This window comes from Aedes albopictus, chromosome 1, assembly GCF_035046485.1.
Source record: "Aedes albopictus strain Foshan chromosome 1, AalbF5, whole genome shotgun sequence".
NCBI lineage: Eukaryota > Metazoa > Arthropoda > Insecta > Diptera > Culicidae > Aedes > Aedes albopictus.
The window spans coordinates 186,772,467-187,881,668 of record NC_085136.1 but is presented as its reverse complement, the minus strand read 5'-3'; the positions used below and the strand labels follow the sequence as shown (position 1 = coordinate 187,881,668).

The 1,109,202-nt window shown below is 40.0% G+C and overlaps 15 protein-coding genes, 5 long non-coding RNA genes, 1 other non-coding gene and 1 pseudogene across 42 annotated transcripts; 13 read left to right on the top strand and 9 right to left on the bottom strand.

Moving 5' to 3' along the window:
- The first annotated feature begins 8,054 nt into the window (after positions 1–8,054).
- On the top strand, positions 8,055–9,043 carry LOC134286239 (uncharacterized). Its single transcript, XR_009996870.1, has 3 exons — positions 8,055–8,368; positions 8,429–8,495; positions 8,555–9,043. It is a non-coding gene; the product is annotated as an uncharacterized LOC134286239 (long non-coding RNA).
- A 1,843-nt stretch (positions 9,044–10,886) lies between these two features.
- LOC134290363 (uncharacterized) lies at positions 10,887–15,746 on the top strand. Its single transcript, XM_062857488.1, has one exon. It carries the CDS (start codon positions 10,887–10,889, stop codon positions 15,744–15,746), a length of 4,860 nt encoding a protein of 1,619 aa, XP_062713472.1.
- Positions 15,747–15,782: 36 nt separating this feature from the next.
- LOC134286233 (uncharacterized) lies at positions 15,783–17,448 on the top strand. Its single transcript, XR_009996869.1, has 3 exons — positions 15,783–16,097; positions 16,158–16,224; positions 16,284–17,448. It is a non-coding gene; the product is annotated as an uncharacterized LOC134286233 (long non-coding RNA).
- Positions 17,449–35,426: 17,978 nt separating this feature from the next.
- Positions 35,427–38,270, bottom strand: LOC134290358 (uncharacterized). The gene has a single exon (XM_062857480.1). It carries the CDS (start codon positions 38,268–38,270, stop codon positions 35,427–35,429), a length of 2,844 nt encoding a protein of 947 aa, XP_062713464.1.
- Positions 38,271–62,989: 24,719 nt separating this feature from the next.
- Positions 62,990–85,958, top strand: LOC109419263 (ras-related C3 botulinum toxin substrate 1). 2 transcript variants are annotated; one of them, XM_029852131.2, is made up of 4 exons: positions 62,990–63,162; positions 63,803–63,918; positions 64,024–64,256; positions 83,403–85,958. In XM_029852131.2, exons 2-4 carry the CDS (start codon positions 63,803–63,805, stop codon positions 83,639–83,641), a joined length of 588 nt encoding a protein of 195 aa, XP_029707991.1. In that variant the 5' UTR covers positions 62,990–63,162; the 3' UTR covers positions 83,642–85,958. The 2 variants fall into 2 exon arrangements, with proteins under 2 accessions (XP_029707991.1, XP_029707992.1); XM_029852132.2 differs by lacking the exon at positions 62,990–63,162 and adding an exon at positions 63,440–63,742.
- Positions 85,959–97,061: 11,103 nt separating this feature from the next.
- Positions 97,062–162,257, bottom strand: LOC109419299 (uncharacterized). 5 transcript variants are annotated; one of them, XR_009996333.1, is made up of 11 exons: positions 162,129–162,257; positions 122,118–122,314; positions 119,757–121,266; positions 119,594–119,637; positions 110,629–110,794; positions 110,359–110,564; positions 108,438–108,623; positions 106,951–106,989; positions 99,595–99,750; positions 99,139–99,259; positions 97,062–98,471 (listed from the first exon to the last, which is right to left on the bottom strand). XR_009996333.1 is itself a non-coding variant. In XM_062846014.1 (10 exons), the coding sequence occupies exons 2-10, from the start codon at positions 122,118–122,120 to the stop codon at positions 98,376–98,378; spliced, it is 2,406 nt and encodes an 801-aa protein (XP_062701998.1). In that variant the 5' UTR covers positions 122,121–122,314; positions 162,129–162,257; the 3' UTR covers positions 97,062–98,375. The 5 variants fall into 5 exon arrangements, 3 of the variants coding, with proteins under 3 accessions (XP_062701998.1, XP_029707995.2, XP_062701999.1); XR_009996332.1 differs by having other exon boundaries at positions 97,062–97,789; XM_062846014.1 differs by lacking the exon at positions 99,139–99,259.
- Positions 162,258–214,732: 52,475 nt separating this feature from the next.
- LOC109419344 (myosin light chain alkali) lies at positions 214,733–217,150 on the bottom strand. Of its 2 annotated transcripts, XM_019693582.3 has the most exons (6): positions 217,022–217,150; positions 216,804–216,834; positions 216,116–216,424; positions 215,963–216,049; positions 215,569–215,679; positions 214,733–215,059 (listed from the first exon to the last, which is right to left on the bottom strand). In XM_019693582.3, exons 1-5 carry the CDS (start codon positions 217,022–217,024, stop codon positions 215,630–215,632), a joined length of 480 nt encoding a protein of 159 aa, XP_019549127.1. In that variant the 5' UTR covers positions 217,025–217,150; the 3' UTR covers positions 214,733–215,059; positions 215,569–215,629. The 2 variants fall into 2 exon arrangements, with proteins under 2 accessions (XP_019549127.1, XP_019549133.1); XM_019693588.3 differs by lacking the exon at positions 215,569–215,679.
- A 17,487-nt stretch (positions 217,151–234,637) lies between these two features.
- Positions 234,638–302,955, top strand: LOC109419360 (protein unc-80 homolog). Of its 3 annotated transcripts, XM_029852144.2 has the most exons (36): positions 234,639–235,203; positions 243,316–243,561; positions 244,925–244,951; positions 257,881–257,901; positions 257,995–258,140; positions 258,207–258,369; positions 258,594–258,804; positions 258,870–259,213; positions 259,973–260,169; positions 260,229–260,628; positions 260,693–260,805; positions 260,993–261,010; positions 261,276–261,426; positions 261,705–261,801; positions 261,881–262,162; positions 269,836–270,033; positions 284,388–284,733; positions 284,793–284,889; positions 284,953–285,409; positions 285,470–285,873; positions 285,928–286,072; positions 286,139–286,304; positions 286,359–286,546; positions 286,740–286,880; positions 286,947–287,067; positions 287,127–287,322; positions 293,742–293,911; positions 293,980–294,544; positions 294,648–295,208; positions 298,544–298,709; positions 298,782–299,866; positions 299,922–300,070; positions 300,129–300,660; positions 300,720–301,505; positions 301,562–301,730; positions 301,789–302,955. In XM_029852144.2, the coding sequence occupies exons 2-36, from the start codon at positions 243,415–243,417 to the stop codon at positions 302,709–302,711; spliced, it is 9,882 nt and encodes a 3,293-aa protein (XP_029708004.2). In that variant the 5' UTR covers positions 234,639–235,203; positions 243,316–243,414; the 3' UTR covers positions 302,712–302,955. The 3 variants fall into 3 exon arrangements, with proteins under 3 accessions (XP_062701991.1, XP_029708004.2, XP_029708005.2); XM_062846007.1 differs by lacking the exon at positions 260,993–261,010 and having other exon boundaries at positions 234,638–235,203; positions 261,285–261,426; XM_029852145.2 differs by lacking the exon at positions 260,993–261,010.
- Trnat-cgu (transfer RNA threonine (anticodon CGU)) lies at positions 293,581–293,652 on the top strand. Its single transcript has one exon. It is a non-coding gene; the product is annotated as a tRNA-Thr (tRNA).
- Positions 302,956–320,162: 17,207 nt separating the features above from the next.
- Positions 320,163–321,830, bottom strand: LOC109423123 (vacuolar protein sorting-associated protein 72 homolog). The gene is made up of 5 exons (XM_029852146.2): positions 321,693–321,830; positions 321,465–321,638; positions 320,976–321,403; positions 320,701–320,890; positions 320,163–320,621 (listed from the first exon to the last, which is right to left on the bottom strand). The coding sequence occupies exons 2-5, from the start codon at positions 321,596–321,598 to the stop codon at positions 320,225–320,227; spliced, it is 1,149 nt and encodes a 382-aa protein (XP_029708006.2). The 5' UTR covers positions 321,599–321,638; positions 321,693–321,830; the 3' UTR covers positions 320,163–320,224.
- Positions 321,831–328,241: 6,411 nt separating this feature from the next.
- LOC109419389 (uncharacterized) lies at positions 328,242–358,979 on the bottom strand. 4 transcript variants are annotated; one of them, XM_029877756.2, is made up of 3 exons: positions 358,345–358,979; positions 335,150–335,444; positions 328,242–328,721 (listed from the first exon to the last, which is right to left on the bottom strand). In XM_029877756.2, exons 2-3 carry the CDS (start codon positions 335,156–335,158, stop codon positions 328,311–328,313), a joined length of 420 nt encoding a protein of 139 aa, XP_029733616.2. In that variant the 5' UTR covers positions 335,159–335,444; positions 358,345–358,979; the 3' UTR covers positions 328,242–328,310. The 4 variants fall into 4 exon arrangements, with proteins under 4 accessions (XP_029733616.2, XP_029733618.2, XP_029733619.2 ...); XM_029877758.2 differs by lacking the exon at positions 358,345–358,979 and adding an exon at positions 358,123–358,338; XM_029877759.2 differs by lacking the exon at positions 358,345–358,979 and adding an exon at positions 358,166–358,338.
- A 9,060-nt stretch (positions 358,980–368,039) lies between these two features.
- On the top strand, positions 368,040–384,141 carry LOC109423121 (E3 ubiquitin-protein ligase RING1). Its single transcript, XM_019698026.3, has 3 exons — positions 368,040–369,062; positions 379,592–379,764; positions 379,832–384,141. The coding sequence occupies exons 1-3, from the start codon at positions 368,090–368,092 to the stop codon at positions 379,874–379,876; spliced, it is 1,191 nt and encodes a 396-aa protein (XP_019553571.3). The 5' UTR covers positions 368,040–368,089; the 3' UTR covers positions 379,877–384,141.
- Positions 384,142–432,629: 48,488 nt separating this feature from the next.
- LOC115269232 (uncharacterized) lies at positions 432,630–601,934 on the top strand. The gene is made up of 4 exons (XM_029877770.2): positions 432,630–433,268; positions 591,796–592,197; positions 599,781–599,970; positions 600,839–601,934. The coding sequence occupies exons 1-4, from the start codon at positions 433,246–433,248 to the stop codon at positions 601,235–601,237; spliced, it is 1,014 nt and encodes a 337-aa protein (XP_029733630.1). The 5' UTR covers positions 432,630–433,245; the 3' UTR covers positions 601,238–601,934.
- On the top strand, positions 469,133–505,085 carry LOC134285140 (pre-mRNA-splicing factor 38-like; annotated as a pseudogene).
- Positions 509,350–534,364, bottom strand: LOC134285382 (uncharacterized). Its single transcript, XR_009996327.1, has 3 exons — positions 525,860–534,364; positions 525,663–525,751; positions 509,350–525,608 (listed from the first exon to the last, which is right to left on the bottom strand). It is a non-coding gene; the product is annotated as an uncharacterized LOC134285382 (long non-coding RNA).
- Positions 601,935–609,352: 7,418 nt separating the features above from the next.
- Positions 609,353–704,169, bottom strand: LOC109423119 (ATP-binding cassette sub-family D member 1). 7 transcript variants are annotated; one of them, XM_029852156.2, is made up of 8 exons: positions 704,019–704,169; positions 685,763–685,974; positions 635,214–635,939; positions 621,578–621,989; positions 617,585–618,450; positions 617,436–617,525; positions 609,988–610,113; positions 609,353–609,928 (listed from the first exon to the last, which is right to left on the bottom strand). In XM_029852156.2, the coding sequence occupies exons 3-8, from the start codon at positions 635,810–635,812 to the stop codon at positions 609,760–609,762; spliced, it is 2,262 nt and encodes a 753-aa protein (XP_029708016.1). In that variant the 5' UTR covers positions 635,813–635,939; positions 685,763–685,974; positions 704,019–704,169; the 3' UTR covers positions 609,353–609,759. The 7 variants fall into 7 exon arrangements, with proteins under 7 accessions (XP_029708016.1, XP_062701993.1, XP_029708015.1 ...); XM_062846009.1 differs by lacking the exon at positions 685,763–685,974 and adding an exon at positions 703,878–703,965 and having other exon boundaries at positions 704,019–704,142; XM_029852155.2 differs by lacking the exon at positions 704,019–704,169 and adding an exon at positions 703,878–704,002.
- On the top strand, positions 643,228–651,197 carry LOC134285383 (uncharacterized). 2 transcript variants are annotated; one of them, XR_009996328.1, is made up of 2 exons: positions 643,228–650,703; positions 650,762–651,197. XR_009996328.1 is itself a non-coding variant. In XM_062846008.1 (2 exons), the coding sequence occupies exon 2, from the start codon at positions 644,164–644,166 to the stop codon at positions 650,269–650,271; it is 6,108 nt and encodes a 2,035-aa protein (XP_062701992.1). In that variant the 5' UTR covers positions 643,228–643,660; positions 643,719–644,163; the 3' UTR covers positions 650,272–651,197. The 2 variants fall into 2 exon arrangements, 1 of the variants encoding a protein (XP_062701992.1); XM_062846008.1 differs by having other exon boundaries at positions 643,228–643,660; positions 643,719–651,197.
- LOC134285384 (uncharacterized) lies at positions 667,296–680,641 on the top strand. Its single transcript, XM_062846013.1, has 2 exons — positions 667,296–675,168; positions 675,517–680,641. The coding sequence occupies exon 2, from the start codon at positions 679,608–679,610 to the stop codon at positions 680,613–680,615; it is 1,008 nt and encodes a 335-aa protein (XP_062701997.1). The 5' UTR covers positions 667,296–675,168; positions 675,517–679,607; the 3' UTR covers positions 680,616–680,641.
- Positions 704,170–717,939: 13,770 nt separating the features above from the next.
- On the bottom strand, positions 717,940–1,079,567 carry LOC109419486 (uncharacterized). 4 transcript variants are annotated; one of them, XM_062846012.1, is made up of 4 exons: positions 1,078,352–1,079,528; positions 887,669–887,710; positions 841,238–841,309; positions 717,940–720,547 (listed from the first exon to the last, which is right to left on the bottom strand). In XM_062846012.1, the coding sequence occupies exon 4, from the start codon at positions 720,537–720,539 to the stop codon at positions 719,358–719,360; it is 1,182 nt and encodes a 393-aa protein (XP_062701996.1). In that variant the 5' UTR covers positions 720,540–720,547; positions 841,238–841,309; positions 887,669–887,710; positions 1,078,352–1,079,528; the 3' UTR covers positions 717,940–719,357. The 4 variants fall into 4 exon arrangements, 3 of the variants coding, with proteins under 3 accessions (XP_062701996.1, XP_062701995.1, XP_062701994.1); XM_062846011.1 differs by lacking the exon at positions 887,669–887,710 and having other exon boundaries at positions 1,078,352–1,079,524; XR_009996329.1 differs by lacking the exons at positions 717,940–720,547; positions 887,669–887,710 and adding an exon at positions 797,314–799,172 and having other exon boundaries at positions 1,078,352–1,079,486.
- LOC134285386 (uncharacterized) lies at positions 874,089–887,658 on the top strand. The gene is made up of 3 exons (XR_009996330.1): positions 874,089–883,644; positions 883,690–886,913; positions 887,325–887,658. It is a non-coding gene; the product is annotated as an uncharacterized LOC134285386 (long non-coding RNA).
- On the bottom strand, positions 996,438–1,003,568 carry LOC134285380 (uncharacterized). Its single transcript, XR_009996326.1, has 2 exons — positions 1,002,150–1,003,568; positions 996,438–1,001,898 (listed from the first exon to the last, which is right to left on the bottom strand). It is a non-coding gene; the product is annotated as an uncharacterized LOC134285380 (long non-coding RNA).
- A 24,108-nt stretch (positions 1,079,568–1,103,675) lies between the features above and the next one.
- Positions 1,103,676–1,105,512, top strand: LOC109419144 (dual specificity protein kinase splA-like). The gene is made up of 2 exons (XM_029857971.2): positions 1,103,676–1,104,225; positions 1,104,281–1,105,512. The coding sequence occupies exon 2, from the start codon at positions 1,104,370–1,104,372 to the stop codon at positions 1,105,510–1,105,512; it is 1,143 nt and encodes a 380-aa protein (XP_029713831.2). The 5' UTR covers positions 1,103,676–1,104,225; positions 1,104,281–1,104,369.
- The last annotated feature ends 3,690 nt before the right edge of the window (positions 1,105,513–1,109,202 follow it).

The window sequence follows — 1,109,202 nt, the reverse complement described above, 5'->3', positions numbered from 1 at the left end:
TGGTGATGGTCAAACTGCGCCCAAAACTCTCCGTCATCAACAATGTACGGTACCGGCGACCGCCACGGTACAACCTAGAGCGACTGAAACAACCGGATGCCGCCTCAGCATACGCGCAGAATCTCGAGGCCGCGTTGCCAGACGAGGGCGAGCTCGACGTGGCCCCTCTAGAGGACTGCTGGAGTACAGTGAAAGCAGCCATCAACGACGCAGCCGAGAGCACCATCGGGTGCGTGGAACGGAATCGACGGAAGGAATGGTTCGACGAAGAGAGCAGAACGGTTTTGGAGGAGAAGAACGCAGCGACGGCGGTTATGCTGCAGCAAGGGACTCGACAGAACGAGGAACGTTATAAACAGAAGCGGAAACAGCAGACCCGCCTCTTTCGGGAGAAAAAGTGCCGTCTGGAAGAAGCGGAATGTGAAGAAATGGAACTGCTGTGCCGTTCACAAGAAACACGAAAGTTCTATCAGAAGCTCAACACATCCCGCAACGGCTTCATGCCGCGAGCCAAAATATGCAGGGATAAAGACGGAGGCCTCTTGACGGACGGACGTGACGTGATCGAAAGGTGAAAGCAGCACTTCGATCAGCACCTGAACGGGGTGGAGAACGTAGGCGCGGGAGCCCACGGTAACGGAGGAAACGACGACGCCAGTGCAGCGGAGGACGGAAATGAACCAACTCCCACGCTGAGGGAAGTTAAGGATGCCATTCACCAGCTCAAAACCAACAAAGCAGCTGGTAAGGATGGTATCGCAGCTGAACTCATCAAGATGGGCCCAGAAAAGTCGGCCACCTGTCTGCATCGGCTGATAGTCAGGATCTGGGAAACCGAACAGCTACCGGAGGAGTGGAAGGAAGGGGTAATCTGCCCCATTCACAAGAAAGGTGACCATTTGGAATGCGAGTACTTGAGGGCGATCACTATTTCGCTTTTGCTGCCTACAAAGTGCTATCCCAGATCATCTTCCGTCGTCTGTCACCTAAGGGGCTGTCCATAAACCACGTGGTCATTTTTTTGGGACTTCTCAACCCCCCCCCCCCCCCCCCGCGTGTTCATTAGTCCATACAAAATTTTTTATTCGTCCATACAAAATGGTCATTGGCCGAACCCCCCCCCCCTCCCCTCATGACCACGTGGTTTACGGACAGCCCCTAAAACGAATGAGTTCGTGGAAAGTTATCAAGCCGGCTTCATCGACGGCTGGTCGACTACGGACCAGATCTTCACCGTATGCTACGGCAAATCGGCGCAGTATCATAACGTCCGAGGCCATAATGTCCCAGGACTTTATGGCGCATTTTTTCGGGGCATAACGTCCGAACATGCAGATACGCCACGTAGTCCAAGGAAAGAAGGCACATAGGATATTATGACGCATCCAATCTTTTGGACGTTATTTCGCAAAAAAACGCGACTTAACGACCGGGACAGTATGGCCTCGGACGTTGTGACCCGGCCCCCGGCAAATCCTTAAGAAATGCCGTGAATACCACGTCCCAACGCATCACCTGTTCATCGACTTCAAAGCGGCATACGACAGTATCGACCGCGCAGAGCTATGGAGAATCATGGACGAAAAAAATGATAGTATTCAATCGATCAAGCACGAAGTTCGAAGACTATAAAATCAAGAAAGCAAACAAAATATTGGTGAATAATTGAATGAGCGGTGTGAATGGTGGCCCTCTTGAAATTCAGAATAGGGATGGGTGCGAAAGCCATTGGAAGATTTGGGTACTATTTTTTCAGCATGCAACGGTGCTGGCAAATCTAAGTGAAACAAATTTAAAAAAAAAATCCAAAAAACTTATGATAGCTACACATTTATGAATGAAATCTTTCGACCTTTATTTGAGGAAAAAAAAAAAACAAACTGAACTAATACTATGTTTTTGCATTGAAATAATCACTGGTCGAAATAGTAGCCCAACGTTAGTTTTGGCCATATACTTAACTATGATTTCTATGTTGACCTAGATGTTTCTTATGGGATTTGTCAAATTTGAAGCGCCCAGGTCAAAATAGATATAAGACATGATACATACATTTATTTGTTCAACATCACATTTAAGACAAGACATAATCAACAATAGTACGCCACAATACTCGGTTTGTGGCTGCCGCTCTCCATCCACGGTCGCGCCCAATGCTCGCCAGGTCACGCTCCACCTGGTTCGCCCATCGTGCTCTCTGCACTCCACGCCTTCTTGTGCCAACCGCATCAGTTGCAAACACCAGCTTTGCAGGGTTGTTGTCCGGTATTCTTGCAACATGCCCTGCCCATCGTATTCTTCCGGCTTTGGCCACATTCTGGATGCTGGGTTCGCCGTATAGTGCAGCGAGCTCGTGGTTCATCCTTCTCCGCCACACACCGTTCTCCTGCACACCGCCGACGATCGTCCTTAGCACGCGTCGCTCGAAAACTCCTTATCAGTGGGCTTCGTGGCCGAACGGTTAGCGGCGTCAGTCGTTTAGGTGTCTCGTAAGCCTCGAAGTGTGGGTTCGATTCCCGCTCCAGACGGGGAAAACTTTTCGTCAAACGAAAAATTCTCCACTGGGCCACTGGGTGTTATATGTGTTGTCCGTTGTCAAATGTTATTATTGTTCAGTTTGTAGAGGCCGCAAGGTCGAAGACGGTGTAATTGTCTTTTTTTAAAACAGCTTTCCTGGGAAGCTGACGAGACTGATTAAAGCAACGATAGACGGTGTGCAAAACTGCGTAAGGGTTTCGGGTGAACTATCCAGTTCATTCGAATCTCGCCGGTGACTGAGACAAGGTGATGGACTCTCATGCCTACTCTTCAACATCGCGTGATGCGACGAGCCGGGCTCAACAGCCGGGGAACAATTTTCACAAAATTCGGTCAATTCGTGTGTTTTGCGGACGACATGGACATTATTTCCAGAACATTTGGAACGGTGGCAGAGCTGTACACCCGCCTGAAACGCGGAGCAGCAAAGGTCGGACTTGTGGTGAATGCCTCAAAAACAAAGTACATGCTGGTAGGCGGAACCGAAAACGACCGGATCCGTCTGGGTAGTAATGTTACGATAGACGGGGATACTTTCGAGGTGGTGGAGGAATTCGTCTACCTCGGATCCTTACTGACGGCTGACAACAACGTGAGCCGTGAAATTCGGAGGCGCATCATCAGCGGGAGTCGGGCCTACTACGGGCTCCAGAAGAAACTGCGGTCGAAAAAGATTCTCCCACGCACCAAATGCATCATGTACAAACCGCTAATAAGACCGGTAGTCCTCTACGGGCACGAGACATGGACCTCGACGAGGACCTGCAAGCACTCGGAGTTTTCGAGCGACGCGTGCTAAGGACGATCGTCGGCGGTGTGCAGGAGAACGGTGTGTGGCGGAGAAGGATGAACCACGAGCTCGCTGCACTATACGGCGAACCCAGCATCCAGAAGGTGGCCAAAGCCGGAAGAATACGGTGGGCAGGGCATGTTGCAAGAATGCCGGACAACAACCCTGCAAAGCTGGTGTTTGCAACTGATGCGGTTGGCACAAGAAGGCGTGGAGTGCAGAGAGCTTGATGGGCGAACCAGGTGGAGCGTGACCTGGCGAGCATTGGGCGCGACCGTGGATGGAGAGCGGCAGCCACAAACCGAGTATTGTGGCGTACTATTGTTGATTATGTCTTGTCTTAAATGTGATGTTGAACAAATAAATGTATGTATCATGTCTTATATCTATTTTGACCTGGGCGCTTCAAATTTGACAAATCCCATAAGAAGCATCTAGGTCAACATAGAAATCATAGTTAAGAATATGGCCAAAACTAACGTTGGGCTACTATTTCGACCAGTGATTATTTTAACCTTCATCCAGCCAACGTACATTTTGCACCTTCGGAAAAGCACAAAAATGGTCATAACTTTTTTGTTTTTCGATGGATTTTGATGAAATTTTCACAACTTCCCGAAAAACTCTTCTAGTTTATGATGCCGGGGACATGGGTGCCTGGTCCACATGGTTCCGGAGTTATTCCGGATTGTCTTGGGGTACCAAAATTGGCCACATACTTTGCGCAACGTATATCTCAAGATCCCGATGAGATAGAAGTATAGTATCTTCGGTGAATTTGTTCAGCAGGTTAAGAACTAACTGGCAACGGCGACTTTGATTCGCGATTCGGCCGCTAGGCGGCGCCAGTGTCGAAAATGTTCAAACCCTCATATCTCAGAAACCTGATAAGATAGAATGATGCTGTCTTCGGTAAAATTCTTCAGCAAGCTCAGAACTATTTGATAGTAAGGTCTTTGTTTTGGGATTTATCCGCTAGGTGGCGCATTGTATCTGAAAAATTCAAACACGTATATCTCAATACCCTAATGAGGTACAAGCATGCCGTTTTCAGCAAAGTTGTTCAGCGGGGTAAGAACTATCTGGCAATGGCGTCTTTGGTTCGAGAATCGTCCGCTAGGTTGCGCCAGGGTCAAAAATCTTCAAACTTCTATATCTCAGAATCCTGATAAGATAGAATGATGCCGTCTTCAACAAAGTTCTTCAGCAAGCTAAAAGCTGTCTGATAGTTAAGTCTTTGATTCGTGATTTATTCGCTAGGTGACACCTTGTGTATAATATTTTAACACGTGTATTTCGTTACCGTAAAAAGCTGAAAGCATGGCGTTTTCTGTAAAATTGTTTGGCAGGTTCAGATCTATACGGCAATGGCGACGCTAGGTGACACCAGCAATCAAAACATTTAAACAATTTCATCTCAAAAATTGGAAAACGTCCAGCAAATTGTTCCGAAAGTTAAGAGGAAGTAAGACGTATCTGGTGTCCTTGGTTCCGATATTATTCGAAAGGTTCCGTCAAGTATTAGGAAAATATTTGTATGAACGCCCTTATAATCAAGAAGTATTCCATTTTCAGCACAGTTATTGACAGGATAGTAGACGCAGACGGTCGAGTAGTGGTACAAGAGGTAATACTTTAACGCCGTTTTTGACCCCCTGCAGACAAATTTTGTTGCACTTTTCCTCCGTTTTTTCCGGGAATTTCTACAGGAACTCTTCCGGGAATTTTTCCAGAAATTTCTCCGGGAATTCCAGCGGGAATTTATCCAAGAATTTCACTTCCTCCAGGAATTTCTTCAGGAAATCTTCCGGGAATTCTTCTAGGACATCCTCCAGAAGTTCCTCCGGAAAATCCTCTAGGAAATTCTCCAGAAATTCCTCCGGAAATTTCCCCAGGATTTCATCTAGGACTCCCATCAGGAACTCCTTCAGGAATTGCTTCGGCAATTTCTGCAGGAATGCTTCTGGGAATTTTTCTGGACTTTTTTCCAAGATTTTCTCCGGAAATTTCACTTAGAATTTCCCCAGGAATTCGTCCATGAATACCTCCGGGAATTCTTACATAAGCTCCTCAGGGAATTTCTTCAGGAATTCTTCCGGGATGTTCTATAGGAATTCCTCCAAGAATTTTTCTAGGAATTTCTCCAGGAGTTATTTCCAGGAGTTTCTTTTATGGAAAACTGTCGGTTTTTTTTTTCAAGAAAACCCTCTGCGAATTTCTCCAGGAATCTCTTCAGGAAATGTTCCGTGATTTTTTTTTCTCATAAAACACTCGAGAATTTCTCTCGGAATTCCTCTAGGACTTCCTTTACGAATACCTCCGGGAATGTATCGTGTGATTCCTCCGGGAATTTCTCCAGGAATTCCTCCGTGCATGTCTCCGAGAATTTCTCCAGGAAATCCTCCAGGAATTGTTTTTAGAATATCTTCTGGAAATTTTCCAGAAAATTCTCCGGAGATTCTTTCAGGAATTCCTCCGGGGACTTCGCTGAAATTCCTCGGGATATTTTTAAAGGAAATCTGCGGGATTTTCTCAGAAAATCCTCTGGAAATTTCACCAAGTATACCTCTGAGAATCCCTCTAAGATTTCCTCCAGGAAATTTTTCTAGGAATTCCTCCGCTCCGGTAATTTCTCCAGCAAATCCTCTAGAAAATTCTTCAGGGAATACTCCTTTTTCGGGGATTCCAAGGAGGAGATTCTTGGAAGAATCTCTGGAGGAATTCCTGGAGGAATCCCCGAAAGAATTCCTGGAAATAATTCCGGAAAAAGTCCTGGAGAAATGACTGAAGGAATCACCGGAAGAATTGCTGATGGGAGTCTTAGAAGGATTCCCGGAGAAATTCCTGGGGGGAATCGCAAAGAAATTTCTATTGGAACTCGAGGAAAAAATTTGGAAGGATTTCCTGAAGAAATTTCCAGTGGAATTTCTGGAGAAATTCCAGGGAGAATTTCCAAAGACATGCCCGTTGGAATTCCCGGCGGAATTCCCGTAGAAAACAAAGGAATAATTCCTAGAAAAATTTTCGGAGGACTTCCTGGAGAAATTTTCAGAGGGTTTTCTGAAAAACGTCAAGGAAGACTTCCTGAAAGAAGACTTCCTGGAAAAATTCCCAGTGGATTTTTTTGAAGAAAAAAAACAGAAGTTTTACTGAAGAAATTCCCGGAGAATTCCTGGAAGAATTTCTGGAGGATTTCCCTGACAATTTCTTCAAGAAATTTCCGAAGCAATTCCTGGCGGATTACCTGAAGAAATTCCTGTAGGAATTTCCGGAGACATTCCCGGAGATATTCCTGGAGGAACTCCCAAAAAATTCTCGGAGAAATCCATCCTGGAGAAATTCTTGAAAAAAACTCCTGAGGAAAATCTCGGAGCAATTCATGGAGTAATTCCCGGAAGAACTCATGGAGGTATTCCTGGGAAAATTCTCTAAGGAAATCCGGAGGAATTCCTGGAGAACTCCTGGAGAAATTCGCAGAAGAATTCCTGGGGAAATTACCGAAGGAATCTCCGCACATCTCCGATGTGAGTCCTAGAGGAAGTCCTGGAAAAATCCTGAAGAATTCCCGGTGACATTTCCAGAGGAATTCCTAGAGAAATTCTCGGAGAAATTCCTGGAAAAAATCCCGGAAGAGTTCCTGCAGAAATTTTCGGAGACATTCCCGGAAAATATTGAGGGGTGACAAAATTTGTCTGCAGGGAATCAAAGACGGTATAGCAAATAACCTAGCGAATAAATCACGAATCAAAGACATAACTATCAGACAGCTTTTAGCTTGCTGAAGAACTTTGTTGAAGACGGCATCATTCTATCTTATTAGGATTCTGAGATATAGAAGTTTGAAGATTTTTGACCCTGGCGCCACCTAGCGGACGATTCTCGAACCAAAGACGCCATTGCCAGATAGTTCTTACCCCGCTGAACAACTTTGCTGAAAACGGCATGCTTGTACCTCATTAGGGTATTGAGATATACGTGTTTGAATTTTTCAGATACAATGCGCCACCTAGCGGATAAATCCCAAAACAAAGACCTTACTATCAAATAGTTCTGAGCTTGCTGAAGAATTTTACCGAAGACAGCATCATTCTATCTTATCAGGTTTCTGAGATATGAGGGTTTGAACATTTTCGACACTGGCGCCGCCTAGCGGCCGAATCGCGAATCAAAGTCGCCGTTGCCAGTTAGTTCTTAACCTGCTGAACAAATTCACCGAAGATACTATACTTCTATCTCATCGGGATCTTGAGATATACGTTGCGCAAAGTATGTGGCCAATTTTGGTACCCCAAGACAATCCGGAATAACTCCGGAACCATGTGGACCAGGCACCCATGTCCCCGGCATCATAAACTAGAAGAATTTTTCGGGAAGTTGTGAAAATTTCATCAAAATCCATCGAAAAACCAAAAAGTTATGACCATTTTTGTGCTTTTCCGAAGGTGGAAAATGTACGTTGGCTGGATGAAGGTTAATGCAAAAACATAGTATTAGTTCAGTTTATTTTTTTTCCTCAAATAAAGGTGGAAAGCTTTCATTCATAAATGTGTAGCTATCATATGTTTTTTGATTTTTTTTTTGAAAATTTGTTTCACTTTGATTTGCCAGCACCGTTGCATGCTGAAAAAATAGTACCAAAATCTTTCAATGGCTTTCGCACCCATCCCTATTCTGAATTTCAAGAGGGCCACCATTCACACCGCTCATTCAATTACACTAGTGTTAGCCGTCACGCGTCTAGCGCACCTTCAGTTAGCGCCTAGATACGCCACTGCTGCCGGTGAGTGATGATGATAGTGAGAAAGTCATCGGCATATCTCATGATCAACCATTTGGTGAGTACCATCGATAGGAGCAAAGAGGAGGAGATAAAAAACAAACTGATGGGCAGAACAAATGATAATGTAATCAAAAGTGCATGTTCATTGCGAACCTAAGCTTATCTTCCTAATTCTGCGATTAAATTAATTTTGAATTCGTCTTAGAAGACTATTAGTATAAGTGCTAGCTGTTAGAATCCTCGTGAAGCAGTTGATATCGGTAAGCGAAATAGATTGAACTCTAATAACAGTGAATTAATATCAAACTGCTACCGTTTAGGTTTACCTCTATCATTGGACCTGATAGTCCAATTATCAATTATCTATCCTGCTCGATCCCGTACTTGGTGAGAAACAATTTGTTAAGCCTATTAAGCATTCTAGTACAAGAAAACATATATTTCAGTGTACATTAGCCCAATATTCAATAGAACGGTCCTATTAGAACATGAATGCAACATAACCCATCCAGTGCACCCCATCGGTAAGAACATCCTAGCTGATCTTTAGCTTTAGTTAATTACTAAGCAATTACACTACTTATTAGATCCCTAATTGAATGGTTAATACGCACGCGACTAAAACATCATCCAACGATTAAGCGAAGGGACTAAACGTAAGTAGTTAAAATTGTAGTAGTTTTGTATCCCAAACTCACATCCATATCACGATCAGGGGTTCGCAAAACAATGCGTACGGAGCCAATTAAGATTTTATCGAACTGGTGATATCGATTGAGTCCATTAATACGAGAAACTATTAGGTATGAAGTTAATAAGAGCTCAAATGTTGTCCAACAGGAAATTATATTCTCCCAATATCGAACTACTGGCGTTTCATTTGCCTGCAACCGGAGAATCATATTTCGGAAATCGTTCCCGTTGAAACCGTGTTTCAACATCATATAATTTCGTTTATTAAGTCGAGTCGAGCGTAATGCCTAGTCGCGGTATCATTAAAGCTGGTGTGAAGGGTGATAAAGGGGCGCGGCCGAAGGAAACTGTGGTTAATGATCAAAGTGCTGGTGGTGGTGAAGGCGGCAATTCCGAAGTGATGGTTGTAGACGGAACTCTAGAAGGACATACGTTTAAGACGTGTCGACGACCGGACACCGAAGAGATGGTACAGTGCGACAGATGTGATGGATGGTTTCATTTCTCCTGCGTAGGCGTGTCGGAAGAAGTTGCTGACAAGAGCTGGAGTTGTACTAACTGCGTTGCCGCGAAATGGGTCCAGCGAACTAAGACAGCTTTGGAAGAGAGCGCTCTGCAGGGAAAGGAGAACGTCGAACGAAGGTCAACAAGGAGCCAGCCGGTAGGAAGTATCGCGACAACAACTCGAGTCAATCCAGTAATCCCTCCTACGTCGGTATCCCAGAAGCCTACCTCGTCGGTACAAGCTCTTCCGGATGCAGTAATTGAGCATACAAGAATGGATCAACAGAAACAGCAAACGCCACCTCAAGTCGCCAGTGGCGGCACAGGAGTCCCACGTGACATCGAAAAGGCACTGTCGGAGATTTCCATCTCCTCGTCGCAAAAGTCAGCGGTACAGCGAGCGAAGTTACAGTTAATGCGACTGGAGGAAGAACGGCAGTTTAAACAGCAGCAGGAAGCACGTCGGCTAGCTGCAGAAGAGCGAGCAGCACAAGAACATCGAGAGTATCTGGAGAGGAAGTATCGCCTGCTAGAAGAAGTAGTGAGCGAGAAGGGATCTCGGATCAGCGAGACTTCGAGTCGAATCAACGATTGGGTGCAACAAACAAGCCGGGTACATCAGACAGTCACGCCAGAGGAGGATGGCTTCAACGTGGAGCATCGTCAAGCTCCCACAAACAGCGTGGAGCCAGCCCAAGCCGCTGGGCCATTCGAGCAGCCTCGTATTCGTTTCGAACCAAATGCCCAAGCTGGACTTGTCAACATGCAGGCTGATCAACAATCCCAGCTTGGTCATCCGATTCGATCATACTCTGCATTGCATCCTGAACTCGATAGCCACTTAAGTCAAAGAGGACAAACGATGCTGATGCATCCTTCCAGACAGCAATCTGCAAGATACCTTCCACAGTCGAGTTTCGCTCCAGGACCACCACGACTTGATGTCAACAGAAGAGGTGTATCGCAACATCCTACGCACTCCATTCTTAGACCTCCCTTGAACTCTACATCCTTCGATGGGCAAGTCCTGGCAGCACCAGCGTGTTCTACAGGTATCCACCCTCAGAATCTTCGAAGAAATGTCTCCGCCTCGCAAGCGTCGGATCACGGAATGTATGACGACGAGTTTCAGCTTTCTCACTCGCAAGTGGCAGCCAGACAAGCAGTTCCAAGAGATCTACCTCTGTTCAATGGGAATCCGGAGGAGTGGCCAATATTCCTTTTTTTTTTTTTTTTTTCCTTCTAAACCATAGGGGGATAATCTGCTCAACAGACACCCTAACAGAAGGTTAGGGTAGTGTAGGTCTGACAGGCCGTCTTCTACAACAAAAGTAAAATCCAGGACTACTCTCTCCTCGTACCCACTAAACCATTCCTATGGTCGCCAAACCCTACGTCTCTCCGGAACCACCAAGAAGGTATTGCTTCAGAGAGGGGCTAGTGCACATCGCACCCACAAGGTTAGCTGCGTAGCCTGCAGCAACGAACATCGATGACTCGCTTTGGAGAGTCCATCACGGTAGCATGCTGGCGCTTAGCCAGTTTCCAATATTCCTGTCAATGTACAACCGTACAACTGCGATGTGTGGGTTTTCCGAAGAGGAAAATATAGTTCGGCTGCAGAAGAGCCTAAAAGGCAAAGCCTACGAAGCTGTAAAGAGCCTTCTGATGCATCCCGAAAATGTTCCGGGCATTCTGTCCACCCTGAAGATGTTATTTGGGCAACCTGAGGTAATTGTTCAATCGCTAATCGATAAAGTGAGTGGTCTTCCAGCGGTTTGCGAGGAAAAGCTGTACACGCTAGTCGATTTCGCTGTTCATGTACAAAACTTCTGTGCTACAGTAGACGCTTGTGGACTGCATGAGTACATGTACAACGTCTCTCTACTTCATCAGCTAGTTGGTAAGCTGCCATCCTCGCTCAAACTAAATTGGGCACAGCATCGATTGACGGTGCCTACGGCCAACCTGGCGACCTTTAGTTCGTGGGTATATGCTTTAGCAGAGGCCGCAAGTATTGTCACCTTTCCATCGAAAGTTCAGCTTGAAAAGTGTTCCCGAAGTGATACTCGTGGAACCAAAAAAGGAAATGCGTACCTCAACGCTCATTCCGAGGCATCTTCCGAAGAAAGTAGCGAGAATCCATTGAAAGAGAATCCCACAGCAAAGCAAATGCCGGTAAGACAAGTCTGCCCGATCTGTAAAGAACATTGCAAATCTGCTGACAAATGCAAGCGCTTCTTGGAACTCTCCAGAGATTCACGCTGGGCTGCTATCAGAGAGTTCGGATTCTGTCGAACATGCCTTAGAATTCACAAAGGAAGCTGCAATGCCAAGCCTTGTGGAAAAAACGGTTGCCTTTTCCGGCATCATGAGTTGCTGCACAATGATTCGAAACAGAAGTCGCAGACTGCTGAAACCGCGAACAGCGAGCAAAGCACTACACCCGCTCCTTCTTGTTCGGCTCCGTCAGGCTGCAATAGCCATAGGACAACAGCTACCTCGGTATTGTTTCGCTACGTTCCAGTCGTTTTATTTGGGAAAACAGATGCAGTTCAAACCTACGCGTTCTTAGATGAGGGCTCGGAACTCACCTTACTCGATCAGGAGCTCGCCGATATACTACAGTTAGATGGTGCGGAGCGTCCGTTATGTCTTCGGTGGACTGGAGGAACTGAACGCTGTGAACCCAACTCTCGAGCCTACAACCTGCAAATTTCCGGCATCAAAAGGGGTAGCAGGCGGTTTGACCTGAACGAAGTAAGAACGGTGAAGGATTTGATGTTACCGCAACAGTCATTAGACATGAAAAAATTATCCGAACTGTATCCACACCTTCAGGACTTGCCCATCGAATCGTACAAAGACGTTCGTCCACGTATCCTTATAGGAACGAAGCATGCCCACCTCGGTCTCGTTATGAAAAACCGCGAAGGGGAATTTGGGCAGCCGATCGCCGTTAAATCACGGCTTGGATGGACGATCTGTGGAGGAGGAGGACTCGATCGTGGAACTAATCTTCATCACTACAGTTTCCACATTTGTCCATGTAACAGCTCATCAGATGATGAGCTACACGCGGCGATTAAGAACTATTTCTCTCTCGATAGTCTCGGAATAAGAAAATCCGATAATCTGTCTCTATCAGTGGAAGACCAGCGTGCTTTGTCTTTGCTTCAAACCCTTACCTGTTTGAAGGATGATCGGTATGAATCCGGTCTGCTCTGGCGGTATAACGACACGCGCCTGCCCGATAGTCGATCTATGGCACTGCGGAGATACCAATGCCTGAAGAAGCGAATGGACAAAGATACGGAACTACACACGATTTTACAAGCCAAGATAGCAGAGTATTTGTCAAAGGGATACATCAGGAAGCTCAGTGGAGAAGAAATCAATCAGAAGGTTCCTCGGAGGTGGTATCTACCAGTTTTCCCCGTAACCAATCCAAATAAACCTGGAAAGGTACGTATAGTATGGGATGCTGCAGCCAGTGCTCACGGAATATCGCTCAACTCAGCTCTCTTACCAGGGCCGGACCTACTGTGTTCTCTTCTCACGATCCTTCTGCAGTTCCGGGAGCGGCGAATCGGTCTCACCGGTGATATTCGTGAAATGTTTCACCAGATACTGATTCGACCAGAGGACCAATTCAGCCAGTGCTTCTATTGGGAAAACGACCGGGGAGAAAATGAAGTGTACGCCATGCAGGTCATGACTTTTGGAGCCTGCTGTTCCCCTAGTACTGCTCAGTACGTAAAGAATACAAACGCCGACCGTTTCGAGGAAGATTATCCAGCTGCACATCAGGCTATCACCAAGTCGCACTATGTCGACGACATGCTGGTTAGTGTTGACACCGATGAGCAAGCCATTCGGTTAGCTGAGGACGTGAAGCACGTACACGAACAGGGTGGGTTCGAGATAAGAAACTGGATCAGCAACTCGAGGACAGTTCTGGCAGCGCTACAAGGACCGGAAACCAACGAGAAATGTCTTGACCTGGCCTCAGAATTGGCTACTGAAAAAGTGTTGGGCATGTGGTGGAACACAATAGACGACGTGTTCACGTATAAGGTTGGATGGAACCGTTACGATCCAGCTTTGCTTGGTGGTCAACGACGACCAACAAAAAGAGAAGTTCTTCGAGTATTAATGACCATCTTCGACCCGCTAGGACTAATCTCCCACTTCCTGTCGTATCTGAAGATTCTGCTTCAACAAATTTGGCGGTCTGGCGTACAATGGGATGAAGAGATCGACAGTGACGCATTCGATAAATGGCTTACCTGGCTGAAAGTTCTTCCACGTGTAGAGCAAGTACGGATTCCCAGATGCTATAACTCACAGTACCTCGTGAGTGAGGCCGACGAAGTACAGCTTCATACTATGGTGGATGCCAGTGAAAACGGCACAGCAGCAGTATGCTACCTGCGTTTCGTAAAAACTGCATCAATTCTTTGCTCTATCGTTGCTGCCAAAAGCAGAGTTGCACCGCTTAAGTTCACATCGATACCAAGGCTGGAACTAGAAGCTGCTGTTATCGGTGCACGCCTAGCGCGTACCGTCATAGAATCACTAACGATTCGGATTCATATGAAGTTTTTTTGGTCCGATTCCAGAGATGTCCTCTGCTGGATCAATTCGGACCACCGCCGCTACAGCCAATACGTCGGACACAGGATCAGCGAAATTCTTGAAATCTCCGAAGCACACGAGTGGCGATGGATACCGGGGAAGCAAAACCCCGCCGATGACGCTACGAAGTGGAATAGTCTACCAGAGTTGTCATCAGAGAACAGGTGGTTCAAAGGAGCCAACTTTCTTTGGCGGTCCGAGGAAGAATGGCCAAAATTACCCAACAGAAAGGATTCCACGGAGACCGAGTTGCGTCCTGCTCTACTAGTACACCATGTTCCTTCGGAATCAGTGATCTCCTTCAATAACTTCTCCAGTTGGAAGAGATTACGTAAGGTCATTGCATATGTTTATCGGTTCGCATATAACTGCCGTAAAAAATGTCTGGGACAAACGGCAGCCATAGGTCCTCTTGAGACCAGCGAATTATCTACTGCCGAGTTCACACTGATACGAATTGCTCAAGGTGAGTCCTACCCTGACGAAATAATGCTGCTGCAACAACAATCACGAGACATCGAGTCATCAACAAACATCATTCCGAAGACCAGTCCACTGTACCAGTTGACTCCATGGTTGGACAGTAACGGAATTCTGCGAATGCGAACCCGTATCGCTGCTTGTCACTACGCTACCAATGACGCAAAGAACCCAATAATTCTCGCTCGCAAACACCACCTCACCAGCCTGATCATATCATATTACCACCAGAAATACCACCACCAAAACCATGAAACGGTTATTAACGAGATCCGTCAAAGGTTTCGTATTCCCCACTTGCGCACCTGCTACCAGCAAGTGCGAAGGAACTGTCAAAAGTGCAAGAACCAGCACACAAACCCCAATCCACCATACATGGCCGATCTTCCACCAGCCCGCCTAGCAGCCTTCTCACGACCGTTCACACATGTCGGGGTGGACTATTTCGGACCGATAGAGGTCACCATCGGAAGGAGAGTGGAGAAGCGATGGGGAATGTTAGCAACCTGTTTGACAGTACGAGCAATCCATATAGAAATTGTGCATTCTCTAAGCTCAAACTCCTGCATAATGGCTCTCCGAAATTTCATTGCACGCCGTGGTTCCCCTCAAAAGATCTATAGCGATCGCGGCACGAACTTCGTGGGTGCCAACCGAGAACTGATGGAGGCGGATGAAGTGATCAGTCAGAACGAAGTTATGCAAGAATTTGGGAACCTTGGCATCGAATGGATTTTCAATCCACCTCTCGCCCCGCACATGGGTGGAGCCTGGGAGCGGCTGATCCGCACTGTAAAGAGCAACATGATGCAAGTGTGTACGTCGGCAAGACCGTCCGATGAAGTGCTCAGGAACCTTCTGACAGAAGTCGAGAACATCGTTAACTCGCGGCCCTTAACCCACGTCCCAATCGAAGAGGATTCGGCTCCAGCATTAACGCCGAATCACTTCCTGCTTGGCTCATCTAATGGGTCCAAACCACTTACCAACCTCGATGACAGCAGCGCAGCGTTGAGGCAGAACTGGCTGACATCGCAGATTTTGGCCAATCAGTACTGGAAGCGCTGGGTGTCTGACTACCTGCCAGAGATAACCCGAAGATCAAAATGGTTTCAACAACGGAAGCCGATTGCAGTAGGAGATATTGTAGTTATTGCAGACCCAAAGATGCCGCGCAACTGTTGGTTGAAAGGTAAGATTATCGGAACCAGAGTCAGTTCTGATGGACAAGTTCGGTCGGCGACAGTGAGGACAGCAAACGGCGTCTATGATCGTCCAGCGACAAAGCTTGCAGTTTTGGACATTCGGTGCGACAAAGAGTAGGCCAACATGCTGTTGCCATACCTGGGGGGAGTGTTAGCCGTCACGCGTCTAGCGCACCTTCAGTTAGCGCCTAGATACGCCACTGCTGCCGGTGAGTGATGATGATAGTGAGAAAGTCATCGGCATATCTCATGATCAACCATTTGGTGAGTACCATCGATAGGAGCAAAGAGGAGGAGATAAAAAACAAACTGATGGGCAGAACAAATGATAATGTAATCAAAAGTGCATGTTCATTGCGAACCTAAGCTTATCTTCCTAATTCTGCGATTAAATTAATTTTGAATTCGTCTTAGAAGACTATTAGTATAAGTGCTAGCTGTTAGAATCCTCGTGAAGCAGTTGATATCGGTAAGCGAAATAGATTGAACTCTAATAACAGTGAATTAATATCAAACTGCTACCGTTTAGGTTTACCTCTATCATTGGACCTGATAGTCCAATTATCAATTATCTATCCTGCTCGATCCCGTACTTGGTGAGAAACAATTTGTTAAGCCTATTAAGCATTCTAGTACAAGAAAACATATATTTCAGTGTACATTAGCCCAATATTCAATAGAACGGTCCTATTAGAACATGAATGCAACATAACCCATCCAGTGCACCCCATCGGTAAGAACATCCTAGCTGATCTTTAGCTTTAGTTAATTACTAAGCAATTACACTACTTATTAGATCCCTAATTGAATGGTTAATACGCACGCGACTAAAACATCATCCAACGATTAAGCGAAGGGACTAAACGTAAGTAGTTAAAATTGTAGTAGTTTTGTATCCCAAACTCACATCCATATCACGATCAGGGGTTCGCAAAACAATGCGTACGGAGCCAATTAAGATTTTATCGAACTGGTGATATCGATTGAGTCCATTAATACGAGAAACTATTAGGTATGAAGTTAATAAGAGCTCAAATGTTGTCCAACAGGAAATTATATTCTCCCAATATCGAACTACTGGCGTTTCATTTGCCTGCAACCGGAGAATCATATTTCGGAAATCGTTCCCGTTGAAACCGTGTTTCAACAACTAGTTTACAGCATTTTTGAACTCGGTAAGCTGATGATTGTTTTTGGTGTAGAATCATGCCCTGAGTTCGAAAACGCGAAGGAAAAAAATTACAGTAGAGCGGAAATTTTTTCGACTTTCCATACAAGGTTGATGATTTGAAATCGATTTTTGTTCTATTTTTAAGCAAAGTCGCTCACTTCAAACATCTCATTCTCCGTAGTCAATGCTCCGATTGAGCTGAAATTTTTACTGTAATTCGCCTACATATGATATGTTAAATTAACGTCGAGAAAGAATTTTTAAGTTGGTTTTTCTAATTGAAAAAAATACATTTCCTCAAAAAATTTTGGAAATTTTGCTAAAATTTAAGAAGATCATCCCTATAACTCGCCAAAATCTTGAATTTCATCAATCTGATGCAAAACCTGTATTCAGATGTTCGAATGGTATTGTATTCAGCTTTTAATTTATGGAAAAAGATTTAAAATTGGTTAAACAAAACGCAATATATTTGAATTTTAGTAAATTACATATTTTGAAAAGTTGCAAAACTCGATATTGAGCTAAAACTCAAAAACTGTTCTACTTAAAATTTTTTGAACGTCGGTTTCGAAATTAGCACTAAATTGTGCTTCAAAAACTTTGGTCGTTGACAGAAGTTCACGACTTTCGTTTTATTTTGTAAACTTGTGTTATTCACCAATATTTTGTTTGCTTTCTTGATTTTATAGTCTTCGTACTTCGTGCTTGATCGATTGAATACTATCATTAGAGTCTAGCCCTAAAAGGTTTAAATCATTTTTTACTCCCCCTCACTCCTCGCAGCATATTTCCCCATACCTAATACTCCACCTAACCCCCCCTATAAAGCTACGTCATTAATGGACGCTCCCTTGCCTGTATGTCGAGCGCACAGGTGAGTTGAGAAGTCGTGTGCGATAATATCAGCCATATTACTTTGCTTTTTTTGCTTCCTCGACTGATAACAAAAAACGCGTGCTCCAGTGATAAGAGAATTTGATTTCCTCCAACGTTTAAGGTGACTCCCCGTGTCACTCCTATTTCAGCACTTCTTTTTCGATTCTTATTCCTAACAATCATCGAGCGCAACAGTAGTGGTGTTGCCTTTTTACATTTGTTCTATAAACAAACAAACAAAAATAGCACCTCTTTGTCTCGCTTTCACCAATGTAAACATTTCAAGATTATTAATCATTCAAAAGCAATTCAAGCAGTAGACTACTCTGTTTTGCTAAATAACAATGAAACATGTCTCAATATTACGAAAAACACCGAATTTTATGTGTAATAAGCTAAAAATGATCGAATACTCTTAGTATGCTCGTCCGCTGTTGATGTTTGCAAGCAGCAGCAGTGTTGGCGGACAGTGCGGAGGAGATTTCACAAATAAAAATTATTTGCTTTTATTACTATCATATGTGACTCAAAGTACAACAATAATCAATAACAATAATCGATAAATTTGAGTTGACCATTTCAATGATTTTGATTGATTTTATTGATGAATTGGCCCGCAAGATCGACATCACTGCGTTCAATGATCGATGATTGTGCGCCGGACGGCACCGTCGCGTCGCGCTGATGCCGTCGTCGTTGTACTGTGGTGGGTGGTAAACATTGAAATCGAACTCTTGGTGCGGTTGAGACACATTTGAATAATTTTCAAGTTTGAGTGAAAATATGTCTTTGTGGTATAGATAGTTCGAAAGAGAATTTTAATAGGAATAGTGTGTTCTATATTTCCTTTCAAAATATCTTGCGTGAAGTGGAGAATTTTAGAGAAAAGGTAAGCGTCGATTTTCTTACGTAAATGTATTAGTGCAATACTGTGTAAAGTTGAATTTGGATGATGATTCTGAAGAAGCCATTTTGTGATGACACAAGAAAAGGCCTTTAAGCGTAATAATGAATGGAAGACTCCAGACTAGCAGAAGAAAAAAAAAAGAAAAAAAACACGTTCAACGATAAAAACCGGTTTCCACCGGAATCACGAAAGAATTCTGAGCTTGTGTATATGTCACGCGAAAGTGAGCGGTTGTTCGCCAAAGAAAGTCCGCATGTCTTGCCCTAGCAAGGAGCACGGACACAATGAGCTGGAAAAGGAAAAGGATGATGAGAATTATGAAAGTTTCCGCCGAAGCACGTTTGGCTCTCCGTTTTCTTCGCTTCCCCTGCTCGGGCTGCAACTCGGCGTTGATTGGTCAAGTAGAAAAATTTCCGCAGCATTGCGCAGATTTTTATGCGCAATAATTATGTATCACCACATGTTCTCTCAGCAAAAGCACCCAGCAGCAGTACAATTTGGTTATCATTTCCATTATGTATCGCTTTTGTCCGCTTATATTTCTAAAAGTAATATAAATATATACAAATTCATCACGGAGCACCGAAAGCTCGGAGTTGGGTGGTAAAAATGTTTCAAAGCCTGCGAGCACATAGGTATATGGGACAATTCTATTCACTGAGATAATCAGTGGTAGAAATGTAAACGGAACGTTGAAAAATCGCATGAAAACATTGTATCATTTTTCGCTAATGAAATACACCAATTATAAACTAATATTTAAACGAACATGTGTGTTACAATCAGCGATAAAAGCATTTGTTACATTTTTTATGAAAGGTTTTACTTTTACATATATCTCTTTTATATCTTATAATAAGAGGCATTGAACCTAGAATTTGAACGCCTCTGATATTTTACCTATTTACTACATTTGCTGAGTAGTCATCAGAGATCATTATCACTTTGATAATGCTACATATATGCATTCCATCCAGCATTATTAAAACCAGATAATCAGTTAAGCAAATGGCAAACATGGAACAGAACAAACCGTATGAAAGTCCATTACACTCAGCGAAAAAAACTTACGAAATTCATCGAAATACCTTATAAAAATTAGCTATAACTAAAACTTATGGATGCCATAAGAATACCTTATGAAAACTGATCGTGCTTGTTATGACAAATTTCATAAGATAGACTTATAAAAAGAACAAAAAAACCTCAAAATGATGAAAACTGGATTCGATCCATGAACGTCGGGATCACTGAGCTCGTGTTTTATCCACACGGCTACCGACGCTTGAGAAAACCATGTTGCTAAACATATATAAAAGCCAAAACTGTGAGACGATTTTACGTCATAGAGCGACCTTATGAAATTCATTCGGATCATGATGAATTGTTTAAAGGCCATTTCATAAGTTGGGACTTATGGCTTAAGGCTGAGTGTACAAACATCTTCAAGCACAAAATTAAATCAAGCTTTTTTTTTTGTTTTTTTTTTTTAATTTTTATTTTTCGAGCGATCGTGCTGTTGTATTTTGTACAACACGTTGAAAAAATCTCGCCTTTTGTACTCAGTCAGCATTAGCGTGGTGCTGATGGGGTTGGCGAGTAACGGGAGGTTAAGCATTATACTAGGCATCAGATGTCATTTCTGAGCTACTTATTCACAGTTTTGCACTATAGGTAAATCCAACGGAAGCTAACGATCCCTCCGCATCTGGTGGCAGGAATGAGAACCTTATGAAAAACGTGGCTCCTCCAAAATTTTACATGGCGTAGCATTGGCAAATTGCACTTTTTTCACTTTTTCATATCGAATTCCGCATCGTAGAGAAACAAACGAGCACTTTTTGGAAAGAAAATGTAATTCTCTTTCAGATGCGATTTTTTGTTAGCTGGCCAATCCGGTGTCTGTCGCCGTGGGCATCAAGATTGATGATAATAGAAGCCATTACCAATGGAAAATAGCAACAACCAAGGCAAAATATTAGTTAATTTTGAAGACGAAAAATTGCATTTTTGATGTAAACAAACGATTTTCTCCTCATCTCACCTAGCGCCTCTACAATTGGGGGTCATCCGAATTCACCTATGTATATATCACCAATTGATTTGTATTAATTTTAAGAAGCATTCACTGAGCCACAATCGGTCACCACGTGTGCGAGCGTATCATAGCTGCTTCGGTGCGTGAACCCTTCACTAATTTGAATTTGATGATTGCAAACGGCAGTGCTGTCGAAGGTTTCAATTTGGCGGGCAGGGGGTTCCTCCATTCAAACTACCAATCCAGTCCAATCGAATCCAACGTTCGACGTTGGTGTGTGAGGGTGAATTCAATTTTCGCTTTGCTGTTCGTTGGCCGAGGTCAGGGTGAAGAACACTACTGACTAGCCACCGGGAGCGTATGTGAATATTTGGTAGAATTTGATCACTTTTCAAAGTTTTTGGCATAAATATTTTTATAATATAAAACTCAGAATAAGTGCACGCCGAGGAATTGTATCAATCTATGAAAAAAGATGACAACAATTTTCGTGAAAATCAAATACATGCAAGAATTAAGATTTGGAAAATTGAAAAAAGTAATGATTTTGCTTCGGGATGTTGGCTTTGCAGTCTTTTGGTGGATCGAAAACACTAGTTAATGATTTTTTCCGATTTAGTTAGTTAGTTAGTTAGTTAGTTAGTTAGTTAGTTAGTTAGTTAGTTAGTTAGTTAGTTAGTTAGTTAGTTAGTTAGTTAGTTAGTTAGTTAGTTAGTTAGTTAGTTAGTTAGTTAGTTAGTTAGTTAGTTAGTTAGTTAGTTAGTTAGTTAGTTAGTTAGTTAGTTAGTTAGTTAGTTAGTTAGTTAGTTAGTTAGTTAGTTAGTTAGTTAGTTAGTTAGTTAGTTAGTTAGTTAGTTAGTTAGTTAGTTAGTTAGTTAGTTAGTTAGTTAGTTAGTTAGTTAGTTAGTTAGTTAGTTAGTTAGTTAGTTAGTTAGTTAGTTAGTTAGTTAGTTAGTTAGTTAGTTAGTTAGTTAGTTAGTTAGTTAGTTAGTTAGTTAGTTAGTTAGTTAGTTAGTTAGTTAGTTAGTTAGTTAGTTAGTTAGTTAGTTAGTTAGTTAGTTAGTTAGTTAGTTAGTTAGTTAGTTAGTTAGTTAGTTAGTTAGTTAGTTAGTTAGTTAGTTAGTTAGTTAGTTAGTTAGTTAGTTAGTTAGTTAGTTAGTTAGTTAGTTAGTTAGTTAGTTAGTTAGTTAGTTAGTTAGTTAGTTAGTTAGTTAGTTAGTTAGTTAGTTAGTTAGTTAGTTAGTTAGTTAGTTAGTTAGTTAGTTAGTTAGTTAGTTAGTTAGTTAGTTAGTTAGTTAGTTAGTTAGTTAGTTAGTTAGTTAGTTAGTTAGTTAGTTAGTTAGTTAGTTAGTTAGTTAGTTAGTTAGTTAGTTAGTTAGTTAGTTAGTTAGTTAGTTAGTTAGTTAGTTAGTTAGTTAGTTAGTTAGTTAGTTAGTTAGTTAGTTAGTTAGTTAGTTAGTTAGTTAGTTAGTTAGTTAGTTAGTTAGTTAGTTAGTTAGTTAGTTAGTTAGTTAGTTAGTTAGTTAGTTAGTTAGTTAGTTAGTTAGTTAGTTAGTTAGTTAGTTAGTTAGTTAGTTAGTTAGTTAGTTAGTTAGTTAGTTAGTTAGTTAGTTAGTTAGTTAGTTAGTTAGTTAGTTAGTTAGTTAGTTAGTTAGTTAGTTAGTTAGTTAGTTAGTTAGTTAGTTAGTTAGTTAGTTAGTTAGTTAGTTAGTTAGTTAGTTAGTTAGTTAGTTAGTTAGTTAGTTAGTTAGTTAGTTAGTTAGTTAGTTAGTTAGTTAGTTAGTTAGTTAGTTAGTTAGTTAGTTAGTTAGTTAGTTAGTTAGTTAGTTAGTTAGTTAGTTAGTTAGTTAGTTAGTTAGTTAGTTAGTTAGTTAGTTAGTTAGTTAGTTAGTTAGTTAGTTAGTTAGTTGACGGTGTGGATGAGAACCACATGCTCGCTGCGCTTCAAGTATGTAACCGATTATGTTAAAATACAGGTACTCTTCGATATAACGAACAAAAAAAGTTTTCTCTTTGTACGTTATATCGTAGTGTACGTTATATCGAAGCAGAGAAAAATTTAATATTTTTTATGCTAGTATTGATGTATTCGACATGATATTAATCCCAAATAATGATTTCGGTAAAATTCACAAAACCAATTATGAAAAACTTGAGTTTTCATCATCATCATCATCATCATCATTGGTGACAGTACACTTCGTAGTTGCTACTCCGTGATTGACCTGAGCTAGCGAAATTGCACAGAGAACCAATTGGTTGGGGCTTGGGATTTGCGACCATCCTCAATGTACACTTTTCGAGAGCTCAAACTTTTTTGGGTCAATAACGGCGCTGGCCACGTCCTTATGGTCTACCGGGGAAGGGAAGGGATGTTAGTTCGACAACTGTTGCTACTAGAGGTTGTATGTACTACTGGACCCTCCACAGTTGTCACGGGAAGGAGTTTTGTTAGTAGGGAAGGATTGATAGTTACATAGATCAGGGATACACTTTGGTAAGTGATGCGATCCATGCAACAGTACAGTATACACACAAATGTGTCACCTCACAATTTGGAAGAATGGTGAGACCATGAAAATTTAAAATGAAAATTTATGGAATGAAAAATATTTTGCGTCACCTCGCAATTGAGAGGACTGGTGAACCAATATGCTACTCCCCGCATAGTGAAATACAATTTGTATTACAGTCCGCACAGTAAGTCTTCTTTTTCTGTTACTGTAACTGTACCACGAACAGTTGCTTTTCTGTTGAAACTGTGAAACTCGAAGCATTTGATCATAAAGAACGGTTTATGTAACCCATCCCAAGCTGTAACAACATATCATATTGTACAGAAATTGTCAAATAATATAAGGATGAAAACCCGGGAGGCATGGTGGCAATATAAAATGACCTTTTATCAAACGGTTTGAGATTATATTTGCGCAACACACTCACACATACGTATTTCACTGTATGCTACTTAAAATTGACAGTTTGTCAAATAGTAGCTTTCATTGGTATCTGTACCGATTGAACTTTGCAGTTTTCAGTTTTGTAGAAAAAAAAACAAAATCTTTCGCTCGCAAGCTGAGCGACAACAAACTGAAAATCGCCTCGAAAAACGGTTTCAAGTGCATGGAGCGGTCTTGATGAAACCCTGGATGAAACAAGGGTAAGTTTTCCATAACTCGTAAATTTGTTGTTTATGCCATATCTTATCGAATGTAAATTATTTTGCAGAATACGCGAACTTGAGAGTGCAACTTCGAGGGATTCCTCAAAACGGAGGAGGAAGGATTCGTCTTGCAGCGGGAGAGAATTGTATGCCTCTTGCGAGTAAAAATCTGCTGCCACTGGAGGAAGGTCCATAGTAAGTTTTAATTTCCGTGGAAGCGGCCGGGCCCAAAAAGGAACAAGTCGCAAGTCGGAGAATTCCATCGACATAACAACCCATTTCATCCGTTCGGAATAACCCGAGATGCTCCTCCGTTTATGTATGCTTGGTATGACGGTATGATAAATTCGTGGAAAAATATTTTTTTCAATAAAACAAATCTTTAGCTAACGCATAACCACTTTTTATTTTTAAACGGTTTCAATATATCTGAACCATATGCCATAAGCTTAAAATACCATGGAAGACCATAAACCAATACTGCCCAAATTCTGCAAAGTGACGTAAGCGACATTGATAGTTTTGGCCCATTTTTTGGTAATTATGCATAAAACTCTTGCTCATCCTCTAAGTTTCTTTCCATAGATGATAGATTACGACTAGATCTTGCACTCTAATACAACAGGCATACCACAGTGTTATTTTTACACCAGATATTACATATAATATACCAACAAATACCGACATTTTGAATGGCGCTTACGTCACTTTGCAGAATTTGGGCAGAATAATAACACATACATTGTTCGTTTTCCTTCCACATTTATTGTTAAACTGATCTCTAACCATTTGCTATGCAGTGGATTGTCTCTGGAACTGGATAGTATATTGACTGTATCCTTTACTGTATTGCGAAAAATTTGTTCGAGAAAACGAGCGATTTTTTATGGTAACCTATCTTAACCGCCTATTCCACATACTGTAATTTGGCTGCTTACCATTTGTCAGACTGGCAAATCTGTACATGGAATGGTTATCTTACTGTTATCTCGGGTAGTCTGTGAAATAGTTAAATGTCAATAACACAAGTTTACAAAATAAAACGAAAGTCGTGAACTTCTGTCAACGACCAAAATTTTTAAAGCACAATTTAGTGCTGATTTCGAAACCGACCTTCAAAAAATTTTAAGTAGAACAGTTTTTGAGTTTTAGCTCAATATCGAGTTTAACAACTTTTTAAAATATGTAATTTACTAAAATTCAAATATATTGCGTTTTGTTCAACCAATTTCAAATCTTTTTTCATCAATTGAAAGCTGAATACAATACCATTAAATCATCTGAATACAGGTTTTGCGTCAGATTGATGAAATTCAAGATATTGGCGAGCTTTGGGGACGATCTTCTTAAATTTTAGCCAAATTCCCAAAAATTTTTGAAGATATGTATTTTTTTCAATAGGAAAAAAACAATCTTAAAATTCTTTCTCGACGTTTAGTTGGCATATCATATGTGGGCGAGTTACAGTAAAAATTTCAGCTCAATCGAAGCATTGATTACGGAGAATGAGATGTTTGAAGTGAGCGGCTTTGCTTAAAAATAGAACAAAAATCGATTTCAAATCATCAACCTTGTATGGAAAGTCGAAAAAATTTCCGCTCTACTGTAATTTTTTTCTTTCACGTTTTCGAACTCAGGGCATGATTCTACACCAAAAATGATCATCAGCTTACCGAGTTCAAAAATGCTGTAAACTAGTGTAACTAATAGTCATCTACAGTATAAGAAACATTGCATTTACTGTTAGTGATTATGCGGGTTGCCATGAAATCGGTATATTGAAACAAAATATTGTGCCGTCACTGACAGTGACGGACCGCACAAACTTAGGCAAAATACTGACAAATAACTATGGATCAAATCAGTGTGGCCAGCACCGTAAGGTGCCGAACTGTACATAAATGTAGGAGATTTTTTTTTAAACACAAATTTAATTGAAAAATTTGGCCGACACTTGAAGTGACGAACTTTGCAGTTGTTGTTGAGTAAATATCTGAAGGATGATTTTAAACTAACAGATAAATTAACTGCATCTTTCAAAGAAAAACAAGAGCTTGTTCACCGATCATCAATCATTCATTCGAGCACCCGTCGACCTATCGCTAAAACGATACAATCGTGCGACACTATTTCTCGACACTCGCACACGCAAAACAAGAAAAGCTACCAAAAATTGAAATATGCCTTTTCTACCAATTTATGTATTAAAAACGTACAGAAAATGTAATAAATCATAATCCATTCGTTGTATTAAGATGCGCTACACGGTTCCATAGCTTCCATACCACTACACACAAACACCTCCATTCAAACCCGAGCAGTTGAACCGAGTTGCGTCTAAAAATAACTTTCGCTTCGCTGCTGAGCTTCGCGTCCTATTGTCTACATGGAATTTTCCACTTGCAAACAGCAACCTGCTGGATGCGGGCTTTTCAGTGCACAATGGGTCTAGAGTCGTATTTACGAAGACAAAAATGTTTCTGCCAAGTTCTGTCATTTCTTTTTTTCATTATTGTGAAATGATTACGGTCAATCAAGTGTGGCTTATCCAAAAATCTGCTGATTAATTATTCACTATACAATTTCAGCCCTTGGATAAAACATTCGAATCATTATAACTTTTCGAAAAGTTTTCAATAAATTGCAACTTTTTTGCCTTTGGTCATATTTTAGTCGAGTCCAACGATACATGAAGACCAATACATTAGTCAGAAACTTACAAAATTTAATTTAATTCGGTTCGCTTAGTCCTAAGGTACAGTAATTTGATAAACGGAAGTCAAAAACTAGATATAGATAGAAGGGCTCTAATTTCGTGTAAAGTTGAATAATCAATCAAGCCCAAATTTGCACCAATTAAATCAAACTCGTTGAGAAACAAGTAATCAAAATTTGAATAGTTTTGGTGAACTTTATAAAAGGATACAACTTGCTAAAAATGTTTTAGGCAATTTTTAAAACTTAGCATGCTTTTGTATATACCACTAGGCGGTGCTAGAGGTCAAGCAAATTTTAAATTTAATATATCTCAGAATTCTGGTCACTTACAAAGTTGGTGTCTTAGACAATGTTGTTTGGTAGGTCAAGGGCTTACAGTTAATGGTCCACTTGTTTCGAAATATTGCCACAAGGAAGCGCAAGCTACACATTTGCAAAATTATGGAAATGAATGTTTTTTTTTTCGTAAAGCAATCAAAAAGCTGTAATTTAATTTTCTTTGAACATATTTAAGTCAAGTCAAAGGTTTTTCAAAGAGCTATATATTAGTCATAAATGTGCAAAATTTCATTTCATTCGGTTCACTTAATCTAGAGATATAGCAGTTTAACGAAGAACACTCAAATATGAAACATTTTGCTAGAGGCGCTCCAACTTCATGTAAAACTATCCAATCGAGCTCAAATTTGTACCATTTATAGCTAATTAGTTGTGCAACTAGCAGATAAAATTTGAGAATATTCCCTACACATTATAGAAAGTTACAGGTTGCTGAATATATTCGAGATAATAAGTAAAAGATACATGCTTCTACTAATTTGCAACTAGCGCCGTCTACTGGCAGAATCCTGAACCAATCAGCTAATCAACTGAAACGCCTTAATAAACCAAACAACATTGCTGAAGAAACCAACTTTCTAAGTAATCAGAGTTCTGAGATATATGGAATATAATAATTAATTTATCGTCAGCGCTACCTAGTGGTGGAATTTTGAATCAAACGGCCCATCACCAGTAAAACCTTGGCTGGCTTAACAACTTTGCCAAGTATACCGAATGTTTAAGTAATCATGGTGCTAAGATGTACGGTACGGAAATTTCGCCAGTGCTACGTCTTGCTGTCTGTGATATCTGTCATACCAGAGACAAACAGACGTAACACTGATGAAATGTTTATACCAAATATCTCATCATCCTGATTACTTAGAGAGTTGGTGTCTTTGGCAATATTATTTGGCTGGTCAAGAACTAACAAATGATGAGCCGTTTGATTCAAAATTCCACCACAAGGCAGCGCTAGTGAGCAAACAAATATTATATTCCATATATCTCAGGACTCAGATCACTTAGAAAGTTGATGTCTTCGGCGATGTTGTTAGGTTGGTTACGGCCGCTCAGTTGATTAGCTGATTGGTTCAAGGTTCAGTCAGTAGGCGGCGCTAGTTACGAATTAATTGAAGCATGCAACTTTTATTTATTATTTCAAATATATTCAGCAAGCTGTAACTTTTTCAAAAATGAACCAAATATTCTAAAATTTTTCCTGCCAGTTGCACAACTAGTAAGCTATAAACGGTACAAATTTGGGCTCGATTGGATAACTTAACATAAAATTGGAACAACTCTAATAAAGTAGTTATTTGAGTGTTCTTCGTTTAATTGCTATATCTCTGGATCAAGTGAACCAAATGAAATGCGACATTGCACAATTATGACTAATACATAGCTCTTTGAAAAACCTTTGACTTGACTTAGACACGTTCAAAGAAAACAAACTTACAGCTTGTTGATTACTTCACGAAAAAATATCAATCATTTGAATGATTTTGCAAATGTGTAACTAGCGCCGCCTAGTGGACCATTAACTGTAAACCCTTGACTCACTTAACAACGTTGTCGAAGACACCAACTTTCTAAGTGGTGAGAGTTCTGAGATATATGAAATTTAAAATTTGCCGTTTATTGGTGGAATTTCTAATTAAACGATCCATCACCATCCATCATGGCATCGCAAATAAAATTATTGGAAAGCAAATTTTTGAATCAGTTTAACCAGACGAACCACCCTAACATAACAATTGAAAATAAACTTTCTAAAACACAATATGTGTCTAAAAACTTAAAGCTGAAGCTTAAACAGTTTTGTCTTCGCAAATACGGTTCTGGACCCATTGTGCAGTGTGGCGGCTGTATTAGTAATCCTACATTATAGAGATCTGCGGAGGCGGCCATTGTGAGCCAATCGTGCAGAGAGAACTGTCAAAGTGTGAGCCAAATGAACATGCTTATCGTTCGTAGGAAGGCGTCGTTTGAATGGTATTGCAATCGGAACTAAATAAATAAAAATTATTTATTTTTAATATCGAGAAATTGGCGGCATATGTATGTTTAGTAAAAAGATAAAAAAATATTAATTCTGCTTTCAAAAGCTCATGCTTAAGACGACACTTTTGTTGCTGAACTTGTCGAAAAAACTTCCATTGCTGCTTCTTGCTTCACTTCTGCCGATATGATTAGCGTAACACTTGTGCAATGAATTTCAGATTTAAAATAGCGGAGCAGTATTTCAAAAAAAAATTTGGAAAAAAAATCTACCATAGTTAGAAAATGTAAACAAAACAACTTGAACCACAACGAAGTCACGCACAAAGTTTGAACATCTAGCTTTGTAGCAAGTGTTGGCAGCTGTTGTAAACAAAACAAACAGCGTTGCCGATTCGACGTATGCAACTTCCGCTCATCTCTATGTAGAGGATTTCTAGGCTGTATCACTTCCATCACCAAGCCACGTTTGTGTTGATGATGATGGCTTTCAGCCTCTTATTTATTCATGTGCAGTTATAGCCGTGCTGGTTAGAGCGCAGGATACCGTGTTGATAGTGTCCTCGGTTCGATTCCCGCCGCCGTCCGTATTTCTTTTTAAACATGTATTGGTATTTGATGCCGCCGCTGCTGCCATGATCAGTCTAAAATTAGAACAAATAATGAGAAACTAGTGCAACAGAGCACACGCACACATGCGAAATTTTCCTTTTCCAGATTCTAGGAAGCCAATACAATTTTTGGTATACTGCCACCTACCAATTTTTGTATTTGCAAGGCCCTAATACAATATTTGTATATGTTTCATACCCAATTGTATTAGAATCTGCCAATCTCAGGTTGCGTGCATGTACAACAAAGAACATCACAATACTGAACACTAAACACCCGCGCATCTATTGTTTTGATTTTCACTCGAGACAATAGCGAACGCGATCGATTATGCTGCCATACTCCCCCCTTACAGGAGCGATGCATGCACAGCGAAGAACAACACAATACTGAACACCAAACACCCGCGCATCTATTGTTTTGATTTTCACTCGAGACAATAGCGAACGCGATCGATTAAGCTGAGATACCCACCCCTTACAGGAGCGATGCATGCACAGCAAAGAACAACACAATACTGAACACTAAACACCCGCGCATCTATTGTTTTGATTTTCACTCGAGACAATAGCGAACGCGATCGATTATGCTGCCATACTCCCCCCTTACAGGAGCGATGCATGCACAGCAAAGAACAACACAATACTCCTAATTATGAAAAACTTGAGTTTTCACGAAAAAGTCATTTCATTTTTTGTGCTTCGATATAATGTACATTTTGCTTCGATATAACGTGCACTAATTTTTTCCCCAAATTGCGCTTATTCTGGGCAACAATGCTAATGCTGCAACAAAACATTGATTTGAGTAATTTCGTAGTTCATCTAAGGGTTGTTCCTGGGAAAAATAAAAATTTTCAATGTTGTACGTTATATCGAAGCAAAATGTACGTTTATATCGAATTCGATATATCGAGGGTACGTTATATCGAGGGTACGTTATATCGAAGAGTACCTGTATAGCATTTCTTCTTCTTCTTCTTGGCGATCCTAAGCCTTAACCACTAGGCTAACTGGAGACCCCAAAATATAGCATTTGGATGTGTCAAAAGCATTTGTTGAACACCGCAAAGCGAAATGACACTTGTTGAAAAAGTTATAACGTAAAGACCGTCTGATGATGCTAAAATCTCAACTTATGGCCTGAGTTACTGAGCGTATAACTTTCGTCACACACGTCTTATCACTTTGCGGTATTTGGCAAAGCTGTACGAAATATCCGAGGCTACACTTTTACTTCATTTAGTTGCAATGCGGAATACGGAGACGCAACCTATCGCACCCAAATCTTGCTTTGGCGCAAACTTAATAACGTAGTTTTCAGATTTCCCTTAACCTGTTTCGCCACATGGTCACCTCAAGGGAGGCCCACAGGTCTTTTAAGACCCAATGAGGTCCCCCGTCTTTCACAACCTTTGGGCTGTAGATGTGGCTGGACCTCTGTTCTTCATAGTTGGGGGTGGGCAGGATGGGTGGATTTTGAGACTTGTGTATTTTTTTTCAAGCAATATTATAATCATCGGTAACTCAAGTATTGCCAAATATATACAAATAACCACGCGTGTTATTGTACAAGTTACTATTTCTTTAAAAATTATTAAACTATAAGGGATTGTAAGGTGTATTACAAAACACAATGAACCAATGAGATAGCTGCTTGGTACTAACAGGCATCTTCAGTGTGTGAGTATTGATGATATTCTATTTTTAGGCGACAATAGGAGGCACTCAGTGAAATACTAGATTGAAAGTAGTAAGCTGGATTTTTATATGGTGAGATGATCGATTCTCCATTTCTGCAATGAAATGGTACAAACAGCGTGGGTTATATGATTTCTTGTCTAATTTGATGCTGTTTGAGCAAAATCTTGGGTAACTGTGTTGTTGAAGTTGCAGGAAATAAATAATACAACAACACAGTTATCCAAACTTTTGCTCAATCAGCATCAAATTAGGCAAGAAATCATATAACCGACGATGTTTGCACCATTTCATTGCAGAAATGGAGAATCGATCATCTCACCATACAAAAACCCAGCTCACTACTTTCAATCTAGTACTTCACTGATTGCCTCCTATAGCGCTTGCTACGTCAGGTTGCAGGTCAATATAGGGATGGGAGAGAAATGATGATTGCAATCACTTGTTGTCAACAGGGTTGAGTCCCCTGCACCTATACAAGGTTAAGCAGATGACGGAGTGTTGTTGGGAAATTTATATTTTTGACACACGGATTCTCACATTGGTGCGTGGATGCCAGGCGTTAAGTGATAGCTTGTGTGAAGATTACTGTGAAACGCCACAGTTCGCTGTGGTTGCATAACTTGTAGGCGTTATATGATAGATTAACAAGGAAGGAAGGGCAACGTTTTTTAATCCGTTTCTAGTTCTAGCGATGGCTATGAACATCCGTTTATACATGAGATGTAGCGTATAGAGTATTGAGAAAGTAGATATAAAACATATAGATGGAAAAGGATGAGCCATGGATTGAACCCAGGACCTTGAACCACGCTCGTCTTTGGGGTCTGTTAGATGTGTTACGTAAAGTCAAATATAATCATCATTTCATTTGCTTTTTAATGGAGTTAATTCACATTTTTTGAATATGTAGATAGCTAATCCGTTGCTTGCATATTCCAATTGGGATTGAGTATTAGTATGTTGGAAGGCTCGTGCTAAGTAAATTTAAAAAAAATAACAAGAAATGACGGCTGAAAGTTGAATCATTAGAGATATCTTAATTTAATTTATGCAACTTGAAAAATACAACGCAATGTTTTTCGATAAAACAGATTCCTACCCCATTCAGGGCAGACCAACGCAACTTTCTACGGACAACAAGCAAAAGTGTGCGCAGGTTCTTAGTAAACTGAATAAACCGGTTGATTCGAATGTCGCCTTGAAAAGTTAAAGAGATGTTCTCCAATGTATAATTAAGTAGCATTGACCGAAAAGATGTTAAGTGAGGACTTGTACTATAAACCTGGAAAGTCCCACATCGTTAACACGGATATTCAGCAAGAACATACTAATGGTGGGTTCGATTTCCGGTCGGTCAAACTTTTCGAATTGAAATTTCCTCGACATCCTTGTGCTTAGAGTATATTTATGCCTGCCACACGAGATACAATTTCAAAAACGTTGATTGACAGTAGAAGCTCTCAGTTAATAACTGAGGAAAGGTGCATACAACACTAAGCTTAAAAGTTGGATTTTTTCCAGTTGGGACGTTTAACCAATAAGAGGAAAGATGAGGAGGGGGGTCTCCAGTTAGCCTAGTGGTTAAGGCTATGGATCGCCAATGCGGAGACGGCGGGTTCGATTCCCGTTCCGGTCGGGAAAATTTTCTCAACTCCCAGGGCATAGAGTATCATTGTGCTTGCCTCACAATATACAAATTCATGCAATGGCAGGCAAAGAAAGCCCTTCAATTAATAACTGTGGAAGTGCGCAAAGAACACTAAGTTGAAGCGAGGCAGGCCAAGTCCCAGTGCGGACGTAGAGCCAGAAAGAAGAAGAAGATGAGGAGGAGGCTATATGCGTAAGTACTGGCTATAATTCAGATTGAAATGGAAATAATTTCCTAAATCTGCCAGTGTTCCAACTATATACATACAGGGGATAGACAAAATGATCGGGACAGGCAAAATTTCCACTTTTCAAAAAATGTCCAATTAGCTGTAACTTTTCGATAAATGTATCGAATATTCTCAAATTTTCACAGTAAGTTGATCAACTAGTTGTGTATTAGTGGACGAAATTTGGAAAAGATCGGGCTATTCTGCACGAAGTTATAAGCATTTTAGAAAAAGGTAGAATTATCCGATAGTCAAATTTGAGCTGTTATATCTACGGATTCAATGAACCGAATGCAATGAAATTTTGTCCATTTATGACTCATATAATGAGCTCTGAAAAACGTTTGACACAACTTGAAGTTATTAACGAGAGAAAAAGTTATAGCGATTTCATTAAATTTATGATTTTTTAGTAAATTGGTCTATTTTTAATATGCATCCCATTACTTTTTCAATAAATTGCCGCCTATGTTGTTACTTTCTTTCAAAACATATCTGTATTCAAGAGAATCAGCGGGAATTTAAATGAACTATAATTAGCATCTTGAATTTTTGAACGATGTTGAAATTTCAGAAAATTTGGTGTTTTATCAAAAAAATAATCTAATCGTTATTATTCTTTTCGTTGTTAAGAATTTTTATTTATGTCAAATGTTTTTCGAAGCTCATTATATAAGCCATAAATGGTCAAAATTTCATTGCATTCGGTTCATTAAATCCGGAGATATAACAGCTCAAAGTTAGCTATCGGATAATTTTACCTTTTTTTTAGAAATTTTATAACTTCGTGCAGAATCGTTCGACCTTTTTCGAATTTTGTTCACTGATACACAAATAGTTAATTAACTTACTGTGAAAATTTGAGAATATTTGATGTACTTATCGAAAAGTTACAGCTATTTGAAATTTTTTTGAGAAGGGAAAATTTTGCCTGTCCCGATCATTTTGTCTATCCTCTGTACAACAGTCATGTTCGCAATTTCTCTAATTAACACCTATGTGCCTGTGCCTCATTCTGCACCCCATTTCAAAACTTTAAAAATCTGGTTCTCAGCCGTTTCTCAACGAAAATTTGTGAAATTTTGACAGTTGATCACAAAATCCTTCTAGTTTATGGAACCGGTATCATGGTTCCGATTTTTTCCGTTGTTCCGGATTTATGGCCGTGGGTACTGGGGTAACCTCCTTATCAGATAGAGGTGCAACCTATAATTCGCCTTCGAAAACTAGCTTGCGACATTTCAAACTTCATGATTTTGCAAAACAAGAGTATTGGAGCATATTTCTAGAGATGCTGAATACACTGGCCACTTCTCCGGATGTTCCGGAAACCTGGTGCCCTCAGGGAAGTGGCCACTTTCTGACCGGTTCTGAAACCTAGCTTGCGACATATCAAAATTCATGATTTTTCGAAACAAGAATATTGGACCATATTTCAAGAGATTTCACATACACTGGCCACGTCTCCGGATGTTCCGTAATCCTGGTGCCCCCAGGGAAGTGGTCACTTTCTGACCGGTTCTGAAACCTAGCTTGCGACATATTAAACTACATGATTTTTCGAAACAAGACTATTGGTACATGTTTTGAGAGATTTCGGATACACTGGCCACATCTCCGGATGTTCCGGAAACCTGGTGTCCCCAGGAAAGTGGCCACTTTCTGACCGGTTCTGAACCTTAGCTTGCGACATATCAGCTTTCCGGATCAACCGGAGAAGTGGCCGGTGCATCAGAAATCTCTAGAAACATGGTCTCTCTAGTTTCGCAAAATCATGAAGTTTGATATGTCGCAAGCTAGGTTTCAGAACCGGTCAGAAAGTGGCCACTTCCCTGGGAGCACCAGGTTTCCGGAACATCCGAAGATGTGGCCAGTGTATCCTAAATCTCTCAAAACATGTACCAATAGTCTTGTTTTGAAAAATCATGAAGTTTGATATGTCGCAAGGTAGGTTTCAGAACCGGTCAGAAAGTGGCCACTTCCCTAAGGGCACCAGTGGCCAGTGTATCCGAAATCTCTCAAAATATGTACCAATAGTCTTTGTGGTCAAAAAACTATTTTCGGACAATCCGCGTAGCAAAACTCGTATTTAGCAGTGAGTTAGCTCGAAGCTGAAATAATGTTTATTTGTAAGTAGGGTTAATAACAGGGTTTACAATTCGTTTAGCTTACATTTTGTCGGCAATAGTGTATTCAACTAACAACAGAACTACCTCATACGAATTCATTGAATATAATTGAAAACTAGAAATACACAGTAGTAATTTAGAAATTAAACAATTCAATTTAATAAAGAAATTTACCGTAGCTTATATAAATGCAAATCACTACGCATCCAGTCTAATTCTGACAACCTCCGTATTGCTACCTATGCATGTACATATCCTCAAACCGATGACAGACAACGTTCAGACAATTGTGACGTTGGAGCATGTTGCTGAATTGAGGGGTACACTAGGCTGCATCTTTTCGGAACATCCTCCCCCGCATGACGACTGAAGTTCCGCTTCTGCGTCATCAGCCTTTTCAAGATCTAGCACAGCTAGTTTCGCCACAGCACGTTGCAGGACTCCTCCACTTGTTTGCACATCCGCTTTCCTTGCCACTCCATCTTGCCCTGTATACACACAGACGACACGCCCCCTTGTCCAGTGGTTTCGAAGCTTCTCATCTGCAATTATCACTAGTTCACCTGCCTTAATCGGTCGTACATCTTGGAACCATTTTGACCGTCGTGTGATGGTCGGTAGATATTCCAACAACCAACGTTTCCAGAAGTGATCCAGAACCATCTGTAACGTAGACCAGCTGTCTTTCAAAGCAGCTTTCTCGCAAATTGGATCTTTGACAGGTTGCTTAACTCCCTTTGAGCTCATCATAAGGAAGTGATTCGGGGTCAAGCATTCTTCCGAATCAGTTGTAAGCGGTACAAATGTGAGTGGGCGAGAGTTTATCATAGATTCGGCCTCCACTAACATGGTCCAGAAGGATTCCTCGTCGAGTTTCCGCAATGTAGGTACGCTGCCGAGTGCTACCTTCACCGAGCGCACCATTCTCTCCCAGCAGCCTCCCATGTGGGGAGCTGCGGGAGGGTTGAACCTCCATTGTGTATGGCTATTCGTGAAGGTACTACTCAACTCATTGTTCAAGTTCCTTATCTCTTCTGCCAGCTCTCTACCAGCTCCAACGAAGTTTGTCCCGTTGTCTGTGAAAACTTCTAATGGTGCACCTCTCCGGGCAATGAATCGGCGAATAGCCTTTTTACAGGAATCCGTAGACAACGTGGCAGCGATTTCCAAGTGAATGGCTCTAATCGTTAAACACGTGAAAAGAGCCACCCAGCGTTTCACTGAAGCTCTTCCTATTTTCACCAGATACGGCCCAAAATAGTCTATTCCTACATAGGAAAAGGGGCGGACGAACGGAGTAAGCCTTTCCGGCGGAAGTGATGCCATCTGCGGTACTGTTGGTACTGCCTTATATACGCGGCACCAGCTGCAGTTTTTCTTCACGAAGCTCAACCGCCCTCTCAACTTCGAGATGTGGAATTTTTGTTTTATCTCGTTAATGACTGTTTCGTCATTTGCGTGTTTGTAGTCGCGGTGATACCAATCAACAACGAGGCGGGTGATATAGCTGTCCTTCGGAAGGGTAATTGGAAATCGAGTATCGAAGGGCAAGAACTCGGCTGCAGAAAGGCGACTGTTCATGCGAATTATTCCATGCTCGTCCATTATTGGTGATAGTTTGTACAACAAACTGTTCTTCTCTACATTCTTTTGTTGATTTCGTTGGCCCTCTCTTTTTGATTTCAAAATGTTGACCTCATCGGGATACGCTTCATGTTGCACCAACCGCCAAAGCACTCGTTCCGCTTCCAGTAAATCTTCCTTCGTGAGATTCACCGTTGATCCCAGCGTCTTCCATTCCGGATGAACTCGATTGACGAACCGTAACACATACGCAACGCATCTGTGGAGTCGCTCCCATTTTGAGAATCGCTCAACTATCACGAGTGGTTGCCCGAGGGAATGCTTCCCAACATACGCCGGACGAACTTCTTCATCCGTTTCAGTTATGCGAGTCTCCTGATCTCCTGGCCAAAGTTCTTCTGGTTCGTACAGAAACTGAGGAGCTCGATACCAGCGGCTGTCAGCGGTGAACGAAGGCCCCTTGCCCCATTTGGTGGCCTCATCGGCAACGTTTAAGTGGGTTGGAATCCACCTCCATTCCTCGGGTGTGGATAGGTTGAGAATTTCGTTGACCCTTAGCGCAACAAATTGTCTATATCGTCGAAGATCCGATGTGATCCACGAATGTACAGTAGATGAGTCACACCAAAAATGGGTTTGATGTATCTTCAACGAATGTCCGTCTACGATTGTTTTCCGTAAACGAGCTCCTAGAACCGCTGCAAGCAGTTCGGCACGTGGCGTTGATAGTGGTTGGAGTGGCACCACCTTTGTTTTAGAAGATACCAAGGCGCAACGAACAGTTCCACGATCGACGATTCTAAAATATGCAACTGCAGCGTAGGCTTCTGAACTTGCGTCGACGAATATGTGAAGCTGGAGCGTGTCGTAGCTGGATGGGTGATAGCCGGGAAAATAACAGCGCGGTACTTCAATCTCGTCCATTCCTCTCAGTCGAATAAGCCATTGCTGCCAACGAGTGAAGAGATTTGTTGGAATCTTTTCATCCCAGCCTATCTTGATTCTCCACATTTCTTGGATCATTATCTTTCCATGAACTACGAACGTCGAAACGAGTCCCAGTGGATCATAAATACTCATGACTATTCTGAGTATTTGCCGTTTCGTTGGAACAACGTCACCAGCCAAGATGTCTTTCAAATCGTCACGGAAGTTTAACGCAAATGAGAAGTTGTCCTCTGTCGGTCGCCAAATCATCCCTAGCAATCGTTCACCGTCACTCTCCTGGCCTGGAGTAAAGTGCTTCACTACTGCGGGATTATCTTCTCCTATTGTTCTCACAAATTCCTCTTTGTTGGATATCCAGTTCCGAATATGAAAGCCGGCTTGACCGTGGACCTCCATGACTTGGGCGGCCAATTCTACTGCTTCGTCTATGGTATCGACACTATCTAAATAGTCGTCTACGTAGTGACGCCGTATTATCGCAAGTGTAGCTCTAGGATATTGGTGTTCGAATTCCATAGCATTCATGTTTTTAACAAATTGTGCCTGCGTGGGCGAACATGAAGCTCCAAATATCGCCACATCCATTACCATCGTGTCCAATGGTAAATCAGCAGAGTTCCGTAAAGGTATAAAGGTATAGTAAAGCACTACGATCCTCCTCGCACACAAGAAGTTGGTGGAACATTTCTTTCACATCTGCTGTGATGGCTACCTCTCGTTCGCGATACGGATACAACACATGTAGCAGAGGTGTTAGCAGGTCAGGACCTTTCATCAGCATCGTGTTGAGTGATATTTCGTCGACCGTGGCCGCTGCATCCCACACGAGTCGTACTTTGTTGGGTTTTTTGGGATTCAGCACAACCCCCAACGGAAGAAACCAGGTTCGCCTCGGATCAAATCGTTGCAGCTCTTCAGCCGTAGCTTTATGGGAATACCCTTTCTCCTGATATTCCACAATCTGTTTTCGAACATTGTTATACAAGTCAGGGTTATTGCGCAGTCTCCGTTCCAGACACTCCATCCGCTTAATCGCCATCCGCTTACTGTCCGGAAACTCGAAGTCATCGTACTTCCACAAGAGAGCCGTTTTGAAACGCCCGCTGGGTGTTCGCACCGTCGACTCATTCAGAATCGACATTGCTCGTTGCTCGTCCGATCCTTTCACTTCGGGATCAACTGCGACACCCAAGCTTTCCAATTCAAAGAAGTTACGAACGTAATTGTGCAAATTTTGATCTTCCTGCTTGTTGCAGATGTACATCTGCAGATGCGGGTGATTTATCTCTGGTCCTCGTCGGCTTCCGTAGACAACCCAGCCTAAACGAGTCTTCGTGGCAATCGGTTCATGTTCACGTCCTTCTCGTAGCTTAAGGCAAGCCAGCAAATGTACGTTGTTGTGGCCAATAAGAATACCAGGAACAGCTGAATCGAAATCCCGAACCGGAAGGTTCTTCAGATGCTGAAACTCCTTTACCAATTCGGCGATCTTCATCGTTTGCTCAGGCAGTCCAAGGTTACGCACTGTGTAGACTTCCGATGCAAGGTACCGCCTATCTTTTCCTTCGCCGGAAATTTCTAACGAAACTATCCGAGAATTGGAATAGTTTTTCTTGATTCCACCAGTCCAGTGGACACAGAGAGATTCAGCGACACCGTCCAATCCGAGTGTATCAGCTATTCTGTCTTCTATCAGTGAAACCGACGATCCGTCGTCAAGGAAGGCGTAGGTGTCCATTTTTCCCTTCCTTCCGTAAAGAGTCACAGGAATAATACGGAAGAGATTGAAGGACGACGGCTGCCGATGGAGAGATACCGTTGCATTCTTTCCAGCATCAATTTTGGTTGGCACCGATGAGTTTTTATCATGGAGAAGACGATGATGTCGCCTTGGGCACCCATCTATTCCACATACTTGACCCTTGCAAGGCCAACGTGTGTGGGACGTTAGACACCGACCGCAAAGTCTATTCTCCTTTACCACCTTCCAACGATCGTCAATAGAAATCCTCTTGAACAGTCCGCAATCTTCCACCAGATGACCCCTATTCTTGCACGACGGGCAGGTCAGTGGTTTCTCCGAGCTCTTGGGTCCTTCCTGCTGTGTAACGAAAGTGGCGCGATCTTCTTCGACAACTTCATGATGTCTTCCTGTCATCCCCGGTTTGGTGTGTGTGTTGATGTACGCCCGATCCTTACCCTTGGAGCGGTCATCCTTGGCCACCTTAGACGCTACTCCATTCCAGGATACCACGCAGCTTGTCGCAGACACAACATTCGCCATATATTCCCCAAACGCACTCAGATCGACCACCGCGAGTTGACTTTGATGAAGGGCCCAATTGAACTTCACTGCTGTTGGTAACTTTTCGACCAGCTCATTGAGGAGAACTGGATTCGAAAGATGGTTTTCCAATCCTATGGCCTTCAAATGCCCGCATAAGTTTTGCACAACGAGACCGAAACTTACTAACGTGTCCAACCTTTCACTCTTCGGTGCCGGCGTGTTACGTACTTTGGCGATCAAACTCTGGACGATTTGCTCCGGTCTACCGTACAGGAGTTGTAACGTTGAAACCACTTGCGGCACCGTTGTGGGATGGAGCAAGAAACTACTTACCGCTTCTTTGGCACTTCCCTTCAGACACCTTTGAAGACGAAGCAAGTTTTCGGAGTCTGAGTAGCCACAAGCGTGTGTCGAATGGTTATAACTACTTATAAATAGGGGCCAATCAATCGGATCACCCGCGAATATAGGTAATTCACGATTAACCACTTGTCGGGCCGCTAATTGTTGGGGAGTAGGAGCCAATTGGGGAGGAATAGCGACGTTGTTGACTACAGGGGGAGTCGAGACTGGGAGGTAGGGGTTCAATACTGGATTTTGTATCTGACTAGGCCTAACAGAAACTTCACTAGCAAACGCCCTACTTTCTATGTCAATATCTGAGCGCCCTCCCACGGGAGTGTTGATTCCAGGTTCGTCGAAGCTCCGGTGTTGTAATCGGACATCATGTGAATGCGGTTGAGTACCGCCTAGCAAAGCATCACTTACCGGATTCCCACTGGAATGAATCGAGATGTTACCATATGCAGGGAGCGACTGGTGTTGATAACCACTAATGTACCAGATGTCATCTTGGCGAGGAATTCCAGCAGGCTCTCCGTGGCCCGCTGAATTTGATATCGCGGCAGCAGAATGTAGAACCTGCGGCCGCAGGGTTGTTATATCATCGTTCTCCTTCTGATGAATACGACTCTCTATCGTCGGCGCTTGATGTAGTTCGCGATGCTTTTGACCTTGCCTATACTGCCTATAGACTGTTTCAGAAATTATAAATACACTAACGATTAACTGCCATTTCAATTTGAGCATAATATCCAAAAATGTTTCTTCTAGATCTTATAGTAAACATGCTAACGAAGCAAATAATACCAAATTTGTTGATGTTTTTGGTAAAAGTTAGAAAATAGGGCTCTGTAAACTAGATGATTAAAATTTGAAGTTGCACAAAGTGGTCAAAAAATGAAGCATAGTAGAAAAGAAAAAAATCTCACAGATAAAATATTTAATTTCCAAACACAATAGAAATGGCTGTATCGATAATAAAAGATATTTCTCGATTGGTAAGAGTAATTTTTCCTGGAATATTTGATCAAGAACCACCATTAAGGGCCTTCTCAATACAATTTTTTTTGTTTCAAATTTCTCAACAACACCAGTAGCAACAAACGTTAAGCAAACGAATGTCTTAATTACTGCTTACTGCATTCGTTTTTATGGTATGACAAGCTTTGCCATCTGAAGGATCAAATGAGCTGAAAAAATAAGTTTGTTTAGATTAAATGCGTTCAGGAAAGCTAAGAAACTGTGTGGTAGTTCTTATGTTCCGTAGAAAACCTTAAAAAATAAGAAACTTGATCTCCGAAAAAATGTTGTGGGAATGCTTTTATCGATTTTTCCCAAATTTTGATCAAGGCAACTTGTTGAGAAAGCGAATGTGATAAAAATTTAGATAATTTTTGGTATTTAGGGATAAATAATGTTGAAATCATTAAAAAACACCTTTGTGCAAATGCAAATTTGAAAAATTAAGTTATTTGTTAGAGAACTCGACTGTTCTTTAAAATATCAAGACAATTGAAAGGAAATATAAAAATATGGAGTACAATATGCTATACTCTGAAACAAGTTGGTAAAAATCATTAGAACAGTTCATTTTATTGAATAAACAAAGTGTATTTATAATTTCTGAAACAGTCTATATATTCTTGCTCCAGACGCCGTAGACGGTCCAGTTCCTCATCACGCTTCTTTAAAACCTTCTGCTGTTGCTGGACGAAGTTTTCCTGCTCCTGCTTCTGACGTTGCAACTGTTGTTCCAATTTGCTCAATTCACGTTGTTTTTGCAGCACCAATTGCTCCTGTTCTTGTTCTCGCGTTTTCATCTGCTGCTCCAGTTCTTGGTTCTTGAGGAACCCGTCTTCTTTCTGCATCTCGAGCCGGTTAAGCTGATCGATCAAATCCAGCTCCCGCTGCCTCCGTACATCATTTTCTTTTACACGCTCCTTTTCGTGTTCGTTGTAGGTAGTACGAGAACGCCATTGTTCGAAGGATGGACGAGTCTGCAACTTCGGAATCGTGCCCGTTTTGGATTTCGTCACAACCGGATTGTTCAGCAGATCGTCAAGGGGGCCTACCACATCAACGAACGACAGCACCGGTGAAATCCTGGGGCGATTCGTCCCGCCAACAGCTCCAATCGCGCTTTCTGAATCCTCGTCCGCTGTCTCCCCGATCGCAATACTTCCGGTGGTACGCGGAGCCGAAACCAGTTCCTGGCTCTTGTCATTCAGACGTAATGGAACCAGTGGCGTAGGTACATGAGTTTTTACTGGGGTTGATGAAGCGTGGCCTTCGTTGGTAATGATGACATTCGGGTCGAAGTCCTTTTCGTTGACGACTACGGTGGTTCCTGGTAACCGCTCGCCAGCGCCTTCGGTAATTCTGGCGACGTCATCCACCCAGTCCTGAACTCGGTTTTGGCTTCCCTGACGACTGTGCTGACAACGATGACTGCTACCCGAATTCGATGTTCCGTCTTGCTCATCTTGTTGCCGAAGCAAATCAAACCTTTTGGCTAAATATTGCTTCTCGCGTTCGAACTTGTCCTTCCTGGCCTTTTCCTGCAGTGCAAACTCCTCTTCGTGCATCCGTTCCATCAGTTTCCTCTCCTCTTCAAGGCGTTCTAGTTCCCGGGCAATCCTCGCCTGTCGCATACTAGACGTAGTAGTGCGACTTGTTCTAGAACTAGCTGGTGGCACACACAGTTTACACACAAAGGCTTCTTTCCGAACCGTCGATTGCTTCACATTGGCGCAAGAGAAGTGGTACCAACGGGCGCAGCCTCGGCATTGGACCATATACAATTCGTAACTGTTCGGTTTGTCGCAACCACTGCACTCAATTTTATCGCCTCCATCAACATCAATGATCGACGGTTCAAACGAATTGGACGAGTGATTTTCCTCCAGTGAATCCGTCTCAACTTGGAGGTTGGGATTTGCACTCTCCTTCGCCGCGCGGGTTTTTGACCGCGTTTGCCTGATCATCGACTGCCTTGGTGGGTTGGACATCGTTAAAAATCTTCGAGTTTTCTGTGTTCAAAAAACTATTTTCGGACAATCCGCGTAGCAAAACTCGTATTTAGCAGCGAGTTAGCTCGAAGCTGAAATAATGTTTATTTGTAAGTAGGGTTAATAACAGGGTTTACAATTCGTTTAGCTTACATTTTGTCGGCAATAGTGTATTCAACTAACAACAGAACTACCTCATACGAATTCATTGAATATAATTGAAAACTAGAAATACACAGTAGTAATTTAGAAATTAAACAATTCAATTTAATAAAGAAATTTACCGTAGCTTATATAAATGCAAATCACTACGCATCCAGTCTAATTCTGACAACCTCCGTATTGCTACCTATGCATGTACATATCCTCAAACCGATGACAGACAACGTTCAGACAATTGTGACGTTGGAGCATGTTGCTGAATTGAGGGGTACACTAGGCTGCATCTTTTCGGAACAGTCTTGTTTTGCAAAATCATGAAGTTTGATATGTCGCAAGCTAGGGTTCGGAACTGGTCAGAAAGTGGCCACTTCCCTGGGGGCACCAGGATTCCGGAACATCCGGAGATGTGGCCAGTGTATCCGAAATCTCTCAAAACATGTAACAATAGTCTTGTTTTGCAAAATCATGAAGTTTGATTTGTCGCAAGCTAGGTTTCAGAACCGATCAGAAAGTGGCCACTTCCCTGGGGGCACCAGGATTTCGGAACATCCGGAGACGTGGCCAGTGTATGTGAAATCTCTTGAAATATGGTCCAATATTCTTGTTTCGAAAAATCATGAAGTTTGATATGTCGCAAGCTAGGGTTCAGAACTGGTCAGAAAGTGGCCACTTCCCTGGGGGCACCAGGTTTCCGGAACATCCGGAGATGTGACCAGTGTATCCAGCATCTCTAGAAATATGCTCCAATACTCTTGTTTTGCAAAATCATGAAGTTTGGAATGCCGCAAGCTAGTTTTCGAAGGCGAATTATAGGTTGCACCTCTATCTGATAAGGAGGTTACCCCAGTACCCACGGCCATAAATTCGGAACAACGGAAAAATCGGAACCATGATACCGGTTCCATAAACTAGAAGGATTTTGTGATCAACTGTCAAAATTAAACAAAGTTTTGTTGAGAAACGGCTGAGAACCAGATTTTTAAAGTTTTGAAATAGGGTGCAAAATGAGGCACAGGCACATAGGTGTTAACATGATACAGCAAAATAATCATTATAACATACACTATGTATGATGAGAAGTTCTTTCAGATTTATTATGGTTTAACATAACCTTGAAATATATTCCGTTTGCAAATCATCTTTCCATACTCATTAATTCAATAAAGCACCCATTATACGGAACATGTATAACCACTTTGATCTACGCTTTATTTTAACTTCCGAGAATCGATCCAAACCGGAGAAGAAGCCGTCATAATTTGAACCACACACTGACTGTGGTGCGGTGGTTGCTTTCCCCAAACCAAACCATTCATTCGCACACGTTGATCCACTCTGCACGTGGCTTGATACTCTCTATACTAGCACTACCACCTTCAACTCGGAATCGCTTCCTGTTCCACAACAAGCGAAGGTCACACTCAATCTGCAAAAAAAAATGAACTTAGCTGCTACTCACCTACCTACCTATACGATGCGGTGTACGTTTCCCACTTACTCTAATTCGCAGCAGCCAGCGCAGGTGTCAAGGCGCTGCGCTGAAGAGGGAATAATGTGTGGCGATTGGGGTGAAATGTTCTATCCAATTTCGACTATTGCATGTTTTCTGATATTAAGTACCAAACAAAATCTATAGGGAAATAAACGTTTAAAGGTTTTTTCGTCCTCGACAAATTTTCAGAGTGCTCAGTTCATAAAACAATTATAGTATTTCGGAAAATAACTTCTTTGATTTGATATCAAAATTTGTTGATTTTCCAAAAATCATTGAAAGCACATGGTCCAAAGCAAATAGTTTTTAGTAGAGAATGAAATCAAATTTAAAATAAGCTGCATTGTTTGTTTTCGAATAAGATATGAAATAAACACAGTATTTTTTGGAATGCTTATATAAGTATAAGTGATGGTCATTTAACCAAAGCAGTGCATTTTACGCAAATTTCTCCCACTTCCAAACCGAGTATACTAGTAGAGCACATTAGCAGCAATGAATTGTTCATCAATGGAATCATAACCATAGGACTCTCATATCATACTAATGTTCTTTTTGCATTCAAACAAGCTTATTAAGGGCACTACTACAATAACATAATCGATTTGTTAAGCTCAGTAGTTTTCAATCCAGCAAGAGGGTTTATAGGTTTTCATACTGTTCAGACGAAAAATCTAGAAAACATTTGCATTTTTTCCTCGCACTTCTGGTTTTTGAGAAATTCGCGTGACCCGTGACCATACATTGGAAACCACTGATCTGATCTTTGCAACATATCTATATTGATGATAATTCTCCTTGAGATGGCCAATTTGAAAAACATGTACTCTACTTCCTAGCACTTTCGGCCCTTGTAAAGTTCTTGTGATCCGTGACTCCAGATTGGAAAACACTAAGCTTTGCAACACAACTATATTGTAATCAGTAAACACACTATAGGCAAAGACACGAAATGTTCCAATTGGAATTACTGCCAATGTCATTTCAATCGAGCAGGAGACCTGTCAAAAGCGCTTTAAAGGCTTTGCCCGGCAGCATCATCGTCATGTTGCGGAAATCATCATCATCAGTAACAATCATCAGATTTCGTGTCTTTAGTGTATAGTGTCTTTAGTAATCAGTGCTCACATCTTTATTGTATGAAGCACATAATCAGAGAAATAATTCGATTTCATCTTCATTATTCTGGAGAATTTTAAGTGGCCCGTAACCATGGATCGGAAACCACTGATTTCTGCAATGCATCTTTATTGAAGATCCATGAAATGGACAATCCGCGAAACTTGTGCACCATTTTCTAACACTTGTGGTTTAGAAATGAATTTCCCTTGATGGCGACACGGAAAATCAAATCGACCACATCTGTATCAGCTAAACGTAGCGTCGACATTGCGTCCGACCACCGGTTGCGCATTTCAAGGATCCATCCACAGGAGGAGAAAATTGGGCGCGGGTGCCGGTTCAACACACGCCGACTGGAAGACGATGCGATGAAAAGATCCTTCGTCGAGGAGCTAGAGAACCGTGCTGCAGATATTCCGGAGGCGGTAACGTAGAAGAATAATGGAGCGTCATCAACAACGCCTTCATCGCCACCGGCGAGGATAATTTGGGTGAGCTACGCACTCAGCGAAAGTAGTGGATCACATGATAGAGAGGAAGGATAATGGAGCGAAGGAACGCCAAAGCCGCGATAGAGGGAGAAAAAACACGAGGAGCCAAAGCCGTAGCCCGTCAGCACAACTCGGCTCTCGAGAAGGAAGTAAAACGCTCATGTAGACGGGGCAAAAGAGCGTGGGCGGACTACCGAGCCGACGAAGGCGAGTTATTGACCCGTTATTGACCTACCCGACTGACCAGTTTAAACGCTGGTTCGAGCACTTTGGATACCTCTTTCAAGTGTCGGTCACGTCATCAATCCCTCAGCATGATCCGCCAAGGGTTCGACGCATTATCCGTGTCAACACCGCAGCTCCGCCAGTGCAAGAGATAGAATCAGATATCCATGGCATAAAATCGAACAGAGCCCGGGGGTCGATCGCGTATCAACTGAGATGCTTAAAGCTGACCCCTTAGTATTCGCACAACTGATGCATCAATTATTCTGCAACATATGAGAAACTGCGACATTTCCGGCCGACTGGATGCAAGGCGTCTTACTGTATGCGATAATTGACCGGGCATCATGTTACTGTGTATCGCTCTCAAAGTCTTCTGCAAAGTGCTCCCTAACCAGATATAGGAGAAGATTAACGCAACTCTCCGACAGCAGCAAGCAGGATTACGTGCCGGACGATCATGTGTGGACCATATTGTCACGCTCCGCATCATCCTGGGGAAAATCAATGAATTCCAAGAGTCTCCCCAGTCAACACACGATCGCATATGATGTTTGATAGGATGCAAAAGTGGAGGCGATATACACACACTTTACATGTGGTTAAATGGAAGCAGGTACGCATATGGCCTCCACTTTTGCATCCTATTCAACATCATATAAGACTTTGTGTTAGCTGGGTCTCTACCTAGTGCCCATTATTTATTACGAAAAGCTTTCGACCGTCTCAATCGCGAAAATATGTGGGAAGCTCTCAGGCAAAAGGATGTACAGAAAATCATCGGTCTCATTGACGCACAATACAGGGCGTTTTCATGCATAGTACTGCCCAACGATCCCATCCGGGCCGTTGCTGGAGTGAGGCAACTAACACCACTGCTGTTCCCCATCGTAATCGACGAGATTGATCGTGGGTTGCTGTGCCAGTCCATTACCACGGAGCACCTAAATGACTTCGAATTGGCTGATGACGTTTCTCTCATAGCTCAACGGTGCTTTGATATTCAGGCAGGTAAGACCTGCCGCCGTGAAAACACACTTTTTCAAAGTGTGGTCTAAGATATAAAGAAAACTTGTTCAAAGATGTTGTTCTCCATTTCTTGCCTATTCAACTACACACTAACCCTGAGTTTTGTTCAAACAACATCAACTTAGTCAAGAAATACTAATACCCACACTGTTCGCACGATTTCATTACAGAAACGGAAAATTTATTATCAGGTAGCTCACCTTTCATGTGTAGTAATGAGATGGATATTACTATAGCGCTTGTGTTCTATTGACATATGAAACAGAATAATAGCAAAACTGAATCATGCAACAACATGATAGGACCTATAAAAATAAACGGTTGATTTAAGGACAAACGTCTTGAAATCCTGCTTGAACAGTGCATCAGAACTTCGGACGCACACATCTCAAGAAGCAAGCTTCAAACCAGTGTTGCGAATACTCACTTGCAAGAGTGATACTCACTTGCTTCTATCTCAGTCCAGAAGTATGCTATCAAAAAATTATGTTTGAAGGGTTTTTAGATTGTAGTTTAATCTAAAAGTTTGCCGAATGAAGTAAAGGTCGCAGACGTATACCAAAGTTGTGAGTGAGCTGTGAGTACGAGGTGAGTAAAATTCGTGTAATTTATACTCACATTGTGCTCACAGCTCTCTCACGGTTTTGGTATGCGTCTGCGACCTTTACTTTATTCGGCAAACTTTTAGATTAAACTGCAATCTAAAATCCCTTCAAACATCATTTTTTGATAGCATGCTTCTGGACTGAGATAGAAGCAAGTGAGTATAACTTTTCGCAAGTGAGTATTCGCAACACTGCTTCAAACAACAGTGGATTTTATTATTCTGTTCTTATTCAATTCTAATAAGTTTAAAATGAGAAGCTGAGATGTGCTGGTTTTGTTTACGAAGAGATTTGTGCTTTCGAAATCGTGAGTAGGTGCCAAAGGCGGCCATTGTGGCGGCCATTTTGGGATTCTAACAAGTCTGTCCTTAACGAACGCCAAATTTACCGCCGTTAACGTAATTCATTGAAGTTTTGACAAATAACTGCAACGATAAATCGTTAAAAATATTTAACGCCGTTAATTAACGGTTAACGCATTAACGGAAATGTGCCCACCTCAGTTAGCAGCCAACATCAATTGTGATATGAACATTAACAAGTTTGGTACACTTGTTCCCCAGCAGAATTCATTCTGCTTGACTCCGACAACAGTGAATGAGGTATTGATTCTCATTAACAAATGGGACTCAAAAAAATCAGCTGGCCCGACAATATACACTGAACGAAAACCCCCGCCGTACAAAGAATGATTTGTCATTCGATGCGACACAAATCCAAAGAATCTCAATATTGAATGATTACGCAGCAGAATGATTGAACTGCGCCCATCTGAACGAAAAACATCCTGTTATGAACATATAATTGACACAATTAATAAATGATTTTTCGTTTAGGGTTTGTTGTGATTGACAATCATTGCAAAACCATCTGAAAATAATTCCCTCTGTTCTCCATACTGAAAATCCAATTTCACTCCTACATCTGTCATTCGTTAAAACTAGTGCTGGGGAGCTGTAGTTAGTCCGATATTTTTGGTTTCCGAAGAGTTTTTTTTTAATAATCCTGAAACAATATTCTTTTAACGTCAATTACATCTCAAGAGGTAAGCAATTATTGTAGGACTGATTTTGCATTATAGGATTCTTTAAACAATCGATATTTGATAACTTGTTTCCAGAATCTCGTAGTCCTGATAGATGGCCCTGACATCCCGTGATTGCAACGGATCCACTCAACGACACACGCACCCATATTAATAACTTTTTAGTGAATGAAATGTGATGAGAAATTTAAATTTAAATACATTATTCTTAATACCCTTTCAAAATTGGTGTAGTTTGTTTTTCTTTTCATTCGGTACAAATTTAAAATAAACACAAATTCCCAATCAAATCAAATCGGGAAAAGGAATGAACATCATTCATTTATTGACTTCTTAAAAAGTAGTAAAAATCATCCATTTTTTGTACTATTGTCATTCACATTGTTGTTATTTTGAAGAAAGCTGCATCAAATGAAAATCATCCTAATCTTGACTGAAGATAGGCATGGGGCTCGGATGAGGCAAAAATCATTCAATTTATGGCGGGGGTTTTCGCTCAGTGTACCCGTGAACTTCGTCAAAACTCACTTCGAATTCTTCACTCGACTCCTCTCAGAGCTGTTCGACGAAATCATTTGTACCGGTCAGTATCCTGATTGTCTTAAACTTGCTCGTGTGGTTCCAAGTCCGGCAGCAATAAGAATCTTAAAAACTATCGTGCGGCATCCTGTCTTGTACGGATAAAATCTTGGAGGAAAGCTGATAGGAACACAAATTTTTTGCAAAGATTTGGTATAATTAGTGAGCAGCAATATGGATACCGAAGCGGTTCTAGCACCCTGACAGCTTGTAGCGATCTAGTGGATAACCGCCAAGAGTATTACAAAAAGTTGACTTCCGTACATCGACCTTAAGAAAGCGTTCGACACTATTGTCCATAGAATGCTGATCGACCAACTAGATGTATTGGGATTTAGAGGCATTGCCAGATCGTTGATAACCAGTTACATCATGAACCGTCGCGTCGGCAATTTGTTGTTGTTTGAGAATACAAAAGCCCCCATGGTGCGATAAGAATAGGCGCACCCCAATGCAGCAACCTAGGTCCCATCTTTTTCCTACTATTCATAAATGATATTTCCAACGCACCCTTAACCTTCCAGGACGCGCGCCATCAAGCAACCGACACTGCACCGCGCTCGCGCTGTATACGAAAAGCTAGGTTTTTAGGTAGTGTTGTACTTTTTACAACAGCGCGCGCGCTGAAGGGTTAAAGAAAACAAATACGGCCTTTCGCTGACGATACATCGCTGCTATATGAAGGAGCCTACATCGAGGAGCTACATAGGCACATCAAGGAAGACATTCTGCTGTTACGCAGTTTCTTCAACACAAACCTTCTGTCTCTAAATCTAGCAAAAACTGTATGATTTTCCACTCTGCCCTTTCCCGGCTTCCACCACGCGATAGCCTGGAAGTTGATGGGTTCTTACTTGAAGAAGTCACCGAATACTTGTTCCTCGGACATGTACTGGATTCTACTTTGAAATGGTCTGCTCATGTCGACATCCTAAAAAAAGGTAAGCTCAATTTGCAGGGTATTTCGATAAATTTCTGGATTTATTTCCAAAAACTGGATGATCAAACTGTATCGCACGCTTTTCAACTCCAGACTGATGTAGTTAGTAACATGTTGGGGCTCAGCCAGCGAATCTGTTTTGTTCAAAACAGATGCTTAAAGATGATAAATGGCAAACCGACACTGACCCCCCCTAATTTGTAACATTTGTAGTTTTTGCCAATATTGAGTTAATACCGGAAATCACCTCCAAACCATCAGTTCTTTCATCAACCCAAATGAACTTTGCAAGTTTGTTCTACGTTCTAATCCCAAGTAAAAATCCGAAAGAAATCCATAAAAGAATTTTAAGTTAAATCACTCAAGAAATGCTCTAGAGGAATCTTTATAGGAACCTAGAGAAGAAAGCCCTTAAAAAATCGGGAGTAATGCCCACATGAATCTCGGGACGGAAATGACGCAATAAGTCCAGGGAGAAACTATGACGGAATGTCGGAAAGAATTCTGAGGGAAATCTGAAGAAGAATATCTTAATACATAAGGGAAACCCGGAAAAAATAATGAAGAAATCCCCGTAGGTGTAAGTGAAGAAATTCTGGAAAGGATTTGGAAAATAATCCCTGAAGGAAGCCCGACGGAAACCCCTGAAGGAATCGCAGGAGAAAACCTATACAGAACCCTACAGGAATTCTAATGGAACCTTATGAATAATCCGTAAAGTTACCAGGAAAAAATCCCTAATGGAATGACAGGAGGAATCAATGAAAGAATCCGTGATGAAATGTTCCTGAAGAAATCCCTAATGAAGTCCTAATAACTCAATGAATGAATCCCAGCTGTACGTAATACTTGCAGCAACATTTGCTCCACCTAGCAAGCACATTCTTAAGATTATTGTGGAACTCTGAAGCTACTGTAGTTCACTTGAAGGTAAAAATTGGACTTTGTTCTATTTGTCATTAGGAAGCAACCATAAATTTACGTTGAAGAGGAAATTCGCCAAACGCCTTAACTTGCGTTTCGTTTTGAACACATTCTAGTGCACGAAAAATCGTACACGAATTCACCGAAAAAAGATTTATCACTGTTACGAATTTTCCAATAATGCTTCCAAGAAACTTTCCTTTCATCCAGCTTTTATGCTATCATCAACGTTACGTATAGATTCCTATCGTTGCGCTGGACTGCTTTCCGATACCTATAGATACATGTAAAATTCGTGTATGGTAACCGATCATGCATCTTCCCTGTTCAAGCTTCTCCGCAACAAATTTATTTTAATCTCTCGCAACCATCGTTCTGTCGTCGCAGTTTCCTCGAGCAGAGATGGACTGGGTGTAAGAGTAAAAGATTGCAGTAGCCCAACAATTAGTCGTAGACTTTTCTGCGAAATTAAATCATTTAAAAGACATTTGAAATAAATTATTCTTGTTTTAAAGTTTAATAACGTTTTTGTCTTTATTTTCTCTCAAAATTTTAAATAAAAATTAAAAAGTTGTCGATAACGAATGGATAATGCTATACAGATATTATTTTGTGAAATGAAGGACCGTTATCAGATGCCACGGTGCGGCGATAAAACAAATTTTTGTAGAGACCAACCCGTGAATAATAAACACAAGCTTAACTCGATAGCTGCCCAAGTGCCCAGTAGTGCCCAGAAACCGGCGACAAACGCATAGCGGTATCTATATAAGCTTCTTAAAGAAGGCCTAATCAAGAGTTGAAACGTCGGATGAAATAGAATTACTCCGCTTTTAATCCATCCCAACCAAAAACTAAAAAAAAAATAACTAGAGCCCACCCTGTCTAAAGTCATTGCTTCGCTGCCAGTAAGAAGCTTCCAGCGCATGATATGCCAACATTATACGGCTCCCTCTTCAAGGAGTTTTCCCAGTTTCCTTTGTGCGGATGGTTGGTTGTCGTTTTCGGACACTGGCTATTCAGCAAAACTGTGAAAATTTATGCGAATTTAATTTTGTCGGATGTTTCGCCACCATCTCCGTTTGGCCTCTGTTGTATGGGGAAACTTTGGCGGCGCACACATAGTTTGTCAAAAGACCAGCGATCACCGTTGATAGGCAATTCATTTTGTGGATTTTTCCTTCCAGTTCATTCTTATGCTTTAGTTCTGGGCGCCACGAAATGACACCCAGAGCCTAATAAATTTTATCCTGGCGAATTGAAGTCACGTATCGGAAACCAGGTCTATCGAGATGAAAACATTTGCCGGTTTGATAATTTACTTTGTTAAATTGGATGTATCAGAGTTATGAGGTATACTTTTCGTATGAACAGTGGTTATGATTTATGTATGTGACCATAACGGCAATATGGAGAAGCATATCAATTACATCTCAGTTTCTGATTAAGCTTCTGTTTTTTTCATTGGTCGCAGCTTCATCCTCCGAAGTAATTTAAATTCGACGTGAAGGAGATGTCCGTACAAGGACCAGTCTTGAATGATAAATAATTATATATTTATATATTTATTTATATATTTATTTATATATATTTAAGTGATAACTTACCCACTAAAAGTTGTATGGTGAAAACACATTTGATAGCAGAATTTTGATATAGGAGAGGGGGTAGCATTTGATCTGGTTTTGAAGAAGAATTGGACTACTTCAAATTAACCCTCTAATACCCAATTTTTTGATTTTGATCTAAATATCATTTTTGTTTCATGGAAAATCATTTTTTTTATATTTTTGGCTGATATTTAGGACTGTTTTGTGTATCTCAAAAAAGTTTTTGGTGTATTTTAAAGCGCATTTACATTTTTTAAAAATCATTGAAAACTTGATGTTTTAGTCACCTTTTAGAAGTCATTGTTTACTTTGTATTGAATCGCTACAATTAACATATTTTAAATTTTTCCCAAATCATTCTATCCTTGTTTAATAGTTTAAGGGAATCGAATACACTCTAAAATTATTTTCATTAAAATTACACGGAAAATAAAATTTTCAGTGAAAAAAATTTTAAATAATAATATTTCAACAATAATCATAAAATCTCAAATTATAAAATCTCAAATTAACATAAAATCTTCAAATTAACTCTCTAATACCCAAATTTTTGATTTTGATCTAAATATCATTTTTCGTCATCTAAAATCGATTTAAACATGTTTTGGAAGATGATTCTTTTTAATTCTCGATTTCGTGAATTTCAGTTTTTGATTTTTCTAATTTTTATTTTTGAACATCCCCACACTTTTATATTTTTCCTGGAAGCCAATTTGGGGAACGGATTTTTTGAGATAAAAACATTTTGAGATTTTATGATTACACAAGTTTACAAAATAAAACGAAAGTCGTGAACTTCTGTCAACGACCAAAATTTTTGAACCATAATTTAGTGCTGATTTCGAAACCGACCATCAAAATTTTTTAAGTAGAACAGTTTTTGAGTTTTAGCTCAATATCGAGTTTTGCAACTTTTCAAAATATGTAATTTACTAAAATTCAAATATATTGTGTTTTGTTCAACCAATTTTAAATCTTTTTCCATAAATTGAAAGCTGAATACAATACCATTCGATCATCTGAATACAGGTTTTGCGTCAGATTGATGAAATTCAAGATATTGGCGAGTTTTAGGTACGATCTTCTTAAATTTCAGCAAAATTCCCAAAAATTTTTGAAGAAATGTATTTTTTTCAATAAGAAAAAAACAACTTAAAAATTCTCTTTCGACGTTTATTTGACATATCATATGTAGGCGAGTTACAGTAAAAATTTCAGATCAATCGAAGCATTGATTACGGAGAATGAGATGTTTGAAGTGAGCGACTTTGCTTAAAAATAGAACAAAAATCGATTTCAAATCATCAACCTTGTATGGAAAGTCGAAAAAAATTCCGCTCTACTGTAATTTTTTTCTTTCGCGTTTTCGAACTCAGGGCATGATTCTACACCAGAAATGATCATCAGCTTACCGAGTTCAAAAATGCTGTAAACTAGTGTTATTGTTGAAATATTATTATTTTAAATTTTTTTCACTGAAAATTTTATTTTCCGTGTAATTTTAATGAAAATAATTTTAGAGTGTATTCGATTCCCTTAAACTATTAAACAAGGATAGAATGATTTGGGAAAAATTTAAAATATGTTTATTGTAGCGATTCAATACAAAATAAACAATTACTTCTAAAAGGTGACTAAAACATCAAGTTTTCAATGATTTTTCAAAAATGTAAATGCGCTTTAAAATACACCAAAAACTATTTTGAGATACACAAAACAGTCCTAAATATCAGCCAAAAATATAAAAAAAATGATTTTCCATGAAGCAAAAATTACAAAATGCTCAAACTATACCCCGTCTAAAGGCGGGATTGGGTATTAGAAGGTTAACTATTTGACGATGTATTCAAAGGAGCACTGTGGCGATTTGGCTTCGTGGACGATAATGATTTTAAAGGAGCCATCCAGAAAACATGACCAATTTTCATCCTTGGTTTGTTTCTGCTTTTATTCAAAGTAAATTGAAAAGTCGTGTCTTGGAGCATGAGAACTATGAATAAACCCGCGCGTGTTGGGTTTTTGGCTCGTGAGCTGTTGGCGTGAATATAAAGATATTTAGGCCCAAAACTGTTGAATGCAGAACTCCGAGTGGAGGATCCCATCGTTAATACTTCATTCAAGTATCACATCTACTACAACGGTGGCGATAGGGGGAGTCCGAGGAGTTTCTAGCGATCGGGAAGCAGAGAAAGCGAGCAATTCGGCAGAAACCATTTCTGGTGCGGCTCTCTTTGCCCTCGAAGATAGACACTGGAACCCAGAGAGGGCACCGGTAAAGCTAGTGGTGCGATATTGGGAAATAAGGAAATTTGGAAATAAGGAAACCTCCAAACAAGTGTTTGAGATTATTGATTTTGAGGAGCATTCCGTGGAAACATGAGACCTCAAAATGAATGTTTGGATATTTAGAGATATTGTGGTATTTTAGGCGCTGTTGGGGTGTACTATGAGTGACAAAAAATGGGACCTTCCAACAACGATTGTTTGAGCGCTTTATGAAATATGTATTGGGGTGCATTATGAAGGAAGTTAGGACCTCCCAATGAGTGTTTTGGCATTTTAGAAGATAATAAGGTGCCTTCTGGAAACGTTGAGACCTCATAGTGGGTGTGCGGATATTTTGGAGATATGGGGGTTCTGGGGGAAGCCATGAGCGTTTGGGTATTATATGATGCTTTTTGGGAAAGTTGGGACATTATAATGAGTGTTTGAGTATTTAAGAAATACTGGGGTATTTTGAGCGATGTTGGGGTGCACTATGAAGAAAGGTGGGACCATCCAACGAATGTTTGAGCACTTTATAAAATATTGGGGTGCATTCTGAGGGGCGTTCGGAGGACCAGTCAACGAATATTTGGGTATTTTATATGATGTTGGAGTGCACTGTGCAGAGAGTTGGGACCTCCCGATGATTTTTTGTCACCTAATGTGGTATTAGGATGCATTATGAGGAAAGTTGGCACCTCCCAACGCACAGTGGGAAAGAATATGTATAAAACACGAATAAAGTCGGGGCCCGTGGCGTAGTGGCTATACGTTTGCTTCATAAGCAGATGGTCATGGGTTCGATCCCAGCCCCGGCACTTTCGTCAGTTGCTCTTTCCCCCTGAGAGCAGCTGACACTGACCCTCTTCTGAGCCCAATGGCTCAAATGAATCCGGATACTTGGACATCGGCGAACGGCAACCCATAATGGACCCCCAAACGGACTGGAAACAGGAACAATCAATAGCCACACATCAACATCCTCGAGCTCATCATTCTACCATGATAGGGTAGAAAGTGAAAGTAGCGCAACGGCCACCAGTTCGATGTAGTACAATTAGAAATAGAATACATTTAGGCGCTGTACAAAGTGTATGTACAGCTTCCAATTGGAATCGCTCACGCAGTGCCCTAGTGGACAATAGAGCTGTAAATTAGGTTAAGTGATTGAAGAATAAAAAAAAAACACGAATAAATTCACTATCTCTGCTCGGAGTGAATGGATTCTTATGAATTTTTGACACAAACTGTAAAAATGTTTATAGTTTCAGATAAGGAGGGTGTCGTTCGCCGCACGGTGCTGGAAATCAATGTATTGAGCCCGTTTTACACCGCTTTTTATTCTCATACCTCTTTGAAAAAATCCTCTTCTATTCCCTACTGGCGTGCAAAATAAATGACTTATTTAACTCGTATTTGTGTAAAAACTTCCACAGTATCGGCAATTTGACATAGGGATGGTCCTGCTCTTATCGATTGTGGTCCACTCCGGGCGGAGATGCAAGTTAAAGTTTAAAGAAATAGGGGATATCAAACTTATTTGATGATATTTCAATGTTTAAGGCCTTCGGTGAACCAAACCAGCTCCATTTGATACTACAGACGTTTTTACACGAACACGAATTAAATAAATAATTTATTTTGCACTCCAGAACTTTTCCAAAGAGGTGAAAAAGAGAGAGAATGGAGTAAAACTGGCCCGATACACTGATTTCCAGCATCGCGCGGCGCTCCTTATCTGAAATTGTAGAAATTTTTGCAGTTTGTTTCAAAAATTTATTCGAATCCATTCGCTCCGAGAAGAGATATTGAATTTATTCGCGTTTTATACCTGATTTTTCCCATTGTGCAACGAGTGTTTGAGAATATTGTGAGATTTTGAGGATTTTTGAGATATATTGGAGTGCTTTCTGGGAAAATTGGGACCTCGTAATAGGTGTTCGGGTATTTAAGATATATTGGGGTGCTTTCTGGGAAAGATGGGACTTCACAATGTTTGTTTGTTTGTTTGTTTATGTATTTACGACACTTTACATCAACTTCATAATGGGTGTTCGTGTATTTAACCCATATCCGCCCAGCGTCCTATTTATAGGACAGATGCACATTGGAGTAAATCACATCAAAACCTGATCATAAGTGGAAAAACTCAAAATGAAGTAATTGGGTTTTCCGTTGTGTTTTTGCTAAGTGTAGATATCGTGTAATCGTTTGACAGCTAAGCAGTGTCAAAATGTTTTGTTTACGCTTATCAGAAGAGGTTAAGTGAAGCTGAAGTTTAGCCGTTTTCTTTGATATAACTCACAGCGCGTGCAAGTTTTGACCGTACAAAGTGAATGAAATTGATAGTTAATCAATTCAACGATACAGTTTTTTAAAGAAGGTTAATGTTGTTATTCTGTTAATTTGAAACCCAAACAAATTGACGTTGAATTTACATACAATATATGAAAATATTGAAAAAAAAATTTGATGGAACCCTTTACCGTAGATTCAAAATGAAATAAGTTGATTTTCCGGCTGTTTCCGGAAAATCTGCGTTTGGTGTATGATAAAACTATTGTTCCTCTTTCAAATGCAGAAAGAAAACCTTCCGGATGTTTCCGATTTCAAAAGTTGCAACACTTTGAAAAAATCGTGATAATTATATTATTATATGATATTATTTGCCTTAAAACACTATTTGGCCCTCTTAACGTATTTTTGCTGAAAACTAGAATTCAACAGCTTTCAAGCAAAAAAAAAGAAGTTTAAAATCGGTCAACTAGTTCAAAAGTTGTGATTTTTTGAAAAATTTTAGTTTCGAAAATTCTTGACTTTTACAATCATAAAATTGGTCACCCTAATGACGAAATAAAAAAATACGAAAACTATGAAATACGTTTCATTACTAATTTGGGTTGCATTTGGGTTGCGAAAATGCGTCAAAATAATTTTGATCAGTTTTGATGTACTAGGTGCTCCACTGTGAGATGCCCCGAACGCCCAGCGTCCTATGAATAGGACAGTCTTTTTGATGTGAATATCTCCAGAATTATGCAAAATTTTGGAATACTTACTTCAGAGAATATGTTCTCCACATCCATACCTTGCTCATAGTGGGCAATATAGTTTGTGACTGGTTCACTAGGTGACGTAAACGTTACTGCAAAGATTACATATTGTCACGATCTATCTAGCTTCATTTCCAATGCAAAAATAATGTATTTCCTTGAAATCTTGACAATAGTTAATAATTTATAGTTCATTTCTTCGACAGAGCTGTTAATCAATACATACAAAAGTCGATGTATGTATGATTGTATGTTTATATGCTTGAATGCTTATATGTTTGTCTATTTGTATGTTTATATGTATGTACGTATGTATATACATATGTATGCATGTTCGGGCATAACTCTGGAATGCGTCAAGAAATTTCAATCAAATTCCTTAGGATGTGGAGGTGGTAGTTGGGGCATTGGAATTCAAGATTGCGGCTGCGGTTCCAAGATGGCGGCCAAAACTCCAGAATGTATGCTATTTAACGGCAATGCTGCTTCCGATACTAGCAATATGGGTATCTATCGATCGGGCTTCATGAGTAGATCTCAAAAATTAATATACGATGCCATTTTGAAATCCATGATGGCGGGCCATATCCAGGATGGCGGTCATGGAATGGTAGTTTGAGCTATAATACCATGCAATATTGGTATCTATCGATCAGGCTTGACGAGTAGAAGTCAAAAATCGATATTTAACACTATTTTGATATCCAAGATGGCGGACCATATCCAAGATTGCGGTCATGGAATGGTAGTTTGAGCTATGATATCATGCAATATGGGTATCTATCGATCGGGCGTGATGAGTAGAAGTCAATAATCGATATTTGAAGCCATTTTGAAAACCAAGATGGCGCACCATATCCAAGATGGTAGTTTCAATTCTACACCATTTCTGCCGAGATTTTTTCAGGCAATCCTAGATCATAGAGACATCTTCTATGGTTCTTGCAAGAATTCCTACTCAGCTTCAAGCCGGCATTCCTGTCATGATCCCTCTAAGGATTTTATCAGGTATTTTTTACGGGATTCCTTCGGGAATAACTTGGGAATTTCTACCGGGATTGTTTTAGAAAATCTTGAAAGGTTTCTTTCGAGTGTTCTAGTCAGCATTCCTTTAGGGGTTACTGTTGGAGTTCCTTCAAAGATCCCTTCTGGGATATCGTAAAAGATTCTTTTAGAGGTTCCTGATAGGATTGCTCCAGGAATTCCAACTTGTATTCTTTTAAAGATTTCGGTGAATCTTGAGAATCTTGCGAGATTCTTTTAGGTATTCGTGCCAGGATTCCTCCGAAGATTCTTCCCGTTTTTTTACATTCCTCCCGGGATTTTTTTTTTTTTTTTCATTATTCTTTCAGGGAGCCCTGTCGAGCTTCCAGCCGGGATTCCTTTCGTGACTGCTTTAAAAATCCTATCAGGGATTCTGTACGGGATTTCTTTTGTGACCTTCAAGGATTCCTTCCGAGCGTGAATTACAGCTTGAAAGTGGGAGCGTGGGAGGGAAAAATAGAGAAACAGGGGAAATAGGCTTTTGATGATTTTAGACATCTTTTTTTTTATTCTTAATCACTTAACCTAATTTACAGCTCTATTGTCCACTAGGGCACTACGTGAGCGATTTCAATTGACAGCTGCATCTACAGTATTGTACAGCGCCTAGATGTGTTCTATTATACTTTATCGAACTGGTTGCCTTTCTGCTGCTTTCACTTTTCTACTCTATACATGGTAGAATGATGAGCACAAGGATGATGGATGGCCGTTGTTCCTTTCCAGTCCGATTGGAGGTCCATTATGAGTAGCAGTTCGCCGATATCCAGGTATCCTAGTCCGTTTGAGCCATGGGGCTCAGAAGAGGGTCAGTGTCAGCCGCTCTCGGTGAAGAGAAACTGACGAAAAATTGCATGTGCCGGGGCTGGGAATCAAACCCATGACCATCCGCATATGAAGCGAACGTGTGACCAACTACGCCACGGGCCCCGACTTTAGACATCTTTAGTGACAGTCATTTTTTTATTTTTCTTCAGTATTAGTTCTCTCTTTCACTAATTATAGATGCATTGTATCTAAACAGAACAGAAAACTACGATTGTATACTATGCAATGTGCATAAATAGAGCTTTAAAAAAATATCAGATGGCGCGTCGTGGATCTACATTGTAGGTATTTTTTGGACCTACATGTTTTTTTTTGTGAAAACATGTTTATTTTATTGGAGCTTGACCGTTGATAATATTTTTTTTTCATGAAGATTACAACTATAAGACAGCTTAGGTCAAATTGAGGTTTCTCTTTTGAGATACATAATCGTTATCATTTTTGAAGTAGCCGAAAGACATATTATTTTTTCGATGTAACTTTGATAGTGCCCAGAATAACACCATAAAACCCACGTATTGTTCATTAATAAAAAAAATCAAGTTTGTACTATATATAAGTGGAGAAGCCGTGTAGAGTATATCTAGTTTAGATTTTATATCAAAACATGGAATGATGATGAACCTGGGCATGTTAGTGGAATACCTGTAAGTACGAGACTCTGAAGGCGACCTTATTATAGTTGAGGTCAAATACGTATCTGTCAAAAGATGCAAATTTTCAGTGGAATGGAGCACGTTCGGTGTAGTACTAGATTTGAAGTAATGAGCTGAATTTTAGTATGGCGAGAAGGTCAATTCTCCGTTTCTGCAATGAAATGGTGCAAAAAGTGTAGGTATTATGATTCCTTGCCTAATTTGATCCTGTTTGAGCAAATCTTTGGGCAACAGTGTTGTTGTTTTCTCCATTCTGGTAACATAAACAACATAGTTATCCAAAGTTTTGCTCAAACGGGATCAAATTAAGCAAGGAATCATAATACCCACGCTTTTTACACCATTTCATTGCAGAAACGGAGAATTGACCTTCTCACCATACTAAAATTCAGCTCATTACTACAAATCTAGTACTTCACCGATCTGACCTATAGGACGCAATCAGTGAAGTACTAGATTGAAAGTAGTAAACTGGATTTTTGTATGGTGAGATGATCAATTCTGATTGATCAACTCCCTCCCCCCATTATCAGAAATCATTATCTGTGTAAAATCTAACTTATGCAGTATTTTAACGTTTAGTTATGCACATAGTGAGCACTCTTTATTTGATTTGTTTTAGAAAATTGAATTTGAGAAATGTTGAAAAAACATGAAATTACTAGGGCCATGCATACTTTTAGGCGTTTATCGAATTAGTTTTCTGTCCCAATTCATAAGTCCATTTTCTATTATTTTTGAGTAGTTATCATTTCCCTCACTTGTTTAGAGCTGCATTGTATCTATACGGATCAGAATATAACGATAGGGTAGAAGTTGTGCTGAGATAGAACTTGAGAAAATTATCAGATATTGAGGACCTACAATGAAAAATTTTTTTGGAACTACACCATAGACTTCAATTTTTTTCGTCAAATCATGCTTATTTCATTGGAACTGGACCTTTGATAACAAAATCATTAAAAGATTTAAATTGTGAGACACCCTGGGTGTTAAAGGGTTAAGAGATATATGGGTAAATATTTTAGGCGATGAAGAAAATTGGAGGCATTCAACGAATGTTTATGTATTCAATCAATATGGAGGAAATTGGGAGTTCTGGAAACGTTAGGACTTTATAGTGGGTTTTCGAGTATTTTGGAGATATTAGGGTTCTTCTGGAGGAAGCTGGGACCTCATAATGAGTAAGTAAGAGTAGTAAGAAAGTAAGCCTAAAGATTTTTTGCCTCGACTCAAAATAAAAATAAAAAATTTCGAAAAAAAAACAGCCGGTTTATTTTCAGTGCATGTATGCTAATAAAGGTCACCTTAAACACACCGTGTAACTGCATCAATACTGCGAATCCTATAGATTATTAAAGAATTTAACATTTTTCTTCAATTGTATAATATATATGTAAAGTCTTCGAATACAATCTATTAAAAAAAATCATTACGTCACGAATGCACTCACACTCCTTGCACATTTTACTACATTACTCCTATATGTTGAACTGCCTTGAATCACCGCAAATCAAGTTTCTCGAAACGCCCGTTACACTGCGCTAGCGCAGCACTGTACGCCTCGGCACCAAATTGACATTTGCTGCTTCCATACGCCTCACATACATACAGCTGCTTTTGCGGAACTGAAGTGGTGGTGAAGTGATCAACATTTTTCGGGAGCATTTGATTTATCCCGATGACCTCAAGTAATTGAACAAATAAGACTATTGCATTTGTTTTAAAGTGTTTATTATTTGTCAATTTGTTTGTAACACATAACTTCCGGAAAGTGTAAGTATCCAGAGGCGGAGAATCGTCGCTAGTTTAAGTTCGCGTAGAAACCAGGCGTTGTCAGTGCATTTTTGTTCGTTCTTCACCTCACCGTCGTCCAGTGAAGTGGAGAATGTGAAAGAAAGAAAGAAAGTGAAAACCATCTTCATTGAAAAACATGACTCAAGCGGTGTTGGGGAATAGCCTTTTAATAGCCTAGTTGCCTCTAATGTACTCTGTTAATAAGTGTCGAATGATACCTTTGCCCATACACTAGAACAGTTCGTATTGCCGTCCAAAGCATATCGCGATTAAGCTAGTCATGAATCATTTGAAAGGCGAAATTGCACTTTTCCACATACAATGCTCGCAACGCTTAATTGACTGAAAGCGAGAAAGATTAATTGAAATTTCCTTTTTTCGAGGCGTATTTCCATCCATTAAAATGAGAAAATGTATTGCGACCCGGTATCATATGCATTTGACCAGCAGAAAGCAAAATCTTTCGAACTGATGCATCTAATTTAGGATTACTTGTAAAAATAGAACTTTCGCTTTTTTTGGAATCGATTTATTGCTCAATCAGTTTCGGCCTTTGAGTGTAGGATGTCGGTATAAGTGATTAGGAAATATCTTACATCGTTTCATTTTCATTCCCCAGATGGCTTCAGGAAGACCCATTAAATGCGTTGTTGTCGGCGACGGTACGGTGGGAAAGACATGTATGCTCATCTCGTATACAACCGACAGTTTTCCCGGCGAGTACGTTCCCACGGTGTAAGTTTCAGATATTGGTATGCTCGAGAGAGCACAGCGCAAATAGCGCGCTTGAATGGTCACACTGATTCCCGTGTCATTTTATAACTACTTTTTATTTTGCAGATTTGACAACTACTCTGCTCCGATGGTAGTGGATGGAGTGCAAGTTTCCCTCGGACTATGGGATACAGCTGGTCAGGAAGATTACGATCGGTTACGACCTTTGTCGTATCCTCAAACGGATGTGTTTCTCATATGCTTTAGCGTTGCCAGCCCATCTTCGTTTGAAAATGTTACTTCCAAATGGTATCCAGAAATCAAACATCACTGCCCCGATGCACCAATCATTCTTGTTGGTGAGTAAGAGGTTTATCATTACAACTAAATTTTGTAGTAATATTTGAAAGGTACCCAGGGGTCTTGTGCCTTTTTATGAAAATGATCCGTAGAACAACAACTTGCCCACGCAAATGCACAGCATTATCCGAAAGATCGATGTTTTCTCTTTCTTAGTTTGTGCGGATAAGTTAATGGAGGTTCAGCAGCGACGTACAAAATCATTCTTTACCAATGCTTATATGCCCTTAAACAAAGTTTCTCCAGAAATAGAAGGCACAAATAGTTTATCAATCCAGAAAACATCAGTATAGGGAGTTATGTATTAACATTTTTTGAAAATAATCTAGGCACTAACATGCGGCTAAAACTAATTTCAGAGTTTTAGCCTATATATGTGTACAGATTATCGGTAGAATTTGTCAAAAAATTGACCTAAACACGTAAGTGGAAGCTTTTCTTTCGTGCAAAATTTCATCATAATTGTTCCAATATTTTTGGTTGTTACTTAAATCAATAGAATTTTGTACAATCATAGTTTTATCTACATAATTATTGGTCTGTTTTTGTCACAGTCTATGAATTACTGTACCGAATAAAGTTTTACGTTTAAACGTTACGTTAAAATTATAAAACTTAAGCAGCTTTGTCCAACTCGTTTCCCGAGCAGAAGGGAATAACAACAGCATAAGGAGCTGTGTTATTTGGGCAAAATAACTGAATAATAAAATCGATTATTTTTAAGTTATTTCCATAACATATTGTGTTATAAACTTGTCTGTCATAAGCGGCAAAATAACAAATTCCATAACAAAACAATGTTCCTGGAAAACCATTTCAATAACTTGTTTTGTTAGTTTCAATAACAACTTAATAACAGTGAATTCGGAACACATTTCAATAACAAATTTTGATATTAATATGTTGATAATTATTGATAATAATCTGAGAGCACAATTTGCTATGATAGCAAACTCGTTACTAAATAAGTTATAATACTTATAAGTATAATATATTATATAAATTAAATAAATTCTTTCGCTTTGTCTCACAAACCCGCCAATAACATGAGGTTCATCACTCTGACGCAAGAAATATTTTCAAATGATCGAAAAATATTATATTCAGCTTTAAATTCATTCTAAGAGATTTGAAGTAGCAATATATTCGAACTTTAGTAATTTCTATATTATCAAAAACGACGAGCTTCGATTTCCACCTGTAATTTATAAACTGTTATTACTTATTGCTTTAATTGTTTTCGGAGCACGTGTGACCTTTGTATTTTTTCACAGCATAGAAAGTGAAAAATTTTAGAATGCTCAAAAGTTTTGCAGAAATTTTTTTTGGGATTTTTCCAGATTATTACATTTTTTCTGGAAAAATTGTTTTGATTTTTCCCTGGATTCAAGAATTATGTCGAATATTCCTCCTGGATTGTACAAGAATTCCTCCGAAAATTTTGCTATAATTTCTCCTTAACTTCCTCTGATGATTCCTACAGGACTTTCACCAGAAATTTTTGCATTTTTTGTTTTTCTAAAATTCCTCTATTTATTTCGCTAAGGATTTCGTCAAAAACTCCTTTTATGTTTATCAAATGACTTTGTCATAAAATTCTTCCACAAATTTGTCGACAGATTTGATCATAAACTTTTCCAAAAATCTTCCGAGAGTTCTTTGACGGAATCTTTCATTGATTTTCAAAGACTCCTCTAGAAATTCCTCCAGAATCCTGCATAGAATCCCTTCAAGGGTTTTTTTTCAGAATTTCCTGTGGTCAATAGTCCTGAAATTCATCTTAAGATTTCTCTGACAATTTCTTTGAGGATTTTACCATGAGTTTTTCCGGAGAATTCTCCAGGAGTTTTTTCAAAAGATTCTGCCAAGAATCCTAATAATTGCTCAGAAGAAATAACTTCGGAATTTCTAAGAAAATTGCGCCAGCAGTTCTCTTGAAGACTTCTCCAGGGATTTATCGGAAGGTTCCTCCAGAACTTCCAAGTACTTATCCGAAAATTATTTATGGAATTCTTAAAAGGAGTCGTTCAGGAATTTCCCTTTTAACTGAATACAAAAATGGAACAACACAAAGGTACAGGTCATAATTGTCGAATTGTTGCTGTGATTTCAAAACTTGTTACTGTTGCGCTATTGCTGATAAGTTGACCAATAGTACAACAATAACTGAACTTGTACTTCAACAAAACATGTTATTTAAATGTAATTTAGTTATTGTATATAAATAGCTTTATCATAACAAAATGAGATTGTCCAACAACATTTGTTATGGTAAAGCTATGCCTTGATAATTTAATAATAACAAAACAAGATATAAAAACAGGTTATGTGATTTCGTAGTTATTAACTTGCTATTCTCCTCTGCTCGGGTTAAGAATTATTGGTGTAATTGTCGGTTCGTATTTGGTAATACTATGATTCTCAACCCAAGCAACACACATGTTATATAAAAGTAACGACAGCGCAAGTTTTGGTTGTATAGAAGTTAATTCGAAGTTATTTCAACATTGTGTTAGAATTACGTAAAATAAACTTCTATACAACCAAAAATTGCGCTGCCGTGACTGTTATATAACATGTGTGTTGCTTGGGAAGTTCACCCCCAAAAACCAATCAAACTAGTAACACTGCGTACGAAGGGAAAGCACTGGCGTAGCCAGGAGGGGGGTGTTTAGGATTAAAAGACCCCCCCCTCCCACAGCCACAATTTGTGGAACAAATTTTTAGTATAAAAGCTTCTTGGCTTTGGCTGCGCAGTTATTTTGACGCTACGGCAAACATCGAATGTATTGTATATGCTTTCATTAAACATTGTTGTTTTCAAAATGTGATGATCAAAAAGCAAAAAAGGTATCATTGATCTTCAAAAACCCCTTCCAGAGCAAATTTCTGGCTAAGCCACTGAGGGAAGGTATCTACCAATGATCTCAAGAAAGGTTCTCCAGGATTTCAGAACGTGTTAATGATTTCAAAGAAATCTTCTTCAGAGCTCATGAGTTGTCCAGATAACCAAGAAGAAATTCATCCCATACCTTGTCAGAATTCAGAAATATACCAAAGTTCTGAAAGCGAAGCAGCCACGGATATTTTAGGGGATTTTGACATATATTTCTCCAGAAATCTCTTGGAAAAACGTCTTTCAAAACACACAAAAGTTATTATACAGAGGGTAAAAAGAGGGCTTCGTTGAGGTTCTCATTAGAAATTCGTCAGAAACTTATCACTCGTGTTTAGGGTGGCCCACATTTATATGAATAACAAAAAATAGAAAATGTCAAGTTTTACCTCCTACATAAGTTGTTTCGGACTACCAGAAGCTGTCTTCCAACTTTGAGCGAAATCGATTAAGCCCAAAGGGGCGCCCAATGAGTTTGAAGTTTGTATGGGGAAACTTGGCCAATTGTATGCAGGAATTATTATGTTTTTAATGTTTTATAATGTTTGCCACTAGCTGGCGCTGTAAGCGTTGAATGATTAAAACCTTTGGTATGGTACCAACTCCTGTAAAAAAAAGTTATAACTTAGGCAAACTAAATTATCTTAGAGAATTTCAAAGAATTTCTCCCAAAGTTTTTACAGGAGTAATTTCTGGGCTTTTTTCTGCTGTCCTTTCCATGATTTCTTCCCAGGTTTATTTTTCGGTTTTACTCCCTCACGAGATTTCTTCCACAGTTCCTCTCGTAATTTCTTCAAGGAATTATCGTGCGATGTCGTCTAGGGCTTACCGCGGGATTTTTCTTTATCGTTTCTCCCGGAACTTCTCTCAAGAGATTACTTTCAGTGCTGCTCCCATGATATCTCCCAGAGTTTTTCTGCACTTATCTTGGATCGTCCAGGAACTTTAAGTCGAGTACCTCCTGGGATAACCTACAAAATCCCTTGTAAGAAATTGTCGGAGAAATATCAGAAGGAATCCTGATGGAATCTCCGACAACAGACAATGGAAAAACAATCAGAGGAATTTCTGAAGAAATCTAGAGAAAAAGTGGGAATTCAGAGATATTACCAGAAAAAACATCCAGTTTAGTCTTAATTTAATATATAGAGGAATTTCCGGCTAAACTATGGAAACGTTTAAGACATATTCCCGGAGAATTACGGAAGAAACTGTGCGAGACACTCCAAGAGCAATTACGGAAACCCCACTGAACCCCCACGGAAATATCTAAAGAATCTTTGGGAGTACTTTTTGATCTCAAGAAAGAACCACCCGGGGATCTATTTATTTATTTGTCCAATCAACAAGCTAAGTCCCAATGATGTTTCTTAAATCTAAAGTTTAATATTATAAATCTAAGGAATCACAGTCAAATATAAAACTTAAATATTAACAACAGAAAGACTTCACTTACAGTCAAACAAAAAATAAACATAAACAAACTAAATCTTCGGCGAGGTATTTGACGAGAAACATTGAAGCGAACAATGAGCAAACTCTATTAAAATTACGCTGTAACCCATTTGCACTCCCAAACATGCTGTAGCTCGTTCGGTTCAACGGTGACCGCAGCATATAGTTGTGGCGAAGAGCACGAGGTTGAACATTAATGTCGATTTGTCCCAGAATAGCGGGACAGTCAATGTGTCCCTGCAGAATATCTGGGATCATCAGAGTCTTAGCTGTATCTCTACGGGACGATAATAATTCCAGGTGGATCAGCTGACAACGGCTCTCGTAACTTGGCAAGCGAAACGGATCTCTGGAATATTAGGGAATCCTGTGGACGAATTTCCTGGAACACTTCTTCTTCTTCTTCTTCTTCTTCTTCTTCTGTATGGCTCTACGTTCCCACTGGAACTTGGCCTGCCTCTCTCCAACTTAGTGTTCTTTGAGCACTTCCACAGTTATTAATTGGAAGGCTTTCTTTGCCAGCCATTGCATGAATTTGTATCTTGCGAGGCAAGCATAATGATACACAATGCTCAGGGAGTCGAGAAAATCTTCCCGACCGGAACGGGAATCGAACCCGCCGTCTCCGGATTGGCGATCCATAACCTTAACCACAAGGCTAACTGGAGATCCATGGACCCTGGAACTCCTCTTGCAGAAACCCCATGGAAAACTCCTGCAAAAGTCCTATATGGAACTCTGGTTGCAATCCCAGATAAATTTACAAAAGTATCGGTAGGAACAACGCAAAACATCGGAAAGACCGAATGGAATTTTGGGTGAAACTCCGGCAAACCTCCAGGAAATATTACTAGATAAATCAAGAAAGAGCTCCGAGAGACATCTTGGAAAGAATTCTGTGTGAATTTGAAGATGGAAATGTAGTAGAAATCCAAAGAAACCTGCAGTATCATGTTCCTGGATACCATTAGGTATATTGTATGTTATCTCCATTTTGAATCTGTGACCTGTAAAGGAGACAGCAAAGTTTTAAATATTCTGACTTTATAATGAAAATGACCAGATTATTGGTAAATGCCAAAGCTTGACTCATAAATATCCCTTCTAGAAGCCTTACAGGGAATTTGTTTTGATTTCCGAATGTCAATTGACAACGTCCGGTTTACTTGCCAGTCCGTTAGATTTTCTGATGATTTCGTTTTCAACAGCAAATTTTCAAAGAAGTCCTGAAATATGTGGAGGCGTATGATTGTTTATACCTTTGCAATCCTGATAAGATTAAAAATAACTTTTTTCCATGTGAGCTAAGTTGCGCCTAAAAATGCTGTAGAGTAAACCGGTATAATATACCCCTCTTCAAGCAGAAACGGCACTATCTATGGAACTTGTAGGGTCTAGCTCGAATCCAAAGTAAGATTCAATAAACCACGATCAGATTATTTACAGAAAATAACTATTTCTTCAATTACTTGCGCTCTGAAACAGCGTCTTTATGTCACCACGTCTCAGCCAATTCTTCCTTTCTAGATGGTTCCCGACTACTACGACCGTTTCTTCTCGTTGTCCCTAACAACGAGCACATGTTTCGGAACACCGAAGCAAATCATCTACTCATTATGTTATAATAACATTATCAATTTCCTACAATCCTTCTTTTGCTTTTTTATTCCATAAGTGTAAAATAAATAGGAGATTCACTCAAAAGCGTAAACTGATTAAACTGATTAAACGTCGCAATCGCCAAGGCAAACTTTGATTATTTCAAGAGAATTTTCATGAAACATATCAATAATCAAATAATCATGGCTTACGCAGTTATTTAATCTGTTTAGTGCATACCCCTGAAGTATTTATTGTAAAACGCTTCGTAACAAAATCTCTTTCTGATTATTGGTCTTTTATTTCCAGTACGATCTATCTACAGTATTATAGGGCTGGCCATTTTCTCCGCGAATTGCAAACAAGTCTACCCGTATTTCACAAACTTCTTTATACTGTTGCCCTGATTTGCCCATGTAGCTAGTTTGAGGTAACTTATATTGTTTCTATACTGCTTCCCTGATTCCTCCGATACTTCTTTCTATTCGCGTTAAAATGCACTTCTCATTGGAAAAATCTGTATTTATATTTTATGTGTAACCTTGTATTGTTTTCTTCATTCATTCCATTTCCGCTTTCGTTTGAATCATAGTGCTCCCCGAATTTCTTTTCTTTTTTTCTCATGTAGCAGTTTTTTTTTCGAATTAAATTGTCATACTTCAGTCCAACCTCTGATGTTTAAGCTGTTACTGAGTGGAACGTTCATCTTCGTCTACCTTACCACTTTCCTGTAAGCTGGCTGATATGGATGATTGTTTCAGCTCTTAGAACATTCTAAAATCCATATATTGCGAAGATCGCATACAGCCCTTGAAAGCAATAATAAGTAAAATTAAAATTCATATCTTTCACATTTACGCGAATCGCGAACAACAACCCACGAATGCTGACTGACTGAGCATTATAAATGAATAACAGTCTGCATATTCCAGATCACTCATAAATAGCTACAGTGCATTAGATCACATTCGAATTTGAGCTTTAAATTCCATCATAGTAGGCACGTAGTACAATGGTGTCCTAGGCAACATACTGCACCACTTCAATATGCAAACAAAAGACGCTTTCGTAAACAAACGTTTCCTTACATTTTCATTTTTTTTTCTTTTGAATTCTCCCAGTTCTTGACAATTATGCTTCAAATTCAACATAATTCAATACGATTTTAACCTTCCCTAAACTCGCGCGATTGGCAACCACCGTCAACACCACGCTAATGCCGAGTACAAAAAACGAGATTTTTTTCATCGTGTTGTACAAAATACAACAGCGCGATCGCTCGAGGGTTAAGTGAACTCTCCCAGTTTAGGCTCTACCAACATGCAGCAAATCAGTGGATCCTCCCTGTTCGTTTTCTTTGAGCCTTCAAGTAAGTGGACTCTCCCAGCCCAAGCGCTGCCAACATGCATTTTTTTTTTTTCAACTTGATTAGACCCTCCCGGTCCGGGTTGTACTGCCTCTTTTAGTTATTGTGTGGTATTGAATGTGCATTGTTGTTCGACTAGCCTTCCGTTGAACGCTGGTAGCACATGGTCTGCCAAATGCACATCAAGCAATCTAGTAGGCGCGCAAACGGTCGTCGCGTCATCACTTCCCGAACGTCAAAAGATAAACACCAGTTACTTCCTGGGGGCACCCGCTTGTCCACAATAATTCCAAGCTCCACATTTGGCGATCCTGCCAGGAGAATAGTGAATCTTCTAGATGATGGCAAGCGGGTGCAGACCCGGATGACAGTGCTCGTTTTTTTTAGTGTGGTTTAGTTTTCCTGCCGTGAGTGTGGAAAAAGTGAGTGAAAATGTAAAGTGTTCCGGAAGATCGGATGCCTAGAGCACACGGCCTAGGCAGTGGTGAGTTTAGATAATTGTCTAGAGATTGCTCTCCTTAAACGAATGTTTTATTGTCGGTTGAATCATTTCAAAAAGTGTGCTTGATTTATGTACTTTTGGGTCCCGTAGCGTGGTCATTTTAGCGATGCTTAGCCTGCCTAAAATCGCTGCAAGGTACGCTTAGCAATGTAAAATAACATTGAGTAGTTTGATCATTTGTATGCACTAGAGACCATCCTAGATCGCTCAAAAGCATTGTGACGCGAAAATAGAACAATTTGTTCTGGTTTGAGATAATCGTCAATATTTTGTAGTAGAAAAAAAACAAGAAACCAACATTTTTGTAATTAAAACATCAAAACTGACGAGATGGATCTGCATAGGTCTTAGCCGTGCCAAAAGACAGTAGCAAAAAGAAAAAAAAATTACAAAGAGCAAGCTAAACATTCACCTCATGCATGATTTCGATGCAAAAAAATGTAGTCTATGTGAATTCTTAAGCAAAAGATTTGAAAATCTGAGATTTTGCGATTTTTTCTCAAGAGAAGATCTTGCATGTATGTTTTACGCAAAGAGTTTCATCCGGAATTGTAGTTTTCTTATGCATTTCTGCGTTTTTCCATGACAACATTTGATTTGCTTATCAGTTGAATCAGTTCTGTAAGTTTGTACCTACAAGCGTTTTACGACAGTAAAAAAAAAGAGTTGTACGACTTACGTTGCGTCTGTTGTCTTGTCGAGATGAATATAACAGAAATTTGTTTTAGGATAAAAGATTGCAATAATTAAACATGACTGTGGGATTGAACACGACATAAAAAAAAACAATTTAAAACTATTTATTGTAGTGTCACCAACTTCGGGATATTTCCTGTTTATTTGATATTTACTGCAGGGCCAGCGATTCGGTGTATAAGTTTAAAAAAGCGGTTTCATTTACATACGTATCAAACTGTGTCTTTATTTGATATTTTAGGTGTGCAGAGTGCAGTAGCTGCAATAGTTGCTTTTCTCTTAATATGAATAAATAGCTGAAAATCAGTATAAAAAATGTGGATATATTTTCGACAATTTGACTGCCCCTATAATGTTCATGCTGTCGAAGTGGATTTTCTAAACCCACTATATAACTAGAATCTGATTGACGTTCATGCAGTAATGGAAAAGGTTTCATCATGACCACGATCATGACGCATCTTGCGAGTAAAAAAAATCCTACACATCGAAACATTATGGTCTCGAAAGTCAGCTGAGTGTTTGGCTGAGTGTTATTTTACTCGTATCGCTATGTCCGGGAAGTTGGAAAGTTGGTATGAAGTTGAAATGTTTGTAGTTTGGTAGATGCAACAGCCATGTACATAGTGTATATCAGTATATCGCGATGTATTTATTCTAACGTAAGAAGCGTAGCGGTTTTTCAGCTCATTTTCATAATTGAACTGTTAATGGTAGTCTTAGTTGCGTGACCATGTTTAGTAATGCGGAAAAAACCTTTGGTTTGAAATTCAGTCCACAGCGCGTCCGGATGACCGCACCCTTACTTTTGTTAGAAACTCTGTCTCATGGCGACTGTGAAAACAGTCCACAGCGTGTCCGGATGACCGCACCCTTACTTTTGTAAGAAACTCTGTCCCATGGCGATAGTAAAATCAGTCCACAGCGTGTCCGGATGACCGCACCCTTACTTTTGTAAGAAACTCTGTCTCATGGCGACAGTAAAAACAGTCCACAGCGTGTCCGGATGACCACACCCTTACTTTTGTAAGAAACTCTGTCTCATGGCGACAGTAAAAACAGTCCACCGCGTGTCCGGATGACCGCATCCTTACTTTTGTAAGAAACTCTGTCTCATGGCGACAGTAAAAACAGTCCACAGCGTGTCCGGATGACCGCACCCTTACTTTTGTAAGAAACTCTGTCTCATGGCGACAGTAAAAACAGTCCACAGCGTGTCCGGATGACCGCACCCTTACTTTTGTAGGAAACTCTGTCTCATGGCGACAGTAGAAACAGTCCACAGCGTGTCCGGATGACCGCACCCTTACTTTTGTAAGAAACTCGGTCTCATGGCGACAGTAAAAACAGTCCACAGCGTGTCCGGATGACCGCACCCTTACTTTTGTAAGAAACTCTGTCTCATGGCGACAGTAAAAACAGTCCACCGCGTGTCCGGATGACCGCATCCTTACTTTTGTAAGAAACTCTGTCTCATGGCGACAGTAGAAACAGTCCACAGCGTGTCCGGATGACCGCACCCTTACTTTTGTAAGAAACTCTGTCTCATGGCGACAGTAAAAACAGTCCACAGCGTGTCCGGATGACCGCACCCTTACTTTTGTAGGAAACTCTGTCTCATGGCGACAGTAGAAACAGTCCACAGCGTGTCCGGATGACCGCACCCTTACTTTTGTAAGAAACTCGGTCTCATGGCGACAGTAAAAACAGTCCACAGCGTGTCCGGATGACCGCACCCTTACTTTTGTAGGAAACTCTGTCTCATGGCGACAGTAGAAACAGTCCACAGCGCGTCCGGATGACCGCACCCTTACTTTTGTAAGAAACTCTGTCCCATGGCGACAGTAAAATCAGTCCACAGCGCGTCCGGATGACCGCACCTTTACTTTTGTAAGAAACTCTGTCTCATGGCGACAGTAAAAACAGTCCACCGCGTGTCCGGATGACCGCATCCTTACTTTTGTAAGAAACTCTGTCTCATGGCGACAGTAAAAACAGTCCACAGCGTGTCCGGATGACCGCACCCTTACTTTTGTAGGAAACTCTGTCTCATGGCGACAGTAGAAACAGTCCACAGCGTGTCCGGATGACCGCACCCTTACTTTCGTAAGAAACTCTGTCTCATGGCGACAGTAAAAACAGTCCACAGCGTGTCCGGATGACCGCACCCTTACTTTTGTAAGAAACTCTGTCTCATGGCGACAGTAAAAACAGTCCACAGCGTGTCCGGATGACCGCATCCTTACTTTTGTAGGAAACTCTGTCTCATGGCGACTGTAGAAACAGTCCACAGCGTGTCCGGATGACCGCACCCTTACTTTTGTAAGAAACTCGGTCTCATGGCGACAGTAAAAACAGTCCACAGCGTGTCCGGATGACCGCACCCTTACTTTTATAAGAAATTCTTTATCATGGTGAATTGATCTATCATATGGTCTGATGTTGGAACTTCTGCTTTTTAGTTTGTTGTATAATTGTTGTTCCATTAGAATCTGACTGAAGGAAATAGATGGTATGGCATATGTAGAAGATGCTGCAGTTTAAGAATAATACATGCAGAAGATACTTCTAAGGGAAGAACTGTGAGACTCGTATTGCACATTTTGGTTTGGTATGTAGTCATAAATAGCAAAATTTAATATTTGTTTAGTACCTAAGCTTTGCAAGTTCAACGTGATGAATCATCCGTGTTGCTGAATAAAATGCGAAGGATGCACACACCTTCCACCATGATCAGAAAAAAAATCTTGAACAGGGTGGTGTCGTGACTCAGTTGTACGATGTCCAGCTAAGTGGCGGTTCGACAATATTACCGCTCAGTGCTCATCGATTATCGATTCTGCTAATACAAATTGAACAAAACAGCAACAACATAAAAACATGATCAACTGCGGCAAAGACTGATGATTAAAATTAACGAAAAGAAATTGAAAACGATGTAGTATCGGAGCTTGAAAGCTTCTGTTACTATATTCATTCCTGAGAAGAGGGAGGATGTGTGGTATTGAATGTGCATTGTTGTTCGACTAGCCTTCCGTTGAACGCTGGTAGCACATGGTCTGCCAAATGCACATCAAGCAATCTAGTAGGCGCGCAAACGGTCGTCGCGTCATCACTTCCCGAACGTCAAAAGATAAACACCAGTTACTTCCTGGGGGCACCCGCTTGTCCACAATAATTCCAAGCTCCACAGTTATGGCATCGCATTTAAGCATTTTATTTCACATAGTGGACCCTCCCGGTCCGGGATTTACTGAATTCCTTCAGTGATTACCGCATTTAAGCAAATCACCACAGTGGACTCTCCCAGCCCGGGACTTTTACACTGCATTTAAGCAACTTCTCATAGTGGACCCTCCCGGTCCGGGATTTACTGAATTCCTTCAGTTCTGTAACCGCATTTAAGCATTTCCTCAAAGTGGACCCTCCCGGTCCGGGGTTTACTGAACATTTTCAGTTATTACAACACATTTAAGCAACTCCTTTCAGTGGACTCTCCCAGCCCAGGCACATTTTTTTTTCGCTTTTCGTTCCAACTTTGTTTTTTTTAGCTTACCTAAGTTTAAGTAACCTGGCGACGAGGAGGTTGTAGGGTCTAGCTCGAATCTAAAGTAAGATTCAATAAACCACGATCAGATTATTTACAGAAAATAACTATTTCTTCAATTACTTGCGCTCTGAAACAGCGTCTTTATGTCACCACGTCTCAGCCAATTCTTCCTTTCTAGATGGTTCCCGACTACTACGACCGTTTCTTCTCGTTGTCCCTAACAACGAGCACATGTCTCGGAACACCGAAGCAAATCATCTACTCATTATGTGGCCGGGGTTCTGCTAAACCGAACTAAGCGCCAAAAAGTTTATTCCGAGATAATTAAGTTTCAAGTTCAACCACTCAGAAATAAACAACAGCTAAGATTATTTGAAACTTTTTCGCACACATGTAACTTACAAGCCTTTATTAACCATCAGAGATGAAGAAAACATGTAAATTATTTAAAATCATTGATATAATACCATTTAATTCCTCAGTGCTTTGCACTCAGTTCACTCTGGCTGAACAAAAACATTGGAATATGGTTTATAGTTCAGTGTGGCTGACTGTGTTTCTTTGTTTCAGAGAAAACCAGTCGGAATATGATAAAAAAGTCTCGATTTTTCAGTGTCTATGAAGTTCAAATCGATATCACTCACAATCCTTTACATGAATCAGAGAGGACGCGTAGTATGGTAGCACAAAGGTCTCAAAATAGTGTGAAATGTAAACGGCGGAAGCCCTCCCAGCTCAGCCCTTCCCATCTACACGCTAAGAAAATGTTACTCTAAAATAAGTAAGATTCACACAAAACTGAGCTAAACTGGGACAGCTCAAAAAATGAGTAAATTGCATTTCCAGCGATAGCGCTGGCTCAAGTGCAAAAATCCAAACAGTTTAAGCCGTATAATATTCTTCACATCAGCAAGAATATTATACAGCTTAAACAGATGATATTTTCGCACTTGGGCCAGCGCTATCGCTGGAAAAAAAATTTACTCAATTTTGAGTTGTCCCACTTTAGCTCCAAAATGAGTGAATTTTCTGACCGTGTATGTTTTTTTTTTATAGGCGGTGCATGTGCAGGCACAGAACAAGAGTAATTATGTCAAATGATGTCCTTGCATGTCCTGAGGTCCTGAGATGTGAAAATGGAGCATTTTGTGTACTTCAAATTTATACTGGTCGAAGAAAACCATGAAAATGATCTGCCAAAGTGAACTAAGACAAAAAAAAAAATTCGAAAATATTAAAGAGATTCGAACTTGGGTCCTTTAAGTGATAACCAAGCACGTTACCTCTAGGTCATTTTACTTAGCTGAAGGTCAGTTGTTAAGTCTGAATCAAGTTCTAAACATTCTTCTCAAGCATGGTTTTCGTGAAAACGCCATTTTTCGATCAGCCAAAGCGAACCAAGTGTTTGATTTTTTTCAAGCTTTATTATTCTTATTATCCTTGTTGTTCAATGACGGCTCCTGGGTTAAATAATCAGTATGAGGTGTATCAACATAACGCATGTATTCAAAGCCAGTTCATCTTTGTATTGTTGAGAATAAATTGATTTTTAAATGCAGTGGATTTGGTTCGGTCTGGCTGACTGTGATTTGGAAAAATGGCGATCAACGCCATCGAAATCCAAATCGATCCTCCAACACCCGTATTTTTGATTACGTGTTAAATTCTCTCACAGATTGTTACTGTGAGTCGGTTAGAAGTTAGAAATCTGACAGCGATGAGGAAAACTTGAAATGTTCATCATTTGGACCAAAACTAAAATATTTCGCTGATTCTATAGAATGGTTTACAGTTCACTCTGGTTGGATGCAATTTTATTTTTTGTATGTTCTGCCAAACAGAAATTTTGAATTTACTCCACGAAGAGCTGTCAGAATTACTGGATTTTTACACGAAAAGAAGATCATCATATTCTTCATCTAATGGTTAAGAAAACTCAATTTTTCAAAAAATGGTCTTTGGTTCGGTTTAGCAGAACCCCGACCATGTTATAATAACATTATCAATTTCCTACAGAACTAGCACTATTGTCCACTGAAAATTTCCGTTCTTAAAGTCAGTGAAATGTTGTATGAGAACTAAGCCTTTGGAGGGGCGGCAATGGAAGCATTAAAACGTATTTCGAAATCGTTCCAAATCTTTCCGTTTCAAAACAACCGGGGCAATACGCCCCATGTAGGGAAAAACGCAACCCCGTGACAAAACTATCCCAGTGGATAATTTCACTACATGCTTATCGTAGGAGGGTCTTTCAACAACTGTTCAACGGAACAAAAGTTGCAAAACAATGAAAGCGAACAGAGCGAAAAAGCTAAAGTCAGCTTATGAGAAGCAGAATATTACGTCCAAACTCTCGTTTTCAAACCTTTTGATATTTTTCTGGATTTATATACCAATCGACGGTCCGCTTGATGGCAATTATTCGAATATGGGTCATTCCATATGAAGTGACCGAGAAAATGTGAAAACTTGCAACCGACCATCACGGATTTGAACCAAATTTGGTTGAAACATTTGTTTAGATGGAAAAAGAAAAAATCCAAATTTTGGTGCCGATAGGATCACCCCTCGGCCCGTGGCAGCACCCCTCGTTTTGGCCGATATGAAAATTATCCTCTCTTTCTTTTATTTTTATCATTGAAACGATTGCACCTACACATTTTCGACCTTCGGCTTTTTTAAAGGAAATCGTTCAGGGAATCCAGAAAAAATATTATTTTTTTGGTACAGTGTTGCCAGATATCATATTTTTCAATTTTAAAACTAAAAATCGATTTTTCTCAAAATACGTATATTTTGATTTTAAAAATTTTGATTCCATCGTATTTATCAGACGTTTTTCTATCGAAAAAACTTAACTCCTCAAAGTAATTTGCGTCGTTTCTGAGATATAGCGTTTTTAAGAAAAGATATTCATTTTTTTCATATAAAGTATCATATAAAATCAGGTGCAGTTTATGAATTTCGAAAAAAAAATGTTCGATGCCATACAAAGACGTTTTGTGTTGGTTTGAAAAATATCAACTATAAAAAGGATTAAAAAATGTTACAGTGTTGCCAGTTCATCAATTATGAGTCTATCGTAATGGATTAGCATAACCTGTTGAACTAATAAAATGTATCTGAGATTGAGATCATCAATTCTAAACAAATTTCATATATTTTAACATTATCTGAACAGAAGTGCTGCCAAATATGTTATATTTATTGTAGAAATCTTAATTTTACTAAAACATTTGTATGAAATCTAATTAACAAGCCAAAAGTATTTTTTTTTAGGTTTAGTACATTTGGCAACATCGACGTAAAATATATTCAGGAAAACATTTGATGAGTGTATTTATAAGCAACAGTGCTGAAAATGTAATTTCGATATAACTACATTCAATGACCCACAGCTAATTTCAGAAGCTGAACCTGAAAATATGGAATATGATAAAATATAAAGTATGATATCCTTTGGAATTAGATAATATTAGATATTACGCATCGTCGCGCAACTGATAGCTCAGACTTCAGTATATTTATTTTATATTTGAAGGTCCAACTCCTTATAAAAATCCCTGTAAAAATATCTTTTGATTGATTTTTACGGCAGTGTTGCCAAGCATGCTAGTATTTAGCGGAAACGCAAACAATAGGTGCGGGTATTGCGTTTACTCTTACTGGATTGCCGAATAATAGATCATGTCTTTTATTGTCCCAGGCAGAGAAGTGAAGAACAGTGTTGGGTATTGTGTTGTCTATTGATGTGATTGCATATGGTATGAGTTTTTGTTTGTTCTTCGTGGCGAAAACTGAACAAAAATTTCTGAGTGAAATGGATTAGTGGCGTTTGCTCCCTAGAGCCTACTATTCTTAGGCTTTTTTGCATGGAAAAGAGATCGGTTGTACGCGAATGTTAATTCCGATAAATCAAATCGATTGTTCGATCAATTATAGATGACTCCCAGATCGCCAATGTATAGTATCATATTAAGGATCGGTATATTCGCCTCACTCCATTCATATTCACTCCTTTTTGCTGAATCGAATCGAGAAAGATGCAGCAAACGGATTGTCGTGATCAAGCACGTAACCTCATCACCAGTGGAAAGCCATGCGCAAGTTGCTTGACATGGATATTCGTTATCGTTCGTCGCAGTTTTGATCGCAAGCGAATGAATGAATGGCGAATGGTGAAGAATGCTGGTGAGTGATCGAAGTGGCTGCGGTCGTCGCTGATAAGCAAACACACAAACTAAAGCGACAATCGTTCGCTGCGATTAACCATGGAGTAGAAATTACACTAGTTTACAGCATTTTTGAACTCGGTAAGCTGATGATCATTTTTGGTGTAGAATCATGCCCTGAGTTCGAAAACGCGAAGGAAAAAAATTACAGTAGAGCGGAAATTTTTTCGACTTTCCATACAAAGTTGATGATTTGAAATCGATTTTTGTTCTATTTTTAAGCAACGTCGCTCACTTCATTCATCTCATTCTCCGTAATCAATGCTCCGATTGAGCTGAATTTTTTACTGTAACTCGCCTACATATGGTATGTCAAATAAACGTTGAGAAAGAATTTTTAGATTGTTTTTTTCTTATTGAAAAAAAAAATACATTTCTTCATATATTTTTGGGAATTTGGCTAAAATTTAAGGAGATCGTCCCTAAAACTCGCCAATATCTTGAATTTCATCAATCTGACGCAAAACCTGCATTCAGATGATCGAATAGTATTGTATTCAGCTTTTAATTTATGGAAAAAGATTTGAAATTGGTTGAACAAAACACAAGATATTTCAATTTTAGTGAATTCCATATTTTTAAAAGTTGTAAATTTATTTATTTATTTATTTATTTATTTAAAACTCGATATTCAACTAAAACTCAAAAACTGCTCTACTTAATTTTTTTTGAAGCACGGTTTCGAAATCAGTGCTAAATTGAGCTTCAAAAATTTTGGTCGTTGACAGAAGTTCGCGACTTTCGTTTTATTTTGTAAACTAGTGTTATGAATTGTGTTGCCATCTATGCTCATACTCATGCAGTGTTGCCAAATGTGCTCGTTATGTAAAACAGTTATGTAAACAGAAAAACAAAAATCATTTGTTTTTATTTGGTGTTATCTATTTACGAAAGCTTTTGTGTAAATTAGATGTTTACAATAAAAATGACATGTGTGGAAACACTTCCATCTACAACATCGTTGAAATGAATAAAATGACAATTAAAATGAATTTCACAATAGATACATTTTATATTTTAACAATTTATCTTCATCTTTTCCAATGAACCAATTTTTTTTTGCTAACTATCAAACTAACAATAACTGTCAATTATCGGGTCATTTTGTCAGATAGGACCATAAACAAGAAAACACAGACAAACAGACGTAACATTGGAAAAAATCCAACGACTACGGTTTTCACGATCTTTTTAAACCTTTATAGTTGTAGCTTTCACAACCAGAGGTGCGCACATCATTTTTCTAAGCGTTAGACGTTTCACCTAGTGTGAACTAGGCGATGGATTTTCGCGAAAATTTTTCTAGGTGTTACGTCTGTTTGTCTGTGAAGAAAAGGTCAACAGCAGGGTCGTTAGAGAAGATGTGTATTGTTTTTATCCTGTTCACACATCTTGCAACACACATGGTGCGCATTTTCAGAATAACCTGTACATTGTCAAACACTTGAAGTTTAGGTTTCATGGTATAATAAAAAAGGTAAACTGGCAACACTGTCACAATTTTTTTAATCCTTTTTATACTCGACATTGTTCAAATCAGCACAAAACGTGATTCTATGGCATCGAACAATGTTTTTTTTACGAAATTTATAAACTGCACCTGATTTTGTATGATACTTTATATGAAAAAAATGAATATTTTTTCTTAAAAACGCTATATTTCAGGAACGACGCAAATTACTTTGGGGAGTTAAGCTTTTTCGATAGAAAAACGTCTGATAAACACGATGGAATTAAAATTTTTAAAATTAAAATATACGTATTTCGAGAAAAATCGATTTTCAGTTTTAAAATTGAAAAATATGATATCTGGCAACACTGTACCAAAAAAATAATATTTTTTCTGGATTCCCTGAACGATTTCCTTTAAAAAAGCCGAAGGTCAAAAATGTGTAGGTGCAATCGTTTCAATGATAAAAATAAAAGAAAGAGAGTATAATTTTCATATCGGCCAAAACGAGGGGTGCTGCCACGGGCCGAGGGGTGATCCGATCGGCACCAAAATTTGGATTTTTTTTTCTTTTTCCATCTAAACAAATGTTTCAGCCAAATTTGGTTCAAATCCGTGATGGTCGATTGCAAGCGGTCGGTCACTTGGCGTGGAATGACCCATATTTAAGATTTGTAATTGATCACATTTGCGAAAAACGCCTAAATCGATAGAAAATGAAGGAAGCGTTCTGCATCGGATGGACGCATTATACCCCTTTACCCTATCTTTCTAGAACAATACAGCTATTCTTTTTTTACGTTTTCATGGAGACAATATGGTTACCGGTATAGGAATATTAGGTGTTCCGTTTCTTTTTTTTTTCGTTCCAGCAAGAATAGGGGAACCAACGTATTTTGGACACAGCGTTACGCCAATATATTTTGGACACTTCCATTTGTTTTTGCCGTAAGTGTCCAAAAAATATTGGCGCGTTGCCGTGTCCAAAATATGTTGGTTCCCCTATCAAGCATCTCAAAATAGAAATATGGCCGTCATAATGGCCGACACATGACCCTGCTCGCTTTCGAAGAGCATGGTTTCGCGAATTACTGCGGGTCTGACATTGATTTGGGTAAAGTGGGGTAAGATGTCATTTTTAAAAATTTCATCGTTTTCAATAATAGCTTCATTTGTTAGGCAAGTGGTAACAGCAGCTAAATACTTTATCTTTGATACTTCAGCAAAAATATTTACGAAAGTAATGCATTTTTATCGATTTTATTTTTATTATGGCTCATAAGTCTAGTTTGCGTATCCAGTTTTTGGATACAAATTAAAAAATAAGGGCCTAAAGATGATCCTCCTAAGCTAAACAAACTGGCCTAGCTTATTAGAAATACTTTTTTTTCTCTTGCAGGTACTAAGATCGATCTACGCGAGGATCGTGAAACACTGAGTGCGCTTGCTGAGCAAGGACTGTCGGCGCTGAAACGTGAACAGGGTCAAAAACTAGCTAACAAAGTGCGCGCCGTCAAATACATGGAGTGTTCGGCACTGACTCAGCGTGGTCTGAAGCAGGTATTCGACGAAGCCGTTAGAGCAGTACTTCGACCAGAACCGCTCAAACGGCGCCAACGAAAATGTGTTGTGATGTAAAAACAGAAGATGTCTTTTAACGAGATTCGAATACTTCCGACATCTCTTGTACATAGGATTAAGTAGCGGAAAAGAACTGGAGAATCACAAACAAAACTCACAAGCAAATTCCAAACACAACAATATTCAAAATCTTAGTTTAATGAATCTCTGCATATGGTTTTAAAAGCATGAAGCGAGTACATAAAAGGAGATGAAGAATAAGTCCCTAAACAACCAAATATTAGGCAAACCTTTTAAACTGTTCTACCGTTAAACAGAAATTCGAATCACTTGAAAACATTTTTTGTGCCATCGTAACTAACCACGAGCGAATTGTAAGGACATGTTTTAAGAAAATCTGAATACCTCACGCCTCATTACGACCAAATTTTCATTTTCCACGTTTCGCCACAACAAAGACTGTGTTTCTAATCTGATAGAGTAACAACCGAAGATGAATAACAAAAATCAAAGCACCAATTTTACGCTACCGCTCGAAACATATAGTTCTCACAAAGACACGAAAGAATTGTGAATACATTTATGGCTAACCGCAAATTGATGAACACAAAGGACATAGATCTGCAAGGCCTATCTAGGACATCTGTCGTTCTTTGCGAATTTACTGCATTTCATTTTTTAACCAGATTTGTAATGCTAAAATAAAAGCTAAAGCCTAACCTGCAAGCATGCAGGAGTTATATTGATACAGAAAACTTGTTCAATTAGTGCAAAAAAATGCTCATAACATTTTTGAAGCTTTTCCCCCACATGTTAGTGTGTACTAGCAGTTCACAGAATGTACACGTACATTTTTGACATGCTTACAACGAAAAGGTTGCATTAACAAAAAAAGCACAATGTACGTGTCTATTTTGTAATCTGCAACTTTATGCATGGCATTTTATCTTTATTCCATAGGTTGACTTTTGATAAACACAAATACACGTACAAATCAATGTTCGGACAGCATTAGTCATTCAAAATGTATGACATTTTCGACCTTAATTTTAACACCACTACTGGTAACGAGACTGAACAGGTAGAAACAAATATTTCCCTCAAACAATTCCCTGATTCGGATTTTTTTTTCTGTCAGCAACGCAAACCCCAAAAATATACTTATTAAAAAGCCAATCAGAATGGAACAGAGCAGCGAGACAAAAGAGAAAGAGGATAAGCTAACGATAACGTTTCTAAGTGATAGGGTCAAAGTGCCATTAGTAATCATATGCTCCCAAATTGATTAAATTCGAAAACTAAGCGATTATTGCATCGATCGTTCTTGTTATTACGTGATCACTTCTAACAAAACCTGCACAAAATGAATCAAAACAAATAACGCTTCAAGTATTCGTTTTGCGTACATCTGTTTGTGGTATTTTTAAACGCTTGCTGCAAGTTGAGGATCTCAGCTCTTTTTAACAATCATTCAGTACAATTCAATGCTTCCATTGATTATCTGAAGTTATTGCTTAAAATGTATCCTTTTTCTTTTAGTCTGATGCTCTGTCTGCAGTACATTCATTAACAGAAAAAACACACTGTTTGCAAAAAAACGGCATATGAATTTGTTTCCGATAAAAGTGAATAGAAACTATGTATATCTAGTCAGTAGTGCCCCAAGAAAAATGAAATCAATCTGATAGAAACCAATAAAGGCACTAATCAAAATAAGAAAAAAGAAGTTAAAGCAAAACAGCCAACAGAGAAAGTCAATTTCTAAGTTCACAAAGTACGAACAAAATGACAACTTTCTGTTCTAGAATACTCATCGTATGTATCATTTAGGTGTGTTGCAAGTGATTTTCATTCATAAAATCAAAACTGATTTCGTCATATCATCAAAAACTATATTACGTATGTATTCAAAAGTGTACGGTACAGTGTTAAAATTTGATTCTCACATCCAACTTACCATTAAGTGATCATTATGATAGTCCTCCAATGATGGGAAATGGTTATGATTTCAACTACTCGTGTAAAACTTACCCATTGGCGGATGCTTCAAACGAACTGCGAAAAGAGCGTCATCGGAAGGGCATTTGCGTATGTTAATGATAGAACTAATATTTGTTTTGTATTGATAAAATATGTATTTCTCGTACGGTTATCATTTTAACTACTCCATTTGACATGACACATGAAACAATGTACTCTCGAAAGCAGCTGCTAATTTATGCTATATGATTCCCTAGGTTTGTTCGTTTTATTAATTTAATTTCTTTCTTAAGCATTTATGATCTATTCTTATTATTGTATTGCTAATTACAGTAACTTTTTCTATGATTGTAGCATATAACTATGAAATATATATTTTTTTCCGAAAATGTGATTATATTACAATTTTTGATAACATGTTGATGACAGCATATATTGTCTATCCGGTTGGAATCAAGACCGACATTCAATCAAAAATTGCCATTTTCTTAGTCTACAAGTGTCGCAACTGTTTCGCATCTAGTGCGCTGTGTTGCTGACAACAACGGGAAGGATGCGCACTACTTTTGACATGATTAAAAAACGTCGCGAGTTGGGTCGCGTCGCGACTTGATTGTGCGAAGTCCGGTTTGGTGGCGGCCCGACAATATTATGCCCCTCAGTTTTGTAACCTAGTTTTTTATCCTTCTTGCCATGCTACATCCATCTTATTTTAGCGACCATGCTTTTCAGTAACCTTACGGTTACAACTTCTTTTGAATGGAAATACAAAGTAGGTAATTCCTAGTTTTCTTTTATTCAATAAGGATGAAAGAACTTTTGTAAACAAAATCTTTTTTTTTTTTTGATTTCTAGTAAATGAACGCATGTCAAAAAAAAACTTTTACAATATTCAAGAAGTGAAAACTTTGTTGTACTTGATAATCTGAAAAGTTTTGGTGAGTTTTTACTGGATTACTAGAAATCATCGAGAGAAGTCTTTGTTAAAGCTTTTTCGCCCTTTTTAAACTTCAACGAAAATTTGCGAAAAACAACCGTCAACAATTTGTGAATTAATTACAATACAATTTATTTAAAAACTCAACCTCCACAATACCACTTGAGATCATCTTTCATGCAGATGATGAATTGTGTATATTTGAACTAAAATGCACACAAAAATATAACAGATAAAGGGTGATACGGTCAAAATTTGGTCACACAATTTGTTTCATAACTTGAGACTGCGTACACCAAAACAGCTGATTTTTGGAACAGTAATGGTACATTATATGTAGCTTATACCATACAATTTTCATCAAAATCGGTTTAGTATTTGCGGAGATATTGTGAATCCTAAAAACTGCAATTTTGAAATTCTGTACAAACAGGATTAAAAAATAAGAACACATTTTTACTCTTTTATTTATAGAGCCAAAAATACTGAACCAATTTCAATGAAAATTTTTCTGAATGTAAAGTTCAATTTGATCCAGCTGTTACAAAGTTATATTTGTTTAGGTGGTCAAATTTTGTCAAATTTTGTCAAGTCAAGTCAAATTTTGGTCACACATTTTTTTTCATAACTTTTGATTGCGTACACCAAAACAGCTGATTTATGGATCAGTAATGGTACATTATATGTAGCTTGTACCATAAAATTTTCATCAAAATCGGTCCAGTATTTGCGGATATATTGTTGAACCCTGAGATCTGCAATTTTAAAATTTTATGCAAAGAGGATTCACACATTTTTACTGTTTTAATTATAAAGCCAGAGATACTTAACCGATTTCAATGAAAATTTTTCTGTATGTGAAGTATGCATATCAAAATGTTGTGTAAAAAATTTCATTCAATTTGATCCAGCCGTTACAAAGTTATATTTGCTTGAGCGGCACCCGGTCAGTTTTTTTCATATTCAAACTGCTACAACTTGGAAAGTATTCATACAAAATGGCTCAAAATTTTCCTTGGAACATATTTTCATAATAGTATTATACTGTAAAATTTTGATAAAAATCGGAGCAGTATTGGTAGTTCTATAATCAAAATTGTGCTTTACTGACCTTAAATTTCCGAAAATTTTCTATGGAGCGCCTTTGTACAAAATTTTAAAAAGGTAGTTCGATGGTTTTATCTATATATCAACCAATTCTCAATCGATTTTGATGAAAATTTTATGGTATAAGCTACATATAATGTAGCATTACTGGTCCAAAACTCAGCTGTTTTGGTGTACGCAGTCTAAAGTTATGAAAAAAATTGTGTGACCAAATTTTGACCGTATCACCCTTTATCTAAGTATGGACGTGAATAGCTAAAAAATACTTTATCCATGAGCTAGAACTTTGCAGAGCAAAGTCATACCAGATTTTGTATTGTTTACAGTTATAATCATTTACAGCTTTGTTAACCAATGTGGGATATCAATTGAGCCTAGAAACCTCTTTGAATGTTGACGATTCCCTTGGAACTAAGATTTACTAAATGGCTGCAGTTCCACTTAAAAAAAAAATTGGATCATGTTTTACTAATCCATGATCCGAACGAAACGTATGTCTGTTACGGACGCTCCAAAACGGTTGAAAATCTCGGCATAACAATGGATCATCATTTGACCTGGAGTGCCCAAGACAATTCTGTGTGCAGAAAGGTCTACAACGCTCTTCATTATCTCTCAACTCTAAGATATTTCACTCCACAACATGTTAGACTTCGTCTGGCACGTTCACAACTAATGTCTTTTTTTATTATGGAAGATGATTATTGAAGAGTGCTGATTGCAGCGGCCAAGAAAGATGTGTGGATCCTGATGAGCATCGAGGATGGTCAGCGGCAACCGCAAACTCGGTGTCAAATCGTTAACTCAGTGTTATTGTGAATTTGAGGTTGAACTAAATAAATGAACTACCGTGTTACCCCGCTAATACGACACCGATTGTTGTCGTTAAACCGGGGTAAACGAACTAATTCGACAAACTGGTCACCCTACACCACCTTGCTCATTAAAATTTGGCAACTCTATTTTTGTTTTTATTTTGATTTCCGGATTTGTTATGAACCATAATTTCAACAGATATTGCGGTAGTGCGATTGAAAAGCTAGTTCTTTCTACGATTGTTGCCTTCCTCAGTTCATTCCGGTTGGTATCCATGTGGTTTTGGGTGTCGAATAGCACCAACTCAGATCTTCCGGAATTAGCGGCTGCAAGAGAAGCTGCTGCGGGTGTGAGTATAAGTGCAATATCAAACTGTTTTGCATTTACAGTGTACATCGCTGTGACTTTTGAACACCTTTTAATTCGACATATGTCGAATATGCGGGGTACGAATTAAAAAGTGTCGTATTAAAACGTGCCGAACCAGCGCACAGTGGGAAAAAATAGGTTCCTCCTCTCCTCTCCTCCTCTTCTTGGCGTAACGTCCTCATTGGGACAAAGCCTGCTTCTCAGCTTAGTGTTCTATGAGCACTTCCACAGTTATTAACTGAGAGCTTCCTCTGCCAATGACCATTTTGCATGTGTATATCGTGTGGCAGGCACGAAGATACTCTATGCCCAAGGAAGTCAAGGAAATTTCCTTTACGAAAAGATCCTGGACCGACCGGGAATCGAACCCGTCACCCTCAGCATGGTCATGCTGAATACCCGTGCGTTTACCGCCTCGGCTATATGGGCCCTTGGGAAAAAATAGGTATAAAATGCGAATAAATTCAATATCTCTGCTCGGAGTGGACGGATTTGAATGAATTTTTGAAACGAACTGTAAAAATCTCTATAGTTTCAGATAAGGATGGTGTCATTCGCCGCATGATGCTGGAAATCAGTGTATTGAGCTCATTTTACCCCACTCTCACTCACACACACTTTTTTGAGAAAACCATCATTTTTTTCCGATTGGCGTGCAAAAAAAATGACTTATTTAACTCGTATTTATGTAAAAACTTCCATAGTATCGGCCATTTGATATAGGGTTTGTCCTGCTCTAATCGATTGCGTTCCACTCCGAGCGAAGATGCATGTGAAATTTCAAAGAAATAGGGGATGTCGGGGTAATTTGAAGATATTCCAATTTTTAGGGCTGTGCGGTGAGCCAAACCAGCTCCATTCGATACTACGGTAGATTTTACATAAACACGAGTTAAATAAATCGTTTATTTTGCACTCCAGAATTTTTCTAAAAAGGTGAAAATGAGAGAGAATGGGGTAAAACGGGTCCGATACTCTGATTTCCAGTATCGTGCGGCGAATGACACCCTCCTTATCTTAAACTATAGAGATTTCTACAGTTTGTGTCAAAAATTCATTCAAATTCATCCACTCCGAGCAGAGATATTAAATTTATTCGCGTTTTATACAGGTATAATTTACCCCGCTGCACAATGGGAAAAATAGGTCTATTTTTTCCCATTGTGCAGCGGGGTAAAACGGTAGTTAATTGAAAATACGCGACACATTTATTGCTGAACAAACAATATTACGGTATATTTTGTCGTGATTACATCCCCACGCAGGAGCAATCAGTGATTTTTTTAAGATACGGACACCGTCTTCAGCCAGGTGCTGTACAGACTGGACGAAACTTAATACTAGAAAAGTTTCTTCGGTCGAAGCGGGAATCGAACCCTCACCCCATAGCATGGTGCGATTGTCGTTTGTTAATAAGCAATCCAGTAAACAGCGTTAAAATAATTTACAAAACTTTAAAACAAATCTATTTCTTGGGAAATTCACGAAATCGGCATTGCTTTACTAGTGGTAAAAGTGTGAAGAATAAAATGAAGATGGCTTAATATACCTGTTTTCTCTAATATTCTCCAATTCACAGGGATTTTTTAATAGAAACCTATGTGGTTTAAGAAGCGAAAATTACTGTGATGTATTGATGTTCCAAAAACCATGCGTGGATATACTGTGAATTTGAATAAAGCCTCAAATAGACATGTTTCTTGCCTAAGTTAAACTGGATTATTTTTGGAATTATGAGGGGATTATGGGGCAAGATGGCTACAAGGGGCCAGATGGCCACCCCGTGTTTTAAGCATTAATTCGCAGCATAAAAATATGTTTCCGTATTGTTTTACATTACATAAACCATATAATGTTATATTATCTTGTCATTTTCCTCCTGTTAATGGCATCTTAGGCTTACGAGCATTATAAGAATGCGCTTTGGGAATTCTCCAGAGCGTTTTGGATAACCCTTCATATATTGGATCGCCCACGTCTAAGTCTGAGTAGTCTCTGATTGCATTAACAGTTGAAGCTTAGGCTCCCATGCCCCACCAGCCAGTTAACCGGGTTTTGCAAACTAAGAATTATTTGTGGCAACACTTTGAGCGGCATGATGGAACTATGCCGAGCGCGCTAAGTATTATTAGACCACTAATGTAGTTGCATGAAGTGGGTGACGAGGTACATAAGTATCATTACATCGTGCTTAACCGTTATTGCAATATTGAGGCTCCAGTTTGATTAAAGTTTGAAATACACGGGGAAATTCTCGGGAAAATACATAACAACTCATGAGAAAACTGTCAAGTTCGATTCAAGTATAAGTTAGGTTAAAAAACGAATCCGCAGACGAACCTATATTAGAAATTCTTTCAGTGTTCTGTCCAGTCCATATGTTAAAGATGGCTCTACGTCAAAGATAAAGTTCGCCAATCGTATTCCTCTCATCGCACTCTACATACCTAGCCCGCCATATCTCATGGATCTCTGGACATCTGGTTTACTACTTATTTAAACATTTTATTGACTTTAAATTGATGTTTCAACTTATTGCATCTTGCTTTGCTCTTTAGATTACCGTGCAAATGTTCAATCATTCGAAACGAACCAATGTATGCTAAAACTGGTGGAAACATATTGTGGTGGGACAAAAAATTTCTGCAGGGGGTCGAATACGGTGCAAAAGATGCAATATTTGCAAAATTTTCAAAAAAGTGTCTATTACCATAAAAAAATGTTGGCAAAACTGAGCTCTCTGCAGAGAAACAAGTTTTCACAACCCAATTGCAAAATAAGGCCGATTTTTTATATTTGAAACCACTAAACATTCAATTTTAGATTTGGATTCCACGACCAACCGGAGACCCATTGGCGTCCCCTCTGGGTGGTCACAACCCAGATTTTGGGAACCTATGTCAATGAAGACCCAACTGTATGTCTTTTCAAGATGGCCTGTACAAATGAAAGCCTTATGTATACAAAAACTGCTCATGAAAAATGTTGATTGGCAAATCAACATTCCTTTTTTCTTTCCTAAACTCTTTAGTAGTCACGCTGTCCTATTTTGTACAACAAGATAAAAAAAATCAGTGTGGTGCTAGCGGAGTTGACTGTCCGCGCGACTACCAGAAGGTTCTGCACATTGGACGCCAATATAATTTGACATCCTCAACCAGTTTACAATCACCTTCATCCACCAATCACGCTCAATATACTCGAAATGGCTTCGGGTGAAATGCTCGTCCATCTTTCTTCAGAAAACTCCGCGTTGACTCCACTCGTCGTAGCTTTGGTTCCGGTGGTGGTTCTGTCGGTCCTGGGGCAAGCGATAGCACAATACATTCGGCAGGAAGTGAGATAGATGTTGTCAAAGATGATGGCCGTCTGGATGTGCTCAGTGACATGGGCCCCGCAATGGGTTGCAACTCTCGGGCCAGCTCCACGCCGGACATGCTGGCAGCCATTTTCCGAAACGTACGCTTTGTCGAACGAGAGAATATATGCATTGTAGTAGGAAAGAACATGATGTGCGAGTTTCACGCTCTATATGCTACGTGGTTGTGCTTCATACTATGCTGGCAGATGGCTACGCTCTACTCTCTGCAATATGTAATATTTTTTAGTAATGTGAATAGAATGTTGATTGTAACACTTACGTGATAAAACAGAAAACTGAATATCTGATCAGCTTGTCAAGGGCTCTGCCACTTTCAGGGACTTTTGTCATCGCAAGTCTTGTAACATAGTGCACGAAAACATCAGATAAGTAAACGATATTCGAATGAACTTTGGTCAGACCTCTGCGAATAGTGTTACTAGACAATCAGAGATTGGCTACTGTTTCAGTAAAAACCTCAATTAAACCACCATTCAGGAGCAAACATTTCAAAATATTCCGTTTGAGGCTACCCGTTTAAGGCTACCCGCTGATGGTGACCAATCGAACAACCTTTCAGCACCAAGTTTTATTTGGTTCTTCACATTTGTGGTCTTGGAAATTCTAAGTATGGCTTATATCTTCACCTTAAAAATCCCATTTCATCCCATTGCCAGTAGCCAATAATTTTGTTGTTTAACTATTTGTATGAACCAAATTTGCCCCGTAGAACTCGTAGTTTCCAGAAAGATAAGCTCAGTACTTTGGGTTAGTGAGTTATTGCAAGCCAGCCGAAATACCACAAAACACCTAAACGTCAACTGTCAACTCTGCACATGGAACTGCCTATCTACTGACTTTATCGGGAGCACTCCCCAAGTAACAATTTTCAGTCAAATAGACTAGAAGAGGTTCTTAGAACAATCAAAAAACCAAAATAAATGGTATAATGTTTTATAAAGACCTTTAAACCCTCTACAAGATTAAGGACAGACTTGTTAGAATCCCAACATGGCCGCCACAATGGCCGACTTTGGCACCTACTAACGATTTCGAGGGCACAAATCTCTTCGTAAACAAAACCAGGGCACCTGATCTTCTTATTTTAAGCTTATCACAAGTGAGCAAGAACAGAATAATAAACTGCTTTGTTGTGTAACGCTTGTTTCTTGAGATTTGTGCGTTTGAAGTTTTGATGCACTGTTGAAGCGGGATGTCAAGACGTTTGTCCTTAATGAGTCATCAAAATTTTATTTGGGTCGTTTACTCGCCGATATACTAAAGGTCCGCGAGTTCGGAATCGTTGCGCTGCAGGTGGTGTGTTGGACAAGATCAATATTACGGATGTTTAGAAGTAATCACAAAATCTACCAGAGCTGCGACAACACACACAAGTTGAGAACAGCCCATCGTGATGGGCGATATGCAGAGGTGGCAGATCGACGAAAGACTATGCAGGTTGACGATCAAAGGCCGATCTTCAAAATAATCAACGTGCTCGGCCCACAGTCCGGAAGCACGATTGATGATAAGGACGCATTCTAGGCTCAACTCGAATGCGAGTACGACCACAGTCCAAGCCTTGACGTCATGGACGTTAGGAGACCTAAACGCTCAGATGATATCAGGAGAAATTCAGACCAATAATTGGATAGTTCAGTGCCCACCAGCAACTGAAGAACGAAAACGGCCTATAACTCATCGATTTTACCATCTCCAAAAAACATGGTCATACGTAACAACTTTTTCCAACACAGCCTCGCTTATCGTTCCCATAGCAGACGGTATCGCAAATCGATCACGTTCTGATTGATGGATGGCACCTCGTCAGGACCTATCGTGGCGCTCACATCGACTCTAACCACAGGTGGTGGTAAAACTGCGCCCACACTTTCCGTCGTCAATAATGTACGGTACCAGCGACCACCACGGTACAACCTTGAACGACTGACGCAATTGGATATCACCTCATCATATCATCATACACATAGAACCTCGAGGCAGCGTGCCCCTCTCGAGGAATGCTGGAGAACATCAAAAAGAAGCAATCAACGACGCAACCGAGAGCACCATCAAGTACATGGAAAGGAGTCGACGAACGATTCGACGAGGAGTGCAGAGCGATTTTGGAGGAGAACAACGCAGCACGGACGGTAATGCTGCAGTAAGGAACCCGGAAGAACGTGGAACGTTGCGAACAGAAGCGAAAGCAGCAGATCCACCTCTTTCGGGGGAAACAGCGCAGCCTGGATGAAATGGAGCGAGGAAATAGAACTGCTGTGCCGTTCCCACGAAATACGGAAATTCTACGAGAAGCTCAACACATCCCGCATCTGATTCGCGCCGCGAGCAGAAATATGCAGCGATAAGAATGGAAGCCTCTCGACAGACGGACGTAAGGTGATCAAAGGGTGGGAGCAGCACTTCGACGAGCACTTGAATGGCGTGGAGGACGTAGGCACGGGAGAACACGACGACGGAGAGAACAACTACGCCAATGCAGCAGAGGACAGAAAAAAAGCCAACTCTCACGCTGAGGGAAGTTAAGGATGCCATCCATCAGCTCAAACCAACAAAGCAGCTGGTAAGGATGGTATCGCAGCTGAACTCATCAAGATGGGCCTAGAAATGTTTGCTACCGGTTAGTAGCCAGGATCTGGGAAACCGAACAGCTACCGGATGAGTGGAAGGAAAGGGTAATCTGCTCCATTTACAAGAAAGGCGACCATTTGGGATGTGAAAACTTCAGAACGATCACCATTTTAAATGCTGCCTACAAAGTGCTATCCCAGATCATCTACCGCCGTCTGTCTTCTAAAAGTATTAAATACGTGGGAAGTTATCAATTAGCCTTCACCGACGGTCGGTCGATAACGGACTAGATCTTCACCGTACGGCAAATCCTCAAGAAATACCGTGAATATCAGTTTGCAACGTATCACCTGTCCATCGACTTCAAAGCGGCATACGACAGTATAGACCGCACAGATTTATGGAGAATCATGGACGAAAACGGCTTCCCTGGGAAGCTGATTAATGCAACGATGGACGGTGTGCATAACTGCGTAAGGTTTCGGGTTCCAGTTCATTCGAGTCTCACCGGGGGCTGCGATAAGGTGACGGACTCTGCCTACTCTTAAACATCACTCTGGAAAGTGTAATGCGATGAGCCGGGCTCAACAGCCGAGGTACGATTTTCACAAGATTCGGTGCTATGTGCTTTACGGACGACATGGACATTATAGCCAGAACATTTTGAACGGTGGCAGAGCTGAAAACCCACCTAAAACGCGAAGCTGCAAACTGTTGGTGAATGCGTCAAAAACAAAGTACATGCTGGCAGGTGGAACCGAACTCGACCGAATCCATGTAGGTAATGGGACGATAGACGGGGATACCTTCATGGTGGCGGAGCAATTCGTCTACCTCGGATTCTTACTGATGGCTGACATCAATGTGAGCCGTGAAATACGGAGGCGCATCATCAGTGGACTATGGGCTCCAGAAAAGGCTGCGGTCTAAAAAGATTCACCAATGTTGTTATAGACGGGGGTACTTTTGAAGTGGAAGAATAGTTCATTTACCTTCGCTCCTGACAAGCAGGCTTTATCTCTGTTGTATATTAAGGGATTGTTGATTTTGCTCGGTGATTGCAGCACACTACAGCTCAACGGTGACCAAAACCCTTAAGAATTAATCTCTGTTGGGATCAAAGGACAAGAGAAAGAATAAGAAGAAGAAGAAAAAGAAGAAGAAGAAGAAGGTTCTCCACGGACATCAGCCTTGGGCAATGCTTGAGTAGGATATGCAAGCGCGCGAAGTGTTCAAGCGACGAGTTATAAAGACGATCTTTGGTGGCGTGCGGGAGAACTGTGTGGCGTCGACGGATGAACCACGAGCACGCTGAACTCTACGGCGAACCCAGCATCGTGAATCCGGATAAAACTGAAACGTTGAACAAGGCCTGTTGAGAGAGTTTCGGACAATAACCCTGCAAATCAGGCGTTCGTTACTAATCTGGTTAACATACGAAGGCGTGAAGGGTAGAGAGCACGATGGACGAACCAGGTGGAACGACTTGGACGTGAAAAGGGTATACATTGGATGTTGAAGATGTTGGGAAGTGGTTATGTATTATGTTTCCAGTTCAAAACCGAATTAGTGACATTTTTTCTTTTACTTCCGCTGCTTTTGCCTTGCGTTAAACACTATGTCGGAAGTGGGGCGCTGTATAGAGTACCAGGTGTACAATACAGCGCCCCACTTCCGACATTGTGTTTAACGCAAGGCAAAAGCAGCGGAAGTAAAAGAAAAAATGTCGCTAATTCGGTTTTGAACTGGAAACATAATATGTATCTTGGCACACTTGTGACATGTGACAATAATGTTTTTCGTGAAGGAAAAAGAAGCATTGCAGCCGCGAGTAGAGTCTTTATGGACAACGTAACCATGCTAGAAGGCATTGCGAATACTATATTCGACAGAGAATCAGGTGAAGGTCAACATGTACGGTCATGAACGCGTTGGCTGCACGCGATTTAAAAGACTTGGCAACCCTAAACTCCCAGGAAAACTAAAGGGACATCGCCTAAGACCACTGAAGATGGTGTTCTAATACGCTTCTTTGGTATTATTATCAGGCATATCTTCTTTAGGAACTGTTGCAGTGTGTAAATTCTGAACTTATGTTTAGCTCCGGCTTGGCCCACTCATTATTACATAACAAGTTGACCAATGTTATAACAATTTAAAACTTTTTTCAAGGGGAACTGGATTCATGTTCAATTATCTGATGTTTTCAATTCTACTAAAGTGTACAAAAAAAAAAGAGTTAGCTCATACAAAAGTTTTAACTTTTCATCTAGTAAGCTTCAAAATAATACGATAAAGAAGAAACAAATACAAAATATTTTTTAATATTATATTTCTCGCTCATTCTTTACGACTAAATAAATGGTACATCCATTCTTTTTTTTCAATTTTATGCTCAATGGTGGTAGCTCAGTTGGTAGTAACATTTGTTGAAAGAAGTGAGTTATGTTTGTAACCTTGATACTAGTTTTCCATTTGGGCCAAATAGATTGATCAATCAATGGTATTTTATTTACTTTTAAATATTTTGAATTATTCGAAAACAGTGTAGTGATGACAAATTTGCTTTCAATTGAATTATATTTATAAAATACAATGTTCCAGTTGAAAGGATAATGTTAAACAAATGTGCTTGATTTCTGCTCTAAACTTGCATCAAAAATCAATATTTGACTAGAAGGTACTCTACCCAAGATGGTATAATTTGGAAATAATTTTAATAACCGAAAAAATAAATAAAACAGGTGTTATATTTTTAACAGCGTTTTTTCTTCGATATCGCTACATTGATTCAAAGATAGTACTGCAGTATCGTTCGGTGCGAAGCAGCTACAGCCAATGTCTTTTCTAAAAATGGTCCAATTATAATACAACGTAAACTTATGAACTAATTAACAGAGCCGAGTTTGAACTACATTGTATTTATTTGATATATAAATTATGCTTTCAGTTGTTGGCATCATTGATTTGCTCTTATCGCAGGATCTGTAAGGGTCATTCTTATTTAATAGTACGAATTTTTATCAAAATCAGGAACCGGCGACTAAAACGAAATAAAGAAGAAATAAGGATGAAATAAAAAGTCTGACAATCGTAAACGAAAACAATTAACATTTTTTCTAGTTAACAGGGATATTTTACAGTAAAATAAAACTCAACAAATAACATATGAAAAACATTATTCAATATGAATGTCGTAAATGTAGCAGTGATCTTAGCAAATGACCAATAGGAAACGGTATAAAAAATTTTCTTCACTAAGTGTTTGTATAGAAACAAAAATTAGCTAAATATTAACTTTTTATTCAAGAAAATCGAAAATTATTGCGAAGAAGTGCTCAAGAAGTGTAACTGTATATTTAGAGTGTGATAAATAATGGCTCTGGGTAAGATACTCGTTCTATATGATTTGCTTATATTTTGTACGTACTTTTTAAATATCAGGCGTGAGTTACTAGCTTATTGTGTATGTTAGTACAAAAGTTAAATACCTACAAAAAATTACACGCTCTAACTAAAATAAGCTACTTCTAGCTAATCGCGATTAGTGGAATCATAAAAAAACAAATCTGTGAGTAAATGTGTAAATCGCAAAGTTTATCCAAAGCAAATCGTGACTGCAGTTCGATTTATTCTACTTTGGTAGCAGTGATTGAAGTGTTAAGCTGTGCAACTGCTGCTGATGCGATGTTCCCATAATCGCTGTCATCGTCCGGTGTTGGACTCTGTGGAATGTTAGAAAAGTTATGTGAACGTGCGGATTAGGTTAATTTATGTGACCCTCTAGACACAATCCCATTAATCAGAACTTCTTTATTATCGATAGCGCGGTTTTTATACCTTCAGTGAAACTCTTACATGTCACTCAAAATATGTTTTCATCCTGATAATAGGGTTGCCGTCCACGAGAGTCCATTTATAGTTTTTACATATGTATCTGTGTTCTATACAGCGGTGATTTGAAAGTATTTGTCCATAAGGCTGACACAAATTTCGATTTTCTCTAATGTCACCCCCCCCCCCCCTCGGAAAATTTTTGTCGACATTTTGAGAGGGGATACAAATAAATTATTCAGGAAATTTAAAATTTTTAAAGTGAAATTAGAGTAGTCGAGAAAATTTCTTAACAAATCCGATGAGTTTGAGGATTTTGCCTAATTGTTTGGGTAATTTTTCATCAAATACATTTATTATTTATCATACCCCCCTTGACGAGTCAATGACCAAAGTGACAAAAGAAGAAAATGAGATTTGTTGCGGCCTAATAGGAAATGACGCTTTACGCCGTTTTTTTTATGTAAAATGAAGTCAAACTCATTTGAAAAAAATACAAAACACAAATTATAATTACAACTCACACATTGTTCAAAGTAAAATCCAATTGAAACTTACAATTGCACAGTAAAAACCTTAAATCATTACGTATTTTAGGGACTATTTGTTGAACTTTCTTCTACCTGGCTATACATGGTTCGGATTTGTTGTATAATCAATAGAACTTGTACAAATAATCCTATGAAATAAAATCAAATGGAAGCAAGAATTATCGAATTTTATTAACAACGAAGATACGACATAGAAAGGCATTAAAGCGCAAATCTACATTTATTTTACCAATCACCAACAGACCAATTTTAGTAGGCATTAATATTGCTTTTGCTAGCTAGATTTTAATTTTGAGAGGAATTTATAAATCTGGAAGAACGATGCATTGTAGAAACGCATTACATAGCTCTAGGAAGCAAGACTTGCAACCAACAATGGGACAAGATATAAAGGCAATTTATTGCTGCTTGCTTGACGAGGACATTTTCAATAAAGAAGGAACTCTCTGGATCCTGATTTTACCTGTGATGGTGGCGTTAGGCCCACCGGGTGGTCAATTTGCTTTAAATAGTCCTTGTCATCGAAAATTTTCTTATCGCCTCCGCCCGGTTTATGTTTGATGTTCTCCAGCGAGCCCACCTTGCTCTCGGCTTTGATGTCCAACTTTTGGTTGACAATCTAAAAACAGATAGAAAAGTATTGAACGCTTGATTTAGTGTGCGTCTCTTTAAACAGTTGGGAATCAGTGCTATCATGTTGGGTCCACCAGTGGCCATCACGTGGAGCAATAAGGTTATTAAATGCCATTCCATAACTCATGGAGCCAACATGGAAGCACCAAATACTTAAACTAAACTTTTATTTTTAATCTTTGTTGTCGGCTCCTTCATAGAAAAGTCTACTCGTGGTGTTTTGAAGGATTTTGTGTATTACCGAACAAAAAAAAACCTGCAAGTGTGCGTCGTTGCTCTAGTGCTGCAGGTGCGTTTATAATTGGAAGCAATTACACGATCTTTTAGCTGATACCTTTACAATGAAAGCTTGTGATAACCTTTTTACGCTCATGGTATCTATATAGTAGCATTATTTTCTGACATACAGGGATACAACAACAAATATTCCCAACGTTCCAAAAATGTTTTTGTCAAATCTTATTTATATTTGTATTCTAGCAAAAGTATGTCCAGACAGTCATTAATCGTAGATGTGGCATAAGATGATAAAACGGAGGCCATATGTGTGCATGCTTCCAGTTAGTCGCATGTAAAATGTACACAATCGCCACCACTTTAACATCTTATGCGATCACTGGTTGACTAAGTGACTTCAACGCGAAAGTTGGTTCCTACAACTAGGACTATGAACCCGTCATTGGACGCTATGTGCAAGTAACAAGTGTAAGTCAAATAGACTTAAAGAGGTTCTTAAAACCATCATAAAATCGAATTAAAAGATATAAGGTTTTATGACGGATTGAAAAACTTCTACAAGGCTACCTGGACCTCACATTGTTACTTGGGATGGACTCGGAGAAATGGGGGGAGGGAACGGATACCTGTTTGCAGAGATTGCTGACCCAATGACATGGTGAATGGGGAATCACTTATAACCCCCATCGACAAGTGTTGGGTTTCCTGTGGTGGCGTTACGGGAAATAAAATCGTCCCATCTGCATCAGCTCTAAATGAAAACAAAGCCTTCTTGATGTGCGAAACAAACGTAGCGCCGACATTCAAACGTCCGTCCATCATCTCCTAATAAGCATGATACGGCTGCCCATTGCCAGGATTCGCCGACAAGAGGAGAAGAAGCGTAGAAGATCAATCAGGCACCATCAAGAAAGCCTGCACTGCCACCGGCGAGAATACGCACCCAGTGAAAGCAGTTGATTACAGATGACACCTGGAGAAAGATGGAAGAGTGAAAGAACGACAAAGCTGTGATAGAGCGTACTAAAACATGAGTAGCCAGAGTCGTAACCCGTCAGCGCTTTTGTTTTGGTAAATAAAATTGATTTGACACTTCTAGTTCCGTTACTGACGCTGTAAGGGCGTGACAAACTAGATGTTAGTCACACGAATAGTCCCGACATTGGACTTCTGTGGCTAGTTATTCTATTGTCATCAGCATGATCCGACAAGAGTTCGAGGCATTACTCGTGTCAACACCGAAGCATTATCATTGCAGGAGATGGAAACAGCGATCCATAGCATGAAATCGATTACAGCCCATGAATCGGTACTTCCAGCTGGGATTTCTTCAGAAACTTCTTCTTGAATTCCCTAAGAAATTGATCCCTGGATTTTTTCAGGAATTCTTCCTGAGATTCCTCCAGAAATTCTCCCAGGATTCCTCTGGGAATTCCTACATGGATTTCTCTAACAAATCTTACAGAGATTCGTCCGGGAATTCCTATAGCAATTACTTTAGAGATCCCACTAGGAATTTCTCCAGAGATTCTTATAGGTAGTCAACTTAAGATATCTCAAGAAATTCTTCTAAAGATTTCTCCAGGATTTTTTCTTGAAAGCGCTCCAGTAGTTCTTCAAGAAAATCCTACAGGAATTCCTCCAAGGGCTTCTCTAAGGATTCCTCCAGGGATTCACCATGGAATGTATACAGGGATTCCTCCTGAAATTCCTCTAGCGATTTCCTAAGGAATTTCTCTAAAGATTCCTCCTGGAATTCCTACAGGAATGTCTCCAGGAATTCCTCCAGGAATTTCTCCAGGAATTTCTCCAGGGGTTTTCATGGCATTCCTTCACAATTTTCCAGGGATTTCTCAGGGGTTTCCTCCAGGAATTCCTCTGGGAACTCCTCTAGGAATTACTCCAGAAATTTCTCCGACGATTCCTCCAGAAATAGTTCTCGAAGAATTCCTCTAGGCATTTCTTCAGAAATTTCTCCAGGAATTCCTCCCAGAATTCCTCTAAGATTCCTTCAGGGATTGTCTTCAAGAATTCTTCTAGGGATTTCTTCAGGAGTTCCACCTGGGATTCCGCCAGGAATTTGTCAAGAAAATCATCCAAGGAATTCCTCCTGAGGTTCCTCTAAAAATTGCTTCTGGGATTCCTCCAGCGATTTTTCAAAAAAGTCCCCCAGGAGTTCTTCCAAAAATTTCTCCCGAAATTTATCTAAGGATTTCTTCTGGAATCCCTCAAGATATATCTTCTCCAAGGATTCCACCCAGATTTCCTCTAGGGAATCCTCCAGGAGTTCATCCAGGGATTACTTCAAGATTTCTTCCAGAATATGTTCCAGGCGTTCATCCAAGCCGTGAAGAATTAGCCTACGTTAAAATTCACGAATAAAAAAAATCATTCAAGAACATTGTCCAGGAATTCTTTCAGGGTTTCCTTCAGGTATTCCTGCAGGAATTCCTCCAGGAATTTCTTTAGGAATTCCTCCACAGGTTCATCCAGGGATTCCTTCAGAGACGGTTCGATGTACACACTTAATTTGGAATACCGTGTTCGGTAAATTTTTGGCAACATTAGAACAGCTGAATACGATTGTGCGATTGACCAGAAAGACATTTGCCAGAAAATACCATTTCTCAGAAAACCATTTGCCAGAATGTACCATTCCCCAGAAAGTACAATTTCCCAGAAATTTTCCAAAGTTCTCAATCCAGACGTGTTCCCAATCTAATGATAATTTAAAAAAATCTAATTGAAAAATAAATCGTGTTCTTTATTTGTTTGGGATCGATTAGCCCACAATAACGATTGTAAAAATGTAAAATTGTATTTTGTTCAGATTTATATGCCAAAGTTAAATAAATTATCGGAACTGATGTAGAGCAAACAAGAAATGATTTTAGAGTAACTTTTAAAGAAAAACCTATAGTTTGAAGAAGGGCAAATCACTCTGAAGCAAAAAAATTATGTGGAATCATACCTTTTAAACTTCACAATACATTAAATCTGTTATGTTATTCAAATATTTTATTGCGCGCAACAGCTTATTTTTTCAATTAGTACATTTCCACAAATTTGTCTTATGGAGAAATTGATCATGATGTGGATCCAATTGATCAAATATTATTTTGACGGAATTTGATCCATACTCATCAAAGATTTTCCTTTCTTCAACACATTCCCAGCTTTTACTGATATGGAATTTTTGGCTTTACTAATATTTTTCAAAGATTCCCTGCTTTCAATTGAAAGTAATTTTTTAAGCTTATTCTTGACAATAACAATAACATGATCTCTTTAATTAATATTTTTTGTGCCAAACAGCAAAATTATCCGGAATTGTCTTAAGTCAATCGAATATCATAAACAAAAACCTTTCGGAAGCAACGAGTAAAATACACAGAAATAATAACTCAAGCGACGGTTTCATCTATACCATTAGCCTGACTGTCACTGCCCGAAAGCCATTACCATTAGGCCGAATATCACTTGATCAAATGCTATAAATAGCTTGTTCTTGAGGAAATTAATTTTAATAATTCCAGCATAGTTTTTTTCCTTCTTTTAATCATCTGCTGTTCTTTCTGGATGAACTTCTTAGTTTATTTGTGCCATTTCTAACCAATATATTCTCTTATCACGGTAATTGTAATAAGTGAGCTTAACATATTTGGGCTTTGGTATTATGGCTAATGGCGCTCCGACTACTGTTATAGAATCTTAATATCAATGGTGTTAGGGCATTCGACTAAAGGCCGTTGGGTCGAATGTCATTTGATCAAAAAGTTATTTTGCCGAATGGCCATATTTTTTGTCGTTTTCTCCTTTTATGCTGTTAAAATAATTGTTGAAGTTGGAGCTACTGTTTTTTAACCATGAATCTTTCCTTTTTTTAAATATAGGAACAATAAACGGGTGTAAGATCTGTTATTTTTTTTTTCAATAATTAAACTGTTAGTTCCGCAATACCAATATTGCTTTATGGTTCTAACATAATCAACAATTTATGCCAAAAACTAGTCTTACAATGAAACTAGAAAAAACAGCCTGTGTTTAGAAGAAGGAAAAACTCACTATTTGAACTAGCCAAGTAACCACGGTGCTGAAGCCTTATTGCATGCAGATACAGGGTGTATTTAGAACAATTATTACTTTACATGAACATTTAAGATTGATTTAAAGTGAAAATGGCAATTATGCGACTGAACTAAGATTATACCAGTATAATCTTAATCTTAATTTGATTTTAGAATTGACCATTTCCACTTTAAATCAACCTTAAAGTTGCATGTAAAGTAATGATGGCTCTAAATACATCGTATATCTGCACGCAAAAAGGCTTCAGCACCATGGTTACTTGGGGAGATATTAGTTTAGTTGTATAAAAATAGTGTTTTGCATAGAAACCGTTGATGTTCAACTAGTGAATTTTGCCTTCTTTTAAACATAGGCTGTTCTTCTTAGTTAGTAAGACTAGATTTTGACATTAATTGTTGATTGTGGTAAAACAATACGGAAATATTAATATTGTAGAAGTCGACACTGATTTTTCATTTGGGCCTAACTGACATTTTCAAGTTCTCTTCATCGATCCTCTCTTTGTGTTATCACAGAATGTGAATTGAGTTTTCCAAAGATTTTTTGGCTGAAATGCGAAGAAGACGACTGCATGTTGCTATAGAAACAAAAAGAATAATGATTTTGTTCGTTTTGTTCAAGTTATTAGCGAAAGAGAGAGTCGACGAAGAGAAATCGATCAAGTCAGTTAGGCCCTTATGAAAAATCATTGTCGAAGTATCAGCTAATTATTGGAAAGCTGAACAAATTTAAGAAACCGTTCCGATTCCTGTTCCATAATCACTGAATAGCGATTCGTGATCACCATTCTATCCATTGACCAATCGGCCTAATGTACTTCGATCAGCAGTATTTTCACCATATACAGATGTTTGTGGACCTATGCACTTATTGCCTAGTTACATCGTAGTCTCGAGCTTAGTATCATACAGGCGTATCTGTAATGATCGATATCTCTTCATCGATTTTCTCTTTGCTTAATAACTACCGGTGAATCATTTCCAGTTGTTTTCGTTGTTCTAGTTCTAGTCGTTCTTTATCGAAACGAACCAAGAGATCATCCTAGCGGTGAACATATCAAATTATTGTAAAAGATTGAAACTGACGACATTTTTTATGTTAATGGACTGAAATTAATTCTTAGGTAATGATTGGTACATTCTGGCAAATGGTACTTTCGGGCAAATAGTATTCTGGCAAATGGTACATTCTGGCAAATGGTTTTCTGGCGAACGGTTTTCTGGCAAATATCGCACAATCGCTGAATACTACTTTGTTTACCTTTTGCACCCGGTTTTGACAGTTGGTGTACTGAGCCTCAATAAAATCGATTACCGAAGCTACCGAGATAATTCTGCTGTTCTATTTTCGTCAAAAAAGTGTTGAACAGGCAATTCAGGATTGACATGATTTTTTCTAAGAGTGAAGGATCTGTAGAGGTTTGAGCTACTTTGGTGAGCTATCACGACAGCTTGAGATGTGCAGTGGTGTCATCACTGTTGGATAGTGTTTATTAACGAAAAAACACTCAAATTTCGCTTCTTTAGAATTCACTGAATTGCCCTTAATTTCGCAAGAAGAGAAATATTTGGCAAAGTTTCTTTGGAATCCTAATCAGACTGGTAGAGGGTCTCAAAACACTACAGAGATAACCCGATTGTTAAACAAATACGCCGAAGGGGTTGATGTTAAAATTTACTACCATTTTGCAGATTTTTAAGGAACTATTACGGAAAAAATGAGAAAATGTTTTAAAATTTAATCAAATAATTTCAATGATATTTTTCCATTAAACTACAGTAAATTATCTTTGTTTTGCTTAACCTCTGAGACAAAAGTGATTATCTGCGTCCGGATTCTAACTGGACAATGACTTAAAGTGTCTCTTTTACATGGTATATTTTCTCATTTCCCTACGATCCTATTCTCATCCAAACAATTTGGAGAAGGAGAACATATCATGGACGGTAATGTTGCAACAAGGAATGACACAAATAGAAACTCTCTCTCGATTAACGGCTACGCAGTCTTGGGATTTAAAAAACGAGTTGTTTTAGTCACCCGACGTTTCGACACGGGGATAGTGTCTTCCTCAGTTAAGCAGTTAATCGAGCAGTTAAGTCCAGCAGTTAATCGAGAGAGTCAACCATACAGTCGTATTTCAATAGCACAAATAGAAACTTCATCAACGGTTGCCAACGGCCCAGGTATTCAACGTACGTCAAATTCTCCAGAAAGGCCATAAATAACAGTTCTCAACGCACCACGTCTTCATCGCCTTTAAAGTGGTAAGCAAAGATATGAAGAACACTAAAATTATAAATGATAACAGCTTTCCTAGCTAGCTGACCAGACGAGCGAAGTAACGATGGAAGATATGCAACATTGTACAGGTGAGCTATCCAGTTCATCCGCATCTCGTCGAGGACTATCTAATCTATCATTTATATCCGGTGTACAATTTTTACAAAATTAATCTTCTTCAACAGGGTCAAACAGTTCAAAATTTCGGTGAGTGGTAAAAGCTTATAGGTGACGCAACTGTATAACATGTTTGATCATTGCTAATCCATTTATCGAATTCATCGAGGGAGATATTTGCACACTTATTCGCTTTAACAATGCAATGTGTAGTTTTATACAGTGTGCTTTTATTTAAATAATATATATTTGTTAAATTTTGCTCAAACTATTAACATAATAAGCAAAACGTTTGCTGGTAGCGGTGGGATGAATGTTGATGATTAACAATCATGAATAAATCCGGAAACAATGATTGAAAAAAAAAACAAGTATGATTGCAATACGACACAAGATACTGTTCTACGGCTGTCCAATACGCAACATTTTTATAAACGTGCTCAATACAATCATTACTTACAGCTCTTCTTTTTTGCTCAACAATGATGGCACTTCCAGGCTTACGAGAATATTCAAGATAGGCGTTATGATTTGTATAAGGGAAATGTGTATGGTATAGAACAAATTATTAAGTATAAGGAATGAAGAAAACAATGAAATGGAAAGATTTGATCGGTCGAATGACTCATGACTATTGAACTCTAAAACCCACGATGGCTGCTATAGCTTCTGTTATACTCCTATTGAAACGGATGTGCCTGGAATTGTATGTGACATTTTGTTCGTTGGTTTATGATCGCTTAGCTTCTCATCAACGTTCTACCTACACTGTGTAGCTAATGAATGAATAGGCAGCAGACGACTTTTGGGTGTGTCGTCCAATGCACGGCACGAGCCCTGACACAACATTCTACGGATTTAAACAAGAGCGCATATTTTTTGGTTGATTGACGAAATTTTATGAGGCGAGATAAAGTCAAGAGCAACTACTATGCAAACAGCACGACCAAGATGTTCCTTGTTACGCATCGCAAACAACTGTCAAGATGAAATATGAACTAGAGCGAAAAAAATCTGTTAGGCTAAGGCGATGTGATTTCATTCAAATAGGGTATTTACGTTGATTGTTGCATGCAGTGTCAGTAAATAAATCATTAGCTTTTGGCGTAACATGCTGTTAACACATCCAACACTGACTATATACCATAAGCTCAACTGTTAACTAAGGTTGCAAAACTTGGTGCAGCAAGTTGAGCTCTTCTCATGTTGCACGCTATGTCCAAAAGGAAGTATTATGAAAAATGAATGTACCTTAAATGTTATTCTCTAGGATTATAGGTTTGGACCTCTAGTTTCAGAATCTGTGCGGGTTAAAATATTTCATCTTGGGTTTTTTAATATTTTTGATTTGTTTCCTACTTTCCCATACAAATGTCGAAAAAAGTCATTTTAAGGTCAAATTCATCCCATACAAAAATGTATGGGAAAAAACCCAAGATAGATGATTTTAAATCGCACATATTCTGAATCTAGAGGTAAAAAAATACGGTTCTATCGAAAAATATTTGAGGTACATTCACTTTTCATAATACTTCCTTTTGGACATAGCGTGTGTTGCAATCGGTTTGAGCATTTCCTATTCTATTCCCTCTGATTGATAACTTTCATCGACCAGAACGACCGTAACTTGAAGTTAATACGACTATGCATTCAAAAGTTTTCCGGATCAGGAGAAGTTATAAATTATCAACTTGATGCTTTTGTAGAAATCATAGTTAAGGTCATAGGCTTATCCTTTGAAAATGTAAAATTGCCTCAATAGAAGTTAAAACCCCAATGATATACCTAAAAAATGCCATTTTTAGCCAAACTGTTCTATATACCTACATCCAGACAAAAGAACACCCCCTTTTTTGCAACCCGTTATCATCAATAGATAAGATCCCACCGATTGGATTCGTGAGCCATCAGTACGAACGATCGATATTGGGTGCGTCTTTTCATTACCTTGACATCGCCACCTCCCGGTTGGTATCCCAGGTTGTCTTTGGAGCCAATCTTCGGCCTGGCACGGTCTTTGAAGTCCATTTTAAGCGTTTCAATCTTTTTGTCACCTCCACCTGGTCTGTGGCTGGCGTTTTCTAGCGAGCCTATCTTGGGCTTCGCATTCCATGTCAGCTTCGTGGTTACAATCTGTGAAATGAGATAATGGTTAGAGTCCATTTGCGTAAATTATGATTTTTTTTCCGGGAGAGACCAGCAACCATGCGTCTCCATATGGGTTTTCTCAATAATCGCGTAGAAATAGTATCAATATGGTATACCTAACACTTTACGCCCTCAACTGCCTGCCAACTTTGCCAACTGCCAAATTGAGTTTATTGTACAATGGACTGTAACTTTCATACTAGTGAAAAAAAAAGTATGCAACTCCTAAAAAAGCAATCAATAATAAACGAATAAATTAATAAATTAATTAGGAAATACAAATAAAATTTCAAACATATTCAAGTCCGTAACTGCGCCGGTCACGTCCTTACTAACATACAGGAGATGTAAGGGATGTCGGTGTGACGTGCGTTGTCCTTAGCGACTGTGATCACTGAGAGACTGGGACTGAGATGAATGGCGTGGAAATGGCCTCCCATGGCAAGGAGCATTTGTTAACGGAAAAAGAGAAAAGTTACATGATCTAGATTTACCTTGGAGGCTGCTCATAAGCTACGCAGACGAAAATTTGGCCATCTCAGATCCCGTCCCTCCCTCCTCGAAGGCTTTTGTTCATACAAAAATTTGTAATTGTGTATGGAGCGAAGACTTTAGTCAGAAACATAAACCAGAAGAAGAAAAATAAACCAGACCCCTATAAGTCTACGCGGCTCATGAAAGGCCACATGGAATTTGACGGAATTACATGATTCAAAACATTTGTTTTCATCTTGACTGAAACATAACACATGTCAACACCTAGAGTGTCGAACCAATCAATGATTATTGTAAATGTAAAAAATAACAAAAAATTGTAAGTGAGAAACTAGCATTGATTTAAAAACTTGAGCCGATTTTTTCAAAACTTGTTGAGTATATTCAAAAAAAGTTGTTTCATTTTTTTTTCTTTTAAACTGACCATATATTGGTATTGGCCTACTTTTATTGTCAAGGATAACATACTGAGAAGGGAACATTAGAGAGAAAGATTCCTTCAGCTCATTCAAATCAATTTGCAAAATACAAGATTCACGTCTAAAATATAATATTTTTATTACAGCTCATTAAATTTTGAACAAAAAATAAAATAAATGAAAAATTGTCCCTTGATTTCACTGATTTTTTAAAATTTGATTTTTCATATCCAAGTAAATTATAATTAAAAGTTACAATTAATTATGCGATCCCAAATAAGCTATTAGGGTAAGTGTACCAATTATGGCTATAGTACCAATTATTCGCTATAGTTGATTTTCACCCTTTAACGATGTAAATCAACAAGACAAATTTTGTGAACAACAGATCACGTTTACAAAAGATAGTCGCACTCATTTAAACTCCACATTTTCCTCAAATCATGGTAGAAATAAATCATTTTCCTTAAAATTTCGGCTTCCTTGCTCCCTTTTTCGCCATAGTGCACCAGTTATGGCTAACCCCATAAGGAATGCATGCAAATAGTGCGAAAAGGAACCGAAGTTAAAAAATGTAACCATAACTGGTACAGGGTTCCTATCATTGGCACACGCTGTAATAAATACTAAAAGTAGTTTTGGCTCCGTTTCTATATTTTTCCTGTAAAGTATGGGAACTAAGCTGTCTTTTAACTTATTGATGACATTCGTTGGTCTTCTCGTTATTTTTGTATAAATAGCTTTCCTTAGGTAGTGCCATAATTGGTACACGCACCCTATTAGTACTCCAAAAGTTTTCTACTCACCTTTTTATCGCCTCCTTTGGGAACGTAAGCATCGTTTTTCGCTTCGATTCTGGGAGCTGCCTTGATGTCTAATTTCTTGGTTTCTATTTTAACGTGTCCACCGCCTGGTTTGTGCGTTGCATTTTCTAACGATCCTATCTTAGATCTAACCACCTTCAAATTCGGCGAAGGAGCTGCACCGACTTGGATCTTATTCATTGGTACTTCTGTTAGGGGAAAAACAGATCGTCAAGGACGGGTTGGGTACCGACCATCCAATTCAACACTTACTTTTAATTAATGGTTCGGTTGGAGTTTCTGGTGTTTTAGCAGTAAGACGTTGCTTCGAAGTGCTTCTCGATCTTGTTTGGGGAGTTATGCTCTCTGGCCTCCGCAATGATGGAATCTTAGTAGGTGATTTCAGTGGAGATCCTGGAGAATTTGGACCATTTCGATCCTGATAGAAAATTAAATAGATTAATCGATTACTATGACACAACTAATTGCTATCAGCACCACCTTAACCGATCTTTTCAATGAAAATTTCACTCTGTTGTTTTTCTTGTAGATTTTGTCTCTGATCATTGAACAGTTTGATCTAGTTACTCTCCCTACAAACCGGTAGATTAAACCTTATGTCACGAGTTTCTCAATATTGGAAACTGATTTTAATACTTCCTATGCTATAAAATGACTAAAATCACAGAAAAGAACCAATCCTTAGCACAGTAGCTACCAAGCAATTCTATGTTGCGGATGTCGGCAGAAGACTGAATTTTGGATTCACTCTGCATGTTTGCACAAGCAGGCAGACACGAAAAATGATTAATATCGCGAAGCTTAATGAACCATGACTTCAGCCCATATTACTTCTCCAGTTGTTTGTTAACGACATTTTATTCGATCAAACGTCTCGGAAGGAGCAGGTAAACTAACTGAAAGGCACGGTAGGCAGATGATTTGCAGTCTTTACGATTCCACAGAGAAGTAGACGTGACCAACCTCTGGTGGCGTTCACATCGCGTTTGCTCGAGTTTGCTATTTTTATAGTATCGACACCTCATTCATAGTTTCAGCATTGCTAAAAAATATTCCGCGCGTAAGTTTAATTTGAAAATAAAGGTGTGAATGTTACGTCTGTTTTCTCTGTTATATCTTTCTGATGGTGGCGAATTTGTTAAATGGAACCATAAGCAGAAAAGGACAAAACATATAGCATCGAAGGAAAAAACTTAGGCTTGCTAAACTTTTAATATGCCTTAACAGACTGTCGTCGTTAGTTCTTTACCCAGCAAACCCTCATGGGACCGGTCGGGGTACAAGGAAGCATAGGACAGGTCGGGCAACTTACCCTGCTAAGAACTTTAGTCATAGGTTAAGAGAGAAGAAGGGGCTTGCTTGTGCACGCCTGAGCAGCTAAAACAGCAGCGTTTGTTTCTCTTGTAAAGAGACACTTATCTTCGACCGAGTGCCAGAGAGGGATTTTATGCTATTCTAAGCATCATGTTCCTCCGGAAATTTAGGGGCTTGTTGGCCGGCTCTGCGCAAGGCAGCCGTAGAAACAAAATGACCGAAAAGCCCATAATAGCATACAGAAACGAATGGTAACTGCAGATCTCTCAACTTCATCAGAAGCACCCACATACTTGTTGATTTGTTGAAGGATCACGAGTTCGGCATCGTAGCGCTGCAGGAGGTGTGTTGTCTAGGATCTATTGTGTGAACGTTTGGAGGTAACCGTATATCATCTACCACCAGATCTGTTCAAAATTTCTTAAGCCATTGCCTAGCTTTAGGCGTTATTCGCAGTTTAGAGGATTTTAATCTTTAAATAACTCAAAAAGTACAAAACTTGTAAGAATTTGGACAACATATCCGAAATCAGCGTCCCCGAATTTAATAAGTAAGGGTATTTTCAACACAAACGAACATTGATCACTGACATGATCAATGTTACCCCAAATTTACAAAATAAAAAATTAGATTAAAAAGCTTATTTAAACATGTTTTAAAGTTTCACAATACTTTTTCGAGTAGCTTAACACATACTTAGAGGGCCCGTACTTGTTTTAAAAATATAAAACATGTAACGTTTGCCTTAACAAGAGAATTATTCAAGAAAGATGGAAAATTCTGATCAATGTTACCCCGGATTACGGTAATAAAAAAAGGCATGACAATCATATCCACTAGGGCGACCGTGTGTGGCGTTTGTAGGATTGAATCTTTGCTGGTGTAAGTGACCGTATAGAGAGCGAATCAGAATGCGATAAAAAGGGTGATACAAGTTTAGCTTATATCAACCTTTCTGTGATTATTACGTTGATGCTTCGCGGCACTCTGTTCATATAACTTTGAAAATCCATATTGGCAGTGATAGTAAACACCAAGATAGCGTCTTCGGTCAGCTTCCCTTTCCGGAAGCCGAACTGGTTACCATTTACACCCATAGTGTACCTCAATACTCTGTTGATTATGACACATTCGAACACCTTCTTCGGCGTGGCGAGCAAGCATATTGTCTGTATGTCGACAGGTTACCGGATGCTTTGTCTGCATTAGACAATAAGACCGGTCTCTACTTCTTCCAATACTCTAGAGAGCCAACCTTGTCCAAACATTTTAGCACAGCAGATCTGACCATCTTGTAAACCTTACCAATGACTGACCTTTCAAATGGATGACCTGAGGTCATCCGTAGACTACACACTTTTGCAATTTTTGCATGTTTCGGTGACTCTATACTTATCGCTTGCCGCAGTCCCCGGCCATTATACGAAATCAGGCCATGGAGGTCATGACACAGAAAGAGTCACACGATAATCCTCTTCAGCATCTCTGGGGATTGCACTTAGAAGATATAACAACTCGTGCCTTAGCCATTGCGGCTCTGTAGGCGTTACTCCATGGATCTGTATCGGTACTCTGACACTGATCGTCGTTCATCCCGCTCCTCATCAGTACTTTCTCGCTGCATCCGTCGCTTTGCCCATAAGCAGGCGCGGTGCGGGCTCGCAATATCTTGAGTCCATGAGTTTGTAATGAGGACTTTCCTAAGCAATATGGCATCGCATGTACTTACGCGAGAGCACCGCTTCATATTGTCACCATTTTGTCCGCAACCCAACTAGAGATGAGCGAACCGTTCGCGAATGGTTCACAAGAACTAGTTCTAAAGAAAGAATGCCTGAACTATCGTTCGTTTGAAAAGAACGGTAGTTCTCAGTTCTTGCAAAAACGATAAAACTGAATATCCATTACAATCGCTCCTTCAGCTTTTCCAAAGAACGAATATCGGTTTCTGAGGCAGCGAACTGTCCTGATCTCTTGAAAGAACTGCTTCGCCTATCTCTAAACCCAATTATTTATTATAATATACGTACTCCACTAAGTAGGTAACCAGCAGTTGCTGGTATGCATCACAGTGGTTTAGGTGTGCACTGTGGTTTACCTGCTGGGGATCTTTTGAAAACTGGAACACTGGGATTCCCGTTGTGCGGGTATTTCTAGGTAATGATCAAATAACTGGGAATACTTTCTAGGTTTAATCACCGCATGACTTTATGATAATTGAATTTTTATTGGCTTTTCTCGGCAAACGTAATACTACTCAAAGAAGGAGGGAGTAACGAAAGTAATGAAAGAAACGGTGGATAGAATCGCAAGTGTGCGACGAGAGAAATTGAATAGAAGTTGAAAATTAACAGAGGGCCATAATTGAACAACACAATCACAACGACGACCCCTTTGCCTAACGTCCTGGGTTTGAACGGCTAGGTACTAGTAGTTTGATGATGACTACTAGCCTGTCTAGGGCTTGAACGCCTGTCTAGGGCTAGTAGTCATCATCAAACTACTAGTACCTAGCCGTTCAAACCCAGGACGTTAGGCAAAGGGGTCGTCATTGTGACTGTGTTGTTCAATTATGGCCCTCTGTTAATTTTCAACTTCTATTCAATTTCTCTCGTCGCACACTTGCGATTCTATCCACCGTTTCTTTCATTACTTTCGTTACTCCCTCCTTCTTTGAGTAGTATTACGTTCACCGAGAAAAGCCAATAAAAATTCAATTATCATAAATAACTGGGAAGTTTAAAAAGCCCTTTGCCTTATGGCCTCCACATCAAACACATGTATAAGGTCTCAGGTGGCTGATAAATGCTCAACGAGCTTACCGGCCAGCCCATCTTGAGCTTCCCTACTTGTGTCCCTATACATATACTAATCGGCATCCTTATCGCCTAGGATATTTTTTTTTCCTTCTAAACCATAGGGGGATAATCTGCTCAACAGACACCCTAACAGAAGGTTAGGGTAGTGTAGGTCTGAGGCCGTCTACTACAACAAAAGTAAAAGCCAGGACTACTCTCTCCTCGTACCCACTAAACCATTCCTATGGTCGCCAAACCCTACGTCTCTCCGGAACCACCAAGAAGGTATTGCTTCAGAGAGGGGCTAGTGCACATCGCACCCACAAGGTTAGCTGCGTAGCCTGCAGCAACGAACATCGATGACTCGCTTTGGAGAGTCCATCACGGTAGCATGCTGGCGCTTAGCCAGTTTCCCGAGTGGTCCTCGCCACTCCCTTTATCCTCGGAAGGCGGGCAGGGTCAACCCCGCCCGCGCCCTACTGCTGAGCGGACATCAAGAACTGATGCCCACATGCAACCACGGTGCTCCATTTACCGTTATTATAAAATAAAATATACCATCAAAACCTGAACCGCCATTCTCTTTATTTATCTATCCTACACCTCTAGACAAATTTTTAAAATCATCGTTGGGCGTATTTTTGAGTTACGCCCTTTTAAAGGGCCTAACCCCTAAAAAATCGAGTTTTCTATAGAATAACACCATATTTCATAACAGAATCATGAATTAAAGTCATCAATAACAGAAATTATCATGAACAATATTGAAATTTGATAGTATGCATCCATATGACTATCGGTGGAATGCATTTTGTATCAAAATTTGTCATTACGTCAATATACGGTAGAAGTTCTTAGGGCCTATAGAAAGCAAACATTACATTGGTGTAACAAATTCAAAAAAAAGTATTGTGACTCAATATGTCAATAGATGTTCACATTACTCTCCGTCAAGGCGATAGTATTCACATGCTCAGCACCAACATTTCAAAAGGACGTAACTGATCTTCAACACAATATCTTATCTCATAGCTGTAGATCGAATCTCATCTTTCCCAGGACACCAACAACCTCTATCGGAAAGAATTGCATTTCCTCCGTCCAGTAGTGGTTGTACATTGCATCGGAGAGATAAAGGTTTGGTTTCGGCAGGCATTTTCGCCATTTCGCAATGTTAGCAGCGATATATTAAGAGCCATACAGCAAATCTGCCTTAAAAACAATAGTCAAAATTTGTCAATAATATTTAAACACAATTTAGACAAAAATGAATATGTCTGTGTGCCACATATCTTAAGTTATAAGAATAGAAATTCAAAATATCGAAAGGCCATAAGACAAAAAGTCAGAACAGGCAACAAATAATCAAACATAATATTCTGGATGAAAATTCTTTCTTCTTTGAAAATATGTAGGTAAGACCTTTTGCCCCTACTAGTTTAACTTTTCTTCGACCTATTGTCCTCTATATTTTATTTAATTTCTGTAGCAACATTTGAAAAAGGCCCAACAGGTTTTATGCCTTTTTTTCGAAATCGCTTCGAGGGCCTAACAGCAGCCCACTCACGCAAATGAACACCGTTATCCGAAAGACCGATGTTTGCTCTATCTGAAAACGGTCTTAGTTTGTGTGAATAAGTTGACGGGGGCTCAGGAGCGACGTGTGAAGTCATTGTTTACCAATGCTTGTATGCCCTTTTCAAATAATGCTCCAGATTTGTATGATTTATCTTCTCAGCTTCAGAATTTCAGAAGGGCGTAACTGGTTGATGATACGGCTCTTCTACGGATGTAGTTTGCATGTCACCCCTCTAATGTAAGCCATCGAAAGAGGAGCATTCTTCTTGCCTAGAAGTGCCACGTCACAGCTTTGAAAAAAGAGGTGTTATTTTGGAAAGCAGTTACGCGCTTTTGAAATGCTGAGGCTGAGAAAACAAAACGTAGAAATGCAAAAAAAATCAAAGACAATATTGCGCGTTTCGCCGTAGATTATCGCACAAAAATGTTCAACATCGCTAATAAATCGTCGCCAGTACATCATATCGTGTTCGTGTCTTCTACAATAAGTGCGGAAAATAGCTAAGGATTGACCGCGCAGAAGACACCGAAACAATTAAATGTAACCGCGCATATCTATTTACGTGTTTGCTTAACTTTGCGCGATAATTTTTCTTGTAATGTATAATAGGTCCCTACTATACAAAAGGTCTTACCTACATATTTAAAAAAGAAAGGATTTTCATGCAGCCTTTTATGTGTGATTATTTGAAGCCTGTTTCGACTTTTTGTCTTTTGGCCTTTCAATGTTTTGGTTTACTATACTTTTAACTTAAGCCGTTTGGCACACAGACATATTTCTTTTTGTTCAATTTGTGGTTGCCCATATTTGGCTATTGTTTTTTAAAGCAGGTTTGCTATATATAGAGAGTGTACGCTCTCAATATATCGGTGCTAACATTTCAAAATGGCGAAACTGCTTGCCAAAACCAATCCTTTATCTCTCCGTTGCAATGTACAACCATTACTGGACGGAGGAAATGCAATTCTTTCCGATAGTGGTTGTTGGTGTCCTGGGAAAATGAGATACGATCTACAGCTATGGGAAAAGATGTTGTTTCAAAGTTCAGTTATGTCCTTTTGAAATGTTGGTGCTGATATGCATGTGAATACTATCGCTATGACTGACAGTAATATCAACATCTATTGACATATGGAATCACAATACAATATAATTTTAACACATTCATTACAATGTAATGTTTGCTTTCTATAGGCCCTAAGAACTTCTACCGTATACTGACGTAATGACAAATTTTGATACAAAATGCACTCCACCGATATTCATATGGATGCATACTACCAAATTTCAATATTGTTCATGATATTTTCTGTTATTGATGCCTTTGATTCATGATTTTTTTTATGAAATGTGGTGTTATTCTATAGAAAACTCGATTTTTTAGAGGTTAGGCCCTTTAAAAGGGCGTAACTAAAAAATTCGCCCAACGATGATTTTAAAAATTTTTTCCAGAGGTGTAGGATAGATAAATAAAGAGAATTGCGTTTCAGGTTTTGATGGTATATTTTATTTTATAATAACATTAAATGGATCACCGTGGCAACCCGATCTGACCTGCCCGCAAAGGAAGGGTATCACTACCCTTCAGACCCTATCAGATGCATCCGTAGGTTGCAGACAGCAGGGTCTCACCTACCCCGACTCTTGCCGGGGACCCCTTTCCAACCGCGGGCCTGACCCAGTAGACTGACGCCACGACAGCACCGCTACCGGGACTTCCTCTACGCGGCCACATAATCGCTGTAAGGGTCGATCTCGACCGCAGGGCACCGGTATGACCTACGAAGCCGACTCCGAACCCCTGGACCACCTCTTGTACTGCATCTGGACTAGCCACTCTCCGAGTCCACGCGCCACCTCCTCTGTAGCTCCCAGACGATATGAGTGATAGCCGTTGAAACGGCGTTCCAGCCAAACTCATCCCTACACATCCTCTGGACCAAGTTGTCCGGGTTTGTGTCCTCCCCGCATGTGGCAAGCATGCGGTCACGCATTGTGCGAAAACGCGGGCACACGAACAAAACGTGTTCCGCCGTTTCCTCTAAACCATTGCACACTGGGCATTCGGGAGAATCCGCATGCCCGAAACGGTGTAGATACTGTCAGAAGCAACCATGACCTGTAAGGACCTGTGTCAGGTGGAATGTAACTTCCTCTCCTCTCCTCTCTCCTCTTCTTGGCGTAACGTCCTCACTGGGACAAAGCCTGCTTCTCAGCTTAGTGTTCAATGAGCACTTCCACAGTTTATAACTGAGAGCTTCCTCTGCCAATGACCATTTTGCATGTGTATATCGTGTGGCAGGCACGAAGATACTCTATGCCCAAGGAAGTCAAGGAAATTTCCTTTACGAAAAGATCCTGGACCGACCGGGAATCGAACCCGTCACCCTCAGCATGGTCATGCTGAATACACGTGCGTTTACCGCCTCGGCTATATGGGCCCCTATGTAACTTCCCCATGGCGCCTATTAATCCAACTATCTACCCTCGGTATCAACCTATGGGTCCACCTTCCTTTGGTGGAACTGTCCCACGCGCGCTGCCATTTGACCATAGAGGCCATCCTGACAGTCCTGCGTATGCCTCTTGTGCCGCGCATTTCGAAGCACTCCATGTCCTCACTGATAAGAATGCTGATAGGCACCATACCAGTAATGACGCAGAGAGTGTCGTGTGACACGGTACGGTACGCGCTCGCAACCCTCAGGCACATAAGCCTGTAAGTACTTTCCAGCTTCCGTCGGTAGGATTTAGTACTAAGCGCGGTGCCCCACGCCGGGCCGCCATACCTAAGTATGGACGTAGCAACACTAGCCAGAAGCTTTCGCTTACTGGCGTACACCGCAGAGCTATTGGACATCATCCGGGACAGTACCGCAATAGCTGTGGAGGCTCTTTTACAGGCATAATCGACGTGGCTACCGAAGGTAAGCTTATCGTCGATCATCACGTCGCGTAGGATATAGAGTGCTTTGAAATATACAGCACGAGGGACATACGCAGGACTGCCCGACTAACATCAAAATGTCAACGTGTAAGGGACAGCTCCACGAAAGGTAGGTGAACCCACAGGTTGGTTCCAAGTGTATATATTTGAGTTAACATGCGCCATTGGGGAGTAATATTCCACCTGACTCAGATTCAGTCGGGTCATGGCTGCTTTAGACAGTGTTTATAACGTTTTTGACATGCGGGTTCTCCCGGGAGCAGAGGGTGTATGCAGGATTTGAAGAAACTGCGAAACTCGTTTAATTCGTGCGCACAGTGCTAGTTACATGTGATGATGGCAGGATTTTTGACAATCTTGTCCCGAGGATGGGACTGCAAAACAGACCCCATGGAGGTACAGAGGGGGAAGCAAGGAAGTATGAAATTTTTCCATTCAATCGTAAAATATAGTGACCCAAACTAGGAGTTCGAATCCCGCATTTTCGTAGAAAAAAAAAGATAAAATTCATTCGTCAGCGTTGTATTGAACCACCCCAATAATTACTTTAAAATGTATTGTTAAGAATCATAAACTTACCTTTTCCTGCGTTGATTCGTCCACTCCACTGTCATTATCACCTTCTGTGGAAGAGAAAATCATACCGTTAATACACAAACAAACCATTTCATTTTATTATAAAAAGCTTAAGGAGAACAGTTGTAAAATATGCTATTCAAAACAAGAAAAATATCCCTCTTACTATTATCCGCTGATGGATGATCTCTATCCATGGAAAGGTTGCTCTTGAAAGGGCTACGACCACGAGTTTCCACGTCGGGCTTTTCAAGAGCATGGGGCGGAAGGGGGGTCTTCCGATAGGGTTCCGAGTTTCGACTGCCGTTCGTTTCATCTGGTAAAACGAACGTGACTCGTTCGGTTCCACCGGGTGTCGTTGGTACCGTTTGCCGGGGTTTCCCCACTGTTGTTGAAGCCAGTGGACGTGATGACCCCAAGTCCTGTGGCTTGCTAGGTCGATTGATGTTGTCGGTCGAAGGAACGCGGCTTGATGGCTTCGACTGTTCGTCGAGAGTTTTTTCTGAGTAGCTCAAACCGTCCAGCGGTTTGTCTGCAGAAATCATATGCTTCTCTTTATATACAATTTCGTTCGATTGAAGTGGTTGAGGCGATTGTGCGATTCTTAAGCTGTCCGAAGGCTTCATGTAGTTTCCAAGTCCGGATGGTGGCCTTGATGGTATGGACATTTGACTGTCAGATCTGTTGAAAGGTGCCGATGTCTTCGATGTTGGGCTCAACTGATCATCGGGAGATCGCGATGATGCCATTGGAGTGATTTTTCCTATAACCACGTCATCATCATCATCTGTAGACAAATAACTGCTTCTAGGACTATCAGTTTTACCAAAGCTCAAATCTGATTGCATCCTATTTAACGATTCGGGAGAGTCTCTTTCAGATCCTGACTGATCGAGGTTGCCACTTTGTGCTGGTGATCTGAATGGCATCGACGGTGGTCTATTGTTAATTATTTGCTGAGGAATTGGTGAAGGTCTATTTTGCTGAGCAACAGAACCAACTATAGGAGGTTGAGATTGTCCTATGTTTGGTGGCCTCATCATTGGAGCTCCTGGTCTGATTGGTTGATTAGCTGCTGCCGTTGAGTTTTGCGGGGAAAATGGAGGCCTTACATTCTGTGGCATAATATTTGGGGGTCTCACTTGTTGGGGCGTGGTTGGACGCATATTTTGAGCCAAAGGCGGTCGTTGCATGTTAGGCTGCTGCTGCTGTTGCGGTGGTGGCATTTGAGGTCTCACATTTGGAGGAATGATATACTGCCCAGGAGGACCGGGAGGTCGGGTGGGAGGAGGTGCTCCAGGTCTTTGCATCGGTGGCCCCATAGGGCGCATGTTTTGGGGTGACATTGAAGGATTGGGCGGCCGCTGTGTTCCCGGTCCATTTTGGCTCATTATTTGTCTTGTTCCAGATTGATAATAAATTGACGCTGTATGCGGTGGAAATGCACCAGTTTTCAAGGTGTATTGGTTACCTTGTCCTTGCGGTAGCGATGGCTTATTATGAAGATCGAGAATTTGTGGTGCGATTATAGGTTTGGCGTAAAGCTGACGATTCAATGGTTGCGGTTGTAGTGGTGGCTGCGGAGGTGGCTTTGGGGGTGGCACAACGGGTGTTGGAATTGGGGAACCAGTTGAAAAGTCACCAGGATCTGGTTTTGCCGACACAAATGGAGGATTCTGAATTAATGAAGAATAGGTTAGATGGTTTTCACATACATAGTTGAAAGGGCTTGTGTATGACCAGCGGTACTCAATGCTCATCACTATAAATTAAGCATGATTATAATAAATTACCCTGATTTACTGTTTAGATTTATAAGTATATAGAACATGTCAGTTCCCTAATAGCACTATATTAGCTCCCAAGCCGAAGCGATTACTTGCGTATGTTGAAACATCCATTTTCTCCCAAATGTTTGATCACGAGTGTTTATCTATATTTCAATTGTGTTATTTATTCGAAGCTTTGAGCACTGATAGTATGTGGCGAGGGTTGATTGTAATTCATGCTTTAATTGAAAAATAACTTAAGACAAAAAATTAAGTATGAATAAAATATAACATCAATTGTTTCGTTGAAATATGACAAGATATTCAAACAATAATTATTTTGTATTGTTTCTCACTTAGACTAAAATAAAAACTAAGCATATATTTTGAATATAGGACCTAGAGATTTCGTAACCATTCATCATTTTTATTAGTAAAAAAAAAACGGAGCAAATCTTTACATCAATCAAAGGGCATCTGCATCAAAAGGAGAAGTATGTTAGCATTTTTTCAATTCTCCCCTCTTTGATTCATAATGTTTATCATGGTATCACGTTCCAAAGAATAAATTGAGCATGGTTGGCGTGAGAAGCCTCGACGATACATTACTTCGAAGCACGCCAATAACGCAAATGCGAATTTTCTAACCATAATTAGTAACAGTCTGCAACTCGAGTAGTGCCGGTGTGAAACTACATTCTACCTTAATCACTGTTTCGGCGCAATCTTTGCCAGACTTTCTCCTACCGCATGCTTACCATTTTCTCGTACGCACTCTTTTCTTTCTATGGTGAATACAAAAATCAAAACGAGTTGTTCATATTCTTGATCGGCTTGCTTTTAGGAGTGGGTGGGCCTTTTGTGAGTGTGTTTGTATCCGAGTTTGAAAGCAGATTGCTTGAGCTCTGTAGGTCGTTACAGTTTTTGAAGTTAGTGTCTTTATTGTGTGTCCTGCCTGTGGGTGAAATACACTTTAATTTGGGTTAGAATGACTATTAATCGAACAACAATGTAAACAAACTAATGTGATAACACTTCTGGCAACTTTTAAACATTGCTCTATTACTTTGATATTTATGTACATTGTATAGCTGCTATCGGCTGTTATATACAATCTCAACGATATGCTGTAAAAGTAAGTCAATAAGAACGCACCTCAATGGTGTTTTGTGTTCATTCGCTAAAAGGACTTATTCAAATACTATTGGTTTGAACATTTCAGTATTAGATAAATTCTAGTACTAAAAAACTCTTATGGTTTGGTCTTCCTACACAAAACAGATAAGTGTATAAAAGATAAGTTTTGGAAATTTTTGGCCAAAAGAGAATTTTTCAAATGTTGGTCTGTTCTATCTGTTGAAGCTCAATAACTTTGCCAATTTCGTGCGTGTGTTACATGTGTACTACAGGTGTGTAATTTAGCGGTACGCTATTACTTTCCGTGTATTAAAATGAATATTGGCAATAATACTTGTATATAATCTCAAATGGTCAAATATTCTACTATGGGCATCAGGGTTCTAGTGCAATATAGTAACAATAATAAATGCTTTCGTTGGGAGTATGGCATAGGCCGAAATGGATTATTCTACATGGATACCATTGGAACCATTGAAAAAATGTTGACTATCATTAGTCATTATACATAAAGAAAAAAACTGAATGGTTTTTTTTTTCGACTGTTCTCATGAAATTGTCAGTATGTATTGATATTCATCATATGAGAATTAATTCAAAATAGCAACTTATGAAAAAGCTGAAGTAAAGCAGAAGAAAAGGAGGGTCCATATAACCGACGCGGCAAGCGCATGGGTATTCAGCAAGATCATGCTGAGGGTGACGGATTCGATTCCCAGTCAGTTCAGGAAGTTTTGATGAAGAACATGAGGAACATGAACATGTTTGACAATAGAGTATGTTCGTGTCTGCCATTCGATATACACAATGCATATGCAAAATAGTCATTGGCAGTGTGACGCCGGAGCTTTACGGTTTTCGGATGTAGAAAACATACACTGTAGAACTGTGGTCTAGAACTAACTTTATTACTAATGCTAAGCCTTATATATATGAATGAATGTACAATACATTCTACCTGATTTGACTCATTATCTTTTGGGTCCCTTTCTTATTATCTCTACTTTGTTATCGCCGCCACTATCGGTGCGTCACTATTTTCATTACAATTTATGGGTCTCTTTCTTGGTCCTTCGTAGAAGATTAGTTTATGACGTAATTGTCTTGGGTAGCAGAGAATTATCAACTATGCGCATATTGCAACTAACAATATGCCATGCGGTGCGCTGTATAACTTAAGGAAAATGACAACTTGAGTTTGAAATGCAAATTGATTGATTCGCGTTCGTTACATTCCGGACCCCGTAAATCTACTAGATTTACAATAATAATTGTCGATAAGCGATTTATTACTTATTATATGAAATGATATTAATATTGTCTTTTTACTTAGGACTAGACATTTGTGTTGAATTTTGGATACACATTTCCTCTATACAGGTTCATTTCTGTTTCTTCTGTTTCATTGTTTGGTTGTTGATTCTCTTCTGAACATCTATTATTTTCCATTTTGTTTACCGTCTCCCTTCTAATGTTTTTATGCGACAAAAAATTAGTTAATGAGTCCCAGAATGATGCTATTAGTTTCCAACTGAAACCATAGATGTCATATAATATCTGACTATGTATGATTGTATCAACAATAAATTTTAAACCTCGAGCGAATAGGTAAATACCGATGAATGTTGACGTAGTGTTTCCCAACCATGTGCTCCAAGACAACACTTTGTTCCAGTACTTATGTATTGCACCATCAATTATTTTCTCAGATAATAAAGCATCAAATCTAAAGCCTTGAGTATTAGGATTTTGTCCAGCTAAAATTTTATAAACTACAGAAGATGCTACACGTCTTTCGCCTTGTTCTACTAGATTTACAATAATAATTGTCGATAAGCGATTTATTACTTATTATATGAAATGATATTAATATTGTCTTTTTACTTAGGACTAGACATTTGTGTTGAATTTTGGATACACATTTCCTCTATACAGGTTCATTTCTGTTTCTTCTGTTTCATTGTTTGGTTGTTGATTCTCTTCTGAACATCTATTATTTTCCATTTTGTTTACCGTCTCCCTTCTAATGTTTTTATGCGACAAAAAATTAGTTAATGAGTCCCAGAATGATGCTATTAGTTTCCAACTGAAACCATAGATGTCATATAATATCTGACTATGTATGATTGTATCAACAATAAATTTTAAACCTCGAGCGAATAGGTAAATACCGATGAATGTTGACGTAGTGTTTCCCAACCATGTGCTCCAAGACAACACTTTGTTCCAGTACTTATGTATTGCACCATCAATTATTTTCTCAGATAATAAAGCATCAAATCTAAAGCCTTGAGTATTAGGATTTTGTCCAGCTAAAATTTTATAAACTACAGAAGATGCTACACGTCTTTCGCCTTGTTCATATATCATGTTCCTCATTTTGACCAAACTGTTGGAATCATAAACCCCACTCTCCATTAAGTTTGGCAATGGCGTGTATGACCAGCTGGTAACAATATCAGTTGATAGTTTACTTGGCGCAGTGGTTTCTCGTAATCTTCCATCTGTGGTGTACCATCTGCTCCCAAATTTGAATTTGGCAGGAAGTAGAGGAGTACACTCTATTTCTGTTCCTAATGTTTGTAAAACGCGTGTAACTGGAGCTAAAAACATTGACACATTATTGTAAAAAACGGGAATTTCTTGATAACATTGCTCAGTAAATCTTGGTGTAATGTAAACAGGTTTACACTCCAAAACGTGCAAAACTTCGCCAGCGACTACTGCTGTGTAACCATTTCTCTTCATTATGCTGCTGACGAATTCATTCGGGTTAAGCCTAGCCAGTGTAAGCTTAGTTTCTAAAAGAACTTTATCTAACTTACACATTTCAGCCATAACCATATTGTAAATATCATTTAAAGATTGACCAATATAACTTTCTACAAGAGTAATTTTGGAATTAAAATAAGTAAACAAATCCAAATTTTTTCCACTGTTTGCTTTTCGTGTAAATGGAGATCTAATACTCTCTGTTTCAATTATTAAAATTCTAGGATGATCAGTAGTAAATCCGTTGTAACCACAAATGCGAGTATCTTCTCGTGTTTTGATCGAAAATACTTGCTTTTCTGAAATAGTGCTGTAAACCACTGAATGAGTTTGCTTTATATTACCCTCTAAACTTGTAGTTTTATTGACAAGTCCTTCATAAATTACTTCAAATTCAGTTGTTTCACAGGACTGATTCAAGTCTACATTCCAGGTCAAATAACCTTCTTCGGAATCTAGACATGTTCCAATTGAATACGAACACATTAAACCATTTTTCAAATATATCTGATCATTTTCAAGGTCAATATTTGCAATATAGTCGTATAGAGCAATCTCGTACTCATAATAAACTAGTGCCCCAGTCCATGTATAGAATGGTGTACTATATGTGCCTCCGTTGCATGAATTTCCAGTCACGCTACCTACAATAAGCGTTTCACCCCTTGTAGTGGAATTTAACTTCAGCTCATTAATTTGTCTGTCATGAGTCAGCGATACAATTCCTAAAGCGTGTACCTTTGTACATTCTTCTGAATTGAACTCTTTGACGATGTAAGAATATCCATACTGATAATCTGAAGTATGCGAAAATGCTCCACAATGTCTTATGGACCTTCGAATTATTACCTTACATTGAAGAACTTTAGTTAAACTTTTTACATTCCTTTGTAAAACCTGTATTGTTATTTCTGTTGAACTCAAATTACTTTTCTGAGGAATACAAGAAGCTACATCAAGAAGCGAGTAACTTGTCATGTTTACCTCTGGGTTGGCACAATCAAATGCTATCAATCCTCTAGTTTCGAAACCAAAGATTAATGTAAACATGTATACAAGCAACATAAACGATATGAAGTTACTAGGATTTTTTGTTCTTATGGTTTTATTCGAACGTAGATTGCACATTTCTTCATGATCATCTTGATTCGGGATTAAATCTGGTGAATCTAGTTTCTTCGGTTCTGAAAGTGGAATTGTGTCATGACTTCCTTGAAAGTTTTGAGTTTGTTGAAATAAATCATCATTTGTTTCTAAAGATGGCTTTGGCTTTTGAATTTTCCGAACATCTAAAACTGCCACTTTGACGGCTGGTCTTTCATAAATACCTTTAGATGTTTTAATTTCAGCAGATCTTACTTGTCCATCTTTAGCCATTCTAACACTGATTACTCGACCTTTCAACCATGTTCCAGGAGGTGCCTTATCATCAGTTATTACAACAATATCGTCAACTTTAATAGGTTCAATTTGATTAGTCCATTTATTTCGTTTCAACAATAATGGAAGGTACTCTTTCGTCCACCGATCCCAAAAATATTTCCCATAGTTTTGAACCTTTTTCCAATGATGTTTTTCTAAGTGAATTGCAGTTGGATCATAAGGTGGTACATATTCTCCAGCACGACCAATTAGAATATGAAATGGTGTCATTATTTCGTCGTCGATATCTTCTACTGGTATGTGTGTTAATGGACGAGAGTTTAAAATAAATTCTACTTGGATCAGAGCAGATCTTAAAATTGCTGGTCGTGGTAAACGACTACCATACTGCTTCAGCATTTTATATAGCGATAACTTTATGATTTTAATAAGCCTCTCCCATACTCCGCCGAAATGGGATGCCGCGGGAGGATTGAATGTCCATTTTAAGGCTAATGCTGCCGCATCACCGTTTCTCATTCTTTTATCAATATTCACAATTAGTTCTTTTAATTCATTGTCAGCTCCAACAAAGTTGGTGCCATTATCGCTGTAAAGGTGCTTAATTTTTCCTCTTCTGTTTTGAAAATTACGCAAACAGACAATAAAAGAATCTGTATCTAATTTCTCAGCCATTTCGATGTGAACTGCTCTACTAGACATACATGTAAAAATCACACCCCAACGTTTTTCTCTTGATCGTTTTACTGCAACTTCAAATGGACCAAAGTAATCCACTCCAGTATGCGTAAATGGATACAAGAAAGATTCGGTCCGATAATCTGGTAAGGGTGCCATCATGGGTGGTACTGGTTTTGCGTTAACAATAATGCATTCTTGGCAATATTTCTTGACCTTTTTCAAAAGTGACCTTTGTTTAATAATCCAAAACTTTTGAAGAATAGCTGCAATCACGACATTGTCATTCTGATGCAAATACCGTTCATGATATGTCTTTACAATTAAAAAAGAAATATTATGTTCATATGGTAATATAATTGGCTTTCTTGCTGATTCGGGTATGCTTCTTGCGTGTTCCAATCTTCCTCTTGCTCTGAGTACTCCATGATTATCAAGCATTGGACTCAATTTTCGTAAGTTGCTGGATTTTTCAATTTCTTTACCTTCTTTCAGTAATGTTACTTCCTCTGCGAAACAATCCCATTGAGCTTTTTTGAATATCGCGTTTTCAACCCATTTTACATCATCATAATTAGTGCTACGATCAAAATCTGTTTTATTTTTAATCCAATCGGTAAACTTTTTTATTATTAGAGTTCGCTTAACCAAACGCCACCAGTCCGAAAAATAATCGTCCTGAATAAAAGAGTAAGGATGTATTCTTTGATGAATGTTTACATAGTTTCTCAGCTCTTCATCAGTTTCCATACTTACTGTCCAGTTTGGCCAATAACTTTCTGATTTTCTTAAAAACGATGGTCCATTGAGCCATAATGATGCTCCCTTTTTAATTTTTGTACCTTCATCAGCAGGGTTTAATGATGATTTTATATATCTCCATTGATCCATTGAAGTTGTTTCTAAGATTTCAGCAACTCGATGAGCTACGAATTGCTTATACCGCCTATGCTGACTATTAATCCAGGCTAGGACAGTTTGACTGTCTGACCACATGACGCATTTTGAAATCGAAATTCTTAATTCTTTCTTTACGGTATTCAACAATCTTATCCCTAATATTGCTGCTTGCAACTCTAAACGTGGTATGGATAACATTTTATTCGGTGAAACTCTTGCCTTTGCTGACACTATATTCACATCAGTGCCATTTGCAGTAACACTTCTCAGATACACAACGGCAGCAAAAGCATTTTCCGAAGCATCTCCGAACATATGCAACTCATAAAACAATGCATTTTTCAAGGTCATACATCTTGGAATCTTAAAATGGGTGACAAGTTTAAGCATATCTATCCAAGAGTTCCAAAAATTTGATAAACTATCTGGTAACTGGCTATCCCAATCAGAAGATTCTTTATGCCATTTTTGTAAAAGAATTCTACCATGAATTGTGAAGTTCGAAATTAACCCTAAGGGATCGTAAATACTCATTACAAACGAGAGAGTTTCTCTCTTTGTAATCAACCTTGTGAATTCCAATCGATCAAGTTTTAATTGAAATTCGATCAAATCAGTTGTTGTATTCCAATAGATACCCAATACTTTATCAGTTGGTATTTCTTTATTCTCGAACCATTTTATTTCTGAAACATGAAGTCTTTCTGAAGGAATAACGTTGGCAAGCTGTTGCGAATTTGTAATAAAATTTCTTAGATGAAATCCAGCATACTGTTGAATATTTATAACACCCTGAACAACTTCAGATGCTTCTTTAATTTCATCAAAGCTATCCAAATAATCATCAACATAAAAGTTATTTTCAGAAGCCTCAGAAGCCTTTGGAAAATCATCCTTAAAAAGCTGTGCATTATAATTTTTCACTGCTTGAGCACAAGCAGGAGAACACGTTGATCCAAAAATCATTGATTCCATCACATATACGCTCGGATCCCTATCGGCCTCACATTGTCTCCAAAGGTATCTTTGTGCAGGCTGATCTTCCATAACAATTTTTATTTGCTGAAACATTTCTTGTATATCCCCTGTAACAGCGATTTTGAACTCTCTGAATCTTAGCAAAACACCGAACAAAGATTTTACTGTGTCAGGACCGGAAAGCAGTGCTGAGTTAAAAGATACTCCTTCTACTGCTGCAGCTGCATCAAAAACAATTCTTGATTTAGGTGGGACTTTGTTTTTATTTGTCACAATAAAATGAGGCAAATAATAGGTGTTTGGATGTTCCTGTAGTAGCTCACGTGGGCTAAGCTTACGGGCATAACCCTTTTTAACAAATCCTTCAAATGACTCAATTGCCCATTTTCTTAGCTCTGGTTTCCTAGCTAATGTCTTCTCCAATATTTCCAAACGTTTGAAAGCATTATTAAAACTTGGAGGGAAACTCATGCTTTCAGTTTTCCACAATAATCCTATTGAGTAATGTCCGTTTTCATATTTAATTGTATTTTTAATAATTGATTCAGCTCTTTCTACTTCTGCTGATTTTGGTAATTTATTAACGACGTTGACTCCAAAGTTTTCAGTAGAACAATAATTTTCAAAAATTGCTCTTAAATCTGTACTTTCATGCTCTCTAATGCAAAAAGAATATGAAGGCTCACCTCTATATACCTTACCGAAAATCAACCATCCTAGTTTGGTACGCGCTGCCATCGGCGAGTTCTCGTCACTTATCCTTCTGTCGGTCGTCAACAACAAATGAGCGTGCTCCATACCAATTAAAATCGTGGGCTTGGCGTTGACGTATCCCTGAACTGGAACATCAGCTAAATAAGTGAACTCCTTCTTCATGTGTTTAATATCCAATGTTTGCGTTGGAAGTTCAATGTCCTCGATGGTCCTGACATCCTTCATTGAATAAGTTTTTCCTCCATGTCCGCGTATCCACAGCTGTACTCTTCGGCTAGGTGATTCCTTTGAAACGTTCTGCGTCCAGGTTAATTCCAGTGGTTCTGACCGTCCATGGAGCCCAAGTTTATCCGCTACCGATTGATCCAAAAGGCTTAATGACGAGCCGGGATCAAGGAAAGCGAATGTTTCCAAAGAGAGGTTTCCATTCTGCAACGTTACTGGTACTATTTGATAATATACCGTTGATTTTCGACTTCCATGATGATTATTGTTAGTTTTGTCCTTCTCCAGATTTTGATTTTCCTTGGGTTTCTCGACGGCTGCTTTATGCAATAAACGATTGTGCATTCCTTTGCAACCGTCTATTTTGCATTCTCGCTTGCTTCTGCAAAACTTACTACCGTGTCCTTTGTTCAGGCAAGAAAAACACAGTTTCAATTGTTGAATTCGTTGTTGCCTTTGCTCAACATTGAGGTTTTTCAATATGTTGCACTTGAACGTTTGATGCTCATGCTTACAAATGTTGCACTGCATTTTTGAAGGATTGTTATGAATATTGATTCTGGGCTTTTGTTCCTTTCTTGTAGGTGGTGCTAATCTCCGTAATGTCGTTGCGTGAGTTTGCAGCCACTTATTCAAATCATGGAGAGTTGGCTGACTGACATTTCTTTGAAGCGCTTCTGTCCATGTTATCTGCATACTAAATGGTAGCTTTGATACTATGTCAGTAATTAACCGATAATCATGAAGGAATTCTGGCTTGGCCAATGTTTCCATTGTCACAACCAAATCGTCCAATGCGTTAGCAATATCGATAGTATGGAGTTTGGGTTGATTCAATGTTTTTATCAGCTCGTTCAATAATTGCTGATAAATAGCCTCCGGTCTCCCATAAATTTCTTCAAGCCGTTGCATTATTCTAGGAACATTAGCAGCCCCTATCATCAAATTTGACACGCTCTTGGCAGCTTGGCCATACAGAGCTTCTTCCAATCTTGATAAATTTTCGAGATTGGTAAATCTACCTTCGGCAGATGTGTCCTTAAAAATGCTTTTGAATTTCGGCCATTCACGAGCCTCTCCACTAAATTTTGGAAGCTTGATTAATGCTTGCCTCGTCGCATTTAAAGAACCTTCAGACTGACGTCTGTTTGCCACATCTTGTTGAATTTTCAGCGATTCATTTAGCTGGTTCGCTAAATCAAACTTCACTTTTACGTCCAATAATGTCGCTCGTTCGATTTCCAGATATTCGCATTTGGCGCAAAGGAATCGCTCTTCTTGTGACGGCGTATGCTTAAGGTGCACACAACTAAGGTGGAACCACCTATCACAATCGTCACAAGACACCATATTATCCTTGGTGTCAGCTTCCTTGCATAAACGGCAGTTTCCGTTCTTATTTTCCACGAATTGGAACATAGCTTTTGATTTTGCCATCGCAAATGTTCACTTTACTCTCACCTGGTTGTTTGCTGCTACTTTGCTTCTCTGTTTCCTTTTGCCGGATCTGCGCGTTCACTTCTGATGACAGCTTCTAAAGGTATTTCCAAACCTTTTTGTTAATTCACACACTGCAGTTTCACTATTTTCAAAAATGTCCAATGTCCTAGTTTCACTTGAATTACCACTCTGGGTTTTAATATTCAACACACAAGGTATTTTAGACACGATTCGTGAATATCTATTCACAACTTTCGAATGTTTGCCACTATTGGCTCAAGATTTGTAACAGTTAAATTTTGTGACAATGCACAACACTCAGACTGCACTCCTGGCGACAGTAAACCACGTTACAAAATCAATCACTGTAGCTATTTATTACGACAACTTTTTATATTGTCGGAGTCCTTTCCACTTATTCTAGTTGATCTCCGCGCGCCGGTATCACTGCACAATTTCAACACAACGTCGCGAGTACTTTCCTCTCTGGTAGTTCACCAAAATGTGACGCCGGAGCTTTACGGTTTTCGGATGTAGAAAACATACACTGTAGAACTGTGGTCTAGAACTAACTTTATTACTAATGCTAAGCCTTATATATATGAATGAATGTACAATACATTCTACCTGATTTGACTCATTATCTTTTGGGTCCCTTTCTTATTATCTCTACTTTGTTATCGCCGCCACTATCGGTGCGTCACTATTTTCATTACAATTTATGGGTCTCTTTCTTGGTCCTTCGTAGAAGATTAGTTTATGACGTAATTGTCTTGGGTAGCAGAGAATTATCAACTATGCGCATATTGCAACTAACAATATGCCATGCGGTGCGCTGTATAACTTAAGGAAAATGACAACTTGAGTTTGAAATGCAAATTGATTGATTCGCGTTCGTTACAGGCAGACAAAGTTTTCGATTAATAACTGTTCAAGTGCTCATAGAACACTAGAAGCAGGCTTTGTCCCAGTTCGGACGTTACTCCACAAGGCAGAAAAAATAAATCAGAAAACATCCATTAAACGAAAAATGTAACTGCTCAGCGTCTCACGCAGAAAAAAGCATGGTAAAATCAAAAATATTTCAGGTAAACTCAAATAAATTGTCAATTTGTTCTGGCAACAAAAATAAAACTGTTTGGAACAAATCGAATGTCACATTTGAAGCAAATTCAATCCATTTTTGAAACAAACATGTATCTTCTGACTGGTTATGTTAGAAACAAATGTAAATTTTTTTGTTTTTTTTTTGTGGCAGGTCGGCCCTACGAAAATATTTGTTTTCCAATTAAATTTACAAAATTATTTCCTTCTCTAGGAAAATCCACTTCCCGCGTGGCACTTTCAATGTCAACATCATGCAGATAACATACGCTCCCGAAATCAATGAGATTTCGTGGAAACTTTTGGTGAAACTTGCCTTTTTTGCAAGAGGAAATCTTGTTTGGTGATGCAGCTGGAACTTGAGAGTTTTGTTTATGTTCTCGACGGCGGAACGGGGGGCTCTTCTATGGGTATTGTAGAAATCAATAAGTAATTGAGTTTGTTTTAAAAATTAATATTTTAGCTTTAAATATTTTATCAGTTTGCCGAATAAACATGAATATTTTTGTTTCAAACGAACGAAATTTGTCTCCGTGCTTAATTCTTAATATTCTAGGAGGAAATCTTCGTGTGAAGGCATCCTAGAGGGAATCTCTCTCAGGAACATTCCACGAAAAATCTCCAAATCCATTGCTAGGGAAACCCCTGATAGCATTTTAGGAAGCATACCTGAAGGCATTTTGTGGAGAAGGAAATTTCTTGAGTATCCTTGGAGAAATCTTGCAAAAACCATAACCCTACAATGTCTCCTTCTTCTTCCATCTTCGATCACGCAACCACCATGCAAATACGCGTAACCAATTGAGAAAATATCTACCCGCAATATAAATTTCCTTTCCATGGGCGACAGGAGTGTATCATTTCCAATTTGAAGGTTACCGCTAGCAAATGATTCAATCTCTAAGCTAATAAACAATCAAAATAGGACGCGGTCGTTGTCACGATATAACTGATCCAGATTTGTTCCTCCCACTACTACTGCTATATTTACACACACTTCTGATATCGATTTTTTCCATTTCTTTACCAATGTCTTCTAGTGGAACGGGTGGCAAGGTAATAGCAATCGTATGCGAGACATTTGCTACGAAGAAAGGGAGACTGGCACGTTCGCCGTCAGCCGGCTTTTTTCAACCGAGTGTTGAACGGGTTCCACCTTAACCTTTCATAGTTGAGTCTAGCATTTTGAGCAATTACTTCGTTTAATAATGAGAGGAAATTGGAAATTGCATAACAATTTGATTTTGTGTTGAAACATGGACACTTCGCAAGACCTAATGTTCAACAGGTCAGTCAACAACACTTTTAACGCATATTTGAGGTTGTTTTTTACAAACCTGAGCGTATGTTCTCCAGAAGGAGCAGCTCCCAACAGCGTCATGTACTCATGCTAGGGGTGACTGATCAACGATCAAGTACCAGGAAAGCTCCACTGTGCACTATGGTCATCCGGAAAGTAGGATATGGATACCAATCTTGCGATCCAGAAACAGAATACATAATTTAAACCAGACCAACGGCAACAACCCCAGAGACAAAACAGATCTGGTGGCTGTAAGCTCGGTACGTGGAATGGCCGTTCTCTCGGGGGCATTCGCATATTCGTTGATCTACTGAAGGCATCGTAGCGCTGCAGGAGGGGTGTTGGACAGGGTCCATGGTATGGAGCGAACGGTTAGAGGTAATCTCACCATCTACCAGAGATGCGAAAGCACTCGCTAGCTGGGAACAACTGTTATTGTGATCGGCAATATGCAAGATCATGCGATCGATTGGTGGCCGATCGACGAAAGAATTTACAGGTTGAGGATCACTTCCAGGGCCGGATTTACAAATGTGGGGGCCCGGGGCCACAGCGTTGTGTGCCCTTCATAAAGAAGATAAATTTTGCCCAAAAAAACCTGAAAAATATTAACCTTTCTTACAAATATGCTAATGAAGATGTTAGGGGGAATCACTTAACAGCATTAACTGATTAAACTGATTAAACGTCACAATCACCAAGGCAATCTTTGATTATTTCATTCGCAAAATCATGAAACATTTAAAACTAGCTGTCCCGGCAAACGTTGTCTTGCCAAGCTGTGGTGGTTTGACAACTGTTGAGCTCATAACGTCATAGCACTCTAGATTGGTTTCATTTCGTTCGTGTTGATTTCTTCCCAGCTCATGAAAAATCAGTTTTTTTATCAATTTTCTTACATTTTTAGTTCTTTTCCTAACTTTTATTACTTATAAACACAGCCACCATGAAATCGAATCGAACCGTGCAAGAGTCATATTGATCGATTCATCCGTTCGTGAGTTTTGTTGCCTCAAAGGAACTTTAAACTCATTTATATATATATAGATAGATAGATAGATAGATAGATAGATAGATAGATAAGCAGAAAATCATGGCTTACGCAGCAATTTAATCTGTTTAGTGAGTATCCCTAATAATTAGAACTTAATAGGAAAAATGTCGATATCCACCGAATTTTTTGTAACAGAAGATTGCATTCACATTGGATCCCAGATTTGGTTGAAATTCAAGCCACTGTTTATAGAGAAACAGAAGAATGTATAGCTGAAATGTTCAAGAAATTTCTAGTAAAATTTGTAGCGCAATCGATTGTGTCGTTTTTGCGAAATTAGAAGTGAATTTATGTTGAATCTCTGCTGCAATCTATGGAGAAGTTGCTGGTCGATCACCATAAAGAAAGAACACTTTAAAAAAAACTTGTTCTAACGCGACTGTTAGGAAAGATTTTGGCGAGCTTACAAAAAAATCCACATTACTCTGGTATCAAAGAGAATATTCTAATAAAAAATGCTAAAGAAATTTTAGAGGATATTTTTGATAAAATCCAGATGAAATTTTTGATTCAATTTCCAATAAAATTTTCTATCGAATTTATTAAAAATTTGGAGCGGAAAACCTGGACAAGTTCTTAGCCAACTTCTCCACAAAGTCCTACTGAAATTTTTTCAATCAATTTCGTCATTCCTTATTTCAGTGAGCAAATGTCTACTCAAAAAAATTGATTTGAAACTCTTTACAATAATCTGAATAAAATTCATGCTAGATTTCCTCTAAAGAATGATTCAACAGATTTGGTGTTCTTTGATTTAAGTAAGTCGTAATCTGCGAAGTGAAAACAAACTCAAGAGTTCCAAAAATACTTCTAAATTTCGAAAGATTCTTTCAAGAACTTTGTACAAAATTCTTAAAAATCTTTTCAAAAGCTGCAGACAGAAAAAAAGCAAATAAATTAAGCATGAACTTTATTACTCTGTAATTTATAGAGGTTTGGAGTTCCTCTAGAATTAAGTCGAAGATTTTTTTTTTTCAGAATATCCGTGAATTTTTTTAACACAAAAAATTGGAAATAAATTTTGAAGGCAAAATTTAAAATTTCGTATTGATAAGGACAAATATTTGCAGTCTAACTCAAAAGAATCACATATGTACATCTTGCGAGTAGTCAAAAATCAAATTATGAGGAAATTCTTGCACTACTTTTTTTTCTTACTTCACATTTTTTTCAAAAAGTGGAATTTTGTGGGGGCCCCTAAAATGTGGGGGCCCGGGGCCCTGGCCCCCCCCTAAATCCGGCACTGATCACTTCTAAAGCACTTCTACGCGCCTGGAGATCACCACAGTTGACGGAATCTCAAATAAACCACGTTTCGATTGACGGACGACACTTTTGCGACATTATCGATGCCAGTACCTATCGTGAAACTAGCATTAACCCTGATCACCTAGTGATGGTTAAACTGCGCCCAAAACTTTCCGTCATCAAAAATGTACGATACAGGCGATCACCACGGTGCGACCTTTAGCATCGGCAGCAACCGAATAGGGTTTCCGCATACGCTACGCACAGAATCTCGAAACATCATTGCACGACAAGGGCAAGCTCCAAAGTACTGCTGGTGTAGTACAGTAAAAGCTGCCACCAACAATGGAGCCAAGAGCATCGTGGATGTGGAACGGAATGGAGTAAACGGATGCTTCGATGAGGAGAAAAGGAGAAGAATGCAGCGAGGTCGGTAATGCTGCAGCGTGGAACCTGACTAGACTGATCAAAACAACAATGGACGATGTGCAAAACTGCGTGAGGATTTCGGGTGAACTATCCAGATCTTTCTGATCTCATCGCTGATTATGACACGGTGATGAACTTTGATCCTTGCTCTTCAAAATAGCACTGGATGATCAGATGGGTTTCTGTGCCATGCGAACGACAGGAACGTTATTGCCAGAGTTATTGGAACGGTGGCAGACCATTACACTCGCCTAAAATGCAAAGCTGCAACAGACGGAATATAGGTGATGTGTCAAAAACGTAGTACATTCTGGTAGGTAAAACTGAGTGCAACAGAACAAGTATTGGGGTAGACAGGGATGCCTTCGAGGTGGTGGAGGAATTCGTCTACAGGGGGTGGCCAAAACGTTTGGGATAGGCATTTTTTTTTTATCTCTCACAAAAAAGTTCAACATACTATAACTTCTGTGCATCAAGAATTCTCAAATTTTGACTGTTTTTCAACCTGTTATATGTGTATCATTGGTACAAAATTGAGCTTTATCAACAATATATTAGTGCTTCACAAGTGATTTAAACATAGATACTTTTTGAACGTTTAAAAAAGTTATCATGGATTGACACTTTTCGGATCTTTTTTTCGAAAAAATGTAAATTTTACACATCATTGTCATTAAATTTTAGTTTTGATATCCAAAGATTTTCTACTTATGTTCTCAAGATATCTCTAATTATTAGAGCCTATTTGGATTGAAGGAAGAATACATTTAGAAATTTTGTTGTGGTATTGTAAATTTGACTTATCTTTCTCTATATGGGTGAAATTGTCAAACCGGTATAACTTTATTTGCCGTGGGAAAACATTACATTTTATAATGTTGCATCAAGTATCAATATATCTATATATATAAAAATGGATTTCCGTCTGTCTGTCTGTCTGTCTGTCTGTCTGTCTGTCTGTCTGTCTGTCTGTCTGTCTGTCTGTCTGTCTGTCTGTCTGTCTGTCTGTCTGTCTGTCTGTCTGTCTGTCTGTCTGTCTGTCTGTCTGTCTGTCTGTCTGTCTGTCTGTCTGTCTGTCTGTCTGTCTGTCTGTCTGTCTGTCTGTCTGTCTGTCTGTCTGTCTGTCTGTCTGTCTGTCTGTCTGTCTGTCTGTCTGACCGCTATGCATTCGGAAACTACTGAACCGATCGGTGTGAAATTTTGTATGCGGATATGTTCGAGGCCGGCGAAGGTTCTTAGCTTGGTGTGAGACCTCTCCGGTCTCGGGAACGGGGGGCTCCCATACAAATGAAGTTACGGGGCACTTCTCCATGGAGGTGTATGCCAGAAAACGCAGTAGTCAGGTAGTACGATGTTTGTCGGGACAACAATCTAGAGTGCGTTGCTAAGATCGCATTGCTCAACATTCAACAAGTATGTCAAATTGTCAATGTTCAGGATGCAGGTCTTTTTTATTATGAAGCCCGCCTGGCCCTGGAGGAGGTCCGGTTTGAGAACCAAACTGTAGGGTAGTGTAAAATTAGAGTCAGTCAGGAACGACCCACCAGCTTTGTATTAGTTCCGGTCCCTGGACGATAGGTGATAATAATTCGGAATGGTAGCGGATGTCATTGGTATAACCTAGACCCATACATTGTCAGTTGGGTGACCTAGGATTTGATGGCGGAAGTGTGCCTGGGGTATGAAAAATCATTACTGGCCAGCCGACATCAGATGGATCGCTAGCTTTGCGGTTTTGTCACAGCGTTGGCTGGGAATGGATCGAGTGCACCGATTTGTTAATAAAAGGAGCTGGATACCAGGGGCGCATGGTGTCATGCTGAAGAGCAGTCTTGGAAACGGCCATAGTAAATACTGAATGAATTATGCGATCCTTGCTGGAGTTTTAACGTTAATGCTTTAGTCGCCCCCGGAGGTTCGTTGCTGTGATCGATGAAAGCGGAATGGGGGTGGAACGTTCACGAAATTTATCCTATAACTTTACTGAAAGAACAAGGTACGTGAACAACTCTACAGTAACAGGACTTGAACGGAAGAGCAAACTATGCAATAATCTGATGGTAGTCGTTGGGATTTTGATAAGCAGAAGACGTAACGGGACGGGATAGAAAGATGCATCGTGGCGAATCATGCCTACGTTTTTTTCGATACCGTGCAAAATTGTTTGGAATCATTTGACAACAATGTTAACGCGATATGCTGGAGGTTTAGCAGGTTTTCCCAGGTATGCCTCTACGAACTTCAGATTCTTCAGTAAGAGTTCTTCCAGCAATTACTTAAAGGGTACATCTTGCCTAAACTCTCAGGAAAAAAATCCTGTGAAAAACTGAAAGGAAATTTTTTTCACAAATCTTCTGCATAAACTTCGGGTAGGATACCTGAATGATTTCAGCAATCCATAAAACAAGTAATCAGTGGTCATCTGGGGGAGAGGGGGGAGGCTGTTTGAGCAAAGACCACGATCCATATTTTTTTTCTGTATGAACAGACCATGCAGGTTGATAGACAGCCCTATAGGCAGTGTTGAAAAATTCATTTCGTCTTATAAAAATTCAACCACCTACAGCTCATTTTAGAAGCTGAACCTGAGAATATGGTATATGAAAAACTTGTGCGGCTAGACCAGTTCTGCAAGAAAGTCACGTAAAAACCGCTATTTTTCGAAAATTTAAGGTAAATGTCAAGGACTACCTTTGAAAAATGCCAAATGATATTCACCGTGAATATCATTGGCGTTTTTCGAAGGTAGTCCGTGACATTTACCTTAAATATTCGAAAAATAGCGGTTTTTCCGTGACTTTCTTGCAGAACTGGTCTAGCCGCACAAGTTTTTCATATACCATATTCTCAGGTTCAGCTTCTAAAATGAGCTGTAAGTGATTGAATTTAGATATGACGAAATGAATTTTTAGCACTGCCTATAGGGAATTCAACGAGCAATGGCAAAAAAATACCTTTACTTAATTTGTTGTGGTATCACATGAGAGATTTGGCAGACGTTCCATCGTGGACGCAATAGGCCGGCCATGAAGTAACCACTAACCACTAAAAGCTCCCTTAAGTTTAGGGCCTTCGGCCCGAGCTATCAATCCTCCTATGAAGATTCACGGTCATTTCCGGATAGGCGCAGGAACCGTTCCGCGGGCCGAGTCGAGTGCTGGACGGAGACCTATTAAAAGGTCCAAACAAAGAGGTCCTAATGGACAGTAATTTGAAAAACTGTTTCTAGCTTTAGTGCAGGGTATTCAAATTTCTGGCCAATACTATATTTTTGTTTAAAAGAAACACTCAAAAATTTAGGTGACAATTTACTTGCCACTGCCCGATTAGTCCAAAAACACTGGTGGCAGTATTTTTGCCACTGCCCGTTTGGGATACTTCTCATCTTAGGACTGCGAAAAACAACCTGAAAAAATATTCAAAAGAGAAAAAAAGCAAAACCAATAATATACACTGCTTAATTCAGCTCATGTAAACCTGAAATTTGATTATTTATTGAAATATTTACAAAATATCGGTTTTACAGTAAGTTTGAGCTTATTTTTTTTTCAAGCAGTCAAAATATACCGTTTGTCAGTCAACAAACAACTCCCAAATTGTGATTAAAGCTTAATTCAGGACCAAAACATACCCAGCGTTGTTAGTAATTAGTTAGTTTGTACACTATGGTGCATAATTGATCGGACAAACGTCGATTTACATACAAAATGGCCAAGCTTGGGATGCTGTAACTATGGTTTGCGTTGATGGATTGAGCTCAATTTTTGACAATATGTGTAAATATAGCATAAAGAGGTTTTTGAAGGCTTGAAATGTCAATAGTAATATGAGTTCCCTTCCATCTATGAGAAGGGAAAAGAACATTAGGCCGAACGTCATGCAGCCGAATGAGCTATATCCCGAATGGACATTAGGCAGAATAACCATTAAACCAAAATGCCACCAGGCAGAATGATCATCATTCCCGCATTGTCACACAGGTTGTCATCCTGACACTGCTGCTCAATCCATCTGTGATGTTTCCTTCTTATAAAAATAGGTAATTCTTACGCATTACACTATTATGAAGGTGTGGGCATTCTAGAAAGAATATATCGAAAAAAGATAAAATATATTCAGACAATTAAACACAAACCGTGTTTCTCAGGTAATAAGCATGTACTGATAGAAGTTTGAACTTCTTCTTAGTCAAAAATGTGGAAGTTTGTGAAGATCAGAAATGTTTCTATGATGGTGGGTAAAGATAAAGGCTCTCATACAAATAAAACATGACTTAACTCAAAAAATAATCAAACATATAAAACAAAATTTGGCATGTGAAGGGTTCTGCTGGCAAGAAACGTTTCAAAAGTTGAGGGACTGCGACCACTCCTTCATTTAGGAGCATCATCCCACCACCCTAATGAAACAGAATGCTGAGATTATTTGCGTAATATGTGCATAATGAACTAAATTTGGTATGTGGACAATTTTAAAGGCATGAAATGTCTATGACATTGTGAATCCTTCCAGAGGGTGGAGGGGGTTCTCATGCAAATGAAATAGAATTTTTTGCTTAACTAGGAAAAAGTGTACGGCCGAAGTTCATAGAGCCGAATGAAGAATTGCCCGGATGGAAATCAGGACGAATGCTTATTGAATATTGACGATTGCTTGAATTTTTAGACTCTAGTGCAGTTTGTTTTAGTGAGATACGATTTGCACACTCACTAATTTTAGTAGGCGTGTGCATCAAAATATTTGACGTTTAACCAAGAGAGACGAACTCACAGACGGTGACCTTCAGCGGAATGGGAAATATTTCGTGTATCAACCGGATAAGATCTGACTGCATCTTGGTAAACCAAGGTGTGAAACGAGAGACAAAGACTATTTTTTCCCTGAACGATATGCGCTGGCAATTAATTCTAGACCGGGCTGTGTGATGCAGCTAATAAAGTCCCGATTTTTTCGTACCCACCATGAGTCCACGAGCTTTCTTCTAGAACTAAAATTACAGTTCCTACCCGACGTATCCTTTCATTTCTCTACTGACTGAATTAATCCTCCGCTTGGAATTATTAACTTACGATCTGTAATGCATTCCTCCCCCAACTTTCCCTCGACTGATTCCAGCTCTTGGAATCCCCACCCAAATTGTTTCTAGATTCCCCAGATTCAAATAGCTGGTTCGCCAAAACTTTGCAGAGCCCCAAATTCCCTACAATTTACTCCGAGAACCCCATGTTCCTGAACTATTTCGCATTTTTTTTTGCTGGCTCTTCGATGTACTGGTGGCAGATATGCCGGTGATCAAAACAATTGAACTCATCAAACGTTGAGTGAAAAATCCTAACAATGAGAAGAAAAGTTGTTGTCGAGGTTACCGTGAGCAAACGCAGGTATTCAGTGAGGTGTGCAAATAATCGCTGTGCAAAAATTATTTGCACAAAAGTCTAATAAATTTTGAGAAGCTCAATACACTGGCATAATGATTACCATGCCCTCTCTGTCACACAGGTTGTACTTCCTGCTGCTTATAATGCTCACTCCATCAGAGATTTTTCCTTCTTTTGGTAATTGTGCTTTCAAGTCACACACACAGAGAAAATGTAACAATTTTTACGGGCCAACTGCTAAAAATTTTACAACATACCTGAATGTTACCTTCTTTTTATCGGAAGTTTTTCTTCCAAGCATCACTGTTGTAGTTTATGGCAGTTGAACTGTTAATTCTATTGATAAAAAGTTGGTTAGCAATCAAACATCATTTTTTATCTGAGTTTTTTCCTTCTTTTTTAATAGGCTGTTCTTTCTACCAAAGATAAAAAAAAATAAAACACGAGCTATGTGTTTCTCAGAGTAAGAAGCATGTTCTAATAGGAATATGAATTTATACTTAGTCTACAATAATGGATTATGAAAACGGATTGGGACAAATGTACTAAATGGAAGATAACGTGTCTCTGGAGCTGGCCTTCCACTGTATATAAAACCCAGCTAACACAAAGTCTTATAACGGCAATTTATCCAGGAATTTCTCCAGGAAATCATCCTCCCGGAGTTTATACACGCATTATTCCAAAAACACAGGGATTCCTCCAAGAATTGCTCCAGAGATTTCTCCAGGAATTGTACACTGTTATGAAAGGCTGTTAAGAGAAAAAATGAAACCATAGATAAAATTTGTTCGGACAATTTAAACACAAACTGTTTTTTTCTCAGGTGAAAAGCATGTTTTGTTAGAAGTTCTGTTCTATTATGTTCTATACATACACGATGCTCTATTATACACTCCCGTTCAAAAGTTTGGGGTCACCCCCTCAAAAACATGTCATTTTTTTAGGCCCATATCTCCGCCAATTTGCGTCCGATTTCAAAACCCTAGGTTTCATTCAAAAGATAATAAGTCAAAGAAACTTTGAACATGATTTAAAAGAAACTTTTTCAAAAAAATTTGTATGTAAACTTAACCCAAAGTTGCCAAATTTTCTAAAAAATGAATATAAACTTACGGCAGTGTCGCTGGAAGTTGGGTCGACCAAATTTTAAGATGAGAGCGGTAATATGACACATTTTCTATTAGCTTTCAACTGCTTTTTACAGAACTTAGCTAAAAAATCTAGAAAAAAGTTATTAAGTAAATTAATCCTTGATGTCATCGACCAAAAGTTTGGGGTCACCCCTCAATATGATGTATCGGCCAAAAGTTTGTGGTCACTTTCGTAAAACATGGAAAAGTGATTTGGTGATATCTTCGTCATCTGTATTTCAATTTTAATTCTTTTTGGCTCATTTCAAAGATAATTAACTAAATTTACGTTTGATGTCTTCAACTTAACGTATTTAACGATTTTTGTATATAAAAATGTTATGTAAAGTTAGCACATTTTACCACGCTTCAAAAAATGTGGCAACTTTACGTTAAGTTTTCGTATGTAAATTTCAACAAATATGTGTGGTTCAATGTCTATGCAGTAAGCATCATTCATTTTGTTTCAAATAAGCCAAGAAGAATTAAAATTGAATGAAAGATGACAAAGATATCAACAAATCACTTTTCCATGTTTTACGATAGTGACCCCAAACTTTTGGCCGATACAGCATTTTGAGGGGTGACCCCAAACTTTTGGTCGATGACATCAAGGATTAATTTACTTAATAACTTTTTTTCTAGATCTTTTAGCTAAGTTCTGTAAAAAGCAGTTGAAAGCTAATAGAAAATGGGTCATATTACCGCTCTCATCTTAAAATTTGGTCGACCCAACTTCCAGCGACACTGCCGTAAGTTTATATTCATTTTTTAGAAAATTTGGCAACTTTGGGTTAAGTTTACATACAAAATTTTTGAAAAAGTTTCTTTTAAATCATGTTCAAAGTTTCTTTGACTTATTATCTTTTGAATGAAACCTAGGGTTTTGAAATGGGACGCAAATTGGCGGAGATATGGGCCTAAAAAAATGACATGTTTTTGAGGGGGTGACCCCAAACTTTTGAACGGGAGTGTATATACAACTGACTTTGCATACCCTTTGTAGTCGATGAAATATTAGAACGATCGGCATGGTTTTTGCACGGTTCAATTCGACTTCAGGGTGGCTATGTTTAGATGTAGAAAAAGTTGGGAAAATTTATTTAAAAAAAAACGGTGACTTTACTAAAATATGCATGAGATGCGAAGAATTTCAAAAACAACACAATAAAATTAATATTAAATGCGGTAGATAATTGTAAAAAAAAAAACTACACCAGCACATTTCAAATGGGCAATACAAGGTTTGTCGGGTCAGCTAGTTGTTGATAAACTTTCAAAGTTTCATTCAATTTGGTTTTCTGGTTTCGAAGATATGACAGTTCAAAATTTGGTTGCCTAAAAAAATGTGTTTTACGAGAACGCTTCTAGCTTCGCGAAAGATTAACCTTCCGTAACTCGCGCGGTTGACTACCTGAGTCAGCACCACGCTAATGCTGAATACAAAAAGCGAGATTTTTTCAAAGTGTTGTACAAAATACAACAGCGCGATCGCTCGAGGGTTAACCAATCGAGCCTAAATTTGTACAAATGAGGCACATACAGGGTGTTAGGTTCCTGAGTGCAAACTTTTTAGAGGGTGATAGAGCACCATAAATGGAGTAAAGAATTGTTCTACGCATATGGTCAAATCTCAACCGTTACGTAGTTATTGAACTTCCCAAGTTTATGACTCTTATTGCCTTAACTGGCAATAACTTGAAAATGGTCAAACTTATCGAAGTTTTTTTACCCTTATTCGAAAGATTATTGAATTTTCTAACAAATGGTATCTTTGAATCGATTGGTTTAGTTAAATAACTAAATTTTCTAGAGAAAAATAGCAAAAAATAGTGTATTTTTATTGGCTTTTGTCAATTATCTTTGAAACATGCGTAATAAACTAAAAATTCTTTCTTTGGCAAAGTTGTGGCCCCTGTTACACTCTACAATTCGTTCTTTGACACCAAACTTCTATCTCTTATCGTTTTGTTGCAATTTTGATTTTAACATCGCATTCCAGATCATAAATTTGCAACTGTCAAGAAAAGCACTTTTTTGCGCATTGTGCCGCACATTTAAATCAAAATTGCAAGAAAACGATAAGAGCTAGAAGTTTGGTGTCAAAAAACGAATTGTAGAGTGTAATAGGGGCCACAACTTTGCCAAAGAAAGAATTTCAATTTATTACGCATGTTTCAAAGATAATTGACAAAAACCAATAAAAATACACTATTTTTTAGCTATTTTGCTCTAGAAAACTTAGTTATTTAACTAAACCAATCGATTCAAAGATGCCATTTGTTAGAAAATTCAATAATCTTTCGAATAAGGGTTAAAAAAAACTTCGATAAGTTTGACCATTTTCAAGTTATTGCCAGTTAAGGCAATAAGAGTCATAAACATGGGAAGTTCAATAACTACGTAACGGTTGAGATTTGACCATATGCGTAGAACAATTTTTTTCTCCATTTATGGTCCTCTATCACCCTTTAAAAAGATTGCACTCAGGAACCTAACACCCTGTATTACAGGTATTTGTATTGTATCTTATTGGACACGGTGTGGAGCAGAATTTTAGGAGGTGAAGTTTTTATCCTATCTTTAAAAATTCAAAACAATATTTTTTCTATCTCTCTATTTTCTATGGTAGGGTAAATGTACCAATAGTGGTGCTATTAGTAGTAGCTTGTAGTAAAATAATTGAATAAAAATGATAATACCACAAAATGAAAAGTCTGAAAACGTTAAAAGGTAGTTTTCTACTTAAAAGTGCTAGGAAAAATGTATTAATCATTGTTTATTTTAGTTTTTGCTAATAAATCACTTGCACCAACTATAAGTACACGGTTCCTATTATGGAGGTAAAATTTAACATTGGTTCCTATAGTGGCGCATCCCATTGAATTCTTATGGGACCAACCACTATAGGAACACTACCACCACTATAGGTGCAAAGGAGCAAAAAAATTAAGGAAAATAATTGTTTTAAATAGGTTTTTCGACAAATCCTGAATACAAAACTGAATTGTTGTTTTTAATTAAGCATGATGCATCCATTAAAAATGTCATTTGCAAGCTTTTTGGTCGAAATAGTGCTAAAATCCCACTACCACCACTATTGGTACTACCTCAACTAAGGGAGCTTTTACCCTATTGAAAAAAAATCTTTTTTAACCCTAAAAGGGATACCTTCATGGCCTCAGTTTCGTCACCTCGCTGAGTGTGTTCCATCAAAGACGAGCTCTGAAAGGCGCCTGGGGTCCAATGGACCCCAGGTATCCCTTTTAGGGTTAAAAACGTCAAGACGCTAAACAACATGGTTAAATCAGCAGCTGTATTATATAGCATTTAGAATGTTAGATTCATGGCATTCTATATACTCATCGTTTCTCGAGAATTGCTCGACCGATCTTTGTGAAACCCTAAAGCTCCATGGTACGTTTTTACTTTTGTTGATATCGTGCATTTATCCGAAATAGCGAACGAAAAATCTCGTTTTGTTTTATTTCACAAAATTTCAAATCCCAGTGTGACAAGGGTCAAAACTTCAAATTTATAGTTTTGGAGAAAACGTGGAATTTAGAGCCGACCAAAAAAAAAATTACCACAAACAAGGTCTTGTGAAATCCTTTCAGGTTGAGTCAGCTTTACTTTCAAAGCACAAAAATCCATTCCATACCGTAATAAAATGCATATGCATCAAATTTGCAACGTTTACAGAATAATCGTTCCATGCATATGCATAATTTATTTTCCAGCTTCGCTTTGTCAAGCAGACCTGTCAGCGAAACATCGCATTAGTGTCAGCAATCAATTTTCAAGGAAATTCCCATTTTTCGTCGGTAAACTTTGCCGCCTTTTTGGGGGTTCGTTCACTGCCTAATGTATGTCAATAAGCTTGTCTCCTTATACATCAGGGAACGAGCTTTCTCTAGCAGCAGGCAGATGACCTGGTTCGATTGTTTACTTTTATATGTGTACCTGGTATATACGCCTTTGTTTGATCAATTGAACTAGCATAAAATTTATGCGAAACAGGAGTCATATTTTTATGTGTGACTATTAAGGCGTAGCCACAATCCTGTCCCTTTCTAGATTTGACTCGTTTTTATTGGTACAACACGAAAAACAATCCGCCACATCAGGGATATGCGTCGAAAGACACCGTCATTGGGCAAGTCTTTCACTGCGGTCTCCCTTATTCCTGGACTGGCATTCCGCATAAGCGGAGTAAGGGATAGGTGACTAAGTAGTTTAACTAGATCTAAATCTTTGTAAGCATCATCATGTGTTCAAATATCATGTTTCTGGTAGTAGTACTGTAACCGCGGTTGAAGAATGAAGTTAAATAATTCTGGACCAACATTTGAAAAGGGCATACAAGCATTGGTAAACAATGACTTCGCACATCGCTGCTGAGTCTCCATCAAATTATTCACACAGACCAACACAGTTATCAAAAAGAGCAAGCATCAATCCTTCGGATAATGGTGTTCGTTCACGTGGACGGGTTGCTAATTGGCCCTACAGAGCATTTTTGTAATAAGGCACAAGCTATCTTGAGACCTTTTTAAATGTTTCTCCAAAATTAAATATAGCTAACTAAATGATTACTACACAATGAGCATTGAATTAAAATTGAAAATCAGTATACATAATGCAATTGAAAATATAAAGTTGAAAATGAAAGTTATTCAAGTGGAACTATGCGAAATGTTATGCAAATATAAAAAGCTTGGGAAAATCAACAAAAATTCTTCCACAAGCATTGATTTCCAGATTTTTCTAAGTAGAAATAGAATCAAATCCTTGCCTACCATAGATGTCTCTATTAAAAAGATTTTCAGTCTAAGGATGGTTTATCTCTATAGTACTCCATAGGGGAGACTGGGTAGACTTGATCCCTTTTTCTCAATTTACTTGTAACTTTAAGGAAAACACAAAACTAGATCCGATTTCCATACAGAATGGCAGGTAAACATCTATTGCAAGTTAATACATAACAGAAGGCTTTTAAATAATTGTTAAAGTTTTCAACACTGTGTTTTTATGGACGCATGTTTTATGATGCATTTTTTAAAACTGAGTGACACTTGATCCCCCTTTGAGCACATACACTCCCGATCAAAAGTTTGGGGTCACCCCCTCAAAAACATGTCATATTTTTAGGCCCATATTTCCGCCAATTTGCGTCCGATTTCAAAACCCTAGGTTTCATTCACAAGATAATAATTCAAAGAAACTTTAAACATGATTTAAGGACAGACTTGTTAGAATCCCAGAATGGCCGCCACAATGGCCGACTTTGGTACCAACTTACGATTTCGACCGCACAAATCTCTTCGTAAACAAAACCAGCGCACCTGAGCTTCTTATTTTAAGCTTATTACAAGTGCGCAAGAACAGAATAATGCAATGCACTCTTGTTTGAAGTTTGCTTCTTGAGATTTGTGCGTCTGAAGTTTTGATGCACTGTTGAAGCGGGATCTCAAGACGTTTGTCCTTAAAAGAAACTTTTTCAAAAAAAATTGTATGTAAACTTAACCCAAAGTTGCCAAATTTTCTAAAAAATGAATATAAACTTACGGCAGTGTCGCTGGAAATTGGGTCGACCAAATTTTAAGATGAGAGCGGTAATATAACCCATTTTCTATTAACTTTCCACTGTTTTTTACAGAGCTTAGCTAAAAAAATCTAGAAAAGAAAGTTGTTAAGTAAATTAACTCTTCATGTCACCGACCAAAAGTTTGGGATCACCCCTCAATATGATATATCAGCCAAAAGTTTGGGATCACTTTCGTAAAACATGGAAAAGTGATTTGGTAATATCTTCGTCATCCAAGTTCAATTTTAATTCTTTTTGGCTCATTTCAAAGATAATTTACGTTTGATGTCTTTAACTTAAAGTATTTAACGATTTTTGTATATAAAAATGGTATGTAAAGCTAACACATTTCACCACACTTCAAAAAATGAGGCAGCTTTACGTTAAGTTTTAGTATGTAAATTTCAACAAATATGTGTGGTTCAATTTCTTTGCGATAAGTATCATTCATTTTGTTTCAAATAAGCCAAGAAGAATTAAAATTGAATGAAAGATGACAAATATATCAACAAATCACTTTTCCATGTTTTACTATAGTGACCCCAAACTTTTGGCCGATACATCATTTTGAGGGGAGACCCCAAACTTTTGGTCGATGACGTCAAGGATTAATTTACTTAATAACTTTTTTTCTAGATTTTTTATCTAAGTTCTGTAAAAAGCAGTTGAAAGCTAATAGAAAATGGGTTATATTACCGCTCCCAACTTAAAATTTGGTCGACCCAATTTCCAGCGACACTACCGTAAATTTATATTCATTTTTTAGAGAATTTGGCGTTGGGTAAAGTTTACACACAATTTTTTTTCGAAAAAGTTTCTTTTAAATCATGTTTAAAGATTCTTTGACTTATTATCTTTTGAATGAAACCTAGGGTTTTGAAATCGGACGCGAATTGGCGGAGATATGAACCTAAAAAATGACATGTTTTTGACGGGGTGACTCCAAACTTTTGATCGGGAGTATAGTTTATTTAAACAGAAAATAACTCCAGAGGCTTCGTATTCGTTTTTTTTTAAGTTTTCTTGTATTTTCGATGCATATGGTGTATTTTAAATTGTAATATTTCCTTAAAATTTTAAGGATATGCCGTATTTTCAAAATGGGGAGACATGATCCCCCTTTTCATGGTTTGTACTACAATAATAATTAGCCGACACATTTTATCGTTGAATATATTATAATTTCAAGTAAATAGAGGCTTCCAAATAGAATTTTATTTTCACATTTATAATGTGTGTAATCCTCGAGGGATCAAGTCTCCCCATGACACTGTTGCTTATACTAAGATGCATTCATAAAATATTTTTATAATAGCCTTATTTTGATTAAAACGTTTGATAGTATTTCATTTAAACTATGTGCTGTAAAATTTTGACACGATTTGCTCCAATTTTCACAAAGTTATTGAGATTTCTTGGAATCGCCTAAAATATTTTTGAAGGATTAAAAATAAACCATCCGCCGTTAAAGAATAATGCGAGTTACAATCAAAATCACTTGTGGCCAAAACATACATGGGATGGCCAAAATGTTTAGGATAGGCAACTTTTTTTCTCTCACGTTCAATATGCTGTAACTTTTCAAAGAGTGCATCGAAAATTCTCAAATTAAGACTGTTTGTCAACCTATTATATTTGCATCATTGGTACAAATTTGAGCTCGGTTGGTTAATCTTTCGCGAAGCTAGATCCGTTCTCGTAAAACACTAGTTTTTAGACAACTAATTTTTGAGCTGTCATATCTCGGAGACCAGTGAACCGAATTGAATAAAATTTTGAGCGTTTATCAACAATATATTGCTTGAAAATTCTTCAAAACATAGGTACTTTTCAATCGTTGAAAAAAGTTATGATGGATTGACACTTTTAGGAGCTTTCTCGAAAAAATGTATATTTTGCACTGTCATTAAATTTCATTTTTAATATCCAAAGATTTTCTACTTCTGTTCTTAAGATATCTATAATAAGATATATTAGAGCCCATTTAGATTAAAGGAAGAACACGTTTAGTATTTTTTGTGCGATATTGTAAATTTGACTCAATATCTTCTATATGGGTGAAAATATCAAATCATCATAACTTTTTTCGGCGTTTAAAAGTACCTGCGTTTTAAAGAATTTTCAAGCATTAATATATTGTTGATAATCGCTCAAAATGTTATTCAATTCGGTTCACTAGTCTCCGAGCTATGACAGCTCAAAAATTAGTTGTCTAAAAAATAGTGTTTTACGAGAACGGTTCTAGCTTTGCGAAAGAATAACCAATCGAGCTCAAATTTGTACCAATGATGCACATATAATTGGTTGACAAACAGTCAAAATTTGAGAATTTTTGATGCACTCTATGAAAAGTTACAGCATTATGAACTTTTTTTGTGAGAGAAAAAAAAGTTGCCTATCCCAAACATTTTGGCCACCCCTTGTAATTGTTTGTCCAGGAGTGGTTTTGGAAAAAAATATGCTAGAAGAAAATTGTTTTTGATTCCGAGAAAATATGAGGGGAACAAGTCTCCCCAGGGATCAAGTCTCCTCAGTCTTCCCTACTTTGTTCTTGTAAAGTTAATTTACGAGAAAATGAAAGCCATTTTCAACTTAATCATATTTGAATACTAAACCATCTACTGAAAAACCTCATTACTTCCTGGAAATGCCACTGAACAAGTCTGGGAAACCCACCAGCAATGTGCCACTGTAACCATGCTATGCATCGCCATAACCGCAACCGTAACAATATCGCAGAAACAAAATCACTACAGACAGAGCAAAGCCACCGCCACCCGTGGGCATGGCGGCGGGCAGTGGTGCACCGTCAGTCGTCACGTGAGTTGTTTCTAACGCTTTTCATCGACTTGGTCGCACGGAAACTCGAGCGCAAACTTTTCACCGCCATCGGAGGACCAAAACGGCAACACTTTAGTGCGGCGATGGTGTGAACAAGAACTTTTCGGTTGTTATTTGCACTTCAAGCGGATAGTTTAGGTTGCCCACATGAGTTGACGATGGGACTATGAGGTTTGCGTCGTGTTTTTTTTTCTCTCTGCATAATAGGTAGGCTCAGTAAATTTCCAATTTGGCAAGCCGGTTGTTCATTTTCAATGCTGAATTGCGATCAGAGTTTGAAAATGTGACCGAAAAAAAGAAAACTTATTTTGTTTACTTTCCATATAAATTTTAAATTATAAATTTATGTTTTTCTATTATCATGCGCATGGCATGTGTTACGGGTATAAATATTTGTTACAATTATAAGACAGAATAATTGTTAAATGTGTTATAAATATTATATTCGTATGTTGTGTTATATGTTTTATTTTACCTTGTAAATATTCCCCGAGTTTTAATACACATTTATAGGGTTCTGACTGAATAGAGGTATACATGAAATGCAATCCACTGTTGATTGCCAACTTTCAGGCTATTTCGGGCTGAGGTCAAGTACAGGGGATAGACAAAATGATCGGGACAGGTAAAATTTTCACTTCTCAAAAAATGTTCAACTAGCTGTAACTTTTCGAAAAGTTTATCGAATATTCTCAATTTTTTACTGTAAGTTCATCAACTAGTTGTGTATCAGTGGTCCAAATTTGGGAAAGATCGGGCCATTTTCCACGAAGTTATAAATATTCTAGAAAAAGGTATAATTATCCGATAGCAAACTTTGAGCTATTATATCTTCGGATTCAATGAACCGATTGCAATGAAATTTTGACCATTCATGGCTTATATAATGAACTCTGAAAAACATTTGACTTAACTTGAAATTTTTAACAAGAGCAAAAGTTATAGCGATTTTATTTTTCTCATGATTTTTTAGCAAATTGGTCTATTTTTAATATGTATTTCATCACTTTTTCAATTTGTTGGCGGCTATGTTTTTACTTTCCTTCAAAGCACATTTATATATAAGTCAATTAGAGGGAAATTAAATGAACTATAATTTGCATCTTGAATTTTGAAACGATGTTGAAGTTTTGGATAATTTTGTGTTTTATTAGAAAAATAATCTAATCGTTATGATTTTCTTCCGTGTTAAGAATATTAGGATAAGTCAACGGTTTTTCATAGATCATTATATAAGTCATAAATGGTCAAAATTTCATTGCATTCGGTTCATTGAATCCGGAGATATAACAGCTCAAAGTTGGCTATCGGATAATTTTACCTTTTCCAAGAATATTTATAACTTCGTGGAAAATGGCCCGATCTTTCCCAAATTTGGACCACTGATACACAACTAGTTGATGAACTTACAGTAAAAATTTGAGAATATTTGAAGCACTTTTCGAAAAGTTACAGCTAGTTGAACATTTTGTGAAAAGTAAAAATTTTGCCTGTCCCGATCATTTTGTCTATCCCCTGTACAAGTCAAGTAGACATGTAAACCTTTCCCTGCCACTGACTTCAAGTTCTTGAGCTCAAGTATCGAACCCTGAAACGGGATGCCCGATTAGGATTAGTTTTCCTAGACAAAACCAAGCTATGATTTTTGTAACACATGTAACCGATAAATTTTTGCGGAGTTTCTCAAAACCGCCGAAAAACCCGAAATTCATTTATTTTACGTTTAAAGGACCTATGAAAAATCTATTGGACATAAAATGCTACCCAATACACAGATTCCCGAGCAGAAGGGAATAGCAACAGCATAATAGAATGTGTTATTTTGGAAAAATAACTGAGTAACGGAAAGATATATTTTCATGTTATTTACATAACATATCCTGTTATAAACTTGTCTGTCATAAGCGGCAAAATAACAAAAATTATAACAAAAAAATGTTCCTGGAAGACCTGTTTTGATAACATGTTATGTTAGTTTCAATAACAACTTAATAACAGCGAATTTTTAAAATGTTTCAATAACAAATTTTGATATGAATAAGTTATTGATAACAATCTGAAAACAAAATTTGCTTTTTTCTGTTGCGTATAGGAACTTCTCCAAAGTCCCATGTGAATTCAATGGGGTACGCAACAATAGGATCTATTGTTAAATGTTTCATTCATAATTGGGACGCAATTGTTGTCGCAAGCGATTTATTATCGAAAACAGAGAGAAACATCAGTAGGTCGGCTCCAGAGGCACGTTGATCCAAAATGTTTCATAAAATGGCTAACACTCTATTACACTCTCTATATTCGTATTCATACCTAACTGAAACTAGGACAAAAAAAAACAGGTATACTTTTCAAAGTGCTTATAAAACAAAAGGCTGATAAGTTGGCTCTGTCACAGGTCAAACGTAATATCAGAAAAAAGAGGAACTGATGACAAAATAATATTTTCTCTTACAGTTCCTCACGGAATGATGTGAACAACGAAAATCTCGAATGGTGTAGTTCTGATTGCAAAGCGAGTTATGTTGTAATATTAATGATCAAATATTTTTACAGTCTCAAGGACACAATAATAACTGAACTTGTGCTACAACAAAACATGTTACTGAAATGTAATTTATAGAAAATATACCAAGAGCACGATCATAACAAAAAAAGATTGCCCAACAGAACATGTTATGGAACGGTGATGACTTAATAAGTTAACAATAACAAACCGAGATATAAAAACAGGTTTTGTGATTCCGTTGTTATTATTTTGATATTTTCCTCTGCTCGGGTTAGCAAGTAAGACTAACTAATGACTATGGTAAAGTGGGTGAAAGTGTTTCACAGGGGTTTTTTTTCGACATTGATCACTTCTCAAAAACATCGAAAGAATTTTTGAACTTCAACAAGGTTTTCAAACTATTCATGACTTTAGTGTTACATATTCGGTTATATGATTATGCGAACCCGAGCAGGAATAAATAACTGCCACATATATTCAACCAAGTGTGTGGGCTTCGTGGCCGTGCGGCTAGAGACGTCACAGTCACCTAGTCGTTTCGCAAGCCTCGAAGTGTGGGTTCGATTCCCGCTCCAGTTGGGGAAAACTTGTCGTCAAACGGAAGATTCTCCACTGGGCCACTGGGTGTTTCGTGTGATGTCCGTTTTCTAATATTAGTGCTTGTTCAGTTTGTACAACCTCTGGTTGAAGACGCTGTAGTGTCTTTTTTTTAAGATATTATTCGGTTATTCTAGTACTGAAAAAAACTTATTTTGTTTTTGTGCAGGAATTATTACACAGACAAAAAAATAACTTGTTATTGGTTTGGCATTGAGGACTGCTTGAGGTATTATTCTATGTAGTTTTAGATTGTATAACTGAATGGGAAAGCTTGGTTAGTTGGAAATGAAAGCCAAAAGAACAAAGCTAATAAAACTGATTTTGTTCCTAAAAAATAATTGATTTCGTCATTATAAGAACCAACAAATAACAAAACATTGTTGAATGGAGAAGACCTAAATCAGTTATTTACTAGTTATTAAGATATATATACAACCTGGGTAGACGTGAGTGGCATACCAAAAACATAATAATAACATATTTGTCATAACTAATTTTGACATAAGCTTGAAAACATGTCAATAGTACAATATGATAGTTATATTAAAATATGCCATTTGTTGAATGGCAACCATGATTTAAAAATAGATAAAAAGGGCTCCTGAATGTGTTAATTTAATATTATTTAATATTATTTATCTCTTGCAAGTTCAACGAGGTAATTTAATGTAATTTAAAGTAATTTAAATGAAAATAACGACAAAGTTTGAAATTAAGTTATTTTAGTGGCACAAATTTCGCAACGCAAATTTCGCGAACGTGCCTCTGGGGCCAACCTACTGATGGTAAAACTTGCCATTGCTTTGCAATTCCCTTCTATCCGGATTACAAATTGTTTGAATAACTTCTGAATGTCAAATGTTGCAATCATAACTAATTTTGTGATTGGTTTGATATTCTTGATCTCTTGCGAGTTTAATAAAGTATCAAGTTACCCGAGCAGAAGAAAATATCAACAGCATTATAAAATATGTTAACTTGGCATAATAACTGTATAATGGAACCAGTCATTTTTATGTTATTAATATATCTTATTGTGTTATAAATTCGGCTGTCATAAGCGGCAAAATAACAAAAATCAAAACAAAAAAAAATACTCATGGAAGACCAATCTAATACAGTAAGGACCCGATTTTGTCAGCCCCTGGTAGCATTTTAGGCTGACAAAATCGGGTACCTGACAAAATCGGGACATTTTTTAAAATCATTTTTTTATTCATGAAAAATTATTCTGAGCACGTCAGACACGGAGATAGGTGTGTAGGGTCTGCTTTGGATTCGTTCAAATATTACGTAACGCCAATGAGGGGGGGGGTGTCCAGCGCTATGTTACGTTACGTTACGTTACGTAATATTTGAATGAACCTTTTGTGGTAAAAAAAATCGAAAGGGTGTAAAGTGCGCAGAAATAATGTTATTTGGCAAAGTTAACATTTTGTGCTTTTTTACAGAAGAACTATTAAATTTTTTGTTTCTTTTTCTTCTTGTCATAACATCCCTACTGGAACACTGCCTTCTTCTAGCTAACAGAAGACGGTTGACACTGGTTAGCGCAGTTTAAATCATAACATCTAACTTTAGCTGTCAACGAATTAAAAAGAACCAACATCTGATTGACAAGTATAGACACCCATACTGTCCGAATTGGCTAAGTTTCCACTGCCTTTCCACTTTAATTTCCAGAGCCTCATCTCTAAAGAATCTCTGGGGAAATCTTTGAAGAAATGTTCGGGGAAATTTTTAGAGAAACTACCCGAGGATATACGGAACGTTGAGGGTAACATTCCCGAAGGGATCCCATAAGTAGTTTCTGCAAAAACCTTTACAGGAGCTTCGGATAAATCCCTTAAGTAATTTCTGAAAGAATCGTTACTGCAATCTCCGTAGAAATCTCTAGAGGCATTTCTTTAGCATTTTCTGAAAAATCATTGAAAGAATCCCTATTGCAATCTTTGAAGAAATTTCCTTGAGAAATCCATGGAGGAATTCCTGGAAAAAAGTACTGGGGATATATCTGGAGCAGTCTAAGGAGAAACCATAGCAGGAATGAATTGTTAAATTCTAGCATGAATTCCAGAAGAGTTTCCAACAAAATTTTCTAAAGGAATTTCAGAAGCAATACCAAGGGATTTTCGTAAAGAAATACCAAGAGGTTACTCTGGAAAAATCTGAAGCGGGTCCCCCGGGAAACCCAAAGAGGATGCCCAATCGGGAAATCTAACAGAGGAATCATAGTGAAATCTCTAGAGGAATTCTTGTATGAGTAATTACTGAAGGCATTAATAGAGGAACATTTTACGAAATTCTTAGAAGGATCCCTGAAGGAATCCTAAGAGGAATGATTGAAAAAAAAAATCCTAGGAAAATCGCTAGATTTTTTCATCAGTAGGTTGGCTCCAGGGGCACGTTCTCTTCCATTTGGGAAGTTTGTGCCTTCCGTAGATTTATTCGTGGACTAAAGTACGCAGTAATTCATATAGAAATTATTGCAAAAGTATCTACAGAATTCTCTGAATACATCACTACAGGAGTTCCTGTAGAAATTACTGGATAAAGTCCTACAGGAATACCAGAGAGAATTTCTGAAGGAATCTCAACAGGAGTTCGTCAACCTGGATCATAGGAAAAAAAGACAATTACACCGTCTTCGACCTTGCGGCCACTACAGACTGAACAGTACAAACACTCGACAACGGACAACACATATAACACCCAGTGGCCCAGTGGAGAATTTTCCGTTTGACGAAAAGTTTTCCCCGACTGGAGCGGGAATCGAACCCACACTCCGAGGCTTACGAGACACCTAAACGACTGACGCCGCTAACTGCTCGGCCACGAAGCCCAGAATGCATGAATAATTTTTAGGGAAATATCTGAAAAGGTTCTTATAGAAATTTCCAGAAAATTTCTTGGAGGAACTCCAGCAGAAGTTCCAGGACTATCAAAACTGATATGTATGGAGAAACGCCAGCAGGATGTCTTGAAAGAATCGCTAGAGCAATCCCTGGATAAATCCACGTAGCAATTGTAGGAGGAATTTGAGAAAAAATGCTGTCAGGATATCAGCAAAACTTTTGGAGGAACCCTAGCAGGAGTTCCAGAACAAGTCTCAAGAAAAGCTTTTGGGGAAATCACAGGAGGAATGCCTGAGAAAATATTAAAGAGACACACTTGAATGAATCGTTATAAAATTCCTTCAAAAATTTCCGGCGGAATTCTTGGTGAAATACCAGCAAAAATTCTTACAAGAAACCACGCAAAAGTTCTTGAAGGAATCGCAGCAAAAATTTTTGGGGAAATCCCATCTCGAATTCCTTAAGGGTTTCTAATGAATACAATTCCCACAGCAATTTTTTAAGCAATCCAGACAGGAAATCTACAATACAAATCTCATAATAAATCTAGACCAACATGTAAGAAAGGGCGGAACTACCATTGCATGTCTCAACTTCTTCCACCCCGTCTAGGCGTATTTCAATTTATTTATGCAAACTTATTGCGTTATCAGATAGAAAGGAGTCTGCTCTATCTGTTGCTGGTCAGAGATTACATGAAAAATGGGCCATGTGCTCAGAAGGAAAGGAGAAGCAAAAATTCGAAATTATTGTTGCGCCCTTTTCAAATGTTAGCCTATCTGGATCAATCCAAACAAGTAAACCTAGAGGAATCCCAGAGATGCCGGAAAGAAGTAAATGGATTAACTTGTAATCACAACAGGCAGCGTTTATTGTTTGTTCTGTCCCAGAGGAAATTAGGAAGAATAGTCTTTAAGCCCATATAGCCGATAGCGCTCGTGCAATCAGCAAAGCCATGCTGAGAGTGACGAGTTTGATGTCCGGTTAGCTCAGAATCCATTTCTGTAAGAATGCAAAATAAACATTGGCTGTGGGGAATCTCAGTTAAAAAATGTAAAAGTTCTCATAAAATACTAAGCTGAGGAGCAGGCTTGGAACGTTACGCCAAGAAGAGAGAGAGCTGGAATCTTTTAGCAATTTAAAACAATATTAGTTTAAAACATTGGCGAGGGTTGGGTACTAAATTGCCTCAATGTGTTAGTTTGCAAAAAATGTTTGGCCGTTTTCACGAGTTTTGTTCATTGTGTAATTTTTCTATGACGCCTAAAGACATCAACTGCATTAATAATGATTACAAAATGGAAATTCTGAATGAAATTCAAATTTATTTTTTACTTCAAAAAGGCTGACAAAATCGGGTCAAAAAGCTGATAAAATCGGGGGTAGACAAAATCGGGGGCTGACAAAATCGGGTCCCCACTGTAACATGTTTTGTTACATTTCATATCAACTTTATAACTTGCATTTGGAAACTTGTTATTGTTATGTTCATCACATACTTATACATTTTCTATAGTAGAGTTACAACAAAACATGGTCTATAACAAAATATATTATTGAAATGTTATTTAGTGGATGAATATTAATAACTTCATCGAAACAAAATAAGATTGCCTAACTAAACATATTATAAAAAGTAATTCTTTGACAAGTTCATAATAACAAATTATGATATGAAAACAGGCTATGTAATTCTGTTGTTATGAATTTGATATTCTCCTCTGCTCGGGTTAGAACAACAAAATGACAAAATGTGAAATTTGGATAGTTTAATGGAAACTCGCTTAGTTTGCATTTACTTCCTATCCAAAAAACTACTTAACTGTTGCTGGCATAAAGAACTTAATTTACCCTCTTTTTGATTTCAAGAGAATAACTAACTTTGTTAATTGTGGTCCTATTCTAAAGAACTAGATAATGGTATACCTCAAAATTTGTTGTTCTTGATTTGCCTTGTTAATGTCAAAATTTGATATTTCTTTAGTTATTTCACTGAACAATGTCAGTTATAGTTTTTACTCTTTTGTCACTTTTTTTTTCAAACAAACGAAGGCCATTTCATCACATACTTATACATTTTCTATAGTAGAGTTACAACAAAACATGGTCTATAACAAAATATATTATTGAAATGTTATTTAGTGGATGAATATTAATAACTTCATCGAAACAAAATAAGATTGCCTAACTAAACATATTATAAAAAGTAATTCTTTGACAAGTTCATAATAACAAATTATGATATGAAAACAGGCTATGTAATTCTGTTGTTATGAATTTGATATTCTCCTCTGCTCGGGTTAGAACAACAAAATGACAAAATGTGAAATTTGGATAGTTTAATGGAAACTCGCTTAGTTTGCATTTACTTCCTATCCAAAAAACTACTTAACTGTTGCTGGCATAAAGAACTTAATTTACCCTCTTTTTGATTTCAAGAGAATAACTAACTTTGTTAATTGTGGTCCTATTCTAAAGAACTAGATAATGGTATACCTCAAAATTTGTTGTTCTTGATTTGCCTTGTTAATGTCAAAATTTGATATTTCTTTAGTTATTTCACTGAACAATGTCAGTTATAGTTTTTACTCTTTTGTCACTTTTTTTTTCAAACAAACGAAGGCCATTTTTTCCATTCAGTTATTCTAATATATATTTATATTTAATGGTGAAATTTGCCATTGCCTTGCAATTCTCTTCTATCCGGGTAGGTGTAGCTAGAGAAACTTCATTTTTCATTTAGTCCTTGGTTTGATTCTATAATAAAAAATACGTCAAAAATAATTCTTTACAAAATTTTCCAGAACAAAGTCAGACATTTTTTTCTATTTGAATCTTCTTCCAAAGTAACCAAAAACAAAATTTTCTCTTATCTGTATATAAAAAACAAAATTTCCAATGTAATTATTAGTGATACGGTTGAGTCACTAACATCTAGAATACAATTGAAGTCGCCTAGTATTACATAAGGATAGTAACTGGACATGGATAACAGATGTTTATCCTAGAACAAAATTTAACTCAAAACCTGTGAAAACCCCGTAAGAATCAAATACGGAGCTTACTGCTTACAATCTTACATATGTACTACGAATTGAGTAATTTATATTTGACTGTAATTATTTGCATTTGATATATGCACTCAAGCGTAATGAAAGCGATCATTGCACCATCTCAAAATGATTGCCAGTTATGTTTCTGATTGAAATGACGGTTGAAAGGGTTTACACACATTTTGTATGTCAGCATAAACGTTTGTTATCTGTGAACTGGACAAATGTGGAAGAATAACTTCCATGAACAAAATCTTATATTTATTTTTTTTGGCTTCCAATTATTACGATATATTTTTGGGAAAATTCCCCTGTCAAAAACTCAAATCTCAGATTGTCGCAAATTGTATTACAATCTCTTCACACTCTTCGAAAAATTCCGCTCCATATTTAAATGGTGAAAAAAAAAGTGATATTTAGCTAATGTTTATTTGGGTTTTGGAAATGTGGTATTTTTCATAAAAAAATATAATTATGAAAGTTGGAATACATACAAGTTTGTTGTTTACGACAAAAATGTACAATATCATTAGTATAACAATTGTTAACGACAGAAATGAATAATATGAGTATAAAAATGTTTCAAAACAAGAAATTTCAAAAACCATTAACCAAAAAGGATGTAGTGTTTCCTCCCAGGGCTTTCAGTTGCAAGCAGATTCTTCTCATAAAAAACAGAAACTTGCGGGTCCAGGTACCTGTTTGCAAAGGCAACAATGTTAGCCATATACACAGCATTTTTTATGCATTATGGGTGTGCATATAAAACAAATAATTTTGTCGTCGATAACAAACACCATTTGACAAATGGTATATTTACAATACTTTTACAACGCTGGTACATTTTTCTTTCCACCAATGTTCTACTTATTCCAACAAAATGAGTAAGGTATCAATGCTACCCTGACCACAAAAAATAGATTGAATCATTTAGTTGTCGAATGTAGAACACCTCACCTGCACTGTAACGTATCACATAATGCAGAAGCTATTCTTTATTCATCATACATAAGCTGCGACAGTAACTTCCCAGTTTGCTCGTTAATACCGTATTACGTGTCTTGAAGAAAAACCGACTAAACTTTTTCTTTTCTCTTCGACACTATATCACTATTCCGGCACGCACTTAATCAATTTCTAGTTGATGTTGAAAAGCGTTGCTGAAAGTTACTTATTGGAAACAAGAACTCGTGAATGAAATAGAAGAGGAAAGTTTCTACTCACACTTCGAACGAAGCCAAATCTGTACAATATGTTTAAACTTTTTTGTTTCTTTTCATAATTAGCAAAACCGTACGTCTAATTCGCTTGCTTTCTCGAAGTTTTATTACACCAGAGCAATACTATTTATAAGTATATAACACTACTCTAATTTTTAACGTGTGTGTTGGTGAAATAGTATATACTGACAGGTGTACGGTTCTAAGTGAAGACCAACTCCGGTTGTTTACCTGTTATCCTTAACACAATCCGAGACGAGCACGTGTTAACTGGTTCAAAGAATACGACGGACTGAAAGTTTCCTTCGAAGGTAAAGTAGTTTTCCCTAAAACTTAAGGTGCCCAGGGAAACCACGAGTCGGCGCACTCCCAGGACTCCGAACACCATAATAATATCCTTCGGCACCGGGCACCACCGTTGGAAACCAGCAGGGAAATAGACATCTTACTGTTAAAACGGGAATATCATTAAATTTCAATGCCAACAGCCAATGAACTGGTGCTGATCGTGTGACGAACAAGAATTGATATCAAACTAGACGGCACGCCATACTATCGGTGTTGTGTAAAGGTATTCCGAAGGCAGAACGGCGAGAATAAATGTCATGAATTCACTGTATTAGTTCGACTAATAAGAATAACAATATTATTGTAGTGAGTGATCAAATTATATAAAAAAAAGGATAACAATTATACTACCGCCGTTGGGGGTGACAATGGGTGAGGGGGGCGAGTTTGGGTCAAAACAATATCTAAAATATCTCATCAAATAGCGAATAAAAAATTTTATGCTGTCAAAATTAGGTTTCTAGAGCAATTGCCTATAGTTTATTTTGGATAGATCATCAGAAAAAGATTGAAAAAAAGGCTTTTTCAAAATGCAATTTACAAGGCATGAAACAAGGAAAGCAACCCAAAAACCCCAATCAAATTTACAACTCGAAATATTTATGAAGTGGGCCAAGTGCTCGGATTGCCCGTGTAGCTGCCGGCTTAGAATAGCACTACGGACCACCTGTTCCGGGGGTAAAAGTCCACCAAACAGGTAACCCCAATCCAAGGTGTCAGGCGACCCGTGCTGAGGGATGAATGGTTGAGGGGGTTTAAAAGATGTTCGATCTTTAACGGAGCCCGTAGCGTGGGTAGATCGCCTTTTTGGGTTGCGTTGCGGTGATAGATCTACCAAACCGAAACCTAGTGTCGTCCTATTTTTCAATTTTGGAATATGTGTTCTGGTAATTCAAGGAATTATAGTATTTAGTCCTTACTACTGGTGTTTTGGTGACTTCCAGTTTTTGAATAAAACTTAGCTTACCAACTTTACTTTGCATATAGTTAAAAACCTCACCATCTGAGGCTAAACTCAATGCAAAGGAAATCAAATTGGGTTAGGGATCCATGTATGTACTAACTCTTCGAAGACTGGAAAGTGCTAGTACTCAAGGAACATACTAGAATCCTTATTACTGAACACATGTTCCATTATTGGAATGATATTGCTGCTAATGTTAAAACCCGGGTAATAAACTTCCTACTGGGGAGAATTCAGCAGTAAAACAAGGGTGATGCTAGGTTTCCGATGCATGGCCAATATCAGTACTTTTGTTTTGTTTTCTAAGAAAACAAAACAAAAACTGTATCAAAATCGATACTCTATTGCCCCTCAATGGCAATTGAGTAATGCGACATGCACTACACTAAGAATACGGGTAATGTCACAATAGATCTAAAAACTGGTCGCAGTGACAAACCCGAACAGGAAAAAAAAGTGCTCGGATATATTCTGAGTAGACATCTAATCAACATTTGCTCCTCATCCCCGCTGATCGTAAGGACCTGGCCGGTTGTCGAGAGTTCATTCAATGAAAGATTTGTCAAGTCCTAGTTAACTTTCCAGGCGCATTAAACGTCTTTATCGACAGCCACCCCAGGATGTGTACGGTCGGCTATGCTATGCTATGCATTATCAAAGATCACAATCCAATGATCGAAGGACTTTTTCATGCAAAGCAGAAGTTATTGAACAATGAATGTGGAAGTATGCATTTGTTGGCCCATTCTCACACCCGACGATGGTACTTCAATAGAGCGTCAACGTTAAACAACAAGTCGTCAAGGAAATAATCGGTATCATGTGAACATGTGAAATCAGTTTTTGAATTAAAGCTAGTGGTTTTGCTATGGAAATGTATCTCTGCATTCCAAATGAGGCATGGAATACTGTGAATTTATTTTTGTGGGAAATGTTTTTAATAAAGCGGCTCTTAAAACTTCTACAGATCATGTATTTTTTGAATAGATTTTAGAACATAGAGCATGAGCATGAGCATGAGCATAGATGACCGCACAATTCGTAGTTGCTACTCCGTGATTGACCAGAGCAATCGAAATTGCACAAGGAATCAATGAATAGGGCTTGGGATTAGCTTACTATTCTCAATGTGCACAGGTCGAGAGCTCTCAACTTTAATAAGGTCAATAACGGCGCCGGCCACGTCCTTACGGTCATCGAGGATGGAAGGGAATGTTAGTAAGACAAACGTTGTTATAAAGACCGCGAATCGCTGCATCTCCACGTTTGTCTCAGGAAGGATTTTTTGTTAGTAGGGTAAGGTACATTGTCAGTCCGGGAGTCACCTATGGTTGGTGATATGATTTGACAATGGATCAATATACACAAACCGCCGTTAACAACCGACCACTTTTCGACGCAAGAACTAGCCAAAAAGAAAATTCTATCGCGCGTCTCCACTCCACTAGGGAGCAGAAACCTTTAGTCTATTCCACACAGAAATACACTGAACGCGACTCACTTGTCGGCGCCCGGATTTTTTTCTCGACCGGCGAACCCGAAGCAACATTTTTCACTCTTTTGTGTAAATGCAAAAAATGAAAGAAAATATTTATTATCAACTAAAAGTGTATTGGAAACTAGCGCCGAAGGGAAGCGAAAAATTCGGAACCGACTCGAACCACGGCGCGTGCACACTCGTCCCGTCGTCGGAGCCCCGCAGTGAGAAGAGGAAAAAAAATCGCAAAAATCTAGCAAAGCGAGCGCGCGAACTACCGCACACTACTGACTGCTTGGCGTCCCGTCGTCGGAGCCCCGCAGTGAAAATAAAATCGCAAAAATCTAGCAAAGCGAGCGCGCGAAACTTTGCCGCTGCCGAACTACCGCACACTACTGACTGCTTGGCGTCCCGTCGTCGGAGCCCCACAGAGGGAAGAGGAAAAAAAAACTCGCAAAAATCTAGCAAAGCGAGCGCGCGAAACTTTGCTGCTGCCGAACTACCGCACACTACTTTTTTGAATAGATTTTAGAACATAGAAACTCAAAATGTCTACAAACCGTTTGAATTAAAGTGTTGGTAGATGGAGTTAACAAAAAGGAAAACAACTAAGTCCAGCTGTGCACTGATATATGGTGCTCTTCACTGGAATTTACCAGATTTGCAAGTATCAGTAGGTCGCCTTGTGCCAGATTTGCTAATATGTCTAAAACTTACTAAAAAAGCTTGTAATGAGAAGGCACAGAATGTTGTTAATTGGCAAACATGTTTAATGCTTCCAGTGAGCTATTCGCTCTTTGAAGGAAGCACGACACTAGACAACGGATTAGCATGCAACGCCCAGTGGCACAGCCGAAAACTTTTCCTTACAGCTGCGGCGGGAATCAAACCCGCTCTCCTCAGCACGATGCTACCAAATGCATGGTAACACTAGCCACACTTCGAGATTTCAAAAAAGTATTGCTGCCATAAAAGAGCGATAAATACAACAGAAAATAGTCTGTGAGGATTAATTCGATTACCCATGTTCGGTGTGGTCGATCGAGTGGAGGACGATCTGCGGACCCTTCGCAGAGTGCGTAACTGAAGACACACAGCCATGGACCGAGCAGAATGGAGACGACTCCTACGTACAGCAGAGGTCACTGAGGCCTTCTGAGTCTGATCGGTAAGGTAAGTATGTTCTGTAAGGATGGATTCGGACGATCCATTGAGATATCCAATAATTATGAAGAATGGTAGGTAACTGGTGTTTTGTAATGACGTCAATAAGCGAATTATATCTCGAGTTTCAAATCATTTGAAAATTACATACGATATCGTAGGGGACCATTCATAAACCACGTAGACTTTATGGGGGGAGGGGGAGTCTGGCCAAAGTCTACGCTCCATACAAATTTTATAATTTTTGTATGGACGATAGTCTAAGAGGGGGGAGGGGGTGTCTGAGATGGCCAAAATTTGGTCTACATGGTTTATGAACAGCCCCTAGACTTCTATAGTTCATAAGTGTTGAATATTCCATTAACTCAAAGAAAGTATCTTGGAAACTCAAAACTTCGAGTCGATGGCAACTTCAACAATTGTTAGGCAACTAAATATGCGAATATTCATTGAAAGACTCAGTTGAGGGTGCAATTCGTGCTTCGTAATTTTTTACCCGACATGGCCCAGTGACCCGTCGAGCTTACTCCGTCCAGAAGTTTAAGAAAATGTTGATCCCATATATTTCCAAAGCTAGGGGGTATGCAAGTTGGGGTTCAAAATTTGGTAAAATTCAGTTATGAAATGGGCTGTTGATGATTTGTTGAATTTTTAATTTTATGGCATTTTGCAACTTGCCTCGGTGTACTTCACCGTATTGAGCTGTTCTAATTTCTGTATTTGTTCAGATTACCGAATGTTTAGCAAAAGAATCATGAAAATAATCATCGGTAATGCTTACCGAACCATCGATACAACAAACGTTCTGTAACAACACCAACATCGTCCCATAGCACCCATAGCGTTTGATACATAGTAAGTTGTTTTCAGACAGGTAATCTAGCAGGTATTCTGTTTTATCTATGATCCAAAGAAATTAGAAAATGTACATGAAATACTAATTTGTCAAATAGCTCATCCACAAGATTTTTTTAATTTAAACTCTAAAAAGAATGTTTTTTGATCCCATAAGTTTCATAATTCAAAGAAACACAATAAATAACAATGGTGTTACTATTCAAAGATTTTAAGTTCATTCAAAGATTTTAACCTTGTCATAGCGCCAGAATAATTGCCGTGTTTGGTACAGTACCGCCAGAGTGCGAGCAACCTTAGAGAAGATCGGGTTACCAACATCACGAAATCCAAAGTTACACACCGACCGATACTGCCGAGTTACAGATCAAGATGAACTTCTACAGTAAATTGAATGCCGTAGTGGATGCATTTCTAAAATACGACATCAGGATCTGTACAGGCAACCTCAACTCAAAAATCGACCACGACAACACGGGATATGAGCGGTTACAAGAAAGGAGGGGATAATTAATTGATCAACCTGGGGGAGACAGAGGAGCGCAGAGAAGCAAAGGCTGTGATAGAGCGGGCAAGAATCAGGATATCAAATGCTGCTGCAGACGGGGAAAGCGAGCGCGACCGTGGGAGAACTTTGTAACCAGTGGTGTGTCTGTCTGTCCGAGATTTGTGGGATTTTCGCGGTGTAGTGTTTCGTTGTATATGTTTAAAAGTAAAACCAAGAAGATGTTTGAAAATCCGCGGAGCATCATCACATATCACCTACCGCCCACCGGACAGCTAGCAGTCACACCACATAGTTCCGCTACTCACCACTAGGCATCGCAGGCGCAAGGATAAGGCGGCCATGAGGGGTGGCGTATAAGGAGTAATGATGGGGCAAATTTGGTGGAAGCAGCACTTCGATGAGCACCTGAATGGCGAAGAGAATGTAGGCACGAAGGACCAAGGCAGCGGAGGAAAGGACTATGTTGGTGCAGCAGAAGACGGGAACGAACCAACTCCCATGCTGAGGGAAGTTAAGGATGCCATCCACCAGCTCAAAAACAACAAAGCGGCTGGTAAGGATGGTATCGCAGCAGAACTCATCAAAATGGGCCCGGAAAAGTTGGCCACCTGTCTGCACCAGTTAGTAGTCATGATCTGGGAAACCGAACAGCTACCGGAGGAGTGGAAGGAAGGGATAATCTGTCCCATCCACAAGAAAGGCGACAAGTTAATGTGTGAGAACTTTCGAGCGATCACCATTTTGAACGCCGCCTTCAAAGTGCTATCCCAGATCATCTTCCGTCGTCTTTCACCTAAAGTAAATGAGTTCGTGGGAAGTTATCAATCCGGTTTCATCGACGGCCGGTCGACAACGGACCAGATCTTCACCGTACGGCAAATCCTCCAGAAATTCCGTGAATACCAGGTCCCAACGCACCACCTGTTCATCGACATCAAAGCGGCATACGACAGTATCGACCGCACAGAGCTATGGAAAATCATGGACGAGAACAGCTTTCCCGGGAAGCTTATCAGACTGATCAGAGCAACGATGGATGGTGTGCAGAACAGCGTAAGGATTTCGTGTGAACTATCCAGTTCATTCGAATCTCGACGGGGACTACGACAAGGTGATGGACTTTCCTGCCTACTATTCAACATCGCCCTAGAAGGTGTTATGCGACGAGCCGTGCTCAACAGCCGGGGTACGATCTTCACGAAATCCGGCCAATTTGTCTGTTTTGCGGATGACATGGATATTATTGCTAGAACATTTGGAACGGTGGCAGAACTGTACAGTGTACACCCGCCTGAAACGCGAAGCAGCAAAGGTCGGACTGGTGGTGAATGCGGCTAAGACAAAATACATGCTGGTAGGTGGGACTGAGCGAGACAGGACAAGCCTTGGCAGCAATGTTACGATAGACGGGGATACTTTCGAGGTGAATTCGTCTTTCTCGGTTCCTTGCTAACGGCTGACAATAACGTGAGCCGTGAAATACGAAGGCGCATCATCAGTGGAAGTCGTGCCTACTATGGGCTCCAGAAGAAACTGCGGTCAAAAAAGATTCACCCCCGCACCAAATGTACCATGTACAAGACGCTAATAAGACCGGTGGTTCTCTACGGACACGAGACATGGACCATGCTCAAGGAGGACCTGCAAGCACTCGGAATTTTCGAGCGACGGGTGCTAAGGACGATCTTCGGCGGCGTACAGGAGAACGGTGTGTGGCGGAGAAGGATGAACCACGAGCTCGCTGCACGTTACGGCGAACCCAGCATCCAGAAAGTGGCCAAAGCCGGAAGGATACGATGGGCAGGGCATGTTGCAAGAATGCCGAACAACAACCCTGCAAAGCTGGTGTTTGCTAACCATCCGGTTGGTACAAGAAGGCGTGGAGCACAGAGAGCACGATGGGCGGACCAGGTGGAGCGTGATCTGGCGAGTGTTGGGCGTGACCGACGTTGGAGAGCTGCAGCTGCAAATCGAGTAATTATGGCGGCAAATTGTTGATTCAGTATTATCATGAATTTGATGTTAACTAAATAAATGAATGGGGCAAATTTAGTTAAAGCGGGAAACTCTCGGTCGGGGAGTCTAGACTGAAACTGAAAGCCAAATTGAGCAGACGTATGAAAAATTGTTAAGTGAAAATCCAAAACTACTAGAGAAAAGTTCACATTGAGAGACAGTGGAGAGTAAGAAACAGTTGAGGAAGCTGACCAACGTAGAATATCCAGGTAACACACCCCTGACCAGAATAGTCCCCATCACTAATGCGCCACCATCTCGTTCCCAAAGCGCCAGCCCCTTGGAAAAGTGTGTTGCAATCCGAAGTTCAAGTGTCGCGACTGGCCACGCGTCACAGTCGGCGATATCCGCCACCGTCTACTCGACAGTTACTATCCGACGCAGCTGATCGACTTAAACGTCGGTTTGAGCACTTCGAACAACTTCTTCAAGCTTTGACTTCCGATCAACCTACATCTTGCCATGAACCACCTAGGATACGACGCATCATCCGTGTACACTCTAAGGCACCATCACGGCAGAAGATTGAAACAGCCACCCGAAGCATGAAGTGCAACGAGGCTGCTGGGGTCGATCGCATATCAACAGAAATGCTAAAACCTTACCCCATGCTATCCGCGCAAAAAAATCGATAGGAATCTGACCTGAGATCAGGTCAATGATAAAACGAGAAACTACCTTTGAACGTACCGTAAAACGGGGTATCATGGATCAGCGGGGTAACATTGATCGGCTTGACCGACCTCATAAAATGTTCAAAGAAGCATTTTACATTGAATCAGTTTCTGCTCTCGAATGGTATATCGTAATCTGCTACCATTTGGCTATTAAATGACATGCAATTCATGAAAATTGAATTTCATGAGCATTGAAAAAATCGATTTTTTCATAACTGTGTTTCGTAACGCAATGAGATACATTGTCAAATATTCATGCTTTGTGTGAATACTACATACAAAATGAGTTCCGAAATCACTGTATTACTTCAATATGATATCCTAGAGTTGGATTTAATAACCGAAACTTTTAAGAAAATGCTCTTTTTCAATGAAATATACGAGTTATTAAAAGTAGGCTATCAATTCCTTAAGTCATTGCCTACCTTTAGGCGTTATTCGCGATTTGGAGGATTTTAATCCTAAAATAACTCAAAAAGTACATATTTTGTAAGAATTTGGACAACATATTCTAAATCAGCGACGCCGAATTTAGTAAGTAAGGGTACTTTCTACACAAACAAATATTGATCACTGATATGATCAATGTTACCCCAAATCAACAAAATCAAAAATTAGATTAAAAAGCCTATTGAAACATGTTTTTAAGTCTTACAATACTTTTTAGAGAACCTTAACGCGTACTGAGAGGGCCAGTACTTGTTTTAAAAATATAAAATATGTAACGTTTGCTTTAACAAGACAATTATTCAAGAAAGATGGAAAATTCTGATCAATGTTACCCCGGATTACGGTACTCTACATCAACAAGGTGCGCGCCAACTAATGCACGAAGAAGGTTAATTTAAGGGCTTTCTTTGCCTGCCATTGCATTGCATGCATTTGTATATTGGTAAGGTAAGCTCAATCAGTGAATCAAAATTCAACCATCGCGCAACAATAACGACAATGTCACAACCTGAATTTGTTGCGACATTCTACCCAATGCGACATAGGTTTGTCACAACTTGAACAGAAAAGGATAAAGATCATGCACCATAAGTTTAGAGATTTTTAAGCCTTGCATTGTGATTTGCGAGTGGTAACTTCGAGTCGGCCAACACTACAACGCTGCTGAAGTGTATCATCAAAAATGATCGATTATGGGTTGATAATAATTGATTATTCACGAGTTGAAAAATACGCAACAAATTCAGCTTTCGTTTTGTCTGCAACAAAATTTTTCGAGATCATATCATTATCTGTTACCATTTGGAATAAAGCGTAATCACTGCGCTTTCTTTGTTGCTTGTTTTGTGCCTCTTTTGTCTGACAATTCTCTTCACTGCCAAGAAGTCGAGAAAATATTCCCGAGTGGAGCAGGAATCGAACGCACCGTCTCTGGATTGATGATCCATAGCCTTAACCACTAGACTAACTGGAGACCAAAAAATATATAATAACACAGCGCAACAAAAATTAACTATTGGTCTTTCTCAAGAGCAAACTTATGTGTCTCCGATAGATTTTGGACCGTTGAATCCGAATCCAGGCTCAGGTTTACTCCAGCACGTCACAATTTTGTGCTATACCTCAATTTATAGGGCAAAATATGCGATTTTGGGCTGTTTTGATTGCATGTCATTAGGCATGGAAACATTTTTTCAAGCAATCAAAGGGTAAATTGGTCAATTAACATCTAAATTAACGACTCATGCAAAATATTTCGTTTTACCAAATCAAATTTTATAGATTAAAGCATTTTATGTTAGTAAATGAACTTGCATGCAACTTTTGGAGGGTGGCTTGTAAGGGAATTATCGTACCTAACATAAATCGCCTAAAACTACTAATTTCGATTTGGTAAAACGAAATATTTTCGCACGAGTCGTTAATTCAGATGTTAATTGACCAATTTACCCTTTAATTACTATAAAAAAAATCAATGTCTAATGGCATGCAATCAAAAGAGCCCAAAATCGCAAATTTTGCCCTATAAATTGAGGTATAGCACAAAATTGTGTCGTGCTGGAGCAAATCTGAGCCCAGATTCGGTTTCAGCGGCCCAAAATCTATCAGAGACACATAAGTTTGCTCTTGAGACAAAAAAAAATATTGCACTGTGTAATTAAAATAGCACTATCCCGCATTTTTTTGTTGTAATTTTTCAGTCTCGAAAAGCAATATAGCGAAGGTGGCTGTGGGTCGGCCACACTCTGATTAGCAAAACGATAAAATTCAACCAAACACATGTAGAATTTAAAAAAATAATTGCAAAATGGACACGAATGCCACAGGAGTGGTAAAGTGTCGTTAATAAATATTAAAAATAAAAAATTGCAAAGGTGAGCCACGTATTTTTGATTACCTCAAAAAAAAGGAGGATGAAAAGGAGGGAAGTACCGTACATTTTTCCCCTAGATCATAAAACAGACCCCAGGGTAAACTACCCAAGTAACACACATGTTATATAAAAGTTACGACAGCGCAAGTTTTGGTTGTATAGAAGTTTATTTTACGTTATTTCAACAAAATGTTAGAATTACGTAAAATAAACTTCTATACAACCAAAACTTGCGCTGTCGTAGCTCTATTATAACATGTGTGTTACTTGGGTATTTGGAAACAAAAAAGTGATTGCATTTCTTTCAAAATGAAACCGTCCTGAGTGTTTACGGACTAGTAATACGGATGAAATACGTAAGGCTGAAGTTACAAAAAGCTGAGTACGTAAGGCAGAATCTCGGAAGGCTAAAATTATTTAAAGGCTTAAATAGCATAAGGCTGAAATGGTGATTCAATTATAGAACTTTAGTTTTCTAACGGCATCAGCCCAAAAGAAATCTTGCTAAATATCATCTCTACATCACAATGTATTGTACCACCCCGGTAGAAAATCATGAGAAAAAAACATTTTATTTTTCAACACTGCTTGCTTATTGCCATAACTCCACAACGACTGCATATATTGTTATGAAAGTTGGAGTGCAAATAGTAAGCATATTGTAGAATCGAGAAAAATTTTCAAGTATGACTCTCGAGCGTAAAAAGCTCTATGAAAAATATGTAAAAAGTGTCCCTTGCAAGCGGAACTTATTACTTTTACATAACAACTTACCTTGTTTACAAATGGGCATGGCCTTTGGACTCTTCTTAAATCCGACTGCAAATGTTGTAGTTGTTTATTTATTTCGAAAGGATGTCCAATAAATAATTATGTTATACTATAGTAAAATATAACAACTGTTCTCCTTAGCTATTGTAAAAGGAATACTGCTCGTCAAATGCGCTACATACCTGGAAAGAGAAAATCATGGAAAAGGTTTTATTAGTTATGCCAATATTGTGAATAAATGAAATTATCATTTAAATAATGTATGAAGGTATCAATGCATTTGTGCATTCTTGGTACTAATTAAATGGTTTACTGGTAAAAACAACTGTTGATCACTTGGTTTAATTGATCCACTTGTCTTTTTAGATCGATAGTTGTAGTTGTACAGAAAGAATTGTATTTGCACAATGTTCTGGTTAGATAGATTCATGTCATTTTTTCATGGAATTCTCGTGCTTATCCAAATCAGTTTTACAATTTCGAATGAGTCAAAGAAAAACAAATAAATTGAAGTGTTCAACAGTTGATTTTGCCAGTATGTAAAGTGGAATGGAGCAACTGGGTATAATTATATGCTTGCATCATATCCATATTTTTAAACTATTTTCAACAGTTTTGAAATCGATCAAACGTGTTCCATCCACGAGAGGGTTGAACCACGCTACCAAACAAGGCTGATATATACATCCCGACTTGAGCCGCCACGAGATAATCTTCGAAAATGCTCTATTATAACGTCGAAAATGATACTACCACACAAATGCTTCCACGTGTATTCATAAATAACAACAACTGTTATGTCCTACAAGTTCATTGCACTTATGAATGTCCTTGCACTGTAGCAATACAAGTGTTGGAATCAATATCAGTTGCACTTTTCACGGATAATAGGCGCATTCCGATGCACTAAATATATCCATATGACGCTTAGCTTACCTCGACTTTTCGGCACGTTTTTCTTCAAAATCTTCGTGTGCTTCATGATTGAGTAGGATCCAACAAGAACCAGACACAAATTGATCACCGCAAAGGAAATTTTGAATATCGATGAAATTTGAGACGGGTGGCACAAACAAGCTTTAACCCCGGCAGAGCTAACCGTTGTTGCTGAGAAACTGTAGTGCGTAAAGACAGCCAGCCAAAAACCATCTAACGACTATCTCACTCCGAGCACCACTGGATAGAAGTTTTCCACGATTTCGTTAATAACCTTTGCTACATGTCATAGCAACAGTTAATAAACGGGTTGTTTCTACCAAACAATCATTCAATCCCGAGCAAAAGAGCAAAACATATTTACAACTCATAGAATTATTTAAAAAAAGCATTTTTATCATCTATCAATTATTTTACCTATATCCCTTTCGTGACGAACCAGCACAATTGTCTCGCATACTTATATTTTCCGTACTATCTCCGTCATGAAAGGGATATATAAAATGCGGTGTCAGGCCATTCGGCCGAAGGCCATTAGGCCGAAGTTCATTAGGCCGAATGGCCATTAGGCCGAATGGTCATTAGGCCGAATGGTCATTGGGTCTTATTTTTGCCGTTACGTCCCCACTGGGATAATTCCTGCATCTCAACTGTTCTATGAATACGTACACAGCTGAGAGCTTCCGCTGCCAATGACCATGTTGTATGTGTATATCGTACGGCAGGCACGAAGATAAACTATAACCACAAAAGTCAAGGAAATTTCCTTTACCGAAAGTTACTGGACCGGAAAATTGAAGCCAGTGCCCACCCTCAGTATTATTTTTTCCTTCTTTAAACATACATCGTTCTTTCTAGTATAATTGCCAAGACGTACGTAATTATCGTGGTATAGCCATTATCTCTTGCATTCCGAAACTTTTCGAGGCAATTGTCAACGAAAAGCTATTTCTCCAAACCAAAAACAGAATTACTGATATGCAACACGGCTTCTTCAAAGGTCGGTCGACCTCAACAAATTTACTGCAATTCATAGACTATTCATTAAACGCAATGGATAATGGAAACCACGTGGAAGCTCTCTACACGGACTTTAGTAAGGCATTTGATCGCATTGACATACCAATGCTACTTTTCAAACTACAAAAAATCGGAATTGAGCCAATTCTCCTGAAATGGCTTGAATCATATCTAACTGACCGTCAACAAATAATTAAATTCAATGGAAACAAGTCAAACCCAATTCAAGTCACTTCAGGTGTCCCCCAAGGCTTTCATTTAGGACCTCTTCTCTTTATTATGTATGTAAACGACATTTCCTTCATTTTAAACAAACTAAAAGTTCTAATTTATGCCGATGACATGAAGCTCTTTCTGGAGATACGAAATGAAGAAGACATCAATGTATTCCACAATGAAATTCACATATTCTACGTATGGTGCAAAAAAAGCCTTTTAGAATTAAATGTAAAAAAATGCAACTTAATATCATTTAGCAGAAAAAGAACAACACCAAACATTTCAGTTGCATTAGGAAATCAAAATGTGGAAAAATGTGAAAGAGTAAGAGACTTAGGAGTAATCTTAGACTCTAAGCTTACTTTCGTAGACCACTACAACACAATAATTCACAGGGCTAATAACATGCTAGGGTTTATTAAGCGTTTCTGCTACAACTTTAATGACCCATACACAATCAAAACTCTGTATATTGCATATGTAAGATCAATACTGGAATATTGCAGCATTGTATGGTCTCCTTTTTCAATCACGCACGAAGAAAGATTCGAATCAGTACAAAAGCAATTTCTATTATATGCTCTTCGTAAATTAGGTTGGACTTCATTTCCACTTCCATCATATGAAGCACGCTGCAAGCTTATCGACATACAAACATTGAAAGAGCGGCGTGAAATTGCAATGGTTTCTTTTGTTAACGATATCGTTTCACAACGCATTGATTCAACAAAAATCTTATCCTCATTAAATTTTTACATACCTTCTCGGCAACTACGAAATCGAAACATATTCATAACAAACCACCGTAGAACAAACTACGCCAAATTTAGGCCTCTTAATCGAATGATGGACATTTATAATCATTACTGCGAAACCATTGACTTTACAATGTCTCGGCATAACCTTAGAAAATACTTTTACAGTCTTCGAAGTCCCAACACCTAAAAACATTATAAATACACTACCTATCCTAATTTAATTTTTTAATATTTTTTATGTATTTCTTAGACTAAACTATAGCATTAAGAAACAAAAAATATGTATATGTAAATGTACTAGTCTACGTCGGTTGACGAAATAAATAAATATAGCATAAATAAATATAAATATAGTTTTTGGCACTGAAACTGCTGATATTTAAATCACAAATTTTTCCTTCTTTTATACATAGGCTATTCTTTCTAGTTTTATTTTAAAATAGCTTTTGGCAATAACTGTTAAAAAAGATAAAAACCACAGATCCGTTTACAGTTTCCTGCTGAATTGCAATTCATCCTGATGACAATTCGGCCTAGTGACCGTTCGGCCTAGTGACCATTCGGCCTAGTGACCATTCAGCCCAATGACTATTTGACCTAATGACCTTCGGCCTAATGACCCTGCATCTTTCCGTAAGTTTCCAAAGAAGGTTCATGAAGCTATAAACCTTGAGAAATTAAAACGTTTTGAACATTTGTGAGCAATCTCCCTGTCTAGGATACTTGGAATTGGAACGTTAAAAAAACGCACACACTCAATCCTGAATTGCCTGTTCGGTACTTTTTTGACGAAAATAGAACAGCAGTACTTTTTCGGTAGCTTCGGTATTCGATTTTACTGAGGCTCAATACACCAACTGTCAAAAACAGGTGCAAAAGGTAAACAATCCGTTATAGCTGTATTCAGCTGTTCTATTTTCGTCAAAAAATTACCGAACACGATATTCCAAATTAAGTGTGCAATAAGCAAGACAGAGTTTACCAAAGACAGTTAGTTTTTAACTAAAATTAACTCAATCAATGTTTATCAGCCATGGGCAGTGCCCATTGGGCATACATATAATTTTGATTTTTATATGTCATTTGATTGATCGTGGCCGTGCGGTTAGCGGCGCCAGCCGTCTAGGCGTTTCGTAAGCTGCGGCGTGTGGGTTCGATTCCAGCTCCAATCGGGGAAAACTTTTCGTCAAACGAAAATTTCTCCATTGGGCCACTGGGTGTTATGTGTGTTGTCCGTTGTCTCATGTACGTAATGTTCAGTCTGTGCAGCCTCTGGCTGAAGACGGTGTAGTGTCTTTTTTTATGTACCCGTACTATAACAGTTCAAACCATTTTAAACGTTTTTATGAGATTCGTAATTATTTGAATTTGATACACTTAACATGTAAAACTTATCTTCTACACGATTAATGTTTTCCGAAGATAGGCTTAAAATAGTGGTATTGAATGAGATTAAAATAAAAATTATGGAAAGATTCAAATCAGAGTTATATTATATCAAATACAAAAGTTACCTGCTAATAATAAAACTTAATAAATTCTACCTCGAAAGGAAGTTAAATATATTAGAACATAAATAAATGCGAACTATTCATGTTTTAAAATACTAAAATTAAACTGACAATGAAAAGTCGTTTCAATCAGTAAAGCATATCCAAAGTAAAGCATGACACAGAAGAAGTGAAAGTGTAATTCTTAGTTTGAAATTCATCTCTGATCGGGATATCCACCACAACTAAACAAGGCCATTATTAAAGCTCCAAGAAAAGTTCACTGGCAAATATACGTATTGCTAACTTGGCTTTTAGTTTTCAAGACGATGATAATGGCGAAAACAGATCCGTTGAGGTTATATTGAGTTGTCAAAATCGAAAAAAAACTGGGCACGTCAAGGCTAAAGTATATTAGATATCAAAACATGAGGTCTAAAATGGACAAATGACTTCCGAAGTGCAACACGTGTTCAAACTAAACGAAAACGATGCAATAACTCTTGAAAATACGCTAGAAATCCGCTGGATTACGCAGGCTATCCACCGCTGGGAATTCTCTAGGATTCCGCTGGAAATCCACTGCATTCCGTTGGGAATCCGCGGGAATCCGCTGGATTCCGCTGAGAATCCGCTAGATTCCGCTGGGAATCCGCTGCATTCCGCCATAAATCCTCTGGGTTCTACTGAATTCCGCTGAAAATCCGTTGGATTTCGCTGGAATCAGCTGAGAATCTGCTATAAGTCCACTATGTTCCACTGGATTCCGTTGAAAATCTCCTGGAATCCGTTGGTAAACCGCTGGATTTCGCTTCCTAAAAACCAACTTCGATAATTTGCTATATTTTCATTCATAAATAACATATGCATAGAATTGATTAAATCGAGATGTTTGACCGGGAACCGAACCTACGTTGTTGTGGTATTTTAACCGTTGCGACACGGAGATATAATAGTTCTGCCATGGCAGCGGTCAGAATACAACTAATTTATTGTCATAGACATTCACACACTACATACAATGAGAAGGTGATATGTATAACTGTGAGCACAATACATTCGCACGAACACGAGATCTTTATTTATTTTTTATGCTCCCTCGAGGCATCTGCAGCATCGAGATTTAAGTGCAATTAACTTTCACCGTGCTAAATATGCAAAATGTTGGCGGTTTATAATGAGCATTGCAAATATATCTACTTCTCATTCCCAAAGACAAGGCTAAAACAATGTTTTCGTACCTTACCTCGACCAAATGATTTACAAAGAACGAAAGACATTAGCGGAGACAATAGTGCAATATTATAATTTCTAAAATTAAACATGTATATTTTATATAGACTAATACTTTAATTCAACTTGCAACATCAATTAGCGTTTAAGGCGAAACTGGAAGCATTTTCTCATTTTTTCGGTTTTTGATTTTTTATTATAAACGAAGCAATATTTTCAAAATCGGTTTTCGTGCACATGTAGAGTATGGATCAAGATATCTTCTGAATTTTTTTGAGGTCGAAAATGTTTTCCATTTTTGCAGAAACCATTTTTTGTGAAATTTTGTTCAAAAATGGTTTCTGGAAAAACGAAAAACATTTTCCACTACAAAAAAAATCAGAAGATACCTTGATCCATACTCTACATGTGCACGAAAATCGATTTTGAAAATATTGCTTCGTTATTTAATGAAAAATCAAAAACCAAAAAGTGAGGAAATGCTTCCAGTTTCGCCTTAAGACAATATGTGTAATTGATCTACAAAATATGATTAACGACAATAAATAAATGAAATCATGATAAGGTGTTGATCATTGTTACCCTGGATTATGGTATAACATTTTAAACACAATATAAAGGCAGACGATACATTACCCGTAACGTGGGTAGATCACCTTATAATGGTGCGTTGCGGTGTAAGATCTACCATAACAAATTTTGATTTCGTAATTCTCCAGCTTGGTTAATTTAAAAGCAGGAGAATTATGAGATCAAAATTTGGTAAACTTTTTTGTGTTTTGTTTAATTTTTGTATTTTGTTTTTTCACCACTAATACACCATTTGTTTCAGTGTTATTTTCTTGATTTTAACCCTAATATAATAATGATTTGTTTCAGCACTGTTCAGATAAATACCTAAAGTTGTAATTGTAATGTAGGTCATTTAAAATTCTATATATCATAATAATAATATTTATTATTTCAGGTAAAATCAGGTAATGTGTCAAATATATAATAAATTTTATTTAAATTACATGATACTTGGGATTTTGGGAGGGGTAGCCTAAGGAAGCTAAATGAACTGGTTTCTGGGCAAATGTTCGTGGGGTGGCCAGACTTTGTCACGAGATAACAACCATCGTGTTGTCTTCCGAAGGTTTCCAGTGAATTTAGCTTACCCTGCTACAACAAACCATCAGGTAGATCATTCCCTTCCGGTATGACTCTGCAGCCATAGGTAATCCTTGCGCTGATGGTGGATACTCAATCATCATCATCATCATCATCATCAAAATATAAAGGCAGAAGATACATTCAGACATTCATTATTGTATATTCCAAATTATTCGTTTGCTAAGTCCTAACTTACAAAATTGTTTCCAATTGAAAAAAAAACACAGTTTGCAACATTTTGAAGACAATAGATTTAAGTTATACTTATAATATTCTACCAAGAATAAATGTGAAATCCTCGAAAAACGAACAGCAAATGGTTTTGAGGAAGAATGTATGGAGACGAAAACATTAAAACATTATTCCCATGAAAATACCTCACTTATTCGGAACATCGTTACTCAATGTTAATTATAACCGTAATAGTCTTTCAAGTGCTGATTCACGTTTAACATGATATATTTTAGACATTTTGGAGTTAGTATGCGGCGTTTAAAGCCACGTGTTACGCTATGAGATCGAGCAGACATGTACTGACCACTATCATTGGTTCGTGAGACGCTGACCTACACTGGCATCGGTGTCACTGCACAAATGTACCTACTGAGAGCGGATGACGATTCGGAAATAAATTGAATCATATAAATAGAAAATGAAAACAAAACCACCTCTTCCGACGTACACCATCACATCTAATGTGGTCCACTAACGGCTGTGTATATTCAATATAGCACTAGCTCGATGATGGCTGACTAGCGGTAGGGCAGACTGTAAAAAATAAACCGACATGTGCACTGAGAGTTTACTTATTTACTCTAGTTTAATCACATTATGTGTCAATGATCGAACTGGCGTCATACCGGCAAACCAAGAAAAAAGCCCTATGACAAATCGAGTCTTGTGCCTGTTCAGGACGTTGAGAAACAAGAGCAACCATGGAAACTTCAGTTGTCTATGACATGTGTACTCACTCCCACAAAAGAAGATCCGGTACAATTACCGCAACTTACTGACAATGCTGTAACTGAAATGAGCACTTCAAGGTTTCTGTCGACATATATCCTTATATTTTCTGTTTGCGATACAACTCATTGGAAAAGGGCAATGTTTCTATGAATATATTCCGTATTCCTTACAGCTGTTTTCAATACGCTAAATATGTACGTTCATATGTTGAACAGCAAGTGAACTAAGATATGTTTGTATGTTTTTACTACTAATCTTCATCTTACAACAGGACTTAAAAAAAGGAAATGCAATAAGCGTTCGTTCATTAATTACGCAACAACTATTAGTTACTCCATGTGCAACATATATACGCAACAGGCGCTCTTCACTCGTTATCTTTCATAAATCTGCCATCCTTAAAAATACTCCAAAAGAGCGGGAAAGCTTAGATTATCCGAAGCATAGCATAGCATAGCATAGCATAGTATGAAAACTTGCACAAATCTTGGATGGAGTTGCAAAGTTGAATATATCTATTGACATTGCTGATGTCGCTACTATCTACAATGTCATAGATTCACTTAGCTCCACATACCTGGCCAAGTCCTTGCAAGCATTTATAAATCCCTTCATAAACTTAGAAAGAGCCCAGAACTAAAGCAGCTTCCAATAGATGATGGATGTTGAAAATAGCGATTTTTTTTTCGATTATGATGACATACTCACCCCTTACAGGAGCGATTCATGCACAGCAAAGAACAACACAATACTAGGGAAAGCTTAGATTATCCGAAGATACATAAAATGTTCTATTATTGCCTATGTTCGATCTTATAAGACTGTAAGTAGATGGGATAGCAATATCCCTACTCGAAGTTTAAATAACAGCGACTGCCTGATTTTGCCTTTTTTTGGCCTACGAAGTAAGTATCATTGGTTATATTTCAAATAAGCCATCAATAATAGTATTGAATGATAGATAGCGAGGAATAAAAAAATCACTTTTTCATGTTTATGCATTGCTAATAGGGTATGTGTGCCATCAGTAATCTCATGCTCCCATTTTCATCCTATTCGAAAACAAGTGATTACGGCACCGATTGACTTCGTTCTTTTTGTTTTCATGGGTGCTCACTTCTAACAAAAAATACAAAAATAAGAAACAAAACAAACAGCGCTTCAATCCTTTGATTTTCGTGGGATGAAAATGGGAGCCACATGCTTAATAAGGGAACCAATACCCTACATCATATTGAGGAGTGACAACCCAGTCAACCAGTGATCGTATAAGATGTTAAAGTGGAGGCAATTGTGTACATTTTACATGCGGCGAAATAGAGGTATTCACGTATATTTGTTGATCATATCATCATTATCATCTTATACGATTATTGGTTGTCAGGGGAAAAAAACTTTTGTTCGATGACACCAATAGTTATAATATATTATTAACTTCTTGTTTTCCGAATTGGGCAAAGGGGCTTAGGGACAAAACGTCGAAAATATAAAACGACGAAAACGAGAAAAATCTAAGCAAATACAGGTACCGCAATCCGGAGTCAAATTGATCACTGTAAATCAACTTTTGTGGATAACAATAGTTGCAATTTAAATATTGCCAAAATGATTTCTGAAAAATCAGTAACGGGCGTATCTCTATAAAACTACGTGAAGGAATTTTGTTCAACAGATTCAAACTTTTAGTTAAATAACTTCAAAAAAAAAAAATGCCACTTTGGGGCCAGTTTGATCAGCATACAATGGAAATCGGTGAGAATAAAAAAAATGCCTTCTCCGCTTAGTTTTATGCTTTCAAATCGGAATAACGCGTCAAAACTTTTACAACTACTGAATTTGGATGTTAAAAGCGAAATTAAATTTTGGAATCGCCCTTTAAACGCATGTAGATAGGCAATTTTCTGTGAAACAATTCAACGTGTGGAGAATCGCCTTCATTGCTCTCTTACGGCTTCAATATGCGTTTGCGACCCTTACTCTATTATCACAGACAAACAGACGTGACTCTTAGAGGAAATTCATTAAAAGCTTTTGCCCGGCGTCTTTTGCATGAGCATTACTGCCACCTGTTGGTAGAACCGCGCGAGATATGTTGGCCATGATGGATTTCGATTTGTCGTGTGTCTAACACGCACACCACTACACAAATCGCCTGTAATTTTCATTTGCATCATTCAGCAACGTGTACATTGGCAAACGTCAAAGCGATCGAGCACTAGCGTATCTGGTGGAAGGATCACGCAAATGAAATTTGAAATGATCGTTAAATGCATGTGCCAAGCCGTTTTGAAGAGTGTTACGTCTGTGTGTCTGTGCTATTATGTTAACTTTTAGGTAAAACTGCAAGGTAAAAGTCCTCCACACACTGTTTTTTTTGTTTGCAGGCTTCGGCTGAGGGGAAGGTTCTGCAATGCGTTTCTCAAACTATAAGTCGCGACCCACAGGTGGGTGCCCATAGAGGACTACTGGTCTAATCAGCGTTTTGAAGATAGTTAACTTCGTGTGACGGCGAATTTTGTTCGATCATTTGTTGAGGAGTTCTGTGGAGCCAAAATAAGCTCGATTTCCTGCCACAATGCGTCTCTGAATTTCTCTGCTGGTGTCGTTGTCGGTGGTCTCCAGTGAGCCCAAGTACACGAATTCTTTTTTTTTTTACTTGTTCGTTTATTTGGAAGGCTCGGGCGCCACATGGGCATAACTGAGCCGAAATCTTTTGTTTTTACAATGGTTTTACATTTTACAATTTATTACTGCCTTAAGACTATGTTAGTTTGGAAAGCCGAAGTACTCGCGGCTGTTTCGAGGTTAAGGATTGAAAAAAAAATAAAATAATATTGGGAAGGAGGGATTAATGGGTTTAAAACTAAATTATTTGCTAACTTATACTAAAACATTGATGGGACAATTGTCCAGAATGGAAGAAAGGACTTTATCGGTAGACAACGACAAGAAGAGGACAAACGGAAGGGGGGTGACGACAGACAGGGGCGAACAACAAAACCAAAAGGCGGACAACGAAAACAAGGAATGTACTACATCAAACTCTGACATCAACACGTTTCAAAAACTGATAAATCAGGTTCATGTATTCCAAATCAAGTCCTGCCAACACTTCTCTAACGGGTTTCTGTTGTTTTCCTCGGACCCGGAGAATTTCATGCAGCTCAGATCTGACCTCACGATACTCATTGCATCCCCACACGACATGTTCGATATCCTGGTAAGCCACGCCACAGACACAGAGATTGCTTTCTGAGAGCCCGACACGGAAGGTATGTGCGTTCAACAAATAGTGGTTGGACATCAACCGACACATTACACGAATGAAATCGCGGCTCAAATCCAACCCTTTGAACCATGGCTTCTTCGACACCTGTGGAATGATGGAGTGCAACCATCTACCCATCTCTCCATCTCTCCATTTGTGTTGCCAGCTGATCAAGGTCTCCTGACGGGCCAATGCAAAAAATTCATCGAAGGCGATTTGACGCTCGTAAATATCGCCTTCGCTAGCACCCACCTTAGCCAGAGAGTCCGCTTTCTCATTGCCCGGAATTGAGCAATGTGAAGGGACCCAAGCTATGGTGATGATGTATGAGCGTTTGGACAAAGCACTCAAGACTTGGCGTATTCCTTTCAGGAAGTACGCTGAGTGCTTCATCGGTTTCATTGACCGAACAGCCTCCAGAGAGCTTAGACTGTCGGTAAAAATGAAGTAGTGCTCAGGTGGGAGAGTGCGAATGTACTCTAAGGTGTAGTATATAGCCGCTAGCTCAGCAATATATACCGAACATGGCTTTTGAAGCATAAAGGTGGCGCTGTGAAATTCGTTGTAGACACCGAATCCAGTCGAATCATCGGTTTTGGAACCATCTGTGAAGAACTGTCTGGCCCCGCTAACATGCCCGAACTTACTTGCAAAAATTTGTGGAATACCTATGGAACGAAAAGATTCCGGTACACCGGTGATCTCATCCCTCATAGAGAGATCAAAATCCACAAAGGAGCTGTCGAAGTCTGAGAAGTTGTCACGATTGGTGTTAACCGGAGATGGGCTTACCTCCAGCGTCATGTACCAGTAGTACACACTCATAAAACGAGTTTGGGGATTCTGTTCGAGCAGCTTTTCGAAGTTTTCTATGACTAACGGATTCAGAACCTCGCATCGGATGAGGAACCGGAACGACAACTCCGCAAAGCGGTCTGTCAGAGGCTGTACACCAGCAAGTACCTCTAAACTCATTGTGTGAGTCGAGTTCATGCAACCTAACGCGATCCGAAGGCAACGGTACTGGACCCGTTGAAGCTTCAGCAAGTGTGTTTTCGCCGCGGATTGAAAACAGAAGCTACCGTATTCTAAAACCGATAGAATGGTTGTTTGGTACAGCCTGATCAGATCTTCCGGGTGTGCTCCCCACCATGTTCCGGTAATAGTTCGCATAAAGTTGATTCGTTTTTGGCATTTCTGTATCAGATACACAATGTGCTTCCCCCAGGTGCATTTGGAGTCGAACCAGACGCCGAGATATTGAGAAGACATGCTATGAGTGATTGTCTTACCCATCAGAACGAGCGGAAACTTAGCCGGTTTGTGTTTTTTAGAAAAGACAACCATCTCAGTTTTCTCCGGAGAGAACTCGATACCCAGCTTGAGAGCCCAAGTAGACAAATTGTCCAAAGTATCCTGTAGTGGTCCTTGCAGATCAACTGCTATTGATCCCGTTACAGAAACAACACAGTCATCCGCAAGCTGTCTTAACGTGCAATTTTCCATGAGACAATCATCTATGTCTCTAACATAAAAGTTGTAAAGAAGGGGGCTTAGACATGAACCCTGGGGGAGGCCCATGTAGCTAATTCGTGAAGCTGTCAAGTCGCCATGAGCGAAACTCATCTGCTTTTCAAACAGCAAATTATACAAAAAGTTGTTCAGAATTGGTGAAAGGCCACTGTCGTGTAGTTTGTCGGAAAGAACATCGACACAAACTGAATCAAATGCCCCCTTAATATCCAAAAACACTGAGCCCATTTGCTGCTTTTGAGCAAAGGCAAGCTGAATTTCTGAAGAAAGCAACGCAAGACAGTCGTTCGTACCTTTGCCTCTGCGGAAACCAAACTGTGTATCTGACAACATGCCATTCGATTCAACCCATTTGTCCAGTCGAAAGAGAATCATCTTCTCCAACAGCTTCCGTAGACAAGACAACATCGCGATTGGACGGTACGAATTATGATCCGACGCGGGTTTCCCGGGTTTTTGAACAGCTATCACCCTCACTTGTCTCCAATCATCCGGAACGATGTTGTTATCCAGGAACTGATTGAACAAATTCAACAAGCGCCTCTTAGCGACGTCGGGGAGGTTTTTAAGCAAGTTGAACTTGATTCGATCCATTCCTGGAGCGGAATTGTTACATGAAAGAAGAGCAAGTGAGAATTCAACCATTGAAAAAGGCCTATCCATGTCGTCCCTATCTTCAGAAACATCACGAATTATTCGCTCGACGGGCACGGAATCTGGACAAACTTTTTTTGCGAACTTGAGAATCCACCGAGGAGAGCTTTCTCTATCCTCGTTTGCCGACGACGCGTTACGCATTCTTTTTCCGACGTTCCAAAGTGTTCTCATCGAAGTCTCGCGCGACAAACCCTCGACGAACCGACGCCAGTAACCGCTTTTCTTCGCCTTGATCAAGTTCTTGAACTTGCTTTCAAGGGAAGCATACCGCTGAAAGTTTTCGACCGAACCGCGTTTCCGAAACACTTTGAACGCCGCGGATTTCTCGCGATAGATTTCTGTACACTCACTATCCCACCACGGATTGGGGGGTTTCCTGCGAACCGACGGACCTGGCACTGGTCGACGTTGTGCCTGAAGCGCGCTACTGATGATCAGCTCCGACAGAAACCGATACTCTTCCCGCGGTGGAAGAACTTCTACCGATTGCTCACCGTCGATAATTGCTTCCGCGTACTTCTCCCAGTCAATGTGCTTGGTGGGATCGTAGGTGATATCGATCGATGGAGACTGATGCGACCCGTTGGAAATAGAAACAACAATCGGCAGATGATCACTACCATGGGGATCCTGGATAACCTTCCATGTACACTCCAGCGATAGTGAGCTCGAACAGATTGAGAGGTCTAATCGGCTGTTTCTGGGGCTGCCATCTTGAGCTGGAGGTGCCACTCGTGTAACTTCTCCGGTATTCAAAATTGTCATGTTGAAGTCGTCGCAGAGGTCATATATCAACGTTGAACGGCTGTCATCGTACAGTTCCCCCCAGCCTGTACCATGGGAGTTGAAATCTCCCATGAGCAGCCGAGGCTCGGGCATAACCGAGCAGATGTGAGCGAGATCCCTGCGAGATATCGCAGTTCTCGGAGGAAGATATATGGAGGCAACACTGAGGGTTTTACCTCGGATAGTCACCTCACATGCGACGGCTTCAATCCCTGTCATCGGATAAAAATCGACTCTGTAAAATGGGTGCTGCTTCTTGATCCCTAGAAGCACCCCTCCGTACGGGTCGGATCGATCAAGGCGAATGATATTATAATCGGGAAAAGGTAAGGTTACATCAGGTGTCAGCCACGTTTCGGATAGTGCAAAAACATCGCATTGTAAATTGTTAACTAAAAACTTAAAAACGTCTAATTTCGGTGTAATACTACGACAGTTCCAGTGTAGAACCGAAATCGTATCTTCGACCTCGGTGGTTAAATTAGCCATCGAAAGATACGATTGTCGCAAGGAGGGGCATTTTAGAAGCCAACTGCTTCAAAAGAGGGGTCACACAAGGAAGAAGTCCTTTTACAATGTTCTTCACGGAATCTGAAGCATTGAAGAAGCTGAGGATGATGTCTACGATGCCAGAGAGCGTAAACAATGGCGCACCCTGAGGTTGCTCCTGGTGCTCCGAATGCTGTCTTTCTGGTTGAGAATTCGAAAAACGTGGGACATCTGGGATTTTAGATGTTCCCGGGAGTGATGGAAAGTCTCGTTCGTCCTGGATTTTGAATCCTGGAGGGGAACGTTTTGTGACTTTCTTACCACTCTTCAAATTTGTCATGGTGGGTTGGGGGTCGCTGCTAGGCAGATTCCGAGGTTTTTTGGTGGGTCTCTGGAGCCTCATCCGTTTCCTCGTTTCACCCTTGAAAACAAAGGGAACCCCGTCCCCGACCTCAGAGTCAGAGCCCTGATCATCGAGAGATAAAGACGAGTAGATGTTACGGGATTCAACGGTCGGGGCAGCTTTTTTCAGCATTTCGGCGTAGCTTCGCCGTGATCGCTGCTGCAACGATCGTTTTTGATGTTTTTTCTGCTGTATGTACCTTGGGCAATCAATCAGATCATGTGGACGGTCGCTGCCACAATAAACACACTTGGGCGGCGTTTTACACGCACCGTCCACATGTCTCTCCCCGCATGTTGCACAGCGAGGTTTATTGCTGCAGTACTGGGCGGTGTGGCCCAGCTGCTTGCAATTGATGCAATTCATTACCTTCGGTACATACAGCCTCACAGGTAGCCGAAGTTTGCCAATCGCCAGCAGATCTGGTAATGCAGATCCGGAGAAGGTCACACAAAATTCATCAGATGGTGTGTAAACCTTCTTCTCGCCCTCCTGGGATACCGAATGCAGTTGCCGGCAATCCAGTATCTGGACAGGAGGTAGAGAAGGGTTATGGAAACGACCACAGCCTTCCATGATCGTTTCGCAGGTCAAAGATGCGTCGGCGACCTTCCCCGAAATCTCTATCGACGCGCTCGGAAGGTAAACGAAATACTCAAGAGTAAACAACTCGCAGGCCACAATCTCATTAGCGTGTTTTCGGTCGCCTACTGTCACCCGAAGCTTAGCTGTACCGACCATGTCAATGGAGACAACGGAAGAATACCGCTTAGTCAGATCCTTGCTGATTTGAACGGTGTTCAAACGTTTGCCTTTGGGTCGGAAGAAAACAACATATGGCCCGCCAAAGTCGGGAGGGTAGGCCTTGAGGCGGGGGGTCGTCGAAACAGTTTTACTGTTGGTGTCCATTGGAGAAGCACCAGGGTGAAGGGAGACAAAGGGGTTAGCATTTATATCGCCTTGTTGGCTCGAGCAATCCGATGCCAATAACAAAGCTTCGTTGATGCGGTACGACGTACCCCCGCCATCGTCATCATCGCCCATTGTGGTAGCTAACTACCACCACGGGGCACTCAAAAAACCTTAAACTAACACTATCACGGGGACGAGAAATAATCAAAAACAAGGGACAAAATAACGCTACAGGAAAAGTGAGAAAAAACTGCTTATGCACCAAATTAAATCTAATCAAAGAGTCAGTGGTGAGGGGGGAACAACGAGAGGTAACTTTATGTACTTATCTTTGTGTACTCTGTTTAGCCACAGGCTCGACGACGACAGGTCCAAGCGATCGGATGGCCCGCACAGGGAGGAAGCGAGCTGCTGCTGAGCGCCCGACGCTGCGCTGGTGTGCGGCGGTTGAACGCTCTCTGCTCTTCTCTCGGTGGGCTGCTGCTGTCGACGACGATGAGCTTGGGTACTCACTGGAAGAAGCCGATCACGGCCGCGCGAGCGGCGCGGTGTGCGGGGGGTGCTGCACTTCTGTGCTCGATAGTCGGTCAATGCGCCACGTGATATAATGAAAACGTGAACTTTACTCAAATCAAACGAACTTTTGCGGCAAAAAATGTGGCCTAGCCAACCGCACTCGTCCCACTAGGGACAGTCACTTAATAACTTGATCACTGGGAAACACTAGCACTTTGAAAATAGCCACCGAACTGGAAAGTATCGGGAGAAAAACCGGACGAACTAAACCTTGCGACTGTCTCGCACGAACGCTCGCCAAAGAGTCCAACACGAATTCTTTAACCGCCTCGATTTCATCATTGACGATAGAAATTCGGGGTGGCGGGCGCGGTGATTCCTCCCTGGAGCGCTTTGTCTTTATGTACTTTATTTTCGACAATTATGTACTTTTATGTACATAATATGTACTACATTTTATGTACTTTTATTAACGACTTATCCGATTCACCTGGCTTCATTTTTAGTCGGATGTACGTTTCCACCATCGTCTTGAATTTACGAGCTGTAATATCAACATCATCAGTGAAACCAAGCAGCTGAACGGACTTCGTGAAAATCGTTCCACTCGCGTTTATCCCCGTTCTTCTGTGGCGATGTTAAACAGCAAGCACGAAAGACCATCACTATGCCGTAGCCCTCTGCGAGATTTGAAGGGACTCGAGAGTGTCCCTGATACTCGAACTACGCACATCACTCGATCCATCGTCGCCTTGATCAATCGTATCAGCTTATCCGGGAATCCGTATTCGTGCATAATCTGCCATAGCTGTTCTCGATCGGTTGTATCATACGCCGATTTGAAATCGATGAACAATAATGATGAACGGGCACGTTGTATTTACGGCATTTCTGCAACACCTGGCGGATGCATCTTATCCGTTGTAGCGCGTTTACCCATGAATCCAGCCTGATATTGCCCCACGAGCTCTCTTGAAATCGGTGATAGACGGCGGCATAAAGTTTGAGAGAGTATCTTGTAGGCAACGCTCAGTAGTGTGATCGCGCGGTAGCTCCCGCAATCCAACTTATCACCCTTTTTGTAGATGGGACACACGATACCTTCCATCCATTCATCCGGTAATACTTCCTTCTCCCAAATCTTAATAATGGCCCAGTGTAGTGCTTTCACCAGCTCTTCTCCATCGTATTTTAGAAGCTCGCTCAGAAGTTAATCTGCTCCAGTGGCTTCATTGTTTTTCAATCTCTATGATTCAGAATCGTGAAGCCTAGTTCTGCAGCCGAGGTACTAACTATGGCGGATCGGATGTCCCTCCAGCCAATCGACTTCGACGCGTCGAAAGTTTTGAGCGCATGCATACATCGACACGGTAGTGATCCGAATCTATATTCGCACTGCGGTATGTGAGAACATTGGTTATATCCGAGAAGAATTTACCGTCGATTAGGTTTTCTGTTTGATGGTCGGGGTTCCAGGTTTGATGGTTGTGGATATCTTTGCGGTGGAAGAAAATGCTTCGGACTACCATACCACGGAAGGCTGCCAAGTTTATGCATCGCTGGCCGTTATCATTCGATCGGCGTGCAGGCTGTTTCGCTCGATTACCAGTCTATAAATTTCCTCATTTACCTGCGCGTTCATGTCGCCAACAACGTTTTCACGTCACATGGCGCGAGCGACCGTCGTATGTTTGCTCTGACTGTGCGTAGAACGCTTATTTCTCGTCATCAGGTCTCCCTTCGTGTGGGCAATGCACGTTTATGTTTCTGTAGTTGAAGAAACGGCCCTTAACTCTTAACATGCACATTCTTTCGTTGATCGGCTGCCACCCGATCACATGTTTTCGCATCTTTCCCAACACTATAAATCCTGTTCCAAGTTCATTAGGTAACCGCTCGATGCCCGCTTTTCCGCACTTTCTGTTCAGTCCAACAAAGTTCCTGCAACGCCAGGGTGTTGCGGGGATGTAGTTCGTCGTAGATTATCCTGTCACATCCTGCGAAACCTAGTGATTTGCAATTCCATGTTCCAAGTTTCCAATCTTAGTCCTTTTTTTCCTCGCGTGGGTCTTTGTCGATTGTATCGAGTCATATTTTCTCCTATGTTATTCGCAATGAGCATTTTTACGGGTGGCTTGTTGGGCCTACGCCAACACTCCCGTCTCGCCGGAGGGCCTTCGTGCCACTTCTTTTTAACGTCCCAACCAACACTGGGACGACCACGCTGATGGAGCTATTACCTTGGATCCAGCTGGGCGTGATGCAGCATTTCTTACACATCCGCTGGGTGGATGCCACAACAGACGCTGTTTGAGCCACACCTCCTTGGTGAACAGACACTCGGGTCGTACCTCCTCAATCTAGCTGAAGTCAGAAGGACAACAGTGCCCAGACTGCACTACCAGCTAAGCACACAACTCCTAGCTGGCGTTTTTTTGTCATCGCTTGACCCATGGAAGCATGAGGTAGGAACTTGTGAGGACAAGAGCTTTGTTGGACGCTCTCCTTATCGACTCACCGTTTTCCAGCCCCAAACGATTGTTAAGTACCAACGATTTCAGCTAGTTAAGAAAAACATTGAAAATCAACAAAAGAAGAAACACATTGAAAGCCTTTTAAAAAATAAAGAAAGAATCGTTTTTTTTTTTTTAAATATTAGTTCACACCCGAAAAATTGCAATTTTCTTGGTCGACAAATGTCGTAACTTTTTGGCGACTAGTGCGTTGTGTTGCTAATGATGAGTCCGTCTTGATTCGTTGCATCGCGTCGTCGTTCTGTGTGCGTGCTTTTAGAGAAAAAAAAAACTAGTTTTCGTGCGAGTCGGTCGTGTGATGCCTGCAGCGGATGACATTTCAGTCCGGCTTGGTTCGTCGTTGCATCGCGTCGTCGTTCTGTGTGCATGCTCATCTTCGTACAGGGCGGTTTAGTGTGTTTTTGGAGGCATAGTGGAAGTGCCGCTTTTTTCATTCGGATCGGCCGCGTCGTCGTCGACAATTTGAATGTGCACATCGTCGTACCCGTGTGTTGTTGTAGCGGTTCAGTGTGATTTCGAGGCCAGTTAGTGGAAGATGCTGCAGCACATACGCACTGGAGACTTCGAAGGATGTTTATTGGTGAGCTCGTTCCATTTTATCATAATAATTAATGCTAAAGGATGTATAAAATTCTGCTCTGGTTTTTGTTTATTTATCTAACAAATATTGAAAAGTTCGTCACGTCATGTGTCGGCGCTAGTTCCAAATGCACATTTAGTTGATAATAAATATGTTTCTTTCATTTTTTGCATGTACACAAAAGTTTGAATGGTTCGTCATCTTCGGTGTCGACATTTGTAATATTTAAGTCCAAATGAATAAACGGTAAAAGATAGACGGCGAACCATACGGTAAGGTCTTTCTGATTTATTTATCACGTGTAATTTTGTAAATACTTGTGAATCGATCACATTCAGCATTGTCTCGCGCGGAAACGCAAACTACGGGTGCGTCGGTGTTTAACATCAAAAAATCAAAACATTACATTCGTTTACCACGACGAATTTCTTAACACATCTCCATTTCCCCTGTCCAAACTCCTAGTGATTTCTCGTAGTAACGTAGAGAATTCCTCGGTTATTGGCCTAAGCGAGAATCACGTCATCACTTCCTTCCCTATCCTCAATTGACCTGCATTCGGACGCGGCCGGTGCTAGTATTGCTTACTGAAAAGTATTGAGATTCCAGTATTTACACAATGAAGAGAAAGCTAATCCCAATCATCATCTTTTGTTTTTTTTGTGTAAATGCAGTTGTCCTTGCAATAACAGAGGAGTAACCGCGGGCGGTCAAACATGCTCATGCTCATGCTCATGCTCAAATTATTAGTTCACACCCATCTCTAGACATCTATGACAAGGTGAGATTAGAAATTTAAAATCATTACGACGGTAAAGGCTGCACTTGCACTTGCTTCGGCCAACTCCAGGTCGATGATAGTTATCGCTTGCCGAACTCAAATCGAGGAGCTGAATTCAGCAAACGCTGTTTACCTTGTACCTGGCCAGGCCATTCTTCCATCGCTGGAAATGAATTGGCTGATGAGTGAGCTCGCATTGCACTTCATTGGCCCTGAGCTAGCTGTTCCTGTATCCAAAGCTTCAGATTGACACCTGGGCTGCCCCTCAGCACAAACAGTACTGGAATAGTTTGGAGTGCAACCTTAGGGAAGATCTGGTAACCAACCTCGGTGAGAACTTTAAACGTAGGCTGACTGGGAAAAGGGGGTTGTTCCTGCAAGCCTGAGCGTCTGTTCTCTAGGAGGAGCGGCTCACAACAGCATCTGATCCTCATGTAAGGGGCGGCTGATCAACGTCCGAGTGGCAGAGAACGGCTCAACTGTGCACTATGGTCCTCCGGAAAGTAGGGGGTTAGTGTCAGGCTCTACGAGCCAGCCGTAAAAAAGCATTGTAATGGAAAACTAGCAACAGGATAATACTGAGACCAACGGTAAAGACCCCAACAATTGGAAACTCGGTACGTGGAACTGCCGATCTCTCATCTTCATTGGGAGCATCCGCAGTCGTCAATCTACTGAAGGATCGATGCGGGTTCGGCATCGTGGCGCTACAGGGTGTTGGACAGGATCCATGGATAACATCTACCACAGTTGCGGCAACACACGAGAGCTGGGAACAGCTTTTGTCGTGATGGGTGACATACAAAGGAGCGTGATCGGTTGGTGGCCGAACGACGAAAGAATGTGGTTGGAGGGCCGATTCTTCAACTTCAGCTTAATAAGCGTGCACAGACCGAAGCACTGATGATGGAAAGGACGGATTATACGCGCAGTTCGAACGCGAGTACGATAGCTGCCCAAAAAACGGCGTCAAGATCATCATAGGAGGCCTGAACGCTCAGGTTGGCCAGGAGGCGGAATTTAGACCTACAAATGGAAAGTTCAGCGCCCACCAGCTGACGAACTAAAACGGCCTACGACTAATTGATTTCGCCGCCTCTAAGAACATGGCCATACGTAGCACCTATTTCCAGTACAACCTTCAGCACAGACGAGGACGAGCTCAATTAAACCCTTCTCCACGGCTGCTGGAGTATGATAAAGGCAGCCACCAACAACGCAGCGGAGACCAACGTTGGGTATGTGGAACGTAAAGTTATTCTGCAAACGGCGACCCCCATCCGGGACAAGATCGGATAGGGGCTTGGTTTGGCAAACAATTAAACGTTCAATAAAAAATAAAAAATAAATTCCATAAAAAAATAATCTTAAAGTCCCACTGAAGAAACAGGGGTTTAAACGGCAAAAGATAACAAAAGTTCTATAAACAAATAATAAATGCAAAACTAAATCAAAAGTTCCCAAAAAATAATTGATTTTTTAGCAATTGAAACTTTTTGAACTTTTGTTATCTATTACCCTTGGGACTTTAGGAATAATTTATAAAGCATAATAACTTTTTATGTGTCGTTAATATTTTGGCATAGACTCGTTCCCACACACTCCGTCCAAGGACGGTTCGGAAGGAATTTACATCTCGCGAATAACGGAGGGAGAAATGGCCCACAAGGACGTAAGGATCCTGGTGGGTGACCGGGCGCTGGCGATCAACGGTGTTTACATCACGACCGCCCATGATAATTCCAGGGGCTCGACCTATTCATTGATGTGCTGAACTGCCACATACGGTATCCTAAAATCATGTTATTCATAGTGGGTAATGCCTAATTTAAAGCAAAAGATCGATTATGTTGCACTGTCGTCATTCCAATATTAACATGTCTAACAAATGCAAACAAACTGCCTATATAGGAGTGTAGACATCGACAATCAGGTGCTAAATATTGTGATGGTTATAGCTACAGAAAAATCGTGACCTAAGTTGTTGTTTACCTTTTGTTAGGATTGAAGGTGAGGAACTGAAAAACCTTCACATTGAACGGAGCTCTAATCTTATCTCTACAGTGGAAAGAATGAAAACTGACGTTCGGCTGCATCGCTATCTGTCGGTTAAATCGATTTGCACTAGAATCAACTCAATGTTTTATTTTTTTTTAATTTAACAGAAAAAAAAACAAAATTGCTAATCCGTCATAAGTTCCATTTCAACATGATGTCAACAATGGTCCTTGCAAGTACATTTGCCCATTAGTAAAAAAAAAAAACAACACAAAATTGTTTCTTTTCTCAAAAGCCGGTGAAAACATAAACAATTTACAGTCCATTTGATAAACGTGAGCAATCAAAATACCTGTGCTTTGTCGCTGTCTATGAATCGCAGCTTCCGGCAGTGTCTGCTTTTCCGATGTTGATGATGCTGTGCTCTCGGCAACAGACGCCATCTTGATTTTCCTTGAGAGCTCCTTTTATATGCGTATCCTTTTTCACTGCTGCTACGTATTCAGCACACAAAGAATGGACGGCTGCACCAGAATAGAAACTGCGCTTTTCGCTATTCTTTATCTTTTTGGAACAATAAAATTGCGTTTTTCACGTTTTCAACCCAAACGGCTAATTGGATTTCACTCTAAGCACATCAACACCCATCAACTTTACACAGCTGGTCTAGGTACAATAACAACGATGACCACACTTTTGACTATTTTTAAATTTTCTTAGCACTGAGAGAAAAAAAATCAAATATTATATATTATTCACTCAATACGTAATCCAAACGCTGAAGATTCGCGAATTTCAATCTGTGCCTACAGGCAGTTTGCACAACAAGTGTCACCCACAGCTTCACGAGATTATTGTATCAAATGGAAGCAACACTATCACTGATTGAGTTGAACTTCCCTTCAACGTTTCGCGGCGGATGAGGATCCACCTATCTTTTTTGTTTACACTGCACCACAAATTATCGCGTCTGTCGAGCGCTGGTGTCGTCTGGTGATGATGATGATAGGGAGAAATATGATAACAGATATTCAAGAACCGTTCATGTAGCGAAAAACTGCCGTAACTGTTTCAAATGTGGGGGAATTTTCGTATCTCTATGTTGGTCTATTACGCTTTCGCGCCAACCAACGCATGCGCGCCATAACTGTAGGGAAATTTTAATAGGTGGCACCACCCAGTCAAAGGAACGAAAGCTTTTTGGTTTAGTGCGATGTATATACGTTGGGTGCCGTCATTGGGCTTACTCGTACAAGCTCATTCATTCAGGTGAAGGCACTTTATTAAAACACACTTCTTTACAGATGCTTGTGAAAAGCATAAATTTTTGAATGAGCTTGCTAAAATTAAATTGAAACCGTTGGATTTTGTATTACTTAAACCTTTGTTAATGTGTTCTACAGCATCACAACAATGCCATAAAATCATCAATCATCGTATTGCATATTTTTATTTTTCCCAATTATTTATCACGAACGTCAATACCGTTACAAGCTCATAATACTGCTTATTATAGTTCGAGAAAAATACACAATAAAACTGATAACTTTGATTTCAGAATTGCTCAAGATGAGCTTTTTCTCATGTGTCTAATTTTTACATTTATCGTTTTATTTCTTGGCCACGGCTATGCGTATCTCTGATTCTTAACCTTCCGTAACTCTCTTGGTTGGCCAGCACCTCCAGCAGCACGCTAATGCTGAATACTTTCGCATTAATTGACTGAGACCACATGAAATTGCTTCCATTATTGTTGGCCAATCGGCTGTGCGAATCTCGGCAGAAATAACCCATGGTTCGATACTTTAAGATTATTTATACAAATCAGTAACGTTACAGTTTAAGTTAACGTTAAATATGAAGGTGTTGATTTGCCAACAGTTCTTCCAATCAAAATAACTTAATTACTAACTTCAAACTGAATTGGATCATCGTTGATCAACTTCAACAACAAAATCGACAAAAACAAGCGGAGTATCATTTAGACGAAACGCGGTAGTCTGGTAAGTACAACACCTGAGCACTTTTGGTGTTTGCTTATGCAAATCTGAGCGTCCGTTCTTCAGAAAGAGTGACTCGCAACAACGTCTGATCACAATGTTAAAGGTGGACGGTCAACGTCGAAGTGTCAGGAAAAGACTCTAAACTCACCTGTGCACTATATTCACCCGGAAAGGGGATTAATGTCCGGCCCTGTGAGCCAGCGGTAATAAGTATTACTACGAAAAATGAGCAACACAATAATATGAACCGAGGCCAACGGCAACGACCCTTAGCAAACAGTAAGAGCTTGCGACTCGGAGACTCGTTACGTGGAACTGCCTATCTCTAATCTTCATTGAGAGCATCCGTAGTCGCCGATCTGCTAAGGGACCGCGGGTTCGACATCGTAGCGCTGCAAGAGGTGCGTTGCACAGGAACCATGGCGTGAACTTTTAAAGGTAATCATACCATCTACCAGAGCTGCAACATACCTAGCGTCACATGATCGGTAAGTGGCCATTCGACAAAAGAATGTGCAGTTTACAGAATCAATGACCAATTCTTCAACTTCAGTAACAGCCTGCACTCCGGAAGCACTGATGATTACAAGGACACATTCTACGCGCAGCTCGGATACGAGTACGACCGCTGTCCAAGCCACAACGTCAAGATCATCACAGGAAATCTAAACGCTTAAATTGGACAGAAAACTCAGACCGACGCACATTGGGCAAAATCAAGCCCAAAGGTGGAAAAAATTAATAACTTTCTTAATACAAGACACTATGTGAGCATCAATGGCTTATTCGAAAGCAAATTTACTCAAGAATTTGTTTGTGGATGATTCATGTACGGGCAACTTCTCTGAAGCGAGTCATAGCGCCCGTTTTACCCCATGTTACCGTTTCTGGTACGGCTCTCTTAGCCCTCGAGGAAACTCACCGGAACCCAGAGGGGGCACCGGTCCAAAACCCCAGGCTGCTGGTCTGACCACGGCAGCCGGCGGGGTGGGCTCGAAAGGCCTCTTTTGGTCCTCGAGTCCCAGGGTCGTATAGTGAGGACGTGTGGAAGTTTTCGGACCTTATTATGGAATGGATTTGGGGTTAGTTTTAGAAGAAGTATTTACTCACGCTAATTTTGTGCTAGCGACGGCGGTCGCAGGGTGATGCTAGCTTGCTGACGGGCGAGACGTTGCCCGGAAACGGCGGTTGCCGTGAATGGGAGGTGAACGGACGATGTCTGCCAGGGGTGCCGTAGAAGAAACCCGTCCACGTGGGCCGACGGAGTGAACTGGTGCCGGCGAGGGCCACCGAGGGAGCTCGGCGAAGGAGATTGACGGTGGGCAGCAAGGAGGGGCACGTGGGCCAGCGATTCGGACCGGCGACGGTGCAGGCCTGGGATGCCAGTCCACGGTGGAGGCCGGCGGTGTCAATTAGCGCTGGCAACAGCCGGCGGCGAGTGGCCAACGAGGAGGCTTGGTGACGGAGATCGACTGTGGGCAGCGAAGGGGCCGTTGGCAGGCGTTATAAAAGGCCCTACGACGGTTGCCGGAACGGGCGGTCACAGATATTGGCCGGCGTGGTGTGTTAACGGCGAAGGCTATCCAGGAAGACCGGTTACGAGGCCGGCCACGAGGCCGTCGGTACGCTGGGGCGGCCGGGTACGGCGGCCGGTTATAGTGAACGGTGGTGGCGAACAGTGGAGGTGGAGGTGGTCGTGGAGCAACGGAAGACCAATTTAACGAGGAACTCAGCTGGGCAGTGATCACGGCCAGCGTTCGGCGAGGCTCTGGTTGGTCTTCAAAAGGTGCGTGGGATCCCGCCGGACCACGTGTCACAAAGCTGGTCGATAGATCTCGCTCCGGGGTCCACAATATCGACGAAACCACTCTCCAACGCACCACGAGGGATCACTGATGGTTCCGGGCAGTTGCCGGATTCGGAAAATCCAGTAGACCGGATTGTAAGTTGTCCAGAATACTCTTCACGGTTTGGCTACGGTTTTGGTTTCCACAAAAAAACTTTTACTTTCACAATTAGATGTTGCCGGTTTCGTGGCTCAAACACAAGAGACCTCCCGATCGCGATTTTTGTCCACACAACCTTCCCAGCTCCGAGACGGTCCGTTTTCGCCCCTGTTCCTTGACCATAACATCCGTTGACTTTTCCGCGGTTGACAGAATGTCACCTCCCAAGCCACCTATTGGGGATTTTTCTTGTGGCTACCCACTTTGGTAGCGTGTGTGGAGTAATAGGGTTCTAAACATCACCCTTCTTCCACCGCAATAATAAGGCGATGAAAATCGATTGTAAATATATTTCTCTCACAGACAAAACAAAAACATTTGTAACCAATTTTGCGGTTACAATCCGCCTGTGGTCGGTGAGAAAAAGAAATATCTTATAAATATTTCTTTTTCAGCGTATCCAATATCACTAACTTTTCTAACAGAACTAGTGCGTCCACTCAAATTGTGGCCTATACAGAGACAATAATCCATTACACGTCTAGGAAATAAACACTTTTAACTTGAGAAACAAGTCACGAGAACTTATATTTTTCAACACTTAATCTTTTAAAGTGATAAACGAAAACTACATGCACCTTAGGGAATTATGGATAGCTATACGGAGATGAACTTTATATTAATGAAAATAACACTTAGAACTACCAATTTTTACTTAAACATACTTTTTACAAAAACAACGAAGAAAACATACGCGACGACCGCGACGCGACGAGGTTTATTCTTATTAATATAGACCGATCCGAGGCCACCAACGGTTGAGTTGGCACTGGGGTTGTAATCAAGTCTTAATTTCGTACGACCTACATTTGATTCGAGGATTGAGAACACGAGCCGATTGTCTATAAAGCGATGGAAAAGTATTGGGATTGCTTTCAAAGCTTCAGTAAAAACTGCTCGAATTTTGTTAACTCGAACCCAGCTCTATTGCTTCGGGTTCTACAATTGTTAACGCACACTGTTAAACAGCATCGGCTACCTACGAACCGACTACCGGACACTGATTCGATTTCAGTTAATGATCGACCATCGATCAGCATGCTCCATGATCCGCGCGCGCATGGATTTGGTTCTACGATGCATCGTTTTATTTTAAATTACGCGGATGACCTAGTGTCCAAGGGTATGTTTCGGGATATTCACCGACGAGGGGTGTATATATGCTTTCCGGGTTATCCAGCCCTGCAGTGGCTTTCAGATTGGGAAGCTGAGGATCTCGGTAAGTATCAGGGGTCATTGCCCTCGGACGGGATAATTTCGAACTAATTCCTTTGTTCTTTCTAGGTTTGACCCAGTGAAAGGTAGGTAGAGTCTGAACATAATCCCTGAACTATTGTTTGATAGTTCCTTTGTGAACCGTTTAGGCCGGTTTGATTAAATTTGCTGGCCAAACTCCAAGGTTTCGGCCTGCTGCGTCGACCAGCTCATATGATGAGGACCCATGCTTTTCGACTATTGTGCATGGCAAGTACTGAGCCGCCAACTTGGCATTGTAATGCTCGTTTGCATTAGATTGTTTTGTGTTTCTCTTATAAACTTTGTCTCCCACCTTCAGAGGCTTCGCCATTCTACGGTGGCGTAAATTGTAGGTGCGGCTCGACAAATCGTAAGCCCGCTTCAAGTTCTTCGAAACGATCTCGAAAATTCTGGGTGTAGTTTCTTTTATTCGGGCAATTCTGGATTGCAAAGACTGCTCATCGTCGTTCTGGAAAAGATGGTAGTCTCTCCCATCAACGATGACCTCCTGACCTTTGGCTACAAAGAAAGGTGAATAACCTGTAGCTGAATGGATTGTAGAATTTATGATCAGTTCAATCTCGGACAGCTTCGTGTCCCACGACCGCTGATCCTCGCGAGCGTACGATCGAATTGCTGTATTAATCGAGCGGTTCACACGCTCTACTGGATTGGCCTGGGAATGATATCTGGAGGTAAGCCAGTGTTTCACCCCAAAGCCTTCCAGCAGAGAGCCAAATTCCTTTGACGTAAACGTACTGGCATTATCCGATAATACGATAGCAGGGACCGAATTACGTAAGAACCAGTGATCACGCAATACGGTTTTTAAGGAGGTTATTGAAATACTGGGGAAAGCGTGTAATTGTGTCCATTTGCTGAATAGGTCCATTACGACGAGGATGTATTGCTTGCCACTTCTCGTTCTTGGCAAAGGGCCGATATAATCAAGAGCTATAATCTGCCAGGGTTGATTAGAAGCGCGCATATCCCCCATCAATGGAACTGTTGAAGTATTGGGTGGTTTAATCTCCTTGCACACAGTGCATTTCTGCACGTGCGCGCGGACATCCGAAGTCAAACGAGGCCAGTAATAGTTCTGTCGAACTTTACCTATCGTTTTTTCAATTCCTATGTGCATGGCCTCATCATGAGCGGAGGAAATAATGTGTTTTCTTGAGTCGGGCGAAGGGACAATCTTCCAGTCGAACCTATGATCTACCGGATCGTTGGAGAAAACGAACTTCATCAACTGATCGTTCTCGACTTTAAAGTCCGGGTAATCCTCTGGGGATTCGGACACGTTCTGCTTCAAGGTGTTGTACCAAGCCGAATCTGACCTCATTGATATCGCTAGCACACTCCGGGATAAGGCGTCTGGTACAACATTATCCTTTCCGCGACGGTGAATTATTGTGAGATCGAATTGTTGGAGGTTTAAACTCCATCGACTCAATCGCGATGAGGTTTTCCATTTTGTCCGCATTATAAACGTTAATGCGGACGAGTCAGTTACGAGGGAGAAGTGACTTCCCTCCACGTAGCCACGGAAATGCTCTATGGAAAGCAATGCGGCCAGCGCTTCTTTTTCAGTGGCGTGGTAGCTACGTTCAGGGGTTGTCAACTTTTTAGAAAAGTATTCTATTACGTGCTCGTGACCGTCTATCTTTTGGGTAAGAACACCCGCAATAGCCTGGTCACTAGCATCTGTATGAATAATAAAATCGTGGTCAAAGTCAGCACTAGCGAGTACAGGTGTGGTGATGAGCTTTTCTTTTATGCGTTGAAAGGCTTCCTCCGCCTCCTGGTTCCATTTCAGATTCTTCGTGTTGGTTTTCAGAAGTTCTGAAAGGGGAGCGGTGATGTGACTATAATCGGCGATAAATCGCCGATAATAGTTCGACATGCCGAGAAATCGGCGCAGCTTCGTGACGGTTGTTGGCCGCTCATACTCCACAATCGGTCTGATCTTTTCCGGATTGGTTTGCAATCCTCGAGAAGACAGAATATATCCCAAGAATGGGATCTCTGTCACGCAAAAATGGGATTTCTCCAATTTGATAGACAAATTGGCTTCCCTAAGGCGCCTCGCAACCTCATTGAGCAGACGAATGTGTTCTTCAAACGTCTCCGTGACTATGACGATATCGTCCAAGTACACGAAGACGTTTGGTTCCAGTACACCCTGCCCCAACACTCGGTTCATCAACCGTGCCAGGGTCGCTGGGCTGTTGATGAGACCGAATGGGAGCCTGGTGAACTGGAACATCCCCTTACCCTGGACGCTGAAAGCACAATATTTTCGTGAACCACGGGCCAATGGGATCTGAAGAAATGCTTCTGTCAAATCAATCGTGCTCAAATAACGAGCCGGCGGTAAACGACCGAGAATGCGTCCAGGATGGGGGAGGGGATAAGCATCACGAATCGTCCGCTCATTAAGTTTGCGAGCGTCTAGGCATAACCGAATGTCCCCAGAACTTTTCCGTATGGGAACTATATTCAGGGACCACTCTGAATTAGATTCCTCAATGACTCCCCGGGCTAGTAACCGATCTATTTCGGAAAACAGTCCGGCCTGAATTTTTGGGGAAATCGGGTAGGGATATTGCCTGACTGGTTTGATGTTTTGAAAAACATCTCCGAGAATAATCTTGTGCTCTACCAGTGGAGTGGTGTCCAGTTTTTCCGGAGAAGCAACCTTGAAAGATTGTTTCACCTCGTCTAGGATTTTCTTCTGCGTTTCGTTCAAAATCGGAGTTTTTGCAGGCTCATGGTAGTGGGTAGTTGCGAGGGAAGTTATGGCAAAGGCGGATACTGTCGGTCGGATGTTATACGCCCGCCAGAAGTCGATGCCACAAATGCAATTAATGGCTAACCCGGGGACATAGAGTGTGGGTATAACTCGCGTTTTGCCCTGAAACGTGTAGGGTACCAGAACTTCACCTGCAATGTCCAAAGCATCTCCACCAGCCGTTACTAATTCAATAGGTTCAGCGGGTTGACGAAGACGGACATTTGAAAGTTGATCGAAGATTTCAGAATTAAACATCGTTCGATGACTTCCACTATCGAGGAGCGCGTTCAAAGGTACGTCGAATATGCTTAAATGTACATGGGGTCGATCATCGTCGCCCTCGGGAGATGCAAGGGTTATTTTATTTACCTGTGGTTGACGTATTTCGTGTTCGACGTCGTCAGATCGGGGCACGTAATAGTCACTCAGATCTGAGATAAGCGCTTCGAAGCAACTATTAAGGGGCGCTTGGGGAGAATCCTGCGACTTTAGGACTCCCTCGGAGAGTTTTTTGAGCAATACGGGCAACTTTTGTACACTACTCCTGGGAAAGCACAAATTGGGCAAAACAACCGTCTTGGTAGTGGGCAGTTACCCGTGTCGTGATCATCTCGACAGTTAAAACATTCCCCTTGTGGCGGAGGGCGATAATTGCTCACCATCTTCGAAAACGGATCTTTCGCTCCACGCGCCTCGCGCCTAGGGGGATCCACTTCGGTTTTTGCTTTTGGTTGCTCGCTGTTTTTGGGCTCAGTTTTGGCTGATTTTGAGTTAGGGTACCCTTTTGAATTCTTGTCAGGTTTTGTAAATTGGTTAGTTTTACCAGTATACTGATGTTTGTTAGAAAACACCCGTGTATGCTGTGGGCTAACCCTATCACTAGTGAGCGCACAAGTTTCCTTCTTTGGATTGCCGAAGACCCTAGCGAAAGCCGAAGAATCTGCTGCATCGAGGTCGTTGCCAAGATTTATCAGTGTCTGTAGGGAAGTAATCCGCCTTCCCACTAACAGCTTACGATAATCAAACCTCAGATTCATCTTGATTACTTCGATCTTGTCTGGTTCCGACATCGGCTGGCTCATACTGCGGAACAGTTTTTCCATGTGCAAGTAGTATTGCTGGAAAGTCTCGTTCCGCTGTTGCCTGTATTGATAGATTTTCACTCTCAATACGGCGTCCAAATCGGGGTGGCGGAAGGCTTTTTGAAGTTCCTGAATCAGATGGCGCCAGTCTCGCAATCGGTTTTGGCTTCTCATGGCTGTATACCAGCTGAGTGCCGGACCATCAAATAAGTGGATTGCGGAATCAAACAAATCCTCTTCCGAAACATGTTCCGAGAGAGCCATCTGATTCACATTCTCAAGGAACTCGTTCATACCAAGCCCTTGATCGTCAGCCTTGTATTTTTGGATTTTCCACTGTGAAACCGGAATCACTTTGCGAGGATGGACCACGGGTTGACGCCGTTCCTCCTGATAAAAATGTGGATTTCCATGACCCGTTGGTAGAGATTGCGCTATTTGAACGTTCGGGTAAGAACGCACAAAGGTTGCATCTGCGACGGGCTGACGCCGTTCCTGCTGATAACCATGTAGATTTCCAGTGCCCGTTGGAAGATTTGATTGTGCTAATGGAGCGGTCGGATAAGAACGTGCAAAAGTTGCATCCGAAACACTCCGGTGCTCCACCGGTGGTGGAGCTTCTGACTCCGACCACCGGGGATAGTAGCTGGCCGCTACATTGTATTGGGAGTTGATGCATCCAGGTGGTTGATAAACCGAGGCTGGCTGGGGAACTCCTTCGTGGATCGGGGTCTGAGGCACAGTAAATTTGACAGTCGGCTCACATCGAGTCGGTTCGATTGGCTGAGGCAAGTCCATGGGGCAATCTAGCAAGAAGGGATTGGTGGTGTTTAACTTTGAGACCGGTATTTGATTACTTTGTGAAATTCTAGTCGAATGAGTCGATGACGGTGCTGGGAAGGGAATGCTTTCATTAATCGCCGTCGTTACACACGTTGACGACCTAGACCGTGGATACCCGGCCGCAGGTGGAACATTGGTATCGTCAATTTTCTGCCTAGACGTCACCAAGGGTTCGACGAGAAAGTCAGATATGTCTAACTCGCTCGTTGTGCTGGACTTTCGCGACTTCAACTCCGACTTCAACTCTCGGATTTCCGTGGTCAACCCGCTGAAAAGGTCCGCCACTTCTTTCATCGCGGATGTAAAGTCCAGCTTTGTCACAAATTTTGACCTGGCACGCTTAGGTTTCGTACCAGTGTAGGGTACAGAGGAGGGGTTTAACGCACACGCTCCCTGTTGAGATTCGCTATCACTGCTAGTGGATGAATCATCATCAGCAAAAAAGCTGTGCTCGCTCCAAAAGTGTTCTGAAAAAAGGGAAATCACTTCCTGGTATGCCTCACTACATTTGGCAGTTAGCTCCTCACTGCAGTGATTTCTAATGAGTGTCAACCGGTGACCCAGATGTAATAATCTTGCCTTGCAATGACTACTGTTTTTGTCTTTCGACTCAAGAATTCGTTTAATTTGTTGGAACACTATCAAACAATGATCTAGATCTATCTCTGGATCATGATCAAATTCCAGGATATGTTCATGACCTTCTCTCTCCTGTTTTAGAACTTCCCTTAACCGACGACGGCGCTTACACCTGGACTCATCATCTGCAATCGCGATATTCCTGAGGAGTAACTCATAGTCGAGCTCACCCGGTTCCAGATGGTCTACGCGCAAAGTGCGGTACATGGCGCAGAACGATTCTCCGGAAAAACGCGGCATCTCGACAACTTCAACGACCGAACACGTAAGCAAGGACGATTGATTCGCGAACTATGTTGCTCAACGGAAAGATAATCTCGAGTTCTACAGTTCAAATCTCCGATAGGTTCCGTTGGGTCTAAATAGCATGTAGTTTGTAACTTTCTCCGATAAACTTCACTCACTTCGCGAACAAATCTACAGGTCTCGCTCCTTTTTCCCTTCGAAAAGTATCTATTTTCTGAGCACGTGCACTTCAATCAACAAACACGAACAAAAGCTGCAACTCTCACTAGCTCTACCAGAAATTTCAGTGAGGTTAACCAACCAGGGCGAATTTCAATTTACTTTTGAGAGAAATGCGATTTTCGCGAAAACTCCCCCACACCTCGAAAGAAAAAATATTCTGTGAATATTTTTCCTTGCCTGGTAACTTCCAGAATTTTAGTTGGGCGCCAAATGTTACCGTTTCTGGTACGGCTCTCTTAGCCCTCGAGGAAACTCACCGGAACCCAGAGGGGGCACCGGTCCAAAACCCCAGGCTGCTGGTCTGACCACGGCAGCCGGCGGGGTGGGCTCGAAAGGCCTCTTTTGGTTCCCCCTAAAATTTGTGAATTTCTGTTATTTTACGGCACTTGTTATGATTTGAATGATTATTTCGCTGGGATACCATCGCCCCACTCCCATTGAGTAACGTTACATACAAAAAGTTATTAAAATGTTGGAATTTCAGGGTGTTGTGGGGTCAATTAGGCAATGGTATATTTTCAAGGTAGAAATTCATTTTATATTTTTATTTATGATTTTTACATGACAATAACTAAATAAATGATCGAACACACATGGTTTGTTCCTAAAGAAACCATTTTAGGCGAGATTGATTTCAAATTATTGGTCATATTTAAATTTTCCCGCATTCAAATATGAGTAGTTCCCATCCTTATACCACCGATTCCAAACATTTCCAAACGATGAGCCATTGCTTATATACTCCAAAAATATCCTAAATGTTGTTTGCGCATAGCCCCATAGACGGGAGGTGACGGCATCATATAGTTTTAGAGCTTAGTTTACCCAAACTCACCTATAAACTTATTTTTTATTGCTTTTAAATTAAAACAACTTATTATTAGCTTTATTAAGGAGATTTTCAGCCCGCGGCTGGTTCATCTCCAATTAAAACAACTTTAACTTGAAACTTCTATGCATGATATGAGTTTATATTGATGAAGAGCTAATCAGTAATATCTCTGCATCCTATGAAATTTGGAATTTTAGGGTACAATGGGGTTAAATGAAAAAAAAAAAAAACATTCAAAAAGCTTGAATGACCATATAAGTTGATAAATAGCTTGTTTGGCAGATAATTTCTATACGAATGATTCTTGTACTTACGACATTGCTTCAGCGGGGTGTAAAGCCTGTTTCACCCCAATTTCCCTAAAAGTATATGTGTTAAATTGTTCCATTGCAGTTAATATAATATATCATTCATATTATAACATTCTGATTCCAATGAGTATGCATGAAAGATGATATAAATAGGACGTTTGGGGGATAATGGGGCAAAATATGCTGCTGTTTATTTCTCAAAATTTTGATATTGAAGATGAAGAAATTTATAATCAATACGTGAAAGAATATTTAAAATCCATGTCGCACACTTCCATTATTCACCATTCCAAGCATTTCATGATGAAGAGCTGTAGCGTGAATTTGAGAATATGCAAACTGCTGCTTGCCGATAGACTTTATGGGGGTTATAGTAACACATTGTAGTAAAAAGTCTCCAAAATGCATTCGATATATTTTTGTTAACGAAACAGCAACTTAATCATCAAATAGGTATTTATTTTGTTTGATATACACTAATAATATGACAGTCTTATTCCACTTAGCCAAGTACACTACCCGTCATAAGTATACACTCAAAAAATGTATTACAACAATATTGTATCGCATTTATTCAACGTTATTCAGAAGCCCAAAGGCAACAACTTTTCTGAAAGCGGTTTTTTGTAGGTGTTCTGGTTTTAGAGATATTCACTTCGATAGGATGATTCAATATTATTGCAATACTTTTTGTGAGTCTCTATTGTTCGCTAACGAAGATCAGTTATGGATATGGTCAATGCAAAAGAAAAGTTTAGTAATTAATCAAGTTCAATTTTTTTTTTTTTTGCTAGGTTTCTAGCTGCACTCTGAATAGAGTTGAAACCTCTACACTAGACCCGAAGATAGAAAAGAGTACGTAATCTTTCAGAAGCAGTTTGCCAGCCGTACACGGAAAATGATATCCATTAAGACACTGTTGCAACTGACTCAGAAAGTTACGGTAGAAGATTGGAAAGTTTTCAATTGGTCAGTCAGTCAGGATTTGCCTATGTAGTGTTATGGTCACACGGTTTGTGTTTGTCTCCTTGTTTGATGTTGTGGTATAGTTAAATATGTTTTTCTCCTAGTTAAGTCAGTTGTCGTATGTTTGTTTTTTTTTATCGAATCAATCGAACCCTGTATGTTAAAATATAGTCGATCCTGTGTCAAATTGTTTTCTTGATTTCGCTAATCGTTCTCTACTTGTGTTCATCTCTTGTGTCCTTAAATTGTCATCGGTCCAAAATCCACAGAAACATGTAACTTCTGAACATCTAAGAGATAATCAAAAATACGCCAAGTTGGTCAGATGATTGCAATAAAATTTTAAAATAATAGAGATTTCATGTCAACTTTCATCCCGCTACAAATACTATTAAAAATATTCAAATTCGTTCAATTGTCCTATCGGTCCTACCTAGATGAACCATGTCATTTTCTCAAGCGTAGCCTAGAAATGTCAACCTAGTCATACAAAAGTAACGTTGTTCAGTTAATATAAAGCAGTCAGTTTTTGTCCAAAATGTCACGTCGAACGCATTGACGTCAACAATGCTTTTGAGTGTTCGCACGTTAGCTTTGAATCTATCAGCACAATTAAGTGCTGCAAATCTCCTTCCCACTATTGATTCTTCGGTCGATTTTAATTGCTTTATTTAAAGAAAATATGACCAACTAGCATTGTAAAAATTCGAAAAAGCGACTATGACATTAATAAATTACTAATCAAAATCAACCGAGAAACGTGGGAAATAGAGCCCAAACAACATTTTGAAATCAGCTGGCTGTAAAAGGTACCAAAACCTGTCACAAATCCTATAATACTTTTAGGGGTACTGGGTAAGACGGACCACTGACTAGTTATGTCACTTAAGAGCGGAAATTTTATTTTCTTTTACGATTAACTCTATCTTCTTATCAGTTGATGATTATTGAACCACTCCATAAGGAATACATATGTCAAAAGTGCAAAAAAAAATCAATCATTTACCAGGCTACACGCTTTTGTGCTGGGATCTAATTTTGAGGCGGCAATAAATAAGCTTTTTAACATTAAATTGCTAAGTTTTTGCATTTTATTTTGAGTTTCCCAGTAGTTTTAAACTGTTCCGTCCTATACACAACGAAATTCAGGTTAATTTCATGGATTATGAATAACGGTGGTAGAATGAATATTTTGCGTTGTGTGGGGGTAAGACGGTCCACCTTGAGGGTGGGTAAGACGGACAGTGTTGGGGTTACTTCGATAGTGCCATGAGAAACACATTAAAACCCACACATTGTTCACAAATTGAAATCTATGGAGTACAAAAATGATTGTGGAAGCCGTATAAAGCATTTCATATTGATTTTTTGTTCAAAAATTCATTATATTAGAATTTTTGTTGTTGGAACAGTTTGAACTTTGTAAAATTACCACAGCATTGCATACTGTTAGGCGTTTATCAGTCTATGGAGGTTTCCAATTTACAAAATAGATTTTAATTTGCAAAAACACGTTTCGCTAAGAGATTTAAGGCCAAATTTAGATTCTACTATGATTGATCTACCGAATACAAACGGCCACAAACATCATTTAACACAATTAGAGGCGTATTAGCTAAATTTCCAAACGTGTCCATCTTACCCACCCTACCGGCCCGTCTTACCCACACTGTTGAAAAACATACATTTGGAGATCACTTTTTAATTATCTCAAAAGTCATGGAAAATCAAATTTGATTGCTTTATCGGCTTGCAGACTGTAAAGTACCTTAGTTGAAGTATATGGTATGGAGATGAAATTTTAATTATCGCATTGTTTACACTGTCAAAATAGAGTGTTTCCTAAACATGTCCGTCTTACCCCCACCCCCCCTACTGTGCAAAATCGGACACCCTGTCAAAAAGTCTTGCACCCTACATTACATACACTCAATTCTTTCTTTGCACGGGTTGTTTTTCGACATACCTCATACAATTTTTAATCAATCCACATTAAAATTGACGGCCAGTACTATCCGTATACGAAAAATCAAGTCAATATGTTGATACACACATCAATTTTGAGGAAATGCAGTCGTTCTTTGACATTATGTCAAGGGAATTTCAATAATGCCAAACCCCGGACCGACAAAAAAAATCGAACCCATCACTCTCACTTCTCAGCATGGTTTTGCTCAATACTCGCGCGTTTAGCGCTTCGGCTATATGTGTTCTACCTGTGCATCAATCAGTCATTAATGAACTCGTATGGATATTATCTTTCAAACAAGTTATTTGTCAACTTATATGGTCATTTTGATTGTTTTTTTTTTTCATTTCACCCAATTGTGCCCTAAATTTCCAAATTTCATAGGATGCAATGATATTACTGGTTAGCTCTTCATCAATATTAACTCATAGCATGCATAGAAGTTTCAAGTTAAAGTTGTTTTTATTTAAAAGCAATAAAAAATAAGTTTATAGGGGAGTTTGGGTAAACTAAGCTCTAAAACTATATGATGCCGTCACCTCCCGTCTACGAGGCTATGCGCAAACAACATTTAGGATATTTTTGGAGTATATAAGCAATGGCTCATCGTTTGGAAATGTTTGGAATCGGTGGTATAAGGATGGGAACTACTCATATTTGAATGCGGGAAAACTTAAATATAACCAATAATTTGAGATCAAACTCGCCAAAAATGGTTTCTTTAGGAATAAACCATGTGTGTTCGATCATTTATTTAGTTATTGTCATGTAAAAAATCATAAATAAAAATATAAAATGAATTTCTACCTTGAAAATATACCATTGCCTAATTGACCCCACAACACCCTAAAATTCCAACATTTTAATAACTTTTTGTATGTAACGTTACTCAATGGGAATGGGGCGATGGTATCCCAGCGAAATAATCATTCAAATCATAACAAGTGCCGTAAAATAACAGAAATTCACAAATTTTAGGGGGGAACTGGGGTAAAACGGGCGCTATGACTCGCTTCAGAGAAGTTGCCCGTACATGAATCATCCACAAACCAATTCTTGAGAAAATTTGCTTTCGAATAAGCCATTGATGCTCACATAGTGTCTTGTATTAAGGAAGTTATTAATTTTTTCCACCTTTGGGCTTGATTTTGCCCAATGTGCGACGATTGAAAAGTTCAGCACCCACCAGCTGACAACCTAAAACGGCCCACGACTTTGCCTCTTCCAACAACAGAAATGATCCATCTCCCACATTGAGGGAAGTTAAGGATGCCACTCACTACCTAAAAACCAACTTGTAATGGTGTTTGTATGTCTCAATTTGGCTCGAGGATGGGTCAACGGATCTACATAATTCCTTCACTGTTGCATTCGTACAGGGCTCCGACGTACGACATTTTTCGGGACAGTTAGTATCTTATAAGAACGGAATTGCTACTAAGCTCACCAAGAAAGACCTTAAGTAGTAGGCCACTTGCTGCACCGGCTGTTGGTCAGGATCCGAGAAACCAAACAGCTACCGGAGTGGAAGGAAGAAATAATCTACCCCTTCTCAAGAAAGGAGACTATTTGGAAAGTGAGAACTATTTACACAGCAAAAAATCTTGTGATATCACATCATTTTCGCTGCACATCAGTCGCGTCATAAAAGTGATGTACAAATTACATCCTTTCCACGCAGCAAGTTAGTCGCCGCAGCCTGAAAGTGGGTCTAGCAATTGCTAGAGCTGAACCGACACACAAGTCATATAAAAGTAAAATATTGGCATATTCCTTACCTCTCGGCTATTTTACCGAGTTAAAAGGTGGAAGATAAATGTGATACTGCTTCTGCGTATCTGCTGAAACGGGTTTGTTGACACTTTGTGGATGGTACATGGTGAGTGCGATAATTGTTGGAAAACGATGTTCCCACCCAGGTAACTAATGATCGTATAAGATGTTGGATAAGATGTTAAAGCGGGAGCGATATGCGTACTTTTTACATACGCTTAAATAGAGGCATGTACGTATCATCTTTTGCAACATTTTATACGATTACTGGTTGTTTGGACAAGCGTAAGTTCAAAAACGTCCACCAGTAATTACGCGCATGGATATTACAAAATTATTTGCTGTGTACAGAGCGGTCACCATTTTGGACTCCGCCTACAAAGCCCCAGATCATCCTATCCCAGGTCATCTTCGGTCGTATGCAGAGCCATAGCGTGGTACAATGGCGCCCTTGGCAAGCATCCTGATTGACGCCCCATGTCCATTGAACATTGTCAATTTGCAAAAAATGTGATGATTTATTTTCTTTTGTTGTTTCTTTAGTTGGAATTTGCTGTTTCTAAGACACAAATTTCCCTCGATTTTTTTTATTTATGTGTTTTTTACTTGATGATTTTCAGGGATCTTCAAACAATCTATGTTACAAATTTTTTGAAAGGAGAATTTTTTAAGGAATCCTTAAAAAAGTTTCTTAGAGAGTCTCTGGAGGATTTTCTAAAACAAACCCTGGAAGGTTTTAAGAAGAAATCCCTGAAGGAATGCAATGACAGATTTTCTAACGGAATACCTGAAAAAAAAAACCTGAAATTATTCCAAATTCATGATTTTTTGGAAGATTTCTGGTTGAGTACGTACTAGTGTGAACAAGTGCTGGTTCCTAGTGAAAGTTTTTGAGCTACTATTGAGCTTTGAAATCAAGTTGTGATTAAAAAAGAAACTAAATTCGAATAGAATTTATCGAGTTCATCATTTTTATTTGAATTTGAAATAAAAAGTGAATCTAAATAGGAAGGACAGATTAGTCAGGCAAGTGAAGCCCAACAACGTGGGCGGCTAACCTGGGTCTCGGCCAGTAACGGTCATTTGTGGGTGGCATTTTCCACCCAAGTGCTTGCGCATAAGTGACTCCGACAACAACATCAGGAGAAAGTCCGACGAAATCCGGTGGTGCCTGTCCTGGATGCACCACGTGACGACTCGCTACGTCAAGCCGTGAAGCAAAGAGCGACGCTACCAAACGCTCTCACTCCACCGAAGCCGGGGACGCCTTTACCCCGAAGATCGATGCTCACGCGCGAGTTGACTGATCGGATCGGACCATCTGCGTAGCGCAAAGCCACCGTTCGTCGAGGAACATCTTCCGACGCTGGAAAGACGCCTGAGAACTACCGCCGTTGGAGCAACGCCTAGAGTTGAGGTCAGACACTATTAGGGCCTGTGAAATAAATTTAGGCACCTTTGTTTTAATTTGCTCCAATTAGACGTGACGTCACACAGTTAGGTTTGCCTTGGCTAATGTAATATAATCGAACATTTTTAATAAATTATGAAATTAGGCTTGGTGCAACTCTTTAAATTTAACAGTTGCTTTCTTTTTTTTAAATCGAATAAAGTTGTTGATATTTTTATTTTACTTCGAGTTTGGTACTTGACTTTGCCAGATTTCGGTCGAAAATTTGAAGAATTTTGTCGGAGTTGTTTGAATTTCTAGCTGAGACACTTTTTACTGTATTTTTTTTATATTTCAAATAGCGATTTGGTTTCCCTTTCTGATTAGAATTTGGCTGTTGGCATTTCGATTGGGTCCAGGTGGAGTTTCGGTTCGCGAATATAACTGTTGGCCTGCCCTGAGGAGGCAGTCTCTAGCCGGGTATTTTGACAGAGTTAACGGTCCTTTTTCGAAAGGTGGCGCTTAAGCCGTTGGCTTTAACGAAACGGAACGGAACGTTACACAAGTAGATCATTGGGCGTAACCGAGATGGAAAGCGGCAGCCATATTATTATTGATTGTGTGATTGCGTTATTATAGTTGTGACGCTGTGCAAATATAGTAATCAAAGCAAAATGAAGAAGGATACTACTCATACACACTCATAAAATTGCTTTTGATTAGAAAAATTTGAAGATTCTTGGTACACCATTATTGCAAACAGTTGAAGAAGGTGTGATGAAGGGTAGGAAACCACTTCGATCTTCCTATAAGAAACGTCAACATCAGATCCGCTCTGTTGTACCCACGGCAGCCTTTATTGTTTGCGAGGTAGATAAACAGTTCGAAATACTAATTTTCATTGTTCGCTTTTTGTTCAATATCAAGGAAGGCTTCCCAAATTAATACACATCGAGTTTGCATATGTAGAATTAAACAGGCGCAAATTAATGACACCTGTGAATAATTTGACCATAATTACAAGAGAGTTGAATGTTAAGGACCTTTAAGTATTTATAAATAGAGTGTAGAGTAATCTCTTCAAATCTTCAAACATTGATTAAATGTGATTTGATTCTTTTTGAATAAGAAATAAAACTAGACACCAGGCTTTGTGATATTTTCCAAAATTAAGTCAAATAACTACTGCCAGGGATTATATAATCTCTTTATACATATACTTTTATTAAAAACTTAAAAAAGAAATTAATAATAACCGCTCCCATACTAGATGTCATTATAAATTATCAGTTTTGTTAACGTGCTGATGTTTGATAAAACGCTGTTTACTTTCTTGTTTCTTTTTTCGTCGATGTTGTTTCGTTATTTTCCCTGGACGTTGGTAGATGTTGTTCAACGTTGATTTATTTTTGTTTCAACATAATCAAACACATTCTGCAACCATGGTGTTTGGTTACAAAATAGATCTAATATGCCTTTGGTTGATAGTCACACAATCTCTGAAGAAATGCTGTAGATGATAAATAAAAAGAACTATTAGTTTTTAATAATGTACAACTGATACGGTGCGAAGCATTTAACAATTACTTGAGCCACAAAACAACATTTAAATATTTTACTACAGTGTCACCCGATTTAAAACAAACATAGAAATCACAAAAGGTCAATTGGCACGGTTATGTCATTTTCTGATATTCGAAAGGCAAGAAAAATGTAAAACACTTATTTCGTAAGCCACCGGTGTGCAATGTAGTCTACTAATTTCTAAAAATAGCTTTCGGTGTGCGTGAAGACATCGTTTGGGTGGAAATATTTTACGTTCATTTTTCGCTCGGGGTATGTGCCGAAAATAACTGATCCGTTGAAAACGCGATGAAATAATGGAAAGGAAAATTTTAACCTAATTTTGAAAGAAAATGTCATTTTTCTAGACATGATTAACTAAAATCGAAAAGAATGCTCTACCGATTTTGAAAAGCGTGCGAAGCGTGAAAGGTAAAAATTTTGAAATATACTTACGAATACTCTTACATATTACATGTTGGTAAATTTAGTCATTGAATGATGTTCGTTCAATTGTTTACTTAAGGTTGATGACGACCATGTTATCCATCATCTTCTTGAGGAAGGCTGTTATCACAAGTGGTCAACACGTAACATATATTACAGATACACAAAGATTTGTTGAACATTTATGAGAGGGCCACATGAAAAATACAAGGAAACATATTTTTGAAATTTTGGTTACAATTATACTTATTTGAAAGATACAAATGATTCAAACCAACATTTTAAAATTGTAAAAAAGTATGAGAACAAATGTTATATAAGTTAAATAACAATTTGAAATGCTGGTTTTGGAATACATCCGCATAATCAAACCAACAGAATAGTAAATTTCAACGATACTTACGGGCATATGGGATGTTACCGTCATCGTCCTCGGGGTCCATGCAATCCTTGAAGACATTTTCAAGCTCATCTTCAGTCAACTTCTCACCTGATGTAGGATAAAAGGCGGTAAGTAATTATGCACCAAAGATTTTCCAATACAGCGTAATCATACCCAGAGCGAGTAAACTGTGCTGCAGTTCAGCCAACAGCATGGTGCCGTTTTCTTCTTTGTCGTACAGCTTCAGACACTCAAGGAAATCCTCGTAGCATCCCATGTCCTTCTCCTTCTTGACCTGGGCATAGATGGGGAGGAATTCTTCGAGCTTGACTCGCTTCTCACCGCGTTTCTGGGTTCCACCCATTTTGCCGATGAGTTCCAGAGTTGGGTTCAGGTTGAGGGCACGCAGAGCGTTTCCGATATCGAAGGCATCAATGCTGTTGCTGCCATCCCAATCGTAAACGGAAAAGACAAACTGAGCCTCTGCAGGAGTTCATGGAATAGTTACGAAGAACATTATTAGTCATTATCATGCCAATACTTTTGCACCCATCGGAAAACATGATTTAGTAACCAGGCATACGGCTAGAAAATTTCACATTGAATCGCTCCTTTTTCGTGCCGAGCTAATTTTAGATCCACCTTGTGCAAATACAAACACCAGAACGAGTTCACTAGTCCGATATTTTCCACAGTTCACAATTGCGTCATAGATTCGAATATTCTAGAGGCACGAGTCCGATCACTAAAAGTTCGTCTAATTTTGATGAGCGATGGTACTGTTCTTTTGCTCTGTATCTTGCACCTTTTTTTACTAAATCACTTTTCCATGGCATATCCAAGTCACAACTTCTATACTTACTCTCAATTTCAACGTCTTTCAGATCTGCTGCCTGAAAGGAAATTAACCGAAGAAAAATCCATTAGAATCACGCCCACATAACTTGCTTCCAGCGTATAGCAATGCATAAGATTTTATCACATATCCAACGCCTTATGCTTTCATCACTTGGTTTCAGAAGTTTCATCAAATTTTCAGTTCACATTTTATTTTTTCTATCACCACTGGGGAGCACTCACCATTGTGTCTTGTGTATCTCGCGGATCGCCGTAGACTCAACTGAGGAACGATTCTCAATCACGGTTCACGACGTAGTGAAACAAGTGCGAGTTATATTTGGCTAGTACGAAGTTGAATTTGGCGCAGGAAACCTTGAGAGCGCGCACGATCGTTCCTCGGCCACAGGTTTCCCGCAGCTGATCATGCGCATTGGCTGGCGCTCCAACATATTTCATTCAACCCAACCCCAGGTTTACAGGGGTCCTAGCACGGCACGAACCAAAACCGACTTCCCCCACCTCCCTATAGCACGTAGGTACGTACGTACGTACACGTTATCACGCTTAGGAGTGTCCTCAATATCGGGCCAGTTTTCCGAGGTGTTATACATTTTTCGGCTCAGTCGTATTTTTACTCCCACGGCAGGGAACGCAACGAAGCCGCAAAAATCAAATCGCCCCATGTCTGGAGCAAAAATTTTTCGTTGGTTTCGTTTACAGTGAGAGAAGGATAGTTGTCTATTTTTAAACATAATTTGAACACCCGATTATCTGACGCAAAGGCATTTGAATTGATAGCCTAGCCACTGAGGGGAGTTATTCAAATGAAAGATTCCTCATAAACAAACCCTATCTTAAATATAAATAAAACATTTCTAGTAGATAATAATACTTCTGCAAAGCTATGTTTTGGGAACAATTCCTAAGAAGCTGAACTGTTTTCTTTCCATTTCTAGCAGTTCTTCCTATTTTAGTAAAATAATTTAAAAAAAAAAATATTGAAATAATAATGGGTAAATAATCACACCAATAGACAATTGTTTTGCAAAACCGATGATACAAGCTGTAAAATGGGGTAACTTGAGTAGTTTGTATGCTTCTTTTGGTTATACTTGCTCCAAATTAAAATTTTCAAAACAAATACTGGAATCTCTGGGTTATTCTTATTGCTCCATATGAACAAAGGTATTTCTTAATTTACAGGATATTTCCCAAGTAACATTTTTAAATCAAATGTATTCCCAGATAATATTAGCAACATCATAAAATCAAAATGAAAAAGTTTGGCTTCACGAATCTCTTCAAAACTAATTGCTGGTTTTCAAAATGTTACTTCGGTTCGATGGCGCCCTGGTTAATGCAGCAACATAACAGTTTGAGTTAAAAGAAATTATTCTTTTAGTCGTTTTACAGATAATCGGTGCATCTCTCTGAATTAACAAAATTGATTAAAATCCGTAAAAAAAATATATTTCGCTCTACGATTCAATGTAAAATGATCATAGCAACTTTTGGGCCCAAATTTTCTAATGATTTGGATTTGCACACCATTAAAGTCATTCAATTTACTTAGTGATAAAATCAGAGTGTTCTTCGTACAGCTACAAACTATCATCCTAATTTGGTAAAATGAATGAAGTCCATTATTAATATCAGTAGTTTATATTCACAAATTCAGATTTTATTTTGAAACTTTTCAAAATGCTTATTATTGGCATTGCAACAGCTGAGACAACCAACACAGAACATGACCGGTTAAAATTACATGTGACATCCGTAATAGTAGTTTACGCAACAAGGTGCAGAATGAAGATTTTTACAGCACGAGTTGTACATTTATGCACCGAGTTTCGTACAACGTTTTTTGCAACTCCATAAATTATCACTTGAGGATAGTTTTTAACAAAACTTTTTCGTCAGACTGCACACTGATGTTCATAGCCATGATTAAGGAAGTCTGATCATAGCATGTTATACTGTGCAGTTGTCACAATTTTTCAAACCAGCGTCCAGAAAGCATCAATAAGTTGATCAAAATTGAAAACAATGCTGTAATGGTTAATTACGCAACGCAAATCAGTGCTGTAATGAACCATTACAGCACTGTTAATTTGGTGTGGGATAGTAAAAAAAAAAATGCGACAATGCAGGCAATTATAAGTTTCATGAAGGTAATCGTTTTCGTATTTGCAATTTAATTTCACGAGTGTTTTAAAAAGTAAGAGAAAGTATACTTTTATCAGGTATTCAAGATGCTCTATCAACAATAATTTGTTTGTTTTAATAATTATGTTCATTATCAAATTTTCTCGTTCAACTCACACGATAGGATGATTAGTTTAAAAATTTATTGGTTGATTGTTATATAAGTATTAGTATTTAAGAAATTTTGAACACTTTGAAAATTACCTAATTTTCAATGTAAAATCTGAGTGCTCAGGAAATTTCTTAAGAAATTCGATGAGTTTAGGTGTTGCCTCTGCTGCGATGTTCTGCTGGATTCCAATCTAACGCATGCTTGAAGATTTCATTTCCGTTCCTGCGTTGAGTGTTCACTTCCACTCCCGATTTTTTGTTGCTATTGGCTTTTGATGACATCGACGATGGGGATCCAATTGTGAGGTCACCATGACGAAGTACATACGGTGCAAAGCCTGGACCTTCCTGCACAGACAATGTTTGTACCAGATTTAGCGAAACACTTCCAGCACCTGCCGGGATTGCCAATTGAGTCATACGACGACGTGAAGCCAAGAATTCTTTCGGGAATTGATCATTTCCGCCTGGAGTACACGCTCGATTCCAGAGATGGTATCGAAAATCACCCAACAGCGTTTCTAACACGGCTAGGCTCGATGGTCTATGGCACGTGTTCAACTTAAGTGCAAACAACGGAGAAAAAGGATGTTTTATATGGCTACCATATCTGCCAATGTGAAGGGCTACGAAACCTGCCTGCTATAGCGCAACGACGAAATTCGGCAACCGGAGAGTAAAACCAGGGCCCTGAAGCGACATGATTGTCTATGGGCAAGCGCATGGCTCTTGAACCAAGATTAGCCAAGGAACTGCAGGAAATATTCAGGATTATTCTTATAATGCATTCGGAAGCTTCACACACCGGGGCGCTCGTGGTATCTGCGAATTTTTTCCGGTCGTGAACCCGAACAAGCCCGGTAAGGTATGCATTGTTTGGGACGCCGCTGCCAAAGTGGGGAAACTATCGATTAATCCTTCTGAAAGGCTCTGATCAGGTCACGCCATATCAAGTCCTTCAGCGTTTTCGTGAGTTTCGTAAGAAGATCAGCATTACCAGCGGTTCCTGTGGCATGATGGTGTGTGTGTGTCCCCGGAAAGGTTTCTTCGACGTATGTATTAATGGAGGTCATGACGTATGGTCCGTGTTGCTCTCCAAGTAGTGCACAGTACGTTAAGAACCTGAATGCAAAGGACGATATGCTTTGTAGCGTAGAGACAGAAGCAGTAGTCGTGGAACTAGCACAAAACGTTCGTCAAATACACGCGGATGGGGTATTCGAAATACAAGGGTGGCTGTCGCACACCAAGAAAGTAGTAGAGTCTATGGGTGAACAGAGATTGAACCAAAAGGACTTGAACAAGGATGGAGAGCTGTCAATCGAAAAGGTCCTGGGCATGTGGTGGAACACGATTGACGACACATTCACGTTGATGATGCCGAAATAAACGATGCCGCAAGGAGAGCAACTGACGAGGGCTGGAATCGAACCCATGACCATCCACTTATGAAGCGAACGTGTAGCCACTACGTCACGGGCCCCAGCAGACCGACTTCTTTGGATAAGTGTAAGTGGAAGGCGCACCGAGAGGTGGGGTGCCCTAATCACTTGTCTAGTGACACGCGCCGTCCATATCGAAGTCGCTCATTCGCTGAACACTTGCTCATGCATCATGGCACTGCCTAACTTTGTCGCCTGACGCGGAAAACCATTCAACTCCAACTCAGCGACAGGGGAAAAAAATTTGGTTGGCGCCAATCGAGAACGAAACGAAACTTTACGATCCCTGGATAGAAACAGGCTTATGCAGGAGTTTGTGACTTCGGACACCAAATAGACTTTACTACCTCCCAGTAGTCCGCATATGGGAAGAAGCTGGGAAAGATTGGATTAGTCGGTAAAAAAGATCTTACAGAACATGCATTCGCCAAGGACTCCAGCTAATAAAGTTTTACGGAACGGAAGATGATAGCACCATTAATTCGCGCCCCTCATCTGCGTCCTTACCGATAACTCCGAACTCCCAGCCTAATCATTTTTGTTGCGCTCCTCTGGAGCGAACACGAAACCGCTAGTGCCCTACGACAACAGCCCCGTTACGCTGGTCAACAGTTGGAAAACCTCGCAAATTTTTGCCAACATGTTCTGGAGACGGTGGCTCCGGGAGTATCTGCCGTCGATCACTTGCCGAAGAAAATAGCATTATCCTGTAAAGCCAATCCAGATTGGAGATGTTGTGATAGTTGTCGATCCAGATTTACCAGGAACTCGCGGCTAAGGGGCCAGGTTCTTAACGTCAGCCAGAAAAATGGACAGGTGCACAGTGCAAAGGTGCGGATCTCATGAAACATCTACGAACGCTCAGCAATGAGACTTGTGGTTCTAGGCACCGACGCAACGAAAAGTACGCAGGAATCTAGATCCTGTGTACCGGGGGACTATTATGCAACCTGCGAATGCACCTCAGCTATCAAGAAAGCCCCCACCAGGACGGCTCAACGCAGTCGCGGTAGTGCAGGAAAGCAAAGCGTAAGTGAATCAAAATGAAATGATGAAATCAAAACAAAAACAAATCGATATTTATACTAGTGGATTGATCAAGTTTGTTTCTGAGCTAAATCTATATAAATAAAAATGGAATGGTGTTTTTATGTCACGAATAGGCTCGGGAACGGTCCAACGGATCTGCACCATTCTTTCAGTGTTTCATTCATGCAGGGCTCCGTTAGTCATGTTCGTACGAAAAAATAGTTGGGAAAATCGACCGGGAAGGCAAGAAAAAAGGGAAAATCTGAAATTCCATTTTGAGGGGCATTTCTTCATGGAACCGGGTGTAAAAAAACAGAGTAGGCATGCAGGACGACGTTTGCCGGGACTGCTAGTTAATAATGAAAATTGCGAACGAATTGCTAGAATTGATAGTCTGAAACTAGTAGTTTGAGATATCCAGCATATAAAATGAATTTATTATTGTACATACGAAGCCTCGAGCTAACCACTGTACATATCACAGCTTCAAAAACGCTTGGCGAAGGAAAAGCAAAATTACAGCTCTTTACTCTTGTATAGAGAAGCGAATAGTAAGGAAGCAAGTAATTCGAGATTTTTTATCTATATATACATAACTAGATATGTAGGGTAAAAGCACTAGACTTCGCCACTGCTCTATTCTTCGCCCCCCTCCACGGAAATTAGGAAATAAATTTTATTGTTGAGTGTTCAATGATTGTGCAGTTGATACAATTTATAGAGCCAGAGGTTTTCGCACAATGCGTGACCGCATGCTTGCCACATGCGGGGAGGACACAAACCCGGTCAATTTGGTCCAGAGGATGTGTAGGGATGAGTTTGGTTGGAACGCCGTTTCAACGGCAATCACCTATATCGTCTGGGAGCTACAGAGGAGGTGGCGCGTGGACTCGGAGAATGGCTAGTTCAGATGCAGTACAAGAGGTGGTCCAGGGGTTCGGAGTCGGCTTCGTAGGTCATACCGGTGCCCTGCGGTCAAGATCGACCCTTACAGCAATTATGTGGCCTCGAAGAGGAAGTCCCGGTAGCGGTGCTGTCGTGGCGTCGGTCTACTGGGTTGGATCCGAGCCCGTGGTTGAAAAGGGGTCCCCGGCAAGGGTCGGGGCAGGTGGAGACCCTGCTGTCAGCAACCTTCTGGTGCAGCTGATAGGGCCTGAAGGGTAGTGATACCCTTGCCTTCAGCAGGTCAGATCGGGTTGCACGTGGGCATCAGTTCTTGATGTCTGCAAATCAGTTGGGCGCGGGCGGGGTTGACCTTGCCCGCCTTCCGAGGGAAACTGGCTAAGCGCCAGCATGTTACCGTGATGGGCTCTCCAGAGCGAGTCATCGATGTTCGTTGCTGCTAGGCTACGCAGCTGACCTTGTGGGTGCGATGTGCACTAGCCCCTCTCTGAAGCAATACCTTCTTGGTGGTTCCGGAGAGACGTAGGGTTTGGCGACCATAGGAATGGTTTAGTGGGTACGAGGAGAGAGTAGTCCTGGCTTTTACTTTTGTTGTAGAAGACGGCCTCAGACCTACACTACCTTAACCTTCTGTTAGGGTGTCTGTTGAGCAGATTATCCCCTTATAGTTTAGAAGGACACACACATAGAGCCAGAGGTGAACCAGCGTCTGGTTGAAAGCCTCTTTAATAAAGAAAAATATATAGAGTAATTCAAACCTTATGTCATTATAATAATTGTATTCCGATAGGGGAAATTTAACGTACGCGCCACAAATCCACCAGAGAAACCATACTTGGCGAGTTGTTTAAATTTTCGGAAGGTCACCTATCGTATTGTTGCCGATTACGAGAACACCACAATAAGCCATTTTCAATACCAGTATACCCTTTCAATACCTTATTTTGGTATGAGACCTGTATTTAGTGTCCTACAATTATGTGGCACTTGTTCTTTCCTGCTCGGGTACAAACTTATTTTTTTTCTTATGGAAGCTTAATTTGAGCAGTTATATCTCCGGATTCAATAATCTGAATGATCAATAATTTTGATCATTTATGACTTATATAATAAGCTATTAAAAACATTTAACTAAACATAAAATTCTTCACACGAAAGAAAATATAACACCAATTTATCCAAAACTTCAATGAGATGCATATGAAAAATAAATAAATTTATTGAAAAAACATGGATTAAATGGTATCGCCATAACTTTTTTTTTCTAATTAACAATTTCAAATTAAGTCAACTGTTTTTCAAAGTTCATTATATTAGTCATGAACGATCAAAATTTCATTGCATTCAGTTCATTGAATCCGGAGATATAACAGCTCAAAGTTGGCCATCGGATAATTATACCTTCTTCTAGAATCTTTATAACTTCGTGTAGAATGACCCGATCTTTTCCAAATTTGATCCACTGATACAGAACTAGTTGACGAACTTACAGTAAAAATTTGAGAATATTTGATGCCTTTTTCGAAAAGTTACAGCGAGTTGAACATTTTTTGAAAAGTGAAAATTTTACCTGTCCCAGTTATTAAGTATCCCCTGTAAATCTCCTCTTCTTTTATGCACTACGTCGCAAATACTACAGAGCCTGCTTCTTACTCTGTTCCTGGTGGGATGGATAGAACAAATGATTATCACGTCGAAAACCTGAGTTCGAGGTCTTCTCCAAACAAACTCAAAATTGTGGATTCTTTCATCGGAAGGGACATAGGGTATTGTACCTTTTGGGCAGGTGTACCTATTTTGGGCACTTGCCGCTATAACTAATTTAATTTCAAACCGATTGGTTCGAAATTTTGTATAGAGTTAGGCACGTACAGCAGTGGTCACCAAACTGCGGCCCACGAGCCGCATGCGGCCCTCGCCCAGATTTTGTGCGGCTCGCGAACTGATTTTGAAATGTATAAGAAAGCGGCCCACGTAAAGATTCCATAATGAAAATCAGAAATGTTACCACATTTTAAAACTAGATGAGAATGAATTTTGCCAATATCATAAAGAGTTTTTCAAAAGAAGTAAGATTTTTGAAAGTTTTACAAACTGTAAGAGGTTATTTTTTGAATATTGTTTCGAAAATATTCAAAACTGTTGTTAAGAACGATGTGTTTCGCTTGAATAATGAGTTTAGGCTAAATTTCACAGATTCTCTGCCATGGATTTTGAACTCGTTATTAGTAATTTATTTAAATTCACGAAAATTAACTTAAAAATTTCCATTTTGTTTCTATCGGTGAAAAAACTTCCTTTTATATACCTACTTTATATTCACCACTTCTGCCAGGAAACTATTTCAATTTTTTTACAGAATTGTTGCCTATAATTTCTTTAAAAAAAAGTGTTGCCCAAACTTTCGGAATTTCGAAAAACTTCAGGGATTCGGCAAGATACCCTTTATTCTTTCCTAGCAATACTTTTGGTAATTCCTCTTAAAATATCGATTTTAAATCGGCTACAAATACTCGTCCACATTGCTCAGAAAATCATGTCTGCAGGTTTTTCTTCATTGGTTTCTAAAGAATTCTGAAATTTCTCAAAATCCACGAGAAGTCCCAAAAAAAAACCTCACAGTTCCAAGATTTTTCTTAGGAAATCCTTAAGCTGCAGTAAGAAACTCCATTCGGAAATTTATCAAAACTGGATCCAAAGGTTTTACAAGAAATTTGTCCGTGTTCGTGTCTAGGACTTCCACAATTCTGCACTTATAATCTGCGCTTTAAGTGCGCTGTAAGTTTATCCACAATATTCTTAAAAAGGTCCATGTTGTTCTAGCCCCTTTGTGACTTGAAGTAGCTTGTCTGAAATATTTTTTCAATATTATGAATACCAAAAACTGTAAAAACTGTTTCGTGTTTTTAATACCATACGATTTTCAAATTTTTTCCAAGTAAAAAAAATCTCCTGATAACTCCAGGTTGTTTAGTTTTTTGCTCTTGTTCAATGTTAAAAAAAAAACAAAATTATTTTTATTTGTGAGTTTTAGCTAATGATTATTCTTTACACTTTTCGAAAAATCAAACAAATGAATTTTATGTTAAATCTTGAAATTCAATGATTAACTCTTAAGTAAATGACTTGCGGCCCGCAGTCTCTTTTCAAAATTAAATGTTGGCCCCCAAAGACAGTTAGGCCGATACTGACGTACAGTATCTAACTCTGTACAAAAATTCAAATCAATCGGTTTGAAATTTACTTAGTTATAGCGGCAAGTGCCCAAAATAGGTACACCTGCCCAAGGATGGGATCATTCATTTGCGAAGTATTACATTCACTTGCTACTATCTCAGTTAAGAAGAATGCTATCAAAAAACAATGTATGGATGAATTTATATTTGTAGTTTTATCTGAAAGTTTTCTGAATAATATTAGGGTCGCACACGTATGTAAAAGTCGTGAGCGAGCTGTAAAGGCAACTCTCCACGCCGTGAATGTAAATTACATTCACGGTGTGGAGAGTTGCGTTTGCTACCTTCTGTTGACTTTATTATTGATGCTACGCTAGTACATTGTTCTGCAAAGTTTCAGGTAGAACAAAAATGAAAAATTGCCTCATACATTGATTTTTGCTAAGATGCTTCTGAAGTGAGTTAACAGCAAATGAATGATCCCATCCCTGCACCTACCCAAATGGTACAATATCCTACTCTCCCGATCAATAGTTTGGAGTGAACCCTTGAAACATGCCATTATTTTCGACCGATTATCCTCCCATTTGCGTCCGATTTCAAAATCCTACACACTTAAAACAGATTCTCGAGCTCGGCAGAATAAAATGCTGATTTCCATCGGCAACTCATGAATTTGCCGATATTTCAGCAAACAAAATGTTTTTGCTGAGATTTACCACAATCATTTGCCGAAATATCAGCAAAGTTCTAAAAGTCCTGAAATTTGACAGCATTATTTGCTGGGCACATCAGCAAACATAAGATAAGCCGAAGTCAGCAAAAAAGATTGCCGAGATGTCAGCATTTGTATCATGTTTTGTCGAAATTTAGCAATACAGCTGTCACTTTAGTATCCGCCATTTCTTGATAATGAAAAAACAGTTCTTCGCTGTTCTTCGTACATTCGCGTGCTACTGCTTGTAAAAGTTATACTTTAACTGCAAAATAACGTGAATGCGTAAGACTTTGTGGCTATTTTTGTAAGTAAACTGTGTTACTAAATTTCTTCATTCATTTTAGGATATCCAGTGGGGATTTGTGTAAAGCGGTACGTCTAAATTCCTTCACCAGAGCCAAGGCAGAGCCTGAGTCCACTTGCCAGTATGTTTGAAAAAAAAAAGGATTTAAACCTAGATTCAACCTAACCAGCGTCAAATTTGGCATCATATTCCATTACGTGTACTTATTCTGACATATTGAAGCTAATAAATCATATGAAAATCATTATACAGTGCGTTTTATGTGGGTCCGATGTTTCAGCAAATATTTTTTACTTTTTTCTTTCTTGCGACAACTGTAAACAAAAGAAAATGCCGAGACTCGGCAAGCTCATTTGTGCTGGGAGTGGTTTTACTGAGCATTCAGCAATTTGATTTACTGATATGCTCGGTAAAAGTATAGACACCTGTAATTTTTGTGATTGCCGAGAACTCAGTAAAGTGATTTTTTGTTGAGCTGGTTGCCGAGCACTCGGCGGTGCCAATCTCGGCAATCAATTTGCCGAGATTCGGCGAAAAAATCTTAGTGTGTAGGTCTTATTCAGGTGATAATAAGTCAAAGAAACATTGAACATGATTTAGACAAAACTTTAACAGAAATATTTATATGTTAACTTAAGGTAAATTTGCAACATTTTCCCCAAACCCCAAGCTTTTGGTCGATGGGATGAAGAATTAATTTACTTAATAACTATCTTTCTAGTTTTCTAGCTAAGTTTGATAAAAAGCAGTTGAAAACTGATAGAAATTACGTTCATCTTAAAATTTGGTCGACCCAATTTCCAACGACAATGCCGTAAGTTTAAATTTATTATTTAGAAAATGTTGCAACTTCACCTTAAGTTCACATATTAATTCACCTTAATTCATGTTCGAAGTTTTTTTTAAACTAATTATCTTTCGAATGAACCCTAGGGTATTGAAATCGGCCCAAATTGGCAGAGAAAGTATGCGAAAAAATGCGTATTTTTGAGGGGGTTGACCCCAAACTTTTGATCGGGAGTGGATGTCCCGTGATTTCCGAGATGAACTAGTCTCGATTCGAAAATCCCGTTAATAAAAATTGCAAAAAGATCGTCATAGTCATAAGAGCATATCTCGTGTTGCAGGTATCCACTATTCCCATTATCAAAGCAAGTTAAGACAATTTGAAGTTTTAATTTGATTTTTTGCCTTTTTGCTTTATCTCATGAATTGGATCACAGTAAAAATATAACTATACACTGCATGCAGAAGCGAGTTTTTCTATTATAAAAAGTATATTTGAGCGACGTCAAAGCACATTTTAGAAGGCTGCACTTATTGAAAAAAATGGCTCATAATCGATAATGATAATGTTGAATACCGAAGAATCATACTTCGTACTCGAGCATTTCATTCAGTTTCAATCTATTACAGTTGGCATTATACCAAAGATCCCACAGAGTTCAAAATATATTTGTTTAGATAATGTTTTTCATTTCGGGGCCTACACATTCGCCACCCTGCCAAATTTTCATTTCACGAAGAATGTAACGGCACGCAACATGTGGTGTTTTTCGTGCGGTGGATTTGTGAATGTGGGAGGCACTAGCCGGTCCAACCATACCAGTAGAGGTGTACGATATTTAATAGTCTGCCGTTAAAAATAGCAAAGAGTGTAGCATGCGCTGTTCGGTGATTCAGTGGATGCCGGGTTCACAGGTTTACGTAGGTACGAGCCGAAGTAAAAATTTTGTATTATATGGAATTTGCAAAGCATAGGCAGAATTGTGTTGAGTTCAAGGATAGCCATCATTGCAGAGGTCTTGTAATGCGTATTTTCGACACAATGGTTGGGTAACAATTAGTGAACACCTCAGCAGGTTTTTGTTTATTTCGTTCGGATTTAAATTTTTCCGGGTATCTTATGAGTGCCCTTGAAATTACAAATAGTAATACTTCAATCGTGATTTTTTTTTTCTATAGCATAGGAATGACTGTTTGGACGCTTCTCTTGATGTCCCTGTGATAGGGGTTGGTGCAATTTTCAAGAAATTCGGATGGCTTTTGCATGAAAAAAACTGCAATTATAAGATTACGACTTCTTTTCTTTTAAATGCAAGATACGGAATTTCATTTATATCATTATAGCCCTCTTGATTTGAAGCTGTAAATCTTAGAATTTGTTGCACATAATAGGTGAGAAAAGGCATCTTCTGTATGATTGGAATGTATAATTGACTATTTTATTCAGATAATGATGACTAAAGATAGCAAAAATAACAAATGAAGGTACCAACTCTTTGATACATTTTACGTAATTCAATCCTTTTCATAATTAAGTATAACCAGCAGTGTCATATAAAAAGTTTCAAGTGAGATATTCTCGCGTTATTTAATTTGTTAGAAGATACAACAATATTGAACCCTGTGTCTGGCGCTGTTTTTTTTCAAGAAAACATATTATTTTCTTCACAATTTCTCAAACACAAATTTGTGCTAGCAAAAGCCTTGTTCAAATTCCACAGTATTACAGGTGGTACGAAACCAAAACAAATAAATTCTTTTGCTGGACAGATAACAAATTGTGACTACCGTTATTTAATTTTCTAAATAATCAAAAAATCATTCATTTTTGCTCCAAAACTTTTAACAACTTATCACTCACTGCTCAACATAAGCTGCCACGTTACAAGGTCATCAATCTGTATTTTAGGAGTATTTATGAATGACCTCGTAAAACCACTGTTGTAAAATACGTGATCGGAACCAAAAAAATCTGTCATCGGTTAAAGTATGGCACATTGCGTGACGTCAGGTACAAAGATTTTTGACACATGATTCATTAACGGGCACACAGCTACTCGCACACACAAAAAATTGCGTCGAAGAAATCTAAAATTAGACGTTCGAATAAGCAAAGTTGCACCTTATGTTCTTCGCTTTGGGTGTGAGTTAGTACTGCAGAAGGCACTCACATCACCACGGAAAGCGTAGGATCTTAAATTCCAATGCAAGATTTTCACATCACTCTCGCCCTCTGCCGGATCGCCCAAATTTGCAACCAGATAGAATCTCATACATAAAATATGCCCGAAGCGACAGTTGGAGAAAGACGTATCATGAAACCCTTTTGAATTGTTTTATTTCGTCCGGATGGCCCACTAGTCAACCCAACAGATCTCGAACATGAGTATGAGATAGGCACTTGCTAGTCAGGCAAATTTCCACCCGAAGGACGGTAAAAATAAATCTGAGAAGCAAAACACAAACGAGCTATCAAACTAAATTTAACCTCAATACTCCAACCAACAGTCGGGTTGAGCTTGGAAGCTGTATCGGACATTTGTTGCGCCGCTATTCAACAGTTTGTCTGAGTTTGATCAATTCAACAGGTTTGCGTTTATTTTTTCCCCTTTCAATAGCCCTAAATTGAATTTGATTTAAATGCTTGGGACAACGCTTGATATTGGGCATAGTTCCAAATCAAAGTGCTAGAGCTTTGAAAAGGATAATTAACATGTTGCAATGGGGATAATCTGTCTTCCTTTGCGCTTCTTCTTGAGCATTATCTCCCATTTGAAGCGATGACTGCTTTTCAGCTTAGTGTCCTTGTTGACACAGTTTTGAACTTAAAATATTTATGATGTTAAAGTTGTGAACTTGAATGATATATGTTTTAAAAAATATTTCCAAACTTAGTTTGAACTCAGAGCTCTTTTTTCGTTAATGCCGTTTTGACCACATTCAGTGTTGGTGGTTGCACAACTTGTACGTCAATTACTAATCCTGTTGCTTGACTCATACATGTTGTCATCATTCAACTTTTTAATGTGTTCGACTCAGTAATCATTATTTTATCTATCAGCAAATTTCTGGAATAAGATTCCCTTTCCATCCGTTTGCGGAAGAAAAAATTCCGCTGACGGTGGTAATCTCACTTGGTCAACCTTAAAGGGAACCCCTCTCAAAGATCGCATCTGTCGGAATTGTGGTAGCATCGAACACAGTTTTCTTTAAATATATGTAGGTGGGTTTTAAAATAGTCCTCAAATATGGACAATTTGTAGATCGCTTCCTTCCAAAGCAATTGTTTCGGATGAAACTTCTGATAATTAACAATTAGCATATACGTATATAATTAACAATTAACATATACGTATATACAGGGTTACCGGCTGCTCAACGAAGCTACTCTGCGTTGCAAAATAATTTCAAAGGAATTACTCCTCATTCCTAATAAGAACCCTTATAAAATATTTTCTTGATTGATGTTTACATTATTCAGGCGATATGTACTAGTTAGATTGGTAAAAAATAAACAAAAGTCTATTATGAACATGTAAATTCAGACAGGTCTCATTATATGAGAAGCATTTAAGCTTAAGGTTCTTGAAGTTATACGACTTTTTTACGCGATTTTGCGGAGGGCATATCGCGTAAAAATATTCCTTTGGATTTTTGTACATGTACTCTCTCCAAAATTGGACAAAACATTTCCAACTTTTTTTCAGCTCAATGTACTATTTTTTTACGTGAATAAAATAAATAAAAATAAACTGCGTCGATATTTTCCAAATTTGTAAGAGCTCGTCACCTTGTAGTTTTTGTAATTTGTAATTTTATTGTTAACGAAACGTGAACCGGTTAACATTGCTATTTTTAAGGTACAGGAGGTTTTACAACACATTGAAAAAAATATGTAACCTTATCGCATTTCTCGGTGAGATCAAGTTTTGTAAGCTTCCATACATTTTTTGTGAACTTAAAGCCCCTTGAAAAACAACTTAGCGGATGCGGACTTCATATTTTGGAACAACCTTTTTTTAACAAAAACAATCATTTTGTGATACTGAAGTTTTTACCATTTCCATTGCTATTATTTAAAAAAAAAATGCTCTTTTTCATTTCAATAATACAATGAGGTTCAATATAAATCCGATATAAAAAAAGAATCAAAAGGGTTAAGTGGGACAAAAGCTTGAGCGGGTTAAGAGTATCTTTTAAGGTTTTTGAGTTTAAAATTAAATCGCTTCTTTTGAGTTTTTCAAAGTTTTCAGGAACCTTTATAAAAGCGTTTTACTCCAAAAAGTATGAAAATAGATTGAGGTTTCGGAAAGTTGAGCCAAAAATATTGGTAAAGGTTGAGTTGAGTTGTGATCATCATCAACATCGACAGCCATGTTAGATATGTAGCTCGTAATTTCAAACTGATAAGTATCAGCCATTCAAGCGAATATTCAGATGAAAAAGCATGCTTCTTACGGGTACTAATACCCTATATATTCACGTGCCATGAGTGTGATGGTACTTTTTCAACCCCATGACTGCAGAATTTTTTTTATCATTATGATTCCAATGGCAGCTCAGTGATGCATCATGTCATTTTACAACATTTATATAAATTGCGTGTAGAGATGAACCAGCCCAAGGCTGAAAGTCTCTAAAATAAAGCGAATTGAATTGAATAAATTGCGATGGCCTTCCCAACACATGGGACACAATTGAAATAAATGTTGGTGTTGTATCGGATCACACTATAGCATCAAACTCTTGCCCTAGCGATTAAGGTATCAGAAGGCCAACTCCTGAGGCACTTTATCCTTCATTTGGAACATTTGTGCCATCGCCATGTATCAGTAGGTCGGCTCTAGAGGCACGTTCTCCTCCATTCGGGAAATTTGTGCCATTCACGCCATCGCCATGTGCCATACATGTAAGCCTATTTCATCATTTACCTGAGGGAGAATTAGACAAGGAATGGGAATTAGGAAAGGGAAAGGTGATGAAATAGGAAGGGGTACCCTAGAAGAGGGAATGAAGGCATAAGCGCAACGAGAGCTCATAGCCCATACCACAACGGGTTTAATCAATGCCCTGAAAAGGACACTGTAAAACGCATAAGCGTAAAGAGCGCCTTTAGCTCATTGGAGGTAGCTTGTGACGTCATGCGACTTCCAATATGGCATTGAAAGGCACGTCATCGAAAGCTTCCTCAATATTCAAGAAATCACCCAAGCAAAAACTACAATTGAGCGAGTATTTTCTTGAAAACGTATACAACTTTGTGTAAAAGAGTCACTGTGGACATCCCAAGTTGGGAGGCATGTGAGTTCACATGAATAGACATGTCAGCCAGACGAACATCACAGGTGTGATAAACGACAATGCGTTTCAAGCATTTCAGAAAGAACGAGGTAACCAGACAAATGTGAAACTCATTCCATTTTCATACAACGAACGCACTCTTTCGGGATAAAACTATGGAGTAATTTCACGTCATGAAAATACCCTATAGAAAACTACAAGAGTTCAAAACATGTTTGAAATACTGAAATCCATCTGGAGAAAAATAGGTGTTGCGTGAGAATGCGACTTGGGGACCCCTGAACAGTGTCGGAGTTGCATGTGTACATTTATTGTTTTTCTTTGTGTTTCTCTATTTCGCTTTGTCAACCACGTCACAAAGCAGAATTTGTGAAATCAAGAGGCAGAGCGGGCGCATCGGGATTAAACAATTCATATGTGGAGAAACACCGAATTGTAAGTGTTGTGATGTCTTATATGTATTTATAATGCATAATAAAATGTTTTACAGCCTCCATCCAAGATTTGTGCAAGTATCCATGCTATGCTATGCTATAGCTAGTCGTTTAAGTGGCAATTCCTTAAAATGACAAAGAATCGCTTCTCATTTGAAGAGACCTCTGGATGACTGAAATCGTTTTAAATATGACTAGAAGCAAAAATGACTAAAAAGATTTGACTAGAAGTAAAAATGACTAGAGAAAAGAAGCCCACTCCTGCGACCCCCTCAAAACCCTGGGACACTCCTGGAATGCCTCTTAAATCACTTGGAACGCCTTAAAATACTTCTGGGACCCCCTTAAGTCTTTAAATCCCACTGGAACAACCTCGAAACGTCCTTGAAACCTCTTGAAATCCCCTGGAGCGTTCCTGAAGCCCTCTGGAGCACTCTGGAGTACATCACTGGAACGCCTTCAAACCCCATTGAACTGCACGATTAGATAAAGTGAAAAAAATGTGGTAGCCATTCTAACAGTTTAGGTTATGCCATTGTTCAATAATTGGATCATGGTTGCATAAGGATAGTGTGATGATTTTTTTTTCATTAAATAACAATGAAAATGTTATTTTAAACAATGGTCGCAGTGGTGCTAATTCAAAAGGACATGCCGACCTATCAATAAATATCGTAAAGTCTTCGCGTTCTAGAAGTCCTTCATCTATGCTACATAGGGTATGTGTGCCATCAGTAATCTCACGCTCCCATGTTCATCCTATTCGAAAACAAGCAATTACGGCACCGATTGATTCCGTTCTTTTTGTGTTTTTGTTATCGTGGGTGCTCACTTCACTTCTAACAAAAAATACAAAAATAAGAAACAAAACAAACAGCGCTTCAATCCTTTGATTTTCGTAGGATGAAAATGGGATCCACTTGCTTAATAAGGGAACCAATACCCTACTTAGCAGAAGAATGGTCAATGACCGAGAAGTCTCAGAACGACAGATAGCCGAAAAGGCGTTTCTTATTTCTATTAAACATAGGCAGCTCTTTGTAGGAATTCGGCCATTTGTCCACTGCATCCTATTAAGGTACACCGGGGCAAGTTGAAACAGGTGGGCAAGATGAAACAGCGGGTTAACATGATGTTTTTTAATGATGATAAACAGTTTGATTGCCATAACACAATGTTTTTGATTCAAACAATCTTTTAGCGAAAGAAAAATTTCCAAATTGTATTGAAATCTATTTCAAAACTTCGTGTTTCATCTTACCCCACCCATTTCAACTTGCCCCGGTGTACCTTACTAAATTGAACTCAATCACGCATAACTATTCAAGCGAGTAAGAGTTTAACCTAAACGCCCAAACGGTCTTCCACAATCATTGCATATTAAAGCATAGCTTAAAGTACAGCTTCGAGTCTAACTTAAGGCAAATTCATCCGGCTGTTAAAGCAACTGGTCTAAATGAAAACAAATCTTAAAGTCAGCATCCCTCGTGTTGTAAACATGGAAACGAAAATCAAATTCGGTATCCGAAGATATCTCGGCTCGCCGGTTCACCATGGAAACCTTCCGAGCCGGCCGAAATGGATTTAGTTCTTTCCCTCTACCGGAACTACTGACAACATCCTTCTTCTGCACTACTCATTTTACGAAAACAAACTGGTATCCTAGCAATGTCCTCCAGCCTCCCATCATCGAACGGAAAAATGCCGGTAGTAAACAACCCGAATCAACCATGTGCTCGTTCGGTTTTATGAATGAAAGCACGTGGCATTGTTTACCAACAAAATGAGCCGAAGCCAGTGCGCATACTCGGCTTTGTTGCAACTTTCGCGGAAAAATTCCGAAATCTGAAAGATAAACGACGCCAGTTTCCATCAGGGTTTTCCATGGCCTTTTCTCACTTCTAGTCTGTCAAGGAATCAGTAACCATCTCCGGGAGCTTGTAACAAAATGTCGTTTCACATTCTGTGTCGTTTTAGTGCAAATTGAATCATTCTAAATGTAAGCTTTCGCAGGTAATTTTAGCATCAAAAGCTAGCATTTGTCATTTGCAATCGAATGATACCAATTTCGGTCGGTTTCGTGCGAGTTTTAGGGGGGAAAAGTGCATTTGAAATTTGGGGTGGAGCACCGATCATGGACGACAAAGTGGCGTGAAGATTCAATGAAAATTAAGATAAAATTCAAGAAAATGGCATCTGGTTATGTAATTCTGTAATGAATTGCTAGGAAAAATGTTCGGGAGACCATTTCTTGATAAATGTGCGTGTTATTCGAAGGTTTCGAGCACGAAATATGGTGAAAATGGCAAATTAGTGCGATGTGAGAAAAAAGCATGATGGCGACATATTGGAATTTTCTTCCGTTTGCCATTCGCTATGTAACCAAGCTTTCAGTGGGTGGGATGTGTAATAATGGAAACGAAAAATCATTGCTGTGGAGCTATCAGCGATGCTTTCCGGGTCGATATGGAGTGGTTTGTGTGGAAATTATCCCTTGCGGATTTCTGTTGATATCGACGGGTGCGGAATAAAGTGACGGGAAATAAAGTATGGATGCTGCTTACGATAGTGTGTCTTTGGAGTAATGATAATCCAGTTCTATGCAGCGTACGTGCAGCGCAGCGAATGATTTGGAATAAGTGAAAAGTGTATCCGTAAAAAAAGTCATCACAGTGAAAAAAATGCTTTGAATATATGGAAGAAGAAAAAAAATGCTAGCAAATATGCAAAGAGAAGAAAAGATGCTATGTAACCAGTGTTTAGATTTATGTAGAACGAAGATAAATCAACGATCAACAAATTACAAAAAAATATTCATTCATTTTATCTGTACGTGCGAAGTGAATATTCGCATTATGTATATAAAACGATTACTTTTTTTACTAGCAATTTGAAAACATTATTTTATGAATAAATGGTTCGTTTTCGCTATCAGGTTAAAGATTTAATTTGAACGTTTCGTGATTTTGAGATAAGAACAGTGAACATGACTCGTATGGTATCCATGACTGTCTCAGTCTCTCCCTGCAACCATGCACTATGTGTGTGTCTTGATCGAGTTTATTGTCAAGCATATATCCGGCTTCTCCCTCTCCAGAGAATCCAAAATTTCATAAAAATTTCTCTTGACTATTTTCCAACTACAATACACCAAGTTTTCATTGTGCATAATTTACCAGCATTTTAGAAAGGAACAGATAGTACTAGCACTTTGCACAGAAAAAGGTAGTACTGAAAAATGGCTTGTCATTTTGCCATCATATTTCTGTGACATTTTCCTATCCTGTCCAAAACTTCCTCTACTGCCCTACGACCAATGCCAATAATACTAATCTTTTATTCACTTTTTAGCATGCATACTCATATCATCTCATGCAATTGCGAACTCTCCCAGAAAGTTTTCTAATAAATCTAATAAATAAATAAATAATAAATAAATGGGTTTTCTTACAAGATTTTCTGGGGATTTTTTTCGACATAACATAATTGATTTCTCCTGGGGTTCTTTGTGTAGTTTCTCCCGGAACTCTTTCTGGCAATTTTTTAGATATTCCTCCCGAGTCTCATTTAGAGATTCTTGATGGATTTTGTCAAGGGTTTCTCCCTGTATTCCTTCAAAGATTCCAGGATTTCTCTATTGTTTTTTTTCCAAGATTATTTTATTGGATACTCTCGCCATTTTTTCTGGGATACCTTCTGCGATTTTTCCCGTGATTTCTTTCGGGATTCTTTCCAGAATTCCTTTATTTATCATTCAGAGTTTTCTTCAGAGATTTCTCCTGTAATTCTTCCAGGATTATGTCAAGGATTCCTTTAGGAATTCCCCCGGGGTTCTAACAGGAAATTCTTTCGGGATTCCTTTAAAAACAGTTCTCGACATTTATCATCAGGGAGAAGGGAAGGAAAAAAGGATGCGACAGGGAAAAGGACAGGTAAAGGAATAGGGTCTTCACACACGCAAAACCGTACCACAATGGGTTCACACAGCGTCCTTAGGGCACTGTGATAACGCATAAATCGTAAAGTGAGCCTATAGTTCTTTACCACAGCGGGTAAAGAACAACAAAATGTCCTGAAGATTCAGGTTTCTAAAGTCAGTTTCACTTAATAAGTGTTTATCGAGTACTCGGAAACGCAGTTGCGCAAAAAAAACTGGACAGTTACATATCAAATGATACAAAGTTCCATAATCAGATTCACAGCTATCACATACAAATGAATCAGCTTGCTGAACATTCGCCATGTGATAGTGGCAGTCAAAACTTTGACCAGCATGCTGCAACTCTGTTTATACAGATTTGTTAGATACTTCGCCACCCCTAGAGATGGCTTAGTATAATACAATTTTGTTTGACAGCATGACTCCAAACTATTCCAGTATTGTTTGTGCTGAGTGGCAGCCCAGGTGCCAATCTGAAGCTTTACCCAACACTTCGATACCAGACCGGAATAGCTGGCTCAGGGCCAATGAAGTCATGTGATGCTCCAGTGCGAGCTAACTCATCAGCCAATTCATTTCCAGCGATGGAAGAATGGCCAGGTACCCATACAAGGTGAACAGCGTTTGCTGAATTCAGCTCCTCGATTTGAGTTCGACAAGCGATAACTATCTTCGACCTTTTAGACAAATATATTCTTCTACAAAGTTTTTGCTAATAATAAGGCCCTCTTTCCAATGTACATGAAAATTAGGGTGGTCCATATTTTCACAGAAATTGGAAACCAACCTTTTTATTTGCAAGAATAACGGAAAAGTTGGAGACCTATCTATTTTAAGCAAGTTTACTGAAGACAGTTTTTTTTTGTAGCTTTAAAATTCACCGATCTAGAGATATATTTTTGAATAAGCTTAGGGTGATTCAAGAAAAACTGGTTTTCTGGCTTAAACTTTTTCAGTTTCAATTTCTCATCAAAGCCGCCCAAAAATCACTTGTAGAGCATTTGAAAACGCGTCGTTTCGTGCGCTGAGACGATCGTTATCTCTTTTGGTTCAAAAGTTATGAGTGTTTTTCTTTAAAAATCATAGTTTATTCAAAAAGGGATATTACGAGTTGGGGCAAAGATAAAAATATAACGTTTTCCAGCATTCAAAAGAATAAATATTGTTATAAGACATATCAAAAAAATAGAGAGAGGTTATATTTGGAATTCAAGTAAAAAAACTTGAAAAGTGCCTATTTTATCTAGAAAATCATCAATATCTTTTGAACGGAAAGACGTAGCAACATTCTCAGCACACGAAAATCTGCGTTTTTGGAAGCTCTAAAAGTGGTTCTTTGACGACTTTGATGAGAAAATTGAAACAAAAAAGTTAGAGCGATAAAACGATTTGTTCTAGCGTCACCCTATGAAAACGATGGGAAAATGCTAAAAATTTGGGCAAAACAGTTTTTTAGCTTTATCTTTTTCATTTCAATTTTCTCATCAAAGTCGTCAAAAACCACTGCGTCATTCCGTTCAAAAGATATTGATGATTTTCTAGAAAAAAAAAAATAGCCACTTTTCAAGTTTTTTTACTTGAATTCCAAATATAACCTCTCTCTATTTTTTTGATATGTCTTATAACAATATTTATTCTTTTGAATGCTGGAAAAAGATATTGAGCGACGTTGCTTACAAATAGAACAAACATCGATTTCAAATCATCAACCTTGTATGGAAAGTCGAAAAAAACTCCGCTCTACTGTAATTTTTTTCCTTCGCATTTTCAAACTCAGGGCATGATTCTACACCAAAAATTATCATCAGCTTACCGAGTTCAAAAATGCTGTAAACTAGTGTTATTCGCCTCATTTCACTAGGCTCCAATAAGTTATAGTCCTCGCAGCCAATAGAACTCGATCAATGTGTGGCGGTTACTTGCTTTTGGAAATTACATTCGATCTTCTGCTGTTTTTCGATGCCGACGGAGAAAACGTGTACAGGAATGGTTTTCTATATTGCAAATTAACGCTTCGACGAAGCCATCTGATTTCCTGCATACATGAGTTTAGTGATACGAATGTTATAAAAAAAAAAAACTTGAGGCTGGCTCCTGCTGATTCGTCAGTGTGTGAGGTTACAAGATTCGGCCCAAGATTCGGCCAACTCCCACTTTGTCACTTCAAATACAGTCGGAAGTCATTATGTACGTTTCCACTCAATTTATGCCCACCGCAACCCACATTGTAATTTCATTCATATTCCTTGGTACAAAAAAATCACTCAAAAGGGGTTTATCCTTGCAAATATTACGTTAAAAAATCAATAAATTTTAAGTTGTGCCTATAACGAGAACTTCAGAATATTTGTAATTCATTAAGTTATAAACTACATATAAAACATTACTTACAAAAAAAAAATCATTTTCAAAAAAAAATCAAGATCAAAAAAGTGATTTTTTTTTCTTGTTTTGTCCACGTGGACATTGTGGGAGGGGGGTAGGGGTCATCGTAAAATCCATGCTTGTCCACCGGGAGGGGGTAGGGGGTCAAAACCCACGATTTTTCTGTCCACGTGGTATATAGACGGCCCCTTGCATGTCCAACGTTTTCACGAGGTTCATGATTAGTCCATTCTGCATTCACAAATGAAAAATGCTGTTTCTTGCTTTTTTCCAGACAATACCAGCACCAGCGAATTTTCGAAGGAATATATGGAGAAATTCCTGAAGAAATCGCTGAAGGAACACTTATAGAAATACCTAAAAGAATTTCTGTTGACATGCCTTTGGGAATCACTGAAGAAATTCCTGGAGAAATCCTCGAAAATACACTGGAACAATCACTGGGAGAATCTCTATAGATATACCAGAATAATTTCCCGGAGGAATGTCTGGTGTAACCCATAGAGGATCTCTTGAAAATTTCTCTGGAGCAATATGGTAGCTATGGAAAAAAAATTCTGGAGGAATCCTTACAGAAGTATCTATAAAAATATGAAGGAATCGTGGGAATTTGATGGATTTCTTGGAACAAACCCTGAAACAATCATTATTAGAACCCTGCAAGATGCCCATGGAAGAATTCACGAAGGAGAAAATCCTGGAGAAGTGCCTTGTGGAATTTCTGAATGAATCCCTGAAGAAGTTATTGAATAAATGCCTAAAGGAATTTTTTAAGGTGCCCTTGAAAATATTTGTAAAGAAATCCTAGGTATATTGCTCTTAACACGACTTTTTTTTTTTGAATTGAGTACTAGTGAAAATTCGTGTTGCAGTAGCACATAACTGTACTCTATAGCAGCATATGGTTCTACAAAGTCCTTCCTTTTTCCTACCGGAACCGGTTCCGGCATATCTGGAAAATTTGGTATTCTGTTCTTGTATTGCCATCACAAAATTTAGCCATTCAATCAAGCTTGTTATTTGGTAAAAAATCTAAGATATGATTGAAGTGGTTGTCTTGGAGAAATATTTGGCGAAATTTCCTGTGGTTCTCGAGTAAAAAAAGGTTTGATAATTGTGGATAACCTGAATTATAAAAAATATATTTTTTTTTAGATATGTTTTCTGGAACTTTGAATTATTGATAATCTTTGAGTTGGCTCTACATTAAAAAATAAATCTGGCGGCCAGGGGGGGCCACGGCCCCCCCTGCCCCCCTCTGGCTACGCCCATGATCAGGGATTTCTTTCGGGATTTGTTCCGGGATTCTTTTACGGATTATGAGATTGCTTCAGGGATCCCTCCAGGATTCTACCGTGGTTCCATTTGGGATTCGTTTCGGGCTTCCTTCCGGGATTCCTTCAGAAATTTCTTTTTTAGGCATTCCTCCTGGGGTTCATTCAGGAGTTTCTCCAGGAATTCTTTCACGAATTCCTTCCGTGATTCCTTTTAAAAATCCTCCTGGGATCTTTTCATTAATTTCTCCCAGGTTTTCTTTGGAGATTCCTTCAGAGATTCTTTCAAGGGAACCTCCCGGAAATTCTTCCGTGATTCCTTCTGAGATTTCTTCATTCCTGAGAACTGAGGAATTACTATGGCAATTCCAACTGGATTTTTTTTCAGTGATTCATTCAGAAATTTCTCCCGTGATTCCATAATTGATTTTTTCAGGATTTACTTTAAAAATTTATCCTGTTGCTCCTTTGCAATTTCAACCGAGTTTTTTTTTTTTGCACCGACTTTTCAAACCCTCTAACTAAGCAGAATGCCCTCTTCGAATAAGTGTAATCAGTTTTGTACCTTTCAAATCCGCCCTATTTTCTTTATTAATTCCTTCCGGGATTTCTTCTGGGATTCTTTCAAGGAGTCCTCCGAGATTTTGAAAAAGTCTGCATATGACATTGTTTTAGGAATAACTCTAAGATACGTTCTCTAATTCCATCCACAAACGCCAGGAATGCTTCAGATATGTTTCCAGAATTTTGCCTGTCTTATCTCTCGGGAATTCTTCTGGGATTTTTCGGAGGCTTTTTTCATAGAGTCTGTCCAGAATTCCATCAGGAATTATATCCAGGATTCCTGCATCGAGTCCTCCCGGAGTTCTTTCATTGATTTTTCAAGGGTCATCTTAGGATTTTTTTCAAGTATTTCTTCAAAGATTCCACCGAGATTCCTTTACGCATTATTCCCGGGATTCCTTGATTTATTTCTACCAGATTTCTTTTAAAGATTTCTCCCGGGGTTTCTTTTGGATTTTTATTTTCAGTTATCCTCTCGCAATTCGTTTGGGGATTTCTGCTGGAAACTTTCAGGGATTCATTCAGAGATTTCGCCTTGGGATTCTTTCTTTGATTCTTCGAAGGATTCCTTTAGAAATTCCTCCCTTGATTGTTCCAGGGATTCTTTCAAATATCACCCTAGAATTCCTTTAGGATGTTTTCCTAGGCTTTCTTCAATTATTTCACCCGAGATTCTTTCAGGGATTCGCCGTGAGGGATTCTTCCCGAGGTTCTTTCAGGGTTTGGGTTTTTTTTTGAAATTCTTTCAATGATGGCTCCAAGAATCCTTTCGGGATTCCTCCAGAAATTCCCTCATGGAATCCTCTCAATATTTTTTCCAAGATTTTGCATGACATTACTGAGCATAGAAATATATTCATACCGCAATTCGTTTGGGGATTACTCCTGAAAACTTTCAGGGATTCATTTACAGATTTCTCCCAGGATTCTTTCTTTGATATTTCGAGAGTTACCTTTAGAAATTCCTCCTTGATTCCAGAGATTCCTTCAAACATTACCCCAGGATTCCTTTAGGGATTTTTCCTATTATTCCTTCAGTTATTTCTCTCGGGATTTTTTCATGGATTCCTCTCGAGATTCCTTCCTAGATTTCTCCTGAGATTCCTTTAGAGATTCCTTCCTACGATTATCTTGAGATTGCTTTCGGAATTCTGTTGGCATTGTCTCAGAGATTTTTCCAGGAATTCCTACCGTGATTTCTCTCGGATTTCTTTTTGGGGATTCCTCCTGTTTTCCCTTTCAAAATTCCTCCTAGGACAGTCTTTCATTTTTCATTATTTCCTGTTGCATTTGAGAGCGAGTGTTTCCCCTCTTCATCGAGGTGAATGTTAAAAGCGCGTTTTTTCAACGTTAAACGTATTGAAAATGCGTATAGATTTTGTAGAATATTTTAAAATATTTTTGAAAAGGGGCGTGATAAAATCGGAACAATACTGAATGAGAGTTGTGCTGAAATAGAACTTGAGAAAATTATTAAGTGTTGAAAACATACACTGAAGATTTTTTTTGAAACTACACCATTTCAACAATTTCCAATTTTCTTCGTAAAATCACGATTATTTTATTGAAAATTAAAAACAAATCATGGAAGATTAGAACTGTGAAATACCTTGCTTGTTCACGGGTTAAAATGAGATACTGTGTAATGGTCAAAGAAATATTTGTCCTGATAGCGTAAAACATGCCACTTATGGAATGTTATAAATTGCAGAATAATGTATTCAGTTTTCCGAATAAAAAAACTAAACCTTGCATGTTATGAGGATAACTTTAAAGGAACAGGAAGAATTTTACTTTTTGACTTAAAAAAAATTAACTTCACAAATAAGTTTGTAGTGTTTGCAGAATCGTTTTCCTTATTAGTTGCAATCGTAAATTGACATCTTGGCTATATAATTTTCATTCAACAAATCTATAATTGAATATCTGTGCATACTTCTTTCGAATTCTGACACTGGCAAGCTATCCACAATCCATCCATCAACCTCTGAAATCGCCGCAAAAGCAGCTATTCTAAACTGTTGCCTCGAGCACCACTAGGGTGCCCCTCAGCACAACGACATGGCTGCAACCAGTGACACCACAAATCCAATGGACGAAGGACTACAGGACCTGGGAGTGCCAGTGCCAGTTCAAACATTCCTCTGGCAGCAGATAGCCCCATTCATCCGGCCAAAGCTCGGCAAGTTACATGAAGCCAGCTGTATGGTAAGTGATAGGTTTCTGTCACATTTTGTTTTGGAAACAATGTTGAATGTATTTTATTGTTTTCACTAATAACATCTTTGTTTTTTGAACCGAATCCAATGACAACAAAATTTTGATGTAGGCTTCATTTTGATTATATATTGGAAGAAAATTTGCTTTAAATTGAAGCTTGACTAATAAACTAATGATAAATCGGTTATATGTGTAGTGTAGATTTATCGCTGTATATCTCGCCTGTGTATGTGCGATATTTCGCGTAAAGGATCCTTCCAAAAGCTTTACATGTAAAAACTTCTTTAAACAATACATTCATATCAGTAAAACTACTACTTTTGAGAACATAGGAACTACAACCAAGCTACGGTTTCCAATTGAAATGTGGTATTATTTTCAGAATATGAAGTTCACATTTAATCCATGATCCTTTTCTAAATTTAAATTTTATAAGATACCAACACAATTATGATTTTCGTCCGCGTTCATATCGTCGTAATTCCTAAAATTTCCCGTGACATTTAAAGCCCTCGTGATTTCTGATATTTCAATATTATAAATCATGCCAAAAATTTATAATACTCAACAATACTCTTGTGAATTACAATGATTTTATAATAACTGCTTTCACTCACATCCTTTGATCGTGGTAGCATATCTAAACAATTAAATAATTAGGATTGATTGCAGCCAAAGCTTTTCAAAGAATGTAGTCTAAGGCATCATAATTCATGATTTCCGTTCACTACGGTAAACAATGATCAACCAATCTATATCTGTGCGAATGTGTACCTCAATTACTAATGATAACAGTTATTCGCATCGATCTGCAAACGTTGAGTCCTGTGCAAAGGATTCAACAGAGGCCCGGCCTGTGCAACGGGGAAATATAGTGCCAACGGCTGTTATTATTTGATTATTACCACTTCACACTCGGCGTTCATGTCGTGCCAACAAGTTCACATTCGCTTCGATTCGCTGCCAAGTCGTCTTTCCGATTGGATTGGAATCTGCTCCACTACAAAATTTATAGGACACGTTTATGACGAAACAAGCTGATGAGGTTGGCTTAAGGAAAATTAAAACGAACATTGTCCTTTCATTTCCTTCTCTACACCAGCCGTTAAGTGTATGGTTTATTTCTTCATTTGTGTTTTTATGAATTGATTGCTTTTTGTTGCATTCTTACTTGTATATATGGTTACCCTCAATTGTACCTGTAAATAATAACTAAATGTATTTTCTTCCAAACAATGTTTTTCTGCTTTTTCTATTCTCTATGCGTCATCTGTGCATAAAACAATGTTTCAACAACATCGCTGTACTCGTTTAAAATTCTGTTTATATAAAACAATAACTGTGTGTAAAGTATTGTCAACATGCACCTGGACATCATGTAAGTGTAAATAATGTGCCGTTCTAAAATGCGTATTTTTGTGTCCTTGAATACTTGATATTCCAAGATGTGCTTTATTAATTCTGAAATAATGTCTCTTATATATTACACATAACAACCATTACAGAAACTAACAAACTCTAAGACACTGATCGGAATTGATCACCGCGGAATCTTTCTGATTTCAATAGATTGTCTCTTTCCGATGACGTCACCGAAAAAACCAATCAATTAAGGTGAATATATAACGAAGCCACCCCTCAAATTTTCAAGAGCACAAATCTGAAGAACCGAAAATTGGTTTGCGCTGAAAAGTTGATCGATTGGTAATCCGATGGTGGTGACCAATCGATCAACTTTTCAGGGCAAACTGACATTCGGTTCTTTAGATTTGTGCTTTTGAAAATTCAAGGTGCGGCTTCGTTTTATATTCACCTTAAATGAGAAACTCTAAAACAGTGTTGAAAAATCAAGAGGAAGTCATAATCTAGCACAAGACCACACATTTCGCAATTCAGTAATGGAATATGAATGGGTAGAGTAAATGATATGTGCACCTTTGGCAAGTAGTTATTCGGTAGAAGAAGGAAGAAGAAATTTAAACTGATCGTCTTTTAATGGTGGGATATACTTCAGCTCTTTTTAGTTATATGCCCTTCATCCTATTCTATAATTAGACCATTTAGGTTCCGAGTTCGTTTCGTTATGATGCGTGCTAACTCCGAACAAAAAACGGGTTAATCTCTCGTTAACCATTCTCGTTAAATATGCACTCTTAATCAATCAGTCGACGTAAGCCGAAGTCGATCAAAATTTCCTCACAAGCCTCAGATCACTTTGCGGTTTTTGACAAAGTTGATTATCATTTTATCATCGTTGGTTAGCCTGATAAAAAAAGACCATAAAAATACAACAGAGGCTGTTTTTAACAATACGTTGAAATGAATGGTACATAGCTACTATTTATTCAAATGTTTAAATCGATAGAGCAACAACAGATCCTGGGGTCTCCCACTATAACATTTATCATAAATTTTAATTTTACAATAGAAAATGGAAAGTATGTGTAAAACCAATAAAACAAAAAACAAATTTTATGGAAAAAGTTCAAGCCAACTACAATTGAGGGGCCCAGAATCAAAGGGGGTGTAAGTGATTATTTTGTTAATTTTAAGTTGAGCATATCTTCAAATTCTTCAGATTCCAAGCTTTCAGGAACTTTCTTAAGATTGTTTCTACGATGATTAGAAAAATTACAATAAATCAGAGAAAATTGAATTGATTTTGAAACTTCATACATTTAGTATGGGATGCAAAATTGGTCGAAAACTTTAAACCTAATTTACTCGGAAGTAGATTTTTGTCACTTACACCCCTTTGCTTCTAACCCCCTCAATTAATTTGGTGTTTTTATTGATGAAATCTCAAGCGCTGTAGACTTCATTGTTTACGTATTGTAGTTCCAATAGGGCATTTTCAGCACGAAAATACGTACCCAATGAGGTTTGTTGTGCAACAATAGAATTTGGCGTAATTCATCGGCGGGACACCCGGAACCGATATCGAAGCACTACCGTTAGTTTCAATGGATTGTTTCATAGGCATAATTTTTAATTTTTTGTTAATTCCGTTAATCAATATCAGTGTTCAATTTTTAAGCAAATCATCATGTTGAAGATGCAATGACATGTTTATAGTTACGATTTAGTTTTTTTTTAATTTATTGAAATGATTGTTATGGTAAATCATCTATCAGCTGCGCAAAAATTAATCCAGAATGGCCTCCTTAAGAAATTCTCGAAAGAAATTCTAGAGGAAATCCCAGTGGAACTTCTAGAGCATTTATCGAATAATCTCTTAAAGGAATTCCCGGAGGAACTCGTTTTATAACGAATTTCCAAAAAAAAAACATTTAAAGGAACGTTTGGAGAAACTCCTGGAAGAATTCCGGAAACAAATTCTAGAAGAACTCAGAGAAATTGCCGGAGGAACTCTCAGCGGAATTCACGGAAGAACTCCGAGAGAAATTTCCTGAGAAATTGTTAGAGGAATTACCGGAGGAACTCATAGAGGAATTTTCGGAAGAAACTCTGGTCATTCCTTGTGCAATTCCCAGAAATACTTTTAGCACAGACAAACAGACGCAACACTCTTCAAAACGACTTGGCACTTGCATTTACCGATCAATTCAAATTTTATTTAATTTGCGCGATTCTTCCACGAGGGGCGCTAGTGTTCGATCGCTTTGACGTTTGTCAGTGTATACGTTGCTGAATGATGCAAACGAAAATTACAGGCGATTTGTGTAGTAGTGTGCGTGATAGACAAACGTCAAATCGAAATCCATCATGGCCGACAGTGTGCTCATAAAAAGGAAACCGGGCAAAAGTTTTTGATGAATTTCCTCAAAGAGCTACGTCTGTTTGTCTCTGATTTTAGAGCAACTAGTAAATAAATTGCCGAAGGAGCTTTCGGAGGAACTCATAAAGATATTGCCGAAGAAATTCGGACAGGAATTTAAGGAAGAACTCGTAGAGAAACTACCAGAGGTATTCCTAGATGAGTTCCCGGACGAACTCTTAAAGGAATTTCCGGAAGAATTTCTTTAGGAGTTCCCGAAGAAATTCGTAAAGAAATTCCCTGAGGAACATAAAGGAGGTCGTAGAGGAACTCGTAGAGAAGTTCCCGAAGATACTCCTTAAAAAAATCCCGGATGAACTCCCACTTAAATTCCTGAGAGAAGTTGTAGAGAAATTCTCGATGGAACTCCTAGAAGAATTCTCAGGAAATTCATGAAGAAATTCCCGGGAGAACTTGTAGAGGAATTCCCGGATGAACTTCTAGGGAAATTCCCCCGAGATATTTTTAGAGTAATGAGCCATTTTACGAGACGTTTCGGATCAGCTGATCGCTCATTTCATGAATGATAATTTGACAGGAGGTTTCGCCCAAGCCCGTGAGTGTTAATATCAATATCAACACTGTTGTCGTTTCGTAAAATAGACTATTGCTGGGAGAACTTCTAAAGGAGCGTTTGGGGAAACTCCTGGATGTATTCCCGGAAGATATCTTGAAGGAACTGCTTAGTGGAATTCCCGGAGGAGCTCCTAAAGGAATTACTGAAGGAACTTTACAGGAATTTCCAGAAGAACTTCTAGAGGAACTTCCGGAGAATTATTATGAATTCTCGGAGGAAACTTTGACATACCCAGTGCAACTTCTAGATAAAACTTATAGAGCAACTCGTAGGGACCCATATAGCCGAGGCGGTAAACGCACGGGTATTCAGCATGACCATGCTGAGGGTGACGGGTTCGATTCCCGGTCGGTCCAGGATCTTTTCGTGAAGGAAATATCCCTGACTTCCTTGGGCATAGAGTATCTTCGTGCCTGCCACACGATATACGCATGCAAAATGGTCATTGGCAGAGGAAGCTCTCAGTTAATAACTGTGGAAGTGCTCATAGAACACTACCCAAGTAACAATTTCAATTCCTTTTAGATTTGATTATTTTTATGGAAGCTTTATCACAGCATGACCAATTCATGGAACATTTATAGTTGTTTTTATCAAGAGAAAACAATCGTCGTTCGTTTGCGGTTTTTAAGTTGTCTTCAAGTTAATTTTGAAATTCGCGCATAAAACAACTGAATTTACAAGAGCATTAAATCTTATAATAAGTTTTAAGGCGTATTTGAAGTTATTTTCAACACATAACATCAACATATTTTATTAAAAGTTTATGCTTCGTTTATTCAAATGCATTTCATCTGGCTAATCCTCCTTTAAAAACTTCTTGAAGCCTTCTATTCTTGAGCTAGAGCCATTACTCTGGAACAAGAACTATGCGAAATAATGATAAGACAACGAACTATTTTTCAATCCAAATAATGAATGTAACAAATTGGTTAAAAAACCACGTTCTCATGCAAATATAAACACCTAAACATGTTTGCTCACTGATAATTTAGCCATTCTTGTGCTAAAAAGTAATCATGTCAACGAAATAATGATTTTACGGCCAATCAAAAATGCGAGTAGCTGGCTGCTGTCGTCCTGCCTTCAACCAGTTTCTCACACAGGCCATAGCTATGCGAATTGAAAATGAAATGGGTACTCATATGCTGATTTATCGACCGTATTCTATTAATAACTTGATGATTTTGTGGCTATATCGGTCTCTTTCTACTCATAAGTATAAGGGAGTAGAGATCAAAGTGGATAATGAAATGATAGATATGATAGAATTCGCTAGGTAGCGAACAAGTGTGAAAATTGACTCTGCTCAAGCTGATGCCATATAGTGTAATTGTAGTAAGTTGCACTTCATTATTAATAGCAAAAATACAGGGAAACAAAATAGAATTGGCACATCTTGACGCGAAACACCGCGAAATGTACAGAGACAACTTTCTAGCATCGAAAACGTAAACAAACAATTGTCAAAGGCTGTTACACTTGTATAAAGGCAGACAATTAATCGTCCCATAATAAATTTAAAATTGTCCATAAATAATTCGAAAATTGCCAATAAATAAATAAGGGTGGAAGCAATAATAAACTGTAAAAGTTCCATAAACAATTCAAAAAGCGCATAAATAAATCAAAAATTCCCATAAATAATTGATTTTCGAGCAATAAAAAATGTCAGAATTTCCACAAATAAATCAACAATTGCAATAAAAAACTATATTTTTTCCAACAAAAAATTTCGAACATACTAGATCATAGAACTATGATAGAAAAACTGAAACTATTGTGCAATTTAACAGACAATCGCTTGCTGTCCGAACTCGCTGACGCTCGTCGGACTTTAAAAACGGATAACATCTCTGTTTGCATTATACCGGGCAAATTCTTGGATCTGTGGATTGCCTAGAATCGAATCGACACAGTTCCGGCGCATCGGATTTTGGAAACTTCGGCGGCCTTTTGCCGCCTCAGTTCCTCAATCCTCAATGCGGCTTCGCCGCATGGTACTTTTACTTTGCTCATTAGTTCGTATTTATTGCTAAATTTTCAATTGCTTTTTTGATGTTTTTCAATTGGAAATTTTTAAATTACTTATGGAAAAATCTGATTTATTTATGGAAAATTTAAACTTTTTTGTTGGAAAAAATATAGTTTTTTATTGCAATTGTTGATTTATTTGTGGAATTTCTGACATTTTTTATTGCTCAAAAATCAATTATTTATGGGAAGTTTTGATTTATTTATGCACTTTTTGATTTGTTTATGGAAATTTTGTAGTTTATTATTGCTCCCACCCCTACTTTTTTATTGGCAAATTCTGATTTTGTTATGGAAAATTATCACTTTTTTATGAGTCGTTTATATTTTAGCCACTTGTATAAAACGAATAAGTTTCATTTAAGACGAACAAATCTGCCTTAAGATCATAACTAGTAAAACAATCTTCAATAAAGGCTGTAGCGTTCATGCAAGGTGACTTGGTTCCATCATTGTTTTGAGGGGGTTTGAATTAAAGGTAATAACAATTGATGGCGGCTGCATGAGTTTTGTTCGCTTGCAGCGGCAGCCATGCTTAGAAAGAAATGAAAAAGTGGCGTAGCCTTTTGTTTTTAAAGGAAATTTATGTCTTCTTATATTAATGATTGATATTATTTTTGAGGCGCTTTGTAATTTTCATATGTTTTGGGTGGCATATCAACGAAAAAGTGAGTATGGCACGGAAAATTTCGATTCCCTGTCATCAATGATCTGTCAGGCAATTTAAATGTTTTAGCCATTTCAATTTGATGAAAATTAATTCGCAGTTCAATTAATATTTCATCCATGAAACAAAACTTGTTTGCATCTGCATAATGATTAGGTAAAAGATTTCATTTATAATGCACTGTTGACACTTTTGAGAAAGACAGCTAAAAGATCAACATGCCTCAAGATATTCTTGTTAAAGTTTCATGAAGTTCTTATAATCAATCATCAGCGCATGTACATAAATACAACTAGTTTCAAAGCAGTCTTCAAAAACAGCTTTGAAGATCTCCTGAAGAGTGGGCCAGATTAGTCTTATGGATATTTTATACCTATTTTATCTCAGATTTGCAGAACAAAGAGCTTTATTGCTAAGTTTTATTATTCTTTCTTAGAAATTACTTCAGGATTGCCACAAAAGTATAATTGTTACTTGGGTATGCTGAGAAGCAGGCTTTGTCCCAATGAGGACGTTACGTCAAGAAGAGAGAGAGCAACTCGTGTTGAACTTACCTGGGGAACTTCTTCCCGGTGAAACTCCCGAAGATGTTTGAATTCACTGAAGTACTCCCAGACGAATTCCTTAAGAACTTCTAGAGGCAGTCACGGTGAAACTCTTAGTGTAATTCCCGAAAAAAAAAATCGGTAAGGAATCTCCGAAGGAACTCGTAGAGGAATTCCCGGAGGAATTCCTGGAGCAAATCCTAGATAAATTCCCACAGGAACTTTTAAAACAAACCTCTGGAAGAATTTCAGGAAGAACTCTTAAAGAAACTTCTGGAAGAAATCCAGGAAGAACTGCTAAAGAAATTGCCGGAAGAGCTCCCAGAAGAATTCCCGGAAGAACTTCTAGAGGAATTACCAGAGCAAACTTCTGGTATTTCCAGTGCAATTTCTATGAACTCTTAAAGAAATTCCCGTATAAATTCGTAAAGGAATTCCCGGATGAACTCGTTGAAGAACTCGAGGAGAAATTTCCGAAGGTGCTCCTTGAGGAAGTGCCGGACGAGCTCCTAAAGGAATTCCCAGGAAGAACTTCTAGAGGAATTGACGAAGGATCTCCTAAAAGAATACCCGAAGTAACTTTTAGATGAATTTCTAGAAGAAGTACTACAAAAAGTCCCAGTGAAACTTCTGTAGCAATGCCCAGAGAAACTCCTAGAGGATGTCTCGAAGGAAACTCTCGGAATTCCAGAAGAACCTTCAGAGGAACTCCTAGCGGAATTCTTGGCGAAATTGCTGGAAGAATCCTCAAAAGAGTTGCTGGAGAAGTTCATCTCTTCTGGAGATGAACACGACAAAAACGTGTTTTTTTAGAATCACTAGCATTTCTTTAATCTTCGGAATCCGTAGATTCTTTCTAGGATAAACTTTTTCACTTTCAAAACATCGTTGACGCGACATGCGAAGTTTAGAATTTAAAACAACTACCGGTGGAACTGAGCGTAATTTGATCTATATTTAGCGTTCCAAATTTTAAGAACTGTTATAAATTTGGATCATAAAAATGAACCACTGCTGAAAACGACCTTACATTTGCTAAGTATGCATATGACTCCAATGAATTGCTTGAAATAAATCAAAAAATAATATAACGTTTCAATGTGTTTTGAGATCGGCGTGGAAAATTTGAGTTCGGCGGCGTAATTGGCGGTGCGCCGAAAAATAATCGGCAGCGGCGCCGGCGTGGCGCGGCAGCGCACACCTCTACTTTAAACTCCATTCAGAGAAAACAACCAGACAAACCACAATATGGTTCAGGCTCTATGAATTAATGAGACGATCTAAGTCTTGCTTACATATCGGCTTCTTCATTTCTTTTAATTCCACAGTGCACTGGAACCCAAAATAGCTTCACCTGATTACGGCAAGCTAACTGTTGAAGTGACTGAATACACTCCCAAACATGTTTAAAAGTGCATGTTGCTGATTTCAATGCTGATTTGGAGCTGCTTGGCTATCAGACATCATGCAAATTGTTGAATGTCTGTTGTTTCTGCGTAAGCAACTAATACTACATTCTTAAATCGCCTGGATTTCAGCTTGAAAAACTGTAGGCCATTTGCCCATAGGAATTGATATGTTGATCCCGGGGCCAGTCACTCCTGCGCCTACTTGATCGTTCAATTTCGATCAATCAGTATAAAATACGATTGATCCTGGGCTCCTGGGTGTAGTTCTGGGCCACCATTTGTCCACAGATTTCGCCCAGGATTAATCACTTCAAAAGAGCGTTCAAAATTGTATCTTTTGCTCATCCAATCACTATTATTTACGATCAGAAAGCCGATACTAATTGTTTTCAGAATAATGAGATGCCCTTTCAGGTCACCATCAAATTGTTGTGTAGTTCATTTGAGCTTCAATGCACTCTTTGCAGCTTCTAATTGAACAAATTGATGCAGCGGAAGTAGGTGAAGTAAAGTGTCAAGTGCTTTAGATGGTGTACTTCGCATTGCACCAGTAATTGAAAGAATAGCTTATCTTTGAAGTTTTTCCAGTTTCTTCTGTGCTAATCTTTCATTTGTTTTAGGCCACCAGGCCAGTGACGCATAGGTAACTCTGGGTCTCACAATTGCCGAGTAAATCCAGTGGATCATTTTCGGTTTCAATCCCCACTTTTTACCAAAAGATTTTTTTTACTGATCCATAGAGCGTTTGTAGCTTTACCAACTACATGCTCAAGATGTAAATTACAATTTAGTTTGCTGTCGTGTCCAAGATATTTGACCTTATTTGAAAGTTCTAAGTTAGTAATTGATAATTTTCTCCGTCGTGTAAATGGGATGATCGTGGTTTTAGAAGGATTTATGTTCAATCCTTCCTTATCGCACCACGAGGAGACTAAATTTAAGGCAGTTTGCATTCTGTTAGTGGAAACGTTGTCATATTTACCACGAACAATTATTACTATGTCATCAACGAAGCCAATTATTTCGAAGCTCTGTGCTTCCAGTTTTTTTAGAAGATCATCAACTATCAAAGACCACAATGGAGGTGATAGTACGCCTCCTTGTGGGCACCCTTTTACTGCTCTAACGGTCATCGAGCATAGTTGATTGGTATATATAATTTGACCCTCAGTGAAAGTCAATTTTGAAGTGAAAGCTTTTGCATTGCACCTAGTGTACGAGAAAGGCACAATATGTTATGATCATTCCGGTTTCATTAAAATAAATGAATAAAAAAAAACTTTAAAGAACTTTTCAGATAATAAGCCTGTTGGAGACCATGATTCGTTAAAACATGGAGTGGGTAACGTCAAATGCATGAAAATGAGAATTAAAAACCATTTTCGTATTATTGTCTGCCGCACCCTGTAGCAGATGAGAGCAGGGAAAAGGCTGGTCAAATTCCACGCTCTATACAAATTTTTGAAATTGTGTATGGGCAAACGTCCATGAAAGTAGAGCAGAGGTCTAAAATGAGTGCCCAGACAACCAGTGATCGCATAAGATGTTGCATAAGATGATAAAGTGGAGGCCATATGCATGCATGTCTCTATTTAGGCGCATGTAAAATGTACGCTTATCGCCTCCACTTTAACATCTTATGCAACATCTTATACAATCACTGGTTGACTTGGTGGATAACTGACACTGAGGAAGATTACAGGTGATAGTCGAAATGCGCGTGTCTGTCAAAGGACAGGCAAAATATGGCGGAATTAAAAGGCACAAAACTGATTACACTCATTCGAATATGATCCTATTATATTCATTCGAATCATTATAACACGCTAAAATAAATGGTTGTTACCATTAATTCAATTGTTTAAAACAATAGAGTAACAACAGACCCTATTATTTTCCACCTTAGCATGTATTATAAATGTCACTTTTACAATAGAAAATGGGGGTTGTTATGTATCTTTACCATAAAAAAAATCCAAATTTTCTGGAGCAAATTCAAGTCAACTACCATTTATTTATGGTGTTTTTATTATTGGAATCTCTAGTGCCATTGATTTTATTGTGCACGTCCCAATATAGCATTTTCAGCAGGAAAAAACGTACACAATTTAATTTGTTGTTGAACAGGTAAATTTACCATTATTCAATGGTAGTTGATGGTGATTTTATTGGACATTTTTATCAGGGATGGAAATGGGAGCACTCTACTGAAGATGGGTTCCATTTCCCAATTTTAGGCAAAATTTGATGTTTAAATTAGTGCAACCAACTCTTGCGAACGTGATATTTTATTCACCAAATGTTTGCATCATTAAAGGTTGAAAAGTATCAACTATGGCCAATTATAGTACCTCAAAGCCACAACAGGTACGCTGACAGTATGTGACAAGCAATAACATGACAAACAAAAATCTGCCCACGCTTTTCCTAATAATCAGAAATGGGAGCGTGGTCTGGGGGATGTCACTCCTCGAAGTTCAAAGGGTTATTGTTAACCCCGTTCGATAAAGGATGATAAGATATGAATAGCGGTGAAAAGCATCATGCTCTTTACGGAAATGATCCAAAAACGAAGCAAAATCTTTGCACACACACTCGGGATCCAACAAACAGCGAACTCCTCTCGCTTACTCCAATTGAGAACCACAGTAAAACAAAATGTGGGGGCGTCCATAAATGACGTAACTTTTTAAGCGATTTTCAATACCCCCTCCCTCCTCGTAGCATTTTGTCACAAATTCGGACCCCCCCTATAAATGACGCAGCTTATTAACTCCCTTCTCCCCCTCAACAAAATGTTCATGTCAAAAAGCAAAACAAAACACTCGAACTCAGTTCTGATTTCAATTTTAACCCGGGAGCGGTCACGCCGTGTACTGAGTACACTCACCATTGAAAATGCACGCATGTGGTACACAGCGTTTGTGTGGCGTCGCTGCAGTCAAAGCCGCGACTGCTCGAGGGTTAACTTGTATGTTTAACTAATATTATGAAACAACAATAACAAGAAAATTGCCGACTTGCCGACTGCCAAGTTCAGATCGCCGACATCAAGACCATAAGTGCAACCAGTGGAAATTATCACCAAAGCTAATGACTCAATAAACCATCCATCGTTCTGCTTGATGCCGAAGAACAGGAAGTTGATGCTCTTTCGAAGATATTAGTTTGCATAGGTACTAATAAATCTGTTAAGAATATTAAATTGATTTAATTAGAATAAAATACACCATGGCATTTGAGGGACCCTGCAGGAATTTCTTCTAAAATTCTTTCAGCAGTTCATTTTGGAATTCCTCAAGGAGTTTTTTTTTTTTTTTGATTCCAATTTTTAAGCATTTCTCCCTTTTTACTTCCTCCAGCCCTTCCTTTTGAGGTATCTCCAAAAATTTCCCTTGGGATTCCATTTGAGAATTCCTCCTTCTATTCCTTCAGCGGTTCCTTCAGAGATACCTCCAAGAATTCCTTCCGGAGTTTCTTCTTAGATTCCACCAAAAGTTCATTCTGAGATTTCTCCGGAAGTATTTATTTTTCTAATGTTTTTTTAAGTACATCTATAGTTTCCTTCAGGAGTTCTTTCAAGGTTTTCTTCTCCTCTCTTTCACCAGCAGTTTCTTCGGACATCTCTTCAGGGATTTTAGTCGGAATTTCATTTGAGATTCCATCAGAACTTCTTTCTGGGATTTCTAAAGAAGTTCATTTCGGGATTCCTTCAGGAGTTCCTTCTTGGTTTCCTTCAGGAATTCGCTCGGATATTCATTCCGAGAACTCTGCAGGAAACCCCTCTGGAACTCTTTCAAAACCCATCCAGGAGGATTCCTCCAGGAGTTCTTTTTTGGATTCCTTCAGGAATTTCTTCCTGGGTTCTTCTGGGAGTTTCTTCTGGCATTCCTCGAGAACTTCTTTCTAGGATTTATTCAGGATTTTTTGCTGGACTTCTCCAGGAACTTTTTACAACATTCCATGTATTCCAGCAGCATCCATTTGCTCCTTCAGGATTTATCCACGATCTCTTAGAATTCCGCGAGGAATCCCTTTACGGGTTCCTTCCATAGTTCCTTCTGGAATTCGTCCAGGATTTTCTTTCTTAGATTTCACCAGGAGTTCTATCTGGATATCTTCCGAGATTTCCCACAAGTTATTTTCCAGATTGCTACAAAAATGCCTTCCAGGATTCCACCAAAAATTTCTTCCGTGTTTTCTACAGAAATTGAGCCGGGAATTCCTCTGAGATTCTTCCAAGAGTTTATTCAAGATTTCTCCGTTCCAAATAGAATTGCTCCAGGAACTCTTCATGGAAATTTCTCTATGATTTCCTTTCAAGATTCCTCCAAAAGTTTCTTCTGAAATTCTTCTGGAAGTTCCTTCAGGAATTCCTTCTGAGATTCCTGAGATTGGAATGTTTTCAGATCTTTTTTTTTTCTGGGACTCCCAGCAGGAATTCCTGTGGGAATGTTATCCTTCTCCTGTTGAGGAAAACTATAAAGAACACCATGAGAAATTCCTTACAAAGCTACTAGAGGAGCTCCTAAAGAAATTTTTGGAGGAATTTTACGAGGAAGTCCTGTAGAAACTATACTCCTGAAACAATGCCATAATGCCAAAAACTTAAAGAAAATCCTTTGCAACCTCAGCGGTGTGCAGTGCCCTATAGCAAGCAGCAAACTATTGGTAGTGAGAATATACGAAATACTTTTTCAATAGGCTTAGTAGAAAGCTACGTCTCCAGTTAGCCTAGTGGTTAAGGCTATGGATCGCCAATCCGGAGACGGCGGGTTCGATTCCCGTTCTGGTCGGGAAAATTGCCACACAATGTACAAATTCATGCACTGGCAGGCAAAGACAGCCCTTCAATTAATAACTGTGGAAGTGCTCAAAAGAACACTAAGTTGAAGAGAGGCAAGCCAAGTTCCAATGCGAACGTCGAGCCATAAAGAAGAAGAAAGCTACGTAGCATATCACACATCGTCACAAAATCACAAACCAATGTATGAAACCAAAACAAGACGAAAACAAATTATTTCTTTCCTATTCGTATTCCATTCTAACAGACTATTCGTTTATCGCTCGCTTTATTTTCTCTTCTCTGTATCCGCAATTGGGATATCAAGTATTCAGGGCAGCCACATTATACAAGATAGTTTATTGCCAACCATTTTCATGATGAGAGTTGTCTGATCATTCTATTCTCATTCTCATTTCATCGTCATCATCCTTTCACAAACTTAATTCCATGAATTCTTCGCTGACTATCATTCGAATATCCCTCTGCCGTTGGGGCTGTTATCCTTGTCCAGGAGCTGAAGGAGGCGTGCAAGGTATGATTTAGCTGATTCGATTATGGGGTGATAAACCGAGAGAAATAATGAATTTTTTATTTGTTTCCGCCCGGTACTCCCGCGATGTTATAGTCGTTCGAAAAGTCGCTGGTGCAAAACATGTTCTATGGGTTGTCACCATCGCTCGAATCGGCACTGAAATCAATTCCCCGCTGGAGACTGGTCCAGGCCGCCTTACCGCACGTCATGCACTGTGCCGGTGCACTCATGCACAATCGGTAACCACCCACCAATCAAGAACTAGGGTGTTGTTCCAAACCGAACGATGTGTTTTTGTCTTTCAGGGTGAAGGATTTACAACCGCTGGGGGCAGCCGAGACGAAAATACTTTACACGCTCCATTGGATTTTACTGTTTGCAGCCGAAGAATGTGCCGACGACGATTTGGAAGCAAACAAGGAAGTCAAAGCCAAGCAGAGCTATTTGTTCTCTATACCCACTATTTCGGTAGGAAAGATGCTAGATCATTATATTCCTTAGGAAGCGATTCTTGGAATGTTTACTAAAAAGAATAGTAATTAAAACAAAATAAAAAGTTCACCAATGGAAATGAATATTTGATCACGATAATGATCAAATGAAATCTTTTTCAAGAATCGCTTAAGCAGAATATCTGTACAAGTAATCAAAACTTCTTCATATTGAATAACATCTATTTTGATCCCATGCAGCTATTCGTTTATTTATTTGCTCCTATCGCTCATATGCTAAAAGAATCCGACTTTCAAAACATTCGACTGGAAAATGGATTGAAAATGTGGCAAGGAATGTGGGAATATCGAGCACCGAACGCTCCCTGTTTTACAGCACCTGTGAAACCCAAAGCACGAAATTTCCTCAACTCAGTCAGTACAACACCATCTGTGGAAGTATTTTCACCAAGTAATAACCTCCATCAAGCATCTCCCCATACCAGAATGCAAAATCACCTCTCAATCATTCTACAGAAAAACCGGAAACTGCGCAGCACGGAATCGACTCACCTCCAAGTATCTCGTTTTCCGAAACTCCTAAACATGACGACGAGTTGTCCTACATATCGTCACCGAAGGACTCCGTATTTCCCGAAACCATACCTGAGGAAGCGTCTAGCGTTGAAGAGGAGAGAGTCGTTATTTTTCAGTTGCCCGTGGGTGGTAATTTGGCGGATTCATCGTTCTATACTGCAGATGCCAGTCTGCTGCATCAATCCACTAGTCGGAAAGCAGCGAAGCCGATGCCTTTCGGCGGAAGAGAACGACCAGATAAAATAGCGACCAAATTCGACTTCGACCGGATTGATACGTATAGTGTAAGTATGGCAGTCTAAACACAAAATATGGAATATAGCCAGTGGAGGTTGGGAGAGCGGTTGTACCCTTTAGAAATGTATACTAAAAATGGTAAATTCAAAACCTAATTCTATTCTCAAGAAAACAAAAACACAAATGTTGCAATTCCAACACGAATTTTTAAAGGTAAAGTCGAAAATCCTGAAATTCGAGTTTAAAAACATTTTTTGAATCACAAATGAGAGGAAATTTTGTGAGGAACAAAACAATTTCAGAAAAGAATTGAAATGAATTATCCGTATCTGTTTTACTTTTTTCGTGATTTCTAGAACGCATTTCCGACAAATACTCATTTTTCAAGTACTTTTCATCCATTATATGGCAAATTAACCCCCGATAAAACTATTGGCTCTTAGCATCAAATGACGACCCTTAGCTTTTATTTAGTGGGTGACTCATCGATTCTGTTTTTTTAATCCTCGATTTTTAACTCAATCGCGCTGTTGTATTTTGTACACTGTTTTTTAACCCTCGATTTTTAACAAAATCGCGCTATTGTATTTTGTACAACACGTTGAAGAAATCTCGCTGGTGCTGGCGGTGGTGGCCAACCGCGCGAGTTACGGAAGGTTAATAATATTCTCCTACCATAGATACCGTGTTTATTATGTTTGCGAGAGTATACATAAAATCACCCAATATTGTAAGTGTATACTTCGAGTTTTCGTAATAGTAGTAACTATTATCTCTCATTTTTTCTTACCATTTATGCACTACAGAAAGGGGAGGACTCCAAGCCCAAAACAAGTTCTTCTACAGAGCGAGAGTCATTGGAAACAGACCCAAAATCCCCACAGTGCACAAAAGGAGACGTCGCAGCGGCTACATTTCTTGATGTAGCTGTGCTGCGATGCTTGTTCATATCCCACTGGCAAGAAGACGGAGTGTACTGGAGTTTGCATTACTTGAATAACAGGTACGTTAGCTGATGCTTATGGTGATCATTACTACAACCCTTACTCTCTTTCCTTCAAGACTACGAGACATCAGCGAAGAAACATCGATACCACCTTCGCAGCCAAGACGGCGATCAAATTCACTGCCGATCCCGCAGATAGAAATTTCCCTATACCAAGGGCCAAATAGTAGCAACCGTGACAGCCCAAGTACGGGATCGATCAACAAAGACTACATAGAGGTACCTGAACCACCGATCAGTTCACTTCTTATCGATTCACCCTATCATGAGACGAAGCCGTCCAACGACGAACAAAGCACCCCTACCGCTGAACGCAAGGGCAGCGAGAAAAAGCGACGCGTGAAAATGGCCGACTTGAGGACACTGATTGAGACACGGATTTTGTCCAAGTCTGACCGAGGTCTCGAGAAAATCGGCCTGGATGTTGGCGCCAATGGAAAACGACTACAACATTTGGTAAATAATGGATAAAAGCTGGTATAACAAAAGACGCTGTTCATAATCTTGCAATATCCTATAGGATTCTCATCGCAGTTTAGATACAGGAGAGAAACAATTATCTAGATCCGCATCCATGATTTCCCGCGCACCCTCAACCAACCTTGTTAAAGGAAAAAGCATGCCCAGTCTAAGGTAAGCTACAAAAGCTGCATTGATTGCTTCCTTAACAGGTTCAATTATAGAAATATATACTCACAAGTCTTACGCGTATTTTCTACTATTGTATCTTTCGATCTAACACATTCTCTTCCAAACCATTTCAATGGTATCAACTCGACTATGTCTATAACATGATTTTAAAATGATACAAATATACCAGCTGTCTTCTAGATAGCGGGTAAGTTTCTACAGTACCCCCTAACATCAACTTCCTGTTTGCACCATCTGTCATCTAGCACCCACTAACCAACAAACTATTCCGCTCCTTTTAATTGGAATTTGTGTGCTGAATGTTTCAAAATTCAACCAATCCTAAAATTTGGTCTTCTCACCTCACCAGTTGTTCAGTGTTTTCAAAGCCCTTAATATATACCATCCCACAACCACCCATGCTGACTCACCCATCCGTGCGCTATTGATTTCAATGATCGTTGTACTGAAAGATTCCACAGGTATGTCGAACCACCCAAAGTGATAAGGAACCCTCAACCACCAGCCAACCCACCACGTCCAGTGCAGCAGACTTCGCGTTACCCGATCATCACCGTTACCGAACACACACCGACCCCATCACCGGATTATCTCAAGAGGCAGGTTAGTATGTGGGTCGTATAACCATAAGGGGTGGATAATTTGTTTTGAATTCTAGGACCCTATTAAAAATTGACATTTCTGGGTTAACTTGAACATACAAAACTGTATCTGTAATTTATTTCTTTTTTATATATAAAATTTGTATCAATTCAAAATCACGAGGCAACTAGAAATGTTGACGTTTAAAGCTGGGAACCCTATCGGCCACATGACGGATCATAAAACCACCAATAGCGAGTGGGAGCAATTATCCTATATTCCCAATTATCGCCCCTCAGGGATCCATCGATTCTCAACTGGATGCGCTCAGCATTGGAGGCAGCACAGGAGTTTTCAAGAGCCAAATGCTAAGGTCACACACCGATTCGCACATAGGTACCGATATATGACACAGTGTTCACTGAGAGATGAAACAAGAAGCAAACAACGACGATACATTCCATTTTCTCAACAGGTTATAACAGCGGAGCAGACGAAACGGAAGCGCCGGGCTCGAGTTTCTACATTACCAAGGAGGGTGGCATCGATTACGAAATTGTCCTTCTGGCGGTGCACTGTGTATTCAAGCGCGACTCTAACATTTGCACTTTACGAGTGCTGGAAACAGGGTTGAATATATGCGAACTGCTGTTGGACTTGGGCGTGTTGAAACTGGGTGAACATGCCCACACGCTGGCAATGGGGATTGTCAAGCGAGCACTGCTACACCTAGGGTGTCCCCATGGCTGCAACGATGGTACGTATGTATCTGCCAGGCTTGATGTGTTCATTTAGGATGCCATAAATATTTAAAGGCAAATGAACTGTTGCATGTGTTTTACCATCTTTAAAAATCCGCGTTTGTTGTGTTGATCCTTGTACAAAATATCTAACGGTTTTTATTTCACGTTCGAGGTATTCGCTTCCACATTTAAAGTTAACGAATGGGATAAATGGAAATTATGGATCTATGGAAATTACCTTAGCAACGTTATTCACTTTACTACTACATTACTTACTTACTTACTTACTTACTTACTTACTTACTTACTTACTTACTTACTTACTTACTTACTTACTTACTTACTTACTTACTTACTTACTTACTTACTTACTTACTTACTTACTTACTTACTTACTTACTTACTTACTTACTTACTTACTTACTTACTTACTTACTTACTTACTTACTTACTTACTTACTTACTTACTTACTTACTTACTTACTTACTTACTTACTTACTTACTTACTTACTTACTTACTTACTTACTTACTTACTTACTTACTTACTTACTTACTTACTTACTTACTTACTTACTTACTTACTTACTTACTTACTTACTTACTTACTTACTTACTTACTTACTTACTTACTTACTTACTTACTTACTTACTTACTTACTTACTTACTTACTTACTTACTTACTTACTTACTTACTTACTTACTTACTTACTTACTTACTTACTTACTTACTTACTTACTTACTTACTTACTTACTTACTTACTTACTTACTTACTTACTTACTTACTTACTTACTTACTTACTTACTTACTTACTTACTTACTTACTTACTTACTTACTTACTTACTTACTTACTTACTTACTTACTTACTTACTTACTTACTTACTTACTTACTTACTTACTTACTTACTTACTTACTTACTTACTTACTTACTTACTTACTTACTTACTTACTTACTTACTTACTTACTTACTTACTTACTTACTTACTTACTTACTTACTTACTTACTTACTTACTTACTTACTTACTTACTTACTTACTTACTTACTTACTTACATACATACTTACTTTTTACCAGCAATCATGCTACTCCATTGGCATGATTCAAAACAGGCAAATTTACAAGTGTTGAAGTGCTGAAACATGCGTCTCCATTGTCAAACAGCGAAACCATTGAGAGATCACATGGTAAAAGTGATGAACCTGCCAGTGCTAAAAGATGCAGCGATAGCTTGAGTTGAAATTTCAATCTTTGATCAAATCAATCCTCTCCTATTGCACTCGGATTAGGCAGCACTGTTGTCTAGATTGGGCCTTTTTGAATATCACATTTATGGGGTCTATCTGATCTGACCTCGCTCTGATATGCCATGGCCTCCCATATTTGAGTTGCCACGATTAGTTCGAATGAAATAGCTCCCCAGGAACGACTTTGGAACTGTCATCATCTTACATCTAACAAGAAAATACGGAAGCAAACTACCAATTAAGTCTTTTATCATTTGTATTTGTATTTGTATTTGTATTTATTAGATTTGACGTAAACCTGGCAGTTATAAACTATTTTTCAGGTCAAGGAAAGTACCTTATAGTATAGAGTATTACATTTAGAAAAAACTAATATACAACTGCAAAGCGAAGTTATTTTAGTTTTAGTGTGTTTAAATTAGTGCTTTTTTGAAAGAAGTAATCGTAGGTTTGTTCTTGACTTCCGTGGGTAGCGCATTCCAGCTGAGTGCCCCGGCGATTATCACACTTTTCCTGCTACTGGTGCTGTTCCTCGGAATTATGAAGGAGCTCGTTCGATCTGAGCGGCATTTTTGAAGGAGGTCGAGGATGTACGTCGGATGTGAGTCGTAAAACGCACTTCGCATGAAGCAGTTATCATCGAAATAATAACACCGTTGATCTTATTAAGCAGCTGCTCGGACCCGTATGAAGTTGATTATCAATATAAACTTTATTATTTCTAATCAGCTGAAATAGCTGTGTAGTGATTGTAGTCGTTGGTTCAACTGGCTCAGAATAGCCTGCTCCCAGTAGTGGGAAGAGTCCACTAGTCCCCGAATTCATTGTGTTATGAGACCTTATGCTTACTGTGCCAAAGAATGAATGGTTAGCCATTCATTGAAAAAATCCTGGAAAATTATAAAATCAACTACTTCTATTATTTCTCTTGTCATTATTTGTACGTGTTGAGAACGGAATCTTAAAAAAAGAAACTCGCGAAACGTTTCAGTTAATTCACCGTACTTTACGTCTACTTTTCTCTACAGTGGAAATGGTTATGAAAAAATGTGTGTTGTGTTCTTCTCAGATGGATCGAATTGCATTCTTCCCAGTTCGCTGTCTTGCGTTCTTCCCAATAGACTCCGCACGGGGAGTGCGCTGATGGTGAATTGAAAATCAGGAACATTATTAATGGTTGCAGGTTGCATCACTGCGCTGCCATAGTGCCGCGTTAAAGTGAGAGTGGGAGTGCGCGTCCAAAGGATTTGCGTGGACTTGTTGTTGTTGATATTCTTCTTTGCGGCTTCGCACACGCGCACTCCCACTCTCACGCGTAACTATAACGGCGCCCCCAGTGATACATTACAAGCATTAAAGCGGCCAGGCCAACTATGCATCGTTCTTATTGTTATTGAAATAGGTATACTGGAACATCTCGGAACAAACCGTTCCATGAAAAGTGAGAATATACCGGTTCATTGGGAGTGACATTGCTAAGAATGTTAATGTCACTCCATGTGCTCTGGAATTCTGGGATGGAACAACGGTATTTCCACCGTATGCCCTGGCTCTCAAGCCTACGCTTAAACACCTTTACCCACTCTTTGAAACGAGACCAAAATTTATGGTATCTAGCCCTCCCCAAATGAATATTGGGATGTTGTACAAATGAAAAAAAAAATCAGAAAGATCTCACCATATTGATTCGTTTTATCACCAATAGTGTAGACTCTTCATGTCGATGGTTAGAACAATAATAATTTATTATAATGAGACATATGTCAATTACATATATCAAGGCTACTATAATCAAGTATAAGATTCCTCCATCTTTCCCCCTTTTCACACTTTTTGCTTAAAGTTAATTATATATTAAATATTATCATGTGTGTCCATATCTACAGCATTTTTTCTTTTCTCAATTAATAGTCTACTGAGCTAAGAAAAAAACATGTTTAGAAGTTTCCGTTTCTATTTTCTAATTGATGTATAACATTTCTTACTTCTCAATCTTCAATCATTTTTTTCTTATTTTATCATTGTTATCCTGTATGACGTTTGTGTTCCACATAGTTTAACATTACATAATGATCTCGAAAACAACTTCAACAACTTGGATGCAATGGTGGAATTCTTATGTGTACTGTGATAAATTCGTCTTTTACTGTAATACATACACGAAAAAGCACGTATTAAAGATTCATTTATATGGTGTAATATTAAATTCACAGTACTGAGTACGGGGAGCAGAATACCAACGAATAACTGCAATGATTGAATACAATAAAATTTTGGGATTGTGAAATTTACTAATCATAACTTCAAAAGAAGCATTATAAATTTGATTCGGCTTTTGAAAACGTGAAATGGTTTAATGTGTGATTAATTAGAATTTTTAATGCTGGAAGACTAGAAATTCCACTTGATTAGATTACAGTGACACATATGTAATACATATATATTATAGCGAACATATTAAATAGTTTTTTTTTTCGCTATAATATATATGTATATATGTGCCACTGTAATCTAATCAAGTGAAACTTCTCAGCTTCAAAAATTCTAATTAATCACACATTAAACCATTTCACGTTTTTAAATGCCGAATCAAATTTATAATACTTCTTTTGATCAGTACATTTGAACAATCCCAAAATTTTATTGTTTTTAATTATTGCCAGTTAGGGGCTATCCATTAATTACGTAAGGGTTTATAGAGGGAGGGGGAATTTGAGAAATCTTACGCGCCATACAAAAATATTTAGGTTCTCATATAAAAAATCTTACAAGGGGGGGGTGGGGGTGTCGAAAAATCGCAAAAATCCCCTTACGTAATAAATGGACAGCCCCTTATTTAGCGTTGATTGACATAATTTGTCTTATTATTTTCAATTCATCCTGAAAGCATCCGATGCCATTTCAGTTGTTTCGGGACCATATCTTTACGAATTGATTCCATCCCTCAGATTCTGGGATTAACCTAAGAAACGAGTATTCGCTCAGCGCAATGACTTTTACTCTTAGTAAACTTTATCCCTGAGAATCTGGACCAACCGTTATGATTACTGGCATCTACCCTAAGAGCAATCAATTGCAACTTTATCTACGAATCAGGACAAAGACAATTTTGAACTGGTTCGCTCGATCCAGGTGCTCCATTCGTTCTTTCTTTTTGCTAAATATCGTTGTGAATTTATCCTCGTTGCCTTATGTAGACTCTTAGGGTTTGTTCCAATTGGCGAATTAAAATTAATTTTTACTTAAACTTGACAGTTCGATAATTATTTCCTTAGGAGAACTGCCAAGTTTAAGTGTTGAACTGTCAAATTTAAGTAAAAATTAATTTTAATTCGCCAATTGACACAGACCCTTAAAACAGACTCTTAGGGTGTGAACCATTTCGCTTGTTCTTCCAACTTTTAGTTAAAATTTGACACTTCGATAGTTATTTGCCATCGAAAAGTTAAAAAATAACCACGACGGTAGCCCATTTGAAATTTGACAGAGGAGTAGTTATTTGGAACAAAATACAGTACGCAGCCAAATCATTGCGAACAAAAAATAACTATCGAACTGTCAAGACTAACCCTGCTCGCGAGTAGGGTCATTTTCAAAATAACTATCGAAGTGTCAAATTTTAACTAAAAGTTAAACGAACAAGCGAAATGGTTCACACCCTTAACGTCGGTGGTTAGGACAATAATGGTTTATTATAATGAGGCATATGTCAATAACATATATCGAGGCTACTATGATCAAGTCTAAGATCCTACAGATAGTCGGTTGCTTTACCCTCGTCAATATTGCAAGATTGTTTCAAGCTGTTTCAGGTAGAATCAGCACCAGCATCACACTTTAGGAATTTTCGTCTTTGTTAAACTTCTTTTTTAACTTTCTCATCAATCAAAAATCATCAACCAAAAAGTCCCTTTTCACTTGCGCTTTCATTACGGCATAGTTATTTAGTCTACAAGAATTGGTGGAACCTAGCACATATTGCGCAAGTCTACACCACAAAATACACGGAGCAGGCCCACTTTTATGTATTCGGAAAAAAATATAAGCTTGACATCAAACCGCAGCACCACCAGCAAAATTTCTAAGAAAAAAAACACTCCACACCACTGCCGCATAAATGGAGGAAAGAAGTTGTTAGCTCTTCTCATTATTCACCCGGCAGAATCACTTCTTGAAGTGACCATTTTCTTCTGTGTCGGATGGCGTAGCACGGTAGCATCGCCACATATTTTCCTCTTGAACCGGTCGAATCAATAATTATAACTGTTGCGGGGGCGGTGTAAAGAAGGCAAAATCCCAATTCAATAATTTATTGCGATGTGAATACAATTATAAAGTTCCTTAAATAATACAACATAATTAATTCAATGAAATTCATACTATAAGTGATTGCATACTTCTAGTGATCTTGCCACAACCGTTCGTGCAACTATTTAATTGCTTGCTGCCATGTTCACCCCTAAATTTCGACCTGTGTTCAATAGTTCACTAGGTTATATCTAATTTGATATTATATTTGGTTTCTCTTATTAATCGTAGGCCATAAACGACGGTCTAGCCTATGTTTACAATGCCCTGCTCAAGTTCTGCATTAGCGATCTAGATAGTGGATATATGGCAGGATTAGCTTTATTTTCACATCGAAATATAAAAATTCTACCTAATCTTAAGTTCACTATGTAGTAACTATCTTATTTTTATATATTTGCAACACTTTGTGGCTGCTTATCTGGTGTATTAGAAAATATTTTATCGGTAATCGATTTGTGTTCAACTACATGCTGTTATTGTTCGATCTCTGTTAATCTCCGTAGGCGCAGATACGACGCACACTGGCACAGAGGCTATTAAGGGTATCACTACAAGAGTTGTTATTGTGGCGCTCCTAACAATAACCATAATATATAATGACACAGAGAACAGACATCCAGGCTAGAACAAATTTCATTTGGAAAGTTGTGTAAGGATTTGAATCTTTACTTGGGTAAGGTTGCAAACCAATACACGATAACAACACTAACGCCACCAAACACCATATTGCCACAGTCAGTGGTGAGTGAAACATTTCAAGTGGTGAATTAAATTAGTATGGGAAATTAACCGATTGCAGCGCCACGCTATTGCCACTTGTGTTGCCGATTTCAAATGGCCGTTAAATTCCTTACGCAGTTTTGGAACTGGACTTGGATGTATGTTCTCTGTGATAATGATAAGAATTATAATTATAATAAACGCGGAAACGAACAAAACGTGACAGCCGGCTGGAAAATGCAACCGTTCGCGCGCGCAGTTTACTACTATCCTTCTCTTTGCGCATTACGTATCGGAATGAATGGTTACACACTCAAAACAGATTTGCGGGCTCGGCAAAAACGCGCACAGCCGTCTGCTCAGTAAAACTATCAGCTGATATCCCAGCAAAAAATGACATTTGTTAGCTGACTCTCAGCAAAACGAATGCCGAAGCTCAGCAATGAACTGTCAAAATTGCTGAGATCTCTGCAAAATTGTTGTTTGCTGATTACTCGGCTGTGCAAATCTCGGCAAAAGAATGGAAAAATGCTGATATCCCGGCAATCTGAATTAAGTGTGTAGGTCTGATAAAAACCTAACCGCAAACGGATCCTGTGGAGTACACATATCTCACATGGAGGAGAACGTGCCTCTGATGCCGATATACTCGGATACCTTATTCCTCTACAATCAAAGGAAGGAGAAAGCACAATATGTCTTACGGCAAGTAACCATGCTACTCCATTAGCATGATTCAAATCAGTTGGGTGTTGAAGTACTGAGCCGTGCGTCTCCATTGCCAAAGAGCGAGATCTAATTTATGTGGGTTGGCTCTTTTCGGTGACATCTTATGTCACCGAAAAGAGCCAACCCACATAAATTAGTAAAATTCCACGGTGATCAAACCCGATCAGTGAAAGAGCGAGATCATTGCGACAGCACATGTCAAAAGTAACGAAACCGGTACTGCGAGGTGCACACTGCACAGCAGCGATAGCTTGAGTCGAAACTTTAAAAGTTGATCAAATTAATCCGCTACTGTTGCATTTGAGTTAGGCAATTTAAGTCGGGGAGTTGCAGTGGTACTCCCCGCTGACCTGGCCAATACTTATAAGAATAAATAAAACCGATTCTGTTTTCGCAGATGAAACACATTTTTCTTGACCCAAATTTTAGGAGTAATATTATGTGTTAATTGAGTTTATGCTTCTTAAGTTTGAGTTTTAATTCAATGAGGAGTTTATTATACCGTTCTCATAACGTTGTACAAGAAGAACCTGCTGTTGGAAATGCAAATAAAAATACAATGAAAAATCCAAATGGTATCAAAATGATCTAATCAAGCCTGGGCATCATCAATCAGCTCCAAACGTACCGTCGAGAATCGCATGACTAAAAAACATATTCTAACCCTACCCACAGGAAACCGCGTACCACCTGCCGAAGTGCTACGTACCGCTTGCCATTCCATTCTTTCTAGGCTTTTACGGCAAGCCTCGAAGCTATCGAAAGCCTATCTCCGAAGCATGATAAGGACGACTCAGCTGCATGAACTCATCGAATTCTTCCACGCATTTGTTGGCTTTTGCGTGGATCCAAGTTCGCTACTTTCACCACTAAGTAAGTATCACAATCCCACGAGCTCGTATCTAACAAAACAACCGTTGAATATCCACACTAAACGTCCAGGAATCATTTTGGTTACTCACCCGAGTCTTGCAACCATTTCATTTTCAAAAGAGTTGTGATATTACACGAAAGCTACTGTTATTTTTCGGAAGTTATTGCGATCCGGCTTCGTCCACACCAAATAGTTGATTTATCGAGGCTGAATTCAGTTTTATTTCGTTGTATGCGACAGCATGATTCGCTTGTAGAGGTCAACGTACTCTCGTTCTATTCTAGGGTATGGAAAGCAACAATCACCTTTTAACTACTTTGTTCGTATTTGTATTAGGTTGTTGATTATTTTTCTTTGAGTTCGACCACAGCGGTCGAAAGGGCTCGTTTTAGTAGGTATAATTATCATTTCTCCATTTTCTCACTTCATTCGCACGCGTGCTAATTTGTCCCATAAACGCAAAACCATTCCATTATGGGAAAATTTATTATGCACGGTGACACTGAGAAAGCTTTTACCTTTGATTGATGTGAATCAAATAACAACTTTAGCTTTCCGTAGTTCAGATCCAATCGGCAAACTTTCCTTGAATGCCCACAAGGATACATCCATAATCGCATAGTAGAATCTAAGATATGTTTTACCATACCTTTTGTAATTTGGCGCTAACTTCACGCTCTGCTTTATGGGTTGTTCCTTTAATCGTATTATAATTAACTGGATTTGTATTATTCGTAAGTTATGAGCCAAGCGGCCCTGTCTGCGCAATATCGAATTACTGTATGCCAGATTGAGCAACCAAAAGAAGCTACTATAGCACCAACAATCATTATGAGCATTATTTATTCCAGTCCTTTTTTTTTTTTTTATCTAGTTCATTTATTTGGGGCTCAATCGCGTATAACGCTTTACGGAGCCGAGGATCTTTCTTTGTACTTAATAGTATACATTATACAGAGTAATAACTTTTTAATGATATCTGTTAGTAATGGGTGGAAGCCAGGGTACTCGTGGCAGCTCGAGGTTAGAAGGTCACATTTTGAGGGATGGACAGGGTAAGGATTGGGTCAAAGGTTTCACTGCTGCTCATCCGGTGGTGAATCGCATCTTGCTAGCGTATTCGGTGCCTTGTGGTGTTGGTACCAACTTGTTCTGGGACTTGGTCTTCCGGATGGCCAGGAGCAGCTTGGTAACACAAAGAGGACAAAACAGAGAAAAAAAAACTGGAGAAGAAAACACAAGCGAATTAAACTTTTATACCAGCAGAGCGAAGAAAGTCGAAAATACATCCCATGTATGTGACATCGCGGGTCCCCAACACATCTCTCACAAGAACAAAGGGTTGTCTACCTCGGGCCTCAAGGGTATCCAATAGTAGCGCTCTGGAGGCGTCATTATCCGGGCATTGCCAAACTACGTGGTCGATGTCATCATAACCGGAACCGCACTTAGTACAAACATTGCTCAACGCGAGGTTAATCCTGTGTAAATGCGCGTCTAGCGAGTAATGGTTGGACATAAGTCTTGACATCACGCGAATAAAATTGCGACTTACATCCAAACCATACCACCACACTCGCAAAGAAACATTAGGAATAATGGAATGTAACCACCGTCCCAGCTGGCCATCTCGCCAATCATTTTGCCAACTTTGAAGAGAACTCTGGCGAACAAAATGGAAAAATTCATCATGTGAAATTCTTCTATCATAGATCTCACCTTCCTGTGCGCCCACCTTTGCGAGAGAGTCCGCCTTCTCATTGCCATAAATTGAGCAATGTGAGGGGACCCATACAAAGGTAATCTTGTATGATCTTTCGACCAGTGCACCCATCTGCTCCCTTATTTTTGTAAGAAAGTAAGATGAATGTTTTACAGGTTTCATCGACCGGAGTGCCTCAATCGAACTAAGGCTATCCGAGAAGATGAAGAAATGGTCTACGGGCATGTTGGAAATCATCCCCAAAGCGAAGTTGATTGCTGCCAGCTCAGCAACATAAACCGAACAAGGTTCCTGAAGTTTGCGGAAGGCAGTGAAATTTTCATTGAAGACACCGAAACCAGTGGATCCATTTATGCGAGACCCATCAGTGAAGAATCTCTTACAGGAATTGACATTTTGGTACTTTTCGTTAAAAATGCGAGGAATAGATATACATCGAAGTTGATCTGGTATTCCATGAATAGCTTGTTTCATGGACAGATCGTATTTAACAGAGGAACTGTCATTAGTGAAGTGTACACGAGGAGGATTATAACCTGGGAGGCTTATATCAGATGACATGTAGAAAAGATAGATTCTCATGAATTTTGACTGAGTGTTCAGATTGAGCATTTCTTCGAAGTTTTCAATAACAAGTGTGTTGCTCACTCCACACTTGATAAGTAACCTTAACGAGAGCTCCCAGAATCGGTTCTGGAGAGGTTTCACCCCTGCCAGGACCTCTAGGCTCGCATTATGCGTTGAGTGCATGCAACCGAGGGCAATACGCAAACAACGATATTGAATTCGTTCCAGCTTCATTAGGTGGCAGTTTGCTGCTGAGTGGAAGCAGAAAGAGCCATACTCAATAACAGAGAGAATAGTCGTTTTGTAAAGTTTTATGAGGTCTTCCGGGTGAGCACCCCACCATGTTCCGGTAATTGTGCGTAGAAAATTGATCCTTTGTTGACATTTTTGCACCAAATACTTGATTTGGGTACCCCAAGTGCCTTTTGAATCAAACCAGACCCCAAGGTATTTCGAAGTCAAAGATTGATCGATTTCTATTCCCAAAAGATTGAGTTTCAGTTGGGCTGGGTTCCGCTTTCTAGAAAACACAACCAATTGAGTTTTTTGCGGAGCAAACTCGATCCCTAAATCTCTTGCCCAGATTGACAGATTATTTAGAGAATTTTGCAATGGTCTTTGCAACATTTCTGCATGTGGGCCTTTTAGAGAAACCACAGCATCATCTGCAAGTTGTCTTAGCGTGCATTGTCCTTCCAAGCAACTATCAATGTCTTTCACGTAAAAATTATAAAGCAAGGGACTTAAACATGAGCCTTGGGGTAGGCCCATGTAACTAATTCTGGAAGTTGTCAGTTGTCCGAGATTGAAACTCATATGTTTTTCTGACAACAAATTATACAAGAAATTATTTAAAATTCCTGGAAGTCCACTATTGTGCAGTTTTTCTGACAATATTCCTATGGAAACTGAATCAAAGGCGCCCTTAATATCCAAGAAAACTGAAGCCAGTTGCTCCTTTTCCGCAAAGGCCAGTTGAATATCTGTTGAAAGCAACGCTAGACAATCGTTTGTTCCTTTGCCCTTGCGAAACCCGAACTGTGTATTTGAAAGCAAGTTATTCGATTCGACCCAATGGTCGAGTCGTGATAGGATCATTTTTTCCAACAATTTCCTTAAACATGATAACATAGCAATTGGACGGTATGAATTATGATCAGACGCTGGTTTACCAGGCTTTTGAATAGCTATTACTTTGACCTGTCTCCATTCATGCGGAACGATGTTGTTCTCCATGAATGAGTTGAACAGGTCCAGTAATCGTCTTTTCGCGATATCTGGGAGATTCTTTAGAAGATTGAACTTGATCATATCGCTTCCCGGAGCGGAATTGTTTGATGAAAGAAGAGCCATAGAAAGTTCCAGCATAGTGAAGGGTCTGTCCAGAGAACCGTCTCTTGGGGATGTTTCCCAAGAAATCGGTTGTGCTGGGACTGAGTCTGGGCAGACCTTTTTCGCGAAGCTGAATATCCAACGGTTGGAGTATTCGTCACTCTCATTAGAAGAAGAGCGGTTTCGCATGTTGCGAGCCACTCTCCAAAGCGTTGTCATTGAAGTTTCTCTTGAGAGACCCTCAATAAAGTGTCGCCAATAACTACGCTTCTTCGCTTTCAGCAGGTTTCTCAGCTGTCTTTCGAGCTTTGCGTACTCTTGATAAAGATCTGAGGTACCGTGCCTACGAAAAGTTTTGAAAGCATCAGATTTTTTAAGATACAACTGGGTGCAATCATCATCCCAGCCTAGTGTGGCTGGTCTTCTTTTGAAGGTTGCACTTGGAACACGTCGTTTTTGTGATTCTAATGCACTCTTATATATCAGTTCAGACAGGAATCGATACTCATCCAAAGGTGGGAGGGGATTGAATGATTCGATGCCAAAAGATACCGCTTCTGCATACTTTTGCCAATCGATATTCCTTGTGAGGTCAAAAGGAACCTGAATTGGATGGTCTGACCTTTCACTATTATGCTTTATGGTGGTTATAATGGGTAAGTGATCACTACCATGAGGATCCTCGATTACCTTCCACAAGCAATCGAATGATAGTGAACTTGACCCCAGTGATAGGTCGAGACGACTTTCTTTGCCGTCAGATGCAATACGTGTCACTTCACCTGTATTTAAAATGTTCAAATTGAAATCGTCGCACAAATCATAGAAAACGGCCGCTCTATTATCGTCATATGGTTCGCCCCACCCTGTACCATGCGCGTTCATATCACCCAGAATTAAAACTGGATGTGATAGTGCAGAAACCGCATTCCAAAGATGACGGCGGTTAATTGAAATTCTTGGAGGAATGTAAACGGAAGCTACGCAAAGTTCTTTACCCTTTACGTTTATTTGGCAAGCGACGATTTCTACGCCAGGATGAGTCGCGATTGGAATTCTATAAAATGAGTAAGTCTTTTTGATCCCCAAAAGAACTCCCCCATAATGGTCATCTCTATCCTGGCGTATAATGTTAAAATCGTGGAAGTTGAGTTCATCTTCAGAAGAAAGCCATGTTTCACAAAGGGCAAATATATCACAATCAGAGTTGTGAATCAAAAACTTAAACTGGTCTAATTTAGGTTTTAGACTATGACAGTTCCACTGTAGCACAGTGATCATATCTTGTACCTCACTTGATGAATTATCCATCGAAAGATATGATCGCAGCAAGGAGGGGCCATGATTGTGTCAGATTCCGAAGATATTCTTCTACTGTAGGTATAAACATATCAATAATGCCTCTAAATGTTTCTGGAAGGCTGAGGGCATCATATAAGCGATCCACGAGAACCCTAAAAGTAAACAGTCCTCGCTTGGGTCTAGGAGGCTTGCTTGAATTGCGAGGAACTTTGGTAGCTTTTTTCTTGCTACCTTGTCGATTATTTCTCTTTGAAGTGTATTTAACAGGCGGAGACGGGGGTGACAGGTTCTTGCTACAACATGGATCTGAAGCTAGAGGAACCTGATTCTTCGGAGTTTTTAAGTTTACCCCGTCCCCTTTGACATTAGGCAAACTTTTGAGGGAAGACTTCAAAAAGACCTTTCGGCGCAATCCCGGGGAAGATGATGACTTCCTTTTTCCAGGTGCGTGTACCTCCGAAAGAGATCCACCCTCATCAGTTTCGCCATCGTCCTGATCATCGGAAGACAACTCCTGATAGGGATTTTCAACTGGGACAGCTGATTCAGACACGGAATCTGGTGTTTTAAAAGATTTCACCATCTCCGCATAGGTCTGCTTGGAGCGCCTTATAATAGAGCGACTCTCATTTCGAATGCGTCTTTTGTAAGCCGGGCAAACTTGCAAGTCGTGTGGATCTCCGCCACAGTAGCTACATTTTTCCGCTTCCTGTGTGCAAGAGTCCTCCAAATGAGCTTGGTTGCATTTGCCACAACGGGGCTTGTTGTCGCAAAAGCTATCACTGTGACCAAACTGCTTGCATTTGGTACAATTAAAAACCTTCGGCCTAAAAAGATGCACTGGGTAAAAACCACCATCAATTACAACAAATTCCGGGAGGACGGAACCTGGAAAAGTCACTCGAAAAAACGCTGAAGGCGAGTACACCTTTTTATTTCCTTCCATGGAAACCTTAGATAAGCGTTTACAGTCTAGGATAGCCACATCAGGAATTGACCTATTTTTGAATCGACCAAAGCCGGTCTTGATGTCCTCACATGTCAGCATTTCGTCGAGGATCTTCCCCTCCACCTCCACTTCTCGTGCTGGCACATAGACGGCGTATTCAACAGTAAACGCTTCGTGTTGAGCAATTTCATTTGCTGCTTTGTAGCTAGGTGCGGTAACACGCAGCTTGGATGCTTTCACTTGGTGAATAACGGTCCCAGGATACTTACGCGTCAGCTCTCGAGAAATCGAAAGCATATTCAATGGTTTGCATTTGCGCCGGAAATAGACAACCCAAGGTCCAGGCGAAGATGGCTGATAAAACCGCGTACGAGCAATGATATCATTAGGAGGCGTTTCGCCTCCAATCGAATCGTCCATGTGGAAACAAATTTATGGAAAATAACTCAAAAGTGCAAAAGAGGAAGAGAAAAACCCTAAAGTATTTACAGTGCACTTTCTTCCTTAGGACGACAACTGTTTGGTTTGTAAACCAAACAATGTTAATAATATATAGAAAAAAAAAATAAAGCAAAAAAAAAAAAAAAACTTGTACTAATAATATACGAATTCAATTCTTATGTTTATTTTAGCGCACCCTGTAGGATGCAAAAAAACGGTATTGAAAAAAAAAGAAAAAATAGCTAATAAAAAAAAAACAAAAAAAAAATGGTCCGTTATTTACAGTTTGTACACCCTTACCCGTATACAGTAGTTTGGGAACCACTGTTATGGATGTCAAAAAAAACACGTGGTCGAATGTGGACTGGGGATACAATAGACAAAAGCGATCAAAACAAATTGGGCGGACAAAAGAGTGTATCGAAAGAGTGATACTTATCTGACCGAAGCAGGTAGATATTTATCACAGGCAGGTCGATGGTAAAGCTGTCCGTCGCGTCTGCCTTCGCACCCGTCGCCGCCGTCCTCTTCGATGACGGAGGGGCTGATGATGGCAATAAAGATGACTTTCTTGGATGCGATGCTTCTTCTTTGATGTACGATGATGCAAGCACCTCGCTTCCCGGGTTGCGCTGGATACCACCTTGCGACACTACACTTCGCACAAGCAGGAAAACGTACGATATAAAAAACCTTCCGCACTTGCGGGGGAAAAAACTCCACTTATACGAGGTCTATCGCGTGGTGAGATACGGAGCACACGTCCGACTCGTCCAAATGCACAACTGGGAATCTATTCCAGTCCTTAATTTCAGTTATCGCATCCATTCGTGTTCGTTTATGTAGCTAGAAAGTATATTGGGTTGTATATGTATATGTGAACCAAACTGTCTTTTCCGGTAGCAGCAACAACCTTTGACTACGTTTAAGATCTGGCTCGATATTATGAAAATTGGATACCAAAATTAGTTGGACCATTATGCTGCCTTTCAAATACAAATCAATTTACTATATCGTTAATAGTATGATCTAAGTACAAGAATTGCTATCATATTTGGTTTGAACTCTTTATTCAAACGCCACAAACGTTTCAAAAATACATTTATCCATAGCTTGAAAAATCTAACTGCACAATTCTCATATCATTAATTTGGGGAAATTACCTATTTTCGTCAGTTTTGTTCTTTTCGTTATGAGGGGTTTTTGGATTCAATTGAACTCAGGTTTGGCCTCGAATCCTTCTCAATCAAGCTTAATTATACGGTCAAGTTTCATGAAATTTGGCTGTCAAAAACCCCCCATGACGACGAGAACAAACCTGCCGATAATGCCCTAAGGGGCGATTTCTTCACTCTGGCTTATGCATTAAGCCAGGTTTAACTGTATGGGTAAGCCTGGCTTACCGGTTAAGCCGAGGTGAAGAAATCGGCCCTAAGGGTCGACTTCTTCACCTCGGCTTAACTTGTAAGCCAGGCTTACCCATATAGTTAAACCTGGCTTAACGCCTAAGCCAGGGTGAAGAAATCGGCCCTAAGTCACCCTATATAAATTACCTTGTATGTTTTACCAAGCTCTTCGTAAAATGTTACTACTATAGGTCAATGGTCCCGAAACTCTGCATTCGTGAAAATATGAAAATAAAAGCCTTTTTTGAGAATCGTAATGCCCCGGATATCAAACTAAACTAAATGTCGTCATGGGTAATGTTCTTACTGGCGACATTAGGATCTCCAACATGGACTAGAGCTTGTCATGATGCACCATGCCTAGTTTTTAAGAAATGCTCGAAAACGTAGGACTGTTTGCAAAGTTTTGTGGCAACAATGGTCTCATAACCATATCTAGTTGGACAAAAAGTTTTGGCATTAGCTTGATACTAATGCAAGTCGCACAAGTTCGTAGGTGGCACAGTTCGCTGTTAGGAGAATGGGGCACGTTCGGTGTAGTACTAGATTTGTAGTAATGAGCTGAATTTTAGTATGGTGAGAAGGTCGATTCTTCGTTTCTGCAATGAAATGGTGCAAAAAGCGAGGGTATTATGATTCCTTGCCTAATTTGATGCTGTTTGAGCAAAACTTTGGATAACTATGTTGTTTATGTTGCAAGAAATGGAGGAAACAACAACACTGTTGCCCATAGTTTTGCTCAAACAGCATTAAATTAGGCAAGGAATCATAATACCCACGCTTTATGCACCATTTCATTGCAGAAACGGAGAATTGACCTTCTCACCATACTAAATTTCAGCTCATTACTACAAATCTAGTACTTCACCGATCTGTCCTATTGCCTCTTTCCCGTCCGTTTACCAAAGCACAGAGATATGGGGCTAATTATTGACAAGATAGCCGCTATCCTCAAACGGTCGAAAGCTGTCCTGGCCACGTCCTTGCGACAGCAGAGGAGGGGTGGGGAAGGAAGATTAAGAAAGGTATGTGGAGACCTCTACGTCCTCTCAGGCATATGGGTTAAGTCCCAAGAATACGTTTGACCAACGTTTAATATAGTGTATCTGATACCAGGAGGAGATAGAAATACTGTTACTTCGGCAAAGTTGTTAAAGTGTTGAATTAAGTGTTTTTAACTTGTTAGAACATTCCGTTGCTATCCAGGGAAAAACTAAATAGTGTTAATTTTTAAATTTGAAAACCATTTGTACAATCCAAATTTTACATTATTAAAAAGAAATTGAAGAAACTATCCCAATAACGGCATACAGCTAAAACTGAAAGATTAGGCGTAAAATTGTTTGTCCATCTAGATACGCCTCTGGGACATGTGTAACCTGGTGATTGATGGTTTTCTTTTTTACCATCAATCAGTGCATAAAGGTATGTGCTGCCGAAATTCTGCAAAGTGATGTAATCGCCATTCAAAATTTTGACATTTTTTAGTATTGGTGTAAAAATAACATTGTGGTATGCCTTCTGTATTAGAATGCAAGATTTAGTCGTAAATCTACCATCTGGAAGGAAACTTAGAGGAAGACCAAGAGTTTAATGCATAAACCAAAAAATGGGCCAAAACTATTAATGTCGCTTACGTCACATTGCAGAATTACGGCAGTGTTTGCCTCTCGTGATAGACTTACTGAAACCCAATTCAACAATATCTGCAACAGCCAAACATGAAGACGGAGCCTTCTTGAATAAACGCAGCACTGAAATCGCGTCTGACCATAACCTTCTAATTGGTGAAATCCGGCTTCGCGTTGATGAATCAGCACACGTCGACTAGAAGATCCAGCTGTGAAGAGATCGTTCGTTGACGAACTTAAGTTGGAACTCGACCAGCAGATGTTCCGGAAGGTGGCAGCGTAGAAGAGCCGTGGAAAGCCATCATAAATGTATTTGAAGAAACCGCCGAGAACGAAATAGGTGAGCTATACGCACCAAGCATGAAGAGTGGATCACTGGCACTTTCTAGTGGAAGATTAGAAGTGAAGGCCATGATAGAGCGGTCAAGAGCCAGATCAGACAACATTTGACTTTAGAAAAGGAAGCAAAATGCTGCTGAAGAAGGGACAAGCATGTGTGGGTTACCCGGGTGACGAAAAATTAAAAGTCGCCACAACCGGCAGCATCAACCTTCTTTACGACATCTGACGAATTTAAATTCACTGAATTCGAGCTCGAGGATACTAGTCCTTATAGGACGCAACTGTACCTACCTACCCAACTGGTCAGCTGAAACGATAGTTTGAGCACTTTTGAACAACAACTTTATTTCGACTTCCAACGTTAACCAAAATTGGCCATTTTCAACTTTTCTCACCCCTATGTCACACTTTACTTATACGTATATGGAAGCTCTGAAACTTTTATGAGTCATCACACTTTGCTGACAGACATCAACAGCGATATTATACACACTAAATGAAACGCTAAATTTCATGTTTGTACACTAGTTTGTACACACTAGTTTGTATTTAAGGAGAAACTTCAGAGAATACAAATATGGCTGCCACAATGGCCGACTTGGACCCCTACTCACGTTTTCAAGAGCACCAATCATAAAAATTCGAAAACAAATGCGTTCGATTTGCAAAAGCTGCCTCTTTTAGCAAGTGAGCAAAGCCAGGATAAACATGTGCGGCTTGGTTTGATGCTTCGTTCGTCAGATTTGTGCCTCTAAAGTTTGTATGAAAAACTGCAATGGGTTTTCTTGATGTTTCACCTTAATCATCTGTACTAGCTAGGCCCTGACTCTCCTAAGCACTCGCACTCCCGTAATACATATGCACTCTCATAAAACTCTTGCTGGCATGAGCTATACATGGTAGCTAGCTGCGCTTCTGCCATCGTCCGTCTGCTGCCGCCATGAACACTCACGCCTCGTCTCCTCATGTAGTCACCATCAATCCTCGTTTCTACTCACAGTGCGTGTGACTACAAGCGATGCGTGTTTACAATTGATGTTTCGTGGCCACCTCACCGAGGGCACATTCCGGCTATTGCACAAGACCGATACTGGTAAATAATGATGAGAGCAACGAAGGAAAAAAAGACCTTTTCTGCTCAAGCCTGGTGTCATGGACGAATAATATCGGTTCTTTGTCTGCCCATCACAATTACTTGCGTCGTGATTCCGTTGTCCGCTCCCTCGCTATCATCACCTTTACCGTTACTGTGCCCGAATTCGCTCTGCTATGATGAGGACCCGGTGTGATCGTCTGCCGCTGTCCACGCCATAATCTGACATGTGATACTCCTCACAACGAATCGGTATGGCCGACCGTGGTACACTGGGAGAGCGATCGTTCCGCAATCTTATAGGTATTTCTCGGTACGCTTCCTTTCCAACTTCTTGTAGATCGGTGGATGTAGCGCGGTTGATGATCAGGGTTGTTCTTGATTGAAACTGCCAGGCTGCTTGTGCCTGGTATGTGATGCCGGGAAATGATGCTGTGTGGCAAATTGAGCCTTTCACTGAGTTGTAGCAATGTGCGACTTCTCTTCTTCACGTGAACGGAAGTTTACTCCCACTTTTGGAGAGAGCGACGGACAATGACAATTATCTTAATGACACCTTATTTTCTTGTGCTTGCCTGCATAGTTTTGATCAACGTACACTCTCATTTTTACATGTACTTAATATATATACATATACTTAAGATGCAAATTCTATTGGGTGTTTGCGATGTATCACGTTACATCTAAACTGTAATATGCCAGCGAAGCGTGGTGAGAGTCAGCATATATCACACAAAAGCTGCAGTTTTCCATCAACTGATTTTCGCGGTTTGGATCTCGTAGCTCCATCGTCGATGCCATCAGAAACCAATAGCAACGGTAATTCGAGAACGTACGTGGAGGTGGGTAAGCGACACCTCGGTCAACCAGTGAGAGATTTTCGATGTCGATCGATGTCGATTTGTTTTGAAACGATGGCGATCACTATCGACAGATAAAGGACTATAAAGAAACTGATTGATAGGGACACTGCGAAAGGGCGCCGGCTAAATTGCAAGCTAGCGCTGGATTTTTATCAGGCAGGACATCGCAGCAGAAATAGATCAAGGAGCTCGTAGCGAGACGAAGATTCAACAAGGAAATCGAAGAAGTAGATATGAATCAAAGATGAACCAAGATTAAGGTTAAAGCGAAAAGCCAGCCAGGATGAAGCTCCTCTGCGTTCGTCCTATAAACTCCCAGAGGTATGCTCATGATACATGAGTGAGTGAGAGATATATTGACCCTGCAACTTGGTTCTGGACGACGACCGGCTTAAGACCCAGACGGCTGTTCTAAGCTCCGTCCGATAGCTGAGATGGGTCTCCAAAACCCAGGTCTCAGGGTGTTTGGCGTTCGGGGCACGATGAACCTGGAGAAGTTGATTACAAAAGGGGTGCGTTTATTAAACTTACGGTGATTATGGTGGCCGACAGTTGTCTTCGCAATGACATGTGGAAGTCTTTCCCGGGGGGATGCTGATTTTGGTGCACAGTTTTTTTTGCGATCTGAGGGTAGGCCGAGGAGCCTGTGTACTTGGCTGGTAACACGTGAAAGACTGATGATAACAAGTTTCTCGCGACATGCTGTGGTGCCCGATTCTATGTACACCGTGTCCAATAAGTTCTCATACAAAATACAAAGTTAGAAAATATAATTTTATTTTACATCTGTGTTTCATATTTTCAAAATAAATGCATGTATTGAAGGGCCACATAATACTGATTAAATAAAGCATATGGTTTAGAATAACATTATTTTCTATTTGTTTTTATAAGCCCAACAGTACACTTCCGTTTTCTGAAATCCGTTTGCTCCGGCACGCGAGAAAAATGTCCGAAAAGTTGTTCATTCTACGGTAGCTAAATAGAGTCCATAAGGTTAAATTTTGAATTTATATCCCAAGTATTGTACGAAATGGATATACTAAAGCTGAAACAATACAATTTTAGTTATGACATGGTAAGAAATTTGCTAGTAAGCTTCACTTGAGCTGATTTTCTTGAAAATGTCCGTCATATTAAAGATAAACATCATAAAACATAAATTTTGGACAAAATTTACCACAATAGGGATACAAGTACGTAAAAGAAGTGAGAATATAGTGAATCAATAAGATATGATACAGCCATGCTTTTTTAACACAACAAATCTCATTAAAACAGGTAAATGGACAGTTTTGTTTGGTTCACGTTTTATTTTGTACTAAATAAAATGACTTCGTATTCCGCCAATACAGAGTCTCTTATTTTTTCTCTTTTGGCCATAGTTATTACTAGCAATTGTGAGGAGAGGAACCTAATTTGTTTCAACTTTAAATCATTACTCGTTAAAATGTGACGAAGTAACAAAAAATGTCGTGCGTGCCAGCTGAAATGGACTTACGACACATAAGCGATCAACAGAGAAGGATAAAGGACAGTTAATTCCAAAACATATGCTGCATTTGACCAGTGTTAGTTTGCCTTTCAATAAATATATTTACATTGATAATCCTTATTACAGATGTGAAATGAATTCAATTAGATTTTGTATGAGAACTTATTGGACACGGTGTAGGACGGAAGATCTGAGACGGTGGATGCCGGGGGTCCTTTGGTATCTGGCTCCGATCAACAAATCCGAGATGGCAAATGATGGGACAGGCGAAGAACGGAGTGTGGCTGCAGGCTGGCAGCATTTCGTTCTGAATCGTCCTTTGTGGGTATAACTGGGGCGGTAGGTTTTTTTTTTTTTTTTTTTTTTTTTAATTTCTTTGTATTTGTGAATTTTAACTTATTGCTAATTCTTCACACTGGGGCGGTAGGTGTCCCACATGGGCAACGTTGAAATAGAGACTAAATGATCATAAAATCGCAGTACAGAAAGTCGAGGGTCCACTAAATAGAAGCACCTGAGTGCTCGAAATAATATTTCAAATTCGAGACTTTAATCTCTTTGCATAAACTTGAATGATAAATTGAATAAACTTTGATTCTTTACCTGAATTTTTGACCGCAATCGTTAGTGTTGTGAGGCAAATACAGAAAACTAGTTGAAAGCCTGCCTCTAAAAGTCCCATAATGATATAGGAAAAAAGCGATATCTGGTAACTAATAAGCCGATTAGTCGATCAAATTTGTAGCGGAGGCCAGCGTTTGAATCTACATATTTGTGCACGTGAAACGTCGATACATGGCTTCATTATGGCAACTTTTAGGTCAAACATCTTTGAATCCCAGTTCAACAATGCACCAGAATCTCGAATGCACAAATCTCAAGATTTAAACAACTAACGATAGTGTAGTTTTTATTTCGTTCCTGCCATGGTTCCTGCTCACTTGTTATAAGCTTAAAATAAGAAGATCCAGTGCGCTGGTGTACGTTTTCATGAGATTTGTACGTTAGAAATCCATTCATTTATTCCACTGGCATAGTGGTCCATCAAAAATTGGCATTTCAAAAACAAACAAAGCATAAAAAATCTTTCAAATGCTTATAGCGTTTATCAATGTGGTATCTCTGATTATCGATAACACCTCACTATATTGTTCCTTGCTTGTTGAAGTAGTTGCTTGCACGTAAATGTGTTTCATCTATCACATTCAGACCATAAGAGACCATCTGCCATAAAAACGCTGACTCCTGACTTTGGCGGTATATCAGGCGGACAAGGTGGATATGCCACAAACTTTGGAAGTGGCCTAAGCGGAGGAGCAGAAAGCCAGGTCATTGCTGCCGTGTTCAAGACACTGGTTAGTCGTTTCGTTGACGCTTTGAAGGATTTGAAAGGTCAGGAAAATATTGCTCTGTATTGTGATGTCCGCCAGCTGGTAACATATGTGAAAGGCGCTCATGGAGGACCGTTTAGGCGTGTCGCTTTGAGTGGCATACTGGCAGTCACACCCAGACCTAACAAACAATTGGCAAACATGCAAACCACAAGAGTTATTAGGTAGGATTGGTTTTATTAGTTTACGATGAAATATCACAAACAGCATGGTTTACTTCTAGACATATTCCGGCCAACGACGCACAAACGTTTCAGCAGGATGAAAAAAATCAACGAAAACTGGTGTTCAAGAAGAAAAGCACATCTTCAACGTGTGCAGTAAGTAAAGTGATTGGTGTTTCGGTGTTGGATGTTAAAACTTTAACTCCCATAAATACGCAGTTTGTACCACTATTATTGCAGAGTTTGTTGGAGACAGAGGGCTTGGAGGAACATTGCCGAGCAAGTCAGAGCCCTCTTAGCAACTACAGACGTAAAGGGCTACCGACTAGGCCCACGCTGACCCCGAGGCACAGTGAAAGAGCTCTTCTTTCAGATTCCACTTCAAGCTCGGAACGGAATTCAGTTGGCAGAATTAGCGGCATAGTGCGCTGGTTCCGTGGGTCAAAAGATCGTGAGTCCATAGACCTGGAATCCGGTCCTATGGGAGGTAGTACTGAAATTCAGACTTCATTTATGAGAAAAGGATCCCTAACATTCCAAGCAAGAACTCGAGCCACTGATGGAATAGGGAAGTCTATTCAGCGTGCTCGGAAGCGTGTAGAACGTAGGCTTGGGCGATTTGGGATAGGTAAAGGAAAGAAGAAAATGGGAGGCACCGAAGACACTTCAGGAAGCTGTAAGATACAAAGAATCTTCAGTCGTTTGCCTTCTAATTACTAGTGTGTCAATATTTTAGATTTTAGTCATCGACCGTCACTGGATATGGGTGAAGGACCGCGAGAATCCGAAGTCGTGGTGTTGAAAGAAAGGCGTCTGATACCGATAGATCCTGTACGTGAAGGAATGGCTAGATTTTCGTTTTTGCTGGAAACCTGTGCTCCAGGATCAATTCCTGATCCACCATTGATTGCCGCTTTGCTAGAACTGCCTCAGGCGCCTATTGTAGCACGTGCCGCATTACTAATGGAATGTGCCCATTTCGTACACCTTTGCAATCGAGGTCAATGGCCAAGCTGGATGAAGCAAAATATTCCTTCATTCAGACCGTCGGGACCCGCATTGGGCAACAGATCGTCATTGGCAGCTGGTGCCAGGCGAATTCACATTCTACAAAGAGCAGCAGGAAAAATGTTTCATCAGGTATGTAAACCAATAGCTCTGTAACGTAAATATTATAGTTATTGTGTTCCACAGTGGGGAGAAGCATTGGGTTTCCGCTTGGATGATATGTTGAACAATGAAAAGAAGAACCATGACCAGGTCAATGCTAGCCTTGGAGACCCGGAAAAACAAAAACAACTCTTGCAACAAGACGAAGAGGAAGATTTCCTAGACGAATGTAACGACTAATCATATGATTTAACGTCTAATAAGGATTATTATAAATAAATTTTATACATTTCAGTGAGTGTAAATCCTCGTGGCAACGACTGTCCACCGGCATTAAAGCTGGTAGCATGCATTTTATTGCTGGAAATCACTGGGTTCCTCCGAGAGACCTATCAAACTTTGCCTAAAACATCTAGATTGTCCACTAAAGAGAAACAAGTTCCATGGGATAAGGTTTGTCGGTAAGTCCACCGTGAATCCTTGTCTCAAACTAAACTAACAATGTTGTTTCACAGTGAAACCAACCGTCGATGGTCGATGGCTCTAAGTTCAATGGGCCACTCTCAAACGTCTGCCCAAAGTCTACAGTCCATCGCTGGTCAAACAGAGCGGAAGATATCATTCGTTCTGCAGGAGCCAGATAACGAATCGGAGGGCAGTAGCAACACCACTCTTACAATACAGGGCGAAGAAATCGTACAACGTAAGTTCTTTTTTAAGGAAAACGGAAGTACATTGTTTGTTCTAAATGTTTTCTTGGCAATAATGTGTAAAACTACCCGAACCAATCTTTTTTGTACAGTAGAAAACATCGATCGCATGAATGGATCACCTCAAATCTCCTGTATAAAAACCATGTAACATTGTATATTATATGTTTCCCTCCCTTTTCCAAGAAGCCCAAAAGCGTTCCATTACCACTACGAGAAACTTCTTATTGCGACGTGGAACATCCACAACACCTGCCGGTGGTTCCTTTAAACGAAGATCATTGAAGTTGCGGCGTGCACCCAAGGATCTGAAGGATAATGACGATTGTAATGATTGTTATAAGTCGCAGTTCACGACGGTTTAACAATAGCGAGCTTCTTCTTCATCCGTAGATCCTGTGAAGCGAACCGACTCGATACAATCCCGAAGAAAGGTATCCTCTTTGTCGGATCGCAGCGACAATTCTGAACCAGGTCAAATTAGCGGTGGTGAAGAATCACCAGGTATTTTGAGGTAACCTTGGGTGATTTCTGTTTTATATGACGAAAATAAAATGTGTGCATACATTGTAGTGACGACCAACCACCAGAGTCGCCATGTGATTCTAATGATTCCGATGAAACTGCAAAGAACTTGCCGTGGCTGCGACCGGTAATTGCATTTTTGAACTCATTCAACTACTACTGTGACCACCAGAACTACTGTCATCCCTACTGCTATCGGAGGCATATGCGGGCAGCCACACGATTAGTGAAAGCCGTACGAAAGGTTAGTACCAAACTTTAATTTCTGACTACTAGAGGCAGCCTACCATGGTACTGGTGGGATTCTACCAGAATCCTAGCGGGATCCCAAAAGGATCCTAGCGGGACCCTACCAGTATTCTAGCGGGATCCTACCAAGATCCAAATGGGATCCTACCAGGATCCAAGCGGGATCCTATCAGGATTCTGCTAGGATACTATAATTCGTAATTTTTCTTGGCAAGAGATTCTATTTTGAATCAATACAGGTATACCTCGATTTAGTGGACATTTCAATTTTTGAAATGTCTATAAAATCGAATTTTACATAAAATCGAAGCAAATTTTTTTTGTTTTATTTTTATTTAAATTTTATACCAAAATGTACCAAAACATATAAAAACTGCATGAAAATTGAGTTTTCGATAAAAGGCTCGGAGTTTTTGACCTATATTAGTAATTCTCGCTTAATAACGAATTAACCACTATTTCGCTATTTTTTATGCTCGAATTATTTTGTCTAAAACTATTTATGGTTGATTGAAAAGCCAATATTTTGTGCAATGGACATACACAATAACGCTATTTGCATAAATGTCCCAAAAAATTAAAAAAAAATAAATCGGAAATTCATTTAGGGCTTTTTTGAAAATATCTCTGAGGATTTATTTACCCTGGAATTTGTTTACGAATTGCTTCATAAATTCCTCCAGGGTTGCCATCTGAAATTCCTCAAGAGATTCCGTCGGAAATTTAGAGATTCGTGACAATCACTTGATAGAGCGTGGTTACTGGTTGTGCTGTATTTGCCGAACGATCTTTCTGTATGAGTAGTGTAGGCTTGTGACGCTATCGTCTCGGTCTCGGTCGACTTTTGTTGCAATTCTGAGGTGTTAAATAAAGTTAAGTGAACTCAGAATTTTCAACTCTATTACGACGGTCTGCGAATGATACTTGCCACATTAATTCATCATGTTACAGTTTACACAAGTTATTTCAGAGATTTTTTGAGAAATTGGCCCAAGAATTATTTCAGAAATTCTTCTAGTTATTTATTCATAAATTTCCCTAGGCATTTATTTGGAGAATCTTTTGGAGAATCTCTTGGAGAAATCTACCAAAATTTTCTTCAGAAACTCTTGTAAAATATCTTTCTGTTTTTGTTTGTGAAATTTGTGCGAGTGTTCGGCCAAAAAATCCTTTTCGGATTCTTTCAAAAAATCTTCCATTTGGAAATTTTCTTCAGAGATTTGTTTAGAAATTCTTTCTGTTCTATGAATTTCACAAAGAATTCATTCCAAGCATTTCAATGATTTTCTTCTGAAATTCCTCCCCATTTTTTTCCAAAAAAAAATATTTTTAAATTTGAGTAGAAATGCCTCTGATGATTCTTACAAAAATGCATTCAGAGATTCCATTAGAAATATCTTTCGACATTTATTCAAATTACTCCAGAGATTCCTTTAATAAAACTTTCAGCTATGCCTTCATAATCTATTTTTCAGAAAATGTTTCAAAAATTTAAACTGGGGTTACTTTCTAAACTCTTCCAAGGATTTCATCAAAAATTCTCACAACAATTTCCAATTTCTACAGAAATTCCTCTCCAGTGACTCCGGATGTTTCAGAAAGGGTTGTGTATGAATTTTTATTGATACTCCTCCAGGGATTTCTTCAGAAAATCTTTCAGAGAGGTAAATTTTTTCGAGACTTTTTTAGATATTTGTCTGAAAAATCCTTCGGGAATTCCTTAAAGCATTCTCTCAAACGGTTCCCCGAGGATTTATTTCAAAACTCTCTCCAGGGTTGGCTTTAGAAGTTGCTCCAGGGTTTTTTTTTGAATCTGAATTTCTGTCAGAAGAACTTCCTGGGATTTCTCTAGAATATTCTTCAGGGACTCTTTAAAAAGTATGAGATCCATTAGGGAACTTTCTGCAGGGATTCCTGTAGAAATTACCCTGGGGGTTCCTTCAGAAAATCTTCCGTGGATTTAATTATAAATTAGACTAATAATTTCTTCAAAAATATCTCCAGATTTTCCTTCAGAGTTTTTTTTTATAATTTTCTACATTGATTTTAATAAACTTCTACAGATTTTTCGAGAATTCTTTCATAGACCCTTGTTGAAATCCATCCTAGGACTCGTTTAAAAAATCTTTAACGAGTTCCTGAAAAAATCTTTGGAAACTGCTCATAGATTTACTTCAAAAATTCATCCAGGAAATCCCAAAGAAATTCAGTCAAAATTTTTCACAAAATCTTCTAGGGATTCCTCTATACTTTACAATGTCATATAGAAACTTCTCTAAGAACTCCTTAAGAAAGTCTTACACGGATGGATTCCATAAATGTTGCATGGGTTCGAAAAATCTTGCATAGATTGTTCTAGAAATTCATCTACGAATTTCTTTGAAAGAGATTCCTTCAGAATTTTTTCGAAGCATTCATCTAGAAAACCTTCCACGAAGTTCAAAAGTATTCCATGAACTTTTTTTTAAATATGGTTCAAATTTTGAAGAAGTTTTGAGTTTCTGTTTCTCAATGTATCAGAATCAGAAAATTAAAACTTCTTTAAAATTATCTCAGAAGTTTTCAAAAAAACTGTCTCCAATGATTGCTTTTGGAATTCTATAAGATATTATAAAGGAAAATCCCAAAATTTATTCACATGCCTTTAGATATTGCTTCAAGACATTTTTCCTCCAGAAATTGCTCCAAGGATTTTTTAAGTTAGAAATTCTTAGGAAATCTTCCAAGGACTACTTCAGAAATTTTTCTTCAGATTTTGCCGACTGCTATAGAGGATTGCTATGGAAAGGCTGGAAGACATTTATACAGAGATTCCTGCAGAAATTGACACAGAGATTTCCTCAGAAATTCCGCCGGTTATTCCTCTATATATTTTATTAGAAATATCTCCAGGATTTCCTCCAAGTGCACCTCTAAGAATTCCTCTATGAGTTTCTCAAAGACTTCATTGAAACTTTGTTTAAAATTTTTTTTGGGGGTTCCTCCAGGTTTTTTTTTAATATCTCGAGAGGTTTTGTTAGGTATTCTAGCAGTAGTTTCCAGGTATTCCTTCCGGAACTTCTTCAGAAAATCCATCTATGAATTTTAAAAATAATCCTTTTTTTCAGAAATGCTTTAAGGAGTTTATTCAGAATTTTCTTCAGATTTTTTAAAAATCTTTTTGAAATTTCTTCAGTGATACTTTCGGAGATATCTTTAGATACTTGTTTAATATTACTAGAACTACTTCAGAAATTTCGGCTGGGATTTCTTCAAAAGTTGTTCCATGTATTCTTTAAGAAGTTGTTCCAGCAGCTCACGAATTGCTCAAGCGGCTCCTTCAAAGATTCCTCCAGGAATTCATCCTTGGGAATGTGCACGTGAAGGGACGCTGAAATCGGGAAACCATGACTAACTAGATCTGAGTACTAGAAATAATTTATCACAAATCTTGTCAGTAATCATCCGAGGCATTACAATGACCTTTTTAGGGAATTTGCTATAAATTTTGGAATTCAATCAGCAAATCTACCAAAAATATCAGGTATTTAATACAATTCTCGGTGAGGAAGTCATAAGAATCGTTGAAAAAAGTTTGTTGGAAAACTTTGAGAGAAGATCTGGCGAATCAGTTTGCATGCATCCGTCAAAAATGTTGTTATTGCAAAGGGATCTATAAAAAAATATTGCCAGAAAATCACTCCATATACTCCGCTCATCGCCATCATCGACAAAGTCAGGGATATTTATAAAAAAAAATGAAGTCAGAAAGGGAAGTATGAGATTACAGTAAATATATAGAACTAAGTATGTCATGAGGTATGCATTGGCGCTAATATGGGTACTCTACAAAACAATTTATTGATATGAAGTGCTTCGCGTGTTAAAGGCTGAAAACCCCTGGTTTATAAGTCATCATGTAATAAATTGCAAGTTTTAAACTGATTGAATAGTTGAAAAAAATACCATTAAAAAAATGTACATAAAATCGAGGTAAAATGTACATAAAATCGAAGTACATAAAATCGAGGGTCTATATAATCGAGGGTCCACTAAATCGAGGTATACCTGTAGTAGGTACCTTCTGGGCGATGATTTGCACAGCTTCCTCTACATTGATGTGATGAAGTGCATAAGACGCTGTCCATAAACTAGTTTATGGAATAAACTATATACGTATACGTAGACACAATTTTGGTAATCTCAGACCCCCTCTTCCCCCTCGCAGATTTTCGTTTATACAAAATTTTCGAAATTTGTAAGGGTCGTAGACTTTGATCAGAACCCCCGGTCCCCCCTCAGAGTCTACGTAGTTTTTGGACAGGTTCTAAGATGTTTACAGTCGAGTCTCCTATTAGACGCTGCCACCCACTTTACGCCCGGGCGCCCATATCTATGTCTCACCTGTCTTGCATCCAATCCAGCTGATTTTTCGTGGTTTGTTTTGTCAAAGATGAAAACGACAGAACGAGTTATAATTTTCAAACGCTTTTAAATTCAAATTTCGCGTAAATGTTTGAAATAGATTGTCACATCGGTTTCTCGAATGAGAATACCGAGAATACTACCCAAATTAACGTAACATTTTGGGGTGTGCCTAAACTAAATTCTCGGTCAAAACATTCAAGCGTGTATCATCTTGGGTGGTGCGACTTGCACGCAATAAATTCTAACAAAATTCTACACCGAAAATTATTTCTACTCAGATGGCTACGAAAACTATTTCTACCAGAGGCTATGAAGGGTAATTATAATTTTAGGGCATTTTCGACACACTGTTAAATGCTAGGTTACGAGTATATTTTTTGGAAATTTACCGCAAAGCGTATGCATGGAAGCGTCCATAAGATTTTTCTATCGCTGCAAAATTGAAACAAAATCGAAGTCAAAATTTATTACAGTGTGATGAATGCAATCATTTCGTAACGCTAATAACGCTAGTTTGTTGAAAGCAACAGTTAAAATAATCTACTCAGAGATGTATTCCCTCACGTGGGAATTGTGATGATTTCTTGTTTAGTTTGATGCAGTTTGAGTAAAACTTTGGATCACTTGAATATTTAATCAGCGGTTCACGCTGTTTAGTGAATACCCTTGTTGCATTATTCATTTCGTGTATATTCAACAACACAGTGACTCAAAGATTTGCTCAAACAGTTTCAACTATTTATTAGGCTGACACTAATTTTGATTTTCTCTTATGGCATCTCTTCAAAAATTGTTGGTTACGTTTTGAAAGGGAACAAAAAAAGTTTATTCAAAATTTTCAAAGAATTTAAGGTCAGATCTGAGTTACCCGCATTAGAGTGTAATGAATGCAATCATTTTGTAACGCTCGTTTTTGGTGACAACGATAAATATAATTCACACACTGTTGTAAAATTAATTCAATTAATTTTCATTTTTTTTATTTTTCAAATAAAATTTTTTTTGAATATGTGGCATTATGCAGATCATCCTACGTTCGTTGAAGGCTATGTTAACCAAAATGATTCAAAACTGGTATTCACTACCCAATATTTGTCGTGATGTCAGTTTACATTCTCGCAAATATCTTTGGCAATCAAATTCCACATGAAACAGAATAACAGTTAACAGTTAATGAACCACTCAATATAATTAACACATTAAATTTTATTATATATATCAGGCCAAACATTTCAATAGGTCCTATCTGAATAGGCTAGAGGAACTGGTTCACTTTGCGTGAATGAGGATGAAGCATCTGTCAAAGAAAAAGTAGATCTTCATATAAAAAAAAATGCTAAAAGTGGCAGATGCTTCATCCTCATTCACGCAAAGTGAACCAGTTCCTCTAGCCTATTTGAGAGGCTCTCCTTGTTCACTTTCTCTTTCATTTATTGCAATGTAATGTTACACTTTTCAACTTTTTTTCGGTAAAAATCATAAAACGATTGTTTTGACCATCGTTCTATGCAAGGAAACAATCATAATACAAATAAACAGCTGAGATATTAACGAAAGAGAGCTTCTCTTCTGCAGATAGGACCTTTAGACATGTTTGGTTTCATAAGTTATCTTATGATTTTCATAAAAGCCTTTTTATGAGATTTTTCATAAGACCGCTCTAATGAATTTCTTAAGAAATTTTTGTCTCAGTGAGCAATTTTTAATGACTACATAATAAACTCGGTGTGTCAAATAATTTAAGCGTGCACAGAAAATGAACACTTGCATGTGATCGATATCATTTCAGCGCATGCGTTCAGGGTACTAATTTTAAATATGTCTCTGAGCACCCACCTCATCATCAGCCTCTTTAGCTCAGTGGTAGAGCGCTGGTCTCGTAAACCAGCGGTCGTGAGTTCAATCCTCACAGGAGGCATCTAACTATTTTGCTGACAGCGGATTTTTTACGAATCAATAATTATCCTAGAAATTGTTATATGTGTATGCACTTATTTTTTTTTTTAGGTGTACGGAGAAGAATTTGGCTTGATTCCCATGGCGTTCACCCACGTTACAGAATCAGGGAAGAGCAGTGGTCGGCGAGATCGATCCAAACAAGGCCGGAAGGTATCCGATCAAAGCTCTTCGCAAACATCACCATCACGTAGAAAAGACAGTATCTCTAAACGCGACAGGTAAATTTTCATAATTTGTATTTGATAGAATCAAATGTTAAAATATTTTATAAATTTATGTCATTCAGAATCATTCAAGACGATTCAGAGCCAAATACGTCACAGTATTCACAGCGCACTGATGAGAGCAAGAAATCTCAAGAATCCCCATTGATTATGAAGTACATAAAAAATCACGTGCGAGATATGTTCCATGTGCCAATAGCAACCCTTGTGAAGGGAGCTTCCGTACTGACCGAGGAACAATTCATAGAAGTTATACCGGTAGCGTGGGAACTTTTACTCGAATCCAACCAAGAAGTATCGGCAGCCTCGGCCGCTTTGTTCATCTTGGCCTCGGTCAAAGCACCTACCACAGCATCCGAACTGATGCAGCGTGCCATGAAGCATAAGAATCCGAACGTACGCGTGGAAGCCATGCTTAGATATCATGTACTGTGGAAAAATCGCTTCCAAGTGTGGCCCCGAATGGAGGAAGGAGCTCATCTATCTTTCAAAGTGCCGCCACCCGGCATCGAGTTTACACTTCCTTCGCCTAAGATTGGCATTGAGAGTTTGCCCGTGGTCGATCCGCCTTGGAGTCCTCGCCAACAAAATAAGGACATGGAAGTGACGCTAAACCAGGAGAGACATGTAAGCCAATCAAAAAAGATAAATCAATCGAAAAAAACTGCGCTGCATTTTGCTATTATGAGATAATACTACCTAATCATTATTATACCTTTTCAATTCCCAGCGATCCCTAGTCACGGCGACCAAAACTCGCAAAAAGCAACAAACGGAAGCGATACGGCACGCCATCCAGCAGCAAGAAGATAAGCAACGCTCCGAGCGGCAAAGTTTCCTCATCACCACTATCCCAATCACACAGCAGGCAGCATACGAGCCAGGTCTCGATCATGGCCCTGGCGAGGATCACATAGAAGAGGAAGAGGATGGCGCCCGATCAGCGATCCACATGCATGCCGCCCACTCTGTCTTCCCCTCGTGTTTGTGTTCTTCGGTAATGCAAATCGTGGCCTGTCTCGATGATGCCGCTGTCAATGCAGACGGTCAAGCCGTCTACGAGACAGCCTACCAAGTCATTTGGATATGTCTGGTGGAGGATTCGGCCCTATTTTTGCGATACGTGCTCGAAAGGCTTACCAGAGACCACCAGGATCAGATGTTCAAATTGCTGCGACATTTGATTCGTTTCGTGCCCAGACTGCCACAGCAAGCAGCGTTTGCACTGTATAACTACATCATAGGATATGTTATGTTCTATGTTCGATCCACACACGAGTGCAGTCAACAGGTAAGGATAGAAAAAAAGAAAGCTACTCTCAGCCTAGCGTAGTGGGGCGCGAGAGAGCTAATGAGAGGGGGGACACGATTGTCGGTTCGAATCTCGTTAAACTTGTGTCCCATTTTAATCACATTAATGATTGACATATTACGATTGTCGATCATTATCAAAAAATGGGTAGAAAATAACAGTGGTATAAGGGTGAGAAAGATCATTCCACGCCTGAATATCATTCTCAATTTACTACTGGACATTTTTTGGAGCGTATGACGTGTACGATTAGGCACAGTCAGGATTCGTGTTTTTTTATACATGGTACCACCCAGATTACGCCCCACCGCAATTTCTCGGTTGTCTCAACCAATTCAGTTAATTAATTAACTATAATTGTCATTGAACAATATTATGATGTCGCCCACCAACAAGCCCAAACCAAGGAACCAAAAATTTTGTTAGATATCAAAAAGTGATTTGTTCGTATCATTGTTATTTTTAGTGCAATTTTAGTTCATTTTGGCTTCTTTAAAATAATAAATAATGCACTAAACTTACGTCATATGTCATTATAGTTTGTCCGTAAATAAACTCAATGCTCAAAAGGACATCCTATTTTTCACAAAGAGAAAATCTATTTTAGGAATATGTATTAATATGTTGACCACCAATAAAATCTGGCGTTCGATTTGAATAGGTCGAATGTGCATAGGAATCACTGCAAACATACCATCTATTCAAATGTAACGCCTGAAATATGCAATAACACAATTCGAAAGAATAGTATGGTACAAAAAAAAATGAATAAATCGCAAATCTCAGCAGACCTGATTGATATTTTCGTAGCAGTAAAACTCAAAATTAAAATAAAAAAAAATCGCAAAGATTTTGGACTTAAGTCTTCTTGGTTCATTTTAAACATAATAGGGGTACTTACTAAACAGATTAAATTGCTGCGTAAGCCATGATTTTCTGCTTATTTGAAATGTTTCATGATTTTTCTAATGAAATAATCGAAGATTGCCATGGTGATCGCGACGTTTAATCAGTTTAATCAGTTTACGCTGTTAAATGAATCCCCCTGAAACTTAGAAAAATACACGCAATATCATAATTCATTTTTACTGACTTTTCTCGGTGAACTTAATACTACTAAAAAAGTAGGGAGTAACGAAAGTAATGAAAGAAACGGTGGGTAGAGCCGCAAGTGTGTGATGAGAGAAATTGAATAGCCTGTCTAGGGCTAGTAGTAATCATCGAACTACTACTCCCTAGCCGTTCAAAAGCAGGACGTCATTGTGATTGTTTTATTCAATTATGGCCCTCTGTTAATTTCAACTTCTATCAAATTTCTCTCGTCACACACCTGCGACTCTATCCACCGTTTCTTTTATTACTTTCGTTCCTTCCTCCTTCTTTGAGTAGTATTAAGTTCACCGAGAAAAGCCAATAGAAATTAATTATCATGAAGTCATGCGGTAATCAAACCTAGAAAATGAATGCAATATTTTAGAAGTGGTGAAAAGCGTTATTTAACTTCAAATAACATTTTGAGGAATAAGTTACACTAAAGCTGTTTTATGTGAGTTTAGTTTACTATCTTTGAAATGAGCCAAGAAGAACTAAAATTGAACAAAAATATGAACAAATAACTTTTCCGTGTCCTATGAATTTTTTGGCGGATACATTCCTTTCTACAAGTGTAGAGCTGAAGGCCTTTATTTCAGAATATTTGGGATTACCTGAGGTATCACTAAAAGTTGGTACATGGATATGATCTCTCATTTTTTTTTTTTTTCACTGCTCGGATCGGAACTTAAATCATACCACCTATAGTTGATCCATTGTGGTATACATACCCGAGTAGATGGGAAAATCTGGTGAACAGGATATTAAGTTATTACTGATTGAATTACTGAAGAACGAAAACTGATATAAGTTTGATTGATATAAGAGGTAAAAGATCAGAAATAATATCAAAATCTAGTATGGAAAATTTCTCGTTAAGATATTACAAGACCAAAACAATAGCAGATAAGATTTGTCGATCTTTTTTTTTTGAAGACCTAAATGTGTTCTTATGTAGAAATTTTCAGATATTTCGACAAAAAGTGAAATTGATATCATATCACTTTGAGTTATTCGTGCGGTATTTGAATAACATATCAAAATCACATCGAGCAGTTACTCAAATCTGGGTTAGCGATGTATATACAGGGTGTTAGGTTCGTGAGTGCAAACTTTTTGAAGGGTGATAGAGGACCATAAATGGTGAAAATTTTGTTCTACGCATATGGTCAAATCTCAACCGTTACGTAGTTATTGAACTTCCCATGTTTTTGACTCTTATAGCCTTAACTGGCTTTAACTTAAAAATGGTCAAACTTATCGCAATTTTTTAACCCTTATTCGAAAGATTATTGAATTTTCTATCATATGGCATCTTTGAATCGATTGGTCTAGTTAATTAACTAAGTTTTCTAGAGCAAAATAGCTAAAAATAGTGCGTTTTAATTTGTTTTTGTCACTTATCTTTGAAACATGCGTAATAAATTCAAATTCTTTGTTTGGCAAAGTTGTGGCCCCTGTTCAACTCTACAATTCGTTCTTTGACACCAAACTTCTAGCTCTTATCGTTTTCTTGCAATTTCGATTTAAATGTGCGGCACAGTGAGCAAAAACGTGCTTACCTTGACAGTTGCGAATTTTTGACCTGAAATGCGATGTTTAAATCGAAATTGCAAGAAAACGATAAGAGATAGACGTTTGATGTCAAAGAACGAGTTGTAGAGTAGAACAGGAGCCACAACTTTGCCAAACAAAGAATTTGAATTTATTACGCATGTTTCAAAGATAATTGACAAAAACAAATTAAAACACACTATTTTGAGCTAGTTTGCTCTAGAAAACTTAGTTATTTAACTAAACCAATCGATTCAAAGATGCCATTTGATAGAAATTTCAATAATCTTTCGAATAAGGGTAAAAAACTGCGATAAGTCTGACCATTTTCAAGTTATAGCCAGTTAAGGCAATGAGAGTAAAAAACATGGAAAGCTCAATAACTACGTAACGGTTGAGATTTGACCATATGCGTAGAACATTTTTTTTCACCATTTATGGTCCTCTATCACCCTTTAAAAAGTTTGCACTCAGGAACCTAACACCCTGTATATGTACTGTTACCGATGTTTATACTTATTAGGGGTTGGCAGTGATGATTGAAACATTTTGGCTTGAATACTTTCTGTTCTTACTTTTAAAATTTGTCATTGTTTTACTATTTTTATTTCATATTGACCAATTCGAATCCTCTTACTTTAAAATTCCATACAATCGTCACTTTTCAGTTGGTAGGATCAGCTTTATCAGTGTTGTGGATGGTGGTGCACAGCGTACATGGCATAATGTTCAAAGACTTAAAACAGATCTTAAGGAAAGAGCAGTGTGATGCATCTATTCTTTTGACTGCCAACGTACCGTCTGCCAAAAAGATTATCGTTCATGGACCAGAAGGTACGTATTACGTCATTTTCCAATAACGTTTTTATGCAACCGCTCATTCGAGATTCTTTCACTTCTCTACAGATGAAGGAGGTATACCATCTCAGTTCCCAGTTCAGGAGGATACCCAATTTACTCAGCTGCTGACAGAGTCGCTAGATTACTTCGGTATCGACGAAAAGAAGCTCAACCAATTCGTACTGGTGGACTACAAAACGCAACAGATATTGAATCCCAACTGGTACGTGCGAGATTGGTACTTCTTTAAACGGTCACAATATCCACAGCTAAAGTTAATCGAAATGAAACCAGAAGAAGCTTTCAATGCACTACAGAAACAAGAATTGTACAAAAAGTTTGTGGAAATCGGGAAAGTGCATTTGACCTGGGCAATTTTGAAGAACGTCGACATGGTCGTACAGCGAGTGGTATTCCTACACGAGGAACTCATGAAGTTACCATCGTTTCCGAGAAAGGCTTTGGAGGTGGATTTGGACCTTCACCAAGGAGGAGAGTTCGGGAAAGAATTGCTTGGACTGGACGTGCTGCACAAATTCATGTGGGTGCGGCTTATTGCCAGAATGTTCGAAGCAATGGCTGGTAACTTTGCATATTCTGCGGATATTCAGTTGTTCTTGAATGTGCTTTCTGGCGCTGCATTGTTGCATTCAGAAGATTCGTGCATCATGCGATATGTCACTGCAACTTTCATCAACGCAGCCTTTAATTTTAAGAACATTTTCTCCACAAACGGATATTTTATGATAATGCCTACATTGCTGCAAGTCTATTCACTACACCAAACGAACAAATTGGTAACGACCACGATAGAATACGCCGTAAAACAGTTCTACCTGCTTAATCGGAAACCCTTCATTCTGCAAATGTTCGGTTCGGTATCGGCTATTCTCGATACGGATGAAGATGGTATTTATGGTGAAGCCCACAAGGTGCAGTCCAGTTGCCTGTTCAACCTGTTGCTGAGCTTGGAGACACCTTCGCCAGATCCCTTGAACATTGCTGAGTTGGTCAAAGAACCCAAACCTTTGAAGGCTATTGATTTCTGCTATCACGACGAAGACGAGATGGTAACTGTGTTGGACTGCATAACTCTATGTGTCATGGTTGTGTCGTATTCAGCCGAGAGTACCAGAGGTTATCAGATGCTGGTGGGTTATGGCAGTAAATTGTTTGGAAACGACATTATTAGGTGTATTTTTTTAGATAATTTTGGAAGCAATTCTACCTTGCTATATGCAACAGATCCAATCGCCAAGCTATGTTCCGCTTGAGGGAAAATGTGAAAGAGACATAATCTTACAGTTGGCTGTTGCGATTAGAACCATGGTACACAATTGCGAAGGACTTTCAAAGTATGATCCTTGATTCACTGAACAAATAACAGTTTTACAGGTTTATTTTATATTGCAGGAGCTACAACGGACCGTTCCGCAACAGCCCGGAACACAAAGGATCCAGTCAGAGAAACTGTTCCCGAGGACCACCTTGCTCACCTGGTCTCGATTTCGAGGAAGACTCACACTCCAAATATGTCAGTGATGTTGGCCGAACCAAGATTCTGAACGAGTCCGTCGAAGACTCGGAAACCATTAGAGCAGAGTACCGTAGACCCCGCGATGTACTGCTGTCCGTAGTGGGCGAGTTTATAACTCGTTCCACCACTCGGTTGAATGAACTTTCACGGAAGCAAGGAGAGAGCAAACCGGTGGAACTCCTGGATGTCAAATGCCATGTACGCTTGGCGGAAATAGCTCATTCCTTGCTAAAAGTTTCCCCGTACGATCCAGAATCGATGGCCTGCCGAGGGCTACAGCGCTATATGCTGTGTATTTTCCCCCGAGCTGAATGGGCTGATGATCATGGGATGAAGCCGACCTTGGTCACCATCTTACGCAGATTGGATAAGGTATTTCTTAAGATATCCAAGAAGACTTCAGTGAGGGTAAGTAGAACAACAGGCTTTGACGTTTAGCTAGACTTACGATATGTAACAACTTTCAGCGCAACACTGATTGGGAGGCTGCAGCCGGTCTGCTAAAAGGAGTATACGAATCCATCGTTCGCTATCCACATGTTCTGCAATGGCGGGAGATGAAGTCACTGCTGACAACCATTCAGAATCTCATCGTCAACGAACCCGGGAACTTCCCTGAAGGAGTGTCCAGCGCCGGAGCAGCTCTGATGTCCAAGAGTCCACCAGCGTTCTTCTGTTCGCAGGTCGTGCGTTTGGTTGCCCTACAGGTTGTTAGCCCAGTGGACTCTATGACGCTCGGGTTGGAACAAATTTGTGGTGGAAACGCTGAATTCCCCACTCAAGAAAAAGCCGAAGCATTTTTGATGCATCTACTGATGCCTTTATGCCTCAAAGTTTGCAGTGGACGTAGCATTTCCGATATCGGCGAACTCAAACAGTCTGATATATCATTCCTGGTTACGGCGGTTCTCAATGCTATGAGTCCCGTAGCTGGCCGAACTGCTCAGATGCCGCAAAGCAATCGAACCGGAGCAGACATCCGTGCTGGATCGCTGACCTTCACCGGAAGTCGTGATGCTAAGCGGCCTGCAAAGATTTCGAACTCTCTTTACCAGGCTACATTTTTAGCGCTGCGTGTTCTGTGTATTTGCTTCGAATCTAGACTCTCGCATGAATGGCCCCGTATTGTTCGGGTTATGCGAGACTTGGGGCGACGCAACGAGGCTGCTCCGGAGCTGTGGAGTTTCTTAGAGTTCGTTGTAACCCAGAGAACCCCACTGTATATTGTTCTGATGCCCTTCATATTACACAAGGTGAGACGGTGACGCATATGAAAATAATAAAAAAAATATCCACGTGTCATTTCCAGATTTCCCAACCTCCAATTGGAGATCATGAGCGGCATATGCAATTTTTAATTAGAGAGCGAATGAGAGGTATGGCAGCACCTGGAGGAGTAAAGTCAAGAGGTGCCATTTTATTGGAGTTGGCCAGAGAAATCAGGGACCTGCGTGAAGAATTGGAGGAAAAACGATACGGTAAGTAAGATCAATAAAGGTCAAGCAAAAGATGAATAGAATGTTTACTTTTTAACAGATCGAGATCCAGTGCCACAGGAAGCACCACGGCGCGAAACTTCGAACGTTCCAATTCCTCAAGAGCTACCGAAGCACCAGCAGCGTCCATCACTTATTTCCATGTTTACTGGAGGCCCACAAGCGCCGAGTTTCTCGTCGTTCCAACAAGATTCTCGCAGTGGAACCGGGGTGTGTACCCCAAGCGATACACTGTCCCAGCAAACGTTACATGCACCTAGAGGTGAATCGCTATCCAGCTCCACAACTACCACCAATAAGGATATCATGATGGCAGACAATCAAAGCGGTGATGGAATCACGCTAACACCTGTGAATGTCCCGGAAGGATCAGTGATTCGTCAGGTTCCTTTATCGAGCATTCTTACAGAAGGTGGAGCTCCCTTGCTTTCTCACTCAATATCCATGCAACCATCCAGTAAAGTTCAGCCTCCTAAACTCCGGTTTGTATCTTCGGTTGAGTTCAAAACTTCCTCAGGTGAAACTTCTACAACGCCGCTCTCACCGGATAGTTTGGCAGATGAAAGTTCGGGGGATAACCAGAAACACCGTCTACAACGCTCCCGTGCTCAAAGCCGCAAAACATTCCGCTGTCGCCGAGGAACAACCCGCGGTAATAATCATGGAACAGAACCTCATCAGCCTCCACCGGTGTCATCAGTGGTAGGCAGTCATGCTCCGCCCACTGTTCCCAGTGAATCACATGAAATCATAAACAAAAACATAACCGCGATTGGGGATCTTTCTTGGGACTCCGTATCACAAACGTCGTCCACTTCGGGATACCGTGACAACTATAGTCTACAAACAGGGCTACTTTCACCGGACGGTTCACTGACCGGGACCGCCCTCGGTGGTCGCTCGTCCTCACAGCACTCGTTGTTGATGCTGTTCGAAACGCAGGACGAAGATACGTTGATTTAAAACATTTTATATACATATTACCAACGTTGTGTATGTTTTTAAACGATTTTAATGCAGATTTTAACCCTTTTCACCGTTAGTTGTTATAGTATTGTCAGATTTCTTGAAACGTAAACACCGCGCGGTCGTTGAAATGTTTCAAAAAGGGGCTTTGCACAAAAGTTCACGCGGTCTATCGTTTTCGAAAGGAACAGCCGCGCCGTAGGAAACGCCGCAATGTTATTTCCCATAAGCATGAAGTAAACAGGGGGTGAAAACCGCGGTTGTACCTTTCGGAAACGATAGGCCGCGTGCACTTTTGTGCAAATCCCTCAATAGTGCGCGTACCAGATGTGCGACAGAAAGGATATTGCGTGACAGTGTTTTTGCATCTGCGAATTGATCCACACAACATAACAAAATCTCCAACAAATTTCAAACCCATCCTCTGAAACCACGCAACTTGGCTAGAATACAGAGGATACTCAAAATAACTGGGACAGGTAAAATTTTCACTTTTCAAAAAATGTTCAACTCGCTGTAACTTTTCAAAAAGGGCATCAAATATTCTCAAATTTTTACTGTAAGTTCATCAACTAGTTGTGTATCAGTGGTCAAAATTTGGAAAAGATCGGGCTATTTTACACGAAGTTATAAAGGTTCTAGAAAAAGGTATAATTATTCGATAACCAACTTTGAGCTGTTATATCTCCGGATTCAATGAACCGAATGCAATGAAATTTTGATCATTTATGTCTTATATAATGAGCTACTAAAAACATTTGACTAAACTTAAAATTCTTTACACGAAAGAAAATTATAACGTTTAGATAATTTTTCTAATATAACACCAATTTATCCAAAACTTTATCATCGTTTCAAAATTCAAAATAGTAATTATAGTTCATTTAAATTTCCTCTAATTGACTTGCATATATTTATGTTTCAAAGGAAAGCAACCAAATAGCCGATATTAAATTGAAAAAGTAATGGCATGCATATGAAAAATAGATAAATTTGCTAAAAAACATAGAATAAATGAAATTGCTATAACTTTTTTTCTTATTAATAATTTTAAATTAGGTCTGTTTTTAAAGTTCATTATATAAGTCATAAATAATCAAAATTGCATTGCATTCGGTTTATTGAATCCGGAGATATAACAGCTCAAAGTTAGCTATCGGATAATTATACCTTTTTCTAGAACCTTTATAACTTCGTGTAAAATGGACCGATCTTTTCCAAATTTGAACCACTGATACACAACTAGTTGATGAACTTACAGTAAAAATTTGAGAAGATTTGATGCCCTTTACGAAAAGAGTCAGAGGGTTGACCATTTTTTTTTGAAAAATGAAAATTTTACCTGTCCCTGTTATTTTGAGTATCCCCTGATGTCTCTGGTTCCAACCATGTATACTCTGTATACATGTATAATTTCTTGTCATCCAATGCTGCACGTATCAGCCTTCTCAGTTTCGTTGGAAAAACATGTTATGAAACTATTATATGTCATTGATCGTTTGTCTTCTAGGAATAATTCGCAAACGGAAATCACTGGATGCGTGTTTTAAGCCACACAAACAATTAACGCTAACCAAACTAGAACGCAAATAGCAGATATTTAATGTCGTTGAACGCTTTCAGTGTGTGATGCGGAAAATATAATCAAAGCCATTTAAGTTAACACAGGAGGAAGAAGGCATATTTTAACAGCAATTGAAACGAACAATTATTTTAGACACACATTGTTTTTAACAGAAATACACGAAGCGTGTACATAGTACAACCATTTTCTTACCGGTCTTATGAGTGAAACAGTATAGCGCACAAACACTCAAAAACAAGTGTGTGTCAAACAGCAGCGGTAGAAACCAATCAGTATTGATTATACTAATTAGGAAACAGTAAATTCCGCGAAAACGAAAGTTGCCAAATGAACAAACAACTCAATCAACATTTACCAAGGACTATAATTTTTGATAACCCACGTAAACGATACGAACCCATCCCACACGAGAGAAAACAGTATTTTTATTCGATATTTATTTTCGATTAGTGAAATATGGTTTGTTATTTTGTATGAGATTATAGTAAAGATTTGAAATGGAGGACAGACTTAGTAAGGATTTTTAGGAACCAGTATTTAGCAACAAATGAAATATATAGTTAACTGTTATGACGATAGAACATTGTTGTGAACTTTGTTTAGTAACTTTGTATTAACACACCATTAGAACGTGGGTAGGAATGTTATGTATTTTACTAGTGCGATGTACGACCCTAACTGTATCACCAGCGTGTGTACATGTTTTTTCCAATACCAGTGTCACAGTGAGAAAATAAAAACTAGGGTGATAGGAAACAATATGAGTAGGTACACGCAAAACAAAGCACTGAATTTCAATGTTAACAAAATGCCAAACACTAACTGATCCGCATTGCAAATGTTTAGAGTCCAAATATGATGCAACAAGCAAACAAAGCCAAACTAGAAGTAAAATGTAAAACCATCGAAGTGCACACAATACACCGAACGACGCATTAGAGTTAATCATGGAACTGTTAGTATTCATATATGTGACTGTTTAAAAGTGTATTTTTTTGTAGCCTGTGTATGAAAACAGGCAAAACTAGTATTTAAACAAATTTTATTATTATTGATATAAATGTATAGCTATTTGCACCTCTACAGTTACAGGATTACGGTCAGGATTCGGTAGTAAGTCATTTATTTCATACTATATCTAAATTACCAGTAGGTATCCTGAATAAGTTATATCTTTGGCGTAGTAACCAAGAGGCGAATATGCAAAAAAGTTCTTACAAAAATTCCAGACGACATTTGAATGTTTTTTTTTCCAAATTTTTATCTTTTACTTACTTTAGTTCAAATCAAAGAAATTATACTTTTTTTAACTATTTCTGTACAATTTTATGGCATCAATTCTTTCAAAAAATGGGCCACAAATCTCAACTTCAGCTACATACTAAGAATTTACACAAGTAAAAACAATAAAATCTTATTGCAAGTAATTAATGATAGCTCCACCAAAATTACTTTATTGTTTAGAAATCTAGCCATAAATATTTTAGGCTTGCGTAAAAACAAGTGATTCTTTCAGTCCAGAGCGCAAATAGTAGTGCAGGTGACCTGTCTTAAAATTTCTAGGTAAAAATTCTGTCGACTTCCTGTTATTTCTTTTTTGAGTCTCGCCACCATGAGCCTCTTGGCCTCTACCTCTGCTTCGATGTCCTGCTGATTCACAATCTAACGCTTGCTTGCAGATTTCGTTTCCGCCCCTGTTTAGGGTGTGGCCGACCCAGTTTCACTTTTACTCCCGAATTTCTGTCGCTATAGGCTTTTGATGACATTGACGATGGAGCTCCACGTTGGAACTCCAATTGTGAGGCCACCATGCACGAATTATATACCGCAGGCATCTATTGATGAAGACCTGCAACCATTGAGTGTTTCCTACTGATACACACAAAGTTTCACTGGCGTACAGCAGCATAGATTTCACGTTTGAGTTGAAAAATCAGATTTTTGTGCATCGACTAATCTGGAATTTATTGATTTGCTCCAGCATGATACGGAACGTGACAATATGGTCCACACAGGATCGACCGGCAAAGAATCCTGTTTGCTGTCACCGGAGAGTTGCGTCAATCTTCTCCTGTATCCGGCTTAGGATCACTTTGCAGAGGACTTTGAGAACGATACACAGTAATATGATGCCCCGTCAATTATCGCATACAGCCAGGTCATCCTTTTTGGATTCCTTTAGAAATCACAAGAATATCGCCTATAGCAAATCTGAGAGAAATTCTGGAAGGATCTCCTGGGGAAGTCCCAAAAGAACACCGGAAGGAATCGCGTAAAATCTTCAAGAGGATTCTGAAGAGAAATTCTGCGACAACTTCTACGATTTATCCCGATAGAAATTCTCATAGAGAATTAAGGATAAATTCTGGTAAAAATCCTACGAAAATTTCTTTCAGCAAAACGCAGAAGGAACTTCGAGAAAATCCCACGTGGGGTTGTGGGAGCAATTCCGGGAAGAAATTGTGGAGCATCCCCTGAAAAACTCCATAAGAAATCGGTCGGAATCCAGGAATACTGAAAAAAAAATCCTGGAAGGAATCCGGAAGTATACCTAGACGGGAAAAATAAAAAATAAATACAAAGAAAAATGGCGTGAAAAATACGGAAGGGATTTTAAGAAAAATCATGGGAGGCATTTCATGAACTATTTCTAAAGAAGTTCCAGAAAGAAACTACTTGTATTGGAATTTCTTAATGGATTTTAACTCCCTCGTTAATCCAAGGGCGTAGCCAGTTTTTCGGTCAGGGGGGAGGGGGGAGTGGGGGTTTAGCAAATTTGTACTTACTAGCTCTAATAACTAAGCGCAATACGATGAAATTGAATACAATATCATATTCTAAAAGCATTATTTAACCCTTCAGCAGTCACGCTGTGGAATATTATACAATAGAGTAATGCGGGGCAAAAGTTCGCAGTGGGTCTTTTTCTGTGCACGAGCTAACAACCCAAACAAATCTGTATGGGTTCGACACATAATCAGGTCAGTTACTCGTCAATAAAAATTGGAACGATTTCGTTATGGTTTGGCAGAGTTATGCGAAAAAATGTGTTTCTAGGTGTTTTGATAGAATTTTTGGACCTTTTGGAATAAGAATTTGTAGTAACAGGAAGAAGAAGGATCTCATAATCTCTTGATATCGGAGAATCGTTATTCCATAGTAGTTCAAGAGGTGCACTCGAATAAACAATGTACTACTAGTGCTTCTTGCAGAAAGGGACATTGTTAAATCCTCGACAGTGGGGCAAAAGTTCGCACTAGATTTCTGAATCTAGTACATCAATATAATTACAGTATTGTAGTATGCACCCTGAAATTGTTCCGGCAGAGGGTTTGAACTTAGTTTTGTAAGAAGTTCCATTGTAAGGCAAACATTATGTTCACCTATTTAAATCAAGAAATTAAAAATGGCTTAAAAACATTTAAAAACATTATCTTAGTCATCCTCGTCGTGTCTTTCCGTATGTTTCTGAAGTTCTTATGTTCATCTACTTTACCGGAATCTTTCATAGCTTAGTTTGTAAATTGACAGCTATAACTCATTGCCATACTGACGGGGATAAGATTCGATTACGGTCCCGTTCAACAGTTTTGCTGCATATTTGTTTGTTTTTTTTTTCATTTATTTTGTTCAACACGTATCTCTATGATTACCCCACAATGTATTTTTACAGCTTCAGTAACGCTGGAAAGGACAGCTTTTAGTTAATAGTTGTGGAAGTCTTCATAAAACACATTTTATACATAAGCTGAACACCAGGTCGTATTCCAGATGGGCCGTAATGCTAAGAACAGAAAGAAACATATTTCATGGCTAGAGTGAAAAGATGAACATGAATTGACAAGGAATAAATAAACATCACACCAATAAACAACCCTGTACAGTAGACGTTCGCTCGGTGCAAACGGTTTAACTACAATGCTTTTTAACTGCAAGTCCGCTAAGTGCAACAATTTTGCAGTTATCGCACCGCTATCTGTCAAAAAAAACGTCAACAGAGTTGCGATGTTTTTCGGATGCACTATTCTTCATTACACCAACGAACCTAACCTCAAAATGACTGACAATTCTCACGTCATTTTGACAGATGTAACATGAGCATGAAAAGGACGGCAACAATATCGATATAGTAGAATATATGATCCGTCTTTTTCGTGCATGTGTGTGGTCTGTCAAAATGACGTGAGAATTGTCAAACATTTTCATGGCTAGCTTTGTTGGTGTAATGAAGAATAGCTGCATTGCGATGTTTTTGAATGCATTCTGGCTGCGTCCAACAGCATTTGACAACTGTTTGACGGCTGTCAGTCGTTGCAGTTAGCGAATTAAATTCGGTAACTGAAACGTAAACATGTTGCACTTATCGAACGTCTACTGTACTAGGTGCGAACTTTTGCCCCGCATAATGCGAACTTTTGCCCCCACTATGGGGCAAAAGTTCGCATTGGAGTACTTGTATTAAAAATTGTATTACTAAAACCACAAAATGAACGCGAAAAAATCTAGCACTACAAATTGATATTGTTTTCTTTTCATTTATTAGTTATTTTGTGAAGTCTGTTAGGTGCGAACTTTTGCCCCGCATTACTCTACTTTAAAAAAAGCTCGTCTGATCTACATAAGTCAACATGGTGCTAGTAGCGGTGAACAATTTCTGGAAGATTAAGGATTTTTATTCACTCGTGCATTATTTTACCCAGATTTTTTTTTTTGATGATGTCTAAAAAACATTCATAAGAAATTATAGCTAAACTCTTTTGGAAATTACGAACTCTACTGAGAACTAACCTAGAATGTTCTGGTTCTTGTATAAGTCCTTTGAAAAATATCTTCCAATACTATTCGCTGGAGAAATTATTCCAGAAATTCTTGAAATAATAAAAAAAAAAATCATCAGGTAATCCTGGAGAAGTATACTGGGTACATCCCTGAAAATGAATCCCAGCAGCAATTCCTACAGGAATGCCTGGTGGAAGCCCTGTAGAATCCCTGATGGAGTTCCCGGAGCACTTCCTGGAAGAATTTCTGAAAGTCTACCTGGAGGAATTCCTGTATAAATTATGGGAGGAATACCTAAAGAAATATCTGAAGACATCTCATGAGGAAATCCTAGAAGAAATCCTAGATAAATTTCTGGAGGATTCCTTGGAGAATATACTGGAGAAATTCTGAGAGGAATTCCTAGAAAAAATTCAGAAGAAATCTCTTGAAGAAATCTTATAGAAATTTAAAAAAAAAATCTTGGAGGAATTCTTGGAGAAATCCCTGAAGGAATTGCTGGAGGAATCCCTGAAGCAATTACTGGGATAATCATTAGAGAATCCAGAAGAAACTTCTGAACAAATTCCTGGAAGAATTCTTGAATGAGACCCGGCACGGATTCCTGGAAAAAATTCTTGGATGATTTGTTGAAGCAATCCCTGGAAAAATTCCTGGAGGAATTCCTGAAGAAATCTCCAGAGGAATTCTGGGAGGAATTGCTGGAGAAATAATCTGTAATGTAAAAAATCTCTAGAGAAATTCCAGGAAGAATTCCTGCAAGAACCTTTGGAGGAAATTCTGGAGAATTCCCTGGAATATCCCTGGAGAAATTCGTAGAGAAATCACTGGAAGAATCCCTGGAGAAATTCCTGGACGAATCTCTGGAGGAATTCCTGGAGGAGTGTCTGGAAGAATCCCTGAAAAATTTCTGATTGTATTCCTGGAGAATTTCCTGGAAGAATCTCTGAAGAAATTCATATAGAGGATTTCCTGGAGGAATTGCTGACATAGTATCTGTAGGATGTCCAGGAGCAATTTCTGGAGAAGTTCCTGGAGGAATTCCTGAAAAAAAAATCCTGGACAAATCCCTGGATAAAATCCTGGGGGAATTCCTAGAGGTATTCCTGAGTAAATTGCTGGAAGAACCTTTAGAGGGATTCTCGAAAGAATTACTGGATGAACTTCTAGAGGAATCTCCAGAGGAATTCTATTTCTATCTGTTTTTTTTTTCTGAAAAATCCCTTGAGAAATTCTTGGAGGAATTTCTGGAGAAATTCCTGAAGGAATCCTTGGGGAATTCCTCGACGAGATTCGTGGAGAAATTCCTGGATCAAATCCTGGAGGAATTCCTAGAAGTATCCATGTGGGAATTGCTGGAGGAAGCCATGATGAAATTCCTGGAGGAATTCTTGAAATAATTACTGGATAAATTTCTAGAGAAATCTCTAGAGGAATTCTGGGAGATTTCTATTATTTTTCTATCTCTAAAAAATCCCTTGAGAACATCTGAAGGAATTTGTAGCGGAATTTCTGGAGGAATTCCTGGAGAAATCCTCGAAGGAATTTCTGAAAGAATCCCTGGAGGAATCCTTGAAGAAATTTGTGAAGAAATCCCTGGAGGAATCTCCAGAGGAATACCTGGAGGAATTCCTGAAAAAATTGCTAAATGTATTCCTGGAGAATTTCCTGGAAGAATTCCTTGGAGGATTTGCTGGAAAAATCCTTAGAGGAACTTGTGGAGCAATCCCTGGAGAAATTCGAGGAGAAATCTCTGGAGGAATCCTTGAAGCAATTAATGAAGGAATCTCAGGTAAAATTTCTGGAGAAATGCCTGGAGGAATCTCTGAAAAAATCCTGAAAGTATTCCTGGGGAATTTCCTGCAAGAATTTATGAAAAAATCCCCAGAAAATCCTGGAGAAACTGCTGACATAATTTCTGAAGGAGGTTCAGGAGAAATTCCTTGATAAATTTCTAGAGAAATTGCTGGAGGAATTCCAGAAGAACTTCTTGGGGTAACTACTGGAGAATTTCCTGGAGGTGTTCCTCTGGGAATTGCTGGAGGAATCCTTGAATTAATTCCTGGAGGAATCTTTGGAGGATGCTTGCAACAATTACTGGATGAATTTCTGGGGGAATCTCTAGAGAAACTCTGTTAGAAATTTCTGAAAAATCCCCTGAGAAATTACCGAAGGAATTTCTACAGAAATTTCTGATGGAATTTCTACAGAAATTTCTGGTGGAATTTCTACAGAAATTTCTGGTGGAATTCTTGGAGAAATCCTCGAAGGAATTTCTGAAGGAATCCTTAGGGGAATCCTTGGAGAAATCAAATCCCTGAAGAATTTTTAGCAGTATTCCTAATGGAATCCCTGCAGCAGTTCCTGGAGGAAAATCTGGAAAAATTCTTGGAGGAATTCCTGAAAAAATCTAGTGATAATCCTAGAAGAACTTTTGAAGAGTTTCCTGGAGAAATTCCTGGAAAACTCGCTGACATAATTTATGATAGAATTTTTTGATTAATTCCTGGTGAAATTCCTGGAGAAATCCTTGAAGAAATTCCTGGAGGAATTCCTCGACGAAATTCCTGGATGAAATCCTGGAGGAATTCCCAGGAAGAATTCCTGAAGCAATCCCAAGAGAAACTCCTGGAGGAGTCCCAGAAGCAATTTCTGGAGGAATCTCTGCAAGAATCCATGGAGGAATCCCTGGAAGAATGCCAGAAAATTTTCCTGTAAGAGGAGAAAACCTAGGAGAACTCCTGGTGGAATTTTTGGAGGATTCCCTGAAGTAATCCCTGGAAAATTCTTTGTGGGAATTCTTGTAGGAGTCTCTGAAAAAATCCCTTGAAGATTTCCTAGATAAATTTATGTAGGAATTCGCAGTGGAATTCTTGGAAGAATCCTGGAAGCAATTGGAGGAATCTCTGGAGGAAGTCCTGAAACAATTATTGTAGAAATTCTTGCAGGGATCCCTGGAAGATATACTGTAGGAATTACCAAAGGAATCTCCAGAGGAACTCCTGGGGAAATCCTTAGAGGAATTTCTAGAGGAATTTCTATAATAATTTCTGACGGAATTTTCAGAGAAATCCCTGGAAAAATTCCTAGAGGAATTAACAGTCCCTGGGAAGTACTGAATTCATTCCTGAAGGAGTTCCTTAAAGAATACAACGAGGAATTGCTGGAGAAATCCTAAGAAGAGTTTCTGGGAGGACCTTTGGAGGATTTTTTAAAATAAATTGTTCCAGAAAAAACACAGAAGAAATGCCCTAATTATGCGCTGAAGAAACTCTTGGAGGAATCCATGGAGGAATCCCTGAAGGATATCCAAGAGAAATGCCTGTAGGGATTAACGGAGGAATCTCTAGAAACACTTCTGGAGGAGTCTCTCGAAGAATTCTTGGAGGAATATCTGGAGGATTCTCTAAAGGAATTCCTGGAATAATTGTTGGAGCTCGTGGAGGAATCTCTGTAGCAGTTCCTGAAGGAATCCCGGAAACAGTTCCTAGAGGCACTCCTAAGGAAATCCCTAATCAGTCCCTGGAGCAAGAACTGAATTAATTTCTGGAAGGATTCCTGAAAAAAATCCAAGCGGAACTCCTGAAGGAATTCTAAAAAGTCTTCCTGGAGGAACTCTTGAAGGAATTTTTAAAATAATCCCTAGATTTGTTCCTGAAAGAAACACAGAAGAAATTTCCGGGTGAAACCTTGGGTGCACGGCAAATCCGATGAGTTTGATGATTTTGTCTAATTGTTTTGGTAATTTTTCATCAAATACTTTTATTATTTATCATCCCCCCCTAGACAAATCATCGAGTGAAGTGACAAAAGAAGAACAGGAGATTTGTTCCGGCCTTAGGTACATGAATATAATGTAATATTTTGTAGAATATAATTGTAATCTCATTAGGTAAACCCAACTGCCAACTACTTGTTTCAATAGTGAAACTATTGATAAACAATCAAAATACTATTGATTTACTCAAACCTTTTTTGTTGATTTCGAACAATTTGGCCAATTTGCAATAAACTTTCACACTCAGTTTTATTACACGAGCTCGGCTGTGCCAATGGTCCACTGCACGAATTTATTCTGGCCTGCTTACTCTCACGCGAAATTTGACGTTTGAGCGGTGTCGGCACCGCTCAAACGTCAAATTTCGCGTGAGAGTAAGCAGGCCAGCATAAATTCGTGCAGTGGACCATCTCGGTTTCTGAATTTTAACCGAGACTCAGCAAACAAGATCGTAGGTTGCTTAGCAACGAGCTTAGCAACAAGAAGTGTTAAACTGATTTTCGCACCCGTCTGCAATGACGTCATTCATAGGAATCCAATCACGTATCTGACAGCCCTATACTACCCCTATTGAACTGACAGGATCCCAGATATCGTGTATCCAAGATGGCTTCTTGATTGTGTATCAAGTTGTGTATCCAAGATGGAATCCAAAGAGAGGCCCAACATTTGAACAGAGCTTATGTTGAAAAATGGAATTTGTTTTTATTTTTGCCTATTTTAATGCAAAATGACTGAAACATCATTGTAAAGCACATTTCCAGTTATTTTACTATAGAATGATGCATTTCATAGCTATGAGAAGTGTTTTCCTTCATAAAAGTGCATTTGGTTTTTGATTTGCAAAATATGCTTTTATGGAATGAGATATTTTCGAAAGTAGCGCTTCGTAATTAAAACAAATGTAAACATTCTGCAGTTTAAGATATTGGATTCCTATGAATGACGTCATTGCAGACGGGTGAATCCAATATCCTTAACTGCAGAATGTTTACATTTGTTTTAATTACGAAGCGCTACTTTCGAAAATATCTCATTCCATAAAAGCATATTTTGCAAATCAAAAACCAAATGCACTTTTATGAAGGAAAACACTTCTCATAGCTATGAAATGCATCATTCTATAGTAAAATAACTGGAAATGTGCTTTACAATGATGTTTCAGTCATTTTGCATTAAAATAGGCAAAAATAAAAACAAATTCCATTTTTCAACATATTGTCGGGCCGCCACCAAACCGGACTTCGCACAATCAAGTCGCGACGCGACCCAACTCGCGACGTTTTTTAATCATGTCAAATGTAGAGCGCATCCTTCCCGTTGTTGTCAGCAACACAGCGCACTAGATGCGAAACAGTTGCGACACTTGTGGACCAAGTAAATTGCAATTTTAGATTGAATGTCGGTCTTGATTCCAACCGGATAGACAATAAGCTCTGTTCAAATGTTGGGCCTCTCTTTGGATTCCATCTTGGATACACAACTTGATACACAATCAAGAAGCCATCTTGGATACACGATATCTGGGATCCTGTCAGTTCAATAGGGGTAGTATAGGGCTGTCAGATACGTGGATTTTCGGCATTTATATTTAACCGTTATGTGTCCGACAAACTTTTTGCTTTTTTCTACACCGTGCTTTTTAAATGGGCGCTGGGTACCCGGGTACCCTGTTGGCCACATAAGGGTTAAGCTGAGAACTCATGAAACCATTTAGCTGACTACTCAGCTCGGCATTCGTAAACCGAGATTCTGCATTTAGAATTAAGTGTGTTTGTTTAAGCACTTTTTTCAGAAACGCTTTCTTGGCATCAGGTATCAGGTATCAGAAGGCCGGCTCCAGAGGCACGTTATCCTCCATTTGGGACATTTGTGCCATCGCCAAAATAACAGCCTATTTCATCATCTACCTGAGGGAAAAGGAAGGAAAAAGGATTTGGATGGGGATAGGGACAGGTAGGGAAATAGGAAAAATACCCTGGAAGAGGGTATTAACGCACAAGCGTACCACAATGGGTTCAAACAGCGCCCTGAAAAGGGCACTGTAATAACGCATAAAGCGAAAGAGAGCCTATAGCTCTTTACCACAGCGGGTTAAGAACAACAGAATGTCCTGAAGATTCAGGTTTCTGAAGTCAGTTTCACTTAATAAGTGTTTACCGAATACTCGGAAACGCAGTTGCGCGAAAACTGGACAGTTACATATCAAATGATACGAAGTTCCATAATCGGATTCACAGCTATCACAGGCAAATGAATCAGCTTGCTGAATATTCGCCATGTGATAGCTGAGTCGGCAGTGGCCAGTCAATGCTTTGACCAGCATGCTGCAATTCTGCTTAGACAGATTAGTTAGATACTTCGCCACCCGTAGAGATGGCTCAGCACTATACAATTTGGTTTGACGACATGACTCCAAACTATTCCAGTATTGTTTGTGCTGAGTGGCAGCCCAGATGTCAATCTGAAGCTTTACCCAACACTTGGATACCGGAATAGCTGGCTCAGGGCCAATGAAGTCATGTGATGCTCCAGTGCGAGCTAACTCATCAGCCAATTCATTTCCAGCGATGGAAGAATGGCCAGGTACCCATACAAGGTGAACAGCGTTTGCTGAATTCAGCTCCTCGATTTGAGTTCGACAAGCGATAACTATCTTCGACCTGGAGTTGGCCGAAGCAAGTGCTTTAATAGCAGCCTGGCTATCTGAACAGAAGTATATTACTTTGCCCATTACGTGCTGCTGAAGTGCTGATTGCACTCCGCACATAAGAGCAAAGATTTCGGCCTGAAAAACGGTGCAGTGTCTACCAAGTGAGTAAGACTGATACAGCCTTAGCTCACGAGAATAAACACCAGCACCTGCTCGACCTTCGAGAAGGGAGCCATCAGTGTAACATACGATGCCGTCTGAAATACTTCTTTCCAGATAACCAGATGTCCACTCTTCCCGGGAAGGGAATTTCGTGGAAAATGTCCTATATGGAAAATTACAAGCAATTGTAAGATCACTTGGAGCAAGGACAATTTTGTCCCAATTCACTAAAAGTGGAAACAACGAGGTGTGTGTTGATGTGCGGTTCACAGGAGTTTCCTCTAGTAGACCGAGTACCCGTAACCGGTAAGTGCAAGAAAGGGCTTCTTGTTTGAGATGAATGTGTAGTGGGGCAACGTCAAAGAGAACTTCGAGCGCTGCCGTAGGAGTTGAAGAGAACGCTCCAGACATCGCCATTAAGCACATCCTTTGGAGATGGCCTAATTTTGATTGGACCGTTCTCACTTCACCCTTTTGCCACCACACAAGACATCCATAAGCCAATATTGGCCGAACCACAGTTGTGAAGATCCATTTGATATACTTGGGTTTTAGACCCCAAGTTGTACCAAAAGTACGCCGGCATTGCCCGAAGGCCATACAAGCTTTCTTGATTCTGAACTCAATGTGAGGTGTCCAGGAAAGCTTGGAATCAAGAATGACTCCAACGTACTTTACCTGTTCAGTCACATCGATTTCAGAATCAAAGAGACGCAAAGGTCGAACGCCATTACGGTTTCGCCTTTCCGTGAAAAGAACAATAGATGTTTTACTCGGATTAACCGAAAGGCCATATTGGCGACACCAACCCTCAACTACCTGAAGGGCGTTTTGCATCAGGTCGAAAAGGGTGCTGATGCACATACCAACTAACAATGTTAGGTAGTCGTCGGCAAAACCATAAGTAGGAAAACCGCTATTATTGAGTTGCCTCAATAGCGTATCTGCTACGAGATTCCACAAAAGCGGTGATAAGACTCCCCCTTGGGGGCATCCACAGACACTCAATTTCCTAATCCCTGCTAGACGCAATGTCGAGAAGAGATATCGGTTTTTGAGCATTTGGTGAATCCAATTGGAAATCATTGGAGATATACCATGACTCCGTGCGGCTTCCAATATGGCATCGAAAGGCACGTTGTCAAAGGCACCCTCGATATCTAAGAAAACACCCAAACAAGATTGCTTTTGAGCGAATGCTTTCTCGATATCGTAAACAACCTTGTGTAAAAGAGTCACAGTGGACTTACCAGATTGGTAGGCATGTTGGTTCACATGAAGAGGCACGTTGGCCAGATGAACATCACGGATGTGATGATCCACAATGCGTTCTAAGCATTTCAGAAGAAAAGAGGTCAAACTGATAGGTCTGAAACTCTTTGCTTCTTCATACGACGCACGACCCACTTTCGGAATAAACTTTACAGTAATATCCCTCCAGGATTTGGGAATATACCCTGTAGCAAAACTGCAAACAAGTAGTTTTTTCAAAACATGTTTGAAATAATCAAATCCCTTCTGAAGCAAAATAGGATAAATCCCATCTGCCCCAGGAGATTTGAAAGGAGCAAAGCTATTAAGAGCCCACTCAATCGATTCTATAGTTATAATACTCCGAGCCGAAGCTAAAGAATCATAACTACAAGAAAAGACATCAGGATCATCCGAAGATGTAATATCTACACATCCAGGGAAGTGTGTGCTGAATAAGCATTCCAGAACTTCCTCATCAGAGGAAGTCCGATCGCCATTTGGCAAACGAAGTTCGTTCACCCGGAAATCCTTAGATTTCGCAAGGATTTTGTTTAACCGACTGACTTCACTCAAGCTGGAAACATTTGTACAAAGGTTTTTCCAGCCGGATCGTTCAGCAGACCGGAGAGCTTTCCTGTAGGCCATGCGAGCCGACCTGAAAGCCTCCGAACCAGCCGAACGTCGTCTGTTCCAACTCTTTCTACATTGTTTCCTGAGTTTCGCCAGATCAGAGTTCCACCAAGGGGTTCCTCTTGTGATCTTCACAGACCGTAGAGGGCATGCTTCTTCAAAAGCTTCCATGATGAAGGTCGTTGTAGTATCAACGGCATCATCTAAATCACTTGGAGTGTCAATGGATGGTGAATATCCATGAAATTTGGCTGCAACCAAATCAGTATAAAGATCCCAGTTTGTTGACCGAGGATTCCTGAAACGCAATGTTTGCGAAGTAACATTTAAATGTTCAAAAAAGATGTAGCGATGGTCAGATAAAGATTCTTCATCTGACACATGCCAATTGGTCAGCTCGTGACTAATTCTGCTAGAGCAAAGCGTTATATCTAACACTTCCTCTCTAGCAGATACCATGAAGGTTGGGCGGTTGCCTATGTTAAGTAATGCAAGATCTGTACTACTTAAGTACTCCATCAAACTGGAGCCTCTCAAGTTAATGTCTGAGCTGCCCCAGATGATATGGTGAGCATTAGCATCACTGCCAACAATTAGCGGAAGGCCTTTTGAAGTGCAGTATGCGATGACTTGTTTGAAAGCATCCGTAGGGGATGGTTCATCATGCGGTAAATACACAGAACAATAGACGTATTTCCTGTTGAGGTTTCCAACAGATACATCAATTGTGATAGCACATACATCTCTGGTGGTTAGTTCAGAGATGAGTGTAGCAACTATTGCGTTGTTGACAAGCACACAGGCTCGAGGCATGACACGCGAGTTTGCCATTTCATGTTTACTGAAAGTGGCAAACACCGGGTTCACAAGGTTTCCTAGATAGAAATTTCCCTTACGAAAGTAAGGTTCTTGTACTAAGGCCACTTGGGCTGTACCATTTTGCATAAGTCTGCAAAGATTGATCGTTGCTGTTCTTTTATGCTGAAGATTGATCTGAGCTATCTTAACCGTAGCCACTACCCAAACTAGGTAAGATTAAACTCTTCGCAACAACAGCACAACAAAGAACAGCAACAATAAAACCAAATCGGTATCGATTGGAAAACGCCAAAGGCGAGGATACACAGAATACACTGTGTAAATCGCATAATGCGAAACCATATAGGTGAAAATTTAAACTAATTAACAACATCTTCATAATCCCGCCCTTATTTAGCCTCAAGTGAGACTAAAGAAGGGCAGCTGATTGTCTCGGAGAAACACAAGGTCCACTGCACCATTGCTCCGGTTAGCGCAGTAAGGGCTACATACTGTGGAGGGCGCCCTGGTACTCCACAGGCTCCGTTAGCGGTTAGGTTTTTATTAGACCCCCCTAGCCATTCATTCCTAGGCACGGTAAGCATAAAGCCGCATCACACCATGAATTAGGGGTCACCTGTTGGTGGATTCTTACCACCGGAACAGGCGGTCCGTAGTGTTATTCTTAGCCAATTGAGACAATCGCTACCGACACTACACAGCTATCTAGGCTGATCGAGAAAAGAAGTTAATATTGATGATCAACTTCATACGGACTCGAACAGCCGATCAACCAAGTGTGTTTGTTTAAGCACTTTTTTCAGAAACGCTTTCTTGGCATATAAATAGTCGTTCAAAGTCATGGGAAGGAAAGGACTAAACATTAAACAGAAATTTATGAAAACCTAAATGTGGGGGTATCCCCCTGCAGACCGTCGAAAGTTTGTATTTTGTTCATAATGAATGTTTTTATCGACGTGTGTGTGAAAAAAAGGTTCACGCCAATGGTAGTAACTTACATGAATTGTCATATTTCCCACATTTTGTTTCATTTATCACGTTCAAAAGAACATATTGAGTATAAGTTATAGCTTTTATATACAACAGCATGACATTTTTCGAAAAAGCCAAAAAATTACCATTTTTTTCCCAGTTTTCGTTTTTCGTGTTATATCAAAATGCTTCATTTATCGGTAAAACAGAACTCCCAAAATAAACGCAATCACGTAACGCATCGTAACGCACGATGGATGAACATGACATTTTTGGCTGCGTACCATTTCTGACGAAGGGTAAAGTCGTGTACTGTGGCCGTGCTTATTGAATTTTATCGTCAGCGTGAGAACACGCGTGTTAATTTGCCTAATCTAGGAATAACGGTTTTAGAAGAAACTGAACAGCACAGGCGTGCTAGCGGAAGTTAAATATACTAAAATAAGAAAATCACAACCTGAAACACAATAATAATCCCATAGCATAACATCATAATAGTCTGAATTAAATGTGATAGAGCAGAACATTACATAATAACCGTTGTTGATGTTTGTTAAGTTATGCACAATAGTGAGAATAGAGGCAAATGAGTAATCAGTATTTGTTCGTGTGAGTGTTCAATACATAATGTTATATAGACCATGCTTTTTCTGTAATTTGGCATAATAAAAAATATGGGTGTTTAATGTTGATCTGGAGGCTTTTCATTACTTTGTATGATGACAAAGGCCATTAATTCAATCAGATATAATTAAGTAATCTTTAAAGCTTTTTGGGCGTTCTTTCAGTTATAAAGAATCAATAACTGCCACCAGATACTTAATTATAGTGCTGTAGCAAGAATGCAGTGGTTTTATTAAACCTTAGGCAGTACACAACTACGCACCTCCACTGGAAGAGATCATGCCGAGCAGTGAACTGTTTTTGTTCAAACTCTTGATCCGGAAGTCTTTGATCTTTTTACGCCACTCGAGCCATTTACTCACATCGGGATTCTGCGGATTGCCCCTATCCTCCAGCTGCTGGTAGTAAGCCTCCCGTAGAATTTTGAACGCCTGTTTGTTCCGGTACGGTAGCTGTGTGACCGGGTCGAAGTATCTCGCCGGAAGTCGAGTGATGGCGCAAATCTGGCTACGTCGTTCCCGTTTCGCAACTTTCGGGAAGTAGCTGTCAAACAGGCGATCATCGATGTCGTTATCGAATGTGACGAAAGTACGCTCGCATTTTCCCTTCACTTCCACCCTCGGCGAAGTCTTTTTCGATTTCCTCTGCTTACTAATTTGAAAAAAAAAAATAAAAAATAATTGACATGATTAGAAAATGAGCCACCACCACACCAATATGGAGCACTTACCTTCTTTCCTTCGCTTCCTCCGCATCGTCGACATCCATTTTGGTCAGAGATTCTGACGAGACGCTCTTGTTCGGTGAAACTTCCTCTACCAGCGGCATGGTAAATGATTGATACTTCACAATGGGTCCGGTGAATACCCGTTTGGTCGGACGGGTTTTCTTCTTCTCCAGCTCCATTTTGCGGAATTTTTCTAAAATGTGAAAAAGTTCGGGATGCATAAAAGAATGACTTGGGGTTTTCAAATTAACTTGTAGTCTTACAGAGTAGGTACTTACCAAGTGACTTAAGATTCTCCTTCTCGGTGATTTCGGCCTCCTCCAGCAACTCCTCCTGTGTGGGAATATACTCTTCCGCTTTGACCACCTTGGGTTTACGCTTCTCGGCCTCAACCCGTTGCTTGATGCGGCTCTGGGTGGCGGCCGTTTTGGCCGCGGTCGATTTCCGGAAGGACTTTCGACCGGAATCCAAAACCGTAAAGGTGCTCTTCTCCTTCTTCTTGGGCGATTTTTGCCGCTCGGATTTATGTTTCGCTTCCTTGGCTACTTTTACGGGAGATTTTTTCTTGGCCGGTTCCTTGTACGCTTTGGTGACAACTTTTTTCTTCCGCTTGGGTGCTTCCTCCTCCTGGTCTGAGACGGGTTCATCATTTTCATCGATACTGAAGTCCGAATCAACGATGTCTTCCTCGTCGTCGTTCTTTTGACTGAAAAGAAAACGCAAATACTACTTTCCCCGCACTCACAAACGCAACTCCAAATCCTTACACATAATCTCGATCATCCACAGTTTCGCTAAATCCGCCGTATGAGGTTTTGTAGAACTCGTCCTCTTCCTCCTCGTCCAGTAGTTTAGCAATGCGATTCCCTGCATTCGAACGGCGTTCTCGGGTGGCTGCCATGGAGAACTTCTTCTGAATACTCAAAAAATCATTAAATTTGCTAGAAAACACTAATTTAATAACCGGAATAATTTAGGGGAAACAGGAAATAAACCTAAGAACCAGCACGGCAGACCGGGCAGACGCAGACCGAATCTCACTGAAAGCAGAACAACAAAGCCGACGGCGTTGTTTTGATTTCTACTGTCAAATTTATACACTGAATCAAATCGTAGAACCAGACTACAGTCTGTTTATAACACAGTCCCGCAAAGAGTGAAACTAGAGACTGTATATATAGAGACACGCAAAGACAACTTCTTTTGAGTGTTGTTCTTCTTCTTCGCCCGACTTTGTTTTCACAATTTTGCTGGCGTGCTCGATAGGTAGCCGATTTGACAGTTCGATAGGTAGATTTGGTTTCACTCTTTGCGGGACTGTGTTATAAACAGACTGTAAGTGAAACCAAATCTACCTATCGAACTGTCAAATCGGCTACCTATCGAGCACGCCAGCAAAATTGTGAAAACAAAGTCGGGCGAAGAAGAAGAACAACACTCAAAAGAAGTTGTCTTTGCGTGTCTCTATATATACAGTCTCTAAACCAGACTATAGTCTTTCTTCGAGAAACAAAATATTAGTGTAACCGATGCTGAACGTATACACGTTTTCGACCGAGGGGTGCGACACATCCAGATTTGTGCGCACGCTGCACTCAGAGTCGCATATTTTTCATGCAAAATGCAGGTTCAACTGGGTTCATGCATTTGTGGATTTACCGGCTACTTTACTTGTATTCTACCGGTTACTTAAGTAGCCGTTACAAAGTAGCCGTTTTCATATAAAAACCAACTTGATTATCTAAAAATGATTGTCGCTGAGTAGCTAGTGGCAACGAGGAATAGCGCATACAATAAAAATGTTTAAAATCATTTTTAAGTTACTCTTTTTATAAAACGGCTACTTTGGAGGCCATATTGAAGCGACCGGTAGAATACAAGTAGCCGGTAAATCCACAATAAATACTAAATAACAAATAAGTTTCTGAAAATTAAATCATGTTTAGTATACCAATGCTAGCATTTTTGTAGTTTTAACAGTTGCTGTTAGGGAAGATTCAAATATTACGTCCATCAATTTTTGGGATTTCTAGACCCCCCCTCTCCCCTCTGACCCGCATTTTCCCTATACCTAATACACGTAGTGTCACACTTTTGTAGACCCCCCCCCTCCCCCAAAAGTTGGACGTAATTTTTGAACGTTCCCTTCATGAATATTTTTTATGCATTCAATGCATAATTTTAAGTAACTCTCAGAATTCTAGACCTTCAACTAGAGGCAAGATACTATGCAAATGAGAGCAACTCTGAGGAATTCGGATCTAGGGGCAAGACAGATCTAACGAGAGAAAATCTGTGTTCAAAGTGTTGCTCAGACTTCCTCACCGTTCTTCAGATTTTCTCCTAGTAATATTGTGGATTTAGCGGCTACTTGTGATCCGAGCGGTTGCGGTTGCTTGCATCACATGATGTTCTTTCGCGCAGCTGTGTGCTGCTGGAATCGCGCACCTCAGCAGGCTGTGGCTGAAGGTGCACGGTGAAAATTATTTATTCGTGGCGATCGGCCCGAACAAGTGGTGTCTATTGTAAAAATATGGTTTTAAATAGTACTGATACAATACAACGTTCGGTTTTTCTACTGTATTTTTTATTCGGGTAGTGGCAACGAGGAATAGCGCATACAATAAAAATGTTTAAAATCATTTTTAAGTTACTCGTTTTATTGTCGCGCTTATCTTAGATTCTCAGCAAGCTGCGTTCGAAACGCGCAGCCTTAGAACGCGCCAGACCGCGCACGTATGAATCGTACACGGTGTGTACCTTGGCTAAAACTGTTTTGCAGCCGCCGGGTGGAGATGTCAGCCGCCGTGTACAAATCAAACGGGCGCAATCTTATGCGGCTGACACAGATCAGCAGGATCTGAGTGATTAAGCTAGGATGCACAATATAAAGCGACCGGTAGAATGCAAGTAGCCGGTAAATCCACAATACCAAAGTGTGAACTGACACCAAGGTCAAACCTACACTCAGAAATAAAAGTATACACGGAATTACTATTATTTATGCATTTTGTATCCGCATCTCTCTCACTCTCTTTCTGTTTTGATGCTATCTGGTGCTTCGCCTGGGTTGACGAAACACTTCTCTTCAACCCAGGCTAAACGGCAGATAGCATGAAAACAGAAAGAGAATGAGAGAGATGCGGATACAAAATGCATAAATAATAGTAATTCCGTGTATTGATTGATGCACCAAGCGAAAAGAAGAAGAAGTTTTGACATCCAAGCGGTGTGCCGTCGATGAGATCCTCATCCCTGATTGGTCGATGGATGTAAACGGCACACCGCTTGGATGTCAAAACTGCTTCTTCTTATCGCTTGGTGCATCAATCAATACTTTTATTTCTGAGTGTAGGAGCAAGACACTATGAGCACAGACAAACAGACGTGTCACTTGGAAGAAAATGCGATAAAAATCATCGTCACGCAAACATAATCGCCCAATGCTAATTATGCTGTGGTACGCAAACCTACTGAGTAGATGGCGGTAGTGAGCAAACGTCAAACAGGAGCAAAAACGATGCGAGCGCCATGAGCGAGCGATTTGCGAACTACGGAATATTTGAATAATCCGTTAAAAAGTGAAACGATGGGAAGTGAGTAGAGTGAGACGTCTGTTTGTCTGTGCTATGAGCCTAGGGGTAAGACACTGTGCAAACGAGAGCAACTCTGAGGAATTCGGAGTTACACTTTTCATCGATGATCGACAAAATTTGTTGAAAGACATCCCCAAAACTGCAATTTTCATTCAGCACACTTCGCAGTTTGACATTGGTGTCAGATCACACTTTGGTATAAGTGGGAGGAAATCTGAGGAACTGTGAGGAATTCTGAACAACATTTCGAGCATAGATTCGCTCTCGTTGGATCTGTCTTGCCCCTAGCTATGTGCATATGAGAGCAACTCTGAGGAATTCGGACTAACTCTTTTTGTCGATGATCGACGAAATTTGTTTAAAGACATCCCGAAAACTGTAATTTTCATTCAGCATACGCAACACTTTGCAGTTTGACATTGGTGTCAGATCACACTTTGGTATAACTAGGAGAAAATCTGAGGAACTGTGAGGAATTCTGAGCACCAGATTTTCTCCTGTTAGATCTGTCTTGCTCCTAGATTTTACAATGTGTTTCAGTACTTTTCCCTTAGTTTGTGGGTTCCTTCACTGTTGGTATTGTCTATCCGGTTGGAATCAAGACCAACATTCAATCAAAAATTGCCATTTTCTTGGTCCACAAGTGTCGCAACTGTTTCGCATCTAGTGCGCTGTGTTGCTGACAACAACGGGAAGGATGCGCACTACATTTGACATGATTAAAAAACGTCGCGAGTTGGGTCGCGTCGCGACTTGATTGTGCAAAGTCCGGTTTGGTGGCGGCCCGACAATATTGGCCTAGGTGTCATGTCGGCACAGAATTTTACCTAAAATATCGAGTCCACGCTAGAGCCCATGGTTACAAAAGCAAGTAATATTGTCTATTGTAGTCCTCCTAATAGGGTCATAAAATTCCAGACAAAATCTTGCTTTTAATGAAAAATACGATCAAGCATTTTCAGGCCTGCTATTAACGTTTGCAAAAACAGTGTTATTGCATTTTAACCCAAGCTTTATCGATGTTAATCGCCTACGATTTTACTGATATTTTATCGCCTACATTTTGGTCGCTATTTTCTCCAACCGGACTGACGAACAAACTGATTTGTGTATGTACAAGGTTACAGTACAAAACGAGGTACATATAAACGATGCTTTTTCAAGTGTATCTTTTGACCGCTCATCGAGTGGGCGTAGCCTGAGTATGTTTTATTATCTCTATTATCAGATCTGTCAAATAATCTCACGTTGTAACCATTTCCATCCCTTTATGCAATGTCTAAGGAGTTATCTTCCTTTTCTACTAAAGTAGCGGCTATCGCCTGATTTTCTACGTATTGCAGCAGAGCCGTAGCGTAGTCCCATGGCGCCCTTGGCAAGCATACCGATTGGCGCCCCACGACAATTGGAGATTGTGTTTTTTTTAAAGGTTGTAGATATTCATTTTTTTTCCAAAATTTTTAAAAGTTGGGTTTTGGTGTTTCGAAAAAACAAATTGTCCCTCGATTTTTTTTTATTCTCTGACGGTACTTTTTATGTGTTTTTTTTGAAATTCAATGGATGTTACCCAAATATTTTCCAAAATTCATTTCTCTTGTACGAATATAAGGGCAACATTTCAAGAATTTCACTAAGACCAACACAATAATAAGAAATGACATAAATGATGAATGCATTCCTTCAAGATATTTATCTAACGGATTTTTATTCTTTTCTAGGTTTTTTTGTTCTACTGAATGTTGCTTTAAAAATTACTTAACCAGAGGATTCTTTTCCAATTTAATGACAGTATTTCCCAGAAGATCTCTGAGAAACTTTTCGGTAATCATTAGACCAGCTATAGTCTGGATAACCCAACAAACATTTTTGCTGTACTAGGGTGCAATATACCACTCTTAAGCAATGTTTAGCTTAATAAACTGCTATTCAGCTGATTCTGCTCTCAAGGAATTCCCGAAGAAATTTCTATATGAGTTTTTGTTGGAATCTGTGGAAGAATTCCTGCTGGAATTACAGAACAAAATTATGCAGGAATCTCTGAAGGAATTCTGCTGGAATATCCGGTTCATATGAAAATCCAGGAGACATGTTAGCAAGAATTTCCCATGGAATTCATGTAATAATTCTTACAGGAATTTCTGTAGTAGTTTGTGAAATAATAAATACATGAAGGAATTTGTGAAGAACCCCTGGAAGAACTTCTGAAAGACTGCTGAAATTTTTGAAGGAATCCCTGTAAAAGTTTCTTAAAGAATCTCTTGAGGATTTTCTAAAAAAAAATCCGTAGAAAATTTTATGAAGAAACTCCAGAGAAATTTTTGAAAGAATCCATGGAAGGCTTTCAATCGAATTCTTTAAAGAAATTTTGTTACAAATCAATGGTAGATTTTCCAATTTATTTATTATATTATTTATTATGTTATTCATAAAATGTTTTCTATAGAAATTCTTGCAGAAATGTATGCATCTCTAGTAAACATGGAGCAATTTCTGAATATTTTCCAAGCTTTAATATCGTCGTTTTTTTTTCTTTCTAAATGAATCTTAAGAACACTTTCTGAAAGAGTATTTGGTCAAATTATTTACTAAAGAAATCTGGAATCTCTGCAGGATTTTCTATAGGAATTACTGAAGAGTTTCAAAGTTATCATTATAGATATTTTTGCAGGAATCTTCTGTAGGAAGATTTCTGGAAAATTTCTAAAGAACAGGAGGAATCGTTTGACTAATTTCTGAAAAACATTCTAGATAACTTATTGAATTTCTAAAGGAATAAAATAAATACTTCAATGAATGCAAAGAAAATCCTCGGAAGTAATCTCAACACATCCCCAGTGAAAATGTTTAGGAATTTTTAGAAAGAAACTTGAATTTTAAAAATGGTTTCTGGAAATAAAATAGTAGATAAACTCCCTGCTAATATCATGGTAAATGCTCAGCATAAACTAGAGGAATCTTATTTTTTGAGAATACTGAAAAATGAAACAAACATATTATTAATCTCAAATATAATAAATAGTGAAATCTTGATAACATTCCAGAAAACATAAGCATCATCCGATTTGAACACGAATGTCAACTCATCTGGTAAAGTGTTCTTTACAAAACATAATATTTATAATTAGCATCATCCAGCTTCCTTCTAGCCTTAGGCCTTTTCGGCGCCCCTCTGAGGTTGGCGCCCTTGGCAGGGGCCAACCTGGCCAACCCCACGCTACGGCTCTGATTGCAGCGGCTATCACCTGAAATTATCACCATGCCTCTTTTTTTCTGCTTTTTGGCAGCGGTTGAAACCTGAAGGACTTCTGGAAGAACTTAAAAGCTCCTGGAGAAGCCTTTGTAGAAACTCCTTGAAAGCAATTCTGAAAAACTTTTTGAATGAATTTCTTGAAATTTTTAAAATAACTTCTTGAGGTTTTTCCTTGATTAATTCCTTAAGGAATTTCATAATACATCTTTGAGCGAAAGTATGAAGTATTCGTTTGAGTACACGATCGTCTACACGACATGGAGAATCGATGATCAACGTCAGAATCGGTAAATTGAATCAGATATATAATATTGAAATTCCAAGAGTAGGTATCTAAGTTGGGGACACTGTTCTGAAACTCCTTGGATACTTTCTAACAAATTTTCTAATGCAAGAGTCTTGGCGAAATCCAGGAAGTATTTAGGTGTTACAGAATCACTAGACAAATTGTCCTTCAAAATCCATTATGAATGGGTTTTTGAAGGAATAATTGAAATCACAATACTGAGAATTCTAAGAGAAATTCAAACGAAATAATAGCGCTGATTAGTAACTACTCAATAAATATTTTTTGTCGAGGTTATTTGTGCTATTCGGAATATATGTGGGTGGACTGAGGGCCTAGGGGTGAACTTGCGAACCACAGAAAATTTTTGAAAAAGTGACCAAACCTCAAAAGGATGAATAAAACAAGCAGCTTGAGAATAAATATATTTAATGATGATTATTCAACATTTACATTTCTACATGGTTTTTAAAGCTACCAGTCAAGTCTTTCTCCTGGGCCTACTTGTGTATTTCTCTCTTAAATTTGCTTTGAAATTTTCGTAATCTTTTGAGGATTCTATTTTCTTACTATATTCGAAAATAACCCTTTCCAGTGCTTCTTTGGTATTGGAATTTGTCTTCAGCTCATCTTCCAAGTGCTCTTCCAGATCCTCTGCAAACTCTTCCAGTTCGTCGGAATCGGTATCGATGTCCATTTCTAGGTACTTTTTCGCTCTTTGAATGTTTGCGATATCTCTGTGCGTTATGGAATTAGCTGGAATAAACTTCTTGAACATATCGACTGCGGCTTCATCACTCAGAAAACCGTGAATTCTTTTGCACAGTATCTCTTTGATGCGATCTCGCGACAGCTCGTTGCAACCGCAGATGCATTTGATGCACTCGACCACCTGGAAAGAATATTACGAATAGTTATTATTGATGCATATACATATGACTGTTACATGTACAAGTAAGCCTTTTAATATAACATTATTTGATTATGTAATAATTTTAATCTAGCAGCAGAGGAATCTGGAAATTAATCATCCCAACTTGGGATTCCCAAGTAACATTTTTCAGTCAAATAGACTATAAGAGGTTCTTGAAACCATCATAAAGCCAAAATAAAAGATGTATGGTCTTATGACGGTTTTGAAAACCTCTACAAGACTCATTGGCAATCAAAATGTTACTTGGGATTTATCATTTCTCCATTTTGCTATATGAATGAAGTAGAAGAGTTTAACACTAATTAGAACTCGAGTTAGACATTTCAACAATAGAATTTTCAAAAATAACTCTATTTTACCCTAGATTATACCTGTACAAGTTTACAAAATACGTTCAATCAAATTGTTAAAAATAATGTTTGCAGTTAAAAATAACAATACGGTGCTAACATTTGAAAAGGTAGTAACCAGTGCGGAAAATGCAATTTCGACACATCTAGATATCTAGATTCAATAACCTACAGCTCATTTTAAAAGTTGAATCTGAAAATATGGTGCATGAAAAACTTTTGCGGGTAGACCAGTTCTACAAGAAAATCACGGAAACCGCTCTCACTTTTATATTTAAGGTCGATGTCATCGACTACCTTCGAAAAGTACCAATTGATAATCAATATGAATATATCATATTGGTTTTAGAGCCTTTGATATGCTCCCTAGGATTTAATGATTACTAAGGGGCCGTCCATATACCACGTGGACAGCTTGGAGGGGGGAGGGGGTTAGCGAAAAGTCCACGCTTGTCCACGGAGAGGGGGTGGGGGTTCGTCAAATGTCCACGTGGACAACATTGACATATAAATTAGGAAACAAGAATCTACAAGCGAAACAAATTGTGTCACATTATTGATGAGATTCTCTTCAACAGTTGTTCTTTCATATATTTTATTTTATTATACATTGTCTTTCAGTTGTAAATTATATGTTCAAGAAAAAAGTCATGGAATTGATTCACAGACTAATTTATTTTAAATTGTTAGAATGTCTAATTACTTAGTTTTCTACATCGAGGAATATTCTGGAGATTTAAAATGGAGTGTAGACCATGCAAATGTAGGTGTTTCAGCCAGAAAATTTTCATTGAAGTTCTGTATGGATTTTTCGAAGTTTCATATCAAATTTTTAAACTACTTCAAAGTTTCAAAATACATGTAGGGGTTTGTAATCTCATCTCAAAAACTTTGTTTTGCAGGTTCTTTCAAAATTGAAGATGTTTCTAATGGATATTAAAGTCTAAACCTCATCAATACAATTTAGTTGTTGTAAATCTTGTTTTTTGAAAGAATCTAAGAAATATAATCTTATCTCAACAAAAATCTAAAATTTAAAATTATCTTATCTCAACAAAACAATCAGACAATCATAGATTGAACAAACATTCTAAAAAACACCGTCTTCAACCAGAGGCTGTACAGACTAAACATTGAACAATCACTAACACTAGGCGATGGACATTATACGAAAAACACCCAATGAAGAATTTTCCGTTTGACGAAAATTTTTCATCAATTGGAGCAAGAATCGAACTCACACTCTCACAAACATTAAACTGAATTAAAAACAATGTTGAAAACTTGTAGATACCTATTTTGTGCTGCTTGTTTGTATTTTAAGTAAATCTATAGTATATTTGTATGTCATAAAGTTTTCAATTGTATTTCAGACATTGTTTACGAAGAAAAAAAAACAGTATTTAAAAAAAAGTTTTCAAAACCACTTTTTACATTTATTTTAGAAATATGAAAAAAAAACTTTTTTTCGGATGTCCACGTGGACATTGGGGGAGGGAGGTAGGGGTCAATGAAAAGTCCACGCTTGTCCACGGGGAGGGGGGAGGGGGTCTAAAACCATGAATTTTCTGTCCACGTGGTATATGGACGGCCCCTAATTTTAGACTGAGTCTAGATCTTGGTCTAGATATCTTCCTCATACAAATTATAGTCAAGTTGCATGGTTTAAAACTACGGGCAAGACAGATCTAACGAGAGAAAATCTGTGTTCGAAGTGTTGCTCAGAATTCCTCACAGTTTCGCCGATTTTCTCCCATTTAGGCCAAAGTGTGACTTCCCTACTAACATAAAACATCGGCTTATTTTTCCCAAATTTTCAATAGTTTGCTGTTGAAAATCAATGATTTTGATTATTTGTCATAAATGGTACGTACACATTTCCAATCGATTAATATGAAATATTTGAAAATAATACTATTGATGGCTGAGTTATTAGCGTGCAAAATCTGACATAATTTCGTGACCGTCGTAAAATTTTAGATTTCCAGTGCCGTGGTAGCGTAAGCACCCCACTTCATGCAATTACCGCACTCGCGTAGTAGATGGTTTTAAAATGTCGGCATTTGCATGTCTTCACTTAATTCGGAATCAACTCTTGCAGAAAATAAGGGCTGTTTAAATTTAATTGCTTACTAAAGGTGAAATTCGGAAGTTATGATTGCAACATCCAGAACGGCGACGGTGGCGTTGACTCCGATGGTGGATTTGCGAGGCGATGCTGTGCAAAACGTGACGATGCGAAAGCGGACGCACTCGCGCGCAACCGCCTTCGACCATCGCGATCTGCTTACCAAAGCATACTGAAGGAAGTGAAGTGAGCGCTCCGCTGATGCGTTCCCGTCAAAGAGTTGGCAAAGAATAAGAGAAAATGGGAAGAAGCAGTTTGCCTTTATACGGCAAGGCGGTTCGTTTTCCCCTCTCGAACGTGATTGGTTCGATGAGAGAGGGGTAAGAATCAGTGATGCCATAGGATTTATTTGCAATATTGGTTTGATTAATGTTCATCAAATTCATTTTAATATGCAAATCATACTTTTGCAAATTGGTAGACTAGATTTATTAAATGTTTAATACTTATAAATAATAATTTAATATCATGGTCAAGTATTGCACATTTGAAACGGTTAAAGTACTTATTCAATCAAATTTGGCAACACTGTTTAACAATGCTCATTTTCTTCATCAAAGTAACCATTTTTCTAAGTTGAAGAAATTGAACAAACTTTCAATCAAGTCGTACAAATTTTGCTGATTTTGTTCCTTCCATTTATAACAGCCATCTCATAGTAATGGATCACTAAAATAACTAACAGGCCGCTATGAAAAAAACAGGTAGCGCCACCGTAGCCTTGTGTATTTGACGTAACTCGACTGCTGTCACTGAGTTACGGTGGCGCTTTTGTTTTGATGCGGTGAGTAGCGGAAAAGTTGGCTACAATGATCCATTTCACTTGAAACCTGGAAAATTATCCGTTCTCTCTTGTGGGACAGTTTTATAGCCCTCAGAAGGGCTGTTTTAATGTACATCATTTCCATCCGACGATGAAAAGTCCTCATTCGGCTGGCTGCTCCAATGTTACCTCCGCACGTCGCGCACAAAAATCGACAGCCACCATGACCACGCTGCGCATGTCGGAGAATACTGAGCGAACATGCAAACGGAGAAACTGCTCTGTGCTCCAACTCTGATGTGGTCGTCAGGTCCACTCGTGCTGCCGCGCACTCCGATGCGAAGGCGCACGCACAACGACAACCGCCGACGCCGACAGCTACCACCGCGCTCGGAATGACTATGGCTGTTCCCCTCCAATGCGTTCCCCTCTGGACTGGTCAACAGCTCCAGTTGTACTGCATCAGGCCAGACACGACGACACGACGACGCGCGACCGTCGGCAACCACCGTGCTCGGCATGTGGAAGTATACTGAACAGCGAAAATGCAAACGGGAGGTACTGGGCTGTTCTCCTCCGATGCGTTCCCCTCGAGGAGTCGATGCAGAATGGAGGAAGATGGGAAGAAGCAGTAATCTTTTACACTGGGTGGTGCTCGACGAAAAATTGCAAACTTGTGCTCGCACGTGATTGGCTGGATAAAACATGGGTCCACTTTTCCCAAATTTTCAATAGTTTGCTGTTGAAAATCAATAGTTAGCTATAATTATTTCAACGCGTAGATAAATTTGTGATCTATCGGTGCAAAAATTTTGAAAATCGGTCGTAAAACGGCTGGGTTATTAGCGCTCAAAACCTATCAATTTTTCGTGACGGTCGCAAAATTTTAGATTTTCATTTTGCACCCAGTACTTCCCGTAAGACGTAGTTTACGTCAAAACACAGACAGTGCGACGTTTGCCGGGACAGCTAGTACAAAATAAATATATTTAATACGAATAATGCAACATAAATTTAATTAAGTGTAAGAAGAATTATAAAATATATGTTCACCTTAGGTGGAGTAAATCAGATTTTAAGGTTCATATGTGTTCCATTTACATATTCAATAAACAAGAGGCACTAGTAAGCATTAGAGATGGTCGGGTTTCAGATTTTACAGACCCGAACCCGACCCGTACCCGAACAATTTTCAATTTCAAAACCCGGACCCGACCCGTACCCGAGAATTTTTTTGTTCCGTCAAACCCGGACCCGACCCGAACCCGAAACATTTTCGTCGATCAAACCCGAACCCGACCCGAACCCGAAAAAAATATTTGCCAATAAACCCGACCGAAACCCGAGTTAAATAATAATCATTAAATGTATCGGATACAACAAATAAAGCATTTTTCTAAATACTGATTTATCTACATTGGTACCAAACCCGACTTGAACCCGACATTATTTAAACCCGACCCGACCCGTACCCGAAAATTTTGAAATTGTTTAAACCCGGACCCGACCCGTACCCGAGATTTTTTCAAATTTCCAAGCCCGAACCCGACCCGTACCCGTCGGGTTCGGGTTCGGGTCGGGTTTCGGGTTTGAAAACCCGAAACCCGACCATCTCTAGTAAGCATTCGAATGATTTATTTGGAAAACAAATTTGGAAAAGTAATAAAAAATAAAACACTTTCAAATGCTCCAAAAATACGCTCAAAATATAAAGTGATCCATCTTGCCCCGTAGTCGTTTATATGGAGGTTATATAGAATGTATCAGATAAAGTAAGAAACGGGGCCAAAAACCATTTATTTTTTCATGATTAAAGAGAGTGAATATTTTTTTTGTAAATACCCTTAACATTAATTCTAATCACCTAACAAAATTGTCCACATCTAGGTCCACATACATATTCAAAACATAACTATGTAATGCGCTCGAAAACGGCACTGACACATCTTGCCCCGTCCCTCCCTAATTCCGTATTTCAGTAATCAATCAGGAACAATTGTACGATGTCCCTTCAAAGACTATCGGTGTCGTCCAATATGAACAAAAGTCCAAAAGTATGACCACCACCAAAATACCAAAACAAACCAATGGACACACTTTGACCCCTTAATTGCTCACGACTGTCATGCTTCGCATTACCCACTTCTTTGCGGTGATCGTTGGCAGCCAAATGTGGCAGGGTAATGATCTATGATCGTGAATTTCAATCATTACCTACTACAAGTTGCCGCGCAGATAATGCGTATCAGAGAGGCTTACAAAACGCGTAGTGGGACCAGAAGCGGAATGCGGGACGTACTTAATGCGTTTTGATGTCTTTTATGGTCATCGTGATTGAAGCTTTAGGCTGCCAGCAATAAAAGCATGACTTCGGTAATTTTGTACATTATTGTGGCCGGCAAGGTAGAAGTGTGTTATCGTATTGCTTCGATCGCTATGTGATGTATGATTGAAATTATAAAAAGTGCGTGAGCATTTAGAGACGAATTGATTTATTGGCTCAAGTCTAGGGGCAAGACAGATCTAACGAGAGTAAATCTGTGTTCGATGTGTTGCTCAGAATTCCTCACCATTTCTCAGATTTTCTCCTAGTTATACCAAATTATGAAACTGCAAAGTGTTGCGTGTGCTGAATGAAAATTATAGTTTTGGGGATGTCTTCAACAAATTTCCTCGATCATTGACAAAAAGAGTTACTCAGAATTCCTCAGAGTTGCTCTCATATGCACAGTGTCTTGCCCCTAGGCTCAAGTTTACTGTTGTTTCTCAAAAATAATGATCAAGGCTTGGATCAAGGGCATGGCCAATATTGAAGTGATGGGATAAATTATCTTTAATAAATTGTGTAAATATTGGAATAGATCCTCCGTTTTTCTATAATGCTCAAACTATAGCTCATTCAAAGGCGGATGGGGTATAAGAGGATTAATTACATTAACATTAAAATAATTAATAATGAAGCCAAAATGATTTGACCTTTATGAAATAGCTGACTCAACCTTTTCTTACAATCAATCATAACTTTTAAATCAGTCTGGACCTAACTGAAGCAATCATGCTGTCACCGGACAAAAACCCTCAAATCCTCACTTTGCCGCATGATAAATGATTTTTCCCGAGAAAACAGTTCACTGGTTCAACTCACCTCATTCATAGCTTTCGGCGCGAGGTAAAGACCCAACCAAGGTGGGGTCTGTGGACTAGTTACGAAGGAATTCGTAGGCGATGGGATAAAATTTACGCAGTTTTCGCTTTCTGCGGTAGTACCGAACACCTCCTAGCAGTAAATGGGTTTCCGTAAGGCCCAATTCGATGTGATGCTTGGCTTATTTTTTTTTGTACTAGGCAGGCACAAGATGTACCACCTATGTTTGCGGTGTGGCTCGACGCTACCGACGTGCCGTTGATGATGCACACTGTTGTATGTGATGAGGCGATGTCTGGAAAGGAAAATAAATATTATAGCTGAGTTTAGAAGAGGGCACTAAAAGCAAACTACATGGTCGAATGATAATTGTGGGAACTTTTGTGTTTACTCGTATTTGTTTCATACGTGAAGCTTGCGAACTCTAGTAAAGCCGTAACGTTATTCTTCACTCAGTGCTTCCCCAAGCTGGCTGAAAAAGAGCCTCTAGATCAAGGTGAGGTGCGTGAAGACGGTTCAAGTTTGGAAGCCAAAACACACATGGTCGATTACGTAACTAAGCAGGATGGGAGGAAATTTTATAGGCATCATTGCATTATGCTCTGTACATCAAGTAAGATCATTTTACTTGTGTTTTACAAAATGCAACATTGTGGAAGATTTAAAAAAATATGTTTTCAATGCTAATAGTGGTGTAAGGAATGTACTCAAACTTTTCCAGCATGCGACCCACTTATGATTATTACAGAATTTGGCGCTCCCAAATCTTTCCATAACATAGGGCATTTTAAAAAATTAGGATTGACTTTTTGAACAAACACATTTTATCACCTGCATACTTCCGTTCTACGCATAATTGTCCCATGTTATTTACATTAGATTCCCTTAAAACATGGGACAATTGGGCGTAGAACGGCAGCATCGGTTTTTAAGGCGTTACGCTTATGTAGCACTTAGTCTTACAAATTTTGAAGTTTTTTTATTTTTGTTTTTTTTTTTGTTGGAAATGGTCAAAATAAGGTTCTTTTCTTAAACATTTGAGATGAGTTTGAAAGTTTCTAATACAAATAAAACCAACATTAAAGGGAATGATATCATAATTTTGTATCGTGCTATGTCATGAAAAAATGTTAAATTCTTCAAAACAGACCGGATTAAAAATGCTGTCTTGTTGAAATACTAGTTGAAATACACACTTATTTCATTTGAAAGGCCCAGATTCAAAGGGGTGTAAGTGATCATTTAGTCGATTTTCAGCTGAGCATATCATAAAATTCTTCAGATTTCAGGCTTTCAGGAACTTTTTCAAGATTGTTTCTACGATGATTGTGGAAATTACAATAAATCGGAGAAAATGAGTTGATTTTGAAACTCCATACATTTCTAGATTGAGTTTAAATAAGGGCGAAACTAACATGAGAGAGTTCTCTTCATCGACTCTCTCTTCTTCAAGTTAAAGTGACAAGAGTTAGAATATCTGTATCAACAATGATAAATTGAAACACTTTTCAAAAGTTTACCAAGAAATTTATTCGACAAGCATTGATTTCTTAACAAAAGAGTTTAACAAAACATTTGTCTGCATCTTATTGTCGGGCCGCCACCAAACCGGACTTCGCACAATCAAGTCGCGACGTTTTTTAATCATGTCAAAAGTAGTGCGCATCCTTCCCGTTGTCGTCAGCAACACAGCGCACTAGATGCGAAACAGTTGCGACACTTGTTGACCGAGAAAATTGCAATTTTTGATTGAATGTCGGTCTTGATTTCAACCGGATAGACAATATTAAGCTGATGTACCGATAAGCATATGCTCCTGAACAATGTGCTTTTCACTTGTCAAATAAACACCTTCAGCCCGGTATAGTTTGACTCGGAACTTTGTTCGGATTATGGGACAAATCATGGCTAAAACTTTATAGACAACCAAGTTATTAAAAAATCAATATTTTAAACGAATCACATAAAATAAAACAGAATAGTATTATGTAGTTTAACATTGAGTGTCAAGAGACGTAATCAACGTGAAAATGAGGCATTTATTTATTATTATTAGTCTGTAACAAGATATCTTGTACCTTGATTATTATATTTTTTATCTTCCGCAGCAGTTCGATTGTACGAGACGCTGTCGTGTTTACTGAATATTGTTCCCACAGTCACCCAGATAACCAAACGGCATTCAGAAATAGACACATTTCAAGCATCCCTAAATATCCTTATGCACTATTTATTGAACATAATATCAAGATTACATGACAAAAGCATAATTAAAAAAATGCTTAACGGATCTTCGACTGAGCACGAGTAGATTACCTAAACAGATGTTGTGAATGCACCATGTCCAAGACCATACCGCACCACATATTGTCATACATTTTTAAAGATCGATATTTAATAATAAAAATAAAAACATATTCATATCGCAATTAGTACGTCTGGAAACAATATCTTCAATAAGGACCAACACTTTTTGGCTGCATTCGATACAAGTTTTCTCACCGTGCGATAAAAATACTAACAGCGAAATCAGAATGGAAAACACGTGTTTTTGGTTGAACAGCCGTTGAAGTATAAGGTATTGTTCAGTTGCTTACCACGTGCTGTGCTAATTCACCACTGCTGAACACAAGTTCAGGAGTGATCATTATTTAGTCATGGGAAGAGTATGTTTTGCTTTGGGTGCTGCATCTCACCATCACTAGGATGGTGCAGATAGGAAGGCATACGGCTGGCAATCGACAGGTCTCGAGTTCTAATCCGGATTTAGGTAATTTTATATGTAATTCTTATTTCATAATAGGTGTTCTCAACATGAGAGCTAATAATTACTCTCGTGAGAGTTCAACATTTTTGCATTTTATTTATTTTCTGTCATTTTTGCCAAAGCTTAATAATAACTTTCTTGCACATTTGTAAAACGCTTTGAACAACAAAAAATTAAGTTGGTGCACAACATGATGCTTTATAACTTCTCCAAATTTGTGTGAACAATACCCGAACATAGGTTGTACGTGAAAATAATTCAAATGTTATTCGACATTATGCTGAATTAATTCGTCATAATGGTGCCTGTTAAATGAGTGATTGTTAGTTGGGCTGTCGTTATTGAAATTGAGACGTCATGCTCGTTTGGCTACACGAACTGACAGTTCGTTTGGCTACAGTTGTCTACGCCTCCGCGAGTCTATGGAATCTATAGTGTCTATAGATCAAACGCGTCGTTCGCATTCTGTTTGATACGACGGATAACTACGTAGATGTAGATGCTCGAAAACGACTCACTCAAAGTGCAAATTTTCGGTAATACCAATCCGTGTTGTTCAATTTTGAATTTCAAACCTAGTTTCAAACAACTCAACGCATACAATTTCAAACAATAAACAAATCGCTTTCGCTCTTCATACATAAGGTACACCGGGGCAAGATGAAACAGTGGGTTAACATGATGTTATCCAATGATGGCAAACAGCTTGAATACCACAACACAAAGTTTTTGGTTTAAACAATCTTTTGGCGAAAAAATAAATTCCAAATTATATTGAAATCTATTTCAAAACTTCGCGTTTCATCTTACCCCACCCGTTTCAACTTGCCCCGGTGTACCTTATGTACAACAGAGATGGCTATATTTGCGGTTTAGGGGAAGATGATATAGATCAATGAGATTAGAATTGAACCTTATGACAACTAAGTTGCCGGGTCATTAATTGGCTCTGTAGCTTAAATAGTTGACGACAGCCCAACTAACAATCACTCATTTAACAGGCACCATTATGACGAATTAATTCAGCATAATGTCGAATAACATTTGAATTATTTTCACGTACAACCTATGTTCGGGTATTGTTCACACAAATTTGGAGAAGTTATAAAGCATCATGTTGTGCACCAACTTAATTTTTTGTTGTTCAAAGCGTTTTACAAATGTGCAAGAAAGTTATTATTAAGCTTTGGCAAAAATGACAGAAAATAAATAAAATGCAAAAATGTTGAACTCTCACGAGAGTAATTATTAGCTCTCATGTTGAGAACACCTATTATGAAATAAGAATTACATATAAAATTACCTAAATCCGGATTAGAACTCGAGACCTGTCGATTGCCAGCCGTATGCCTTCCTATCTGCACTATCCTAGTGATGGTGAGATGCAGCACCCAAAGCAAAACATACTCTTCCCATGACTCAATAATGATCACTCCTGAACTTGTGTTCAGCAGTGGTGAATTAGCACAACACGTGGCAAGCAACTGAACAACACCTTATACTTCAACGGCTGTTCAACCAAAAACACGTGTTTTCCATTCTGATTTCGCTGTTAGTATTTTTATCGCACGGTGAGAAAACTTGTATCGAATGCAGCCAAAAAGTGTTGGTCCTTATTGAAGATATTGTTTCCAGACGTACTAATTGCGATATGAATATGTTTTTATTTTTATTATTAAATATCGATCTTTAAAAATGTATGACAATATGTGGTGCGGTATGGTCTTGGACATGGTGCATTCACAACATCTGTTTAGGTAATCTACTCGTGCTCAGTCGAAGATCCGTTAAGCATTTTTTTAATTATGCTTTTGTCATGTAATCTTGATATTATGTTCAATAAATAGTGCATAAGGATATTTAGGGATGCTTGAAATGTGTCTATTTCTGAATGCCGTTTGGTTATCTGGGTGATTGTGGGAACAATATTTAGTAAACACGACAGCGTCTCGTACAATCGAACTGCTGCGGAAGATAAAAAATATAATAATCAAGGTACAAGATATCTTGTTACAGACTAATAATAATAAATAAATGCCTCATTTTCACGTTGATTACGTCTCTTGGCACTCAATGTTAAACTACATAATACTATTCTGTTTTATTTTATGTGATTCGTTTAAAATATTGAAATATTGATAACTTGGTTGTCTATAAAGTTTTAGCCATGATTTGTCCCATAATCCGAACAAAGTTCCGAGTCAAACTATACCGGGCTGAAGGTGTTTATTTGACAAGTGAAAAGCACATTGTTCAGGAGCATATGCTTATCGGTACATCAGCTTAATATTGTCTATCCGGTTGGAATCAAGACCGACATTCAATCAAAAATTGCAATTTTCTCGGTCAACAAGTGTCGCAACTGTTTCGCATCTAGTGCGCTGTGTTGCTGACGACAACGGGAAGGATGCGCACTACTTTTGACATGATTAAAAAACATCGCGAGTTGGGTCGCGTCGCGACTTGATTGTGCGAAGTCCGGTTTGGTGGCGGCCCGACAATAAGATGCAGACAAATGTTTTGTTAAACACTTTTGTTAAGAAATCAATGCTTGTCGAATAAATTTCTTGGTAAACTTTTGAAAAGTGTTTCAATTTATCATTGTTGATACCGATGAGGAAAGTCGAACATTGACTACTTTCTCAATTGAAAACTCATTTAAACAGTAATGTGTAGAGCATAATTTTAGTTCAGCTATCATTACCATTATTAAGCAACAATTCAGCAAGCGTGCTTGTTTGTGACTCGCAATTGTTAGTTGGGAGTGGATTGCGTGACGTCATATTCGCTCGGTACACTCTAAATTCACGGCAAAACACACTAAAATCGTATTGCTCAACCATGTCTCCGCGAGTCTATGGAATCTATAGTGTCTATAGTTTGATCGCCTTCCAGGTAGCAATTGGCTTCTTTAGCGGTGTTGAAATAATCCCATATTCTGAATCTGCACGCTAAACTGAGCCGAAATACAAATTTTCATGAATTTTGGTGCCCGGGAACCTATTAAAAATCAATTTGAAGCTTGCGATTTGTCGAATCACCCCTTGTCGCATTTTGTACTGGGCGGAGCTGTCAAACAGTTGCCCAGCTGTCAAGAGGTGATTTCAAAAAAACTTAATGAAATTGATTTTAGATACCAAAATAAAGTTCTAAAAATCTGAAAAAAAAATATAGTGGCTCAGAAAAAGGTGCTTCTTCGGATAAAATCAAAAAATCGATACATTTTTTTTTATTTAAAAACCCAATTGTTCTTCCTCTACAAGTTGTTGAGGAAGCAGTGCCTGTATGATAGGCATACAGTTTCAAACAATGAACAAATCGCTTTCGCTCTTCGTACATATGTACAACAGAGATGGTTATATTTGCGGTTTAGGGGAAGATGATGTAGATCTATGAAATTAGAATTGAACCTTATGACAACTAGGTTGCCAGGTCATTTATTGGCTCGGTATCTTAGTTGGTAAAGCATTTGTCTAGCGAATAAGGGGCGTGAGTTCAAATTTCACCTGAGCTGTGGATTTTTTCCCAATTTAACCAATAATTTACCCATCTGTACATATTTACGTTGAGTTATTTGAAATTCATACTGTTAACAAAATTTATTCTATATCGACCGGAATCTCACTGATAACTGCACAATTCATTATATGTAAACAATAGACTATAAGGAGAAACTGTGCAAAATTTGGTTGATTTTGGTGAAGTAGGCAAGAAGTTACGTTAGTTTGGAAATGGCACAATAATTATCGACTCACCCTTTATGATAATCTTGTTTATAATGCAATCAAAATAAGTTGCATAATTATCAATAATACAACTGATTTGCAATCACTACAAGCATTCAATAAAATGATCATTGTATGTACCGCTACGTCAACGATAGTGGTGTTTTTCATAATTGCTAAAATAAAACATGTAAAAACACAGTTTTGGAAAATATTGAATTTAACCCAAGACAGAAATAACAACCATAATAACCGTCTGATTTATTCTGGAGTGTCTCAAAAACATAAAAAAATAGATTTTGCAGTGATTTCAACATGCATATATTATGCCTCTCAAGAAAAATCAGAATATGGCGATTATCTGCCTCTGGCTTCTGATATTAGCGCGACAGTCACTAATCATAACAGCGTCACCAGATTTAAAAGTATATAATTCCACTATATGGGGTTTGACAGCAAGAACACTCATTCCACTGAGCTACTCTTGCCGTTCGTCACAAATACATTCAAAAACATCTGTCACTTCGCGAAACCCACGTGATTTTGTTTTTGGCGGGATCACTTTTTCTTTTGTTTTGCCTTGCGACTGTCATGCGGCGGTATGCCTTGCGAGCGTACGACCGCCGCAGGACTCTAATAAAAGATAAGCGCGACAATATATCTGGTGATATTCGCATTCCCCACCCCACTGGACCCCTTTCGCAGTTAGTATCAGTGCGGGATCGTGAATAAAACTGCGATTTTGTATCGAGTCGTGTCGGTGTCTTCTGCGCACTTAGGGAACGTTCAAAAATTACGTCCAACATTTGGGGGAGGGGGGGGGGGTCTACAAAAGTGTGACACTACGTGTATTAGGTATAGGGAAAATGCGTGACAGAGGGGGGAGGGGGGGTCTAGAAATCCCAAAAATTGATGGACGTAATATTTGAATCTTCCCTTATGCATTACAAGGTGTTGAATAAGTGCGCGAAGACACCGAAACGATTCGATGCAATATCGCAGTTTTCTTCACTATCCCGAAATTATATTAGCTGCGAAAGGGATCCAGTGGGGTGGGAAATGCGCAATATGCAATATGTCAAACATATCTGATACCGGTTACCTACGAAAAGCTGAAACGCAAAAATCCAAATTCCAAAAGGCTGACTAACGACAGGATGAATATACAAAAAGGATGAAAATATCAAAAGGTTGAAATGACACAAGACTGACATAGTTATTTTGAATGGCGTCAGCTTAATTATGCCATTAAGACTATGTCAATACCAACCACACATACAACAGACGTAACACTCAAACTATTCCTATCACATTTTCTGCCTAAAATCAAACCAGCCCACACTGGTTCCAGTCCCATGTGAGGGCGATCATAAATATGATTTTCTTGAGTTTTTTATTAAACCGCTTTGATGCATATTTAAAATTTGTTTTTGTATTGTTTATTAAAAATAGGCTCAAACGAGTTTTTGGCATTACGGAGCCGAAATTCATTATTTTGCAGTTTTGTTTACCAACTGATTTGGATATACTAATATTAGCTTAGGCGGTCCACGGTAGTCAAAACTGCTCAAGAATAGTGAAACACACATACTGTAATGGATAAAGTTAGTGAAAGTTGGGAAAAAGTGTTCCCTGGCAATGCAATGCGGGAGGTCTTGATAGTTTTCGAGTAAATTGAAGGTACGACACTTAAGTGATTACCCCCAATCTGGTCGCAAACGGTCGCAGCTAAATTCGCCAGTACATCATTGTTTATGATTATAGGAAAGTTTTATAGAAGAACGTACGAAGAGGTCGGAAGGGGAAACATTTTTCCGGCTTGTTGAAAATTTTCTAAGTATCTAATTCAGTCACACTTATTCAAATAAAATGATAAAGAATGACATACGAATTTGTGATAAACATCAATTTCAACTATGTAAGAGTCGAACACAATCAACCAAATACATGTCGAATGGATGAGACTTTTCAATAGAGTGATGAATGCATAATACTGAAATTAGAAAAAATCAAATAAAATATCTATTTAAGAACATCTACTATCATGACCTTTGCAGAAAAGTTTCGGCATACACTCCCGTTCAAAAGTTTGGGGTCACCCCCTCAAAAACATGTAATTTTTTTAGGCCCATATCTCCGCCAATTTGCGTCCGATTTCAAAACCCTAGGTTTCATTCAAAAGATAATAAGTCAAAGAAACTTTGAACATGATTTAAAAGAAACTTTTTCAAAAAATTTTGTATGTTAACTTAACCCAAAGTTGCCAAATTTTCTAAAAAATGAATATAAACTTACGGCAGTGTAGCTGGAAGTTGGGTCTACCAAATTTTAAGACGAGAGCGGTAATATGACCCATTTTCTATTAGCTTTCAACTGCTTTTTACAGAACTTAGCTAAAAAATCTAGAAAAAAAGTTATTAAGTAAAATAATCCTTGATGTCATCGACCAAAAGTTTGGGGTCACCCCTCAAAATGCTGTATCGGCCAAAAGTTTGGGGTCACTATCGTAAAACATGGAAAAGTGATTTGTTGATATCTTTGTCATCTTTCATCCAATTTTAATTCTTCTTGGCTTATTTGAAACAAAATGAATGATACTTACTGCATAGACATTGAACCACACATATTTGTTGAAATTTACATACTAAAACTTAACGTAAAGTTGCCTCATTTTTTGAAGCGTGGTAAAATGTGTTAACTTTACATAACATTTTTATATACAAAAATCGTTAAATACGTTAAGTTGAAGACATCAAACGTAAATTTAGTTAATTATCTTTGAAATGAGCAAAAAAATAATTAAAATTAAACTATAGATGACGAAGATATCACCAAATCACTTTTCCATGTTTTACGAAAGTGACCCCAAACTTTTGGCCGATACATCATATTGAGGGGTGACCCCAAACTTTTGGTCGATGACATCAAGGATTATTTTACTTAATAACTTTTTTTCTAGATTTTTTAGCTAAGTTCTGTAAAAAGCAGTTGAAAGCTAATAGAAAATGGGTCATATTACCGCTCTCGTCTTAAAATTTGGTCAACCCAACTTCCAGCGACACTGCCGTAAGTTTATATTCATTTTTTTAGAAAATTTGGCAACTTTGGGTAAAGTTTACATACAATTTTTTTTTGAAAAAGTTTCTTTTAAATCATGTTCAAAGTTTCTTTGACTTATTATCTTTTGAATGAAACCTAGGGTTTTGGAGCGGACCTGGTGTGATGGTTAGAACACTTGACTATCACGCCGAGGACCTGGGATCAAATCCCACTCCCGACAAACTCACAAAATGTGAGTTCTTCCTTCGGAAGGGAAGTAAAGCGTGGGTCCCGAGATGAACTAGCCTAGGGCTAAAAATCTCGTTAATACAGACAAAAAAAAAAAAAAAAAACCTAGGGTTTTGAAATCGGACGCAAATTGGCGGAGATATGGGCCTAAAAAAATTATATTTTTTTGAGAGGGTGACCCCAAACTTTTGAACGGGAGTGTATATACCGCATTTAGTTCACCACTGGACTGCGCACTGAGTTTTAATAAGTGCGAAAACGTATATAAAACTGCGCGATTGCATCAAATCAAATTGATGTCTTCGGCGCACTATTTCTTCGACGTATACTGAATAAGTGCTCTGAAGACACCAAGTTGATTGGATGCAATCGCGCACTTTTATTTGCGTTTTCGCACTCGTGAAAACTAGTGCGATAGTCCAGTGGTGAACTAAATGCGCTATATTTGATAAAAGTAATGATTGACCCTATTTCTTAAAGCATTAAACTTTATGTTATTGCAATGATAGCACAGTATCATTGAGGTCAAATTTTTAATTATGTAATGGCCTATGGCGGAACCACTGTGCAGCCCAACATTTTCAATGAAATTTTAAACAGCCTACAAACATGTTCTGTCGTCGTGCGTGTTATGAATTTTGAAATCAATACATAATTCTGACAACGTATTTCGCCTTTATCTTCGTCAAATATCGCACGACTGTGGAACACTCCTTAAAAACCATAAAAGCCTGGCCGCAGCGGAGCAGTGTGGTGGCGATAAGTACACTGAAATAAATTTTGTTGTCGTTTCCACCGAATCCATGGTAAAATTAAGAACTGTACCAACAATTTTCAACCGAATGCAAAATTCTGTTAATTGTACTGAAACATTGTCAATATTACCATGCGTGAAGTACCATTGACTAAAAACATTCTTGATGTTACTATTTTGACATTGTATTTTTGACCATGTTTATCTAAGACGCGCAACATTCAAGTCTACATGGTCGAAATGGCAATGCCCAAATAGTAGAACCAAGAATGTTTTTAGTCAACAGTAATACACGCATGGTAATATTGACAATGTTTCAGTACAATTAACAGAATTTTGCATTCGGTTGAAAATTGTTGGTACAGTTCTTAATTCTACCATGGATTCGGTGGAAACGACAACAAAATTTATTTCAGTGTAGGTATTGATCCAGCAACGACCATTCGAAGTCTGTTTCGCAAAAATGACCGAGTGCCATTGTTTCCGTTTTCTTAGTCACGCATGATAGCTTTTGTCACACCTGCATCAACTGTCGACTTCGTCGTCGTCGCCCGCTGGTTATGATGGGAGTATAATGAAGTACGTACGTATAGACTTATTTCTCTGCTTATTTCCATACTGAAGGGCGGTCGACCGAGCATTTCGTTTCATCCAATGAACCACAGAAATAAGTTCGACAGGAATAAAAGCACACTGTGTAAAACACTAAGGGAGCTGTAGGGGAAAGGTAGTCAGCAGTGAGAGAACGTTTGTTCGATATTTTGTACATTTACTTCATTTATGCAATTCAGTATCATAATTACAATTTTACTTAACTCATTTTGGTGCCAACTTTTCCGCACTGGTTCATTATGCAACTGAAATGAGTTGCATAATGAAAAATAGTTGCATTATGTTCATAATGCAACTCATTTGAGTTGCATTATGAACATTATGCAACCCAAATGGGTTGTATAATGAAAAAATCATTGCATAAAATTTTGTATGGAACTCGTTGCAAAACTCGATTTTTTCAGCACTCTTCGTATTTATCGGCAAGCCTCGTTGGATAAATGTACGACTCGTGCTGAAAAAATCAACTTTTTGCACCTCGTTACATAAATAACTATTATGGACACTGTAGGGTAATTCATGTATTTTGGACAGGCTGAGGACAACGTTAGAAAAATCGTCCTCTAGCTTCCTTAGAAAGGAATTGATTATTTTGCAAAGTTACTATTACGCTTATAATATGATTGTACTTTGCGTTCCTGGTGATAAAAAGCTTAACGAACGCATTTTAGCCTGAGAAAATCACAATTTCCAATCGTCTGTTAGAATTGCATTTTGGACACCGAATATATGTTTTGGACACCCTCAGGTATATATAATTTGGACTGGGCAATTATCTCCATGTTTAGCCATGAATACTGCTTTATCATGAAAGTACGTTAAATTAACAAATATTTTCTTGTAAATAATCAAATTTCTCCGCTTAACAGGCATCTATTTTGATAACAATTACGGTTTTTGTTAAAATCGAGGAAATATCGCCAGAACCACATAATACGCCTTCAAGTATGCAATCGCACAGCATCCCCATGTAGTTCGTCAGATGACCAAAATATATTTACAGTATAAAACTTGTAATGTATTTTGGACACCACCTATTTTAGGCGTTCTAGATGAATGTTAAGAGATTGGCTGCCCAATACTTCTTTGTTGAACAGTTTTCATTGCAATAAGGCTTTTATTAAACTTCTTACAATTATTAATTCAACGATTTTGAGGTGAATATTGTATGTGACTGTGTAGCGTATGTCGTCTTGCATACCTGTGCATTTGAGGGGATTTAGTGAAACATTTTACATTTTCGATAATTTTGAAGTAAATTCTTAATTGTTAAGCGTATTTTCAACGTAAGTCATCAGAATAGGGTCTGTTTGATCCAATAATCGATATTCAGAAGTATCAACTTCTATTGGCTCTTCGGAACAAGGCAAACATCGCCGTGCATGTCCAAATTATATACACGTCCAAATTATATTTTTTACCCTACCTATAAGTAAAAGCATTCGTTCGGTCTAGTAGCCGTTCTCGTAATACTGTCAAGTGAATAGTTAAGAAATAAAAGTCAATGAATTTATTAAAAACTAGCTGTCCCGGCAAACGTCGTACTGCCTGCCTACTATGTTTCTTGACATGCAGATCTGGAGAGAAATGGCCCGCAAAATGGAATCTTAAATTTTCCCGTTTTTGTTACTTTCCCGGTCGATTTTTGCAATTATTTTTCCGTACGAACACGTCGGAGCCCTACACGAAAACAATGGTGAAAGAATTTTGTCGATCTGTTGACCCGTTCCCGAGCCTATTCGTGACATACAAACATTATTCCATTTTTATTTATATAGATAGACTAGACCATAGGTCCCCAAATAGTGGGTCGCGACACCCAAAGGGGATTGGCACCTGTCATCCAGGGGGTGCGAAGAAAACTCTTGTTCAAATCGTTTGGTCCTGGTTTCCAAATATTTTCTAGCTAATTAACAGCGAAACAATTACGTAGACCGTTGACCCTTCCTCGAATTATTCTCGAAAACCGAATTATTCTGAAAAATGGAACGCATTCATCCTGGCATTCATCATATAGCATACAGTAAAGGGGGCAAGATGGGTCACCTAAGAAATGGATTCCTATAACTTTCTAAATATAAATGGCATTTCTCTGTTTTCTACCACGACTTGCAGATACACCAGTCATCTATTATATAAGATTATAGAAAGGTCATAAGGTTTGAGACCTGGTTCTTGACAAGCAATTTTCAAAACATGACCCATCTTGCCCCAACTTTTTTTTACGGGGGCAAGATGGGTCAGGTAACACAAAATTGGATTTTTCTACAACAAAAGATACTACATTTTCAATTTTATTTATACATCCAAGCGTCACACTCGTACAGATTACATGAAAGCAGTGATGAAACACTTTAGGTAGTAGTTGGTTCTAAGAACTAAAGATTTCTGTTCAGGCAGCCATAAACGGACTTCAAAAACCTATGTTTTTTCACAAAAAATAATAAATTCAAGTACACAAATCTTCAGCTCTCAAATCGCTTCGATAACTTAGGTCACGGAATAGGCTTTCAATAAAAAATAAAACATTTTAAAAAACTATGCCAACATGCTGAAAACTTAGGGTGACCCATCTTGCCCCGCCTACACAATACACGTAGTTTTATGGGATGTATAGCATAAGCAGAATAACGAAAACATATTTTTTTTCTGTGCAAGGAATGAATTTTCAAATAAATATATCACTTTTCCTGTGTGGAGCGGACCTGGTGTGATGGTTAGAACACTCAACTATCACGCCGAGGACTTGGGATCGAATCCCACTCCCGACAAACTCGCAAAATGTGAGTTCTTCCTTTCGGAAGGGAAGTAAAGTTTGGGTCCCGAGATAAACTAGCCTAGTGGCCCACACTTATATGCAAAACAACAATTTTGAAAAAAAAATCCAAGTGTTTCCTCCGGTATCGGCTGTTTTTGATTTCCAGAAGCTACGTTCAAAATTTGAGCAAAATCGGTCAAGTGGAAGGTTTTTTTAATTTCTTTTTATTTGTGAATTTTAACTTAAGCTAATTCTTCACAAAGTGGAAGGGTCCGCTTTTCAGGTTTGAAGTTTGAGGGGGCTTTTGAAACCTGTTTTTCAGAATAAGAATGAGACTCCTCGGGTTATGTGGGTTGCGACCTAGGGGCAAAACAGATCTAACGAGAGAAAATCTGTGTTCGAAGTGTTGTTCAGAATTCCTCACAGTTCCTCAGATTTTCTCCCATTTATACCAAATTTGTTGGAGCGACGGCAATCTCCTCTTGATCAACCCTATTCAGCGAAAGCGGCGAGATAATCGAAACCCCCTACTTCATCGGGCACCACCTTTTCGCCGCACTCATCACCCGTCTACCGACACAGAAGTTACGGGACTTTTTTCATTACTGTTTTGCATTGTATTCGAACAAGACGTGTTTTTCATTAAAGATCATTTTCCTTGTAAAACCGCGTTCTAATTACTCGTCCGAAAGGTGTTCCCACTGTCCGCTCTAACAGGTGATGGGCCCAGTGGATGATCGGAAAACGCAGAAGTGATTCGGTTTTCGCAGTAAAGTGTTTTTCTCGGTCGGGGTAATTTCGTCGGCGGTTTTCGGCACGCGTGTGCGAGACAAGTGGATACAATATGGCGGACATTTCGAAACTTTCTTTCATACGACTGAATAACAGTAACTGGCAGTCGTGGAACTTCCGAATGCAGATGCTGCTCATTCGGGAGGAACTTTGGCATGTGATAAGCGGTGCAAAGCCAGAGCAGCCGGACGACGATTGGATTCGCGATGATCAACGTGCTTTGGCAACAATCGGGTTGTGCTTGGAAGAATCGCAGTATAGTTTGGTGAAGAAGAAAGAAAGTGCAAAAGAGGCGTGGAACTCGCTAAAGGCGTACCACGAAAAACCAAATATGTCGTCGCGAGTGTCACTTTTAAAACGGTTGTGCTCCATTAACCTTTCCGAAGGCGGTGATATGGAAAGTCACCTCGTCGCTCTGGATGAGCTGTTCGAGCGGCTTGAGAACGTCGGGCAGAAACTCGACGAGTTGTTAAAAGTGGCGATGATTCTTCGCAGTTTACCGAGTTCGTTTGACAGTTTAGTGATGGCTTTGGAAAGCCGACCGGACGCGGACGTAACACTCGATCTCGTAAAATCCAAACTGTTGGACGCGTACCAACGGAGTGCGGATCGGTCGAACGGTAAATCGGTTGGTGAAAAGGCGATGAAATCGAACACAAAACGCGACGATGAGAAAGTGTGCTTCTTCTGTAAAAAGCCGGGGCATTATAAGAAGAATTGCCGGAAGTTTTTAGCGCTGCAGAAGAGCAGCGGGAATGATTCGAAACAGGAGGGCAAGTCGGCACCTCCTAAGGCCAAACAAGTGCAGAAAAACAGTGAGCCGTTGTGTTTTATTGCGGGGCATACAGTGAAGAATGTGTGGATCATGGACAGCGGTGCATCATGTCACATGACAAGTGACAGAAGCTTCTTTACGTCGCTGACTGAGCGTGCCGGAGCAGATGTTGTTCTGGCCGATGGCAACAAAACCAAAACGGCTGGTTTGGGTGAAGGTGTTATTCGCGGAATCGGCGGTGACGGGAAACCGATTGACATTCGCATTAGTGAAGTGTTGTTTGTGCCGGGATTGGATGGAAGCCTCCTGTCGATCGGAAAGATGGCAAGCAAAGGACTCGAAGTGCGTTTCAATGATGACGGTTGTGACATCGTGAACAGTTCCGGGAATGTCGTTGCGATCGGCGAGCGATTCGGGAACTTGTATAAACTGAGTGAAGTGGAACGCGCGATGCAGTCGGTCGGTGACAGCCACAGTGAGAAGTGTCGTCACTTGTGGCACCGGCGATTCGGCCATCGGGACATGGACGCGATCGATAAAGTGAATCGGGAAAACCTCGGCGGCGGAGTGAAAATGACGGAATGTCGAAGAGAAGAAGTTTGTGAAATCTGCCTTGAGGGGAAGCTCACCCGGAAGCCTTTCCCTAGTGTTATGGACAAGAAGTCGGAGGATATTTTGGATCTGGTCCACACTGACCTGTGCGGACCATTTAACAACGTGACACCGAGCGGTAATCGGTACTTTATGAGTCTGATAGATGACCATAGCCGGTTCACCGTTGTATACTTGCTGCGCGAAAAGTCGGAGGCGAAGGAGAAGGTAAAGGACTACGTGTCGTTCTGTCAGAACTACTTCGGGAGGAAGCCCAAGATCATCCGATCGGACGGCGGCGGTGAGTACATAAACAAAGATTTACAACATTTTTATGCAAAAGAGGGCATCGTTGCCCAATGTACTACCGCGTACTCGCCTCAATCCAATGGAGTGGCGGAGCGGAAGAACCGCTCCCTCCAGGAGATGGCTTCATGCATGCTCCTGGATGCCGGCATGGAGAAACGGTACTGGGGCGAGGCCATCCGTACAGCAGCGTATCTACAGAATCGGCTTCCCTCCCGAGCTGTCGACGGTACACCGTACGAACGGTGGTACGGCAGAAAGCCGGTACTGGATCATTTGCGAGTCTTCGGGAGCGATGCGTATGTCCATATACCTGACGTGAAACGGAGCAAATTGGACCCTCGGTCGCGGAAGCTGACATTCGTCGGATATGCGGAGGATCGGAAGGGATACCGATTTTTGGATCGTACGACAGACACAATAACAGTGAGCAGAGACGCTAGCTTCGTCGAATGGGACAACGGTTCGTCGCAAGTGGAGCTGAACAGTCGGAAGAAGGCCAGTTCGAATTTGCCGAAGCAGGGACATGAAGAACCGAAGTCGGCGAGGGATTCTGGATCATACGGCGACGAGTGCTCTGACGGAAGCGATGCGGGAGGTTTTGAAAGTTTTGATGAGGATCATCCGGTTCAGGAGGAGCGAAATACCGGAGAACAAATCAAGCAGTTGCCGAACAGGAAGACCAGAGGAGTGATGCCGAGCAAATTGTCGGATTACGTCGTCGGCATTGCTAAGCGTGCCGTGGTGGAACCGACGACCTTTCGTGAAGCCATGGAGTCGCCGGAGAAGAGATTCTGGGTCAGCGCTATGGAGGACGAGATGCATTCTCATGGTAAGAACGGCACGTGGACGCTTGTGGAGGCCCCGCAGAACCGGAAGATCGTTGGGAGCCGGTGGGTCTTCAAGGTGAAGCAAAATGAACACGGCGACATCGTGAAATACAAGGCGCGTGTTGTAGCCCAGGGTTACACACAAAAATTCGGTGTAGACTATGACCAAGTATACGCTCCTGTGGTCAGTTACACGACATTGCGGACGCTGCTTGCTGTGGCGGGACGAAACAACTTCGTTCTGAGGAATTTTGATATTAAAACAGCCTACCTGTATGGTACCTTACACGAAGAAGTCTACATGAGACAGCCGCCTGGTTTTGAGGTACCGGGGAAAGAAAACCATGTCTGCCGGCTCCGGCGCAGTATTTATGGATTGAAGCAGTCTGCACGCTGCTGGAGCGAGAAGCTTTCAGAGGTGCTTTCGAAGCTAGAATTCCAGCGAAGTTCAACAGATCAGTGTCTTTTCTTCAAGGCGGTTCCGGATGGAAGAAGGATATATGTGTTAGTTTATGTAGATGACATGTTGGTCGCTGCGTCAGACCAAGCAATGATCGACGATGTCTTCCATGGATTACAGCAGTTCTTCGACATTTGTGATCTTGGAGAAACCCGCTACTTTCTAGGGATGGAGGTGGCAAAGGACGATGGAATCTACTCTATCAGTTTGCGAAGCTACATTGTGAGGACGATTGCGAAGTTTGGAATGGGAAATGCGAAGCCGAGCCGTACGCCGATGAATGTTGGATACCCTCAGGATACGGAACCCAGTGAGCCGCTGCAGGATGGGGAGCACTACCGAAGTTTGGTAGGTGCTCTTCTATATATCGCTGTTACAGCTCGGCCGGACATTGCGAATACAGTTGGAATTCTGGGCAGGAAAGTGAGCAGCCCTTACGAATCCGATTGGACGGCAGCTAAGAGAATCCTCAGATACCTAAAGGGAACGCAGGAATGGAAATTGATGTTGGGACGATCGCAAGCCGCTGGGACATGTCTGGTAGCATACTCCGATGCTGACTGGGCGGGAGATGTCTCCAGCCGCAAATCAACGACAGGTTCAGTGATTTTCTTCAACGGTGGCGCCATTAGTTGGATCAGCAGGAAACAAACCTCGGTAACCTTGTCGTCAATGGAAGCCGAGTACTGTGCTTTGAGTGAAACCTGCCAAGAGGTTGTCTGGATACGTCGATTACTGAAAGACTTCAACGAAGAACAGAATCAACCAACCACTGTTTTCGAGGACAATCAGAGTTGTCTCAGCTTTGTCAGCTCTGATCGCCTGAGCAAGCGCTCGAAGCACATAGAAACGCGTCAACATTTCGTCCGGGACCTCTGCGAACGCCAGGAGATATGTTTGGAGTACTGTCCTACAAACATGATGACCGCGGACATCCTAACGAAGCCCCTTGCCGCAATCAAACATAACCGTTTCTCGGAAATGCTGGGGCTCACGGATGGTTCCATCGGAGATTGAGGAGGAGTGTTGGAGCGACGGCAATCTCCTCTTGATCAACCCTATTCAGCGAAAGCGGCGAGATAATCGAAACCCCCTACTTCATCGGGCACCACCTTTTCGCCGCACTCATCACCCGTCTACCGACACAGAAGTTACGGGACTTTTTTCATTACTGTTTTGCATTGTATTCGAACAAGACGTGTTTTTCATTAAAGATCATTTTCCTTGTAAAACCGCGTTCTAATTACTCGTCCGAAAGGTGTTCCCACTGTCCGCTCTAACAAAATTTCTCAGAATTTCTCAGAGTTGCTCTCGTTGAAACAGTGTCTTGCGCCTAGGTTGCGACCCACTAAAAAATCTGCCCTCTCTTGCTTACCTTCGCGGCACGACCGTTAGGGATGACAAAGGGGGGAACGTACATGAGTACCTAGGGGCAAGCCAGATCTAATGGGAGAAAATCTGTGCTCGAATTGTCGCTCAGAATTCCTCACAGTTACTTAGATTTTCTCCTAGTTATACCAAAGTGTGATCTGGCACCAATGTCAAACTGCAAAGTATTGCGTGTGCTGAATGAAAATTGCAGTTTTGGGGATGTCTTGCAACTAATTTCGTCGATCATCGATAAAAAGAGTTACTCCGAATTCCTCAAAGTTGCTCTCATTTGCACAGTGTCTTGCTCCTAGGTCAGACGTCAAACTCGTTTTGGCATCGATTTTGACACTGACAGTGCTTTTTAGTTGCGTTTTGCCCCAACCAGTGAACATCCAACCATCGAGACGACGCCCATCTAACGAGCCGCCAAAGAAACGAATCGGGACTGTACTTTGTATTGGTTAGCGTTTCACCAGCTATCGCCTTAGGGTACGGCCAGAGTGGATGCGTCACGCGGCGCGGCGCGGAAATTTGCACGCAAATGAATAACAATCAATAATAAGGAGCTGTCAAATCCGCGTCGCGTCGCTCGACGCGTCCACTCTAGCCGTACCCCTAAGTTGTTCTATCTCTCCTGGAAGCTTGGGTCCTGGCTGGTACTATAGACTATCCGTTGAACTCAAGCTCCTGGATTGGGAGGAGGCCAACTCAACTTGCTGTTAGTCGGCCCGCCATTTTTTCTGTTAAAGTACGATTTGGGGGACAGTGGAAGTAACGGAATCCCACTTATCCGTCTTCGTACACATCCTTCTAATAATGCTGTATGGAGTGATATCAGCGGCGTCATGGTCGCATTTTTTTCCGCATTCAAGTTCGCAAATTGTGAACAATCCTCGGTACCCAATTACGTAATTTTTGTTTAATCCTTTACTGTCAGATCGGAGTGACATGCTAAATATATATTCAAACAAAAGGCAATTTACACGTATAAAAAATACACGGTTATCAATATTTTTGGGTACCGGACTGGAAACACAAAATTTAATGGTTTCCTTTGGTACATCGAGGTCTTGATATTAGTCTATGGTTATATCTCTACCGCATATCTCCTGCATACTCGATTTTTGCTCCACGAAGCGTGGGCATTCAAAGAGCATATGGTCCGTGGTCTCGTCGCAGTCTGCGCATTCTGGACATGCGGGGGAGCCTGCAAGTTTGAATTTGCGCAGATCTAGGGGTAAGACAGATCTTACGACAGAAAACAAGCTCGTAGTGTTGCTCAGAATTTCACACAATTCCTCAGATTATTTATATAAAGTGTAACGTGATATCAGGCGCAAAGGCGCAAACGCTAAACCACAGACAAACAGACGTAACACTTGCGAAATTTCCATCGACCACGCTTTTAACGATCATTTTAATTTTTCATAGTTGGGGCTTTCACAACGAGAGGCGCGCGCATCGTTTTTCTATGTGTTTGACGTTTCACACTAGCGCCTTCTATTGACGATATGGCACAACACAGTGATTCGTGCAACTTTTCCACCAGGTGATGGTAGTGTGTACTGGGCGATGGATTTCCATGAAAATCGTTCAAGGTGTTACGTCTGTTTGTCTGTGGCTAAACTGTCATTTTCATAGGAGAACTGTCAAAGGCCCTCAAAATCAGCTGATTTTAAACGTCTTCTGATTAGACCTATTTCTCAGACTTTCTCTCATGGTTTCTCCCGTTTGGACAGTGTCTTGCCCCAAAGGTGTAGATACCACCTAAAGCACCCATGGCCTGACAGAAATTTTGTCAAGTGAAAGTTCACCTCGCCATGGTGCCTACTCGAAGCACTTTTCGGCCTTTGCCACCACTATAGTGCTATGGGCATCTTGTCCGCTAGCACGCATACCGCGTCCTTTGAGACCTTGTGGTTTGCGCTGACCACCCTAAGCAACATCAGCCTGTGGGTCGCTTCACGTTGCGATTCACCACTAGCGCATTCGACCATGCAGGGGCGCCATACCGCCGCTTATTCCAGACTATTGCCAAGCTATTTGACATTATCTTTGACAACGCCACTATCGCCATGCTTGCCCTTTTGCCTTTTTCCACGTGGCTTCCTAATTTCAGCTTATCGTCGATCATGACCTTCAATTGATTCAAGGACCGCTTAGAGTTGATCGGGCACCCGTCTGTGGTGCGCACTGCCTGTAGTTCAGAATTGCGGTTGTTTACCACTACCACCTCCGGTTTGTGGTGCACGAGCCAGCTGTTTCGACTTCATCCAGTCCTCCTCTATGCCAATTGCGTGCGTTGCTGTCAGCTCCACTTCCTTTATCGACTCGCTACCACGAGGGTAATATCGTAGGAAAAGCCGGCCAGCTTTACGCCCAGTGGAAGTTATATCTCCAACCCATCAAAAGATAAGGGTGGATAAAAATCAATAGATTAGTTGGGTGGAATAATAGCACAGCACTTTTAAAACTGGTCAAGAAATGTTCCGAAATCCAAATCGCAGAACAAATACTTTTATCGGATGGATAACAGGAGTTTTTATGTCTGAACTTACGGATTTGTGACCTTTCTTTGGTGGGTCGCATGAAGCTCATTGGGGCGTCACGCGCTCATCAGGGGAGTCACGCGCTGAAAAGTTTAGGACTATGCCCAAGTAACCAGTAAGTACTCCTTCAGCATTATAGTTGTCTTTACGGCAAGGCTTTTAATGCTAATTAGCCGCTTATAGCACTACTTCACCGCATTTTTTGGCAAAATAACGGACTGTCTTAGCGCTACAGCCTAGGCTACATCTTCAGGAACGTCGTCAAAAAATTGTCAGAGAAGCGTAACGCCTCGTCGTTCAAAACAAAACTAAAATAGATTTACGTCTGCTTCTTGTTTTCTCGGCCCGCTTCCTCGTCCTTCCACACTACAGCTTGTGCTAGGTACAGTCACTATATATATATAGTGATTGTAGTGCTAGGTGGTACTTTTTATTCTCTTTTTCTCTTTCGAATAATCTTATAATCCTTTCGCTTAATCGGCACACGTTTCCCGACGAAACGAGAATTATTAACTTTTTGATGCCCAATTCCCCAATACAAATTAGCGGCAGCAATGTTTGCTGGTGAGCCCAGATGAGGAAGGGAAAACGAAGAAGCTAATAGGCTGCACAAATATGTAAACAGAAGCTTAGGCCCTGTAAGAGGGAGACAACATGTGCTGTGAAACGCATATCTCCCATCCCCTTTGCTTTGCTTTTAACTCTGAAGCTAGTATGACACTCTTTGCAAAGATGGTCTAACCTGGTCTAACCATCTTTGCTCTTTGACCAATGCCAATTATTTGGCCACTTCTGACAGTTAAATTTTGACCAAGGTGTACCTGGCAAACAAAAATATTTGTCACTCTCGAAAATCGAATAGGGACAAACAGAGCCAAACAACCTGCCAAAATTTATCTGTCAAAAGTGGTCAAATATTTGGCGTCTGGGCAAAGAGTGCGTGTACCAGCACCCTTAACGAGCAGTTGAGAACTAGGGGCAAGACACTGTGCAAACGAGAGCTTTGGCTACACGAACTGACAGTTCGTTTGGCTACAGTTGCCTTCACCTCCGCGAGTCTATGGAATCTATAGTGACTATAGTTTAAATGTCAATTAACAGCCAAAAGTTATTGAGCACTACTACTGCTATTTCAATGCAGTTATGCATTCGAACTGCTTATGTAGGGCAGTTCAAATACATAAACCCCGTATGAACGGCTTATTCAAATGCTTAGTGGTTACCTGGGGAGTCATGCATGTGAAGTTGGAAATTGTTGTACTGGACAAAAACGATGTATCACAAAGAGGGCTTCAAATTTCATTTCAAAAGGTCGAGATCCTGCAATGTCCACTAGGCATTTCATAGCGTAGAAATTCTGATTCTGAGTTGAACAATCAAATAATTTTTGCTCACCGTTACTGGTGTCTCACTGGTCACTATACTCCCCTACACTTACGTCTGGTTTCAATTTTCCTTCCAGCGACTTTTCATCAAAAGTATACCGACTGTTCAAAGGAATAATATTGGCTTTTATTAACTCTCCGCAGTGGTTATATTTATGCACCCCACGATTTACGAAAAACAGATCACGTGTAAACACATGGTGGAAGATGAGGAAACAAACAATTTTCTTACACTGGCGATTTTCGGTTCAGACTCGGTGTTGGTTGTTTTCCCGATGCTTCTTCATTCATCACCTTCTACTGCCGAGAATGCTACGATGCTACACTTGTGTGCACCGTTGATGATGTGCTCTTATCTCTTCAAAAATGATACTGATTAGCACTTAAGCATTGTTACAATGTGACTCATACAATTATTCACTGCAATTCAGGACGCTCAGCTAAGCAAGGAAATTATCACATATCCATTAGCAAGTCGATCCGAGTCGTAGTCACTTTTATCGATCCACATTTCTTTCACTGTTTAGCACCAGACATGGCGAGTTTACCATAACTCTATCCGTAACACGGCATGATTGTAATCACTTCATGCCAGAAAACGATGCCTTGCTGGTGAGATTTATTTATAGCCATCGAATCACGAAACTGTAGAACCACTACGTCACTACAAACAAGAACGATTTACCCGGTGCAGATCTACGCGAAGTTTGATTTTCCTCTTTTCCTTACGACGTAACAGTAGGAGAAGCCAGCTATGGGATGAGGAATCGGTTTATTTCAACCATTCACCGGCGCGCGGCACTGATGCAGAGCTAAGGGGCGAACACGTGCGAACGACCGCGAATGCGGAATACAACTGAGAGCAAGCAAATGCTTTTTGGGGGAGATGATGAGAAATCCGCGAGGTAGGGAAAAGAGACAATGAATGCAACGGTAAGGTTGCGGGCTATCAGGCTATGCACATATAAATACTTACCTTAATCATTTGAGATATTTAAGATATTTTTGGTTTGAGTTTTGGTTGGATTACTTAGGTTTAGGTAGTTCAGTCACTCATATTTAAGTGCGACACTAGGTTCGACAGTGATATTGCTAGCCTAGTTTTTAGCGATACTCGATTTAAAAGCAATAATCGGGCTCATATTTTTATATGCAGATCCTTGGAAGAGTTGATTTCGCTTACAAATGTTGTGCACAGTTGGATGTCTTGCAGTTTAAAAGGAATTTCTCAGCCTATCCATCCAAGTACGTAGATAGTTCTTTCTTTATTTTATTTTTTCAAGAAAACGTTTGTCTTTGATCGCAGCAAACAGTTGTGAAGAAATAGCAGTACAAATTTCCCTTAAAGAGATTAGGCCAGATCGCCTAATAAACTGATTTTCTTCGTTCGCAATACGCATTTGGGAAGAAATGACAATTTAAATGGCAACCACTGTAGAAAGTATCTTCCAGAAATCTTGCGCGTTGCGCGGTTCCCTTCGAACACGAAACTGGATTTTACTGTAGAATGTTTCTGCCATGGATTTACCAAGAAATTTAGTGACCAATTCATAGCACACTCCTCGCATCAAGATAGGCCGAGAATCAAATCAAATCGTTCCATATAAGCCGAAGTAGAATTTCTCAATCGATACGTTTTGTTTTACATACAAAAATTCCAATACGTTTAATTTTAAAACAAGCTCAATTTAAATTGGAAGAATGTTTTTTAGTATGTACATATATCTAAAGTTTGGTGTTAATAGCTATACATGAAAAAGTAATTTTATAAATAACTTACATATAAAGAAATATGACATACTTGTGCGATAATTGAGGGGTGAAGAAACTAGAAACTAAACAATAAACAATAAACAATAAACAATAAACAATAAACAATAAACAATAAACAATAAACAATAAACAATAAACAATAAACAATAAACAATAAACAATAAACAATAAACAATAAACAATAAACAATAAACAATAAACAATAAACAATAAACAATAAACAATAAACAATAAACAATAAACAATAAACAATAAACAATAAACAATAAACAATAAACAATAAACAATAAACAATAAACAATAAACAATAAACAATAAACAATAAACAATAAACAATAAACAATAAACAATAAACAATAAACAATAAACAATAAACAATAAACAATAAACAATAAACAATAAACAATAAACAATAAACAATAAACAATAAACAATAAACAATAAACAATAAACAATAAACAATAAACAATAAACAATAAACAATAAACAATAAACAATAAACAATAAACAATAAACAATAAACAATAAACAATAAACAATAAACAATAAACAATAAACAATAAACAATAAACAATAAACAATAAACAATAAACAATAAACAATAAACAATAAACAATAAACAATAAACAATAAACAATAAACAATAAACAATAAACAATAAACAATAAACAATAAACAATAAACAATAAACAATAAACAATAAACAATAAACAATAAACAATAAACAATAAACAATAAACAATAAACAATAAACAATAAACAATAAACAATAAACAATAAACAATAAACAATAAACAATAAACAATAAACAATAAACAATAAACAATAAACAATAAACAATAAACAATAAACAATAAACAATAAACAATAAACAATAAACAATAAACAATAAACAATAAACAATAAACAATAAACAATAAACAATAAACAATAAACAATAAACAATAAACAATAAACAATAAACAATAAACAATAAACAATAAACAATAAACAATAAACAATAAACAATAAACAATAAACAATAAACAATAAACAATAAACAATAAACAATAAACAATAAACAATAAACAATAAACAATAAACAATAAACAATAAACAATAAACAATAAACAATAAACAATAAACAATAAACAATAAACAATAAACAATAAACAATAAACAATAAACAATAAACAATAAACAATAAACAATAAACAATAAACAATAAACAATAAACAATAAACAATAAACAATAAACAATAAACAATAAACAATAAACAATAAACAATAAACAATAAACAATAAACAATAAACAATAAACAATAAACAATAAACAATAAACAATAAACAATAAACAATAAACAATAAACAATAAACAATAAACAATAAACAATAAACAATAAACAATAAACAATAAACAATAAACAATAAACAATAAACAATAAACAATAAACAATAAACAATAAACAATAAACAATAAACAATAAACAATAAACAATAAACAATAAACAATAAACAATAAACAATAAACAATAAACAATAAACAATAAACAATAAACAATAAACAATAAACAATAAACAATAAACAATAAACAATAAACAATAAACAATAAACAATAAACAATAAACAATAAACAATAAACAATAAACAATAAACAATAAACAATAAACAATAAACAATAAACAATAAACAATAAACAATAAACAATAAACAATAAACAATAAACAATAAACAATAAACAATAAACAATAAACAATAAACAATAAACAATAAACAATAAACAATAAACAATAAACAATAAACAATAAACAATAAACAATAAACAATAAACAATAAACAATAAACAATAAACAATAAACAATAAACAATAAACAATAAACAATAAACAATAAACAATAAACAATAAACAATAAACAATAAACAATAAACAATAAACAATAAGCAATAAGCAATAAGCAATAAACAATAAACAATAAACAATAAACAATAAACAATAAACAATAAAAAAGTGCTTGGGAGTGACATACGACACTACCCTAGTAACCACACTGCTAAAGCTGTGATCCTGGCCGTGATGCATGCATATAGAACTTGCTGACGTTTATTCACCTCTCTCTTTCAAGCATGCAGGTGGGATAGGATTTGTTTTCATCGGGAAACCTTTCCTGATGACAACAAATCCTATTCCGCCTACATGTTTGAAAGAGAAAGGTGAATAAACGTCAGCAAGCTCTATTGCATAATATAATACATATTATGTACATATATCAAGCCAAACATTTCAATAGGTCCTACATATTGTCGCGCTTATCTTAGATTCTCAGCAAGCTGCGTTCGAAACGCGCAGCCTCAGATCGCGCCAGACCGCGCACGTATGATTTGCACACGGTGTGCACCTTGGCTAAAACTGTTTTGCAGCCGCCGGGTGGAGCTGTCAGCCGCCGTGTACAAATCAAACGGGCGCAACCTTATGACGGCTGACTCAGATCAGCAGGATCTGAGTGATTAAGCTAGGATGCACAATATCTGCAATTGACAGGCTCTCTTTGTTCACTTTCTCTTTCAATTATTGTAAAGTAGGTAATGGTATACCACAGACAAACAGACGTAACACTCTGATAATTCCCATCGTACACCGATTTAACGGTCTTTTTCAAAATTTGATAGTTGGCCAACTGCTCATTCGTGGCGCTCGCATCGTTTTTGTTCGAGTTTGAAGTTTGCTCACTACCGCCACCTAGTTGGTGGTCGGCCAAACATAGTCCTTTTAGCATTGGGCGAATATGTTTCCGTGACTATGATTTGAATCGAAAAATGTTCGAAGTGTTACGTCTGTTTGTCTGTGGGTATACTTTTCAACTATTTTTGCAGTACAAATCAAAAGACGATTGTTTTGACCATCGTTTAATGCAAGGAGACAATCATAATACAAAGAAACAGCTGAGATATTAACGAAAGAGAGGGAAATCAAAGAGAGCCTCTCTTCTGCAGATTGGACCTTTAGACATGTTTGGCCTGAATAAGGCAATCCATGACGACTTTTCGCGATGGGGGTGACAGCCAAAAATGTAAACATAGTGTGAGTACAATTTACCAAAGTTTCGTCAAGTGTCATCGGTGCTTAACAAATTCCTTTGTGTTCAACTGTCACCTCGATCATCGTATAGAGCTTGCTGACGTTTATTCGCATCTCTCTTTCAAGCATGCAGGCGGGATAGGATTTGTTTTCATCGAGAAACCTTTCCAGATGATAACAAATCCTATTCCGCCTGCATGTTTGAAAGAGAAAGGTGAATAAACGCCAGCAAGGTCTATGTCAAAAATACATGGTAAACAAAAGAAATCAGCTGATCACATCTGTCTCATGGATAGCCTTATAGGCCTTTTCATGTGACAGATCCGTGCATGCATTTGTTTACAAAGCTTGAACAACAGCTGCTAACAAGAACGTGTCATCTTCATAGAAGAACTGTCAAACGCCCGAACAATCAGCTGATTTAAGACGTCAAATGAAAAGGCCCATTGTGCATTGCATCGTAAATACACACGTCGAAAAATTACTTCGAAAAATACATTTAAATACATCAATACTCTAAAAATAATACACAAAAAATACTTCGATTAATACAGAATACACTAAAAATACGAATAGCCCTTTATTTAATACATAATAATACAAAAATCTAGGTGCAAGACACTGTGCAAACGAAAGCACCTCTGAGAGATTCTGAGTTACTCTTTTTATCGATGATCGACGAAATCTGGAGCTCGATTTGAATAGGTCGTATGTGCTTTTGTCGATTTAAAATTCGATCAGTTGGATTCGCTTATTATAGCGAAAACAGTTGAAATTGAGCAAAGTTGATACATACAGCAGAATCCTCACAAAACAGGCTTTGGGAAGATTCAAAAATTACGTCCATCGTTTTTCGGGATTTCTAGACCCCCCCTCCCCCCTCTGTCACGCAATTTCCCTATACCCAATACACGTACTGTCACACTTTTCTAGACCCCCCCCTCCCCCAAATGTGGGACGTAATTTTTGAACGTTCCCCTTTCTGTTCCATCATTAAAAGTTTGCAAAATATCTGCCATATTGCTACAATGACTAAAATAAACTGATCGAATTTTATATCGACAAAAGCACATACGACCTATTCAAATCGAGCTCCAGAAATATGTTGAAAGACATCCCCAAAACTGCAAATTTCATTCAGCACACGCAACACTTTGCAGTTTGACATTGGTGCCAGATCACACTTTGGCAAAAACGGGAGAAATTCTGAGGAACTGTGAGGAATTCTGAACAACACCTCGAACACAGATTTGCTCTAGTTAGATCTGTCTTGCCCCTAGACAAACATACATGCAATACGCCAGCTGTCAAAACTGCAATAAATACAAAATAAACTTTTTCCATAGAGCTTGCTGACGTTTATTCACCTCTCTCTTTCAAGCATGCAGGCGGGATAATAGGATTTGTTATCATCGGGAAACCTTTCCTGATGACAACAAATCCTATTCCGCCTGCATGTTTGAAAGAGAAAGGTGAATAAACGTCAGCAAGCCCTATACGTGAAGGTGGATCCTACACTACAAAAATTCCAATGATTTTTTCTATAAGTGAGTACACATGTCTGTCTGAAAAGATTCATTCCGACATGTATAAATGGCACTTATAAGCATTCAACTATTCAAATTTTATATTTTATGTGTCGATACCACATAACCCAAATCTATATATTTTCACACACAACTCCAATCAGTAGGAAATGAACCTACGACAAGCATGAACTTTGTTGTTATTGCGCCATTTTTTCGAGGAACATTGAGCACGGCTGCGAAAAAAAAATCTTTGGAGACTTGCGGGTAAGGTTCTGTCTCATTTTATTTGCCAAAATTTTTCATTTTTTCATTCTGTTTTAGTGTCATGAAACAGTCTACGCAAATCCTTAACATTTCCACCTCAGAAATGTTAATGGTCTTCATTTGGTGCGGCTATTAGGATTTACACTTTGATGTCAGCCGGAACATGTCACGACCGAGGTCGCGGCCATCTTCGAGGTGCGGGAGGAATAGTACAGATTTGACCAGCAGCACCGAAAGCTGCACCACAACAAGAAGATGGTTTTAAACTCGAGTTTATGTCTGCAACACATCTCCTGGACATGGACCACTGAGCTTCCGCCGACGTGCTTAGCAAACATCGATATATGGAACCCGAGATGGAACCACAAGTTACCCGAGTCGACAACCCTCGGCGACTCCTCGTTTAACTTGCTAAGCTCAAGCTTGTTTGATCGATCCCGAGTTTTAACTACGAAATTTGTATTTAAGAAATAAATATTGCATGTATACAATAAGTTGTTAAATAATTTTCGAAATTTATTGTTCAAAATAAACATTGAAAAGAGTGAGTGTGAATGGAATCAATAATGCAACCCATTAAATTAAACAAATAAATACTATGATTCAGTTAAAATAAAGTGGAAATATCGTGGACATAAATGTAATAAGACCGACACATACTTTTGATTAGCTAAAGATTCATCCGGATGTATGTGTACGGCACATATTGAGTATTGTTATAATCTAATTGCAAAAATCTATGTAGTCTGACACATATAGGCAATATGGAAAATTCTCTCAGTGTAGGGGCAAGACAGATCTAACTAGAGCAAATCGGTGTTCGAGGTGTTGTTCAGAATTTCTCACAGTTCCTCAGAATTTCTCCCGTTTTTGCCAAAGTGTGATCTGGCACCAATGTCGAACTGCAAAGTGTTGCGTGTGCTGAATGAAAATTGCAAGTTTGGGGATGTCTTTCAACATATTTCGTCGATCATCGATAAAAAGAGTAACTCAGAATCTCTCAAAGGTGCTCTCGTTTGCAGTGTCTTGCCCCTAGGGTGGATCCCGAGGTGAATCCAAAATACGCACGTTTTGCCCCTAGGCTTGCAACGAGCGAACGGCCGCGCTGTAAACACTCAGAGCTAGGGGCAAGACAGATCTAACGAGAGAAAATCTGTGTTCGAAGTGTTGCTCAGAATGTGATCTGACACCAATGTCAAACTGCAAAGTGTTGCGTGTGCTGAATGAAAATTACAGTTTTGGGGATGTCTTTCAGCAAATTTCGTCGATCATCGACAAAAAGAGTTACTCAGAATTTCTCTGAGTTGCTCTCATTTGCACAGTGTCTTGCCCTCGGTCTTGCCCCTAGACTCAGAAATAGAAAAATCGTTCTGGTGAAATGTTTTTGGCGTGTAGTTTATGCGAGGTATGCACTTCAAACGGAATCGCTCAAGAAATTTTCGTTCAGTGCATTATTTTTCCGTGACCGGAATGGTCAAGAAATTTAACACAGCAAGCCCCATTTGATTTGACGTTTCGTTTCAGCTCCGTACTAGGATCCGGAATAAAGCGACGCTTTATTATTTCTTGAGCGATTCCTTGCCTAAATTTCCCACGCATCGAGATAGGGTTTATTCACAAATGTCATAACGCCAAAATTGGCCTTTTTTGACACCCACCCACCCCTTCGTAATATTGTTTATATGGGAAGAAAATTGTTTTGTTCGAGCTGTAACACCATGAAGTACACCCACCCACCCCCTCCAGCGTTATGACATTTGTGAACAAGCCCATAGGGAACGTTCAAAAATTACGTCCAACATTTTGGGGGGAGGGGGGGGTCTAAGAAAGTGTGACAGTACATGTATTAGGTATAGGAAAATAGCGTGACAGAGGGGGCAGGGGGGGTCTAGAAATCCCGAAAAACGATGGACGTAATAAATGAATCTTCCCATAGGCCAAGAAATTTCTTGCGATCAGCGTATCAAAAACTGTGTACACAGTGCTTAATGTATGGACCCTTTTTCATTTCCCGCAGTGGTGTCAAGTTGTTTGTTGACGTTCCTCAGTGCTTCTCGCGGCTCGTTCTAAAAAGGTACACGCTAACCTGAAACTACCCATCGACTGGGTCGATTCGACCCGGATTTTTATGTTGTTAGCAGTTGTCAAAATCCGGGTAACCCGAAAACCCAGATTCGCTGAATTTGGGTAAAGATCTGCACGCTAGTTTGAGAATACCCATTAATGGGTATTTTAGTACCCATTTCGAACTAAAGTGGCTTAACCCATTTAATGGGTATTTGCCGTTTACCCATTAATGGGTATTCGCGCCAAACTTCATAAAATGGGTATTTCTTACTCTTGTTTTTTGTACACAAAATGGGTAAAAATACCTCATTATTTCAAGAACGATTTTGGAGTTTGAGGTTAGGTTTATCCCTCGGTTTATTCAATGGTTTATTGAAATTAAGTTTGGAAAATAACGACGAATTTAATAATTTTCAGTAAAATAATAGTATATTTTCGTCTATTGCAGTATCAAATTTATTTTTCTGGACCGAAACGTATCTTCCAAGAACCGCTCCCATTGCTTCCAGCAAATCCAAACTTCTCTCGAGGAACTTAGCCATCTGCAATTAGAAACGTATTTTGCTGGGAATATTCACAAAAAAAATATTCACTGATGTTACTTACGGTTCGAAAAGTAATTATGAAAATGTTTCCTGTACATATTATTCACTTTTATATATTTTTTTCAATCGACGAAACCAAAAACAAAAAGTTTAAAAAACGGTAGGCTCAGAATTTTCACAACTGACATGCGTACTATTTACCCATTATTATAGTCAGAGGCGAAACTTCACAATGGGGTTAAAATACCCATTATTTGTTTTCATAAAAATACCCATCTTTTGACAGCTCAGTACTGAATCAAAAAATGGGTACGAGAAACCCATTTAATGGGTATTTTCAAACTAGCGTGTGGGTAATCGGCACTTTGTCACTTTTCGGCTTGAGAATATGACGGCGGTCAGGAGAACGCTGGAAGCTATGAATGTTTTCGCGAAAAATATGCCGATAAATGACGGGAAAACAGTGGAATTATTCCGGGGAACTGTTTTCCAGTGAATAGCACGTGGCAACTGAGAGCTTTTTAATCAAAATCTAATTTGGAAATAAATTAACAAAATCAAGGCCCCGGAGGAGCTGGGTATCGTTTACCCAGATTTTGCCACCAACATCGGTAACCCAGATTTGAGTAAAGGGGCCTTTACTCAGTTTAGAGTAACTGCATTTTTGCTCAGTCTGGGTCGCTGTGACATCAATCTGGGTAACTGAGGGTTAGCGTGTAAATAAAAAGTTTTTGTGGTGAAAAATGGCGTCTTTGGAACCGCTTCAGAATAAAACTTGGGATTTATCCCTGTACGAGCTCAACCGGACACCACAGGAAGCGATAACGGATAACACAGAGATTGCGGTTTCGCCTCGCAGCTTGCACAGTGAGTTGATGTGTCCGATTTGTCTGGATATGCTGAAGAAAACTATGACAACAAAAGAGTGTTTGCATCGGTTTTGTTCCGACTGTATCATTACGGCGCTGCGCTCGGGGAACAAGGAATGTCCTACTTGTAGGAAAAAGCTGGTGTCTAAGAGATCGCTTCGACCGGACCCTAATTTTGATTTGTTGATATCGAAGATTTATCCCAGCAGAGATGAATACGAAGCCCACCAAGAACGAGTGTTGGCCAAATTCAATCAAAGTCATTCCCAGCAAGCTTTAGTTCATTCGATTAACGAGGGAATCAAGTTGCAATCTCAAAACAGACCGAATCGCAAACAAAAAAGTGAAAATGATTTAACGGCCGCAGCAGCTGCAGCAACAAATGCGTCTCCTGCTTCTGCTGCCCCGGTTGTTGCAGCGAATGCAGCCCAACCTGCGGTGGCCAACGCGAATGGAACCGCTCCGGAGGCAGTCAATCGAGAAGGGTCATCAAACAGCCAGGCTGGCGGTGAGTCTATTCCTCCATCGTCTAATCCACCGTCGGTTAGGAGCACTCCCTCTCCAGTGCCGTCCAATGTCAGTTCGGCCAGCAAGGCCAAACGGGCTCGGTCGGTTCTGACGTCGGAAAAATCCGAAGAATCGGAAAGCAACAGCGAGATGGACGGACGGACTGAGGAAAATGATTCCAATTTGGACACGGAAGGCGAGGGAAATTCCGAGCATGGCAGCGACGAAATAGAGCTTGTATTTAAGCCACATCCGACCGAGATGGCCGGGGACAATCCGCTGCTGAAGGCGTTGAAGGAAAATTCGGTCCGCTACATTAAGACCACGTCTAATGCTACAGGTAAAGATGAATACGTTTTTGACTTTTTTCTTCTCTTTCATTAAACTTGTATAGAAAAACGCTTGAAGTTATAACATAAATTGATGATATTTTTTTGTGAAAACATAGATTTTTGTGTTTTTATATAGAAATTTTTAGCCCTAAGCTGGTTCATCTCTTGAATATTAACAATTTCCGTCCCACGACATTGAACGACTATTTCTATGCCAGAGCGTTTCCGAAAAAGTGCTGGATCAAAAGTTATTGCAATTTAAGTCAATTTTTAGAAATCTATTAAAAAAAATAGTTGGTTTTTGATTTATTTTTTTTATAGTTTCATCATTTGAAACCAGTAGTTATGATTTAGAATAACCTTATTAGGTTAAAATTGTATAATTTGTCGTCGGATGGAACTGTTCCGTTCATTCGAAATGATCTGTGACATCAAATGATTGAAATTTGTGTAAGTACTAACTAACTTAGCCAGCATCCGTAAAGTACTACATTTATAGTCCAGTATGGCAAATATTAGTGTAAGCACTTCTTTCGTTTTGTTACCCGACATAATTACTGCAATTTGACTGACTAAATTCTATAGACATGACCCCATGGATAACATTTGCATGTAAAAGCTTTGCTGATGTGACTTTCCTATTAAGTAACTCTCTCATCTCATGTTTGTCTTCAAAACCCTGTCGAGCTTAGAAAAAATATGTTAATGATTAATGCATTACAAGGTTCGAATTCCTATAGAATGACATCATTTATTCGCACTACAATACCATTGGAGATAGTATCACATTGGCTGATTGCAGTACACATGCAAGAAACCTCCCTTTTTCTGCTATCCGCAACCCGGGGACGCGCCCTGTTGGATTTCGAAAGCCTCGGAGAATATTACAAAACTTCAATGGCATTCCCACACAATGAACTACATTGCCCATTCAGGGATCTGACAGGGCCTATTACCCTCCCTCAATTTGCAATATTCTCACCAACTCACTCGGAATTATATTTTCCCGGCACCTAATGATTTTGACAAATGTTCGATACACTATGCAGCTGCATGATCAGTATGCACTACCCGTCATAAGTACGGACTCACAAAAAGTATTGCAACAATATTGCATCACCCTGAATTACCTCGATATCTCCAAAACCTGAGGACTTACAAAGATGCTGTCTTCAGGAAAGTTATTCAGAAGACCAAAAGCAACAACTTTTCTGAACACGGCATTTTTGTAGGTGTTCTGGTTTTAGAGATATCGAGGTGAGTCTGGGTGATGCAATATTGTTGCAATACTTTTTGTGAGTCCGTACTTATGACGGGTAGTGTAACTATATCAGATGACTTTAAGATCTGGTTTTTACAGAACTGTTTGCCATTGCTTATACATTCAGCTATTTTAAACATAACTGCAAAGTACATCGGCCACATGTCCGAAATTAAAGCTTCCTAGAAGATACAATCCAAGCCCAGGGCTTATCGACAAAAAGTTTAATTTTTACAAATAATTCTTAGGCTGTAGTGAGTCACTCACTCAGTGGCGTAGCTAGGAATTTGGAGGCCCGGTGCGGAACCAAATTACTGGGCCCTCATGAAAATTACAGATGTACATATTTTACTATGATAAATCTATATACATTTTACTCTCGAATGATCGCGCTGTTGTGTTTTGTACAAAACGTTGAAAGACTTTTGTACTCTGCATTAGCATTTACTGGCAGTGGTGGCCAACTAACTGACGGAAGGGTAGTCTACCTGGGATTTTATCAATGATATTCTCAATAATTCTCAAGAAATTCCAGGAAAAATTATTACAAAAAATACTCCTATGATTGTTTTTGAATCATATATTCTTCCGAGAAGTTACATCGGAATTCCGGAAGTCCTTCTTCTAGAATTTCTTTAAACATTCTTCCGTGGTTTCTTTCAGGAGATCCTCCAAATTTTGATTTCAATTTCAAGTTAAGTATTTTTCTATTGATTCTTCAAGAATTTCTCAAATATTCCCTCACATAACTCTTTTAGAGATTTCTCGAAAAAAAATAGCATTTCCTCAAGCATTCATCGTTCATCTTGGCGTGCTTTTGAAGATTTCTTCATATTTTTTTTCAAGGATTCCTTCAAACATTATTGCAACGCTTTTATTCGAAAAATTTTTGTAAAGAATTTTCAAGGAGTTTCTCTAAGGTTTTAATAAAAGATTTATTCTAGAATGCCTCCAGGAAATTTCTAAAGTGTCCATTGGATAATAATTAAAAAAACATTCTCCAAGGATTCCTACAGAAGTTTCTCTAAGAAAATGCTCAGAGGAGCTTCTGTTCTGTAGGAATCCTTTTGAAAAATCCTTCTGGAATTCCTCCAACGAATTCATTAATATTCATGCGCACTAGGAGTTCTCCCAAGGATTCTTTCAGGAATCTTAACTACACAGATCGAAAAAAGAATGTAAAATTTTGTGTAAATTATGATGCACATAATTGGAGCGTGGGATATCGTAGAAGTTTACATGACATATGATGTAAAGTTCATGAAATATCATGTAAACTTCCATTATATGTCATGTAATTCAACATGACTCTGAGAGTTTACATGACATATAACACAAATTTACATGATATGTCATGTAAATCATCATAACATTAAGTTTACATGAGTAAAATGAAGTTTACATGACGTGTAAATCTCATTATTTTTATCTGTGTAGCATTCCTCTGGAAACTCCTTTGAGGATTTCGATTTTTTGAAAGACTCCATAATTTTTGCGATTTTTCAAAAGACTCCATCAAAACTCTTTCGAGAAACCTTTTGGAAAATCATTCCATAAAGCATCTCAGTCAAGAATTTTTCAAAAATTTATTAATGATTCCTCTAGAAATTTCTCCAAAAAATCGTTAAAAAATTGAATGTGAATTCCTGGTAGGGTCAACATTCTCTTGGTAATCTTACAATCCCAAACTCATCCTATTCGAAAACAAAGCGATTACGACACCGATTGATTACGCATTTTTTGTTATAATTCGTGCCTCCTAAGACTGTTTGCCACTTTCTGCAGGAATTCTAGAATGCCTATCTATCCCTTAAGTGATTAATGCAAAGCTAAGATTTCATAGAGGATATCCATCGGGAATTTTTCAGGAATCGCTTCAAGAGTTCCTACGGGAATTTTTTCCAAGGAATTATTAATTATTTCTTCAAAAAAAGCCCTTTAAAAATTATCAAAAGATTATTTGAGAATTTCTTCAAGGATCCTGTTAGAAATTCCTTCTTGTTTAATTTATTTAATATTTTTTCAACGATTCAACGAGGATGACTTGTGGGATTTTCTCAGGGGTTGCTTTAGGATTTTTTCCAAGGTTTTATTCAAAGTTCTAAAGGGATTTCTTCAAAGAGGCTTTTAGAAATTGCTCCAGAAGATTCTAACACTATTTCCTCCAAGAAATTCTTTAGGAATTCTTTCAGAGGATGCTTTGAGTGTTTTGCAAGAAATACTAAAGAAATTTCTCCAAAAAGCCATTCAAGGATTCAGCAACTGCATCTTTAGAAATTCAAATAAACAAATATAAGAATTCTTTCAAGAATCTTTCAAGAATTCTCACAGAAGTTCCTCCAAGAAATTCTATTGAAATATCGTAAAACATTTTTAGAAATTGCTTTGTGAATTTTTGGGAAATTGTCTGTGAACTTCTCTGGTAATCACCTTATTTTTATGGAAATGCTTTAGGTATTTCCTTTGAAATTTTCTTCGTTGTAAATTCTCGTTTTTTTTTAATTCACAAGAGTATATCTCATGTAACTTTAAACATAATAACCGACGGAGTTCCGTAAGGAAGTATCAAAATAAATTTCCAGAGGAATTTCCAAAAGAATTTTCTGAGGAATTGCCAAAGAAGTTTTCAAAAAAAAATTGCCACTTAAATGTACACACAAATTGACTAAGGAACTATTGAAAGAATTGCAAAGATAATTGTCAGATATATCAGCAAAGGGACGGCCGGTGAAACTTTCAATGAACTTCCAACAATACTTATCCAGTAGGAGTTCCCTAATAAATTTTCAAAGTAATTGCATAAAGAATTTCGAAAAGTAATGCTGTAGATATTTTCAAACATAATTTCCCAAATCAATTCCAGGAAATTTACAAAAGAATTACCGAATCAAATTCCGAAGGAATCGCCGAAACAGTTTTCGAAAACATTCTTCAAAAGAAAAATAAAAATAATCGCCAGATTAATTTTCAAAGTAAATGCCAAATAAATAAACCAACCAATTCCCGTAGGAAATGGCAAAAAAGTTTCCAGAAGAGTGTGAAAGTTGTTCCCAAAGTAATTAGCAATGGATTTTTCAAGTTGCAGACGAAATTTCTGATGAAATTTCCATAGCAATAAAAATCTGAAGAATTCCGCAAAGCCATTGCTGAAGCATTTCCGAGAATTGATTAAAGAAATTTCCAAAGGAATTGCTTAACAATTTCTCAAAAGAGTTGCTGCAGAAATTTTCAATGAGACTTCTAACGGAGATTAAAAAAAAACTTTTTTTTTTACCAAATGGAATAGCGAGCTCAGTTTTCAACATAATAGCGAAGACAGTTTTCAAAAGAATTGCTGAAGAAATTTTCTATAAATAATGTAGAATGAATTCAGAAAAAAAATACATAAAAGGTATTTCCGGAGGAAATTTTCAGAATAGTTGCTGAAGGGATTTCTAAATATTTTTTTAAGTTATTCCTTAACGAATTGCTGCACTAATTTTCAAAGTAATTACTGAAAAAGATTCAAAAGAAATTTCCAATGAAAAAGTTCAGAAATTGTAATGAAAAAATGTAAAAAAAATTCCAATAATTCTCACAGAAATTCTTCCAAGAAATTCTACTGGGATACTTTCAATGAAACCTTTAGGTATTCTTCTCCAAGAATTCTATCTTGGATTTTTTTACGATTATTCTATCATTTACTTCAACGTTTTCTTAAAAGATTTCGTTCGAAATTGCTTTTCTGAAGCGATTGCTTCAGAAACTCCTCCAAGCGTTTCTGAACGAATTTCTTTAATAATGTATATTCCCAATAGTTCCATAAAAATTATCTTAAAAATTTCCACAAACGATTCTTTTAGGGCCACTCCACATAATCACTTTAGAAATTTTCCAGAGGAATCCATTAAGATTTCCATCAAAATTCCAGTGAAGATTTAAACTTTTTCTACAAGGACTTGTTCAACCTACGTTACATAGATTCGTTCAGGGATTTCTCGAAGTTTTCCTTCAGATATCCCTACAAGGATGAACACATTCATCCCCAAAGGGTTCCTACAGAAATTCCTCCAAGGAAATATATAGGAATTCTTTTAAAGATTATTTTTTAATTTGCTCCAAAGAATTCGAGAGGAATTCTTTGGGGCTTCCGCCATTGATTTTTTGAGAGATAATCTAGGTATTTTATCATAAATTCTTCTAAAAACCCGCTTGCTATCAAATTTTTTTCAGGAATCCTTTACGAAAATCCTCAAAGTATTCCTAGTATTTCAAGTACTACTTCATAGTACTGTAGTAATCCTTCAAGAATGTCATCAAAGATACCCCAAAAATCATGATTCATTCCGAATACATCTTGGAATTCATCTAGACGATTCTCCAAAGATTCCTTTCCAATTTTTTTTTCGAAAATCTCCCAAGGATCCATTCACGTATGCCTCCAAACATGATCTCCGAAATACATTCAATATATTTTCTATGCGGAACACCCACAAGATATCTTCTTGGAGAAACCTTTAAATCTAAAGGAATCCTTGGAGAAATTCCTTAAGGGTGATCTAAAGGATTCCTTGATAGACTTCATGAAACAATCCTTAATGGACTTTAAGAAGGAATTCGAAGAAATATTTCTGGAATAATGCTTGTAGAAATGCCTAAAAAAATCATAAAGCAATTCCTGAAGGATTTCTTGAAAAGTTCCTGAAGAAAAGCTTGCAGGTATCATTGTAAGTATTCCTGAATCAATGCTTAAAAGAATTTCTGATGCAATCCCTGAAAAAATTTCTGAAGTTAATCTTAGAGGAATGTTTGTAGAACTCTTTGACGTAACTGGGGATTTTTTTTTTATTACCGTACGGGTTTGGGCCGAAGAGTCTCAGATTTTCATGAAACTTTTTCCACATGCAGGGCTCATGGATATATGAGCAAAAAAAAAATTGAGGAACATTCAGGGTCGCCTATTTTCCCGGAAAACTCAGGTGATTTTTTTTTTGTTTTCCCCTGCCACTACTTACTTTAAAAAATCATAACTCAAGAACGAAGCATCGTAGAAACAAAGTTTTTTCTAGAAAATGAAAGCAAATTTTCTCAGAAATTCAAAAAATATATGAAATGGAAAAAGTTTTCCACAAATTTTTTTACCGTTGAGAAAATTCATAAAGAAAAGCCGGAAAACTATGTCCGAACTCGTGGAAAATTTTGAAAAAAAAATAATTTGAGAAAGTAATTTCATAAGCTTTGATCGCTGAAATTTTTGGAATGCACTTAATTTTCGTTCCTGAGCTATGGCAAATTTTGTGAAAAATGCCCATATAATATAGGCTTACATGGTCATTTTCACATAATTGACCATAACTCAGTAACGAGAAAAAAGTACATTCCAAAAATTCCAGCAATCAAAGCTTATAAAATTACATTCCCAAAAATATTTTTTTGAAAATTTTCCACGAGTTCGGACATAGTTTTTCCGGCTTTTCTTTATAAATTTTCTCAACGGTGGAAAATTTTGTGGAAAACTTTTTTCACCTCATATTTTTTTTGATTCCTGAGAAAATTTGCTTTCATTTTCATTAAAAACTTTTTTTCTACGATGCTTCGTTCTTGAGTTATGATTTTTCGAAGAAAAGGCTTTTATGGCACATTTGGACATTTTTCAACAAAATTGACCATAACTCAAAAACGGAAAATAGTGCATTCCAAAAATTTCAGCGATTGAAGCTTATGAAATAACCTTCTCAAAAATATTCTTTCGAAAATTTTCCACGAGTTCAGGCATAATTTTTCCGGCTTTTATTTACGAATTTTGTAACTATGTCATTATTTGTATGTTGTTCATTAAATATTTAGTTCATTATATTAAAATAGCAAATCATTTACAATTAATAGAAGCCTTAGAAACTTTGAACCAGCCTAAGCCATGTTCACCGCCAAAATGTTCATTTGTTCATCCGCCACTTTTCGTTTGCGCTAAAAACTAAATGAGTCCCCACTGCAAAATGCGCGCAATTTTACGAAAAGTGTCAGCACTATGCCTTTTTGGCTGCAGGTCACATGTGCGTGTTGGCTATAGTGGGAACTCATTTAACTGTCCGTCTTAAGAGGTGCTACTCGTGAGTTCTGATGAAAGTTCATGCAAAAGGCGATTTCAATCTTTTAGACTGGTCCAATATTTTATTAATAATTAAAGAGATTATTTTATAGAAGATTACGAAAAACACTAAATGAACAAACTACATATGTATACCCGTTACAATTTTCTCAACTGTGGAAAATTTTGTGGGAAACTTTTTCCAGTTCATATATATATATTTTTTGATTTCTGAGAAAATTTGCTTTCTTTTTAAAAAAAAACTTTGTTTCTACGATGCTTCGTTCTTGTGTTATGATTTTTCAAAGTAAGTAGTGTCAGGGGAAAACAAAAAAAATCCACCTGAGTTTTCCGGGAAACTAGGCGACCCTGAATTTTCCTCATTTTGTTTTTGCTCATATATCCATGAGCCCTGCATGTGGAAAAAGTTTCATGAAAATCTGAGACCCTTCGGCCCAATTTTTACGATAATGAAAAAAAATGCCCAACTGTTATACAAATTAGGTATAAAAGTTATTCCCGAAGGCAAGGTAAGTATTTACCTTGCCCAAAGGAATTCCCGCAGAAACCCTTCAAGGAATATTTGGAAAGAAATACTTGATGGAATACGTTGATTGCACTTGTTTTTTTATACGAGAGCAAAAATAATCGACTAACTATTGTTATTACGGGTTTGACGTGACATGTGTTCAGATCTTAATTTTCATAAATGGGGCTACTGAATTTTCTTAAGCTATGTTAACAGTTATGTTTGGTCCTGTGGTTAGGATATCAGGGACGTTTTCATAATGTTCATGAATTTTACTTCCAAATCAGTACTGAATTTCGTAAAATTCAATTGTAATTTCTAGCACATTTTTTTGTATTTTGGGCCCCTGTAGGTAAAAAGAGTAATCATCAAACTAATCAAAACTAAACTAACTAAACTACTTGAATAAAATGTTCACATTCAAAATTGTCCACAATAGGACTACAAATCAGCCATCTGTGTGATCCATTCCAAAAACTATTGATAATCACGAAGGGGCCCCTACATACCTATCAGCAGATCTACAAGTATTGAACTTATACTCATCGGAAACTATCGCTTTTTAAAAAAACTTTATTCAAACTAGTGTTAGTAACCTTCTCTGATTTGGAGGCCCTCTGAACTCGGGGGCCCGGTGCGGACCGCACCCTCCGCACCCCCCTTGCTACGCCACTGCACTCACTACACATTCGGTATTTTTGTTTCGGAACCAAATCTGGATAACTGTTGATAGTGTTTGTATAGTTCAACCCACAAATTTCCCAAATGGAGGAGAACGCGCCTCTGGAGCCGACCTACTAATAGTTCAACCCATTCAACTGGATAACATGTCATTGGAGCATCAACTATTTACATTGAGTCGAGTGCATGTGAATGCATCAGTTTTGCCGACCCATTTTGACGTAGGACTACGTTTGCCTTTTTGAGCACATATTTTTTTTGCTGTTGTTTTATTTAATCTTTTCGGTGCTATCCCTTTGAGACTATGAAGTTGGAAAGGACGGATGAAGAGAAAAAATATGGACGGGAAAGACAAGATTTGCAGGTGAAGAGAATTCATAAGCGGACCGGTGGTGAAGCACTGATGAAAATAAAGCAAACCGTGAGTTGAAGCTGGGCCGGTGATTTCCGATTTTTCAGGTGCAAAGCTCGAAACCAAGCAGCCCATTCAACGCATATTTCACATGTATCACGCCGGATTTCCGGAATGGGCGAATCAGATCCAGTACGAACAATTAATCTATGTGATTGAAGTTTAAAATACTTTAATGTTTAGTTTGTTACATTCACAATTTCAAATAGGGTATCGCGCCACTTGGGCGGTGGCTTCTATATTCGTCTGTTTTCCACTATAACTTAGTCAATTTTGAACCAATTGGCTTGAAATGTTGCACACGGGTAGATACTATACCTATCTTATGGCATTCCAAAAGTTGTGTCAATTGGTTCAAATTTGACTGAGTTATAGTGGAAAACAGACGAATATAGAAGCCACCGCCGAAGTGGCGCGATTCCCTAGTTTGTTCTGGTTCAACGTTTTGAACATGTTTTAATTATTCGCATATTTTGCATTCCAACAATTGTACATAATCTTCATTAAAGGGGGAATAACTGTAGTGGCTTTGTCCACTCGGTAAAACTGCCAAACTCTTGAAATGAATTCTCAAGTTTTCAAGTAATACAGATGATGTAAATAGAAATAAAGAACAAAGGTCAGTACTGATTTGACTATGAACGTACTCGGTCCTATGTTGTTTGCATTTGATGATTTCTATCATAAATTACCGGTTATAACAAAAATTATATTTCAAAAGTAACTGCATCATATACATCTAATTTCGTTTATCCTGAGTTCGACGAAAATCAGCGGAGCAACCATGGGGAGTAAAGGGTTTACATACAATACATAATTTTACTTATGTTTACACGATTGTATGTGATCTTTTATGTTATATTATATTATGTTTTCTGAAAAGATATAGGGTTTTTATGCCCTTTTGATTGAAATTGGTTCTTTCAAATGGGATTTTCCCCATCTTAATCCTCATTAAGAATAAAGTCAGATGAGGTATAAATAAATAAACAAATAAACTTCTGTTAACTGCATAATCTGAAAGTATACTAGCAATACGAACAGTGAAAAAATGCAAATCGGTCAACAAATTTTCAATTTGTCATCCAATTGTCATCCTTATGAAGGATGCGCGCTGTAAACTTGGTTCTAGTGCTCCATCCTTTTCCCCGGCAAAAACAGCAAGTGTATTAAATATGCAACTATAGGCAGCACACTAAGTCATAATTTATATTATTCCGTAGTATTTCAATATCACAACAATAATATTTTGCTAGAACGCAATAAAATTGACCTGCTTAAGTTTCTTGATTTTCATTACCTAGTCTTCCCTAATACCTTTTAGTTTTAAAAGTGGGCAATTTTATTGTGTTCTAGGTTTTGTCTATTTCAGATTCGCGATGCGTAATCGATTAAGTCTGTCACTACTGAGCGGGATTGATCATTTATAATTAGTAAGCTATTCAAAATAAACCAATTTTTTTTCCATGGTAAGTTACTTTTACTTATGAAACATCCTAGGAAAACTTCATATATGATTATCATTGCATGATCTTTAACGCTGCATTAATATTAGATAATTCTAAAATGCTCTTTCGATTCTTGCAGTGGACCATCTCAGCAAATACTTGGCCATGCGTCTCACACTGGACCTGGAAACCGAACTTCCCGAGGCCTACCGATTGGTGAATTTCTGCATCTACATCGCTCCCCAACCGTCGCAGCTGGTTGTTCTGAGTGGAAACCAGACGCTCTCGCAGGTTAACGAAAAATTTTGGAAGGTAAAGATGGTGTTTTCTCGGGTTTTGGAAGTTACTTTTTCTCATTCATTTTTGTTTTCTTACCTAGGTCAATAAGCCCCTCGAGATGTACTACTCCTGGAAGAAATCCTAGGGAACCGCCTAACATCCGAAGCGTAGTGGGTGATAGAGAAACACACTCGCACTCGTCGTAGAAGTGGTATAGTATTATTCGCTGCATTAAGTATTGCAATGCATTGTACCGTTGCAGAACTCCCCCGGATACAAAAGTTACATTTCTCCATTATCTTTGGGATAATTTCGTACAGTAGAAGTCGATGTGTATTGTAAATAGTACAGTTGCAAATGGGTTTTATTGAACATCATACTAGTATAGGCGCCTTCCAGGCTTTGGTACGTGTTCTTAATTAGGTTTCTTGGTAGATTATCGTGACGGTTAACAGAATTTTATTTTAGTTCGTTCTTGAAAGTTTCAAATGATAAACAATTCAATTATGTCTAAACAGTTTTATGAAGTGTAGGTAAAAAATGTAAAGAATAAATCATGATGATAGTGAAAGACATGTTGTTTTAGCAATTTGCTTTCTTTAAAAGCTACCAAATTACGGTAACTGGTATATATTCACACACTTGCCTGCTTTCCAAGAAAGTCAAATAGGGTCCTTTTTGCTGACTTTGACGCCGGTCGCTATGCTTGAAAGCCTTAGGTCTACTAAACGACCTTTGTGCAAAACAACGTACCAGATTTGAAAACTTTGACCCTTGACCAGTACGATTTTACAATGTAGCATGCTTGTGGATGTCACCTACCAAAATCTATACAATCGTCCTCATCGCGAAGCTGGGTCCAGAGAACCTGAACCTATGGAGCACAAGCACGTTTACGATCCTTTAGGCGCTGTCCATAAACTACGTAGACTCATTTTTGGCTATTTCAGACACCCCTCCCTCCTCGTAGACGCTTTTTCATACAAAATATTCGAAATTTGTATGGACCATTCAGGTAAACCTTGACCAGAACCCCCCTTCTTCCCTCCGAGTCTACGCAGTTTATGGATAGCCCTTAGTAATTAGGAAAAGTGAAAGGATATTTGCAGAGACTCAAATAACTTTGCCTGCTCTAATAATATGCCCATTTGTAGCACTTTCTTTCAGCACAGTCTTCCTTAGATAAGGTCGATAAATTACGTCACGCAAAAATTGCCCATTTTCCAACCCCCTACCCACTATGTTACACTTTTTGTATGAGACCTCAACATTTTTTGAATGGGTCGTCATACTTTTCTGAACCACCCATTCCACTTTCCTCTCGCAGCGGCTGCCATGAACGACTCAGTTGAGAGCACCGTCGGGTATTTGGAATGGAGTCGAAGTTGGTTCGACGAAAAGAGTAGAGGCATTATTCGAATGTCTCATGATGCAGCATGGTCGTCCGCGCTGCAGTATGAGACCCGACAGAACGTCGTAAGCGGAAGAGAAAGCAGCAGACCTGTCTCTTCCGGGAGAAGAATAAAAAAGCTCTCAGCTAATAACTGTGAAAGGAGGGTACTAAATATTTACTGGATGACAGATTAAAATTTTGAACACAGTGCCAAAGAAAGGAAGCCTTGCTCCGCAATAATTGTAATGCAATAACATCAAATAAACAACAAATATTGAATTTACCAGATATTGTAAGACTGTTTAACAGTGAGATAGTTCTGTCTACTAGGTATCAGTTCATGCGAACAGAAAGCCTCTTACGTTCTAAGATGCTGAGATAAGGAACCAGATAGCTGATAAAGTTTTCAGAAGGTTCTAGGTACAATCAGGAATGCGTTCTTTAGTGGGATTTTGAATTGAAATATCTCAAATATATTTGCCGCATGGTAATAGTATTTAACATATGTTGAAGTTGAGAGTTCATGTTAGTATAACAATATTCATCCTTGTTGATAAGAATGATATCAACCATATATAAAAAAGTAATGTGTTCTTCAAAAAAAAAAACTATCTCCTCATAGCTATAAAATAGAAAAATAAAGCAAAATGATCCAAGCAGCTATCAGTCTTACATACCATTCGATACCTTTTGATTTTTTTTTGCTGTCAGAGAGTACAAAGTTCGAAGATTCAAAGTAAAAATTGACATTCTCATTTTTTCATTGATTTGTGCTTCGCCACATTGATTGTCAACTGAATGCCTCTCTATTTTCATTCAATTCACTGTCATGAGTAATTTCTTGCACATTGTAAAATAATCACTTTCTGTTAACAAACGCAAAATTCGACTTGATGAACAAATGGAACAGATGGTCAGTATTCCAATTAATTACTGTATCCAAGTTTTGTGGTGATTGGAAGTTTATGGGAGTTATGGTCTAGTTTTTTTTTCTTAGTGAAAATTGTCAGTGACAGAAAAACGAATGAAGCGAAAAAAATCATTCACCATAATGAATTTTATTTTGATCCTTCAGTTGAGAATTTTCAAAATTCGCGTTAATTTCACTCATTGCAAATGAAAATTTTAAACTCTGTTGTATGTTACACATACCGTCTTTCGAAGTGACATTGTATTACGAGTCTGGGTCGAAATTTAGAGGCAAGTCAGATTTCTCGAGAGAACATCTCCACTCAAAATGTTGTTCAGTATTGCTCATAATTGCTTTATTATTTCCCATTCATGTTAAAATGTGATCTGGCAGTAGTGTTGATCCAAGACGTGTTGCGTTTTCAAAATGAAAAGGAAAACGGCTCGAATACATTCGACCGGCTGTGAGAAAATTCGTCCATATGATTTCATTAAGACAGTTTGTTTCTAGCAGTTTTCTTTGAAAGATCATAACTCAAGAACGAAGCATCTTCTTGAGTTATGGTTTTTCAAAGAAAACGGCTCATATGACACATCTGGACAATTTTTACAGAATTGGTCATAACTCAAGAACGAAAAATAAGCACATCTTCAAAATTTTACAGAATATAGGTTAAAAAAAATCCTTTCCAAAAATATTTTTTGAGAATTTTTCCGGACTTTGTAAATAATTTTTCCGACTTTTACAACCACATTTCCTCAACAGTGATAAAATTTGCTTATGATTTCACAAAATAAACTTTGTATGTACGATACTTCGTTCTTGAGTTATACCGGCTCATTTGGCAAATCTGGACTACTTCTATAACTTAGTAACGAAAAAAAAAACACATCTTGAAAGTTTTACAGAATATTTTTTGGGATTTTTTCCGCACTTCGAAAATAGTTTTTCCGACTTTTCTATCCGATTTTCTGGGGAAAACAATTTCAATACAATTTTTTTTGAATTGTTGAGAAAATTTGCGTATGGTTTCACAAAAGTCGAGTCATTGTCAAGTAGACGGGCTTAGGGGCGATTTCTTCACCCTGGCTTAAGCGTTAAACCAGGTTTAACTATATGAGTTGCGGTCTTCGGCAACATTCATCATTGAGATCTGAAGAATTCAATTTGGCTTTGACTCTATGACTTTATTCATGTGTGGAAGCTCTACAACGTGGAGAACTTTTTTTGCAAATTCTCCATAGTAATTCCCATACAAACCTGTTTTGCTCTTGGGCCACCATTAAATCACCACCGAAATGGCTGAAAATTTGACAGGACTCTAGTTTTGCACCAAGGATTGTAATAAACATATGGAAGCTTTGAGTTTTTAACATTTTTGAAGTCTGAACTACGCTAGGCTACAGTTGTCTTTGCCTCCGCGAGTCTATGGTATCTATAGTGTCTATAGTTAAGTGGCTACCGCTTGTGATACATATGCAGAAGGTCCAGGCTCGTCCTTTTCCTGCTACTTTGCATTTTTCTATCTACTCTTCTCTCCCCACTAACAAACACTTCTTCCCGTGACAATCGTGGAGAAGTAGAGGTGGTCTTAGTTACAAAATAAAAATGCAAACTTTAGACTTTTTTTTTTGAAAATTGTGTACCTATGGGCGAAAACATACTTTCATGTTTGAAGAGAACATTATTGAACAATTTTCAACTAATCTCACCTTCAACGGCTATATGTGTATTACATAATATTCTGAAAAATAATTACTGAAGAAATAATTACTTATGTGTGCTGTTCAGGTAACATAGACTCTGAAAAGAGCATAAATTCACGCAATGCAACTGAAAACAGTAAAATGAGTTATACCTAATATTCCTATAGTTTATGTTCGTTCCACACATCACAATAAGCTCAAAAGTAGAAGAATGGTCCACGCCAATGGTGAACCAAGGGCCTGCGTACATTACCTACTCAAATAGTTCTAATAGACACACAAGCTGCGACGGTACAGTGCATAATGCTCGTGAAGTTAGGTTTATATTTCACTTCTTTCGGTGTAGAATATTCGTGTGTACTAATAAATTTAAATTTAAATATTTAAAAAGTTTCCCTGAATGCTTATGTGTGTATTTTATTTATCCGAAAATAATGATTCCCATGTAAAGATTATTTCAAGAATATCCCACTGGAATTTTCCAGGCATTACTCAAAAAATTCTTGGAGTAATCTTCTAAGAATTCCTTAGAGTATCCAAAAACCAAGCTCATTTTAAAATTCGACTAAAATTTAGTAACAAGCATTGTCTTTTAAAAAATATTCAGATATCTTTCAAGATCTCGTTCCATTCGGGCTCGAATTAAGGTTTTCTCAAGGGATTTCCTTTAATATATCTATGGGTTTTTCCAGTTCCCTTTAAAAATTATCTAGGATTTCTAGAAAATTTATCTAAAATTCAATAGCCTTTGGTATTTTTCTTTTGGGATTTTGTCTGACGCGTTGGTACAGATATATCTTTAAAAACGCCTTGTGGATTGCTACAGCGACTGCGTTAGAAATTCTTCAATAAAATATTTAAAAAAAAGTTGAACCTATGCTCTGGTAAAACGTATTTAAATTTACTGGCAAAAAGCTTACAATAATCGAGATAAGTCGCGTTGATTTACGAATTAAAAGCTCTGTTTTCGCTCCGAAATCAACTAGTCCATTTCAGTTGAAAGTAACATAAATTTACCATTCTCGCGGATTTCACGCGAATTCATTTCAATAATCGCGCGGATAAAAATTTTGCGCACGTGGATTTTGCGAGGTTTTTTTTTCGCCTTTCTTGTAACACCCTGGTGGTAGTCTAAATACGCGTATCTGTCAAAGAATTTGCTAAATAGGGCGGAATTAACAGGTACAACACTAATTATAGTCAGTTTTTTTTAGTGGGGGGATAGGTACCGCATAAAAAAGACAGCTCGAAATTCGGAAAAAACGTCTCACAATTTCTCGCAATTTCATGCAAAAATAAGACGGTGACAAAAATTGCAAGGTGTTTTCATTTACGCGACCGCGTAAATAGAAACCGCGTAAAAACACTCATTCGAAGAGGGTATTCTTCTTAGAGAATTCGAAAAGACGGTACAAGATCAGATAGGTATCTTGTTAATCTGACGCAAATAAGGTGCAGAAGGCTTGAAAATCTGAAAAATCTTTATTTGCAACTGAACTCTATAAAATTTGTTCCATACTTACCGTATAAGTACCATATCGGCTGTAGAATGTAGCATGGGCGAGAATGTTGCAACACCGGAAAAGAGCGAATGAAGCGCGCTGTATACAGGCGTGTTACAGGCAGAACTCAGTATTCCGCTTGCAGACTTTTGGCCCCTGACCTCCAAGGTATTGAGGAGCAGATTGGCCGGTTGAAAAACAACAACGACCCTGGAAGCCCTGGGTCCTGACGAGCAGGGTTATCATTACGCATAGATAATGTGTACAGTGCAGCTCATTTTCATATTACAACCGTTCTCTCTTACAAATACACGGAAGAGCATGCCATCCCTGCTGGCGAGTACTATAGACTATCCGTTGGACTCTGTTGGACTCAAGCCCCGGATGGGCAGGGAAAGCCAACTCAACTTGCTGTTGAGCGGTCCGCCATTTTCTATGTAGTTCAAGTAGGATTCGGGAGACCGTGGAAGTATCGGAATCCCAGTACACATCCTTTCAACAATGTTGTCCGGAGTAATATCTCTCTCCACCATACATATATCTCATGCATCGATGAGTCGATAAGCCTGAGACACGGCCTGAGACCATTGCTTCACGAAGCGTGGGCATTGGGCATTCAAAGAGTACATGCTTTGCGGTCTCGTCGCAATCTGCGCATTCCGGACATACGGTGGAGCCTGTGTGTCCATCTACCCTTGCTGGAGGTATCCCATTCCCTCTGCCACTTCAACATAGACGATGTTCTGGCGATCCGTCTCGCGCCTCTATGCAGCGTCGCTCGAAGCACTTTTCGTCCTCTGCCACTACTAGTGCTATGTGCATTAGAGTGGGACACCGAAAGACATTTTACCACCGACGAACCGACGTGACAGCTAGAACAAATAAATTCAAATTTGTTGTCCGCGACGCCATGATGAAAAATAGCCAAACACTATCGCCACCTCAATAACGGCTCGCGATGATTTGATAGCTCGACTCCGAACCCCCGTGTGTTCATATAGGAAACGGTTCGCGTCTGCGCTGATTTGACAGAAGCGTTCGCTCGCTTCGGTGGTCGACCGTTAAATTTGGGGGGACACTTGTACACTTTTTGAGTTCCTTTTTGGTCCCATATCAACTGTGCAAAATTTTAGCTCGATCGGAGAAACTATATTTTAGCGCCAGCCATTTTAAGTTTTCATACGATTTACTATGGGGAAAATCACTTTTTCAAAGAAAAATCGCCACAGGTTGCCCCTTAACCCCTAAAAATAAATCGATGAATGATTTCAGTTGAAAATTTTACGAGGAACCATCTCTCCGAAGACCGCAAAGCAATCTAAGACATGTGGAAAAAGTTATTAACTGAAATCCGAATGGCATGTCAATGCTGTTTAACATGTAAGGAATAACAATAAATAATAAAATCTCGTCATTTTATCGATCGGGTGAGGTTTAATAACTTTTTCCACGAACGTCGCATCGGTTTGCGGTCTTCGGAGGTCTGATTCCTAGAGAAGTTTTCTACAGAAATCATTCATCGACTTATTTTTTGGGATCTAGGGGTGACTGCTAGCGATTTTTCTCTGCAGATGTAAAGTTTCCCCATAGTAAATCGTATGAAAAACTAAGAATGGCGGGCGCTAAAATACACTGCGGCCACTTTCTATAGCCGCACCCACGATTTCGCACTTCTAGCCATTTTTACAATTCAATCGATATGTGGAACGGTGTGTATCAACTAGTGTTTGTAAAATATATGATTTACATGAATAAGTATTGTAAACTATTTGTTTGTTAAGCGAAAAACACGTTATTTCCATAATTTGGGCGACCATTTTCTATAGCCGCACTACGGGTTCTTCTTCGGTAATCTGATTTTTTATAAGAAATCATTTGATCAAACTGTCTCAAATGACAAAATTAAGCAAATTGGAAATAAAACTAACGAAAAGCAATTAAAAAATCAACCAATTAGTTTTCTTAGTGCAAAAAACTAGTTAACTTTCACTATTTTTACTTAAAAGTTCTCTTTAAATCACAAAAACAATATTTTTAGTTGACAAATATATTGTACTGCTTCCTATCGGCAATATTTATACGAAACATGATTTCTTGGATGATTTCTAAAAGATTTAAGGCTGTAATACCAATTTAACAATCACTTTTCTGGAACTTTAGAATTAAATTTAGCCTAATATTCGCTTTATTTGGATGAATACGCAATATTTATGACATTATATCACTGAAAATTCAACTAAACAGTTGCTAATGATCCTCATGAATACAGATTTAAATAATCCTAATGGATGCAAGAGCTGAATTTTGCGCCAGTACTTCACTAAATTTAGCCCAATTTTACATTTTATGATATAAAATCAACCAGAACTACAGGAAGACTACAATCATAACCCCTTTCTTTTCTTTTGCCCCAAAATGAACAGGAACATCTATATTTGAAATCTTTTGATAGAAACACATCATTTTTACTTAACCAAATATCGTCAAATTGATGGAAAGTTGGATAAAAGCTGTTATTACAAATCGTCTTCATAATTTGAAATATTCATCTTATGTTTAAATGGTAGCGAAGACAATGCTGACCTTCCAAGTTGAGTTTGATGAATTCCCGAAGTATCTTCATTGTATATTGATGTTGTATACGATGTATTTTCCAAGTTTCATCAGGATTGATACACAAAAACTTATGAATTTTCCATTTAAAAGCTTAAAAAATCGATTTTTTTACAATTTAATTAGATTAATAAGGGTTATGCGCAAAAAAATTGAAACCGGAAGTATAATGCAATGATTGTTTTGAGTCAGCAGCATTTATACTTGAGATTTAATTCGATTTTTTTTTAGTTTTTTGGGATATCTTTAATAACTTATCCATGAAACACCAGTTTACCAAGTCTGTGCCCTATTTCTCGTATTAAAAGACCTTGTTACTTAAGTATTTCGTTAAACTTCTTTGGTTTGGTCTTGATATGCTTTATTTGGTCGTTTAAAGCAGTAATAATGAGCATACTTTATGATGAAGCAGCTGATCTAAGGAAAACCCGAAGTGCGGCTATAGAAAATGGTCGCCCAAATTGTCGAAAAACTGTATTTTTGATATGGAAAATATACACATGAAGAAAGTTATGCTTGCAAACATCATATTTTGCAATAACTATCAGATGCATATTGTTTTCCATATCGATTCTATCTTTGATATTGCTAGACATGTGAAACTGAGGGTGCGGCTATAGAAAGTGGTCGCAGTGTATAGTTTTTCCGATCGATCTGAAATTTTGCACAGTTGATATGGGACCAAAGAGGAACACAAAAAGTATACAGGAGTTATAGTTTTTTCCATTTTTTGTATTTTCTCATATAAACCGTGTACCAGGCTAATGTCCATGGCATGTTGCCATCTGGGATGTGTCGCCCTTCTCGTCCATCCCAACGTAATTCCAGATTTTCTTCTAGAATTTTGTTGCCACCTTTGATTCTAAGTTGTGTAAAAATCGAAAACATGTTGCCCCGTGATATGTGCCGTAGATTTTTATTCAATTTAAAATGGAGGGCTGTGTGGGCGTAAACTACTGCATTTAATTTAATTATCAGTATGTGTGGTAAATTCATACCATGTATAAAATCTATATCGTTTTCATAGAAGGTTTTCAAGCCCATAAACACGAGAGGAAACGGAACTCTTATGGGTAAGCCTCAAACGGTATGGTATATACGTTGTGTTTAATCTGACCACACAGATAACGACTAACGAGACGCGGCATTGTGGTCTATGACACACGATACACATCAAATGTTTCACGGATGGGCGGCTTAACAGCGAAGCTACAAGCAGGGGTGGTCATAATGATCGTGTGGCTAATAGAAACATATGTGAACGTACACCTTGTGTGGGAAAAAGTACAACCCACTTTTCGAGAGTCGATGTGCTGTAGCGTGAGTAATAAAATCCTAATTGCGGCGGCACAGCAGTTCTAGTGTTTGTGCAGATAAGCATATCTTAATGAATTATTCATCTCTGAACGATAATGCCAACGCTCTATGCACAACACTCGTTGCAAGTAAATAATAAGCTAGATATCTCGCAGTTGGTCATCTTTCTCCTAAACTTCGCTACCTAATTTGAGCCTGACTGTGATCCATATATAGATGTGCAAAGTGTAACTCAATCAATCAAGATACATATAGAAAATCGTATGATTCGTTGAAAACCAAGTTCTAGTTATAATGTTTTGAACCACTATAAAGATGATTCTTCTGCAAAGTTGTTGAAAACATGAACATGAAAGAATTTGAATTTCAGTCACCCTAAGATTACACACCTTATAATAATTAAAACTTACGACTATCTTCGATAAAGTTTTTTTAGTGGGCTGTCTCCTTTACCACAGACAAACAGACGTAACACTGAAAAACAACTCAATGAACCATACTTTTAACGATCATTTTAAATCTTTATGGTTGTGCTCTAGACCTAGAGGCAAGACACTGTGTAAACGAGAGCAACTCTGAGAAATTCGGAGTACCGTCAAGGCACCATTCACCATGGATCTAAGAGGATTCGGGGCAAATAAGGGCTGTCATTTGACACCAGTCTTATAAACATTGTTGGTGCCGCTTTTAATTGCCTTCAGTATAGGTTAAAATTAAAGCAATACACAGAAGTAGAAAAATTTTCACAAAATTTGGTGATATAGTACAATTAGTAAAGGGTAGTAGGGTCACCTAATTCCGTGGTAGGTCACCATTCACCGTGGTAGTAGGGACCTATTCACCGTGTATGAGAAATTTTATTCTACTTTGTTTAAAAATGATCAAAACAACCCAGCCAAGGGAATTTTCTTCGTTTAAATTGATTTCAAGTTATAACTTGCAAGATTTTAGTAGAAAAACGAATGTTCAAATTTTCGATTTTTTCTAGATATATGGGACAATATGGGGCACGGTGAATGGAGACCATTGATTTTTAGGGTACCCATTTACCGTGCCTTTTTGTTTCAATTAAAAAGTACGAGTAATCGTACTTTCTTGTTAAACTTATATCGGTAATGCAAAATACATACCTGATATGTGAATTTAATTGCTTCTTGGTGGAATAAAAACGTTACTACATTAAGTTTATCGCTTAAATAACCTTAGCGCAGTTTTCGTTTTTTGACTATGAATGCAGTGAACGAGCAGAAACCCGCTTCATGTAAACACACTTGAGTGTCAAAATGATACTTTTAAATGTTTCTAATGAGCGTTTTTACATGGTAACAATACATTAGTGTTGTATTGGTGAAATTGAAGAGAAATTGTCATATCATTCAATCATAATATTGAAATATTGAAAAAATATTCGAAGGCACACGGTGAATGGAGCCCCCACGGTGAATGGCACCTTGACGGTACTCTTTTTATCGATCGGGGCTGCAAAACGGTGAGTCGATAAGGAGAGCGACCAACATAGCTCTGGTTCTCACATGTTCCTTCCTCATGCTTCCACGGGTCAAGCGATGACAAAGACCGCCAGCTAAGAGTTGTGTGCTTAGCTGGTAGTGCAGCCTGGGCACTGTTGTGCTTCTGACTTCTTCAGCTAGATTGAGGAGGTACGATTCGAGCGTTTGTTCACCAAGGAGGTGCGACTCAAACAGCGTCTGTTCTGGCATCCAGCGGCTGAGTAAGAAACGCTGCACCACGCCCAGCTAGATCCAAGGTGGTAGCCCCATCAGCGTGGTCGTCCTAGTGTTGGTTAGGACGTTAAACAGAACTGGCACGATGGCCCTCCGGCGAGACAGGAGTGTTGGCGTAGGCCCAATAAGCCGCCCGTAAAAATCCCCATTGCATTGCGAATAACATAGGAGAAAATATTGATCATGCGAGAGAAAGTTGGAAACTTCGGAAGTCAAAACTTCGGCGAAGTTCGGCGTCGGCATTCTAATTTGGGGTTCGCCGACGCATAAGAATTGCCTGTGTCGGCGACGCTTCTATTAGAATGCCGACGTTTTTACTTCGGCGAACTTTTGTTGGGGATAATTGATTTCACATATCGACTTCGGTCTAAAATAAATCAATATGTACAATACGACTCGATACAATCGGCAAAGACCCACGCGACGAAATAAGGACTACGATTGGAAACTTGGAACATGGAATTGCAAGTCACTAGGTTTCGCAGGATGTGACAGGATAATCTACGATGAACTACATCCCCGCAACTTCGACATCGTGGCGTTGCAGGAATTTTGTTGGACTGGACAGAAAGTGTAGAAAAGCGGGCATCGAGCGGCTACCTTCTACCAAAGCTGTGGCACCACCAATGAACTGGGAACAGGATTTATAGTGTTGGGCAAGATGCGACAACGTGTGATCGGGTGGCAGCCGATCAACGCACGGATGTGCATGTTGAGAGATAAGGGCCGTTTCTTCAACTACAGCATCATTAACGTCCACTGCCCACACGAAGGGAGACCTGATGACGAGAAAGAAGCGTTCGACGCGCAGTTAGAGCAAACATACGATGGTTGCTCGCCGCGTGACGTGAAAATCGTTGTCGGCGACATGAACGCGCAGGTAGGAAAGGAGGAAATGTACAGACCGGTAATCGGGCGAAACAGCCTGCACGCCGTATCCAATGATAACGGCCAGCGATGCGTAAACTTTGCAGCCTCCCGTGGTATGGTAGTCCGAAGCACCTTCTTCCCCCGCAAAGATATCCACAAAGCCACCTGGAGATCACCCGACCAACAAACAGAAAATCAAATCGACCACGTTCTAATCGACGGTAAATTCTTCTCGGATATAACCAATGTCTGCACATACCGCAGTGCGAATATAGATTCGGATCACTACTTAGTCGCTGTATGCATGCGCTCAAAACTTTCGACAGTTATCACCACACGTCGAAGTCGAACGCCGCGGCTCAACATCGAGCAGCTGCGTAACGTAGAACCGGCTCAAGACTACGCGCAGCAGTTAGCAGTGGCCCTACCAACGGAAGAGCAGCTTGGCGCAGCTACACTTGAAGATGGCTGGAGGGACATCCGATCCGCCATAGGTAGTACCTCGGCTACAGCACTAGGCTTCGCGACTCCGAATCACAGAAACGACTGGTACGACGGCGAATGTGAACAATTGAAAAACGAGAAGCATGGGCGAGAATGCTGCAACACCGTACGAGAGCGAATAAGGCACGTTACAAACAGGCGCGGAACAGGCAGAACTCAGTCTTCCGGATGAAGAAGCGCCAGCAGGAAGAACGAGATCGCGAAGCGATGGAAGAGCTGTACCGCGCTAAGGACACACGAAAGTTCTACGAGAAGCTGAACCGCTCGCGCAGAGGCTTTGTGCCACAAGCCGACATGTGCCGAGATAATCACGGGAATATTCTCACGAGCGAGCGTGAGGTGGTCGAGAGGTGGCGGCAGCATTACGATGAGCATCTCAATGGCGACGTTGCTAGTACCGAAGGTGGCGTGGTAACAGATCTAGGAGTATGCGCACAGGACGAAAGACTTCCAGCCCCTGACCTCCAAGAGATTGAGGAGGAGGTTGGCCGGTTGAAAAACAACAAAGCCGCTGGAGCAGATCAACTACCAAGCGAGCTTCTAAAATACGGTGGAGAAGCATTGGTGAGAGCACTACACTGGGTCATTACCAAGATTTGGGAGGAGGAAGTATTACCGGAGGAATGGATGGAAGGTATCGTGTGTCCCATCTACAAAAATGGCGACAAGTTGGATTGCGGGAACTACCGCGCGATCACACTACTGAGCGCTGCCTACAAGATACTCTCTCAAATTTTATGCCGCCGACTACCACCGATTGCAAGAGAGTTCGTGGGGCAATATCAGGCTGGATTTATGGGTGAACGCGCTACAACGGACCAGATGTTCGCCATCCGCCAGGTGTTGCAGAAATGCCGCGAATACAACGTGCCCACGCATCACTTGTTCATCGATTTCAAATCGGATTGTACGACATTTCCCCGAAAACCAGTTCCCCGAATGAAGTTTCCCCGAAAGTTTTTTCCCCGAATGTACCATTTCCCCGAAAAATGTTTCCCCGAGTGTACCGTTTCCCCGAATGTACCGTTTCCCCGAAAAGATTATTGCATATGCCATTTATCATTGACCCAATGCACAACTAGGGGCATCCGGTCTTTAGGACGAAATACGCTTAGCCAAAGTACGTCAGACCGAAGTACGTTAAGCCGAATGGGTTGCGAAGTTGAAGTTCATTGGGTAGAATGGGACAGTAGGCCGTTTTCTTAATTTTCTTCATAAACGATGTTAAAATTTGTTTTCGAAGGCCTAGAGATGTTTGAGTCCCTTGAGTGTTTTACATTCCTCGAATCTAGGGAATTCTATGGATACTGGGATATACTTCCATGATTTTACAATATTCTTTTATCCTTTTCCCTTTTCTCACATAGATGATTTCTTGGTGTTGATGTTATACTGTTACTGAAGTACTGATGATCAACCCAAGAAACATGTTGATAGACAATTAGTCTTGTAGAGGTTTTGAAAACCGACATAAATCTGTCTATCTATTATTATGGTTTTATTATGGTTCTAAGAACCTCTTCTAGTGTATTTGACTAAACAATGTTACTTGGAAAGTGATCTTTCTGCCAACATTCCATCTGAAAATTTCGCCTCTTTTTATAACACGCAGTTGTTTTTAGTTGTAACATTGCATAGCTTGTTGACGGTAGTAAATTATCAAACCACTGACTGTCCCATGACAGTTTACCCTTCTTCGAGAAGTCGACTATTCTTTTGAGTATTGGGTTATATATGATCAAACTGGTTTTTTTTCTTGGCTTTCAACTCAATCGTAATGATGCTCGTCCGGCGTAATGATACTTTCGGCCAAATGATTGCAGCCTAACGTACTTTGGCATGGTATACTTCTGCCTAAAGATCCAGCAGCGTTTTTTTGGCTAGATTGATAACCTTCCATTTAATAAAATTTTCCTTCTTTCAAACATAGGCTGTTCTTTAAGTTGAACTGCGCAATTTGGCTACTGCTATATTTATTTTTTTGTGACCGACTGTTCTAGTAGGTATCTTTAGGCGTTATAGTAGAAATCTTCATCAAAGATTTTCCCTTCTTTCATCATATACTGTTCTTTCAAAATATTGCCGGCGGTCTAACTACTAGTATGTTCTGTAGAAATGTCAATTTCAAATGCTACTTCGGTCATGATTGATAAATTGATTTACAAAAAAACTGAAGAGTGTTAGCATCAAATCTGTTTGTCAAACAAATTGAATTACATTGACTTTTGTTTTAAAGCCTGTTAATACACATTAAAATTGTGCCCATAGACTTCCTTTGCTAGCAAGAATACTTTAAGACTTAAAATTGAAGTCATCTGGGTCATGCGTTTTACAATGACAATGAACTTTAGTAGATTACTACCACAATCACGATGACTCGTTTTAAAGGTACAGGTACTCTTCGATATAGCGTACAAAAAAGTTTTCTCTTTGTACGTTATATCGAAGTGTACGTTATATCGAAGCAGAGAAAAAAAAAAAAAATTCTTATGCTAGTATTGATATATTCGACGTGAAATTAATTCCAAATAATGATTTCGGAGAAATTCACAAAACTAATAATGAAAAACTTGAGTATTCACGAAAAAGTCATTTCATTTTTTGTGCTTCGATATAACGTACATTTTGCTTCGATATAACTTACACTAATTTTTTACCCCAAATTGCGCTAATACTGGGTAACAAGGCTAATGCTGCAACAAAACATTTATTTGAGTAATTTCGTAGTTAATCTAAGGGTTATTCCTGGGAAAAATAAAAATTTTCAATGTTGTACGTTATATCGAAGCAAAATGTACGTTATATCGAATTCGCTATATCGAGGGTACGCTATATCGAGGGTACGTTATATCGAAGATTACCTGTATTATGCGTTTAAAGGGCGTTTTCATCGATTGAAAATTCAAAAATAAATAGAAAGAACGACATATGAATAAAAGAAGGGAAAATTATGATGAGCGTGTTCTTAGTTGAGTGTCATGTCATTTTTAATTGGTACAACAGAAAAGAACGACCCATGTTTAAAAAAAAGGCCAACCTCATTGAAGCATCATGAAGAACATTATATCTCGAAGAATTCATGGTAAGAGGGAATGCACAATATCATTTAGATGTGGAAGCTTCCATGATCTTGGTATTAATTAAGAAAATGATTAGAAACCAGTACTAAAAATAGTATTATAAATATTTCGGGGAAACGGTACATTCGGGGAAACGGTACATTCGGGGAAATGGTACATTCGGGGAAATGGTACATTCGGGGAAACGGTTCGTTCAGGGAATCGTTTTTCGGGGAAATAACTTTCGGGGAAACTTCATTCGGGGAACTGGTTTTCGGGGAAATGTCATACAATCTTCAAATCGGCGTATGATACAGTCGATCGAGAATAGCTATGGCAGATTATGCACGAATACGGATTCCCGGATAAACTGATACGATTGATCAAGGCGACGATGGATCGAGTGATGTGCGTAGTTCGAGTATCAGGGACACTCTCGAGTCCCTTCGAATCTCGCAAAGGGTTACGACAAGGTGATGGTCTTTCGTGCTTGCTGTTCAACATTGCGTTAGAGGGTGTAATAAGAAGAGCGGGGATAAACACGTCCGTTCAGCTGCTTGGTTTCGCCGATGATATTGATATTATTGCTCGTAAATTTGAGACGATGGCGGAAACGTACATCCGACTAAAGAGTGAAGCCAGGCGAATCGGATTAGTCATTAATGTGTCGAAGACAAAGTACATGATGGCAAAGGGCTTCAGGGAGGAATCACCGCGCCCGCCGCCCCGAATTTATATCGACGGTGATGAAATCGAGACGGTTGAAGAATTCGTGTACTTGGGCTCACTGGTGACCGCCGACAACGACACCAGCAGAGAAATTCAGAGGCGCATTGTGGCAGGAAATCGTGCTTACTTTGGACTCCGCAGAACTCTACGATCGAATAAAGTTCGCCGTAACACGAAGTTGACTATCTACAAAACGCTGATTAGACCGGTCGTTCTCTATGGGCACGAAACATGGACCCTACGTACAGAGGACCAACGCGCCCTTGGAGTTTTCGAACGGAAGGTGTTGCGTACCATCTACGGCGGAGTGCAGATGAAAGACGGGACTTGGAGAAGGCGAATGAAGCACGAGCTGCATCAGCTGCTAAGAGAACCAACCATCGTCCATACCGTGAAAATCGGGAGGCTACGGTGGGCGGGTCACGTCATCAAGATGTCGGATAGCAACCCGACTAAAATGGTTCTCGATAGTCATCCGACCGGTACAAAAAGACGTGAAGCACCGACGAACCGACGTGACAGCTAGAACAAATAAATTCAAATTTGTTGTCCGCGACGCCATGATGAAAAATAGCCAAACACTATCGCCACCTCAATAACGGCTCGCGATGATTTGATAGCTCGACTCCGAACCCCCGTGTGTTCATATAGGAAACGGTTCGCGTCTGCGCTGATTTGACAGAAGCGTTCGCTCGCTTCGGTGGTCGACCGTTAAATTTGGGGGGACACTTTTGAATCACCACTGTCACGTCGGTTCGTCGGTGCGTGAAGCGCAGCGAGCTAGGTGGGTCGACCAAGTGGAGGACGATCTGCGGACCCTACGCAGAGTGCGGAACTGGAGACAAACAGCCATGGACCGAGTGGAATGGAGGAGGCTATTGCGCGCAAACCCCAAAATTTTATTCCCACCTTTGGGTTTCCGCGCCGAAGACCCAGCGCCAGATTCGGCGACAAAGAAAACTGACAGCAGTCGCCGGACAGTTGGCAATCCTGATATTTGAAGGCGGCCGCCCGGTAGTCATGTGAGTGGATTGTTGTCACGCAAATAGATCTTTTCGCTGAAAATGCATGTGTATTGAGTTATTGTTGACAAATTTTCTGCAGTGTTAGTGTGAAATTCAGCGATTTTCTGTATCGCGTAAGCCTTCGCTGGAAGAAAACGTCATGTTGTTCAGCGAAGCAAGGAAAATTTTCAGTGAAAAAAGCAATACTGTGTACAGCAGAGGCCACCCCGGCCTTAGCCTGATCGGTAAGGTAAGTCTTTTTATCGATGATCGACAAAATTTGTTGAAAGACATTCCCAAAACTGCAATTTTCATTCAGCACATGCAACACTTTGCAGTTTGACATTGGTGTCAGATCACACTTTGGTATAAATAGGAAAAAAATCTGAGGAACTGTGAGGAATGCTGAGCAACACTTCGAACACAGATTTTCTCTCGTTAGATCTGTCTTGCCCCTAGGTCTCCCCTTGGAAAAAATTGGTCCGAAAATTTCGAAATTTTTCATTTTTTTCTTTTGGTAGAATACATTTAGGCGCTGTACAAATTGTAAGTACAGTTTCCAATTGGAATCGCTCACCCAGTGCCCTAGTGGACAAAAGAGCTGTAAATTAGGTTAAGGACAAACTTCTTGAAATCCCGCTTCAACAGCTCACCAGAACTTTAGACGCACAAATCTCAAGAAGCAAGCTTCAAACAACATTGAATTTTATTATTCTGTTCTTGCTCACTTGTAATAAGCTTAAAATAACAAGTTCAGGTGCGCTGGTTTTGTTTACGAAGAGATTTGTGCCCTCAAAATCGTGAGTAGGTGCCAAAGTCGGCCATTGTGGCGGCCATCTTGGGATTCTAACAAGTCTGTCCTTAAGTGATTGAAGAATAAAAAAAGAGGGGGGTTGACATAGGAGAAAATCGTCAGCCTTATTCAGAAAAGCAAGAATTTCATCAAAGCTATAATCGAATTTGGAAACTTATTGATGGCTTATATTCCGACGTTATGTTAAACGTACAGGCAGAGCTGAAAAATATTGAAACCCTAAGTTGAATGGATGCCGATCATTATGAAGATGATTCGAATTTTTTTTTCTGCACACTTCAGCCTATATTTCATTAACATTAGGTATAACATTCATGCAAAATTTGACAAAAAAAAGTGCAAGCAAGTGAAATTTCCCATAATAAAACCTATTCAAATTGCAACCATTTTTCAGGACGCGAGGGCTCAACCAGTTGCATCAAAATTGTGCGCAGTATTTTAGGCGCAAAAGAGGTTTGATGTGATAAAATTAAAATTTTCCCAAACAACGTTGATCCATCCTACTGTATAATTACGCCTCAGCAATCTAAAATGGTGTGATTTGACAAGATCGGTTTAGTTTTGTCAATGTGTTGTTCTGCTTGCTTGCATCGATTTTGTTCACCTTCGTAATTTAAGCGAAGCATCCAATCCTGATTCTGCAACGCTGCCGGTAACACTAGTTTACAGTATTTTTGAACTCGGTAAGCTGATGATCATTTTTGGTGTAGAATCATGCCCTGAGTTCGAAAACGCGAAGGAAAAAAAATACAGTAGAGCGGAAATTTTTTCGATTTTCCATACAAGGTTGGTGATTTGAAATCGATTTTTGTTCTATTTTTAAGCAAAGTCGCTCACTTCAAACATCTCATTCTCCGTAATCAATGCTCCGAATAAGCTGAAATTTTTACTGTAACTCGCCTACATATGATATGTCAAATAAACGTCGAGAAAGAATTTTTAGGTTGTTTTTTTCTTATTGAAAAAAAAATACATTTCTTCAAAAAATATTGGGAATTTTGCTAAAATTTAAGAAGATCGTCCCTAAAACTCGCCAATATCTTGAATTTCATCAATCTGACGCAAAACCTGTATTCAGATGATCGAATGGTATTGTATTCAGCTTTCAATTTATGGAAAAAGATTTAAAATTGGTTGAACAAAACGCAATATATTTGAATTTTAGTAAATTACTTATTTTGAAAAGTTACAAAACTCGATATTGAGCTAAAACTCAAAAACTGTTCTACTTTAAATTTTTTGAAGGTCGGTTTCGAAATCAGCACTAAGTTGTGCTTCAAAAATTTTGGTCGTTGATAGAAGTTCACGACTTTCGTTTTATTTTGTAAACTTGTGTAATCTTAGGTGTGCTCAGAGACTATTTTTTTGCTGACCGTTTATGCATGGGATTGGTTCTCTTTTTCAATTGGCTACTTCCGGTGGGACACCTGAAACCGATACCGGAACACAACTGGTTAAGATATGTATGTTATTATGTGAATTTATTGGCAGTTATCGGTGACTAATAACGGAAACAGCTTGTTTAGCGTGATGCGTTCGACCTACTAATCTTCGGTCATCATCAGACGCATTCAGCTGGATTTACCCCTTAAACTTCGTCAGTTTTATATACAGGGTGTTAGGTTCCTGAGTGCAAACTTTTCAAAGGGTGATAGAGGACCATGAATGGTGAAAAAAAAATCGTTCTACGCATATGGTCAAATCTCAACCGTTGCGTAGTTATTGAAGTTTCCATGTTTTGACTATTATTGCCTAACCTGACTATAACTTGAAAGTAGTTAAATTTATCGCAGTTTTTTTGTCCCTTATTCGAAAGATCATTGAATTTTCTATAAAATGGTATATTTGAATCGATTGGTTTAGCTAAATAACTAAGTTTTCTAGAGCAAATAGCTCAAAAGTAGTGTGTTTTAATTTGTTTTTGTCAATTATCTTAAAAAAATTAAAATTCTTTCTTGCGCTAAGTTGTGGCCCCTGTTCCATTCTACAATTCGTTCTTTGACATCAAACTTCTATCTCTTATCGTTTTCTTGCAATGTCGATTTAAACATCGCATTTTAGATCATAAATTTGCAACTGTCAAGGTAAGCACTTTTTTGCGCACTGTGCTGCACATTTAAATCGAAATTGCAAGAAAATGATAAGAGCTGTTTGGTGTCAAAGAACGAATTGTAGAGTGGAACAGGGACCACAACTTTGCCCAAGAAAGAATTTTAAATTATTTTTTCAAAGATAATTAAAAAAAAACAGATTAAAACACACTACTTTTGAGCTATTTGCTCTAGAAAACTTAGTTATTTAGCTAAACCAATCGATTCAAAGAAGACATTTGATAGAAAATTCAATGATCTTTTGAATTGTCCAATTGCCCTTTGCCCAAGAAAGAATTTTAAATTACACGAATTAGTTCAACTAAGCCAAATACATAATATCAAGCACCGTTCAATATGAATACCTACCTACCTTATCCTACTATTCAAGAATTTAATTTAACAAACATTTTTTTGTAATTTGGTCTTGATCTTTTCTTTGACAATTAAAATATCAACAGTTCCTCTCCTTTTCTTGGCGTAACGTCCTCACTGGGACAAAGCCTGCTTCTCAGCTTAGTGTTCTATGAGCACTTCCACAGTTTTTAACGTATATCGTGTGGCAGGCACGAAGATACTCTATGCCCAAGGAAATCAAGGAAATGAAATTTCCTTTACGAAAAGATCCTGGACCGACCGGGAATTGAACCCGTCACCCTCAGCATGGTCATGCTAAATACCCGTGCGTTTACCGCCTCGGCTATATGGGTCCACAAATATCAACAGTTACAATATCTTATTCTCATGATACAACAGAGGAAACATTTGTGAAACTAGGTAATGCGCGATTATCCCTATACTTTTGACCAATCCAAACTGTGCGTGTGATCTTTTTTGGATACGCGTTTCTTCTCAAATATAGTCTACATCGAAATCTTTTAACGAGAGAAATTGTTGCTTCAATTTTTCACCGAAGAAAATTACTGCTCAAATCATCAAGTAGATTGACGTTGATGCAGTAATACTTTAACCTCGAAAGTTACGAGGTCGAATGCCTGGCACGACAGCAAATTATTCAATCAGCTGCCATAACCGATCGAAACGATTAAACACGGTACATTTATTATTGTTGCATATCCGGACCTTTTCCCTACTTCCACGCTGTTGATGTTCAGTGATGCTGCAAAAATGTACGAACATATCGGATGGATGTCAAAAAAACCAAACACTTTTACATCTAGGTGCTCGTTGTTCCCGCGGTTGTTTGCATTAGATTTGAGATATTTGGACACACACCTCATCTAGAGCTATTACCAGGTCAAGCATCTTAGCGCTGGACAAACCTACATGGGTTGTTAATGTGTTCTCTTCACCACGCTCTCGCTATTAAATTCCTGTAAGCGTCGGAGGAAACCTAGCTCGTATGAATGACAAGAAAATTATCATATTGTTAACCAGTTTCAATCACCTTTCACAAGTGATTTGCTAATTTTCGTTGCTAATGTATATATCGGTAATGATCGAACGAGAAATTGTAGAATATATAAAACACTGGAACTGGTTTCCTACTTTTTACCGCTCTCCCACATCCGGATGGGTGTATGGGAATCGATGTATGTTGTCATCTTACCATTCGTCAAGTGGCAGCCCACGTCAGGCTTCGGACGTTTAGAAGGTCTATGGTGGTCACCCGTCCATCGAGTGCCCACACGCGGTCAAAAGCCAACGACGAAACTTTCGTTTCACTTCGTTGACACCAGATAAGATTGACTTCGTGCAACACTATAACACTTCTTTTTTGGAAGGTAATTTGATACGCGTGCTGAAATTGCGTGGTTACTTATTTTCCATAATCGGTATAAACGATGGAGAAAAGTGCGCACAAACAGACGTCACACTCAATGCTCAACATAGCACCACCCAACGTTTGGGAATGCAAGCTGAGATGGAGCTATAATTTTGATTTTGGTATTTATTTTGTTCAATTGATCAGTGATCAAATTGGAATTGTAACTGGAACTTTAGTACATTGAAATGTCTTAATAGACAGGAGGTGCATAAATTAAATATGTGCATACATTAAAAAAAGCACTTAAAGAGGGAATTTTCTGCATAAATAAAGTCAGGGGCTTAAAGAGAAAACTTAGTTCGTGAGAACAGTTTTTGCTTCTGGGCGTTTGAGCTGGGACCAAGAACATTTCCAGGAGCTTCCCAGAGAATAAAAAAGGGGGTTCCAAGGGGCTTAAAGGGTGTTTCAGGAGCCGCTTGAATATTCCTGAAACGCCCCTGAGACCTCCAAATACCCCTCTGAAAACCTCTGGGACCCACTGAAACACACCTGAGACACCTCTAAAACTCCCTCGCTTTTCTTCGTGCCTGCCGCACGATATACACGTGCAAAATGATAATTGGCAGAGGAAGCTCTCAGTTAATGACTGTGGAAGTACTCATAGAGCACCAAGCTGAGAAGCAGTTTTTGTTCCAGTGGGGACTTTATGCCACTGTTTACGGTACTATAAAAGGACAAAACTCTAATTTTATCAATCAATCTAGCAAAAAGCATACGCGGACCCAAACTATTCATGTGAATGTCCATATCACAGGTATTTCCCACACAGAAAAAAATATTAAGTAAAATTCAGTGAAAAATCATGCACATAAAGGGAATGCTAGAGTTAGTGCATATTTACATGAAATATCATGTAAAATTATGTTACAATCGTGTAAATTTCCGCGAATAGTCACGTAACCGGTTGTAGTCCATGATGTTTTACGCGATGGTTGGCGGAAATTTGCACCATGGTAATGTAGTTTTACATTATATCTCATGTAAAAGTGCACTAACTCTAGCATTCCCTTTATGTGCATGATTCCTCGCTGAATTTTAATTACATATTTTTTTCTGTGCAAGTAACACACTTGTCACGGCAGCACAGGTTTTATTTATTTATTTGTTAGAATCAAGTCACAGCGATTTCTGCGTAGCCAAAACCTGTGCTGCCGTCACTCTTCTGTGACAAGCGTGTTACTTGGATTTTTACCAAAGTCAAGTTTGTAAAAAAATACGTAAATTGTTGATATTTTCATCATTCATATCGGCTCTACAATAGGCCGTCCCTTATTTTGCAAAAATTAGAAATGTTATAAGGTCGTTAGTGGAAAATGATCGTTTTAGCTAAAAAATGATCGTGTCAAAATTTGAAGTCCGTATCTCAAGGCTAAGTGGTCCCTCAAGGGGCCTAAAGATGTCAAAAATTGTATGGGATAAAAAAAAACATCATTTTTTTTTCGACGAAACGCTATTCCACTAAAACCGGTGATTTTAGGACCCTAAAGGGCCAAAAATGTGCATAGATTTGCGATATCTCTACTCGTTTTCAAGATATTGACAAAAAAAAACGAAAAAAATTTCATGTTTTTTTGGTTCCATACAATTTTTGACAACTTTAGGCCCCTTGAGGGACCACTTAGCCTTGAGATACGGACTTCAAATTTTGACATGATCGTTTTTTAGCTAAAACGATCATTTTCCACTAACGAACCTATAACATTTTCAATTTTTGCAAAATAAGGGACGGCCTACTCTACAATGACTTTTTGATTATTTTTTTTTAAAATAAAAATCTCATTATTTGAATCATAGTAAACTCTAAAGCGCTGTTTGCAGATCAGAAGGAATTTCTCAGCCTATCTTGATGCATGGGAAATTCCTTGTCTGAATCGCTCAAGAAACCGGGTTTTCTTCGATCGCAGTACGCAGTAGCGAAGAAATGACAGTTCAAATGGCAGTCACCGAAGAAAGTTTCTGCCAGGAATCACTCAAGAAGTTTCTTGAGCGATTCCTTTCGAACTCGAAACTGCGCTTAAATCTGACCTTGAATCTTTTAGCGAAGCATAACTATAAAAACTGAAAACAATTATTTATGTAAATCTAGACAGAAAACTCCGATGGTCGCCGAGTTCGTATTTTTCGGTGGCTGATTTTCCCTTCCGGAGGACTGTGATGAACAGTCGAGCTTAGAGTCCTTTCCTGGCATTCGGACCCTCGCCCCTTACATGGGGATCTAACGCTGTTGTGAGCCACCCGCCTGGTGAACAGATGTTCAGCATTGCAGATGAAAACCCTCCTTCCCTGTCAGCCTACGATCAAAGTTCTCACCGGGGTTACCCGATCTTTTCTAAGATTGCTCGCAACTCGGCTGCTCAACGTCCGTATGCCAGTAAATGACTCTTAGCTCAACTGTGTACCATGGGACTCTTGAACGTTAGGGGGTTGGTGACCATTGGAAACGATTCCAGCGACAAAACAGGACTTGCGATTAGAAGCTCAGAACGCGCCTATCTCTTAACTTCATCGGGAACACCCGCATACTCGCTGATCTACTGAAGGTTTCGGCATCGTAGCGCTGCAGAAGTTGGACAGGATCAATGGTATTAATGTTTGAAGGTAATCATACCCTATCTACGGAGCTGTGACCACTTACGCGAGCTGGAAACATTTTTCATCATGATGGGTGTTATATGTATAATATATGCCTTACAATCTGTGATGTAGTGATGTGTAGAATAGTTACTTTCTCAACTGTGCACTATGGTCAACAGTCATGGAAAGTGTAGAGTCACATGGCTTCAAACGGTAAAATTGTATGTACAATCATTGACTTCTGCACGGAATCTGTTCAAGCAATGGAACAGAATTTAGAAAGCATCTCGAATCAAATAATCAAATAAGACCCATACGCCTAGCCGTAAATTTCCTTCATTATAAGACGTCCTAACACCATACCTAACTATACCAAATCCGTGCCCCCAACCGAGCCTCGGAGACGATCCAACGAAAGTGTAATTCTGTGTCATCAATGCTTTCGTGCTCGAGATCAAGATATGCCGTCTAACTGCTATACAGACCTTGGTTAATGAAAATGTTAACAAAATCATCCGATCATACGAAATAGGCAAGCACGGAGAAACCCCAAAAAGATGTGCAAGTAGAATACAGCAGTTAATTAACTGATATTTTATAGATTAGTCCACGACGACGACGCTATTGGGGCGGCGGCACATCTTGTCTCCGCCTTGCTTAGCTTGGTTCTCTATTCATCATCACGTGTTGATTTACGATAAGATGGTTTTAGTGGGGTTGGATCAACTAGCCGCCGCCTCAATGTTTGGTTTAATGATTATTCTCTCTTGAAAGCAAAAAAAAAGAGATCGTAGACCTACAGCTTCAGCGTACGACGCGCATCACTCAATTACTTTCTTTCCCAAATAATCCGAGACGCGCCATTCAACAATGTGTACCGGAGCGAATCAATTCCTGTTCAATACTGACTTGGGAGCCGCCATTCAGCAGCCTGCGGGTAACTAATTAGGTTGACCGCAGGAATGTTGTTATTATCGACCGTGATTTGGCACGACAACAGGTTACCTTACAGCTTACACAGGTCATGTAAAGTTCATACTACGGAGGAGGCACATATTGAACAATGGTGTGTCTAATCTGTAGGTGAATTTGAAGCGCTTTTTATTTTTAGAAGAATTAAAAAGTTAGAAAAATGAGTAATTCGAGCACGAAAACAATGATGTTAACTAAGTTTTCGGAAAGTGATTAATTCTATTGCATATGATGTGTTTACTATCTATTTGGTTACAAAGGTCGTCCGTAAAGCCAGCGAGCAGACTCTGTTTCAAAAATTAAAGAAAATAATTTTTTGCAACAGATTAACATATCACAATATATGGAACCTTACAAATGCAAACAGTAAGATACATCACAAATGGACACAGCACAACACAAAACATAAATGTGCCCTGTTATCCAGATGGATAACAATTTCCGATTACAGGATGACTAATTAATGTTCTAGGTCCATCAGTCAATCTTGGAATAGTGTTTCATCTGGCAATTCGCCTTTTAGTTCTCAGCATCTGTTGCTGCATTTATAGCTTGGTTTTGTCTAGGAAAACTTATCCTAATCGGGCATCCAGATTCGGGTTTCATCACTAGAGTGTAATTCTCGCTGAGACCAGCCCACTATTTACACCTTGTCTTCAAAAAATGTTCCAAGTGGCGATTTTCCGAAAGTCGTCGCCAGAAAAGTAAGAAAAATGTATTTGGTTACTCAAATTGATGGACCCCCCGTTAGTTAGAGCCACAACAATTTTTGCTGACCCCTCGATTTTGGTCAAATGTTGGCTCATTTAAACCGTTATAACTCGAAAATTTCTCAAAAAAAACACCTCAAAACAAAATGTTGATGAAAACAGGCGCGATTGAAATTTATATGGGAAAACTCACTTTTTTGCATTTTCCTTATAAAAGATTATAATTATTCTGAAAGTATTTAACCGATTATGTTAAAGTATAGCCTCAGATGTACTGAAAAACTTCGCCGAACACCGCAGATCCTTGTAACAAAAGTTATAACCTACTGATCGCATGAGTGTGCTTATCTTTTAACATGTAAGGGGGCGTCCATAAATGACGTAGCCTTTTTTAAACAATTTTTAATACCCCCTCCCCCTCGTAGCATTTCGTCACAAACTTGGATACCCCCTCCCTCATATAAATGACGTAGCTTGTTAAGCAACCCCCACTCCCCGTCAACAAAATTTTCATGTCAAATAGCCAAAATAACTCGAAACTTAGTTCTGATTTCAATTTTAACTTGTAAACATACAAGTTAAAATTGAAATCAGTACTAAATATTATGAAAAAAAGCAACAATAGCAAGAAAACATTGTCGACTGCCAGGTTCAGATCGCCAACATCAAGACCATAGGTGCAACTAGAGGAGATTATCACCAAAGCTAATGACTCAATAACCACCAATCGTTCTGCTTAATGCCGAAGAACAAGAAGTTGATGCTTCCAATACACTTCAGTACCATATTAGCCTAGGAGCTCTTTCGAAGATATTATTGCGCAGTTCCCACCCAACTGGACCCCTTTCGCAGTTAGTATAAGTGCGGGATCGTGAATAAAACTGCGATTTTGCATCGAATCGTTTCGGTGTCTTCTCCGCACTTATTCCACCGACGAACCGACGTGACAGTGGTGATTCAAAAGTGTCCCCCCCAAATTTAACGGTCGACCACCGAAGCGAGCGATCGCTTCTGTCAAATCAGCGCAGATGCGAACCGTTTCCTATATGAACACATGGGGGTTCGGTGTCGAGCTACCAAACCATCGCGGGCCGTTATAGAGGTGGCGATAGTGTTCGCTTATTTTTCATCATGGCGTCGCGGACAACAAATTTGAATTTATTTGTTCTAGCTGTCACGTCGGTTCGTCGGTGCTTATTCAGCAATTTGCAATGCATAAGTGCGCAGAAGACACCGACACGATTCGATGCAAATCGCAGTTTTATTCACGATCCCGCACTTATACTTCCTGCGAAAGGGGTCCAGTGGGGTGGGAAATGCGCAATAGTTTGCTCACTAATAAATCTGTTAAGAATGTCAATTTGGTTTCATTTGAATACAATTCACCACGACATTTAAAGGACGCTGCAGGAGTTTCTTCTAAAATTCTTTCAGCAGTTCATTCTGGAATTCCTCAAGGATATTATTTTGGAATTTCCATTTTTGAGAATCCTCCCTTATTCATTCCTCCCTCTGGGATTCCATTTGAGATTTCCTCCTTTATTTATTCCCTCAGGGATTCCTTTAGAGATCCCTCCAAGAACACCTTCCATAGTTCCTTCATAGATTCTACCAAAAGTTCCTTCTGTGATTTCCTCAGGAGTTTTTTTTTCTAAGGTTTTTCTAAAAGTTTATCCATGGTTTCCTTCAGAAGTTTTTTCAAAAATTTCATCTCTGTTCCAGCAGAAATTTCTTCGGACATCTCTTCAGGGATTTAAACCGGAATTTCTTTAAAATTCCGGCATTCCGGCTCCCCTCCATGAGTTGCTTCTGGGATTCCTTCAGGAGTTCAATTTCGTATTCCTTCAGGAATTCCATCCTGGATTCTTCTGAGAGTTTCTTCTGGGATTCCCCGAGAATTTACTTCTAGAATTAATCCAGAATTTTTTTTCCCAGGATTCCTCCAGGAACTTATTCCGGCATCCCTCCATTCACTCCTTCTGGAATTCCTCCAGGATTTTCTTTCTTAGATTTCACAAGGAGTTCTATCTGAATATCTTCCGGGATTCCCCAAAAGTTATTTTCGGGATTCCTTCAATAATTTCTTCAGTGTTTTCTTCAGAAATTGAACCAGGAGTTCCTTCTGAGACTCTACAAATAGCTCCTTCTGAGATTCTTCCCGGAGTTTATTCAAGATTTCTCCAAAAGTTCCATATAGAATTACTCCAGGAACTCCTCACGGGATTTCTATTGGAATTTCTCTATGATTTCCTTTCAAGTTTCCTCCAGGAGTGTCTGCTGAAGTTCTTCTGGAAATTCCTTGAGGAATTCCTTTTGAGATTCCTAAAAATCCTTTTGGGATGTTTTCAGAAGTTTTTTTCTGGGATTCCCAGTACGAATTCCTGTGAACATGTAACCCTTCTCCTGTTAGGGAAACATGTAAAAACACCATGAGAAATTTCCTTACAAAGCTGCTAGAGGAGCTCCTCAAGGAATTATTGGATGAATTCTTCGAGGAAGTTCTGTAGAAACTACATAATGAACTCCAGGAATAATGCCATAATGCCAAAAACTTAGAAAAATTTTCCTTTGCAACTTTAGCGGCGTGCAGTTTCCTATAGCAAGCAGCACACAATTGGTCGTGAGAAGCATTTGAGCAGAAATTGATTTTCATACAAATTATTTTTTCATTATTCATTATTCTTTACGCAGGATTTTAAAACCATTTTCTCAGATACAGTTGTAGCGTCCGATAGCTGCATGTCTTATGAAAGGAAGTCGGCATTTATGCCAATATGTATATTTTATTTGCTGGATAATGATACTTAATGCAGTAAAAATTTTATTAATAACGAAATACTTTTTTTTTTCAATGAGCTCAGTAGAAAGCTACGTGGCATATCATAAACCCCTACCCCCCGTATCGTCACACTTCGTCACAAAATCACAAACACTCCCATCCCCCCAAAAAGCTACGTCATTTATGGACGCCCCCTAAAGGAATAACATCAATAATAAAATTTCAATTTTTGGCCTGACTTTCGAAGAGTTTATCTTTTTCCACATGCATCGGATCACTCTGCGGTCTTCAACAAAGTTTTTCGTCACATCCAGGGCTATACTTTAACATTAGCGGTTATATGGTATAGGACAATTTTGAGCAACTTTCAAGAAAAATACGAAAAAGTATGATTTTCCATATAAAATCCCTACAAACTTCAATCGCGATACGCATAATGTAGGCTCAACCAATCATGCCCAAATTTTGCACAGGTATTTGCGACCTCAAAGGGCATCTTAAAAATATTGATCTGATGGAATCTGATCAATTTCAAATTTTCTCATACAACGTTGACCCACCCGAACGTACATGCAGGTGTAAACTCTGGGGCTGTTGCATGTCGTTGCCGGTGCGCATGGCAATGTATGTATGGAGAAAACGTGGCTTGATTTACAAAACTGCAGATAACTTTTGATAGGGGAAAAAGACATCTCTAATTTTTTGATATGTTGTTAAATGTCTCAGCATTCAATTGATAAAAAAATCGTTTGTTGCCAACATGGTGAAAAAAAAAGTTTTGGTAAAAAAAATCCAAGATGGCTGCCAAAATCAAAATGACCGATCTAACTTTTATAACTGAAAAAGTAGCTCTATCTTTCCTGTTTTCAACAACATTTCGTTTTGAGGTGATTGATGAAGAAATTTTCGAGTTATAACGGTTTGAGTGAGCCACCATATTTGACCAAAATTGAGGGATCTGCAAAAATTGTTGTGGCTCTAACTAACATTCTTGACAACATTCTTGAAGACAAGATGTAAATAGTGGACCGGTCTCAGTGAGAGTTACTCAATAGTAAACAAGGAAGTTCTACCAGAAGCTTAACGTATCTCCGATAGGCTTCATGCCGCGAGCTGAAATGTGCAAGGATAAGGACGGTAGCATCTTGACTGATGTACGTAAGGTGATCGAATGGTGGAAGCAGTATTACGACGGACACCTGAATGGTGCGGAGAACGCTGAAATGGAGGATCAAGCCAGCGGAAGAAACCTCAGTACAGCAGGGAGCAACAAGGAGTCAATTCCCGCATTGAGGGAAGTTAAGGAAGCTATCCAACAGCTCAAGAACAATAAGTGAGCTGGTAAGGATGGTATCGGAGCTGAACTCATCAAGATGGGCCCGGAAAAGTTAGCTACCTGACTGCACCGACTAAAAGTCCGGATCCGGGACACCAAACAACTACCGGAGGAGTGGAAAGAAGGGGTTATTTGCCCCATCTACAAGAAAGGTTACAAGTTGGAGTGCGAAAACTTCCGAGCGATCACAGTTGTGAATGCCGCCTACAAAGTGATATCCCAGATCATCTTCCGACGTCTTTCATTCAAATTTAATGAGTTTGTGGGAAGTTGTTAAGCTGGTTTCGTTGACGGTCGCTCGACAACGGACTAAATCTTCACCGTGCGGCAAATCCTCCGAAAATATCGCGGATACCAGGTCCCAACGCACCACGTGTTCATCGGCTTTAAGGCGGCGTACGACAGTTTCGACCGCAGAGACCTATGGAAAAGCGACGATGATCGGTGTAAAAAACTGCGTAAGGGTTTCGGGCGATCTGTCTAGTTCGTTCATATCTCGCCGGGGGCTACGGCCAGGCCCGGATTTAAGGGGGGGCGGCTTTTCGGGCCCGTATGAAGTTGATCATTAATATTAACTTCTTTTCCCGATCAGCCTAGATAGCTGTGTAGTGTCGGTAGCGGTTAGTTCAACTGGCTAAGAATAGCACTACGGACCGCCTGTTCCAGTGGTAGGAATCCACTAATCAGGTGACCCCTAATTCATGGTGTTATGCGGCTTTACGCTTACCGTGCCTAGGAATGAATGGTTAGGGGGGTCTTATAAAAACCTAATCGCAAACGGAGCCTGTGGAGTACCAGGGCACCCTCCACAGTATTTGCCCTTACTGTGCTAACCGGAGCAATAGCGCGGTGGACCTTGTGTTTCTCCGAGACAATCAGCTGCCCTTCTTCAATCTCATACTTGAGGCTGAATAAGGGCGGGATTATGAAGATGTTATTAATTAGTTTAAATTTTCACCTATATGGTTTCGCATTATGCGTTTTACACAGTGTATTCTGTGCATCCTCGCCTTTGGCGCACTCAAATCGATACCGATCTGGCTTTATTATTGCTGTTCTTTTCTGTGCTGTGATTGTTAAGAGTTTAATCTTGCCTAGTTTGGGTAGTGGCTACGGTTAGGATAGCTCAGATCAATCTTCAGCACAAAAGAACAGCAACGATCAATCTTTGTAGACTTATGCAAAATGGTACAGCCCAAGTGGCGTTAGTCCAAGAACCTTACTTTCGTAAGGGGAATTTCTATCTAGGAAACCTTGTGAATCCGGTGTTTGCTACTTTCAGTAAAAATGAAATGGCAAACTCACGTGTCATGCCTCGAGCATGTGTGCTTGTCAACAACGCAATCGTTGCTACACTCATCTCTGAACTAACTACCAGAGATGTATGTGCTATCACAATCGATGTATCTGTTGAAAACCTCAACAGGAAATACGTTTATTGTTCGGTTTATTTACGGTTGGTAGTGATGCTAATGCTCACCATATAATCTGGGGCAGCTCAGACATCAATTTGAGAGGCTCCAATTTGATGGAATACTTAAGTAGTACAGATCTTGGATTACTTAACATAGGCAACCGCCCAACCTTCATGGTATCTGGTAGAGAGGAAGTGTTAGACATAACGCTTTACTCTAGCAGAATTAGTCATGAGCTGACCAATTGGCATGTGTCAGATGAAGAATCTTTATCTGACCATCGCTACATCTTGTTTGAACATGTGAATGTTACTTCGCAAACTTTGCGTTTCAGGAATCCCCGGTCAACCAACTGGGATCTCTTTACCGATTTGGTTGCAGCCAAATTTCATGGATACTCACCATCAATTGACACTCCAAGTGATTTAGATGATGCCGTTGATACTACAACGGCCTTCATCATGGAAGCTTTTGAAGAAGCCTGCCCTCTGCGGTCTGTGAAGACCACAAGAGGAACCCCTTGGTGGAACTCCGATCTGGCGAAGCTCAGGAAACAATGTAGAAAGAGTTGGAACAGACGACGTTCGGTTGGATCGGAGGCTTTCAGGTCGGCTCGCAAGGCCTACCAGAAAGCTCTTCGGTCTGCTGAACGATCCGGCTGGAAAAACCTTTGTACAAATGTTTCCAGTCTGAGTGAAGCCAGTCGATTGAACAAAATCCTTGCAAAATCTAAGGATTTTCAAGTGAACGAACTTCGTTTGCCAAATGGTGATTTCACTTCCTCTGATGAGGAAGTTTTGGAATGTTTATTCAGTACACACTTCCCCGGATGTGTGGATATTACATCTTCGGATGGACCTGATGTCTTTTCTTGTAGTTATGATTCTTTAGCTTCGGCTCGGAGTATCATAACTTTAGAATCGTTTGAATGGGCACTTAATAGCTTTGCTCCTTTCAAATCTCCTGGGGCAGATGGGATTTATCCTATTTTGCTTCAGAAGGGATTTGATCATTTCAAACATGTTTTGAAACAACTACTTGTTTGCAGTTTTGCTACAGGGTATATTCCCAAATCCTGGCGGGATATTACTGTGAAGTTTATTCCGAAAGTGGGTCGCGCGTCGTATGAAGAAGCAAAGAGCTTCAGACCTATCAGTTTGACCTCTTTTCTTCTGAAATGCTTAGAACGCATTGTGGATCATCACATCCGTGATGTTCATCTGGCCAACGTGCCTCTTCATGTGAACCAACATGCCTACCAATCTGGTAAGTCCACTGTGACTCTTTTACACAAAGTTGTTTACGATATCGAGAAGGCATTCGCTCAAAAGCAATCCTGCTTGGGTGTTTTCTTAGATATCGAGGGTGCCTTTGACAACGTGCCTTTCGATGCCATATTGGAAGCCGCACGGGGTCACGGTATATCTCCAATGATTTAAAATTGGATTCACCAAATGCTCAAAAACCAAGGGGGAGTCTTATCACCTCTTTTGTGGAATCTCGTAGCAGATACGCTATTGAGGCAACTCAATAATAGCGGTTTTCCTACTTATGGTTTTGCCGACGACTACCTAACATTGTTAGTCGGTATGTGCATCAGCACCCTTTTCGACCTGATGCAAAACGCTCTTCAGGTAGTTGAGGGTTGGTGTCGCCAATATGGCCTTTCGGTAAATCCGAGTAAAACATCTATTGTTCTTTTCACGGAAAAGCGAAACCGTAATGGTGTTCGATCTTTACGTCTCTTTGATTCTGAAATCAATGTGACTGAACAGGTAAAGTACGTTGGAGTCATTCTTGATTCCAAGCTTTCCTGGACACCTCATGTTGAGTTCAGAATCAAGAAAGCTTGTATGGCCTTCGGGCAATGCCGGCGAACCTTTGGTACAACTTGGGGTCTTAAACGCAAGTATATCAAATGGATTTACACAACTGTTGTTCGTCCAATATTGGCTTATGGATGTCTTGTGTGGTGGCAAAAGGGCGAAGTGAGAACGGTCCAATCAAAATTAGGCCATCTCCAAAGGATGTGCCTAATGGCGATGTCTGGAGCGTTGTCTTCAACGCCTACGGCAGCACTCGAAGTTCTCTTTGACGTTGCCCCACTACACATTCATCTCAAACAAGAAGCACTTTCTTGCACTTACCGCCTATGGGTACTCGGTTTACTAGAGGAAACTCCTGTGAACCGCACATTAACACACACCTCGTTGTTTCCACTTTTGGTGAATTGGGACAACATTGTCCTTGCAGATCACTTGGTCTTACAATTGCTTGTAATTTTCCATATAGGACATTTTCCACGAAATTCCCTTCCCGGGAAGAGTGGACATCTGGTTATCTGGAGAGAAGTATTTCAGACGGCATCGTATGTTACACTGATGGCTCCCTTCTCGAAGGTCGAGCAGGTGCTGGTGTTTATTCTCGTGAGCTAAGGCTGTATCAGTCTTATTCACTTGGTAGACACTGCACCGTTTTTCAGGCCGAAATCTTTGCTCTTATGTGCGGAGTGCAATCAGCACTTCAGCAGCACGTAATGGGCAAAGTAATATACTTCTGTTCAGATAGCCAGGCTGCTATTAAAGCACTTGCTTCGGCCAACTCCAGGTCGAAGATAGTTATCGCTTGTCAAACTCAAATCGAGGAGCTGAATTCAGCAAACGCTGTTCACCTTGTATGGGTACCTGGCCATTCTTCCATCGCTGGAAATGAATTGGCTGATGAGTTAGCTCGCACTGGAGCATCACATGACTTCATTGGCCCTGAGCCAGCTATTCCGGTATCCAAGTGTTGGGTGAAGCTTCAGATTGACACCTGGGCTGCCACTCAGCACAAACAATACTGGAATAGTTTGGAGTCATGTCGTCAAACAAAATTGTATTGTACTGAGCCATCTCTAGGGGTGGCAAAGTATCTAACAAATCTGTCAAAGCAGAATTGCCGCATGCTGGTCAAAGCATTGACTGGCCACTGTCGACTCAGTTATCACATGGCGAATATTCAGCAAGCTGATTCATTTGCCTGTGATAGCTGTGAATCCGATTATGGAACTTCGTATCATTTGATATGTAACTGTCCAGTTTTTGCGCAATTGCGTTTCCGAGTACTCGGGAAACACTTATTAAGTGAAACTGACTTCAGAAACCTGAATCGTCAGGACGTTCTGTTGTTCTTGACCCGCTGTGGTAAAGAGCTATAGGCTCTCTTTAAGCTTTATGCGTTATTACAGTGCCCTTCTCAGGGCGCTGTTTGAACCCATTGTGGTACGCTTATGCGTTATTACAGTGTCCTTTTCAGGACGCTATGTGAACCCATTGTGGTACGCTTTTGCGAGTATGACGATCCTATTCCCTTACCTGTCCTTTCCCATGTCCTATCCTTTTTCCTTCCCTTCTCCGTCAGGTAAATGATGAATAGGCTCGTGTTCATGGCGATGGCACAAATTTCCCGAATGGAGGAGAACGTGCCTCTAGAGCCGACCTACTGATACCTGATACCTGATAAGGGGGGGGGGGGGCAAAGGGGGCAAGTGCCCCGGGCCCCCCGATGAAGGCCCCCCCCCCCCAAGAATCAGAAATACAATTTATATTTTTCAACGAAACCATATGAAATTCACGTGAATGAGCGTTCATATTTTATACAAAGCCCCTATAGCCACAGCTGTTATGGTGTGGATATTCAGCATGACCATACTAAGGGTGACGCGTTCAATTCCCGGTCGGTCCAAGAACTTTTCGTAAAGGAAAATCCTTGACTTCCTTAGGAAAAGAGTGTCTTCGTGTCTGCCACACGGTATGCACATACGAAATGGTCATTGACAAAGGAAACTCTTTGTTAATAACAGTTCCACAGTTACTGTGGAAGTGCTCATAAAACACTAAGGTAAGAAACAGTGTCCCAGTGAGGACGTCACACTAAAAAAAAGAACTTAGAATAGGGTTACTAATGGTATCTAAACTATGTTTGGCCATTTATCTGGATTTTCTCTTAAGAATAATTCGAAATCAAAAGTTTCATAATTTTTGGTGCAGTATTTGAAAATATGCGGTTTTCTCTAAAAACCTTTGAAAGTTCTTATCGAGTGTAAACACTTTTCCGTCACTTCAAGTTGCTACAAAAAGTGTCTCTAAGCAGAGTGCAAGAAAGATTAAGCTTTTTTAATTGTACATCAATATAAATTTCAATAGTTTCACAAATTTATCTATTATTTCACAATGATTAAACAATTATACATACGTTTGTTGATTATGATTATATTTTGGAAACAAATGTCTTATACTTATTTGCAACAGTTCGCTGCTATCATGAAAAAAAGAAGATGATGAATTCTGGAGATGTTTGGGAGTTGAGGCTAGTTTTGAAAACCGAGTGCCCTGGAAACTGTAACTTTCCATATCTTTATGTTTGGTTTTACTGAAGATATTAAGATTTATTGCCACTTTATAAAATCTGAATTTTGAAATACTCGTCGATCCCGTGAAATCTCAAATAAAGTTGCTGCATGTTTTAGTAGATTTTTAACTGAACGCTAAGTTCTTAAACTTGTATAAATGTTTTCAATTTGGATGAAAGTTTAAAATATATGTACTATCTGAACTAGATGTCATTTACGCTAGCATTTTGACATTTGAGTCAAATATCAAATTAAATGTTCAAATAATTTTCTATTTGTCGGAGTTTTGGAGAAGTTCAGAAATCAGAAGCTTTCAATATTAGGTCTAAAATAATACATAAGATTAAGGAAAAAAAACGTAATTGTATGGTTCATTTTTTTTTTCGAAATTTTGATTCTGGGGGCCCACTTGTTAGGGTTTGCCCCGGGCCTCCCGAGGCCTAAATCCGGCACTGGCTACGGCTCATGCCTGCTGTTAAACATCACTCAGGAAGGTGATATGCGACGAGCCGGCCTCAACAGCCGAGGCACGATTTTCACGAAATCCGGCCAATTTGTCTGTTTTGTGGATGAAATGGGTATTTAGAACATTTAGAACGGTAGCGGAACTGTACAACGTGCAGCAGCAAAGGTCGAAAACGAAAACGAAGAACATGCTGGCAGGCAAAACGTGAACAACAAAGCAAGTCTGGGTAGCAATGTTACGATAGGCGGGTGACTTTCGAGATGGTGGAGGAATTCGTCTACCTCGACTCCTTATTAACAGCACACAAAAACGTTAGTCGCGAAATACGAAGGCGCATAAACAGTGGAAGCTCCACAAGAATCTGCGGTCGAAAAAGATTTACCCTCGCATCAAATGCATCGGGTGTGTGGAGGCGAAGAATGAACCACGAGCTCGATGCACTCTACGACAAACTTAGCATCTGGAAGGTGGCAAAAGCAGGAAGGATACGATGGGCGGGGCATGTTGTGAGAATGCTGGACAACAACTCCGCAAAGCTGAGGTTCGCAAGAGATCCGGATGGTACAAAAAAACCTGGATTGCAGTATGCAGAACGATCTGAAAAGTGTGGGACGCGGCCGAGGATGGAGAAGATTTGTTGATTCAATTTCATTATGATTATATAATGTTATGCTAAATAAATGAATGAAACGGATGAAATAATAAAAAAAAACAGAACGAATATCAACAGTTGCCAAAACTGAGTTTAACCATGAAACTAGAAGAAACAGTCTACAGGGACCGAGCCACTTGAGCAATGGATTCTATTTTGTGCTCTCTCCGCTTTAGCTCAGTCAATTTTGAACCAATTGAAACAATTTTTGGAACGCGGTGAGATAGGTATAGTATCTAGCCGTGACAAAATAGAAGCCACGCGCAAATGGCCCTGTACCCTATCTTAAATAAATGTCAGTCTTTTTTTACTTTAAGGCTCAAGCATCCGTCATCATTTTTCGGAAATAGAAAAGCAGTTTTTTCGCTGTAAATCAAAACAACGACCACGAAAATGTATTCACTGTATTCTATTCCTCATGTGAAACACAGTGAATCCATTTTCGTTGCAAAAATGTTTGATTTGAACGAAAAAACTGCTTTCAAATGTTTATGATGATGATAATTTCAATGACGAATGGTTCAACGTTAATAATTAACAGCATAAATAGAGAAGAAACAAACGAAATTGAATTACCGTCAAGGCGCCATTCACCGTGGGGGCTCCATTCACCGTGTGCCTTCGAATATTTTTTCATTATTTCCATATTATGATTGAATGATATGACAATATCCCTTCAATTTCACCAATACAACACTAATGTATTATTACCATGTCAAAACGTTCATTAGAAACATTTAAAAGTATCATTTTGACACTAAAGTGTGTTTACATGAAGCGGGTTTCTGCTTGTTCACTGCATTCATAGTGAAAAAACGAAAACTGCGCTAAAGTGATTTAAGCGATAAACTAAATGTAGTTACGTTTTTATTCCACCAAGAAGCAATTAAATTCACATATCAGGTATGTATTTTGCATTACCGAAGTAAGTTTAACAAGAAAGTACGATTACTCGTACTTTTTAATTGAAACAAAAAGGCACGGTAAATGGGTACCCTAAAAATCAATGGTCTCCATTCACCGTGCCCCATATTGTCCCATATCTCCAGAAAAAATCGAAAATTTGAACATTCATTTTTCTAATAAAATCTTGCAAGTTATTACTTGAAATGAATTTAAACGAAGAAAATTCCCTTGGCTGGGTTGTTTTGATCATTTTTAAACAAAGTAGAATAACATTTATCATACACGGTGAATGGGTCCCTACTACCACGGTGAATGGTGACCTACCACGGAATTAGGCGACCCTACTACCCTTTACTAATTGTACTATATCACCAAATTTTTTGAAAAATTTTCTACTTCTGTGGATATTACTTTAGTTTTAACCTATAATGAAGACAATTAAAAGCGACACCAACAATGTTTATACGACTGGTGTTAAATGACAGCCCTTATTTGCCCCGAATCCTCTTAGATCCACGGTGAATGGTGCCTTGACGGTACCTGTATATGGTGGAAGATGCCATATAAATATATGTCGGTGGCATATATAGACAAGTGTATGCGAAAAGAAGGAAAAAATAAATTCTTAGCTATCAGTGAGTTAAGCGTAACTATTTTTCTGAGCTAAAAGAATAGAAGTGCATGCAATGATCATTCGGCCCAATGACCTTGAGTCAAATGGCCTTCAGTCTAATGGCCTGGCATCATATATAACATTGAAAATAAGAAGTTCCACTCAGTTGTGAGATTTAATAATATTTAATCAATATTATTTAAACATAAAAAAACGGAAATCACCATCGTCGTTTGACACCAAATGCACTGTTTACTAGTTTTTTTTTTACAACGCACTGTTGAATAAGCTAATTATCATTTGCATTACATTGCGAACGGAAATGTATAACATGCAATTAGAGAACACCAAAATAGCTTTCCTTTCCCATTTTGCCATTTAGTTGAACCTCGTTAACTATTTTGTCAATATTTTAATCTATATTAATTGCATTTTCTAACGTAGTCGCAAGATCGGCAAATTATGCTTGTTACCCATGATAAATTTATGAATGGGAAAAGTGCTTTACTTTCAAGTACTCTCTCCCATTAAAATCGCCGCAGCGCCAGGTTTGTTGAATATGCTTATTGATGTTGTTTTTTTTTCTCTCTCTCCAGACAAGTGTTTCTCGAATTATGAGTGACGGTAATTCGCTCGTGCAGTAGCAGTCCAACTTTAAGTTGGCATTACGAGCTGTGCTTCTTTGGAGTTGAAGTTTCAAGAAGAATCAATCCTGTATGTTTGTTTTGTAATTTTTACTTTATAGGCTTATTAGACAAATTTCAGTAATAAGATCTGGTTTTCAGGTTCTTTGCTGATGATTCCGCAATTTTCTTTAGTCATACCTTTTCAATGGTTTTGAAAGCTATTCTAAGAACGTGTAACACCTTTGACACTATATTGCTAATCGTGTTACTTGCGCACTAGTTTTGCTTGGGTCTCTGCTGATTTCTCTGGGGAACCCCTGAAGCTGATTGATTAAAATCTACGTACACAGGTGCATCAATTAGTCAGGTAAAGCCAATTGTTGATTTGACGGACCGCGCTGGCGTTCAGATTTTATTGCAATTTCAAACAGTACGTCTGTTATTTAGATTTGGTTGCCGGACCACTTACTCACTCTCTCAGTATGACGATGAACAAGCGCGAGCGTTATTACCCCAGGAACCTAGTTTATTATGAAGAATAGACCATTTTCCATTTATGGATTCGGTGCCTTTTTATTTTCAAAGTAAAAATGTGCAAACTAGCCATAATGAATCATACCGAAATCAGCTGCAAATTGCTTATTGAAGTACCAGCTTTTATTTAGATTTTCTACCGGCAATCTTCGAGAGTAAAATTTTATTCGTAAATCAAGTCAATAAATAAAGTCAGCAAATATGCTTTCACTGACCACGTGAAATGAAAAGTTTATGGGAAACGAAAAGAAATAATGCATGCTGTGTTGTTGTGATTGTGTATGCTCATGCTCGAGGCTTACTACCTGCTGGCTGTCGTAGATGATATAGCTAGTCTACTGTATGGCTGGACACGATCGACATCGATAGCGACGAACGGTGCGTTTGATAAACATGATCAGATAGGAAACGCAAAGGTGTATCATCGCGATGAGCGTATCACGGGAGCATTCCTTAATCATCCGGTGTATGCGGCGCAGACCGATGGCTGGATATCATAAATATCGTTGAACATTTTCTATTTATTGCCCCAATAGTAAAACAATTTATCAATTTGTCTTTGCCAGGTAATTGAGAAAAACAAAACGAAATGATTCGTGCCACCATATGTATAATACATAACAGGCGAAAGATAGCAGAAAGAAAGTTCGATTGACGGATCATAAATACCCATTTTGTAATGCAGCAGTTCTTCTATCATCGACATATCCGTCTGTTTACTGATAAATAAGATCAGTCGAGGTAGATAATCACTCTTTAAGCCATTCATACGTTATTTTGATTTCAATTTTCTATCAAGAGATAGGATATTTTATCAGATGCTTTTGCCATAACAATCTATCGAAACAATTTCCTACTTTGCTTCAGAAAAAAAATAATTATTTCAAACATGTTTTGAAAAAAAAAAAAACTACTTGTTTGCAGTCTTGCTATAATCACGGCGTGATATTACGGTGAAGTTTATTTCGAACCTATCAGTTTGACCTCTTTTCCTCTGAAATGCTTAGAACGCATTGTCGATCATCACATCCGTGATGTTCATCTGGCCAACTTGCCTCTTCATGTGAACCAACATGTTTAGCAATCTGGTAAGTCCACTGTGACTATTTCACACAAGGTTGTTTACGATACTGAGAAGGCATTCTTTCAAAAGCAATTCTGTTTGGGTGCTTTCTCAGACATCCAGGGTGCCTTTGACTACATGTCTTTCAATGCCATATTGGAAGCCGCACGGAATCATGATATATCTTCAATGATTTCCAATTGGTTTCACCAAATGCTCAAAAACCGATGTCTCTTCTCGACATTGCGTCTAGTAGTGTTTGTGGATGCCCCAAAGGGGAGTCTTACCACCGACGAACCGACGTGACAGTGGCGATTCAAAAGTGCCCCCCCCCCCCAAATTTAACGGTCGACCACAGAAGCGAGTGATCGCTTTTGTCAAATCAGCGCAGACGCAAACCGTTTCCTATATGAACACACGGGGGTTCGGTGTCGAGCTATCAAATCATTGCGAGTCGTTATAGAGGTGGCGATAGTGTTCGGCTATTTTTCATCATGGCGTCGCGGACAACAAATTTGAATTTATTTGTTCTAGCTGTCACGTCGGTTCGTCGGTGGTCTTACTGCCACTTTTGTGGAATCTCGATACGCTACACTGAAATAAATTTTGTTGTTGTTTCCACCGAATCCATGGTAAAATTAAGAACTGTTCCAACAATTTTCAACCGAATGCAAAATTCTGTTAATTGTACTGAAACATTGTCAATATTACCATGCGTGAAGTACCATTGACTAAAAACATTCTTGATGTTACTATTTTGACATTGTATTTTTGACCATGTTTATCCAAGACGCGCAACATTCAAGTCTACATGGTCGAAATTACAATGCCCAAATAGTAGAACCAATAATGTTTTTAGTCAACAGTAATACACGCATGGTAATATTGACAATGTTTCAGTACAATTAACAGAATTTTGCATTCGGTTGAAAATTGTTGGTACAGTTCTTAATTCTACCATGGATTCGGTGGAAACGACAACAAAATTTATTTCAGTGTATTGAGGCAACTCAATAATAGCGGGTTTCCTATTTATGGTTTTGCCCACGAAATCGTAATGGTCGACCTTTGCGTCTCTTTGATTCTGAAATCGATCGTCATAGTAAAATCTATAATTTCGCAAAATTTATTGTAAGTTGTCATTATTTGGTTGATGGGACCAAATTTAGCATAATTAGTATGGTGATGATTTGTATAAAAAAACACTTATTAAGTGAAACTGACTTCAGAAACCTGAATCTTCAGGATGTTCTGTTGTTCTGAACCCGCTGTGGTAAAGAACTATAGGCTCTCTTTACGCTTTTCAGGGCGCTGTTTGAACTCATTGTGGTACTTTCATGCGTTAGTACCCTCTTCCAGGGTATTTTTTATTGTTTACTATTTGCATACCTGTCTCTAGCCTCATTCCCGTCCTTTTCCCTCAGGTAGATGATGAAAACGGCTTTTATTATGTCCCAAATGGAGGATAGCGTGCCTCTGGAGCCGGCCTTATGATACCAGGAAACAGAAGATTATCGATGCTACTGTTACAATTAACCGTCAACCCGTTCCTTCGACGTTGCTCAAGATCATATCGATTTTAATTGTACGTTAAAAATGGTGACAATCTGGGAGTAAACTGGAGAGCGAATACCTTATGCATTCCTTGGACCAGTGGAATAAACAAGAAAATTCCGATTGTAGAGCTAGAAACACTGAGCATGTCCGAAGTGTACACCTTCGAGAACCAGAATATACCGTAACACTCGTAACAGCGAGCTGTTTCCAATGTAATGCGATATGATGGTTAAAATGTATTGAGAAGCGTTTGTAAAAGGACCCGAAGTGGAGCGGATCTGGTGTGATGGTTTAAGCACGTGACTATCACGCCGAACACCTGGGATCGAATCCCACTCCCGACAAATTCGCAAAATGTGAGTTCTTCTTTCGGAAGGGAAGTAAAGCGTGGGTCTCGAGATGAACTAGCCTAGGGCAAAAAAAGTGTAGAATTAGCTAAAATCAGTTTTAAAATACACCGAAATAAAAACCAAAAAAAAAAAAACTAGGGCAAACAATCTCGTTAATACAGAAAAAAAAGAAGGGCCCGAAGTTGTACAAAAACATACGATAACAGATTGCAGAGTACGACTTAAAAGGTTACGTCCACGTTGCAATGAATGAAGAAAAGTTACTCGCTAAACCGAGACTATTTGAATTCATATTGTTATTTACGAGTAAAAAATCATCAATAATTCAAATGATTCAAATTTTCGAGTTTCTGATTTCACAAGCATATATTTTCCATTACTTTGATTAATAGGGTAGTGGAGGTATTTTGGACCGTGCAGGTATTTTGGCCCACCTAGGGAGTTTTATGATATTTATCACATAATCTCTACTAATTCTTGGTAAATTTTTATTGGAACACTAAAAGTATTCAACTATGTGATGACCTTTATTTTGAATGTCAGATAAATATGCTGTTCAGTATCAAAAATAGAGAAAATGTTTTCACTTCCAATGAAACGCACGGAAAAGCACCAAAAACAAAGACGGTGATAAATTTGTAGTCGGCTTCGAAGAGGTATTAAATTTTACAAATAAATATTTATTTCATGCGAATGTAGTTAGGGCCATGTCAGAACTCTAAATAAACTGTTCTTAACCTCGGTGGAGCGATAATATTTACTAAAATGGTGGTTTGAGGTATGGCCAAAATATGTTCAACATAATCAGATGTGGACATATTTTGGACCACCTGTCAGATCCATCTCTCCAGTTCCTTCCAAAGGGAGAAAATATTCATGCCGATGTAAAGTACTCTAAAACAGATAAATAGTTGGGACCTCACGTGATTTGGGTTGTTATACGTTTATTTTACAATGAGATTCATTGCTGTGGGTTCGATTTGTTCTAACAACTTTTTGCGAAGTTAAAAATTTCGATTCGATTTGTGTCCTAACAACTTTTCAACAAGTTGAAATTTTCAGGTGTTCAGTCATCCAGTTTAGAAAAGTTGTCCTTCTCGGCAATCAGTTGATGACTGAGACAATGTGTTATCTAATGTATGTTTGACAATTTACGTAAATATCATTCAAATTACTTTATTTTTGGCCTTTTCACTCATTACAATATGTGTGAAACGCTTTATATTTAGCAAAATCCCTAGACTTCCACACTTCCTATGAACCGTTACGTAATTTATGCATGGTGACTGACGTCATGCAATAGTTAATAAATACACGTTTTGCATAACATTATGAAACATCATACTACAATGCGTGAAAACTGGCAATTGCAACAAAATTTCATCTTTTTTACCGTTACGTAATTTTTAAACGTTCCCTGCCTCAAAAAATGAATAGAAAAGATGTAAACTTCAAGTAGTTTTAACTATGTTAAAATTTTTGCTGAGGTGGCTTTCATTTCATCAATCAATTGAAGGTTAATTCGGTGGGCCAAAATATGTGCACTTGGTGGTCCAAAATAAAATCAGGTGGTCCAAAATAGAAGCCCGAGATCCTTCAGAAGTTTTGATATTTTTTGTATTTACTACAACAATTTTGCGTTCTGTTTGGCCTTTTTCGACAGAAAACATGTTTCTCTACGTAATGCCTACTTAAATTATTCATATTTTGAAGTGGGAACCTTCTTTTTTCGCTGAATTGTTCATCCACTTCCTAAAGGGGTCCAAAATACCTCCCTTACCCTACACATCCTCTCTCGGTATTCAACTTTACACGGATAGGTATGACTTCTTGACGATACTCTCTGACTTTGCGATTTTATATATCTTACGATCGCTAGGGTGAGGGTCCATTTTTTATTTTTTTTTATTCCTTGTTGGGTATATAAGTCACTGCGACCAGCTTTTAGATCTATTGTGAGGGTGAGGGTCCATAGTTGGCAGCGGGTCCTTTTCAAAGACTTTCCGCATACAGTACTCAGAAAATTTTGGCTTGAATTGCTGTACAAGGTTAGATACTATACGTATCTCAAAGTGCACAAAAGTTTAAGACAATTGGTATACAGTTGAAAAAGCTTCAAACATAAAGTGTCCAAAATAGCATCCCTTGCCCAAAGGTTGCCACATCCCACTACAAAGCGACGCTACCTGAACTTAGCGGGAGCCGTAAATGTGTGAAGTTTCAGGGTCCGAGCGGACATTGCACTTTCCAATCATCAATAAATAAACTTATAATTCGATTTCACGCAGCGTGCTGTTAGGAATGACCAATTCCAATAAATTAACACTTTGTTATTTCCTCTCCCTTGAGTACCAACAACCTTGACCGATTAGTGGCGTTGATGTGGATTCTCAGCCTCCACGCTTTGATCTTAAAATGCGTAGCACACTGCACTGTTGTAGCCAGCTACCAGCCGTCAATTGTTTGCTCATAACTGTGGGAATTTCGGTCGAAACATTGACAAGTGTATTTTCAGGGAACGGATTTCGTGACAGAGTCGTTTTCTCTTTAGATCGCCTGTTGCGAACAATGTGACAATGTGTTTTTGAAAGCTATGCTTAGGAAATAATAATTGAATAGGCGCACTGTTTTAAAAGGGAATAAAGATAAATTTCAGAAAGTGACATGTTTTCTCCACGAAACCCACCATTTCGCACATTTATTAAAGCAATATGTGCCACCGAGCGCAGAAATTCGTATTCATTCGACTGCGCGTAGCTTTAAATGCTAATTTTGCACTAAAATTCATAACGATGTGCCTGCAGCCGAAGTGCAGTAGTAGATGGGCATCGAGTGAATGCACTTTCGGTGCATCTTGGCGCAATCGTTTGTGGCGTATGAATGTGAATTATTTTTTCGAAGAATCGCTGTTTCACTTGTTTGTGGGATCACATGCGATGCATTTAAATAGATGGCTGTTGCTGAATATGCTTCGCTATTCTATAAAGTTAAGATAAACATATTGATGGCACAGCGATACTTGACCACCGTTGAAGTATATTGAATTCTTGTACAGACTTTTCGAACCCTCTAGGCAGAATACCTTCTTCGAATAAGCGTAATCAGTTTGTACTAGAAACCCTCTACATAGAGATGAACGGAAGTTTCATACGTCGATTCGGCAACGCTGTTTGTTTTGTTAACAACAGCTGCCAACACTTGCTACAAAGCTAGATGTTCAAACTTTGTGCGTGGCTTCGTTGTGGTTCAAGTTGTTTTGTTTACATTTTCTAATTATGGTAGAATTTTTTTTCAAAATTTTGTTGAAATAGCGGAGCAATCGAAGAAATCTGAAATTTATTGCAAAAGTGTTACGCTAATTCATATCGGCAGAAGTGAAGCAAGAAGCAGCAATGGAATTTTTTCCGACAAATGCAGCAACAAAAGTGTCGTCATAAGCATGAGCTTTTGAAAGCAGAATTAATAAATTTTTATCTTTTTACTAAACATACATATGTCGCCAATTTCTCGATATTAAAAATAAATAATTTTAATTTATTTAGTTCCGATTGCAATACCGTTCAAACGACACCTTCCTACGAACGATAAGCATGTTCATTTGGCTCACACTTTGACAGTTCTCTCTGCACGATTGGCTCACAATGGCCGCCTCCGCAGATCTCTATAATGTAGGATTACTAGTTTGTACCTTTTAATTCCGCCCTGTTTTGCTTATTCTTTGAGAGATACGCGTATTTCGGCTACCACTTGTAATCTTCCTCAGTGTCAGTTATCCAGTGGATATCTGAGGAAGATTACAAGTGGTAGTCAAAATACGCGTATCTGTCAATGGATAAGCTAAATAGGGCGAAATTAAAAGGTACAAACTGAGTGCTATCATTCGAAGTATATAGGATTGCCATATTCAGATTATGTGAAATTGATTTCTGAAAAGTATCAGGTAGATTCAAATACAAAACATGACAGTAGAACTTTTTTTTAGCAAACAACTAACAATCCACAATTGACAATTGTGAGATGTGGGAGAAATGCAAACACTTCAGTGCTCTGTAAATTCAAAGTTAATTCTGGTTAGTCAGTGCTGATCGACACTTACTGGAGTCAATTGCATTTCTTCTCTCTTCCGAACCCGAGGATACGTTTCTACAAATTAGTTCTAGCACTTTCTACTGCTGTTAATTTTCAAAGCCTTAAGGTGCTATTAAATGGTACCTAACAAATGCAGTAGCAAACGTAGTTAAACGGCAACATCCATTTCCTCTTTCTTCGTGTGTGCCCGTACTGCCCAACCAGTGGCAAAAGTATGACATTGCGTTGGTTCCTGCTCTCTCATCGCCTCAAAATAGCTGAACAATGTCACAGTTTCCTCACTTATCACAAATTCACGATTGCTGATTTTCTCAATTCATTCATAATTGGCGAATGGGAAATGCTATTTAAAAAAAAAAAAAAAAAGTGGGCAGGATTTGATTCGCAGCAACACGACACTTCCAAATCTGGAGACAGCCGCGGGCAGAGTTCATTTTTGTTTTCTCCCAAACAGTTCACATTGTTAGGAATCAGTAACATCAAGCAGCCAGTGCCTTGAATCTGCGCGCGAGGTTTCGACCGTGGGTTGGTTGCGGTGGGATAAGCCAAAGATGATGATGATGAGAAAACTCCCCGAGAAAAAGAGCACCGCGAAAAGTATCTCGCAAGAGCTTCAATCGACTTCCTACGGTGAGCGCTTGAGGGAGGAGATGAAGCGTTCCAAGCGAAATGAACAAATAATTAATGTGACTCATTTTTAGTTTGGTAGAATTTATATTAGATTGGAGTTGTCCCTATATCACTTCAGTGATCTATAGATGAGCTAATTTTTCATCTAAAAATTTAGGCGGTTTACTAAACAGATTAAATGGCAGCGTTAAGCCATGATTATCTCGTTATTGAAATGTTTCATGAAATTGTGTATGAAATAATCCAAGATTGCCTTGATAATCGCTACGTTTAATCAGGATAATAATTAATCAGCGAAATCTAAAGAAGGTGATACAATCCACACATAAGTAGAGTAACCTGTGTATGGCGAACAACTACTACACGACCAAGATGGCGTACGACTTAGTACCTTCTCAAGTACTGCAGTTGTAGAAGGTTGTCGTGAGCACAATCAGGCTAATGCATCACTAGATGGGGTTCGGTCAATCCACCTTTGTTAAGTTTTTTTATTTTATTTTTTTATTTTTTTTTATTTGTGAATTTTAACTTAATGCTAATTCTTCACACACCTTTGTTAAGGACAAGTAATGGATGCCACCTATTTCGGAGCCAACGATCAAGAGGAAATGGAACATTGTTGAAGGCGCAGAGTGTAAATAGGCTTTTTGCTACTCAGAAGTATTCGCCATACAACGGTCAAGAACGAGCTACAGGACAGGATCTTTATCTGTGTTAACTGTGTTATGATGAACTTTTTGACAGCCGGCATCAAGATTAATACGATCAACTCGTTTGATGTGCCCCCCATTGACCTGCATTGAGGTGATAAAGTGGACGAAGACTGATTTAGAGACGAAAGAACTTTTGTACTGCTTATCAAGTTTAGTGTTTGCTTGATCAGTTTACGTAGATAGTTTCAAGGATTTTTCCGATATTATGCACCAACAGCATGCTATAAAGCACAACATGGTCGACAGACTTGTACCCTACTACAACTACACTACAGGCAAGGCATGTTGGTTTTTAAAAATAGTTGCATAAATTTAAAGCTGAGACTGGGTTTGGAGATCATTACGGACGTCTTCATTTATGCCTGTCGTCCCGACATTCTGCTCCACGACGAAGGACCAAATCAACGTTCTGCGAAGAAGTAGTACGTTCGACGTAAATACGTTCGTATAAGGTTGTCCTCTTGGTAACCGGGACTATCTTTTCCTGAACCATCTTAACTGAAAGTACATCCGAAGCAGATCATTAGGATAAGAGCAATAACTGACTAATAAGATTCACAGATCTCAATCCCTTCTTCTTTTTTTTTTTGGCTTTACGTCCCCACTGGGACTTGGCCTGCCTCTCTTCAACTTAGTGTTCTTCCAGCACTTCCACAGTTATTAATTGAAGAGCTTCCTTTGCCTGCCAGTGCATGAATTTGTATATTGTGAGGCAAGTACAATGATACTCTATGACCAGGGAGTCGAGAAAATTTTCCCGACCGGAACGGGAATCGAATACGCCGTCTCCGGATTGACGATACATAGCCTTAACCATTAGGCTAACTGGAGACCCATAGATCTCAATCCCATCTCGTTGTTGATTGCCCGGGGTTGGTGGACGTGTTCAACATTTATGCTGAGAAGTGCCAAATCTCTATATAAATAACGAAAAATACAAGTGAAATGACTTGATTTTTTACTACAGCTTGTTAGGTAAAATACAAAAAGATGACACATTTAAACATTTTAAACTTCAGTCATTAATGGTCCAACAATTATTTGGGATTCTCCCACCCGTTCCATTCGGAATGTACACCGAATGTAAAGTGAATGATGATAAGCGAAAGCAAAACAATTTGCGAAAAGTTTTGTTGCATGAAAATGAACACGGCGTGGTCGTCGTCGTCGTCGGTAGAGGAGGCAAAAACCAACATGAAAAGAACTGCAAAACTGGTAGGTAGAGGTAAGAGATGCTTTGTAATCCCGCTATGAGCCACAAAGTCGAACGCGCGCGGTCACATTCGTTCGGCGTGGTGGCTCGGGAGAAAGAGCGCGCCAAGCAGAAATGGTTGTTATAGTAGAGTGATGGCGCAGACATTGGATGGTGTTGGTTTACCGGTTAATGTTGTGTTCCATGCTATATTTGGCCACATGTTATGTTTCTTAAATTGCTAATGTCGTGATAATCTTTGTACTTTGTTGCTGGGCAGATGATGAATGAGTAGCAGGTATTCACATGTGCAGATTTTTGTTTGGTGATAGAGCCGACCCAGTAACAAGAGTCACGAACTTGCAGTTCCGTCTCTGGCTATGTTCTGGAAGATAATAGGGACTGAAACGTTGGGTCTATTCACAACAGCCCTAATTTCCACAAGTTTTGTTTGTGGTATCCACGCGACAATTAAGATGGTGATATCACAGTTTTGATTCAAGTTATTATATGGGTAAAGACAATGAGCTTTAAAAGTTGGTGATAGTCATACTCAGACTACAAACCTCATTAGTCTTACCGAAGAGTTGAAAAATAATTATAACCCAAGTAAGGAAAAATAAAGTTAGGGGGGTATTGTAGGTTGTGGGTAAAAAAAGCAAAGCAAAGCAAAGCAAAGCAAAGCAAAGCAAAGCAAAGCAAAGCAAAGCAAAGCAAAGCAAAGCAAAGCAAAGCAAAGCAAAGCAAAGCAAAGCAAAGCAAAGCAAAGCAAAGCAAAGCAAAGCAAAGCAAAGCAAAGCAAAGCAAAGCAAAGCAAAGCAAAGCAAAGCAAAGCAAAGCAAAGCAAAGCAAAGCAAAGCAAAGCAAAGCAAAGCAAAGCAAAGCAAAGCAAAGCAAAGCAAAGCAAAGCAAAGCAAAGCAAAGCAAAGCAAAGCAAAGCAAAGCAAAGCAAAGCAAAGCAAAGCAAAGCAAAGCAAAGCAAAGCAAAGCAAAGCAAAGCAAAGCAAAGCAAAGCAAAGCAAAGCAAAGCAAAGCAAAGCAAAGCAAAGCAAAGCAAAGCAAAGCAAAGCAAAGCAAAGCAAAGCAAAGCAAAGCAAAGCAAAGCAAAGCAAAGCAAAGCAAAGCAAAGCAAAGCAAAGCAAAGCAAAGCAAAGCAAAGCAAAGCAAAGCAAAGCAAAGCAAAGCAAAGCAAAGCAAAGCAAAGCAAAGCAAAGCAAAGCAAAGCAAAGCAAAGCAAAGCAAAGCAAAGCAAAGCAAAGCAAAGCAAAGCAAAGCAAAGCAAAGCAAAGCAAAGCAAAGCAAAGCAAAGCAAAGCAAAGCAAAGCAAAGCAAAGCAAAGCAAAGCAAAGCAAAGCAAAGCAAAGCAAAGCAAAGCAAAGCAAAGCAAAGCAAAGCAAAGCAAAGCAAAGCAAAGCAAAGCAAAGCAAAGCAAAGCAAAGCAAAGCAAAGCAAAGCAAAGCAAAGCAAAGCAAAGCAAAGCAAAGCAAAGCAAAGCAAAGCAAAGCAAAGCAAAGCAAAGCAAAGCAAAGCAAAGCAAAGCAAAGCAAAGCAAAGCAAAGCAAAGCAAAGCAAAGCAAAGCAAAGCAAAGCAAAGCAAAGCAAAGCAAAGCAAAGCAAAGCAAAGCAAAGCAAAGCAAAGCAAAGCAAAGCAAAGCAAAGCAAAGCAAAGCAAAGCAAAGCAAAGCAAAGCAAAGCAAAGCAAAGCAAAGCAAAGCAAAGCAAAGCAAAGCAAAGCAAAGCAAAGCAAAGCAAAGCAAAGCAAAGCAAAGCAAAGCAAAGCAAAGCAAAGCAAAGCAAAGCAAAGCAAAGCAAAGCAAAGCAAAGCAAAGCAAAGCAAAGCAAAGCAAAGCAAAGCAAAGCAAAGCAAAGCAAAGCAAAGCAAAGCAAAGCAAAGCAAAGCAAAGCAAAGCAAAGCAAAGCAAAGCAAAGCAAAGCAAAGCAAAGCAAAGCAAAGCAAAGCAAAGCAAAGCAAAGCAAAGCAAAGCAAAGCAAAGCAAAGCAAAGCAAAGCAAAGCAAAGCAAAGCAAAGCAAAGCAAAGCAAAGCAAAGCAAAGCAAAGCAAAGCAAAGCAAAGCAAAGCAAAGCAAAGCAAAGCAAAGCAAAGCAAAGCAAAGCAAAGCAAAGCAAAGCAAAGCAAAGCAAAGCAAAGCAAAGCAAAGCAAAGCAAAGCAAAGCAAAGCAAAGCAAAGCAAAGCAAAGCAATAGCAGAAATTTTCAGAATATCCTGTGGCCAAAGTCAATACAAATCGTCGGAACGTCCTCCAATGAACTCGTTTTGGAAAACCATGGAAATTGACGGGTTGCAAGGTAAGTTTCAGAATCAATGGTATGGTGGTCACTACCCCGGAGAAACCAAGGACATCTTAAACTAGCAAAAGCCACTACAATTTGATGAATATTACTTTAATGAACTAGATGTAGGACATCAACTAACGAACCCACCCTGCATTCTTCTACTGATTTAAATTAACATTTCTAATACAAACCAAAATGTCAAGTTTTCTTGTTTGAGACTTTGGTGTAAGCAACCAAAGAGGTATAGTCGTTAGTTAGATGTAGCATATCTAAAAACATTTACTATGAAAGTTTTCCGTTTGCAGTGTTTCCACGGTATTGCTTATGAGTGTTGATGTTTTCATTGGTCATTAAATAACTTATGTACACATACATAAATATGAAATTGGTATATCCAAATCCCGGTCCGGATCTCTTTTCAGTCGAAATTTTCTTCGACTTCTTTGGGCAAATGATTGCAATGTTGTGCAAACAATCTTCTGCAACACCACTGGCTCCTCCATTAAGTGCTTAAGTTTGTATTCTTCTAATGGAGTCATTAAAAGTTCCCTTTAAGAATTGGTGAAAGAAATCTTCGATAAGTGATTAATTGCATTACCTTGATAGCATCTGTGGCTGCTGGGTGGATTGAGCATGCAGCATGCTGCTGATGTTTCTCTTTCAATAGCTCTATGCTCCAAACATCAATCCCCACGCCGCCATCAGCGTCATCGTCATCATTACCATCATCACATGATTGGATCATCGGGAGCGGACGCCAAAATACACCGTACAGTGGGGTAACTTCCAACAGGTCGGATATGATGACGTAGGGTAGGCCGAATGATGCACCAATGATGAAGTGAGAAAGAGATTGGCTAAAACTCCAACTCCGTGTCGGTGGTCATTCGTTCGGAGGAGATAGGCACGCTCGGTAACTGTATGCTGTATACTAGTGAGCGGATTGAATGGTCCACTGGATTCAGAGTTGGAGTCGTTCTCTCTGGCAGCCTACCAGCGACCACCATACCGCAGACGTGCACTCCTCACCTTGTTGGGGCTGTGTTATTACTGCTGAGATGTTGTGGTCTGAGGATCAGCTCGTGCATGAAAATTCACTCGGAAGACAAAAAAGCACATCAACGTTCAGTCTTGGCCTGTCCGTCGACCATTTATGACGTGTTTTTTCACTTGATGCGCGCATCTCGCGTTACCTCTGCTGCTTGGAGCCGGCATTTTTCCGACCAAACCATTCTGCATACAACAAGAAGTGTGTGAAATCTTGGGTCTCGAGCATTCCTGTGAGAGCTATTTGTGCGTGCGTACATATGAAGAAAGGTGAAATCCAAGGGTAGACGATAATTGTCTAACCTGTTCTAATCACGCAGTGAGGTAGTTTTGTGGGAAACTATTCAAGTGGCTCGATTCCTCCATATTTTGGGAGTGTGTACTGATTCTACGTTTATCTCTAGTGTAGAATCAACATTTGTGACGAAGAATACGAAAGAGTGTTTATCATCAATTAGGTGCTCACAGTTTCACATACTGTTCATCGTGCGTAGTGCATCGGAAACCTGTTCTATTGAAGTTTGCCTAACGGACCGGTCATTTTAAAGGATTTGAACAAAATGTTACTGCGAAATGGCATAAGGTAAGTGAACAATGTTTGTTGAAGTCGTTTGCCTAGATATTCTTTTTAAGTCGATTCGCTTGCTTCTAACGCATTCCTTTCTACCATGCAACGATGCAGCATGATAACCAATATCTGCATAATTTATAATCACGTCGTTGTTTGCTAAATGGCATCCAGCAGCAGCAGCAGCAACAGAAGAAGATGATTAGGCGTGTTGCTTGCATCTATGGCGACGTTGCTTGACGGCCGGTACGCGCCGTTTTTCTCTTGGAGGTACCATACTAAGAGGCCTGTTTAGTGGCATGTTGCAACCTATATAAAAATACGTACTGTTAGAATACAGGCCCGGCTCGGAGATTTTCAATGATTTCGTAGGAAATTTGTCAATGAAAATCATAAATGACTTAGAGATAATTCTTATGAGAGGTCAATTTAATTAGCAGCGAAATGATTTTTGTAAAACATCAATTTCATTTCAATATCAATATAATGCCCTGGCGAACTTTTTTCTCGAAGGGGAATATGTATTTGATAAGACCTGCATTAGAGCTTTGAATTTGTACTATTTTACATCTTATTGATATGTTTTGAAAACACGAAGAGTGCATGTAAGTTTATTTTATAGAGTATTTATAATACCAACAGAAACCCATGGAATTACGTGTTAAAAGGTTATGTTGAACTGCACAATTTTAGATTTAGCCGCTGTAAGCTAAACACATCAGTGAGATTTTAACATATTCATTTGCAGTGTTAAGCTTTTTATCAAGGTAAATTTCAAGATAATAAAGTAGACACAATGATAAATCACTGACTGTGATTTTAATTGTCTTTGCCTTTTCAATAATATGAAGTCGGTTATTGCTCTGATTTTTCACATTCAGATATTTTACGGGATTGTAAAACATTGTAGACATCAATAAAATAAACTTATGTAATTTCTACAGAATTCACGTTGCAAAATACATAAATGAATAAATGTACATGACAAAATAAAAACGGAACACAAATTATGCCTATTTTATCCTACGTATAACCATTGTTGTAAGTAAATTTGATCTACAGTGATCTACATATAAAAACGATTTTCTCTCTGTCTGTCTGTCTGTCTGCCTGACCCTCATGGATTCTGAAACTACTGGACCGATTGGCATGAAAATTTGCATACAGGGTTTTTTTTGAATCGGGGAAAGTTTTTGGCATGCCTGAAACCCCACCCTCACTGGGAAGGGGGCCTCCCATACAGATGAATGTGCAATGCACTTTTCTATGGAGCTGTTCGTCAAAAAACAGAGTAGGCGACTTCTTTCTGAAACACCTTCTTGGTGGTTCCGGAGAGACAAAGGGTTTGGCGACTAAGGGAAAGTTGTTTAGTGGGTCGAGAGAAGTCCTGGCTTTCACTTTTTTTTTGTAGAAGACGGCCCTTAAACCCACGCTATCTGGTTCAAGTGTCAGTTGAGCAGATTATCCTCCATGGTTAACAAGAAAAAAGTACACCTTATTCTTCTGAAATATTGTTTATTACTTGTAGAGAAAACGTAGTGAATACTAACGATATAGGGAAAATTGTGTGTTTTCAGCTTGTTCTCTTCGTCATGGTTTTTTTTTAAAGTTAATGACCTCAGAGTTGGTCTTAAATCCTTTCCAACCAAATTGAACGACCAAGTTTCAGAAAATTTGGCCGACAAAAACCCCTCATGAAGAAGAGAACAAACTTGCCGATAATATCCAACATCATCCTATTTGGAAAACTTTCCGAGCAAAATTTATCTATATACTTATCAAAATTGTAGGCATAATCTGATACTAACAATAATAGTAGCTATACTGATTTTATATTTATTTATTTTTGCAAAATTATTCGTCATAAAGTTTAACTGTTACGCTGAGGATTGTTTTTTTAAATATCTCTTTAACTTCCTACAAAAATAACTATACAAATGTATAGTTATCAATCAATTTTAATATATGTTATTTCACTCCCCACGGAAGAAAGTTGATCTCAACTTAAAGCTTTGTATTTCACAGGTAGAAATCGAAAGAGTGTACAACTTCAAGTATCTAGGCCTAGTGTTGGACCCTGTTCTTTCTCGGGGTTGTCATATTGATCAAGTGTTAAGGAAAGTTTCAGCTCTTTGTGGATTAATGTTTCGCGTAAGATCATTTGTTCCTCGTAATGCACTTCTGAAATTTTGTTTCGGATGCATACATTCTCACCTCCAATACCTTATCATTGTTTGGGGTCATGCCTGCAAATCGAAACTCAAAAAATTACAAGTCCTGCAAAACAGGTGTTTAAAAATTATCTACCTTTTGCCACGATTATATCCTACGCAACAACTTTACACAAGCTTTAAGCATAACGCGTTACCAGATAGATAGATCCAAAATCAACACCCTACTAATTTGAAAATGTAAATCCATATCAACTGCCAGTTTTCCCTTGTAATGTCTACACGCTGTTTAGTTTCACATTTTTAGGTTTATTATTTAGTCTATGCGTTTATTAGTATATTATTTAATCTTTAAATTTAGTTATTTTGTCAAATTTCGGGATCCCTTCAAAGGAACAAAGTTCCACTGGGATCCCCATTTTTCTTCTTCTTCTTCTTCTTCTTCTTCTTCTTCTTCTTCTTCTTGGCGTAACGTCCTCACTGGGACAAAGCCTGCTTCTCAGCTTAGTGTTCTATGAGCACTTCCACAGTTATTAACTGAGAGCTTCCTCTGCCAATGACCATTTCGCATGTGTATATCGTGTGGCAGGCACGAAGGAAATTTCCTTTACGAAAAGATCCTGGACCGACCGGAAATCGAACCCGTCACCCTCAGCATGGTCATGCTGAATACCCGTGCGTTTACCGCCTCGGCTATATGGGCCAGTTGAGCAGATTATCCTTTATGGTTAAGAAGAAAAAAGTACACCTTGTTCTTCTTAAATATTGTTTATTACTTGTAGAGAAAACGTAGTGAATATTAACGATATAGGGAAAGTTTTGTATTTTCGGCTTGTTCTCTTTTTCATGTTTTTTTTTAAGTTAATGACCTCAGAGTTGGCCTTACATCCTTCCTAACCAAATTGAACGACCAAGTTTCAGAAAATTTGGCCGACAAAAATCCCTCATGAAGAAGAGAACAAACTTGCCGATAATATCCAACGTCATCCTATTTGGATAACTTTCCGAGCAAAATTTATCGATATATTTATCAAAATTGTAGGGATAATCTGATACCGTAAACTGGGGTGTAGCTGATCAGTGGGGTGAACCTGATCATTCAATTACCCACGGATATGGACTTTCAAGGAAGTTACCATTCCATTTCAATGTTACGTCATTGGCACGCGAATGGATAAAATATAATGGCTTCTTCCTTGAAAGTCTATATCCGCGGATAATTGAGTGATCAGGTTCACCCCACTGATCAACTACACCCCAGTTTACGGTACTAACAATAATTGTAGCTATACTGATTTTATATTTACATATTTGTTTTTGCAAAATTATTGCAAAAATTGTCTGTAAAATATGCAGACCAAGTAAACAGCTCTCTACCAGATCTATGCAGAATTATTGAAGTCTATTATAATTTCTATTTCTATAAGTCTGGAACCACCTCCAACCCTGGATAAAAACCCACAACTATTCATACCATGCGAGCCTGGTAGCAAATCCCACCCGGGCTCCCAAAGGCACCTGCTTTGCTGCTGGGTCTAACCTATCATCATGCCTACATATACGGATGCTGCACGTATCAAACCCATACGAAAACCTCAAGTCGGCAGTAGCCATTGGAAAATAAAATTCGATTGCATTAAGAATTGATTGGTGGCGAACGTTTTTCCAAGAAAGACTTCTTCTTGCAAGTTCCGTTTGGGAGATTTGCAATGGTCTTCTCATCCCTGCTACGTATGCGAAAGGGGCAGTCGGTCAGTTCAGTGCTTTTGTACGTATAGTTTTTACTCTTTCTCGTGATCATCCATCCATTTTCGTTCTTATGGGCAAAGTTTCTCGATTCGTATGATTTATTCTTCTCTTTTTGGCGCTTTCCGACCAGTTCAATTTTTTCGGTTTTGCTTCTGCGTCTGCTGTTTTTCTTGTTTCCCGGCGGTTGAGCAGCCATATTGATCTCAGCAATTTTATCGGAAATCTCACATTGATACGCAAAAATCTCATGTTTTTGTTTCACTGAGTTCAGTTTCAATTTTGTGAAACACTGGTCGAGCATGGGAATTAGATACATTCAATTGCATTAGGTTTGTCTGTTATGGAAAATGAAGTACTCACATTTACAGTATTTTCAAAAGTTATTAAACTACTTTGACAATAATTCACTTTGTGATAACTCACTTATACAGGGTGTTAGGTTCGTGAGTGCAAAGTTTTTAAAGGGTGATAGAGGATCATAAATGGTGAAAAAAATTGTTCTACGCATATGGTCCAATCTCAACCGTTACGTAATTATTGAACTTTTCATGTTTTGGATTATTATTGCCTTAAGTGGCTATAACTTTAAAATGGTCAAATTTATCGCACATTTTTTACTTTTATTCGAAAGATTAGGAAAAGTGTACCAATTATGGTTATAGTACCAATTATTCGTCATAGGTAATTTTCATCCTTTAACGATGTAAATCATCAAGGAAATGTGCATAACAGAGCACGTTCACAAAAGATGGTGTCACTCATTTAAACTCCACATTTTTCTCAAATTATGGTAGAAATAAATAATTTTCCCTAAAAATTCGCCTTCCTTGCACCCTTTATCGCTGGTACACTAAGTTATGGCTAATCCCATAAAGAATACATGCAAATAGTGCGAAAAGAAACCGAAGTAAAAAAAATGTAACCATAACTGGTACAGGGTGCCCATCATTGGCACACGCTGTAATAAATACGAAAACTAGTTTTGGTTCCGTTTTTATATTTTTCCTGTAAAGCATAGAAACTAATCTATCTTCTAACATATTGATGGCATTCGTTATTTTTGTCTTTCCGTTATTTTTGTACAAATAGTTTTCCTTAGGTAGTGCCATAACTGGTACAGGCACCCTATTGAATTTTCTATGGAATGGCATCTTTGAATCGATTGGTTTAGTTGAATAACTAAGTTTTCTAGAGCAAATAGCTCAAAAGTAGTGTGTTTTAATTTGTTTTTGTGGATTATCTTAAATGCGTAATAAATTAGGCAAAGTTGTGCTCCCTGTTCCACTCTACAATTCGTTCTTTGACACCACGCTTCTAGCTCTTATCGTTTTCCTGCAATTTTGATTTAAACGTGCGGCAAAGTGCGCAAAAACATGCTGAACTTGACAGTTGCAAATTTATGACCTGAAACGCGATGTTTGAATCAAAATTGCAAGAAAATGATAAGAGATAGATGTTTGATGGCAAAAAACGAATTGTAGAGTAAAACAGGAGCCACAACTTTGCCTTAGAAAGAGTTTCAATTTATTACGCATTTTTCAAAGATAATTGACAAAAACAAAAAAAAAAACAAACAAAAACTTAGTTATTCAACTAAATCAATCGATTCAAAGATGCTATTTGATAGAAAATTCAATAATCTTTCGAATAAAAGTAAAAAATAAAACTGCAATAAGTTTGACCATTTAAAAGTTATAGCCACTTAAGGCAATAATAATCGAAAACATGGAAAGTTCATTAACCACGTAACGGTTGAGATTGGACCATATGCGTAGAACATTTTTTTTTACCATTTATGGCCCTCTATCACCCTTTAAAAAGTTTGCATTCGGGAACCTAACACCCTGTATAATTTATAGCTTTATCTTTCTGTTGTTGGATCCTACTATCATAATCTTTTATCAGGACATGAATTCACAACAAACGATTCACGCCAAGGACATTTCTATGCTTTCATAAGTAGCAGAGGCGTAGCTAGGCTTTCTTGAAATAATACTTTGTGTGAAAACATCATAGTGAAGTTCAGAAATTCATGCCATGCCGTTATTCCGTGGTTATTCCGTGCCGTTATTTCTGTATCGGCTTGACTCGGCGCAAACGAACTAAAAATTTCATCATTCAGCGAATACTCATCGGATCGATTTTTTTTACAGTTTACTCGTATATAGTTTGTAATAAAAGGACAAAGAACATCAGAATGGTCCCTGTGGTCGGAGCTATTTCGGTGGGTAACTGGGTCAGATTCTCATATAAATGGCTGTTTTTTGGTACACATACAGGGGATGGCCAAATATTTGGGATAGGCAACTTATTTTTCTCTTACAAAAAAGTTCAACAAGCTGTAACTTTTTATAGAGTGCATCAAAAATTCTCAAATTTTAGCAGTTTGTCAACCTATTATATGTGCATCATTGGTACAAATTTGAGCCCGATTGGTTAATCTGTCGTGAAGTTAGAACCGTTCTCGTAAAACACTAATTTTTAGAGAACTTATTTTTGTACTGTCATATCTCGGAAACCAGTGAACCGAATTGAATGAAATTTTGAACGTTTATCAACAACATATTAATGCTTGAAAAGGTTTCAAAACATGGGTACTTTTTAAACGTTGAACAAATTTGCGATGGATTGACACTTTTTGGATTTTTTTTGAAAAATTGTACATTTTTTACATCAATGTGATAAATTTATAGTTTCGATATCCAAAGATGTTCTACTTCTGTTCTCAAGATATCTTTAATAGAATATTATACCTAGAGCCTATTTGGATTAAAGGAAGAATACATTTAGTAATTTTTGTGTGATATTGTAAATTTGAGTTATTTTCCTCTATATAGGTGAAAAGGTCAAAACACGATAACTTTATTCATCGTGAGAAAATGTTAAGTTTTATAATGTCGTCATAAGTATCGATATATTGTTGATAAACGCACAAAATTTGATTCAATTCGATTCACTGGTTTCCGAGATATGACAGTTCAAAAATTAGTTCTCTAAAAATAGTGTTTTACGATAACGGTTCTAGTTTCACGAAAGATTAACCAATCGGGCCCAAATATAAACCAATGATGCACATATAATAGGTTGACAAGCAGTCAAAATTTGAGAATTTTTGATGCACTTTATTAAAAGTTACAGCATGTTGAACTTTTTGTGAGAAAAAAAAAGTTGCCTATCCCAAACATTTTTGCCACCCCCTGTAGTGTTTTCAATTATGATTTGCAAATAAATTCACTTTATTTTCATTAAAACTTACACCTCTACTATCGAACATTTTTATTGAACAGTTTTGAGTTGTATGGAAACTACCGGATGTGGCCACTTGACTAATCTTATTAGCGATATTCTTAAAGATAGTTTGGCAATAGCTTTGTAGAACATTTAAACATTCCACTGACTCTAAAAAATAAACCTGATAAAATATCCATGCTTAAAATGTGCTTATATGGGATTATGTTTTAAAATATAGACTACGGATGCTCTTTTATTACATCTTAAAAAAGTATAAAGACGATGTCGAAATTATTCCTTTGGTAGGGACTGTATTTTGGGATATTTTGGCCCTCCTTGACAATTTTATTATTAACCATAACTGTATTTTCACATGTTCCGCCAGAATTTGACCGCGTTTTGGACATTTCTGTTTTGTTCAGGGAATTTCGGTCCTTGGCTCGCTAAACCATACCGACAGTCGTTCCATACTTTTTTGCGCAATCTCTGATGGATACCTCCTATTTTCCTTTAACGATTTTGCAAAATTTGCTGTCCAAATTTAACTTGGACGCACCTGGTTTTCTGCAGCGTCCGGGTGAGTCTATCAGTGTGTTATGCTTATCAAATCGTTTGACAGTAAAAACGCTAACACTGTAAACTGTAAAAAAAGCAAAAAGTTTGTCGGACACAACGGTTAAAAGAAGGCAAAATTGTATAGGAAACAGTAATGGTAATTACGCATATAGCCGTGAATATGTAACTTCAAGGAAGTACCGTTGTTCGAAAGCATGTATTGGGTAAACTATTATACAAAGCACAAACTCAAGGATCGATTCCCGATCCGAACGGAAAATTTTGTCGAATTCCAAAGAAAGCCCTTCGTTTTATAACTCTGTAAGTGCTAAACGACCACTAAATTGTAAAGATGCAGGCCAAGTTGCAATGATACGTAAAGTGTGAAAGAAGACAATAAAAAGGATTTAAGATTATTTTCAGTCGTTTTTTTTTCATTCGACCTTTCGACCTTTTGACCATTTGTCATTTCGACCTTTTGTCCTACTTAATTTTTTATTTCGACCTTTTTACTCTTCGACTTTTTGAACCTTCGACCTTTCGACTTTTTGGCCGTCAACCTTTTGATCTTCGACCTTTTGGCCTTCGACCTTTTGTCCTACAACCATTGATCGGTTCTATGACAAAAGGTCGAAGGTCAAAAGGTCGAAAGGACAAACGGTCCAAAGGTCAAAATGTCGGAAGGTCGAATGGTCAAAAGGTCGAAATAAAAAAAAATAACTAGGATAAAAGGTCGAAAATGCAAGTGGTCAAAAGATCGGAAGGTCAAAATGCTAATAAAACTAGGACAAAAGGTCGAAAGGTCGGTGGGTCAAAAGGTCGAAGCTTGTAATAAAATAATTACTAGTACAAAACGTTGAAATAAGGAAGGTTGAAAGGACAAAAGCTCAAAGGCTATAGTTAGTAATACAACAGAAAGAACTAGGATTCTTGAGGCTCAAAAAGCGGATTCCGAATTTATTCAAGTACCTGCAGCGCGATGATGCTCGCCATAAATATTTTTCGTCACTCATAATCATTTGAGTATTTTGATGGAATAAAAAGGAATGGTCAAAACAAATTCAAACATTATGCATAAACTATCAAAACATCAATGTCTAATAAGTACATTGAACTAGAGGTTGATAAAAACGTAACGTTGATTTCTTTTTTATTCTCCAACCACTTAACCTAATTTACAGCTCTTTTGTCCACTAAGGCACTACGTCAGCGATTCCAATTGGCAGCTGTCTTACGCTTTGTTCAGCGCCTAAATGTATTCTATTCTAATTCTACTATGTCGAACTGCTATCGCTTTTCTACCCTGTCCATGGTAGAATGATGAGCACAGTTGCTTGAGCAACTGACGGAAAATTACAAGTGCCGGGGCTGGAATCGAAGCCATGGCCATCCTGTTTTCTACAGGACATTTTAAAACAACGAATTTGTATAGTACACCTTACAGCAGAGATGCCATATTATTTTATCATAAATCTGTATCAATACAGATTTTTCTGTATCGCCGTATTTGAGGGTATAGCAGAAACCGAGAGTCATAAATTTTAGTAGAAACTATCATAAATATACTACTTTTTGAAGGTTTTTATTTTTACTGCTATTTATTATTCTTAAAAAGGTTTAAAAATGTGCAAATTTTCATAAATTTTTTAAAGCTTAAGCAGCAATTGATAAAGTTTTCATTAAAATTATGGAAAATCACTTTATACTTCATGCATTCTGGAGAAATCTATATCACTTTTCAAAAATATGTATATTTCTGTACTCTCTCTCTAAAATAAAAACTCTCATTTTTGAGTAACACCCATGCCGCACAGGGACTGTGTTGGAAACACACATTTTTTAAAATTGCTCGTACGCTCACATTTTTGCAAAATATCAATATTTTTCGGTATTTGAAGGTGGTTTATAAACCCAGTGAGGTTGCCATGTCGAAATTATTGCAAAATACATGCTCATGTGAGCGTACGAGCAAGTTAAAAAAAAATGTGTGTTTCCAACACAGTCATGTGCGGCATGGATGTTTACTAAAAATGTGCAGGCCGAACACATTTTTGAGCATAGCCGTTTTTGCGTGCTGTATCTTGTCTGTATAGAACGTCAAAAATATATAGAAAAATCTGTATACCTGGCATCTCTACCTTTCTTCTTCTTCTTCTTTGTGGCTCTACGTCCCCACTGGGACTTGGCATGCCTCGCTTCAACTTAGTGTTCTTTGAGCACTTCCACAGTTATTAATTGAAGGGTTTTCTTCGCCTGCCATTGCATGAATTTGTATATATACACTATTCTCAGGGAGTCGAGAACATTTTCCCGACCGGAACGGGAATCGAACCCGTGTAAAAAGATAGGACAAGTAATGATTCCGCTTCAAAATTACTTGAGCGGTTCGCAGATGGCAAGTAAGGAAAAAAAGTGTAACGCCAGTAACGCTTCCCGTGCGAATCGAATGAAGCTGTCACTTTTCCGAAAGGAGAAATTTTACTTGAGCGCTCTACTTGGGATATAGAAACTTAGGTTAACATAAAATGCTTAAATCTATCAAATTTGATTTGGTAAAACGAAATATTTTGCATGAGTCGTTAATATAGATATTACCTGACCAATTTACCTTTTGATTGCTTGACAAATATATTTCCATGCTTAATGGCTTGCAGTCAAAAAAGCCCAAAATCACATATTTTGCCCTATAAATTGAGGTATAGCTTAAAATTGTGACGTGCTGGAGAAAATCGGAGCCCGAAGTCGGATTCAGCGGTCCAAAATCTGTCAGATACACATAAGTTTGCTGCTCTTGAGACAAAAAAATGTTGCGCTGTGTTATTTTTAGAAAATTAGAACTGCCATTCCTTTTTTAAAGATTTCCTAAAATAACGTTATGATTATTTCGTATTTCGAATAGATTATTTGAGGCTGTTGTTAAATTAACGATACACTCCTTAGTGTTATGTGCATCATATATTTCGAAAATTTACACGATAGGTGTACCAACGAATATTCTTTTACCAAACTGCTGTGGAAGTACAGAGTATTCCAAGCAACAACAACGGTTGTTTAATGATGGTAAGGACGCAGCCGGTATTGATATTGATTTTATGCAATTCAGTATCATAATTTACATTTTATATAACTCATTTTGGTATCATAATGGGCAATTTTTCCGAACTGGCTCATTATGCAACTGAAATGAGTTGCATAATGAAAAATAGTTGTATAATGTTCATAATTCAACTCATTTGAGTTGTATTATGAACATTATGCAACTCAAATGGGTTGCATTATGAAAAAAATCATTGCATAAAATTTTGTATGGAAATCGTTGCAAAACTCGATTTTTTCAACACTCTTCGTATTTATCCAACTCTGCAAGCCTCGTTGGATAAATGTACGTCTCGGCTGAAAAAATCAACTTTTTGCAACTCGTTACATAAATAACTATTATTCACGTTGAGCTCTTGAATTGTGTACAATGCGTATCAAAAACGACTAGGAAGTTTCACGCCCCATTCATTGGTTCGTAGTGCATCGATTGATCTGGTCAATCACGGAAAAGCGATTACGATGTGTATGGGACACATTCTACCGTGACGTTACAACGTTTTGACGCATTCATAGTCGGATTTTTCACTATAACTCATGAAAACGAGCGTAAACCTTAAAATATTTTTTCATATTCGGATTCCTTGTAAAATTTCTGATATATTTGACCTATTGAACATTTAGTTTTCATCAGAAAAACGTGTTCAAAATGCGTATTTGTAGCGTGACGTTACAACGCGCTAGAATCCGACCCTCTCTAACGCACTACCAACAGCTCAAAAAATCTGCTCGGATTTTTATGATATTCTGATTTTTTTTCCACCATTGAAATTTATTGGTTTGCTCTTCAATTCAATGGAATAAAACATTTGAATTTCGGATTTGTTTTTGGATAATCGACTTTTACATTTCGTGACGTTACAACGCCCGTTCAGCTTCAAACAGGGTTCTGCTCGCGTTGTAACGTCACGAAAATGCACATCATGTTAGAATCAGAATAATCAACCAAATTTACCCAAATTTGTGAATACATCATTGCATTATCTTCACTGCTTCAAGGGGGACTTTATTCTATTGAAAATCCGTTTTGTGATAAATGGCTCGGAGGGCCAAGTTATTGCTATCAGTAGTATGAAAACTCCTTCATGAAGGTTAATGGTACCCATCTTCGGCCTAGTACCACCCACATTCACCTAATTTTGTCCCAAAGACTAAACCGTTGATATTCGTTACTTCGCACCGCCAGATATTTAGATTTTGCAGCATGAAGCTAATCATGCCGTCGAATTAAACATTTTTTCAATAATTTATGCAATGTCATTGATTCAATTAAAAACGCTTTAAGATGTGCGAGCAGTTTTTGAACCAAAGACATACCTGAGGATCTGCATACCACTTAGGGGCATCAATTTCTGTGCCTCCAGAGATAAATAGACCTAATTCTGACAAAATAAAAACCATCCTATATATGTCAGAGTCATAATTACTTAGAGAGTTAGTGTCTTTGGTAAAGTTGTATGATAAGTCAAAAACTTACAGCTGATTTACTATTGGATGTGGGATTCTGACACACTGGGCGACGCTAATTAAAAGTTTACAATAGTTTACAAACGATTAGAATTTCCCAAAAAGTTTTCAACAAATTTTGACTAATTCAGAAACTATTTTTTGGCAAAATTTTTGGGCACTCTATAAAAAGTTACAACATGTTGAATATTTTTTAAATATAAAGTGCATGATTTTTCAAAATTTCAACTACCACTAGTCAAGTAGTCAGTTAGAAACTTGAACCGAACGGCTTTTAAACTGAAAATTCTTGACAAGATAAAAAACTTTTCCAAAGACATCAACACTAAAAGTCTAAAGTCTAAATAATTAGAGTCCTGAGATATATGAGTTACAATTTCGTAGGTGTTACGTCTGTTTGTCGGTGATTCTCGTTATATCAAAAACAGATGTAATACTGACGTGATATCCATTCCATATATTTCAAGATCCTAACTATTTAGACAGTTGGTGTCCTCGACAAAATTGTTTGGCTGGTCAAGAACTTTCAATTGATGGGCCGTATGATTTCAAATCCTTCCACTAGGAGGCGCTAGAGGGCATACACATTTTTAGTTTTACTTATCTCAGGATCGTGAAAGATGGTTGCTTCATTAAAGTTGTTTAGTAGATCAAGGACTTTCAGTTTAATAGCCGTATGGTATTAACTTATGCCACACAGTGGTGGTAGTTGCAAATTTTCAAAAGCATGCCAATTTTATTAATTACCCAAAACACATTCAAAAAGCCGTAACTTTTTATAAAATATATCAAAAATTCTCAAATTTTGACTGATAGTTCCTCATCTTGTTATTTGAAATTTCTACAAATTTGGACTTGATTGGTTAGCTCTACACAAATATGGAACGCTTTAAGAAGAATCATATTTTTGACTGTTGTTCTATTAACTCTTATATCTTAGGAATAAGTGAATCAAATCAAATTAAATTTTGAAAATTAAGAATTACATATTGATCTTTGATTACTATTTGATTTGAATACAATGTGTCCAAAGTGAAAAAAATTGCAGCATGTAGAATACTTTTCAAGAAATTCTAATCCCTTTACTGCTTTTGCAAAATGGAAACTAACGTCTTATAGTGGCAATATCTCGCATCTATTGGTAAATCAACTGCAAGTCCTTTACTTACCAAACAACTTTGCCGAAGAAATCGTATTTCTATAGGGATCCTGAGATGTATGAAATTAAAAATTTGTAAGTTCTCTAGCGCCGCCTGTTGGTGGAACTTTAAATCCAACTATCCATCAACTGTAAGTCTTTGACCAACTTAATAACTTTGTAATTTCGTCAGTGTTTCGTCTGTTGGCTACTGATATCACAGAAATTTTCGGTTTGAGTGGTATTTGATTACGATTAAAAAATTTACAATATCACAGTACAATTACATCGTAGATTTTGGCCAAACACCATCTCCCCCGTCCTTTAACCCTTCAGCGCGCGCGCTGTTGTAAAAAGTACAACACTACCAAAAAACCTCGCTCGTCGTATACAGCGCGAACGCGGTGCAGTTTCGATTGCTTGATGGCGCGCGTCCTGAAAGGTTAAAAGTCTACGTAGTTTATGAACGGACAATGGTACGCAATTTATAAACGATATCTTGAAAAAGAGCTCATACACAACGAGAACGAAACTGTTTTGAATATAGAACTACGTTTGTTCAATTCAGAAGCCGTTAAAGCCAGCAAGATTTGGTCTTTTCCACAGAACTTTTTTTCGTGACGTTACAACGCAAACTTCAACCAGGTGAAACTCAGGCTTCCGTGAACCGATTTTCTTTCTTTTGGTCTTATTTGAAAGATCTTTTCGAGTACAAAGAGCATACAAAATTTCATATTTGTAACGTTTTCCGTATTTGAATAAAATTTAAAAATGTTGATTTTTCGTGACGTTACAACGCAATAAAAACCCATACTATGATCAGCCATATTTCAGAGTTGTAAAGTCTTCCGATTAAAAATCTTTTTATGCTAAAAAATCTACATACATTCATCTACAAATGATAGAAGGCTTTTGCTAAATCAGTGTGTTGCTGTTTAAGATACGACAGTTTGGATGAAAAGTGTGCCTAAATGACTTAAAATCACGATTTTAATGTTAATCTTAATCGTCGTTCAATTTATATTTATTGTCATACTAATATCATGTCGAATACATTTTTGGATGGCAAAAGTTATGTAGAATGTGATAAAAATGTCAAATATGCCATAACTCAACTTTGAAAAATTGTCATACGGGGCCCGTAGAATGTGTCATGGTCATCTATGGTTAGCTTATGCGCATGACTATCATTAGGTAATTCTAGGTACGCTTGGGATTCATTTCTCTGATAAAGCATCCTGCCTAATACGAAGTATGTCCTCAGTGTTAAAGGGAGTTTTATATAAGACGCTGTCCATAAACTACGTAGACTCGTTTTTGGTCATCTCAGAAACCTCCACTCCCCTCCCCCACCGTAGACTTTCACCCATACAAAATTTTTAAAATTTGTTTGAATCGTAGACTTTGGTCAGAAACCCACTCCTCCCCCCTTCGAGTGTACGTAGTTTATGGACAGGCCCTAAGTAATGACTGAGAGATGCTTTATTTTGCGAACAGAAATCTTGCCAAAAGAGATTGCAATGTCTATACACACAGACAACGAACGTCGATTCGATTTCCATGTCTACGATTGATTGCAATTTTTTCGACCACTGAGGCATTTGATTGCTAATCCATTAGTGTTTCCGTTAATATCACTCATCTCGTCAGTTTGAGCACCCTGAACTAGAACGGGTCATTTCAATGGAAATGGACTGTGCCGCAATGAGAGAAGAGGAAATATTCCCATCGCTCAAACCCTCTAACTAGCGTAGCAAGTTTGCTAAAAGAGAGGCAAAAAATACACACAACCCCGCTAAGATAAATCGTGGCTAACCCAGGTCAGGGGAAGGGCCTGCGATTATTTCCGTTGCGGATATTTGTAAGAACGCCACTACCTTCATTGAAAAGCCAGGTCATTGTTCTCCGAAAATAGAAATGCTTCAAAATTATGTACACGGCGATTAAATGCAATTTGGAAAGCTTTTTGATGGATTCTCCTACGCTTTTTAAAAGGTTCTCTATGTAGTTCATCATGCTAAATTGGGACTTCCACGATTATTTATAGGATCGATGGATGCTTTGAGATACGATTTGATTTGCATATTCAAAAGCGAACAACTTTCTGGAAAGCAGAAGTGATAGAGTATTTTATGGCCACGAAAAGGAACATGATTGACTCCCGTTTTCGCTAATGCTGAGTGAATGCAAAAGGAAACCATTTAAGCGGTATTTCCCTGTTTTTCAACAACCACATACACTGATCATCGAATGTAGGTAGTCTGGTGCAACCGGTCGCACGTTATCTCCAGAGGAGCATTCCCGACATTCCGCTTGTGGTGACGTGCTGGGTAAGGAAAAGCAGACCATCGTGCCACACAGATGTACAGATTCGTTGTTGCATTATAGCACACCACTCTTCGTGGGACGATGACTCGGTTTGAGATGAATCACTTGCCTGCTGAAGAGGTGCTCGGTGTTTGTGAAATTGTTCATTCACCTCGCCTCGCCTGCCATTTGAGCCAGTAAGCCAGCCAGTCAGCCAACCAGCCACGGTAATGCCGACGATCATCACCTCGCTCACACCTCGAAGATCGACAATGCCCATAGTGGTCGCCGCCATCGTACTGTAGCACCATGTGGTCCAGAGTTCAACCAGATGATTCCAACTGTGATAAAATTTCAAGTTACAATGGAAGCCCGTGCTAAGCCCAAAATTCAAGCCTAGTCAATGCGCACTTCACTTTTCGGAAGGGAACAGCACAGGAAGGGCAAACCTGCTTTCAATGATTGATTGTATTTCCACTCGTAAAACCAAAAACGGAAGTATGGTTTTGTCGAAAAGGTCTTCCGTAATTTTCATTTTGGAAAATGCGTATCTTAGATTCGCATTCCACATCTTGATCGATTGAATGTTGTTGGTTACTTTTTGTTCAAAGAGTATCGGTAAGCTTGGGTGAAATTGATCGACTTTACCCTGCTTAAGGTTGATTGGAACAAACATTTTATTTGAATCAGTGTCATTCGTGACCAGTGCACATTGGGCAAAATCAAGCCCAAAGGTGGAAAAAATTTAAAACTTTCTTAATACAAGACACTATGTGACCATCAATGGCTTATTCGAAAGCAAATTTTCTCAAGAATTGGTTGGTGGATGATTCATGTACGGGCAACTTCTCTGAAGCGAGTTATAGAGCCCGTTTTACCCTAGTTCCCCCTAAAATTTGTGAATTTCTGTTATTTTACAGCACTTGTTATGATTTTAATGATTATTTCGCTGGGATACCATCGCCCCACTGCCATTGAGTAACGTTACATACAAAAAGTTATTAGAATGTTGGAATTTTAGGGTGTTGTGGGGTAAACTAGGCAATGGTATATTTTCAAGGTAGAAATATTTTTTTTATTTTTATTTATGGTTTTTTACGTGACAATAACTAAATAAATGATCGAATACACATGGTTTATTCCTAAAGAAACCATTTTTAACGAATTTGATCTCAAATTATTTATTATATTTAAGTTTTCCCGCATACAAATATGAGTAGTTCCCATCCTTATACCACCGATTCCAAACATTTCCAAACGATGAGCCATTGCTTATATACTCCAAAAATATCCTAAATGTTGTTTGCGCATAGCCCCATAGACGGGAGGTGACGGCAGAATATATTTTTAGAGCTTAGTTTACCTAAACTCCCCTATAAACTTATTTTTTATTGTTTTTAAATTTAAACAACTTTAACTTGAAACTTCTATGCATGATATGAGTTAATATTGATGAAGAGCTAACCAGTGTTATCTCTGCATCCTATGAAATTTGGAAATTAAGGGTACAATGGGGTTAAATGAGAAAAAAACATTAAAAAAGCTTGAATGACCATATAAGTTGACAAATAGCTTGTTTAGCAGATAATTTCTATACGAATGATTCTTGTACTTACGACATTGCTTCAGCGGGGTGTAAAGCCTGTTTCACCCCAATTTCCCTAAAAGTATAATCAAAATGTTCCATTACAGTTATTATATCATTCATATTATAACATTCTGATTCCAATGAGTATACAGGGGATGGCCAAAATGTTTGGGATAGGCATCTTTTTTTCTCCCACAAAAAAAATCAACATGCTGTTACTTTTCATAGAGTGCATCAAAAAATCTCAAATTTTGACTGCCTATCAACCTATTATATGTGGCATCATTGGTACAAATTTGAGCTCGATTGATTAATGTTTCGCAAAGTTAGAACCGTTCGGGTAAAACACTATTTTTTAGACAACTCATTTTTGAGCAGTCATATCTCGGAAACCAGCGAACCGAATTGAATCAAATTTTGAACGTTTATTAACAATATATTGATACTTAATACGACGTTATAAAATATAATATTTTCTCACGGCGAATTAAGTTATACCGGGTTGAAATTTTTACCCATATCGCGGAAAATAAGTCAAATTTAGATTACCACACAAAATTTACTAAAAGTGTTCTTTCTTCAATCTAAATAGGCTCTAATATATCCGATTGGAAATAACTTGAGAAAACAGAAGTGGAAAATCTTTGGATATCAAAACTAAAATTTATTGACATTGATGTAAAAAAGTTACATTTTTTCAAGAAAATCACAAAAGCGTCAATCCATGATAACTTTTTTGAATGTTTAAAAAGTGTTTTAATAGTTTGTGAAGCATATATATATATTGATAGTGTACGTTCAAAATTTCATTCAATTCGGTTCACTGATTTCCGAGATATGACTGCTCAAAAATGAGTTGTCTAAAAAATAGTGTTTTACCCGAACGGTTCTAACTTTGCGAAAAATTTATCAATCGAGCCCAAATTTGTACCAATGATGCACATATAATAGGTTGACAAACAGTCAAAATTTGAGATTTTTTGATGCACTCAATGAAAAGTTATAGCATGTTGAACTTTTTTGTGAGCGAAAAAAAGTTGCCTATCCCAAACATTTTGGCCACCCCCTGTATATGAAAGATGTTATAAATATGACGTTTGGGGGATTATGGGACAAAATATGCTGCTGCTTATTTCTCGGAATTTTGGTATTGAAGATGAAGAAATTCATAATCAAAACGTGAAATAATATTAATAATCCATGTCGCACATTTCCATTATTCACTATTCCAACCATTTCATGATAAAGAGCGGTAGCGTGAATTTAAGAATATCCAAACTGCTGCTTGCCGATAGACTTTATGGGGGTTGTAGTAACAAGTCTCCAAAATGCATTCGTTATATTTTTGTTAACGAAATAACATCAAATAGGTATTTATTTTGTTTTGCTATACACTAATAATATGACAGTCTAATTCCACTTAGTCAAGTACACTACCCGTCATAAGTATATACTCAAAAAATGTATTGCAACAATATTGTATCGCATTTACTCACCTTGATATCTCCAATACCTTACAAAGATGCTGTCTGCATCAATGTTATTCAGAAGTCCAAAAGCAACAACTTTTCTGAAAGCGGCATTTTTGTAGGTGTTCTGGTTTTAGAGATATCGTGGTAGTTAGGGTGATTCAATATTATTGCAATACCTTTTTGTGAGTCTCTATTTATGATGGATAGTGTATGTCTTTTAGTAATAGATACTAGATTTCCTAAGCACATCTCTTTGCACATCTGATCATAATCGAAGTCACCTTCATCTGGCGTTGCGTTCATTGAAGCAGAATCTTCCCGTTTGTGGCGGTAGTACAATTTCATCGTTTTTATAAAGATATACTGCCGTGAATAGCATATCTGTCTCATTTGCATAGGAAATCCAGCAAAGATGGGACTGATATGCGATTCACGGTATCATACTGCCATTATATTTGACGATTTTTGCTCTGGGGATGACTTCCTTGCCAGATGTTCTCGAACAAAATTATGTCGTATATGCAGTTTTTCGCCTGCTTGTTCGCTAACGAAGATCAGTGGTGGATATGGTCAATGCAAAAGAAAAGTTTAGTAATTAATCAAGTTCAAATGCACAAAAAAACAAAACTCTTCAGGTTAGATATAAATTCCTCAAGATGTTGGTATTGACTTGATTTTTTGTATTCGGCTAGACTTTGCTGTACGTACTGTGCGAAATCGGACACCCTGTCCAAAAAGTCTTGCACCCTACATTACATACACTCAATTCTTTCTTTGCAAGGGTTGTTTTTCGACATAACTCAATCAATTTTTAATCAATCCACATTAAAATTGACGGTCAGCACTATCCGTATACGGTACGGAAAATCAAGTTTATATGTTGATACACACATCAGTTCTGAGGAAATGCTGTCGTTCATTTGACATTATGTTAAGGGAATTTCAATAATGCAAATCCCCGGACCGACAAAAAATCGAACCCAACACTCTCAGCATGGTTTTGCTGAATACTCGTTTAGCGCTTCGGCCATATGTGTTCTACCTGTGCATCAATCAGTCATTAATGAACTCGTATGGATATTATCTGCCAAACAAGCTATTTGTCAACTTATATGGTCATTCAAGCTTTTTGATTGTTTTTTTTTCATTTAACCCTAAATTTCCGAATTTCATAGGATGCAGTGATATTACTGGTTAGCTCTTCATCAATATTAACTCACATCATCCATAGAAGTTTCAAGTTAAAGTTATTTTAATTTAAAAACAATAAAAAATAAGTTTATAGGAGAGTTTGGATAAACTAAGCCCTAAAACTATATGCTGCCGTCACCTCCCGTCTATGGGGCTATGCGCAAACAATATTTAGAATATTTTTGGAGTATATAAGCGATGGCTCATCGTTTGGAAATGTTTGGAATCGGTGGTATAAGGATGGGAACTACTCATATTTGTATGCGGGAAAACTTAAATATAATAAACTAGCTGTCCCCGGCAAACTTTGTCTTGCCTACTGCGTTTTTTGACGTTTCATGTCCCTAGCCAAGCGCCCAAGTCCCCGTTCAAAATGTATGAAAACCCGATTTTCAAAAACTCAATTTTTCTATGTTTTTTGTCTCATAAAACCTTCCTTGGGTGAAAACTAACAGAACAAAACTAATACGACCAAAATCGGACCTTCCGTTCGCAAGTTATGCGCGGTCCCACGTATGCCACTGCATTTTTATATAGATAGATAGTTTGAGATCAAATTCGCCAAAAATGGTTTCTTTAGGAATAAACCATGTGTATTCGATCATTTATTTAGTTATTGTCACGTAAAAAACCATAAATAAAAATAAAAAAATAATTTCTACCTTGAAAATATACCTAGCCTAGTTTACCCCACAACACCCTAAAATTCCAACATTTTAATAACTTTTTGTATGTAACGTTACTCAATGGGAGTGGGGCGATGGTATCCCAGCGAAATAATTATTAAAATCATAACAAGTGCCGTAAAATAACAGAAATTCACAAATTTTAGGGGGAACTGGGGTAAAACGGGCTCTATAACTCGCTTCAGAGAAGTTGCCCGTACATGAATCATCCACCAACCAATTCTTGAGAAAACTTGCTTTCGAATAAGCCATTGATGGTCACATAGTGTCTTGTATTAGGAAAGTTATTAATTTTTTCCACCTTTGGGCTTGATTTTACCCAATGTGCAGTGTTTCATTTCGGCTAAAATATTAACGACACATAAGAAAGTGGTCATTCTTAATAAATAATTCTGAAAATCCCAGTGAAGTTTTTGCTTTTTTGGTATTTTTATTGTCAATTTTCTAACTTATTATGGAAAAATTGGATTTATTTATGGAAAATTCGAAGTTTTTTTTATGGGAAAAATGACTTTTTTTGTTGCAACAGTTGATTTATTCATTGCATTTTTGATGTTTTTATTTGCTCAAAAATCAACTATATATGGAAACTGTTGATTTATTTAAGGATTTTCTTTATTTGCTTTTGTTGTCTATTACTGCTTTGAATTATTTATGAGAAATTTTGTATTTATTATGGAACGTTTAATTGTCTGCCTTTCATTTCATGCTATAAATTAATTGAAATTAATTTATAATTTTCAAAATAATTTGTTTGATGTAGTAAGTATGTGCTAGAGAATCGGAACTCGTTTTAGGAATACTAAACCTGATATTTAACCCTCGTGCGATTGTGCTGTTGTATTTTGTACAACAAAAAAAAAACGCTTTTTATGTTCAGCATTAGCGTTTTGCTGGCGATGGTGGCCAACTGCGCGAGTTACGGAAGGTTAAGCAGGGGGATCAATTTTAGGCTTTTTGCGCTTTAATTCAGTCAATTTGATGCTGATTGACTAAATCTGGCGTTCGATTTGAATAGGTCGTATGTTTGCTGTGATTCCTATGCTGATACGCATTCAAATCGAAAGCCAGAAATGCTCTGTACACAGTGAGATACTTTAAGATTTAACCGTATACACTCAAACCTTTTTAACGTTCATTGTTTTATACCGGTTCTTCTTCTTCTTTTTTGTGGCTCTACGTCCCCACTGGGACTTGACCTGCCTCGCTTCAACTTAGTGTTCTTTGAGCACTTCCTCAGTTATTAATTGAAGGTCTTTCTTTGCCTGCCATTGCATGAATTTGTATTTTGTGAGGCAAGTACAATGATACACTATGCCCAGGGAGTCGAGAAAGTTTTCCCGACTGGAACGGGAATCGAACCCGCCGTCTCCGGATTGGCGATCCATAGCCTTAACCACTAGGCTAACTGGAGACCCCAATACCGGTTCTTATTATGTCCAATATTAAAAAGAACGTCTATTTGAAAAATATTGTATGTGTTTAAAGTTACATAGAAATAAACTTATCAGTGAGATTTTCAGCCCGAGGCGGGTTTATCTCCAACAAAAGCCACTCGATTGAAGTAGTGATCAAATCCCATTCAGGAATGATTTTATGAGTTGGGACATTTCACCTCACCTTTGCTTTTTGTACTTTATTAAGTAACAAAGTCCAAAAAGCAAAGGTGAAGTGAAATGTGTCAACTCATAAAATCATTCCTGAATGGGATTTGATCACTACTTTAAGTGAAGGGTGTGTCATGATATGCTTGCATAAAACATCCTTCTAGAAGCCAGCAAGCAAACCCACGGAAAATCTTTCGATTTCCCAATAAAAAGGGCAACTTTCGGTTTTTCTTACTTGCAAATAAGGGTTTCGCTAAGAAATGATGAAAATGCATAAGTTTCTTGAATATTTCTGCTGAAGTATCAAGCAAATATTGTTCAGTTGCTGATACCACTTTCAATACCTAACAAATGAGGCTTTTTAATGTAGAAACGAATTAAAGGCATCTTACCTCACCTTCCCCTACAACGGGTAGGTCGAGTATTCCACATCACCACGCTGAGGCAGGCAAAATATGTAGGTACCTTACAGCACCTTACAGCCTAGTTCTGTACTTTTCCTCATTCACAATCAATTGATGGCGAAAATCATTTCGGTTTAAAGCTATAGCAACTCGAATTGGATTTTTCCCGGTTTTTGCTGTTAGTATAATAACTGCTATCGCGTTAAACAGCTCTTTAAGAGCTATCCTACAAATCACTATAATTCGTCAGTCATTTTCCGGGCCTGGTTCAGGTTTCTCCGCGTGTACAAAGTTTACCGCAAAAATGTAGAATTTTATCGATGCCTAGTTCTGTGCACAACTTAAAGTAAAACGGAAACAAGCCCTGAAAACCTCGCCCACGTACAATTAATTCTCTTTTAACCGCCGAGCCGATCCACAGCATCATCATCATTCTTTAGGAGATAATTCGAGAGCGGCATGTGGAATCAGTCAGTTGCAATACTTGCTACCGCATGTTTCAATTAACAGCGAATTTCTTTCATGTTCAATTGTCATTCATACGTGTATTGCATCAATTGCGGATTTTTTTTTGTTAAATTTTGTCCAAAGCCAGCTGTGTAGTCGCGGGTTGCGTCAATACGTGACTACGCGTTGGAAGCGAATGACATGGCGCTCATACGAAGGCTACTGTAGCAGGAAAGAAATGCAATTCAATGCCATAAATTATTTGGCCGATACTCTTTGCTTCGGTTCGGTTAGGTACAATATGTAAGTGAACGCGTGCTGTTCGCTGAACTGTTTACATTATCATAAAAAAAATCATGACGTTTGCATTTTTGTTACGACAACCGATGTCTGCCAGAGCTGCTCTAATACGTGTTTAGGTGATAGTAGACGTAATAATCGTTTATTTTTAACACCTAATGTTTTGAACACGCTCGTAACACTAATCCGAAACATTGTCATGGACCAGTGAATTGCAAATCGAATTTAAGGACAGACTTGTTAGAATCCCAAGATGGCCGCCACAATGGCCGACTTTGGCACCTACTCACGATTTCAAGGGCACAAATCTCTTCGTAAACAAAACCAGCGCATTTGATCTTCTTATTTTAAGCTTATTACAAGTGAGCAAGAACATAATAATAAAATGCACTGTTGTTTGAAGCTTGCTTCTTGAGATTTGTGCGTTTTAAGTTCTCATGCACTCTTGAAGCGGGATTTCAAGACGTTTGTCCTTAAGCACTTACACACTTATTTTACCAATTTTCGACTAAGCGGATTTTTACATTAAATTTCAAGAGTACAAAACTGAAGAACCAAAAACGGTGTGTACTGGAAAGTTGATCGATTGGTCTAAAGCCCATAACGACCTGTCAGGTGGAATATTACTTCCCTTAGATACCAGTTGATCCAACTATCTACCCTTAGAATCAACCTGTGGGTATACGCTGACATTTGATCATTGAGAACTAGTAGATGGTATGATTACACGTTCGCAACATGGATCCTGTCTAACATGCATACCTCCTGCAGCCGAACCCGCGGTCTTTCTGTAATATGCGGGTGCTCACGATGAAGTCTTCAACGCCATATACGATTTTGTGTTAGTAGCTCATCGAGAATCGTAAGCTATAGAGGCCCGGTAGAATCAGCTCTTCGAGTGTCGTTTGCCTTTGCATGTTACGAGACCTCAAGCCTTTGACATTTGTCAAAAAAAGTTCTCATATAATTACTGTAAAAGTACGGTAAATGTGTTTCTGTTTTCATTATGGTTAAATATATAGTATACTTGAGCTATTCTAACCTTGATTCTAACTAATTAAGTTCTGTATTTGAAATATGCTTAGAAGTCAAGCATATATTACGTTATGCTTTGAGGGGAGGGGGTGCAAAGGGTTTTGCAGAACGTGCGGACCCATACAAACAATGGTGAGTTTGAAATAGGTTGATTTTTACGTGACGTATTTTGTTTATCACCCCTAAGTCAAAAGCGTTTGGTAATTGAATTGTCGAACATTTTCAAAATTTAAAATTTTAATGACATACCATAAAGCTGTATTTTATTGAAATTTCACCTTGAAGCGCAGATTCCACAACTCTACAATGCGATAGCTAATTTCCTCAAGCTAATATATTACCTACCTTACCCCATGCGCAAACGCAAACGTATTTGGCCAGGCAATGATGAGGCCGGGCCGATGCACCACGGGTAACCAACAATGAAATTAGCGTTCGCCGCTCGCCGTGATGATTATGTATACAAAATTATATTGTGTAACAAAACCAGCTGGTTCTCGCCGCGCTGAAAGATTCTTTTTCTCACTTCCACAATACAAACGTACCGAATAATAATTAGTTCCGTTTAGCTGGAAGTTTGCACAGGCGAAGGAGTTGGAATCAAGATCCGCGGCGAGATTGCACCGTTGTTGTACTTTACGATGAGAATAGAACGGTCATTCATAATGGGCAAAGGTCGCGTCCGACTGGCGGCGGGCGTCTCCTATGCGCACAGCACGTCTGCTAACAACGTCCACAAGATGAGATGTCGCCAGTTGTTCTTACCTGCAGATACAATTTAATGGGAACCATCACCATTAAAAAGGGAATTTACGCTGCTTGTCCACAGGCAGGGGGTGGTAACTTTTTCAACCTGCAAGAATGCCAATAAAAAGAGTCAAATGGCATTGCTAAGTGCTGAGGCAGACGTCACATAATGACACGATCAAGTTTAAGATTTATTGCTTTCGTGAGTTCAAGCGATCAGAGCTTCATTGGAGGGCGTGTAGTTACTGCGGAAATTTTAAGGCCTCAAGCAAGGGTCTTGTATTGCAGGATGGACCACTGGGCGTGCATATGTATGTATGTTGGCTAGTACGTCAACTGACATTCACCGTTATCAATAGAATTCGTAACGCAAGACTTGACAAAACTTGATCACCTTTCTCCTTTATGTTACAACTCATATATGGTAAATTTAGAAAGACTATATGAAGAGTAAAACTGCGGTACCTCCATTCCTTCTAGTTATCGCGTTATATTTGAATGGACCCCTAGCGGCCGCTAGATTAAAAAAAAAATACTGAGGATTACATTTTTCAATTAAAAAAACACTTTGCAGGCGGCATTCAGAATTGTGATCCCTCGGAAGTTCTCACACTCCAACTTGTCTCGCTTCTTGTAGATGGGGCATATGACCCCTTCCTTCCACTCTTCCCCCTATGAGATAGAATTGAGTGGGAATTGGGTCGTTGTTGCTTTCTGCTGTACTGACGTAGTCGTTTCTTCCACTGCTATGGTCCTTCATGTCTGCGCTCCCCGCACCATTCAGGCGTTCGTCGAAGTGCTGCTTCCACCTTTCGATAATCTTACGTCCGTCCATCAAGATGCTCCCGCCCTTATCGCTTTACACATCGGCTCGTAGCACGAAGCCTTTGCGGGATGCGTTATGACTTTCGTGTTTCTTGTGCACGGCACAGCAGTTCCATGGGTGCGCACTCCGCTTCTTCCAGGCGACGCTTTTTCTCCCGGAAGAGACGGGTCTGCCTTTTCCCAGTTCTTTTATATCGTTCCACGTTCTGCTGAGTACCATGTTGCAGCATGATCGCATTCTTCTCTTTCAAAATTGCTCTCCATTCATCGTTGAACAAACCATTTCTCTGGCTTCGTTCTACATACTAACGTTTGTCTCAGCTGCATTGTTGATGGCTGCTTTTATCGTACTCTAGCAGACCCCTAGAGAGGCCATATCAAGCTCGCCCTTGTACGGCAACGCTGTCTCGAAGTTCTGCGCGTATGCAGTGGCGACTTACGGTTGCTTCAGTCGCTCCAGATTCTACCAAATTCTCGGAACTATTTGGCGCATCTTTACCTTCAGTGGTCAGAGTCGATGTTAGCGCCACGATAAGTCCTGACGTCGATAATATCAGCCACTTTCAATATGACATTCAAAGGCACGTCATCGAAAGCATCCTCAATATTCAAGAAATCACCGAAGCAAAAACTACGTTTGAGCGAGTACTTTCTTGAAAACGTATACAACTTTGTGTAAAAGAGTCACTGTGGATATTCCAAATTGGGAAGCATGTGAGTTCACATGAAAAGGCATGTCAGCCAGAAGAACATCACAGATGTGATAATCGACAATGCGTTTCAAGCATTTCAGAAAGAACGAGGTTACCAGATGAACCTGGAACTCATTCCTTCTTTATACAATGCACGCACCCTTTCGATCAAAAACTATAGAGTAATTTCACGCCATGAAAATACCCAATAGCAAACTACAAGAGTTCAAAACATGTTTGAAATACTCAAATCCCTTTGGAGAAAAATAGAACAAACCCGCATTTGCACCTAGAGATTTGATGTAAGCAGAGCTTTTTAGGGCCCACTAAGTCGATTATATAGCTATAATTCTCAAGCGGAAGCTAGAGATTCGTAACTATAGAAAAGAATGGTTTATCCGAAGATATTTTGAACTTGAACAGACCAGAGTTCCATTCAGGAATACCTCTTACGGTCCGCACAGACCGCAGAGGACAAGCTTCTTTCAAAGCAATAATTATGGTATACCACAATGGAGGGCGTTGTAGGTACAAAACCACAATAAAACTCTGTTGGAGTAGCAATGGAAGCGAGTTATCCTTAAAATGTGGTCGCAACCAATTAGTACAGGTTCCTTAGTTTGTTAAGCAGGATCGCCTGAATACGCAAATTTTGCGAAGGAACACTCAAAGGTGCAAAGAAGGTCAAATAGAGACTCCTCATCTGACACATGCCAATCAGTCAACTCATGACAAATTCTGCTCATGCAGAGTTGGGTTACGTGCAATTCTATGTTAAGTTATCCATGAACTGTACTACCTAAGTAATACATCCAACTGAAGTATCTCAAATTAATGTTTGAGCTACTTCAGGTGATGTAATCATCGTAGCAATACTGCCAAATACCAGCGAAAAGATGCTGAATACAAGAGCTTGTTTGAAGGCATCCATAAGGAAATGTTGAGATATATTGTTAACGCTATTCTAAGATATAGCATGCTCGAGGCATGACACTTAATTTATAATGAAACAAGCCAACTGGGTTCACAAGAGAATCTATAGAGAAGTTACCTTACGAAAATGAACTTTTCGAAGTAGAGCCACTTGGGCTACGCACGCTTCTTACGCTGAAAATTGATCTGAGGGTTCCTAGCCGTATCCACTACCCAAACTAGACAGGATTACACTCTTCACAATCACAGCACAAAAAGGAAACATCAACAACAAACCAAATCGGTGTCAATTGAAAAACGCCAATGGCGAAAACACATTAAGCGAAACCATGAAGGTAGTAATGTAAATTAATTTACAACATTTGAATAATCCCGCCCTTATTTAACCTCACATTTGAGACTTAAGAAGGGCAACTGATTATCTCGGAGAAACGCAAGGTCCACTGCACTAATGCTCCGGTTAGTACAGTAAGAGCGTAATACTGTGGAGGACGCCCTAATTCTCCACAGGCTCCGTTTGTGGTTAGGTTTCTATTAGACCCCCCTAACCATTCATTCCTTGGCACGGTAAGCATAAAGCCGCAAACCACCATGAATTAGGGGTCACCTGTTTAGTGGACTCTTATCACTGGATCAGGCGGTCCGTAGTGTTATTCTTAGCCAATTGGAACAACCGCTACCGACACTACACAGCTATCTAGGCTGATTGGGAAAAGAAGTTAATATTGATGGTTAACTTCCAAACGAGCCCGAATAGCCATAGTCGATGTTAGCACCACGATAAGTCCTGACGGCGATAATATCAGTGTAGTGACGTCCGTCACTCAGGACTTGATCTCCAGGTGTAACGATAAAGGAGGCTATGCTGCAAGTTGGTGCTACGTATGGCCATGTTCAAACAAGCGGTGAAATCTATCAGTCGCGTCTATGAAGTTTTCGTTCGTCATCTGGTGGGCGCTAAACTTTTCCATCGTCGTTCTAAAGTCCTCCTCCTGCCCACCTGAGCATTAAACTTTCCTATGATGATCTTGATGTCGTGTCTTGGGCAGTTACCGTAATCACGTTCGAGCTGCGCGTAGAATGTGTCCTTGTCATCATCAATGCTTTCGGAGTGGGGCTGTGCACGTTGAGTATGCTGATGTTGAAGAACCGGCCCTTCACATTCTTACGTTGTGATCGGACACCAACCATCACCATCATGAGCATTGGTGACCGTACACTTCGTAGTTGCTACTCCGTGATTGACCTGAGCTAACGAAATTGCACAGAGAACCAATTGGTTGGGGCTTGGGATTTGCCACCATCCTCAATGTACACGTTTCGAGAGCTCAAACTTTATTGGGTCAATAACGGCGCTGGCCACGTCCTTACGGTCTACCGGGGAAGGGAAGGAATGTTAGTTCGACAACTGTTGCTACTAGAGGTTGTATGTACTACTGGATCCTCCACAGTTGTCACGGGAAGGAGTTTTGTTAGTAGGGAGGGATTGTTAGTTACATAGATCAAGGATACACTTTAAGCGATGCGATCCATGCAACCGTACAGTATACACACACATGTGTCACCTCACAATTTGGAGGAATGGTGAGACCATATAAATTTTAAATGAAAATTTATGGAATGAAAAATATTTTGCGTCACCTCGCAATTGAGAGGACTGGTGAACCAATATGCTACTTGCCATGAAATCGATATATTGAAACAAAATATTGTGCCGACACTAACAGTGACGATGCATGCCCAAGTAACAATTCAAAATCATTATTAACCCTAAAAGGGAAACCTTCATGGCCTCAGTTTCGTCACCTCGCCAAGTGTGTTCTATTAAAGACGAGCTCTGAAAGGCGGCTGGGGTCCAAATGGACCCCAGGTATCCCTTTTAGGGTTAAGCATGTCAGTTGATTAAATGTGCTACAAAGGCACCGACAGTTGTACAAGAGTTTATGTAGAACAAAATGGCGAATAAAGGTTTCATGCAGTGGAAACTGCACGTTAGTTAAACATATTTCTGCTCATTGAATAACCAATGGTATAAAAGTTTAAAAACAGTTGCTTAAATATTCACATCATCTGTCCAATAGTGCTCTAATAATGATAGAATACAAGCTGCTTCCAACGTATTAGATGCCGTTATTCCACATAAGATCTTCAATGGAACAAGTAGCCTTTTTAAAGTTTAACAACTTTTGCTTGATCATTTTATTCAACTACACTGATATAGCTTAACAACAAGATATTACCATGTTTCTTTAATACAGATGTTACACTTTTATTCAAGCAATGTTGATTAGCAGTGGTACTGTGTCACTTAATTATCGTTGTTCGCCCTGCCCCTTTTTGTAAACACGATTGCTGATTAGGAGCCTAAAAAGAGCAACCGCGGCTACAAGCTTGAAGACCAAACAAACTTCTTGCAGCAGCTCTGATTATCATACTCTTCTCACTTTTAAAAACATTCTGACTTACCTTTTACACTACACGCTTCAACGGCAGCAAAATCGGTAACAAAAACACCAGAAAAATCAGCTGAAGTGGATCCTGGGCGGCTCCTGGGCGGCTCCTCTGTTTGGTATTGACAATCTACTCTATCCACTTTGTTGCCACCGGTCAAACCGGGCTTATCTTCCTTATGTCCATATCTTATAGTTGAGATATACACAAGTTTTACACATTCTCCTCCCGACACAAAACAGGAGCAGTGAAAATAAATAAAGTTCACTTATTTGGACGTTCAAATAAAAGAAAAGTTCGAAGCGACACCAATCTTACAACACAACACCGTGAATTACTGACAGACTAGCAAAATAATTAGCATGCATGCCTTATGATTAAACGTTGCGGTTACAATTATTCAAACATTGATCAACTTCAATGTTTATGAAGACAATTAGTTGAATAAAATATGTAAGCAATGTTTAAGCAGCATATGTACGGTAATTTATTCGACTTAGGAATTTAATATTTATATAATGCTTCAAATCTGCCGATTCATGTAATTCGGATTGAAGCAGAGCGGATGCAGACGAGTGTGAACCCAAAGATCCAGAGTTCGAGTATTTCCATTGATGTGATTTGTCCCATAAAATGTAATAAAATAAAGATGTTGGGGGTACATAATCAGAGAGAGCTATTCCAGACACAAATGCAGAAATGTTGAAAGTTAAATCATTTTCTCATTTTATTGTTACATGGTGTAACATGATGTTGAAGAAACGTTTAAGAATCGTTTTTGTAGCAATTATAAAATCATATCTATAAATAGAAATAAATTTCGTAAGTTGTATCACGGCTCCAGCATGTTTTGATTGTATTATGCTGGAATAAATATCGAAGAAAGCTTGTTATTATGCGCTATGCTGCTAGTGCACAATAACGGTTTCTAAAACCATTCTTAAATGATTAAACAAATAGCGTCATACAACATTGTTTAATAAACGTTGAAGTAAAGTTTATGATGTTTGTGTAAATTGCTGATGGTTCTAACGTTGAACAAGAGTTTCACAACCGATGTACGATCATTGGATAAACATTCATTTCATCGTGCTTATAGAACGGTTGACGTTGAATAGATTCTCATTTTTGGGCGAACAAGAGTTGAAGAACAGTTTTATTTCAAAATTATTCAAATATAATACGACTTCCAGTTTAATAACGTTGCTTTGAGAAACATTTCTTAAAGCAAAAATTGTTTCTTGGGTGCACAGCAAAGAACAACACAATACTGAACACTAAACACCCACACATCTATTGTTTTGATTTTCACTCGAGACAATAGCGAACTTGATCGATTATGCTGCCATACTCACCCCTTACAGGAGCGATGCATGCACAGCAAAGAACAACACAATACTGAACACCAAACACCCGCGCATCTATTGTTTTGATTTTTACTCGAGACAATAGCGAACGCGATCGATTAAGCTGAGATCATCACCCCTTACAGGAGCGATGTATGCGCAGCAAAGAACAACACTATACTGAACACTAAACACCCGCGCATCTATTGTTTTGATTTTTACTCGAGACAATAGCGAACGTGATCGATTATGCTGAGATCATCACCCCTTACAGGAGCGATGCATGCACAGCAAAGAACAACACAATCATTGAAACAAAAATATTCATGTTTATTCGGTAAACTGATAAAATATTTAAAACTAAAATATTAATTTTTAAAACTAACTCAAACACATATTGATTTCTACAATACCCATTGAAAAGCCCCCCGTTCCGCCGTCGAGAACATAAACAAAACTCTCAAGTTCCAGCTGCAGCACCAAACAAGATTTCCTCTGGCAAAAAAGGCAAGTTTCACCAAAAGTTTCCACGAAATCCCATTGATTTCGGGAGCGTATGTTATGTATGTTATCGTATGTTCAGTAGGTTCCAGGTGGCATTTAAGGCAGCACCAAGGTATTTCAGAGGGATTTAATGGTGTTAACACTTTAGATTATGTCAGTGTACAGTAATTGAACTATGGGTGCAAATGAAAGTAGGATAAAATATTATAATGTAATATAAATGAAAAACAATTGAACAATGCAAAACGTATTCCAGTTTCTTTTACTCTATAGCGATTCTGATACTTGTGGAAAGCTTGTTTTGTAGCAACAAAATCTCAAAATTATTAAGGCTTTTGGGGCCAGACTGTTTCGCCGCAGTTGCCACAAACTCACTAGCTTCGAACACTTTTGTAAGGCTCGGTTTTATCGTCGGGGTCATATATGACCCCTCCGGTTCCAGAGGGTTAGAATAGGAATAATTTGGGTACCTAATGGTAAACATTTGAAGAATCATCCTAAACGGAAATGTTAAACATTAGTCAACTACAAGCATAACATTTTCGTATTGGAGTCTCAAATTGAAGAGCAGCATACCAATTCGATGATAAGGCAGCATCCATTTATTACGTAACGCTAAAATGGCCATTTTTAGACCCCCCTCCCCCCTCCGTAACGCTTTTTTGTATGAAAATCTTAAAATTTTTGTATGGACCGTAACGCTCGGCCGTACTCCTCCCCCTCCCCCTAGAGCGTTACGTAATTTGTGGACGGCACCTAAATGAAATTATTTCGTGATGGAACGAGCCTTAAACTGGTTGTAATTACAGGAAATTGTATCGGCGGTCACAGCTTCAGCGAGTGCTATCAGATTCCGCTGCATGTGGCGCCAAATGCAATGGAAGAAAGAGAGACACACATTTCTGCACGCATTCATCGTGTGCGAGCCGAACTGGAAATCGAATAAATGCGAAAATAATGAACGGGTCAGTTGTGGTGGAGTCAGTTCAGTTCAGTGAATTTAAGACACCTGCGAGTATCGATCATACTCTTTAAGATGTGCGGTTACATAGGTTAAATGCTGTCTAATTTTCGGTATAATGTGTTTGTAATTTTTGTAATTCATCGTTTCGGAAACCGTATAATTTGTTTCTGCAGGCTATAGTTGGTGTTGAGATTCATATTATGGATATAAACGGACATATTATTGTTACTATGCTAGGCAATTATGTCTTGTTGGGGTTGCTTACGATGTATTTTCATTGATGGGAAGGTTATGTTACGACTGCGGTTACGTATTCATAAATTATGTCTAGTTTTCTCAGGTGACTAATGATAGAAAGTGCTATGTATAAAATTAATCGAATGGTCGACAGATAAAAGCACGTATAAAAAAAAAACATATAGTTTACGGATGTTACACATTTTTCATTAAACAAAATCTATGAACTTTTTAAAAATGAAGTCGAATGAATAATATACAAAAAAAACTATTTCCTTTATAACGATTTTTACTTTTTTTTGTGAATTGTAACTTAAAGCTAGTCCTCCACACTTCCTTTATAACGCCTACGATTTACGGCTAAATCTGCAGTGTGTTCTAAATTACGTTATATACACCATTGTCAGAGAAAGACAAAATAAATTTCAAATAATGTTGGTGTAATCCAAATTCAAGTACAGGATGTTAAAAAAATGATGATGATGATCTATGAATTTTAATGGTTTCGATATGGTTTGTTTGGTACGAGAACCTCATAAAATTCTCCTACTTTGAATGCTCGTAACTAACTCATGTACAACTTATAACTTTTTTACTTTGTTTAGTGTTTGCCTGCAGATTTCAATAGTTGGCGTACTCTTGTACTCAATCAACTAAACTTAGGCATTTGTTTTTACTGTGGCCCTACTTTGCCCACGCAATTTCTCTCTTCAGGTTTTATGACTGCATAGGGTAGTGGAGGTATTTTGGACCGTGCAGGTATTTTGGCCCACCTAGGGAGTTTTATGATATTTATCACATAATCTCTACTAATTCTTGGTAAATTTTTATTGGAACACTAAAAGTATTCAACTATGTGATGACCTTTATTTTGAATGTCAGATAAATATGCTGTTCAGTATCAAAAATAGAGAAAATGTTTTCACTTCCAATGAAACGCACGGAAAAGCACCAAAAACAAAGACGGTGATAAATTTGTAGTCGGCTTCGAAGAGGTATTAAATTTTACAAATAAATATTTATTTCATGCGAATGTAGTTAGGGCCATGTCAGAACTCTAAATAAACTGTTCTTAACCTCGGTGGAGCGATAATATTTACTAAAATGGTGGTTTGAGGTATGGCCAAAATATGTTCAACATAATCAGATGTGGACATATTTTGGACCACCTGTCAGATCCATCTCTCCAGTTCCTTCCAAAGGGAGAAAATATTCATGCCGATGTAAAGTACTCTAAAACAGATAAATAGTTGGGACCTCACGTGATTTGGGTTGTTATACGTTTATTTTACAATGAGATTCATTGCTGTGGGTTCGATTTGTTCTAACAACTTTTTGCCAAGTTAAAAATTTCGATTCGATTTGTGTCCTAACAACTTTTCAACAAGTTGAAATTTTCAGGTGTTCAGTCATCCAGTTTAGAAAAGTTGTCCTTCTCGGCAATCAGTTGATGACTGAGACAATGTGTTATCTAATGTATGTTTGACAATTTACGTAAATATCATTCAAATTACTTTATTTTTGGCCTTTTCACTCATTACAATATGTGTGAAACGCTTTATATTTAGCAAAATCCCTAGACTTCCACACTTCCTATGAACCGTTACGTAATTTATGCATGGTGACTGACGTCATGCAATAGTTAATAAATACACGTTTTGCATAACATTATGAAACATCATACTACAATGCGTGAAAACTGGCAATTGCAACAAAATTTCATCTTTTTTACCGTTACGTAATTTTTAAACGTTCCCTGCCTCAAAAAATGAATAGAAAAGATGTAAACTTCAAGTAGTTTTAACTATGTTAAAATTTTTGCTGAGGTGGCTTTCATTTCATCAATCAATTGAAGGTTAATTCGGTGGGCCAAAATATGTGCACTTGGTGGTCCAAAATAAAATCAGGTGGTCCAAAATAGAAGCCCGAGATCCTTCAGAAGTTTTGATATTTTTTGTATTTACTACAACAATTTTGCGTTCTGTTTGGCCTTTTTCGACAGAAAACATGTTTCTCTACGTAATGCCTACTTAAATTATTCATATTTTGAAGTGGGAACCTTCTTTTTTCGCTGAATTGTTCATCCACTTCCTAAAGGGGTCCAAAATACCTCCCTTACCCTACCTCCTTGATTACGTCCTATGTCTTTCTGCACCCAGTCCAGGCATCTGTATAATTACGCCCTTCATCATGTGCTAATCGGATCCAAAGTAATTGCCATTTTTGCGGGGTCAGTGCCCGGATCTTACTTTTTATTATCTATCGAATGAATCCTTCATTTTTTGCATTTTACCCTTGAAACATTCAACTGTTTCGTTAAAAATTTGCTAATAAAGTCTTGTTAAACAATCGGAGGTACAACTGACACAACATGCTGTCAACAATGTGTCCACTTTTCGCTCCAACTACAAAGCCATTTGTCAGAAGTGCCGAATTTTCATACACTCATCTGAAGGCGGTGGCCAGTAGTGGTCATCGCACTCATCTTCATCGCCACTGATCAGCCGGTGTCATCCTTTCGTCTGCATACGAACCGGTTCAAGCCTAGTTTTAAATACAGTTACCTACACGCAAGGTGTAGTGCGAGATGATTACATGCCACACGCCTAGTTGTATAGCTATACCCATCTGCCGCTAGATAAATGCCTACGCTTGGATAAAAATAAAAATGAACAACTTTATGCCAAGAGAGCACTAGCTAGCAAGTGCACTCTGCCCGGAGGCGGCGAAGATGCGATGTCGAAATTGACTCATCTGCCCGATTGGGCGGTGGAATCTGGCCTATCAACATCGACAGTCCGCAAAAATGTTCAGCTGCAGAGCAGCCGGATCAGCAAAAAAAAACGTGAAATAGAAAGTCAATCTATCAGAAGCGAACCGTACCAGCACAGCAGTAGCGTGGTGAGTTCAACCCGGTAACAGGCCAGGCCATTCATATGCCACCGCATCGTTGTTGGTCACAGCGACCGACGATATAATCACTTGGCAATAATTTCGTCAGTCGGAAATGCTTTCAATGCTTGTTATTAAAATAATTTCCGCTAGATTTCTCGATGACCAGTCGGCATCGGTCACAAGGGGACAACAAGGGGAGAGAACTTGCACTTGTCGTGCTTCCAGGTTGAACCGGGTGGAATGTCAAACAAATTACAACCACATCACCTAATAACACTAGTTTCCAGCATTTTTGAACTTGGTAACCTTATGATCGTTTTTCGTGTAGGATCTCGCTTTGAAGCGGAGCGGACCTGGTGTGATGGTTAAAACACCTGACTATCATGCCGAGGACCTCGGATCGAATCCCACTCCCGACAAACTCGCAAAAAGTGAGTTTTTCATTCGGAAGGGAAATAAAGCGTTGGTCCCGAGATGAACTAGGGCTAAAAATCTCGTTAACCCTTCAGCGCGCGCGCTGTTGTAAAAAGTACAACACTACCAAAAAACCTCGCTTCTCGTATACAGCGCGAGTGCGGTGCAGTTTCGGTTGTTTGATGGCGTGCGCGCTGGAAGGTTAATACAGACAAATAAATCTCGCTTTGAGTTCGAAAACGTGAAGGAAAAAAATATTTGGAATTCAATTTTCAAAATTTTCATACAATGTAATAACGGAATTTTCAGCTAGTCAGCTATAATATCCATAAAAAAAATCATAGAACTGCCTCAACCTATTGTGTCTGATTTTCTGACCAGTCTTGTAATCAGTCAATTAGTTGGTCATTCCAAAATAAGTTTCTCTCAGACCCATGACTGGCAATAAACATTTTTTTACCTCAACCCCACAACTACAGGGGAGTTTCAGAGGGTTTCAGGGGCGTTCCAGAGGATTAAGAGGTCGTAGGGTTTTCGACAAGTGTTCAAGGACCTTTTAAAGCCATTTCAGTATATTTTAGGGGATTTCATGAACGTTCCAGGGTTTTTCGATGGGCTTCAAAGGCTATCAGGAGGTTCCTAGGGCGTTCCATGGGCGTTAAATGGGACTTCAGAGGATTTCAGAGGCGTTCAGGGAGACTTAAGGAGCATTCCAGGGTTGTTCTAGGGGATCTCAGAGGGTTTTATAGGCTTTCTCTGGGGTTTCAGGAGATTTCAGCTTCATTCAAGGGCTGTACCAAGGAGTTCAAAACTTTTCAGGACTGTTGGGTGCCAAAACTGGGGAAAACCCCTCCCTTGGCACCACTTCTGTGCACGGGCCTGAACACATATAACACCTTAACGATTGTCGACTGAAAGAGACGTCCCAGGAGAAATCCAAAAATCCCCTGAAACTTCCTTGAAATTCCTCTAAATCACCTGGAACAGCACACTCTATCTACGGGCCCATATAGCCGAGGCGGTAAACGCACGGGTATTCAGCATGACCATGCTGAGGGTGACGGGTTCGATTCCCGGTCGGTCCAGGATCTTTTCGTAAAGGAAATTTCTTTGACTTCCTTGGGCATAGAGTATCTTCGTGCCTGCCACACGATATACGCATGCATTGTCATTGGTCATTGGCAGAGGAAGCTCTCAGTTAATAACTGTGGAAGTGCTCATAGAACACTAAGCTGAGAAGCAGGCTTTGTCCCAATGAGGACGTTACGCCAAGAAGAGAGAGAGCACACTCTATCTGGATTGCCGGAATCTCAGCATTTTCTCAAACATTCGCCGAGATCCGCACAGCTGAGTGCTCGGCAATCAACAACATTACCGAGATCTTAGTCATTTTGACAGTTCATTTCTGAGATTTGGAACTGTTTTGCTGAGAATAGAGTTTGTTCGGGACAACCCCCTCAAAAACATGTTATTTTTAGGTCCATATCTCCGCCAATTTGCATCCGAATTCAAAACCATATGGATTTCTTATTCAAAAGATTATAAGTCAAAGTAACTTTGAGCATGATTTAGATGAAACTTTTACAAAAATATTTGTTTGTAAACTCAAACCAAAGTTGCTAAATTTTCTAAAACAATGAATATAAACTTACGGCAGTGTCGCTGGAAATTGAGTCGACCAAATTTTAAGATGAGAGCCAAGATGAGAGCGGTAATATAACTTATTTTCTATTAACTTTCAGCTGCCTTTTACCGAACTCAGCTAAAATTTCTAGAAGAAAAGTGATTAAGTAAATTAGCTTTTGATGTTATCGCCCATACCCATAGCCTTAACCACTAGGCTAACTGGAGACCCTAAAGAAAAAGAAGAAGTTATCAACCAAAAGTTTGGGATTAAAGAAAAAGAAGAAGTTATCAACCAAAAGTTTGGGGTCACTATCGTAAAACATGGAAAAGTGATTTGTTGATATCTTTGTCATCTTTCATTCAATGATGAACAGGTGGTGCGTTGGGATCTGGTATTAGCGTCATTTTTGGAGGATTTGTCGCACGGTGAAGAATTGGTCCGTTGTCGAGCGGCCGTCAACGAGGCCGGCTTGATAACTTGCCACGAGCTCATTAACATTTGGAGAAAGACGACGGAAGATTATCTGGGATAACATTTTGCAGGCGGCATTCAGAATTGAGGGGCACAGAATCAAAGGGGTGGTGTAAGTGACTATTTTGTCGATTTTGAGCTGAGAACATCAAAAAAATTTTAAATTTCATGCTTTCAGGATTTTTTCAAGATTATTTTAATGATGATAAGAATAAAAACAATAAATCGTAGAAAATTGGGTTGATTTTGAAACTCCATACATTTTGTATGGGATGAAATACGGGTGAAAAACATTACACCTCATTTACCCAAACTTGGGCTTTGGTCACTTCTGACCTCCTAACCCCCTCAATTGTGATCGCTCGTAAGTTTTCACACTCCTACTTGTCACCTTTCTTGGAGATGGTGCAAATGGCCCCTTCCTTCCACTCCTCCGGTAGCTGTTCGTTCTCCTAGATCCGGACTATTAGCCAGTGCAGGCAGATGGCAGAAGTTCTCTCAAATGGGAAAGAAAAATTTGTTAGAAATCTAAGAGTTTTAAAATGCCAATGTTGAGCCATTTCCATGGAGATTTCACTTTTTGGGCTCCGCCCCGAAAGAGATATCAGTATACATGCCTAACTCGAAAAGGCAGCCAATGATTCAAAGAAGGAAACATCTCTGACAAATATATTTACAGTTTCAACGCCTACTAATCCCTTAATGATTGAACTTGAAAGAATGGGATGAAAAGAATGAAATATTTCCGATGATCATATTGACAGCTACCCAGAGTTTGTCAGTGTCAATTCTTTATATCACAATTTTTCAGGGAAATTTTCATAATGTATTCTCTATTCTATATGGAAGCTTTTACGTATTCTGTATGAAAGAATTATTAAAAATTCTCTGTATGTTATGGATGCATCGTGCCAGTTAATAATCAAGAAAATTCACTGCAACAGTTGGCTTCAAGTCGTGATCAACCCCGCATCGCAGAATAATTTTTGTTTTATGTCTTCAATGCTCACCTAACCTTATAAAAATTTAAACGGCCAAGTGCATGTATCTTTTATTCATTTCTTTCTGTTAACTCTGAATGTGTGCGAATGGGTTAGATAAAATTCCCACATTTATATTGGTGCCCAATGCGCATGAAATATGTAGTGCTCTCTTGCATCCCCAGTTGCTACCGGGTTGGTTGGTGACGGTAGCCGATGAACTTTCACATCAAATTAAGCGAAATATTTCGAACTGTCCGTGCCATCGCAAATCGTGCGATTTCTCGAACGTTCAAGACCTTGTGATCGCGCCGTGCGCACTGCGCAGTCCTTCTTACCTAAGTACTTAATGCTGTTCATGAGTGACGATCTTGTGGTGCACGACCGTGAAAGTTATGTTGACTGTTTTTGGAATGGTTATCGCCAATTTTGCGGATTCCAAGCTTCGCCTGTTGAGAAGTTTGCGTCGTTTATCGCATTTAATTACAAAAGCTAGTGCAGGGTGAAAAACCATATCATGTGGCCGGCAGGGGGTAAGCTAGCGAAGTGCTCTTCATTTTTGCACAGCACGTGGGAAAGTTTATAAATAATTCGACTGGAATTTTTCCAACCAGTGCCAATTACTTCATCAGCAATTATTTTTTATTGTGTTTGAAATGAAAAGTATTTGAAGCGGAAATTAAATCATATTCTAAGTACAATTGAATGGCTTGGGCGCACGCATTTGTTATGGGAAAGATTTTGAAAGAAGTCGTTACCTAATTGAATTTCAAGAGATGATCAGTTTCAATTTAATTCCCAATAGGTTGTGTAATACGAAGGCTTTGAACTGTAATCATTTTCGTGTTTGATGTAGTAAATGCTGATAGATTATGTTTTGTTACCATTAAATACTTGTGGAGCCGACTACACAATGCCAGAGATGCATTTTGAACGCTCATGAGCTGTGAGCGTGCCAAAACTGTTCCCTTGAAGCTCTCGAGAGCATGTTCAAAATTTTGAACACAATCTAGATTACTAGATTGAACACAGTGCGGTGTTCAAAATTGACAGGTCAGATCTTGGGTCAGATGCGTTTGGATTGGGTTGGAAAATTGGAAGTAGCGTTTTCTATCGACGAGAAAGAAACATTGCAATGCTTCCGAGCCCTTAACTATCGTTAAGTATGCCATTCTGATTACAACAGGCTGGGTGAGCTCTTCGATTCCATCACAACGATATTGGCGTACTCTTGGCTGGTTGGGACCATCAGATAGGCGGATGGTGTAAGAACCACGCCATAATACCGTTGAACACAAATAGATGTCCGAGCTTGGCCGGGTGTGGTGAGAAAATCACTTTTATTCGATACTATTCGTGGAGCAGTTAAGCCTCCGTCGGTTGTCCCACAGTGTGGGGCCCACGTATTATGCCGTAATTGCTCGGATGTCTACCAAATAGATTACTAAATAATGGGTTCACACATTCGATACCTTGAACCATCATTTAAATATCCAATCATTTATTTCATTTTTACTTCGAAATTCCATTTTGCAGTTTGGAACTAGATCTAGCATATGCAGGAAGGATAGCTGCATGACACATACGCACGGTAGAAATTTGTTGCTATCTGCTACCTGTTGCTACTAGCTACGAAGAGCACTGTGATCAGGCGCTTGAAATGTATGAACATGAACACGGCTCACGTGAGCACAGCTTTTGAACAGAACATGAACAGAACGCGTTCAAATGCATCTCTGCAATGCATCAATCTCGGAGTTTTTCGAAAAATAGTCGAAAAAAAAGTAGGGTAATTTTCCAATTGTTGCACGGTTAAAAATTCGCCAATTGTTGCACACCTCATAAGAATAACATGGAGTGTGCAACAATAGGCGAGTTTTTAGCCGTGCAACAATTGGAAAATTACCTTAAATAAATTCTATTTTATTCCTTTGTTTTGAGAAGGATTGAAATAGAAGAACTAGGGGTGCAGTATGAGTTGTCTCCCTGTGTTGCAAAGTCACTTCATTAGTTTAACACATTTCGTTTAGATCACTGTACACACTAAACGCTTTCAGCAATATTTTGCTAAATTTTGCCGAGCTGAAGGGTCCAGCAAAATTTTGTGCTGAGCTTTCAGCATAGTTTGCTGAATTTCAGCAAAACGTTGCTGGTGATCAGCAGAGTTTACTGAACAATTCAGCAAATTTTGCTGAACTTCAGTAATTTTTTTGCTAAAACCTTCAGCTCGGCAAAATTCAGCAAAATTTTGCTGAAACCTCAAATCGATTTTTTGGTGTGTACTGTGCCATTGTTCGTAGTGTGTTGGAGTATGCAGTCCAAGTCTGGGCACCATATCATCGGGTTCAGCTTGATCGAATCGAGCGAGTACAACGATCTTTCATTCGTTACGTTTTGAGAAGGTCCAACCGAGTTAGGCTTCCGCCTTATGAAAACCGCTGCAAGCTCATAGGGCTCAGTACTCTGAGCTTTAGGAGGAGTTTTTTGCAGACTCTATTTTGTTTCGATCTAATCACGAATCGGATCAACTGCAACAACCTACTGCAGCAAGTGAACTTCTATGCTCCCAGTAGAACTCTACGTCACCGTGCTTTGCTTCACATTCCATTCCATCGTACAGCGTATGGTAGCAATAGCCCTCTGTTCTCGTGCTGCCGACTTTTCAACAACACGACTACTTCTTTTGATATTAATATTTCCAAGACAGCTTTTAAACATAGGTTAAGAACATTAGAATAAGGTAATTCTGTGCAACCCATTAAATGTTGAAGGCGGTGAAATAAATAAACAAATAAACAATCTTAACATTTTGATTCAAATTTATAACTTGCGTTCTAACATGTTTTTACTTTACTGTTTTTCTATTTTCAGGTACTCGATAATTTTCCACAGGCATGCACAGTAGTGAGAAAATGAAAGTTAAGTAAAAGAAAGTGCCACCACATAAAATAATACGCCTTCACTGGAGACTTCTGCATCCGTTCGTCGCTTTCAATATGATAGTTAATTTGTTTCCGGCCAAATTACTTGGATGCGATTATTTGAAGTACTTTTATTCATCGTATTGCGAAAATCGCAATTCACGCTGCAGCAGGGGTGATATTGTTCAGAGCAAAACGAAACGCGAAAACTGGTGTTAATTTAGAACACTTATAGGTATGGGGAGGTGCTTGGACGGAGGGTACCTACTTGCTGCATTCATTTTCTGCTTTCGATTTCTTCCGAATGATGATTTTGCATTTACGTTCCCCATCGAGGTTTACAATCTGAACCCCAGTTGTGGTCTTTTACAAGTCGGTGATTTCTTGTTTGCACATTACGTACATTATCATTAACATCACATTAGCCGGTGGTACCCTTGCTGCCGGTGAGTTGCCAGCATTCCGAGTGCAGTATGAAAACAAATCGCGAACTTTACTGAACTGATTTCAGCAAGTTCTAAATTTTAAATATAATTTCTGTTTGGAACCATGTTTCATGTTTTGAAAATATTGTTGCATAATTATGATTGATACTTACTTGATACTTGATAGACTACAACTCGTAGCGGTCAATCTACGCTGAATGAAACATTCCCTCCAACTCCAATAGTACCGGTACTGGGCCAATCGCTTCCAGTCGTTCTGAACGTTTAGAGTCCTCTGGTCCTCCTCAACTTTCCTCCAATTTTCCGCCGAGTATTGTTAGTAGTACTTTGCGTTCAAAAGCTCCAAAGGTTCTCAGATCAACTTCTCTTACCGTACACGATTCATGGCCATAAAGAGCGACTGGAAGAATAGGAGTTTTGTATAATGCGAGTATTGCCATCTTTTGCAGCCTACGGGACTTAAGATGGTTGCATCCTACCGAAAAAGGCCCAATTGGCAGCCGCAATCCGTATTCTTACCACGCGGATAACATCATTATCGTAAGTCACTAGAGTGCCAAGATAAACAAACTCGTCCACAACATTATGCTTTTCCCCACTATTACTTACAGACCGACGTTAACCACCAGCAGTCATACGTATTTGTTCTTTGTGGTGTTAATCGTTAGTCCAATCTTGACAGTCTCCCTCTTAAAAGGTATGGTCTTCCACGATCCGGCGGTCGATTTCGATGGTGTCGATATCGTCCGCGAAGCTCATAAGCATATCGACCGCGTTACAATGGTTCCGCTCCGCAGGATGGGACTCCTGAGGTTATATGAAAGCATTTCCGACCCACCTCTGTGTCGTAAACTAGTACTCGATTCTAGAAGTAACTTCCGAGAATCGTGCATAGGTATCCGGGTATCCCCACACGCAGGAGCGCATCGGCAATAGCCGGCCAACTGGTGTTGTTGAACGCGTTCCTTACTTCCAGAGTCATTACTGCACAGTAGCGAATCCCCCTTAACCGACAGAATAGCGTCTACGGTAGACCTCCCCTTCCGGTGGCGAACTGGTTGCTCGAGACACCATTTACACCCTCGGTCAAAGTCCAAATAAAGTCGTAGCACTCGGGCTTAGACTGGGTACCAACTCTAGTACTGCATTTGGTCCCCGGTACCCAAGTTTGACGTTTGGCTGACTACCTTAATTTTATATACTTTGCGGCGTAGTAGCCGACGATGAAGTAGTAGCTTACGACAACATGTCAAGTTTAAAACCGAAAACCGAAACGACCAACCAGACTGCCGCAGAACAAGCAGCAGTTTTCAAAGCACACAAAGTACTTTGTAAGATTCATATAATATTGAACAATATCTGCCAGCTCTCAAATGTGATGTATTTTAATTGCTTTTTTAGAGCGAGACGCAATCCGACCGTGGCCGAATTGAGCAGTGATACTTGAGTACTTGACAAAAGAGGGCATGAATCAAGTCTGAATTGAAAATAAACTTTTTTATAAAATTTCCTTTATTTTGTTTGATTTTCTTATGGGTATCGCTGCATTTAATAAAGGCCTTCAAGTTCAAGCCCGAAAGGACTTTCTTGCGGTACTGAAAACTGGTTTATGCTGAATGGGAGATCGTTGTAGCCATATCTAATCAATCACAAACGGTTATGAGCGTGGTTATGACGAAAGTGGCTTCAATTTAGTGAATAGGAAGCTGTTTAATTGTCGTTTACACTACTTCATCGTCAGTTCGGATATATGTTCTCCCCGGTTGTTTCTGCGTGCAAGGGAACTATTCCGGGAACGGAGTGAGGTTACGAGTCTCAGCCGTCTGAAGATTGACCGCGTTATTAGGAAGACGCACGTTCTTTTCAAAATCTTTCCAAATCGTTCCAAATAGAAGCATCACTAGCGGGACAATGTATGCAGTTTAAAAATCCTTCGAGCAATCCTAAAATGAAACGAAGGATAATAAAAGGCGAGCACCACGAAATTTGATTTTTCATGTTTACACTTGGATAAACAAATTACTGATTGCTGTTAGTAACAATAACGGAGTACTAGATATCCAATTTGGAGTGAAATGCAAGGTAATGTTGTTTGCAGGTATTATACATTTTTACTCTAGTACTTCATGAGCCCTGAAATTTCACACCAATGTATGGGACATGAACGACTTTATTTGGACTTTGCCCTCGGTTTAATTGAGGATGATCTTTTCGAACACCTTCTCTGCCGTGTCGATCATGCATATTGGCTTATATGCTGACGGGACTCCGGCTGGTTTCTCCGCCTTTGGTAATAGAACCAGGCTCTGCCGCTTCCAAACTTCCAAAATTTTCTCGTCTAGGCATTTCTGCATAGCAGACCTGAACTTCTCGGGAGCCTCTGGAATAGCTACTTTTAAGGTGAGGTTCGGCACTCTCTCAGGACCTATGGCCTTACCTACGCTCAGGGACTTTGCTATCCCCGCAAGTTCTACATCGGTGACCCTCTTTTCATCGCCAGCCCAGTCCCTGGCTGTCGTACGAAAGAAGGTCAAGGACTAGGATCATGGCGTGGAAAAAGCCCCTCGATGATACCCTCCAACATCTCTGGAGTTGTTGGATCTATGGGAGCCATCACAACTCTCGTCTTGGCCATCACAATCCTGCAGGTGCGGCGCAGGTTTGCAATCGCTTTAGTCCACCAGTAAGCCGGTGGTTTCCCATTTCTATGGTGGACTCGCCTAGGCATGGTCACGTCGCACGCACGCGAGAGCACCACTACCATCTCGTCGCCGTCTAAACCATGTAGGATTCGCATACGGCAGAGCGCCTTCCTATATACCCCATCGTCGTTGTATGATGTCTTCTATCTTCGAGGGCTTTGGGCCTGTTGGGCCTGTTGTTCGAGGATTTCCCGGAACAAATCAAGCACATGGGTGGACTCGTACAGCCTTGTGTCTTATGGCCTTCGGTGTCGCATATCCTGCATTGTTTGCTCCTGTTAGAGCCTTTGCAGTCCCATGACTTGTGTCCTGGTTCCAGACACCTGAAGCAAAATTCCGGTGGCCCATGAAAAGTCAGTAGGCATACTGACCAGCCCAGCTTCAGCTTCCCTACATTAACGGATTGTTTTACGTCCTCCACAGGTTCTTCACTTTCAGTGTCGCCTCTGCTGTAAGAGCCCTCACCTCGACCCCTGCGCCAAGGACCTCTTCCGCCAGACGTTTGTAGGTGGCACTCTGGCGCTTCTTGTCGCGTTTGAGCTCTAAGATCATATCACCCGTACGAGTACGTCTAACATAGACTGTTTCAGAAATTATAAATACACTTTGTTTATTAAATTAAATGGACAGTTCTAATGATTTTTACTAACTTCTTACAGAGAATAGTATATTGTATTCCATATTTTTATATTTCCTTTCAATTGTCTTGATATTTCAAAGAACAGTCGAGTTCTCTAACAAATAACTTAATTTTTTAAACTTGCGTTTGCACAAAGGTGTTTTTTAATGATTTCAACATTTTTTATCACTAAATACCAAAAATTATTTAAATTTTTATCACATTCGCTTTCTCAACAAGTTGTCTATGGAATGCCTTGATCAAAATTTGGAAAAAATCGATAAAGGCATTTCCACAACATTTTTTCGGAGATCAAGTTTCTCATTTTTTAAGGTTTTCTACGGAACATAAGAACTACCACACAGTTTCTTAGCTTTCCTGAACGCATTTAATCTAAACAAACTTATTTTTTCAGCTCATTCGATCCTTCAGATGACAAAGCTTGTCATACCGTTAAAACGAATGCAGTAAACAGTAATTAAGACATTCGTTTGCTTAACGTTTATTGCTACTGGTGTTGTTGAGAAATTTGAAACAAAAATTTTTGTTTTGAGTAGGCCCGTAATGGTGGTCCTTGATCAAATATTCCAGTAAAAATTACTTTTACCAATCGAGAAACATCTTTTATTATCGATACAGCAATTTTTATTGTGTTTGGAAATTAAATATTTTATCTGTGAGATTTTTTTCTTTTCTACTATGCTACATTTTTTGACCACTTTGTGCAACTTCAAATTTTAATCATCTAGTTTACAGAGCCCTATTTTTTTAACTTTTTCCACAAACATCAACAAAATTGGTATTATTTGCTTCGTTAGCATGTTTACTATAAGAGCTAGAAGAAACTTTTTTGGATATTGTGCTCAAATTGAAATGGCAGGTTATCGTTAGTGTATTTATAATTTCTGAAACAGTCTATAGCCCTACTCTGTGGTTGCTGAGGTGAAGCCTGAGTCTCTCATTTGTATTTTTTTTAATTGAGTATCAATCAAACGTTCATTGTTAGAAGAATTGACATTGATAGAAAGCTACGGTATTGGAAAGAAATAAGTAAACATTTTGTGATTTACATACAAAATAGGGCTTTTTGGTGGTCTATATATTTGGAGTCTATGAACCGATTGAGCTTAAAATTTGACACAGAACAAAAATTTAGTTGTATGTCTGATTTTCGTTAAGTTCAAGTAATTTAGTAGGCAACATGTAGATTTTGTGTAGTTTCCATTTTGTAAATGAAAAACTAAACAACTATGATCTTCATAACTCAAAAAACAGACATTGGAAGAGAATGTCCATGTGGCTCGTTTTGAATCTTCGCAGCCCGACAATAATCGGGCTTGAGATTGTTTCGAAACAAAAGTCATGTAGCTCATTCATGAATGATCCTGGATTTTTTACTGTTATTTTTACTAAATAGAACCAACATACAATCTACATGTTGCCTATGGAATTGACTGAACTCAACAGAAATCAGGTAAATTTTTGTTCCGTGTCCATTTTTAGCTTTATTCGTTTCATCTATATATATAAAAATGAATTTGAAATCCCTTTGAGGCAACAAAACTCACAAACGGCTGAACCGATTAGGATGGCTCTTGCACGGTTCGATTCGTTTTCATGGTGGCTGTGTTTATATGTAAAAAAAAGTTAGGAAAATGAACCTAAAATGTAAGAAAATAGACAAAATGTAGATTTTTTATGACCTAGGAAGAAAACCAACACGATCGAATTGAAACCAATCTAGAGTGCCATGCTGCAATGACCTTAATTGTCAAACCACCACAACTTGGCAAGACAAAGTTTGCGGGACAGCTAGTAGACTATAAAGATAAAGATCACCAAAAATGGCTATTTAGAATGGAAATCAAAAAAGGTATACTCTTTTCTTTTCTATACTGTACCTACTTTACTTCATCAAACAATCCTCTTTTGCTTTTTTGTAACGGTAGCCGGTTTAACGTCCACCTCTGCCAATTTTGATATAACTTATTACTCGGGTTATGATCATGGATGATTCCTAATAATAAGATTTGCGTATGTACCGTCTTGTTCATGTACATTGTTGGGCGTCGGGTGCCATACTGGATTCCTGTACGAGTACCCTTGATTACGTGGAACGGGTAGTAGCAACTAGCATAATGACAAATAATTGGGCTGTACATTTCCAGATAAGTGTGAGAATTTATTTGCGTAAATTATTCATAAATTACAAATGAAGAAAATTGATTTTTTATTGATAGTGATTTCTTTTTAGTATACGAAATGAATCAAATAAATCATTTGATGCTTTGCAAATATCATAAGAATAATAAATGTCATTCAGTGTGTAACGAATAACCCCTTATAAGTTTTAACAAATCAATCGCTACCACTTTCCTTGTTCAGAACATTATCACAATGCAATGCAATGGTAGAACTTCTGCATTAAAACTGCACAAAAGGAGTGGTTGCAATGAAAAATTTCAGATTAATCACAACAAATTGGCATAAAATTATCATAAATAATATCACCACGGGCAATCGGCACATGCGAAAGTCTGCTCAGATCGAGAAAGATTTCAATTGCCGGACGACGAGCTGGCGACGCAATCTTCCTCTTCATGCATATTTAGCGGCGATGTTCTTTCGCCATTTCATTCCAGCAGCGCTTCCAGAAACGATTTTCTTCTTGAGGTAATCGCCTTGTCTTGGAGGCAGCGTTTAAAGTAGAATTAATATGAATTTATGAGAACGTTCTTCTCCGCACACTCTGGTTTTGTTTGCCATTCATCTATATATCGTAATTAAGGCAGCCAGCAGTACGCTGGAGAATTGACGCTGGGCACACCATGTTCAAGTACTTCTACGCCAGAAGAAGGTGATGAAACGGGAAGCGAGTAAGTCATAAAGCTGACGGCTAAAGGCAGAAATCGCGTGCGCCGTTTTCTTCTGAGTTCTACTAGCACGTATGGCGAGGGCTGTCGGAAGAGTCAGTCCGGTTAGTTGAAATCAAAGATTTATTGTTCTTGGGTCTCAATTGCAGTGATAGTACGAGACAGTTTAATTTAACGGTGCGATTCGGTCCACGCTGGGCAGTACACCTCCGTTGATGGATGGTACACCATGTTAATATAATCTATATGTTAATGTATCTCTCGCAAATAATGTTTCTACAAATCCTAGTGGTTTCCCTGCAAATTCCCAGCGCAATTCTAGCGATTTTGCAATGGATATCCGGTGGAATCCTAGCGGTAACTTCTTTGGAATTCCAACAGAAGCTCTATGGATTTATAGTGAATTCCCATCGGAATCTCAGCAGAAACTCCGGTGGAATCCCAGCGGAAATCAACGAGTCACTGTGTAATCTCGGTGGATTCCCAGTGGAATTCTAAGCAATACCCAGTGGAATCGCAGCGTAATCCCAGAGGATTCCCATCAGATTCCCAGCGAAATCTCAGTGGAATCCCAGCGGAATCCCAGCGGAATCTCAGCTGAACCCCAGCGGAATCCCAGCGGATTCTCAGCGGATTCCCAGTGGAATCCCTGCAAACTCCTAGCGGATTCCCAGCAGAATCCCAGCGGATTCCCAGCGGATTCCCAGCGGATACCCAGCGGAATTCCAGCGGAATCCCAGCAGATTTGCAGCGGAATCCCAGTGAAATCCCAGCGGAATCGCAGCAGATTCCCTGCGGAATCCTTGCGGAATCCCAGCGGAATCCCAGCGAATTTCCAGCGGAATCCCAGCGGATTTCCAGCGGAATCCCAGTGGAATTCCAGCGGGTTCCTAGAGGATTTCCAGCAGGATCCTAGCGGATTCTCAGCGGAATCATAGCGGATTCCCAGCGAAACCCTAGTGGATGCCCAGTGGAATCTTAGTGGATTCCCAGCGGAATCCTAGTGGATTCCCAGCGGAATCCTAGCGGATTCCCAGCGGAATCCTAGCGGATTCCCAGCGGAATCCTAGCGGATTCCCAGCAGAATCCTAGCGGATTCCCAGCGGAATCCTAGCGGATTCCCAGCGGAATCCTAGCGGATTCCCAGCGAAATCCTAGCGGATTCCCAGCGGAATCCTAGCGGATTCCCAGCGGAATCCTAGCGGATTCCCAGCGGAATCCTAGTGGATTCCCAGCGGAATCCTAGCGGATTCCCAGCGGAATCCTAGCGGATTCCCAGCGGATTCCCAGCGGAATCCTAGCGGATTCCCAGCGGAATCCTAGCGGATTCCCAGCGGAATCCTAGCGGATTCCCAGCGGAATCCTAGCGGATTCCCAGCGGAATCCTAGCGGATTCCCAGCGGAATCCTAGCGGATTCCCAGCGGAATCCTAGCGGATTCCCAGCGGAATCCTAGCGGATTCCCAGCGGAATCCTAGCGGATTCCCAGCGGAATCCTAGCGGATTCCCAGCGGAATCCCAGCGGATTCCCAGCGGAATCCCAGCGGATTCCCAGCGGAATTCCAGCGGATTCCCAGCGGAATCCCAGCGGAATCCCAGCGGATTCCCAGCGGAATCCCAGCGGATTCCCAGCGGAATCCCAGCGGATTCCCAGCGGAATCCCAGCGGATTCCCAGCGGAATCCTAACGGATTCCCAGCGGAATCCTAGCACATTCCCAGCGGAATCCTAGCGGATTCCCAGCGGAATCCTAGCGGATTCCCAGCGGAATCCTAGCGGATTCCCAGCGGAATCCTAGCGGATTCCCAGCGGAATCCTAGCGGATTCCCAGCGGAATCCTAGCGGATTCCCAGCGGAATCCTAGCGGATTCCCAGCGGAATCCTAGCGGATTCCCAGCGGAATCCTAGCGGATTCCCAGCGGAATCCTAGCGGATTCCCAGCGGAATCCTAGCGGATTCCCAGCGGAATCCTAGCGGATTCACAGCGGAATCCTAGCGGATTCCCAGCGGAATCCTAGCGGATTCCCAGCGGAATCCTAGCGGATTCCCAGCGGAATCCTAGCGGATTCCCAGCGGAATCCTAGCGGATTCCCAGCGGAATCCTAGCGGATTCCCAGCGGAATCCTAGCGGATTCCCAGCGGAATCCTAGCGGATTCCCAGCGGAATCCCAGCGGAATTCTAGCGGATTCTAAGCGGAATTCTAGTGGATTCTAAGCGGAATCCTAGCGGGTTCCCAGCGGAATCCCAGCGGATTCCCAGCGGAATCCTAGCGGATTCCCAGCGGAATCCTAGCGGATTCCCAGCGGAATCCTAGCGAATTCCCAGCGGAATCCTAGCGGATTCCCAGCGGATTCCCAGCGGAATCCCAGCGGAATCCCAGCGGATTCCCAGCGGAATCCCAGCGGATTCCCAGCGGATTCCCAGCGGAATCCCAGCGGATTCCCAGCGGAATCCCAGCGGATTTCCAGCGTAATCCCAGCGGATTTCCAGCGTAATCCCTGCGGATTCCCAGCAGAATCCCAGCGGATTCCCAGCGGGATCCCAGCGGATTCCCAGCGGATTCCCAGCGGATTCCCAGCGGATTCCCAGCGGATTCCCAGCGGATTCCCAGCGGAATCCCAGCGGATTCCCAGCGGAATCCCAGCGGATTCCCAGCGGAATCCCAGCGGATTCCCAGCGGAATTGCAGCGGATTCCCAGAGGAATCCCAGCGGATTCCCAGCGGAATCCCAGCGGATTCCCAGCGGAATCCCAGCGGATTCCCAGCGGAATCCCAGCGGATTCCCAGCGGAATCCCAGCGGAATCCCAGCGGAATCCCAGCGGATTCCCAGCGGAATCCCAGCGGATTCCCAGCGGAATCCTAGCGGATTCCCAGCGGAATCCTAGCGGATTCCCAGCGGAATCCCAGCGGATTCCCAGCGGAATCCCAGCGGATTCCCAGCGGAATCCCAGCGGATTCCCAGCGGAATCCCAGCGGATTCCCAGCGGAATCCCAGCGGGTTCTCAGCGGAATCCCAGCGGATTCCCAGCGGAATCCCAGCGGATTCCCAGCGGAATCCCAGCGGATTCCCAGCGGAATCCCAGCGGATTCCCAGCGGAATCCCAGCGGATTCCCAGCGGAATCCCAGCGGATTCCCAGCGGAATCCCAGCGGATTCCCAGCGGAATCCCAGCGGATTCCCAGCGGAATCCCAGCGGATTCCCAGCGGAATCCCAGCGGATTCCCAGCGGAATCCCAGCGGATTCCCAGCGGAATCCCAGCGGATTCCCAGCGAAATCCCAGCGGATTCCCAGCGGAATCCCAGCGGATTCCCAGCGGAATCCCAGCGGATTCCCAGCGGAATCCCAGCGGATTCCCAGCGGAATCCCAGCGGATTCCCAGCGGAATCCCAGCGGATTCCCAGCGGAATCCCAGCGGATTCCCAGCGGAATCCCAGCGGATTCCCAGCGGAATCCCAGCGGAATCCCAGCGGGTTCCCAGTGGAATCCTAACGGATTCCCAGCGGAATCCTAACGGATTCCCAGCGGAATCCTAGCGGATTCACAGCGGAATCCTAGCGGATTCACAGCGGAATCCTATTGGATTCACAGCGGAATCCTAGCACATTCCCAGCGGAATCCCAGCGGAATTCTAGCGGATTCTAAGCGGAATTCTAGCGGATTCCCAGCGGAATCCTAGCGGATTCCCAGCGGAATCCTAGCGGATTCCCAGCGGAATCCTAGCGGATTCCCAGAGGAATCCTAGCGGATTCCCAGAGGAATCCTAGCGGATTCCCAGAGGAATCCTAGCGGATTCCCAGAGGAATCCTTGCGGATTCCCAGAGGAATCCTAGCGGATTCCCAGAGGAATCCTAGCGGATTCCCAGAGGAATCCTAGCGGATTCCCAGAGGAATCCTAGCGGATTCCCAGAGGAATCCTAGCGGATTCCCAGAGGAATCCTAGCGGATTCCCAGAGGAATCCTAGCGGATTCCCAGAGGAATCCTAGCGGATTCCCAGAGGAATCCTAGCGGATTCCCAGAGGAATCCTAGCGGATTCCCAGAGGAATCCTAGCGTATTCCCAGAGGAATCCTAGCGGATTCCCAGAGGAATCCTAGCGGATTCCCAGAGGAATCCTAGCGGATTCCCAGCGGAATCCCAGCGGATTCCCAGCGGAATCCCAGCGGATTCCCAGCGGAATCCCAGCGGATTCCCAGCGGAATCCCAGCGGATTCTCAGCGGAATCCCAGCGGATTCCCAGCGGAATCCCAGCGGATTCCCAGCGGAATCCCAGCGGATTCCCAGCGGAATCCCAGCGGATTCCCAGCGGAACCCCAGCGGATTCCCAGCGGAATCCCAGCGGATTCCCAGCGGAATCCCAGCGGATTCCAAGCGGAATCCCAGCGGATTCCCAGCGGAATCCCAGCGGATTCCCAGCGGAATCCCAGCGGATTCCCAGCGGAATCCCAGCGGGTTCCCAGCGGAATCCTAGCGGATTCCCAGCGGAATCCTAGCGGATTTCCAGCGGAATCCTAGCGGATTCCCAGCGGAATCCTAGCGGATTCCTAGCGGAATCCCAGCGGAATCCTAGCGGATTCCCAGTGGAATCCTAGCGGATTCCCAGTGGAATCCTAGCGAAATCCTAGCGGATTCCCAGCGGAATCCTAGCGGATTCCCAGCGGAATCCTAGCGGATTCCCAGCGGAATCCTAGCGGATTCCCAGCGGAATCCTAGCGGATTCCCAGCGGAATCCTAGCGGATTCCCAGCGGAATCCTAGCGGATTCCCAGCGGATTCCCAGTGGAATCCTAGCGGATTCCAAGCGGAATCCCAGCGGATTCCCAGCGGAATCCCAGCGGATTCCCAGCGGAATCCCAGCGGATTCCCAGCGGATTCCCAGCGGAATCCCAGCGGATTCCCAGCGGAATCCCAGCGGATTTCCAGCGGAATTCCAGCGGATTTCCAGCGTAATCCCTGCGGATTCCCAGCGGGATCCCAGCAGAATCCCAGCGGATTCCAGCGGGATCCCAGCGGATTCCCAGCGGATTCCCAGCGGATTCCCAGCGGAATCCCAGCGGATTCCCAGCGGAATCCCAGCGGATTCCCAGCGGAATCCCAGCGGATTCCCAGCGGAATCCCAGCGGATTCCCAGCGGAATCCCAGCGGATTCCCAGCGGAATTGCAGCGGATTCCCAGAGGAATCCCAGCGGATTCCCAGCGGAATCCCAGCGGATTCCCAGCGGAATCCCAGCGGATTCCCAGCGGAATCCCAGCGGATTCTCAGCGGAATCCCAGCGGATTCCCAGCGGAATCCCAGCGGATTCCCAGCGGAATCCCAGCGGATTCCCAGCGGATTCCCAGCGGATTCCCAGCGGAATCCCAGCGGATTCCCAGCGGAATCCCAGCGGAATCCCAGCGGAATCCCAGCGGGTTCCCAGTGGAATCCTAACGGATTCCCAGCGGAATCCTAACGGATTCCCAGCAGAACCCTAGCGGATTCCTAGCGGAATCCTAGCGGATTCCCAGCGGGTTCCCAGTGGAATCCTAACGGATTCCCAGCGGAATCCTAACGGATTCCCAGCGGAACCCTAGCGGATTCCCAGCGGAATCCTAGCGGATTCCCAGCGGAATCCTAGCGGATTCCCAGCGGAATCCTAGCGGATTCCCAGCGGATTCCCAGCGGAATCCTAGCGGATTCCCAGCGGATTCCGAGCGGAATCCTAGCGGATTCCCAGCGGAATCCTAGCGAAATCCTAGCGGAATCCCAGCGGATTCCCAGCGGAATCCTAGCGGATTCCCAGCGGAATCCCAGCGGATTCCCAGCGGATTCCCAGCGGAATCCCAGCGGATTCCCAGCGGAATCCCAGCGGATTCCCAGCGGAATCCCAGCGGATTTTCAGCGGAATCCCAGCGGATTTCCAGCGTAATCCCTGCGGATTTCCAGCGTAATCCCTGCGGATTCCCAGCGGGATCCCAGCAGAATCCCAGCGGATTCCCAGCGGGATCCCAGCGGATTCCCAGCGGATTCCCAGCGGAATCCCGGCGGATTCCCAGCGGATTCCCAGCGAAATCCCAGCGGAATCCCAGCTGAATCCCAGCGGAATCCCAGCTGAATCCCAGAGGATTCCCAGCGGAATCTCAGCAGATTTCCAGCATATTTGCAGCGGAATCCCAGTGTAATCCCTGCGGAATCGCAACAGATTCGCAGCGGAATCCCAGCGGAATCCCAGTGGAATCACAGTGGAATCCCAGCAGAATCCCTGCGGAATCCCAGCAGAATCCCTGCGGAATCCCAGCGGAATCCAAGCGGATTCCCACCGGAATCCAAGCGGATTCTCACCGGAATCCAAGCGGATTCTCAGTGGAATCCAAGCGGATTCTCAGTGGAATCCAGGCGAATTCCCAGTGGCATCCAAGCGGGTATTCCCATCGAACTCGCAGTGGATTCCCAATGGAATCCCAGTGGATTTCCATCGGAATTGCAGTGGATTTTCATCGAAATCCCAGTGGATTCCCATCAGAATCGAAGTGGATTCCCATCGGAGTCCCAGTGTATTCTCATTGGAATCCTAGCGCCCCAGCGCATTCCCATCGGCACCATAGTTATTTTTTTATTATTCTGTGAGAGAATGATGTTATCCATATTCCAATGATATGCATTAAAATTACGTAGCAGGAGAGCAGCAGTATATTTTTTAACATAAAATTAACATGTTTATCGTACATCCATGCAGTTAATGCTACAATCCTCTAGCTAAAATGGTTGAGAATATCTGATTTTGTTACCATCCACATGCGATGGTGTCTGCAATGAAAGACTGCAAAACACTTCATTTTCTGCGTTTCCATCCGAATCGGAGTATATCCATACGAATGCACGATGAAGATAGAATAGCACAAGTCGTTAATAAAGTTAATCATTAAATTACGCAAATAAATAACTGTACATCGCAGCGGACGCCAATCTGCAGACGGGCAGGCACAATAATGCGCGTTAATTGATTAAAATGATTAATCAACACGGTAAGCACCAACCTCCATGCATGAATGAATGATACGTAGAATAGCTTAGCGAAAGAAATGCGCAAATATATACGGAGCATTTTAACTAAGAATGAGTGGAACCCATATGATGTGCATTAAAAGAAATTATACTCCATTCGTAATTACGATCTGCTTTGGATGCTACAGGTTATTTATGGTCGACTGTTCATTAGGTGCAGAGTTTTACTGCTGCCATTTATAATGTTTACCTTACTTCCACAAGATATCGCGTCACAAAATGTTCGATAATTTTATGTTGGGCTGCATACGATGAAAGGTATGGAAATGAAAGATGACCGTTGGAACTTAAATGAGTTGACACTCAAGCCCGCTGGAAATGATTGCTTTCAATGCACATAAACTCGAAAACTGAATTTCTATTTTTAAGGGTATGACGTCTATTGCAATTTTTGATTGAGTAACTCGAGAAGCTTTGTTTGCTTTGTTTGCTTGGCGTAATTTTCTATAATAATGTACATATTTGTATTTCTCTTTGGGTTTCCTTTAATCTTTTTTTACCGACGCAAGTAATTTCAAAAAGAGTTATGGGCTCCAATCACGGGTTTTAAAAAAATATAGGTTTCTTTACGTGTTTCATCATGTGTATATCCGTTATGGCTAATTTAACATATTTTAGAAATTGTCCAAATATTCTTTTAACCGGCATTGCCAGAAATGCTGTCGAAGAAGCTGAATGTGCTGCCCTTTTTGAAAACGCGGTTTAGAGGAATGTCATCAAGAAGAGGCTGAGGGATAGAAGTTAAAGGTCTATTGATCGTTAAATGGCCAGGGATCAAAACGGTTGGGTCATTGGGGTCAGAGAAATGTACAAAGAGAGTTCAAAATAGCCTCAATTTGACACAGCAAGGCCGCAAATTCCTTTATTGTCAGAGAGGTGGACTGATAGACTTTTTTCGGGATAGACTTTACACTTTTAACGCCTGCCTCCCATGGCCCTTCAAAATGAGGCGTGTTGGGAGAATTGTGATCCACTTTACCTTCTTGACTTGACAGAATCGTTGATTAGGTCGAACTTGAAGAGCTGGTACAACTCACGAAGCTCTGATCATGCGCCGATGAAATTCGTTACAGGAGTAGAGCTGCCATCAGCTCCTTGCGCGGGATGGACCTAGGCGTTATGAAACAGATCTTCGACTTATTTGTAACTAAGCTCGAACTCGCAGTACCATCGAAATGTAGCGACCGAAGGTACACGCATGCTCCGTTAGCTATATTTGAGGCTCGTAACTCGTAAGTCCTCTGCAAGTGACTTGTAAGTGCTGCCAAATGATATTCTGCTTCCTCGTCAATTGCCCTGGATATCTTATATGTGATTTGCTAGAAATTACGCCTAGGATTGTGCTATGTTTCGATTTGAAGATTATATAATTAAATTAGATTTTGTTTTACTTTTTAATGTCAAGTCACAAAAAAAAAATCCTAATCTAACCTTAGCACCACCTTTTTTGTCACCATATTACAATTGAATTGACGAGCGAGAAAGTTTGCAATAAAAAACTGCCGTAAAATCATAGAGTTTGACGACCCGTGGCAGAGATGAACTTGAGACCGGAAAACCATGCCGCACTATAGATACTTCCTTGGCGAAAAGAAAACATCAGACCGGCAGCTACACACCCACCAAGTGTGGTGGTTACCGTGAATTGCAATAACCAAAGAAGAAAGCAAAACGGAGTTAAATTAAAAACAAACATGCATAGAGGTACATATACGTACATAACCGCCGACGACGGTACAAAACCGTATGCGAAGCAAATTTAGGACAAAGGTCGAAACATCTACATTTGCTTTTATTCGTTTCGCGTTCTATCTATCATTCGCCTATTTTCTCTCTATCTATCTATACGTGCCGCAGACGCCGGACGGTTACATGCAGTAAAAAAAAAAGTTGCTTCATTGTAGGGGATGATGGTGCCCCGCGACACACGTAGATACACGTATCTATTGCCCGTTGTGAAGATTTATAGATTCCGACGCAAATAAATTATTAGGCTCATTTTTAGCGTAGGTGCGTCAAAAATGTTTGTTTGCAATGAAAAACTATCACCAAATGTGTACCTTAAAACACAGCGTAAAATATTCACCAGGACGTGGTCTGGTTTTATATCTGTGGGCCCACGCATGAAATATTCACGCAACTAATTTTCGCGCAGGAGTCTAAACAGGTGGAATCTTCGCAATAACATGGACGTTACAAAATCGTACATAATCAAAGCAGTTGAATAAAATTAAGGCATTTTTTTACAAACGCTGAATTATAATGTTTTGATGACTTATCGAAAGAGCTCTTGAATTCACACTCAGTGCAAACCTAGCCTGTTCAGCACTTCCATACAAAAGGGCAAATGAGATAACTACTCCGGACAGCTCCGGACCAACAAAAGTCTTCAATGTGGGTAAATATGAGTGATCTTCGGTGAGACGAGAACGACGTCTGCACAGAAAAAAATATTCATGTAAAATTCAGCGAAAAATCATGCACATAAAGGGAATGCTAGTGTTAGTGCATATTTACATGAGATATCATGTAAAATTACGTTACGTTCGTGTAAATTTCTGCTAATAGTCGCGTAACCGGTTGATGTCCATGATGGTTTACGCGATGGTTGGCGGAAATTCACACGATGGTATTGTAATTCTACACTATATCTCATGTAAAAGTGCACTAACTCTAGCATTCCCTTTATGTGCATGATTTCTCGCTGAATTTTAATTACATATTTTTTTCTCTGTGCTACGTCTATTGCAAGTCTATGTGGACAAGGGAAAGGAAGTGATGATCGCATTCGTTTGCCCACAGCAGACCATATACACAGTGTTGTTTGCGAGCGTCACTAAAATGTAATGTTGAATTTTAGATGAACTTGGTGATCTTATAAGCTATGAATTCGGCCAATTTCTAGCCCACATATACTTTTTCATTAGTTTTTTAATATAACTTTCTTTATTATTTCTGTGTGTTCCTTGTACGTTTCAATGCATAAACAATTGAATATTAGGGTAGCGCACCCAGAAATCGCCCAGTTTATGCGGGAATTTGTCTTCCGCAGCTTAAAAATCATACTTCTAGGGCAAGTCAACAACATTTTTTCGGTAAATATGTTAAAACGCATGTGTTCTTGCTATTACGGGACAAAAATTTATAAATAATGTCGTGAAATCTTTAATAAATGGTTTAATTAAAAACGACCTCAAGGTCCCCAATTTCGACCCCCTTGATCCTATTTTCGCCCACCATTGGAACCAGTTTTCGCCCACTTTAAAAACTTATTGTTTTAACATTCTTTACATGTTTTGATGCTTAAGATAATGTAATTTATCTGCAGATGAACTAAAACATTAATGTATGACGTCAAAATGATGTATCTATTGTGTTGCCAGTTAAGAAAATACACCACAAATAGCCGGCCATGGGTACCGTGGGTTCCCACATGATAGAATTACTTCTATTTCCGTTAATTTTCCATCTTTTGTTTATATCATTTTTGGCCTTATTTGATTTGAAATTTGTTTTCCATTGAACAATTATCATTATGAACCGGTGCAGCATTTTTTTTTTCAAAAATAAGACACAATCGAGTACTAGATCAGAAGTAGTCTGAATTTTGAGTTGTAGCATTCTCCATTTGCCTCTTACACAACACAGTGACCTGGTTTCATATTATTTGGCCGAATGTCGTTTAGCCGAACGCCATTTGGCCAAAAGGGTGATTTGGCCGATTGCCGTTTGGCCGATTGCCTTTTGGCCGAAAAGGGAATGATGAACTTGAGTGATCATGTCACTTTTTGCACTATTAATAACTCTAAAGAACAGAAAAGAAGGAAAAATCTGACAAAAATATTTACAATTTCAGCGCCTACTAATCCCTTAAATTGCAAAACTAAAACATCGAAGTAAACGCTTGACATTTCCAATGTTTTGTCAATGTTGCGACCGTTTTTGGCCTGCTGGGTTATGCGTGCGGAAAAGTTTGCACACTTGGCAAAGCGTGTACTGAAGGCTTAAGAAGAATGATCCAAAGGAAGAAATATTTCTGATCATCATATTGGACACATTGGACATATTAACGCGTAAATTACGTTTTGAGCGAGAATCAAACTTTTGTTTCAGAAATTGTTATGTTGTTAAATTCATGATAACCAGCGCATCAAGCGATCAGATTTGAATATTACAAGCTTCAATTTATGCTTTCTTATTAGGAATTGGGTCTTTTTACTTCAGACGAAACAAAGGAACACACGGTAGTGGGACTCTATCGCAAAAAATAATATATTTTGGATGAACGCCAAGAATTTTGCTACCTTCTCGAAACAGTTTACATTACAAACGAGTTTGCATCTACATATAGCTCAACAATACTTGGCTACTATAACATATTGCCACTATCTGATATGGTTTACCTAAATTGTAATTTATGGTCGTCAGCATATGATTTTACATTGTTCAACAATAAACATCATGAGAAAAAACTAACCTTGTTTGGACTTTATGTCAATTGGTATTTTTCTATGCGGGATTACTTAACAATATATCCCTTCCACCTTCTTATCAAAATACCTACCAGATAAACGATTTTGAACTAGAATAAAGCAAGTTTAGGCCTTCTCACCGCTTTCATAAAAATAACAGCTTTCCGGTAAAATTCGCCCAAGAGGGTCGAAAACTGGCTCAGCGGGTATGAGAAGTACAGTATATGAAGATTCGCCCAGGGCGAATTATGGATCTGCGTCTTAATTCGAGTACCAGTTTTCGCCATCTGATTTAAATGGAATTTCGCGAATTTAATCACAACATTTCCGTTTAAAAGAGCTTTTAAAATATATTTAAATTGATATTCAACGTTATAAACGAAAATATATCGATAAACACTTTCAATATATACATTTATGCCTATTTTCATGTATGGCATTTCTAGTGATTTAACATATGCTGAGGGCTTGGTCTAGCATGGTTTGTCTAAGCATACGATTTACGAATCAATTTCAGAATGTGATGCTACAATTTTAGGTTTTTGATTAAGAATAATGTAAAACTATGTATTGTCATGAAAATTAATCATTCAAAAACAGATTTAATGTATTTAAAATAAAAAATATCCAGTACGTGGGCGAAAACTGGGGTGTGGGCGATTTCTGGGTGCGCTACCCTATTCGTGTTTATACCATGTGAATTTCATGTTTATGCTTTTCTTCACTATATTAGTTCTTCCCGTTCAACAAATCGATTAAAGCACCTCTGCTGCTGGAGATGTCAATGTAGATTCAATGACACAATTTCGTTCAAAAAAATTCAACAGCTTAAAAAAGTCCGCATTCCCCTACTTTACATCCACTGTGTGGAGGCCAAGAGTCGCCACAGAGAGCAAATCATGCCGCAAGCGGTAAGAACATGCATGCAATAATAATAGCAGGAGTAACTACCTCGACGCAACCTCATCCAGTGGATGAATTAAATACTGCTACTACTAGCGATCCGCCTGGCCAGAAGAGCACATTCCCACATATAGGTAGCCTGCTACTGACATGGGAAGAGAGAAACTGATTAATCAAATTTACAACTGGATAGACGGCGAAGACGCCAGTTGGCGATCGATTGTTTGTTCGGTTGCCGACTTGGGGAGCCGCCTGCTGAAAGTTAAACCGCAGGCAGAATTTGGATTGAATGTACGCCGACCGACGATAGATGAAGCGAACCGCAAGATTTCTGATAGATTAAGTGAGTAATTAAAATAGCTATAAACTTGTAGCCTAAAAAAGTCTGAAGTGGAGACTGTACACTCTAATGACCTGTTGAAAGTGGTACAGATAGTGATGATTCATCACTATCTGTACCACCAGGGCTTGGCTGAATGAATCCGTGAACATGAACATACAATTATCGTTCCCAAAAACGTTCGTGAGTATACATGCCTCACGAGGAATAAATTTTACGGCACCCCGTGAATATTGATTCCTAACTGAACAGAGCAGCAGTGAACGAACCAAACGACGAACGAAAGAGACAACACAAAGAAGTTGAAGATTGCTTGTCCCATGCCACAATGCTGCTGAGCTGCACCTATAGTGGTAATCACGTTCAAATGTATGCGTGTCTCTTTTGTAGATGTCCCAGCAAGAAACGTTAGGGTCACATGAGACTAATGTAAGACAAACCGGTGAGACAGTTAGGCTAACAAAATCCCTCACGTTAGGCTCAGGTTCGACAAAATTCAGGCTAATATGACACACTTTCGTTAGACATATTTTCGAGCTCGACCCTTTGTTAGGTATGTTTTGGCTAACATGAGCCTAACGTTAGGCATTTTTTGCTCTGGGCTGTTAGACGCCGGTTAGGGATTATTTCTGGAGCTCGATTTGAATAGGTCGTATGTGCTTTTGTCGATATAAAATTCGATCAGTTTATTTTAGCCATTGTAGCAATATGGCACATATTTTACAAACTTTTAATGATGGAACAGAAAGCCCGTTTTGTGAGGATTCTGCTGTATGTATCAACTTTGCTCAATTTCAACGGTTTTCGCTATAATAAGCGAATCCAACTGATCGAAATTTTAATCGACAAAAGCACATACGACCTATTCAAATCGAGCTCCAGATTTTTATGCTGGTTTATTTACATCTAGCTGTCATCCACAGTGGAAGTAGAGTTGTAGTAGTGAACATGGTTGGGTTTTCACTACTACAACTTTACTTCCACTGTGGATGGTAGCTAGATGTAAATAAACCAGATTAAGGTGAAACGGGACGCCGTGTTATTTTTCCTATCTTGCCTCTCTTTCTAACAATTTGCCTCGCGATTTTGAAGATGGTAATCTCGAGTTCTATCGCACTGAAGATGCTGAAAAACAATCAGCATATGCACTGCAAGTGAGCATACACAGTGATAGGTTTTTGTTGCAAAATATGAAGTAGAATCTGAGATTACCATCTTAGTAGCAACAGAGCAATGGCGGATATTTCCCCGACCGTCCCGTCCGCCCTTAATCCTTAGCAGCACAAAGCAAAAACTGCCTAACTGAAAATTGTGAAAGTTAATAATGGTAGGTAAGTAATATCGATTAGCAAATCTCTCAGTAATTGCCTTTAGGATTTCTCTAGAACATTTCGTCTCTTTAAAATTCCTCCACAGATTCCTTTGGGAAATTGGTCCCATTGCAGTTTGTGCCAGCTTTCCCGGTTTCACAGTTTTTGTAGTAAAATCCGGTTCCACTCGGACCGGTAACGATGGTCAACAATACGGCAAAGGGCAAAAAAAAAACGTCCCGGCACCAATCGGCGGCAGTCTGACCGAGAAAATCATCAGCTTGCTTATCTACGATCCAAAGAACTGCAAGGTGCCCTGGCGGCGGAATTGGTGGTGGACAAAGCGATGGACATTCGCTTTCTAGGCGGGCACTGAAGATGTTGCAGATCCAGCCGGAGAAGGGGATTGTGGTGAAATTCATAGAAAAAACGAAGAATTCACGTAAGCTCGGGCACTTGGGGCATTCCGGTTACGGCTGACCGATTTTTAGCTAGATTGCTACAAGTACCTGGAAACAGCCGAAAGTTGTTGTGCCGGAACCAGATGGGTCATTAGTTGGTTCAGATGGACGAGTTCATCGATTACCTACTGCGGAGGAACGCGTCTGCGACATATTTTTGCCCCCGATCAAGAAGCGGCACGGTCTGGAGGAAAACAACAAACTGAAGCTTAAGGTGTCCGCTCTGGATGATGATTTGTACGAGGAAATGTCCAGCGATGACGAAAATATGGAGAAAATTGTCGAGGCGCTGAAGACAAAGGAGAAAAAGAAAAAAAAAACACCATCCGGATCAGGAATGGCGGTGGTAAGCGGGATTGCTCGGCAACCGGTAGCAGAAAAAATGAAAGAATCCACGAGGAGCGGCACCGAGATTACGACCGAAGACGGGAGCGAGGATACGAGTGAAGAGAACTTCCGACAGACACCCGCCACAAGGAGCGTGAAGCACGTGAAAAGTAACGAGACCATTAAAGACGACAAGACCGCAATCGGATGGATGATCGCGATTGAAAGCGTGACTCGACGGTATGGCGAGAGGGAGCGATAATTTGCCATCCATTTTCCATTTTTGCGATATTATTTATAAAGTATAAATACATAATACAATCAAATTTCATTGCATTCATCAAAATTTCATTCCAAAAACTTTTAGGGGAAATATTTTAGAGAATCCTATGATATCTTTTCGGAGAATCCATAGAGAAAGATTCATAAAGATAGGTATCCTCTAGACTCTTTCGGGGTTTTTTTTTTCTCAAATATGCCATCAGCAATTTATTCACAGCTACTTTTGCGACTTCCTTTCCTGATTTTGAGAGTCCTTCAGGGATTCCTTGAGGGATTTATTCGTTCATGCCTTTTAAGTTTTTTCGTATTTCCTCCAGAATTTTCCAAAAACATTCTTCGTTCAATCTTCCAGAAATTAGATACTCCGGAAAGGTATCCAAACATTCCTTCGTTCATTCCTCCACTAGCGTGCGCAGGGTTCTTGCTTAGGGGGCACTACAATGATGGCGTAATAACTGATCATGGTGCAAAATGGAATCATGGTGTTATACGCAATATGAATTCCCAAGAAGGGATTTCAACATGCTGTAGTGCTAACCTCGCCAAGAACTGCATATTGCGATTCTGGAGAAAGCCTCAAATGGTGATGATTACAAGGCAATGCGAAACTTGAATATGAAGTCGTTATCTCGACTCATATAAAATTTTATAAAAATATCAAATACAATGGAAAAAATCAAGAAAATTATCAATTATTAAAAAATTAATGTCGTTGTGAAATAATTTAAATCTTGGACAATAAGTGCTGCTAGAATTGGAGAAAACTCCAAAGATTAAGTCAGAATTCGTAGATAGAAAATTTCGATCGGAATCCTTGTTGCAATATACAAAGATTCCTCTAAGGATTTGTGCATTAATTCCTCCAGTAATTGCCCCAAAAGTTCTTTCAGGAGTTTCCCCAGAAATTCCTCCAAGATGCCGTCAGGAATTTCTTCCAGGAGTTCCTCCACGGATTCCTCCAGAAAATCCTAAAAAAAATCCCGAAACTATTCCTGGAATTCCTCTTGAAAATCCTCCACGGATTCCTCCAAGAATTTCTCCAGGATTATTTCGACGAATTTCTTCAGGAATTCATTCACTAATGTTTTTTTTCTGAAATTTCTCGAAAAAATCCTCCAAAAATTCCTCCAGGAATTCCATCAGACATTCCTCCATTAATTTCTCCAGGAAGCCTCATATATTTCTCCAGAAATTCATCAAATAATTCCTCCAGGAATTTCTCCAGTAAACACTCCAAGAATTACTCCTAAAATTTCTTCCAGGATTTTTTTAAGAATGTCTGCCAGAATTCCTCCTATATTTCCTCCAGGGTTTGTTTTAGGAATTCCTCCACGGATTCCTCTAGAAAATCCTAAAGGAATTTCTCACGGAACTCTTCTAGAAAATCCTCTAGGAATTTCTGCCAGAATTTCCCGGGAATGTCCCCCGGAATTCTTGCAGGGATTCCTCGAAGAATTCCGCGAGAAATTCCTCCACGGATTCCTCCAGGAATTTATCCAGGAAGTTTTCCAGGTTTTTTTTTTCAGGAATATCTCCATGGATTCGTGAATGAATTTCTTCAGAAATTCTTTAAAAAAATCTTCCAGAAATTCTTCCAGGAATTATTTCCGAAATTCCTCTAGCTAGGAGATCCTTCAGACATTCCTCCAGTCATTTCTAGAGGGAATCGCATAGATTTCTTCAGAAATTCATCAAAAATTCTTCCAGAAAAACCTCCAGGAATTCCTTAGGAATTCCTCCAGGGATTCATCCATGTAATTTCCTCAGGAATTCCTCCAGGGATTCATCCATGAATTTCTTCTGAAATTCCTCAAAAATTACTCCAGAAATTCCTGCAGGAATCCTTCCAGATTTTTTTAAAGGAAGAACGTCTGAAATTCCTCCAGAAATTCCTTCAGGAATCCCTTCGGGGATTCTTCCAGAAAATCCTCCTGAAATTTCTGCCAGAATTATTCCAGAAAATCCTAAAGGAACATCTTTCTGAACTCTTTCAAGAATTCCTCCAGGAACTCTACGAGGAATTCCTCCAGGGTATCCTCCATGAAATCCTCAAGGAATTTCTCCAGTATTTTTCCAGGAATTTCTTCGGGAAGTCCTCCAGGTATTCATTAATAAATTTCTTCAGAACTTTCTTAAAAAAATCCTCCAGAAATTCCTTCAGAATTCCTCGAGAAGTTCCTTCAGACATTCCTCCAGAAATTTCCATTGGCGTAGCTAGGATTTTTTCCTGGAGGGGGCCCAGGGGGGGGGGGGGCTGACTTGAGATGAATTTTAAGCGGGATGGGCGCCCGATATGTGAATGTGCAAATTGGTATTGTAGTTTTGAGTAATCAAAATGACTGTTTTAGATTTGTTCATAGTTTCGTAAACTATATGAGTACGAACAATTCCTCCAAGATTGTTTTCCATAGCTTGCTTCAGTGATTCCATCATGGCTTCTTCCAGAAATTCAATCAAGAATTCATCTAGAAATTCCACTAGACATTTTTTCGGGGATTTGTCCTGTGATATCTTCAGAGGTTCCTCCAGCAATTGTTCCAGTGCTTTTTTCGAGGTTTCCTTTAGGAATTTCTCCAGAGAACCTTTAAGGTATTTCTGCAGGTATTGAGAGATTTCTACAGGGATTTCTCCATATATGCCTACCAGAATTCCACTAGAGATTGCTGCAATAATTACATCTGGAATGATTCGAAGTATTTCTTTTAGAAAATTTTACTTAGAGATTATTAAAAAAATACTCCAAGAATTGTTTGAAAAAATTGTACAAAAAAACTTTTACGGATCCTAGTATCCCTACAATAATTACCGCAGACATTGATTTCTTCAATTTTTTTATCCAGGAATATTCCTACAAAAATTCTTCCAGGTATTCGCTAAGAAAGCTCTCCTGAGATTCCATAGAGTTCCTCATGGGGTTGCTTCCGGGATTGCTCATCGGGTTTCTTCAGAAATTACTTCGAGTTCCTCCAGGGATTCACCGAAAATTTCTTCTGTTATTCTTTCAAAAACGAATTCCGGGATTATTTCAAAAATGTCTGCAAGAACTCTTGTTGTGATTCCTTCAGAAACTCCCCCAGGAATTAATCCAGGATTTCAGGATTTCCTCAGGAATTTCAGCGGCTTCTTCAGTATTTCCTCTAAGAATTCATCAGAAACTCCTCCTGGAATTCTCTCAGAAATCGAACTTTGTATTTCATCATAAATCTTGAGATTCCTCCAGAAATTCCTCAAGGGATTCCTTCGGAAATTCCTCCCTGATTTTTTTCCAGAACTATTCCAGGTATTCCTCCTGCCAATCCTCTAGGATTTTATTCAGGCATTTCTCCAGGGACTTCTGCAAGAGTTCTACCAAGAATTTCTACAGGAATTACCCCAGGTATTTCCTCAGGAATACCTCCGGGAATTTATTTTAAAATGGATCCAGGAATTCTTCCAGGGTTTCTTCCAAGAATTAATCCAGGAATTTGTTCTCTAGGGTTTCCTCTACACATTCCTCCAGGAATTATTTCATGGATCCCTCCAGAAATTCCATCTGGAATTCCTTCTGGAATTCTTCCAGGAGTTCCTCTGGAAATTCCTCCTGAAACTCCACCAGAAATTCCTTTCAGAATTCCTCTAAAAATTTCTCCAGGAATTCCTTCAGAAAATTCTCCATAGATTTCTACCAGAATTCCTCTTAGAGATTCTTCAAGGAATTCATTCAGGGATTCCTCAAGGTATTCGTTTAGGGATTCCTCCTGGAGTTCTTCCATTAATAGTTCCACGGAATTTCCCCAAGATTTCCTATGAAGATTTGTACAGGAATTCCTCCTGAGGTTCGTCCAGAAATTGTTTCAGGGATTCCTCCAGGTTTATTTCCAAGTATTCCCCCCGGGATTCTTCCAGGTAATTCTCTAGAAATTCCTTTGAGGATGCCTCCAGGAATTCCTCAAGAGGTTTCTTAAGAATTACCCCAAGAATCTCTTCAGAAAGTCCTCCAGGAATTGATCAAGGAACTCCCATAGGAATCCCTTCATAAATTACTACCGCAATTCCTCCAGAAATTCCTCCAAAAATCGCTCTGGGAATTACTCTACAAATTTCTATTGGAATTTATTCAGAAATTTCTCTTGGAATTTTTTCAAAAATTTATCTTGGTATTTCTTTTAAAATTCCTCCAGTAATTGCTTCCAGAATTTCTGTCGAGATTCCTCCAGGAATTCATTCTAGGAATTCCTTTACAAATTTATCCAGGAATTCTTCCTGGGATTCCGCAAGGAATTTGTCCAGAACTTCCTGCAGAAATTTGTCCAGAACTTTCCAGGCATTCCTCCTGAGGTTCCTCCAAAAATTGCTTCAGGGATTCCTCCAGAGATTTTTCCAAGAACCCAGGAATTCTTCCAAGAATTTCTCTAGAAATTTCTCTAAGGATTCCTCTAGGAATTTTTCAAGAGGTTTCTTTAGAAATTTCTCCTGGGAGTTTCTCCATGGACTCATTTCAGGATTTCTCTAGGAATTCATCTAGAGATTGCTCCGGGAGTTCTTCTAGAGGTCCCTCCCAGAATTCTTCTAAAAACTCCACCAGGAATTCATCTAGAATTTTATCCAGAGATTCCTCCAGGTATTAGTCCAGGAATTTCTTCAGGGATTCTTGAAGGAAATTCTCCAGGGTTTCCTCGAAGGATTTCTTAAGGAATATCTCGCGATACTCCTCCAGCAATTGATACAGGGGTTCCTGCAGGCATTCCTTCAGAAGTTCCTCCAGAGATTTCTATAGGAATTCCTCCAGGCATTCCAAGATTCCTTCAGAAATTACTACCGCAATTTCTCCAAGAATTTATCTATAAAATCCTCCAGAGATTCATTAAGAAATTTCTTCAAGAATTCCTCCCAGAGTTTATCCAAGAATTATTCCAATAATTTCTCCTGGGATTCCTGCATGAATTCCTCCTGAGATTTCTCTAGGAATTCCTTCAAATATTTTTTCAGGAATCCTCCAGGAAATCCTCAAGGGATTCTTTTAAAAATTTCCCCAAAAATTCTTTCCGGAATTCATTCAAGAATTATTCCAGGTATTGCCCCTGGCATTCTTCCAGGATTTCATCCAGGCATTTCTACCACGAATTTCACCGGAATCCTTCCAGGGTTTCCTCCAAGAACTAATCCAGGAATTTCTTGTCCTCGGTTTTCTCTACACATTCCTCCAGGAATTATTTCATGGATTCCTCCACAAATTCCACCGATGCTTCCTCCATTAATTCTTCCAGAAATTCCTTCTGAATTTGCTCCTGGAATTCCTCCAGAAATTCCTCTTCAAATTTCTCCTGGAACTCCACCAGAAATTCCTCTATGAATTTCTTCAGAAATTTCTCCATGGATTCCTTCCAGAATTCCTGTACAGATTATTCCAGGAATTCATTAAAGGATTTTTCAAAGAATTGATTTAGGGATTCTCCTTAAACAAGGGCGTAGCCAGCTTTTCGGCCAGGGAGGGGCGAGCACCCTTACACTGAAAACCACTTTGCAGTAACAACACAGACAAACAGACATACCACTCAAATCGCAATCGTCGCACGATTTAACGGCCACTTTGAAAATGCAGTGTGGTGCCTACACCACCTCTCAATTTTTAAGAGAAATGAACGCGACGCCGATCAATGTTTACATAAAATGACTCAATCATGAACCTTCATTCATGTTTTATGAATGGGTAACGCCACGAGGGAGTCGTCACCTGCTAAATTGTTACATCGAACCGAGGGAAACAACACCTGCAAATGAATGCTTCGGATTGAGCATTATAGAGGGTGCTAGTGAGATGCCAAACGATGGTTTTGAAACAAATTTCTTCTAAGTAGTATGTCTGTTTGTCGGTGGTAACAAGGAGATCAAATACTTCATCATTTAAAAAAAAATAACAGGAATGATTCAATGGAAGAATCATATATGATTATAATCCTGAGGAATTCCTCGAGATATTGCTTCAGGAATTTCTTAACAAATGCCATCATGAATTCGAATTTATCCAGCAGTTTCTCCAGAAATTTCTTTAATATTTTTCCAGGTTATTTTAATGTAGATATTCCAGCAGAAATTACCTTCGGGAAACTTGCAGTAATTCCGTTGGGAATACCTTCAGAAATTTCTTCAATAATTCCTCCAGAAGTTTTATTACGAATATCACCATGCATTCTTTTGAGAATTTCCCCAGTAATTCTTTACAAATGTCATTCTTAATTCCACCAGAAATTCGTTTGAGAAGCTCCAGAAAATACTTTAAGAATTTCTCCGGGAATTCTTTCAAAAATTTCAATCAACTAAGATTCCTTTCCTTGAGGAATACGCTAAGGAATTTTTAGAGAAATTTTATCGAAAAATCCTTTAATGAATTCCTTAGGAATTACCGGAAAAAATTCTTTGAAAATTTCTAAAGGAATTCCTTCGGAAATTCCTGGAGGAATATCTTTGAAAGTTGCTAGAGGAATACATTCGGAAATTTTTAAAGGAATCAATTAGAAAATAATTTCAGGAATTTATTTCGAAAATCCTTGAGGATTTCCACCGGAAATTCCTTGACAAATTCTTCAGAAATTTCTTGAGGAATTCCTTCATTTCTAAAGTTCCTTGAGAAATTCCATAAGACATTCCTTTGAGAGTTCTTCCACGATTTCCTTTAGAAGATTCTTCGGGAAATCCTTGAGGAATTTCTTTGAAATAGATTTAGAATATTCCTTGAGCTCCTTCGGAGTTTTCGTGAGGAATTCTTCCGAAAACTCCTTGAGGAATACCTTCAAAAATTCTTGAAGGAATTCATCCGGAAATTTCTGTGAGAATTCCTTCCCAAATTCCTGAAGCAATTCTTTCGAAAATATTGAAAAAATTCCACTAAAAGTCTCATGATATATCCCTTCTGAAATTCCATAAGGAATTTCTTTAAAAATCTTTCAAAACTTCCTTGAAAAAACATTTCGGCAATTCCTGAAGAAATGCTTTTTGTGATTTTTTTATTTCCTAGAGGAACTCATTCGGAAATTCTTTGAAGAATTCCTTTAAAAATGCCTTGATAAGGAAAATTCGGAAATTGATAAAGGAGTTCGTTTGGAAATTTTTTTGACATATGTCTGAAATGTCTTATGGAATACCTTCGGAAATTTCGTGAGAAATTGTTTGATAAGTTCGTTGAGGAATTTTTTCGGTTTTTTTTTTAAATAAATCTTTACGAAATTCCTCAAGGAATTCCAGCGAAAAATCCTTGAGAAGTTTCTTCGGAAATTCCTCAAGAAATTCCTTCAAAAATGTATTGCGGAATATCTTCGAAAACTTGAGAAACTTCTTCAAACATTCCTTCAGAAACACGTTTGGGGATTATGTGAGAAAATCCTAATGAAAATTTTTTAAGGACAAGCGTCATTCGGAAATTTTTAGAGGTATTTCAAGGCAAATCCATAAAAAATTTCTTTGGAAATTCCGGGAGTAAATCCTTTGAAAATTCCAGGAGAAATTCCTTTGAAAATTCCTGGAGGAATTAATACGGAAATTCCTGGACAAACTCCTCCGGAAACTCATGGAGGAATTCTTCGGGAAAATCCAGGAGGAATTCCCTCGGAAATTCTTGGAGGAATTCCTTCGAGAATTCGTGGAGGATTTCCTTTGGGAATTCCTGGAGGAATTTCTTCGGAAATTCCTGGAGTAATTCCTTCGGAAATACCTGCAGAAATTCCTTCCTGAAATTTCTGGAGGAATTCCTTCGGAAATTCATGGAGGAATTCCTTCAGAAAATCCTTGAGCGATTCCTTCGCAAAAGTCTTGGAGGAATTCCTTCTGAAATTTATGGAGGAACTCCTTCGGAAATTCCGGCAGGAAAACCTTTGAAAATTCCAGGTTAAATTGCTTTGAAAATCCCTGGAGGAATTCCACCAGAAATTACAGCAGGAATTCCCTCGGAAATTTCTGGAGGAATTCCTTCGGAAATTTATGAAGGAATTCCTTCGGAAATACCGGGAGGAATTCCTTCGGAAATTGCAGAGGGAATTTCTTTGAAAATTCCTGGAGGGTCTCCTTCGGAAATTCCTGGAGAATTTCCTCCGGAAATTTCTGGAGAAATTCATCCGGAAATTCATGGAGGAATTTCTTTGAAAATTCGTGAAGGAATTTCTTCAGAAATTCGTGAATGAATTATTTCGGAAAATTTCCGGAGCAATTCCTTCGGAAATTCATGGAGGAACTCCTTTGGAAAATGCTTTAGGATTTCCTTCGCATAATTCCTGGAGGAATTCCTTCGGAAATTCATGAAGGAATTCCTTCGGTATTTCCTGGAGGAATTCCTCCGGAAATTCCTCGAGGAATTTCTTCGGAAATTCATGGAGGGATGCCGTCGGAAAATTTCTGGAGGAATATCTTTGGAAATTCATGTAGGAATTCCTTCGGAAAATTCTTTAGAAATTCCTGTGCAAAATTCCTGGATGAATTCATTCGGAGATTCATGGAGGAATTCCTTCGGACATTCATGGAGGAATTCCTCCGGAAATTCCAGGAGGACATCCTTTAAAAATTCCAAGAGGGATTTCTTTGAAAATTCCTAGAAGAATTTCTTCGGAAATTCTTGGAGGAATTCCTCCGGAAATTCCTCGAGGAATTTCTTTGGAAATTCGTAGAGGAATTCCGTCGGAAAATTTCTGGAGGAATTCATTCGGAAATTTATGGAGGCATTCCTTCGGACGTTCATGAAGGAATTCCTTCGGAAATTCCAGGAGGAAATCCTTTGAAAATCCTTTAGAAATTCCTTGGCAAAATTCCTGGAGCAATTTGTTCGGCAATTCATGGAGGAATTCCTTCGAAAATTCATGGAGGGATTTCTTCGGACGTTCATGAAGGAATTCCTTCGGAAATTCCAGGAGGAAATCCTTTGAAAATTCCAAGAGGAATTCCCTTGAAAATTCCTGGAAGAATTCCTTCGGAAATTCCTGGAGGAATTCCTCCGGAAATTCCTAGAGTAATTTCTCCAGAAATTTGTGGAGGAATTTTTCCGAAATTTCCTGGAGGAATTTCTCCGGAAGTTCCTGGAGGATTTCCCTCGGAAATACATGTAGAAATGCATTCGGAAAATCCTGAAGGAATTCCTTCGCAAAATTCCTGGTGAAATTTCCGACAGAATTTCTCCAGGAATTTCCGAATTAATTGCTCCACGAATTTCAGAAGGATTGCATCCAAGAGATACCGGAGGGATTTCTCCAGGAATTTCCGAATAAATTCCCCTAAGAATTTCCGAAAGAATTCCTGCAGAAATTTTTGAAGGAATTCCTAACGGAATTTGTAAAGCAATTCCTCCATGAATTTTCAAGGGAATTCCTCTTGGAATTTCGAAAAATAAAATCCTAAAAGACTTTCCGAAAAAATTTCCCCAGGAATTTCCGAAGGAATACCTCCAGGAATTTCTGAAAGAATTCCTCGAGGAATTTTCGAAAGAATACCTCCAGGAATTTCCGAAGGAATTCTTCCAGTAATTTCCGAAGAAATTATTCCAGCAATTTCCGAAGGATTTCCTCCTGGAATTTCCAAAGGAATTCGTCCAGGAATCATAAAAAGCATTCCCTAAGATGTTTAGAATGATTTTTTTTTTCAGGAATGTCCTAAGGAATTCATCCAAGGATTTTCTCAGTAATTTCTCTATAGATTTCTGAAAGAATTCCTCCAGAAATCTCCGAAGGTATTCATCTGCGAAGAGGACAGATGGATAGGACGCACTCGTATATCGTACCCGCCCACACGACTGTTTCCGGCAAAAGCGTTCTGGTTTTCGGCGCGCAATGCTGGAATCGCTTGCCATTAGCAACGAGAAGTTCCCCAACGATGTCATCCTTCAGAACCGCTTTGCACACTGAACATTGAGAAAATCAGATTGCTTCTTTTTTCGATGTAATTTAATAATTAGCTGTCCCATGTACTGTTTTTATCTACATAGTTTCGTTTCCTTGACTTAAATAATGGTTTAACCGATAAGTTTGCGTGACGTTAATAAAAATTACAATAAAAAAATTCAAGATTTTTCGAGGGAACTCCCCAAGGAATTCCCGAAGGAATTCCTCCAGAAATTTCGAAGGGATTCCTTCAGGAATTTCCGAAGGAATTCTTCCAGGAATTTGCGAAGGGATTCCTCCAAGAATTTTGAAAAGAATTCCTTCTGGAATTTTTTAAGGAATTCCTCCAGGAGTTTTTGAAGAAATTGCTTCAGGAATTTCCGAAGCAACTCCTCCCGGAATTTCCGAAAGAATTCCTCCAGGAATTCCTAAAGAAATTCCTTCTGGAATTTCCGAAAGAATTCCTCCAGGAATCTCCAAAGGAATTCGTCCAGCAATTTCCGAAGGAATTCCTCCAGAAATTTCCAAAAGTATTCATCCAAGATTTTTCGAAGGACCTCGCCAAGGAATTTTCGTTGGAATTCCTCCAGTAATTTCCGAACGAAGTCCTTCAGGAATTTCCGATGGAATTTCTCCAGAAATTTCCGAAGGAATTCTTCCAGGATTTTGCGAAGGGATTCCTCCAAGAATTTTGGAAGGAATTCCTCCAGGAATTTCCAATGGAATTCGTCCAGCAATTTCCGATGAAATTCCTTCAGGAATTTCCGAAAGAATTTCTCCAGGAATTCCTAAAGGAATTTCTCCTGGAATTTCCGAATGAATTCCTCCGGGAGTCTCCAAAGGAATTCGTCCAGCAATTTCCGAAGGAATTCCTCCCGAAATTTCTGAAAGAATTCCTCCAGGACTTTTTTTGAAGGAATTCCTAATGGAATTTCCGAAGGAATTTCTCCCGGAATTTCCGAAAAAATGCCTTCAGGATTTTCCGAAGGAATTTTGCTAGGAATTTTCGACGGTATTCCTCCAGGATTTCCCAAAAAATCTAAAAAGAATTTCCGAAAAAAATCCTCCAGGAATTTCTGAAGGAATTCCTCCAAGAATTTCTGAAGGAATTCCTCCAGGAATTTCTGAAGAAATTCGGAAAGAATTCGGAATTCCAAAAGAATTCGTCCAGCAATTTCCGAAAGAATTCCTCCAGTAATTGCCGGAGAAATTATTGCTGGAATTTCCGAAGGAATCCCTCCTGGAGTTTCCAAAGAAATTCGTCCAGCAATTTCCGAAGGAATTCCTCGCAAAATTTCTGAAAGAACTCCTCCAGGAATGTCCGAAGGAATCCCTCATGGAATTTCCGAAGGAATTCCTCCAGGAATTCCGCTAGGAATTTCCGAAAGAATTCTTGCAAGAATTTACAAAAAAATCCAAAAAGTATTTCCGAAAAAAATCCTGCACGACTTTCCGAAGGAATTCCTCCAGGAATTTTCAATGACACTCACCCAGCAATTTCCGAAGGAATTCCTCCAGGAATTTCCAAAAGCATTCCTCCAGGAAGTTTGGAGTTATTTTGTCCAGGAATTTCGTAAGGATTTACTCACGAATTTCTCTATGGATTTTTGAAAGAATTCCACCAGGAATCTCCGAAGGTATTCATCCAAGATTTTCCCAAGGAACTGCCCAAGGAATTTCCGAAGGAATTCCTTCAGGAATTTCCGAAGGAATTCCTTCAGGAATTTCCGATGGAATTCTACCAGGAATTTGCGAAGGGATTCCTCCAGGAATTTTGGATGGAATTCCTTCAGGAACTTCCAAAGGAATTCCTCCAGGTATTTCCGAAGGAATACTCTCAGGAATTTTCGAAGATATTCCTCCAAGAATTTCCGAAGGAATTCCTGCGTACATTTAAAAAAAAATAAGAGGATGCAGGAGAATTTTATTTTTACTAATCAAAAACAGCTCTGATCATCTAAATTTTTCGATTAAGTTAGAAAATAGTTGCTCGGTCAGGGGGGGGGGGCACGCCCCCCCCCCTGCCCCCCTGGCTACGCCCTTGAAATTCTTCCATGAACTATCCATGGAATTTACCTAAGATTTCCTATAGAGATTTCTCCAGGAATTCCTCCTGGGATTCCGCCTGGAAGTTGTGCGGAACTTCCTCCAGGAATGCCTTCTGAGGTTTCTCCTGAAATTTGTTTCAGGGATTCCTTCACGGTTCTTTCCAAGAATTCCCCTAGGGATTCTTCCAAGAATTTCTGTAGAAATTTCTCTATGAATTTTTCCAGGAATTTTTTAAGAGGTTTCTTCAGAAATGCCCAAGGAATTCCTTCAGAAAGTCCTCCAGGAACTCATATAGGAATTCTTAAAGGAATGCCTCCAGAAATTACTACCGCAATTTCTTCAGGAATTTCTCCAGGGGCTCCTGAACAAATTCCCCCGGAAATTCCTCTCGGAGTTTTTCCATGAATCATTCCAAGAATTCCTCCAGGGGTTCCTGCATGAATTCCTCCTGAGATTCCTCTAGGAATTCTTTCAAGGATTTCTTCGGGAATTCTCTGGGAAATCCTCCAATGATTCCTCCACAAATTGCCTCCCAGGCCCTGCCTCTAGCTACGCCAATGGAAATTTCTCCTGGAAGCCTTATATATTTCTCCAGAAATTCCTCAAATAATTTCTACAGGAATAACTCCAGTAAATACTCCGGGAATTCCTCCAGGAGTTCCTCCAGATTTACCTCCAGGAATTCCTCCTAAAATTTCTTCTCGTAAAAATCCTCTAGGAATGTCTGCCAGAATTTCTCCAATATTTTCTCTAGGGATTCCTCCAGGAATTGCTTCACGGATTACTCCTCAAAATTCTAAAAAAATCCTCCAGGTACCCTTCCAGGAATTCCTCCTGGAAATGCCTCCAGGGATTCCTCCAGGAAATTCTGCAGGAAATTTTCAAGGAATTTCTTTTTGGGATTCATCCATGAATTTCTTCAGAAATTGCTCAAAAATTCCTCCAGGAATCCCTCCATAAATTCTTCCAAAAAAACCTTCAGAAATTCCTTCATAAATCCTCCAGGGATTCCTCCAGAAAATCCGCTAGGTAAGAATTCATCCAGGGATACCTCCATAGATTCCTACAGGAATTTGTCCAGGAATTTTTCCAAGAATTTCTTCAGAAATTCCTCCAGGAACATCTCCAGGAATTTCTCAAGGAACTTCGCCTTGGAATACTCCACATAATCCTCAATCAATTTCTCACCGAACTCTTCTAGGAATTCTTCCAGGAATACCTCCATGGAAGTCTCCAGAAATACTTGCAGGAATTTCTCCAGAAATTTAGGAATTTCTGCCAGAATACCTCCCGGAATCCTTAAATATTTGTCCAGAAATTCCTTTAAGAATTCCTCTAGTTATTCCTCCAAGAATTCACCAATGAATTCCTCCATGAATTCTTCCAAAAATATCTTCAGGAATTTCTCCAGAAATACCTCTTGGAATGCAGGGATTTTTAAAGGAATTCTTCAGGTATTCCTAAAGAAAATCCTCCAGGAATTTCTCCAGGAATTTCTCCAGGGATTCCTGTAGGAATTTCTGCAGGAAGTCTAAAATATTTTCCAAAAATACCTTAAAGAACTCCTTCGGGATTTTCTTCTGGAATTCCTCCAAAATTTCCTTCAGAATTCTGCAGGGATTCCTTGAAAATATCGAGAAAATCCTAGTGAATTCCTCCATTGGTTTCTATAGGATTTTTTTCTGGAAATTCTCAAAAAATTTCTCCTGGTATAACTCTAGTAATTCATCTAGGTATTCCTACAAGAATTCCTCCACGGATTTTTCCAGAAAAATCAATTCTCCCGGAACTCTTCCAGAAATTCCTCGAGAAATTTCTCCAGGGAATTTCCAGGAATTTCTACAAGAATTTCTTCAGGAAATCCAGGGATTCATCAATGAATTTCTTCAGATATTCCTCAAAAACCCCGTCAGAAAATCCTCCAGGAATTCTTCCAGAAATTCCTCGAGAAGTTGCTTCAATAATTCCTTCAGAAAGCCGAAAATATTCTCCCAGAAATATCTCAAAGGATTCTTCCAGGAATTCCTCCAGAAGTTTTACCAGGAATTCTGGCATATTTTTTACAGGAATTTCTCTAGAAAAACCTCTAGGAAATTTAAGAGGGTTTCTACTGGGGATTTCTCCTGGGGATCCCCCAGAGATTGCTTCCAGGGTTCTTCCAGGGATTCTTCCAGGAATTCTTCCAGAAATTTCTCTAGGAATTCTTCAGGGATTTCTCCTGAAATTTCTCCAAAGATTCATTCTGGAATGCCTTCACAGATTCCTTCAAGAATTCCTTCTAGCATTACAGCGTGGATTTCTCCAGGAATTTTCCAAAGCTTTCTCCTGGATTTCCAAGGATTCCTTTAGGAAAGCCTCCAAATTTTCTTCCTGAGAATCCTCCAGGAATTCCTTCTGGAATGCCTCCACGGGTTGTTCCAGAAATCCCTCCAAGAAGTCCTCCAGAAATTCGTCCCTGAATTTCTCCAGAAACTCTTCCATGAATTTCTCGAAGGACTCCTCCAGATTTTTTTCCAATGATTCTTTCAAGAATGCCTCCAGGGATTCCTCCAGGAATTTCTCTAGTTATTCCTCCAAGAATTCATCAATGAATTCCTCATGAATTCCTCCAAGGGAATCATCAAGGGAACGCCAAGATAGTACATGCGTAGCAAATAATTGCAATTTGATATATAGAATGCTAAAATGAAACATGAGATTTTTAGATGGTGTAAACATTAGTTGCTGCATAAAAATCAAATTGCGTGCGGCAGTTAAGGTGCATGAATTCACCGTGGTGTATAGGATCCCTAGACAACGCTGAGATCATTGGGATGGTGCAGAGAATGCTGATATGAAGCATGGCATTCAAAGATGGTACATGCTTTCAGCATGATGCATTAGAGTTGACATAGGTATTTTTATGCACGAAACTTCATATAATAATAATGGTGAAGGCCACGGTTACGATTGAAAAGCTTTAGTAGTGCATGAAATTTTTCGATGGTGCGAAATTTATCGAATTTCTTCCTGGGTTGCTGCTTAAGGGATTGTTTTCTTCAAGGAATCCTTCAAGGATTTCTTCAGGAATACCCCCAGGGATTCCTTCGCGAATTCCTCCATGGATTCCTTCATGGATTCATCCAAGAATTCATTCAGGTATTCCTCCAGGAATTCCTTCAGGACTTCAGGACTTCAGGAATTCATCCAAAATTTCCTCCCACAACTAATCCAGGGATTTCTTCAGGAATTCCTCAAGGGATTCTTCCAGAAATTCCTCCAGAAATTCCCTCAGAAATTTCTCCGGAAATTCCGTTAGGAAGTCCTCCAGGAATTCCTCGTTTAAATATTTCCAGGAAAAAGGAATTTCTCCAAGATTTCATCCAGGAATTCCTCCAAGACAACTGCCTAGAATTCTTCCAAGAATCCCTCCAGGCATTCCAAAAACTCCTACTGGACCTTCCCCAAGAATTTCACCAGAGAACCCTCTAAGATTTCTGCCAAGTATCTCTTCAGGAATTTCGCCAGAAACACCACCAGGGATTTTTTCAGAAAATTCCTTCAAGAATTCATTTGAAAAATTCTCCAGAAACTCCTTTATGAATACCTCCTAGATTAGGGTGGCCCACACTTATATGAAAAACAAAAAATTCGAAAAATACCAAGTCCTACCTCCTAAATCAGTTGTTTTGGACTCCCAGAAGCTACGTTCAAAATTTGAGCAAAATCGGTTGAGCCTAAGGGGGCGCTCAAAACGCTTGAAGTTTGTATGGGAAAACTTGGCCAAATGTATGCAGAAATTTTAAGTTTTCGGATTTTGCCGCTAGGTGGCGCTGTAAGCGGTCAATAATCAAACCCTTTGGTATTATTGTAGGTGACTATATGCCAAAGAACTTTGTCGAAGACCGCTAAGTGATCCGATGGCTGTGAAAAAAGTTATACCCTAGGCAAAGTTATTTCCCGCAATAACTGGAATTGAAGGAATTTCTGGAGAAATTCCTGTAATAATTCCTACAGCAATTCTTGTAGAAATTACTGCAATTATTCCTGGAGGAATTCCTGGAATATTTCTTGTAGGAATTCCTGGGGTATTTCCCGGAATAATTCCTAGACTAATAATTCCAGAAGGAATTCGTAGAGTAATTCCAGGAGAAATTCCTGGAAATATTCCTGAACGAAATCCTGGTGTATTTGCTGGAGGAATTTCTGGAATATATCCCGGAGTTCCTGTAAGAATTTCTGGAGAAATCCGTGGAGGAATGACTGATGGAATTCCTGAAAGAATTTCAAGAAGAATATCTGTGAGGAATTCCGGGAAGAACCCCTGTTGGAATTGCTGGAGGTATATCGTGATCAATTTGTGGAGGAATGCCTGGATGTATTCCTGGAGGAACTCTCGGAAGAGTATTTGGAGGACACCGTGGAGGAATTTCTGAAAGAATCCCTTGATAAATTCATAGATAAATTAGCAGTTATTCATGGAGAAATTCCTGGCTGAATTCCTGGAGGAATTTCTGGAGAAATTACCCGGGAAAATTATCCATAGACATTCCCTGGAAGAATTCCTGAAGTAATCCCTGGAATAATTTGTGGAAGAAACTCTGGAGGAATTTCTGGAAGAATCACTTGAATCCTGAAGAAATCCCTGAATCAGTTGTTGGAGGAAATCTTGGATGAATTCCTGAAGGAGCTCTGGAGGAATACTTGAATGAATTCCTTGATGAGTCCATGGAGGAATACGCGAAGGAATCCCTGGAGGAATCACTTGAGGAATCCCTGGAAGAATTTCTAAAGAAATCGCTGGAGCAATCTTTGGAGAAATTCCTGGAGGAATTCTAGGAAAACTTCCTGAAGGAATCCCAGGAGAAATTAAGGGAACGCCTGGAGAAATCTTTGGGGAATTCCCGTGAAATCATCGGAGAATTTGAGGAACTTGGAGAAATTTCCGAGAAACTCCGGGTAATTTCCGACACTTCAAAATATCATAAAGATCATTTGTATGCCAGTGGATGCACAAGTAACACAAAGAAATACTCAAAATATTATGAAATACAATAGAGGTAATCGTGAAAGAATTACATCGATAAAGTAAAGAGAAACAATCTTAAGAAAATGTATTCCAGAGTAGTTTGGATGACCTAGATCACCCAATTCATGTACCATGAGTTTTCTAGGGGTGCTTTGAGACTTTTTGGGTACCGTTGACTATGTTCTGTGATCATTCATCGTGTATGAAATTTGGTCGAGAAAGTTGGATTTGTGTCACAAACTTCGGAGTACTTTGGAGGCCTTAGAATAGTTCTGGGAGCAAAACTTCAACAGACTATTATGGGTACTAATACATTGCATGTCAAGGATCACCGACAATTATAAATGATTAGCAAAACGATGAAATTTGGCAAAAACATGTAGAATATATTTAAAAAAAATACAAAAAAGTCACGTATTTTCGGCTCCCGGGTGCAAAGGGGGGAGGTATCATGCATTTCTTAGCTCAACTATTGCCCTTAACTATAAAAGAAAATCCAAGGTAAAATGTTTTAAAACAAAGAAGATATTGCATTTCTACCAAAAGAAGATCGTCCCGGTTATTTACGGGTTAATGACAGTAAGTTAAGAGTTTCTGCTAGGAATCGGTCAGTGATTCCTTTTAAACACGGAACTGGGCTTTTTTTTGGAAAATTTGGAAAAATCTTTTGGGAATTCCTTCAAATATTCCATCGAAAGTTTACTCAGTGCTTTAAACGGGATTTCCTTTTCCGATTTTGTGGAAATTCATTCAAAGATAACCTCAAGAATTTCTCTGGAGGTTTCTACGTTTGCACCTTCTGAGTTTATATTTATGCAGATTTATTTGAGAATTTCTCCACAAATTCCTTCAATAAAACATTCTTTGTTCAATCTTCCATAAATTGTTACGGGATTGAATTCAAAGATTTCTGAAAGAGGATAACTTAACCAATTCCACGTTCATTCATTCAGAGATTCCTATGGGAATTTCTGAATAGATTCGTCAGGAAAATCTACCACAGATTTTTCGGGAAAGTTTCCAGATTCATTGCAGAATAGCTGCAAAGATTTTCTCAAGAATTTCCAAAAATATCTTAGTTCATTCATCCAGTTCAAACTGTCGAAAATTCATTCTGAAATTATTTTTCTTTCAATGATTATATAGATTATTATCAATGATTATGATTATTATTGTCAATGATTATTTTACTACGTACAAAGCTTCCTTCGGAAATTTCTCACAAATTTCCCTCATTTATTGCTCCAGAGAATTTTCCAGGAATTCTTTCAAAGACTCCATCGAAAATTTATTCAGGATTTGTTCCACATTTTTTTTTTGAGAATTCATCCAGAGATTAATTCAATAATTATGTTTTGCTCAACCCTCCTGAAAGTGCTTCGGGAATATTTCTAAAAAATAGTGCAGAGTTTCCAGAGAACTGTTGTAGATATTTCTTCGAATTTTCCATATCAATTTTCCAAGAACATTCTGTGTTCTATTTACATACATGATGCAGAGATTTCTGAGCGAATTAATCTAGACATACCTTCGTTCATTCCTCCAGAGATTTAAATTACCTTTTTGACAAAGATTTCTAAGAAAATTCCACCACAGGTATTTTTAGAAGTACTTCAAAGACTTTTTGCAAAGATTCGTTTTCGAGATTTTCTTTTGGGATTTTTTCCAGGCTATGCTTCGTAAATTCCTTGGGAGATCATTCTGAAAATGTATACTTAGATTCCGTGTCAAGCTTTCCCACAAATAACTTCGTACTTTCTTACAAAGAGTATTTTAATAACTCTTTCAAAAATCTTTTAAATTTTTATTCAGAGCTTATTACGGGATTTTCTTTTAAGATTTTTCGGAAAATCATCCAAATCCAAATCCTTCTGAGTTTTTATTCTGTATTTTCTTCACCGATTTATTTGAGAATTGCTCCACGAATTTCCTCAAGGAAACATTCTTGATTCAATCTTATTCAATCTTTCAATTGCTACGGGATTGTATCCAGTGATGTAAGAGAATAACTCCAGAGATTCCTACTTTAATTCCTCCAGAGATTTCTTTGAGAATTTCATAGATTCGTAAGGAATTTCTACCTGAGATTTTTCAAGAAAGTTCCTAAAGATTTATTTAAGAATTGTTGCACAGATTCCTTCAAGAAAATTACATCAGCGTTCATTTCTCCATGTATTCTTTCGGAAATTCATTCTTTCATTTTCTCTGTAAATGTTTTTAATAGTTATATAGATACTTCGTCTAAAATTTCCTCCGAGAGTTTTCTCATAAATACATTCAGATAGTGGGATTTTTTTTTAAATACTCCATTTAGAATTTATTCATGATTTTTTTGGAATTTTCTCCATATTTTTTGGAAAATCTTTCGGATATCCATTTTAAGATTTACTCCAACAAAACTGTTTTGTAAAATTCTCCTGAAATTATTTCTGGAATATTTGTTTAAAATATATATTGCAGAGGTTCCAGATAATTAATTTAGAAATTCCATCCAACATTTTTCCACAGATTCCTTCAAGAACTTCCCAAGAACATTCTATGTTAAATCTAAGAGGAAATTTCTCCGAAATGCCTGGAGTAATTCTCTCAGAAATCTTTGCATACATTATGCAGAAATTTCTGAGAGAATCACTCTAGAATACCTTCGTTCATTCCTCCAGAGATTCATATGGAAATTTCTACAAAGATTGCTAAGTAAATGTCACTACATGTTTTTTGAGAATTACTTCAGAGACTCATTAGAGAAAAGATTCAAAGTTTTTTCTTTCAAGAATTGTGCAAAAAATATCAATTTCTCCAGAAATGTCTTCGAAAATTTATTGAAAGACTAATTTAGAGATTTATTTGTTCAGTTTTCGTGATAAGGAGTGTATCGGAAATTAACTGTAAATGTTCAAAATGCTCTATCTCGAAGCACGGTTGGTTTTTTTTTATTCCGGTTCTTCTACGAAATCTTTACAATATAGTTAAGTTTAGAACAGCTTGGAGAAATTTGAAAAATATTTAGTATTATTGAAAACATGGTTCTATGAGTACACCACACAAATAACAAACTGTACAAAATGCATTTTTAATTTTTTTTAACGTTTCAATAATTTGTAGCGCAAAAAATAATTCGGGAAAAAATCTGGATGTATACATAACATATCACTCAATACCGACTTTAAAAATTCTTATTTTAGATAGAAAAACCTCCAACATTTAGAAAATGGTCTATCTCTAAAAACACTTAATTTTGGTCGAACTTTGACGCTCTGTTTTAAATATCTTCAGAGGTTATAAAAATCCGTTCTCTGGTAAACTACTTCTTCACTACATTTAAATACATGCCCAATAGAAAAAATGCGAATTTTAAAATTTATGTATTTTTTTATTTGCGTAATCGTTCTTTGAAGACGCATATAAAAAGAGTTTCTCAAAAAATGGCCTTTTTTTCATTTTTAAGAATTGCGCGAAACTGCGGTAGAATGTTTTCTTGATAAAAATAGTTTTCCTATATGAGCGTTCTTTAAAAGAATATATTTGCGTAAAAATAAGAGAAAAAATGAATATTTCCCCACAGTTTCCGCAATTTTAAATTTTTAAGAGGTGTCCAAAATTTTAGAAACATGTGTAAAAAAATCATAAGTGCCATTTTTTTTTTCCTTTTTTCATTTTGTCAAAAATTCATTCGAGATTTATATAGTATCTCCAAAAATAAAGTTATGTTTATTTCGAATAGATTAGTTTTTAGGCAGTTGTGAAAGTTTATAGTTAATTTCCGATACAGTACTTATTCTTTTGCGAATTTCTCCAGGATTTGTTTCGTAAATTCCTCAGGAGATTATTTCGAAATTATATCCTCAAATTCCGTCTCATGTTTTCCCACAAATTACTTCGTTCTTTCCTTCAGAGCATATTTTCAAAAGTCTTTCAAAAAATCCTTCAAATTTTTATTCAAATGTTCTTTTAGGATTAAAGGCTAATTTCACAGGAATCTCTTACGTGATTTTTTTTTGGGAATTTAAGGGTATTACTTCATATTTTTTTTTTCTGGCATTCCTCCAGAGTTAAATTTTGAGAATTGACCTCAAGTATTTTCCATAATTTCCCAAAAAAAATTTTTTATTCTAGATTTTTTTGTTTCAGATTTGTGAGAAAATTATTCCAGAGATATCGTGGATTCGTTAATTTCTCCACGATGTTTTTGCAAATTCCCAACAGAATGTTTCTGGAATTGCTCTGGAGATCGCTCTGAAAAATCGAGCACAGATCTTACAGGAATTTTCCTACAAACTCTTTTAAATATTTCTTCACAGTTTTTCTTGGGATTTCCTCCTGAGACTTTTTGGCAATTCTTTCAAAAATTACTCTAACAAATTTCGAGAGATTCTTTCTGGAATTGATCGTCCACAGATTTCCTCCAGAGATCATTTTAGAAATTCATTCAAATGTATCTTCAGAAGTTCTCTCGGAATTTTCCTGTGGAACATTTCTTTGTCTTTCTTCTATAGATTATTCCTTTAGACATTCTTTCGAGATTTTCTACATACATTGCATTCATTATTATTATGATTACTGATGTTTTGATACTATAAATAGTTCTTTACAATTTTCTCGAGATTTCTTATTCTTATGATTTTCTTCCAAAAACTTTTTCGGAAAATACTTCAGAGAAATCCACTAGAGTTTATTTCGGATTTTTTTTTCGAGAATTGTTCTACAAAATCCGTTGATAAAATTCCCTAAAATTTTGTTCATTCATCCGAAAATTCATTTGTTAATTTCTTCTCTGATTTCTTAAACCATTTCTTAATAGATTTCTACGGTAATTCTTTTAGAAATTCCATCGGAAATTTATTCACAAATTTCTTAAAAAGAACTCTAAAAAAACTTTCGGGAAATCTATCAAATATTTATTTAGAGCTTCTTTCGGGATTTATTTTACATATTTTTATTAGAATTCGTCTAGAGATTACTTCAGAAATTTCTCCACCATAGATTTATTTAAAAATAGCTCTACAGATGCCTTAAACCATTACCAAAAACATTCTATGTTAAATTTTCCAGAAAATTCTAAGGGAATGTATCCAGAGGCTTCTGAGAGAAAATCTCCAAAGATTCCTTCAGGGATTGAGGGAAATAAGTTCCACCAGAGATTTTTAGGGAACTACTTCAGATTAATTTAAGAATTAATACAGATTCCTTCAAGAATTTAAAAAAAAAATGTGTACATATCTCCGAAAACTGATCTACAGATTTTTTTAGAAAACTACTTCAGTGATTTCTCTGTTCAGTCTTCCAGATTCGGTTTTGGACATTTCTCCACGATTTGTTTCGTGAAATCAGCAAGAGAGTCTTTCGGGAATTGCTCTGGGTATTTTTTTTCAACAACAAGTCCATACACTCCGTCTGAAATTTTCAAACAAATTACTTTGTATTTCTCCAGTGACTATTTTTAGAATTCTTTCAAATATTCTTCAGGACTTTCAACAAAATTGTTTTGTTCAATCCAGCAGATTTTGTGTCCGGGAATGTATTTAGATTTCTGAAAAAAAAAACGACTGAAAAGAATCCAGTAAAGTGTTTCATAGTTTCCTTCACGAGTTGTCCAACAGGTTTCGTCGTTTCTCTGAAGACAATTTCAATCATTCGTCCACAATTCCTTTCAGTTATTCATAGATTCCGTATGGATTTTTCTCACAAATTACTTCGTTTATATGCCCAGAGAGTATTTTAAGAATTCTTTCAAATATTCATTCAAAATATTGTTTAGAGGTATTTTTGGATTCCTACAGAAATTTCTTGAGAGATTATTTGAGAAATAACCGCAGATAATTTCGAAATTCCCTTCAAAACCTTTCAGTTATTGACCTCATCCTTTCCTCTTGAGACTTTTTCACAAATGTCTCCATAAATTATCTTGTAAAATCATTCACAAATTTCTTTAAACATATTTCCACTAATTCTTCTTTTATTTCAAAACAGGTTATTACGGGAATGCCGTAAATATTTCATTGCAAACTTTTTCACGGAATCTTTGTCCAAAGATGTAGTCCCTTAACAGATTACTTCTAGGATTTTTCAAAAATAATTGTTCAATTGGGTCATTCAATGAATAAAATAGTGCTATTTTCTATTGCCTAATTAAAAAAGCAAATTTTCTAACGCAATTTTATTGCGTTCCAATGTCTTTGTTATGTCAAAATAAACAAAACAGAATGGGAAAGATGTGTTGACAGTTCGCCCCGAAGAAAAAAAGACATTCAAACTTCAAATTAATTTATTTATTTTTTTCTCGTGCACCAAATGTGATGACATTTTGGATTTCGATTCACTTTCGGATGGAGATTCCAATTATCGTACAATCAATTAAGAACCTAATTCTCCAGAAACTCCTCCAGCAACCTATCCATAGATTTCTTTGTTCTCTCAGAACACATAGGGGAACTTACGTATTTTCGGCAGTTTTGTTTTCTTCGTCATGTGGGGGTTTTTGAAACCTGTTGATCTCAAAGTTGGACTCAAATCCTTCCCAACCCAGCGGAGTTGTATGCCCAAATTTCAGACAATTTGGCCCACAAAAACCCCCCATGACGAAAAGAACAAACCTGCCGATAATACCCTTTGTCACCCTATTCCAAATAATCCTATGAAAAGTTCTACAGCGATTACAAAGAAAATTCTAGCAGAGATTCTTATTATTCCAGAGATTAAATTTAAGATATCTTCAAGAATATCACGGAATATTTCTGTAATCATTTCTCCAGAAATACCAACGAAAATTTATTTCAAAATGTCTGAAAGAATTACTTCAAAGATGTATTTGTTTATTTCTCCAGAGAATCTTTTGGAATATTTTTCAGGAATAGTTCTCTAAATTCATCGATTATTTCGAGAATTTGTCTTTCAAGAATGTTTCCACCATTTTGTTTCGAATATCCTCTATCGAGGATTCCTACAGATTTCTTTGAACATTCCTCCATAAGTTCTATCAAGATTTTTCCACATATTCGTCGTTAGTTTATCTCTCCAGAGATACCTTTGAGCATTTCTCCAATGATTGCTGGAGGGGCTAGATCCAGGGCAGAAATTGTTTCATTTTTTTTTCGGTATTTTTTCCAAAAATTATTTGAAAATTCTTTCTTGAATTCCTTTAGAAGATTTCCCTTTTTTCCTCCCTGTTGTTGATGGGAAAATTCCTTTTAACATTCCATTGAAAATTTATTCGGAAGTTCTTTCGGGCTTCCTCCAGAAATTTCTTTGGATAAGGATTTTTTTTCATTCATGCCTTCAGCGATTTTTTTTTCGGAAATTTCATCAAACATTATTGGAAAATTACTGCAAGAGTTTGTTAACAGATTGCTCAAATACCCATATACAAATTTTCTTTCATGTTCCAAAATTTCCTTCGGGAATGTATCCAGAGATTTCTGAAAGAACTACTCCAGACATTCTTCCGTTTATTTCTCCAGAAATTGTTCCAAAGATTTCTATGGCAATTATTTCGACAGTTCGTCCACAAATTGCTTAGTGTTTTTTCAACAACCACCTTCGTTTATTACCCGTGGAATTATTTGAAGTTTTTTTTTTAATTCCTCCAGAGATTTCTCCAGAGATTAATTTCTCCAGTGACTGTTTTTGAAAATTCCTCCGAAGATTATTTTTAGAATTGCTCCACAGATTTCTTCAAGATTTTATCTATAAAATTAATTCGTTCAATTCTCCATAAATTTCTTCGGGAATGTATCAAACACATATTTTCATGAGATGAATGTATTATTAGCCGAGATGAACCAGCCCTGGGCTGAAAATCTCGTTAATAAAAATAATAAAATGTATTATCATAGGAATTCTCCAGAAATTTCTTCTGAACTATTTTTAGATATTTGTACGGAACCATACTTAGTTCAAATCATACTTAGTTCAGTCCTTCAGAAATTCCTTTGTCATGTTTGGATTTTTGAGAAAACTAATCTTGAGATTTCTTAGTTCATTCGCCCAGAGATTCTTCCGGAAATCACTCCTGATATTCATTTAAGGTTTTCGCAAAAAAATGTTCATTTTGTCAAGAATTAGTTCGAAAATTCATCCAAAGATGTTTAAGAGAGAATAACTTCAGAGATTCCTTCGTTCTTTTCACAAGAACGTTTTTTAGTAATTCTTTAAAATATTCCTTCATAAATTTCATCGCAGGTTCCTTCGGAGTTTCCTGCTGAGATTTCCCTTTCGTGTCGAACCAGGACAATTGTGCTGTTAAGCTGTCACAGTTTCGCGTCTATTTTTTTCTTTGTTTAGTCTTTGTTTTATGTGATGTAAACTGTTTCAATAATTCAGCCATTACTTACACTTGTATGTGTGCAAACAAACTTTTGTATACGTTCCTTCTGAGATTTACCACAACAAGTTAAAAAAGGTGGACAAAAACCGCAAAACATCAAAAAGTTTTTATGCAACTTAGTATCATAATTTATATTTTAGTATCATAATGGCCAATTTTTCCGAACTGGTTCATTATGCAACTGAAATGAGTTGCATAATGAAAAATAGTGAACATTATGCAACTCAAATGGGTTGCATTATAAAAAAAAATCATTGCATAAAATTTTGTATAGAACTCGTTGTTAAACTCGATTTTTTCAGCTCTCTTCGTATTTATCCAACTCGGCAAGTCTCGTTGGATAAATGTACGACACGTGCTGAAAAAATAACTTTTTGCTCTTACATAAATAACTATAACTGTCGCATATTTTTCATTTCCGTTTTATCTAGGCCTAGTCAAAGCTAAAAATCGACAGATAAAGAGTAGTTCTCCAGAAATACCTTTTGCGAATCCTAAAGGGATTAAAGGGTATAGGAAATAGTTCCGAAATATCCCACTGGAACTACTGGAAAATTCTTCCTTCAAACAATATATTATGAGCCGGGGCCCGTGGTGTAGTTGGTCACACGTTCGCTTCATATGCGGATGGTCATGGGTTTGATTCCCAGCCCCGGCACTTGCAATTTTTCGTCAGTTGCTTTTCCCCCGAGAGCAACTGACACTGACCTTCTTCTGAGCCCCATGGCTCAAACGGACCCCTGGATATCGGCTCAAACGGATACCTGGATATCGGCGAACTGCTACTCATAATGGTGGACCCCCAATCGGACTGGAAAGGAACAACGGCCATCCATCACCATCCTTGTGCTCATCATTCTACTAGGTATAAAGTAGAAAAAGTGAAAGCAGCAGAAAGGCAACCAGTTCGATAAAGTAGAATAGAATCTAGGCGCTGTACAAAATGTAAGTGCAGCTGTCAATTGAAATTGCTCACGTAGTGCCCCAGTGGACAATAGAGCTGTAAATTAGGTTAAGTGATTAAGAATTAAAAAAATATATTATGAATTCTTCGATTTTCATCCCCATATTTTTTCCGGAATTATTCCAGAGATACCTCAAAGAATTTCTTCATTTCATAAAATATTTCTTTGTTCATTTCTTCAGGGTTTTCAACTTGATTCTTATTAGAAAATTTCAGTGATTCCCCTGGTGATTTTTTTAAAAATTCTTCCACAGAATTTTCCTCAAATTTATTTGTTCTTTAAAGGGATTATTTTATATATTCCGTTAAAATTTTATTTGGAAGTTCTTGCGGGATTTTCTCCTAAAATATTTCAGAGATATTTTTTTTTCGAAAATTGCTTCAAAGATTCTTTAGGAAACAACCCCACACAATCCTACGGGAATTACTCCTTAGATTTTATCACAAATTCATCGTTTAAAAATTTTCCCACATTCTTTCGTTTTTCTTCTAGAACTTCCAGAACCTCCAGACTCGATCGAGAATCCTCACAAGGATTACTTCGAGAATTCTTCCAAAAGTTCCTTAAAGAATGTTTCCTTCAAATTCCGTTGTTCATCCGTCCAGAGTTTTCTTTGTGAGTTCATCCAGAGATTGCCAAGGTAGTTTCTCTAGAGATTTCTTTTGGAATTCCTTCATAGAACCCGACGGAGCTTAATCCAGACATTATTCTTTCAAAATTACGTGCGCAGATTCATTCATTATTTTTTCATAAAACACCTTGCTCTTTTCTTCAGGATTTTGTTTTAGAAATTTATCTAGAAATAATTTCGATAATTCGTCCACAAACTCCTTCGGGCATTTTCTCACATATTCCTTAGTTTATTTCTCCAGAGATAACTTAAGGAATTACTTCAAATACAAAATAGAATATTTATTCAGAGCTTCTTTCGGAATTTCTTTGTTATGTATCCAGGAACTTCTTCAGAGATTTCTTCGTTTATGCCTCCTGAGTTTTATTTCTATGATTCTTCTACAGATTCAAAGAAAGTTTCTCCACAGATTACTTCAAGAATTATTCTTTGTTCAATTTCCTTCCGTAGTGTATAGGATTTCTGGAAGAATTACTCCAGAGATTCCTTCGTTCACTCATCCATATATTCTTTCGGGAATCCTTCCAGAGATTCCTATGGAAATTTTCGAAGCATTCACGGGTGGTTAATCAAGCTCTAGCATAAGCTTAAGAAAAACGTGTTTGCTAAAAAAAAACAATTGAATTCATCAGTTGCCATAAGATCAATAGTAGAATATTTTGAATTATTTGAAAAATAGTTTTTATTTGCTATTGGAGGTTCGACTGTTGGGATTCAACTTTCTCTTAGAAACGGCTACGCAGTCTTTTAACAGTGAAACGATGTTTATTAACTGCCCAACGTTTCGACACGGGATTAGTGTCTTCTTCAGGGGAACTGGAATTTACTTACATGTACAAATTCAAACTCTACTGACAATAATTTTACAGCATGTACCAAAAAAACATTACCAGGACAGTTACAGTTAGACAAAACACAAGACCAGAACGACCAAGTTAATGTAAGTTATTTTCGACAAAATTATGTAAAAGTTTGAATTTGTACATGTAAGTAAATTCCAGTTCCCCTGAAGAAGACACTAATCCCGTGTCGAAACGTTGGGCAGTTAATAAACATCGTTTCACTGTTAAAAGATTGCGTAGCCGTTTCTAAGAGAAAATAGTTTTTATTATTTTCAAAACGATTATTTTAAAATAATAAAATCATTGTTTTTCTATTATTATTTTTTCATAATTGTTTTTAATTGATTTTGTGTTATTACTCCTATTGAAATGCTGAAACAAGTGTTTTCCTCTTGTAGCATACAGGGCTTATTATCCAGGGTTGATGAAGGCGGAAACACGATTAAGAATGGATAGGGGTTTTGCACAGTCTTGAAGATCTGCAAAAAATATCCTTAGTAATGTAAACTTTAGTTTTATCATGATATTTTTACCTGATTTCAAAAGTATTTCTTTGTTTGCATAACTGCTCAACAGTTCCTAATCTAAAAACGAGTCGTTTATTTATTCACTTCCAGATTTCCTGCGAAGATACAAAACAGAAATATCCACAGTTATCGTGAATTCGATCTAAATAAAAAAAAACACTTTCTATTTGGATTATATATTGTCGAAATGAAGTTAAACTTACGTAATGTTCAATATTTATATTATGTTATCAGGGCACAAAGTTGATGGTACAATTAAAATAAACTAAAGAATCGTTCATTTCTACATTTCCAGCACAGAATCCTCCTCTCAAATTAATGATAATCATTTTGACTAAAGTCTGCGAAAGAAACAATCTTATTAAGAGTATGAATAGTGGAAAGAAAATAAAACTCACCTGCAAGAATTCCTTCTTCCTCTAAACAAACTCAATTTTTCTCCAAAAATAAATGGGTTGCTGCTAGAATACCGTAGTACATCGTTCAAAACAGTTTCAGATAATATTATTATTAACAACAAAATATATTAAATTGTATTTTTATAAAATGTTTCTCGACGAGTTAACTTCTTGCAACAAACTTATTTTTTTATCGTCGAATCTCGGCCATTTTTCATCATTTTTATCAAAATTGACACCGTCGCAAACTTGTTTTTCAATCGTGTTGTTTATTTGCTGAGAATGTGAAAATGTTTGGCCGAAATTCAGATAGGAAATTTAAGTTTTACCGTATATATATTTGCTGAGCTACGGCGTTGCCAGTCGATTGACGAGCTCTTGTAAGTTTAAAGTGAATATTCCCAACCCTGGTTGTCATGATATGAGTTATAGCTGAAATGCCTGCAAATAAAACCAATATATTGTATTCACAAGTAAAACTGGAACGTTATTCAACGATGGTGCAAACATTATTACGCATACGGTATTGATGCATAGCTTAATTACTCAGAATTGTTCCAAGGAGTTTCATAAGAATCGCCATCTTACGACAACAATTCTTAACAAAATTTATTATTCAAGAATTACTCCAAGAAGTTTCTTAAGAATCGCCATCTTACGACACCAATTCACAGCAAAAGTCAGATTATTAAAGAATTTCTTTACCAAGCACTCAGGATTGCTCCAAGGAGTTTCATAAGAACCGTCATCTCACGACAACAATTCTTAACAAAATTTATTATTCAAGAATTACTCCAAGAAGTTTCATAAGAATCGCTATCTTACGACAACAATTCTTAACAAAATTTATTATTCAAGCACTCAGAATTGCTCCAAGGAGTTTCCTAAGAACCGTCATCTCACGACAACAATTCTTAACAAAATTTATTATTCAAGAATTACTCCAAAAAGTTTCATAGGAATCACCATCTTACGACAACAATTCTTAACAAATTTTTTTATTCAATCACTAAGAATTGCTCCAAGATTTTTAAAGCATTTCTTAATTAAGCACTCAGAATTGCTCCAAGGAGTTTCATAAGAATGACGGTAGAATCATGGTAACAATTCTTAACAAAATGTATTATTCAAGCACTCAGAATTGCTCCAAGGAGTTCCATAAGAACCGCCATCTTACGACACCAATTCCCAACAAAAGTCAGATTATTAAAGCATTTATTAATTGAGCACTCAAAATTGCTCCAAGGAGTTTCATAAGAATCGCCATCTTACGACACCAATTCTCAACAAAAGTCAGATTATTAAAGCATTTCTTAACCAAGCACTCATGATTGCTTCAAGGAGTTTCATAAGAACCGTCATCTCACGACAACAATTCTTAACAAATTTTATTATTCAAGCACTCAGAATTGCTCCAAGAAGTTTCATAAGAATCGCTATCTTACGACACCAAATCTCAACAAAAGTCAGATTCTTAAAGCATTTCTTAATTAAACTCTCAGAATTGCTCCAAGGAGTTTCATAAAAACCGCCATCTTACGACACCAATTCTCAGCAAAAGTCAGATTATTAAAGAATTTCTTAACCAAGCACTCAGGATTGCTTCAAGGAGTTTCATAAGAACCGTCATCTCATGACAACAATTCTTAACAAATTTTATTATTCAAGCACTCAGAATTGCTCCAAGAAGTTTCATAAGAATCGCTATCTTACGACACCAAATCTCAACAAAAGTCAGATTCTTAAAGCATTTCTTAATTAAGCACTCAAAATTGCTCCAAGGAGTTTCATAAGAATCGCCATCTTACGACACCAATTCTCAACAAAAGTCAGATTAATAAAGCATTTCTTAATTAAGCACTCAGAATTGCTCCAAGGAGTTTCATAAGAATCGCCATCTTACGACAACAATTCTTAACCAAATTTATTATTAAATCACTAAGAATTGCTCCAAGAAGTTCCAAAAGAACCGCCATCTTACGACACCAATTCCCAACAAAAGTCAGATTATTAAAGCATTTCTTAACCAAGCACTCATGATTGCTTCAAGGAGTTTCATAAGAACCGTCATCTCACGACAACAATTCTTAACAAATTTTATTATTCAAGCACTCAGAATTGCTCCAAGAAGTTTCATAAGAATCGCTATCTTACGACACCAAATCTCAACAAAAGTCAGATTCTTAAAGCATTTCTTAATTAAACTCTCAGAATTGCTCCAAGGAGTTTCATAAAAACCGCCATCTTACGACACCAATTCTCAGCAAAAGTCAGATTATTAAAGAATTTCTTAACCAAGCACTCAGGATTGCTTCAAGGAGTTTCATAAGAACCGTCATCTCATGACAACAATTCTTAACAAATTTTATTATTCAAGCACTCAGAATTGCTCCAAGAAGTTTCATAAGAATCGCTATCTTACGACACCAAATCTCAACAAAAGTCAGATTCTTAAAGCATTTCTTAATTAAGCACTCAAAATTGCTCCAAGGAGTTTCATAAGAATCGCCATCTTACGACACCAATTCTCAACAAAAGTCAGATTAATAAAGCATTTCTTAATTAAGCACTCAGAATTGCTCCAAGGAGTTTCATAAGAATCGCCATCTTACGACAACAATTCTTAACCAAATTTATTATTAAATCACTAAGAATTGCTCCAAGAAGTTCCAAAAGAACCGCCATCTTACGACACCAATTCCCAACAAAAGTCAGATTATTAAAGCATTTCTTAACCAAGCACTCATGATTGCTTCAAGGAGTTTCATAAGAACCGTCATCTCACGACAACAATTCTTAACAAATTTTATTATTCAAGCACTCAGAATTGCTCCAAGAAGTTTCATAAGAATCGCTATCTTACGACACCAAATCTCAACAAAAGTCAGATTCTTAAAGCATTTCTTAATTAAACACTCAGAATTGCTCCAAGGAGTTTCATAAGAACCGCCATCTTACAACACCAATAGTACAGATCGGTGAAGTACTAGATGTGTAGTAATGAGCTGAATTTTAGTATGGTGAGAAGGTCAATTCTCCGTTTCTGCAGTGAAATGGATCCAAAAGCGTGGGTATTATGATTCCTTGCCTTATTTGATGCTGTTTGAGCAAAACTTTGGGCAACAGTGTTGTTGTTTTCTCAATTTCTTGCAACATAAACAATATAGTTATCCAAAGTTTTGCTCAAACAGCATCAAATTAGGCAAGGAATCATAATACCCACGCTTTTTGTACCATTTCATTGTAGAAACAGAGAACTGACCTTCTCACCATACAAAAATTCAGCTCATTACTACAAATCTAGTACTACATCGAACGTGCCCCATTCCCAACAAAAGTCAGATTATTAAAGCATTTATTAATTAAGCACTCAAAATTGCTCCAAGGAGTTTCATAAGAATCGCCATCTTACGACACCAATTCTCAACAAAAGTCAGATTATTAAAGCATTTCTTAACCAAGCACTCATGATTGCTTCAAGGAGTTTCATAAGAACCGTCATCTCACGACAACAATTCTTAACAAAATTTATTATTCAAGCACTCAGAATTGCTCCAAGGAGTTTCATAAGAATCGCCATGTTACGACAATAATTCTTAATAAAAGTCAGATTATTGAGGCATTTCTTAATTAAGCACTCAGAATTGCTCCAAGGAGTTTCATAAAAACCGTCATCTAACGACAACAATTCTTAACAAAATTTATTATTCAAGCACTGAGAATTACTCCAAGGAGTTCCATAAGAATCACCATCTTACGATACCAATTCTCAACAAAATTCAAATTTTTAAAGCATTGCTTAATTGAGCATTTAGAATTGCACCATGGAGTTAGGTAAAAAGGTACAAATTTACTTACTCATTGGACTATATAAACGCTGCGCTGATGAATCTATTCTGTCGGCCGATCGTTTCCAGTCCTCGTTGACAAAATCCATCGCTGCATATTATTTGGCATATCCCATGGTTCGCGCAGTTCCGTCAGATTCCGTTTTCACGCAACGAATCTTTGTCCACAGATTGCGGGACTAGGGAGCGCATATTCGCAACTGCAAACACTACTTCACATCCTGGGTAACATCATTATTGCATGTTCCAGGGTACACCATTTTTCCACGTTTCAATATTTTTCACTATTTAATATGTACCTTTGTGAAACATTTTTTCGAAAAAAGCGCAAAAACTTAAACACTTATCGCACATGTCATGAGGCACCCCTTCCGGATCCCGGAACACCTTTTCTTATCGTGGATAACATCATTTTCACATGTTAGCTTTATTCCAGGATAAACCGTTTTCTCCACTATTTCATATTGGCACCAACTCATCCTTTCCAAAACAAACGTAACCCAACACTTGGAACACTTCAGCGCCGAAATCCGCGCCGCGGATCTGACCACGCACGGAACCCGAATCCACCTGCGTTTCCTTTGGTTTCACCTTCAAAGATCCCCGGACACTGCGAACGCGAACCGATATGTGCCGATTGTTTTACCGGCACCATCCAACAAACGACCTTGTACGGTTGTACTCTCGGAGGTTGTTTTTTTTTTGCAAACTGGTTTTTTTCCATCTCCAACCCCGGCAAAAAAGAAAACTCTTGAGAGACTTTCAGGACCGAATTGTTTATAATCTGTCTCCCGGATCTTACCGCGCACGAAACCGGAATCAACCTGGGCTTCTACGTATAAAAACCACCCGGATACTGCGAACCCGCGAACCGATTCTTTTTCCGGCACCATTCAAAACAGACGACGTTGTACCTACTCGCGGCGGTTGTTGTTTTTTTTTGCAAACAGCTTCGCTTGCATAACTTCCAACAACAACAACATAAACAAAACCAAAAAAAGAAGAAGAAAAGCATATGCTGCATGTTGTTCGAGCAGCAGCATACCTAACAGTGCCTCACAGATGTCTCACGTCTCACATTTTTCCTGGTGGGGTAGTAGTGAAACTTGGGGGAAAATATGTGCACTCTTACCCCGGTTGTTAGTTTTATCATTATTTAGCCGTTTTACCCAAATCAGTTGGGTAATATTTTCATATGCAATCTGAATAGCCTTTGAATTGGCGTGCATTTTTGTGTATGGAAAAATTCAAGCTAGTGTTCGTGTGATGAAATGTCACTTATCTCTATTTATTGGAAACGACGGCGTCGAATATTCTGGTGTGTGTTTGTTTATCACCGAGAAGCAACACATGCGTTCTCGCTCTTACATGTGGCTTGGATATATCTGTCTCTGTTGCTGATAGTGTGTACGTTTGGTTCGTTCATTTAGCAACAAGCAAAGGAGAGTGGAACTGGCATTCCTCGCTTCGGTCAGCCCCGACGAGTGATAAACATTCATCGCCACGGTTGGTCGTGAATATACTTCAGCATGAGGCATTCGCACCCACCGGTGGACTTGAGTGTTGTTTAGTTGCTTCCGCCGTTCTTCGTGAGCCAAGCGATGTGCGATGGTGTGCAGTCCAGGAGAGCGAACGAAAAATGTGATTCAAAGCAGCGTGAAAACTAGCAATTCGTTCATTTTTGAATGAATCTTCCAGGCTCTGGTGATGATCGATTTTTTTATCGGACACCTAATTAAAAGCTGTTCAGCATTCTTTGGAGAGAACGCTAAAACAGATGCTTTTCTTTTTTCTAACCATGATCCATTATCTAATGGGGCGCTTCTCATTGTGTCTTTCTTTATCTTAACCATTCGTTTACAGCTTCATTAGTATCTAAAATGCGTTGAATGAAGGTAAAAAGCAGTTATTTGACGAATTCATATGGGGACTGACTGTATTTACGGATACTTTTTTTTCTCGCTTGTTAGTCAAAGAAAAGCATTGACCATTTGAAATCTTTGCCTACGATTTGATCCTGTGGTTGGGATGCTGATCAGGGCTCGATATGAATCAACTTGTGAAGATCGTGTTGATCACACGGTGGAATGTTGATTTTATTAAGCACAAGATACTCCATGCCCAAGGAAGGCAAGAAAGTTTTTTCTACGAAAAGTTCCTGGACCGAACGGTGATCGAACCCGTCACCCTCAGCTTGATCATGCTGAATACTCACGCCTTTACAGCTGTTGCCATATGGTACTGTTCAGTATTGTACTCGAAGAAGTGATTAGGAAGTCTGGTGTGCAGAGGAATGGCACAATCATCCATCATACGCTCGCACATGTTCCACGGCTTTGCGGACTATATTGATCTCATGGATATCGATCTTAGGGCTGTGAATGAAGCTTATGCTCTTGTCCGAGACGAAGTACGTAATTGCGGCTAGAGACAAATGAAAGCCTATTGGTGTTAGTGCTGAGATAGTAATTAATGAGGATTTGTTTGAATTTGTTTTTCTTGACATACTTGGGACAGTGACGTTCCCAGTGAAGTAGAAAGGCGTATTGCAGCTTCGAATAGGGTTTTTTAAGGATTGCGTAACTAGCAAATGCAAACGCAAAAGAGCTCTGCATGATAGGTAAATTCTTCCTATGGCCCTTGAAGGTCACGAGGCGCAGACCTTAAAGGAGGTATACAAAAAAGCTATTTTTAGTGACTGAGTGCTGTGGACAACGAGCTGTACCAAGTGTACAGCGAGGCGAATATTGTGAAACTTATAGAAAATAGTAGACAGTAGTGGGCTAGACACGTAGTATGAATGCTGGAAACAAGAATTGCGAAAACAATATTCAGCAGGAGACCAAGTTAAGATCGGTGACTTCAAAACTGGAGGAACGTCGGCCAAGACCGACGAAGATGGAACTATAACATACTAGCTAAGCTAGGCGTTGGAGTAAAGTTATTCTGTAAGCCAACGAAGTTTGGCGTGGTTGAGCTCTTGCTAGCCTTTATCAGAGTGACATATACAAACGCCGCCCTGTATTCATAGGCCTTAGCGGATCGCCAGTAGTGGCTCACGCCTTACTTACTTACCGATCAGACTACACATTCAATCCTGAATTGCCTGTTCAGCACTTTTTTGAAGAAAATAGAACAGCAGAACTGTTTCGGTAGCTTCGGTAATCGATTTTACTGAGGCTCAGTAAACCATCTGTCAAAACCGGGAGTAAAAGGTATAACAGGTATAAAAGGTAAACAATGCAGTATAGCTGCATTCAGCTGTTCTATTTTCGTCAAAAATGTACCGAACACGGTATTCCAAATTAAGTGTGTATGGCCTGGTTGGCCTCTGCTGTACATAGCAGCCGTCTCCATTCCATTCGATCCATGGCTGTGTGTCTCCAGTTCTGTATTCTGCATAGGGTCCGCAGATCGTCCTCCACTTCGTCGACCTACCAGCTAGTGCGCACCACGTCTTCTTGTACCGGTCGGATGACCCTCGAAAACCATTTTGTTGCTGTCTGACATCCTGATGACGTGACCCATCCACCGTAGCCTCCCGATTTTCGCAGTGTGGACGATGGTTGGTTCTCTCGGCAGCAAGTCCAGTCTTCCATCTGCACTCCACCGTAGATGGTACGCAACACCTTCCGTTCGAAAACTTCAAGGGCGCGTTGATCCTCTGCACGTAGGGTCCATGCTTCATGCCCATAGAGGACTACCGGTCTAATCAGCGTTTTGTAGATAGTTAACTTCGTATGACGGCGATCTTTGTTCGATCGTAGAGTTCTGCGGAGTCCAAAGTAAGCTCGATTTCCTGCTACAATGAGTCTCTGAATTTCTTTGTCGGTGTCGTTGTCGGCGGTCACCAGTGAGCCCAAGTACACGAATTTTTCAACCGCCTCGATTTCATCACCGTCGATAGAAATTTGGGGTGGCGGGCCCACGCCCGCCTTGGAGCCCTTTGCCATCATGCACTTTGTACGTTTCCGCCATCGTCTCAAAATTTCGAGCTTTAATATTAATATCGTCCCACTCGTGTTTATCCCCGCTCTCCTTATTACACCCTCTACGTCTACAGCAATGTTGAACAGCAAGGACGAAAGACCATCACCTTGCCGTAACCCTCTGCGAGATTCGAAGGGATTCGAGAGTGTCCCTGATACTCGAACTACGCACATCACTCGATCCATCGTCGCCTTGATTAATCGTTTCAGTTTATCTGGAGTCCGTATTCGTGCATAAACTGCTATAGCTGTTCTCGATCGATTGTATCATACGACGATTTGAAATCGTTGAACAAGTGATGTGTGGGCACGTTGTATTCGCGGCATTTTTGCAACACCTGGCGGATGGCAAACATCTGCCCCATTGTAGCGCGTTCATCCATAAATCCAGCCTGATATTGCCCCACGAGCTCTCTTGCAATCGGTAATAGACGGCGGCATAACATTTGTGAGAGTATATTGTAGGCAGCGCTCAGTAGTGTGATCGCGCGATAGTTTCCGCAATACAACTTGTCGCCCTTTTTGTAGATGGGACACACGATACTTTCCATCCACTCCTCCGGTAATACTTTCTCCTCCCACCACCAGTGCTTCTCCACGGTATTTTAGTAACTCGCTTGGTAGTTGATCTGCTCCAGCAGCTTTGTTGTTTTTCAACCGGCTAACCTCCTCTTCAATCTCTTGGAGATTAGGGGCTGGAAATCTTTCATTCTGCGCACGTACTCCTAGATCTGTTACCGTCGTAATTGAGGATCGTAATGCTGCCGCCACCTCTCCACTACCTCGTGCTCGCTCGTGAGAATATTCCCGTGATTATCTCGACACATGTCGGCTTGTGGCACAAAGCCTCTGCGCGAGCGTTTCAGCTTCTCGTAGAACTTTCGTGTGTCCTAAGCGCGGTACAGCTCTGCCATCGCATCGCAATCCCGTTCTTCCTGCTGACGCTTACGTGCCTCATTCGCTCTCGTACGGTACTGCAGCATTCTCGCCCATGCTGCATTCTTCTCGTTTTTCAACTGTTCACATTCGCCGTCGTACCGGTACCAGTCAGTCGTTTCTGTGATTCGGAGTCGTGAAGCCTAGTGATGTAGCCGAGGTACTACCTATGGCGGATCAGATTTCCCTCCAGCCATCTTCAAGTGTAGTTGCGCCAAGCTGCTGGTAGTTGGTAGGGCCACTACTAGCTGCTGCGCGTAGTCTTGAGCCACTTCTACGTTACGCAGCTGCTCGATGTTGAACCGCGTGGTAATAACTGTAGACAATTTTGAACGCATGCATACTGCGACTAAGAAGTGATCCGAATCTATATTCGCACTGCGGTATGTGCGGACATTGGTTATATCCGAGAAGAAATTATCGTCGATTTGGTTTTCTGTTTAATGGTTATGTGATCTCCAGGTGGCTTTGTGGATATCTTTTGCGGGGGAAGAAGGTGCTTCGACTACCATACCATCAGGAGGCTGCATAGTTTACGCATCGCTGGCCGTTATCATTCGATACGGGCGGCGTGCAGGCTGTTTCGCCCCATTCCCGGTCTGTTCATTTCCTCTTTTCGTACCTGTGCGTTCATATCGTCGACAACGATTTTCACGTCACGCGGAAACCAACTATTGTATGTTTGCTATAACTGCGCGTAGAACGCTTCGTTCTCGTCATCAGGTCTCTCTTTATGTGGGCAGTGGACATTGATGATGCTGTAGTTGAAGAAACAGCCCTTAACTCTCAACATGCACATCCTTGCGTTGATCGGCTGCCACCCGATCACACGTTGTCGCATCTTGCTCAACACTATAAATCCTTTTCCCAATTCATTGGTGGTGCCACAGCTTTGGTAGAAGGAAGCCGCTCGATGCCCGCATTTCCACACTTTCTGTCCAGTCCAACAAAGTTCCTGCAACGCCACGATGTCGAAGTTGCGGGGATATAATACGTCGTAGATTATCTTGTCACATCCTGCGAAACCAAGTGACTTACAATTCCATGTTCCAATCGTAGTCCTGTCTTCATTGCTTAGGTCTTTGCCGATTGTATCGAGTCGTGTTTTTTCCTATGTTATTCACAATGGGGATTTTTACGGGTGGCTTATTGGGCCTACGTCAACAATTCTGTCTCGCCGGAAGGCCATCGTGCCAGTTCTGTTTAACGTCCCAACCAACACTGGAACGACCACGCTGATGGGGCTTGGATCTAGTTGGGCTGGGCGCGATGCAGCGTTTCTTACTCAGCCGCTGGGTGCCAGAACTTACGCTGGTTGAGCCGCACATCCTTGGTGAACAGACGCTCGGGTCGTACCTCCTCAATCTAGCTGAAGTCAGAAGGACAACAGTGCTCAGGCTGCACAACCAGCTAAGCACACAACTCCTTAGCTGGTGGTTTCTGTCATCGCTTGACCCGTGGAAGCATGAGGTAGGAACTTGTGAGGACAAAAGCTATGTTGAACGCTGGCTTTATCGACTCACAGTATTGCACAGTACAACACCGAAGGAATAACCGGGAAACTCGTGGTTTAGTGACCAAGATTGTCTCAATTATGCCTTTAATCATTCACATCGTCCTAGAGTTTGAAGCCTACAAGATATTTTTGTAGGCTTCAAACTCTAGGTAGTATTCAAACCCGAAACCATGCCCGAACCCGAACCCGACGGGTACGGGTCGGGTTCGGGCCTGGAAGTTTGAGAAACGCTCGGGTTCAGGTCGGGTTCGGGTTTAAACAATTTCAAAATATTCAGGTACGGGTCGGGTCGGGTTTGAATAACGTCGGGTTCAAGTCGGGTTTGGTACCAGCGTAGATAAATCAGTATTTTGAAAATGCTTTTATTTGTTATACCCGATAAATTTACGGATAATTTTTCAACTCGGGTTTTGATCGGGTTTATTGACAAATGCCGTTTTTCTTTTTGATCCAGTTCCAACCTGGGTTGAAACTGGATGAGATCACAGTTTCAACCCCAACCCGACTTCGGTTTCGCTTGTACTAAAGTTTGTTTGAGTTTGGTTGACGTTTGTTTATTTACACATTTTCCGCCAATCCAGTTCCAACCCAGGTTCAAAAAGAAAAACGGCAAAAGATTTTTTTCGGGTTCGGGTTTGATCGACGAAAATTTTTCGGGTTCGGGTCGGGTCCGGGTTTGACGGAACCAGGGTTGCAAAAAAATGAAAGCATGCAACGAACGTGAGTTTTTGTTTTTGTCTTTTCACCACATCGCTTCTGACGTTAAAGCCTCTTTCCTTCACGGAGGCGGGTGAGAAGAGAACAAAAATTCTCTCGTCGCTCACATCGTGGCGACGGCGAGATTCAATAACAACATTTTCCCTGTCATTGGCACTCAAAAGAGAAAATTGACCACGCTTGCTTATGGGCCAGTCGCATTCATGCGGCCGTTGTTGACATGAAGTATCCATCAGCGCAGAGCGTGTGTTGATGATGGTGGAGTCATTACGTCCACAAAGTAGTTGAGTTTTTCTGTGTTCACTTTCAAGTATCTCACAGCGGAGCTGAAAATGAATGCCTAAAGCATTCAGTTCAGCAAAATGTCATTCAATTGAATGTGACCTTTTCAACCCTGGACGGAACAACAAATTCTCGGGTACGGGTCGGGTCCGGGTTTTGAAATTGGAAATTGTTCGGGTACGGGTCGGGTTCGCGTCGGGTTCGGGTCTGTAAAATCTGAAAACCGACCATCTCTATTTGACACTAGGCCAAAAAAGGAAAAACCACGAAACAACCGAAGATTGAAACATTTTACCTCTTACCTCGCTTCCGCACGATGATTCCGGGTGTCTCCTTAATAATAAATAGAACAAACTTACAGAATGTTCCACGTAACTGTGAATTTCATTGTACAGCCTTCTGCAGCAAGTCTGTTAGTCTAGCTTTCCACTGGTGGTATTTAGTTTACAAATTTTCTCCGGCACACAATTTTCAACACCAAATGTCACACGTTTTAACGTTAACTTTAATTCAATCGAACTTATACTTTCAATAACTGATATTAATTGATACAATGGTCGTCGTTAAGTCAGACCGGACCATCTGTTTTTCAATGATTTCGAGAAAATATCCTGCCAGCACTTTAAATTTCAAATCACTGGTATTATTTTCAGAAATACTATTATTCTTTTATGTAGTGAAACATCTGCATCAAAATAACGTCGAAAAGTTCAGGTTTAAGGAATTACTCAGCTTATCTTTACCTGCCTGCCAAATCGCGTAGCCCACTTTGACTGAACGCCGACCAAATGAGAAATAGAAAAAAATGGATGGCAAAACTTATAAAAATGACGAGTGCGAAAATTTTCTTTTTCGCCAACAAGCGCGGCACGCTACGATCCTTTTTCCTTTTAGTTTTCAAAAACCTTCATTTTTATGACCACCCTATCTGAAAATTGGTCACTCTAATGACGAAATTAAAAAAAAAACGGGTCTAATTATTTTCGATGAACTACATACCCACCAAGTTTCACGGTAATCGGAGTTGCACTATATCGTTTTGCTATGGAATGGCTGGACTATTACAATATTCTGTCGATAAGGCCCATTTTTCTACACTTATAAAAAGGTATTGACTAAATATTTAAAAAAAGACAACAAATCAGTAAGTTTGGATCACAAGTATTCAATTGAGCATAAAAGCTAATTCCAGGGAATTTGAATATGTATTTTAAGATAGTCTAAAGATAGCTTAATTTTTTCGCACTTGGATTAAAAAAAAAGTTCGAGTAGAAATTCTAAATATGCTTAATTACAACCGTTCGCATTTGGCAAATGAAGACTATGTTTTCGTATTTGAACTAGACACAAGTATGTAATAACACACCACCGTCAAATGCATACCAAAGTAATGACAGTGAGTATCAGCCTCAAACCAAATGCTAACTCAAAGATCATGCAATTACCTCAATTGAAGTGCTATACATCACCCAGAAACAGTAAACAGAAAAGAATAACCACGTTAAGCAGAGCATTTCTCAAGCAGCTCCGATCTTTATCGCAATGACCGGTGCACGTGTAATTACCCAGTCAAGTAAAGTAGTTTTCCAACCGGGGGGTTTATTTGTAAGATAAAGAGTAAATCAACTGTTCCGGCAATTCTTCGCCCATGAATTAAGACCGCAAGCAAACGAATTGCTAATCTCTTTAGACAGAGAAGAGCCCGTTGAGAGTGCCATGCGTTGAATAGATTATGGTGTTAATTGCGTCGTAATTGAAATATCAAAGAAGGTACAGCGTGGTTCCAGATTGCTCTGGCCAGTATCACTTTCCTCCTTCGTCTTTAAGTGGATCCATTTGGGAGCTATCATCTCGGAGCAGCCAATCGCTGCCGTGAATCAGGGGCGCAACTATTATAATGGGCCATAGCTTTAAAAGGCCCTGGTGGCGGAAGATGCACGACCGGCTTTATTATTTCTCTCTGCTGTTTCGAGGGGATGCAGCATCAGCGTATAATTTATAAAAATCGCGTGAAATCGTGATCTCGTTGATACCCTTTCGAAACGGTGCGGACCCTGCTGATGCACCGAAACTGAATCGATCGATGATCTGTTTTCTATTTCCGTTCCTTGTGTGGCGGTTCAAGGGACCATCTTTCTTTCTCTCTAGAGCGGTTCGATGCCGTTGGTTCGATGGGAAAATGAAATTCGCGCCAAATTAGGATGGAAAAATGTCGGAATTTAACATGGAAAGTTGTCTCCTCTCCGTGTGTGAGCTCAGACCTTGAACTAGTCGATGGGGCCTATGAATTATAGACCAGCAGAAAGCCCCGCAGCCTCTTTCACCGATATTAGATTCCACGGAATTACAGTTGTCAGTTGTTGGTAGTCCCATTCTTCAATGAATCGGCTAGGGCGCAGAGGCATTACATCGAGCATGGTACCGCGTACTCGAACAAGTTTTCCCCTGGAGCATAGCACGGATATGCGAATCAAGGCGGAATCGGAATGACACAGTCAGGGGGATACGGATCTGTGCGAATTTCGAGCGCGGCATGGTGAACATGTGCACGGCGTTCGACCGGACTGGGTGCCACCGAGAGAAAGCCTCTGGCTTCGAATAATGGAACAGAACGAGCACGTAGGGACCATACCTGGGCGAGCATTTACGATTGAATTGAAACAAACTATCGTCGTTAATTCTTTGTATCGTCGAGGTACTATATTTTTTTCTGTCAGACTAAACCAAACATCTGTTGCTTCCTATGAGCATCGTGCTACGTTTAAGATAGGTTTGAGCATGGACATTAAATATCATCCGTCAAGTAAAGTGATATGAACCAAATTGCTAAATGTAACATATTGTAAATTGTGAGCGCAGCTTCCCATATTTTTCTAATATATAATATAATATTATATAACAAAATATAGAGGCATCAGAAACATAAAGGACAAACAGGAAGAAATGGATGCTCTTGTTTTATTAAAAAATAAAATGAAAATAAAAATAAAATTAAAGTCTAATTAAAGGGTAACTTTGATAGTTTTCCAGCAAATTTTCTCAATATTTTTACATGTAACAGTATTTCTCCGAGTTTTATATTTTTAAAATAAGTACTGGGGTATCAGTTATAAATTGCAATTAAAATATTCGATAATCTGAAATATTTTGGATAACTTTTAGTTTTTCATATAACCAAAAATCAGATTTTAATTTTGGGGTAACTTTGATAATGCCCTAAAACACATCAAATCTCAAAAAATAATCACAGATTGAAATCTTAGGACTATGAACATGATGAGAGAAGGCTTGTGGATTATATTAGATAGAATTTTTATATCAAAACATTGATTTTTTTTTACTGAATTTTACATATAAAAATGAGTTTGTGAAGTATTGAGTGCAAAACACAATAAATTTAGCTATCAAAAATCATTATCTTTGTAATAATAAATGCTCAACGGTACATCAACATATGATTACATGCTATTCATGGTTAGTTTTCTTTTTTGGGTAGTTTTTTTTAATGTTTTATTAACAAATTTTGAACAACTCATATTTATCTACATGAAATTACAAGGGCATTGCATACTTTTAGGCGTTTATCAATGTATGGAGATTAATATCCCAATTTACAAAATTGCTTCCATTTCGTAAAAACACACTTCGTTAAGAGATTCAAGGCCAGATTTGGAATCTGCTATGATGAATCTATCGAGAATGAGAGTCCATTCATTGAAAAAATAGTTTTAACTAAGTCGTATAGCAGATTGTTTGAAGGGGTTGATAAATGACAAAAATATCAACATTTTTTATTTTTGGTCCAAAAAGTTGTATATAAATTAGATTTTAATGAAAATACGTCTAAGATGAACCTTCATATGTATAGAATTGAGTTACGTTTACCTTTTTCTTAACTGGTTGAAGAAATCATAGTTATAAGCAGAGATGTCCATATCCTCAGTGTGGGAAAGAGAAATTGAAAATACACCACTCACGCTGTGCATCTGAACAGGAGCCCTTCTCTTATATGTGGATCCACCACTGCGATTCGGATGCGCACAAGCTTGGTGGGTAGAAATAAATCTCTTAGCTCCCTGAGCACTAGGCCACACAACAGTGCGGCGAGAGCGATTTCAAATTCTCTTCGGTGAAAGTGTAAAAAATCACCCGGGTGCGCGCTCCAGTGAGGTTTTTGCGCCAGAGTGCGCGCTGCGGTGAAACGCCGGAGAGTTCTCGCCCCGGCGACACCATGGTGATAATTCGGTGACTGCTGGGTGAAAACACGGGAGAGCGCCGGAGAGCGATGCGCGCGAAAGAGTGAGCCACACTCGATCCAAGGCGGACGTGCAAGAGCACGCACTAGCGCTTGGTCTACCTACCACCCAAAACAAGAGAAACTGGCTTCTTGGTGGGGTGAAAAATGTTCCTATCCCCAGTGTGGTCGATAAACTGACGCCGCAGTGAATCGCTACGGTGAAATGCCATCTCTGGTTATAAGATATATTACACAATGCCTGCCGCACCATCAAAGTTACCCGCATTATCAAAGATACCCGGTTTTACGGTAAGAGAAATATTGAAAATTTTTGTTCATCTTTCATATTGTGAAACTGTTTGGAACAGTAAAACATAAGTTTGGTCAGTCGTCGAAGCAAAATGATGATGAGGAAAAGCTCGTCACTAACTGGTTACTTACACGCACAAGCTCAGAGTTAACTTACCTACTACATTCAGGTAGAATCAGTTTAGAAGAAACCTGGTCTTTTTTCTTTTTAAACGCCCTAAAACACCTTGAAATTCCTCTAAAACATTCCTGAAGCACATGTGGAAGTGCCATGACACCCCTTAAAAGCCCTGATCCCCATAAAGCCTTTCTGTAACCTCCTGAAACCTTAATGAATCTCATCTGAGAGCCTGCGAAGTGCCCTTAAGCCCCAATCATCTTGAAATGCCTTGAAACGTCTCTAAAATTCCTGAAACCTTCCTGCAGATCATCTGAGAGTCATTGCTAAACCCTCTGCTGTTCATCTGATAGCCTATGAAGCTCACTGCTACAAAAGTACAACTGTTTTAACGCAATTTCCCCAAGAGCGGAGAGGGAAAAAATAAACCTCCTAAAGCCACTTTAACCTTTCTTAAATTGTTTGACCCCTAAAACTCCTTAAAATGTCTTTTAAATTCACCTGAAACATCCTTGAAACTCATCTAAGAACCAGTGAAATAATTTTTAAAACGCTCAAGGTTTGCTTAAGTACCCCTTTTACCCCCTGAAATATACATAAAGTTTATTTTCGAGCCTATGAAGTCTTTTCAAGCTTAAATCTCTCTGAACTCCATTGAAACATCTTGAAACGACTTTTAACCTTCCTAAAGCATTCCTGAAGTTCATCTAAGAGCCTGTGATGCCTCCAGAAATCTCAGAAAGAGGTCCGTACACAAATTACGTCACGCTTTCAGGGGGGAGGGGATTTTGCAGAGCGTGACGACCCTTACAAAAATATTGAGGACCCATACAAAAAGTGTGACAATCCAAACTCCCTTTAATCCCTCTGAAATTCTTTGAAACTCCCCCTAAACCAGTCCTGAAGCTCCTCTGAGATCCTGTGATGCACCTGAAACTCTCTAAAACACCCCTACAAAACCCTTGAAAACCCCTAAAACGCATTGAAATCCCTGAAGTTCATCTGAGAGCCTATGAAGCTCCCTAGAGCCTCCTAATGCTCCTGAAATTTTTCTGAAACTATTTGACCACTAAAAGTCCTTGGAACGTCTCTTAGTCTTTCGTAGGTTTCCTGATACCCGTTTGCAATCCTCTGAAGCCTCCTGCAACTCTATGAAACTCCCTGTCATCCCCACTGAAACGCACCGAAACGCCTTTCAACCCATTTGAATCTCCTTCAAAACTGCCCTGAAGATCTCCTGAATGCTCCTTGAATCTCATCAGAATCTATCTGGAAACTCCTGAAATGGTTTTGAAACGCCTTGTGACGCCTATGAAACTTAAATCCCGCTGAAACCCTGACTCTTCTTCTTCTTTATCCTCCAGGGATTCCTCCAAGAATTGCTGCAGGGCTTAACTCGGGAGATCCTTCTGTGATTCTTTCTGGTACAACTTACTTTAAAAAATCATCCATAGATTCTCCCAGGAACTCTTTTTAGGGTTCCTCCAGGAATTCCTCCATGTATTTTTAGGGAACTCTTCCAAGAATTGATTCAGTACTTCCTCCAGGATCTGTTTAAGGATTCTCTTAGTAATTCCTCTTGAAATTGCTTTCGGAATCCCTTCTGGAGTTTCTTCAGAAACTCTTCTAAGGATTCTCCCCGAATTTGTCCTAGAATTCCATCTACGATTTCTTCAGGAATTATTTCTGGTATTCCTCTACAAATTCCTTAAGATATTCCTTCTGAATTTCCGCTAGAAATTCCTCTAGAGATTTCACTAGGACTACCTCTGGAGATTCCTTTAGAAATTCTTACAGCCTCCAAGTATTTCTGCAAGAATTTCCACAGCCCGCACGGATTCCTCCAAGAATTCCTACAAGATTTTTTTCAGAGATTCTGCCAAGAAATCCTTCAGGGTTTTCTCAATACATTCCTTCAGGACTTTCATCCAGAGATTCCTCCAGTAACTGCTTCCGGGAATCATCCACGAATTCCTGCATAAATTTATCCAGGAATTTTTCAAGGGATTGCTCCAAGGATTTTTTTCCAGAGACTCCTACTGGAATTCCTTTAGAGATTTCTCTGGGGATTCCAGGGATCTCTAAAGATTTATTCAGGGGATCCTCCAAGAATTCCTCTAGGAATTCTCCTAGGCATTCTTCCAGGAAATTTTCCATTCATACTTCCAGGGATTCCTCCTTGGATTCTTGCAGAGATTTCTCCAGAAATTTTTTTTTGGGTTTCCTCTATGAATTACACCAGAAATTTATCAAGGAATAACATCATAAATTAAATTAATCCAGGAGTTACTCCAATACTCTTTTAGGGATCCCTTCAGAAATTCTTCCAGGATGTTCTCTTTGAATACCTTCTGGAATTTTTCAGGAATTCCGCCAAGAATTCTTCCAATTTTTCCTCCAGAAATGGCTGCACAGATTCCTCCAGGAATTCTGCTAAAAACTCCTCCAGGAACTTTTTCCGGGGTTTTTTCCAGGGATTTCTTCAAAAATTCGTTCAAGGATTTCTCCAGGACTTCCTCCAGAGGTTTCTCTAGAAATTCCTCCAGAAATTCCTCCGAGAATTTCTCAAGGGTTTTTTCAGAACTTTTTTCCAGAGCTCCGCTAGAGATTCCCCCAGAAATACAATTAGAAATTCCTCCAGAGGTTCCTCCTGGAATTCGTTCAAGCATTCCTCCAGCAATTCCCAAAGGAGAACCTCCAGGAATTCTTCCAGGATTTTATCCGGAAATTTCTTCAAGAACTCCACCAGGAAATTCTCCAGAAATTACCCCAAGATTTTTTTAGGAATTCCTCCAGCAATTTCTCTTGGATTTGTTTCAGGAATTGCGCCTGGAACAAATCCTAGAGAAATTGTGTCAACAATTCGTCCAGGAATTCCTCCTGGAAATTTGCCAGAAAATTTCCCAGGAATTCATTCAAGAATTTTTCAGGGATTCTTTCAGAAATTCCTCCAGAGATTCCTCCAGGAATTGCTTCAGGGATTCCTCCAGGGATTTATCCACGAATTTTTCCAGAGATATTTTCAGATATTCCACCAGAGAATCCTCCAGAAATTCCTCCATGGGTTCTTTCAGGAAATCCACCTGGAATTTCTCAAGGGATTTTGTTTCAGAAATTTCTCCAGCAATTTCTCCCAGAATTCCTCTGGAGATTTCTTCAGGAATTCCTCCTGGAATTCCACCAGGGCTTGCTCCAAGGATTCATCCAACAAATTTCTCAAGGAATTTCTCCAGGTATTCCTGCTGGGTTTAACCCAAGTAACAATTTAAATTCCATTTAGATTTGTTTATTTTTATGGAAGCTTTATCGTAGCATGACCAATTCATGGAACATTTGTGAGTGTTTTTATCAAGACAAATCAATCTTCGTTCGTTTGCGGTTTTTAGGTTTTCTTCAAGTTAATTTTGAAAATTGCGCATAAAACGACTGGATCAACAAGAGTATTTCATCTTATCATCAGTTTTAAGGCGTATTTGAAGTTATTTTCAACACATAACACCAAAATATTTTAATAAAAGTTTATGCTTCGTTTGTTGAAGTGCATTTCATCTGAGTTATCCTTCTTTAAAAACTGCTTGAAACCTTCTATTCTTGAGCTAGAGCCACTACTCTGGAACAAGAACTAAGCGAAATTATAAAAAATGAACTATCTTATCAATCCAAACGATAAATTATGCAACATATTGGTAGTTAAACCGCGTTCTCATGCAAATATAAACATTTAATCTTTTTGCTCACTGATAATTTATCCATTTTGATGCTCAAAAGTAATCATATCGACGAATTGATTATTTTATAGCCAATCAAAAATGCGAGTAGCTTGCTGCTGTCGCCCTACTTTTTGCTAGTTACTCATACAGGCCACAGCTATACGAGCCGAAAATGAAATGGGCACTTACTGTGATTATCCTTATTTATGCTCATGCCAAATAATGAAATTCTAGTAAGTTGCACTTCATTATTGCAAAAATACACGAAAATATCATCGAATTGACACTGCTTGACGCGAAATGTACAGAGACAATTTTCTAGCTCCAAAAACGTAAACAAACAACTATCAAAAGCTGTTACTCTTGAATAAAGCGCACAAGTTTCATTTAAGACGAACAAATCTGCCTTAAGATCACTACTAGTAAAAACAATCTTCAATAAATGCTGTAGCTTTCATGCAAGGCAACTTAGTTCCATCATAGCTTTGAAGCGAGTTGGATTGAAGGTAATAACAATTGATGGCGGCTGCACGAGTTTTTTCGCTAGGAACGGCAGCCATGTCTAGAAGGAATTGAAAAAGTGGCGTAGCACTTTGTTTTTATATGATTTTTTTGTCTTCGTATATTAATGAATGATATTATTCTTGAGGCGCTATGTTATTTTCGTATGTTTAAGATGGTATATTAACGAAGAAGTGGGTATGGCACGGAAAATTTTGATTCCCTGTCATCAACGCCAGGCAATTTAAATGCTTTAGTCATTTCAATTTGATGAAAATTAATTCGCAGTTCAATTAACATTTCATCCATGAAACAGAACTAGTTCGCATCTGCATAATGCTTAGGTAAAAGATTTCATTTATTACGCACTATTAGCACTTTAAGGAAAGACAGCTAAAAGATCAACATGCCTCAAGCTATTCTTGTTAAAGTTTTATGAAGTTCTTATAATCAATCATTAGTGCAAGAACATAAATACAACTAGTTTCAAAGCAGTCTTCAAAAGCAGCCTTGAAGATCTCCTGAAGAGTGGGCCAGATTAGTCTTTTAGATATTTTATGCCTATTTTATCTCGGATTTCCAGAACAAAGAGCTTTATTGCTAAGTTTTATTATTCTTTCTTAGAAATTACTTCAGGATTGCCACAAAAGTATAATTGTTACTTGGGAATCCAAGAATTCCTCCAGGAATTACGTCAGGCATTTGCTCTGAAATTGCTCCAGGAGTCTCTTAAGAGATTTTCCCAGAAATTGCTTAAGGGATTCCTCTAGGATTTCTTTCAGGGATTTCTCCAAGGATTGCTTCAGAAATTTCTCTAAGATTTCCTCTAGGAATTCCTCAAGAGATTTCTTATACAATTTTTCTAGGGAATCATCCCAGAATTCCTCCAGAAATTTCTCCAGAATTTCCTCCAAGGAATCCTCCAGAAATTTATCTAGGATTTCTTCTAGGATTTCGTCATGAGATCTCTTCAGAAGTTTCCATAGGTATTCCTTCAATAATTTTTCCAGGTATTCCAACTGGTTTATTTTCTGAAATTCTTCCTGGGATTCCTTCAGGAATTCCTTAAGGGATTCTACAGGGCTTCCTCTAGGCATTCCTGTAGGAGTTGTTCCAGGGATTCATCCAGGTGTTTCTTCAGGGATTTATCCAAGAATTCCAGGGATTGCTGCACATCTCCTCACCTCAAGTAATTTCTTCAGAAATTCTTCTCAGGTTCTCTTCAAAAGATCATTCAGGAGTTCCTTCGAAAACTTTAGAAATCCTCGAATCATCTTTTCAATGATGTACACAAGAACTTCTCCAGGATTACCAGATGACTTTTTTGATTTCTTTCAAAAAATTCTGGAGGAATTCCTTCAGCGAATAGTATTGGAAGATAATTTAAAAAGAACACATACAGGAACCAGGAAGTTCTAGGTTAGTCCTAAAAAGAGTTCGTAATTTCCAAAAGACTTCAGCTATAATTTCTTCTGAATGTTTTGTAGACTTTAACAAAAAAAAAAATAGAACAAAATAGTGCACGAGTAAATAAAAATGCTTAATCTTCCAGAAGTTGATCACCGCTATCAGCACCACGTTGATTTGTGTAGATCAGGCGAGCTTTTTTAACGTATTGTACAGCGTGACTGCTGAAATAAAGCTTTTAGAATATACCTAATGTTATTGTATTCAATTTCATCGTGTTGCTTTTAGTTATATACGCTAGTAGGTACATATTTGCTAAGGGTGCTTGCCCCCCTGACCGAAAAGCTGGGTAAGCCCTCGCTAAACCATTGAGTATACGTCGTTTTCAAAATTTGTTACTGATTTTACAGAAATTCTTTGTTTGGAGTTGTTCGTATACAACGTGGTGAGATCTGGTTAAAGTCTACGCTCCAAGCACATTTTCAAATTTTTGTATGAACAAATGTCTACGAGGAGGGAGGGGGTGGTCTGAGATGATCAAAATTTGGTCTACTTGGTTGATGAACGAATCCTATGTAGTGCTACACGCAAAAAATCCGTTCCGATATACGTGCACTCCCAGTCATGGCAACGGGAACAGACGGGAACTATTCTTCATTACACCAACAAAGCCAGCCATGAAAATGTTTGACACTTCTGAGGTCATTTTGACAGACTACACACATGCAGGAAAAAGACGGATAATAATTCTACATTATCGATCTTGTTGTCGTCCTTTTCATGCTCATGTTGCATCTGCCAAAATGACCTGTGAATTGTCAGTCATTTTGAGGTTAGGTTCGTTGGTGTAATAAAGAATGCATAGCAACGATAACAAACTACATTTCACGTTCACTAAAACGCCCATATTGACAGCTGGAACTAATTCTAGTTCACGGTGTATATTTGCTTGTGCTCATATTTGCGTTTGTTTGTTCACGTTTATCATAACGGTTGTTTTCGCGTGTAGAGCATCAAGCTTACTAATTTTTGTGTGTGTAGATTTACGGAATTTTTCTATTAATTGACCGATATATAATTTTCCGATTCATCCGTCTCTTAACAAACGATTTTTCTTCTCTTGCAGGTAACTGTTATTTTTCGTCGTTAATAGCTTAGCTGCCATTCGTTTTCTGACGTGGACATTCAGGTAACTAGGCGTGTGTCGTCGCTAATTTTCTCGTCTGCTACATTCACATTGTATCGGATATGCTCTAGCAACTCTTTCCTCGACTTTATACCGATATGGGGGTTGCTCCAAAGTAGGTGTGAACAAATGGGTTAGAATGGATTGGCAGCCTAAAACCTCAATATGTCTATTTGTAATGATATCTACGAGACTAACAATGCGTTATTGGTAGCAATGGACTGAGCTACTCATAATCTGATTTGATCGGTGATTTCAAACGGTAGTGTATTGCGCACGTGTGATCTTTTGATGCGGGTAGTAGGGTGGCCCAAACATGAAACTACTGGTCTGGTGTCTGCTATGGATAAACATGAGTTTGCGATTAATATGCTTCTTTAGTTAGTGAGATATACATGTAATACAATTTTAAGCGGTAAACAAGTAGTTTGGCTCGATCAATGTATTATGATACAGTTCTATGCAAAGAAAATAGCTATCATAGATTATTTTATCACGTTTGGTGGATCTGATATATAACATTTTGTGGGCAACAACTGTTTACAATTTATAATTTTGAAGATTTCCAGACTAATTCTTTGTATAACTGTGTAATTTACCTAGATTCCATCAGATTGTTAGCAGAGATCAAATTTTATAGAGTTTTGAACATACATGATGAGTTCGTTTCATATAAATTGCAATGATAATCGAATGTTCGACAGTGATTGATTTTGTTTTTTTGTTAAGATACAGAGGTTCTCATTGCCTTTACTACGAATAAGAGTTCAACTAGCATTCACATCCTGATTCCAATTATCAATAATTACAAATACAGATTTCCCTAATAAATCAACACCATACACGGACGGTAATGTACATAGGGAATCGCGCCACTTGGGCGGTGGCTTCTATATTCGTCTGTTTTCCTCTATAACTCAGTCAAATTTGAACCAATTGACACAACTTTTGGAATGTGGTGAGATAGGTATAGTCTACCCGTGTACAACATTTCAAGTCAATTGGTTCAAAATTGACTGAGTTATAGTGGGAAACAGACGAATATAGAAGCCACCGCCCAATTGGCGCGATACCCTAGACGGTTCAACAATACCGCATACTGTTCAAATTATACCCCGAATTGGTGGTTCATCACGTCTTATTGTTCTTAGGAATGTGGTCGATCACATACATACATATTTGTTTATTCTAGGATCATTCATGATTTTATCCAAGTCTTCTTCTTCTTGGCGTAACGTCCTCTTTGGGACAAAGCCTGCTTCTCAGCTTAGTGATCTATGAGCACTTCCACAGTTATTAACTGAGAGCTTCCTCTGCCAATGACCATTTTGCATGCGTATATCGTGTGGCAGGCACGAAGATACTCTATGCCCAAGGAAGTCAAGGAAATTTCCTTTACGAAAAGATCCTGGACCGACCGGGAATCGAACCCGTCACCCTCAGCATGGTCATGCTGAATATCCGTGCGTTTACCGCCTCGGCTATATGGGGCCTGATTTTATCCAAGTGGCAAATGTAAATCAAAACACCGGTAAAGACCTTGATACACTCGAAATTGCAACATCCCAAATTTGATCTACCCTAGTAGTCAGTAAGATGAGTGCTCAACTTCCATCACCAAGTGACTGACTGCCTGATTGCCCACGAGAGCTGCTTACCTAACAGTACTTGACTCCGCATAAACAACGGCCGAAGCCGAAGAGACCGGCTTCTACAAAGTTGTTTGGTATCGAGTTGAGATTTTTCTCCCTTGTTGTTGTTGCTCTTGTTGCTGGTGGTCATACGCACGCACGATGGGCTTTTGGTATGCGCACTGTTGTTATTTTCTTTATGTGCACGAGCAACAGAGTGCACATACAGCGCGTCATACATGAACTTGATCCATTTGTGCTTCTCATTCACAATACACCGTTTGTTTATTGTAATGACGGGTAGCCGCCAAAAACTTACGTTTGAGATGCATAAATGTTGCAATGCATTGTTTTTTTATATCCCATATTGTAAAATTGAATAATAAGTGGAGTATGCATTACACAAATGGGAAATAAGGCTACGGTAAGTTTCCCAGAAAGTTATACAATATCCAGTGCTCTGATAGAGCTGAATCTGTAGGTATCATTTGTTTACTTCAAACGAGTTTCTTGTTTATTTTTTATTTTTTTAAGAGTAGGGTATTGGGATGCTTCGTTGGCAGAGGGGACATATTGGTCTATCCTAACGTAAACCAAACTCAAACAATCACACATAACTGGAGAACGGAAAAGCTATGCGTCAAACAATTGTAACATTATGTGGAGTTTATGTCACCGTCGAATGTTATATATTACGATTGTTGATTATTTTCGGTGAAAACACCCACTAAAACTCGATTATACATAACGTTTCGGCCTACTCAACTTCAGCCATCATCAGATCTGTAAAATTTATTGCGGTTTCATTAGTATTTTTACAAACATTTCTTACATTCACAATTTTCTTTGATACCCACATTTACTGCATCAATCGATCACCACCAGTGTGGTTGCAATACTAACCCCCCTTTCGCTGCTATGTGTTGTGTTCTGCTACTTCGTGTTGATCGTTTTCGGGGTCGTTCGTTTGTTGTTGGTGTGTGCGTGTGGTTCGGCTCCGAAGTTTGCACACTAGGCCGTTGTAAGCCGAGTCGATCCCTCCACATTCGCGCTGCATGTTCACTGTTCGTGCTTCGCCTAGCAGCTTGATGTGGAAGGCCTCTGCTATCGTTCTGCTCGCCTGGTTTTCGATTTTTTCCAAAATCTCCGTTTTGTTGAAATTGAAATTGTGTCCTTCGTCGATATGGTGTTGCGTTAATCCCGTCTTGGCTTCCTTTTTCCTTATGTTCGTCCTGTGTTCGTTGATTCTGGTTTCGAGTATTCTTCCGATTTGTCCCACGTAGACCTTTCCGTCATTTGTGCCGCAAGGGACGGCATACATAACATTTTTCGTTTTTTGTTTCGGGATGGGATCCTTTAGTCGGCTGAAGATGGTGTTTTTTATTTTGTCTCGGGTCTGGTATGCCAAACTTATGCCGTGTTTGTTGAGAAGCTTTGACAACTTCTCGCTTAGACCCGGGATATACGGCGTTGACACGTACTTTGTCTCCTTTTTCTCCTCCCTTTCTTGTAGGCTGTTGTAGTGTCGATCTGTTCTGTATTTTAGCATTTTCGCAACAAACCAAGTTGGGTAGTGGTTCTTCCGGAGAATTTGTTTTACTATGTTAATCGTGTTGTGTCTTTCCTCTGCATCCGTTAATTTGATTGCTCTGTCTATTAGCGCTATTGCCGTATTGCGCTTATGTTGGAACGGGCTTTCCGAGTTGAAGTCCAAATACCTTCCATTGGCTTGTTTCGGCGTCCACACTTTCACGATTTTTCCATTCTGCTTGTGCAGTGTCATGTCCAGAAATTTGAGTTTCCGGTTCTCCTCACTTTCAACCGTGAATTGCAATTTTTCATGAAATTCATTGAAAGTTTCTACTATTGTTTCAATGTGTTCGTGTTTGGCGATACAGAAGCAATCATCTACGTAGCGTCGGTATACTTTCATCGTTATTTGTTTGTTCTCCAGCTTCCTCATGCTTTCCTGTTCTAGGCGCTCCATAACCAGGTTTGCAACGACTGGTGAAAGTGGGGAGCCCATCGGGACGCCGAAGTTCTGTTTGTAGAATGTTCCTCTGTATGCGAAGAAAGTGGATTCCAGCACCAGCTCAACCGCCGCGACGAAGCTGCTCTTGTCGATTGGTGTGTGATCTTCTATCTCTTCCCATCGTCGGTCTATACACTCTAACGCGTAGTCTACCGGCACGTTGGTATACAGCGATGTGACGTCAAGCGAGAACATTGTTTCATCCTCACTGATCTGTGTTCCTGATACCTCGGAGGCGAAAGTGAAGCTGTTGACGACGTGAGCTTCAGTTTTTCCAACAATTTTCCCAAGGATGTCCGATAGATATTGGGCTAGTTTGTATGTTGTGGACCCAATGGTCGATACCACCGGGCGCAACGGTCTACCTTGTTTGTAGATTTTAGGTAGTCCGTATATACGAGGGGGGTGGCAGTTGGACACATTCAACCTTCTGTGTGTCCGGCTGTCGATGTACCGTCTATCTTTCCATCCATCCACAATCGACTTGATCTTTCTCGCGATCCTTGCTGTTGGGTCGAAGCGAATTTTCTCGTAGGTCTCGGCATCTTGAAGCATGCCCTCCATTTTTTCTTCGTATTCCTCCAACGACAATATCACTGTCTTGTTGCCCTTGTCAGCCTTGGTCAGTAGTATGTTCGGATGTTCTTTGAGAAATTTTCTGCTTCTTCCTACATCTTTCGCGGTCCATTCTTGTTGGTGATGGCGGGGTTGGTTGTTGTAGTTGATGAAGTTGGACATCGCAGTTGCTACCTCCGCTCGGATTTCCTCAACGTTGTCTTTGTTCTTGATTGCTCTGTCGATTTCGGCAACTGTCTCGATGTATGGAAAATTTCCTCGGTTCGGTACGTTGTAGTTCGGCCCAAGCATCAATGTTCGTTCTAGGTAGTCTGGTATCGCTGCTTCAGTCGTGTTTTCCACCCATTCCGCCTCGTAGCTCAGTTCATTTCATTTCAATTTTAGAAAGCATAAAAATTAAATGAAAATGTCACTTTGTTTAGCTTTCGTAGACGCCATGATTCTACAGGCTTAGTGTGTAGTGTATTACACATGATCATAAATAGCATGATTCTGGGATAAATTGAATTGACTTACCGATAACTGAACATTTCATGTTGTGGCCAAAGACACTATTTTGATCTTGTATATTTGTTTTCAATAAATAATAACTATTTTACAAAATAAATGTGGGCCAAATATTGAGGACAATTGCTTCACTATGTACCCAAATCTTGGCTCATTTGTAAAATGACGTGAAAAACATTAATAAAGGGACATGAACCACATTACTTGAATATGAACCAGAAAAAAAAAAACGCTAACGCTCGGGAACCAATAGGCCACCATTGTATCCATTTTAATAGTCCAATTTTTGTACCGTAGACCAACGTTGCATACCATCGCATTGAATCTTTTCAACGTAATAAAGAAAGTTCTTGAATATTTACGTTAGTTTACTACCAATTGGTGAAACATGCATTGCCTGGTATGCGTGATAGGATCAACAAATGATTGTGCGATATTTGCCAGAAAACCATTCGCCAGAATGCCATTGGCCAGAAAGAGATTTGCCAGCAAATACCATTTCCCAGAAAACTGTTTGCCAGAAAGTACCATTTCCCAGAAAACCATTTGGCAGAATGTACCATTCCCCAGAAAGTACCAGTGCCCAGAAATTTTCCAAAGTTCTCAATCCAGAAGTGTTTACAATCTAATGATAATTTAAAACAATCTTTTTGAAAAGTAAATCGTGTTTTATTTGTTCGGGATCGATTAGCCCACGATAGGGGAATTCAGTTATTTTGGACAGATCGTTACGCGTATATATTTTGGACATTTACGGCAAAATCAAATGGAAGTGTCCAAAATATATACGCGTAACGGTCTGTCCAAATTACCAGAATCACCCTAACGATTTAAAAAAATGTAAAATTTTGTTTATGTTCAGTTTTATATACGAAAGTTAAATAAATAATTGAAGCCGATGTAGGAGCAAACAAGAAATGGTTTTATAGTAACTTTTAAAGAAAAGGCTATAGTTTGAAGAAGGGCAAATCACTCTGAAACAAAAAAAATGTGAACTTAAACCTTTCAAACTTCACAATACATTTAAACTTTTATGTTATTTAATTATTCTATTGCGCACAACAGCTTATTTCATCAATTAGAACATTTCCACAAATTATCTTGTGGACAAGTTGATCATGATGTGGATCCAATTGATGAAATATTATTTTGACGGAATTTGATCAATGCTCATCAGAGATTTTCCTTTCTTCAACACATAGGATGTTCTTCCCAGCTTTTACTGATATGGAATTTTTGGATTTACTTATATTTTTCAAAGATTCCCTTCTTTCAATTGAAATTATTTTTTTAAGCTCATTTTTGATAATAACAATGGCCTGATCACTTTAAATTATAATTTTTGTGCCGAACAGCTAAATTACCCGGAATTGTTGATCGCACACTTAAGTCAATCGAATACCATAAACAGAAACTTTTTCAAAGCAACGAGTAAAATACACAGAAATAATAACTTAAGCGACGGTTTTATACTATACGGTTTTAACTATACCACTGTGACTGTCACTGCCCGAAAAGCACAAGCTTGACTGTACCATTAGGCCGAATATCACTTGATCAAATACTATAAAAAGCTTGTTCTTGAGGAAATTTATTCTAATAATTCCAGCACAGTTTGTTCCTTCTTTTAATCATGTGTGTTCTTTCTAGATGAATTTCTTACTTTATTTGCGCCAATTTTAATCAATATATTCCCTTATCACGGTGTAACATGTGAGCTTAACATATTTGGGCTTATGGTATTATGGCTAATGGCGCTCTGGCTACTGTTATAGAATTTTAATACCAATGATGTTAGAGCATTCGGCTGAAGGCCGTTGGGTCGAATGTCATTTGATAGCAGTTTATTAGGTCAAAAAGTTATTTTGCCGAATGGCCATATTTTTTTCGTTTTCTCCTTTTATACTGTTAAAATAATTGTTGAAATTGGAGCTACTGTATTTTGCCCATGAATCTTTCCTTCTTTTAAATATAGGAACAATAAACGGGTTTAAGATCTGTATTTTATTCAATAATTAAACTATTAGTTCCGCAATACCAATATTGCTTTATGGTTCTAATATAATCAACTATTTATGCCGAAAACTAGTATTACAATGAAACTAGAAAGAACAGCCTGTGTTTAGAAGAAGGTAAATTAACTATTAAACAATTTTGAACTAGAGAGAATAGTTTCATTGTAGAAAAATAGTTTTTTGCACCGAAACCGTTGATGTTCAACTAGTGAATTTTGCCTTCTTTTAAACATAGGCTGTTCTTCTTAGTTAGGAAGACTAGATTTTGACATTGATTGTTGATTGCGGAAAAACAATTAGGCAATATTAATATTGCAGAAGTATCTGCTAAATATTGGAAAACCGAACAAATTTAAGAAACCGTTCCGATTCCTGTTCCATAATCACTGAATAGCGATTCGTGATCATCATTTCTACCCATTGGTAGAATGGACTTCGGTCAGCAGTATTTTTGCCATACCAGATGTTTGTGGACCTATGCACTTCTAGCCTAGTTACATCGTCTCGTAGTTACAAGTCTCGCGCTTAGTATCATACAGGCGTATCTGCAATGATCGATTTCTCTTCATAGATTTTCTCTTTGCTCAATAACTACCGGTGAATCATTTCCAGCTGTTTCGTTGTTCTAGCCCTAGTCGTCCTTTATCGAAACAAACCAAGAGATCATCCTAGCAGTAAACATATTAAATAAGTGTAAAAGATTGAAACTGACGACATTTTTTATGTTAATGGACTGATATATATCCACCAAATTCTCACAATTACATCTTTAGTTTCAATTAATTCTTAGAAAATGGAGAAAATTTCTATTTACCCGAAAGTACCATTTGCCAGAATGTACCAATCCTCAGAATTTAATATTTAATATTAAATTCTGGGGATTGGTACATTCTGGCAAATGGTACTTTCGGGCAAATAGTATTCTGGCAAATGGAGCATTCTGGCTAATGGTTTTCTGGGGTTTGTCATTCTGGCGAATGGTTTTCTGGCGAACGGTTTTCTGGCAAATATCGCACAATCTCAACAAATCATTGTAATGTGATTTTGATTGATAGCAGAAAGTGTAAGAACTAAAGAGGGTACACTTTTCTGAGAGTAACGTTCGATTCCTTTTAGTGTTTCTGAAAGCACGCAACAGGTTTTTCAAATCGTGTCGCAATTTTCGCAAGCCAACGATCATATTGTTTACCTAAAAATTTAGTCCCTAACGTAAAAAATCAAAAAATATCCAATGCAAAATCCCACGCATTAAAACAGCAATGAAGGACAAATGGCTTTATTAAGGGACATTCAATTTGCATATTTGTCGTTTCACCTATCAACCATCTGACCAACCTACCACACATGATAATATCTTGTCTCCGCCTGTCAGATGATAAACTGATTTTATATCTTCTATCTCATCCTCCGTGCATTGCTTTCAAAATTCCAAGCCTAATCTATCGATTCTCCACGCTTACTATAATTACCAACCGCAGGTGCTTTGTCCATCCTCTAAATCTAAGATGATTTTTGAATGTAAACTTGTTCGGCACATGCGGGAACCCCTTCGAAGTCGTCGGTGGCCCTTTGTGTGGCGTCGAATTTGGGGAAATGCCACATCAATGCATTTTATGTTCGGCGTTAAGCCTACCGTATGCCTACCATTCATTCTCTCCACTGCGCTGCGCTTCGCGAACAGAGGGACTGTTTTTGGCGTTGTTGATGGCATGGCAACTTGTGCGAGCGAATACCTACAATGTAGGTCCTACATATGTGTCTTTATAGCTCTTTCATGATTCATTGACTTCCGCGCCAGGTATGGTGCGTCTCTACAGAGATTGTTCGTCGGAAGGCTTGACCAAGGCGTATGCCAGGTGTATTCTTTAATTGGCCCCTCATTTGTATTACCCAGTTTTGGTAGTTTTCTGATTCAAGCACAATCGCGACAATCACACAAACATTGTGCTATTTACCACGTTGCTTGATAGACACAATTTTTGGGATTGAAGTGGTTTTATTTAAATTATTTTTGAGATTTCGCGACACTTAAGATAACACATAATCAACAATAGCATGCCACAGTAGTACATGGTTAGTTCCCACCAGGTCTGCCCATCGTGCTCTCAGCGCTATACGCCTTCTTACGCTAACCGGACTTTGCAGGGTTTTTAGTTTTTTTTCTTCTAAATTAAAGGGGGAATATCTATTCGACAGACACTTGAACAGGAAGGTCCAGGTAGTGTGGGGTTAAGACCGTCTTCTTCAACTAAAGTAAAAGCCTCGACCCACTAAACACATTCCCATGGTTGCCAAACCCTACGTCTCTTTGGAACCACCAAGATGGCATGCTTTAGAGAGGGGTTAGTGCACACTCTCAAGGTTAGCTGCGTATCCAGCAGCCACGAATATCGATGGCTTGCTTTGGAAAGTCCTTCAAAACAGCATGCCGGCACTAATCAGTTTCCCGAGTGGTTCTCACCATTCCTTTTGCCCTCGGAAGGCGGTCAGGGTCAACCACTACGCCCGCGGCCAACTGTTTTGCAAGCATCAAGAACTGATACCGCGTGCACAGCGATTTGACCTTTCCGCAAGTAAGGCCCTATCAGCCAGCACATAGAAGGACGCACCGACATGGCGCCTCCATCTGCCTCGACTCCTTTCCACCCGTGGACTTGGATCCAACCCAGTAGGCCGATGCCACGACAGTAACGTTACCAGGACATTCTCCCCGTAGCCATTTAATCGCTGTAAGGGTCGATTTTGACCGCAGGGCACCGGTGTGACGTATGTAGCCTACTCCGAATCCATGGACCACCTCTTGTATAGCGTCTGCACTAGCCATTCTCCGAGTCCACGCGCCACCTTTTATGTATCTTCAAGACGATATGGGTGATAGTCGTTGGAACGGCATTCCAAACAAACTCATCCGTACACGTCCTCTGGACAAGATTGTCCGGAGTTGTGTCCGCCCCGAATGTGGCAAGCATGCGGTCACGCATTGTGCAAAAACGCGGGCACATGAATAAAACGTGTTCCTCCGTTGCCTCTAAACCAGCACTAACCGGACATTCGGGAGAACCCGTATGACCGATACGATGTAGATACTGTCGGAAACAGCCAGATGAAGTGTTACTTCCCCATGGTGCCGGTTTACCCAACTACCTACCCTCGGGATCCACCTGTGGGTCCACCTTTCTCTGGTGGAACTGTTCCACACACACTGCCATTTGACAAAGGTGGCCAATCTGGCAGTCCTGCGTATGTCTCTTGCGCATTTTGAAGCACCCTATGTCTTACCTGATAAGGATACCGCCAGAGTGCATCGTGTGATAAGGTTACCACGGTATCTTTTGGTACTTTACGCCGTTCCCCAAACAGGGCTGTCATACCCTAATATGGATGGCCCATATTTTTTTTTTTTTAATCCGTGTCGGGTATTTCCATCACTGCGACCAGTTTTTTGATCTATTGTGACATATGCCCCTGATAAGTTTTATTATAGCTATGTATATCAAGCAGAGCGTTCATGATTAACAAAAATTTTAATCATGATTAATCATTGATGATTAAAATTCCAATTTTGGTGATTATTGATTATGATTAATGATTAATTTGATTTTTAGGATGATTAAAGATTATGATTAATGATTAAAATTGGTTTTATCTGTGATTATTGATTATGATTAATGATTAAAAATGGCTCATTGATTAAAAATCATGATTAATCATGATTAATCAATCACAAAAAACTTGAAATGATTAAAATATATATATTGTTTAACGTGTTTTTGAAGTATCAAAAGTAAAAGGTAACTCTGTTCGGGAGATTTTTTGAAAAAAGAATCATAAATTATATTATTTAGGACAATTTAAATTAGATCATATATTTTATATGATGAATCATTTTTGGTGATGAATGATTAATGATTGATTAATATTTTTTCTTATGATTATGATTACTGATTAATGATTAGATTGCAAAAACAGTGTGATTAAGATTAATGATTAATGATTAAATGAGATTTTTTTATGATTATGATTAATGATTTTGATTAATCTTAATCATTAATCATTAATCATGATTAAATTTATGATTAATCATTAACGCTCTGATATCAAGATGACGTACCACTATTGTGAGTGATCGCCATCGTTTGATTAATAGCATTAACCCAGCACGGTTCGACATTTCGAATGAACTGCACTACCGTACTGGGTGTTGTTCTCCAAATGTCAGAGGGTTCTAACAGCCCCTTGACGAAGAACTTACGTCTTGTTGTAAAGAGTGCCGGACAGTGGCACAGTAGATGTTCCGAGTCTTCTTTATCTGTGCCGCAAAAGCGACACATATCATCTTGAAGTTTTCCCATAAGCTTCAAGTGATATCGGCTCGGACAATGACCTGTTATAAGCCCAGTATATACGCTCAGATCTTTTTTGGAAAGATCCAGTATTTTACAAGTCTTAGAAACATTTGGAATAATAAATCGCCTTGCTTGTCTTGCTATACAAGTGTTTTTCCAATTGTTCGTCACTTTCGAATGTTCTCTTATTTTGAACTCCATTCGCAAAGCACAGGCAGATAGCCCACAAAAAGGTTCGGGCCCTATGAACTGAAGAGATGATCCAAGCCTTGCTAATTCATCGGCTCTTTCATTTCCATCAATTCCACAATGGCCAGGAACCCAATATAAGTTGACCTGATTACGACAGGACAGATCTTGAAGTGATTTAATGCACTCCCAAACATGTTTTGATGTACATACCGCTGACTTCAAAGCATTTAGTGCTGCTTGACTGTCAGACAATATGCATATATTTGAATGCCTATAGTTTCTTTGCAAACATATATTAGAGCATTCTAAAATTGCTTGAATTTCTGCCTGGAATACAGTTGGATACTTTCCCATGGGTATCGACAGGTTTATCCCTGGGCCAGTTACTCCTGCTCCCACTTTGTTGTTCAATTTTGAACCGTCTGTATAAAAAATAATCGATCCTGGTCGAAATTCTGGACCACCGACTCGCCACGAACTTCGATCAGGGTCATAAACCTTAAACATACGGTCAAAATTGTACTTTTTCTCCATCCAGTCTTCGTTGTTCATAACTATGGAGTTTATGCCAAAAGTTTTTAGAATACTAAGATGCCCATTAAGGTCACCTTCCAAGAGGTTCGTAGATCTTTTGATTCTTAGAGCGCTCTTTTCAGCTTCAAATTGTATAAATTGATGTAATGGAAGCATGTGTAATAAAGCATCCAATGCCAATGAAGCAGTGCTTCTCAATGCTCCAGTTATTGAGAGAGTCGCTAGTCTTTGTAATCTTCCTAGTTTTCTCTGAGCGACGGATTCTGTGGTTTTCTGCCACCAGACCAGTGAGGCATAGGTGATCCTGGGTCTCACGATTGCCGAAAAGATCCAATAAATCATTTTCGGTTTCAATCCCCACTGCTTACCAAATGTTTTTTTGCTTATCCAAAGAGCATTTGTCGCTTTTGTGATTATCTGCTCTAGGTGTGAATTCCAATTCAGTTTGCTGTCAAGGACTACTCCAAGGTACTTGACTGTATTTGAAAGATCTATAGATATGCCTTTCAGGTATAAATTATTTATAGAAAATTTTCTCCTCTTTGTAAATGGTACAATAGTAGTTTTTGAAGGATTTACATTCAATCCTTCCCTATCACACCACGATGAGATACAATTTAGAGCAATTTGCATTCTGTTTGCGATGATTTGGTCATATTTTCCACGAACTATTATGACTATATCGTCTGCGAAACCAATTATTTCAAATCCCTGTGATTCTAAGTTTTTCAGAAGATCATCAACTATCAAAGACCACAGAAGAGGTGATAAGACGCCTCCTTGTGGGCACCCCTTCACTGCTCTAACAGATATAGAGGAGCTTCCAAGGTTTGCTGATATCTCCCTTTTGGCTAACATTTCATTAATCCAATCAACAACACATTTATTGAAACCTCGTTTCATCATGGCCGTTGCTATTGAATTATGAGATGAATTATCAAAAGCTCCCTCAATGTCAAGAAAAGCAGAAAGAGCAATTTCTTTGGCATTAAGAGATTTTTCAAGTTTTGTAACAAGCTTATGTAATGCTGTTACTGATGATTTACCCTCTTGGTAGGCAAACTGGTGTTTGCTGAGAGGATTTTCAATAAGATATGATGATTTTATGTGCTCATCAATTATTTTTTCCATAGTTTTTAGTAGTACAGACGATAAGCTTATTGGCCTAAAGGATTTTGGCAGTGTTTTATCCTTTTTATTGGCCTTGGGGATAAAAATCACCCGTACTTGTCGCCACCCTACTGGAATGTAACTTAAAGATAAGCTGGCTTGGAAAAGTTTAGTTAAAATAGGTGTTAAAATCGCCTTTCCCTTCTGCAGTTGTACAGGAAGAATTCCATCCCTACCAGGTGATTTGAAGGGTGCAAAGGAGTCAATCGCCCATTCAACTTTCTTTTCAGAAAATAATTGTTTGGCCAAAGTGCAACTATCGATCCTGTCTCTATTTGATCCAGTCGTTCCGCTCATTATTTCATGATCATACGTCCTGGTTTCAATAACGCCAGTTTCTGTTACAGCTGAACTTTGGTCTTCAGTTGAATTGATTACTGAACAGGGAAAATGTGTTTTCATCATCAACTCTAACGTTTCATTTGCAGAATTTGTAAAAGTCCCATTTTCTTTTTTCAGTGTTCCCAACCCGTTAGAATGATCCTTTGCAAGGATTTTTTGCAACCTGGCGGTTTCTGGAGTAGTTTCAATGTTTTCACATGTATGCCTCCAGTTAATCCTTTTTGATCTTCTTATTTCTTTATTATAATTTGTAAGGGATTCCTTATATGGGCCCCACTGTTGAGTTCGTTTAGCCCAGTTAAACATTTTCCGGGTTTTCTTTCGAAGTTTGGCTAATCGGTTATTCCACCATGGAACATCTCTGTTTGTTGAGCGTTCTTTAGCAGTGCAGCTTTTATTAAATGCATTCAAAATCAAATTTGATATTTGTTTTGAACTTTCTTCAAGTTCTGTGCATGATTTTGAGGATGTTTGTAATGTGTTTACTCCAGCTCTCAGCTCTGAATTGTAAAGCTCCCAGTTTGTTTTTCTGGGATCTCTTATAGTTTGTGTGAGTTGTTGACCAGCCTCATACTCGAATAAGATTTGCATATGATCCGATAATGATGCTTCATCAGATACATGCCAATTTTTTATTTTTTCCGAGATTTTCGGACTACACAATGTTAAATCAAGTACTTCCTGCCTTATTGCATTTATAAATGTTGGTGCTTCTCCCCTATTACATATGTCTATTTCATTGTTATAGATATAATCTAAAAGGTACTCACCTCTGCTATTGATGCCCGTGCTTGCCCATACCGTGTGATGGGCATTTGCATCGCAGCCAATTATAAACGCTTTATTTTGTTTGTTGCAGTATGCAACAAACTCTACCACTTCCGGTGGAGGAACTTCTCCTATGTCTCCCGGAAAGTATGCTGATGCAACGTAGGTTTCCGTTTTGCCATTGGTTGTTGGCACCTCCACCATTACTGCGACGATGTCTCTTTTTATAAATTCTGTAATTGGGACAATATTTACATTTCCATTTATTAAAATTGCAGCTCTGGGAGCAAGCTGCCCAGAGTTGTAGATTAACTTACAAGATGTAGGAATTCCTGCTATCCTACTGTTAGTTGTCCATGGCTCCTGGATTAATGCGATATCCAGTTTGCTCTTCGTAAATCTTCTGCAAAGTACAGCAGTTGCTCCCTTCGCATGGTGAAGATTCACTTGAATGAACTTAATTTTTTTGCTGTTGAAGATGTCGTTGTTCGCCGCTTGAGCGGGGATTTGCTTCATCCCCTTGCTTGGTTGTGCGACACCCCTTATTTAGATTTTTCCCATCTGAAATCTTCAGTTCTCGGTATTCTGGGTTAAATCCTTTGTTTGTCGGTTTCTTTTCACTTTTTTTAGCGCCGACAGTATTTGCAGTGTGACCAGTAGCTTTACGGTTTGTTTTTGCTTCCCCGACTCCACTTGGTCCTGGGATTTCCTCAATCTGGTCTACGACCATCTTGTTATCGCCAGTGCCTACGTGGGTCTGTCGAGAATCATTGTCATCCCTACTCCCTGGTCTTTCACTGCCATCATTTTGGTACTTCTTTTGGAAAGATAAGCAATCCCAAATTTGAAGTCGAGATTGTATTCACTTTTTTTGATAGAGCTCAGCGAAGCTCCGTCGACAGTGAAAACGAGCTCGACGTATCTTTGACTTACGACATTGCGCTGCAGTATTCTCCACAAATCAACAGTAAGCCCATCATTTTGGCTTTCCAAGAGCGCCAGAATCTCTCCATTACTGTCTTCTGCACTCCATGGGAAAAAGCCGATCAAGATCAAGAGCCGATGGCCCATATAGCCGAGGCGGTAAACGCACGGGTATTCAGCATGACCAGGATCTTTTCGTAAAGGAAATTTCTTTGACTTCCTTGGGCATAGAGTATCTTCGTGCCTGCCACACGATATACGCATGCAAAATGGTCATTGGCAGAGGAAGCTCTCAGTTAATAACTGTGGAAGTGCTCATAGAACACTAAGCTGAGAAGCAGGTTTTGTCCCAATGAGGACGTTACGTCAAGAAGAGAGAGGGGACGCAGCAATACTTGCCAGAAACTCGCGCTTACTGGCGTACACCGTAGAGCTGTTATATCTCATTCTGTACATTTTCTCTATAGCTGTGAAGGCTGTTTTGCAGGCGTAATCAACGTGGCTACCAAAGGTAAGCTGATCGTCGATCATCACACTCAAGTGTTTGACGGAGCGCTTAGAAGTGATAGTACGATAGCCTATACTGATCACCACTTGCTGATCCACCTTTCGATTGCTCACAACCACCACCTCAGTTTTGTGGTGAGACAACTCCAGTTTCCTGGATCTCATCCACGCCACCACAACCTTGATCGAGTGGGTCGAGTAATGTCGTCAGCAAAGCCGACGATCTCCACCCCCTCCGGGAACTCTAATCCGAACACCTCGTCGTACATGACATTCCATAATATGTACCGGACCCAAGATGAAACCTTGCGGAACTCCTGAGGTTATGTGAAAGCACTTCCGACCCACCTATGTGTCGTAAACTAGTACTCGATTCTGGAAATAACTACCGAGAATCTAGTATAGGTACCCGGGGATTCTTACGCTGGAGCGCTAACTCGGAGATGTTTGGTCTTGGCTACGCCAAGGAACAATCCCCGCTAGTTCTACATCGGTGACCTTCTCCTCATCGTCAGGCCCAGTCTCGGTTGTCCTGCGAAAAGAAGCCAAAGACTAGATTCATGGCGCGGAAAAAGTCCCTCGATGATCCCCTTCAACATCCCTGGAGATTGCTCAGTAGTAGCCAATCAACCTCTCGTCTTGGCCATGACAATCCTGTAGGCATCACCCCACGGATTCGCATTGGTACTCTGAGCCTCAGCGCAGGCCTTTTTGCTTGCCCCTACATATGTCCATAGCGGGGATTTTACAGCGGCAAACACCACCCATTGTTCGTTTCCGAAATCGCTTGAGTCCACCGGTCCAGCCGCTAGTCTCCCATTTCTAAGGTCGACTCGCCTAGGCATGGTCGCTCACGGCGGACGCTTCCCTAAATACACCTTCGTTGAAGTATTATGTCTTTCTCCTTCGAAGGTTTGGCCTTGGCCTATCCGCCTCTTTCTCTACCCGCTGCCTAGGATCAACGAAGTCCTTGCACCTGGAGGAATACAAACTATTTATTACAGCTATGAAGACACCGCCACCCCAAGATTTGCCGGAAATATAAGTGATTGGGGTCTTTGCGATAGACTGTATAACCATGACTGAACAGTTGTACGGAGTTAATAGCATCAAACAACAAAGTTTCGTTCCGAATGATGACGTCGTATTCTTGATCCGATACTCCGCGTACAAGTCATTGATCCTTGCCCTTAATCCTCATGTTCATTATCTCATTTTTTGGTCATTGCCCTCTTCTGCCATTCCATTTGTTTATGATCCCATCGTCGTCATTTTGGTGATAGGCTTACGAATTGTGTTGGGTAGTTTAGTATTACTTTTAACTTGCAGGATGGTAAAGCCGTAGGGCCCATATTGATTGATTGATTTATCTTTATTATAGAGACTTTCAGCCCTTGGCTGGAGGGCCCATATAGCCGAGGCGGTAAACGCACGGGTATCCAGCATGACCATGCTGTGGGTGACGGGTTCGATTCCCGGTCGGTCCAGGATTTTTTCGTAAAGGAAATTTCCTTGACTTCCTTGGGCATAGAGTATCTTTGTGCCTGCCACACGATATACGCATGCAAAATGATCATTGGCAGAGGAAGCTCTCAGTTAATAACTGTGGAACTGCTCATAGAACACTAAGCTGAGCAGTCGGCTTTGTCCCAATGAGGACTTTACGCCAAGAAGAGAGAGAGGTAAAGCCTTACCTAGCCCTTAACTAGCTATTTGTAATACAGTCAAGATTCGCTATACACGGTGCCATCCACTTTACACCCATCGCAATTTCTCTGTTGTTTTTCAACCAATTCAGTTCATTTTTTTTGTCTGTATTAACGAGATTTTTAACCCTAGGCTAGTTCACCTCGGGACCCATGCTTTACTTTCCTTCCGAAGGAAGAACCCATATTTTGTGAGTATGTCGGGAGTGGGATTCGATCCCAGGTCCTCGGCGTGATAGTCTTGTGTTCTAACCACCACACCAGGTCCGCTCCACAATTCAGTTCATTTTTGAAAGGTAATTAGCTCACGATATGCCGCAACTACACACAAATGAGCTCAATCGGATGTAAGGCAGCCGAAAAATTGCGGTGGGCGTTAAGTACCATCCACCGCTCCGTGTATGATAAATCCTGATTGTATCTCTTAGTATTACCTTTTTAAAATTTGCTCATTTACATACGCCTTATAGTAAAATAATGATTAATGTTTTCATTTCTGCAAATTAATATTGTTCTGCGTTATTTTTTCACAACTGTATGTAAAGCAGAGTTGCATTATGAATGATCAAATACGATGTTGCGCTTTGTTTGGCTTGGTTAATTGTGAAAATATTCTATTCCTGCGATGATTCAACATTAATATAAGTCTCAGATTTGTAAACATACTTTTTGGCACAATTTCCAACAAAGTGCATTGTTGTATAACCCCTTCAAGTCTATGTATATGTATCTATGCCCACCTATGCAACCAATTTCACTGCTCCCTGAATGGCAGTGCTGACACAATAGGTGAGTCCCCCTTTCGAGTGCCACAGCACCGTAGACAGTGGTGCGTCTTTAGGTAGTCCAAACTTTCCTCCGTCTTTGCATTGGATCTTTCTGAATGTGAAATGGAGCCAAACTTAGACACTGCTTACAGGCGGAAACTGCTTGGACAGACATATTTAAATACAGACAGTCGTTGTCGATTTCTTCGGAGAGGTCCAAAATATACCTTCAGTTTCTATAACCGAATCGCCCGGTGCATTTGAAGTGGGAAGTGACCGACCGACAGACCGGACATCGAGAAGCAAAGCAAAAAATAAATCTTTCACGGGGCAACGAATTTAATTGATGATCTCGACAAGCGACTGGGTGCCCCCGGGATCAGTCGCGGTAATTGCAGATTCCAGAAATCCGTGGGCTGCGATTATGTCTAGATACCATCGGTAAATTATTTGTTTTGGGAATCTGTTAATAGTGGTGTTGTCAGATTGATGTTCATTAGACTCCGCATGGGCCGCGTTCCTTTTTTTTATGAATGATGCAGTAAATAGACTGTTTGGGCATCACCGACAGATTGGTTAGTAACTATTAGATGTGAAATATGCCTTGCCATAATTCAAAATGAGCGTGGAGCAGATTTCTTTTTCGAATTTTTCAGACGAAAGGGTGGTTTGCAATTGTATTTTGTAATTAATGCCGCCAGAAACACCCACTTGAGCGAAAAGTAGTAAATTTGGAGAGAAGCACAAAGCACTGCCTGGGCCGCAGGTACGAATGGCGATAATCCTTTTAATTTGTAGTTGAAAAAGAAAGTTCAATTTGGATGTCATCACTTTATGCTGACGGAAATATAAACTGTTGCAGACACGAGCGATAGTTTCGTCTTAGAACCTACATGAGATATGAATGCGCTTTCAAATGTTCATCGAGTTCTAATTCAAAGCGCCATGGATTTCCAGTTTATTAATCACTTGAAAATGGTGAGCTTCATCCAAGGTTTCATCTAAATCCTAGTACATCTCGAGGTTTTACAAAGATTTCTTCTTATTGAAACGTCATTGACGACTTCAAACCGAAAGAGTATCGAGAAAAAAAAAACAATATTTTGAGAGCTCTGCAAATGGTGTGAAGAATTAGCATTAGGTTAAAATTGACAAATACAAAAAAAAAAACTAAAAAAAGCTCTGCAAATCTAATGCAAAAAAGTGAAAAATTAGCTGAGTGAGTATTTTGCAGTGTACATAGTTACCTGCTTCATTTCGAACGTTTTAGCATAAGGTGTCATACTACTAGTAATTCGCTACAAGCCCTGGTTCCGAAGCCTGTACCTACCCATTTAATGAAATTAATTCCTCACGCGAAATTGAATTAATTGACTGCTGAATCAGTAGGTCATATTGCATAACAGGAACTGGATTAGCCAGATGAGAAAGCAAGATTCGTATCCTACATTTCGTTCCACTTGCTTACTCATGAATCAATTAGATCACCTATTTGCTACCCATCCATCTTGCGGCAGCGGCGCATCAGTAGATTCGCGTGAGCTTTTCGGAACATACTCTTAGCGTTTTGCAAGCCGTCAATGAAATCTATTTGCACTACAAGACGCAAACTCTGCAGTGGAAGGCTCTACAAATTGCTTGATTAATTACGAAACAAGCGGAGCGCTTCTCTCGCAATCATGTTGCACACTATCGTTCTCGACCATGTGTATTTCACCCTCAATTAGGCACTGTGTTGAGGAATACATTATGTTTCGATGTTAGACAAGGTCTGGCGGATCCCACGATATGTTCGTGATTCACTCGAAAAGGTCATTCGACGATGTTCCATGTCGTGACTGACTGATGATATGCGGAACTTCCACCGGGGACCGAAAGTGGCTTCCGAGAAACGAAATTCCTTGGGGGTATTAGCAATCTGTTAGCAGAGGTTGTGGAAATTTGCCACTATTTTTTATGGCACGTATAGCAACACTATGAGGAATAATTTTGTCATCCTAATTAGTTTGACATCATCTTTATTTGTTTCTGAATAAACATGTATGCCTTATGAAGTTGCAAGCATGTGGTTGAAAGAAAAAAAAACATTCTACTGTCCCCATGCTATAACAACGCACAATGATCCACGAAACAGATTTACGAGGAAAGATGCATTCAGCGATTTCAAATGATTTTCTAGATTAATATGGTCTTCTACAAAGTTGTTCCTAAAACAAGGCCCTCTTTTCAATATACATGAACATTAGGGTGGTCCAGGTTTTCAAAGAAATTGGGAACCAAACTTTTATAGTTTTTTTTTAACCGTTATGTGTCCGGCAAACTTTTTGCTTTTTTCTACACCGTGTATTTTAAATAGGTGTTGGGTACCCGGGTACCCTGCCGGCCACATAAGGGTTAAAAAAGTTTTATGACGGGTTGGGGCAAACATAAATAATATCTTTTGCCCGCATTCAAAAGAAGAAATGTTGTTATAAAACATATCAAAAAATGAGAGGGGTGTTATTTTTGTAACTCAAGTGAAAAATACTTGAAAAGTGCCTATTTTTTCTGGAAAATCATCAATATCTTTTGAACGGAATGACGTAGCAACATTCTCAGCGCATGAAAATATGCGTTTTTTAAAGCTCTAAAAATGGTTCTTAGGCAACTTTGATGCGAAATTTGAAACAAAAAAGATAAAGCGTTAAAACTGTTTTGACCAAATTTGGAACATTTTCTCATAGTTTTCATAGGGTGACGCTAGAACAAATCGTTTAATAGCTCTATTTTTTTTGTTTCGAATTTCTCGTCAAAGTCGCATAAGAACCACTTTTAGAGTTTCCAGAAACGCGCATTTTCGTGCGCTGAGGATGTTGCTACTTGATTCCGTTCAAAAGATATTGATGATTTTCTAGCAAAAAAGGCAGTTTTCAAGTATTTTTCACTTGAGTTACAACAATAACACCCCGCTAATTTTTTGATATGTTTTTCAACAACATTTCTTTTTTTGAATGCGGGCAAAAGATATTTTTTATGTTTGCCCCAACCCATCATAAGCTCTTTTAAAAAAAAACTATGATGTATTCAGAAAAATACCTCTAGATCGGTCAATTTTTAAGCTACATAAAAAGTGTCTTCAGCAAACTTGCTCAAAATTGATAGATCTACAACTTTCCCGAAGAATGTATACAGTTATTCTTGCAAATAAAAAAGTTTGGTTCCCAATTTCTTTGAAAATATGGACCACCCTAATTTTCAAGCACATTTTAAAGAGGGCCTTATTATTAGGGACAACTTTGAAGAAGACCATATTTGCCTAAAAACTCATTTGAAGGCGTTGAATGCATCTTTCCTCGTAAATCTGGTTCGTTGTCCACTGTGCAACGTAACTGTTTTGGCGGAATCTTGAAAATTATTGCAATAGAATAGCAATGTTCACATAGTTTTGTTGGCGTAAGATACAAAACAACGTAATAGTTCAATACTAGAGGTCCTACAATTGACTATTTAATGGAATGATAAACTTTACCAGCTATTTTCACCCACGCTACCGAAAATAAGTTACATACATAGTTTTAGCCTCAAGGAGGCTAGTTCGGGAAAACGCAAGGTTGTGAGATGAATCCCGGAAAGCATCCCTTAAGGAAGAAATCTCGGCGGGAACTATTACAAAAACTCCAGGAAAAATCTCTGGAGAAACACTGGAAGGAATGCCTCGATGATTCCCTTTGGGAATACTGGGAGACATTTTTGGAAGAACCCCATAACAAACCCTGGCAAGAATCCCTGAAGAAGTCATTAAAGAAATACTATGGTAAAACTGCTAAGGGAAATCTGGGTTGATCCCAGAAGGAATCCCCGGGAGAACCTCCTGTGGATTTTTTTAAGCACTCCTGGGAGAAATCCAAGAAGGAAGCTCATGAGGAATACATGAAGGAATCCCTATGGAAAGCTGCAAGAAATTCTTGGAAGAATCCCGCGAGGAATTTCTAAAGCAAATTCAGTTAAAATCCCGGGAAGAGTCCATCAGAGCATTCCGAGAGGAACGTTCACAGCTAATTTATTGTGTATTGTAACTTCCCTCAACGTGGGAGTTGCCTATTTGTAACTACTGACGTAGTTATTACTCCCGCTGAGTTGGTCCTCCATGTCTGCGCTCCCCGCACTATTCAGGTGTTCGTTGTAATGCTATTTCAACCTTTCGATCACCTCACGTCCGTCCGTCAAGACGCTCCCTTCCTTATTCTTGCACTTTTCGGCACGAAGCATTTGCGGGATGGGTTGAGCTTCTGGTAGAACTTCCGTGTTTTGTATAAACGACACAGCAGTGCCATTTGTTGGCAATCCGGTTTTTTTCTCCTGGAAGAGGCGGGTCTGCTGTTACCGCGTTTAACATTTTGCCAACTCCCGTGCTGTAACAAGACCGCTCTCGCTGCGTTCTTTTCTTTCACAATCTCTCTGCACGTTTCATCCAACCAATCGTTCACCCGACTTCGTTCCAAATATCAAATTTTGATCTCAGCTGCGTTGTTGATGGCTGCTTTGTGCGGTGGCAATATCCGGTTGCTTCGGGCGCTCCAGATTATACCAAGGCAGCCGTCAGTATCGTGTGTTGTTAATCATGGAGAGTTTTTGGTACATTTGATTGATTGATTGATTTATCTTCATTAAAGAGACTTTCAGCCCTTGGCTGGTTCGTCTCTATCCTAAACATTTTTGGTACATTTTTTTTACCATGATCATGTTGTGGTCAGAGTCGGTGTTAGCGCCTCAATAAGTCCTGGCGTTGATTATGTCGATTATGCCGTTCGTCCGTCCACGTGAGATTCCGTCTGCTGTGGTTATCTTCGGGTGTGACGATAAGATAGGCTGTGCTGCAAGCAGGGATGGGAACACTCACTTTCAAAGAGTTACACTCACTTGCTATTTTCTCACTTCAGAAGCGTGCAATCAAAAAACGATGTATGGACGACTTTTGCATTGTGATTTTGTCTAAAACTTTGACGAATAGAGTGGGGGTCGCAAACGTATACCAAAGTCGTGACAGAGTTGTTAAAGCGACTCTCTACGAGGTGAGTGTAATTTACATTTACATCGTTTCTTGATTAAGCGTGAGCTGAGAAAATAACAAGTGAGTGTAACTCTTTGCAAGTGAATGTTCCCATCCTTGGCTGCAAGCAAGTGCTACGCATGAGGCGGCATGTCGTGTCTTGGGCAACTATCGTACTCGCGTTCAAGCTACGCGTAGAGTGCGTCCTTATCGCCGTCAGTGCTTCCGGAATGATCGGGGCTGATCGCACCAACCCCCATACTGTCCGGAGAACCATAGTGCACAGTTGAGTGTATAGTCCTTCCCTAACACTCGCACGTTGAACAGCCGCCCCTAACGTGGAGATCAGACGTTGTTGTGAGCCGCTCTTTCTGGAGAACAGTAGCAAACAACACCCCCTTCCCTTCCCTGTCAGCTTACAACCAAAATTCCCACCGGAGTTGATTACCGGATCTTCAGTAAGGTTTCGCTGCCTCGCAGTCCGGCCGGTGCCACACGAAGATAGGTATAGGAGGTGCTGGGTAGAGGCTAGTGATCTCAATGAGATGAGCCTTTATCGTGTCAATGCGAAACCATATAGCCGAGGCGGTAAACGCACGGGTATTCAGCATGACCATACTGAGGGTGACGGGTTCGATTCCCGGTCGGTCCAGGATCTTTTCGTAAAGGAAATTTCCTTGACTTCCTTGGGCATAGAGTATCTTCGTGCCTGCCACACGATATACACATGTAAAATGGTCATTGGCAGAGGAAGCTCTCAGTTAAAAACTGTGGAAGTGCTCATTGAACACTAAGCTGAGAAGCAGGCTTTGTCCCAGTGAGGACGTTACGCCAAGAAGAAGAGGAGAGGAGGAGCGAAACCATATACAGGGGATGGCCAAAATGTTTGGGATAGTCAACTTTTTTTTCTCTCACAAAAAAGATCAACAAGCTATAACTTTTCATAAAGTGCATCAAAAAATCTCAAATTTTGACTGTTTGTCAACCTATTATGGGTGTATCATTGGTACGAATTTGGGTTCGATTGATTAATATTTCGCAAAGTTAGAACCGTTCGGGTAAAATACTATTTTTTAAACAACTCATTTTTGAGCTGTCATATCTCGGAAACCAGTAAACCGAATTGAATGAAATTTTGAACGTAGGTGTTAGTTAAAGCTAGCTTACCTAGATAGAAATTCCCCTTATGAAAGTAAGGTTCTTGAACTAAAACTATTCATTTTTGCTGAAGGTTGATCAGAGCTATCCTAACAGCAGCTTGTACCCAAACTTAGCAAGTTCAAACTCATACAATCACAGCACAGAACAGAAGTGACAAAAATCAATTTTGTATCAATTGAAGATTGCAAAAGACACTGTGTAAAACGCATAATACAAAACCATATAGGTGATAGTTTAAGCTAATAAACAACATGGGGCCGTGGTCAAATTACGTCACGTTTTCAGGGAGGAGGGGGGGGGGGGGGGGGTTTTGCAGAACGTGACGACCCAAACAAAAATATTAAGGTCCCATAAAAAAAGTGTGACATACTGGGGAGGGTGGGTGGTGGGTGTTGAAAATGGTCGATTTTTACGTGACATAATTTGTGTATCATCGCACTGATAATCCCACCCTTATTCAGGTTGAGGTTACCTACAATTTTCAAGAGCACAAATCTGAAGTACCCGTTGTCGGTTTGGGCTGAAAACTTGATCGATTGGTCACCACCAGCGGGTAACCAATCGATCATCTTTTCAGCTCAAGCCGATGTCCAGTTCTTCAGATTTGTGCTTTTAAATTTTTAGGTGTGCCTTCGTCATAAAAAAGAATCGTTGGCTTCGTCACATTAAAACGGATAACTAATAATCACGGATAAACACAATGTCAACTGCACCATTGCTTCGAATTAGCGCAGTTAATAAGGTCAGATTACTTTGGAGGGCGCTCTAGTACTCCACAGGCTCCGTGAAGCGGTTAGGATCAGGGTTGGTAACCATCTGTTTCGTCACCCACCTACGACGAAAAATTAAAAAAGTTCGTCAGCAAATAAAACTCCGTCACCAGCGATCGACAAAGAAACCACGACGAGGACGATCCGAAAATAAAACAGGGAGCTATAGTTTTCGTCATTCTCTTTTGTCTCCTTTTGCAACGACGAAAAACGAACATGTTTTCGTCACATGGCATCCAATTGCAGACGAAAGGCGAACCAGTCAAGCTTTTATTGACAATTTGGCCTCGGTCTTTCGGAGCTGTTGAATTAGCTCTGATAGTATGCATGTTGCGCTGCCAATCTGAAGGCTTTTGGTTCGATTCCGAATGAAGGCAGGTTTTATTTTTGCATTTTTTTCTGGTCAGCCATTCCCGTGAGGCTGATTATTCGTTCGCCTGCCCTGTTCGGTGCTAGCCACTCAACGAAAATGCCAATAAAGAGAAACGGCAAAACCTTTTCGTCGCGACCAGCAAACTGATTGACGGTGTTTGAAGACAAACATTCAAGAGCTGCTGACTCAGTGACGCAAACTTTTATTTCCCGTTGTCGTCAGTGATTATGCCTCAGCCCCGATGACTATTAACCACCCTGGTTAGGATTTCATTAAACCCTCTAACCATTCATTCCTTGGCACGGTAAGTATATAGCCGCATCACACCATGAATTAGGGGTCACCTGATCAATGAACACTTACCACCGAGACAGGCGATCCGTAGTGTTATTTTAAGCCAATTGTGACAACCGCTTCCGACACTACACAACTATCTAGGTTGACCAAGAAAAGAAGTTAATATTGATGATCAATTTCATATGGGCCTGAACAGCCGACACTACCCTAACCTGACTGTAGCTGTTCAAGTTGACTAGGTCCTAGGTTTGTCGCTGGTGCAGGTGGCGTTTTTAAGCGAACCGACCAGGGCCCCGGGCCCCACATTTTAGGGGCCCCCACAAAAATCATTTTTGGTTCAAGTACTGCTCAAAAACAAATAAAAACTGTATTGCTCATCGCATTTGTACCTCCGAGGGGCCTCTACAACCGCTCGGGCCCCAAGCCCCCACAATCCTTAAGCTGGGCCTGACTACAATACTCACGCCGGTGCTGAACCGCAACAGAAGCGGGCTACCACAGATGTTGGTAGTTGTCGAGCTACCGGCGGGCTACCATCAGCAAAGACCTGGAACAGGACCTGCTGAAGCTCCGCAAACTGCTAGCTCTGGCCAAGAAGGAGTATGATATTTTTGTCGAAGAGCGTAGTGAGGCTGGTGCGGGCAAGGACCAAACGGTCAGCTTCCTCTTTGCTGGTAACGCGACGATGCAGCACGAAACCATGCATCTCGCCGGAGCTTTAGCGGAGAGGTCAAAACGCCCTACGGCTCGAGCTGCGTGGTCGAAACTTACAGAGCAGATATGGCTAAAGAAGGCTGCCAAGTCGGCTGCAAAACACGTAAGGAGCAAGGAAATCATGCCGCAACCAACCCCAAGAGGAAGAGTGGCCAACAAGACCAAGGGAAAGAGTACCTTTGGATTACGGTCGAAAAAAAAAGGTTGTGTGAAAAGTGAAGTCAGCCCACAAACGCGAACGAGGCGACGCGCTGGTTTTTAAAGCCGTGGTCGACACGTACGCCGAGGTGCTGAGGGCCAACTCCTTCTGTTTTTTTTGTTCACGGCTCTACGTTCCCACTGGAACTAGTACTATGGAACGTGGCGTATGACGGCGTATTGAGGCTTAAACTTCCAACGGGCGTAATGCTGGTCGGCTTTGCCGATGATGTTACCCCCGTGGTATACTGCGAGTTGATAGAAGAAGAGGAACTGGCGGCAACGAAAGCAATTGGCATAGTGGAGGACTGGATGAGGTCGAGACAGTTGGCACACGCGCACCACAAAACGGAAATGGTGGTGGTAAACAACCACAAGTCTGCACAACAGACAGTGTTTACCATAGGCGGGTGCAGGGCAATTCTAAGCGGACACTCAAGCAATTGGGGGTCACGTGAAGCGACTCGAGAGTGCCCACAGGCTGATGTGCCTTAGGGTGGTCAGCGCATACCGCACGGTCTCAAAGGATGTATGGGCATGATGCCCATAGCACTAGTAGTGGCAGAGGATGATGAGAGTCACGAGACGAATCGCCAGACCATCGTATATGTTGAAGTGGTATGGAAAATGGGATTCCTCCAGCAAGAGTAGATGGACACATAGGCTTAAACTGAGCGTGTCTAAATGGACGAGCTGGCCCCATGGCGAACTGAACTTTCACTCGATAAAATTTCTGCTTTAGGTGGTATATGCACAGATTTGGACATGCAGGATCCCTCGCATGTCCAGAATGTGCAGACTCATTCTTAAAAAAAAAGTACACACCAATTTTTTTGAAATGCTTCCAGCACAAAAAATTCAGCAAAATAAATTGCTGAATTTCAGCAAAATAAATTTATGAATTTCAGCAACATTTTTGATGAATTTCAGCACAATGTTGCTGATCAAGTGTCAGAATTACTGGATGGTTCAGCAAGTTGAAAAATGATTGCTGATACTCAGTAAATTCGTATTGCTGAATGCAATCAGCACAAAAAAAAATCAGCAAAGTTTGCTGAATACCAGTAAACAAAATTTGCAGTGTAAGCTGTACCTAACTAACGTTCTACATTTTTTCATTGCTTTGATTTCTTTATCTGGATAACAAACATTCCCCTGGCCTAATTCTGAGATATTATTTATAAATAATTAATGGGTACAAGCTTATTATTTAATACTTTTGTGGAACCTTACGATTTGTAGCTTTCTTCACTTTCCTGAGTTTGCTTATTTGGTGAAAACATTTATCACAAGAAACTTCTTATGCAGATTTATTCGGTGATCACCAGAATTAAAGATCGATTATAGCAATGGAAATGCAAAACTCGCATGCCAAAAAAATATATTTTATGTACTTTCTCAAAAATAAGTAAAACTTTCGGATTTGTTAAAAAAAAAGTAGCCAAAATGAGTCCAACCTCAGAACATGTCCTGCTGAATCACTCCAGCAGTGCTTAATAAAATCCATGTTTGAGTTGCTTAACATACTATATGCACAGCTCAATAAATTGAGGGGAAATAATGAAACATCCATGAAATAAAACTCAAAGAAAACACTGATTTTTAGCTCAAACATTGATTTTCAGATATTGAACATTTAACTTAACATTTTTTGTTGCAAAACAAAGAACTGTCTAGTACACTTCTGTATTCCGGGAAGTAATTGATATATGCGATATCAAGGTGCGTTTTATCTAAAGGACATCAGTTTTTTTTTTTTAAGATTTACAATTTATTGGAATTCTAATTCATTATTGCCTTGAAATGTCCTTTTTGAACAAATCTTGTTAGCCTACTTATACCGCTTGTCCAAATTCATAGAAAATCTTCAATTGACTTAAAGCACTAATGTGCTTTGAATACTGCAGCCGAGCCGAATGTAGCATATCACAATAATTAAATTAACACCAAAGAATTTATCAGAGTCGAAAACATTTCTTCGACCGGTAAAGTCAATGATCTCGTGATTCTGTGCGGTTGGGCAAAACGACGTTGTGCATGTCCAACGTTCATGTTACTGGGAAACATCAATTCATGCCGAAATAAACTTGTTTGCCCGGTACTTTAAATTCCCGGAAAGTCAAGATTACGTTCCGAAAACTAAAGAGACTGTCCAAACAGATAGAATGAGTTGGCACAGCGCGGCCGGCTGGATACAGCAAACAGACAGCATTGCCTTGAATGTGGAAAAGATTGTGCGGTAGGGCGCAAAGGGAACTGCATGCCACAAATCATTTTGATCGGACTGGCATGTGTAGATTTAAGCACCGAGTGATCTTCTTTTAAACGGTCTCAAAATGATTTTAAAACCCGTTTTTTATTGATTAAAAGAAAGATCCAAACCTGCATAACGAAAAAGCAGCTTAATTACCTACAAAAAAACGATTACTTAAAACGGATTTCAAAATGAACGTTTGCCGCATCTGCCTTACAAATCTTCAAAAATTTTAAGCCATGTTATGCAAGTCGCTTCAACAGTTCCTGGAGCCTTATGCAAAAATGTTCATCCGAAGATGCCATAATAATAAAAAAAAACCTGATGAACTATCAGGGTCGCTGTCGGTACGCGGCTCTAATCAAACAACCGAGCACAAACTGCGGAAGGCAGCATCCGCAAAGGAAAGCTGTTGCTGTTGAATGCACTCGAGTTCGAATTTTCGGCACGGTCTGTGCGCTTCACCAAACAACGAACCCTGTGGTACATGCTGATAGACGTCCGCCGGATGGCCCCAACTGCACTGCCCAGAGTAGTGGAAACCGGTCTCGACAAATATGTTGTGTCGCAGTCTGTTGCGCCGTGACAAATTCGCTAATCGCACAGCATCGCAATCCGACTCTTTATTTTTGGCCATAAGCCATTTCGATAGCAGCGGGGTTGTAGCTTTTGGCCCTTATTGTAAGGTGTTTTCACGTTCACTGGCTGATTCGACAATTGATTGAATGGAGGAGAAATTATGTTTTCTCTCGTACGAACAATCCTACCTTATTTGGATCTCTCCTGATTGGAGTACGGATGAATTTCCCTATGAATTACTCAGTTAAATATAAGCTTGTATTATTAAAATGTTACCTTACGAATATTGAATGCCTGGACATGATAATCAAAATGTCATTTGAACATAAAAATTACTTATTTTATGTATTTAATAACTTGTATTTCTAGTCTTGAATTAATATTTGGAAATTATCCAACTATTTGAATTACACAACCATAATAAATTAATCCATAAAAAATATAGCCTTAATTCAATGTGCTACATTTCAACGTTACATTTTATCTTGTTTTGTGTGCATATTTGTAAAGAAAGGCTTATACATAATACAGTTTCATATAATAATCCCTTTCTTAAACATATGGAAACCTGCATACCTCCTGCACATGAGCAGATGATTGATGTAAAAAATAGGAACATCTGTTACAATTCGTTCTCTAATTTGCGTATTTTGTTCATCCCATAGAATTCTACAAAAAGATCAACTGATCATCCAATCACCGCCACATCCTGGGCATTCGACAGCATGCGGCATGATTAATTTCTAATGAAGCCCAACCAATCCGACATCGTGTAACAGGCAATCCATGAGTCACGAAAACCTCCTCTATCATTGATGGTTATCTTGTTGTTTTCGATCGCAGTCTGGGCTGCGTGCAACATACGTTAGAATATTTTTCCAATCAAAGCTGCCTCAATGAGATCAAAATGCCAGCACACTCACTCAGTTGCCTTGCCTAGCTACACGTATCGGTAATTTTCGAGCAAATCTTCCTCTCCAGGTCGTTGTTCTGATTTCCGTTGATTTTTATTTATGGGCCTTGTTCCTTAGGATTTGTTTCTATTTCTCGGTGTATCGAACCTAGCACCGAACACACGGGCGTATACCTTGCGTTAATTGGACCGCTGGCTGATACCGTCATTGATATGTGTACCGGACTTGCGAAGCCAACGAAAGCACTGACTGACCTTCGTATACTATCGATTCCAGATCCTAGCCTGAACGGTCCCAGTTTGTAGCTTGTACAGAAAATAAATTATTGCACGGCAGGTCTATATGGCGATAGTAATTATGGGAGAGGTTGTTCCATTGGCCAATAACTTATAGTTTGTGGTAGGTAGCATTTAATCATGATCATACCGCTGACATAAATATCATTGCGAATCATTACGAATCCAACTACTTTTAACATTATGGATGCTATTACTTACACTAAGATTATTTATCTAAAAGATTGCAAAAGCGTTGCTCGAGAAATTGAAGCCAAAAACAAAAAGGTTTTACTTGCGGAGGGCCGTGGTAGGACTGTGGGTAAATATGCGAATGCAGATTCGGTTAAGAATCATTCCAGATGGGGAAGGTGGGGTAATATGCACCCCCTAAGCAAACGTGGTCCAATAACTAAGACTAAGACGATTTTATGAGTGTCTTGCGTATTGAAAGTTAGTTTACCTATTTAACTAAGTGACGCCAACTTTTGGTCCGTGTAATATCAATTTTACCGAATCAAATTAACAATTTAAAAAAGTGTTACATTTTGGGTGCTGACAAACTGTTGGGGGCAAAACGTACCTTGAGACGGGGCAATACGACCTCTGGCATTTTCCGCTTTGAATTCTAATAAAATACCAGGCGGCTCCATCTTACTATTTACGGCAGCAAATGGAAGGTGTAGGAGGCGGATGGTAGTTAATAGGTTGATTCCATATGATCGGCGCGCAATCATGTTACCCACGCTTTTTGCATAATTTCGTTGCAGAAAAGGAAAATGTACATTCTTTCCGTCAAAAATTCCACTTATTTTTACAAATCCAGTACTTCATTGATTGCGTCCTATTGGTGGAAATTCTTCCTGTTTTAGGCACAAAATGAACCAAACATGTTTCTACACATGTCGTTTTTGATGTTTGGATCACTAACTTTGTTAACAATTCGTAGCATAAGCATAAAATGTGAAATCATCTGAAGAAAAGTTTAGGAAAAAATGCAAATTGAGCCTTAAATCGTTTTATTTTCCATACTATCGCTTCAGTTTGCAAATTTTGGATGGAAACTGTTTTAATATTCTAGAATAGAACATTTATCATTGCAAAATCTGAAGAAAAACCTCTCAAGATCAAAATTAGCTCTTCACATTTCCATCTGAGACCAAGGATGTTTTCGATCACCTGCCAATTGTTTGACTCATTTGTCCATAACTCGGTTCAGAAACCTAATATTGAAATGTTGTGTTTGGCAAAGTTGAAGTTTAGTGTTTTTCCTACAATTATCACCAAGGACACCATATTCAAATTCTAATATTTACGTCGTAAAAGTGTTAGTACCACCTACTCATACTAAACGATCGGATTTTTCGATCATTTTGTATGAGTAGGTGGTACTAGCGCTCTAGCGCTGTATATATAAGAGGTAGAATATGACGTCATTGGTGATAATTGTAGGAAAAGCTCTAATCTACAACTTTACCGAACACCACATTTCAATATTAGGTTTCTGAACTGAGTTATGGACAAATGAGTCAAACGATTGGCAGGTGATCGAAAACATCCCTGTCTGCAACATCCAGAAATCGAAATAACTGAAAAGTACTGCTCAAGATCAAAATCAGTTCCTTCACACATTCATCTATAACATCCGAAAATTGTAAAATCTGAAAACTACTATTCAAGATCAAGATTTGTTCTTTAACACACTTATCTACAAAATGGCGCGACCAAACTAACACAACTACCATTAGCCGCAAGCACCTTGGAAAACGTAGAACTAGATGCTCTTGTTGCCTCCAATTTTCACGTATGAGCCGTAGTGCAATTGATTGATCGATTTGTCTTTATTAAAGAGACTTTCAGCCCTTGACTGGTTCGTCTCTCCGTAGTGCAGTGGTAATGTCACTGCTCGTAAAGCACAAGGTCATAAGTTCGATTCTGGTCTCGACCATATTTCTTTTTTTACTCTTATGCATCTGGCAGATCATTTTTGCCTTTCTCGTACACTAAGTGTACTGGAAAGGCTATATGTTCACTCCAAAAATGACTTTTTGATAGAGGGCCCGGAGAGTCGAGTCACATATACCAATCAACTCAGCTCGACGAATTGAGGTGATGTCTGTGTGTATGTATGTGTGTTTTTTTTTCCTCCCAACCTCCCCAGCAGAGAAAACCGATTGGAAAAACTCTGCTACACCTAGATGCCTCGATCCCCCTGGTACCACTGATGCGACTGCTTCAGGGGGGGCAATGCGCTCATGCGCTTTTCTGTTATAGTGCTCATGCACTTTTTGTCGCTTCTAAACTGTGCTCCTCGTCTGTGCACTTACTCTTCAAGCGATCCCAGCTTGCTGATCGCTCCTCCACTTCCTCTGCAACTCCGTCAGCATTTTTGTGACTGCCCTGCTGATCGCATTCCACGTCTCTTCAGTGCGGCACATCTCGTCGACGACGTTGTCCACGCTTAATGCCGGCATCGATCTTCTTACTTCCTCGAATCTGGGGCAGATGAACACTGCGTGCTCCGGTGTCTCCTCCACGTTCTCGCACTCCGGGCAGAAGGGCGAAGCGGCATGGCCAAACCGATGTAGGTACTGCCTGAAGCAGCCGTGACCAGACAAAAACTGGGTTAGGTGAAAGTTCACTTCTCCGTGCTTCCTGTTCACCCAAGTCGACACATCAGGGATGAGTCGATGGGTCCATCTCCCTTTCTCCGTGGAATCCCATTCCTGTTGCCACTTTGTCATTGAGGCCGTTCGCACCAACGATCTCACTTGGCTGGTCCTCCTCCGCTCGTAGCACTCGATGTCCTCCTCCAAGGTGATGCAGATCGGGATCATCCCTGCAATCACACAAACTGCCTCCGACGATATTGTTCTATACGCGCTCGCTACTCGCATGGCCATGAGCCGGAACGCGCTGTTTAGCTTCACCCGATTTCGCTTTGTTTTCAGCGCCGCACCCCAGGCTGGGACTCCGTACCGCAGTATCGAAGATGACACGCTGGCTAGCAACCGCCTCTTGCTGCTTCTCGGACCACCGGTGTTTGGCATGATCCTCGACAGTGCATTAATCGCCTTCGCCGCCTTCTCACAGGCATAGTCGACGTGGCTGTTTAAGTTTAGCCGGTCGTCGATCATTACACCCAGGTGCTTCAGCTCTCGCTTCGACGCTACTACGTGTTCTCCGACGGAGATTTCCACTCGCTGCACTGCCTTGCAGTTGCTCACCAAAAGTACCTCCGTTTTGTGGTGGGCTATCTTTAGCTTGACTCCATCCATCCAGTTTTCGATGTTGCCGATCGATTCTGCCGCCAACATTTCCACCTCTTCCGGTGTCTCGCCTATTACTGATAGGACGATATCGTCCGCGAAACCCACGAGCACGACGCCTGTGGGTAGCTGCAACGTAAGCACTCCGTTGTACATAGCGTTCCACAGCGTTGGCCCGAGGATGGAGCCTTGTGGAACTCCCGCCGTCACTTTCATCCTCCTCTGTCCAGCTTCGGTGTCGTACACCAAGACTGTTCTGGAAGTAACTTTTCAAGATCTGACACAAGTAGTCTGGAACCCGCATTCTATGCAGTGCTGCGGCGATGGCCTCCCAGCTGGCGCTATTGAACGCGTTCTTGACGTCGATTGTGATTACGGCGCAGTGCCGGTTTCCTCTCCTCTTCTGTTTAGACGCCTTCTCGGCCTTCTCCAGAACCGTCCGGATAGCATCCACCGTCGACTTTTCCTTCCGGAATCCAAACTGCAGCTGTGACAGTCCACGTTCTCCTTCTGTGAACGGCATCACCCTGTTAAGGATGACCTTCTCCAGCAGCTTCCCAAGTGTGTCCAACAGGCATATCGGTCTAAACGATGCTGGATCCCCCGGCGGTTTTCCTGGCTTCGGCAGTAAAACCAGTTTCTGCACCTTCCATATGTCTGGGAAGTGGCCTTCTTCCAAACATTTCTGCATCACTGTCCTGAACATGTCGGGGTAAGCTAGAACCGCCGATTTTAACGCCACATTGGGGATCCCGTCCGGACCCGGGGCTTTGTTTCCTTTTAGTTTTTTCGCTACTGCCTCTAGCTCGGCATTGGAGACCTGTTGAGCTTCCGCACTTGCTTGTTCCTCCTCACCATACGGTGTTGGTGGCCACGTCGTTGGGTCGTGCTTCGGAAAGAGACCCTCCACGATTACCTTCAGCTTGTCTGGACACATTTCTGCTGGCGTCGCTGGACCTTTAATCTTTGCCATCACGACTCGGTACGCGTCACCCCAGGGGTTTGCGTCGGCCTCTCGGCATAGCTCCTTGTGACAGTTCGACTTGCTCCCGATTATCTCCTTTTTAAATGCGGCTCTGGCTTCCTGGAACGCTAACTTCCGCTCCTCCCTATCCGGGGGGTTTCTTGCTCTCTGGTAGCGTCTTCTGGCTCTTAGACAGGCAGCACGGAGGGTGCCGAGTCTCTCGTTCCACCAATGTGCAGGACGTCGTCTGTACCTAGGCTCCCGTTTTCGTGGCATTGTAGTGTCGCATGCCCTTGTAATCACTCTTGTCAGCTCTACCGCATCTAGATCTGGGGTGTCGCTGTCCGCACGGAGTGCCTCGACGAAGAGGTCCCTGTCGAAGGCTTTAGTCTTCCACTTTCGCTCGCATGTTCTGTTTCTCTGCATGGCCGTAGGGTTCCGTTGGCCAACGCTGTAGCAGATCGCCTGGTGATCACTGTGGGTGTACTCTTCGCTCACTTTCCAGTTCATGATGCGTGCTAGCGATGGACTGCAGAAGGTAATGTCGATGATCGACTCCCGCCCGTCTTTCCTGAATGTGCTTACGGTGCCAACGTTGCACAGTTGTACTTCCAACCTCTCTAGTGCTTCCAGCAGGCTGTAACCTCTTGCGTTGGTTAGCTTGCTACCCCACTCCACGGCCCACGCATTGAAGTCTCCGCCGATCAGTACTGGCCTACGTCCAACCAGCTTGTCGGCTAACTCCTCCAGCATCCGGTCGAATTTCTCCGCTGTCCACCTTGGGGGTGCATAGCAGCTGCATATGAAGATACCGTTGATTTTGGCGATTACGAAACCTTCGTACGTGCTTGCAATCACTTCCTGAATAGGAAATCTTCCCATCACTTGTATAGCAGCCGTTCCCGTGCTATCCGCCACCCAGTTGTTGTTACCGAGAGGAACTCGGTACGGCTCTGCAATAATCGCAACATCGCACTTTGCTTCCGTTGTTGACTGCCTCAACAGTTGCTGTGCGGTATCACAATGATTCAGGTTGATCTGCATTATCTCCATTACTGTTGGCCTGCGATCGCCTTCTTATATGCAGGGCACTTGTATCCACCCGTCGAATGGACGTTTCCTTCTTCCGCTGTGCAAAGCATGCACTTTGGCGCTTGCGAGCAGTCCTTCGCAAAGTGTCCCTTCTCACCGCATTTTCTGCATTGTTCAGATCTGTCTGGTCCTTTGCAGTTGGCCGACATGTGTCCAAAGCCCATGCACTTGAAGCATCTCAACACCCGTTTGCGGTCACTCTTTGCTATTCGGGCGGCGACCCTCAGCGGGCACACCGAACACCCAACTCGTACCTTGCCTACCTTCAACAATTTGCTAGCCGCTGGCACCGACAGTCGAATCATCGCTTTTGTGTGCCTTGGTACCCCTTCGTCAGACGGATCGTTAGAACCTCTTCTCCCAATTCGCATTGCGTCTTCAGTTCACGACCAAGCTCCTCCACTGTTGTGATCTCGTCCAGGTATCGGCATTCGATCGTTGCTTCCTGGCACAAAGCTTTCACGTTCCCACCATCCCCGACGATGTCGCCCAATGACTTAGCGAACTGCTCTCGGTAGGCAGCACTTTTAATCGCCGGATCCTTCTTCAGCTCAAAGAGCATATCTCCTTGCTGAGTGCGCCTGGTTCTCACCACGTTCTCACCCAGTTCCTTCAACTCCGGATCCTCTCGGACTTTCTTGAGGATTGCTGCGTACGACTGTTGGTCATTTGCCTTGACCAGCAGGGCGTCTCCCATGTGTCTCTCTCGATGGGGCAGACGGCGTTCTTGCCTGTTCTCTTTGGATTTCCTTCCGTCTCGGGCCGGCTTTCTACCTTTTTCGATCCGATTATTCCCTTTCGTTTCCTCCTTTTTGGGCTGATTTTTCTTCTTCTCCTTGCGATTTTTGACGACGTTCCAATCGCTGTTGGCTCTCTCGTCGCTCAACTCCTCGCTACCTTGAACATTCTTTGTCTTCTTCGGGCGTTCCTCCTCGCCTGGTGTTTCTCTATCCCGCTTGTTCGAGTTCTTATTTCTGCGTCCTTTCGGCGTCTCCTGTAACTCCGTTGATGCTTGCACCGCCGCAATCTGCTCCAAAGCCAGCTTCAAAGCCTTTTCAGCAGTCTCAGCTCTCTTACGCAACGCTGTGTGCTCGCGGTCAGCTTCCAACACGGCATACCTGAGGCTCGACACCCTTTGCTTAATCTCAGTGTGCACGTTGTTACGGCCTTTTACGTATTTGTGCAGCTCGATGACCTTCCTGTTCAACTCCACCATTGACACCTTGGGCCTCGAAAGTTGTAGGCCTTCTTGAGTGGTGCTGCTGCTCGGTGTAGACACCGGGGGCCCTCCTTTAGTGCTACCGCTTGGTGTGGACATTTGACTTGTTACCCCTTTTGCACCGAAGAGTCCATGTTGCCCACCTCGTGGCGTGCTGCTGTTATCCGTTGCCGCGATACTAAAAGTTTCTACCGGCGAACGTGTCAACCTACTGCTCCTTAGGAATGCGCTCGCATCCTTATCATCTGCTACCTCCGTTGTTGTGTAATTGTTGTTCTTCTCCATCTGGTTGGGTCCCACCTCCAAGCCGCTATCTTCGCCCGTCGTAAGTAGTTGCCATCGTGATCCCATGGTGATCTTTGCAAGCAGTGAGGCCATGCTAGGGTTGACACGGTCCTTTATGGGGAACCGTGTTCAGAGCCAGATCGGCACTAGTCAGGAATGTTCAACTGAGCCTACTTCCACCGGCTAAGATGGCGAGTTCGGAACGTACTTGGAGGCCTGCCAAGGTTTTAACGGGACGGGGGCAACCATACCATTAGCCCACTCGCCGTTTCGGAAAGGTGTCACCCATTCTTACTAGGGTAATGGAATAGTACGGTTGTCAGCTCTGTAGCGTTTTGTAGTATATACGAATTCCTTGCTCGTGTCCATGTCCATGTGCTGCCAGTTTGCCATAATTAGGGTCTTACTGGCGTCGATCCTAATGTGCCGGTTGGCACGCCGGGTGTTTGGGCTAAGGCACTTTGGAAGCGGTACCAAGTCGCTTGTACGGAGTTGCTTGCAGATGTGTGGCTTTTTATGGGAATCCAACAGAGCCCACTGTTGAACCCCCGCCACATCCTAGGCATCCTCCTCTTGAGCTGTCTGGAGACCAGAAGCCCGGTCACTCCCCGAAGGAAGCGCCAAAGGTGGTAATTCACACGGGTGTGTGAACGGTTTTCGCTTCGGGAAGACTCCCAAGCTTCCACCCGACTCGCAGAAGGGGGGGGGGGGGGGGGTTCGTCAGGCCACTGGACTCCTGTCCCTGCTGCCCCGAGTATGTATGTGTGTGTGTACCCATTTTAATGACCGACGGTTCATTCGACATTCATTGTTTCCTATTGAAAATGGTTTGAATCGGTCCAGCCGTTCCGGAGTTATGGCCATTTAGGTGTTCCGGACCGGTACCCCAGGAAGGGGCCAGATATGAAAATGCTACAACTCTATGCATGCGACACATAAAACCGCGGCATTTTCCATAACCTGAAGAACGGTTTTGCAGGAAAATACTCTCAGACCATATCTGAACCGGTAGTGTTCCAGAACCGGTTCCGGGTGTCCCACCGAAAATGGCCAAATAAAAAAGTGAACCACATCCATGCATGCGACACATCAAATAGCGGCTTTTTCGATAACCTGATTAACGGTATGCAGGAAAATAATCTCAGACCATATCTGAACCGGTAGTATTACAGAACCGGTTCCGGGTGTCCCGCCGGAAGTGGCCAAATATTAAAGTGGAGCAAACCTATGCACGCAACACATCAAATCGCGGCTTTCTCGATAACCTGATAAACGGTTAGCAAGAAAATAGGCTCACACCACATTAGAAACTACAAGTAGTGTTCCGGAACCGGTTCCGAGTGTCACGCCGGAATTGGCCAAATACAAAAGTGAACCAAACCCATGCATGCGACACACCAAATTGCGGCTTTTCTGATAATCTGATGAACGGTAAGCAGGAAAAAAGTCTTAGACCATATCTGAACCGGTGGTATTCCGGAACTGATTCCGAGTGTCTCGCCGGAAGTGGCCAAATACATAAGTGAACCAAAGTAATGCATGCAACACAACAAATTGCGGCTTTTTCGAAAACCCGATGAACGATTAGCAAGAAATTAGAACCAGACTACATTAGAAACTACCGGTAGTGTTCCGGAATCGGTTGCAGTTGTCCCGCCGGAAGTGATCAAATGTAAAAGAGAATCAAACCCATGCATGTGACACATGAAATCGCAGCTTTTTAGGTAATCTGATGAACGGTTAACAAAAAAAATCTAAGACCACATTAGGGAAAACCAGTAGTGTTCCAGAACCGATTCCAGGTGTCCCGCCGAAAGTGGACGAATGTGGAAGGAAACCAAACACATGCGTGCGGCTCATTAAATACCGGCTTTTTCGATAACCTGAAGAACGATCAGCAAGAAAATAGTCTCAGATCACATTAGAGACTACCGGTAGTGTTCCAGAACCGGTTCCGGCTGTCCTGCTGGAATTGGTAAAATGTAAAAATGATCCAAACCCATGCATGTGACACATTAATTCGTGGCTTTCTAGGAAATCGGGTGAACAGTTAGAGGAAACTAGTTTCATGCCATATTTGGGACAATTGGTACTGTCCTGGTTCCAGATGTCTCGCCGTAAGTGGCAAAATGTAAAATTGAACCAAACTCATGCATTCAGTGCATCAAATCAGCCTTCGATTACCTGATGAAAGGTTAGTAAGAAAATAGGCACAGACTACATAAATTACTACCGGTAGTGTTTGTGGCTCCAGATGTCCCGCCGGAAGTGGCCATATACAAAAGTTGACCAAACTAATGCATGCCACACGTCAAATCGCGGCTTTTTTGATAACCTGATTACCGGTTAGCAAGAAAATAGGCTCAAACCACATTAGAGACTACCAGCAGTACTACAGCACCAACTTCGGGTGCTTTGCCGGAACTACGAAAGTGAGCAAAATCATAGCAAGCGATAGATATGTGTAATAGTTCTCTTCATCATGACAAAACTAAAGTGATCTCAGAACTCATCAAATCACACCATTTCAGATTCCTACTCATCCTTACAGTCAACGTTGTATGGGAAAATTAAAATTTAATCGCAACAACCCTGAACATTTTTTTTCAATCCCCTTTTGCGTCTAAAGTAACTACACAAAATTCTGATGTGACTGGTTGCGCCCTCGCGCTCTGTAATGTGGTTGAAATTTTATTGGGATATAAATATGGGAAATTTCACTTGCTTGCATTTTTTTTTGTTCAATTTTACATGGATCTTGTAATCAGCGATAATAAAATATAGCCTGAAGTGTACAGAAAAAACTTTGTCGACGACCCCAAAGTGATCTGCGGTTGTGAAAAAGGTTATATCTTAGCTTGTAATCATCGTCTTCATATTGATTGGCCTCCAATGACAGTGAAGCTGGTCAAGCAGTCAACTGAGAGCTCTGATATTTTTAAGCTCTGCCTATACGTTGAACATAACGTCAGAATATGCGTCATCAATAAGTTTTTCTATTCGATAATGGCTTTGATAAAATTCTTGCCTTTCTCAATAAAGTATTCTCAGGATTCAGGAACACTTCGGCTTACGTCGACATCATGAGTACATATTCGACGAGAAAGGCGCTATCACCACTTGGTGGATTAATCAGGGTTTTTTATATTGGTGTGATGTTCTACAGCTCAGATCTCCCCAGATATTAGTTTGATCTTACAATATCTAAATAAGATATTATTATGTTCTTCTTCATACTAATTTTTGATCTAATTTGTGATCTTTTATCTCTTATGTGAAACAAACCAATAGCTAATTATGATCTTGAGTACTTCACTGAGTAATATCTAATGATGATATTGTTTTGATTTTTTCTTCTACCCGGGTTTCGACGCATTACCCGTGTCAACACCGAAGCTCCATCATTACAGGAGATAGAAACAGCCGTCAGATATACGATTACAGATAAGGGTGAGATAGATTGTTTTGCAAAATACTTTGATCGTATCTACATTTATTTTTCTTTAATAGCATAAAATTTAGAAAGTGCATTCAAAACAAGTAGGGTAGTTTTCCAATTGTTGCACGGCTAAAAACTCGCATATTGTTGCACACTCCATGTTATTCTTATGAGGTGTGCAATATTTGGCGAATTTTTAGCTGTGCAACAATTGGAAAATTACCCCAACTAGGATAATACACTTAAACACTATAATAGAACCACGACACTTGTCACAGGGTGAGCAAGGCATTATAAAGCCGTTCTATTCCACCAATATTTACAGGAAGAAATTATAAGTTAAAGAAAAAAAAAACGCATTAACTAGAATGGTTGAGCGGTAACGAATAACTATAAGCATAACGAAACATATTTATTATTATTACCTACTAAAATTATGCTTTCTTGTAGGAATTTTGTAATTTATTCTTCGTATCATCATATTTACAAAATTGACTATTCGTCTATTACCACCCAACAGCCTGATTACAGTAGTTTACAGCATTTTTGAACTCGGTAAGCTGATGATCATTTTTGGTGTAGAATCATGACGCGATGGAAAAAAACTACAGTAGAGCGGTCTTGTACCGACTTTTCGAACCCTTTAAGCAAAATACCCTCTTCGAATGAGTGTTATCAGTTTCGTACCTTTTAATTCCGCCCTATGTTGCTTATCCTTTGACAGATACGCGTATTTTGACTACCACTTGTAATCTTCCTCAGTGTCAGTTATCCAGTGGATAACTGACGCTGAGGAAGATTACAAGTGGTAGTCGAAATACGCGTATCTGTCAAAGGATAAGCAACATAGGGCGGAATTAAAAGGTACGAAACTGATTACACTCATTCGAACAGTAGAGCGTTTTTTTCGACTTTCCATACAAGGTTGATGATTTGAAATCGATTTTTGTTCTATTTTTAAGCAAAGTCGTTCACTTCACACATCTCATTCTCCGTAATCAATGCTCCGACTCAGCTGATTTTTTTTACTGTAACTCGCCTACATATTATATATCAAATAAACGATGAGAAAGATTTTTTATTTTTTTTCTTACTGAAAAAAATACATTTCTTCATATATTTTTGAAAATTTTGTTAAAAATTTCCGATATCTTGAATTTCAAAAACTCGCCGATTTCTTGAATTTCATCAATCTGACGCAAAACCTACATTCAAATGATCGAATGGTATTATATCCGGCTTTTAATGCATGGAAAAAAAATAAAATTGGTTGAACAAAACACAAGATATTTGAATTTTAGTAGATTCCATATTTTAAAAAGTTGTAAAACACGATATTGAGCTAAAACTCGAAAACTGTTCTACTCAAATTTTTTTGAAGGTCGGCTTCGAAATCAGCACTATATTGTGCTTCAAAAATTTTGGTCGTTTACAGAAGTTCACAACTTTCGTTTTATTTTGTAAACTAGTGTTATCAGCACTGTGCTCTTTCACAGTTTTTAACTGAGAGCTTTTTCTGCCAATGACCATTTTGCTTGTGTATATCGTGTAACAGGTGCGAAGGTACTCTATGGCCAAGAACGTCAAAAGGACTTTATGTGAACAAAAAGTATATTTATTGTTTTCTGCTTGTCTTTTTTATCGGCGTGTCCGTTGTTTTTATGCGTAAACTGTGTCAATTTAATACTTTGCCAGCAGCACACCTATTGAAGGATAATTTATTGCACCAAATTAGGCATGCTTAAATGACCTACCTTGGAATCAGCCATGCTACATGTCTTGCTGTTTAGGTTAATGGATGCGACGCAATATTTTACTTTCTCTTCATTAGGTCGCACGTTCTGTTGCGTTGAACCATTGCCATGGGGAAGGCTGTGTTTCACGTACAGCTAAAAATACACACCAAGTCTTACCTGTGATAATGCCCCAGGCTCCAGGGATCGATCGCTTAACATAGTCATTATTGTGGTCACCAGCCAGTGGTAATTGCGCGCCCATTTTGATGGACTATTACTATTATTGTTCTTCTCCTCATGCATGTAAAAATCAAACCAACCAGAAACAAATCATTTTAATCAGTCGAGCAGTTCGATTTCTCGATCACTAATTACTGTACTTTCGCCTTTTGTCTTTCAGTTTAATTTTGCTGCTAATGTGTGTGCTTTCCACGTTACAAGCGGCACCCAACAATCATCGTCACAGTGACAGTAATGCTGAGGTGGTGACGATCAAAGAAAACGAGAACGAAACAATCAAAACGGCAAAATCATTAACGGTCGGCAGTAGGACCAAGAAATCCAACCTCAAGTCGACACCAATTACCTACATCACCACGCTGGCGGACGTCGCCCATCAGCACCATGCCAAACCGTCCACCCCGAAGAAGTACAGCGGCAAACCGATGGCGAAAGCTCGTGACGACAAAGAACTGCAGCAGCACAAGAAAGGCAAAGTCAAGCATCATCACTCGGAAAAATCCAACGGAAAGTCTCTGGAGGTGCCGAAAAAGGAACCTCTGAATAACCCGGCGTTGCTCAGGTACGTGTTGATAGAAACGGGAAACTGCCGGCAGACAGCAGCTGGTATAGGTTGAATGCGCATGAACAAATTGGGTCAATGTTATGAAAATTATCACCCTACTAAACATGAAGATGTGTGTGCCAAATATACATTCACCAGTTTTAAAATACTTGACTCAGCTAAATTGTTTCAAATAGATAGGAGGAAGCTTTTGATGCTTCCCAAATACCTACACCTACTCGGTAGTAATACATTGTTCTCTTAGATTCCGTACACATTGGATATTTTAGACTTTTAGAGTGATGCTCTCAATGACCATCATCATAGATCATTTTTACAGCAGCTGGGTCATACAGTCGTCGTTTTTTTCATGATGCAGATTTCATCGCTGTTCATGCAACGGATCCGAAGCTATTTCAGATTGAAAAATAAGAGAGGGACTAAATCTTGCTCAAATAGGTACGTTAAAATTTTATGGTCATCAGGTACAGCATACGCGAAAAATATCAATATCTCCAAACCATTATGTGAGATGGTGTCAGGCTATTCGGCCGAAGGTCATTAGGCCAAATGGTCATCAGGTCGATTGGTCACTAGGCCGAATGGTCCTCTTCTTCTTTATGGCTCTACGTTTCCACTGGGACAAGAGATACACTATAACCAAGGACGTCAAGGAAATTTCCTTTAAACAAGTTCCTGGACCGACCTGGAATTGAACCCGTCACCCTCAGCATAACTTCTTCCTTCTTTTAAACATAGGTCGTTCTTTCTTTCATTGCCAAAATAGTTTTGGCGCTGAAACTGCTGATATTCGAATAATAAATTTATCCTTCTTTTAAACATAGGCTATTCTTACTAGGTTCATTATTGAAACAGTTGTTGGCAATATTTATATTTATTTCATGTACTCAATCATAAGTAGATAGACTAATAAATAATTGGTAGGTAAAAACAACAGATCTGTATCCGGTTCTATAACTTCTGAATCATCTGGATGACCATTCGGCCTAATGACCATTCGGCCTAATGACTCTGCATCGCACATAAAGGATGAAATCCATGAAAATCTCGTTTTGCTTTTTAAAAACGCAAACAAAAAAAATTTCTAATTTCGTAAAATAAATCAATATTTGGCAATTTTCATTCGAAATATTGGGCGATAGGTGACAAATGACCCGATAACGTGACACACACCGAAGGGTAGAAGCTACGATTTTGACAAGCCGTTTTTTTGGCTAGAGACCATGCAGCCTGTGGCGGTCTCAATCGGAATAACTTATTTTTACACGAACTGATCAATTGAATAATGAGTGAGGCTGTGTAGAAGACGAGATAAAAAGTTAGACTTTTAGGGTATTGTGGGGCAAATTATGCAGAAGCGTGTTTTGGACATAATAAAAATGATGGATTAAATAATCGAATATGCATGCGTTTCGTCTAGCTAAAAGAATAGAGAAATTCGTTTTAGAAGTTTGTAGTTTTTAAACCTTTATTAAAAAAATATAAGTATTACACTACCTAATATCACAGGTTCGTTAGATATTTTCGAACGATGAGCTTTTATACTAACAAAAATAGTCAAATCGTTGATTGCGCATAGCCTTTAGGCGGGAGATGACGGGAGCATGTACTTTTAGAGCGCAGTTTGATCCAATTCCAACTCCAACTCCCCTGAGTCCTTTATATTTATTGATTTTTTTTTAATAAAAAACAACTTTGATTTGAAACTACATTGCAGATATAAGTGAATAATGATAAAGGTTTAGCTAATACTATTTCTGCATCCTAAAGGATTAGGAAATTTGAGGTTTTATGGGATTAAATATTATAAAATAATCCAGAATGTAGAAAGATGAGTTAAAGTGGCCAAAGCCGGAAGGATACGCTGGGCAGGGCACGTTGCAAGAATGCCGGACAACAACACTGCAAAGCTGGTGTTTTCTACTAATCCGGTTGGCACAAGAAGGCGTGGAGCGTAGAGAGCACGATGGGCGGACCAGGTAGAGCGTGATCTGGCGAGCGTTGGGCGCGACCGACGTTGGAGAGCTGTAGCTGCAAATCGAGTATTATGGAGGCAAATTGTTGATTCAGTATTATCATGAATTTGATGGTAACTAAATAAATGAATTGAATGTAAGTAATGATATGCGCACATGGATGCACTAAAAAGTTCAAGCCGTACCTGACGGGATGCCACCTGCAGAGAGTGAGATGGTGCAAATTCTGCAAACTCTGGGAGCATTTTGGATGCGTCGGTGTCGACGAGTAGATTTGCCGATCTGATACCACGTACATCTGTGAGCGATGTGCGCTGCCAGGAGTTTCCAACGACAACCATCTCAACGTTTCCTTCGTCAATTCACGCTCTAAAGCGAGTTCCAAGGGAGGCTAATGATACACACCAAAAAATCGATTGGAGGTTTCAGCAAAATTTTGCTGAATTTTGCCGAGCTGAAAAAAATGCTGAAATTCAGAAAAATTTGCTGATTTGTTCAGTAAACTCTGCTGATCACCAGTAACGTTTTGCTGAAATTCAGCAAACTTTGCTGAAAGTTTAGTAAAAAATTTTGCTGAACCCTTCAGCTCGGCAAAATTCAGCAAAACATTGCTGAAAGCGTTTAGTGTGTAGGGAAAGACAATTTTCGATCCAACCCGGAGCGGGACGTCAAACGTGCGGGTGGCAATGCTATCGGAACAGCTGAAACTCGTCGAAGAACAACAAGTCTTGGAGGAACAGGAACTGAAGGAACAAGAAGAGATTTAGAAATGGTTTCTGGAAGAAGAAGAACGTCTATTGGAGGAGAAGAAAAAGCTCGCAAAGGAGTCCAAACAGATCTGCGAGCGTAAGTTGCAGGGTGAAATGGAAGCAAAACGAAAACAACAGCAAGTAAGAAAAAAGGCTTTCAAAAGGCGTAAAGAGATCACCCGGAAAATGGCCGAAGCAAGCAGCAGAAGTAGATCGATTGTGAACTCTGGTAAAAAAAATCGTAATTGGCTGAACGAAGAAGATACTGGAAGATCTGATGGGAATCATATTCGAGAGGTTATTGATCCCAACATCAATCGTATTCCCGAAGACCCGTAGGAAGTACCTAATCAGACACAAGAGGCTGTGAACGGAACCTGGCGAAAACGCAACTGCTTCTAACTGAAACACAGTGTCCTGCTATATCGTTACCGTCACCCGCAGCCATACCTACATATTCAGGCCATATACTATATCAGGAGCAGATTGCGTCGAGGCAGATTCTTGGAAAGGACCTTACAAACTTCGATGGAAATCCAGACGATTGGTCAGTCTTCAAAAGTAACTAAGATCAATCAACGACCCCCTGCGGATGCTCGGAAAAAGAAAACTTTGTCAACGATCGCTCAAAGGAAATGCTCTAGAGTCAATGAAGAACCGTCTATTCCTGGCTAGTGTGCCACACGTAATACAAACCCTCGAGCCGTACCCGCTTCGGAGCTGCTCATCAGGTCGATGTCGAACAAAACCCATCAAATTCCACCACCATGACACGACCGCACAGAAATGCTGATACACTTTGGTCTGGCAGTGCAGAACCTGGTGGACCATTTAAAAGTAGCAAACCAATAAGCCTACCTAACGAAAAAGATGCTCATGCAGGATCTGGTGGAAATGCTTCGCGGAACCCTTCGTCTAGATTGGGCTGTTTTGAAAATTAAATATATAACTGCTACGTTGGAGACTTTTGGGGAATTGATGCCAGAAAAATGCCATTGCAACGAACTTGCGAAGCGGAAAACAAAAGGCTGGAAACACTGGAAACACCCAACAGACGAACAACACGTATTTTAGGATGGCAGTACAACCACACGCTTCAAATCCACGAAGCCAATGCTTGCTTGTGGTCGAGCAGGGCACAGATTCACTGAATGTCAGGAGTTCAGCGGAGCAAGCGTTAACCAGCGTAGGGAGTTAGTGCAACAGGAAATGCTCGGCCGTACGTGTCTAAACAGCCACGGTAAATAGCCATGTCGATTTTGGAGCGGATGTGGCATTGAGGGATGTCGTCAAAGTAACGTACGCTTCTTCATTCTACTACACCATTGAAACACGTCAACATGCCGCCCAATCAAGTCTTGTCCGGTGGATTTTTCGCATTTATCCAGTGGTATTAAATGGCCGTAATTCTTCCCAGACGATCTACAGACCGTTCTTCATTTTTGAACCCGAATCACACTGGCCCAAGCAAAAAGCAAACACTGGCCCAACTAAAAAGTAAGTCAAGTCCAGTACCATCCATAATAAGTAGCCATTCGTGGACGACTCGGGAGTTCTGCGTAGACTTCGCCAACTACTGGACAAGTTTCAACGAGCTTGCGTCTTTTGGTGCATTGTGAAAGCCAACCCAAGACGGCTTCCATTCAGCCCTTAACGTATACGGGTGTGGACTATTTCCGTGTAATCTTGATAAAGTTGGCGCTCTTCACCTGCCTTACCATCAGAGCGGTAGACATGGAAGTAATGCATTCACTAACTACTATTTCGGTAATCATGGCTGTTAATGCCACCTGCTTTCAAGGTACTAGTAACGAACAAGATACACAATCGAGCTTTGGTCGAAAAGTTCACTACCTCCAAATGCTCATGGAAGTTTATACTTCCTTCGAACGGTTCTGAAGACCGACTAATCATTTTCTGGTGGGCAACTTATCTGGAGCATAATTTTTTCCCACTGAATAATCGCTTGAGCCATAGAAATAGATGGAACATGGCAGCCAAGTAACATACTTGCTATAGAAGAGTCACAGTGGCGAAGGTTTTTGTTGTGCAGAAGTCACTGAGACTTACTTCTAGCAAGTTAGTATTTATTTGTTAGAAGTAAGTCACAATGGCTTCTGCGCAACAAAAACCTGCGCTGCCGTGACTTTCGTGTGACAAGTGAGTTACTTGGGCAAGATATATTGCAGATGGCGTAGGTGGCTCAAAGAGTATCTGGGAATAATTACTCGTACCGTCAAGGCGCCATTCACCGTGGGGGCTCCATTCACCGTGTGCCTTCGAATATTTTTTCATTATTTCCATATTATGATTGAATGATATGACAATTTCCCTTCAATTTCACCAATACAACACTAATGTATTGTTACCATGTCAAAACGCTCATTAAAAACATTTAAAAGTATCATTTTGACATCAAAGTGTGTTTACATGAAGCGGGTTTCTGCTCGTTCACTGCATTCTTAGTGAAAAAACGAAAACTGCGCTAAGAAGATTTAAGCGATAAACTAAATGTAGTAACGTGTTTATTCCACCAAGAAGCAATTAAATTCACATATCAGGTATGTATTTTGCATTACCGAAGTAAGTTTAACAAGAAAGTACGATTACTCGTACTTTTTAATTGAAACAAAAAGGCACGGTAAATGGGTACCCTAAAAATCAATGGTCTCCATTCACCGTGCCCCATATTGTCCCATATATCTAGAAAAAATCGAAAATTTGAACATTCGTTTTTCTAATAAAATCTTGCAAGTTATTACTTGAAATGAATTTAAACGAAAAAAATTACCTTGGCTGGGTTGTTTTGATCATTTTTAAACAAAGTAGAATAAAATTTTTCATACACGGTGAATGGGTCCCTACTACCACGGTGAATGGTGACCTACCACGGAATTAGGCGACCCTACTACTCTTTACTAATTGTACTATATCACCAAATTTTCTGAAAAATTTTCTACTTCTGTGGACATTGCTTTAATTTTAACCTATAATGAAGGCAATTAAAAGCGGCACCAACAATGTTTATAAGACTGGTGTCAAATGACAGCCCTTATTTGCCCCGAACCCTCTTAGATCCACGGTGAATGGTGCCTTGACGGTAGATGCACATGGTTTGAGGATGTGAAAGATTTGCAAGTAGGCGACTCAGTACTGCTGATTGGCGGTTCGATGAGGAATCAATGGGTCGAGGACAGGTCGAAAAAGTGTTACCCTGTGCGCTAGTACGGACATCGTCGGGAACTGTGCGTAGATCAGCAGTGAAGCTGGCTGTGTTAGACGTCAAAAAGAACAGTAAACCTGCCGTCGGTTCAGCTAAAGCTCTAGACATTCACCAAGGTTTACGGGCGGGATATATTAAGACTTAGCTTAGAACAAAAAATCTACTCATTGCGTGCCTTAAAATCCTTTACAAGCGCAACTCAAACTTGAAAATGTTTTGGAAGCATTGAATAAGTTCTACACCACTTATATACTTCTCAACCCCCTGCTGTAATATACAATAATACATACAGGGGATACTCAAAATAACTGGGACAGGTAAAATTTTCACTTTTCAAAAAATGTTCAAATCGCTGTAACTTTTCGAAAAGGGCATTAAATATTCTCAAATTTTTACAGTAAGTTCATCAACTAATTGTGTATCAGTGGTCAAAATTTGGGGAGGATCGGGCCATTCTACACAAAGTTATAAAGGTTCTAGAAAAAGGTATAATTTTCCGATAGTCAATTTTGAGCTGTTATATCTCGGGATTCAATGAACCGAATGCAATGAAATTTTGATCATTTATTACTCATATAATGAGCTATTAAAAACATTTGACTAAACTTAAAATTCTTCACACGAAAGAAAATTATTTCGATTAGATTATTTTTCTAATATATAACCAATTTTTCCAAAACTTCATCATCGTTTCAAAATTCGAGATAGTAATTATAGTTCATTTAAATTCCCTCTAATTGAATTGAATATATTAATGTTTCAAAGAAAAGCAACCAAATAGCCTTCATTAAATTGAAAAAGTAATGGGATGCATATGAAAAATAGATAAATTTACTGAAAAAACATGGAATAAATGAAATCGCCATAACTTTTTTTCTTATTAATAATTTCAAATTAAGTCAATTGTTTTTCAAAGTTCATTATTTAAGTCTTAAATGATCAAAATTTCATTGCATTCGGTTCATTGAATTCGGAGATATAGCAGCTCAAAATTGGCTATCGGATAATTATACCTTTTTCTAGAACTTTTAAAACTTTGTGTAGAATGGCCCGATCCTTCCCAAATTTTGACCACTGATGCACAACTAGTTGATGAGCTTACAGTAAAAATTTGAGAATATTTGATGCCCTTTTCGAAAAGTTACAGCGAGTTGAACATTTTTTGAAAAGTGAAAATTTTGCCTGTCCCAGTTATTTTGAGTATCCCCTGTAGAACTAACCAATTTTCAGATGAAGTCATTTGAATTCCAACTAAATGGGGCCTTGCTAAAAGGAAGGTGTTTGTACAAAAAGTTTATAATGTGTGTATTAGCGTGGTTCAAAAAATCGTTTTTGCTCCACACCGCTTATTCGATTCATAACCAGATTCTATGCCTTCTCCCAAAATTTGAGCTGATTTGGTTGAAAATTGAGACTGCACAATTGATTCTTGTATGGTATGCTACCAAAAATATTCAAGATATTTTGCCAAGCATCAACAGCGGTACTGTTTGTGATTAAATGCCCTACTAAACATTACACTTTATTGTCAAAAAAACTGTTTTCCCTCTACGTAACTAATCTAAACTCACGATGTACAAAATGCCTTTCTCTTTCCCTAAATTTGCAATGTTTTTCTTTTGCCTTTTACAGCAAATTGGGTCTTGGCAAGCTGCACATCTCTTCTAGCCATCAGAAGAAGCGATTAGCGGTGGAGTCTCGCCACCACGGCCGACCCGATGACTCACATATGTTCGTGATCAAGCTGCCACCAAATCCGTACTACTACACCAACAATGGACCGGTTCCGGCGCCCAACGCGATCGAGGATGTAGGTAAAAAGGTACGTACTCACAGGCCAGACTCTTCCTCCCACCACCGTCGTCTGGCAGCACTCAGCGCTAGCCGTAAATGGGAAAAAATCCCATTGATAGGTCGTGTTGCACAGGTTAATCCATCTCTAAAGCCAATGGATCTACCCATTCTTCGCTTGTGGTCGCAGTATCACACGCTCATTTGCGTCCATTCAGCCATGACGAAGGTCTCTTATTCAACGCTTTTCATACCTTACGACGGCCCATTTCAGCATCATAGAATGGGAAGTCACAACAAAAAAGGGGATAAAGGAGAAACCCACAAGCAAGCTCCGAGACCTAGTGTGAATCTACCCACTCATTTGCCTTATCGTTAATCATGACAAAAGGTGCTCACGATTTCCACATTGGGGCTTGATAATTCAATCAAAATATTTGATCAGTTTGTTTGCATTCTAATGAGGTTAACCCACGAGGTGCGATTATTCTTCTTTGAAATGATATGATAAATCAATCATTGGTGGGTTGCTTTTTGGTTTTCTCTCAAAAGACTTTCAAAGAAAGGCAACAGTTTTGCCTGAAATATGGCCTTTGTTTGAAACGTTTGAGCTCTTATGCATAGGTTTCAAATAGTTTTTTCACGAATATGAGCATCACAATTAGTAGCCGATCACAAACTATCTAGGATTTTTCAAGGGGAAGAAACCTGACCAAAGTTTATGTTCCACATAAGTTTCAAAATTTGTGAAAGGACAAAATCAAGAATAGAATTCAACGAAGGAGAGGGGCACGACGTACTGTTTCAATGTACATAGAAGCATTGTTTGCAAATATTCTGGCGCTTAATAAAAAAAGAAACTTGCAAAACTAAATTACTGTATTTTATTATCCACGCAGGTTCCTGTGGGTTTCAAATCGAATGGAAAGCCCGGTCGTATCTACCACTGGAACATTCCCGTATTGAAGAAAATCCTCGGCAACAATCAAGGACGGAACCCGAACTCACGCCACCATGACAACATCGATGAGCTTATCGACATCAAAGATATCCCCACGTGGAGCAAACCATGGGAGAATGAAGCACTGGATAAGTCGTTGATCAAGTTCAGCACTGTGGACCATGTGGAAAAACTCCAGAAGAAGAAATCTCCCTCGTATTACGCTCCCATCAAGGCGAAGAAGAGTGCCCAGGGAAAATATTACGCAAGCAATGGTAAACCTCAAAGCTTCTATGTGATCGAAAAAAGCCTTCAGAAGAATCTGAAACCCATTCAGCACCACAAGCTGATTCCGTAAGAGGAATCACTGCGATTATGGTTCTCTTGTCAGTAGAAGCGAGTAGAAGAGAAACGCGTATAGATAGTACATAAGGAAAGTTATAACCGTGCTTATAGCGAGGAATATGAAATCAACGTACACACATTGAGCTTTATACAATTTATACGAGAGAGCTTTTCTGTAGTAGGAAAGAGCGTTACGCGACGGTCTTTGGTTGGTGTCTTTGACGATCATTCATCGGATCATTCGTTACGTTATTCGATTTGGATAGAATTGTTGCAAAGGTGCCAACCGAAATGGTCATTTTTTCGGATCATATATTTATTTTTTTTTCTCTCAGCCGAAACTGGGTATTAACGAAGCGAACAAACGCACACATTTTTAATATTAATAATGGATATCATTAAGATTATATATAGAGATAGCTAGGCATAGGAAGTAAAACCTTAATCGAGAAGCAATTGAAAGACTAAAATTTTACAGTAGTATGTAAGAGACATGTAAATTATACACAAATTAACGACGTTTCGATAAGATTTTTCCTTGCTTCTACGGAACACTTATCAAGATTTTGGACTTCCATTTTTCTAATGTTTGAGCTCAAAACAAAAAAAAACTGTTCCAAATACATCATTCCAGTTCAGTGATAATTTTGTAAAAATATTCTAACAAGACGTTCTAACACGTTGCATAATAAATAAATTTTAAAATAAAACGTATTTTTATTTCATGATATGGTGTGTGGGTTGTAGATAATCACAAAGAACACTACTCGGCACTGGTTCGTGCTGGAATGAAGCACAAAATTACCCGAGGCTTGAACACTGCAGTGGGAGAATTTCAGAAACAATATTTCACCTCGGCTCCATGGTTTAAAACTAAAGATTGTATGGGGAACTAGGGGTGTTCAATTCTAGAATGAAACCATAAGTTGCACGATGCCTTAGCTTAATTGTAACTCAACCGATATTTCCATCAGGAATGATCTTCATACTATATCACAGGTTGTATAATTGCTGATATTCAACGGTATTTTATTTTCATCTAACAATATTCTGAAAATACCTAGTCTTTCCGTAAACTTTGAAAATCACAGATTTCTTCTTAGTAAGTTCTCCTATCAAGAATTTCGCATTTTCATACTATCAACAGATAATTATAGTTGATCTAAAGATTGCTATTACCTTAAAAATTCCGTATTTCTTAGGAAATTTTCTAAAATAATGTTTACGTAGAAATAAATAATTAAACATTGCTAATTTGCGAAAAATCATATCGGCACTCATTTGTTAGCTAAATAGTAGATGTTTGTTTCAGGATACATTTTATAAAATACAATATCTTTATTGAACTTGACGAAAAAAAATCCTTTGACTCGTAGCAACTGCAACCTAATACACCTAAGTGAAAATTCTATCAGCGTAGGCTGCATGCCTTGTAGTTTGTAATAATCTAGAAATATACTACATTGCACTTTTTTTTAACAATCAGGTTCATTTAAATAATAAATTAGCTATTCTGGAGATATTCAGCCGCTAATTTCTTTGATTTTTTTAAATTTCTCTATTGCAAAACCGCTTATTTCTTTGCAATTTGTTGGGCAAAATTATTAAGAAATTTTACAGCCAATTCTTCTGGAAAATTCAACGGCAATGCCAGCAATATATTCAGCAATGTCTTTGGGAAGTAATGTTCCTTGGAATAACTTCAGCATTTTTTTTTCAAGATTGTGCTTGGGAATTCCTATGGAAATTATAATCAGAAAATAGAAGGAGCTTTCAAGAAATTTAAAAGAACATATACCAAAATAGTTATGGAGATGATTGACGATTCACGATTTAGTACGATATCCGTTTCCAAGATTACGGCTCTGCTATGGCTCACTGCCGTATGAGGCTTTAGTCCAAGCTTTAGTCTTAAGTTATTATTGTAATGTTCAAGGCGGAGAAGATATTCTTCTTCTTTTTCTTCTTCTGTATGGCTCTACGTTCCCACTGGGTCTATTTGAATACCAATGGACACCCAAATAACAACACATAGAGATACTCGTAATATTATGAGGTGCAACAGACATAATCGTGAAAGAATTATGCCGATATTGAGTTGCTCGTAACATTGCGAGGTCTAATGGAAATCAACGTGACCAAATTTCATAAACAGATTGAACACATATGATGGTAGAGGCTGTAGATCTTAAGAAAATTAATTCCAGGGTGGTTTGGAAGACCTAGATCACCCAATTCATGTACCATGAATATTCTAGGAGTGCTTTGAGGCTTTCTGGGTACCGTAGACGATGTTCTGTGAGAATTCATCGTTTATACACGATGTGTGTTTTGTATAGGATGTTAGATTTGTGACACAAACTTCGGAGTACTTTGGCGGCCTTAGAATAGCTCTGGGATCAAAACTTCAACTTCAGGATCAGGGAAAAGTATTGATGATTATCAAAAAGATGAAATTTGAGTGAAAACATACCTTACCTTACCAATCAGGCTAAGGCCGGAGTGGCCTCTGCTGTACATAGTAGCCGTCCCATTCCACTCGGTCCATGGCTGTTTGTCTCCGGTTCCGCACTCTGCGTAGGGTCCGCAGAACGTCCTCCACTTGGTCGACCCACCTAACTCGCTGCGCTCCACGTCTTCTTGTACCGATCGGATGACTCTCGAGAACCATTTTAATCGGGTTGCTATCCGACATCCTGATGACGTGACCCGCCCACCGTAGCCTCCCGATTTTCGCGGTATGGACGATGGTTGGTTCTCTTAGCAGCTGATGCAGCTCGTGGCTCATTCGCCTTCTCCAAGTCCCGTCTTCTATCTGCACTCCGCCGTAGATGGTACGCAACACCTTCCATTCGAAAACTCGAAGGGCGCGTTGGTCCTCTGCACGTAGGGTCCATGTTTCGTGCCCATAGAGGACGACCGGTCTAATCAGCGTTTTGTAGATAGTTAACTTCGTGTTACGGCGAACTTTATACGATCGAATTTTGCGGAGTCCAAAGTAAGCACGCTTTCCTGCCACAATGCGCCTCTGAATTTCTCTGCTGGTGTCGTTGTCGGCGGTCACCAGTGAGCCCAAGTACACGAATTCTTCAACCGCCTCGATTTCATCACCGTCGATATAAATTCGGGGCGGCGGGCGCGGTGATTCCTCCCTGGAGCCCTTTGCCATCATGTACTTTGTCTTCGACACATTAATAACTAATCCGATTCGCCTGGCTTCACTCTTTAGTCGGATGTACGTTTCCGCCATCGTCTCAAATTTACGAGCAATAATATCAATATCATCAGCGAAACCAAGCAGCTGAACGGACTTCGTGAAAATCGTACCACTCGTGTTAATCCCCGCTCTCCTTATTACACCCTCTAACGCAATGTTGAACAGCAAGCACGAAAGACCATCACCTTGCCGTAATCCTCTGCGAGATTCGAAGGGACTCGAGAGTGTCCCTGATACTCCAACTACGCACATCACTCGATCCATCGTCGCCTTGATCAATCGTATCAGTTTATCCGGGAATCCGTATTCGTGCATAATCTGCCATAGCTGTTCTCGATCGAATGTATCATACGCCGATTTGAAATCGATGAACAAGTGATGTGTGAGCTGAGCACGTTGTATTCGCGGCATTTCTGCAACACCTGGCGGATGGCGAACATCTGATCCGTTGTAGCGCGTTCACCCATGAATCCAGCCTGATATTGACCCACGAACTGTCTTGCAATCGGTGATAGACGGCGGCATAAAATTTGGGAGAGTACCTTGTAGGCAGCGCTCAGTAGTGTGATCGCGCGATAGTTCCCGCAATCCAACTTGTCGCCCTTTTTGTAGATGGGACACACGATACCTTCCATCCATTCCTCCGGTAATACTTCCTCCTCCCAAATCTTGGTAATGACCCAGTGTAGTGCTCTCACCAGTGCTTCTCCACCGTATTTTAGAAGCTCGCTTGGTAGTTGATCTGCCCCAGCGGCTTTGTTGTTTTTCAACCGGCCAACCTCCTCCTCAATCTCTTGAAGGTCAGGGGCCGGAAGTCTTTCGTCCAGTGCACATACTCCTAAATCTGTTACACGCCACCTTCGGTACTTGCAACGTCACCATTGAGGTGCTCATCGTAATGCTGCCGCTACCTGTCGACCACCTCACGCTCGCTCGTGAGAATATACCCGTAATTGTCGGCGTGTGGCACGAAGCCTCTGCGCGAGCGGTTCAGCTTCTCGTAGAACTTTTCGTGTGTCCTTAGCGCGGTACAGCTCTTCCATCGCTTCGCGATCTCGTTCTTCCTGCTGGCGCTTCTTCATCCGGAAGACTGAGTTCTGCCTGTTCCGCGCCTGTTTGTAACGTGCCTCATTCGCTCTGGTACGGTGTTGCAGCATTCTCGCCCATGCTGCATTCTTCTCGTTTTTCAACTGTTCACATTCGCCGTCGTACCAGTCGTTTCTGTGATTCGGAGTCGCGAAGCCTAGTGCTGTAGCCGAGGTACTACCTATGGCGAATCGGATGTCCCTCCAGCCATCTTCAAGTATAGCTGCGCCAAGCTGCTCTTCCGTTGGTAGGGCCACTGCTAACTGCTGCGCGTAGTCTTGAGCCACTTCTACGTTACGCAGCTGCTCGATGTTGAGTCGCTGCATTCGACTTCGACGCGTGGTGATAACTCGGCACCAACATTCCAAAAGGGCGTAACTGCATTTTGAAACAAACCCCTCTTTCACATCTGTAGATCGTATTTCAATGCCAACATGCAAATCACCGCCAGTATAGGAAAGAAGAGCAATTTCTCTGTCTAGTAATGTTTGTGAATTTCGAGGGAAACTTTAAATATGACCCACAGATGTGAAAGAGTGGTTTGTTTCAAAATGCAGTTACGCCCTTTTGAAATGTTGGTGCCGAACTGTCGAAAGTTTTGAGCGCATGCATACAGCTACTAAGTAGTGATCCGAATCTATATTCGCACTGCGGTATGTGCGGACATTGGTTATATCCGAGAAGAATTTACCGTCGATTAGAACGTGGTCGATTTGGTTTTCTGTTTGATGGTCGGGTGATCTTCAGGTGGCTTCGTGGATATCTTTGCGGGGGAAGAAGGTGCTTCGGACTACCATACCACGGGAGGCGGCAAAGTTTACGCATCGCTGGCCGTTATCATTCGATACGGCGTGCAGGCTGTTTCGCCCGATTACCGGTCTGTACATTTCCTCCCTTCCTACCTGCGCGTTCATGTCGCCGACAACGATTTTCACGTCACGCGGCGAGCAACCATCGTATGTTTGCTCTAACTGCGCGTAGAACGCTTCTTTCTCGTCATCAGGTCTCCCTTCGTGTGGGCAGTGGACGTTGATGATGCTGTAGTTGAAGAAACGGCCCTTAACTCTTAACATGCACATCCTTGCGTTGATCGGCTGCCACCCGATCACACGTTGTCGCATCTTGCCCAACACTATAAATCCTGTTCCCAGTTCATTGGTGGTGCCACAGCTTTGGTAGAAGGTAGCCGCTCGATGCCCGCTTTTCCACACTTTCTGTCCAGTCCAACAAAGTTCCTGCAACGCCACGATGCCGTAGTTGCGGGGATGTAGTTCGTCGTAAATTATCCTGTCACATCCTGCGAAACCTAGTGACTTGCAATTCCATGTTCCAAGTTTCCAATCGTAGTCCTTATTTCGTCGCGTGGGTCTTTGCCGATTGTATCGAGTCGTATTTTCTCCTATGTTATTCGCAATGGGGATTTTTTACGGGTGGCTTATTGGGCCTTCGCCAACACTCCTGTCTCGCCGGAGGGCCATCGTGCCAGTTCTGTTTAACGTCCCAACCACCACTGGGACGACCACGCTGATGGGGCTACCACCTTGGATCTAGCTGGGCGTGGTGCAGCGTTTCTTATTCAGCCGCTGGATGCCAGAACAGACGCTGTTTGAGCCGCACCTCCTTGGTGAACAGACGCTCGGGTCGTACCTCCTCAATCTAGCTAAAGTCAGAAGGACAACAGTGCCCAGGCTGCGCTACCAGCTAAGCACACAACTCCTAGCTGGCGGTCTTTGTCATCGTTTGACACGTTGAAGCATGAGGTAGGAACTTGTGAGATCCAGAGCTATGTTGGGCGCTCTCCTTATCGACTCACCGTTTTGCAGCCAAACATGTACGTTTTATGAAAAATACAAAAAAAAAACACGTATTTTCGGCTACCAGTAAAATGGAGGAGGGTGCAAAGCGGGAGGTACCATGCATTTCTTAGCACAACTATTTTACTTGACTATAAAAAAAATCCAGGGTAAAATGTTTAAAAACAAAAAAGGTATTGCATTTCTGCCGAAAGTAGATCGTTCCGGGTGTTTACGGGTTAATCATTAACTTGTCATTATCAATACTTGCAAGGTTTTAGAGATACATTACGAGTATTCGAGCGGTCAAGCCTACTGCGCAGCGTTATTGAATACAATTGAAAAAAAAAAAAACAGAACGGCGACATTTCGTCAGCTGCTGTATTGTTCTGGCTCGAAAGCCTATGCTTAAGCGCCTCCACTCGTTCTCTGAAACGAAAAAAAAAGAACATGGCGATCCTTGCCATGCTTCCATTCCTTTCTTGGTAAGAAAATTGGTTCACACTATAGTCTTTGTTTGAAATACATTGCATTACGGAAAAAATCTGACCAAATTGGGTGGGAGCATTCATAAACAATTCGCTCTCACTTGTAGCTAGTGGGCACACACGCGTGTGTGTTGTGGATTGGCATCTTAGCCGAAAGAGAAATGGTTTGTGAAAAACGATTGTTCGCGGTGTGGCTTCGGAGCCAGTTTGGCTTTCTTTTCCGCAGAATAGGAAGCAATCAGTGAAGTACTAGATTGAAAGTAGTGAGCTGGATTTTTGTATGGTGAGATGATCAGTTCTCCATTTCTGTAATGAAATGGTACAAACAGCGTGGGTTATATGATTTTTTGACTAATTTGATACTATTTGAGCAAAAGTTTGGGTAACTGTGTTGTTGTATTATTTATTTCTAGCAACTTCAACAACACAGTTACCCAAAGCTTTGCTCAAACAGCATCAAATTAGGCAAGAAACCATATAACCCACGCTGTTTGCACCATTTCATCGCAGAAATGAAGAACTGATCATCTCACCATACAAAAATCCAGCTCACTACTTTCAATCTAGTACTTCACTGATTGCGTCCTATTGTTACTTGTTCGATAACTTAGTTGGTTGAAGCGCCTGTCTAACAAATACGGAAAACAAAAACAAAGAAAAACGATATTTTACTATAAACTTTTCAACATTTGACGAATTATCCTAAATTGTAAGTGAAATCATGGTTCATAGGTGAGTGTTGATATCGGTAGATCGGCTCAGAAGGCACGTTTCTTTACAAATAAGAGATTTGTGTTTCGTTTTGCGAATGCAGCTCTCATCATTTCCCTGAAGGAAATGCTGGACAGGAATGGGAAAGGAAAATGGTAGCAGCAGAGGAGAGAAAAAAAAATACTACGGGATTAGCTATGACTATGACGGGCATCTCGGCTTATATGCGATTAACTCCTGCAGCTGTGCTTGATTTAATACTACGGATTAATGCCTACACCTGAGCAATGAAACTTCCATTATGACAAGGGTAGTATGTCGAACCCTAAGTGCATCGAGCGGAGATGTTGAAGGTCGAGGCCGACCCTCGAGAAAGGTTTCCAAAATGCCTTTCGTCGATGGATCCAAATGACTCCGAGTAGAAGATGATGATCGGACGTACGTCAACAAAGCTTCGCACCTATATTTGTAGCTCATGCAGATGTCATCGACTTAGTTTTCCATTGAGACCTCACGGAAAACACATCTAACTTTGTGCACTGGTCGATGGGGAAAGAGCGAACCCTCATATTGTTTAATTGTTGTCACAAAACTCTGCGAGAAACACTTCATTCTCATGCATGGAATCTCGTTAAAGTCAGCCATATACATCATGATATCATCCACGACAGCATAGAACTTGCTTTAGCCCTCGAGTAGTCGCGTCTTCGCCCATTCTCAGCGACACGACACGATTCTTCTTCTTTATGGCGTAGCTTTCCAACCGAGACACAGGGACTTCAGAGTTGCCCGGGCTATGATGGATGTGAAGGATCAATAAAATGCAAACATGATTTGTAAGGTTAATTAGCCTTTATTTTTGGGATATAAACCTATGCTTCAAATTCCTTCTAAAGACCTATGTACAGAAAAATTACTAACGAGTTTAAAAAAGCCTTAACTTTTCGATCACAGAAATGTTGTGATCACTGATTAAAACGGCATAGCATGAACTGACAAGAGAGTTGTGTTTCAAAGTACTTGAAATTGACAATTAAAACGATTTTAAATTCGATAACCATTAAAGTTGAATCTTATGCTCACAACATTGCGTACTATAAGTACCTATAAATTCCCTTACGCTTTGTGGCAAAACGTAGAACCCCACCCTCAACAAATTTACTACAACTGTCACAGATAGTTAAATTTCGATAATCTCGATAAAATGTGATGAACTATTAGGGAGTGCGCAGGAGAGCAATCACGCAGATACAGCCGACGGTGTCATCTCCGGTGCGTCCGTGAATGGTTTATGGTTTTGAAACAAGCTCTGCTTTGTGATAGGAACCTTCTGCTGCGCATCCTTGGCAAGGGGCTCGAAAACCCATCCCCCCTGGCCATCGAACTCCAGGATGTGGGTGTGGAATTTCCTGTAAAGAAAATAACATGATTTGATTGTGTGCACGGATCGCTTGTAGCTAAAACTCACCATAGAGTTGGTCGATGTGTGATGGTAAGGAGAGTGATTCCCATAGACTTTGCGGTTTCATAGATGGAGCTTTCGACGTCAATCGATACTGCACTAGTGCACTCATCCAGTAAGGCATAATGTGGCCTGCAATATGTAAAAAGATTGGTTGATAAAGGTTTATTGAATGATTATAAGAAAGCGTGAGATCTGAACAAGGTCTGACATATCTACAGTGTATCAAACAATTGTCCGTACAGCAATTTTTTGGTCAAAATAATTTTTCATTCAAATGTTTATAACTTTTTTATACGTCAATCAAAAACGCTGAAATTTTGACCAATCATAAACCATATATTGCAGCTCCATTGGTAAAATTTTGAGCGAGATCGAATAAGTTTTCTGAAAGTTATAGAACTTTTAGTAAAACTTATAGGATTTTTGAACACATTTTTAAAACATTATATCTCAATATGTAGTCGATGAAACTTTTTCAATCTTTTTTGTGTTACAGCTTATACCTAAGGCTTTCATATGCAGCTTTGTTTGAGGTTTTATATTCACTACAAAAAAATTGAAAAATCTGTATATATTCAGAGTATTATTTGGAAATTTTTCATATTTTGATCAATAAAAGTGCCAAGTGTTTTCAACTTTTTTAAACTCTCTTTATGTAATATTTTTATACAGGACCTACTAAACAACATATGAAGAGTAGGTCCTATGCATTTTTCATTCAGTTAATGAACTTTTATTGATAGAAAACGTTTGGCAGATTTTATGTTCAAAATATGGTATTTTTTTTAAATACCGTCAACTACATAAGCAAATTTTTCATATTTTTTGTAGTGAATATAAAACCTCAAACGAAGCTGCATATGAAAGCCTTAGGTATAAGCTGTAACACAAAAAATATTGAAAAGGTTTCATCGACTACATATTGAGATATAATGTTTTGAAAATGTGTTCAAAAATCTTATAAGTTTTAGTAAAGGTTCTATAACTTTCAGAAAACTTATTCGATCTCGCTCAAAACTTTACCAATGGAGCAGGAATATATGATTTGTGATTGGTCAAAATTTCAGCGTTCTTGATAGACATATAAAAAAGTAATACATATTTGAATGAAAAATTCTTTTGACCAAAAAGCTGCTGTACGGACAATTGTTTGATACACTGTATATGACGAATAAACAGCCACTAAGATACTGTTATGGGTTTTTCACCATGCTGGACCGAAAATTGAGCTGTAAAATCATGCTTTCACTTTCCCCACTTTTTCTTTTTGGCTTTGATTAATATGTTTCAAAGCAAAATTTCTAATAATACTAAGCCTACGTGAGTGCGGTAATGCTAGGAAATGATTCAACCCCTGCCAACAAATCTCTAAACCATAGGTTCCCAAACTTTTCGGATATGCGACCCCCTTGGCCATTAGGCGGTCATCTCGCGACCCACCAGAGGAAATTTTCGAAAAAAATGTGTATATTTTGCTACAATTCAACTATATTGACGACGACTGTTTTGAAGACTTTCGAATAGTTTTTGGCGTTTGGTCAAGACCCCGAAAAGACTGAAACACCAAAAACTATTCGAAAATACAATTCAACTTTATAATTGTTTTCTATTTGTGCATTACTTAAATATGTTCAACAAAGAAGCTGGATGTTCTTTTGTTATGTGTGTGTTTTGATTTATAATTCAGTGTATTAACGTTTATCACTGTTAAGAGAGATTCAACAACTACATTCGATAATATATGCCTGAGATTATCACCAACAAGGTTGGGTAATAGTTTTGCAAAGTGGCTTGCAGAGCAACTTCAGGTACAATTTATGTGTAACTATGATTACTCCATATTTCCGTGAATTCCGATTTGACTTTGTACGAAACTTGAGAAATTCTTAAAAAAAGATTTACTGAATAGTAAACCATCTCCTATTTGAATAAATAGCCATTGTTATAGATTTTCATTTAACCTCTGGAATGCCCGAGGGAGACGCACGATCTTAAAAGATTATTTGAGATTTCCACGATTTCAAGAAAAAACCTAAGGTAGATGAAACAAAGTGTGTCAAATACAGAAAATTAGTGAGAACTATCTGCCTTTCAATGAAATTGACGTTGATTTTTTAATAACATTTAAAATTTGTTTACAATTTACGGTAAATTGTTCATTCTGACCTAGCTCACTGCCAAAACAATTAGAAGTGCAGATTAGGTATGCAGGCATACGAATGTTCGAGATTGGTCCTTTTACAAACGTGAATTCATGTCGTTAACAATCGGAAACATAGACTGAAATTGCAAATCCTAATTTTCTCCCGCGACCCCCAGGGTGAAGTCCTGCGACCCCCCAGGGGGGTCGCGACCCACAGTTTGGGAAACTATGCTCTAAACATTTTCCACCGTTTGTCACCTAACACGAATGAGTTAGTGGAAAGCTATCAAACCATCTTAATCGACGGCCGATGAAAAATGGATCAGATCTTTACCGTGCAGCAAATCCTCAATAAATGCCGTGAATACCAGGTCCCAACGCGTATCATGCACTGACGTGCCAGACTGATGACAAGCAACGATAGACGGTTCATTCGAATCTCGCCGGGGACTGGGATAAGGTGACGAACTCTCATGCTTACTCTTCAATATTGCTCAGTGTGGAGCGGATCTGGTGTGATGATTAGAACACTTGTCTATCATGCCGAGGACCTGGAATCGAATCCCACTCCCGACAAACTCACAACAATGTGGGTTCTTCCTTCGGAAGGGAAGTAAAACGTGGGTCCCGAGATAAACTAGCCTAAAAATCTCGTTAATACAGATAAAAAATGTTGCTCAGTCTAGAAGAGCATGGGTACGATTGTCATGAAATCTGACCAATTTGTATGCTTTGCTAACGACATGAACATTATCACCAAAATATTTGAAACGGTGGTGCATTAAAAACAAAGTACATCCCGAGCAGAGGAGAGTATCAAATTAATCTACGGAATTACACAACTTGTTTTTATATCTCGTTTTGTTATTATTTTCTTATCATTACCTTTCCATAACATATTTTGTTTGACAATCTTATTTTGTTATGATCAAGCTATTGGTATATATCCGGTAAATAACATTCCAATAATATGTTTTATTGCAGGCTAAGCTTAGTTATTATTGTACTATTGAGAGTGTACAAATATTTTATCAACAACAGCAAATTTTGATATTCACATCATTCGAGAATTCCGTTGCTTAGAACATTGCGTGATGAGGAGCGTGTGTGTATTCTCTCATCAGTACCTCTTTCTCTTCTTTCTGGCATTACATTTCAGCTGATACAGAGCCAACTTCTCAGCTTGGGAGTTTTATTAATACTTGGGCAATTATGACCAGATTTTCTGTCCCTCATATTGAGTGACAAATAAAGGGTACTTCAAGCACTCGATCTAACCTCACTTTTTATGTTCGACCTCCTGGTTGAAGAGCGGAGTGCTGCTGATGCGAGTAACAAGGGTGCAAAGCCGGTTGCGAAGCGTGCAAGGGGCAGGGAAACCAAGCCCCAGCAGGCCAACCCTAGGAAGAACGTAGGCCAACCGGGCCAAGCGAAGGGGAGCCCTTGGATTACGGTAGGAAAAAAGAAGAAGATGAGAACTACGAAACCAGACCGTAAACGAGCGAGAATTGACACCCTGGTCTTCAAAACCGAGGCAGACACATACGCCGAGGTGCTGAATGCCATGCTAGGCGAGGATCGTCTCTCACCGTTGGGCTCGAATGTAAAAAGCATCCGGCGCATCAGGACGGGATGCTAGTGCTTTCTACAAAGTACTAGTCCAAGAGGTACTTGGCGAAAAGGTGCAGGTTATAGCCCTAACGGTGGAGGCAACTCTCCCATGTTAAAACCTGGACGAGATTGTCGACGCAGAGGAGCTCGCAGCTACATTCAAACCGCAGTGTGAGATAGATGAACCAAGTGCATCGATCCGCCTGCGAAAGGGTCCGACTGGTACGCAGATTGCCACGTTCAAACTCTCCGTAGGGGAGGCAAACAAGGCGATTGCAGTCGGAAAGATCAAGAAAGCTTGATCAGTGTGCCCGCTCAGCATATACGAGCCGCCGGTGACATGCTTCAAGTGTTTTGAGCAAGGGCATAAGTCCTAGGCGTGCAAAGGCTCCGACCGGAGTAAGCTCTACAGGAAGTGCTGAGCAGAAGGCCATAACGCCAGGGAGTGCAACTCGGCACCAAAATGCCTGATTGTGTGAACAATGGCCACACGACGAGCGGGCCTAAATGTCCAGGCACGCGAGGAGGTCGAAGTTCCAAACGATAATGCAGGTTACACAACTAAACCTGAACCACTGTGAAGCCGCACAACAGTTGCTGTGGCAGTCAGTCTCGGAGTCAAGTACATACATCGTCCTAATATCGGACCCATACCGCATCCCACCCGATAACGAAAACTGGTTAGCGGATAAGGCCAAGCTAGTGGCGATCTATACAACCGGTCGTTTTCCAGTCCAGGAAATGATTTCCACAGCACACGAGGGCTTCGCAATAGCGAAGATCAACGAGGTGTACTACCGCAGTTGTTATACCCCTCCCAGGTGAAGGATAGACCAGTTCTCGTCTATGCTGGAATCGTTAATAAGCGCAATAATGGGATTGAGTCCCGTGGTCATCGGTGGAGACGTCAACGTCTGGGTGATTGAGTGGGGTAGCTGCTTGACTAACGCGAGAGGCTGGGCCTTACTCGAAGCTATGGCTAGATTGAACGTGGATGTCGCGAACGTAGGTGACAAAAACAACTAGAGTAGGAATGGTTCAGAGTCCATCATTGACCTCCTGGAGCGCGGGTCTTAACTCTAGCTCAGACTGGAGGGTCGACGATGGATACACGCATAGTGACAATCTGGCGATTCGATACAGTGTGGAACACGGAGGAAGACGACCACAGCCGAAGGTCATCGACCGTCATCGGGGATGGCTGACCTCACAATTCGATAAGCCGGCATTTGTGGAGCGATTGCTTATGGACGGTAACACCGACGATCTATCCAGCGATGATCTAGTCGGAACCCTAAGTCGTGCATGTGACGCCGCTATGCCAAGGCGATCCCTACCCAGAAATGGACGTAAAAATCGCAGAACTCCGCGCATCTTGCCCAAGAGCTAGAAGGAGGATGCAAAGGGCTCGGACCGATGAGGATAGAATTGAACGAAGTGAGGCCTACAGGGCGGCTGAACTGGCACTGAATGAAGAGATTAAGGCACGTAAGTGGGCGTGCTTCGAAAACCTCTGCCAGGCAGCCAACACGACCCCATGAGGTGATGCCTACAGAGTAGTCATGGCCAAAATGAAGGGCGCGTCATCACCCCCAGAACGCTCCCCGTAATGCGGCAGAAGATCGTGGAAACGCTGTTCCCGCGCCACAATACAAGACCATGGACCTCGTCCTCTATGGCCGAACCGGCCATAGCGAGGTCGCCCCGTTGACGATCGACAAGTTCATTGTAATAGCGAAGTCGCTTAAGTTGAACAAGGCTCCAGGTCCGGAAGGTATCCCGACATAAGCCATCGAAACGGCCATCGAGGCTACCCCTGACACGTTCAGAACGGCTATGGAGATGTGCCTAGACAAAGGCGAACTTCCGGAGAAGTGGAAAAGGCAAAGATTGGTTCTGCTTCCCAAGCCCGGGAAGCCACTAGGTGACCCGTCGGCATACAGACCAATCTGCCTACTGGACACCGCCGGAAAACTGTTGGAACGTATCATTCTGGCGAGGCTGATGGTCTATACCCATAAACCCGATGACTCTGGCTTCTCGGATACTCGGCTACCGGAGGGGTCGATCGACAGTGAACGCTATTAGGGCTGTAACCAAATCGGCCGAGATAGCGCTCCGAAAGAAGCGAACAGGAATTCGCTATATCGCGGTCGTCACGCTGGACATTAAGAATACGTTCGTCAGCGTCAGCTGGACCACCATCGAGTGCGCCATACACCGCCTAGGAGTCCTGGTTAGGCTGTGCCGGATACTGGAGAGCTACTTCCAGAATAAGATGCTGATCTATGACACCGAGGAAGGCGAGAGGAGCTACAGCATCACTGCGGGGATTCCTGAGGGGTCCATCCTGGGCCCGGTACTATGGAACGTGGCGTATGATGGCGTGTTGAGGCTCAAATTTCCACCGGGCGTGAAGCTGGTCGGCTTCGCCGATGATATTACCCATGTGGTATACGGCGAGTCGATAGAGGAAGTGGAACTGACATAGAGAACTGACAATGTGGAGAACTGGATGAGGTCGAGACATTTGGCACTCGCGCACCACAAAACGGAGGTGATGGTGGTGGTAAAAAACCGCAAGTCTGTACAACAGGCATTGGTCACCACAGGCGGATGCACGATCAATTCTAAGCGCTCACTGAACCAATTGGAGGTCATGATTGACAATAAGGTGAAAATGGGATGCCACGTAGAATATGCCTGCAAGTATGGCGATAATGGTATTGTCAAAGATAATGTCAAATAGCTCGGTGATAGTCTCCAGTAAGCGTAAGCTGCTTGCGGCAGTAGCGGTCTCCATACTACGGTATGGCATCGCTGCATGGTCGAAGGCGCTAGTGGTTAATCGAAGCGTGAAGTGACTTGAGAGTACCCACAGGCCAATGTGAGCCGCGAGACGAATCACCAGAACCTCGTCTATGCTGAAGTGGCAGAGGGGATGGGATTCCTCCAGCAAGGGAAGATGGACACGCAGGTTCATGCCGAGCATGTCCAAGTAGACGAGCAAGCCCCATGGCGAGGTGAATTTTAACTTGACTCAATTTCTGTCAGGCCATGGGTGCTTTAGGTGGTATCTGCACAGTGCACATATTCAGACACGCAGGTTCCCCCGCATGTCCGGAGTGTGCAGACTGCGATGAGACCGCGGAGCAGTCTCATGTCCACGTTTCGTGGAGCAAAGGTAAAGTATGCAGGAGGTATGCGGTAGAGATATCACGCCTAACAACATTGTTGAAAGGATGTGTACGGGGGCAGGCAAGTGGGATTCCGTTACTTCCATGGTCCACAGATAAAATGGCGAGCCGAACAAAAGCTAGTTGAGTTGGCCCCCTTCCCCAACCAGGAGCTTGAGTTCAACGGGTAGTCTAAGTATTAGCCAGGACCCGAACCTCCAGGGGAGAGTGAACAACTTAAGGCGGTAGCTGGTGTAACGCTTACTATTAGAGTGTACTCATATACAGTTTCCCCTTGTCGAAGTTATGGTAAGGAAGAGAGAGAATGAGTTTTTAGTGGGTCGATCCCCACATCACCCGAGGAACAACCCCTTGGGTATCTGATCAACAGATTTTCTCATTCTATAAAAAAAAGTCCTAACTCAATTAATTTACATATTCATTGATAACTATATAATCACGGTTTCATACCGCCAATCACATTCACGCTTGGATTTGCTTTTAATTTTAATAATACTTACTTGTGATAGAACAGCCTAGCCATGGCCATTCGTTGTTTTTCGCCTCCAGAGAGAGTATCCTTCCAATCTCTGATTTCATCGAAGCTATCCCTAAAATAAACATGCGTTTCAGTTAGAGTGACTTTTTAATCTACCCGTCTTTAATTTACCTGTCAATGATGTGCTCAAGTGATACCAATCTCATGATTTCTCTGAGCTGACATTCGGTGATGTTCTTGCTCAACATTTCCTTCCGCGTATCAGGATAGATTATCTGATCTCGCAAACTACCGCACGACATGTACGGCCGTTGTGGAATATAGAACATACAGGGCTTGCCCTGAGATAGCTTAGGAATACGCAGGGTGCCTCCGTAGATGGGCCATAATCCGCTCAGGATGCGGAACAAGCTGGACTTGCCACAGCCATTTGGTCCCGTAATTAGTAAATGCATTCCTGGTGCAATGGTCAAGGTCAAACTGGACACCACAATGTCACAATTCGGCGTCACTACAGGCACGTTTTCCAACGAAATTGACATGTCATCCTCATTATCGCTACACACAATCGTTCCTTTGGCAACTGGTTGTCCATTCTTAAATTCTAATATACCTCCATCGTTGCGATCCACGGCAACTACCGTCTTCTGGTATATCCCTTGGGAAACTTCATCAAACACCTCAAACATTCCAGCGACACGACTCGTGTAGCCAGCCAGGGCTACGATTTCTTTGTACGATGACATTAAGCGCTCAACTGCATCAGCGCCGCTGAGCAATAAGTTCCTAGCTGTAGTAAAGTACTGCGTTCGTTCGCTGACTCCGAATTCTGAATCGCCCTTATTTTTGCGGGTTTTACCGCCTGGAAGACTGTTGACAGTTAAAATTGGCAGCGAAACCATCACCATGCCGGTACCGGACCAGACGTATTTCATGAAGAATTGCTCCAGCATGATGAACCACAGCTTTTGCGTGAAGATGTTGTTCATCTGATTGACCAGCCTCGAGTACGCATCCTGCAGTTGAGCATGCTCCACCTGAAAAAATGAGGAGAGTATCGATAAATAGTATTATTAAATTCATAAATTGAATGTAATAAGGCAAGAACAGCACGAATGTTTTTCATCAATATTACTCTTCATTTGATTTGATTTGGCCACACGTGCTCGTTATGAGTCATCACTTCAAATACACTTTTTTTCGAATCTCGTATCTCCAACAATATGCATCGGATTTAAACAGAATATATAGATATAATTTAATCGTTTTAAATTAAAAGTGATTTAGTAAATTAAGTTCTAAAGAGAATGGGTTACAGTTGTTGTTTAAAGGCAAATTTTTATTTGACATTTCTGCATGCATTACTAGAGAAGGCTTGATGACCGTGCGGTTAGCAGTATCAGTCCTTAAGCGATTCGTATGACTTTAAAATATTTTGCATTAGTCGTTAATTTTAATGTTTCTTTTCAATTTACCCTTTGATTGCTCAAAAAAATATATATGTCCATGCTTAATGGCTTGCATATAAAAAAGCCCAAAATCGAATATTTTGTTGCAACTTTACATATAGTGCATCGAAAATGGTGATTAGCAAAAAAGCTCTAAATTATTAACTGTGGAAGTGTTCATAGAACTCTAAACTGAGAAGCAAGCTTTGTCCCAGTAGGGACGTTACGCTAAAAAGAAGAAGAACATAACAGTTTCCTGTAAAGCATCATAGAAACATGCGAAAAGATTACTGAAGATTGTAATCTTGCCAAATAAATTAAAAATAGACAGTGAAGCCACATTTAATGTCCCTTAACCGCCTAAAACCCCATTAGATACCACTGAATCTCTCCTAAAATCTTTATGAAACACTTTCAAATATCCCTGAAAATCCGTTTGAAACAATCATGGAAGCCTCTGAAGCTCCCTGAGACCAACTGAAACGCCCCAGAAACCCTTTGGAATACCCCTGAGATCCCTTGAAACCCGTGTCTTACACCCCTGGAAACATCTTGAAATCGCCTGTATCCTCATAAAAACATTTTATTCAAATTGCCGGGATAACAGTATTTTTCCAATATTTTGCCAAAATTTGCATAGCCGAGTAATCAGCATATAGCTATACCGAGATCTGAGCAATTTGAACAGTTCATTTTGGAGATTCGGAAAGCGTTTTGCTGAGCTAACAATAAACATCACTTTTTAGAGGAGCATCAGTTAATAGTTTTACAAAACCCCTTGAAACGCTCCTGAGACCCCTTTAAATCCCAGAAATCTCCATATAACGTCCCTGAAAACCTCCTGAACCCCAAAAAAAAATGCCCAGAAAATCTTCTGGAAACCTTTGAAAATCCTTGAGCTTCCCTAAATGCCTTTGAAACCCGCTTAAACTTCCTGAGACCCCCTGAAACATCTCAGAAATATCTTGAAAACCCCACAACAATATCCTGAAAGCACCCCTGGAACCCCCTGATAAATCCTGAAATGCTCCTGGAACCCCCTAGAAACCTTATGGCATCTCTTAAAACTCCCTGAAACCCTTACATCGCTTGAAACATCTGAGGCCCCTGAAACCTTCTGGAATGCCCAGAAAATGTCCAGTAATCCCTTGAAAGCCCCTGAGACCGCCTGACACTATCTGAGATACCTGAAACGCCGCTGAAGATCTTTAAGATTCTTCGAAATGCCCTTAAAACCGCCTATAAAATTACTGAGACCCCTAAAACATCCCGGAAATATCTTCAAATTACCCTGAAACCCCCCAAAAATATTCTTGGAAGCCCCTTAAACGCTCTAAAACACACCCAAAAACTCTCCAGAAACCCAATGAAACATCAAAAAACGCTCCAAATCCCTGGAAACCTAATGAAATCCCCTGAAATTCCTTGTAAACCCCTACAGCCTTCGAAACTCCCGAGGGCTTTAACACGCTACAGAAACGCCCAATTTAAGTCTAATGAAACCCCCCAATGATGGATGAACCTTAAAAAAAAAAACAATTCATGGTTAATTTTCCTTTTAGAAAAAGTGGCGGAAATTTTAATGTTAGGCGTACCAGTATAGTTATATTAAAATTTACCGCAGAAAAGAGTTGAACACCCGACATGTAATGACTTGCTGGTTTCAGGGTGTATTGAGTAGTGGTTTGGTAGAGTTTTATTAGTTATCTGAATTTTGTATAATATTTTGTATGGAAAACTTATTTATTCGAGTTTTTGGAGCATTTTGGAAGTGACTTTGGGCCAGGCAAATGCACAAGAACCATACAAATATTAATTTAAACGTCTGCGAGCATACACATAAATTTATGCACAACGTTTTGGAAACTATTCTATATATTATGCAGAACTATGTTATGCCACAAAAGTTCAGCCTATTGGACGCAGTGGCTTAATTTCCCCAACAGGGGAGGAAAAAAATGCAGAACTATAACTGGTTGCATCTCTGTTTGTTTCTATTCTATAAAGAATATTACTATTTTCCATTCATAATGCTAATTAGAACTAAGTGTGTTGAATCGTTGATTGTTGACCATAAATATGATCAAATTTCACGTTTGTTTGTCTATGATGGTATATTAAACTGAATAAACCCTCAAAAGTTGCGCGTAAGAATCCATTTATTCAATATTTTTTTATTGCGAGCGATTTTTTTTATTGAAGTATTTTGTATGAATTTCAATGTTAGGACCAATATCACCCTAGAAGGGGTGAAATTAGGCTAATTCAAATTAAATAATATCACCGTTTAAATATATTTGAAAGAACTCATGTCCAAACCAATAAATAATTACATAAAAATTAACGGTATACAAAATTTGAAATTAATTTAGAGCTAACATATGTACCTATTGTTGTAACGACTTATGCGTCAGCTTATTGGACGCAGTGGCTTAATTTCCCTAACAGGGGAGGGAAAAAAACGACTTATACAAGGAAGCACTATGCAATTTTGGACCAATGACACCTCTACTGACGGTATGTGACATATGAAACACTCAGATCCATTGAAGAATGTCACTGGAAATCCCTATGCAACCACTTCCTCGCCAACAAGAACTTACTCGTGCATTCATCGTCAGGCATTCTAGCTCAATGCACTTCTTAAAAAAAGTTGGTTTAACACGAATTAGTATTCACGGCATCGCACCAGGAACGGATCTGCGCGGATACTTACCTTGTGACCCCCGTAGAAGGCGATCTCCTCAGCGTTCGTGATTATCTTGGAATGCACATGACGCAGGTATCCGTTACGATTAGCCTCCTCCGACACGAGCTGACCGAATTTGGGTGACACTATACGCAGAATGTGCGCCGTCGTTCCAATCACGATCGTTGCCAACGCCGGTCCCATCACAATGTTGGCTTTCATTTTTCGCGACGAGCGTGCCATAGCAATTCCAATCAACATCAGATCGAAGCATGGTTTCGTCAGGTGGCTGTACAGGTGAGCGACCGAGCTCGAGAAGGTCGAAATGTCGTCGGTTAACCGATGATCTGCGTTCTCGATCCGGCCGTCCAGATTCGATACTTTGTAGTAAGTCTGGTTCTTGAAGTACATATCGTAAGCATGATTCACTAAACGGGTTCTGGAAAAGACAATGAAGGAAAGGTGTAAATAATTCATATGCAGATAAGTACTGTAGTAAAGGATGTATGAGGTGCTAATTACACCGAATATATGCAAGGCTATGTGAACCAACAACAACAGCGATCATGAGATGTATGCAAAAATAATGATCACTGCTGTTAGGAGCTATAATATTGACCTGTCACATTTAAAATAATTCATACAATCGCCTCCTCATAAAATGTAACCGTTTTCTAACACAGCATGGGCTTCTAGAAGAATCATGTGCATCAACCGTTCGCCACTGCTCACGATCACTTTGACTGCTTCGGGTAACTGCACGCGAACCAAACATTCTTGACCTACATCTCTATCGGTATGATCCTTCGCTGCTAAATAAATCCAGCCTTTACTTGGCTAAAACCGCATTCTCGATGTTGCGAAACTCCTAATGGCATTGAGCAGACTCTGTTCTAAGATTCGCCAGAACCGATCGTGGAGAGTAATCCTATAATTCTCACGGTTTCGACTGTCCAAGGCCAAGACTATGTTTGCACAGCGACGAAAGAAGCTAAGTCAATGTACCTTCTAAGTAACTTGAACTGCGCCTAGTGAGCATCGGCAGTAAGCAATGGTGTGTGGGTACTACCAGTTTCCACAATGACAAACCACTTCCAAAGTGCACCCGTTCAAAACGACCGCGGTAGAATCTCCGTTGGATAATGTGAAACCAGTTTACTGATTGAATTATTGAAGTACTCAATTACAGCACATGCTCTTCTAATGGCTCTCTCGGTATGGTTATGGGTCGAGCTTTTCGCTAAGTAAACGATCAGCACAAGGTCTTGAAGTATAAGGTGGCTCATACCCGGTACACTGTTGGTGGGCTGTGCTTTGCAAGACGGCCAATTATCTAACCGGAATGATCGGCTCCGTACCTTGAAGGCACGTTTATTCTTAGATAATGCCATCGATCAAACACTGCCTTTGGAAAGCGATGGAAATTTCGATCAATTGATTTAGTTCTGATCCATACTTTTAGGTCAGTTTAAAAGCATGAATTAAATCGAGTATATTGCAGATTAGGGAAATAAAATGCTACGAGCCGATAGGCGGTAAATGTACAGCCATTCCGGAAGAACATGCTGAGCGCATTAATGTTTGAATGGATATCCAATCAAAATGCGTTTTGGCTCGAAAATTATCTTAACTTTCCGTCGTACAGTTTACGAATGCAATGACGAAGGAAGTGCTTTTAGAAAACCAATCTGTTCGGTATAAAAGGACCCGCATGTTCACAATGTGCAGCATCAAGTAATCTCTTATGAACTAAGCGTTTCAGCAAAATTTTGCATATTTAGTTGCTAAAAGGTTGCTGTAGTTGGTATTGCTACTTTAGACTTTCCAATATGTTTTCTTTGACTTTATGTGATATTTAATATTCTTGAATAATTGGAATCTGCGTTGACTTATATGGGGATTTTTTTTATTATCGTACGGGTTTGGGCCGAAGGGTCTCAGATTTTCATGAAACTTTTTCCACATGCAGGGCTCATGGATATATGAACAAAAAAAAAATTGAGAAAAATTCAGGGTTGCCTATTTTTCCGGAAAACTCAGGTGGAAATTTTTTGTTTTCCCCTGACACTACTTACTTTGAAAAATCATAACTCAAGAACGAAGCATCGTAGAAACAAAGTTTTTTTTTTGTGAAAATGAAAGCAAATTTTCTCAGGAAACCAAAAAAAAATATAAACTGGAAAAAGTTTTCCACAAAATTTTCCACTGTTCAGAAAATTAGTAAAGAAAAACCGGAAAAACTATGCCCGAACTCGTGGAAAATTTTCAAAAAAATATGTTTGGGAAGGTTTTTATATAAGCTTTAATCGCTGAAATTTTTGGAATGCACTTTTTTTTCGTTTTTGAGTTATGGCCAATTTTGTTGAAAAATGTCCAAATGTGCTATATAAGCCCATTCTTTGAAAAATCATAACTCAAGAACGAAGCATCGTAGCAACAAAGTTTTTTTTAATGAAAATGAAAGCAAATTTTCTCGGGAATCCAAAAAAATATGAACTGGAAAAAGTTTTCCACAAAATTTTCCACCGTTGAGAAAATTAATAAAGAAAAGCCGGAAAAACTATGCCCGAACTTGCGGAAAATTTTCAAAAAAATATTTTTGAGAAGGTAATTTTAAAAGCTTTGATCGCTGAAATTTTTGGAATGCACTTTATTTTCGTTCCTGAGTTATGGCCAATTTAGTGAAAAATGACCATATAATATAGGCTTACATGGTAATTTTTCACAGCGCCAACTAGCAGCAAAAATCAAAATCTTATGATTTATACATAAATTTGGACAAGTTTGTCCATACAAACTTCAAGCTCGTTAAGTGCCCCTTAGACTCAATCGATTTCGCTCACATTTTAAACAAAGTTTTTGAGAGACCAAAACAACTGGTTCAGAAGGTAAGGCTTGGGGCATTTTTGTATTTTTTTTTTTCAAATAAGTATGGGCCATCTTAATCATCAAGTAAATGTTAGACCCCGAGTACACGGAGTCAAATATTTGACATAAAATTAACTAATACAAGGATTTATTGCTTCTGACAATTCTCTTATCTGATGAAGTCGCATTTGGAAGGCTTGGAGAGTCAAAGGACATCGGTAATTTCAAAGCCTGGAACGTAGGTTACTGACGGATTCGGATCTACGTAACCAATGTAACAAATTCATAATGGACCTAGAATTAGGTCATATGCACATATTGCATGCGGAATCAGAAGCACATCAATGTTCATTGTTACCTACCCCATCACCCCGTATTTAAGGAGTAAAACACCATAACGAAGGTATGGTAAAGTGAGGGTAAGATGCCATTTTCCTAACTTTAATCGTTCTAAATGATAAATAGTCTCATTTGTTAGGCAAGGTAACAGCAACTAAACAAAAATTATTTGATACTTAAGCAGAAATACTCGCGAAACTATTGCATTTTCATTGTTTTTTTTAGCGATTTTTAAAACTGGTTCGTAGAATGGAAGTGGTGCAAAAAGGCCATCTCCCATGGAGTAAGAGGCCACTTTATGAAAACATTCAAAAATTACGTCCACTCCGAAAAATAGAGGAAAATGATTTCCAGACCCCTTTTCCCTCTCTGTTATGCTTTTTCGTATACTCAATATACATGGAGTATCGCACTTTTACCAACCCCCCCCCCCCCCCCACTCTGAACAATGATTATCATATTTGAATGACTCTAGTCATGGATAACGTAACCAAACAATCATGCGCCCACACATGTGCCTCAATCTCCTTGGAAACACTGGTCTGGTTATTACATCATTAGAAACCCTTAATTGCAAGTAAAACCGGAAGTTGCCAATTTTAATTGGGAAATCCTAAGTTTTTCCGTGGGTTTCACTGCCAGGCTCAAGAGGCATGAGTTGGGCTATTTTACCCCATCTTGTTTTTTTTACTTTGTTCTCCTACGTGTGGTGTTTAACGCGTCATGTAAAACGTCAACATGGACGTCGCTTCGCTCAACGATACGTTGTTGGCTGGACTGATCATTCAACGGTCCATAATCCTGCGAAATCGAACAAGACAAAGAAAAAAGACATCATCGTCATAGCAGACGCCGAGAAGATGTTCCATCAAATCGGGATTAGTGAGGAAAACGCGCCGCTCCAAAGTATCCTATGGCACACGGATCTCATGCACTGGGAGGATTTCAACATACGAACTAACTAAGGTCACATACGGTACAAAGCCAGCTCTTTTCCATGCTACTAGGACACTGAAATAGCTTGCCTTGGAACTTGCTACCCAAGCTACCCAGCAGCGCAGACTGCAACAGAAGATGTCTACAATGGATGATCTTTTAGATGGAGCAGAAGTAGCATGGGAACTACGAACCGAATTGAATGACTAACTCAAAAGGGCTCAGGAAGTGGGCTTCCAATTGTCGTTTGGTATTTCAGGGTATACCAGAAGAAGATTTGATCATTGTGAGATTCGAAGGAGTTCAACATGATCCCGAACCAGCTGTGAAAACTTTGGGACTAGTGCGGCACCCGACTGCGGATATTTTGAAACTCCCATTCAAGACTCCCGAATTAGACTCAAAAAATATACAATCGAAGCGAAAGATTTTGTCGATCATTGCGACACTTTTCGATCCGCATGGGCTGATCGGGCTGGTTATTGAGCCAGACATCGGGAACAGTTATTGAGCCCACCTTGGCTCCGAAATGTTTGCGAATCCTAGCTAACACAATCAGTCGATTTGATAAAGGAGGATGTAGAGAAGGAACGACGCCAAACAGCTGGAATGTGCACAAGTCTTCAAATGTCGTTGATTTGATGAGACGAAAGGCATGCTGGTTGCGGTTGATGAACATTTTGCGGAAAATCTAACCTAGCAAACGGTGATACGGCGCACTTCAAATGAACAGACGATTATTTGATGCGTACAACAGGATGTGTTCAAGAATGAATGGAAGGAACAGTGGTTTTTTGGTTTTATCACGGAAAAAAATTGTCGTGAAATAAACGAAACCGCAAATATGGCGAAACGAAAAATAAATGTTTTTTTTTTTTATTCAAAATCGTTCAACTGCATAATTTCTGAACCATAGATAACATTTTTTAACAGTGCTAATGGAATGAGCTATGTTACACTGATTTTCTATTAATTTGGAATGTTTTGGAACATGTGTGATAAAAACGAAATGGAAATCGTGATAAAATTAAAAAAAAAGCGTGAATCTGAACGAGTAGTGATTAAAACGACTAGTGCCAAACCAAAACGCGTACTTTCAGGAGGCAATACGGTAGTGAGAGGCTCGCCATTACGATGGTTTATTCCAATCATTGTGCAGGATAATCAAATTCGAGTTGGTGGGCGATTGGGACTCTTATCCGAAAACGAAGACACCAAATATCCAATCGTAAGACAAGCAAGACATTCGTTTACCAGAAACTTTTAAAATATTACCACCATAAACTACTCCACGCAGGACCACAACTATTGTTGGGCATCGTAAGGTTATATTATTGGCCATTGGGCGTCCGTAGCGTAGTAAGAGAAGTAGTACATCAATGTAACCGTTATTTTAGAGTCAAATCTAAAACCCTGCAGCAATTCATGGGAGAACTTCTGAATGCTCGTGTAACGATTTTACGACCATTCTCCAATATTTTGAACTAGTATATGTACGACCGGCGGCACCCAGCGGAACCGCTCTGAAAGCATACGTGGCAGTATTTGTGTGTATGTATGCCAAAGACGTTCATCTGGAGTTGGTAACGGATTTATCTACGGATCGTTTTCTTCAAGCGTTACGTAGATTCATTGGAAGGCGTTGTGAGTGTACCGACATCCATTTAGAAAATGGGACCAACGTATGACGAATTATATGTAAATATTGATTCCACTTTCGATAGAATTAAGTACATATTTTTAATTGTGTTGATCGAATTGACAGTTGACCAGTGTGATAAAAATTCAAATTCTCAAAACTCATGGTTGAGTTGTTTCACGCGCGATTCTAACTCGCCAAACTCACCGTCGAGAAAATCATGCATGAGTTGACTCGTTAATTCACTCATTTCTTGCTTTATTTATTGGTGCTCTTAATATTTATATTGAAGTTTTTAGGATTGTATGATAGAACAAAAGCAAATCTAGCGTAAGGACTGTTCAATTTATAAAACGGACAACTTGCTTGTGCGATATCTTTTTTATTTTTCAAAAAAATCATCAGTTTTGCATACTTAACATGCACATTTTCTTGAAGTTTTTAATGTATTGGAATCTTATACTATTCTACTAAATGGAGAGCTCAATAGTTGGTCAGTAATAATGCACCAAGCAGCCTCCAGCTTGATATTGTAAGTTGCCTTGTTTTCATAGAAATTATTAAAAAATATTTATTTAAGTCCTGTACTGCAATAGCGCAACGGATTCGGCTAAAAATTTGTCCAGAGTAGTAGAATATTGCTTTCTGGATGATACGGAAGAAAAATTTACTTTTAATTGCATTCTTCATCAAAAATTTAGCCCATGAAGGTGGTCATAGTAAAAAATTGCATACTTTTTGCTCCATTGATAAAGAGTTTAGACTCTAGCGAATCTTAAGATTATTTATTTTCAACACAGTTGGTCCTATGTTATTGTACACCTCATTTAATAATAATCGGATGTAAAGTTTTTATTTCCAACTTCATTGTTATGAAAAATTTGCATTGTTATTTGGAATAACCTTTATCGATACTGTTCTGATTCCTGTGCCTGTAATGGCGCACAGTAACCAAACCAATGCTATTAAGAAGCAGTTTTCTGCATTTAAAACCACATTATTCCTACTTTCGACTGGAAGCATAAAAAAATGTTTATTCAATATTTTCATATCCTTTTTTCTTTGCAATTGAATTTTATTCAAAAAAACCGAAACTCACTTGAGACTTTAATATCTCAGCAACAAATTTTCCAATTGAGTTTAAATTTCGCCAGAATGTTTATTACTCATGCTGCTGCAGCATGGCACATAGAGGGATTAGGGGCATAATGGACACCCTAAGCAAATGGGTACGTTAGACCTGTATAACGAAGAAAAACTTAACATATTATCAGTTGGTATACAACTCTAGCTTGTTTCCTACGTCTTTCAGTCATTTACAGCAGGTAGAATGTCTTTATTGTGAAGAAATAACGAATTTGAAATCGTGTATTTTTTAGGGCTGGCAGGAAAGGTACGGGGCGAAATGGACACCCATCGGGGCATAATGGACACCCCTGCATATTTTACGCTAATTGTTTGATTACATCGAATAGTTAAGAAATCTGCCTACGGAGATCAATGCTACAGATATAATACTCTATCTTAGACGAGTTTACATTACATCGAAGTTAATTAAATGAACTTTAAGCTAAAATAATCGGATTGTTTTATTTTTAAAACTCTCTAAAACGCCTAACAGTATGCAATGCGCGTACATCCATTCGTAATTGGCAGTGTTCATTTCGCCCTGAATGGACTACAACATTAAAATTGCTATTTTAAGTAAATTCTGATCAAAAATAAAATACTTCATCCATTGCTAAATCTCTGTATACATGTAGATACGGTAACAACTCACTTGTTTTTATGGTGGACACACTCCAACACTCGTAATACCTTATTTGATGCTGCTTCGAAATTATAAGAATTTCACCATATGAAAGACATGTTTCAATTTCAATGATATTTTGGTTATTTTGGAGCAATATATATGGTACTTTTGAAAAATAGAACCATGACTTGTTCCTTTACACTTATGCATTAAAAGTGTTACATAAAAGTCAACGGTTTCGGCAAAAACAGGGGTGTCCATTTCGCCCCGGGTGTCCATTATGCCCCTAATCCCCCTACTTTTCTGATATTAAAAACGATATACCGTATGTAAACAGTAATTATATATATATATTATATATATATTTTCAATTTCCAGCAATCGAAAAATTGACCTCATTTAACACCTGACCGATTTTCCATAAAATAAAACTATTTCTATTCGATTCAAAAATAGTTACCATAATGAGAGATGATGTACTGAACAACGAAGCAAGGGTGGTTAAATTTGAACCACGCGGCTTCATTTTATAGCCTTGTAAATTTGTCCGTTTTATAAATTGAACAGTCCTTATAACAGCATTTAATGACATTTAATGAGCTCCGAAAGCTCATTAGAAGTGATATTCGTGAAGCAGCCGATAATACCAATACAAGAATTAACGAAATGTCAGCAGAAATCAAACATTCAGTATCAAAGCTAGAATCAGAAATGGAATGCATCAAAACATCACAGCAGTACATATCTGATGAATTTGATGCTATGAAAGAAATTATTTCTCATCAGAAGGACGAAATTTGTACTCTGAAAAAAGATGTGTCACAGATCAAGTCCGATTGTGTCACTACGCACCAACGTATCGAAGAGCTTAACTATGAGATGAATACTCTGAAACAGGCAAGTTTCGAAGGACATCTCCTTATCTCGAATGTAATTAAAGTTGCGCAAGAGGATCTGCGAGTGCTTTTGAAAAATATGTTTGCTTTAGTGAACATCGATTATGATGCTGAGGGTGTTCTTAGCGTGGGACGGTTATCATCGTCGAATCAGAATGGAATTCAACCGATTTTGGTTCGTTTTGCAAGTGCCTTGACGAAGGAAAGGTTGATGAAAGCATCTCGCCAGCGGCCCATTTTTTGTGACGAAATTGGCCTGGGAGTGAAACAACGTATTTTTTTCAATCATCGCCTAACACCAGCAAATCAACGACTTTTGGCAGCCGCTCGGAAACACAAGAGGGAGCATAACTACAAGTTTGTGTGGTTTATGAATGGAGAGGTGTTTTTGCGTAAGGATGAGGATTCAAGAGCTATAAAAATCAATAATGTTCAAGATTTGTGTAGGTTGATTCAAAACTCAACAATTTGATTTACCTCTTTACATTCAACTAATAATCATCATAGTGGATCATTGTCCAAATATAATAAATGAATTAAGAATTGATTATACTACCGAAGTTAATGAATTATCTAGCAATCACTTCAATATTCTCCATGTAAATACTCGCAGTTGTAGAAATAAAAGGCGCAGTATCATAACGTCCGAGGCCATAATGTCCCAGGACTTTATGGCGCATTTTTTCGGGGCATAACGTCCGAACATCCAGATACGCCACGAAGTCCAAGGAAAGAAGGCACATAGGATATTATGACGCACCCAATCTTTTGGACGTTATTTCGCAAAAAAACGCGACTCAATGACCGGGATAGTATGGCCTCGGACGTTGTGATCCGGCCCCGAAATAAAATTGATGAACTCACACAAATGATTAGTGAATTAAAGAAAATTATCCATGTGATAGTATTTTCCGAAACATGGTTGTACGAAAATGAAATTTGTAATATTACCAACTACAACTCATATCACAGCTGCAGGAAAGATCGAGGCGGTGGAGTGTCTATATTTGTCTTGGGAAATCTGAAAAGTCAACTGACTTTGAATCATCATGACAATGTGAACAACTTTCTTATAGTTGATTTGATAGATCTCGGTGTTAAGGTAATGGGTGTTTATAATCCTGGAAGGGAAGTCAATGAATTTCTCGATAAGTTTGAACGCTTGATTGACAATTATGAAAACCTGTACATATGTGGCGATTTCAACATAAATCTATTGGATGGGTCAAATGACCTTGTGCAAAACTACCGTTACAGAGTTGAGAGCTTAGGTTTTGTCATACTAAATAGTTTAGACCCAAAATATGCAACACGCATTTCTAATACTATATCTACAACCATTGATCATTTTATTACAAACCAATTAAACTCAAAAATGCAGTTAGTAACAAAAGATACAGAAAACCACCTTTCGGATCACAAAACTCTTATACTATCTATTGAAAAACAAGTTCAAAAACCTGAGGAACTTAAAACTATTTATGTTATACACTATGATAGATTTCTTAATGAAACACTGCAGCGCCAAATTTGTGATTGTCAAAGTTTCGAGCATCTCACTCAAAAGCTTTCTCAAATTGTTAGTGAAAATAAAGAAGAAATTGTATATAAAAAAAGTTTCAAAATACGAAAACCATACATTAACACAGCGCTAATGCGGCAAGTTGAGATGAAAAATAGATTATACAAAAGTTATAAAAATGCTCCATGTAACTCTGCTTTGAAAAGTGAACTTTACCTGAAATATGTAACAGAGCGAAACAAACTGAGAAACAAAACTAAAACCGCAAAAGAAAACTATTACAAGCAACAAATAGAAAGTCATAAAAACAACGCCAAAGCAACATGGGATCTCCTAAGACAATTAATTTTTGAACGGAAAACAGCAGTGCAACCGGCACAAAAACTATCATTACGACAAGACGGAGTGTTGCTGAATGATGATACACTGATTGCCAATCGTTTTAATGAACACTTCATCAATATTGGGCGCCTCACATTACCTCAACAAGCAATCCTTGGCGATTTTAGATCATTCATGACACGAGTAACTGAAAATGATTTTCGTTTCTATCGTATCGAAGAAGATGTAATTAAGGAAATTATCGATAATCTGAATTCAAGTGCAGCATGTGGCCTAGACAAAGTTTCAGTAAAATTCTTGCAAAAATGTAAAAGCTATTTAGTTTCGAAAATGGTTGAACTGATTAATAACATGATAGATACATCTTCGTTTGATGACGTTTTGAAACAGTCCAAAGTAATATGTACCGTTATTCAAATCAGGTGACAAGTTGAATGCAACAAATTTTCGTCCTATATCTATATTGCCTGCTTTGTCAAAAATATCGGAGAAAGTTATCCACCAACAGCTAACTAATTATCTGTTCCAACATCAACTTATTCACAGCAACCAATTTGGATTTATACCGAAATCAAGTACAGAATCTGCAACTTTAGAACTAGTTAATTTTCTTGTCAAAGGCTTGGATGATGGACAATTTGTTGCGTGTATTTTTATAGACTTGCAGAAAGCATTTGATTGCATTCCTCATGATATTTTGATTGAGAAAATAAGGTATTACGGTTTCAGCAATCAAGCGACTGAGCTTTTAAGATCGTATATCTCTAATCGCCAACAAGTCTGCTGTGTAAATGATACGTTAAGTAATCCTATGCTAATTTGCACTGGTGTTCCTCAGGGGTCTATATTGGGGCCAATGCTGTTTAACATTTTTATAAATGACTTGTTACAGTTGCCTCTGAAAGGAATATTGCAATGCTATGCTGATGATGCAGCCAGCAAATATCGTGCTAGTAGCTTATCTGAATTAAAAGAGATGATGCAACATGATTTGAATTTGTTGCATGAATGGTTTAACTGTAATAGGATGTCAATCAACGTAAACAAATCGAATTTCATGTTATTCACACTGTCCAACGAAGTACCCGAAATAACATTATCGATAGACGATAAACCTTTGCAGCAAGTTTATGAAACAAATTACCTCGGTTTAGTATTAGACTCTAAATTAAAATGGCAGTCACATATCCAAAAAATAAAAAGTAAAATTATCCCTTTTATTTTTTCAATAAAAAAAGTACGTAAATGTATTGGCTTACAAAGCGCTTGGCATCTATATTATTCATACATTCTTCCTCATCTTACGTATCTTATTTGTCTTTGGGGTTCTGCTGCAAGCAACCATCTAAATATATTGAAAGTACTTCAAAATAGAGTTATTAAAATTATAAAATGCTTGCCTGTTTTATTTCCCTCAAACGAACTGTACACACCGAGTATTTTACCATTGAATTATCTACATAAATATAGCATTATATATACTATTTACAAAATCAAAAATGGATTCATCAAACATAACTTTGAATTAGTACCAGCAACAGAAGTACACTCGCATTTCACTAGACAAAGAGAAAGAATTTACACTAGTATGCCTCGAACTGAACTAGCAGCAAGAAACATCTTTTATTCCGGTGTAATACACTTCAGTTTGCTTCCGCAATTCCTCAAACAAGAAACAAACATTGTACATTTTAAAAGAAATCTAAAAAAATATGTATTTGAGAATGGAGTTTAGTTTTAAGTGATTTAGCTTAAGTTTAGGTAATATAGCGATACTTGAACAGGAGTGGCTTCCCTAGTTTTGTAGCTGACCACAGTTTGTATTAACTTTTCAGCTATGTATTCAATAAAGGAAAAAAAAAATTGATTTGGATTCGTTTTACAAGCGAACGAGATTTCGGCGCTTGACTCTTGAGAGCGAGATTTTGCAAAAAAATCTCGCGCGTAAGAAAACTTTGCTCTCGCAGGAGCGGTTCATGAGTGTGCTTGAGTGTGAGTTTATCAACACTGCAGTTGACTAAAAGAAATTGTCTGAAAATGACTGAAAAAAGATGTATCATGGATTAAATGTAGTTTATGTGGTAGTTTTTTGGGTAGTTTAAGGACATACCTGTTAGAATCCCAATATAGCCGCCACAATAACAGCCGACTTTGACCCCTACTCACGATTTTGAGCGCACAAATTTCTTCGTAAACAAAACCAGCGCAGCTGATCTTCTTATTTTAAGCTTAGTAGTTTACTAGTGAGCAAGAACGGAATGATGAAATACACTGTTGTTTGAAGCTTGCTTCTTAAGATTTGTGCATCTGAAGTTCTGCATTTTGAGGCGGGAATACAAGACGTTTGTTTTTAAATAAAGTGTTATGATTGTAAAAATTGTCTAATGGACTATAAATAAATTGTGAAAGTGATACTAAGTGTTTGAGTTAGACAACCCTACGGAAATTCCCACCCAAGTGCCAAGGAAAACCCGCCAAGATTGCCCAAAGTTATTCCGTGTCGGCATCAATCAAACCATCCAAGAAGTCGCACGTCCACCAACTAGTCCACATCGGAAGGCCGGGTCAGGACAGTCCCTAAACAACCCACAAGTGCCATCAGTAATTTCACGCTCCCATATTCATCCTATTTGAAAACAAGCGATTACGGCACTGATTGATTCAGTTTTTTTTGTTTTCATGCGTGGTCACTTCCAACAAAAAAAAGTGCAAAAATAAGAAACAAAGAAAACAGTGCTTCAATCCTTTGTTTTTCGTAGGATGAAAATTGGAACCACATGCTTAATAAGGGAACAATACCCTATTGTTGATTTGACTTATTATACCAGTCAACTTGAGATTTTAGCTTCCGAGTCCTTCCGAAAAGTTTTGCATAGTACCTTCGGTCGGACAAGAAAATTTTAATCTCGTTTTTTGAAAAAAAAAAAGAGTTTAATATCATGATATTTTTTCAAGGTTGCCTAATACGTTTCAATTAGCGTGCGTTGAAAAAAAAATATGTTTCAATAATAAGAATTATGTAAATATTACGTAAATAATCATGATGTCTTTTCCATGTCGCTACCATCAATTGTGATTCTTAGTCTGAGTCATCCACAGTTGAAATGAACTTAGCACAGCAGGAATGACAGAGTCTATAAATTCTGTAGATTATTAGTTATAAGGGTCAAACAACGATCTTTGAAAATCAATTTAAAATAGACAGTTATCAGCAGACATTTACAATTAGCCATAAATATATTAGCCTTCCTATGCACTTTTTGTTCTCAGATCATTACTGTCGTAATGCATGACTTTTGACATCTACCTCATGTACACGCTATTCCAGGAAAGCACAAATCATCTCAAAACAAGGAAGTTCGACTCACCTAAACGCCAGTGCTAGTTTGTTCTCCAGATAACGAATCATTGAGTTGATGAACGTGGCCGGTATCGCTATGCCGAACCACTTCAGCAGCATAAGCACAAAATTTTTCACATCTTTCCTCACAATGTACTTGACTATGGCGCCTTCCATCGCGGCCACATAAATACTCAGGAAGGTTCTCGATATGAGGCACGTGGTGTGAACGGCCAGCAGAGCCGTTTCTTCGCACAAAATACGCGGCACCATGATTTGGATCAACTTTTTCAGCTGGAGAATGAACTCTAGGTTAAGGCCAGGCAATTTTTTCCGTCTTCGTTTCTTCTCGATGATTATTTTTTCGATTTTGTCCTCGGGATCCTCGATGACCGCCTTGGTGAGGTTGTTGTTTTCATTTCTACTAAGACCACTATCACATTTCGTTTCGGTTGTTGTACTTTGACTACGTTCTAGTTGTTGCTTGATGTATGGGTAGGACAGCTTCAAACCGTAGGCGACAAGGGCTGTCCCAAGTAGTCCTCGGGAGACTAGCTCTTTGGAGCAGCCCAGCTCCTCGAGCTTATCGAAGGACTTTTTGGCAAACTTTGATATGACAGTCGGCATTGTGATGTAATTGGGACTTCCGGTTCCGCTCAACTATATATACATAGCACACACCGACATATGCAGAAAGGAAGCTAGATTTTCGTTCTCCGTTCAACCCATTCTAGCAGACTGCAGCTCAGTTCATCTGAAAGTGAGAAAAAACAGAAGATCAAGATGAAATTATATGTTTCTTTAATGCATTTGCTTTATTGCATTTGCTATGAAGGTGAAAGAGGAACATTCAGTGCTATGTTTTTCATTTTCTTATGATACATATTCTTTAGAGTCAGTCGTTCTTCCAAATATGTATGGTTGCATAATTTTTACTTTATTTTCATTTAATATGCATGAAAAAGCTTGTATTCAAAATATGTTTCACGTATTCACAAATGCAACTATAACAAGCAAATCATCGTTTAAAGTTGAAAAAAAAAACCCGCGCTAATAAATCGAGGTCTCTTAATTCTATCTGACTATAATAATAAATCTTTGAGATGAATAAAGAACACGTTTTTTCTTCCAATTGAATTTCATGCATCTTTTTACCTTTTTTTTCAGTAGTTGTTTGGCTTCATGCATCAGATGTTGTAAACAATTGAATCTGTCTATCAAGATGTAAAAGGTACTAGACCAGCGTAGTGGAATAATCATGGCATTATGTTACTTGGCATGCAAAAACCTTTCAAGGATGTTTACTCTTATTCTTTCAAAGCAGAACCTAATTTCCGCTTCTGCACACCACTATTGTTCTGATTTGACACACCGTCACTACTACGCGGGTTTCCAGAAGATTGCCATTACTGGTGAGTAATTGTTCTATTGATCGAAAGTCGACAAAATCAGAACGATCTTGAGCGAGTGTGGCAGCGCCAGCGGGTAGGTAGGTATCATCGAATCATCGTGCTGATAGTTTCCGCAGGCCGGCTGGTGAATGGTAAGTAATTATTTGACAGTCATTGCAAGGCTGCGCAATTATAGTTTGCCGGTCGCCATGTATCGCACAGAGCAGCGCAGCTTACGTCAATGAGAGAACTCGTCGGGTGGTAGGTCGAGAAGATCAGCAAATTTCGAGTAATGTTCGACCATAGACAAACAGATTTTGATCGAAACAAATATATTTTTCAAGTGTATCCAATTGATCACAATTTGAAACATCATCCGCGTCAGATCAAAAGGTTTAACGTATAAGAGATTTTGGGGTTATCCATCTCAGGTCTTACGAGTTTACTACCTTTTCAAAGAAAGAACGTACATTTTTGTGAGTTTGTCAGGGGTGTTATTCAATCCCAGGTCATCTGTGTGAATGAAATGCGTTATAACTTCTCCAACATTATTAATGTAAAGGGCTACATATACTTTTGATTTAATAATAATAAAACATAATATTTTCTCACGTCTTCATTTCATTAAGGTTGATATCGTTATTGATATCATTGGAATCACTGAAATTTTCAAAAGCATTTTCACACATAAGGAAGCAAGAATGCATTCTTCGTGCAGCTCGAACGCGAGTACCAACACTGCCTAAGCCACGACACGACGTCAAAAGGATCATCATAGTAGATTTAAACGTTCAGGTAGGCCAGGAGAAATTCAAACCGACGATTGGAAAGTTCGGCGCTCACCAGCTGTCGAGCGAACACGGCCATCCGTAGCACAATTTTCAAGCACAGCCTCCCTTATCGTTACAACTGGATCAATACAGGGAAAAAATGACAACTTCCTGACGGACGGGCGTGCGATGATCGAAAGATGTAAGCAGAACTACCCGAGCAGAAAAGAATAGCAACAAAATAACATATCGAAGTATTTATCTTAAATAACATTATACCGCGATATTCCCTTCATATGGTGGACAAAATAACAAAAATGAATACCATAATTTTGTATAAATAACACCTGAAAAATAACAAGCCATGTTATTTCAATAATGAATACATGCCATAAATTTCAAGTGCTCTATTTGTTATGCAGAAGGTATGAAATAACCAAGTCTTGCTATTGAATTGAATATTTTTCGATAGCTCCAGATGTAATGACAAATCTTGTTATTCAGTTATTTTCCCAGCTAAATCAGCAATACCACATCAATACCTAACTTTGCTCAAATACCTCCATTTGTTATTGTGGTGTTCTCATAACATTGCTTAGAATAATATAACAATACCAACTTGAGCACAGGTTGCTATTAGCACGGTTTTTGTAAGGTATGCCCTTCTGCTCGGGTACGACGAACACCTGATTGACGCTGATAGCACAGACATAGAGGACCAAGGTAGCGGAAGCAATGACTACGTCAGCACAGCATTGGGCAACAACGAGCCAACTTCCATGTCGTGGGAAATTAAGCATACTAGGCAACAGCCCATAATCGAAAAGTCAGCTGCTGGCCAGGATTGTATGGAAGCTGAACTCGTCAAGATGAGCCCGAAAAAGTTGGTCACCAGCATGCACCGGCTATACTTCCCGGCTAACGCTCCGCTCCCCGACACCGAGGAGTTGGTTTCCTACTTAGCGCCCCGGCACAGGCGGCGCTTATCAAGTTATAACCAATTAATAAAATAATCATTACTGCCAGGTTCGAAATACGGCTTTACTCGACAATTCAAAGTAACGTATCGACCGGTCCATATAGCGGTCGAATTTCGACAACGAATTTAATGCCGTCGGAAATAAAGTTCCAAAAGACGACATTAGAATCTGCAAAGGCGACTTCAACGCGAAGATCGGCTCCGATAGCGTGGATGTAAATAAAAAATAAATAAATAAAATGCGTTCTGGCAACAACGACCTTGAAATAGGGGACTCGTTCTTACCCCAATGACCATGGCATAAAATCACGTGGGTATTTCGATGTTTGGAAAAAAACGCTGCGCTGATATCGCGTCTGACAATCATCTTCTAATCGGCAAGATCTGGGAACGCATTGCTCGGATCCAGCGGCACAAGGAAAGACTCAGACGACGATTCAACACACGCCGAGTAGAAATTCCAGCTGTGAAGAGATCGTTTGTTGACGAACTTGGAACCCGATCAGTGGATGTTCCGGAAGTTGGCAGCGTAGAAGAGCAGTGGACGGTAATCAAAAAAGCCTTTATTGGAACCAGCGAGAATAACCTGGTTCAGCTGCGTACTCGACAAAAAGAGTGAATCACTGATGGAATCCGGCAGAAGACTGACTAGCGCAGAGAAGCAAAGGCCGCGATAGAGCGGACAAGAACCAGAGCCAAAATTCGAGTCCCGTCAACGTTATTTGGCTCTAGAAGAAAAGGAAGTCAAACGCAGCTGTAGACGGGACAATTGAGCATGGGTGGACTCCTTGACTGACGACAGGGAGAAAGCCGCCACAACTGACGATATCCATCTCCTCTACTATATGTTACGACACTTGAGTGGAACAAGGATGATTCCGAGGATGCCTGTGAAAGACGCTACAGGACAGTTACTGATCGACCCAACTGACCAGCTAAATCGTTGGTTTGAGCACTTCGAACCACTTATTCATGTTTCGACGTCCGAACCGCTTAGGGTACGGCGAATCACCCGCGTCAGCTCTGAGACGCCATCATTGCATGAGATAAGATCCATGGAATCCAACAAAGCTGCCGGGTTCGCATTTGAGCAGAGATGCTCAAAGCTGACTCCATGCTGTCCACGCATTCCACACATTATTGCACGCAAAAAATCCGTTCCAATATACGTGAACTCTCAGTCACGGCAACGGGAACAAACGGAAACTATGCATAGCAACGATAACAACAATAATAAATGTACACCGTGAACTAGATATCACGGTTTCTAGAACGCTTATATTGGCAGCTGGAACTAGTTCCAGTTCACGGTGTATATTTGCTTGTTCTCATATTTGCGTTTGTTTGTTCACGTTTATCAGACAGATTTTTTCGCGTGTGACTACGTAAAAGCATTCGATCTTAACCACAAAAATCTGTGGACGCCCTAAGATTCAAGGGAGGCCCAGAAAAAATAGTCCACCTAATCTAATCGAAACGCAGTACAAAGCCTTCACATGGAGGGTCCTGCGAAACGAAGCTTTGTTCGATCCCATCCGGGTAGTCGCTGGTATAAAGATAAGGATGGTATCACCGCTACTGTTTCTCGGCGCAATCGACGAGATCATGGTTGAGGCGATTGATCGTGCACTTAATCGTGTGCTACTTTGACAACCCATCACTATGGCACATCTTTACGGTTCCGATTTGGCCGATGATGTTGCTCTACTAGCCCAACGACGCTCTGACATGCAGAGCAAGCACAACTACCTGGCGGAACGCTCCTCTACGGCGGGCCTAACCATTAACGTTAGCAAGTTCAAATAGATGGATGTCTACACGGAGATGGTCGTGGCGACGAAGCTTCAACAAGGAGCTCAAGGAAGTCGATGGGAATCTGACCTGAACACAGGTCAAGGCTACAGCAAGCAGCTGCCCAGGATGCTCAGGATACATGAGTGAACGAGTTCGTTCGAATCTCGCCGGAGACTACGACAAGGTGATAAACTCTCATTTCTGCTGGCGATGTTGAAGCCTGGTAGGTGTTATGCGACGGACACAACAGGCAGGGCAAGGTTTTTTACAAAATCTGGCCAATTGGTCTGTTTTGCGGATCATATGGATACGAGAGCATTTGGTACGGTGATAGAACTGTACACCCTAGTGTACACCCATCTGCAACGTGAAGTAGCAAACGTCGCACTGAAGAACGTGTCCAAAACAAAGTACATGCTAGCGGAGGAATCATTAACCCTAAAAGGAATACCTGGGGTCCATTGGACCCCAGGCGCCTTTCAGAGCTCGTCTTTGATGGAACACACTCAGCGAGGTGACGAAATAGAGACCATGAAGGTATCCCTTTTAGGGTTAATAACAGGGAAGCATTGGCAGCAGATTCGATAGAAGGAGATAGACACTTTTAAGGTGACGGAGGACTTCGTCTACCTGGGATCCTTATTAACATCAGACAAAAACTAGCCGTGAAATCCCTGTGATCGATAAAAATTCTCAAGATCATCTCACCATATGTACTATTTAGAAAATGTTGATATGGTCGGTGTCTCTTTACCGACACGAGACCTGAACTACGCTCCTGGGAAGACATGCAAACACTCAAAGTGTAGGAGCATCGGATGCTAAGGACCATCTCTGGCGGTGTGCAGGAAAACTGTGTGTGGCAGAGAAGAATGACAACAGTCCTGCAAAGCTGGTGATCGCAAGAGATCCGGATGGTACAAGAAGACCTGGAGGGCGGATCTGGTGCAGAGTGATCTGGAAAATGTGGGTGCGGCCGAGGATGGAGGACTACGATCACGAACGGAGTGTTGAGTCGGGGAATTCGGTCCCAACATTTCAAAAGGGCGTAGCTACTTTTGCAAATATTACATTCATTCAAAGCTGTAGATTCTTAATTAAATTAATTAATTATCGATTTTTGCGGCTTAACCAGCCGAATGGAAGTTTTACTTTATTCCAAAAGCTAGACTTTACATATACTGGCGTGAGTGAGAAATGGACAAATTGAGGTGAAATTTGCGAAAAAGTTACTCGTCCTCTCGGTGAGACTCGAACTCGTAGCCGTAGCCGTAGGAGTCGTGAGTTCGAGTCTCACCGAGAGGACGAGTAACTTTTTCGCAAATTTCACCTCAATTTGTCCATTTCTCACTCACGCCAGTATATGTAAAGTCTAGCTTTTGGAAGTGTAGATTCTTGTTCATCCCTAAACTACTATAGTTGTCAGAAAGAGAGGCATTTTTACTGTCCAGTATAGTTGTAAAATGTGCGGGAAGGATGAAATGCGATCCACCGCTTTGAAAAAGGTAATACATCGAATATTTTTTACGCCTTTTTGAAATGTTGACGTCCAATTGTGGAATTAGTGTTAACCTTTGCGTCACCAACGTATATTGCGTACTCAAAATTTGATGTTTATTTGGTTCTATTTTCTTCAATTTTTATCCGATTTTGATGAAATTTTGACTTTGACAGAACAACCAGAAATGACTACCATTTCATAGAATGCACCGGTTGGTGAAGTTGCATGACCAGTTCCGGATTTATATGTAAACCCAGTGGGATGCGTTGGTTATCCAAATACAATATTGTTCCGATTATTTCACGCCCCTTTTCAAAAATGCTTTTAAATATTCTACAAAATCTGTACCCATTTTTAATCTTTTTACTGTTGCAAAACGTGCCTTCAACATTTATCTTAAAGAAGAGGGGAAACACTTGCTCTCAAATGTAACAGCAAATGAATCATAAATTAATGACTGACGCGCGGAGGCCGTGATAAAATCGGAACATTGCTGTAAGACATTTTGGTTGTTTTTTACAGATCTTATATAGATCAATAAGTTTCTACATCTGAATCATGAAGTATTCGTATCTTCGGATACTTTGAGGTCATTTGGAACTAAAGTGGCCTGTTCCGGATTCCGAGGTACCGTAAAACTGGGTAACTTTGATAGATTTTTTTGCACGCAGTGAATTTAGCAGTCAAATCATAAACTGCTTTTTTTTAATTTTAACTGTACATCAACATATTATTATATGTTCTTCTTCTTCTTGGCGTAACGTCGTCACTGGGACAAAGCCTGCTTCTCAGCTTTGTGTTCTATGAGCACTTCCACAGTTATTAACTGAGAGCTTCCTCTGCCAATGACCATTTTGCATGTGTATATCGTGTGGCAGGCACGAAGATACTCTATGCCCAAGGAAGTCAAGGAAATTTCCTTTACGAAAAGATCCTGGACCGACCGGGAATCGAACCCGTCACCCTCAGCATGACCATGCTGAATACCCGTGCGTTTACCGCCTCGGCTATATGGGCCCTTTTATTATATGTTACGTATATTAAATTTTATTTTTGCTTTAGAAATTTATATTAACATATTGGACACAACAGTTCTAACTACATGAAATTACAAACGTTGCATACATTTAGGCGTTTACCGATTTCCGTCCCAATTTTCAAAATTGATTTCAATTCGTGAAAACACACTTCGTTAAGAGATTCAAGACCATATTTAGGTTCTACTATGATCGATCTACCGAGGATAAGCCACAAATTGAAAAAAAAAAAATAACCAAAACGTTGTTGTAGAGCAAAATGTTTGAAGGCGGTCTCCTTTGTCCAACCGACGTACCCCACTGGGTTTCCGTATAAATCCGGAATCGGTCAACCAACTTGTCCAACCGATGCATTCTATGAAACGGTAGTAATTTCCGGTTGTTTAGTCAAATTTTCATCAACATCGGGTGAAAATTGAAGAAAATAGAGCTAAATGAACATCGAATTTTAAGTGCGCAAAATACGTTGGTGACGCAAAGGTTAATATAATAATGGTGTAATGCCAAATAAATAAAAAAGTGATGCGAAATGAAGGAAAGCCTACACGAAAAAAAATTTCCATATTGAATGTATAAGAAAATGTTATACTTTTTGTGGGCTGCCCTATTGGACAGCACGCGCCCTTTGTAATAATGTTTCTAGTGCAACCCTGCCCCTTGATGCTCTGGCGACACTGGACTGGATTGACAGAGCTGCCGTCTGTCAAAAGCCGTGAGTACAAAAAAAAACTAGATGAATGAGAAGCAGAAAAACATCCACGTTTGAAGATCACTCCTATTCCGTAGTGTTTATTCCCTTAATAGTTCTAACTAATACTCGCATATACTGCCAAATTTAGTGAATTTATAGTGGCAGAGAGGTAAAGTGAATTTGTTATATATTAGATCCTAAAACTAACTAAAAAATTATTTACTAGGGCCTAGAACTTACATGCAAATTAGCGCACAAAAGTGCCTAACCTAAGTGTATACTAAATCTACATCTTTCATTGAACCTATACCGGTAAGCCAATGATAAAACTATAAATTTGCTTCCAAATTCAAGATTACCATTGTTACAGCTCCATCATAACCATAAGACCCTTATTACCCGCCGAAACTGAACTAGGGGAACTAAACGTAAGTAATTATATGTATATCTATATCAAGTCCCGTTGACAACACCGCAACAAAATTTGTTATCTACCTTACACAGAACATAATTTGCTACCAAAACCCCACACGTTATAGATACACCAGCTTATATATGTAGTTAATGCTTACGATATATTGTTTCCTGTGCATTAGTATGCATTGGCATGAACTTAAGAACTAATTGTGAAATATTATATACCCTCTGTCCTACTTGCACAGGAAATTAGTAATCTCCCGAATAAAGAGCTAACAAAACCGATCCCTGCTCTGGAGGTTATTAAGGCGGAAGAATCCCCCTATCAGTCAAAGTAACAGACGGTAGAGTTGGTCGAAGCGAACTTCGACAAATTACTAATTTCGTTTACGCGAGTGATGTCGAGTCGAAAAAGTGGTAAAGATGGCAAAAGCGGTTCAAAAGGTGCGCGGTCGAAAGAGAAGCCAACAGAAACGATCGATAACAGTGATGGTGCTAATGTAGTGGTGGTGGTCACGGGCGACAAAGAGGATGAAGAACAAGTTCCAGAACAGGACTGCACGTTCTGCCAGGAGTCGGATAACGATGAGATGGTTCAGTGCGACAAGTGCGACCGCTGGATTCATTTCGCATGTGTTGGTGTCACAGAAGAAATCGCGGATAAGAGTTGGAGTTGTCCCAAATGTGTAACTACAACCGGGTTCCAGCTGTCTCCGTCTTCTGCTGCTAAACGCCTTCCGGCGGGGCTTCCATGTCGCGCAGACCAACCAAAGTCTGCCGCTTCAAAAGAGCAGCTCATCCCCAGGAGAACTCTCGCAACTGGCAAGGGTGCACGGTGCAATACGCTGTCGGAGCCGATAGGAAAGACTTTTCCGACTCACGGCGACCCTCACGGAGCCACATCTCGTGCCAAAACAGTCAAGTCGGTAGCATCAACGTCGTCTCGTAGATCCCTACTCCAACTACAGCTTCAACGGCTTGAGGAAGAACAAGAACACGAGAAGCAACAAGCTGAAAAATACCGGTCCTACCTGGACAGGAAATATGAACTCTTGGAGCAGATGCACAGCCAAACCGGATCCGATTGTAGTGCATCACAAAGCCGAGTTAGACAGTGGGTTCACGAAGTGACCAATGTACGAACCGAAAATACACTAGATGCCCGGACTACAGAAGCCTTCGACCCACAGAGACACTCAACACAGAACTACTCCGAGCAAGCTCAAGTCGGTTCTACTCCTTCGTCGAATCAGCATCGCCGCAGTCAGGATAGAGGCGCAGATCATGGTGGGTGCTGCGGTCCTCGGCGAGAACGGCCGTCTCGACCGTTATCTACAGGTAGGAGCCTCGTAGAGTCCTTCGAACAGCTCAGTCATCAGCAAAGGAGAGCCTTTCGAGAAACACATTTCCATTCAGAAGCTCACGAGGAAGATTTCGGACCGTGTTCGTTTTCCCGGCAACAGTTGGCAGCTCGTCAAGGGCTCTCAAAAGATTTGCCCAAGTTTTCCGGTAAGTTTGAAGAGTGGCCGATCTTCATGTCGATGTTTAATAGCACGACCAACGTGTGCGGCTTTTCGAATGAAGAAAACCTCATTCGGCTTCAGAAGGCCTTAGAAGGAAAGGCGTACGAAACGGCCCAGAGTTTACTGATGCACCCGTCAAACGTTCCGGCGATCATGCGAACATTGAAAATGAGATTCGGACAACCCGAAGCCGTTGTTCACTCCCTGATCCAAAAGGTGAATGCCCTACCATCTATACGTGAGGAACGACTGGAGACGTTAGTGGAGTTTGCAGTGAACGTGCAAAATTTCTGCGCCACCGTGGATGCGTACGAACTCGAAGACTACATGTATAACGTCTCCCTTCTACATCAGTTGGTGAGCAAGCTTCCAGCGACCTTAAAGCTAGACTGGGCTAGGCATCGACAGAACCTTCAGCGGGTCAACTTGGCAACCTTTGGGAACTGGGTGTATTCGTTAGCCGAGGCAGCTAGTACGGTTGTAAGCCCTGTGGATGCAAACGAGTCGACGAAGCCGACACGCAGCGAAGGACGCGGAAATTTCGGTGGGAATAAGAAATCGAACGCATACGTAAACGCACACGCTGAGACGGCATCGGAATCCAGCAATCATCAAAAGTTCGAAGATTCTGATGCAGACCCGAAGGAGATGACCGGCGCGTCAGTCGGTAAGCAGTCGACTCACGTGGACGATAGCTGTGTGGTATGCAAAGGAAGATGTAAAAACGTTTCGAAGTGTCAACAGTTCATGGAGTTGTCTCGCGAATCCAGATGGGCTTTGGTAAAAGAATTCAGACTGTGTCGAAACTGTCTACGTCGGCACAAAGGAGGATGTGACGCTAAACCATGCGGTAAAAATGGATGCGCCTATAAACATCACCAGTTACTCCATAATGACCAGAAAGTCCAGCCATCCTCTAGCCAAGATTTGCAAATGTCCACTGCAGCTCCAGCTCAGATTCCTAGGTTACCGAGGTCCGCTGGGGAAGTACCAACACACGACTGCAATATTCATCAAGCGAAACCTAATGCAGTACTGTTCCGTTATCTGCCCGTCGTACTCAGCGGGCCTCAAGGCTCTATTAAAACTTATGCGTTCCTGGATGAAGGTTCCCATTTGAGCCTAATAGATCAGGAACTAGCGGAACAACTCAAGCTCGAAGGCACTACGATACCCTTATGCCTCCGTTGGACGGGAGGAACACAGCGATGCGAACGAGACTCGCAGTCCGTTACCCTCGATATATCCGGCACGAACAAAGCAGCCAAGAATTTCCAGCTATCCGGAGTAAGAACAGTTGAAGAACTCTTGCTTCCGCACCAGACACTTAACGCAGAGGAATTAGGACAACAATATCCACATCTCAAGGGACTCTCCATAGATTCCTACTACGATGCTCGACCAAGAATTCTTATCGGAATGAAGCACGTGCAAGTCAGCCTAGTATTGAAAAGCAGAGAGGGAAACTATGGTGAACCAGTAGCCGTAAAAACACGGCTGGGGTGGACAGTATGCGGCGGAGGAGACATGGAAGCAGGCAACGTAAGCAATCTGATCCACTATACCTTCCACGTGTGTTCGTGTGAGCAGACGCAAGACGACGAGTTGCATCAGGCAGTGAAAAAACATTTTGCCTTGGATAGTCTTGGTGTGACAAAACCAGAAAAGCTTCTTCTCTCTGCTGACGATCAACGTGCGCAGGACCTCTTGAAGAAATTAACTACTCATGATGGGGAAAGATACACAACTGGGTTACTGTGGCGGCACGATAACGTTCGCCTACCTGAAAGTTACGCTATGGCACTGCGAAGACATCAATGCTTACAAAAGCGCCTCGCCAAAGATCCGGAATTAGCTGAAACGTTACAACAAATGATGGCGGACTACGTGTCAAAGGGATACGTGCGGCAGATCTCGGAGGAAGAACTCAGCCTCAAGTTTTCAAGAGTGTGGTACCTTCCTGTATTTCCCGTTGTAAACCATAATAAGCCAGGAAAGGTGCGACTGGTTTGGGACTGTGCCACATGCTCCTTCGGTGTTTCGCTGAATTCCACCCTTCTAAAGGGTCCCGATCAGCTTTGTTCGCTGCTGTCTATCTTACTGCAATTCAGGGAAAACAGAGTGGGGCTGACCGGTGACATACGGGAAATGTTCCACCAGATACGCATCCGAGACGAGGATCAACAGTGTCAACGGTTCTTGTGGTGGAACGATAAAGGAGAAGTTGTGATCTACGTTATGCAGGTTATGACCTTTGGTGCCTGTTGCTCCCCCAGCTGCGCACAATATGCAAAAAACGTCAACGCCGAACGTCATGCAGGAGAGTACCCGGACGCAGCCGAAGTAATCCAGAAAAAGCACTATGTGGATGACATGCTTGTCAGTCTGGAAACTGAGGAAGAGGCGGTGCGAATAGCAAGAGAGGTGAAGTACGTTCATCAGCAGGGCGGATTTGAAATCCGGAATTGGATTAGCAATTCACCAGCAGTACTAAGAGCTCTAAACAAAAAAAAAGAGGACTTGCTGAATGAGAAAGATCTGGACTTGTCACCAGAAGTAAGCACCGAGAAAGTCTTGGGTATGTGGTGGTGTACCGCTTCAGATACATTTACGTACAAGGTCGGATGGAAGCGCTACGACAGTGATCTTCTGGAAGGCCGTAGACGCCCTACAAAACGAGAGGTTCTACGGGTGCTGATGTCCATATTCGACCCCCTTGGGTTGATCAGCCACTTTCTCATGTTCCTGAAGGTGCTATTGCAAGAAGTGTGGCGCTCCGGTGTGCAGTGGGATGAGGAGATAACTGACGACGCATTTTCAAAGTGGCAACAGTGGCTCAAGTTATTACCTGAAGTAGAGCAAGTTCAAATCCCCAGGTGTTATAGATCACAATCCCAAAGCCCCGAGGAAGAAGCTGAACTCCATATATTCGCCGATGCCAGTGAATGTGGGATGGCCGCCGTCGCCTTCTTACGCTTCGTCAAGAACGGAACCGTCGAATGCAGAATCGTTGCCGCAAAGACGCGAGTTGCGCCCCTGAAGTTTGTGTCCATACCCCGACTAGAACTGCAGGCTGCAGTGATTGGCGCTAGACTGGCTAACACGATCACAGACTCCCTGACCGTAAACATATCCAGAAAGTATTATTGGACCGACTCCCGTGACGTACTGTGCTGGTTGCACTCTGACCACCGGCGATACACCCAATTTGTAGCGTTCCGTGTCAGCGAAATTCTAGAGACTACCGAAGCAAACCAATGGCACTGGGTGCCGTCCAAGATGAACGTTGCAGACGACGGTACCAAATGGACTTCGCGACCCGATCTCACAGCAGTTAGCAGATGGTTCGTTGGACCAGAATTCCTACAGCGACCTGAAACAAATTGGCCACAGCAGCCGAAGAAGAGTAGATCCACAGAGGAAGAACTTCGTCCTAGACTGATTGCGAATCATACTGTCTGCGAACCCGTCATAAATCCATGCAACTTCTCCAGCTGGAAGCGTATGCTCAACATCACTTCGTACGTCCTGCGGTTCACGGCCAATTGTCGTCGAAAACTTCGTAGAGAATCGACCACCACCGGACAACTAACGACACCCGAACTGGTTTCCGCTGAAACCTACCTTCTACGTACTGCTCAACGTGAGGGCTACCCAGACGAGGTCACCATCTTGGAGAAATCAAAGCAGGCTGATAGCTCAAGGACCATACCAAAGCAAAGTAGCCTGTACCAGTTAACTCCGTGGATAGACAGCAAAGGACTTATGCGAATGCGTACAAGAATTGCAGCCTGTCATTACGCAACAGAAGACGCCAAGAAACCAATTATTCTACCTCGGGATCACCCCACTACCAACATGATAATTATGCACTATCATTGCCAATTCCACCATCAGAACCATGAGACAGTGGTCAATGAACTTCGGCAGAGGTTCAACATTCCACACATTCGTGCCGCTTATGCTAAGGTGAAGAGGAACTGCCAACGATGTAAAAATGATCATGCCAAGCCATGCCCACCAATAATGGCTGACCTTCCACCAGCGCGGGTTGCAGCATTTTCGCGACCCTTCACACACACAGGAATCGACTTTTTCGGACCTTATGAAGTTGCTGTTGGAAGGCGCACGGAAAAACGATGGGGAATGCTCGCAACCTGCTTGACGATCCGAGCTGTTCACATCGAAGTTGTGCACTCCCTAAGCACTGACTCCTGTATAATGGCAATTAGAAACTTCATTGCACGTCGTGGTACACCTAGAGTGATCTACAGTGATAGGGGGACCAACTTCATCGGAGCATCTCGTCAGATGAAAGAAGCTGCTACAAAAGTGAACGTGGACGAAGTTATGAAAGAGTTCACAACCGTTGACACCGAATGGTTGTTCAATCCACCCCTATCTCCTCACATGGGCGGCAGCTGGGAACGGCTAATAGGCAGCGTAAAACGGAATCTTCAAGCGATTAACCCACCTCGAAAGCCGACTGATGAAGTTCTGCAGAATGTATTCGTCGAGGTCGAAAACATCATAAACTCCAGACCATTAACCCACATCCCTGTTGATGATGACTGCGCGCCTGCTTTGACCCCGAACCACTTTCTTCTTGGTTCCTCAAATGGCGTCAAACCATTCTCTACTTTGGATGACAGTAATGCAGCTCTCCGTCAGAACATCTTTGCCTCGCAGGTGCTAGCGAACACATTCTGGAAGCGCTGGCTAAGTGACTATTTGCCAGAAATCACAAAGCGATCCAAGTGGTTCAACCGAACCAATCCAGTTGAAGTAGGTGATGTAGCAGTGATAACTGATCCCAAACTACCTCGAAATTGCTGGCCCAAGGGGAAAATCATCGTAACCCACCCAGGTAAGGACGGAGAAGTTCGTTCGGCTACCGTTAGAACTTCCACAGGAGTATACGTCAGGCCGGTTACCAAACTGGCAATCCTAGATGTCAGGCGCGACGGAAGTAAGCCAGCCTGATAGCTGGCGTACCCGGGGGGAGTGTGGGCTGCCCTATTGGACAGCACGCGCCCTTTGTAATAATGTTTCTAGTGCAACCCTGCCCCTTGATGCTCTGGCGACACTGGACTGGATTGACAGAGCTGCCGTCTGTCAAAAGCCGTGAGTACAAAAAAAAACTAGATGAATGAGAAGCAGAAAAACATCCACGTTTGAAGATCACTCCTATTCCGTAGTGTTTATTCCCTTAATAGTTCTAACTAATACTCGCATATACTGCCAAATTTAGTGAATTTATAGTGGCAGAGAGGTAAAGTGAATTTGTTATATATTAGATCCTAAAACTAACTAAAAAATTATTTACTAGGGCCTAGAACTTACATGCAAATTAGCGCACAAAAGTGCCTAACCTAAGTGTATACTAAATCTACATCTTTCATTGAACCTATACCGGTAAGCCAATGATAAAACTATAAATTTGCTTCCAAATTCAAGATTACCATTGTTACAGCTCCATCATAACCATAAGACCCTTATTACCCGCCGAAACTGAACTAGGGGAACTAAACGTAAGTAATTATATGTATATCTATATCAAGTCCCGTTGACAACACCGCAACAAAATTTGTTATCTACCTTACACAGAACATAATTTGCTACCAAAACCCCACACGTTATAGATACACCAGCTTATATATGTAGTTAATGCTTACGATATATTGTTTCCTGTGCATTAGTATGCATTGGCATGAACTTAAGAACTAATTGTGAAATATTATATACCCTCTGTCCTACTTGCACAGGAAATTAGTAATCTCCCGAATAAAGAGCTAACAAAACCGATCCCTGCTCTGGAGGTTATTAAGGCGGAAGAATCCCCCTATCAGTCAAAGTAACAGACGGTAGAGTTGGTCGAAGCGAACTTCGACACTTTTTTTCGTTTCCCTTATTTCGTTTATTTCGTTTTCCTCATAAATCTCATCTGTAAGTGAATTATGAAGCATAACATTCAACTAATAAAATCTATAATTCTAGCTTATGAGTGTTATTTAGTATTTTTAATAACTTGTATTAGAAGTGTTATAGTACGTATGCGTTGAACCTAATGAATTTTATTGCCGTATATTTTGGTTATGGAAGCTTAATAATTTAATTTCATGGTGAAAAAAAAAACGAAAACAGATTTTGAAACACTCGAAATAATTTTATTCTCTCATTTAAATTGCCGTAACAACGTTAACTTAGCAAACGAACATGAATCGGTTCTACGACCCTCCCAAAGCTGCTTCGTGCTGGAGGAATCTTCCCCCATAGAATTCCACTGCGCTTGCTTCCACAGCAGTTGCCTTCCACCGGATCCCAGAGCGACGCAGTTGGTGATCCCTTTCAACTCTCCGGCGTACATTCATGTTCAGCTCAAGGCTGGTCCGCTCTCGAGAAGGCAACAACGATGACGATCTTCCTCTAGTTGCCAGTGGACCTTTATTTTCCCAGGCCAAGGAACTCGAAAGCGCCGGAATGAGTATTGTGATGGTAGGGAACTTTATTGGGGCCGTTTTCCTGTCAAAGAGAAAAATTGTGTTAGCGTATAGAAATAAAGAAAATTAATGTATGATACCTACCGTGATCTTTAAGCACTTCCTTTTTGCGCAATTTGCTCTGCCATTCGATTAGTTTTCCCTGAGTTTTAAAAGAAACAGAGGAAAGCACACTTTTCAGCGAAGCGATGATAACAATGGCACCACTCCGTTGAATTTACGGCGACAACGTTTGTTTGTATTGGAGTAAATGTTCAAAGCACGATCTTATATTATGTATTAGTTAAAACTTATACATTTTCACCATAACACAAAACTTATACAGGGTATAAGAAAATGATATACCTTTCATTATGTTTCCAAATAAACATAATTAATTGATGTTATGAAATCAGTTACGGTGTAACTAATGAAAAATATCAATTAAACCTTATATATTAAATCATTAAATTTCTTTTCGTGTATATCAGAACGTGTAAATGTAAGCCATATTCAAATATTACGTACACTCCCGATCAAAAGTTTGGGATCACCCCTCAAAAACATGTCATTTTTGTAGGCCCATATCTTTGCCAATTTTCGTCCGATTTCAAAACCCTAGGTCTCAATCAAACCGGAGGTTGGCCGGTTGAAAAACAACAAAGCCGCTGGAGCAGATCAACTACCAAGCGTGCTTCTAAAATACGGTGGAGAAGCACTGGTGAGAGCACTACACTGGGTCATTACCAAGATTTGGGAGGAGGAAGTATTACCGGAGGAATGGATGGAAGGTATCGTGTGTCCCATCTACAAAAAGGGCGACAAGTTGGATTGCGGAAACTACCGTGCGATCATACTACTGAGCGCTGCCTACAAGATACTCTCCCAAATTTTATGCCGCCGTCTATCACCGATTGCAAGAGAGTTCGTGGGGCAATATCAGGCTGGATTCATGGGTGAACGCGCTACAACGGACCAGATGTTCGCCATCTGCCAGGTATTGCAGAAATGCCGCGAATACAACGTGCCCACACATCACTTGTTCATCGATTTCAAATCGGCGTATGATACAATCGATCGAGAACAGCTATGGCAGATTATGCACGAATACGGATTCTCGGATAAACTGATACGGTTGATCAAGGCGACGATGGATCGAGTGATGTGCGTAGTTCGAGTATCAGGGACACTCTCGAGTCCCTTCGAATCTCGCAGAGGGTTACGGCAAGGTGATGGTTTTTCGTGCTTGCTGTTCAACATTGCTTTGGAGGGTGTAATGAGAAGAGCGGGGATAGACACGAGTGGGACGATTTTCACGAAGTCCGTTCAGCTGCTTGGTTTCGCTGATGATATTGATATTATTGCTCGTAAATTTGAGACGATGGCGGAAACGTACATCCGACTAAAGAGTGAAGCCAGGCGAATCGGATTAGTCATTAATGTGTCGAAGACAAAGTACATGATGGCAAAGGGCTCCAGGGAGGAATCACCGCGCCCGCCACCACGAATTCATATCGACGGTGATGAAATCGAGGCGGTTGAAGAATTCGTGTACTTGGGCTCACTGGTGACCGACGACAACGACACCAGCAGAGAAATTAAGAGGCGTATTGTGGCAGGAAATCGTGCCTACTTTGGACTCCGCAGAACTCTACGATCGAATAAAGTTCGCCGTAACACGAAGTTAACCATCTACAAAACGTTGATTAGACCGGTCGTCCTCTACGGGCACGAAACATGGACCCTACGTGCAGAGGACCAACGCGCCCTTGGAGTTTTCGAACGGAAGGTATTGCGTACCATCTACGGCGGAGTGCAGATGGAAGACGGGACTTGGAGAAGGCGAATGAACCACGAGCTGCATCAGCTGCTAAAAGAACCAACCATCGTCCATACCGCGAAAATCGGGAGGTTACGATGGGCGGGTCACGTCATCAGGATGTCGGATAGCAACCCGACCAAAATGGTTCTCGAGAGTCATCCGACCGGTACAAGAAGACGTGGAGCGCAGCGAGCTAGGTGGGTCGACCAAGTGGAGGACGATCTGCGGACCCTACGCAGAGTGCGGAACTGGAGACAAACAGCCATGGACCGAGTGGAATGGAGGCGGATACTATGTACAGCAGAGGCCACCCCGGCCTTAGCCTGACCGGTAAGGTAAGTAAGGTCTCATTCAAAAGATAATAAGCCTTTGAACATGATTTAAAAGAAACTTTTTCAAAAAATTTTGCATTTAAACTCAACCCAAAGTTGCCAAATTTTCATGAGAGCGGTAATATTACCCATTTTCTATTAGCTTTCAACTGCTTTTTACTGAACTTAGCTAAAAAATCTAGAAAAAAAGTTCTTAAGTAAATTAATCCTTGATGTCATCGACCAAAAGTTTGGGGTCACCTCTCAAAATGATGAATCGGCCAAAAGTTTGGGGTCACCATCGTAAAACATGGAAAAGTGATTTGTTGATATCTTTGTCATCTTTCATTCAATTTCAATTTTTCTTGACTTATTTGAAACAAAATGAATGATACTTACTGCATAGACATTGAACCACACATATTTGTTGAAATTTGCATACTAAAACTTAACGTAAAGTTGCCTCATTTTTTGAAGTGTGGAGAAATGTGTTAACTTTACATAACATTTTTATATACAAAAATCGTTAAATACGTTAAGTTAAAGACATCAAACCTAAATTTAGTTCATTATCTTTGAAATGAGCCAAAAAGAATTAAAATTGAACTATAGATGACGAAGATATCATGTTTTACGAAAGTGACCGCAAACTTTTGGCTGATACATCATATTGAGGGGTGACCCCAACCTTTTGGTCGATGACATGAAGAGTTAATTTACTTAATAACTTTTTTCTAGAATTTTTAGCTAAGTTCTGTAAAAAGCAGTTGAAAGCTCATAGAAAATGGGTCATATTACCGCTCTCATCTTAAAATTTGGTCGACCCAATTTCCAGCGACACTGCCGTAAGTTTATATTCATTTTTTTTTTGAAAAAGTTTCTTTTAAATCATGCTCAAAGTTTATTTGACTTATTATCTTTTGAATGAAACCTAGGGATTTGAAATCGGACGCAAATTGGCGGAGATATGGGCCTAAAAAAATCACATGTTTTTGAGGGGGTGACCCCAAACTTTTGATCGGGAGTGTACAAGTTTTTCTATTTTTTTTACTTTTTCAAATTCAGTATGGTATAAGCTATGTTGTCAATGAAGTCTTTAACTCAGTAATTTAAATATTTTCTAAAGGCAATGATCACTTCGGTAAAATGTATGGCAATCATATTTTGCTCCTAATGTCATATTATAGTACCGTAAAATGGGATCAGCGGGGTAACATTGATCGGCTTGACCCACCTCATGAAATGTTCAAACAACAAAGTTTCATTGCATTAGTTTCTGTTAGAGAATAGTGTTTCGTAATCTGTTACTTTTCTACTACCAAATGACATCAAGTTTATGGAAATTGAGTATCATAATCATATAAATGAATCGATTTTTCCTTAGCTTTGTTTCGTAACGCAATTAGATACATTCTAAAACATTCTACTTGGCATGATTACTAGGTACAATATTATGTTCGAAATCTCACTGTAAAGCTCAATATGAGATCGCAAAGTAAGATTTCATAAACAAAACTTTTTTGAAAGTGCTCCTTTTCAATACAATATACGATTTATTCAAAGCAGGCTTTCAATTCCTAAAGCCATTGCCTACCTTCAGGCGTTATTCTCGGTTTTGAGAATTTTAATCCTAAAATAATTCAAAAAGTACACAACTTGTAAGTATTTGGACTACATTACATACAAAGATCAGTACTTATTTTAAAAACATAAAAAATGTAACATTTACTTAAACAAGTGAATTATTCAAGAAAGATCGAAAGCTTTGATCAATGTTAACCTGGATTTCGGTATCTAGAATGGGATGTGTTGGGTTTAATTTCGATCAATGTTTCGTTTTCTTGACTGTTGTAAATATGAAATTAAGTAGAACAAAATCAAAAGTGTTTGATTTTGACTCATAAGTAATCAGCTATTGTTTTGAACAATTTTTCGTTTGATATAATTTGACACCTTTCCCCTTTCTTAAGCAGTTCTACAATTGCAAAGTGCGGACATAAAAGTTTGCCAACCTGATCCTCCCATCATAACAAGGTCATGATCACCACCGCACACCGCCGTCATCGTTATGTTGCCGTGACTGGAGTGCATTCGATCCGGGCAGTCTGACCTTAACTTTTCTTTTCCTCGTTTTCCTCCCTGAGCCAGAGTTCATTCGCTTCTCTCTTACTTGTACTTACAATGCGGCGTATGTGGGTACGTTCCGGTGATGGACCGAAAGTATGCACAGCAATAACGACAATAATTGAACGCAACAACAACTCTTCGTGTAGTCCGCGGTGAATGAAGTATGCCACTCTACCTTAGTAAAAACGGCCGCCGGCCAGCCAGCAGTGACTGGTGAGCGATGGTCAAACTACTGGGATCACATCTTGAGCACTGTATGATGATGTAGGTCATTGTCAAAAATACTCGTACTTCCACTTTACCGATTTTTATATTTTTTGTTTAGCACAAAGTCAACTCTAGAATACGTGAACTTTGGTACGGATTGCTCAAGGCCAAACCCATCAAACTCGTACCGGCTGGAGATTTGGAAGTGTAGGTATAGCGTGTACGTCATCTCTCAGTGGAAGAAGCATATTAGAGAATTATTACCTACAATTAGAGACGAGCCGGCGAGGTTTGGCCGTGAAATTTCTCAGCCTCTTGATTTACTTCCACTGTACAGTGTATCAAAAAATTGTCCGTACAGCACTCTCTTTGAGAAAAAGTCAGCTAAAAAACATTTGTTTTAAAACAACATCAACATCATGTTTACTTCTTTCAACATAGAAATATGTCTTTTTTGGTGTTATGTATTCAAAATAATTTTATTTTTTGTTACTTTTATTTTAAAATTAATTTACTTAAAATACCCATGAAATTGATGCCAAAAAATTGTCCGTACAGTTACGTCCTACTCTGAAGTTAGTCTAGTAAACAAACGTTTGACAGTCTATCGCGAGCGAACTTACCCGCAGCACGAGTATCCAGTGTTTGCAACAACAGAATCGGTAAAGTACTTGTTTTTGATAAATTTTGGACAATTTTTGAAGAATTTTGGTGTATTTTTCAGAAAATGGCCGTTCCACACAGCAAAATCCCAGTTGACATTCGAAAACTGATTGTCAATCTCAAGAATGAGGGTAAAAGCTTGTCCGAAATAGCAGGTGTGGTGAACCGTCCACGATCATCGGTCCAGTATGTTCTTCAAAACTACCAGAAAACAAAATCGCTGGAGACTACTCCCGGAAGAGGCCGCAAACCAAAGCTAACAAACCGTCATAGCCGATTGATTCTTCGGGAAATCAAGCGAAATCCTAAGGTGAGTGCTCCCAAACTGGCTGACAGTCTATCGCGGTACGGCAACATTGAGGTAAACGCTCAAACCGTACGAAACAAAATCCGTGAGAAAGGTTACCGAGGTTGCGTTGCTCGGAAGAAGCCTTTCATATCCGCCAAAAACATTAAGAAGCGACTGGAATATGCTCAAAAGTATGTGGTCGAACCAGAGGAGTATTGGGAGAATGTTATTTTTACGGATGAAAGTAATTTTAACATTTTTGGAACTGACGGACTGGTTAGAGTGTGGCGCCAACCAAACACCGAATTGAATCCGAAGAATCTGCGACCAACTGTTAAGCACGGTGGCGGTAATGTTATGGTTTGGGGTGCATTCAGTGCAAACGGTACCGGAAACTTGACGTTTATCGAATCTACTATGGACCGTTTCATGTATCTGGACATTTTGAAGCAAAATTTGAAAGCAAGCGCGGAGAAACTGGGCCACGGGACCGATTTCCGGTTCGTTCAGGATAATGATCCGAAGCATTCGTCGAAGTTAATCAAGGAATGGCTGCTGTACAACGTCAAATCAACACTCCCTCACCCTCCCCAATCACCGGACCTTAATCCGATTGAAAATTTGTGGGACCATCTGGAGCGAAAAATCCGGGAACATACGATTCAGAACAAGAACCAGCTGAAAAAGGTACTGATGGAAGAATGGCAGAAAATCCCAACCGAAACTACCCGGAAACTGGCTCTATCGATGAAAAGGCGTCTGCAGAGTGTGATTGCAGCAAAAGGTGGTCACACAAAATATTGACAAGGTTTCTTGAGTCCGACTTCCTGAAATTATTGCGTTGTACGGACAATTTTTTGATTCAATTTTTTTACCTTTTTATGTTGATATTTTTTTAAACATTGTTCATGTTTTGTTTGTATGAATTCGAATGTTCAATATGAAAGACCCAATGTTTGTCTGATAACTGAAATAAATATGGTATTGTTATTGACTGTTTAAATGTGTTTAATTAATGCCTTTCAATATAAGCGTTTGCTGTACGGACAATTTTTTGATACACTGTATGCGCGCGCCGCCGTGTCCGTAAACAAATGGATCCTAAAGTTGTGCTTCGTGAAGTATACAAATAAGGAGTAGCCTGTACATCTCAACTCGAACAAATATTTACTAGCTAGTAATGAGTTTAGTACGATGGTTTATGGTACGGCAACAATTCGCTTACTGATCAAAGACTGCTGGACTCTTATTTTCAGCCGTGTTTCTGAATAAATTATATGTATATTTAAGTTCCAAACATAATATGCTTTATTCAGTTTAACTGAATAATACGAGCCGCTTCAGATAACTTTGCCATATTTAGTAGGCATCTCTGAAACCAGTTTTATCTCATTGATAATTGAGGAGAATTACAGCTGTGTTCATAAAAATAGCAGTAAAAGCCAATTTTTAAACAAAATGATTTGAAAGTTTGAAATTGAACTACAAATATGGCCAATATTCATGCTCTCAGCTCCAATGTCAAGCACGCTGGCTGTGCTGAGAGGCCAGATGCACTGTAGTTACGCGCATGTCAATCTTCGAATAGCAAATTTTTGATTTTCGTTGTCACTGCATATGCGCAGATTCTCGAGGTAGCAGCGTTGCTGGACGAGGGTGGCTCGATGTGGCCCCTTTGGAGCCTGGAGGACTGCTGGAGTACAGTCAAAACATCTAAAACGCAGCCGAGGGCGCTATCGGGTACGTAGAACCGACTCGACGAAACGATTGGTTCGACGAAGAGTGCAGAGCAGTTTTAAAGGAGAAGAACACAACGCGTGCGGTAATGCTGCAGTATGGAACCTGTCAGAATGTGGAGCGATACTGGCAGTAGAACAACTGCTGTGCCGTTCACAAGAAATACGGAAGTTCTACCAGAAGCTCAACGCATCCCGCAACGGATTCGTGCCGCAATTCTAAATCTCCAGGGATGAGGTCGAGAGCCTCGTCACGACCAAACGTGAGGTGATCGAAAGGTTGAAGCAGAACTTCGACGAAAACCTGAATGGCGAAGAGAATGTGAGTACGGAGTGTCAAGGCAGGAAATGACTATGTTGGTGCAGCAGAACGAATCAACTCCCATGCTGAGGGAAGTTAAGGATGCCATCTACCAGCTCAAAACAACAAAGTAGCTGGTAAGGACGATATCGCCGCAGAACTCATCAGGATGGGCCCGGAGAAGTTGGCTACCTGTCTGCACTGGTTAGTAGTTAAGATCTGGGAAATTGAATAGCTACCGGCGGAGTGGCTAATGTGTGAGAACTTTCGAGCGATCACCATGTTGAATGCTGCCTTCAAAATTGTAGATCATCTTCCGTCGTCTATCACCTAAAGTAAGCGAGTTCGTGGGAAATTACCTAACTGGTTTCATCAGCTGCCGGTCAACAACGAACCACATATTCACCGTACGGCAAATCCTCCAGAATAGAAGGTCCCAACGCACCACCTGTTCATGGACTTCAAGGCGGTATCGACCGCACAGAGATATGAAAAATCATTGGCAAGAATAGCTTTCCCGAAAAGCTTACCATACTGATAAGAGCTACGATAGACAATGTGCAAAATAGCGAAAAGATTTCGAGTGAACTGTGTTTGCCTATCTACTATTTAACATCTCCCTGGAAGTTTTTATGCGACAATCCGGCATCAACAACCGCCCAAGCAACACACATGTTATAATAGAGTTACGACAGCGCAAGTTTTGGTTGTATAGAAGTTAATTTAACGTAATTCTAACATTGTGTTGAAATAACGTAAAATTAACTTCTATACAACCAAAACTTGCGCTGTCGTAACTTTTATATAACATGTGTGTTACTTGGGCGGGGTACGATCTACACAAAATCCCGCCGATTTGTCTGTTTCGTTGATGACATGGATATTTTTGCTTTGGAACGGTGTCAGAACTGTACACCCACCTAAAACGTGAAACAGCAAAGGTCGGATTGGTTGCAGAAAAAAACTAAAACTAAACTAAAAGGTACATGCTGATAGGTGGGACTGAGCGAAACATGACAAGCCTTGGCAGCAAAGTTACGGTGGACGGGGATACTTTCGAGGTGATTGAAGAATTCGTCTACCTTCGTTCCTTGCTAACGGCTGACAATAACGTCAGTCGTGAAATACGAAGGAACTACGGCCAAAAGAGATTCATCCCCGCACCAAATAAATTTGATGTTGAATATGGCCAGGATTTACATAGCCATGGTCAATAAAAATTGATATTCTGGGTTTTACAAACTGGCCCCTAAGATTCTGCCTGCCATTAATCAACAGGCAAGCACACGTAGTACATTTAACTTTGTTGAAGAACTCATGGTTCTACCAATAGTGTGTATTGGAATAAAGGGGTTGTAAGATTCAACGGTTGTAGCATACCTGATGGAAATTTGGTCAGTGTAACGGTGTTCCAGAGCGCTGATAATCACCAAGTTCCATGAAGAACTTGTTTATTTATTTTTATTGTAATGTCAACGTTCGCCATAAGGTCGGCTAAATCTCATGCTTTTTGATTTTTCCTGCCCGTTAAATCACAATAATAAAAGGATTACCATTTCTATTTGCGATATATCACAGATTAGATAATGTATCCCTCCGATAGCAACAATACGTCAGTTTTTCAATGACTCGTGATTAATGATATCTCGATTGGACGTCCATAGTACGTTTGCATCCATGATGTTTGCTTTAAGTTTCAAAGTTCGCATTACCAACAAGCGATTATTGGTATTATTTGATTACGGCCTACAGTCAGTGATTACGCTTTCTTTTCAAATAGCGAGAGAGGCAAACTGGATCTCATAAAATGACACGTTTGTGTCACGTTGCATCTGGTAGAACAATTATTATCAATAGTTCCTTTTTAATCCACCTAATTATCTTACACATGCATAATATAGAAAGGCAGTTATCAAATAAAATTAAAGGTCAAGGAATGACAATAATGCCTGAAAGTTTGAATTAATTAGTGTATTAAGTACAAGACATAAGAAGCAAGTAAGCTTTGAGATTAAAGCGAACATTTTATTACGGATTGTTTGACATTTATTCACCAGACCACCAACCTAATATACCGAGTAGGTATGAAGTGACGTTGGCCTGAAAGTTGACACCGTCCAGCCATTAATTACCCTACATGCAAGGCAAAAATGATGAAAGATAAAACGAGAAGAGAGGGGATCTTTCGTCATGACGTTCTGCCGTCCATTGAGGGCTGCCTATGGGCTTTTCAAACATTAGCCGGTAGCCACCAGGCTAGGCCCGTTCTATGGGACCTTAAGTCGGCGAAACCGCACGAAAACGTCATCTACCACCGCATGTACTGCCGTGGTACCCGTATTGCTGTAGTTGTTTCAGCTACCTACTATGTGAGCTATTGCAAAAATCCTTGCATGTTTGAACTCGTTATGAATTGACGAGCTAAACGTTTAATTTAACAGCGCTGCGAAGCATAAAGGCGAGACATACTTTGCATGGACCATGTTGGAACATAAATTACATTAACGCGATTCAAATTTCATTTGCAGCTTTTCATTACAACTGCAATGACCGGTGCTCACGATTTGACGAGAGCTGCCGCTCTACCTAACCCAAGGGCGGTCATTGAAACAGTCAATGCAATTCATTAGCAATGGAACAATGTTTGTTTTTCTAGGACCTTGTGATGGTATTGTCTTCAATTGATTATAGCCCTTTGAGAACGTTTGAGTATAATTGCCTCTCGCTTTTGCGATCGACAGCATCAAGATTGTTATAAAAAACTCGTCCTGGAGGGACTAACTTTAATTTCGATTTTATTTATTGAATCAGCAAAACCATGCTGAGGACAAAGGGCTGTATACACTAAAACCTCCATTTAGGTAGAATCCATTTGGATAAAATCAATTTAGGTCCCTCCAGTTAGGTAACGTTATAGTTTATTGCATTGCTAACTGGACTGAGACAAAGTGCAGAATCTCAAATAAAAGTGCGAAATGGCATCAAATCGTTCCGGTGTCTTCACCGCACTTATTCATCACGAGCTAATGAATAAGTGCGGTGAAGACACCGGAACGTTCTGATGCAAAATCGCACTTTTATTTGAGATTCCGCACTTCATCGTCGCACTTATAACCTCGCGATGCGCAATACCTAAACGGAATTTGATTGTGTTCAGGACAGTTGGGGGCGTAAGATGAGGGTCTCCTGTTAGACGCTGCCAACCACTTTACGCCCACCGCGTTTTCAAAGCTGTCTTCTAATCAATTCAGTTTTTTTGTATGTGATGGGTCTATAGTAAGCACTAACTGCACTGAAAAAATTCGCTGGTTAGGATCTGAGAAATTGCGGGGGCCCAACATAGACCTAACAGTTGTTCGATGTTGGTCCAAATTGACCCGACTTTAACTCGACACTCAATATTTTTTCAGTCTAGCAGAATTTTGCATGATTATCGTGTTTCGTGGAAGACAATTGACGCTTCTCATTTGATAGGTTGGAATCGTTTTAAACATGACTAGAAGAAAACGCCTACACAAGTTTACAAAATAAAACGAAAATCGTGAACTTCTGTCAACGACCAAAACTTTTGAAGCACAATTTAGTGCTGATTTCGAAACCGACATTCAATTTTTTTTAAGTAAAACAGTTTTTGAGTTTTAGCTCAATATCGAGTTTTACAACTTTCCAAAATATGTAATTTACTAAAATTTAAATATATTGCGTTTTGTTCAACCAATTTTAAATCTTTTTTCATCAATTGAAAGCTGAGTACAATACCATTCGATCATTTGATTACAGGTTTTGCGTCAGATTGATGAAATTCAAGATATTGGCGAGCTTTAGGGACGAGCTTCTTAAATTTTGGCCAAATTCTCAAAATTTTTTGAAGAAATGTATTTTTTTTTTCAATAAGAAAAAAACAACTTAAAAATTCTTTCTCGACGACATATCATATATAGGCGAGTTACAGTAAAATTTTCAGCTGTATCGAAGCATTGATTACGGAGAATCAGATGTTTGAAGTGAGCGACTTTGCCTCAAAATAGAACAAAAATCGATTTCAAATCATCAACCTTGTATGGAAAGTCGAAAAAATTTCCGCTCTACTATAATTTTTTTCTTTCGCGTTTTCGAACTCAGGGCATGATTCTACACCAAAAATGATCATCAGCTTACCGAGTTCAAAAATGCTGTAAACTAGTGCTATCGAACCTTGCGAAAACTTGCTGAAAATCCTCTGAAGCTTCGTAAATTCCCTCAAAAACCCCCTGAGACCCTCCATAGATTCCTAAAAAGCTCATGTAACGCCTTAGGAAACCCTCTGAAAATCCACTGAAACTTCATGAAAAAAACCCTAAATTCTCCCGGACCCCATGTAACATACCTGAATCCCTCCAAATCCCCCCGAAAACGCCGCTGAAGTCCCTCCTCTCCTGAAATTTCCTTGAAAGCCCTCTGAAACTCCCTTTAAATCTCCTAGTCTTTCTTCCTTCTTAAACTTCTCTGCAACCTTGTACTTCATTTAAATAATATACTGAGTCCAATTTAGGTAATGAACCCATTTAGGTAAAAAATCTATTTAGGCAGTCCCGACCCATTACCTCAATAGAGGTTTGAGTGTATCAGGTCGGTTGAGAAACTTTTATAATGGATTTTTCATAACTTAATTGAGCACAGAGCTGCCGAAATTCTGCAAAGTGACGTAAGCGCCATTTAAAATTTGTTTTCTGGTGTATTTTATATAATATCTGGTGTAAAAATAACACTGTGGTATTCCTGCTGTAATAGAATGCAAGATCTAGTCGTAATCTATCATCTATGGAAAAAAAAACTTAGAGGATGAGCAAGAGTTTCATGCATAATAACCAAAAAATGGGCCAAAACTATCAATGTCGCTTACGTCACTTTGCAGAATTACGGCAGAGAGGACCTTCGTTCCTGCCACACGATATATAAATGAAAAATGGTCATTGAAAGAAGAAATTCTAACTGTAGAAGATCTCATAGAATACTAAGCTAAGAGGCAGGTATTGCCCCTGTTGGGACGTTACGCCATGAAGAATGAGCTTTATCAGGAATTGTGAAGGCCGTGTCGAACCACATTTGCACCTTCCCATCCCGACTCATATTCCGAATTACTAAAGTTTGTCTAAAGATTATTCGATTAGGATTTTTCATGATGTAACCTCAGGACTGTTCAATTTATAAAACAAACATCTTCGTACGATACCACAACTGGGGTCAAACTAAACTGCGGGATGAGCCCACGCCCTTCAACGAAAAATACAAACACATTTTAGGGCTCTGTGAGTAATGCCACTTCTTGTTATGGTATAGTGTATTTTAACTTGATGCTTATTCTACACTCGGTGGTAATTTCTTGTTTGGGCTGATATTTAACGAATCTAGTCAATCCATTAACACTCAGCGACCTTTTTGAGGCATGCTGGAAGGGTATTGTCTACGGCTACGATGTTGAGTAGGCCAGGGGTTCTTCAATAGTACGTACATATTTTAGTACATGTGTATTTGTTCCAGCAGACCGTTCTACGTTTTTCTGGACGTTTTATCGGCTGTTCGGGCCCGAATGATTGATATTGACTTCTTTTTTCGATCAACCTTGATAGCTGTGTAGTATTGATAGCAGTAAGTTCAACTAGCTAAGCATTGCACTGCGGACCGCCTTTTCCGGTGGTAAGAGTCCACCAACAAGTGACCCCTAATTGGTCGGGGTTCTGCTAAACCGAACCAAAGACCATTTTTTGAAAAATTGAGTTTTCTTAACCATTGGATGAAGAATGAGATAATCTTCCTTCCATGTAAAAATCCAGTAATTCTGACAGCTCGTTGTGGAGTAAATTTAAAATTTCTGTGTGGCAGAACATACAAAAAATAAAATTGCATCCAACCAGAGTTTCAGTTTTGGCCCAGAAGATGAACATTTCAAGTTCTCCTCATCACCGTCAGATTTCTTACTTCTAATCGACTCATAGTAACAATCTTTGATAGAATTGAACACGTAATTAGAAATGTGGGTGTTGGAGGATCCAATTATGTTTCGATAGCGCTGATCGCCATTTTTCCAAATCACATTCAGCCAGACCGAACCAAATCCACTGCATTTTAGAATCAATTTATTCTGAACAATGCAAAAATCAAATGGTTTTGAATACCTGCAATATGTCGACACTCCTCATACTGATAATTTAACACAGAAGCCGTCATTGAACAACAAGGCTAATTAGAGTAATAGAGCTTGAAAAAAATCAAACACTTGGTTCACTTTGGCTGATCGAAAAATGGCGTTTTCGCGAAAACGCCATTTAAGTAGAATGTTTAAAACTTGATTCAGACTTAACAACTGACCTTCAGCTAGGTGAAATGACCTAGAGGTAACGCGCTTGGTTATCACTGAAATGATCCAAGTTTGAATCTCTTTCATATTTTTGATTGTTGATTTTTGTCTTAGTTCACTTTGGCAGAACATTTAACCGGTTTTCTTCGACCAGCATAAATTTGAAGTACACAAATTGCTCCACCTTCACATCTCAGGACCTCAGGACATGCAAGGACATCATTTGACATAATCACTCTTGCTCTGTGCCTGCACATGCACTGCCTATGAAAAAAAAAACATGGGTGGGAAGGGCTGAATTGGATGGGCTTCCGCCGCTCATATTTCAAACTTATTTTGAGACCTCCGTGCTACCATCCTATACGCGTCCTCTCTGATTCATGTAAAGGATTGTGAGTGATATCGATTTCAAACTTCATAAACGATGAAAAATCAAGATGTTTTTCACAATCCGACTGGTTTTCTCTGAACCAAAGAAACACAGTCAGCCACACTGAACTATAAACCATATTCCAATGTTTTTGTTCAGCCAGAGTGAACTGAGTGCAAAGTACTGAGAAATTAAATGTAATTATATCAATGATTTCAGTTAATTTTCATTTATTCTTCATTTCTGATGGTTAATAAAGGCTTGTAAGTTACATGTGTGCGGAAAAGTTTCAAATAATCTTAGCTTGTTGTTTATTTGTGAGTGGTTGAACTTTAACCTTAAATATCTCGGAATAAACTTTTTGGCTTTTAGTTTGGTTTAGCAGAACCCCGGCCAATTCATGGTGTGATGTGGCTATATGCTTACCGTGCCTAGGAATGAATGGCTAGGGTGGTCTAATAAAAACCTAATCGCAAACGGAACCTGTGGAGAACAAGGGCACCCTCCACAGTATGTTGCCCTTACTTCACTAGCCGGAGCAATGGTGCAGTTGACCTTGTGATTCTTCGAAACAATCAGCTCCTCTTCTTTAGTCTTAAACTCGAGGTTAAATAAGGGCGGGATTATGCAGATGTTATCAATTAGTTGAAATTGTGTCCTATATTGTTTCGCATTATGCAATTTACACATTGTATTCTGTGCATCCTCGCCTTTGGCGTTTTCAAAACGACACCGATCTTAATTTATTGCTGCCATTCATTGGCTGGGTTTGCAAAGAGTTTATTGCCTATTTTGGGTAGTGACTACGATTAGGATAGCTCAATACAGCCCAAGTGGCCTTACTCCAAGAACCTTACTTTTGTAAGGGGAATTTCTATCTAGGGAACCTTGTGAACCCGGTGTTTGCAACATTCAATATTGAAATGGCATACTCGCAAAGCGGCCTCGAGCATGTGCGCTTGTCAACAACGCAAACGTTGCTACACTCATTTCTGAATTTACAACTAGAGATGCATGTGCTATGTTCATTTTCAGTGAGTGAAATTCAAATTGAATTTTGATGATTCTCAACCGAGGGATCAAAATAAAATTCATTTTGGTGAATGAATTTTCTCACTTATTCATTCATTTTTCTGTCACTGACAATTTTCACTGAGCTTCATGGCTCAAAGTCCCCACTGGGCAGTGTTGCGAAACTCATGCTCACGAGTAAAAAATACTCACTCACCTTACTCATTTGCGAGTAATGCTCACGCTGTGAGTTACTCGCGTATGAGTATACTCACGCGTGAGTAATGACGTCATACTCTCGCGTGAGTATTACTCACTTGTGAGTAATACTCACGCGAGAGTATGACGTCATTACTCACGCGTGAGTTACTCATTTTACTCACGGTGAGTTTAGTGAGTAAGTTATTTTTGTTGGTTTGAAAAGATGTTTTCGTTTGTTCTGTACTGCAATGGTGATTATTTATATACAAGGCACAGTTTTCGAGGAAAGGTGCATCTGCTCGAGAGCTTTGGCACCATAGGCTAAAAACTCTTATTGTTTACCCATGCGTAGGTAAGTAAAGTAATATCATCAATTAGGAAATCTCTATATTTTACCACACTTTGTCAATGGTATAACTTTTTTCGCATACGTCGGGTCACTTTACGGTATTCAATAAAGATGTTTGGCATATATTTACCTACCTTCAAATTAAAAATGGTAGGGTCAATTACAGCATCTCCTAGGTCCAAACATTTAAAACTTTTCTTTTTTGCATACATTTGATCGTTTTTTCCCATGTGGCTAGTTTCTATTACTATGCAAAAATATAGGGCATATAATGGACAAATAGTGGTTTCGCTTCAAAACTGCTTGAGTAGGCAAGTAAGGAAAAAAAGTTTTACACTGGTAACGCCTCCTTTGTAAATCTAAAAGAGCTGTAGTTTTTTCTGCCCGGAAAAATAATCCGTTCTATTATTCCGTAAGGAAAAGTAACGTTTTTCCTCATACTAAACACTTGATCAGTTTGTAAGTTAGCATTTACAAAAAATAGTAAATTTACTTGAGTACTCAACTTTCGAACATGAAACTTACACACTAAACGCATCCAGCAAAGCAAAAACCAGCAAAACGAATAGTTGATTTTTAAGCAATTTTTTGCTAGAATCCGGTACAACTTTGTGCCCTATCAGCACAAATTGCTGGATAATTCATAAAAAAGTGCTAAGACTTGATAGAATTGAAACAAAACTTTATTGGAACTTATGGGTGACAAAAGGAACAAATTTCCAAAGGGGCCAGACATGTTTAATTCTTAGCTTAGTATACTATAGTATACTGTAATATAGGGTATCGGGCTGCTTCGTTGGCATAGTCCCCTCATTCGGCCTATCTTAACGTTAACCAAAAACTCAAACAAACACGCATAACTGGAGATCGGAAAAGCTATGCGCCACACAACTGTAACATTTCGTTTCAATTTTAACATTTTGGAGCATTAAAATTGAATGAAAATGTCACTTTGTTTAGCTTTTGTAGACGCCATGATTCTTCGGCTTAGTGGGTAGTCTATATACATGATCATAAATGGCCTGATTCTGGAACATTTCGATTTGACTTTTCGATAATTGAACATTTTATGCGACGGTCAAAGACGCAATTATGATCTTGTATATTTGTTTTCAAAGAAAAATAACTATTTTACAAAATAAATGTGGGCAGAATATTGAGGACATTTATTTCACTATGTACCCAAATCTTGGCCCATCAGTAAAGTGACGTCAACAACATCGAAAAAGTGACGTCAACCACATTGCTTGCGATTGAACCAGAAAGAACGAACGGGAAGAAAGATTTTGTGTGCGGTGACTGTTAAAATATAACACAAAAATGGAGTTGCATTGTTTTCGTAACTAAATTAAGAAAGAACTTTAGTTTAAGTTATTTCTTTATAGTTATGTGAAAATTTGGCTCCAAAAATGTAATTTGAGAGCAAGATTGGTGAACAAACAGTGATAATACTTCAGCAGAAATATTAAAAAATTATAGAATAAGTGGTTCTAGCGTTTGGAAAGCGATAGGCCAACGTTGTATCCACTAATAGGCCAATTTTTGTACCGTAGACCAACGTTGCATACCATCGCATCGAATCTTTTCAACGTAATTAAGTAAGTTCTTGAATATTTATGCTAGTTTACTTCCAATTGCAGGATCATACACTGCCTAGAGTGCGTGATAGAGTGAAGACATCATTTATACTGCTATTAATTCACGAGTTATGGTCAAAATTGTCAAGGCGGCTGGCATATTAGGCCAAGGAACGGTACACATACCCTATTTGTGCATCATAGCCATGATCATAGCAAACTCTGCGACCGATTTATTCCGTAAACAATCGACTGTCAGTGGCGAAGCTGATACTTAATCGATTCATTCATCCTCGTCCGAGCCAAAAAATAAACTATTTGGATAAAACTAATCGTTTGGTAAGTTATTGAACTTTAAATTTGTATGCCTATAAATATCAAACACATTTTATATTACGGGGATTCAGTTAACAGCGTAAAATGATTAAACTGATTAAACGTCGCGATCACCAAGGCAATCTTTGATTATTTCATTCGCAAAATCATGAAACATTTCAAATAAGCAGAAAATCATTGCTTACGCAGCCATTTAATCTGTTTAGTGAGTACCTCTATTGATTTAGGTGAAATTCTGGGACAAATGTGGCGTTGCAAGATCTCTCGATATTTTAGCGCTCGAACGACAGATGCGCGGACGAGGAGTGGCTCGAGTGTGCGCTGCAGTTACGCGTGATCCTACGATAAAAGTGACAAATTTCTACCATGAGTGGCCGTTGAAGGCTACATCACCGTGACCAAAAATATGAATGTGTTAGTAAAGTAAAAATGTGTACCATGCTTTAATTTGTTTTTATTTCTATGTAAAATATAATTATTTTCATCGATCCGCTTGTCTAGGCCAGTATCTTTGGAGGTATTCAAAACAGATTATTTTCGCTATACATCCATCATGAAGTTCATGCACTTATTCTAACTTGTTTTCTTTTCTTTTGTACCGTCGAATCGCTGTAGTTACAAGTGATGATTCCTGGAAACTGGTAATAAAATAAAGTTTGAAAAATGATATGCATAACAAATCATCAATTGGAAATTACCATAGATGTCTGCCCATGCATAGCATATAACTCTCACTCCATCAATGTTGTTGCATACATAAACGACCTCGAAAGACAATTTAAAATTTGAAATTATCCTCTCAATTAGATGCATATAAGAAACGAGCCTCAAAAACCGCACTGAACAATTACGGAATCAGATAAACAATGTTTGTTTTATGATTCATCTGTCATAGCCTTGATTTCAGCCACTACGATTACTTTGATAATAATGTGGTAATATCTAGGGTAATATATTAAAATACCGTAAATATACTAATATACTTCTTATACACAAATTATGCTAATACGTGTCTAGCCCCTTGCAAATTTCCAGGGCCCGTAGCGTAGTGGCTACACGTTCACTTCATAAGTGGATGGTCATGGGTTCGATCCCAGCCCGGCACTTGCAATTTTTCGTCAGTTGCTCTTCCCCCCGAGAGTGGCTGGCACCTGACCCTCTTCAGAGCATATGCTCCAACGGACCCGGAAACCTGGATATCGGCTAACGACAACTCATAATGGACCCCCAATCGGACTGGAAAAGGAACAAGAGCCACACATCAACATCCTCGTGCTCATCATTCTACCATGATAGTGTAGAAAGTGAAAGCAGCGCAACGGAATCCAGTTCGATCTAGTAGAATTATAATAGAATACATTTAGGAGCTGTACAAAGTGTAAGTACAGCTTCCAATTGGAATCGCTCACGCAGTGCCCGGGTGGACAAAAGAGCTGTAAATTAGGTAAAGAAGTGATTGAAGAATGAAAAAAAAGGAACAAATTCTAAAGAAATCCCATGAGCTTTTTCAAGTCTTAGTTTTTTTTTTTCATATAAAGTTGGGCCACCCTAATTATATGAGCCTCGGACCTAAAAAGAAAAAAAACTGCCCAGCAAATTACTACCAGTAACATGGCCAGTAATCACACCCAGGTAACCAATAAGCAGCTGAAATGGTATTAATTCAGCACTATATGCGCCTTTGCAGCAGGTCTGCTGCTATCGCACTGTCAAATACCAATCGAACACACCACACGATTCCGTAAAATTACTTTTTCTTAACTGCTATCTCTGCCAACCCCCTGAAGAAAGCGTTAGTTCTTGAACGGGCTCGTTTACGAAATTTCAGCCTGCCTTGCAATCTGCTACGTGCGGAAGCGAACTTTGTCGTACGAATTATCGTGCATTTGAGAAACGATCGTTTACACATTTGTTCAATGCCTTTATTGTTCTTTATTAAATTTACAAGACGCACAAGCATGGAAATACATTTCGTCCATTCAAAACAACGCTGAACTCAATTATATGTGAATGTCACGCCTGCACTAACAGAAAAAATCACTGTTTTCAGCTTAATGCAACCGCCCATTCAAATCAGCACCACGTCCTGCACCAAATTTTTGGCTTCACCCCAGTTATGCGTGGATGACAGCCATTTCAGGGGATTGATCTCTGTCTACAAGAGGTTTGAGTTCAAACAAAAGCCCTCACGTTGAGCTCTTGGGCTCAAAGGGGACCTCTTCAGGACCGCCCTTAACGGAGCGCTTAGAACTACCAGTAAGATACAATTCACTAGAATGAAAAAAAAAACAATAGAATTATTGACAAGCAACCTTGTCTACTGATTCAATACATGCGCCCCAATAAAACATACCATTTTAAAATTTGATAGGATTCCAAGCCTTTAGATAAATTTTAGATTACCGTATGAATATGAGTAAAGCATACTCGTGAGTGAGTATCTGCACGTCAATACTCACGAGTGAGTGTGAGTTGTACAGCGCTTACTCAAATGTGAGTAATACTCACGGTGAGTTTAAGGTGTACTGCTCATACTCACTCGTGAGTTTGACTAGTTGTGTGAGTACTCGCTCATTTCGCAACACTGCCACTGGGACTAGGCCTGCCTCGCTTCAACTTAGTGTTCTTTGAGCACTTCCACAGTTATTAATTGAAAGGCTTTCTTTGCCTGCCATTGCATGAATTTGTATATTGTGAGGCAAGTACAATGATACTCTATGCCCAGGGAGTCGAGAAAATTTTCCCGACCGGAACGGGAATCGAACCCGCCGTCTCCGGATTGGCGATCTAAAGCCTTAACCACTAGGCTAACTGAAGACCCATATATTCATTGTTCGGTTAATTTACCACATGCTTCCAAGCAAGTCATCGTATGCTGCACTTCCAAAGGCCTTCCGGTATTTTTTAGCCAGTGATGCTGATACTCACCATATCATCTGGGATAGCTTAGACATTAACTTGAAAGGCGCCATTATGATGGAACACTTAAGTAGTGCTGATCTTGGATTACTTAACAACCTTCATGGTATGCGTCTGTGAAGACTACCAGACTACCTTTGGTGGAACTCTTATCTGTCGAAGCTTAGGAAACAATGTAGAAAGAATTGAAACAGACGACGTTCGGCTGGATCAGTGGCTTTCGAGTCGGCTCGCAAGGCCTACCAGAAAGCTCTTCAGTTTGATGAACGATCCGGCAGTTAAAAAGCATTGTACAAATGTTCCCAGTTTGAGTGAAGTCAGTCGGTTGAACAAAATCCATGCAAAATCTTAGGATTTCCGAGAGACCGAACTTTGTTTGCCAAATGGGGATTTCATTTCCTCTGCTGAGGAAGTTCAAGAATGTTTAGTGTAGTTTCGCTGGATGTGTGGGTATTACATATTCGGATGAACCTTTTCTTGTAGTTATTATTCTCTGTCTTCAGGAATAACATAACTTTAGAATCGACTGAGTGGGCACTTGATAGATTGGCTTCTTTCAAATCACCTGGAGCAGATGAGATAAATCCTACTGAGAAAGCATTCAGTCAAAAGCAATTTTATTTGGGTGTTGTCTTAGATATCGAGGGTGCTTTTGAAAACGTGACTTTTGATGTCATGTTGGAAGCCGCACGGAGTCATGGTACATCTCCAATGATTTCCAATCGGATTTAAGCTCCAGCAAGTGGCTTTAATGAATATGGAATATTTGAGCGAACTTTTTGTTTTTCCAAATTTAATTTTCATACATAATTGATTTTTTTTTTCAAATATCTCGGAAACCAGTGGAGATATCGCAATTTTGAGCACAATCACCGATTTAGTCTAGAAATGTTATGTTTGAAAATTAAATTTGAAATGTTTTTTTTGAAAGTTTGCTCCATCAAAAAATTCAATTAAATCCTGGGTGGCGCATATCCCGGAAAGATTTTCTAAAATTAGTCCCGTCCTATTGCCATAACCATCATGCTTGTGTTGTTCTTATTCTAACGGAGCGCAAGATAGTTGAAGATAAATTAAAAATTTGAGGTCTGGAGCTTATTTGCAGCTCCCCTACTGTCTTATTCTGTGGGATTCCACATCGCAGTTGAACATTTATGCGTAAACTAAAAACACTGGTGAATGCATTAGAAGTTAAAAATTTTAAAAGAAATACCACAACGAACAGCAAAACATTTTTTCCCTATCATGATTCACATAGGCCTAATAGTTACACCTCCGTTTCCCTCGTATCGCCCGATTTTAGCACGACATAGTTCAAGAACAAAGCCTCAGAAGCTACAACGTTCTTATCAAGCACCATGATAACCGCTCTGACTTGGACGCATTTCATACCGTAGTCTGTGTCTCACTACGGACGGACACAACGCATCATCGCCGCCTATCTATCTGTTTATTTGTTCATTCACCTTAGTCGTCTCGCAATTATCACAACCATTGCCATGGTGGTGCGGCGTTGCTGCTGGAGCCGGCAGAGGAAGTAAGGCGTTTTGTTTATGTTGTCATTCCGGCCTCAATAGCAGCACTGAGTTCGGACGGATTTCTGTTGTGTACTAACAAATAGACCAACGTTGAAACAACACGGCAGCTGTGTGTCTATTGTTGAAACCAACGGCGGTGGCAGTGCGTTGATCATTATTGTTAACGGTACATACATGTGACTTCGGAATGGAGCATGATTAAGTCAGATTTAATCCAAATGTAAGAAATTTCGTCTGATGTAAGTACTTCATTGTTTTTAAATGGTAACACTGCCTTAAAAATAAGGCGTCAAAAGTGTATAGAACGAGTAGTTGATTTTTAGAATCGGAATTCCAAACTGGTTTCAACCTTTCGTTATCGAACCATTGACACCACATAGGATGACGATGATTAACAAGTACGATATGGTATGGCATGGAGAATGACAATGAACAGCACTAGACAGACAGACAGGGTACGATAGCAGCGTTGTGATTCGTTGTTACATTCCACGTGACGAAAGGATGGTAGGATGGGAACTTGTGGCAACACATTGTTGTGGTATTTTTTATTTTTTTTTTAATATAGAGAAAAATATGTTTATTAAAATAAACTCTTTATCAGTTCGATTCAACCGGAATTCTGTTTTGAATAAGACACGAACAAAAAACTTGTTTGATTTAACCAAACCCGGAAATTGAAACAATATGACATTGGTTGTTAGGAACTCTGAAAAATTGATTGAAAAAAAATGCGTAAAGAGAATTATTATTTTTGATTTGAAGTACTAATTAATAAGAACATTCAATGTGAATCTCCGTGTTACGCCCAAAATTCCCTCCTTTTGACCGAAAAGAGGGATTTTCACATTTGCGCATTTTGATAGATATATCACAATAGGTGCCAGTGTACTACAAATGTTTTTTTCATTACCCTGAAAACTACAAGACCGTTCTACCTTTATACGACACCTGGATATAAGCAATAAATTCGCACAGAATTAATTGGTTCCACGCTTCACCGTTTAATTGCCACTTGCCGGATGAGTAATACTCAGAAATGTTCTTTATGACGACGCTTGGTTCTCCAGCTTGCCGTCGCTTCGTCGTGACCCTGTTTTATTTTTGCATGGTACTAGCAGCCAATATCACGTACGGCTACTACTGTAAGGTTATTTGTATGTTCTCCATTTGTCATTAGATTACTGCTACTAGCGATGAGTAATATTCATTACTTAGATTGAACAATCAATGCTCATGCATAGTTTATCACCAAACTAGACTAGGGACAGTTAGACTCCCAGAGTTATTAGGCTAACGCGAAAGAGGTTCACGCTATGTCTGAACTAGAACATTATAAAAATGAATGTACATCGGGTTTCTCTCCACCAAACATCAGTATTGAAGCTATATTTTCATTTGCAGAAGGTTTCAAAATATTCTATCGGTGAAAATTTTTCCATACATTTTCTATGGGAGAGAAATTGGCCGAAAATGTGAATTTCATGCAAATTTGTATGAAAAACAGCTAAAAAGATGAAAAAAACTAAATTTCCCCGATGAAATATTTTAAAAGTTTCTGCATATAATAATATAGCACGAATTTTGATATTCTGTGGAAAGAAACCCGATGTACATTCATTTTTTATAATCTGCTAGTTCAGACATAGCGTGAGGTTATTACTAGTGTTAGCGGAAATGGAAAACATAGATTCTTCTAGCAATTAGCAATTATTTCGTTGGAGTCTAACGACTACACACAGTCCTATCTCTAGCTCCCACTTGACAAACGAACGTTGCACTCAAACTCGTATTATCATCAGTGCCTATTCGATGGATCAGTTCACTCGAGAAAAGATTAGCTGCCGCTGATAGCGTCGTTACCCTTTGCCCAGCAGTGCCTGCTATTAAGACCTGGTATCGCATTTTTCATTGTATCCAAGGAATGCATGTTTTTCATCGTGAATGAAAACATTGCGTTATCTGCTGTTAGTGAGTAACGGTATAAGAAAATTGCTCAATTCAATTGTGGAAATGTATTGATGACGATTTTCTTAATTTTTCTACGGAGAGTTAAATCAATATTGCATAGCAGGATATAGGCCTCAGCATTCCAAAATTTATCTGCTTGGCTAAACCAAGACTCGTCTCGTTTATTCTGTAAACCCTTCACTTCTTCCTCCCTTTTGAAGGGCACCACTATCATTGAAAAAAAAAAATGTGTAGATAATGTAAAATATATAATCCTGTCTTCGACAGGATTCAATAAGCCGGTGATAATAAGTTCAAGTCTAAATAAATCGTCGATTGGCGCTAGTCCTCCAGTGAGCAACTGGCCTGAAGTAACAGAAGATTGGATAAATACCCATGATAATATTCTTATGGATTGATAGCGAGCAATAGCGCGTGCTTACCGTAGAAGCAGAAGAGAAAGCATAATTTGTAGACACTGTACAGTACTTGTATCAACGCAACACTCAATGTGTTTCTCACTAACACAATGTCCTAGCAAAGAATGGAGTTATGGATGTAATATATGAAAATACATTATTAATGGATACTCTTAAGAATATGAACTTGTATAAAAAAAGTCATTTTTTTTTTCTCATAATCAATTGTTCATTCCACGGATGACGAAGTGTGGTTCTGTTGTTTGTTACAATAATTACATGGTTGGTAATGCCAAGGTCCACGTCTTACGAACATTCATGGTGATTAGCTACTTCAGCAATGGCAAATCACTGGACTGTTATCACATTTCGCCTTTTTTTTCTTTTATCAAATTTGCGTCAGTTGGTTGATAAACGTCACCATTTTTTTACTCCGTAAGTGAATTAGGCAGGATAATTGATTCCATCGCAAAGATCAACTTTTTACCGTATGCTTGGTTTTTTTTTTCGAAGGAATTCAATATGTGTTTGGCAACTCATTGTAACTTTTTACATGGATCTAAAATCGTGTTCATGAAGGTTACTGTGAAGTATAATGAAATTAATTCTTCAGAATAAAGCCTGTATCCGCAATAATCGGCACACAGAAATATAGCTGTAACTCTGCAATAGATACATTAAAATTGCTGAAATTTTGAATGATAATATCTTAAGATGTGTTCATTTCACCTGCAAAATTTCATGTGAATCGGTGACGTATCTTTTGTTGTAGCAATGAAACAGTAGAACGCGAGCAATTGAATTTTGTACAGCCCCTGGTTTAGCTTGTCGTCACTGTAACTTTTGAATTTTATAAAGAAAATGACTGAAATTTTGAACACAAACCTCTCAATTTACTTTACTTACATAGGCAAAATTTCAAAAAAATCGATGCACTATCAACAATTTTATAGTCGAAACATACATTGGGGCTGACCGTGATTTTAGCCCTTTAGACAAGAATTAGTGAGCACCTCTTATTGTTTCGATTGTATTGTTGAAAGTACTACACCAATAATCACCAAATTTTGCAGGCATAATATACACACAATCAATTACCTACTGTGAAAATTTCATGAAAATTGACAGAGATATTCAAAAGTTATGAATGGACAAACATCGCACATAAAACACATGCAACATTTTCACTAACACTATCCCATATCAACACCAGTAACTTTCAATCCAATTGATACAAGTTGATGAAATTTGGCAAGAAAGTGTCTCTATAAGTATCATAACTGCTCACGAAGTTTCATAACTATCCTCACAGAACTTTGAATTGTAGCGGAAAAGAACCATCTAGTATGCGAATGAAAATTGGTGATGATTGTACAAAATCTTAAAAACATCGTCTGTTTGTTTCTCATCCACAGTTAAAAGTAATGCATCGACTTTTATGAAATTTTGCATAAATAATAAACATACATCAAAGAGTTCTCAGTTATTTTTTGGCCAGTTTTTATAGACTCAGTGCAGAGTTACTGCCGTACTTTTGTGTCCCGATTATTGTGGATACAGGCTTTAAGTGTATCCCCTGTCGATTGCAATAATTATTAGATGACCAAATCTTTCTAATATAAAATGTTTTCAAGAACGTATGTGGAGATGTCAATTGGGGATTTATCTATCAAAGGGCTGTCCATTTATTACGTTAGGGAATTTTCAGGATTCTTTGACACCCCCAGCCCCCTTGTAAGAATTTTTGTATGAAACCAAAATTATTGTTGTATAGCGCGTAAGATTCCTCAAACCTACCCATCCTCCCTATTAACCCTTACATAATTAATGGACAGCCCTCAAGCAGTGACAAGTCGAAGCTAGAAGTCAAATGCTAGTGGCCGGTACCCGGTTCATCAGGGAGCGGTACAGGGTGGCAAGAGTGGAAGAGAACCGCAGTAAGAAACGGCAGCATGAAGAGAGTGTGATTGCTAAGTCGCAGAAGAGCATGGATAGGAACGATATGAAGAGGTTTTGTGCAACTGCGCGCGGCACAAGACTGTGCCAGTGTACGCCATGTGCAATGACCGGAACGAAATTCACTGATAGACAAAACAATGGTGACAGTCAGGTGGAAGGAGAACTACGAGAATTCGTTAAATGGTAATGATGAAGGAGTACTTAGGGACATGATAAGCATTGTGGATGACGGTCAAGCAGTGAAGCCACCAACACTGGATGAGACTGAGAAGGCCCTTCGGGAGCTGAATAACAGCAAGGTTGCTGGAAAGAACGAGATCATTGTTGAACTTCTTAAGCACGAAAGCGAACAGCTCTATCAATCAATCCACCAGATTCTGGTAATGATCTGGGAGGATGAAGAATTGCCCAACAACCTGAGGGGTTCCATTTGATGTTTAAGATACTGTCGCATGCCCTGTTCAACAGACTGAGACCTCTTGAGGAGCTTTTTGTCGGTGATTACCAAGCTGATTGTCGTGAGGGACGATCAACAACGAATCACATTTCAACCTGCGGATGATCCTACATAAGTTTCTGAAGTATAAGTTGTAGAATCACCATCTGTTCAATGAGTTTAAAGCAGCGTACGATTCAGTGAAAAGAAATTAGTCTTCGCAGATTATGTCCAAACATAGTTTTCGGGTGAAACTAGTTAAGGTGATACGCGCAACTTGGATGGAACAAAATCAAGTATTCAGGTCGCACACGAAGTGTCTATCTCATTTATGACCTTAGTGAAATTTTATGTGCGTAGCCAAATGAAAAATGTATTAGTGGGATCGACGGGTCGAACCATATATTTACAGTACAGAATGTCGTAAACATCAGAACTAAACGTATAGTTTTCTTATCGACTTCAAAGTGACATACGATTGAATTAACCGTACAAACCCATGGAAAATTTTAAACAATAACGAGATTTCCGGAATCCTCTCAAGATTGATAAAAGAAACAATAAGTGGTGCTGCAACCTGTGCTCTTATCAGTATACCGGCCTTGGGGCACTCTTCCGTCTCCTGTAAGTCTCGTCCTGGTATCACCTCTTGCTCCCGTCCATAGATTTGTCCTTGCTCGAACCAGTTGAATCTAGTTCAAATTACTGACAATTACACCTTAAAGACACAGACACGTATGCTTCCAGTAAGCTATTTGCTCTCTGAAGGAAGCACGACACTAGACAACGGACTAGCATGCAACGCCCAGTGGCACAGCCGAAAACTTTTCCTGACAGCTGCGGTGGGAATCGAACCCGCGCTCCTTAGCGCGATGCGACTAAAGGCTTGGTGACCTTAGCCGCACGACCACGAAGCCACGCATATCTATCTGTTCTATATTTCTTCAGACAGACAGGTGGAAGTACGAAAACGGTCATACGTATGGTGACTAGACTGATAAGAGCAACGATGGACGGTGTGCAGAACAGCGTAAGGATTTCGGGTGAACTATCCAGTTCATTTGAATCTCGACGGGGACTACGACAAGGTGATGGACTTTCCTGCCTACTATTCAACATCGCCCTGGAAGGTGTTATGCGACGAGCCGGGCTCAACAGCCGGGGTACGATCTTCACGAAATCCAGCCAATTTGTATGTTTTGCGGATGACATGGATATTATTGCTAGGACATTTGGAACGGTGGCAGAACAGTACACCCGCCTGAAACGTGAAGCAGCAAAGGTCGGACTGGTGGTGAATGCGGCTAAGACAAAGTACATGCTGGTAGGTGGGACTGAGCGAGACAGGACAAGCCTTGGCAGCAATGTTACGATAGACGGGGATACTTTCGAGGTGGTAGAAGAATTCGTCTACCTCGGTTCCTTGCTAACGGCTGACAATAACGTGAGCCGTGAAATACGAAAGCGTATCATCAGTGGAAGTCGTGCCTATTATGGGCTCCAGAAGAAACTGCGGTCAAAAAAGATTCACCCCCGCACCAAATGTACCATGTACAAGACGTTAATAAGACCGGTGGTTCTCTACGGGCACGAGATGTGGACGATGCTCGAGGAGGACATGCAAGCACTCGGAGTTTTCGAGCGACGGGTGCTAAGGACGATCTTCGGTGGCGTGCAGGAGAACGGTGTGTGGCGGAGAAGGATGAACCACGAGCTCGCTGCACTTTATGGCGAACCCAGCATCCAGAAGGTAGCCAAAGCCGGAAGGATACGGTGGGCAGGGCATGTTGCAAGAATGCCGGACAACAACCCTGCAAAGTTGGTGTTTGCTAACCATCCGGTTGGTACAAGAAGGCGTGGAGCGCAGAGAGCACGATGGGCGGACCAGGTGGAGCGTGATCTGGCGAGCGTTGGGCGTGACCGACGTTGGAGAGCTGCAGCTGCAAATCGAGTATTATGGCGGCAAATTGTTGATTCAGTATTATCATGAATTTGATGTTAACTAAATAAATGAATGTATGGTGTACTTTCACTAAGCAATAGGGGATGCTCTGCTCAAACACACAGAAAAAAAAAATGTAATTAAAATTCAGCGAGAAATCATGCACATAAAGGGAATGCTAGAGTTAGTGCACTTTTACATGAGATATAATGTAAAATTACATTACCATCGTGTAAATTTCCGCCAACCATCGCGTAAACCATCATGGACACCAACCGGTTACGTGACTATTAGCGGAAATTTACACGAACGTAACGTAATTTTACATGATATCTCATGTAAATATGCACTAACTCTAGCATTCCCTTTTTTATGTGCATGATTTTTCGCTGAATTTTCGGTCCAGGTAGCGTGACATTAGGGATCATCTTCTACAGGCAAAGTAGAAGACAGGACTAAAACCCCAATCCACTAAACACTTTCCCATTACCGCGAAACCCTACGTCTCTCCGGAACCAAGAAGGCATTGATTCAGAGAGCGGATAATGCATATCCCTTCCTCAAGGTTAGCTGCGAAGCCATGCATCAACGAACATCGATGACTCGCTCCACCAAAGTTGCATGCTGGCGCTCAGTCAGCTTCCTGAGCGATCCTTTCCTTACCACTCCCTTTGTCCTCGAAATGCAGGCAGGGTCGACACCGCGGCTGCTTCCAACTTTACAGCAGTATCAAGAACTGATACCGCGTGTACAGCGATTTGAGCTCTCCGAAAGTGTCGACATGGACCCTCTACTTGCCTCCGCATGTGACAAGTAAGAGGTCACACAGTGTAGGCATTGTGGGTCTACCTTCCCATGGTAGAACTGTCTAACACACGCTGCCATTGCCGCGAATTTCGAAGTACTTATTGAACACGTTCCTTAGATCCAGAGCTATCTCTGCGGTCTTTATAATCGACAAGATTGCGTCAACAGTCGACCTCCCCTTCCGGTAGCTGAACTGGTTGCTCGAGAGACCATTTATACCCTCGATGTGCCTCAACAGTTTGTTGAGGGTGATCTTCTCGAGCACCTTCTCCGCTGTGTCGATCAAGCATATTGGTCTATATCCCGATAGGTCTCCGGATGGCCTCCCCGCCTTTGGCAAAAGTACCAGGCTCTGCGGCTTCCAAATCTCTGGTGAACTTCCCTTGTTCAAGTATTTCTGCATAGCAGATCTGAACATCCCGGGAAACTCTGAAATAGCTACTTTCAAAGCCAGGTTTTAAGCTCCGTTCGGACCTGGGGCTTTACTTACGCTAAGGGATTTTGCAACCCCCACAAGTTTCGCATCGGTAAACCTCTCCTCATCGCCAGCCCCAGTCCCCGGCTGTCCTACGAAAAGACGTCAAGGACTAGGGTGGGTACCCCGAACCATTGGTAGTGGAGCCCAAGGTTGGGAGGAATAGTTTGGCAACAACTACATTATTTAGCAATCTTAGAAATCAGAAATCTTAATTTCAATATTTCGTGGACTTGTTTTACTTTGTTAACGTTAGTTGCTCTAACAAAAAGTCTTATCTTGTATAGAGCACTGGACTTTGGAAGCGATTTGTGACGGTTTCCAGCACACCCTTTGGAGTAAAGCTACTTCTGAACCGAAGCACTTTCCTTGTGGTTGCCAGCTCTTTCTGATGCAATGTTCATTTCATTTAATTAGTTAACATCAAATTCATGATAAAACTGAATCAACAATTTGCCGCCATAATACTCGATTTGCAGCTGCAGCTCTCCAACGTTGGTCACGCCCAACACTCGCCAGATCACGCTCCACCTGGTCCGCCCATCGTGCTCTCCGCGCTCCACGCCTTCTTGTACCAACCGGATGGTTAGCAAACACCAGCTTTGCAGGGTTGTTGTCCGGCATTCTTGCAACATGCTCTGCCCATCGTATCCTTCCGGTTTTGGCCACTTTCTGGATGCTGGGTTCGCCGTAAAGTGCAGCGAGCTCGTGGTTCATCCTTCTCCGCCACACACCGTTCTCCTGTACGCCGCCGAAGATCGTCCTTAGCACCCGTCGCTCGAAAACTCCGAGTGCTTGCAGGTCCTCCTCGAGCATCGTCCATGTCTCGTGTCCGTAGAGAACCACCGGTCTTATTAACGACTTGTACATGGTACATTTGGTGCAGAGGTGAATCTTTTTTGACCGCAGTTTCTTCTGGAGCCCATAGTAGGCACGACTTCCACTGATGATGCGCCTTCGTATTTCACGGCTCACGTTATTGTCAGCCGTTAGCAAGGAACCGAGGTAGACGAATTCTTCTACCACCTCGAAAGTATCCCCGTCTATCTATGTCTCGCTCAGTCCCACCTACCAGCATGTACTTTGTCTTAGCCACATTCATCACCAGTCCGACCTTTGCTGCTTCACGTTTCAGGCGGGTGTACAGTTCTGCCACCGTTCCAAATGTTCTAGCAATAATATCCATGTCATCCGCAAAACAGACAAATTGGCCGGATTTCGTGAAGATCGTGCCCCGGCTGTTGAGCCCGGCTCGTCGCATAACACCTTCCAGGGCGATGTTGAATAGTAGGCAGGAAAGTCCATCACCTTGTCGTAGTCCCCGTCGAGATTAGAATGAACTGGATAGTTCACCCGAAATCCTTACGCTGTTCTGCACACCGCACCGTCCATCGTTGCTCTTATCAGTCTGGTAAGCTTCCTGGGAAAGCTGTTCTCGTCCATGATTTTCCATAGCTCTGTGCGGTCGATACTGTCGCATGCCGCTTTGAAGTCGATGAACAGGTGGTGCGTTGGGACCTGGTATTCACGGCATTTCTGGAGGATTTGCAGTACGGTGAAGATCTGTTCCGTTGTCGACCTGCCGTCGATGAAACCGGCTTGGTAACTTCCCACGAACTCATTTACTTTAGGTGAAAGACGACGGAAGATGATCTGGCATAGCACTTTGTAGGCGGTATTCAAAATGGTGAACGCTCGAAAGTTTTCACACATTACCTTGTCGCCTTTCTTGTGGATGGGACAGATTATCCCTTCCTTCCACTCCTCCGGTATCTGTTCAGTTTCCCAGATCTTGACTACTAATTGGTGCAGACAGGTGGCCAATTTTTCCGGGCCCATCTTGATGAGTTCTGCTGCGATACCGTCCTTACCAGCCGCTTTGTTGTTTTTGAGCTGGTGGATGGCATCCTTAACTTCCCTCAGCGTGGGAGTTGGTTCGTTCCCGTACTCTGCTGCATCAACATAGTCATTTCCTCCGCTGCCTAGGTCCTCCGTACCTACATTCTCTTCGCCATTCAGGTGCTCGTCGAAGTGCTGCTTCCACTTTTCGATCACCTCAACAATGTTCTATTCTATTAGAAACAGCGACAAATGTCTTCCTATGACTCTGAGAACGTATATCGCAGATCTAAGAAGTCTCTCCCACCGACTAAATTTTGTGACAGCAAGTTTAGACCCTGACAGTGAGTATTGTACATCACAGGAATTGAGCTCTTCTTCTGTTGGTTGCATGTAAGTTTCTTTACCATGTTTGTTCTCCTCCGGTTGTCTTGAAAAAATCCGGCCTGCCAAACCATCGGCTGTTCGAGGAAATAGTTGTCTCAGGATATCGGAAGCAGGGCCGAATCAGTTTTTCTCTATCCATTAACGTCAGCTGTTGGCATGACAAGATCTCTCCTATTTGAAATTCAACATATTTGTGATCCCCGCTGGTATGTATGACCGAACAGAGGGAAGTACATTATAGTTGTGTTTGACCACAGCATCCGTTTTAAAATTGGAAGATTGTGTGTGCTGAAGGCACTGTTGGGAAACCGAGTGTGCCCTTCAAACTTCTCACAACAGGTACCATTCGCACTTAAAAAAATAGAAGATCATCAACACTCACACAAAAGTTCTTTCATTGGATCCTTGTGTGACTGTAGCTAGTCTGGCAATATTGGAGTAGTATAGCACATACAGGTGTTTAATCAAACTCATGCTCAAGCATGAAACATTCTTTAAAAGTACTTCTAGACATTGAATCTGCAAGTTACTATTCTGAAGTTTAAGGATTGAAACAAAACATAGTAACTTTGCCAGTATTTAATGAAAATATTATTTTTGAGAATTTTCTGAAAGCTTTTGAAAAGTGAACTACTAAAATAACAGAAGACGTTCAGAAATTGCCCAAAAAAGTATGAAAACAACTAATAGGATTTTTTTCAAGCAAGAAAGTACTGCAGCCATACCATCAGTTTTTTTTTTCAAAGATTTCACATGCAAAATTTATATCAGGCGCTGTCCATAAACTACGTAGACTCATTTTTGGCCTTCTCAGACCCGGAGATATTTGTCCATGCAAATTTTTCGAAATTTGTGTGTAGCGTTGACTTTGGCCATATTCCTTCCTTCCCCCCTAAGAGTCTACGTAGTTTATGGACAGGACCTCATGATTTACACCGGTTAAATCTTCAGAAATTTTTGGAGCTACTCAGCAAATTGTAATCAGCATTGATATACAATTTTGTTAGGGTTTTGTTTTAATCTAAATCCCTCTCGATTTACCGGAAAAGTTTTTTAGAGATTTCTCCAGAAACGCTTAACCACAAATATCACCAATGAACACTATATTTTTTCAGGCCCTACGCTCGTACTAGAACATGGCCTGTCTCTATCCAACTTAGTGTTCTTTGACTTCTTAAAATTAATAAAAAACGTTTGTAATAAATTTATCCAAATCAATTTCAGGACATTCAAGGTTATAAGAATCTATAGGTAACTTCCCCAATAATGTATCCAAAGACATCGAAGATTTCTAGTACTACATGGACATTTTTGACTTGATGAATCATTAATTTATATAAGAAGGCTCTCGGTGTCAGATTTGCGTTATTTTATGCAATCTTCAAAAATTCATTGAAATTAAAAAAAAAAACAAATTGTAGTTAAACTTGATATATAGTTTATTTAATTTTGCAGTAAAGTTTCACGCTACTAGTGAACCATGCTTGTATTTGCTAAGGAAAAACTCAGCTGTAGTAACTTTTTTCCCCAGAAACAATGCTTCTGTATTTCCACCGTTTGACTGTGTTAGCTAGCGTAAAATGCCTTTTTATTTTCCAAACATGTTACCACCTTATTTACAACACTGAACTGACGGACCGCATGCTTTCGCACGCCGATGGAAAATTGTTCCATTTTCACCACCTACCTCGAACGTTCTGCGCTGGTGCATATTGAATACGGCGAAAAACGGCTAATCCACTTTGAAAAATCTGCGCTCAATCGTGTAGGTAATGTATCCAACTGTTGGTAACGAGAAAATGCGTCGCACAGCTTATTCACTCTGCCCTGCGGGAAACGTAATGCTCTTTATTCTGTTACAGCTGCGCACTCCTCCAGCAATCGCTCTTTATTCACACACTGTAAGGCACATTAGAATGAAATCTGCGATATCCTTGAAGTCACTTCGCGCTCAAGGGGAACACTGAATGCAATTTCCACTGTCGCCCTTTTTGCACCGTATTTTTACTTTCACATTCGAAAACCTGCCGAAAAAATGCTCACTTCCGAAATATTGCAACCAGAACCGACGTATGAGAAATGTTCAACCAATTTGCACAGCAGTCAGTCACAAAGGAAAGCAACCCCAGATGCACTCGACGAGTCTTGTCTAACGAAGTCTAATGATGAAGTCAAAACCAGCTCAACCCAGTGGACACCTCCAACCGACGACGACTACGGCAGTCGAGATGAGCGCGCTCCAGCCGTGTGCAAGTCAGAACTCGAAGTGGAGAAGCAGAAGCTTGCATTGAACTTTCCGTTCACTGAGAGGAGAAGCTTTGGCAAAAATAACTACACACAGCGCGCAATCGTCGTATGAGTTCGAGTACACAACAACGCTTTCTGGCATGTACGTGCGTCCCTCTCAATTCGCTACGGGTTGATACAGGCAGGGGTTTTTAAACTGTGTTCCGTGAGGCAAAGTCACACTGGGATGTGTGTTCGTTTAGGTGAACAAAATTATGTTGTGCACACCGTGTCCAATAAGTTCTCATACAAACTACAAATTTAGAAAAAATAATTTGATTTCACATCTGTGGTTCATATTTTCAAAATGAATGCATGTATTGAAGGACCACATGGTCGGCGTTAAGTCAGAGGGGACCAAGTAACAAAATTGACGAAAATTAGATTTTTTGGGCATTCGATTAAGAATTACTTAAGCTACTTGAAACATTCACCCAATTTTCTTAATGTTACTATTAACGAGAGTTATACCACACTGGTTCACTCTGCCTGTACGATTTTTTGAAAAATGCCAGTCCTCTGAATAAATTAATATGAACTATGTAACTACAATTATTTCAAAAATCTACCGGACTATGAGAATACATTCAAAAGTTGTTAGCTATTAAATGTTCAAGTTGAGAATCCTTAAATAGCTCATAAATTGACTACCCTTCATGTGATATTGAACTGTTGTACTTGGTCCACTCTGACTGAACATAAAAATTGAAAAAGGTAATCAACAGTGTAATAACAGAAATAACAAATTGCAAACTTCCTGCTCACATTATACACTACTCCTATTAACTGTTGTCCTACTTGTGCATTATTTTTCCATCAAATATGTAAAAACATAAGTGTGAACTGTAGTTGGTTGAAGATTTTCCCAAAACCGTTCAGTCAGAGTGGACTAAGTACAATCAATTACTTAGCAATTTCTCGGTTTCAAGCTTTATTTTACGTTTTTTCGCGATCAATACAGAGCGATGTTGTGATGAATAGTTATTAAGATTTATGGCAAAAATTCATGAACATTTGTTGAAAAACTCAAAACTTATAGAGTTGCAAACTTTAAAGTCATTTTTCTAGAAATTAAGTAAAGACACATGGTCCTCTCTGACTTAACGCCGACCACATAGTACTGAGTAAATAAAGCATTTGATTCAGAATAAATAAGGAACGGGGGGTGACATAAAACAAATTAAATATTTGCAACGGTCTTCTTTTCTATTTGTTTTTATAAGCCTAGCATTACATTTCCGTTTTCCGAAATCCGTTTGTTAGATTTTTTTTCATTCTATGGTAGCTAAATATTCATAAGGTTGAATTTCGAGTATTTAACCCAAGTAATGTACGAAATGGATATACTAAGGCTAAAAGAATACAATTTTAGTGATGATATGGCAGGAAATTTGCAGGTAAACTCAACTTGGGCTGATTTCCTTCAAAATGATCGTAGTATTGAAGATTATATTAAAGATAAACATCATAAAACTTAAATTTTGCCGGGCCCGTGGCGTAGTGGCTACAACTTTACTTCATAAGTGGATGGTCGTGGGTTCGATCCCAGCCCCGAGAGTTGCAATTTTTCGTCAGTTGCTCTTCTCCCCGAGAGCGGCTGACACCTGACCCTCTTCTGAGCATATGCTCAAACGGACCCGGAAACAAGGATATCGGTTAATGCCGCACGGGACGACGTGTATTTTTTCCTATCTTCCCTCTCTTTCTAACAATATGCCTCGCGATTTTGAAGAAGCAAATATCAATTACCACTGCACTGACGTAGCTGAAACTTTAGTCGATTGTGCACCACAAGTGAGCAAATGAACGATCAAATTTCTAGTTAATAATATGAAGTAGAAGATGAGATTTGCATCTTACTAGCAACAGAGCAATGGCGGATGATTCAACCATCGTCCCGTCCGGCCTTAACGGCAACTCATAATGGACCCCCAATCGAACTGGAAAAAGAACAAGAGCCACATCATTCTACCACGCAGCGAAACATTTTTTTTGATTCAAAAGAGAACTTATGTGTCTCCAGGGCCGGATTTAGTAATGTGGGGGCCCGGGGCCGCGGCATTGTGGGGGCCCTTTGTGAAGAAGATAAATTTTGCCCAAATAACATGAAAAAAAATTAAAAAAAATATTTATCTCTCTTACAATTATGGTAATGAAGGTATTAATGTAGTTGTGGAAGAATCATGAATCTAGAACAATAAGCAGAACTTTGAAAAATATCAATATCCACTGAATTATTTATAACAGACTTGAAATTCAAGCGTGAAATTATATAAAATAAATAACTGTTTTCAAGAGTGTATTCGCCGCATTGGATCTCAGATTTAGTCAAAACTCAAGCCAGAGTTCATAGAAAAACTTCAAGAAGAATTTAAAGCTGAAATTTTCAAGCAATTTCAAGTAAAATTTGTAGCGCAATCGGTGGTGTCGTTTCTGCGAAATTCAAAAATAATTTATATTGGCTCTGATGCAATCTCTGGAAAAGTTGCTGGTAAAGAAAGAACACTTAACAGAAACTTGTTCTACCGCTACTGTTAAGGAAGGTTTCGGCAACCTTCTAAAAGAATACCAGAGTAAGAGAATATTCTAATAAACATTCTAAAAAAAATTTGGAGGAAATTTATGATAAGTTCCTAATGGAATTTTTGACTCAGTTTGCAAAATAATTTTCTATTGACTTTCATGAATATATTTAGCGGAAAAGTTTACAGTCAATTTCTCTACAAATTTCTACTGAATATTTTACAATCCATTTCGCCAGAAGTTCGCCATGGATTCATCCTCATTTCAGTGAGCAAATCTCTCTACTCAAAAAATTCGAACTGAAACTCTTCACAACAATCTGTTTTAAATTCTTGCTAGATTTCCTCTAAAAAAATATTCAACTGATTTGTTGTTCTCCGATTTCAGTAAGTCGTAAGCTATCTAACTAAAATCAAACTCAGGAGTTCCAAAACAACTTGTAAATTTCGGAAAGAAAATACTTTGATTTTTTCAAGAATTTTGTAGAAAATTCTTTAAAATGTTTTCAAAAACTGTAGACAGAAAGAAAACAAACATATTTAGTAGGAACTTTATAACTCTGTAATTTATAGAGATTTGGAGTTCCTCTTGAATTTAGTCTAATATTTTTTCCGGATATCCGGTGGTTTTTCTTAATCTTCCATTAATCGCGTGGTCGGCCGCTATACCGTCAGCACCACGCTTATGGTGAATACAACGAGTGAGCTTCTTACAACTTGTTGTACAAAATACAACTGCGCGATTCCTGAAGAGTTAAAGCAAATGCACAACAAAAATGTAATATTAATAAATTTTGGAGGCAAAATTTAAAATTTCATAAATAGATGGACGACACATATTCTTACAAAAAAAATCACAACATATCACACACATCTTGCCAATAGACAGTATTCGAAGTTCTTGTTTTTTTTTTCGTAAAGTGGAATTTTGTGGGGGCCCCTAAAATGTGGGGGCCCGGGGCCCTGGCCCCCCTGGCCCCCCCTAAATCCGGCACTGTGTGTCTCTGACAGATTTTGGGTACCTGAATCCGAATCTGGGCTCAGATTTGCTCCAGCACGTCACGATTTTGAGCTATACCTCTATTTATAGGGCAAATGTGTGACTGCAAGCCATTATGCATGGAAATTATTTTCTAAATTAACGATTTATGCCAAATATTTCGTTTTACCCAATTAAATTTGATAATTTTAAGCATTTGAGGACAGAGATGGCATTTCACCGTAGCGATTCACTGTGGCGTCAGTTTATCGACCACACTGGGGATAGGAACATTTTTCACCATACCAAGAAGCCAGTTTCTCTTGTTTTGGGTTATGGGCAGGGAATGAAATTATCGATCACGATCGCGATAGTAAAAAACTCTCCCACACGCATTATCGGCGAAAAAAGACGCATGAGCATGAGCATGAGCATTGGTGACCGTACACTTCGTAGTTGCTACTCCGTGATTGACCAGAGCTAGCGGAATTGCACAGAGAACCAATAGATGGGGCTTGGGATTAGCGCACCTTCCTCAATGTACACGTTCCGGAAGCTCAAACTTTTTTGGGTCAATAACGGCGCCGGCCACGTCCTTACGGTCTACCGGGGAAGGGAAGGAATGTTAGTTTGACAACCGTTGCTACTAGAGGTTGTATGTACTACTGGACCCTCCACAGTTGTCACGGGAAGGAGTTTTTGTTAGTTGGCGGGATCAATAGTTACATAAATCAGGATTCGCTTTGGTAAGCGATGTAATGCATGTAACCGTGAGCATACACAAAACACATATACACAGAGTTGTGTCACCTCACAGTTAGGAAGAATGGTGAGTCCTTGAAAATTCTGAGTAGGAATCTAGAGAATGTCTTATGAAACGAAAGAGATCTTGCGTCACCTCGCAATTTAGAGAACTGGTGAACCAGTACGCAGTGATATTTGCCTCTGATACCATGGACTCGATACATTGAGACAAAACTTTGTGCCGACACCATCAGTGGCGGACCGCACAATTCAAGGGAAGAAATACTGAAACATATTGTAATACAAAAAACTGAAGTCAGCACCTTGATGTGCCGGACTGTACAATAATATAGGGAAATTTCATTGAAAAAATGTGTTTAGCGAGAATTTTGGCCGACACTTGAAGTGACGAACTTTACAGTGCTCGCTGCGTAAATTCTTGAAAGATTTATATAAGTAATATATACAAACTTTAATAAATAAATAATTAAAATATATATACAAACAGAACTAGGTAGAGGAAGTGATAATTTGCAAGATGCAATTTTGGAAATTGACGAACTATACAAACTCGATGAAAGAATATTGAACAGATACATACACACATACATTAAAATTAGACACAAGCTACCACCTATTATGAATCAAGAAGTTAATGAAAATAGAGGCAATATAGAGAGAAACAACAAACAACAAGGAACAAACTCACCGGATTATCCCCTGCAGCACACGAGAAAGCCCCTCAGGCTATCGCGCATGTTCACTCGTTCAAGCCACTCGCTGGATCTTCCGTTTTCTAGCTACTATGTTAAAGTGCCCTTGATAACGCGCGACACGAACTCAATACCGAAACACAAAACAAAAAATAAATAAACAAACTTTCCCCCAACTATCCCAACGACCACGCGCGACCCGAACTCAATGTTGACTCTACCTCGGGCTCGGAGAACGACGACGCACATGACACAAACCAAAGACGACAGCGCGACATTTTTCTGCTGACTTTCGGCGCCACCTCGAACACACTGAACTACTACGGGGAACGACGACGATAGCGCGACGGTATCGAACAGAAAAGAAGCAGAGTTTTTCTGCTGACTTTCGACGCCACCTCGAACACACTGAACTACTACGGGGAACGACGACGATAGCGCGACGGTATCGAACCGAAAAGAAGCGGCATTTTTCTGCTGACTTTCGGCGCCACCTCGAACACACTGAACTACTACGGGGAACGACGACGATAGCGCGACGGTATCGAACCGAAAAGAAGCGGCATTTTTCTGCTGACTTTCGGCGCCACCTTGAACACACTGAACTACTACGGGGAACGACGACGATAGCGCGACGGTATCGAACAGAAAAGAAGCAGAGTTTTTCTGCTGACTTTCGACGCCACTTCGAACACCCGCATTATCGGCGAAAAAAGACGTGCGATAAATTCAGACTTGGGTTTCTCCCGAGAATGTATTTTCGCTCGTTCCGCAGCACCGAAAATCGATTATCATCATGAAAAGTTGACTGGTTTGCTTTCTGCTCTTTGTTCGCCTTTCCGTAGTCCCGTCGTCACCGGCTGTAGCTTTTATGTATAAAATTTCTGTCCTCTCTCGAGCAGCTTGTGTGGTCGAGTGGTTATGGTGCGCGCTCATACACATTTTTTGTGGAGGGTCTAGGTTCGAATCCCGTTAGCGGCAAATTTTTGTTATTTGCCTTCTGATAATTATCGCGATAACTTTGCAGGCGATAAAGTTGGATAGCAAAAATGAAAAGAGCGATTTCCAGTTTTCGGCTATCTTTGATCGGGGACAAACAGCAACGACCGATAAACATTTCTCACAGGAAACGTAAAAACAGAAAAAATCGGTTGCTCGAAAAACGCCGTTTATCGTCTCAGTTTGCTGATAATTTCATTCCCTGGTGCTCTTGCTCGTTCGCCTTGGATCGAGTGTGGCTCACTCTTTCGCGGGCATTTCTCTCGCGCGCTCTCCCGTGTTTTCACCCAGCCGTCACTGAATCATTACCATGGTGTCACCGGGGCGAGAACTCTCCGGTGTTTCACCGCAGCGCGCACTCTGGCGCAAAAACCTCACTGGAGCGCTCGCCCGGGTGATTTTTTACACTTTCACCGGAGAGAATTTTAAAGCGCTCTCATCGCACTGCTGTGTGGTCTGGTGCTCAGGGAGCTGAGAGATTTATTTCTACCCACCAAGCTTGCGTGCATTCGAATCGCAGTGGTGAATCCACATATAAGAGACGGGCTCCTATTGAGATGCACAGCGTGAGTGGTGTATTTTCTATTTCTCTTTCCTACTCTGAGGATATGGACATCTCTGTTTGAGGACAAACGTCTTAAAATCCCGTTTCAATAGTGCATCAGAACTTCAAACGCACAAATTTCAAGAAGCTAGAAGCTTCACACAATAGTGTATATTATTAATCTGTTCTTGCCTTGGTTCTTGCTCACTTGTAATAAGCTCACAATAAGAAGATCAGGTGCGCTGGTTTTGTTTACGAAGAGATTTGTGCCCTCGAAATCGTGAGTAGGTGTCAATGTCAGCCATTGTGGTGGCCATTTTGGGATTCTAACAAGTCTGTCCTTAATGGTAGTTACAATATTTGTCATACAAGTCAACCTCAAAAACTTGCATGCAAGTTCAGTACAAAACTTAAAACTATGAAATTTGATTTGGTAAAACGAAATATTTGGAATAAACCGTTAATGTAGCATTAAGGATTGTGGGGGCCCGGGCCCGAGCGGATGCGGAGGCCCCTTGGCGATGGACATAAAACAAACTTCATTGTTTTCAAACAGTATTTGAGCAATATGAAACAAAAAGTTGGTGTGTAATAACCAAAAAAAGGTCTTTGTGGGGGCCTCTAAAATGTGGGGCCCGGGGCCCGCCCCCCCATACATCCGACCCTGAATGTACAGGGGATACTCAAAATAACTGGGACAGGTAAAATTTTCACATTTCAAAAAATGTTCAACTCGCTGTAACTTTTCTAAATTGATGCCCTCAAATTTTTACTGTAAGTTCATCAACTAGTTGTGTATCAGTGGTTCAAATTTGGAAGAGATCGGGCCATTCTACACGAAGTTATAAAGATTCTAGAAAAAGGTAGAATTATCCGATAGCTAACTTTGAGCTGTTATATCTCCGGATTCAATGAACCGAATGCAAAGAAATTTTGATCATTTATGACTAATATAATGAACTTTGAAAAGCAGTTGACTTAATTTGAAATTATTATTAAGAAAAAAAAAGTTATAGCAATTGCATTTATCCTATGTTTTTTTAGTAAATTTATTTTTTTATTCTTAATCACTTAACCTAATTTTACAGCTCTATTGTCCACTTGGGCACTACGTGAGCGATAACAATTGACAGCTGCACTTAGACTTTTGTACAGCACCTAGATGTATTCTATTCTATTCATCTATATTGAACTGGTTGCCTGCGTGCTTTTTTCACTGTTCTACTCTATTAATGGTAGAATGAAGAGCACGAGGATGTGGATGGGTGGCTGTTGTTCCTTTTCCAGTCCGATTGGGGATCCATTATGAGTTGCAGTTCGCCGATGTCCATGTATCCGGGTCCGTTTGAGCCGTAGGCTCAGAAGAGGGTCAATGTCAGCCACTCTCGAGGGAAGAGCAACTGACGAAAAATTGCAAGTGCCGGGGCTGGGAATCAAACCCATGACCATCCGCATATGAAGCGAACGTGTGACCAACTACGCCACGGGCCCCGGCAAAGTAAATTTATCTATTTTTTATTATCCCGTTACTTTATCTATTTTTTATTATCCCGTTACTTTTTCAATTTAATGCCGGCTATTTGGTTGCATTCCTTTGAAATATAAATATATTCAAGTGAATTAGAGGGAATTTAAATGAACTATAATTACTATCTCGAATTTTGAAACGATGATGAAGTTTTGGATAAATTGTTGTTATATTAGAAAAATAATCTAATCGTTATAATTTTCTTTTGTGTAAGTAATGTTTAGTTTAGTCAAATGTTTTTAATAGCTCATTATATAAGTCGTAAATGATCAAAATTTCATTGCATTCGGTTCATTGAATCCGGAGATATAACAGCTTAGAGTTGGCTATCGAATAATTATACCTTTTTCTAGAACCTTTATAACTTCGTGTAGAATAGCCATATCTTCTCCAAATTTTGACCACTGATACACAACTAGTTGATGAACTTACAATAAAAAAATGAGAATATTTGATGCCTTTTTCGAAAAGTTACAGCGAGTTGAACATTTTTTGAAAAGTGAAAATTTTACCTGTCCCAGTTATTTTGAGTATCCCCTGTAGGTGTTAATTGACTAATTAATACTTTGATTGCTTCAAAAAATAGTTTCCATGCTTAATAGCTTGCAGTCAAAAAAGCCCAAAATCACGCATTTGGCTCTATAAATTAATGTATAGCTCAAAACTGTGACGTGCAGGAGCCCGGATTCGGATTTAGCGACCCAAAATCTGCCAGAGACACATAAGTTTGCTTTTGAGACAGACCAAAAGCTAAATTTTGTTTCGTTGTGCCATGGACAGGGTAGAAAAGTGACAGCAACGCAAAGGAAACTATTTCGATATAGAAGAATTAGAATAGAATACATTTAGGCGCTGTGCAAAATGTAAATGCAGCTGCCAATTGAGCAGTGCCCCAGTGGACAAAAGAGCAGTAAATTAGATTATAAATGGTTGAAGAATAAAAAAAAATTGGACTAAATTTTCCACATACAAGCATGTTTTATAAGCAGTGCTGAAAAATTCATTTCGTCATATTCAAATTCAATCACCTACAGCTCATTTCAGAAGCTGAACCTGAGAATATGGTATATGGAAAACTTGTGCGGCTAGTCCAGTTCTGCAAGAAAGTCACGGAAAACCGCTATTTTTCTAATATGTCAGGTAAATGTCACGGACCACCTTCGAAAAATGCCAAATGATATTCACGGTGAATATCATTTGTTATTTTTCAAAGGTAGTCCGTGACATTTACCTTATATATTCGAAAAATAGCAGTTTTTCCGTGACTTTCTTGCAGAACTGGACTAGCCGCGCAATTTTTTTATATACCATATTCTCAGGTACAGCTTCTAAAATGAGCTGTAGGTGATTGAATTTGAATATCACGAAATGAATTTTTTAGCACTGTTTATAAGTGAGAATTGTGTGAATCAACAAGATAAGATGTACCTAGCCATGCTTCTTCAACACAACCAATCTCATTTAAATAGGTAAGGGGCTGTCCATAAACCACGTGGTCATTTTTTAGGAGATTCTAAACCTCATCCCCCCCCCCCCCCCCGCGTGGTCTTTCGTTCATACAAAAGCCGTAAGTCTCTTAAATAATGACAAATCAATCAATCAAATTCATACATTTTTTTTTTTTAATTTGTATGGATCGTAGTCTTTTGCAAAAAGAGATCTTCGGCTTCGTAAAGCGTCATACGCGATTGAGCCTCAAATAAATGAACTAGATAAAAAAAAAGAAAGGGAAACTACGGCAAAAGGATAGAGGAGCAGAGGACGTTATCAAATTCAAGAAAAACTGGGTCAACCCAAGCAAAACAATCGACGGAACGGTTGTCCAAAACCTTATGAAGAACACTAAAAAAAAAGGTGCGAAAGCTGCCAAGATTCACGAAAAATTAAGTATAAAATGATACCATGGGCTTCTCTGATGGTCAATAAACAATGTAATTGAATTTAATTAACAAAATAAATAAAACATTTTCAGATACAGCAATTTTCAGGTGTACCATAATCTGGGGGGAAGTTGATCACTTTTGCTCTTTTCTTTTGAATAAAATCAAGTACAATGCATATGACTCTAAACAAATATTTTTAAAACATGTACTGAGTGGACCTGTTTCAAATTCCGTAAATGAAATTCTTACAAGAAATTGCTAAATTTTATAAAAATTGCTCAAATGGCCAAATTTGAAAACTTTCAATCCGGGGTGAAGTTGACCAACCAATGACATCACATGCTAAGAATAGAAAATTATTGAACAAACTAAATTTGATGATGCTGAATCTGAATAAGATTTTGAAATTCTTACAATTGGTGTAATTTGTATGTTAAAAATGAAATAAAGTTTAGTAAGTTACAGAATGCCCACAATTAACGCCTAAGGGTATGCAATTACCTTAAAAAATCGTCTTACTTTCGCAAAAATATGCTTTTTTCAAATAAAACTCATATGTTAACATCGATTTTAACTCAAAGCTATGTTTAATAAGCCTACCATGAATGAATAAAAGTGTTTTGTGAGTCATCTGATAAACAAGGCGTTGCTAGGAGGCGATTTTATGAATGGCAGTCTGTTCACCGAGTTTCAATACACGTCCAAAAAAGTCGATATTTTTATGTAAAATCTGTCACAATTGCCATAAAAACCTTCAAAAATTCTTCAAATATATTCACACAATCGATTTACATCAAAAGTTCTTCCATTGATACAGAACTGTGGCGTCCTCAACGGTTGAAGGATGTGGATCCCAATGTGATCAACTTCACCCCGCTGATCAACTACCCCCCAGATTACGGTACCGTAATCTGGGGGGTAGTTGATCAGCGGGGTGAAGTTGATCACAATGGGATCTACGTCCTTCATCCGCTGAGGACGCCACAATTCTGTTTCACTGGAAGAACTTTTGCTGTAAATCGATTGTGTGAATATATTTGAAGAGTTTTTGAAGATTTTTATGGCAGTTGTGACAGATTTTACATAAAATTATCGACTTTTTTGGATGTGTATTGAATCTCGGTCAAAAGACTGCCTTCAAAAAAATCGCCTCCCAGCAACGCCTTGTATATCAGATGACTCGCAAAACACTTTTATTTATTCATGGTAGGCTTATTGAACATAGCTTTGAGTTGAAATTGATGTTAACATATAAGTTTTATTTTAAAAAAAAGTATATCTTTGCGAAAGTAAGGTGATTTTTCAGGCAATTGCATATCTTTAGGCGTTTAATGTGGGTCATTCTGTATTAACATACTAAACTTTATTTAATTTTTAACATAAAATATACCAGTTGTAAGAATTTCAAAATCTTATTCAGATTCAGCATCATCAAATTTAGTTTGTTCAATAATTTTTCATTCTTAGAATGATATTTCATTGGTTGATCAACTTCACCCCGGATTGAAAGTTTTCAAATTTGGCCATTCGAGCAATTTTTACAAAATTTAGCAATTTCGTGTAAGAATTTCGTTTACGGAACTTGAAACAGGTCCCCTCAGTACATGTTTTAAAAATATTTGGTTGGATTTATGTGCATTGTACTTGATTTTATTCAAAAGAATAGAGGAAAAGTGATCAACTTCCCCCCAGATTACGGTACTCATAATTAACGATACAGTCCTTAGGGAGGTTTCAGAAGGGTTTCCGAGTGTTGTTAAGGCACTTTAAATCATTTCAGGACATTGCAGAAGTACGTTATACCAGAAGTTGTATTCCCAGTGGTTTAGGAGAAGCTCCTGTGATCTGATGAAGGTTTTAAATGACTTTTAAAAGGTTTAGATGAGTTTCAAAAGGTTACATTTCATGTAAAAGTAGTTTCGGTGGGCTGGAGAGTCTAGATTCGTTTTTGTTAGAATTATTCATTCTTGTTATTACTCTAATTTTTGTTTGCATTATTCAGTCTTTTAATAAATCTATATGTTCTTCAAGTATTTTCAATTCTTATTAGAATTCTTGTAAGCATCCCTTATCTTTTTAAATTTTTAATTGTTGTTAGAATTATTAATTCTGTTGGGTTTTAGAACTTTTGTTAGAATTCTTGTATATTGTAAGAGTTTGTTCTATTAAGAGTTTTTAATTCTTATTAGTATTATTAACTCTTGTCAGGTACTGAAAGTACGTGTAATTCTCAATTCATAATGAAATTCTTCATTCCTAATAGAATTTTTGATACCTGATAGAATTCCTAATTAAACCAATTGTTTTATTGCTTTTTTTACTGCAATCAGTGGTGCCAACTTGACAGGCCTCGCCGTTTTAACAACGTCACAAGTTGGCGCGCATGATTTAATAATCAAAATCTAAGGCGTCTCTGGAACTGCTCTGCCTCGTCCGTATTCCAGAAAAAAACAGCACAAGTTTCACGATAAGCTACTCTACCTTAACTATGGCACATTTTTATCTTTGCGAATCGCTCCTTCGCGTGAATCATTTGCGAGCCCCTGCATTAGTAGTAGGTTGGTTATGGTTAGCAAGCGTGTGTACTGTATACGGAGCTTGTTTTTATTTGGCCCGCTCACTTGCTGCCAGTACTTACCTACCTACCAACCAAGTGCGCGGTGGATTCATAAATGGTATGGCAATAAACATTTTTAATGGACGTAATTGTAAAGCTGCTCCGAGTGCGCCGTGAGCTCCGACGAGTTACTCAGTACAGTAGGTTTAGCATTAAAACAAATACACACATTTCCATGTGATGCCACTGGCACTGGCTGCTAGTGTGGTATTAGCAAGTCAGTTGCTAGATAGACGAACTATGCAATGTCGCTTTCGCGGAGAAAGGATTGAAGTTTGCTGGGCTGTAAACTTATTATGTCATATTGGGGCTCTGGAAGCACTTGAAAGTTTTTCTAATTAAAATTTCTAAATTTTCGCAATCTAAAAAAAAAAAAAACGAAGATACATTAATGATTCTCGGCAATTACTTCGAATAGCCAAACATAGGCATGATTCAAAAACTACATAACACGTAATTGACTATTTTGTTACATTCTGTCTTTGTAGCTGTTACTGTATAGAAAAATCACAATTTTCTAAATTATTTTAAGTTTACGGTCCATTTACTACTCTTATTGATTTGTTACGAGATCTGCTGATAAACGCGCCATGTAAAGTAATGCTGAAAGATATAACTTGCTTTCTTCCATTTGATTCCCATCTAGGAGAGAGTGCTCCGAAGTTCACCAAAGCGATTTTATCAACAAAACTAGGTATATTTTGATTTTTTTTTTAATTTTTTTTTATAATTTATGCAGGAGAGCACCTCATTGTTTTGAACCAATGGTTTGTTGTAAAATTTAAGAATTTTATTAAATTGATTTTTGCATTAGCTTCAGAACATCCAACATTATGTGGATTTTGATATCGGCCCATGCATGCATATTCTACACTCCTGAATAATTCAAAATTAATTTACAGAGTAATTTGAAAGAAATGTGCCTTCATCTTTTACGAATTCATAAGGACGCTTGATTGTTTCGAGTGATAATAGCGTATTCAAAAACTCTTCCCTATGTTGCAGAGCTACGAAGGAAAATAGTGTTTCAATCATCTTATTTGATTATTTGATTTGATACCTTGATATCTTATTTGATTTGCATCTAATAAGGGTATAATTTTGGACCCACTATACATACTGTGAATCAGTTAAACCATACTTTTCCATCAGGTTACGAATGGTTTCAATCCTGCAGAAGAGAATAATTTTATAAACTCCGTTTTTTTTATGCTGGCTTAGGGGCTGCCCATAAACCACCCAAGCAACACACATGTTATAATATAGTTCCGACAGCGCAAGTTTTGGTTGTATAGAAGTTTTTTTGACGTAATTCTAACATTGTGTTGAAATAACGTTAAATAAACTTATATACAACCAAAACTTGCCCTGTCGTAACTTTTATATAACATGTGTGTTGCTTGGGCACGTGGTCATTTTTTTGGGACTTTTCAACTTTTGTCCATACAAAATGGTCATTGGTCGATACCCAACCCCCCCCCCCCCACTCATGACCACGTGGTTTATGGACAGCCCCTTAGACAACTTTTTTTTATTTGTAAATTTAAACTATGCTAATTTTTCACAGGCTTAGACTACCATTTTACGAATGTCTGCTTTTTTCGTGTTTTATTGACATTTTCGCTAAGCTTTCAAACTGATCACTTGCAGCAAATGCACTACATAATCACTGGAAAGTAATAACCACCTATGAGTTTGATCCAAATGTAAGGAGGCGAGAATCTTAAATGAACTCGATTTATTGATTCTTTACCTAATGTAATTTCTATCGTCAGCCTATTTAAGCAATTTTCACTGCGGAGTGTTGTTATATGTGATAAGTATTATTAGTTTTTTATTCTTTTTGATTTAACTTCTAAAGGAATGATGGAAGAAACCTTTAATGTTATGTAATGCTTGAAAGGATCTCAAAAGGAACTTCTGGTGTAATGTCAGAATAAAACCCTTTAGGAATCCCAACAAGAGCAATGAACTCGTATAGGAAAACCTGGGAAAATCTAAGGAAGAGCTTCTGGAGGAATTCCTTAAAAAATCCTTGAAGCAATCTCTGAAAAAATCCCGAGAAGACTTACTGAGGACAAACTGAGGGAATCCCAGATGGAAACTGTTTAGTAACATCAGTAGAAATTTTTAGAAGAGTCCCTGAGGGAACTCCTGAAGCATTTCTATATCTCCCAAGACCACGAAACGTCAAAGATTTAGAAGGATTTACCTTACCAACCATGTAGTGCAGTGCCGTATATGGCCTAGGCTCTTAGTGTAAAGAATTGGCATATGGTTAAAATTTACCAAAACAAAAAGTTAAAGCTCCGGCAAAGCTGCTTAATAGATTAAAGGCTTTCGGTGGAATAGACAATTGGTCCAGATGTCCGCCACTAGGCGATGCTACTTTCAAAATTTCAAGAGCATGCAAATTTTATTTTCATCATGCTGTTATTTTTGAAAAAGTGCACCAAAAGTTTTCAAATTTTTACTGGTAGCGCTTCGTAGTTTACGATAATTGGCGAGATAATTGTTACAAATTGGAGTCTAATTGATCAACTCCTCATCAAAAACATTTCCAAAGAAACTGTTCTTGTTTGACTAACTTTTATTCAACTACTAAATATATTAAAGGATTAGGTAAACAGAAAGATTTTTTTTAATATTCATGCCTTTTATATTGGCCTGTTGAGACCATCATCAAGCTATCGGGGTGATTTTGCATTTCACTAAGTCGGTAGAAGAGCAGCCCAAGTAACATTTAGATTACCAAGTGTTCTTGTAGATACCCGATTTTGTCAGCATTTTAGAACAAGAAAGATAAAAGTGAATTTTACACATTATTGCCTTTTTCTAATCAATATTACTTCAGTTGATGTCTTTTGGCGTCATATATAAGTTACATAACGAACGAATCTCGAGTAACTTTTGAAAACGGACATTTTTGGCAAACTAACACATGATCGTGACTCAACCCTGTCCAACCTTCAAAACCATTATCGTTTCAAACTGCTAAAAAACTTTTCTTCTTTGTTACTTCTGGAACAGAACAAACGTCAAATGTTCCCTATTGGTGTGATTATATTATATCACATCCCCAAATATGTGACACTGGGATAGAAATCACTTCTTCACCTAAATCTTGTCCCAATTGAAAAAATGTAGCATTTGCTTGTAGACTTTCAGGGGGCAAAAGGATTTCTGACCAAAACGTACGATCTATACAAATTTTAAAATTTTTGTGTGAACGAAAATCTACGAGAGGGGTGGGGTTCTAAGATGACTTAAATTTGATCCACCATAAAATCTTCCCGAGCAAACATACGGTCGTATATGGTGTTGCATAGGATGCTAAGATGGAAGCGATATACGTACACTTTACACGCGGGTAAATGGAAGCATGTACGTACGCATATGACCTCCACTTTTTTTTTTATCTGTATTAGGGGCTGTCCATAAACCACGTGGTCATTTTTTTGGGACTTTTCAACCCCCCCCCGCGTGGTCATTAGTCCATACAAATTTTTTTATTTGTCCATACAAATGAACCCCCCCCCCCCTCCTTATGACCACGTGGTTTATGGACAGCCCTTAACGTGATTTTTAGCCCTAGGCTAGTTCATCTCGGGACCCACGCCTTACTTCCCTTCCGAAGGAAGAACTCAATTTGTGTGAGTTTGTCGGGAGTGGGATTCGATCCCAGGTCCTCGGCGTGATAGTCACGTGCTTTAACCATCACACCAGGTCCGCTCCACGAGGCCTCCACTTTAGCATCCTATGTAACATGATATATAACTGTGTGTATATGAATTTCAGGATTTCGGGGTAGGATTCCTCCACAAACTCTCACTGAAATTCCTCTGGCTGGGATTCCCAGACCAGAAATTTCTTCTAGAATTTATCCACGAATTCCTTAATAAATTTTCCGGTCATTTTTTTAAGAATACCTCAGATATGTCCAGGTATTCTTCCTGTGCAGGCCCGTCCACAGAAGTGGCGCCAAGAGAGGGGTTTTTCCCAATTTCGGAAAAAGGCGGAGAAGCGCCTAATGTACGAAGCGTCGGTAATGGGAGGGATTAACACCCAACCATCCCCCCCCCCCCCCTCCCTTGTGCACGGGCTTGTTCCTGTGGTATCTCCAGAATGTGCCTGGTGGTACAATAGAGTGCCTGGTGCAAAAATCAAAAACTTATATGGGACAACTACGCGAAGAATGGCAGTATATTGCAAAGAAATTTGGAACCTCCGAAGATCTAATGATTCAAAATATGTTTTCACACATTAAAAACATAAATTAATATGCAACTTTGTAAATTCACTACGTATTATAGACCGTGGAGCTTATATTAAATTAACAACTTCAAACTAGCCTTCATGTCGCAAGCATCTTTGAATGCCACCCTGATGATTGAAAAAACATTCTTCACACTCTCGAGTACTGAGCGGGTGGAATAGTTCCATAGGTGCGCTTGATACAATCATGCTGGAAACAAAAAGGTATGCGAGGGCGCGAATACATTCAAATCGCATGGCTGTGATGCTAACCCGAGCCATTTGTTGCTGCGTTGTTCCACTTGCTGGATAGAACGTAAATAATTTCCTCACGCTTTGAATCGTCGAGAAGCTTCAACACTGCGTCGCGGCCGGCAACATTGCGCTAGAACGGGCACGATGAAGCGTTGTTATGTCAAACCAGCCAGCATGCTTGTGTGTTTGAGAGTACAAACATCTGCAAGAGACATAACATGGGAAAAAGGGCTAAAAAATAACTGCATCAACCGTCCAAAAGTCAGTACACACAGCTGGCTGGCAAGTACAAACACTGCTGGAGACACTCTCAACGTAGATACATTCTGCTGCAGGGTTATGTCATTGCAGTAGTCAACACCTCACATCAACGATTTGAACACAGACTCTCAATGCAACTTCCTTGCGAATCAATGACTGTATTGCTCTTTGATTATTATTTTTGCTTAATTCACCAAGGTTTCAACAGCACACTTACAATGTTTCGTGACACTTCAGAAGGGGATCACTTTTCACTGGACAGCACTGGATCACCGAGCGGATATTTTTAAGATATTAATCGGTTCCTGTGAATGCGTCATGGTATTATAAATATAAGCGAGGAGTATAATAAACTAACCCTGTCTACCGGGACTCAGTACGACGACGGCGGGCGCGCGCGGATGGAAGGCGTAAGATGATGATAAGCATGAATCGTTCGCTTCCGCGGTTCTCGTGCTACTAGCGTAATATTCAAACGCGAAGCTCACTATCTCTGTGTATGAATTGGAGACGAGTACCGAGACTGGCTACAGTGACTTGTGCGTGTTTAATTTCATTTACAGCATATGTGATTTCATCTTGTGCGCAGACTCGGTATCTAACCGTAACTCGTAGTTGCAATGTAGCTAGGGTGGGTGGATAACTTGATGTTTGAGCAAAAAAGTAAAATGTGTGGAACAAAATATGAAAGTGGTGTGCATAATATTGAATTATTGTCCAATTAGATGATTCCAAACATGTTAACTTTACAGAACATGATTTAAAAAAATACGTTAACCAAATTAAAGGCAGAGAGAGCGTGAATTTGAGCGCAAATTTGGAAAGCGTTATGTGGGATATTGTGCGTAAACGAGATTATGTTTGTGAAGATCAAAATTATGAAATTTTGATACAGTCCTGAAATTTGCGTTACTGAGTTGGGCAGCATCCATTTATTACGTATAGGTAAAATCGACTACTTTAGAAACCCCCTCCCCCCTTCGTAACGCTTTTTTGTATGAAAGTCTAAAAATTTTTGTATGGGCCGTAACGCTCAGCTGTACTCTTCCTCTCCCCCAATAGCGTTACGTAATACGTGGACGGCGTCTTAGTCATCTCATGGAGCAATATAATGAACAATTTAGCAGTTTTGATAAAATTCAAAAGTTCCCATCCTATGGTCACAGGGGGCTGCAAAACGGCGTGTCGAAAAGGAGAGCGTCCGACATAGCTCTGGTCCTCACAAGTTCCTACCTCATGCTTCCACGGGTCAAGCGATGACAAAGACCACCAGCTAAGAGTTGTGTGCTTAGCTGGTAGTGCAGCCTGGGCACTGTTGTCCTTCTGACTTCAGCTAAATTGAAGAGGTACGTCTCGAGTGTCTGTTCACCAAGGAGGTGCGGCTCAAACAGCGTCTGTTCTGGCATTCAGCGGCTGAGTATGAAATGTCCTCCACCAGAAGCTATACCTAAGGTGCCAGCCCACCACGGTGGATAGGGGACCTTAGGCCAACAACCTACTGTCTCCGAAACCCAAAAAAACGTTACTGAAACCGAAAATGAAAGATTACGAACTGATTCATCGGCAACGATTTTTAGCGCGAAACAACGGACAAGAATTGGAACTTGGAATGTATTAACCCTAGCACAGCAGGGTAAACTGGCACAACTAGCCAATGAGGCATGCCGTATAAAGCTTGAGATCCTAGGACTGAGCGAAGTCCGTTGGCCGAACTTTGGAGAACACAGATTGGCGTCGGGTCAAATTCTGCTATACTATGGTCTACTAGGTGAACACGCTCCTCGCCACCGAGGAGTTGGTTGAAACGCTCATGTAGACGCGACAGGCGAGAAAGCCGCAAACACAGGCGACATCCGTCTCCTCTACGATGTCTCACGTCGCCTTAGTGGGACCAAGATGAATGCTCCGATGCCCGTTAAAGACACGTCTGGACAGTTACTGACCGACCCGGCTGATCAGCTGAAACGCTGGTTCGAGCACTTTTGAAACCTTTTTCAAGTGTCGGTCACGCCATCAACACCTCAGCATGATCCGCCAAGGGTTCGACGCATTACCCGTGTCAACACCGAAGCTCCATCAGTGCAGGAGATAGAAACAGCCATGAAATTGAACAGAGCCCCAGGGGTCGATCGCATATCAGCTGAGATGCTCAAAGCTGACCCCGTAGTATCCGCACAACTACTGCATCAATTATTCTGCAACATATGTGGAACCGCGACATTTCCGGCCGACTGGATGCAAGGCGTCTTAGTAAAGGTACCCAAAAAGGGTGACCTGACTGTATGCGATAATTGGCGGGGCATCATGTTGCTGTGTATCGTTCTCAAAGTCCTTTGCAAAGTGATCCATAACCGGATACAGAAGAAGATTAACGCAACTCTCCGACGGCAGCAAGCAGGATTCCGTGTCGGACGATCCTATGTGGACCATATTGTCACGCTCCGTATCATTCTGGGGCAAATCAATGAATTTCAAGAGTCTCTCTACCTGGTGTTCATTGATTACGAAAAAGCTTTCGACCGTCTCAATCACGGAAACATGTGGGAAGCCCTCAGGCGCAAGGGTGTCCCTGAGAAAATCATCGGCCTCTTCGAAGCACAGTACAGAGCATTTTCGTGCAGAGTACTGCACAACGGTGTTTTGTCTGCACAACGGTGTTATGCCTGCGGTATATAATTCGTGCATGGTGGCCTCACAATTGGATCTCCAACGTGGAGCTCCATCGTCGATGTCATCAAAAGCCGATAGCTACAGAAATTCGGGAGAGAAAGTGGAGGTGGGTCGGCTACACTCTACTCAGGGGCGGAAACGAAATCTATCAAACGTTAGACTGGAACCCAGCAGAACCTCGTAGCAGAGGCAGACGCAGAGGCTCATGGCGGCGCAGCTTCAATACGAAATCAAGCAAATCCAATTCGGTCCTCTGCATCACCGTGGGTGCCCAGGACTGAAAGTAAGCAAGTATAGTCACAGGCCACGCAAAAATCTCATGTGTCGAAAGTGTGAAGATAATCTTAAATTGTTTCCAGATTATGCACCTGGTGAAGCGATTTTAACAATATAGGTAGTGTTGCAAGGTTCAGTGGTGTCAAATTAAATGTTTTCATATGAGTTATCCCAAATACTATCACCAATACAGAGGCATTACAAAACTGAATGATTAAAAGTCTGTGGCAAACCTTTGTTAGATTCTGTTTCTGCGGCATGGAAGCCACTGAGCTTTGCAAAACTATTATATTTATTGAAGTGCAATTTGAGATGCTCAATCAGAAATAAATTTGCACCCCTTCCAACGCTGTCGATTTTTAGAAAATTTGTGTTGACATTCACCGCAGATTAACCCGTTAACGCCCAAGGTGTCTCACAATTTAAATCTTCAAATAAATTTGTTATCAAAGGTCAAGTTCTAATAAACTAAGAAATCATGCTTAAAAAATGGAAGTCTATGGTGTAGTTCCAAAAAAATTCTTCATTGTAGGTCCTCAATATCTGATAATTTTCTTGAGTTCTACTTCAGCACAACTTCCACGCTATCGTTATATTCTGATCCGTATAGATAAAATGCAGCTCTAAACAAGTGAGAGAGATGATAACCACTCAAAAAGAATAGAAAAAGGACTTATAAATTGGGGCAGAAATATAACCCAATAAACGCCTAAAAGTATGCAATGCATGGTTCTTGTAATTTCATGTAGTTTCGACTGCAGTGTTCATCATTTCTCTTTTTTTTAACAAATCAAATAAAGAGAGCTCACTATGTGTGGCATAAGCAAATGTTAAAATACTTTAGAAGTTAGATTTTACACAGATAATTATTTCTAATAAAGTAATTGAGATTTTCCTTCAGCACCCCACAAACTCTCTTTACGTACTCACCATACGTAAACTTTTCAGAAGTTTTTCATATTTAAAATAGAAAATCGTGTTAAGTAATGTTGCACTTAATTTGTCTCCTTTGACAGATACGTATTTCGACCTCAACTATATGGTCGTCTTCGGTGTCTCGTATTTACAGGTATTCTACTAACACGCCCAGGTTCATCATCATTCCATGTTTTGATATAAAATTTCAACCAGATATACTCTACACGGCTTCTCCACTTATGTTTGTACTACTCCATGATTGTTTATTCGTGAACAATATGTGAATTTTATGGTGTTATTCTGGGCACTATCAAAGTAACATCGAAAAGATAACGTGAAATCCCCGAATGAATCCCGGGAGGATATACAGAAGGAATTCTGAGAGTCATATCTGGTAGAGTTCTGAGGGAATCTCAACTGAAAGCTTGGTAGGAATCCCTGAAATAATCACAGAAGAAATCCCAGGAGGAATTGCTGTATAAGTCCCGAGCGAGGATCCCGGCTCATACAAAGAATTCCATTAGGATTCTCTGAATATGTTTCGACAGAACACTTTGAAAGTATACTAATATGTATCTGTGAAGTAATTCCAGAAGAAATCCGTGAAAGAATGCTGGGTAAAATTTCTGAAAGAATCCTTTCAGGATTTTCTAAAGCGATTCTGGCCGAAATCCCTGAAGTTATTCCTGAAGGAATCCCGTATGGAATACCTGATGTATTCCCTAGAGAGATCATGACAGAAATGCTGGCCAGAAGCTGAGCAGACATTCCTGCAAGAACCTAGAAGATGTCTCTATGATCTATGGTTGCCTGAAAACAATCTCGGAAAAAACATATATTTATTCATTTTTTTTTTCGGAAGGGATCCTTTAAGGAATAACAGCAGGAACTATGGAAGGAACCTTTGAAGGAATTCCAGCACAAATCCCTGAAAGAATGCAGAAAAGAATAACTAACAGAATCCTTTCAGGATTTTCCAAAACAACACCTGCAAAAATACCTGAAGAGAACTCCGGAGCAATCCATACAGCAATCTCGGAAGCAATATCTGAAGAAATCTCGGGAATAAACCTGAGAAGGTTCTCGAAAGGAATGCCTGAAGAAATCCTGGAAAGAATTCCTGAAGGTATCTCAAAAAAGAACCTCAGCTTTTATCCTACCCGCTACCCTTTAGATACGCATATTGCATGGTATTATAGCTCAAACTACCATTCCGTGGCCACTAACTTGGGTATGGACCGCCATCTTGGGTTTCAAAATTGAGTGGGATATTAATTTTTGAGTTCTACTCATGAAGCCCGATCGTTAGATACCCATATTGCATGGTTTCATAGCTCAAACACTTATTCTGTGGCCGCCATCTTGGATATGGGCCACCATCTTGGATTTCTAAACAGAGTCAAATATCGTTTTTTGACTTCTACTCATGAAGCCCGATCGATAGATACCCATATTGCATGGTATCATAGCTCAAACTACCATTCCATGGGCGCCATCTTGGATATGGTCCGCCATCTTTGATTTCGAAATAGGGTCAAATACCAATTTTGAATTCTACTCATGAAGCCCGATCGATAGATACTCATATTGCATGGTATTATAGATCAAACTGCCATTTCATGGCCGCCATATTGGATATGGTCCGCCATCTTTGATTTCAAAATGGCGTCGGATATTAATTTTTGAGTTCTACTTGAAGCCCGATCAATAGATCGTATATTACATAATATACGAAGCAGCATTGTCGTTAAAAAGCATATATTCTGAGGTTTTGAAAGCCATCTTGGAACCTAAGCCACCATCTTGAATTTAAATATCCTTGCTACCACCTCCACATCCTAAGGAATGTGTGATTACCAACTCTGCCGAAGAAATGAATTGTAAATTATTAACCATTGTCAAGATTCCAGGGAAATAACTTTTTTTCGCATTGGAATTGATGCTCACAGATCGTGACAATATGCATTCTTTGCAGCATCGTTTACGCCACCTAGTGAACCAGTCAAATACTATATTGTCCACTATGAGCAAGGTATGGGTGTGGAGAACATCTTCTCTGAAGAAAGTATTCTAAAATTTTGCATAATTCTGGAGATATTCACATCCAAAGGACTGTCCTAGTTATAGGACGCTGGGCGTTCGGGGCATCTGTCCTATAAATAGGACGCTGGGCGGATATGGGTTAAGAACCACTGATTTTTGTTACAACACTTTAGTTTTGGTACTGCTCCTTGAGAGGTTTAGTCTAAAAAAATATTTTCATTTTGTCCTAATACTGAAGGTTCTCGTGATATATGCGTGTCCCGTGACCCCAGATTGAGAACCATTGAGCATTGCAACACTACTATGTTGATAATACTGCACTCTGAAAAGGTCAACGTAATCTGAATCACATCGGAAATAGTTCACAAATAACACTAGTTTACAGCATTTTTGAACTCGGTAAGCTGATGATCATTTTTGGTGTAGTATCATGCCCTGAGTTCGAAAGCGCGAAAGAAAAAAAATACAGTAGAGCGGAAATTTGACTGACTGCTAACGACTGTATTGACGAGTATTTCGCTTGTTTTACGGCTCTTTCAGTCTATATTAAGCAGCTAAAACGCCTTTCGCATCTACTGTCCTACGTTTCGGTGTGTATTTCTAATTCCCAGAAGAAGGTGAAATACTCACCGAAACGTAGGACAGTAGATGCGAAAGGCGTTTTAGCTGCTTAATATAGACTGAAAGAGCCGTAAAACAAGTAGAGCGGAAATTTTTTCGACTTTCCATACAAGGTTGATGATTTGAAATCGATTTTTGTTCATTTTTTAAGCAAAGTCGCTCACTTCAAACATCTCATTCTCCGTAATCAATGCTCCGATTGAGCTGAATTTTTTACTGTAATTCGCCTACATATGATATGTCAAATAAACGTCGAGAAAGAATTTTTTAGTTGTTTTTTTCCTATTGAAAAAAATACATTTCTTCAAAAAATTTTGGGAATTTTGCTAAAATTTAAGAAGATTGTCCCTTAAACTCGCCAATATCTTGAATTTCATCAATCTGACGCAAAACCTGAATTCAGATGATCGAATAGTATTGTATTCAGCTTTTAATTTATGGAAAAAGATTTAAAATTGGTTGAACAAAACGCAATATATTTGAATTTTAGTAAATTATATATTTTGAAAAGTTGCAAAACTCGATATTGAGTTTAAACTCAAAAACTGTTCTACTTAAAAATTTTTGAAGGTCGGTTTCGAAATCAGCACTGAATTGTGCTTCAAAAATTTTGGTCGTTGACAGAAGTTCACGACTTTCGTTTTATTTTGTAAACTTGTGTAATCTTCTTGTCATCAACATCACAGCAGTGCACTAGTCACGAAAAACTTGCCACAATTAAGGACCAAAAAATACAAGTTTGAGTTTTAAAAGTTTTGATTTGAACCGAATACACAAAATGGTAAATGGTAAATTGTAACACTAATAGTGTTACACTATTAAAGAGCCGCCGTCAAGAAGTTTGTATATTGGGTTCATAATAGGCAAATAACTGGGTGGAATTAGGTTCAGATGAACACTCCTGATTAGCGCTGATCCGGCTCTGAGCTCAGTCCCCATAGGGGCCTGTGTCAACCCTCGGGTGGCATCCCAGCTTGCATAGATAACCACCGGGATTATTGGCGATTCCTTCATTGCTCATGCAGCGCATATGTCCCACAAGACATATGGCAGCGCATGTTTTTAGTTGCACATGAGTCAATGTCATGTTATTTTATAGAATAGCGCAGATTTTTGGTTACACTTCAGTTACAGTTATGTAATTCTTACCAAATCTGGGCGAAGAGAGGAGCGCGGTCGACGCATGCAAGGAAGAGCGGCTATGGGTTCTTTAGGTGGTATCTGTACTGATTTGGACCCGCATGCTCCCCGTCCTGTAACGTGGGTAGATCACCTTAGAACGGTGCGTTACGGTGTAAAATCTACCTACTTACTTACTTTCAGTCCTGGGCACCCACGGTGGTGAAAGATTCCCATCCTGGGCGATTACCAGCCATCGCCTTGACCTGTGGCCAGGTCAACTTTCTGTCGACTTGCTTGATTTCATTATTTAAGGGTGCGCCGCCATGAGCCTCTGAGTCTGCCTCTGCTACGATGTCCTGCTGGGTTCCAGTCTAACGCTTGCTTGCAGATAGACGACTGCACCGATGAACATTGAGTTCACTGAGCCTGAAAATTTTTGACAGCACAGCGGGGTCGACTCTCAACAACTACTCAGAGATGCATTACCTAGATGTACTGATATTTTTTTCTTTGGTTTCTTGGATGACGTTTTATTTAAGGACAAGGTATTTGGAGTACATACATAGCTCAAAATTTCTAGAGCACCGTTTTTAGAACCGTTGAACGGATTTGGATGAAAATCCATCACGCTAATTGTTCAGAGGTTGTCAACAGCGTGATGCATTTTAATCCAAATCCGTTCAACGGTTCTAAAAAACGGTGTTCTAGATATTTTTAGCAATGTACTCTAAATACCTTGTCTTTAAAGTGATGCATATGCACACAGACAAACAGACGTAACACTCTTCAAAACGGCTTGGCACATGCATTTAACGATCAGTTCAAATTTCATTTGATTTGCGCGATCGTTCCACCAGATGCGCTAGTGTTCGATCGCTTTGACGTTTGCCAGTGTACACGTTGCTGAATGATGCAAACGAAAATTACAGGCAATTTGTGTATTAGTGTGCATATCAGCAAAACGTCAAATCAAAATCCATCATGGCCGACAGTGTCGCGCGCGGTTCTACCTACAGGTGGCAGTGTGCTCATGAAAATGACACCGGCCAAAAGTTTTAAATGAATTTCCTCTAAGAGTTACGTCTGTTTGTCTGTGATATGCATATAGTTAATGCATTAGCCTAGAAATCCTCTACATAGAGATAAGCGGAAATTACATATGTCGATTCGGCAACGCTGTTCATTTTGTTTGCATCAGCTGCCAACACTTGCTGCAAAGCTAGATGTTCAAACTTTGTGCGTGACTTCGTAGTGGTTCAAGTTGTTTTGTTTACATTTTCTAATTATGATAAAAATTTTTTTTTCAAAATTTTGAAAAAAATAGCGGAGCAATCGATGAAATCTGAAATTTATTGCAAAGTGTTAAGCTAAACATATCGGCAGAACTAAAGCAAGAAGCAGCAATGAAAGTTTTTTCGAGAAGTGCAGCAACAAAAGTTTCGTCATAAGTTTGAGCTTTTGAAAGCAGAATTAATTAAATTCTATCTTTTTACTAAACTTACATATACCGTCAATTTCTCGATATTAAAAATAAATAATTTTAATTTATTTAGTTCGGTTCGGATTGCAATACCGTTCAATCGACGCCTTCTTACGAACGATCAGCCTGTTCATTTGGCTCACACTTTGACAGTTCTTTCTGCACGATTGGCTTACAATGGCCGCCTCCGCAGATCTCTATAATGTAGGATTACTACACTAGCCCATATTTTTGCAACTTTATCACGAAAACTAGATACAATAAATTAAACAAATTTTCAGCTGGGTAGAAGTTGTTGAGAGTCGACCCCGCTGTGGTGTCAAAATTCGCTGCCCGAGTGAACTTTCAGCGGGCGGTGCAGTCGTCTATTTGTGGCCGACCCACCTCCACTTTCGCTCCCGAATTTCTGTCGCTACCGGCTTTTGGTGACATCGACGATAGAGCTCCACGTTGTAGAGGCCACTATGCATGAATTATATACTGCAGGCATCTATTGCTGAAGACCTGCAGCCGTTGGGTGTTCTCCGCTGATACACACCAGGTAAAATCTACCACATTGCATAAAATTTTAATCTTTCTATTTATTTTACTGCCTAAAGTGGTAGCTTACCAGATTAAAATTTGATGTATTTTTTGTTTATGTTTTAATTTATGCTTTGTTGCTAAGCTAAGTTAAGTTAAGTTTTGTTTCAGGGGGATTCAGGTAATTTTATTGTAAAAAAATAATAAAAACTGTAACAAGCGTATCACTTATGCCTTATTCAGTATTAATTACTTAATACTTTATTCTCTTTTCAGTGAATCTTACCACCATCATTCCTGGCGCACAAATCAATATTTTTTGGCAAATCATCGTATACATCACCATATTAATACATGGGAACATGTTTAAATACACTAGTTTACAGCATTTTTGAACTCGGTAAGCTGATGATCATTTTTGGTGTAGAATCATGCCCTGAGTTCGAAAACGCGAAGGAAAAAAATTACAGTAGAGCGGAAATTTTTTCGACTTCCCATACAAGGTTGATGATTTGAAATCGATTTTTGTTCTATATTTAAGCAAAGTCGCTCACTTCAAACATCTCATTCTCCGTAATCAATGCTCCGATTGAGCTGAAATTTTTACTGTAACTCGCCTACATATGATATGTCAAATAAACGTCGAGAAAGAATTTTTAAGTTGTTTTTTTCTTATTAAAAAAAATACATTTCTTCAAAAAATTTTGGGAATTTTGCTAAAATTTAAGAAGATCGTCCCTAAAACTTGCCAATATCTTGAATTTCATCAATCTGACGCAAAATTTGTATTCAGATGATCGAATGGTATTGTATTCAGCTTTTAATTTATGGAAAAACATTTAAAATTGGATGAACAAAACGCAATATATTTGAATTTTAGTAAATTACATATTTTGAAATGTTACAAAACTCGATATTGAGCTAAAACTCAAAAACTGTTCTACTTTAAATTTTTTGAAGGTCGGTTTCGAAATCAGCACTAAATTGTGCTTCAAAAATTTAAGTCGTTGACAGAAGTTCACGACTTTCGTTTTATTTTGTAAACTTGTGATATCGATATCGTTATCTGGAAGCGTTTGGTACGGGAGATCCACGCTTCCATCGTTCTCCTCGATTTCAAGGTGTTGAAAGTTTTCAAATATTGACTATGTTGAAATCTTTCAATACATGCTGCTCGGCCAGGCCTTCTTGGACAAGAATAAAGTTAGACTTGAAAAGTGTTCATTTTCCAGGATCAGCGACGAGAATTGTCAGACAAAAGAGACACAAAACAAGCAACAAAGAAGGCGTGACGATTACTCTTAATCCCTACTGGTAACAGATAACGACATGATCTCGAAAATTTTTGTTGCAGACAAAACGGAAGCTGAACTTTTTGCGTACTTTTCAACTCGTGAATAATCAATTATTACTAACCCAAAGTCGAAATTGTTTGATGATAGATCTTCAGCAGGTTTGCAGTGTTGACCGACTCGAAGTTACCGCAAATCTCTAAACTCGTGGTGTACGATATTAATCCTGTTATTTTCAAGTTGGGAAAACTTATGTTGCTTTGGGTGGATTGCCGCAACAAATACAGGTTGTGACATTGTAATTACAGTTCCGCGATGGTTGAATTTTGATTCACTGTCCAGGATGCATTCAAGTAATGGCTGCGTTAGTGTGAGATTAGATAAGAATAGATTAGATTTGGACCTGCAGGTTCCCCCACATGTCCAGCATGCGCAGACTGCGGAGCATGTGCTCTTTGAATGCCCAGTCTTCGTGAAGCAATGGTCGATTATGCAGTGCAGGAGATATGCGGTAGACATACAACTCCGGACCACATTGCTGAAAGGATGTTTACGGCGGCGGACAAGTGGGATTCCGTTACTTTCATGCTCTCCTAAATCGCACTTGAACTACAGAGAAAATGGCGGGCCAATGAACAGCAAGTTGAGTTGATGTGAAGAAGTTGAGTTCCTTAAGCAAGTTTTTTCCATACATGAAAAAACCGATGGCCTAAACAGTAGGTAGAGGGACGTTTTGTCGATATTTTTACAAATCATGAAGATTTGAAAATTCATGACGACTTTTTTCTATATCAAGAAGGAGTGGCAATTCCATAGTTTAAGTTATGGAACTGCAACATGCCAACCATGCTGGAATTGTTAGAATGACACAGCTTGCAAGACGCAATGCCTATAGGTTTGAGAAGACCAGTTTGTTTCGGATTGAGATATTTGCACTATTATGGCGCTAGTATACCTACTGCCCATCCCAGTGAATCAATGACGATCAGGCCTATCAGTAAGATTCACATCAATTTGTTTTAGTTTGAATATCGCATTTCCATACTAATGTTTACTCAAAATGTTTGGAAATTGAATGGATGCAAAATTATGCTGAGGCTTGCCAGGTTATAATCAGTGCTTAAAATGTCGTTTTGACATATATGGGGCTGTCCATAAACCACGTGGTCATTTTTTTGAGCCTTTTCAACCCCCCCCCCCCCAATACAATACCATAATAGTTCGTGGGAAATATGACCAAATCATCGCAAACAGAATGCAAACTGCTCTAAATTGTATCTCATCGTGGTGTGATAGGGAAGGATTGAATGTAAATCCTTCAAAAACTACTATTGTACCATTTACAAAGAGGAGAAAATTTTCTATAAATAATTTATACCTGAAAGGCATATCTATAGATCTTTCAAATACAGTCAAGTACCTCGGAGTAGTCCTTGACAGCAAACTGAATTGGAATTCACACCTAGAGCAGATAATCACAAAAGCGACAAATGCTCTTTGGATAAGCAAAAAAACATTTGGCAAGCAGTGGGGATTGAAACCGAAAATGATTTATTGGATCTTTTCGGCAATCGTGAGACCCAGGATCACCTATGCCTCACTGGTCTGGTGGCAGAAAACCACAGAATCCGTCGCTCAGAGAAAACTAGGAAGATTACAAAGACTAGCGACTCTCTCAATAACTGGAGCATTGAGAAGCACTCCTTCATTGGCATTGGATGCTTTATTACACATGCTTCCATTACATCAATTTATACAATTTGAAGCTGAAAAGAGCGCTCTAAGAATCAAAAGATCTACGAACCTCTTGGAAGGTGACCTTAATGGGCATCTTAGTATTCTAAAAACTTTTGGCATAAACTCCATAGTTATGAACAACGAAGACTGGATGGAGAAAAAGTACAATTTTGACCGTATGTTTAAAGTTTATGACCCTGATCGAATTTCGTGGCGAGTCGGTGGTCCAGAATTTCGACCAGGATCGATTATTTTTTATACAGACGGTTCAAAATTGAACAACAAAGTGGGAGCAGGAGTAACTGGCCCAGGGATAAACCTGTCGATACCCATGGGAAAGTATCCAACTGTATTCCAGGCGGAAATTCAAGCAATTTTAGAATGCTCTAATATATGTTTGCAAAGAAACTATAGGCATTCAAATATATGCATATTGTCTGACAGTCAAGCAGCACTAAATGCTTTGAAGTCAGCGGTATGTACATCAAAACATGTTTGGGAGTGCATTAAATCACTTCAAGATCTGTCCTGTCGTAATCAGGTCAACTTATATTGGGTTCCTGGCCATTGTGGAATTGATGGAAATGAAAGAGCCGATGAATTAGCAAGGCTTGGATCATCTCTTCAGTTCATAGGGCCCGAACCTTTTTGTGGGCTATCTGCCTGTGCTTTGCGAATGGAGTTCAAAATAAGAGAACATTCGAAAGTGACGAACAATTGGAAAAACACTTGTATAGCAAGACAAGCAAGGCGATTTATTATTCCAAATGTTTCTAAGACTTGTAAAATACTGGATCTTTCCAAAAAAGATCTAAGCGTATATACTGGGCTTATAACAGGTCATTGTCCGAGCCGATATCACTTGAAGCTTATGGGAAAACTTCAAGATGATATGTGTCGCTTTTGCGGCACAGATAAAGAAGACTCGGAACATCTACTGTGCCACTGTCCGGCACTCTTTACAACAAGACGTAAGTTCTTCGTCAAGGGGCTGTTAGAACCCTCTGACATTTGGAGAACAACACCCAGTACGGTAGTGCAGTTCATTCGAAATGTCGAACCGTGCTGGGTTAATGCTATTAATCAAACGATGGCGATCACTCACAATAGTGGTACGTCATCTTGATATACATAGCTATAATAAAACTTATCAGGGGCATATGTCACAATAGATCAAAAAACTGGTCGCAGTGATGGAAATACCCGACACGGATTAAAAAAAAAAAAAAAAAAACCCCCCCCCCCGCGTGGTCATTTGTCCATACAATTTTTTTTATTTGTCCATACAAAATGGTCATTGGCCGAACCCCCCCCCCCCCTCATGACCACGTGGTTTATGGACAGCCCCTATAGCTACATCTAGAAATTCACGAAAAACACTTTCACTTTAATATGTAAGATCAATGTCATCGATTATCTTTGAAAAATGCCAATTGAATCTTGAGGTATAATTGAATCTAGATATGTCAAAATGATATTTTCACCATTGATTCTAAAAAGTTAGTAATGCTTTGTGAGATTCTGGCTACAAATGTGGATATGAAAGTTCGACATCAAAATAATCTGGGATTTTTCTCAATAGAAACAACGAAAGCACATATTTGAAGACTACTTTTATTTTCTACACGTAATCAGTACAATTTGTTGTTCACCTATTTACTACAATACTACGTTTTTTCTTCTTACTTAGTTGGACTCAAGCTATGCATTTGTGTTTGAAACATTTTGCTGGCAATTCCAAAGTTCTAAAATAATGATTGCTTATTTTACTCTTAATACAATTCAAAAACAATTTTGAACATTTCCGAAACAGGATTCAATAATGAAAATAATAATAATATAATAATATATTAATATTGATAGTATTAACATTGATATAAAATTCCATTTTGTTATTTTGACAAGTTCTGCAAATCTTATCGGCTAACTCTTTTTCAACTATAATGCCTATCGTTTAGCACTACTACTTTGTATTAAATACTAGTTGTTCGAATTTGTCGCACTAGCTCCAAATCATTTGTGTAACTAATTGCATACTCGATTGCTGTATGATTATCTAATATTATAAATTGAGCTCGATTTATAATGAAGTGTTTAATTTTCCTAATGGATTGCAGTGAAGTACAAAACTATCGATAGAATTCGTCCTAACGTATGTGAACAATCCGAAGCGATGATTAAACCTATATAAATACATGAATGCATACGCTAAGCTACGCTTTGTCGTTAAGTTAATAAGTTAGGAAATGCAGCAAGTCAATGATATGTTTGTCAAGTCGCACAAAAATGTTGCGCAACATAGTCTAGATTTGTGCGCTTGCAGGAAACATCTCATCAAGTTGTGGAGAGTCTTATCGTAAGTTTATTGCATACAATATTGTGCTCAATATCATCCTTAAGGTAAATCCGTTCCAACACGCGTATGACCGCTTGAGAAGAGAGCAGGAAGAGAGAAGATGGATCGTGAAAGACATCAGATGTGCTACGGTGTAAATCATACGGCGCAAGCTTTACAATTAATTTGAGGCACTGGGAAGCAAGCTTGGTGCAATGGTGTAAAGCTTCACATAGCGGTGCTTATTTTTGGTTCATTCCGAGTAGTTGAATAGCGAAGATGTTGCATGCAATAATGATGGTTTCGTTTCCACTTGTTCTATCAACGACGAGCTTTTTTGAGAAGCTTTGCAGCATTTTAGAGCTGATTAATATACATATAAACCATTTAGTATAAATACTAGGTATATCAATTACTAAATCCAGAATAGAACGTACACAATAAATAAAGTCGTTACTGGGAAATAGCAATTTCTTAAAAGAAATATAGAATAGATCATAATACGAGACGAATATAACCAAATTCACGCTAAGATACGCTACGTGAAACCAACCTGACTGCACATACTTGCATTACTGTCTCATTAAACTCTCATCCATGTGGGGCAGTAATCCAAGCATTTACGAGCAGCACCAATCTTGCTTAGTAATTCGTTGTCATACAATCGAGCATTATCACATCTTAGTAGTAGCCACCAATCGGACTAATCGGGTTGATTGGAGCTTGGAAGAATGGGTTGATCGAGTTCTGAAGCAGGAAGATCTCCTCAGGTCTGCCGTTGAAGATGAATGGACCCTTCAGATGGGTGATCTTTGAGTCCTGCACGAAGGGATTTGGCCTGAAAGCAGGGCGGGCTGGTGGTGGTCTTGCCACAGGGTATGGAAGAGCGTATGCTGGCTGAGGCATGGGGGCGGGAGATGGCGCTCCACTCCATTGGTAGATTCCTGAGGGTTTACCGTTGGACACAAAATTGATTGGTACATTATAGAAAGGACTCATGTTAACAGGGGGAGCCAACTGTGGATACTGAGGGACAGCAGGAGTCATTGGCTGGATGGTGGGAGGTTGCGAGATGTATCCAAGCCCAGGGACAAACATGTATGGAGTTGGGGGCAGTCGAATGTAATAGATTGGGGAGTTCTTCTGATTTGGGCGACGGCGAACACCTTGGTTCGTACGTGAGAGAATTTCTTCCTCGTCCATGTTTTCACCGTTGGAATATTGTGCAAGATTCTGGTAATCCTGAGATGCCTGGTTGTTATCCATATTGTTCAAACTGGGAATGTTGGTTGGAGCAACATTTGGTAGCTGGAAATTGTTCAGATTTTGGAGAGCTGCCATGTTTTGATAAGCGGCCATGTTCTGCTGGTAGTTTTGATAGTTGACCAGAGAGTTCATGTTTGGGTAGCTTTCCAGCGGAACATAGTCATCATAGTATTCCAGAGGATAGTACGATGGATAGGCCATCGGTTGAGGATACGTCGGTTGAGGGTAGTAGCCGTAAAACCCAAACATTTTGTTCTTTCGTTGGGTACCCTGAGCTGTGAGATCTTCTACAAGTTTGGATTTCAATAGCTTGCCCTTCCGCAGTGGCTCTTTAGGTAGCTGGTTTTCAACGCTTTCCACTGTGGATTCCATGTTTTCGATATTGTCCACGTCTACCTCCGGTTTGCTATCGTTTACATTCTCGAGCTCGGAGCCGATTTTCTCCTTCGATGGAGACTCTTCAGTTTCCATCGATGCATATTTCCGTTGGATTTCCTGGATGGATGAAAGAAGTTGCGAACGTTCCACTGGAGCTGCCAAAAGGGAGTTGGCCATTAGATGTGCCAGAAGGCAAAGTACTACAACTCGGTGGATCATGTTGATTTCTGGAAAGAAAAGAGGATAGAAAAAAAGTTTAATTGAATATTCAATACAAAGTATCATATATGTAAAGCAAGATGATGTTTTTAGCCAAATAAGCTCCAACGTGTTGCAGGCAAAGAGTCGTATTATAAGGAAATTTATCAATTAAATGCCCTTGAGCTTGATTATCCGCCCGTAGATGCAACTCCGGTATCGCAAAACCAGCTACGCTCAGAAAAGGAACCAATGAGATGTCTGCCGGAGATTAGCAGGCATCTTCAGTGTGTGAGCGTTGGTGATCTTCGACAATGGCGCCTGCCACCTTAGGTTGCAGGTCAATGCGCAGAAGGGGAAGGAAGTGATGGTTGCAATCATGTGTATATACATCAGACCGAATATACCTCTGCGTCTGCACAAATTCATGTGGATGTCTGAGTGCAGGTAGGATATGGTTGGAAGAGGGCTCACACATTGGTGCATGGATGCCAGGCGTAGGGTGATATAATTTTGTGTTTTATTATTCTGAGGATGTGCGGCACAGTCCGATTACATAACTCGTAGGCGTTATGTGATAGATACTGTGCAGAGGAAGTTGAAAGGAAGGAAAACGTTTGTGGTTCTAGCGATGGCTGAACGAACATATGAATGTACATGAGCTTGTACATGAGCTGCATATGTAGAGAGGAGGGAGCAGACGCGCCAAATTGGTAAAATTATTGGGGGGGGGGGGCAAACAATTTTTGAAACGCGATGAGATACGTATTGTATTTAGCCGTGTACAAAATTTTAAGTCAATCAGTTTGGAATTGACTGAGTTATAGCGAAGAGTGCCCAAAATACCGGCCACTGCCCAAGTGGTTGGTTACATTATATTTGAAGTTTTCTTCAGATGCAAGCAGATGAGATCTTAACCTTTACTGGTGTAGTAGAAAGGAATAGTGGGAATGGTGACTTTTTACATTTGAAATGATCAGAACGGAATTTGTACAACTTTCTAACTTTTGAATAGATCGTTTGAAATTTGAACGATTTAGCGCTGGTTATCTGGTATCAATCTATCATGATTGTTGCAACTACCACGCGCCTCCATAACCTCTCATTGTTCATGTAAATAGTTGGATGGAGATTCTTAGTATTTCATTACAAGTCAAAGCGAACAGAACCAGCATGTGTTTCACCTCCTCAAAATGTACAGCACTTAAGAAGTAACGTAAGTTTTCAATTGCTTATATGGTGTGTAAATTTGGTATCACGCGTGCCGTAAGCTGCCGTCTCCTAATTACAGGAGCAAACTATCTAAAGGGTAGATGGTCTGGGTCCTGGGGCCGTTTGGGCAGGGAGACCTATTTTAGGCAATTTTCACTGTAACTAAAATTCATACCAATTGACATAACAGTTTGTGCATAACTGTTCGTTGCTCACCTCGTACAAAAAAATAAGTCAACTGTTAAACAATTGACTAAGTATAATGTAAAGAGCCCGAAAAAGGCCCCCTGCCCAAATTGTCCTAGACCCTATGACTACCTTTGCTTGGACGGTACGTTATGCTCTTCTTTCTCCATTTTTTCGTATTCATCTCACTTTGTTTGAAGTATCCCTTGCCCAGCTTCCACGCTTAGCATTTTGCCACACCAACCACCACACATGTAATTGGAACGAAGAATTAAACCTGTGCTCGAACAATTTCTCGTGAAATGAACCTCACGCAAAGCCAGACGGCAAGGTCAATACCATTCACACTTTGTTTACACCTGAGCCCATTCACCGTTTGCACACGTGCTTCTCTGACGCCAGAAAAAAGGGGAATGGTTTCAGAAAATTAGTCATAATGAGGGATGTGAATGATATACGAACCTGAAACGGTTCAATAGTAGTCAAGTGCAGGTAATTGAATTACAAAATCAATAAATTGCTCTCTCCATTATCAAGTTGGGTGCATTAAACGTTTCTGTAAGATCTGCTAGAAGGCATTAAAAAACTATGTGAACCTGAACCAGCTGTGTTTTGCAAGGGATTTCGCTTCCGCCAAATGTTTTCCAATAATAGTACATACTAGAGGTAGATTGGTTTTGCTACTCAAAACTATTGTCAACATCATTGAAGCAGTTTTGCAAAAGAAAGCGAAAACATAAATGTATACACAATTATCCACCCAGCTGCGTTAATCGCTTAGATCGAAATTATATAATCGTTCTCAAGTGTACTGGGTGTATTCCTTCTACAGATAGTGCTGTGTTGATGTTACTGTTGGCTGAAAATGAAGTGGAAAGTGCTGAACTGCGAAGAAAAAAAGGGCCCTAATTAAGTGGGCTATAATGGAGAGGGGGAAGTACATCGCGGCTACTGGCAAACTGCTCAAAGCAAAGCTAATCAATGAATATCTAGCACAAAAAATAGCTTGATTGTTGCCCCAACAATGCAATTAAGCAAAATAGTTATTTACTTTTGCCTGAGTATTTATAACGAGCGGTAATTTTTATCTTTACGACGAAAGTAGCCTACATCATCTGGATCTAAGCCCATGAGGATAGCCGAGCCGTGGCGGGAGCTTTACATCGTGAAAGTTTGTTCAATCTTGCCTGGCTGAGTTCTTCATCATCTTGCATGTTGCCAAGCCACCAAGCGTCAATAATTCCTGCTCTATTTTTCCGCTAATCCCCCACCTAGCGCCGATGAAGAGCTTACGCCACGGTGATAAATGCAACTTTGGCACATCAGCCAGCATCTCTATCTTTTTGCCCATTGGTCAGCTAGGCTTCAGTGAGCAACGAGTAGCCGTTTGTTTAAGGGAACTAACGCGTGTTTGCTGTTGCAACGATTATCTGGATTCCATGAACACGGTCTAACACATTTATGTGATCGAAGCAAGATAAAATCCTAAATTGCTTTCTTGAAATAAACGGCCGACACTGTTCATGAATGTTAGAGTATGTTAAGCTGTACCATCAGCAACTGTTCGTCAGTCTCCTGGTAAAATGATTTAATCAATTTAGGAAAGTTTGACGTCAGAGAACAGCATTCAAATTTTATCCCAAAAGAGAGCTTGCTACTTACATTTGCACAATATATGTACGGATATCAGCTAGAGATTAACAAGCATCCTCCTGAATAAGTTCTGGTGATCTTTTATTCAAAGCGACTACCTGCTACGGTGGTAGAGTGATGATTAATGTGGAGCACGGGGAATATTTGGTGATACAATTGATCGCTCACACACCCCGCCCCTCTTTCGTGGCCTTTCGGGAGCTTGCGTGACTTCCAAACGCTTAACAAGCAGGAGCAACAGCTGAAATCGCTGGAAGGAATTCAATAGTTAATCAGTGGTTTCCAAACTAAGCGAGATGCAGGACAAGTGAGCGTTAGGCTGGAAGCGTTGGACAAATTGTTCAGTAAGTTTCTCAAGACCCGAATGCAAGTCGAGCTGCTTTTGGAGGATGCGATGGAGGATGGCGATGGCGACGAAGAAACGCTCGTTGAGCAGAATGACAAGGTGCGGCAGGACTTAGAAAGCAGCTACTACGGGCCAAAGTCCGAACTGCAGGCTTTCCAGTCGATTGGATGCACTACGTTGAAGAACCCTCTCTAACGGAACCGGAAATTAGGATATCGGCGATGCGCAACTCTGGAAAAGGAACAACAGTCACACAAACAACATCATTGTGCTCATCATACTGCCGTGGACAGGGTAGAAAATTGAAAGCAGCATAAAGATACCAGTTCAATATAGTTGAATTAGAAAAGAATACATTTAGACGCCACACAAAGTTATGCAATTGGATCGCTCTTGTAACGCTCTAGTGGACAAAAGAGAGCTGTAAATTAGGTTAAGATTCATCTACCGCTTTCGTGAAAACGATAGGCTTGACGTGGGAGCCTAGCACGGATTGCTACCGATTCAGTTCGTCAGCTTGCAATGAGACTGCGGAGATTACGGAACGTTGCAACTTGTCTGATGCATCTCCATTAATCGACCCGTTAGAACTTATGGGTCTGGTGATCATCCAAGCGAAGATCTATCTCCTGGATCTCTGGAAGCACGACTGTGAGTGGGATGAACCGCTTAGCTCCCAGCTTCAAGAGCAGTAAAGTGAGTACAGGCGAAATCTAGCTGGCATAGGCAGGATTGCAGTTCTCCGAAGAGTTGGAACGAGTCGTATCACCGAAACGATTGAGATGTATGGGTTCTGCGACGCGTTGAACAAGGCATACGGCGCATGCGTGTACGTGAGTACCATGACAGCAGATGGGAACGTGTCAATTCAACTACAGACCTCTAAATCTCGGGTGGCTGTGCTCGAGAATTTGTCGTCTGCTGGCTTTCATCGGCACCTGCGATTTTGCAGCGAATCGTGCTCGAGAAATCCAGCACATTACATCTCGAGGAATGAGTCCAGCCCAGTACGATGGATTCACGGACCGAAATGGTTGATGTTGGACAACCAGTTCTGACCCAATTCAGCACAGATCAACGAGGGCAGTCTCAATCAGGCAGACTTGGAGGAGAAAACGATTGTCGCGGCCCTCCCCGCCATGTTTCCCTAGTGAGATCATCGGTCTTCGTTAGTGGTGGATTTAGTTCGGCTGACTGTTCACATTCGACGGTTCAAGTGGAATTCGTTGCCAGTGAATCGGTTCTGTCAGAAGAATCACTTCCCAGGAGTACGAAGACACAGTCAAAGAACTGGCGAAGCTATCGCAGAGGGAAAGATTTCTACAGGAATTCGCGGACATCTCTTGACATGGACAGGTGCAGGATTCCTCTAGATCTAGAACATTGAGCCTCGATCTTCAGCTAGTTGCAGGCGTACTGTGCGTTGGCGGCCGGTTGAAGAACGTGGCTGTTTCGGATACAGCAGGAAACATCCATACATACTTGACCATCAGCATCCCCTCACGAGAATCGTCGTCGTCTATTACCACCGCACATACACCCACGCTAGTCAACAGCAGATAGTCACGACAGTTCAAGAGCGCTTCTGGCCAACGAGAGCCAGGAATCTCGCAAGACAGGTTTTCTACGAATGCGTGCAGTGTTTTCGCATGAAGCCGAAAATTTAGGAGCAACTGATGGCCAATGGAAATATCGTACCTAACATAAATCGATTAAAGCTATCAAATTCGATTTGGTAAAACAAAATATTTCGCATGAGTCGTTAATTTAGATGTTAATTGATCAACTTTTCCTTTGATTGGTTAAAAAAATATTTCCATACTTGATGACTTGCAGTCAAAAACGCCCAAAATCGCATATTTTGCCCTATACATTGAGGTATAGCTCAAAATTGTGACGTGCTGGAGCAAATCTGAGCCCGGATTCAGATTCAGCGGCCCAAAATCTGCCAGAGACACATAAGCTTGCTCTTGAGGTTGAGACAGACCTAAAGTTAATTTTTGTTACGCTGTGTAATCGTCGAATGTCGAGGTCATTGCAAGTATCGAGGCCTGTAATATCGATCAAAATCACGATCAAGATATTCGTATCGAAGCGGTCATCGATACAGAACATTGTTGAAGATGTAGAGTTTGGGGAGCAAACTGTCCATCACCAACGCACAGTGGGAAAAATCGACCCAAAAAACGGATCTTTTAACGCCGCTGGTTTCGGTACGTGAAGTTGACCATTTCTGACGTAAAAAAATCGAGAAATCGATTGGTGCTAAATTCATTCACCGCACGGCATGGGAAGTGGTCCATTTTGCCCCATTTTGACCTTTTTTCATACAAAAATTGAATCAAAATGTACTTTCAAACAACAAGCACGACTGTAGATCGTTGAAAATAGCTGCAGATATAATTAGAGGATCATAGCAATCATAAAAAGACAATAAAGATCCTTTCAAATGCTTATTTTGCCCCATATGCCCCTACAACTGCCGGAAATTCACACTTTAACCTAATTATAAATAGATTTTCAATGTAACTGATTTGAAGTTGATTTTTTTGGCATAAACAAAAAGCGATATATCTATTATCGCCAGAATCATCTTCGAGATTTGTCCAATTTGCCCCATTTTGCCCTATTTTCATAGAAGGAGATTTCAAATGAATTCATAAGAAACAGATACTACTAGGAACATTAGTTTTAGGTGCAATTGGCAGCTAACAGTTATTATGCGCGTATATGAAAGATCTTTTCCCTATTTTACCCTACATGCCCCAAAACCTGCTGGATAATAACATATTTTGTATGGTTTTGCAATATCACTGATTGCAAAACATAAATGAGATCATTTTTGATATATACGAATGCGGTTTATTGATTAATACTAGAATCATTCTCTGAATGGTACAAACAGATGTCCATTATACCCCAATTTGCTCTGCTTTTTTATGTAATGAATTATAGGCCAATAAACAAATTAATTGAATTAATAAATTAATTTCCCTTATTCTCATTGGTGCTGAAACCGATGTAATCGAAAAAACAGTCATATATACGACTTTTTCTATAATTTTAGTTTCTCATGGGGAATTAAGGTATAATAAGTATTTTATAAAATGTGCCAAATATAAACAAAACTGATTAAATAGGCCGTCTTTAAGTACCAATATGTATATATTAAATATGCTACATTTAATCAATTCTGAGCATATTTGCCACATATTAAGATAAAGATTAATGCTTATTATGCCCTCAGTTCCCCACCAAAAGCAAGAATTGGAAAAAAGTCATATATTATAACTCTCCTTTTGATTACATTGTTTTCAGTACCAGAAGTCGATTGATTCGGACATAAGCAAATACGATAAATCAATTTAGGGGCTGTCCATAAACCACGTGGTCATAAGGGGGGGGGGGGTTCGGCCAATGACCATTTTGTATGGACAAATAAAAATTTTTTTATGGACTAATGACCACGCGGGGGGGGGGGGGGGTCGAAAAGTCCCAAAAAAATGACCACGTGGTTTATGGACAGCCCCTTATTCATGAGATGGCAAAAAATCAGGGTGAATTGGGGTAAAATGGACAGCTGTTTGTACCCTCCCGTGATTCTAAAGCTAATCGATAAACCGTATTTGTATGTATCAAAAATGACTTCATGTTGCAACCATGATGTAGAGTGATGTTACAAAACAATACAAAAAATGATATCATCCAGCAGTTTTTGAGGCATGTAGGGTAAAATAGGGAAAAGATCTTTCATATACGAGTATGATTACTGTTAGCTGCCAATTGCACCAAAAACTAATTTTAACGTTCCTTAGCAGTATCTGTTTCTTATAAATACGTTTTAAATCTCCTTTTTCTATGAAAATAGGGCAAAATGGGGCAAATTGGACAAATCTGATTCTGGTTATAATAGATTTAGCGCTTTTTGTTTATGCCAAAAATATCAACTTCAAATCAGTAACATTAAAAATCCAATTTCCGGCAGTTGTAGGGGCATATGGGGCAAAATAAGCATTTGAAAGGATCTTTAATATATTTTTATGATTGCTATGAATCTCTAATTATACGTGCAGCTATTTTCAACGATCTACAGTCGTGCTTGTTGTTTGAAAGTACATTTTGACTCTCTTCTTGTATGAAAAAAGGGCTAAATGGGGCAAAATGGACCACTTCCCGTGCTGTGCGGTGAATGAATTTAGCACCAATCGATTTCTCGTATTTTTTACGTCAGAAATGGTCAACTTCACGTACCGAAACCAGCGTCGTTAAAAGATCCGTTTTTTTGGGTCGGTTTTGCCCACTGTGCAACGGTCAGAGTTGATGTTTGCGCCACGGTACATAAGTTCCGATGTCGATTGTGTCGAAGATCTACAATCCTTCAATCAGATTCGATTTGCGAACCCATCTTCTGCAGGGTAACTTTAGCGAAGGCTGTGCTGAAAGAAAATGCTTACCTTACCTTACCGATCAGGGTGGCCTCTGCTGTACATAGTAGCCGTCTCCATTCCACTTGGTCCATGGCTGTTTATTTCCTGTTCCGCACTCTGCATAGGGTTCGCAGATCGTCCTCCACTTGGTCGACCCACCTAGCTCGCTGCGCACCATGTCTTCTTGTACCGGTCGGAAGACTCTCGAGAACCATTTTAATCTGGTCGCTATTCGACATTTTGATGACATGACCCGTCCACCATAGCCTCCCGGTTTTCGCGGTGTGGTTGGTTCTCTCAGCAGCTGATGCAGCTCGTGGTTCATTCGCCTACTCCAAGTCCCGTCTTCCATCTGCACTCCGCCGTAGATGGTACGCAACACCTTCCGTTCAAAAACTCCAAGGGCGCGCTGGTCCTATGCACGTAGGGTCCATGCTTCGTACCTATAGATGACTACCGATCTAATCAGCGTTTTGTATATCCCTTTCGTGACGGAGCGCAAAGAAGTGAAATCTCCATACAAATGGCTCAACTTTGGCTCTCCAGAACTCCAAGATTTCACAACAAAACAACAATTATTTTAACTACCTAGATAAGTAAATCGGAAATGAAAAATATGCGACAGATGAAACTTGTTCATGTTTTACGGCTTTTGTTCACTTTTTGTTTACCTTGTCGTGGTAAATCTCACTGGCAAAGTAAACAAAAGTTTGTTTAAACACAAACAAGTATGAGTAATGGCTCAATTATAGAAACAGTTTACATCACATGAAACAAAGTCTAAACAGATGAAAAAATATGCAAAACTGTTACCGCTCTACAGCACAATTGTGCTGGTTCGTCACGAAAGGGATATAGTTGACTTCGTGTGATGACGAATTTTGTTCGATCGTAGAGTTCTGCGGAGTCCATAGTAAGCTCGATTTCCTGTCACAATGCGTCTCTGAATTTCTCTGCTGGTGTCGTTGTCGGCGGTCACCAGTGAACCCAAGTACACGAATTCTTAAACCGCCTCGATTTCATCACCGGCGATAGAAATTTGGGGTGGCGGGCGCGGTGATTCCCTCCAGGAGCCCTTTGCCATTATGTACTTTGTTTTCGACACATTAATGCATATCCCATATGTCTGGTCATTGGCAGAGGTAGCTCTCAGTTAATAACTGTGAAAGTGCTCATGGAACACTATGCTGAGAAGCAGGCTTTGCCCCAATAAGGACGTTACGCCAAGAAGAGAGAGAGAGAGAGAGAGAGAGATATGTCTGGCTTTTAGTTGGATGTACGTTTCCACCATCATATCAAATTTACGAGCTATAATATCAATATCATCAGCGAAACCAAGCAGCTGAACGGACTTCGTGAAAATCGTTCCAGTCGTGTTTATCCCCGCTCTCCTAATTACACCCTCTAAAGCAATGTTGAACAGCAAGCCCGAAAGACCATCACCTTGCCGTAACCCTCTGCGAGATTCGAAGGGACTCGAGAGTGTCCCTGTTACTCGAACTACGCACATCACTCGATCCATCGTCGCCTTGATTAATCGTATCAGTTTATCCGGGAATCCGCATAGTCTGTCATAGCTGTTCTGAAAGAAAATGCTACGTATTGCAATAAAGGCGGTGAAATCACTTTGTCGTAAGCCGTTTTCTTTCATCAGCTGATGAGTGTTGATAGAATCTATTCCATTGAAATAGTGTGAATATTGGCTTTCAATCGGAAATCCCATTTCTACTAGAATATTAATAAATATTTAAATTTATTTATATACTATAAATAACTGTGACAATGATTCTCAGAAGTGATTGTACTCAGATTACAAATATCTACGAACAGTGGTGTAGCAAATACAAAAATCGATTCGCATGCACGAGTACCGAATTAGCAACAAAAAGAAAAAATCCTAAAATAGATTAACTGGTAATACAACCACAAAAATCCAATTATGTTCGCAAGTTGACACCGTTGGATAGCCAAAGAGTCCGCCTCTGAGCCAAAAAAATCAACTGAGGTATAGAAAACATAAATTACATGCTGTTCTGCAGATCACAAGCGCCAAGACCGCCACCTAAGCGAATCAAATGGGCCTTCTCGACCACCATTAACAGCTGTCTAAAATCGGCTTAAAACACCAATTAGTTTGCATCTTCACCAGTTTTTCCCCCTTCTTTTGCATGCTTAACCCAGTAACATATATTGCTTGGCTGGCTAGCAGCTACTGTGCGCGTGTGTGGTAACTGGCCATCAAGCCAGAGTTTTGCCTGGATGGATACATTGTAGAACCCAAAGTAAAAACGAAAGGAACTTTTTTCACGCGTCTATTCCAGTTTTTTCGCACGTTTTCCTAGTTTACCTTTGAACAATGCATTGCAATGGTGTATGTGCGATCTTGAAAAGGGCTTCGTTAATTCTTATGAATTTTGGCTTTCAAATTTGCTTCTAATTGAATGGTCAGATAGTCATTGCCTTTAGATAACAGTTTCCATCTACCTATTGTTCACGATGCGTTGAGTTCTAGAAGTGTTATGAATGCGTGATTATAATGCAGTCCTTCTCCAGTTGGCAATGGAAAGGCGAAATCAACCCCATTCCGCCCTTGACCACATACGTCTGTGTCGATCATCTGAGCAACACTCGAGAATGGTGTTCGTCGCTGTACGACAATCAGTCAGCCAGTCGTTAGTTTGGTATTAAATAATCTTGAAGCAATACCGTATGCGATATAAAGTTAAATGTTCACACTAAATTCGAATATAGGTGAATGAAAAGTGACCATAATTTGAACTGTTGCTAACACAGATAACCAAAGGGGCAATTAAAACGGTTCTCGTAAATGTTTCGCATCTTCATTCATCGTTCAATTGGTGAAACCAAGAAGATAAATAGAGTGTGGAGCATGTTGACGTGTTCCACGAACGCTTTTTTTCAGGTTGATCGCAATAGATGAAATGGCTTTCTTTCTTCCGACCACGAATAGTCCATTTACATACCGCATAAAGTACCATGAATTACATTATGCAATTTATAGAAGCGATCGTTGTTTTTTCATTAATAAATGGTATAATCAGTTTTATTCAATTGCACGTTTGGGGTCCTATCATGAATGAAAATTAAATTAATCGTTGGGGAGATACCGTAACTTGTTTGGCTTGATTTTCTTTGGGTGACATCTCAACTGGAATAAAGCATGTATTTGAGCTTTGAGATCTATGAGCACCTTCGTTGAACATTGTTATTACCAAAATGATCCTTTGTGTCGGCCACTTTGCCAGTCACATACCTATTCGGATGCTATCTGAATCGCACCAACACATTATCAGTAACAGAGAGTAAAAAATTCGAAGATTGAAAGTGAAGATTTTTTTCATTTTCATTTTTTCATTCGTGTTTGGCCACATTCATTGTCAGCTGAATGCCTCTCTTTTTTTTCATTCAATTCTCTGTCATGAATATTTTTTCGCGCGTCGTAAAATGTCCGATTTCTGTTAACAGACGAACAATCCGACTTAATGGACAAATAGAGAACATAATTAATATTTTAATTAATTATTTTACACTAGTTTTGAGGTGATTGGAAGTATAATCAGGAGTTACGGTCTTGTTTTATTTCTCAGTGAAAATTGTCAGTGACCGAAAAGTGAATGAATAGGTGAAAAAAATCATTCACCAAAATGAATTTTATCAGTTGAGAATTTTCAAAATTCATGTTGAATTTCATTCTTTGAAAATGAAAATTTTCAATAATAATCTTCTTTTGTATTTCGAACTTGTTCGACGAAAGGTACATTCTCTCTCTCTCGTTTGTCGGGTGAAGATCACTGCGTCCAGATTTTAGAACTATTGTGATATACCCTTTTTCTGTGAGGTACGCAAGTTATCTCAGTAACATATTTGTCACTGAGATACCTTGGTATCGACTGAACTCAAGACCATCTATTACACAAGTTTACAAAATAAAACGAAAGTCGTGAACTTCTGTCAACGACCTAAATTTTTGAAGCACAATTTAGTGCTGATTTCGAAACCGACCTTCAAAAATTTTTAAGTAGAACAGTTTTTGAGTTTTAGCTCAATATCGAGTTTTGCAACTTTTCAAAATATATAATTTACTAAAATTAAAATATATTGCGTTTTGTTCAACCAATTTTAAATCTTTTTCCATAAATTAAAAGCTGAATACAATACCATTCGATCATCCGAATACAGGTTTTTCGTCAGATTGATAAAATTCAAGATATTGGCGAGTTTTAGGGACGATCTCCTTAAATTTTAGCAAAATTCCCAAAATTTTTTTAAGAAATGTATTTTTTTCAATAAGAAAAAACCAACTTAAAAATTCTCTCTCGACGTTTATTTGACATATCATATGTAGGCGAGTTACAGTAAAAATTTCAGCTCAATCGGAGCATTGATTACGGAGAATGAGATGTTTGAAGTGAGCGACTTAGTCTAAAAATGGAACAAAAATCGATTTCAAATCATCAATCTTGTATGGAAAGTCGAAAAAATTTCCGCTCTACTGTAATTTTTTTCTTTCGCGTTTTCGAACTCAGGGCATGATTCTACACCAAAAATGATCATCAGCTTACCGAGTTCAAAAATGCTGTAAACTAGTGTTATTGATGAATAGAGATCCTGAGTTACAGTATGTGACTCCCCCATTCTGGCGAGACTAGCTTTATGAAGCCAACCACGTCCTTGGGAGATAAGATCCATATGTCAGCAGGCCCTAAAAAGGGCTTGCTGAGAACTTTGAACCTACGTTGAGTGAGTGCACTGCAATAGCAGAGGATGTGTTCTGATGTTTCCCTCTCCTCGTCACAGAAGCGGCAATTTGAGGTTTGGATTGCTCCGATCTTTTGTAGATGGTATCTGCAGGGGCAGTGTCCAGTTATTAGACCGGTGTAGATGTTGAGATCCCTTTTGTTGAGACCTAATAGTTGTTGGGTTTTCTTGGGGTTTATCGTTACGAGCCTTTTAGGTACATTCGTTGGACAAATAACTGTATCTACTGTATTAGACGAATGTATCTTGAAATCCTCAACAACTTCGACGGAGGTGGATGCACGGTAATGGTCCTTGTCGACTTTTCTTTGGCCTTCAACTGCATCAAACATCATCTGCTGAAAACGAAGCTGAATAGAGAATTTGGTTTCTTGGACTCGGCTTGTCAGCTCATATCATCGTTTCTGGATCAACGAAGCCAACGAGTCAACCTTGGCAGTAGCTCATCGACTCCTCGGGTACTAACGGACGGCACACCACAAGGCTCTTGTCTCAGCGCGCTGCTGTTCTCGCTATACATTAACAGCCTGCCTAGCGTTATTAGATACGAGTACCATCTGTACGCAGATGACCTACAGGTGTACGTTTCGGGCCGATTAGCGAAGTCAACAGACTAGTGCAGTTGATCAACACCGATCTCGCCGCGATCGAACGGTGGGCTACAAAAAATCAGCTTTTTCCAAACCCCAAGAAGACCAAAGCAATAATCTTCTGCAAAGAAGGTGCTGTGACTCCACAAGACGACATCCGGTTTTGTGGTGAGGTCATTGCGCTTTCGAATGAAGTAAAAAATCTCGGCATCATTATGGACTCAAATTTGAAATGGGGTGGCCAAGTAAACGAGATTACCAAAAGAGTGTACAACACGCTGCGCACATTCAGACGATTTCGGAAAGTACTGTCCGTTCAAACCCGGAGAAAACTAATGCAAGCAGTACTAATACCGATCTTCACCTGCGCCGATGTAGTTTTTTTCCCTGGACTCTCAGCTGCGCAAAGAGAGCAACTAAATCGTTGCTTCAAGTCGTCGGTGAGGTTTGTGTACGGACTGCGACGGCGAGACTCAACTCAAGTGGTGCGGCACACAATACTTGGGTGCGAGCTCCTAGAAAACTACCGTCGTCGTGTATGCCACTTCATGTACGGTGCGTACCATGGCAGTCATCCGAATTACATCCGACAGCACACACCAGTAGGACGAAATGAGCGTGCCAGGTCTTTCGTTCTGCCACATCACACCACCAGCGCTCGGAAAGGTGTTCTGGTGTACGGAGCATCCACCTGGAATTCCCTTCCGCTCAATGTTAGGCAACAGTCTTCACTAGCAGCTCTTAAAGCTGCGCTCAACAAAGACAACTAAGAATAGCTTGTACAATCAGATAAGATCTAGTTTACTATATTGTTTATTTTTAATGTGTTTTTAGTCCTTGACTTGGTTAAAAGTTAATGTAACTGACAGATTTACGTTGAATATTAAATTACAATTACAAATTATGGAATGGACATGATGTGATGGTTAAGGCCTGTTAAAGCACGTGACTATCACGTCGCACAGTGATGCGGCTCCATACAAAAGGTGGCAAAAAGTCTTAACATGCATGATATTCGTTCGAAGCTTATAAAAACTTTATTATTTATTAGAATAAGTTAACTAGAAGTCATGTTGACTTCCTATGGGCCACATTGGTCACTTTCAGGACCGTCCCGGAATCCTGGTTCCCCTGGGGAAGTGGACAATTTGAGAATGTTTTTTACCCTCCAACGTCCAAAAGGGAACCAATGCAGATAACAGATTTTTTTGAGTGAGAAGCGACTAGTACAATAGAAATGTTCATTTCGCCGAACCGGTTCATTTTACCGATTCATTTTTGAACCGGTAAAAAATATTTTATAATTCCGATTAGAAATCGTTAATTTTTTTATAATTCATTTCCATGGGCAATTAAACATGAATAAAATGTAGGGGCCCGTATAGCCGAGGCGGTAAACGCACGGGTATTCAGCATGACCATGCTGAGGGTGACGGGTTCGATTCCCGGTCGGTCCAGGATCTTTTCGTAAAGGAAATTTTTTTGACTTCCTTGGGCATAGAGTATCTTCGTGCCTGCCACACGATATACACATGCAAAATGGTCATTGGCAGAGGAAGCTCTCAGTTAATAACCGTGGAAGTGCTCATAGAACACTAAGCTGAGAAGCAGGCTTTGTCCCAATGAGGACGTTACGCCAAGAAGAGAGAGAGGGAAAATGTATTATTTTGCGAACCGGTTTGCTCAACCGGTTCACATATGAACCGGTAAAATCAAGGATTTCGTCCAACTGGTATTATGCTGATGTTCTATACATTATGATGATAAACAAGTGGAAAATACATTATTTGTTGAACCGTTTTGTCTAACCGATCTATTTTTTAACCTTCCACAAAAAATAAAATAAGTGAATTGGAAAACCGGTTCATTTTCGAACCGGTAAAATCAAGAAATTCTTCCCACTAGTAAATGGATGCCCATTCGAAAAAAAAAGATAATTTTGAGAGCCGGTTAATCAAAAACAATAATTTATGAACCGGTTAATTAATTTTGCTGTCCAGCTTGATAATTGCTAATTTATTTTTATGAACGATTAAACATAGGACCAAAATAAGTGATAAGGAAAGCCGGTTCACTAATCCGATAAACTTTTGAAAAGAATAAAAAAAAAATATTGTTCAGTTAAAATAAATTATTGTTCAGTTTGAGAAACGTTGAAGTTCTTCTATATGAAGTTCTCTCAAATGATCAGAAGAACCAGTTCGTTTGACCGTTACACTTTTGAACCAACTAAAACAATTTCGTACCAGTACTTATTTATGTATTTATTTATATTTTCCATAAATTTCTAATATTCATGAACACAAAAAATCAATACTAAAAAAAATATTCTAAAGACATATTTTTCGAACAGCTACCGGTAAAATAAGCCAGAGCATAGATTTATTGGTTAATGCTTGTGAAAGTGTCGAAAATTAGGATCTATCTGAATTAGGCAAAATATCCGATAGAAAAACAGAAGCATGCAATTACTCATTTAACCTTTTGGAGCCGATTTGTTTCGCGGCTGTCGATGCAACCTCGCTGGTGTCGAACACGTTTGTTATGCTCGGTTTCATCGCCGGGGTCATATATGACCCCTCCGGCTCCAAAGAGTTAAGACAAAAATAAAGTTTACCAGAAGTATGTAATGCAAACAATTACAAAACATGATATATTTAACATGGGTTAAATAAGTTCAAGCATTTTGTTTTTTTTTTCATTTTAGATACGTGGGTTTACAATTTCGATAAAAACAACTTCCTTCTATTTATTGGCGTAACGTCCCAGCTGCAACAAAATCTGTCCATCAGCTTCAATTAAAGTTCTTTAAAGACTTCCGTAGTTATTTACTAAAAATTGTCTATGCCAATTTACCTTTTTTGGCGATTGACACATTCCACGCGTTACGTTTTGCACGAATATCAAACTTTTGCTTGTTGATAATTTCATGCCAACCAACTTATCAAAAGATCAGATTTGAATGTTAGGGTCATTTCATGCTTTCTAATTAAAATTGGCCCTTTTAACTTCGAGAAAATCAAGAAACAGGGCCTAAAGGAACACCATCGCAATTAAAATGTTAAAAACGAAAATATTCTGGAACGGTCATAAATCGAACACAGACATCATCAACGTACTCTTTCTGAATACTTGCGCGCATAATAGCTATTTATGTCTTGTCTTAAAATACTTTTCACAAATAAAAATGTTAACATTCTACAACAAACATCGGCTCTGTTATGCGCTATGGTAGCTGAGCCGATACAAATGAATAGAAACTTCCTCAGTGTAGAATTTGAGAAAGTGTTGGAAATAATTTAGATATAAAGATGTTTTTCCATTGGCCTCTCGCTTGCTTGCATGGCTCCGTAAAGCTTCATGACGTCTGAGCCTTGACAATAAAAAGTTGAATGATAAAAGATAAGAAATGGAAGTAATACAATATACATGTATCTCCTTTTATTCGCAAAATAAGTAAAGCAATACGCTAACTATAAGCAGGAGGTCAAATGTCATTCAACATAAGGGCTTTCTAGTTGTTTCTTTGCCGAAAACCATATGTTGCGCAAGTTTGCGCAAAATAACCCCTAGGTTATCTAAAAGCTGACAAAAAAATCTTCAAAATGAATATAGCGTCAAATGTGTACAAATGTGTGCTCATATTTGAAAACTTAGAGGAAGTTTGTTTTTCCATACATTTTATATGGGAGCTTAAATTTCAAGTATGATTTACACCAAGGTTGTTAACCGATAAATTATCGACAGTTAACTCAACGCAAACTCGATAACGATAAAGGTTGCTCGATAATCTCTCGATAACGATAATCAAACGATAAATCAACGCGAAGATTAACGTACCTTCGATACTTTTGCGATAAATCTAGTTACCCTAGTGACGGCATCAACAACGGTTCAGATCGCGAAGAAAAATTTTCGGAGACGTTATCGAGTCGATAATTTCCACAGTTAACTGTATCGCCGATGACGTTTCCGCCTGAAGACGTTATCGTTATCGACGATAAACGATAACAGACGTTAACTTTATCGCCGATAACGATAATTTATAGATCAACAACCTTGATTTACACCCACTTTAAAGCTCTGAAAAAAAAAATCAATTTTCGTTCAATCTGCACCAAATTTTGAAAATAGACTATTCAAATGTCGAGAAAAAATAAAAAAAAAATACATTTGAATCAAAATACGTAAGTTGATTTTTTGACTTTTTTCCGCCCTCGCATCACTGTGCGTCGAGGACCTGGGATCGAATCCATCCCCCGACAAACTCACAATAAAAAAATGTGAGTTCTGCCTTAGGAAATGAAGTGAAGCGTGGGTTCCGAGATAAACTAGCTCTGGTTTATAAATCTCGTTAATAAACATTACAAAAACTTATAAACAAGTTTTTAGATATCTTTTGGAAGTTTTGATGAACATTATTATAAGAAAGGATACTTGAAAGAACATTAAATTCGCAACATTAAGAAAAAAACAATAATACCGTCGATGGGGGTGACAATGGGTCTGGGGGGTGAGATTGGGTCAAAACGGAGAAACATAAAATTGGAAATAGCTCATCAACTATCGCTAATTTATATAGAAAACTTTATATTATTTCAAAGAGGAGATATTTTTACACGTCATGATGCAGAATAAGATGTTTAGCAATAATCGTTTTTTGTTAAATTTGTGGCTAAACTTATATTATGAAACTACTAGTAAATCACTATGAACAAATTTCTCCTTCGTAATGTTTAACACAAGTACCTAACCATAAATTTTCTTATAAGTGGTTAGCTGTAGATATTACCTGACTGATGCAACGAAAAAAGCGGGCTGTCAATGCACTTTTTATTCAAAAATTCAATATTTTCGACCCCATGTCTAAATATTAAGAATGGGGGTGAGATTGGGTCAAGCAAGTTATCGAGTACACATAACCTTAACTAAAAATTCAACTTGTTATCCAGTCCACATTAGACGTTAGACTGGTGCCATGTTTACCGTATCTTCATAAAAGCACGTTTTTTTTCAAAAATATGTCGAAAAAGTGTAAAGCGAGTGTGTTCATACGTTTAGTGCCTAAAATCATTTATAACAATAAACCCATGCGTTTTGACAGCTCCTCTAATCATCAGCTAATCTTTAGTGTACAGCAATATCGTAAGCCCACAAAATAGGTTTGATAGCGTTTTTCTTCTCCAGTCATTTTTTAAATGTTAAGGAAATATCGTGAAACTACCAGACGGTTGTGGCATCCAGGAAATACCGGGGCCATAAAACCGGTAACATGACAAAATTTCGGAAGACAAAAGAACGTCGAAATATATCATGTTTTTTTTTTTTCAATGCATATTTTAATGCATTTCTACCTCACTGTAATCCCCCCTCCTCTCATGGAAGTTGAAACTTTAAATGAGAATGATTATGGTGGCTAAAAATGGCGATACAACATACAAACTTTATTTTATCAAATTTTAAACCATTTTTTCGATTGTATTAGCCCTTTCAGGTGGATTAATCATCTTTAAAAATTACCTAAGTTTTTATTCGTCATGGTTACGTTGTATTTTAAGTAGGTTTACTAGATATGATCAATAAAATTAACTTGTATTCATAAATAGGCGACTTTGAATACTTTGACCCATTCTCACCCCCTCTAAGGGGTGAGATTGGGTCAATTTTCAATCATTTGTAGTTTAGTAGACAATTCATAGAATGTGATACTTTCTTGCTAAACTATCATTACCATATAGAAGAGTATACATACCAAATAAAAAGTTATTCTGACTTCAACTGCATGTGTTATTTAACAAACAATCTTTGAGTATCCTTTTTTGACCCATTCTCACCCCCAACGACGGAATCTGAAAATATATGGTAAAACATTGGAGGAGAAGGTTGGCCAGTACAAAAACAACAATGCCGCTGGAGCAGATCAACCACCAAGCGAGCTTCTAAAATACGGTGGAGAAGCACTGGTGAGCAGTGTACGCAGAATATGGCACCACAAGCGAAAAATAGGCAACAAAGAAGGCACGGCAACAACGCTTTGTTTTTTCGTTAGCAGATAATGACAAAATCGCGAGTTTGGTCACTACAAAAACGGTAGGAATATTTGTCTCGTTCTATTCACATCGTGATTTTCGCATTGTTTTACAACTGAAACTCGACTCTGAGGATGGCAAGAGTCTTAATTCGTCCAAATGCTCATGAAATCGATAATGTGGGTCGAAAATTTCAGCAGAAAAGCCGAAATATCGGCACACGCACGGCAAGCGATATTTCTGGAGCTCGATTTGAATAGGTCGTATGTGCTTTTGTCGATATAAAATTCGATCAGTTTATTTTAGTCATTGTAGCAATATGGCAGATATTTTGCAAACTTTTTATGATGGAACAGAAAGCCTGTTTTGTGAGGATTCTGCTGTATGTATCAACTTTGCTCAATTTCAACGGTTTTTGCTATAATAAGCGAATCCAACTGATCGAATTTTTAATCGACAAAAGCACATACGACCTATTCAAATCGAGCTCCAGATTTGTTTTATTGCTCTCATCGCTTGACATGCGTTTGTTGCGGAGCGCCTTTGTTACCGACATGCATCATTTAGGACAAAGTAGAGTGTCCATTTCCCGGGCATTTTCCTTGTCCCGGGATTCGGGATAAAAATTGTAGCATATCCCGGGAAATCCCGGGATCCCGGGATTTTTATGAAATACAGATTTCAGTGGAAAATGATATGAATTTCAAATTGTCAGCTATTGTCTATCCATTTTGTTGAATGGGGAATTATTGTACTGCCAGTAGTGACTCATAAAAACAGCTTTTTTAGTTTCAGAAATCCGATATATAATAGGGACCTCAAACTAAATTGCATAATGCTGCTGGAGAGCTAGCAGTACTTTTTGATTAGTTGCAAAATATGAATGCAATTTGCCCAAAATGCTTTTAGAATATGTAGATATTGTTTGATATAACTCTTGACTGAGCTTCTAAAGGGGCAAACATGTTTCTGTAAACTAGGTATTTTCTCGATGATTTGGATATCCATACAATACATGCCCACACAAAGTTTAATAATTATCGAGTGAGTAAACATTTTGTTTACTTGATTGTTGTAGAGGGTTTCATGATTTTGTGGTGCAGTTATAGAAGTCGTCAAGAGAATGTGTTGTTAACAAAAACTGAATCGTCTTCTTGCAGGCTCCATCAAGAATTTTTGATATTTAACGAAAATAATGGGCATAAAATCATGCATTCCGGGATTCCCGGGAGCTCCGGGAAACAAATATTAAATCCCGGGATACGGAAAATCCCGAAATTGCCTAAATCCCGGGAATTCTTGTCCCGGGACGTCCCGGGATGGACACTCTAGGACAAAGCGTTTGTTTTTCGGCGTGATCCGTTTTTCGTACCCTGCTGGTGAGAGCACTTCACTGGGTATTATTGTAGAGGAGGAAGTATTACCGGAGGAATAGATGAAAGGTATCGTGTGTCCCATATACAGAAAGAACGACAAGTTGGATTGCGGGAACTATCGCGCCATCGCACTACTGAGCGCTGCCTACATCACCGAATACATGAGAGTTCGTGTGGTAATGTCAGGCTGGATTCATGGGTAAACGCGCTACAACGGATCAGATGTTCGCCATCCGCAAGGTGTTGCAGAAATGCCGTGAAAACAACGTGTCCACATATCACTTGCTCATCGATTTTGAATCGGCGTATGATACAATCGATCGAGAACAGCTATGGTAGATTATGCACGAATACGGATTCCCGGATAAACTTATACGAATGATCAAGGCGCACGCTATGTCCAAAAGGAAGTATTATGAAAAATGAATGTACCTTAAATGTTATTCCCTAGGATAATAGGTTTGGACCACTAGTTTCAGAATCTGTGCGGGTTAAAATATTTCATCTTGGGTTTTTTAATATTTTTGATTTGTTTCCTATTTTCCCATACAAATGTCGAAAAAAGTCATTTTAAGGTCAAATTCATCTCATACAAAAATGTATGGGAAAAAACCCAAGATAGATGATTTTAAATCGCACATATTCTGAATCTAGAGGTAAAAAAATACGGTTCTAGCGAAAAATATTTGAGGTACATTCACTTTTCATAATACTTCCCTTTGGACATAGCGTGAGGCGACGATGGAGCGAGTGATGTACGTAGTTTGAGTATCCGAGACACTCTCGAGTCTCGAGATATAAATAAAAATAGCCAAAATGATTTTTTTCCGTCGAATAAATTTCAAGTTTTTTTTGTCTTCGTACATTTTTTGTTTGTTGGGAAGAATTTAAAAACTAGGGTGACCGATGTAAGTGTTTTTGTGTAATGTTTAGGCTACATCAAATTAAAAGGTTTGCCTTCAGCTTTTAACTACACCCGATGACACGGTGTTACGGCTCGTACGAACCCGATAGTTTCCTCTTAACAAATCTGAAAGATCGATCAAGATCGTAGCGGATCTACATCTACGTGTCCACAGCAACCACATCGATGCCGAGAAGTACAAAAAGTAGATGTTGCTGCCACTGCGGGTTTTGGTGACATTTTAAATGCGTGGGCGTCAACGACAGTATCGCCTAGCGGATGTTCGTTCATCTACCCAGAGTGCCAAGCATAAATACCAATAATGGTCAAAATCGCTGGTTCTTCTTGCTCCAGCAGTGCGATCAAGGCGCGTTAAGAGCTCGAGAAACTTGAGGCTCAGAAAGCTCTAGCCGTGAAGCGCCTAGAACTTAAACGGCATAGGGAGGCTGAACCGTTGATGCAGCAGAAGAAAGCGCAAGAGGAGGCGTAACTTCAGCAACTGAGGCTGCAAATAGAAGAGACGGTGAGGAATGAACCATTTCGTCTGTGATAGATAATTGCACAGGAGGAAAGCGAAGACGATGACATCCGGAATGTTGCATCCGAGCAAAGTTCGAACGGCACGGTTCGTCAGAGGAGAGCATTCAACTCGATGGAGCAAGGGTCAATCGGTGAACCCGACCGACAACGAAGCAACGCTAGCGATCGGAAATACACCAGTTAAACAAGGCAATAACCAACGGCCTCCTTGGTCGTAGCATGCACAGAGTTTTGGAAAACGCTATGACAGGTACCCATTTCTGGTATACATACTGCGTACTGCGATCAAACAAAAGCGGTTTCTTGAGGGCAGCCAATTAATCGTCCCATAATAAATTAAAGATTTTCCACAAATAATTCGAAAATTGCCAATAAATAAATAGGGGTGGAAGCAATAATAAACTATAAAAGTTCCAAATAAAAAATGTCAGAATTTCCACAAATAAATCAACAATTGCAATAAAAAACTATATTTTTTCCAACAAAAAATTTCGAACATACTACATCTTAGAACTATGATAGAAAAACTGAAACTATTGTGCAAATTAACAGACAATCGCTTGCTGTCCGAACTCGCTAACGCTCGTCGGACTTTAAAAAAGGATAACATCTCTGTTCGCATTATACCGGGCAAACTCTTGGATCTGTGGATTGCCTAGAACCGAATCGACGCAGTTACGGCGAATCGGCTTTCGGAAACTTCGGCGGCCTTCTGCCGCCTCAGTTCCTCAATCCTCTATGCGGCTTCGCCGCATGGCTCAACAGGTACTTTTACTTTGCTCATTATTTCGTATTTATTGCTTAATTTTCAATTGCTTTTTTGATGTTTTTCAATTGGGAATTTTTAAATTATTTATGGAAAAATCAGATTTATTTATGGAAAATTTAAACTTTTTTGTTGGAAAAAATATAGTTTTTTATTGCAATTGTTGATTTATTTGTGGAAATTCTGACATTTTTTATTGCTCGAAAATCAATTATTTATGGGAAGTTTTGAATTATTTATGCACTTTTTGATTTGTTTATGGAAATTTTATAGTTTATTATTGCTCCCACCCCTACTTTTTTATTGGCAATTTCTGATTTTGTTATGGAAAATGATCACTTTTTTATGAGTCGTTTATATTTAAGCCTTTCTTGAGCGATCTAGGCAAGAAATTTCCCATGCATCAAGATAGGCCGGAAAATTCCTTCTGAACTGAAAACAGCCCTACACTTACGGCAAGTTTCATCTTATAGTTCACCGAATTTCCCTCCTGTTGACATACGTTTACCTATCAGTTAAACCTCCACGAATGTGTCCGTTAACAATCCGGCGGTTGTTTCACAAATCGCAAACTCTAGTCCACACATTGCCGCGCATTCGTCAGTGTTAAACGAAGTCAGTGAAAACAGTGCAAATCGTAGAGGTGGAATATTGTCAGTGGCAGATTTACTTCGTGATCCTCCAAGGCTATCGTTTTCTGCTCAGCCCGGATCAGGACCACTAGGTGAACAAACAGTACTGCAGAGAGGACAGCTGGAACAACGACAAAATTCAGCAATCCAGCCATCATTGGAACAACATTCACAGCATCAATACCCGGCATACTGTGGACCATCCCCGCACATGAGACACATGATGGTGAAGGAGTTACCAACGTATTCCAGGAATCCGGAGGATTGGCCGCTATTCATTAGTGCGTACGCCAATTCCACTCAGGCATGCGGCTTCACATACGCTGAAAATCTTTGCGGAGCCGATTGCTTCTAACAGTGGGTGTCCCACATGCCCTAGTTACGTTGGAGACCCTGTACGGCAGGCCGGAGTTGCTGAACCACGCGTTGCTGCAGAAGATTCGAGAAGTTCCTGCACCGACACTCTCATACGCTTATCGGGTTTGGAATGGCAACACAGAACCTCAGTGATCATCTGGAAGCTGGGAGGCATGAAGCGTATCTCAATAACCCGACTACCATTTGAGTTGGAAGAGAAGCTGCCGGCACATACACTGTGGTGCATAATTGATCGGACAAACGCCGATTTTCATACAAAATGGCCAAGTTTGAGATGCTGTAACTATGGTTTGCTTTGATGGATTAAGCTCAATTTTTGACACGGAACTACAAATATGCTGAATTTTGTGTATACAAAGTATAAAATGTTTTCGTTCACAGATCTGGGCGTGGCAAGGCGTTGAAAAAATTGCAAAAGTGATCGGACAGCGGCACGCGTGTAAATCAAAGGGGTACCGCTGTCCGATCACTTTTGCAATATTTTCAACGCCTTGCCACGCCCAGACCTGTGAACGAAAACATTGTATACTTTGTATACACAAAATTCAGCATATTTGTAGTTCCGTGTCAAAAATTGAGCTCAATCCAACAAAGCAAACCATAGTTACAGCATCTTAAACTTGGCCATTTTGTATGAAAATCGGCGTTTGTCCGATCAATTATGCACCACAGTGTATGAAGCTCGACTGGTCTCTGTAAAAGCATCGTTATGCGGGCAGTGACCAATATAACGTTACAGTACACAGTACAGTATCAACTACCATTCTTTCAATTCTGAGCCAAATCGAACTCGCGAAACCCGCGTGCTGTATGAAAGACTGGAGGTCATTCAATTTCCCATATATTTGGACTGAACATTCCATACAAACTTTCAATTCATTTGCGCCAACTAAGTTTATAACCGATTGAGCTGAATCTTTCACAGATTGTTCTTCTCATCTGAAGGCACGATTATAGAGGGTGCCACGTGGAAGTTTTCACCATTTTAGTATTTGGGCCAGTCTACGCTGCACGGAAATAACCGTTCCGTATCGGTGTACGCCTTTTTGGATGACGGGTCGAAAAAAAGTTCTATGCGTATCGATAGACGTATCCTACGACTCGAACCAGACGCCTCATTCGCCATATTCTTCTTGGTATAAACCCAACGCCGATTTCGATAAAATCTTCCGAGCTACGGTTCCGAGCAAGGCGAATTGCTTTATGCGCAGACTTGTAGGAGATATTGGGCCAGAAGACCGTCACCCTCAACGGCTGACATGGCATGAGGACCCATCCCAGGATCCCGAAGTATGTTTGATGGACGTTGCGACCTTTTGAGCAACATGTTCACCTCGTTCGGCACACTCCGTCAAGAACTTCCCAGTAAACCACACATCGTAATGGGAAATACATTCAAAATCGTATGTCTCGCGGTCAGAAATCGAAATCGTAAAAACCGTTGAATCTTGTGATAAAAATGTCAAGCCCAATTGTATATAAGTCGCTGCTGCGATTTGTTTTGTAGTAAGTTTGTTGTGTGTAGAGCAAGTCATAAATAGCGCTAATTGAAGTCGTCACTGTTTGCCTACGCTTACAAGTCATATATAATGTTAGTAAGGGTTGTTTGGGAATCGTAATGACTTGATGAACTTCGGCACCGCGACGAGGTGATTGGGTGGTGTTGGATGTAAAATTAAAATAGCATCCCACTTGCCTTGCTCATCACCGCCTGGCCGCTGATTATGTTTTGGGACATTCATGTCGTAATGAATGCAAATCCAACTCGCTACGAGTTGTATATAAATTGACAACTCATCATTAGGTATGCTATATATCAGTACAGCATTGTAATAAATGGAATCGCAATGACTTAGGAAAAAAAATGCAGCCCAATCCTCTTATCAGCATTTATGTAGGAAGACTGGAAAGGCATGTTTCATGGGTGGTTTAGAAAGCTTAAGTTTATATTGGTCAAAAAATTTGCGCTCTTCTCAAGGCAGATCAGTTAGTACAATGGTATGGACTTAGACTCACAATCTCGAGGTGCCGTGTTCTAGGCTAGGTGTCAACTTTTTTCATAGCTAATTTCAGACATCGTATTACATATCACCCGAAGTCGTATTATATTCTTTCGATTGATTATTTGGGACATCGTAATGATGATCATATGAAATCGCCAAATGTCGTCAGAAGCATGTATATGGCCTCCACTTTGGTTCGTATATAGCAGTTTTATGCAGTTTATATGATTAAAAAGGTTCTTATATAGTAGTGTATAACACAAATTATACATACCAAAATGTTTACTCACTCTTTGGCGAGCGTTCGTTCGAGACAGTCGCAACTTTTCGTTCGTCCGGTTTGTCTCCAGTTCGGTGGCTATTTTCGTGCTAGTGTTTCCGAGTGATTAAGTTTATTAAGTAATTATCCCTAGTGGGACGAGTGCGGTTGGCTAGGCCACAATTATTGCCGCAAAAGTTCGTTTAGTTTGAGTAAAGTTCACGTTTTCATTATATCACGTGGCGCATTGACCGACTATCGAGCACAGCAGTGCAGCACCCCCCGCATACCGCGCCGCTCGCGCGGCCGTGATCGACTTCTTCCAGTGAGTACCCAAGCTTATCGTCGTCGACAGCAGCAGCCCACCGAGAGAAGAGCAGAGAGCGTTGAACCGCCGCACACGACGACGGGCGCTCAGCAGCAGCTCGCTTCCTCCCTGTGCGGGCCATCCGATTGCTTGGACCTGTCGTCGTCGAGCCTGTGGCAAAACAGAGCACAAAGCTAAGTATTCAAAGTTACCCCTCGTTGTTCCCCCCTCTCCACTGACTCTTTGATTAGATTTAATTTGGTATATAAGCAGTTTTTTTTTCTCTTTTTTCCTCACTTTCCCTGTACAGTTAATTTTGTCCCTTGCTTTTTTTTGATTATTTCGTCCCCGTGATAAGTGTTAGTTTAAGATTTTTGAGTGCCCCGTGGTGGTAGTTAGCTGCCACAATGGGCGATGATGATGATGGCGGGGGTACATCGTACCGCATCAACGAAGCTTTGTTATTGGCATCGGATTGCTCGAGCCAACAAGGCGATTTAAATGCTAACCCCTTTGTCTCCCTTTTTTTTTTTTTTTTTTTCCTCCCCTGTTGGGGAAATTAAGCCACTGCGGGTTTGTCTCCCTTCACCCTGCTGCTTCTCCAATGGACACCAACAGCAAATCTGTTTCCACGTCCCCCCGCCTCAAGGCCTACCCTCCCGACTTTGGCGGGCCATATGTTGTTTTCTTCCGACCCAAAGGCAAACGTTTGAACACCGTTCAAATCAGCAAGGATCTGACTAAGCGGTATTCTTCCGTTGTCTCCATTGACATGGTCGGTACAGCTAAGCTTCGGGTGACAGTAGGCGACCGAAAACACGCTAATGAGATTGTGGCCTGCGAGTTGTTTACACTTGAGTACTTCGTTTACCTTCCGAGCGCGTCGATAGAGATTTCGGGGAAGGTCGCCGACGCATCTTTGACCTGCGAAACGATCATGCAAGGCTGTGGTCGTTTCCATAACCCTTCTCTACCTCCTGTCCAGATACTGGATTGCCGGCAACTGCATTCGGTATCCCAGGAGGGCGAGAAGAAGGTTTACACACCATCTGAAGAATTTTCTGTGACCTTCTCCGGATCTGCATTACCAGATCTGCTGGTGATTGGCAAACTTCGGCTACCTGTGAGGCTGTATGTACCGAAGGTAATGAATTGCATCAATTGCAAGCAGCTGGGCCACACCGCCCAGTACTGCAGCAATAAACCTCGCTGTGCAACATGCGGGGAGAGACATGTGGACGGTGCGTGTAAAACGCCGCCCAAGTGTGTTTATTGTGGTAGCGACCGTCCACACGATCTCAATGTTTGCCCGAAGTACATACAGCGAAAACAACATCAAAAACGATCGTTGCAGCAGCGTTCAAGGCGAAGCTACGCCGAAATGCTGAGAAAAGCTGCTCCGGTCGTTGAATCACGCAACATCTACTCGTCTTTGTCTCTCGATGATCAGGGCTCTGACTCTGAGGTCGGGGACGGGGTTCCCTTTGTTTTTAAGGGTGAAACGAGGAAACGGGTGAGGCTCCAGAGACCCACCAAAAAACCTCGGAATCTGCCTAGCAGTGACCCCCAACCCACCGTGACAAATTCTAAGAGTGTTAAAAAAGGTAACAATCGTTCACCTCCTGGATTCAAAATCCAAGATGAACGAGACTTTCCTTCGCTCCCGGGAACATCAAAAATCCCAGATGTCCCAATTTTTTCGACTTCTCAGCCAGAGGGACAGCATTCGGAGAACCAGGAACAACCTCTTGGTGCTCCGATGTTTACGCTTTCTGGCATCGTAGACATCGTCCTTAACTTCTTTAATGCTTCTGACTCAGTGAAGAGCATTGTCAAAGCACTTCTTCCTTGTGTGTCTCCTCTTTTGAAGCAGTTGGCTTCTAAAATGCCCCTCCTTGCGACATTCGTATCTTTCGATGGCTAATTTAACCACCGAGGTCGAAGATATGATTTCTGTGCTACACTGGAACTGTCGTAGTATCGTACCAAAATTAGACGCTTTCAAATTTTTAATTAACAATTTACAATGCGATGTTTTTGCGCTATCCGAAACATGGCTGACACCCGATGTAACCTTACCTTTTTCCGATTTCAACATTATCCGTCTTGATCGGTCCGACTCGTACGGAGGGGTGCTTTTAGGGATCAAAAAGCAGCACTCATTTTACAGAGTCGATTTTCAACCGATGACAGGCATCGAAGCCGTCGCATGTGAGGTGACAATCCGAGGTAAAACCCTCAGTGTTGCCTCCATATTAGCGTGGTTCAAAAAATCGTTTTTGCTCCACACCGCTCATTCGATTCCTAACCAGATTATATGCCTTCTCACAAAATTTGAGCTCATTTGGTTGAAAATTGAGACTGCACAAGCCCGTCAAAGTTTGTATGGGAATTACTATGGGAAAACGATGTTTTTCATTCAATCAACCGTACAATTTCCCCAAGTGCCCTAGTGGGTTAGTCGACCCTTTTTTTTAAAAAAAAAAAATCCAGAATCGAAATCTTTACTCATGATGGTTAAACTAATCGTCGGGCATCACTGCATTTTGCAGTGGAACATAGTAGCCATGATTTCCGGGTGCTATCTTTGGCGCCATATGCAGCAATGTTGCCTGCTGGGAAGCTGGAGGATCATAGCTAAAGTTTACCCAGTTGGATACAAATCGATAACTAATTAATGAGGCGTCCGATTTGAATGCGGTCTTCGGCAAAGTTGTAGCTGATATAGTAGCCTAGTATTACCAAGGGTCGACTAACCCAATAGGGCACTTGTGGAAATGCTACGGTCGATTGAATGAAAAACATCGTTTTCCCATAGTAATTCTCATACAAACTTTGACGGGCTTGTGCAGTCTCAATTTTCAACCAAATGAGCTCAAATTTTGTGAGAAGGCATATAATCTGGTTAGGAATCGAATAAGCGGTGTGGAGCAAAAACGATTTTTTGAACCACGCTACTCCATATATCTTCCACCGAGAACTGCGACATCTCGCAGGGATCTCTCCCACATCTGCTCGGCTATGCCTGAGCCACGGCTGCTCATGGGAGATTGGGGAACTGTACGATGACAGCCATTCATCTTTGATATATGACCTCTGCGACGACTTCAACATGACAATTTTGAACACCGGAGAAGTTACGCGAGTGGCACCTCCAGCTAAAGATGGCAGTCCTAGAGACAGCCGATTAGACCTCTCAATCTGTTCGAGCTCACTATCGCTGGAGTGTACATGGAAGGTTATCCAGGATCACCATGGTAGTGATCACCTTCCGATCGTTGTTTCTATTTCCAATGGTTCACGTCAACCTCCATCTATCGACATTTCCTACGACCTCACGAAACACATTGACTGGGGAAAGTACGCGGAAGCAATTATCGACGGTGAGCAATCGGTAGAAGTCCTTCCACCGCGGGAAGAGTATCAGTTTCTATCAGAACTGATCATCAGTAGCGCGCTGCAGGCACAACGTCGGCCAGTTCCAGGTCCTTCGGCTCGCAGGAAACCCCCCAATCCGTGGTGGGATAGCGAGTGTACAGAAATCTATCGCGAGAAATCCGCTGCGTTCAAAGAGTTTCGGAAACACGGTTCGGTCGAAAACTTTAAGCGGTACGTTTCCCTTGAAAGCAAGTTCAAGAACTTGATCAAGGTGAAGAAAAGCGGTTACTGGCGTCGGTTCGTCGAGGGTTTATCGCGCGAGACATCAATGAGAACTCTTTGGAACGTCGGGAGAAGAATGCGTAACGCGTCGTCGGTAAACGAGGATCGAGAAAGCTCTCCTCGGTGGATTCTCAAGTTCGCAAAAAAAGTTTGTCCAGATTCCGTACCCGTGGAGCGAATAATTCGTGATGTTTCCGAGAATAGGGACGACATGGATAGGCCGTTTTCGATGGTTGAATTCTCACTTGCTCTTCTTTCATGTAACAATTCCGCTCCAGGAATGGATCGAATTAAGTTCAACTTGCTTAAAAACCTCCCCGACGTCGCTAAGAGGCGCTTGTTGAACTTGTTCAATCAGTTCCTGGATAACAATATCGTTCCGGATGATTGGAGACAAGTGAGGGTGATAGCTGTTCAAAAACCCGGGAAACCCGCGTCGGATCATAATTCGTACCGTCCAATCGCGATGTTGTCTTGTCTACGGAAGTTGTTAGAGAAGATGATTCTCTCTCGACTGGACAAATGGGTTGAATCGAATGGCATGTTGTCTGATACACAATTTGGTTTCCGCAGAGGCAAAGGAACGAACGACTGTCTTGCGTTGCTTATTTCAGAAATTCAGCTTGCCTTTGCTCAAAAGCAGCAAATGGGCTCAGTGTTTTTGGATATTAAGGGAGCTTTTGATTCAGTTTGTGTCGATGTTCTCTCCGACAAACTACACGGAAGTGGCCTTTCACCAATTTTGAACAACTTTTTGTATAATTTGCTGTTTGAGAAGCAGATGAGTTTTGCTCATGGCGACTTGACAGTTTCACGAATTAGCTACATGGGTCTCCCCCAGGGTTCATGTCTAAGCCCCCTTCTTTACAATTTTTATGTTAGAGACATAGATGATTGTCTCATGGGAAATTGCACGTTAAGACAGCTTGCGGATGACTGTGTTGTTTCTATAACGGGATCAATAGCAGTCGATCTGCAAGGACCACTACAGGATACTTTGGACAAGTTGTCTACTTGGGCTCTCAAGCTGGGTATCGAATTCTCTCCGGAGAAAACTGAGATGGTTGTCTTTTCTAAAAAACACAAACCGGCAAAGTTTCCGCTCCATCTGATGGGTAAGACAATCACTCATAGCATGTCTTCTCAATATCTCGGCGTCTGGTTCGACTCCAAATGCACCTGGGGGAAGCACATTGTGTATCTGATACAGAAATGCCAAAAGCGAATCAACTTTATGCGAACTATTACCGGAACATGGTGGGGAGCACATCCGGAAGATCTGATCAGGCTGTACCAAACAACCATTCTGTCGGTTTTAGAATACGGTAGCTTCTGTTTTCAATCCGCGGCGAAAAAACACTTGCTGAAGCTTCACGGGTTCAGTACCGTTGTCTTCGGATCGCGTTAGGTTGCATGAACTCAACTCACACTATGAGTTTAGAGGTACTCGCTGGCGTACAGCCTCTGACAGACCGCTTTGCGGAGTTATCGTTCCGGTTCCTCATCCGATGCGAGGTTGTGAATCCATTGGTCATAGAAAATTTCGAAAAGCTGCTCGAACAGAACCCTCAAACTCGTTTTATGAGTGTGTACTACTGGTACATGACGCTGGAGGTAAGCCCATCTCCGGTTAACACCAATCGTGACAACTTCTCAAACTTCGACAGTTGCTCTGTAGATCTTGATCTGTCCATGAAGGATGAGATCACCGGAATACCAGAATCTTTTCGTTCCGTGTGTATTCCACAAATTTTTGCAAGTAAGTTCGGGCATGTTAGCAGGGACAGACAGTTCTTCACAGACGGTTCAAAAACCGATGATTCGAGTAGTTTCGGTGTCTACAACGAATTTCATAGCGCCTCCTACATGCTTCAAAAGCCATGTTCGGTATACATTGCTGAGCTAGCGGCTATATACTACACCTTAGAGTACATTCGCACTCTTCCACCTGAGCACTACTTCATTTTTACCGACAGTCTAAGCTCTCTGGAGGCTGTTCGGTCAATGAAACCGATGAAGCACTCAGCGTACTTCCTGAATGGAATACGCCAAGTCTTGAGTGCTTTGTCCAAACGCTCATACATTATCACCATAGCTTGGGTCCCTTCACATTGCTCAATTCCGGGCAATGAGAAAGCGGACTCTCTGGCTAAGGTGGGCGCTAGCGGAGGCGATATTTACGAGCGTCAAATCGCCTTCGACGAATTTTTTGCATTGGCCCGTCAGGAGACCTTGATCAGTTGGCAACACAAATGGAGAGATGGAGAGATGGGTAGATGGTTGCACTCAATCATTCCACAGGTGTCGAAGAAGCCATGGTTCAAAGGGTTGGATTTAGGCCGAGATTTCATTCGTGTAATGTGTCGGCTGATGTCCAACCACTATTTGTTGAATGCACATACCTTCCGTATTGGGCTCTCAGAAAGCAATCTCTGTGTCTGTGGCGTAGCTTACCAGGATATCGAACATGTCGTGTGGGGATGCAATGAGTATCGTGAGGTCAGATCTGAGCTGCATGAAATTCTCCGGGTCCGAGGAAAACAACAGAAACCCGTTAGAGAAGTGTTGGCAGGACTTGATTTGGAATACATGAACCTGATTTACCAGTTTTTGAAACGTGTTGATGTCAGAGTTTGATGTAATACGTTCTTTGTTTTCGTTGTCCGCCTTTTGGTTTTGTTGTTCGCCCCTGTCTGTCGTCACCCCCTCCCGTTTGTCCTCTTCTTGTCGTTTTCTACCGATAAAGTCCTTTCTTTTTTTGTTCCGTTACAGATATGGACAATTTGTCCCATCAATGTTTTAGTATAAGTTAGCAAATAATTTAGTTTTAAACCCATAAATCCCTCCTTCCCCATTTTTTTTTTCTTTCTCAATCCTTAACCTCGAAACAGCCGCGAGTACTTCGGCTTCCCAAACTAACATAGCTTAAGGCAGTAATAAATTGTAAAATTAAACAAAAGATTCCGGCTCAGTTATGCTCATGTGGCGCCCGAGCCTTCCAAATAAACGAATAAGTAAAAAAAAATGTTTACTGGGTTGAGCATGCCGAAGAGTTTCCCGATGCAGTAGATGCCATAAAATCCAAAGCCTCGGAGATGTGTCTCAAGCTAGACAAAAGCACTACCACGGAAGGTGTCTGGCCATTTGGCCGAATGCCGTTTGACCGAACGAGATGCGACGGCGATCAGACGTCAAACTCGTTTAGACATCGATTTTGACATTAACAGGGCTTTTTAGTTGGGTTTTGTGGTAATCCGCGAACATCCAACTATCGAGACGATACTTTTTCTTGTAATGCATAATACTAATATAGATGTAATTGTTTTCGTTTTGTGCATATAGTGAACTTTGGCTGAATCACGACCTGGTACTTGAAAGACAACCAACTGAAAGTTGTTTCACTAACTCTACTATATTAAGCTATTATTATGGCATACCTAACTATTTATAATTAATATCAGCTTCAATATATTCTAATGGACAGACATAACTGTAAATTTCATTCTACAGTGTGAAGCAAATTGTAACCAATTTGTTTATAGTTCTACTAGAACGACTATTTTTAAATCAGACATAAATGTGATACGAAAACTGATCTCAATTACATCCCATTCTGAAGTTCCATCGCCTGCGCGATTCCGACTACTTTGTAATGAATAGAATTATTTCATTTTATAGAGCCTGATTTATAGGTGCTTAAGCAGACTTAGCTGCCATCCGTTGACGTTTTGACTAATATTGAGCCATGTTTAATTTAATTACTACATCATTCAGTTAACGACGACTGAGCTCCACCGAGTCACTTTATCTCTTTCAGCACATAATCCGAACGACTGGACTGCGGGGTCCACATGTCTATTTGACATCACTTGGAGTGCACATGCAGATGTTTCTCTCTGCATGAACCCCATGCCGGGACCTAACTGACCGACCGTATCCATCTCAAGAGTCAAGACCCACACACACGCCATAGCAACAGCGCGACATTCCACGGCAGCTCAATTTGCCAAGCTTTGTTGGGGAAATAATAAAACTCTACGGTGAATAGGTGTGATTAATACAGTGCTTCACTTCGTTATGGCAATGATTTATAATTTGCTGCATGCATAAAGAGAGCCACATGCCACGGGTTTGTCTCATTATGCGATGTTCAAGTGCCCCATCCACGCCGTCACAGCCGCCGCCGCCGCCGCAGAGATCAACAGTTCACCCCGGTAGCACCCTTGGTAGCACCGATGGCAGTCAATGATCAGCCTCTTAATTTTAGCCTTTCGTGTGCTGTTCGTTGATCTGCGACTTTACCCGACGTGTTTATTAATATATTATGGTATGCCTGGCGTGGCATTCAGGTACCACACAATTGTATAATTTACCGAGTGGATTGCTCTATTTATACTGACCGGCAGTTAACAATCGTCTGATTTGATTAAAAGGAGAAACCAGAGTGAACTGAAGAATGATCTTTGGGTCAAAAATTATTCCAGGATATGCCATGATTTGCAATCATCCATTGAAAAATACTTTCTGAATTACTTTCACTTTGTTGCAAACCGTAAGATAATCTAACTACAAAGAAAATATGTTTTGTGGACAAGATAAACTCTTTATAATTTAACATCTTGATGACACGAGATGTTTTAATATTATTTGGCGCAACGTCAAATATTTTTTTTTCCAAACATGGTCTCGCTAGTTTTTGAAGGTTTTCCTCGGGAAATTCAAAATTCCATTTATAGATTATAATTACTTTTAAGCATTGAAGGGTGTAGATCACAATATTTAAATTTTGTTTTAATAACGACACTTTACTACCAGTGGTATTGACTTTCGTGTACACTACATAGTAATATAGTTACCTATTGCTTTGGCATATCAGATTTTGTAAAATATTTGATTATCTTTATGAGATGTACCTGAAAAAAGGAGAAAAAAAAGATCAAATTAGAAATAAGAAAATGGGAGAAAAATAGCATTCTGTTAATAAACGAGACAATAATTTAGTTGCAATGCCTTTCCAATTTCTACTTCACTCGCTTTATGCAAAGTTTGTGTTCTGAATGGGGCACGTTCTGTGTAGTATTGGATTTGTAGTAATGAGCTAAATTTTGGTATGGTGAGATGGTCAATTCTCCGTTTCTGCAATGAAATGGTGCAAATAGCGTGTATTATGATTCCTTGCCTAATTTGATGCTGTTTGAGCAAAAAATTTTGATAACTATGTTGTTTATGTTGCAAGAAATGGAGAAAACAACAACACTGTTGCCCAAAGTTTAACAGCATCAAATTAGGAAAGGAATAATAATACACACGCTTTTTGCACCATTTCATTGCAGAAATAGAGAATTGACCTTCTCACCATACTAAAATTCAGCTCATTACCACACATCTAGTACTACACCGAATGTGCCCCATTATGTCCTGGAATGGAAGTATAATACACGGAAAAAACAGATTACCTAAAAATACGTTAAAATAACGCAAAAATAAGTAAACCGCTTGAACTTTTTACCCAGCAGTGGGTTGTTTCCTCGCTCTCCCGCTCGCAATGCATAATGGGCCCAGAGCCGTATTTACGAAGACAAAAATGTTTGTGCCTAAACCTTAAGTTTTAGATACATGCTGTCTTTGAGGAAGTTTCGTCATATTTTTTTACCTTTTTTCTCATCATTGTGAAATTATGCTGGTCCCTCTAGTTTAGCTGATCCAAACATCTGGCTTTTTGTAAGCGTACATAAAACTATTAAAATAACGCCGTCTTTCCGGAAAGTGATTTTCCGGGAAATGTCATAGAATCGTCCACTCTGATCATAGAGCTCGAACCCATGCTCAGCATTAATATTAAAAAATAAAATAACGTAGTATGGGAAAATTTAAAGTTAATCAGATTCGATCAGATCTAAGTTTGTTAAGTGCCATTTGAGGTCCAAAACAATTGTGCATAATTTGGGCATAATTGGATTAGCCTACATTTTGCGCATCGCGATTGAAGTTTGTAATGGATTTTACATTATTTAAAAAAGTCTCGTACAAATTTCAAACGCGATGCGCAAACTGTAGGCATAGCCGATCGCAACTCTATGACCCACGCAATTGTACAAGCACTACGGGATCAGTTTTATATCTCGGCTGATATACGATCGACCTCCGGGCTCTGTTCTATGGAATCGCAACCTGAAAAATCTATTCACTGCAATGGACCCTGCGGAAAGGCTTTCCACTTTACATGAGTTGAATTTACCAAATCTCAATTCTCATCCATCACGGCAAACATCGGATTTCTGTGGTTTTGCACATTTTGCCGTTTGAATTTCGATCCTGCTAAGATTGTGATAAGATCATAATGAAAGCTCTGCATAAGTTGTTAATCCGAACGGGCTCAATGGGCACTCGGCTAGGAAATTACGGCGAAAACCTGTGAAAGATTGACAAGACTTTATATGGAAATCAGTCTAACTCAAAGTCATACTTCATTTATGCATCGTAACGATGAGCTAGTTTTAGACGATACCATCGGTAATTCAGAACATATCCCCCGATCGAGTGAAGAAACTTCTTTCTTCGAGGTGCTCGATGAAGTGAACAGCTCTATTGCAATTGCACATATGTCAGACAAACTCGTTATCGGATCCAATAAGCGGGTTCAGATCCTCACCAGTCGTCCGGAATCGTCCAAGAACACAACGAATAGCACACGCATCGATGTTTCAACGCCGGCTATTTCCACACAACCTATGAAATCTCCTACTGTTGGCATTAAGCCAGCACACCTCGAGGGGATGCTGTCCCTTTTGAGGCTAAAAGACTGCTTTGAAAGTTGCAAGTGGTTCCCAAGCTGCAAACGATCTCCGTCCTAGCCAGATCAAAGTGAAGATGAAGTAATACGTAAAGAAATAAGTTATGGATATCTTTAATCTTCATTCGTCCGTTGTCAAAGTAAACAAGTTAGTTTTTCGAGAGAGAAGTATCGATGATCTTTCTCTTGGGTTATTTGAAGCTGCGTTTGCAAATCTGTTTCAAGTGCGGTAGGAGATTCCTTTTATTGGCCGGAAGGAGTCTCTGTGAGGATGTTCGAGCCCAACCAAAAAAAATACAATTTGCTGGGCGGCTTCCGAACACGGAGTAAAATTTGTTGTACGACGCGATGTTTCATTTCGCCGATCCCATGGGAAGCACGTACTATGGAAGCTCTGGAGCCCACTCACACAGTCCAGGCCATCCAGCCTGCGTTCTTCAGACGTCCCGGTCTTGTGCTTGGGTTAGATGAAGGGGTCTTCCAACACGTGCTTACAGGCAAGTAACACCAAACAAGAATTTTCCTGCTCTGAAGACATTCCAATTGATAGCTATGATGGAACAGCAAACCAAACTACGTTCATTAACCCCTTCGGGACGACTTTTTTCACCAACCTCGCCGCTGTAGAATGCGTCTGCGAGGTGCAAATGACCCAACCGTCCTAAAAGGGTTAAACCACGATCAACCAGTTTCTGATGACGAAACCTTGCAGTACCCGGGACGCACAACGTTTAGTGCTTGGGTCGAGTGAAGGGACCTTCCGACCCTTGCTATCAGGCAAGCTATAATATCCGAACTGGCAGCTTGTGGATCGTTCCTACTGACCAGCAACCGGAACGCACAACGCTTAGCCCTGAATCCCCTTCCAGCCTGCGCTCTTCAGTCGGTCGTCCCAGTCCTTTGATTGGGTCGGGTTGAGGAGTTCTCCAGCCTGTGCTGTCAGGCAGATATTAACCAAATATGAACGACGGGAATGCGATGTCCAGCTTTTCTGATGCACAGAACCCAGCCCAAACCATGCACGAACCTCCACCAAAGTTACGGGTCGAAAAATATCGCTCCTCTTTCCTCAAATCACGCCAGTAGCCATTAAATCCGTCAGGTCCATCCAGATTGAACTTTTTCTTGTCACTGAAAATGATCTAAAAATACACAATAGACCATTGCTGTTTATTATTGCAATTTGTGGTAATATTGTTATGACACAGCTGGAGTACATCTCAACACAATAGGTCCTTCTTTCAACTTACCATGTTCCACTGTCGACTCATGTTGGTTTTTGCAAAGTTCAATCGTCGTTCGATGTGGGAAAGGGTGAGTTTTGGGGCTTTCGTCTTTTTGGCCCTTTTTATGTACGGACTTTTGATCAAAACCTGGCGAATAGTCTCCCGACAGACGCTCAAATTGAGTTCCTGCTTAATTTGTGCCAACGATTTTTGAGAATTCGAAGCGATTCTAACGATTAAACGTTTCTGGCGGTCAGAGACCTTGGACTTGTGATGTTTTTTCGCTGTTTTACCATAACCAGTGGGATTTTTCAAGTTTATTCAGCACGACGTGATGCGATCGGCCGATTCGACGAGCTATTCCTCTGATCCCAACATTTTCCTGGTAGAAAGCTTCGATTTCACCTTTTTCCTTCTCCGAAAGTAATTTTCCTCTTGGCATGGTGATTGTTTACGTCGTTAAACCTCGAAACTCACAATAAATGCAAATGGATCTATCTAAACTGGACAACGAAAAATACGATTAGGTGACTGTAAACACTAGCGCTGTAATAATCAGCTGATATCATGCATTCATTTGTCTGTTTACACCAATACAAACATAATGCAATAGGGTGTGCCAAAAACACAACATTTATAACTTTTAAACACATGACATGCAGGGTGGTTCTAAGCAAACTGGACGCAGTGTATATCCGCCCTGACGAAATTTTGTCTGAGAGATCTTTAGCCATCACGTTTAATCGGGTAATACCGACCATCACAATCAAGGAAGTTTCACATCCACTCTCGGGGCGCACAACACGCGGTACTACGGAAGCCCCGGAGCCAACCCACACAGTCCAGACCCTCCAGCCTGCGCTCATCAGCCTTCCCAGTCCTGTGCATGGGAGGGGGAGGGCAATGGCAGCTTCCAGCCTTCGCTTCAGGGCAACTACTGCCAAGCTACGAACAACATCCGCTCTGTTGAGTTTCCTTCTCGCAGTTCCAGCGAACTTGCTGAACACGTTCCGGAAATGGTGGAATCAGTATACTACCAGTATACTACTGCTGTTTAAGTAATATAGCACTAAGGTGTGTTGTGGAAAGCGAGGTGCAGCAACCGGAATATGATGTTGAACCGAACCGACTAATTTGTTTGTTTCGCCGACGACATTGATATCAGCGGCAGAACATAAGGAACGGTGATGAAGCTGTTCATCCACCTGAAACGCCAATCGTTGTCGGCGTGTATGAGAACGGTTTGTAGTGAGGAAGAATGTACCATGAGCTCGCTGCACTTTGCGGTGAACCCAACATCTAGATAAGGTCGCTAAATTCGGAAGGTAACGTTGAGCAGGGCATGTTGTTGGAGAAAATAGCAAGATTGTTGGACATTCCCGTGGTAGGAGAGAAGCAAATTTGTGGCGTAAAATTGTGGGCTTGGTTTCATCAATATGAAGATATTGAACTAAATAAAGGAATAAACACCGGTCTCGAGGCAAGAAAACCTTATCGTTCGCCAATGCACGATTTAACATAATTCATAGAAAATAATGCTGCATGTGCTAATAATATTTATGAAAACAAATAACATGTAAAAACAACGTTACATAAATTAATGTCCAGGAAAACCGTATTTATTCAAATGAATGAGCATGCATTACTAGAACCAGCAAATTTCATCACGACAATCACATGATTCTAAATATATATTAGCCTTGTACCTTGATCCAGATACCATCACCGTCTAATCGACAGCCTGGAGGTTCGCTGTTCATCTTCTATTTAAATCTTTCCCTATCGACCTCACTAAGGCAACTAGGGATTACATGAGACCTACGCGTACTTTTCATTATAAATTCGAACAAGCATCTTTAATCATAGGTCTGTCAAACCGTGGGGACAGAGTGGAGGGAAGGTTCCTGCTGTCAAGAAAGTGTCCACCTGCAGACGCACGTCCTGCATCTTAAGTAGGTATGCAAAGTTCTGCATGCGGGTATCAATCATCGTGGCTTGTGGGCTAATGACAAATGATTTTAGGCCCCCGGCGGCGACGTGTTAAAGCGAGACTGATGAATGGATGAAAGCAATCGTTAATCGGCGAGACTGTTTGCTGTGGCGAGTAATCTCGATACCAGTGGGGGGGTTAGACAACTTACACTAATCAGAAAGGTACATGCGACAAGTGTCGTTGGCGGCGGCGGTACAGATTTCGTGGAACGGCATACTTAACAAACGAGACACGCTGACTGTTATTGAAGTGGCATTTTCCCGTTGGTTTTGATTGATGACGGATGCATCTTCTCTATGCATTGAATAAGCTTTTTTTACTGTGGTGAGCGTACGAATGTTCTTTGAATGAAAATTAATTCACATACTATTGAAGCTTCTGGATACCGCAGTGCCGTGAAAAATTGTTTACATTCAACCCACCTTTTGCATAAGGGGAATTTTTGACCCAAACCGTACATTACGTCAGCTAGCTGTTCCCAACGTGATGTATTTGGAGGGTTCATCAATTTTTGGGAAAACATCCTCAGAATATCTAATACTAATATTTTCAGATCGATTTTCCTAAAACGGCCTGCCATACTAATGATTAAAAAATCCCGTACCAAAACTCGACAGCAATCATTTGTAAAACCAAGATATTGCAGACAACATCCCAAATTGGACTACCACACTTTTTTGGCACGCCTAAAAAGTGTGATTAAAGTGCACATCTGCCTCAGATCGACTCGACGTCTTCGGTGCACTTATTCCTCCATTTACAAGGAACAAGTGCGCCGAAGACCTCAACTCGATCCGACGTGATCCTGCACTGCAATCACACTTTGAAGGCGTGTGCACACTATTGTGTCAGTCCAATTTGGGGTGCAGTCAACAATAACATATGCACAACAATTATGTCTTCCAGGGTACTAGGTGAGTGGTGGACACATTTACTATTGTGCTGTTGTCAGTTACACATACAAGGGGACATAATCTTATTCACTTGTATTTAAATTCCGGATGGATCTGGGGAGATAGAAATATGAAAGGTGGTCCTTTGAGGAGCACTTGAATAGCGCGGTCTACGCAGGCACAGGAAACAAAGACAGCAACTGTGAAAACGACTACATCAGTACATCAGAAGACGGTAATGAACCAACTCTCACGTTGCGAGACGTTTAGCGGTGAGTGTCAGTTAATGCACTAAGAAAGTTAAACTTATTAAGATACGCCCTAGAGGATTTAGCATATGACCTGGACCATGGTAGAGATCGACCTCCATGAATTCAAGTATTCAAGCAACGCGTCCATTTGACGATCGGAGAATGGTGTAAGGCGGCCGAAATTGAACCACGAGTTCTTTGCAGTCACTCGTAAACTCAGCATCCACAAGGTGACCAAAGCCGGATTGAAGTCAATTTCTCATTTTTTCAGTTTTTCAATGCTGTACGTTATATCGAAGCAAAATGTACGTTATATAGAATTCGTTATATCGAGGGTACGCTATATCGAAGGTAGGTACGTTATACCATCGAAGATAACCTGTAGTTCCACTTTATTCATCGCTGAAATTTTCTTCAAGCTACACAGCACAGCATTACTTTATCATAAGGGTATGCGGTATGGGATTTTTTCAAAGCGAAACGAAACGAAACGATATGTGCAATTTCTGATGCAATGCGGTACGAAACGAAACGAAATTCAAAAATGTTTCGTGAGATCGATACGAAATCAGAATTCACTCGGTATTTTTCGAAACGAAACGAAATTTTCGAAAAAGTTGCGCGGAATTTTGCAGTTATATCAAATTGATCAGGAAATGGATGCTGCGTGTTTGCACTTTTTTTCTAGCGGTGGCGTGGTGGTGTTTCCGTTTAGTCTCATCTTCAAGACTTTATTTGCTACAGTTCCATTTATAGGTTTGTTGTTGGAGCTGCTGTTTTTCTACCGTTTCTCACATCAAACCCGACATTGGATTTGTCTTCGGTAAGCTAAAATGCTAAAATAATACATTTATTAGAATGAACATTAGACTGGGTCAACAAAGTCAATTTTTCGAAACAAAGCTTTTTCGATTCCTTTTAGCGTTCAAAACAACTGAGCAAAATTTGGGAGTGATTGGTTGCTTCCCCGTATTCCGCATTGCGATTGAAATTTGTATGCAATTTAGTATGGGAAAACGTACTTTTTTGCATTTTTTTGCAAATTGAAATTTTTCGTCAAAAACGATCTAATTAATGAAGTTGAAGTATAGCCTAGGATATGCCGAAAAATTTTGCCGAAGACCGCAAAGTGATCCGACACAGGGTCGTGCAATTTCGAAAGGAAAACATGACGTAGGGTAAAAGGGTATTATACGCCCCACCGGGGCAAAACGCCCCCCTTCATTTTCTAGCGATTCAAGCGCTTTTTGCATGCGGGATCGATTGGAAATCTTAAATATTGATGATTAACCCTAAAAGGGATACCTTCACGGTCTCAGTTTCGTCACCTCGCTGAGTGTGTTCCATCAAAGACGAGCTCTGAAAGGCGCCTGGGGTCCAATGGACCCCAGGTATCCCTTTTAGGGTTAATTGCCATCAAGCTGGTCCGTTAGTTGATTGGTATAGAAAAGCAATAAAAATATCAAAAAGTCTGAAATCGAGGTTTTTAGCGTAATATTTTACCTCTTGCAAGCTGCCTTCATTGTAAACGAAGCTAGTTCTGTTCGCTTATGTTATTTTGCAACTTTTATGCAGTTAAACACTTGCTAAAAGGCCCTCTTAGCATAAGCATGTGGTAGAATTATCCCGTGGTACAGTTTTATCACGGGGCTGGACGTTTTTCTTTTGATGGGGCGTATTGCCCCGTTTGTTTTGATAAGGTAAATTTTGGAACGTTTTCGGAAAACGTTTCAAAGCTTCCATAGCCGCCCCTCCAGAGGTAAAGTTCTCATGCAACACTTCACTGACTTTAGAAACAACGATTTGCAGTGGACAATAGATGGAATAAGCTGCCAATTTTAGATATATTGCCATTTCTGCTTAGGGGGGGCATATTATACCTGTTTACCCTACGACGACTGTAGCAAATCGTTTCCCATGCGAACGGACTGCTGTGATGCTTCATCTCTCACCCAGCAACACACTCGTTCGTTGCTGCTACAGAAACAAGTGTGTATGAAACATGGGATGATACACTTGGATTTTCGTTTCGTTTATGAGTCATTGAAATAATTCAACATGCTAAAACACTATTTAAACCACATTTTTAAATAGTGGTGCACGCCAATAGAATGATAAGTATGTTTTATGAAAGAGGATAACAAATTCGACCACTTAAATCCAACTAACCGGCGCCCATAACCATTGAGAGACTAGCGCGCACCAGTGAGACACTAATGCTCTGACGGGTGAAGCACAAGCAATGCGACCGGGTGGGAGACTACCGAGTGCTACGATGAGTGGAAAAGTTTTTTTTAACGACCGAGTCATTAGAAAAATGTATGAAACACTTGAAGTGACTCATTCAAATGTTGCATGAAAGTGTATAATTGAAACGAAATTGTACGCCCCTGATCCGACACTTGTGAAAAAAGTTATAACGTGCTGGTGGTGCTTAACAAATGACATGTAAAAGAATAACATCAATAATAAAATCTCCTTTTTTGACTTAAATTACCAGGCGAATAACTTTTTTCACAAGCGTCGGATCACTAAATTCCATACAAATTTCAATCGCAATGCGGAATACGGGGACGCAACCAATCGTTCTCAAATTTTGCACGGTTGTTTTGGACGCTAATATAGATTGAAAAAGCTTTGTTCCGTGTTGATGCGATCAAATTTAAAGTTTCTCCATACAACGTTGACCCACTCTAATGAACATATACATGAAAAATAGAACTACTCACAAATTCGGTTATCTAATTAGGAAACACCTCCTCACAAAACTAACAATTGAATTCCTATTCGCATACATCTTATGCAGAATGAATGACTAGGGGTGTTCAAACATAATTTGATATGTCTAAACATTTTAGATAAGTACCCAACTTTGCGTAACAAGGGTAGAGTACCATTTGGGCCCTGGACCGATTCTGACCACTTTGAGCTGTAAGTCAGCCAATATTGTACCAATTTACTTAGAGTTTTGCACATCTCATTGCGTAAAAAATCAAGTCATTTGGTTCAAAATTTTTTGAGCTGGAGCGCAAAGTGCCCAAATGATCTCAGATATTTTTTATATATATTTAGCAACACATATTGAAAATTTCAAAATTTACTCAAGATTACTCCAATGACTTAAGATCACACCAATGCGTTGCATCATTGTGATGATGCTATAAGATGTTCCAACTACAAATAAGCCACAAACTTCAAACCAACCGTTACCTTCACTAGATGTGTAGCTCAAAGAAATCAATTGCTTCATTAGGTGAAATCAAGAATAAATGCTGCGTATCCAATGTATTCTATGCAACCTTCAAAGAAATGATAGATGATGAAATTTATCAGAAAATACCCTGTAAAACTCGCAAAGAATGCTTACGAAATATATGCGGTAATCATTGAAGCATCCACAAACTCGATCCGCAATCCGCAAATTACAAAAATATAAATGCAATCATCTTTAGATATAAGGCCAAAAATTCTACCAGAACTTCCGGAAGTAGCAGCTGCACGAGGAGCCGCTGCGGGTGTGAGTAACAGCACTATATCGGATCATTCGTATTTACAGTGTATTACACTGTGGCATTGTCTAATTGAAAAGTGTCGTATTAAAGAGTGATGAATACACAGGGTTTGACAGGACATGAAATAGCAGCTTTTTTTGATAACATAATATTCGATTTGTAAGAACATAGCCTCAGATCATATTTTAGACAACCGGTAGTGTCCCGAAACCAGTTTTGGGTGTCCCACTGGAAGTGGTCAAATGTAAAAGTGATCTATACCCTAGATAAGATAAAGCTAATCGTGTTTTTTTTAGGTAACCTAATGCACGTTTGCAATGAAGTAGTCTCAGACAAGGTCTCAGACTATATTAGGGAGATCCGGTAGTGCTCTGGGTCTGGAACCTGTTCCGGCACCGCGTCGAAAGTATCCAAATGCGATACATCACATCATGGTTTTTTATTAACCAGAGGAACGGTTAACTAGAAAATAGGCTCATACCACATTAGAGACTGCCGGTAAGGTGGCACAACCAGCGTTTGGTACTTCGCCGGAACTACGAAAGTAAATAAAATCAATGCAAGCGATTAAACCCACATACAAGCAGACGTCTCACTATATTTACTACCTAACGTTCTTGTTTTCAACGGTCAATAAAATATAGCATAAAATGTGCAGAAAAAATGTTGTCGTAGATCACAACCAATCTGATCTGTGATTGTGTAAAAACTTATATCCTAGCTTGTTAGCATCGTCTTGATATTGATCAGCCTCCAGTTTTAGTAAAGGTGCTCAAGCAGTCAACTGAGAAGTCTGATATTATTCAGCTCTGCTTATATGTTTAACATAACGTCGGACTATGAGCCATCAATAAGTTTCAAGTCAATTCAATGATGGCTTCAATAAAATGCTTGCTTTTCTTAAAACAATATCAGGATTCAGGAACACTTTGACTTACGTCGACGGAAAGATAGCACATATTCGGCGAGAAAGGCACTATCACCACTAGGTGGATTAATTTGGTTTTTTTTTTAATAAAAACGTCGTAGAGAAACCGCGTTATTTCAAAAACCGTCTTTAAAAAACGCGTCATTTAAAAAAAAACATGCTGTGTGGTTGCGCTAACAGGTTCTTTGTCACAGCTTTCAGCTGAAGAATACACTGCTTTTTTGTGTATTTTGCAACCTTACAAAACGTACTGTCACACTTAGAAAAATTACAGGCTTCGGTAATATTCTACCGAAATCTCAACCATTAAGTTTTGTTTACCGGAAAAATTCTGTAAAGTGGGCAACATTTACCGAACTTCGTTAAAGTTTGACAGATAAACGATAACATTTTACCGAAATTTTGTAGTTTTTCTACAGAATTTCGGTTAAAATCCATTATCGAACACTCAGCAGTTAAGATTTCGGTAAAAATTACCGAACGTGACTAGTACGTAGTAGCTATATATCCCGCTTAAAGTTTATTTTAACAATAATGTTCATATCTGACAAGCCGTGTTGGTATGCCAACAGTTTCTCTATTACAGCTTTTAGCTGTAATGTTTTTGCCTTTCTCGTACACTAAGTGTACTGGAAAGGCTATATGTTCACTCCAAAAATGACTTTTTGTTAGAAAGCCCGGAGGGTCGAGACACATATACCAATCGACTCAGCTCGACGAATTGAGGTGATGTCTGTGTGTGTGTATGTGTGTATGTGTGTATGTGTGTGCGTGTGTGTGTATGTGTGTATGTGTGTGTACAAAAAACTCACATCACTTTTTGGCAGTAAACCTCAACCGATTTTAATGACCGACGGTTCATTCGACGCGGCATACAGTCCCATTGTTTCCTATTGAAAATGGTTCGGATCGGTCCAGCCGTTCCGGAGTTATGGTCATTTAGGTGTTCCGGATCGGTACCTCTGGGAGGGACCAGACATGAAAATGCAACAAACTCATTCATGCGACATATCAAACCACGGCATTTTCGATCATCTGATAAATGGAAAGCAGGAAAATAGTCTCAGACCATATCTGAACCGGTAGTGTTCCGCAACCGGTTCCGGATGCCCCGCTGGAAGTGGTCAAATATAAAAGAGAACCAAATTCATGCTTGCGACACATCAAACAGCGGCATTTTCGGTAACCTGATGAACAGTTAGCAGAAAAATAGTATCAGATCATGTCTAAACCGGTAGTGTTCCGGAACCGGTTCAAGATCCCAACTAACAATTGCAAGTCACAAACAAGCAAGCTTGCTGAATTGTGGCTTAATAATGGTAATGATAGCTGAACTAAAATTATGCTCAACACGTAACTGTTTAAATGATTTTTCAATTGAGAAAATAGTCAATGTTCGACTTCCCTCATCGGTATCAACAATGATAAATTAAAACACTTTTCAAAAGTTTAACAAGAAATTTATTCGACAAGCATTGATTCTTTAACAAAAGAGTTTAACAAAACATTTGTCTGCATCTTAATAAGCTGATGAATCGATAAGCATATGCTCCTGAACAATGTGCTTTTCACTTGTCAAATAAACGACTTCATCCCGTCATAGTTTAACTCGGAACTTTGTTCGGATTATGGGATAAATCATGGCTAAAACTGTTTAGACAACCAAGTTATTAAAGAACCAAAATTTTAAGCGAATCACATAAAATAAAACAGAATAGAATTATGTAGTTCAACATTGAGTGCCAAGAGACGTAATCAACGTAAAAATGAGGCATTTATTTATTATTATTAGTATGTAACAAGATATCTTGTAAAATGGTTATTATATTTTTTTATCTTCCGCAGCAGTTCGATTGTACGGGACGCTTGGATCGATGCATTTGATATTTCAGTGCTGTCGTGTTTACTGAATATTGTTCCCACAGTCACCTAGCTAATCAAACAGCATTCAGAAATCGACAAATTTCAAGTATCCCTAAAAATCCTTTTCACATTAATAAAAAAAAAAATAATAATAATAAACATCCTTATGCGCTATTTATTGAACATAATATCAAGATTCCATGACAAAAGCATACATAAAAAAAATGCTTGAAGGATCTTCGACTGAGCATGAGTAGATTACCTGAACAGATGCTGTGAATGCACCACGTCCAAGGCCATACCGCACCATCTATTGTCATACATTTTAAAAGATCGATTTTTAAAAATAAAAATAAAAACATATTCATATCGCAATTAGTACGTCTGGAAACAATATCTTCAATAAAGACCAACACTTTTTGGCCGCATTCGATACAAGTTTCTCACCGTGCGATAAAAATACTGACTGCGAAATCAGAATGGAAAACACGTGTTTTTGGCTTAACAGCTGTTGAAGTTGAGGCGTTGTTCAGTTGATTAGCACGTGCTGTGCTAATTCACCACTGCTGAACACAAGTTCAGGAGTGATCATTATTGAGTCATGGGAAGATTATGTTTTGCTTTGGGTGCTGCATCTCACCATCTCTAGGATGGCGCAGATAGGAAGGCATGCGGCTGGCAATCGACAGGTCTCGAGTTCTAATCCGGATTTAGGTAATTTTATATGTAATTCTTATTTCATAATAGGTGTTCTCAACATGAGAGCAAATAATTACTCTCGTGAGAATTCAACATTTTTGCATTTTATTTATTTTCAGTATTTTTTGCCAAAGCTTAATAACAACTTTCTTGTACAGTTGTAAAACGCTTTGAACAACAAAAAATTAAGTTGCTGCACAACATTATGCTTTATAACTTCTCCAAATTTGTGTGAACAAAACCCGAACATAGGTTGTACGTGAAAATAATTCAAATGTTATTCAACATTATGCTGAATTAATTCGTCATAATGGTGCCTGTTAAATGAGTGATTGTTAGTTGGGATGTCTCGCCGGAAGTGGCCATACACAAAAGAGAACCATACTCATGCATGCGACACATCAAACCACAGCATTTTCGATAATCTGATGAACGGTAAGCAGGAAAATAGTCTCAGACCATATCTAAACCGGTAGTGTTCTTGATCCGGTTCCGGATGTCCCGTCGGAAATGGCCAAATATAAAAGAGAACCAAACCCATGCATGCGATACATCAAACCGTGGCATTTTCGATAACCTGATGTACGGTAAGCAGGAAAATAGTCTCAGACCATATCTGAACCGGTAGTGTTCCGGAACCGGTTCCAGATGTCCCGCCGGAAGTGGCCATACACAAAAGAGAACCATACCCATGCATGTGACACATCAAACCACAGCATTTTCGATAATCTAATGAACGGTAAGCAGGAAAATAGTCTCAGACCATATCAGAACCGGTAGTGTTCTGGAACCAGTTCCGGAAGTGGCCAAATATAATAGAGAACCAAACCCATGCATGCGACACATCAAACCGTGGCATTTTCGATAATCTGATGAACGGTTAGCAGGAAAATAGTCTCAGACCATATCAGAACCGGTAGTGTTCCGGAACCAGTTCCGGATGCCCCGCCGGAGGTGGCCAAATATAAAAGAGAACCAAACCCATGCATGTGACACATCAAACAGCGGCATTTTCGATAGCGTGATGAACGGTTAGCAGGAAAACAGTATCAGACCATATCTGAACCTGTAGTGTACCGGAACCGGTTCCGGGGGGTCCCGATGGGTGAATGCAAACTTTTTAAGGAGTGATAGAGGATCAACAATAATTCTTTACTTTGCTTGTCTCAAACTGGCTATAACTTGAAAATGGTCAAACTTATCGCAGCTTTTTAACCCTCATTCGGAAGTTTATTGATTTTTCTACACACCTAGAAAAAATCATGTAATTTTAGGTGTCCTGAACCTGACATATACAAGTGTCTTCAAAGACACACATTTAGAGGTCAAAATATGTATATTTACGTCTCCTAGGACTTATATTTTCTTAGCGTCTAGCAATCGCTAGAAACGATCTAATAAATAAAACATATAAAAGTATAATATCAACATGCCTGGATTCGAACTCAGGATCTGCTGATAGTGAGCCACATCTCTTACCTCTCGGCTATTTCACCGAGCTGGAAGGTGGTAGATGAATGTGATACTGATTCTACGTTTCTGGTGAAGTGGATTTGTTGACATCTAACGCAACTAACCAGGACTTACATGATGCGCGTAGAATTGAGTTCAATTTGTGATTCAGTCTTGGAAATGTTTACGTTCATGGATGTTTCTGTCTCGTGCAAATTTCAGAATTTTTAGGTGTATATCAAATACAGATCTTTCAATCTATTGGTTTAGTTAAATATCTTAATTTTCTACAGCATTTAGGCTCGAAAATATTGTTTTGCCTTTATCGTACACCGAAGTGTACTGAAAGGCTATATGTTCACTATACGGCTATATGGCGTTTCAAAATTCAAGATGACGGAAAACTTCAGGATGGCAGCTATTTAATGGAGGTTTACGCTCTAAAACCGTTCAATATGGGTATATTTGGTATGGGGAAGGCAACCGGAGTTCAAAAATAGCTACCAGAATATCCAAGAAGGCGTCCCAACATTCATAATGGCGGCTGTTTAATGGAGTTTTGTGCTCTAAAACCATTCAATATGGGTGTATCTGATATAGGGAAGAAGTCTGGAGTCCAAAAATAGCGACCAGAATTTCCAAGCTGCTGGACATAAATCCTAAATGGCGGCTCAAAATTCAAGATTGCGGCTGTTTTTTAAGAGTTCAAGGCTCAAAAATTAAAAACCAGATAAATGATATGATCTCTGATGCCATGAAATGGATTTCTGTTAAACGTATGAAAGTGCGATATTCATCAACATGTCACTTGAGTTGTGTTGCAATGTGTTTTCGAAGGCACGAGAAAGGCACCATCACCGCAAGGTGGATTAATTAGGGTTTTTTATCTGTATTAACGAGATTTTTAGCCCTAGGCTAGTTCATCTCGGGACCCACGCTTTACTTCCCTTCCGAAGGAAGAACTCACATTTTTTCGAGTTTGTCGGGAGTGGTCTAGCTGTAATGGTATCGCATAACGGCTTTTAAAACGCTGCTGGCTTGTGGGTTTGTCAGTACTACGAATTGTCTATACAGTACAGTAGCAGCTGTTTCGTTGGTGGGGGCTCCTATTAAATTTGTTCAAGTTTTCACATCTTCCGGGAAATCTCTCGGAGTTGGAATAGAGTGCAGTAAAGGCAGCCACAGAAGTTAGAAAGTAAGTCACAGTGACTTCTGCGCAATAAAAACCTACGCTGCCGTGACTTTTCTGTGACAAGTGTGTTACTTGGGAGGAGATTGTGATAGCGAAAAGGAAGCCATTAGGATCTTGGAGATCCTCAGTGGCGCCTAGAATCGGCCATTTTCCCAAGTGATCTTTAGTCCTTTATAAAAAAAAAACATACAAGAAGTGAGCGATATATCTGAAGATCAGGTGTGAGAATCAGGCCGAAGATCAATGAACGCTCATTCTCCGACAGCTGAGGAACTCCCTATTCAGATAGACGGCAAAAGTCGCATCAAACGAGAAGTAGGAGACGGAAAGCGAAGATTAGCAAACGCATGCAGCAGGAAGAGAAAGGAGACCCTAGATATGAGGTCAAATACAGAGTCTCGTCGGTGACCCTCTCCTCAAGCCAACGATAGCTGCCGTTGTTGGCTGCGGCCTTTTCGGGTGACCAACAAACACAAAGAGTAGCAACACGCAAGACAAACAGTTTCCTGAATTCAATACTAACAAACTGACGAAAACTACTCTACACCACGATGAACTCTCAATAACATGCTGAGGGGGTACTACGAACCATTACTAAAACCTAAATAAAACGAACACAAACACTCACGCACTGAAGATGCATGTGTTAGTCCCAAACAGCTGGCAGCTCATCGGTTCCTCATAAGCTGGCCTGGAGACACTCGAGTAACATCTACGGGCAGTATATCAATAACACATAAAATGAAACTAGCAATAGTAGTTTAGATTTTTGTAGGCTTAAGTTTTCATCTACGCGTCAGAAATATATATTGCAACTCAATTTTACTTAGCCCAACTTATAATAATTTAGCAAAGTAATATAATGGTGACCTGATTTTGTCAGTCCCTGTTTGAGTTTTGAGCAACAATAGCAACGAGTCACTGTGGGAGTTGTGGCTGAAATATGAACGACTCATAAAAAAGTGATCATTTTCAATACCAAAATCAGAAATTGCCAATAAAGAAGTAAGGATGGGATCAATAATAAACTACAAAATTTCCATAAACAAATCAAAAAGTTGTTTATGTGAAGAAAGTGTTGCGGGCGGAGAAAAATTAAAATTGTAAGTGGCACTATTTCGTATAAGAAATGTTATTTTGCTTTGCGCATGCATGGTACTAGGAGTAATAACACCAGCAAGCTTATTATAAAAAAAATCTCAACCCTTTGAGATGGAGTGATCAAATGAAAAATCCATAAACATATTTTGAGGAATTCATCTAATAATCTCTTGGGGAATTTCTGAATTAATCCCTGGAGAAATGCTTAGAGAAATTCTAGGATATATTTCTAGAGAAGTTCTAAGAAAGACCTTAGATTAATTCCTGGAGGAATTTGTCAATGAATCAGTGGAGGATTCACAGAAAAAAACCCTATAGCAATTCCTGGAAAAAAAATGTGGAGAAGGCTTGGATAAATACATGAGGAAATTCCTGAATCATCGGAGGAATTCCTGGAGCCATCCACGAAGAATCCCTGAAGAAATTCCTCGGGAAATCTGCAGAGGAATCCTTAAAGAAATTTCTGTAGGAATCATGTTTCTGGTTGAATTGTTTGAAGAATCCCAGAAGAAATTGCTGGAGAAATCCTGGTAGGAGTTTTTGTAAGAACCCTAGTATGAGTTCATGGAAAACGGCAAGAATTACTTGAGAAATCGCTGGAAAAAATCTCTGGAGAAATTCGTGGAGATTACCTTGGAGAAATCTGCCAAAGTGTTTTACTAGAGATACTTCTGGAGCAATCCAATCAATAACTTCTGGAGACATCCAAGTAGAAATCCCTGCTGGAATATCATTTCTGGAAAAATCATCCAAGAGACATCATGCTCCAAGGGGTGATGCACAAATAATGTCACGCAAAAATTGACTTTTTCTTTAGAAATCCTAATCAGACAGGATAAAGGGCTCATTAACCCTAAAAGGGATACCTTCATGGCCTCAGTTTCTTCACCTCGCTGAGTGTGTTCCATCAAAGACGAGCTCTGAAAGACGCCTGAGGTCCAATAGACCCCAGGTATCCCTTTTAGGGTTAAACTTTACAGTTGACCATATTGTATAAGGAATGTGCCAGAAAAGAGAATACTATAATTTACTACACTGCCTGTAATCGCCTAACAGGAGGCAATCAGTGAAGTACTAGATTGAAAGTAGTGAGCTGGATTTTTGTATGGTGAGATGATCAGTTCTCCATTTCTGCAATGAAATGGTACAAACAACGTGGGTTATATGGTTTCTTGCCTAATTTGATGCTGTTTGAGCAAAAGTTTGGGTAACTGTGTTGTTGAAGTTGCAAGAAATAAATAATACAACAACACAGTTACCCAAACTTTTGCTCAAACAGCATCAAATTAGGCAAGAAACCATATAACCCACGTTGTTCGTACCATTTCATTGCAGAAATGGAGAACTGATCATCTCACCATACAAAAATCCAGCTCACTACTTTCAATCTAGTACTTCACTGATTGCCTCCTACTGTCCCATACGAATTTGAAATCCATCAAAGAGGGGACTAGTTTGCGATTACTGGCAGCACCGTTGTGCTACTACTCAAGAAAATTATCACGACAAACAAGCATGACCAAAATAAATTCAATGTTTTTTTTGTCATGGAACATCATGAATATCTTTGCTCCTAGTGCTTGATTTCGTATGCCATTCCATCCTGAGATTTAAGTGGTTTTGTTCGTACGCATTCTAAGTGGACAATGCTTCATTTCTACCTAATTTACAGGAGAATTCCACATCATTCTGGAAATTAGAACAGTGCAATATTCAGTCGGCAGATTTCAAATGCATGCTACCTGTATTGGCTTTGATGTGTGAATCCGGTCATCCGTTTGCCAATAAGCTCCGAAAAACACGGAGCCCACTGAAGCAACACCATTATGGTTTGTGCTGGCGTCATTTCCTCCATCCACAGTAGCAATCAATCGAAGGGCCATGAATTAGCGCTCATCGCTGCAAAGCAATTTGGCTAATGCGCTTCCTTTAAAAGATCAAACTCTATAATTTCCTTGAGGTTCGGATATTTTGCGACTTAAATATTTTAAAATAAACGCACAAATCGAAGTATATTTCCTCCTCAGCATTTGACCTAGTTTGAACACCAAATCAATTAAACTGATCTAAACTTTTCGCACAAATGCAACAGCACCAAGTTACGTTCGCTTACGAATAGCTGTGCAGAAACAAATTTGGAGTTACACCAATTTCTGTCTAAAAACACACAACAAGCCCACTGACTACTGATTCACTCAATTATGGTACCCGTGAGTTGATTCTGAAGGTAATGTGCCCAGCCAAATTAGCCTCTATTATACACCCCACAACGAACTCATGAAGAAGCAACGCAGAATCTAACTGATCGCGGCTCGATGGCGGCATATAGTCTGAGCCGAAAAGTAGACTTACGAGTTATTGACCGTTCTTGACTGAGTTTTCGGTTAACCCAAATAACATACGTACATACAGGGCCATTTAACATTGTTTAGAACGAACGCTGCTACTGATGATGGATGCGAGATGATCCCACTAACTGCTACTTCGGCAAATTGCTCCCCAATCCAGTTGTTTGGTTTGCTGGACATGGTCAAAACGTAGATCAAGCATTCAACTCCAGAAGATCCGATTGAAACGCAATTTCGTATATTCTGTATGTTTGTAGAACATTGGAAATAATCGACGTACATACGTATTGCTGCAAGCATAATCCTATTCTCTATCATCTCGACAAAAACAATATTTGTTTGCATGAGATAACTGGTCAGTAAGTTCAGTATCAGCATCGTTTACATTCTTGATCAATAACGGCACCGGCTAAGTTCTTACAATCAGCTAAGAAATGAAAGAAATATTAGGTTATGATGATGCGGCTTTCCTGGGAAGCTGACTAGACTGATTAAAGCAACGATGGATGGTGTGCAAAACTGCGTAAGAGTTTCGGGTGAACTATCCAGTTCATTCGTATCTCGTCGGGGACTGCGACAAGGTGACGGACTCTCATGTCTACTCTTCAACATCGCGCTGGAAGGTGTGATGCGACGAGCCGGGCTCAACAGCCGGGGAACTTTACTATTACTTTAGAGCTTTTAGTAGAACTTGTTACTTCAGACTCTAGTTTAATTTAAAAACGCTTCACTAATACTTCACTTTTGCAAAAGAAAATAAAAAATGAATAACTCTTTTAAAGAAAAACTAGAAAGGACGGGCAAATTCCTTTTAATTCTACTACTGTGCACAGTAGTAGTGAAGCGTTTTTAAATTAAACTAGAGTCTGAAGCCGGGGAACGATTTTCACAAAATCCGGTCAATTTGTGTGCTTTGCGGACGACATGGACATTATCGCTAGAACATTTGGAACGGTGGCAGAACTGTACACCCGCCTGAAACGCGAAGCAGCAAAGGTCGGACTGGTGGTGAATGCCTCAAAAACAAAGTACATGCTGGTAGGCGGAACCGAACACGACCGGAGCCGTCTGGGTAGTAATGTTAAGATAGACGGGGATACTTTCGAGGTGGTGGAGGAATTCGTCTACCTCGGATCCTTACTGACGGCTGACAACAACGTGAGCCGTGAAATTCGAAGGCGCATCATCAGCGGAAGTCGGGCCTACTACGGGCTCCAGAAGAAACTGCGGTCGAAAAAGATTCACCCACGCACCAAATGCATCATGTACAAAACGCTGATAAGACCGGTGATCCTCTACGGGCACGAGACATGGACCATGCTCGAGGAGGACCTACAAGCACTCGGAGTTTTCGAACGACGCGTGCTAAGAACGATCTTCGGCGGTGTGCAGGAGAACGGTGTGTGGCGGAGAAGGATGAACCACGAGCTCGCTGCACTTTACGGCGAACCCAGCATCCAGAAGGTGGCCAAAGCCGGAAGGATACGGTGGGCAGGGCATGTTGCAAGAATGCCGGACAACAACCCTGCAAAGCTGATGTTTGCAACTGATCCGGTTGGCACAAGAAGGCGTGGAGCGCAGAGAGCACGATGGGCGGACCAGGTGGAGCGTGACTTGGCGAGCATTGGGCGCGACCGAGGATGGAGAGCGGCAGCCACAAACCGAGTATTGTGGCGTACTATTGTTGATTATGTCTTGTCTTAATGATGTTGAACAAATAAATGTATGTATGTATAATTGCTGCTACTCGAAACCGAGAATAGTTCTCCATTTTCATAGCATCACATAAAAGATTTCAGTCAGTGAACTGGGAAGAAAACTGTGGGAGTCATATTTGGTTGATGATGCGATCTTTGGAAAGGGCGATAACGATATTTTGAAGATCACTATTCAGACAGACAAGCCTTTATTAATTAGGGGATTCACTAATCAGATTAAAGAACTGCGTAAGTCGTGATTACCTGGTTATTTGAAATGTTTCACGTTGTGTATGAAATAATCAAAATTTGCTTTGGCGATCGCGTAGTTTAATCAGGTTAACATTAAATCAGCGGTTAACATTTTTAAGTGAATCCCCCTAATATGTTATGTGGGATAATACTGTCAAATTAGTTTAAGTAACACTCTGTACAATCAGTATTTACAGGGGGTCTCAGAGTCATTTGAAGAACGTTTCAGGAGGTTTCACAAGCGTTTCAGAGGATTTAATGGGGTTTTAGGGGTAACAGTGGGTGAACAGAAGGGTTCAGAGGTGATGCAGAGGGTTTCAGAGGGTTTGAGTGACGACGCATGGCATATAGTGTTTCAAGGGCATTGCAGGGGATTTCAGGGTATTGCATGGGATCATAGAGAGTTTCAGGGGCATTGCATTGGGTCTCTGGGCCATTTCAGGGGGTTCCGAGGCTGCAACATGGAGTTTCAAGAGCATTTCAGGAGTCTGAAGTAAATTTGCTTAACGAAGCTTGGGCATTCAAGGAGCACATGCTCCGCGGTTTCATCGCAGTCTGCACACTTAGGACATGCGGGGAGCCTGCGTGTTCGAATCTTTGCAGATACCACCCAAAGCACCCAGGGCCTGATACAAATTGTCTCTGACACGCACGGTATGAGCCTTTGTGCCGATCTCTTCTTGCTAGAGAAATTCCATTCCCTCTGCCACTTCAACATAGATGATGTTCTGGCGGTCGTAAAATGTAGATGCGAACATCTCATCGGACAGTTGAGTTGGAGGTTGATTCACACCGCTAGTGTTCGGAAATAGGAGTCAATTTGTCGTGAGTGCCTCGTGCTCCACGGTTTCTAACGGTATGTAGGCCAAAGGCCTCGAATTCACCACTGAATCTGCTTCAACCAGTAATAGAGTAACCAAAGCTTCTTCATTTGGCTTGGGTACGGCAGATAACTCTGCCACAATCACACTTCACCAACCATAATCATGACCATGGCCGATCACGAGCCATGCGCTGCCAGCCATAGCAATCTACAGTTTGTTTTAACCATGGGGAGGAAATCTGTTCAACAGACACCCCAACAGAAACAGGTCCGGGTAGTGTGGGGTTAAGTCCGTCATCCACAACAAAAGTAAAATCCAGGACTACACTTTCGACCCACTAAACACATCCCAGTCAACACATGATCGCATATGATGTTGAATAGGATGCAAAAGTGGAGGCGATATACGCACACTTTACACGCATTTAAATGGAAGCATATACGCATATGGCCTCCACTTTAGCATCCTATCCAACATCATATAAGACTTTGTGTTAGCTGGGATTCCTATGGTCGCCAAATTCTACGTATCTCTGGAATCACCAAGAAGGCATTGTTTTAGAGAGGGGCCAGTGCACATTGCACCCTCAAGGTTAGCTGCGTATCCTGCAGCAACGAACATCGATGACTCGCTTTGGAAAGTCTTCCAAAATAGCATGCTGGCACTAGCCAGTTTCCCGAGGGTTCCTCACCACCCCTTTGTCCTCGAAAGCGGGCAGCGTCATCCACCACGCCCGCATCCAACTGTTTTGCAAGCATCAGGAATTGATGCTTACGTGCAACACGATCCGACCTACTGAAGGCACCAGGCCCAGGCCCCATCAGCTGCACCAGAAGGGGTTGCTGACAGTCAGTGGAGCCTCCACCTGCCGGACCATTACCCTTACTGTGGGCTCGGATCCAACCCAGTAGACCGACGACGCCACGACAGCAACGCTACCAGGATGTTCTCTTCGTGGTCACTTAATCGCTGTAAGGATCGTTTCGCCTTGTGGCACGAAGTCGTTGCGGTATGCGTTGAGTTTCTGATAGAACCTCCGTGGCTCAGCAGTTTCATTTCCTTTCACTCCGTTTTTTTTCTGGTGACTTTTAATTTCTCTAGATGTGGGTCTGCAGTTTCTGTTTGTATCTGTTCCGTACGGAACGAGCCAAGTGACGATAACAAAAACAGTCATAAATAGCACGGACATCGTCTCCCTGCGTAGTACAACCCACAGTAGAAACAACACCAATCAGCATCATCAAAGCGAACACTTACTCAATCACATCCCTCAACGTAACCCATCCTGACGTCATCACTGCGAGAACGAGATCCACCAGCAAGCGTGAGAGTCTGCGGTGAGTGCCGTAAGAAGCTCCCGCCGCTGCCGTCTTCATTGTGTGGTAACTAACACGAACTCACCACAGCAGCCGCACCGACCGCGCCAAACGACGATTAGATTGAGTGCCGCCAGCGTGTTCCACGCTGTTTACGAACAGGTGTCGCGCGCTTATTCGATACGCGCCAAAAGTCGTTCCACGTTCTTTCGGGTTCCACGCTACAGGATTACCAACCGTGCTGCGTTATTCTCATTAAAAACCTCCTTGCACTTCTCGTTGAACAATGTGTTACGTCGACTCTTTTCCACGTATCCAATGGTGCTCTAAGCAGTAAATATCGTTGTTAGGTGCTTTAACTGCTCTCAAGAAATCCACTAGAGGGGGCACATCGAGCTCGCACTCGTCTGGCAATCCTGCCTCAAGATTCAGCGTGTAAGCTGAGGCAACATTCAGTTGCTTAGTTAGCTCTAGGTTGTATCGCGGCGGTTACCGGTACCAAGCATAGTTGATGACGGAATGTTTTGAAAGCTGTTTCACTATCACCAGGCAGTGGTAAAAGTCGATGTAAGCACCACGATGAATCCTGAAGTCTAAATTAATGATGGGCGATTCCGCCTACTGTTGTGATTTTCACAGGCTGTGTTAGACAAAGGTGCTACGTATGACCTTTTTTCATTTCTGTACATTTCCGTATGGGAGCTGCAAAACGGTGAGTCGATAAGGAGAGCGTCCAACATAGCTCTGGTCCTCACAAGTTCCTACCTCATGCTTCCACGGGTCAAGCGATGGCGTTGCAGGAACTTTGTTGGACTGGGCAGAAAGTGTGGAAAAGCGGGCATCAAGCGGCTACCTTCTACCAAAGCTGTGGCACCACCAATGAACTGGGAACAGGATTTATAGTGTTGGGCAAGATGCGACAACGTGTGATCGGGTGGCAGCCGATCAACGCAAGGATGTGCATGTTGAGAGCAGAGATATCCATATCCTCAGTGTGGGAAAGAGAAATAGAAAATACACCACTCACGCTGTGCATCTGAACAGGAGCCCTTCTCTTATATGTGGATCCACCACTGCGATTCGGATGCGCGCAAGCTTGGTGGGTAGAAATAAATCTCTTAGCTCCCTGAGCACTAGGCCACACAACAGTGCGGCGAGAGCGATTTAAAATTCTCTTCGGTGAAAGTGTAAAAAATCATCCGGGCGCGCGCTCCAGTGAGGTTTTTACGCCAGAGTGCGCGCTGCGGTGAAACACCGGAGAGTTCTCGCCCCGGCGACACCATGGTGATAATTCGGTGACTGCTGGGTGAAAACACGGGAGAGCGCCGGAGAGCGATGCGCGCGAAAGAGTGAGCCACACTCGATCCAAGGCGGACGAGCAAGAGCACGCACTAGCGCTTGGTCTACCTACCACCCAAAACAAGAGAAACTGGCTTCTTCACGCAAAAACGGCTACGCTCAAAAATGTGTTCGGCCTGCACATTTTTAGTAAACATCCATGCCGCACATGACTGTGTTCGAAACACACATTTTTTTTTAAATTGCTCGTACGCTCATATGAGCATATATTTTGCAATAATTTCGATATGGCAACCTCACTGGGTTTATAAATCACCTTCAAATACCGAAAAATATTGATATTTTGCAAAAATGTGAGCGTGCGAGCAGTTTAAAAAAATGTGTGTTTCCAACACAGTCCCTGTGCGGCATGGGCGCTACTCAAAAATGAGAGCTTTTATTTTAGAGAGTTGGTGTGGTGAAAAATGTTCCTATCCCCAGTGGGGTCGATAAACTGACGCCGCAGTGAATCGCTACCAGTCTTGTGCATTATCACCATCATAACACAAAAAAGCCGCAACATCAACATTGCCCTTCTTCCTCCATCAACGCTACAGCCGACCGTCTCTATGTTGCTATCGAACACATTCGAAACGAACGCATTGATACGGTGGCTGCCGCCGCCACGCTCTTTCTCTGCAAATCTCTTGAGTAGCCGAACGCTTCTTAACCGTCGTTCCGACGCAGAGCTATGTCACTCACTGCGGGGTGACTCTCGTCTGAAAATGCCAGGATGAGGGTCAATTTGTTAAGTAGTATTGCATGGCGCTGCAAACACAAACATAGCACGCCCTATGAATAGAATGCAAAGCGTAGAACAAAAACTCGCTTCGGTGTTTCATCGTGTGGTTCGGAAACAAGAGACGATCGCTGCTGTTGGATGTGATTGACTCTGCATTGGGGACTACGAAGGTGATGATTTTGTTTGCGGTTTTCTGTGAGAAAGTGAAGGAGGGAAGATTTTTTGCTTTTTTTTCACACATACTCGCATAAGAAACCCCGTAGGAAGAAAGAGTGTTTCCCGGCTCATCAACCTTCGTAGTCCCCAATTGAACGAGGGTTGGCTTGAGTGGCTTTTGCGTGAATCGATTATGTTTTGATGGACTGCGTTTGTCGTATGAAGTGATGGTTGGAGCGAGTGTCATTCGACATTGACCATCCTGAAACTGCACAACCCTGATCGCTACGGTGAAATGCCATCTCTGGTTGAGAGTTAAGGGCCGTTTCTTCAACTACAGGATCATTAACGTCCACTGCCCACACGAAGGGAGACCTGATGACGAGAAAGAAGCGTTCTACGCGCAGTTAGAGCAAACATACGATGGTTGCTCGCCGCGTGACGTGAGAATCGAATCGCATAAACGACTGGTACGACGGCGAATGTGAACAGTTGAAAAACGAGAAGAATGCAGCATGGGCGAGAATGCTGCAACGCCGTACCAGAGCGAATGAGGCACGTTACAAGCAGGCGCGGAACAGGCAGAACTCAGTCTTCCGGATGAAGAAGTACCAGCAGGAAGAACGAGATCGCGAAGCGATGGAAGAGCTGTACCGCACTAAGGACACACGAAAGTTCTACGAGAAGCTGAACCGCTCGCGCAAAGGCTTTGTGCCACAAGCCGACATGTGCCGAAATAATCACGGGAGTATTCTCACGAGCGAGCGTGAGGTGGTCGAGAGGTGGCGGCAGCATTACGATGAGCACCTCAATGGCGACGTTGCAAGTACCGAAGGTGGCTTGGTAACAGGTCTTGGAGTATGTGCACGGGACGAAAGACTTCCGGCCCCTGACCTCCAAGAGATTGAGGAGGAGCTTGGCTGGTTGGAAAACAACAAAGCCGCTGGAGCAGATCAACTACCAAGTGAGCTTCTAAAATACGGTGGAGAAGCACTGGTGAGAGCACTACACTGGGTCATTACCTAGATTTGGGAGGAGGAAGTATTACCGGAGGAATGGATGAAAGGTATCGTGTGTCCCATCTACAAAAAGGGCGACAAGTTGGATTGCAGGAACTACCGCGCGATCACACTATTAAGCGCTGCCTACAAGATACTCTCTCAAATTTTATGCCGCCGACTATTACCGATTGCAAGAGAGTTCGTGGGGCAATATCAGGCTGGATTTATGGGTGAACGCGCTACAACGGACCAGATGTTCCCCATCCGCCAGGTGTTGCAGAAATGCCGCGAATACAACGTGCCCACACATCACTTGTTCATCGATTTCAAATCGGCGTATGATACAATCGATCGAGAACAGCTACGGCAGATTATGCACGAATACGGATTCCCGGATAAACTGACACGGTTGATCAAGGCGACGATGGATCGAGTGATGTGTATAGTTCGAGTATCAGACACACTCTCGAGTCCCGCAGAGGGTTACGGCAAGGTGATGGTCTTTCGTGCTTGCTGTTCAACATTGTTTTAGTGGGTGTAATTAGGAGAGCGGGGATAAACACGAGAGGAACGATTTTCACGAAGTCTGTTCAGCTGCTTGGTTTCGCTGATGATATTGATATTATTGCTCGTAAATTTGAGACGATGGCGGAAACGTACATCCGACTAAAGAGTGAAGCCAGACGAATCGGATTAGTCATTAATGTGTCGAAGACAAAGTACATGATGGCAAAGGGCTCCAGGGAGGAATCACCGCGCCCGCCACGCCGAATGTATATCGACGGTGATGAAATCGAGGCGGTTGAAGAATTCGTGTACTTGGGCTCACTGGTGACCGCCAACAACGACACCAGCAGAGAAATTCATTCAGAGGCGCATTGTGGTAGGAAATCGTGCTTACTTTGGACTCCGTAGAACTCTATGATCGAATAAAGTTCGCCGTAACACGAAGTTAACCATCTACAAAACGCTGATTAGACCAGTCGTCCTCTATGGGCACGAAACAAGGACCCTACGTGCAGAGGACCAACGCGCCCTTGGAGTTTTCGAACGGAAGGTGTTGCGTACCATCTACGGCGGAGTGCAGATGGAAGACGGGACTTCGAGAAGGCGAATGAATCACGAGCTGCATCAGCTGCTGAGAGAACCAACCATCGTCCATACCGCGAAAATCGGGAGGCTACGATGGGCGGGTCACGACATCAGGATGTCGGATAGCAACCCGACTAAAATGGTTCTCGAGAGTCATCCGACCGGTACAAGAAGACGTGGAGCGCAGCGAGCTAGGTGGGTCGACCAAATGGAGGACGATCTGCGGACCCTACGCAGAGTGCGGAACTGGAGACAAACAGCCATGGACCGAGCGGAATGGAGACGGCTACTATTTATATACAGCAGAGACCACCCCGGCCTTAGCCTGATCGGTAAGTAAAGGTAACATTTCCGTATGGACATCTAATTGGAGGCAATGGAATCGATGAATCGTAGGCCTTTTTCGTCCATCAGCTAGTGGATGCATCACAATAGTCGGTCTGTATTTCTCTTCCTGGCCTACCTGAACGTTTAGGTTTTCTGGTGATCTTAACGTCGTTGCTTGAATAACGGTCGTACTCGCGTTCGAGCTACTCGTAGAGTTAGTCCTTGCCATCAATAGTGTTATCAAAGTGAGGGCAGTGCAGTTGATTATGCTAAAGTTGAAAGTTCGTCCATTGTTCCGATCCGACACATTCTTACGTCGATCGGCCACCAACCGATCACGCGCCTCCGCTTCCATCGTTTATTACGATGAACGCTGTCCCCAGCTTGTGTGTGTTTCCGCAGCTCTGGTAGATGGTATGATTACCTCTAAACATTCGCATCATGAATCCTGTCCTACACACCTCCTGTAGTGCTACAATGCCAAACCCGCCTAGAGTGAATCCGCTAGTATGTGGGTGCTGCCGATAAAGTTGGAAAGTCGGCAGTTCATCGTACCGAGTTTCCAATTGCAAGTCCTAATTCGTAAGGCCTCAAGTACACAAGGGTCATAAATTTGACGACAACGAATGAACTAAAGATCAATGTAATAAAATCAGCTCTGTACATGGTACATGAACTTTCAAATAAAAGACCTAGTAAAAAGATGGTTATTGGAATATATCCATTTGGTATAAGAAGGCACGGTCCAATTGAAGACCTTCGCAAACATAAACCAAATATGAAAGTAATAGTAAGAAAGTTTATTCTCAATCGATCACAATTCCAGTACCAAGAGACAATAATGTGTTATTATTATTGATTTATTTTTAAGGACCCTTCAACTGAATAGAAGTCATACTGGTCCGGGCCCGACTAATAATGTGTATTTAAATATGTAGATTTTAAAGCATATCTCATTCTTAAATCATTCGATGCTCCTTATTGTTGGCAGTGTATCACTAACGTCTACTAGTGTGATAGATTGGTTTTAAACTTGTTAAGAAATTATGACAACCTGTGATTAACATAAGCCTACGCAATCGGCCCCTTTGCTTTCATAGTATAATAAAGCTATACATTAAATTTGAATGAAACGATATCAATAACAGAAGATAACACAGTCTTCTTCAAATTGTAGCATGCGGCGTGATCCGTGGGGGATCGCCTTCCGTTGATTGAGTGGACGGAGTACACCAACAACGGGAACGCCTTCAGTGCCTGGACCTACTCCAAGCTTGGCACTCTGCAGAATCTTGTGCCATTTTTGCACGCTAACAATATGCAACACTTCTTTGTACTACTTTCGCAATGTTTGTTCACTAAAACTGATGCTAACTTTTATTGTCACGTCGCCTCAAAATCATGAATGATTCATCCTAATGCATGATTACAGTGGTAAGATACGCAATCCATTTGTATTAGTACAAGTGATGCGTGAAATAGCTTTAGCGTGAGCGTAACAACTTATTAAATAATAGGACCCTTTCGTTCGCACCACCAGTTCTTGAATAATATGTAGCTCACAGCCAAACGGATTCTCCGCGCAGCGCAGAGCCGTTGAACTCGAAACCACGCCGCGCCGCTGCTGCTATCATCTTTTTCCTCTCGACGACGGTTATTGAATTGAATGACAAGATAATGGGCAGTCTCTCGCACTTTGCGCCAACAACGACGCGACGCGTTGCTCCTTGGTGGTGGATGGTCGCTCTGGGGCTCATTTGCACACCCTTTGGGGCGGCATACTAATTCACGTACCGTCCTCCTAAGAGGAGGCTTCATAGGACCTATTCACTAGATGACAAGTGATTTTGATAAGTACCCACGCACATTTGCGTTGCGGTTTTCAAAAGAGGATCTTTATTTCTAGATGTCATAGCAAGTGATATCGTTTATATGCGTCAGTTTAAGTAACTTTAAGGCGTTATGTGTAAAATGAAGATGAGTAGTTATCTAAATTGATAGATAAAATGATCTAGATATATAAATTAAATTCAATTCTATAAAAGGTTTGTTTTGCTTCAATCAGAACTAGATCCTTCCACTGGTAAGACTTGTTTTACAAACAAACGTGTGTTCCTGTTGAAAGATTCTTCTGAATAGTAATTAAAAATGCGACCGAGAAAATGAATCCAGTGCATCGTAATTTCCAAGTTTTATAATGTTTTATTCTGCTTTGATTATTGTTTATGAACTTGTTTGTTTTCTGGCATTCATGATTGGAATTGTACACAAATAAGAAACTTGTCAACAATTATTGCTTAAGATAGCATGTTATTTAGTATTGAATACAGATGGGCTACTTAAGGCTGGGGTCCATAATAAGCTGAATATCCTCCAAACATTGAATCAGCTAGAATTACTGGAATATCGGTTGTTTCCAGTAATTGATAAACTTATACAGATACAAGTAATAATACAGGCAATTTACGAAATAACGTACCCTTAATATAGCGAATACGATATCACGTGGGCATATTTTGCTTCGATATAACGTGCAAATTGAAAAGTTCGAATTTTCCAGTAATAAACTCCATAAACAACGAAATCACTCAAATGATTGTTTTGTTGAAGGGCCTGCCCATAAACTACGTAGACTCTTATGGAGAGAGGGGGGTGTCCTGCCAAAGACTACGCTCCATGCAATTTTCGAAAATTTTGCATGCACAATAGTCTATGGGAGGGGGGGGGGGGGGGGGGGCTGCTGTCTGAGATGGCCAAAAATGAGTACGCAGCGCCGAAGCATTAGTATTAGAGTAAGGTGGGGCAAAAGTTCGACCCAGTTCAAAATTCATTTTTTTTTTTTTTAATAAATCGAAGCAGATAAAAATGAATAAATACCGTGTGGTGATTCTACCATCCATGTGCTAAAATTTTGCTGAGTTAAGTTACACCATATGTCTTCACAATTTTAAGTCACAACACTTTTCATAGATATGTGTGCGTCATATTCGAACTCTTGCTCCACCACTGGGGCAAAAGTTGGAATCTAGTGTTTGTGGTATTTCACAAACCGTAGCACACTATTTTGATGCTTTGGTAATAGGAATAACTGAAACCAATTAATATTTGGTATTAGAACTGGAATACACTTTAAAATTCGATCTGGATTTTACCCAATTCGGGGTAAATTTACTACACCAAAAATTATTAGTTTTTCGTCAAATTCAGATAAAACAACCTTTTTTCAACTTTCATCGAATTTTATCACTAATTCATAAATTTTCGAAATATTGATTAATTTTCATAATTCTTGTAGTGAAAGACGCCTTTTTAAAAAGGATTCAAACAACCTTGACACCCGAATTAAGTTCAAAAAATTCAATTCAAAATAAACTCTTGCCCCACTTTACTCTACTACTGCTAAGAATTAACAGCAAAGTTAAAAGAAATAGTGTTCGATACGAGATATTGTACGAAAATCGGAATGGGATTCAGTATAAAGCGCTTGGCGCCAAAAAATTTTTCGGCTGCGCCGCTATTTTTAAACTGCATATTCAAATTGCTCATTACTGTTTACAAAATGTACGTGTCAAATCAAAAAAGGTATCATTGACCGTTGAAAACCCCTCTCAGAGACAATTTCTGGCTACGCCACTGGACGGTGTGCAAAACTGCGTAAGGGTTTCGGGTGAACTATCCAGTTCATTCAAATCTCACCGGGCCTACTCTTCAACATCGCTCTGAAAGGTGTGATGCGACGAGCCGGGCTCAACAGCCGGGGAACGATTTTCACAAAATCCGGACAATTTGTGTGCTTTGCGGACGACATGGACATTATTGACAGAACATTTGGAACGATGGCAGAGCTGTACACCCGCCTGAAACGCGAAGCAGCAAAGGTCGGAGTGGTGAATGCCTCAAAAACAAAATACATGCTGGTAGGCGGAACCGAACACGACCGGATCCGTCTGGGTAGTAGTGTTACGATAGACGGGGATACTTTCGAGGTGGTGGAGGAATTCGTCTACCTCAGATCCTTACTAACGGCTGACAACAACGTGAGCCATGAAATTCGGAGGCGCATCATCAGCGGAAGTCGGGCCTACTACGGGCTCCACCAGGGATGAGAAATGTACTGGAAAAAACGGTTACCGGCTGTACATTTGACATTTTTCCACACGAACATCACATGCCCAGCCTAACTCAAACTGTTCGAAAAATAAATGTCATAACATTTTTTTTGCTGCAGCCTTCTTCCTCGAAACGGTTTTCAAGCGCGAGAGCGCCAGTACTCGAGCACAACGACGACAGAAATTTCTGTCTCTCCCGTTTTCGCATTTTTCTGCGTTTAAATTATTTATTAAAACAAGTGAGTTATTAGCAGTTGAAAATATTTGACATTTTTCGCAATCACCCGCCTCAGCATGACTGCTCATAAATATTTTCGTGGGGAAGTGAAAACCATCAAGCGTCTGCTTGACTGCCGTCGGCGCGGCGTATGATGGTATTGGTGCTACCGTTGTTTTGTTTTTATTTTACCGCCAGTATCGATGAACGGAAAAGAGAAAAAAGTATTTTTGCCATCCCTGGGCTCCACAATAAACTGCGGTCGAAAAAGATTTACACACGCACCACATGCACCATGTACAAAACGCTAATAACACCGGTGGTCCTCTACGGGCACGAAACATGGACCATGCTCGAGGAGGACCTGCAAGCACTCGGAGTTTTCGAGCGACGCGTGCTAAGGATGATCTTCGGCGGTGTGCAGGAGAACGGTGTGTGGCGGAGAAGGAGAAACCACGAGCTCGCTGCACTTCACGGCGAACCCAGCATCCAGAAGGCTGCCAAAGCCGGAAGGATACGGTGGGCAAGGCATGTTGCAAGAATGCCGGACAACAACCCTGCAAAGCTGGTGTTTGCAACTGATCCGGTTGGCACAAGAAGGCGTGGAGCGCAGAGAGCACGATGGGCGAACCAGGTGGTGCGCGACCTGGCGAGCATTGGGCGCGACCGTGGATGGAGAGCGGCAGCCACAAACCGAGTATTGTGGCGTACTATTGTTGATTAGGGAGCATTCATTAACCACGTAGACTTTTTGGGGGGAGGGGGGGGGGTTGCTCTGGCCAAAGTCTACGCTCCATACAAATTTCAATTTTATTGTATGGACGAAAGTCTACGAGGGGGGAGGGGGGTCTGAGATGGCCAAATTTAGGTCTACGTGGTTTATGAACAGCCCCTTATGTCTTGTCTTAATGATGTTGAACAAATAAATGTATGTAAAGGGTGAGTCGTTAATTATTGTGCAACCCTACCTTCAACTGATTCGCAAATTGTCTACAGTTAAGGAAATGAAACAAAATTTTTACAGTAGTTTAGTATATGTATGTATTTCAACTTTTTGGTATAGGTTCAAATTTGGGATGCGTTTTAATGAAATTTAAGACATTTTCAATTAACGCCCTCCATGTGGACATGTTCAGGCTCCACTTGAAACAAATAATTAAAGCTCTTAGGTTTGTTTATGCGCATCGTGCCTGGTTTTCACCCGGCTCCAGGCATATGTTTCACTGACAACCATTCCTGAAACCTATTGGTATCAGGTATCAGAAGGCCGGCTCCAGAGGCACGTTATCCTCCATTTGGGACATTTGTGCCATCGCCAAAATAACAGCCTATTTCATCATCTACCTGAGGGAAAAGGAAGGAAAAAGGATTTGGATGGGGATAGGGACAGGTAGGGAAATAGGAAAAATACCCTAGAAGAGGGTACTAACGCACAAGCGTACCACAATGGGTTCAAACAGCGCCCTGAAAAGGGCACTGTAATAACGCATAAAGCGAAAGAGAGCCTATAGCTCTTTACCACAGCGGGTTAAGAACAACAGAATATCCTGAAGATTCAGGTTTCTGAAGTCAGTTTCACTTAATAAGTGTTTACCGAATACTCGGAAACGCAGTTGCGCGAAAACTGGACAGTTACATATCAAATGATACGAAGTTCCATAATCGGATTCACAGCTATCACAGGCAAATGAATCAGCTTGCTGAATATTCGCCATGTGATAGCTGAGTCGACAGTGGCCAGTCAATGCTTTGACCAGCATGCTGCAATTCTGCTTAGACAGATTAGTTAGATACTTCGCCACCCGTAGAGATGGCTCAGCACTATACAATTTGGTTTGACGACATGACTCCAAACTATTCCAATATTGTCTGTGTTGAGTGACAGCCCAGGTGTGAATCTGAAGCTTAATCCAACACTTCGATATCGGAATAGCTGGCTCAGGGCCAATGAAGTCATGTGATGCTCCAGAGCGAGCTAACTCATCAGCCAATTCATTTCCAGCGATGGAAGAATGACCAGGTACCCATAGAAGGTGAACAGCGTTTGCTGAATTCAGCTCCTCGATTTGAGTTCGACAAGCGATAACTATCTTCGACCTGGAGTTGGCCGAAGCAAGTGCTTTAATAGCAGCCTGGCTATCTGAACAGAAGTATATTACTTTGCCCATTACGTGCTGCTGAAGTGCTGATTGCACTCCGCACATAAGAGCAAAGATTTCGGCCTGAAAAACGGTGCAGTGTCTACCAAGTGAGTAAGACTGATACAGCCTTAGCTCACGAGAATAAACACCAGCACTTGCTCGACCTTCGAGAAGGGAGCCATCAGTGTAACATACGATGCCGTCTGAAATACTTCTTTCCAAATATCCGGATGTCCACTCTTCCCGGGAAGGGAATTTCGTGGAAAATGTCCTATACGAAAAATTACAAGCAATTGTAAGATCACTTGGAGCAAGAACAATTTTGTCCCAATTCACCAAAAGTGAAAACAACGAGGTGTGTGTTGATGTGCGGTTCACAGGAGTTTCCTCTAGTAGACCGAGTACCCATAGGCGATAAGTGCAAGAAAGTGCTTCTTGTTTGAGATGAATGTGTAGTGGGGCAACGTCAAAGAGAACTTCGAGCGCTGCCGTGGGAGTTGAAGAGAACGCTCCAGACATCGCCATTAAGCACATCCTTTGGAGATGGCCTAATTTTGATTGGACCGTTCTCACTTCGCCCTTATGCCACCACACAAGACATCCATAAGCCAATATTGGCCGAACCACAGTTGTGTAAATCCATTTGATATACTTGGGTTTTAGACCCCAAGTTGTAACAAAAGTACGCCGGCATTGCCCGAAGGCCATACAAGCTTTCTTGATTCTGAACTCAATGTGAGGTGTCCAGGAAAGCTTGGAATCAAGAATGACTCCAACGTACTTTACCTGTTCAGTCACATCGATTTCAGAATCAAAGAGACGCAAAGGTCGAACGCCGTTACGGTTTCGCCTTTCCGTGAAAAGAACAATAGATGTTTTACTCGGATTAACCGAAAGGCCATATTGGCGACACCAACCCTCAACTACCTGAAGGGCGTTTTGCATCAGGTCGAAAAGAGTGCTGATGCACATACCAACTAACAATGTTAGGTAGTCGTCGGCAAAACCATAAGTAGGAAAACCGCTATTATTGAGTTGCCTCAATAGCGTATCTGCTACGAGATTCCACAAAAGCGGTGATAAGACTCCCCCTTGGGGGCATCCACAAACACTCAATTTCCTAATCCCTGCTAGACGCAATGTCGAGAAGAGATATCGGTTTTTGAGCATTTGGTGAATCCAATTGGAAATCATTGGAGATATACCATGACTCCGTGCGGCTTCCAATATGGCATCGAAAGGCACGTTGTCAAAGGCACCCTCGATATCTAAGAAAACACCCAAACAAGATTGCTTTTGAGCGAATGCTTTCTCGATATCGTAAACAACCTTGTGTAAAAGAGTCACAGTGGACTTACCAGATTGGTAGGCATGTTGGTTCACATGAAGAGGCACGTTGGCCAGATGAACATCACGGATGTGATGATCCACAATGCGTTCTAAGCATTTCAGAAGAAAAGAGGTCAAACTGATAGGTCTGAAACTCTTTGCTTCTTCATACGACGCACGACCCACTTTCGGAATAAACTTTACAGTAATATCCCTCCAGGATTTGGGAATATACCCTGTAGCAAAACTGCAAACAAGTAGTTTTTTCAAAACATGTTTGAAATAATCAAATCCCTTCTGAAGCAAAATAGGATAAATCCCATCTGCCCCAGGAGATTTGAAAGGAGCAAAGCTATTAAGAGCCCACTCAATCGATTCTATAGTTACAATACTCCGAGCCGAAGCTAAAGAATCATAACTACAAGAAAAGACATCAGGTTTATCCGAAGATGTAATATCCACACATCCAGGGAAGTGTGTGCTGAATAAGCATTCCAGAACTTCCTCATCAGAGGAAGTCAGATCGCCATTTGGCAAACGAAGTTCGTTCACCCGGAAATCCTTAGATTTCGCAAGGATTTTGTTTAACCGACTGACTTCACTCAAGCTGGAAACATTTGTACAAAGGTTTTTCCAGCCGGATCGTTCAGCAGACCGGAGAGCTTTCCTGTAGAGCCGAGCCGACCTGAAAGTCTCCGAACCAGCCGAACGTCGTCTGTTCCAACTCTTTCTACATTGTTTCCTGAGTTTCGCCAGATCAGAGTTCCACCAAGGGGTTCCTCTTGTGATCTTCACAGGCCGTAGAGGGCATGCTTCTTCAAAAGCTTCCATGATGAAGGTCGTTGTAGTATCAACGGCATCATCTAAATCACTTGGAGTGTCAATGGATGGTGAATATCCATGAAATTTGGCTGCAATCAAATCAGTATAAAGATCCCAGTTTGTTGACCGAGGATTCCTGAAACGCAATGTTTGCGAAGTAACATTTAAATGTTCAAAAAATATATAGCGATGGTCAGATAAAGATTCTTCATCTGACACATGCCAATTGGTCAGCTCGTGACTAATTCTGCTAGAGCTAAGTGTTATATCTAACACTTCCTCTCTAGCAGATACCATGAAGGTTGGGCGGTTGCCTATGTTAAGTAATGCAAGATCTGTACTACTTAAGTACTCCATCAAACTGGAGCCTCTCAAGTTAATGTCTGAGCTGCCCCAGATGATATGGTGAGCATTAGCATCACTGCCAACAATTAGCGGAAGGCCTTTTGAAGTGCAGTATGCGATGACTTGTTTGAAAGCATCCGTAGGGGATGGTTCATCATGCGGTAAATACACAGAACAATAGACGTATTTCCTGTTGAGGTTTCCAACAGAAACATCAATTGTGATAGCACATACATCTCTGGTGGTTAGTTCAGAGATGAGTGTAGCAACTATTGCGTTGTTGACAAGCACACAGGCTCGAGGCATGACACGCGAGTTTGCCATTTCATGTTTACTGAAAGTGGCAGACACCGGGTTCACAAGGTTTCCTAGATAGAAATTTCCCTTACGAAAGTAAGGTTCTTGTACCAAGGCCACTTGGGCTGTACCATTTTGCATAAGTCTGCAAAGATTGATTGTTGATGTTCTTTTGTGCTGAAGATTGATCTGAGCTATCCTAACCGTAGCCACTACCCAAACTAGGTAAGATTAAACTCTTCGCAACAACAGCACAACAAAGAACAGCAACAATAAAACCAAATCGGTATCGATTGGAAAACGCCAAAGGCGAGGATACACAGAATACACTGTGTAAATCGCATAATGCGAAACCATATAGGTGAAAATTTAAACTAATTAACAACATCTTCATAATCCCGCCCTTATTTAGCCTCAAGTGAGACTAAAGAAGGGCAGCTGATTGTCTCGGAGAAACACAAGGTCCACTGCACCATTGCTCCGGTTAGCGCAGTAAGGGCTACATACTGTGGAGGCGCCCTGGTACTCCACAGGCTCCGTTAGCGGTTAGGTTTTTATTAGACCCCCTAGCCATTCATTCCTAGGCACGGTAAGCATGAAGCCGCATCACACCATGAATTAGGGGTCACCTGTTGGTGGATTCTTACCACCGGAACAGGCGGTCCGTAGTGTTATTCTTAGCCAATTGAGACAATCGCTACCGACACTACACAGCTATCTAGGCTGATCGAGAAAAGAAGTTAAGTCCATGTGGACATGTTCAGGCTCCACTTGAAACAAATAATTAAAGCTCTTAGGTTTGTTTATGCGCATCGTGCCTGGTTTTCACCCGGCTCCAGGCATATGTTTCACTGACAACCATTCCTGAAACCTATTGACGAACATTAAGATGATCCGATAATGTATAATCATTAATTGTTCCAAGGCGCGATACCATGATTTTTGATTTTAGCATGTGATTGTACAGCAACTTTTTTAGAACTGTTAACTAAATTAATTCTATATCGACTGGAATCTCACTGATAATTGCTCAATTCATTATATGTAAACAATAGACTATAAGGAGAAACTGTGCAAAATTTGGTTGATATTGGTGAAGTAGGAAAAAAGTTACGTTAGTTTGAAAATGGCACAATAATTATCGACTCACCCTTTAATGTATGTATATGTATGACATAGTGGCTGCTCTCAAGAACCTGAATGTATTAATGTTCTGGACCAGTACCTATTAATTGTTTCCTGTGTTCGTGAAGAATCTTGCAACTGAGTCAACTGTTCCTCTGTTTTTATTGTTCAATAAGTCACATGAATTCGGACTATTTCCGCCTGAATTCTCAATTTTGACTAAATCAGACTTAACCTTCCGCCATTCGCGCGTTTGACCACCACCATCAGCACCACGCTAATGCTGAGTACAAAAAGCGAGGTGTGTTGTAAAATACAACAGCACGATCACTTGAAGGTTAAGGCGAAACTGGAAGCATTTCCTCATTTTTTGGTTTTCGATTTTATATTTAGGGGATTCACAAAACAGACTTAATAACTGCGTGAGCCATGATTATCTGATTATTGAAATGTTTCATCATTGATTGATTAGTCTTTATTATAAAGTACACATGTAGAGAAAGGATCAAGGTTTTTCGATTTTATAAAACAATTTTAAAACAAAATTTCAAAAAAAAATGGTTTTTGCAACAATGAAACATATTTTTTGCAATTTCTCATCGTAATAGGCTGTTTTACCTCACGCAAATCTGACAGGAAAAGGCCTACTTTCCCACACCAAATTAACAGTGCTGTAATGGTTCATTACAGCACTGATTTGCGTTGCGTAATGAACCATTACAGCACTGTTTTCTGTTTTGGTCAACTTCTTGATGCTTTCTGGACGCAGTTTTGAAAAATTGTGACAACTGCACAGTATAACCTGTTATGTTCAGATTTTCTTAAACATGGCTATGAACATCAGTGTGCAGCTTGATGAAAAAGTTTTGTTAAAAACCATCCTCAAGGGTAATTTATGAAATTGCAAAAAACGTTGTACGCAACTCGGTGCAGAACTCGATTTTTCCAGCACTCGTCGTAATTATCCAACTCGGCAAGCCTCGTTGGATAAATGTACGACTCGTTCTGTAAAAATCGTCCTTCTGCACCTTGTTGCGTAAACTACTATTCCACTACGAAAAAAATCAGGAGATTCATTGATTCTGCCTCTACAAGTGTATGAAAACCGGTTTCTAAAATATTGCTCCGTTATTGAATAAAAAACACAAAACCAAATAATAAAAAAATGCTTCCAGTTTCGCCTTAAGCAAACTCGCACATTTGAATGGTCCTATTGCATCATCACTTGAAAGTGTAATCTAAATTCTAATATGTCTTTCAAAGATTTTTCTAACTACCGTGGGACATATAGATCTCACACATTGATAGAATCCGAACAACACATAGCTCAATGAATTAGAGGGCATTGTTCCTTAAGGTCCCATGGGCCTTCCTGTGCAGAATGTCTCAATTCAATGAATCTAGTTCTGACCCGACTGACTGCTTGTACCTTCTAGCTTACGTGCTTCTGGATACTTAATTAAATTCTGACTGCAAACGCCACGACATGTGTTTAATTCTATTCTAGGGTTGAGGCACTCGTTAGCGCAAAAGTGCAGCGATGCGATGGGTCATTTAAATTACACCGGCTGACAGCATTTGCCCAGAGCAACGTTGAGATAACACTGCTGTGTGACTGTTAACTCCATTCTCTTACGACCAGATGATATGTATGGTGCCTCTCTTCCAAGTGGCAGGTGCCATGGCAGGGTTGTGCCAAAGTGCGAATTGCTATTTAATGGCGTGAACATTTTATGACGGATAGTCAAGAGTGGAAGCCCCGCAATGCATATGGCTAGGGCAAGTTGATTGTACGCCAAGACATCCTCGAGGATTTTTAATAGAAATATAGAAAGAACGTTAACATTAATCACAATTCGAGACCCACAACCCGACGGCAATGGGCATGGTAGAGATTTCATTTAGTTTGTGGTTTCCTGCATGGTGAAAGCATTGTGGTTCAACATGTTTATACCCATAAATGGATTGAAAGTGTTTTCTGATTATGAATGTACCCACAGTGGTAGAACAAGAGTATTTCTTCAGGTCAATGTACACTTTACCACGCGCAGGACACTGCGACCGTTTTACAACCATATCAACTAATCAGGTAGTAAACATCTCTATCGCATTATTATTTGATATCATAAATGCCGGCGATAAGTCATAAACTCAATTGTTTGCTCATAAAAATAGGCAATTACAAAGTAGATAAGTAAATATATTTTATGATTGAAAATTATTATCGGAATCCTCAGAAATTTTCATTGCAGAGAGCCTCACAGCAGAAATTCTCCTATCTAAACAGGAAACAGAATGGCCTAAACAGGATGTTGGATCTGAGGCGAACGAACTTTTGCGGGCTGGAAATTGTGTAACGACAGCACAATTAAATGCATTCGTATTCATTGTCGCCTTTTTACTTAGTTCGGAGATAACTTTGTAAGTCTATTGCGAACCAAAATTAATACTCTCGTGCAAAAGTTGGGTGGACACAAATTTTTGGTTTTCCTTCCAATCCAAACCAAAGATTTATTTCGTATGAGTAAATTCCGCCCTATTTTGCTTATCCTTTGACAGATACGCGTATTTCAACTACCACTTGTTATCTTCCTCAGTGTCAGTTATCCACTGGAGGAATGATTACAAGTTCTATGAGGAAGATTACAAGTGGTAGTCGAAACACGCGTATCTGTCAAAGGATAAGCAAAATAGGGCGAAATTAACCCTCAAAAGGATACCTTAAAAAAAGGTCCGTTTTGGGACCCTGGGGTCCATTGGACCCCAACATATATTCTCGCGTATCTCGTGATCCTTACTTTTTAAAAGGTTGATGTTTTCAGCAAAGATGTTCGGTAAGTCAAGGCCTATCTAGTGATGAACAATTTATTTTAGGAAATATCCGATAGTTGGCGCTAGAGAGCATTCCAAAACGCCCCGAATCAATGGGATGTAACGTACCAAAGCAAGCGGACAAGACGCACATAACAAAAGAATAAATCACACTTCTGTAAATGGGTAGACATAAATGTCCGGCAGCTCAAAAGGGTTCGTTCAAATATTACGTAACGCTAAGGGTAGCGAGAGTGTCTAGCGCTGTGTTACGCTTTATAAAAAAAAAACATAATTTACCACACAAAAGTTGTTACGTGGAGTAGTAAGGAGTTCTGAAATTGTCAAATTTTGCGTTACGTATTATTTGAATGAACCCAAAGAGACATCACAGATAAACAGACATATCATTGATAAAATAACATCTCATATATCGCAAGATCCTGATTACTTATAAAGTTGGTGTCTTCGGCAAAGTTGTTTGATTGGTGAAGGGGCGCTAGTGAGTATACACATTTTGTATCTCATATATCTCAGGATTCTGATTACTTAGAAAGTTAGTGTTGTTCGGGAGGCCAAATATTTATTTGATTCGGAACTTTGACATAGGCTGGTGCTAATGAACAATTTTTTACATTTTATATCTGTTGTACATCGGAATACTTATTATTTACAGAGATGGTGTCTACGGCAAAGTTTTTGGCAGGCATGGGGCTAAAATATATAGACACTATAGAATTGACAGGCTTACGGATACATAATTGAGTGATGAAATTGTTATGTGCAGTTTATATTTTAGAAGAATCTCGGGATAAATTCCTAGAAGAATCCCGAGAGGCATTCCTAGAGCAATCCCAGATGGAATTCCTGGGGGAATGTTAGGAGAAAATCTTAGAAGTATCCCAGGAGAAATTCCAAGATGAATCTCAGCAGGAATTCCTGTAGGGAACGCGGGAGGTTCCTGGAAGAACCCCGAAGGATTTCTTAGAGGAATCCCGGGAGCACTACTGGTACAAATTCTTAAATGAATCCCGGGATGAATTTCTGGAAAAAAAATGCGGATTCCAAGTGCATTTTCTAGTTTCTAGATGAAGCCCTGGAGGAACCTTTGGAGAATCATTGAAAGATTCCCTGTATTAATTTCAAATCAGAGTTAATTGAAATTGAAAACTTACATTCATATGAATAATTCCGTCGAATACATCAACTCCGAATATTTTCTCTCGATCGAGACATCAACGTAACAAAAGTATAATACATTTTTGGAATATGGTTCAAAAGTATCATCTATGTGTGATCTTTGCAGCTACATTTGCGCCACCTGGTGAGGCAATTCTGAAGTAAATTACCCACCAAATAGGAAGTATTGGTATTGTTAAAAGTTTGTTAATATATTGTATCAAGTCATTCACCTCAAAAGAAGTTTCCTTTTTTTAGGACATTTGTCGATCGGGGTATCTAGGATGCTGGGCGGACATGTATTTATTAGCGGCAGCTTGCAGATAAACTGTCAATACCAATAGTCCTCGATGTATTAAACATTTTTGCCGAAGACACGAATATTCTATAAAATCAGAATATAAAAATATTCGAACCAAATATAAATTTTAATCTGTAATTTTAATACACACTAGCACCATCTACTGAGATAATTCGATTCAATTTATTTATCATAAGGTTGCCCTTGGTCTATTGAACAATTTTGTCGAAGACAGCATTATTCTAGCAAGTCACGATCAAAAGATACAATCATTCGTACCGTGGGGTCCAATGGACCCCAGGGGTACAAAATCGCCCGGTTCAACTTTGGTATCCAAAATAATCCATAGTACGCCATGAAACTATCGGTATTTTTGCACAAATAACTCATCGCGGTGTAGTTTAAAGGTACTGTAAAAATGGGGCCGATATATCAATCCAAACTTTTTTGCGACAACTTCAAAGTGGCTCTGGGGTCCAATGGACCCCAGGTATCCATTAGAGGGTTAAAAGGTACGAAACTGATTACACTCATTCGAAGAGAGTATTCTGCTTAAAGGGCTCGAAAGTCGGTACAAGATCAAAGATTGATGTTAATTCTTTCTGATGTAAGCTCAGTGACAATGTGTGATGTCATTGTTCACCAATTTTGATATACCTTCGAAAACATCATTTCAGTACAACACATTGTTTCAAGTTACAATTTTTGGAAGAAGAATTCTTTTTTTTTCATACCCACCACTCAAATGCTAGATCTAGGATATTGCAAACCTAATAACACGAAAAACATTTTCGGATTGAAGCGCGTACATGGGCGAAATTTCATTTGAATTGAAAAGGTTCCGTCTACACGGCTCGAAGTTTTGTTTTGTAAAAATATATGCGGAAATTTATACTTGCAGTTATACCAAAAGGGGTCGGTGTTGAAGTCCTTACCTGGAAATAGAACAAAAATATATATATACATTAAAAAATAATTTTTTTTGAAAATAAAAGAAAATCGCGTTAAGTACTGTTCCTTTGAATTCCACTAAGAATTTGCATCCTTTGACAGATACGTATTTCGACCTCAACTGTAAGGTCGTCTTCAGTGTCTTGTACTTGACTCGATTAGTCAAGTACAAGACACTGAAGACGACCTTACAGTTGAGGTCGAAATACGTATCTGTCAAAGGATGCAAATTCTTAGTGGAATTCAAAGGAACAGTACTTAACGCGATTTTTTTTTATTTACAGATATTCCCCTAACAAGCCCAGGTTAATCATCATCAAAATTTTTAGGTTATCAGGATCAGTATGCCTACACAATGATTACCTTATCGTTGAGATTCCTTGTAGAGCAGAAGTACCTTCAGGGATTGATTAAATGTTTTGCTAGAAATACTTCCAGGAATTTCTACAAGGAATTGTACTGTAATACTTTCAGGAACTAGAAAGACTTGTTTTAGAATCTCCAAATGAGTATATATTTGTTTTATTTTTAACCGCTTAACCTAATTTTAAAGCTGTTTTGTCCACTGGGGCACTACGAGAGCGATTACAACTGACAGCTGCACCATAGACTGAATAGTAAGATATAAATGTATGCCACAAAAGTTCAGCTTATTGGACGCAGTGGCTTAATTTCCCCAACAGAGGAGGAATAGAAAGATATAAAAATCGGGAACAAATTCAGTTCAATATGGGTTACTGCACGAATATATACTGGCCTGCTTACTCTCACACGAAATTTGACCTCAAATTTTCTGTGAGAGTAAGCAGACATGCATAAATTCGTGCAGTGGGCCATGGACGCCAGTTTTCCCCCCACGTTTTCCCCAGCAAAATCACCTAATACTGGTTGTCTTAACACGATGCTTCTAATGTCAGTTTGCTCCGCCCAGTAAAGCTGAGTCCACTATAGTGACCATGACAACGAGCTAATCGCTTGTTTATCTTCTATATTAGACCGGCCCAAATACAAAAATGTCGAAAAATTCCACGGGGCACCCTTTAGAATCGTGCCTTTGGATGAGAAGATCATTCTGTGAAAGATTCAGCTCAATCGGTTTAAAACTGAGAAGGCGCAAATGAGTTGAAGGTTTGTATGGGAATTTCAGTCCAAATATATGGGAAATTGGATGACCTTTAGTCTCTCACTCAGTACGCCGGTTCAGCGAGTTCGATTTAGCACAGAATTGAAAGAATGGTAGTTGATACCCTAAGGAACAACTTTGTAGAAGACCATATCATGATAGAACTTAATATAGGTGTGGTTTCAGCGGACGAAACCAGGATGAGGACATCTTCCCCCGTTTACTCTCGGTTGTTACATGCAGCACGTGTTTGTCGGTCGAAACTTGCGGTCAACATCATAGGCGGCTATGTTGTCCTTCATTTCAATTGCTCACGCACGTGGATGGGTATCGAGACAATAAAGAATTACATAGCTGTCTATGATGTAGTGCGAAAGCTTCGACCGACAAACACGTGCTGCATGTAACAACCGAGAGTAAACGGGGGAAGATATCCTCATCCTGGTTTCGTCCGCTGAAACCGCAACTATATTAAGTTTTATCATGATATGGTCTTCTACAAAGTTGTTCCTTAGGGTATCAACTACCATTCTTTCAATTCTGAGCTGAATCGAACCCGCTCAACCGGCGTACTGAGTGAGAGACTGGAGGTCATCCAATTTCCCATATATTTGGGCTGAAAATCCCATACAAACCTTCAACTCATTTGCGCCAGCTCAGTTTTAAACCGATTGAGCTGAATCTTTCACAGATTGTTCTGCTCATCCAAAGGCACGATTTTAGAGGGTGCCCCGTAAAGTTTTCCAACTTTTCTTTCTCGCCATACAAATGTGGGCCGGTCTATTCTATATATATAAAAATGCAGTGGCATACGTGGGACCGCGCATAACTTGCGAACAAAAGGTTCGATTATGGTCGTCTTATTTTTGTGCTGTTTGTATTCACCCAAGGAAGGTTTATGAGGCAAAAAAACATGATGTGTCGGGGCCCGTGGCGTAGTGGTCCACACGTTCGCTTCATAAGCGGATGGTCATGGGTTCGAACCCAGCCCCGGCACTTGCAATTTTTCGTCAGTTGCTCCTCCCCCCGAGAGCAGCTGGCACCTGACCCTCTTCGGAGCATATAGCTCTAACGGACCCGGAATATGGATATCGGCGAACCGCAACTCATAATGGACGACCCCCAATTGGACTGGAAAAGGAACAGCAGCCGACAGTATCATCGTGCTCATCATTCTACCGTAGACAGGGTAGACAAGTGGAAGCAGCACAAAGGCACCAGTTCGATATATGTAGTAGAATTAAAATAGTATACATTTAGGCGCTGTACAAAGTGTAAGTGCAGCGTTCAATTGGAATCGCTCACGTAGTGCCCTAGTGGACAAATGAGCTGTAAATTAGGTTAAGCGAATAAGAATAAAAAAAAAACATGGAAAAATTTAGAGTGTTTGAAAATCAATCTTTCATACATTTTGACCGGAGACTTGGTCTTGGCTAGAAACTTGAAACGTCAAAAAACACAGTAGGCAAGAAAAAGTTTGCCGGGTACAGCTAGTTTATTATATATCAGGAAAGAAAACTCCACCACAGATCTTCCAACAGTTTCATTTTTTTTTTAAAGTTCTGCATTCCATTAGTTGGCCTAGCATCGGGGTGAAACCCTGAAGTTCTATTTTGATTATCCGCCACCCATAGAAAGTTCTCGTGGCAATCTGGATGATCCCTGGAACATGAGATGGCCAAACATGCAATCGTCAGCACCCAGCTGCTGGTGAACCTGCCTAGCATTTTATTGATAACTAGATGCCCCGGCAAATGTCGTACTGCCTGCCTACTGTGTTCTTTGAGATATAACTCTATAGGGACGTCCCCGGCGAAGTCATCTGTATGGGAATCCCTCGTTCCAGAGACCGGAGAGGTCTCACACCAAGCTAAGAACCTTCCCCGGCCTCCAAAATACACACATACAAAATATCACACCGATCAGTTCAGTAGTTTCCGAATGCGTAACGGTCAGACAGACAGACAGACAGACAGACAGAAATTCATTTTTATATACAGATAGATAGATTTAGCCGCGACACTTGCTAGGTGTTGAAATGGCTCTATAGGAACGCTTTGGGCGCTGCTCCCTAAAGCGCAGTTTCGAGTTTAACAGGGATCGCTCACGAAACTTCTTGAGCGATTCCTGGCAGAAACTTTCTACGGACTGCCATTCAGGCAAGGAATTTCTCATGCATCAAGATAGGCCGAGAAATACCTTCTGAACTGCAAACAGCCCTTAACCGAAGATTTTTAGTACGATAAAGGCATGATTTTTGTTTTCTGATGGCAATAAGTTTAGTTAGTTTTTTTTAAATGGTTAAGTGGTGCAAAATGTTTAGAATGAATATCAAAAATCGCTCTGTGGCGCAGCATTGATTCACAGATTGATTTTTATACATATCTGGCATCCTCGAGCGCTGATAGTCATGTGGATAAAACACTAACTCAGTGATCTCGACATTGATGGATCGATTCTAGCCATTTAGACGGCCATTGAGGCTAGCCCTGACATGTTTAATTGCAGATGTGCTAAGACAGAGGCAAATTTCCGGAGAGGTGGAAAAGGCAAAGATTGGCACAAATCCGGAAACCCGTCGGCGTAAAGACCTATCTGTCTTCTGGACACTGCCGGAAACCTTTTGGAACGGATGATTCTGTTGAGGCTGATAGTCTATACCGAGAAACTCGGATAACCAGTTCGGCTGGTATCATGTAATCCTGGTAGAACTGTAACCAAAACGGCCGAGATAGCGCTCCAAAAGAAGCGAACGGGAATCCGCTATTGCACGGTCGTCACGCTGGACGTAAAGAATGTGTTCAACAGCATCAGGTGAGCCCAGCTAGCCTGTGCTGGATATTGGAAAGCTACTTCCAGAATAGAGTGCTAATCTATGACCCTCGTGACGGCGAGTCGATAGAGGAAGTGGAACTGACAGTATCCGGTATCAGGTATCAGTAGGTCGGCTCTAGAGGCACGTTCTCCTCCATTCGGGAAATTTGTGCCATCGCCATGAACACGAGCCTATTCATCATTTACCTGACGGAGAAGGGAAGGAAGAAGGATAGGACATGGGAAAGGACAGGTAAGGGAATAGGATCGTCATACTCGCAAAAGCGTACCACAATGGGTTCACATAGCGTCCTGAAAAGGACACTGTAATAACGCATAAGCGTGCCACAATGGGTTCGAACAGCGCCCTGAGAAGGGCACTGTGATAATGCATAAAGCGTAAAGAGAGCCTATAGCTCTTTACCACAGCGGGTCAAGAACAACAGAACGTCCTGAAGATTCAGGTTTCTGAAGTCAGTTTCACTTAATAAGTGTTTCCCGAGTACTCGGAAACGCAATTGCGCAAAAACTGGACAGTTACATATTAAATGATACGAAGTTCCATAATCGGATTCACAGCTATCACATGCAAATGAATCAGCTTGCTGAATATTCGCCATGTGATAATTGAGTCGGCAGTGGCCAGTCAATGTTTTGACCAGCATGCTGCTATTCTGCTTTGACAGATTTGTTAGATACTTTGCCACCCCTAGAGATGGCTCAGTACAATACAATTTTGTTTGACGACATGACTCCAAACTATTCCAGTATTGTCTGTGTTGAGTGGCAGCCCAGGTGTCAATCTGAAGCTTCACCCAACACTTGGATACCGGAATAGCTGGCTCAGGGCCAATGAAGTCATGTGATGCTCCAGTGCGAGCTAACTCATCAGCCAATTCATTTCCAGCGATGGAAGAATGGCCAGGTACCCATACAAGGTGAACAGCGTTTGCTGAATTCAGCTCCTCAATTTGAGTTCGACAAGCGATAACTATCTTCGACCTGGAGTTGGCCGAAGCAAGTGCTTTAATAGCAGCCTGGCTATCTGAACAGAAGTATATTACTTTGCCCATTACGTGCTGCTGAAGTGCTGATTGCACTCCGCACATAAGAGCAAAGATTTCGGCCTGAAAAACGGTGCAGTGTCTGCCAAGTGAATAAGACTGATACTGCCTTAGCTCACGAGAATAAACACCAGCACCTGCTCGACCTTCGAGAAGGGAGCCATCAATGTAACATACGATGCCGTCTGAAATACTTCTTTCCAGATAACCAGATGTCCACTCTTCCCGGGAAGGGAATTTCGTGGAAAATGTCCTATATGGAAAATTACAAGCAATTGTAAGATCACTTGGAGCAAGGACAACTTTGTCCCAATTCACCAAAGGTGGAAACAACGAGGTGTGTGTTGAACTACGGTTCACAGGAGTTTCCTCTAGTAAACCGAGTACCCATAGGCGATAAGTGCAAGAAAGTGCTTCTTGTTTGAGATGAATGTGTAGTGGGGCAACGTCAAAGAGAACTTCGAGCGCTGCCGTGGGAGTTGAAGAGAACGCTCCAGACATCGCCATTAAGCACATCCTTTGGAGATGACCTAACTTTGATTGGACCGTTCTCACTTCGCCCTTTTGCCACCACACAAGACATCCATAGGCCAATATTGGCCGAACAACAGTTGTGTAGATCCATTTGATATACTTGGGTTTTAAACCCCAAGTTGTACCAAAGGTTCGCCGGCATTGCCCGAAGGCCATACAAGCTTTCTTGATTCTGAACTCAACATGAGGTGTCCAGGAAAGCTTGGAATCAAGAATAACTCCAAAGTACTCTACCTGTTCAGTCACATTAATTTCAGAATCAAAGAGACGTAAAGTTCGGACACCATTACGGTTTCGCTTTTCCGTGAAAATAACAATAGATGTTTTACTCGGATTTACCGAAAGGCCATATTGGCGACACCAACCCTCAACTACCTGAAGAGCGTTTTGCATCAGGTCGAAAAGGGTGCTGATGCACATACCGACTAACAATGTTAGGTAGTCGTCGGCAAAACCATAAGTTGGAAAACCGCTATTATTGAGTTGCCTCAATAGCGTATCTGCTACGAGATTCCACAAAAGTGGTCATAAGACTCCCTCTTGGGGGCATCCACAAACACTCAATTTCCTAATCGCCGCTCGACGCAATGTCGAGAAGAGATATCGGTTTTTGAGCATTTGGTGAATCCAATTGGAAATCATTGGAGATATACCATGACCCCGTGCGGCTTCCAATATGGCATCGAAAGGCACGTTGTCAAAGGCACCCTCGATATCTAAGAAAACACCCAAGCAGGATTGCTTTTAAACGAATGCCTTCTCGATATCGTAAACAACTTTGTGTAAAAGAGTCACAGTGGACTTTCCAGATTGGTAAGCATGTTGGTTCACATGAAGAGGCACATTGGCCAGATGAACATCACGGATGTGATGATCGACTATGCGTTCTAAGCATTTCAGAAGAAAAGAGGTCAAACTGATAGGTCTGAAACTCTTTGCTTCTTCATACGACGCGCGACCCACTTTCGGAATAAACTTCACAGTAATATCCCGCCAGGATTTGGGAATATACCCTGTAGCAAAACTGCAAACAAGTAATTATTTCAAAACATGTTTGAAATGATCAAATCCCTTCTGAAGCAAAATAGGATAAATCCCATCTGCCCCAGGAGATTTGAAAGGAGCAAAGCTATTAAGTGCCCATTCAATCGTTTCTAAAGTTATGATACTCCGAGCCGAAGCTAAAGAATCATAACTACAAGAAAAGACATCAGGCTCATCCGAAGATGTAATATCCACACATCCGGGGAAGTGTGTACTGAATAAACATTCTAAAACTTCCTCATCAGAGGAAGTGAAATCACCATTTGGCAAACGAAGTTCGTTCACTTGAAAATCCTTAGATTTTGCAAGGATTTTGTTCAATCGACTGGCTTCACTCAGACTGGAAACATTTGTACAAAGGTTTTTCCAGCCGGATCGTTCAGGAGACCGAAGAGCTTTCTGGTAGGCCTTGCGAGCCGACCTGAAAGCCTCCGATCCAGCCGAACGTCGTCTGTTTCAACTCTTTCTACATTGTTTCCTGAGCTTCGCCAGATCGGAGTTCCACCAAGGGGTTCCTCTTGTGGTCTTCACAGACCGCAGAGGGCAGGCTTCTTCAAAAGCTTCCATGATGAAGGTCGTTGTAGTATCAACGGCATCATCTAAATCACTTGGAGTGTCAATTGATGGTGAGTATCCATGAAATTTGGCTGCAATCAAATCGGAAAAGAGATCCCAGTTGGTTGACCGGGGATTCCTGAAACGCAAAGTTTGCGAAGTAACATTCACATGTTCAAACAAGATGTAACGATGGTCAGATAAAGATTCTTCATCTGACACATGCCAATTGGTCAGCTCATGACTAATTCTGCTAGAGCAAAGCGTTATGTCTAACACTTCTTCTCTACCAGTTACCATGAAGGTTGGGCGGTTGCCTATGTTAAGTAATCCAAGATCTGTACTACTTAAGTATTCCATCAAACTGGAGCCTCTCAAATTGATGTCTGAGCTGCCCCAGATGATATGGTGAGCATTAGCATCACTACCAACAATTAGCGGAAGGCCTTTTGAAGTGCAGTATGCAATGACTTGCTTGAAAGCATCCGTAGAGGATGGTTCATCATGCGGTAAATAAACCGAACAATAAACGTATTTCCTGTTGAGGTTTAGGTTTCCAACAGATACATCTATTGTGATAGCACATACATCTCTGGTAGTTAGTTCAGAGATGAGTGTAGCAACGATTGCGTTATTGACAAGCACACATGCTCGAGGCATGACACGTGAGTTTGCCATTTCATTTTTACTGAAAGTAGCAAACACCGGATTCACAAGGTTTCCTAAATAGAAATTCCCCTTACGAAAGTAAGGTTCTTGGACTAACGCCACTTGGGCTGTACCATTTTGCATAAGTCTACAAAGATTGATCGTTGCTGTTCTTTTGTGCTGAAGATAGATCTGAGCTATCCTAACCGTAGCCACTACCCAAACTAGGCAAGATTAAACTCTTAACAATCACAGTACAAAAAAGAACAGCAACAATAAAGCCAGATCGGTATCGATTTGAGAGCGCCAAAGGCGAGGATGCACAGAATACACTGTGTAAAACGCATAATGCGAAACCATATAGGTGAAAATCTAAACTAATTAAAAAAATCTTCATAATCCCGCCCTTATTCAGCCTCAAGTATGAGATTGAAGAAGGGCAGCTGATTGTTTCGGAGAAACACAAGGTCCACCGCGCTATTGCTCCGGTTAGCACAGTAAGGGCAAATACTGTGGAGGGTGCCCTGGTACTCCACAGGCTCCGTTTACGATTAGGTTTTATAAGACCCCCCTAACCATTCATTCCTAGGCACGGTAAGCGTAAAGCCGCATAACACCATGAATTAGGGGTCACCTGATTAGTGGATTCCTACCACTGGAACAGGCGGTCCGTAGTGCTATTCTTAGCCAGTTGAACTAACCGCTACCGACACTACACAGCTATCTAGGCTGATCGGGAAAAGAAGTTAATATTGGTGATCAACTTCATACGGGCCCGACAAAAGATCTGTCTTCTGGACACTGCCGGGAACCTTTTGGAACGGATGATTCTGTTGAGGCTGATAGTCTATACCGAGAAACTCGGATAACCAGTTCGGCTGGTATCATGTAATCCTGGTAGAACTGTAACCAAAACGGCCGAGATAGCGCTCCAAAAGAAGCGAACGGGAATCCGCTATTGCGCGGTCGTCACGCTGGACGTAAAGAATGTGTTCAACAGCATCAGGTGAGCCCAGCTAGCCTGTGCTGGATATTGGAAAGCTACTTCCGGAATAGAGTGCTAATCTATGACCCTCGTGACGGCGAGTCGATAGAGGAAGTGGAACTGACAGTAACGCACGCAATTAGCACAGTGGAGAACTGTTTGAGGTCGAGACAGTCGGCGCTCACGCACCACAAAACGAAGGAGCTGGTGGCAATCAACCCCGAGTCAGGCAGTGGGCACCACAGGCGGGTACATGATCAACTCTAAGCGCTGACTGAAGATGAAATTCGGAAGCCACGTGGAATATGCCTGCGAAAGTGCGAGTAATCTAAGGCTGCTCATAATAGTAGTTGTTCCCATACTACGAAATGGCACCGCTGCAAGGTCGAGTGCGCTAGTGGACAACCGTGAAACGTAAAGCGACTCCAGAGTACCCACAGGTAGATGTGCCGTAGAGTGGTCAGCGCATACCCTGCCCATATTCGCATAGTCGATGTAAGCGCCACTGTAGTTTTCAATACACTTTTGAAATTAGAGTATGAATGAAACGAAGTTTAAGATTGTTTCCATATTGACACCTAACTAATAATTAGATCTTGTGCCCTATTGAAGAAAATTGGTCACAAATATGCACAGGCGTTAGATATTGGCTTGCGTATGCTGACATTATCAATGGTGGTTACATCGACTATGCGAATATGGGCAGTAACCGTACGGTCTCAATGGACGCGGTATGTGTGCTAGCGGGCGCAGAGCCCTTAGCACTAGTGGTGACGTAGGACATATCTCAAACATTTTGGCCACCCCTGTAGTATCAATCTCTCGTTGACTTTGTGGACCTCATGTATCGATTGCGGGGTATTCCCAAACAGATCTAATGTAAGTAAATATTTTGAGCCACAACGGAGACACACGGTGTCAAAACTTTGATTATTATCGAACTTTCATGTACCTCTGATTTTTCTTCATAGAATGTTAGAATTTCAGCTATAATTTATAAATGCAAAATTTGAAAATATTCTGACGGGGAAAATTTGAGTTCGATGAGTTTTTGGCTATTTTCCATACTAAAAATCATTAATTACTATTGTAGCCTAAAAAACGTCCCATACAAAATGTATGGAAAAATTTTCGCCGATGAAATATTTTCTAGTTTTCCGATTATGAATATATAGCCCAAATGCTAATCATTTTCGAAGAAAAATCTGAGGTACATGAATGTTCGATACCTAATAATCGAAATTTTGACACCGTGAGACATGGATCAGTTCTTCGAGGGCAGGGAATATTCGCACTGTATATAAAACGAGTTACGTTACGTTACTTTCACATTTCTTTATTCCCGGACTTTTCCGGCCTCTTCTTCTCCCTACACTTTCCCACATTTCAAATCTCTACTCTAACCTGTCTTTTTCCTTTCCTTACTTCTCAGGATCCTTTCTGCTACCACTTTCTACATTTTTTTATCATTACGTCAAGAGATGAACCAGCCTAGGGCTGAAAATCTCATAATAAAGAAATAATAATAATAATCATTACGTCACCACATTGTTCAGAGTGGCTACGATGGCGGCCTTTAACTTTCGTCGGCCGGATCTCTAGCACCTTAAGGCGATGACGATTATTGGGCCCATTGTTCTTTCAAGGACGTCTAGTTTGGTTCTGACCAAATTAGCAGGGTTCTGCTGTCCTTTTCTGCAGTTTATCCGGCATTCACAGGAAATGGTACTAGTACAAGAATACTAAGTATTCACACAATACTCTTTACTTAACGTTTTAGATTGGTGGCTTCAACAAGTGTCTGGAGTACAAAATGGGTTACTGGCATCCACCGCTCGGGCAGCGACCCTAGATAACGATACAATGTTCGTGTGTCGCCGTTGTTGGTAGTATGGTATGGTAGATCATCCTACTCTTGCCTGACAACTAACTGACGGCGAAAACTGCACAACACATACGAACACAACCAGCACATTTTTTCACAAAACACGACTTAAATTCCGAATCCCAAGCAGCACACATGTCACAAAAAAATGTCGACAGCGCAGGATTTTGGTTGGACAAGAGTCATTTTCAAGTTATTCTAACCCAAAGGCAAAATAACTTGAAAATGATTCGTGTCCAACCAAAAATCTGCGGGCTAAAATATAAACGACTCATAAAAAAGTGATCATTTTCCATAACAAAATCAGAAATTGCCATTAAAAAAATAGGGGGGGGGGGGGGGCAATAATAAACTACAAAATTTCCATGAACAAAACAAACAGTGCACAAATAAATCAAAACTTCCCATAAATAGTTGATTTTTAAGCAATAAAAAATGTCGGATTTTCCACAAATAATTCAATAATTGCAATAAATAACTACATTTTTTCCCACCAAAGAAGTGTAAATTTTCCATAAATAAATCCGATTTTTCCATAATAAAATTAAAAATTATTAATTGAAAAACATCAAAAAGGCAATGGGAAATTTAACAATAAATACGAAACAACGAGTAATTAACTTGAATGCAATTTTAACTTAAAGTATCGACCTAGTCATGCGGCTAAGCCGCATAGAGGATAGAGAAACTGAGGCGGCAGAAGGCCGCCGAAGTTTCCGAAATTCGACGCGCCGTAACTGCGTCGATTCGGTTCTTGGCAGTCCACAGATCCAAGAATTTGCCCGGTATAGTGCGAACAGAGACGTTATCTCTTTTTAAACAAGCGATGGTCTGTTAAATTACATACATAGTTTCAGTCTTTCTATCATAGTTCCATATGTTCGATTTTTTTTGGTGGAAAAACTATAGTTTTTTATTGCAATTGCTGATTTATTTGTGGAAGTTCTGACACTTTTTATGGCTCAAAAATCAATTATTTATGGGAAATTTTTATTTATTTATGCACCTTTTGATTTGTTTATGGAACTTTTATAGTTTATTATTGCATCCACCCCTATTTATTTATTGGCAATTTTCGAATTATTTATGGTTTTTTTTTTAATTTATCATAGGGCGTTTAAGGACAGACTTGTTAGAATCCCAAAATGACCGCCACAATGGCCGACTTTGGCACCTACTCACGAGCGCACAAATCTCTTCGTAAACAAAACACCTGAGCTTCTTATTTTAAGCTTATTACAAGTGAGCAAGAACAGAATAATGAAATGCACTATTGTTTGAAGCTTGCTTCTTGAGATTTGTGCGTCTGAAGTTTTGATGCACTATTTGAGCGGGGTTTTGAGACGTTTGTCCTTAAATGACTGCCAAATCTGCGCTGTCGACACTCCTTTGTGACATGTGTGCTGCTCAGTGCCGTTTAGCCGAATGCCGTTTGGTCAAATGTCGTTTGGCCGAACGCCATTTGGCCGAATTGTGATCAAATGATTTCTGAGGTGGGGACAAACTCCGGGGGATCATCAGAATCATTTATTTTTTTTTTTAAATCCTAGACTACTTCTAGTTTATCATTGAGCGATTAATTAGCGTTGAAGCTGTAAATATTCTGTCAGAGATTTTTCCTTCTTTGAACCATAGGCTGTTTTTTTTCGAGTTATACTGATGTGGAGAACAGTGGCATGCTTACTTGAGTTTATCATTCATTGTTCGGCCAAACGGCATTCGCTCAAACGGCATTCGGTCAAACGGCTTTCGGCCAAACGGCATTTGGCCAAATGACCCGGAACCATGTTCATCTTAAGCGAATTAGCTATTGCAATGAGCTCGTCGTTCGTCACCGGGACGACCTCGCTTTGGCCAGTTTGGCCATAGAGAACGGGAGCCCATGGTCTTCTGCGGCATCTCGGGGGAGCGTTCTGGGGGTGCTGACGTGCACTTCATTTTGGCCATGACTACTCTGTTGGCATCACTCCAAGGGGTCATGTTGGCTGCCTGGCAAAGATTTTCGAAGCACGCCCGCTTATACGCCGTGATCTCTTTGTTCAGTACCAGTTTTACGCCCTGTAGGCCTCACTTCGCTCCATTATAGCCTTATCGATGCAAGCTCTTTGGTCCTTCTAGACTTTTCAGCTCCTTCTAACTCTTAGGCATGAGCACGAAATTCTACGATTTCTGGATACATTATACCTGATTTGCGTCCATTTGCAAAGAAGGTGCAATACCAAAGAAGGTGCAAAGTATTGCCTCTTCATCGTGCGGCGTATGATAATATCTATCACACAAAACTATTTCAAACGTAAACAAGAATGGCTTAGTGTCCACTAGACATGAACAAATAATACTTTCCATTGTATTATTTGTTAGGAAAATGTTGGGGTTGTTAAGCCGTTATGCATCCGACTATTTTTTTTTTTCGTTTTTCTACACCGTGCTTTCTATATGGGTGCTGGGTGCCCAGGTAGTCCGTCGGCCACATAAGAATCAACCAAATATATGTCAGGTGTTAACGAGACCTTTGCCAAGCTGATTATAGTAATGATGGATGATGTACAAAACTGTATGAAAGTTTCGGATTCAGGTGAATTGCCCAGTTCGTATAAATTTCGCCAGGACTACGACAAGCTGATGAGCTCTCACGCCTGCTTAAGCTATATCACTCTCAAAACCTTTTAAACATTTATCAAATTACAATAGATAATTTATACACAGGCTTGAGAGTAATCCCCCAAAACACTCCTTCCTTGTTAGTATATATTCAAATTATGAAAAGCAGCCAACCCTCCTGCTTAGGGCCACACACAAATTACGTATCAGTACTACGATGCCAGTGTTCATATCAAAATGTGAAATTTTTGATACCGTCGTGCGGGGTGTCATTGGGCCAAAGTGGGGTGACATTGGGCCACTATTCCGCACATTTAGAGTACGACGGGAATGCATTTTGTGTGCTAATATACTAGAACACATTATTCTAAGATGCTTGGCATCCACCGTCAAGTTCTCTGACTTATATTGAATCCGTAGAATCAATGGACCAAGGTTACCCTCTAGGCCCAATGTCACCCCTAATGACGGTACCAAATTACATTAATGGATGAGTAGATGGCAATGCATTTTTACTCAGCTCCAAATATGATTGCATGATATGCTAAATATGATTATAAAAACTGTTATACATCAATTTAGTATTGCGTAATTTTTGAATAACTCCCTCAGCGAGAAATAAATTTCACTTTTAAGGTTCTCCTTCAACGTCAACTTGTCGACAGTACAAAGCAACCGTTAATCGTCTGTAAGCCACACCCAAAAACCAGCCGATCCCCGCCACAGTCAGAGCGATAATGGATTCGGGCGCTCATTAGTGGACCATTGGGTCATGCGGCGGGCGCGTCAGGTGAGAACATCAACCCGTCAGAAGAACCATTTTCGCCAATTTGCCGGGCTGCTAATCTTCATACCTTTTATGGATGTTTTAACCTCGTGTGTTGGGGTGTGATCACCGGTCTCGGATAGATAACCTTGCAATGCTGTCTGTGGGTCATAAACGTTTCAGAAGCAATTTTGTTCGTCGTGGGGGGATTAGGTGGCGTATATTTCATTGCGCAGATTGTGGGAATGGCCTGCGAAAGAAATTTGCGCCATGGGGTAGAGATGTGCTATCGATAGATATATGAGTTCTATTATTTTTAGTTCGACTAAGCATCTGAAGGAGGCCTTATTAACAATGTCAGACGTTATTGAGGAAAATAACCGTTATAAAGATAATCGGTTTCAAAAATTCTGTTTTTGACCATTGTCTGGAAGGGCACCGTTCTCTTAGCAATTATTTAATGATTTATTGATTACGTTTGTCAACGTCCTTGTTCTGCTGAAGAGTGATCCAAAAATGTTTTTTTTTTCTAATATTTTTTGATGACTCGACTGTGTGTTAGACTCTTAGCTTCCAGTATTGCAGTATTAATAGGAATAACTCCGCAAAATGATTTTTGTTCTATCGTGTAATAGTTTCATAAGTATTCACTATCATGAAAACTATAAATTTTGGTCTAGTTTTTCCCAGTTGGCCATCATGTGGAAATGCCAGAAATCGTGATTCATCTCCGCTCTCCTCTCGAAACATGCCAAGCAGCTAAAACTTGACGAACGCTGGAAGTGACAATAATGACGATGATGATGTTCATCTTCACTGGCCATTACAGAGGCAAATGCATGTTGTTCTTGCTACTGCATTGCATTGCATTGCAACTGCATTGAACTTGAACGTAAGGCGTCCTTTCAAGGCCAAACGTTTGGTCGGATACCTCGGTTCAATTGCGGTTGTAATCAACGCTCTGAGTCATTTACACAGCAAAAATGTTTAAGAAGCATTAAAACAAGAGGAATTTGCATTACATAACATCGCATGTGCAATAATTGGTTTGAGACCAGTTTTAATGCAATGTGTTATGAAATTGAAATATATTTTATGACCTTGCCCTTAAAGCTATTTATAACCAGGAATATAGCTCGCTGTTTTCAAGCGTATGTATACACATCCAAACTCAGGAGAGGAAGATCGAGTGACGCGCGGTCATTCATGTGCGCAGAAACAACGAGATCATAAATTCTGCGAGTTATAAACTTTTGGTGTGACCAACTGCTGTGATAGCTACAAGGTGCGGCAGGAAAAAATGCGGAAATTTCAAGGCACTATCACACATGAATATGGGATATATATGACTATTTTTTCATGGCAGTGTATCAGTTAACGTCTATATTTTACCACAACAAAATAACATGTGATAATGTGGACCTAAAAAGTTGGTATCAATAAACTGCGCGTCCAATGGTCATTAGACAAAATGGCTAAAATAGTAAAAAAATAGCTTCAATTCGATGAAAAACCAGGCCATACTAATCCAGAGCCATGTAGTTTTACATACCAGATGAAATAAACACACATATATATATATATATATATATATATATATATATATATATATATATATATATATATATATATATATATTGTAGAGAAAATTAAAAATTATGTTTTATCAAATATGAAATTTAGCGACCTGTATACTTTTCAGTGGTTTGAAAGTTTTGATTGTCATCAGCTTCAGGTGCAGTCTTGTAAACATATCAAATTACTCTTCATAAAATTAGCCTGTTAGAGATCATGGAATGTTGAAACATAGATTGGTTAACGTCAAATGGACGAACATGAGGTTTGTAGTTGAAATAGTTATTTATGCAACAAGTTGCAAAATGATGATTTTTTCAGCACGAGTCGTACATTTATCCAACGAGGCTTGCCGAGTTGGATAAATACGACGAGTGCTGAAAAAATCGAGTTTTGCAACGAGTTGCATACAAAGTTTTTTGTGATTGCAAAAATACCCAATTAGTATAATCTTTCCTTGCACACGAACTTGTATCAAGAGGAACCACGTGCCACCATTCATGCGCGTCAGCGTGCTGCTTACGTTCGATCAGGTAGGCTATGCCAGGGTAGGTGTCAGAAATTTGCAAGCACCCGTCGTCGCCATACCGCAGCATGGGCAAGAGCAAAAGTAGTTTCAGCTGCTGTTTCTACGCCTAATCTAATGCAGTAGTAATCAGGATCTGAATTCGAGCTGCTCAGAGGATGTAGAAGCAGCAGCTGTGTCTACGATAGCCGCAAAAGTTGTCGAAAAGATAGTTCTGTCAAAGGTGCCGAAAAGTGCTACTTTTCAGCACTCTTAAGAGTGCCGAAAAGTAGTACTTTTCGGCACTTTTGTTTTAGTGAAGAAAAGTAGGCCGTTTTATCATTGTAATCGCGAGTGAAAAATAGGGGAATACGCAACGCAATTACAAAAAAACCCTTTCGCATTTTTTCCTGCCGCATACTGTATCTGTTTTTTTGTGAACATAGTATATGTTTTCTTTTCTTTTGGAGGGTGTTGATGTTTCAATTTTTCAGTGTTTATGCAATTGAATCGTGTTCTAAACATTATCTGTTTGCTGTGAATAGGTGGTTGCATACGTTTTTGACGCATAACTAAAAATATGCTGAATTTTACCACCAAACACACCTGTCGAGCCCCTCCAGTCAGCGACCAGCGGTCGTATGCTCGGACAAGTATGCGGGCTCTAGTGACGCTACTCGGCCTGATACAGCAGCTGCTCTTTTCCTGAAGCAAGCGAAGATGTGACTGCTTGAGAGTTAAGAGGAAAACAACCATGCTTAAAAACTAATGATTTTTTTATTTGTTACCATTATTGGAACAGTCAGACTACTATGGTTTCAAAGCTTTACCAGTAGGTGACATTGCAATTGTTAAAACGGCTCCAAACCTTTATCAATTAATCAATTTATGCATTCGATTAGAATAGCTTTAGCAAGGGTGTCCCTAAGAAAAAGTATCAGCCTTATTGAAATGCAGATTGACACAACGGTGTCTTGTCGGATTCCCTGGGCAGTTGCTGGATTAGGCAAGGATTATTGCTATCACCGCTACGGTACCTCATCGTAATTGAAGATAGATATCCTGGTAGGTGCGATTGATCTTCAACCAAATCATGGGCTGTGGCAGCCCATTACCATGGAGCAGCTAAATAACTTCAACCTGGCTGATAATTCCGTTGCTTCCGTCAACTAAACTAAAACGTGGGACATAAACACGGCCAAACCTACCAGCTTTACAATAGCTGGGCAAGTAGCGGAAAATGTTGAATGCTTTCCATCCCAGCCAACACATGATCGCATATGAAGTTGAACAGCATGATAAAGTGGAGGTGATATGCGTACACTACACGCGGTTAAAAGGAAGCATGTACGCATATGCAAGGATGGAAGAAAATCACTTCAAGCGATAAATGATACACGATAAGAATAATCCAAGATAGCCTTGTTCTTGCAATAGCATGATCCCGACGCCTCACACCGTGCTCGTATCAAAGAGACAATCAAAGCATCTGATGCACGCTTTTTCGTGTGATGACCCGTTATCGGATCATGTTACAAGTCGTGATAATTTTCATTCATCACCATTTAGGCCACTTATGCGCCCGCAAACCACATTCATTGTTAGAAATAATGCATTCATAATCATATCTGGAAGTTCAAGAAGTAAGAATGCTCAAAAAGTGAATGAAATCGCGCATTCATCATTTCGACTTCATGATAGCGATCGCATCGCGCCCGCACATGCCGAGCGAATCATTCTTCTCGGACCGTAGTTTGTTATGATGCTTGACGACAAAATGTTATCGGTGTTGCTATGATCGCGCGATGCCTTTCTACCGCGACACATTCGAAATCTGATCATAATCACTAGATTTCCATCCTTGCGCATATGGCCTCCACTTTAGCATCTTATTCGACATCATACAAGACTTTGTGTTAGCTGGGATAATTTAGAGTCAAACGGCAACCGATTGTAGATTTTCATTTCAAACGAAAAATACACTAAGGTTTTTACACGGTTTTTTACATGGCTTATTACAGGATTTCTCGAATTAACACGTTTGAGGTTGGGGGGATTTAATACAGGGGGGGGGGCGGATGAGGGGGGTCAAATGGGAGATTTCCTAAAGGTGGTTCCTGAAATATGGTTCTGTAAAGAACTAATTAAAAGTTGTTCTAGGTTATCCAAGCGCTTAGGTTATCCAAGGACTTTTGCGAGTAAGCGCCTTAATATCTACAAGCGTAATCGATGGATTGTTGTTACATTGATACGGTGCAACATTCTACAGGTCCATGAAGCATTGTTCTGTAAATAATCACTTACCAATAATGATCTAGGTCCTTCAAGAACTCCCACGAGTAAAGGCCTTAAGATCTACAAGCGTAATCAATAGAGTGTTGCTACATGACTGATATGTCGTAACATCCTACAGGTTCTTGGAGCATAGTTCTTTAAAGACGTAAATTTTAAAGATATTCTAGGACTTCCAAGAACTTCCGCGAATACGGTCCTGAAAATCTACGAAGGTAATAAATTAATAGTTGCCACATTACTGATGCGGTGTAACATCCTACAGTTCCATGGAGCATGGTTCTTTAGAAAACTACTTTCCAAAGATGTTCTAGGTCATCCGAGAACTTCCGCGAATAAGGAATTTAAGATCTACAAGTGTAATAAATGGATTTTTGTTACATTACTCATACGATGTAACATTCTACAGATCCATGGAGTATCGTTCTAAAGAGAAGTTATTTTTAAGGATGTTCTAGGGCGAGTAAAGGCCTTAAGATCTATAAGCGAAATCAATGGCTGATGCAGTGTAACATCCTATAGGTTCATGGATCATGATTCTGTAAAGAACTAGGCGCACTGTTCTATGTCATCCAAGAACTTCCGCAATTAAAGGCCTGAAGATCTACTAGCATAATCAATCAATTTTTGTTATATTACTGATACGGTGCAACATCATACAGATTTATATAGAGATGTAGTTTTCAAAGATGTTCTAGGTAATTCAAGAACTTCAGCGAATGAAGGCCTCAAGATCAACAAGATTTATATAGAGATGTAATTTCCAAAGATGTTCTTTATTCTTTATTACGATAATGTAACATGATGTAGCGGTTTCCAAAAATTTTTTGGATCATCCAAGAACTTCCCCAAGCAAAGTCCTTAAGGTCTTCAAGTATAATAACACAGCACAACATTTTTTTGTCTCGAGAGCAAACTTATGTGTCTCTGACAGATTTTGGGCCGCTGAATCTGAATCCGGTCTCAGGTTTGCTCCAGCACGTCACAATTTTGAGCTATTCCTTAATTGATAGGGTAAAATATGCGATTTTGGGCTTTTTTTTTTGACTACAAGCCATTAAGCATGGACAATTTTTTTAGCAACCAAAAGGTAAATTGTGTTAATCGACCAAAAAGCAGAAACTATGACACTGCTAGGTTTATTGCGGTCATCATAAAAGTAAAGTTGCTTTCGTTTTATTTTCGCTAATTATGGTTGTGGCCATATTGAAGAATTAGCTAACGTATATGGAAAATAGTAAATTTCGCTTAAATTCTCAATACAGGGGATGGCCAAAATGTTTGGGATAGGTACCTTTTTTTTCTCCCACAAAAAAGTTCAACATGCCATTACTTTTCATAGAGTGCATCAAAAAATCTCAAATTTTGACTGTTTGTCAACGTATTATATGTGCATCATTGGTACAAATTTGGGCTCGATTGATTAATCTATCGCAAAGTTAGAACCGTTCGGGTAAAACACTATTTTCTAGACAATTGAGCTGTCATATCTCGGAAACCAGTGAACCGAATTGAATGAAATTTTGAACGTACACTAACAATATACGAATGTTTCACAAACTTTTAAAACATAGATACTTTTTGAACGTTGGAAAAAGTTATCATGGATAGAAGCTTATGAAATTTTTCTCGAAAACATATATTTTTTTACGTCAATGTCAATAAATTTTAGTGTTGATGTCCAAAGATTTTCCACTTCTGTTATCTTTAATCAGATATATTAGAGCCAATTTAGCTTGAAGGAAGAACACATTTAATAATTTTCGTGTGATATTGTAGATTTGACTAATTTTCCTCTATATGGGTAAAAATTTCAACCCGGTACAGTGGCGTTTCGGTTTTATTACTAGTCATTTTATTCACTACTCGCCAAATTCACTCTCGATTTTATCACGGTTTTCGTTTCGTTTTTATCACGCTTTTTCTAAAACATTTCAAAATCAACATGAAATAGCACAGAACATAAAAATGTTATTGCGTAGCTACCTTTTAGCGCTATCTACAGTCCGGAGTAGTCGTGACTATAAGATTAAAGAAAGAATAGCTTTTTTGGATGGGGAGGGTGTTAGTGGATTCTAAATTTCATAGCAAATATATAACAAACGATAAATAATTTTATTTTAGGTCAACTGCACATTTTATTGAATACTAGCTGTCCCGGAAAACTTTTTTTGTCAAGTTGTGGTGGTTGGGCAACTGTTGAGGTTATTGCAGCACCTCACTCTAAATTGGTTTGATGTTGATAGTACTGAATTTCTTCTCGGCTAATAAAAATCAGTATTTCTACAGTTTTAATACTTTTTCGGATGACTTTTATAACTTTTCCTACATATAAACACAGCCAGGTTCATGTAAATACAGCCATCCTGAAGACGGATCGTACAGTGCAAGATTTATGGTGAACAGTTCCTCCGTTCGTACGTTTTAATGCCTCAAAGCGAATTTAAACTCATTTTTATTTATAGAGATGTATATCTCGAACCCTCTACTAGCTGTTTTGTATTGTATGTATGTGTAAATAATTTTCATAAATTATAAATATGTTATTTTTATTTTATTTGACGAAATTGAGGGAATCCCCAAAGCCACCTAACCAGATGGCCCAGATGTGTACTAGACGGAGTAACCCTTTCAAACCCGACAATTTTCAATGTTTAGTAAATTTTTTAACTTTTTGATTTGTGTTGATTGTTTGAGTGAGTGGTCAATTTGTGTGTTCGATGTTGTAGATTATGTATTTTGTGTGAATAAATTAAAACAACTATTAGGCCCGGAGGAAGGTCCGATAGCCGAACCGAAACGTCGTCGATGATAATAAATTAATCAATGCAATTCATAAGACTGTAAGCCGAAAAATCAACTAATTTGTACTATATTCTCCTCGATTTTCATAATATAAAATTATAGTGATGTTCAGTCATCAGTAGGTCGGCACCAGAGGCACGTTCTCCTCTATTTGGGATGTTCAGTCATTGAACATTTCCCATTTGAGAAAAAAAAAAACATTTGGATATCTCGTTAAAGCTACGGTCCATACACATTTTTTAAATTTTGTATGGACGCAAGTCTACGAGGGAGAAGGGTGTCTAAGCTTACCCAAAATGAGTCTACGTAGTTTACATACAGCGCCTGAGCAATACACTCATTCACAAATTGCTAAAACTCTTGAATATGTGAATAACGATTCAAAAATTTTGTAGCTTATCGATTTTTAATATAAAATTCACATTTATTTTTTCATTTCGTTAAATTCACGGTTTCGCTACATTCACGGATAATTTTTTTTTGACCGTGATAAAATCGAAAAACCACTGTATAAGTTTATTCGCCGTAAAAAATATTACATTTTATAACGTTGTATTAACCCTTAAATGCGCAATGTTGTTTTAAAACAACATACCTAAAAACGCTCCAAAATAATTGACCTTCACTTTTATTATTAATTATTAATTTATTTTTTAAATCAGTTTTTTATTGTCGTGCGCCTTTAAGGGTTAAGTATCAATATATTGTTGATAAACGTTAATAAATTCATTCAATTCGGTTCACTGGTTTTCGAGATATGACAGCTCAAAAATGAGTTGTCTAAAAAATAGTGTTTTACCCGAACGGTTCGAACTTCGTGTAAAACTATTCAATCGTGCTCAAATTTGTACCAATGATGCACATATAACAGGTTGATAAACAGTCAAAATTTGAGATTTTTTGATGTACTCTATGAAAAGTTACAGCATGCTGAATTTTTTTGTGGGAGAAAAAAAGTTGCCTATCCCAAACATTTTGGCCACCCCCCGTAAATTGATAGTTTGCCGTCATTTCCATAACATGCTTACACAAATAAACTCTCTCAGCTGAGTTTTCTTGTGATTCGAGATAGTTTTACTAAATTAACAAACTAATTTATTTCATTCCAAGATGATAATATTCACCATTTTCGAAGCGCATTAATTTTATGTTTCTGCAACCCCAATATTTACAGTAAAATTGAATGAGCATAAGCCTGGCAACACAATAAATACTAAAATATTACTTTGAAATGATCGCTTTCTACTTGCGAATGCTGGATCCTCCTGAACTTCACGTGCCATCTTCTCTGCATCTTGAGCTGTCATAGTTTTTGTTGAAAAAAAAAACAACAACAACAATCATCATAACGTATTTTCGAGAATAGAAAATTTTTCAACTAGTTTTCAAACGGTTTTATTGCTACTCATAATGCGGTTTGCAAAACCTCTCCGAGAGGATATCAGTTTTGTAGAGTCTCGGTTGCCTGGTGTTCTAGGTCATCCAAGTACTCTCGCGAATATAGGCCTAAGGATCTAAAATCGTGGTTGATGGGTTGTAATTACATTACTGATACGGTACAACACTCTATAGGGCCATGAAAAATATTTTGTGTAGAGTAGTGATTTCAAAAGATGTTCTAGGTCATAAAAGAACTCTCGTGAAAAAGAAGAGGTCCAAATGAAGATAGTCTCCTAGCGTTTCATTTTCCAAAGATGTTCTAGGTCCTCCAAGTATACTTGCGAATAAGATCTACAAGCGTGCATTACTGATGCGGGAAACGTATTTCCGGCCGAGTGATCTCTCGGGCAAAATAAATTCGAGTGTTTGTCTTTCAGGTCTTTGGAATTCGGGCGAATGATATTCGAGTTTTGTGTCCAAAGCATCTCACTTTTGAGTACAATGAACTACTTATTGAATATAATCGGTATTATCAACTAATAAGAAAGCAGAATTTATTTTTCGCAACGACCAAGCCCAAACAGGAATTACACACTAATCTCAATTTTGGATTCATTACCGATCGATGAGAGAATTCAATAGTGAGTCCGAAGTTGGCCAATGCTCATAGCTATTGCAGTCGCAGTTGACAATCGGAAAACCTGAAGGATGCTGCACTGTATCAGTAATGAAAAAACAATTCTCGCGTTTAGTATCATACGGGCGTATCTGCATTGATCGATTTCTCTTCATCGGTTTTCTCTTCGGATTATTCCGGGCAATAGGATCAATGTTCGGATGATCTCTCGGTGTGTTTCGATGAAGGACGACCAGAGCTAGCATGAAAAACAATAAAAACGACCAACATCGATTTCCCGGCCAAGTTATTACACAAAGAGAAAATCGATGAAGAGAAATCGATCATTGTAGATACGCGCGAGAAGTCATTGATAACGCGGAAGTTCTTGGAGGACTCAAAATATCTTTTCAGGTCCATGAATGAGATCTTACCGTATAAGTAATGCAAGAACAATCCATTGAATACGCTTGTAGATCTTAAGGCAATTTCTCGTCGAAGTTCTTGGAGGACCTAGGAGATTTTTGAAAAAAAAAAATCTCAACAGAACTATGCTCGATTGATCTGTAGGACGTTACACTGCATCAGTAATGTGACAACAAACTATAACGCTTGTTGATCTTCAGAGCTTTACTTACGGAAGATCTTGGAGGACCTAGAATATCTTTGGAGATAAGTTCTTTTCAGCTCAGTGCTTCGAGGACCTGTAAAATGTTGCACCATATCAGTAATGTAGGAACAATCCATTGCTTATGCTTGTAGATCTTGGGGCCTTTTCTCGCGGAAAATCTTGGAGGACCTTGTACATGTTTGGAAATTATGTCTCTACAGAACTGTGCAGTGCACCCTGGACCTGTAGGACGTTACATTGCATCAGTAGTGTGACAACATACCATTGAGAACGATTGTGGATCTTTGCTCGTGAAAGTTCTTGGTGCACTTAGAACAGTTTTGTTAATTAATGTCTTACAGAAATATGGTTCATGGATTTGTAGGATGTTACGACATATCAGTCATGTAGCAATTATCTATTGATTACGCTTGTAGATCTTATAACCTTTACTCGTGGGAGATCTTGGAAGACCTATATCATCTTTGGAGAGTAGTTACCTACAGAATCATGCTCCATGCCGTAGAATATTGCACCGTATCAGTAATAGCATCTTTTTCCAATACAGCTTTCCTTATCGCTACACCTGGAGATCACCAAAGCAGATGGTATCCAAAATCGACCACGTTCTGTTCGATGAACCTATTGCTGCAGTAACTTCGACTATGACCACTATGTGATGATGGTCAAACTACGCTCAAAATTCTAAAAATATATGGTACCGGCGGGAGCCTGATATGATCTACCTACTAGAATACGGTCTAAGCAACTATAAACAATGCAGCCGAAAGCATTATTTGTATTTGTATTTATTTGTTTACTTCATCTGACCTTTGTGGTCTTAATGAATAGGATGGGGAAAAGCTTCCTTGAGCCAGCCACATTATGCCGAGAACAAGAAAGCGCAAAAACCCCATATCTTTTCTAATATAACAATGAATTAGGCTTACAAACTAGTCAAAAATTAAAATAACAAACATATTGGAACTTAATCGTAAACAAATTATCGGAACGATTCGCTCGACGAAGAGTGCATAGCAATTTCGGAGAAAAAGAATGTAGAGCGGACTGTGATACTGAATCCCGGCAGAACGTGGAATGATACAAACAGAAGCGAAAACAGCAGACCCACCTCTGTCAGAAGAAAAAGCGCCGCCGAGAAGAAGCGGAGTGCGAGGAAATGGAATTGCTGTGCGGTTCTCAAAAAACACAGAAGAAGCTCAACGCGTCCCTCGACGTATTTGCAGTGTTGCGAAACTCATGCTCACGAGTAAAAAATACTCACTCACATTACTCTTTTGTGAGTAATGCTCACGCTGTGAGTTACTCACGTATGAGTATACTCATTTGTGAGTATGACCTCGTTACTCACTTGCGAGTATTACTCACTTGTGAGTAATACTCACACGAGAGTATGACGTCATTACTCACGCGTGAGTTACTCATTTTACTCACGGTGAGTTTCGTGAGTAAGTTATTTTTGTTGATTAGAAGTAAAGACTTTACTACAAAACTTAGTTTTCGTTTGTTCTATACTGCAATAGTGATTATTTATATACTAGGCAAAGTTTTCGAGGAAAGGTGGGTCTGTTCGAGAGCTTTGGCACCATAGGCTAAAAATTCTTATTGTTTACCTACGCATGCAAATGAATAACATCAATAAGGAAATCTCTATGTTTCGCTTCACTTTGTTATTGTATAACTTTTTTCGCATACGTCGGTCCCTTTGCGGTCTTCAACAAAGTAGGGTCGTTCAATTACAGCGTCTCTTAGCTTCAAACGTTTAAGGTGAATCGGGACGCTGTGTTATTTTTCCTATCTTCCCTCTCTTTCTAACAATTTGCCTCGCGATTTTGAAGATGGTAATCTCGATTTCTATCGCACAGATGAGGCTGAAAAACAATCAGCATATGCACTGCAAGTGAGCATACACAATGATAGATTTTTGTTCCATTATATGAAGTAGAATCTGAGATTACCATCTTAGTAGAAACAGAGCATGGCGGATATTTCCTCGACCGTCCCGTCCGCCCTTAAAACTTTTCTCTTCTGCATACATTTGGTCGCGATGAGGGGACAGCTAAAATGGTAAACACAGTGTAAATACTACTTAACAAAGTTTCATGAAGTGTCGTCGGTGTTTAACAATTTTTTTGTGTTCAACTGCCACCCCGTTCATCGGATGTCAAAAATACATGGTAAACAAAAGAAATCATCTTGTACCGACTTTTCAAACCCTCTAAGCAGAATACCCTCTTCGAATGAGTGTAATCAGTTTTGTACCTTTTAATTCCGCCCTATGTTGCTTATCCTTTGACAGATACGCGTGTGGATAACTGACACTGAGGAAGATTACAAGTGGTAGTCGAAATACGCGTATTTGTCAAAGGATATGAAACATAGGGCAGAATTAAAAGGTACCGTCAAGGCGCCATTCACCGTGGGGGCTCCATTCACCGTGTGCCTTCGAATTTTTTTTTTCATTATTTCCATATTATGATTGAATGATATGACAATTTCCCTTCAATTTCACCAATACAACATTGTATTGGTGAAATTGATGGGAAATTGTCATATCATTCAATCATCATATGGAAATACCGTCTACCCCCGTTGGTTTGACCTCATCTAATCTAAACACTTTTTAATTTGACCCCCTCTAATCTGCACATCGTTCAAACTAAAAATAGTTCAAACATCATTCAGCTCATGGAACGGGGTGAAACGGAACGCAGAACCAAAACAAAACAGCAAAAATGGTTGCCATCAGTGTGTTTTTCGATACCCACAGGGTTACTAGAAGTTCAAATTATAAAATTAACCCCGTTGGTTTGCATGAGGTGTCGTTCAAACCAACGGGGGTAGACGGTAATGAAAAAATATTCGAAGGCACACGGTGAATGGAGCCCCCACGGTGAATGACGCCTTGACGGTACAAAACTGATTACTCATTCAAAAAAAAAAATGCATCTGTCTTATGGATACCCTTATTGAAGACAATGACAGTTTTGAGGATATAAGGGTTATATCCCATTAAGAATGCTTTATCTTCACATAACCTTAAATCCATTCAGATTTTCGATTCATATTGAATCATGGTCATATTAACTCTACATATTTGAATCAAAACTATAATTTTCCATAAAATGCATGATTTGTATTCAAGTGGACATAATGTAAAGTGTATGTATTTCAAAATATTGACAACTGGGCAATGGGCATCCAGTGCACCACAACCAACTCTTTGCCTGCAAGCTCTCTCCAGCCACTGTCACCATTTCCGGTCATTCCGACATCGAGAAATAGGAATCTTCGCGAGGCGTTTGAGCTTCCCAGTTTGTAAGCAGTGTTGGGAACACTCACTTTCAAAGAGGTATACTTACTCGCCACTACAGATAGTCCTCCTCTTCTTGGCGTGACGTCCTCACTGGGACAAAGCCTGCTTCTCAGCTTAGTGTTCAATGAGCACTTCCACAGTTTTTAACTGAGAACTTCCTCTGCCAATGACCATTTTGCATGTGTATATCGTGCGGCAGGCACGGAGATACTCTATGCCCAAGGAAGTCAAGGAAATTTCCTTTACGAAAAAATCCTGGACCGACCGGGAATCGAACCCGTCACCCTCAGCATGGTCATGATGAATACCCGTGCGTTTACCGCCTCGGCTATATGGGCCCCAACTACACTACAGATAGTATAAACATAAATATGCATATATCACTAAGTGCAGTGAATAGAGTTTTTCAAGAGTGCGACGGTTGAATATGATGTCATGTTCGTTTGAATACATATTTTGACTGCTTGTTTCATCTCCGTGGATTTATGTTTACTCTACTATCTATATTGCCACTATCTGAGTTCAGAAGCATGCTACCAAAAAACGGTATATGAAGGACTTTTACATTGTAGTTTTATCTTTAACTTCGCCGAATAAAATAAAGGTCACATACACATACCAAAGTCTTTAAAAAGCTGGGAGCGCCCATTCAAATCAGCCCCACGTCCAGCACCAAATTTTTGGCTTCACGCTAGTTGTATGTGGATGACAGCCGTTTCAGGGGGTGGATCTCTGTCACTCTACAATAGGTTTAAGGACAAACGTCTTGAAATCCCGCTTCAACATTGCGTCGAAACTTCAGACACACAAATCTCAAGCAGCAAGCTTCAAACAACAATGTATTTCATTATTCTGTTCTTGCTCACTTGTAATTAGTTTAAAATTAAAAGCGCACGAAGAGATTTGTGCCCTTGAAATCGTGAGTAGGTGCCAAAGTTGGCCATTGCGGCGTCCATTTTTGGATTCTAACAAGTCCGTCCTTAAGTTAAAACAAAAGCACTCAGGTTGGGCTCAAAGGGGACCTCTTCAGGACCGCCTTTAACGGAGCGTTAAAAACTACCAGTAAGTTATAGTTCACTAAATTAAAAAAAATAACAATAGAATTTTTGACAAGCAACCTTGTCTACTAATTCAATACATTCGCCGCAATAAAATATACCATTGTATTGTTTGATAGAATTCCAAGCCTCTATATAAATTTAAGAATACCGTATAAAAATGAGTAAGGGGCTGTCCATAAACCACGTGGTCATTTTTTTGGGACTTCTCAATCCCCCCCCCCCCCCCCCCCCCGCGTGGTCATTAGTCCATACAAAAAAATTTTTTCGTCCATACAAAATGGTCATTGGCCGAACCCCCCCCCCCCCCCCCTCTCATGACCACGTGGTTTATGGACAGCCCCTAAGCATACTCGTGAGTGAGTATTTGCACGTCAATACTCATGAGTGAGTGTGAGCTGTACAGCGCTTACTCAAACGTGAGTAATACTCACGGTGAGTTTAAGGTGTACTGCTCATACTCATGAGTGAGTTTGACTAGTTGTGTGAGTACTCGCTCATTTCGCAACACTGCGTATTTGTGCAGTACCTACTTCGATGGGACAATAGAAACCAAAACGCCAGAGTAGCAGAAGACTAAAATAATCTAACCCCCACGCTAATGAATTATGCTTATCATTAACTTATTTACTAGATCAAAACCTATCAAAATCTGCAAGGACTGGTAAGGATGCTGAATACATCAATATGGACCCAGAAAAGTTGGCCACCTGTCTGCACCGGTTTATAATCAGGATCTGTGATACCGAACATCTACCGGGAGAGTAGAAGGAAGATGTAATCTGCCCCATTCACAAGAAAGGCAACCATTTGGAATATAAGAACTTCGACGCGAATACCATTTTGAATGCCGCCAACCCATCCTATATAATCTTCCGTCGTCTGTCGCCTAAAACCTTGAACAAATGAGTTCGTGAGAAGTTATAAAATCGAGTTCAGCGACGACAATGCGTCACCTTTTAATCGACTTCAATGCAGTATACGACCATATCGATCGCACTGACCTATAGAAAATCATGGACGAAATCGGCTTTTCTCGGAACCTGACCACAATGATCAAAGCAACAATAGTCGGTGTGGTAAGCTGCGTAAAAGTTTCGGGTAAACATACTATCCAGTTCATTCGGACCTTGTCAAGGACTGCAACAAAGTCCTTGTGGACAAGTGGACTCTCAAATCTACTTTTCTACATCGCTCTGAACCAGGCTCAACAGCCGCGGTAGGATTTTCACGAAATCCGGTCATCTTTGGTGCTTTACAAACCACATGGATTTTATCGTCAGGGCATTTCGAACGAGGGCAAAGTCATACACCCGTCAAAAATGCGAAGCAGCAAAGTTCAACCTTTGCTGGTGAATGCATCAGGAACAAAATACATTCTTGTAGGAGGAGACGAACACGAGAGGATTCGTCGGACATTGTCCTGTAGATGGGCGACATCGCGCCCGAAACCGGTCGACGAAAGGTAAATTTTAATATTTTGACGATTGTAAGAACTATAAGTGTTATGTCTCGTCTCACGTCGCGCGTATTTGTGAACGACTGTTCTTACGTAGGCACAAATCACGAAAATTTGATAGTGATTCGTATATGTCTAGGATGTAACATTACAATAGACGGGGATACCTTCCAGGTAGTGCTGGACATCAGTGTGTAGTGGCGAAGTATGAACCGCAAGCTCACTGCACTCCATGTCAAACCCAGCATCCATAGGGTAGCCAAAGCCGGACGGATACAGTTGACAAGGCATGTTACAAGAATGCCAGACAAAAAACCTTCAGAGTTGGTTTTCACTACTGATTCAGTTGGCACAAGAAAGCGAGGAGAACGCGATGGACGGACCAGGAAGCACGATCTGGCGAATCAAGGATAAGGACCAAGGGTGAAGAGCGGCAGTCATATCCAATCGGAGTGTGTCGGGAATGAGTCATAAGGACTGTTCAATTTATAAAACGGACAACTTTACAAGGCTATAAAAAGAAGACGCGTAGTTCAAATTTAACCACCCTTGTTTCGTTGTTCAGTACATCATCTGTCATTATAGTAATGATTTTTGAATCGGATAAAAATAGTTTTATTTCATAGAAAATCGGCCAGATGTTAAATGAGGTGAATTTTACGATTGCTGAAAATTGAAAATATACACAAAATTACTGTTCACATATGGTACATCGTTTTGATTATCAGAAAAGTATGTGCCATGCTGCAGCAGCATAAGTAATAAACATTCTGGCGAAGTTTAAACTGAATTGGAAAATTAGTTATTGAAATATTAAAGTCTCAAGTGAGATTCGATTTTTTGATTAAAATTTCATTGTAAAGCAAAAAGGGCATGAACATATTCAATAAACAATTTTTTATACATCCAGTCGAAAGTAGGAATGATGTGGTTTCAAATGCAGAAAACTGCTTCGTAATAGCATTGCTGGTTTGGTTACTGTGTGCCATTACAGGCACAGTAATCGAATCAGTTTCGTTCTTTGAAGGTTCTTCCAAATAGCAATGCAACATAATGCAAATTTTACATAACGATGATGTTGAAAATATAAAATTTTACATCCGATTGTTATTGAATAAGGTTTACAATAACATAAAATCAACTTTGTTGAAAATAAATAATTACAAGATTCGCTAGAGTCGAAAATCGGCATCAATGGAGCAAAAAGTATGCAGTTTTTACTATGACCATCTTTATGGATTAAATTTTTGATGAAGAATGCAATTAAAAGTAAATTTTTCTTCTGTATCATCCAGAAAGCAGTATTCTACTGCTCTGGACAAATTTTGAGCCGAATCCGTTGTGCTATTGCATCACAGGACTTAAATAAATATTTTTTAATAATTTCTTTGAAAACAAGGCAACTTACTGTATCAAGCTGGAGGCTGCTTGGTGCGTTATTACTTGCCAACTATTGAGCTTTACTTTTAGTAGAGTAGTATAAGATTCCAATACATTAAAAATTTCATGAAAATATGCATGTTTAGTATATGGAAAGTTATGTCGAATTTTGAGAAATGGGGTTTTATTGATGTTTTACGAAAACCGCATCAGTTAGACAAAAAAGGACATTTTGCCTAATGTTATATTTTTCCTACATTTGAGAATAACTATAGAAAGTTATGCAAAAAAACTGATAATGATTTTATTGAAAAATAAAAAATATATCACACAAGCAAGTTGTCCGTTTTATAAATTGAACAGTCCTTATAAATTTGAAATTATGTTACTGAATTGCACTAGTAAAGCTTGTTGTTTTTCTTTTCATCGCATTATTCGTACAATCAAGCAAGGCTCAACGTGTTCTGGCATCCAGCGGCTGAGTAAGGAACGCTGCATCACGCCTAGCTAGATCCAAGGTGGTAGCCCCATCAGCGTGGTCGTCCCAGTGTTGGTTGGGACGTTAAACAGAACTGGCACGATGGCCCTCCGGCGAGACAGGAGTGTTGCGTAGGCCCAATAAGCCACCCGTGAAAATCCCCTGAGAGCAGCTGACACTGACCCTCCTCTGAGCTCAAATGAACCCGAATACTTGGACATCGGCGAGCTGCAACCCATAATGGACCCTCAATCGGACTGGAAACAGGAATAACCAACAGCCACACATCAACATCCTCGAGCTCATCATTCTACCATGATAGGGTAGAAAATAAAAGCAGCGCAACGGCCACCAGTTCGATATAGTACAATTAGAAATAGAATACATTCAGGCGCTGTACAAAGTGTATGTACAGCTTCCAATTGGAATCGCTCACGCAGTACCCTAGTGGACAATAGAGCTGTAAATTAGGTTAAGTGATGGAAGAATAAAAAAAAAGTCTGTGAATCAGTACCATATTTTTTTTTGTATAATAAAATAAAATATATGAAAGAACTGTTGAAGAGAATCTCATCAATAATGCGACATAATTTGTTTCGTTTGTTGATTCTTGTTTCCTAATTTATATGTTAATGTTGTCCACGTGGACATTTGACGAACCCCCACCCCCCTCTCCGTGGACAAGCATGGACTTTTCACTAACCTCCTCCCCCTCCAAGCTGTCCACGTGGTATATGGACGGCCCCAAAGATATCCACAAAGCCACCTGGAGATTACCCGACCATCAAACAGAAAACCAAATCGACCACGTTCTAATCGACGGTAAATTCTTCTCGGATATAACCAATGTCCGCACATACCACAGTGCGAATGAAGATTCGGATCACTACTTAGTCACTGTATGCATGCGCTCAAAACATTCGACAGTTATCACCACGCGTCGAAGTATAACGTCGCGGCTCAACATCGAGCAACTTCGTAACGTAGAAGTGGCTCAAGACTACGCGCAGCAGTTAGCAGTGGCCCTACCAACGGAAGAGCAGCTTGGCGCAGCTACACTTGAAGATGGCTGGAGGGACATCTGATCCGCCATAGGTACCCAAGAAACAGCTAGTTAAACAACAGCTTTTTAAGCTGAAGTTTGCTTAAGAGAGGTTTGTTCCACTCTTGTACATCAAAAATGTTTGTTGGGTAGTACCTCGGCTACAGCACTAGGCTTCGCGACTCCGAAACACAGAAACGACTGGTACGACTACGAATGTGAACAGTTGAAAAACGAGAAGAATGCAGCATGGGCGAGAATGCTGCAACACCGTACGAGAGCGAATGAGGCACGTTACAGACACGCGCGGAACAGGCAGAACTCAGTCTTCCGGATGAAGAAGCGCCAGCAGGAAGAACGAGATCGCGAAGCGATGGACGAGCTGTACCGCGCTAAGGACACACGAAAGTTCTACGAGAAGCTGAACCGCTCGCGCAGAGGCTTTGTGCCACAAGCCGACATGTGCCGAGATAATCACGGGAATATTCTCGCGAGCGAGCGTGAGGTGGTCGAGAGGTGGCGGCAGCATTACGATGAGCACCACAATGGCGACGTTGCAAGTACCGAAGGTGGCGTGGTAACAGATCTTGGAGTATGTGCACAGAACGAAAGACTTCCGGCCTCTGACCTCCAATAGATTGAGGAGGAGGTTGGCCGGTTGAAAAACAACAAAGCCGCTGGATCAGATCAACTACCAAGCGAGCTTCTAAAATACGGTGGAGAAGCACTGGTGAGAGCACTACACTGGGTCATTACCAAGATTTGGGAGGAGAAGGTATTACCATAGACTTAATACTAAGACATAAATGTTAGGAACAAATTCAGTTCGATTTTTGACGCCAGTTTTTCCCCCATGTTTCCCCCAGTAAAATCGCCCAATACTGGTTTTCTTAAAGCGACGCTTTTAATGTCAGTTGGCTCCGCCCGTTTTCATCAAAGCAAGACTGAGTTTCTACAGAGATTTATCCCGAACAAGTTCGAGTGATTGAAAATAATCCACACAAAGTAACAGAAACAGAAAAACTACAAACTGAACAAGAAAAACTAACAAAACAACTAAAATACATTTTTGAAAAAATTACAGATAATAACACAGAAAATAAAATCGAATCAGACGTACTGCTCATCGAAATAGCTTCGATGATACAAAACTTGATACAATTAACAAATTCTCATCATAAAACATGATAAACATCCATAACTGCGACAATTATGGACAATTGCTTTAAACAAGACCTAAATATAGCCCAACTAAATATCCATAGCATAAGACCCATACATAAAAGAGAAACAATCAAAACTTACTTAAAAACCAAAAACATTCACATCTTTCTAATTCAAGAAACTTGGCTCAAGCCAGACGAGAAATACAAATTTCTCAATTACAAATTCGCCAAAAACTGTAGACCTGATGGCTACGGTGGTACAGGAATACTCATTCACCCAACACTGATATATGAAGATATAAATCTCACAGACATAGACTTAGAACTAACAGCAATAAAAATAAAAAACACGAAACAGCCAATAATTTTCATATCAACATATATTCCACCTGATACACCGATATCGGAGATCAAAGAACCGCTTGAAAAACTATTTCACTTCATTTCTAACAGCAACACACCAGTTTTCCTGGGTGGTGACTTAAATGCTCATCACCCAACCTGGGATAACGTCTCAAAAAGAACAGACGGAAGAGGAGAATTAATAAGTGAACTAATAGACAACAACAACGTAGTTATTTTAAATACAGGAGTAGCAACAAGATGGGAAGACTTAAATTGCAATCCATCTGCGATAGATTTAACCTTCACCACACCAGACATAGCACCGCACATACACTGGGACACAAGTACAGAAGATTTAGGATCAGATCACAAGCTCATAGAATGTCACATAACATCTTACAACAAATTTAACAACATCTCGGCAAGAACGATAATAAGCAAACAAAAAGCTATACAAAACCTTAATCAAATAAATCCAAACTCAATAATAAATGCAGAAAATCTAAACGAAAAAATAAACAATGCATTAAACAATGCAACATACACCATATTTTCTAACAGCAAAAAACAAATTAAACCATACTGGAACGATAACATCAAAAAATTATATGAGATAAAAAATAAAAAACATATTGAATTCAGAAATAACCTATCCTTAGAAAATAAACATGAATTCAAAAAAGCAGAAAGAAATTTCAAAAAAGCCTTAAAAAATGAAGTTTTTAATTACAGGAACAAAATGATAGAAGAAATAAACGAACAGACTAGTGTAAACTAAATGTGGAAAATCGTCAGATGTATTAGTGGTAACTTCAAAAACAAAGATAACACAGAAATTACAAACAATAAAGAATTAGCAACAAAATTCATCGATCTCAATTTCAAAGAAATTAATAACATCGAGCCAATAGTACATACTAACTTCGAACAGAAGAAAAATATTTAGCTCCATTAAACATAAAACAAATGATTGAAAAAATCAGACAGAAAAAAGACTCATCAGCAGCAGGGCAAAACAAACTTTCTTACTTTCATCTAAAAAATATCAATACTAATCTTCTAATCAAAATTCTTGAAATAACAAATAAAGTATGGAAAGACGAAATAATACCCGAAGAATGGCTATTAGTCAAAATAATACCCATTTTAAAACCAGGAAAAGACAAACTTAAAGAATCGTCATACAGACCAATAGCACTAATAAACGTAAATTTAAAAATTATTAACAACAAAGTAAAACAAAGACTAAACCTATTTATTGAACAACATGAACTATTACCTAGCTTATCATACGGTTTTAGAGCAGGCTACTCAGCCATAAACTGTGTAAACCATATAACCTCAATAATAACAGAAGCAAAACGACAAAAACAAAAAGTAGCAACAATATTCTTAGATCTAACAAAAGCATTTGACTCAGTAGATGTTAACATCTTACTCAAAAAACTAGATAATATAAAAACACCGAACAAAATCATCAGTTGGTTAGAATTGTATCTTAAAAACAGGAAAATAATAATGCAAACATCGCAAGGAGATTTTACACAAAACACTAACAAAGGACTACCGCAAGGGTGTCCTCTATCACCGACCTTATTTAATATTTATACTAAAGATCTACACGAAATAACCACAGATAAAGTCATTCTGGTGCAATTTGCAGATGATTTTTCGATAACGATTATAGGGGACTCGTTAGAAGAAATAGAAATGACATCTAACATAATCCTGAGAAAAATAAGTGAACAACTAACAACACTAAAAATCAATATAAATCCGGACAAATCAGCCGTAATATTATTCAACTCAAAAACCAATGACAAAATCAACATCCAAATAAATAACATCCAAATAGAACAAAAAGAACAACATAAATACTTGGGATACATTTTAGACGAAAAACTATCACATAAAGCACACATAAACCATGTTAACAATAAATTTAAAAAGGACTAAATGTATTGAAAATGATTTGTAAAAAGAACAAAGGTGCTCACCCCAAAACAGCACTAAAAATAAATAAAGCTATTATCAGATCACAAATAGACTACGGGCTAACATTATACGGAGGAACAGCAAAATCTAACTTATTGAAATTAAACTCATCATTTAATACTTCACTTAGAACCTGTTTACGTTTACTTAAATCGACACCAATAAACGTGCTTTATTCAGAAGCCGGCGAAATTCCAATTTACATACGAGCGAAATGGCTAGCTAAAAAAGAAGTAATAAACACCTTTGCAAACAATAAACCAATAACGCAAATTGTATCAAAATTTTTAGAGATTAATAACCTTCCCAAACACTACACATTCTTAGAACTAATAATATTTGAAAACAACTATCTAATAGTATTAACAAGCAACTCCACCAAACAAAAAGAGAATATAACAATTAATCTAAAAAATATGATAACAGAAGAAATAACAGATATAAATACGACTAATATGAACAATAAAACAATTAAATATATAACCAGTCATTATATTAAGGAACACTACTCAGATTTCAACAAAATTTATACCGATGGATCCAAAACATCAGAAGCCTGTGGAATAGGAATATGGTGTGAAGAAAATAACGAAAAAATAAAATGCCAAGTAAACAAAGCCATGTCTATCATGAACGTAGAACTAATGGCTATTAACATAGCTATAGATGTAATCGAAACAAAAGAGAAAGAAAAATTTGTAATATGTTCAGACTCTAAATCCGCTCTTTCAAGTATAAAAAACGAAAACAGCAAAGACAATTTCATAATTTACAACATAATAAACAAACTTAATAAAACAAACAAAAAAATAAAATTACAATGGGTGCCAGGTCACAAGGGAATAACAGGAAATGAAAATGCAGATATCCTATCTAAAGAAGGTTGCACAAGTGAACAAATTATACACACTAGAATCCCACTAAATGATACACTAAACCTAGCAAAAACAGAAGCCCTTCAAGACTGGATACAAGAATACACATCAATATCTACCGAGAAAGGTACGAAACATTACAATCTAATGAAAAAACCCACATTCAAACCATGGTTCGAAAAATTAGAACTAAACACACAACAAATAGTAACGATCGGACGACTTAGATCATTCCACACTGCAACAAAAGATAAACTATACATATGGAAACTAATACAAGATGATAAATGTGATCAGTGTGGGGTAAAGGAAGACTCCAACCATATCCTACTCATATGCCCAAAATATGCACATACAAGAGACAAATACAAAATACTTACATTACACAACAACATAGAAACTTTACTGAGCCAAGCTGCCAATAAAGACTACGAAGATATTTCAGAATTTGTTAAAATTAACAACATTACGATTTAACCTAGCACAAAAAACGGTTTTTTACTCTATCTAAACTAATTACAGTAATAACTGACTAAAAAGATCAGTTCCACTATTAATTGCTTGACAAAAAAGATCAATATAGAACGCGACCGATATTAAATACAAGGGTGATGGAGATGCCCTTAACACGCTTCATGATACTTGACAACCCTTGGCAGTATAGACTACATCAGTCTGGCCACCCCTGAGGAGTAGAAGAAGAAGAAGAAGAAGAAGAAGACTGAGTTCGCCAATTTAGTGACCATGACAACGAAAAAGATTGCCCAATGACGCAGTGTCAACTGACAGATTGATTTTTATACATATTTAGCAACACCATATCTTCAAGCGTTGATAACCGTGTGGGTTATACAAGAGCTCAGTGATCTCGACGTTTATGGTTCGATTCCAGTCTGCGTAGTTGTACAATAGTTTTGCACGGATCATTTTGATAAGTTGTCTTCTCTTTATGGAATTCATAGACATTAGTAGACAATTTATGATATTTTTTTTTAATTTTGGATGTACTCCGATAATTTACTTCGGATTTTTTTGATTAGAAAATGAAATGTCATTCCCCCTGGAACAGGTAGTAGGAACTGTTTCGCTTTGATTCGCATTCTTCTATCAGATGTGAAGTGGTGTAGTGTATAAGATAGAAGATCGTGGCACTCAAGGTCCTGGTATCAAATCTGAACCCAGAGCAACTTTTTTTTTAAATCAAAACATTGTCAATAACGAAATGAAGTAGAATTCCAATAATATTTATTGAAGAGGCTTTGGAAGTTGTTTTCTTAATGATATTCAATTAATATCGAATTGATTGAACAGTAGTGCCAATCAGTTCATACATATCATTATATGTAACATCGGAGTGAATCCCTGCAGAACGATCCCGATCCACCGCCAACCAATTTGTCCACGGCAGAGCCTTCTTATATAATGGTTCGACCGAGGGTTCGACCAACGTGGTCCGTGATCCAGTACTTTGAGGGCAAGAGGAATTTCCTGTGGCGGTAGATTGGGATCGACCTTCATGGGTCTGCCCACTAAAAAATCTAAGACTGCGGTAGCCAATTATTCAAAACCGAAAGAGAATAAACGATGGTTTTTTTTTCGTCGTGATATGTAAATAAACAACCATTTTTCTCTCGTTGTCATGGTCACTCAGTCTTGCTTCGATGAGAAAGGGCGAAGCAAACTGACATTAAAAGCGTGGCGTCAGAAACACCAGGATTGGGCGATTTCACTGGGGGAACGACTGGCGTCACAAAAAAATCGCCAGCATCGTATTGATTGTTGGTATTACCGAAGGAATGGATGGATGGTATCGTGTGTCCCATCTACAAAAAGGGCAACAAGTTGGATTGCGGGAACTACCGCGCGATCACACTACTGAGCGCTGCCTACAAGATACTCTCTCAAATTTTATGCCGTCGTCTATCACCGATTGCAAGAAAGTTCGTGGGGCAATATCAGGCTGGATTCATGGGTGAACGCGCTACAACGGACCAGATGTTCGCCATCCGCCAGGTGTTGCAAAAATGTCGCGAATACAACGTGCTCACACATCACTTGTTCATCGATTTCAAATCGGCGTATGATACAATCGATCGAGAACAGCTAATGCAGATTATGCACGAATACGGATTCCCGGATAAACTGATACGATTTATCATGGCGACGATGGATCGAGTGATGTGCGTAGTTCGAGTATCAGGGACACTCTCGAATCCCGTCGAATCTCGCAGAGGGTTACGGCAAGGTGATGGAATTCGTGCTTGCTGTTCAACATTGCTTTAGAGGGTGTAATAATGAGAGCGGAGATAAACACGAGTGGAACGATTTTCACGAAGTCCGTTCAGCTGCTTGGTTTCGCTGATGATATTGATATTATTGCTCGTTAATTTGAGACGATGGCGGAAACGTACATGCGACTAAAGAGTGAAGCCAGGCGAATCGAATTAGTCATTAATGTGTCGAAGACAAAGTACATGATGGCAAAGGGCTCCAGGGAGGAATCATCGCGCCCGCCATCCCGAATTTATATCGACGTTGATGAAATCTAGGCGTTTGAAGAATTCGTGTACTTGGGCGCACTGGCGACCGCCGACAACGACACCAGAAGAGAAATTCAGAGGCGCATTGTGGCAGAAAATTGTTCTTACTTTGGACTCCGCAGAACTCTACGATCGAACAAATTTCGCTATCTACAAAACGCTGATCAGGCCGGTCGTCCTCTATGGGCACGAAACATGGACCCTACGTGCAGAGGACCAACGCGCCGCGTTTTCGAACGGAAGGTGTTGCGTACCATCTACGGCGGAGTGCAGATGGAATACGGGACTTGGAGAAGGCGAATGAACCACGAGCTGCATCAGCCAGTGTTGGGAATACTCACTTCCCGAGCAGAAGAGAATATCAAATTAATATCTACGAAATCACATAACCTGTTTTAATATCTTGTTTTGTTATTATTTATTTATCAAGGCATAGCTTTACCATATTTATTTTTGTTGGACAATCTCATTTTGTTATAATCAAGCTATTGATATATGTTCACTCAATTTCATTCCAATAACATGTTTTGTTGAAGTACAAATTTTGTTATTGTTATACTATTGATCAACTTATCAACAATAGCACAACAGTAACATGTTTCGAAATCAAAACAACCATTCGATAATAATGACCTGTCCTTTTGTTTTGTTCCATTTTTATATTCAGTTAGGACGGAAATTTCTGATCGAATCCCTTGAAAATTTCTTACATAATATTCGGAAAAACACTTGGAAGTTCTGGAGGAGCCCTTTGATACCCTGGAGAAGCATTCTAAAGAACTCCTGGCGCAATCTTCTTAGAGATTCCAAAAGTAATTCTTCTGAGCAATTATTAGAATTCTTGGCAAAAACTCAGAAAAAATCCTGGTAAAATTCTCAAAAAAAAAAAAATCAGAGAAATCTTAAGATGGAATTCGGGACAAATAATCACGGGAAATTCTAAAGAAATATTTGAAGGGATTCTGTTCATAGTTCTGGAGGAATTTCTAGAGGAGCCTTTGAAAATCTGTGCATGATTTTGTGAAAGAACTCTTGGAAAAATTTCTGGAAGGTTTCTCTTTTAGATTTTCTTGGAATAAATTAAAAGCTGAATATACTATTTTTCGATCATTTAAAGTACTGTTACTCATGTTATGGGTGGGTTTTGAGACAAAGTAAATAACGTTATATGCCTTTCGTGACGAACCAGCACAATTATGTTGTTGAGTGGTAACAGTTTTGCATATTTTTCCATCTGTTTAGAATTCGTTTTATGTGTCGTAAACTGTTTCACTAAATCAGCCATTACTTATACTTGTATGTGTGCAAATAAACTTTTGTTTGCGTTGCCTGTGAGATTTACCACAACAAGGTAAACAAAAAGTGGACAAAAATCGTAAAACATGAAAAAGTTTTATCTGTCGCATATTTTTTCTTTTCGATTTATCTAGGTAATCAAAGCTAGAAATCGAAAGATTAAGAATAGTTGGAAAGCCAAAGTTGAGCAATTTGTTTGAAGATTTCGCTTTTTTGAGGTCCGTCCCCAAAGGGATATAATAAGTATCATAATTTACTTAGTTACGATTTTGATAATATAACAAATTTTGCTTTCCGATTATTATCAATAACGTAATAATATCAAAATTTGTAATTGAAATATTCTTAAAATTCACTGTTATTAATTTGTTATTTAAACTCACAAAACATGTTATTAAAATGGTTCTCCAAGAAGATTTTTTTGTTATGTTATTTGTTATTTTGCCGCTTATGACAGACAAGTTTGTAACATAATATGTTATGTTAATAACTCAACAATAATAGATTCTATTATTTTACCCAAATAACACAGCTTCTTATGCTGTTTTTATTCCCTTCTGCTCGGGTTGCGAAAAGTTATACTCACTTGCTTCTATCTCAGTCCAGAAGCATGCTATCAAAAAATGATGTTTGAAGGGCTTTCAGATTGTAGTGTAATCTAAAAGCTTGCGGAATAAAGTAAAGGTCGCAGACACATACCAAAACCGTGAAAAAGCTGTGAGCACAAGGTGAGTATAAATTACACGAATTTTACTCACCTTGTATTCACAGATCTCTCACATTTTGCTTCTGCGCCCTTTACATTATTTGGCAAACTTTTGGATTACACTACAATCTAAAGGCCCTTCAAACATCATTTTTTGAAAGCATGCTTCTGGACTGAGATAGAAGCAAGTGAGTATCACTCTTGCAAGTGAGTATTCCCAACACTGGCATCAGCTGCTGAGAGAACCAACCATCGTCCATACCGCGAAAATCGGGAGGCAACGGTGGGCGGGTCACGTCATCAGGATGTCGGATAGCAACCCGAATAAAATGGTTCTCGAGAGTCATCCGACCGGTACAAGAAGACGTGGAGTGCAGCGTGCTAGGTGGGTCGACCAAGTGGAGGACGATCTGCGGACCCTACGCAGAGTGCGGAACTGGAGACAAACAGCCATGGACCGAGTGAAATGGAGGCGGCTACTATGTACAGCAGAGGCCACCCCGGCCTTAGCCTGATCAGTAAGGTAAGGTAAGGTAAGTATGCAAGTACAGACAGTATTCATAAACTTACCTATGAAGTATTTCTTTTCAACGGCCTCAGACAGCTGGCACACCGGGCCTCGAGTTGAAAGTCCGTATGGAACTGAAAAAAAGAAAAGTAATTGATTAGAAATGCACTAGTGACAATAGATGTAATTATTTCAAAAACATTTTGCATGAAGAACGAGCCGCTCCTTATTTTAGGCCTTAAGGCCCCTTAATGGACCAGCCTTGAGATACGGGTTACAAATTTTGACATGATCATTTTTTAGGCTAAAACAATTATTTTCCAACAACGAACTTTTAACCCTCGAGCAATCGCGTCTTCAGCCACCCTCAGCGTCACCACGCTCACGCTGTGTACCAAAAGCGTGCTTTTTTCAGTACACGACGCAATCGCTCCCAGGTTAACTTTTCCATTTTTTTCCAAAATAAGGGTTGGTATAGTGATGAATGAAGATGCGTAACTATCAACTTTAATCCTCTAATACCCAACCCCGCCTTTAGACGGAGTATAGTTTGAGCATTTTTGTAATTTTTGTTTCGTGGAAAATAAAAATTTTATATTTTTGGCTGATATTTAGGAAATATTTGTTTATCTCAAAATGGGTTTTGGTGTATTTTAACCCTCGAGCAGTCGCGTCTTTGACTTCCTGCAGCGACGTTGCGCTCACGCTATGTACCACAAGCGTGCATTTTTCATGGTGCGTGTACTCAGTACATGACGCGACCGCTCCCGGGTTAAAGCGTATTTACATTTTTAAATCATTGAAAAATGGATGTTTTAGTCACCTTTTATAAGTCATTGTTTGTTTTGTATTGAATCGCTACAATTAACATATTTTAAATTTTTCCCAAATCATTCTATCCTAGTTTAATAGTTGAAGGGAATCGAATACACTCTAAAATTATTTTCCTTAAAATTACACGGAAAATTAAATTTTCTATGAAAAAACAATAAAAATAAAAATATTTCAACAATAGTCATAAAATCTCAAAATGTTTTCATCTAAAAAAATCCGTACCCCAAATTGGCTTCCAAGAAAAATATAAAAGTGTGGGGATGTTCAAAAATAAAAATTAGAAAAATCAAAAACTGAAATTCATGAAATGGAGAATTAAAAAGAATCATCTTCCAAAACATGTTTAAATCGATTTTAGATGATGAAAAATGATATTTAGATCAAAATCAAAAATTTGGGTATTAGATGGTTAATATAAGTTCAAAATGTTTTTCAAGTCAATTGAAATTGCAAGAAGAGTTACTATAATATCAGTTCAATTCTGAAATTGTATTTAGGGTATGTGTTCCATCATTAATCTCACGCTCTCATATTCATCCCATTCGAAAACAAGCGATTACAGCACCGATTGATTCCGTTCTTTTTGTTTTCATGCGTGCTCACTTCTAAAAAAAATACAAAAATAAGAAACAAAACAAACAGCGCTTCAATCCTTTGTTTTTCGTAGGATGAAAGTGGGAGCCACATGCTTAAGAAGGGAATCAATACCCTATATATTTCTAAAATAGCACTACTCGGAAGAATCATTTATTAGGAAAAGAAGAACAACAAACCCTGATTGAACAAACCCTGAATTCTCAGACATAATGTTAAAGGATTGACCAATATTCCCGTAACTCAATACCAAAAATAACCTGTGTATAAAAAAAAATACAGCACAAGAGATCCTGGAAGATCGAAAAAACAATGTAAACGTGGCAATATTGGAGCGTGGGAATTATCATAAATTGAAAGCCCAATATATAAAATTACATTAGATCAAACCTTACCATAATCAAAGGATGTATGGTCAAAAAAAAAACTTCAAGCACTGTAATAGGTACATCGGAGTAAGCGTGAAAAGATCAAAGCCATCATCAGTTTTTTTTACGAAAGTTCTCACTTTATTAAAGATTTGAAGTAAACAAGATGTGACTATAAAAACAAGCCAAGTGTAGAGCTGTGACCATCAATAAATCAGTTTTTTCGTTGTTGTTGTCTTCATTGTGCATGCACACCAAACATTGGGTCAAGGAGATGGTGTCTTTTGGTCAAGCGCCCATAAGCCCCTTCGCAGTGCTAATTGCGCATGCAACGTCGCTAAATTTAGTAGTTTATTTTGCACTTTAACACCAAACCTGTCATTATTTTTTCCTTAACGAGATGCGAGCACAACAAGTGCTGCTGATGATGCGGATACTGCCGTCTGAAGTTTGCATTTCGAGGAGATTAACCATGGAGAGGATATTAACGTCCCAATACGTGTTTTATTATGCTTGATGAGGTAGATTCTAGGAGGCATTTGAGGATGTACTATTGTACTGTACGTACATTGTACAATTACATCTGTTGTGTTTCCATTACGCACCATTGTGGCGATGTATCATAAAAGACCAGTTTAAAGCTTTACCATAAGCGGTTGATCATCGACCGAATGAATGGAGCATTTGCAGATATGTTTGTAGCACACTTTGAATATTCTTACTTCCTGTAAGCTTCCGGTCTTTTTGATTGGATTCAATCACTATGGTAGGTTTTCTTACCATTAGGCGGCCAAACATTTATATAGTTGTTTTTAACTCGTGAATAATCGATTATTACTACAGTAAAGACCCGATTTTGTACCTGACAAAATTGGGACATTTTTTGAAATATTTTTTTTTATTCATGATAATTGTTCAGAGCTCTTCAAAGACCGTAGCAGCGAGTGAGAGGTTACGGAGATCGTAGCTTCGTGGGGAAAAATTCGAGTTGTTGTTAAGGTGAAACATCATCATTTTGCATACAAACTTTAGAGGCAAAAATCTGACGAAAGAAGCATCAAACCAAGCCGCACTTGTTTGTCCTGGCTTTGCTCACTTGCAAAAAGAGGCAGCTTTTTCAAATCAAGCGCATTTGTTTACGAATTTTCAAGATTGGTGCTCAGAAAAACGCGAGTAGGGGACCAAGTCGGCCATTGTGGCAGCCATGTTTGTGTTCTCTGAAGTTTCTCCTTAAGGAGCCAGAAAAAATAAGATTTTAAAGTGAATATTCAGTGCTTTAGCATAAGAATGTATTTTTTTGCCTTCTACAACAGAACTATCAAATCTGTTACTTCTTCTTATTCAAATAATAGCTTCTAGCTTTAGCTTTCAACGAATGCAAATGAACTAACATCTGATTGGCAAGTATGTCATAACTCATAATGCTCCAGTTGGCTACGTTTCTGTTGCTTTTCCACTTTAATCTGCAGAGTCCAGCTAAGGGCTGAAGGTCTCTATAATAAAGTTAAATCAATCAATCCAGAGTTCAATCTCTAAAAAAATCTGAAGAAATCTTTGAAGAAATGTTTGGCAAATTTCCCGTAAGGAATTACGGGACGTAATCCTCAAGGCATTCCTGAAAAAAAAAATCCCGTAAGTAGTTTCTGATAAAAACTTTTACAGGAGCTCCGGAAAAATCCCTTTAGTATTTTTTTTAAATAATCCTTACTGCCAACTCCGTAGAAATCGTTAGAGGAATCTCTGGAGGAATTGCTGGAGCATTACCTGAAAAATCATTGAATGAGTTCCTATTGAAATCTTTGAAGAAATCTCTGTTAAGATGTCAGATGATATTCCTTGACGCTTGAGAAATCCATGGGAGAATTCCTGAAAAAAAAAGTGCTGGGGAAATATCTAAAGCAGATTCAGGAGAAATCACAGCAGAAATGGGTTGATAAATTTCAGCATTGATTCCAAGATAATTTCCAAAGGAATTTCAGAAGCAATACCCAAAGATTTTCGTATAGGAATACCAAGAGGTACCTCCTGCAAAAATCCCAAGAGCAACCCTCAAGGAATTCGTAGAGGATGCCCGATTGAGAAATCTAATTCAATCCTAGTGAAATATCTAGAGGAATTCCTGTACGAGTAATAACTGAAGGCATTGATAGAAGACCAGTTGCTGAAGAATGCATGAACAATTCGTAGGGAAATATCTGGAAGGGCTCTTATAGAAATTTCCAGAACAATTGTTGGAGGAACTACAGCAATAGGGGGCTGTCCATAAACCACGTGGTCATTTTTTGGGACTTCTAAACCCTCCCCCCCCGCGTGGTCATTAGTCAATACAAAATTTTTTATTCGTCCATACAAAATGCTCATTGGCTGAACCCCCCCCAAAACCCCCCCCCCCCCCCCCTTCCATGACCACGTGGTTTATGGACAGCCCCTAGTTCCTGCATTAATTATAGAAGATATGTATGGAGAAATCCCAGCAGGATCTCTTGAAAGAATCCCTAGGAAAGTCCGTGGATAAATCCACGTAGCATTTCTTGGAGGAATTATTGGAGAAATCCTTAAAGAAACCCCTGGATTCATTACTGTTGGAGTTCATGTAGATTTTTTTGAAACGGTCCTGCAGGAATCCCAGCAAGAATTTTGGGAGGAATCCCAGCAGGAGTTCCTGAAAGATTTTTAGGAAAAGCTTCTGGAGGAATCACAGGAGAGATGCTTGGAAAAATGTTCAAGGAACCATCTGAATGAATCGTCATAGAATCTACAGAAGGGTTTTTGAAAGAATTTCCTGCGAAGGCACAAATACCCATATAAAATGGAGCAAACATTCTTAAGGGAATCATAGCAACAATTTCTGGAGGAGTCCCACCTCGTATTACCTAAAAGTTTCTAATAGATAAACCCCTGGAAGAATTCCGACAGCAATTTCTGAAGCAATCCAAGCAGAAAATCTACAACATAATTCTCATCAATAATTTCTGGAGCAATCGCAACAGGTAAACCTGGAGGAATCTCGTTAATACAGATAAAAAAAAAACAGGTCAAAAGGCTGGCAAAATCGGGGGTAGACAAAATTGGGTCCCCGCTGTAACCCAAAATCAAAATGTTTGATGGTGAAGCTTTCGAAACCTCGAAAATCGTAATGCAATGCAAGGATTAAACATCTCGTGGTGCACAATTTTTATCCTGTTCAAGTTGGGACAAACCTCTGTTGCATTAGGCAACAAATGCAGGTTGCGACATTGTCATTATTGTTGCGCGATTGTTGATATTTGATTCAATGGCCGCCGCCGAATTCGTTCCAAGTTTAATGGATTACTGGACTAAGGGAGACCATTTTGTAGAATATTTTGAAATGTTTGTTTATGTGTCGCTTCAAATCAGAGGCTGTCCTACCCTGATTTGTTTGTGGGTAGGGCATGTACTAGTTCTACCAACTCCTAGTGCCACTACTGGTTTAGAAGAGTCCATTGAACCGTAGAATAATACGCCTTAAATTAAAAAGTGTAGATGAATGAAATCATGCTTGTATAGCATTTTTTATAAACTTTTCTACAGTATGTAAAGAAGCAGTTAAATTATTACATCAAATGAACAAATATAAATATGAGTCATAGTTCCATAAAAGCTCTTAGGAAAGGCTTCCGTTCATGTAAATAATTCCGGTGATCCTCCTCGGATATGGGACGTGGACCATACCAGAAGAGGACCTTCAGCACGTGAGTCGTCATTGACAAAATCGCAATAAATAAAAAAAATCGTTGCTCGTAAAAAAAAATTATTTCACAGTGAAAATTTGTTCACTGTATTGAGGGTGGATAATGCAGCAGGGTGCCTGTACCAATTATGGCAATACCTAAGGAAAACTATTTGTACAAAAATAACGAGAAGACCAACGAATGTGGACTTCGTGGCTCAGCGGTTAGCGGCGTCAGTCGTCTAGGTGTCTCTTAAGCCTCGGAGTGTGGGTTCGATTCCCGCTTCAGTCGGGTAAAACTTTTCGTCGATCGGAAAATTCTCCACTGGGCCACTGGGTGTTATATGTGTTGTCCGCTGTCTAATGATGGTAATGTTCAGTCTGTACGGCCTCCGTTTTTTTTTTTTTGAATGTCATCAATATGTTAAAAGATAGCTTAGTTTCCATACTTTACAGGAAAAATATAGAAACGAAGCCAAAACTACTTTTAGTATTTATTACAGCGTGTTCCAATGATAGGAACCCTGTACCAATCAAAGATACATTTTTTAACTTCGGTTCCTTTTCGCACTATTTGCATGCATTCCTTATGGGATAAGCCATAACTGGTACACTATGGCGAAAAAGGGCGCAAGCAAGCCGAAATTTTAAGGAAAATGATTTATTTCTGCCATAATTTGAGCAAAATGTGGAGTTTAAATGAGTGGAACCATATTTTGTGAACGTGATCACAATTTTTATCTTGTTGGTTAACATCGTTTAAAAAGAGAAAATAAACTATGGCGAATACTATAGACATAATTGGAACACTTACCCTACAGTGAATACATTTTGAATGCAGTTTCCGAAAACTGCTTTCTGTCATTCCAATGATGACAATTTGATGTTCAGCTAATGTATCAAGGCAATGTTAACCTTTTGGCACTCGCACGGTTGCCCACTACTATCAACAACACGCTAATGCTGAGTACAAAAAGCGATTATTTTTTATAACGTGTTGTACAAAATACATCAGCGCGATCATTCGAGGGTTAAAGAATTTCGACTTGTGGAGATCTGATTGGTATTTACCGGTCGTTGGCGATGCCCAAGTACACTCTTGAGACATTTCGGGTAGTTCTGCGTTAATCTGACCTGAGCTATTTGGTTTGCAATCGCATTGATCTACTTTTGTAACATCTCGAGTCCTGTGGCATCATTCACTACGAGTTCATTATTGTAGTGTGAAGTTAGTGCCGTAACATAATCAAGTGCCTTTGACATTGAATCGTGTGCAACGTTAGGTTAACAACGAGGTAAACAAACAATAATGTATATGAACATTTACAATGTTCTAATTATTTATTATTTACTGAATTCATTGGTCCTATAAACCTTCCTTAACCAACTATCCATCCTAGGACCTTTGTGGAAACGCAAAGGTACACCCAAGTAACAAAATTAATTTTATAATGTTTTTGATGTATTCTTCAACACCTGTTCTTTAAAACCATGCATAAACCAAATTGCTCTGCAAAACGACATCAACTCAACCATAAACCCGCCATAAGACCAATGCGGCCCATCCTAAGATGCTCTTGGAGAGTTGCTTTTAAATTTCTCTTAAAACTTGTTGTACTTCCCAAGTTGTCCTCAAGATGAATTTCTCACTCCTTGTTTCTTTTATTTTTTTATATTTTTTTATATAGAATGAGAAAATCTGCAACAAATACCCAAGAGGTGGTTCTTCGATCGGGTGATGTGGGGATCGACCCACTAAAAACTCATTTTCTCTCTGGCGTTCCACCAGCGACCGCCTTAAGTTGTTCACTCTCCCCTGGAGGCTCGGGTCCTGGCTAGTACTTAGACTACCCGTTGAACTCAAGCTTCTGGATGGGGAAGGGGTGCCAACTCAACTAGCTGTTGTTCGGCTCGCCATTCAATCTGTAGTTCAAGTACGATTCGAGAAACCATGGAAGTAACGGAGTCCCACTTGTCCGCCCCCATACACATTAGGCCGTCCCCTATTTTGCAAAAATTAGAAATGTAATGAATTCGTTAGTGGAAAATGATCGTTCCTGCTAAGAAATGATCGTGTCAAAATTCGAAGTCCGTATCTCAAGGCTAAGTGGTCCCTCAATGGGTATAAAGTTGTCAAAAATGGTATGAGACCAAAAAAACATGAATTTTTTTTTTCGACAAAAAATTATGCTACTCTACTAAAACCGGTGTTTTATGCTTAAATTGGCGATATTCTTACTCGTTTCTGAGTTATTGATAAAATAAACAATCGAAAAACCAGCTTTTTTGGCCATTAGAATAGCGAAAAAAAATATTTTTTTGGTCCCATACCATTTTTGACAACTTTAGGCCCCTTGAAGGACCACTTAGCCTTGAGATATGAACTTCAAATTTTGACACGATCATTTCTTAGCTAAAACGATCATTTTCCACTAACGAACTTATAACATTTCCATTTTTTGCATAATAAGGGACGGCCCAATACACATCCTTTCAACAATGTTGTCAGGCGTGATATCTCTACCGCAGATATAGAATTCTTCAAGTGCACGATAAAACGATAATCAATTTGTCATTGTTGTTACTTATGTAGCTTTTATGTCGACATAAAAGTTTGGTGAATTAAATTAAAAAAAAAAATACAATGAAGATGACACACTATTGTAACCGGGAAAAATTTATTACACAAATTGGAAATATTTCCGTGGTGTAACAAAGATGCCAAATGCCAAGCAAAATTCATCGTATATATGTTGTAAGATACTTCCAAAAATTGCAACGCGCTTCCATTATAATGCACTAATAAAATATTTAAAAAATATTATTCCTGGTCATGAGAAAATTGTTCATGAGCTTTCTCAACATGGCTTCCATTGAAATCTAGGCCGGTGGTCGGTCCATTACCGATCAACATCACCATGAGATCGTCTTAAATTTCTTTCAACTCACGCCAGAGCATAAAGCATAACTCAAGAATACAAGGATTCTTAACGTTCTCAATGCAGCCTGGGCGGCCTCCATCAAGAACGTCTTAAATTTATTTCATCTGAAGCAAGGGTAAGAAGTATTACTCAAGAGTACGCAGGTTTATAACGTTCTTGCTGTAGGTTTACGCAAACTCCTCCGAGAACGTCATAAATCATGTACGCCAAATTGTAAACTAACAATAAATTATCGCACCGCGGTGGATTTTATGAATCTCATCCGATGAATTTAATCTTCAGCCCGGTACCGTTGCCAACCAGGCATACCTTTTTCGATAACCGGCCTTGATGCGGTGCAGTGCCTCATTCTTCCGGTCAGCATTTCCAACAGGTAAGTAGTTGTTGATTTTAAAAATCGACGGTTGGAACCCCGATTGCACGGGAATCGACGTCCTGGATGACCAAACGTAACTTGATCAAGAACGGATGATTGAAGATAACTACAAGAGCCTTTCAAAACTGAAAATAAGTTCAAGAGTTCTTGTTGTGTTTATGGTTTTATGAACTGAACCTCAAGAATTCTTGGAGGTGTTTTAAAACCACATATTGGCGAAGGATAGTTGTGCTCAACTGAAACTCCGATAAGATCAACTAGAAAATGCAATGTTCCGATAAAACTATCATAAACAACATATAAAACTAAATAGAATCAAGACTGCTACTTGGGGCATACAATACGATAAGGGTTGCCTCCCAAAATCTTTCCTGATGTCCAACTGACTGCATAGGCGAGTCTGGCACCGTTATTGATGTTTTTTTTAAGTAGAATCACTCAATTAAGCAGATATGGTCAGACATACAGACAGTCTAAGTAAGCTAAGTATTGATCCATTTTTGTTACATCTCATTTGCTCCATTGGCACACATTAAGCAAGTTTTTTATGATCACTTGGAAGCAAACTTAACCACGAGCACAGTGCTAAATAAGTTAATTATTTTCTGTTCGCCTTTATGCACAAAACACACAAGAAGATAATTGCTTACTTGAAGTCATTAGCCATACAGATCACAAACTAATATCATAATGTAACAGAACACACAATTCACTTTAACTGTCGTACATGGAAAAGTTCAATTGCTTGTGCTTTCTATTCACCCCTTCACAGTAAATGAAAGTCACATCTTCAATGCCCAGTCAACTTCTTCGGCCTTAACAGTTCACAGAGCTAATTAAATTGTTACTTCCATTTACAGCAACAACAGCAACAAATTTAATTTCAACACACAGACAAATTAGCCGATACGCCTCCGTTATAGAGGAAAAACAAAATCTGCAACAATTTAACTTAGATTATAGCCTAGGCTGTCTAACAAAGCCAAAGCAGACCGAAAATCGTACACCAACAATGCAGTGTGCTGCCAGCGCAACGCGGGGGAGTTATTTCGATGATTGATGAACAGTTGCAGCAGCCAGCGCACCGCCTCTAGTCGGAAGATCATGGCCTATAGCCATTTTCGGGGCTTCGCAGAGCCACTGACTGGTTACTTTTAGCACTATCTATTTGGCTTAATAACTGCACTTGAATTAACCGAAAAATTTCTCTTTCATCTCGAGCCCCAAGCAATGCGTCATTATTTCCGAAATATTTTTGCTAGCAAGTTATCCAGCGAAAGTACACTTGATTGCATGCCAAATATTGCATGGTTGATCAGAGCAAAAATCATTGCCAAACATAAGGCGTATGAAAAATTACAGAATCAATTGTTCTTGATGAGATAACGGGAAGATGCAGTAAAAAAAAAATGATTTCTCGGAACAAAGGTTGTTCTTCTGATCGTAAGACGCTGTCCTTGAACTCCACTGAATTGATTTCCAACCATCACTTCAGAAATAATGGCAATATCGCAAAATGCATTTGCTGTGACAATCCTCTTAATACGATTGTCGTAACTTGAACAGAATATGATAGCAATCGAGGGCCCATATAGCCGAGGCGGTAAACGCACGGGTATTCAGCATGACCATGCTGAGGGTGACGGGTTCGATTCCCGGTCGGTCCAGGATCTTTTCGTAAAGGAAATTTCCTTGACTTCCTTGGGCATAGAGTATCTTCGTGCCTGCCACACGATATACACATGCAAAATGGTCATTGGCAGAGGAAGCTCTCAGTTAATAACTGTGGAAGTGCTCATAGAACACTAAGCTGAGAAGCAGGCTTTGTCCCAGTGAGGACGTTACGCCAAGAAGAGGAGGAGAGAGGAGGACGTACGCCACGTGGTAGTCGGGACCACCTAAATTAAACCGTTTTCGGGGGGTGCTGAAGGGTCTCAGGTTTTTTACGTGGGAGTATTCAGCGGTATTCAAGGAAGTTTAAGAGAATTTTCAACAAGTTTTAGGGACATTACAAGAGCTTTTCCGGTGGTTTCTGAGGGTCTCAGGTTCGTTTTATAAAGTCCGAGGTAAATACAGGGGTTTTTGGGTGCATTTCAAGAAATTTCAATGGATTTTTAAAAAGTTTCCTAAAAACCCACTCGTGGGCTTCATACTACACACGCAACAGCACGTCGTTAACGATTTTTAATTTCGTTATCCACCCATTTTCGCACCGGTCGTTCGTTTCCATGTGAGCAAAATAATGATCGGTCGCCTTTGCGCACCGGTGGTCTCTATTATATCCGTACCATCGGTTTTTTGCACTTCTGTAAATCATCGCATTATGTTGTGTATTTCTATAATGTTATTGCAAATCTTATTCAGTATAATAATCTGTGCTCATATTTTGAAAGAAGGGGTTTTGGATAAGACTGAAAACTGTTAGTAAAAATTGAACTCAAATAAATAATTCCCTTATGGATTTGTACCAGTTTTGGTGCGTTTAAAGATATCATTTTCTCAATTGTGTGTGATTGTATTTAATCCCGGAATTCAAGCAATCTTTTTTTAAATTATATATTTGTTGCTTACTGTATGACTTGTAGGTTGAATTTTTATCTAAAATAATATCCATCTCTTCGATATCCATGTTGCCTTTATAGCAAGAAATTTATCTGAATTTGAGATTTTGAGCATCTTTTTTAATAATTAGGTTTATTGAATAATTACATCCCTTGAATTTCCAACACATTTATAATGTGATTGTCTCCTTTACAACTTCGCGTAGGTCAAGATTCTTGAATCCTGGTCATAGTAGAAGCTGTCTTTTAACAGTCTGCGATAAGTTTTCGCAACCTTTTTCGTTAACGTGTATTTTAAAATAAGCTAATTCTATACTCAGTCACAACCTTTTAGTTACAAAGCATCAATCGGAAATCTTAATATATATTGAGATCTTTTGGATGCTGGTATATGAATATTTTGTTGGAAGGAGATTCTATGCGCTTGAAGTAGATTGCGTATTTGTCAAAGTACATAATGAGCCCACTCTCCTTTTTGGCGCTTCATACAACAATTGTTGTATTTTAACATCCAACACCTTGCTTTTTCTATAACGAGGAACCTACAATATGGCAGTCCTGCACACCGCCTATTTTAATTGATGAAACTTGGCAGCTCGACTACATTTTTTTTAGATTTTTATCGATATGATTAAAGTTTGTTTTTACAAAAAAAATAACTGTAGTGTTTCTATGATATCTGAATTGAGTTAGGTACAGTCAAAGCATCTTTGAAAAATCGTAACTACTCTTATCTAATCTTATACATACGCAGCCAGTACGGAATCACCCTGGAATCACCCTGGAAAGCAATCGTCTTACTTTTCTTGTCAATATTGATGCTTGCAGCATATCAGAGATATGACACATGCATCAAAAGTGTAGAATAGGCTTCTTTCGACAAGGTACTTCTTGAATTTACAGGGGAGGAAGAATACGTGGGCATATTGTACCACACGATCCAGATTACATGTTGATGAATATGTTTTAAATATATGAAAATGTGGATAATAGAGCTATGAATAAATGTGTAATATTGGAAAGATCTCCCCAATTGTAGGGTTGTTTTTTATAGATCTAATGTCGAACCTACTATTCTGTATGATCGGTGTTATTCACATGGGGTCTTCACAGATTTTTTCTGCTTTGCCCTATTGTTTCTACAAGGGTGAAGTTACCCATTTCGCACACTTTCTTCCTTATTTCTCGTTTATTAATTTATATTTTTAAATTTATATTTAATAAACCACCCACTGACGACCACCATTTTCAAAAACAGCAATCAAACCAAAACTCCGTAGCTTTTTTTCGAAATGCACACGCCAAAACGAAAGGCGAGGCACAGCTCTTTCAAAGCGGGGGATCTCAGCCCGGAAAGTGAAGAAAGAAAACCTTGTGGTCACTTATTACCGTCAAATGGTATCTTTTTGGGTTAGATTATACGCACATCTTCTCACCGGAATCTGCGACGGATGACGATAATTTTGGAACTTGTCGGAACGAACTTCGCGAGTTATTTATTTGGACATTTTTCTAAATGTGCGAAACCAAACTTTATTTGCTGCGTAGAAACCCCGGCTCAAACATGTAGGTGTTAAAATAGCAAAACTCACTGAATCACTATACATTTCTTCAAATAATGGTTTCGAAACGATCGGCCGAATCAAAAACTTAAGGTGCGATTATGAACAATCGTAACTATTTTTAAGAGAAAATCAATACATTTTCGTTATGCATGATCCTAAAATTGGCGAAGAAGGGAAAACTTTATTCATAACATATTAAAGCAAAGCTTGTCAATTTAAACCTATTATTTTTCTGCGTTTGTATTGTCACTCTATCACAATTGTATGTCAGACAATTTTTTGTGTTATTCGTGTAACGATCTATGATATTATTTGGTTGAAAATTTCAATGCAAGTAAAAATAAAAATTTTAAATATTTGATGCAAACTAAAATAAATTCCTACCTATACAAAACAAGAAAATCATTCTCTAGAAACTACCTATATACCTGGCAACAAATCCATACTCATGTTCTTTCGTCTCCTCTTTACGCTACCCAGAGAGCTGAACGCGAGAGAGCGCACGAGCCTACGGATAGAGACCGTACTTTGCGTGTCTCTATATTCTAAGCCCGGCTACGAACCGTACGTAAACTTTTCGCTTTCGAGCCCTACTTAGCAGCGACCGGTGCGGTTCACTTCTTTGTTCGGGGCTCTACTTCACGTTAAAACGCTCGATGGAGCCCATGAGTGGGCTTGGTCTTAGGCGTTGCAGAAGCATTTTTTTATGATTAAGATTAAATAGGTAAATTTTAGTTTAAGCGTTATCGAAAACTAGTCGACTGCTAGGCAGCATCCATTTATTACGTAACGCTAAAATTGGCATTTTTCAACCCCCCTCCCCCGCTTTTTTGTATGAAAACACGAAAAATTTTGTATGGGCCGTAACGCTCGGCCATACTCCCCCCTCCCCCTAGAGCGTTACGTAATTTGTGGATGGCGCCCTACAGGAAAAGTTGGGTTTTCCTTCGGAAACAATCTCAAAATTAAGTGGCTCTAGCGAAGTGACTTCCGCGAAGTTGGAAAGTATCAAGTAAGGATTGAAAACCTGCAGCAAGATGGCTTTCGATGCAGAATCCTCCCACCACCAAACCATCATGGACCTGACGGCGTGCGCCATTTGTGGCTCATCTTTTTTTTTTTTTTCCTTCTAAACCATAGGGGGATAATCTGCTCAACAGACACCCTAACAGAAGGTTAGGGTAGTGTAGGTCTGACAGGCCGTCTTCTACAACAAAAGTAAAATCCAGGACTACTCTCTCCTCGTACCCACTAAACCATTCCTATGGTCGCCAAACCCTACGTCTCTCCGGAACCACCAAGAAGGTATTGCTTCAGAGAGGGGCTAGTGCACATCGCACCCACAAGGTTAGCTGCGTAGCCTGCAGCAACGAACATCGATGACTCGCTTTGGAGAGTCCATCACGGTAGCATGCTGGCGCTTAGCCAGTTTCCCGAGTGGTCCTCGCCACTCCCTTTGTCCTCGGAAGGCGGGCAGGGTCAACCCCGCCCGCGCCCTACTGCTGAGCGGACATCAAGAACTGATGCCCACGTGCAACCCGATCTGACCTGCCCGTAAGGAAGGGTATCACTACCCTTCAGGCCCTATCAGATGCACCCGTAGGTTGCAGACAGCAGGATCTCACCTACCCCGACCCTTGCCGGGGACCCCTTTCCAACCGCGGGCTCGGATCCAACCCAGTAGACCGACGCCACGACAGCACCGCTACCGGGACTTCCTCTCCGCGGCCACTTAATCGTTGTAAGGGTCGATCTCGACCGCAGGGCACCGGTATGACCTACGAAGCCGACTCCGAACCCCTGGACCACCTCTTGTACTGCATCTGGACTAGCCATTCTCCGAGTCCACGCGCCACCTCCTCTGTAGCTCCCAGACGATGTGGGTAATAGCCGTTGAAACGGCGTTCCAGCCAAACTCATCCCTACACATCCTCTGGACCAAGTTGTCCGGAGTTGTGTCCTCCCCGCATGTGGCAAGCATGCGGTCACGCATTGTGCGAAAACGCGGGCACACGAACAAAACGTGTTCCGCCGTTTCCTCTAAACCATTGCACACTGGGCATTCGGGAGAATCCGCATGCCCGAAACGGTGTAGATACTGTCGGAAGCAACCATGACCTGTAAGGACCTGTGTCAGGTGGAATGTGACTTCCCCATGGCGCCTATTAATCCAACTATCTACCCTCGGTATCAACCTATGGGTCCACCTTCCTTTGGTGGAACTGTCCCACGCGCGCTGCCATTTTACCATAGAGGCCATCCTGACAGTCCTGCGTATGCCTCTTGTGCCGCGCATTTCGAAGCACTCCATGTCCTCACTGATAAGAATGCTGATAGGCACCATACCAGTAATGACGCAGAGAGCGTCGTGTGACACGGTACGGTACGCGCTCGCAACCCTCAGGCACATAAGCCTGTAAGTACTTTCCAGCTTCCGTCGGTAGCATTTAGTACTTAGCGCGGTGCCCCACGCCGGGCCGCCATACCTAAGTATGGATGTAGCAACACTAGCCAGAAGCTTGCGCTTACTGGCGTACACCGCAGAGCTATTGGACATCATCCGGGACAGTGCCGCAATAGCTATGGAGGCTCTTTTACAGGCATAATCGACGTGGCTACCGAAGGTAAGCTTATCGTCGATCATCACGCCCAAGTGTTTGACGGAGCGCTTTGACAGGATAGTACAGTCTCCTACACTGATCTCCGTCTGCTGCTCCGACTTCAGGTTGTTAACAACCGTCACCTCTGTCTTGTGGTGAGCCAGCTCCAGTTTCCTGGACCGCATCCACGCCTCCACAACTTTGATCGAGTGGTTGGTAGTCAACTTTACCTCCTCGATCGTTTCACCGTAGACTTCGAGCGTAATGTCGTCGGCAAATCCGACAATCACCACTCCCACTGGATACTCTAACCTCAACACGTCGTCGTACATGACATTCCATAACACCGGACCCAGGATGGAACCTTGCGGGACTCCTGAGGTTATGTGAAAGCACTTCCGACCCACCTCCGTGTCGTAGACTAGTACACGATTCTGAAAGTAACTTCCGAGAATCTTGTACAGGTACTCCGGTATCCCCAGACGCAAGAGCGCATCGGCAATAGCAGACCAGCTGGCGCTATTAAACGCATTCCTTACATCCAGAGTCACTACCGCGCAAAAGCGAATTCCCCTCCTCTTAGGCTCGAGTGCTTTCTCGGCGGTTTTTGTAACCGACAAGATAGCGTCTACGGTGGACCTCCCCTTCCGGAAGCCGTACTGGTTACTCGAAAGACCATTTTCGCCCTCGGTGAACCGCAACATTCTATTGAGGATGATCTTTTCGAGCACCTTCCCCGCCGTGTCAATCAAGCATATTGGTCTATATGCCGACGGGTCTCCGGGTGGTTTCCCCGCCTTTGGCAATAGTACCAGGCTCTGCCTCTTCCAAGCTTCTGGGAAAACTCCCTCGTCCAGGCATTTCTGCATAGCAGACCTGAACATCTCGGGAGCCTCTGCAATAGCTACTTTTAAGGCCAGGTTCGGAACTCCGTCCGGACCTGGGGCCTTACCTACGCTAAGGGACTTAGCTATCCCCGCAAGTTCCACATCGGTGACCCTCTCCTCATCGCCAGCCCCAGTTCCCGGCTGTCCTACGAAAGGAGGCCAAGGACTAGGATCATGACGCGGAAAAAGTCCTCCAATGATCCCCTCCAACATCTCTGGAGATTGCTCTGTAGGAGCCATCACACCTCTCGTCTTGGCCATAACGATCCTGTAGGCGTCACCCCACGGGTTCGTATTGGTACTCTGACAGAGACCCTCAAAGCAGGCCTTTTTGCTTGCTCTTATCTCGGTCTTAAGCGCGGCTTTTGCAGCGGCGAACACCACCCGCCGTTCGTTTCGCTCTTCCTCTGATCGTGCTCGCTGCATCCGCCGCCTAGCCCGTAGGCAGGCGCGGCGCAGGTCCGCAATCGCGTCGGTCCACCAGTAAGCCGGTGGCCTCCCATTTCTAGGGTGGACTCTCCTAGGCATGGTCGCATCACACGCACGTGAGAGCACCGCTACCAGCTCGTCGCCGTCTAAACCGATTAAGTTTCGCTCACGGCGGAGCGCCTCCCTAAATACCCCTTCGTCGAAGTATGATGTCTTCCACCTGCGAGGGCTTGGCCTTGGCCTAGCCGCCTCTTCTTCTATCCGCTGTCTGCTGTTATTGTAGTCGATACTGTAGCGAACCGCCAGGTGGTCGCTGTGAGTGTAGCCATCATCTACTCTCCAGTTCGAACTACTTGTTAGGCCAGGACTACAAAAGGTCACGTCAATAATTGACTCCGCTCCGTTTCGACTAAAGGTACTCTTGGTACCGACATTAGCCAAGTCGACATCTAAGATGGCCAGTGTTTCTAGCAGGATCTGACCCCGCTGGTTCGTGAAACGGCTTCCCCATTCCACGGCCCAGGCATTAAAGTCGCCCGCTATTACCACCGGCCTTCGCCCTGTTAGCACGGTCGTTAAGCGGTCCAGCGTTTGCGTGAACCGCTCGATCGGCCACCGCGGAGGCGCATAACAGCTACAGAAGAAGACCCCGTTTACTTTGGCGACCACGAAGCCCTCATAGGTAGTAGACACCAACTCCTGAACGGGGTATTTACCCGTCGTCCATATCGCCGCCATTTTTCTGGTCCCATCCGCGACCCAGTTGCCGTTGCCGGCGGGTACTCGGTATGGGTCCGATATGATGGCGATATCCATCTGCCACTCAGAAACTGCCTGACAAAGCAGTTGCTGAGCCGCATCACAGTGGTTCAGGTTCAGCTGCGTTACCTGCACTGTGATTTGTTGTTCACTGCGGCTTTCTTGAAGGCCGGGCACCTTGGACCACCCATCGGATGTCTGTTGTTCGAGGATTTCCCGGTACAGATCATGCAGATGGGCGGACTCGTGCAGCTTTGGGCCTTATGACCTTCAGCGCCGCATCGCCTGCACAGTTTGCGCCTGTCGGGGCCTTTGCAGTCCCACGACTTGTGTCCTGGTTCCAGACACCTAAAGCAAACCTCTGGTGGCTCGTGGAATGTCAGGTGACATACACACCAACCCACCTTTATGCTCCCTACTTTAACGGACTTTTTGACGTCCGCCACAGGTAGCTGAACCAAAGCTATCTGTGTCCCTGCTGGCCCTTTCCGTAGCTTAACGGCTGCGGCGGCCACCTGCACATCGCACTGTTGCCGCAGTGCCGTGACGAGCTCTTCCACTTCGGTGATCTCATCGATGTCTTTGACCTTCAGAGTCGCCTCATGTGTCAGAGCCCTCACCTGCACACCCTCACCAAGGACCTCTTCTGCCAGCCTCTTATAGGCGGCGCCCTTGTGCTCCTTCTGGCGCTCCAGCTCCAGGATCATCTCGGCCGTACGAGTACGTCTAATACTGCGTACGTCGGCTCCAAGACCCTCAAGCTTGGCGTCGCTTCGCATCATCTTCAAGACGTCCGAGTACTTGGACTGTTCCGTCTTGATGACGATAGCGTCGCCTTTCTCGCGCTTGGCACCTGCCCTCCTACGCCTTGGCTTGGCGTCCTGCGCTACTATTGTGGCTCATCTACGCGCCTCGAAGTGATGGTCGGCAGTGACGGATGTTCGGAATGGTCCCGCATCCGTTGCGTGGACATCGCGGAGGGCAAACTCGCACCCGGGAAAAATGGCAACGAGTCTGACAAATCCAGCGTCAGCTCTTGCCTAGCTTCGAAGGTGCGAATGCTGGAGGAGAAGCAGAAGCAACAGTACGAGGAGATTGAGGCGGAACTGATGCTACAGAAAAAGGAAGGGGAAATGCAGCGTGAGTTCATGCAATGAAAGATGGAGCCGGAGTTTTAGATGCACGTTGAGGAAGAAGAGGAGCAAAGAGCTTGGCAAGCGGAAATGCTCCAGAAGAAAAAGGAGCAAATTCGGTGGATGAAGGTGAACCAGGATTCGTTCAAACTGCAGATGGCGGCCATGGATAAGAAGTTGGTAGAACTGTTAGCCCAAAACTCCAAACCGGTTCCGAAAGTAGTCGCGGGTGCTTCGAAAGCGAGCACCTTTCATTCCGGTAAAATCTTCCAAAACGTGCTGAAGCTGAGCAAGGCTAATGTGAGGAAGCTAGCGCGAAGCTACGAAAGCTCCGAAGAGGATTAGGAGTACGATGATTACGGTGATTCTAATCTGCAGAGCCAGAGCTCAGACTCAGAGCGCAAGGTGAAGACGTATAAGAAAGTGGGAAGTGTCAGCCAAGATGGGCTGGGGCAGCAGCAAACCGGGCCGACAAAGGCCCAGCTGGCCGCGAGAAAGGGGTTTACATGTAAACTTCCAAAATTCTCCAGTAAACCAGCGCAGTGGCCATTGTTCTACGCAGCCTATAATGCGTCCAACGATGTCTGTGGCTATACGAAACACGAGAATTTGGTGTGACCTCAGGACGCGCGGGAAGGTGCGCACTCGAGCTGGTGTTTGGGCAGTTATTACTTCCCGAAACCATCCTGCAGGACATCGAGAAGCTACGCCGGCACTTCGGCCGCTAGTAACAACTACTCCAAAGCCTGCTGGACAAGGTAAGCCGGCTTTAACCCTCGAAGCCGAACAAACTAAGGAGTTTTGTTCCATTCGGAAAAACGGTGGAGATACTTAACCCGTAGGCTGCGGGGCTACCAACAAGATTTCAAACCGCTGCCATCAATAATTTTTAATGAAATTTTGAGGTTCATTATTTGTTGTAGTTTAATTAGTGTTAATTATGCTGGGAGCCTCAAAAATTGGAGTCCCGTGAACAGTTTTATTCCAGTGGACGTCAGGGTCAGGAGGGTAAAATTGCATAACCTTCCTTTTAGCAAGGCCCCATTAGTTGGAATTCAAATGATTTCATTTGAATGTTTTACTCATGTTTTTCACGCAAGTAAGACGATTTTAAAAGGAACTTAAACGCTTAAATGTAGGCAATTTCTTTTAAAATCGTCGGAGTTCGTGGAGTTTAATACACTGTCGTTGTCCGAAGCAGTTCCCCAATCCGGAGAGAAGAGATTCAATGTGGCTGGACTTAACGTTTGCATTAAAAAAAATACTTTTTTCAAAGTGTGCAAAAAAATGTATAAGCAAAATATGAGCAGATTGATGTTTTTGTTTACAAATAGCATCTATTGGTTTTGCTAGAAAAATTGGTACTGGCCGGTTAAGGCAGTTTTATTAAAGTTAGTGAGGATGTTGGTTGCAATAGTCGAAAACAAACGTGTATGTAAACATATTTTTTTGGTGTTTTTACCATTTTCAGCTATTTGTCTATGCAAACTATTACATATTTAGTTCCATATAATCCTAATTTCACATCTTCTTATTAATGATTATTTCAAAATCATTAAGAAACATGTGGGATCCCATGTTACCCGAAGCGTCAAAAAAAAATCGACTTATAATTATGTCATACTAATCGTCGTTGTAAATTCATGTCAAAACAGAATATCATAATCCCATATTTTCAAATGAACTTGGATATCTTCCGTAAACATTTGGTGTAACTGATGCCAATTTTTTTAAGGAAATTTGGTTACCAAAAAAAAAATTTAACCGTATTTTCCTAAAAGTGCTGCCCTACTTCAAAGCGCCATTATTATGTGAAATGATCATAACCATCTATGTTTTCCATGTACTCTCCTCAACCATGCAAAGATATATTTGCATAAATTTTGGAACAATTTTATCTCAATGAAGCACAGAGATTCACTGCAATGCATTGTGAGTGCTCTGTAGAAAATCATTGGGAGACACATGGAATTTTTCAACACCGTTTCACATTTATTATAATAACTTCACAATTAATGCATATATCGTAATAAAAATTTGAGTTGAAAGTAGTAAACAAGTTTTGAAATCGGGGAAATTTTCTAAAAATTGCAGTGTAAAGAAACTTCACGAAAAATGGGTGAAAAAAATCAAACATCATACTGTCACTGCGAAGCCAACAGTTCGGCCGACAACGCTAGAGCAGAGAGCAAGCTGAAACCGTGCTTGCACGTGTACCAATCCACGGACCATCGTCTGCGGCACTGCGCGGATTTCATAAACTTTCGGCACGTCGAGCACTTGAAGTTGGCGACGCGTGAGAAGTTGTGCCATGTCTGTCTCAACGAGCACGACGGGCGGTGCAAGTTTCAAATCCGTTGTAACATCGACGACTGCAGCGATTTCCACAATCCGCTGATGCATCCGGTCGTCGGAAATACGGTTGGGCTGAATGCATTCATCCGGGCAAACTGCACGGGTTTGTTCCGGATCGTTCCGGTGCAGCTGCACTACGGCGGAAAAACGGTTTTAGTCTGTTACCGAACGGTAACTTAGTGCTTATGGTGGGGGCATGTATGGAAACGATTGTATAGTTACTCCAACGGTCGATTCGAAGAGTATGCGTCGTGCGTATCGAATCAATGCGCGCCGCGGTACGACAACGCGCAATTAAGAGGTGGTGAGTTTCCAGCAGCCACCTGAAGCATACGGCGATGGGGGCGGAAAGACAAAGCGTGGAGAGAAAGCCGGAGAGAACATCTGGCGATGGACTGCGAGGCGACGACATGAGGTGTTCGGGATCAGTGAATCGCGACTCGTTCTGGGAGGCAGAAGTGCCAAATTCGGTAGCTCGGAGTTACCACGTTTGGACCTCCGATCTGGGCAGGTATTTCAGCCTCGTGGGTGAATAAGTGAATTTTGTACTGTGGACGGGCTGCAGTAGCAGCCGCTAGCCCAAGGCAACCCGCTGGCACCGGCGGACATTCCTTCGCTGCTCACCTTATCGTCGATCGGTTTGTCCGGTCAGAATCCATCGACCGCCGGACTGTGAGAAGCACCTCCGAGGACGACACACGGAGCTCACGTGGGCAGTTATTTTGCCGAAGCGCTACGGTCTGCCGGCCGCGCTGCCCTCGACCTATCGTGGATCACCTCACCAAACCGCCGGATCGACCCCGGACCCCGATCGATCGTCCGGTCACCTCCGCCTGGCACCTCAAGCCGGCCCCGCTCGGCGCACGAAGAAGATATCACCAACCCGCCTTCGTGGAAAGCTAAGGATTCGCCATCAAGAACACCTCTCCCCCCTTGGTGTTTACCAGGCCGCCTTCGGGGGCCCTAACAACGGCCCTACTAGCATCAGCTGGACGTCCGCATCAACTGCGGCGCAGAAGAACGGCGTACCCCGATCACCTAACCCTGTACCGCTCTACGGTAAACGTAAACCGGCTGGCGACACGATGGACGAGATCCGTGTTCCGTCGCTCCACCAACTACTACACGACGACGCACCCAGGAAGGAATAAACTTGTAAGTTAAATTTTAGATCAGTTTTTTTTTTTTTTCAGAGCAAACCCCACCAAAACCTTCCCCACTCGAAAAGCCCTGGGACCCGGGAGTCTAAAGAGGCCTTGTGAGCCCACCTCGGAATCTGCCGTTGGCTGGACCAGCAGCTTGGGGTTTAGGCTGTCCCCTTCTGGGCCTGCGCGATCGACTCCTGGAGTCAAAAGTTGTTTTAAGTCCTAGCGTTCATCGACGAAGATGCATCCGGCAATATGGTGGAAAAAAAGCTTACCAACCGTCTGGGCGCGGTCGGAGTACAAGAGCGATTGACCATCCGGAGAACGGGAAAAACGTCGAGAGTGGAGGATTCTCGAAGAATGAGTCATGTTCTAGGACTTAAACTTTCACACAGTTCAGAAACACATTTGACAAAAACCAACCGTCTTCCTAAACTCAGCTATTTGCCACTTGGTCACAAGACGGCAATCAGCACTTCAATAATCATTATTGCTTATGCTTATTTTCAAATAACCCAGAATGACGCCCCATGTCGTTGTCACCTCAAGAAACACTTATTATATAATTTCCGACACAGACGGTAAACGACCGTAATTTGATTCCCTCTTTACCGCGAAACATTGAGGCACTTGAACTTAATCTATATTTCTTGCATATGTCTACATCAACAATATTTATGGTTGATGATTTGACTTATTGTCATGGTAGATTCAAGCATGTTTATGTTTAACTTTACCCTCAACTTGAGGCTTGAAGTAACTATACCGCATGATTGATTTAAGGCACTTCAACCATACATAGAAAACCGCTGTTGTTTCATTTAAATAATCATGAAAATCTTCATATTTTTAGATATACGTTTCAATAATGGTAAAATGTATGTGCAATATATTCTAATAAGTCTATTTAACGAAAGCTTACGCTCACTTCAACAGAAGGCAGCAGGAAAATGTGAGAGTCTTGTGACTTTGTCAAAAACGCCCTTTCTCCGTAGCAGAGTCCACATTTCTAACTTTTCTCATCGAAATATGCACATCAGAGGATTAAACAAGTCATTTCTTGAGAGAAATGTAAATTTTCTTCTAGATGTGCTTGGATCCGGTAGGTACTTTAAAACAAATTGAAACAAAACTTGAATTCATTTTGAGAATGAAGAATTAAAATTCAATGTAAACAAACAATTTCGGGTACTTTAACTTCATCTCACCTATCGTTTCTACAATGTAGGCGTATCCTAATTCACATAATAAAATAAAATATTGCACTAAAATTCCATATTAGAGAAACGTTTACACAATTAGCACAACTTTTTCCTTGGAGAACATCGTTGTCGTTACTTTCAATTGACGCCGCCATGATGAAACCTTGTGAATGAGTGGACATCAGCTAAAATAATGACATATATGCTTGGTTTAACTTTTTTATGGTTGGTATTCGAAGCTATTGATTCAAACGAAAAATATGCTTAATGGTTGTGAATCAAACATTTGAAAAAAATATATCAAGCCATATATCATCGAAGCTTGGGCGAACTATCAAAAAAGTCATATGTATTCATCAGACGACATTTCTGTCCGTGAGCCATCATGCGTTGGAAGAATCGGTGTTAACAATTCCACGGGGAACCGTAGAGAAGAAATGGGCTCAAGATATACGAGAACGAACCACCCAACCCGTCGACAATCACTGCGGAACCGGATTGCTGTCGAAAGCCGGAGGACTAGAAGTTACAACGTATTCTTATCGAGACAGATCCGAAAGAACTACCACGAACATGGCGGTTCTCGTTCTGAACGAAAGACAGGTTGAACAACAAAATAGGCGGATTCGAAATTCGAAACAGGATGACCAACTCGCTGGAAGCTCTACGGGGGCCTAGAAGAGGCAAAGCCGGCTACACCGATGCATTTGAACCATGGAATCCTGCAGATGGCGAAAGAAAGAGTCCTGGGAGCGATCTGGGGTCCAAGTGGGGTTCTCGGTAGTTGTCACTGCACAGATTAAAATAATGAGATTTACACGTCATGTAAATTCTATTTTAGTCATGTAAACTTAGTGTTATGATAATTTACATGATATATCATGTAAATTTGTGTTATATGTCATGTAAATACTCAGAGTCATGCTGAATAATATGACATATAATAGAAGTTTACATGATATTTCATGAACTTTACATGATATTTCATGTAAACTTCTGTGATATCCCACGCTCCAATTATGTGCATCATATGTCACAGAATTTTACACTCTTTTTTCGATCTGTGTGGTGATCAAAACCGTAAGTAGAACCAACAAAGAAAAGTGAACTGAAGGGTATATAACAAATGTAAATATTAATGTTTATTATCTGTACACACTTAATTTGGAATACCGTGTTTGGTAATTTTTTGACGAAAATAGAACAGCTGAATACAGCTGTATTGCATTGTTTACCTTTTGCTCCCGGTTTTGACAGATGGTGTACTGAGCCTCAGTAAAATCGATTACCGAAGCTACCGAAATAGTTCTGCTGTTCTATTTTCGTTAAAAAAGTGCTGAACAGGCAATTCAGGATTGAGTGTGTAGCTACAACGTATGCTTGATCAATGAAAAGGATGATGTATCCTTAGAAGTTACGCAGTTTATTTGTTGCGCTAGTGGTAAGATCGTAAGTATGTACAATAATAAGATGTGTTATATGTCATGTAAACTTAGAGTCATTCTGAATAACATGACATAATGGATGTTTACCTGACATTTCATAAGATTCACTGATATTTAACTTCTGAAACTTCTGAAATATCCCACGCTCCAATTATGTCCATTATGTCACAGATTTGTACACTCTTATTTCGATCTGTGTAGTATTTGAAATAAAGCATTGTTTAGTTAGAATCCGGACGCAGATAATCACTTATATCTCAGAGGTATAATAACAAACAGAAAAGATGAAGCCCTCAAAACAAAGATAATTTACTGTAGTTTCATGGAAAAATATCATTAAAATTATTTAATTTAATTTTTAATACATTTTCTTATTTTTTCCGTGACTACTTCCTTAAAAATCTGCACAATGGTAGTAAATTTTAACATCAACCCTGTTCCCGCGGATGCCTTACGGGATGGAAATTTAAACACAGAGAGATGAACTTCGATTTACGTTTTATTTCATACTGACTACGTACAACTTGATGTGCTCTATTTATAGTCCGCTCTACCCTATTTGCTTACAAGGAATGTTCCAGTAACATATTGTTGTATGCAATATTGTTTCACGGGTTTACAAAAGAATGTATTAGAAAATTCTGGATATGTCAAAAGACCTTATGGACAATGCAATGAAGGTTAACAATAATAATAATGAATAGGTTGATGACAACAATGCGAAAGATTCGATATTGTGTGTTTTTGGGTCACTGACATGAGACATAATCGTTTGCCGAGGAAAACACCCCTGCAGCTTACTGGCGGCCTCGACATTCCGCCCACCAATTGCATAAGCAATTTTTGATATACGCTGGGTCTTGTGCTGGATAATGTGATAATTGAATCCGATTCTTGTATTGATTGTACACCGCCCACCGAGGCAATCGTCGGGATCGTTTTGGACGAGGATGATGACATGACAAATGTATGGATACATGGTTCTGCTTTGGTTATTTAACAATGCCACACTGGGCCACGAGCGGGATCTAGCAAGTAAAAACCTCTAGCGTTTTGGGAGTACATTTTTTTGAGTTGGTGTCTTCTGAGACTTGTATTAATTTTACCTGTACTTTTATGTGGTGAAGAAAATTAGTTGGTTATTTTGCCGCATAGATGGCGCTGCGGTACTAACTTTTTTGTCTTACGTCCTAGAGGTTTCCCGTCTTCTGCAAAGTTGTAAAACGTGCAAAAATAAGTGAAGTTGCCGAAGACACCAAAGTTGTATGACTTCAAATAACAAAGTTATATTAAAAATAGTAGAATTTACGTGAAAATCACGTTTTCATGACTATTTTGAATGTTTATCGCAAATTTATCAATTTCAACACTTCACACGTGTTAATCAAAGTAGCCTGTGACTGATGATACCAATTTTACAATTTTGCGGGACCTTTAAAATGATTTTTTTTGGGCAAAACAGTAAAAATTACTATTATTTTTACTACCACTTTTTTCAAAAAGCTGCAAATTTCGGCTAAATTTGATGCTTGCTTCAAAGTATACCACTCAAGATCTATTAAATCTGAAGGTTTGCCGGAGGTATAATTTGGTGTTTTTGAGATATCTTGTTTTAAAATATTGATGCTTTTATACCTAAATTGTTTTGAAAGAGATGCAATTCTTTATTCCGGAGTTGTCCTGTCATTAGATCCTCACGTATCACTTTTAAATAAAAAGTTTTATGTTTACCCATCGCCTTAATTACTTGAAATTGACGTTTTGTGTTCAATTGTCTTGCGCATCAATGTATTGAATTGACAATGCCCATATATGTATTAGTCTATTGAAAGAAAAAAAAATATAATGCTCTTTGATCCTGTGTGAGCGACTTACGTTAGTGCAAAGTTCCGGTAAACCAATCCGTGGAATCAGTAATGAAAATAAACTCAACGTACATATGTTTAGATGGATATTGATGAAATTATGAAAAAAAAACTTAGCTCATCATTAATTGTCATGTCATTAATTGGCACTGTGACTTAGTAAGTAAAGCACTTGTATAAGAGTCGTGAATTCAAATCTCATCTTGAGCTGAAGATATTTTTTATAATTAACCAATAATTTATTCATTTTTACGTATGTACGTTGAGGTAACTGAAAATCATTATTGACCACACGGATTTGTATTACGAAACTTCGCACTTGCGTGAGTCGCTCACACAGGGCCAAAAACCATTATAATTTCTTTCTTTCAATATACCAATAAATATATGAGCACCGTTGATTCAACAAATTGAAGCACAAAACAATAGAACACAAAACGTTAATTTTGAGTAATCAGGGCGTTGGGTAAACATAAAACACTTAATTGAAAAGTGATCCATGAGTATCTACTGGCAGGACAACTCCGGAATATCCCGAGATGAAGTAGCCTAGAATTAAAAATCTCGTTAATAGAGACAAAAAAACTCCGGAATAAAGAATTGCTTCTATTTCAAAATAATTCAGATTTAAAAACATCATTATTTTAAAACAAGATATCTCAAAAACACCAAATTATACCTCCGGCAAACTTTCAGATTTCAGTAACAAATTTTGAAAACGACGTATAATCAATGGTTTAGCATTGATTATACGTCGTTTTCAAAATTTGTTACTGATTTAATAGATCTTGAGTGGTATATTTTGAAGCAAGCACTAAATTTAGCCGAAATTTGCAGCTTTTTTAAAAAAACTAATTTTTACTATTTTGCCCAAAAAACTATTTTAAAGATCCCGAAAAATTGTAAAGTTGGTATCATCAGACACAGGCTACTTTGATTAAGACGTGTGAAGAGTTAAAATTGATAAATTTGCGATAAACATTCAAAATAGTCATAAAAACGTGATTTTCACGTAAATTTTACTATTTTTAATATAATTTTTTTATTTGAAGTCATACAACTTTGGTGTCTTCGGCAACTTTACTCATTTTTGCACGCTCTACAACTTTTCAGAAGACGGGAAACCTCTAGGACGTAAGACAAAAAAGTTAGTATCGCAGCGCCACCTATGCGGCAAAATTACCAACTAAATTTCTTTACCACATAAAAGTACAGGTAAAATTAATACAAGTCTCAGAAGACCCTGATGCGCCTCTACTTCGGAGGCTGTAGATGGGTTAGAAGGTTCCGGAATGGTGCGTGTTCTGATTGAGCAACAGGAGTGTGATGCACTTGCTTGGTTGATGAGGAAGCGATGCGAGCCGAACTCAAAGGCAATCACTTTGAGTGTTAGCCGTAAGCTCGAGCAGCCGCTTTGACGATGGCGTTGATGTGCGTGTTGTGTTGAAACGAGATGCCGAAGTGTCGGCCAGCGGATTGTTGCGCGCGACGCAATCACTTCGTCGAGAGAGGAATCATCCCGAAGGCAATAGCTTCCGACAACGGATTGTTGCCCGCCACTTGGGTGATGATAGCGTTTGATCTCGAAGGCAGTAACTACGGGCAACGAGTCGTTGCGCATGTCGTAGCTGCTTCGACGATGCAAAGGATGGCATGAAGAATAGCATTCTCGGGGGCAAAAGCTCCGGGCAACGTGTTGCAGCACACATCGAAGCTGCTCCGACGAACGGATGGAGACGTGATGCGATTGAAGCTCATCTCGAAGGTAGTAACTACGAACAATAGAATGGTGTTCTTGTAGTACTTGCCTCGGCGATGATGAAAATGACGAACGTTTCGGCTGCAGATGTTGAATACCATGCGAAGTCAGTGGCTTCGGATGACGGATTGTCAAAAACGAACCTGATTGGCGATGGCAGTGACGGGCTTGATGCGATGTGATGGGCGATCCTGGAGGCAGGAGCTTCTGGCAACGTGTTGTTGACTGCGTTGAAGCTGCTCCGAAGACAGTACCTGTTGTAGTCATCCCGAAGGCAATGACTGCGTTTGACGTGCAGTTGCTTCGGCGATGTTCGGTTTGATATGAGGACGATGATCAAGAGTGGGGTGGACGATTACTTAGTTTTCTACGATGCACTATCGCCGGCTGATTCTATGTAGTAGCTGATGCGTAGCGATGAACCACGTTGTTGTGCTGTCGATATTGAATATCGCCACCAGCTTGAGGGGCGGCATGATGAATCGAACTCGTCCGCTGCACGTGATTTCACTTTACACTACACGTTCACTTGTCGAATATTTACTTTCACTGTAACTTTCACAGGATGCTAGTTCCGACTAGCATCCTGTCTACAGCGCCAAAATGTTCCCGCGGATGCCTTACGGGATGGAAATTTAAACACAGAGAGATGAACTTCGATTTACGTTTTATTTCATACTGACTACGTACAACTTGATGTGCTCTATTTATAGTCCGCTCTACCCTATTTGCTTACAAGGAATGTTCCAGTAACATATTGTTGTATGCAATATTGTTTCACGGGTTTACAAAAGAATGTATTAGAAAATTCTGGATATGTCAAAAGACCTTATGGACAATGCAATGAAGGTTAACAATAATAATAATGAATAGGTTGATGACAACAATGCGAAAGATTCGATATTGTGTGTTTTTGGGTCACTGACATGAGACATAATCGTTTGCCGAGGAAAACACCCCTGCAGCTTACTGGCGGCCTCGACAAACCCCTTCGGCGGATTTGTTTAACAATCAGGTCATCTCTGTAGTGTCCTGAGACCCTCTACCAATCTGATTAGGGTTCCAAAGAAACTTTGCCAAATATTTCTCTTCTTGCGTAATTAAGGGCTATTCAGTGAATTCCAAAGAAGCGAAATTTGAGTGTTTTTTCGTTAATAAACACTATCCAACAGTGATGACACCACTACACATCTCAGGCTGTCGTGATAGTTCACCAACTTAGCTCAAACCTCTACAGATCCCTTGTGTGCATGTTTGAAAAGCAGCACGCGATTCTTGAGGTTATCATCTTGGTACACATTTGGTGTCAAAATCGTGATGTGAGAAAACGATGTGCAGAGCTCGAACTTCCTGGCAAATTTTGGAATTCCAAGCAGATTTATCCATGAACATAAACTTCAATCTTCCTTGGGCACTTCCTCATGGCATGGTTAACAACATCTGTGCACATAACACATAATGGTTATGGAGACATTAACATTTTTCATTACTGTCGTACCTGACCACGCTTAATTTTCAGCGTGTTTGTGCTAGATGTTTTTCCTTCACTTGTCTTCAATCTGAAATAAATTTTCACTCGTAGCAAGAAAATCGATGAAATTTTCACCATCAATAGAGGACTTGTTTATGATCAGACCAGCGATGCCAGATGGTTTTCTGTATCACTCGTTCAGAAATCTGTATCCCATAGAAAATTTGGATAAAAAATCTGCATTCCATACAAATTAAAAATCTGTATTTCATATAAACGCAATCTGTACAGATGCTCAAAAATCTGTATAATACAGATAAATCTGTATATATGGCATCCCTGGATCAGACTGCTGTTAAAAAAATATGATTATGATCATTGGGAGCGTCACAATAAATTATCATTTGCATCCGGATTCTAACTGGACAATGCTTTAAAATAGCATAAAATTGATAATAATCAAATGCTATATTCCACACACCGACCGAAATAGGGTAGTTGAACCGTAGTTTGTCACCTGCACATAAGCGAGAAGAGATTGATTGGGAAAAAAGGAAACACTTATTGTAAGAAGTTAATTAGTTAAGCAAATAAATAAACCAATCCAATTTTAAAACCAATTGACTGATTTTTTTGCATATGGCTTATCTCACCGTGTAAAAAAATCATGCAAATTGGTTTAAAATTGATCGAGTTACAGCGGAAAAGTACCTAAAATGGAAACTCAGCCAAGATGGTTCCACTCCCTTATCTGTTTTTCTTTTTGAACTACTAGGATAATGGTTCCTTTATTAAGCATGTGACTTCCATTTTCATGCTACGAATTTGAGGATTGAAGCGTTGTTTGTGTTGTTTCTTATTTTTGTATTTTTTGTTAGAAGTGAGCACGCATGGAAACAAAAAAAATCGGAACCAATCGGTGCTGTAATCGAATAGGATGAATTTGGAAGATTGCTGATGGCACACATACCTTAAGGTGAATATATAACGATATAACGATTTTCAGGAGCACAAATCTGAGGAACCAAAAAACCGGATTGCGCTGAAAAGCTGATTGATTGGTGGACCAGGTGGTGGTAATCAATCGATCAACTTTTCAGCGCAAACCAACACCCAGTTCTTCAGATTCGTGTTTTTGAAAATTCGAAGTGTGGCTTCGTAGTATATTCACCTTAATTACAATTAAATACTCGATATATTCCCTCCTAGACGAACTGGTTGCCTTTGCACTGCTGTCACTTTTCTACCCGGTCCGCCCATGGTAGAAGGATGAGCATGAGGATATTGATGTGGGCTCTTGTTTATTTTCCAGTCCGATTCGCCGATATCTAAGTTTCTGAGTCCGTTAAAGCTGTAAGCTCAGAAGAGAGTCAGGTGTCAGCCGATCTCGGGGGATGGGCATCCGACGAAAAATTGCAAGTGCCGGGGCTGAGATCAAACCCATGACTATCCACTTATGAAGTGAACGTATGACCAATACGCCACGGGCCCCGGCCAAACTTCATGTTGTGTAGCATTTATTGCAATTGGTGCATTTTGTAGTCGAAGTTAAGAAAATTGTTTTTCTAGAAGAATTTTTACTTTGTAAGCGAAAAGCCTTGGTTCTTCTTGAAAGGGATGTAGACAATTGTGCTGCATTTGGGTGGTGCGCAGTAGCTGTGCAAACTACCCTAGCACTGATTTCCAGGTGCAATAGTTCCAAGGGGGAATGCTTCTTTACCGTTCGAGATATCAAAGCACAAACATATGGGAGAACTGTTCTGCAAGAAACTATAAATCTTGATAAAAAAACGCAAAGATCAGGCAGTTTTCTCCTTGCGCCAAAGCCTAAATGGAAGTGGGGAAAGATGCTTAAGATTAACATGTGAAATGAATTTTTCGCTAATTGTTCTCCTACTAATGAGATTTGGTTTGCTAAGCTTAAATTTTTCCAGTTCGCTTGTTAATTCATTAGCGCAGTTTCGCCGCCAGCTGGTAGTCTCGTGCACGATCGCGCGCATATCTCCTGTGCGGGTCGTAATTGATTGTTTATAAACGAGCTCACCCATTTTTGGCATTGCATTGACCACACCGTTCAAGAGCGAAAATGGCTAGCCAGCAAACAAAAATAAAACAAAAACCAACAATCAGCTGCCAAATTATCCGAACCGGGTGCGTGCCAAATTTCTAGTGGGCATCACACTTCGTCTTGAGTTTTGACTGTGGAATGAAAAAAAAAACGGCAGTCACAGCAGATGGGGAAGTGTTTGGACAACTTGTCGACAGCCATTCTAAATTTATCAAGTGGACGAAGGCGATACTGTTGAGATGGTGGTCAAGCGCGAAATGGCACGATCCCCTTTTTGCCGATCGGTAGCCAAAGTGACCGACAGCACACTTACCCGGTAAGCACCATTCAAAAGTGGGTTAGAGTGATTTAGCGATTGTTTCAAGTTCGAGTAGACATGCGAAGTTTGCTCTGCATAAACGCGGATGAAATATTTTGATGAAGGAAAAGTAATCAAACAGAAGGTTGACATCGTTTCAATAAGGATAAGGTAGCCAACAGTTCAATATTCAGCGCTTCTCAGCAAAAGGTGTGTAAGATAAGTACTGTAATCAACGTAAATAAGAATCTCAATCTACGGAGCAGAGAGCACAGTACTGCTCACAGATGATCTGGAAACAGATAGCTCGTTTATGGGTGAAGAAGAACCTTGCCAGACACAAAACACTAGAAGCAGCAGCAGAGACAAGCAATCAGCGAAGAAATAAAAATATGTAGAAGATAAAGCACCCAAGCAACACATATGGTTACAAAACAGTCACGGCAGCGTATGTAAGGGTTGCGCAGTAAGTTACAGCGACTTCTGTGCAACCCTTATATACGCTGCCGTGACTGTTTTGTAACCATGTGTGTTGCTTGGGCAACCACTAGTTTTGCCTAGTCTAAGGAAAATCCTGTTTCAAACAATACAATTCATGAAAATTACCAATTTGTCATATGACATCCATATGGTTGAACACGAATCATTTTCAAGTTATTCTGTCCTCGAGTTAGACTATCATGAATATAGCTCCTATACAACCAAAACCCTGCGCTGTCGTCACTCCTTTGTGACTTGTGTGCTGCTTGGGAAGCATGCGGTCACACATTGTACGAAAATGCGGGCATATGAACCGAACAATCGGAAAAACCCGCATGACTGAAACGATGTAGATACTGTTGGAATCAGCCATGGCCTGAAAGGCCCTGGGTCAGATGGAATGTTATTTACCCATGGCGCCTGTTAACCAAACTGACTTCCCTCGGGATCAACCTGAGAGTCCATTTTTCTTTGGTGGAAATGTATCAAGCGCGCTGCCATTTGACCATGGAGGCCAATTTGGAAGTCCTGCTTATGCCTCTTGCCGCGCATTTCTAAGTAAGTACTTAGAAGCTTACCCCACGGTAGCATTTGATACTTAGCGCCGTGCCCCAGGCCGGGCTGTCATACCTCAATATGGTGAGGTGACACTAGCCAGAAGCTTGCGCTTGCTGGCTTACACCGCAGAGCTATTGGACATCATCCAGGACTACCGGGGCTATAGCTGTGGAGGCTCTTTTGCAGGTATGATCTAATACAGGCTACCGACGATAAGCTTATCGTCGATTATCACCCCCAAGTGTTCGACGGAGTGATAGTGCAATCGACTACACTGGCCACCGGATGCTGCTCTGACTATCGTTTGTTCACAACCATCATCTCAGTTTTGTGGTGAGCCAATTCCAATTTCCTGCATCTCATCCATTGCTCCACAACTGCGATCGAGTGGGCAGCAGCCTGGGGTCATCCATGAACCACGTGGTCATGTTGTGGGGGGGGGGGTTGGTTTGGGCAAAGACCACGATTCATACAAATTTAATTTGTTTTGTATGAACCAAAGATCACGCCGTGGGGGGGGGGGGTTGGTTTCGGAATCTCCCAAAAAATGACCACGTGGTTAATGGGCAGTTCACAATCCCACTTCTTCCATTGAATTGGAGGCGATATGCCTACATCTTACACGTGGTTAAATGGAAGCATGTACGCATATGATCTTCACCACTGCATCCTATTCTACATCATATACGACTTCGTGATGCCTGGGTTCGATCAATTAACCGTAGACCTCCAGTGTAAAGGCGTCAGTGAAACCGACGATTGCCACTCCCAGTGGGAACTTTACCCTTAACATTTCATCGAACATGGCATTTCAAATTCAGTATTTAATGTAACAACTCATCACAACTTGTTGATACAGACAACTTCACGAACTCATAACACCAGGCGAGTTAATTACACTAGTTTACAGCATTTTTGATGTCGGTAAGCTGATGATCATTTTTGTTGTAGAATCATGCCCTGAGTTCGAAAACGCGAAGGAAAAAAATTACAGTAGAGCGGACATTTTTTTCGACTTTTCATACAAGGTTGATGATTTGAAATCTATTTTTGTTCTATTTTTAAGCAACGTCGTCCACTTCACACATCTCATTCTCCGTAATCAATGCTTCGATTGAGCTGATTTTTTACTGTAACTTGCTTACATATGATAAGTCATATAAACATTGAGAAAGAATTTTTAGATTGATTTTTTCTTATAGAAAAAAATACATTTCTTCATATATTTTTGGAAATTTAGCTAAAATTTAAGGAGATTGTCCCTAAAACTCGCCAATATCTTGAATTTCATCAATCTGACGCAAAACCTGCATTCAGATGATCGAATGGTATTGTATTCAGCTTTCAATTTATGGAAAAAGATTAGAAATTGGTTGAACAAAACGCAAGATATTTAAATTTTAGTAAATTCAATATTTTCAAAAGTTGTAAAACTCTTAATATTGAGTTTCTAAAACTCAAAAACTGCTCTGCTTAATATTTTTTGAAGCACGGTTTCGAAATCAGTGTTAAATTGTACTTCAAAAATTTTGGTCGTTGACAGAAGTTCACGACTTTCGTTTTATTTTGTAAACTAGTGTTATCTTGTGCTCATTAGGGCATCTACAAGTTTTGGCCAAAAGCACTTCTTTGTCATCGGTCCGTCTAAATTCAACATTCTCCGCTTGATCTACAGCAAATCATCAGTCTTAACAGTATTATGAATAACGGCCGGGGTTCTGCTAAACCGAACTAAAAGCCAAAAAGTTTATTCCGAGATATTTAAGGTTAAAGTTCAACCACTCACAAATAAACAACAAGCTAAGATTATTTGAAACTTTTCCGCACACATGTAACTTACAAGCCTTTATTAACCATCAGAAATGAAGAATAAATGAAAATTAACTGAAATCATTGATATAATTACATTTAATTTCTCAGTACTTTGCACTCAGTTCACTCTGGCTGAACAAAAACATTGGAATATGGTTTATAGTTCAGTGTGGCTGACTGTGTTTCTTTGGTTCAGAGAAAACCAGTCGGATTGTGAAAAACATCCTGATGTTTCATCGTCTATGAAGTTTGAAATCGATATCACTCACAATCCTTTACATGAATCAGAGAGGACGCGTATAGTATGGTAGCACGGAGGTCTCAAAATAAGTTTGAAATATGAACGGCGGAAGCCCATCCAATTCAGCCCTTCCCACCCATGCTTTTTTTCATAGGCAGTGCATGTGCAGGCACAGAGCAAGAGTGATTATGTCAAATGATGTCCTTGCATGTCCTGAGGTCCTGAGATGTGAAGGTGGAGCAATTTGTGTACTTCAAATTTATGCTGGTCGAAGAAAACCATTAAAATGTACTGCCAAAGTGAACTAAGACAAAAGTCAACAATCAAAAATATGAAAGAGATTCAAACTTGGATCATTTCAGTGATAACCAAGCGCGTTACCTCTAGGTCATTTCACCTAGCTGAAGGTCAGTCGTTAAGTCCGAATCAAGTTATAAACATTCTACTTAAATGGCGTTTTCGCGAAAACGCCATTTTTCGATCAGCCAAAGTGAACCAAGTGTTTGATTTTTTTTCAAGCTCTATTACTCTAATTAGCCTTGTTGTTCAATGACGGCTTCTGTGTTAAATTATCAGTGTGAGGAGTGTCGACATATTGCAGGTATTCAAAACCATTTGATTTTTGTATTGTTCAGAATAAATTGATTCTAAAATGCAGTGGATTTGGTTCGGTCTGGCTGAATGTGATTTGGAAAAATGGCGATCAGTGCTATCGAAACATAATTGGATCCTCCAACACCCACATTTCTAATTACGTGTTCAATTCTATCAACGATTGTTACTATGAGTCGATTAGAAGTAAGAAATCTGACGGTGACGAGGAGAACTTGAAATGTTCATCTTCTGGGCCAAAACTGAAACATTTCGCTGATTCTATAGAATGGTTTACAGTTCACTCTGGTTTGATGCAATTTTATTTTATGTATGTTCTGCCACACAGAAATTTTAAATTTACTCCACAACGAGCTGTCAGAATTACTGGATTTTTACATGGAAGGAAGGTCATCTCATTCTTCATCCAATGGTTAAGAAAACTCAATTTTTCAAAAAAAAAATGGTCTTTGGTTCGGTTTAGCAGAACCCCGACCATGTAGCGATATCTGAAAGTTAATATCCATAGACTTTTGCTATAATAGTGATATTAACCGTCTAAAGGCAGCTCAGAATTATAAGTTTTTAGTGCGCAGGTGCTTACTTAAAAGGCTTTCAGCCCACTGTCAGCACGTCGTTGAAATGTACATATAGTGATTTGTCTCTCATAAAATATCTCCCTGTTCCGTTGAGTTATCAACAGTTTAAGGGCATGCGCGTTACAATCTCAAGATGGCCACCACAATGGTCAACTTTTGGGCCTACTCAAGATTCTGACTGCACAAATGTCATGAAAACCTTAACCACACTGCACCGATTCTTTTTATTTTAAGCTTATGACAAGTATGCAAGAATAAAGTACTGAGATTTCCAGACATTTGTCTTTCTTCTTCTTCTTCTTCTTCTTCTTTTTGTGGTTCTACGTCCACACTGGGACTTGGCCTGCCTCGCTTCAACTTAGTGTTCTTTGAGCACTTCCACAGTTATTGAAGGGCTTTCTTTGCCAGCCATTGCTTGAATTTGTATATTGTGAGGCAAGTACAATGATACTCTATGCCCAAGGAGTCGAGAAAGTTTTCCCGACTGGAAAGAGGAATCAAACCCGCCTTCTCCGGACTGGCGATCCATAGCCTTAACCACTAGGTTAATTGGAGACCCACAACGTAAAATGTAGTTTTAAGTTTACTTAACCTGATGACAGTTTGCTGAAAATCTTGAGGCTCGATTTTAGAGTCTTTTGGTGTGGCCGAGAGTGAAGGAAGGGTCGCATGAAAAAAGCACACATGCAGAGCTTGGTCTAAGCGAATGTGTATTCGGAACGGGCGTGTGTAGCCAGGTATTCTGATACGGGTAACTGGATCCCAGAAGAGCTACCAACCATGTGACAACGGGCAACACACGAAACACCCAGTGATCCAGTGGTGAATATTCCGTTCGACGAAAAGTTTTCACCGATTGCAGCGGGAATTGAACCCACACTCCGAGGCTTACGAAGAGGCCAGACAACTGACGTCCCTAACCGCATGACTACGAAGCCAACAGTTAATATTTTTATACATACTCATTATGGCAGATATTTTGATTTTTACATAAAAATGACTCATGTGAAAAATTTGACTGTTATAAACAGACCACAATTTTCTATTCTGCTCACAAACGTTTGCAAATACTAGTTCAACTCAGCAAATCTAAAAGTCTCGAATTTTTCAACTTTGTTACTATATGGTTTAAGTGAATCCAAACATGTATGACGACGAATAGCGTATAAGCCGTGGACGTGAAACGTGACCCAATAACCTTTGCATATGTTTATTCTGTGTGCGTAATCAACGGGGCAATTACTCGAGGCAAATTGTTCTACGTAAGCTGAACGTAAATCCCGGTAAGTAGTAAGAACGCTATAAGGTCGGACGAACCGCAATAACGAGTCCAACTAATAACACTCCGGGCACTGCTTGTCTATATGCTATGCGAAAATATCGAGCAAAGTTGCATGGTCTAGTTCAGCCCAATTGCGGTAACTGACCAATCTTTTCGCATTCACCTTCCGAGGCAAGTTAGGATAGGTCTGTATGAAAGTGCCTACACTACACCTATCCAAAAGCCGGTACCAATTTTGGCCCACTCTTGTTTGGATTTTGTTTTTTTGCTTCGCGCCTAACCACAGCCGTGAGAATTCGTGCTGGAAAACGAGGAAAGATTTGCAAATGATGAATAGTGTTGGCAAATTACCACATGAGCTTAAATTGATCATGCTTAGCTAGTAGAATTGGCTCCGATTCTATTGGTGAGTTTCGATTTCGGGCGAAACGGATATTCTTACACTTTAGAACCTGATACCGACAAAGCAGAAGGGTTGTGTGTTTATGGCTAATATCGATGATTATCTCCGGTGGTTGGAAGTGTAATTTCAAATTATGTTTGCTTATAGCATCATCGAACTGAATTGATGGTTGAAAGGTGCTTGCGAAAAAAGAATTCAAAGAAAGTAGTAATCTTCCCATCACATCGGAGTGGTCCGATTCTCTAAGTACGTGTGGTTCAATTTTCATGGTTGAATTAATAATTGATTTTATAACGTTTAAACACGATCGCCTCGCATAGTAGGTAATTGTTGTGTGCAATGCCAAGTATTAATTGATTCAAAATTAATACCATCCGTCCTCCTTATTCTTGTTTTACAAGCTACATAACATCATCATAGGGTCTTCCGCGTCTTTCGATGAAGGTTGTCGCTATCGATTGCCATCGCAAAGGGCTTCTCCGGCATGCGTGAGACAGCAATCTTGATCGATTGTGGTATGTGCGGTTTGGAGAGATGGATATCGGCTAACACCATGCCTTGTCCCAGCTTGGGTTTGACCGGCCCAGTCCTCCTCATGGATGGGCAGCGTGGTTCCCACATTGTCTCTCCTTATCAGCTCCTCCTTTCGCATGATAGCGCTGACCGATCGACCGATAGAGAAATCCAGCGATCGGTTGCACCACCTAACCAGTAATCAGATTTACAATTTAACGGCACTTAGGATTGTAATTCATACGGCGATCCGGGAAGATGCCAACCCAAGCCCTACCATGTTATTATACACAACTTCTGTTACATGGTGGTTTCTGGATGTGCAAAAATGTCAATATCGCTTTTTGTTTGGGTAGACATTCCTTGATCCAGGAAGAACAAATACACTTGATACATTGAAACAGCACAAAGATCGGTTGTTTGGTATCAGCTTTCACATATCAGAAATTCTTACATCCAAGATATGTTTCCTCTTCTTGACATCGGATTCCAACCGATATGGGAACGCTTCAATTCTGATATTAACCATAGTCGTGCATTGGGGTCATTATGACCCAGACAGGCATACTGAGCTTGCTCTAGGTCAGCGCGGTGCGCGTCAGCTAATGCACGAAGAAGTTTAAAATAGTTTTCCACCGAACATCCCAACTAACATTTTCAGCGATATAAGCTTCAGTCATTTGCTTTCTGTTGTGTAACCATCGAATAAAACCAGTCAACGCTGAATAAAAAGGAAGCTAGTCAAATATAAATCATAAGCTAATACACGACTGCAAAACAAGCACCATACAGCTACCAAACTCGGTTTTCAGAAATCCATCGCTTGTCACTGGGGTTGCCTTTACTCCACTCTATTCCAACTCCGGGAAATTTCCCGGAAGATGTGAAAACTTGAGCAAATCGAATAGGAGTTCCCACTAACAAAACAGCTGCTACTATACAGTCAATTCGTTATACTGACAAATCCCAAAACCAGCAGCGCTTTGAAGGCCGTTATGCGATTTCATTACAGCTAGAAGCTGTAATAAAGAAACTGTTGGCATACCAACACGGCTTGTCAAATGTAAACATTATTGTCAAAACAAACTTTAAGCGGGATATATAGCTAGTACACAATTTCTCTGTGCTGTGAAATTATATGGATTGCGTTTATTGCACTTTAATTCAATGCCAGAAGATTTGCCGCAAGATGTGCAAATCGAGTAAGAGTCCCAGCCAATACAACAGCTGATTTTATACAGTACGTTTTTTAATGTTGCCAAATACATACAACAGCAGCGCTTTATAGCTGTTTAAAGAACTCTTTCAGCTAGAAGCTGTGACGAAGAACCTGCTGGCGCAACTACACAGCTTGTTCAATGTAAATATTATTGCGTTTGACGGTTCACAGGCTTTTGCAGCAAGATGAAGTTGGGTAAGGTTTCTTGTAGCACAATTATGAAGCCTTGTCTGGAGTAACACAAAACGGGTTATTTTCTGTGCTATTTATCCCTCTAATACCCAATCCCGCCTTTAGACGGGGTATAGTATGAGCATTTTTGTAATTTTTGTTTCGTAGAAAATCAAATATTTTATATTTTTGGCTGATATTTAGGACTGTTCTGTGTATCTCAAAATGTTTTTTGGTGTATTTTAAAGCGTATTTACATTTTTTAAAAATCATTGAAAAATTGATGTTTTAGTCACCTTTTAGAAGTCATTGTTTATTTTGAATCGCTACAATTAACATATTTTAAATTTTTCCCAAATCATTCTATCCTTGTTTAATAGTTTAAGGGAATCAAATACACTCTAAAATTATTTTCCTTAAAATTACACGGAAAATAAAATTTTCGGTGAAAAAAATTTAAAATAATAATATTTCAACAATAATCATAAAATCTCAAAATGTTTTCATCTCAAAAAATCCGTTCCCCAAATTGGCTTCCAGGAAAAATATAAAAGTGTGGGGATGTCTAAAATAAAATCAGAAAAATCAAAAACTGAAATTCACGAAATCGAGAATTAAAAAAAATCATCTTCCAAAACATGTTTAAATCGATTTTAAATGACGAAAAATGATATTTAGATCAAAATCAAAAATTTGGGTATTAGAGGCAGTGTGGCAGCGAGGACATCATCGGGATCAGTGGATACGGTGATCGGGGGTTCGATTCCAAGTAGCGGCAAGTACTTTAATTATTCAATTTTAAAAGCAAGCAAGGATTCCAGTTCCACATGTATTGCGTCACGGTATCCATAAACTAATTATATTTAATCGATTAATTTGGGGATGCCGTATAACTATTATTTAACAACTGTGAAAAGGCTGAAAAAGTGCCTTCTCAAAATGTTATCCAGTTAGTGGTTACATAGGAGTCGAGAAAAGAGCTATGACTTGGTGGCATAGAAGCTGCTCGCACAGCATGTACAAGTGGATTAAGTTCGCCAGATTCATTGGTATAGGGCTTGCATAGAAGCTTCCGTCCATATATACAACACAGTAACTCAGCATGAAGCCGTATTGAGCACGCTTTGTTGACGTTTACATTCACAATAAATTTTGGTTGGAATCTACTTTTAAGAGGAAACAAACCATCATCCTTTACCAGAAAATCAAAAGCAGTTTTTTCGCTGAAATCACAACCAATTTTGATGAAAATGTATCACTGTACTCTACTCACCATCTGGATAACAGTGAAATAATTTTCATTGACGGTTTTTGGATTAGCAAGAAAATTGCTTTTAAATAAGTGATGGTTGCTGATAACTGAATGATGGTTATTTGAGCCTTAAAACAAAGTGTTAGATTCGTGAATGCAATATTTCAGGAGTTGTTGTTGTCGTTTGTTTTATGTTTTAACGACCCTCTAATCAATAATGATCATTCGGGTCGGAAGGATTTCAGGAGTGATACAGGATCAAAATAGGTGGAAACCCATGTTTTGCACATGGCCAAATCTCGACCGTTATTGTTTTCCTTTTAACCCGGGAGCAGTCGCGTCGTGTACTGAGTACACGCACCATGAAAAATGCACGCATGTGGTACACAACGTGAGCGCGGCGTCACTGCAGGTAGTCAAAGACGCGACAGCTCGAGGGTTAATAACCTGTAACTTTAAACTGCTTAAGCCTGTTCACAGTTTTTTCTTCTATTCGAAAACTAATGAAAACGGCTGTCGAACACTATCATTTAAATCCACCGTGATTTTTTGAAAATTTGCGGATGTTTTTAAAACAATAAAGTTAAAGCTAGCATTTTTATTCTGTTTTAGATGGTTAAGTTGAAAACGCCTAAACGTTTTAGGCAAATTTAACTTTCCCTAAAACTTGCGTAGTTGGCCACCATCACTAGCACCACGCTGATGCTGAGTGCAAAAAGCGATTTTTTTAACGTGTTGTACAAAATACAACAGCACGATCACTCGAGGGTTAAGTGCCTTAAATAATGCACAATTCACTCTTCGATTTTGAGATTCTCTTTATCTTTTTTTTTGGCACCCCTGGATGATGAACAAGCATCTCGGGACTCACCTTCCCTTCCGAAGAAAGATCTCACATATTTTTTGTGAGTTTGTCGGGAGTGAGATTCGATCCCAGATCCTCGAATATAGTCCACTGCATGAATTTATGTTGGCCTGCTTACTCTCACAGAAAGTTTGACGTTCGAGCGGTGCCGCCACCGCTCAAACGTCAAACTTCGTGTGAGAGTATTCAGGCCAGTATAAATTCGTGCAGTAATCCATTGTGTTGTTCTTTGCTGTGCATGCATCGCTCCTGTATGGGGTGAATATCGCAGCATAATCGATCGCGTTCACGGGAAAACGAAAACAATAGATGCGCGGAGGGTTTTGGCGTTTAGTACAGTCGGGTCTCCTGCCACCCACTTTACGCCCTCCCGTGTTTTCCAGTCTGTCTTCTAACCAATTTAGATTATTTTTTGTTAGTGATGAGTCTATAGTAAGCACTAACTGCACTCAAAAAATCAGCTGGATTGGATGCAACACAGCTGAGAAATTGCGGTGGGCGTAAAGTGGGTGGCAGCGTCTAATAGGAGACTCGGCTGTATTGTGTTGTTCCTTGCTCCTGTATGGAGTGAGTATCGCAGCATAATCGATCGCGTTCGCTATTGTCTCGCGCAGAAACGAAAACAATAGATGCGCGAGTGTTTAGTGTTTAGTATTGTATTGTTCCATGTTGTGAATGCATATGGTTTGGTTTATTGACGTATCCTTTGTTGCGTTCAGATTATTCCTGCGTGGAATGGGCCTCATGTTTCTGCTCCCTGATGGGGTGGAGACGCGCGACAGGATTTTTTTTTTGCTAGATACGTTTTCGTATAGAAAAGTGGTCGATTGTGCGCGAAAGTTAGTATTTATTGATCCAATGTCAAATCACATCACCAACTATAGGTGACTCCCAGACTGACAATGTACCCTACCCTACTAACCAAAATTCCTTCCTGAGACAAACGTGGAAATGCAGCGATTCGCGGTCTTTATAACAACGTTTGTCTCACTAACATTCCCTCCCATCCTCGATGACCGTAAGGACGTGGCCGGCGCCGTTATTGACCATACTAAAGTTGAGAGCTCTCAAACTGTGTACATTGAAAATAGTAAGCTAGTTACAAGCCCTCTTCATTGGTTCTTGGTGCAAGCTCTGGTCAATCACGGAGTAGCAACTACGAATTGTGCGTTCATCTATGCTCATGCTCAGTGGGATTTTTCAAAAAACTGAAATATTCCATTTTGCTGTGTACCACTGCGCTAGGGCAGGGCAAGGCAGACAAGGAAAGATTTGCAGTAATGTTGCCTTTCCTTGTATTTTTATTCAATTCATAGTCGGTGGTGTAGGTACTCTGTATAAAATTTGCATCCAGCCTGTGATGGCGATATATAAAATCATGTATGCATGCACGCACATAAAAAGGTGACCTCGCTTCATGCCATTGTATTATTATGGAAATCCACTGAATGTTAATTTTAAATAAATTAAAATTTTAAGTATTATGACAATAACCGTAAACACATTTCGTTTATGATTGTAAAAGACCCAATAAGACATGGCTCGAGAGTGCCCCTGATACTCGAACTACGCACATCACTCGATCCATCGTCGCATTGATCAGTCGTATCAGTTTATCCGAGAATCCATATTCGTTCATGATCTGCTATAGCTGGTCTCGATCGATTGTATCATATGAATTTTATATTCAAATACTTGGAATCTAATAAAGTGATCTCTAGTGTAATCCAATAAAATAATAGATTTCTAATGTGATTTCTAAGAACTACAGCTTGAGGCATTTTGGTGTAAGCCCTGGCGGGGGCTTATGGGGGAAATTATAATTTAGTTTCTTTTGAAATTTCGAAACACGCATACGATACTCTCTTAAATCTTATGCCGCCGTCTATCACCGATTGAAAGAGAGTTCGTGCGGCAATATCAGGCTGGATTCACGAGTGAACGCGCTCCAGCGGACCAGATGTTCGTCATGCGCCAGGTGTTGCAGAAATTTCGCGAAAACAACGTAACCACACATCACTTGTTCATCGATTTTAAATCGGCGTATGAGGTATAATTCGTGAATCTCAAATTTAATTGTATGTAGCCACCCTGAAGCATATTTTCATTTCATCCTCACACTTTTGATTTTCAAAAAAAAAAATCGTGTGGCCCGTAACCATAACTTGGAAACCACTGAATTTGAATTTTGCAAAACAACTGTTGAATTTTTGATTGTTGGTTTGATAGTGCCCTGAAAACCACATCAAATCCCAAACATTTATTACAATCTAAGGAATATCAACATGATGGGAGAAGTCGTATATGTAGAACATATCAAACAGGTTTATAAACAAAACATGAAGTTTTCAATGAATTTAGTTTTAAAAAATAATTCAGTTTTAAAATATAATTATCTGTGCAAAAATATACTTTTTTGTAATTACGTTGTGAAAAGTTGAACATTTCAGTTGGCTGAAGTATGCTGAAATGGCCTACTTTTCACCCCTAATGCAAGTGTGCCGAAAAGTACTACTTTTCGGCACTCTTAAGAGTGCTGAAAAGTAGCACTTTTAGGCACTTTTGCTCGAACGCACTTTTTACTTACCACCATGCCTTCCGTAGATTCAGCCTCTGCTTCTACATCTACTGAGCAGCTTGAATCCGAATCAGGACGATTTCAATTCGGATTCGAACTACAAATCAAGTGTAGGTAGAGGCAGCTGCTGAATCTGCTTTTGCTTTTGCCCGCGCACAACTGTTTGACAACGGGAGCTCGATCGTTGGTGACGCCTACTACACCAGAGCCTACCTGTTCACACGAAAAACTACGCCGACACGCATGAGCGCGCACGTGGTTCCTACTGATACATGTTTGTGTAGCTAGATGGGTGTTTTTCGTTATTACAAAAAACTTTGTATGCAACTCGTTGCAAAACTCGATTTTTTCAGCACTCGTCGTATTTATCCAACTCGGCAAGCCTCGTTGGATAAATGTACGACTCGTGCTGGAAAAATCGTCATTTTGCAGCTTGTTGCATAAATAACTATTTACGGTCCGTCATAATATTATTATATGACACAAAGTAAGTTCGCTTCATTTGAGTTGTTTTTGATTTTTTTATAAACTATTTTAGAAAACAAAAGTTTAAACTACATGAAATTACAAGGGCATTGCATACTATTAGGTGTTTATCGGTGTATAGAGAATTCTGTCCCAATTTACTAAATTTATTCCAATAAGTAAGAGCACGCTTTGTTAAGAGACTCAATGCCTGATTTATAATCTGCTATGATCGATTTACCAAAAATTAAATGATTATTCGTTGAAAAAAATAGTCAAACACTGTTGTAGAGCAGATTGTTTAAAAGCGTTGTCAAATGGCAAAAATATCGACATTTTTTGCCCAAAGAGTTTTATTCAAGGTTGCGACCATTCATTTGCAAAGATTTACATTCATTTGCTTTTATCTCAGTTCAGAAGCATGCTATCGAAAAACAATGTATGGATGAATTTAACCTTGTAGTTTTATCTGAAAGTTTGCCGAATAACATTGGGGTCGCACACGCATTCCAAAGTCGTGAACGAGCTGTGAAGGCAACTTTCCACAGCGTGAATGAAATTTACATTCTTCGCGTGGAGAGTTGCCTTCACAGCTCGCTCACGACTTTGGTATACGTTTGCGACACCAATGTTATTCGGTAAATTTTCAGATAAAACTACAAGGTTAAATTCATCCATACATTGTTTTTCGATAGCATGCTTCTGAACTGAGATAATAGCAAATGAATGTAAATCTTTGCAAATGAATGGTCGCAACCTTGGTTTTATTTAAGCTTGATTACAATAAAAAAATCACTAAAATTGACTTTCACGTGTAGTTTTGATTCACATTTGCTTTTTTTTGTAAATGCATTACAGTTTCAAAAGTTTGTTATTGCGCACTTCACAAACTGACGCTCTTTCACGCACTAAATCTAAATAATGCTGCCCCAATTAACGATGAAACTCAATTTATGCTCCCCCGCTTTGGGTCTAATTTGAAGTTTTACTGTAAAGATTATTTGAAGACACAGAGACTGCGTAAGTCTACGTTTTCAAAACTGGAATGCAAAAGACATACTTTTTAGCATTGTATTGATTTAAAAATATTTAACGCAGGATTTCTTATTTCGCTCACCAGTTTATTTTTTGTTTTTGTAGCTCCGGACTGGTTACATACCTGGAAAAAATGAAGAAAAGTAGTCATTTAATTTACGTTTTTTTTTTTCATAGTTTATCAGTCAAAGTAAGAAGCGATGTGTTACAGGTAAACACATTCATTCTTATATTCTGTCAATAAGTAATTGTGTAAAAAGCTTAAGTGGTAGTTAAACAAATATTCAGGAAACTAATGCTGAAGATAACTGGGTCCGTATCCTGGTCACAAACAGTGCATATAGTACACCACCAGTTGAGAAGTACGCTGTTTTTAAGTCAGCATATGGTGTCCAAATATTTTTCACATATTATTATGTGGAGCAAGGTTGCGACCATTCATTTGCAAAGATTTACATTCATTTGCTATTATCTCAGTTCAGAAGCATGCTATCGAAAAACAATGTATGGATGAATTTAACCTTGTAGTTTTATCTGAAAGTTTACCGAATAACATTGGTGTCGCAAACGTACACCAAAGTCGTGAGCGAGCTGTGAAGGCAACTCTCCACGCGAAGAATGTAAATTTCATTCACGCTGTGGAAAGTTGCCTTCACAGCTCGTTCACGACTTTGGAATGCGTGTGCGACCCCAATGTTATTCGGCAAACTTTCAGATAAAACTACAAGGTTAAATTCATCCATACATTGTTTTTCGATAGCATGCTTCTGAACTGAGATAATAGCAAATGAATGTAAATCTTTGCAAATGAATGGTCGCAACCTTGATGTGGAGCGGACCTGGTGTGGTGGTAAGAACATTTGACTATCACGCCGAGGACCTGGGATCGAATCCCACTCCCAACAAACTCGCAAAATGTGAGTTCTTCCTTCGGAAGGGAAGTAAAGTGTGGGTCCCTAGATGAACTAACCTAGGGCTAACAATCTCGTTAATACAGATAAAAAAAAAAATATTATTATCGTCAATTACTCTATTAATAGTATGAACTACCAAATAGCAAGGCATTTACTTAAGAATGTAACCCAATTGCATATCTTTTCTGTTAACTACCTAAGGAAATCTACAATAAACAGCATTGTCACTCGTGTGCAACCTATGTTGATTTCAGTTTGATAGATGCTAAGAACATTTTAATTTACTGTTACCAACCTCTCTTACTTTATTTCAAAAGCTGACAGCCTAATCTTGTGCCATCGTACAATGATAGAGATCGACTTCTTCCAGGCGGCGCCGCATTGTAAAACCCATTATGCACCGTTTAATTCTCCCTGGTCAAGTTTCCCACATCACCAAAGACGAGACTATTCCCAACTTCAATCCCGGAAAAAGAAGTGTAAGATGCTCCAGCGTAAGCATAGTTTACAGGTAAATTAATTACATTTATCTTGGCCAGGTAACCCGAGCTGGAACGTCACGATATAAAGCAAGTTTAATTGTGCATTGTCAGGAGTTAACGATGCAATCACAGGTCGGCCGGCTTTGCCAAAGTCACATTTCTTACCACCGCCGCGCCGTGCAAAAGAGTGGCCAATTATAGTTCTCATTTCAATGTGCCGCAAAAATGCCAGCATGAATCACACTCATTACAAAAAGAGATGTCTCACAGTTGTACATCATTGGTGTGTGCTAGAAGTTGCGTCTCGGAAAAGGGAAAATAATAGTCATATCAATTTCACTTCACGATAGCAAGTGTAACGGAATGGCTTGGTGGTCCTCCAGCTAGCTCGTCTTTCAAGTCTCATCAAGATCAACCTATATTTGAAAATAAATTCTCTTCATCCAAAAAGGTACACATAAACGTCATTTATCATTACCGTTGCGTTGCCTGTTGAAAAGTACGTTCTCATAGGCACTTCGCAGTATGATCGTACTTGAATCGTTGCGCCGCAATTTATCTTATGCCATCTCTCCAACAGACGTGGACTACTCAAAGCCAAACAGCAGAAAAACATTGTCCAAAAACGGAACGTCCAGCAGTCCAGCTGTCTGTCCATGCACCGATATTGCTCTGCATCGCAGTGGGTGATGGCTTTGGATGGAGAAGTCGATCGGAAGTAGAAACATGGATAGGAATAGGGTTCGGTGCTAGAAGACGTTATAAGGCGCAATCCACAAATTACGTAACGCTCTATGGGAGGGGGGAACTGAGTTACAGCCCATAGAGTAAGGTGCGACAAAAGTTCGACCCCAGTTGAAAATACAATATTTTCCAAAAAATCGAAGCAGAAAAAATAAATGAGTACCGTGTGGTGATTCTATCATCCATGAGCTAAAATTTTGCTGAACAAAGTTACGCCAAATATCTTTTCAATTTTGATTTACAACACTTTTTGTATGTGTGTATCTTGTTCGAAATCTTGCCCCACCACTGGGGAAAAAGTTCGAATCTAGTGTTTCGCTAACCGCTGTGATTTCGCTAACCATAGCACACTATTTTAACACTTTGCTAATAGGTATATCTGAAACCAATTAATATTTGATGTTGGAACTGTAATACACTTTAAAGTTTGGTCTCGATTTAACTCAAATCAGGGTTAAATTTACTACACCAAAAAGTAGTAGTTTTCCGCCAAATTCACGAATGTGAACAGTTGAAAAACGAGAAGAATGCAGCATGGGCGAGAATGCTGCAACACCGTACGATAGCGAATGAGGCACGTTACAAACAGGCGCGGAACAGGCAGAACTCAGTCTTCCGGATGAAGAAGCGCCAGCAGGAAGAACGAGATCGCGAAGCGATGGAAGAGCTGTACCGCGCTAAGAACACACGATAGTTCTACGAGAAGCTGAACCGCTCGCGCAGAGGCTTTGTGCCACAAGCCGACATGTGCCGAGATAATCACGGGAATATTCTCACGAGCGAGCGTGAGGTGGTCGAGAGGTGGCGGCAGCATTACGATGAGCACCTCAATGGCGACGTTGCAAGTACCGAAGGTGGCGTGGTAACAGATCTAGGAGTATGTGCACAGGACGAAAGACTTCCGGCCCCGGACCTTCAAGAGATTGAGGAGGAGGTTAGCCGGTTGAAAAACAACAAAGCCGCTGGAGCAGATCAACTACCAAGCGAGCTTCTAAAATACGGTGGAGAAGCACTGGTGAGAGCACTACACTGGGTCATTACCAAGATTTGGGAGGAGGAAGTATTACCGGAGGAATGGATGGAAGGTATCGTGTGTGCCATCTACAAAAAGGGCGACAAGTTGGATTGCGGGAACTACCGCGCGATCACACTACTGAGCGCTGCCTACAAGATACTCTCTCAAATTTTATGCCGCCGTCTATCACCGATTGCAAGAGAGTTCGTGGGGCAATATCAGGCTGGATTTATGGGTGAACGCGCTACAACGGACCAGATGTTCGCCATCCGCCAGGTGTTGCAGAAATGCCGCGAATACAACGTGCCCACACATCACTTGTTCATCGATTTCAAATCGGCGTATGATACAATCGATCGAGAACAGCTATGGCAGATTATGCACGAATACGGATTCCCGGATAAACTGATACGGTTGATCAAGGCGACGATGGATCGAGTGCTGTGCGTAGTTCGAGTATCAGGGACACTCTCGAGTCCCTTCGAATCTCGCAGAGGGTTACGGCAAGGTGATGGTCTTTCGTGCTTGCTGTTCAACATTGCTTTGTAGGGTGTAATACGAAGAGCGGGGATAAACACGAGTGGGACGATTTTCACGAAGTCCGTTCAGCTGCTTGGTTTCGCCGATGATATTGATATTATTGCTCGTAAATTTGAGACGATGGCGGAAACGTACATCCGACTAAAAAGTGAAGCCAGGCGAATCGGATTAGTCATTAATGTGTCGAAGACAAAGTACATGATGGCAAAGGGCTCTAGGGAGGAATCACCGCGCCCGCCACCCCGAATTCATATCGACGGTGATGAAATCGAGGCGGTTGAAGAATTCGTGTACTTGGGCTCACTGGTGACCGACGACAACGACACCAGCAGAGAAATTCAGAGGCGCATTGTGGCAGGAAATCGTGCCTACTTTGGACTCCGCAAAACTCTACGATCGAATAAAGTTCGCCGTAACACGAAGGTAACCATCTACAAAACGCTGATTAGACCGGTCGTCCTCTATGGGCACGAAACATGGACCCTACGTGCAGAGGACCAACGTGCCCTTGGAGTTTTCGAACGGAAGGTGTTGCGTAACATTTACGGCGGAGTGCAGATGGAAGACGGGACTTGGAGAAGGCGAATGAACTACGAGCTGCACTGCCCTTTTAAGCATATCTGTCCCATGTTGTTATGCATTTTTGCCGTGTTTTTCTCAGTTACGGAGCCATTTGAAGTTAATCTAATATTTTTTTTTTCATTTTCCATCACAAATAAATATTCCACGATAACGTCAAGCATCTTTCTGACATTGATTTTAAGTTGTAACTTAAGTTAGAGCAGTGGGACAGTATGCGTAGAAAAACAACATGGTACAGATATGCTTAGAACGGCAGTGCATCAGCTGCTGAGAGAACCAACCATCGTCCATACCGCAAAAATCGGGAGGCTACGGTGGGCGGGTCACGTCATCAGGATGTCGGATAGCAACCCGACTGAAACGGTTCTCGAGAGTTATCCGACCGGTACAAGAAGACGTGGAGCGCAGCGAGCTAGGTGGGTCGACCAAGTGGAGGACGATCTGCGGACCCTACGCAGAGTGCGGAACTGGAGACAAACAGCCATGGACCGAGTGGAATGGAGGCGGCTACTATGTACAGCAGAGACCACCCCGGCCTTAGCCTGACCAGTAAGGTAAGGTAAGTATGGGAGCGATTTTTCGAATCACCCCTCGTCGCATTTTGTACTGAGTGGAGCTGTCAAACAGTTACCCAGCTGTCAAAAGGTGATTTCAAAAAATCTCTTTGAAATTGATTTTAGGTACCAAATTAAAGTTCTAAAAATCTGAAAAAAATCATAGTGTGTCAGAAAAAGGTGCTCTTTCATATAAAATCAAGAAATCGATACATTTTTCTTAATTTAAAAACCCAGTTATCCTTTAATCAGTAGTGATAACCCAGCTCAAAAGTACCATCAAATGAAGATTTAATACATTAAATTAATAATTTTCAATATTGATTTGTGATTTATTTTTCGTCCCCCAAAATTCAATCTTCGCCCCATCTCCGCTCTAATTTTCGCCCCCGGGGTACGTACACAAATTACGTCACGCTTTGTGGGGTGAAGTGGGTGGTCTGTTTGCGTCCCATGCAAAAAATTAGAATGGAAGGGATGATTTTGAAATGGATTTAACTTAAGCGAAGACAGCTAATAACAAGACAGATATCTTCCTTATTGCTCCATATACTTTGGGAGCTACAAGCACACTAGCGCCACGAACGACTTCAGGGAACAACATCATGAATGAGTGTGCATGCGATGTTACCATTTCCGTGTACGTATTTGCATGTACACGCACACAATCATGGTTTAATGTTCCTGTGAATCGTTGAGGGCGTTTCGACCATGTCGCCTGAAACAGGGTGGGAGCTGTCTGTCTTGTTATTAGCCGTCTTCGACTTAAGGGACATAACTTGAGGGGAACATCCATAAATTACGTCACGAAAAAAAAAGTCCTAATACTACTTAATTTGAAATCATACACTAGATAAAACAATATTTGCGAATTTGGCTGTTCTGCTGAACACAGCTGCTGACTGTACAGCAAACTCACTGACATAATAGTAAAAAGTGACGTTTGTTAGCTGATTCTCAGAAAAAAAAAAAAACAATTGCTGAATCTGAGTAATAAACTGTCAAAGTTATTGAGGGATTGGTAATATTGTTTTTTACTTAGTGCTTGGCTGTGTCGATCTTGGCGAAAGTTAAAAAATGCAGGAATTTCGTGAATCTATTCTAAAATGAGTGTGCCTTACAAATCCGGCGTTCGATTTGAAAAAGTCCAATCTGCATAAGAATCACAGCAAACTTACGACTTATTTAAATCAAACGCCAGAAATATTCCTATAAATAAATAACGTCAAAAATATTTTCTAATTTTAAGTAGGTACATGGAATTCAAGCGATTGACATTGACCGATTAATTACCACAAGCGGCTGTAATATTTCATAGCTGTTGCGAATAATTAAATGAGAGTTAATTGGAAGTTACATTTCATTACTAGCCAAAGCAAAAAATGCCAGCAGACGATTAGCCCCGTGAAATTTTCCAACACCTAATATTTAACACTTTTTTAAATTCAGAAAGTTTGAACCAGTGTTAGGCTGTGAACCATTCCGCTTATTCGTTTCATTTTTAGTTAAAACTTGACACTTCGGTAGTTATTTTCCATTGGATGGTTAAAAAATAACTACGAGGACGGCCCATATAAAATTTGACAGAGGAGTAGTTATTTGAAACAAAATAAATAACGCAGCCAAATCATTGCGAACAAAAAATAACTATCGAACTGTCAAAACTAACCCTGGTCGGGAGTAGTGTTATTTTTAACCGGACGTGAAATAACTATCGAAGTGTCAAATTTAAACTAAAAGTTAAGCGAATAAGCGAAACGGTTCACAATCACAGCCTTAGTGATAAACCCTCGTGAGTAAAAGAGGCGTGAAATTTATCACTAATTGTTCACCCTGTTACCTCCCAAAAGGTCCCATACTTTTTGTAAATATTTTTGTGTACATATTTTCTTTGATTTTCTTCCTTTAGTATTTTATTATCATTATTCTCATTATTCTTTTAAACTTTTAAATTATTATTTCAATCACTTTAATGGCAGGAAAAAAACTGAAATTAAATTTCAATAAAGAATAGAAAAATTGAAAAAAAAGACATCGATAAAGTTTGTCCCATCTGAGCACCCCTATTCCCACCTAAATTGCACCTCAAAAGACACCAGCCGTTACTTCATCGCATCCCACCTCGCGACACCACACATCGCAACCCGTCTGTTAGTGTCATAGTATTCCTAAGACTTGTATGATTATCAATGTTCATTATTTTGGGTGTGAAGTGTTGATTGTGTATACACATATATGTCTTCCCAGGTTCTGATTATCGCTACTGTTTGCATTGCGTTGAAAAAAACATACATCATTGCCATGACTATTTCGCAATCGCTAATTCGATAGATTAAGTTATTGGTTTTGTGGATTACCATTAGTGCACAAGGGGGCGAAAATTAGGTAGGGGGCGAAGACTATTGCATTTACTCTATGTACATTTTGCAGAATTTTAGGTTTTTACCTTAAGTTGCCACATGACTCGAACTCTTGTCTCACAATTCGAACTTTTACCCTACTATGTGTAAAATATGATTTCCAAATCTTTTTTGCAAAAAGTTATACATGGTAAAGCGTATATAACTAGTTACGCCCCAAAATAAAATACCGAATTCTATTTCATTACAATTCTATTCCATGCGTTGGAGCTGAAAGGATCATCGCATATTACATTTTTTTTTTATCAAAAGCCAACATGTAGTCATAACTTTTCGAAATATTGATCAATTTTCATAATTTTTGGAGTGAAAGACTCTTTTTTAAAAAGGCTTCGAACAACCTTGACACCCGAAAGAAATCATTTGAATTGAGCTCAAAAACTTCAAAAGAAACGCTTGCCCCACTCGAACTTTCGTCCCACTTTACTCTATCTATCGGTCGGGCTTCATAAGTAGAACTCAAAAATGAATATCCGACGATGGTGACCATGTTTGAACTATAATACCATGCAATATGAGTATCTATCGTTCGGGCTTCATGAGTAGAAGTCAAAAATCGACATTTGACTATATTTCGAAATCCAAGATGGTGGAGCTTATCCAAGACGGCGGCAATGGAATGGTAGTTTGAACTATAATACCATGCAATATGGGTATCTATCTTTCGGGCTTCATGAGTAGAACTCAAAAATGAATATACGACGCCATTTTGAAATCCAAGATGGCAGACCATCAGTGGTGGAAAGCATCATGCGCTTGACGTGTTTTTTGGTTCGCATCAAACACAATCTTTGCTCACGCGCTCGCGAACCCAAAATGAGAGAACGGTTCACGATTTCCCGGATCGACGAACCAACACAAAACAAATGTCAAACGAGCAGAATCGCATTTGGTTCGACAGAAGGATCACAATGTAGAACACTTGGTTTGTTGCCATTTTGACGTAGGACTACGTCTCTCTTTTCTATACCGGGTGTCATTCTAAATTTTCAGAAATCGGCCGCGTTACGTTTGAAGTGGAGATTTTGAGCGTTAATAACTCAGCCATTTCTCGTTGAATTTTCAAAATTTTGGCACCAATCGATTGCAAATCTTTACACCAATTATGTCCAATAATAATATTTGCTGTTTTTCAATAACAAACTATTGAAAAATTGGGAAAAGTGAACCCATGTTTATTCCAGCCAATCACGAACGAGCACATTTTGGATGCTCCCGTCGAATATAAAAGCTACTTCTTCTTCACATCTTCCCTCATTTGTCTTTGTCGTCTCGAGGTGAACGCATCCAACGAGAGCTGCCGACTTTCTTCGTTTGCGTTTTCGCTCATTATTCTTTGACGGCCGTGTCGGCTCGGTGTCGGTGGTTGTCGGCAAGGGTGCTGTTGCACATTCGCCTATTAACCGTCTAACGCGGCAGACCAAGGAAGGAATAATTTTCATCGATTGTTCGGCGGTGGTGGCAGAGGCAGCAGTAAAATCCACCAAAGAAAGATCCGCCACAACGAATTTGCGAGTTCCGTCGCTTTTCCTCGGGGCTCGGTCCATTTACGGATTGATTGACGGCGGCACATTGCTGATAGAATCAGAAAGAACATCCAGGTCAGCAAGCGGCGTGCCAATTCTCAACGGCGTCCAGCATTCAGCGCGAATAAAATCATTGCGCATTGGGTGGCATGATGAATTGATTTCAATTTCTACCTAAAACCGTCCAAAATTCAAACGGTTCTTTTCAGAACCATCGAAAATGCTTCCTAGAGAGTTAATTGGATAAATTTCCTGCATCGACCGAGAAAGTGTAGTGAAACCAAATAGTGAAAGATTGAATTCTTGGTGATGGCTCAGCAACAGTGAAGGCGATCAATAATCTCATCCACGGCAGCAAGCGGCGGGCGAATTTTCGACGGCGTTCAGCATTCAGCACGGGGAAATCTAACACGCATTGCGTGGCATGATAAATTCATGTCGATTTTCTGTCTGAAATCGTCCAATATTTGAACGGTTCTTTTCAGGACCATAGAAAATTATTCCTCAAGAGTCAGATAATTATTTCATTCAATCGCTCTGTAAAAGCGTGGTGCAACCGAAAAGTGAAAAATTGTATGCTTGGTGGCCCCGCAACAATAATGATGCCGGCCACTAATGATTCCACCAGGAATTTAGGAATTAAAATAATCTAAATCTTCCAATATTTTGGTTACTTTATTCGTTAAATGAAAATTTTCTCATTTCTCGGTTGATTAACCGTTTCAAGCGTCTGGTGCATGCGGGGCGGGACATGCAAACGAAATAAACTGGAAAGCCAGCCGAATGGGAGGAGCTTCATCTGCCAATCTAGGGACATAAAAGCTGTGTCCTCTGATTTCTTTCGTCATTTTCGTTGGATCAGTCAAGGATAGTGGATGTCACCTCCACAGCTGAGCAGTGGCACATCAACCCAGTCGCGACTCTCGGCTATCGTGCGGTTAGTACCAGGAATCTCATCCATAACAGAAAGTGGCGTACCAGTTTGCGGTGGCATCCTGTATTTAGCAAGGAGAAAACCAACACGCATTGCGTGACATAATGTTTTCATGCCATTTCGTTCCTAAAATCGTCAATTAATTAATCAAACGGTCCTTTTCAGGACCACCGAAAATAATTCCTCAAGAGTTGTAAATCAGATAATTTCATTCCATCAATCGAGAAAACTGTGGTTCAATCGAAAAATGAAAGATTGAATTCCGGCCACTAATCGTTCCACCCATAATTTAGCAACGCATTGTCCTATCAGAACCATTTTTACGAAACATTGGGGAGCGTCCAGAAATTACGTCACGTTTAAAGGGGGGGGGTCAGCAAAGTGTGACGATCCATACAATAATTTCAGAGGTCCCATGCAAAACATAGGTGTGACATAGGGATGAGGAGGGGTTGAAAATGACAAACTTTTGTGTGCCGTAATTTAAGGACGATCCCTTGTTTAATTCTAGCATTTTTGGAATTAAAATGATCTAAATCTTTTTATATTTTGGTTACTTTATTTGTTAAATGAAAATTTCTCTCATTTCTTGGTTGAAAATCGTTTGAAGCGTCTGAAGCATGCGGGGCGGGTCATGCAATCGAAATAAACTGGAAAGCCAGCTGAATGGGAGGAGCTACATCTGCTAATCTAGTGGCATAAAAGCTGTTCCCTCTGATTTATTTCGTCATTTTCGTTGGATCAGTCAGGGAGGGTGGAGGTGGATATCGCCTCTACGGCTGCGCAGCAGCACGTCAACTGCGACGAGTGATAGCACCAGGAATCCCATCCACTGATCACGGCTGCAGTGGGCCCGGCAATGGAAGTTACCTCCACAGCTGGGTAGCTGCGCACCAACAACCCAGCGAAGACTGTCGGCTATCTATCTCCAGGAATCTCATTCACGGCAGCAGGCGGCGGCGGCGGCGGCAGTTTTCGATGGCTTCCCGCATTCAGTGTGGATAATTTTCAATTGTCTTTCTAAAATCAACCGTTATTTGGACGGACCTTTTCAGGACCAGAGAAAATTATTCCTTAAGAGTTATGAATCGGATAATTTTCGGATATATTTCAACGATCGGTAACAGTGTAGTGCATTCGAAAAGTGAATGGTTGAATGCTTAGTGGCTCAGTAAAAGCAAAATCGGTCACTAATCTTTCTACCCGAAATTTAGCAACGCGTTGTCTTATTCGGACAATTGTACCTGAAACATTGTTTCATTCTAATATTTATCGAATTAAAATGATCTTAATTGTTCAATACTTCGATTAGTTTATCCGTTCGATTGGAAATTGTCTCAAAGAACGGTTGCAGTCGTTTGAAGCGTCTGACACAATGTGGGCGGGTCATGCAAACGGAATAAACTGGAAAGCCCGCCGAATGGGAGGAGCTTCATCTGCTAATCTAGGGGCATAACAGCTGTTTCCTCTGTTATCTTTCGTCATTTTCCTTGGATCAGTCAAGGAGAAGGGAGTTGCCACCTCCCAGCTAGGCAGCAGCACACAAACTCAGCGACCACTCTCGGCTATCGTATTGTCGAATGAGTTTCACGTTAAACTTTAATTGAAAAGATCTATCTAACGCCGTTCAATTATCTAATAATTTTATCCGCTCGATGAAAATTCTCTCGTATAACAGTAATTTGACCATTTTTCTTCAAAACGAAATAACTCTTGAACTAGTCAACGTCTTTCCAAGTAACCGAATCAGCTGAATAACAGCTTCTTGAACTAAAGTTAGCTTAAGTGATTTGTTTTACTCTTATACAGCAAAAATGTTAGTTGGGTTATTAATGCGTTCAGCGAAAGCGATCACACAACAACTTTACTCAACACATCAGTCCACCATTTGTATTATCATAACAACAAGCATTGTATTATTGAAATACATATAAACGTCGAAATCTCGTTCCAGCCTTTGTCCTACGTCAACATTGCGGTTATGTCTCAGACATTACCCACTCCTAGTTTTTTGTACACTTAAAGGTGATTAGTTGGGTGTTTTTTGATTATACTGATCAGGTATCATTCCAATAAATGATATCGACGAAAAAGTTTATCAACATTTGATTTCATTACAGAAATATCGGCCGCGAACCTCTAAAATAAAAAAGCATCGCGCTTACAAAAGATGCGATGCACTCGTTGGCGTTCGTGTCGTACAATCATGAGCCACAGACGTACGAACACCATCGCACAGCAAAGGTTTGCGATGCGATGGCAGTTTTTGGTAGCGCATAAGCTCACGTTCGCGATCAATTTCCACCACTGCAGACCATATCCAATATATGGCGGCCACAGAATGGTTGTTTGAGCTATGATACCATGCAATATGGGTATCTATCGATCGGACTCGGTGTATAGAAGTCAAAAATCGATATTTGACGAAATTTTGAAATCCAATATGGCGGAACATATCCAAGATTGCGACCACAGTATGGTAGTTTGAGCTATGATACCTTCAAGAATTCTTTCCAGAATTTCTTCAGGTATTCCTTTCGAGAATCTTCCCAGGTTTATTCCCGGGATTCCTTCAGATATTGTTTCCGAGATTGCTGTACGGGTTGCGCCGGAGTTCTTTCAGGGATTTTTGCAGGAGTTGCTTTGGAAAATCCTGAAAGAATTCTTTTAGTTATTCTTTTCTGCATTCCTTCAGGGATTTGTGCTGGGATTCCTTCAAAGATTCTTTCCAGGATTATTGCTGTGATTCCTTAAGGGATTCCTCTCAAAAAAAAATATATGAAAAAATATAGATTTCTTCCGAGATTTTTTTCAGGCAATCCTAGATCATAGAGACATCTTCTATGGTTCTTGCAGGAATACCTGCTCAGCTTCTGGCCGGCATTTCTGTCATGATCTCTCTAAGGATTCCATCAGGTATTTTTTACGGGATTCTTTCAGGAATAACTTAAGGGATTTCTGCCAGAATTGCTTCAGAAATACCTAAAAGGATTCTTTCAGAAATTTTAACCACCATTCTTTCATGGATTTCTGATGGAATTACTTAACAGATTAAGTTTAGTATACTTTTAAAGTGTTCTGTTGAAACATGTTCAGAGAATCCTAATGGAATTCCTGTTACGAGCCGGAATCCTTGCTCGGAATTTATACAGCAATTCCTCCCGGGATTTCTTCTGTGATTATTTCAGGGATTCCTACCAAGCTTTCGGCTGAGATTCCCTCAAAATTCTACCAGATTTGCCTCTCAGAACTTCTTCAGTTAATTCTCCCGGGATTCCTTCAGGGATTTCTACCAGGAATGCTCTTCCCCCTAGCGTTTTCAGACTTTTGTACGTTATTCTAAATTAATTGGATGTGTAAATCACCGTTAACAGATATTTAACTGTTTTATTGATGTTTCTCGGTGAGCCAATGAAAACCACTGATTTAACGTTATGACGTTTCGGCTTACTGTTTCTCTTCAGCCATCCTCAGATAATTTCGATCACTGCAGCAACTTTCACCTCCTTCACTGCTGGGCGATCACGTACCAGTACCAGTACCAGTAGTATCTGTGGACATTAAAGCCGACCTCATAGTTGAGATCAAAAGGATACAGTACTTAACACAATTTTCTTTTTAAAACATGCAAAATTTCTGAAAATTTTACGTATGGTGAGTACGTAAAGAGAGTTTGTGGGGTACTGAAGAGAAAACTCAACTACATTAAAAGAAATCATTATCTGTGTAAAATCTAGCTTCCACAGTTATGCTACACATAGTGAGTACTCTTTATTTGATTTGCTAAAAAAAAGAAATTGAGAAATGTTGAACACTGCAGTCGAAACTACATGAAATTACAATTACCATGCATTTCATACTTTTCAGACAATCAGATTACACAGTATCTAGCCATGTTCAAAAATTCCAGTCAATCGGTTTGAAACTGACTGAGTTATAGCCAGAGCGTTAATGATTAATCATAAATTTAATCATGATTAATGATTAATGATTAAGATTAATCAAAAATCATTAATCATAATCACAAAAATATCTCATTTAATCATTAATCATTAATCTTAATCACACTGATTGCGCAATTTAATCATTAATCAGTAATCATAATCATAAAAAAAAGTTTATCAATCATTAATCATTCATCACCAAAAATGATATAAAATATATTATTCAATTAAAGTTGGTTTAAATGCTGTTCTAAATATTATAACTTATGATTCTTCTTTCAAAAATCTCCCAGACAGAGTTACCTTTTACTTTTGAAACTTCAAACATATTTTTAACAACAAATATGTTTTAATCACTTCCAGTTTTTGTGATTGATTAATCATGATTAATCATGATTTTTATTCAATGAGCCATTATTAATCATTAATCATAATCAATAATCACAGATAAAACCAAATTTAATCATTAATCATAATCTTTAATCATCCTCAAAATCAAATTAATCATTAATCATAATCAATAATCACTGAAATAAAAAATTTAATCATCAATGATTAATCATGATTAAAGTTTTTGTTAATCATGAACGCTCTGGTTATAGCAGCAAGTACCCAAAATAGGTGCGCTTGCCCATATGGTCCCAGACCCTACCTAAAAAATTGTCGGAGGAGTTCCTAAAATATATAAAAATATTTGCATTAACCTGCCGTAATTCGCACGGTTGGCCACCACTGTCAGCACCACGCTAATGCTGAGTACAAAAAGCGAGATTTTTTCAACGTGTTGTACAAAATACAACAGCGTGATCGCTCGAGGGTTAAGAATTCCTGGTAAAACTGCCGGCGAAGTTTCTGAGCTTTTTTTGTTAGGTACTCTGAAAAAAAAAAAACAAAAGATCCCTTGTGTGTCAAGCAGCATTTAATAAATAGCTTCAAAAATTCCTGGAAGAATCACCGTAATAATTAAAAAAGTGCTTAATCTATTTCAGAACAAATTGCTAAGGAAATTTCTGAAGAAATTCAAGAAGGATACAGTAAAGAAACGGTTGAGGTATTTTTCGCAAATAAATCTGAATAAATTCCCAAAAAACTGTCGTAGGAATCCCTAATGGAACTGTCGTATAATTTTGAAAATAAATGTCAGAAAATTTCAAACATTGTTAAAGAAAATTGCCAGGGGATATCCAAATATATGCTTAAAAATCCTCAAACAATTCCTCAGCCAAAGGAATACCTGATGAAACTGTCAGAGAAACTCCCGAAGAAATCCTGCAAAAATACTTTGAAATTTTTGGCATAGGAAATTCCTCAATTTTCAATGTAATTTTCGCATGGGTAATTATCGCTGATACCAGGCCACGAATAACTGATAGTCTGGGAATTTAAATTTTCCTTGCTTATTTGCTATAATATGATAAAAAAAATTCAATTTATGTATCATGAAATTGTGATTTCCACTGTCAATCATCGATTTCAAATCTAAAAGCTCAAACTTTTCAAACATTTTAATTAAGTAAGCATTGGTCACAACAATGAGATATCGATGAAAACGGGATGCTACCTCCCATTTTCCCATACATTCTCAAGTGTGGCAAGCGAGGGATGCTTCAATTTAACTCAACCAAAGTGGTTTTCATTCTTAGCATTAGCATTAGCATTAAGCGAGTCGCACAAATTCGTAGGTGGTACAGTCCTAGACCGCTGTTATGAGGGTTGCCTCCTTCCCGTCTGAACCAAAGCACAAAGATTTGGGACTAATCTCTGACTCTTAGACAAGACTGACGCAATCCTCCAATGGTCGAGCACTGTCCTGGCCACGTCCTTGCGACTGCTGGGGAATGGGAAAGGATGGTTAGTTTTGGACACCTATGAAAAATGTAGACAACTCTACGATCTCTCAGGCCTAGGTGTCACTGGAATTTGGATGTTGTTAGTGGAAGGGTAAACTCCAAAGGATACGCTTGGTCAACGTTCAGGCACACCATTGTTAGCCTTCTTCGAAGTTGTCTGCCCGAATCATCCTTGTTTCCTTGTCGTCTTGATGGTATTTGGTTGAATTACTAGATTCTTCGGTTGATAATCTGAAATATAAAATAATATTAACATTGTACGTCGAATAAGATACATATCAGTGCTACGTTCGCCATAGTTACATATTTTTCAATATTTTTTATATCATTCGATGAATTTACCTGAATCCTGCTGAAATAAAATGTTAATTAGCAAAAAAAAAAAAAAATAAAAAAAAATATGTATATCAAACGCCGTCTCCGGATTGGCGATTCACAGCCATAAGCACTAGGCTAACTGGAGACCCCATTTTTCCTGAGTTCTTGTAGCAATTTTCAAAACCTTGAAGCTCTAATAGGAGCTTTGTCAGTTATCACAGAAAATATTTTTTTAAAGAAATTGTTGATGAAAAATATTTAAACCATAATAAAAATTCTAACCTTTTTCTTGTTTCTGGGAGTTTCAAAGGATTCAAATGGATGCTGAATCACATTCTGATATTAAGTATGTCAAAAGCTTAATGACTTTTATTTATCCAACCAATCGAGCGGAGTTCATCTTTTAATTTATCTAAAACATCACTTCTCACTCAAAATGATTTCTCGTTAGCTCGGTTTCTGCCTTAAAATCCCATGCAGATTGAGTTAAATTAGGTTCTAAGGTATTGAATCCACACTAACTTGAATAATGCCTTATCTTTGTCGATAGTTTCTTTCATTCTAATACACTTTAAGAAAACTGAACGGTCGCTCTTACAATAGCTAAATAGAGCACATCCAAGTCGTATGATCTACGAAAGTCTCGAAAAAGTTGTAGAATAATAGGCAGAAACGGCGATCGTTTCTATTTCAATCATTCTCTGCTGGATTGGGCGTTAAGGAAAGCCAACCGAAAACCGATGGCATAATGTGGGAATTTTTCGGTGTGGCTATTTATGGGGCATCACAGCACTGAATACATAAGTGCTGTTAAGTCAATTATGTGTCACACCGCACCATCTAGAAGGTATTCGTTGCACGTTTCCAATCTAGTAGGAACGAACTAGAAGAGTAAATCAAAATAATTTAAATGAGCTAATAGGATGAATAGAAACGACGCATAAAGCTTCTATGTGACCTACTAGTCCTTGCAATAGGATTTGTCTGGCCAGCTACCCGTAATTATGGAACAAGCGGAGGTTACCATTTTCCTGGATCTAGTTTTAACTTATTCCTTATTGTAGCATTCAAATGACTTGTTTTAAATCTTTATCTCTGTATAAATAATGGTGAAAACTCCAGATTTTAAAGCTGATGGGTCCGATTCCTGGTACTTTTTTTTCATAACATGCAATTAATTAATCATTTGATAAGTATACTTTTTTGTATTGGGCCTTCAAAAATTAAGTATTTAATCAATGGTTAATATCATAGTCCTCATACCGCAAGCTTCATAACCCATGTGCCCATTTATTTTTCTAATCGAACTTCACTATTCAGATAGATGCATAAGTAACCTAAGATATGCAGGTTAATAATCGGCTTCCTAAGTGGATTGCTCCACCTGATAACGAAAGGCCACCATTATTACTCAGAATCATAAATTGCACGCTAATCGATTGCCCTCATAATGGGTAAACGGTTATTACCGAGGATAAGCTTCAAGGAAGTGAAGGTGCGTATCTTTGGAAATGCGGTAACGAAATTATTAATTAAACTTCCAGTCCCTCACAATTTATTTTACATGGCATGTGCAGTCTCGCATCGGACTTCTCGCGAACAGTTGAGCGATGGCCTTCCAGCCCCTTATGTACTCATGGGGCAATCATTTGTCAGTACATGCATAAATTCCGTTACTCATAACCACACTTTTCCCTCGGTGGTTTTAATCGTTCTGATTAGAGCACGCTGATAGTGGATTAGAAAACAGAAGTTCCAGCGCAAATGAAAAATTAAAATCTTCAGCTTTGCTTCCCCTCCCGTTTTCGAGCAGCCGCTTCAAGAAACTGAAAAGGCTTCAGATGGGTGTTAATAGGCATGTGATGAACGTGATAACACGATAAACTCATTTATGTAGCTCTGCTGCACGCTGGACTAAATGGTAAGTATAACATGGGATAAATTACTTGTTTCTGTGGACAAACCCATAGCAAGCCGACATGTCTTTAAAAGCTGTGAGGTACATGGAAATGCAGGTGGCTCGGTTTGGCGCGAAGGGAAAAAGAGATTTGTAAACAGCGATTCAGAGGAACTATCGTGCATGTAAAGTTAAAACTATTACTAATTTGATACTAACACTGTAATACGTATTCAAACACTCACGGGGAAAAATCCGTTTTCAAAAACATGACGAAAAAGTCATAAAATATGCCGCTTTATGTCATCATGACTACCAGGCATAATAGTATGACGATAACGTCGAATATAATAAATATGTTTTCACAAGTGTTTTCATCAATTTACTGATTTATGGACCGTATTTAAATTCAAGTTGATCATTTTATGGCTTTATCGGTCATTTTGAATCATAGTGTAACACTTGTTCACAACCTAGCGAATACTATCATATCTATCATTCATTACATTATCCACTTTGATCTCTACTCCCTTACACTCTGAGTGGAAAATGGCCGATAAAGCCATAAAATGATTGACTTATGATTTCATAAAAAAGTAATGGTTGCCAATAACGTTTCGATAAACTTTTACTTGTTTACTTTTATGAAATATTATGACGCTGACTCATAGAACCATGCCGTGAGTCATAGAATTATGCCAGTGAGTCATAAAACCATAGAACAGCGGCATGAAGAAATGCAACAAAACGAACGGGTGTGAGCTTTGTACTTTTTACGCAAACCTGTCATTTGTTTTCTCATACCCATCCCGATTGGCTGTGCTTCGTGGTAAGACAAAATATTCTTTAAATTTAAAAAAGTTTCCTTATCTTATACATAACTCTAAACTAAGACAGCATGGTCCTACGACTGGTCAATCTGCAACTAATCGACGGTAAAACCTAACACCAGTTGATGTGCTACAACGCGGTGTGTCCACGCATATATGGATTACCAAAGGCACACAAGCAAGGAATGCCATTACGCCCAGTGGTGCCCAACGTCACAGCACCAACGTACCACCTCAGCAAATACATCGAGCAAATATTACAGTCGTCTTTTACCAGCGAATACGATGCCAGGGCCTCGAAGACCTTCTGTGAGTATGTGAACCAGCTAGATGTACCCCCGGACCACACAATGGTCTCCTTTGATGCCGTATCCCTGTTTACCAACGTAACCAAGCCATCTGTCATCCATGACGTCATCATTACTACTACTAACTACTAAGCTTCTTCTGCTTCAGAGAAAGGTTTTTCCGTCAACGGTCTGGTAATGCAATAGGTAGCCCGCTGTCACCGGTATTAGCAGAAATCGTGATGGATAGCATCATCAGCAGAGCAATCAATGTAGCAAACATCCCACCGCAGTACATCCGAAAGTATGTAGACGACCTGTTTTTGCTGATCCACAAAGATCGGGTGCAAGAGGTAGTTGAAATACTCAACCAGCAAAACGAAATCATCCAATCACATGCGAAGTTGAAGAGGAAGGGAAGCTGCCATACCTGGATATGTTGATGATCCAAACGGAAGAAGGAAGAATAAAAACCGACTGCGGTATTCGAAGCCGATTTCGTCCGGCAGTATACTGAATATTTTCTCCTTTCATCCCTTTGATCAAAAACTGGGGGTTGCAATGAACTTCATCAATCGAGTTCGTACCATGAGCACCGTCCGGACAGAGGAGGAGAAGAGCAAACTCATCCAGAGACAGCTTTCAAGCAATAGGGCAGTGCATGAAGTTATCTCCTTCTCTTTCACTCTTACAGAAATTTTGTAAACAACAAGGCCACGAAACGTCAAAATCCCATACAAAATCAAAACAGTGCAGTGCCCTATGACTACCCAACCATGCACCTGATAAACAGAATGTTACATCAACCGTGCATGACCACCCGAAGTAGCAGACACACCGAACACATACCGATCCGTGGTGCGTCGTGCCTTGATGGAGCACTGTAAACAGCAGCAGCCCAGATTTCTGCGATGCCTACGTGACCCAACAATCTTTGACTGCTGTTTCAAAATACAGGCTCTCCCTGTTTTGGAAATGTGCCACATTCTCACCAATCCACAAACAGTGAACCGTCGTACCGATACGGAAGACATAAGCGCTACCTACAGCTTTCTCATCGCATCGGGGCACCGGTAGACGATCTCCGGAGAGAAAACGGACGCACAGATGGATCGAGCAACCAACACAGAGATGCGCGACACACAACAGAAGATCACACCGTCGGCTAATACCAGTATACACACGGATAAACAGCTGATCAGTAGAGGCGGCAGTCTGCACCGGCAGGCAGGGATGGGATCATTCATTTGCAAAGAGTTACATTCACTTGCTATTATCTCAGTACAGAAGCATGCTATCGAAAAACAATGTATGGATGAATTTAACCTTGTAGTTTTATCTGAAAGTTTACCGAATAACATTGGGGTCGCACACGCATATCAAAGTCGTGAGCGAGCTGTGAAGGCAACTCTCCACGCGGTGAATGTAACTTACATTCACGTCGTGGAGAGTTGCGTTTGCTGCCTTCTGTTGACTTGATTATTGATTCTACGCTAATATATTCTTCTACAAAGTTTCAGGTAAAACAAAAATGAAAAAGTGTTCCATACATGAATTTTTGCTGCGATGTTTCTGAAGCGAGTTAACAACAAGTGAATGTAAATGATTGCAAATGAATGATCCCATCCTTGCCGGCAGGTAGTACCTGTGCACCAGCTAGGCCCAGAAGTGTACCAGACCGCGTGACTCTTTTCAACCCGACGGTTTCAAAATTGAACAAAATTTTCAGACTTGTTGATTTGCGTATCGAGTGAGTTTGTGTCAGGTAAATTTGTCAGGTAAATTTGTGCCAATTTTAATAAAACTAGGCCCTGAAGATGGTAAAATAGCCGGACCGAAACGTTGGCGACGATCAGTAATTAATCAACGCAAATTGTTAGACTGCAAGCCGAAATTTTCCATAAAGATCAACAACCATCCAGTCGAAACCTATAAATCTAAACCAAGAAATTCAGGATTTTCGGAGCATTTCAAGAAGCTTCGGAGAAATTTCAGAGACGTTACAAGGGCGTCACACTGGCGTTTGCGAGGATTTCGGAGGGTGCGTTACCTGGAGTCAGAGATGGTTTTAGGGGAATAGGAGGCATTCCAGAAAGTTCTCGAAGATTTTCGGTGTGTTTCACAGACGTTACAGAGTCGTTGCAGAGGCTTTTCGAGAAATTCGGAGGGTACAGGTGGTCCGACTGTATCTCATGGAGTTCTGAACGATTTTCAGCGGGTTTCAGAAGCATTGCAGGGGGCTTCAGGGGCATTTTCAGAGATTCCTTCGAGGGTCTTAGGTACGCTACACTCTGAAATCCCCAGTAGCGCCTCTATAACGCCGCTGAAACCCCCAAGCGCCATCTTGGATATAAGGATATAAGGTTCCATTAACTCACAGAGCCAGGTCTGAAAATATCCACATGGCATGCGTATTATTGATTTATTAGACGTGGGCCGTAACTAATCAGTTGGGAGCCACTGAATGCGGAGCCGTGAGTAAGCAGTTTATTGGTTTTTCACTCGCAAGCTGCTTCACGACGAGAGCAATTTCATCCCTTGTTTTGGACAGTACATGTTGTATCACTAGGCACGACAGAAATGAATAGTAGATTCATCCCAAAAGTGGATGAAACCGGTGAGCAGGAGTGATCGGTCCATCGGAAACAATATCAGTAAAGGCTTCAAAAAAAAAAAAATCTGCAGAAGCTCCACAAGTCGATGGCCCTGGCTGTAAGGAGAATGGCCTTCTGGCCGCAGAATGATACGCAATGGATGCGTTAAACGAAGAGTGGTCCACTCAAACGAACAGCTGTTTTTTGCTGGCAGCACGATGATGACGCACGAAACCATGCAGCTCGGCCAAACCGTAGTGTAGAATGCAAACCGTTTCACAGCTTGAGCTGTATGGCCGAAATCTACCGGTGCCGCCCTCTGGTGGAAAGAAGCGCCCACCAGAGGTACTGTCGAAGAAGAACGGTACGGCAAGCGCGAGTAACCTGGCTACTTATCCGGTTTCCGCGTTAGGACTAATGAAGCCAAGCCTCAAAAGGCAAGGCTTAGTCAGCCCGAAGCACAAGATGAGCGACGCTTTGGTCTTCGAGACCGAGGCAGATACATACGCCGAAGTGTTGAGGATCATGTGGGCTGCATATCATCTCTCATCGCTGAGCGCAGATGTAAAAAGCATCCGACGCACTAGGACTGAACAGATGGTGCTAGTGCTCAAGAAGTGGTCGGTCAAAAAGGGCACCTCCTACAAAGCCCTAGCTCGAGAGGTTACTGGGTGAGAAGGCACAGGGTAACTGTGGAGAGTCGACTTTCCAGTGTCAAAATCTGAACGAGATCACCGACGCAGAGGAGGTCGCAGCCATCCTCAAGCAGCAGTGTAAGGTAGATACACCATGTACATCGATCAGCCAGCGAAAAGGCCCGGCAGACACGCAGATCGTCACGATTTAGCTCTCAGGGAGGAAGGTTATTAAGGCAATTGCAGTCGGTAAGGTCATAATTGGCTGGTCAGTGTGCCATCTCATTATTCATGAGCCGCCAGAGGCGTGCTTGAAGTGAAGGTCACATCGCCAAAGAGTGCAATTCGACATCAAAATATCTGATTTGCATGGTGAACAAGGGCCACAAGACGGGGGCTGGTCCATATGTCCAGACATGCGTTGAAGACGAAATAGCCAACGAAAACGCAGGATAACGCAGCTGAAACTGAACCACTATGAGGTCGCACAACCGGTTGATGTGGCAGTGAGTCTCGGGATCAAATACAGATATCTCCCTAAGCGACCCGTGTCGCATCCCTCCCGACAACGAGAACTGGGTAACAGACAATGATTTACCCAACTTTTTGTATTTTTTCTTTATTCTTACTCACTCTCTTAAACAATTCTTTATTGGCATTTTTTAAAACACCCATGGCTTTTTTTTAATAATTATTGAGTGTTTAATTTACATTTGTGGGCAATCCATTGCATGGGTCGTCCTTCAATCGCCCATTTAAGTCTCGCTGCTAGTAAAGGTATACCCACTCGAGGGTCGTGAACTGCAGTACATGTACTTAGATCGCAACCCACCTACTGAAGAAACATATCATTAAACTGCCAAGTACACATGTAAATGTATAGAATATTTCAGCAGCATCCGGGCTTAGGCTACATGCACCGAAGAAAGATGGTGTCATTTTAATTATAGATAGACCGTTCCGTTTCTTTCGCCATGCTTTCGATCACTCTCGGTTGAGATGGACTTGTGCCCTGGACATGAAACGTTCTCCCAGGAGTACGTGCTGAAAAGTTTTACGGCTGGCCGAAGGTGATTTCCATTTTATGGCGCTGGGAATGCATAAATTTGACACGTGTATGCACCTGCAACTAGTAGAGCAGATGCGAGCAAACGATTGGAAGCACTAAAAAGTTACCTCGTTCTTTTATGTCAGTGCTAACCTATGTACCAGGGAAGGGTCAGACAGTTGTGTATTCTTAGAAAGCTTCATTTTATGGAACTTGAAGCATTCGGAATGTGATTTTAATTATGATTGTTCTGTTCGCCTTTCGAACGTTTTCAGTTCTAGAAACTTCAACAGATGGTAATTTGGGTCCAGCGTGTAGCTAATTAGGATTGTGGTACATACATATGTAAAATAACACCGGAAACACATGTCTATTAACATAGGTGAGTACCATGGTTCTTCTACTTAAGAAATAAGGTTACACAGGTAGCTATGGAAATATTACATTAGAAGAAAATTTAACCAAGTTTAGTTAATAGCAATTCAGCTCACCCGACTAATCTAAACACTAAGGAGCATTTTCAAATTTTCTATGGAGTGTGTTCGGTTTATTCCGGGTGCAATAAATAGGCTACCGTATACTATACGTACTATACGAAAACATACTTTTGCATTATTTCCTGCTACACCCTGTATTAGGGGGTCACAAAGAATATGTTGGATTATTTTTTTTTTATGGAACCTTATTTCATTGTTGCAGGATATTAAGTAGAAGTAAGGGATACGTTATCCAAATTCTAGGAGAAATTGATCCACGGGAGAAAAAGAACCTCTGGTCACAAAAAAAAACAAGTAATCGTATTATTAAAAAAAATATATAGAAAATGAAACACATTCAATGGTGTAACTTATACTACTTACTTTCAGTCCTTAGCACCCTCCGTGGTGCAGAGGACTAAGTTGAAAGATCTCCATCCTGGGCGATTGCCAGGTGGAATTTCTGTCGACTTGCTTTATTTCGTTGTATACCGCAGGCATCTATTGATGAAGACCTGCAGCCGTTCAGTGTTCTTCACTGATACACACCAAGTTTCACTGGCGTACAGGCTGAGGGCTTCCTACATATTTTCGTGATTGAGACGGTTGAAAGCTTTATCGTAATCAATTAACACCAGGTAGAGAGACTCTTGAAATCCGTTGATCTACTCCAAGATGATACGGAGCGTGACAATATGATGTCCACAGGATCGTCCGGCACGGAATACTGCTTGCTGCCGACAGAGAGTATCCGATTACGAATCACTTTGCAGAGAACTTTGAGAACGATACACAGTAACATGATGCCCCGCCAATTATCGCACCCTTTTTGGGTACCTTTACTATGACGCTTTGCATCCAGTCGGCCGGAAAAGTCGCGGTTTCCCATATGCTGCAGAATAATTGATACATCAGTTGGCCGGATACTACAGGGTCAGCTTTGAGCATCTCAGCTGACATGCGATCGACCCCCGGGGATTCGTTCGATTTCATGCTACGGATGGCTGTTTCTGTCTCCTGCACTAATGGAGCTTCGATGTTGACATGGGTAATGCGTCGAACCCTTGGCGGATCATGCTGAGGTATTGATGTCGTGACCGACACTTAAAAGGTTTCTTAAGTGTCTGAACCAGCCTTTCAACTGATCAGCTGGGTCGATCAAAAACTGGCTTTCTTGCCTTCGTCGGCTAGGGAGTCCGCCCACGCTCTTTTGTCTCGTCTGCATGAGCGTTTCAGTTTCTTCTTGAGAGCCGAATAGCGCTGACGAGCCACGGCTCCGGCTCCTCGTGTTTTCGCTCGCTCTATCTTCCTCCAGGTGTCATTTGTGATCCACTGCTTTCTCCGGGTGCGTAGCTCACCCAAATTATTCTCGCTGGTGGCGTTTTTGATGGCGCTCCAATAATATTCTCCACTTCCACCTTCCGGAAAACCCACAGCACGGTTCTCTAGCTCCTCGAAGAAGGAGCTTTTCACCGCAACGTCTTCCAGTCGGCTTGTGTTAAACCGGCGCCTGATTTTTTCCTCCTGTTGATTGATCCTAACATTAACAATGCGCCGACGGATTTCACCGATTAGGAGATTGGCTAGATGTGCCGGTTTACCCTGCTGAGCTAGGGTTAGTACTTTCCAAGTTCCAATTCCTATCCGTTGTTTCGCGCTAAAAGTTGTTACCGTTGAATAAGTTCGTAATCATTCATTTTCGGTTTCCGTAACGGTGTTTTGGATTTAGTGAACAGTAGGTTGTTGGCCTATCCATCATGGAAGGACTTCCACCTTAGGTATAGCTTCCGGTGGAGGAGCATTTCATACTCAGCTGCTGGATGCCAGAACAGACGCTGTTTGAGCTGCACTTTCTTGGGTATGTTCACTCTTAGTTGGCAGTCTTTGTCATCGTCATGCTTTCCATGTCGACCCGTGGAATCATGAGGTAGGAATTTGTGAGGACCAGAACTATGTTGGGTGCTTTCCTTATTAACTTACAGTTTATTTATGATCATTTTGTTACAAAAAGGAAGTAAACATATTCTACAGTATCGTTACAACATTTCGATGCATTCATATACAGATTTTCCACTATAACTCATGAAAACCATCGCAAACCTCAAAATATTTTTTCATATTCGGATTCCTTATAAAATTTCCGATATATTTGACCTATTGAATAGTACTAACATTGAAATTAATTGATTCATTCTTCAATACTATAAAAGACATCAATATGGAATGTCCATAAATTACGTCACGCTTTGTGGGAGAATAGGGATTCAGCTAAGAGTGACGACCCATGCAAAAATTTCAGAGGTCTCATACAAAAAGAGTGATATAGGGGGGAGGGGGTTAATAATGGAATTTGACTGACGTAATTTTCATCCCATATATTTCAAGATCCTCTTTATTCAGAGAGTCGAGGATACCAACTCGACAAAGTTGTTTTGGCTGGTCAAGAACTTTCAATTGATTATGATTTCAAAGGGCGAGCAAGCGCTGGCATCAATTGGACTGGCCGTGGATGACGACCATTTCGTCCACATCAGGAAGGCTAAATCCGCTGCCGAAGCTTTGGAGACCCTGGAGAAGTTTCACGTCAAGAGGACATTTAGCACGAAGGTTTCAGTTATGCGGACTGCGTCTGGAGAAGAACGAAAACATGAAGGAACACATTTCAAGCCTGACGGAACTTTTTAAGAAGCTGAACGATTTGCAACCTGAAAAAATTATCGACGATCAGTGGCTGGTATCAAACCTCTTCAGCAGCTTACCAGACGAATATGAGACCCTGGTTACCGTTCTGGAAGCAAGGCCGGAAGAAGATCTGACACTGAACCTGGTGAAAGGGAAGCTGATCGATTAAGGGCAAAAGCGAGAGCAACGTTTCAAGACTGAAGATATCTCCGCAACCGCTTTGCAAGTCGGGAGAAAGAGTGCTGCTCACCGGTAATACTTTTGCAAGAAACCGGGTCATCAGAAGATTGATTGCCAGAAGTTCAAGGCTGAGAAAAATAAAGAACCGAGGATCACCAAGAAACAAAAAGCAAATACCGTGGCACAGGATGATGACACAGCTGAGAACTGGGCGTTTTGGACCGGAAATATGATGTAGCATGAGAACAAGTGGATTCTGGATTCTGGAGCATGCTCCACAACTGTACGTTGCAACGTACCATATCTCCAACCGTCGTGAGTTCTTTAACACCCTGGATGAGACGGTTCTGGAAGCTGTTTGGGTTGCTAACGGGTTGAAGGTTGAATGCAAAGGACGTGGATCTGGAAAGATTGTGGTGTTGGATGATGCAGGCAACCGCCGAGTGATAATGCTGGAAGCAGTGTTGTATGTACCTGACATGAAGTCGAACCTTATATCCGTCAAAACGACTGGTGAAGAAAGGATTCAGTATGACGTTCGATGAAACCGGAGCAAAAATTATCAGAAGCGGAACGATCGGTGCAGTTGCTGAGTTTGAACAAGGTATATTTGTAATGAAGCAATGTAAGGAGGATCCTGCTAGGGGTCCTTAAATTCCTGGTTTTAGCGCCAGACGACGACGTCGTCTACCAAGAGCTCCAGATTCAAAGTGCCCAGCTAGCAACGTCAGTGCCCACCAACAGGATCCACCTCCAATTCCTACCCACCAAATACTCCGTAGTCCCAAAATCCAAAGTCCTATATTCCCAAAAACTTTCCACTTCCAATTCAATTTTAGGTAATTCTCTGAATTATATAAGGTTAAGAAGATGATCTAGTAGCAGAGAGAAAAGTTTATTGAAGAAGTAAAACGATACGTAAAAATAAGTCGATCGATTTCAACGATTAAAATTCATCGTATTTTCCTCTCATAAAAAACGTCTACAATGCCCTGACCTTCCTCCTATTAGAGCTAGCTGGCTACTGAGCGGCTATCGGCAGTTCTCCCGGAGCTTACGCTGGCCAACGGTACCGAACCTCTCCGATAGTCTCTCACTCCCTAGCTGTGACGTCACTACCCTGTTCGTGTGTCTTCCGTGAGTCGTTCTAACCCCCTAATCTGCGTTCTTCCCCTACTAATACACTTTGTGTTTTCCCTACTAATTCTCGTTGCGTTTCGTGTGTGTTGTTGTTTTCTGGGTTCGTGTACTTACGGTTGGACGATGATTACAGACCTCGAACGGTCCCCAGGCAGGGGGAATGGGGGGGGATAGATAGATCCCGACGATGCTGATTGCCTGTGTGCGAGCTCGATCACGAAGCACTTTCCGAACGAGACCGGCGTGTGCAGTGCGTCTGGCGGCCGTTGATTACGCACACTGATGCACGGCTACGGCCCGTGCGGGGTGGAGATGGTGGAGACGGGTGGTTGTTTATCTTGCTCCTTCGATGAGGGGTGGTGGAGCAGCATGCACGGTCACAACGATAATGCTCGCCGCGCCGCGGGTCGTATCCGTTCCCTGGGAAGTCGGTGGGTACACTCCGATCGGCAGATCTTCGGAACGTGAGTCTGGCGGTTACGCTGGCGTTGGGATTCTTTCCCTTTAATGGACACTCCCACTCGACGGACAATCACGTGTAGCGGATGTGATTCACGGTGGGGGCCAAGATTACACTCCGATGGCCAACGCGCTCCAGACGTACCTATAGTGGCCCGAAGCCACGAGACGATAGGTACACCCGGGGTAACCTCGCCGTGTACCAAGCACCAATCCACTCGCTTCCGTTATGTGCGGGGTATGCGACCACTAATAATTCACCACGGATTCGTCATGCACCGAACTCACACCGATTATCCCAACGGTGGATGCCACCGGGTTGTGGCCACTGTAGAAAACAAATTCTTAGAACCCAGCACACACATATTCCCTTACAATCCTCAAAATTACCTGATCTTTCTCACTTCGGTAACACCGTAATTTCTGCCTCCGACTCACTTTCTATAAAATTCTGCACTCTAGTTTTTTGTAAATAAATTTTCGTTTAAGTTTTAATTTTTTTTACTAATATGCATGAAACTTACTTTTTAAGCACAATTTTAAATGCACGACTCACGATTTTAATTGTCATAAAAAATATAGGTTTATCTGAAAATAGCAATGAATTTACACGTTAAAATTTCACTCACTTTTCTTTTTAAACTATTTTTATACTTGTATTAGCTATTGATTAAGGAACACTTTCTCACTGAACTAAATATCAACTTCTGATAACTTGACTCCTTGGCGGTCCAAAAGGGAAAGAACGAATAATCGCTCCCGGTTGACCAAGAAAGTTATCATATATAATTTTCTACTTAATTCGAGGGTTTCCGGTTTCTTTCTTGATTTCAATTTTGTATGTACAAATTTTCTTGCGTTTAAAATAACATTTCTTATGGTTTCCTGTTGATCAACTTTCGTCACCAACTATCATATCAATCTCTAAACACACACATATAAACATTGAATTCGAGCACTTTTCATTTCTTACTGTTGCCTATCTCACAGGCGTGAGATGGCTAACGCTACTATTTGAAACGGCGGATTTTCACCAAATCTGCTCGTTTCATTATCCCCAACTTTCCCCCAAAAAAAAATATGTCAAATATTTTTTTTTTTTTTTTACTAACCTTTTCTCCGTTTTTTCAAAAATCACAAATTCTACAAACTTATTCACTTTCCTAATTTTCAGACTTAAATACTACTATTTACACTTATTCCAAATATCGAGCAATTATTTACAATACCGGTTCCGTTTACGTATTTAATCGAATTTAAACATGCCGAGAGAGTTCCGACGCGACCGTAATTTCGTTCCCGCACCAGAAAACTAACTGGTAAATTACGCTTTCTACTTGATATCCAACGATATCTTACACCAATACATTTATTGGAAGAAATCTGGGCTTTGTGTTCCCAACCACCACATATGCCAATTACCGAAAAATGTACCTGAACTTCTGTCGGTCATATTCGTATCAACAAAATGTAGCTAACACATATTTATTACTCCATATAAGTATATGGACACGATTCAAAAACTCTACAAATATCCGAAGATTACTCTCTTTTCCCTCTCTCGGTTCAAAGTGAGTGGTGAAATACTGGGCTATTGTAACGTTTCAAAATTTGGCTGTGGTTTAGTCTATTGTCAAATCTCGGTGCACACAGTGCGTTATCTACAGCAATGACATTATATGGAATGAATATCTGGCTATTGCAGAGAAATTGTATATGGCATGCTTACAGGATCTACCGGCGCATCTTCCTCCAAAACGTAAGTACCAATTTCCGTAAATATAAAATACAGCTATAACCTTAACTTTTGTGATCTAATACTCTTACTATTTTTCGCTAATTTTCCTTTCTACCTTGATCAAAAATTCCATACTTTGACCTCTTGACCTCTACTCTATTGTTAACCGATGAAACTACTGTCTCGATCACTTCATGATAGATCAGTGTTTCCAGCTATTTAATTTTATATGAATCTTTTAGAATCTTTTTCCAAAGATAAAAAGTTTCCTGTTTTATTTTAGTTTTTTTTTTCATTATTATTTACACTATTTACATTTTAAGCTTTTATTAATGACTTATTTATTTCATTTTAGCACGAGACTGAACGATGAACGTCATTATGCATTGGTTTAGATAGATGTTGTCTCGTTTCGTGGTTTTGGTAAGTTCTACGGTTCTTATTTATGCTTCATCGTTATGCTTTATGAATGGTACTTATGCCATCATATTGTTATTACCGACTCTGCGTGTTTTATGAGGGAAACCTCAAACATTCCCTTTTAGTTTCTGTACATAGCTCGACGTTTTATACAAGAAAAAGTGTTCTGTAAGTTAATTTTTTAGTTTCCATTTTAAAATTTCAAGAATTTTATTTCTTTTTGTTTTTTTAAACTAATTAATTGAAATATTTTTAGTTAAAATTACCAATTTCCTTTGATTTTGTCAAATGTAGATTTTTATACCCTTTTTAGTTAATTTTATGTACATTTAGATACTTTTTGATTATTTTAACCCCGAATCTAGTTTTTTTTTCGGTGTTATTACCGCTTTTATTATACATGATTCAAATTTTATCATTTGAGTTGTTAAATTTTACCGACTTTTCGTGTTTTTTGTTCTAATTTCCAGTTTATTTGTTTGTGTACATAGCTTTACCTCTTCCGTTTTTAATTACCGATTTTATGTGTTTTATTTGTTCTTTTATTAGTATTCATAGTTTATTTACATAGCTTTAGGTTCTATTTTACTCAAATTCTTTTTAGTTGCGATACATGATACATTCCTAGGTTTTTACCATTCAAATCTTCTAGAATGTAACAATACTCTCCCACTTTTTTCTTTACAATGGCTTCAGAATATTTCGGAGCCAGTTTTGCATTGAATCCTTTTCCTTTGTCTGACAAGAAATAGTTTTTCTTTAAAATTCTCTGCCCTATTTCAAAGTGTACCATTTTACCAGCGCGGAGGTTATAGTATTTCGAATATTTTTCATATGCTATCTTTAGATTTTTGCGAACTTCTTCGAAGATTTGTTTCATCTTTTCGTTGTGTTCTTGTTCTTCTGGACTTACATCTTGTTCCAAATCTCGTAATGCCTGATATTCTTCCCCTGAGCTAATCTGGTTCCTACCGAAATTAACGAAATATGGGGAGAAATTACTTGATGAATGGATTGCATTATTGATTGCATGACTGATTTTGTAGATATTTGTGTCCCATTCATCTTGCTCCTTCTTAATGAGGGCCCTAATTGCGGACGTAATTACGCGATTTGTTCTTTCTGCGTTATTTACCTGCGGAAAATATACCGGGGTCAGCCAATGGGTTACGCCATATTTTTGTAAAAGATTCTTGAATTCCTTCGATGTAAATTGCGCTCCATTGTCGGATAGGACAATTTCGGGAACGCCAAACAATAAAAAGATCATATTTTCCATGAAAAAAGATAATTGTCTTGCTTTTGCCTCTTTGAGGGGCTGTATGACCACAAATTTTGAAAATATATCAGTTATAACTAGCAAGCACGTATTACCTGATCGTTTCGCCCGGGGAAAAGGGCCAACGTAATCTATGGCAATCACTTGCCAAGGATTATTGGCAATTTTCTGTTTGCCCATTGGTGGTACGTGGTTAACATTATCGGATTTGGATGTTTTACAAACGATACAGCCCTCACAAAACCGTTTGACCTCGGAGTACATTTGCGGCCAGTAATATTTTTCCCTTATTTTGCCTAGCGTTTTTTCTGTACCTAAATGGGCGATTTCATGGATTTCCCTTATCAATTCAAACCTTTCTTGCTTTTCTGGAATTCGCTTCCAATCAAACCTCCTATCTGATATTTTTGATTCATCTTTCACGTACTTGTAAATCATGCTGTCCACTACTTTAAACTCTTTGTACTTTAGTGGATCGGCGTTAATTTTACCAAGCATTCCCTTGTAGTCTGAGTCCTCCCATTTTGCTTTAATGGTGCTGAGCGATCTCGAAAGACAGTCAGCAATTATATTGTCCCGTCCTTTCCTATATTCAATACTGAAGTCAAATTGTTGTAGTTTAAGGGCCCACCTGCATAGCTTTGCTGAACCCTTCTCAGCACTAACTTTTGAAAGCCAGACCAAGCTTCGTGCGTCAGTAATAACTCGGAAATGCGTTCCTTCAATATAATTTCGGAATGCTTCTATCGCCCATAGTACCGCTAAACATTCTTTTTCTACTGCGGCATACTTCCGCCTCGTAGAATTTAATTTTTTACTAAAATATGCGATAATTCGCTTTTCACCTTCCTGTTTTTGAGTCAGGACTGCTCCTACGGCTAAATCGGACGCATCTGACTCTATTGTAAATTCCAAATCAAAGTTCGGGTTAGCTAGAATTGGTGGACTAATTAGCGCTTGTTTTAGCCTATTAAGTGCTTCCTCTGCTTCTAGGCTCCAAGAGAACTTTTTCCGATCTTTCTTTAAAAGATCTGAAATTGGCGAAGTTATATCACTATAATGTTTGATAAACTTCTGGTAGAAGTTAGCCAATCCCAGTAAACGTCTGATGTCTTTAATTGTTTTTGGGGTTTCATAGTCCAGAATGGGTTTTATTTTCTCCATGTCGATCGAAATACCTTGTTCAGATATCACGTATCCTAAATACCTGACACTAGTTCTGCAAAATTTGGATTTATTGAGACTAATCGTTAAGTTTGCCTGCTTTAATCGACGTGCTACTTCTTTAATTAATTCTACGTGTTGAGCTAAAGTTTCGGTCGCGAGAATTATGTCGTCCAGGTAAACCCATACGTAGGGTTGTAGGTCAGTTCCGAGGACTATGTCCATTAGTTTGGACATCGTGAAAGGAGCCCCCTTCAAACCGAAAGGCATCACTTTAAATCTGTATAGGCCTGACTTCGTCCTAAACGCGGTGTATTTCCTGGACTCAGGCGCCAGAGGAATTTGCCAGTATGCTTCTTTCAGGTCAATTACACTGAAGTATTTGGCCTTTTTGATTCTATGTAAGACTTCGTGTAAATTGGGGATTGGATAAGCGTTATTTTCGGTTGCGTCATTAACCCGTCGCGAATCTAAACAAACGCGAAATTTTCCGTTCGCTTTCTTGACCGGTAGCAAAGGGCTCGCGTAATCAGAGTCGCAAGGTTCTATAATATCCATCTTCTTCATTCGTTCTAATTCTTCGTCCACGTATTTTTGTATGTACGGTGAGCAACGGTACATTGGAGCAGCTTTTAGTTCAACACCCGGGATAATCTGAATTTTGTGCTCAAGGATCGCGGTTCTACCGATTTTATCGTCTTCCGAAAACTCGAAACAACTTATTGCCTCCAGTAATTGAGATCTTTCATCTGCATTTAGAACGTGTTCTGTTTCAATTTCTTCGATCGACATTGGTTGAAAATCTAATGTTGGTACTTCTAATGATAAATCTTCTTCGTCGCTAAGATTGCTAAGTTTATCCACTGTTCCGACAAATTCAGAAAATCTTAGTGCTATTTCTGATTCGTCTGCCGAAAAATAGTTTTCTACGAGGCTTATTGATTCAACTTGCTCGTGTCTTTGGCAATCCATTTGGCCTAAAGATATAATTTCTTTATTGTTCATTTTCATTGCTGGAACTATGTTGAATGCTTTCCAGAAATTAACGCCTAAAATCAAAGGTTTGGAAAATTCTAAAACAATGTAAATTCGGATGACTCTAGTTACGCTCTTGTAGGTTAATGGAACATTTATGAATCCTAGACAACTATGATTCGCCGTCCCTGCTGTATCTATTTTTATGTTTGTTTTATGGACTTTAAAATTGTATTTGTGAGCAATTTCTATGGAATTCATAACAGAAATTTCGGCTCCTGAGTCTAAAAGTGCTTCGATGTCTGAATCAACGATTTTTACTAAAATATGTGGGCATTTACTTGGCTTGACGTTCAATTCATAAATTTTCCAGTTATTATCATTATTATCCCTGTTTTCCCTCGTGGGGTCTAACGAATTTTCCGGAAAAGAGACGCCCCTTACTTCTCCTCCGAACTTTCGTTTTTTGGAGCTTGCTGAGGAAGTATATGACTCTTTGGGCAGGTTGAAAACGTAACTCCAGGCATACCACATGCATGACAGAAAATAACCTTGGGTTGTTTACAATCCCTCCACCGGTGACCGTATCTCCGGCAATTCCAGCATAAAGAATTAAGTTGAACCAAATTTTCTCGGCTTTGTGCCTCTGTTATGTTTGCTTGGGAATCCCGACGTTTGTATTGCCGGTTTTCCTTTTTATTGAAAGCACATACTTCCGGTTCTGATGAAGAGGAAGACGAATCGGAAGATGCATCAACATTCCTGATATGTTTCCGAGAGGAATGTGCAGACTTGGAATAAATTCTACCACTGTCCTTATCCAATTGTTGACAAAGCATGTTTAAATGGGCGATGTTCTTAATTTTGAAAAATGTGAGTTTTGTCTTGTACCAACGCCTCATATTATTTCTGAGGACCTTCAACCTTTTTCGCTCCGAATATTGCTTTGTCATTCGCTCGAACATTCCCTCTATTTCAGAGCAAAAAGCCACAAACGACTCTCCCTTCCTTTGTTTCCTGTCCTTAATGTCTTGGAGGATTTTTCTATCCTTGTTAGGATCACCAAAACGAATTTTCAACTGTTTCGAAAATTTATCCCACGTTCGGTATTTCTTTTTGTAGGTAAAGTACCATCTCCGTGCTTCTCCTGCAAAAAGAATGTAAGCATGATCTAGAAACCTGTCATTTGGAATACGTTCTGCCTGCATTAGTTCATTAACCTGGAAAACGAAATCTAGAACGTCCATGCCATGGATGTCTCCACTGAACTGGATACCCCATTTGTCCAACCGATAATTTTGGCCCCTATAATCTCGATCTCGCCCTACATCCTCTGATCTCACTGAGAGGATTCTCGACTCAGAGTCCGAACTGGATTCGGAAGAAAGTAGGCTACTCAACGAATCAAGAGATGAACTTTCATCCTCCGAAGAAGACTTCTTAGGTGTTCTTTTGCTTTTGTCCTGTTTACGCTCATACCTATAGCTTTTCTCTCGTTCTTTAGTCTTATTTCGCGATACCGAGCCTAACATATCCACATTTTTCGGAATTGCTCCTAGATTTCTAACTGGATCTCTCTCCTGACTTATTTTTTTCTTCGTCTTATCGTCGCGATCAATGCTTATTTTCATGCCCGCAATGTTTGGAAACTGTTTAAAATAATCACCGATTGTTGAATTTACTGCCTTGGATAGCGTATCATGGTCAAAAGATTGGTTTTTTTGTTGCATCGTATGTCCTGAAAATTGAGGCAGCTGTGGCCTATCTTTGAGATTATCTTTCTTAAATGAACTTTGTTCTAAGTCTTTGTTTAATTCATCTTCGGACTCACTGAGATTCATCAACCTAACTGCTGTCGCTTTATAAGTCTTAATCAAATGCCTGATTTTCGATAATATTTCAACCTTTTGCTCTCCTTGAGCCAGATCGACCACTTTGGTTCTGCAAATTCTCTCCCGCCAATGACGCAGTTGGGAAATCCATTTAACCTGAATTGTTTTTGTTAGACCATACTCAATTTCTTCTAACTTTCTTGCTACTAGAGGTAACTCGTTCACAAAGAAAATATCCTCAGGCAAAGTGATGGTGTCGTTACCTTCCTCTAGGAACATTTTCCTCAAACGATCTCTTTTCTGTTTATCTGACTCCTCGTAAAGCTCATTTCTTATCCATAACTCATAGTCTACCTCACATTCACTCAAATCATACGCGTTAATTTGCAAAACTGACCCGTCTGATGTAGCCATTGTATAAAATATCCCTCTGTATTTCTTTCAGGAAATTGGTACTTCAAGTAAAATAAAATTTGAAAATATTGATAAATATGAATAATAGAAAGAAAAGAAAAACTATGCTATTGTAGAAAAAAAAAACGCGAAAATAACTAAATCCGTTTTATCTTACTTAAACCTACCAGTCATTTGTATTCAATTCAAAAGTGATCTTATCCTAGCCGAATTCCCCGAAAATTATATCTAAAGTGCTCGAATCCAATCAAACTTAACTAAACTTACAAATATCCAATTCAATTCAAAATAATAGCTGTGAAAAAGTTGATCAAACAAAAATTTCAAATTCTAGTGGGACGTACCTATTTGAAGTTGGGCGCCACTGTAAGGTGGATCCTGCTAGGGGTCCTTAAATTCCTGGTTTTAGCGCCAGACGACGACGTCGTCTACCAAGAGCTCCAGATTCAAAGTGCCCAGCTAGCAACGTCAGTGCCCACCAACAGGATCCACCTCCAATTCCTACCCACCAAATACTCCGTAGTCCCAAAATCCAAAGTCCTATATTCCCAAAAACTTTCCACTTCCAATTCAATTTTAGGTAATTCTCTGAATTATATAAGGTTAAGAAGATGATCTAGTAGCAGAGAGAAAAGTTTATTGAAGAAGTAAAACGATACGTAAAAATAAGTCGATCGATTTCAACGATTAAAATTCATCGTATTTTCCTCTCATAAAAAACGTCTACAATGCCCTGACCTTCCTCCTATTAGAGCTAGCTGGCTACTGAGCGGCTATCGGCAGTTCTCCCGGAGCTTACGCTGGCCAACGGTACCGAACCTCTCCGATAGTCTCTCACTCCCTAGCTGTGACGTCACTACCCTGTTCGTGTGTCTTCCGTGAGTCGTTCTAACCCCCTAATCTGCGTTCTTCCCCTACTAATACACTTTGTGTTTTCCCTACTAATTCTCGTTGCGTTTCGTGTGTGTTGTTGTTTTCTGGGTTCGTGTACTTACGGTTGGACGATGATTACAGACCTCGAACGGTCCCCAGGCAGGGGGAATGGGGGGGGATAGATAGATCCCGACGATGCTGATTGCCTGTGTGCGAGCTCGATCACGAAGCACTTTCCGAACGAGACCGGCGTGTGCAGTGCGTCTGGCGGCCGTTGATTACGCACACTGATGCACGGCTACGGCCCGTGCGGGGTGGAGATGGTGGAGACGGGTGGTTGTTTATCTTGCTCCTTCGATGAGGGGTGGTGGAGCAGCATGCACGGTCACAACGATAATGCTCGCCGCGCCGCGGGTCGTATCCGTTCCCTGGGAAGTCGGTGGGTACACTCCGATCGGCAGATCTTCGGAACGTGAGTCTGGCGGTTACGCTGGCGTTGGGATTCTTTCCCTTTAATGGACACTCCCACTCGACGGACAATCACGTGTAGCGGATGTGATTCACGGTGGGGGCCAAGATTACACTCCGATGGCCAACGCGCTCCAGACGTACCTATAGTGGCCCGAAGCCACGAGACGATAGGTACACCCGGGGTAACCTCGCCGTGTACCAAGCACCAATCCACTCGCTTCCGTTATGTGCGGGGTATGCGACCACTAATAATTCACCACGGATTCGTCATGCACCGAACTCACACCGATTATCCCAACGGTGGATGCCACCGGGTTGTGGCCACTGTAGAAAACAAATTCTTAGAACCCAGCACACACATATTCCCTTACAATCCTCAAAATTACCTGATCTTTCTCACTTCGGTAACACCGTAATTTCTGCCTCCGACTCACTTTCTATAAAATTCTGCACTCTAGTTTTTTGTAAATAAATTTTCGTTTAAGTTTTAATTTTTTTTACTAATATGCATGAAACTTACTTTTTAAGCACAATTTTAAATGCACGACTCACGATTTTAATTGTCATAAAAAATATAGGTTTATCTGAAAATAGCAATGAATTTACACGTTAAAATTTCACTCACTTTTCTTTTTAAACTATTTTTATACTTGTATTAGCTATTGATTAAGGAACACTTTCTCACTGAACTAAATATCAACTTCTGATAACTTGACTCCTTGGCGGTCCAAAAGGGAAAGAACGAATAATCGCTCCCGGTTGACCAAGAAAGTTATCATATATAATTTTCTACTTAATTCGAGGGTTTCCGGTTTCTTTCTTGATTTCAATTTTGTATGTACAAATTTTCTTGCGTTTAAAATAACATTTCTTATGGTTTCCTGTTGATCAACTTTCGTCACCAACTATCATATCAATCTCTAAACACACACATATAAACATTGAATTCGAGCACTTTTCATTTCTTACTGTTGCCTATCTCACAGGCGTGAGATGGCTAACGCTACTATTTGAAACGGCGGATTTTCACCAAATCTGCTCGTTTCAGCAATACAATAAGTCTGCGTCATTTGTGACTTCGGATAGCGAGTGCAACCATGTCTGGCATCGGCGGCTTGGCCATCGAGATTACGATGCTGTTCTGAAGCTCAAGGATTTGGCCCTTGGAGTGTCTGTGAAGGAGTGTACCTGCAAGGAAATTTGTGAAGCGTGCATTCAAGGTAAAATGAACAGAAGGCTTTTTCCGAAGATGTCTGAAAGTCAAACGTCAGCATTAATGGATCTGGTCCATACTGATATTTGTGGACCGATGTGGACTAGTACTATTGAAGACGAAGATATTTCTTGGCATTCATCGATTACTATAGCAGATACACGGTAGTCTACATCCTGCGGAACAAATCAGAAGCCCTGGAGAAACTGGAAGAATACGTAGAGATGGCGAAAACACAGTCCGACAAGAAACCGAAAGTGATTCGTTCCGAAAATGGAAGTGAGTACACTAGCAAGCGTGTGAGGTTTTTTCTTAAGCGGAACGGGATTCTTGGCCAGTTTACTGCTCCATACACCTCACTACAAAATGGAATTGCAGAAAGAAAAAATAGGCACTTCTTGAGGCACTTGATGGAAATGGCCCGATGTATGCTGATAGATGCCAAGATGGATCATCGTTTCTGGGGAGAAGCCATCGTAACAGCAAATTACCTGCAAAATCGTCTACCTTCCGGCACGATCTCTGGTACACCATATGAGCGATGGTTTGGCAAGAAACCGATTTTGGGACACTTTCAACGATATGGAGCGGATGCGTACTGCCATGTTCCAAACGAGAAACGAAGAAAGCTGGACAGCAAATATGATATAGTGAAGTCTCCAAGGCGTGGCTAGTGGATCAAAGAAGCGGAAAAATCAGGGTGAGTCGCGATGTCAAGTTCCTGGACAGTTGCCTACCAATGGATGGTGTGGACTTGGAAGAGCTCGTGATTCCTTCACCAAGAATGACTATCTATACCAGCAACAACGCCAACCTGGTGTGATGGTTAAACCTCGTGACTCTGAAGCTGAGGACCTGATTTGGGATTGAATCCTACTCCCGACAAACTCATAAAACATGAGTTTTCCCTTCGGAAGGGTGTAAAACCGTAGATGCCGAGATGAACTAGCCCAGGGCTAAGCATTTTTTATTTGTCGCATCCTCAAGAAAGGCAACCATTTAGAATGTGAGAACTTCAGAGCGATCACAATTCTGAAGGCCACCTACAAGGTGCTATCTAAAGGTCCCATTAGACATGGCAAATATTTGTCCAAACAAGCCCAATTACTTCGCCCGCCAACCCGGCTTTCTATCGACGGTGGTGAAATCGAGACGGTTGAAGAAGTTGTGTATTTTGCTCACTAGTGACCACTGACGATGACACCAGCAAAGATATTCAGAAACGCATTACGACAGTACATCGTGCTTGCATTGGACGCCGCTGAACTTGATACGATAGAACAAAGTTTGCCGTCACTCAAAGTTAACTATCTACAAAACGTTGATTAGACCGGTAGTCCTCTATGGGCAAGAAACATAGACTCAGCATGCAGAGAACCAACGCGCCCTTGGAGTTTTCGAACGGAAGATGTTTCGTAATATCTACGGCAAATTGCAGATGGAACACGGAACTTGGAAATGCCAAATGCACCACGAGCTGCATCAGCTGCTGAGCGAACCAACCATCGTCCACAGCGCGAAAATCCGGAGGCTACGGTATACGGGTCACGTCATCAGGATGTCGGAAAGCCGATTACAATGGTTCTCGAGAGTCATCCGATCGGTAAAATAAGACGTGGTGTGCAGCGAGCTGGTGGGTCGATCAAGAGGATGACGATTTGCGGACACTTTACAGCAGTGATCCTCAGGCCCATTTTTTTTTTCAACTGCTCGTATTGTAACACCAGGATCGATTTGTGAAATATTAAACACGTTATTCTTAATTATTTCCGGAATAGAACAACTTCTATAAGAAACATTGCAAGAAATTCTTCGACAACATAGAGAACCGGACTTCACGTGCGGCTCGTGGACCGTTCACAAATCACTTGTTCAATCGACTTCAAGGCTGAACAGATTGATCAAAGCTAAGATGGACGATGTACGTAACTACGAAAGGGTTTTGGGCTAGGTTTTAGGTGAATTATCAAGTTCATTCAGACCTCGCCGAGGACTGCGACAAGGTGCAGGACTCTCATACCTACTCTCCCAGACAAGCAGTAATCGTATAAGATATCGCATAAGATGAAAAAGTGGAGGCCATATGCGTGCATGCCTCCATTTAGGCGCATGTAAAATGTACGCATATCGCCTCCACTTTATCATCTTATGCAACATCTTATGCTATCACTGGTTAACTGGGTCTACAACGTCGCTCTAGAAGGTGCTACGCAACGAGCCGGGCTCAACAGCCAGAGTGCGATTTTCACGAAACCCAACGAATTTTAGTCGTGATTTTAGTGCTTTGCGGTCGTTGTGGGTATTATCGCCAAACATGGACCAAGTTTTCTAGTGACGCGTGCTAAGGATGAACTTCGATGGCAGGAGAACAGTGTGTAGCGTAGAAGAATGACCCACGAGCTCGCTGAACTCCACGGCTAACATAGCATCCAGAAGGTGGCCAAACCGGAAGGACAAGTAAACAAATAAGAATGTCGGACAACAACACTGCTAAGTTGGTGTTCGCTGCTGATCCGGTTGGCATATGTACAACTGTGTTCATGAAAGTAGCAGTGAATGCTGTTTTCCATACAAAATAGCCAACTTTGACATACTGTACCTTTTTTCTCCTATGAGCGATTGAGCTGAAAATTTGACAACGAACTACAAATGTAGTGAATACTGTTATTGCTAAATCTGAGAATTTTCGAAGCTCGTGGGAAAAACTTAAACACTATGGGAAATCGTTCCAAATAATAGCAGTGTAAATATACCGCATTTAGTTCACCACTGGACTGCGAACTGCGACTTCATAAGTGCGAAAACGTAAATAAAAGTGCGCGATTGCATCAAATCAGGTTGATGTCTTCGGCGCACTATTTCTTCAATCTATGGTGAACAAGTGCTCTGAAGACACCGAGTTGATTTGATGCAACCGCACACTTTTATTAGCGTTTTCGCACTCGTGAAAACTAGTGCGATAGTCCAGTGGTGAACTAAATGCGCTATAAATTGAAATATAGCTTTACCTTGAAGAAGCAAGACATACAAATGCATGCTATTCGAACAGTTTCCGTCATAGTTAAAAGTTAATGCTAAAATTTAAAGAAAATAAAAATGTTTGCGGAATAAAAAAAAATCAAAACAAACACGTTGCTATTATTTTGATCAATTCCACAAAGTGTTTAACTTTTTTCAACTGCTTCGAAAATTCTCAGATTATGCTATAGGGTAAGTGTGCCCATCGTTGTGGTATTAAGGTAAATTCATTTCAAAAACAATGATCGTATCATCTAATGAAGGGTTGCAAAACGTTAGTTGGTAGTTTTCTATCCAAATTTGCTTGGAAAAAGTATAAAAACTATCGTTTCTCTCTGTTTTCGATCATAAATCGCTTACCACAACAATAGGCACACTGTTCCTATCATGGAGGTAAAATTTAATTTTGGTTTCTATTGTTGCGGTATCCCATTGAAATCATATGGGATACCGCAACAATAGGAACACTACCGCAACAATAGGAACACAGCAGCAAAAAATTTAAGGAAAATATTTTTTTAAATAGGTTTTTGGGCAAATCTTAAGCACACAAATGGTGCAATCTCATAATTTAAGCATAATACACGTGGAACAATTACCCTAACAATATTCATCATATTTGTAGTTTGTTGTCAAATGTTCAGCAAAATCGCTCATGGGAGAACAAAGTTACTGCAGGCCAAAATTGGCCATTTTGTATGGAAAACGGCTGTATGGCTTTCACTGCTATTTTTATGAACGGAGCTGTATGTATGTAGTTGTGTACTTCTACGTGTATGTCCTTGTGAATGTCAATCTAGATCAAACGATTGCTAGATTAACTTTTTCGTCGCGACTGATGTGCAGCAAGCATGATGCGATGTTACAAGATGTTTCATTGTAATGTAGGTCAGTCTTCGGTTACACGATCATTGCTGTCTGTTGGTGGATTTGTTTTTTTTTCATCCGTTTATTTTAATAAGTATTGTTCCGATTTTATCACGCCCCTTTTAAAAAATGCTTTTAAATATTCTTCAAAATCTCTACGCATTTTCAACATTTTTAATGTTGCAAAACGCGCCTCCAACTTTCATCTTGAAGAAAACGGGAAACACTCGCTCTCAAATGTAACACCAAATTTATGAAAAATGAAAGAATGACGCGCGGAGGGCGTGATAAAATCGGAACATTACTGTAAAACACGTAAATATATCAAATAGAATTTGCCATTCGAATAGCATAAACAATACTTTCAAATCTCTCAAGCATGAAGTTGAAGAGAGAAATGAAGACTGGCATACGAGCAATCAGACGGATACGTCATGGTGCCACCCATCAAAAATTGAAGCCAGTTATTGTAACCATAAATTTACCTGTGCCAGTATCATAATTTTATTTCCTCCTGGGAAGGTATATGTGCGGTAGCTTATCCGATGCAGGGTGGCTGCCAGCCGCATTTTATCACGGCTCAAATCATGCAGAAATAAGCGCATCCAGTTTTCTGAAGCAGGGAGTAAAAGTAAAACTTATGTGGAAAATACGATTTCGTCACAGTCCGAAGCGGCAGGCACCCTCGGAGAACCAGGCCGAAGTATGCCATATTTTCTGGTCCATATCTTCAATCCAAACTCCGGACTGGAACACTTTCCGCGATGTTCGGATCTGGTGGCCTAGCAGTTTAAAACCATTCAGCCCCAATCACTCCACGCAATATAATGTTGCAGGTAAGTCGCACCGCGCTGCTTTGTTGTAAAAGATAGGGAATCTTGCATGCTTCCAGCACGGAAAGTGGCCTTTGATGTGGAAGAAAGGAAAATTTCCAGCGAAAAAGCTCAAATTAACACTTTTATGGTTTAAACTCACATGCACACACGCGCTCTCATAAACGATGATGCGGCTGCTGCGGCTGAGGCTGGTTTCGTTTGCTCCAATTTTAATATCCGTGCAAGTGGCGCCGGCGCTGCGATTCAAAGTGAAGCATAATTGCCAATTTAATGTAGGTGCGAGTCTAGTAAAAATGCATTCCAGAATTAAAAAGAAGATATTGCAGAGTTTTTAAGTTTTTCAAGAACTTTATTTCGCAATATTTTGTATTGTTTTGTATTGTTTTGCAACACAATGTTTGGAATAGACAACTATTTTTCTCTCATAAAAAGTTCAACAAGCTGTAACTTTTCATTGAGATAAATTTTAACTGTTTGTCAACATATTATATGTGCACCATTTGTACAAATTTTAGCTCCATTGGTTAATCTTCTCGAAAAACACTATTTTTTAGATAACCAATATTCGATCACTCCTGTGATCCTTGCTAACGCATGCACAAATGATGAAAAAATATTAGTAGTTCGTTAATTTTCCTTAAAAGTATTCAAAATATTCAAACAGGTTGAATTTCAGCATTATAGCATTATATCTACATTACACCTGCTCTATCAAAGCAGTTCGAATCTTGCAAGCAACTATGGGGGCCAATTTACCGAGAAAAGAGACCCCGTGAAAAACTCCTGAAGAAATTCTGAGAGGATTACCGAAAATCCCAGAAGGTACTTTAGAGACGAATCCGAGAAAACTTTCGGCTAAAATCTAGCCGAAGGAATCATGAAAAAAAATTAAAGATGAGTTATGGATAGGCTGTCCATTTTTAATCGAAATTGTTTATATTTCTTCGTAATTCCCAGATTTTCGATGGAACTTTTGAGTATGTTCGAAAGTTGTAGTGTGATAGACCTGTTTTTATTCATTCAAACATGTTCCTCGATGTTACCGTTCTAAACGACAATATTTTGGCTGATTTAAGTCAGCCGCCCTGGAACAGCGGTTCTGCGGTGAAAAAGACCGAAGAGGGCATCAATTGGATGTATGATGATCAGTCGGTACGGAGGACAGTGCGACCGAGAAAGGAAGCGCTCTTTTCCGCACTTACGAGCCGCACCACTGAAAGGTTCAAAAACTTCGGAGCTTGTAGTGTGCAGACAAGTGCAACTTCAACGCCTCCCCCCCCCCCCCCCCACGGTAGTCGTCGGGAGGGGCTTCGTAAGCTGCTTCATAGTTATATGCGAGCCTCGAGTCGCAAAGCAACAACTCTCCAACGACCGCTGGATCTACATTCGATACACGTGGACAAGGTCCGTCCAAATGATTCTACCAACTCCGCTTTGAGGGCAGCCAATCATCAGCCAATGCTCTGCAGTAGATTTGAGACAATCATATCCCCCCTCCTCGGCGGAACAACCTCGTGTCGCACAGCAACAACTTCTCGGTGTCTCCTCAGCGCGACGGCTGATTCTACATTCGACGCACGTGGACAGGTTCTGACGAACTGTTCCTACCAACTCCGCTTCGTGGGCAGCCGATCATCAACAAGCGCACTGCGGTGGTCCGGAAACCGCCCATACCATGTCCATAATGCTGTTTGGTGGAATACAACGACTATAGCTTTAAACGCGAGTACATTTTTCTCTTTCCCTCGCCATCCGAAAGCTCTCGCTAGCTTCAACGCCCTGGAACTCGGGAGCAAAAAGGCCTTTCCGCCCACCCCATGAGCTGCCGTTGGTCAGACCAGTAGCTTGGGATATAGGCAGGTCTCCGCCTGGGACCACTCGAGCTCCCGAAGTCAAAACGTTTCAATAAGTAGGGGAAATCGGGATATAACGCGCCCCCCTAAAAGGATTGACACTATTTTAGCCATGCAAGGAAAAATAATGTCCATTCTAGTTGCTGGCATTATTAAGTTCAATATTTTTTCTTCCAATTATTGAAAACGGTAAACAAAATAACGTTGTACACTTTTTTCGCGCAAATAATAAATTTCGCGGGTGAGTATTTTTTTTATTTATTTATTTGATTCTTTATTTGCAACAGTAAGACTTGATGTCTTTTTTAATTGTTACATGTTGTTTCTTGTTGTAGAAAGGTGTATCGTTTCATTAGAAGTTCAATTTATAAATTCAAAAACTTTAACTGATTACTATATCTATCGTAATACAATTAAACTAATCGTTGAAGTGCTCCATACATTTCCTTTTAAAAGCTAAAAATGTATCCAATAGGGTGATTTCATTAGGAAGTGAATTCCAATAGGAAATGCCTCTCACGAAAAAGGAATTACCGTACAATGAAGTATTATGACGTGGGATTGCGTATTTTTTGGCCCGGGAACTTCGAAGTGGCTTTAGTTTTTCATGTAAATAACCAGGAGATTTTGATTTCGCAAGTTTAAACAAAAACAAGCAACATCTTAACGGTGCGAATTTGTCGAAAGGACATCCTAACAACCGATGTTGAAGATGGGAAACACTGGTATATCTATCTAAGCTAAAAAACAAACCGAACAAAGTCGATTTCAGTGTTATTTAATTTAAGTACTGGTTTAAGTATACTGTTGGAATGTGAATGGCTCAAAAACACTGCGCAGGTTTTACTAGCATTCAATAAAAGTTTGTTTCTTATGGACCATGCAGAAATACTGGCGAGATCTTCATTGATTTTTCCTGAAATTGTACGGAAGAATCGTTAACACATTCAAAGTATAACTGAACATCGTCAGCAAAAATGTGAATTTTACAATGCCTTAAAACTTTAGGAAGATCGTTTATGTACATGGAAAAAATAATTGGTCCCAAAATAGAGCCTTGAGGCACTCCAGATGAAATTGGGAGGTATCTGGAAAAGATTCCATCATTCAAAACCGTTTGTGTACGCCCAACAAGATATGATTTTATAAGATTCATTGCATGAGTGGAGAAACCAAAACATTCAGTAAGCTTACAACACAGTACTCGATGTGAAATCGTAGCAAAGGCTTTTAAGAAATCGAGGAGCAGCAAAACAACCGGTCTGCCATTATCCATAACAAGGCCGATATCATCAAAAACCTTCAGCATTGCCGTTTTTCTGCTGTGCTTAGCACGATAACCAGATTGATAAGAAATCAGTAGTTTCTCTCGGTTTAAATGATCACAAACTTGCTCCTTAATAATTCGTTCAAACACCTTAGATAGTGCGGAAAGTATACTTATAGGGCGTAAATTTAGTAGAGTATCAACGTTTGTTTTTTTCTTGATCGGTAATATTTTAGCTCTCTTCCATTCATCAGGAAAAACACTAGTGGCGATGATGCAATTAAAAAGATGCGTTATTGGCTTAAGTATCAATGGGTTGATTGATTTTAAAAATTTAATAGGTAGTTCATCTAATCCAGTAGCATTGGATTTAGTTTGGTATAGGGCATTTACGATATCAATTTCATTAATTTGATCAAAGTAGAATGGATCATTCGTATTCTGTTCGTTTAGATAAAAAGTAGTCTACGATGTAAAATTACTTTCTGTGAAGTTATTCGCAAAATTTTCATTAATTTCATCCGAATTGAACCGAATTGTAGAAGGTTTGGATTCTTTTGCTAAACCAATATTTTTTATTCTCTTCCACAGTTCTTTGGAGGGCAGATCAAGCTTTGTTTCAAACCTTCGAACCTTCATAGTAACCTGATTGCGAAGCGTTTTAAAAAAGTTTAAATCAGTCGGATTTTTTGTGCTTTTCCATCTTTTATATGCAAGATCGCGATCCACGATGGCTTTGCTTATGGCGTCGTTGAACCAAGCATTTTTGTTTCTACCCAAAACAAATGAACGGATAGGAACATACCTTTCATGTAATTCTAACAAGTTTGAGTTGAAAAAATTAAGAAGAAAATTCGAATCATTTGAGCGGTAAAAGTTTGACCAATCCAGAGCACTAAAAGCAGTCACTAATCCGTCGACATCCATAGAATGGTAATCACGGTATTCAATTTTCTTCGGTGTACTTATTCTGTCAAAATCGAGTGAAGCAAATATCGTATCATGATTTGAAAAAGCGGGAACATCAATTTGATTGAACCTAAGAACTCGGAACTCCGAACTAGTCAGCATGAGATCGAGTTGAGATGATCCATCTTTATGGAAAAACGTCGGTGCAGAGCCAATACTGTACACATTATGAATGGCCAACATTGAAAGAAATTCTCTAGTTCGTATTGAGCCAAGATTCAACAGATTTGTGTTAAAGTCACCAGCAAAAAATATGTCGTTGTATCGCGTACCATAGTCGGATAATACCTTATCAACGGAAGTAGCACAGTTAACATTCGGTGGGTTGTACATAGCAACAAGGCATATTTTTTCGGAACCTATGGCAATTTCGACTGCCACGTATTCAGAAACTTGTAAACCAGGCTGGTCTTGCGATTTTTCTAAAAGTTGGAAATGGATTTCATCTTTAATAAATAGTAGAACACCGCCCCCTAATCGTCCTTTCCTATCATGCCTGATAATCTTGTAACCTTCAATCGTTAGCAACGAATCCGTGATCTTATCATTTAACCAGCTCTCAGTTACACAGATTATATCGACGGAACTAGATAGGGCTATCTGACGCAATTCGTCTAATTTACTGAACTTGCGAGCACAAATACTTTGGCTATTGACACTACAAACAGAAAGTTTATTTTTGACGAGAGCACTTTTCATAACGATTCCTGGCAAGCACCAATTCGTCGAGGCATTTCTGGTAGAACCACTAGCCATGAGGATATTTTACGATCATAGCGATTAAGGCATCGTACACAAATAACGTAACGCTATAGGGGGAGAGGGGGAGTCTAGCTCAGCGTTACGAACCATACAAAATATTTTTGGTTTTCATACAAAAAGCGTTACATGGGGGAGGGGGGGGAGTCTGAAATCGCTGATTTAAGAATGAACAAACCACGATAAAAAAAAGTGTAACGATACAATTGTTGGCGGCTCAAATATGGTGCTCTTTGTTCCGAGGAGGATAACAATTTCACTAATTTGCGGTAATTATTTGATTTGTCTTCGCGGATGCCCACAATTACTCGTCGTGACTTTCGATCAATTACGCGGATCGCGGTGTTTAGTGATTTGTACTTAGAAAGTGACTTAGATTTTGACGATTTGCGTCGCTACAGTGTCGTTTACGTGCACACCATTTCCACGAGTCACTCACAATTTCAGTAAATAGGTAAATAGGTTTTCGTATCAAGTTTTGCAACTTTGTTCCATTTCGACCTCCAAATCTGCGAAAAAAGTTTTCGCATTCTTACATCAGATGAAGCCAACTCTCGCACTCCGCATACCTAGCCAATAAGCAGTTTGTTTTGCTGGTGTGTTGTTGATTGGAATTTAAGCCAAAAGAGAGATGAGTTTGTGAAAAAGAAGTGTTCACGGTGTGGCTTCGAAGTCAGTTTGGCTTTCTATTCCGCAGAATCATTACCTGTTCTGTGGCTTAGTTGATTAAAGCGCCGGTCTAGCGAATACGGAGTCGTGGGTTCAAATCCTACCAGATCGGAATTATTTCACAAATTTCATCTCTTAATTTGTCAATTAGCAACATTTCGTGCCTTCTAATTGAAATTTACAGAACTGAAATTGAATACTTTTTATTCATGCGACCCGTTGAGCTTTATTCAAATCAATGCATGATCAGAGCACTGTCCTCATTAGCACAACAGTACCATGTGAATAGGAAAGTATTATGTATGTTTGTTTATTCGTAACGGTAACCTATTAGTACATACAATACTTTATCTTAGGTCAAGGAATCTGATTTAAGGAAAATTACATGTAGGAAAGAATAAAGCCACAACGTACAGAAAAAAAAACAACTAAACAAATGAAGTAATGGAATTTTAAGCAGGACTATACTGAACAAAATACTTAACAAGATTTCTAACTAATGCTTTAAAAGTGGCTAATGTTGGTTTCAGCTTGGCATCATTAGGTAAGCCGTTCCAGCAGGTGAGTCTGTAAACCAGTATACTCTTCCCGCTCGAGGTTGTATGTCTTGGGATGATGAAACCGCGAGCTCTCTGCATCTGTCCTCGCTGTAGATGATGTTGGATATAGCTAGGTAGTTCTCCATAGTATGCTTGCCTCATGAAGCAGCAAATTCTCAGTCGATAGTTTGATGGCAGGTCGACACCAAGAATGGAGCTTCGCAGAGTTTCAGTTGATTCACGCCGCCGGAGACCATATACAAAACGTACGGCAGATTTGAAGCAGCGATGCGCCGCTGAGAGTCCCGGATAGTACACGACATCCGCGTATGGGAAGATAGGCATTACAACTGCCTGAACCAATTTACGTCGTGTCTGCATGGAGAGCACAGAGGCAAACCTACGAAAAGTGCGAAGGACATTGAACACTTTAAGAATAACATCATTCACTTGTTGCGACCACGAGAGGTTATGGTCAAGTTTGAGGCCTAGATTCGTGACTTCGTTGGACAACGGTACAATTTGCCCACCGAATGTTATATCGATTCGCGGTACAACAACACCCGCCTTGCTAAAGACGATTGCTTGCGTCTTCTACGGGTTAGGCGCCAGGCAGTTAACTCAGCAAACATGGAAGTATAATGCAAATAGGGTTAACGCAGCCAGCATCTGAAATATTACTATATCTCAATGAACATGAGATACACTATTACTTTGTTAAACATTTGAATAATCTATCTCACACCAAACCTGAGATATTAAGCTTCATTTAAATCTACATCTACATGATCAGTGTTGGCAGCATCAGAATCATTGCTGTCATACATAATGTGAAATGATGGAATGTTGTTGAGCTGCCCCAGAACAACAATTTCGTTTGAAATGTGCGATGTTGAATTTCCGAAATAAGTACTAGCAACACACGAGCCACACACCCGAAAATCACGAGCAAGTTAGGGTAAACCGACCAGAAAGTGGGTACCAAACGCGTTTAAATGAGTTAACGGGATCTGTTGTTCACATTTTTTTTCTTGTTGATTTACATCAACTATGGCGAATAATTGGTACTTTATCCATAATTGGAACACTTACCCTACTTATGTACAGAGCCGGATCCAAGGGGTAGACGGGGGCTAGGCCCTGGGTCCCACATTTTAGGGGCCCCCACAAAACCATTTGTGGTTGATACACATTAACTTTGTTTTCCAATTTGCTCAAGTTTTGTTCAAAAACATGGAAAAACTTTTTTGCTCATCTCTCCGAAGAGGCTTCCGAAACTGTTCCGATCCCGGGCCCCCACAATCCGTAATCCGGCCTGCTTATTTTACACATTGAACCAGACAACTAATTTTATCCAAAGTGAGCAATTCGCTTTTTTTTTTCTACTATTTTATGCCAATTTGTAAAACGACAATGTTTGCCGGAATAATAAAAAATAACAGATATTTAGCCATCCAATTATACTTTTTCGCTTCTAAATTTCAAAAGATTCATTAAACATGATCTACTATGGACTTCAATTGAGCCGGTGATGAACTGATTGAAAACGCATAAAAATCACTCGGTCGGCTGGATCCATGGTTTCGATTATGGTTACCACCGCAGTTATGCTGCTGGTGGGCATCAGGTTCCATTCCCGGCATATCAACCTTCCCTCGTCCTCTCCACACCGCATTGCATTCTTTTTGCTTGCTTCCGCCCCTTGGCATCGCTGGTGAATATCTCTCCCGCTGCGGTCCGAAAAAGCAGCCGACCAGTGAACAATCGACCACCGCACCGTCTGACCACAGGCGTTGTGCCTAGTGAAATGGAAAATCGCTAGGCCACTACTGCTCGCTGCGCCCGCCGCCGAAGACGCAGACGGGGAAGGTGAATCCAAACCAGCAATATCAAGGTCAGCTGAATTATTGAATTTCGAAATCGGCGCTTGATTATAACTGCAAGAACCACACTTTATGCTCTGCATGCGATACCATGTGCAGAGTGCATCAGTGAAACAATGCCCTGATGAATGCAACTTTGTGGTAGCGATCGTTACCTGGGTGATGTGTTTTCGCGGCAGAGTAAATTGTTTCGTAATTTGCTTGGACTCCGCGCGTTTTGTAAGGATGATAGGTTACATTTTACGGTGCAAGTACAATTTTATGTCGAATTCGTTTATTTGCACCGCCTGCACCGCTTTGCCACCGGGTGTAGCAAACTTGCACCGAAACCGTTCGTTTATTCGCAGGTACTGTTCTGTTTTGACACCCGATTGGCACCGGTGCAAGAAAATGCTACACCTAGTTTGAGCGCGGTGTAGCAGGTACAAAGCTAGTTTTACCAATACATGCATATCGCTGAACTTGTATCGTGGTTTTGTTTTGGTAAGAATGATGATATTCTCTTCGGCATTAGATAAACAGTTTTCTTGGATATTCATTAAACAGCAAATCTGTCCGTTTAAAAATTATTTAAACTTGATCGATGATTATCACGTCTTTCAATCAACTTCTGAGGAATCTTCAAAAATTATCGGTAACATGAAATTTCAAAGAGTTGATTCAACGTATATTTTCCCATTACATTTTTTTTTGATTATCGCAAATATGTGGATTACTTTTAATGATTTTAAACATTAGAATTTTCTGTCACATGGTGATCTACTAATTATGAAAAAAAAAAATGACGTAATAAAGTTTTGATGAGCCCAGAATAGAATAAAAATCTATTTATTCAAATTGGACTGAAATATTACTGAAGTAACATTTTGTAGTTACAAACAGTTTCAAAATCCGTTAATTGTATTTTTTTTTTTCTTACTACAAATATTGAATTTTTGAATTACATTGAAAGTCAAACAAATGTCACTAAAGCATGGTTAAAGCGTTTTTAATATGAGTTGCGTTTCAATAACGTTGTTCTAAAAAGCATTTATTTATTTTTTTCTTTTTACGTTGTAGCTAAACGTTTTCTATTGAACTGCCTTCAACATTTTTTGTGTTAAATTTGTGCACGTAGATCGTTTAGAATTGTATGTTAGCATCCTTTTTTATTAGACAACGGAAATTGTTAAATTCTTAAAAGTTGCTTTTAATTGAAAAAATATGATATTACGAGAATTTGAAGAAGATAAATAATGTAGGAGTGTTAAAACATTGGATAACAATTTTCAAGTAACATTTATTATTACAAGTTTATCATGTACAAGGGGATTACTGAAAACTTTTAAAATTGTTAAATTGGATATAGAAAGTAAAAAATAAAAATAAATAAAAATAATTTTGTTCACCACGGAAATCATGAAAACATTGATTATGCCTATGGTTATGTTTATTTTTGATATCCTTTACTGTTTTCATTGACGCTCTCACGCGCTCTTACTAATACCATCATAAGCTGTCAACAAATTGCACCGAAACCGTTCGTTTTTCCGGTGTCAATTGCTACACCGGTGCAGTGCACCGTCGGGAATAAACGAATTCGACATTAGATCGATCTGTTGGATGAGATACCTGAAACGAAAAGAAAAAAAAATGTTTTTACTGAGTTGCTTTGCAATTTGAATTGAAGTATAACATAATTCATTAAATTTGTATGAATTTGAAACGGCACAATAACATGACATTTGCCTTAGCCCATGGCGTAGTGACCACACGTTCACTTCATAAGTGGATAGTCATGGGTTCGATCCCAGCCCCGACATTTGCAATTTTTCGTTAGTTGCTCTTCCTCCGGGAGCGGCTAACACCTGACCCTTTTCTGAGCATATGCTCTAACGGACCCGGAAACTTGGAAATCGGCTTAACGGCTTTTATAATGGACACCAACATCCCCGTGCTCATTATTCTACAATGGACAGGGTAGAAAAGTGACAGCAGTGCAAAGGCAACCAGTTCGATATAGAAGAATTAGAAAAGAAAACATTTAGGCGCTGTACAAAGTGTAACTGCAGTTGCCAATTGGAATCGCTCACGCACTTTCCTAGTGAACAAAAAGAGGTTAAGTGGTTGAAGAATAAAAATAAATAAATAACATAACAAATGAAAATATAAAAGACCAACCAAATACGCGATTTCAACAACAGTTTAAATTCATCTATAAAATATTCATTACAATACAACAACTATTGCTTTAACCTGGTATATTTACTTTACTTATACTGCCGTTCTACGCCCGATTGTCCCATGTTATATGGGAATCCCAAGTAACATGGGACAATCGGGCGTAGAACGGCAGTATAGTCCTGTAACATGGTTGTGTTCTCTTAAGATCAGCAACAGCTTGTGGGCAGAGTAGTCATATGTACCTCCAAACAACGACGTGAAAATTACTTACGCAAAACAAACTGGAGAAAAATACAATCAAAAACATACGCTTATTGAAATGTTAACATTACATATATAATCATACAGTTCGATGCGGCCGTTTGGAGAATCGGTGGGGCCCTTAACCTTCCGGAAGTCGCGCGGTTGGCAACTATCGCCAGCAACACGCAGATGTTGTGTACAGCAAGCGTACTTTTTTCAGCATTTTTTTAACGCGGATAAGAGTGAATGAAAGAAAGGGGAGGGGTTCATTACCATAACAGCCTGCTCCCATGACCAGTTTTCTATAAAATGGGAAAATCTACTGATCAGATACCCAAGAGATGGTTCCTCGAGTTATGTGGGAATCGACCCACTAAAAAAATCATTCTTTCTTTTCCTTACCGTCGCGGTACGCCCGTTAGGAATGACTCCGAGATATTGAAGAGTCCGAAATTTTGCAGTTACTATCTAAAGCACCCATGGCCTGCCCGAAATTGTGTCAAGTGAAAGTTAACCTCGTCATGGGGCCTGCTCGTCCACTTGGTATGAGCCTGTGTGTCCATCTACCCTTGCTGGAATCCCATTTCCTCTGCAGCTTCAGCATATTATGCCGCGAAGCTCGAAGAACTCTTCATCCTATGCCACCACTAGCGCTATTGCGAGCTGCTTACCCTTACTCGAGGCTATTGCCGAGCTATTTGACATTATCTTTGACAATGCCATTATCGCTATGCTTGCCCTTAAGCAGGCATAAACTACGTGGCTTCCGAATTTCAGCTTATCGTCGATCATGACCCCCAATTGCTTCAGTGAGCGCCTAGTGTTGATCGTGCATCCGCCTGTGGTGACCACTGCCTGTTGTCCAGACTTGCGGATGTTCTGTTAACCTCCACCACCTCCGATCAACTACAGCATCTCGGGAGAGCGTTCTTCGTTTTGGCCATGACTACTCTGTAGGCATAACCCCATAGGGTCGTGTTGGCTGCCTGGCCTAGATTTTCGAAGCACGCCCGCTTACGTGCCTTAATCTCCTTGTTCAGTGCCAGTTTAGCCGCCTTGTAGGCCTCACTTTATTCCATTCTACCCTCATCGGTGCGAGCTCTTTGCACCCACCTTCTAGCTCTGCGGCAGGATGCCTGGAGTTCTGCGTTTTCTGGACACCACCTTCTTTAATTCATGTGGCAACTGCAGCCCATTACTCCACTTCTCTAACAGGTGACCAGAAGTTCGTTCGCCCCAGCTAACGTTAGCGGAGCAAACCTCCTACAGTAAGACAAGGAACTGGTCGTTGAGGCCCAGTGGGTCGTGAATGGTCATTCAGAAAATTGGGCTATAAAAGGAGAACAGCTAGCTCTCAATGGAATTGCCTGCCTGACATAAATGCTTGGATCATCCTGTTAGTTGTGGTCGCGCCAAGAAAAACGTAGGCAATGTTTATTCTCAGGATTCAGGAACAATCTTGACGTGATGGAACATCTCGAGGGTGTCAGCACTCAAGCCTATTCAACGGTAATGGAACTCGTTCAGGCTACCCACCAGAGACGCTGTCTAATCTGGGTCGTTAAAGAGATCCGAGTTCAATGATATCCTACATGCTGCTCCTCCCAACTCCTCTGACCTTGTAATTCTGTTTGTGTAAAAACCTAAAAAACGCAATGCTAGAGTTCCTTCCCCTCTCCCTACAGCTTTACGTAATTTATGTACGGCGCCTTTTATATTTTGAAGCCTCAGGTTTGTTGCATGAGCAGATGTGTTACGATTGACAGGTAGTACTCGAAGAGGTCTGTGTTGTCCCGTCATCATATAGAAGCCCAGCCAAGATTGGTTTTGATTGCGTTCTTTTCACCCAACTTGCCTTCAGGACTCCTTTGATCTAGGATCCTTTGATAACCTGTTTGGCATACAGAAGTTTGGTATGCGGACTTTTGACCGAATGGACGTTTGCCCGAAATACATTTAGCCATCATTTGAGAAAACTGAATGAAACTTAAGCATGAAGATGATTGTTCCTGTATTTAATTACAAATTTCATCTGTGTAGCTTAAACGATCAGCAGATGTTTCAAAGAAAGGTTAATAAACGATCAAAATGAAAGTAGCTACAACTTTCGGCCAAACATCCATGCGGGAAAACAAACGTTCGTATGCCAAGACATTTTCCATTATAACTGAGGACATCATGAATCTTTATGAAAATGTCATCGTCTTCTGACAAGTTAATGGGAAATAAGAAAGGTTTGCAACAAGCTTCGAACCCTCAACCAAAGATTCAAGGTTATAATATCATGGTATGCTATCGTTGCACTGTATTTTGGGTGAATGTGCTTTGTTTTTCTCTAAAAAAATATGTTATGCAAGAGAAAACATCGTTTTCCCTGCAACAACACACAACGATTCGCAAAGGAAACGGGTTCAGATATCGTTCAATGGCATAGTGTGCCAAAGGAAAAGGTGAGTGACAATGGGTAAGCCCAGGTTTACGGTTCATTGGAATGATCCGGGTGGTGAACTGGCATCTATGTACTTTTGCATCGTCCGTCATGAACGGGACAGGCGCCATAACGCACGCTTTATTTTGCGTCATTCTGTTGTACCTTCACCATTAGCGGTGGTGGGAGTCAGTATTCCGAGGTGTAGCCAGTGTACCGCAATTTTTGGATATGTGTGGGATACTGCATCTATTTCTATATATCACTTTTTTTAGATAAAAAATAAGAACCGGCTATCATTACAAAATTGATGTGTTGCGACATGCACTGTTATTGCCCTCGTGTGATGCTGACGTCGGTTTAACTCGATGCCTTGAAGTGTTTCAGAAAAATGAATATTTTTTAAAGATCTTCTAACTTATTGAAATTCCGATGTTATGGTGCAACATTTTTGACGAGCAAACCTTGTTTGGTTTGCGCATTGAACCATGCAAAACGAAGTTGCCAGAAATATTTAGCATTTTTCACACGGTCTTGTAAAGCACGGTATCCGATGTAAACAGTCCATTGCACTTTTTAAAAGACCAGCTGTGTATGTACATCCAACGTTCATGAGCTCTTTTACATGCGTTCAGTTTTTTTTTTCTATGACGTCAATGAAAGCAATAGCCCACCGATATCATTACATGGTGTGTACACTGAACATTTGGATATCATCTTGTTGAAAAATGAAAAAATGTATATTGTTCATAATGGGCAGCAAAAAAAAACTTGATCTTCAATGGCATTTGCTTCAATAAGAGCACTTTCATTCATCACTCTCAATTGAGCATCAAGTCCATACACGATCCAGTTTCACACCCAGCAGGTTGTCCCAAATCAGCTCACCTGTTATTGCTCCCTCCGGGCTGGGTGCCGAGCTCAGGGATATGATTAGCGTAATTTTGCACAATTTCCAATTGGAGAGTAACCTGGGGCATCAACGTCAGTGGCGGGCAGCGAAGCGTCAAATCAATCCAGCCATCGGAATGGAGGGTCTAATGGAGTCAATAAATTTCCCTGATACATTACAATGAGCCCCGACCATCTGGCCAATCACCGCGACCAATTGCTGGCGGTCGGCGGCGGACGGCAAAAGGTTCAATGAATGGGATAACTTCAATTCAAAACAAATTTACAGCAAATCCCAAACCTTGTAAGTAATGGCGGTTGTGAGACGACGCAAGGAGAATATTGTGTTTGCAAGAGTGGCAGTTGAATGGACGTATTCTGAATAATAGTGGCTACCCACAAAGAACTGATATAGAAGTAATGAGTTTGTCTGCTATTAGTCCGCTGTTGTGTCACTGTCACCACTTCGGAGGCGGCTAGGCCAAAGATAGCCCGCGCTGACACTGCTGCAGCCTGCCTCTGCAGCAGTACTGTGAGATGCTTGCACGCCGTGTGAATGAAATGAAATGATGTTGCCACTGACTGTGTTGGACGTTCCCTGGCGGGGTGTTTCCTCTTATCCATCACGCGATCGAACAAACGATATTGGATTGAATTCCCATCCAGCGAACAGAGAGACAATTTTCGCAAAGGGCTGGCCAAAAATTCTAAAAGTTTTAAACTGCGGAAGTGCAAATATAAAACAAATCTGGATCGTTTGCTTCTTCCAATAGAAATGTAATACATTCCTGAAAACACTCAATCCGTTACTCAATGCATCCCGATCAAGCAGTTCTCCTTGAAAGCCGTCCAAAATCCATTTATACCCATTTTTTAAAGAAAAATCCCATTGTTCATGTACCACCTGGCTTCTTTCTTACCCAGACACCGCGGCCTATAATAGGCGCAATGTGTACAGACACATCTCCATTATACATACATCAGCCTGGCCTTCCGACAGCCAGCAGAGCCCTCGGTATCCCGGACTCCGGAGTCGGTGTAATGCCCAATAAATACGATCTTCTTTGCTTTGCCTCCACCGCCGCCATGACCGTGTACCAACGAAGACGACGACGACGACGACGACGACTGATCGACCGCATTCATAACTGTTTACGAGATGGGATGGGGCTGACTGCATAAGAGATAAGATGCGCATGTAAAATTCCTTCTCCTGCCTCGATTCCAATAGGCCAGGAGCCGAGGCTCGGGAAATGGTTGATTGATTTATCAATGAGCCTCTTCGGTAGCCAGCCAAGGCAGGACGCGGTTGGAATCATGTCAAGTGATGCAGAGCCACGATACACGTACCTACCTATATGTACATACTAACGATGATGATGACGCTCTGGCTGCGGCTGAGGACTTTGTGACCTACGCTGGCTGCCGAGAAGACCGAGGCTCCGCCGTGAACATCTATGTAAGTCTAATCTTTCATGGTCATCATTCCAGCATTGGTGATGAGAGCTGCCATTTATGTAAATTGTGCAAATTACTTTAAATGGCATGAACTATTTCTTCCTCATGCCAGTCGTTTTTTGGTACTGCTACGGATAGCTCTAATAATTAGATAAAAATGTGGTTGAAGCAACACCAAATTCCAAATTATATTATCACCGAAGGTCTGGTTTAGTCTGCGTTGAAATAACAATCTAAACAAGTAACAACTGAACATGTAGCTCGCACGTTCGCTTTGTAAGCAGAAAATCATAGGTTTGAGTCCTAGCATATGCGCTTTGGCGCCATTCACAAATAACGTATCGCTCTGGAGGGAGGGGGAGTACGATCAAGCCCATACCAAAAGTTTAGGATTCTCATACGAACGGTGGTTTCGGAGGGGGGAGGGGTGGTAAAAAATATTGATTTTAGCGTTACGTAATAAGTGGACGCTGCCTTTCAGCTTTTCATTTAGTTGCTTCTAGAACAACTGACACTGACTCTATTCATAACCCATGGCTCAATCGATTTTGATATCGGTGAACGGCTGCTCATAACGTACCCTCAATCGATCTGGGAAAAGGAAGAACTACTTCACATCAAGGAGCTGGAAACAGCAAGGCTGCTGAGAAGGACGAGATCCCGGTCAAGCAGGGAAGAGAGTAGCTTCCAAATTATTATAAAGATTTGGAAGGACGAAGAATTGCCTACCAGCTGGTTGGCACCATATGTCGCTTCTGCAGGAAAGCGCACAGACTGAGACTTCTTGAGTAGTCTTTTGTTGGCGAATACCAGACTGGTTTTCGTGAGGGCCGGTCAACGACGGATCAAATGTTTAACCTGCGGATGATCCTAGATACATTTCGATAATATAACTTGCCGACTCACCATCTGTTCATTGATTTACAAGCAACGTACAATTCGGAGAAAAGAAATGAGTTGCGGTAGATTATGTCAACACATGGTTTTCCGGCGAAACTAATTAGGCTGATACGCGCAACGCTGTATGGATCTAAATCATGTATTTGTATCGCAGACGTAGTGTCTACCACGTTGGTGACTCTGGCGTGCAGAGCAATGGCACTATCATCACACGGTCGCATATGCTCCTCGACTTTGCGGACGATATTGATCTCATCGAGGATAGGCTTGACGATAAAATCTACCAAAGCGAAGTACATGATAGCGGGTAGCACGCCTAACGAAACTCGCTCTATATAAGACGCTGATTCTTCCGGTTGCCCTCTACGGTCACGAGGCGTTGACGTTTAAGGAAGAAGATCGAAAAGCTTTCGGAGTTTTTAAGCGCAAAGTGCTGCGGACAATTCTCGGTGGGAAACCAGAAAATGGAGTGTGGCGCAGGCGTATGAATAATGAGTTGTACCAAGTGTACAAAGATGCAAATATTATGGAAAGTATAAAATATGACAGACTTCAGTGGGCTGGACACGTAGAAAGAAGAAAGAATAGCAAAACCAATATTCGGCAGGGAATCAGGTAGAGGTTGGCGACTTCGTAGGAGCCGACTTGCGGTTGAAGAAGATCTGCGATCCCTACACGTTCGGGGAAACTGGAGGAGCATACGCTCGGCGTTGGAGTAAAGTTATTTTGTGGCTTACAAGGTAAGGTACTATACATCAACATCTCCGAGCTCATCCTATTACCATGGAGCAGTATGGCATCCAGTCCGTGTTGGGTTCGGATCGAGTGCTGTCGTTTGGTTAGGATAGTTGGAGTTTGTTTTGAATTCGTCAGCGATGCCCGCTGTCAGCAGCAGTTCGCGTTTTTTTATTCTTCAATCACTTAACCTGATTTACTGCTCTTTTACCCACTAGGGCACTACATGAGCAATTCAAATTGAAAGCTATACTTACACTTTGTACAGCGCCTAAATATATTCTAGTCTAATTCTTCTATATCGAACTGGTTGCCGTTGCGCTGCTTTTCTTTTCTACCCTATCATGGTAGAATGATACGTGGCTGTTGGTTGTTCTTTTTTTCAGTCCGATTAGGGGTCCAATATGAGTTGCCGTTCGCCGATGTTCATATGTTTCCGGGTTCGTTTGAGCTATGGGCTCAGAAGAGGATCAGTGTGTCAGCTGCTCTCAGAGGGAAAAGAGCGACAGAGCGTTCATGATTAACAAATATTTTAATCATGATTAATCATTGGTGATTAAAATTCAAATTTCGGTGATTATTGATTATGATTAATGATTAATTTGATTTTTGGGATGATTAATGATTATGATTAATGATTAAAATTGATTTTATCTATGATTATTGATTATGATTAATGATTAAAAATGGCTCATTGAATAAAAATCATGATTAATCATGATTAATCAATCACAAAAAACAGGAAATGATTAAAATATAATTATTGTTTAAAATATTTTTGAAGTTCCAAAAGTAAAAGGTAACTCTGTCTGGGAGATTATTGAAAAAATAATCAAGAAGAACAGCATTTGAACCAATTCATATTGGATCATATATTTTATATGGTGAAAAATTTTTGGTGATGAATGATTAATGATTGATTAATTTTTTTTTCTTATGATTATGATTACTGATTAATGATTAAATTGCGAAATCAGTGTGATTGAGATTAATGATTAATGATTAAATGAGAAATTTTGGTGATTATGATTACTGATTTTTGATTAATCTTAATCATTAATCATTAATCATGATTAAATTTATGATTAATCATTAACGCTCTGAGAGCGACTGACAAAAGTGCCGGGGCTGGGATCGAACCCATGACCATCTGCTTGTGAAGCAAACGCGTGACCAATTGCACCACGAGCACCGGCAAATGTGTTGTGCGTTATCGAGTATGCGATAGCTTGGCATTTAGAAAACGGGGACCGAGCGTGTGATTTGAACTTAGGATGGAGTTTTTTTTTACTTTGGCTACACTCTTAAAAAATTGGAATTTACACGTGACGTAAATCATCAACGTACGTAAACATTTCATGATAGAATGGCTAATTTGACTCAACTTTACATCCATCATGTAAGTTCGAGTTGGTTTCACAAGATGTCAACAAACCTGTCTGCCCAGGTACGTAGAAAGAGTTTCACATTTATCGTCTACTTCACAACTTGGTGATATGACCGAGAGGTAAAGTCCATGCCTCTCAATCAGTGGATTAGTGTTCGAACCCAGTTCATTATTACATCTGTCGATTCGGTATAAGCGTTTGCTAGCTCGATTTTATTTGTGATAGAAGTAGTGAATTTGTGTAAAACGGGTCGCTCCTTTTATGTGCATCCAACTGAACTTGATGATGAAGATTCTAATGATTTTTTCTAAGAGTGTATAGGTAGCCCCAGGTGTATTAGAACGACGGCTCCAGAAGCGCGTTTTCCTCTATTTAGAGCGTTAGGGCTATTAATGATGCCATGAACGAATGAATGCCATATTTATGACAGCCCTCATATAGAGCTGTAATTACTTTGCAGCGTGTTTACATTGGTGCTAAGAAATATTGCCCCTGAACAGCTGGAGAAATTACAGTACCTGATACGTCTCAATAGCACGTATAAGTTGATGGCTATGAGGGTAGCTTCCAGGTAGCAGATAAAGAGGAATATCAGATGCATATAATTCGATGAGCAAATGACTGCTAAAGTCGGACAGTCTAGTGAGAAGAATATGGACCAAATAATTCCATTCAAAACGTTTCGTCATGGATAGGCGATTCGACCAAGTGCAGCCTTACTCTGCCCAACCTGTAGTACGTAGCGATCAGAAGGTTACGCAGATCATGGCATCGCAACGGTCGCTAGGAAATGAGGTGAAAACCAGATGGTGTCGGTCCGCGATCAAAGTTGGCTTGATAAACCAATGAGAACTCCGGTAAACAGGAACTTCCTTCCCATAGTACAACTTCATCCGAGTAAGATGGACTCACCACTTGGCCTATCTTGTATAGAGAATTGCCGGAATATTTTTGGCACCCGTTGCTTCCCAGATACATACATACATTTATTTGTTCAACATCATTAAGACAAGACTTAATCAACAATAGTACGCCACAATACTCAGTTTGTGGCTGCCGCTCTCCATCCTCGGTCGCGCCCAATGCTCGCTAAGTCACGCTCCACCTGGTCCGCCCATCGTGCTCTCTGCGCTCCACGCCTTCTCGTGCCAACCGGATCAGTTGCAAACACCAGCTTTGCAGGGTTGTTGCCCGGAATTCTTGCAACCGTATCCTTCTGGCTTTGGCTACCTTCTGGATGCTGGGTTCGCCGTAAAGTGCAGCGAGCTCGTGGTTCATCCTTCTCCGCCACACACCGTTCTCCTGCACACCGACGAAGATCGTTCTTAGCACGCGTCGCTCGAAAACTCCGAGTGCTTGTAGGTCCTCCTCGAGCATGGTCCATGTCTCGTGCCGGTAGAGGAACACCGGTCTTATTAGCGTTTTGTACATGGTGCATTTGGTGCGTGGGTGAATCTTTTTCGGCCGCAGTTTATTCTGGAGCCCGTAGTAGGCCCGACTTCTGCTGATGATGCGCCTCCGAATTTCACGGCTCACGTTGTTGTCAGCCGTCAGTAAGGATCCGAGGTAGACAAATTCCTCCACCACCTCGAAAGTATCCCCGTCTATCGTAACATTACTACCCAGACGGATCCGGTCGTGTTCGGTTCCGCCTACCAGCATGTACTTTGTTTTTGAGGCATTCACCACCAGTCCAACCTTTGCTGCTTCGCGTTTCAAGCGGGTGTACAGCTCTGCCACCGTTCCAAATGTTCTAGCGATAATGTCCATGTCGTCCGCAAAGCACACAAATTGACCGGATTTTGTGAAAATCGTTTCCCGGCTGTTGAGCCCGGCTCGTCGCATCGCACCTTCCAGAGCGATGTTGAAGAGTAGGCATGAGAGTCCACCTTGTCGCAGTCCCCGGCGAGATTCGAATGAACTGGATAGTTCACCCGAAACTCTTACGCAGTTTTGCACACCGTCCATCGTTGCTTTAATCAGTCTAGTCAGCTTCCCAGGAAAGCCGTTTTTGTCCATGATTCTCCATAGCTCTGCGCGGTCGATACTGTCGTATGCCGCTTTGAAGGCGATGAACAGGTGATGCGTTGGGACCTGGTATTCACGGCATTTCTGGGGGATTTGCCGTACGGTGAAGATCTGGTCCGTTGTCGACCGGCCGTCAATGAAGCCAGCCTGATAACTTCCCACGAACTCATTCGGTTTAGGTGACAGACGACTAAAGATGATCTGGAATAGCAGATGCTTCCCAGATGTTTTTGTCAATATTTTGTGTACATAACAATAATCTAAATCAATAATATGTTGTCGGAAATCTGAAATATGAAATCAGAAATCTGAAAATATGAAATCTGGAAATATAAAATCTGAAATCTGGAAATCAGAAATGAGAAATCGTACATCCGAAGCCTAAAATCAGAAATCAGATGTCAGCTATCATATGTTTATAATATTTTCTTTCATATGTCAGATGCCTTAGTTCTGCCTACATAACTCTAATAAATCTGCTTGCGCAATGAAGAAATTGTACAAAACAGCTCAATGAAATGATTATCAGGAATTAAGGAAGAGAGCAAACGAAGAAATACTTGATGAAAAATTAATAAATCCACACTAAGTTCCTAAGCGTAACGTTAAAGATCCAAAACAACAAAAAACTGACATTCCTTAACAAGCATGAAAAGCATGCATGCCTTAAACCTCCACACAATGTATAAGTTGATTGTTTCCATCGATAATCGTTTTGTCGCCTTAGCAAGTCTTTTCCAAATCCATCTCGAATTAATATGCATTTCATTCAAGGTACGTTTGGTCGGTTACTTGCATCTGTACTGCGGTGTGGCGATCGGAACAAAAAAAAAAAACAGTGGAATGCTGGAAATGGCGAAGTTTTACGCATTCACTTCATTTTCCATCTGATTAATATTTAACTGTTTCATCCGCTCGGAAGTGCCCCGACGAAGAAGTAAAAAAACCTCAAACCACAAGAGCATAACGGTGCGGTGTTGCGACAATAGGCAAGAATTCGAAACCATTATAATCGGATGGCCTTTCACAAGCCGTCGCGTAGTATATCGGCGCTTTGCGTTGATCTGACTTCCCGTACCGAACCAACCAACGCAGTCGATGCCAGGCAGTAGTGGGTAGGTACTGGAGCGCAGCATCCGAGCTCTGGTCTTGATTGAACACAGCAGCGAGGTTTGATTAGGCATGTCATGCATGTCGCACTTTCCCTTCCCATTATCTGCGACACTGCTGGCTTCTGCTTGTCACTCTGTCTGGATGAAGTGCTCCGGACACCATCGAGATCATCAGAAAGAAGTTTATTTTTGGCACTCGGCGACGGTATGGTCTGGACGGGCAGTATGTATGAAGTGGTTTTCAATCAGTTGTCTACAAACCCCGCGGATTTATATAAAAGTTAAGTGAAGCCCATTGATACCGAAAACAAATGCATCATAATAAAGAAGGCAACTTTGCATTCCATTCTAATGTTGAACGATTTAGTGACGTCAAATTTTGACAAGGTTGGGAACTCCTGTCCATATAAAGACGAAAAGTTGTCCTCCACACGAGATAGCAGCGATTAACGGGCATCAAAGCTTGATTGAGTTGAGCTGTGTCTTGGTTTGACTTACTGGCACACGGATACGGTCACGTAATCTAGATCAACTAATAAAGCCTGCATAGATGTTCGCACAATTTAGAGAAAGGCTTTCCTCTAACGTCATCCGAGTTTAGCCACTGTGGGAAGTTTTGTGGTGTTTCGCTCAGTTTGTACTCACCAGCGTTTTCTTTGCATTCGAATACAGTCATCAACCTACCAGGTAGAGGAGATATGACGTCGGTTGGGTTCTGAACGACTTGACCAAAGCACGCTGCAATTTATTTGATTACAGTTACTGTTACATTAAAATGAGGTAACCGACGTTTATTATTTCTAAAATTGAAAAAATCGGATAAACCGGCAGATTTGAAGAAAAGATTACGCCGTCTCCTTTCCCTCCACCCAGACAAATTCAGTCATCTGTTCCTCACACAGCATAATAAAACGATCAAGAACTGCCTCTGGTAGTGCGTGTTGTGGGTTTCAGTTCACCTGACGTGTTGAATTAGAAGCGGTCTACATCGTTAATCTGTTCTATTTCATCGGCTCTGGACGCGATAGACCGTGGCGCGATAGGGATTTTCTTTTCCTTCTCCTAAGTGCTGGCACATTTTTAATAAAACACTCCGATCAGCTCACTAATGAAGATGTTTTTGATCAAACGATTGGTGCTACCTTCTCAGGCTGGCGCCTGATCCATAGCAACACAGTGGGTCGAATACGGATGATTTTTGTAGTTTCTTTTGCATGGAAAAGATAATTTTCATTCGATTTGTTCCTTTTCCATGCAATAAAGATTGTGTATGCTCTATAGTAAATTTTAGTAGAATTAGAATTTGAATTTCCTTTATCGAGCTTCCGGTGTTCAAGGGGAGTAAGCTTAGGCGAGACGGGAGCTTAGCAGTGAGCCCTGCTGAGCCTCTTCAGAAATCCGGAAGCAACTCAGTACAAGCAACATGGTGGTTTTGCTTCAAAAAGAGCCTCAGCACAGCTGGTTGCTTTGGGCACAGCAGGAACGATGCCAGTAATCTTCTGAGGGGCCGTCCATATACCACGTGGACAACTTGGAGGGGGGAGGGGGTTTGAGAAAAGTCCACGCATGTCCACGGAGAGGGGGGTGGGGGTTCGTCAATTGTCCACGTGGACAACATTGGCATAAGAATTAAGAAACAAGGGTTTACAAACGAAACAAATAATATCGCATTATTGATGAGATTCTCTTCAATAACAGTTAATTCAACATTTTATGTCATTATACATTGTATTGTAGTTGAAAGTGACTTCATCAAGGAAAAAACATGGTAATGATTACCCGATTAATTTGTTTATTCAAATTATCAGAATTTTTAATTACTTAGTTTTTTTCATCGATGAGTATTCTAGAGATTTCAAATGGAGAGTGTACACCATGCATATGTTGGTGTTTCATTCAAAATTTTTTCATTAAAGTTCTGTAGGGATTTCTCGAAGTTTCATATCAAATTTTATAAACTACTTCGAAGATTCAAAATACTTTTTTGTAGCTTCCTTTAAAATTTAAGATATTTCTATAGAATATTGAAGTCTTAATCTTAGCAGCATGATTTAGTTTCGGCTATACTCTATGTATTTTTCAAAAGTTGTTGTAATTCTTGTTTTTGTAAGAATCTAAGAAATATAATCTTATCTCAACAAAAATCTAAGAAAAAAAATTACATTAACTTAACGAAACAATCAGACAACCATAAATTATTATTATTATTATTATTTTTCTTTATTATCGAGATTTTCAGCCCTCGGCTGGTTCATCTCGAACCATAAATTGAACAAACACATCGTCTTCAACCAGATGTTGCACAGACTGAGCAATCACTAACATTAGGCGATGGACATCACACGAAACAACCAATGATCCAGTGGAGAATTTTCCGTTTGACGATTATAACTCACACTCCCAACAAACACTAAGCTCAATTAAAAACAATGTTGAAAACTTAAGGTACCTATTTTTTTTTTCCTTTTTGAGAAAGACTTTAAAAGTAAGTCACTATATACAGCTATAGAATATGTGTAATTCATAAAGTTTATAACAAGACAATGTTTATGAAAAAAAAAAAATAAACATTCTTGAAAAAAAAAACTTTTAAATTCAAAAATATTTAAGAATTATTAAAAAATCAGTTTTTTTTTCGGATGTCCACGTGGACATCGGGGGAGGGGGTAGGGGTCTATGAAAAGTCCACGCTTGTCAACGGAGAGAGGGGAGGGGGTCAAAAACCATGACTTTTCTGTCCACGTGGTATATGGACGGCCAATCGGATGTTAATGTCGGCATCACCTTTCGTGCATTCCCGGAAATAGAACTTAAAAGAGGGCACGAGCGATGTGGTAGAGAGACAGATGGACTTTCGAGATAGCCAACACATGGATGGAATACTCTCCAGTAAGCAGTCATGAGCGGCAAGAGGCATTACAGCTAAGTGGAGTGAGCGCAGTTGATGTGTGATGAGTAAGCTACCGATAGGGAACCGACCCACTTGGGCAGTGTCTTCCATTTTTGGGCACTTTCCGCTAAGACTAAGTCAATTTTGACCCAATTGAAACAACGCGGTGAGATAGGTATAGTATCTAGCGGATCAACTGCTGTGGCATTCAGTCTCAGAGTCAAGTACAGATATCACCCTACTAGCGGGCCCATACAGCATCCCTCTGACAACGGGAAATTGGTGGCGGATAAGCCTATGCTTACGGCGATTTATACAACTGGAAGGTTTCCAATACAAGAGATTACCTTCTGCATCAAATGACAGCTTCAGAATAGTGAAATTCAAAAGGGTGTAGTACTACAGTTGCTATGTCTCCCCAGGTAGCCGATAGAACAATTCTCGTCCATGTAAGACTCGATATTCAGCGTACTGGCGAGAATGAGTTCCGTGGCCATCAGCGGAGATTTCAACGCCGTGTGGTCGAATGGAAAGCCGATTTACCTTGCTTCGGTCTATGCTCTGTTCGATTGCATGATCAGGCTGATAGTCGATGTCGCGAACGTGTCAAAAAGTGTCAAAAATACCTACAGTAGGAATGGATGGTGCAAAGTTCATCATCGATTTGACATTTTAGAATCCGGGTCTAAGCCCTAACTTAGACTAGAAGTAATTATCTAGTGGTTCGGTATACAGTCGACTAGGGAGCAAGATGGCCAAAGCTGAGGGTCATCGATAGCTATCGGAGATGGTTGACCTCGCACTGCAACAAGCTGGCATTTGTCGAGCGATTGCTCATGGAGGGAAATAACGTTGGCATGCCTATTGACGACCTTGTTGGAACCGCAACCTACCCGGAAACGGGCCCCAACCAGTGTACTTGTGGTGCCTGGAAATCGCGAGGCTCCTGCCTTAGAGTTATAAGAAGGATGCAAATAGCTCGTACGGATGAGGGTTTAACGGAATGAGGGATGCGTACAAAGTGACTAAACTTGCACTGACCATGGGGATTAAGGCGCGAAAACGGACTTGCTTCGATAATCTCTACTGTCTCTACGATACTCTCTGTAGGGTTATGCCTACAGTTATGGTCAAGCATATAGAATTCCGGAGTGGCTGTAAAAAAATCGTGGCATCGCTACCGTTAGCTCCTATCCCTTGCGGCCAAACCGACCCGGTTGTCCGGTGACAAACTAAGAACTCATCGCACTAGGTAAGGCGTCCTATTTGTGACTAACTGACTAACTGTCATGATCGATAACAAGTGTCATGTGGAATAAGCTTGTATAAGGCAAGTATGGCGATTATGACGTTGTCGAGGATGACGTTTGACAACAAACTCGAGCAAACGTACGCTGCTTGCGATAGTTGTTGCGCCGCTGCGTGGTCGATCACGCTAGCGGTCAACCGACTCAAGGGCATCGACAGAGCGTTGGCACATAAGATTGTACGGTTTGAAAAGACGCGATATGTGTTCTAGAAGCGCTTATGATTATGATCATTTAGAGCGTAACAATAAATTTCACTTTGCGCACGAATTCTAACGTGTACAATGCTTGATTGCACCGTTTGAAAAGACGCGATATGTGTGCTATAAGCGCTTGAAATGGCCAGAACGTCGTCAATGCTGTAATGATAAAGAGTATTTGACGCCTACATCAAGGATAAATTGACGACACATAGGCTCACACCGAACGTGTCCAATAGGGATGTAGTACCGGTAGTACCGGTACCGAAAATCCCGGTATTACCGATCAATTTTTGGTACCGAAATACCGGTAGTGACTGAGCCTTTTACCGGTACTTTCGGTACTGGGAAATCTCTCCCGAAGTATTGAAATCCGGTCATTAGTAGCTAATATGCAATAGAAATAAACGAAAACATTTGAATCCAAGTACTATGACAAACAAACGTTTGATATATGAAACCTAGCAACGAGCTAGCAATCGCTTGAGCAGAAGCGAGAGCTAAAACATATGTACTTAAGTAAAATAATGAACTGGATTCGTACTCTGGTCCGCTGATTGAGAGCCACATACTATATTTCGCAGCTATATCATCGAGTTGTGGGACAAACGATAAATGTAAAACTGTTTCTAACTATCTGGTCAGATAGGTTTGTTGACATCTTGTGCAACCAACTCGAATTTACATGATGGATGTAAAATTGAGTCAAATTTGCCATTCAATCATGATATGTTTACGTACTTTCATTGTTTAGGGTTCATTCAAATATTACGTAACGCGAAATTTGACAATTTTAGACCCCCTCCCTCCCCCACGTAACAACTTTTGTATGGGGAATTTTTGAATTTTGTATGAAGCGTAACACAGCACTAGACCCCCTCCCTCCCCCCTTTGCGTTACGTAATATTTGAACGAACCCTTACGTCACGTGTAAATTCCTCTTTTTTAAGAGTGCAGAATAAACATAGCAATAATTGATTTATTGAATCTCGAATGTTGGAAATGGATTTACTAGCTTTGAATTTAACTTGTTAGATTGGGATTTCTTGTTTGTCTTCAGTTTTTAAGAAGGAATTTGGGAAAAATCAGTTCTATTTTCTTCTATCTATACATAGTTCTGTCTGAATATATGTGAGGCTGTTCCTGTTTTATTTTAGACTGGCTAAGGTACCGCATGTGAAACTGTTCAGAAGATTAACAATAGCTCTAAAAACAGTTTCATACAAATTCTTATATATTTTTATCTATTTATATTTTTGTTCTATTTCTAATTTCATAGCTTGATTTTATGACATCCCTGAAAACCGGAATTCACTAATTTCATTGTTCAAAATAGATAACTCTTCATTTCAGTGAAAAAAATGCCAGTACCGGTATTTTACCGGTACTACCGGTACTGTGAGCCTTAGTACCGAAATACCGGTTCTCACCAAAAGGGGTCGGTACTGCGACCCCTAGTGTCCAATGACGATGTGAAGATTCAGGTGATACAATTTCCGTCGATAGAGCGGCTATGGAGGCTTACCCTAGAAGGTTCATAATGGTTGTACAGATGTCTGGACAAAGGTAAATTTCCAGAGAGGTGGAAACGACACGGTTGGTTGTACTGCCATGTATGGAGCAATCTGTCTTCTGGGCACCGCCGGGAAGCTGTTGGAGATGGCTCTGGGCTCTAGGGTAGCCAGCTAGACTTCCGGACAGCAAAGCCGACGATGGTGGACGAAGGAGACGGTCCCATTCGATGGGCATAGTGGTGAAGCCAAGACAGCCATAACTCGCACACCACAGAACAGAAAAACGTAGATGGTGATGGGGCAGTGGTAGTCCTAGTGATCACTAAAGAATCTAAGAGTCATGATCGTTGACAAGGTAAATTTCGGTAGCCACGAGAGATAAGTCTGTAAGAAGACGATGGCGATCATGACGTTGTAGGACAGCTTGGAAATACACACGAGCAAGCTTAGGCTGCTTGCGATAGTTGCAGAGTTCGAGCACGTTAGCGGTCAGCCAAAATGTGGACCAACTGGAGAGTACCCACAGGACAGTGTGCCTCAAAAAGACGTGGTATGTGTGCTAGTGAGCATGATGTCCATAGTCCTAGCTGTAGCAGAAGATGAAGAGTGTTTCGAGCAAAGAGGCATAAGAGGTGGGATCGCCAGAACGTCGTCCTTGCTGAGATGGTTAAAAGCGTGGGACTCCTTTATCAAGTGTAGGAGGACTCATAGGCTCTTACCGAATGTGTCCAAATGGACACAATTTCTGTCCGTCAAGGTACTTTAAGCTAAGTTTCGTGTTGCCAAGTAGAGCGCTCAGGTAAAATTCCACCTTTTTCCGCAAGTAATTTTGACAACTGATCCAGTATGGGGAGAAACGTAACTTTTCCCTTACGGAATAATAGCGCGGACAATATTTCCGCAAGGAAAAGTGACAGCTCCATTTGATTCGCACGGGAGGCGTTACGAGTGTTACACTTTTTTCCTTACTTGCCATCTTCGATCTGCACAAGTAACTTTGAAGCGGAATCATTACTTGACTATTTCTTGTCCTATCTTTTTACACAGTACGTACGAAGTGGAAACTAGCCATTAGGTGGTATTTGCACAGATTCGGGTGTGTAGATTCTGTATAAGCCCCTAATGCACAAACCATGACGAGAGCGTGGAGCACGTTCTCTTTAAACGTTCGCAGTAGAGATAGAGATGCGGTAGAGATGCCACTCCAGAAAACATTGTTGGAAGGATGGATACGGGTCGAGCAACTGGAATTCTGTATCCTATCCTGAGCTACAAAGAAAACGGCGGGCTGATGAAGTGAAGAACGATATGCTCACTCTTCGCAGAGTGCGCGCCTGGGACCGAATCGTGAAGCGACGAATGCTACGTACAGAAGAGATTACGCAGATCTTTGCCAGATCTGTAAGGTATGGGGAATCACAGATGAACACGAAAGCCCCGGAAAGCTTGCCACACTGATCCAATAAACGGCAAACGTGTAAAAACTGCATAAGAGCTTTATTTTAGTTCCACAGGACACTATGACAGTACGATGTATGTACATGTCTGCAGCACTGGGAGATGTAATGAGAGGAGCTGAGTTGCGAATTTCAGCAGATCTGGTCAATTTTTCTGATTTATTTGTTGACTTGTACGGTATTTTAAATCATAAAAAAAATACGTCAGTCGTTGAGGGTGGAGTGGGTGTCCGGGAAAGTGTGACGCTTCATGTATTGAGCATATGAAATAGCGTAATAGAAGGGAGAACTTAGAAAAGGGGTCTGGAGTTCCCAAAAATGCTGTATTTACATGTATGGATCGGCATTAGTAATAATGTTACGACGATAGATTCGCTGTCTCAGGATTCGTTTATTTCGGATTCGAGTTAATAGCTGTTGCGATAATGTAAATAACAATTCCATATATCTGGTATTTCAGCTTTGAACAGAATGTGATTCGAAACTATTGAAGGATATCTGCAAACAATATTGAACACAGTGTAACTTGTATAAAATATCAATGACGTGAATACATGAGTTGCCCCACTGCGTTCGTCTATACGCTGATTGCTTGCTACGTTATATTTCTACAGCAGGCCTCATTTTACGACGGAAGCTCCCATTAAATCTTTGATCTGGTTTATTATCGGCCACGATGACAGCCACTGCCACTAGCCGACGTTGTTGCAGTAGATTATGCTGGCTGTTTTATAACCTATTATATGAGGCAAAATTAAAAACATTTAATTTTATTACTGATTAACTTTATTGTTTTTTGCCTTTCTCGTACACCAAGGTGTACCGAAAGGCTATATGTTCACTCCAAAAACGAAAATTTGATAGAGCCCCCGGAGGTGTCAAGTGTTATATACCAATCGACTCAGCTCGACGAGTTGAGATGATGTCTGTGTGTATGTATGTGTGTGTGTGTGTGTGTATGTATGTGTGTGTGTGTGTGTGTATGTGTACAAAAAAGGTCACCTCATTTTTAGATAGTAAACATCAACCGATTTTAACGACCGACGGTTCATTCGACGCGGAATCTGGTCCCATTGTTTCCTATTGAAAATGGTTCGGATCGGTCCAGTCGTTTCGGAGTTATGGCCATTTAGGTGTTCCGGAGCGGTACCCCAGGAAGGGGCCAGATATGAAAGTGAAACAAACCCATGCATGCGACCCATCAAACCATGGCATTTTCGATAACCTGATGAGCGGTAAGCAGAAAAATAGTCTAAGACCATATCTGAACCGGTAGTGTTCCCGAACCGGTTCCGGGCGTCCCGCTGGAAGTGGCCAAATATACAATTGTACCAAACCCATGCAAGCGACACATCAAACCACGGCATTTTAGATGACCTGATGGACAATGAGCAGGAAAATCATCTCAGACCATATCTGAACCGGTAGTGTTCCGGAACCGGTTCTAGTCGTCCCGCTGGAAGTGGCCAAATATACAATTGAACCAAACCCATGCATGCGGCACATCAAACCACGGCATTTTCAATGACCTGATGGATAATGAGCAGGAAAATTATCTCAGACCATATCTGAACCGGTAGTGTTCCGGAACCGGTTCTAGGCGTTCCACTGGAAGTGGTCAAAAATACAATTGAACCAAACCCATGCATGCGACACATCAAACCACGGCATTTTCGATGACCTGATGGACAATGAGCAGGAAAACCATCTCAGACCATATCTGAACCGGTAGTGTTCCGGAACCGGTTCTAGTCGTCCCGCTGGAAGTGGCCAAATATACAATTGAACTAAACCAATGCATGCGGCACATCAAACCACGACATTTTCGATGACCTGATGGATAATGAGCAGGTAAAACATCTCAGACCATATCTGAACCGGTAGTGTTCCGGAACCGGTGCTAGGCATCCCGCTGGAAGTGGCCAAATATACAATTGAACCAAACCCATGCATGCGGCACATCAAACCACGGCATTTTCGATGACCTGATGGATAATGAGCAGGTAAATCATCTCAGACCATATCTGAACCGGTAGTGTTCCGGAACCGGTTCTAGGCGTCCCGCTGGAAGTGGCCAAATATACAATTGAACCAAACCCATACATGCGACACATCAAACCACGGCATTTTCGATGACCTGATGGACAATAAGCAGGAAAACCATCTCAGATCATATCTGAACCAGTAGTGTTCCGGAACCCCTTCCGGGGTTCCCGCCGAAGTGGTTAAATCTGAAAGAGAAATAAACCCGTACATGCGTCACATCAAATAGCGGCTTTTTAGATTACCTAATGAACGGCCAGCAAGTGTTTCGGAATCGGTTTTGAATGGCCGAAAAAGATCAAATGTAAAAGTAAACCAAATCCAGGCATGTGACACATCAAATCGTGTCTTTTGCGATAGCCTGATGAACAGTTAGCTATAAAATAACCTTACGTCACACTAAAGACAACTGGTAGTGTTCCGGAATTGGTTCCGAGAGTCCCGTCGAAATTGTCAAACCCTGCATGTGACACCTTCAATTTGCAGCGTTTTTGGTTAACCGATGAGCGGTTAACAAGACAATAATTTGGTTCAGCCGGTAGTTACCCGGAATCAGATCCGGGTAGTAAAATGTAAAATTTAACCAAACCCATGGATGCGGTACATCAAATCACGACCAGTCTTGTAAACATTCGACACTTTTTACTACCTTCATTTCGTTGCCGCAGTCGGGTGTCAGTCGGCTTTGTTAAATACATTCGTGCGCTAATGTACCTCTTATCTACACACAACACGAGCAGTAGAACGAAGATCAATAAACATAAGAAAGGGTCAAATCAATGTCATCTGACACGATGACATGTGTCTAATACTAGCTTTACGCATAGATTTTCAGTCAATTCCGATTATGAATGTTAATATTAGTTTATTATTGCATGTTGCATTGAATATGACACACATGGGCAACATAGCTCTTATTATGGAAGAAGACAGGAATAACAAAAGCCGAACCGTCTCCCGAAGCCGCTATCGTGGTGAAGTGCATTCGTTTGACATTTTTGTTTCGAACAGTAGTTTGATTGCTTGTGTTGCGAATGTCGGAGACAAAGGAGGCCGAATATCGACGAAAAGGTCCAAATGACTGTGATCTCTAACAAGACTGATCACGACTTATCGACAACCTGATGGAAAAATAGGGTCAGACCACATTAGATTCCCGGTAGTGTTGCGGGTTCAGCTGTGGCTTCGAAAGTGGTTAGAAGTAAAAGTGAAGCAAACCCATTCATGCGATATATCAAATCGCGGTGATTAGGTAAAGGTGAATAAATAGCAATAAAATATTCTCAGACCATAATTGCGACAACCGGTAGTGTCATGGTCCATGACTCATGGAATCAGATCCGGCTACTATCGGAAATTACCAAATATAAAAATGAACCAAACCCATACATACGACACATCAGATCGCAGATTTTTTTGATAATCTAATGAACGGTTAGCAAGAAAATAGCCTTAGATTACATTAGAGACTAGCTGTTGTGTAACAGAACCAACGTTCATGTGAAAAATTAAATCGTGGCTTTGTTTAATGGCCTGATAAACATTAGGTATGAACAACAGTGACGAATAGGTCTAAGTTGTCATATATGAGATCAAAATATAGACAAAACTAAAGCGATCTCATCAAATCGTACCATTTCAGATTCCTAAGATGTAAATTTATAGCAGGATGGGTCAACGTTGAATGGAAAAATAAGAATTTGATCGCGTCAATAGAAGATGGTGGCTGTTTTATGGAATTTTGAGCTCTAAAACTATGTAAAATAAGTGTATTTGGTATGGGAAATATGTTCGGAGTCCACCAGAGTATCCAAGATAGCGGTCCAAAGTCCAATATAATGGCCCAGTATTCAAGTTAGTGCTTATTTTATAGGATTTTTAATTCTTGCATTATGGGCATATTTTGTATGAAAATATGTCCAGAATTCAAAATTTGTAATCAGAAAACCCATGTTGTGCGCTGTTTCACAAGGTCTGCAATTTGACTATAGTTCGTCCAAAACTGGTAACCAGAAAATCATAAACGACATGCCAATATTTAAAACGGCGACTATTTTATGTAATTTTAGGTGCAGCGTCCAAAAATGAATACCAGAACATCCAGGATGGTGTCTCAATGTTCAAGATGGCGGTTAGTTTAGTTGGGGTAGATATCCGGAGTCATAAAATGATGACCGGAAAATCTAAAATGACGTTTCAAAATTTTGCGGCTTCATGACACTTGTTTGGTTTGAGTTTTGGATCGTTGTCTTATATTTTCTGAATATTGGATGTTATGCTAATATAAAATGTATCCATATTGAATAGATTTAGCAAGCAGTTTTCATTTTGTATTTACATATGTCAATGTCATCAACATGTCGCTCGAGTTTTGTTGAAAGGATATTTTAAAGCACGAGAAAGGCACCATCACCGCTAGGTGGATTAATTAGGGTTTTTTTTTTTGATAATCGGATTTGGCCAAAACTATCATGTCTAGAATGCCCTAAGCCATATACGGAAATATAGGACTAGAATACATCAAACTTGACAAATCAATTTACTTTCTTACCAAACGTACAACGTACAAATTGATCTAATCTAATTGATCAACTTTAGTCGCAATGTGCCCTCCAGGTGACAAATTTGCATGATTCTCTCAACACCGGACATATAAATATGATCTACATTCAATAGGCTCTATCATGCACGTTGAATATGCATATTAGTCTGCTTCAAGTTCCAGCTGTTTAAAAAATCTACCCCGACCTAGAGAGAACAGTGTCAAACCAGTCCCGGTTGAAAACCGTCGGGAAATGTCATAATGAAGACGTTAAACTTCTAGTTATCAGTACCGACCGTGGGAAGCAAAAAGTGCCCCTTGTCGAGATTTAATTAGTTAATCACGCAAATTATGGTTAAATATGTTTGCCAATAGGCTACAGGCGAAGGGAAGAAGTGTTTAGCCACCCTTTTATCTAAACGAAGTGGCATGTCTGGTAGGCACATGCAGAGAGCTCAATTATCATTCGTTGTGGCGTGGCGTGCCTGGTCGGATTAAGGGATAACCGTCAAGAAAGAGGAAAACGGCAGATATAATTGATTTGAGCAATTAGACAATTTATTGAAATTCTTACGGGGAATTCAGAGGAATTCCAAATGCATCATCGACGAACTATGTGTAAGTGGTTCGTGTAAAACAGGTCTTCCACTTAGCAATACAGCTGATACAATAGAAAGTTCCTTAACCCAAAAACATTGGGCACTTGCAGCTAAAACTCAGACAGAGTCACACCAATTGGTTTCACTTTTAGTACATGTCTAGGTAATGCCGTGTTCCAAAAATCAAAACAATTGGTACAAAATTGACTAAATTATAGCGGGAAAAACCCAAAATAGGTCCCTCTGCCCAAATGGTCTCGGACTCTACTATGCTTTTGTATCAATGAAATAGCATGGAACGACCTCACCAATCAATTGTATTACTTCATTAAAGCATACGAAGAAACTCTCAATGCATCAAGATAAAAGACTCCAATAGACTAAACCCACCCCTTCAACACCTGTTATAGAGAGGCTGGATGCAAACTGACAAGTGGAAAGCATCGTGTTATTCTTACGCAGTTGTATGTAAGACACTCCGCATCATCATCAACCCATGTAGACGACCGACAGTAGCGTGGCAAGATCGACGAAGGCCATTGCTTCTGAGAATAACAATCGAAAACGCCTTACCTCTGCTATAGGAAAAACACACAACACTGTCATAGTGAAAGTGATATGAAACCAACGGAATTAAAAGGAAAAATAAAAGTGAAATGAAAAGTAATTGAGTCAAAACGTGCTCCCCAATTATGGGGACGTCGATGCTAATGATTCTGTAATCATCTTTTCCCATCAGAGGTGTCCGCAGGTATTTATATTGCATTATACGTCCACTCTACAGCATTGCAGCATTTGAAAACGAAACTGTAGATAAATAACAAACCAAGATCAGGGTGCTTGCCGCAAAATCAAAAGGAAGTATCTCCAACCGCAAAATGTGTTCGCTTATTGTTCGTGGGATTTTTTGGGGAGAGCCTTGTGTCATTCGTCGTCCGAAGAAATGCCTATTTGCTAATAATAAGCAAATGAGACTGGGAAACGGTATAATTGCTTATCTCTTATGACTCTCGTTAATATTGCAGGTAATCGCGGGAGATGCATCTGGTGGAATCACAATCAAGTGAATGCGAAGCATTTGATTCGATTTTACTTAAGTTTCATCCATTTCGTCAATTATAATGCTCACCACGAGGAGCAGATTTGGTATGCATGAGAAGCTGAATTCGTATTGCATTTCCAACTAATCCGCAAAACGTGACTTCTTTGTCTCGGCTTCAGAACACGACCAAAATTTCGTGTTGGAAACTTTAATGCTTATTAGAACCAATGGCACTTTTTGTAAACTTTGATTCATCTTGTAGTTTTGCGATTTCTCCTTAACCGCTTCATTCTTGTTAGAATCAAATACTTGTACTTCAACTCATGTATGATTTTCTATTCCACATTGGAAACTATAATTTCTTTTGGAAAATTTCATACATTTTGTAATGTTAATTTACACATATTATAAGTTCCTATTGGAATCCTTGGATTCCCGCTGCAAGCCGAAATCTGAAAAGATAAGGATGGGAGCACACAACGGACAAACGTGAGGTGATCGAAAGGTGGAAGCAGCACTACGACGAGCACCTGTATGACGAAGAGAATGTAGGCACGGGGAACAAGGCAGCGGAGGAAATGACTATGTTGATGCAGCAGAGGACGGGAACGAACCAACTCCCACGATGAGGGAAGTTAAGGATGCCATTCGCCAGTATAAAAACAACAAAGTGACTGTATCGCATAGGGCCCATATAGCCGAGGCGGTAAACGCTCGGGTATTCAGCAGGACCATGCTGAGGGTGACGGGTTCGATTCCCGGTCGGTCCAGGATCTTTTCGTAAAGGAAATTTCCTTGACTTCCTTGGGCATAGAGTATCTTCATGCCTGCCACACGATATACGCATGCAAAATGGTCATTGGCAGAGGAAGCTCTCAGTTAATAACTGTGGAAGTGCTCATAGAACACTAAGCTGAGAAGCAGGCTTTGTCCCAATGAGGACGTTACGCCAAGAAGAGAAAGGGGAGAGAGAGACTGTATCGCAGCAGAACTCATCAAGATGGTTCCGGAAAAGTTGGCCACCTGTCTACACCAGGGTGAACTATCCAGTTCATTCGAATCTCGACGGGGCTGCGACAAGGTGATGGGATTTCCTGAATAGTAACATCGCCCTGGAAGGTGTTATGCGACAACCCGGGGTACGATATTCACGAAATCCGTCCAAATTGTCTTTTTTTTTGCGGATGACATAGATATTACTGCAAGAACATTTGGAACGGTGGCAGAACTATACACCCGTCTGAATCGTGAAGCAGCAAAGGTTGGACTGGTGGTGAATGTGGCTAAAACAAAGTACATCCTGGTAGGTGGAACTGAGCGAGACATGACAAGCCTTGACAGCAATGTTATGATAGACGGGGATACTTTCGAGGTGGTCCAAGAATTCATCTACCTCGGTTCCTTCCTAACGCCTGACAATAACGTGAGCCGTGAAATACGGAGGCGCATCATCAGTGGTAGTCGTGCCTACTACGGGCTCTAGATAAAAACTGTGTTCAAAACAGATTTACCCCCGCATCAAATGTACCATGTACAAGACGGTAATAAGACCGGTGGTCTACGGACCCGAGACATGGACCATTCTCGAGGAGAAAGTGCAAGCACTCGTAGTTTTCGAGCAACGCGTGCTAAGAACGATCTTCGTCGGCGTGCAGGAAATCGGTGTGTGGCGGCGAATAATGAACGAGCTCGCCGCACTCTACGATAAACCCAACATCCTGAAAGTTGCTAAAGCTGGGCGGATACAGTGGGCAGGGCATGTTGCAAGAATGCTGGACAACAACCCTGCAAAGTTGGTGTTTGCTAACCATCCAGTTGGTACAAGAAGCCGTGGAGCGCAGAGGGCACTATGAGTGGACCAGGTGGAGCGTGATCTGGCGAGCGTTGGGCGCGACCGACGCTGGAGAGCTGCAGCTGCAAATCGAGCATTATGGCGGCAAATTGTTGATTCAGTGTTATCATGAATTTAATGTTGAACTAAATAAATGGAATGAAATGAATCAATGGAGTCTTTGATCTCGTTGATTCTTGCTTCATTTGACCACCTTCGGTGCGTTGACCACTAGATTTCCACAGATCTGTTCGATCGAAAATAGTCTGCAATGCAACTTTGCTGCTAAGTAAGGATCCATAAAAGGACTTTTGGGAGGCATCCATAAACCACGTGACTCCTGGCCACATAGCGGGAAGGGGGGGGGATCGGGTGTGGTGAGTGTTTGTGACCAATCCACGTGTTTTTTTTTTTGTATTAAATTTATCTTATCTGTTTCAAAATCACAAAATCTACTTTTATGTAGCTGGCCTTGTTGATTTTTTCTGTAAACAGCATAAAGAATTGAGCTGTCTAATCGGAGTTTGTACCAGTCCCCTAGGCAAGGATATTAGGATCATGAAATTAGGCCTTTGGAAACAGTGTTGATCGTGTTAAAGTGACCAAAGAAATAAAGGCACATGTCTAACTACAGCTCAATAAATTTGTGTGGCTTCGTGGTCGTGCGGCTAAGGTAACCAAGCCTTTAGTCACATCGTGCTAAGGAGCGCGGGTTCGATTCCCGCCGCAGCTGTCAGGAAAAGTTTTCGGCTGTGCCACTGGGCGTTGCATGCTAGTCCGTTATCTAGTGTCGTGCTTCCTTCAAAGAGCAAATAGCTCACTGGAAGCATTAAACGTGTCTGTGTATTTTAAAAAAAAATTCTATGCGTCAACAATCAATAAGCTCGGTGACTTAGACGGTCTTTTGCCGAGATTTGCACAACCGAGTATGCAGAAAACAATTATTTTGCCGAGATCTCAGCAATTTCAACAGTTCATTGCTGAGAATCTGCCAACGTTTACTGAGAGTCAGCTAACAATAACGTCACTTTTTGCTGGGCTATCAGTTAACAGTTTTACAGAACACACGGCTGTGTGCATTTTTGACGAGCCCACAAACCGGTTTTAAGTATGTGATAACTCCTTCGAGAGGATTTGGTTAGATAGGTCTCCTTTAAGTATAGCAGTGACATGAGATGGTAGCAGTGCGTAAAGTGCTAGCGTACGAAACCTATTTTCTCCCCGGCTAACGCGTCGAGAGAAGTCATGGACGAACCGTGGTTGAGAAGGCCATCAACAATACATAATAAAGATAGGCTTTCAGTAATCGATTTGGCTGCGCAGCAGCTTAACTCAATCATTAACTTTGGATCTTCGAAGTCGAGCCTCAGCAAGGCCTTGTTGAGACTTCCTAAATCAACTATGGCGACCAGGCAGTACCGTAATAAACTTATGGGAAATGTGGCAGCAGCAGAGCACATGAAATTGAAGGTGCCGAAATCTACGCTGACGGTGATTTTCGCATCCGCGAGTATCCCAAAGTATACGCCAGGCGCGTTTGCTAACGACAGTCGCAATCGCAGATGCATATGAGGCTTCCGTCAGATGAGGAGCTATCCGGCGGCGGTCGCAAACCCCGGATATTATTTCTCCTCTTGTATGGCTCTTGGAACTTGACCTACCTCTCTTCAACTTAGTGTTCTTCGAGCACTTCCTCCTCCTCCTTCTTCTTCTTCTTCTTCTTTATGGCTCTACGACCCCACTGGGACTTGGCCTGCTTCGCTTCAACCTAGTGTTCTTTGAGCACTTCCATTGTGTATATTGTTAGGCCCAGTGCCCAGTGAGTCGAAACCGGAACGGGAATCGAACCAACCGTCTCCGGATTGGCGATCCATAGGCTTAACCACTAGGCTAACTGGAGATCCCGGACGTTGAGAATCCTGAAACTGAAAGGCAGTAATGCAGTAATGTCTGGTCGAACTCCGACCAGATGTTCTGGAAAGCCAGCAAAGGAGGGCTTGAAAAAGCCGACCCGCCCGGATCTACGGGAACAGGAGGTTCCGACCATGTGTAGGTCCTCAGCCACCACATGTTAGGGCGGGTCAGGAGGAGAACGCCCTGTGGAACCTAGTGGACATGAAGAAAGATGGACGATCAAGATGGACGAGTCTAAATACTTGAAGGTATTGAAGGCGATGAGGAGCGATTCCAAGCTCGTGGATCTTGGAGCTGACGTACGCAGTATTCGACATACTACAACCGGCGAAATAATCCTCAAGCTTGCGCACAACAAAACCTGCAAGGACACACCTGAAAGTGTCTGGCGAAAGCAATTCATGGTGAGGGTGTCAAGATATGGGCTCTCACCGCGGAAGCGACTCTTAAGGACAAACGTCTTGAAATCCCGCTTCAACAGGGCATCAGAGCTTCAAACGCACAAATCTCAAGAAGCAAACTTCAAACAGCAGTGCGTTTCATTATACTGTTCTTGCTCACTTGTAATTAGATTAAAATAAGAAGCTCAGGTGCGTTGGTTTTGTTCACGAAGAGATTTGTGCCCTCGAAATCGTGAGTAGGTGCCAAAATCGGCCATTGTGGCGGCCATGTTGGGATTCTAACAAGTCTGTCCTTAAGAACAAAATCTGAAAGATATCACGGGCGTAGAAAATCTTGTCACGGTACTGAGGATACAGTGCGAAATGCAGGTGCTCACCGTGGCCGTTTAGCTACGAAAAAGCCTGACAGGGACACAAGTGGCATTGGTTTAGCTACCTGCGGCGAACTCTAAAAAGTTCATTAGTAAAAACGACCCACCTGAGGTTTGCTTCAAGTACCTTAAGAGGAAACAAACCATCATCGTTTAGCAAAACTCAAAAGCAGTTTTCTCTCTGAAATCTCAACCAATGTTATTAAAAATTTATCATTGCACTCTGGCCACCATCTGGATAACAGTGAAATAATTTTCATTGGCGGTTTTGTGACTTGGAGGAAGAAAACTGCCTTTGAAAAATTAATGATAGTTGATGACTGAACGATGGTTATTTGAGCCTTAAACCAGATCACAAGTCGTGAGACGGTAAACGCCCTACCCGTAGCAAGCTTTATAAGTGATGTGGAGGCGAGGGCACACTAACCCTCCCAAGTCCTTGAAAAATTCCGGCATCCGGCATTTTCGTGAACGGCAAGCATTAAACGGGAGGTCCAAGGCATAGGTAACACAGCTGAACCAAAACCACTGTGACGCAGCCCAGCAACTGTTTTATCAGGCAGTGGCTGAATGGAGGACGAATACTGCGTACGGTAACGGATGTGTACAAACTGGCGACGATATCGACAACGGATAAATACTCAATCCAGGAGTTGGTGGCTATATCATATGAGGCCTTCGTGGTCTTCTTTTGTATGACGAGAATTTAACTCGAACGTTAAATCTATGCCACAGAAAACCTGGTGTGTATCAGTAGAGAACATGCAACGGATGAAGGGATTCATCATTAAATATCGGCGATGTTTGTTTCGTGTATGGTGGGCTATAGTTGGATCTGCAACGCTGATCACCACCGTCATCGAGATATTCAGGATCTTGGAAAGCCACACCATACATTAAGGAGGTATCGTTTCTTCCTACTAAATGTCTAGCCTAGCGGAAATTCACAGAGAGAAATCAATCAGACATACACATTCACAAAAAAAATCTAATGGATTTGTTCTGTCCAATAGACTGTTAAACGAACACATCCGTTAATAAACACATACTTGCGCTATGATGTGAAAATTATAAATTGCATTATATCTGTTCGTTAACTTAATTGGGGAAACACATTTCGGAAACAATATTCCTGGAAACTAATGAACATCGAATGTGATGCAACCTTCCACATTATCAAACAGCTTGACACCATTGGGAATTGAGAATGATCCTCTCGCAATGGATCATTTGATAGTTACCGAGACATGTTGCACCGTCTAGACATGCCCCAAAATTACCGACAAAAATAGCCCGAGCTATTCAGACACCGGTAATGTGACACGATAATCCACATAGCCAATTCGGACATTAAGATCATTAGTGAACTAACTGAAAGCCTACATACAGGCAAGGCACCTACCCCACCAGTAGACTGATCACCCTGGTTGGGTTTCCAACGGGAGACGGAGTACGGTTTCCGCAAATCTGGAACACAGACAATATTTTGCGTCACGCATTGTGGTGGACAGAAGACTCGACACTTCATCGCAGGTATCATGTAATCGACGGGAGATGGGAGAAACAATTATAGATAACAGCCGAAACATCAACCATTCTCCTCGATTTTTCCCAGTCCAATTCCGATCGGCAAGAAATTAGCTGAAACCTTGTTCGACCAATTTTCAGTTACGCAGGACCATAGAAGTCGTAATTCACCGATATAGTTGAAGGCCGATTACATTGATCGGATTTACACCAAGTTTTCGATAATCGCTCAAAACGTTTAAATGGATAATTGCAGAATTTGAACAGGATTTTGCTTACGCACTCGATTATGTCTACAACATAACTACCGTCTCTAATTCTTCATCAAGCGGCAGCATAGCTCTACGCACTGTCGGTGTGGATGGCTCGGTGCATTCCAAGAGCCGCACCGGAACGAACCTTTTGCTTCCATTTCACCGTGTGGATCGATTCTGGCGTTTTTTTTTTGTCTGAGTCGTGTTTTCGGTTTCCCCTCTATATTTTGCTCCAAACCTCCCCAAACGTTTGGCTCATAAAAGAGGTAATCAATCAAGCACATTGTGTGATAATGTTCTGAATTCACACGATCATTGACCTCACACGGCGCTCTGGCCACAAAGCAGCACGAAGCTTGAGGGAATTATTGATTTTTCATACGTAACTGTTCTCCCCGATTGTTTTTATCTGTATCTTCTTGATTGTTCCCTCCGCCACCGAAGGAAACCAAGTATTTATAGATCGTACCTACTTTGGTAATGGCTCGTAAGGGTTCGTTCAAATATTACGTAACGCAAAGGGGGGAGGGAGGGGGTCTAGTGCTGTGTTACGCTTCATACAAAATTCAAAAATTCCCCATACAAAAGTTGTTACGTGGGGGAGGGAGGGGGTCTAAAATTGTCAAATTTCGCGTTACGTAATATTTGAATGAACCCTAAGAGGATACGAGGCGGGAGCATTACAAGAGTAGATCCACAGATAAATAGATGACTCATTCAGCTCAACCATCATTATTCTGTTTTCTTCGCGCTTGATTCAAATGGTAGCTCGTCAATAGCTCGCTCAATACCGCCACCTAATGAGTGAATTTTGAAATACATGGCGATATGCAATGGGCGATTGTTTTCAAGGCACCGTGTTTCGCCTCCATTTGTTTGTCTGTGGTAGATCGTGTTAATGTTTGTTCATCAATGATCTCAGGTCAATTAAATATATGCAGGTTTACATTATTTTCTCTCGAATTTGATACACGTATTGACAGTTGAGCTAAAAAAACTCCTAGTTTTATTGTAACAATATCTACCTTTAAACACGTTCGCTGCGCAGAGTTCAACTTGTACAAATATCCAAAACAAGTTCCAATAGAATATGATCCATACTCTCCATAGATCTCTCAGTGTCTGGACTCAAACATTCTGCACCTGCCGGTGTGATGAGCATTACATCTTCCCCGGAACTAATTTCCTATCCAATTATTAATTGATACGGCTATACTGGGCATTATTCGCATCATGGCCAAGACAAAATCGAGAGAGGCGTCTTAGAGCGTGCCTTTGCGCTTCGTTATCCATTAGTTTTCGGTGGTTCCGTTTGGAGCGAGAAATGCCCGCTGCAAAAAATAAAGAAAACAATTCCCTGCGTAGTTCTTCATAATTGACGACTAAAGCGTGTGCAATATTGGCACTAATGGTGGCCCGGCTCGGAGCGTTGTTCTATTATGTGTAATGTGGCACATTAAACTTTTTCTTTACTTAATTAACTGCAAAACGGTGCTAACCAAAAATCGTTCCACTTCTGAAATGATCGTTTACCGTTTTAGTCTCAAGACCGCGCGGCGTTGAACGAAAATGTTTCGGTAACTGTTCGGCCTTCAGGAAAAGGGGATTTTCCTGCTTTTATTTTGTTCTATAAATCGTTATCTCGCTATATTATATAAGAGAATAATTGACGTTTATCTGATTATTGCATTTATTTTATTTCCTTTGCAATGATGGTTTATTGATAGAAATGGGTGCCACTCAATCATTTCGTTTTACTTACCGACACTACCTTTATGAAGACGTTTATTGATTACGTCACACGAAAATTGGTTATTGATAGAAATGCAATTTTTTTTAACTCGTGGGCTATTCATGCTCATTGTGGTAACACGCCATACCACGGCTTTGATTTTCATATATTTTTAGCGAGGAATGTTTGCGAATGCGAAAATCCGTGTTACACGCTCTGGTCTGTTACCTAGTGTGGGAAAAAGAGCGATGTTTCCTTTGAAGCTCGCGATTCATTTATATCTTCTGTTCCCCTACTTTTACGTAAAACTTTTTATCATGGGAAATGCTTACTTTTAGTAATTTGCACCTTTGGCTTCCGCCCTCTAAATCTTGTCCTTCGACACGCTTCGCAGCCCAAGGTAGATGGCCATACAAGTGATGGGAACTCAGCTCAATAGAAAGTAGTTAAGGATGGCAAGAACAGAAGAAAAGCTTCTCCACCACAGAGAATTATGGTTGCATCACAAGAGTGTGATTGCTGAGGCGCATGAAACGTGGATCGGAACGATATGCGGATGCTTTATGCATCTGCAAATGGTGTGAGGCACAAGATCGCCTCGGTGTCCACCTTTTGCCAATGACCGGGATGTAAATTATCTGTAAGACATTTGTTGAATGTGAACAGTGAAGGTGTATCCAGGAAGGGGGTTAACAGAGATGATATGGCATTTATAAGGTGCTACCCGGGTAGAGCTTAATCGCAAAAGAATGGCAAATTTTACCATTAAAACAGAATGTTTGAATGGCAAAATGTGTTATTTGTTTGTTTGAAATAAGAGTTAATATAACAAAAATAATAACAAAATTTTGGTAGCAGAAAAACTTAAAAATATACGGTCACCCCGAAGGTGCTAGACCCACCCGAAGACATCATACTTCGACGAAGAGGTATTTAGGGAAGCGCTCCGCCGTGAGCGAAACTTAATTGGTTTATACGGCGACGAGCTGGTAGCGGTGCTCTAACGTGCGTGTGATGCGACCATGCCTAGGCGAGTCCACCCTAGAAATGGGAGGCCACCGGCTTACTGGTGGACCGACGCGATTGCGGACCTGCGCAGCGAGCACGATCAGAGGAAGAGCGAAACGAACGGCGGGTGGTGTTCGCCGCTGCAAAAGCCGCGCTCAAGACCGAGATAAGAGCAAGCAAAAAGGCTTGCTTCGAGGGTCTCTGTCAGAGTGCCAATATGAACCCGTGGGGTGACGCCTACAGGATCGTTATGGCCAAGACGAGAGGTGTGATGGCTCCTACAGAGCAATCTCCAGATATGTTGGAGGGGATCATTGGAGGACTTTTCCGCGTCATGATCCTAGTCCTTGGCCTCCTTTCGTAGGACAGCCGGGGACTGGGGCTGGCGATGAGGAGAGGGTCACCGATGTGGAACTTGCGGGGATTTTTTTTTTGTGAATTTTAACTTAATGCTAATTCTTCACATAGTACTTGCGGGGATAGCTAAGTCCCTTAGCGTAGGTAAGGCCCCAGGTCCGGACGGAGTACCGAACCTGGCCTTAAAAGTAGCTATTGCAGTGGCTCCCGAGATGTTCAGGTCTGCTATGCAGAAATGCCTGGACGAGGGAGTTTTCCCAGAAGCTTGGAAGAGGCAGAGCCTGGTACTATTGCCAAAGGCGGGGAAACCACCTGGAGACCCGTCGGCATATATACCAATATGCTTGATTGACACGGCGGGGAAGATGCTCGAAAAGATCATCCTCAATAGGATGTTGCGGTTCACTGAGGGCGTAAATGGTCTTTCGAGCAACCAGTATGGCTTCCGGAAGGGGAGGTCCACCGTAGACGCTATCTTGTCGATTACAAAAACCGCCGAGAAAGCACTCGAGCCTAAGAGGAGGGGAATTCGCTTCTGCGGGGTAGTGACTCTGGATGTAAGGAATGCATTAAATAGCGCCAGCTGGGCTGCTATTGCCGATGCGCTCTTGCGTCTGGGGATACCGGAGTACTTGTACAAGATTCTCGGAAGCTACTTTCAGAATCGCGTACTAGTTTACGACACGGAAGTGGGTCGGAAGTGCGTTCACATAACCTCAGGAGTCCCGCAAGGTTCCATCCTGGGTCCGGTGTTATGGAATGTCATGTACGACGAGGTGTTGAGGTTAGAGTACCCAGTGAGAGTGGTGATTGCCGGATTTGCCGACGATATTACGCTCGAAGTCTACGGTGAAACGATCGAGGAGGTAAAGTTGACTACCAACCACTCGATCAAGGTTGTGGAGGCGTGAATGCGGTCCAGGAAACTGGAGCTGGCTCACCACAAGACAGAGGTGACGGTTGTTAACAACATGCAGTCGGCGCAGCAGACGGAGATCAGTGTAGGAGAGTGCACTATCATGTCAAAGCGCTCTGTCAAACACTTGGGCGTGATGACCGACGATAAGCTTACCTTCGGTTGCCACGTCGATTATGCCTGTAAAAGAGCCTCCACAGCTATTGCGGCACTGTCCCGGATGATGTCCAATAGCTCTGCGGTGTACGCCAGTAAGCGCAAGCTTCTGGCTAGTGTTGTTACGTCCATACTTAGGTATGGCGGCCCGGCGTGGGGCACCGCGCTAAGTACTGAATGCTACCGACGGAAGCTGGAAAGTATTTACAGGCTTATGTGCCTGCGGGTTGCGATCGCGTACCGTACCGTGTCACACGACGCTCTCTGCGTCATTACTGGTATGGTGCCTATCAGCATTCTTATCAGTGAGGACATGGAGTGCTTCGAAATGCGCGGCACAAGAGGCATACGCAGGACTGCCAGGATGGCCCCTATGGTCAAATGGCAGCGCGCGTGGGACAGTTCCACCAAAGGAAGGTGGACCCATAGGTTGATACCGAGGGTAGATAGTTGGATTAATAGGCGCCATGGGGAAGTTACATTCCACCTGACACAGGTCCTTACAGGTCATGGTTGCTTCCGACAGTATCTACACCATTTCGGGCATGCGGATTCTCCTGAATGCGCAGTGTGCAATGGTTTAGAGGAAACGGCGGAACACGTTTTGTTCGTGTGCCCGCGTTTTCGCACAATGCGTGACCGCATGCTTGCCACATGCGGGGAGGACACAACTCCGGACAATTTGGTCCAGAGGATGTGTAGGGATGAGTTTGGCTGGAACGCCGTTTCAACGGCTATCACCCATATCGTCTGGGAGCTACAGAGGAGGTGGCGCGTGGACTCGGAGAATGGCTAGTCCAGATGCAGTACAAGAGGTGGTCCAGGGGTTCGAAGTCGGCTTCGTAGGTCATACGGTGCCCTGCGGTTGAGATCGACCCTTACAGCGATTAAGTGGCCGCGGAGAGGAAGTCCCGGTAGCGGTGCTGTCGTGGCGTCGGTCTACTGGGTTGGATCCGAGCCCGCGGTTGGAAAGGGGTCCCCGGCAAGGGTCGGGGTAGGTGAGACCCTGCTTTCTGCAACCTACGGATGCATCTGATAGGGCCTGAAGGGTAGTGATACCCTTCCTTTGCTGGCAGGTCAGATCGGGTTGCATGTGGGCATCAGTTCTTGATGTCCGCTCAGCAGTAGGGCGCGGGCGGGGTTGACCCTGCCCGCCTTCCGAGGACAAAGGGAGTGGTGAGGACCACTCGGAAACTGGCGAAGTGCCAGCATGTTACCGTGATGGACTCTTCAAAGCGAGTCATCGATGTTCGTTGCTGCAGGCTACGCAGCTACCAGCTTACCGTAATAGGTCGGCCGAGGACCGACCCGTCGAGAGTCCGACTGCACACTAATTGTCATACCAATAAGTGAGTGCCCGAAGCTCCTGACAATCAAAAATAATTTCCTCTCCCGCTTTGACATACAATGTGAACATCTACATCTAATCCCATCCGCAGGAGGTTTAGATAGTGAAAAGAAGATAACTATGTGCGACTGTGGAATCAATTTCAGTTCTAGGCCTACTGACGACGGAGATAGTCGAGTGACTCCGTAGCTTTAAGGAATAGAAGCACCCGTCTAGCGAATTGGAAGTTGTGCATATAAACTAGTATGCTTGCTCCTGCGCGTCTGGGGATACCACCTGTACAAGATTCTTGGACGTTACTTCCAGAATCGAGTACTACTTTACGACATGGAGCTGGGTTAGATGTTCTTTCGCATAACCTCAGGAGTCCCACAAGGTTCCATCCTGGGTCCGGTGTTATGGAATGCCATGTACGCCGAGGTATTGAGGTTAGAGTTTCCGGTGGGGGTGAAGATCATCGGCTTCGCTAACGACGTTATGCTGGAGGTCTACGATAAATCGATAAAAGAAGTGGAGTTGATTACTGCACATTCGATCAAGATTGTGGAAAAATGGATGAGATCCAGGAAACTGGAGTTGGCTCACCACGAAACTGGGGTGATGAATGTGAACTACCTAAAGTCGAAGCAGCAAGCGATGATCAGTGTAGGCGATTGCACTGTCACCAGGCATGGAATCCTCCTCAGAGCAAAACAAGAGAACAAAAAATCTGCTCTGCGCTCCCGCATTCAAAGCTAGAGCGTTTTCTCTCATTTTGTTTCAGCTTCCTGCTTGTAGCTTGTGACTCCGGAAAACGTGCGGATTGATTGCTCAAAAAAGTGCGTTTCCTCAAAATTGAGGCACTTTGTGTACGCCGGGAGTAAACATGAATATGTTTGTGATATCAAATCATTTATTAACAATTGCACAAGTATTTATATGTGCAATTATGACATACCACCCGATCGGCGAGCTCATACTGCGAACAACGCCATAAAAATAGTCCACCAACTTACCGGGTTCCTCAAAAATGAGGCACAAAAAAGTTACACTTTGTGTTGATTCAAGTGGCTCGAAGTTTCTCTTTGTCTCGCTCCCGTTCTCTCTTTGTGCATCGCTTCCGCACAAACGGCTTCGGTAGGAACGCACAAAGATAAAGAGAGCAAAAACGTTCATTTGAGGCACATTGTGGGAGCAAATAACAAGCCTGACTGTCACTTCGAAGCGCTCCATCAAACACTTGGGTGTGATGATCGACGATAAGCTAACCGCCAGTAAGCGACTAGTGTCGCTACGTCCAGCTACTGTGCAAAGCTGGAAAGTACTTATAGGGTGATGTGCCTGAGGGCACATCCCTGCCTCAGGGAAGTACTTTCCACCTGACTCAGGTCCTTCCAGGCCATACCTTCTTCCGACAGTATCTACATCGTTTCGGTCATGCGGATTCTCCCAAATGTCCGGTTGTTTTTGTTTTGGTTTTACATATTTCATTTTATTCGCGAAAACAGTCCGGTTTGGGCTGGATTAAAGGAAACGGCGGAACCCGTTTTGCTCGTGCGCCCGCGTTTTCGGAAAATGCGTGACCGCATGCTTGTCACATGACAATCTTGCCCAGATGATGTGTAAGGTTATGTTTGGCTGGAATGCCGTTTCAACGGCTATCATCCACATCGTCTTGTTGCAGATGAGGTGGCGCGTGGACTCGGAGAATGGCTAGTTCAGACGCTATACAAAAGATGGTCCAAGGGTTCGGAGTGGGCTACGCAGGTCATACTGGTACCCTGCGATCGAAATACAGTGATTAAGTGACCGTGGAGCGAACATCCTGGTAGCGTTGCTGTCGTAGCGTCGGTCCACTGGATTGGATCCGAGCCCGTGGTTGAAAGGAGGTTCACGGTAAGGGTGGAGGCACCATATCGGTACGTCCTTATTTGTGCTGGCTGATAGGACCTTAAGGATATTTATGTCCCGATTTACAAAATTGATTGCTGTTCGTAAAAAAACAAGAGTCCGTACAGTAATTTTTTGGTGAAAATAATTTTTCATTTAAATGCTTATAACTTTTTTATACGTCAATTAAAAACGCTGAAATTTTGACAAATTATAACCCACATATTAAAGCTCCATAGGTAAAATTTTGAGCGAGATCGAATAAGTTTTTTGAAAATTATTGAACTTTCAGTAAAATTTATAAGATTTTTGAACACATTTTCAAAACATTATATCTCAATATGTACTTGATGAAACATTTTCATTTTTTTTTGGGTTACCGCTTATACCTAAGACTTTCATATGCAGCTTTGTTTGAGGTATTATATTCACTACAAAAAATATGAAAAATCTTTATATGTTCAGAGTGTCATTTTGAAATTTATCATATTTTGATCAATAAAAGTGCCAAGTGTTTTCAACTTTTTTAAACTCTCTTAATGTAATGTTTTTATACAGGACCTACTAAACTACATATTAAGAGTAGGTCCTATGGATTTTTCGTTCAGTCAATGCACTTTTATTGGTGGAAAACGTTTGGCAGATTATATGTGCAAAATATAGTAAATTTTTAAACATCGTCAGCTACATAAGCACATTTTTCATATTTTTGTAGTGAATATAAAACCTCAAACATAGCTGCATGTGAAAGCCTTAGGTAACGGGTGGTCACTAAATAACGGGAATGCTTTGAATGTGCTCTTAAAAATATATGATCTTTAAAAATGGCAATCTGAATTTAACTATCATAAAGGTTTAACAATGTACGTCCATGGAAAATATAAAATTTAAGAAAGTTGAACGTAGTAATTTGTACAGTATTTTTTTGCAGTGATGTTGGAGCAACTGCTTTGTACGACTTTTCAGAGTTTACTTTCACGCATTTTCTGCGTCTGTGAAATCGTTGGTCAAAATAAATGGTTTCTCAGCTACCTTAAGCATCTACACACTCAAACAGTAAAAAGAAAAAATGGGGATACTGACTTGTTTTTTTTTTGCTTTGGTTGTAGCCTTTTCCCGTGAATGACATTTATAGAAATTTCCAAAAAATGTTATTTTTCTGTATCACCAAAACGTGTCGATGTAATTTGTGCACTGCGGTTCATTGTTGAACTTTTTTGTGCTATTTTTTTTTATAACGAACCATTTACATGTTGTTCAATGTGTAAATGTGATTTGATGTAAATATTTGTTATTTAACAAGGCATTCTATTGATTTATCCAGCCCATGTCACAAAAGAAGATTTTATTATGTGAAATGATATCATGCTTATTGGTTTTGCTAGTTTTCCTCTATTTCCTTCAGGATCTGTTTCTTGGGATGCCGAAATGTGGAATTCATTCAAAACCGGGCGGGTTCTAGTTTTATAATGGTTTACTATTAACTTTTTTTACGGTTGTTTTGAGCAATCAGTAGAGCCGTCCAAGGCGTTTTGGTAGTGCTTCCTGTTTCAATGTCGTTTTCTGCAGAACAGAATAAGTTGACACAAAATAAAAAATACGCTGACTTTGTGGATAGATAGACGATGGTTTTGTCTAAAAAATGTTTACTCTATGGACGCTTCTATTGTTTTTATTCAGCTGCTAAAAGCATTCCCGTTATTTAGTGGCCACCCGTTATAAGATGTAACACATAAAAAATTGGAAAAATTTCATCGAGTACATATTGAGATATACCTAATGTTTTAAAAATGTGTTCAAAAATCTTATAAGTTTTACTAAAAGTTCTATAACTTTCAGAAAACTTATTCGATCTCGCTCAAAATTTTAACAATGGAGCTTTAATATTTGGGTCATGATTGGTCAAAATTTCAGCATTTTTGATTGACGCATAAAAAAGTTATAAACATTTGGAAGAAAAATAATTTTGACAAAAAAATTAGCTTTACGTACAATTGTTTGATACACTGTAGTTTTGTGCTACGTTTGTCTTTTTCTAAACTGAATGAAGGAATCATAGTTATAAGATAAACTAAACAATGCCTGTTGCACTATCATAGCTACCTACATTATCATAATTACCCCGTCTTTGGGAGTTTAACACTGTAATGTAGTAAAATTCAAATATCTTGCGTTATGGTGAACCAATTCAAATCTTATGAATTGAAAACTGAATAAACTATCTATCGATCAGCCGGAAACAGTTTGAACATCAGATTGATTATGTATAATTTGCCAGTTTAAAGGGACGATTTCCTTAAATTTTCGAAAAAAATAAAAATTTTAAACAAATGTTTATATTTCTGGAACAAAATATAGTAGAAATTGTTTTTTAACGTACATTTGAATAAACAATGTTAGCGAGTTGTCAGCTCTATCGGAGCATAAGGACTGTTCAATTTTTAAAACGGAAAACTTGCTTGTGCGGTATTTTTTTTTTCAATAAAATCATTATCAGTCTTTTGCATAACTTTCTATATTTATTCACAAATTTAGGAAAAATATAACATTAAGCAAAATGTTCTTTATTGTGTAACTGAAGCGGTTTTCGTAAAATATCAACAAAACCCCATTTCCCAAAATTTGACATAACTTTCAACATACTTACATGCACATTTTCATGAAGTTTTTAATTAATTGGAATCTCATACTATTCTAATGAAGGTAAAGCTCAATAGTTGGTCAGTAATAATACAGGAGGCTGCTCAGCTTGATATAGTGAGATGTCTTGTTTTCATAGAAATTATTGAAAAATATTTATTTTAGTCCTGTGTTGCAATAGTACAACGTATGCAGCTAAAAATTTGTCCAGAGTAGTAGAGTATTGCTTCCTGATTGAAACATTAGAAAAATTTACTTTTAATTGCATTCTTCGTCGAAAATTTATTCCATAAAGTAGTAAAAAATTGCATACTTTTTGCTCCATTGATGCAGATTTTTGAATCTAGCTAATAAGATTATCTATTCTCAACAAAGTTAATCCTTTGTTATTGTACACCTTATTTAATAATAATCGAATGTAAAGCTTTTATTTCCAACACCATTGTAATGCGAAATTTGCATTAGGTAAAATTGTTATTTGGAAGAACCTTCAAAGATCGAAACTGTTTTGATTAGTGTACCTGTAATGGCGCACAGTAACCAAACCAGCAATGCTATTAAGAACACCTCAATTAACAACTGGTCGATTTTCTATAATATAGCACTATTTTTATTTGATTCAAAAATGAGTACTATAATGAAATATGATGTATTGAACAACTAAACAAGGGTGGTTAAATTTGAACTACGCGTCTTCTTTGTAAAGTTGTCCGTTTTATAAATTGAACAATCCTTATGTTACGGAGAATGAAATGTGTGAAGTGAACAATTTAGCTTAAAAATTGAACATAAATAGATTTCAGATCATCAGCTTTGCATGGGACGTCTTACTGTATTTCTTTTTTCTTCACGGTTTCAGATTCACTACCTTTCTACACTAAAAATGGTCATCAGCTTACCGAGTTAAAAAATGCTGTAAACAAGTGTTATCTATTCGACAGGAACTATGTCACCTACCTGAAAATAAAAAGAGAAAATAAATAATAATTAGAAAACCAAATAACGAAAATAAGGCAGTTTACAAAAAAAACACGCATTTTTTAAATTCTAGGTTTTTGTAACTTATATAATAATAACAGATACAGGACAATCAGACCAAGAAAGTGTAAGACAATACCTTATACGACGACCGTCATGATGATTCAAAATATCTACTGTCGAAAACTGACTATTTATTTTAAAAAAATATTCTCAAATTGTGCTGCGTTGTGTAAAAAAAAATATTGACAGATGGTCTATGCCATAACTGGATTACATTTTTAACATTTGATCTCTATTCAAATAAGATGGACACTCAAGCAAAACGATAGCTTGTGCAAACAATAAAACAGGCTTACTGTCTACCTCAACCATCTAGGAGAGATCCCTGACGTATGAAAAGGGACCACCAAGCGAGAATGGTAATTTGTAAACCGATAGTAGCAAATTATAAACCCATTATCCCTTAAGGTACGAAATAACGATTGATTGCCAATCCTAAAACAGTGCGCATCTCTTTAATCATTCAGTGCGATGCCCACCGCGTTCGCGATCACACTTGGATAAGTGTGCAGTTGATGAAACGCAGTGATTGACAGGAATCATTTATTTCATTAAATGCCTATATGTGGTGCATGTACTTCAAAGGTCACTGCCAGAAGTCATAGAATGGTTCGTTTTACGACAACACAATTAAATATCGAGCGAAATAATGATTTTTCTCTGTTTCAGACACTGAAAGCGCCCGTGCCAATGGTCTAGAATGCAGCCAAGTGCTTTGCTTCAATCTTCCGTCCTTTGGCTTTCTCGGGATCGATTTATTGGTGGATGCTCTGCCAGATGTAAGATGAAGCGTGAGAAAACATAAAACATCAATAAAAGTTGATGTTTATCGATGGCGAATGCGAAGACATCAGAGGCCGATAGACTTTATCGATTCTAGAACAACGACAGCGGCGTAGAATAACCTCTCCGCTAAGCTTGCTGCGCGGGATAATAATCAATTAAAGGACATAAAAATTACGTATCAAGAAGGTGAGAGTCATTATATGTGAACATATAATTTCAGCTCGTCGAAGGGACGCTGGTTTTCGAAATTAATATTTATACGGTCGGTATAACGTTGAATGATTCAAGCGTAAGAACTTAAACTAAATTACCGTGTAAGCACACTGCTCTTGGGACATAATCGTTCTTCGGCCAACATTAAAGACCGACCATAAACAAAAATTTGAGTTTGTCAAGTTTCTTATTGCTGCACCAACCAGATGTCGTCTATGCATCGTAAACTGGGATATATTTACTACACATGCTCTATTTAATGGACGCATTTTTACAAATCCCTAACAAAAATGCATCGATAGTACGTTGCCGGACAAGAGTAAGCTCGATGTATCGCCTCTAAAGGACTGCTGGAATATAGTCAAAGCAGTCATCTACGATGCTGCAGGGCCTGTTGAAAGCACGTCGAGTACATGAAACGGAGTCGATTGAACGAATGGTTCGACCGGTAGTACAGAGAGGATTTCTAGTAGTAGAATACAACGCAGGCGCTAATACTGCAGCATGGATCCCGGTAGAAATTGAAATGATATAGGCAGGACAATGAACCTTATTTGCCGTTATCGCGGAAGTAAATATAACAGAAGTATTATTTTAAAAAAAATGCAAATGTTCATGATTTGGATAAACTGAATATCTGGAGAGACTGCCATCCAGGATGATTACCCGTTATCGCCTTAACGTGTTTCCACGTCTCTGCGTATGCTTCTTCTGCAATAACAAGCTGGGTTTCTATCACACGTTTGTTTGCAGATTGTGTTTCTTGCCCTGCGTAGAGTAAGACCGACCCACCTCCACTTTCGCTATTGATTTTAGTCGATATCAGCTTTTGGTGACATCGACGATGGCGATTCCGTTCTTATGCAACAGCACATAAATTGTCTTCTTCTTCTTCTTCTTCTTCTTCTTCTTCTTCTTCTTCTTCTTCTTCTTCTTCTTCTTATTCTTCTTCTTCTTTTTCTTCTTCTTCTTCTTCTTTATGGCTCCACGTCCTCACTGGGACTTGACCTGCCTCGCTTCAACTTAGTGCTCATTGAGCATTTCCACAGTTATTAATTGAAGGACTAGAGACGAACCAGCAAAGAGCTAAGTCTCTTTAATAAAGGCATATCAATCAATCAATTGAAGGGCTTTCTTTGCCTGCCATTGCATGAATTTGTATATTGTGAGGCAAGTACAATGATACACTATGCCCAGGGAGTCGAGAAAATTTTCCCAACCGGAACGGGAATCGAACCCGCCGTCGCCGGATTGGCGATCTATAACCTTAACCACCGGACTAACTGGAGACCCAGACATAAATGGTGGCTTTTGTTGGTAAGGACATCCAGCGATTGAGTGTTTTTCATTGATACACACCGAGTTTCATTGGCAGACAGCAGCACAGATTTTGCATTTGTGTTGAATATTTGGTTTTTCTCTAACACGCAAAAGCTAAAATTCATCACAGCGTTCATAGTAGTACTGCTACTCTTTTATCCAGTCTGTATGATCGTTTCATTTCTTTTTCGTTTCTCAATAACGTTGATGGCTCCTCTTGTTTTCGCTCACTCGTCCGCGAATTGAGCGTTTTGTTTTGCTCTTCAAAACTACCAACGGTTATCACCTGTTTTCTATAATTGCGTAGCTAAACCAGAATATTATCACTGTAGGCAATGAAGATGTTCTTGATGGCAGTCTCAATGAAGAACCTTTCTGACGTCTTGCAGTCTGCGGATATTAAACTGACATCCGATTTTCTCCACTCGATGGATCTTGATCTTGCCAATCCGCAGCCAGATCTCGCCCGCTAGGTGATAATGGCCGAACGCTATGTTGGCTATACGTTTGATTCTTCTGATTGTAGAAAGTAGCAAGAGAACACTGTTGAAAATGTTTTGACATCCATGTGCACAACAGAACATGTGCTCGATGAACAATTTGAGATTTGAATGATGAAAAGAAACCCACGTACTCCGGTAAGACTCACGAACTCACGACTCCCAATTCGCTAGACGGGCGCTTCTATTCCTTCAAGCTACGGAGTCACTCGACTATCTCCGTCGCCAGCAGGCCTAGAACTGAACTCGATTCCACAGTCGCACATGGTTATCTTCTTTTCACAATCCAAACCTCCTTCGGATGGGATTAGATGAACAATCAAGAAATTGACATTTGTAAGGTGCTAAGTCGAGAGTCCGACTGCACACTAATTGCCATACCAATAAGTGATTGGGAGGCAGTGCCCGAAGCTCTTGACAATTCAAAATAATTTCCTCTCCCGCTTTGACACACATGTGAACAACAGTGTAGGGTCTTGTACCTATTTTGGGCACTTGCCTCTATAACTAAGTCATTTTCAAACCGATTGATTTGAGTCTTTGTATAGAGTTAGATACTGTACGTGCCTATTTCTATACAAAATTTCAAATCAATCCGTTTGAAATTGACTTAGTTCTAGCGGCAAATGCCCAAAATAGGTACACCTGCCCAAATGGTACAAGACCCTATGTGTTAGATGTTCATCTAATCCCATTCGAAGGAGGTTTGGATTGTGAAAAGAAGATAACCATGTGCGACCTCGGAACCGAGTTCAGTTTTAGGCCTGCTGGCGACGGAGATAGTCGAATGACTCCTTAGCTTGAAGGAATAGAAGCGCCCGTCTAGCGAATTGGGAGTCGTGAGTTCGAGTCTCACCGGAGTACGTAGATTTCTTTTCATAATTCAAATCTCAATTTGTTCATCGAGCACATGTTCTGTTGTGCACATGGATGTCAAAGCATTTTCAACAGTGTAATTTCCCACATGGCTTGGTCAGCCAAAGCCAAATCAAGAAATTGACATTAGGAAGAGAAGCTGATTTATGTTTAAGATTTTTTCTCCCATTTTTCATAACTAGTGCCTTCCAAAAACTTATATGAATTTTGAATATTCACAGCTCACAATCACAAGACTTGCAGTGTAAATATTTTTAAAGTGCTCATGAAAAATCGTGCAAAGATTTAACGATGTAAGCTTTATCATGCTGTCGCCATAACCTTAATGTTTTAATGCACACATTTTGCAAATGAGAAACGGAACGTAAAAAAGTACAAACTGTCGTGCAAAGGATCAATAGCCAGGAAAAGGTACAAAAAGAAAATTAAACATTCAAAGTACTCTCGCTAGTTTCCCTTTCATCGTTCCAGTTAGTGCAACCTAAAAGCGCGTGCTCCGAGGGGCCAACGATCGCATTAAATTGTGCATTAAGCCAGTCCGTCTGCGCAGCACCGCCGGTTTATTGTACTCCTTGCCCGCGGGATTGTTTCATTTGTTAAATAATTGCAGCTCATAAAGCTTGTCGGACGAGCGACGGAAATAATATACGCGGTAGCGTTTCAGCAACCACTTAACAATGTAAAGCGAAAGTGTTGACACGAACTGGCCGATCCGATGATGGTTTTATGTTTTACTTTATACGTCTAATGACAGCATGAATTACACGCTTCATTCTTTAGGAGGAGGTAAAAAAAGTCGAATTGTAATCATATTTACCCATGTTATGGAAAATATTCAAACTGACTTCCACTAGGTAAAATTAAATTTTATTCATCAAAGACGGCGTTTGGAATATTTCCTAAGGGTTCTTCACCTATAAACCCGGATATGTAGCAAATGGATTCAAAGTCACCATTATCGACTTGAAAAGTTTATTCGACACCAATTCGCTTTTATTTCACCCATCGGGATACCATTGTTCTTCTCTGCCATGCATATTTCTAAGCACGTTGTTTTGCAAATTATCCCCCTATGAGAAAAAAAACCTCGCAATGGGTTGGTATGCCGGAAAGCATATTGCCAAACTACGCAAACTATTTGGGATGTTCTCTCCATTTGTAGCTTTCTAACTTTGTACGCACACACATGGTTCGGTAGGCCCTAATATTATGCGCAAAATGAATATTTTCGGTTCAGGAAAAAAAAATAAGTTCGACGAAATAGAAATCGCTCTCCCGATTCCCACCGAGTGCCTAATTCATCGAAAGCAGCACGTGGTGCAAACATATTCCCGATTCTGCATGTGCTTCATGTTTCTCCTATCTTGGCTTTTTTTTTTTTTGGGATGAGAATTGACTATGTTTATTTGCGGGTTCTTCGTTGCCCTCCTCACCAGGTTTGTGTGTGCTCTCCCAATCGATGCGATGGATTGACACCATGTGCGCCGAATATCTTCGGACCAGACACCAAACATGTGAATTGAATGCAAATATTTATGAAACAATTGAAACTTGAAAGACTGTGTGATTGGATATATTGATGGGTTAATATTTACCATCACTTACGATAATTTTGTTCTGGCGCTGCTTGATTGGTGAAATATTGGTTATGCAGAGCAACGCAAGACTAATGACAATTACGAATGCAGTGGTCGTGTAAGTATCAGGTATAAGTAGGTCGGCTCTAGAGGCACGTTCTCCTCCATTCGGGAAATTTGTGCCATCGCCATGAACACGAGCCTATTCATCATTTACCTGACGGAGAAGGGAAGGAAAAAGGATAGGACACGGGAAAGGACAGGTAGAGGAATAGGATCGTCATACTCGCAAAAGCGTACCACAATGGGTTCAAACAGCGCCCTGAGAAGGGCACTGTGATAACGCATAAAGCGTAAAGAGAGTCTATAGCTCTTTACCACAGCGGGTCAAGAACAACAGAACGTCCCGAAGATTCAGGTTTCTGAAGTCAGTTTCACTTAATAAGTGTTTCCCGAGTACTCGGAAACGCAATTGCGCAAAAACTGGACAGTTACATATTAAATGATACGAAGTTCCATAATCGGATTCACAGCTATCACAGGCAAATGAATCAGCTTGCTGAATATTCGCCATGTGATAACTAAGTCGGCAGTGGCCAGTCAATGCACGGTGTGTCTGGTAGAACAAAATTAATTTAAAAAAAAATCGGTATCGCTAAAACACCCACCAAACGAAAGCTGAAGGTCCGCTCCTTCATTTGTGACTGAAATGAGAAAGTTCTATCGGCGGGTCTGGAACTTTTTTTTTTTTTTTCAGATATTACTGTCTTTGAGACCTCTTGAAAATTTGAGGTGTGGCTTCGTTATATATTCACCTCAATGACGATAAAGTATAGCCAAGGATATAACGAAAAACTTTGCCGAAGACCGCAAATTGATCCAAGGCTCGTGAAAAAAGTTATACGCCTTGCAATATAGGTCAAAAATTGAGATTTTATTATTGATGTTATTCTTTTGCATGCTAAATGTTAAGCACCATTAGACGATCTGAACGTGATAACTTTGGTCACAAGTGTCGGATCACTTTGCGGTCTTCGGCAAAGTTTTTCGGCATATCCTAGGCTATACTTCAACGTCTTTAGTTAGATCGTTTCAGACGAAAATTTTTAACTTATGAGAAAAATGCAATTGGCCTAATTTTTCACACTAAGGGTAGGCGGGGCAGTATAGAAACCCTCAATATTCTCAAATATACTCTTATGCACTTCAATGAAGGATCATGTACTCCATTTATCTAGAACGTAGTTTCAGATATTAAAATTATACTCGATTTTACACGAAAAATGTGCGTCCTCCATTTTTTGTGCATGGAAATTATAATTTCCTCATCATCTTAAATAAGATTTAATGAGTAATTAATAGTAGGTAGATAAAAAACTGGTATGGGGTGATACACAAATTATGTCACGCTAAAATCGACCTTTTTCAACCCTCCCTCCCCCCTATGTCACACTTTTTGTATGAGACCTCAATATTTTTTGTAATTTTTCATTTTTTGTATCTAGTTTGAAAATATCTCCTCGTCGGGGCAGAATGGACACTCTATGTGAGAGAAACGGCAAGGGAAAATAATCTAAATCACAAACAAATTTTGAGAAAAATCCATTTTCGATGGTGTGCATTTTCTAACTTTCTACCGCGCCGACAATATATCCTTCTGGATGTAAGACGGGTAAAAAAGGTTAAAGGTTAAAGAAAGCTCTCAATTAATAGGTAACTGCGGAAGTGCTAAGCTGAGAAAATCGAGAACATCAGGCTCTGTCCTAGTGGAGACGTTACGCCAAGGAGAACAGAAGAACTAACATCTAACATACCTTGGGTTTCAAGCAGATCTTCGCTTGACAAAAGGGACAATCGGACCAGCTGACATTGTCTTCCGCCAGACACCACCCGGCACAATCTGGCGTCTTGCAGTGGAAGGCTGTCCTCTCCGTCTTCTTCAGTGTACGCTCCAGATAAGTCCTGTAATCCTTGGCACTTAGCACCGTCCGGATGTCCCGGTCTTGGATGATGTTCTCGCATGAATTGTCCTTGTAGGGACACTTGACGACCACGTCTTCCGCGTGCTTGATGGAACTTACGAGGCACTTCCGGCAAAAGCTGTGAAGGCAATCCCGCAGGCTAACCCCCTCGTACGGTTCGTATGGAACATAACAAATTGAACACTTGAACGCTGCCGGCTTTGGTAATACACTGGCATCGCTCAGCGTCACCAGCAGATCAGCCTTGGTAGCGGCCGCCGATTGCTTCCCCAGCGAGTCATCACCCGAACTGTTGTCCTTGATTACCGCAAATCGCCCTTCCACGGTACGGTACTCATCCGGATCCAGCTGCGCCTCAATTTCCCGGTCTTCCAGATTTCCAACGCACTTGTAGCGCCCTGCAGGGAATGGGCCTCCTGCGACATCGTCCTCCACCAAAGACCGCTTCAAACTGCTGGATTCGACGTTGTGATCCTGCTGAAGGTTGAAAAGTTGGTCAGATGAACAAGAGCCGGAACGGTTCCAGAATACTCACCATTTCTGACGGTTCTGCTACGATTTTCCGGATGTTTTCTTTTCACGGTCTAAATAGAACTTAATTTTAATATTTTACTAAATAGAACTTAATTTAATTTACTGCTCATCACTTTTAACACAACTGTTTTTTTTTATTCAAATATGACCAACGGTCGCAACTCACCACGTCTGTTTCTAACAGCCAAAAAGGCCTATTCGAAATTGACACCAATACCATCATAGGCTTTGCGGCGAAACGATCTAAACGATAATTAGGCGATTTTTGATTAGGCGAAAAACAGGGGGACCTGCTAACAACTTAACATCGGATCACGAGGTACAACATTTGGAAGGTAATCATTTCGGAAATCTTAAAGTTAAATTATGCAATTTAAATCGTTCAAAAGCATGAATAAAACGATCTAGAACTCCACTCCAATTTTATCAACGTCAAAGTTTGTCTTATATTGCCGTGACTTGGATAGAACTATCACACGCCGGTATTTGTTCAATTTGAGCACCTTTATGGTACCTAAGACTTAAACATTTTTAGTTAATTTGAGCTATTGCAGTTAGGTATAGCTCCTTACTTTTAAAGAAACAACTACGAAAAGACCCCCGAGGAAATCAAACCAAGGAGTACGTAGAAGTACCAAGAAGTTTTTTCCTCCACAATTATCATCCAAAGCAGTTAATATTCACAGTTTTAGATTTGTTTAGTAGAATTGTCTAATAACGGGTAATTAGACATACAAATTATTAGTAATCGTATATCTTTGTAAACAGGTAGCCTTACTCAACTGACTCAACACGCTAATGCACATGCAAAATAGTAATTGGCAAAATAAGTTTTTAGTGCTAAGTGCTTGTAGGAGATAAAATAAGAAAAATGAAACAAATCGAACAATTTAATTTATTCTTATTATATCTCCTACAGTGCTCATAGAACAAGCTAAGAAGCGTCCCTGTAGGGACGTTACGCCAGAAGAAGAATAAGAAAAATAAGTAAGCAAACATGTGTCTAGGGTACCAGACGCGCATTGAATTTAAGGTCAAGAAATCCCATTGCAATTTTGCATACAAACTTTAGAGGCACAAATCTGACGAACAAAGCATCGAATCAAGCCGCGCATGTTTATCCTGGCTTTGCTCACTTGCAAAAAGAGGCAGCTTTTCCAAATCGAGAGCATTTGTTTACGAATTTTTAAGATTGGTGCTCTTGAAAACGTGAGTAGGGGTCCAAGTCGGCCATTGTGGTAGCCATATTTGTATTCTCTGAAGTTTCTCCTTAAGAAGCTGTTTGAGGAGAATATATGACGAAGGCACACCCCGAAATTTCAAGAGCATAAATCTGAAGAACCAAATGACGGTATGTGCTGTAAAGTTGGGCGATTGGTGACCTGCTGGTACCAGTCAAATGCGACACCCTAAGGGCGTATACGCATCTGTCATAGGATGCACGCACACACATTATTGGAATTCATTGGAACGGCATATAACTCGATTTTATACTCACTGTTTTAGTACTTTCACCACACTGTCCATAAACACAAAACTGTCGTTTGCTGGATTTCCCATTCACATGGGACTCTTATGCTTTTATGGGTAGAATAATAAATATAATATAAAAAATATATCGTCGGAAAGTGATGCTTGCAATGAAAAAACAGTGTTTTGCCATAAATGTGTTCTTCAAAAAATGAAAAAAATATCATATCTTTTCAAAAAAAAAATGTTCTAGACCCGCCGATAGAACTTTCTCATTTATGTCTCAAATGAAAGGGGGGACCTTAGCTTTCGTTTGGTGGGTGTCTTAGCGATACCGATTTTTTTAAATTAATGTTGTCCACCAGACACACCGTGTTTGACCAGCATGCTGCAATTCTGCTTTGACAGATTTGTTAGATACTTTGCTACCCCTAGAAATGGCTCAGTACAATACAATTTTGTTTGACGACATGACTCCAAACTATTCCAGTATTGTTTGTGCTGAGTGGCAGCCCAGGTGTCAATCTGGAGCTTCACCCAACACTTGGATACTGGAATAGCTGGCTCAGGGCCAATGAAGTCATGTGATGCTCCAGTGCGAGCTAACTCATCAGCCAATTCATTTCCAGCGATGGAAGAATGGCCAGGTACCCATACAAGGTGAACAGCGTTTGCTGAATTCAGCTCCTCGATTTGAGTTCGACAAGCGATAACTATCTTCGACCTGGAGTTGGTTAAAGCAAGTGCTTTAATAGGAGCCTGGCTATCTGACCAGAAGTATATTACTTTGCCCATTACGTGCTGCTGAAGTGCTGATTGCACTCCGCACATAAGAGCAAAGATTTCGGCCTGAAAACGGTGCAGTGTCTACCAAGTGAATAAGACTGATACAGCTTTAGCTCACGAGAATAAACACCAGCACCTGCTCGACCTTCGAGAAGAGAGCCATCAGTGTAACATACGATGCCGTCTGAAATACTTCTCTCCAGATAACCAGATGTCCACTCTTCCCGGGAAGGGAATTTCGTGGAAAATGTCCTATATGAAAAATTACAAGCAATTGTAAGATCACTTGGAGCAAGGACAACTATGCAGGGGCGTTTAATTTCGTTTCAATGAGACACTTCCATGCAACATTTGAATGAGTCACTTTATCTGTTTGACACACTATTCGAGTCTTTCTTTTCGATTCGGTAAACGTTCTCATTCATCGTAGCACTCGGTAGTCTCTCTTCGGGGTGGTGTTGCTTGTGCTTCACTCAGCAGAGCAGTAGTGTCTCACTCTTGCGCGTTAGTCTCTCAATGGTTACAGGCCCCGGTTAATTGGATTTAAGCGATCAAACTTGTGTTCCTTTTTCATAAAACATAATGATCATTCTATTGGCGAGCACCACTATTTGAAAAAATGTTTTAAATAGTGTTTTTAGCACATTGAAATTTTTCAATGACCCACAATTGAAACGAAAATCCAAAGTGTTTCACTTCAATTTTCAAACACACCTGTTTCAGTAGGAATAATGAACAAGCGTGTTGCAGTATGAGTTATGAAGCATCGCAGCAGTCCCGTCGCATGGGAAACGATTTGCTACAGCTTTCATGCGTCATGTTTTCCTTTCGAAATTGCACGTCCCTGCAACTATGTCCCAATTCACCAAAAGTGGAAACAACGAGGTGTGTGTTGAACTGCGGTTCACAGAAGTTTCCTCTAGTAAACCGAGTACCCAAAGGCGGTAAGTGCAAGAAAGTGCTTCTTGTTTGAGATGAATGTGTAGTGGGGCAACGTCAAAGAGAACTTCGAGCGCTGCCGTGGGAGTTGAAGAGAACGCTCCAGATATCGCCATTAAGCACATCCTTTGGAGATGGCCTAACTTTGATTGGACCGTTCTCACTTCGCCCTTTTGCCACCACACAAGACATCCATAGGCCAATATTGGCCGAACAACAGTTGTGTAGATCCATTTGATATACTTGGGTTTTAGACCCCAAGTTGTACCAAAGGTTCGCCGGCATTGCCCGAAGGCCATACAAGCTTTCTTGATTCTGAACTCAACATGAGGTGTCCAGGAAAGCTTGAAATCAAGAATGACTCCAACGTACTTTACCTGTTCAGTCACATTGATTTCAGAATCAAAAAGACGTAAAGTTCGAACACCATTACGGTTTCGCTTTTCCGTGAAAAGAACAATAGATGTTTTACTCGGATTTACCGAAAGGCCATATTGGCGACACCAACCCTCAACTACCTGAAGGGCGTTTTGCATCAGGTCAAAAAGGGTGCTGATGCACATACCGACTAACAATGTTAGGTAGTCGTCGGCAAAACCATAAGTAGGAAAACCGCTATTATTGAGTTACCTCAATAGCGTATCTGCTACGAGATTCCATAAAAGTAGTGATAAGACTTCCCCTTGGGGGTATCCACAAACACTCAATTTCCTAATCGTCGCTTGACGCAATGTCGAGAAGAGATGTCGGTTTTTGAGCATTTGGTGAGTCCAATTGGAAATCATTGGAGATATACCATGACCCCGTGCGGCTTCCAATATGGCATCGAAAGACACGTTGTCAAAGGCACCCTCGATATCTAAAAAAACACCCAAGCAGGATTTCTTTTGAGCGAATGCCTTCTCGATATCGTAAACAACTTTGTGTAAAAGAGTCACAAAGGACTTTCCAGATTGGTAGGCATGTTGGTTCACATGAAGAGGCACATTGGCCAGATGAACATCACGGATGTGATGATCGACTATGCGTTCTAAGCATTTCAGAAGAAAGGAGGTCAAACTGATAGGTCTGAAGCTCTTTGCTTCTTCATACGACGCGCGGCCCAATTTCGGAATAAACTTCACAGTAATATCCCGCCAGGATTTAGGAATATACCCTGTAGCAAAACTGCAAACAAGTAGTTGTTTCAAAACATGTTTGAAATGATCAAATCCCTTCTGAAGCAAAATAGGATAAATCCCATCTGCCCCAGAAGATTTGAAAGAAGCAAAGCTATTAAGTGCCCATTCAATCGATAAAGTTATGATACTCCGAGCCGAAGCTAAAGAATCATAACTACAAGAAAAGACATTAGGTTCATCCGAAGATGTAATATCCACACATCCGGGGAAGTATGTACTGAATAAACATTCCAAAACTTCCTCATCGGAGGATGTGAAATCACCATTTGGCAAACGAAGTTCGTTCACTTGAAAATCCTTAGATTTTGCTAAGACTAATGACAATTACGAATGCAGTGGACGTGTAAGTGTGTAAATGTGCTTAATTTGTCATATGTACATATAAGCATAAATATCGAACGTAGACCAAGAAGGAAATCTTTACAACTAATTATTTGTATATGTACCATATAGCTTCAGCCTGTGTTGAAAATGTCTTTTTGACATATCTAGGTTCAATCAGCTACAGCTCGTGTCAGAAAATGAATTTAAATATATGGTAGGGTATACGGAAAACTTGGTTAGTTCTTCAAGAAAGTCACGGAAAACCGCTCTCACTTCAAAATTTCAGGTCAATATCATCGACTGCCTTCGAAAAATGCAAATTTATATTGATGATGAATATCAATTCAGTAACAAATTTTGAAAACGACGTATAATCAATGCTACACCATTGATTATACGTCGTTTTCAAAATTTGTTACTGAATTGGATTTTTGAAGGTAGTCGATGACATTTACCTTGAATATTCTGGATAGAGTGGGTTTTCCGTGACTTTCTGGTATAACTGGTCTAGCCGCACAAGTTTTCCACATACCACATATTCAGGTTCAGCTTTTAAAATGAGTTGTAGGTGATTGAATCTAAATATGTCGAAATGACATTTTCAGCACTTATTATAAGTCCATACATGTTTTGAATATTAGCTATTTCCCATCCGTATAATGAAAGCTTGGCTTTGGCTAGGTGTGAGGAGATGAGTAGGTGGGTAATATTATTGTAGCTAAAAAGTAGTGGCGAGTATCCGCCTCCACTGGCCTCGGTCCTGGGCGAATCGCTTCCAGTCGCCCTGAACGTTTAGAGTCCTAAGTGTAGAGTCTAGAAGCGTATTGGCCCTTTGTATAAGTAGATCAGATTGGACAACCCTGTCATGAATGGATCGACAGTGTGTACAAGTCAGATCCGGGAGAACGAAGCGAGGGTTGTGAGACGTCGATAGCGTGTGTCTGGGAGAGTGAAAATATAAAGTGTAATACTTGAAGAATGTGTTTTAATTATAGCATATAGAATGTCCTCGATCCTACATTTTGGCGACGAGGACAAAAAAGCACAGTTAGTGAAGAGTAATAAAGAAAAAGTGATCCAAATAGTGAAAACGATAAAATGTGAATGGGCTTCGAATTCGGTCGATTGTCAGCATTTGACCGACGGCCTGCTGGGATCGCTGCTGGTGGTTCTGCTGCTCAGAAGGTAAAAGGTTGTCTATGTTGCTGCGGCGGTGAGTACCAAAAAAAAAAAAAACTTTTTTAAGAGAAGAAGGAAGTAGGGAGCGCACGAAGGAGCATCCTTCGCGGTTATGTAATGGTTTTATTGAATTTTGTTCCGACGTTGTTGATGGGAGTAGCAGGATGGTGCAAGCAGCAAGAAATGCAAATCTTTTTGTAAGTGTTTGATGTTGGCTGGAAATTCCTTTTATGCGTGGTTGAGTTTGTTGTGTTCTTCTTTTCTGGTCGCGGCCATCAGCTGTCAGTCGCTGGTGTGTAGGGCTAGTTGCGTTGACTATATGCCCATCAGTTTGTTGTGCTGCCGTCTGACATGGCCGCGGTTTTGTTTTGTATTGTTTGGTCGGACTCGCTCGATGATGAGTAGGCGTAATTTGTGCGATTGTAGGTGGGCGTAGGTCCCTCTCTGGATGCAAAGTGAAAAAGACAAAAACTCACAGTGGGGTAAATGTTATTTTCATGACACAATTATTGACTGTTTCGAAAACAAATTTTATGTGAGTTGTGATAAAATGATTGGGTTTGTTCACGCTTGAAGTCTATGTCGTTTGAAGTGACAATTGATGTAAAAGGTTATGTATCTGTATATTTACTATGAGACAATGCATTCATTATTAATGCCCTATAAAGTCACATTCATTAAAATGTGTATGTATCATGATTTAGTACCAAACGGGATAAATTGCTAACAAAACAGAGATGTTTTCATACCAAATGTGTAGTGGTTTTATACCAATAAAGAAATAGTTTTGCACTCAATGCGAAATGGTTTTGTTTCATAAAAGAAATGGTGTCGTACCAAATGTGAAAAAAAATTGTATCAAAAGTGAAATGCGTTTGTACCAACAGAGAAATGGTTTTGTACCAAATGTGAAATGGTGATGTTCCAAATGTGAAATGGTTTTGTACCAAATGTGAAATTGTTATGTTCCAAATGTGCAATGGTTTTGTACCAAAAGAGAAATAGTTTTATACCAAATGTGAAATGGTTTTGTACCAAATGTGAAATGGTTATGTACCAAATGTGAAATGGTTTTGTACCAGATGTGAAATGGTTATGTACCAAATGTGCAATGGTTTTGTACCAACAGAGAAATGGTTTTGTACCAAATGTGAAATGGGGATGTACTAAATGTGACATGGTTTTGTACCATATGTGAAATGGTTATGTACCAATTGTGCAATGGTTTTGCACCAAAAGAGGAATAGTTTTGTACCAAATGTGAAATGGTTTTGTACCAAATGTGAAATGGTTATGTACCAAATGTGAAATGGTTTTGTACCAAAAGAAAAATGGTTTTGTACCAATTGTGAAATGGTTTTGTCCGAAAGAGAAATAGTTATATATCAAAAGTGAAATGGTTTTGTACCATAAGGGAAATGATTTTGTTTTAAATGTGAAATGTTTTGTACCAAAAGAATATGGGTTTATACCAAATGTTGAGCGGTTTTGTATGTAAAGAATAATGTGTGAGAACGTTTATTAGTTAGTATTGTACCAAAAGATAAAAATGCAGATGGTTTTGTACCAAAAGAGAGATAGTTGTCTGATGTTTGTCAGACCGTATTCAGATGGGTTAGTACCATATGTGAATCGTTTTTATACCATATATCAAATGGTTTTGTTCGAAAAAAAAGGTTCTGTACCAATGTGATGTGTTGAATCGTATAATAATTTTGTACTGAACGAAAGTTGGGTTGTATCAAAAGAGTCTGTCAGACCGTACTTTTTGTATCAAATGTTAATTGTTTCTAAATCAAAATTAAAATGGTTTTTGTACCAAAGGAGATATTATTTCGTTTAGAGTTTTAATGGTTTTGTGTAAGCATAGAGATTGGATGATCAACACTTTAGATGAGTTCAACGTCATAATACTATCAATAGCTGGTTATCTATGGTTGTGTACCGTGTTGTGTATCACAAAAAAAATGTGGTTTTCTACCAAGAGAGAAATGCCTGTGCATTAGAAACATAGTTCTTTTAAGGTTATGCATGAGGTGAATATGAGTTATTAATCATCCACATTACATGGGCATTGTGATTAAATACTTGAACAATTATTACGAGCCGTTCCGTCGTGAAACATATCAAAGACATCATTTACATCAAAAAGTTCAGCGTTTGTAAATGAGTGAATCGTTAAATGGATTGTTGCTCCAAAAATTCGCGAAATTACTACAATAAGACCCATATTGCTGACGCAAAGTAGGTGAGGGTGTGCGGTGGAACCATTCTGAGACTAACGAGTTAGATTTTCAGTCGGTCAAGGAATGTTTCGTGGTAGGGGTTTCCTAGACTTTTTTTAAGCAAAGAGTATTTTCATGACACAAAAGAATAATAAGATGGATTGAGGCGTGGAAGAAAATAAAGAACCCTGGGAAGAATCTTTTCATCGTTCAAGGAAATTAAAAATTCACATTTCATAAATATTAAATGAAAATCAAATAAAAACACAAAATCAATGTTTTGCTCAGAACGTTTCGCAGAGATTATGATTTAGGAGTGAGATAAGCACAGTCACAGATAGTGCAGGTATAGGTAAGACTAATACTAAATATAGCTGTTTGGTAAATGTTTGGGTTACATGAATGACTCAGTAAAATTCTCGCAGATCGACATTAGAAATGCCTATCACTAGATAGAGATCTCATAGCTTTCGTGACCGTAACAACTTTTAAAACAAAACATGACATGTTTAAGATATAAGCTATCAATATTTGGACTAAACTACACCTGAGTTGTTGCAGAAGGTTATGTGTAGAATACAGACTTGGACCTCGGCCGACATTTGTTGTCGATGGTAGAACTTGAAATGAGCACGATACTATACCATGTTACTATATTACATAATATGTCGTTGTGCGAGTTTTGGAAAAAAAATCGTCAAAATGTTGAATGTTTAGAGAATGTATAGGATTTTTTAAGCTAGTAGGTTATAAGTTTTCTGTGTCATGGTCTGCAGTGTTGGAAAGGTTATGCCAAGTGTTCGCTATAAACCAGATCTTTCTGAAACCATTCCAAGTGGCCAAGTAAAAAAATGAGCTGTATCTGCAAGCAGTCACATCTACAATTCTTGCCAAGCCGAACGAAGCAACACCGAATAATTTTGATTAGGCCGTAGTGAGATGTATACATAAATAGGAGTTAATTGTACCAACTAGAAGCATATACAAGGCAACGTAATTTGGAACGATACGGAATTTAGAGAAATAAAACTGACACTAATCAGATATTGCAGTAAATGTAATGTAATGTAATGTATAACCACCGTTACTTCATCAGCTTCGTTGAAACTGTTTTCATGCTGCAGACTGCACGGAAACGTATGAGAGGGCTTTGCACAAGACGTTCAAGTCGAATAATGGACCACTAGTTACGAAGGAACAAAGAGGTATTGTTAATTTTCCACCTTATCGAATGCGACGATATGAATCCGTCGCAGGTGAAAGCATCGCCAACCATTAAGCAAGCAGGTTCTAACACAAGCACGAGTAGAGGCATTTGGATTGGTCAGTGCCTGATTCGTCGCGATAATCTTGGATCTCCTCTGGAAGTTGGAGGCCCATTTTGTTGTGAAAGCATCATACAATATTGCAAGGACTAGAGGATCTACTCAGAACTACGATAAAGCAAATGGGGAAATTGAACTGAACAACAAGCACATGCTTAAGCTGCAGCAAGATTCTGACAGTTTCTACTAGGTCTGGGACTAGAGATCCTTTCTGCTGACATCTGCATCGCACGTACAACTGGAGTTGTATTCATGGTCCCTTTTTTATAAGCTGTCATATTGAACGAAACATCTGTATGAAAAAAGTGGAGGAGCTACACGATAACCGACCGGGAGAAGAATTAAATTAAAACTATTTTTAGCTGAGGGGAATGTATACTGTTGGTTTTGAGCGAATAATTGTACCAAACAAACCTGGGTGAACATTCGCTCCTGAAGAATTTAATACGGTTGAACGTATGGTTGCAGTGGGTCTGTACCCTGGAAGAAGACGAAGCTCAACGGAATCCGTCGGAGACGTAGCTCACTGTAGCAAGTGAAACGGAGCACAATAACGGAGGCATTGTGAGGAACGTCATCGAGTCATCTCAACAATGACGATCAACAGGATTCTTATCATTTGATATAACTGGATTCAACGTAGTTAATGTCGTTAATGTAAAGGGGGGGATGTAGAGTCTAGAAGCGAATTGGCCCTTTGTATAAGTAGATCAGATTGGACAACCCTGTCATGAATGGATCGACAGTGTGTACAAGTCAGATCCGGGAGAACGAAGCGAGGGTTGTGAGACTTCGATAGCGTGTGTCTGGGAGAGTGAAAATATAAAGTGTAATACTTGAAGAATGTGTTTTAATTATAGCATATAGAATGTCCTCGATCCTACACTAAGGTCCTCCTCAACTGCAAAAAGCCCGTGTCCAGCCCACCGCAGCCTGTCGTGTTGTATTCGCTTCACTATATCCATCTCTTTATATACCTTTATGCCGTCCTCCAGTTTACCGCCGAGTTTTGTTCGCAGCACTTTACGTTCGAAGACTCCAAAGGCTCTCCGATCAACTTCTTTCAACGTCCACGTTTCATGACCGTATAAAGCGACCGGGAGAATCAGAGACTAGTACCACGCGATTTTTGTCTTCGTTTGCAGCCTGCGGGACCTCAGCTGGTTTCGCAGACTGAAAAAGGCCTGATTTGCAGCCGCAATCCGTCTTTTCACCTCGCGGGTAACATCATTATCGCACGTTACTAGAGTACCAAGATAAACAAATTCATCCACAACTTCAAACTTTTCCCCTCCTAGCACCACTTCGTCACCACTATCACGGCCGAATCGACGTTGAACACCAGCAATCATGTACTTAGTCTTTGTGGTGCTAATTGTAAGTCCAATCCTCGCAGTCTCCCTCTTAAAAGGTACGAACGCCTCTTCCACGGCCCGACGGTCGATTCCGATGATGTCGATATCGTCCGCGAAGCCCAGGAGCATATGCGACTTTGTGGCAATGGTTCCGCTCCTGTGCACACCAGCTCTCCTTATCGCTCCTTCCAGTGTTGAACAATAAGTTCGAAAGAGCATCGCCCTGCTTCAGTCCGTCAAAGGTTACGAACGATGACGAAATTTCATCCGCAACCCGTACACTTGATTGCGATCCGTCAAGCGTCGCACGAATCAATCTAATCAGCTTCGCCGGAAATCCATTCTCTTAAGGGCGGACGGGACGGTCGAGGAAATATCCGCCATTGCTCTGTTTCTTCTAAGATGGTAATCTCAGATTCTACTTCATATAATGGAACAAAAATCTATCATTGTGTATGCTCACTTGCAGTGCATATGCTGATTGTTTTTCAGCCTCATCTGTGCGATAGAAATCGAGATTACCATCTTCAAAATCGCGAGGCAAATTGTTAGAAAGAGAGGGAAGATAGGAAAAATAACACAGCGTCCCGATTCACCTTAACTGAATCGTACGCCCGCCGCCTTGAAATCAATAAACAGTTGATGGGTCTGCAAGTTGTACTCCCGAAATTTATCGAGAATCTGCCGCAGGGTGAACATCTGGTCCATCGTTGATCGGCCCTTACGAAATCCTGCCTGATATTCGCCGACGAAGGACTCCTCAATCGGCCTCAGCTTGTGGAACAGAACTCCGGACGAAATTTTGTACACGCAAAAAAATCCGTTCCGATATACGTGCACTCCCAGTCATGGCAACGGGAACAAATGGGAACTATGCATAGCAACGATAACAACAATAAGAAATGTACACCGTAAACTAGATGTCACGGTTTCTAGAACGCCCATATTGACAGCTGGAACTAGTTCCAGTTCACGGTGTATATTTGCTTGTTCTCATATTTGCGTTTGTTTGTTCACGTTTATCAGAAAGGTTTTCTGAGCGTGTACGCTAAATTGGCGAGTGTTATTCCTCTGTAATTCGCGCACTCCAGTCGATGCCCTTTCTTGAAAAGAGGGCAAATGAGACCATCCAACCAACTAGCAGGCACTTCTTCCTCCTTCCACATCTTCAATCTAATACGGTGTAAGAGTTGATGCAGCTGCTCATTACCGTGCTTGAGAAGCTCGACCGGGAGTTCGTCCTTCCCATCAGCCTTGTTGTTCTTCAGTCACCTAAAGGCTGTCTTGACCTCGTCTAGCGTTGGAGGTTGAGCAGTACCTATCACCTCCCGCGCTGCTGTACTCATCGCTCCGTGGATAGACTCCCACAGAGTGTTGAGATTATCGCTCTCGTTGATCTCACTTATCCGCTCGTCCAGCTTCTGGTTACCACCAAGATCTCATTTAATTTTTTTTGGCTTGGAAAACATCTCACTCTTGGTTGCAAATAAAGAAGAATTCGAATGACCCCCAATTGTAGAGGCTCTAGGTGAGATGAGGAGAAAATCGTTTGTTTACATCAAAAATTCAATTTTTCATCTTCAAAATTCACTGATGTTTTGCCTTGGTAGTTGTTATTTTCCATTGGTAATGGCTTCCATTATCAATACATTATTTTTGATGCCCACACCGACAGACACCGGATTGGCCAGCTAACAAAAAATCCGGAAGATCGTCCACCGGAGGTGTAGCAAGAGCTCCTCAATTTTATTATATAAATTGTTCGTAAGTACCTACCGGATCTAAGCGTATCTGAAAGAGAATTAAATTTTCTTAAATTTAATTTTCTCTTCATTCCTACTCTTAGCAATCTTCATCTTCTACTCTCAGGACTCTCATTCCTACTCTTCAAAATCGCTCTAGAGTTTAGAAGGTGCAGTTTAAAAAGATTCACCCACGCACCAAGTGCATCATGTACAAAACGCTAATAAGACCGGTGGTCCTCTACGGACAGGAAAGATGGGCCATGCTCGAGGAGGACCTGCAAGCACTCGGAGTTTTCGAGCGACGGGTGCTAAGGAGACGATCTTCGGCGGTGTGCAGGAGAATGGTGTCTGGCGGAAAAGAGTGAAACACGAGCTCGCTGCACTCAACGGCGATCCCAGCATCCAGAAGGTGGCTGAAGCGAGGAGGTTTCGGTGGGCAGGGCATGCTGCAGGAATGCTAAACAACCGCCCTGCAAAGTTGATGTTTGTGACTGATTCGGTTGGCACAAGAAGACAAAGAGCACGATGGGCGAACCAGGTGGAATGTGACTTGAAGTGCATTGGGCGTTGTCGAGGATAAAGAGAGACAGCCACAAACCGAGTATTGTGGCTTACTTTGTCTTATCCTAACTATTATGTTGAGCAAATATATGTATGTATGTGTGGATACCAAACAGCAGAGCAGTATTCAAGTGTTGACCGTTACAATGAGTAATCCGAAGATTTCAAACAATAAACGTCAGGTGCTTTGTCCGTAATATAAGTGGCATGGTGCTTAAACATAAGCTTAGTATCTAGGATTACTTCAAGATCTTCCATTTGTTCGACTTGTTGGATTGTTGTGTCATGGAGCTTGTTGTTGTACTGTATGGGCTGACTTATTCGGGGGAACGAGGTCATCGAACGTTGACAAGCATCCCGCCTGTATTGCAAAGGAATCGATATATTTTTGAATTTCTAAAGCGTCAAAGATGAAACGGATTAATATGTAAAACTTCATATAATCCGCGTATGGCAGTAACAAGTAAACCGAATCAATTTGAAATAATGAAAAAAAAGTAATAGATACCAAGAACTTCGTGGATTGGCAGTCGCCCACGAAGAATCTTAGTTTACGGTCAGTAAAGTTGAGCAGTTGGGATGGCGTGGGTAATTTTGTCAACGGCTGCGGATAAGCCAGAATTGATGCCATCCAACTCAGATTTTTTGTTAAAGCTTTCAGCAATGTCAGATGTGAGGTGCAAAAGATTAGTAGCGATGGATCTGCTCGAGATGAATATGTGTTGCATTTCGTTCTGGTATTGATTACAATAGGATAGTAGCGGGCTCATCAAAACTAACTCAAACAGTTAAGAAATAGCGAATAGGGACGAAATACCCCAATAGTTGTTGACGTTTTGTCGATCCTTTTTCTTGTACACAGGAAGCATCGTAGACGTCTTCCATATTAATAGGAATAATCCATTCTGAAACGTTTCAGAGGGTCTTGGAAAAATTTAGTGGGTTTAAGTGGTCGCTGAAGTTCCCTGAATCCTCTGAAATGCCCCTTAAATCCCTTCATTTGAAAGGCCACGAAAAAGACTTCAAATCCTCTAAACAAATCCTTCTGAAACACTCTTAAAAACCCTGTACATTCCTGAAACTTCCTGAAGCCTCGCTGTAACCCGTTATAACACTTTTAAACTCCCTGAAACACCCAAAAACTCTCATGGAGTGCTCCTGAAACCTCCTAAACTACTCTCTGGAGTCTTACTTAAGTGAGAAACCTCATGGAATCTTCCTCTTCTTCCCCCAGGAGTAAATCCCTCATTTAAAGCACATTTTCAATTTATGCACCCCAGTCCATGTTTTAAAAAGGAGATTCCAGTAGATGAGACTGCGTGGCTTTGGCGTTCATAAGACGGTGGGTTCAAAACAGCTTGCATTCACACTCTTACAAAAATATTCATCAGTTTTCATCATGGAATACGTTCTGTTGTTTTATCTGTTGCCGTATTTATATTTCGTATTAATTATCTATCTCAGTAAATAGATAGAACTTTATATTGTTGTTGTCTTGTTATCACATGATACATTTATTTCCAATTTATCGTATTATTCAAGATTAGTTGTACCCTTGTTATTAGTATAAGTTTTGGAAAATAAATTCCACTATGACAAAGTTGCACTGAACAATTAATAAACTGATCGATCGTGTGTTGTTTAATCTGTGCATTCCAAAAAATGTATAACATTTCCCCCGGTTTGCCACCATAACGGCAACGACGAGTTCATTGATATGACAAACTAGTTGCAATTATAATGCACCTCCCATATATCAGACTACAAAACACAGATTCATAATTTTACAATTTACGGCTCGATACGTGTTTGTCCGTACCTGTAAATTATCGCATTCTCCGTAGCGCCTAAAAAATCTTGATAAATTTCTATCATTAAACTGGGTACGTTCTGCTGTTGTCTTTACCCCACTTGAGATGGAGAAGGAATGAAGCTCATGTTTGGTTTCCGAAGATGAGTGCTATTTTTCTCTTGCCAATATTCCAAGAGCGAACATTCCATGCCGTCACTTGCGTGGTGACCAGACTGCCCGTGGATAGCTCGGAGCTCCAGCTTTATGATAAGAAGCTCGCTGGACCAGCTAGAAAAACATCCATTTATGTAATCTACATTAACCAACTCCACAAGGAGCCTTGATCTCGATCCGGACCGAGCTCTTGTTTGGACTCTTCGTCGAAACACAGTCCCAGCCTAGGTCCCAGCAGAATACAGTCAGTGCCAACTCTAGTGCAAGGCAAAAGTAACATTCTTCCTGAGTGCACAGGAAGCCAATAATTGATCCACACTACAACATATACGGTTATGTAGAGCGCGCGCAAATCTTGCCTTCCATCCGCCAAGGCAGGAGGCTACAAATAATGAAAAAACCACTTATCTCTTCACTTTCTTCATGCCATGTACATACATATTTGTACCACGGCTACCTGAGTTTGCGCAGAAGTTTCCCATCTTTAGAAACGGTGTGAAAGAGAGGTGGCTGTTGTTGGTGCAATTGGTCGTAGGATTGGTTTCAGGCTGCCATTCCGGTTGGATTGTTCAGAACCAACGGGCAAGATCTCAGAATCATAACTCGATTAAGCCGAAGCCGTCAAACGACATAACGAGCAACCTGTTATCAACTTGCATTCTCGGAGATAATTACCAACTAAAACAGTTAGCATGCATGTCACACACAGGCAGAAACGGAGCTGGAAAAGTCCATTGATGGATATTTTTAGAACCATCGAGGAGCATGCCAAGCGAAAGTTATCTATTTTCGAACGATGAAAGCAGGAGGTATTTTAATTAACACTACAAACTGGTACGAGTGCTTGAATCTTTAGACGGCACTTTGCTTCAGGTGGTAAGCAGATGTTCGATGCCAAAGTATTTTGCTGCAAAGTACATAATCAGCTGTTAACATCTGGTGTACACTGTTGAAGACATTCGGATTAGCACAATGAATAGACCATATGACAAAAGCTTTTAATTTCGATCGGTCGTGACAATGGTGTGTTCTCAGACACGTGACTAAGATTTTTTGCCTATTGTGTATTCCGTATTTCCTCTGGCATTTCCGCCAGTAAAAGCAACAATAAATTTCCCATCGTAAAGCTGCCCGATCGGTCGAAACAGTGTTTTCATTTTTACACATTATCAACAATTAGTTAAATGGCACCCCGTAACGTGGGTAGATCACCTTAGAATGGTGCGTTGCGGTGTAAGATCTATCAAATCAAATTTTGATCTTGATATTTACAGTATTTTTCCAAGATCAAAGTTTGATGCTCTTTTCCTTGTGTTTTGTAGTATTTGTGTTTCAATGTACTGCTAATTAACATTTTATTTTAGCAGGATTCAGGTAAATATATCGTACGATATAAATAATATTTTAAAAATATGTAACTGTGGCGAGCGTATCACTAACATGTAGCTTATTTGACTACGATGTTAATATTATTTTATATTTCAGATTATCAACCGGAGAATCAAGTAATTCAACCAAATGCCAACAAGATGACAAGGAAACCAGGATGAATTGGGCAGACAACTGATTCGAAGCGGTCTAACAATGGTGTGCCTGAACGTTAACCAAGCGTAGCCTTTGGAGTTTACCCTTCCACTAACAAAACCCAAATTCCCGTGACCCCTAGGCCTGAGAGATCGTAGAGTTGTCTACATTTTTCATAGGTGTCCAAAACTAACCATCCATCCCCATTCCTCAGCAGTCGCAAGGACGTGGCCAGGACAGTGCTCGACCATTGGAGGATTGCGTCAGTCTTGTCTAAGAGCCAGAGATTAGTCCCGAATCTTTGTGCTTTGGTTCGGACGGGTTGGAGGCAACCCTCATAACAGCGGTCAAGGACTGTAGCACCTACGAATTTGTGCGACTCGCTTAATGCTAATGCTAATTATCAACAATTAGTTAAATGTAACGCGCACCCTCTCTAAAGACAAGGCAAAGCGCGAAACTTTAAACACCATTATCTCGGAATTGCCGTTGCAATGGTCACGATATCTTAAAAACTAATTGACCGATGTCAAAACTTTTTTGTTGGACCTTCAGCGCGCGATCTGTTGTAAAAACTACAACACTACCGAAAAAAACCTCGCTCATCGTTCATAGCGCGAGCGCAGTGCAGTTTCAGCTGCTTGATGGCGCGCGTCCTGAAAGGATTGTACGACATTTCCCCGAAAACCAGTTCCCCGAATGAAGTTTCCCCGAAAGTTATTTCCCCGAAAAACGATTCCCCGAACGAACCGTTTCCCCGAATGTACCATTTCCCCGAATGTACCGTTTCCCCGAAATATTTATAAAACTATTTTTAGTACTGGTTTCTAATCATTTTCTTGATTAATATCAAGATTATGGAAACTTTCACATCTCAATGATATTGTGCATTCCCTCTTACCATGAATTCTTCGAGATATAATGTTCTTCATGATGCTTCAATGAGGTTTGCTTTTATTATTTTAAAATATGGGTCGTTCATTTCTGTTGTACAGATTAAAAATGGCATTACACTCAACTAAGAACACGCTTATCATAACTTTCCTTTCTATTATTCATAGGCTGTTCTTTCTATTTATTTTTGAGTTTTCAATCGATGAAAACGCCCTTTAAACGCATAATACCTTTCAAACGAGTCATCGTGATTGTAGTAGTAATCTGCTAAAGTTCATTGTCATTGTAAAGCCTATTCTTGCTAACGAAGGAAGTCTTTTAGGAAGTATTAACAGGCTTTAAAACAAAAGTCAATGTAATTCAATATGTTTGACAAACAGATTTGAAGCTAAACATTCTTCAGTTTTTTTTTGTAAATCAATGGATCAATCATAACCGAAGTAGCATTTGGAATTGACATTTCTACAGAACATACTAATAGTTAGACCGCCGGCAATATTTTTAAAGAACAGTATATGATGATAGAAGGGAGAATCTCTGATAAAGATTTCTACTATAACGCCTAAAGATACCTACTAGAACAGTCGGTCACAAAAAAATAAATATAGCAGCAGTCAAATTACTGATGATTGATTTAGCAGTTCAACTTGCGGCTTCGTGGTCGTGCGGCTAAGGTCACCAAGCCTTTAGTCGCATCGTGCTAAGGAGTGCGGGTTCGATTCCCGCCGCAGCTGTCAGGAAAAGTTTTCGGCTGTGCCACTGGGCGTTGCATGCTAGTCCGTTGTCTAGTGTCGTGCTTCCTTCAAAGAGCAAATAGCTCACTGGAAGCATTAAACGTGTCCGTGTCTTTTAAAGAACAGTCTATGTTGAAAGAAGGAACATTTTATTAAATGAAAGGTTAGGTTATCAATCTAGCCAAAAAGACGCTGCTGAATCTTTAGGCAGAAGTATTTCAGGCCAAAGTACGTTAGGCTGCAATCATTCGGCCGAAAGTATCATTACGCCGGACGAGCATCATAACGATTGAGTTGAAAGCCAAGAAAAAACCCAGTTTGATCATATATAACCCAATACTCAAAAGAATAGCCGACTTCTCATACAAGGGTAATCTGTCATGGGACAGTCAGTGGTTTGATAATTTGGTGTCCGGCCACTTGGTCGAAAGGGTCGTTTGGCCGAATGTCGTTTGGCCGAATCATGATAAAAAGAATTCAGAGGATGGTTTTGACATTCTAACTGCCAATATGATTGATTATCAGAAGTGTTTCCTTCTTTCAATCATAGGCTATTCTTTTTAGTTTTAATATTCAGGGATTAGTTGGCGTTGAAACTGCCAATATATCATCAAAGATTTTTCCTTCTTTGAATCATAGGCTATAATTTCGAGTTATACTGAGACGGAATCATTAATTTTTCGGCCAAACGGCATTCGGCCAAATGGCATTCGGACCCAGGACCGATAATTGACTACCATCAATAAGCTATGCAATATTACAACTAAAAACAACTGCATGTTATAAAAAGAGGCGAAATTTTCAGATGGAATGTTGGCAGAAAGATCACTTTCCAAGTAACATTGTTTAGTCAAATACACTAGAAGAGGTTCTTAGAACCATAATAAAGCCAAAATAATAGAAAGATTTATGGCGGTTTTCAAAACCTGTACAAGACTAATTGCCTATCAACATGTTACTTGGGTTGATCATCAGTACTTCAGTAACAGTATAACATCAACACCAAGAAATCATCTATGTGAGAAAATGGAAAAGTATAAAATAATATTCTAAAACCATGGAAGTATATTCCAGTATCCATAGAATTCCCTAGATTCGAGGAATGTAAAACACTCAAGGGACTAAACCATCTTCTAGGCCTTCGAAAACAAATTTTAACATCGTTTATGAAGAAAATTAAGAAGACGGCCTACTGACCTATGCTACCCCATGAACTTCCGCTTCGCAACCCATATTCGACTTAACGTACTTCCTAAAGACCGGATGCCCCTAGTTGTGCATTGGGTCAATGTTAAATGGCATATGCAATAATCTTTTCGGGGAAACGGTACATTCGGGGAAACATTTTTCGGGGAAATGGTGCATTCGGGGAAAAAACTTTCGGGGAAACTTCATTCGGGGAACTGGTTTTCGGGGAAATGTCGTACAATCTCCTGAAAGGTTAAGTTTAAAGGAGTTAAGTACTGTTCCCTTTCATTCCACTAAGAGTTTGCATCATTTGACAAATACTTATTTCGACCTCAATTTTCCATTTAGGCCGTTACAAATAATTATTTCTCTTTTTGTCCCACCACTCTTTGGCTGGTGGAGGAGGGGATGAATATAATAAAGCATTTAATCTGAAAAACTTTAAAAACTCATCGGATTTGTTAAAGAATTTTTAGAAAGACCCGATAATTTGATAAATATTTTTTTATCTGCCCCTTCAGAATGCATTATCTTACCAAAAAATGTTAGGGGGGGGGGGGGGGGGGTGTTGAGACGAAAAGTCAAAATGAATTTTGTATCCGCCTTATGTATGTAAAGTTAACCACTCAGTACCTCGAGAAATACGAACAATTAAAAAAAGGTGTTCAAGTCGGTCAACAAGGCTCAGTGTACAAGTTATGGCCATAGTACCTCCAATTCGCCATAGCCGATTTTTAACCATTAACAATGCAAATCAACAAAAGAAATTTTGTGAACAAAAGATTACGATCACAAAAGATGGATGAACTCATTTAAACTTCAAACTTTGCTCAAATTATAAGAGAAATAAATCATTTTCCTTAAAATACCGGCTTACTTGCTTTCTAATTCGCCATAGTGTACCAGTTAAGCCTAATCCCATAAGAAATGCATACAAATAGTGCGAAGTGGAAACAAAATTACAAAATGTGTCTATAACAGGTACAGGGTTCCATTCATTGGCACACGCCGTAGTAAGTGCGACGAGCCAGACTCAACAACCGGGGTACGATCTTCACAAAATTCGGCCAATTTGTCTGTTTTGCGGATGATATGGATATTATTGGTAGCTAACAGATTTTTATTCCTTTCCCACAAGGGGAAGGGATGTTATACTTTACGAAAAACGAACAACACATTCGGATACCTGGCCTACTTCTGACAGCTTCTGACCAATCTTCAGTTGATGAAGACGACCGCACCCACATTTAACAGTTTTCTCATTGCTTTAATCCATCACCATTTTTTTGCGGGTCATGCGGATTCCCTACGGCAATGTCTTTCGTTCACAGTGGTACAGTTGCTCGCTAAATCTAAAAATTCAACGTAGGTATTAGCCTGGTACACGGTTTATATGGGAAAATATAAAAAATGGAAAAACTCCAACTCCTGTATACTTTTTGAGCTCCATTTTGGTCTCATATCAGCTGTGCAAAATTTCAGATCGATCGAAGAAACTATATTTTAGCGCCCGCCATTCTTAGTTTTTCATACGATTTACTATGGGGAAAATTTACCTCTTCAAAGAAAAATCGCTTGAGGTCAACCATTGATCCCTAAAAATAAGTCGTTGAATGATTTCTGTAGATAACTTCACGAGGAATCAGACCACCGAAGACCGCAAAGCGATGCGACATTCGTGGAAAAAGTTATTAAGCCTTACCCGATCGATAAAATGACGAGATTTTATTATTTATTGTTATTCCTTACGTGTTAAACAGCGTGGGCATGTCATTCGGTTTTCAGTCAATAACTTTTTCCACATGCCTTCGATCGCTTTGCGGTCTTCAGAGGGTTTGTTCCTCGTAAAATTTCCAACAGAAATCATTCATCGATATATTTTTAGGGGTTAAGGGGCAACCTATGGTGATTTTTCTTTAAAAAAGTGATTTTCCCCATAGTAAATCGTATGAAAATTTAAAACGGCTGGCGCTAAAATATAGTTTCTCCGATCGAGCTGAAATTTTGTACAGTTGATATGGGGCCAAAATGGAACTCAAAAAGTGCACAGGAGTAAAATGTATTTTGGTGTCCCACACTAGTAGGTATTCAAAAAGAGTCCTGAAGTCATTCCGAGGAGCATGCTAGGGGCGAATGGGTCCCCAATAAACCTAGTGGATAAGGCTATGGATCGCCAATCCGGAGATGGCGCGTTCGATTCTCGTTCCAGTCGGAAAATTTTCTCGACTCCCTGGATATAGTTCGTGCAATGGCAGGCAAAGAAAGCCCTTCAATTAATAACTGTGGAAGTGCTCTAACAACACGTACTAGAAGAAAGGCAGATCAAGATCCAATGCGAACGTCGAGCCATAAAGAAGAAGAAGAAGAAAAGGCTAGGGGTGAATGTTTCCGGAGATTCCATGAAACTGGCCAGACGCAGATGATGCAAATAGGTCCCACGGCATTGGTGGGACCATTTGCTTACCTAGGATCTTTGAACTGACGAAATTGTCCAGCGTTTTAGGCCAGCAAAAACGTACTTCCAGGTGGCGCTTTGATTGATGGTGACATGGATCTATAGGTGACAGGGGGCATTTGATTGCACAGGTGAGATATAATAGGCTGAGTTTGTGATTGTCACAAGAGACCTGCCCGCAGTTATAATGACAGCGTGGAAGATAGACGCATCCTCGAAGAAGAGCACCGAAAACAGCTCCGGGAAGCTTACATACCTAGGCTGGCCGCAAGATGTTCCACAGTTACCTAAATGCGAATACCCAGCATCTAAAGCGAGTCCTAAATATTTTGTGTGATTGCTGTGGGCCATCTGTAGAACAGATAGTTGCAGACGTATGGACCTGTAACCGGCCATGAAGTTCTCTTTGATTCTGTTGTCAAAGCGCAGTGTAGAGCTTCGCCAGTCTCGTTCTCTGAGCTACATGCAGTTCTCAATTGGCCTCCTGAGGTGGGTCAAGCAGTGGTGGCAACCTAGCACCTCAGTGTCTCGGTGTAAGAATGGAATCAGAACTTCAAATAGGCTTCAACACATAAGCCACATCTTACGGGCAGGTCAGATCGGGTTGCACGTGGGCATCAGTTCTTGATGTCTGCCAAGTAGTTGGGCGCGGGCGGGGTTGACCCTGTCCGCCTTCCGAGGACAAAGGGAGTAGTGAGGACCACTCGGGGAACTGGCTAAACGCCAGCATGTTACCGTGATGGATTCTCCAGAACGAGTCATCGATGTTCGTTGCTGCTAGGCTACGCAGTTAACCTTGAGGGTGCGATGTGCACTAGCCCCTCTCTGAAGCAATACCTTCTTGGTGGTTCCAGAGAGACGTGGGGTTTAGCGACCATAGGAATGTGTTTTAGTGGGTCGAGGAGAGAGTAGTCCTGGCTTTACTAGTGTTGTAGAGGATGGCCCTAACCCCACACTACCCTAACCTTCCTGTTAGGGTGTCTGTTGAGCAGATTTTTCCCCCTATGGTTTAGAAAAAAAAACATAAGCCACATCCACCGGTGCCGAAAGGTGGAGTTTAGAAATATACCGTATATACCGGTTGTAAGTCCGACGCGAATGCATTGATTATATTGTTGATGACCGGATAGGCCATATAAATACCGCGAAGCAAACGGCTGTCAATGATGACGGCTGTCACGTTAAAAGTATTTGGTACTTTGATGAAGTTTCGATAGTGTTTGAAAGAGGATGAGCAGGCTTCCCCTGCATTTCTATGCTTTCAAAGTGGGGCTTGAAAATCAAAGCACGGTCGATCAAAACCAGATGATCAAGGAAGATGTGGGTTTGCAAAATACAGTAATAACTGTGTCTACCCAGTCTGAAGCACATTTTATCTTCTCATTGAGTTGTCAATTCTTGTGAAATTCGTCTTGCCTGTTGGCTCAAATTTGGAACTGCTGAGATTCACAACACCACTATATTTTTGTTATTGTTCCTTGAGAGCAATCCGTAAAACACTTCCCAGATACAGATATCCCCTTAACAAGCTCAGGTTCATCATCATAATCATTAGAATTTAAAAGTCATCAAAGGATACATTCCCCAGCTCTCAAATTAATAATTTCGAATCATGAGTCATAAGATCAGATATTTTCTTATAAGTCGAAAACTAGTAGATCTGTAGAAAATAAATCACTCCTCCACCATTAAGCATAAGTCGCCAATTTATCGACTTTGAATTTTTTCAATTCCCCTCTTCCACCTATCTATTTCCATACTTTTCAGATTCGCAACTCACCGAATCTCCTCTTAATTTGCAGCTCTCCGAAGCGGTTCCCGCTTCTGGGTTATCACTGGGTGACTTATTTATTACCGTTGCCGACTAAATCAGCCCAATCATGCTAGCGGCACTCTGAATTGTTTCAAGGAGCGCCAATTTTGCATACCCATTTCATTATTACTAGGCCACCAGCTTAACAAACGCGCGGCACGAGCAAGCGACTTAAGAAATTGCCGCTTCATGCGTACTTCCACCACGTGCACAATTTGACGGACGGCTCGCGGTCGTTATTCGCTATCGCCAGGGAAACGCTTTGCGTTATCTTAACTGCCGTTTTCTCTCAGCTGTGATTCCGGCCAGCTTAACGGGGACGATGCCAAACCGTGCTAGTAATTAATACCCTGTGTTGAAATGCCAAACAACCTAATCTCATTTTTTTTTGCGTAATTACAGCGTTATCCAATAAGACTGGATAGTGAAAAATTAATCCCGAGAATTCTTACCTGCTTACAGCTTCCCTTCCTGCTTTGTCTGCTGCACGCACGGTCGGCCGCCGCATCGGATTGACCGATGATGGATCGGAAAGCAATCTTAGACATCGTCTTCATCTGACGAGACGAGAGCGCAGAATCACAAAGGTTGAAAACCTCATGTCCGGCTGTGTGTGAACGCGTTCGTCTTTGAACTAGCACCGCATCGCAATTGCTATACATAGTCTTAGCATACGCTTTTCGATTCCCGGATGGATTGGCATAGTGCGACCTTAGATGGCGTTCATCGTTGAACTTTGATCGCCTGTATATGATGATGTCTTTATAGCATGAACCAGATGGGAATTTGATCGGTTGATGAACAGCAATCAATGAAATTCTTTGGCAAAGAAAGCAAACAAATGGTAATCCCGCTAATGAAATTGTGACGAGATTCCCATTTTCGAGTGATGTTTTATGCTTCTGGCAATTACACTTCCACTGAGAAATGAAAATAGAAATGAGCAATTAGTTATAATTCACACCTAAATTAGATATGTAGGAGGATTAGGGGCATAATGGACACCCTAAGCAAATGAGTATGTTAGGCCTGTATAACAGACAAAAACTTAACATATTATCAGTTGGCTTACAACTTCAACTTGTTTCCTACGTATTTCAATCATTTACAGCAGGTAGAATGTCATTATTGCGAAGAAATAATGAATTGTAAACCGGGTGTTTTTTGGGGCTGGCAGGAAAGGTACGGGGCGAAATGGACACCCATCGGGGCATAATGGACACCCCTCCATATTTTATGCTTTATCTTTAATAATATCGACCAGTTAAGTAATTTGCCTACGGAGATCAATACCACAGATATAATACTCCATCTTAGACGAGTTTACATAACATCAAAGTTAAATAAATAAACTTTAGGCTAAAATAATCGGATTGATTTTTTCCACACTCTCTAAAACGCCTAACAGTATGCAACGCGCATACATCCATTTATAATTGCCAGTGTTCATTTCGCCCCGAATCGACAACAACATTGAAATTGCTATTTTGAGTAAGTTCTGATAAAAAAATATAATACTTCAACCATTGCTAAATCTGCGTATACATGTAGATAAGCTAACATTTTATTTGTTTTATGGTGGACACACTCAAACACGTGTAGTACCTTATTTGCTGCTGCTTCGAAATTATAAGAAATCCACCATATGAAAAACATATTTCAATTTCAATGATATTTTCATTATTTTGAAGGAATATTAATGATACTTTTGAGAAATAGAACAATGGCTTGTTCCTTTACACTTATGCATTAAAAGTTTTACATAAAAGTCAACGGTTTCGACAAAAACAGGGGTGTCCATTTCGCCCCGGGTGTCCATTATGCCCCTAATCCCCCTAAAAAAAATCTTCCGCTTAGACAGAACCTCCCAGAGTTATTAACTGAGAGTACTCCTTGAAAATGGATTATAGATATCTGCTTTTGGATACGACATAGCAGGCTAGGAGACATTTTTGCCCTGGGCAGTTGAGAAATTGCTCAACCGGAAATAAAATCCTCGATCAGCTTCAGAACCAAGTCACCCCTGCGTATGTTTCTATATTCATCTACATGTCAACTTAGATTTGGCTGACTGCATGTACACAGGGCACGTAATGGTTGCTACTTCTTGATGACCCCGAACCAATGACAATGAAACAACTGAACAGTTGACTGGGGGTTTTCATGATGCACTAGGACATTATAATTGCTTCTTGGACAGCATCCATTTATTGCGTAACGCCCCCGCTCCCTTCCGTAACGCTTTTTCATATGAAAATCCTAAAACTTTAGTATGGGCCGTAACGCTCGGCTCATAAAGGAAATTTTCTGGACTTCCGTGGGCATAGAGTATCTTCGTGCCTGCCACACGATATCCACATGCATAATGGTCATTGACAGAGGAAGCTCTCAGTTAATAACTGTGGAAGTGCTCATAGAACACTATGCTACGAATCGTGCCACTGGAGCCGACCTACTGATGCTAAGAATCAAGCTCTGTCCCATTGGGGACGTCAAAAAGAAGAAGAAGAAGAAGAAAAAGAAGAAGAAAGGGAAGAAGAAGAAAAAGAAGATTCAGACTGCCACGCCATTGTTCACTTTACGCACTTCACTTTACTTTACGAAGGAAACAGTGGAAAACCAGGTTAGATGGTCGTTTCATTTTTTGCCTTTCTCTTAGAGTGCTGTGGAAAGGCTATATGTTCACACAAAAATGACTTTGTGATAGAAAGCTCGGAGGGTCGTGTCATATATACCAATCGACTCAGCTCGACAAATTGAGGTGATGTTTTTTTTTTCTTCTAAGCCATAGGGGGATAATCTGCAAACAGACAACATGGATAGAGTAGTGTGTGGCTGGGGCCGTCTTCTACTACAATAGTAAAAGCCAGGACTACTCTCTCCTCGTACCCACTAAACACATTCCTATGGTCGCCAAACCTTACATCTCTCCTGTGTAGCGGTTCCCCTCCCCGTATTGAATAGTTCAAAAGATCAATGATCACCATTGATCTAAGAAAGAACCCTTTATATTTCGATAATGCTCCACGCAATTAGTGGATTACATCAGATGTGGATTTCACGGTCATGTTTATAGACCGACGCCGGTTAACTAGAACCACCAAGAAGGTATTGATTCAGAGAGGGGCTAGTGCACATCGCTCCCTCAAGGTTAGAGTCCATCATGGTAACATGCTGGCGCGTAGCCAGTTTCCCGAGTGGTCCTCACCACTCCCTTTGTCCTCGGAAGGCGGACAAGGTCAACCCCGCCCGCACTCAACTGCTTAGCAAACATCAAGAACTGATGAGCACGTGCAACCCGATCTGATCCAACCAAGTATACCGACGCCACGACAGCAGCGCTATTAGGACTTCTTCTCCGCGGCCACTTAATCGCTGTAAGGGTTGATCTCGACCGCAGGGCACCGGTATGACCTACGAAGCCGACTCCGAAGCTCTGGACCACCTCTTGTACCGCATCTGAATTAGCCATTCTCTGAGTCCACACGCCACCTCCTCTGTAGCTTTCAGACGATATGGGTGATAGCCGTTGAAACGGCGTTCCAGCCAAACTCATCCCTACACATCCTCTGGACCAAATTCAACAACATCAAATAAACTCATATACAACCAAAACTTGCGCTGTCGTAACTTTTATATAACATGTGTGTTCCTTTGGTTGGAAAAGGCCAGACATGAAAATGCACCAAACCCATACATACGACACTTCAAACTGCGGCATTTTCGATAACTTGATGAATGGTTAGGGGCTGTCCATAAACCACGTAGACTTTTTGGGGGAAGGGGGAGGGGGCCTGCAAAAGTCTACGCTCCATACAAATTTCAAAATTTTTGTATGGACAAAAATGTACGAGGGGGGAGGGGGGGGTCTGAGATGGCCTATTTTGGTCTACATGGTTTATGAACAGCCCCTTAGCAAGAAAATAGTCTCAGACCCTATCTGAACTGGTAGTGTTCTGGAACCGGTTCCGGATGTCCCGCCAGAAGTGGTCAAAATATAATAGTGAACCAAACCCATGAATGCGGCACATCAAAGCGCGGCTTTTTTGATAACCTAATCAACGGTTGGCAAGAAAATAGTCTCAGACCATATCTGAACCGGTAGTGTTCCGGAACCGGTTCCGGGTGTCCCGCCGAAAGTGGCCAACTATAATAGTGAACCAAACCCATGCATACGACACATCGAATCACAGCTTTATTAAGAAATTATGATCAGACCACATTGGGGTCTGCCGGTAGTATTCCGGAACCAATACCGGGTGACCCGCTGGAAGTGGCTAAATATAATAGTGAACCAAACCCATGCATGCGACACATCAAAGAGCGGCTTTTTTGATAACCTAATTAACGGTTGGCAAGAAAATAGTCTCAGACCGTATCTGAACTGGTAGTGTTCCGGAAACAAGTCCTTGTGTCCCTCCAGAAGTGGCCACATGTAGAAGTGAACTAAACCCATGAATGTGACACATCAAATCACGGCTTTTTTAACAACCTGATGATCAAGGAAGTAGGCTAAGACCACATTAGGGATCTAATCTTAGGTAATATGATGAACAGTTGGTAAAAAAAAATAGTCTCAGATCTTATCAATGTGTTACGGAATCGATTCCGGGTGTCCCGCCGGAAATGGTAAAATGTACAAGAAAACCAATACATGCGGGATATCAAATGATTTATTAGGTTACCTGATGAACGGTTAGCAAGAAAATCATCTCAGACCATATTCGGGATAACAGAACGATTCCGGGAACCGATTTTGGGTGTCTCGTCGTAAGTGATCAAATATAAAATTACGAACTCTTGCATGCGACACATCAAATCGAGGCTTTATAGCCCAATGAACAGTTGGCCAGCAAAAAGTCTCAAGCCATATTTGGGAGAACCGGTAGTGTTCCAGAACGGTACCAGTGTCCCGCCAGAAGTGGTAAAATATAGAAGGGAACCAAACCATAGCGGCTTTTTGATAATCTGATTAACGGTCAGCAAGAAAATAGTCGCACGCCACATCTAAGACTAGCAGTACATAATAGTGTTTCGGAATCGGTTGCGGGTGTTCCACCAGAAGTAATTAAATGGAGAAGTGAAGCAAAATCATGCATGCGACACATAAAATCGCGACTTTTTCAGTAACTTATCGAAGGTATGCAAGAAAATAGCCTCAGATCACATTAAAAAACCACCGGTCCGAAACGGGTCCGAAACGGGTTCCGAGTGTCCCGCTGGAATTGGTCAAATGTCAACCCATGCATTGAACACATCAATTCGCGGCTTTTTAGGTAACCTGATAAAGTGCCCTCTCTATTATCTGTTTCTGTTTGTTTACGAGAGTGAGTGAGAAAAAAAAGCTGCGCACGTTAGAGAGTGTCATGGAATGAGTTCCAGGTTTCCCGCCGGAGGTGGTCAAACGTAAAATTGAACCAAACCCATGTTTGCGGCGCATCAAAAAGCGGAATCATGAAAGTGAACAAAATCAAGGTTACCGATAAATCAAATTATGGATTTGAGGGCCCATATAGCCGAGGCGGTAAACGCACGGGTATTCAGCATGACCATGCTGAGGGCGACGGGTTCGATTCCCGGTCGGTCCAGGATCTTTTCGTAAAGGAAATTTCCTTGACTTCCTTGGGCATAGAGTATCTTCGTGCCTGCCACACGATATACACATGCAAAATGGTCATTGGCAGAGGAACCTCTCAGTTAAAAACTGTGGAAGTGCTCATAGAACACTAAGCTGAGAAGCAGGCTTTGTCCCAGTGAGGACGTTACGCCAAGAAGAAGAAGAAGAAGAAGGATTTTTTTTATTGCCTGGTAAACGCTGGGTTAGATTAAAAGTTAAGAAACTGTCTAAGTCTTCATATATGCAAGTAGTGACCAAAACGATCTCATCAAATCACACCATTTCAGATTCCTGCGGTGTAAATATATAGTAGGATGGATCAACCATTAATGGGAAAATTATAATTTGATCGCATCAACACCAAATAAAGTTTTTCCAATCCGTTTTGCGTCTAAAATTACTGCTCACAATTTGAGTGCGAATGGTTGAGCCCTCGCTGTTCTCATTGCGTTTGAAATTTGAAAGGAAAATTTCCCTTTTCTGCATTTTTCTCATAAGGAGGTCAACTTTTACATGAAACGTTTAACCAACAATTATAAAATACTCTAAGGTTGAAAAAAAAAACTTTGTCGAAGATCGTGAATTATCTGTGATTTCGAATAAAGTTAAGTAGTCATCTGAGAGGTCTGATATTGTTCAGCTCTGTTTTGTCGTTGAACATAACATCGGAATATGTGCCATCAATAAGTTTCACAAACCGATGGCAGCTTTGTTAAAGTTTTTGCTTTTCTATATAAAGTGTTCCCAGGATTTCGAACATTTCGGCTAACGTCGAAGGAAAGATCATGAGTACATATTCGATGAGAAAGGCACTATCACCACTAGGTGGATTAATCTGGGTTTTTCACTTTGACCTCGTAATCTACTCTACATAGGGACTGCCCATAAACCACGTAGACCAAATTTTGGCCATCTCAGACCGACCCCCCCCCCCCATCTCTCCTCGTAGATTTTTTTCAATACAAACATTTAAAATTTGTATGGAACGTAGACATCGGCCAGACGCCCAGAACCAACCCCCCCCCCCCCGTCCTACGTGGTTTATGAACGATCCTACAATAGCTATGAATTAGGTGTTAAAGCCGGTATTTAAGGAGACGAACAAAATAACGGTGCTGCAAAACAGGTGAGTCGATAAGGAGAGCATCCAACATAGCTCAGTTCCTCACAAGTTCTTACCTCATGCTTCCACGGGTCGAGCGATGACATAGACCGGCAGCTAAACAAGAGTTGTGTGCTTAGCTGATAGTGCAGCCTGGGCACTGTTGTCCTTCTGACTTCAGCTAGATTGAGGAGGTACGTCCCGAGCGTCTGTTCACCAAGGAGCACCTCCTTGGCTCAAACAGCGTCTGTTCTGGTATCAAGTGGCTGAGTAAGAATAGTGTACAGGGTATAGGGGCCCTTAGGCTAACAACCTACTGTTCTTGAAACCCAAAAACCTGTACAGAAACTGAAAATGAAAGATATCGAACTGATTCAACGGCAACGACTTTTAGCGCAACAGACAAGAATTTGAACTTGGGATGTATTGACCCTAGCCCTGCAGAGTAATCTGGCACAACTAGTCAATGAGGCATGCCGTATGAAGCTTGAGATCTAGGACTGAGTGAAGTCCGTTGGCCGTACTTTGGAGAACACAGATTGGCGTCGCCCAAATTCTAGTGTACTTTGGCCTACGAGGGGAACACGCTCCTCGACACCGTGGATCTGGTTTCCTGCTCAGCGCTCACGCCCACGCTGCGCTCATTAAGTGGGAACCTATAAATGAGAGCATAATTGTAGCCAGATGCAGAACACGGGTTCGAATCCTTACCACGATCCAATGTTACGCGCCAAGCGATACTGCCCAATTATAAGACAAACAGAATTTACGAATTAACAGTCAAAACAATGCTGTCGTGGATAAGATTCCAAAGAGTGATATTAAGATCCTCATGGGCGACTTCAACGCGAAAGTTGGTTCCGACAACTCGGACTATGAGCACATCATGAGACGTCATATTCTCGAAGAAATGAGCGCAAACGGTGAGCCGCTTGCAGAGTTTTGTGGCAACAATGACATGGTGATTGGGGGATTGCTCTTTCCCCATCGACCAGTGCACAAAGTGGCATGGGTTTCCTATGATGGCGTCACGGAAAATCAAATTGACCACATCTGTATCAGCCGAAAACGGGGGCGGAGCCTTCTTAATGTGAAGAACAAACGTAATGCCGACATTGCGTCTGACCATCATATCAGCGAGATCCGGCTGCGCATTGCGAGGATTCAACGAAAGGGCGCCGGTTCAACACACGCCGACTGGAAGACGCTGCGATGAAAAGATCCGTCGTCGAGGAGCTGGAGAATCGTGCTGAAGATATTCCTAAAAGTGGAAGCGTACAAGATCAATAGAGCGCCATTAAGAACGCCTTCATCGCCACCGGTGTGAATGATTTGGGTGAGCTACGCACCCGGAGAAAGCAGTGGATCACATATGACAACTGGGCGAAGGAACACCAAAGCCGCGATAGAGCGAGTGAAAACACGAGGAGCCAAAGCCGTAGCCCGTCAGCGCTATTCAGCTCTCAAGAAGGAAATGCAGCGCTCATGTAGGCGGGACAAAACAACGTGGGCGGATTACCTAGGCGACGAAGGCGAGAAAGCCGCAAATACCGGTGACATTTGTCTTCTCTACGATGTCTCACGTCGCCTTAGTGGGACTAAGATGAATGCCACGATGCCCATGAAAGACACATCTGGATAGCTATTGACTAAACCAGCTTACCAGCTCAAACGCTGGTTCGAGCACTTTGGAAACCTTTTTCAAGTGTCGGCCAAGCCACCAACACCTCATCGCCAAGCCCGTGTCAACAATGAAAGTTCCATCATTGCAGGAGATAGGAACAGCCATCCGAAGCATGAAATCGAATAGGGCCCCGGCGGTTGATTGCATATCAGCCGAGATGCTCAAAGCCGACTCAGATGCTACGCAACTGCTGCACTGCTGTCGGACGCATAAATGTCACATGTTACATTTAGACATTTTAGAGATTTTTGATACGTATTTTTGAAATATTTTGCCACAAAAATTAATGTATATTTTCATACATAGTTGAATTGCGTTAAAGTTAATACAATGCAACAACAGCCAAAGTTTGTTTTGAAACTTGAAACTTGAAATGTGTTTTTGTCGTATTTTTCTATTGTAGCATGTGACATTTATGCGTCCGAGGGAATTGCATCAAATATTTGATACAGAGAAACCCTGATATTTCCGATTGGACGCAAGGTGTCTTAGTGAAGGTACTCAGAAAGGGTGACCTGACTGTATACGATAATTGGCGGGGCATCATGTTACTGTGTGTCGCATGAGCATGAGCATGAGCATAGATGACCGCACAATTCGTAGTTGCTACTCCGTGATTGACCAGAGCAATCGAAATTGCACAAGGAACCAATGAATAGGGCTTGGGACTAGCTTACTATTCTCAATGTACACAGGTCGAGAGCTCTCAACTTTAATAAGGTCAATAACGGCGCCGGCCACGTCCTTACGGTCATCGAGGATGGAAGGGAATGTTAGTAAGACAAACGTTGTTATAAAGACCGCGACTCGCTGCATCTCCACGTTTGTCGCAGGAAGGAATTTTTTGTTAGTAGGGTAAGGTACATTGTCAGTCCGGGAGTCACCTATGGTTGGTGATATGATTTGACAATGGATCAATATACACAAACCGCCGTTAACAACCGACCACTTTTCGACGCAAGAACTAGCCAAAAAGAAAATTCTATCGCGCGTCTCCACTCCACTAGGGAGCAGAAACCTTTAGTCTATTCCACACAGAAATACACTGAACGCGACTCACTTGTCGGCGACCGGATTTTTTCTCGACCGGCGAACCCGAACTAACATTTTTCACTCTTTTGTGTAACTGCAAAAAATGAAAGAAAATATTTATTATCAACTAAAAGTGTATTGGAAACTAGCGCCAATGGGAAGCGAAAAATTCGGAACCAACTCGAACCACGGCGCGCGCACACTCGTCCCGTCGTCGGAGCCCCGCAGAGAAGAAAGAAAAAATAAATCGCAAAAATCTAGCAAAGCCAGCGCGCGAAGCTTTGCTGCTGCCGAACTACCGCACACTACTCGGGGCATCATGTTACTGTGTGTCGTTCTTAAAGTTCTCTGCAAAGTGATCCTCAACCGGATACAGCAAAAGATTGACGCAACGCTCCGACGGCAACATATTGTCACGCTCCGTGTCATTCTGGAGCAAATCAATGAATTCCAAAAGTCTCTTTACCTGGTGTTCATTGATTACGAAAAATCTTTCGACCATCTCAATCACGGAAACATGTGGAAAGCCCTCAGGCGCTAGGGTGTACCTGAGAAAATCATCGGCCTCATAGAAGCACAGTACAGGGAATTTTCGTGCAGAGTACTACACAATGGTGTTTTGTTCAATCCATCACCGCTACCGCTCCTCATCGTAATCGACGGGATCCTGGTAGGTAGGTCAACCCTTCCAGCTTTACTGTAGCTGGGCAAGCAGTAGAGCATATTGAAAGCTTCCAATATCTTGGTAGACAAATGGCGACCAATGGCGGCTCCAAGATCGACATTAGTGCGCGTATCAAGAAAGCGAGGGTTGCTTTGGCGAATTTAAGAAATGTATGGAAAAACAACCAGATTAGTTGACGCACCAAAATCCGTATTTTCAACTCGAACGTGAAATCTGTGCTGCTTTACGCCAGTGAAATCGGGTGTGTACCAGTGAAGAACACTCAACGGCTGCAGGTCTTCATCAATACATAGATGCCAGCGGTATATAGTTCGTGCATGGGTGCCTCACAGTTGGACCTCGAGTTTCGAGTGACGCGTGCTTAGGATAACTTTCGGCGATGTGTAGGAAAACGGTGGTGCATAAGGATGAACCAGGAGCTCACTGCACTCTACGGTGAACCCAGCATCATGAAGGTAGCCAAAATCAAAAGGATGAGATGAGCATGGCATGTTGCAAGAATGTTGCAAAAACCCTTCAAGGTTGGTGTTCGCTACTGAACCGGTTGGCACAAGAAAGCGTGTAGCACTGACAAGCATTGGGCATGACCTAAAATGAAAAGTGGCAGCCACAAACCACAAGCGTCGAATGCCGAAACTTCAAAAGAGACAAAACGTCGAACAGATAAAAGATCGAAATTTTGAGAACTCCAGCAGATGATGAACTCTTTATTATTTCAAAGTTAATCAATTCTACCTTTTAGATATTTGTTCTTTCAAGGTGTTGTCCCTTTGATGTTCTATCTTTTCGACATTTTGGCATTCGACGTTTTGTCACCCAACCACGTTTCCTAGCGTTTCGTAGCCATTTCCAAAAAAAAAACAAAGCTCGAAATTCTACGAGAATCTAGCCACCTCTCGACAGGAACAATGATATCTTAACTGTTGTCCATAACTACAAGGCGATATACACAGCACCGTTCTTTTCTCCCTCGTTCTGATAGGACATCTAGTGACGTTTGACTTCGTGTGACAAGAAGCTGTAGATCCCTGTGGGAAAGGATTCATTCGAGCAGGAGTGGCTATAGACTGTGTTAAGGGGATCAAAGGCTTCTTCAAGACTGGCCAAATGTGCATCCCGGTGGCGATGTGGATGAAACGAAGGTAGAGGCTTCATAATGTATTCACCAGCATACATCTCGAATTGACGGATTCGTCATTTTTTCAGTATCCCGCATATCGGGAAATATTCACTTGACCAGACCACCCCCACCCCTCTCTCTTCCTGTGGGTGATTCCCATATAAGGTACACCGCAAGTTGGAACGGGTGGGGCAAGATGAAACAGCGGGTTAACATGATGTTATCCAATGAAGGTCAACCGCTTGAATGCCATAACACATAGTTTTTGATTCAAACAATCTTACGGAGAAGGACCAAAATCTTTTGAAATCTTTTTCAAAACTTCGAGTTTTATCTTGCCCCACCCGTTTCAACTTGCCCCGGTGTACCTTATCCAACTTCTTGGTGGAACTACAAGCTGGCTAAATTACAGCAACTACGAAGAGATTCATCCTGTTGGTTGCAATCATTCGCACCTACGATCAAAAACTAAAAATGCTAAGTTTGCAGTGTTTTTTTTTGCACACCAAAACGCGAACTCACACTCACGTTCGATGTATTGTGGATTTGGAAGAAAACCGAAGAATGAGCATCGCTCAAACTTCACTGCATTACTAGCGAACTTAAGGGGAAATGAGACGAACTCACCATGGTAGTCAGAAGCATTTTTCCATGGTGAAAACAAAAACTAATTTCACACAAAATTCCGAACTTGCTAAACTATTGTACCCGTGCGCTTACTATTTTTAATAAATTAATACTTTTCAGTTTGCGTTTTCGCAAAAAAAAAGCCGATCGACCAAGCGATCGACATTTGCGAAACAATTTTTCTAATTAATAGCGGCTAGCGTACCGTTTCACCTTAACCACCAACACCACATGCTCACTCACGAAAAATTTGGCGCGCTCGCACTGACAGACGCCCAGGTAGGATAAAGTCGTGATTGTCGACACGGCGTCGGACTGAAAACGAAAACATCAGGGATGCATGTCGGGTCGGATGAAGAATGACAGAAAGTTCGCTGAAAACTTCGCTTCGCTAGTGCAACTGGCGAACTCCGATTTGGTGCTGCGAGGTCAATAAGTATGTCAGCCTTCGGTTGCAATCAAGCCCCAATTTGCGTACTTCTCTTATTGGCTACGCAAATAAAACTCGCATTGAAATTCGGTCTGTTGCCCTTGCCATGTGAGCAACCTAATGAAGTTGTTTTGTGCATCGCAAATGATCTCCAACATCTTCTTTCCCATTCATCCGATTCTGAACCCGCCGCCGAACCGTAGCGAGGCGGATGGGGATCATTCACCGGCCCGGCAGTCAGTAGGTGAGCTGGTAGTTCGGCTATTTCCTTCCGACGCGCTGCCGCCGCCGACGCCGCCGCGCCGGCTCGCATGGAAATGGACTGTTAATCGTTTAGCTAAATCCACACACATAATAAAACCGATTTGGAGCCGCGATACGCTAGCTAATTTGAACCCGTTGGTGCAAATCATGCATGACATAACCACACTCGTACGAGCCTCTAACTAATGCCTGCTCACGATCAGCGCTCCCCCCGTCTCAGACACAAAAAAGTACCCGCTCAAAACAAACGATTACCTTTTTTGTGCCGACCCTGGACGACCTCGGCAGACGGACTTCCCGAGTTGGTGGTGATGATATGATACGTATTTAGTGTGGAATGTTCCAATTGACGACGAAGGTTGTCTAAAGACTTACATTCGTCGGAACATTCAATGTGAATTTCCGAAAACAAATTTGTAATATTTTATGATATTTAATATAAAAGCATTCGGTCAAGTGTTTCGATTCGATTTCAGTTAGTTATCACATCCTCCTAGGGTTTACGGTATTATTGTATAGGTGCGCGCGAATGTGATTTAACGATCAGGGCTTTGCTTGACCGCAACGCGTGGTTTGGAAACAGAATAGTCTACATAAATTCTCTCGTCCGCGTTCGTCTAGGAGCGTAGAAAATTCACTGGGGCATGACGAAGACTACGACCAGCAGCGCTTTCTATCCTAAATTCCAATCATTAACCAGGAACAATACGCTGTCGACGGATGGGGAGACGGTGGGTGCGAAGGTATATATGTTGTACTGATTGGCCAGAATTTATAATGAACCGCTCGGTTTGCAAGTGTACTGGGTGAAAGATGACGAACTTTGTAGTGCCGCAGTGGCGTCCTCGCTATTGACTATTTCAATTCAATGGGATAAGAGCTAGAACAGAATAGATACCATGTATTACCGTTAAGGTGAGACGGTGTATTGTCTTGAACCAAACGATGGGGTTATTGGCAAGTCTTGAAGTAACTGATAGCAGATGTGGATGATTTCGCACAAAAGACAGAACAAAACACTTGATTTCAAAAAAAAAGGAATGAGTACAATGGAATAACCGAATATTACACTACTTCAGGGCACTGTACCTGGTATGAAACAGTCTTCAGCCTAATACATCACATCTCTACGGAACATAGTACTCAGCTTATAATTTAACCTATCAGGACGCGCGCCACCAGGCAACCGAAATTGCACCGCATGAAGATTTAATGAGAACTTTCATGTTTGCTGTTTAACATTTCCTTTCCTGTAAAGTGTGATGCAACGTGCCAAGCTCAACAACCGCGGTAGCATTTTTACGAAATCAATTTATTTAATCTACAGATTTCATGTGCATTATTGACAGAATATATGTATATATGCAATTGCAGTTGCAGGCAGAGCACCTGGCTGAAACGCGAAGTAATAAAACTGTGATGAAAGCTTCTCTATAAAAGTTATGATCAGTGGTAATCATCTAAGGATATGAGGATAACCCGCAAGCACTCGAAGTGTTCGAACGCTGCGTGTTAACTCATCAGACCGCGCGGTTAAGGACGCTCTTCAGCGGTGTGCCGGAGAACGGTGTGGGCGAACGGTGTCCACGAGCACGTTGGACTCTACGGCGACCACAGTATTTGAGAAGCGGCTGAGGATGGATGGATACGGTGGTCTTTGCAAGAATGCCGGAAAATAACTCTGCAAAGTTGGTTTTCGTCACAGATCCACAGTGCGCAGAGCGCTCGGTGGGCGAATCCAGTGGAGTATGACCTGGTAAGCATTGTCAGTGACCGAGGATGAAAAGCTGTAGACGCGAAGCAAAAGGTGGTAATTTGTATAGTAAAGTAGTGCTCTACGTACTAGAACCGAATATCCGAGCTGTCGACACGGAGTCTAATGTGAATAAGTCCACCGGTATGACTATCGCTCAAGAAGAAGTTCGTTCGAGTAAATTGAAGTGCGATTCCTAAGAATTGTCATTGAGTTATCAATCGACTTGCTAAACGGTGGAGTTCTGATAGCTACTACAAAAAAAATCATTACTAGTTCAGTGCACTGCACTGATTGGAGTTTACAATTATCCCAAGAAAATGATTTAGTTGTGATTTGGACGTCATACTTCGTGAGAACCCGACAGAGACTTATTTGGATACTTATTGACTACAATTCGCTCTTTTGAAACAAAACCCACTCGGTTTGAGCAAATCACTTTCAGTATGCCTGGACGCTGAGTACTTTTAGTTCTGCTTCAACTGCAAATAGCCATCTAGTGCGCGGCTTGCTTCAGCAATAATCTAACTCAACGGTTCCCAACCTTGGCTTTCGCGACCCCCAGTCTGTCGTCACTGCGCTTTTCGTAAAACAATCAAAGCGTGCCTGCAAGCGGTGGGGAGGTCGCGAAACGAAGGTTGGGAAGCTGTGCACTAATTGAAGGCAGGTCTTGAACAACGATTTCAAGTCGATACCTTTAATCCAATATGGTTCCACCTTGCCATGAAAACTGATCTCTCAACCAGTACATTCATGACGATCAGGTATCAGGTATCAGTAGGTCGGCTCTAGAGGCACGTTCTCCTCCGTTCGGGAAATTTGTGCCATCGCCATGAACACGAGCCTATTCATCATTTACCTGACGGAGAAGGGAAGGAAAAAGGATAGGACATGGGAAAGGACAGGTAAGGGAATAGGATCGTCATACTCGCAAAAGCGTACCACAATGGGTTCACATAGCGTCCTGAAAAGGACACTGTAATAACGCATAAGCGTGCCACAATGGGTTCGAACAGCGCCATGACTATCAACTGTAGAGTAGGAGAAGGAGTGTAACGGGCCATTAGACTGTTTGTCATTATGCCAAATATTTGCCATTGAAGTCTGGCATTTATCCAAGGTTGCTATGATTCACGTTGTGTTGATCATTTGTTGGGTTTGTTTGAGCAAATATTTGTCACGTCTAATGGGACCTTTAGCATTACCCATACCTCCTTTATGGACGACCTTAAGCTGTTCGAGGAATCAGTACAGAGCAGTGAAGAGAATTGTCAGACAAAAGAGGCACTAAACAAGCAACTAAGAAGGCGCGGCTTTGTTTTACTCTTTATCCCTATTAGTAACAGATAATGACACGATCTCGAAAATTTGTATTGCAGACAAAACGGAAGCTGAATTTGTTGCGTATTTTTCAACTCGTGAATAATCAATTAAAACTAACTCTAAGTTGAAACTGTTTGATGATAGATCTTCAGCAGAGTTGCAGTGTTTACCGACTCGAAATTACCGTTCGAAAATCGCAATGAGAGTTTCAGTCCTGGGCACCCAAGGTGGTGCAGGGGGCCGAATTGGCATCTTTAGTGGTGTTGAGATAATTCCATATTCGGAATCTGCATGCCAAGCTCAGCCGAAATCCAAAATTTCATGAATTTTGGTGCCCGGGAACCTGTTTAAAAATCAGTTTGAAGATTGTATGGGAGCGATTTGTCGAATCACCCCTCGTCGCATTTTGTACTGAGCGGAGCTGTCAAGCAGTTGCTCAGCTGTCAAAAGGTGATTTAGAAAAATCCCTTCGAAATTGATTTTAGGTACCAAAATAAAGTTCTAAAAATCTGCAAAAAATCATAGTGGTTCAGAAAAAGGTGCTCTTTCGTATAAAACCAAAAAAATCAATACATTTCTCTAAATTCAAAAAACCCAATTGAAAGATTTCCATCCTGGGCGATTGCCAGCCATCGCCTTGACCTGTGGCCAGGTCAAATTTTTGTCGACTTGCTTGATTTCGTTGTTGAGGCTGCGCCGCCATAAGCCTCTGGGTCTGCCTCTGCTGCGATGTTCTGTTGGGTTCCAGTCTAACGCTTGTTTGCAGATTTTGTTTCCGCCCCTGCGCAGAGTGTGGCCGACCCACCTCCACTTTCGCTCCCGAATTTCTGTCGCTATCGGCTTTTGATGACATCGACGAAGCAGTTGGAGATCCAATTGTGAGGCCATCATGCACGAATCATATATCGCATCTATTGATGAAGACCTGCAGCCGTTGTGAAAATCGCAATGCAAGGCTTAAAAACCTCTAAACTCGTAGTGTACGATGTTTATCCTATTATTTTCAAGTTGGGACAAACTTATGTTGCATTGGGTGGATTGTCGCAAAAAATACAGGTAGCGACATTGTCATTATTGTTGCGCGATGGTTGAATTTTGATTCACTGGAACAGAGGCTGCATCAACTGTTGTAGCTTGTAACGGTATTCATCAACGACATCCGGATTCAGTTTGGAATTGATTGATATCGATCAATCCATCTTTACCGGGGTCAAGTAGTAAAAGCCAGGTGTTTGCGCGTCAACGAACAGAAGAAAATTCGGAATATGGTTGAAACGAGGCCTAAAAATACCTCTACTCGCAACTTATAGGTATTCGCCACAAAAAAAAAAAACACGAAAGCGTACTTGCATCATGTCAAATGTATTCAGAGGAGCTTTCTGTCCGGGAACAAGGTGAAGGCGATCAACACGTTTGCTGTGCCCCTGTTGACCTACTACTTCGGGGTGGTAAAGTGGACCTGACCTTGAGGCATTGAGAGGGTCACCCTGCTACGTGCAGCAGAAGAAAGAGGCGTCTGCGATATCCAGATACTATGTATCTCCCAGGTGCAACAATGAGCGGATATATTTCGTAGAAATCCAGCACCGCCAGAAATATATCGCGCATTATTTGAAGCTGATCGCGGTAATAGCGCCCTACATCTAGCGCAGGAAGATTACCGCCTGAATTGCGACATCAAGGCCGTCACGTGATACCAGAAGGTCCCCATTCCCATCAACAATAACTCGCGCACATCGATAATGTGGCGTTGAACCTGTGGCTGGTGCAGGATGACCACTTCTTGAAAACAGAAGTTTCCATGGTAGCCCTTCTGGATCGGGTTATTACGATAAGGAACTGTCAGTAATACAAATCACACAAGGACGTGGAAGCCTGATATAGGAAGTTCAATTCAGCAGGGGCAGTGGCGTAGCCAGAAATTCACTCTGGGAAGGGTTTTCGATGATCATTGATAGCTCTTTTTTGTAAATGGCAGTCAGATTTCGTAAGCAGCGATGAAAAATTAAGTTAAATTTGAGTTTCAACTTTGAAAAAGCGGCGCAGCCGAAAAAAAATTCTTTAAAAAGAGTTTGATACTGAAAATGTGTTCCAAAAATTTGGCTCAGGGGGATTTAAGCCCTAAACACCCCCCACTTCCTTCCCCCGTGGCTACGCCACTGAGTAGGAGACATCCAAATATAAACTCATAAGGATAATTAGTAAAATTCACTGAGTCTAATTCCCTTTGACATGCAAATTGCTCGGGGTATGTTTTAGTTTCCAATATGTTTGCCAAAAAGTACCAACTCTCTATAATAACCGTGAGAAGTTGAGAAACAGGCTCTGTTGTGGTTGGGACGTCATTTAAAGAAATATTGAAGTGGCTAACAACTATCAACTCGGGGAAATCAATCTGAACTCAACGGATGAACTCTGTCAAGTTAGACCTTATATCAATTCGTCGATACAAGTAAATATATAATGACCTAAACTCCAAAATGTTTTGGAAGAGCTAGACTGCAACCACAATGCATAGATCGCCTCATCTAATGCTTCCAAAGCCATGTGACTAATTCATCTGATTCTTGCTCTATACTATACATTCTGTAATATATAGGAAATAGTTTAATGACATTAGACACTCAAATAAGACCTTCCTGGAGGTAACTTTGATATGTCATGCATCTTCACGTCATAAAATGATTTTCGTTGGAAAGTCTTAAACTGAAGAAAAACTACTTTGTCCACCACGAAAACGAGCCGACTGATTTGGTCAGGTGGAGCTCCCCAAAGGTAACGCGTGACGGGCCCAAGCACCTATAACAGTATAATTCGTGTCTTCCTCCCGGCTGTTTGCTACGAATTAATTAACCACCCGTGCTGATTAACACGGTGTCATCATTCACACACCAAACCAGGGTCCAAAATTAAATTATCTGCACGCAGAGTTTGCCGAGCAACCTTGACTCCGTTCTTTGTATCCAGCAATGCAGAGGAGCCTCAGTGAAGGTAACACAACCGCACCATAGGTATATCCTCTCCACAACAGCCGGCGATCGCCAACAGAAACAACAACAAAACCACGCTGAAGATTACGTCAAGTCTTGTTCTCGTACGGATCTTGCTCGGTCAGCCAGCAATAAGCACTCCGCTGCGCGGGGTAGTGGTGCAAAACTGCGAGAGCGCGGCCCCAAGTGATTAAGTTCATTTTTAGCCAGCAAATGAGTTCTTCAACCTTTTCGACCACAACACAACATATCATATGAACCAGTCAGTCAGTCGTCGGTGGTGGTTGCTGGGCGAGAGAGAATGCGAAAGAGAGCGGGAGGTTCCCCAGGCAAGCAAGAGATTGACCGACACCATTCCCCCCCGGCAGAACAAGTTCTGAAAAATGTTTGTTTTATTGTTATTTCGGCTTATTTTACGATTCGTATCGATCGAAGCAGCGGTTTCACATTGAGCTGTTGATATAATATTAACATAATTAAACAAATCCACAGATAACAAAGTAACAGGCAAATACAGTTCAACCAATTTTGCACTCCACTTTGCCTTCTGCTTTTGGATCCGACAAACAAGTTAGCCATTTCGCAAAAAGAATTCAGAAGTTACACCATAATGGAAATTTCAGCTTTTTCTGTATGGGCAAATGACACAAACTTCACCTTAGCATTGGACTGCTTATCAAAATATGGACATCAGAATAATGGCAATCAACTTCCCATATACCTAGATAGTATATAAGCCCAGTTTCGTGTTTAAAGGAAATCGCTCAAGAAATTTCTAGACCGATTCCTGGCAGACACTTTCTACATTGACAATATGCCATTTGAATTGTTTCTTCGCAATTGCGTACTGCGATCGAAGAATAACGGTTTCTTGGGCGATTCAGGCAAAGAATTTCCCATGCATCAAGATAGGCCTAAAAATTCTTTCTGAACTGTAAACAGCCTTATAAGTAGAAGAACATCGCATGCTGAGGATCAACCATTTCTTAATTCGGCGTACAAATTCCTGTCATGTATTCTGTTCAACATATTCATGCCGCTGAAGCACGTCGGCAATGGACAGCTAGTTTTCATAAGGGTCGACTTGCAGAGTCACAATATTTGTATTTTTGTTCAGAGCGGCGTAAGATACGGTGAGAATGTGATGAGAAGCAATACGTTTTATCACATAATAGTTGAACATGGCTTTCCGACTAAACTGATTAGGCTGATTCGTGTCGAACATTTGTAATGTTTTGTTCATATTTCACGTAATTTGTGGCTTTGATGTATTTGTAGTGTTTCACATTATTTTCATAATACTGGCGTCAAACGTGGGCCCGATTAGGGATGTAGTACCGGTAGTACCGGTACCGAAAATACCGGTATTACCGACCAGTTTTTGGTACCGAAATACCGGTACTGACTGAGCCTTGGTACCGGTACTTTCGGTACCGCGAAATCTCTCCCGAAGTGCTTAAATCCGGTCATTAGTATAATAGCCAATATGCAATAGATATATTAAAGAAAACATTTAAAACCAAGTACTTTGACAAACAAACATTCCATATATGCAGCCTTTCTGCAAATCCAGGACATCATAGCAATGATTAAATTTTGGAAATAGATTTACTAGCCTAGAATAAAACTTGTTAGATTATGATCTCTTTTTATTTTTATTTTTTCAGTTTTTAGAATCCGTTGATAGCATTATCAAGAAAAATTAAGTTAAATATTCTTCTGTCTCACCATGCAGCTATCCGATTTTTGTACATGTAAGGTTCTGCTGTTTTATTTTAGACTGACCAAGATACTGCCTGTGAAACTGCGCAGAAGGTAAACAATAGTTCCATAATCAGTTTCATACAACGAATTTCTTTCTATCTTTTTTATCTATCTATATTTTTTGTTTAAATTATTATTTTCTGGTTAGATTCTATGACATCTCTGAAAACAAGAATTCACAAATGACTGGGAAATTATAAAAGACAATCACACCGTCTTCGGCCAGTGGCCGCACAGACTGAACATAACTAACGTAAGACAACGGACAACACATATAACACCCAGTGGCCCAGTGGAGAATTTTCCGTTTGACGAAAAGTTTTCCCCGACTGGAGCGGGAATCGAACCCACACTCCGAGTCTTACGAGACACCTAAACGACGGACGCCGCTAACCGCTCGGCCACGAAGCCCGCTATAGAGTGCGAAATAGATTTCTCTTCATTTTAGTGAAAAATTTCGCAGTACCGGTATTTTACCGGTACTACCGGTACTGTAAGCCCCAGTACCGAAATACCAGTACTCTCCAAAAGTGGTCGGTACTGCGACTTCTAAGCCCGATGTATTTGAAGTGCTTAATATGATGTTTGTTACATCGATGCATTTGGAGTGCTCTAAATTATTGTCATATATTTTCAGTGTTGAATTCAAGTTTATGAGTCGCGGATTAGGTTCTATCGTCCTTCGAAACCTTTGACGGATCAATGCATGATTAGGGGCTGTCCATAAACCACGTGGTCATTTTTTTGGGACTTTTCGACTCATAGAGGTTTTGCCGGCTGTTCGAGTCCGTATGAAGTTGATCATCAATATTAACTTCTTTTCTCGATCAGCCTAGATAGCTGTGTAGTGTCGGTAGCGATTGTCTCAATTGGCTAAGAATAACACTACGGACCGCCTGTTCCGGTGGTAAGAATCCACCAACAGGTGACCCCTAATTCATGGTGTGATGCGGCTTTATGCTTACCGTGCCTAGGAATGAATGGCTAGGGGGGTCTAATAAAAATCTAACCGCTAACGGAGCCTGTGGAGTACCAGGGCGCCCTCCACAGTATGGAGCCCTTACTGCGCTAACCGGAGCAATGGTGCAGTGGACCTTGTGTTTCTCCGAGACAATCAGCTGCCCTTCTTTAGTCTCACTTGAGGCTAAATAAGGGCGGAATTATGAAGATGTTGATAATTAGTTTAAATTTTCACCTAAATGGTTTCGCATTATGCGATTTACACAGTGTATTTTGTGTATCCTCGCCTTTGGCGTTTTCTAATCGATACCGATTTGGTTTTATTGTTGCTGTTCTTTGTTGTGCTGTTGTTGCGAAGAGTTTAATCTTACCTAGTTTGGGTAGTGGCTACGGTTAGGATAGCTCAGGTCAATCTTCAGCATAAAAGAACAGCAACGATCAATCTTTGCAGACATATGCAAAATGGTACAGCCCAAGTGGCCTTGGTACAAGAACCTTACTTTCGTAAGGGAAATTTCTATCTAGGAAACCTTGTGAACCCGGTGTTTGCCACTTTCAGTAAACATGAAATGGCAAACTCGCGTGTCATGCCTCGAGCCTGTGTGCTTGTCAACAACGCAACAGTTGCTACACTCATCTCTGAACTAACCACCAGAGATGTATGTGCTATCACAATTGATGTATCTGTTGGAAACCTCAACAGGAAATACGTCTATTGTTCGGTGTATTTACCGCATGATGAACCATCCCCTACGGATGCTTTCAAACAAGTCATCGCATACTGCACTTCAAAAGGCCTTCCGCTTATTGTTGGCAGTGATGCTAATGCTCACCATATCATCTGGGGCAACTCAGACATTAACTTGAGAGGCTCCAGTTTGATGGAGTACTTAAGTAGTACAGATCTTGCATTACTTAACATAGGCAACCGCCCAACCTTCATGGTATATTTTTTTTTTTTCCTTCTAAACCATAGGGGGATAATCTGCTCAACAGACACCCTAACAGAAGGTTAGGGTAGTGTAGGTCTGACAGGCCGTCTTCTACAACAAAAGTAAAATCCAGGACTACTCTCTCCTCGTACCCACTAAACCATTCCTATGGTCGCCAAACCCTACGTCTCTCCGGAACCACCAAGAAAGTATTGCTTCAGAGAGGGGCTAGTGCCCTTCATGGTATCTGCTAGAGAGGAAGTGTTAGATATAACGCTTTGCTCTAGCAGAATTAGTCACGAGCTGACCAATTGGCATGTGTCAGATGAAGAATCTTTATCTGACCATCGCTATATCTTTTTTGAACATTTAAATGTTACTTCGCAAACATTGCGTTTCAGAAATCCTTGGTCAACAAACTGGGATCATTTTACTGATTTAGTTGCGGCCAAATTTCATGGATATTCACCATCCATTTACACTCCAAGTGATTTAGATGATGCCGTTGATACTACAACGACCTTCATCATGGAAGCTTTTGAAGAAGCATGCCCTCTACGGTCTGTGAAGATCGCAAGAGGAACCCCTTGGTGGACTCTGATCTGGCGAAACTCAGGAAACAATGTAGAAAGAGTTGGAACAGACGACGTTTGGCTGGTTCGGAGGCTTTCAGGTCGGCTCGCAAGGCCTACAGGAAAGCTCTCCGGTCTGCTGAACGATCCGGCTGGAAAAACCTTTGTACAAATGTTTCCAGCTTGAGTGAAGTCAGTCGGTTAAACAAAATCCTTGCGAAATCTAAGGATTTCCGGGTAAACGAACTTCGTTTGCCAAATGGCGATCTGACTTCCTCTGATGAGGAAGTTCTGGAATGCTTATTCAGCACACACTTCCCTAGATGTGTGGATATTACATCTTCGGATGAACCTGATGTCTTTTCTTGTAGTTATGATTCTTTAGCTTCGGCTCGGAGTATTGTAACTATAGAATCGATTGAGTGGGCTCTTAATAGCTTTGCTCCTTTCAAATCTCCTGGGGCAGATGGGATTTATCCTATTTTGCTTCAGAAGGGATTTGATTATTTCAAACATGTTTTGAAAAAACTACTTGTTTGCAGTTGCTACAGGGTATATTCCCAAATCCTGGCGGGATATTACTGTAAAGTTTATTCCGAAAGTGGGTCGTGCGTCGTATGAAGAAGCAATGAGTTTCAGACCTATCAGTTTGACCTCTTTTCTTCTGAAATGCTTAGAACGCATTGTGGATCATCACATCTGTGATGTTCATCTGGCCAACGTGCCTCTTCATGTGAACCAGCATGCCTACCAATCTGGTAAGTCCACTGTGACTCTTTTACACAAGGATGTTTACGATATCGAGAAAGCATTCGCTCAAAAGCAATCTTGTTTGGGTGTCTTTGATAACGTGCCTTTCGATGCCATATTGGAAGCCACACGGAGTCATGGTATATCTCCAATGATTTCCAATTGGATTCACCAAATGCTCAAAAACCGATATCGCTTCTCGACATTGCGTCTAGCAGGGATTAGGAAATTGAGTGTTTGTGGATGCCCCCAAGGGGGAGTCTTATCACCGCTTTTGTGGAATCTCGTAGCAGATACGCTATTGAGGCAACTTAATAATAGCGGTTTTCCTACTTATGGTTTTGCCGACGACTACCTAACATTGTTAGTTGGTAAGTACATCAGCACCCTTTTCGACCTGATGCAAAACGCCATTCAGGTAGTTGAGGGTTGGTGTCGACAATATGGCCTTTCGGTTAATCCGAGTAAAACATCTATTGAGGAATTCCACGGAGTCATGTCAGTCGATCCTGAGCGACCATTTCAAAAATATCTGAAACTTTGCACAGTTTTTCAATTTCATATAAATCGCCATTTTTTGATATTAAACCTTCATATTCACTCACGACTAACTTTTCAAAAGGGTGTATGCGAAAATAGTTCTAAAATATTCTAAAAGCTGTACAGCAAAAACGGATTGTTCGATTGTTATAAATTTTTCAGCAAAGTTAGATAACTAAATGATGATTCCTTAGAAAATATACACTGTAAAAAATTTCTTCTTCGCGATCCAGTGTTGTGATCAAAAATATTGAGATTGTCATACTTTTTATTGTACGTGACTGGTGAAAAAATCCCTTGATAGTGTTGAAAAGCTGTTGATTATAAGAAAAATGGAATTGAATTTATTTTTAAGACAAAAGCTGTATAATAAAAGTTTTTTTATACGCGTATACGTCTAGTTTGTCCGCAAAAGAAATCCCTCTTAGAGAACAGACTTTATGATCGGAAGAATGCGAGTAACTTCAACAACAACAAATGCATAAGAGGTACATACCACAGACAAACAGACGAAACGCCTAGAACAATTTTAGTGAAAATTCATCGCCCAGTTCACACTATCACCACCTGGTGGAAATGTTTCACGAAACACTGCGTTGTGCAATATCGTCATCAGAAGGCGCTAGTGTGAAACGTCAAACGCAAAGAAAAACGATGGGCGCTCTTCTTGTTATGAAAGCCACAACCAAGATTCAAAATGATCGTTGAAGGCGTGGTCAATGAAAATTTCGCCAGTGTTACGTTTGTTTGTCTGTATACATACCTGACAATGCTCACGAAAAAAACAAAAAAATACTACCGCTATGAATATTAAAAATTGTATAGTATTTTTTTTCTTCAGCCACCAACACCAAACAAGTAAGTTAAAATTAATAAGTGATTTTGTTTATTATAATCTAACGAACAAGATGAACAGTCGCTTTCTCAAAGGTCTTCAACTCAACGCTCTCTTGTAGACCGTTTGATGAAAAAAAATGTTCAAAAGAGTTACGAAATCTCACCGAAAGCACCATAGATAAACTGAAAGAGACTGGTTATGCCCAAATGTCCACATTGTGTACAAAATTACGCATTTGCACGTCCTGCCGTCTAGAATTTGACAAACGAGCCATCTGTATATCATCGGTAAAGCAGGGCGCAGGAAGTTCGAAAACGACAACAACTGAGAAATTGCCATCAGCGACATCTGTTTAAACAATTTAATTACGCCCCTTTTCAAAAATGCCCTGTAATATTCTTCAACATCTATACCCATTTCAATATTTTTAACGTTGCAAAACACGCTTTCAACATTCATCTTGAAGAAGAGGGAAAACACTTGTCCTCAAATGTAACAGCAAATTAATGAATAAACGACTAATGCGCGGAGGGCGTGATAAAATCGGAACATTACGATACATAGTATATTATATTATATGTATATATAATATATAATAAAAACAACTTGTTTTACTCACGCAAGGCCATTAACAATAAAATCAGCATCAAACTTCAATTTCCGGCCGAAATAATTTACACTAAAAAAATTATTACTAAATGTGAAAATTGTGAAATGTTTGAATTGTCATAACTTTTTTGTTTATTTTCATGGTAGATTGCTAATACAATGGACCGTTTTCTCTAAAAAAATACGTTGGTAAAAAGATAGGGTTTTGAGATATTTGAGTTTTTGTGACAAAAATGATGTTTTTCAATAATAAAATAGATTTTTTTTCACAGTGTATATTTTCTTAGAAATCACCATTTAGCTATCTAACTTTGCTGAAAAATTCATAACAATCGAACAATCCGTTTTTGCTGTGCATATTTTTGAATATTTTTGAACCATTTTCACATACACCCTTTTGAAAAGTTAGTCGTGGCTCTAAATAAAAATTTGATATCGAAAAATGGCGATTTAGATGGAACTGAAAAACTGTGCAAAGTTTCAGTTCAATAGAAAATCATGAATTAAAAATTTTCCTTAATTTTGATGCTGTTGCTTGGAATCGCTCATATTGTTCTTTTCACGGAAAGGCGAAACCGTAATGGCGTTCGACCTTTGCGTCTCTTTGATTCTGAAATCGATGTGACTGAACAGGTAAAGTACGTTGGAGTCATTCTTGATTCCAAGCTTTCCTGGACACCTCACATTGAGTTCAGAATCAAGAAAGCTTGTATGGCCTTCGGGCAATGCCGGCGTACTTTTGGTACAACTTGGGGTCTAAAACCCAAGTATATCAAATGGATTTACACAACTGTGGTTCGGCCAATATTGGCTTATGGATGTCTTGTGTGGTGGCAAAAGGGTGAAGTGAGAACGGTCCAATCAAAATTAGGCCATCTCCAAAGGATGTGCTTAATGGCGATGTCTGGAGCGTTCTCTTCAACTCCTACGGCAGCGCTAGAAGTTCTCTTTGACGTTGCCCCACTACACATTCATCTCAAACAAGAAGCGCTTTCTTGCACTTACCGGTTACGAGTACTCGGTCTACTAGAGGAAACTCCTGTGAACCGCACATCAACACACACCTCGTTGTTTCCACTTTTGGTGAATTGGGACAAAATTGTCCTTGCTCCAAGTGATCTTACAATTGCTTGTCATTTTCCATATAGGACATTTTCCACGAAATTCCCTTCCCGGGAAGAGTGGACATCTGGTTATCTGGAACGAAGTATTTCAGACGGCATCGTATGTTACACTGATGGCTCCCTTCTCGAAGGTCGAGCAGGTGCTGGTGTTTATTCTCGTGAGCTAAGGCTGTATCAATCTTACTCACTTGGTAGACACTGTACCGTTTTTCAGGCCGAAATCTTTGCTCTTATGTGAGGAGTGCAATCAGCACTTCAGCAGCACGTAATAAGCAAAGTAATATATTTCTGTTCAGATGGCCAGGCTGCTATTAAAGCACTTGCTTCGGCCAACTCCAGGTCGAAGATAGTTATCGCTTGTCGAACTCAAATCGAGGAGCTGAATTCAGCAAACGCTGTTCACCTTGTATGGGTACCTTGTAGGGCCCATATAGCCGAGGCGGTAAACGCACGGGTATTCAGCATGACCATGCTGAGGGTGACGGGTTCGATTCCCGGTCGGTCCAGGATCTTTTCGTAAAGGAAATTTCCTTGACTTCCTTGGGCATAGAATATCTTCGTGCCTGCCACACGATATACACATGCAAAATGGTCATTGGCAGAGGAAGCTCTCAGTTAATAACTGTGGAAGTGCTTAAAGAACACTAAGCTGAGAAGCAGGCTTTGTCCCAGTGAGGACGTTACGCCAAGAAGAGAGAGAGAGAGGGTACCTGGTCATTCCTCCATCGCTGGAAATGAATTGGCTGATGAGTTAGCTCACTCTGGAGCATCACATGACTTCATTGGCCCTGAGCCAGCTATTCCGATATCGAAGTGTTGGATTAAGCTTCAGATTCACACCTGGGCTGTCACTCAACACAGACAATATTGGAATAGTTTGGAGTCATGTCGTCAAACCAAATTGTATAGTGCTGAGCCATCTCTACGGGTAGCGAAGTATCTACCTAATCTCTCTAAGCAGAATTGCAGCATGCTGGTCAAAGCATTGACTGGCCACTGCCGGCTCAGCTATCACATGGCGAATATTCAGCAAGCTGGTTCATTTGCCTGTGATAGCTGTGAATCCGATTATGGAACTTCGTATCATTTGATATGTAACTGCCCAGTTTTCGCGCAACTGCGTTTCCGAATATTCGGTAAACACTTATTAAGTGAAACTGACTTCAGAAACCTGAATCTTCAGGATATTCAGTTGTTCTTAACCCGCTGTGGTAAAGAGCTATAGGCTCTCTTTCGCTATATGCGTTATTACAGTGCCCATTTCAGGGCGCTGTTTGAATCCATTGTGGTACGCTTGTGCGTTAGTACCCTCTTCCAGGGTATTTTTCCTATTTCCCTACCTGTCCCTATCCCCATCCAAATCCTTTTTCCTTCCCTTTTACTCAGGTAGATGATGAAATAGGCTGTTATTTTGGCGATGGCACAAATGTCCCAAATGGAGGATAACGTGCCTCTGGAGCCGGCCTTATGATACCTGATGAGTCGATATTGAAGGGACCATCGACTCATGGAAATATCGAGTAGTGGAACAGAAATCCTTTTGGAGACATTTTGGAGGGACCATCATAGTAACCCAGAAATAATTTTTCAGTATGGAAAAATTTACCTCCATGAGTCGATATCGAGTCAAGGAACATCGACTCATGGAGGTTCGATTGTAGTCCATTGTCTAGTTGTGCTTCCTTCAAAGAGCAAATAGGTCTGTGGAAGCATTAAACGTGTCCGTGTTTTTCCGTCCTCAATACTAACTACAGCCAACTTTCGGTCGTTGGGCTACGTTTAAACTGGGCGCCTGTTAGGTGAACTATAGTGCAGTTTTTTTTTTAAGCCACTGCGTCCAAAAAGTTGAACTTTTGTGGCGTAGTTCAGTTAAAACGAAGTCAAACGACATAGACGTATGAATATCTACATTGTACTAAGGGTAAAATCACCTTTATTTGTCCAAAACTCCAAGAAATAATCGCAGGCTGCGAACGAATACCCTCCCACCAAACTGCCCATGAGAATATCTACATTTTAACGTAAAAATATTGAAGTTATCTTTACGGAATCCAGAGTTATATACGTATCTGCTTGCCACTAAAAATATGGTAAAATCAACTTTATTTGACCAAAATTGCAAGAAATAATTGCGGGCTGTAATCGGCTCCCCTACCATCAGACTGCCTATGAAAATATCTTCATTTTAACGAAAAAAGATTGAAGTTAACGCAACGGAATCCAAAGTTATAGACGTATGAACATTTACATTTCACTAAAAAGAGGGTAAAATCACCTTTATTTGACAAAAACTGCAAGAAATAATCACGGTCAGTGAACACCCTACCATCAAATTGCCAATGAAAATAGCTTCATTTTAACGAAAAATTTTGCAGAAAACTCTAACAAGTGCCACTTTATTTGTTCCCCGTTAAATTTTCAAAGCTATGTCAAGACTAAATCAAAAACTTTTTCAATAACTCCTGTAACCAAAAGTTCACTAATTTAATTCTGCTTTGGCAAATTTGGTATGGCTTTGGTATAGAGATCTACTTTATTAGGCAAACTAATGATAATTGGAACTATTCTCAAGAACCTGAAAAGACAGGTGGAGTTTATTTTCGCATACGAGTGGACACCGTTAAGGAGTAGAATTCTGTTCTCTTATAAATCTGAAAGAAACAATCATGAATTTTACTGCAGATTTTTTTTCTGCAGACCATGTAAATATATTGAAGGATATTACGGGATCTTCTCACATTAATCCTGGAACTGTTCGAGACACTGGCGTAGCCATGGGGGAAGTGGGGGGTTGTTAGGGTAAAGTAGTAGTGTAGTAGAAGAGTAGTAAAGTGTAGTAAAGTAGAAACAGATTATTAACTAAAACAACAAATCAAACAGTTCTGTTGAAAAACGCTTTTTTTTTCTCCAGAGAGGTAAATGTCGATGCTCAACAGTCATCTCATCGAAACTCTCTAAGGGCCTGTCCATCAGCTACGTAGACTCTTAGGGGATAATTCGTTGCCAATTTGACTGGAACGAAACAAGTGACGAACTTCATAGTGTACAGGGTGGCAACGTAGAAATGATACACTCGAAAACTGATGCAAAATTCAAACAGGAATATATTTTTCTGTAAATTCACTTTTAATAACACAACAAACTATTAAACTTACAAAGTACTTAGTTCAATTAGAATCATTCCCCTTTGTTTCGAATTACGGCCCGCAGTCGCTTCTCGAAGTTATCACAAGTCGCACGCACCTCTTCGTCCGGCATTTCATCCCAATTTTTTACCAAACGGTTTTTAAAGGTATCCAAAACCAAGTTCTTCGTGTCGCTCAGGTTCCCTAGCATGTATTCTCATGTACAAAAGTCCAGTGGGTTTAAATCGGGAGAAGAAACCAGCTATTCCGATGAGCTGATGAAGCACGGTAAATTTTGCTTGCATCACTGTTCAACAACTACTGCCTTATGCGTCGGTACTGAGTCCTGCTGGAAACAAAAACTTTCTTTTCCAAACAGTTTTCTGGCACTGGGGAATCAATGATCTCTGATGACGTGTTGTAAAAAGTACTCTTTGTTGATTTTTATGCCCCTGTCGATAAACAACAATGGTAATTGGCCTTTTGTTGATATGGCGCCCCAAACCATCACCGCTGCAGCACTTTGATATCGTTGAACTTCTCGTTTGTCGGCAGGAATTTCACGAAGACTTGCTGTATACACACAATCATTTTGTTTATTCAGAGACGCTTTCAAAGTAAAAAAAACGTCCGAAAAAAAAATGTTTGAGTAGCGTGCGTTTTGAGCAGAACGCGAGATCTGGCAACCCTGTCGGAAATATTCTTCTGAGTCAATCCGTGAATCCTTTGTATCTTAAAAACCCCATATCTTAGATCCCGTTTCCCCAAGCACACTTGTTTTCAATGCAATAACATGAATGGCAACGTATGGCTCCCAAACTAGTGTATCACTTTCACGTTGCCACCCTGTATTGTAGTGTAACGTTCGAGTGTTGCATATAGATTATAAGACAAATATTGCATTAATTTTATGTAAGGAAAGTGTAGTCCCGAAAACAACCAACTAAAAAGCTAAATGGAATCTAAATCTCCAACGCATACATTAATGTAAGCTGGTGACTTACATTTATTTAAGTCAATTAAATAGCGCGCCACACTAATTCCCCCGCGCAGACTTACGATTGCACCGAAAAATGAGCGCAGTCGTCCCGCTCGTACAGTTAACAGCGTTTTGCGAAAAAAAAAAAAACTGAAAAGGAACAACGTGCCAGCCACAATAGGTCTACTTATTCATAGGGGTATTCTCGCCTGCCTGGTTGTATCGAGGTCAAAATTCAGTTCAGTGGCGGTCCATTGGCTGTGGATGTGGATGGCTCGCAAAAATGGTCTGCGGCATGCTCGCGCGCGTTCCGGACCATTATCGATTTAATGGAACTCTTCGTCCGGCCAGCAGCCAGTGCGCGCACTGTGTGGAGTTCACATCATCGCAACGGCTGGCTGCCGCGGTTCCCCGTTTATCCCGAACCCAACTTCATCCAGACGGGGTTGCTTGGTCGGTCGGTCGATCGGTCGGTCGGTGGCCACAAACACTATTTTTGTAGACTGTTGCGAATCTCCTCAACCGTCCCGGTCCTTTACCTTCGGTATCGGCACTAATGGGATGATTGAATAGAGCAGATATCGTCACGCCATGAAACGACTGGTACCAGCAGCATCGGAAGTAGCTTGAGGTGAAATTAATAAGTTTACGAAACAGTATGCGTAATTGTATCAAGCCGATTGATTATTCGGCTTAACTTTTGCTGTCGGCAAAACAACGCTTATTGTTGTGCGCACTATCCTGCTGCGGCGCAAAAGTCAAATAATTGAACTAAAAATCTATTGTTAAGAATAAAAGCCGCCTCACATTCGTCATTCAGTGCAGTGCCGCCGCTCCAGTGATGCATTCATATTGCCTATAGAAAATGCCGACAAGGTTAATTGTGGCAGCGAAAGCTGTTTTTGGTTTTAATTTACCAAACATTGAAAATATACACCATTAACGGCTGCGTCTTCACTATAGTGTAGCCGGGAGCACGAAAGCTGGAACGATGTGCAGCATACTGCTGAGACTCTGAGCAGATCGATTATCCTGGAAAGCATTGCGAAAACGAAAACTAGCAAATCATGCTTTAATTGATCCAACGCACAACAGGTTGGCTGGTGGTAACTAACATTTGTATTGAAATTTTCGTATTTGTGTGGAAATTTGTAATTATGCATTTCCTTAAGCAATTCGTTCAAATTGCTTATACTTGCTAAAACGACCTGAGACACACCGATGAAAGCCTCTCTTGATTTACTTTCTCTTTCGACGTTAATGGCTAAGCTACATGCTCAAACCCGGCATTCTTTTTGCGTAATGCGTTTGTTAAAGTTAAAGTCTATCCATATGTTTCGCTTCCCGCTTTTACATGGAAAAATTTGAGAATTATGCAACAGTCAAAGAATCGGTGAATGGTGACCGTCTATTTGAATGAACTTATATTAGTTACACAAGAAGATGCATAAACTAATGTGCTAATTACGAAGAAATTACCCTTTTTAACACGAAATAGTGCTTCACACCACTGGTGACGCCAGATAGCAAGCTAAGATCTCTCGGGAAGTTTCTCATCAGAGTATATCTAGTTTTTTTCGAGAGCCGATAATTTAAGGACCTAAGAGGAAACACAATTTGTTACCTCGTACTATCATAATCGTGCAAACCACCAAGACATAGTCAAAGCTGGATAACGCGTAGTTGAGGTCATTAGCCGGTTCCAGCAATTCCTATTCCTACCTCCCCATAGTATCGGCTGGACTGCAACCAACCCTAGGGAAGATTAAGTAGCCAACCCCAGTGGGAGCTTTGGTCGTAGGCTGTCAAGGAAAGACAGATTTTCTTCTGCAAGCCTGAGCGTCTGTTCCCCGGTTTTTTTTTTATTATTTTGCCAACTTCAAAAACATGGCAACTCGTAGTACCATCTTCTAATACATTTTCCGTTATCGCTATATCAGAAGATCTCTACAACACGCGAAATCACAAATCGATCACGTACTAATCGATAGACGGCACTTCTCCGATATTAGATATAATCAATGTTACGACCTATCGTAACGCTTACATTACTGGGTAATGATCAAACTATACACCCTGAACTCTGCGTAATCAAAACTGTTATGGCCGCCTCAGTGCGACCTAGGGCAACTCAAGCAACCGGATGTCGTCTTAGCTTCCGCGCAGATTCTCCAGGCTGCGCTGCCGGTCGAGTGAGATCTCCGAGAGGCCCACAAGTTGAATTCATCCCGCAATTATATTTTCAGCGGTTATAGTATTGCTAGTCTCAACGACACGTTGACGACACGACAGTTTGCAACGCACGAAATGGGGAATTTTTCGTTTGACAAAAAGCTTCCATGAGCTGAAGCAAGTACCGAACCCACACTCTGATACTTACGAAAAGCCAAGACAAATTACGGCACTAACCGTACGGCCATGAAGCCCACAAGCTAGATACTAGATACAATAGCCAATGATAAAAAGCAGGAAGTATTGTTGATAATCATATTGGCAGCTAGAACGTCAAAAGGTTTTTCTGAATTTTCTTCAACATAATTCGGGCAAACGGCTTTCGACCAAAGGACCTTCTCGACCAGAGGGTGTTCGGCCAAATTACGTTCGCCCAAACGGCATTCGGCCAAATGGCAGGATATCTGTTTGGACTATATAACTAAAATAAATCCATAATATGTGAAGATCATGTATGTGGCGATCCTATTCCCACTTTTCATTTTTCAGTCAATTTTGAACCAATTGAGCATGTACTCTTTGAATGTCCACGTTTCGTGGATCAAAGGCCGAGAATGCAGGAGGTATGCGGTAGAGATCTCACGCCTGACAACATTGTTGAAAGGATGTATACGAGGGCGGACGAATGGAACTCTGTTACTTCCACGGTTTCTCGAATCTTACTTGAACTACAGAGAAAATGGCGAGCCGAACAACAGCTTGTTGAGTTGGCCCCCCCTTCCCCATCCAGGAGCTTGAGTTCTTCGGGTAGTCTAAGTACTAGCCAGGACCAGAGCCTCCAGGGGAGAGTGAAAAACTTAAGGCGATAGCTGGTGGAACGCTTACTATTAGAGTGTACTCATGTACGGTCATCCCTAAGTCATCCCCAACGGGCGTACCGCGAAGATAAGGGAGAGAAAAAATGAGTTTTTAGTGGGTCGATCCCCACATCACCCGAGGAACCACCTCTTGGCTAACTGATCAGCAGAATTTCTCATTCTTAAAGAAAAAAAAATCGCGGCTATCTCACCGCGTTCCAAAAAGTTGTGTCAATTGGTTCAAAAGTGACTGAGTTATAGCGGAAAGTGCCCAAATTAGAAGCCACTGCCCAAGTGGCTCGGTGTACCCACAAATGTTTACATACGAAAATGAGGATGATTTACAGTGTGGTGGGTGATTGTCATAAACATACGGATGAATTAAATTCCTGTGTCAACCTGTAGTAAGATCATATGCCGAATGTAACAAACCTGGAAATAAAAAGAAAACAGAAAAATGTTATAGTCATGCATAAGAAGTAAACTGAAAAATAATAAAAATCTGTCATTAATTGAAACAAACCGAGCCGCAAGCACACGGTGTACCAAAACCAGCTAAAACTATGGATTTGTAGAAGAGTATTTCAGAATTTAGATATTCCAGCATCAGTGGTGCTTCTTGGGGTCATTGGAGTAAAGGTAAGAAGATTCGGCCGCCACATGTGCATAACTTTGCGCTGTATCCATAACTTTGCACTTTTCGGATCCTCTTTCTGTATGTTCCAGGAACTTAAAAACGTTATTCTTAGAACAAGGTATACTGATCTATAAGCAACCCTTGCGACACTCTGACACAGTCTCGAAAACGTTTGTGGAGCCATGAGGATGCCAAGCGAGAAAAAAGAAAAAAGCTGTGTACGCTAGTGATCGTACCGACTCTGGCACCTTCTGGAACTCTGGCTATTCCAGAGGGATAATCTGATAACCGAGGGTGAGAGATGACCGACAACCAATGGCTAAGGTCGTACCCAAATGCTTTCGGGGGCTATATCAGAGAGGTTGTAGCCTAGATGAACTAGCCCCGGGTTAAAATTACGTTAACAAAGGCAAACAATAAAAAAAGGGAGGACGCAGACCCTTACTTCCCTGACGTAGACAGATCAAGTTGTAGCTGTTCAGAATTCTGACGAAGGCTTCGATGTAGGCCTCAGAGCTCGGATTATGCCGTGACATCTCACCACGCAGAAAATATCTACACACCAAAAACCGATTTAAACTTTCAGCAAAATGGTTTGCTGAAGCACAACCAGCAAACATACATTTTACTGTAAAAATCAGTGAACCGATTGTATTTGCCGAAAATCAGCAAAGTCGATTTTCTGAAATTTCAGCACATTTTTCCGACCGCTCGCCACCTCGGTCAACCACCTGTCAAAATAAAAAAAAATGAAAAAAAAATAACTCCGCGTGTTTCTACGGCGACCGAAATCAAGTGTTTTTTTTTTTTTTCATATTTGAGGAGAACTTTCAACTAAAAAGTGTATATAAAGCCGGATAAATCAGCAATCACGCAATATTACACCTTTTAGCAGGTATGTAGCGAAGGTTTAAACTATTAACAGTGTTATTAATTAAATTAATTAAGATTAATTAAAATTGCTTCTTCCAGATGATAAACACAGTCCGCAATTCCCGAGCATTTCAACCATGGATGGACTCAACTGCATTTCCAAAATGCTCCCAATTCCATCGGAAATAATCGATAAAAAAAAATCACAATTATTTATTTATTTTTATTGAATTTGAATAAACTCTGAAAACTTGTAAGTGTATGTCTTTTTAACCATACAGCCAGTTGCTTTCAAATAACACAACGGATTGTATTGTTTTGATTCAATTTGCTGAAATCCATCAACAAAGTGCTGGCAAACCCCACGCCGGTCGAGTTTGCAGAATTTTCAGCAATCCTCAAAAATTTGCTGGTTTTTCAGTAAACTTCTGTCAGTCAAGATGACAGTCGACATTGCTGAAAATTTCAGTAAATTTTATTGCTGAACGGATTGCTGATATTTCAGCTCGGCAAAATTCAGCAAAACTTTGCTGATTTATATTACACATGCAAATTTACCATAAGAAAAATCAACAATCTGTTAATTTGATGTTAATTAAAGTTGATCATTAAATCCATAATATTGAGTGCCATGCTGCCCATGATCGCATAGTCGACGTAACCACCATTGACAATGTCAGCATTCATAAGATAACACAGTCGAGTCTCTTACTAAACGAATTCCTATTAAACGAACTCCTTCTAGACAGGGGTGAGCGTTAAGGAGACTAAGAGCTTATGGGATTTCAGCTTTTGGGGGGTGTAGCCTATTATCTCGGGTGTGTTAAGAGTTAGCGCAATACTTTCTTCGGCAAAGTTTTAGGGCTTGATAAGATCTACAATTTAGAACAAGGTTCATATGATTAGTTGGCAACTTGGCCGCTAGAGGGATCATCAACAGTTTGATGCTAAATTGCACTACAGGAACTATATCAGGTTGTTAAGCAAACGTTACGATATGCGACAGCTCAAGACCCTGATAATTTGGAAGGATAGTGTCTTCGGAAAAGTTGTTGTATACGCCAATAACTTACTGACGATGAGTTGCGAAGTTCGAATTTCCTCCACTGGGCGGCGCTTGTGAGCAAGTAAATTTTCAAAACCTCATATCCCAGAATCCCGATATCTTAGAAAGTTGGTGTCTTTGGCAAAGTTGATCAGTATGGCATAAACTTACATAAAAATAAACACTTGTTTCGCAATTCTGCCACTAGGCGGTGTTTACCGGGTTTTTTCGTATTTTTTTTTCGACTTTTTTGAGGGTTTTTCGGTTTGGCAAAACCAGTGTCGCTCCCCCCAATAACTTAGAAAGTTGGTGTCTTCGGAAAAGTTGATTATAATGACATAAACTTACACAGATCGCAAAAAAGAGTGTAAAATTCTGTGACATATGATGCACATAATTGGAGCGTGGGATATCACAGAAGTTTACATGACATATCATGTAAAAGTAATAAAATATCATGTAAACTTCCATTATATGTCATGTAATTCAGCATGACTCTGAGTGTTTACATGACATATAACACAAATTTACATGATATATCATGTAAACCATCATAACATTAAATTTGCATGACTAAAGTGAAGTTTACATGACGTGTAAATCTCATTATTTTTATCTGTGTACATGAAAATTAACACTTGTTTCAAAATTCTGCCACTAGGCGGCGCTAGTGAACATGCAAATTTTAGAAATCTCATAGCTCACACAGATAAAAATAATGAGATTTACACGTCATGTAAACTTCATTTTAGTCATGTAAACTTAATGTTGTGATGGTTTACATGATATATCATGTAAATTTGTGTTATATGTCATGTAAACACTCAGAGTCATGCTGAATTACATGACATATAATGGAAGTTTACATGATATTTCATGAACTTTACATGATATGTCATGTAAACTTCTGTGATAAACCACGCTCCAATTATGTGCATCATATGTCACAGAATTTTACACTCTTTTTTCGATCTGTGCAGAATCCTGATAACTTAGAAAGTTGATGTCTTCGGCAAAGTTGATCAGTATGACATAAACTTACATAAAAATAAACACTTGTTTCAAAATTCTGCAACTAGGAGGCGTTTACTGCTGTTTTCGTATTTTTTAGACTTTTTGGGGGGTTTTCGGCTCAGCAAAACTAGTGTCGCTCCCACCGATAACTTAGAAAGTTGGTGTCTTTGGCACAGTTGATCAGAATGACATAAACTTACATAAAAATAAACACTTGTTTCGCAATTCTTTAATTTTTTAATTCTTTTAATTCGTCTAGTAGTTTCAGCTGGCATACTCTTAAAAATTTCACGGAGGATTCCTTTCGAGTCCGACTGACATCAAGGTATACAATTAATAAAATATGCATGCTGCCCAGGGGCAGAATTTCAAACCAAGTATCTCATCAATGAAGAATACAGTCTCTCCAAGATTACAGAATTCTGAGCAATGAGATTTTCAAAATTTGCGTGTTAACTGGTGCCACCTAGAGGCAGAATTCTGAAACAAGTGCCCCATGTAAATTTAATTCATACTGATCAACTTTGCCGTAGACACCACACAGATAAAACAAAACATGTAAATTTACGCCAAACATAATGCACATAAAGGGAATGCCAACAATCGCACAAGTTTACATGATGAATAATAATTACACGCAATGTTTTCTCTATACATGTAAATTTAATGGATCGCGGAAACCATACCAGACATGCTGCCTTCACGAAGCAAGGAAAAATCATCGAGGTAAACACCGAGGAAGCGATGAAAAACAATGTTCAATAATCATACATGCTTTGTTTTATTCCAAATGATTCAAATCTATTACACATTATATTGGCTTGGTACTTCATTTTGATTGTTTACATTCTTTTCGTACAAGGAATGACTTTTCGCGCTTTCCACTAGCATCGTTTGCAGATCAGACTGAATCATCCACCGCCGCCGCTGCCTCAACTATTAGCCAGTGCAGTAGATTGTTCCGTTTCTGGTTTGGATGGCAGCATTCACCTTCTCTCAACGGGAACATCGTCGTAGAAACATATTCCATGATGCACCTGTGGAAACGCGATTGGTCGACGCCTTCTTCACGTAGGTTTTCTCTGGAATCAGAAGAATTTATATACAAAATGTCACCGTTTTACAATATTCCAACACTTTGGCACGAACCGTTATTACGATGACCAAATTTGGACACCTTTCTGCTGATTAATTAGGTGGGATCAACGTATTTTTTATCACTACCAAAACTTTGATGATTTTTCTCACGAAACTCAAACAATATGGCTGACTGACAAGCCAGCGCAGCGGCGATCGTCTAAGCATCAGACATTGATTTTATATGAAAATCGTGTAAAGTCGCGACAGAGTCAATTGAATTTTGGTGCGTTCGTTTAAGATAATACGATTTATCGCTCAGAGTTAAGGATACACGTTTGATTTTAATACAACTGAATGACTAATGTCATGTGTATGAAATTCAATGTGAGTTTACGCTAGATCAAAGATTACGATAAGTGGCATTCCACTAATAAATCGTTTAAGCTTCAGTTAATATTAATTATTTTTTTCTGTGCAACTTTCTAAGTTATCAGGATTCTGAGGTATGAGATTTTTAAAATCTGCATGTTCACTAGGGCCGCCTAGTGGCAGAATTGCGGAACAAGTGTTTATTTTTGTGTCTATTTATATTATACTGATCAACTTTGCCGAAGACACCAACTTTCTAAGTTGTCGGGTTTCTGAGATATGAGGTTTTGAAAATTTACTTGCTCACTAGCGCCGCCCAGTGGAGGAATTTCGAACTTCGCAACTCATCGTCAGTAAGTTATTGGCGTACCCAACAACTTTCCCGAAGACACTATCCTTCCAAATTATCAGGGTCTTGAGCTGTCGCATATCGTAACGTTTGCTTGACAACCTGATATGGTTCCTGTAGTGCAATTTATCAAACTGTTGATGGTCCCTCTAGCGGCCAAATTGCCAACTAATCATATGAAACAAAGTTCTAAATGGTAGATCTTATCAAGCCCTAAAACTTTGCCGAAGAAAGTATTGCGCTAACTCATAACACACCCGAGATAATAGGCCACACCCCCAAAATGCCGAAATCCCATAAGCTCTTAGTCTCCTATTAAGCGGATTCCTATTGCGCCCCCCGACCAGTGATCTTATAAGAGTCTCGACTGTATCTATCGCATTCAATAGAGCACAAGATCTAATCACTAGCTAGACGTTAATGTGAAAAAAATCTTAAAATTTCCAATATTCATTGTGTAAACTTCAAAAGTGTGTTGAAAACTACTGTGGCGCTTACGTCAACTATGCGAATATGGGCAGCATGGCAGTTCATCTTAATTGAATTTTAAGGCGGAGTATTCTTCAAACGGAATTCCGCATAATGTAGACAAAGAAGAATTTTGTTAATGAAATATTCCATTCGAAAAAAAAAAAACCTGCCCCACTCTGTTGCCCCGAGTTGCTACATTTTGATCGAGTTGACTGAACAGCAAATCCCATCATCGGCAAGTCACCTAAAACGCTAGCTCTGCTCCATTGATCGGTGTGGGAAGAAATAAATCATTAACCGCCCTATGCCTGCGACAGAACACAGCAAGTCATTCAATTTGCAGCAGCACCAGGCTACATCCCGCGAGCCTGTTTGGAACAACAACGACGGTTGTGAAGATGCATCCTACTAAACTGGTGCCGATCTGACGAGAAACAGCCTGCGCAGTAAGAACAACGACGACGAGCGATCGAAGGAACGACGACCCACCTCCGTTGTGGTATATATTTATTACTGCCACCGTACCATTGATTACCAGAACTTGTTTGCTGAGCAGCGTGGCAATCGTAAAGGGTAAATGACATCCTTAATAACGTTCATTTTTATTTCAAGAAACGCGTAGAAAAAGTGTAACAACTTTTTCATTATTGCTTCGGAATATTTAATGTCCGTTATTAGCGGGTAGAGCGTTCTGAAAAAGTGGTTACGCCATATGAAAAATGAACTGCTTTTGCAACCGAGCGATACTGCACGTTCTTGGTCACCGAGGGCCACCCCGGAAGGATCCCTTTGGAATTTAATCGTTGAATGGTTTGATGGACTACCGCTGATTTATACAAATCTTTTGACAATCAATCAAAGTCTGTAATTTGTACTCCAAATCATCTTCAATGCATAGACAACAATGACGCCTGTTACGTCAGAATGCAAGCCGATGTGAATGGGGAAGGAAGTGATTATGCAATCGCTCGTCCACAGCACATCGTGTCACTTTGTCAACGCAAATGTGTGCGAATGTCGGAATGTTTGGGAAATGGCTGTATGATTATTTAGAATTGAAAAATAATTCAAGTAACGAAAAAATCAATCAAGAGCCAAGTTTTAGTATTTATCGATGTCACTTTAGGTAAGCCCTGTGTTAGTTCCATCACTCAGCTTGATATCGAACACAAGCGTAAAACTGATGCTAACTAAACATACCACCACCTGCTGGCGCTTTCTAAAACAGTAGACAATTGATTAATCAATCGAATCTTAAATACCATAATTTGAAATGATCCCTTCCTACATTCCGGCTCATTGATGGCACCAGTCCATTTCCAAACCTGTCTTCCGAATAGCTCAGATTCCTCGCTCGCGCCACAATATCCCAAGATTATACATAACCTTTGAATGATTGAAAGTTACAGACGATCATCATCATTATCGATAGCGGGAGCCATGTCATGTCAAAGGGTAGCTATAATTGTAGGTCCAGCATGTTGCCACTAAACCAGAGCATTATCCAGCTGAATAATTCAAAATTTGGGTCGATTTAAATTTGTTATGCGTTTATCTGTGCTCACTGGCGCGGCATTCCGCTCCCAGACCGACTCGCTTCACTGGTTTTCCCTATGCTACCGCCTGCCTCGAATTCAAATGAGCTGGCTTTACCTACCAGAGAGTATTTTGAGGTGGCGCTATCGTCTGAGCAAATCTCTTCTACCCATTGTGAGTGCCCGTCAAATCGCAATTAATGAGTTATCATTAAATTTCCCTAAATCGTAGGTAGCATCGGCATCGGAGGTTCTTCTCTCTTTCACATTACCTGCCTAGGCAAATCAGGAGACGTGAAAGTAAAAACGGCTACCTTTGCTTTGTTCCACGATCAACTATTCAGATCAATGAAGCCAGTCAATACACCATGCGTTTTGTTCGCACTCGCTGGAAGCAGGCTGATCGCGTCGACTCCCCTCGGCGTCCACCCAGGCCAATATCCCCCAGCAGCGCATACATATTTGCGTTTCGATATAATTAAGTGGTATCTGGCGTGTTTTCAGGCCTCTCCGGCTACAACACCAAAAAAGCCGCACGGTGATTAACCATTTCGCTCAATTTGACCTCCCATTTTTTCCGGCGGTCGGTTCGGCCCGGCGAGAAAGGGGAGGCTGATCTTTTTAATGTTTGCGCGAGCTTCAAACATGAATAGGCCCATTATGTTAGGCGTTCCGGCGCAAACCGATTCGCGGGCTTCCAGATTGTGCGTATGAGAAGTGGAGCTCTTTATGTTCTGGAGAATTTGTCACAATGATTGGCCGAATTGGGCTGCTACCAACTTTTCCCATGATACAGCTCTTGGCTGTGAACTAGTTTTGAGGACTCGAATAGATGTTACGCTTGAATAGTGGGAATTCCGCTTGAGTATTCTCAAGCGTTTCACCTGGGATTTCTTCAGAAGTTTCTTATGAAATTTCTCCAGGAGTACTACCAGTAGTTGCAACCGAAAGTTATTCAACAGTACCACCTAGGGTCCTAGGTTTCATCCAAGAGTTCCAATTGGAATTCCTCCAGAAAAATCTAGAGTTCCACACAGCATTTCTCCAAGAGTTTCACCTGGAAATTCTCAAGAAATACGACCTAGGATCTCTCCAGAGACTGCACCAGAGATGGATTCAGTAGTTCTACTTGAGATATCTTCAGCAGTACAACCAGGCTTACTCCAAAGGTTCTAACTGGAGTTCATTGAATAGATCCACCTGAGATTCCAGCTGGAATTTCTCCATGAGTTCCAACTGACACTCTCCCAGAAGTTCCATATGGAATTTCTCTAGAATTCCCACCTGAGATTTCTCCAGGGGTTCCACCAAAGGTTTCCCCAGGAGTTCCATTTGAGATTTCATCAATAGTACTAGGCTTTCTCCGAGAATTCAAATTGGAATTCTCCTAGGGGCTGCATTTAGTATTTCACCAGGGCTTCCGCCTGCAATTTTCCATGAGTTCCACTTGGAGATCCCCCAGGATTTTCACCTGGAATTACTGCCCCCATGAGTTCTTTCGTAAGTTCCTTCAGGAGTTCAGGAGTTCATTCGGAAACGTTTCTACAGATTTTTTTCAGGAGTAATTCAGAAGTATTCTTCTCTGGAATTTCTCCAGCAGTATTCCTACAGGAGTTTCTTGTGATCCTATGTAGTACTTTAATACTAGTATACTTCCAGAAGTAAGAGTTCCTTCAACAGTTCGCCTCATATGGTAGTGTTCCTCTTGGAGTTATCTTCCTGGAGTATTCCTGTTGAATTGTTTGTTCAGTAGTTTCTCCGGAAGTGTTCCTACGGATTTATTTCTAATTTCGGAAGTGTTTGTGTTTCAAAGAAATTCTCAATGGAATGGTTTCTTAGGAATATTTCCGATTATGTTGCTCTAGGTAAATTTCGAAAAAAAAGGCAAAACAATCCCCGATTAAAGTTTTGTAGGAGTTACCAAAGGGATTTCCAAGGAAATTTTTGAAGGAAAGGAATTTCCGAATGACTCCTTTAGGTTTCAGGCCAAGTTCCAGTGGAAATTTTGAACCACATAGAAGAAGAAAAAGAAGATGACGATTGAGGAAATTGCCGAATTAATTTCTGAAAGATAGGGGAGACTGAGGAGACTTGATCCCTGGGGAGACTTGTTCCCCCCATATTTGCTCGGAATCAAAAACATTTTTCTTCTAGCATAATTTTTCCAAAACTACTCCTGGACAAACGACTATGTTTTGGCTACAAGTGATTTCGATTGTACATTGCATTATTTTTTAACGGCTGATGGTTTGCTTTCAGTCCTTCAGAAATCTTTTAGGCGATTCCGAAAAATCACAATAACTTTGTGAAAATTAAACCAAATCATGTCAAAATTTCACAGCACATAGTTTAAATAGAATTCTTTCAAACTTATTTATCCAAATAAGGCTGTTGTTAACATATTTTAATTATTTCAGCTTAGTATACACAACATGACATGACATGGGGAGACTTGATCCCTCGAGGATTACACACACATTATACATGTGAAAAATAAAATTCTATTCGGAAGCCTCTCTTTACTTGGAATTCTAGTCTATTCAACGATAAAATGTGTCAGATAATTATAACTTTAGTACAAACCAAGAAAAGGGGAATCAAGTCTCCCCATTTTGAAAATACGGCATATCCCTAAAAATTTAAGGAAATCTTACAATTTCAAACACTCCAAATTCATCGAAAATACAAGAAAACTCGAAAAGAAAATGCAATTATTTTCCCTTTAAATAAACCATGTGCTCAAAGGGGGATCAAGTGTCACCTATTTTTGAAAAATATATCATAAGACATGCCTCCATAAAAACACAGTTTTAAAAACTTTAACAATAATTTAAAGGCCTTCTGTTGTGTATTAACTTGCAATAGATGTTTACCTGCCATTTTGTACGGAAATCGGATCTAGTTTTGTGTTTTTTCTTAATGTTTCAGGTAAATTAAGAAAAAGGGATCAAGTCTCCCCAGTCTCCCCTATATTATAAAGAGTAGCTTAATGAGTTTCCGAAGAATTGTTGGAAAAATATCCAAGAAATTTCCAAAATGATTACAAAAAATACTTTCAGAAGACATGTCATTGGAATCTCAAACAAATTGGAAGGAACTATTGCCTGCCTGATGAGTCTCCGATGGATTTCTCGAAGAAAATACCGAAAAAGATTCCAACATTTTTTTCGGAAGGAATGATGAATAAAACAACAGAAATTTTTCAGAGCAATTGCTAAAAGTATTCATAGAGATTTTCTAGTAAAATCCTAAAAAAATAATTGTTGAAAAAATCTTAAATTAAATTGCCAAAGCAATTCTCCACAAATTTTCTAAACAATGTCCAAAGGAATTTCGACTAAGTTATCGAAAAAAATGCCCCATGAATTCCTAAGGAAATTGCCGAAAAACTCTCAAACTGACAAAGGAATTTCCAAAGGCATTGATCGAGGAATTTTCGTGAAAGTGTGAAGAAATTTTCGAAGAATATCACCACATTCGCCGAGTAATTACTTGATGAATCTTCAAATTAATTGACGAAGGAATATTGAGATAAAATAAGCGAAAAAAATCAGATGCAAGGTCGAATGATTTTTTGAAAATAATGAAAAAAGAGTTTTCAAAGGATTTTGGATTGCTAAGAATTTCCAAAAGAAATTACCGAAGGAATTCTTCAATAAATAAAATGCCAAAAGTATTTCTAGACATTTTAGTTGGGATCCCATATTGAAATTGCCGTAGGAATTCCCATAGCAATTAACGATGAAACTGCCGGAGAAATTCCCAAAGAATTACCAAAGAAATTGCTGAAGAAATTTCCAGAGGAATCGTCTCAAAGAAGCCAAAGGCCACAAAAAACGCTCAGAGAAATTGTCAAATTTATTGAATATCAATAGGACACAATATGTGAAATACTAGATGCGTAGTAATGAGCTGAATTTTTGTACGGTGAGAAGGTAAGTTTTCCGTTTCCGCAATGAAATGATGCAAAAAGCGTGGGTATTATGGTTTCTTTTCTAATTTAATGCTGTTTGAGCAAAACTTAGGATAAATATGTTGTTTAAGTTGAAAGGAATGGAGAAAATAACAATACAGTTACCCAAAGTTGTATGGACATCATAAAATTAGGTTTAGAATCATAATACCATCTTTTTTTGCATCATTTCATAGCTTTTTTGCTCACCTGTTGTCCATGTCAAAATTTTGATCAGACCTTTAAAGTAATAAGGGGCCATCCATTAAGTACGTCACGGTCATAGGAGGGAGGGGGATATGTGAAAATGTGACAAGCAATGTATTACGTATAGAAAAAAAAACACATACAGAAGGGGGGAAGGGAGTCGAAAATTCTCTATTTCAGCGTGACTTACTTAATGGATGCTCCCTAAGTCCCCAAAATCAGTGCTGAAATGCCATTTTGACTAGATTCAAACGCTCAGCTCACAGATAATATCAGAAGCTGCCACTGGACATATAATGTATGTAAAACTTGTGCGACTAGCTCAATCCTGCAATGCATTTTTCGAAGTCGATGACATTGACCTTAAATATTAAAGTGAGAGCAGTTTTTCCTAGACTCCTGTTTCCTGTAAGACTGATCTAGCCGCACAAGTTTTCAGGTTCAACATCTGATATAAGCTGAAGGTGATTTAATCTAGATAAGTCCAAATGACATTTTTTAATGCCGGGGCCCTTGGCGTAGTGGCAAAACGTTTGCTTCATAAGCAGATGGTCATGGGTTCGATTCCAGCCCCGGCACTTTCGTCAGTTGCTCTTTCCCCCTGAGAGCAGCTGACACTGACCCTCTTCTGAGCCCATGGCTCAAACGAACCCGGATACTTGGACATCGGCGAACGGCAATCCATAATGGACCCCCAATCGGACTGGAAACAGGAACAACCAACAGCCACACATCAACATCTTCGAGCTCATCATTCTACCATGATAGGGTAGAAAGTGAAAGCAGTGCAACGGCCACCAGTTCGATGTAGTACAATTAGAAATGGAATACATTTAGGCGCTCTTTCTCTCTCTTCTTGGCGTAACGTCCTCATTGGGACAAAGCCTGCTTCTCAGCTTAGTGTTCTATGAGCACTTCCACAGTTATTAACTGAGAGCTTCCTCTGCCAATGACCATTTTGCATGCGTATATCGTGTGGCAGGCACGAAGATACTCTATGCCCAAGGAAGTCAAGGAAATTTCCTTTACAAAAAGATCCTGGACCGACCGGGAATCGAACCCGTCACCCTCAGCATGGTCATGCTGAATACCCGTGCGTTTACCGCCTCGGCTATATGGGCCCATTTAGGCGCTGTATAAAGTGAATATACAGCTTCCAGTTAGAATCGCTCACGCAGTTTCCTAGTGGACAATAGAGCTGTAAATTAGTATAAGTGATTGAAGAATACAAAAAAATGTCTTTTTCAGCACTAGCAATAATTTTTCTTGTAACTCCATAAAACAAAAAAATTAAATACCTGCCACCTGATAAGGTAGTTGAAGACTTATAATTAGAAGGCACAGTGTGTTGATGGTTTGATAAAAAATCGCCTTTTAAAAAGACTCGAACCCACGAGTTGTAACATGCTTGTATGCAAGTTTCATAAATGTAAACGGGTTATTATGGCGAGATATTTATGCAAAGTTTATGCTGAAAAAGGATCTTGCGTCGTATGAAAAAGCAAACAATTTGAGACGGATCAGAATGCATTGTTGAGCATTTCATCCGTGATACTTTTCTGGTCTTTTGCACAAAGTTGTTTACGATACCGAGAAGGCATTCCCTCAAAAGCCATCCTGTTTGAGTGATTTCCTAGATACCGAATGTGCCTTTGACAAGTAGCCGTTCGATGTCATATTGGAAGCCGGATGGAGTCAAGGTATGTTTCCAATGACAGCAAATTCAAGAACAACAATTGAAAAGACCGCATCAACATTGCGCAAACAAACACGTTTCTGTCGACCTAGGGCCTTCTGAGGACCACCCACGCATTTAACCACTACTAATAGAAAGCTTGATGTTTGCGCTTTCTGTTAGTTGTGGGGATGTTTGTGCTTGTTAGCAAAGTGTTTAAGCGGTCTTTTCAATTGTTGGTCTTGAATTGGATTCACCAAATGCTCAAAGAATCGGCATCTCATCTCGTCATTACGTCAAACAGCAATTAGGAAATCGAGTTTGTGTGGATGCCCCCAAGGGGGAGTCTTATCACCACTCATCACTTTTATAGAATCTCGTAGCTGATACACTATTACCTAATAAATACCCAACATTTTAGTTGGTAAGTGCATCAGCACCCTTTTAGAGCTGACGAATGGTGTTGCCAATATGGCCTCACAGTAAATACGGGTGTAACATCTATTTTATGTACTATAGGATGCTCTATTGCCTTCGTAACTTTGCTAGCCTTGTTGATTAACTGTATGATTAAGTCCCGATGTAATACATGGGGTCTCCAGTCAGCCTAGTGGTCAAGGCTATGGATCGCCAATCCGGAGAAGGCGGGTTCGATTCCCGTACTTGCCTCACAATATACAAATTCATGCAATAGCAGGCAAAGAAAGCCCTTCAATTTATAACTGTGGAAGTGCTCAAAGAACACTAAGTTGAAGTGAGGCAGGTCAAGTCCCAGTGGGGATGCAGAGCCACAGAGAAGAAGAAGTATTACAATTAATCACAGTCAAGCTTTCCTATTTCTCGCTTCTCTGCTCCTTTAAATATCTTTATAACTTAAAAATTACAAAAATAAACATTAGAAAACCATCTGATTACGTTTTCCACACACCGAATTCGAAGACCTAATAGAACAATATAGAACTCAACGATATAGTTCAATAATCCCCTTGGAGTGTTCTACTTTTTTCTCGCTCTCCTATCTAAAGAAATAGCTCACTCAACGTTCGACCAATGATCTCAAGGTCGGCAGTGATGTTTTCGATTTGCATATCTTGCCTGTAAATTACGCTGCAAGCGAAAACGAAATAATGATAACCGTAGCACAACGTATTATTACACCAATTTCTCCCGGAATTACGCTAAAAATTGTTGGCACACCCTGTCAGATGAATTTTTCGCACCATCCAGCTGAACTGATCTTGAAATTACCATGTCCGTTCGCTCAAACACTACGCTCCAATAGAATTGTTTTCGAATTCTACCATTTCGCATCCTCCGAACCCACACATTAGGTCAATTACCCATCAATTAACACGTCAAATTTGTGTAGACTGTTTATTATAAATCTAATAATAACTCACTTTTTGGGGCCGCTGACCACGGACAACTTTAACTAGGCGGGCATCTCGAGGGGTGGTATTGTTGCGTCATTTTGACGAAAATTTCTCACACACCACCACGAGAAGCCCCAGAGAAAAGTCTGGGACGGATAAAAACAGAACAAAAAGCCGGTGAGTCTGCTTGCTGCCTTGGGCAAGCTTGGGTGCGAAAATCGGTCGCTGGCCGGTGGCGCCAATAGTGTGCGCCCGGGAATGGGAGGGGAAGATTGATGATTTGTTTGGAATTGCTATTTGGGATGGGAGCTTTGGGATTGCGGCCGGCTAATCAGATGACGATTATCTGCGCGCGCTAATCAATTTTGATTGCCAAACGGTCACATCGGGGTGGCCGATTTGTCAAAATTATAGCAAACGAATATGACTCTTGCACAAAAAAAGTGGGTAGAGGAGGGCGTGGAAGCGGTATTTTACGCAAATGAATAATCTTGAGCCATTTTAGCGCCGATCAAGTGGCGAAATACCCGTCATTCCGCGAAGAGTCGATCGGCGGAAGTTCCAATTCCGCCTGCTTGCCACCCATGCGGATTTTCTCGAACGTCGTCGTCGTCGTAGCTAGTAATAATTACAAAGCATGTAGAACAAGGAAGCCATAAACTAGAAAATGTGATGCGAGTCGACCACCTATGAAATGGTTTTTGATTGCAGTAAAATAGAGCAGCAAAAACCTAGCTGTGAAATTTATTTGCAATGATTGGTAGGATTGACTTGTGGTTTGCAGCATTAGATGTATAATTTCCTAGGTGAGTTTATGTGTTAATTCAGCATTTACTGTTTTGGACATTCGTTTCATCTTCCGTATTCAAGTTGGTCGAGGAATTCGATCAATATAATAAAGTCACGATTCTTCTTTTTGTAATTCATTTTGATTATTTTGATTATCTATCTATGCTTTATTACCGAAATTTTCAGCCCAAGGTGGACTCATTTTAAGTCCACCATATATATTGCGCTTCAGAAGGTAGACACCACTTTCCATTATATATTCGCTCTTCCACGCATTGATACGTTCTCTGCTCGACATTGGGCTGTACTTCCGCTAATAATGTTAGGAATAATAAAAAAGCGTTGGAAGTTTAGCTACTACGTAGGTTATGTAATAGAAACCTTAAACAATACTTTCATCCACTACGATTTTCCAGTTCAGCATAGGTAATATTCAACTGCACTAAATTATCGTTTGATTTTCATCCAGCTATTTGTACCTACGAGCAATCGCAACGCACAGGCGCGCCTCGGAATGCCTACGACAAAACGAAACGTTTCCATTCCCAATTCTCCCCTCAACGCCTTCCGTACACTTGCGGCTGTTTGTGTTTGTCCATTACGATATTTCGGTCATTTGTCGGGTGTTTTTCTATGTTACCACCATCATTCATTGGCTGGGTTACCATTTGTGTACCACCTACTGACTGACCGACTGACTGATTGGTGGCTGCGGTGGTGGCGGTGGCGGTCAAGTGCACGCGATTTACGTCCCCAATGGGTGTTGTTGATGTTGCTGCTGGCGGACGGAGTCATCGGAAAACTTTTCGTGAATGGTTTTTGCCGAATTGAGGTCTTTAACTTTCCAAAATGCTGAAACAATTGGATGGGCTGCTTGGCGAAAATTTAGACTATTTTAACGGAACGGGGAGACACATAAGAGACAAACAATACGTTTATGTGATTGAAAGTAAGTTGATGCAATTTTATACTTTATTGGAATGCCACACTTTCAGAGCCATTGATTCCGATCACTACGACGATATCAATAAAATGTAAAATTCAATCTGGAACATAAGAAACTTGAGAATATAACATTATCAAATACCTTCAAATTCTTCACGTTTTTGAGGTTTTTATTGTATTTAGTTAAAGGTTTTACAATTTTGAGGATGAAAATTTAAAAAAAAACAACTTATATCTATAGAAGGCAGACTATTGAAATTCATGACGAAATTCTCCAGTTTGTGGAAGGAATTCCTAAAATCGTTATAATTATATTATATTGTTCTGTATTGTACTGTATTTTACTGTATTGTACTGTATTGTACTGTATTGTACTGTATTGTACTGTATTGTACTGTATTGTACTGTATTGCACTGTATTGTACTGTATTGCAGCGTTTCTCAAACTATGGGTCGCGACCCACTGGTGGGTCGTGGGATGATTTTTAGTGGGTCGCGAAAGCTTGAGCGACATTATTGTAATAAATTTCTTGATTAGCTTATGTAAAATTATATTGATCGCCATATTCTAATTTGCAAATACTCTCTTGGAGAATCGGCAGAGCTATTTCTAGATATTAGGTTTCTCCATTCAAACCTCTGGTATATGAGTCTTGGGTAGTCTGGAGTGTGTTAAATATTAAAATTAATGTCTGCGTTCTGAAATGAATCCTGAAACAATGAATTTTCAATTAGAAAGTTTAAGATTCTGGTAAAATTTTAGAAAAAATAAATTAAGTTCAGCAGATGAAATTTCATAAAAAAAATGAAATAGGGTATGTGTGCCATCAGTAATCTCACGCTCCCATATCCATCCTATTCGAAAACAAGCGATTACGGCACCGACTGATTCCGTTCTTTTTGTTTTCATGCGTGCTCACTTCTAACAAAAAATACAAAAATATGAAACAAAACAAACAACGCTTCAATCCTTTGTTTTTCGTAGGATGAAAATGGGAGCCACATGCTTAATAAGGGAACCAATACCCTAGGTACCAGAAGATGAACCAAAAAGTAGTAAATTTCGGCAAGAAACCAATGAACGTTTAGTAATCTCCACCGAATTAAAAAGTTATTTAAGTGAAATAGTAGATAAATAAGTGTGTATGAAGGATCTTATTAAAAATTTCATCTGACCGTGCATCAGTACTATGTATGTTGGATTTGATAAAATAAGAGTTAAATTATTTGTAGAATACCCTATTGAATTGGACCTCATAGTGTAACAGTTCTGCTGTATTGAATTTGGTAGTGGAATACGAAGTGAGCGACAGATCGGTCGTCATGATCTGATCGCTGCAATAAAGAGAAATGTTTTGTGATCGCGTGTCATAATCGCTATTTACTATGGATAAACTGAGAAGTTCCCCCGGGATCCCAACATGTATATTTATAAGAACTCTACTTGATGTTTACCCACTAGTTGTAAATATAGAATAGCATTAACAACCAAATCTGACTTTTCCAAAAAAACGAAAAAACACTGACAAAAAAAAATAAGATTAAGTGCTACGTAACGTACGTATTGTGATAAAATGTATAGTTTGAGGCAGTCGAAATGTTCAAAAATGACTTATGTTATGAAGATACGTGGTAGTGGGCCGCAAAATTCTATAACAATCACTAGTGGGTCGCAAGCTCAAAAAGTTTGAGAACCCCTGCTGTATTGTACTGTATTGTACTGTATTGTACTGTATTGTACTGTATTGTACTGTATTGTACTGTATTGTACTGTATTGTACTGTATTGTACTGTATTGTACTGTATTGTACTGTATTGTACTGTATTGTACTGTATTGTACTGTATTGTACTGTATTGTACTGTTGTTGCGAAGAGGCATTGGTGAACCGACTCTTTTAGCGGATATCTTTAAAGCAAACCACTGATTGCTGTTCAATCTGCTGCAAAGCTGTAAATATTTTTATTATACTAGATGATGACATTGAATATACAAAGTAAAACTTACAAATTCGGTAACTACATGGTAGAAAACCGTCACCTCTTCACTAGTATCACATTACAATTAGCTTATTATCATCTGCAATGCTTTGTCATATATGTGTGATACATAGGGGTGTTCAATTAAGAATCTAAAGAGCGCTAGGCGCAACAACTGTATTGTACTGTATTGTACTGTATTGTACTGTATTGTACTGTATTGTACTCTATTGTACTCTATTGTACTGTATTATACTGTATTGTACTGTATTGTACTGTGTTGTACTGTTTTGTACTGTATTGTACTGTATTGTACTGTATTGTACTGTATTGTTACTGTCAGAGAAAATTTCCAACCTTCGTTTCAAGATAGAACTATCTCTGCCCTCCTATCCCAGCGCAAAGTGATGCCGTACTTGGCTCAGACAAGACAGAGCTCTCATGCAGCGTCTTTAGGTGCAGATGCAAGACAGCGTTTTCTGTGAGTGGGACTCATCGTTGCCAGGAAAACGTTAGCAGGAGTGCAAGATGTTCCACACTTCACTTTCTATTCTTCCCGAGGTTAGATTTCCTCGTCTAATGGTTTTTTCTCGGTGATGCCTGTATTCTGCTCCATTTCTTCTCCGATGCATTCTCTGTTGGATATGAAGCCTGTTGATTGATCCGCTATCTACGCACCAATCGCCAAATTAGAACTCTGTGTCACACTTCGGGCAACGCAACTCTTCAAGAAGGTGTATCCGTAGCATGGAGGAATAAAAACACCCGTAAATCGAATTGGGAGTCGTGGATTCGATTCCTTTCTGATCCCGTGGATTTCTTTGCGCAATTAAAAGCTCGCGTTGATCATCAATCATGTGTTGCTGTTGTGTACAAGAGTGTCAAAGCATGATCAAAATTGTAATTTCCTCTTGACTTGGTTTAGCGATATTACCAACAGCGATATCACCAACAGTTTTCCAACAAATCCCTTCCCTATCCAGGAGAATTTAAAAAAAACTCCATGTATTTCTGTAAGAGATCCTTCCAGAAATATTTCAAAGAAATTTCGCAGGGACTTTACCAGAAACTCCAGAAAAAATCGCAACAATTTCAAAGTAATGAACCGGGAATCACAATAGAGTTCAAACAGGAAAACGTGGGTAAACAGTGTTATTAGCCATAAATATCAAGTAAATCGATCATATTATCATCAAAATCAGACATGAACAACGGACGTAAAAGTTTTCAAATGGAAAAAGACCACAAGAAAATTGACGAAATTGAAATCGGGTCCGCCAAATTCGAACGCGGGTCCCCATATATGGTTTATAACGAGCCTCTAATATACCCGTATCGATCGTTTGTATTTGGTTCCGTGTTGACATCATAGTCTCATTCCCGCCGAGAAGATGACGATGATCTCTTTTAAAATGAAACGGGCGATAAATAAACAGGTGAACTGCAGTCGCATCGCACTGTTTGGCGACCGCTGCCGGACTCGCCTTGGACCGCCATCAAACGAATCCCACGTTGTTGAGCCGAAAATAATTTCGCTCTCATTTCTATTTACGAGCCGTGGCCGCAGTCCGATGATAACGGTTCTGCACCCCCAAAAATCTCAATGCGATCACTACTACTCCTCCTCCTCTCCAGTGGTGAAGAGATCCGTGTGGATGTTGTACGTACATTCTCCGATGTTGCTTGTTGGGTAGGTTTGTTGGTGTTGCGATCGTTTAGCTTCCGAGTTTCCCATACTGAGCATCTCTGTGCGAGTACAGACTAGAGTTGCGGGGGACGTATGCTGATGAAATACATCCATTGATCTCGCTTTGATGGAGTTTTACTCTTTTGTCAATGACTCATGGTTTTAATGCTTTATGTGACCAAAACTGTATGGCCTAAAACTACCAATTTTAAAGACACAGTTGACTAATAATAAGTGAGAGTGAAAAGATTTAATCAAGCTTCATCAATCAATGATAGTGTCAGGCTACACGCTTCTGTGGATTTTGATTAGATTTTGCAACATACAAGTAGAGAAAATACTTATGTTAATTCCACACATATTAATCATCAGTTGACATATTTTAGCCTGCAGTTTGTGTCACTCACTAATTCACATGCCCCGCCTGTGGATACCCCTCGTTTAGTAAGAAGAGTAACAAGCAAACACGATCCATATTGGTTAATGGCTGATCACAGCTCAAGCATCAAGAGAGAACACTGTGACCACCGTCCATGAAATAGGCTCAGCCTTTCTTCGATAATCTGTCCAAACCGTCCAAAACCGAAGCTATACCTACACACACGCTTCATCGATGTTTTATATGCAAACACTTTGCGCACCGATTTGGTTTCTTTCCGTAAATGGGTCACTCGGATTTGCTTTTTCTTTCATTTCGCGCAGAAATGCGATTATGATCTTCGGCGCGGCGTGCTTGGCAGTTTTGAAGGCAGGTAATTGTTGCCTAAAAACCTGTGCACTCGCGCTCGCTGCGCTGGCGCTGAAGTACTACATACATACCAATGTTCGTTCGTGGCCCACGTCAGAAGAAGAGCCAGGGCGGACACTCTGTACAGTAGGAAAAAGAAATTCAACGGATTGCCGCCGCCGCCGCTCCGCCGTATAGTGAACATTGGCTTCCCCAACCGAAACACCGAGAGCTAGAAGGTCGTGTCGACACGGAGCTAGATAAAATTGGTCACCGTTTCTGGTTTTTTGATTAAAATTTATTACGGTCGCTTAGGTGGAAAATGGAGTTCAAATCTAGGGGTACACGTAGATTCCGCACATAGTTTTGATGTGCTCGGTTGCAATTTATGTCGATTTGCAAGACTACTTCTCCTTTATTCAGAGCCTTAGCATACGCGGTTGGCCCCGACACGTGCGTCAAGCCCAAGTGAAAGCCGAAGGCAGATTATTCCTGAAACATAAGCAAAGCCAGTCGAGGAATCTATTCAGCTAATTGCTAATCCAAGAATATCTGTGTGTAGTCAGGTAAAAAGGGATTGCGTTCATATACTCGGGGTTTGAAAATGCCATCAATATATCGGAGGATGCGCATTTTCTAGGCTTTAAATTTCATCGGTATATAGATATTTGTCAAAAAATGTATTGTTAAGGACGCATAGTGCGTCATCAGTATCATTAAAAGCTCGCTCTAAATTTCAAAATGATAAAACTCTGTCATCAAAGCTCATATTTGTAAAAAAATGTATCATCCGAAATGCTCACTCGTGGTAAGTGTAATGATACTTTTTCTACTGCGTAACTGCAGAATTGCCCTTTTTGTATCTTTTCAAAAACGCGAGGCAAACAATCATTAAAAACCGAAAAGACAATTCTTCCTGTGAAAATTCTGTAACGCACCAAGTCACTTTAAGAAGGATTTACTTCTAATTGAAGGAGGGGGAGTTAAATGGTGTTTATGCCGAATTTAAGTTGGAGAGAAGATAGAGACCTGGGGATTGTACTCACCCAGACTGGGTGGGCCTGGCCCAATGCTTATGATTGGGCAAGTTGTAAATTCCATGACTATTTAGTATCTCGAAGAACTCCCTTCAGTATGGGACATAGAATCGACATGCAAAACTAGTGATCTCTCATAGCATTTCAAATGAGCACTGTGCTTACTAGGCTAATACATGAACGTTTTATCAATTTCCACTGAAACTCTAGTGCAGCTTCCTGAAGCTACCCTGAAACCCCCTAAAGCTTTTCTGAAACAGCTTAATACCCCTCCTTGAGACCCCTCCATGGAACCCACGTCAACTTCTCTTAATTCTCCTTTTGCATTGGGTCATTTTTTCCAGCTTTCAGCTAGCTGTTCTCAACGTGATGCAAGAGGAAGGTTAAGGGTGAACAGGATGGTAGTGAAAATATCCACCATTGCACAGTGGGAAAAAATACTTATTTTTGCAGTTTGCCTCAAAAATTAATTCGAATCCATCCACTCCGAGCAAAGACACTGAATTTATTGGCGTTTTATACCTTTTTTTCCATTGTGCATTACTCTGTAGCTACTAATGAGATAATCTCAGATATACTCCATAGTCACTTGCAATGCATATTCTGATTCTTTTTCAGCCACATCAGCGCAATTGAAATCAAGCCTTCTATCTTGTAAATCGTGGGACGAGCCGTTGCAAGAAAAGGAAAATAGAGCAAAAATAACACGGCTTTCCGTAGTATTCCTTTAAACGCCCGAAAATCTATTGCAACCTCTTGAAATCCGCTTGAAACATATTGAAACCCACCTGAAGCCCCTTTTGAGAGGGAAAAGATTATTCGCCTCGTGATGGCTCATACTCAATCGAACGAAAGGTCCCAAACGGTCCGATACGTAGGGAATCATAAAAAACTAGAGCTTTCCATTCCCCCCAAAATTGCGAGGCCAAACCATCACGGTAGCCATCAGCCATAGCCTCAGTCGTATCCGAGAAATAATCTATGTTCCCAAACTCTTCTGAAAACCCTATGAAACCCCCTGAAACGCCTTGCAACGCACTGGTGACTCTCTTAATTCCTCTGAAATCCCAGGAAACTTCTTTTGAACTCGCGGGAGCCCCTTCTCCCATGAAACTCAACAAAACTCTTTGAAACGCCTATAAATGCCTCTAAAACCCCTTTTAGACCCCCGCGAATCTCGTGAAACTACCTGGAATCCGCTAAAACGTCTTGAAAGTCCTCTGAATTACTTATGAAACCTGCTAAGACCTTCGAAACACAGAGGTGGGTCGGAAGTGCTTTCACATAACCTCAGGAGCCCCGCATTATGGAATGTCGTGTACGATGAGATGTTAAGTTTAGAGTTGCAGGTAGGGTTGGAGATCGTCGGCTTCGCTGGCGACATTACGCTGGAAGTCTCCGATGAATCGATCGAAAACGTGGAGTTGACTACTGCTCACTCGATTAAGATTGGGGAGGCGTGGATGAGATGCAGCAAACTGGAGTTGCCTCAACCCCTTGAGACTCGAAAAACTCTTCTGAAACGCATTGAAAAAACCATGAAAAGCCCCTTAAGCCTCCTGAAATCCTTCCGAATCCCCACATGGCACGTTTGTATGACATTTTCCAAAAAGCCGCTCACCAGAATGCTACTTGTCAGGACCCTTTCCTTGAAAAAAACCGAATGCGCCGTTCATTAGAAAGCCATTCCTCAGAAAGGACATTCCACAGTTACACTGAATTCTTTTTTTACACGACTTTTTTTTACGCGATTTTATTTTGCACGACTTTTTTTACGCGATTTTCTCGAAGTTACGCGACTTTTTTTTACGCGATTTTGATAAATTGCGGAGAGCAAATCGCGTAAAAAAAATTTCCTTTGGATTTTTTTTGCGCGATTTCTCGAAGTTACGCGAACTTTTTTTACACGATCTTTTTTTGCGCTTTTTCATCGCGTAAAAACAGAATTTAGTGTACTGTGAATATGTAATGTAATTGATGCTAACTAAACTCCCACTACTAAAATTGTAGGATTTTACCATTCTAAGCGGGAAGCCAAAAACATCTTAAAGGCGAAACTCGAAAAAAATCAGATAAAATCTGAGTAGCCAAGAAGTTTGGGTATGTTTTTCACCAAAATAATTTATTACTTATTATCCTTCCCTTCCCTTTCATGACCAACCATCTTAACACAAAATAAAACCCTGAAATCGACAAGTCAACCTAAATAAAACCCTGAAATTACATTTCCCTACTTCTTCCTTCAACGCTACAGCAAGCAAACACATCTTTGATCCTCGAAAAACGCAGTGATACGATACTTTGCAAATCTCCTGAGCACCTCATCACACATTACCAGTCGCTCCGAAGCGGAAATATTGTCGCTCACTACTAGATGACCGTTATCCAGCAGGGTCCGATTGAAAGCCAATAAATTAAGTAGCATTGCATGGAAAAACAATGACAAACAAAGCACGCCGTATGAAATGTGAAATAAAGAACAAAAAATCAAGCAGTCAGAGCTTCGTGTTCCATTGTGTGTTTCAAGAAAAAGGAGCCGGCCCATGTTGATGGGTATGATATCTCGGGTGTCAGGTGTGTGTCGCTCTCACCGTGCGTGTTTGGGAATATTTTCATACTGTCATCTACAACTGATGCCAAACGGTGTCAGTTGGCCAGAAAAGAATTAGAAGACGTCCCATCGTCATCAGATTTAGTTGCTATGAAGTAGTTCGGTAATGTTTCAGTGGACGGCGTTTGTCCTTTGAAGTGAGGCTCAGAGTGAGTGTCGTAAGGTGTTAACCATCCTGAAACTGCACAACTCTGGTTCAGACTGTGTTCTTAAAACTGTGGTAGGTACTTGATACTCTATATTTAGGGAAGTTAAGAAAATTTCCTTTACGAAAAGTTCCTGGACTCACCGGAAATCGAACCCTCAGTATGATCATGCTATATACTTACGCCTTCACAGCTGTGGCTATGGGTCGTTTCAAGAGTTGTAGGGTAGCATACCACTTGGGTAGCGGCCGGTATTTTGGGCACTCTTCGCTATAACTCAGTCAATTCCAAACCAATTGACATGAAATTTTGTGCATGGCTAGATACTATACGTATCTCATCGCGCTCCAAAAATTGTGACAATTAGTTCAGAATTGACTGAGTTATAGCAGAAAAGTGCCCAAAATAGGACCCCTGCCGAGATGGTTCCACTTCCCTATATGTCGTACAAGTAGGAGGAAATGAATGACCGAATTAAATCCAGTACCTTCTGCTCCAGTAGCTTCTGCTTACAAATCAGAAAAGGGTAGAAACTAGAACAACCAGCCCATGACACGGAAATCGAAGAAATCCCTTGTTATTAAAATCGAAAAAAACTGATTTGGGGACACGATGAACAATATTTAGAAGGTGATATCTTCCGGAAAACTGACAGTTTTTTGATGACGTAATTCAAATCGTTCAGAGGCGATCTAGTACTTCACATCAATTTCATCATGTGAAAAACGATTAGAATGACGTCACATGTTTACATCCAAAATATATGTTTACACAGGTTACTAGCCTGCCTTGTGATTATTATGCCGTGATTCGGGGAATTTTGTAGTGTAACCCAAAACAAGCTATGTAAAGACAATATTGTGGAAAATTTCTTACTGCCATCCTTCTGGAACCTTACCAAAATCGGAAATTGAATCTATAAAGAAATAGCCATAATATTAAAACAAGAACAAATGCAACCATTACTTAGAAAGTTCACGAACAACTGTTTGAGGCTAACCAATAACTTGATCTCACAAAATTGTGATAATTGCTAATTTACGATCAAGTCAAGCACAAAATCGACCCACAATTCACAAGATTGGCTCATCCCCATATACCTCCTAGTGGTGGTTCTCACTATCGGTTAAGATACAGACCGTGTGGGTGGCTTGATTAGCTGTTTTAAACTAGCACACCGGTTTCATCTGCTGCGCTGCGCTGTGCTGCTGCATGGCATGGAGCCGCCATGTACGGTTAACTTCGAACAAGCCTCAACTCCGTAGTGCTGTGTTTGATCAACGACTCATGTGTAAACATCATTCATATCACCAGCCATTGACCTTGACCCTTAATTCAATTTTATTCCCTCCTCACCAGCCATAGCCATCCAGCCAGCCAGTCAGCCTGTCAGCCTGCCTGTGCCCGCCAGCGGGCGACCGTTAGGTACGATCGGACGGATGAGGCCATCAGGCAGCAGGAAGAAAAAGACTTCTACAGTATCATAGAACACGAAATTCGGCACCGACCGCAATGGGGATGGAATTACGTATCAGAAGACTTCAATGCCCGTCGAGAGACGAGCTCCGGTTCTGTTGTGTGCTTTCGATTTATTTTTCTTTTATGTCGGTTTTTGGTCTGGCGGGCTATCACTCAAACCTGGGTCGTGTGTTATGTGCGGTGGTATCGTGGTATGATAGAATAGGTACAAATTGCTTTGCAAATGTTTTTGAATGATGAAAGTGCTACATGGTGAACAATTATGCCCTTGAAACATCAAAGATGGATATCATGTTGTATGAATATGAATCGCTGACATTTAGAACTTGATTCACATTCAACTGACAGACAAAAAATCCGTTCCAACCGAAATTCATTATAGCGAAGAAATCTTGACAGATTTCCTAAAGTTGGCTGCTATGTTTAGGAATCTAAGAACCCCTCCCCCAAGTCTCTTTGGAATCGCAATCAGGCCGATAGTATTCAAAAATGGTCAAAAGACTGCTTACCTACTTTATTTGTGATGCAAGATTTGATGAAAATCTAAGCTAATGACACATTCCACGCGTTACGTTTTGCGCGAGAATCAAACTTTTGCTTCCAAAAATGGTTATGTTGTAAAATACATGCTAACCAGCATATCAAACGGTCAGATTTGAATTCAAGTGATGCTTTCTAATTGGACCTTTTTACTTCGAAAGAAATCAAGAAACACAGCGTAACGGGACATCCTCGCAAAAAAAAATGACAAGTTTTGACTGAACGCCAAGAAATTTGCTACTTTCTTGTAACAGTTATCCAACTTTCGAGTACTATTAGAAGAACATAAGTAATTATCTTCATTATGGTGCAAAAATAATCACAATCAACATCAGGAGCCCATAAATATCGTTCGGTGAAGTTCAAAAGCCGCTATGTAGGAGTGCGTGGAATGTGTCTAATATTCCAGTTGAAAATAAGTGTTTCTGTAATAACATAAAATAACAATGTGCGATGTAGTTAAGGACAAAAAGACGTTTGTCAAACGCCATTTAGTTGAAAAATGCCATTCAACCGAACGCCGTTTGGCCAAATGCCATAAGAGAGAAAAAAAGAAAAATAAACTGAAGTAATCATGTCAACAGTTGCTTGCTAGTCCACAATTGGCTCTTTAGCGATTTTGAGATAATGCCACAATTTTAGCCTCAATTGGTGCCCAGGAACCTCAATTTGAAGTTTGTATGGGAGCGATTTGTTTAGTCCTATGTTGAGTCCGTACGTCAAAGCTAATGTCACTCAGCCAAAGTTCTAAAAAATTGTATGAAACTAAAAAAATAGATTTTTTTTTTCAACGAAAAAATACGCTTTTCTACTAGAATAGATTATTTTAGGACCCTGAACGAAGTGCCAAAAATATCCATACTCTTTTTAGTTATTGACACAGAATAACCTAAAAAACGAAGGAAACCTTCCTTATTTTGTTTCGTCGAATAAAATTTCATGTTTTTTCTTGGCCCCATTCAATTTTTCAGAACTTTATACCCATTGAGAGACCATTTAGCCATGAAATACGATCTTCAAATTTTGACACGATCGTTTTTTAGAACGATTATTTTCTAAAGGTACCATTAGACATGACAAATATATGGACAAACAAGCTCAACAAATGAACAACACAACGTAAATCATAGCAACCTTGAATAAATGCCGTACTTCAATGGTAACAATTTGGCATAATGACAAACAGTCTAATGGCCTTACCGTAGAACTTCAAATATTTCCAATTTCAGCTAAAAAATGGACGGCCCAGCTGTTAAAAAGGTGATAATAGAAAATATCCTCGGAATAGACTTTAGATATCATAATAAAGATCTAAAAATCTGAAAAAAATCATAGTGGCTCAGAAAAACGTGCTTTATTGTATAAAATTAAAAAAATCAATGAAAATATAAGCAGTTTCAAATCCTTTAAATTACTTTGAGATCAATCAATGAAAATAACAACCTATGATGGAAAAAGGGAAAATCTTTGTTGAAAATCCTAGCAATCACTATCAATTAGCGTATTTAATGCTAACGTAAGAACAAACACGACATTCACGTGACGCGAGACAAGATGTGGAAAAATCAATCCAGTTTTTTATGCTAGTCTGCCATAAACTTTGAATCATCATGCCGAAATTATAATAATTATTATGGTTGAGTCAAAGTAAGCGAAAGTGAAAATTTTGCGTGTGAAGAAAGTCAATGAATTCCCGGATAGCTCCTGAAGGAATTCCCATGAAAGTGTTGCATGAGTTTTCAAGTAGTTTCTTTAGAAATTTTCGGGAAAATCCTGGAGGATAATTTTGGTGATAAGCTGAAAAAAATCTCAGGCAACTAACTACTGGAGAAATTTCCGAGGATCTCCTGAAATAAATTTAGTAAAAATCTTGGAGGGGATTTCCAAGGAATTCATAGATAAAATACAGTGGAACTGTTGAAGGAGTTCCTGAAGAATGCTGGAGGAATTCGTGAAGGGATTCCTGGGGGTATTCCCGGAGAACTGCTGGAAATACTCCTAGTTATACCCTGTAGGAATTTCAGGACAACTGCTGGATAAATTCCCGAAGTACTCCTGGATGAATGTTCAGGGAACTGTCGAGAGGATTTCCCAGAAAACTTCTGGTGCTATGGAATTATCGAAGCAATTCCCAAAGCAGTTGTCTAAGATATAAATTCCGCTAAAAGTTTACATTACCCTTTTTATGATTGGTTTCTTCAGCAGTGTTGAGATAATTCCATATTAGAAATCTGCTCGTTTGTATAGGAGCGATTAACTGAGTCAGCCCGAGTCGGATTTTGTACTGGACAGAGCGTTAAGCAGTTTTCCAGCTCTCAAAAGATAATTTCAAAAAATCAATTCAAAAACCATTTTTTTTTTTTAAATGTGTAAACACAATTCGGAATCACATTATTAAAAATACACGTGGAAGATTGAAAGATAAAAGGCTGTTTTGCGGGAAGTGCTGGATATCGCTGACTCATTCAGCAGGAACTTACAGGTATTTGCTTTGAACAGACACACAGATGCAGTTATTGTTTATTGAATTTAAAGTTTACATCACAAGTTTACGAAAATAATTAGATCCGTATTATTCTATTTCGTTATTCGGGTGACCAATTTTCAAAACTGAAAAAATATCTTAAAATCGTCACTTTTGAACCGGTTGATCGATTTCGAGTTTATTTATATTTTTGGTTTAAAATATATTGAATTGTAGATTTCAGGAAAAATAAGGTGAAAGGGCCATATTGCGTTCAGGTTCAAAAATATGTAAACTAATTCAGCTGTTTTGTATTTTTATGGAATTTTTATATTCAAATAAAACTAGCAACGAATTCTTGGAAAACAAACTTAGGATATTACTGTGAATTTCCTGTATGTACCATAAAAGATGAATGGTGAATTATTGGTGGACTTCTGGTACGAAGGTTTCCACATTCTTTACATAGAAAGAATAAGTAGAAAACTGACAGACCCCCAAAGAAATGTCTGCATGATTTCTTTAGCAAAATTTTGAAAACTTCTTAAATTGCAGCTAATATTTCTTCGGAATTTGGTAAACTGACATGACAAATAGTAAATATTTGGCCATTTGCTCAACACAAAGCGACCGGGAATTGATGTGGACTTTCTTTGGTTAGCATTTGTTTATGTGCTCCAAATGAAAATCTATTCGAATTTAACATGAATTAGCTGCATCACAAAAATTCCATTAGTTATAACACGCACATCCCAACTTAGTTTGTCCATTGACAATGCGCCAAAGCAATGTCCGCGAAAAGAACAGATGAGATAGTTTTAGATTTCATAAAATGAACAAAATTTGTGCAGAACAAAAAAATAATAATTATACACTTTGAAAATTGCATTAGCTCTAAGTAAATCCCAAGTAATAATAATAATTGAAAATGGAAGTTCAATGCACAACTGTATCTGTTAAAACCATGTGTGGAATCAATTATTCACTTTCGGTCTAGACTTGTCAAAAACTTAAGCGCGCAACACTCGTAGCTGCCAAACCGTAATCAGCATGAGAACTTCCCACAAAAGCAGAGATAGCACTTACCTTTTTTTCTCTAGGATTTGTGCGATTTGCAAGCAGCGAAGCAATCACACGCCAGTGGACCGGTACAACTCCTGTCAGTTGATACGGAAATTATCAGCTTCTCGCGATCTCACGCCTCACCGTGTTCGCCCAGGTTCACACACAATCGGTCAATTCTTCTCTCGGTTATTCTAGGACGTTGAATCCGGCCAAGCAGCTTTAGAACGGCAACTCCGACAACATTCAAGATTTATCAAGACAAATTACATAAATACCACACATGAACTGTATCTTCTGCAAAACGTACACTTTTGCGCACACTTTAAGTTTATTATCTTACAAAAAAAGCGAAAAGCAATCACTCACATAGCATTAACCCACGAAGAAAAAAAAACAATCACTACACACATGAACGGATTCAGGTGGATTCTGGAGATACCTTTGTGGCGAGAGCCAATACCGTACAACTGTTGCTGTAGCTCTTAAGAAGTTTCAACTGGATCGATTTTTTTTTTGCACGGAGTAATGGAAATTTCGGCAAACTTCCAACTCTTGGTTTTTTATTGGTTTCTATAACTTCATGTGTGCTTTCTGACGATCGCGCTTCAACTGCAATTATTTTCTCCTTTCGTGTAATTCTAACGATTCGGATAGAACACCAAAAAGCAGCCAACAATGAATTGCCTACACTCAAACCGACGCTCGTTTGAACAATTTAGCAATCATTTAAACTTTTCCTCACACATCAATTGACTATTTAGGAAAGTTTAGCCGTAATCGGGTACCGTTTCACTGAATGATGGTTCCGAGGTGGGATAGCAACGAAATCGTTCTGACACAAACTCCGAGGAGGGATCCCTGGACAAAACACGACCACTCTACTCGATAGACGGAAGCGAAATGATTCCTCCGCATCTATTCCGTACGCAATATAACTTTCGTGCAAATGAAATAGTGGAGTACGCCGGGCGCGCGATCGGACCAGCCAGAGCACTTCCTTCAGAGCTATTCCCCGATCGATGCGGTTGACTCTCCGGTGTTGCCTTACTGCTGTTACTGGTTTGCTGCTGCTGCCGGCGTTGCTGTCTCTTTGCGAAAGACGATCGAGCCACCAGCAGCATGCTCGATGCGATGTCGGCGGTTTTCTAGGTTCGCGTTCGCGCTTATTCCGCGCCGGGTACGAAAGCAGACGAAAATTGTGGAAGATCGTCCCCCTGGATTTGCCTTCGTGAGGTTTGGTCGATGTCTTATGCTTACTTGACTGCCTTTGAGCAGTGTGAAATGGCAGTCAAGTAAGGGACAGGGAATGAAAAAAAAGTTTTTTGAGAAGCACTGATTTTTTGAAGATGTACATTTAACTGTATCAAAGTAATTGGACTTTTGAAAATTTTTTGAAACTTCCACATAAAATTCTCACCTTCCGTCAGAATTAATTTGCTTTGACTGTTAAGGACAAACGTCTTGAAATCCCACTTCAACATTGCATCAGAACTTCAGACGCATAAGGGGCTGTCCATAAACCACGTGGTCATGAGGGGGGTTTGGCCAATGACCATGTTGTATGGACAAATAAAAATTTTTGTATGGACTAATGACCACGCGGGGGGGGGGGAGGGGGGCTTGAAAAGTCCCAAAAAAATGACCACGTGGTTTATGGACAGCCCCTAAATCTCAAGAAGCCAGCTTCAAACAACAGTGCATTTTATTATTCTATACTTGCTCACTTGTAATAAGCTTTAAATAAAAAGCTGGTTACGCTGGTTTTGTATACGAAGAGATTTGTACGCTCGAAATCGTGAGTAGGTACCAAAGTCGGCCATTGTGGTGGCCATTTTGGGATTCTAACAAGTCTGTCCGTAAACCAATCCGATCATTTTTTTGCCTTTCTCGTACACTAAGTGTACTGGAAAGGCTATATGTTCACTCCAAAAATGACTTTTTGATAGAAGGCCCGGAGGGTTGAGTCACATATACAGGGTGTCTACTACCTGGAAAAACCTGGAAAACCTGGAATTATCAGGGAATTTTACTCAACCTGGAAAATCCTGGAATTCTCAGGGAATTCTGATGACAATCAGGGAAATTCTGTGTTTATCATTTTAATACAAATTTTCATTTAAAAATGCCTCAAAGCGAATAAAAATTTCGGCTGCGCCGCTACTACCTACCCACTCGTTAAATATTATTTATCAGATATGAACAGATATGACGTTTGAACTAACTAGTACTTTTTGCACAGCAATCTCCCATTTTATGTTTTACCTATTTCGGAAAATTGAGTCGACATGCTTTTATTGTTAGGATTTTGAATTTTCAAGTCTTTCAATCTATTGCAGCGTTAAATATTGAATTAGTGACTTAAACTGCAGAATATATTGAAGTTTGCCTAACAAATTCCCAGAAACCATTTTTTAGTGCAATTTTGTTCAAAAATGGTTTCTGCAAAAACGAAAAACATTTTCTATCGCGTAAAAAAATCAGAAGATACCCTGATCCATACTCTACATGTGCACGAAAACCGATTTTGAAAATATTGCTTCGTTATTTCATAAAAAATCAAAAACCAAAAAATGAGGAAATGCTTCCAGTTTCGCCTTAAGCTATGCATGAAGGGTTTCTTGGAGGATTTTTTTTAAAGCGTTAGCTGTATTTTTTTAAATTTCCGACAATATTTGAGAAAGTTTGCTTAGGAACTACTCGGAAGATTTTCTGCTGGAACAGCCAAGCTTAAGTTTTATAAAAATATAGTGTAATTTCTAGTTGTTTTCCTTGCTAAATTCCTTCAGAAATTCATGAACAAATTTTTCATTAAATTATGCACAAAAATCTCCTACAGTTTCGCCAGGATAGTTTTAGAAATTCCATCTGAAAATCATCTCGTGCTTCCGTCCAAATGCTGGTGGAATGCTCTCATTCACATTTAAATTCATAAATTGATCTCGGTAAACGGTTTACCGAGAATCCAACAGCTGATATCTCGGTAAAATATTTACTGATGCTCGGTAAACATTTTACCGAGATTTCGGCAAACCATTACCAAGTCTCGGTGAACTTTACCGAGATCTCGGCAAAGTTTTAACGACATCTCGGTAAAGCTTTTACCGAGATTCAGTAAAAATTATTACTAGATTCTCGGCTGTTGGATTCTCGGCAATCCGTTTGCTGAAGTCGGTGATTTAATTTAAGTGTGTTGAATGCCATTATATTTAGCTGGAAATATAAAAGTCTCAAAAAGTTGCGTTTCCACGAATTTCTAGAAATCTGAAAACAGTTTAAGTGTAGTCGATTTGTTAAAGATTCTTGAACCTGGAATTATTTTCAAAAACCTGGAAAAATCCTGGAAATTTCAGGGAATTTCATTTTCATAATTGAGTAGACACCCTGATATACCAATCAACTCAGCTCGACGAATTGAGGTGATGTCTGTGTGTGTGTATGTATGTGTGTGTGTATGTATGTGTGTGTGTATGTATGTGTGTGTGTATGTGTGTGTACAAAAAAAAACTCACATCACTTTTTGGCAGTAAACCTCAACCGATGTTGATGACCAATGGTTCATTCGACGCGGAATCTGGTCCCATTGTTTCCTATTGAAAATGGTTCGGATCGGTCCAGCATTTCCGGAGTTATGGCCATGTAGGTGTTCCGGATCGGTACCCCAGGAAGGGGCCAGATATGAAAACGCTACAAACCCATTCATGCGACACATCAAACCACGGCACTTTCGAAAACATGATGAACGGTAAACAGGAAAATAGTCTCGGACCATATCTGAACCGGTAGTGTTCCGGAACCGGTTCCGGGTGACCCGCCGGAAGTGGCCAAATATGAAAGTGAACCAAACCCTTCATGCGACACATCAAACAGCGGATTTTTTGATAACCTGATAAACAGTAGGCAGGAAAACATTCTCAGACCATATCTGAACCGGTAGTATTCCGGAACCGGTTCTGGGTGTTCCGCCGGAAGTGGCTAAATATGAAAGTGAACCAAACCCATGCATGCGATACATCAAACAGCGGCTTTTTCGATAGCCTGATGAACAGTAGGCAGGAAAATATTCTCGGGCCATATCTGAACCGGTAGTGTTCCGGAACCGGTTCCGGGTGATCCGCCGGAAGTGGCCAAATATGAATGTGAACCAAAGCCATACATGCGACACATCAAACAGCGGGTTTTTCGATAACCTGATAAACAGTAGGCAGGAAAATATTCTCAGACCATATCTGAACCGGTAGTATTCCGGAACCGGTTCTGGGTGTTCCGCCGGAAGTGGCTAAATATGAAAGTGAACCAAACCCATGCATGCGATACATCAAACAGCGGCTTTTTCGATAGCCCGATGAACAGTAGGCAGGAAATTATTCTCGAACCATATCTGAACCGGTAGTGTGCCAGAACCGGTTCTGGATGTTCCGCCGGAAGTGGCATAATATGAAAGTGATCAAAACCCATGCATGCGATACAACAAACAGCGGCTTTTTCGATAGCCTGATGAACAGTGGGCAGGGAAACATTCTCAGACCATATCGGAACCGGTAGTGTTACTGAACCGGTTCCAGATGTCACGCCGGAAATAGCCAAGTATAAAAGTTTACCAACCCCTTACATGCGACGCATCAAATCGCAAGCTCTTCAGGCAACCTGATAAACGGTTAATAAAAGAGAATAGTTTCAGATCATATTTGGATCAACCGATAGAGTTCCGGAACCGGTTCCGGGTGTCCCGTTGGAAGTGGTCAAATGTAGTAGATATCAAAACCCATGCCTGTGGCACATTAAACAGCGGCTTTTTAAATAACGTGATGAACGATTAGTCAGAAAATAGGCTCAGACCAGAACAAAGATCTTTATAAAGGCTACCGATAGTGTTCCAGGACCGATCTAGGGCGTCCAGCCGGAAGTGGCCAAATGCCAAAAAGAACCAAACCTATGCATGCGACACATCGAACCGCGGTCTTTTTTTAAACCATGAGGAACGATTAGCAAGAAAATAGGCTCAGACCACATTAGAGGCTACCGATAGTGATGCAAAACCAGCATTGGGTGCATCCTAGGGTACTTCGCAGGAACTTCAAAAATGAACAAAGTCAATGCAAGCGATAAACATGTGTAAGAAAACAAAATCTTGACTGAACTAAGGCCACATACATACAGACGTCTTACTCTACTCACTCTCCATCGTCCTTGTTTTCAACGGTTGAAACAAATATTAATCGTTGTTGCTCGTTTGACGTCTACTCACTACCCACATCAAGCCGCAGTGAAACGCAACCTGATTAGCATTCGGCGATTATTTTTTCGTAACGATGAATATAATAGCAATATGTTATAAATGATATGTCTGTTTATCTGTACTAAAGCAATCTCATCAAATCACTAGGATAGGTCAACGTTATATGAGAAAATTATCGCATCATCCCCGGAGGAAGTTTTTTCAATCCTCTTTTCCGTTTAAAACTACTGGGAATTTTCTTATGGGATTTAGTATGGGTAATTTCACTTGCTTGCATTTTTTGTCAAATTTTACATGAACTTTGTATCCTATGACAATAAAATATAGCCTAAAGTGTGAAGAAAAAACTATGTCGAAGACCGTAAAGCAGGGCTGTCCAACATACGGCCCACGGAATCGATGAATGAAACTTGGCCCAAGGATTGAAATATTTGAAGATATTTCATATTTAAATAAAATTTAATATTAAAATTAAACTCGAAATAGGTAGAGTGTTTTGTTAAAAATTTTCAAAGATTAAAAAATTTAAATACATAAATTTAAAAAATTTAAACTTGAAAGGTACAGCCAAATTTGAAGCAGAATTTCAGCAAAATTTACTGAATTTCAGAAAAACGTTGCTGCTGAAAGCAGAGTTTACTAAACGAATCAGGGAAGTTTGCTGAATTTCAGCAAATTGTTTGCTGGAACCTGCAGTTCGGCAAAATTCAGAAAAAAAGTATTCAGGGTGATTTTTGCAAAAAAAATCAATAATTCTTGCTCACATTTTTATGACCCAAATGAAGTCAGTGTTGTGATTTGCCGCGAGAACGGGTAATCGAATGTACAAAATTTCACTGTTGCATTCATGCTTTCGAAATTTGATGTCGAAATTTAATGTCTGGCCCGTCGACTGGTATGGAGTATCACCTGTGGCCCGCGGCCACGAAAGGTTGAGCAGGCCTGCCGTAAAGTCATCTGTGATTGTGAAAGACGTTATATCCTAGCTTGTAATTATCGTCTTGATGTTGATCGGTCTTCAGTGATAGTGAAGGTGCTCAAGCAGTCAACTGAAAATTCTGATATTTTTCAGCCCAGTCTATACGTTTAACGCAACGTCGGAATATGTTCAACTAATAAATTTCCCAATTTTATTAAAATTATTGCTTTTCTAAATAAGGTATTCTCAGGATTCAGGAACAGTTCGCATTACGTCGACGGAAAGATCATGCTTCGGAATGATGGCCCTAGCACAGAATCTAGCTAAACAAACAATAGTAGAAGATTCCAAAAACAGGGACCGAATTCTAAACCGCCCGATATGTAGGAGATTGTCCACATCACAATGGTTTCAAACCGATCGGACTCAATAAATACCAAAACTTTCGTATGACATTTTTATGTTAGGCAAGGCCATCATGACTAGGAAACCTTGACCGATTGAACCCTTGAAAAGGCCCCATACAGATCGAAACGTCGGAAAAAATCATAAACTAGTGTTTTCGGTTCCTCCAAAAGGCTGAAGCCAACATTCTGAAGCAAAATAATCCCAGTCGTATCCCAACCAAGGAAAGATCATGGGTACATGTTTGACGAGAAAGGCACTATCACCACTAGGTGAACTAATCTGGGTTTTTTTGTAAAAAGATGCATGAAAGATATTCTAGAGAGATGCATGTTTTAAGCACGAAAGACTTGCAACATTGTCAGAACAAATTTCCATCATCATTTATAAAGGTATTTTTTTTTTTTTACGATGTTAAATAGTACGTTTATTTGTCGATTTCAAGTTAAAAAAAATACATTATTATTTAGACACTGATCTCAAGATTGAAATTAAGTTCATTTATATCTAATCTTCCATTGTTGCTATCAATGAATGAAATATAACATGCTAAATACTTCAGAATTATTGTTTTCACTCTAGTTCCTATGTGATTTAGTGACGGCCGCTGTAGATCAGCACGATCGATACGCCTTCCGCCAGTTGTCGCAATCAGCTTCCGTTGCAACAGTAGAAACGCGTCATTGACTCTTGGGCAGTCAAAGAATTTGTGCTGTATCGTTTCAACTGGTGCGCCGCAGTTCATGCACTGTTCTCCGTCCGACCGCCTCATTTTGAAGAGCAGTTGCCGGTGCCGCAGCTTCTGATTCACCCACATGTAGAGCAGGCTCCTGAGAGAAGGTGTAAGCTCCCAAGTTGAAATATTCCTCCAGATACGGGGCCAATTTAAGTTTGGATGTTGTGTCTCCACCTTTGGTCTGTCCGTCCGCTCAACGAAAAAACGGTGGATGAGATCGGCGGAAGGGTGAAGGCGGATTTGGAAGGGAAGGTCTGCATAGTTTCGGAGGATCAATTTTAGGCAGGGAAGCTCAGAGAGCGAGTTTGCGTTGGGAGGATTTGCTGAGTTGAGAAAGGAGTTGTAGTGGGGGATCGACTCGATCTCGTGAAGATGTCGGTTGATCATTAATGCGGGGCATTTCATCCGCGGCAGATGCAGTTTTAGCCCGCCGTTTTCCATCATCATTTATAAAGGTATCGTAATCTGGGGTAACATTGACCATTTTCTTTTCAATGTTGAACCACAGACAAACAGACGTAACACTCTTCAAAACGGCTTGACACATGCATTTAACGATCAATTAAAATTTGATTTGCGCGATCTTTGTACCAGAGGCGCTAGTGTTCGATTGCTTTGACGTTTGCCAGTGTACACGTTGCTGAATGATGCAAACGAACTGAATGAACTGAGATTCTAAGGTTTTTGTCCTTAAGGCGAAACTGGAAACATTTTATCATTTTTTCGGTTTTTGATTTTTTATTAAATAACGAAGCAATATTTTCAAAATCGGTTTTCGTGCACATGTAGAGTATGGATCAAGATATCTTCTGAATTTTTTTGAGGTGGAAAATGTTTTCCATTTTTGCAGAAACCATTTTTTTTGTGAAATTATGTTCAAAAAAGGTTTCTCAGTTCTATTGCTGTTGTCACCGAGAACACACGGAATCAGCGCGTTCTCTCCGGTTTCTTCATCGCTATCAGCTTTTGTGCTGTACGGGCAGTTGTTTTTTTGGTGCGCTTTGTTTCTCGGTCGTTCACCGTGGCTTCACATTTTGGTGCTATCTGTGCCATACGGATCAGCATCTAGTGATCGAAATGTGCGAAGTAATTAACACCGCACAGTTTCGGTTCCCGGTGGGCAGCCCGCGACCTTCATGGGAAGAAATCGCCAGCTTCCTGAAACAATTGGGAACGGATTTGATGCAAATGGAGACGGTGTACAAGACAGCACACGATCGCTCCATATTCATCAAATTCACATCCCGGGATGCAATGATGCAGGCATTAACGAAGAACACGGCACCTGCAAAATTTGTTTACGCAAATGGGAAGACGGTAGACGTGCAAATGTGCGTCGCAGGTACCAACGTTCAGTACGTTAGAGTATTCGATTTGCCACCGGAGCTGAGCGACGATTTGCTATCGGTGGAACTTAAAGAACATGGAAAAATCGATCGAATTGTTCGAGAGAAATTCCCCGAGAGCTCGGGCCTAGGACATATTAGTAATGGTGTGCGTGGTGTGTATATCGACATCAAAAAGAATATACCACCAGTAATTGCCGTCGGGACCTGGAAGGGTAGAATCTTCTATGAGGGGTTGAAGGACACGTGCTTCATGTGCCATGCAGTGGGGCACCGAAAGGATTCCTGTCCTCAACGTCGGATTCGGAGCAAGCAAGGAAGTGAGCGACATGCGGCAACCGGAACCAGCTCGTATGCTGCAGTTTTGTCTGGAGAAGTCAACGTGATAGCAGAAGAGGAAGCGTCGGACGCAGTGGACAACAATATTATCGAAGTTTTGGAAGACGATGATCAGTACACGGATATATTAGAGGAGGAACCGATACAATCAATCAGTTGCGAAACTAAAGCAATTTTGGAGAGGGAACAACGACGGAAGGAAAGCATGGAAAAGCTAGAAGAGGTAGCCAAAGCGATCCAGGAGGCGATGGCAAACCCAAACGCCAATCAACGCCGAGCGCAGTATGCAGCATCCGGTTCCAATTCTGGCTCCGGGTCGCGTCCGAAGAAAAAATGCACCCGCAGGGTGTTTTATTAGTATTATTTTTGAATTTCTTTAGAATAACAAATTATTTGTATAGACTGTCGGCTCCGTAAAGTTTTTTATTAAACAAATGAGCCATAATAAATAAACCATTTGGAAAAAAAAAAAAAAAAAAAAAAGGTTTCTGCAAAAACGAAAAACATTTTCCATTACAAAAAAAAAATCAGAAGATACCGTGATCCATTCTCTACATGTGCACGAAAACCGATTTTGAAAATATTGCTTCGTTATTTAATAAAAACTCAAAAACCAAAAAGTGAGGAAATGCGTCCAGTTTCGCCTTAAGGTGGTATTGGGTATTGGGGGGTTAAGAGCCCTGGTCGATAGAAAGTAATTGAAACCTAAAATACTTGAGAAATGAATGGAATTGAATTTAACAAAAAAAATTATAACATCGAAAAACGTTGAATTTTGAAACTAAGTTTTTCAATAAAACTTGCTCTGTTTGTTTGTTGTTTCGAACATGACCAGCTATGTTGGGTCATCTATGTAGTAATCGAATGGAAACGGAAACTAGTTGTTAATTGTAGGTCCCAATTGGATTATTTCTGACATTTTATCTGCTGCGGATTTATTACATTCCATCCAAAGCACAACGTTGTAAGGATAAAAAATTGAGCATACGGCAAATCTACTCACAATCGTTTGAATCGGTAGCACATTTATCGATTTCTCAACCCGAGTGATGCTCTTTCTCTTTGTAATCTCTCAACCTCAGCCGACCGCAGCACGTACAACACGACGTCAATCTAACAGTGGTTCTTCTATTTTCCAGCTCTTTACAATTCTGCTTTCCGCTTTGGGCTCTGCTTGCGCTTATCAGTGAGCGCCGCTCAAGCAGATAAAGAAGAACATACAGACATAAATAATTCATCTTGTTCTATAGGGAGAAAGAATATCGCGGCACTTGGAAACTGTTCAGGGTAACCCTGACCGTGACCCTTTCAAATAAATCGAATGAAAACCTGGTGAATTCAGGATGTGTAAGGAAGTGTTTTGCAAACTAGGTGATTGGAAAAGAAAACATGAACCTTCGAAATAACGGTGATCTAGTAAACAAAGAAGCTGAAAAATACTGCCAGTACCTATTCTAATACCACACTATAAATTATTCAACAAAAACTTTTTTGATGCATGGAAAATATATGTGCATACTACAATTACAGGTCTCCGAAAACACCTTGCAACGACTTGTCTCTATACAGTCTGAAGCTTTGAAATGAGTGTTTTCTAGAACTGATAGACCAGATGAGAGCATTAGTTTAATATATTAGTATAGTATTATAGAATACTTGAACTACGTAGCAACGATTATCTGGTAAAATATTTGGCAAAAAAAGAAAATTGACAGCGGAATTGCAAGGACGACATTGTTAGTGGAATAAAAATAAAAGGAAATAAAAAACAATATATTTTATGATATTTTGATGTTTTAATGCTTTCAACGCTAGTTTTAATGCAATAAAATCACCGATTAATTACGTAAAGTTTGTGAGGGAGAGATGGGGTGTCTTGAAAATTTCCTGACTTCATTGATGAACACCAATTGAGCAAAAAAAATCCTCAAAACACGCACACCAAATAGCAAAATATGGGTTATTTGCAGCAGAACAAAAAAAGTTCTCACGTTCTGCCGCACTGCATTGAACAAGTGGAAATCAAGTGATGTGCTCCAAAGCACCATACCGCACATTACCAGGAGCACCGCAGTCAGCAAATCAGGCAAGTTTGAAATGGAAAACATAAATTTAAATTTGCTCATGGATCAAAACGATACAGTAAATCTCAAATTGGGTCAAAAGATGAACAGTAATGGATCACGAAAATCGCGATATATGAACCTCAGACTAATTGGCTTGCCGTGCCTACAGGCATTCATTAATGGAAACTATGGCCACTCATAGGGTAACCGGACCGGACGTTATGTGCAGGTCGCTCCTGCAGTGCTTTTTATGAATACAGTGAACTTTCTCTTTCTCGATACTGGAAGAAAGTCGAGGCTTCAAATACAAAACTTCCCTGTAGGCCGTGTGGAAGGTTTTTCTCTAAAGTCCTTGTATGGTTCAGGATTGCTTTAGGTTTTGAGGCATTCGTTGATTTCTGATTAATTTCAGAAAAATGCTTTACCCGTTACTCTCCATGGTTGCTCTAGAGCACCATCGATTTTCGACAACAATCAAAAAACTATTGATTTACAACTAAAAACTTTTTCGCTGATTTCAAAAAAATTGGCCAATTTGCAATAACTTTTATTCAAACATTTTTTTTCGAAAACACTCCCTTAGCATAGAAATAGTTGTTCAAAGTCGTGGGGAGGAAAGGGTTAAAATTAGATGTGTCAAAAATAATGATCAACTGATTGTGACATACACTCATTGCACAATTATGGGTCACACACAATTATTAGTCACTTTCCACTTTAATAGATAAATACTAATTAATTGCAAGCTTTTGTTAGCTATTATTATTTTTCGCACATAAGTTGATTTGTCTTGTGTCACTATACGTATCGCACACGGGCTTATACATCACAACATACATATTTTCAATATTTTTTGTTCGGCGCAAAACTAGCTGTCAAAGTAACGTTTCGATTGTGAATATCGGACAGTGCGTGCGCTGCTTTCGTAAGCTCTGTAAAAGCGAGATTTAGTGATTTTCAAGTGCGAAATGGTGTCGTCACCGGAACAAAGGTAAAATTTACGTTCTAAATGCAGAAATTCATGTGACTGCAGCTAATCAAAGCTTATTTCAGGCAAAATTTAAGTGACTCATTATTGTGCCAAGGAACACCGAAAATCACACAATGGTCCACTGCACGAATTTATTCTGGCCTGCTTACTCTCACGCGAAATTTGACGTTTGAGCGGTGTCGGCACCGCTCAAACGTCAAATTTCGCGTAAGAGTAAGCACGCCAGCAAAAATTCGTGCAGTGGACCATTATGGGTCACCTTTTGTTCAGCATAATATTGACAGTTCTGCGTACATGAGGAATTGCATACTTTTAGGCGTTTATCGGTTGTTGTGTTGGAGAATTTGTCCCAATTTTGAAAAATTGATTTCAAATCGTTAAAACACGCTTCGTTAAGAGGTTTGAGACCAGTTTTGGATTCTACTATAGTTGATCTATCAAGAATAAGTGATCAATCATTGAAAAAATAGACAAAACATTATTTTTGAGCCGATTTCTCTTGAGTGACCCATAATAGGCAACAAATTGACCCATAATTGTTACACAGCCAATTTTGACCCATTATTGTGGTTTTCATTATTCACCAACATTTTAGTGAATTTCACCGCCTAAAGTGAATTTTACAAGCAGATATTTATTTAAAACAATAAAAAGGGGTTTCATTGAAGAGAATATAAAATAAAAATAATGAAAGTGTTATTTTTGTATGAAAAACTATTCATATTATGAAATGGTTGTTCCTTGAATGACCCATAATTGTGCAATGAGTGTAATACTTGAAACATATAAATCAATTTTAGGGTGACGAGGGATGAATTCAATGCAGGATTCCGCTAAGAATCCGCTAGGATTTCACTGAGAATCCGCCAGAATGCTGTTGGGATTTCGCAAGGGTTCCGCTGGGAATGCGCTAGGATTCTGCAGGCATTCTACTGAGATACCGCTGCTTCCCAGTGTCGTGGAAACAACTTTACTAGCTCAAAGATATCCCTTTCGTGACGAACCAGCACAATCGTGCTGTTTTTCGACATTGGTTTTACACATTTTTTCAATTGTTTTTTCCTCAAAATATGTGATGTAAATATTTTTTATGATCGAGTTATTACTCTAACTTGTATTTCTGAGCCTCAGCTTTGATTGGAATTGTTTATAAAAAAACGCCACGATAAGTTAAACAAAAGGTAAACAATCACCCTAGAAGTTGAAAAAAATTTATCTGTCGTATTTTTATAAATATTTGTTTAATCCAGGCATGCAGGGATAAAAATCGATAGAAAAATAGTAGTTCTGCAAAACGGCGAAGAAAAAGTGGTGCTTTGTTGAAAAGCACAAGATTTTTGGGTGGTCAAAGTCGGACCAGCACAATTGTGCTGACCCGTCCCCAAGGCGGTCCAAGTTCCATCGGTAATTGCCTATTCTTAGGCGTTTTATGGTATAGAACAGGGCTGCCCAACGTACGGCCCGCGGGCCGCATCCGGCCCGCGAAGACATTTCATGCGGCCCGCGGCACGAATGAAGAAAAGTTATGACTTTTGGCCGGTGGAGCAATTATTTTGAATGTTTCCCTTTTTCCAATGAATTATATTTTCAAAACAAGTTTGACATATATTTTTAGGTAAATTTTCAAAGATTTTCAATCAGTTATATTGAGTTCTGTAAGAATTTCGGCCAAGGGAGGCCTCAAATTTTCACAATGAACTTTGAAATGTTTGCAAAATTTTCAGAATTCTGGCTGACATTGCACATTGCAATTTAAAAAACAAACATGTCAGCGTAACCTCAGAGTAATTCTACTCATTTTCAGAATTTCGGTTCAAAACTTCAGTTTATTGTGCGCAATGGCTTAATTTTCTCCAACAGTGGAAGGAAAAAAAATCGTAAAATTCATAGAAGATTCAATAACAATTCTTGTGTATTTTTGAGATTTTATTTATGTGGCTATAATCTCAAAATTCCGGCAAGTTCTGGGACAACACAAAAAATACGAATCTTCGTTTATGAAGACAATTTTTTACAATATCTTCACCAACTCCAAAATTATTCCAGAATTTGAACGAATTTGGAATTATAGGAATTAGCCATAGCCTTGGCAAGAAATGCTCAGAAAAGTTTCAAGAAAACGTATGGATTATAAAATTTCAATTCTGGCCCGTCAACAGGTGTGGAGTGTAAAATATGGCCCGCGATCGTTAAAGGTTGGGCAGGCCTGGTATAGAAGATTGATTTTAATTATTAAATCACTACAAAGTGTTAGTTTGCAAAAACTTAGACGTATGATTTCAACTCAAGGAACACGATATCAGCTTGTACGAGTTTTTTAAGGAACTTTCAATACTTGGGTGAAAAATATTACTCCATATTATCGAAATCATGAATTAGATTGGAACAGGGATTTGCTGTGCTTATTATCTTCTTCTGATTCACTTCTATGATTTGAATAACCTGTCAAGTTGATCTCGTGTTCCTAGATTTAAAATTACACGTCTGAATTTCTACCAACTAACACTTTGCAGTGATTTAATAATTACAATAAATCTTCTGTACCGAAAAACGCCTAAAAGTAGGCATTTTTTAGCAATTACTTAGAGAACATCGACCGGCTTGAGGACGGACCAGCACAATTGTGCTGGTCCTAATTTGACCCCAAAAAGTGCATAGGTGGATAAAGAAGCCGAAGTAAAGAAAGTTTTATTCTAGAGGACGTTAAGTTTATAAGAGAAAATTTGAAATAATCATTCTTTTATGGTCCGTCACGAAAGGGATATAACTAATATTAATCAATTTATCCAATAATTTTAAAAACAGCACTACAAGCCTCATATTTCAACTAGACTGTTTGTTGTCGAAGCTCAACTCTAAAATCTTCCATTCGATCACACATTTTATCCAAATGAATGACTCACTCTTCCCCAAATAACTATACCGGGCATTAAAATTCCCGCAGCCACTCGTGCACTGGAATATAAAAGTCCACACAAACGACTTCAGCTCGTGTCGATCCATCATTCAATGGAAGACGAAACGACATTATGGAAAGCAACCAGCTGCGTTCCAGTGCAAAAAAGAATCGCGGAAAATCAAGTCACTCCCACCCATTATCACTTGGAGCGTAATTTTTGGTTATGTTCCCCAAGTCGAACACACCGCTGTCTGCCGAGCATTAATATTCATGTCTCGTGCCGGTCAGTGCGAGATTAGAGTGCAAGTAATTGGGTCGCCCACCCTCTTCGGGAAATTATTTATCGGTTGGCACAAAACTGTGAGGAATAAGTTGCGAAAACAATGACGAATTTAAATTTCAATGACCGCACAAGAAAAAAAAACATTCCTCCTCTGATGTTTGATGCCGTCTGGCTATACCACCGCACCGTCCCCCACTAGTTCAGGTGAAACAGTTCAATCACTGCTGGAGACTTTCGGGTAGTCGGCTAGCAAGTTGAGATAGCAGAGCTTTGTGAAGAAATGGAATGTGAGCGCTGAGTAGCAAGTTGCGGATATGATTCCATTCCATGTGGAAATGAACTATAAAAAGAAATTCCTAAACTGCGAAAAAAAAAATCGCAAAGCGGTAATATAGTCTCACCCCATTAGCTGATGCCAGGTCCTCTTATTCTTCAACTTCGTGAACCCTTTGCATCATGCAATAATAGGGGTGCCGTATATGTATTTAAAGCTTGAAAATTTAACTCTTACTATGCAGTAGTTTTCATGGCAGCATTCCAAAAACGAATATTTGAAATATCTGTTGTAACACTACATTAAACCTAATTCTTCATAATAATCAGGATGGAACTCTGTAGGCATCAACCCAAGGGGTCGTGTTGGCTGCATGGCAGAGATTGTCGAAGTACGCCCACTTACGTGCCTCAATCTCTATGTTTAAGCATCTCTTTACATCCTCCTTCTAGATATGAGGCAGGATGCGCGGAATTCTGCGATTTCCGGACACCTCCAGTATACCGATTTGCGTCTATTTGTGGGTAGAGATCGCCTTGGCATTGCGGTGTCACATGCACGGCTTAGGGTACCGACTAGATCATCGCTGGATAGATCGTCAGTGTTACCCTCCAGAAGCATTCGCTCCACAAATGCCGGCTTATCGCAGCGCGAGGTCAGCCATCCCCGATGGCGGTCAATGACCATCGGCTCTGGTCGTCTTCCTCCGTGTTCTTGTATCGAATCGCCAGATGGTCACTGTGCGTGTAGCTTCCGGCTTAAATGAGCATTACAAACCCCCTGTTCCGGGGGTAAAAGTCCACCAAACAGGAAACCCCAATCCAAGGTGTCAGGCGACCCGTGCTGAGGGATGAATGGTCGAGGGAGTTTAAAACATTCTCAATCTTCAGCAGAGCCCGTATCGTGGGTAGATCAACTTTATAGGTTGCGTTACGGAGTAAGATCTACCAAAATGAACCCTGGTGACATCCAACTTGTAAGGCTAGGGTAATGCGTTTTGGTAATAAGGATTCATAGTACAAAACGAAACGAAAACAAAATTCCCCTTCAGCGAAAATCTGGCTTGAGACATCTCCCGCACAAAGAGGAGAGTGAACTATTTTTTTCACTCACTCCCAAAGCTGCGACAATTTCGTTTGCCCTTCGTCGGCCGATCATGTTCTCTTTCCTTGAGTCCTTGAGTTTTATGCAGTAAATTTTCCACTCCCTCTGTGTGGTTGATTTGGTAGTGTGGATAGAGTGCGCGTGTCGCGGTTGATTTTAGTAATGTTCCAGGTTCGAATCTCGTCGCGGGAACAATTTTTGTTAATCTGTTATGAAAAGATTTTCGGGACAATTTAGTGAGTGAATATTTAACAGAACGAAAATAAATCATCCGCAGGTTGAGGCGATTTTCAGCTATCATTCATCAACCGGTACTCTTGAAGGAAGTGCTGGATGGGAAAAGTGTTTCTCAAGTAACATAATAAAAATAAGTTCTCTCGCAGCAGTGACAATAGCAAATTTCGTATCGCTGAAACGAAAATTACGAACCCTAACAATTACTACAATTGCATTTATATTGCCATACGGATTGTTAAAGACGTGGTTTGCCCTCGCCGGATACAACTGATGTAAGGAAAACAAACATGCTTTACGTATCTAGCTGCGTCCAGTCCGAGCTAGGGTTCAGACCCGGGCTCCAGAAGGTCACATCAATTATGGACTCTGCACCGTTCCTACTGTAGTTTTTTCTGTTGCCTACGTTGTTCGCGACATCCACGTTCAGTCTAGCGATAGCTTCGAGTAGAGCCTAGTCTCTCGCGTTTGTAAAGCGGCTACCCCACTCAACCGCCCAGGCGTTGAAGTCTCCACCGATGATCATGGGACTCAATCCCACTAGTGCACTTGATAGCGAATCCAGCATAGACGAGAACTGGTCTATCGGCCACCTGGGAGGGCATTACAATTGCAGTAGTACACCCCGTTGATCTTCGCTATTGTGAAGCACACAGCGATGTGAAAATTATTTCCTGGACCGGAAAACGACCGGTTGTACAGGTGTTCGCTAGCTAGGCTATATCCGCTGCCCAGTTCCCGTTATCGGAAGGGATGCGGTATTGGTCCGATAGTATAGTGATGTCTGTACTTCATGGAGTCAAGCAACTGACTGCAACAGCAACTGTTGTTCGGTTTCACAGTTGTTCAGATTATCGTCGGTTGGTTCGACCTCCTCGCGTGCTTGGACATTTAGGCCCGCCCGTCATGTGACCCATGTTCGCCGTGCGAATCAGGCATTTTGGTGCTGCGTAGCCCTCCCTGGTGATATGACCCTCCACTGCGCACTTTCAGCAGAGATTGCTTCTACCGGGGCCTTCACACGCCCACGACTTATGTTCTTTCTCAAATCACTTGAAGCACGCCTTTGTCGTCTCGTATATGCTGAGCGGTCGCATTGACCAGCCTACCTTGAACTTGCCGACTACAGTCGCCATGGCGATCTGCGTGCCTGCCTGGCCCTTTTCAGGCGGATCGATGCACTTGGTGCATCTACATCGCACTGCTATATAAGTGCGGCTGTAAGCTGCGTTGATGATTCCGTCCAGGTTTTTTACAATGGCCAGTCACTTCTTGGGCCACGTCTTCTCGGCAGGTTTCGGCCATGTAGCTCGAGCCGATGGGCGGTTTGACCTCTCCGCTACAGCTCCGGCTATCTGCATGGTTTCGTGCTGCAGTTTTGGGTGGACCGCTCCTCCTTGCTTCCATCAGCCGCACTTCGCTCTTTGACCAGGAGATCATTCTCCTTCTTAGCCAGAGCCAGCGAATTGTGGAGCTTCAGCTGACCCTGTCCGCCCACTGGTGTAGCCGATCAGCTCGTACAGCTATTCGGTAACTACCAACATGTTTGATAGTCCGCTCCTGTTACGGTTCAGCGACCGCGTGAGGTCTGCGCCGGTCATCTGCGTTTCCTCGGCCGGTGCTGCCATCTGTCAAACCTTGTCCTGTCAAACCTCCTGCCATCTGCTCGCTGGTGGGTACATCAGCCCCTCGTAGTCGCAATCGAGTTCAACGCCGTTCCCTCTGCCTATCCACTCTCTATCACATTGTTGTTGTTGTTCATGGATTTAGTAGTCATTTATGTTAGATCCCCTTTAGAATCACTATCCCTCACTGCAAATAAAGTAGTCCTTGCCATGGATTGGAAGCATGAGATAGAAACTTATGAGAACCAGAGCTATGTTGGACGCTCCGGCCTGGTTATCGGTTCACCATTTTGGAGCCATTTGATTAATTTATTATCTTTCTCTCTCGGTTTCCGGTTCGCCTTAGATCCCCTATATGCCAAGATGAGAGTCCAGCCTTAGGTAAAGCTTTCGGTGGAGGAAAATTTCATATGCTAGAATGGACGCTGCCTGAGCCGCTGAACGACTCGGACGCATCTTCTTAATCTAGCTGAGTTCAGAAGAACAACAGTATCTCAGCTACAATACCAGCCAAGAACAATACCCCTCAGACTTATGTCCCCAAGCGACTATCTCGAGCTTGAGAAACAGGTCTCACAAGGTCGGCTTCAAACACGTTGGCGGAACACGGATCGGAGATACAAACAAACACACTTCTATCTTTTCTCTGTACTGTTTATTAACGGTTACTCCCATTAACTGTTGTGTGGGTGTGTAGGGGGTAATGAAGAGGCCGGCCGGCGAATCTGGATCAGGCTGGAGGCGGGGAGGACGGCAAAACTAGAACTCGGATGAGCTCCACGTGCGCTTTGGAGTGTGCTCCCGACCGGCTATCACGGATGATTCGGGTGCGGAAGTGTTGATCTGAGACCTGCGGGCTCTCCACGGGTCGAAGCTACTTTCGGCAAATAGCCAATCCACTAGTCCTCACTAGGGGATGGGACGGCGCACGTGGCCTAATACCAGCGTATATGTGCTGGAAGGCTAGCACTAAAGGGTCCTGAGATAGTCGTTAGGGAATCGTGGTATAACTAAGGGTGGCTGCCAAGGCTGTGTTAATCGAAGTGTATTACCTGATACTTCTGATTAGTCAACGCTTCTGGGATGACTTTTTCACTATGACTCACAGTAAAATTTTACTGACACTTTGCATTCACAGATCACTGACTTTTAACTTTAGGTCCGAATGACTCAATAGCTCAAGTGGAAAAGACTGATTCTAGTCTTCGGACCAGCCAGCCAACCTCTTAGACCCCTTTATTCCCCGAAAATCCCCTTTTTATCCTCTCTGGCTACTCTAAGATCCTCATGAATATCCTCAATTCTCCCTTTTCTGATCCCGGACTTTGCGTGTGTAAAAAAGTAACGTGTAGGTGTGTATAACAGTTTCATACAAAATATTCAGTCAACTTGACTGTTTTCTAAATCAATTAAACTATTCTTATTAGAATACAATGATAACTGGTAATATATTCACTAAACATAGTATTAAGTAGTGCATTTTAACAAATTCTAATAGGATTATAATTTGCTTCGATATTTCAATAGTAACAACTAATGTGGTGCGTATTGCTATCTCTTACTGCTGAGATCTGAGTATGCTACTACAAGCCTCGTCTTGTAGGGTGAAGTACCCAGATTGTAACAAACTCTAAGCTGATGTATCGTCAGTTACCTGTAATAGGGGTCCATCTAAAAAATTGTGATATTTTATGATAAACGATTATAAATATAAAAAACATAGACCCGTTCCGGAGTTTGAAAAATGCGAGATTTTTATATGTTTACCAATTTTTGGCAATAAAGGCACAACAAAAAATCAGTTTACTTTTTCGTTGAGAAATAGTAATCCAAAACTCATAAAACAGATAGTTCATTAATCTCTTTTCATGATATACCAATTAAAATTCATTTTCTTCATTACTTTTATCAAATTATAAGTAAAATAACTGAACTTGTAGGAGATGCTTCAAGATTGCCATTTTCAAACGCTTATTCTGAAAATTCACCTTTTTCAATTGTGCCTGTCGATGTGTAGAGTAACAGAGTTACACATGACTGATGCTCCTTCCAGGTTGCCGACTCAACATTCTGCCGCTTTCAATCATGCAATGAACAACAAATATTTATACTCAAGCTGCCATATGCCCGAAGAAACATGGAAAACTTCTTTGCATGTTTTGACATGGAATAAATGAACCAAGGTATCCAGCTGATAGCTGAAGATAGTGCAGATATCACTTCCTCATCCCGTGCTACACGAAAAAATACTTGTCATAGCTCAACATCAACCCGAAAACCAAGCATCTGGGTCAACTTTTTCCATCACTTCGGGTTGCCAAGGTCGATTTATGAAAGATGAAATATGGATTCGCTGCCCAGACACAGTACCCAAAACAGCAAAATGTTAATGTGCCAAACCAAGTTGACCACACGACGAACGACGACACCACGCTAATCCGGCTGAAGCAGTGGTCTTTTATTTTCGAATTATTTTGGTACGTGATGTGAAATTCCACCGACCATAAAAAGCAACCCAAACTGCACACAAAACTTCGACCGAGCGGTCACCACCGGCGGAGTAGGGTATATGGTACGATGGCATCAGGTGCAGAATAACACTGACGACATGCTCGAGCAAATTGAATGTCTCCCCAATTTCACATTCTCACGGCAGTAAAAAAGGAATGCCTAGATAGCGCAACGGTGCGGTGGCGCAGCGCAAGCCCGTGGGCTCCCCGGCTTAACCCTTTTGCATTCAAAATGTACCTTTGCATTGGCGGTGATGACTTTGACTAGAAGAAGAGCTGATGAAAATGGTGCTGGAGAATAAATCAAGCTTCTAGTTAGCTCTGCCTAGCCATAAAATTATCTATTTAAAGGTAATTTAGATAAATTTAAAAAAAAATGAATAAAAATTCGGATCTGTTTGGTATATAAATTGATGGTAAAAATGATGATTTATAAAACCGACGAAATATAGCTAATGACTACTTATCATGTACATTGCACAAATTTTAAAGAAATGGTCAGTTTTAAATGTGTAAAGTAATGTGTTTAAGATATTGGTCTCAAAAACAGATAAATTGAAAACCCAAACCACCAAGCTCGTCTGGATATATGCTCATATAATATAAAAGTGTGAAAAGAATAAAACCGACGCGCTCTCGTCACTAAACCGTCACCAATAACAGTTTCGTAAAATATCCGCATATTATTCTGTTCCATGCTGTTTTGAGCCTTGACGACGAACTCAGCAAAACAAGCAAACAAATGCAATCTGGGATTGCTGTCATGCTAAGCTGTTTAATTTCAGGCAGTAATCGTATAATATTCACACATTTATTGCACATAATTATAACGCTTTGTGAGTGGAAGATAAAATAGTATAAAATATCATGGATTGGCATCATCGGATCATTCAAAATATGGAATAGAAGGTTTTCCAATTGCTATTCCCCATGAACGTTAAAAAATCATATCAAGGGTGTCCTGAAGTGTTTTTGAAGGTTTTCGATTACATTTGTTGTAAAAGCTTAATTTTGATTATTCACTAAACGCTGAAAAACAAGTTTTCAATCATAAGCATGAGACAATGCCGTCAGTTTAGCGAAACCGCACCCAATTTTGTTCTTTGTAGCTCTTTTTCGGTGATCACTTTATTTCGCCCTAGGCCGGGTAGCTCAAATTCGCAAACGAAACGGTTCCTGAATTGTTACTATCGTGAAAATCAGTTCCCACTCAAGAATGCATTTGCACACTTTAGCCAGCTATGCAAAACAGCCCCATCAGCGTCAGCAGAATTGGCCGGTGGGAAGTCGGGTTATGTCGGTTGGCATCTACCGTTCCGTTCATGCTTTCTAGCATAGATACCTACTCGTAAAAGCTATAATATTGCTGCTCCGGTCGGTCCCCAATGTCCATTCAAGTGTCATCCGCCGGTGGTCATATTAATTAAGCATCTGAGAATAATGTAACGCGGTTGTCGGAAGAGCTCTAAAGGTATAAACAAACACGAATGGATTTTTATTCGAGTGCACCTTTGTAAAAGCATCATAAATCGCTAAGCATTCTCTTTGCCATTTCAAGCCAAAGTAGCTTTTCATCGCGATACATGAAGAAAACTCAAGCCAAATCTGAGAACCATATAATAATAAAACAACATAAAATTTTGCTTCGCTTCCAAGTAGTGTAATTTACCAATTGTTGCACGGCTAAAAACTCGCCTGTTGTTGCACACTCCATGCGTTTCTTATGGAGTGTGCAATAATTGGCGAATTTTTAGCCAAGCAACAATTGGCAAATTACCCTAGGGTGCCTGTACCAATTATGGCACTACCTAAGGGAAACTATTTGTACAAAAATAACGAGAAGACTAACGAATGTCATCAATATGTTGATAGCTTAGTTTTGATACATTACAGGAAAAATATAGAAACAGAGCCAAAACTAATTTTAATATTTATTACAGCGTGTGCCAATGATAGGAGCCCTGTACCAGTTATGGATACATTTTTTAATATCGGTTCCTTTTCGCACTATTTACATGCATATCTTATGGGATTAGCCATAATTGGTACACTATGGCGAAAAAGGGTGCGAGGAAGCCGTAATTTTAAGGAAAATGATTTATTTCTACCATAGTTTGAGCAAAATGTGGAGTTTAAATGAGTGCAACCATCTTTTGTGAACGAGATCTGTTATTCACATTTTTTAATTATTGATTTACATCGTCAAAGGGTGAACATCAATTATGGCGAATAATTGGTACTATAGCCGTAATTGGTACACTTACCCTATATGAAAACACCTATGATTAAACCATTAGCAGTTAAAGGTAGAGCAAACCATTGTTGTTCAAATTTTTTCTAGCGGAGCACCCCAAAAGTTTGTATCGTTCTACGTAGTGTCGGTTTCCATGTTGCAACATCAACGCCCGTGTTTCATTATTCTCCTTCGAAACCCGCTCTGCACTGCACTCTGTCAAACCATTCGTTTCGTAGATTCTGTTCCACTTACCCGACGGAACTCTCGGCCAAAGATTATTTGTTTTATTTTATTTATTGCTCACTATCTTCGTCATGGACGCACAGATCTATTCTTAAACTCTAATTAAAACATACAGCCGATTTTGTCGGCCCCATTTTGCAACAAACTTTTTGCTCTCGTTATCTTACGGTCAAATTTTAACCAATTCATTCATGTTTATCATCAAACAACAGCTAAAGAGCAGAATATAGATATAGAGATAAAAGGTTTGAAAAATTGTTTAGGTTTTCGAGGAGAGCAAAAAATGTGTTCCGAAAAGGGGCTGATAAAATCGGGTCACTTATGTATTGAAATCGAAGTCTGCACTAACTGCATTAAAAGCTTTCAAACACGCACAAAAAGGACTATTTTGACCATAGTTGGTTCTATGAAGCGGGATTGCAAGAAGTGTTGAGCTACGGAAGCGACGTGGTGGAACATTCAAGGGTATTTCACCAACAAGTCCTACTCTTCTTCGATGTTACCATTGAGGAGATCAAAGACGACCAATCGCTGAACTCTCCTCGCCGCCAAGGATTTTAAATTGATGAGTTGGAATCGGTCTGGATAACTTGAAAGATTGGTTGGATCCGACCATGGAAGGTGCCGCAATGCAAACCACAAGAATCTACGTTGTAGACACTCAATCCTTAACGTTTGCGTTAAATGAACGGTGTCCTAACTGGAGCAGCATACTCCAAAATGCTCTGAACTTGTGTGCAGAACAGTGTTTTCAGTGCGTAGACGCCAGTGAAATTCGAAGCATGCCGGTGAATAAAACCTAACGCTAACCACGCTTTGTTAATAAATGTAGAAATGTGCTCGTTAAACCACACCACATCATTGAATATAACACAATCAAAAATAAGGCCGTTACAAATATTTATTTCACTTTTTGTCCCACCGCTCTTTGGCTGGTCGAGGGGGGGAGATAAAAATAATAAAGCATTTATTCTGAAAAATATTTAAAACTCATCGGATTTGTTAAAGAATTTTCAGCAAGATCCGATATTTTGATAAATATTTTTCATGTGCCCCCTCAAAATGCGAAATCCAGCCAAAAATATTTGAAGGGGGGGGGAGACAAAAAGTCAAAAATAAATTTGTATCAGCCTAATAATCCACATAACATACTCATTTTGCACCTGCCGATCTCCATCATCGATCACGCCAGATGTTTGCTAGACCACGTTCTACCTTATTCGCGTGTCGTGCCCGTTGTACACTCTGCCTTCTTGTACTAATCTGATCAGTGGCGAACACCAATTTTACAGAGTTGATGTCCGACATACTTGCAACATGCCCTAGCCACTGTACCATTAAAGTTTTGGCCACCTTCTGGATACTGGATTCGTCGTAAAGTGCAGCGAGCTGGTAATTCATTCTTCTCTATCCGACACACACTATCGAAATACATGAACGTCAGAGCATGCAACACTCGAAAATTTCGAATTAGGGTGACCCACAAAAAATCGATTAATGCCAAGTCTTACCTCCCGAATCAGTTGTATTGGACTCCCTCCTGGAAAATTTAATGCTCGTTGAGAGCCCTCTAAGACTTAACCCTCTAATACCCAAATTTTTGATTTTGATCTTAATATCATTTTTCGTCATCTAAAATCGATTTAAACATGTTTTGGAAGATGATTCTTTTTAATTCTCGATTTCGTGAATTTCAGTTTTTGATTTTTCTAATTTTTATTTTTGAACATCCCCACACTTTTATATTTTTCCTGGAAGCTAATTTGGGGCACGGATTTTTTGAGATGGAAACATTTTGAAATTTTATGATTATTGTTGAAATATTATTATTTAAAAATTTTTTCACAGAAAATTTTATTTTCCGTGTAATTTTAAGGAAAATAATTTTAGAGCGTTGTTCCTAAGCTAACTGGCAACGCTGAAGGTCTCATACTTCGGCCTGCGAGAACCACTCACACCAACCGACGTGACAATGCGATACCTGCAGATTCTATAGCATCGCACGATCAAAACAAAACCGAGAACGAAACCTCAGAAATGAATGCGAACCCTAAAAGTGTGGTGATGTGAATGTGCATATTCTTAATAATTTAGATATTGTACTGCAGAAACCGTGAATTTCTTTATTGAATATACAATCAACTATCTTATAACTAAGTGAATTGACAGATAGTGAACTGTAAGCCTGTTTATTGTTAAAATAATTATAAAATTCAATAACCAATTATTGATTCTAACTAGGTGAATTATCGCAATCGATTCATAAGAAAAACTCTATTATTAGAGTCTAATTACTAAAACAGTTGTCAAAACAAGTGAGTTCGATCGGATTATTCCGTGATATATGTAATTGATCGCTAACTTCGTTTATAATTTCAGTAACTATTTTCATTGATTGAACTCTATCTATATTGAACATAACCTAAATTCCATAAGCCTACACCAAATTGTAAGTAGATACGTACAAACATTGTAAAAGTTGACTAATCTGAAATATATTCTAGCTTGAGCTGATCTGGAACTAAGCGTTTCAACTGCTAAAAGAAGTGTGGCTACCTGTAGTTTTTAACAAACTCAAGAATTTGAGTCCACGATGGCTCATAAAACCAATCATCCGGCCAATCTCGAGACCACCGACCAGAATGTCTCTGCAAGTGCGTGCCCGGCTTGCAATCGTCCGGACTGGGCCGACGCTATGGTCCAATGCGAGGAGTGCGAAGATTGGTATCATTTCGGCTGCGCGGGTGTAACCCGATCCGTCGAGAACCGACGCTGGACTTGCGATGACTGTTTGCCCATCAGTGTCAGCAGCCGATCGTCGTCGGTCAGTAAAGCGCTGGAGTTGCAACGACTGCAGGAAGAGCAGCAGATCCGTCGCAAACGGTTCCTTCAGGAGAAGGCTTTGGAGAAGAAGCGACTCGAGCAGGAACGGCAGCAGATATTGGAAGAAGAAGAACTGGAGAAAACCTTTCTCCAGGAGAAATTCAGCTTGATGGAGATGCAGGAAGCAGATGAGCAGGGAAGCATTAAGAGCAGTAGAAGTCGTAGGAGTAATCGCGAAAGCATTATGCAATGGATGCGGAATGACGGAACCAAAGAGCCCAGTGGTAGTACGCCAAACAACGCGACAACGCAGGCACTAAATCCGGAAACCGTTCCACAAAGTGCGAATGCTCGCGGGGATAGAAATCTAGTTTCGTCCTACCTTGCGACCGAGCAATCTACGCTACTTGTACAACCCAGTCCCAGCAGAACCATCTTTCAAGGATTAGAAGCATCAGCACTTGTTGCAGCCGCCGAGCGAAACATCGCGCCGCAGACACGCCCGACTCCTCCGCCACGAGCAGCATTCCCTCAAGCACCACCTCGCCAACGACTGTCATGCTATCCAGCGCCAACGGCGCCGCCAGCCAGTGTCTCGGAAGACGACGCTAGCATCGATATACCGCCGCTTCCCTTCGTATACGCCTCTTCTGAGTTGGAGGTTGACCATGGTCCTCGCAGAAGTGCCGCCAGAGTTAGACGAGTGGCACCTCCTGTACAAAACGTACCACAAGCAGACCTTTCAGGTCAAACAGCCGCTGTACCGCCCAGGAACGTGAGATACAGCGAACCGAGGGATTATTCCAGAACGAATTTGGAAGATACGTCCGAATTAGCAGCGCACGGACCTACTTCTGCGCAAATTGCAGCTCGTCGTGTAATGCACTCATTTTTATGTTTTGCGCTAACGTAAGAACAAACTGACATTCACAAGACGCGACGCGAGACAAGACATAACACTTATCGTTCTTACAATCGTCAAGGATTTAAAAAATTACCTTTTCTGTCGACCGGTTTCGGGCGCGATGTTGCCCATCTTCGGGACAATGTCCGACTGGTTACGCTGTCGTACGATGTTCGTACTCGTCCGCAGAAGAGAAATGTTTTATTTGATGGTGGTGTCAGCCAGACCGAAGAGGCACGATGTGATGGGGGGATCGTCTTCGTTCATCAATGGTTCCTCAGTGTTGGTGATGAACATTGATTCCCAGGCGTTTAAATGCGAAGCCTTTCTGATCGGTTTAATCAGCTTCGCATTTTTCCAATTTATATTGTGATGAGATGCCGCCGCATGCGCCGCCACCCCTGATTCGTTGGTTTTGTTTGTTTCAACTGACGTCGTGTAATGTCTCGGGATCTTCCTGATTTCGACGGCAATCCAGAGGACTGGCCAATATTCATTAGTCAGTACGAAATCACCACAGAAAGTTGCGGGTTTAGCAACGCCGAAAACCTCATCAGGCTGCAACGATGCTTGAAAGGTCTGCTGTTGCCCGCCTCGGTGCCCCAGGTAGTAGAAACACTGCGGATGCTGTTCGGTCGTCCAGGATTGCTCATAACCGCTCTGCTGAACAGAGTGCGATTAGCTCCAGCCCCAAGGATGGAACGTCTCGAAACGGTGATCGAGTTCGGAATGGAACTGCAAGGCCTTTGCGACCATCTGCTAGCGTCAGGAGAAAATGCTCATCTGAACAACCCCTCCTTACTGCAGGAACTCGAGGACAAACTGCCCTCACAGAAGCTGCAGTGGGCAATGCAAAAGCAAACCGTGGTAAACGTCACACTACAGACCTTCGCAGCGTACATGTCACACATGGTTACGGCAGCGAGTCAGGTGACAAAATTGGTGGACTGTTCTGGGGATCGTCGACCCGCCGACCAGAAGAAGAGAGGAAACGCAAAGGAGAAAGGTCATCTCTATGCACACGCATTGACCTCTGATAGTCTACCGAGTAAGAGCACGGCTACCACACAAGAAGCGACCTCGCGCCACTGTCCAGTCTGCGAGAAACCAGACCATCGAGTAAAAGACTGCCGACAGTTCTTGGAATTCAACGTCGAGAATCGCTGGAGCTGTATCCACAGACTCAAGCTATGTCGCACTTGCTTGAACCCGCACGGCCGGAATCGTTGTCGGTTATCTGCTAAATGTGGTATCAATGGGTGCGAATACAAGCATCACCCACTACTCCACTCTAAGTCGGAGAACCAAGTTGGACCAATCACCGCTGAAAACCATTCGCATCGGGACCAACTATCGAAAACGTTGTTCCGCGTCGTTCCCGTAACGTTGACTGGAAAGGCTGGGAAAGTACATAGGGAATCGCGCTACTTGGGCGGTGGCTTCTATATTCGTCTGTTTTCCACTATAACTCAGTCAATCTTGAACCAATTGACACAATTCTTGGAATGCGGTGAGATAGGTATAAGGACTGTTCAATTTATAAAACGGACAACTTGCTTGTGCGATATCTTTTTTATTTTTCAATAAAACCATTATCAGTTTTTTGCATAACTTTCTATAGCTATTCTCAAATGTAGGAAAAATATAACATTAAGCAAATTGTTCTTTATTGTGTAACTGAAGCGGTTTTGGTAAAACATTAATAAAAACCCATTTCTCAAAATTCGACATTACTTTCCACATACTTTACATGCCCATTTTCATGAAGTTTTTTATGTATTGGAATCTTACACTATTCTACTAAAGGTAAAGCTCAATAGTTGGTCAGTAATAATGCACCAAACAGCCTCCGGTTTGATATAATGAATTGACTTGTTTTCATAGAAATAATTAAAACATGTTTAATCAAGTCCTGTGTTGCAATAGCTCAACGGATTCGTCTAAAAATTTGTCCAGAGTAGTACAATATTGCTTTCTGAATGATACAGAAGAAAAAATTACTTTTAATTGCATTCTTCATCAAAAATTTAGTCCATAAAGATGGTCATAGTAAAAAATTGCATTATTTTTGCTTCATTGATGCAGATTTTCCGACTCTAGCGAAAATTGTTATTATTTATTTTCAACAAAGTTGGTCCTATGATATTGTACACCTTATTTGATAATAAACGGATGTAAAGTTTTTATTTCCACCATCATTGTTATGCAAAATTTGCATAAGGTTGCAATATTATTTGGAACAGCCTTCGAAGAACGAAACTGTTTGGATTACTGTACCTGTAATGGCGTACAGTAACCAAACCAGCAATGATATTAAGAAGCAGTTTTCTGCATTTAAAACCACATTATTCCTACTTTCGACTGGATGCATACAAAAATTGTTTGTTTAATATTTTCATGCCCTTTTTGCTTTACAATTGAATTTTATTCAAAAAATCGAATCTCACTTGAGACTTTAATATCTCTATAACTAATTTTCCAATTGAGTTTAAATTTCGCCAGAATGTTTATTGCTCATGCTGCTGCAGCATGGTACACACTTTTCAGATATTCAAAACGATATACCATATGTGAACAGTAATTTTATACATATTTTCAATTTTCAGCAATCGAAAAAGTCACCTCATTTAACACCTGGCCGATTTTCTATAAAATAAAACTATTTTTATTCAATTCAAAAATTATTACTATAATGAATGATGATGTACTGAACAATGAAACAAGGGTGGTTTAATTTGGACTACGCGTTTTGTTTTTATAGCCTTGTAAAGTTGTCCGTTTTATAAATTGAACAGTCCTTAGTATCTACCCGTGTACAAAATTTCAAGTCAATCGGTTCAAAATTGACCGAGTTACAGTGGAAAACAGACGAAAATAACAGACGAAGAAAACCACCGCCCAAGTAGCGCGATACCCTACGTATGCCTTTCTAGACGATGGCTCCGACCTAACGTTGATTGACAAATCAATAGCTCAACAACTCGGTGAGTCCGGACCAAAGGGAAAACTGTACCTCAACTGGACTAGTAATGTGACGCGATGTGAAGCAGATTCTGAGGAAGTTTCTTTCAGAATATCGGGACTGTCTGGGAGCAAGTCCTTTTCAGTTCGGACTGCTAGAACAGTGTCCGAACTAAAGCTACCGATACAGTCGCTAAATGTGGACCGGCTAACACAACAATACCCCCACTTGAAAGGAGTCCCCATATCAGGGTATGAGGACGCTGTCCCACGCCTGCTTATTGGACTCGACCAGCTGAACCTTTCACTGCCGCTAAAACTACGAGAAGGTCAACAAGGAGATCCCGTCGCCACCAAGACAAGACTCGGCTGGTGCGTCTACGGTGGAAGTAGCAACACAAAATCCGTCGGAGTAAGCTGCCATATCATGCAATCGCAGCCGGAGATGGACCTACACGACGTCGTCAAGCAGTACTTCGAACAAGAAGATACAGGTACCAAGCCAGCGGTACAACTGGAGTCAGCTGAAACGGTGCGAGCAAGGAAGATACTACACGAGACCACTGTGCGTTTGCCCGATAGGTTTGAAACCGGGCTGCTTTGGAGATTTGACCACTTTGAATTTCTGGAAAGCTATTCCATGGCTCTTCGGCGTTTGGAATGCCTGGAACGGAGAATGTCCCGAGAACCCCTGTTGAAGGCGACTGTGGTTCAACAAATCCGAGAGTACGAAGAGAA

Excerpts from the sequence above, each read along its gene's own strand:
- LOC134285384 (XM_062846013.1), top strand. The coding sequence starts at position 679,608 with ATGGTGACTAGACTGATAAGAGCAACGATGGACGGTGTGCAGAACAGC.
- LOC109419144 (XM_029857971.2), top strand. The coding sequence starts at position 1,104,370 with ATGGCTCATAAAACCAATCATCCGGCCAATCTCGAGACCACCGACCAG.
- LOC109423121 (XM_019698026.3), top strand. The coding sequence starts at position 368,090 with ATGGCGTCTTTGGAACCGCTTCAGAATAAAACTTGGGATTTATCCCTG. Across the intron at positions 369,063-379,591 it reads GACCACGTCTAATGCTACAG|TGGACCATCTCAGCAAATAC; the intron begins GTAAAGATGAAT and ends CGATTCTTGCAG. Across the intron at positions 379,765-379,831 it reads TTAACGAAAAATTTTGGAAG|GTCAATAAGCCCCTCGAGAT; the intron begins GTAAAGATGGTG and ends TTTCTTACCTAG.
- LOC109423123 (XM_029852146.2), bottom strand. The coding sequence starts at position 321,598 with ATGGCAGCCACCCGAGAACGCCGTTCGAATGCAGGGAATCGCATTGCT. Across the intron at positions 321,404-321,464 it reads GTGGATGATCGAGATTATGT|TCAAAAGAACGACGACGAGG; the intron begins GTAAGGATTTGG and ends TTTTCTTTTCAG. Across the intron at positions 320,622-320,700 it reads GAGGAAGCGAAGGAAAGAAG|TAAGCAGAGGAAATCGAAAA; the intron begins GTAAGTGCTCCA and ends TTTTCAAATTAG.
- LOC109423119 (XM_029852156.2), bottom strand. The coding sequence starts at position 635,812 with ATGCCGACTGTCATATCAAAGTTTGCCAAAAAGTCCTTCGATAAGCTC. Across the intron at positions 621,990-635,213 it reads AAACTAGCACTGGCGTTTAG|AACCCGTTTAGTGAATCATG; the intron begins GTGAGTCGAACT and ends TGTCTTTTCCAG. Across the intron at positions 610,114-617,435 it reads GCTAGGCTGTTCTATCACAA|GCCACATTATGCCTTACTGG; the intron begins GTAAGTATTATT and ends TACATATTGCAG.
- LOC109419486 (XM_062846010.1), bottom strand. The coding sequence starts at position 935,582 with ATGGCTAGTGGTTCTACCAGAAATGCCTCGACGAATTGGTGCTTGCCA.
- LOC134290363 (XM_062857488.1), top strand. The coding sequence starts at position 10,887 with ATGTGTGGGTTTTCCGAAGAGGAAAATATAGTTCGGCTGCAGAAGAGC.
- LOC109419263 (XM_029852131.2), top strand. The coding sequence starts at position 63,803 with ATGGCTTCAGGAAGACCCATTAAATGCGTTGTTGTCGGCGACGGTACG. Across the intron at positions 63,919-64,023 it reads GGCGAGTACGTTCCCACGGT|ATTTGACAACTACTCTGCTC; the intron begins GTAAGTTTCAGA and ends TTTATTTTGCAG. Across the intron at positions 64,257-83,402 it reads TGCACCAATCATTCTTGTTG|GTACTAAGATCGATCTACGC; the intron begins GTGAGTAAGAGG and ends TTTCTCTTGCAG.
- LOC115269232 (XM_029877770.2), top strand. The coding sequence starts at position 433,246 with ATGTTACTGCGAAATGGCATAAG. Across the intron at positions 433,269-591,795 it reads TTACTGCGAAATGGCATAAG|TTTAATTTTGCTGCTAATGT; the intron begins GTAAGTGAACAA and ends TTTGTCTTTCAG. Across the intron at positions 592,198-599,780 it reads AATAACCCGGCGTTGCTCAG|CAAATTGGGTCTTGGCAAGC; the intron begins GTACGTGTTGAT and ends TGCCTTTTACAG.
- LOC109419299 (XM_062846014.1), bottom strand. Across the intron at positions 110,795-119,593 it reads ACGAATCAACGCAGGAAAAG|GATCGAAATGGTCCAAATTC; the intron begins GTAAGTTTATGA and ends ATTTTCTATCAG. Across the intron at positions 98,472-99,594 it reads GCCTAACGCCACCATCACAG|AGTCCAACACCGGACGATGA; the intron begins GTAAAATCAGGA and ends AACATTCCACAG.
- LOC109419344 (XM_019693582.3), bottom strand. Across the intron at positions 216,425-216,803 it reads GAAAGACGTTGAAATTGAGA|AGGCTCAGTTTGTCTTTTCC; the intron begins GTAAGTATAGAA and ends GAACTCCTGCAG. Across the intron at positions 215,680-215,962 it reads CGGTAACATCCCATATGCCC|CCTTCCTCAAGAAGATGATG; the intron begins GTAAGTATCGTT and ends TTGTGATAACAG.
- LOC109419360 (XM_029852144.2), top strand. The coding sequence starts at position 243,415 with ATGGCTGCAACCAGTGACACCACAAATCCAATGGACGAAGGACTACAG. Across the intron at positions 260,170-260,228 it reads TTGCATTACTTGAATAACAG|ACTACGAGACATCAGCGAAG; the intron begins GTACGTTAGCTG and ends CTTTCCTTCAAG. Across the intron at positions 293,912-293,979 it reads AGTATCTCTAAACGCGACAG|AATCATTCAAGACGATTCAG; the intron begins GTAAATTTTCAT and ends TATGTCATTCAG.
- LOC134290358 (XM_062857480.1), bottom strand. The coding sequence starts at position 38,270 with ATGGTAATGGATGTGGCGATATTTGGAGCTTCATGTTCGCCCACGCAG.
- LOC134285383 (XM_062846008.1), top strand. The coding sequence starts at position 644,164 with ATGTCGAGTCGAAAAAGTGGTAAAGATGGCAAAAGCGGTTCAAAAGGT.